The 1,067,797-nt window shown below is 55.5% G+C and overlaps 339 protein-coding genes and 8 non-coding genes across 347 annotated transcripts in view; 176 read left to right on the top strand and 171 right to left on the bottom strand.

The window, feature by feature from the left end:
- SPSK_01740 (vacuolar protein sorting-associated protein VTA1) overlaps positions 1–212 on the bottom strand; it is a gene marked incomplete at both ends in the record, with an annotated part of 1,353 nt that extends 1,141 nt beyond the window's left edge. The window contains one exon of the mRNA XM_016728646.1: positions 1–212. This exon is cut by the window's left edge and continues 1,141 nt beyond it. Within this exon, the coding sequence (XP_016589957.1) occupies positions 1–212 (212 nt within the window).
- Positions 213–862: 650 nt separating this feature from the next.
- SPSK_01666 (protein disulfide-isomerase A6) lies at positions 863–2,447 on the top strand (the record flags this gene model as incomplete). Its single annotated transcript, XM_016728573.1, has 2 exons — positions 863–1,027; positions 1,092–2,447. 2 exons carry the CDS (start codon positions 863–865, stop codon positions 2,445–2,447), a joined length of 1,521 nt encoding a protein of 506 aa, XP_016589956.1.
- Positions 2,448–2,722: 275 nt separating this feature from the next.
- SPSK_01875 (exosome complex component RRP41) lies at positions 2,723–3,653 on the bottom strand (the record flags this gene model as incomplete). Its single annotated transcript, XM_016728774.1, has 2 exons — positions 2,723–3,248; positions 3,337–3,653. 2 exons carry the CDS (start codon positions 3,651–3,653, stop codon positions 2,723–2,725), a joined length of 843 nt encoding a protein of 280 aa, XP_016589955.1.
- Positions 3,654–4,108: 455 nt separating this feature from the next.
- Positions 4,109–4,966, bottom strand: SPSK_01899 (oxidoreductase, short chain dehydrogenase/reductase family superfamily; the record flags this gene model as incomplete). The annotated part of the gene is made up of 2 exons (XM_016728798.1): positions 4,109–4,696; positions 4,736–4,966. 2 exons carry the CDS (start codon positions 4,964–4,966, stop codon positions 4,109–4,111), a joined length of 819 nt encoding a protein of 272 aa, XP_016589954.1.
- Positions 4,967–5,714: 748 nt separating this feature from the next.
- SPSK_01804 (uncharacterized protein) lies at positions 5,715–6,863 on the bottom strand (the record flags this gene model as incomplete). Its single annotated transcript, XM_016728706.1, has 2 exons — positions 5,715–6,614; positions 6,687–6,863. The coding sequence occupies 2 exons, from the start codon at positions 6,861–6,863 to the stop codon at positions 5,715–5,717; spliced, it is 1,077 nt and encodes a 358-aa protein (XP_016589953.1).
- A 527-nt stretch (positions 6,864–7,390) lies between these two features.
- SPSK_01572 (uncharacterized protein) lies at positions 7,391–9,298 on the bottom strand (the record flags this gene model as incomplete). Its single annotated transcript, XM_016728481.1, has 1 exon — positions 7,391–9,298. The coding sequence occupies one exon, from the start codon at positions 9,296–9,298 to the stop codon at positions 7,391–7,393; it is 1,908 nt and encodes a 635-aa protein (XP_016589952.1).
- Positions 9,299–10,415: 1,117 nt separating this feature from the next.
- SPSK_01790 (uncharacterized protein) lies at positions 10,416–11,621 on the bottom strand (the record flags this gene model as incomplete). The annotated part of the gene is made up of 1 exon (XM_016728692.1): positions 10,416–11,621. The coding sequence occupies one exon, from the start codon at positions 11,619–11,621 to the stop codon at positions 10,416–10,418; it is 1,206 nt and encodes a 401-aa protein (XP_016589951.1).
- Positions 11,622–13,038: 1,417 nt separating this feature from the next.
- On the bottom strand, positions 13,039–13,133 carry SPSK_11234. Its single transcript has one exon. It is a non-coding gene; the product is annotated as a tRNA-Phe (tRNA).
- A 333-nt stretch (positions 13,134–13,466) lies between these two features.
- SPSK_01406 (beta-galactosidase) lies at positions 13,467–16,847 on the top strand (the record flags this gene model as incomplete). Its single annotated transcript, XM_016728321.1, has 1 exon — positions 13,467–16,847. The coding sequence occupies one exon, from the start codon at positions 13,467–13,469 to the stop codon at positions 16,845–16,847; it is 3,381 nt and encodes a 1,126-aa protein (XP_016589950.1).
- A 748-nt stretch (positions 16,848–17,595) lies between these two features.
- Positions 17,596–17,907, bottom strand: SPSK_11024 (uncharacterized protein; the record flags this gene model as incomplete). Its single annotated transcript, XM_016737244.1, has 1 exon — positions 17,596–17,907. One exon carries the CDS (start codon positions 17,905–17,907, stop codon positions 17,596–17,598), a length of 312 nt encoding a protein of 103 aa, XP_016589949.1.
- A 705-nt stretch (positions 17,908–18,612) lies between these two features.
- On the bottom strand, positions 18,613–19,143 carry SPSK_02002 (uncharacterized protein; the record flags this gene model as incomplete). The annotated part of the gene is made up of 1 exon (XM_016728900.1): positions 18,613–19,143. One exon carries the CDS (start codon positions 19,141–19,143, stop codon positions 18,613–18,615), a length of 531 nt encoding a protein of 176 aa, XP_016589948.1.
- A 1,416-nt stretch (positions 19,144–20,559) lies between these two features.
- Positions 20,560–23,236, top strand: SPSK_01457 (uncharacterized protein; the record flags this gene model as incomplete). Its single annotated transcript, XM_016728370.1, has 2 exons — positions 20,560–20,769; positions 20,828–23,236. The coding sequence occupies 2 exons, from the start codon at positions 20,560–20,562 to the stop codon at positions 23,234–23,236; spliced, it is 2,619 nt and encodes an 872-aa protein (XP_016589947.1).
- Positions 23,237–23,341: 105 nt separating this feature from the next.
- SPSK_01573 (arylsulfatase) lies at positions 23,342–25,243 on the bottom strand (the record flags this gene model as incomplete). Its single annotated transcript, XM_016728482.1, has 1 exon — positions 23,342–25,243. The coding sequence occupies one exon, from the start codon at positions 25,241–25,243 to the stop codon at positions 23,342–23,344; it is 1,902 nt and encodes a 633-aa protein (XP_016589946.1).
- A 231-nt stretch (positions 25,244–25,474) lies between these two features.
- On the top strand, positions 25,475–25,972 carry SPSK_02013 (uncharacterized protein; the record flags this gene model as incomplete). Its single annotated transcript, XM_016728911.1, has 1 exon — positions 25,475–25,972. The coding sequence occupies one exon, from the start codon at positions 25,475–25,477 to the stop codon at positions 25,970–25,972; it is 498 nt and encodes a 165-aa protein (XP_016589945.1).
- Positions 25,973–26,159: 187 nt separating this feature from the next.
- SPSK_01632 (sugar transporter) lies at positions 26,160–27,891 on the top strand (the record flags this gene model as incomplete). Its single annotated transcript, XM_016728540.1, has 2 exons — positions 26,160–26,674; positions 26,757–27,891. 2 exons carry the CDS (start codon positions 26,160–26,162, stop codon positions 27,889–27,891), a joined length of 1,650 nt encoding a protein of 549 aa, XP_016589944.1.
- Positions 27,892–28,403: 512 nt separating this feature from the next.
- On the top strand, positions 28,404–29,183 carry SPSK_01927 (uncharacterized protein; the record flags this gene model as incomplete). Its single annotated transcript, XM_016728825.1, has 1 exon — positions 28,404–29,183. One exon carries the CDS (start codon positions 28,404–28,406, stop codon positions 29,181–29,183), a length of 780 nt encoding a protein of 259 aa, XP_016589943.1.
- A 4,134-nt stretch (positions 29,184–33,317) lies between these two features.
- Positions 33,318–35,412, top strand: SPSK_01538 (glutaminase; the record flags this gene model as incomplete). The annotated part of the gene is made up of 2 exons (XM_016728447.1): positions 33,318–33,401; positions 33,454–35,412. The coding sequence occupies 2 exons, from the start codon at positions 33,318–33,320 to the stop codon at positions 35,410–35,412; spliced, it is 2,043 nt and encodes a 680-aa protein (XP_016589942.1).
- A 720-nt stretch (positions 35,413–36,132) lies between these two features.
- Positions 36,133–37,896, top strand: SPSK_10391 (MFS transporter; the record flags this gene model as incomplete). Its single annotated transcript, XM_016736824.1, has 1 exon — positions 36,133–37,896. One exon carries the CDS (start codon positions 36,133–36,135, stop codon positions 37,894–37,896), a length of 1,764 nt encoding a protein of 587 aa, XP_016589941.1.
- A 144-nt stretch (positions 37,897–38,040) lies between these two features.
- Positions 38,041–38,883, bottom strand: SPSK_10392 (uncharacterized protein; the record flags this gene model as incomplete). Its single annotated transcript, XM_016736825.1, has 1 exon — positions 38,041–38,883. The coding sequence occupies one exon, from the start codon at positions 38,881–38,883 to the stop codon at positions 38,041–38,043; it is 843 nt and encodes a 280-aa protein (XP_016589940.1).
- A 619-nt stretch (positions 38,884–39,502) lies between these two features.
- Positions 39,503–39,817, bottom strand: SPSK_02063 (uncharacterized protein; the record flags this gene model as incomplete). Its single annotated transcript, XM_016728958.1, has 1 exon — positions 39,503–39,817. One exon carries the CDS (start codon positions 39,815–39,817, stop codon positions 39,503–39,505), a length of 315 nt encoding a protein of 104 aa, XP_016589939.1.
- Positions 39,818–39,963: 146 nt separating this feature from the next.
- SPSK_02055 (uncharacterized protein) lies at positions 39,964–40,305 on the bottom strand (the record flags this gene model as incomplete). Its single annotated transcript, XM_016728951.1, has 1 exon — positions 39,964–40,305. One exon carries the CDS (start codon positions 40,303–40,305, stop codon positions 39,964–39,966), a length of 342 nt encoding a protein of 113 aa, XP_016589938.1.
- Positions 40,306–40,480: 175 nt separating this feature from the next.
- On the bottom strand, positions 40,481–40,978 carry SPSK_02012 (uncharacterized protein; the record flags this gene model as incomplete). Its single annotated transcript, XM_016728910.1, has 3 exons — positions 40,481–40,781; positions 40,838–40,889; positions 40,948–40,978. The coding sequence occupies 3 exons, from the start codon at positions 40,976–40,978 to the stop codon at positions 40,481–40,483; spliced, it is 384 nt and encodes a 127-aa protein (XP_016589937.1).
- A 780-nt stretch (positions 40,979–41,758) lies between these two features.
- SPSK_01935 (oxidoreductase, short-chain dehydrogenase/reductase family) lies at positions 41,759–42,514 on the bottom strand (the record flags this gene model as incomplete). Its single annotated transcript, XM_016728833.1, has 1 exon — positions 41,759–42,514. The coding sequence occupies one exon, from the start codon at positions 42,512–42,514 to the stop codon at positions 41,759–41,761; it is 756 nt and encodes a 251-aa protein (XP_016589936.1).
- An 843-nt stretch (positions 42,515–43,357) lies between these two features.
- On the top strand, positions 43,358–44,494 carry SPSK_01808 (3-isopropylmalate dehydrogenase; the record flags this gene model as incomplete). Its single annotated transcript, XM_016728710.1, has 1 exon — positions 43,358–44,494. The coding sequence occupies one exon, from the start codon at positions 43,358–43,360 to the stop codon at positions 44,492–44,494; it is 1,137 nt and encodes a 378-aa protein (XP_016589935.1).
- Positions 44,495–45,672: 1,178 nt separating this feature from the next.
- On the top strand, positions 45,673–49,176 carry SPSK_01400 (uncharacterized protein; the record flags this gene model as incomplete). The annotated part of the gene is made up of 1 exon (XM_016728315.1): positions 45,673–49,176. The coding sequence occupies one exon, from the start codon at positions 45,673–45,675 to the stop codon at positions 49,174–49,176; it is 3,504 nt and encodes a 1,167-aa protein (XP_016589934.1).
- A 123-nt stretch (positions 49,177–49,299) lies between these two features.
- On the bottom strand, positions 49,300–50,631 carry SPSK_01746 (uncharacterized protein; the record flags this gene model as incomplete). Its single annotated transcript, XM_016728652.1, has 1 exon — positions 49,300–50,631. One exon carries the CDS (start codon positions 50,629–50,631, stop codon positions 49,300–49,302), a length of 1,332 nt encoding a protein of 443 aa, XP_016589933.1.
- A 978-nt stretch (positions 50,632–51,609) lies between these two features.
- On the bottom strand, positions 51,610–53,278 carry SPSK_01649 (major facilitator superfamily protein; the record flags this gene model as incomplete). The annotated part of the gene is made up of 2 exons (XM_016728557.1): positions 51,610–53,127; positions 53,195–53,278. The coding sequence occupies 2 exons, from the start codon at positions 53,276–53,278 to the stop codon at positions 51,610–51,612; spliced, it is 1,602 nt and encodes a 533-aa protein (XP_016589932.1).
- A 1,137-nt stretch (positions 53,279–54,415) lies between these two features.
- On the top strand, positions 54,416–55,915 carry SPSK_01698 (succinate-semialdehyde dehydrogenase; the record flags this gene model as incomplete). The annotated part of the gene is made up of 1 exon (XM_016728605.1): positions 54,416–55,915. The coding sequence occupies one exon, from the start codon at positions 54,416–54,418 to the stop codon at positions 55,913–55,915; it is 1,500 nt and encodes a 499-aa protein (XP_016589931.1).
- Positions 55,916–56,453: 538 nt separating this feature from the next.
- On the top strand, positions 56,454–57,954 carry SPSK_01697 (non-specific serine/threonineeeee protein kinase; the record flags this gene model as incomplete). The annotated part of the gene is made up of 2 exons (XM_016728604.1): positions 56,454–57,291; positions 57,383–57,954. 2 exons carry the CDS (start codon positions 56,454–56,456, stop codon positions 57,952–57,954), a joined length of 1,410 nt encoding a protein of 469 aa, XP_016589930.1.
- An 846-nt stretch (positions 57,955–58,800) lies between these two features.
- SPSK_01815 (protein TOXD) lies at positions 58,801–59,907 on the top strand (the record flags this gene model as incomplete). The annotated part of the gene is made up of 1 exon (XM_016728717.1): positions 58,801–59,907. The coding sequence occupies one exon, from the start codon at positions 58,801–58,803 to the stop codon at positions 59,905–59,907; it is 1,107 nt and encodes a 368-aa protein (XP_016589929.1).
- Positions 59,908–60,588: 681 nt separating this feature from the next.
- Positions 60,589–60,685, top strand: SPSK_11238. The gene has a single exon. It is a non-coding gene; the product is annotated as a tRNA-Ala (tRNA).
- Positions 60,686–70,967: 10,282 nt separating this feature from the next.
- SPSK_01950 (uncharacterized protein) lies at positions 70,968–71,672 on the top strand (the record flags this gene model as incomplete). The annotated part of the gene is made up of 1 exon (XM_016728848.1): positions 70,968–71,672. One exon carries the CDS (start codon positions 70,968–70,970, stop codon positions 71,670–71,672), a length of 705 nt encoding a protein of 234 aa, XP_016589928.1.
- A 662-nt stretch (positions 71,673–72,334) lies between these two features.
- SPSK_02044 (uncharacterized protein) lies at positions 72,335–72,716 on the bottom strand (the record flags this gene model as incomplete). Its single annotated transcript, XM_016728940.1, has 2 exons — positions 72,335–72,529; positions 72,612–72,716. The coding sequence occupies 2 exons, from the start codon at positions 72,714–72,716 to the stop codon at positions 72,335–72,337; spliced, it is 300 nt and encodes a 99-aa protein (XP_016589927.1).
- Positions 72,717–73,443: 727 nt separating this feature from the next.
- SPSK_01793 (uncharacterized protein) lies at positions 73,444–74,631 on the top strand (the record flags this gene model as incomplete). The annotated part of the gene is made up of 2 exons (XM_016728695.1): positions 73,444–73,481; positions 73,548–74,631. 2 exons carry the CDS (start codon positions 73,444–73,446, stop codon positions 74,629–74,631), a joined length of 1,122 nt encoding a protein of 373 aa, XP_016589926.1.
- Positions 74,632–75,365: 734 nt separating this feature from the next.
- On the bottom strand, positions 75,366–79,274 carry SPSK_01385 (uncharacterized protein; the record flags this gene model as incomplete). Its single annotated transcript, XM_016728300.1, has 4 exons — positions 75,366–77,965; positions 78,064–78,481; positions 78,572–79,082; positions 79,138–79,274. 4 exons carry the CDS (start codon positions 79,272–79,274, stop codon positions 75,366–75,368), a joined length of 3,666 nt encoding a protein of 1,221 aa, XP_016589925.1.
- A 561-nt stretch (positions 79,275–79,835) lies between these two features.
- SPSK_01931 (uncharacterized protein) lies at positions 79,836–80,600 on the top strand (the record flags this gene model as incomplete). Its single annotated transcript, XM_016728829.1, has 1 exon — positions 79,836–80,600. One exon carries the CDS (start codon positions 79,836–79,838, stop codon positions 80,598–80,600), a length of 765 nt encoding a protein of 254 aa, XP_016589924.1.
- Positions 80,601–80,673: 73 nt separating this feature from the next.
- Positions 80,674–81,753, bottom strand: SPSK_01823 (zinc-type alcohol dehydrogenase-like protein; the record flags this gene model as incomplete). Its single annotated transcript, XM_016728723.1, has 1 exon — positions 80,674–81,753. One exon carries the CDS (start codon positions 81,751–81,753, stop codon positions 80,674–80,676), a length of 1,080 nt encoding a protein of 359 aa, XP_016589923.1.
- Positions 81,754–82,115: 362 nt separating this feature from the next.
- Positions 82,116–83,222, bottom strand: SPSK_01814 (Ser/Thr protein phosphatase superfamily; the record flags this gene model as incomplete). The annotated part of the gene is made up of 1 exon (XM_016728716.1): positions 82,116–83,222. One exon carries the CDS (start codon positions 83,220–83,222, stop codon positions 82,116–82,118), a length of 1,107 nt encoding a protein of 368 aa, XP_016589922.1.
- Positions 83,223–83,488: 266 nt separating this feature from the next.
- SPSK_01405 (uncharacterized protein) lies at positions 83,489–86,870 on the bottom strand (the record flags this gene model as incomplete). The annotated part of the gene is made up of 3 exons (XM_016728320.1): positions 83,489–86,231; positions 86,428–86,499; positions 86,677–86,870. 3 exons carry the CDS (start codon positions 86,868–86,870, stop codon positions 83,489–83,491), a joined length of 3,009 nt encoding a protein of 1,002 aa, XP_016589921.1.
- Positions 86,871–87,312: 442 nt separating this feature from the next.
- SPSK_01488 (uncharacterized protein) lies at positions 87,313–89,754 on the bottom strand (the record flags this gene model as incomplete). Its single annotated transcript, XM_016728400.1, has 1 exon — positions 87,313–89,754. One exon carries the CDS (start codon positions 89,752–89,754, stop codon positions 87,313–87,315), a length of 2,442 nt encoding a protein of 813 aa, XP_016589920.1.
- Positions 89,755–90,454: 700 nt separating this feature from the next.
- SPSK_01838 (uncharacterized protein) lies at positions 90,455–91,507 on the top strand (the record flags this gene model as incomplete). The annotated part of the gene is made up of 1 exon (XM_016728738.1): positions 90,455–91,507. The coding sequence occupies one exon, from the start codon at positions 90,455–90,457 to the stop codon at positions 91,505–91,507; it is 1,053 nt and encodes a 350-aa protein (XP_016589919.1).
- A 554-nt stretch (positions 91,508–92,061) lies between these two features.
- SPSK_01959 (uncharacterized protein) lies at positions 92,062–92,739 on the top strand (the record flags this gene model as incomplete). Its single annotated transcript, XM_016728857.1, has 2 exons — positions 92,062–92,481; positions 92,503–92,739. The coding sequence occupies 2 exons, from the start codon at positions 92,062–92,064 to the stop codon at positions 92,737–92,739; spliced, it is 657 nt and encodes a 218-aa protein (XP_016589918.1).
- A 247-nt stretch (positions 92,740–92,986) lies between these two features.
- SPSK_02021 (uncharacterized protein) lies at positions 92,987–93,459 on the top strand (the record flags this gene model as incomplete). Its single annotated transcript, XM_016728919.1, has 3 exons — positions 92,987–93,014; positions 93,101–93,171; positions 93,256–93,459. 3 exons carry the CDS (start codon positions 92,987–92,989, stop codon positions 93,457–93,459), a joined length of 303 nt encoding a protein of 100 aa, XP_016589917.1.
- Positions 93,460–95,252: 1,793 nt separating this feature from the next.
- Positions 95,253–96,929, bottom strand: SPSK_01646 (concanavalin A-like lectin/glucanase; the record flags this gene model as incomplete). The annotated part of the gene is made up of 2 exons (XM_016728554.1): positions 95,253–95,599; positions 95,768–96,929. The coding sequence occupies 2 exons, from the start codon at positions 96,927–96,929 to the stop codon at positions 95,253–95,255; spliced, it is 1,509 nt and encodes a 502-aa protein (XP_016589916.1).
- A 695-nt stretch (positions 96,930–97,624) lies between these two features.
- On the top strand, positions 97,625–97,894 carry SPSK_02087 (uncharacterized protein; the record flags this gene model as incomplete). Its single annotated transcript, XM_016728981.1, has 1 exon — positions 97,625–97,894. One exon carries the CDS (start codon positions 97,625–97,627, stop codon positions 97,892–97,894), a length of 270 nt encoding a protein of 89 aa, XP_016589915.1.
- Positions 97,895–106,358: 8,464 nt separating this feature from the next.
- SPSK_01835 (pyridoxine 4-dehydrogenase) lies at positions 106,359–107,418 on the bottom strand (the record flags this gene model as incomplete). The annotated part of the gene is made up of 2 exons (XM_016728735.1): positions 106,359–107,311; positions 107,367–107,418. 2 exons carry the CDS (start codon positions 107,416–107,418, stop codon positions 106,359–106,361), a joined length of 1,005 nt encoding a protein of 334 aa, XP_016589914.1.
- Positions 107,419–109,159: 1,741 nt separating this feature from the next.
- On the top strand, positions 109,160–110,116 carry SPSK_01868 (NADPH2:quinone reductase; the record flags this gene model as incomplete). Its single annotated transcript, XM_016728767.1, has 1 exon — positions 109,160–110,116. The coding sequence occupies one exon, from the start codon at positions 109,160–109,162 to the stop codon at positions 110,114–110,116; it is 957 nt and encodes a 318-aa protein (XP_016589913.1).
- A 553-nt stretch (positions 110,117–110,669) lies between these two features.
- SPSK_01780 (Cip2) lies at positions 110,670–111,899 on the top strand (the record flags this gene model as incomplete). Its single annotated transcript, XM_016728683.1, has 1 exon — positions 110,670–111,899. One exon carries the CDS (start codon positions 110,670–110,672, stop codon positions 111,897–111,899), a length of 1,230 nt encoding a protein of 409 aa, XP_016589912.1.
- A 478-nt stretch (positions 111,900–112,377) lies between these two features.
- Positions 112,378–116,795, top strand: SPSK_01374 (uncharacterized protein; the record flags this gene model as incomplete). Its single annotated transcript, XM_016728289.1, has 2 exons — positions 112,378–113,778; positions 113,994–116,795. The coding sequence occupies 2 exons, from the start codon at positions 112,378–112,380 to the stop codon at positions 116,793–116,795; spliced, it is 4,203 nt and encodes a 1,400-aa protein (XP_016589911.1).
- Positions 116,796–117,465: 670 nt separating this feature from the next.
- Positions 117,466–118,884, bottom strand: SPSK_01725 (diaminopropionate ammonia-lyase; the record flags this gene model as incomplete). The annotated part of the gene is made up of 1 exon (XM_016728631.1): positions 117,466–118,884. One exon carries the CDS (start codon positions 118,882–118,884, stop codon positions 117,466–117,468), a length of 1,419 nt encoding a protein of 472 aa, XP_016589910.1.
- A 1,242-nt stretch (positions 118,885–120,126) lies between these two features.
- SPSK_01750 (uncharacterized protein) lies at positions 120,127–121,446 on the top strand (the record flags this gene model as incomplete). The annotated part of the gene is made up of 1 exon (XM_016728656.1): positions 120,127–121,446. The coding sequence occupies one exon, from the start codon at positions 120,127–120,129 to the stop codon at positions 121,444–121,446; it is 1,320 nt and encodes a 439-aa protein (XP_016589909.1).
- Positions 121,447–122,094: 648 nt separating this feature from the next.
- SPSK_01992 (U5 snRNP protein, DIM1 family) lies at positions 122,095–122,660 on the top strand (the record flags this gene model as incomplete). Its single annotated transcript, XM_016728890.1, has 2 exons — positions 122,095–122,332; positions 122,446–122,660. The coding sequence occupies 2 exons, from the start codon at positions 122,095–122,097 to the stop codon at positions 122,658–122,660; spliced, it is 453 nt and encodes a 150-aa protein (XP_016589908.1).
- Positions 122,661–123,405: 745 nt separating this feature from the next.
- SPSK_02024 (small nuclear ribonucleoprotein G) lies at positions 123,406–123,873 on the bottom strand (the record flags this gene model as incomplete). The annotated part of the gene is made up of 4 exons (XM_016728922.1): positions 123,406–123,489; positions 123,562–123,636; positions 123,696–123,773; positions 123,844–123,873. The coding sequence occupies 4 exons, from the start codon at positions 123,871–123,873 to the stop codon at positions 123,406–123,408; spliced, it is 267 nt and encodes an 88-aa protein (XP_016589907.1).
- Positions 123,874–124,164: 291 nt separating this feature from the next.
- On the top strand, positions 124,165–126,072 carry SPSK_01571 (uncharacterized protein; the record flags this gene model as incomplete). The annotated part of the gene is made up of 1 exon (XM_016728480.1): positions 124,165–126,072. The coding sequence occupies one exon, from the start codon at positions 124,165–124,167 to the stop codon at positions 126,070–126,072; it is 1,908 nt and encodes a 635-aa protein (XP_016589906.1).
- A 332-nt stretch (positions 126,073–126,404) lies between these two features.
- Positions 126,405–127,723, bottom strand: SPSK_01751 (uncharacterized protein; the record flags this gene model as incomplete). Its single annotated transcript, XM_016728657.1, has 2 exons — positions 126,405–127,091; positions 127,151–127,723. 2 exons carry the CDS (start codon positions 127,721–127,723, stop codon positions 126,405–126,407), a joined length of 1,260 nt encoding a protein of 419 aa, XP_016589905.1.
- Positions 127,724–128,524: 801 nt separating this feature from the next.
- SPSK_01756 (uncharacterized protein) lies at positions 128,525–129,835 on the top strand (the record flags this gene model as incomplete). The annotated part of the gene is made up of 1 exon (XM_016728662.1): positions 128,525–129,835. One exon carries the CDS (start codon positions 128,525–128,527, stop codon positions 129,833–129,835), a length of 1,311 nt encoding a protein of 436 aa, XP_016589904.1.
- A 563-nt stretch (positions 129,836–130,398) lies between these two features.
- Positions 130,399–130,662, top strand: SPSK_02091 (uncharacterized protein; the record flags this gene model as incomplete). The annotated part of the gene is made up of 1 exon (XM_016728984.1): positions 130,399–130,662. The coding sequence occupies one exon, from the start codon at positions 130,399–130,401 to the stop codon at positions 130,660–130,662; it is 264 nt and encodes an 87-aa protein (XP_016589903.1).
- A 230-nt stretch (positions 130,663–130,892) lies between these two features.
- Positions 130,893–133,574, top strand: SPSK_01456 (beta-mannosidase; the record flags this gene model as incomplete). The annotated part of the gene is made up of 1 exon (XM_016728369.1): positions 130,893–133,574. The coding sequence occupies one exon, from the start codon at positions 130,893–130,895 to the stop codon at positions 133,572–133,574; it is 2,682 nt and encodes an 893-aa protein (XP_016589902.1).
- A 1,239-nt stretch (positions 133,575–134,813) lies between these two features.
- Positions 134,814–135,994, top strand: SPSK_01795 (L-iditol 2-dehydrogenase; the record flags this gene model as incomplete). Its single annotated transcript, XM_016728697.1, has 2 exons — positions 134,814–134,840; positions 134,930–135,994. The coding sequence occupies 2 exons, from the start codon at positions 134,814–134,816 to the stop codon at positions 135,992–135,994; spliced, it is 1,092 nt and encodes a 363-aa protein (XP_016589901.1).
- A 724-nt stretch (positions 135,995–136,718) lies between these two features.
- On the top strand, positions 136,719–139,205 carry SPSK_01478 (uncharacterized protein; the record flags this gene model as incomplete). Its single annotated transcript, XM_016728390.1, has 1 exon — positions 136,719–139,205. The coding sequence occupies one exon, from the start codon at positions 136,719–136,721 to the stop codon at positions 139,203–139,205; it is 2,487 nt and encodes an 828-aa protein (XP_016589900.1).
- Positions 139,206–139,625: 420 nt separating this feature from the next.
- Positions 139,626–141,176, top strand: SPSK_01682 (dihydropyrimidinase; the record flags this gene model as incomplete). Its single annotated transcript, XM_016728589.1, has 1 exon — positions 139,626–141,176. The coding sequence occupies one exon, from the start codon at positions 139,626–139,628 to the stop codon at positions 141,174–141,176; it is 1,551 nt and encodes a 516-aa protein (XP_016589899.1).
- A 518-nt stretch (positions 141,177–141,694) lies between these two features.
- Positions 141,695–144,181, top strand: SPSK_01477 (uncharacterized protein; the record flags this gene model as incomplete). Its single annotated transcript, XM_016728389.1, has 1 exon — positions 141,695–144,181. One exon carries the CDS (start codon positions 141,695–141,697, stop codon positions 144,179–144,181), a length of 2,487 nt encoding a protein of 828 aa, XP_016589898.1.
- Positions 144,182–145,294: 1,113 nt separating this feature from the next.
- SPSK_01598 (stress-induced-phosphoprotein 1) lies at positions 145,295–147,121 on the top strand (the record flags this gene model as incomplete). The annotated part of the gene is made up of 1 exon (XM_016728507.1): positions 145,295–147,121. The coding sequence occupies one exon, from the start codon at positions 145,295–145,297 to the stop codon at positions 147,119–147,121; it is 1,827 nt and encodes a 608-aa protein (XP_016589897.1).
- Positions 147,122–147,648: 527 nt separating this feature from the next.
- SPSK_01389 (hydroxymethylglutaryl-CoA reductase (NADPH)) lies at positions 147,649–151,434 on the bottom strand (the record flags this gene model as incomplete). The annotated part of the gene is made up of 1 exon (XM_016728304.1): positions 147,649–151,434. The coding sequence occupies one exon, from the start codon at positions 151,432–151,434 to the stop codon at positions 147,649–147,651; it is 3,786 nt and encodes a 1,261-aa protein (XP_016589896.1).
- Positions 151,435–153,441: 2,007 nt separating this feature from the next.
- On the top strand, positions 153,442–154,916 carry SPSK_01706 (uncharacterized protein; the record flags this gene model as incomplete). Its single annotated transcript, XM_016728613.1, has 4 exons — positions 153,442–154,039; positions 154,177–154,271; positions 154,362–154,369; positions 154,418–154,916. The coding sequence occupies 4 exons, from the start codon at positions 153,442–153,444 to the stop codon at positions 154,914–154,916; spliced, it is 1,200 nt and encodes a 399-aa protein (XP_016589895.1).
- A 450-nt stretch (positions 154,917–155,366) lies between these two features.
- Positions 155,367–155,464, bottom strand: SPSK_11233. The gene has a single exon. It is a non-coding gene; the product is annotated as a tRNA-Gly (tRNA).
- A 1,077-nt stretch (positions 155,465–156,541) lies between these two features.
- SPSK_11232 lies at positions 156,542–156,638 on the bottom strand. The gene has a single exon. It is a non-coding gene; the product is annotated as a tRNA-Gly (tRNA).
- Positions 156,639–157,875: 1,237 nt separating this feature from the next.
- On the top strand, positions 157,876–158,640 carry SPSK_01930 (nicotinamidase; the record flags this gene model as incomplete). The annotated part of the gene is made up of 2 exons (XM_016728828.1): positions 157,876–157,941; positions 158,020–158,640. The coding sequence occupies 2 exons, from the start codon at positions 157,876–157,878 to the stop codon at positions 158,638–158,640; spliced, it is 687 nt and encodes a 228-aa protein (XP_016589894.1).
- A 1,390-nt stretch (positions 158,641–160,030) lies between these two features.
- SPSK_01584 (uncharacterized protein) lies at positions 160,031–161,890 on the top strand (the record flags this gene model as incomplete). Its single annotated transcript, XM_016728493.1, has 1 exon — positions 160,031–161,890. The coding sequence occupies one exon, from the start codon at positions 160,031–160,033 to the stop codon at positions 161,888–161,890; it is 1,860 nt and encodes a 619-aa protein (XP_016589893.1).
- Positions 161,891–162,302: 412 nt separating this feature from the next.
- On the bottom strand, positions 162,303–163,755 carry SPSK_01712 (dihydroorotase; the record flags this gene model as incomplete). The annotated part of the gene is made up of 5 exons (XM_016728619.1): positions 162,303–162,878; positions 162,942–163,223; positions 163,311–163,382; positions 163,441–163,570; positions 163,625–163,755. The coding sequence occupies 5 exons, from the start codon at positions 163,753–163,755 to the stop codon at positions 162,303–162,305; spliced, it is 1,191 nt and encodes a 396-aa protein (XP_016589892.1).
- A 761-nt stretch (positions 163,756–164,516) lies between these two features.
- On the top strand, positions 164,517–165,854 carry SPSK_01745 (DNA-directed RNA polymerase III subunit RPC6; the record flags this gene model as incomplete). Its single annotated transcript, XM_016728651.1, has 1 exon — positions 164,517–165,854. The coding sequence occupies one exon, from the start codon at positions 164,517–164,519 to the stop codon at positions 165,852–165,854; it is 1,338 nt and encodes a 445-aa protein (XP_016589891.1).
- Positions 165,855–166,305: 451 nt separating this feature from the next.
- On the bottom strand, positions 166,306–166,953 carry SPSK_01963 (peptidylprolyl isomerase; the record flags this gene model as incomplete). The annotated part of the gene is made up of 2 exons (XM_016728861.1): positions 166,306–166,492; positions 166,580–166,953. The coding sequence occupies 2 exons, from the start codon at positions 166,951–166,953 to the stop codon at positions 166,306–166,308; spliced, it is 561 nt and encodes a 186-aa protein (XP_016589890.1).
- A 2,500-nt stretch (positions 166,954–169,453) lies between these two features.
- SPSK_01595 (ENTH domain containing protein) lies at positions 169,454–171,288 on the top strand (the record flags this gene model as incomplete). The annotated part of the gene is made up of 2 exons (XM_016728504.1): positions 169,454–169,535; positions 169,568–171,288. The coding sequence occupies 2 exons, from the start codon at positions 169,454–169,456 to the stop codon at positions 171,286–171,288; spliced, it is 1,803 nt and encodes a 600-aa protein (XP_016589889.1).
- Positions 171,289–172,001: 713 nt separating this feature from the next.
- SPSK_01624 (sterigmatocystin biosynthesis P450 monooxygenase stcS) lies at positions 172,002–173,749 on the top strand (the record flags this gene model as incomplete). Its single annotated transcript, XM_016728532.1, has 2 exons — positions 172,002–172,133; positions 172,187–173,749. 2 exons carry the CDS (start codon positions 172,002–172,004, stop codon positions 173,747–173,749), a joined length of 1,695 nt encoding a protein of 564 aa, XP_016589888.1.
- Positions 173,750–178,820: 5,071 nt separating this feature from the next.
- On the top strand, positions 178,821–180,545 carry SPSK_01635 (major facilitator superfamily protein; the record flags this gene model as incomplete). Its single annotated transcript, XM_016728543.1, has 1 exon — positions 178,821–180,545. One exon carries the CDS (start codon positions 178,821–178,823, stop codon positions 180,543–180,545), a length of 1,725 nt encoding a protein of 574 aa, XP_016589887.1.
- A 415-nt stretch (positions 180,546–180,960) lies between these two features.
- On the bottom strand, positions 180,961–181,701 carry SPSK_01940 (type 11 methyltransferase; the record flags this gene model as incomplete). The annotated part of the gene is made up of 1 exon (XM_016728838.1): positions 180,961–181,701. The coding sequence occupies one exon, from the start codon at positions 181,699–181,701 to the stop codon at positions 180,961–180,963; it is 741 nt and encodes a 246-aa protein (XP_016589886.1).
- Positions 181,702–185,727: 4,026 nt separating this feature from the next.
- Positions 185,728–187,221, top strand: SPSK_01701 (monooxygenase; the record flags this gene model as incomplete). Its single annotated transcript, XM_016728608.1, has 1 exon — positions 185,728–187,221. The coding sequence occupies one exon, from the start codon at positions 185,728–185,730 to the stop codon at positions 187,219–187,221; it is 1,494 nt and encodes a 497-aa protein (XP_016589885.1).
- A 342-nt stretch (positions 187,222–187,563) lies between these two features.
- On the bottom strand, positions 187,564–188,961 carry SPSK_01730 (candidapepsin-4 precursor; the record flags this gene model as incomplete). The annotated part of the gene is made up of 1 exon (XM_016728636.1): positions 187,564–188,961. One exon carries the CDS (start codon positions 188,959–188,961, stop codon positions 187,564–187,566), a length of 1,398 nt encoding a protein of 465 aa, XP_016589884.1.
- A 3,095-nt stretch (positions 188,962–192,056) lies between these two features.
- Positions 192,057–193,338, bottom strand: SPSK_01766 (uncharacterized protein; the record flags this gene model as incomplete). The annotated part of the gene is made up of 2 exons (XM_016728671.1): positions 192,057–192,559; positions 192,699–193,338. 2 exons carry the CDS (start codon positions 193,336–193,338, stop codon positions 192,057–192,059), a joined length of 1,143 nt encoding a protein of 380 aa, XP_016589883.1.
- Positions 193,339–195,538: 2,200 nt separating this feature from the next.
- On the top strand, positions 195,539–197,910 carry SPSK_01491 (uncharacterized protein; the record flags this gene model as incomplete). Its single annotated transcript, XM_016728402.1, has 2 exons — positions 195,539–197,197; positions 197,242–197,910. The coding sequence occupies 2 exons, from the start codon at positions 195,539–195,541 to the stop codon at positions 197,908–197,910; spliced, it is 2,328 nt and encodes a 775-aa protein (XP_016589882.1).
- Positions 197,911–198,297: 387 nt separating this feature from the next.
- SPSK_01544 (uncharacterized protein) lies at positions 198,298–200,334 on the bottom strand (the record flags this gene model as incomplete). Its single annotated transcript, XM_016728453.1, has 2 exons — positions 198,298–199,353; positions 199,405–200,334. 2 exons carry the CDS (start codon positions 200,332–200,334, stop codon positions 198,298–198,300), a joined length of 1,986 nt encoding a protein of 661 aa, XP_016589881.1.
- A 3,083-nt stretch (positions 200,335–203,417) lies between these two features.
- Positions 203,418–204,978, bottom strand: SPSK_01677 (Ras family protein; the record flags this gene model as incomplete). The annotated part of the gene is made up of 2 exons (XM_016728584.1): positions 203,418–204,414; positions 204,482–204,978. The coding sequence occupies 2 exons, from the start codon at positions 204,976–204,978 to the stop codon at positions 203,418–203,420; spliced, it is 1,494 nt and encodes a 497-aa protein (XP_016589880.1).
- Positions 204,979–205,494: 516 nt separating this feature from the next.
- Positions 205,495–207,628, top strand: SPSK_01530 (uncharacterized protein; the record flags this gene model as incomplete). The annotated part of the gene is made up of 4 exons (XM_016728441.1): positions 205,495–205,532; positions 205,602–206,372; positions 206,531–207,134; positions 207,164–207,628. The coding sequence occupies 4 exons, from the start codon at positions 205,495–205,497 to the stop codon at positions 207,626–207,628; spliced, it is 1,878 nt and encodes a 625-aa protein (XP_016589879.1).
- A 9,900-nt stretch (positions 207,629–217,528) lies between these two features.
- SPSK_02108 (uncharacterized protein) lies at positions 217,529–217,741 on the top strand (the record flags this gene model as incomplete). Its single annotated transcript, XM_016729001.1, has 1 exon — positions 217,529–217,741. The coding sequence occupies one exon, from the start codon at positions 217,529–217,531 to the stop codon at positions 217,739–217,741; it is 213 nt and encodes a 70-aa protein (XP_016589878.1).
- Positions 217,742–223,913: 6,172 nt separating this feature from the next.
- On the bottom strand, positions 223,914–224,038 carry SPSK_11231. The gene has a single exon. It is a non-coding gene; the product is annotated as a tRNA-Leu (tRNA).
- A 207-nt stretch (positions 224,039–224,245) lies between these two features.
- On the top strand, positions 224,246–225,791 carry SPSK_01684 (uncharacterized protein; the record flags this gene model as incomplete). Its single annotated transcript, XM_016728591.1, has 2 exons — positions 224,246–224,390; positions 224,452–225,791. 2 exons carry the CDS (start codon positions 224,246–224,248, stop codon positions 225,789–225,791), a joined length of 1,485 nt encoding a protein of 494 aa, XP_016589877.1.
- A 439-nt stretch (positions 225,792–226,230) lies between these two features.
- On the bottom strand, positions 226,231–227,573 carry SPSK_01743 (phosphatidylinositol glycan, class U; the record flags this gene model as incomplete). Its single annotated transcript, XM_016728649.1, has 2 exons — positions 226,231–227,089; positions 227,152–227,573. The coding sequence occupies 2 exons, from the start codon at positions 227,571–227,573 to the stop codon at positions 226,231–226,233; spliced, it is 1,281 nt and encodes a 426-aa protein (XP_016589876.1).
- Positions 227,574–228,128: 555 nt separating this feature from the next.
- On the top strand, positions 228,129–230,282 carry SPSK_01525 (pescadillo; the record flags this gene model as incomplete). Its single annotated transcript, XM_016728436.1, has 1 exon — positions 228,129–230,282. One exon carries the CDS (start codon positions 228,129–228,131, stop codon positions 230,280–230,282), a length of 2,154 nt encoding a protein of 717 aa, XP_016589875.1.
- Positions 230,283–230,747: 465 nt separating this feature from the next.
- On the top strand, positions 230,748–233,222 carry SPSK_01480 (uncharacterized protein; the record flags this gene model as incomplete). Its single annotated transcript, XM_016728392.1, has 1 exon — positions 230,748–233,222. The coding sequence occupies one exon, from the start codon at positions 230,748–230,750 to the stop codon at positions 233,220–233,222; it is 2,475 nt and encodes an 824-aa protein (XP_016589874.1).
- Positions 233,223–233,614: 392 nt separating this feature from the next.
- On the bottom strand, positions 233,615–235,809 carry SPSK_01519 (mitochondrion protein; the record flags this gene model as incomplete). The annotated part of the gene is made up of 2 exons (XM_016728430.1): positions 233,615–235,627; positions 235,717–235,809. 2 exons carry the CDS (start codon positions 235,807–235,809, stop codon positions 233,615–233,617), a joined length of 2,106 nt encoding a protein of 701 aa, XP_016589873.1.
- A 721-nt stretch (positions 235,810–236,530) lies between these two features.
- Positions 236,531–236,627, top strand: SPSK_11239. The gene has a single exon. It is a non-coding gene; the product is annotated as a tRNA-Ser (tRNA).
- A 465-nt stretch (positions 236,628–237,092) lies between these two features.
- Positions 237,093–238,154, top strand: SPSK_01834 (protein NBP35; the record flags this gene model as incomplete). Its single annotated transcript, XM_016728734.1, has 1 exon — positions 237,093–238,154. The coding sequence occupies one exon, from the start codon at positions 237,093–237,095 to the stop codon at positions 238,152–238,154; it is 1,062 nt and encodes a 353-aa protein (XP_016589872.1).
- Positions 238,155–238,538: 384 nt separating this feature from the next.
- On the bottom strand, positions 238,539–239,061 carry SPSK_02004 (gmf family protein; the record flags this gene model as incomplete). Its single annotated transcript, XM_016728902.1, has 2 exons — positions 238,539–238,964; positions 239,059–239,061. The coding sequence occupies 2 exons, from the start codon at positions 239,059–239,061 to the stop codon at positions 238,539–238,541; spliced, it is 429 nt and encodes a 142-aa protein (XP_016589871.1).
- Positions 239,062–239,648: 587 nt separating this feature from the next.
- On the top strand, positions 239,649–240,936 carry SPSK_01765 (molybdopterin binding protein domain protein; the record flags this gene model as incomplete). Its single annotated transcript, XM_016728670.1, has 5 exons — positions 239,649–239,918; positions 239,986–239,994; positions 240,046–240,090; positions 240,146–240,240; positions 240,303–240,936. 5 exons carry the CDS (start codon positions 239,649–239,651, stop codon positions 240,934–240,936), a joined length of 1,053 nt encoding a protein of 350 aa, XP_016589870.1.
- Positions 240,937–245,101: 4,165 nt separating this feature from the next.
- SPSK_02025 (uncharacterized protein) lies at positions 245,102–245,563 on the top strand (the record flags this gene model as incomplete). The annotated part of the gene is made up of 1 exon (XM_016728923.1): positions 245,102–245,563. One exon carries the CDS (start codon positions 245,102–245,104, stop codon positions 245,561–245,563), a length of 462 nt encoding a protein of 153 aa, XP_016589869.1.
- Positions 245,564–246,859: 1,296 nt separating this feature from the next.
- Positions 246,860–248,067, top strand: SPSK_01789 (Ras family, other; the record flags this gene model as incomplete). The annotated part of the gene is made up of 4 exons (XM_016728691.1): positions 246,860–246,871; positions 247,263–247,377; positions 247,476–247,751; positions 247,829–248,067. The coding sequence occupies 4 exons, from the start codon at positions 246,860–246,862 to the stop codon at positions 248,065–248,067; spliced, it is 642 nt and encodes a 213-aa protein (XP_016589868.1).
- Positions 248,068–248,089: 22 nt separating this feature from the next.
- SPSK_02075 (uncharacterized protein) lies at positions 248,090–248,380 on the top strand (the record flags this gene model as incomplete). The annotated part of the gene is made up of 1 exon (XM_016728970.1): positions 248,090–248,380. The coding sequence occupies one exon, from the start codon at positions 248,090–248,092 to the stop codon at positions 248,378–248,380; it is 291 nt and encodes a 96-aa protein (XP_016589867.1).
- Positions 248,381–250,568: 2,188 nt separating this feature from the next.
- On the bottom strand, positions 250,569–253,701 carry SPSK_01419 (ankyrin repeat protein; the record flags this gene model as incomplete). The annotated part of the gene is made up of 2 exons (XM_016728333.1): positions 250,569–253,363; positions 253,428–253,701. The coding sequence occupies 2 exons, from the start codon at positions 253,699–253,701 to the stop codon at positions 250,569–250,571; spliced, it is 3,069 nt and encodes a 1,022-aa protein (XP_016589866.1).
- A 1,423-nt stretch (positions 253,702–255,124) lies between these two features.
- Positions 255,125–255,853, top strand: SPSK_01944 (uncharacterized protein; the record flags this gene model as incomplete). The annotated part of the gene is made up of 1 exon (XM_016728842.1): positions 255,125–255,853. The coding sequence occupies one exon, from the start codon at positions 255,125–255,127 to the stop codon at positions 255,851–255,853; it is 729 nt and encodes a 242-aa protein (XP_016589865.1).
- Positions 255,854–256,392: 539 nt separating this feature from the next.
- Positions 256,393–259,468, top strand: SPSK_01422 (uncharacterized protein; the record flags this gene model as incomplete). Its single annotated transcript, XM_016728336.1, has 3 exons — positions 256,393–256,407; positions 256,673–257,852; positions 257,946–259,468. The coding sequence occupies 3 exons, from the start codon at positions 256,393–256,395 to the stop codon at positions 259,466–259,468; spliced, it is 2,718 nt and encodes a 905-aa protein (XP_016589864.1).
- Positions 259,469–265,848: 6,380 nt separating this feature from the next.
- SPSK_01432 (c-type lectin family member) lies at positions 265,849–268,778 on the top strand (the record flags this gene model as incomplete). Its single annotated transcript, XM_016728346.1, has 2 exons — positions 265,849–266,241; positions 266,322–268,778. 2 exons carry the CDS (start codon positions 265,849–265,851, stop codon positions 268,776–268,778), a joined length of 2,850 nt encoding a protein of 949 aa, XP_016589863.1.
- A 1,184-nt stretch (positions 268,779–269,962) lies between these two features.
- Positions 269,963–271,897, bottom strand: SPSK_01561 (cardiolipin-specific phospholipase; the record flags this gene model as incomplete). Its single annotated transcript, XM_016728470.1, has 2 exons — positions 269,963–271,411; positions 271,466–271,897. The coding sequence occupies 2 exons, from the start codon at positions 271,895–271,897 to the stop codon at positions 269,963–269,965; spliced, it is 1,881 nt and encodes a 626-aa protein (XP_016589862.1).
- Positions 271,898–273,586: 1,689 nt separating this feature from the next.
- SPSK_01670 (spo7-like protein) lies at positions 273,587–275,167 on the top strand (the record flags this gene model as incomplete). Its single annotated transcript, XM_016728577.1, has 1 exon — positions 273,587–275,167. The coding sequence occupies one exon, from the start codon at positions 273,587–273,589 to the stop codon at positions 275,165–275,167; it is 1,581 nt and encodes a 526-aa protein (XP_016589861.1).
- Positions 275,168–275,422: 255 nt separating this feature from the next.
- On the bottom strand, positions 275,423–276,787 carry SPSK_01737 (uncharacterized protein; the record flags this gene model as incomplete). The annotated part of the gene is made up of 1 exon (XM_016728643.1): positions 275,423–276,787. The coding sequence occupies one exon, from the start codon at positions 276,785–276,787 to the stop codon at positions 275,423–275,425; it is 1,365 nt and encodes a 454-aa protein (XP_016589860.1).
- A 337-nt stretch (positions 276,788–277,124) lies between these two features.
- Positions 277,125–277,364, top strand: SPSK_02101 (uncharacterized protein; the record flags this gene model as incomplete). Its single annotated transcript, XM_016728994.1, has 1 exon — positions 277,125–277,364. One exon carries the CDS (start codon positions 277,125–277,127, stop codon positions 277,362–277,364), a length of 240 nt encoding a protein of 79 aa, XP_016589859.1.
- A 480-nt stretch (positions 277,365–277,844) lies between these two features.
- On the top strand, positions 277,845–279,101 carry SPSK_01774 (dual specificity protein phosphatase 3; the record flags this gene model as incomplete). Its single annotated transcript, XM_016728678.1, has 1 exon — positions 277,845–279,101. The coding sequence occupies one exon, from the start codon at positions 277,845–277,847 to the stop codon at positions 279,099–279,101; it is 1,257 nt and encodes a 418-aa protein (XP_016589858.1).
- Positions 279,102–279,809: 708 nt separating this feature from the next.
- Positions 279,810–281,748, top strand: SPSK_01560 (uncharacterized protein; the record flags this gene model as incomplete). The annotated part of the gene is made up of 2 exons (XM_016728469.1): positions 279,810–279,916; positions 279,945–281,748. The coding sequence occupies 2 exons, from the start codon at positions 279,810–279,812 to the stop codon at positions 281,746–281,748; spliced, it is 1,911 nt and encodes a 636-aa protein (XP_016589857.1).
- A 963-nt stretch (positions 281,749–282,711) lies between these two features.
- SPSK_01592 (uncharacterized protein) lies at positions 282,712–284,549 on the top strand (the record flags this gene model as incomplete). Its single annotated transcript, XM_016728501.1, has 2 exons — positions 282,712–282,763; positions 282,844–284,549. The coding sequence occupies 2 exons, from the start codon at positions 282,712–282,714 to the stop codon at positions 284,547–284,549; spliced, it is 1,758 nt and encodes a 585-aa protein (XP_016589856.1).
- A 1,438-nt stretch (positions 284,550–285,987) lies between these two features.
- On the top strand, positions 285,988–290,739 carry SPSK_01372 (uncharacterized protein; the record flags this gene model as incomplete). The annotated part of the gene is made up of 1 exon (XM_016728287.1): positions 285,988–290,739. One exon carries the CDS (start codon positions 285,988–285,990, stop codon positions 290,737–290,739), a length of 4,752 nt encoding a protein of 1,583 aa, XP_016589855.1.
- A 575-nt stretch (positions 290,740–291,314) lies between these two features.
- On the top strand, positions 291,315–293,657 carry SPSK_01499 (uncharacterized protein; the record flags this gene model as incomplete). Its single annotated transcript, XM_016728410.1, has 1 exon — positions 291,315–293,657. The coding sequence occupies one exon, from the start codon at positions 291,315–291,317 to the stop codon at positions 293,655–293,657; it is 2,343 nt and encodes a 780-aa protein (XP_016589854.1).
- Positions 293,658–294,856: 1,199 nt separating this feature from the next.
- On the top strand, positions 294,857–295,647 carry SPSK_01923 (Rab family, other; the record flags this gene model as incomplete). The annotated part of the gene is made up of 3 exons (XM_016728821.1): positions 294,857–294,949; positions 295,016–295,234; positions 295,297–295,647. 3 exons carry the CDS (start codon positions 294,857–294,859, stop codon positions 295,645–295,647), a joined length of 663 nt encoding a protein of 220 aa, XP_016589853.1.
- An 801-nt stretch (positions 295,648–296,448) lies between these two features.
- Positions 296,449–298,148, bottom strand: SPSK_11023 (uncharacterized protein; the record flags this gene model as incomplete). The annotated part of the gene is made up of 2 exons (XM_016737243.1): positions 296,449–296,805; positions 296,868–298,148. The coding sequence occupies 2 exons, from the start codon at positions 298,146–298,148 to the stop codon at positions 296,449–296,451; spliced, it is 1,638 nt and encodes a 545-aa protein (XP_016589852.1).
- Positions 298,149–300,902: 2,754 nt separating this feature from the next.
- SPSK_01654 (uncharacterized protein) lies at positions 300,903–302,546 on the top strand (the record flags this gene model as incomplete). Its single annotated transcript, XM_016728561.1, has 1 exon — positions 300,903–302,546. The coding sequence occupies one exon, from the start codon at positions 300,903–300,905 to the stop codon at positions 302,544–302,546; it is 1,644 nt and encodes a 547-aa protein (XP_016589851.1).
- Positions 302,547–303,217: 671 nt separating this feature from the next.
- SPSK_01867 (Uridine/cytidine kinase) lies at positions 303,218–304,174 on the bottom strand (the record flags this gene model as incomplete). The annotated part of the gene is made up of 1 exon (XM_016728766.1): positions 303,218–304,174. One exon carries the CDS (start codon positions 304,172–304,174, stop codon positions 303,218–303,220), a length of 957 nt encoding a protein of 318 aa, XP_016589850.1.
- Positions 304,175–305,834: 1,660 nt separating this feature from the next.
- Positions 305,835–309,005, top strand: SPSK_01415 (multifunctional beta-oxidation protein; the record flags this gene model as incomplete). Its single annotated transcript, XM_016728329.1, has 5 exons — positions 305,835–305,996; positions 306,082–307,317; positions 307,373–307,792; positions 308,006–308,166; positions 308,243–309,005. The coding sequence occupies 5 exons, from the start codon at positions 305,835–305,837 to the stop codon at positions 309,003–309,005; spliced, it is 2,742 nt and encodes a 913-aa protein (XP_016589849.1).
- Positions 309,006–309,540: 535 nt separating this feature from the next.
- Positions 309,541–312,129, bottom strand: SPSK_01465 (uncharacterized protein; the record flags this gene model as incomplete). The annotated part of the gene is made up of 1 exon (XM_016728377.1): positions 309,541–312,129. The coding sequence occupies one exon, from the start codon at positions 312,127–312,129 to the stop codon at positions 309,541–309,543; it is 2,589 nt and encodes an 862-aa protein (XP_016589848.1).
- Positions 312,130–314,234: 2,105 nt separating this feature from the next.
- SPSK_02060 (uncharacterized protein) lies at positions 314,235–314,561 on the top strand (the record flags this gene model as incomplete). Its single annotated transcript, XM_016728955.1, has 1 exon — positions 314,235–314,561. One exon carries the CDS (start codon positions 314,235–314,237, stop codon positions 314,559–314,561), a length of 327 nt encoding a protein of 108 aa, XP_016589847.1.
- An 845-nt stretch (positions 314,562–315,406) lies between these two features.
- On the top strand, positions 315,407–317,221 carry SPSK_01600 (uncharacterized protein; the record flags this gene model as incomplete). Its single annotated transcript, XM_016728509.1, has 1 exon — positions 315,407–317,221. One exon carries the CDS (start codon positions 315,407–315,409, stop codon positions 317,219–317,221), a length of 1,815 nt encoding a protein of 604 aa, XP_016589846.1.
- Positions 317,222–318,710: 1,489 nt separating this feature from the next.
- On the top strand, positions 318,711–321,302 carry SPSK_01464 (threonyl-tRNA synthetase; the record flags this gene model as incomplete). The annotated part of the gene is made up of 4 exons (XM_016728376.1): positions 318,711–319,830; positions 319,915–319,962; positions 320,036–321,025; positions 321,097–321,302. The coding sequence occupies 4 exons, from the start codon at positions 318,711–318,713 to the stop codon at positions 321,300–321,302; spliced, it is 2,364 nt and encodes a 787-aa protein (XP_016589845.1).
- A 354-nt stretch (positions 321,303–321,656) lies between these two features.
- On the top strand, positions 321,657–321,729 carry SPSK_11240. The gene has a single exon. It is a non-coding gene; the product is annotated as a tRNA-Lys (tRNA).
- A 540-nt stretch (positions 321,730–322,269) lies between these two features.
- Positions 322,270–322,838, bottom strand: SPSK_01990 (small nuclear ribonucleoprotein D2; the record flags this gene model as incomplete). The annotated part of the gene is made up of 4 exons (XM_016728888.1): positions 322,270–322,353; positions 322,423–322,597; positions 322,664–322,696; positions 322,819–322,838. The coding sequence occupies 4 exons, from the start codon at positions 322,836–322,838 to the stop codon at positions 322,270–322,272; spliced, it is 312 nt and encodes a 103-aa protein (XP_016589844.1).
- Positions 322,839–329,823: 6,985 nt separating this feature from the next.
- SPSK_01441 (uncharacterized protein) lies at positions 329,824–332,647 on the top strand (the record flags this gene model as incomplete). Its single annotated transcript, XM_016728355.1, has 2 exons — positions 329,824–330,247; positions 330,348–332,647. 2 exons carry the CDS (start codon positions 329,824–329,826, stop codon positions 332,645–332,647), a joined length of 2,724 nt encoding a protein of 907 aa, XP_016589843.1.
- A 1,096-nt stretch (positions 332,648–333,743) lies between these two features.
- SPSK_01364 (cohesin loading factor subunit SCC2) lies at positions 333,744–339,867 on the bottom strand (the record flags this gene model as incomplete). The annotated part of the gene is made up of 3 exons (XM_016728279.1): positions 333,744–339,213; positions 339,291–339,468; positions 339,534–339,867. The coding sequence occupies 3 exons, from the start codon at positions 339,865–339,867 to the stop codon at positions 333,744–333,746; spliced, it is 5,982 nt and encodes a 1,993-aa protein (XP_016589842.1).
- An 867-nt stretch (positions 339,868–340,734) lies between these two features.
- On the top strand, positions 340,735–341,187 carry SPSK_02027 (DNA-directed RNA polymerase I subunit RPA12; the record flags this gene model as incomplete). The annotated part of the gene is made up of 2 exons (XM_016728925.1): positions 340,735–340,849; positions 340,934–341,187. The coding sequence occupies 2 exons, from the start codon at positions 340,735–340,737 to the stop codon at positions 341,185–341,187; spliced, it is 369 nt and encodes a 122-aa protein (XP_016589841.1).
- Positions 341,188–341,506: 319 nt separating this feature from the next.
- On the bottom strand, positions 341,507–342,571 carry SPSK_01832 (deoxyhypusine monooxygenase; the record flags this gene model as incomplete). Its single annotated transcript, XM_016728732.1, has 1 exon — positions 341,507–342,571. One exon carries the CDS (start codon positions 342,569–342,571, stop codon positions 341,507–341,509), a length of 1,065 nt encoding a protein of 354 aa, XP_016589840.1.
- Positions 342,572–343,656: 1,085 nt separating this feature from the next.
- On the bottom strand, positions 343,657–344,845 carry SPSK_01792 (ras-like GTP-binding protein; the record flags this gene model as incomplete). Its single annotated transcript, XM_016728694.1, has 2 exons — positions 343,657–344,537; positions 344,653–344,845. The coding sequence occupies 2 exons, from the start codon at positions 344,843–344,845 to the stop codon at positions 343,657–343,659; spliced, it is 1,074 nt and encodes a 357-aa protein (XP_016589839.1).
- A 1,170-nt stretch (positions 344,846–346,015) lies between these two features.
- Positions 346,016–347,613, top strand: SPSK_01665 (nucleoporin SEH1; the record flags this gene model as incomplete). Its single annotated transcript, XM_016728572.1, has 2 exons — positions 346,016–346,243; positions 346,327–347,613. The coding sequence occupies 2 exons, from the start codon at positions 346,016–346,018 to the stop codon at positions 347,611–347,613; spliced, it is 1,515 nt and encodes a 504-aa protein (XP_016589838.1).
- A 241-nt stretch (positions 347,614–347,854) lies between these two features.
- On the bottom strand, positions 347,855–351,528 carry SPSK_01391 (ribosome biogenesis protein BMS1; the record flags this gene model as incomplete). The annotated part of the gene is made up of 3 exons (XM_016728306.1): positions 347,855–351,253; positions 351,339–351,409; positions 351,471–351,528. 3 exons carry the CDS (start codon positions 351,526–351,528, stop codon positions 347,855–347,857), a joined length of 3,528 nt encoding a protein of 1,175 aa, XP_016589837.1.
- A 564-nt stretch (positions 351,529–352,092) lies between these two features.
- SPSK_01581 (amyloid beta precursor protein binding protein 1) lies at positions 352,093–353,971 on the top strand (the record flags this gene model as incomplete). Its single annotated transcript, XM_016728490.1, has 5 exons — positions 352,093–352,285; positions 352,362–352,531; positions 352,603–353,175; positions 353,241–353,547; positions 353,622–353,971. The coding sequence occupies 5 exons, from the start codon at positions 352,093–352,095 to the stop codon at positions 353,969–353,971; spliced, it is 1,593 nt and encodes a 530-aa protein (XP_016589836.1).
- Positions 353,972–365,043: 11,072 nt separating this feature from the next.
- SPSK_01468 (C6 transcription factor) lies at positions 365,044–367,607 on the top strand (the record flags this gene model as incomplete). Its single annotated transcript, XM_016728380.1, has 2 exons — positions 365,044–365,216; positions 365,318–367,607. 2 exons carry the CDS (start codon positions 365,044–365,046, stop codon positions 367,605–367,607), a joined length of 2,463 nt encoding a protein of 820 aa, XP_016589835.1.
- Positions 367,608–371,797: 4,190 nt separating this feature from the next.
- Positions 371,798–373,681, top strand: SPSK_01579 (major facilitator superfamily transporter multidrug resistance; the record flags this gene model as incomplete). The annotated part of the gene is made up of 3 exons (XM_016728488.1): positions 371,798–372,036; positions 372,101–372,565; positions 372,637–373,681. The coding sequence occupies 3 exons, from the start codon at positions 371,798–371,800 to the stop codon at positions 373,679–373,681; spliced, it is 1,749 nt and encodes a 582-aa protein (XP_016589834.1).
- Positions 373,682–374,753: 1,072 nt separating this feature from the next.
- On the top strand, positions 374,754–376,020 carry SPSK_01771 (uncharacterized protein; the record flags this gene model as incomplete). The annotated part of the gene is made up of 4 exons (XM_016728675.1): positions 374,754–375,256; positions 375,372–375,740; positions 375,800–375,923; positions 375,988–376,020. 4 exons carry the CDS (start codon positions 374,754–374,756, stop codon positions 376,018–376,020), a joined length of 1,029 nt encoding a protein of 342 aa, XP_016589833.1.
- An 843-nt stretch (positions 376,021–376,863) lies between these two features.
- On the top strand, positions 376,864–380,007 carry SPSK_01417 (uncharacterized protein; the record flags this gene model as incomplete). Its single annotated transcript, XM_016728331.1, has 2 exons — positions 376,864–379,828; positions 379,901–380,007. 2 exons carry the CDS (start codon positions 376,864–376,866, stop codon positions 380,005–380,007), a joined length of 3,072 nt encoding a protein of 1,023 aa, XP_016589832.1.
- A 1,210-nt stretch (positions 380,008–381,217) lies between these two features.
- Positions 381,218–386,444, bottom strand: SPSK_01369 (AAA family ATPase; the record flags this gene model as incomplete). Its single annotated transcript, XM_016728284.1, has 2 exons — positions 381,218–383,275; positions 383,349–386,444. The coding sequence occupies 2 exons, from the start codon at positions 386,442–386,444 to the stop codon at positions 381,218–381,220; spliced, it is 5,154 nt and encodes a 1,717-aa protein (XP_016589831.1).
- A 189-nt stretch (positions 386,445–386,633) lies between these two features.
- On the top strand, positions 386,634–387,148 carry SPSK_02006 (uncharacterized protein; the record flags this gene model as incomplete). The annotated part of the gene is made up of 2 exons (XM_016728904.1): positions 386,634–386,807; positions 386,903–387,148. The coding sequence occupies 2 exons, from the start codon at positions 386,634–386,636 to the stop codon at positions 387,146–387,148; spliced, it is 420 nt and encodes a 139-aa protein (XP_016589830.1).
- A 1,380-nt stretch (positions 387,149–388,528) lies between these two features.
- On the bottom strand, positions 388,529–390,057 carry SPSK_01689 (DNA-directed RNA polymerase I subunit RPA49; the record flags this gene model as incomplete). Its single annotated transcript, XM_016728596.1, has 3 exons — positions 388,529–389,392; positions 389,479–389,801; positions 389,880–390,057. 3 exons carry the CDS (start codon positions 390,055–390,057, stop codon positions 388,529–388,531), a joined length of 1,365 nt encoding a protein of 454 aa, XP_016589829.1.
- A 2,037-nt stretch (positions 390,058–392,094) lies between these two features.
- SPSK_01536 (uncharacterized protein) lies at positions 392,095–394,202 on the top strand (the record flags this gene model as incomplete). Its single annotated transcript, XM_016728445.1, has 8 exons — positions 392,095–392,236; positions 392,309–392,369; positions 392,436–392,730; positions 392,841–393,038; positions 393,097–393,143; positions 393,201–393,488; positions 393,546–393,867; positions 394,014–394,202. The coding sequence occupies 8 exons, from the start codon at positions 392,095–392,097 to the stop codon at positions 394,200–394,202; spliced, it is 1,542 nt and encodes a 513-aa protein (XP_016589828.1).
- A 176-nt stretch (positions 394,203–394,378) lies between these two features.
- On the bottom strand, positions 394,379–396,466 carry SPSK_01539 (double-stranded DNA-dependent ATPase; the record flags this gene model as incomplete). The annotated part of the gene is made up of 1 exon (XM_016728448.1): positions 394,379–396,466. One exon carries the CDS (start codon positions 396,464–396,466, stop codon positions 394,379–394,381), a length of 2,088 nt encoding a protein of 695 aa, XP_016589827.1.
- A 564-nt stretch (positions 396,467–397,030) lies between these two features.
- Positions 397,031–399,211, top strand: SPSK_01520 (uncharacterized protein; the record flags this gene model as incomplete). The annotated part of the gene is made up of 1 exon (XM_016728431.1): positions 397,031–399,211. One exon carries the CDS (start codon positions 397,031–397,033, stop codon positions 399,209–399,211), a length of 2,181 nt encoding a protein of 726 aa, XP_016589826.1.
- A 191-nt stretch (positions 399,212–399,402) lies between these two features.
- Positions 399,403–403,707, bottom strand: SPSK_01375 (Endonuclease/Exonuclease/phosphatase family protein; the record flags this gene model as incomplete). Its single annotated transcript, XM_016728290.1, has 1 exon — positions 399,403–403,707. One exon carries the CDS (start codon positions 403,705–403,707, stop codon positions 399,403–399,405), a length of 4,305 nt encoding a protein of 1,434 aa, XP_016589825.1.
- A 968-nt stretch (positions 403,708–404,675) lies between these two features.
- Positions 404,676–405,845, bottom strand: SPSK_01798 (uncharacterized protein; the record flags this gene model as incomplete). The annotated part of the gene is made up of 1 exon (XM_016728700.1): positions 404,676–405,845. One exon carries the CDS (start codon positions 405,843–405,845, stop codon positions 404,676–404,678), a length of 1,170 nt encoding a protein of 389 aa, XP_016589824.1.
- Positions 405,846–408,048: 2,203 nt separating this feature from the next.
- SPSK_10427 (uncharacterized protein) lies at positions 408,049–408,462 on the bottom strand (the record flags this gene model as incomplete). The annotated part of the gene is made up of 1 exon (XM_016736845.1): positions 408,049–408,462. The coding sequence occupies one exon, from the start codon at positions 408,460–408,462 to the stop codon at positions 408,049–408,051; it is 414 nt and encodes a 137-aa protein (XP_016589823.1).
- Positions 408,463–408,816: 354 nt separating this feature from the next.
- SPSK_01503 (uncharacterized protein) lies at positions 408,817–411,121 on the top strand (the record flags this gene model as incomplete). The annotated part of the gene is made up of 2 exons (XM_016728414.1): positions 408,817–408,916; positions 408,987–411,121. The coding sequence occupies 2 exons, from the start codon at positions 408,817–408,819 to the stop codon at positions 411,119–411,121; spliced, it is 2,235 nt and encodes a 744-aa protein (XP_016589822.1).
- Positions 411,122–412,044: 923 nt separating this feature from the next.
- On the top strand, positions 412,045–414,806 carry SPSK_01447 (uncharacterized protein; the record flags this gene model as incomplete). Its single annotated transcript, XM_016728360.1, has 3 exons — positions 412,045–412,363; positions 412,454–414,707; positions 414,761–414,806. 3 exons carry the CDS (start codon positions 412,045–412,047, stop codon positions 414,804–414,806), a joined length of 2,619 nt encoding a protein of 872 aa, XP_016589821.1.
- Positions 414,807–415,713: 907 nt separating this feature from the next.
- On the bottom strand, positions 415,714–417,345 carry SPSK_01655 (uncharacterized protein; the record flags this gene model as incomplete). Its single annotated transcript, XM_016728562.1, has 1 exon — positions 415,714–417,345. One exon carries the CDS (start codon positions 417,343–417,345, stop codon positions 415,714–415,716), a length of 1,632 nt encoding a protein of 543 aa, XP_016589820.1.
- Positions 417,346–418,647: 1,302 nt separating this feature from the next.
- Positions 418,648–418,890, top strand: SPSK_02099 (uncharacterized protein; the record flags this gene model as incomplete). Its single annotated transcript, XM_016728992.1, has 1 exon — positions 418,648–418,890. The coding sequence occupies one exon, from the start codon at positions 418,648–418,650 to the stop codon at positions 418,888–418,890; it is 243 nt and encodes an 80-aa protein (XP_016589819.1).
- A 5,347-nt stretch (positions 418,891–424,237) lies between these two features.
- On the bottom strand, positions 424,238–425,681 carry SPSK_01716 (solute carrier family 39 (zinc transporter), member 7; the record flags this gene model as incomplete). The annotated part of the gene is made up of 3 exons (XM_016728623.1): positions 424,238–424,377; positions 424,436–424,752; positions 424,825–425,681. 3 exons carry the CDS (start codon positions 425,679–425,681, stop codon positions 424,238–424,240), a joined length of 1,314 nt encoding a protein of 437 aa, XP_016589818.1.
- Positions 425,682–426,871: 1,190 nt separating this feature from the next.
- Positions 426,872–428,818, top strand: SPSK_01558 (1-phosphatidylinositol phosphodiesterase; the record flags this gene model as incomplete). The annotated part of the gene is made up of 1 exon (XM_016728467.1): positions 426,872–428,818. One exon carries the CDS (start codon positions 426,872–426,874, stop codon positions 428,816–428,818), a length of 1,947 nt encoding a protein of 648 aa, XP_016589817.1.
- Positions 428,819–431,612: 2,794 nt separating this feature from the next.
- On the top strand, positions 431,613–433,129 carry SPSK_01694 (GPI-anchored cell wall beta-1,3-endoglucanase EglC; the record flags this gene model as incomplete). Its single annotated transcript, XM_016728601.1, has 2 exons — positions 431,613–431,813; positions 431,897–433,129. 2 exons carry the CDS (start codon positions 431,613–431,615, stop codon positions 433,127–433,129), a joined length of 1,434 nt encoding a protein of 477 aa, XP_016589816.1.
- A 551-nt stretch (positions 433,130–433,680) lies between these two features.
- Positions 433,681–436,575, bottom strand: SPSK_01433 (multisite-specific tRNA:(cytosine-C5)-methyltransferase; the record flags this gene model as incomplete). Its single annotated transcript, XM_016728347.1, has 2 exons — positions 433,681–436,446; positions 436,552–436,575. The coding sequence occupies 2 exons, from the start codon at positions 436,573–436,575 to the stop codon at positions 433,681–433,683; spliced, it is 2,790 nt and encodes a 929-aa protein (XP_016589815.1).
- Positions 436,576–436,933: 358 nt separating this feature from the next.
- On the bottom strand, positions 436,934–438,889 carry SPSK_01555 (GTP-binding protein; the record flags this gene model as incomplete). The annotated part of the gene is made up of 1 exon (XM_016728464.1): positions 436,934–438,889. The coding sequence occupies one exon, from the start codon at positions 438,887–438,889 to the stop codon at positions 436,934–436,936; it is 1,956 nt and encodes a 651-aa protein (XP_016589814.1).
- Positions 438,890–439,119: 230 nt separating this feature from the next.
- On the top strand, positions 439,120–439,612 carry SPSK_02016 (uncharacterized protein; the record flags this gene model as incomplete). Its single annotated transcript, XM_016728914.1, has 2 exons — positions 439,120–439,206; positions 439,412–439,612. 2 exons carry the CDS (start codon positions 439,120–439,122, stop codon positions 439,610–439,612), a joined length of 288 nt encoding a protein of 95 aa, XP_016589813.1.
- A 376-nt stretch (positions 439,613–439,988) lies between these two features.
- SPSK_02048 (uncharacterized protein) lies at positions 439,989–440,355 on the top strand (the record flags this gene model as incomplete). The annotated part of the gene is made up of 2 exons (XM_016728944.1): positions 439,989–440,165; positions 440,191–440,355. The coding sequence occupies 2 exons, from the start codon at positions 439,989–439,991 to the stop codon at positions 440,353–440,355; spliced, it is 342 nt and encodes a 113-aa protein (XP_016589812.1).
- Positions 440,356–442,815: 2,460 nt separating this feature from the next.
- On the top strand, positions 442,816–443,621 carry SPSK_01916 (uncharacterized protein; the record flags this gene model as incomplete). The annotated part of the gene is made up of 2 exons (XM_016728815.1): positions 442,816–442,994; positions 443,066–443,621. The coding sequence occupies 2 exons, from the start codon at positions 442,816–442,818 to the stop codon at positions 443,619–443,621; spliced, it is 735 nt and encodes a 244-aa protein (XP_016589811.1).
- A 1,132-nt stretch (positions 443,622–444,753) lies between these two features.
- On the bottom strand, positions 444,754–446,478 carry SPSK_01634 (nuclear segregation protein (Bfr1); the record flags this gene model as incomplete). The annotated part of the gene is made up of 3 exons (XM_016728542.1): positions 444,754–444,939; positions 445,013–446,182; positions 446,341–446,478. The coding sequence occupies 3 exons, from the start codon at positions 446,476–446,478 to the stop codon at positions 444,754–444,756; spliced, it is 1,494 nt and encodes a 497-aa protein (XP_016589810.1).
- Positions 446,479–447,529: 1,051 nt separating this feature from the next.
- On the top strand, positions 447,530–448,395 carry SPSK_01895 (DNA-directed RNA polymerases I, II, and III subunit RPABC1; the record flags this gene model as incomplete). Its single annotated transcript, XM_016728794.1, has 3 exons — positions 447,530–447,634; positions 447,724–447,806; positions 447,870–448,395. 3 exons carry the CDS (start codon positions 447,530–447,532, stop codon positions 448,393–448,395), a joined length of 714 nt encoding a protein of 237 aa, XP_016589809.1.
- A 1,214-nt stretch (positions 448,396–449,609) lies between these two features.
- On the bottom strand, positions 449,610–451,508 carry SPSK_01575 (pth11-like integral membrane protein; the record flags this gene model as incomplete). The annotated part of the gene is made up of 1 exon (XM_016728484.1): positions 449,610–451,508. One exon carries the CDS (start codon positions 451,506–451,508, stop codon positions 449,610–449,612), a length of 1,899 nt encoding a protein of 632 aa, XP_016589808.1.
- Positions 451,509–458,301: 6,793 nt separating this feature from the next.
- SPSK_01886 (uncharacterized protein) lies at positions 458,302–459,195 on the bottom strand (the record flags this gene model as incomplete). The annotated part of the gene is made up of 1 exon (XM_016728785.1): positions 458,302–459,195. The coding sequence occupies one exon, from the start codon at positions 459,193–459,195 to the stop codon at positions 458,302–458,304; it is 894 nt and encodes a 297-aa protein (XP_016589807.1).
- Positions 459,196–459,622: 427 nt separating this feature from the next.
- SPSK_01703 (uncharacterized protein) lies at positions 459,623–461,107 on the bottom strand (the record flags this gene model as incomplete). Its single annotated transcript, XM_016728610.1, has 1 exon — positions 459,623–461,107. One exon carries the CDS (start codon positions 461,105–461,107, stop codon positions 459,623–459,625), a length of 1,485 nt encoding a protein of 494 aa, XP_016589806.1.
- An 843-nt stretch (positions 461,108–461,950) lies between these two features.
- SPSK_01466 (zn 2cys6 transcription factor) lies at positions 461,951–464,527 on the bottom strand (the record flags this gene model as incomplete). Its single annotated transcript, XM_016728378.1, has 3 exons — positions 461,951–462,045; positions 462,150–463,585; positions 463,824–464,527. 3 exons carry the CDS (start codon positions 464,525–464,527, stop codon positions 461,951–461,953), a joined length of 2,235 nt encoding a protein of 744 aa, XP_016589805.1.
- A 6,604-nt stretch (positions 464,528–471,131) lies between these two features.
- Positions 471,132–473,816, bottom strand: SPSK_01455 (uncharacterized protein; the record flags this gene model as incomplete). Its single annotated transcript, XM_016728368.1, has 1 exon — positions 471,132–473,816. One exon carries the CDS (start codon positions 473,814–473,816, stop codon positions 471,132–471,134), a length of 2,685 nt encoding a protein of 894 aa, XP_016589804.1.
- Positions 473,817–476,631: 2,815 nt separating this feature from the next.
- SPSK_01742 (uncharacterized protein) lies at positions 476,632–477,975 on the bottom strand (the record flags this gene model as incomplete). Its single annotated transcript, XM_016728648.1, has 4 exons — positions 476,632–477,058; positions 477,187–477,336; positions 477,429–477,798; positions 477,858–477,975. The coding sequence occupies 4 exons, from the start codon at positions 477,973–477,975 to the stop codon at positions 476,632–476,634; spliced, it is 1,065 nt and encodes a 354-aa protein (XP_016589803.1).
- Positions 477,976–478,853: 878 nt separating this feature from the next.
- On the top strand, positions 478,854–479,601 carry SPSK_01938 (uncharacterized protein; the record flags this gene model as incomplete). Its single annotated transcript, XM_016728836.1, has 2 exons — positions 478,854–478,880; positions 478,996–479,601. The coding sequence occupies 2 exons, from the start codon at positions 478,854–478,856 to the stop codon at positions 479,599–479,601; spliced, it is 633 nt and encodes a 210-aa protein (XP_016589802.1).
- A 529-nt stretch (positions 479,602–480,130) lies between these two features.
- SPSK_01739 (uncharacterized protein) lies at positions 480,131–481,483 on the top strand (the record flags this gene model as incomplete). Its single annotated transcript, XM_016728645.1, has 1 exon — positions 480,131–481,483. The coding sequence occupies one exon, from the start codon at positions 480,131–480,133 to the stop codon at positions 481,481–481,483; it is 1,353 nt and encodes a 450-aa protein (XP_016589801.1).
- A 448-nt stretch (positions 481,484–481,931) lies between these two features.
- On the bottom strand, positions 481,932–484,478 carry SPSK_01471 (uncharacterized protein; the record flags this gene model as incomplete). Its single annotated transcript, XM_016728383.1, has 3 exons — positions 481,932–484,118; positions 484,218–484,288; positions 484,400–484,478. The coding sequence occupies 3 exons, from the start codon at positions 484,476–484,478 to the stop codon at positions 481,932–481,934; spliced, it is 2,337 nt and encodes a 778-aa protein (XP_016589800.1).
- Positions 484,479–484,571: 93 nt separating this feature from the next.
- On the top strand, positions 484,572–485,030 carry SPSK_02026 (uncharacterized protein; the record flags this gene model as incomplete). The annotated part of the gene is made up of 1 exon (XM_016728924.1): positions 484,572–485,030. The coding sequence occupies one exon, from the start codon at positions 484,572–484,574 to the stop codon at positions 485,028–485,030; it is 459 nt and encodes a 152-aa protein (XP_016589799.1).
- Positions 485,031–486,006: 976 nt separating this feature from the next.
- SPSK_01648 (uncharacterized protein) lies at positions 486,007–487,677 on the bottom strand (the record flags this gene model as incomplete). The annotated part of the gene is made up of 1 exon (XM_016728556.1): positions 486,007–487,677. One exon carries the CDS (start codon positions 487,675–487,677, stop codon positions 486,007–486,009), a length of 1,671 nt encoding a protein of 556 aa, XP_016589798.1.
- Positions 487,678–489,474: 1,797 nt separating this feature from the next.
- On the bottom strand, positions 489,475–490,923 carry SPSK_01714 (isocitrate dehydrogenase (NAD+); the record flags this gene model as incomplete). Its single annotated transcript, XM_016728621.1, has 3 exons — positions 489,475–490,476; positions 490,698–490,760; positions 490,837–490,923. The coding sequence occupies 3 exons, from the start codon at positions 490,921–490,923 to the stop codon at positions 489,475–489,477; spliced, it is 1,152 nt and encodes a 383-aa protein (XP_016589797.1).
- An 896-nt stretch (positions 490,924–491,819) lies between these two features.
- Positions 491,820–495,393, top strand: SPSK_01398 (Exocyst complex component Sec5; the record flags this gene model as incomplete). The annotated part of the gene is made up of 2 exons (XM_016728313.1): positions 491,820–494,510; positions 494,587–495,393. 2 exons carry the CDS (start codon positions 491,820–491,822, stop codon positions 495,391–495,393), a joined length of 3,498 nt encoding a protein of 1,165 aa, XP_016589796.1.
- A 272-nt stretch (positions 495,394–495,665) lies between these two features.
- On the bottom strand, positions 495,666–511,850 carry SPSK_01355 (midasin; the record flags this gene model as incomplete). The annotated part of the gene is made up of 1 exon (XM_016728270.1): positions 495,666–511,850. The coding sequence occupies one exon, from the start codon at positions 511,848–511,850 to the stop codon at positions 495,666–495,668; it is 16,185 nt and encodes a 5,394-aa protein (XP_016589795.1).
- A 476-nt stretch (positions 511,851–512,326) lies between these two features.
- On the top strand, positions 512,327–512,952 carry SPSK_01973 (50S ribosomal protein l12; the record flags this gene model as incomplete). The annotated part of the gene is made up of 2 exons (XM_016728871.1): positions 512,327–512,554; positions 512,626–512,952. 2 exons carry the CDS (start codon positions 512,327–512,329, stop codon positions 512,950–512,952), a joined length of 555 nt encoding a protein of 184 aa, XP_016589794.1.
- A 462-nt stretch (positions 512,953–513,414) lies between these two features.
- SPSK_01852 (CTD kinase subunit gamma) lies at positions 513,415–514,427 on the bottom strand (the record flags this gene model as incomplete). The annotated part of the gene is made up of 2 exons (XM_016728751.1): positions 513,415–514,197; positions 514,272–514,427. The coding sequence occupies 2 exons, from the start codon at positions 514,425–514,427 to the stop codon at positions 513,415–513,417; spliced, it is 939 nt and encodes a 312-aa protein (XP_016589793.1).
- A 420-nt stretch (positions 514,428–514,847) lies between these two features.
- Positions 514,848–516,392, bottom strand: SPSK_01685 (uncharacterized protein; the record flags this gene model as incomplete). The annotated part of the gene is made up of 3 exons (XM_016728592.1): positions 514,848–515,542; positions 515,651–515,714; positions 515,832–516,392. The coding sequence occupies 3 exons, from the start codon at positions 516,390–516,392 to the stop codon at positions 514,848–514,850; spliced, it is 1,320 nt and encodes a 439-aa protein (XP_016589792.1).
- A 1,199-nt stretch (positions 516,393–517,591) lies between these two features.
- Positions 517,592–518,060, top strand: SPSK_02023 (uncharacterized protein; the record flags this gene model as incomplete). The annotated part of the gene is made up of 2 exons (XM_016728921.1): positions 517,592–517,657; positions 517,722–518,060. 2 exons carry the CDS (start codon positions 517,592–517,594, stop codon positions 518,058–518,060), a joined length of 405 nt encoding a protein of 134 aa, XP_016589791.1.
- A 1,598-nt stretch (positions 518,061–519,658) lies between these two features.
- Positions 519,659–520,876, top strand: SPSK_01783 (pyrroline-5-carboxylate reductase; the record flags this gene model as incomplete). Its single annotated transcript, XM_016728686.1, has 1 exon — positions 519,659–520,876. One exon carries the CDS (start codon positions 519,659–519,661, stop codon positions 520,874–520,876), a length of 1,218 nt encoding a protein of 405 aa, XP_016589790.1.
- Positions 520,877–521,272: 396 nt separating this feature from the next.
- SPSK_01630 (histone acetyltransferase 1) lies at positions 521,273–523,010 on the bottom strand (the record flags this gene model as incomplete). Its single annotated transcript, XM_016728538.1, has 3 exons — positions 521,273–522,579; positions 522,646–522,918; positions 522,989–523,010. 3 exons carry the CDS (start codon positions 523,008–523,010, stop codon positions 521,273–521,275), a joined length of 1,602 nt encoding a protein of 533 aa, XP_016589789.1.
- Positions 523,011–523,738: 728 nt separating this feature from the next.
- SPSK_01683 (solute carrier family 39 (zinc transporter), member 9) lies at positions 523,739–525,286 on the top strand (the record flags this gene model as incomplete). The annotated part of the gene is made up of 4 exons (XM_016728590.1): positions 523,739–523,771; positions 523,849–523,865; positions 523,936–525,018; positions 525,097–525,286. The coding sequence occupies 4 exons, from the start codon at positions 523,739–523,741 to the stop codon at positions 525,284–525,286; spliced, it is 1,323 nt and encodes a 440-aa protein (XP_016589788.1).
- A 2,654-nt stretch (positions 525,287–527,940) lies between these two features.
- Positions 527,941–528,375, top strand: SPSK_02031 (uncharacterized protein; the record flags this gene model as incomplete). Its single annotated transcript, XM_016728929.1, has 1 exon — positions 527,941–528,375. One exon carries the CDS (start codon positions 527,941–527,943, stop codon positions 528,373–528,375), a length of 435 nt encoding a protein of 144 aa, XP_016589787.1.
- A 967-nt stretch (positions 528,376–529,342) lies between these two features.
- SPSK_01517 (F-box and WD-40 domain protein CDC4) lies at positions 529,343–531,554 on the top strand (the record flags this gene model as incomplete). Its single annotated transcript, XM_016728428.1, has 3 exons — positions 529,343–529,795; positions 529,858–530,501; positions 530,588–531,554. 3 exons carry the CDS (start codon positions 529,343–529,345, stop codon positions 531,552–531,554), a joined length of 2,064 nt encoding a protein of 687 aa, XP_016589786.1.
- Positions 531,555–533,137: 1,583 nt separating this feature from the next.
- On the top strand, positions 533,138–534,515 carry SPSK_01733 (pyruvate dehydrogenase E1 component subunit alpha; the record flags this gene model as incomplete). Its single annotated transcript, XM_016728639.1, has 2 exons — positions 533,138–533,930; positions 534,007–534,515. The coding sequence occupies 2 exons, from the start codon at positions 533,138–533,140 to the stop codon at positions 534,513–534,515; spliced, it is 1,302 nt and encodes a 433-aa protein (XP_016589785.1).
- A 729-nt stretch (positions 534,516–535,244) lies between these two features.
- Positions 535,245–535,520, bottom strand: SPSK_02083 (uncharacterized protein; the record flags this gene model as incomplete). The annotated part of the gene is made up of 1 exon (XM_016728977.1): positions 535,245–535,520. One exon carries the CDS (start codon positions 535,518–535,520, stop codon positions 535,245–535,247), a length of 276 nt encoding a protein of 91 aa, XP_016589784.1.
- Positions 535,521–535,590: 70 nt separating this feature from the next.
- Positions 535,591–538,393, top strand: SPSK_01443 (DNA ligase 1; the record flags this gene model as incomplete). Its single annotated transcript, XM_016728356.1, has 3 exons — positions 535,591–535,619; positions 535,727–535,854; positions 535,926–538,393. 3 exons carry the CDS (start codon positions 535,591–535,593, stop codon positions 538,391–538,393), a joined length of 2,625 nt encoding a protein of 874 aa, XP_016589783.1.
- A 210-nt stretch (positions 538,394–538,603) lies between these two features.
- SPSK_01427 (chloride channel, other eukaryote) lies at positions 538,604–541,640 on the bottom strand (the record flags this gene model as incomplete). Its single annotated transcript, XM_016728341.1, has 2 exons — positions 538,604–540,282; positions 540,365–541,640. 2 exons carry the CDS (start codon positions 541,638–541,640, stop codon positions 538,604–538,606), a joined length of 2,955 nt encoding a protein of 984 aa, XP_016589782.1.
- A 525-nt stretch (positions 541,641–542,165) lies between these two features.
- Positions 542,166–544,490, top strand: SPSK_01500 (uncharacterized protein; the record flags this gene model as incomplete). Its single annotated transcript, XM_016728411.1, has 1 exon — positions 542,166–544,490. The coding sequence occupies one exon, from the start codon at positions 542,166–542,168 to the stop codon at positions 544,488–544,490; it is 2,325 nt and encodes a 774-aa protein (XP_016589781.1).
- Positions 544,491–544,783: 293 nt separating this feature from the next.
- SPSK_01869 (calcineurin-binding protein) lies at positions 544,784–545,734 on the bottom strand (the record flags this gene model as incomplete). The annotated part of the gene is made up of 1 exon (XM_016728768.1): positions 544,784–545,734. The coding sequence occupies one exon, from the start codon at positions 545,732–545,734 to the stop codon at positions 544,784–544,786; it is 951 nt and encodes a 316-aa protein (XP_016589780.1).
- Positions 545,735–548,073: 2,339 nt separating this feature from the next.
- Positions 548,074–549,624, bottom strand: SPSK_01681 (phenylalanyl-tRNA synthetase alpha chain; the record flags this gene model as incomplete). Its single annotated transcript, XM_016728588.1, has 1 exon — positions 548,074–549,624. The coding sequence occupies one exon, from the start codon at positions 549,622–549,624 to the stop codon at positions 548,074–548,076; it is 1,551 nt and encodes a 516-aa protein (XP_016589779.1).
- A 1,350-nt stretch (positions 549,625–550,974) lies between these two features.
- Positions 550,975–552,055, top strand: SPSK_01822 (solute carrier family 25 (mitochondrial dicarboxylate transporter), member 10; the record flags this gene model as incomplete). The annotated part of the gene is made up of 2 exons (XM_016728722.1): positions 550,975–551,891; positions 551,974–552,055. 2 exons carry the CDS (start codon positions 550,975–550,977, stop codon positions 552,053–552,055), a joined length of 999 nt encoding a protein of 332 aa, XP_016589778.1.
- A 691-nt stretch (positions 552,056–552,746) lies between these two features.
- On the bottom strand, positions 552,747–553,928 carry SPSK_01794 (DNA-directed RNA polymerase II subunit RPB3; the record flags this gene model as incomplete). The annotated part of the gene is made up of 2 exons (XM_016728696.1): positions 552,747–553,185; positions 553,297–553,928. 2 exons carry the CDS (start codon positions 553,926–553,928, stop codon positions 552,747–552,749), a joined length of 1,071 nt encoding a protein of 356 aa, XP_016589777.1.
- Positions 553,929–554,830: 902 nt separating this feature from the next.
- SPSK_01874 (molecular chaperone GrpE) lies at positions 554,831–555,761 on the top strand (the record flags this gene model as incomplete). Its single annotated transcript, XM_016728773.1, has 2 exons — positions 554,831–555,211; positions 555,303–555,761. The coding sequence occupies 2 exons, from the start codon at positions 554,831–554,833 to the stop codon at positions 555,759–555,761; spliced, it is 840 nt and encodes a 279-aa protein (XP_016589776.1).
- A 537-nt stretch (positions 555,762–556,298) lies between these two features.
- On the bottom strand, positions 556,299–558,952 carry SPSK_01460 (uncharacterized protein; the record flags this gene model as incomplete). Its single annotated transcript, XM_016728372.1, has 5 exons — positions 556,299–556,955; positions 557,033–557,664; positions 557,752–558,076; positions 558,142–558,781; positions 558,885–558,952. 5 exons carry the CDS (start codon positions 558,950–558,952, stop codon positions 556,299–556,301), a joined length of 2,322 nt encoding a protein of 773 aa, XP_016589775.1.
- Positions 558,953–559,133: 181 nt separating this feature from the next.
- SPSK_01983 (uncharacterized protein) lies at positions 559,134–559,712 on the bottom strand (the record flags this gene model as incomplete). The annotated part of the gene is made up of 2 exons (XM_016728881.1): positions 559,134–559,354; positions 559,445–559,712. 2 exons carry the CDS (start codon positions 559,710–559,712, stop codon positions 559,134–559,136), a joined length of 489 nt encoding a protein of 162 aa, XP_016589774.1.
- An 885-nt stretch (positions 559,713–560,597) lies between these two features.
- On the bottom strand, positions 560,598–562,196 carry SPSK_01664 (large subunit ribosomal protein L3e; the record flags this gene model as incomplete). Its single annotated transcript, XM_016728571.1, has 5 exons — positions 560,598–560,853; positions 560,922–561,595; positions 561,672–561,828; positions 561,929–561,964; positions 562,021–562,196. 5 exons carry the CDS (start codon positions 562,194–562,196, stop codon positions 560,598–560,600), a joined length of 1,299 nt encoding a protein of 432 aa, XP_016589773.1.
- A 574-nt stretch (positions 562,197–562,770) lies between these two features.
- Positions 562,771–563,981, top strand: SPSK_01787 (replication factor C subunit 3/5; the record flags this gene model as incomplete). The annotated part of the gene is made up of 3 exons (XM_016728690.1): positions 562,771–562,857; positions 562,944–563,566; positions 563,633–563,981. 3 exons carry the CDS (start codon positions 562,771–562,773, stop codon positions 563,979–563,981), a joined length of 1,059 nt encoding a protein of 352 aa, XP_016589772.1.
- Positions 563,982–566,336: 2,355 nt separating this feature from the next.
- Positions 566,337–566,848, bottom strand: SPSK_02007 (uncharacterized protein; the record flags this gene model as incomplete). The annotated part of the gene is made up of 2 exons (XM_016728905.1): positions 566,337–566,626; positions 566,674–566,848. 2 exons carry the CDS (start codon positions 566,846–566,848, stop codon positions 566,337–566,339), a joined length of 465 nt encoding a protein of 154 aa, XP_016589771.1.
- Positions 566,849–569,577: 2,729 nt separating this feature from the next.
- SPSK_02036 (uncharacterized protein) lies at positions 569,578–569,991 on the bottom strand (the record flags this gene model as incomplete). Its single annotated transcript, XM_016728933.1, has 2 exons — positions 569,578–569,789; positions 569,904–569,991. 2 exons carry the CDS (start codon positions 569,989–569,991, stop codon positions 569,578–569,580), a joined length of 300 nt encoding a protein of 99 aa, XP_016589770.1.
- A 254-nt stretch (positions 569,992–570,245) lies between these two features.
- Positions 570,246–572,943, top strand: SPSK_01452 (acetyl-CoA synthetase; the record flags this gene model as incomplete). The annotated part of the gene is made up of 6 exons (XM_016728365.1): positions 570,246–570,306; positions 570,425–570,593; positions 570,710–570,825; positions 570,883–572,045; positions 572,116–572,781; positions 572,881–572,943. The coding sequence occupies 6 exons, from the start codon at positions 570,246–570,248 to the stop codon at positions 572,941–572,943; spliced, it is 2,238 nt and encodes a 745-aa protein (XP_016589769.1).
- A 2,159-nt stretch (positions 572,944–575,102) lies between these two features.
- SPSK_01429 (Disintegrin and metalloproteinase domain-containing protein B) lies at positions 575,103–578,120 on the top strand (the record flags this gene model as incomplete). Its single annotated transcript, XM_016728343.1, has 1 exon — positions 575,103–578,120. The coding sequence occupies one exon, from the start codon at positions 575,103–575,105 to the stop codon at positions 578,118–578,120; it is 3,018 nt and encodes a 1,005-aa protein (XP_016589768.1).
- Positions 578,121–578,710: 590 nt separating this feature from the next.
- On the bottom strand, positions 578,711–579,612 carry SPSK_01882 (uncharacterized protein; the record flags this gene model as incomplete). The annotated part of the gene is made up of 2 exons (XM_016728781.1): positions 578,711–579,257; positions 579,353–579,612. The coding sequence occupies 2 exons, from the start codon at positions 579,610–579,612 to the stop codon at positions 578,711–578,713; spliced, it is 807 nt and encodes a 268-aa protein (XP_016589767.1).
- Positions 579,613–582,105: 2,493 nt separating this feature from the next.
- On the bottom strand, positions 582,106–584,224 carry SPSK_01534 (WD repeat protein; the record flags this gene model as incomplete). Its single annotated transcript, XM_016728443.1, has 4 exons — positions 582,106–582,129; positions 582,198–583,910; positions 583,995–584,161; positions 584,200–584,224. 4 exons carry the CDS (start codon positions 584,222–584,224, stop codon positions 582,106–582,108), a joined length of 1,929 nt encoding a protein of 642 aa, XP_016589766.1.
- A 1,129-nt stretch (positions 584,225–585,353) lies between these two features.
- On the top strand, positions 585,354–585,629 carry SPSK_02082 (uncharacterized protein; the record flags this gene model as incomplete). Its single annotated transcript, XM_016728976.1, has 1 exon — positions 585,354–585,629. The coding sequence occupies one exon, from the start codon at positions 585,354–585,356 to the stop codon at positions 585,627–585,629; it is 276 nt and encodes a 91-aa protein (XP_016589765.1).
- A 310-nt stretch (positions 585,630–585,939) lies between these two features.
- Positions 585,940–586,380, top strand: SPSK_02029 (uncharacterized protein; the record flags this gene model as incomplete). The annotated part of the gene is made up of 2 exons (XM_016728927.1): positions 585,940–586,053; positions 586,093–586,380. 2 exons carry the CDS (start codon positions 585,940–585,942, stop codon positions 586,378–586,380), a joined length of 402 nt encoding a protein of 133 aa, XP_016589764.1.
- A 3,543-nt stretch (positions 586,381–589,923) lies between these two features.
- Positions 589,924–591,238, top strand: SPSK_01754 (rhomboid family protein; the record flags this gene model as incomplete). Its single annotated transcript, XM_016728660.1, has 2 exons — positions 589,924–590,300; positions 590,386–591,238. The coding sequence occupies 2 exons, from the start codon at positions 589,924–589,926 to the stop codon at positions 591,236–591,238; spliced, it is 1,230 nt and encodes a 409-aa protein (XP_016589763.1).
- A 6,956-nt stretch (positions 591,239–598,194) lies between these two features.
- On the top strand, positions 598,195–598,455 carry SPSK_02092 (uncharacterized protein; the record flags this gene model as incomplete). The annotated part of the gene is made up of 1 exon (XM_016728985.1): positions 598,195–598,455. One exon carries the CDS (start codon positions 598,195–598,197, stop codon positions 598,453–598,455), a length of 261 nt encoding a protein of 86 aa, XP_016589762.1.
- A 319-nt stretch (positions 598,456–598,774) lies between these two features.
- Positions 598,775–599,476, top strand: SPSK_01954 (uncharacterized protein; the record flags this gene model as incomplete). The annotated part of the gene is made up of 1 exon (XM_016728852.1): positions 598,775–599,476. One exon carries the CDS (start codon positions 598,775–598,777, stop codon positions 599,474–599,476), a length of 702 nt encoding a protein of 233 aa, XP_016589761.1.
- Positions 599,477–600,361: 885 nt separating this feature from the next.
- Positions 600,362–603,363, top strand: SPSK_01430 (regulator of conidia morphology; the record flags this gene model as incomplete). The annotated part of the gene is made up of 4 exons (XM_016728344.1): positions 600,362–600,512; positions 600,607–601,073; positions 601,165–601,257; positions 601,357–603,363. 4 exons carry the CDS (start codon positions 600,362–600,364, stop codon positions 603,361–603,363), a joined length of 2,718 nt encoding a protein of 905 aa, XP_016589760.1.
- A 1,065-nt stretch (positions 603,364–604,428) lies between these two features.
- SPSK_01661 (mitochondrial 54S ribosomal protein YmL47) lies at positions 604,429–606,032 on the bottom strand (the record flags this gene model as incomplete). Its single annotated transcript, XM_016728568.1, has 3 exons — positions 604,429–604,737; positions 604,823–605,703; positions 605,852–606,032. The coding sequence occupies 3 exons, from the start codon at positions 606,030–606,032 to the stop codon at positions 604,429–604,431; spliced, it is 1,371 nt and encodes a 456-aa protein (XP_016589759.1).
- A 1-nt stretch (position 606,033) lies between these two features.
- Positions 606,034–609,676, top strand: SPSK_01394 (replication factor C subunit 1; the record flags this gene model as incomplete). Its single annotated transcript, XM_016728309.1, has 5 exons — positions 606,034–606,139; positions 606,210–606,255; positions 606,322–606,363; positions 606,428–609,265; positions 609,343–609,676. 5 exons carry the CDS (start codon positions 606,034–606,036, stop codon positions 609,674–609,676), a joined length of 3,366 nt encoding a protein of 1,121 aa, XP_016589758.1.
- A 1,415-nt stretch (positions 609,677–611,091) lies between these two features.
- Positions 611,092–614,288, bottom strand: SPSK_01412 (RNA-binding protein; the record flags this gene model as incomplete). Its single annotated transcript, XM_016728327.1, has 3 exons — positions 611,092–612,551; positions 612,596–613,616; positions 614,001–614,288. 3 exons carry the CDS (start codon positions 614,286–614,288, stop codon positions 611,092–611,094), a joined length of 2,769 nt encoding a protein of 922 aa, XP_016589757.1.
- An 853-nt stretch (positions 614,289–615,141) lies between these two features.
- On the bottom strand, positions 615,142–616,206 carry SPSK_01831 (uncharacterized protein; the record flags this gene model as incomplete). Its single annotated transcript, XM_016728731.1, has 3 exons — positions 615,142–615,789; positions 615,865–615,885; positions 615,976–616,206. 3 exons carry the CDS (start codon positions 616,204–616,206, stop codon positions 615,142–615,144), a joined length of 900 nt encoding a protein of 299 aa, XP_016589756.1.
- Positions 616,207–616,676: 470 nt separating this feature from the next.
- SPSK_02062 (uncharacterized protein) lies at positions 616,677–617,000 on the bottom strand (the record flags this gene model as incomplete). The annotated part of the gene is made up of 1 exon (XM_016728957.1): positions 616,677–617,000. The coding sequence occupies one exon, from the start codon at positions 616,998–617,000 to the stop codon at positions 616,677–616,679; it is 324 nt and encodes a 107-aa protein (XP_016589755.1).
- Positions 617,001–623,379: 6,379 nt separating this feature from the next.
- SPSK_01392 (DNA-directed RNA polymerase III subunit RPC2) lies at positions 623,380–627,042 on the top strand (the record flags this gene model as incomplete). The annotated part of the gene is made up of 3 exons (XM_016728307.1): positions 623,380–623,506; positions 623,582–623,594; positions 623,670–627,042. The coding sequence occupies 3 exons, from the start codon at positions 623,380–623,382 to the stop codon at positions 627,040–627,042; spliced, it is 3,513 nt and encodes a 1,170-aa protein (XP_016589754.1).
- A 261-nt stretch (positions 627,043–627,303) lies between these two features.
- SPSK_01570 (DNA repair protein RAD57) lies at positions 627,304–629,211 on the bottom strand (the record flags this gene model as incomplete). Its single annotated transcript, XM_016728479.1, has 1 exon — positions 627,304–629,211. The coding sequence occupies one exon, from the start codon at positions 629,209–629,211 to the stop codon at positions 627,304–627,306; it is 1,908 nt and encodes a 635-aa protein (XP_016589753.1).
- A 953-nt stretch (positions 629,212–630,164) lies between these two features.
- SPSK_01708 (uncharacterized protein) lies at positions 630,165–631,630 on the top strand (the record flags this gene model as incomplete). Its single annotated transcript, XM_016728615.1, has 4 exons — positions 630,165–630,608; positions 630,669–630,839; positions 630,906–631,427; positions 631,505–631,630. 4 exons carry the CDS (start codon positions 630,165–630,167, stop codon positions 631,628–631,630), a joined length of 1,263 nt encoding a protein of 420 aa, XP_016589752.1.
- Positions 631,631–634,397: 2,767 nt separating this feature from the next.
- Positions 634,398–636,672, top strand: SPSK_01507 (uncharacterized protein; the record flags this gene model as incomplete). Its single annotated transcript, XM_016728418.1, has 3 exons — positions 634,398–634,826; positions 634,883–634,985; positions 635,057–636,672. The coding sequence occupies 3 exons, from the start codon at positions 634,398–634,400 to the stop codon at positions 636,670–636,672; spliced, it is 2,148 nt and encodes a 715-aa protein (XP_016589751.1).
- Positions 636,673–641,011: 4,339 nt separating this feature from the next.
- On the top strand, positions 641,012–643,320 carry SPSK_01502 (uncharacterized protein; the record flags this gene model as incomplete). Its single annotated transcript, XM_016728413.1, has 2 exons — positions 641,012–642,460; positions 642,568–643,320. 2 exons carry the CDS (start codon positions 641,012–641,014, stop codon positions 643,318–643,320), a joined length of 2,202 nt encoding a protein of 733 aa, XP_016589750.1.
- Positions 643,321–643,750: 430 nt separating this feature from the next.
- On the bottom strand, positions 643,751–645,377 carry SPSK_01656 (uncharacterized protein; the record flags this gene model as incomplete). The annotated part of the gene is made up of 2 exons (XM_016728563.1): positions 643,751–644,269; positions 644,346–645,377. The coding sequence occupies 2 exons, from the start codon at positions 645,375–645,377 to the stop codon at positions 643,751–643,753; spliced, it is 1,551 nt and encodes a 516-aa protein (XP_016589749.1).
- Positions 645,378–647,837: 2,460 nt separating this feature from the next.
- SPSK_01643 (pyruvate dehydrogenase kinase) lies at positions 647,838–649,520 on the top strand (the record flags this gene model as incomplete). Its single annotated transcript, XM_016728551.1, has 4 exons — positions 647,838–647,952; positions 648,073–648,221; positions 648,362–649,380; positions 649,457–649,520. The coding sequence occupies 4 exons, from the start codon at positions 647,838–647,840 to the stop codon at positions 649,518–649,520; spliced, it is 1,347 nt and encodes a 448-aa protein (XP_016589748.1).
- Positions 649,521–649,532: 12 nt separating this feature from the next.
- SPSK_02107 (uncharacterized protein) lies at positions 649,533–649,745 on the top strand (the record flags this gene model as incomplete). The annotated part of the gene is made up of 1 exon (XM_016729000.1): positions 649,533–649,745. One exon carries the CDS (start codon positions 649,533–649,535, stop codon positions 649,743–649,745), a length of 213 nt encoding a protein of 70 aa, XP_016589747.1.
- A 1,741-nt stretch (positions 649,746–651,486) lies between these two features.
- SPSK_01591 (sphinganine-1-phosphate aldolase) lies at positions 651,487–653,325 on the top strand (the record flags this gene model as incomplete). Its single annotated transcript, XM_016728500.1, has 2 exons — positions 651,487–651,584; positions 651,690–653,325. 2 exons carry the CDS (start codon positions 651,487–651,489, stop codon positions 653,323–653,325), a joined length of 1,734 nt encoding a protein of 577 aa, XP_016589746.1.
- A 629-nt stretch (positions 653,326–653,954) lies between these two features.
- On the bottom strand, positions 653,955–655,125 carry SPSK_01796 (mannan polymerase II complex MNN11 subunit; the record flags this gene model as incomplete). Its single annotated transcript, XM_016728698.1, has 2 exons — positions 653,955–654,185; positions 654,256–655,125. 2 exons carry the CDS (start codon positions 655,123–655,125, stop codon positions 653,955–653,957), a joined length of 1,101 nt encoding a protein of 366 aa, XP_016589745.1.
- A 1,713-nt stretch (positions 655,126–656,838) lies between these two features.
- On the bottom strand, positions 656,839–658,398 carry SPSK_01678 (RING finger domain protein; the record flags this gene model as incomplete). Its single annotated transcript, XM_016728585.1, has 2 exons — positions 656,839–657,024; positions 657,088–658,398. The coding sequence occupies 2 exons, from the start codon at positions 658,396–658,398 to the stop codon at positions 656,839–656,841; spliced, it is 1,497 nt and encodes a 498-aa protein (XP_016589744.1).
- Positions 658,399–658,959: 561 nt separating this feature from the next.
- SPSK_02089 (uncharacterized protein) lies at positions 658,960–659,226 on the bottom strand (the record flags this gene model as incomplete). Its single annotated transcript, XM_016728982.1, has 1 exon — positions 658,960–659,226. One exon carries the CDS (start codon positions 659,224–659,226, stop codon positions 658,960–658,962), a length of 267 nt encoding a protein of 88 aa, XP_016589743.1.
- A 115-nt stretch (positions 659,227–659,341) lies between these two features.
- Positions 659,342–660,604, top strand: SPSK_01773 (20S proteasome subunit alpha 2; the record flags this gene model as incomplete). The annotated part of the gene is made up of 4 exons (XM_016728677.1): positions 659,342–659,385; positions 659,452–659,681; positions 659,753–660,415; positions 660,486–660,604. The coding sequence occupies 4 exons, from the start codon at positions 659,342–659,344 to the stop codon at positions 660,602–660,604; spliced, it is 1,056 nt and encodes a 351-aa protein (XP_016589742.1).
- A 190-nt stretch (positions 660,605–660,794) lies between these two features.
- SPSK_01825 (uncharacterized protein) lies at positions 660,795–661,870 on the bottom strand (the record flags this gene model as incomplete). The annotated part of the gene is made up of 2 exons (XM_016728725.1): positions 660,795–661,525; positions 661,591–661,870. The coding sequence occupies 2 exons, from the start codon at positions 661,868–661,870 to the stop codon at positions 660,795–660,797; spliced, it is 1,011 nt and encodes a 336-aa protein (XP_016589741.1).
- Positions 661,871–662,542: 672 nt separating this feature from the next.
- SPSK_01926 (uncharacterized protein) lies at positions 662,543–663,323 on the top strand (the record flags this gene model as incomplete). The annotated part of the gene is made up of 5 exons (XM_016728824.1): positions 662,543–662,731; positions 662,794–662,822; positions 662,891–662,939; positions 663,012–663,148; positions 663,218–663,323. The coding sequence occupies 5 exons, from the start codon at positions 662,543–662,545 to the stop codon at positions 663,321–663,323; spliced, it is 510 nt and encodes a 169-aa protein (XP_016589740.1).
- A 176-nt stretch (positions 663,324–663,499) lies between these two features.
- On the top strand, positions 663,500–667,665 carry SPSK_01376 (uncharacterized protein; the record flags this gene model as incomplete). The annotated part of the gene is made up of 2 exons (XM_016728291.1): positions 663,500–666,086; positions 666,149–667,665. The coding sequence occupies 2 exons, from the start codon at positions 663,500–663,502 to the stop codon at positions 667,663–667,665; spliced, it is 4,104 nt and encodes a 1,367-aa protein (XP_016589739.1).
- Positions 667,666–668,747: 1,082 nt separating this feature from the next.
- SPSK_01404 (uncharacterized protein) lies at positions 668,748–672,160 on the top strand (the record flags this gene model as incomplete). The annotated part of the gene is made up of 2 exons (XM_016728319.1): positions 668,748–669,480; positions 669,546–672,160. 2 exons carry the CDS (start codon positions 668,748–668,750, stop codon positions 672,158–672,160), a joined length of 3,348 nt encoding a protein of 1,115 aa, XP_016589738.1.
- A 1,110-nt stretch (positions 672,161–673,270) lies between these two features.
- On the top strand, positions 673,271–675,832 carry SPSK_01469 (cysteinyl-tRNA synthetase; the record flags this gene model as incomplete). Its single annotated transcript, XM_016728381.1, has 2 exons — positions 673,271–674,689; positions 674,747–675,832. 2 exons carry the CDS (start codon positions 673,271–673,273, stop codon positions 675,830–675,832), a joined length of 2,505 nt encoding a protein of 834 aa, XP_016589737.1.
- A 1,005-nt stretch (positions 675,833–676,837) lies between these two features.
- SPSK_01613 (anthranilate synthase component I) lies at positions 676,838–678,617 on the top strand (the record flags this gene model as incomplete). The annotated part of the gene is made up of 4 exons (XM_016728522.1): positions 676,838–676,849; positions 676,915–677,346; positions 677,431–677,932; positions 677,959–678,617. 4 exons carry the CDS (start codon positions 676,838–676,840, stop codon positions 678,615–678,617), a joined length of 1,605 nt encoding a protein of 534 aa, XP_016589736.1.
- A 252-nt stretch (positions 678,618–678,869) lies between these two features.
- SPSK_01981 (uncharacterized protein) lies at positions 678,870–679,451 on the bottom strand (the record flags this gene model as incomplete). Its single annotated transcript, XM_016728879.1, has 1 exon — positions 678,870–679,451. One exon carries the CDS (start codon positions 679,449–679,451, stop codon positions 678,870–678,872), a length of 582 nt encoding a protein of 193 aa, XP_016589735.1.
- A 1,942-nt stretch (positions 679,452–681,393) lies between these two features.
- SPSK_01546 (MFS transporter, DHA1 family, multidrug resistance protein) lies at positions 681,394–683,404 on the bottom strand (the record flags this gene model as incomplete). Its single annotated transcript, XM_016728455.1, has 2 exons — positions 681,394–682,888; positions 682,959–683,404. 2 exons carry the CDS (start codon positions 683,402–683,404, stop codon positions 681,394–681,396), a joined length of 1,941 nt encoding a protein of 646 aa, XP_016589734.1.
- Positions 683,405–686,245: 2,841 nt separating this feature from the next.
- SPSK_01614 (MFS transporter, SP family, solute carrier family 2 (myo-inositol transporter), member 13) lies at positions 686,246–688,021 on the bottom strand (the record flags this gene model as incomplete). Its single annotated transcript, XM_016728523.1, has 1 exon — positions 686,246–688,021. The coding sequence occupies one exon, from the start codon at positions 688,019–688,021 to the stop codon at positions 686,246–686,248; it is 1,776 nt and encodes a 591-aa protein (XP_016589733.1).
- A 130-nt stretch (positions 688,022–688,151) lies between these two features.
- Positions 688,152–688,451, bottom strand: SPSK_02068 (uncharacterized protein; the record flags this gene model as incomplete). Its single annotated transcript, XM_016728963.1, has 1 exon — positions 688,152–688,451. One exon carries the CDS (start codon positions 688,449–688,451, stop codon positions 688,152–688,154), a length of 300 nt encoding a protein of 99 aa, XP_016589732.1.
- Positions 688,452–688,585: 134 nt separating this feature from the next.
- Positions 688,586–688,921, bottom strand: SPSK_02058 (uncharacterized protein; the record flags this gene model as incomplete). The annotated part of the gene is made up of 1 exon (XM_016728953.1): positions 688,586–688,921. The coding sequence occupies one exon, from the start codon at positions 688,919–688,921 to the stop codon at positions 688,586–688,588; it is 336 nt and encodes a 111-aa protein (XP_016589731.1).
- Positions 688,922–692,347: 3,426 nt separating this feature from the next.
- On the top strand, positions 692,348–694,100 carry SPSK_01621 (uncharacterized protein; the record flags this gene model as incomplete). Its single annotated transcript, XM_016728530.1, has 2 exons — positions 692,348–692,353; positions 692,418–694,100. 2 exons carry the CDS (start codon positions 692,348–692,350, stop codon positions 694,098–694,100), a joined length of 1,689 nt encoding a protein of 562 aa, XP_016589730.1.
- A 641-nt stretch (positions 694,101–694,741) lies between these two features.
- SPSK_01717 (uncharacterized protein) lies at positions 694,742–696,184 on the bottom strand (the record flags this gene model as incomplete). Its single annotated transcript, XM_016728624.1, has 2 exons — positions 694,742–695,767; positions 695,834–696,184. The coding sequence occupies 2 exons, from the start codon at positions 696,182–696,184 to the stop codon at positions 694,742–694,744; spliced, it is 1,377 nt and encodes a 458-aa protein (XP_016589729.1).
- Positions 696,185–698,845: 2,661 nt separating this feature from the next.
- SPSK_01459 (protein kinase domain containing protein) lies at positions 698,846–701,503 on the bottom strand (the record flags this gene model as incomplete). Its single annotated transcript, XM_016728371.1, has 1 exon — positions 698,846–701,503. One exon carries the CDS (start codon positions 701,501–701,503, stop codon positions 698,846–698,848), a length of 2,658 nt encoding a protein of 885 aa, XP_016589728.1.
- A 3,833-nt stretch (positions 701,504–705,336) lies between these two features.
- On the bottom strand, positions 705,337–708,912 carry SPSK_01397 (WD domain, G-beta repeat containing protein; the record flags this gene model as incomplete). Its single annotated transcript, XM_016728312.1, has 1 exon — positions 705,337–708,912. One exon carries the CDS (start codon positions 708,910–708,912, stop codon positions 705,337–705,339), a length of 3,576 nt encoding a protein of 1,191 aa, XP_016589727.1.
- Positions 708,913–711,610: 2,698 nt separating this feature from the next.
- SPSK_01663 (uncharacterized protein) lies at positions 711,611–713,209 on the bottom strand (the record flags this gene model as incomplete). The annotated part of the gene is made up of 1 exon (XM_016728570.1): positions 711,611–713,209. The coding sequence occupies one exon, from the start codon at positions 713,207–713,209 to the stop codon at positions 711,611–711,613; it is 1,599 nt and encodes a 532-aa protein (XP_016589726.1).
- Positions 713,210–713,630: 421 nt separating this feature from the next.
- SPSK_01797 (26S proteasome regulatory subunit N6) lies at positions 713,631–714,800 on the bottom strand (the record flags this gene model as incomplete). The annotated part of the gene is made up of 2 exons (XM_016728699.1): positions 713,631–714,637; positions 714,704–714,800. 2 exons carry the CDS (start codon positions 714,798–714,800, stop codon positions 713,631–713,633), a joined length of 1,104 nt encoding a protein of 367 aa, XP_016589725.1.
- A 1,213-nt stretch (positions 714,801–716,013) lies between these two features.
- On the top strand, positions 716,014–717,175 carry SPSK_01801 (short chain dehydrogenase reductase; the record flags this gene model as incomplete). The annotated part of the gene is made up of 2 exons (XM_016728703.1): positions 716,014–716,481; positions 716,540–717,175. The coding sequence occupies 2 exons, from the start codon at positions 716,014–716,016 to the stop codon at positions 717,173–717,175; spliced, it is 1,104 nt and encodes a 367-aa protein (XP_016589724.1).
- Positions 717,176–718,135: 960 nt separating this feature from the next.
- SPSK_01803 (large subunit ribosomal protein L15e) lies at positions 718,136–719,285 on the bottom strand (the record flags this gene model as incomplete). The annotated part of the gene is made up of 2 exons (XM_016728705.1): positions 718,136–718,660; positions 719,199–719,285. 2 exons carry the CDS (start codon positions 719,283–719,285, stop codon positions 718,136–718,138), a joined length of 612 nt encoding a protein of 203 aa, XP_016589723.1.
- Positions 719,286–721,039: 1,754 nt separating this feature from the next.
- On the bottom strand, positions 721,040–722,722 carry SPSK_01642 (arginine-tRNA-protein transferase; the record flags this gene model as incomplete). Its single annotated transcript, XM_016728550.1, has 2 exons — positions 721,040–722,512; positions 722,642–722,722. 2 exons carry the CDS (start codon positions 722,720–722,722, stop codon positions 721,040–721,042), a joined length of 1,554 nt encoding a protein of 517 aa, XP_016589722.1.
- A 4,751-nt stretch (positions 722,723–727,473) lies between these two features.
- On the top strand, positions 727,474–728,060 carry SPSK_01980 (nudix domain containing protein; the record flags this gene model as incomplete). Its single annotated transcript, XM_016728878.1, has 2 exons — positions 727,474–727,537; positions 727,624–728,060. The coding sequence occupies 2 exons, from the start codon at positions 727,474–727,476 to the stop codon at positions 728,058–728,060; spliced, it is 501 nt and encodes a 166-aa protein (XP_016589721.1).
- A 1,200-nt stretch (positions 728,061–729,260) lies between these two features.
- Positions 729,261–730,601, bottom strand: SPSK_01744 (uncharacterized protein; the record flags this gene model as incomplete). Its single annotated transcript, XM_016728650.1, has 1 exon — positions 729,261–730,601. The coding sequence occupies one exon, from the start codon at positions 730,599–730,601 to the stop codon at positions 729,261–729,263; it is 1,341 nt and encodes a 446-aa protein (XP_016589720.1).
- Positions 730,602–731,659: 1,058 nt separating this feature from the next.
- Positions 731,660–735,794, top strand: SPSK_01377 (uncharacterized protein; the record flags this gene model as incomplete). Its single annotated transcript, XM_016728292.1, has 2 exons — positions 731,660–731,831; positions 731,923–735,794. The coding sequence occupies 2 exons, from the start codon at positions 731,660–731,662 to the stop codon at positions 735,792–735,794; spliced, it is 4,044 nt and encodes a 1,347-aa protein (XP_016589719.1).
- Positions 735,795–736,450: 656 nt separating this feature from the next.
- On the bottom strand, positions 736,451–736,727 carry SPSK_02081 (uncharacterized protein; the record flags this gene model as incomplete). Its single annotated transcript, XM_016728975.1, has 2 exons — positions 736,451–736,667; positions 736,690–736,727. The coding sequence occupies 2 exons, from the start codon at positions 736,725–736,727 to the stop codon at positions 736,451–736,453; spliced, it is 255 nt and encodes an 84-aa protein (XP_016589718.1).
- A 7,469-nt stretch (positions 736,728–744,196) lies between these two features.
- SPSK_01989 (uncharacterized protein) lies at positions 744,197–744,766 on the bottom strand (the record flags this gene model as incomplete). The annotated part of the gene is made up of 2 exons (XM_016728887.1): positions 744,197–744,454; positions 744,608–744,766. The coding sequence occupies 2 exons, from the start codon at positions 744,764–744,766 to the stop codon at positions 744,197–744,199; spliced, it is 417 nt and encodes a 138-aa protein (XP_016589717.1).
- A 1,459-nt stretch (positions 744,767–746,225) lies between these two features.
- SPSK_10395 (uncharacterized protein) lies at positions 746,226–748,654 on the top strand (the record flags this gene model as incomplete). Its single annotated transcript, XM_016736826.1, has 3 exons — positions 746,226–746,652; positions 746,721–747,159; positions 747,226–748,654. The coding sequence occupies 3 exons, from the start codon at positions 746,226–746,228 to the stop codon at positions 748,652–748,654; spliced, it is 2,295 nt and encodes a 764-aa protein (XP_016589716.1).
- SPSK_01401 (uncharacterized protein) lies at positions 748,655–752,089 on the top strand (the record flags this gene model as incomplete). The annotated part of the gene is made up of 1 exon (XM_016728316.1): positions 748,655–752,089. One exon carries the CDS (start codon positions 748,655–748,657, stop codon positions 752,087–752,089), a length of 3,435 nt encoding a protein of 1,144 aa, XP_016589715.1.
- Positions 752,090–753,619: 1,530 nt separating this feature from the next.
- SPSK_01837 (phosphatidylinositol glycan, class H) lies at positions 753,620–754,672 on the top strand (the record flags this gene model as incomplete). Its single annotated transcript, XM_016728737.1, has 1 exon — positions 753,620–754,672. The coding sequence occupies one exon, from the start codon at positions 753,620–753,622 to the stop codon at positions 754,670–754,672; it is 1,053 nt and encodes a 350-aa protein (XP_016589714.1).
- Positions 754,673–754,787: 115 nt separating this feature from the next.
- SPSK_01557 (tRNA pseudouridine synthase 3) lies at positions 754,788–756,734 on the bottom strand (the record flags this gene model as incomplete). The annotated part of the gene is made up of 1 exon (XM_016728466.1): positions 754,788–756,734. The coding sequence occupies one exon, from the start codon at positions 756,732–756,734 to the stop codon at positions 754,788–754,790; it is 1,947 nt and encodes a 648-aa protein (XP_016589713.1).
- Positions 756,735–757,286: 552 nt separating this feature from the next.
- On the bottom strand, positions 757,287–758,482 carry SPSK_01791 (uncharacterized protein; the record flags this gene model as incomplete). The annotated part of the gene is made up of 3 exons (XM_016728693.1): positions 757,287–757,986; positions 758,036–758,277; positions 758,342–758,482. The coding sequence occupies 3 exons, from the start codon at positions 758,480–758,482 to the stop codon at positions 757,287–757,289; spliced, it is 1,083 nt and encodes a 360-aa protein (XP_016589712.1).
- A 1,517-nt stretch (positions 758,483–759,999) lies between these two features.
- SPSK_02008 (uncharacterized protein) lies at positions 760,000–760,509 on the bottom strand (the record flags this gene model as incomplete). The annotated part of the gene is made up of 2 exons (XM_016728906.1): positions 760,000–760,257; positions 760,390–760,509. The coding sequence occupies 2 exons, from the start codon at positions 760,507–760,509 to the stop codon at positions 760,000–760,002; spliced, it is 378 nt and encodes a 125-aa protein (XP_016589711.1).
- A 150-nt stretch (positions 760,510–760,659) lies between these two features.
- Positions 760,660–762,113, top strand: SPSK_01711 (ribose-phosphate pyrophosphokinase; the record flags this gene model as incomplete). Its single annotated transcript, XM_016728618.1, has 2 exons — positions 760,660–761,652; positions 761,733–762,113. The coding sequence occupies 2 exons, from the start codon at positions 760,660–760,662 to the stop codon at positions 762,111–762,113; spliced, it is 1,374 nt and encodes a 457-aa protein (XP_016589710.1).
- A 1,154-nt stretch (positions 762,114–763,267) lies between these two features.
- Positions 763,268–763,976, bottom strand: SPSK_01947 (uncharacterized protein; the record flags this gene model as incomplete). Its single annotated transcript, XM_016728845.1, has 2 exons — positions 763,268–763,513; positions 763,944–763,976. 2 exons carry the CDS (start codon positions 763,974–763,976, stop codon positions 763,268–763,270), a joined length of 279 nt encoding a protein of 92 aa, XP_016589709.1.
- A 268-nt stretch (positions 763,977–764,244) lies between these two features.
- On the bottom strand, positions 764,245–764,457 carry SPSK_02106 (uncharacterized protein; the record flags this gene model as incomplete). Its single annotated transcript, XM_016728999.1, has 1 exon — positions 764,245–764,457. The coding sequence occupies one exon, from the start codon at positions 764,455–764,457 to the stop codon at positions 764,245–764,247; it is 213 nt and encodes a 70-aa protein (XP_016589708.1).
- Positions 764,458–767,162: 2,705 nt separating this feature from the next.
- SPSK_01987 (uncharacterized protein) lies at positions 767,163–767,735 on the bottom strand (the record flags this gene model as incomplete). The annotated part of the gene is made up of 1 exon (XM_016728885.1): positions 767,163–767,735. The coding sequence occupies one exon, from the start codon at positions 767,733–767,735 to the stop codon at positions 767,163–767,165; it is 573 nt and encodes a 190-aa protein (XP_016589707.1).
- A 13,989-nt stretch (positions 767,736–781,724) lies between these two features.
- On the bottom strand, positions 781,725–783,254 carry SPSK_01688 (ESCRT-III subunit protein VPS24; the record flags this gene model as incomplete). Its single annotated transcript, XM_016728595.1, has 3 exons — positions 781,725–782,453; positions 782,551–782,975; positions 783,029–783,254. 3 exons carry the CDS (start codon positions 783,252–783,254, stop codon positions 781,725–781,727), a joined length of 1,380 nt encoding a protein of 459 aa, XP_016589706.1.
- A 1,231-nt stretch (positions 783,255–784,485) lies between these two features.
- SPSK_01863 (Hsp90 binding protein co-chaperone (Sba1)) lies at positions 784,486–785,458 on the top strand (the record flags this gene model as incomplete). The annotated part of the gene is made up of 3 exons (XM_016728762.1): positions 784,486–784,513; positions 784,765–785,208; positions 785,289–785,458. The coding sequence occupies 3 exons, from the start codon at positions 784,486–784,488 to the stop codon at positions 785,456–785,458; spliced, it is 642 nt and encodes a 213-aa protein (XP_016589705.1).
- An 847-nt stretch (positions 785,459–786,305) lies between these two features.
- SPSK_01722 (THO complex subunit 4) lies at positions 786,306–787,732 on the bottom strand (the record flags this gene model as incomplete). The annotated part of the gene is made up of 4 exons (XM_016728628.1): positions 786,306–786,680; positions 786,747–786,911; positions 787,248–787,475; positions 787,727–787,732. The coding sequence occupies 4 exons, from the start codon at positions 787,730–787,732 to the stop codon at positions 786,306–786,308; spliced, it is 774 nt and encodes a 257-aa protein (XP_016589704.1).
- A 420-nt stretch (positions 787,733–788,152) lies between these two features.
- SPSK_02050 (uncharacterized protein) lies at positions 788,153–788,512 on the bottom strand (the record flags this gene model as incomplete). The annotated part of the gene is made up of 2 exons (XM_016728946.1): positions 788,153–788,197; positions 788,288–788,512. The coding sequence occupies 2 exons, from the start codon at positions 788,510–788,512 to the stop codon at positions 788,153–788,155; spliced, it is 270 nt and encodes an 89-aa protein (XP_016589703.1).
- A 1,940-nt stretch (positions 788,513–790,452) lies between these two features.
- SPSK_01799 (translation machinery-associated protein 46) lies at positions 790,453–791,619 on the top strand (the record flags this gene model as incomplete). Its single annotated transcript, XM_016728701.1, has 2 exons — positions 790,453–791,087; positions 791,157–791,619. The coding sequence occupies 2 exons, from the start codon at positions 790,453–790,455 to the stop codon at positions 791,617–791,619; spliced, it is 1,098 nt and encodes a 365-aa protein (XP_016589702.1).
- Positions 791,620–792,378: 759 nt separating this feature from the next.
- Positions 792,379–793,256, bottom strand: SPSK_01889 (short chain dehydrogenase; the record flags this gene model as incomplete). The annotated part of the gene is made up of 3 exons (XM_016728788.1): positions 792,379–792,468; positions 792,535–792,841; positions 792,901–793,256. The coding sequence occupies 3 exons, from the start codon at positions 793,254–793,256 to the stop codon at positions 792,379–792,381; spliced, it is 753 nt and encodes a 250-aa protein (XP_016589701.1).
- A 951-nt stretch (positions 793,257–794,207) lies between these two features.
- SPSK_01593 (uncharacterized protein) lies at positions 794,208–796,043 on the top strand (the record flags this gene model as incomplete). The annotated part of the gene is made up of 1 exon (XM_016728502.1): positions 794,208–796,043. The coding sequence occupies one exon, from the start codon at positions 794,208–794,210 to the stop codon at positions 796,041–796,043; it is 1,836 nt and encodes a 611-aa protein (XP_016589700.1).
- A 3,493-nt stretch (positions 796,044–799,536) lies between these two features.
- Positions 799,537–801,890, top strand: SPSK_01497 (protein-serine/threonineeeee kinase; the record flags this gene model as incomplete). The annotated part of the gene is made up of 4 exons (XM_016728408.1): positions 799,537–800,641; positions 800,706–801,005; positions 801,076–801,457; positions 801,530–801,890. The coding sequence occupies 4 exons, from the start codon at positions 799,537–799,539 to the stop codon at positions 801,888–801,890; spliced, it is 2,148 nt and encodes a 715-aa protein (XP_016589699.1).
- Positions 801,891–803,441: 1,551 nt separating this feature from the next.
- On the top strand, positions 803,442–806,093 carry SPSK_01461 (uncharacterized protein; the record flags this gene model as incomplete). The annotated part of the gene is made up of 1 exon (XM_016728373.1): positions 803,442–806,093. The coding sequence occupies one exon, from the start codon at positions 803,442–803,444 to the stop codon at positions 806,091–806,093; it is 2,652 nt and encodes an 883-aa protein (XP_016589698.1).
- A 519-nt stretch (positions 806,094–806,612) lies between these two features.
- SPSK_02046 (DASH complex subunit DAD3) lies at positions 806,613–806,983 on the top strand (the record flags this gene model as incomplete). Its single annotated transcript, XM_016728942.1, has 2 exons — positions 806,613–806,753; positions 806,825–806,983. 2 exons carry the CDS (start codon positions 806,613–806,615, stop codon positions 806,981–806,983), a joined length of 300 nt encoding a protein of 99 aa, XP_016589697.1.
- Positions 806,984–807,239: 256 nt separating this feature from the next.
- SPSK_01674 (small subunit ribosomal protein S5) lies at positions 807,240–808,812 on the bottom strand (the record flags this gene model as incomplete). Its single annotated transcript, XM_016728581.1, has 2 exons — positions 807,240–807,460; positions 807,573–808,812. 2 exons carry the CDS (start codon positions 808,810–808,812, stop codon positions 807,240–807,242), a joined length of 1,461 nt encoding a protein of 486 aa, XP_016589696.1.
- A 1,318-nt stretch (positions 808,813–810,130) lies between these two features.
- On the top strand, positions 810,131–810,346 carry SPSK_02104 (uncharacterized protein; the record flags this gene model as incomplete). The annotated part of the gene is made up of 1 exon (XM_016728997.1): positions 810,131–810,346. One exon carries the CDS (start codon positions 810,131–810,133, stop codon positions 810,344–810,346), a length of 216 nt encoding a protein of 71 aa, XP_016589695.1.
- Positions 810,347–811,122: 776 nt separating this feature from the next.
- SPSK_01540 (uncharacterized protein) lies at positions 811,123–813,207 on the bottom strand (the record flags this gene model as incomplete). Its single annotated transcript, XM_016728449.1, has 2 exons — positions 811,123–812,091; positions 812,167–813,207. The coding sequence occupies 2 exons, from the start codon at positions 813,205–813,207 to the stop codon at positions 811,123–811,125; spliced, it is 2,010 nt and encodes a 669-aa protein (XP_016589694.1).
- Positions 813,208–813,942: 735 nt separating this feature from the next.
- On the bottom strand, positions 813,943–816,105 carry SPSK_01524 (Ras guanyl-nucleotide exchange factor RasGEF; the record flags this gene model as incomplete). The annotated part of the gene is made up of 1 exon (XM_016728435.1): positions 813,943–816,105. The coding sequence occupies one exon, from the start codon at positions 816,103–816,105 to the stop codon at positions 813,943–813,945; it is 2,163 nt and encodes a 720-aa protein (XP_016589693.1).
- An 820-nt stretch (positions 816,106–816,925) lies between these two features.
- SPSK_01527 (uncharacterized protein) lies at positions 816,926–819,074 on the bottom strand (the record flags this gene model as incomplete). Its single annotated transcript, XM_016728438.1, has 4 exons — positions 816,926–817,068; positions 817,102–817,326; positions 817,755–818,079; positions 818,151–819,074. The coding sequence occupies 4 exons, from the start codon at positions 819,072–819,074 to the stop codon at positions 816,926–816,928; spliced, it is 1,617 nt and encodes a 538-aa protein (XP_016589692.1).
- A 4,899-nt stretch (positions 819,075–823,973) lies between these two features.
- SPSK_01494 (uncharacterized protein) lies at positions 823,974–826,331 on the top strand (the record flags this gene model as incomplete). The annotated part of the gene is made up of 1 exon (XM_016728405.1): positions 823,974–826,331. One exon carries the CDS (start codon positions 823,974–823,976, stop codon positions 826,329–826,331), a length of 2,358 nt encoding a protein of 785 aa, XP_016589691.1.
- Positions 826,332–826,625: 294 nt separating this feature from the next.
- SPSK_01812 (hit finger domain protein) lies at positions 826,626–827,736 on the bottom strand (the record flags this gene model as incomplete). Its single annotated transcript, XM_016728714.1, has 2 exons — positions 826,626–827,280; positions 827,345–827,736. 2 exons carry the CDS (start codon positions 827,734–827,736, stop codon positions 826,626–826,628), a joined length of 1,047 nt encoding a protein of 348 aa, XP_016589690.1.
- Positions 827,737–828,430: 694 nt separating this feature from the next.
- SPSK_01699 (mitochondrial carrier protein) lies at positions 828,431–829,929 on the bottom strand (the record flags this gene model as incomplete). Its single annotated transcript, XM_016728606.1, has 5 exons — positions 828,431–828,651; positions 828,719–828,871; positions 828,949–829,137; positions 829,211–829,429; positions 829,539–829,929. The coding sequence occupies 5 exons, from the start codon at positions 829,927–829,929 to the stop codon at positions 828,431–828,433; spliced, it is 1,173 nt and encodes a 390-aa protein (XP_016589689.1).
- A 2,301-nt stretch (positions 829,930–832,230) lies between these two features.
- On the bottom strand, positions 832,231–832,593 carry SPSK_02049 (uncharacterized protein; the record flags this gene model as incomplete). Its single annotated transcript, XM_016728945.1, has 1 exon — positions 832,231–832,593. One exon carries the CDS (start codon positions 832,591–832,593, stop codon positions 832,231–832,233), a length of 363 nt encoding a protein of 120 aa, XP_016589688.1.
- A 643-nt stretch (positions 832,594–833,236) lies between these two features.
- On the bottom strand, positions 833,237–836,295 carry SPSK_01424 (uncharacterized protein; the record flags this gene model as incomplete). The annotated part of the gene is made up of 5 exons (XM_016728338.1): positions 833,237–833,646; positions 833,708–834,903; positions 834,978–835,055; positions 835,121–835,795; positions 836,264–836,295. The coding sequence occupies 5 exons, from the start codon at positions 836,293–836,295 to the stop codon at positions 833,237–833,239; spliced, it is 2,391 nt and encodes a 796-aa protein (XP_016589687.1).
- Positions 836,296–836,815: 520 nt separating this feature from the next.
- On the bottom strand, positions 836,816–837,382 carry SPSK_01991 (uncharacterized protein; the record flags this gene model as incomplete). The annotated part of the gene is made up of 2 exons (XM_016728889.1): positions 836,816–837,330; positions 837,370–837,382. The coding sequence occupies 2 exons, from the start codon at positions 837,380–837,382 to the stop codon at positions 836,816–836,818; spliced, it is 528 nt and encodes a 175-aa protein (XP_016589686.1).
- An 84-nt stretch (positions 837,383–837,466) lies between these two features.
- Positions 837,467–837,538, bottom strand: SPSK_11230. The gene has a single exon. It is a non-coding gene; the product is annotated as a tRNA-Asp (tRNA).
- Positions 837,539–839,639: 2,101 nt separating this feature from the next.
- SPSK_02080 (uncharacterized protein) lies at positions 839,640–839,918 on the bottom strand (the record flags this gene model as incomplete). Its single annotated transcript, XM_016728974.1, has 1 exon — positions 839,640–839,918. The coding sequence occupies one exon, from the start codon at positions 839,916–839,918 to the stop codon at positions 839,640–839,642; it is 279 nt and encodes a 92-aa protein (XP_016589685.1).
- Positions 839,919–841,618: 1,700 nt separating this feature from the next.
- On the top strand, positions 841,619–842,649 carry SPSK_01844 (export control CHS7-like protein; the record flags this gene model as incomplete). Its single annotated transcript, XM_016728743.1, has 3 exons — positions 841,619–841,648; positions 841,727–842,038; positions 842,098–842,649. The coding sequence occupies 3 exons, from the start codon at positions 841,619–841,621 to the stop codon at positions 842,647–842,649; spliced, it is 894 nt and encodes a 297-aa protein (XP_016589684.1).
- A 1,565-nt stretch (positions 842,650–844,214) lies between these two features.
- On the top strand, positions 844,215–846,140 carry SPSK_01566 (transcription initiation factor TFIIH subunit 2; the record flags this gene model as incomplete). Its single annotated transcript, XM_016728475.1, has 1 exon — positions 844,215–846,140. The coding sequence occupies one exon, from the start codon at positions 844,215–844,217 to the stop codon at positions 846,138–846,140; it is 1,926 nt and encodes a 641-aa protein (XP_016589683.1).
- Positions 846,141–860,859: 14,719 nt separating this feature from the next.
- Positions 860,860–861,537, bottom strand: SPSK_01958 (uncharacterized protein; the record flags this gene model as incomplete). Its single annotated transcript, XM_016728856.1, has 2 exons — positions 860,860–861,344; positions 861,459–861,537. The coding sequence occupies 2 exons, from the start codon at positions 861,535–861,537 to the stop codon at positions 860,860–860,862; spliced, it is 564 nt and encodes a 187-aa protein (XP_016589682.1).
- Positions 861,538–865,762: 4,225 nt separating this feature from the next.
- SPSK_01957 (uncharacterized protein) lies at positions 865,763–866,458 on the top strand (the record flags this gene model as incomplete). The annotated part of the gene is made up of 1 exon (XM_016728855.1): positions 865,763–866,458. The coding sequence occupies one exon, from the start codon at positions 865,763–865,765 to the stop codon at positions 866,456–866,458; it is 696 nt and encodes a 231-aa protein (XP_016589681.1).
- A 7,513-nt stretch (positions 866,459–873,971) lies between these two features.
- Positions 873,972–874,405, bottom strand: SPSK_02032 (uncharacterized protein; the record flags this gene model as incomplete). The annotated part of the gene is made up of 2 exons (XM_016728930.1): positions 873,972–874,151; positions 874,214–874,405. 2 exons carry the CDS (start codon positions 874,403–874,405, stop codon positions 873,972–873,974), a joined length of 372 nt encoding a protein of 123 aa, XP_016589680.1.
- A 1,343-nt stretch (positions 874,406–875,748) lies between these two features.
- SPSK_01964 (uncharacterized protein) lies at positions 875,749–876,395 on the bottom strand (the record flags this gene model as incomplete). The annotated part of the gene is made up of 2 exons (XM_016728862.1): positions 875,749–876,134; positions 876,215–876,395. 2 exons carry the CDS (start codon positions 876,393–876,395, stop codon positions 875,749–875,751), a joined length of 567 nt encoding a protein of 188 aa, XP_016589679.1.
- Positions 876,396–877,486: 1,091 nt separating this feature from the next.
- On the bottom strand, positions 877,487–878,480 carry SPSK_01857 (aldolase; the record flags this gene model as incomplete). The annotated part of the gene is made up of 2 exons (XM_016728756.1): positions 877,487–878,307; positions 878,369–878,480. The coding sequence occupies 2 exons, from the start codon at positions 878,478–878,480 to the stop codon at positions 877,487–877,489; spliced, it is 933 nt and encodes a 310-aa protein (XP_016589678.1).
- Positions 878,481–879,514: 1,034 nt separating this feature from the next.
- Positions 879,515–881,409, top strand: SPSK_01576 (T-complex protein 1 subunit gamma; the record flags this gene model as incomplete). The annotated part of the gene is made up of 3 exons (XM_016728485.1): positions 879,515–879,539; positions 879,718–881,225; positions 881,320–881,409. The coding sequence occupies 3 exons, from the start codon at positions 879,515–879,517 to the stop codon at positions 881,407–881,409; spliced, it is 1,623 nt and encodes a 540-aa protein (XP_016589677.1).
- A 605-nt stretch (positions 881,410–882,014) lies between these two features.
- On the bottom strand, positions 882,015–882,749 carry SPSK_01942 (uncharacterized protein; the record flags this gene model as incomplete). The annotated part of the gene is made up of 1 exon (XM_016728840.1): positions 882,015–882,749. One exon carries the CDS (start codon positions 882,747–882,749, stop codon positions 882,015–882,017), a length of 735 nt encoding a protein of 244 aa, XP_016589676.1.
- A 1,530-nt stretch (positions 882,750–884,279) lies between these two features.
- Positions 884,280–886,426, top strand: SPSK_01528 (phosphoglycerate mutase family domain protein; the record flags this gene model as incomplete). Its single annotated transcript, XM_016728439.1, has 3 exons — positions 884,280–884,334; positions 884,356–884,871; positions 884,940–886,426. 3 exons carry the CDS (start codon positions 884,280–884,282, stop codon positions 886,424–886,426), a joined length of 2,058 nt encoding a protein of 685 aa, XP_016589675.1.
- Positions 886,427–887,052: 626 nt separating this feature from the next.
- Positions 887,053–889,620, top strand: SPSK_01467 (ribosome biogenesis ATPase; the record flags this gene model as incomplete). Its single annotated transcript, XM_016728379.1, has 1 exon — positions 887,053–889,620. The coding sequence occupies one exon, from the start codon at positions 887,053–887,055 to the stop codon at positions 889,618–889,620; it is 2,568 nt and encodes an 855-aa protein (XP_016589674.1).
- Positions 889,621–890,382: 762 nt separating this feature from the next.
- Positions 890,383–891,392, bottom strand: SPSK_01853 (uncharacterized protein; the record flags this gene model as incomplete). Its single annotated transcript, XM_016728752.1, has 4 exons — positions 890,383–890,407; positions 890,479–890,573; positions 890,655–890,845; positions 891,077–891,392. 4 exons carry the CDS (start codon positions 891,390–891,392, stop codon positions 890,383–890,385), a joined length of 627 nt encoding a protein of 208 aa, XP_016589673.1.
- Positions 891,393–892,817: 1,425 nt separating this feature from the next.
- Positions 892,818–893,705, top strand: SPSK_01888 (uncharacterized protein; the record flags this gene model as incomplete). Its single annotated transcript, XM_016728787.1, has 1 exon — positions 892,818–893,705. The coding sequence occupies one exon, from the start codon at positions 892,818–892,820 to the stop codon at positions 893,703–893,705; it is 888 nt and encodes a 295-aa protein (XP_016589672.1).
- Positions 893,706–893,996: 291 nt separating this feature from the next.
- Positions 893,997–895,229, bottom strand: SPSK_01779 (exosome complex component RRP42; the record flags this gene model as incomplete). The annotated part of the gene is made up of 1 exon (XM_016728682.1): positions 893,997–895,229. The coding sequence occupies one exon, from the start codon at positions 895,227–895,229 to the stop codon at positions 893,997–893,999; it is 1,233 nt and encodes a 410-aa protein (XP_016589671.1).
- Positions 895,230–895,585: 356 nt separating this feature from the next.
- SPSK_01807 (uncharacterized protein) lies at positions 895,586–896,725 on the bottom strand (the record flags this gene model as incomplete). Its single annotated transcript, XM_016728709.1, has 4 exons — positions 895,586–896,210; positions 896,303–896,440; positions 896,505–896,610; positions 896,695–896,725. 4 exons carry the CDS (start codon positions 896,723–896,725, stop codon positions 895,586–895,588), a joined length of 900 nt encoding a protein of 299 aa, XP_016589670.1.
- Positions 896,726–898,246: 1,521 nt separating this feature from the next.
- On the bottom strand, positions 898,247–901,422 carry SPSK_01414 (psp1 domain containing protein; the record flags this gene model as incomplete). Its single annotated transcript, XM_016728328.1, has 2 exons — positions 898,247–898,925; positions 899,012–901,422. The coding sequence occupies 2 exons, from the start codon at positions 901,420–901,422 to the stop codon at positions 898,247–898,249; spliced, it is 3,090 nt and encodes a 1,029-aa protein (XP_016589669.1).
- A 2,041-nt stretch (positions 901,423–903,463) lies between these two features.
- SPSK_02102 (uncharacterized protein) lies at positions 903,464–903,700 on the top strand (the record flags this gene model as incomplete). The annotated part of the gene is made up of 1 exon (XM_016728995.1): positions 903,464–903,700. One exon carries the CDS (start codon positions 903,464–903,466, stop codon positions 903,698–903,700), a length of 237 nt encoding a protein of 78 aa, XP_016589668.1.
- Positions 903,701–909,631: 5,931 nt separating this feature from the next.
- SPSK_01859 (uncharacterized protein) lies at positions 909,632–910,624 on the bottom strand (the record flags this gene model as incomplete). Its single annotated transcript, XM_016728758.1, has 1 exon — positions 909,632–910,624. The coding sequence occupies one exon, from the start codon at positions 910,622–910,624 to the stop codon at positions 909,632–909,634; it is 993 nt and encodes a 330-aa protein (XP_016589667.1).
- Positions 910,625–911,524: 900 nt separating this feature from the next.
- Positions 911,525–918,484, bottom strand: SPSK_01361 (histidine kinase group protein; the record flags this gene model as incomplete). Its single annotated transcript, XM_016728276.1, has 1 exon — positions 911,525–918,484. One exon carries the CDS (start codon positions 918,482–918,484, stop codon positions 911,525–911,527), a length of 6,960 nt encoding a protein of 2,319 aa, XP_016589666.1.
- A 3,322-nt stretch (positions 918,485–921,806) lies between these two features.
- On the bottom strand, positions 921,807–922,648 carry SPSK_01903 (cytochrome b561; the record flags this gene model as incomplete). The annotated part of the gene is made up of 2 exons (XM_016728802.1): positions 921,807–922,426; positions 922,507–922,648. 2 exons carry the CDS (start codon positions 922,646–922,648, stop codon positions 921,807–921,809), a joined length of 762 nt encoding a protein of 253 aa, XP_016589665.1.
- Positions 922,649–923,984: 1,336 nt separating this feature from the next.
- Positions 923,985–925,196, top strand: SPSK_01784 (allantoicase; the record flags this gene model as incomplete). The annotated part of the gene is made up of 2 exons (XM_016728687.1): positions 923,985–924,078; positions 924,214–925,196. The coding sequence occupies 2 exons, from the start codon at positions 923,985–923,987 to the stop codon at positions 925,194–925,196; spliced, it is 1,077 nt and encodes a 358-aa protein (XP_016589664.1).
- Positions 925,197–926,199: 1,003 nt separating this feature from the next.
- SPSK_01437 (uncharacterized protein) lies at positions 926,200–929,069 on the top strand (the record flags this gene model as incomplete). The annotated part of the gene is made up of 2 exons (XM_016728351.1): positions 926,200–926,383; positions 926,479–929,069. 2 exons carry the CDS (start codon positions 926,200–926,202, stop codon positions 929,067–929,069), a joined length of 2,775 nt encoding a protein of 924 aa, XP_016589663.1.
- Positions 929,070–929,611: 542 nt separating this feature from the next.
- On the bottom strand, positions 929,612–931,045 carry SPSK_01720 (4-hydroxyphenylpyruvate dioxygenase; the record flags this gene model as incomplete). Its single annotated transcript, XM_016728626.1, has 1 exon — positions 929,612–931,045. One exon carries the CDS (start codon positions 931,043–931,045, stop codon positions 929,612–929,614), a length of 1,434 nt encoding a protein of 477 aa, XP_016589662.1.
- A 1,154-nt stretch (positions 931,046–932,199) lies between these two features.
- SPSK_01896 (uncharacterized protein) lies at positions 932,200–933,063 on the top strand (the record flags this gene model as incomplete). The annotated part of the gene is made up of 1 exon (XM_016728795.1): positions 932,200–933,063. The coding sequence occupies one exon, from the start codon at positions 932,200–932,202 to the stop codon at positions 933,061–933,063; it is 864 nt and encodes a 287-aa protein (XP_016589661.1).
- Positions 933,064–934,014: 951 nt separating this feature from the next.
- SPSK_01883 (large subunit ribosomal protein L27e) lies at positions 934,015–934,915 on the top strand (the record flags this gene model as incomplete). Its single annotated transcript, XM_016728782.1, has 2 exons — positions 934,015–934,077; positions 934,571–934,915. The coding sequence occupies 2 exons, from the start codon at positions 934,015–934,017 to the stop codon at positions 934,913–934,915; spliced, it is 408 nt and encodes a 135-aa protein (XP_016589660.1).
- Positions 934,916–936,204: 1,289 nt separating this feature from the next.
- On the bottom strand, positions 936,205–937,622 carry SPSK_01726 (uncharacterized protein; the record flags this gene model as incomplete). Its single annotated transcript, XM_016728632.1, has 4 exons — positions 936,205–936,540; positions 936,618–937,249; positions 937,312–937,379; positions 937,468–937,622. 4 exons carry the CDS (start codon positions 937,620–937,622, stop codon positions 936,205–936,207), a joined length of 1,191 nt encoding a protein of 396 aa, XP_016589659.1.
- A 4,312-nt stretch (positions 937,623–941,934) lies between these two features.
- SPSK_01583 (uncharacterized protein) lies at positions 941,935–943,809 on the top strand (the record flags this gene model as incomplete). The annotated part of the gene is made up of 5 exons (XM_016728492.1): positions 941,935–941,945; positions 942,026–942,095; positions 942,177–942,269; positions 942,356–943,132; positions 943,207–943,809. 5 exons carry the CDS (start codon positions 941,935–941,937, stop codon positions 943,807–943,809), a joined length of 1,554 nt encoding a protein of 517 aa, XP_016589658.1.
- Positions 943,810–946,367: 2,558 nt separating this feature from the next.
- SPSK_02019 (uncharacterized protein) lies at positions 946,368–946,846 on the top strand (the record flags this gene model as incomplete). The annotated part of the gene is made up of 2 exons (XM_016728917.1): positions 946,368–946,501; positions 946,621–946,846. The coding sequence occupies 2 exons, from the start codon at positions 946,368–946,370 to the stop codon at positions 946,844–946,846; spliced, it is 360 nt and encodes a 119-aa protein (XP_016589657.1).
- A 28-nt stretch (positions 946,847–946,874) lies between these two features.
- On the top strand, positions 946,875–954,347 carry SPSK_01358 (histidine kinase group protein; the record flags this gene model as incomplete). The annotated part of the gene is made up of 1 exon (XM_016728273.1): positions 946,875–954,347. The coding sequence occupies one exon, from the start codon at positions 946,875–946,877 to the stop codon at positions 954,345–954,347; it is 7,473 nt and encodes a 2,490-aa protein (XP_016589656.1).
- Positions 954,348–955,918: 1,571 nt separating this feature from the next.
- SPSK_01607 (uncharacterized protein) lies at positions 955,919–957,717 on the bottom strand (the record flags this gene model as incomplete). The annotated part of the gene is made up of 2 exons (XM_016728516.1): positions 955,919–956,472; positions 956,547–957,717. 2 exons carry the CDS (start codon positions 957,715–957,717, stop codon positions 955,919–955,921), a joined length of 1,725 nt encoding a protein of 574 aa, XP_016589655.1.
- Positions 957,718–961,521: 3,804 nt separating this feature from the next.
- Positions 961,522–961,776, top strand: SPSK_02095 (uncharacterized protein; the record flags this gene model as incomplete). Its single annotated transcript, XM_016728988.1, has 1 exon — positions 961,522–961,776. One exon carries the CDS (start codon positions 961,522–961,524, stop codon positions 961,774–961,776), a length of 255 nt encoding a protein of 84 aa, XP_016589654.1.
- Positions 961,777–964,484: 2,708 nt separating this feature from the next.
- On the top strand, positions 964,485–964,739 carry SPSK_10432 (uncharacterized protein; the record flags this gene model as incomplete). Its single annotated transcript, XM_016736849.1, has 1 exon — positions 964,485–964,739. One exon carries the CDS (start codon positions 964,485–964,487, stop codon positions 964,737–964,739), a length of 255 nt encoding a protein of 84 aa, XP_016589653.1.
- Positions 964,740–974,277: 9,538 nt separating this feature from the next.
- SPSK_01370 (uncharacterized protein) lies at positions 974,278–979,192 on the bottom strand (the record flags this gene model as incomplete). Its single annotated transcript, XM_016728285.1, has 3 exons — positions 974,278–974,469; positions 974,529–976,716; positions 976,752–979,192. 3 exons carry the CDS (start codon positions 979,190–979,192, stop codon positions 974,278–974,280), a joined length of 4,821 nt encoding a protein of 1,606 aa, XP_016589652.1.
- A 3,536-nt stretch (positions 979,193–982,728) lies between these two features.
- Positions 982,729–983,007, bottom strand: SPSK_10431 (uncharacterized protein; the record flags this gene model as incomplete). The annotated part of the gene is made up of 1 exon (XM_016736848.1): positions 982,729–983,007. One exon carries the CDS (start codon positions 983,005–983,007, stop codon positions 982,729–982,731), a length of 279 nt encoding a protein of 92 aa, XP_016589651.1.
- Positions 983,008–983,960: 953 nt separating this feature from the next.
- Positions 983,961–984,128, bottom strand: SPSK_11028 (uncharacterized protein; the record flags this gene model as incomplete). The annotated part of the gene is made up of 1 exon (XM_016737248.1): positions 983,961–984,128. The coding sequence occupies one exon, from the start codon at positions 984,126–984,128 to the stop codon at positions 983,961–983,963; it is 168 nt and encodes a 55-aa protein (XP_016589650.1).
- Positions 984,129–987,694, bottom strand: SPSK_01399 (exportin-1; the record flags this gene model as incomplete). The annotated part of the gene is made up of 5 exons (XM_016728314.1): positions 984,129–984,369; positions 984,444–985,242; positions 985,316–986,552; positions 986,635–987,531; positions 987,629–987,694. The coding sequence occupies 5 exons, from the start codon at positions 987,692–987,694 to the stop codon at positions 984,129–984,131; spliced, it is 3,240 nt and encodes a 1,079-aa protein (XP_016589649.1).
- Positions 987,695–988,471: 777 nt separating this feature from the next.
- Positions 988,472–988,909, top strand: SPSK_10426 (uncharacterized protein; the record flags this gene model as incomplete). The annotated part of the gene is made up of 2 exons (XM_016736844.1): positions 988,472–988,518; positions 988,546–988,909. The coding sequence occupies 2 exons, from the start codon at positions 988,472–988,474 to the stop codon at positions 988,907–988,909; spliced, it is 411 nt and encodes a 136-aa protein (XP_016589648.1).
- Positions 988,910–989,372: 463 nt separating this feature from the next.
- SPSK_01601 (alanine-glyoxylate transaminase) lies at positions 989,373–991,185 on the bottom strand (the record flags this gene model as incomplete). Its single annotated transcript, XM_016728510.1, has 3 exons — positions 989,373–989,456; positions 989,539–990,523; positions 990,671–991,185. The coding sequence occupies 3 exons, from the start codon at positions 991,183–991,185 to the stop codon at positions 989,373–989,375; spliced, it is 1,584 nt and encodes a 527-aa protein (XP_016589647.1).
- A 283-nt stretch (positions 991,186–991,468) lies between these two features.
- SPSK_01968 (uncharacterized protein) lies at positions 991,469–992,101 on the bottom strand (the record flags this gene model as incomplete). Its single annotated transcript, XM_016728866.1, has 2 exons — positions 991,469–991,688; positions 991,803–992,101. The coding sequence occupies 2 exons, from the start codon at positions 992,099–992,101 to the stop codon at positions 991,469–991,471; spliced, it is 519 nt and encodes a 172-aa protein (XP_016589646.1).
- Positions 992,102–992,145: 44 nt separating this feature from the next.
- SPSK_01949 (vacuolar protein sorting) lies at positions 992,146–992,850 on the top strand (the record flags this gene model as incomplete). Its single annotated transcript, XM_016728847.1, has 2 exons — positions 992,146–992,214; positions 992,302–992,850. 2 exons carry the CDS (start codon positions 992,146–992,148, stop codon positions 992,848–992,850), a joined length of 618 nt encoding a protein of 205 aa, XP_016589645.1.
- A 561-nt stretch (positions 992,851–993,411) lies between these two features.
- SPSK_01476 (shugoshin family protein) lies at positions 993,412–995,904 on the bottom strand (the record flags this gene model as incomplete). Its single annotated transcript, XM_016728388.1, has 3 exons — positions 993,412–995,251; positions 995,319–995,778; positions 995,856–995,904. The coding sequence occupies 3 exons, from the start codon at positions 995,902–995,904 to the stop codon at positions 993,412–993,414; spliced, it is 2,349 nt and encodes a 782-aa protein (XP_016589644.1).
- Positions 995,905–996,475: 571 nt separating this feature from the next.
- Positions 996,476–997,047, top strand: SPSK_01988 (DASH complex subunit DAD2; the record flags this gene model as incomplete). Its single annotated transcript, XM_016728886.1, has 2 exons — positions 996,476–996,821; positions 996,890–997,047. 2 exons carry the CDS (start codon positions 996,476–996,478, stop codon positions 997,045–997,047), a joined length of 504 nt encoding a protein of 167 aa, XP_016589643.1.
- A 1,273-nt stretch (positions 997,048–998,320) lies between these two features.
- On the top strand, positions 998,321–1,000,571 carry SPSK_01509 (uncharacterized protein; the record flags this gene model as incomplete). The annotated part of the gene is made up of 2 exons (XM_016728420.1): positions 998,321–998,828; positions 998,893–1,000,571. The coding sequence occupies 2 exons, from the start codon at positions 998,321–998,323 to the stop codon at positions 1,000,569–1,000,571; spliced, it is 2,187 nt and encodes a 728-aa protein (XP_016589642.1).
- Positions 1,000,572–1,001,570: 999 nt separating this feature from the next.
- Positions 1,001,571–1,003,871, top strand: SPSK_01504 (triacylglycerol lipase; the record flags this gene model as incomplete). Its single annotated transcript, XM_016728415.1, has 2 exons — positions 1,001,571–1,002,578; positions 1,002,657–1,003,871. The coding sequence occupies 2 exons, from the start codon at positions 1,001,571–1,001,573 to the stop codon at positions 1,003,869–1,003,871; spliced, it is 2,223 nt and encodes a 740-aa protein (XP_016589641.1).
- A 618-nt stretch (positions 1,003,872–1,004,489) lies between these two features.
- On the bottom strand, positions 1,004,490–1,005,761 carry SPSK_01769 (uncharacterized protein; the record flags this gene model as incomplete). The annotated part of the gene is made up of 1 exon (XM_016728673.1): positions 1,004,490–1,005,761. The coding sequence occupies one exon, from the start codon at positions 1,005,759–1,005,761 to the stop codon at positions 1,004,490–1,004,492; it is 1,272 nt and encodes a 423-aa protein (XP_016589640.1).
- A 2,523-nt stretch (positions 1,005,762–1,008,284) lies between these two features.
- On the bottom strand, positions 1,008,285–1,008,536 carry SPSK_02096 (uncharacterized protein; the record flags this gene model as incomplete). The annotated part of the gene is made up of 1 exon (XM_016728989.1): positions 1,008,285–1,008,536. One exon carries the CDS (start codon positions 1,008,534–1,008,536, stop codon positions 1,008,285–1,008,287), a length of 252 nt encoding a protein of 83 aa, XP_016589639.1.
- Positions 1,008,537–1,011,511: 2,975 nt separating this feature from the next.
- On the bottom strand, positions 1,011,512–1,014,217 carry SPSK_01451 (uncharacterized protein; the record flags this gene model as incomplete). Its single annotated transcript, XM_016728364.1, has 3 exons — positions 1,011,512–1,011,755; positions 1,011,830–1,013,905; positions 1,013,988–1,014,217. The coding sequence occupies 3 exons, from the start codon at positions 1,014,215–1,014,217 to the stop codon at positions 1,011,512–1,011,514; spliced, it is 2,550 nt and encodes an 849-aa protein (XP_016589638.1).
- Positions 1,014,218–1,018,104: 3,887 nt separating this feature from the next.
- On the bottom strand, positions 1,018,105–1,020,319 carry SPSK_01516 (ATP-dependent RNA helicase DDX35; the record flags this gene model as incomplete). Its single annotated transcript, XM_016728427.1, has 2 exons — positions 1,018,105–1,020,030; positions 1,020,098–1,020,319. The coding sequence occupies 2 exons, from the start codon at positions 1,020,317–1,020,319 to the stop codon at positions 1,018,105–1,018,107; spliced, it is 2,148 nt and encodes a 715-aa protein (XP_016589637.1).
- A 515-nt stretch (positions 1,020,320–1,020,834) lies between these two features.
- Positions 1,020,835–1,021,475, bottom strand: SPSK_01966 (uncharacterized protein; the record flags this gene model as incomplete). The annotated part of the gene is made up of 2 exons (XM_016728864.1): positions 1,020,835–1,021,135; positions 1,021,189–1,021,475. 2 exons carry the CDS (start codon positions 1,021,473–1,021,475, stop codon positions 1,020,835–1,020,837), a joined length of 588 nt encoding a protein of 195 aa, XP_016589636.1.
- A 103-nt stretch (positions 1,021,476–1,021,578) lies between these two features.
- SPSK_01428 (uncharacterized protein) lies at positions 1,021,579–1,024,602 on the top strand (the record flags this gene model as incomplete). The annotated part of the gene is made up of 5 exons (XM_016728342.1): positions 1,021,579–1,021,785; positions 1,021,892–1,022,011; positions 1,022,090–1,022,347; positions 1,022,414–1,024,377; positions 1,024,461–1,024,602. The coding sequence occupies 5 exons, from the start codon at positions 1,021,579–1,021,581 to the stop codon at positions 1,024,600–1,024,602; spliced, it is 2,691 nt and encodes an 896-aa protein (XP_016589635.1).
- A 966-nt stretch (positions 1,024,603–1,025,568) lies between these two features.
- On the bottom strand, positions 1,025,569–1,027,107 carry SPSK_01686 (CUE domain containing protein; the record flags this gene model as incomplete). Its single annotated transcript, XM_016728593.1, has 2 exons — positions 1,025,569–1,026,044; positions 1,026,129–1,027,107. The coding sequence occupies 2 exons, from the start codon at positions 1,027,105–1,027,107 to the stop codon at positions 1,025,569–1,025,571; spliced, it is 1,455 nt and encodes a 484-aa protein (XP_016589634.1).
- Positions 1,027,108–1,028,300: 1,193 nt separating this feature from the next.
- On the bottom strand, positions 1,028,301–1,028,570 carry SPSK_02086 (uncharacterized protein; the record flags this gene model as incomplete). Its single annotated transcript, XM_016728980.1, has 2 exons — positions 1,028,301–1,028,507; positions 1,028,538–1,028,570. 2 exons carry the CDS (start codon positions 1,028,568–1,028,570, stop codon positions 1,028,301–1,028,303), a joined length of 240 nt encoding a protein of 79 aa, XP_016589633.1.
- Positions 1,028,571–1,028,634: 64 nt separating this feature from the next.
- Positions 1,028,635–1,029,171, top strand: SPSK_02000 (charged multivesicular body protein 6; the record flags this gene model as incomplete). Its single annotated transcript, XM_016728898.1, has 2 exons — positions 1,028,635–1,028,672; positions 1,028,754–1,029,171. 2 exons carry the CDS (start codon positions 1,028,635–1,028,637, stop codon positions 1,029,169–1,029,171), a joined length of 456 nt encoding a protein of 151 aa, XP_016589632.1.
- A 32-nt stretch (positions 1,029,172–1,029,203) lies between these two features.
- Positions 1,029,204–1,029,419, top strand: SPSK_02103 (uncharacterized protein; the record flags this gene model as incomplete). Its single annotated transcript, XM_016728996.1, has 1 exon — positions 1,029,204–1,029,419. One exon carries the CDS (start codon positions 1,029,204–1,029,206, stop codon positions 1,029,417–1,029,419), a length of 216 nt encoding a protein of 71 aa, XP_016589631.1.
- Positions 1,029,420–1,031,910: 2,491 nt separating this feature from the next.
- SPSK_02054 (uncharacterized protein) lies at positions 1,031,911–1,032,253 on the bottom strand (the record flags this gene model as incomplete). Its single annotated transcript, XM_016728950.1, has 2 exons — positions 1,031,911–1,032,096; positions 1,032,161–1,032,253. 2 exons carry the CDS (start codon positions 1,032,251–1,032,253, stop codon positions 1,031,911–1,031,913), a joined length of 279 nt encoding a protein of 92 aa, XP_016589630.1.
- A 644-nt stretch (positions 1,032,254–1,032,897) lies between these two features.
- On the top strand, positions 1,032,898–1,036,543 carry SPSK_01393 (CDK inhibitor PHO81; the record flags this gene model as incomplete). Its single annotated transcript, XM_016728308.1, has 6 exons — positions 1,032,898–1,032,921; positions 1,032,957–1,033,037; positions 1,033,193–1,033,315; positions 1,033,390–1,034,284; positions 1,034,362–1,036,289; positions 1,036,358–1,036,543. The coding sequence occupies 6 exons, from the start codon at positions 1,032,898–1,032,900 to the stop codon at positions 1,036,541–1,036,543; spliced, it is 3,237 nt and encodes a 1,078-aa protein (XP_016589629.1).
- Positions 1,036,544–1,038,308: 1,765 nt separating this feature from the next.
- On the bottom strand, positions 1,038,309–1,038,786 carry SPSK_02020 (osomolarity two-component system, phosphorelay intermediate protein YPD1; the record flags this gene model as incomplete). The annotated part of the gene is made up of 2 exons (XM_016728918.1): positions 1,038,309–1,038,561; positions 1,038,632–1,038,786. 2 exons carry the CDS (start codon positions 1,038,784–1,038,786, stop codon positions 1,038,309–1,038,311), a joined length of 408 nt encoding a protein of 135 aa, XP_016589628.1.
- A 1,280-nt stretch (positions 1,038,787–1,040,066) lies between these two features.
- Positions 1,040,067–1,040,450, top strand: SPSK_02043 (uncharacterized protein; the record flags this gene model as incomplete). Its single annotated transcript, XM_016728939.1, has 2 exons — positions 1,040,067–1,040,097; positions 1,040,155–1,040,450. 2 exons carry the CDS (start codon positions 1,040,067–1,040,069, stop codon positions 1,040,448–1,040,450), a joined length of 327 nt encoding a protein of 108 aa, XP_016589627.1.
- A 2,372-nt stretch (positions 1,040,451–1,042,822) lies between these two features.
- On the bottom strand, positions 1,042,823–1,043,176 carry SPSK_02052 (uncharacterized protein; the record flags this gene model as incomplete). The annotated part of the gene is made up of 1 exon (XM_016728948.1): positions 1,042,823–1,043,176. The coding sequence occupies one exon, from the start codon at positions 1,043,174–1,043,176 to the stop codon at positions 1,042,823–1,042,825; it is 354 nt and encodes a 117-aa protein (XP_016589626.1).
- Positions 1,043,177–1,045,987: 2,811 nt separating this feature from the next.
- SPSK_01679 (uncharacterized protein) lies at positions 1,045,988–1,047,544 on the bottom strand (the record flags this gene model as incomplete). The annotated part of the gene is made up of 1 exon (XM_016728586.1): positions 1,045,988–1,047,544. The coding sequence occupies one exon, from the start codon at positions 1,047,542–1,047,544 to the stop codon at positions 1,045,988–1,045,990; it is 1,557 nt and encodes a 518-aa protein (XP_016589625.1).
- Positions 1,047,545–1,049,173: 1,629 nt separating this feature from the next.
- On the top strand, positions 1,049,174–1,053,273 carry SPSK_01379 (elongator complex protein 1; the record flags this gene model as incomplete). The annotated part of the gene is made up of 2 exons (XM_016728294.1): positions 1,049,174–1,049,334; positions 1,049,412–1,053,273. 2 exons carry the CDS (start codon positions 1,049,174–1,049,176, stop codon positions 1,053,271–1,053,273), a joined length of 4,023 nt encoding a protein of 1,340 aa, XP_016589624.1.
- Positions 1,053,274–1,054,043: 770 nt separating this feature from the next.
- Positions 1,054,044–1,055,705, bottom strand: SPSK_01652 (uncharacterized protein; the record flags this gene model as incomplete). Its single annotated transcript, XM_016728559.1, has 1 exon — positions 1,054,044–1,055,705. One exon carries the CDS (start codon positions 1,055,703–1,055,705, stop codon positions 1,054,044–1,054,046), a length of 1,662 nt encoding a protein of 553 aa, XP_016589623.1.
- Positions 1,055,706–1,056,898: 1,193 nt separating this feature from the next.
- Positions 1,056,899–1,057,661, bottom strand: SPSK_01933 (chd5 domain containing protein; the record flags this gene model as incomplete). The annotated part of the gene is made up of 2 exons (XM_016728831.1): positions 1,056,899–1,057,323; positions 1,057,388–1,057,661. 2 exons carry the CDS (start codon positions 1,057,659–1,057,661, stop codon positions 1,056,899–1,056,901), a joined length of 699 nt encoding a protein of 232 aa, XP_016589622.1.
- A 352-nt stretch (positions 1,057,662–1,058,013) lies between these two features.
- Positions 1,058,014–1,059,228, top strand: SPSK_10397 (uncharacterized protein; the record flags this gene model as incomplete). The annotated part of the gene is made up of 1 exon (XM_016736827.1): positions 1,058,014–1,059,228. The coding sequence occupies one exon, from the start codon at positions 1,058,014–1,058,016 to the stop codon at positions 1,059,226–1,059,228; it is 1,215 nt and encodes a 404-aa protein (XP_016589621.1).
- A 183-nt stretch (positions 1,059,229–1,059,411) lies between these two features.
- SPSK_10398 (thioesterase superfamily protein) lies at positions 1,059,412–1,060,161 on the bottom strand (the record flags this gene model as incomplete). The annotated part of the gene is made up of 1 exon (XM_016736828.1): positions 1,059,412–1,060,161. One exon carries the CDS (start codon positions 1,060,159–1,060,161, stop codon positions 1,059,412–1,059,414), a length of 750 nt encoding a protein of 249 aa, XP_016589620.1.
- Positions 1,060,162–1,062,222: 2,061 nt separating this feature from the next.
- Positions 1,062,223–1,062,526, top strand: SPSK_02067 (uncharacterized protein; the record flags this gene model as incomplete). The annotated part of the gene is made up of 2 exons (XM_016728962.1): positions 1,062,223–1,062,245; positions 1,062,319–1,062,526. The coding sequence occupies 2 exons, from the start codon at positions 1,062,223–1,062,225 to the stop codon at positions 1,062,524–1,062,526; spliced, it is 231 nt and encodes a 76-aa protein (XP_016589619.1).
- Between the last annotated feature and the right edge of the window lie 5,271 nt (positions 1,062,527–1,067,797).

Below are 1,067,797 nucleotides of genomic sequence, written 5' to 3'. Positions count from 1 at the left end.
TTGGTGGCCTCCATGCGGTTCATGAGGCGGGTGCTGTACTCTAAAACGTCGGGCGAGGAGGTGTGGAGGCCCTTGCTGAGGATCTGCTTGAGGACCCAGTAGTCGCACCAGTAGGCAACGATGGGCTCGGCGTTCTGCAGCTGCTCGCCGCGCATGGCCGTCTTGTAGAGATTGGGGTCGGCCTGCCGGAGGCTGGCCATAGCGTCGGCCATGGCGGCGGTTGTGTGGGCGCTTGGGAGTGACGTCCGATTCGAATTGCAATGCAACTAGTAATTTATCCACAGTGGCCGCAGAAAGAGTGATTCGGGGGTGCAGCGACTGCGCAACGTGGGATGACGGGGTGGTGATGGTCGTGATGTTGGTGATGTGAGAATGCTGAGGTTTTCAGAAAACAAGGCTGCCTGGAAAGTAGTGGCACGACTTGGCAGGTGCGCAGCACTACTTGCGTAGCTTCGGTTGCTCCTGCCTTGCACACGTCAGAGGATGCGAACCCCGCCAAATGTCGAAATGAGCTCCAGCCACGAGCCGCATTAGCGGGAACTGAAGGCGGTGTGGCGTTAGCTAGCATTAGCTGGTGCACTACTGTCGCATTGAAAGGCGGTGGCTAAATACTGCCGGTACAATGTCCCCTAGAGTGGCACCAAAGACTCCACGCTGGCCTTTTTTGCCGTTTCCCGCAAGTCATGAACAGGATAAAGCTGGCATACGACCGCCGATCTACCTCTGTAACGCCTGTTTGCATTTGATTTATATTTGCTATATTTTGAGCAGTACAAGATACCACTCTTCAATCTTTTGCACTTCGATGGTTTCACTCTGAAATCACAACATCCAAAGTCCAGGTCCAATCCAAACCCCGAGAATGCATTCCAAAACCCTTTTGGCCGTTGTGGCCACCCTTGCCGGCATGCACGAGGCACTGGCCCAGAGCAACTCCGAGTCGTTGTATAGCAAGAACTCGGCTGTCACGCAGATCAACAGCAGGGCCCAGCTGGACCGCCTCATCAACCAATCCAACCGGACATCGGTACGTTTCACTCCAGCGTGTTCTAGAAAGCACAGGGGAGGGCATATGCTAACAGACCCTGTAGATTATCGAGTTTTATGCGCCGTGGTGTGGCCACTGCAAGAATCTCAAGCCCGACTATGAAAAGGCCGCGCGCAGCCTCGACGGCCTGGCCAACGTGGTGGCCGTCAACTGCGAGGAGGCACGCGAAACATGCGCGAGCTTCGGTGTGGAGGGCTTCCCGACGCTCAAGATTGCACGGCCGCCCAAGGTCCGGGGCAAGGGCCGGCGCACCGTGGTGGACAACTACAACGGACAGCGGACGGCGGCGGCCATTGTGGAGAGCGTGACGTCGCAGATGAACAACCACGTGGTCAAGGTGACAGACGCGACCCTCGATGAGTTCCTGTCGTCCCAACCCGGCGCGAAGGCGCTGCTGTTTACGGAAAAGGGCACGACGGCACCGAGCACCAAGGCGCTGGCAACGGATTTCCTGGGAAGCATCGCCATCGGCCAGGTGCGCAACAAGGAGGCGGCGACGGTGGACAAGTACGGCGTGACGACGTTCCCGGCGCTGCTTCTGCTGACGGGCGACGACGACGCGGCGCCCATTGCCTACGAGGGCAAGTTCAAGCTCGCGGAGATGACGGCGTTTTTGTCGCAGGCCGCCGAACCCAACCCGCCGCTAAATCTGAATGGAAAGGCGAAGACGGGCAAGAGCGAGAAATCAAAGGAGAAGAAGGAGAAGGAGACGAAAGAGAAGAAGACTGCAGAGAAGAAGGCTGAGAAGGAAAAGGAGACGACCGCCGAGACGGCTGATGCTGAGACCGAGACGTCGACGACCGAGACCCCTACACAGCAGACAGCCCCCGTCATCGTGGAGAGCGCGCTGCCGGTTCCCACCATCCACACGGCCGCGAAACTGCAGAGCAGCTGCTTCAGCGGCAAGGCCCCGACGTGTGTGCTGGTATTTGTCGGCGACGCGTCATCCGACGAAGCCTCGGCCGACACACAGACCGCGCTGGACCACCTGGCCGAGGTGGCACACAAGTACGCACAGAACAAGCGTGCACTGTTCCCGTTCTTCGCGGTGCCGGCCAGCAACCCGGCGTCGGCGGCGTTGCTCGGGGCGATGGAGGTGCAGGCAACCAGCAGCTACAACCGCGTGCAGCTGGTGGCTGTCAATGGGCGACGCAGTTGGTGGCGCAAGTACGAAGGCGGCGGCGTGGACCTGTCGCAGGAGTCGATTGAGCAGTGGATCGACGACATTCGTATGGGCGAGGGCACGAAGCACGAGCTGCCAGAGGGTGTTATAACAACGGTGGAGAAGCTGGCCGAAACCAAGGAAGAAGCCAAGGACGAAGCCAAGGACGAAGCCAAGGTGGAAGTCAAGGAGGAGGCCAAAGAGGAGGCCAAGGAGGTCAAACATGAGGAGCTGTAAGATGCATGTCAAAAAAGTTGCAACGCACGCCGATTTGTATGTGACAAATAAATTTGAATTGATTACAGTTATGGTTGCGTGCCTAGCCTGTATGGAGTCAGTCAAAACCCCCAAAACGACAAGATGCAAAAGATAGAAACGTACCAATACGCCCAACGCCGACCGTAAAGCAAAATAACAATACGCCATTGATGCTCCCCCAATGTCCGGGTATTTCTCGGTAGTTTTCCCCCCCTCCAAAGCCATGCTCCAGACCGCCACAAATACGGAAACGGCTACACGTCAATCTCCATGGACGACACGTTCCCGGCGTCTGCACCGCTGTTTGCTTCTTTGGCCATCTTGAGGCCGGCCTCCCGCACGACGCGGTCCACAATCGCGCGCACCTGCTTGCACCCGTCGGCGGCCACGGCCAGCATGCCCTCGAGGCGCTGGACCGGGACGCGGCTCTCGCAGACGAGGGCGGCGACGCGGTCGGTGGCGCCGAGTGTCGCGACGGTCAGCGAGGGCAGCTCCTGTTCTTCTTGGAGGTTGAGATCCAGCAAGGGGTCGGCGCCGTCGGTGGTGTCAGCGGCGGCGTCGCTGGAGGTGCTGCCGGCCGAGCAGGCGACGACGTAGTCGGTCATGGGGATGCCGGCGTCGACGGCGGCCAGGGTGGCGGCATTCAGCAGGGCGGCGAGGAGCGAGCCGTCGTGGGACAGGACGTGGAGAGAAAACGTAATGGCTGAGCGCGGATAGAGGTGGGTGTGGAGGACGGCGGCGAGGGTCCGGGCGACGGTGGCGGAGAGTTCCTGGGTGCGTCTACAGGGAGGAGGCGGTGGCTGTTAGAGAGAATACGAGGGACGTGAAGAAACCAAAAAAGCGAACCGTGCAAAGACGGAAAACTCACTTGTCTGTACGTCCCCGGCGACGACGGTCGACCGACGAAAAGCCCGCGACGACAATGTTGACAACGACCTCGGCGGCCGTCTCGTTGCCCGCGCCCGTGGTGCCACCGCCGGCGGTGACGGTGCCGGCGCGCTTAGGACCGGGCTCGCTGGGTCCTGTCAAGACACACATGACTTTTGTATTGCCCATTTCCCAGAAGGACGAGCCGTCGGCGGCGGCCTGGGTGCGGACCTGCGCGTGGCAGCGCCGCAGCTCGTTCCAGCGCCGGCCGTCGACGCGCAGCAGCGCCAGTGAGTAGGTGGAGGTGTCGAGGGGCATGTCGAGGGAGACAGACGGAGAGGCAGGGGGGTGGTCGTCGGGATTGTCGGGATTGGATTTGGTGCAATTGGCAATATGAGGTTGAATTGAGTTGTTCTTGCCTTTTCGGTTTCGAACTTTTTTAAAGTGGGGCGTCATGAGAAGCTTTGATGTCCACTTTAGCGTTGCAAAGCTGCCTCCACTAAAGGCGCTGTAAGTCGCCAGGCTTGACGCTATAACTAACAGCGGACGGTGCAACACTCATTCACACAACGGACATGAAAAAGAATGTACAAATGATTGGTTTGTGTTTATTGTGCGGACTTTGTGTAAGTCGTTTTATTTCTAGACTTGAAAGACTAAACATAGACTCAGGCTGTAGGGGCTGAGTGGAAAAGGACCGTCTCTTTGGCAAGATCAATGTTTATTTAGCATTTAGCTGCCTACATAAAGCACGTTCCATGTGGCCCTCTCCACTACCACGGAAGCTGCAAAGGCGTCGGCAGGTTCTGGCCCAGGACGGGCTCTGCTGTGCCAATGTCTCTCGGTCCACGCGGCGCCCAATACTGCCCCGTCTTGGACAGGTCAAGGCCGTCGGTCCACGCAACAAGGCTGGCCGCCGCCTCGTCCGGCGTCACCGCGCCGCCGTCGTCCCAGTACTGGTCAAAGCCAACGCCCTTTGTCATCTCCGTCCGCATGAACCCCGGGTGGACAATCGAGACGATCACCCCCTGGTCTTTCAGGTCAAGGCTCAGCAGCTTGCCAGCCATGTTGAGGGCCGCCTTGGAGGCGTGGTGTGCGTAGTTGCCGCCGCCTTCCTTTTCGTGCCGCAGAGAAATGCTGCCGGCCTCGGACGACACCAGCACCACCTTGCTGCCCGCGCCGAGGAGGTGGGCCGTGTGGAGAGCGTGCACGATGAACACGGGCGCGATCGAGCTTGTCGTGTACATGCGCACCTCTTCGTCCCAGTTCGGGCCCTTCTTGTCCAGATCTTCGGTAGTGAAGTGTCCGGCAGAGATGATCTGTGATAGATCGGCCATGTGAGTGACGAGAAGTTTGCAAAACTAAAAACACAACATGGCGGACACTGGGATGGGTCATACCACTGCGTCCAAGGGCTTGGACTGGCCAAAAAAGTCAGAAATAGTTGCGCCCGCGCTCTTGTCCATCAAGTCGACTTTGGGAATCCACTGGACGCCCGCCGGGAAATCGCCGGTTTTGGGGCCCTCGGCCGACCGCGTCGTACCGTAGACTGTCCATCCCGCTGCGGCGTATTTCTTGACAAGAGACGCACCCAGGCCTCGAGTGGCCCCGACAATGAGAACAGACGACATTGTGTGTGTAGCGTTTATGAATGTAGTGCAATTAACTGATATGAGGTGAGATGAAGCTGTACAGAAGCTGTACAGAGCTGTACGGATAATTCCGTCTGTTTTGATGACTTGAGTCTCGTGGGAGACAATCATGGTCGACGTCATACTTTCGACTGAATGGTGTGATCCACCAACATTTACGCGATAAGACCCCGCCAAAAGGCCCAGCCTGATGACTAAACCGTGAGCCTCAGATAACAATAACACACCACGCAAATGAGTCTCTCAAGACATGTAATTACTACTATGTTACCGAAAAGACAAGAGATGGACTTGATGAAGACTTATGATGCAAGGACTAGGTCTAAATGGTATTTAATCTTTGTCGCTTGGAGAGAGCCGTATGATTTTACCAACTCTGTTTTTAACGATCTGGATGTAAACCCTCATGTTGTTTTATTAAACGTCAACAAAAAAATAAAAAAAAAATGAACATGGGAAAACGATCATAGAGTGAAGAGCTGATTTTGCGGGAACATATTCGTCTCTATGCTATCAATAACGTCTTCAGTACTGCTGTTGTTGTGTCAACATCACAGACAATCCATCCCAACTCTTGCCACCGATACTGTCCATCAATATGTAGTCTGGAGTCGTCTATTGCTGCAGTTGCACACACCGCGAAAGTGAACCGTCCAATACTTATTTATCCGCCCATGACCAATTCTCAGAGATCACCGCCCACGCGTCCATCCTCCACCCCCCACCCTCACATCGCCTCCTTGTCGGAAAACCCCGGCAGAGAGGCCAGCCAGCCGCCCTGGCGGCCGACATCCTCGCCGGTCTGCGACGCCTTGGTGCAGGCGATGGCGTCGGCGCCCGACTGGATTTTGAGCGCGGTGCTGCACACGTCGTTGGTGCAGCCGTTGGTCCCCAAAGCATCCATGCCCCGCTGGAGGGCGTCGCCCTTCCAGCCAAAGAGGTAGTCGCCGTGCTGGCCGTGGCCGGTGGCGTCGTCAAAGGAGTAGACAAAGGGCTGGCGGCCGCCGGCAAAGTAGGCGGGGTCGTTGAAGGGGCGGGTGTCCCACATGACCTCGTACATGACCTGGGGCACGCGGACGGGGTGCGACGGGGGGCAGTCGGCGTTGGCCAGGGCGTGGCCGCCGGGGGCGTAGGCCACGTGGCTCTGGTGGTCGGGGCTGTCGAGGGTCTTGCCGTCCCAGCAGGAGGGAAAAATAATGGTGGCGCGGATGCCGCCGGGGCAGGGCGTAGCCGGGAAGCTGGACGAGTCGCCGCTGTCGCAGGGGACGCCGCCGAGGCCGTTGAGCTCGGCCTGTCCGTTGCAGCGGTGGCAGATGCCCGGGACCGTGCCGGCCTTGGAGCGCAGCGCCGGGTTGCCGGCAATCATGCGGAAGCCGGGCTTGAAGGCGGTGGTCTTGCTGGCGCCGCCAAAGGGCTGCATGTAGTAGACGGTGAGGCCGCCCTGCTGCTGCAGCAGCTCGGGGCTGTTGCGGTTGCGATAGTTTGCCATTTGCGGCACCAGGCGGTAGGAGCCGTTCTCGGGGCTCTTAAAGTACATGCTGGCGGTCCAATAGTTGGAAAAGTCTTCGCTGTAGGTGCAGGACGTGCAGGTGGACAGGGCCGGCGGGTCGTGGTTTGCCGGGTCCATCTACGCTGTCAGTGACGGGATGAGACACAGTCGGACACAGTCGGAGACTGTCGGAGAATACAGTCGACCTACCGTAGTGTTGAACGAATTCCCGCCAACGACTTGGTGGGTGTGCGACGACGGATCCTCGCCCGGATTGACAATCGGGTCGATGCGTTCGATGACGAGCTGCGAGCAGCCGAAACGGAGCATGCCCTGGGCGAGGGCGCCGGGGAGGAGGGCGGCGGTGGCCGAGATGGACAGCTTCATGGTGGTGGTCGTGGCGTGGCAGTGGCTGATTGTGGTTGATGTATCGCCGTCTCCAGGAAACTATGCACCATTGCGACTTACAGTCGTTCCTTATATTCTTATATTATTACCAAACCAGCCAACAACGGCACGCGGCATCTCTACTGTCCGTAATCCAGGTTGCGGGTCGGACAACCACACTATGGATAATTCTGGGTCGGTGAGATGTCAGTGGAGGATGCCATAGATTGATGTGTCGATTCATTTACGCTATCTATATTGGCGCATCTGCCAACGGATGAATGCAAACCGTGTCAAACATTTGCCGAACATTTCGACTTGTAGGCTTCGTATCGACGAGTCACGATATGTCGATAAGGACGGCGTGAGGGGACACAAGGAGACCGAAGACATCAAATAAAGATAAATTCATAAGCAAGCGCTGTTGGATGACTAGAAAATACAAATAGGTATATGCTCGCTTTCTTCCCACCGACCATGGGAGGATTGGGCCAGCGTAGTCTCCATAGTCCCTTCCTTCCCCTCTATCAAAACAGTTGCACAGGGGTGCTGACAGGCGTGCTGGACACGACAACAGACGACACAGAGAAGGTGGCATTGGTGGTCCCGTTTGTCCCGTTTGTCCCGTTGTGTACCATTGTGATGTTCGCCACCAGTGCGTCCGCCCAATGCTGTGCCCAGTGGCCCGACACGGCAAAGCGGACGGCGTACCACACCAGCGACAGCACGAAGGTTTGCAGGGCCATCGCTAGGAGGCCGGCGCTGTCGTCGGTGGTGTAGGGCAGGAGGCCGGCGGCCCATCGGGGCGCGTCGTCGGCGGGCGCGTGGAAGACGGCCGTGGCGCGCGAGAGGCCGCGGTCGAATGGTGACGCGGACGCGGGCGCAGGCTCTTGGTCCGTCGCCGAGCGCGGTACGCCGTATTTCGTCTTGAAGGCGATGGCACACTGCCGGACGACGACGTAGAGCAAAAAGGAGGCAAACAAGTAGAGGACGAGCAGGACGATCTCGACGGAAAGCATCGAATAGATCCACATCATGTGCGGCGACAAGAGGAGGTTGCCGAGCGCGGGCGACCCCATGAAGAAGGACACCACCGTCGCCAGCCCACCAAGGCCGGCCATGCCGACGGTAATGGCGGCGGGCACGAGACCCCGTGCCCAGCCGGTGACGGAGGCCGGCAGCTGGTCGTTGATGGCCTTGGCGATGCTCAGCAGGGCGATGACGACGAGGGCGCCGCCGCCGAGGGTAACGGCCATGATGACGAGCATTGCCGCAAAGGTAAAGGGCAGGCCGAGGTAGTAGAGGGGCACCGCCCAGCCGCTGACGAGCTGCCAGCCCTCGCTGGTGGTGTTGTCGACCTGCAGGATGTGCGCATTGATGGGCGGCTGGATGAGGTCCAGAAAGATCCAGTACACGATGACGGCGTGCGCGAGGACGCCGAGCGCAATCGCATAGGACTCGCCTTTGGCAAAGGCGGTGTGGATGCCGGGCAGGCGTGGATGCGAGGACGGGTCGTTGTTGTATTCGTACGGATGCGGTTTGGCGGCCTCGACGTCGGCCGGCGTCGCAGAGGCCGCTGCAGGAGCAGCGACCGCCGCCGTATCGCTTCGGTCACCGCCGCGGATGAGGAGGTCTGCCGTCTCGGCATCGTCGACTGGATTGTCGTCGTCGTCGTCGTCGTCGTCGTTGTCGTTCCTCTCGTCATCGTCGCCCACGACCGTTCCTTCTTGCGATGCCCGCCGCGTCTCGTCGCTGTCTCTGCTTGGCACTCCGTCATACGGCACGCCATCCGTTCCGCTCCCCGCCGTCACTGCCGCCGCCTCTTGTGCCACGTCGTCAGCCTCCACCTCGTCCAGCTCAAAGTCTGCTGCCGTGTACTGCGGCTGCGCCTGCTCCCAGCGATACACGGCGGCCGCCGCCTCCAGAAAGACATAGGACCCGACGTACAGCCACCCCCACGCGGCCGTCCACCGCGCCTCGTGCCCGCCCGGCTCGAACCAGATCAGCTCGACCAGCGGGACCACCCCCAGCGCAAACCCGGCCAGTCGGATCGCCGTCGTCGTCGCCGCCTTGGCCACGGCAGCGATCCGCGACGTCGTGCCGCGCTCCGTCGCCGACGCGGCTGCTGCGACTGTCGTGCCCGCGTCATCAGCGAACCGGTCCGTCCCAATCAGGACGAGAGCCTGCCACGGTGTCGCGCGCAGCAGGACGCAGTAGACGAGGCAGCGCGCAACCACGGACAGCGCGTCCAGCGCGCACAGAATGGGCGACACGCGCAGCCAGACGCTGCTGATGGCGCCGACGCTGAGGAGACGGCCGGCCGGCTGGGCCATGGCAGCGGACGCCAGGATTAGGAGCGGCGGGTAGGCATGCAGCCAGCTGACAGTCGCGGCCGTAGCGGCGGCAGGTCCCGCGGAAGCTGTTGTATTTGGCATGTTCTGTAGTCTGTGTCCTTCTATGTGGTCAGTGTTGTTTGTTGCCAATGCCGTCGTTGTTCAGAATCGTGACCCTAAACTCACAATCGAATACAAAATCGTAAAGGCCATGAAGCGGCGACGCATTGAAAAGCGAAGTCGACAGGAACAACATACACTGACATAAAATATGTCGCAGAAAGCTGCCAAGACCTAGGCACCCCAAATCCACGTCCAGCTTGCCAATTTGCCGTCTGCCCACAGCGCCAAGCCAGCTCAGCTCAGCCTTCTTGGGGCCGCGTTATGCTGGGCCGTTGTGTACAAAAAACGCCCTACGACAATGATTGGGCAAACCCCGGTCGGGCACCAGGCGCGATAATGACGTGAAAGAATGCCTGATCGTGTGCCTCGTTGTTTAGTAATTCACGAATTGATGGCAGACTTTCACGAGCAGTGCGACATAACACAACTGAACGCAGCCATCGGGTATTCCCGAGGCTACTCTCCCTTCTTTTGGCATGCCCTGTCGCCTATTTCGACCTGTCACCTTTCACCTTTTTGATAGCGGGGGGTGGATGAAGGACAATGCATATGCCACAAAAAGTGCCAGGTTCCAATGGCCATACAAGCCATCCAGACCACGAGAGCTCATTCAGGACGAATGTCTGTTTATCATTGTCGTCAAAATCCTCGGAGCAGTCTTATAATCAACTCAACAAGTATGCGTCGGTTGCCTGACGCCAGTTCGACGATGTACGTTCAAAATGAGTTGTATGGCTATCTGCCTTTTCGACCTTGCCGAGTCTTTGTCTCGACTTATTTGTGTCATTTCTATTTGGCTCTTCATCTCTTCGTCTCTTCGTTTTGTGGAAGTTGATTCCTATGCTCCTGCTGGTCTCTCGTCCCATGAATAATAACCCTGGATGTCGCTCCTGTTTTTGGTATTTCCCACCTTTTCATGCTTTTAATCATTCAACTCCTGGCAAGACAAAAACGAAATAAAGAACCCTGCCACCCCGGCTTCCATGTTGAATACAGCAAATCCACTGACAAAACTATGACACAAGAAAGCACTTATAGCACGGCGACCCAGCTCTGTCCAGCCACAGTTCATATGGCGGCTGCGCACTCCGATAGTCTACGGCTCGCCCCAGATCTCGTCGGCAATCGTCCGCACCAGCGCCAGCTTCGCGCGCTGGTCCTCCGGGCGCAGCGGGTAGCCGCTCTCGTGCGTGCTGAAGCCGCATTGCGGGCTGATGGCGATGCTCTGCAGCGCCTCCTGCTCCGTCTGGCCGCGGCCCTTGGCCACAAACGCGGCCGCCTGGTGGATGCGCGCCTTGACCTCCTCCTTGTCCTCGAGCGCGCGCAGCTTGGTGCTGATGGCGCCGACGACCACGTTCTTGTGGGGCGGCAGGAACGCCAGCGGCTCGAACCCGCCGGCGCGCGCGGTGTCGTACTCGAGGTAGAACGTGTGGACGTTGAGCGTCTGGAACAGCTTCTGGGCGATGATGTCGTAGGCGCCCTCGGCAAAGTGGCGGCCGCCGATGAAGTTGCCGCGGCACAGGTGCACGCCCGTGTGCAGGTCGGCGGGCAGGCCGGCCAGGGCGTCGTTGTAGAGCTGGATGTAGGCGTCCAGCAGGTCGTCCACGGAGCCCACGTTGTCCGGGTCCGCGGCCCAGCCTTCGCGGAACGCGGCCGAGCAAAAGTACGCCAGCCCGGGGTCGTCAAACTGCACGTTGCGCAGCCCCGCGTCGTAGAGCTGCCGCAGCTCGGCCTGGTAGACGGCCGCCACGTCGGCAAAGTAGGCGGCGTCGCTGTCGTACGCCTCCGGCGCGTACGCCTTGCCCTGCTTGTAGCGCATGTGGAACCACGCCGGCGTGATCATGGTCAGCTTGATGTCGGCCCAGTGCTCCTTGGGCAGGCTGGCCTGGATCAGCTGCAGTTCGTGCAGGTTCGACACCGACTTGGCCGGGTTGTGCCGCAGCTTCCCGCCCGCAATCACGCTGTCGCCCGGCATCACCTGGCGGCCCGGCTCAATCAGCGACACCACGTCCGGGTGGTACAGCCGGAACAGGCTCGCGTCCGCGTCCTGCAGCCGCGTCGTGCCGTCAAACTCGTCCCATGTCAGCCCCCAGAACCGTGTCCGCACAAACTCGCCGTCGCCCACCGCCCGGAACCCCAGGTCGCGCTGCAGCTGCACCACCTCGGCCACCGCCTTGGCCTCCGTCGCCGGCAAGCCCGCCGCCTCAGCCGTTTGGCCCTGCCGCACGGCCTCGCGCGCGTCCAGCAGCGGCTGCGGGCGAAGCAGAGAGCCCATGTGCTCGGCGCGGAACGGAGGTGCCATGTTGGGGTGCTGTCGTTGTGGTTGTAATTTCGGTGCTGACGGTGGTGTTGGCGGTGGTGTTGACGGTGATCGTGATGTCGAGATATGGAAAAGGAGGAAATCAAAAAGGACGTCGTTTGTCGGGAACAAACAAGCTCCTCAGAGTGGGATGAGGGGTTGCCACGCGTCGAAAAGAGCGGCACACGTTGTATGGGAACCAGACTATATGTTGTCCGCCGTGGCGATGGTTGCATTAGATCCCCGCAGATTAGTTTACGTGATTCATATTACATCGTGCCGGGTACTCTATTTTCAGCTGTGTGTTGTGGACTAGCAGTCCCCGTCCGTGGATCTTTTTTTCCTCTTCAGTGGCCTCACATGACCAGCCACGGCAGGCAATGCTACGAAAGGACAAGAGGTGTTTTCACCCATTCACAAAGTTATGAATTGCTTTATTTAATCCGCTTCCCGCGTAGACGGAACAGTATAGCTGGGAATGCCAGGGAATGGGACATTTCTAGGTCTCCGCAAAATAATGGCTCCTCAGGACACCCGGACATAATGAGCCGATAAACCTAGTCGCTGTATGGCGAAGAAATATAAATAGAGAGAAAGGCGCCAGAACTTGGAAACGTGACAGAAAATCGAACAGTGTGACATACAGGACGATGGAAGAAAGGAGAGAAGCGTGACAGACAGACGTGCTGAAGAAATGCAGGTAAAGCAGGAAATCAAGAAACCTGAAAACGACTGAGAACCCGCCCTATGCCAAAACGATATTCTGTCGGTAGATATGTTTGCAGGGGAAACGAATCGCCGGGCCCCCTAACAGGCAAAGAGAACCCACTTCTGGCAGCCTGCATTTTCTGCCACCGGCATCGGGCGATTCTGCGGGGTCCCGCGGGCATTCTGCCAGAAAAGATCTCCAAAGCTCCGCACCTCTGCCGGCAAAATTCCTGCAGTAAGGCAGATGGCCAGTCTCCACGCTGTTGTTGACTGTGGTCAGAAAACGTCATTATGACAGATGAGGAAATACTCAACCACTTTTCCTACTTGTGCTGTTCAACGCCACTGCAGAATAATGGGCCTGTCCAGCGACACGATATTCGCAAGAGCTCTTGTCGAGATCAAAATAGAAAATGCCAGTATTACACCGTAGATTAACGTACGAAGTGGTCCATAATCTTTATTATTATTGTTACTACTTTTATAGAAAACGGCAGTGATACAGTCTAGCAGACCACCGCAGTTCCTTAGAGTGAAAAGGTCAATTAACCAAAACAATTTATCATACAATATCCAACAAAATTAAATATATAATCAGCAGAGATGAAAGTTATTGTAAAGAGAAGACGACGAAAATGTTACAATTGAATATGCCTACATATTAATTCAGTGCGTTGCTGAAAAAAATAAAAATAAATCCAACACAAAAAATTGGGGCAACTCGGGATCGAACCGAGGACCTTCAGATTAATCGTATGACAGAAGTGGAACTTCAGTCTGACGCTCTCCCAACTGAGCCATTGCCCCTGTATTTCGTTGGAGTGCGGCGCTTTACGTTGGTTTAAGAGGGAGGCAACAAATCTCATAGATGCCCATTGACCACTAACTCTCGCCCGACGCTCCCCGTGGCCCCTAAACGCTGTCAGTGACTTGACCAGGAAGGATACCCCGCTCAGGGCGTTCCTGCCATAGAGCTTCCGTATTGGGCAACTCCCAGGCTATGAGACGCTCCTGCCGGGATAAGTGTCGGACACGACCTTGACCGTTGGGAGACGCCGTGTCGTACCTTCCCGACGGTGTGTGTCGCTGCGTTTGCGTCATATGCTGACCTCTTCCGTGTCTTCCATACCTTCCCTAACAATGTCTTCTCTCGTCTCGTCCTCCTCGTCTTCGTCTCCTGTTTACACACCATCGCATTCTCGCACACCTTCACCACCAACACACGCAATGGGTCTCCCGCGACAGGAGGTGCCTGGGCGCCACGACTACGAGAACGAGGCCGTCGTCCGCCGCAACGCCCTGCCGCACCGCACTTACTACCTGCCGCCCGAGGCCACGCTTTGCCTAAATGGCAGCGACGGCGAGTGGCAGTTTCACTACGCCGACTCGCCGCTCAACGCGCCTGATGCTGCAGCGGCGAGCTCGTCGTCGCCGGACTCGGGGGATGGCTGGTCCCCGATTACGGTTCCCGGCCACTGGCAGCTCGAGGGCCGCCTGCGTGGCCACGGTGACGCTTGGGGCATCCCGCACTACACCAATGTGCAATACCCCATCCCGGTCGCGCCGCCCTATGTCCCTGCTACGAACCCCACGGGCACCTACCGGCGTGTCTTTTCGGTGCCATCGTCATGGGCGGAGCAGTTCCCGGGTGATGGCGGCCCGCGGCTGCGTCTCCGGTTCGACGGCGTGGACAGCGCGTACCATGTCTGGGGGAATGGCTCGCTGGTCGGTTACGCCCAAGGCTCGCGCAACGCCGCCGAGTTTGACATTACCGAGGCGGTGGCTGCCGCAGCCCACACACAGGAGGTGACGCTGGTCGTCCAGGTCTACCAGTGGTCCGACGGCTCGTACATTGAGGACCAGGACCAGTGGTGGCTGTCGGGCATATTCCGCGACGTGCATCTGCTTGGTTTCTCGGCGACGACGAGCATCGACGACTGGTTCGTGCACACCGACCTGGACGCCACGTACACGGATGCAGTGCTGCGCGGTGCTGTGACAGTGCGCACCGTCGAGCCTTCTACACTGAGCCTGCGTCTGCTGGACAAGGAAAACGCAAGCGCCCTCGTGGGCGAGACATCCGTGCATGTTCATGCTGGTGCAACGGCCCCCACGACGGTCGAGATTGCCTTGCCCGTGACCAGTCCACGCAAGTGGACGGCCGAGACGCCGTACCTGTACCGGGTCGAGCTCACGCTGCGGCCAGTTTCGGGCAACGACCGACCCCACACTGTCCATCAGACCGTGGGCTTCCGTCAAGTTGAGCTCCTCAACGGCTTACTGTGTGTCAATGGGGTGTCTCTCCGCTTGCGTGGCACCAATCACCACGAACACCACCCGCTGCACGGCCGCGCGGTCCCCGACGACTTTATGCGCCACGACCTCCTGCAGATTAAGCAGTACAACCTCAACGCTCTGCGCTGCTCGCATTACCCGCCTCACCCGCGTCTCTTGGATTTGGCCGATGAGCTGGGCCTTTGGGTCATAGACGAGGCCGACCTCGAGTGCCACGGATTCTACGACGTCGTGGCACGGCCCCTCGACATTCCCGAGGAGATGGACTACGAGGAGCGCAAGAAACTGACCTTTCCAAAGGCAGCCGCGTTCACGTCCGACAACCCTTCGTGGCGTGCTGCTTACCTCGACCGCATGGAAGCCATGGTGCAGCGCGACAAGAACCATGCGTCCATCATTGTCTGGTCTCTGGGCAACGAGGCCTTTTATGGCCGGAACCACAAAGACATGTACCACTATGCCAAAACGGTCGACCCCTCCCGGCCTGTCCACTACGAGGGCGATGCCCATGCCGAGACGGCCGACATGTACTCGTACATGTACCCTTCCGTGGAGCGCCTGGCGAAGCTGGCAGAGACCGAGGGCGTCGACCCCAAGACGGGCCGCTACGAGAAGCCCGTCATTCTGTGCGAATACGCTCACGCCATGGGCAACGGCCCCGGTGGCCTCGCGGACTACGAGGACCTCTTCCGCACACACCCGCGCGTCCAGGGCGGTTTCATCTGGGAGTGGGCCAACCACGGCCTGTGGAAGGACGACGGCGGTGGCAAAGCGTACTATGCCTACGGCGGCAACTTTGGCGACGAGCCCAACGACGGCACCTTTGTCATGGACGGCCTGTGCAACAGCCAACACCAGCCCACACCGGGCCTCGTGGAGCTCAAGACGGTGGTGCAGCCCGTGCGCGTGTCACTCGGTTCGGGCGCCGACAACAGGACGCTCACAATCCAAAACCTCTACGATTTCATCGACCTGAGCCACCTGGCGCTCTCCTACCGCATCGAGGATTTCTCGTCGGGCGACTCCCACAGCCATGTCCTCTTTGCTTCGCGTGAGCTTGCGCTGCCGCACATTGCACCGCACGGTGGAAAGGGCACGGTCGTTCTGGACGGCATTGATTACTCCGCATACAAGGACAACGCCGATGTTCTTCTTACCGTGCTGCTCTCCCGCAAGGGGGCAGAGTCCGGATGGAAGGACGTTGCCCATTTCCAACAGTACTTGATCGCCGCAGAGAAGAGCCACCTGGCGACTGTGCCTCTGTCAAACGTCTTGTCCGCTACGACGCAGACCGCTACCGTGCAGCAAGTTGGATCCACGATCACAGCCTCTGTGGGCCAGCACGCACTTGTGTTCAGTGCCGTCCGTGGCAGCCTCACGTCATGGACTGTACGCTCTGGTGGCAAGAGTGTGGTCGTTCTTGGGTCCACCAACGCTGCATCAACGCTACCAGCACTTGCTCCCGGTTTCTGGCGCGCCCCCACGGACAACGACCGTCCAGTCTCCGTTCCTTACTGGAAACGGTTCGGTGTCGACACGCTCGGTCTCCATCGTGTTGTCTCGGTCGACCACGCGATCTCGGGCGAGACCGCAACCGTCACCATCGAGACCGTCATGGCCGCCCCTGTCCTGGGCTGGGGCTGGACCTGCCGCACCGTCTACACGTTGTCAGCCGGCGGCCTGGCTGTGGCGGTCGCCCTGACGCCCTTTGGCAGCGCCCCGGACCACGTCCCCCGCATCGGCCTCGACGTCCGCGCGAACAAGTCGCTGCAAAACTTTGCATGGTACGGCCAGGGACCCGGCGAGTCGTACCCGGACAAGAACCGCAGCCTGCGCGTGGGGGTTTACGAAGCCAGCCTTGCCGGTCTGCAGGTGCCGTACGACGTGCCACAGGAGAACGGCAACCGTATGGGCACGCGCTGGATGACTGCGGCCGCTCGTGATGGCCCCCTTCGTCTCCGTGCCACGCTGAGCGATGCGCCGGAAAACGAGGGACGGGCCCCCAGCTTCTCCTGGGCCGCGGGACCGTACTCGGCACAGGTCTTGGACGCAGCGGCGCATCCGTGTGACCTGGTCGGCCAGGAAGACCCGGATGCAGTGCTGCTGCGTCTCGATGCGCGTGTCGCTGGTGTTGGCTCGGCCGCGTGCGGGCCCGGCGTACGGCCCGACCTCTTGGCGGCCGTGGAGCCTGTGTCGTTTGCCTTTTCTTTGGCGGCAACTGTGTAAGGAGGATGTTTACGTAGGGCTGTTTAGTCTTGTAAAATGTCAGCAGCATCTTGTCACGTATAATATCATGGAACGAGATTGTCAAAATGGAACTTGATGGATTTTGAATAACAGAAAAGAAAAAGAAGAGGGAGAAAGAAGAGGCCGGTTTAGTATCCATCTAAGAATCTCATAGCACATCAAAATAGTCTGGTGCTCGAGATGAAAGTCAAATAAAATCAATAGAGGAAATCAACGATCAGGGAAAAAAAAACATCGACAGAAGGAAGATAACATAAAGAATCTGCAAACTTACTTTTTTTTCTCGTTTTTGCGTTTTCGTGTTTTTTGGTGATTGTTTTGTCTGTTTTCATATTTTTTTAGCGACAGTTTTCGGGGTCTGTTGGCTTGTTTTATTAGTAGTCACTGGGGCGGATCGTACGCCTGGTGTTCTCGGAGCACTCATCGTTGGCGGTGCACGGAAGGTAAAAGAAATAAAAGAAACGATGCGGAACAATGCGAAACAGGGTGGAACAATAAAAGTGACGAGATGCAATGGAGAGGACGAGCGCGGGCGAGGGGTCCAACAGGAGAACTCTTCCGAAAGCCGTAGTCCCATGATGTTTGTCAGGGTCAGGATGGGATGCAGGTCTCATCGGCGTCTGTTCTCGCGTTCGGTGTCCCCAACGATCCTCGGGTACAATAACAACACGTCAACGATCTGGCTGGTTCGCGATTGGCTCAGCTTATGAGGCGTCGTAGAGAATGTTCAATGAACGGTGTCGTCCGACAGCCAATCATACAGGACCTCATAGCACGCCAAGACGTCGCTTCCCAGGGGCCCAACAGCCGCGAGCGTGACACGAAGAGTCGACGTGCCCTCCTCGGACCAAGAGAATTGTTGGTCGCACACTTCAATCATATATGCTTGCCACTCGCGGCGGCCGGCGACCAATGTGCCTTGGTTGCGAAGTTGCGTCTTACAACCCAGAGTGGTGAAGGCGCCACTCATCCCTCTACACTGCACGGTCACGGTGAAGTGCCAGTACTGACTGGCAATCACCGAGTGGATGGCGAGCATGCACTAGATGCTCGGATTGAAAAACCGACGTGCATGTAGATCCTCGGGGATCTGGATGTCGTACCCAAAGGTACGATGTATGAAAAATGGGGGATCCATCTTGCCAGGGTTAGGAGGCTATTAGTGTTTTGTTTTTATCTTTTGTTTGGAAAGTTGTGGTGGGTAGAGGAGAGTAGAGTACGAGGGAGGTGGAAACGGGAGCGGTGAGGAACTTTTCCTCCCATGGTGTCCTTACAAGAACGGAAAGATGTCGTCATCTTATACTTGGTCGGGAATATTCGACATGTTCGCAGTTCGCAATGTCTGGAATTTTGAACAGACACAGAGGAAGCCTAGATAATAAAATGAACTTCCATATTGTTCGCGAAAAGAAAATGAAATAAAAAGCCCATTTGTTCACGCTGGTGCATTCTGGCATCTACAGATGTAAATGTGTTCGTGCATCTGTGTGAACAATGGGAATGCTTTGTGGACCAATGAATGCAAACAAAACAAAACAAAACAAAACAGGGGAGACATACCGCAAAATAAATAATCTGGGCACTTGTTGATGGCTCACGCGAATGTGCGACGCAAACAAACAAATGATAACACAAGAAAAGACGTTAATCGAAAAAAATAAAAAGCACGGCGGTCCAACTCGCCACGTTGCCAACGAAATAGTGTAGCACGAACTGCCCTCGACCCTTGTCGACTCTCTCGGGTTCAGCCTTGCATTTCCTGCCTAAGGTGCACATCACAGCCGGGACAGGCCTTGACCCCGATGAACGCCGCGGCCAAGATAAGGCTTTCGACACGGTAGTCTATCGTTTTCAGGCGTTGTTCGTCTCTGTCGGAAGCGCACACGAAAACGGAGACTTTGATTTTGGCGAGACCCCAGACTTCCAATTTCCCTGCGCTGTCGCTGTCAACACGGAATGTGACTTCGTGCACATTGTCACCTTTCACGTAGACACCCTCTTTGGCCACGTCAACAACGTGGGTACCGAGGATGTACTCTCTCTGCTCGTTGGTGACAATAAACTGCGCGCCAACTTTGGCAGCGCCCGTTTTGTTCACGAGCTCATTGGCGAAACTCGGCTCGATAATGTACCGTGCCTTGACAAGCCCCGGCAGGGTGTGTTGGAATACGCATTCCTCCGCACGATCCACCTCCAGAAAGAGCGTCATACCTTCGCTTTCTGCGTATCCTTGACCGGGTTTCAGTCGACGCCGGGGTTGGGTGGCGGTGTCCATGGTGGCTCGAGCGGAAGGCGTTTCACGGTAACGTTTGCGTATGCCCGTCGGGATGCGTTGATTTTAAATATGGGTGAATATGCGATGTGCATTGATTGTAGGGATGGTGTTGTAGCACATATCGTCGTGGAGTGGTAGGATAAGTGGCCTTTATACAGCTGGCCGCGAGATCGTGCTTTAAGCGGTTGGAAGGCGGCGAGCAGAAACGATATCGCTTTTCTTTGTGATGTTTTCACAATCGGACGGCCCGCATTGTATCGTACAAAGAGCAGTCGGGATGCTACGGGAGATGTGTGAAGGCGGGCGAATGGGGCAGGATGGGGCAGAATGGAACAATGGGGTCTATTGTCGGCCCTCCAAAGAGCATTCTGTAGATGTAAACAAAGGAGATGCCGTGTCTGCACCATTGTCGAATGGCACCCTTGCCATCATGTACCACCATTAACGGTGCTTGAAGAATACTGCGACAATCAACAGCTTCACAAGAGAATTGATCTTCCAATGCCTATTGTCCACTGATCCGTGTTCTCATTGTCGAAGACAGACGCGTGCACTCTTCTCGTTGAATATCCCTGGGATATTTTGGGTGTCCCTCTGCTTGACACTGCTCTTGAGGCCATTCTTCAACAAATGGCACAAGGTTCTTTGGCTGTTCTGCTGCTGTACGCTTTCCTGTTAGGGTTTTCCTCCTCGCTGGCTGTACATTGGATCGTTCTTTCCCAATTTTGTTGTTCAGCAGCACGGCAGGCGGGCGGGCCAGGCCGTGCGAGGCTGCCGAGCCTGTCGCTAACAACAACCTTCTGGCCAATAGTGGTCTTCGCTGTACGAATGTACATGTGCTACACCATCGATGCCTGCTCCGCATGGGGCGCACGAGAAGGTGACCCAAAAGGGCATCGCTCTTCAGAATGCGGGGGTTAGCGTAGTGGCCACCGTTCATCTGACAAGTCGCTCCTCACTTTTGATAGGGACTAAAATAGGTTCTAGGGTCCCCTCTTTTGTCGTTTTAGCGGCTGTTACGTGCTATGACGCGATTGCCAAACTGGCTTGGGGTCCTGGCCTGGGGGCCAACGCTGCGCGCCCTTCTGGGTGAACTCTTTGTCTCCAGGCACAGTCTCTTTCTTGTCCTCCCGTGTCGTCCCTGGCTACCTCTGTTCATCCCTGGAATCTTTTGTTCTTTCTCCCTCTACTGTATTATTAGAAGCCCTCTCCTTTCCTTGTTCTGCCAAATTTCACCTGGAATTAGCTGCTCTTTACAGGTCTGCCCTGGGTGACGGCTCAAGCCTGCAGCTGATCCCTACGTCGACCTACACAGAGGCAGTGGTTGTCTCTCCTGCTTTCTCCCATGCAAGATACATTCACATTTCCCAACGACCGCATTTGCCACGACATCATAGACATACATACCCCTCTACCATGCGCCGCGCCGGACGCAGTGTCAGCCGGACGGGCTGTGCGACGTGTCGGCGACGCAAAGTCCGGTGCGACGAAGGCCGCGGTGTCTGCGGCAACTGCACGCGCCTGGGCATTGCCTGTGAATGGTACCCGGCCGGCGACATTGCCCACCGGTCGCGGGTGAACACGGCCTGTGAGAGGTGTCGAAGAATCAAGGTAAACCAGGCCCCTGTGAGCATTAGATATCTTCTCTTTCTTTCTTTTTGTTTCTTTTCTTGCTCACCGTCAGATCCGCTGCACCTCCTCAGCGTCGTCCACTGGACCTTGTGCGCCATGCCAGCGGGCCATGGTCGACTGCATCAACACCAACCAGGGCATTGGACGGGGGAGGCCGGCTTGGAGCGGCAAGGCACCCGTCGACGCTGCCGGCATGAACTCGCCAGCATCCATACGGTCTGCCGCACCGGCATCCCGCGCCAAACCCAGCGCGCGGCCACTGGCCCCGTCGCAAGCACACAGCGCATCCCACGCATCCCACACATCCCACGCACCCATGCCTGCACCGCCACGGCCACCGGGCACGTTTGGTCCCAACGGCAACGAGCTCCTGCCCGATGTCGCGGAGCAGCGCCGCCTGGTCAATGCCTACTTTGACGGCCCGCACTACTTTTGCTTTTACTCGTTCATCCACCCGCCGACGCTGATGCAGCTGTTTGACAATCGCCTGGTGCCCGACTTTTTGCTCCTCGTCATCCTGGCCACCGCGCTCCGCTTCCTCGACCCGCACGACCGACGGGCCGACGCCTGGGCCGACGAGTGCCGTCGCCTGGTGATGCTCGAACTCTTTTCGCCGCCGTCGACGACCACGCTGCAGGCCCTGCTGCTGCTCCAGCGGTTCGAGTGGCACCGGGCCAGCCACGTGGCGGCCTGGTTCCTGTCCGGGCTGGCGGTGCGGCTGGCGCATGGCCTGCAGCTGAACCTGGAGATTGCACAAACGGCGCCGAGCCAGGGCCAGAGCCAGAGCCAGAGCCGCTCGGGCATGCCCGAGCGGATCCCGGTGACGGTGCGCGAGGCGCGGCGGCGGCTGATCTGGAGCTGTTTTGTCATGGAGAGCCTGATTGAGAACGGGCGCCGGCCGCTGGCCAGCCTGGACGCCGGCGCCATCGAGGTGCGGCTGCCGTGCAACGAGCAGGCCTTTCAGCTGGGCCTGGAGACGGACATGCCGACGCTGCGCAGCAGCTTGGCCGCGCAGGAGAAGCCGTCGCCGTCGCCGGCGGCACCGACACCGACACCGGCACCGGCCGCGTCCGTGGTCGAGTCGCGCCTCGGCATCTCGACGTTTCTGGTGCAGCTGGCGGCGATGCGGCGGGCCATCCTGGACTACACGATGCCGTACCATCCGCGCAACAAGCAACACGTGGTCGAAGCCATGGCGGCCACCACGACAACGACATCACCGCCGCCGGTCGCCGCGTCGCCCACGTCGCCGTCGTCGTCGTCGGCCCCACCACACGGCGTGCCCTGGACGTCGGGCTCGCTCTTCTTTGCGTACAAAGACCAGCTGAACCGCTGGCAGGAGCGGCTGCCGCCGGAGATGCGGTTCACGGCAGAGATGCTGTACCGGCGACGGTCGTCGCAGCTCGTCAGTTTTGTGACGCTCCACTGCCTGTACCACGGCTGCTACTGCGACCTGTACCGGATCGGATCGTACGTGCGCTCGCTGCACCGGCTGTCGTCGTCCTCGTCCACGTCAGCGTCGACGTCCCCACCCGCCGACTTTTTGGCCGACTGCCGCCGGGGCCGCGTGCAGCATGCGCTCGCCATCTGCCGCGTCATTCAGGAGAGCATGCGGCACCAGCCGACGGGCCACGACCCGGTGGTGGGGATCAGCGCGTCGCTGGCACTGCGCGTGCTGGTGATTGAGCGGCAGCGCGACGAAGACGCGCTGCTCGGCGTGACGACCCCGCTGCTCGACCAGTATCTGGCGGCCGCCGTGGCGTGTGGGACGGAAATTGCACAGCGGTCGGTGCCGATTCGCGACTTGTTCTACTCGGTGTGCGCGCTGGCGAAGCAGCACGGCTACGACGTGGGCGTTGTTGACACGGGGGCGGCGGAGAAGGCGACGGCCGTCGACGACGCAGACGCCACAAGCGGACACAGACACGCCGACCGCGCCGCCTCGCCCAGTCTCCGCACGTATGGCACGTTTGGCCGCATCCAGAGTGCACTGGCCTGCCGCAGAGACGTGCTGGCACCGGCCGCGTCGACGGCCACCGACAAGGAGAGCGATCTCTTCCAGCACTACGGAGACGGTGCGCGGAACGGCGACGACCAGCCATCGTCTCCTGTGTCCCCTGTGTCCCCTGTGCTGCCCGCCCTCTCGACGATCCGCTCCCCTGTTCTGGCGGCACCGACGGCCGCTCTGCCGACAGAAAGCACAGACGAGTGGCGCCTGGACGGTCCATGGCAGACGGCACAACCAGCGGCACAGCCGACAGTACAGCCGCCAGTACAGCCGACAGTACAGCCTCCACCGCAACCTTACTATCCCTACGAAACATACAGCCCCAACGAGATGGGCGTGGCGTCTGCGTGGGGCGACGGAACGCTCAACTTTTCCATGACGCCGACGCAGTTTGACTGGATCAACCAGAGTCTGGGGTTTGACTTTAACGGGAGTGTTTTTGGGAATCTATAGCCACCAAGAGTCGAGATTGCATGACTGTACTTTATTTTATTTTATATTTTTATTTTCAAATTTATTTGGCTTGCACGTCTGCTCGCCGTCAACGTCGACCGTCACCTACGCCTTGACGTCCTCCGCACCGTGCATGGGAAACCGCTTCGGCGTGCGGAAAAACGCCTCCCGGTTCTCGAGCCCGCCCGGCTTCCAGTACTCGTACTCGATCCAGGCGTTCTCCTCCATCTGCTCTTCGGTGGCCTCGAGGTAGGCGCCCATTTCCGGGTGCAGGGGCACGACGCCGCACTCCGCGACGTAGGCGTCCCAGTGCGCGAGCAGGGCCGTCAGTCGGTCGGGCTCGTCGGCGGCCCGGTCGTGGATCTCACCCGGGTCGGTCTTGAGGTTGTACAGCTGCCAGGCATGGGGGCCCTTGGGCGCGGGGATGAAGACGGCCTTCCAGTCGGCCTGGCGGATGGCGGCGCGGCCGCACAGCTCCCAGCCCTGGACAAAGTCGGGGGGGTGCGTCGAGGGTGCGTCGCCGCGCAGCCAGCCGGCCATGCTCTTGCCGCGCATCCCGGCGACTTGGCGACCATTGTACAGCGGCGCGGGGTGGGCGACGCCGGCGAGGTCGAGCAGGGTCGGCATAATGTCCATGACGGTGGCAAACTCGTGCTTGATGGCGGCCGGCTGCGCGCCGAGGCCCTTGACGACGCAGGGGACGCGCACGCCGCCCTCGGTCGTGTACAGCTTGAAGAGGCGCGAGGGCGCGGTGGCGGCCTGGGCCCAGCGCGGGCCGTACCAGACGAAGCTGTCCTTGGCGCCAATGTTGTCGAGCGCGTTGTTGTAGTGCGTGCGGATGTGGTTCATCAGCGGGCCCTTGACCAGCGGATATGCCTCGTAGGCCGCGCCCTCGGCGCCGTTGTCCGACATAAACATGACGAGCGTGTTGTCGAGCTGGCCCGTCGCCTCGAGGTGCGCCACCACCTTGCCGACGTTGGCGTCGATGCACTCGACCATGCCGGCGTAGGCCTCCATGGCGCGGGCCGAGTGGGCGCGCTCGGCGGCCGGCAGGTCCTCCCAGGCCTGCGTCTTGCCGTCGTCCAGGACCACGGGGTGCGCCTCAGTGTCCGCGTCCATGAGGCCGAGGGCGGCCATGCGCGCCAGCCGTTCGCGGCGCAGCTCGGCCGGGCCCTTGTCGTAGACGCCGCGGTAGTGGTCGACGTGCTCCTTGGGCGCCTGCAGCGGCCAGTGCGGCGCCGAGAAGGGCAGGTAGGCAAAGAAAGGTTGCTTCTCGCCATCACCGCCTTTGGCGTTCGCCGCGTCCAGCTCCTCGAGGTACGCCACCAGCTTGTCGCCGTAGCCGTTGCTCGAGTACCAGTCGGGCGGCAGCGCGTCCAGCTCTTGGTAGACGCCGTCCTCGCTGTGCAGCGCAATGATGCTCGTGTCCAGAAACTGCGGCGTGCCGTGCTCGACCTCGCCCGGCGGCCGGTAGTTGAAGTGGTTCGAGCTGCCCGGCAGCAGCGCAAACGACCGCTGGAACCCGCGCGCGTGCGGCGACCGCTCCGGCTTGAGCCCCAGGTGCCACTTGCCCGCCATCATCGTGCGGTACCCGGCGTCGCGCAGCACCTCGGCCACCGTGACAACCCGCTCGTTGAGGTAGCCCTCGTAGCCGGGCATGCCGCGCTGCGGCTTCGCGTCAAACGGCTTGCCGCTGTCTGTCAGCGGCTCGCCGTCGAAGCGCGACCACCCCGTGTAGTTGGTAAACTCGACCAGGTTGCCCAGCCCGGCAATGTGGTGGTCCGTGCCCGTCATGATCATGGCCCGCGTCGGGCTGCAGGCCGCCGCCGCGTGGAAGCCCGTGCAGCGGACGCCGCTGGCCGCCAGCTTGTCAATGTTGGGCGTGTGGATCTCGCCGCCGAAGCAGCCCACGTCTGAGAAGCCCAGGTCGTCGGCGACAATGATGAGGAAGTTTGGGCGGCCCGGCGAGCCTGCAGAAGGCGCGGCGGCGCCGGCAGGAGTGGCCATGGCGTCGTTTGTAGATGTCGATGGAATGGAGATGGCAATGTAGGTAAAGTCGCTTTAAAGGAAGGCGAATTATGGTAAAGGGTAAGAAATAATTGCTTTATTTTGGGAGAGATATGAATTGCACGTTTGAAATAAAAAAAGTGAAAATAAAAAGAAAATAAAACATAAAATATTAAGGAAACACAAAAACGAAAAATATAAAAAATAAACACCAAAATTAAAATAAACCAAATGTCCAATACCAGCTTCCACGACAAGCCTGCTCTTTACTCTTTTCTCATAACTGTCTCGATCGACTCCGCGTCTGTTCATGGAGCGCTTCTCCAATACCCCAACTTATTGCTTGTGCCGTCTCCACTTACACATCCACTGACGACTCCAACGTCGCGGGTCGCTCGTCTCTGCCGGCCGTCAGCGAGCCAATCACGTATCTCTAACTCCACGACAGCCGCGACGGCCGCGACAACGGACCCAGGGTCAGCATGGCGTGCTGGCGCTAGTGACAACAGACAAAGCCGTAATCAACGACCCTGGGGCGACATCCACGAACCGCGAGTCTTCCACGCCCTCCTTTTGGGACAACGTTCGAACGGCAACCGCATGCAGAGGAACGTGTTGAGGATGCGGACAGCCCTGCAGACGACAAACGAGCCACCCTTGCACGAGGCACCCCTGTCCGGCACCGACGAGGTCTCGACGCACACGCCACATCTCGTGTCGATGTTGTGATCGGACGTGGTGTTGATGCGTGGAGACGGCGTGGTGGCTGCCTTCTTTTTCTTCGCTTTCTCCTGTCGCCTTACGATGCACGTTGACTTGTTATAAGAATGCTCGCCAAGCGATCTGCAGTCCTGCAACCGAGTCGATGTGAACTGCCACGTCCATTGCTTGTCAGTCATCAAACGCAACGTTCACCATGGAGAAAGAATCCGTTTCCGTCGCAGCACCGGCTGATGCCGCCGCTGGGGCATCGCCGCCGCCGCTGTCTGCCCGCCAGCGCGCCCGCAACAACATCTTGTCCGCCCGCTACGTCTTCCAGAAAATGACATGGCCGCTCTTCTCGGCCTGGATGATCTCGGCGCTCATCAACATCATCTTCGGCTACGAGACCACCAGCTTCTCGGGCGTGCAGAGCATCCCCGGGTTCACGCGCGAGTTTGGCGCCGAAACCAAGCCGGGCAGCGGCAAGTACGCCCTGTCGCCGGCGCGCGCGTCGTACACGTCCTCGACGGCCTTTGCGGGCAAGCTGGTCGGCGCGCTCGTGGCGCCGTTTCTCGTCGAGCGCTGGGGCCACAAGGTGGCCATCTGGACGCTGGTCGTCGTCGTCTGGGTCGGCATCATCATCGAGTCGACGTCCAAGTCGATTGCCCAGTTCATCGTCGGCCGCATCATCATCTACTTTAGTGTCGGCCTTGCCGAAGTGACGTCGACGTATGTCCCTGCCGTGTCCTGTTGTGTCCTGCTGTGCTGCATCTGCCGCAAGTCTCAAGGCTCAAGTCTGCTAACCTGACAGTGGCTACCAGTCGGAGATTGTGCCCGCCGCCATGCGCGGCACCGTCGTCGGGTCGATCCAGCTCTTCAACCTCTTTGGCCAGATCTTTGCCGCCGGCGTCAACCGCGGCTTCTCGACCAACGCCACGCGCGCCGGCTGGATCGTCCCCGTCGCCCTCCAGGCCGCCATCCCCGTCCTCATTTTTGTCGGCACCTTCTTCATCCCCAGCTCGCCGCGCTGGCTGCTCAGCAAGGGCCGCAAGGACGAGGCCGTCGCCGTCCTGGACCGCCTCCGCCCGCAGGACGACGTGCGCGCCGGCATGAGCCGCCTGGAGATGGACGCCATTGAAGAGGCCCTGGCGGCGCACAGCCAGCCCGACCGCAAAGCGCCCTGGACCGACATGGTGCGCGGCACCAACCTGCGGCGGTCGGCCATTGCCGTCGGCCTGCTCGGCATCCAGCAGTTTTTGGGCCAGGGCTTCGTCTCTGGCTACTCGCCGCGCTTCTACGCCACCGTCGGCCTCTCCGCCAACGCCTTCAACTACAACATTGGCTCCTCCACCATTGGCTGGGGCGGCTGCCTGCTGGGCATGCTGGCGAGCGACTTTGTCGGCCGCCGGCCCATTCTGATCTGGGGCGCCGTTGCCCAGACCGTGTTTTTGTTCCTTGTCGCCGGCGTCGGCCTCGCCAAGAACCCCGACGGCACCGACGGGCGCGCCCTCGTCGCCGGCGTCATGCTCTACTTTTTCTTTTACTCGGGCACCTGGGGCCCGCTCGTGTTTACCGTCGCCGCGGAAATGGGCGCCGCCGACCTGCGCGAAAAGACGCTCTCGCTCGGCATTGCCCTCAACGTCGTCACGGCGTTCATCGTCAGCTTCTGCGTCCCCTACATCCTCAACGACATCGGGGCCAACATCGGCTGGGTGTTTGGCGCCATTGCGCTCGGCTGCGCCGTCGCCACCTACCTCTGGGTCCCCGAGACCAAAGACCGCTCGCTCGAAGAACTCGACGAGCTGTTCCAGGCGCGCACGCCGGCGCGCCAGTTCAAGACCGCCGAGACCCACGGCGCCGGCAGCCGTGTCACCGCGCTGGAGACGACTGCCGGTGGGAAGCTGCAGCAGCTGGACGAGGAGAATCCGGTGGAGGAGGTTGTGTGAGCGGAGCAGTATTGAGCGGAGCCGTATTGTGAGCGGAGCAGTATTTTGAGCGAACAGTATTTGTGAGCGGAGTATTTTTGAAATAATGTACATGTTTATCATCTCAAACTACTCCATACCAAGCATGAATGAATTCGGGCGCGAACAAATGTAAATGCAAAGTGCATCGTGCCTTGGTTCGGTTTGACACGGATGTGATACGCCGGTTTCATTGGTCAAGCACCCTTGCTTCGGTCTGCATCCTGCATATTGCCTGCCTAATTTACGCGCGGGTATGGGCGCCTATTATCTTGTGTTGCATGATTTCTCGTCCCCTCTCTTGTTGTGTTGCGTTCTTGCCTTTCTCGTTGTCCTTATCTTCCCATATTCCCATAATCCCATCATCCCAACATCTCACTTTTCATTTTTTTCACATTTAATCATCTCATCTTCTCATCTCTCATCTTCTCACTTCTCGTCTCTTATAGACGTCATTTCACCTCTTCACCACGTCCCAAAACTCTCCCGAGACAATGGTTTCGCATCAGGATATGAACAAGCACCGCGAGCCCGAATGTACGGGCATCACGCAGGACAAGAAATACTTTGAAATCGGGTCGTCGTTCGTCAAGCGTACCTTGCGCCGGCACGAATGGATCGAAAATACGATTGGCTGGAAGCCTCCAGCCAACTTGCCGCAGCGATGGACGACCGACGGCGCGGTCCTGCAGTATCTGCAGGAACACGCCCCCTCGATTCCCGTTCCCCGCTTCCGGCACACCATGGAGGACGACGGGGCCTTTTACTTTTGTACCGAGTTCGTCCCGGGCATCAGCATGGTGCACTTCACGCCCGAGCAAAAGGACGTCGTCACAAAGGAGCTAATGGTGCACTTGGCCACGCTCAAGTCGCTCCGCTCCGACACACCGGGCGTGCCAGGCCAGACTCTCCTCTGTCCGCCGCTGCGCATGCACCGTGACTTTTGGAAAAGTCACACCTGCTGGCGGCCCAAGGCGGACCTCCCCAAGGGCGACTACGTCTTCTGCCACAACGATCTGAGCCAGTACAACGTCCTGGTCGACCCCGAGACACTCAAAATCAACGCCATCGTCGACTGGGAATATGCCGGGTTCTGGCCAGAGTGGTTTGAGCGTCCATACTGGACGCGTGAGGGACCTGGCGCGCCGCTGGAGGGTGAGTTGGATGACATCGATCAGGGTCGCGAGTGGCTGCGGGAGCACTGCGACGAGGTGGAAATGCCACACCTGCTCACGCTTCTGGAGAAGATGGACAGAGCCAAGGAGGAATCGTAGTTTCCACTAAAATGTAGCTAAGCTATCTAAGTAGAAGAAGGAACTATCACACATTGATCCCGTACATCCAACCGTTCACCCATCGTCTTGGCAGTGATTGACTTCTTCGACTTCGCGGGACAGTTGAGACACGTGTTATAGGGTTGCGTCGTCGAAATGTTCATTCCGCAGCCACCGGGACACTTGAGGACATCGCTCGGCATCTCGATCGGGTTGTATCGCGTGCCTGTGCTTCCAAGACGGGTCAGTCGAAGCTCGTTGCCAGCACGGCTTATTGATGGATGTCTTACCTGTGGTTTGTTTTGGTTCTTTTGCTGAGTAGATTGCTCTGAGAAGATTGCTATGGGAAGAGTGTTCTGAGTAGAATGCTCCGAAAAGATTGTTTTGAGACTTTGTAGTTGGATGCTGTTGATGGATGAAAAAGAGAAGACAAAAAACATCAACACAGGGCAGACGAAGCCGATTTAAATAGTTTTTCAAAATGTGCTATGGCGAGACCTCCCTCTGTCCATCTTGAATTCCTGACACAGATGGAACCTCGTCGCCTACGCCCGAGAATCATCACGAATGGCTGCTCGTGATGCTGTCCGGGGTGTGCGATTTTCGTTTGCTCTGTCCGAGGGGTCCGACCAAGCGTTGCCGCTAGGATCCGAAACTGGCACTTCTGTTCTGGCGGTGTGCCAGCCTGATATATGCATTCACAAACAGCCTTGCATTCTGCAGTTTGGACAGTTTTGGGAAGAAGATGCGCGACGAGCCGACCCCCACGCGTGCAAGCCCGGCATACCCAACACAATGAACATACTTCGAACGTCGTCAGGTCTGTGTTAACCATTTGTCTCGTATAAATACAATGTTCGGCAAAGGCAGTCTAGTCCTAATCGAGACCGCTTTTCAAAAGCGGCCTCGATTAAGACTAGACCAATACCACTCCTAAGGTTATTCTCCACCCCTATATTACACACCTGTATTTCAACCAGACCCTGTGTCAGAGGGTCCTAGGGATAGGGGTTCAATAGAGAGAGGATCACGAAGCAAGACAGCCAAAACGTAGGTAGTAGGATGTGCAAAATCTAATCCTTACCCCGCCTCATCGAGAGGAGAGGGCTCGGATGAGCTTATATTGTTATCTGTAGAAACACCGTAGATTCCCCGTTGAATCAACTCATGCCTAAGGCACCCACGCAGAAGGCGCCCTGGCCTTAGAGGCTGGCGGCCAGCTATAGAGGGGAGTGCATAGGCACTCTGCGATGCACCGTAGAATCTCTGGCGGATGACAAGTAAGTGGAAGGGGCCTGTAGGTGCCTGACAATTGGCCAAGGCCCTGGCGGCTGGCGGCGGCCATGCTGACGGGCCGCGCCCAGCAGGCACGCTAGTAAGGCCTGGCTGACATAAGCGGTGAAACCCCGTTGAATCCCCGTAGATTCAACGGTGTTTGGGCATGCCATGACATATGCGGCGTACGGTTAGAAATGGCGTTATACTTAATTTGGTGACGCGTTAAACTTAAAAGGGTAAACAGTATATTATTGAATATAAAAATATTACCGCCCCGAGTTATTATGGAACTTGGTTTAACTTAAATAACGTTAAGACGTGTAAGTCGTAAGTTTATCTTTTAAGTGGTTAAAATATTACTAAATTTAATACGGTGCGTGAAACTTACGTGTGTATACACTACGCGTCTTACTGGTCCTAGCGTTTGTTAATATCGAGAAGTCACTGAGTTGACTGGTAAATAACTGAAACGAGGGTGACTTCCAAGTTACTTTATAAGGTTATATATCTGGAAATATTAGTGGGTTAAAACCAGGTATTAGAGCCAATCATAACGTACGGCTGAAAAAAGTCATATTTTAACCACTAAAGAAATACGACCTTTTCCTTTATCCTCTTCCTCCCCTATCCTCTTCCCTTATCCTCTTCCTCCCTTATCCCCTTCCTGTCCCCTTCCTGTCCTTTTCCTGTCCTCTTCTTGTCCTCTTCCTGTCCTTTTCCTGTCCTCTTCCTGTTCTTTTCCTGTCTTTTTCCTGTCCTTTTCCTGTCCTTTTCTTGTCCTTTTCTTGTTTTTTTCTTGTCCTTTTCCTATCCTTTTCTTATTTTTTTTTATCCTTTTTTTTTATTTTATTTTTTTTTATTTTTTTTATTTTTTATTTTTTTTTTATTTTTATTTTTTTTTATTTTTTTTTATTTTTTTTTATTTTTTTTTATTTTTTTTTATTTTTTTTTATTTTTTTTATTTTTTTTATTTTTTTTATTTTTTTTATTTTTTTTTTTATTTTCTATTTTTTATTTTTTATTTTTTATTTTTTTTATTTTTTTTTATCCTTTTTTTCCTTTTTTATCCTTTTTTATTTCTTCCTATCCTTTTCTTATCCTCTTCCTATCTCTTTCCTATCCTTTTTTATCCTCTTCCTATCCTTTTCCTGTCCTCTTCCTGTCCTCTTCCTGTCCTCTTCCTGTTCTCTTCCTTTTCCTTTTCCTTTTCCTCTTCCTTTTCTTTTTCCTTTTTCTTTTCTTTTTCCTTTTTCTCTTCCTTTCCCTTTGTCCTCTTCCTCCCCTGTCCTTTTCCTCTGTCCTTTACCTCTGTCCTCTTCCTTTTCTTCTTCTTTTTCTTTTTCCTCTTCCTTTTCCTTTCCTTTATCCTCTTCCTCCCCTATCCTTTATCCATTTCTTTTATCCTTTTCCTCCCTTATCCTTTTCCTCCCCTGCCCTTTTCCTCCCTTGTCCTTTTCCTTCACTGTCCTTTTCCTTTATCCCTTTCCTCTGTCCACTTCCCCCTCTTCCTTCCCCCTCTTCCTCTATCCTCTGTCCTCTGTCTTCTCCCTTTCATTATATCGGTTTTCAAAACACGCCTTACCCTCTTACCCCTCTGTTAATTTACCTTCCTATAAACTTATTACTACCGATATTAAGACTCTAGGTGGTTTAACTTAAAACCCGGGACATACAAAGACGTATCAACAATCTTATGTGGTACGTGTGGATATATACTCCAACCAAATGGACAGGAACATCACGTACGGAAGAAACATTCGGGCATTTACGACAACGAAGGTTTTCGCAGCGTCGAAGAGCTTGTCGTCAAACATGGTTTTTTATTAACCAAAGAGATAAAACAATGTTACCCAAATTTCAAGAATAATTATCCACACCAAAGAAGCGCAAATAAAGAAAGACCCAATACCAACAACCAGAGTGTCTATAGCATACCAGACCGGCGGCTGCCACTTGTCAGCATCGGAGAGAAATGCAACTTAAATGGTTACGAGAAGTTGTCGACAACAGTGATAGAGGCATTTCTTCAAACTTTAGATTCGACGACCTGTGCTTCCTTTTTCTTTATAACACTATGTCACGGAACACTGATACAGTGGCACATTCCAGAAACAGACGACCTCAAGTACATCATTGTTTTGGCATGCCAAGTTGAGCACTGGCATACCGCGGTCGTATCTCGTGCTGCTAGGAAGGCCGTTGTCTGGGACCATAGGGAAGGCAGTTTTCCAGAAACTACCAACGTTCTTCATAAACATCTCTCTCCGCCGAAGATTGCTTTCTTCTGGTGGCAAAGCTGTCACTGTCCTTACGGGTAACAGTGGAGAGCTAAAGCTTAAAACGCAATTTACGGCCGACTGACGTCTTCACCAAGTGGGTGTCAATTTTTTGGGGGAATGGAAGATGGCCCCGAGTGGGACTCATTCACAACATAGACTTGCATTAACCAATCGCAGGTGCCCCGTAGACCTTCTTTTAGGTCCGCCGACACCCGACACCCGCGAGCCGACCCAAATGGACGGAGAGCAGCAACCTGCATGTCTTTTTCTCATGACGTTTGAGCTAAGATAGTTTACGCGCTATAGAAGACAGTGGCATTTGTCACATTTTCCAGTCTTGGCTGCTGTTGCTTCGTTTACGTACCATGTGTTGGCTGTTGCATCATTCATTGGCATTTTGACGGAGGTAGTTGTTGCAAGCGATACTCCAAACGGCCATTCTGTTGTCATTATAGTCAATCCTTGAAGGGTAAGCAGGACGTTGTTCCTCGTCGTGTATATATTGCATCAGTTTCAGTATTGCATCCACGTTTATCTTCTATACCCGTCACCAACGAACACCACCTCACCACCCAGTATGAAGTTCTCAACACTCTTCACCCTCGCCTCGACGGCCGTGGCAGTCCTGGCCAGCAGAGCCTCGCTGCCGTCGTATCCTATTGTACGTGGCTTTCTTGCCGTGTGAAACTTGGAACCAACCACTGACATCACAGGCCAACCGCAATCCGTATGTCTCGGCATGGGTCACGCACGACGCGTCCCACGACTTCCCCTCGGCCCGTCCGTACTTTTGGCAGGGCCAGGCGTTGACGTGGCAGGTGCTGGCCAAGATTGACAACACGGCCTACTGCCTGTTCAGCTGCACGAACACGACGGTCCCGCCGGCGACGCAGCTCGATCTCGAGTTTACGGCGACGACGACGACCGTCACCCTGCAGGCGGGCCCGGCCGTCGTGACGCTCACCTTCTTCTCGCCCGTGTCGCCGGACGACTACGTGCGCCAGTCGCTGCCGTTCAGCTACCTGACTGTCGAGGTTACGGGCCTGAAGAAGCCCAAGCACGGCGACTGGCCCGTGGTCGACATCATGAGCGAGATTGACGCGTCGTGGACGGGGCAGGGAAACAATGTGCAGGCCTTCTTTTCCGAGACAAAGGGCGGGTCGCGCCTGTTTGTCGTCAACGGCACGAGCCCTGTGACGTTTGGCGAGAAGAACCAGATGGCGGTCTGGGGCAACGTCGTCCTGGCCGCCCACACGCGTTTCGGAGCCGTCTCGTGGCAGGCCGACACGGGGCCCAACAACGCCGCCCAGCTATCGACCAACGGCACGCTGACCGGCAAGACGACGGGCTACGTCCCAAGCAACCACCTGGCCCTGTCGTACCGTCTGACAAAGAAGGGCAACAACAACAAACAGGCCGTCACCTTTGTCATCGGCATCGAGCAGGAACAGGCGTTCAATGCGTACGGTGAGCCGCAGGCATTCTACTATCGGTCCCGCGTGGCAGCCGGCGCCGAGGCGGCCGTCGACTATGTGTTTTCCGACTTGGACGCCGCCCGCGCCGAGGGACAGAAGGTGGACGCCACGGTGGTCCGCCAGGGCGCCGCGTTCGGGCCCAACTACACCGACATCCTGGAAGCCTCGGTCCGCCAGACGTTTGCCGCGCTGGAAATCGTCGTGCCGGGCGACACGCTGGACACGGCCAAGGCCAGCGCCTGGATGAAGGAGATCTCCACCGACGGCAACGTGCAGACGACGGCGGACCTGCTGCCCAAGGCCTGGCCCATCTTCTACGTCATGGCCCCCGACTACATGCGCCTGCTGCTCAACCCCCTGCTCGAGTACGCCCTGACGTGGCCGGCGGAGTTTGGCTTCCACGATCTGGGCAAGAAGTACCCCAACGCCACGGGCGAGACGGTCGCCGCCCAGGAAGCGCTGATTGTCGACCAGACAGCCGTCATGCACTGGATGGCCTACGCGTACCAAAAGGCCACGGGCAACACCGCGTACATCAAGCCGTACCTGGCGCCCCTACAAAAGTTTGCCGACTACCTGGTCAACAACGGCCTGTACACCGCCGCCCAGCAGTCGTCCGTCGACTCCATCGGCGCCACCGCCAACCAGACCGTGCTGGCCATGTATTCGGCCGTGGCCCTGACGTCCTTTGGCGCCCTCACGGGGCTCGACAACTACACCCAGATCGGCCGCCGCTTTGCCGACGTCGTCATGGCCGACGGCGTTGCCGGCGACCACGTCACCGCCCACTTTGGCGACCCGGCCGCGTCGTGGATCTCCACGTACCCCATGGGCTGGGACAAGATGGTCGGCCTCGGCACCTTCAACGCCTCGTCCTACGCCCTCCAGAGCGACTGGTACGCCGGCCAGCTCTCCACCTACGGCATGCCCTTTGACTCCAACGTCACCTACGCCGTCGGCGAGTTCTTGCCGTGGGTCGCCGTCACGTCCGCGCCCGACGTGCACGACGGCATCCTGGGCGGCATCCACGCCTTCTTGACCAACGGCGTCAACAACTCGCCCGGGCCCAACTGGTGGTATGTCACGCCCAGCGCCAACGGCAAGAATCCGCCGGGCACGTGGCCGGGCACCAGCAACATCAACAAGCCCGTCGTTGGTTCCTACTGGATTCTCTTGGCCCCAGGGCTGTATGAGTAGGGTCGTCTTGGTGAGAGGAATTGGATTCGGACCCAATCAATAATGTCGGGCTTCTAAACATTCAGTGAAAGGAACGAACCAAGTAGGACAGAGTGTGTTTCAAAAAGTGGTTCGAGACAGAAATATAGTGGTTGCCTCAACACCAATAATTTATTACGGATACCTTACGTGACAAGGAAATAGCGTTCCGCGCAGAGAACCCATGGTAGAGAGTCATTGCTTGGTTAGCGCAAGTCATTCCGCGTAGTTGCATTTCCGCCCTCCATCGTATCCAGACAACATTTCCCGGACTAGCTTTACCGGGGAATGGTGACTTTTGTAGGCCAATCAACAACCATCGTTGCCTTCCATCACGACTCGACTGATTCAATCGACTCCAGTGGAGGACGGAGGACGGCGGAAGGCCTTCTTCCTCTTGCCTGCTAGACATGCCGAGGAGCTGTGTTGGTTGCTAGTTGTCATCTATATTTGCTTGCACTGGTTCTCTTGTTCTGTCTTTTAATCACGACACATCCAATGGACTGTTCACTCTATTTACGCCCACCGTGTCTGTTTAGTGGCGTAATACGGTGTACAACATTTCGACATTTTGCGACTATTTTCTATTTGGATGTCTACCTCTAGTGTCATTTGGTACATAATCACGGGTTGTTTTAAATATTCCTGTCTTTGTCGAGCTCCCTTCATTGTCCATCGTTTACACGTCCCCATGGACGCATCATGGCCGACCAAGATTACATCAACGTCACCAAGCTGGATCTTCAACTCCCGGCCTCCTCACCTGCCTCAAACACACCACCAAAGCAGCCGACACAACCAACACCGTTTGGGGGACGACATTCAACACATACACAACACCCTCTTCCTCCCACATCCCGCGACAAAGATGACAACCTCGACATTGTCGAAACGCACATGGACGCGGCCATGCTCTCCACAGCAGTTGCCGATATACAGACGGGCGTGGTCGACGACGCGAGTGGCACGGAAAGAGATATCGAGAAGGGCGTGACGGCATCTGAAAAGGTCGAGGCGACGCAGATTATGCCACCACCAACTCCGGCAACACCGCACACACCTGATGGACCGCCTGACCCGTCGATCCCCGACGTCGACCTGACCCCCACCCAACGCGCCGAGCGCATGTACACCCGCTACTCGCCCGCCCAAAAACGGCTGTTCTGTGCCATTCTGTCGCTCTGCAGCTTGCTGTCGCCCATTGCCACGACGGGCTGTCTGACGGCGCTTGCCGAGATTGCCGAGACCTACCACACGTCCGGCAGCGTCATCAACATCAGCAACGGCCTGTACACGGGCGCCATGGGCGTGTCGGCGTTTGTCTGGGGCGTCACGGGCGTGCTCGGCGGTCGCCGTGCGGTCTTGCTGCCGAGCGTCGTGGCATTCACAGGCTTCTCGCTGGGGTCGGCGCTGTCGCCGAACCTGGCGTCCTTTTTCGTCTTCCGGATCCTCAGCGGGTTCAGCGGGACGGGTCTGCTGGTCTGCGGCCCGGCCGTCGTGGGCGACCTGTACCGCCCGACCGAACGCGGTACCGCCTTGGCGTGGATCCTGAGCGGCACGCTAGTCGGTCCGGCCGTGGGCCCTGCTATCGGCGGCATAATTGTCACGTACTCGAGCTGGCGTAACATTTACTGGTTCCAGACGGGGCTGGCTGGCCTGGCAACCGCGCTGACTGTCCTATTCCTGCCCGAAACCTCGCATACTCGCCGCTGGGACGCTATCCCCCGCGACCAGCGCGTCCGCGAATGCCTGGCCGCGTACAACCCCGTCCGTCTCGTCCGACTCTTCCGCCGCCCCGACCTCTTTCTCGTCGCCCTCGCCTCGTCGTCGCTCATCTGGAACATGTATGCGTTTTTCGCGCCCATCGTCTACGTCATCAACCCGCGGCTCCACTTCACCACACCCCTGCAGGCCGGTCTCTTTTACCTGGCCCCCGGGTTCGGGTACCTGGCGGCCACGTTCGTCGGCGGCCGCAACGCCGACCGCGTCGTCAAGGCATGGATCCGCAAGCGCAACGGCGTTCGCCGCCCACAGGACCGCCTGCGTGCGGCCATGCCGTGGATGGGCCTCGGCACGCCGGCGTGCATGCTCATCTATGGCTGGTGCCTGCAGTACGACAAGGGCGGCATCGCCCTGCTGGTCGTCGTCATGTTCGTCCAGGGCTTCACGCAGCTCATGATCTTCCCGGCCATCAACACGTACTGCATCGACGTTGTGCCCGGACGCTCCACGGAGGTATTGGGCGGCAACTTCTTTATTCGCTACATGTTTGGCGCGGCGGGCACAGCACTGGCCATTCCGGCAACGGACGCCATTGGCATTGGCTGGTTCTGCACGATATCGACGGCCTTTATTCTGGTGACTTTTGCCGGCGTCATGCTGGTGATCTACGACAAGGTACCGTTTGCTCCCAAACCAAACCCAGACGGGACGGCCAAGGAGAAGGTGGAAGAGAATAGGAAGTGACAGAGTCAAGAGAAGTCGCTGTGAAGCAATTCAGATTGCATTATTTCCTCGACAAGTAAAGTAATATAGATGCATGTATCACTATTTATCGTCGACATGTCATAACGTCTTACTTTCATACCCTCCTGGCCAACTACCACCCACCTACGACGTAGGGTGGTAGTTGGCCAGGACGAGGGCCTCCTTGGAGTTGCTGGCGTCCAGGAACCAGCCCTTGCTCTTCAGCAGCGCAATCAGCCCCGCCTGCCCGCTCACCGCCGTGTCGTAGTCGTCCGTCTTGAACGACGCCTCCACCAGATAGGCAATGCCCGTGCCCGCGCTGTTTTCAATCGGCCAGATCTCAATGTCCAGCTCCCGGCCGTCCCACGTGCCCGCGCTCGCCTTGGTCAGCACCGGCCCGTAGATGGCGCCGCCCGCCAGCTCGTCCGTGCCCCAGCCGTTCGTGACCCAGTTGTCAAACATCTTGGGCGCGTTGGCAATCAGCAGGCTGCGCGAGTCCGCCTCCGACGGGTCGGTCGTGCCGCTGTACCCGCTCGACGACGCCGTGTAGTCGCGCGACACCGACAGCTCCTGGCTGTCCAGGTACCAGTCCACCTGCGCCGCGTAGTTGCCCTGGCCCGAGTTCCAGCCGTCGGCAAACGCCGTGTTGAGCGCCCCGGTGATGTCGCTGTTTTGGATCGGCAGGCGCCACTTGTACGTCAGGTCGAAGCCGCTCTTGTTCTCCACATTGCGGATGCGGCAGCTCCAGCCCTGCGCGTCCAGCGCCTTGTCGAGCGTGTCAATGTACTGCACGTTCTTCTTGGTGACCGTCGTCGGCATCGCAAACTCGTCAATCACGGCCGACACCAGGCGGAAGTTGGAGTCCAGCACCACCGTCGGATCCAGCTGCAGGTGGATCTCGTAGTCGGGGACCATCGGGCCGTCCGCGGCCAGAATGGCGGCTGGAAGGGCCAGGACGGCCGTGAGAAGGGACTTGGTAGACAGCATATTGGAGAGGAAGTAAGCCGCAGTGATGAGCGAAGGAAAATAGTGAAGTGGCAGTGGTGTTCAGAGTAGATGGTCCAGTCGGTAAAGGTCAAGCAGCTTAAATATGCCACCTGGAGGTGACGTGATTATTGAAATCCACGCCGAAGACTTCGGAACACGGCATCCTCCTTGTCCTGGCCATAACTCCCAGAGTTGTCGAGGCCACGCAAGCTTGTGCACTATTCAACCCGTGAGGTTTTGAGCTTGACCAGAGGCACGTGTTCGTGTTATTGGTAAATCGTGCAAGGCTGTCGCCCAAAAATTTGAAACCGGGCAGGAAAACCTAAAATCTGCACAAGCAGGGATGAACCGCAGCCTGCCGTGACTGCTCTAGCGCATATCGGTCACCGAGTCGGTTGTCAATCGTGGGGCTGAAGAAACATATGCCTGGTTTGTTTTAAAGTCGTCTGTGTTTAGTCTACTTCGGTAACTGAAACGGGAACATGACGTGCGCTACAACACGTGCACAATCTGCTGTCAGCACCGAGTTCCCCACCCCACAACTATTCCACTCGGCCGTGGGGGCAGAGGCCGCCTTCTCGTCCACACTTGTCACAATGAGGCTGAAGGCATTTAGACTCTAGGTCTCCAACAGTGTTCCTGTCATGGTCGATTTGTCTGGTTTACCACCACTCGGTTTGTCAGCAATGGGAGCGTCGTCTTGAAACAGGTGCTCCACCGAGCACGCTGGCGCTTCATCTTGGACAAGATATGGCGTGCCGAGCGGATCAAAGATGGCAATCGATCCGGTACTAGCCGGCGGTCTTTGGGTTCGGAGGCTTATTTGCAGCCCATCCGCCCACTTGCGCTCAAAAAGGTCCATTTTTGGCTTGTCGGTGTTCCCGAGCACTTTGGTCGAGTCTGTGCCTTCGGACTGCTGTGGCTTGGGCGACATGGGAGCAGCTTCGTGTGTGTCTGGGAGTGGGGCGGTATACATAACTTTGATACCCGCGTCGCCTCGCGAGGGTTGGGGTCGGGCAAGGCATTGGTATTTGGGTTCTTGGCGTGATCCGATGCGGCCTGCTTCTAGTTGGTCAGCGTCTAAATCGGCCCCTCTCCTTCGTCCTCGTCTCGCTCGTACTCGTCGTCGTCTTCGTAAAGAAAGTTATCATCGCCTGCTGCACCGGACAAGCTCGCAATCTCAAATTGCAACAGCCGGCCCACCTTGTCGCTGCTGTTGTTGGTAGCGAATGGGAATATGTGGCACACTTCGAGGTTGGCCGTCCCAGTTACCAGACAGCGATCTCGGTCGCGCAGCAGGCACTGCAGGTACGTTAGACCGAGCAGTGTCCGAGAAGCAAAGGGTTGGGACTTGTTGGATCGACTTCTTACAATTTCTCTTTCGGCCTGTCGACGATTCAGGGGCGGGTCGCGCAGTGGCATATTCACGCCGGGTTTTTGTAAAACTAAGTTCTCGGGTTAATATACGTTCATTAGTTTGCTGCTCCCTTGGCGATGAAGTGGCAGTATGGCAAGTCTTGACACAGCAAAAATATTGAAGGTGGAAGGGCAGTCGGACGCACATATGCGCACGGCTTGCGTCGTGTTCCATGTAAAGCTATGAAAGCCCAAAAGGTTGTCGTCTTGGCTGAGCGTCCGCTCGACCCTGAGCAGTTGGTGCACAGGCAACACAGCGATGATGGCCAGTGCCATCGTGGACAAGTCTACATAAGCCGAGAGGCTCTTTCGCATGCTTGACAGGAAAGATCTCCGCGATCCGTAGGCGCTCGTCAAGCTCGTCGTCAGGGAGGACCAATGCTGTGGAGGCAGTGTCGGGAGTGGCAAGCGCATAACGCCGCAGTTGGTGATCGTCGTGTATGGTTCCATTTCGCACAAATGCCACGCAGGTCGGCCGGGATCTAAAAAGAGAGGGTCAGTATGTCGACGAGTCATCGGAGACGGGTCTGAGACTCACAGGATGGCACGATTTTCCTTCGCAGGAGCAACCCACACATATGTCCTTTCCTCTAGCGCGCACACAGGGGGAACGTCACCGCGATATCTTGGCCAGAACGGGCAACGCACCGGAGGCAAGGAGCCTTCCTCTTGTTAGCATGTTGTCGACTTAGAGAGCTCTCCATCACTTACCCCCTTGTCGGCGCGCCAAGGGCGCAGCTGCCACCCAGTCGCTTCGTCAAAGGAAGAGCTGCCGCACATTATCCGTCAAGGGATAGAGCTGCCTGGGTGGTAGACGCTGTCCGGGTAAAGACTGGCATTTTGTCTTCTCATGTTAGGCGTGAGGCATAGAAACATCGGTGTGTGTAGTCTATCCAGGGGTATTGATCGTTGCTGGTGGTGTTGTGGTATATGTTTCGTCTTCCGCGGTTGCTGACTGCGAACTGACGAAGCATTTTTATTATGGCCATTGCTGTCGCGTCTGGTGCCCCTGACGGGCAGTTGTCACTGAATAAGGAAGGAACGAAGATATCACCTGATACGACAAGTCGAGTCACGTTGGAGCCACCTTCTTGTGTTACACACATAGGAGCCATCTGGCAATAGACACGTGACTACACAAACTTCAGGAAACAAATCATTGCGCGGCATTTTCGACTCGTCACCCAGTACGCCATTGCTCTCGTATTGCATTCTCGCAGGGATGGAAGACAAGTATGTATTGCGATTGCTCTCTCACAAGCATCATTTTCCGTTGTCTTCCGGGTGAGCTATGTAGGCTGTGGCTCTTGCATAACCACGACTCCAAGTTACAAACGCCACAGCTTATGAACTTCTTTTTGTGGACTCGACTCGTATTGAGAATCTACAAACCAATTGACGTTGGAATGAACGTACTAGAAACACTGTGACTATCGCCTTTTGCCCCTCCCCGACATTCCTATACACACCGGCCCCCGTCGACCTCAATGTTCACCCCCGTGATGAAGCTCGCCTCGTCGCTCGCCAGGTAGCAGCATGCGTTGGCAATGTCGCCTGGCGTTGACGGCCGGCCCAGCGGGATCGTCGACACAAAGCCTGCGCGGTTCTCCTCCGTGTCCGGCTTGCCAATAAACAGGTGCGTCATGCCGGTGCTGCCGACCACGGGCGACACGGCATTAAAGCGAATGTTGTGGGGGCCGAACTCGACGGCCATGGTCTTGGTGGCGTTGATCACGGCCGCCTTGCTGGCGTTGTACCAGGTCAGGCGGGGCCGCGGGCGGATGCCGGCCGTGGACGCGACCTGGATGAAGTTGCCGGGCCGCTTGTTGTTGAGAAAGTACGGTAGCAACACGTTGGTCGACACGTAGACCGACTTGACGTTGACATTGAAGACGAGGTCAAAGTCCCTGTCCGTCACGTCCGTCGTGGGCTTGTTGGCGTACGTGGCGCCCGCGTTGTTGACGACAATGTCGAGGCCGCCAAATTTGTCCACGGCCAGCTTCAGGAGAGCCTCCCAGTCGGCAGACTTGGTGACGTCGCCGTGCTGGAAAACGGCCTTGTCGCCGAGCTCGGCGGCAGCGGCCTGGCCGGCCTCGGCAGAGAGGTCCACAATGATGACGCTGGCCCCCTCGGCCACGAACTTGGCAGCGATGCCCTTGCCGAAGCCAGAGGCAGCGCCGGTGACAATGGCAACCTTTCCCTGAAGACGAGACATTGCGTGTGCTATGTGGTGATGTGGAGGTGGTGGATGTTGTCGTTGCCAAAAAGACTGGAGAGACAGTGCGATGGTGACGAAACGTAAAACACGGTCGAATGAACGATACAAATGACAATTGCAATACCGAAATTCTATTCGTGGACGAAAGGTGCATGTAACCGAGACGAATGAGAATCGTGAAAGGCCGCGGCGATGTAAAGTTGTAAAGTACCGCAAGCTGCCAGTGCCAAGCCGAGTCGAGAGCTGGAGATAGCTTAAGATGAGACGTAAGACGCGAAGGCACGAGAAGCCAAGGTGCCGTTAGGACGCCATTGTGATGGTGTCTGTGGTTGGCGTGCTACTGCAGGAGTCTTCCCCGCACTGGACTTTCATCGTCACAGGGCAGAACGAAACTGCAGCAAAACTGCCAAATGTGTGTGAACGGAGCGTACCACTGGCAGAGCTCCTCACCAAAAAGGGAAAGCAATCAAAGTGCCACCTACCTCCACTTCCTCCACCTTCTCCACTCTACACTCCTTCCGACCGCGCCAGATCATGTCCGGGTCGCGCCAGCGCTGCAAGTCCTTGTGTAGTGGCGAAATCAGTGGCCCCCTACCCCGGTCGCGGCCTAAGCAGATAGCTACGGACAAGCTTAAGCCGAAGTCGGTGATGAGCTTCGTCACACGTCCTGTCGGTGTTCTGGGAAAGTAGATTGACGACGCCGAAATTGTTGAAGCCGAGACGGAATGCAATCAAATAAGACGCGTTCGTGATCTTTTGCTTTCCTGTTGTGCTCACGTCGATTGCCCTCTTACAGTGCCTCACTTCAATCGGCATCTCAACCGACTCCACCCGACCACAATGTCCCAGACGTACAAGCTGCTCGTCCTACCTGGCGACCATGTCGGCCCCGAAGTCGTCGCCGAGGCCCTCAAGGTCCTCGATGTCGTCGAGGCCAGCCGGCCCGGCCTGAAATTCGAGCGCGACTTTGACCTGGCCGGTGGCGCCAGCATCGACAAACATGGCGTGCCCATCACTGAGGCCGTGCTTGCCAAGGCCGAGGCCAGCGATGCCGTCCTGTTTGGTAGCATTGGTGGCCCTGAGTGGGCGGGCGCCGTGCCCACGCCCGAGTCGGGCTTGCTGGCCCTGCGCCGCCGCCTCGACGCCTTTGCCAACATCCGCCCCTGCGCCTTTTACGCGCCGTCCCTCGTCAAGCAGTCGCCCATCAAGGAGCATCTGGTCAAAGGTACGCACTTTGTCGTCGTGCGCGAGAACTGCGGCGGCGCGTATTTCGGCGACAAGCGCGAGGACGCCGACGTCGCGTCCGACTTGTGGGAGTACAAGACACCCGAGATTGAGCGCCTGGCGCACGTCAGCGCGGCCGTCGCCCGTCTCATGGGGCGCCCGGAGGACCGGTCCAAGGCCGCCAAGGTCTGGAGTGCCGACAAGTACAATGTCCTGGCCAACAGCCGGCTGTGGCGCACCGTGACGCAGCGGGTGCTCGACGGCCCCGCGTACGCCGACATTGACCTGCAGCACCAGCTGGCCGACAGCATGGCCATGCTGATGGTGGCGCAGCCGACGCGCTTCAACGGCGTCATCCACACCGACAACACCTTTGGCGACATTCTGTCCGACATTGCGGGCGGCATCACCGGCACCCTGGGTGTCTTGCCCAGTGCCAGCATCTCGGCCGTGCCCGGCGGCGAGGGCCGCTGCAACGGCATCTACGAGCCCGTGCACGGCAGTGCGCCCGACATCTCCGGCAAAGGCCTGGTCAATCCCGTCGCCCAGATTCTCAGCGTCGCCATGATGCTGCGGTACTCGTTCCTACTGGCGGCCGAAGCCGACGCCATCGAAACGGCAGTGTCGATCGTGTTGGAGGAAAAGGCTGCCGGCGGGCTGGAGATTCGGACGGCCGACCTGGGCGGTAAGGCGACAACGCGCGACGTCGGTGAGGCTGTATGCTCGGAGCTGAAGAAGCTGCTATCGAAGTAGTCGTCGATTCAGGGCGTGGGGCTGGGTGCTAAAGCGTGTCGAAGCAAGCAAGTTTGTTCAGATTGTACATAGAATAATGCAAAGTCAAGCCAAAATATCACGTCGCGGTCACTGGGCACACGTTTGCTGAATTTAGAAAGAGCGACACGCATTTTTGCTTGCGTAATCGGTGCCGTTTGGTCCTTCCGTTTGAGATCGTACCTTCCACAGATTACAACACCCGCCCCTATTTTAAGCGTTCCCCCTTTTCATTCTTCGCAGCGAGAGTTGACATATTCAACACTTTCATCTTCATTCAGATTCTTCGTTATTGACTGCAACAATGGACTTCTGCACAAACGACATTCTACCAGCGTAATTCCATCACCCCGCATCAAGAACCACAACGGAACGAAACCACCGAGCACAGGTTGTACTGACAGCTGCATCCTCTCGACGCCCATTAACCACCTACTTCAAACGTCACGACATTGCTAACTCGTTGGTGAGGATGCGAGACAGGAGAGGTCAGCGGTGAAAGGAGACACCAGAGGTGAAAGGATAAACCAACGGGGAAAGAGACAGGCAAGGTTGACACAAACCCGGGCTGCCGGTGCAAACAGTGGAAGCAGCCAACCGTCGTCCCCCGGTCTAATTCGTACACGATGTGCAGAATTGGTGGCTGTTCAGGCCCAGCGCAGTGGATTTGCCACCAGTCCATCTGCACGCTGTCTTTCTGGGTCTGGCTTTTTTCGCCCCGCTTCTCCGCGTTCTTTCAAAAGCGGAGGTCGAATGGGCGACGGTTGGGCGCTAGGTTTATTCACTGAGCGGCCATTTAGGGCGTAATCGGCGCCGCGGCCCCAGTGTTGGGTCATTCGGGGCCATTCTTTCGCATTGATCTCCTGTCTTTCAATGCTTCAAGCATTACATTTCTCCTCGATTTCACTCCTTCTCGATCGAAACGCTACGTGAACAGTCGTCTTTCCGTCAAGTCACGCCTATTATGACCTGTCACCGACTCTGATGCTCAAACGGGTATTTACTTACCGACACGACGTGACACTACACAATTCAATCAACCACAGTCACAATGTCACTTGTGCGTTGTCTTCTCAACTAGCACCCTCGGGGCCGTATGGCTCCTCGCTCCATGCCATCTCAGGTCTCTTCACTTCAGCTCACTGTTTGACTCTGCTAACATGTACGCCTCGCAGCTGAAACAGCCAAAGCAAAAGAAGCAGAGGACAGCAGCAGGCGACGCCGCGCCCGGCATCACCAAGGCATCAGGTCCACTACAGTGCGCCATCTGCCACCGCCAGTTCTCTCGCCCGAGCCACCACGATCGACACTACCGCACACATCTCCCACCCGAAGGCCGCCTTTCCTTGCCCTGCAACCACTGTGGCAAGGCCTTTGGACGCAACGATGTGCTGCTCCGACATCTGCGCACGGCGCACGGCGTCGACCCCGGTCCGCAGCCCAAGGCAGCGCAGAAGTCATGCCATCGCTGCGTCCACCTACGGCGCAAATGCGACCGACAGCAACCATGCCGTCTATGCGCGGCCGGTGGCGCCATTTGCCAGTACCCACAGGCAGACGCAAGAACTCAGCCGGCTACAACGACACAAACACAGCAAACGGAAATAATCATGACCGCATACACTATACCCGATCCGCACGGCATGGCTTCCCCAGATAACCAAGCACATGTGGCCATGTGTGCCGACGCACCGCCCCCTTTGTTCCAGGGTAGCAACAATGTCGACAACAGCTACAACGCCCACCAGGTAACCTTCGGTGCTGGCCTCGCAAGCCTGGATGCCATGGACATTGCGACCGGTGCTGCAGCGAATGACAGCAATGGTGGGCCATATCTCAACGGCAATGGCTACGACGGTTCAGCCGTGGCGACAAACGGCTGCAGTCCCTCATTCTCTGACGACCTTTACATTACTGCCGACACTATGCCGTTTGTGGCGTCCCTGTCGGCTGCAGGCCAGCTGGACTTTCGAACTGCAGGCCTCGATTGGCTCGACTTTGACGTTCCTGATATTTTCAGCACAGCTGACAGCACGGGCATGTCTGACATGGATCCAAGCGTGACGAGCCAACAACAACAGCAGGCACAGCAACCACAGCATCCAAACCAGAGCCAGGGACCACAATATCAGCCACAACAGCAACTATCCAACCCACCGCCTCCACCTCCTCCTCTCCAGCAACAGGAACAGGCTCAACCACCGCATCTGCACCATTCCCCTACTGTTACTCACTCTCGCCAACTCTCACAACTCCAAGTGCAACAACCACACAACATACAACGTCCAATGGAACACCCGCCGAGTGCTCACCAAACCAACTATCCTACCAACCACCCTCCCAGTAACAATGGCAATGCTCTTGGTCAACATACCCGCCCCACACCGACATCCGTCCTGCCGTGGCCATTTGATGACACACCAGACCACCTTGCACCACACCGGTATTCGTTGCCTCCTCTGCGCGAAATCTTGCAGAACACCCTTTCTCAGTCAACGAACCCAACGCCTCCGAATAAGTCAATTCTGGCCAGCCTGGTCGCACTCATGTCGGACACACGCATTCCGCCGGCCGTTGAAGTTGCGCCTATCGATGCTGAAGAGACCGCCTCTTCGGGCTATTGTCAACAGCCAAAACCGGCCGGTAACAATGCCAACAACGCCAGCGTCCCCACAGCACTCTCCATCGCAAATATGGACGCAGGCATGGCTCACGCAGCGAACCTGCTTAAGCAGCTGGTCGACACCTACGTCGCGAAGTTCCAACCCATCCTGCCACTGCTGCATGTTCCCACGTGGGACCTGGCTTCTTGCCCGCCAGTACTTATATCGGCCATGGCTTGCGTGGGCAGTCTGCTGAGCGATGATGAACAGGTCGCGGGCCTAACCTGGTCTATCAGCGATATTTGCATGCCAATGATTGCCTGGCTGGGGTCTTCCGACAGTGCGAACTACCGCGACATTGCCTACTTGAGCGCCCTGTGTGTACACCAGATCTACTCACTCGGCTCGGGCAACCGACAATTGTACCAAAACGCCGACCGCACGCGCGGCATTCTGGTCGGCGGTCTACGTGGTATGGGCTGCTTGACGACGCGACTGAGCCTGGAGGACAAGCTGGAGCAAGAGCAGAACAATACTACACGCGCCTCGGTGGGCAACAGCACAACGACAGCGACGCACCCATCGATGCCCACGCTCCCAGCAGACCCCGCAACACAGCACGAACAATGGATGGCATGGGTGCGGCGTGAGCGTGAAAAGCGCACAGCTTGGTCGTCGTTTGAGTACGACTGCAGCCTTTGTACACTGACAGGACGTCGTGGTGCCGTCGATCTGAGCGAGTTGCCGAGCCGGCTGCCGTGTGCCGAGACGCTGTGGGATGCACCGTCTGCTACTGCCTGGGCGGCGCTGCGCACACGGCTCCACCCGGATGCACAGGGAGCACCAGTGTCGCTGGTTCTCAAAGCTGCGCTCTCACAAAATGCAGACGATGCGGACGACGGTATGGGCGACGCCAATGACAGCCACGGCGAAGAAGACGACAGCGACGATAGCATCGGCGACAGCTGCACATATGTGGAGACTGACAGAGACACGCCACGCGTGTTGCTGCGAGCGTCGGCCAAAACCAAGACGGCGCCTGGATCCTACGGCACAACAAAAGCCTCGCCGCAAGTGTCCTTCTGGGGCAAACGGCTGTGTGCACAGGTGATTGGCCGGCTGCTGTGGGACTTGAAGCAGCTCGAGACGCTGTCGACGTCCGAGTACTTTGGTATGCCGTCGCTGTCCACCGCCCACGCCGCCAATAAAGTGCGCCTCCTGCGGTCGCTAGACAATTTGTTGGTGTCCATGGATCAACCAGCCACCGTGGCGGACCTCATCAGCTACAACATTGCCAGCCTCATCGGTCACTACTCGCACCTGTACACGGCGCAGGATGTTTTGGACATTATGCTGTACATTGTGCGCAACACGGTCGCCCACGGACCACGCAAACTGCAGCACCACAAAGGCATCCAAATGGCCAAGCGGCGACTCGTGGCGACTCTGTCCCGCGACCCACAAGAAGCACGGCGGCTGGTGTATCATGCGGCGCAGATTGTTGCTGTCGCCAACGATTACCTTGTGTCAGCACCGTGTGAAATTCTGCGGCTGTTCATGGGCTACACATTTTTGATTGTCTTTGCCGCCCACTGTCCCAGTAGCCACCGGTTCCAGATGCCGCCAACACAGCAAGCAACTGCCCAAACACGACCGGGACGCACACCATTCAATTCGCCCTTGTCCTCCCTGCCACTATCGTCGTCTATGCCTCTACCAATGCCGACCCCAGTGGCTTCTTCTCTGGGAGGTGTCACTCCCTCGACGGTCGCCGCCATTCAACTCGACATCCCCTCCCACCGGATTGCCAGTACTGCCGATGTCGACAACTGGATTGCACATGGCGGGCCTGCGGCGATTGGCTCTGTGCCCAACCTATTTGCCGACGGTGGCGCACTGGCCATCAGCCGTGACGCACAGGCGATGCTGCAGCGGCTCAAGTGCTGGGGACTGGCGGAAAAGTTTACCAAAATTTTGCAGAGTTTTGAAGCGACGATGCTAGCGGGTAACCATACTGGTGGGTCAAGTCACAGTCACCGTGACGCACAGACGCAGGGCTGAAACATATTGTTTGATATATATGATTGAAATTATTTTATGATCACAAGGCTGCAGATATACAGAATGCAAGATACTTTGTACAGTGTGCAAGAATGAATCAATATGCAAGGCATCAATCGCTGGTCAAAAGATGGCCAGGCAGTTTGGCGGACTACTAACGCCGCCGGGCATGTTCAGAGGCGAGCTCGTGACGAAGAAAGTCCAGCGCTGGTGCTGCGCACACATGCGGCTGAGCGCCTCGAGGTCAAACAGCTCGCCCACCGGCACGCCCCAGGCGGGCAGCAAGTACTCGTGCATGAAGAGGCCGGGCACGTCCGGCTGCCCGCCCTCGCGCGCGTACGACGTTTTCGGCGGGTACACCTCAAACGAGACGGCGTCGCCGGCGACCGCCGCAAAGCCCGTGTCCCAGATCCAGCGCAGCATCTCCTCGGTGCCCTCGACGCCGGCGTGCTGTGGGTGTGGGCTCTGCGCGTAGGCCAGCTTGTCGGCCGGGCTCATCTGCGTGTCCCACTCGCGCGTCAGGCCGATGCGCACAAACAGAATGTCCCCGCGCGCAAAGGTGACGTGCTGCGCGCGCGCCACGTCTTGGAGCACATGCAGGGGGATGGCGTGGTCGCTCAGGGCCTTGTACTGCAGGCCCGGCAGGTGCGTCGCGGCGTATGCGGCGTAGTCCAGCAGCACGCCGCGGCCCACAATGCCCTCCTGCGCCCAGTGCTGCATCCCAATGCGCGTGTTGGCGCGGTCGGCAATGTCGGACGCGGTCACGCCGCCGTAAAACAGGCGTTGGTCCGCGCCTGGGTACGGCGACGAAAAGTGACGCAGGCCGTCCCACTGCGACGACTGCTGCGGGTTGAAAATGTAGACGTCGTCGAAGCCGGCGCCGCCCAGCAGCGACGTGATGTGGTGCTGCGTGGGCGCGCGGTTGAAGTTGGCGACATCAAGCTTGGTGAGGTCCCAGTTGAGGGCGACACGCTGGCCAGTGCGGATGCTCGAGGCTGCCGCGGCGGCCACGACGTCTGGGGTCAAAAGGCAAAGACGGCCCAGGCCTTCCTCGCGCGAGCCAGGCGCGCCGGGCCAGACGCGGCGCTTGTCGGGGAGGTCGTCGTAGGCGAGGGAATGGAGGTCGATGGGGGTGGTGGAGGATGCAGAAGCAGGTGTTGGGTTGGAAGGATGTATGTTCTCAACGGCATCAACAGCCACGGTCTGCTGGGCGTCGGCCGCGTCAATCACAACGGTGTCTTGGATGCTTTGTTTCGAGGACTCGTCGCATTGTGTCTCCTTCTGTGACTGCTCTGGCTGCTCAGGTGTTGTTTGTGTTTCTGTGGCTGGCACCACAACCTCTGTTACCGAAACATTTTCTTTCGGCTGCACGTCAACCGGCTGCTCTTCAACTTTGTAAACCTCCTCCGGCTTGGGTTCAACAACCGTCTTTTGTGAAGAATGTATTGATCCCATTGTGTGTAGTGTGTTGGTGTATGAGTATAGATAGTGAAACCGTGTGCGTAAAATAATGTATTGTATGATGGGAAAACAAAATATAGTCCCGAAATTACTTTCTGTCTCCGGGTTTGAAATGGCAGTGCCTCGCTGGATTGTAATCGTCGTGCCTCGACAGAATGTCTTGCGTCCGAGAACATACGCAACTGCGGACCACCGAGATTGAGAAAATAACCCGAGATCGTAAACCATGCTCAGCACATCTTGGGCGGGGCATAAGTCGGTCTCCTCTCTGCTTTCTTGTTGTGTCCCTGGACTCTGTGCTGCCACTCACTCTACTTCCCCTCGTTCGTGGAACGTTGCCAACGCGATTGGAGCTTTTCAAGGAAAGCACGGCGAACAATAGACCAAGAAAAAGCTGCCGCAAGTCGACTAAAGCTTCTCCACAAAGAGGTCCAAATTTTTGTTCCAAAACGTCCCCAAGTTAGCTTCAGCCATTTCTCTCCACAGCATCTCCGCACCAAACAATACACGTCGTAATCTAATGAACCACTCTTTAGCGTCGTATTTTGTGGTACGCTCCTCGCGTAGGCTGGCCGAGAAGGTGTCATGCATTCGAGGGATGTTTAGTTGTTGTATCGACCTGTATTAAATTGTTGTTTATTTCCTTTTTGTCCGTCCTATTTTATTATTTTGTCATCTCAATGCAAAAGTTGCCGATCAATATTTGGATCATCAGGAAATCTGGAAATGGTTTACCGTAATCCAAAGGAAACCGACGCATTTAGAGCCATTAGCGAAAGCTGTCATTGTGCAGACCCGAGACAAGGCAGTCATCTGTAATGCTCCTCGCCTCACTACAGGTCATAGATCAAGCCGTCCGTTTAGAAACAGTTTCCGTACTGCGGGGATATCTCAATCGATTTGTTAACTATTACACAATTCCGACGGTACAACACTACCTATCCGCTGTCCTTGCCCTGCCATGATACAAACTTATGCCACCTCCCGTTGCTGTGCAGCCGGAGCGACCTTCTCAGAGCCGTCCAGGTGCACGACGTCCGTCTGCTGAAGGAAGTCGTCCAGCTCCTTGCGCTGTGATTCGGAAATATCACTGACGTGGACAGCCACGTCGTCGCCAAACTTCTCTCCAATCTCTTCAAGGGACAGACGCGCCGTCTCGGGGAAGAAAAAGTACACGATGGGAATGAAGACCACACACCAGATGATGATGACCAGGTAGTACTTCCAGCCCACGTTGACGAAACCAATGGGCGCCGTCTGAAGAAGGATCAGCGTCGCGGCGAACTGGCCAAACAACGAAAACCCCATGCCGATGGGTCGGATGTCAGTGCCGAAAATCTCACTGACCCACAAGTACATTGTGGTGTCGCAGAACGTCCCCTGGAAGGTGAGGTAGAAGAAGACAAAGAAGACGCCGGCCCCGTTGCCGGCCTTGTTGTCGGTGCCGGCGTACTTGGCGATGCAGGCCGCCAGGCCCACGGTGGTGATCAGGCAGCCAAACAGGCCAAACATGAACATGCCGCGGCGTGAGTTGACCTTGTCGTGCAGCCAGGCGCCGCCGGGGTTGTAGAGGACGCCGGCCGTCGTCAGCCACAGCGCCGATAGGAGCAGGGGCATGGACCCGGTCTGACCCAGGTTCGTGTAGAGCAGCACGGCGTAGTTGTTGATCACGAGCGGGCCGGCAAATTCAGCGCCCCACTGCGTCAAGAAGCCCATCAGCATGCGCTTGCGGTAGCTTTTTTTCTTGATGACGGCCATCCAGGGGCCGTAGCCGGTGGCCTTGAGCTTGGCGGCATCCAGGGCGATCTGCATCTTGGCCTGGTACAGCTCCTCCTTGGCCACGAGGTGGTCCGGGTCCGCGGGCGACGCGCGCAGCGTGCGCAGCACGTCCCAGGCCTCCTCGACGCGGCCCTTTTGCAGCAGCCAGCGCGGCGAGTAGGGGATCCAAAAGGACGTGACCAGAAGCACCAGGGGCGCAAAGCACTGCATCGACAGCGGGAACCGCCAGGCAAACGACGCGTTGACGTCCGTCGCGAAATAGCAGGCATAGCCCAGCCACGCGCTCAGCATGTAGCCAAACACCAGGAAGATGGCGTGGTGGCCGACGAGCCAGCCGCGCCGGTCGGGCGGCGCCAGCTCGCTCATGTACATGGGACACACCGTGACCAGAAGGCCGATGCCGATGCCGCAGAACACGCGGCCGACCTGGAACATGGCCAGGTTGGCGGCGCCGCCCTGCAGGGCACCGCCCAAGAGGGCCCAGGCCGCGCCCATCTGAATGCAGCGCTTGCGGCCGAGCGCCGTCGCGGCCCACATGACAAAGAGAGAGCCGATGGCGCCGCCCGCACTGTAGAGGCCATTGGCTGTCGCAATAGCGTGCGTTGTGGTGGTGGCATAGCCCTCTTCGCCCTCTGTGGGCAGGTGGAAGAACTCGTACCAGCCGGGCTGGCCAATGGTGGAGCCAATGATTGAGGATGAGTAGCCATACGTCTGTTTGGTCAGCTGTCTGCACAGAAGGGAGATGGCTTGGTGGTGTTTGTCTACATTCCAAACATACCAGAGAGCCGAAAGCGACGGCAACAGTGACGAGGCGGTTGTAGATGTTCGTCTTGCGGCGCGGAGCCGCGACGGCGGAGGCCATGCCGGCTGTTGTGAGTCGATGGCGACGGTGGTCGTTCGTCGTCGGTTGCTGCGTCGCAATAATGTAAGAAGCGGCGTGGTCAAGTCACAGGGAGTCACAGGAAGAATCACAGGGAGATAAGTTGAGGAGTGTGGCCGGCGGAGAGAGATAAGACAAGTCAATATATATCCCCGAGTACATGAGCTGAGAAGGGAAGAGATAATGTCGACCTAAACCCCAGACGCGTGGGTCAGCCCGCTTACCCCAGATTGGCGCAGGATTGAGACGTGGGAGGACGGGGACTGCAAAGTGGTGTGGCGGCCACCGACACAACTCGGTGACACGACATAGCAAAAACAATTCCGCATGGCCAAGTGGATGGAGACGGGGAAGGAGACAAAAGGAAAACATGTTTGCGGGGAAACACCGCCAACGAGCGCTAGACTCAACGTGCTTAGGGTCTGCTTAGCAGTCTCAGCGCATCTCAGCGCCCTGGAATAACTGCCTAGTTTCGGCAGTCGATTGAAACGAACGATCCTTTGACCAGTGACACTCGCCGTGCCACTTTACTGTGACCTCGTGCCGCATCCCCGGCAACCAAAAGGCGGATGGTACCACAAACCACTCCTCCGGTGCCACCAACGATCCCTCTGAGCTAGTCTACGACCAGCTTGGAGCAGTTTGCCTGCTAACATATGTTGTACTGTGCTTCTCCACTCTCCACTCTCCACTCTCCGCTTTCGCTTTCTGCTTTTCGCTTTCCGCTCGCTTCGCCTCCGCTCTCGAGTCGTGTCGCTCTCCGCACCCCCGGAAAGAAGCAAAGGTACCGACCAGAACGTGACGCATTGATCGCCTCAAACGTGTTATTTGTGCTCGAAAAAGTCTCACTCTCCTCAGCTTTCTGTCCCCTTGCTCTTTCCCACCCCAGACTTTTTCCGCGCGTTCTTTCCTCATCGGACTCTGACGAACGACGGCTAACTAGCCGTGCCTATCCGCCGCCGTTCCGTCTGCCACCTTTTCCGTTTCTGGCCTTTGTATTCCCATCACTCCTTCCTGTCCGGTCTTTGTCCATAGCTTGTACTCAAGTTTTCATCACGCCTCAGACTTACGACACACCTGCTGTCCTCATTTAACCACACATTCGTCACGACCGCCAACATGACGTCCACAGCGCTCCCCTTCACACTCAACGACCCCGACCTCCTCCACACCGACAACTTTGTCAACGGCCAGTGGACATCCGCCGCTTCTGGGAGGCGCTTCGATGTCATCGACCCCGGCTCCGGCAAGCCCTGGGCGTCGTGCCCGGACAGCGCGCCTGCCGACGTCGAAGACACCGTACAGACGGCGCACGCTGCGTTCCTCGAGTACTCCAAGTGGACGCCGCGGAAGCGTGCGCAGACGCTCGGTGCATGGCACCAGCTGATTGTTGCCGCGCGCGACGACTTGGCGCGCATTTTGGTCTTGGAGACCGGCAAGCCGCTGGCGGAGGCGTACGGCGAGATTGACTATGGCACGACGTTCACGTGGTGGTTTACGGGCGAGGCCGACCGGATCCAGGGCGCCACGCTCAACTCGGCGCTTCCCGGCCGCCGGGGTCTCGTCATTAAGCAGCCCATCGGTACCGCCGTGGCCCTGGTGCCGTGGAATTTCCCGCTGGCACTCGTTCTCCGAAAAGCCGGTGCGGCGCTGGCGGCCGGCTGCACCATGGTCGTCAAGACGTCGCCCGAGACGCCCGTCACGGCCTTTTGCTTGGCCCATCTCGCCCGTCGCGCGGGCTTCCCACCCGGAGCGCTCAACGTCCTTTCGACCACACTGGACAACACGCCCGCCGTGGCCGAGGCGCTCTGCCTGCACCCCCTCGTCAAAAAGGTCACGTTCACCGGCAGCACGCGTGTCGGCAAGATCATCTCGGGCCTGTGCGCGCGCAACCTCAAGAAGTGCACGCTCGAGCTCGGCGGCAACTGCCCGTTCATCGTCTTTGACGACGCCAGCCTCGACCAGGCCGTCGCCCAACTGCAGTCGCTCAAATGGCGCCACGCCGGCCAGGCCTGCGTCTCGGCCAACCGCGTGTATGTCCAGCGCGGCATCCACGACGCCTTTGTCGCGCGCATCGTCACCGACACACAAAAACTCAAGCTGGGCCACGGCCTAGCCGAGGGCACGACCCTCGGTCCCGTCACGACACCGCGTGGCCTCGACAAGGGCGAGGAGCTGTTCCAGGACGCCGTCCAAGGCGGCGCCAAGGTCGTGCTGGGCCGCGGCTGCCGCGAGACCGCGGGTGACGGCTACTTTATGGCCCCCACCGTTCTCACCGGCATCCACGACGGCATGGCCATGGCCCAAGACGAGGTGTTTGCGCCCATCCTGGGCATTTCCGTGTTTGACACCGAGGAGGAGGCCGTCCAGCGCGCCAACAACACCAGCATGGGCCTGGCCAGCTACGTCTTCTCCAAGAACGTCGACCGCCTGTGGCGCATGTTTGAGAACCTCGAGGCCGGCATGATTGGCCTCAATACGGGCAACGCGTCGGCTACCGAGGCGCCCTTTGGCGGCATCAAGGACAGCGGAGTCGGCAAGGAGAGCGGCAAGGACGTCGCGGTCAACGAGTTTCTCATCACCAAGACGGGTACTTTGTCGGTGGAGGACCACTATTAGGTGTACATTCGTACATAGATAATAAATAGCCACGTCTCAATGAAAAACTTCTCCATTAAATTTTGTCTGGTCGTCCTGTCGGTTTAATAGGCGACTGTAAATGCATCATCGGGATCATGTAGTTTTATCCAGTTGAAACAAACTGACAAATGAAAATCAGTATATATTTTTTTTTAAAAAAAAAAAGCTCGGCTTTAAACAGTTTAAAAAACGAGTTATATTATTTATTTAATTTTTATTTAAAAAAGAGGATTACCACCGGTATATGAGAATTTAAGAACGAAAGTTTATTTCACTTACTATAGTTTATTGTGTTTCATATAAAACAAAAAACATTAATAATCGCTTGATTGTCAAATGACCGACGTTCATTACCATGATTACGTTAAGGCCGAACCTAAAGTTGACGTCTACCTGCAAATAAAACCACCACCATAGTGACGTCAAAAAAATGACAACATAGCAAGGCTACGCTCGACGTTGTAACCAATACGCTCGTGGTAACACTTTACATTCAAATCGCCAACTCTCAAGGACAATGGGCACGTCTCGGCCTCCAACGCCCCCCTCCGGCTCCGCAACGCCGGACGGCAATCGCTTCGGCATGGCTGGACCGGCATGCGAGTGGGGTGGGGACTACCGCCCAGGCAGCTACCACCCGGTTGAAGTCGGCAATGTCTTGGGTGACGGGCAGTACAAAGTCCTCCGCAAGCTGGGATACGGGTCGTTCTCGACGGTGTGGCTTGCGCGTGATTTGACCAAGCCGGACGGCGCCGAGCACAGCATTGTCGCGATCAAGGTTGTCGTCGCGCATGCTGGGCCGGCAGAGGGCCTGCCCGAAGTGATGCTCTACAAGCATTTGGCGTCGGTGTCGAACGCTGCGGTCCTGGACCGACACGTCACGAAGCTGCTCGGCACATTTGTGGCGACGGGTCCCAACGGCACGCATGCTTGCCTCGTGTTTGAGCCCATGGGGCCGGGTGTGCACGACATGGTGGAGAACCTACCGCAGTTTGTGCCGCGGACCAGGCACATGAAAGTCCGGTATCCGTTCTGGATGGCCAGGCAGATTGTGCGCGGTGCGCTCGAGGCGCTCGCTTTTGTGCATGCCCACGGCATGGCCCACGGTGACGTACAGCCGGGCAACTTCTTGTTCACGTTGAAAGACAGGCTCGATCGCTGCACCGACGACGAGCTCCAGCGGCCTGCCCATGTGCATCCTCCAATGCGCCTTCCCAAGCTCTCCGCACCCCTCACGAGGTTGGATGGCAAGGTGGATCCTTGGGCGCCGAAGCAGCTGTTTGTTCCCCAGCCGATGGCGGATTGGGCCGACGCTGGTCCTGGCTTGTCTCTCAAGTTGTCAGACCTGGGTGGAGGTACGTCTTCCACACTCCCTCACTTTCTCACTCCTCCTCCGAGACTCTCTCATATTGAAATCGAGACACGGACTGCTGACCGTCGACCCAGCGTACCTTGCGGCGCACCCACCTGCCAAGATTGTCTCGCCGAAAGGGCTGCGTGCGCCCGAGCTGATCCTAAAGACACCGACCAATGGTCTCGACGGCCTTGCGCTCGATGTTTGGGCTGTGGGCTGCCTCGTGTTTGAGCTCGTCACGGGCCAGCAGCTGTTTTGCCTCCCGTGGATGCCGCGCCAGACGGAAGAGGAAAAAAACGACGAGCACCTCCTCCAGATGGTGTCGCTCCTGGGACCGCTGAGCGACGCCGCGTGGGCGCGCTGGACACGGTCCTCGCGGTACTTTTCTGTGAATGACAGCGGGCAACGGACTCTTTTCAACCTTTGCGTGGCCGAGGGGAAACCGATCCGGCGGCCCGAGGACGCGCACCCAGAGGAACTGCAAACAATGGAGCAGTTGTTTGACCGGCTGGCGCCAGATGTGTCGGACGAGGAAGCCCGCGCGACCAAACGGCTTGTACGCCGCATTTTGCAGTGCGACCCGGCGCAACGGCCCACGGCAGCGGAGATCTTACAGGCCCCATGGTTCCAGGAGGGTGGGGGGATGGGTGTGGCAGAAGAATAAATCAGTTCGGGAAAAGAAAGGCGCGACGACGGCTGTTAAACGAGGAGGGACGGTACGACCGCGGCTCGGGGCAGTCCTTTATTTCATTTGCTTCCTGTCCATTTTCCTCTCACGAGATCATACACGACGCCGCCTATTGGCAACAGTCCATCTCGTGCCTCACCGTCACTGGTCCTCACCGTCGGCAAACCTCACCGTCCCCGGCCTTGTAGCCGTGGCCATGCTTTAAAATGAATCATGGGAGCTCTGGCCAAGCCGTTAGGGGCTGAAAACTCCACGGGCAATCCAGAGCCCGACAAATTCTATTTGAGCGGAGTGTGAGGTGGGGCCCAGAGGATATCGATAGCACTTGATGAGGATGGATAAGACGAGGTGGATGAAGAAATATAAAAAGGGTTTAAATAAACTGTTCTCGATGAAATGGAAGCAAGAAAAACCAAAACTCTGCTTCTTCTCATTTACGTACGGGAGAGTTATAAATCGCATTTGCAATGCTTGTAGTCAGGTGAGATGAGTGGATTACAGCGATGACGTATCCTCGAACAGTCACAGGAGCAGCGAAAAAGATACTACTTACAAGAAACATTAATAATCGCGTGATTGTCAAATGGCCGGCGTTAATTACCGTGATTGCGTTAAGGCCGAATGTTTTTCGATTTATGCACTAGGATGTTGGACAACTGGGCATTGTTTGTAATGCTTTCCGGAAAAACGTTTTAAGAAATGTGCGATACGGTCGAAGCGACAAGACAACAAAAGGTGTACCCTTGAACAGTCGCAGGGGCAGCACAGACCTTAAAAACAACAACACAGCGGCAACATACGATACGACATCGAACATACACAATGGCAGCGAATCTACCGACCACAATGAAGGCGCTCGTCATTGACGGCTCGTCCAAAGGCGCCATTGTCGACAGCCACCGCAAAGTGCCCACACCGCAGAACGACCAGCTTCTGATCAAGACGGTCGCCGTGGCGCTGAACCCGACGGACTGGCGCGGCGTGACCGGCGGTCGTGGCAAACCGGGCTGCATCGTCGGCTGCGACTACGCCGGCGTGGTTGTGGCGGTGGGCGACGGGGCCGCCCCCGGCAAAAACTGGAAGGTTGGTGACCGGGTGTACGGCACGGGCCACGGGTCCAACTCTGTGAACCCGGACGGCGGGGTCTTTGCCGAGTACGCTGTGGTGTTGGCCGATTTTCAGATGCGGCTCCCTGACGCAGCGGGTGAGCTGGGATTCGAAGGCGCGTCGACGATTGCGTTAGGGGCCATAACCGTCGGCCAAGGCCTGTTCCAAAAGGCGCTGCACCTCGAGCTGCCCGACATCCAAACGGCCGCCAACCCGCCCGCCCGAGACACACCGGTCCTCATCTACGGTGGCAGCACGGCAACAGGGGCCCTGGGCATCCAGTTTGCCCGTCGCGCCGGCTATACTGTGATTACGACGTGCTCGCCGGCCAACTTTGACTACGTCAAGAGCCTCGGCGCCAGCCACGTGGTGGACTACCACGATGCTGACGCGGGCAAGACGGTCCGGGAGCTGACCAACAACAAACTGTACCATGCCTGGGACACCGTGAGTGTGGCGCAGTCGGCGCAGATTTGCGCCGACGCTTTGTCGACGGACACCACTCAACAGACGCCCAAGTATGGCAGCATCCTAACAGCGACCTGCCCCCGCGGCGACGTCCAGAGCACATTTACGCTCATGTACACTGGACTGGGCAAGGCATTCCGGTTTGGCTCCCAGACGCTGCCGGCAAACGCCGAGGACGCGGCCTTTGCCAAGATGTTCTGTGTACTGACGGAACAGCTGGTGGCAGCCGGTCTGGTCAAGCCGCATACATACCGCGTTGAAAAGGGCGGCCTAGAAGGAATTACCGACGGGCTGGCCAGGCTACAGCAGGGAAAAGTCAGGGCCGAGAAGCTGGTTTACCGGCTGGAGGATTAAGCTGCGTGGATTTTCATGCATTTGTAAGGACATTGATCTGTTGTAGGTGCGAAACGAATGAATTGATATACTAGCTGTGTTCATAACTATGGGGCAAAAGTAAGTGTAGAATGGATGCAGCAACGACGTGCTTGTGCAAAATTAAGGCATTGATGGCCAAGCATGGCGCGCCTGCAGTCGGGTGTGTCTGCAGTGGTAGGAGCGGACCGTCGTCTGTCGGTGCCAAGTTATCGACGACCGGTTGTTAACGGCCGGAATAATAAGTCAATTGCTGGAACACGGTTGTACGGAGGAAAAAGCCCACACGGGGCAGGTGTTGCGGCCCCATACTTTCCTTTGCCGTGTCGAACACGTCGACAACCAATATCACCACACCATGAGACAAAATTTTATCGTCTACCGTCTTGTACCCGGCAGTAATACATTATGCCACCAAACTTAATATGGTGTATGTGAGACATATTGGTCACTGTTACCTGCTCGTTAACATCGTGGAAGATTATTTGGCTGGCAAAGGGCTCAAGCCAGAGTGACTTCTTATACGCGCTGTAGATGGGTCAAAAGCTGGGCTAGACCCAGCTCATGTGGGGCTGACAAAGTCATATTTTGGCGCCTAATACTTCGTATTTAAAGAATTTTCGTTGGCCCCTCACAACAACGACTAATAGCCGGTCTAGTACCGGGCAATTGGCTTAGGTGGTATAGCGCCCGCTTAGCATCGCACCATGCGCATATGCCAACCTGCGGGAGGTCCAGGGTTCGAGTCCCTGATTGTCCATTTTTCTTTTTCTTTTTTTTTGGAACGTTGTAGATGGGTCGATTCGAACAGGTCAGTTGGCGTGGCTCTTGTGGCATACGCCGACATACAAAGTGCATCATCCCCTGTATGTGCGTTTGGTTTGAAGGGGTTTCATGGTGCCGCCGACCAACAGAATAAGAGTTTCTTTTTCAAATCAACTACCGCGTCACAGACAGATATTTATAAAGTTTTCGATTAGTAACATTCTGAAACTACCATAACAAAATCATATTTCACAAGGGCTCTAGAATTGGACCTACAAGGAAGTCGACGTCGTAAACGTAAAGGGCACAACAAACCTTCTCGCGCGCATCACAGTCGCCAAAGTCGAAAATGAGAAGCGGCTTGTCGACATCTTCCGCAGCACGCCCGTCGTCCAAGGCGACCCAAATTGGCGAAGTATTATCGACATTAAAAGAGGACGGTAGAGTTATGGGAACGTCGCAGCTCGATTGGACAGAAATAGAAGCATTGGCAAGGGGCTACGTAGGAAAGAAGACAGCGGCCGGGAGGTACTCGAAAGCAGAGGATATGGCTCGGGCTTGACGAGCACTCTTTTAGTAGGACTTTTGCTCACAGAGAGAGTAGGCTATTTTTGCGGCCACACAATATACACGAGCAACCCATCAAATTTAATGCCAATAGAGTGACTGCAACATGACGGAGAATTAATTGCACATGCTCAACCAAAACTGACAAAAGCACTTGAAAATGTGGTCTATTTTGACCTTACACTCGGAAGGCCGTAACTAATACAACGACTATATACGGTATGACAACGGGAGAAGAGATGAGTAAGCGTATGGCACTGCCGCTTGCCCCCTTAGTTTGTGGCAGAGGTGTGATGTTTCTCGTTCACGAAGCCAGTACCAGCCTATGATTCCTTGCCACCATTCTCATCGTACGATCGCAGCCACGAATGAAAATAGGTCTCATCGGCAGTGAGTCGTTCCTCAGGCAACCAAGTTAGACAGCACTCGAGGAAATCGACAAACAACGCTTTTTGATCTCCCTCTAGCGTGGTGACCAAGTCCGCGAGCTGTGTTTGGCGGCAGAGGTACTAGCCCCTGTAAGTTGCCCTACTCGTCCCAGTACTTGGCGGACGCCTCGCTCCGGTCTCGAAACTCCTTGGATGGCGGCCCCGGCGTTGCAGTTATGGCGGCCAAGTGATGTGTATCGTTGTGCTCGAGGGACGACTTTGTGTTATACCTATGAAAGAGGGTCTTCGGTTCGAGTAATGTCCAGGCCTACACTACACGTATTAACTGAGAGGAAAGTAGCTGAAACACGACTAGATATATTAAGGGACCGTACTTACTAGTATTCTTGCACTCCATATGTCGACGGGTGCCCCCTACGGTATATTGAGGATGACTTCGGGCGCGTGGTATTGGATGGGTATGGCCTTGCCAGTGAACACGACTTATACGGGCTTGGCCAAAGTCACTAATTATAAGTGCTCCTACACCACCCAAGACATATTACGAGATATAAATGGTTGTCTCGCCGATCTGTTTTCACGGTGATGGATTAGTGATCTCGCTCTCTTTAATAGTGGATAAAATAGACTCGTCCGTTAACGTAATTAAAAGGTTATCGGTGTAAAGATCTGTTTATTATATTATTATTATTATTATTCGCCTTTCTTAACCAGTCCTGGCTATTAACGTCTAACTAAGCAGAGCCCTTATAAAAAAAAAACTACCACAGTACTACGTGTAAACACTTTCCGTGTGTCGGGTATATACAACGGCCCTTTATAAGTACCGTTATATAGTAACATAATCAAATAAGATAAATAATTTAAAAGAGAGAGAGAGAGAGGAGGGAGGGGGGTGGGGTGGTTAGTCCGGTACCGATGTTTACTTTAACTCTCGGGTTAACCGGTACTCCGGTAGTCTATCGCTCCGGATAAACTACCGGAGAAGGGGTTTAACTATTAGTCCGGAGTGTAACCGTCGGTGTAGTTCGTTAGTGGTGTAGGGTTAATCGAGTAGTCGGGACGGGGTGTCGGTATAATTTAAAAAGACGTAGGTTACGGTCTTTTCTCCGACATCGTATTAGTACTCCGGTAAATCTACCGTCTTTTATTTTTAAAAAGGTAGACCCGAAGACCGATATAACCGGAACGAATTTATATTAATAGACTACTTTTAACTTTAGTAAGGTCGTAGTACCGACGCCGGATAATTAAGGTTGTTTAATACGACGTTTAATTAACGGTAGTACGGGTATAACTCGAGTTTATAGTTCGTTATTATAAAAAGTTGTAAAGAGAAAGAGATTCGGCAAGTAATCGCCTATCAGACTTACCCAAGTAACCGAGGAGGTTAAAAGCTCAATCAAAGTTCCGATCGTACATAAAGCGAAAAGGAAGATTCTAACACGTTCCATTGTCGCCGACGCGCCTTAAAACGACGAGCGACGGAACTAAGAAAACTCTGTAAAAACTCTGTAATCTTCTCCACTTAAAAGGAATATATAAGAATCCTTTCGTAGGCGGCCACGTATCGTAGAATGGTCGCCTAAGCGAAGTCTTGAGAACTTAAGTATACTTAAATTCTTATCTTTTATATTCTTTTCCTTTACTGAGTTATACTTACGGTCACCCTATTTTAGCCCTAGGTACTTATTCCTTTATAGTGTCGGTGTTCCGTGGTATAGTGTTACGAAGAAAAAAGAAGTATAGGTCGTCGAACTTAGAGTTTAAAGAAACGCCTTTATTATTATTATCGACAACTTCTCGTGACTATTTAAGTCGTATTTCTCTCCGATATTAACAGGTAACCGTCGGTCTAGTATGTTACAGACACTCTGGTTGTTAGTATTAGGTCTTTCTTTATTTACGTTTTTTTGGTGTGGATAGTTATTCTTAAAATTTAGGTAACGTTGTTTTATCTCTTTAGTTGGTAGAAAGTCGTGTTTATAAATAAACTTTTCGACGCTTCGAAAGTTTTAGTTATCGTAAATGTTAGAATGTTTCTTTCGTACGTGAATTTTTAGTTTATTTAGTTAAAGTATATATTTATACGTACTATATAAGATTATTAATACGTTTTCGTATATCCCGAGTATTAAATTAAAACCACTTAAAGTTTTAATATCGGTAATACTAAGTCTTTAAAAAGGTATATTAATAAATAAGTAGAAGGGTAGGGTGTATTTAATAAAAAGGATAAGAAAAGGATAGGAAAAGGATAAGAAAAGACTAGGAAAAGACTAGGAAGAGGACAGGAAAAGACTAGGAAAAGGAGAGGAAGAGGATAGGAAGAGGATAGGAAGAGGATAGAAAGAGGATAAAAAGAGGATAAGAAGAGGATAGGAAAAAGACAGGAAAAGGACAGGAAAAGGATAGGAAGAGGACAGGAAAAGACTAGGAAAAGGACAAGAAAAGACTAGGAAAAGGACAAGAAAAGACCGGGAAAAGACTAGGAAAAGACTAGGAAAAGGATAGAAAAAGGATAAGAAAAGGTTAGAAAAAGGACAGGAAAAGGTTAAAAAGAAGGTTAAGAAAAGACTAGGAAAAGGATAAGAAGAGGATAGGAAGAGGACGGGAAAAGGATAGGAAGAGGATAGAAAGAGGACAGGAAAAGGACAGGAAAAGGATAAAGGAAAAGGACATCTTTATAATAAATAAAAAAAAGTAAATAAAGTACCGAAGAAGAATATAGGTTAAATAAACTATTAAAAACTATTATAATTATCGTTAATTATCGTTTACTATTAAAAACTATTATAAACTATCGTTAACTATTATATACTATTATAACTATCACTAACTATCGTTAATAATTAAAAACTATCGTTAACTATTAAAAACTATCGTTAACTATTAAAAACTATTATAATTATCGAAAACTACCGTTAACTATCGTTAACTATCGAAAATTATAATAATTATTATTAACTATCGTTAACTATCGTTAACTATTAAAAACTATTAAAAACTATTATAACTATCGTTAATTATCGTTAATTATTAAAAACTATTATAACTATCGAAAACGATAGTTAACTATCGTTAACTATCGTTAACTATTATAAATTAATATAACTATTATTAACTATCGTTAATTATCGTTAACTATTAAAAACTATTAAAAACTATTATTAATTATTAAAAACTATTATAACTATCGAAAATAACCGTTAATTATTAAAAACTATTAAAAACTATTATTAACTATTAAAAACTATTATAACTTTCGAAAACTACCGTTAACTATTATTAACTATCGTTAATTATTATAAACTAATATAATTATTATTAATTATCGTTAATTATTAAAAACTATTAAAAACTATTATTAACTATTAAAAACTATTATAACTATCGAAAACTACCGTTAATTATCGTTAACTATCGTTAACTATTATAAACTAATATAACTATTATTAACTATCGTTAATTATCGTTAATTATTATTAACTATTAAAAACTATTAAAAACTATTAAAAATTATTATAATTATTATTAATTATCGTTAATTATTAAAAACTATTATTAACTATTAAAAACTATTATAACTATCGAAAACTACCGTTAATTATCGTTAATTATCGTTAATTATTAAAAATTATTATTAATTATTAAAAACTATTATAACTACCGTTAATTATTAAAAACTATTAAAAACTATCGTTAATTATTTAAAACTATTATAATTATCGAAAACTACCGTTAACTATCGTTAATTATCGTTAATTATTATAAATTAATATAATTATTATTAATTATCGTTAATTATTAAAAACTATCGTTAATTATTAAAAATTATTTTTAACTATTAAAAATTATTATAATTATTGAAAACTACCGTTAATTATCGTTAACTATCGTTAATTATTATAAATTAATATAATTATTATTAACTATCGTTAACTATTAAAAACTATTAAAAACTATTATTAACTATTAAAAACTATTATAACTATTGAAAACTACTGTTAATTATCGTTAATTATCGTTAATTATTAAAAACTATTATTAATTATTAAAAACTATTATAATTATTAAAAACTACCGTTAATTATCGTTAATTATCGTTAACTATTGAAAATTATCGTTAATTATTAAAAAGTATTATAACTATTAAAAACTACCGTTAATTATTAAAAACTATTATTAACTATCGTTAATTATTATAAACTAATATAATTATTATTAATTATCGTTAATTATTAAAAACTATTAAAAACTATTATTAACTATTAAAAACTATTATAACTATCGAAAACTACCGTTAATTATCGTTAACTATCGTTAATTATTATAAACTAATATAACTATTATTAACTATCGTTAACTATCGTTAATTATCGTTAACTATTAAAAACTATTAAATACTATTAAAAATTATTATAATTATCGTTAATTATTATTAATTATCGAAAATTATCCTTAACTATTAAAAATTATTATAACTATTAAAAACTACCGTTAACTATCGTTAACTATTAAAAACTATTAAAAACTATTACTAACTATTAAAAACTATTATACTTATTGAAAACTACCGTTAATTATCGTTAATTATCGTTAAGTATCGTTAATTATCGAAAATTATCGTTAATTATTAAAAACTATTATAATTATCGAAAACTACCGTTAACTATCGTTAACTATCGTTAATTATTATAAACTAATATAATTATTATTAACTATCGTTAACTATTGTTAATTATCGTTAATTATTAAAAACTATTAAATACTATTAAAAATTATTATAATTATCGTTAATTATTATTAATTATCGAAAATTATCTTTAATTATTAAAAACTATTATAATTATCGAAAACTACCGTTAACTATCGTTAACTATTAAAAACTATTAAAAACTATTACTAATTATTAAAAACTATAACTAACTATTAAAAACTATTATACTTATCGAAAACTACCGTTAATTATCGTTAATTATCGTTAAGTATCGTTAATTATCGAAAACTATCGTTAATTATTAAAAACTATTATAACTATCGAAAACTACCGTTAATTATTAAAAACTATTAAAAATTATTACTAATTATTAAAAACTATTAAAAATTATTATTAATTATTAAAAACTATTATAACTCTTGAAAACTACCGTTAATTATCGTTAACTATCGTTAATTATTATAAACTAATATAATTATTATTAATTATCGTTGATTATTAAAAACTATTAAAAACTATTATTAACTATTAAAAACTATTATAACTATCGAAAACTACCGTTAATTATCGTTAACTATCGTTAATTATCGTTAACTATTAAAAACTATTAAAAACTATTAAAAATTATTATAACTACCGTTAACTATTAAAAACTATTAAAAACTATCGTTAATTATTTAAAACTATTATAATTATCGAAAACTACTGTTAATTATCGTTAAGTATCGTTAATTATTATAAATTAATATAACTATTATTAACTATCGTTAATTATTAAAAATTATTATTAATTATTAAAAATTATTATAACTATCGAAAATTACCGTTAATTATCGTTAATTATCGTTAATTATTAAAAATTATCGTTAATTATTAAAAACTATTATAATTATCGAAAACTACCGTTAATTATTAAAAACTATTAAAAACTATTATTAATTATTAAAAACTATTAAAAACTATTATTAATTATTAAAAACTATTATAATTATCGAAAACTACCGTTAATTATCGTTAATTATTGTTAACTATTATAAATTAATATAACTATTTTTAATTATCGTTAATTATTAAAAACTATCGTTAATTATTATTAATTATTAAAAACTATTAAAAACTATTACTAATTATTAAAAACTATTATAATTATTAAAAACTACCGTTAATTATCGTTAACTATTATTAATTATTAAAGATTATCGTTAATTATTAAAAACTATTATAATTATTAAAAACTACCGTTAATTATTTAAAACTATTAAAAACTATTACTAACTATTAAAAACTATTAAAAACTATTAAAAACTATTACTAACTATTAAAAACTATCGTTAACTATTAAAAACTATTATAACTATTAAAAACTACCGTTAACTATTAAAAACTATTAAAAACTATTACTAACTATTAAAAACTATTATAACTATCGAAAACTACCGTTAACTATCGTTAATTATCGTTAATTATTATAAACTAATATAACTATTATTAACTATCGTTAATTATTAAAAACTATCGTTAATTATTATTAACTATTATAACTATTAAAAAGTACCGTTAATTATCGTTAATTATCGTTAATTATTATAAACTAATATAACTATTACTAATTATCGTTAATTATCGTTAACTATCGAAAACTATTATAATTATTATTAACTATCGTTAATTATTGTTAACTATTAAAAACTATTAAAAACTATTATAACTATCGTTAACTATCGTTAATTATTAAAAACTATTATAACTATTAAAAACTACCGTTAACTATCGTTAACTATCGTTAATTATTATAAATTAATATAACTATCTTATAAAAAAAAAGATTCGGTAAGTAATTACTTACTAAATTTACTTAAGTAACTAAAAAAGGTTAAAAGTTTAACTAAAGTTCCGATTATATATAAAACGAAAAGGGAGATTCTAGTAAGTTTCATTATCGTCGACGCGTTTTAAAACGACGAACGACGGAACTAAGAAAACTTTATAAAAACTTTATAAACTTCTTTACTTAAAAGGAATATATAAGAATCCTTTCGTAAACGGTTACGTATCGTAGAATAGTCGTTTAAGTGAAAGTTTTAAGAACTTAAGTATATTTAAATTCTTACCTTTTTAATTCTTTTCTTTTACTAAATTATACTTACGGTCACTTTATTTTAACCTTAAATACTTATTCCTTTATATATTATTACTATTATTATTTAATAATTATAAACTAAATTAATTATTATTAACGATAATTATAATAGTTTTTAATAGTTTTTAATAATTAACGATAGTTAACGATATATAAAAGAATAAATACTTAAGACTAAAATAAAGTAACCGTAAGTATAACTTAATAAAGGAAAAGAATAAAAAAGGTAAGAATTTAAGTATACTTAAGTTCTCAAGACTTTCACTTAAACGACCATTCTACGATACGTGACCGCCTACGAAAGGATTCTTATATATTCCTTATAAGTAAAGAAGTTTACAGAGTTTTTACAGAGTTTTCTTAGTTCCGTCGCTCGTCGTCTTAAGACGTGTCGGCGACAATAGAACTTACTAGAATCTCCCTTTTCGTCTTGTGTACGATCGGAACTCTGGTTGAGCTTTTGACCTTCCTCGGCTACTTGGGTAAATTTGGTAGGCGATTATTTGCCGAATCTCTTTCTCCTTACAGAATAAGACGAGGTGGGTAACAACACTTCTTTTCTTCTTTTTATTTAAAATATCTATTTCAAACGTATACCTTTTACAACGGTATAATAACAACGACGAAAAAAACAATTATGGCTCCTTTCGAGAGTAACTTTTTGAGTAAATCTTTACGAAGTTCGGTCAATAAGTCGCCTTACGGAGTCATAAAAACCATACGGGCACACCTTACATTCACACGCCCGTAACTATAAATCATACGACGATTCGGTTACAAAAGCGACAATTTTATGTCTATTACTCTTCAAAAAAGCGTAATATGTTGTTTTTCGAGCCTCAACTTGCCAGGGCACCTCTCCAGAAGGCTCGAATTAACACGGGTTACCAGGAGTGCGGCGTTGCGTTGTGCCAAAATTCAAAAAGAGACTGTTGGGCGCGGTGGCATCGGTGGGCTAATTCAGGGGCTGGAAATGGCGCTGAACCGGTGTGACTTATTTTTAGGTGGTGGGGTAATGTATTTGTTTGTATCTTTTGGTCATGTGGAGCCTAATTGACCAATTATAAGGTGCGGCTGAAAAAAGTCATATTTTCGGCCTCAAGGGGATATTGGCAACACCGCCAAGGTCCGAGGAATTCGCCGCAATTAATAACACCACGAAAAGCAAGTGTGAAGAAGCAGACGTAAACTCTGGTAGAACCCTCACAATTGACTTATCGGAGCACTTTTGTCGGAAGGAGCGATTGACACCGTCTAGCAGCCCGACACTCGGCATCTAGCGCGGGGCCGATCCGAAGTGATCACGAAGGTCGTCCTACTCCTTAGCTCCTGCCGTTTACACAAGTGTTTTGCACCCATCTTAATTTCACGTCCGTCTTTGTGTGAACTCTGTGCCTATGCCTATTGCCATACCATTACCAGTATCGATACAACATACTTCTTGCACATTGGGCCGGGCGTTAACAAAGATACCTCGCCTCCAGCACCACGCTTTTCGTGTTTCCTAATATCGTTAACCGCTAAACGTACCTGTGACAGAGGCGGGAAACCAAGACGTCTTATTGGTTGTGGATATTTGCGGGACCTTTGCAGCTCTTTGCGAATATGATTTGGGCTTTGCCCGTAAAGTGTCCTGCATACGCCGTTCAACAGGTCACAAATTTCAAGTCTGTCGTCGCATGCTTCCGGTGTACCATGTCTAATTTCCTTCTTTTTCCTCTGTACGCACCAGTGGTCGACATCCTCGCCGACTGATGGGAGCTGCCGGCTGGAGTGGCTCAGTGGTTGGCGGAGACCATTGTGCTCGCGATTGGTACGTTACAAGGGGCAACCCTTTGTACAGTCCTGCTTTCACTGGAGGCAGCGACATTGACTGGGCAAATTTCCACTCTCAGTTGAATCGTACATAAAATACAGAGAAACACAGTTTATAACCTCTCATGTCCAAAAAACATAATAACGCCGCTTAAAATTGGGCCTGCAGCCCATCGACGCCTCTTTGTTCACAGACAAGTTTGTTGGTTCCTGTCCCTAGGACAGCCAGTTTGGCGCCAGCAGCGCTGTAGCTAAGCTTGTTCATAAATTTCAATTGACACAATGCTGGCATTACCAATCGAGCTTTCCACGCCGTGAAGGAGCACAACAAGACACTGCCGTTCTGAATAACATCCCACTATGTACGGTGATCAACGGTGTCCATGCATTCCTGTTCAATGGCACGTCTCAAAGTTCAGATACCATGGTTGGAGATGTATAAATAAATCCAATCTCACGTCTTCAACTCCACTGTTTTCCTTCTGTTCTCCTTCCTTTCCCTCCTTTTCATCTTGTAAATACATATCTCACCACCAAAAAATACCCAAACAACATTGACCCACTCACAACAGACATCTTCGTCACCCTTTTTCACTCAAGTAAGTCATCTGCACCACCCAACTTTCTCAGCGCACATCATCTCAATATGTTCGGCATGTTCAAGAAGAAGCAATCCAGCGGCAGCAGCCGCCGGCGCTACCAGCAACCTGCATTCCCGGAAAACTTTGCCCCGGACTTTACCGTGCGCCCTGGCGACTCGTACATTGCGGCGGCCTCTGCTGCTGAGGATTATCTGGCCGAGACGGACTTTGTGATGCGCCACGACCATACCTCTTACGACGCTTCGCAGCCTTTCCAACCAGACTTTGCCAAGCGTCCGGGCCACACGTACAATGCTGCTCAGCCCGCCTCCAGTTTTTCTTCTTATGATACTGACTTTGCTCCTCGTGTTCAGGATAGCTACAACGCCGGCCAGCCTCTGACGGACTACAACACCACCGGTTCTGGTATATACGCCCAGCCCACTTCTCTCTCGTTTGCGCCCATCCCGTCCTCAGATCCAGCTCCTGGTCTCCACCGCTCCAATGTCACCCGCAAGGCTTCGACGTCGTCTCACCGAAGTGGCCACCACTCTTCTCAACGCCACTCCCATAGCAACTCTTCTCGTTCAGAGGGCCATGCTCACTGTGACTCGTCTTCCCGTCATAGCCCGTCTTCACACTCCTCGTCCTATCACAAATTTCACTCCAATCACCACCAGGCTTCCTCTTCTTCTCACCGCCGCCATCGGGAGCCTCACCATTCGTCGCAGCGCCACACGCAATACTACGACTGTGTTGAGTACCAGTAAATAGCGCCGCATGAAATAGTGATGGATCACACGTAGGTACACCCCGATGCCTTACAATGCATTCTTTGTTTCATATATTTTAGCTTTGATATCAATCTTGCACTGCACCTATCTACGCTCTTGAGAGACTACTCGTTCCTTTGTCATATTCACTATCTCCAAATGTGAAGCACTATACCGCATGTTTTGTTTTGTTTCGTTAAATAAAAAAAAATTAAAAAGGGAAACAGATATTTAAGTTTCCAATCAGCAAATTGACGGTACTTTAAAACTATGAAGTAATGCGAACGCAAATAGAAAACAATAATAACGTATCGTATTACTCCAGGTGACTCTCCTCTTTGATTGTTCATTACGATCCAGCATGTCATCCTTTACGATCCTTGATGGCAAAAAAAAAAATTGAATAACATGACTTAAATGAATAAAGGACTCGGATGTGAGAAAATATATTGAGAAACAAACCTCCGCAAAAACAAATGAACAACAGTATTCCTTTTCAGTGTGGAGGACAAGTGGAAAATGTTTGTAAGTACAGCAAGGACAAAAGGTTGATACTAATAAAAACCACTGATAGTCCGATTTATACCGGCTCGCCAGTCTCCAACAACATAGGTATTAAACTCAGCCCACAAACAGACGCTTATTTCCCTCCATAATCTTTACACCTTCGTTTTTTCAATCTCGGCGAGCGTCTTATTAACTTCATCTTGGAACTCAACCGTTTGCTTAGCCAGATCGTCTATGTGGTTCGCAAACGTGGCCGCCAATTCTTCCAGTTGTTTTGTGCCCGCCTCGAGGCCTCGAGTCGTATCGTCTGTGGTCGGGATCGGCGCCTCATTAGACGCTGTTGTTGCCTATGGAGTGGGAATTGGAGAATAGTTAGCACTTCATGCAGGAATAGATTAGCATTGAATGAAAGCATAGAGAACGACATACACCGGCATCTTGAATTTGTCCGTTTTCCAGTCTATGGCGGTCGTAGTCAATGTCTGGCGAGACAGCGTCTGACTTGGAGGAGGAAGTATTTTGAGTATTGGACATTTTCGAGGACTGTTTGTAAGTAAATGAGAAAGGATATTATCAAGGTCAGGTATTCAGTTGGGTAGGAGTGAAAACGTGTTGAAAAGGGGTACACCGATTTGTTTTGTGAAAAAGGGTGCACGTGGGATGGCAGCTTGGACAGAGGAAGGTATGACTATCAAGCAGAGATGAAGACGTGCCTGCTTACACGGCGCGAATAATGGAGGTGATTGACAAAATATTTGGCGGAAGGTTGAAACTGAACATTGAGAGCGAAAGGGAGAAAATCGAATTGAGAGAGTGTCAGGGAAATAAATAGTAGAGAGAAGAATTGGAAAACAAGGTGGAGGACTTGCACAAGTTGTTTTCATACGTATCTGCAGGTCCCTGGCGGCCGCGCGCCTTCTTTCCTAAATGCACGTAGTCCATACCATTTTGAGGTTTTGTCGAGCAGTAGCTGTTCGCTCAAAGAGACAATGCCACTATTCCTTTCCAAGGTGACTTTTGAAAGTCACCCGTTTCGAGGGAAGCCTTGCACCCCAAAGAGGAAAGGTCCAAAATAAAGCTGTTTTGTTTTGCATTCCGTGCGCTATTTTAGATCTCCCGCTGGCAGGCAGCCCTACTGACCCACAGCGGCTCACAGCCTTTGCCAAGGGTCGGCGTTCAGGACGAGTTTTCTCTGCAAGCACCTGCTAATGTGGTCATCTTCCAACATACTACTCGCACCCGACGGACAGAAATCGCCAAAATGGAAGAAGAGACGGATATGAACAGTTGGGAGGATGGGTGAGTATGCACATAGTGCGATTACCATGGTCTGCAACGTTAATTCTAACCTACTTCTTGTCGAAGGCAATCCAGTGGTGAACCGCCATTGTTGAGTCAGGCTAGAGAACAGCTCGAGAAGACGGAGGCCTACTATGCAGCAATCGAATCGGTACTACAATCGACAAGAATACCTTGTCCTGGACGCCGTGCCAGAAAGGCCGATGCGAGGCAAAAAGAATGCATAGACAAACTCCTGACAGTGGCTCTCGAATGGGGTCACGAGGTCATTGTTGTCAATAAGTGGTATCTCTCATCCCCTCGCGTCTGTCAAGACTTACGCGCACTTGCAAAGCGGTACTACCTAGATGAAATTCGTCCGCTGCTCAACGGCCTTCTCTACCAGGACCACAAGTCGACAGAACCGCACTGCAAAACTCGGCTGTGCACTGGTCTCGAGGCTCGCCATTTGGTCGCGATTCGACGGTACATGAATGGTACCATCGAGATTCCTATGATTGCAAGCATCGACGATCTGCCACTCTCAGACCAAATATATTACGAGATGAACAGCTCGGGGTTTCTACAAAAATCCAGTCACAAAAGACTTATAGAGTCAAAGGCTGCCAAACACCGGCTGAAATGTGCAAAGGATGCCCTGAACTCTGTCATCACTTCTCTCCGACTGGAATCTCAAAATAAAGTTTTGATTCATATGGCAGAGACATTCGAGGCCCGGAAAGAAGTTGACGAACTAAAGTGGCTAAAGCATCGTTGGGATCGAATGCCTTTATGCGAATATTCCGTCACACCGATCCGGTATGGCACGAAGGGTCCATGGCATATGGCCATAGTCAATGCCAGAGACAATATTATTATTCTACACATTTCAGAATCAACCGAGAGCGTTCCACAAATGTTCTTAGGGTTGCCCGGCTCCCAGGTCTATCACGTTCGTCCGGCCGTGTCAGCATCTAGCATCGGCGGTGTCATCCACTATATGACATTCTTCATATCCGCACCAGACCAGTTCATCGCGAATCTGAAAGAGAACCGAAGTCCTGAATTTGGCATTACGGTCCGGGGTGTGTTCAGTGAGGCTGATGGAGTGTCTTTGATAAGCGAATCGGACCTTGCTAAGTATCTGTTGGGTAAAACAGGGGACTGGTAGCGGGCGATGGTTGTATGGTGTTTGGATGCGATTGGGCCACAATAACCACGTTCAATTCGATTTGTGTTTTAGAAAACAGGTAGTAATTCAGTCTTTTGTCATTTCCCATCCCAGAAAGACACCACGGTTGCCAATTTCTTCATCGATACGCTGGCAGCTAGTAACGCCGTCGACTCCAATTGTCAACCCGATCTCATGTTTACTGGCTCCCGATAAAACAGGCTGGGCCTCTGGTACGATGAATATTTCCGACAGAGGGAGGAGTGAGTTCAGCAAGCTCTTTGGTAAGGTTGTTTCATCAAAGGATGCCGAACAAATACATGTTCGGTATGGTGCCGGACAGGGACGTGTAGCAATAGAATAAGGATGCCGGGGATAAGCCACAGATAGACCACAAAGAAGCCGGCAAGGTGTTGCTTTTTATTTCATGGTGTATCAACATAGGCGACAGTGATGCGTTTGGTGGAGGTAGGCGAGATCGTTATTTGCTTGTCGTTTTATACTCCGCGGGCGGGAAGGGATACACCGGGAATATTGAGCTGGCGGTGCTGAATACTTGCCGCCGTCCAAAGTTAGGATCTTGTCCTACTACGACAATGCGTATATCGTTGTCCTCTTCCTGTTGATATCATATGCTCCCACTCGTAGCTAACAGCCGCGTATCTGTTTGTTCCTGCCCGAGATCAGTCATAAATTTGTCCATTGGAATTGTCATATGCTAATGTCTTGGGAATTTATTCAATCGAAACAATCTGTCCATAGTCACTCTTTGTTGTTGCCGAGAAAAGAGTCGTCCTACCATCGCCGAGAAAAAGGGAGCACATATCCTCATCACCTAGTTGGGCTGCCATTTGAAAACACCGCTGCTTCTCATCTCTGGACAGCCCGTGTTCTGCACCAGCTTCTCGTAGCAGTATTTGTGCCGAATCATACGCATGCCGTGAAGCGCAAGAGTACGAGTTCATAATGATTCGTAACAATACCGAGCACTGCTGGTGGTCTGTCTGATGCACGCCTTCTTTGAAGTGGCGAACCAAAAGTCGGAACATGGCAGGATTGCAGTTGCCAGATGCCAGGTGGAAAACGTTCTCGCCGCGAGAGTTTCGGTATCGGAGGTGTGCCTCAATGCCCTTCTGCCCCAATAAATATGCCACGACATCAACATGGTTGCCTAAGACGGCTTCTCCAATCGACTGATGGGCCGCTTTACCAACAACGCCAAATTTATACTCGCGATGGCAGTCACGTAGCAGTTCGGTCCGGAGCGCTTCATTTTGCTGAGCGCCAGTCATCAGCCGCTCAAGTATCGGCATGCAGCCCCAGCCAGCCGCCGAGCAGAGAAGCTCGTTGCCCCAACGGTCCTGGACCATACTATCCAACACGCGGCTGACAAAGTCAAATATTGTGTCCCAGTCTTGGGCCAGTCGATCGGAGGCAGCCCATAGCTTCATGACAAGTCTGAAAAAGTCAAGAGTCTGCAGCTGTTGGCAAACTTGTCCACCTGTGAAAAGTATTCTGAGTCGAGACCGGTCACCCGACAGGATAATTTGCTCAGCAGCCCTCATAGCCGTGTCGGGGAAAAAGTTGCCGTCATCAAAGTCGGCCGTTTGGATCATATGCCGCAGCATGACTTTTGAGCCAAAGAGCGCGTTAATTCCAAGAGGGTCGTACCGGCTGCTATCGAATGGGAATCTTGGCTTGAGGGTGCACCCAGGGCGACAGTTTTGTGTGATCCAATTGTGCAGTCGCATCGAGCCGGCTTGACACAATGTCTCTATCTTCCCTGGCGTGGGAGCAAGTGTTGCGGTGCCATAATGGTCCAGCCAGTGGCACGAAGCGTAGGTAAAGAACTCGCCAAACCCACGGCCGATGGGATCGAAGCGGATCATGTTTTCTTCAAAGGACTCCCAGGTGCAACACGGATCATAGTCAGTCGGTTCATTGCTATCGCCGAACAGGTCGAAATCCTGTGGGAGCTCGTCAATGATCAATTGCTCGTCGGTGAACAGATTTTTGCTGCCAATGTCGTCCAATAGAAGATACCGAACGCAGATATCCATCAAAGCTGCCCCAAGGCTTGCGATCCGCTGTTGAATCAGCAATTCATTTGCCGTCGTGGGGATGGGAAGGCCTTCCAAGCCAGGCTGACTTGTAATCCATCCATATATGATAAATTCATATACCGACTTGTGTGCAAGTGTCACTTGGCGTTTGTTGACATCAGAGAAATCGACATGAGAAATAAATGGCTGTATCAGACCCAGAATCCGTTGATGGTCAACCTGCTGCGATAGGGCAGCCACAGTCGTGAGCCCTTCCTGTGAGACACCCATTGCGACGGCCCACGCGAGTTCGAGTACGCTCAGCGGTCGTCTGCTGACAGCAAGGACCTCCAAAGCGGTTGTGGCAAGTTTCTGGTTGTCTGGGTCATTCGCCGTGTACCGAGAAAATATGTTGACGTAAAGCTCGGAGAGCTGCCCGGGCGGGGGGATGTTCTCCAGGAACGCCCGCATCGGGGCAATTGCTCTGATCCTACGGACTTCGATGAGCTCAATCACCATCCTTGTCCATATTGCGCTGCCTCGTGCCAGGAGCGATAGTTTCTCGGAAACAAGGTCTTTCACGTCCTTAGCCAAAAAGTGCAATTGCCTCTCGACCAGCTTTCTCACAATTATGCGATCTCGCTCGGCATTAGACACCAGGTAGATCCTAGCCGTTTCATTGAGTCGCACGAGGATCTCCTCTTCGGGCCGCGTAGACAACAACACCTTGAGACTGGGGGTTTTCTGCGAGAGAGCATTCAGCGATTCGAGAACGGTGTTGCGAGAGGCTCTGTCGCACTCGTCGAGGCCGTCGATGACGATGAAGAGTGGACGGTCGAGCGATTGTACGGTCTGGTGCAGAAACTCTTCGAGTTTTTTGGTGTTTTTCGCCGGGTCGTAAATGCCGGACACCTCCGTCCGCTTGTACCACTCGAAGAATACCCGTTTCAAGCCGGACAGCTGTGCGAGGAGGGATAGAATAAGTGTAGCGAAAATATGGATAGCCTGGCCCGTCTCGTCATCCCTACAATAGTGGTAGCAGATCTTGGGACGCGGCAATTGTCGCTCGTTTCGTCGACTCAGCTCGTCTATGAGAAAAGCCATAGCAACCGTCTTTCCTTGTCCCATATCGCCGACGATGGCCAACTGCTCGGAACCGGAGGCGGCGTACCAGCGGATGAACTTGGTGTCTTTGAGTAAGAGCTCGCAAGCTTGGTCGGCACAAACATCCCGCAAAGACGCATGTTGCTGGCTTTGGCGACTGATCTTCCCGCTGTCGAGCCACCGAGAGACTAAGACTATAGTTAGATGCGACAGGTATAATTTTATGTTGGTAGTGACGATCGAACCAAAGAAAATAAATAAATAAATAATAAATAAAAATACATACTTTCCTGATCATATAACATGGCTCGAATGTCTTCCACAATCTCCCATGTCGCCTTCTGAACCAGACGTCGGAGATTGTCGGCCTGTTTCAAAAAGTCATTGACGACTTTCGGCAGACGGCCATGCTCCAAGACCATTTTCATCACCAGCTTCGCTCCTTTCTTGGTCAGGATCTCAAACGCGGCGCTGTAGAATTCCAAGAGTTTCCGATAGACGGACACGAGCGCCTGCAAAACGTCAGAAAGGCTGCATACCATTACGTGGAAATGAACACCGCCCTCGTAACCGACCTTGTATATATCCGTCTTGTTTGTCTTCTGCCCAAGCGTATCGCAATCGTCAATGTAGGAGATCTGCTCCAACATATCCCCGATTTGCATGGCAAACTGGGCGTCGGCAGTCGACATGCTAATAGCAATCTAGGCCGGCAGGCGTTAGTACTCTTAACACTCGAAATTCGAAATGGGGCGGAAAGAACGAGGCATGTAGCGCCCGTGAAACGGACCCACCGCCGTTACGCTCCGGACGACGCCAACGACGGTACCTGCAGTAGGCTCGATGCTCGCCAGAGGGGCCGCTAGATCTAGCGCGAGCTTGAAATTCTCTAGCGGCACTTGAAGGGAACGCAAGTATCTCACACCCCTCACGAATGCGGAGTCCTTTGAGGACTCCTTATCCATCTCCTCGAGCTGTCTGAACAGTTGCGAGACATTGTCGCCCTTGAGAATCGCAACGTTCACGTCTTCGCCAAGGCTGTTCACCGCTTCACGATATGCCGCGCTCCAAAGATCAGCGCCGTCGCCACCGCTGACGTCGGTGTCAGCGCCAAGTGGCTCACCACTGACAAGGGGATCCTGCTTGGCGCCGCTTGTGTAAAGGACCGCATGCAGTGTGTTTCGGTCGAGCTGCTTTTCACTTGTGGTATCACCGGTAGTGCTTCGGTCCTGGGCAGGATCCGCAGTGGACTCCAAAGACAGAGACACAATCGTCAAGGTGGCATTCTGTGAACTTGCGTCCGAACTACTTCACGGATCAGAAAGGCAGCATATCTGGCTGGGAGCTATATGTCACTCACCTGGCTGCAATCGCCCCGAGAGCCGAAGTAGATTCATAATCCTCGTTTTTGGACCGGTTTCGAGATCTGCTCCGAATCCGCAGGTGCTCGCGTATTCTGTGTCGAAGACCAGAATTGTTCCTAGTCGAAGAAGACATTGTGGCTATTTGGAGAGTATGGTTGTACGTGAGGTAATATTGGTCTCCAAACATAAGCACGTATGGCTGGGTGACCTTGTCTTGCAGTGAAAGGTACAAAGAAGGGGAGGGGATGGAAGCTATCTCCACGGTAGGAAATTGCGGCCCGTTCCGCTCCGTCCAGTACAGGGCACCGCTACCCCGCCCTTTCCTACCCCTCCCTCCATTCACACCTGAGGAAAGTTTCCGTCTTACTTTGCAATTTTTTCGACTTATTCCACATGTTTCTGCTGCAACCTGAACGGATCTTGCGAACTAATACTTCTTATTCACCGCCAAGGAAGACCCCAAAGTTCCTATTATTATTTCGCTATTGGTATTTACATTAAAAGAGCGGACTTATGCATCAGCTCTGCTCATACAAATGATCACTGTCGGCAGAGACCTTGACGCTTGACGCAGCGTTCTTCCACAAAGAACTCAACGTTTGATACCGCAATTCCGCCCTCTTCGGACAACAATTTAACTTGCCATGGTCTCCGGGCATCAGAAAAAGATGGGTCATGCTCCGCATAGCACACCATGGCATCCATCATAGACACCGCACTGACATGTCTCCAGCACACCTCGTCGTTTCTTAGCATACCCCGCGAAGTTCGCAACGGCATCTACCGGCGCGTGCTCGTTCTGCGCCATCCACTCCATTTGTTTCAAAACAACGGTTCAACGGTACCGGGGCCATTGGAGACATTTGCGCCGGAGAAACCTGCCCGATGGCTTGCACTACTCTACGTCAACCGACAGGTACACGCCGAGGCTAGCGAGGTGCTGTACGGACTGCATCATTTCCGTTTGGTGGGCACGGCGCAGAACCAAGCGCAACTCCTGTGCACCTTTGTGAACAGTATTGGGCCGGGCAACGCAGGCGCGGTCTCGCATTTGAGCATCAACTTTCCAGCAATAGAACGCGTCGTCGGTGTTGAAGGGCAGCTGGGTAGACTTAGACTCGCGCTCACAGGTGATGGCCAGAGCAGTCTGGCGATTTTGCGGGAGAAATGTCCCAATCTCACGATTCTGGAAACGCTTGTCTATACCCACGGGTCCCAAAGTCTGCTGTATGCAGGCCATGACAGCCACGACGATCTTGACGACCAGTCCATTCGAGAGGCATTGGCACACGTGGATGTGCAGCTCAAACTTATCTCGTCACTACGAAAAATCATTGTCCGATTCTATAGCGGACCCCTTGCGCCCTCTGTGGTTGCAGCGATGCAAGGCTTTGGCTGGGATGTCTACCGGGGCGACAGAGCGAAGCTGGACACGCAAGATGCGGGGAGAACATTATAATATTTACCATGGACGACAGCACAAGCCTGGGCCGTGTTGGCGAGATGATTTGTATAGTTATTGCTACCACTTCCTACCGAATTTGGATTACGACTTTGGAAAAGTGCTTTTGCTCCTCGACACGCTTGTACGCGGCAACTGTGTCCGCCAGAGGGAACGCAACGTCGTCCAGGGCCGGGTGGACATTGTGCCGTTCACAAAAAGCGACCATGTCCCGAAACATGGCCTTGGAGCCGAGGACGACACCACGAACCGTGCAGATGGTCCACAATGCGGCCAGCATGTCGACCTTGGTGTCGGCGCTGGTGTTTCCTGCGTCGAGGACGCCGACCAGCGAAATGATGCCGTCGGTTCGGATGGCCTGGAGCGACGGGCCGAGCGTGGCCACGGCGCCGCCAACGTCCACAACAAAGTCAAACCCGCGGCCGTCGGGCGTGAGTTTGCGTGCGGTGGGTCCCCAGTGCGGGTCGGTCTTATAGTCGAGGACGTGGGCCGCGCCGAGGGCCGTCAGGCGCGCCACCACGTCGGCTCCCTTGCCCGTCGTGGCCACCACGGTCGCGCCCGCGGCACGGGCCAACTGCAGGGCGGCGATGCTGACGCCGCCCGAGCCCTGCACCAACACCCAATCGCCGGCCTGGACCGCCCGGCCGCGCAGGCCAAAGAGGGCATTCCACGCCGTCAGCCCCGAGCAGCCGAGCGTCGCCGCCTCGGCAAAGGACATGTTGCTGGGCATGCGCACGAGGCTGTCCTGGGCAAAGACGGCCTCGTGGGCCAGCGTGCCGTCCCGCGCCTGGCCGAGACCAGCCGAGATGCTGTCGAGGCGCGGCAAGACGCCGTCGCCGGTGACGGAGTGCACCATGTGCGGGAGGACCTTGTCGCCGGGTCGAAATGCAGTGACGTTGGATCCCACGCTGTGGACGACACCGGCGCCGTCCGACCCGGGCACGGTGCCGGGCGTGGGCTGTGTGGCCGGGAGGCTGCCCTTGGCAATGGCAATGTCGCGATAGTTGAGCGAAGCGGCGTGCATGGAGACGCGGACATCATCCGGGCCGAGCTCTGTCGGTTGTGTCGCAGGGTCGGGTCCGTACACCAAATTGTCGACGCCGCCGCGGGGGCCACGCAACGTCCACCGCATGTTTCGGAGCGAGGCCATTTTGATGGTGCTGCAGGTGACGCTTGAAGGTGAATTTACGCTTGAAGGTGAAATTGTAATGTCTCCCTGTGATCCACGTCTCGTTCTTGGACAGACCGGACTTAATGTGGTCGGTCGGAGTTAGGTTGGTTCATACGAACAGGGTAAACTTTCCCAAACGCCTAGCTTGATGGCTTGAAGAAAGCTGAAGTGGGACGGACTGGAGCTTCAGGCACCGCTTTGTCCATCTTCCTGGTAGATTTATGAGAACAGCCTCCATGAGTGATGTCGGACATAAATAAACCGTTAAAATAAAAACAATGCTCGCTGACACAAATCATATCGTGTAGTGGTCGTCTTCGTCTCCTCCTTCATTGTTCGTCCTACTCGATGAGGAGGACCTTGGCCGGGTCGAATTTGGGCGCGCCGGCGCCCGCGTAGCCCCGCTGGTTGGCGAGCAGGCGTATGGGCGGCGCACCAATGGCGTCGCGGGCGACAAGAAAGTCGCAGTTGTAGTGCGTGTGGCCAAACGCCCAGGCGCAGACGCGCGGCGAGCGGAAGCACGGGTCGTCGAGCAGGTCGGTGGCAAAGGCGCTGGCGAGGGCGTCGTCGCGGGCGGCACCGTGCCGCGGATCGCGGGCGCGCGCATCCCCCGTCGGGCTCCAGTGCGACACGATGACGATGCGCAGGTCGGGGTCGCCGTGGCGCTCGATGGAGGTGACGGCCTCGTTGAGCCACTGGCGGTCGCGCTGGTGGGCGGCGTTGTGGGCGGCGACGTCCCAGCCGGCCGTTAGGCGGAAGTCGTTCATGCCGTCCTGCACGGGCCGCGCGCCGAGCGGCGGCACGTGCGAAAACAGGCTGCAGCCGAGGACGACGACCTTGTGGTGGCCGGGCCCGGGGCCGGGTGGCGGCAGGCGGTAGGCCTGGCGGTCCATGACGACCAGGTCGCCGAGGCCGCGATCGCCGGCGTCGCGGCGCGCCGTCACCTCGTCCTCGAACTGCTGCAGGATCTGGCGCGTGCGCGGCCACGACGAGTGGTACGCCTCGTGGTTGCCCGGCACAAAGAGAATGGCCTCGAACTGGCGCAGGTGCCGCGCGAGGAACGCGGCGAGGGCGTCGCGGTGGCGCGCGACGAGGCCGATGTCGCCCAGCAGCGCGAGGACGGGCGCATGCGGTGTGATGGTGTATGCGTCATAGTCGTCGTGGATCTCGAGGTGGAGGTCCGACACGATCTGGAGGGCCATGGCGCCGGGCGAGGCCATGTCGGCGTCGGTTGCGCAGCGAGCGTCTGGCGACGTTGGCGGTGCAGCAGGTATTGTGTGCGAGGACGAGTGAGACGAAAGACGCTGGGAGTCGTTGTGGGAGGGCCAATCAGCAAGCGAGTCCTGGCCCGGCTTGCTAGGCAGCCTTGGGTGCCTGCTGGGGGGGTCGTGGCGGAGGCCGACGGGGACATGCTGGCCTAGTTCCATAAACGAGTTTAATTGTCTCATTGTGTTGACTGTGTCGGCTGTTGGAGTATTCTGTAGTATTTGTTTGATTATTCAGAGCACACGGTATTGACGGGTATTGAAAAGCGCAACCAAAAGCCAAAAGACTAGCAAACAAAGAGACCAAAGGAAACAGAACGCCAAATCAACCCAAAAAGTCGCCTCGAGGCAAACGACGGCCATCCGTCATATATCTTTATTTCGTCATTGTGTCCCTGTCCATTCACGATTTCGCCAACACGAACCAGTTGCCCCCAAATCACCCCAAATCACCCCAATGTCGCGACCCAGTCCATGTTCTCGGCCCACATGGCCGGATCGGGCCCTGTGCCAAAGAGGTCCGCGCCCCACAACGGGTCGTGGTCCCAGCCCTCAAGGTTCCCCAGGCCATAGCTAATGTCGGCCACACTGCCAAGGCCATTGCCAATGCCCCCCATGCCAGGAGCACCGCCCGCCGCAGCACCAGCACCAGCGCCCATGGCGTAGCCCATGTCGGGGGGCAGGCCAGCGGCCGCGACTGCGGGCATTTGCGCGTCGGGCTGTGTCTGCGGTTGTGTGTGCATGGGCGTCGACGACCCAAAAGCCATTGATGCCGTGTGGAGGGGCAGTTGTGTCTGCGACGGCGGGGTCTGTTGTTGTTGGTGTTGTTGGTGTTGCTGTTGCTGATGCTGATGCTGCCCCGGTATATTCGTCATGTACATGTGCTGCGCGTACGGTGGATACGGACTGAATGTCGGTTTCGGTCGCTGGGGCGGCTGCGCGATGGCGCTGGTGGTCGGCGTGTGGGTGTGCTGGGTGGTGCGGGAATGGTGGTCCATGGTGCCGCCACCGGCCGCATTGCCCGCAATGCCCGCATTGCCCACATTGGCCGCGCCGACCGCACCGCCCGCACTGCTGGCCTCGCTGCCGGCGCCCCCAATCGCACCCGCCGTCGCGCCGTCTAGGTACCGCCCCACCTTGAAGCGCATAATGGCAATCTTGCGCGCCGTCAGGTCCCAGACGTTCATGCCGCGCGCGACCGAGTCGCCAAACTTGGCGGCGCCCGCGGCCCGCATCTCGCGGTTCGACTGTTCAAACCGGTCCCAGATGGTCGTCAGCGTCGCGGGGATGTCGAGCTGCAGGTCGGGCTGCAGGCGCATGTGGTCGCGCAGGCGGGCGACGGCCTGGAGCAGCGACGGGTCGCGCTGCAGCTCGCGGGGGTCCATGCCGGGGATGAAGGCAAAGGGCATGCTGGAGACGGGGCCGCGGCCACCCGGGCCGGCGATGCCGGCGATGCCAGAAATGCCAGAGACGCCAGGTTTGGTGGCAGCAGCGCCTTGGCCCGGCACGAGACGATGGCTCGGGTCGCGCAAGTCCAGCGTCGGCGTGGATGCGGATGCGGCGTGTGTCGTCGCCGAGGCCGGCTCGGCCGACGCTGGCGTTGTACTATTTGAAGACGCAGGCGTATCCACCGCCGCCTTGTTCAAGGCCGGCCCGCGCAGGTTGGCATGCGCCGGCCGCGTCGGCCCAATCAGCCGCGCCCAGCGGCTCAGCATGGTGATGCCGTAGATGAGGTGGACGTACAGCGGCAGGGGCAGCCACTGGTAGATGTGGATGGACACGGTGAAGAACTGGTCGAAAAAGGCCGTCAGGGCGGTCCGCGCGCGGTACAGCATGTCGAGCGCCGTGGCCCGCGTGGGCGACGACGCCGCCGTCAGCGCCGACGTCAGCGACGACGACAGCGTGCGCAGCAGCGGCAGGTCGAGCAGCGGCGGCTCGTAGAGGCGCAGCGTGAGGGCGCGCGCATGGCTCTCGACCACGGCGTGCGCGCGCACCGCGGGCGCCAGCGACGCCAGCAGCTGGTCGAGCTCGCTCTGAAAGGCAATCTTGTACGCGGCCTTGGGCGCGCGGGGGTACGCCGGATACGCCGGATACGCCGTGCCGTACAGGGCCTCGTCGGTGTCACCGCCACCGCCACCGCCGCAGCCCGCGTCGTCGCGGCTATTGCACGCGCCCACCTTCTCGGCCAGCTGCTGCATGCGCACCAGCGCCACGAGCGTCGCGTCCGACGACGCGTCCGCGGCCGCCTCGAGCTCGTGCAGGCACTGCCGCATGTACGGCGTGAAGCGCATCGGCTCCGACTTTTGGAAGCACAGCGCCACGCTCGACCGCAGGTACCACAGGCCCAGCAGCGCCCGGCGCTCCTCGTGCGTGCGCGGGCTCGGTGGGTTCGGGTGCAGCACCATCAGGTCCGTGCGCTCCGCAATGCGCGCCGGCTTGCCCAGGCCCAGGTCGCCCACCAGGCTCGACGCCAGGTGCAGCAGGTTGCTCAGCTGCGAGTGCATCATGCAGTGGTGGTGGTACCACGACAGGATCGTCAGCAGGCCCTGCAGCAGATCCAGCGACCGCTCCGCCCGCAGCAGCATGTAGTCCGACAGGTGGTTGATCAGCTGGAACATGAGGCCCTGCATCGACCGGTAGTTGTCGACCGACGCCACCGTCTTGATCGACAAAAACAGAAACGGCCGGTCGACGGCGAGCTGCGCGGCCGTCGCGGCCTCGGGCAGCACGACGATGGGCACCAGCGGCTGCATCTTGGTGCGGAACTTGTCCAGCAACACCGCGTCCGACTCGACCGCGTCCGTCACCGTGTCGCCGATTTCCGGCCGGCAGATGCACGCCGGCGGCGCAAACGAATTGTACGTTGCCGGGATGGTCGCCGGTGTCGTGTTGGGTTCCGTCTCGCGGCGCACATCGCGCGGTTGGCGGTCGCGGGCGTGCCGCTCGGGGTAGTCGTCGCGAATGTTACTGATGTCGGGCGACGGCACCGACATGGACGAGGGCGCCGACGGCACGGACGGAACAGAGGACCGGTTGTCGGGCGAGTCGGCGGACGCAGAGTCTGTGTGGCCGGCGGTGGACGGTGCGCCGGTCGACACGCCGGCCGCGGCGGCGACGCTGGTCGACAGCTCGCCCGTCGCGCGCAGGAGATCAACCAGGCCGTTGAGGCGTTCTTCGAGCTGGGCCGTTTTCCTGTCGAGTCTGTCAGTAAACGCGAACTGCACGAGCCATTGGAGACGGACTTTTCACGATGCAAAATGTCCGAATGGCGGGGAATAGCCATAAGCAACGGGGAGTCGACGATCCACGGCATGTTCACAAAACCCCAATATTGGTTTATATTGGCGACTAACAAGGGCAAAACAGCAAAACAAGCGAATTCACGTACGATGGTTTGCTAGCCCGCTTCTTGCGAGGGCGGTGGACCTGGTCGGTGCAGTCCTTGAAGAGGCGCTCACATCTGTCATGTTAGCAGGTAACACGAGTATGAATGCAGTGTGTTGTCCTATGCTGTACTGATCTCGTTTTGGACCTTTTTGAAGGCACACATACAACGACCCAACAAGATCCAATATCAGAGCAACGACGGGAAGAGTAAATAATTTTCACACTCAATAAAAGACAACGACACACATACCGGTCACACTTGGAGCCCGACTCTTCATTCGAGCGGATGCATTTGGCTTTGGCGGCCGCACACGACGCACAGGCGGCGCCCCATTTGGCCGTCGTCTTCGTCCGGTCGTCGCCAGACGAAGCGGCAACGCTGCCAGCACGTCCAACACCAACACCAGCCGCCGCCGACCGTGGAGATGTGCTGCCGAGCGGCATGGGAGGGAGCTGTGGATAGACAACGAGGAGGAAATGGAAAATAACAGTGGATTGAATCGCCGGACCGGGGTGTTCGCCACAGAGTGTCCGGCAAGCAAATGCAGCTGAAACAGTGACCACAGCCGCAAAATACAATCAATCTTCTTTTCTCAGAGTCGCATGTGTGTACAAGGGAAAGGTTGGGGACGGTTGGTGGACGATGGGCGATGCCAGTTGAAACGGACTTTCCGACGAGAGTCACGCCGGAGTACTACGGACATTATATCACGTGCCGGGATGACAAAACATACACAGCAGCAGGACACGGCGAGTCCGGCGATTTCTATAAAGTCCGACGCCCCACACCAGCAAGCTGTCAAACCAATAGCTCCATTAGCTCCACAAGCTCCACGAGCTCCACGAGCTCCACAAGTTCCAGATGGCCCGTCAACGTCCCTTCCTTCTATGCCTGCGCCCCCTCGTCATCCTCGTTGATGACACTGACGTCCTCGGAGAACCCCGTCACCATGCGAAACCCTAGCCGCGCCGCCGCACCAAACGCGTCCGCTTCGCTGTCGTGGCCCAGCGCCCGGTGCGCCTCGCCGCCCATGGCCAGGGCGCTGACGACGTGCACCGTGTGCAGCGGCATCCCCGGCTGGCTGTACATATGGCTGCCGTCGTCGTGTGCCGACGGCGACGGCACGCCGTACCCAAAGCATCGCAGCGTCTGGGCCGCGTACTGCAGCACCTTGGCGTGCCGTCGGCGGCATCGGTGCGCGCGCAGCAGCCACATGGTCGGATACACGAGCCCCAGGCGTGGCTGGCCTGGCTGGCCTGGCCGGCCCGGCCCAAATGTCACATCATCACCACCACCATCACCACCACCACTAGCCGTCGCAGCCGCCGTAGCCGCGGCTTCGTCCGCGTCGTAGCTCACCACCATTTGCTTGGCCAGCCGCTCCATGGCACGTACCGCCGCGTCCGGTGGGAAGCGCTGCGGTGGGTGCTTGTTGGCCAGCTTCTCGACGGCCTGGAGGAGGGACCGGCGATGCGCGTGGCCCGCCCGCGCGGCGTCCGTGGCGTCTGTCGCGGCGTCGACGCGGCACAGCGGGCACGCGCACACGAACCCCCAGCCGGCCTGCAGCTCGGCCTGCCGCGCGCGCACGTCGGCCTTGACAGGGACGTACTGGTGGAACAGCTCGTCGCCCGCGCGGATCGGCCGCGTGGCCCGGCTGATGAGGACGTCGCCGAGGAACGCGCGCATTGTGTTGGGCACGCAGCTGTGGTTGAGGTACGACGCGTGCTTCCACACGCCCTTGGCCAGCAGGCGGTGGCTGGGTCCGTGGCCGGGTCCGCGCCCGCGCCCCGGCTCAGGCCGCGTGTCGTCGAGCGTGGCGAGGGGCGCGCTGAAGCAGTTGCGCACGCGGATCGTCTCGGCCAAAAACACATCGACCACCGGCACGCCGTCGACCAGCGTGCCTTCCCGCCCGGACCGCACCAGGTCCCCGCCGTACAGCGGCTGCAGCACCTCGGCCGCCACCAACGGGTTGTCGCACATGTGCCGTACCATGGTCGCATACAGCGCCGCCGACGCGCGCGCCGGCTCCAGGTACTGGCTGGGCATAAAGGCCGCCTTTTCGACAAACACAATGTCGCCCGCCGCCATGTCCTCCGTCGCAAACAGCCCATTGCCGTGGAAGGCGGACCGCCGCACCGCCGTCTTGCGCAGAAAGCTGCCCCGGTCCAGGTGCACCTGCACCGGGTTCGTCTGCAGGCTCAGCGACGCGTACATGGCCGGGAAGTCGTACGCCTCGTCGGTGCCCTCCGTCTCTTCCCGCAGGCGCGCCAGGCAGCGGTCCGACTCGCGCTGCAGCGCCGCGTCTACGGTCGACGAGACACTCGCTTGTGCGTCCAGCGCCTTAGCAAAGTACGCCCGGCTCGTCTCGTAGTGGCACAGACCGTAGGCCGCCCGGGCAGCCGTGTAGTAGGCGCGCCAGTCCGTCGCCGCATGGCCCGTGCACGACGCCAGGGCATCGTCGCGGGCGCCGTCGTAGCGGCCCAGGAGCAGATTGACACCGGCGCGCTTTGCGTAGACACCGGCCGTAAACGTAGATGCCGTGCCGCCCGTGTCCTGCGCGTCCGTGTCCTTTGCCGCCGCCACGGCCTCCGTGTAGCAAAACGCCGCCGTCGGCAGGTCGCGCTGCAGAAACGCCATGTCGCCGGCAGCACGCCACTCGTGTGATGTCTTGTCGAGCGCCGCGCGGCTGTCGGCCGGCAGCTGCAGCGCAGCCGGCACCAGCGGGTCGTCGAAGCGCAGCAGCACCACGTCCGACGGGTGGTCCACGCAAATCATGAAATCCGCCGCCGACGGCCCCACCTCGTTGCGCTTGTAGTACGGCTCCTTGACCGCCACCACGCACCCCGCCGGCAGGTTCGACAGCAGCGACGTGTCGCTGTGGTTGTACACCGCCAGCTTGTCGGCGTCGCCCGCGGCGTCCACCACCACCGACACCGACCCGACGCCGCGGTAGGCCGCCGTCGCCGCCTGCACGACTACCATGCGGCCGCGGTGGTGCGTCTCGATGCGCAGCGCGGCCAGCGGCATCACGTCCAGCTCGCGGATCGACTTGTACGACGCCGGGTACGCTTCGGACAGAATGACCTGCTTGACCGGGCGGGCTTCGTTGTCGCCCGTTGCCGGATCCGGCATTGTCTTGAGGTGTGCATTGTGGCGCTTGACGAGCGTCTTGCGCGAGTGGCGTTTGGGTGGAAGCTGGCCGACGAGAGACGAAGCGCTGTCGCCTACATTGCCAACATCGCCAACATCGCCCGTTGTAAAATGGCTACCATTGTGCAGCTGCAGTTGCTGCATTGGCGGCAGAGGTGCAACTGCGTCGACTGCCATTGTGATTGTGCAATTCGTGATTTGCAGCATACTCAGATGGCACGCATTGGAAGCTGCTCAAGTCACCATGTTAAGTAAACTTTGGTCGTCCACTCGCATCGTCGCGGAAAGGTGTCATTTCGGACGTCGTCCTCCGTCGAAACCCCCATTCCGTCGTTTCTGGGTGACGGTTGTCTGTGATAAATTAATGCGACGAATGCGGTAGCGAACGGGACACTATGGGCCGCAGTGTCCAATATAGCCGTGCAGGGACGAGCTCAGATGAGGAGCGAGTGGGTTGCCAGCAGCATTTGCATTGGAAAAGCCACAGAGGAGAGAAGCAAAGAAAAAAAAATTAACAAAAAAGTAATGTATCTTCCCCTGGATACAATTCCCAAAATCCCAGAATTCAATAGAGTTGGCGCAAGTCTGGCGCATCGCCAATTGGCCATCTGGCTTCCCCAACTACCCCAATTCTGCGGATGTATTCGTCCAGACGCCTGGGTTGGCCTTGTACCCCAACTTGACGCTTTTTCAATTCTCGGAATCATGGCGCCGCACAACTGACTCCTGCGCGCGATCTGTGTGCTCGGATCTCCAGTACGCGGTCTATATAATTTGATAAAATCTTTCCAATACAGCGAATTCATAATGAGATTCCCATAATCCAATAATCCAATAGTCCAATTTTCCACCTTATCCCACTCGCCTTCCACCCACAATGCCGGTCAAGATCCCAACACGCAGGCTTGGCCGCGACGGCCCAGAAATCCCCGCCGTCGGTTTCGGTCTCATGGGCTTGAGCGTCGCCTACGGCACGCCGGGAACGGACGACGAGCGCCTTGCCCTCCTGGACCACGCCTGGGACATTGGCGCCACCAACTGGGACACGGCCGACTTTTACGGCGACAACGAGGACTTGCTGAGCAAGTGGTTCCGCCTGCACCCCGAGCGCCGCGCCGACATCTTCCTGGCCTCCAAGTTCGGCCTTGGCTTCGGCATCCGCCCCGACACCAAGGCACCGGGCATCACCATCTCGTCGACGCCCGCGCACTGCCACGCCAGCTGCGAAGCGTCGCTGAAGCGGATGGGCGTCGACCACATCGACCTCTACTACATCCACCGCGTCGACGGCGTCACGCCCATCGAGTCGACCATGGCCGAGCTCGCCAAGCTGCGCGACGAGGGCAAGATCCGCCACATTGGCATCTCCGCGCCGTCCTCGACCACCCTGCGTCGCGCCCACGCGGTGGCCCCCATCGCCGCCGTCCAGGTCGAGTACAGCGTCTTCTCGCTCGAGATCGAGGGCCCCGAGAGCACCGACCTGCTCAAGACGTGCCGCGCGCTCGGCGTCACGACTTTTGCGTACTCGCCCATTGGCCGCGGCTTTCTGACGGGGCAGATCCGCTCGGCCGACGACTTTGGCCCCCAGGACCTGCGCCGCGCCGTCCCGCGCTTCCAGGGCGACAATTTCGCCAAGAATCTGGTCCTCGTCGACACCATGGCCGACATGGCCGCCACGAGGAACCCCCCCTGCACGCCCGGCCAGCTGGCCCTAGCGTGGCTGCTGGCCCAGGGCGACGACATCATCCCCATCCCGGGCACCAAGAAGATCCCCTACCTCGAAGAGAACACCGCCGCCGGCACCATCCAGCTCACCACCAATGAGGTCGCTGCCATCCGCCGCATCGTCGACGACATTGGCGTCATAGGCGACAAGATGGGCCAGGGCATCCTCGCCGACTATGGCGACACGCCATCACTGGAGGCATAATACCATAATAGAATAATATCGCGGGGTTTTGGTATGTGTGTTCATATGTACATAGTCATTGCTGAATGATGAATCGCGTTGGCCGTCGAGTCCAACCAATGTCTTCACAGGCTGTTTTTCATTTCGGTGAGAGTCATTGCCGTCTTCATAAAATCACCAATCGTGTTGAGCAACGACGTGCTCGCGGGCTGCAACACCGATTCGGGGTCGTAGCTCAAGATGGCAATGGGCGTCAGCCCATTTCCGGCCGCCTGCATCGGCGGGAGCCCGTGCGCAACGAGCGTTGTCAGCAGCTTCATCGTCGTTGCGAGCTCACGGGCAAAGCGGGGCAGCGGCTTGTCAGGAACATTCGCGTTGGACCTGCTCTTTTCGTAGTCAACCATCTGCAAGTTCCACAGCCGGCAAATCTCGTGTAGCGCCGTCCAGTCTTTCATGCGCTCCGGGCTCTGCTGGTGCCAGTTGATGTGCGGATTTTTGCTGTGGTCGGCCAGATAACACTGGTATTCGACATCGTCGTCTCTTTTGCTCGCGACAAAGGTTCCTTCGACCTGAATATGCGAGTACGGGCCCGAAAACACTTGTTCGATGTTTTCCAGAACCTTGTCCATGAACAACATATCAGCGCGTCGGACCGCGTACACGATATAACGGTGGAGCTGCACGCTCTGGGACTTGTTCACGTCGTCGCACAGCAGCAGCATGGCCAGCGTCCGGCGGCCGACCGACTCGGCACCCGACGTCCAGGAAGGGAACTGGCTCTCGGGTGCAGGACCGTCGTACTTGGACATGAGTCGAGCCTCTTGGCCGCTGCCGCTCCCGAAGGCTTCTTTGAGTATCTCAACATAACTAGACGCGACGGGATAGGCCATGCCAGATATGGTAACGCGGTCAAGCAAAATCTCAATGGTTGTTGGGGACACAATGCGCTTCCAGTTGCGCCACATGTCCAGCGAAGGATCGGTGGCTGCGCCCGTGTATATCATTTCCACGTCTAGTGGTGGGCCCGGGCGGACCTGTGTGTTGCGCTGCTTCGCGTTCACTGTGCTGCTGTCCAGCTTAGCATCGATGTCAGACGTGTCAGGATCGCGCAGGCGGGGCGGTGCCCGGAGGCTGGCACAATCCGCAACTGCACCGCGCAAACCGAGTTCTGTCATGTTGACTTCGACGCTACGTACATAGCCATTGTCATCCTCGTCGAATGGCTCCACAGTTCGCTTGCGAAGATACGTTAACGGAAGGCAGTCCAGGTAGACGTCCATTGGTGTGGCCCAGAAGTAGACACAGCCACTGGGTGGATAGGCCGAGCCTTGCGCGTAGTAGCTCAGCGAGGACGATACTGGCTGGTAGGGCCTGTGCTTGCCGGACAATGTGCACAGGGCCATATGGTTGATATTCGCGCCTGCCCGGCAGCACCGCTCGATCCAGTCTTGGACTACTGCACCCCTTTTCCGCCGCGCAAAAACTTGGACGGCGGCAAAAATGGGAATGTGCGTGGCATGTGTCGTTGGTCCGTACTTTTTGAAATCCAGCGTGGGCCCGTCGATATCTGCCCCGTGCTCGAGTAGAAGGGAAAAAATGTTTTGCGCATCACAGAGTATGGCAGCCGACAGAGGCGAAAGTGGTGCCCCGTGTGGTCCGCATCGTTCTGGACGATCCACAATGGGGTATGTCAACGGGGCTTCGGTGCTAGCAGGCCCTCCGCTTTTTGCTTTTCGGTCTGCGACTGAGTTGTCAACATCAATCTCCAGCGATGGTTCGGTCATCTCGGTGTCGAGGTTTGTCTGCGTATCGTTCGGCTTCGCTTCATCCAGCAGAACTGCGTTGCCACTGTTACCATCACGTCCAGCCTCTCTCGCTGTAGTATCCTGACGCCGCAGGCGCAAGCGATCCTGGAGCAGGATGAACTGGACGATGGGCAGATCATTGTCGGACCGGATGAAGCGCGGCAGTGAATGGACAATGCTGGGCTCAACCCGAAATGAAAATCGGCCTGTGTCAAAGTAGTACTTTAGTACAGCGAGCTTGTCCTGCTGTTGTTTCTCGGTCTTGGTCGGCAGGGACACCATACGCCGCGCAAAGGTGAATTTTTGCTGGTGCCAGGCCGTGCGGAGATTTTCCAAGTCAAAGTTCGCCTCGCTAATGTCCTTTTCGGACCGTGGACACAGCCCAGGGTCCAGTACGGCGCCCAGCTCTGTGAACACACGCATGGTCGTCTCGATGTCGGGCGAGCGTTTCAAGACGGCAACCAGCGTGGACCGTGCTTTCAGGATGGTCGCCGCGTTCCTGCCTCGCCCACGAGAGCCGGCAGTCATGTTTCGCATGACAACGGTGCCACGAAAAAAAGACGGTGACGCGCCGTACACGTCGACGAGGCGGCGGACGATGTTGTGCTGGGCGTTGCAGATGGCCCAGTCCATGGCATCGTCCCGTGCGGCCTTGGAGCGGAAGAGTTCCAGTTCGACGTGGGAGTGCAGGCTCTTGCTGCTTCTCATTAGAGACACCACGTCGACCGTATTGAGCTCGTCGAGGACGCTGCGCATCAACTCGGGCGGCAGCAAGCCAAAGTAGCCGCTCATAGTCGGAGTGCCCATGGCGGGGCGGTGGGGTGGCGAGGCAAGCTCGCCAGTTGTTGCTTCGGTATGTGAGAGATGGCGCGTGTGTCTTGGGGTGGACGAAGGAAGACAACAATGAAAAATGTAGAGAGCGCGTGGCGTTTTGTGGGATGTGGAAAAGGGGTATCCAAACAAGGATTACAAAGGAAGGTGCTGTGAAAATTTATGACAAAATGGCAAGAGCGATTGTGTAAAAGAGCTGTCGTTGTTCAGATAGAATGCCCCACTTTATTCTTAGGAAAGCACGGTCCAGGTACATCGTGCGGCGGCAGAGTAGATCTTAGCGTGCTTTTGCTGAGACGCCAACGCCTGAATGTTCCTTGTGAAGACAACGACGCCACAATCATGGTTGAGAGCAGCGCAAATGTCGATGCTACAAGTATACATGGAACGTATGTCGTACCTCACCTAGTTCTACCGTTATATTTTGTTTCGTTCTCTCAACGGCGGGTCTCAAAAGTCGGTAAAAACGATATGGATTTATCTTGATCACGTGATCTATCAAGAACATATGCAAAGTAGTCCCAATATGTCTACAGCACAAGGCGACAAAATTCACTTTTGTTGAAGAGTATGGCCATTGTGGAGGGAGGAACAGTTACCCGTCAGTTCTACAGTGTCTGTCTTGGTCACGATAGGTTGAGAAAAGAATATAATAGCGGAGACATGTGAAGAAAATAGAAATTCATATTTCCTTAAAATAAAAGCTAATAAAACAAAAATAAATTAATGACCAAAATATTCCCTAAAATATTCAGTAAACCAAAATATTTACAACTATCGCAGTGCAAATGTATGACAAGCATGTGGTCTCTCAGAACTATTCCTTGCTTGGTTTGATAGTCTCCAAGTCACAATTTATCAACACCGACATTTAGCACCTCATGGTATCCACGACCCTCGTATCATCACCCTTGTATCATACCGGTGTACAGTGCGTACATTGTGTACATTGTGTTATTTTCGTATTTACAGTCTTCTTTCGGGTCCTGTCACATATAAATATCCTCCAGAAAACAAAAGTACAGAAGCCGTATGTGCTGCCAAAGGTGGTATATAAAACGCCGGATACGAATGTCGTGAGAGTGTTTTTGTCGTTTCTTTTCGGTTTTGTGGTGTCTTTCGTCGTTCCCTCACAGACACTGCGAATAGTAGTCGTTTTGGAACCTGCAGGTCGTTCCGGCCGCACAGCCGCCACAGCCGTTCCACGTCTTGCCCGCACACTGGCCGTACTTGGCCGACTGGCAGTTTTGGTAGTGGTTTCCGCTGTTGCCGTTGTTTCCGTTGTTGCCGTTGTTTCCATTGTTGCCATTGTTGCCTCCATTCCCCCTGTTTCCGCCATTTCCATTGTTCCCTCCGTTGCCTCTGTTTCCGCCATTGCCATTGTTCCCTCCATTCCCTCCATTCCCTCCATTCCCCCCATTCCCTCTATTTCCACCGTTTCCTCCCTGTCCACCGTTTCCGCCTTGTCCACGTTGGCCTGTAAAGTAAGTAGGTCGGATATTAGTGGATGTCCGTCTATCGTCTAGGCATGGGAAGTTATCCGACTAAGAAAAGAAGCAGAACAACGAAAGGCATGCCACAACAACCGACACCATCGAAGCACGGCACAGTGATCCTCCGCTCGCATCGTCGCCCAAAGACCTACCTCCACTGGACACCAGCACCGGCGTGCCCGTCACGGGCGTCTCGTCGATGCTGCACATGTTGCTGCAGCCGCCGGGCTTGGGCATGTAGGCGGCGTCGGTGTTGTTGAAGACCATCTCGATCCACTGGATCTGCAAAAAGGCGGCGCCGTCGGCGCTCATGTTGCCGCTCCAGGAGCCGCCGTCGCTCCAGCTGTTGAACATCACCTGGGAGGGGTCGCGGGGCGCCTGGAAGGTGATGGTGGAGGCCAGCTGGCCGTCGACGTACCAGGACGTGGCGCCGGGGGTCCAGTCCATGCGGTAGTGGGCCCAGTCGTTCCAGCGGTTGCCGCCGGGCATGGTGACGTTGCGCGTGGCCTGGGGGATGTCGCCGTCGGCGTTCCACGAGGGCTGGTTGGTGAACTGGACGCGCGTGGGCGGGTCGCGCGTGCGGATCTCGAGGTCGGACTCCTGCACGAGGTTGAGGTTGTTGTTGGCGCCGGCGCGGTACGTGAACATGGCCGTGATGGCGCCGGGCGACCCGACGGTGCGCGCGTACATGCGCACCGACAGGTACTTGTAGCCCTGCGACGACGACTCGATCTCGGCCGACGTCTGGAACGCGTTGAGCCGCGCCGTGCGCATCACCATGTACGTCGGTATGTCGCGGGCGTGCAGCGTCCGGTGGTGGGCGCCGGCCGCCCGGCTGGACAGGTTGCCGACGTGGTCCGAGTTGTGCTCAATGTAAATGTTGTTGGGCGAGTTGACCATGAACAGCGTCGCGTCGCTGCCGGTGACGTCCGAGTTGTTGGCCTTCATGAGCGCGCCGTTGTCCCAGTTCTGTGCCATCCACATGTTGGTCCAGCGGTCCGACGAAAAAAAGGCATTCGTCGCCGGCGCGTTGATGTTGGACGGTGCGTCCTTGAGGACGGGCGGTGTGTGCGCGTACTCGCTCAGGTTCCGGAAATCAAAGAAGCTGTGGTGCGAAAAATAGTTGGCCGTCGAGCTGTTGGTGTGGTAGCACGTGCAGTTGGCGTCTGTCGTGAGCGGATACGGTGATGTGGACGGCGTGTTGGCGGCCTCGACGCCGTGCCATGATAATGAGGCCCACGCGGCGACTGTGATCCACGCCAGCGCCTTGGACGACGACGAAGAGGGCGACGGTTCTCGCACGGATGGCAACATCCTGGCACGCGTCGATGATCTGTATCTCTGTCTGGTCTGTGTTAGTAAGGAAAGCCTACAAACGTCCAATGTCTTTCTTGTCAAAAGAAGTCGACTCAGCCTCATGAGGCTCTGGTGGAGTACGGGAGAAGGGATGAAGGTGGAGAGTTGCAATGAGGGCGAAAAGGAGAAAAAGTGAATAAAAACAAAGGTAAGGTAAGGAGGAAAGAAAGGAGCAAAAACCAGCACTCGTCCAGCCAACGTACAAAGAGTGCATCCACCGATCTGAGCGTCAAATCGAGGCCTTCCCCTCCTTTTCCTTTTCCCCCGGAGAGACACAGGGCAATAACGGCAGCCGGTGGTTAAGTAGTCGCGTCGGCAATCGAATTTGCCAAGAACGGCAAGGGCCAGCAAGCGAGAATTCTTGTTGGAAAATGGTGGAGAGTACAGCGTAAATGAACACGCGTGCTGGTCACAGTGTCAAAGTTGTTCTCTGTATTGTGTTGGTGACGCACGCCGTCTCAAAGATGCTCCGTGTTAAACAAGCCGAGCGTTGGCGGTTAGTGAAAATAAATGAAGAGCGTGTTTATGGTGATTATGGTGATTATGGTGTTATGGTGTCTATGGTCTTTGTGAAGGTGATGAATATATATGCCTTGGAAAGAGAATATGGAAAGGGCCCAAAAAATAAAGAAAGAAGGAGGGTGTGGTAGGCAATGTGGCAAACACTACAACAAACGAGGACAGGCGAGGTTAAAACATGGGGAAAGCAGGAGGATCGGAAGAAGAGGATGGGGTGGGAGACCTCCTGGGGTGGTGGAGAGGTGGACAACTGCCACACTTGGCCGACTCTTGGTACGTCTTGGGATGACTTGGGATGTCTTGAGAACAGTCTCAGTGTAAACGTTTGGCCGGTTGATGAAGAGGGTGACGAGTTCCTTTACAAGGGCATCGTCTCATCTATGCTGTATAAATCGACGCCTTGACATTAAAGAGTCTAGACCGCTTCTCACTTAAAATACGGAACTTAAAGAAAGGTAAAAGGTAAAAGAACAAAGGGGCCACCATTGTCATCCAGTACCAGGGCTTGTCGAAAAGGGACAAACAGCAAGGTAGAGGGAAATACTAAATAGGCAGCCCGGAAAATAGCAATGGTAAATTGAAAATTAAACAAACAGAGCAAGGAGAGCAGTAGAAGTGGAACTTCAAGGGAAGAATGGCAGAAAGACGTTTCATCCAAAAAATGCTTAGCAGGCCTCCATGTTCGGCAGTCAGCAGTCGCAAAGTCTGGTCCTCTTCGGCCCATTTGCAAAAAGTGGAGACGAAAGGAGACGAAAGAAGAAGAGGTGGAAGGACAGCGACAGGCCATGGACGACATAGTAGGTTTGCCATTCAGCCACCGGATCGAGTAGCCTGTATTTCCTTGTCGGGCTGGGAGATCGTTGGCTGGGAGGATGGGGGAAGATGTGCAGGATTTGGGGCGACTGGGGCATATTTACCCGAAAATTGACGTGGATGTCGTGATTGGGAAATTGAGGGGGGAATCTTAACGCAGCCACGGGGTGAGCAAGTAGAAATTACGGGGAGTATATTTACGAGTAAAGAGACAGCTAAAAGAGGCAGAGAAAATAAAAAAAAGAATGTCAGGGAATGATGTGCAGATGTGCGTAGAGTCCAAAAAGAGAGCTTGGGTCAGTTTCCACGATCCACGATCCACGACCCACGTAAAAAGAGGCACAGCAGGGGGAGGGAGATCACAGGGGAACAGGACCAGGAATCCGACAGCAGCGCATGAAATACACCGCAAGAAACAAAGCGACGAACACAACAGCAAACGACCATTATTGCCAGGTGGCATAAGTGGCACTGTGCCAATCTGGACCGAAATGCAGCTGGAGCCGGATGTTCACCAATCGGTTCAGATCTTGCTTGTCTGCAGAGTTTTTCAGACTACGGAGCATTGCATTGAATTCTAATTTTATTGACACGTGCCAGGTCTAGAGCGCAGAGACGATGGGCAGAAAAGTCAGTCGAAGAGTGTGCCTGGGCAAGATGGGCGGGATGGCAAAAGGGCGACGCAAGACAGAGGCATCCCAATAATGGCACATTTTATGGCTCACCCGCGTGCAAAACGAACCATTTCGGGCCCGAAACGCGGCTTACATCTGCGCCGCACGCGTGGAGTCGTACTGGAGAGGGCACATTCTGCGCCACACAACGACGGAAGATTCGCTTCTTTTTCATTTTCGTTTGACATGTTTGCTTCAGCATGCTAGAAGGTTCGGATTGACTAAGTTGAGAATATTCGGAGCGTATGCAAGAAAGTTGAAAAAGAAAGTTAGGCGTAACAGCAAAACAGTATGAATTCTTGGAAAGGAATACATAAAACTCAAATTCATCCTTCGCTCGTGAAACGGAGGATTCTGTGCCTGGCGTGGCGGAGCTGCACTTGCTGACAATGATACATCTGACCAATAAAAAAGGCAGGCGGAAGATGCCGAGAGACGCAACCTTCTGAATGGTTCAACAAAAACGACGTACAAAAAGCGGCTCCAATCAACAAGAAGAACAATCCTCATGACCAGGACAGCAACAACAACGAAACGATACAGCAAAACGAATCACGACGACCGACAAAAAAACGTACAGCAGCGGGTATTCGCTGGTCGTCACCGACCCAACTACTAATCCGCCGATTATTGGTTTGACTAGGGGAGAGCGGACGGGATCCCGTATTCTCCAATATCTGTGGCCGTACGTGGAAGATGCAGATGGAGACAGGGCTTTTAAGGGGATGCGTACGTCAATTTGCAAAATGACGGGAAATGGCGAGCAAGAAATGCAGGTCAGAGCAACGCACGTCCACAGAGCAACACACGATGTCCGCAGCACGGCAAAGACTACGCAGCACCACCACTTTTGGGCAGATACGGTCAGACGAGAATAACAATGTCCTACCTATCTGGTGTGTAATGTGGCGCAAGTGCACCTGCAATGCATTTGTCCTCTTGAGGCTCGTGTCGTGCCGGTGGAGATGCTGCAGAATGGGCTGTTTGGGTATTTCCTCATTTGGATTAGCAATGTTATTTCTAGCACAGTCATTGGCCAGTCATCTCGCATTCAGCAATGTGTGCCCCTTTTCGTCGTACTGCGTATTGACTTTACTCATGGTGCCGCCTGCAAAAGGTAGAGATTATGTGTCTTTTTGTAGGGAAACTCTCAGTTTAAACTCATGGAAATAATCACGTAGCGTTTTGTTTGTATGTGGTCCGCTATTTGGATGGTCCAACCTCGTTTTTGTGTACGATTTATCCTGCAAAGCATACGTTGCCTTGACTCTGGAAACCGAGAAGCCTTGGGAGACACATCGACAGTTCTCAACGCGGTCGTAACAAACATTGTCTCTCTGAATTTGCATAGCTTGGTTGTAGACCTCGATCCAAGGCCAGTTACTACACTGGAGGTAACTGCATTTGACAACTTAGACGCATCATTGCCAGAGACGGTGGACGGTTACAAGACGGTCATGTGTGTTTGCGCTGAGTAGTGCACCGTCACTGGGCTTTACTTTTTCGATCAAAAGCTCTTCAGCAGAGATTTCCCGCTGGTCAGGTTTTGCTAATGAGTGCAATTCTTGTCATCTTTTGCTCATTATTTTATTTCCAATCTGAGACCTCCTAAATCGGATAACAGTGCTGTCGTCCCAGGATGCGTCCTGAGTTTCAATTACAGAGGCCGTTTCCAGCTACTATTCTCTTCGTCTTCCGGCCTGTGGCGGCCTTTTTCTCCAGTTGTTTTCATTATCGATCAGATTACTACGTCTAGGATTTCTTTTCGGCCGTTCTTCTACCGCTTGTCTCGTCGTGTCGAATAAACATCCAGTCTTCACATTGTAATTCTACAGGTCATCCCCAAAGTTCTGTACCAATTCAACACACTCTCTCAATCTTCAACGAAGGTTTGCGCAACACCGTTCGATACCTGTCCTTGTCAGTGCACTGGTGACACAAGGACGTAATGCACCCCAGCTTTTCCACTTTTTCACCCAGACCGACCCCACTGTTGCGCCCCACTTTTGTCTACTTGACGACGTCTTTACTTTCTTCTCACTTTCTTGTCAACTTTTTCTCAGCTTTTCCTCAGCTTTTTCTCACCTTCTCGTATGTTTATATTTGGACCCTCTTTGATTTTATTCAAGTCGTCTCTTTAAATTTCAATCGTCGTGGATGTGTGGATAACAAGACGAAAGTTCAAACGATCAATTCAGACGCTGGCCAGAGTTTGGGCCGACTGGAGACTGCATACACCTTGGTCGTTGAATGGTTTGATTGACTGACGTCGGCAAGGTGTTCTGTCCATGTCTGGGAGCACCTGCTCTGTCCATGTGATGTGGTTGAGTCTATCCATCACCCATTTTATTTTAGTCCGTACACGGCAGGGCAGTGTGTAGAAGCAGGCCATCTTAGATTCCATGGGGCAATCATCTTTTGCTTGAGTATTTGCAAACAGGAATGCTCCCACGCTCTAGCGTTGCCCTTTGTCCTGCCCATAGGAAAGGTTCCCTTCCCTTTCTCTTTCATCGTCTCTGTAGGTTGTAGGGTGGCGAGAAAAGAGGAGTCATTCTATTTCCTCTTTAGCATGTCGCTCCCATTGAACAATTTATGTCTATTGATTTTATTTTAACGACATTTTACTGACCATCATTATTTTTGTGCCGGCATCCGACCAGATGACTATTTCTTCTTTCAGAAAGAGCGAGTCCACAAAACAGTAGCTTGCAGCGCGCAGAGCTGACAGCTGTTAGGCTCAAGGTCATACTCGCAGTGTTCGCTGAACAGGTCCCACACCCACCGGAAGCAGTTCCGGCCAGCCACCTAGCCGTGCTGCATTTTCACGCCTTCCAAGATGCTCTGGATCCATTCACTGACATTCGTTTTCTGAAACACTTTCCCACCCCATGACGTGTGGTTTTGACAATATTTTTGATATTTGGTCAACCGAGCCTGCGCCAAGTGGTACCTGCGTTGATCAAGGGAAGGAGTGAAGACGCAGAGCTTTGCACATTGTTCCACAACAAGGTAATCCCCGGTACCCGGGTGCTTCCAAATGATGGCATTGTGACTTGTATGCTTGGTATGGAGTGTTCAATGGAAGCCGTTGATTGTAGTATGTTCGCACCACAATCTGAAAGGACTTTGGCATCACCTTGATGCCTATGTCGTTCTTTCGTAGAAATAGAGTCCTTGTCGTCTTCACACAGTCTCATATACACTACAACTGAACTGCAAAAGGTGTGGCGATGGTTGTGGTGGTGCTGTCCTTGTAGGCCCAAAAGATACGCTTCCCCTGTCCTCTCAGATGGCTCTCACCTTCTTCTCACATTCTCACTTTCAAAAATATATTCTTTATCTGCTCTGCCCATACTTCCGAGTGTCCTCATTGCATTCCCATTGGTCACAAGGTCCATGAATTCGTTTGCTCCTTCTACAATGATGTGTCCGTTGCTCCTTTCTCGTCGTGCTGGATGCCCGCCGCCCACTACCCAGAACGCGCTCCACTCACAACAACAGGAACGAACCTGGCACGAGCATGTTCCCTGGACGCGAGAAAAAGGTGAGGCCTCGTTCTTTTCTTGGCACTTCTCCTTTTTGGGTCAAATCAGTGAATTCACGCATCCCGTTTGGGACGTGAGGCCTCGACATGCCGTCATCGCGGCCCACATCGTGCAGCTTGTGCACCCACGCCCATTGTTTGTTCTTGCTGATTCTGCCTCTCTCTGTCCGTATTCACTCAACAAAAATAAAGGCCATTGTGTTTTTTTTTCTATTCGTCCGTGCAAGCGGAGAATGGTACCATTTTTGACACCGCCTGCTGCAGACATTTTTGCACGCTCGCACGGATCAGCTGCTCCCCCTCCCCTCCAGCAGTATATGTATCTCCTCTCTCCCACTCAACTCTGCAAAGTCTCTTCTCCTTCTTTCTTCTTTTTTTCTTCAGATCTGCACATCATCTCCATCTTCCTCCATCTCCTACTTTGTCGTCTTTATCTTCTTCATCTACTTCTACTTCGTTAACTTCTACTTCATCTTGCATCCTTCCATCCCTTCCTCTCTACTATCTCGACGTTCACCTTCTTGTATTTCTACTTCTATGTCTTAATGCCCAGTGGTACTCTCTTCCATCTTCTCTTTCTTTCCTCCTAGTTCTTCTCTTTTATCTTCTTGTCCACAGCTTCTTTATTTTTCGTCTTCTTCATCGGACCTAGTGGTCTTTTCTTCCTTCGCTGCCCATCACGCTTCGACCCATATCATCTTCTTCCGTCTCGCTTCTGCTCCTTTCATCTTACCTAGCAACACACTTCAATCAATGTCACACTGTTTTGCAAGCGCCATTTTTCTCATGTCGGATCTCTCCTCGCTCCTTTTGACATGAAACTTGTCTGCTTCTCTCTCCAATCTTCTATTTGTCTTTGCAATTCAGCCACTTTTGTTTTTATATTTTTAACTTATATCAGCGCTTCCTCTTTCTTCTGCTGTTGACAAGTGGTCTTCAAGTGTCTTTCTTTGTTTCTTATTTCTTACCCCTTGACTTTTGTTGACTGTTTAGTTCTTTGTATTGTGTTGTGGCAAGTTGTCACGCGTTCCTTCCTTTTGTGTCAACATCCACCATCGCTCCTTCCATTTTTACTTCGACAAACAGTTTAGTATATTTTCCTTCTTCAGCGAGCGCAAAGTTTATATTCCATCCTCTTTTCTCCTCACTTCTTCTTCTTCGCCATCTTCCAATTCAATTAACATATTCAACCCACTTTCTCTCATGTCCCATCATGTCTACTTACGCTTTTAACTTTGTCTTTCCAAGTGGTACTTTCCTCATCTCTCCTTGTCGCCGTGTCTCGAGCTTTGTCTCTATGGTGCTTGTAATCCCGAGTTGGGCTCCTACTACCACATTTTCTCAGACTCTGGCTGTAATTTTCTCTTCTCCCTGCTACTAATTTGACTTGGCCGTTTAATTTCTTCTTTGGCAGGGCACTAACCGGCTCAGGGGCGGTTGGGTGGTGAGCCGTTCGACTTTTCGACCTTTTCGACTCGGTGAGTGTTTTAGTTCTCTGAATTTGCATGGCTTCTACTTGTTCATTTCTAACATTGTTCACTTCTTATAGACGATCCCGACGACTTCCCGACAACTTCCCGACGACAACTTCCCGACGACAACCTCGACGACAACCCGACTCGACGACAATCTGGTTCAGTGGGAGGTTGGGTGGTCGAATCAGTACGATGTCCTTAATTGATCTCAAAGTATGTATGTTTTCGTCTCTTTTTCTCCCCTTCGCTTTCTCCTTTCCTTGGCTCACTATGTCCCGATAGTTTCGAAAACGACAGGAAAACAACAAACCGACATTGACATTAACAACAACGGTCCAGGTGGGTGGGCGGGAGCGACCGTTCGACTTTCGACTTCGACTTTCGACTTTGGACCCTTCAACACATAACCCGGCGCACAATCCTCGAACACTAAAGAAAAGAAGGCAGTCGTCTCTGTTAGCCCGGTCCGCACTTGCCCACAGGGGCCTCTTTTCCTTGTGAGTATCTTCTCTCCTTCCCCCAACAGCACAGAAGAGGACAGATGATAAAGGCTTTTGCATTTCCCAGGTCCCCGGGGGCATCGCAAGCTTTGCTTGACGATGCACTGGAGCAGTGGGATGCAAATCTATAGGTTCGCACCCATTTGCCAGTTGAGCAGTCCGACTCCCGCCAAAGATCCATTTCGCCTTTTGCCCTTTGCGGAGTCTGGTTTCCTGAGGTAAGTAGGATCGGACGCAACTTCTCCTTCTCTTCATCTTGTCTGCCCTTGGCCTTTGTGTTACTTGCTAATGTCTCCTCTGCTTTGCCTGGGACGCCTTCCTTTACTGCAATAACTCCAGGCCCTCAGGGTCTGGAGTTCCCTTCAGTAAAGAGAAGACGACTCCTGCGAGTGCAGAGGAGTGTTTGGCCTGATAGCCACTGGCTTGGGCAACCTGCTGGGGAGTATGGAGAAGTCGTCTGAACTTGCTAACCCGGGCATTCCGCCTTTGCTTTGAGCAAAAGGCGGATGGGTCTTTACAGGGAGGGCGGTCTTCTCTCTGTCTTATGGACGAACCCAAGACACTACATCCCGCCAGCGATCGGGAGTGCAACGGCCTTTTTCAGCTGGGCCATCTTCTGTGCGACCGAGGGGACCGAGTGAAGAGACTCATGGGGGACAGCAGGGGCTACTTGTGGGCACTTGTGGAACGGGATTTCGGGGACTATTGACCATCTTTTTCTTTTAGTGGCGGGGATTTCTCTTTGGTTTCTCGACGACTGAGCCAACCTTCCGCCACTTTTGAACCTCGACGACTGGACTGGCTCTCGGGGGCTCTGGTTGGGCAGGGGATCTGGCTGGGCAGGGGATCTGGCTGGGCAGGGGATAGGCTCGGGGGCGGCTGGGCGGTGAGCCTTCGACTTCCGGCATTTTTTTGACACAGCATCAACACCACACACCACAGCTACACATTGACGAATCGACGAATCGACGGATCGGCACTTTGGTTCAGGGGCGGCTGGGTGGTGAACCAATTGTGGGCGGTGGTTTCTTTGGAGATGCAAGTCCTTCATCCTTCTTTTGATGATATCTATTCACATGTCTAACTCCATTTTCACCAGCATCTTCCACTGTTCGACAATCTCGAGAACGACACAACGATACAATAACGCAACAGCACAACAACACAACAACATCGACGCTTTGGTTCAGAGGGTGGTCGGGCGGCGAACCACGACGGGCTTGTTTTGTTTTTGATAAACGTAAGTCGTCTGTATCGCCATACAAATAATTGCAACAAATGCTGACTAGATTTTATTTGCCTTAATTTTGTTTACTTTTGCGCTTCTTCCATAGATTAAATCAGAGAACAAAAAGTTTTGCTTTGCAGAATCTTCTCTCAGTGCAATATATGATTGTGACTATAGAGATTGTGACTATAGATGTCAATTGTTGTTCATGTCGCGATATTCTCGACTTTGTAAATAATTATGCAAAGTTGTTCGACCCCTGTATTGTTGCCTCTCAAGTGTAGCAGCTAATCCCGCCAAGTCTCACTGGACAAGAGGTCCCTGTCGCTGCCAGCACTTGTTCCTGACGTCTGCAGCCAACCGATTCGCAATGCCTGATTCCCGAAAAGCTGTTGCATACCGTTTGACACTCACGTCTCACCGCATGTTTCTATCCAAGCTGTCAGCTGTCTCGCTGTGTAGCCGTGCGTGTGGAGTTATAAAATAGATTATTGACGTAAAGCAGCGATTCATAATCTGTCGTCGTTCTTTGTTCTTTTGCAAATTATGTTTGCTTCACTCGCTCTCTCTTCCCTCCCACCCTCTTCGCGTTCCATTCCTCTGTTCTCACTTCGGGCGCCCGGTCGCGTGTCGACTACGCCTTCCCTGGCATTCCGCCCGGGTAGCGGCCACCCTGGACCTCGTACTTTGCCCGGATGGCGTCCAGCGCGTCCAAGTCCTCAATGGTCAGGTCGACGACTTTGAGGTTCTCGCGCACGCGCTCCACGGTCGTGCCGCCGGGGATGGGGATGATGGTGGCGGGCATGCCGGCTCGCAGCGACTGGCAGCGCGCCCAGTTGATGGCCAGCTGGGGCAGGGTGCAGCCCTTGCGGGCGGCGTAGGCGGCGAGCGCGTCGACGAGCTGCAGGTTCTGGGGCAGGTTGTCGGCGGAGAAGCGGGGGAAGCGGGCCATGGCGCCGTACAGGTCGGCCTGCGAGCGGACCTGGCCGGTCAGCAGACCGCGGCCGACGGGCGAGTAAGCAATTATGGGGATGTTGTGCTGGGCACAGGCGGCGGCGACGCCGTCGGTCAGAATGTCGGCGGTCAGCAGGGACAGCTCCTCCTCGCAGGCGGCAATCGGGGGCGCGCCGACGTCGGCGGCGGCGGCCACGGCGGCGTGGACGGAGTCGGCGGTCACTTCAGACAGCGAGATGGCCCGGAAGGCGCCCTCCTGGATGAGCTCCTGGAAGGCGGCCACGGTGGTGGGCCAGGGCGTGACGCGGTCGTGGCGGCCGACCTCGAACAGGTCCATGACCTTGCGGCCCTGCAGTTGGGCGGCGCTGTCGAGGACCGAGCGGCGCACGTTGGCGCGGCCGCTGTCGGGTTTGAAGGTGTTGGGCTTGTCCATGCCGCCCTTGATGCTGAGGACGACGCGGTCGGCGTCGTCGGGGTACTTTGCAAAGTACTTTTCGAGCAGCACGAGCGAGTTGGCCGACTCCGGACCGTAAAACTCGCCGCCGTTCCAAAAGTTGGCGCCGGCATCGAGGGCGGCGCGCATGGCGGCAATCTTCTCGTCGTCGGACAGCGGACTGTCTGGCCGCGTTAAGCCTGAGAGGTTAGCAGAGGGAAGAGTAAGAGATGCCGCGATGGTTACGTGACTTACCCATCAGGCCGTAGCCAATCGGACCAACTTGTTTACCAGCGAGCTGCGGCATATTGTGAGATGTTGATGATCAAGAAGGATGGCTATGGCGATGAGGAGGTAAAATAAACTGTAGAAAACTGTGATGCTGAGAATTGTAGATGTTCAGTGGATTGACGATAAGAGACGGCCAAAAACTAATATCCAAGTCGACGACGATGTCGCCATTTATACCTTTCGTGGTCCATCGCAGTCCCCGTTGCCTTCGTGGTCGTTCATCGATATCAATGTCCTTTAGAGTGTTAGTGATAGGCAACGCAGCATATGTACAGCGTATTAGTTCGTAGTTCACAGATGCATACTTCTGTACCGTCACAGCGACAGCGTTAACTCCTGAGCCGACACCGGACAGGGCGAATGTGCTTATGTCCCGCCGTGTCTTGGCGAGCATAAGTCCGGGGCGAGCGAGCACTGGAGACGTGCTAAGCACGCTGGAAATGCGCTGGAGTCGCGTCAACGATCCACTAAAAGTGCCATAAACCCGTCCGCGCCAACGTCATTTTATTTGTCTGGAGTTAACAATCGTGAACTCGCGAGGCAGTTGTGCCGGCGGCATTTGCTCGGAAACGCACTCTTGGACAAATGTGAGAGTCAGTGAGAAACACAATGATCCACGAAGACGTGTCTGTAAGCGGCACAGTAAATGACATTCGACTGTGGAGTGAGAGGGCGAGAGAGCGGATTTTGGTGACGGACAGACGGCCAATTGAAGCAGTCCGATGAGAATCATGAATTGGGATACTTTGACAGACAAGGCTCACAGCAGCGAAGAGGCACACGACATTGGTACACTGTTCTACAATAGAAATTGAGGTTGCAGGGGATGTGACAAGTCGTTGCTTAAGCCACTGTCTCACACATCGTGGGGGGAGCGATTCCTGTCCCAGTAGGATATGCATTAGACTGACACCCAGTAACGTGCCATCGCGTTGCGGATATGGTCATACAAGGAAAAAAAGGGGGGGAGAAGACGGCCTTTTGCATCGTCCTCACAACAAAACAGTCACCCAAAGAGGACATGCAAGGCACGGAGAAGGCCAAAGGCGCAAAACCACGCCTCAGAAAGCTCCATGAGACAGATCACACAACAATGCAAGCGACGTCGTTCGGTCTCCGCCGCGTTGGTGATGTGGCAAGCATAAATATTCTAAGGGTTCCACTCACATTGGTGAAAATTGGTCATGTTGTAAGAATTACTCCATGAAGATGACAAAGATATGCTATGTCGCCTGTACTAATTACCAGTGCCCGTGGCCGCATGGCCTGCCCCTGTCTCTTGGCGTGAACCCCGCTATGCCACGCATAACGTCATTATTCAGCGCCTTCAGTATTCGGAGTACATTAGTGGCCCGTGCAGACACCGTATCAGCATTATGTGGTAATTGCATCTCCGGACAAAGTACTCGTAAGCCACTGACATCAGCCAGCGGCGACCGTACGGCGGCCGTACGGCCGTCGCAATGTTTCTGCTCCGTACAGAATACACGGCTGACAAAACTGTAGAATGTGATGCAGATGGACAGAAGGGGCCAACATCAATTGACAGCTCCCTTCACGAGCCAGCAGAGACTTGAGATATAAAGACGTCTCGCCGCCGCTGAATGGACAAAAGACGCACACAACATCAACACCACCAATAAACCAATTGTTAGTTGGCTGTTTTCTCTTCATACAGTCCACTGTATACCATCCACCTTCCGCACGTGGCGATCCACTCCTCCGATTCCTCATCTGCCTCTTCATCGTCAACTACCATGCACTACGCTCAGGTCCAGGCCTTTGGCCAACCGCCACAGTACCTCGAGGGACCTGACCTGCCTGAGCCCACAGGCAACCAGATCCGCCTCAAGGTCCTCGCCTCGGCCGTCCACCGCCTAGTGCAGATGCGCGCCAAGGGCCAGCACTTTTCCGCCACATCGGCGCCGCTGGACCCCTCGTCGGACGGCGTCGCGGTCGACGAGGCCACCGGGCAGGTGTACTACGTCGGCACCTTTGCCGCGCCCCTGTTTGCCGAGTATGCCAACGTCGACAAGGCGCGGCTGGTGCCCCTGCCCGCCGGGGCCGACCCCGTGACCGTCGCCGCGCTGGCCAACCCGGTGCAGTCGTCGTGGATGTCGCTGGCGGCCCGCGTCAACCGGGACGTGCTGCCCAAGGATTTCTCCGTGCTGATCCTGGGCGTCACGGGCACGAGCGGCCGCGCGGCCGTCGACGTGGCACGCCAGTTTGGCGCCGGCACCGTGGTGGGCGCCGGCCGCCGCGCGGCGCCGCTGCAGGCGCTGGTCGCCGACAAGGTGCTGGACGCATACCTGGTGCTCGACGACGCGACCCTGGCAGCAGCGACGCGCGCGCTGGGCCACGTCGACGTCGTCCTGGACTACGTCTGGGGCGCGCAGGCGGCCACCGTGCTCAACAACCTGCAGCCGGGCGCCGCGGTGACGCAGTACGTCAACATTGGCACGACGGCCCAGGAGGAGACCCTCGCGCTCAGTGCCCAGACGCTGCGGTCCAAGAACCTGACGCTCAGCGGCGCCGCGCCGGGGAGCTACACGCTGGCCGCGGCCGGCAAGGAGCTGCCGGCCATTGTGGCCATGGCGGCCAGCCTGCCCAAGCCCGCGGATGTGGTGCCGTACCCGCTGAGCGAGGTCGCGCGCGTCTGGGACACGGACGAGGCGCGGAAGAAGCGGCTGGTCTTGTTGCCGGAGACGTCGTAGGTGGGCAAATCTACGCTGATGGCTGGGCATTTTTATCGTGTCATGAAATTTAGTTGATACACGTCCAAGTCACCCGATTTCAAGTTGCATAGGACTATGTGCTAGCCTTTCCCGAGAAATAGGAATGTCCGGGTATTGTCCAAGGCTGTGAGCGTGGCCAAGGTCGGCAGAAGCAAGCCGACGTATCTGCTTTAACCGTAAAGAGAGGAGAGCATATGACACGGAATATTACCAAATGCTGCCTTCTGGCACAACGAAATTGTAACGTAAGGAACACAACGAGGGCACTTATGACGAGTATTTGCTTACACAGTGGCTTGTCCTAATTCGTGGGAAATCAACAGTCATGGGCGAACGGCGGAGGAGGAAAGAACATGGAGAAAAAGAATAAAAAGAATGGAAAAGAGATAAAAGAATACGAAGAATGCAGAAAAAACAAAAAAAAAGGGTACAAAACACACTTCACTTCTCATGTAACACCCTCATCGTCTCTACGTCTACGTGTCGTCTGCGCATATTGTCGTCGTTGTAGTTGTATCGCATGTCCGCCATCATGCCGTCTTGCCGCCTTGCCGTGCTTGCCCTGCTGTTGGCTGGTGTGGCACGCGCCGACGTCGTCTGTGCGCCCATCCCTTCACCGTTTCCCACCTACCAACAACTCCCGGACCAGCCTACGCTGCCCGACCCATTCTTGCCGCTGGCATACACCACCATCGACAGCGAGGGCTTCTCGTTGCCGGACGTCCTCGGCGGCAAGGGTCGGCACCGCGTCCAAACGCCCGAGGAGTGGTACAAGTGCCGCCAGCCCGAGATTTTGCAGCTGCTCCAGCACTACCAGTACGGCGTCTACCCGGACCACGCGCAGGAAACCGTGACGGCCACGCGGTCGGGCACGACGGTCCGTATTTCGGTGACGGCCGGTGGCAAGACGGGCCAGTTCAAGGCCACGCTCGCGCTTCCGACGGGCGCCGCCTCGTCCAAGCCGGCCCCGGTCATCATCAACATCGGCGGCATGCAGAGCGCGCCGTACCTGGCGGCCGGCATTGCCGTCGTCGGCTTCGACTACACGAGCGTCGCGGCCGACAGCAGCAGCCAGACGGGCGCCTTCTGGGACGTCTACAAGGGCCGCGACATTGGCGTCCTGACGGCCTGGGCGTGGGGGTTCCACCGCACGCTGGACGCGCTGAACCAGACGGTGCCGGAAATCGACCCGACGCGCGTCGGCGTCACGGGCTGCTCGCGTCTCGGCAAAGGCGCCCTGGCCGCGGGCCTCTTGGACACCCGCATCACGCTCACGATGCCCATGTCCTCGGGCGTCCAGGGCATGGGGCCCTACCGCTACCACGCCATGAGCGGCCAGGACGAGACGCTCGAGAACAGCAAGGCCGGCGCCGGCTGGTGGAGCGACGCGGCGCTGGGCACATTTGTCCACCACGCCGAAAACCTGCCCTACGACGCCCACACCATCGGCGCGGCCCTGGCGCCGCGCGCGCTCGTCATCGACCAGGGCACGGGCGACCAGTTCACCAACAGCAAGGCCACGGCAGTTGTCGTCTACCCGGCCGCCAAGGCGGTGTACGACTGGCTGGGCGTCGGCGACAGGATCGGCATGAGCGTGCGCAGCGGCGGGCACTGCGACATGAGCGGGTTCACGGCCGTGCTGCCGTTTGTCAAGACGATTTTCTTCAACGCGACGCCGACGCACGACTACAATAATCTGGGAATGTACGGGTCGCCGATGACGAGGACCTTTCCGTGGGCGACGGCCATTCCGAAAGTGTAGACGAGCAGGCGGGCCGGTGGCAAGGCTCTAAGAAAGCCGAAAGACAAAACAAAGCGGAGGCTGAGGGATGCGGTGTTGGGATGGTCAGCTATTTGAACAAGTCGTTTTGATCATGAGATGTATCGCGCGTGTCGATGCAAAGTAGGCGGTGTAAATAGTGGCACAACACCACAATCTTGCATATTCACACGCTCGTCCCTAGGGTTGACAAGGACCTAAGTCTAGCACACCTCCGCGCCTCCCGGCGCTAAGCGCCCTAAGAATACACGCCGTAGTGTTTTGCCCGCCCACTAAACGTCCTGCCGCGTCCCCAAACCTACTAAAGCTCCCTGATCGGGCCCGCTCCATTGCTCTTTCCCATTCGCGCTAGCCCCTATTTGTCCAGGCCGCGGCTGCCCACTGCCTTCTGTCCTCCTTACATCACTTTCCGACGACGGCATCGTCACTCCAACGTCACCCATCACCAACCACGTCCACCATGGACTTTTCCACCCTCTCGACACACGTTCTGCGTGCCGAGCTCGAGCGCCGCCATGGCGGCGGCAGCAGTGCCGACAGCGATGCACCGCGGCCCGAGTGCGGCTCGGGCAAGCGCGGTAACTACGAGACGGGTCTGCACGTCTTTGCCCTCTTTCTGATTCTCGCCATCAGCGTCCTCTCGTGCGGCTTCCCCCTGTTCAGCCGGCGCGCCAGCGGCATGCGCCCGTCCAACGTCGTCTTCCTGTCGCAGCACTTTGGCACCGGCGTCCTCATCGCCACCGCCTTTGTGCACCTCCTGCCGACCGCCTTCGTCTCCCTCACCGACCCCTGCCTGCCGCCCTTTTTCAGCCAGGGCTACACGCCCCTCGCGGGCCTCATCGCCATGGTCTTTGCCATTGGCGTCGTCGGGCTCGAGTCGTACCTGACCACGCGCGGCGCCGGCCACGCGCACTCGCACGCGCACATGTGGGAGGAAGTCGACACCGAGGACAACGACGAACACCAGCGGCCCTCGGGCCAACGCGCCCGCAGCTCGTCGACAACAACGGTCGGGACCGGCCTGGCTGCGCGCCGCGGCACGAGCTACCGGCCCGACAACATTGCCTTGAACGACGTCGCGGCGAGCGAGGGCGAGGGCCTGATGGCGGGCGCGTCGCCCCTGCCCGAGTCGTCGCCTGTGCCGCCTGTCAACGGCAACGGCAGTGGAAATGGACACGGACATGGACATGGAAACGGAATGGGAAACGGCTATCAGAAGACGAAGCGCTCAGACGACAGCCGGGATGGCGCCGGCAGCGACGACGGCGAAGACGGGTCGCTCGACCTCGCCCTGCACCTCGACGAGCTCGACCCGGCCACCACCACGGCCAGCCACGGCCCGAACCAAGGCGAAGGCATCGCGCCCCACCGCCCCGACGCCGAGGAACAGAAGCGGCTCATGCTGCAGTGCATGCTCTTGGAGGCCGGCATCCTGTTCCACAGCGTCTTCATCGGCATGGCCCTCAGCGTCGCCACGGGCCCCGCCTTTGTCGTTTTTTTGGTCGCCATCGCCTTCCACCAGTGCTTCGAGGGCCTGGCCCTCGGCAGCCGCATCGCCGCCATCCACTTCCCCCGCGCCTCCTACCGGCCCTGGCTCATGGTCCTGGCCTACGGCGGCACGACGCCCCTGGGCCAGGCCATTGGCCTCGTCGTGCACAACCTCTACGACCCCATGAGCCAGACGGGCCTGCTCATGGTCGGCATCATGAACGCCATCTCGAGCGGCCTGTTGCTGTTTGCCGGCCTCGTGCAGCTGCTGGCCGAGGACTTTTTGACGGAAAAGAGCTACACGACGCTGCACGGCCGCCGGCGGACGCAGGCGTTCGTGTCGGTCGTGGCCGGCGCCACGCTGATGGCTCTCGTAGGGGCGTTTGCATGAGGGTGGCAGTATGCTGTATGCTGTATGCTGTATGCTGTATGCTGTATTGTTGTTTGTTATAGTTGCCTTTCGTTCCATGCTCACATGGTCGCATCCACGACGGCGTTTGGTGCAAGTGCTGCGTGATTTCTTTTTTTATCTGTTCTTGTTCACGTTTTGTCTTGTTTTTATATTCAAATCCGGTTCAAAAGCAATAGACTGCTGTATACACTCGTTTTTGTATTCTTTTTTTGACCTCGTTTCTCCTTCTCGCGCTGTTCTCTTCGTTTGTCTTCCGCCCTCTCTGCCTGCTACGCACCCTCACCCTCGCATCCTCGCTCGCACTACTCTGCCGCAAATGTCATCGCGTTCCAGCCATACGCCCTCTGCAGCCGCTTCCCAATCCACCGCACGTCCGCCGGCGCCAATTTCGGGGGAGCGTCGCTGTCGGCCGACACAGGCGCCCTGAAGAGGCTGGGCCGCGGCGTCGTCGACTTGTTCTTGTCGGCGCCCCGGCGCCCGGCGCCTTTGGCCGTCGCCACAATGGCCGCCATCTTCGCCACCGGACCCGGCACAAACAGCCACGCGGACCCGTACAGCCGCTCGGCCGTGAACCCAGCCGTTTGGAGGGCGTGTACCACATCCGGCCACGTGAGCGTAGCAGGCGTCGCGGTGCTGCCCTTGCCATCGGAGGGCGGGAAGAGGGCGCGGAAGACGCGCGCCGCGCGCCGGTCGACCAGACGGCGGTCCACGCCGGACCCCGACCCCGACCCAGATCCAAACAAGGCCTTGTCGTACTTGTCGTCCTCGCGCGTCAGCATGTCGCGGAGCCGCGGCGTCAGGGCCTTGTTGGCGTCGAGCGTCTGGTAGACGGTGGCCCAGAAAATGGCGAGCTCGCCGGCATCCTTGTCGGTGGTGGTGGCGGCCGCGTCGCGGCCCACAAACGACGGCGCGGCGACGTCCAGCCCGTGCTCGAGCAGCGCCCGCAGGTGGCCCATGGACATGTGGAAGTCCATGACGAGAATGTCGCGCACCTCCGTGTCCTGCTGCACGGTCTGGTCGTACGCGGCCGCCCACGGCTGAAACGCGTCCAGCAGCAGCGTGCAGCGCGCATACAGCGCGACGGTGGCCACCTGGTCCGCCGTCCAGGCCGACAGCAGCCCCGTGGCGCGCGACGCGGCCTCGAGCTCGTCGAGCAGCGTCTGGCGGCCAAACAGCTGCCGCGTCGCGTCGTCCTGGAGACCCGTCAGCGACCAGAGGGCCGCGGCGACGGGCTGGCCGCTGTCGCGGCCGGCGGTGGCGGCATGGCCGTCGCTTTCGTCGCCGACCAGGGGCGGGGCGTCCGCGCCCTCGGCGGCCACCACGTGCGTCTTGCCGTCGTCCGTCTCCGCGTCCCGCTCCAGGCGGTAGTGCTGCCGCACCGCCGGCGCCGAAAAGGCGCCCGTCTGCAGCAGGCCGACGGGCTCGTTCTCGAAGCTGCGGATGTGGTAGTAGAGGGCGTAAAAGGACAACAAGACGTCGCGCGGCAGCCGGCCGGCATCGGGCCCCGCCTGCGCCGCGGCCACCGCCGCGGCGTGCTTCTCCATCTGCTGTGCCAGCAGATGCACCTTGCTGTACACCAGGTTCCACGTTTCGGCCTGCTCCAGCGCGCGGCGCAGACAGGCGTCGACGACCGTGAGCGACACCGTCTCCGTCTCCGACTCGGCGGGCGCCACGCCGTCGGTCGTCGTCAGGCGCTCTTTGCGGTGCAGCGCCCAGTCCCGCAGCGTCGCCCGCAGGTACGCCGGGTCGGTGCGCAGCGCCCACACGTGGTCCTCGGCCTCCCAGACCTTGGCATTCGTCATGTCCAGCAAGGCCTGCAAGTGCTGGGTGTCGAGCGACGTCGGCGGCACGCGGTAGGGCGTCTCGAGGGACCGCAGGGGCTGGTCGACGTACGCGGGCGTGTCGAGGACGGACGTTTCTGTGGACGGTTCGGTGTGTCCGTTCTTTCCATTCGACGCTGTGTCGTTGGCCTTGTCCTTGTCCTCCTCCTTCTTCTTTTCCGAGACCTCGCCGTTGCCGTCCGCCGCGGCGCCCAGGATGGCCCGCACCGCAAGCACCAGAAATCGGTAGAGCCGCGCCTGGACGGTCAAGATCCACAGGCCCTCGCCCGGGTGCGTCCCGCGCGTGGCAAACGAGTCGCTGCCGGGCGCCTCCGTCTGGTCGGCCGTCAGCGCCTCCAGCTCGGCCCACGTGTACAGCTGGCCATACGTCGCCGGCGACGTGCGCCCGGCGAACAGCATCGAGTACTGGTTGAGGTACCGCGGCAGCAGCGCCAGGCAGGCCTTGCCCAGCCGCGTGGTGGCCAGGTCGGCGGCGGCAAACGCCTCGGGCGGCGCGGCGGCGCGCGACGTGGCCAGCAGCCAGAGCGCACGGGTGCTCGACGGCCGCAGCGCCAGGTCCTGCAGCGACAGGTGCGGCCACAGAAAGGCGGCGCGGTCGTCGGCCGTCCAGTCGAGCAGCGTGACCAAGTTTTCGGGCGCCGCAAAGGAGCTGCTGCCGCCACCAGCACTACCACCAGTACTGCTGTCCTTGAGCTGCTGGCCCTTTTCGCGCTCGCGGCGGCGCCAGGCGACGAGATCGGGGCGGTGCGGGAGCGGGAGCGCGGTGGGTGTGCCGTTGCCGTCGTCATCGTCGTCGACGGACGACACGGCCGCCGCCGCCATCGTCCACGCCTCTTGTATCAGGTCCCGCCGCTTGCGCTTCTTCAGACTCTTCCAGCGGTCATGGAGGAGAGACTCGTGGGGCGTCACCAGCGCCTTGAGGGCGCCCCAGTCCTGGAAGATGGCGTCCGCCAAGGGCCGCGCCTGGGCGACCACCTCGCTGGGGCGAATAAACGAGGGCAAGGGAAGTCCGCCGGCTTTCCCAATGTTGAGACGGTCAAAGAGGGCCCGTTCCTCGTCGGTGAAGTCGCTTGGTTCTGTCATTGTGGGGGGGTCAGGGTGAATTCAAGTTGTATCGAGACAGAGATGGAGTGTTGATGTGGTCGTAGTGAATGAGGAAGTAGCCGAAGAAAGTAAAAAATAAGAAATATAAATAACGACACAGGAAAGAAACGCAATGAAAGGCCGTGCACGTGTCAGCAGTACGTGGCCGGAGCAGATGCAAAATGCAGAACGTGGAATACGAAATGCAACGCAGAACGCATCTACAGAAAAGGAACCAAAAAGCATCGTCACCCTTGACACAAAACTCAACGTCTGAACACTTGGTCAGTTATCACGTGGATCACGGCTCGTCTCGTCTTTCCTTTTTTATTTCCTTTTCCTCTTATTCCTCTTTTGTCTTCCTCGTTCTCCTTCCGCGTTGCCTTCTCCGTTTCCTGGGATAATGTCGTAGTAAAACACGGCTCATCTGCAGTCGCCCCCTTCTTCCAGCATTTGCAGGGGTAAACGGCTATTCTTGCATTTTCTCCGCATCACGTCGACAAGTCGACAGGGGACGGAAACACGGCGATCCAAGCTCCGTTGCGATTTGCTCGCAAGGCGATCCAAGCACCATGGCCTTGGTTCTTGGGCCATTGCGCTCAGGCCATATTTATTTTATTTTATTTTTAGTTTTTTTTCTACTTGTTGTCCTCGCTTCGCTCGCAATGGATGGATCACCATAACCACCCCCCCCCCCCCGGCAGGTCAGTATCGCCCGCTTCACTCACACAAATGGCACGGCATACTCCCTCGCGCCCTCGGTGCAAATCAAGACCACCACCGAATCCTGCTGCACCTTGACAACGTCCCTTGCTTCGGAGCAAATCTTGCGCAGACCAGCCAGCGTCGCCGCACCACACGGCCCTGCGGCCACGCCCTTTGCGCCCCCCGCCTCGCTCTCGCTCGTCTTTTGATCGGTGCCGCCCATTGGCTCGTCGCCGTCTGCGTCCGCGCCCGCATCCGCGCCCGCGCTCACGCTCGCGCCCACGACACTGCTGTCGGCGTTGAGCAGCTGCTGGACGGCCACGTGGGCCTGGCGGTCGGAGATGGCGACCGAGTAGTCGACGCCGGCATGGAGGATGGGCCAGGCGTTGCGCGACAGGGTGCCGCAGTTCAGGCCGCACATAATGGTGTCGGCGGTGGCGACGGTGACGCGGCGGCCGACGGCCTGCGAGGCGCGCAGGCAGGCGGCGGTGTCGGCCTCGACGGTGAGGACGGACGTGATGGGGGTGTCTTGGTCGGCGTGGTCGTCTGGGCTTTTGGCCGCGTCGTCCACGTCATTGGCCAGCGCCTCGGCCGACTCGATGCTCTCCTGCATGGCCTGGCCCGTGCCCACGGCGCCGCCGCGCCCGTGCGGCGCCTTGTAGTGCGCCGTCACCGCCTGGGCAATGGACCCCACGCCGACGGGCACGACGACGTGCGTCGCCGGCCGGCCGCCCGTGGCCTGCTGGACCTGCGCGTCCGCCTCGGCCAGCAGCGTGCTGTAGCCCTCGACGACCCACTGCGGCACGTCCTCGTAGTCCTCGAGGCCGACGTCCATCAGCAGCAGCATCGACGAGTCGCGGTCGGCCTCGGCGCGCACGAGCGTGACGCAGTCGTCGTAGGTGGCGCCCGGCACCACGCGCACGTCGGCGCCCTCGTGCGCCAGCAGCGCCTGCGTCGCCTGCGGCATGAACGCCGGCACGTACAGCCGGCACGACACGCCGCCGGTGTAGCGGGCCATGCGGGCCACGGCGCGCCCCCAGTTGCCCTCGGTGCACGACAGGATCTGCAGCGGCCGCAGCCCGTTCTCGCGGTTGTGGCGGTCGTTGTGAGCGCGCACGGCGGCGGCGAGCGCGTCGAGGGACACGGCGTCGGGGCCGGTGCTGGGCAGGCCGACCGCGCGGGCCAGCGCCTTGTAGACGGCCCACGACGCGCCCAGGATCTTGAACGACGGCAGGCCAAACCGGTTGGACTCGTCTTTCAGCAGAAGGTGCCCGACCCCCAGCTCCGCGGCCAGCGTCGGCAGGCTGTGCATGGGCGTGACGGCATAGTGCGGCAGCTGGCGGTGCAGGGCGGCGACGGCAGCGGTTTCGATGGGGGGGGTGTCGGGCATAGACACCACCTTGTCCTTGAAGTGGGCGGTGGTGGTGGGGTCGTTCATGGTCGCTGGTGTATGACGGCTGGGCCGGCGAGAGTCGTTGCAGCGGGGTCCAAACGTTGCGAGCCGGCCGCCCGGTCGTTTGTAGATAGAGGACAGGGGAGAGTCGAGACGAGCGGGTCTAGTCGAGCAAACAAGTCGTCGAGGGTCGTAGATTGTGTAGATTGCCGGCAGATTGTCGCCGTCGTCGTCTTGGTTCGTGCTTCGACGCTGGCCGCGGTGTAGGTTGTTTGGTCGCAGTCTGTCAGTCGATGTGTCAATACCAAGATTGAAAGTAGAAGCGGTATGGAATGACGTCGAATAATACAAACCAGGTCAGTGCATCAACACGAAGGGATCATGAAGCGAAAAGGCAGCGAAGCAGAGAAAAGAGAAAATGGCCTCGTCTGTCGTCCCAGTTTGGGGACGCCAATACAACACTATATAACTGAGAAGAGAGATGACGGCATTGGGCACATTGACGAGAACAACACTGGCGACGGCCTCGTGCATTGGATCGAGAACCAAAACCGAGATCGGGGGAACAACAAAAGCAGCGGGGAGACTTGCCAGAACAATTGCCAGAACGACAAGTCGCGGCGCTAAAGTGACGTCAAGCATCTCGGGAAAGGCCGCGCCCCGAATTGGGCAGGTGTGAGCCAGACACCCACTGTAAGTCGATTTGGCTGCCAGAAAACGCACCAGTGATGAAATGATAGGCATGCGGCTCCGTTCGAATACAAGTTTTGGCACCAAGGGAAATACGTCCAACGGGAACAAGGTCAAAATAGGGTCTCAGTTGGGCTGGGTGAAATGGGCAAAATACGGAAAATACAGAAAACATACAACAAATACAACGTGATAAGAAAAAATACAAAAACACGAGTTAGCTGAAAGGACTGAATGCTCCGAACGTCTCTCCTTTTCTCCATCCAATGGCCTAGACATGTCCATGGAAGAAGGCATTGTGCTCTTGTGCTCTTGTGTCATGGCGCCATGGTGGCGTCCTCGATGCTTGTTATTAATTCAACAATCAAATGCACATCAACAACATCGTTTTCCTTCTGCGTCTGACCTTCTTGTCCAAGTCTTCGCCCAGATGTAGGATCGCACCAATGGCTAGGCTGACTCGCTTACGGGGGAGCCTGGAGCTTAATCGCTTTGGGAAGTCGAGACGCGGCCACTGCATATGATTTGGGGGCAACATCGATTCCAGGCCTGCCACCAAATCGCGCCAAAGTTGCAACCGCAATATCCTCCGTCAAGATGGACGCAAAGGACGCAACAGACGCAAAGGGCGCAAAGGACGCAAAGGACGCAAAGGACAGCAAAGGGACTACTGCGGATCCGACGACGGGCCAGACAGATTACAAGGATGCCAAGGATGCCAAGAACACCACCTCCGCGGCCACCGCCGCGCGCATCGTAGCGGCAGCCGCTGAGCGCAACCGCCTTGTCCAACAAGTCGCCGCCACACAACACGCCAAAGCAACCCTCGGCCAGCTCGCGCCCCAGATTGCCGACCTCACGAACAAGGGCTACGATGCCTCGCAGCTCGTGGCGACGCTGATGGTCCAGCTGCGCGACCAGCGGGCCACGCTCGACAAGCACCAAAAGAGAGCGGGCAGCTCCGTGTCGAAGCTGTTCCATCGGAGCGATCCGAAGGCGCTCGCGGCCGAGGAAGATGCGTACTACGAGGCGGAGGCCTGGGCCGCCAAGGCCAAGGTCAAGCTGAGCCGCATCGACGCCGACTTGGACGCCCTGAAACAGCAGCGAGCCGACCTGCGCGCGCGGCACGACGAGCACACGGCCGCGCTCAATGCGCTGGACGAGCTGTACGCCGGCGTGTTCGACGGGCCGTCGCCGGACGTCGGGGAGGGCGACGAGGACGCGCTCGAGGGCGCCGTGCAGGCCGCGCAGGCCGTCTACGATGCCATCCAGGCCCGTATGACCTTTGCCCTGGCCGTCGCCGGCCACCTGAACGCGGCCCGCGGCAACGTCGTCGCCGCCTTGAACCACATCGCGGACGCCCTGAAGTACTCGCGGCAGGACATTACCGACTACCGCTACGTGCACTACGGCTCCGCCGCGTCGGCGGCCGCCGTCGTGAACGGCCCCTATTACGCGTCCCTCCAGGCCGACCGTCTCGAGCGCGACCGTCTCAAGCACGTGCCCGAATTTCTCGCCGAGGCGGAGCACCATCTCGCCCTCGCCAAGCAGATGGACCCGGCCCATCTGTCCCAGTTTCTGCTGCTGCCCCAGGTCAAGGTCGCCGGCCAGGGCCACAGCGTCGCCAACCTCCTCGACCAGGCCGTCAACTCGCCCCTGACCGACTACCTGTTCCACATGGAAATCAAGGACACCCAAGAGGATGTGCGTGCCTGCCTGGACGTCCTGGACCCAGAGGTCGAGCAGGCCGAGGCGCGCGTCGAGGCCATCCGCCAGGAGCGCGAGCCCGCCGAAGCCGCACTCCTCGACGGCCGGCGCCAGCTGCTCGACCTGCGGGTGGAGCTGTTTGAAAAGGTGCTGCGCGCGCGCGACGGCGAGAAAGAGGTGGAACCGCCAGCGTATGTGGGTAAAACATGATGATACGAGAGTTTTTTATCTGTTTTTTACATCTGTTTTTGGTATACTGTTATTTTTATTTTTTATTTTTAATTTCTATTTCTATTTTTTTTTAACAAAAAAAACTTATATATATAACAATAAATGTTGTTAATTTATGTTTTACGCAACGTCGTTTTTACGCCAAAGTCCACAAAAAACATGTAGAAATAGACATCCATTTGAACTAAACAGTAAAATTTACTTGCACATGCATTTTCTTCATGACTGCACCACTAAAGTCGCTTTAAGCATGTGTCAACGGAGATAAACGTCCGATGAGGGCCAGTCCAAGCTCAGTCGAGAACATAGCGCCTCACATCATGAGCGAACCAAATGGAGGACAAACGTACTTTCGCAATCAGGACCACATCATTCCTTACGTTCCGAATCAAAGGCGTCTTGTATAAAGAATACCGTCCAAAGTAAATGTGGCCCAAACAAGGTCACGTGCTCAGCCTTACTGATTACTCATCCGTCTGCCCCGCCAAAGTTCAGCCGCCTTGAAATTGACAGCCTTCTGCCTACGATCACGACGATCACTCATACACACCTTCACACGTTCACTCATTCACTCACACGCATCTGCACGGCGCGCTACCTTGTATACGTGCTGCGCTGCATCCCACTATGGCCGACTCCACCCCCAACGTCGCCGCGCTCCGGCCCATCGAACTCCAAAATGCCTGGCAGGTCGACCAGGCCATCGTCACCGAAACCGAGCGCGTCGTCATCATCCGCTTCGGCAAGCACACCGACCCAGACTGCATGGTCCAGGACAAGATCCTGTGCAGTATTACGCCCATCGTCATGAAGTTTGCCACCATCTACTGCTGCGACAACCAGCAGGTGCCCGACTTTAACAAAAGTATGTTTTTTTTTTTTTGTTCCTCGCTTCGCTCGCCTTCATGGTATTTCCTGTACTCGCTCTGCCTTTCCTGGCTTTGTCGTCACTCCTGAGGCCGCTCGCTAACCGTCTAGTGTACGAGCTCTACGACGCCTGCACCATGATGTTCTTCTGGCGCAACAAACACATGATGATTGATCTCGGCACCGGCAACAACAACAAAATCAACTTTGTCATTGAAGACAAGCAGGAACTCATCGACATCATCGAGGTCGTCTACCGCGGCGGCAAGAAGGGACGTGGTCTGGTCAATGCACCCAAAGACTACTCGACACGCCATCAGTACTAGGCCAGCGGCCGACACGCTGTCTTCTTGTCTCCCCAGTCTCTGGGACGACATGACTTTGATTTACGAGCGCGCGTTGCTTTTGCTTTTTACGTGACAAAGGACGGTCGGACGACTAGACATTCATGTCACACATGTTACAAAAGTATGACACTTCTCTTGAAATACACTTGGCCATCTGCTCTTTGACTCTGTTTGCTGAACATCTCCCAATGACTAGGCCGCTCGACTTGAGGATTGCCCGCAAGCGTTGAGCTGGGACCAGGTATGTAAAGACGTCTTGTAGAGCGTCCTATATGCGCGACGTGTCCTGTGATTGATAGCATTGTCGCTTCGTAGTCGTACTGTAGTCGTTCGTGTTGTCATTCACATGCCTGACGCGTGACCTGCCACGATTCCTCAATCTGCTTTTGACTATTGAATTTGGTCGCACCAACGCCGCCACAACGGTCTGCCGTTGTTATAATAAAAAAGCAAAAACGTGTACAAGATACCCATGATAGAAACATATGGCCGCAGGTAAAAAGTACCAAATACAAAAGAGCGAGACGGCGAAGCACAAGGAGAGGACAATCCGCCGTGCTTTTCTTTAGCCGTCTCTTTTTCAAACTGCAACCGCTCGAAGCACAATCGCGCAAGCGAGGACATCGTCGTTGGTTGCCCGTTGATGTTGCTGGCCTCGCAGAGGCTCGCCCGTCCGATCGCCGGTTTGTCGTTGTTTGCTGCCTCCTCCATCCGCGATCCTCGCTCACCGCTCCTGGTGCTGGCGTCTGTCGTCGCCGCCGATGCGCTCCAGCGCCTCCAGCATCACAATCGAGTTGCCACGGATGACCTAGGTAGTTAGCAAGAGGCCCTGCATTGCGCCAGGGGAGAGTGTGTCGGGCGAGTGTATCGTTGTACTCACCACCATGCCAATTTTGACCTTCTCACCACCGTCCTTTTCCTCCACGGCCTCGTCGAGGACAATGTTGAGAAAGACCTGTTTGGTTAGCGGGCGTTCTTGTCTTTTTCCCACTTCTGAAGCACGCAGGGACTCACATCGTAGCCGCGCAGCACGCCAATGACCTTGCGGCTGCCGTTGAGCTGGACAAACAACCGCTTGTCGAGGTACTGGTTCTGTTAGCAGCGAACACGACAACAGGCAACAAGCGGACGAGACACATCTGGATGCAGGGCAAAGGCCTACCTTCTTCAGTTCTGGCTGTGCGGGTGCCATCGTGGCGACTGTGTGGGTTGTTGTGGAACGGGGAGGTGGTCGTGTGAAAAGGAAGCAAGGTCGTGTCGTCAAAATGCGAAGCTCCAGAGCGCGACAGCAGTTTGTCGATAGCCTGCTGGCGCCAGGCTCTTCGGCTCGATTTTTTGGTGGGCAGCGGCACGCCACCACTGTGACGAATAGTCACGTGGCGATAAGATAACACCGCTGTCGCAAAGATGCCTGCGCAAAGAGGCAAAACACGACCTCTTTTCTCTTCCTCTTGTTGCTTTCCATCGACAACCACTTGGCACGATGAGTTTGTTCACGAAGCGCAAGGGACGGCGGATATCGACATTTGACGATGCGGACGAGCCGCAGGGGGGTGGTGCGCCAGCCGGCGATGGTGAGTGCAAGCTTCCACCTTCACTTTCTACAATGACGTCCTGCACGATCTTTGCGATTGCTGATGCGCGTTCAAGGCTGACCGACTCTCTTCTATTTGTGCCCATAGACCAATCCACCGAACCCGTCGTCCAGCCGATTCGTTTCGGCAAGCGACCTCTGAAACAGTCTGCCCTGCGCCGCAGCATCAACATTGCCGACTCCGAAGGCGGCCTTGGTGAACTCGGCGGCAGCGGCGACGACGAGACCAGCGGACCGACGACTGCTGACGAAGACGCGGCAAAGCCACCGACAAGTGGAACCGACGTTGGAAATACGAACGACGACGACGACGGCCCGGTGGTGGTCCGGCCTGCTCTTAGTCGGACTGGCTCACGTAAAAACCGGAAACGACTCTCGACAGCGTCCACCTCGTCTCGACTGTCCTTTGGCGGCATGGGAATGGGCGGTGGCGGCGACGACGACGATGGCGACGACAGCGGACCGGCCGTTGTCACGCCGAACAAGCGAGGCGCCGCCGGCACCGGCACGCCGTCACTGACCCAGCGGGTGCTCGAGACCAATGCCTTTCGCAAGTCGCTCTCGGGCCGCTTGCCGACACGGCACCGCGCCAACGACAGCGACGACGATGAGAAGTCGAACCGGCCTGATGCAGGCGACGACGACGACGGCCGCCCGCGCTACAGCCAGGCCTACCTCGATGAGCTGCAGAGCTCCACGCCCAACACCCCACAAAACCTGGCAGCGCAGCGGAATCGCCTTGGCGAGGGTGGGGACAACGACGAGGGCGACGTCATGGACCTTGATCCGTCTGAACTCGACGGCGCCATGGTCGTCGACGCGTCTGAGCTGGGACGACACGGCCTGTCTCCGGCGTCGTCGTCGGCCGTTGCCAGCATGGCGGCCCCGCCGCCCGTCGCGACCATGCTGACGGCCACGGAAATCCAGGAGCGCAAAGACCGCCGCGCGCGCCGCGCACTCGAGGGCGACGCCATGGCCGACGACGACGACGACGACGACGCGGAGGCCAGCGGCGACTACATTTCCTTGCTGACTGACGAGCAGAAGCGCAAGAAGCGAGAAAAGGAGAGGACGCGGCTTGTGCGCGAGGACGAGGATCTGGGCGAAGGCTTTGACGAGTTTGTCGAGGAGAAGGAAGCCCTCTCCATTGGCCGCAAGGCCCAGCGGGCGGCACGGCGCAAGCGCAAAGAAGACATGGCGGCGCTGATTAACGCGGCCGAGGCAGGTGGTGACGGCGACGGCGACGGCCAGGTAGCCAACGATGCGGCCGACGACTCGGACGTCGAGCGGCGGCTCGCCTACGACGCTGCGCAGACACGCGCCGGCATGGACGGCCTGCCGAAAACCAGGATGCGAACCGAGGACGACGGCCTCGAGCACGGCGTCCAGGGCACCGTGCCCATCCCGCGGATGCGGCCCCTGCCCGACCTGGCGACGTGCCTGGAGCAGATGCAGAGTGCCGTGGCGGCCCTCGAGGTGGACGCGGCCGAGAACCGGCGACGCCTGGCCGAGGTGGAGCAGGAAAAGGCCGAGATTGCAGCGCGCGAGGCAGAGGTTCAGGCGATCCTCGACGCGGCAGCGGCCAAGTACCAGACGGTGCTGGGCGGGAGCGCCGCGCCAGGGACGGCTGGTGTGGTGTCTTCGACTCCAGGCGCAGCAGGCACGGCTCTGGACATGACACAGTCGCCGCTGCGGGCCCTGCCACCCGGCCTTGCCGGTGATTTTCCCGTACAGCGCGGCCTGGAGAGCTTAGGAACGACACCCACACGGCGGCCGAATCCTGACGACGTGTTTTGAGAACGAGAAGGTTACGGACATTGTAATACTAGACAGCGAATACCATGTGCTTTTATTGTTTTCCTTCAGTCACAGAAGTGTAATTATATTTCATTTGTATACGAAATGACATGATGCCAACGCCTGAAATCAGTGCAAAAGACAAAAAAAAAATAACGATAGAAACCAATGAAAATGACGGTTGCCGAAATATGATGGGAGGTAATTGACATGGTGACAAATGAAAAACTCCCAGCAAAAGCAAGACTCTACAGCCTCTCGATGCAAACGAATCCCAACAAGGCTCGGGTACTATTACAGGGCTACAACTGACACACACCGGTTAACAGGCTCTACTTCGCCCGGCTGACGCCTGCGCCAATGACGCCCGGCAGCTTCTCCTCGCCCACGCTGAACAGCAGGCCAATCGCAAAGCTGACGGCGCCCACAATCGTCACCGTGAAACCGGTCAGCAGCCAGAACGGCACGCTGACGTCCTGCTTCTGGCACATGTTCCCGGCCCACTGCGTCGTGCTGAGGCCGCCGGGGCTGTCCGCAGGGCGGTTCAGCGTCTTGAAGCAGTGGCACACAAAGCAGCTGCCGACAGGGCTCTTGCTCGACGAGATCCCGCCGTCGTTGGCCGCGTATTTGTCGATGCACTTGCCGTGCTCGCTGCAGCTGTTGGTCTGCGCGACACAGGCGTTGAAAGACTGGAAGCAGCCGGGGATGGCCGCAAGGGGCGCCGCGGCGGCGACGAACTTGACGCCCTTGCCCTCCTCCTCCTTCACCTCCGTCTCCTCTTCCATGACAAACTCGGAGCCGGCGCTGCGGATGCGCAGCTCCGAGGCAGCCGGGCGGGCCTTGGGCGGCAGGAGGCGGGCGTTTGCGGGCTGCAGGCCCTTGCTGGAGGCCCACTGCTTCCACTGGGCGTAGCGGCTGGACTCGGGCAGCAGCAGGAGGGCGACGTCGGCGGCGCCGGACTCGACAAGCGTAACAATATCGGGGAGCGCGGCCACAAGGGCATCGACAATCGTTGCGTCCTACATGGTTAGAGAGGAACAAATTCGAAAAGTACTGGGGACGAGGAGAAAAGTCTCACCTTTTTCGCATCGTAGAGACCGACAAAGAGGCCGTGCCCCCAGACCGACGTTCCCGTGTGAGCCACAACGCCCACACTGGCCAGCTCGTCCACGAAGAAACGGGTGTTCGCCGCCTCGGACGGCGGGTCGGCGACCGTGAACGCCGGCTTGGCAAACGCGGTCGGCAGCGCGGCCTCGAGGGCGGCGACATGCTCGGGCTGGGCGCCCTGCACCACCAAAAGCATCTCGCCCGATACTGCTGCTGCTGCTGCGGATGACGCGTCCTCGGCAAACAGTGCAGGCCCTGCACGCGTCGCCTTGCTGCCAAACTGCTCAATCAGGCCGAGCGCGGCCTCGGGGTCAATGTCGCGCGGGAGGCTGTCGTAAAAGCTGCTGCCGTCGCTGGCCCCTAACCGCCGCAGCAGGATCTGGCGAACAATCTGGCGGGGCAGGTTGGGCGAGGTAGAGGAAGAGGAGGGCGAGGATGACGAAGATGGTGATGATCGAAGGAGGTAGACGGGCGCCGATGCAGCAGTGGCAGCGGCCGAGCTGGCCACGCAGGCCGCGACAGCCAAGCCGGCAAGCAACTTCATCGTGGCGGCGTCGACAGGAAGGGTGTGTGCGGTCGTGTGATGATGGTTGATTGCGCGGGATGATGGGCGACGGCAATGGGCAGTGAACGGAAAGGTGGACAGTCGTCAAGCAGGCCGTTATCGCGAAATGAAGCTGGAAGCTACGCCAGACAAAAGACGCAAGAGCGACCCAGCAAGGACGACAGGCTGCAGCTTAAAGGTGGATCATTATTCATCCGTCCGTTGCGATTGGAGCGGGAAGGTGCCCAGACGATACGAGGCCGTGCGAGGAGTCCTGTAGGTACGGTCTTATCCACTGTATTCGGCTCTGTGAACTGCCCTGGCCCGTCGGCGATAGTGGCTCAGTGGAATCTGGACCTTCCAACAGGGGTGGAGGCCTAGCCTGGCGAGCCCTGGGCTGGAGACTTTTGTTGTCGCTCTTGCCCTGAAAAGGCCATTTTTAGCTCATTCGGCGACAACGGGAAGGAGCAAAGGACGTCGTCTCGCGGCTCTCAGGCAGATTTCGTGACACTTCGTGACACTCTTTTTTTTCATCTTCCTTTCGTTTCTGCTCGACTACCCACGTCCTGACAACATACTTTATCGATACCCACCCTCATTTATCTGACTGCCGGCGGTGCCTGACAACTGCCGACAACCGTTTTCGTTCCAACTGTCTCTTGTCTCAGAAGGCATCGCATCATCACCGGAATCGCCTGGTGACGACACCCTCACAGCGTCGGGCCGCTGGCCACATCTCGGGATCGCCCTCTCCTCTACGTACATCGCACCGGACCACGGTACTCTCGCATATCTCACACCATGCTACGCTCATTATGGGCGTCCAGGGCGCCGCTCGCGTCCTGGCTGCCCCGACGACCACTGACTGCCGGCCTCTCGCGCGCTGCCGCCTCGCCAGCAGCAACGCCCTCCACATTTTACGTCCGGATCAAGTCCGGCCGTAGGTGGCGGAATGCGGCCATTGGCGCGGGCGTCATATACATGTGCTGGTCGGCCTACTTTACGCGTGTGGTCCTGCCGCCGTTTGCCGACATGATCGACGACGAGGACGCGCAGCCCATATTCTTTCCGCTGCCCTTTACGTTCCAGGTCGTGGAGTCGCGGCCGTACAAGGGCACGGACCCCGAGTGGCAGACATACATCCGCATCGCACGCGACCGCGAGCTGCTCTTGAAGATCCGCAACGACATGCTCGAGACGGTCCGCGCCGCGGCCGAAGCGAACCCGGTTCTGCGGCATCGCTGCGGCCATGGGATGACGGTGCGCAAGCACTGGCTCGACGTCGACTTTCCCTACCGCCCGCCACCCAAGATCACGCGCGACGGGCTGATGCTGACGGCCGACGGCCTGGACTACGTCACGGCCGAGGTGGACTCGGTCACCATGATGCGCATCTCGCGGGCGCTGTGGCCGGAGCCCGTGGCGCTGTCGGCGACGTCGTTTGTGACAACACTGGCCCGCCAGAACATGCAGAACGTGGCGCGCTTCTTTGGCTTTGGCGAGGAGCCAAAGACCAGCCCCAGCTCCAAATTTGCGATTCCCCCCCCCGAGGAGATGGCGCGGCTCACCGAGAAGCTGAAGCGGATATCCGACGACATCAACAGGGATGTGTCGCGGGCCAAGCGCGACGGGTTCGGGGAGGGCGACAAGGACCGCAAGGGCGATAAGGAGGACAAGGACCTCAAAGGAAATGGCCAGGCGGCGCCCGGCACGACACCTGGGCCCCTCACCAGCACGGGCTTTGACTCGCACTCGCCGCCTCTACGCCGGCCGCAGCCTGCCGGTCGGCCAGAGAAGCGGCCCGCCAACTGGGACGAGCTGTCCGACCTCCTCCGCGCCCGGGACATGATCCCCTTCCAGTCTGTGCGCGCCAGCATCGATGCCTCGTGGCGTGCGTTCCGCCAGAAACTGTCCGAGACGTGGCTGCCGCTGCGGCCACAGCCACCGGGCGGCAGCGTCGGCGTGTCCGGGCTCGTGGAGCTGCAGTCGCCGACGTCGCGCATTATGATTGCGGTGTCGGCGTACTGGGATCCCAAGACGCGCAAGTACGACACGCAGACGATGCACTTGAAACTGCGCAGCATCCGCCCGCTGCACCAGATGCCGCTGTAGTAGGCGGTGTCGAGCGTCCTACGACCGAGCATACCGTTCGGTGCCACGGCGAAGGATGTCATGAGTCGTTTTCTTTCATTTGTCTTTTTTGCCCCTTTTCTCGTCCACATTGCAGCCCTCATACTTTCCTATCCTCTCACTTCTTTTCGTGTGTACACTTATTCTCTGTGTGGAAGGCATCAGCGTTGGTTCGGCTTTACGTCTTTTTCTTTTGTTTTCATGGACATAGATTTCCCCTTCAGAAATACCACTATTTGTCAAAACTTGTCTAAACACTACCTGCTCGGCTTTGCCTCAGCACTTGTCGTATCGGCATTAATCATAACCATTGGATTGTGTAGAGTTGTGCACGGCTGCCTGGCCGCCCTCTTCTCTGAGACCCGTACTCTTCAGCCACCGACATTCAAGTAATTCCACAGCATCGCAACCCAGCTTGTCACAAGTTAACACAAAATCGTCGCATACCTTATCAAAGGTCTATCCATGCGTAGCCAAAAGGCGCGCCCACCAAATCGCGCCTTTGCACAGTCGCTAGTTTAGCCTAATGTGGGAAGCGGAGAGCGATGCTCCGCGCCTGCCTTCCGAAGTTTACACGACAGGAACACCAGCCAAAGCAAATACGGGGCCGCAACGACGAAGAACCAGGACGAGACCAAGCTCCTGCCCAGAACCCCACCATCCCCACACAGGGAAGAGCAACCGCCATCGCGCCCCATGCACCTTCCCACCGCTACCGGAACAACGACTGCCAATGCCGCCTCACGCCCGCCTTGTTGATCGCGCTTGCTGTTGTTGCGACTGGCGCGGCCGCGCCTTCCGTCGTTTGAGCTCTAACACAGTCGCTCGGTGGCGCCTCCCCCGAGGCGACGGTTTTGGTTAAGAATCAGCTGATTTGTATGGCCGCTTTTTGGGATCGTACATTGTACTGCTTTCGAGCTGCTTCGGAGGGGAAAGCTCTCACATCTACAAATATATGAAGTACACCACGTCCTTGCCGGCGGTGGCTGACCTGGCCTCGCAAACACCCATTGCGCACCATACACGACCTACCACCACGATGGCTTCCTCTCCCTCCCATCCCCGCGTTGTTGTCCCCGTCGACCAGGGCTGGTCGTTCAAGCAGGCGGACCAGGACGACACACATTGGCTGCCCGTGGGCCAGTTCCCGACCAATGTGCACCTCGACCTGCTAGCGCATGAGCGTATCCCGGACCCGTTTGTGGGCAAGAACGAGGAACTCGTGCAGTGGATTGGCGAGACGACATGGGTGTACAAGACGACGTTCGCCCTGGACAAGGCTGCGTCGTCGTCCGGAGGGAACAAGACAGTTCTCGCCTTTGACGGCCTCGACACATTTGCCACCGTGGTGCTGAACGGCAAGACCATCCTCGAGAGCGACAACATGTTTTTACCGTACCGCGTGGACGTGACCGACAGCGTGCGTGCCGATGGCCCCAACGACCTCGTAATCACCTTTGACAGCGCCTACCTCCGTGGGTGGGACCTGGTGGAGCAGCATCCGGACCACAAATGGGGCTGCTGGAACGGCGACAACTCGCGGCTGGCGGTCCGCAAGTCGCAGTACCACTGGGGCTGGGACTGGGGCCCGGTGCTGCTGACGTGCGGGCCGTGGCGGCCGATCCATGTGGAGGTGTACGACGCACGCCTGTCGGACCTGTCCTTTGACACGACGGTGGACGAGTCGCTGCGGTCGGCGACGGTCGCGGCCCGAGCGGAGGTCGAAGCCGGGTCGGTTGCCGGTACACGGGTGCGCTTCGACGTGTCGCTGGACGGCGTGGCTGTGGCGTCTGAGACGGTCGACGTGGCCGCCAAGGAGAAGAGCAGCGACGACGACAACGACAACACCGACGACACCCCCGACGGCATCGCTACGGCCACGTTCCTGATTAACAGCCCGGCATTGTGGTACCCAGCCCGCTACGGCAAGCAGCCGCTCTACACCGTTCGGGCCACGCTACTTGTCGGGGTCACCGAAGCAGACAAAGCTACCAAGAAGATTGGCCTGCGGCGCTCTCGCCTCGTGCAGCAGCCACTGGAGGGTCAGCCGGGCACCAGCTTCTTCTTCGAAGTCAACAACGTGCCCATCTTCTGCGGCGGCAGCGACTGGATCCCGGCGGACAACTTCGTGCCGCGCATCTCGGGGCAGCGCTACCACGACTGGGTCAAGCTGGCCGTGGACGGCCACCAGGCCATGATCCGCGTGTGGGGCGGCGGCATCTACGAGGAACAGGCCTTTTACGACGCTTGCGACGAGCTCGGCGTGCTCGTGTGGCAGGACTTTATGTTTGGCTGCGGCAACTACCCGGCGTGGCCGGCGCTGCGCGACTCGATCCGGCGCGAGGCGGCGGCCAACGTGCGCCTGCTGCGGCACCACCCCAGCATTGTCATTTGGGCGGGCAACAACGAGGACTACCAGTACCAGGAGAGCGAGGGCCTGACGTACGACTACGCCAACAAGGACGCCGAGAGCTGGCTCCAGACGGACTTCCCCGCGCGCTACATTTACGAAAAGATTCTGGCCGACGTGTGCCGCGCCCTGATCCCGGGCACGCCGTACCACTACGGCAGCCCGTGGGGCGGTGGCGTGGACACGCACGACCCGACGGTGGGCGACATCCACCAGTGGAACGTGTGGCACGGCACGCAGGAAAAGTACCAAAACTTTGACCGGCTCGTCGGCCGGTTCGTGTCCGAGTTTGGCATGGAGGCGTTTCCCAGCGTGCGCACCATTGACCAGTTCCTGCCCAACGGCCGCGACGACGCGGACCGCTACCCGCAGAGCGCGACCCTCGACTTCCACAACAAGGCCGACGGACACGAGCGGCGCATCGCGCTGTACCTTGTCGAAAACCTGCGGTACGCGCCGGACCCGCTCGAGCAGTTTGTGTACTGCACGCAGCTGATGCAGGCCGAGTGCCTGGCGTCGGCGTACCGGCTGTGGAAGCGGCAGTGGCAGGGGCCGGGGCGTGCGTACTGCGGCGGCGCGCTCGTGTGGCAGCTCAACGACTGCTGGCCCGTGACCAGCTGGAGCATCTGCGACTACTACCTGCGGCCCAAGCACGCCTACTTCACGGTGAAGCGGGAGATGGCGCCTGTCACCGTGGGCATGACGCGCAGGGAGCATGCGCACAGCAGGGCGGGCGGACACAGCCACTCGCGGATCGACATTGCGCGGCGCACACAAATCGAAATCTGGGGCTCCAACTTGACCCTCCACGACATTGACGGTGTCGACTGCGTGGTGCGCGCGTGGGATGTGGAGACGGGCAAGCTGACGTACGAGGGCACGGTGGCCGAGGGGATCGTGCTGAAGGCGAACCGGTCGACGGAGCTGGCGGCGCTGGACGTGCCGGGCGTCAAGGGCGACGAGGCGAAGACGGTCGTGGCGGCGTACTTGGAAGCATCGTCCAAGCAGATTGCTCGGTATGTCAACTGGCCGGAGCCGCTCAAGTACCTGCACCTGGCCAAGCCCGACTTGACGGTGGACGTGGTCACGTCGTCGGGCGACGCGGTTGTCGCCGTCGCCGTCCGCTCGGACGTGCCCGTCAAGGGCGTCGCTGTCGAGGTGCACGAGGACACGCCCAACGCCGAGGCGGACGCGGTGCGGTTCGACGACAACCTGGTGGACCTTGTGCCGGGCGAGACCGTGCAGCTGGGCGTGACGGGCGCGACGGCGTCTACACGGTTTACCACGAGATACTTGGGATTGAGCTCGTGAGGGGGAATATGTGGGTGGCCAAGGTTACGCAAACAACTTCATGGACGGTAGACGCTATGCAATACACTAGACTACGACAAACGGTACCAACAAGCTGCACACAACTGCATGCAACAAGCACCGGATTCTCATATATTCAATGGCCTGCAGTATACCGCAACAGCTGTCTGCAACACACCGTTACATATGCACACATGCACGTCGCTGTTTTTTTCCGAGTCCCGTGGACGACCGAGATTTGGATCGGTGCAGTAGTGCCGTCGTGAGTCGTGTTGTTTCGGTGAGTGACTGTGGCATGGGTGCGTGTAAGTGAAAAGGGTGAACAAAAAGGAGAAGAAAAGACCAAAAAGTGAAGAGAAAGAGGCCCAAGAACGGGGCCACGTTCATGATTGGTGCGGCTAAAACGGTTATTTACAGAAATGGGGAAGAGGGTCGACCGACGAAAGGCTGAGGGGAACGGACGACGAAGGCAAGCAGGTACAGAAAAAGGCAAGAAAAGCGACTGCAAAAAGCCAAAACGCTCGGCGAATTATTGATATGAGTGGTGGAACGGAGGGCGATGGAATGTGGGTTTCGGAGTAGTTGAAAACGGCAGTGGTCTAGGGGAGGGGGCAGGCAAAAGGAGCGACCTGTTGGAGCGACCGGATGGGATGTGGCAGGAGATGTGCCGAGCGTCAGACGCAAGAGTAAGCCAGACAGCATACGGCAAGGAATGACGAAGCGTGTGGTCAAACCACAGAAAACGAAGCTGTGTCAATGTGACCTTGATGCGCGATGCAAAAGAGCGGCAAAGAACAGAACAGCGGGGATGGGCGCCAGGAGGGGGGTGGGTTTACTTGTCTCCTGTGTTCCAGAAACGGTCGCCCCCGCGCTAACAGCATCCGACATGCGGCGGGCGTGTGCGCGCGTGCTTCTGGGTAATTGGGGTTTAGTGGGCTCAGTGGATGCAGTGGATGCAGTGGATCAGTGGGTTGTGATCGTTACAAGCTGTCATAGCTGCTGTTAGCTCGATTCGTGAGAGACAGAGCGAGATGAGCGAGAGAAAAAAGTCGAGGTCTGGGCTTTCGACTTTCTTGTCTTTCTTCCTCGATTTTATCATTTCCTGTCGTGACTGCTTCTCCTTTCTACTATCTCCTCCTACTCTTCCTTCTCAACGCCTTCTCACAGCTCTCCTCACTTCGACTCCTCACCAAAGTATCACCATCGACTCCCTCCTCGTCCGCAATACGTCCCATCACAATGGCTTCCGCAACAGACGGCAAATCGGTACGTCCTTTCGTCCTTTTTCGTTGGACATTTCATTCTCGTTCTCAATGCATTTCTATATGGCATGGCTCACGCCCTAACATTTGCAGAACTCCTCGTTCGTCCTCAACAAGCCGCATGACGTCACCTACCAGGACCGGCCGGTGCCGTCGGTGGCCGACCCGCACGAAGTGCTCGTGGCCGTCAACTACACGGGCATCTGCGGCTCGGACGTGCATTACTGGGAGCACGGTGCCATTGGCGACTTTGTGGTCAAGGACCCGATGGTGCTGGGCCACGAGTCGGCCGGCACGGTGGTGGCCACAGGCGACCAGGTCAGCGACCTCCAGGTTGGCGACCGCGTCGCCCTGGAGCCGGGCTACCCGTGCCGGCGGTGCGTGCGCTGCCTCGAGGGCCACTACAACCTGTGCCCGGACATGAAGTTTGCCGCGACGCCGCCGTACGACGGCACCCTCACCGGCTTCTGGAAGGCGCCCGCGGACTTTTGCTACAAGCTGCCCGAGCACGTGTCGCTGCAGGAGGGCGCCCTGATTGAGCCGCTGGCCGTCGCCGTGCACATTGTCGGGCGCCAGGCGCGCGTGCAGCCCGGCCAGTCGGTCGTCGTCATGGGCGCGGGCCCCGTGGGCCTGCTGTGCTGCGCCGTGGCCAAGGCGTTTGGCGCGACGACGGTCGTGAGCGTGGACATTGTCGAGTCGAAGCTGCAGTTTGCCAAGCAGTTTGCGGCGACGCACACGTACATGAGCCAGCGCGTGTCGCCGCAGGAGAACGCGGCCAACATTCTCAAGACGGCCGGGCTGGAGGCCAACCGCGGCGCCGACGTGGTGATTGACGCCTCGGGCGCCGAGCCCAGCATCCAGGCGAGCCTGCACGTGGTGCGCGTGGGCGGCACGTACGTGCAGGGCGGCATGGGCAAGCCCGACATAACGTTCCCGATTGTGGCGCTGTGCGTCAAGGAGGTGACGGTCCGGGGCAGTTTCCGGTACGGTGCGGGCGACTACCGGCTGGCCGTCGAGCTGGTGTCGTCGGGCAAGGTGGCGGTGAGCAAGCTGGTGTCGGAGACGGTGCCGTTTACGAGCGCGGAGGCCGCGTTCAAGAAGGTCAAGCAGGGCGAGGTGATTAAGATTTTGATTGCCGGCCCGAACGAGAAGGTGTAGGGAGTTGACGGTGCCGGGAGTCGTTCCAAGGAGTTGAGGTTGTGGTTGCAAATCGATGTTGATTGCTAGTCATACGTTATACGAGAATGAAATTAATTACTGTGTACTACTGGTGGGAATGAAGCCATGCATCATCACGACAGGACTTGCACTCGGAAGCATCGCCAATACAGAGCAGTTCAGTCGAGGAGTAGGCAATGTCGGTAAGGCACTAGAAGGCGTAGTCGAAGCGGCCCAGGATGCCAATGCCTCGGATCCACAAGGAAATTCAATTTGCCTCGACCGTGAAGTGAACCCAGGATGTTGATGGCAGCGACATTTCACCAGAAGTTAGCGCCATAGCGGCCGAACACTGGTGGCAGGCTGGAAGGCAGTGGCACGCTAGCTTTGCCTGCCACGGATGCCGCCTTCTGATTCGCTCAAACCGTAGTTGCCTAACGAGGCTGGCCCGTCCATCGTTCCTTCTGGATATCACATCACAATGCTCTTTCCGTCACTGTCCCCCCTTCCACCCTTCCCCCTTTCCTGCACTTCCGTTGTCCCTTTCCTGTCTCTTCCCTTTCTCCCTTCTCCCCGTCTCCTATTGTTTACAATCCGACCATGCGCTCCAAGCAATTAGGACGGCGTCACACACCCCTGCGTCAACGACAGCGCCACCGTCAAATCATCCATCCTATCGGGGCGTGATTGTTGACGAGACGGTGGGCCACTTACTTTAGACAATATGGACAACGACCTTATCAAGCAGCTGCAGGAGCAGCTGGCCCAGGCAAAGCAAGAGGCCGAAAGAGAGAGAGCGCGCGTTCAAGAGCTGGAACAAACTGCCAAGGCTGAACGCGACGCCCGCCTGGCTGAACGAGATGCCCGCCTAGCCGAACAGCGGCGTGCAGACGAAGAGACGGCAAAAAATCGCAACACGGTGTACTTCAACTACCTGCACAACATCCACCTGGAAATCCGCCCAACGCTCCGCGTCGAGACGGACCGCAATCAAGCAGCACTCGGGAAAGCCGCCAATGTCGCGGGCAAGGTGTACCCGCGGGCGCTGCGCCCATGGACCGATTTTCCCCGGCTGCACCAGCAGCACTTTGACGTGCTCACGGCCCTCTTTGGCGACGACCTGCTCTTTCCGTCCTACAACGACTCCCAGTCGGTGGCACGCAATCTCTCGCCCGGCAAGCGCCGCGACGAGCAGGACATCCGGCCCTTTATTCGGGCATACCTCGAGGTACCGTCGATGCAGATTGTACACGAATTTCTCCGGCGGACGCCCGACGCTCGGTACACGGGGCTCGGATTCCACTTTGGAAACAACGCCCACGGCACATTCGGGCGGAAAAAACGCGGTCCTGCCAGCACCAATGCACAAGACGAAGAATCGAGCAGCCCCAGCAACAGCCAGAGCAGTTCGTCTCGCCTCAAGCGGAAATTCAACAGCTCGTCGGCTCTGGTGCCGGACCGGTGGGGTCTGCGCGTGCGGCGACCCGCAGCAGATGCCGGCGTCGATCCTGGTGGCCAGGAACTGCCTGCGTGGTCCGAGAGCATTCTCCCCGGCGAGTACAAGGCTGCACACAAAGTGCGCGGCAGCGAGTTGCGCAACGTCCTGGGTGGCGTGCCGCCGGCCGCGTCGTTCATGGACGACTGTGCGCAGCGTCGTTCGAGTAGCAGCGGCAGCACCACCACCGACGCTACTGATGCCGCCGGCAGCAGCGGCAACGACACATCCATTGCTGAGATTCTGTGCCAGGCATACCACTACATGGTCGCCTGCGGGACCATCTACGGCTACGTGTCCTCTGGCGAGGCGACGGTGTTTCTCATGATGTCGCCCGACAATGCTGACACTCTGCTCTACCATTTTGTCGATCACACCGTACCGGCGACGCCCATTACACGGCCGGACGCGGAGCTAATGCATGTGCCCGCGGCCCAAATGGTCACGCTGGTCCTCGAGGCGCTCCTTGCAGAGATGCGAGCTCCAGCGGCCACTACTGCCTTGCTCGACAGCCTCCCGCGATGGCCTGCCGCGCCCGCAAAAGAGCCCAGCAGTGGTGGGGACTCAATAGATCGCAGCAACGTCCGTTCGCCAAGGGGTGGTGGTGGTGGCGGCGGCGGCGGCGGCGGCGCGGCCATGCCGCCAGAACAGCCCCCATCGCCTTCGCCGTCGTCGCGTGGTGGTGGCGGTGCTCCTGCGAGCGGCAATTCTGCACAACCTGGCAGTGGATCATCGCGGCCGTTACGTGTTGGTCGTATAGAGCCACCCCGGAGAAACTACTGCACGCAGGCGTGCCTGCTTGGTCTCTGCCGCGGCGGTCCGCTTGACCCGCGCTGCCCGAACACGCCGGAGCATGTGCGGGGACCGCAGGGCGAAAAAGGACGGTCGCTGTGGATCGGGGCCGATGGCCAGCAGCCGGACAGCCAGCTTTGCCACCCCATCACGTCCGCGGAACTCTGCAGTCTGCTCCTCGAGCAGCTGACGGACAGCCTCAGCGCCGGTGTTGAGTGCCTCATGAAGTACGGGCTGTTTGGTGCCATTGGCACGCTGTTCAAGGTCACGCTGTGCGCCTACGGGTACACCTTTGTGGCCAAGGGCGTCCAGGACGCCGACGAGGAGTATCTCAAGGACGAGGCCGCCATCTACATGCACCCCGTTGCGCAGCCGCTGCAGGGCGTGCTGATGCCCGTGTACCTCGGCTGGGTCGAGCTCGAAGAGTGGCCGTACATTCTACCGTCGGGCGCCTGCGTGTGGCACCTGGCGCTCCTGTCGTGGGTCGGCGTGTCGCTGGACCGGTACGTGCCGCCAGAGATGGCGCTGGACGTCCATGACAACGACGCCGTGCGTCAGTTGATGTATGACACGGAGAACGCGCTGTTCAAGCGCGGCATTGCCCACGATGACATCCGGTCGCCCAACTTGGCCTGGAACAAGGAGCTGCAGCGCGTCATGGTCCTGGATTTTGACCGCGCCTGGATTCCGGGCGACGAGGACAAAAAAGGCGGCAAAGGTGGAAACGATGGGAAGAACGGCATTGATGGCAAAGAGGGCAAAGAGGACAAAGATGGCAAAGATGGAAAGGATGGTAAAAGCGAGAAAGACCATGGTACATCCGAGGTCCCAGGCTGGAATCCTGATTCGCCAACGACAAAGAGAAAGGCAGCTGCTGAAAGCTACGAGGGTGCCGAAAATACCGACAAACGGCAACGACTATGAGTTGTCGTTGCATTCTCTTTCCAGTTTTGGTCAAAGTCGTCCTTGCTTTGACAATTCGGTCTTAGTTTTGTCTGCGGCGACTGCATACTTCAGTGCGCCCTCGGCGCTTTCTTATCGCAGCTTTATCCCCGGTCCTTCGCGGCGGTTAATACCTGCTATCATTCCCGTTATCCATGCAGGGTCCACGTCGCGGCCGGCTCCGCGATAAGGCGTGCAGGGACGTCTTGTATTCCTACTGTTGAGTTGCTTCTAGCGTGTGCTTCAAGTCTATTTACGATCACGACTTTATTTGACTCTTTTCATAGCCTGCCATTGTTAAGTTTTATCATTTTGATCATCTTTTCGTTCTCTCTATACCTCTTGTTCTTGCGGCTTTTTTTTTTTCTTATTTTCTTTGTTAACGACCATCACCTTCCCACCATGCTCGACTTGATCATACGCAACGGCCGCATCGTTACGGCCACCGAAGTCTTACCGGCCGGGCTCGAGATTGGAGTCAGGGATGGCAAGATTGCCGTCATTGGTCTTGGTCTCGACGCGGGTCCGGACACGGAAATCGTTGATGCCGAGGGGGCCTACATTACACCCGGTGGGGTGGATTCGCACGCCCACATTGAACAGGACAACTCGCCCACCGGCGACACGTGGACAACAGGCTCGCGGTCGGCCATTGCCGGTGGCAACACGACCGTACTGGCGTTTGCGTCGCAGCGGCGCGACGAGACGCGCTTGGGGCCATGTATCGAGCGGTACCATGCCAAGGCCACCGGCAACAGTTACTGCGACTATGGGTTCCACGTCATTGTCACCAACGCGACCGACGAGGTTCTGGACGAGGACCTCCCGCGTTTGGCGCGGGCTGATGGGGGCGGCATCACCAGCGTCAAACTGTACATGACGTACGCCCCACTGCACCTTGGCGACGGCGACTTGTTCCGCATCATGCTGGCCGCACGCTCCCTGGGCGTCACCACCATGATCCACGCCGAGAACCACGACATGGTCGAGCAGATTATGCAGCGGCTGGCCGCACGTGGCCATACCCAGACACAGTTCCATGCCGTAGCGCGCCCGCAGATTGCCGAGACCGAGGCAACGTACCGCGCCATCAGCCTGGCCGCCGTGACCGACGCACCCATCCTGCTGGTGCACATGTCTGCGCCGGCCGCTCTGGAGCACGTGCGGGCCGCCCAGGCGCGGCTGTTGCCCATCCATGCCGAGACGTGTCCGCACTACCTGTACTTGACCAGCGAGAAGCTGCACTCGCACGATCGTGACGGTGGTCATGACGGCATCGACGGCGCCCAGCACATATGCGCACCGCCGCTGCGACACGACAAGCGCGACCTCGAGCAGCTGTGGGCCGAGCTAGCCAACGGCACGTACACGGTCGTCTCGTCGGACCATGCGCCGGCGCTGTACGACCACCCGGAGGGGAAGAAGCGAGGGATCACGGCGGCGGGCCACGTCGACTTTCGCGTGGTGCCCAACGGCCTGCCCGGCATCGAGACACGCCTGCCGCTGCTCTTTGACCGGACATACGACCCGGAAGTCGGGCCGCCAGCGGCCGAGGATGCGCCCGTGCACATTTCGCTGCCGCGGTTTGTCGCGCTGACTTCAACCAACCCGGCACAGCTCTACGGGTTGGCGCACAAGAAGGGGAGTCTGCAGCCGGGGCTGGATGCGGACATTGTCGTCTGGTATCCGGCGACGTCGCCGCCCTTTACAATCACCAACGCGGCACTCCACCACCGCATCGACTACACCCCCTTTGAAGGGCGCGCCGTCTGCAACTGGCCGCGCTACGTCTTCCTCCGCGGCCGCCGTGTCTGGGACCGCGACCACGGCGGCGTGCTCGGCCAGCCGGGCGACGGACAGTACTTGCCGCGGACCAAGTCGCGCATTCTGACGGGCCAGCCAGGGCGGACAGCGGTGGGGATGGGGTATGGCGAGAGGAAGGCGTGGATGTAGCGAGGCGTTCGTGGCGGCTGTGGAGAGGGTGGAGGGGTGCGGAGATTATGGAGCTTTTGCGTCGGTGAGGGTTTTCTCCCCGAAAACAAAAACACTCTGGATAATAATGACGACACTGGACGGCAGCGGCTTTTCCAGCCGCTCGGAAGACGGCATTTGCGTGCCGATTATATCCCCGCTTACAATCAGCTGGCAATCATCTTGCAATCATCTTGCAATCAACCCGCAACTTAGCCGCTGTATGGCCCATAAGAACGGCAGCCAAATGCAATTACCGCTCATCAGGAACGCAATTAAACAGCTGGAGAACTGGTGCACGCACTGGCGTAATCAGTTGAATGCTGGAGACAATCACATATAAAATCAAGATGGGCGAACAAGAAAGGACGTTTCCTTGGCTTTTGCAAGACCAATGGTAGCGACAAACTTTGTTGACTTGTTGACTTGTTGACCGCTGACTGTTGACTGTTGACTGTTGACTTTTGACTGTTGACCCTGTTCACCTTGTCAAACTCACCATGCCCTCTCTCACAGCACTGCTGCTTGCGGGTGTGGCCTCACCAGCCGCGGCCCTGTACACCTTCCCCGACTGCACCAATGGGCCCCTCTCCAACAACACGGTGTGCAACCCCAAGGCCGCGCCTGCGGCCCGCGCCGCGGCCCTCGTGAAGGCCATGACGGTCGACGAGAAGCTTGACAACCTTCTCGACGCTAGTCCCGGCGCACCCCGAATTGGTCTGCCGGCGTACGAGTGGTGGAGCGAGGCGCTGCACGGCGTGGCCGGGTCGCCGGGCGTCAAGTTTAACATCGGGACAAACAGCAGCGACTTCAGCCATGCCACGTCGTTTGCGGGCCCCATCACCCTGTCGGCAGCGTTTGACGACGACCTCGTGGAGCGCGTCGCGACGGTGGTGAGCACGGAAGCACGCGCGTTCGGCAACGCCGGCCGGTCGGGGCTCGACTTTTGGACGCCCAACATCAACCCGTACAAGGACCCGCGCTGGGGCCGCGGCTCCGAGACGCCCGGCGAGGACCCGTTCCGCATCAAAGGGTACGTGCGTGCACTCCTGCGCGGGCTGGAGGGCCCGTACGTGGGCGGCGGCAACGGATCGGCGAACGCGCACCCGAGCGGGCCCGGCAATCACGGCCACGGCGGAAACAGCACACGCTCCAACATCCGCAAGATCATTGCCACCTGCAAGCACTACGCCGCGTACGACCTCGAGCGCTGGAACGGCACCGAGCGCTACGGCTTCGACGCCATCGTATCCCTGCAGGACCTGAGCGAGTACTACCTGCCGGCGTTCCAGCAGTGCGCGCGCGACTCGCGCGTCGGGTCCATCATGTGCTCGTACAACGCCGTCAACGGCACACCGGCGTGCGCCAACACGTACCTGATGACGGACATTCTGCGTGAGCACTGGGGCTGGACCGAGGACAACAACTACGTGACGAGCGACTGCAACGCGGTGCGCGACTTTGACCACCAGCACGCGTACGACAAGAACGGCGCCGAGGCAGCGGCCGCGGCGTATGGGGCCGGCACGGACACGGTGTGCGAGACGTGGTCGGCCACGGGGACAGACGCGCGCGGCGCGTACAACCAGTCGCTGCTGTCGGAGGCCGTGCTGGACCGCGCCCTCTCGCGGCTGTACGAGGGCCTGGTGCGCGTGGGCTACTTTGACCCGGCCGACGCATCACCGTACCGCGCGCTCGGCTGGAAGGACGTGGACACGCCGGCGGCACGGGCCCTGGCGCACCAGTCGGCCGCTGACGGGCTCGTCCTCAAGAAGAACGACGGGCTGCTGCCCCTGGCGGTCGACACCAACAAGACGGTGGCCCTGATCGGCCACTGGGCCGACCAGACGCACACAATGCTGGGCGGCTACAGCGGCATACCGCCGTTCTACCACAGCCCCGCGGACGCGGCTGCGGCGCGCAACTGGTCGACCGTCGTGTTTGGCCGCGCGAACGGGGCGCCCATCAGCGACCTGTGGCACGGCGCACCCGACTCGTGGACGCGGCCGGCGCTGGCGGCCGCGGCCAAGGCGGACATTGTCCTGTACTTTGGCGGCACCGACCAGAGCATTGCCGCGGAGGAGAAGGACCGCGTCGACATCACGCTGCCGGGCGTGCAGCTCAACCTGGTCAACGCACTGGCGGCGCTGGGCAAGCCGCTGGTGGTTGTGCAGCTGGGCGACCAGACGGACGACACGCCGCTCCTCACGAACAGCAACGTCAGTGCCGTGGTGTGGGCCGGCTACCCGGGCCAGGACGGCGGCAACGCGGTGCTGGATGTGCTGACCGGCGTGAAGGCGCCGGCGGGCCGGCTGCCGGTGACGCAGTACCCAGCCAACTACACCGACGCCGTGCCCATGACGGACATGCGGCTGCGGCCGGCGGCGGACGCCGGCACGCCGCACTCGTCGAATCCCGGCCGCACGTACCGCTGGTACGACAAGGCGGTGCTGGCGTTCGGCCACGGCTTGCACTACACCACCTTTGCGGCCAAGCTGACGACGCTGACGCCGTCGGCGGCGCGTGCGCGCAACGCGACCATCCCGCGGCCCATCGCCGGGAACGGCACCAGCACGTTCAGCATTGCCGACGTGGTCGCGCGGTGCGCGCAGCAGGGCGGCAAGGCGGCCGTGCGCCACAAGGATCTGTGCCACTTTGCCAACGTCGCCGCCAGCGTGACCAACACGGGCAACACGACGTCGGACTTTGTGGCCCTGGCGTTTTTGGCCGGCGAGTACGGGCCGGCGCCGTTCCCGCGCAAGACGCTCGCCGCCTACCGCCGCCTGCGCAACGTGGCGCCGGGCAAGACGACGACCACGGCGCTGTCGCTGTCGCTGGGCAACCTGGCGCGCACAGACGCCGCGGGCAACCTGGTGCTCTACCCGGGCAAGTACACGCTGCTGCTGGACGAGCCGACGCAGAGCACGCTGGCGTTTGAGCTGACGGGCGACGCCGTCACGCTGGACGAGTTTCCGCAGCCAAAGTAGGTTGGCAGATGGTCAAACAAAGTGAGGTGAGGTTGTACATACGATAGTCCAGGTTGACAATAGGAGGAGGAAAAAGATAAAAAAAAGGTAAATAGACGGTGCAGAATAAGACAATGATGGCTTGCAAAACAGATAAGTGAATGCCAGTCGTGTCATTGTAAGATGGGATGCCCTTTGGTGAAGTGCCAAATCATGCCACGTTGGTCATGTCGAAGAGGCGGACAGGTAGACTCACACGATGTGCAGCTGTAAGCAGGTAGCAGGGCAGTCTCCTGCCTATGGCAATCAACTTGTCCGAGGCTGAGAGCCGTAGCCGTCACTTGACGATGCCCTGTGTTCGCTGCTGTTTCTTTGGCTCTTCTTGTCTTGTAGTCCTTTCCCTCACGCTACCGGCGCCACGCACATGCGCCTCCTCCACAACGCCATCGTCCGCGGCTGCAACAGCATCGTCTGGAACGACAACCGCAACGAACGCTGGGCCCAGAGACAAGGAGGCGTTGTCGTCGTCCTTTCTTTTGTTTATTTTGATGTCCGCGCGACATTGTGTCCTCTTATCCGAGCTTTCTTAGCGTAGGCGGCGTCCCAGTCGTCCCAATCATATGAGCACCCATCTCTCGTCTACATCCCAATAGTTTCCGTCTGCAGTGCCTCAGTGCTTAGCTGGCCGTCGTATCGTCGGATTGCGCTCTCTGCTTTGAGTGTCGTACAGAATACCAGAACCTCCAGTTCTCCAATTTACAGTGGGTCCTGCCATCTACCTTCCCACTCTCTCCCACGCAGCTCCCCTCCAGCAGCCAATCAGCGTCCAGTGGGGCGAACGACGTCGAAAGGCCTAGAAAGCTTTCCTGCCCCACCCGCGCTGCCTCGTGCCTGCCCTCTGCAGATTTATTCTGTGCCTGCCTCCCGGCAACGACTTGTCACCCAGCCCGACCTTTCCCAGTCGTACCTTCCCAACGTTGCAGTCTCCGGTGTCAGTTATCGGGAACGATTTGTCACAACTAAATCCCAGCGTCTCGACAATCACCAAACTCTCTCACCCAGTCTCACCCAGTCTCCCTCCACAATCGCCAGTCTCCCGCCGCCATCACACGCACCCCATCCTCGCCTCCCGCCATGGCCACCTCCGACGAGCTCAAGGCGCTCGGCAACAAGGCCATTGCCGCCAAGAACTTTGACGAGGCCGTCGAGCACTTCACCGCCGCCATCGCCATCGACCCGGAGAACCACATTCTCTTCTCCAACCGCTCGGCCGCCTACGCCTCCAAGCGCGACTGGGACCATGCCTTTGCCGACGCCGAGAAGACCACGCAGCTCAAGCCCGACTGGCCCAAAGGCTGGGGCCGCCTGGGCAGTGCGCTCTACGGCAAGCGCGATCTTGTCCGCGCCTACGAGGCCTACCAGGAGGGCCTCAAGCTCGACCCCAACAACAAGGGCATGAAGACCGATCTCGACAACGTCGAGCGCGCCATGGACGCCGAGCTGCGCGACGGCGGCCGGGCCGGCGACGGCAGCAGCTTCTCCCCATCCAATGCCGCCGACGAGATGGGCGGCATGTTCAAGGACCCGGCGCTGCTCGGCAAGCTGGCCGCCAACCCCAAGACTGCCGCCTACCTGCGCGACCCGACCTTTATGCAGCGCCTGCAGGCCATCCAGGCGAACCCGAGCAACGTGCAAGACATCTTCAGCGACCCGCGCATGATTGAGGTCATGGGCGTCGCCATGGGCCTGGACTTGAGCATGGCCGGCATGCCGGGTGCCGCGGGCGGTCCGGAGGCGGCCGACGCCCCGACGGCCAGTGCTGGTGCTGCTGGTGGTGCTGCTGGTGGTGCTGCTGCTGCGGCTGCCTCGTCCACCGCTCCAAAGGCAGAGGAAAAGGTCGAGGAGGTCGTCGAGGAGCCCGAGGCGCCCGAGGAGGAGGACGAGGAGGCCAAGGCCAAGCGCGCGGCCAAGGAGGAGGCCGACAAGGAAAAGGCGCTGGGCACCGCCAGCTACAAGAAGCGCGAGTTTGACGACGCCATTGCCCACTACCAAAAGGCCTGGGACCTGCACAAGGACATTGTGTACCTCAATAACCTGGGCGCCGCCCAGTTCGAAAAGGGCGACTACGAGGCCGCCATTGCCGCCTGCACCCAGGCCGTCGAGGAGGGCCGCGCGCTGCTGGCCGACTGGAAGACCATGGCTAAGTCGTACGCGCGCATCGGCACCGCCCACGAGCGCCTGGGCCAGCTCGACCAGGCCATTGACAACTACAACAAGTCGCTGCGCGAGCAGCGCACGCCCGACGTCGTCGCCAAGCTGCGCGCGGCCGAGCGCCGCCGCATCGACGAGGCCAAGCAGGCGTACATTGACCCGGCCAAGGCCGAGGCCGCCCGCGAGGAGGGCAACCGCAAGTTCAAGGAGACGGACTGGCCGGGCGCCGTCCAGTGCTACACCGAGATGATCCGGCGCGCGCCCACCGACCCGCGCGGCTACAGCAACCGCGCCGCCGCCTACGCCAAGCTGCTCGAGCTGCCGTCCGCCCTCGACGACTGCGACGCCGCCATCAAGCACGACCCCACCTTTGTCCGCGCCTACATCCGCAAGGCCCAGACCTACTTTGGCATGCGCAAGTACTCGGACAGCGTCGACGCCTGCGCCGAGGCCGACCGCGTCGACAAGGAGTTCCACAACGGCGCCAACGCCCGCGAGATTGACCAGCAGCAGCAAAAGGCCCTGGCCGCCATGTACAGCGCCCGCGACAACGAGACCGAGGAGCAGACCCGCGAGCGCATCGCCAACGACCCGGACATTATGGGCATCATGCAGGACCCCGTCATGCAGGCCATTTTGCAGCAGGCCCAGGGCGACCCGGCCGCCCTCAACGAGCACATGCGCAACCCCAGCGTGCGCACCAAGATCCAGAAGCTGATTGCCGCCGGCGTCATCCGCGTGGGCCGGTAGACAAGGAGGACGAAAGGCAGCAAGATACCAAGAGGGTAGTGCCACACAAAATGAAAACAAAAAACAAAACAGAAAAAGAAAGAAAGCACAATAGCATTTGTTGGCGGCGTCCGACCAGCGGTTTCCATTCCGATTTGTCCGTTTCATGGAGTGTTTAGTTTGGTTTGCGTGTTTTATGTTTTCCGTCGTGTTGGTGCACGTGCATGTCACACATAACATAGTAATACAGCCCAGAATGTGTCCGACTTTTGTGTACTATTAAGTCTATCGACAGGGTTTTCCTATGCATATGCGAATGCGACAATGGCACGGCGGATGCCTGTAGCAGACGCCAGCCAATAAACCTGCGCTGCGTTCAACAAGCCCGCCGGTGCCGTTCTATCTATCTACTATTAATGCGGCCATTGCAATGATCCGCGATGAGGGGGGGCGTAACAAACATTGTGCGTCGTTTACCTTGGCAACGGCCAGCCGGCATGTACGTTCCCCAATGCTGGCCGAGTGACACAGTCGCCCGCCCAACCAGCCTATCGCCGCGACCGTTCCACCGCCGCCGGGCTCAGCGCCGCCGTGCTGGCCGACCGCTCCACGCCGGCAGCAGCGGCACCACCAGGCACCACGGGCGTCAGGCCTGTCACGGGCGTCAGGGCGCCGCTGGGCGTGGGCGGGGCGGGCGTCGTCGTGCGCGTCGGCGGGGCCGAGCGGTTGTGCGCCATGTGGGCCCTGACCAGGTGGCCCGCCGCCAGGGCCGAGCAGAGGGACAGCTCGCCGGCCAGCGTGGCGGCGGCGATGATGCGGGCGAGGCGGCGGGCGTTCTCACCCGGGCTGGTGGGGTGGGGCCCGCGGACGCCGAGCAGGTCGAGCATGGCGCCCTGGGGCTCGAGGATCGTGCCGCCGCCAATGGTGCCGACCTCGATGGACGGCATGGACACGGAGATTTGCAGGTTGCCCCGCAGGTTCTTCATAATGGTGATGCAGTTGGCGCTCTCGACGACCTGGGCCGGGTCCTGGCCCGTGGCAATGTAGATGGCGGCGACAATGTTGGCGGCGTGGGCGTTGAAGCCGCCAATGGCGCCGGCCATGGCGGAGCCAATCAGGTTCTTGGAGATGTTGAGGTCGACGAGCGTGTCGACCTCCGTCTTGAGCACGTTGCGGACCACGTCGCCGGGGATAATGGCCTCGGCCACGACGCTCTTGCCGCGGCCGTCGATCCAGTTGAGCGCCGCGGCCTTCTTGTCGATGCAGTAGTTGCCACTCAGCGACACAATGTTCATGTCCTCGAACCCGGCCTCGTTCATCATGACGTTGAGCGCGTGCTCGACGCCCTTGGAAATCATATTCATGCCCATGGCGTCGCCCGTCGTCGTCTTGAAGCGCACATACAGGTTGGTGCCCGCCAGCGCCGTCTTCATGTGCGACAGGCGTGCGAAGCGGCTCGTCGAGTTGAACGCCTTGCGCATCGTATTCTGGCCCGCCTCCGAGTCCAGCCAGATCTTGGCCGCGCCCGCACGCTCGACCGTCTCGAAGCTCAGGCACGGGCCGCGCGTCATGCCGTCGGCCGTCAGCACCGTCACCGCGCCGCCGCCGGCGTTGATGGCCTTGCAGCCCCGGCTCGTGCTCGCGACCAGCACGCCCTCCGTCGTGGCCATTGGGATGAAGTAGCTCTTGCCGTCAATGACAATAGGACCGGCCACGCCCACGGGGATGGGCATGTAGCCCACGACGTTCTCGCAGCACTGGCCAAACACCTGGTCCCAGTTGTAGTTCTCAAAGGGCAGCTCGGACTCGTCGAGCAGACCCGTGAGCTCCTCCGTGGCCTTGGTGCGGGCAATGGTGTGGCGCCGGATCTTGACGGCGCGGGTGTAATCTTTGAGCGTCTTCTCGAGCGCGTAGCCGGGAATCTTGCCGCGCAGCGACAGGTACACAAGCTCGCCGTCCGTCAGCTCTTGGGCGCGTTGGTCCTTGAGCATCTGCTCCATCTCGGCAGGGGTGCGCTGGATCAGGGCCGCCTTGGCCTTGGCGGCCTGCAGGTCGGCCTGGGACGGGCTGGGCTTGGGCGCGCCCTCGCGCTGCTTCAAGGGCCGCATGGCGAGCAGCTCGCCCTCGTCGTCCGTCAGGGCGGGTGTCATAGGCTTGTTGCCGATGGGGGTGGGCGGCATGTACTCGCCCATGGGCAGCGTGGCGGACGCGGTGTCGTTGAACTTTTGGGCCTGGGCCAGCTCACGGGGGTCGATGGGGTGGTCGGGCACGTTGGGGTCCTTGATGCCCCAGCGGGCGACATTGAACAGGTAACCGTTGAGGACCACACTCAGGGCCAGGGCGACAATAATCCACTTGGACAGAACGGGATCCTCGAGGCTCTTGAGGATGCTGTCGACCATGCGGCCGCCGACGCCGCCGTAGGTCAGGTCCGAGGCGGCATAGCCGGTGGCCGAGCTGGAGGCGCCGTGGCTGCCGGAGCGGCTGCCCGTGGGCAGGGCGTAGTGGACCGACGGGAACTCGAGCTCGTACTTGATGGGGGTCAGGATGGTGACGACGGTGTCGCGGTTCTGCGCCTTGGCCGAGGCCAGGATGGTGTCGAGACCGCTGGCGGCGACCTTGAAGGGATCGACGGGCGGGGAGGCAACGACGCCACCGAGGCCACCGGTCATGGACGAGATGGAGGCCAGCGAGTCGACGCTGCGGAAGGGCAGCGTGCAGAGGTTGAGGACATTGATAATGACAAACCCAGTGACCATGAGGACCTTGAACTTGGGGACGCTGGTGCTCTTAATCTGGCGGCCAAAGATGGAGGCGGTGGGCTCGCCGCGGCCGTCGGTGCGGAAGCCGTCGTTGCTCTGGGCGACGTTCTCGGCGACGCGGCGGCTGACGCCGTCGTCTTCGAGGGCGCGGCGCAGCTCGACGTGGCGCTTGATGCGGTTGATCTCGAGCTTGATGCAGAGGATAGCACTGTAAAACGTAAACAGCAGGACGCAGTCAAAAACAAGAATCCAGGCGGCGAGGAAGCAGAACTGCTGCAGGCCACCCTGGACGCCCGAGGCGGCGCCGATGACAAGAATCAGAATCTCAATGGCGTAGTCGCGCACAATGTCGTAGCCCTTCTCCTTGATGGCCATCTGGATGGCGTACTGGATGACGCTGGGCGAGCTGGTGGTGGTGACCTTCTTGGCCGACGCGGCGGCAGCGCGGGCCGACGATTTCTTGGATGAGCCCGAAGCAGCAGCGGCGGCGGCCGGACGCTCCAGGTTGCGGCGGCGCTCGAGGGCGTGGGACAGCACGGCTTTGGTCAGAGCAATATTCTTCTCAAAGCCAATGGTGACGACCAAGAACGGCAGGCCCTCGGACAGCAGGACCATGCTGACGGGGACGCCGAGCTTGGTGGTGACGATGAGGCCGAAGAGGAAGGCAAAGGTGGACGAGAAGAGGACGCTGGTGCCGAGCCAGAAGTTGGAGCCGAGGCGGCGCATGGACAGGAAGAGCGAGACAAACGTCAGGTGCATGGACAGGTAGCCGAGGACCATGATGATGATGTCGAGGGTGTCGGCGTTCTTGAGCAGGTCGACAAACTCGACCCAGCCGTTCTGCAGCCAGCGCAGGATGCTGGAGCCGGTCTGGGCCGCGCCGGCGGCCTTCATGATCCACATCTTCTTCTCGCGGCCGTGCTCCTCGGTGACGCGGGTGGCCGAGGCGTCGTCGGTATGCTGCTGCTGGTCGGCAATGCTGTCCGCCGCCTCGTGCAGCGGGATCTCGCGGGCGGCCGACGTGAACTGGGCGGCGTCGTCGTAGGCGGCGGCAAAGGCCAGCGAGGTGTCCTGCGAGTAGGCGCCGAGCGGGTTGGCGGTCGAGGGCAGGGCGGAGACGGAAATGTTGGCGGGGATGGGGACGCTGTCGACGAGCGGGGCCGTCTTGGGGGCGCTGTCCGACGAAGACTCGGGGAAGACAAAGGTCAGGAGGGCGAGGTGGTCGGCGGTCTTGGGGACGCGGGCCGCGTCCACGTCCCAGGGCTGCCACTTCCAGGCGGTGTCGGCGCTGACGCGCAGGCTGCGGCTGCCCTCGGACAGCGACGACCAGTCGGCGCGGCGGACGGAGCGGGAGGCGTCAAAGATGCTCTCCTCGAGCAGGCCCATGTAGGTGGAGCTGGCGAGGACGGCGACGATGACGACGGTGTGGATGGGGTGGGAGGAGGTGAGGCTGGACAAGAGCTGCAGCAGCGGGGTGAGCTTCTTGTTGAGCCACGACGGTGCGGCGGCCTGGGCGGCGGGCTGCTCGCCGCGGAAGCGGGAGGGCAGAAAGGCCGAGGCGGAGGAAATCATGGTCGATGTGGCGGTGGTGGACAGTGGTTCGCGTTGGGGCTATTGGGGATGCATTGGCTGGCAGGTCGAAGGACGTGTCAACTGTCAACTGTCGAGAGCTGGGGACGCGTGACGTTAGCATGGGGGCGGCACAAGTGAGGCTTTTCAAAAGCTGGCGATGTTCAGAAAAACGCTCGTGTGCAGGATGACAAAGCTAGGGAAAGTGCAATGGAGTGGCACGGAGTACGGCAGGCAGGCTGGCAGCTGTTTATTGGGAGGCATGTGGAATACACGTACATGCGAAGTGGGATTGGCGGATGGTCAACGAAACAGCCGGCAGGCAAATGGGCAACTGGCCGTTACCGAGAGGAGATTGCAGCCAGAACAGAGCTTGCGAGAGCCGGCGTTGAGGGAGAAAGGTGAGGCTGCAAACTGCAAAGTGCGGAGGAAAAGGGAATGGGAAAGGAAAGGGGAGGAAAAGAAGACAGAGACAAGGGACACGAGAAAAATCTCCAGAAAGGAGAGATAGGGGAAGAGGAGAACCACTGGACGGTGTGGCGACGGTGGAGTCGTGGCAGAAAAAGAAGGGCATAAGGGGGGTGATGAGAAGGAAAAGGAGGTTAAAATGAAAGAGGAAGCCCCCCAAAAAGCAGATGGTGAAAGACGGTGAACAATGGCAGAAACGGACCCACTTTGGTGGTTGATCTGGGCAGGAACAAGCGTGGAGCGTGGAGTATGGAGCGTGGGTGGCGTGGAAGGTGCAAGGGACGTATTTCGTAAACGGTGCAGAACTCAAAACAGAAGGAACGATGCAGTCCAGATACGTTGTCAGGTTGTGTAATTGCGAATAAATAAGACGGACGCGGGAGATCATTACAGGCCGAGGCCAAGGAAAAACAGGATTGCGAGGCAAACAACTTTCGAGCAACGAAAGCGCACGCCAAAGATTGCCCGTCCCGGGTAGGCTTGCTGCCGGGAGATGTTAAGGGACGATCAGAGAGCACAATGGAAGGCTTAAAAGGGCAGACCAAAACGATGCAAGGCAGTTAGTGGGCTCCTTCCATTGATTCGGTTGGACGGCGAGACAAAGCCCAGGCTGCGCCTTCCCGATTGCGACTTGAAAAAAAAAAATTGTGGGGTCCACAGTTCGTCCGTCGCAGCTTCCCGTCAAAGTCGTTGTCTCCTATTGGCACAACTTACATTGAAGACCGTCGGGATTGGACGGTGCCAAGTATAGCGGTTGCAGCCAATTGAAGACAGCGAGACAGCACAATTCTCCATACAAGAGGACGCCAACAGCATCGAAATGCCTTTGACACCCGAAACCCGGTAAGAACAGCCAGAAAGGCTAGAACCAAAGGACATCAGAAAGATTCCATCTTGCGTCGGCTCGGAATCAGAAAGCGACGTCCGTTACACGGCACGCGAATCCGTGGTAACATCGCGTGCCGCTGCCAAAGACACCGTTGTAAGCCTCCTTTGGCGCTAAATTCCAGTCCCTGGCACCTTGCGCTGCTTCGCTGCGCATCTCCGAGTACGAAGTAAGAGTATTTTGTTCTTTTTGGAAGCTCGAGGTATTCGGTCCCAAAAGCCACATACGATACGTGTTTTATTTCTCAGCCGCGAGGAACCCACCGGCCCTATCAATCCTCCTCTAAAATTCTCGAGTGCTCGATCCAAAATATCAGGGAGCAAAAGCGGAAGGAGTGGGCATCGTCACGATGGGCATGCTGCCGTCATTTCATGCTGGGTTCGTCGACGGGAGGGCATCTACTCTGCGCGAGATGGACACAGCAACTACTGCGCATGAGACGACTGCCGTACACGCGCAGCCAAATCTGGCCACTCTGGGTGACTAAGCTTGGGTGATATTATTCCATGAAGCGAAGGGGCGGTGCAGAACACCTTGCCCTATCATATACGAAATACAACACACAGAGTACTTTGTACGAGTTCGAACATCGTACCCGCACTCGTCATATATTTAACAACAAGGATGAAGACGTCAAATTGTCAACAGCTTCAACAATGCACATCACAAAACTTCCGTGCGAGATCATCAACGCAGTGCTGCAGCACGTTGACAGCCTACACAACTTGTCCTCTGCATTGCTCACTTGCCGTCATGTCTACACCAGCTTCCAAGAAAACCCACATGTCGCAGTCGACATTTTGCAGCGACAAATCGCCCCAGAGCTGCTCCCGTATGCCGTTGCAGTGACGGAAGCATCGCGCGTTGGTCCGCGAACCGGCCCAACAGTCCAGGCGCTGCTCGATAAGCTCAACAGGGAGCTGCACACGGAGTCGCCAGAGGCACAAGGGCTGCAGACACGGACGCTTGTAAGCCAGCTGGCGACAATGCCGTTCCCACTACTGTCGCAGATGAGCCACATGCACGACGTTATTCACAGCTTCGTAACGGCATTTTCGACCAGTGCATGGACACTTCTGTCATCCCGACTCGTATTTGCACCATGCGGAGAGAGCGTGTCTCTGTCACCAAAGGAATACACTCGCTTCTGTCGTGCCTTTTACCGGATGGAATTATACTTCCGCCTCTTTCCACACTCTGACTCGCCGGACGAAGAAACAAGTAGCGGTGCCCTGTTTTACGCATGTTTCCGGCGTGGGAAAACGAGGCGATTGGCTGTGTGCAAGACTTTCTCGAACTTCAATTTTCAAAAGGTGCCGTCATATCCTTCACCTTATTCTCTCTTTTCGTATTTTCTTCTTATTTTTCATGCTAATATATGACTCATAAAGCCTCCCGGGACGTTGTTGCCCATGATGTTTTATTTGGCGAGATGAGCGTCGACTATCTCACGCCGGGCCATATGAACCTTTCAAGACAAACTTGGGTAAGAAAATAACTACATTCTTACTCCACTAAACTACGTCTTTTTTTATGTATATATATACTAACGTATATAATATGCCTTTCTAGCTAGGCCAAGGTGTTTGTTTTACGCATCAACTTTTAATAAAACCTTCGTACAACGGCAAGGCGACAACTCCTAACGTCTACGTTTACGTTTACGTCCAACGGGTCGGATCTACACGAAACACTCCTCGAACTATACGCGGAAGACCGACGCGTCAATGACACGCCGCTGCAAGACTATTCCAAAGAGAAACGAGAGGCCCTGTTTCAACCATCGGAACCTCGACACGATGCTGACAGGGGTCCCTTTGAGGCATGGTGGGCCGCCAACAAAGAACTGCCCCTCCATAGCTCGCTCATGATGTACCACAATACGGGATTCCGCGATCGGGCATATGTTCTCTGGGACGAGGATCGTCTGAAGCTATACAGCTTACTCAATCTGTTCACTGAATATGCACCCGAGTCGGAGCTGGAGCTGGAGGATACGATAGAGGAGCATGATGCTATGGAAGCGTCATTTGATGCCCGGTCCGAGATCTACCAGAAGGGCGGCCGAGGATACTGGAGCAAGGATGACGAAAGTCGGATTGTATGGCCAGAGATATCCACTGGGCACTGAGGCGGAATATTATCTGAGGTTCTGTGTATTCATTTTTTAAAGAGAGAAGAAAAAAAAAGAATTACGGTAATGTACTTTTGACAAAATAAAATCCCATGGGGTAAAACAAACCCCCCCCCCCCCCCGGCGCAAAAAAACCGCACACATGATAGAATTGAACCCGATAAAAACACGGAATCAATAAAAAAGATGTGAGATAACTCCTCTGACAATACATAAATATGACTGCCCGGGTCAAACCAAAACCCCAAAACCCGATACCCAATCCGCAACACCATTACTGTTGATGAACACCCTCTCCTACTTCCACCATTAAAGTGCTCGGTACCTCAGAGAGGGGAATGGCACTTAAAGTACTTAATGTGGACTAACTCAAAATCGAAAACATTAAAAAAAAACGCAAAAAAAACGCAAAAAAAACGCCCCGAAAAGCAAAAAGGAAATCAACTCTGCGTCGGCCGGGAATCGAACCCGGGGCCTGTCGAGCTTGCGTTGGATCGTATAACCCAACCTGGCAACGACAGATTTTACCACTAAACCACCGACGCTTGTGATGTTCGTTGAAACGGCGACTACTAATACGGTATATGTCAGAGGTCCAAGGGACAGAGGTTGTGAATCAGAGAGGATTACAAAAAACCTAGGTATATGTGGTTACAAAATTCAATCCTTATCCCTTTTCTACCAGAAGGAGGGGCGCGGATGGGCTTATATTAGTATCTAAAACATCACCGTGGATTCACCGTTGAATCCCAAAGTGCCAAAGGCATTCATACCGTAAGGCGCATGGCTTCAGAGGTACTAAGGAGGGGCCTATCAGGTGACAACAACCGACGCCTGGTAACGGTCCAGCAGCGGGCCGCACCTTCTGATCAGGTAATGGCTTCACAGTGGACTCCGTTTGTCAGAGGGTCCTAGGGATAGGGGTTCAATAGAGAGAGGATCACGAAGCAAGACAGCCAAAACGTAGGTAGTAGGATGTGCAAAATCTAATCCTTACCCCGCCTCATCGAGAGGAGAGGGCTCGGATGAGCTTATATTGTTATCTGTAGAAACACCGTAGATTCCCCGTTGAATCAACGCATGCCTAAGGCACCCACACAGGAGGCGCCCTGGCCTTAGAGGCTGGCGGCCAGCTATAGAGGGGAGTGCATAGGCACTCTGCGATGCACCGTAGAATCTCCGGCGAATAACAAGTAAGTGGAAGGGGCCTGTAGGTGCCTGACAATTGGCCAGGGCCGTGGCGGCTGGCGGCGGCCATGCTGGCGGGCCGCGCCCAGCAGGCACGCTAGTAAGGCCTGGCTGACATAAGCGGTGAAACCCCGTTGAATCCCCGTAGATTCAACGGTGTTTGGGTATGCCATGACACCGTTGAATAACCGAAGACTCGCTGGGTAATCCAAGGGCTTCAATAGGTTATGATAATAATATTTACTTCGTATTAGCGAGAATACTTGTTCAATTAGGTAAATCCATTTTTTTTAAAAATATATATATATATATATATATATATAAAGAGAGAGAGAGAGAGAGAGAGAAACAAACTACAGAGGATGCTAACTTGGTAGTTAGTGTATGACTCTCGGAAGGAGTTCAAAAAAGTAATTTAAAAAGAAAACCAATTATGCGTCGGCCGGGAATCGAACCCGGGGCCTGTCGAAGTTGCGTCAGGCCATGTGACCGACTTGGCAACGACAGATTTTACCACTAAACCACCGACGCTTGGGCTTGTTGTTGTTATATCCGAGTGCTCCGTATCCAATATTATGAATATCGTTCTTCATTTGTTCATCCACGCAACATATATTTAACTCCCCTTTTGGACAGTTGCAACGACTCTTTGCTGTCTTTGTTTCTTTTGTCTTCCCTTCTCCCGGTCACTGTTTTCTCGACTGTGTCCGCCCTTTACGTCTTGCACTTGCATGCTTTATGTTTGTCTCCCTTGCAGGCAACAAAGAAACGCCCTGACAACGTGCCACGCCCTGAGAGCCCTGAACGGGCTGCTCCCGTTCCATCTGACAAAGAGAATGCGGCCGGGCTAATCAATCGGGCTAATCAATCGGGCCAACCGTCTTATTCGGTCATCGTTTGGCTCGTTTTGGCTCGTTTTGGCTTGCGATTGTACGCCCGACGCGTCGTGCCCTTCGCTTAGCATAGCTCGTCCCACACTGCTGCCCGCTGGCTGTCTCTCCCGGAATCGTCATCTTCCGAAGACAACGACGCAAGTAAAATAACAAAAAAAAAATAGAAGCAGACAGACACAAAGCTTCACGCCAACACGGTCTTGCTGTTCTGCCGCGTCTGGGAAAGTGTGGGGTGACTCCCCGACCTGTCCAGCCATGTGACTGTTTCTTTGGCTTTTCTCTGGCTTTTCTTCTTCCTGGCTTTCTCTTTCCTAGCTATTCTCTTTCCTAGCTTTTCTCTTTCTGGATTTTCTCTTAACACGTATTCGGACAATTGCCGCGACTACGACAGGGGATGTGTTCATTAGCATGGCCCAACGGCCAGTGGCCTTCTGAATTCGTGACATTTGCCGCCCTGCCGACGTGCAGTATCCTTCTTATACAACGTTGATGTGATGATATTGAGCAAAGAAGCTCTGCAATTTACAAACAAGAGCATTGTGTAGAGCTGCACTTGTCGTGCCGTGTTGCACGTGACGGGCCTTCGGACTTGCTATCACGCCGTTGTTATACCCGCAGCTCTTAGTGGTCTGACAGCTCGCCGTAGTGCTCCGTACTGACACTTGACATGCACATCTCTAGTAAGACAGCTCCTGTCATACGGCAGCACAGCTCCACCGCTCCCCTCCTCCCCCCCTTCTTATCAGCGCTGACGACATCGACGCACGACGACAGAGACCGGCCATGTTCTCCCATTTTCCGCAAGCACTACGACCTGCTCTTCTTCGTAGTCATTGCTAGCAACTGCATCGCATGCAATTGCTCGTCGTCGTGCCATGGTCGACAATACATTCAACCCGGCGTTGATCGTCGTTGATTTGCAAGAAGACTTTTGTCCACCTGTGAGTTTATTTTGTAAATGTATTTTTTTAAAGGTTGAACAATTGCACCCCCTACCGATACAGTCCTGACGTGAACAGAACGGCACCCTGGCCGTTGCCGAGGGCCGCGCCATCGTCGCCGTCGTCAACGAGCTGCTGGCCCGGCCGCGCTTTGTGCTGCGCGTCGCCACCAAAGACTGGCACCCGCCCGACCACATCTCGTTTGCCAGCAACCACCCGGGCAAGCGGCCGTTTGTCGACTTTGCGACCGTCACCAACCCGCTGAACCCACGCGAGCCGTCGTACCAGACGCGCCTGTGGCCGGTCCACTGCGTGCAAAACTCGCCGGGCGCGCAGCTGGTGCCCGACCTGGACGTGCGGCGCGTCGACGTGGTCGTCGAAAAGGGCACCCACAAGGACGTCGAGATGTACAGCGCCATCTACGACCCGTTTACGAACCCGCGCGTCAGCGACAGCGGCCTCGTCGCGCGCCTCCGCGCGCACCGCGTGACGCACGTCTACGTCGTCGGCCTGGCCGCCGACTACTGCGTGCGCAGCACGGCGCTGGATGCGCTGCACGAAGGGTTTGTGACGTACATTGTCGAGGAGGGCACGCGCGCCGTGCACCCGGACGCGTGGCCGGCCGAGCGCGCGGCGCTGGCGGCGGCCGGCGTGCAGATTGTGCACATGGACAGCCCCGCCGTGGCCCAGCTGGGGTGACGAGGACCGGGGGGGTGGCTTGAAACTACATCGTACGCATATTATGACAAAGAGCAGCCACGCATCGGTCTGGCGCCACACAGGATCGCGGCGGCAGCAATCGGGATTGTTGGCTGCACGATGCACGGAGATCTCCCTTGTTTGAATCTGGTCCTTTTTGGGCCGCCGCCGGGATGGACGCGCGTGCTGTATCTCCGTATTTTTAACACCCTCCGGACACGATGCCCCCATCAGGCAAAAATCCGAAAGGCCCCGTGGATCGTTGGAAAAAAGGAACCGGTGCGGCTGGCTCCGATCGCCCAAGGTCCAAGAGATTTCCATTGGCAAAGGATCAGGATGGGCCAGGAGGGGGGCGCCGGTGCCCAGACTTGAGCTAAGACTGGAGAAAGGGCTTTCTGTCTGTGGGGTGCCGGTGGGCAGGTGGCACGACGGACGAGGCAAAGAGGAAAAAGGGACATAGCCTTGGGCGCATGTAGGCGAGAGGGTTCATCAAATAGAGAAAACGTAAACCGTCTTCGATAGCAGTGAACGAGAAAACGCGACATAACATTCTGATACAATAGGACACAAGGGGACAACATACGGCGTAGTAAGCAATTCCTGCCGTTTACGGTGTACCGTGTTCTCACGTTATTTTCCGCATAACGTTCCGACCGCAATGGCAATTACTTGGCTGAAATGGCGACATTGCTGCACCGTTTCCCAGTGAGTCAACGCGGCCAGACGCACGTTGCAGCTTCGGACGGGCGTCGTATCGGCCGCTTTTCAATTTTTAGCTTTCAGCACATCTGCTTGGCCAGTGTTTGCGGAGACGGATCGCCCAGGCGGTGTAGGTGGGCGACGTGATGGATGGCTGGCGTCGGGTCGGACGGCACTTCTCGTTCACCTATTTTTTTTCTTTTTTTTTTTTCTATTGTTATTTATTTTCTTTTCTCTATTATTTTTTTTATAAAAAAAGTCAGTCCGTTTCTTTTTACGTTACAACCCCGAACCAACATCAAAAAGGGTAGCATCCTTGCCGACCGGCCGTAAACTTTAATGTTAGGAGACGAAGTGGGCAGGGGAGACGGAAACAGAGCTGCTTCGTCGAGTGGTAGCTTTGAAATTAGTAGAGTCGTCAGAAGCGGACTACACGACAGTTCATAATAAGGAGCACTAGCCTCTGCATCCACTGGCCGTAGACACAATCTCACACCGCAGGCACAACTTTGTTAAACAACGCCGGCACCGGACGTTGGCTTCGGGTCAGGTTAGTCCGTCAATTATCATGTCATTCCTTTGATTTATATATCGTGACGTCCATTTTCTATCAGCATCACCATACATCTAACTTTGCATCTACACTTCACCACACTTCACATCTACACAAGAAACGCACACAACTCACACCATGGCCGTCTCAGACGACGAGCCCCGACTGGGTGACAAGGAACTAGAACAGTCCACCCTCCATAACGGCAGCCTCAATGGCAGCCTCTCCGACGGACCTGCCGAGGGCCAGCCGTCTGCACCACCCGACGAAAAGGACGTTGTCGAGACCGGGACGGATGCACACGTAGCTGCCGCCCCAGCGCCCTCGGCCGCCGAACCACTCTACGAAGACGGCCGCTCGACGCTGCAGACCGTCCTCATTATGGTGTCGCTCTGCTCCGCGCTCTTTCTGGGCGCCCTCGACGTCACCATCGTCACCGTCGCCATCCCCACCATCTCGGCCGACTTCCACAGCACCATTGGCTACACCTGGATCGGCTCCTCCTACCTGCTGGCCAACGCCGCCACCGCGCCCTCCTGGGGCAAGATCTCGGACATCTGGGGCCGCAAGCCGGTGCTGCTCGGCGCCGTCGCCATATTCTGGGTCGGCTCGCTGCTCTGCGCCGTCAGCATAAACATGACCATGCTCATCGTCGCCCGCGCCGTCCAGGGCATCGGCAGCGGCGGCATCATCATCCTCGTCAACGTGTGCATCGGCGACCTCTTCTCCATGCGCCGCCGCGGCCAGTACTACGGCTTCACGGGGCTCGTCTGGGCCGTCGCCGGCGGCATCGGCCCCGTCGTCGGCGGCGCCCTGACCCAGCACGCCACCTGGCGCTGGTGCTTCTACCTCAACCTGCCCATCTCCGGCGCCGGCTTCGTTTTGTTGGTCCTGGTCCTGCGCCTGCACAACCCCAAGACCCCCCTGCGCGCCGGCCTCGCCGCCGTCGACTGGCTCGGCAGCGCCGCCGTGTGCGCCGGCACCCTGCTGGTGCTGCTCGGCCTGACCTTTGGCGGCGTCCTGTACCCCTGGGCGTCGCCCGCCGTCGTGGTCCTGATCGTGGTCGGCGCCCTCGTCCTCGTCGCCTTTGGCGTCATCGAGGCCCGCGTCGCCCGCTACCCCATCATCCCGCTGCGCCTCTTCCGCGCGCGCGTCGCCGTCGCCTCCTTTGTCTGCTGCTTCTTCCACGGCGTCGTCTTCGTCGCCGGCAGCTACTACCTCCCGCTCTACTTCCAGGCCGTCCTCGGCGCCCCGCCGCTGCTCTCCGGCGTCTACGTCCTGCCCTACTCCATCGGCCTCTCCGTCGCGAGCGCCGCCACCGGCATCGCCATCAAGAAGACGGGCGTCTACCGGCCCTTTATCATTGGCGGCTTCGTGCTGCTGGCGCTCGGCTTCGGCCTCTTGGCCGACCTCGGCGACCGCGCCCACTGGGCCAAGATCGTCCTGTACGAGCTCGTCGCCGCCCTCGGCGTCGGCCCCAACTTCCAGGCGCCCCTGCTGTCGCTGCACACCACCGTCGACCGCCGCGACATCGCCTCCGCCACCGCCACCTTTGGCTTCGTCCGCCAGATGGCCACCGCCATCTCCATCGTCCTCGGCGGCGTCGTCTTCCAGAACCGCATGCAGCAGCAGCACGCCGCCCTCGTCGCCACCCTCGGCCCGGACGCCGCCGCCCTCCTGTCCGGCCGCAACGCCGCCGCCAGCGTCGACGCCGTCGCCACCCTCCTCACCGACCCCGCCGCCCGCCAGACCGCCCGCACCGCCTACTGGGTCGCCCTCCGCACCATGTTCGCCCTCTACGCCGCGCTGGCCGGCGTCGGGCTCCTGGGCTCCCTGTTCATCACCCAGACGACCCTGAGCAACGAGCACGTCGACCACAAGACGGGCCTCGACGGCATGCGCAGCCGCGACGACGACGACGACACGAAGAGCAAGAAGACCAACAAGGCGCAGCCGACCCACGGCGACGGCGCGACGGGTGTCAAGGGGGAGGTATAAGCGGGGAGGACGGGGCATTCTTTTGCCTTTTATTGTTTCTTTTCCATTCATCATGGGTCAGCGTGGCATCATAAACATAGATAAAAGTACATTCAACCTCATTACTATTGAACTAAATTCATACATTGACGTGTGAGGTGTTTTCAAGAACTCTAGACAGAAAATTAAGAACTTTATGAATTAATTTTTCGTGTATCAGTTTTACTAGCGGGGAGTATACATGTAAATGAAACATTCCAACAATTGGCACAACATGGCACAGTGATTCAATCCGGTTTTTTCTTGCTCGTGGTTTCATTTCTCGCATCCTAAGTGCTCCCAGCATCCCATGCAATGCTTGTCCCACAACACAACGCCTGTCTATCCTATCGCTTTGGCTTCTGGTTTGGCCTCTCCTACAAACCCCCTCAATCTACCTCTCCTCCCACTTGAGCGTAAACACCTCGTCGCCCGCGCGCGAGTTGCCCACCTCCACGCGGCCGTCGGCGCTGCGCACGCTCGGCGGGACCGTGGCGCCCTCGCGCACCAGCACAATCTTCTGGGTCGACGTCTCTGCCACGGCAGGGAGCTTGTAAAACGCCCGGCCGTGGTGGCTCAAGAAGCCGGCCAGCGTCGCCTCGGAGATGGCGTCTTCGGCAAGCACGCCGCGCGCGATGCCGTCCTGCAGGCCCCGCACGACCAGCTGCGTGGCAAACGGCTGCGTAAAGACGCCGGCCGGGGCTTTGCCGGGCGCGGCGTCCGTCTTTGTGTGCCGCAGGTGCGGCGCGGAGTCGCTGCCAAAGAAGAACTTGGGGTCGCCCGCGGCGACGGTGCGCACGAGAACGTCGCGGTCGGTGGGCTTCTTGGGGATGGGCTTGCAGAACGCAAACGGGTCGCAGCAGGCGTCCGTCTCGGTGAGATACAGGTGGTGGGCGGTGATGGTGGCTGCCACCGTCGGGCCGCAGGCCTTGACGGCCTCGACCGCCGCGGCCGTGGAACAGTGCTCGAGCTGGAGGGAGGTTAGGCAAAAAAAAAAAAAACAGAAGAAACACCGCCGGATACAAGGACTCACGATAATGCGCAGCTTGGGGAAGCGCTCGTGCAGGGACTTGAGGGTGGGCAGGAACGCCTCCTCGAGCGTGGTGCCAGGAGGTGCGAGCGACTCGAGCACCTCGCCGTGGATGTTGAGGACCATGTCGTGCTTCTCCATGGCCGCAAACGTGTCGTAGAAAGCCTTCATGTCGGCCACGCCGGCATCCGAGTTGGTGGTCACGCCCTGCGGGTACAGCTTGACACCCGTGATGCCCGCCGCAGAGGCCTGGGCAATGACCTCGGGCGTGATGGTCGGGTGGAGCTGATGGTCAGCAACAGATACATGACTTCATGACGCGGCGAGTGCTGTGTGAGAGCTCTGGGTTTAGTCGAGTGCAGGCTGACTTACGAAAAGAGACATCAGAAAGTTGACGCCGGGGGCCGCCGCCTCGAGCTCGGACTTGTACTCAAGCACCTGGCGCTGTTAGTCGTCTGTGCAGTGCCGCATGGCGTAATGAAGTGACACAAGGGCCACTTACCCGCTCAACCGTCGTCAATGGCGGAACCTGTGCTGTTAGCATGCTGTCGCTGACCGCGCCGTGCTCGATCCGGCACACAAGTCCACCTGGGTACCGCGCCATCGGGACACACCAGATTCGGCATCCTACACTGTTAGTTGATGATACCGGACAACGTCGAGTGGGCCCCTAAAAAGCAACTCACACAAAAGCCGTGTCAACGCCACCCTGGCGGACGGTCGGCGCCACCAGCTTCATCAGGTCGCCGTGGCGCATGTGGACATGCATGTCCGCCGCAGGCGGCAGCTCAATGCGGTCCACCGTCCGGAGATGCATGTTGTGGGCGGGGATGTGGTGGAGAGGGAGGATGGAGTGAAGAGGAGAAGATAAGCGTAAAGGTGAGACAGAAAGGGATCGTGGAAGTGGAAGTGGAATTGCCGAATGCAGTCGGGCAGTCCTTAGCATGTCTGTCTTGGGCAGGTGCAACTGATGAATGTCATCGGTCTCTCCTGCCGCGCCGTTAACAACTTTTTTTCTCCCACCTGCAGCCTTCCCGGCGCACTTGCCTCTAACTTGCCAGGACTAAGGCTCTAAGTCGGTAACGCCGCCTGCTATTGGCCAAAACAAGTCAAAGCAGGCCAAAACCGGAAGGCGGTAAGTGCCCAATTACAGCGTCCGCGCCTACCAGCACGCCGTCGAGTCATTGCGGGGAGGTGCCTGTGGCAGAAACGGAGCGGCAGAGAATAAGTTCGAGTGGTGCAGCAGCAAAAAAAGTCGTGGCCAACCCAAGCGAAATCGTCTTCTTGATCTTCGCTGATCGTCTTCCCAAACGATTGTAGCCCACAACATTGACGACAGACGCTGAATAACGAGCTACTTGCTACGAGACGACCTTTACGTTGTCCAGCGGAGCGATATGAATTTATAGCCTGGGATCTTACTCGAGCCAAAGCCTTTCTGGTCGACTGAGGCCATCTCTCGATTCTCAATTCTCGATTCTCGATCTCAACCTGACTCTCGCGACGGTCTCGCTTCGACCTCGAACTGAACGTCTCTCGACGACTCTTGTCCCAGCCTCCTCTCCTCCCACCGAAACAATGTCGTCCCGCTCCCCCAGCGAAGACCCCTCGAAAATCGAGCTGCTCAAAGATGCCCTCTACCAGGCGGCCGTTGACAACGGCGGCGAGGGCCGCCTCTGGAGCCAGCAGGACCTCATTGACTTTGACGTCATCCCCGAGGGCAACCTGGACCTGCTCATGAAGGCCGTCCAGGGCCTCTGCAGCGATTTCCTGTTCAAGACCATGAACGACGGCCGCATCGGGCTCTGCTGGCGCTACCGCACGGTCGAGGACGCCGCCAAGTACCGCACCCTCAACCAGGACCAGATCATGGTGTACGAGCTGATTGACGACGCGGGCGCCGACGGCATCTGGGCCCGCAGCCTCAAGCACCGCCTCAACATGCACGAGTCCGTCCTCAAGCAGTGCATCAAGCACCTGGAGACGCGCGGCTACATTCGCGACATGAAGTCCGTCGAGAACATTGGCAAGAAGATGTACATCAAGGCGACGCTGCGTCCGTCGGACCGGGCGACGGGCGGGCCGTGGTACTCGGACGGCGTGCTGGACGGCGACTTTATCGAGTCGCTGCAGGAGCTGGTCTTTGACGCCATCCGCAACCGCAGCACGTACCTGAGCCGCGTGCGGACGGCGGCGCCCGCAGCATCAGCAGCATCAGCAGCATCAGCAGCAGCAACAAAACAGCCGAAAAAAGGGGTGGTCCGTGGCGGGACCAAGGACGCTTCTCCTGGGTCAACAGCAGCAGCCGTAGGGGTCACGCGGGGACGGAAACGGACAGCCGATGCGTTGTCGACCGGCGGCGACAACAACAAAAAAGAGACCAACGGCCACGCCAGCAAACACCGCTCCCACACCCACCACACCGCCCGCCGCCAGATCCTGCTGCCCATGCCCGCCGGCTACACCGAGTACCCGACCGTGCGGCGCATCGCCGAGCTCATCGAGCAGTCTGGCGTGGCGATGAACACGACGCTCGGCGAGGCCGACATCCAGCAGCTGGTGGACCTGCTGGTGTACGACGGTCTTTTGGAGCCCGTCCGCCTGCCGGGCTCGCACGACACGGGCTACCGCGCCCTCAACGCCGCGCGGCTGGACGAGGCCTCGGCGTCAAGCTCAAGTCACGCCCCCGACACGCCCGGCGAGCCGCGCACCACGCCCAAGGGCGCCCCGCCGCCGCTCAACAACGGCCTGACCGAGTCGCCGTGCGGGCTGTGCCCCGTGTTCGATCTGTGCGAGGACGGCGGGCCCGTCAGCCCGGCAAACTGCGTGTACTTTAACCGGTGGCTGGGCCTCGAAGAGGCGCTCGAGCCGGCCGCTGTGACCGTCTTGGCGGAAGACGACTTTGACGAGGACTGAGATGGGAACTCTACAAAAGAAAATGATACGTTTGGAACACGGCTACTTGCATAACGGGGCAATCTATTTTTGGCACGGGCGTTTCGGAGCATCGGTCTTGGGTCTGCATCTGTATTTTATGAGTACCAAACGACGTGTATGCGCATTGTTATTAGCATTGTCTACGCTCTAGCCCAGCTTGACCGACGAGACGAGGAGCGTATTCTGAGCATAGCTTACAATTACAGACTACACATGATTCCTGGACACGGTTACGCGCAGATTGTACGTGCAAAAAAGCTCGAAACCTTTGTCAATTGAAGTTCATGCAGATGTGCCCTATGCTGGCGTCTGTCACGAAAACGTAATGGATACAGACCCCGTTTTTGTCCTCCGTTATTTTATGCAGACAGACGGTGCAATCGACCGTCTCACACGTGTGCAAGCGAAACAACATGTGGCCGCTTCTGCTTTACAGGACACCAGCACCGGTAATGGTGGGCTTGGGCGACTTGACGTTGCCGCGCTCGTCACCACACGCCTCGAGGGCCTTGACGACCTTCCACGAGCCGTCTTCCTTGTTGATCTGGCCAAAGACGACGTGACGGTTGTCGAGCCAGTTCGTGACGACGGTGGTGATGAAGAACTGCGAGCCGTTGCTATCAATTGTTAGCGATGGAACAAGGCATTTGCACGCATTTGCACGCATTGGCATAGGCATTCACAGCACACAGGGTAACACGTACGTGTTGGGGCCGGCATTGGCCATGGACAGCAGACCCTCGCGGTCGTGCTTCAGCTTGAAGTTCTCATCGGGGAACTTCTCGCCGTAGATGGAGCGGCCGCCCGTGCCGTTTTGCCGGGTGAAGTCACCGCCCTGGATCATGAAGTTGGGGATGATGCGGTGGAAGGGCGAGCCGACGTAGCCCTGGCCCTGGGGGCGCGTGCACAGCTCGCGGAAGTTCTGCGCCGTCTTGGGGACGACCTTGTCGAACAGCTCAAACGTGATGCGGCCCTTCTGCTTCTCCGACTTGCCGACGGGGTCGAAGTTGTCGTTGAGCACCGGGCCCTCCCACTCGACGTCAAAGTACACCTTGCTGTTGCTCGGGTCGCCGGCCATGTTGTTTGCGGGGGAGGATGAGAATGTGCGGGACGTGGTGTTGGTGTTGCTGGTCAGAGGAGAGTTGGTGATGAAGGAAGAGAGAGTGCGGGAGAAAAGAGGAGATGAAGAAATGGAAAAGCTCGATCGAGGGGCAGCACCCAAACAAATAGTCCCCTGGCGGGGCAGGAGGGGTCGGAGAATGCTGGCTGCCAGTGGGCCCTTCATGGTTGTTTGTAGACGGAAGGAGGAAGGAGGGGGAGCTGAGCTTGTGGTGTGCTTTGTGCTTTGCTTGTCAGCATTCTTGCTTATTGTGTGTGTTCAAAACAGGTCGTTCTTTCCGTTTCGTTCGATTCTTTTCCTTTGCTACCCCACCAAAACGTTAGCGTCCCGTTGCGCCACTGCAGCTTTCCTGCACCTCCTGCACGCTGCACCACACCTCAGCGATCTCCCCACCAACCGCGTCCGGCCTGGCGCCCATTCCCCTCTCCTGGCCTCCCTGTCCACGGTCGTTCTTTCTCGTTGCCGTGAGCTTGCCTTGGCACTTGCTTAGATCTTGTCAGGACTTGCTCTTGCCCCTCTTTGCACAAACAGTAGAGAGAAAGCACAATATCCTTGGTAAGGATGAGCTGCTTCGCTGCCTCTCCGTTCAGCCCATTGATGCCATTGACGCCATTGTGCATTTGGGGATCACAATGAGTGATTTGACTGTCCTCGCACCTTGTTCAGCTGCTGGCTGCATGAACACAGCTAGAGCTGTGCCATGCCCCTCGCCCCATCCCATTTGTCCCGCAAAAGTGTGCCCCGCTCAAACCGTCGACGCCCTAGCAAGGCCTCACTCAGGGCAACACGAAACACAAAGATGGATACTTTGTGTTGTTCCCGAAGCGCTTGGCGCTGCCTTGTTTGGTCAAAACGTGCTGACAGGGCGCATGGGCGTGGCTCAGCGGCTTGGTGGCAGTGGCTCAACGGGATCGATTGTTACCACGCTGCCATGGAAGCTCACGGGGGATGGAGGACGGGCAAGGAACATGCACGTTCTAGGGGAAAGCAGGGAATGACGGGCCAAGGACGAAGACAGGCAAGAGCAGGCGAACCAAGAAAGGATGCAGAGCAACCGGTATGAAGCAGGCGTCATGGAAACGAAAACCTGTGTGTCTGTACCTGTGTGTCTGTACTCCGCAGAGCCTGGCTCGCCTGGCAACGGCATCAGACACACGTGCAACATGCCGCTCGGGACACGCAATTGACCATGCAGGACGCACAGCGAGACGGGAAGAAGGTTGGTAGAAGTGGGAGGACGAGCGGGAAGGTGGGCAGCCAGAGACAAAACGACAAAGCACCAGGACGATGCAGTGAACACCCGACTCGACTCGGCATCACGGCATCAGAGACACTCAGCACACAGTCAATGCCAGTTATCCAAGCTTGCATGGTCGGTTGATGACAGTGACGAGCTGGAATGAGAGCTGCAGCTGGGCAGTTACTTCGAGGAGAGCTCTGAGCCACTCACGGACGATGTGACTGTTGGCTTTTTGACTTTTGGAGAGAGCTCTGAAGCGGTGACGTCTTCGGTCGGCTGGCCAGACACTGGGAAGACACGGAAAGGACCGCAAGACATAAGGAAAAGCAGTACGCACCTTACAGATATCAGAAAGTGATAAGATGGCAAAAATTGGCGACGAGAGCTGGTGATTTCACAGACAAGAATGCGCAAGAGCTCCAAAAGCTTCAAAAACGGCATTTCAAGAGCTCGTCCAAAATGGCACGTAAAGCTTTTTCACCGCTCATCATTGCCGGGCCTGCCACGGCCTGGACTACCGCCCAGTTGGCGCTCGCGGGGCCACTTCCAGGCGTTCCAGCCCGCTGTACCTACCTGCCTCAGGCACTAAAAGGCACTAAATAGTGCATAAACGTCGAAGGTACGCTCTTCTCCGCCCAGCTCCGATGGAAGCGCCGGACAAGGACGATTTCCTGCCCACGCAATATTGCCAAGCTGCAGTCAACAGTTCAGATGAGAATGACCTATTGTAGGTACTGGACTTGACTAAGTTGCCTCTTGGTGAACGAATTTGGTTGTCAAAAAGTCAGATGCAAACATGTGACATAAGTCGACATATCACGTGATTAGTTTCAGGTCGTCGCCAGCCCTGCTCCTTCCTCGAAATCCTACTGCTGCCCACAGCGGCCTGCACCAATCAGGGACGCCCGTCCGTACCAGGCATAGCGCCTTGACCATCCCGGCCCAGCTGGCAGCATCTCCCTCCAACCATCGCCATCTTCAAACCACCCCTTTCGCGACGCACCCGTTTCCGCTTCCGTCCACGTATCTCCCAATCGGACATCCCCGAATCCTCCCCCGTTACGACCTTCTCCCAGTTTCGTCGCCGCTGCAAGCCCTCATCGATTCGAGCTTCACGACAGCCTGGACGGCTGGCCTTTTTTCCGAATTGGACCCTGAGTCTCACTTTTGCCTCACAACCTCCGTCTCCCTCCACAGCCCCCCTCCGACATCGACACAATGGATTTCAGCAACCTGAAGGAGTCCGTCGCCAACTTGACGTTGTACGACCTCAAGGCCGGCGTGCGGAAAGTGCAAAATGGTGAGACAGCCCGAGAACCTTACTTTTGGCAGCCCGTATTGGCTTTGCTGACCCCTTTGTTCTTTCTTCTCGTGTCTATGCAGCCGTCATGAACTACACAGAAATGGAGTCCAAGGTCCGCGAGGCCACCAACAACGAGCCCTGGGGGGCCTCGTCGACGCTCATGCAGGAAATTGCCAACGGCACCTTCAACTACCAGACCCTCAACGAGATCATGCCCATGATCTACCGCCGCTTCACCGAAAAGGCCGCCGAGGAGTGGCGCCAGATCTACAAGGCCCTGCAGCTGCTCGAGTTCCTCGTCAAGCACGGCTCCGAGCGCGTCATTGACGACGCCCGCTCGCACCTCACCCTCCTCAAGATGCTGCGCCAGTTCCACTTTATCGACGCCAACGGCAAGGACCAGGGCATCAACGTCCGCAACCGCGCCAAAGAGCTGGCCGAGCTGCTGGGCGACGTCGACCGCATCCGCGCCGAGCGGAAAAAAGCCCGCGCCAACAAGGGCAAGTACACAGGCGTCGGCAGCAGCATGGGCAACAGCCGCTTTGGCGGCTTTGGCTCGGACTCGGGCGGCTTTGGCAGCAGTTCGAGCGGCGGCGGCTATGGCGGCTACTCGGGCGGTGTGTACGGGGACGGCGGCGGATTCGGTGGCCAGAGCGACTACAACGAGTCGGGCGGCAGCACGGCCATGGGCGGCTCGCGGTCCGAGCGGTTCGAGGAGTACGACGAGTTCGACGAGGGCGAGACGCGGGCGCCCACCTCGTCGGCGGCGCGTGCCGGCGTGAAGCGCACGACGGGCGGCAGCAGCAGCGCAACGACGTCGTCGTCGCGGCGGACGGCATCGGCGGCCGCGACGGCCGAACCCGCGGCGCCGCCCAAGGCCAAGGCGCCCGAGGTCGACCTCTTTTCGTTTGACGATCCTGTGCCCAGCACGTCGTCTGCCCCGTTGGCGGCTGCGGCCAACAACGATGACGACGACTTTGACGACTTCCAATCGGCACCAACGGCTGCCGCCCCCTCTGCCGCCTCCAGCGATCCCCTGGCCGGCCTCGCCGCGCTCTCGAGCCCGCCTCTCACCACATCCAGCGCCGCCGGCGCCCAGTTCGCCGCACCGCAGCCCGTCTCGGCGCCCCAGCAGGCCAACCTGGCCGGTATGGTCGGCATATCGTCCATCTCGCCGCCGCCTGCGACGGGCAACGGTGGCGCCAACTACGCCGCCTTCCACGCGCCGCCTGCCGCACCACAGCAGCAGCAGCAGCAGCAACAGCAACAACGGGCGGCCCCGGTCAGCGGCTACCAGCCCACCCAGCCCAACTACTACCAGTCCGTCCAGGCCCAGCCGACCGGCACCTCGTCCGTCTTCCCGTCGTCCACGGCCGCGTCGTCCATCTTTGGCGCCGCCAGCACGTCGTCCTTCAACAAATCCGCCACCAGCGGCTCGGCGGCCGGCATGGCGGCCCTGCGGCCGGTGGTGTCCACCGCCAACAGCGCGTCGTCGGTGGCCAAGGCGCCCGCTGCCGCGTCGTCGTCGGGTGGGAGCGACGCATTTGGCTCGCTGTGGTCGACGGCCAGCACCGGCATCAAGAAGACGGGCCCCGGTGCCAAGGGCCCCTCGATGGGCCAGCTGGCACAGGAGAAGAGCCAGGCGGCCATCTGGGGCGCGCCGGCCTCGTCGTCGTCCACGCCGGCATCCTCCTCGGCCAAAACAAACCCGGCACCGACGGGCAACGGCCTGGACGACCTGCTGGGCTGAGAGCACTGTGCTGTGAAGCAGCACGATTTGTGATGCAGGTCAGAGTAGACGGACGATACGGGTGGGAGAGTTAAAATATAGATCATGAGTGTTACTGGTGTCTACTTGAAACCTTGCTTTACTATATTGCCTGTCTTGTATTTGACGTATTTTTTTTGTTCTCTTTTGCGATTATTTCTTGTCGTTTTATTTTTATCTTTATTTTTATCTTGTTTCCTTTTTCTCGGCGCTAGATACGTTCTCCACGAAAATGACTATTCTTTCTGACATGTGTGAAAACTATGAATGAACTGTACAATATGATTTTGACCTCTTTTGTGCTCGATCCAAAAAACGTTTCTTGGGCACATCCTGCAACCCCTGAAATCAACATCAAATCGCAGTCTGATGAGCTGACATTGCCAAGACCCGCCAAAGGAACGGCAGCTGGTCTGTGCGCCACAAGGCGGCAGTAAACTTACACTTTAGCCTCCGTACGGAGTACACCGTACGGAGGACTGGACGACACGCCTTTCCAATCCACAGGGCTGGGCTGGCGATCCTTCGATTGTTTTGGGTTTCCCCATTCCTCTTTTCTTTTTTCATCTTGTTTCTCTCCTTCTTCTCTCCTCCTTTTTTTTGGTCCCTTTTCTTCGTAATTCTCAACCACCAGTCATTTTAGCGATAAGTCTTCTGCTTTCCATCATTTCGCATCGCAACTCATTGTGTGCACCATGGCAATCGAGCTTACGATCAGCCATGCCGCCACTGCCGCTGGCTGGCTGCTGGCGGCCACGGTGCTCTGGTTTGGTTACCGCGCCTATGTCGTGCGCAGCCATTTCCAGCGTCTCCAGCGTCAGGGTGTTGTACGTCGAGATCCCGTCCCTCGTGTTCCCGCACATGGCTAACCGCGTGGCAGCCCATGCTCCCGCATCATCCCATCTTGGGCCACCTTGGCGTTGTTGGCAAGCTCATGAAAGATATGCCGGGCGATGTCCATGGCGACTATCTCATGCTGCTCATTCAAGACAACTGGCGCACCCTGTTTGACAAGAAGTACACAGCGTGCCCGCCCGCAGTCTATCTGGACATGTGGCCCGCTTCCATGCCGTTCATGCTCAGTTTGCATCCCGACATGTCCGCCCAGTTCACCCAGGACGTCAACATGGAAAAGGCCGAGGCCCAGGGCCACTTCTTGCGGCCCCTCACGAGCAACCTCGACGTAGCGTCCAGCCACGGCGCGGCCTGGAAGAAGCTGCGCCGCCGCATGAACCTGGGATTCAGTGCCCAGGCCATCCGCGCGCGGCTGCCGGCGCTGATGGAGGAGGTCGAGGTGTTCCGGGATATCTTGGTGAGCCGCGCCGGCAAGAATGGTGCTTGGGGCTCCGTCTTCACCCTTGAGGAGCTCGCGACGATGTTGACGCTCGACTTTATCGGTCGCTTCACATTCGACGTCCGCCTGCACGAGCAGACGAGTCCGCTGACGCCCATGACCGCGGCCATGCTCGACACGCTGCCCCGACTGCGCGTCTTCACCCACATTGGCAATGTATGGTCCCTCTTCAACCCGTGGGTCACGTACAAGCTCTGGAGCAACGTACGCTGCATGGATGCGTACCTCGCGCCCCGCCTGGAAGAGCGTCGTGCAGCCTTGACGGCCGGCAAGCCCCCGGCAGGCGGTACGACGCTGGTCGACACGCTGTTCACAACGATTGCTGCCGAGAGCCCAGCCGATGCCAACACCGCCGCCACGCTCGACTACGTGGTGGCCGAAACCAAGCACACGCTGTTCGCCGGCCACGAGACGACCGCCTTCACGTTGGCCTGGCTCTTCCGCACACTCGCAACGGAGCCCACGGTTGCCGCCAACATGATGGCCGAGCACGACGCCGTCCTGGGCCCGGACCCGGACGCCGCGGCCGACCGTCTGCGTGACGCGCCCCACCTCATCGGCCAGCTGCCGTACACGACGGCCGTCATCAAAGAGTCCATGCGAATCCACACCAACGTCGGCACCCTACGCGCCGCGCCGCCCGGCGCTGCCCTCTATGGCCCCGCCGGCTCGGGCTACGAGGGCGTCGCCTTCCCCACCGACATGTGCGTCCTCTGGGATGCCAACTTTGCCATCCACCGCAACCCAGCCTACTGGCCGCGCCCGCTGGAGTTTGTGCCCGAGCGCTGGCTCACCACCGACAAGGACGACCCGCTGCACCCGCGCCGCAACGCCTACCGGCCCTTTGAGCAAGGCCCCCGCAACTGCGTCGGCCAGCACATGGCCATGACGGAGATGACCATGGTGTTGGCGCTCGTGGTCCGCACGCTGGAGGTCGAGGAGGCCTGGGCGGAGTGGGACGCGAAGCGGGGGGCCACGCACAAGAAGAAGGCGACCGTCTGGGGCGACCGGCTGTACCAGGTCAGCAAGCACGGCCCGCCACACGTCAAGGACGGCATGCCGGTGCACGTGCGCCTGCGCCAAAGGTAATGACGAGTTCCTCCGCCTTGTAGACCAGTGCACGTGGACCGCGAAGGAGGACATAAAAAATGGAACGGGGATGGAGCAAAGGAGGCAGAGGGGACAGGAGGAGTATGCAAAGGAAGTGCACTTGCCATGTATAGCCGAATCCTGTATCTACATATGGAAAGGACGAGGTACGGTGACCAAACGCACCTGCTCATAAAACAGCTTGTATCTAAGCGTGACGTCGACATTCATATAGAACATGTCGCTCCTGCCGCATACACATGGGCTGCCCTTTCCTTTTGCAGGTACTGCTCTCTAGAGGAAGCGACCATTGGAGAGATGTGGACAGGTTAGGACAGTGTCAGGCACGGGCAAATTATTGTAACAGGAAGGAGCAACTGGGGAAGAAGCAGCTGGAGAAGGAGCAACTATGAAAGTAGTAACTAGGGAAGGAGTGACTGGGGAAGGAACTACGAGGACAAGGTGGAGCCGCTCGAGACGTCTGACCTCGAGGATAGCTTACTGGAAAGAAGATCAGATTTTCCTTTCTCGCCTCCCTATGAAGATACTTTCACTCCCAGTTCGCGTTTTTTCTGCTTCCTGGGCTAAAGAACCTTCTCGAGTTGCAATGTGCATATACCAGTCCACTCTTGACTGGACGGACTAATGGCAGCTGCGTCACAGACGGCAAGAGCGCAAGCAAGTGGGGCCAATCTCCATCGACGTGACGAAGCTCCTTCCGGAAGTGTTGCACAGAGGTCCTTGAAGGCAGACATAGCAGGAGCGACTTGCGAGTACTGCTCCTCCCCGTTCTGGACATATACCGTGCTAAGAGAAAGAGGGGCCGGGCGGGGAAATACAATGATCAGACCGATGAGAACGCTGGCCATAAAGAGCAGAACATGTCGAACCGCGATGCGTTTCAATGGAACAATATCCCACGACATATCAAATAGCCAATTTTTAGAAAGAATCGAGAGAACAGAACATGTAATTTCTCACCAGACGCTTATCGTGTTTTTCCTATCTGCCCCTCCAATGGAACCTCTATCTCTTGCACTTGCCTCCCGTCACCATTGCGCTCTTTCCTCGCTTTTCAAAGTTTCCTAAAATGGAATTCGCGATACTGGGAACTTGCAACGTACACGCATAGCCAGCATTTTTTTGAACATTCCCTCTCAAACGAAGTGGATCTCTCTTTGAACATCAGAGACACTCCTTCCTTCTTCATAAAAATTCGGCACCGAAAGTAATCCTGCTTGTGGAAGGAGCATTTTGAGTGTTCGAGAATTCAAGACGGGGAAGGAGGGTCTTTTCACATCATTTGCCCAGGATCCCCTTCGGTCCACCACCTTAAGTGAACAACCATGCCGTATATATATAGTAATAAACGAAAGCCTAAGATTGTGAATATTTATGGACATAAAATGAATAGCTCACGCAAGGAGACTTACCTTTTTTACAGGCACTTTCCGGTCACACTTTCCATTTTCAACCCCCGGATCGGTTGCGCCTGCCGTAGAAGCAAGTCTTTCCTTCACCGTACCGTTCATGGCCGGTCCTTCTTTCCTGATATGTATCTCTCTCTTTCCCATTTGAGGCTACACTTGACCGTCACCCCTGAGTGCCCCTGACGCCACTGAAATAAACAAACATTGCCTTTTCGCGGAAGGCACGATGGTGGGTTGGCCAGTTCGGGAAGTGGAAGCCCATCCATTTATATCTCGACTCGCCGATTTTCCTTTCTCTTCTTTCTCTTCTTTCTCTTCTCTTTTCTTCTTTTTTCTTTTCTTGTTAAAAAACCAGCCGCATGACAAGATCGTCTCTTCAATGAGCGATTCTCTTGAGGTTACCCAGCCGCACAGCAGGGCTCTCACGTTAATGAATAATCCAACACACTGCTCAGATCAAAGGTCAAATTCCAGCTGGCTACCACAGGCTCAACACTTCGGTGTTCCAGATTAGCTTCTACCCCTATAGCTCTTCTGGTTCCCTTGGTGGCGGCACATTTCAATTCCTCTTGGAGATTCATTTCTCAGCCGGCACGGCGGCACATCATGATCGGGACTGGGGGGCAGCAATACCTGACGGTTACCAAACTGACGGAACAAAGATGTATCAACTTGGTTAGTGTCTGGGGGCTCAATCTATCTGGATGGTAACTGGGGGACTGATGGTCTGGGGGATGGATGGTCTGGGGGATGGATGGTCTGGGGGATAGATGGTCTGGGGGATAGATGGTCTGGGGGATAGATGACCTGGGGGATGGGATGGTCTGGGGGATCATGACTTCTTGACAGCTCTTGAGGTCAACATAGGTTCAGGGGTGGTTGGGTGGTGAACCGCAAATTTTCGACTCAGCAAATAAACAACAGGCAACTTACAAGTCATCAATAAAATCGACACCATGGTTCAGGGGCGGTTGGGAGGCGAACCATCAGGCATAGGCGTTTCGTTTTCCCTCGGTAAGTGATCTCCCCTTCTGCATCACCAGTTAGTCTCGCTACCAGCGCTGCATGACTTGATACTGACTGCCCCTGTTCTCTACAAACAACCCCCGTATGTTTCGTGGGCCAGGACCGAAGAGTGCCTCACAGGAGGACTTCGAATACCTGGCATCTGGCAAAGATCGACTCAATACCGTGGCTTGTAAAGCTGTCTCTGACAATCCACGAAATAAGAGGTAAGATATATCCCTCGCGGCATCCCATTCATACCTGGCAGCATGCTAACGTCTTGCATGGTGCGATTCTCCCTGTGGTTGTCATGTGTCAAACCAATGTAGCCTGATTCATGTGGCCTTTTCAAGGTTCGTTGCACTATGCTCTTTTAATTCTTCCAGTACTCTCTTGCCTTTGCATTCTTTTCTTTCTCTTGGGTCCGCTGAATTGAAATGATTAAAGACAGATGTCGAGCTTCTTCTTAAGGAGCAAAGATAAAACATCAACGGCTGCTGGTATGATTTTTGCCGGGTCTGATCTCTCTTTTTTTTCTTGGCTGTCTTTTCATTTCCTTCTACCCGTGCCAGCAAATGATTAAAATCCTTTTGCTAACACCGTGGGTTTAACAATTTTGTCGACCTATGCACGCCTCGTCGTGTCCTCTAGAACTGCTTTCGACTGCCAGTCGAAGAAGCCCTACTTCAACCGCTTTCCCTCGACCACGCCCTCGGTGACAGATATGCCACAAAGATTCAGTCACGCGCAAGAAACAATCGTGCAGCGGTCATCTTCTGGCGGGGAAGCTAGGGTGGGTGCATTGCTCTGCTGGGACAGTGGCGCTGCCAGTTGCATCCCTGCTTCATTGAGATGGAGAAGCAAAGGCCGGTGTGCATGTTTGCAGAAATGCATATTCTCAAAAGTCTAAAAGCCCCCAGATTGCCGTCAAGCTTTTCCCCGAGAGTGTTTGAAACTTTATGAACAAGAATAGGACAAAGCGGGATAGGGAATATGGCACGGGTGGCCTCTGATGCCTTGAAAAGCAGAAAGATACCTGTCAAATATGAAAGCATCCCAATGTATCAGATAGTGCAATCAATTGATGAAGCTGAATAGCGACATCGTTTGCCAATGCGAAACCCATCTTGCTTGGCCTTGTGTACTTGAACCCTTTTCTTGACCTTTTGTTTTTGAGCCATTGTGAGCCATCGTTTGAACCATCGTCTGAACCATCGTTTGAGCCATCTTTGTGAGCCATCTTTGTAACCTGTTGCAGGACTCTCTTGCAAGCCCACAGTCCACAAGGACCATGTGTGTGACCTACTTGTCGCTCAGCTGATATAAAACCCCTGCCGAAGTTTTATGCTTCTGCTTGATGAGTTTGAAGTCTGGAGGTTGTGAGACAGGAGAGGGGAAGAGGAATATTTATACCCAAAAGCAGAACCTTATGTTGCCGCTGGGTAAGGAGCAGCAGTGGGAGTTGGCGTGCTGTTTCCCTCACGGGTGTGGTATCACTTACATGCAGCATATGTGGATGTGTCAGCGTGAGCACACGTACTTCTGTGCATCTGTAGATAGTATGGAATGGAATTTTGATGTGCGCCATTGTTATCACCATCAACCCTGACAGACTGTACAAAGTAGAGCCCATGAGTCACGTGGCAATGTCCGATGGCATCTGTCAGAAAATGACGGCATGCGTACGAGGCAGAAATGAAGGTATTGATGAAGCCAGTAAACTTGAATGAATTTTTTTTAAAAAAAAAATACTACTCGATATTTACGAATGTACATGCATCTGGACATCCTACGACGCACTGGCACATACTGAGTCCCTCTGGGATTCGTCAACTCCTCGCCAGTTTTGCCCACGAGCGTGTTTGTTATTTGATGGCGCCTGGTGTTCGCCTTTGCGTGGCGTTTTGGAATCAGCGCTGCTCACGTAAACGGTGCCCCGAACGAGCGTCTTACACGGAAGATGTACATTGCCCGCCCTTGGCGCTAACGGACAAGGCGACGCTAATGCTAATGCCCTGCAAGTGCAAAGTGTGGGAGTGCTCTGCACAAGTGTTGCTCCGAGCGCGGTCACACCATAACTACAGAATACGGACGCACAAAAGAACCACACGACCTGTGGACCAAGCACGACGCAATAGGCTCGAAAGGAGATCGGCAGTCGTCGCCATCGCACGCCATCGCACCCTGGCCTTGGCAGCATCGATGTTATTGGGCGCCTGCTGTCTGACTCCTTCGTATTGTCGTTGGTTTTTTGTTCTCTCGGCTACGTCGTTACATTTGTTACAATTTTCCTTCTTTTTTTCCCTTTTTTGTCTTTTTTCTTTTTTGTTCTCTTTCATTATTTCCTCAATCCTAGCTAACATGCATGCAGACAGTTCGGTCGCACCTTTGCCCCCACCCTTCCGTCTCCCGCACCGTCCTTTACAACTCCACATCAGTAGTCGCGTTGCACCCAAACTTTAATTAACTTACACGACAGCTGCGCAGACTCGCAGACTGTGGGATAAATAGACGGGGATAGGACACCCCGACACAGACAGGTCTTGCATTCAGCTTTTACATTGCACATTTCCCTCCATTTGCACCCTTCTGCATTTGTGCTTTTCGATCGACGTCTACTGTCCATCCTTTTCACCATGGCCGACATTGAGAACGCGGCCCAAGAGCCGCCCAAAGGGCCTCCCAGCGATACGGTTGCTGACATTGTCGATCCCACAAACGGCCATGACGCGACCGGCAAGACCGACAAGACCGACAAAGGCGACGATCTCCCGCCACCCGACGCATCGGTTGCGTCGGCCGAGCTCCTGCTGCCCATCGGCGAGATCGACCCCGTCTACGCGGCCAAGGCGCGCGTGCTCAACCAGGCCGTGCAGGCCATTGGCATGGGGCGGTACCAGTGGCAGCTGTTTGCCGTCGTGGGCTTCGGCTGGGCCAGCGACAACCTGTGGCCGATTGTGACGTCGCTCATCTTTACGCCCGTGACCAACGAGTTCCAGCCGGCGCGGCCGCCGCTGCTGACCCTGGCGCAGAACCTGGGGCTGCTGGCGGGCGCCGTCTTCTGGGGGTTTGGCTGCGACATCTTTGGGCGCCGCTTTGCCTTTAACGCGACGCTGGGCCTGGCCGCCGTCTGGGGCATGATTGCGGCCGGCTCGCCCAACTTTGCGGCCGTGGGCGTCTTTGACGCCTTCTGGTCCTTTGGCGTCGGCGGCAACCTGCCCGTCGACTCGGCCATTTTCCTCGAGTTCTTGCCCGCGTCGCACCAGTATCTGCTGACGATCCTGTCGGTCGACTGGGCGCTCGCGCAGGTGGTGGCCAACCTGATCGCCTGGCCGCTGCTGGGCAACCTGACGTGCCAGGAAGACGTGGCCGCCGCCGGCCAGTGCACGCGCGCCGCCAACATGGGCTGGCGCTACTTTGTCATCACCATGGGCGGCCTGACGCTCATCATGTTTGCCATCCGCTTCCTGTGCTTCACCATCTACGAGTCGCCCAAGTACCTGATGGGCCGCGGCCTCGACGCCGAGGCCGTGCAGATTGTGCACGAAGTCGCGCGCCGCAACGGCACGACGTCCGACCTGACGCTGGCCGATCTGCAGGCCTGCGAGCCCGCGGGCTACGTCCACCCGGCGGCCGGGGCCGGGGCCGGGGCCTCGTCCGACGCGTCCGCCGCAAACGCCGGACGCGGCAGCAGCGCCCGCGCCAATGCCGCCACGGCCATCCGCCGCAAGCTCGCCGAGGTCGACGCCGACCGCATCAAGACGCTGTTCGCCACGCGCCGCCTGGCCCTGTCGACGGGCCTCATCATGGCCGTCTGGGCGCTGATTGGGCTCGCCTACCCGCTGTACAATGCCTTTTTGCCCTACATCCAGGCCACCCGCGGCGCCCACTTTGGCGACGGCTCGACCTACCTGACCTACCGCAACTCGCTCATCGTCGCCGTCCTCGGCGTGCCCGGCGCCCTCATTGGCGGCTGGCTCGTCGAGCTGCCCCGCTTCGGCCGCAAGGGCACCCTGGCCCTCTCCACCGCCGTCACCGGCGTGTTTTTGTACGGCTCCACCACCGCCCTGACCTCCAACGCCCTGCTCGGCTGGAACGCCGCCTTCTCCTTTGCCAGCAGCGTCATGTACGCCGTCCTCTACAGCTTCACCCCCGAGCTGTTTCCCACCCCGCAGCGCGGCACCGGCAACGCCCTCGCCGCCACCTGCAACCGCATCTTTGGCATCATGGCCCCCATCATCGCCATGTTTGCCAACCTGCAGACGAGCGCCCCCGTCTACACGAGCGGCGCGCTGTTTTTGGCGGCCGGTGTGCTGGTGCTCCTTCTTCCGTTTGAGTCACGGGGGAAGCAGGCCTTGTAAGTGGGAGGTTGGGTGGGCGGAGGGGGGGAGCGAGGGGAGAGGGAACGGGACAAGATGTGTGATGGAATACCCCAGAGACAACGTGTTGCTGTTTGTTTTAGATAGCCCTGCAGATACCTCTTTACCAAATACAGCTGCAGCCTGTGAGCACGATACGGCAAGAACGAGACGCCGTTGTTTTTCCTTACCACATGTTTCTCAATTGCATGTCCTGCGGAACATTTGAGTGACATAATATACAATGAATTTGACGAGGAAGAAAAGTATGCCGACAACAAAACAATCGACAAGCGCAGTAGACTAAAAGAACAACAGTAGAGCACTCTCTCTCTCTGTGACCATGCTTTTCATATTGCCTATGCTCTCATGCTGCTCTTTGGTCTGTCCTGTGGATCCATTTCTCGAGTGACCTCGTCTACGCCGCCACCGGCTTCTGCGCATACACAAACAGGTGCGTCTCCTCCCACACCTCGTCCGGCGCGCAGATGCCCACCTCGGCGCCCTTGGGCGTGAACGTGGTCACGCCCTCGTAGCGCACCTCCAGGCCCGCCGCCTGGACCGCCGCTACACCCTCCTCGGGCGACAGGCTCGACACCACCACGGGGCGGCCCATCCACTTGATGGCCTCGTTGTTGACAGGGATCGGGACCGTCGAGAACACGAGGAAGCCGCCCGGCTTGAGCAGGCCCGCGAGGCCCGCGAGCACGGCGCGAATGTCGTCCTGGGTGACGCCGGCGATGAGCGAAAAGAAGACGGTGACAGCGTCGAGCGTGCCCTGGCGGCCCGCCGCGGCCTCCCGCTGCAGGTAGGCGCGCACGTCGATGAGCTCGAAGCGCGCGTTGGGCACGCGCGCGCGCGCCGCCGCCAGCATGGCCTCGGAAATGTCAATGCCCAGCACGTCGTGGCCGGCGTCCGCCAGCACGCTGCAGGCCGGGCGGCCGGTGCCGCAGCCGACGTCGACAATCTGTTTCTTGGTCTTGGCCGCCGTCTCGCCGTTGGACGACGGCGGCGGCGGCGCATCGCGCAGCTGCTGCACCAGCCACTCTAGCGCCGCCGCCTGCGTCGGCAGGCCCTTGAAGGCGTCCTCGTAGGCCGGGCCGACGCTGTCAAACGCCTCGGCGGCCGTCAGGCTCTTCTGGGTCGGCGCTCCGTCCATTGTGTCGGGGGTTTGTGCGGCGTCCGAGTGATGTAGGCGCGGGGGAGAAGGAGAAAGGATCGTCGGGCGATCTCTGGTGGTATGTAGGATGAAAAAGACGAAAGGAGACGAAAAAAGCACAAAAGAAAAGAGAGGCGTTGGCTGCAAAGGACGAGGAGGAAGAAGGAAGAAACGATGTACAAGGGAGATGGGAGCCCGTTTATGAATGGACGCAGGACAGCACGAAATCCAACAAAAAGAAAGAAAGAAAAAAAGAAAGGAACGACAAAAAGAAGCAAGACAGCGTGGCATGCGAGATGCGTGGCCGGCAAGCATGGAAGCAAGGGGCGTTTATGAGACAGAACGGCGTGTCGGGACAACCACCACGAGAAAGCGAGACACCACGACACACTACGGATAGACGAGGAAAACTAAGACGAAAGGAGAGGTCGTTCGTGGGGTAAAGGTGGCATCCCTCTTGCTCGTCATTTTCCTGGCCACACACGTCGCAAGGTGATTGGTACTTTGGCTCAGGACAATGTGCACCTCTGCGACTGCATCCATGATAGGTTGTTGATTGTGTCGACAAAAAAAAGCACGGCGTGCGGACTCCTCCATCCGCCGTGGACTTTCTGTCAAGCTCAGCACGTATCTCCCTTGCATGTAAATAGCTCCTGGAGCATGAGCAGGGTCGGTGGGCTCAGCTCGACCGTTGAAAGAGGAAACGGCACTGTCGATCCTGCAGCTGCTAGTTAGTGGACGACTCTTTTTGTCATTTTATATTCCCCTTCTTACTTTCTTTTCTTGCTGATTTCCGCCCTTCCTTTTCCTCTAACACGCTTGCTTTCTCCCATCTCTCGTTTCCAATATAACGAGATGTGATCAAAAAGGAGGAAATCAACATAACAGAAAACGTCAAAAAGAACCCCGAGAACCCATCACACGGAACACCTCCCGAATGCTGGTCACCTAACTTGCCTTGGCATAGCTCCCAGAGGAGATCCAGGGCCCAGTCAGAGTGTCGGTCTGGCCCCATTCAGCTGCGCGCGAACCCACTAAAAGACATGCAGTAAGCTGTGATAGCTAGCGCTAGATGGGGGCCGCTATCCAGCCTCCCGACGCAAGGGCCAGGGGCGTTGTAGGCCTGAAGGGTGCCTGTGTGGGCGCAAAGTCGGTCGAAGCTGAAATGGCAGTGATCAAGGCTCAAAAGACGAAGCTTTCCAATGTCTTGTTCGACCTCGACGGCCTCGTTGCGCTGACGGAGGAATATGGCATACGGAGTGCGGCCTTTCCCTTTTTCGACTGGTCTCTCGCATCTCTCCTTGGACGTGCAGCATCGCTCCGAATGGTCTTGGTTGCTGTCCATTGTCCAATATTACGGTTCTCCTACGTCGTACATATCTCACATGCATGACCTGACTTTCGTCACAATTGCCACGCAGACCACGTTGACCACGTTTCTCGTTTTCCCGTTTTGTTTCCAGCCCTGCTTATCATGTCCTTTTGCTGGCTGCTTGCATCCTGCATCCTGCGTCCTGAACCTACGTGCCAATGGACTGTCTTACTTGCAAGTGGGCTTTCCCTGCACCAAGTCAGATTTATGGCAATAGCTCGTCACCCTCAGTCATCAAGACGGTTCGATCTCGAGTCCATGCAAGCGACGCATTGACACTGATCACTGCCATTTTCAGTGCCATCGCCTCGTGATAAATCCGCGAAAACAGAAATCACAAAACAGAGCAAAGACAACCCGTGAGAACATCGCAGAGTACAAAATATAGCTTGTTGTAGTCGCACCAACGTCCTCCTCCATGCTCCAACTGTGTTCTGTCAGTTCTTAGTATGAGATGTTCCTTCGGCAAACGCTGTTGCATTGGCCATGGACGACAACACTCCCAATGCTACGGTAACGGACACATGCTACACATCGCTTCCAACGGAATCTGGGCCAACGCTCCATTCTCCCTCCTCGTTTGTCTTTGATTTCTTCTGGAATTGTTCTGTCTCTGCCGATCCTGGCGACCCAGACGGGTTTAACAAATTCCACGTGGATTGGCCAAGACAAGGCCATTGTCCATTGTCCCCATACAATCGACAATCTTCTGTGGCCGTGATCGTCCGCCATATCACAGCATGCCAGCCCAGGTCGAATCGACAGAGCGATTGTGTCCTTCCGGCTGGCGATGTGTACGGCGGAACGCCAAAACAGTCCGGTGACATGACTAGTTTTGCCATATCACTGTCGTTAGCCTGCGGAGTTTAGCAAACGTTGGCAGTCGAGAGATGCCGGTCGTCTGAGGCACATAGTCCACGTCGTACTTCTGTACTCTGGAGTCTCATATTCCATACACAATCTCACACATTTTTGCCTCAGCCACCCCACTGCTTGTCGCTAGGTTGAGTACAAAGTACTTTGTAATACGATCCGCTCGAAAATCCTCCGCGTCCCGTTCCTGTCAGCACTTAAAATAAATTGATTTTTGTCGGTATCTGAACATTACACGTTTTTTTATCGCAGCGTTGCAGTGTGCTGACCGCCAAGGAAGAACATCTCAGTATATTGGGTATGACGACATGTAACTATTCCTTCTCCGATAACAACGTCAAAACAGTCTACGTCAATGTACACTCTGTTGTTGTGTACCATCATATGCTCACATACATTGTGAACGAAGAGGCACAAGAGCTTGCGTATTTCAGGCATGCAAAGCGCGACAACTGTCGGATTTGCAGCCCCAGTCGGACGACATGTTTGGACTTTGGACGTTTGGACGCTTGCACGCTGGACATCTCTCGCCTCTGCATCTCGGCATCTCTGCATCCTCTCGCCTTGTTGGTCGTAGCCCGCAAACGATTGCGAATGCGACCAGAAAACCAGTCCTGCCGATCCCACTACTAACCCAATCGTCCCCGTGGGCAAGGAAAGATCGCAAAACAACTGCTGCCGGCCGACGGACATTGTAAGCGCCCATTTGCCCCCTTTTGTTACGCATCGGCGTGGAATGTGTGCCAAATTGGTACAGTTCGTACAAAGGCCGCTAAGCAACGGCACATGAAGGCAACCGAAGCCGAGGCATTCCTTTGTCTCCCCGGAAAGCAGACGCAGATCATGGAGAGAAAAATGAGGGGAAGACCGGAAGATCGGGAACATGGGGCTATCAGGGCAAGATCTGCGTCGTAGCAAAAGAACTGCGATTGTTTGTTTGGCCTCGTTGTGAGCGCATCTGTTCATCTTTTTCCGTTTGCCGTATCTTTTGTGTCTGTCATGGGCATGGCGTCCGCGGATTCGATAGCGGCTAGATAAGTGAACGGACAGCTCAACCTGCGCGATGTCACCGTGTAAGCAGCTGGTGTACGACGTATTGGGTACGGGGTTCGGACAAATAAAGCACAAAATATGCTGCCTGCAGAAAACATGCGCCATGCCGTTGCCGTTCGTCCCTTCCTCAACACAGTCCCTGTGCACTTCCCCATTGGGTCCAGTTTTGCCCGCCCGCCTTTCGCACGCCCAGCAGAGTCGCCCCTTCCCACGATAGCTAAGCTACCCTTACCTACCATCCCAAAATTTCAGAAAATCCTTCCGCAACGGCTTGTGACAGTAAACTGCAACGTTATCCGACACCACAGCTCCAAATCATTGGGAACTGACATCGGCCGGACTTGCCACCGCCAGGCGTATCTTCTGTATTGCGACAGTTCGTCCAGGGATCGACATTGGGGTTTGTTCGGGCGTTTCCTACATTTCTTCTTGATTTTCTTTTGCTCTTTCCATTTTGGACTCAGTCAACTCCGCCAATTTTAGTTCCTTCCCCCCCAGTTCCAAAACGGCATACGCCCTTGATAGCTCTTTCCACGCTTTCGGTTAACGCTTCTTTCCTCCCGTAGATTTTGTACTTCAAACCCATACCTCTTTCCCCTTTGGCTTTTTCTGCCCTTTCCAATTCCAACTTCAGCGCCTTTTCCTTCTCCCGTGGCCGCGTCGCCTCCTCTCTTTTTTCTCTCTTGTCTTCCTCCTCTCGCTCCTCAACAACACCGCTACCCTTCACCATGGGCTCCGCAAGCGTCGAGGAGCTCGACGTCATCATCGTGGGCGCCGGCCTGTCTGGCCTCAACTCGGCCTACCTGCTCAAGAAGCAAATCCCCGACGCCAAATTCGCCATCCTCGAAGGACGCAACATCATCGGCGGCACATGGGCCTTTTGGAAGTACCCCGGCGCCCGTTCCGACTCGTCGGCGACCGTGTTTCGCTTCGCATGGCACCCGTGGCCGCATGACTTGAACTTCCCAGACGCGCCCCTCGTGCAGGCCTACGCCGAGGACGCCGCCAAGGTGCACGGCCTCGACAAGCACATCCGCTTCAACAACAAGGTCGGCGACCGGCGTTGGTCGACGGCGGAGCAGATGTGGACCGTGGACGTGACGGACGCCGAGACGGGTGCGCAGCTGCCGCCGGTCCGGGCGCGGTGGCTGGTTAACTGCAGCGGGTACTACAGCTACGAAGAGGCCCAGAAAGTCGAGATCCCGGGCATCAAGCAGTTCCGGGGCGAGGTCGTGCACCCGCAGTTCTGGAGCAGCGACATCGACATGAAGGGCAAGAACGTCGTCATCATCGGGTCGGGCGCCACCGCCATCACTATGCTGCCCCACGTGAGCAAAGTGGCCAAGCACACGACCATGCTGCAGCGCAGTCCATCGTACGTGATGGCGCTGCCGCGCAAGGACAAGATGACGCAGCTGCTGCAGCGGCTCCTGCCGCGCCGCCTCGCCGACTGGATCGACTGGTATCGCCAGATGTTCCTGGAGTCGGTGTTTGTGTGGTGGCTGCAGACCTTCCCGGGCGCCGGCCGCCGGCTGCTGCGCGCGCTGACGAAGCGGAGCCTGCCCAAGGACCTGGACGTCGATGTGCACTTCAAGCCAGCCTACAACCCCTTTGAGCAGCGTCTGTGCCTCTGCCCCGACGCCGACTTCTTCAAGGCGCTGCAAAACGACCCCTGCACCATCGTCACAGACCACATTGACACGGTGACGCCGACAGGGATCCGCCTCAAGGGGTCGGGGGACGAGATCCCGGCCGACATGATCATCACGGCCACGGGCCTGTACGTGCAGCTGATGAACGGCCGCATCCCCCTCGTGGACGGCAAGCCCATCCGCGTCACCGATCTCTACGGCTGGCGCTCGTGCATGATCGAGGGCGCGCCCAACCTGTGCTTCATCATTGGCTACACGACGGGCACCTGGACGCCCGGCGCCGACGCCCACTTCCGGACGGTGCTGTCGGTCATGAAGGAAATGCGCAAGCGCGGCGCCACGTCGGCCACGCCGACCATCGACCCGGCCGTCCGCAAGACGATGCCGAAACTGCCGGCCGTCCCCGTCACCTCGGGCTACCTGGTGAACGCGCGCGACCGGCTGCCCATGTCGGCGGGCCGGTACCCGTGGTCGACGGGCCTGACGTACGCTGCCGATGCATGGCACAACCTGACAGGCAACGCGCACGACGGCATGGTGTACACGGTACCGAACAAGAAGCGGCTATGAGGGAGAATAGAGCGCTGGCGAGGCCCTTGAAGGGTCCGACGTTACTGTAGGGCGTCGGTTTTATAATGGATGATTTTGGTTCCTTTTTGGTTTGGGTCTCTACCGTCACGCAAGACACGCCGATTTCACATCCTTCTTGTCAACACATTTGTGTCAAGTTACATATTTTGGATTTGCCTTGGGCATTGGTATTGGTATATCAACATACAGAAACTAACGAAACGCAAAAAGAAAAAGAAAAAAGAAAAAGCAAACGCCATTTGTGTGTATCCAGGCCGTGTTCTATCCTGATAGAATGCAATAAACATTAAGTTGGGTAAGGCGAAGCGACCGACCACCCGCTTACAGCAGCGACAGGACGGCCTGGATGCCGACCAGACCAAACAGGGCGGCGGCCGACAGAGGCAACAGACCGCCGGCCGCAGCCGACTTCTGGGCGACGTTGCACTCGCCGGTCAGGTTGTAGTTGCCGCCCTTGGCCAGGACCTGCTCGTTGCTGCCGCAGTTGGCGGCCTGGGCCATGTAGATGTTCTTGTTGTCCTGGTCAAAGACAACATAGGCCGAGCGCAAAAAGGTGTCGCCGAGCAGCGCCGTGGTGTCCTCCGAGGGCAGCGCACCGACGGCGCACAGGTCGCTCGTGGCGGCCCAGATAAAGTCGGACAGCGGCACGGACACGACGAGCGAGCCGAACGTGAAGTCGACGTAGCCGCCCTTGTCGCCAAAGTTGCAGTCGACAATGAGCGAGCCGTCGGACTGGGGCTGGACGCCGAAGCTCTTGGCCAGCGCGTCCATGACCGGCTGGGGCAGGTAGCTCAGGGACGAGCCGCTGTCGAGGACAATGGGCAGGCTGCTGCCGCTGTACGTGTCGGACGTGGTCTTGCCCGGCTGCGTGAAGCCGACGGAGTCGAGCTGCACCCAGTAGCGCCACGGCCGGCCCGGGTCGCCGGCCTGCGGCGGCAGGTTGTCGAACTTGACCAGCGGGCCGGCAAACTTCTTGGTGTCGACGCCGCCAAAGATGACGATGCCGTTGCCAATGTTCTTGCCCGGGTCCTCGCGGCCCGTGTCCGACGTGGCGCTGCCGAGCGCCAGGCTGAGCGTGCGCGAGTTGGTCACGCCCTGGGCGAGCAGCTCGTCGACCAGGTTGTTGTAGTCCAGGTTGAACTTGTTGCCGAAGCCGACGCCCAGGATGGGCACGGCCGCGTCGTCGCTGGCCGTGGCCACGCCAAACTGCACCTTCTTGAGCGTCGAGTTGTCCGAGCCCGGCACAACAATGGTGTCGCTGACATAGGCAATGTCGGCGGTGCCGCGGCCGTACGCCAGCTGCGTGGTCTCCTCCAGGTCGACAAACGTGCGCGACTTGTTCGGGTCGTATGTGCCCAGCGACTCGCAGAACTGCTGGCTGGCCGACGTGGTCACGGTGCTGCAGTCCGGGTCGACCCAGAGCTCGTTGGAGCCCGTGTCCAGCTGGACGCGGACCGTCTGGACCGGCGTGCCGAGGCCGAGCTCAATCATGTAGGCGACGTTGGTGTGGTTGTACAGGACGGCCTCGTCGTCGCGGCGGGCCACGCCACGGCGGCGCACCGGCGGGCCCTGGTACGTGCGGCGCTCGACAATGGGGAAGCTGAGCAGCGAGCCGGTGTCGGTGGCGCGCGCGGCGACGCCGGCATCCACAGCAGGCGCGGCAGGGACCACAGACGCAGACACGGCCGACAGGGCCAGCGGGAGGAGGTAGCGAGACATGTTGGCGTTGAAGTGAGGAAGACTTTGTGAAAAAAACGGCGAGGATGAATGGCTCGACTCGACGACAATTAAGGCTATTCACACTTGTACTTCAATGTCATCACGGAAATGTAAGAATGGCAAAAAGGGGGGGCGGCGGTGCGCCTATTTAACTCCATGTTGAGCCTCACACATGACGACCAAAGGACCCTCTTGAGGGCTCTCGATGGATGCAGGACGAGGACAAAATACGGGGACGAGCGAGCAATAGGTCCATCGCAAGCCCCCAATGTGCATGTAGGGCCCCCCCATGCTCGTTGCCAAGACCAAATAAGATTGCCACCAAGCAAAAGAAAGGAAGCACGGAGGACGAAAAAGGCAACCAGGGTCCACCAAAAAGGCGCTGGCACCGCCCCCATGTGGGCGAACCGCGACGAAAAGGTGGGTACAGGCGCGTGAACAGGGTTACCTTGGGGAAGAAGTGACGAGGGAAAAGAGAGTCAGAAGGAAAGAGTCAGAAAGAAGGAACTCGGTCGCGAAGCCGCTCCATGCAGACGGTTGGCCTCGCAAGGAAAAGGAAAGCGGAAAGAGACAGATAAGACGCAAAATGCCGAAAGGGAAAAGACGCAACGACCACAGCAGACTGGAGGAAAAGGGAAAGAGAGGACAAGACGAGAGAGAGAGCGACTGTGGCCGTGACAATACCGTGACAGCGGCTGAACTGAAATACAGTTGATGCGGCTGGTGACAGGCCCACTGTCGAGGCTAACCCGAGCTTGTTTCTGCTCTTGTTCCGTTTTGTTTCTTTTGCTGGACCGCAGTCGACTTGGCGCAGTTCTTGGCGAAGGAAGATGAAAGGGGGGAGAGGAGAATAGCAAGAAACGGCACTGGTGCGGTCTTGGCAAGGCTTACAGGCAGCAATAGGGTGGCTTTGGCCCAATGTTGATTCGCTCAAATCGCTCTTTTGGTTATTTCGATGCCATTAAAGCAGAGCCCCAAAACCCGGAAATGGGAAAGAGGGAAGTGGAAACAGGAACGAAGAAGGAGAGACACCAGAAAGGGACCCAGAGGCACAAGCAATACAACGGTCATGTTTGAGGCAGAGGAGAACAAAAAATTACAACGAGGATACTTCGTAGTGACTGACAGCGACCAGAGCAGGAAGGACCGCCGATGGACAACACACGCATCGATCCTTCCCAAACGAGCCTGCTCTGCGGAGTGACACGACAGGCGCCAAGCGGGCCATGCGGGCCATTCGCGGGTCAGCCGCATTCATGCGAGGAAGGTGCAAATGGGACAGGCAGGGCGCCAGAAATAGGGGTGAAGTCTGGTGGTGACAGCAGTATAACTCGGACTCGAGTTGAGGCCAAACGAGGATGACATACGACGAACGACATTACTCGTGTCACGAATAATACGGTGCAGGCGCCAATCTGCAAGTCTGTCCTGCCTCAGCCGCCCATATGAAGGCCAACCGACCCAGATCTGTCGATCGAGTCATCTCACATTGACTCGTAGAATGTGATTATCCTCAATATCGCAAAGCCTTCAATAATAGACGTAGACAAACCAAAAAAACAGTCAACTGAGGAAATCAGCCTGCCCCGTATGGCAACGGTCAGAATTGTTCCTAGTGCCCAGAAAAATCTTGCCGCGTTCCCCAGACCAAGAGTTTCGCAGCCAAGACGCCCAAGGCGCACCCAGGCGCCAACGAGCCCAAGCCTTCCAAGCTTTTGTGGCCAAGATGCCGACGATGCTTGTGGTGCTTATGATTCTTGGGGCTTCACCAAGTCGTCTGGCAAGGACAACCGCGCGCATGTTCCGAATTTTCGGCAGGTACCTCCGCCATCCGTAGTCCCACGAATAATTCGTTTTAGTTTTGTCTTTCTCTTCGATGCTATTGGCAGCCATGCACACCGACCCCAGTATTATTTCACGTTTATTTTTATTTTTATTCACTAAATCCTCTTTCTTGCACTGCCTGCCACATCACGCCGCGAAAACAACCTTAAAATACAAAATAGGCCCGCTAGCGTGCTGCATTGTGGCGCCTTCTCGTCTTACCAGCGAACCAGTCTCTTAGTGTACATTGTACCAAGCATGACATTGTGCACGACTCTTGCCGGCCTTAACGTTTTTTTGTATTTGTTTTTTATGCATTTCCAATTCCAGCCCTGATTAGCACTGGGTTGGGGGTTTCGGTAGTCATTTCACTCGGCACGATTGTCAACGTTAGAGGCTCAAATCTAGAACGACAAGGACCACACGTCCTGGCTGGCGAGTAGGAAAAGGACTCTCGAAGGATCCTGCTAGGATACCGTATCACAATGCCCCTGATTTAGTTTTATTCTTTGCTTTGTTTTCCTTTTTGTCCAAGACGAACGATGCGATTAGACTGTGGTTAGCTCGTTTTGCCGATCTTCTGGGCAGGCATAACACAACCCCTGACCTGCCAGCGTAAATTACGTACACAACGAGGCCCTGGAGGAAGGATTGCAACCGAGAAGGATACAGCGACAAAAAAAAAGGACTATCGGAGCCACCATACCAAAGCCGTTCAGAGTCAAATAGTCAATAGGCGTTGCGAAGAAAATCACCAGAAATACGGAGTAATACGAGTCGAGGGACACCAACACGCAAAATAAGAAACCATCTGGCCATAATAAGCAAATACAGCTGAACAAAAGACTCCGTACACAAACAATGACAACACGAGCCGTCTCCGGCCAACTTTAGGGCTCTCGCAGCCACAAGAGCATTTTGTGCACAGCTCCTCTCTTTTGTCGAGTCTTGACTACCGCCGAGATCACTTACATGTCTTTGCTGGCTGCTCTGTGTATTTGACTCCACTAAACGTCCCAGGAACTTTTGCTTAAAAGTAAACAAATGACCACCCCAAGTCAAGATCGAATAAATTCCAAAAAACAACCAAAACTAAACTCCAAATCCAGGAAACAGTAAACAGTAAACAGAAAACGGTTTGATCCAACGATGCATACATAACGGCAACCAAATTATTTTTAAGTGCAGTCCCAATCCATAATTCATAGCCTTTCCTCGAATATAGTCCAGTCCAGTCCAGCCCAGCCAGTTCCAAATGGCATCAGATCTACTCACGACCGTATCGTCTGCAAGGGAATGCCCTTTTCCAACTCATGGGTTGCCGGTGCTCGCGACAGGCTAGCCTCTTCAACTGCTGTTGCCTGCTGCATCCGACCAGTCGAGCCGTTTGCCGCTTCGGTGGCAGTTGTATTTGCTCCGGCCCCAGGGTTCGCACCTGGCATAGGGGCGCTCTCTTCACTGCCGGCCCACGACGCCGGAGACGCCGGCTTCCGCACCGACTGGACGAGGACGCGCATCATGGGCACAGACGCGGCCATGATGGTCACGGCCGGCTCGGCGGTGCCCCACAAGGTGAGGGTGACGCCGTCAAAGGCAAAATCGGGCGACGTCAAGGAGGGGAGGGCGGACGCCTTGATAAAGGCGGCGATGGCGGCGAAGACGCCCATGCTCATGGCGAGGGTGACGCCGAGCTTCTCGGCCGGGCTAATCTGGAGGTGGCGGAGGAGGAACCAGGGGATGATGGCAAAGGCGAGGTCCATGAGGCCGGAGTAGCCTAGTCGTTGGTGTTAGCGAGTGTGAGCAAGCAAAAGGAGAAGCCTGCGTCTGGTGCGGATGTCAGGAGCCCTAGCGAGCGCAGCGAGGACACAGGGAGAGGACACAAAACGAGCGCAGCGAGGACACAAGAAGCTTACTGCTGGCGACAATGCCCAAGACGACGCCCACCTGCGGACGCCAGCAGGTGCCCGGCAACAGCGGCTGCCACGCCTTGGCCACGGGCGTGCACTGCAGCCAGTAGATCAGCGTGGGGCCGGCAAAGAAGAGGTTCATGGACACGAGCGCAAACCACACGAAGCCGCGCAGGCGGTGCCAGCCGCTGGCGACGCGCAGCAGCGTAATGGCCCACGAGGTCTTGCTCCACGCCTGGGCGCAGATGCCAAACGTGATGGTGAGCAGGCCCGTCAGCGTGATGCGGTTGAGGCGGTCGGTGATGTCGGCGGCGGTATCGTCGCCCGCCGTGGCGGCCACGAGGGCGGCGGTGTGCTGGCCGAACCCGTAGGCGATTTCGATGGTCGTGCAAACCTCGGCCGCCACCAGCATGGCCCACGCCGCCATCAGGAACCCGTCGTCCACGTGGAGGGTGCGGTGGCGACGCCATTTGCAGTAGAGCCGCGTGCCGAGAAAGGCGCCGGACACGGCGACGAGGACCCACACGGTGACACGCAGGGACGGGCCGAGGTTGACGCTGGGGCGGATTTGGTTGGCAGCATCCTGGGCCGTGGAGGTAGAGGTGGAGGCGGATAAGGAAGTGGAAGGCTCCAAGCTAGACGACATCCTGAGTCGTATTGGTGGAGGGCATGGCCGAGTGAGTGTTACAAAAAACGACTGATGTTTCGTCGAGGAGAGTATTGTATGGTCGAGTCGAGTCGGCAAAGAAGCTTTTTCACAGCGTCAGAAAGGTCAAAATGTTATGTGGAAAAGGGGAGGGAGGCAGGGATAGGAAAATATAAAGAAAAAGAGACGAAGAAAAGACATCAGGTTGAAGGAAAACGGCGTCATAAAGACAAAACAGCGAGGGCGTCACAGGACATATACTCTCCAGGATCATTGGAGAACAGAAGGGGGCAACACTTGGACGATCCGAGTCTGGACCGGGTTCGAGCCGGTTCGATAGACCAGGCAAAATTCAGGACAGTTGCATACTGCAGTCTGCCGATTCTCAACGAGACGCAAGGATAAAACACATCTCAGAGGTCTCTTTGGTTAGCCTCATTCTAGGCCCTTGGCTCACATCGGCCCAAAATTTGGGACGACGCGTAGATCATTCGTAGATGAGATCGGTGACCAGCGACCTCGTTGGAGGAAGTAAACGATCAACCGAGTTAAAGGCAATAAGCGAAAGACAAGCCGAAAAGAAGGGAAAACTGGAAAACTGGAAAACTGGAAAACTGGCTGACGATCAGGCCGGCACGAAGTCGATGCGGGGACAATCCCGGGGTAACTCATGTGCCTGAGGGCGCAAAGGCTGGTCTTGGTAGACATGAGACTCAAACGAAATGCTTGCAACGAGGGGACAAACATCGGCGATACCCAAAGCCAAGTGAGGTACAGTCAAACGACAAAATACTACAAAAAGGGTACTTTCCAGCATATAAAACGATAATGGAACAAAAGACACAAAAGAACCAGTGATGGTTTTTTTTTTGTCGCTTTCATTGCGTTTTGCCAGGTTTTTATATTTCTATATTCAAATTGAAGGTCACTATCTGAGACTTCTAGTATGCACAACGCAGCGAAAGTACATTTCCTCGTAATATGTACATAGTCCAAAGAACCGTTAACATATGGCTAGGACATGTTGTCCGATCAAACGAGTTCGATGTAATGGGAAGAGGCCATTGGAGTTTAAATGTACGTTGGCAATCAAACATTCACAATCAAAACGTATCAATGGGAAGAGGAAGAAAAGGCTTCTCTTCACCTCGCATTTCTGTGCTGCATTCCGCTTGTTTCAGAATCCAACGGTCTCCAAACCAGCACGTTGTCACAGCCATTTCTCCCCATACGACGTCGATCTTTGTGTCGAAAAAACCTGAAATCTGGTCCATGGTATTGGACATTATGCATTCCGTCTGTCGTCTTTCGTCTATATCTATCTATCGTCAACGGAGTTGTTGTTGTTGCTAATGTTACAAACTCTGCAGGACGGCTGGAGATGTGCAGACGTGAAATGACGACCAAATATATGAAAGTTCTTCCTCGTTACTTTTTTTGGCAAGTCATATTCATCTCGTTTTATTTTGTTTTTATTTTGCTTTTTTCTATTGTCAATTCAACTTGAGTCGCGTATCTACCTTGACATTGCGGATCTTCTCAAGTCTTAACGATAGATTATCAAAAAATATATGCATTTTTAAATTCCTTTCGTTTATTCTAAGCGTTTTCGATTGTCTCCCAAAATTCAACTCCATGAATCAACACAACCTATTTTGGTTATTCATCTTGTCCGTTCGGCAGTCAATTTACGTTGGAATCTTGGTATATTCTGGTTCCCAAACGGAATTTCCAACGGCGTAGGAAAAGATCTGAAATGTGAATGACCAGAGACTGTGGACGGCCATTGTGCGGCACAAGTGAGCGTGCAAAGTGTACAGGGTCAAAATATTGCGTTACATGCATGAATACATTGAACAAAGAGCAGAATACAGACTGTAGCAGACAAAGTCCCTGCCATTCAGCGATGGCTACGGAGAGGCTCTTACAGGTACATCATCCCACACCAAACACACACCAATTTACAAGTACCCAGGCACCGCGCCGCTTGGATGACAAATTCTGCCATAGACTAGCATCGGCATCGTTCCTCCTTCCTCACGAACACCGAGTTCACTGGTGATTGATCAACCTCAAGCGCCTCTTTCCTTCTTTCCTGTTTCTTTCTTCTCTTCTCCCCCTATTTCACCCCCTCCTTTCGTCTTTCGTATATCATTCCACTGTTCTCGCTCACACACACAACTACCACTACACAGCCGCCATGACGTCTCGCATCCCCCGCAGCTCGGCCGGCTGCTGGACGTGCCGGCTGCGGCGCAAAAAGTGCGACGAGGCGCGACCAGTGTGTGAGGGCTGCGCGGCGCTGGAGATTGAGTGTCTATACAGCGAATCGCGGCCCAACTGGATGGACAATGGGCCGCGGCAGCGGGCGATGGCGGACCGCCTGAAGCTGTCGGTCAAGGACCGGGCGGCGTGGCGGCGGGAGAAGCGGTTCTTGCGGGACATTGAGACGGGCGCGGCGGCGATCCGGCTGCGCGAGGCAGACGACGACGTGGCAGCCGGTGCCAGCGGACGAGGAGGGGACGCCACACACATGTTTTCGGTGGCCTCTTTCGCGACGCCCGTGGCCCGTCCTGCATCGCCGCCCGCGACAGCCTCGACGGCCTCGCCATCCGACAGCAGCGGCGCCGAACATGCGCCGACGGCAGCCACGGCAACGACGGCGACCACAGCCCCGTCGTCGTCCCAGATACCGCCAAATGGCACGTCTTCGGACGGCACGTCTGCGGACTGGACGACGCCCGCCTCGCTGGACCCGCCCAACCTCGACCGGGAGCACGAGCTCAATCTCATGATGCTGTACCTCGACTTTGTCTTTCCCTTTCTGTACCCCTTCTGCCGGCCCACCATGCTCGGCAGCGGCCGCGGCTGGCTTCTGGTGCTGCTGATGAAGAACAAGGCCGTCTTCCACTCGGCCCTGAGTCTGTCGTCGTACTTTATGGCTGTCGTGACCAACACGACGCATGCGCTCTCTATGCAGGCCACGCCCGAACCCATATCCATATCCACATCCACACTCCCGGCGTCGGGCGGCGGCATCGACCTCGTCGACCATGCCAGCAATGCACCCGGCGAACACGGCTCGTGTCTCATGGTCATGGCCTCGGAGCTGCACAAGCAGCAGGAACTGTCGCTGCGGGAGCTGCAGCGCACTATTGCTGCCGTCTCCGTCGCGCCGCCGACCGCAGGCATCGGCAGCGAGAGCCACTTGGCCGAGAGCGCGCGGGCACTTGAGAGCATCCTGCAGCTGCTGTCCTTTGAGGGCGTGCTGCAGCGCTTCGACCGGTGGCACGTCCACCTGGACGCGGCGGTGACGCTGTTTGAGCAGATTATGCAGCAGTACGGAGGAGGTCAAGAGGGCGCTGGCGCTGGCGCCAGCACCAGCGCCCCGTCCACTTCCACTTCTTCTCCCTCTCCCACTCCCACGGGCTGGCCTGGCATCATAGCCCGGCTGTCCCCCTTGCCAGCGAACGTGGCTGCGCAGACAATGTCCCTCCCGCTGCCCTACGGCTCCGACCAGGCCGCCCTCACATTCTATGCCTCTGTCCTCCTGTACATGGACATTGTCACGAGCACCGTCACCGAGACGGCGCCGCGGCTGCAGCAGTACCATGCCTCGCTGCTCGGCAGCTGCGAAGAGGGCACCGACGGTCGGTGTGGCGACTATACCGTATTTAAGCTGTTCGACTCCACCAAAAACTCTCAGCTGGCCGCCCACGAGGTCGTCGGCATCCGGAACTGGGTGCTGTTGGCGCTGGCGAAAGCGGCTGCGCTGGCCGCTTGGAAGAAGGAGGCGGCCGCGGCGCGCCGGCTGACCGTGGCCGAACTGCTGGCCCGGGCGGCGCCCATCGAGCGAAAGGTACGGGCCAGCCTGGCCTTGCTTGAAAAGAATTAAAAAAGCAGGGGGACCCCACGTCCACGTCCACGACCCCAACCGCCGGCCAGGCCGGCGAGCCCAGCTTGCCCGCGGGCTTCTACTCGCGCTACATTGCCGCCGCCGAGGCACAGCTCGTAGAGGCCCTGTCCGCGCGCGAGGAGGCGTGCCGCGACCGCGAAAACGACCCCCACCACCACTACAGCCACGGCCGCCAAGACGACCCGTCGCTGCCGCCCCATTCGGCCCATGCGCACTACCACGACAGCGCCGCCGTCCTGAGCGTCGACACCGCCACCTACATTTGGGGCCTGGCCGTCCTCACGTACCTGAAAGTCGTCGTCAACGGCTGGCAGCCCGCCGCCGACGACGTCCGCCAGTCGGCCGACGCCCTGCTGCGCGAGCTGGCCGCCCTGCCCTCCGCCTCGTGCCTCCGCCTCTTTGCCTGGCCCCTGTGCGTCGCGGGCTGTCTGGCGGCGTGCCCGCAGCAGCGCGCCCTCTACCCGGGCATGGTCAGCGAGATTTGCAGCGGCGAGCTGTACGGCACCGTCAACGAGGCGCTGCGCATCATGCGGGCCGTGTGGGCGGCACAGGACCTGCAGGCGCTGGGCGGCCGCAGCGGCGAGGCCCACGTGCATGTGGAGTGGGACTTTGCGCGGTGTTTCAACATCTTGGGGCGGAGGGCCTACTTGTTTTAATGGGTGAATGGGAGCAATGCAGCAGGCGTTTATTGACGTGATACCTGGTGCGACTGGTTTGGGGGGATGATACCTGGATTTTTGACTTTGAACAAATTAAAATATTGAATAATGGGTGCATTTTGAACATCTATAAACTAAAATGAAATGGGGATGGAACGAAAAGACCATCCAGCAGAGGCAAACGTCCCAGTCTGCCCTATTATTGCCGGGTTTTCTCACAACCCGGAGCCTGGTCGCCGCCAACGTACAGCTTTGTGTTTTGTATGTTGTGTTTCCTTTTTGCAAGGCCAGTCTAAATCCGTATACCTATTACGTATATGAAACAGAATGAAAAAAAAAAAGACAACAATTATAAATAAAAAGCCGTTTGCTGTTAACGCCCACCTATACAAACGTCTCCGGCGACGGCCCCGGCACGTCCATCTCGGCCGACCGGCCCGTCCGCGACGAAAACGGCGACAGCGACGAAAACGTGGACAATGCGGGCAGTGCCGTCGTTGTTGTCGTCGTCTGGAGTTTGGGCGGGGCGCGCCGGCTCTTGATCGTGCCGACGCCCCGCAGCAGGCCCAAGTCCCACCAGCCCTCGATCCGTTCCAACAAGGTCTTGCGATGCGCGTGGCTGCTGGCAGACGCAGACAGCGTCCCATGGTCTGTGGCGGCTGGCTGCCTCGGCTGTGGCGGCGGCAGAATGGGCGAGATGGGCGACAGCGAGGCCGGCGAGGCCGGCGAGACCAGGGCCGTCGCCTGCTGCCGCCGGACGGGCGACCGTTGAAACACCCGCGGCCACAGCGTCTCGCGGGCGAAGCGGCTGGGTGCCGCTGCCGCTGCAGCTGCCGCTGCCGCTGTTGATGGTGGTGTTGTCGTCGATGCCAGAGGCAGGGTGTATTTGGATGGATTGGCGGGGTTGTAGTGGGCAATGTGCGTGGGTGTGTATTTTTGGGTGAGCGACCGACTTGGGATCGGTCGACGGGCAGCTGCTTTGGTCGGAGCGGCAGCTGCTGCGCCCGGTATGGGCATCACGGCGGGCGGTCCAGGAGCGACGGCGGTATTTCGAGGCAGTGGAAAAGGAGACGGAGGCGAGGAACGAGGAGGCGACGGCGTGGACGACATGAGCGCGGGCGACGCCGTCGGTGACGCAAACAGAAACACGGGCGACAGCGGCGTTGGGGTCCGCGGCGCATAGCGGCTGCTGGCGGCTGAGCTGCGGCCCGAGCCGTTTCCGTGTCCGTGTCCGGACCCCGATGCGGATGGTCCCGTCTTGGTCTGGTGCGTCTGTGGTGGCGGTGACAAGGGTGTCGTCAAGCCGCTGTCGTACATGTCCTCCTTCTCCTTGTCCTTGTCCTCTCCGTCTGCTTCTCCTTCTCTCTCTTCAAAGAGCGGCCTCGCCGTCTTGATCCTGGGTGGCACGCGCTTCCGCTGAAGCCGTGACGCCCCGCGTCCCTATTGCGAACTGGTCTGCAGACTGGACTGCAAGCCCGAATGCAGACCGACCCTAGAGCTGTACGAAATGTCGGTGATGCTGCGGCCGATGCCGAGTGGCACGGCGGCCGACAAGCCTGGGTGCAGGCTGCGTCCGTAGGCCGAGGGAAACGCAGGTGCGGCCGCCGGAAAAGCAGCTGTCCCATTGTCTTGGCTGTAGAAGTTGCTATGGAGACTGTTGAGGGAGTGCAGGCTGCCGTGGACGCTGCTGTGGTCCTCAAAGTTGTCGTCGAACTCGTCGTCGTCGTGGTCGTCGTCGTCATCCAGGGCCCACGTCTTGGACTGTGACAGTTCGATTTGTTCCGCGGGGCGGAAGGCGACGGCGCTCGGCGGTAGGGCGATGCGGGCAGCAGGGGCCATGGCGGTGGCGGCGGGCCGTGTTGCGTTCTGTTGGGCCTGCCGCGCTCTCCGCTTGCCAGAGAATTGCAGGACGGTGACCAGGCTCGTCATGGCAAAGAGCACGCAGAGAGCCAGCACGAGACCCCAGGCGGCCTTGATTTCGTAGCATGTCGTCTGGTTGTCGCCGACAAACAGGATGTAGCTCGACGCCGGGGACGACGGCGTCAGCGAAATGGCCAGCAGGTCGTTGGCGTTGTCCGGGGATGGCATGGCCAGCACCGCACACGAAAAGCCTGCCAGGGGTCGGCCCAACACAACACCGACCACAACGAGCGGAATCAGAAACAGGACGTCGAGCGAGGTTGTCACCAGGTACGGCATGTGGGCGTCGTCGTAGGCGGTGGCCGACACAAGCGTCCACAAAAGGGCGAGGGATGCCGTCACGATGGTGCCCGTCACGGCGCCGGGGACGGCCAAGTGAGCATGCATGTCCTGCGCGACAAAGTGGCCGGCGAGACCGACCAGGGCGGCCAGGGCGGCGATCTGGCAGGGCCGGGCGCCGACAAAGGCGTAGCCGTAGTAGCCATGGTCGCGGAGGGTCATAATGGTTATGACAGCTGCGGTGGGAGTGTTCGAAAAGAAACGACGGCGAATTATCGATTGCTTCCTGCGCGGATGTGGTCGTCGAGTTGAATGGGAGTATACCGTAATCAAAAGGTTAATGTAGGCAACGATTTCGTTGGGATCTGCAAAAAGGCCGTCAGGCCGTATTTAAACGCGTTGAACAAAATGGCAGACTGTTGGAAGGCCCAATGGGAAACAGGGACGAAATATCGCCTCTGTGGTTGTTGAGGATGTAGTGAGTGGAAAGTAAGTAAACAGTGAAAAGATTGAAAGAATGTTACAATGATGCGAAGAGGCTGAAAGACCGAAGCCAAAGCAGCACGGATAGGAGAAAGTCAACAATAGAGTAAGACAAAGACAGCCGAAAGAAAGAGGCTGAGTCAAACCAAAGCACAAAACAATAGTCAAAGAATGGACAAAGGGTTGGTGAGATGAAAGAAGGAACGACTGTTGGCAAATGAGTGTAAGTGAGGAGAGAGAGGTGAACAAGAATGAGAAAGAGAGTGCAGAGAACAAAACGAGCAGAATTTTGGGGGAACCGAAAGATAAGAAAGAAAGTTAAAAAAAAAAAAATGAAACTGTGAACTGAATAAAATGAATAAGATAAAAAAGAACCAGGTGACAACAGAAAGAGTGAGTGGACGCGAGATGCCCCAGCACGCACGAGACGATGGAGACAATGGAGACAAGGTAACGAAGCACAAGACGACGGATGCAACGACGTGGCGGACGAGGTGGACGAACACAGACAAAAACACCGACGAACAGGCGCCCACGCCGAATCCGGAGGCGTCGGTCGTCGTGGGTGGTGTGTGCCAGCACGCTGTCCCGGTGTCGTGGTTCGCGAGGGGATCCTGGTCGAGACGAGCGGGAAACGTCCCCAAGGTCGTCAGAAACAGCAAATTGCCAGCAATCTGGTTTTGTATGGAGTCTCTCTGTAATTCCTGGCAGTCGTGTCTTGTCGTACGTACTTTGTGTGTCTTGTGTTCCCGTATGTCTCGTCTGTGTGACGAGAAACGAGAGTAGTAGACGAAGCAGGGCATGGATAAAGGCTAGTCAAGACTGGTCAAGGCTGATGAAGACCGATTTATGTATGTCCTCGGCTACAATGAGAGTGTTTTTTTTTTTTTTCTGTTGATTGTTTCTTCTCTCTTACGGCGCATCCTATTTTGGGAGCATCTCGAATGACCGTCTAGATCGATCGAACGGCAGATTGCAGACGCAGACCTAGACGCGGCCGTGCATGCGGCCATAGCCGCAGCAGCTGTATGGCCATCCGCGGTCAGTGGCCATAAATGTCTGTCGCTGACCACGACTCGTTCCAGTAGCCGCCCGGATGGGATGCCGTGCAAGGAGAGTCGGCCATGCAGGCCGCGACTGTACCTGCATAAAGGCACACTTGTGCCATGCACACCGCAGAGGGGTTTGTCCACAAGGCGTGGCAATTGCATTTTAGTTTTGTTTCTCGTTTCTCGTTTGTCATTTCTCGGTTCTCATTTCTCGGTGTCGTTGTTCTGCTTCAAAGGACCCAAGACCCGGGAAACGAGGTCCAAGGAGCAGGTACCAGAATCAGGGAACGTCTGTCTTCTCCTGGACGGCGCGTAGCACAGCAATATCGAATACGAAGTTTGGGGAAGATTAAGCGGAAGGGGGAGAAAATGAAGGCAGGGAGTGAGGGAGTGCAAAAGACTGAGAGACAGAAGGAGAGAGACATCGACACGAGTCGAGGCTGTACAAACAACAGGCAAGTTGCTAACGTGCTCGCTCACAAACAAAAGTACGCATCCTATGGCTGCCACTCTCGCTTGTTGTCAAGAGGGCCCTACAATGACCCGACGAGTGTCGAAGTGGAACCAGACCCTCTTCTGCTGGCACTGCCGTCCCAGGCTCTTTTTGTTTGCGTGCCGCGCGCTCGGGAACGACCCCTGTCGAGTCTCGACCAGACCTTTTTTTGGTTATGGAGTGTCTTCCCCTGCACCCACCAATTAGCACCCCTGTCGCATGGTCGTTCTCTGACGAGCTCCCCTGTCCTCAGCTCGCGAACTGGCGATCTGGAGGGAAGAGAGAAAAGAAACGAATAAATAAAGCAATACTCCGAGAAGAAAGCAGATAATAAAAAGCAACGCCGACGACTCGCAGGAATAGCCGCGGGAATGTTGGTTGGACGAGGTCGAGAGGAATGAGCGAGCGGCTGTGAATACTCGTTTGAACAAGCGCTGCCGAACGGGAGGCTGCAGGTTGAAGATTGCAGGGCTCCACGGGGACTCTCTGGACTCCTTGGACTTGCAAATGAATTGTTCAGACATATTGGACCACAATAACAGCAATGTAAAGAACAGTATGGAGAGAAGAATAAGGTCCCTCTATTCACGTACTTCTGCCTGCTTTCTGGCTTTTGATGAGCCTTTCTGAGCGACCCCACAGCGCGGCCAAGCGTGTATGGCCGAGACACGGCGAGAGGCCGCGCGATTGGCAAAGCGCTGTCGAGACGGTGAAACACGAAACGAAGGAGAAAAACGAGTCGGAATGGGGACGCGACGAAACAGAAATAGAACAATGGGAAGGGCCTTTTGAACTACGAACAAAAGAGCGGGTCGGCAGCGAACGGCCTCATGGCAAGTCACGTCCACCCGAGTAGGCATACGACGGGAGAGTGGACGGCGATCTTTGAGACAGAGACGGCCGTTGTCGCAGTGCATTCAGTCAGGTTTGAGTCAGATCAGAATCGGACGACGTACTTTGGTGACGCGGTGAATTGTGTGGTATTACGTGGTAGGTATTGCCTCGGATGTCGTCCATCCGGCTTGTCGTTCATTAGGGTCTCTATTCTGGGACAGATGGAAAGGAAAACAAGTAAATCGGGGGAGGAAGCCAGACATCAAATCGACAGAAATCAAACAGGCTTGTTGAACCAATGCAGTGCAAAGACAAATGACAAAAGAGAAATGACAAATGGCCAAAACAATGCAGACGCGGACAAAACGGAACAGAAGGAAAAGGCAAGGGAAATCAGGAAAAAGGAAGAAAAGGTATCGTAGGTCATCTTTGGACGTGCGTGGTCGTCAACACCCACACGCCCCTCCGCGTCGCCGGCTCGGCAGCGCAAACACCTCTTCCCACTCCCGCAGCGCCATGCCGCCGCCGCGCTTGGCCTTGCGCCCGCCGCCCAGCACGGTGCCGTTGCGGCGCCGTCTCGGTCCGCCGCCGCTGCCACTCGCATCCTCGACGCCGCCGCCCGCCATGCTGTAGCTTCGCGTGCTGCCGCCGTCGCTGGCGCCGGCGTTCCAGCTGGCGCCGGCGTCGCCGTACTGGATGCCGCTCATGGGGTCGTCCGGGTCGATCTCGCCGAGCTCAATCTTGGTCAGAATCATGCGCGCCATGCGGCCAAAGACCTCGTCGACGCCCTCGCCGCTCAGCGCGCTGACCTCGAGGGCGACGGGCACGTGCACGGACGTGGCCCAGCGGCCGGCTTCGGCGGTGCTGACCTCGCGGCCGTCGGGGGCGACGGTGGCCTTGAGCTGGGCGCCGAGCCCGGGGGCGGCGGGGGCGGCGGCGGCGGTGGACGGTGCGGCCGTCGCTGTGGACGCGGACGCAGACGACGCCGGTAGGCTGGCTGCCGTCGTGGCCACGCTTGTGCCCAGGATGGACGCGGACGGCGACGACGACAGATACGAGGCGGACGACGACGTCGGGGCGGCGGGGCGGGTGTCGGCGACGTCGATGAGGTCGGCGGCCAGGTCGAGCTTGTTGCCGACGAGCAGGGTGGTGAGGTGCGGCGAGGCGAGCGCGCGCGCGTCGTTGAGAAACGGCGGCAGGGCCGCAAACGAGCGGTGCGCCGTGACGTCGTAGACGAGAATGGCGCCGGCGGCGCCGCGGTAGTACGACCGCGAGACGGACCGGAAGCGCTCGGTGCCGGCCGTGTCCCACAGCTGCAGCTTGATGCGCTTGCGCCGCGCGCCGCTGCCGACCTTGATGATTTTGCTCGAGAACTCGACGCCGATGGTCTGCGACGAGAGGACCCGCCACTCGTTTTTGACGAACCGGTGCAGGAGACAGGATCTGGACGAACCCCGTTAGCAAGCAGCACGCGTCCCCCCTCTGACTCCGTCTGTCCTGCACGACTTACTTCCCCGACCCACTCGGCCCAAGCAATATAATCTTGGCCAGGTAGTCGTACATGCTGCCGAGCTCCTGGTCGTGCGCCGTGCCGGAGCTGTCCTCGCTGGCGGCCGAGGACCCGCGCGGCCTCGTCATGTCGGCGGTGTGTGGTAGAGGAGCGGATGGGTAGGAGGGTAGTCGGTAGGTCAGGGTCCCTGCCGAGTGCTGTCGGTCTCTGTCGTCGTCGTCGTTGTCGCTCGATTTGTCGGCAGCGGCGGAACAGTCCAAGGTCGAATCTCCGTGGAATAGCAAATGTCCGTCGAGGCAAAGACACAAAGCAAAACGCTGTTGAAGCGAAGGATGCGAAGCGCGAAAGTCGGAATGCGGCGAGAAACAAACCAGCGGCAGGACGTTGAGTGGTCGTGAGCCGTGTGATGCTGTCGCGTTGAACGAGCAAAATCGAGTCAACGCAGCAAAGCAAAACCGGATGACGCCCTCTCCTTGGCGAGGCCTTATCTTTGTCATGTGGGTCGCACCTCCCTCGCTGCCCAAACGATTAGCACTGAACGACGGAAGTGTGGGGCTCGTTGTCGTAGAACTGCAGGAGCGTCCCGTACGCTTTCGTTAGCGTGCCGCTGGCCTGGAAGGAGCCATGGAGTCGCCTAGGAATGGCCTTGAATGGCCTGAGACGCTCTGGGAACCTGTAAGCACGCTGTAAGCCTTGGACCGCTGCCCACCATCCACTGTCCTGCAGCTCGCCCCATACGGGAAGACGAGCGGCAATGCGGAGACCCGTAGCGGCGCTGTGGTTCACAGTTCACATGCCGAGGCTGTAGATTTCCAGACAGCCGCTGGGTCGTTCTTGCTGGCGGCCGTTCCTGCCTTTCTGTCTTTCTGCCGTTCCTTCCGTCTATCATACCAACAGCACGTCCGACTCCGACTTTCGCTTCTTCCTTCTTTTGCGGCCAACTTCTTCCTCCGTCTCAACATCGTCACCTTCTTTCGACGTCCTCCTCTTCCACGCCGCCACCACACTTCGCCATGAAGATTGACGGCCGCACCTTTGTCATCTCCGGCGGGTGAGTTTCCGTGAACCGGCTCCCTTTTTTTTTTGTCCCATCAACCCCATCAGCTCTAACAAACAACAGCGCCTCTGGCCTGGGCCGTGCCGTCGCCGAGGACCTCGTCCGCCACGGCGCCAACGTCGCGCTTCTCGACCGCAACGAAGACGACGGCCAGGCGGTGGCCGCGGCGCTCGGCGGCGACGCGGTCGCCAAGTTCTGGCCCGTCGACGTCACCGACACCGCGTCCATCGCGGCCGCCGTGGCGGGCGTCGTCGCCTGGATCCAGGGCACGACCAAGAAGCCGCTGGGCGGCGTGGTGCCGGCCGCGGGCGTCGGCTTCCCCGGCCTGCTCCTCGACCGCAAGCTGCGGCCGCTGCCGCTGGCCCACTGGGACGTGGTCCTCAACATCAACCTGCGGGGCACCCTTGACCTCGTGCGCCAGGTGCTGCCGTACATGGGCGGCGCCGACAATGTGGTGGGCGCGCCCGACGGCGCCGACCAGGAGCGCGGCGTCGTCATCATGGTGGCGAGCGCGGCGGCGTTTGAGGGCCAGATGGGCCAGGTGGCGTACGCGGCGAGCAAGGGCGCGGTGGCGGCCATGACGCTGCCGATGGCGCGCGACCTGTCGAAGCACGGCATCCGCGTCGTCACGATTGCGCCGAGCATGTTTGACACGAGCATGACGGCCGCCATGACGGACAAGGTGCGCCAGAGCCTGCTCAAGAGCATGGAGTTCCCGCCGCGCCCCGGCCGCGCCGACGAGTTTGCCGCGCTGGCCCGCCACGCCATTGAGAACACGATGCTCAACGGCGTCGTCATCCGCCTGGACGGTGCCAGCCGGATGCCGGCGCGGTTGTAGGATGTGTGTACGTGCGTAAAAGGAAAGGAAAAGCACAATGTATAGTGTATCGTGCCTTTGTAGTTCATGTACATAGAAGCATTCGATTGTATCTGTCTCATCGTTCCAACCCGTTCCGTTGCCCTGCTACGCATGCTACGCATGCTACGCCTAGTTACGCCAACCGGTTCGGCAGCGCCTCGCCCCGCGACCACTTCAACAGATTCTCCACCTGCGTCGCGTACCACGTCTCCATTGTCACCCGCTCGCCATACCCCGTGTGCGGCGTCAGCAGCACCTGGCTGCTGCCGTCCGGGCCGCCCCAGCTCGTGGTCCGCCACGGGCTGTCCTGGGGCAGCGGCTCCACGTCAAACACGTCGAGCGCCGCGCGGCGGATGGCGCCGCGCCGCAGCACGTCCAGCAGGTCGTCCTCGTTGACAATGGGGCCCCGCGACGTGTTGATGAAGATGGAGTCCTGCTTCATGCGCGCCAGGTCGGTGCGCGTCACCAGCCCGCGCGTGCGCTCCGACAGCACCGTGTGGATCGCCAGCACGTCCGCCTCGCGGAACAGCGCCTCGCGCGACACGGCCGCAAACGTGCCCGCCGGCAGGCCCTGCGCCGCGGCCTGCTCGTCGGCCTTTTGCTGCGTCAGGTTCGCGCTCCACGCAATCACTTTCATGCCAAAGGCCTGGTGCAGCAGCTTCGCCGTCGCCGCGCCCAGCCGGCCCAGCCCCACGGTCGCGTACGTCTTGCCCACCAGCCCAAACGGCGCGAGCCCCGTCTGCCAGCCGCCCGTCTTGACCGACAGGTCGTCCAGGGCCACGCTGCGCGCCACCGCCAGCAGCAGCGCCACAAAGTGCTGCGCCGTGCTGCTCGGGCCGGCCACGCCTTCACTCTCGCCCTCGCCGCGGTCGACCGACGCCACCACGGGGACGCCGTGCCTCTGAAAGGCGTCGAGGTCCAGCCCCCGGTTGCGGCTGCCCGTCGTCAGCAGCAGCGCGAGGTTCGGCAGGCGGTCGACCAGCGCACCCGGGAACGGCGTGCGCTCGCGCATGGTCGAGATCACCGCAAACGGCGCGAGGCGCGCCACGAGCGCGTCCTTGTCGGCCTGCGACGTGCTGGCATGGTTGTACGGCAGCAGCGTGTCGGGAAAGTAGACGACCTCGAACGCGGCCGGGTCGAGCGTGTCAAAGTACGCCTTGGCATGGCCCTTGTAGTCGTCGAGCACGGCGACCTTGACGGGCGCCATTGTGGGCAGAGGGGATTGGGGTGATCTTGCGCGTTTGGTAGAATTGAGTCGACGTGTTGGCTCGAAAACTACGTTTTTTGTCCTTGTACGATGCCAAAAGTCGCTGGATGTCACTGGATATCACCATCGCGGACTCGATTTCCCCGCCGGCACCGGCACCGAGTCGCTGTCACGTTGAGTGTGGTTCAATGGCGTATATTAGAGAAGGAAGCGGTGGGCCTTGCTGCACCCCGCAGAAGGAAAAGGCAGCGCTTTGGCTCCACTTTTGACACCAGGATAAACACAATTCCTCCGTATGAGAAGAGTCGCCGTGACGAACCAGCTTTTAACTTACGCGACTGGGCGGTCTCGGCAGTAGCATGCGGCAGGAATAAAAGCACCAAAAGGAGAAAGAAGACGATGTATTCAGTGACAAAATGTAGACGACGAGAGAGTGGCAGCTGGAATGCCTCTCCGCCCATTCTCGAATCACAATGGCATCACTGTCATGCACGTCCTGGCTCCTATACTGTCTGACTCTGTCGGAGGATTGAGACGTCTGCTTCAATGATAACCAAAAAACAAGCAAACAAAGAGCCAACGATCTATCATGCCCGAGTCGTACTTACCGCATTCAAGTATACTTCACGCCATGGGTCCCAGCCAGGTCCAGCCAGGTCAAGCCTGGAACGGGCATATGAAGGTCGCAATCGATCTATTTGAGGCCTTTCGAGGCTTCCTCTCTCCCCTCGTCAAGACTCACCAACGCAGTGCGTTGTCCATCGCAAGAGACGCATCCTGCCTTGTGGGCAGCCTCATCAAGACAGCCTGGCTGCCAGTTTGTCAAGATGGACCGTGACATCCCCCTGACTCTCTCCATGTAAGACGATGTACGTTGTATGACGACGCACCCATCCGTCGAACCACGTGGCGTTCTCTCTGCTGCCATGGATATGACGAGGTTGGCATCTCACACCGGACAGAGGAGGGACGCAACCGAGAGCAGACGAAGCGTGCGTCTCAAGTCCTATCCAATATCCTCAGTGTGTTCTCCGGAGCAGACATATCGTATTCTTACATTCATGGCCAATAAAACATCACATCAACAAATATGTGTCAATATGACATGTCAATACGGATTTGGACTTTGACATCCACACACCAAAGCATCGACCACATCAAGGGTCACACACCTCCCATGGCCATGCGTCAATGCCACATGGCTTCTGGCTTCTAGTGATTTCCTTTTTGAGCCCCTTTCCTCATTCCTTCTTGACCTCATCTCGCGACAACCGGCTCCCCTTTTCTCTTCAACGCACGGTGCACTTATTTGTGTCTTTCCAGAAAGACTGTCACGATGATGGAAATTAACAGAAAGGCGGTCTGCAGCAAAAACCGACACTAGCGCGTTTCCATGACCCCTGTTCCCCTTCTAGAAGAAAAAAGGAACAAAATTGGATCAAGAATTGGCAACGAAGAAAATTTCTTCGAGAAATTGGACGGATTCTGCGACAGGGGCGACCAGTGCTGACGAGGACAGGAGCAGAACAAGGAAGGAATGGTCTGTGAGCCGTTTTCCGAGACGCAAGGCAGCCCTGTTTTGTCCAGTGGTTTTGTCTAGTGTCTTCTCCCAATACTTGTTAAGCAAACAACAGGAGGTCCCTGCATCGTCATGCCACCAACCTTCGCCCCATCGTGTGGGAATTACGGAGGAGGGTCCTTTGTTATTTGCTTTTTTCTGGATACTCAGTGCTCCATACAAAAAGTAGGCCCTTATTACATCTTTCTCCTTTAGGCACCGTATTTTCCCACTTGCGCTTCCGCTTCTGGGGGCATCATGACAACCGATCGCCGCTACTCCTGACAGGCTGCATGCGGCGTCCCCAACATACTAAGTAATTACCTTGCATTTTGTGGGAAAATGTGGGAAAACCTGTGCTGCGCGTCTGCACGCTACTGCAGGAACGGAAATGCCCACGAAATGCTCCCAAAACTTGGGATTCAGGAGGTGGCGAAAACAAGACTTTCAGTCATTGCATCGAATGCCATCACCACACCAAAGGCTAGGCGGTTGTTTGATGTGAGCCGGTTCTGTGGAAGCACTAGGCAAACCGAAACGGGGCGACGGATCTGACCGGCGGCGCGTGATCAATTTTCGTGTTGTCTGAAGAGTGGACAACAGACTCGGCGACGATGCATTGGCATGGCAAAGGCGGTGTGACTGGTCAAGCCGTCACATCTGTCACACATGTCACTGTCACCACATGTCACATCTGTCACTATGTCACTCTGTCACACCTGTCACCTGTCGCGTACTTAGTCTCTTTCGCATCACATATTCACATCCCGATTCGGGAGTGCCTGCGCATGCACATGCCAGAAAAGTGTGTCGCTCGTTGTCCTTTCCACGTTTTGCCGTGTTGCACGCCCCTTTATTTGCCACCGTTCGCTGTCAACTGTTGGCAGACGGAGTCCTCTCCAGGAGGCAGATTGCAAGGAGAGAGATCGGAGACGACTTTGCCAACAATAAGAAAGACCAGCTCCATCAAAACCAGAACAGCCGCTGATCCAAGAGGCCGGGATGCCCAGGTGACTGGAGAGACTGTGATACTGGTTGGCTACCAATGGAGCAACCCCGATTGACTGGTTGTCTTGCTGCCCGGCTCCCCGGTTCGTCTTGTGTTTTCGTGTTGGTTTGTGCCTTCCTTTGGAGAAAATACGGTGAGCAGACTCGCAGGGTCCTTGGATTGCCTGGCATACGGGACACTCTGTAACGACTCCATATTTACCGCCTTGGAAGCGGGAAATGAAGATGCGAGCAAAAGCCGACGACGACGGGCAAGGATTCAAGCGCCGTCAGACTGGAGGACCCTCAGGACCCTAACCATACTCTGTAAACGTTGGTGGTCGGGCCTCATGATTAAGTGGTTGCGTCTCGACATTGTATTTTTTTTCTTCTTTTTTTTCTTTTCTGCCAAGGAAATAACCTCGGGAGGCAAAACGGCAGAAAGGCAGGCGCGGCAAGACAGAAAAGAAATAGAAAACCCCCTTCGAAGCGACCTCGTTTCGCATTCTTCATCCCATTCCGCAGAAGCCGTTTCGTTTCCTGGCAATTCCAAACCAGGCAAAACCCAATGACCAGGAAACGGGACCCGCCCCCTGGTCTGGAGTTCCACGTGGAAATGAATTAAACGAATGAAAGATTGGGAACGAAACAGTGAGAAAGTGGAGACGATCGTGTATTTGCCGTCTGTTTGCTACCATGGCGGAAAATACTCGTCGTTGCTCGTTTCGATTTGCCGCCTTCGGCCACCAAAGATAGTCTCTAGTTTGATTCCAGTTGAAGTTTTTTTCTCCCCTTGACTCCTTGATTTCCGACATAATAGTCCAACGAGACCCATACCAAACTTGGCCACAAGTGAATCAGTGCGTCTCGACCCATTAGTACTTGGTTTGCATCCGGGTCATTAAAAAATTGAAAAGGCGGAAAAGGTCATAGAGAAAGACAGAAAAACTTAAACATCCCTTGTCCAGGAACCGGCGACTTCGGCAACACGGAGTGCGACGGACACTCTTTTGTTTCTTGATTTATGGATTCCACGACTTCCGACATATGAAATACGATTGGCTGTGTGCACGTTTGTTGGTGACAACCTAGCTGTCAGATTCTTGCTTTTCTGGCACAAATTCACACCAGAGCCTTGCCAAAATCGGCGTAGACGACTGTGCTGGGGGGTTTATCCTTCCACCCTCCTGTGGCACTTTGACGGGTTTGCCAAAACGAGGAGAGAAAAGGTAAAGGGAAAAGGAAGGGGGAAAAAAAAGAAGAAAAAAAAGAAACTCGTATTTACGCACAGATGTCGATAATGTTGGTGACAGTCCAACTGTTCAACCGCCGAAGAGAGCGTCATGGGAAAAAAACATACCGGACATTGCCGACGTAAAACTGGCATGGCTCAGCCACGGAGCAGCCATTCCGTATATGGACGACTCACAACGAGGGTATGTCATAGCTTAACCGTTGGTGACGACAGCGTTGGTTGTGGCGTTTCGCGGTTGTTTCTCCTTTTGTCATGATCGACCGTTTCTCGTACTCCGTAAAACCACTTGGGGGAGTCAGCGTCGTCACATGGCCTTGTCACGTTGTTCTGTCCCGGCTGTTTGGTCCGCAAGGCGAACACGAGCATGTGTTTATGGGATGTGCGGACCTGGCGACGCTTGTAGGTAGAGGACTGAAGGAGGGCTGACGGAGGGCTGCAGGAGGGCAGTTGTTTCACTTTAGCGCACGTCGTATTGATTTCAATACTTGCAGTTTCCATGGCTGAGTCTCAACCAGGAAAGGAGTCTTGCCTTTTAGAGGGACAGAATCTTCTCTCAAAATTTGTCTTTCTCTTTTTGTGCTTCACGTTTCATCCCATATCATCTTGTCACGCAGGGCCGAGGCGATTGTCCGCGCAACTAAAATCGGTTCTTTTTTGACAGCCTAGACTTGTCACAAGGCCCGCAAGGGACGGCGTAGCTGTGTTAGTTTTTGTTCTGCTGTTGTAGTCAATTACCCACAACACTCTCATTACGTTCGCCTCCCCCTTGACTATTCGACTAGCCAGGCACATAGAGGCACATGGAGGCACACAGACACACGGAGCGCGCGAGACAAGAGAAACGGCGTCGCGGGAACAAGCCTTAATTCAGGTTTGAGACGATAAGGATCGTCGTTTTTTTCTTTGTCTCCGCAAACTGCGCAGCAGTGAGAAAACAAAACTGAGACACGCCAGGGACACTATTGTCGTGGCTTTCGCTTTGGGAGAGCCCAGCGCAGTTAGTTCAGCTGAACAGGCACACAATACACCGTAGGGTGGTGGTGAAAGGCACGGACGCAAGGGAGCCAACACGAGTTGCCTGGACGAGCCGGGCACATTTTTCACAACGTTACGCCCGCCGTGGGTGCGGTTTGTCGTGGCCGTCTTACAATGATCTGCCATGGATAGATTCTTGCCGCCGTTCCCTCACAACTCGGCTCAATATTTCGTCTCGGACAATGGCCCTCTCGTCACCAGCACACAACCTAGCAAAAGTTGGACTAGTGAGGTGGTGCGAGGCCCTGCTAAGCTTCGCTTGCCCGGTACGAGAGCGAGACGAATAAAAAGGCTGTTTCCGATAGTCTCGCCGGGACGTCCTGACAGCCCAAGTCCACCGTTTTCGTCTATTCCATTGCCGCTAGTCACCGTTTTCTGTCATCGACATTTATGATTCCATTCAGCTCTCTTGTTTCGGGCACACGGCTGTTGCATCTCACCATTATTAATGTTTTATTTTGTTTCTGGTGTGCTGCTTGCTTTCTTTTTCGTGGACTTGTGTACGACAGTATGTACCAATATGTACGACGCCTGCAATGGAACATTCACTGCCACGCCCAAAAATAAAAAGAGTGCGCAGCCCATAAGCATAACCCGTGCAATGTAATACATCGTACGGCTGAACGCAGGCCACCTCTTACCGCTGCAAGCCATCTCTCTTATTTTCTCCCACGGGACTTGATTCTGCACGGGCGACGCGGCTGACGGAAGTATACAACATAAAGTGGCCTGCCCGTCATGTGAGAGATGCAATTACGACAAATAACACTGCGCCCCGTTCCGATCCTTTGTCCACATCCTTTTGCTTCCCGTTCAACTCGACCGGCCCCGTTCACGGCTGTCTATCTGCCACCGGAAAAGTAATCAAAAAAAGACAGCACGTCAGATGTGTGCCCCCCTCACCTCGGCCGCCCAGTCAGCGGCCAACATGGTGTGCTGGCACGATACCAACAGGAAAATAACATATAAGAAAAACAAACCGATCAGAAAGGCCGAACCCCACCACTTCCGCAAGGCTCGGCCTTATCATGTCTGCAGCTCGTCTGCAGAGTACTTTGTCCTGCGCACGCAATTCTGCATGCAAGCGATGCATGAGATCACCCGCCGACGTGGCAGGCTTGGCCCTCTGCGTGAGCCCGGAATCCTGCGCAGTCCGCCGTTTCCTACGTCTCATTGCCCTCGTCTTTGGTAAAATACACCCCTCGCGCACCACGACAGCCTTGTCGCCTTGGCGTGTTGAGGATGTCAGCTATTGAGGCATGTCCATTTGCGCATCGCAACTTTATTTCCGCCATTACAATGTACGACGTCCTACAGAATATGCACAAGGGCATCGTTATCGCCTCGCAAGCCAAAATGATCCCAGCCGAGCCTAACTAGATGGATGGAGGAAGACAACCAAAACGGTGAATAATGAGTCATGACCACAAAAATCAACGAATGACCGGCGGTCCCAAGACAAGGGTAATGGGGGCGCTGCTTCGCTGCCTTGTGCGGGCCCGCAAAGGGTTACATCGGCTGCCCAGTTGTGAAGGAAGAAAAGAAGAAAGGAAGAAAAATGAGTCCGTGGGCTCCGTTTCTTTCATTTTGCATGCATGCATGCGCATTTGTACAGAATAAAATTGGGCATTTTCCGATTCCCCATCTGCAAGTGCTCCCGTGACCCGAGACTAGGCTGTCCGCGACTTGTGTAAAACATCGGCCATGCATGTAGTTTTACGGAGCAATGACGACGTACGGAAGTTCACCACCTGACCACACAGACGTCGACCGTTTTGACGTCCGGCGATCCGTTCTTGGCTGTTGACTCAACACGTCTTCGTAGATACGACGCACACCTGCGGCTCACCGTAAGTCGCCTCGTCTCTTTCATACGTCCACCTTTGTTGACTTCGGCATGGGAACCAAACAGGGGACAACGTGAACTGGATCTCACCGCTGAGGCGTGTACGAAGTACATCTTGGGGTGACCGTTTCACGTAAGGGGATTTGCCCACACATGACCGCATTGCACATTGGTAGCGCCGAGAGCGCGACAGAGACAGACCAGTGGTTACGAAGTCGGCAGCGGAAGGGCGGGCATGTCGTATTCGCGACAGCCGGCAGTTCAATCAGCCGGCGATGGACAAGCATCCGAGATTTGTTTTCTTACGTCAGACCAAGGGAACAACGGGGAATAAAGAAATAAAGGAGCCGTTCATTTTTTTTGTCAGTTCAGTATTCCTCATTAGGGGCTGCGAATCTCCAACGGTCCCTTGCCTAAGACAAATAACGGGATCAACAGGCACGAGGACATAGTGTCAGTGCGCAAACATGTGAGTACGATACACTTGCAACAAGCATTCAACCGTTGCGTTTGCATTCCGGGTTCGTCCGCTGAGTCGGTGCTGCCTAACTCTGTTGGGTCTGGTATGCATGGTGTTTTTTATTTGTTGGTTGCTTTCTCCATTGTTTCTTCACCGTATTTGCATCGTGGAACGACAGGATTACATCGTAGGTCTTTCTGCTTTTTTCCCCAGCACTGGCTCAATTTCCGCCGACCTCTGGTTTGGTCATTCCACCGTGTCCACAAAGGGAACCACAGTCCCGGTGTCGGTCCGCCACTGCTCCATACTGCCTACGTCGTTGATCACAAGCCAAAAAGTTGTGCACAGAAATGACGCGAACGACAGACTGAAGGAAACATGGGTCACTACCTTTTCGATGTCGTATTTTTTGCCGTCTTGAATGAAACTGCGTGAAATAACTCCGACGCAAGGACGCGGCGGCGGGCCAGCTGGGAAACGTGGCATGTTGGGCAAGCGTTGTTGGGCAGTTTGGACGGCACTGCCGGGCCTGTTGGCCTGGCCGTCCGTCTCTTGTCGGCTTTTGTGTCTGTGGGTGTCGGTCTCTTTCCTATTTTGCCGTTCTGACCTTTTTTTTTTTCTGCCAATATATGTACGACACAAAATGGGGCCTTTCCCAACTAGGATCGTGAGATTACATGTTGCCGAGGGTTGTGGATGAGGAAGAAGAAACGTTGAGACGTTGAGGGTCAAGTAAGATTTCAGGGTCCACTTGGGTTATGTTTTTTCTTTCTTTCTTTGTTAAACATTTTCCGCGCCTTCCTTTCGGCTTCCACGCTAGAAACCGTAGAGAAGGAAACTAACGTGCTACAATCCTAAATTAAGACCAAGAAATTAAAACCTGCCAAGTGACACGAGCGCGACAGGAGGTAGTCAGAGAGAGTCATGTCGTCGACGAAAGTAAGAGCAGACGAAGCCTCCGTCCCAGAACACGAAATATGTCGTCAACCAAAGGTCTTGGCGTGCGCCGTGGGGTCCGTATTCTATTATTCTGTATGTAATACGATGTCCTGCGCCCGGTGCATGAGGCCCGCCTATATTCTCGATGCCGTCGGTCACGTCACACGGCACACGGCAGGACGGCGTGTTGGAAATTCTTTGTCTGTTGTCTGTTGTTAGTTGTCATCTTCGCATCGTGTCTCGGCAGTACAAAGTCCTCAGTTTGTCGATGTTTTTGCTGCCATCTGTGGGCACTGCCTCGTGCCTGCCTGTTGTGTCGCCCGCCTCTTCGGCCGCTGCCTTCCCGTGCCTTCCTCCTTCCTCCTGTGTCTGTTTGCTACTGAATCTTTCTATTCATGGCCCTCCGTGCTCCTCGGCACCTGCCTTGTGATCCTTGCACTACTCTGCCGTGTCTCTTTCTCCGTGCCTGCCTTTTGCGGCACGGCTCAACGTTAACAAAATCCTACTGCGAACATCGTATGTTGTATGTACACTGTATTCTTCCGTCTTCCGTGTCCCCTTTAACTCGCTTTTGCGCCTCTGCCCCTTTGCCTTGTGGCCTTTGCCCCTTTTGATTCCAGTCGAGCGGCCCCCTTTCCTCCCTGCGCTCGAATGGCTTTACTTTAATTAATATCCCGCAGCTAGAACGCCCTAGAAAAACTGAAAGGGCGCAAAACGCCAGGTCCTTTTTTGTTGGGTTCTCGAGACCCTGTGCCTGGCTCATATCTGCAGTGTAATTTCCAGACCCAGGTTCTTTTGTTTTGTTGCTCAGGGTCCCGATTTTTATTTTAGTCCCATTACCCTGCGCCCCCAACGGTCAACGACAGCTGAATGGATTGTACAGAATACGATGTAAGATTCTGTTAGTACGTCATCTTCTGTAAAATGAGATGAGACTTCTGTAAAACAACCACTGTGTAAATCGTACAGGAGAAACAAAAGAGCCGCAAGAAGCGGGCTAGGTTGCCATGCCTCGGGAACCACCCCTGGAAGCAAGAGAAATTGGCGGAAATTGCGCCTGGGACCACTTTCCAGGCGGTGACCAAGCCAACCGTCACCCCTGTTCAGCATTTAAGGTATTTCGGCACTTTAACAATGTAATTTCAGACACATTTTGCAACGAAGCATAAACGGGTTCTTCCATTTCGCAGGGACCCCAATGCGCCTGAAATGAATGGAAATGATGAGGTCTTTGATGCATAATGCGCAGCAGGATCGTCTCGCAAAGTAAACAAAACTGCGAGGGCTGCAACACGATAAGATGACAGCCTATTACACATAGGTTTTGACAAGCACAAGTCGAGGAAGTGCGACTATTGGTGTCTGTCTTTGCATTTCTGTGATACGATGGTGAGAGTCTACAAGGCCCAATACCGACGGTTTCCCGGCAATAAATGTTGTATTATTCCCAAAATAGAGAATAAAGATTGAAAAAAGGAACTAGCGACCAACTGCACTGCTCTATTGGTTTTCTGAGTTTGTCTTCTTTTTTTGTCTTCTTTTTTGTTAGTCTTATTTTGTCTTTTGTCTTTTTTGGCATGATTCCACGCCGGCTATTGCCCAGCCGGCGACAGGAAGGAACTACGGAGAAACTGCAAGAGAGCAGCGGTGTAAAAGGGCCGAGTCGCAAGCCACCAAAATACCAACATGTTCGTGTTTGCGTCGGGCCCAACGGCGGCAGGGCAAGGCAGACGTAAAGAAGTACATGAAAGACGAAGAACGACGACGAACGACGACAACTCCCCGCCGCGGCCCACAACACGGCCGAGAGCACCTGCACGATGCGGCCAAAAAACGCGGCCACGATGCCAGCGCACAAGGAAGGCATGATACAAACGGCAGGCGCGGGATTCAAGGAAGGACTGGAAGGACTTTCTGTAGGGAAGGAACTCAGCCGCAGGCCGGACGACGACGTCTGGGTGCATCGCAAGGCTCTCCAAAATAAGGCCGAAACGGTCGCCAGAACGAAAACGGTCAAATGTCGCCAATGCGCCATGCGTCCTCCGTATGTGCGGTGAAGGCTGTCGAGCACATGAGCAGCGCGGCGGTTGCGCAGGGAAACTGTGTTGGGGCGGCCTGACCTCTCAAGCGCTAGCACCCCTGCCCCTGGTGCCTTCCCTCTTTTTGGCTCTTTGCCCTCGCTCTTTCCTCCCGGACGGCACTATGTCGTACTCATCGCCCGCAAGCGACGCCCCCCCACACACCCCTGATTCGGCGTGGCTGCCTGACCCCTGTTCCCTTGTTCGTCGTTTTGGCTTCTTTCGCATCACCATAGCACGATCGCCCCAAAGCCTGAAGGCCAGCCGAACCCGCCGCGCTCCGTTTTCTCTGCCCAGTCCACACCCCTGCCGCGCTATTGCTGTCCACACGACGCCTTTTCGGTTTTGTGGACGTGCCGCAGAAGGCAGAAGGCAAAGGCAAAACGGATCGGACGTTCTGCCTTCTGTCCTTTGTTCTGTCGCCGAGTGGCACCAGCTGCGCTTCACTGCACGCCCACTAATCGAGTCCCTTCCCATCATCTCGAAACGGCCGATCTTGGCTCGCACACCCCCCCCTCCCCTTCTCCTTTCCTTCACCCCCCTCTGGTGCTGGGCAAAAGGCTGCCTGGTCAGAAAGGAGCCACGCGAAATTGTCAACTACAAGGCCCTTGGCCCTGTTTTCACTCTGCCCGGTTTTTTTTTTTGTTTAATACTGTTTAATACGGAGTACAGAATACATTTCTTTTATTCTTTTTGTATTGTGTCGTTCCGTTTCCCAGAAGCTTTTGTCTTGTTCACTTTCTCACACCCCCTTCAAAATCCATATAAGTCAAGAGTCTCCCCCGAGCCCTTTCCTCTTCCCAACTCTGTCTCTCTTTCTCTTCGTCCTTATCATCACCAAGCCAAATCTCAAACTACACCAAACAACAAGCCAACACAACTCTCAACTACTCTCATCAACAACTAGAAGACACTTGGCTGCCTTGGTTTCATCCCAGTCATCTGCCTACAACCGCGTTCTTGCAAAACACCATCACGACCATCTCGAACACCTACCAACCACAACCACACAACATATCCGCAATGGCGTCTACACAGTTTGCCTCTATGGAGCAGCGTCCGTCGCAGCTGCCGCCCTGCCCCGGCCCGCCGCCAAGTCGTCCTCTGCCGCCGCTGCCGAACCGCGGGTAAACGGCACCACTCGGGTCTCTTGCGCTTTGCGCAGAACGAACTCTGAGTTACAGCTTTCAACAACTACAAACATGAACACAAACAAGCCCGCACCCGATCGTGGCAGCGTGGCGTTTGCACACCGGAAAGGAAAGAATGAGCACGGCATGAGCACAGCATGAACACAGCACCGAGAGACCAAGAAACACCAAGACAAGGCCGACCAAAAGCACAAAACCTTGACCCTTGACCGACCGGTCTGGTCGCACAGCATTTGTACACCACGCCACGACAGGACGCCTCTTCTCTGCTCGTCTCTCGCTCTGCACCATCCGCAAATCTCCGACTGGGGCACTCGGGCTCCCACCACAAACATCCTGTTCCCAGTTCTCACTCTGGCCTACGACCAACTTGACGAGCCGGCTCGGCCAAGTTCGCGCCCTTCATGGCAAACTCGCAACGCCAAGGCACAACCAAACCTTTCACAACCGACACTTCCGTCACGTCGTGATCGACTTTCGCCTTCCCCTTCACTGTACCACCACCGTTTTTATTACCCATTTTTTATGTTTCACCACCATACACTTTTGTTGTAATCACGACCCCCCTTTGCCTTATCTTTGTTCACCATTTACTACACGACGCGTACAACCTTATTTGTTACGAAGCATTATCGGTTATTTGTTTTTTTCGGGTGGTATTCCCCATAACACAGCTCTGGGTGGTTTTGTTTTTTTGTTACTTGCTTGCGATTAGAAAGGGATATCCTACTTGTGTGCCGACCACTCTGGCAATTTCCAATACGCTTGGTTAATTTTTTTGTATCACTAGAATGAGCATATGGGCTTCACCGGCGTCGTTCTCTTGGCTTTATTTGCTTAACCTGTTTTTCGTTACTATTCCCAAGAACCCGAAATGACAATATTATCGTTTCCCAGGCAAACCATTTCCATTCACTTGTCTTGTCCTTCATGTTTTTGTCACTCTGTCCTAGGAGAACTGGCTTCCTTGCAACTGTCGATTGCGTAAACGCCTAACATGTTTGGATTTGAATTGTCGAGAGCACCAAACGACAAGCACTTCTATTATTATCAGTCAGCCGCCACCACTTACCGTGATATAAACACAAGCATACGCCCTACGTCGTATGTCGTACTTGGGATGCAATATGTTGCATTGAATGACTGAGACATATGGCAACCACTTTACGCACACACACATTAATGGGCTCTCTCGACAAAAAAGTGTGAGACAAATCCCTCCGCATTCTGGCCGTTTTTGCCACCGCTTGTGCCTGGTTCCTGTTCTTTCTTTTTCGTGCTTTTACTTTTCCGTTTCCTTTTTTTCCGTTTTCGTCTTCCTGCTTTCCGCCTCCCACCATGTGTCTCTTGTGCCTGGATTGGACCGAGACCAGCGCCCGGCCCTGCCGCATGTTTCACACGGGGGAACAGGACCGAGAACAAGGTAGGAAGGGAGGCAAAGGAGGTTGAGAAAGCAAAAAAAGAGGGTGTCCGACAAGAAAATCCGACAGGACGAAAGTGGCCCTTCAGGCCAAGAACTTCCAAGACTTTTCACAAGACTTCCAAGAATCGAAAACCAGCCCAACTTTTCAGACCGTCCAGCAAGTGTCGTGAAGCGGCCACAGCTGGCATTGGTAGGCCGCGGCCAGTCTGTCGGACACTCTCCCGGTGATCAGCAGTCAGCATTTTGCTCGATCGAAGATCGTCTTTCGAGGCACTCCTCTCTCATCTATCTTCCACGTTGGAATCGATTCATCTACCTACGAAGTAGGGACTAGTTTATCGTGTATTTCTTATTTCTTTTTTGCTCATCACATCCCCTCTTTCCCCATCTCTCTCGTCTCCTCTTTTCTTGTCACTTTGAATGTCAGTTGACCACTCCGTTCACGTACTTTACTCGAAGCTCGACTACCTTGTCCGTTGTCTCCTCTTTGTACGACGGATCTATTCCCATCGATCCCCTCTTTCTGCCCTGAATGATCCCCACGCGCCGCCTCTCTCGACGTCCGACCCACTCCACACTCCACCGTTTATCCTCCGCTCGACCCATTCGACCCATTTCAGCGATGCTTTCCATCCCTTGCTTCACACTGGCCCGTCCATCAGCCTTCATGTGTGGCACACGTGCACCGCCCTGTAGGTCGAAAGCGAACGCTGCCCGCTCCTGATATGAGCCATGAGCTATCAAACGCCACAAAGACACCGGTGCCAGTCGACCATATTTTGTCAATATGATCGCCCTAGTTCCGTGCTTTTCCCTCGTTTGTAGTTGATTAATTGAGGGTGGATCCCGGCGCGTCTGGGAGTCGTCGTAGGAGACAGGTCGAAAGGAGATACTAGACCAAAATTAATGTCGTCATTCCAGCAATCTCTACCTCTAAAACTGACACAATGTTTCGTCGTACGGAGAGTACCGTCACACACTATCGGTATTTCCCACCACCTCCTGTCCTCTTGTTCTTTTGAAGTGCTGGCCTTGCTAGGACATTCGGTCCACGTTTCTTTCGTGTCGTTCTGCTGGTACAAGAGACGACATCGATGTTGTCGGTATTATCATTCTTTTCTTCGTTTTCCCTTTTTTTCTTTTTTTCTTTTTCTCTCATTCTCTTTCCTGTTTCCGTACACCTTACACGCCCCCTCCATTTCAACACCTCCATGATGCTCTGTATCCGCGGAGGTATCCCGTCTTGGATCGTCATCAGCCTACCCATCTCCTGGTCTGGTTTCCCTCCGTTTCCCCTCCTCCTATTCTCCCTTGCCTTGAGGTTCTTATATCTTGGCTTCGTTGACTTGTCCCCCTCTTCGTCCCCTCTTCGTCCCCTCTTCGTCCCCCTCTTCTGAGCTAGTTTTATCGTTTCACACCCATATCCCATTGCCTGTCTGCTTTTTTACATTTTTTGCGCCAAGATCCAATACAAGCACTCGAGCCGTCCAAGGCTGTATCCAGCCAGGCGCCTTACACATTGCTGTTCACCTCAAGCTCCGTCGTAGGTGATATGATGCAGGCCACATGACGAGCTACATCGTACAGAGGACAAACTCCACCCCCTCTAACCAGCCCCCAAAAATAAATGATTCCCTCCGGTTTGCCGCTTCCCATGTCCCGTTTCTCTTTTCGTTTCCACTCCGTTTCTCGTTCTGGTTTATTTTACTCTCCGTCCCGTGAGACCTGCGTCGGGTTTTCCCCTTCCGTTGCTTCCCTATCGACGATTCTCTCCCGTTTCCCCGGTTCATGTTTGTTCCCGCCAATACAGCATGGATGGGTGGGTAGACGAGTCGTTGAGCTACGTCGTAAGTCTTAGACAGCAGGAAGATAACACGCCCTATGGTCGGGCCGTTGACACAATCCGATCGGTGCATTGGAACGTGCGCATGTGCCAGATAAGAAGAGCAAAGATTGCATGAGAAGGGCCCTTCATATTCTCTTGCATACGGAGGACGGAGTCTGTTGGAGCGGGCTTTGTAACAAAAGCGGTGGAGTAGTAGCAGAGCACGTCACGCACGCATGTCCGTAACACGATATCCGACCCCCATGCGATGATCCCCTCACGACATACAACGTCCGACATACGAGGCCCTCCATAACATGTCCTATTTTTGAACTCAACAGCGTCCCACAGCAATAGCCCCTTTATGCCCTGGGATTTTAGAAATGACAATCCCTTTGATGTTTTGATGATGTGGGGATGCAAATCTAAACGAAAAAGGGTCCTAACAACGAGAATACGACAGCTTTATTCGTTATCTCTTTGCAGTCTCACGCACAGACCTGGGATCCCCAAATTGCGCATAGGGCATTGTGGTGTAATCTTCCCCCCAACAATCTCCGCTCTCCTCCCCAGCTATTTTTGGCAACGTTTTGTCTTTGGCGTCTCATTCCCGCCCCATCATTCCAAACTATATTGGGTCCTCGCTAGCAACTCTGATACGGGCAGCGCCTCGTGTCAGCAGCACGACATACAACATACTCCTGAGTTGTATTGCTTTTTATTCTCCTGTTTACGCTGCAACTTTGCAAGAACAACACCGTTTTGTTCCTGCCTTCTCCAAACAACGGACTGTCCCGTCCGTCTCAACCATCTTACATCGTATGACCGTGTCTCTCCTACCCTATCAGCAAAGGAATTGACGTCCTTTGTGTGGACCTGGACACTTCCACAGGTTTTACCAGCAAGTGTTCGACGTTGCATTTGCAACGACTACAGCGCCTGCATCCGCCATGTGTCGCAAGCGCGCGTTTCGTCTGCCATACAGATGGAGCCCAGGAGCGCCCTTGCTGGGTGGAAGTGTATTATCACGCTGTGGAAGTGCATTATCACGCTCGCACAACTGTCGAGAATGAAGAGGTGCAGCGGTTACAATGTGAGCGATGGAGATTTCCGTATGGAGAATTAATACTGTAGAAAACACTGGTGGGGTCTGTTTCTATACCACTTTTGTCAACATGCCTCCTGTGAGAGGTTTCTTGATACACATACGATACAATATCATGCCCGGGAAGACGAACGCTCCAAACGAGCGCAACACTGGCAAAGCTGGGCTGAAGCTGAGGCGTGCGGTAAGACTGTAGCTGACAATTAAGTAAAGAAGTGTGCACAGGCCGAAACGGAGATGCCAAGCCGTTTTCAAACATTGGCAGTCCTCGAGACACGCCTGCGTATGTCCGTACTGTTTTGATGTTAGTTTTTGTCATGAGCTTCAAAATACAATCCATAACATTCACATCGGCGGAAGCAAAAGGACGGCTTATAACGAAAATATAAAACAAATCTTTACGAGCTCCGTGGATAATAAAGTTGATTAAATACATTAAAGTAAAATGTTTTCCCCAGAAAAAAATAAAAATAAAAATGAAATAAAATAAAAAGGCTAAAATACGAATATCAAGCAGTTATTTCTAAAAGGAACAATTATAAGAAAACCATCATAGATTGGACATAATTTGCTTTAAAATCTCAGAAGCTACAAAAGAAGGTTAAAAGTCGTGTGGCAAAAAAAGCCAGAAAAAAACAAAAAATGATTGATAAGAGTGGGATTCGAACCCACGCCTCTTGCGAGACTAGCATGTTCACGTTGCTCGACTCGAATCCGGAAATCCTCGCCTGGAACCTGAAGCTAGCGCCTTAGACCGCTCGGCCATCTTACCAGTTGCCTGTTTCATGATTGAATGTGCCCAGTGTAAGCTTTAAAACGGAAGGTGCCCTTGTGTCACGTGGAGATAGCAGTTTGCTCCTTCTTTTTTTTCTCTACACCCCTCCGTCCGATAAAGTGCATGCAACGACGTCAACAGGGGAAGGAGGTTGCCCGCTGTCTTGTTAGGCACATCCACTGTCACCACCCTCACGTCAAAGCCATGCCTCTCGAACTGCACATCTGGGGCCCGGCCTTTGGCCTGCCGTCCATTGACGCCGAATGTCTCGCCGCTGTTGCCTACCTGAGCGTCACACTGCCGCGGGGCTCCTGGACACGCCTGGCAGCAAGCCCGTCGTCGATTCCTCGTGAGTTGCCGGAGGCGACAAATCCTTGGAACATTTGGGTGCATCATACACCTGCTAATAGGAACCTCGTGTCTAGACCCATTGCCTGCTCTGCGTGACAACGAGTCCGGCCGCTGGGTGGCCGCCGGCTTCGACTCGATCGTGGCCTTTGTGCGAGCGAAAGCCACGACGGACGCCTCGATCACCGACCTGGACGTCGGCCTCACCCCCGCCCAGGTTGCCGACGCCACTGCCTACTCAGCCTTTCTGCGTGCCGAGGCCGCACCCCTGCTGGCCCTCTCCTTCTATGTGTCCTCCGCGAACTGGATCGCCGCCACCCGCCCGGCCTACAGCCGCATCCTGCCCTTCCCGCTGACCTGGCTCGAGCCGCCGGCGATTCGCGCGTCGTATGCCGCCAGCGCGGCGCACCTGGGCGTCTCGAGCCTGGATACGGACAATGACGTGAGCGACGAGGACGGCAGCCACAAGGCGTCGTCCCTGGCGGCCGCGCTGCACGTTTTCCCCGACCGGATACGAAAGTCGGTGCAGCAGCAGCAGCAGCATGCGAAGCCAGCCCAGACGGCGGCGACGGAAGCGAAGCCTGCGGCGCACTCGCTATCCATGGCCGAGGCTGCGTCGCGTGTCCATGCCCAGTCGTCGTCTCAAACGCCCGAGGCCACGGTACCGGCCCGCCTCGACGAGGCCGTCCGCAGCTGCTTGTCTGTCCTGGCGGAGCAAAAGGGCGCCAAGCGTACATTCCTACGGGCGTCTTCCACAGGCACGGACAGCACAGACAGCACAGACAACACAGACAGCCAAGCAAGCGCACTCTCCCTCGTCGCGTCCCTGACCTCCCTCGACTGCCTTGCTTGGGGCTACCTGGCACTCATGACGGTGCCGGACGTGCCCCGCTCGTTTCTGCGCGACACCCTGTGGCGGCACCACCCTGCCCTCGCCGTCTTTGTCGCCGACGTGCGTGCCGTCTGCTTCCCGGGCGAGGACACGGCGTTGGCGTACACGGCGTTGGTGTGGACGATGACCGTCGCCCGACCCCGCGGCCGCTATGCCAACCCGCTGTGGCTGCGCACGCTGCACGGCCTCGTCCACAGCGTCCCTGGCCTCAGCGGCGAGTGGGTGGTCTGGCTGTGGCGGCGCCTCCGCGTAGAGAGCGATGACGGCGATGATAGCGCCGAAAGCAGCTCGGACCCTACCGTCGCCCGCTGGCAACGCGACATGACGGCCGCGCGGTGGCAGCGGCTGGTCACGGTGTCGGCGACCATGGCCGGCACAGCATTGTTTGTCGGTCTGATCCTGGGCTACCGCCGGCTGCCGGCCTTTGGCTCGCGTATCGTCGTGTACCGGCGGGCGCCCATCTCGTTTGCCGGACTGGGCGCGGCGGGTGCCTTGTTGAGCGTGCTGTAAAGGGTGGTTGGTGGACTTGCAATCTTTTTTTCTTTTGGCATTAGCATTTTCAGGCGTCATATGTGAACATGAACTCGTGTAATGATATCATGGAGGGTATGGGATAGGAAAAAGAAGGCAGTGGGAAATGACCTCTACACTCTTGAATTTGGTACATTGAAAGTCATGCGATGGAATTTATACTATATTTTCTTTAAGAAACAAGAAACAAGCAACTAAATCACAGTGTGTATCTGTCCCTTTTATAACCAGTCCCGACAAAGGAAATGCGTGCGTGTAAATGACACAAAATGCAAATGAATACAACACCATGGCTGCAAACCTTATACAGGCATACGCTTTGCATCATAAAAAGTTAAACGAGGCCGAGCCGTTACGTTGAGCCTGTTTCTTCACATCAAGAAGAGGTCTCGCACGGGAAGACGTCTCGCCACCGCCATTAAATCTGCCGGATCTCTTTGCCAACCATCTCCGGCCGCTCCACCTCCCACTCGTCCCGCAGCACCGCAAACGTCAGGTCCGACACCAGCAGGCTCTGTCCCAAGCTCCACACCAGGGTAATGGCGTAGAAGAAGTTGGCGTTGCCGCTGCCGGCGTAGATCCACAGGTGGTAGAACGCCGGGCCCAGGAACGTCGCGTACATGATGGTGGCCGCCACGACGAAGGTGTACCGCATCAGCGGGAACACGTGGCGGAACAGCGGCACGAGCGCCAGGAAGAGCGAGGTGTCGCCGATGCTGGGGTACGGCTTGAAAATGGCAAAGATGCCCGTGAGCAGCGTGAGCACGACGAGCGGCTGGCTGCGGATGCGGATGGCGAGCCCGCCGACGTAGCTCGAGAGGTGCAGCCAAAAGACGGCGACGAAAAACGCACGGAACGAGTCGAACATTTCGATAAAAAAGTACCACCAGAGCCCGACATTGGGCGTCAGGTCCGACAGGGTGAGCTGCACGCCGTAGGTCGACCGCAGAAACTCCCAGGAGCCGCCCGTCAGCACAAAGGACATGCCGAGCAGCACGACGAGGCACACCGCCACGAAGAGGACGTGGACGGCCGAGAAGGCGAGCAGCGGCCTCGCCCGTGTCCTTGTCTTGCGACGGTCGTAGGCCAGCAGGACGAGGGGCGGCAGCAGGAGCAGCGGATACATGGAGAGGTAGGCGGCGAAGGAGAGCGAGACCATGGCGCGGAGCGGCGCGCCGGCAATGGCCTTGCTGATGGCGTGGAGAATGGCACAGGTCGAGAAGACGCTGGTGGAGCGGCCGATGCACGTCGCCACCGTAAAGGGGTTGAAGAGGTAACTGCAGTGGAAGGGTTAGTTGGATCCAAGTTGTGTACCGTGCGAGACCACCGGGCAACTTACACAGCCGCCACGACAAACCCGCTCCAGCGCTTCTCGCGCCGCGGGGACGTGAACAGGGCCGAGGCGCCCGCCTCGCCCGAGTCGGCAATGCGCACCAGAGCATCGGCGCTCAGCAGATCGACGGCAATGTAGAGCAGGTAGGTGAAGACGGGCAGGCTGGCCGGCGGCAGCAGCGAGAAGAGCGGCAGCAGCAGCGGCGCCTGGTGGTAGACGCCACCGTCGTAGGGCGACACGTTGTGGTTGTACAGGAACAAGCCCTCCTGCAGGCGCTTGAAGCTGGTCACGGGCGTCGAGATCTCGACGCGTCCGGTCAACAGGTCGGGGAGGCCCGGGAAGACGGTGAAGAGCGCGAGGCGCACGGCGGCCGCCACCGCATACAGCGCCGCCGTCCTCCCAAAGGTCATGGTGCGTCCGCCATTCATCGCCCGGCTGGTTGCAGGGGGGGATGGTGTCTGTCGTTGAGGGTGAGTTGAGGTGTGAGAGAGGACGTTCGTGATGGTGGCCATTGACGCTTTTAGGGGAAGGTGCAGCCTGTAGTGCTGTCCTTAAGACGCGCCGCGCTCTAATTGGACAGAGCTTGGTGCCAACCGTGTCCCACTTACAGGTAGCTGCGAGGGAGCCAGCCAGGGGACAGAGGGGCCCCTGACGGTGGAAAGACCCCCTGTGGCGGATGTGGCTTGAAAGTGGACCCAACGAAGGGCGGTGAGTGCAGGTGGTGAAAAAGTCTCTGCGGTAGGAGGCTGGCTGCCATAAAAGGGTGGCAGAAAAAAAAACTAGTCCGCCCATTGGAAAAAAAGTTTACGCTACAGGAAAGTGCAACTGGCTTGCTGCTACCACCGCTTTTGGAGGCTTTCCCCCAGCAAAAACCTCTTCTATCACCACGACACGACCACCATCGTCTGTGATTTGTGATCAACAAGCATCGCCAACCGCACCAACAACCCTTATCCTTCCCTCCCCCGCATCCGACCTCGCACATGGCTCGTCCCAAGAGAAAGGGCGAGGCCGGTGCCGCCCGCAACTACGTCACCCGCAACCAGGCGGTGCGCAAGCTGCAGCTGAGCCTGCCCGACTTCCGCAAGCTGTGCATCTGGAAGGGCATCTATCCGCGTGAGCCGCGCAGCAAGAAGAAGGTGTCCAAGTCGTCGACGGCGTCGACGACGTTTTACTACGCCAAGGACATCCAGTACCTGCTGCACGAGCCGCTGGTCAACCGGTTCCGCGAGCAAAAGGCCCTCGAAAAGAAGATCTCGCGGGCGCTCGGCCGCGGCGACGTGACGGATGCCAAGCGCTTCGAGCGCAACGCCGCGCGGCCCGAGAAGACGGGGCGGCCCCGCTACACGCTGGACCACGTCATCCGCGAGCGGTACCCGACGTTTGTGGACTCGCTGCGCGACCTCGACGACTGCCTGTCGATGCTGTTCTTGTTTGCCAACCTGCCGTCGACGTCGTCGGTGCCGGCCAAGATGATTGCGCGGTGCGAGCGGCTGTGCCTCGAGTTCCAGCACTACCTGATTGTGTCGCACTCGCTGCGCAAGTCGTTTCTGAGCATCAAGGGCGTCTATTTCCAGGCCAGCATCCAGGGCGAGGACGTCACGTGGCTCGTGCCGTACAAGTTCAACCAACGCGTGGTGGGCGACATTGACTTCCGCATCATGGGCACCTTTGTCGAGTTCTACATGACGCTGCTGGGCTTTGTCAACTTCCGCCTGTACACGGCCGTGGGGCTCAAGTACCCGCCCAAGTTCGACCAGGCCAAGGACGACGGCGCCGGCGAGCTCGGTGCGTTTACGCTCGAGGACGCTGCGGCGGTCAACGGCCAGCCTGCGGCGGAGACCGCCGCGGCCACAAAGGCCGCCGGCCCGGACCCCAAGGTGCAGGCCGAGGTCAACAAGCTGGTTCGGGAGCTCAAGGACGAGGAGGCGGGCCGGGCGGACACCACAGACGCTTCTGAAACTGCTGAACCTGCCGACGCCGACGTCGTGTCCGACGCCATTGACAAGTTTGAGCCGGCGGCCCAGGGCGGCGACGTGCTGCCGCAGCCGTCGTACAGCGCCAGCAACCCGCGCCAGCTCTTCTCCAAGTGCACCATCTACCTGTCGCGCGAGACGCCGCGTGGCTCGCTCGAGTTCTTGCTGCGGGCGTTTGGCTGCAAGCGCATCGGCTGGGACGCGGTGCTCGGCGAGGGCGCCTACACGACCAACGAGATGGACCCCAACATTACGCACCAGATTGTGGACCGGCCGCCCGTCACTGTGACGGCGACGAGCGACGGCGAACAGGGCAAACAAGACAAGGAAGACAACCAGACGGCGCAGAAGCTGGCGGCCAACCGCCGCGTGGCCGGCCGCATCTACGTGCAGCCGCAGTGGGTGTGGGACAGCGTCAACGCCGAGGAGCTGCTGCCGGCGGACGTGTACGCACCGGGCGCACAGCTGCCGCCGCACCTGAGTCCGTTTGTGAAGAGCGTGCAGGGCCAGTACGACCCGTCGCTGCCGCTGGACCAGCAGCAGACCGAGATGGAGGCGCTCGAGTCGGATGCCGAGGCGGACGAGGATGAGGACGACGAGGACGAGGACAACGACGACGACGAGGCGGCGGCCGTGGAGGCGGACGTCGAAAAGGTCAAGAAGGCCAAGGCGGCCAAGAAGGCTGCGGCGACGCAAGAGTCTGACGACGACAGCGACCACGGCATGGACGTGGCCGGTACGGACGATGAGGAGGAGGAGGAGGAGGAGGAAGACGAGAAGGCGACGGCCGCGCCCAAAAAGGTGTCTCAGAGCGTGGGCGAGACGGAGGACGCCGACGAGGACGAGGAAGAGGCCGACAGCGCGCTGCAGCGCCAGCTGGAGCTCGAGGCCGAGCTGTCGGGCAAGCCCGTCCGCAGCGCCCACAACAAGGCGCCGCTGGACGCCCGCGCCAAAGCCAAGGCCAACGCGCGCAAGGCGCTGGCACGCGACGCCAAGCAGCGGCAGGACGAGCTGGAGCGGGCCAAGGGCATGCTGCCGAAGAAGAAGCGGCGGCTGTACGAGCAGATGGTGTACACCAACACCAAGCGCAGTGCCGAGGACGAGAAGCTGCGGGCCAAGCGCCGGAAGCTGGAGCGGAAGAACGCCAAGGCGCAGGCTTAGCGGGACGAGTGTGTTGTGTTGTGAGCTGTCGTGCCGTCTGTTTCTATAGAAAAGTTGTGTTGTTTTGCATTTATTTTCTTGTTTCATTTTTTCGTTACATTTAGGTCAAGAATGGCGTTCATAGCTTATTTATGATGTTGTATCTCATGTCAACCATGGCGTAGTGTTTGATTTTTTGACTGGAGTATATCCAGGTGCAAATGTGAATGTAAAAGTACGTGTTCATCAATGTACATTCGTAAATGTTAATGAGTTGCATTAAACACCAACTTTATGGCTTGTTAGTTATCGACTGGCCCCACTTTAATTTTCACATCGACAACAACGAACAATCGCTCAGGTCACAACGCAACGTCCACCACACTGCCACAAACCGAGCTTTGTCGCTCCGCACAACGTCATGCTGCACCCGGACCAGAAGCGGATAAAAGATCGCCTTGCAGCTCGGAATAGGGAAGCGCAAGAATGGCACCATACGGGGCCGCAGAGACGCATCAAAGGACAAGGCAGATTGATGGAAGGGAACGGGAGCGACAAGAAATGGCGGAAGAGTGGGAGACACCCGTGCCCGAACCTGAGCATCAGCCTGCAGCCCTGGCTGCCAACAATGACTGGTCCGACCCGGACACGGCCAGCATCGCCTCGCGCGACTCGGACGACCTGGCAGCGCGTCGACCGAATCGCTGGCAAGGCAATCCACGCGCATGGCAGCACATTACCGAGCTCGACCGCGCCGTGGTGGCTGCCATGAACCGCACGCGTGACCGCGACCTGGCTGCACACCTCTACAATGCCTTCTACATGAAGCAGACCGTCGACCCAGACGACCCAGACACCTGGGCGCCGAAGCCGTATTGGACGGCGTGGCCGTTGCGGCTGCGCGACAGCCTTGGCCTCGGCGTGTTTGACGAAGGCCAGCCGGATGCAAACGACAACGACAACAACGACGACGACGACGATGACAAGCACAAGCACCAAAACATGCCCATCTTCCAGAGCCATGAGCCGCGTTCCGAAACGCGGCCCAGCAAGCCTCTCGAAGACATGCTGACGGCCACGATGCAGCGCGTGGCTCGCGAGCAGTTTTACCAGCGGCGACGAGCCCGGCGGGCACAAGAGCAACAGGAGGGACGTTCCGCGCAGCTTGTCGTGGACAGCCGCATGGATACCACAGCGACCCAGGCGAGCACGGAAAAAAACACCAATGGGGCCGACGACGCCCCGGCCGTGGTCCTGGCCGACGACGAGCTGGCCGCTCATCTGCTGCACCCGAGCGTCCGCCATCTACTTGCCCAAGTCGACAAGGTGCTGTCGATCCTGCACAATGCACGTGTCGCCACGGCGGCCATTGGTGAGAGCAACGCGACGGGCTCGAGCGCAAGATCGAGCTCGCTTGCCGCACGGTTGCGGCGGCAGCCGTCACCATCCGTGGACGCCCTCGAGGGGACAGGGACAGGACCAGTTCTGCGAAAGATTGCAAAGAAACTACCGCAGCCCAGCAAGAAACGCGTCTGCCTGCGGCCGAAGGAGTGGTCGTCGGGGCCCGAGGTGATGGTGGCCACAGCGCCGGTGCCGGACGTTCGCTCAGCGGGCGGTTTGGCTGACCAGCAGACAGGCGGCGAACAGACGCTGCCGAAGCAGAAAAACCCTGCCAGCGCGAGCAAGAGCCAGCGGAAAGAGGTTGACGGACGCGGACGGCCGGTGAAGCGGCGGCAGCCATTGCCGGGCGAGACGGAGAAGCAGTTTCTCATCCGTATAGCGCGGCAGGCGCATCGACGCATCCCCGACTTTTCAGACGACGAAAAGGAGGACGGAGACGACGGGGAGGATATAGACGAAGAAGACGACAAGGACAAAACCCCGCGGCCCAAGGAGACGCCGGTATATCCCCCCTCGTTCGGTCCCCAGACCAAGACAGCTGCACCTCAGGAGCGGCAACGACGAGTCTCGTTTGCCGAGAATGTCGACAACGTGGCCACCAAGGCAAGGAGCGTAACGATGAAGGGGTTTATTGTCGACGTCGAGGACGACGACGAGGACGACGACGAAAATGGAGAGGCTTACGATAGCGACGGGCAGACGGGCGACGACGAAAAAGGAACCGGAGCAGAAATTGGCCGCCGAAAACGCACACACACCACGGCCACAAAAGGGCATCCATCGGACAAGACCATGGCCCGTTGGCCGCTGCGGGACTGGACCGACGTGCTGGGCGCGGCTGCCCTCAGTGGCGGCTTCAGCCCAGAGGTCCTGGCCCGCACCTCGCAGCGCTGCGCCGACCTGTTTGGCCAGCGCATGGCGGTGGACACGCTGGCCGGCGTTGGCGCAGAGCCGCGTTCGGTAGAGAGTTCGGTGGAGAATTCGGCGGTGCCTCCGTCTGTCACGCGCACCGTCTACACGCCACGAGGAACCGACGTGTCTACCGGACCGTCCGCCCTGTCCACAGCGACCGCCGAGGCCGACACAAAGGCACTGGATGCGCTGACACTCGAGGTAAAGCGTGCTCATGCCCGGCGCCAGGATCGACTGGCGCAACGCGAGACGCTGATGACGCAGATGCGAGACAGAATGCAGGCGGATGTGCCGGCGTTGGCTGCGGTCGGTGATGATGTCGAGGATCAGGATGACTATGATGAGAGCACCGGAGAAGACGACGACGGCGAGGATGTCAGCAGTGGCAACCCCGACGCGAGGACATCCACCGCGTCCCAGCCTCGGCCAATGTCCGTCGTCCCTCTGCCGGTGATTCCAGGCGCTCCGACGGCCCCTCCGAAACCCAAGCCAGGCCCGCCAAAGAAGCCAACACCCAGCGTCTGGTACTGTCCTCGGCCCAACTGCCCACGCGCCCTGGACGGCTTCACGCGGCGGCCGAATATGGTGCGCCATATGAAGCTGATGCACAACCTAGTTCTTGGTCCGGACGAGAAGGCGGCGGCGTAATGCAGCCCTACTTGTATTTACAAAGACATAATGACAATGACAATGCGAGAAACAGCTTTTGTACGAAACTTCAGACAGGTCACAGGGACATCCACATAAGAACGCTTAATTTACATGCTGATTTATTGTATTATACTGTACACATGCATCGGCTCTTCCTTCCTCCAGTCATCCTCCTTCTCGTACATACGCCCTCGTCTGTCTCTACATGGTCTATTTTTGCCTTTCTCCTTGCCCGTTCCATCAGATGAAAAAAAGTATACACATATAACAACAGAAGCAAGATTTGAACACATGACAAAGGAAAAAGAAGAACAGAAACAAAAAAAAGGACGGATTATGAAAAAAAAAAGACCTCATGCCATTCGTCTTTCTCAACGCGCTCTCTCATTTCACCGGCTCTTCTCCAGCTGCAGACTCCGTAACCGAGCCTCAGCCGTAATGACATCCAGCGCCTGCTGCACCTCCAGGACCTTGCGCACCTCGCCCAGCCAGTCCCGGCTCAGCGTCTTGGCCCAGCCCTTGAGGCCGTTCATCTCCCGTGCCGCGCCGTCCAGGTTGCCCTCCTCCAAAAACGCCTGCGTGCGCGTCAGGATCGTCTCGACATTGGCATTGGCTGCGTTGTTGGCGTCGTGGGCGTCGTTGGCGTCGTTGGCGGCGGCGCCTTGCTTGCGGAACAGCACCTTGCTCAGGACGTAGCTCGAGGCGTGGCTGGCGACGCCGGCGTCCTCGGGCAGCAGCGAGGCCTTGCGGACCTCGCCGGCGACGCGGCGGAAGCGGTCGATGAGCTCCGACGTGGTGGCGATGCCGCGCTGGTAGGCGGCGGGGGGGATGGAGGCAATGGCGGCGTCCACGACGGGGTCGGCGGTGGCAATCTCCTTGACGGCGACGAGCTCCTTGACAAACGGCCGCAGCACGGGCTGCGCGGCGCCGTGACTGGCGGTGGCGTCCTCGTCGTCGGCGAGGCGCGCGCGCACGGCGTCCATGGCAACGTGCAGCTGCTGGGCGCGCTGGCTGGCGTCGACGACCTCGGTCCAGCCGGCCGTCAAGCGCTCGAGCTCGGCCACGGACGCCGACAGCTCGGCCAGGCGGCCGAGGCGGCCGCTGCGCTCCGTCTCGACGCGGTCGCGCAGCTCGCCGGCAAACTGCTGCGTGAGCTGCACGGCCTGCTCCGCCAGCTTGTTCTGCAGCTTCGCCTCGCTGAGCTCGCGCTCGCGGGCCGTCGCCAGCTGCAGCCGCGCGTCGTAGCTGCTGCGCACGGCCGCCATCTGCTCGTCGAACTCGGCGCGCCACTGCGCCTCCTGCGTCGCCATGGCCGCCTCCACGCGCGCCACGAGGTCCTGCGCGGCCGCGTCGAAGCTGGCCGTGCGGGCCGCCACCTGCGCGGCCGCGTCCGTCTCGGCCGCCGCGCGGATGGCCTGGATCTTGCGGCCCACCTTGCTGACCTGCTCCTTGGCCTTGCCAATCGTCGCCGCGTACTTGCCGTTGGCCTTGTCGGCGTTGACCACGGTGATGATGTCGTTGAGCAGGCGCACGACGTCCTGCACCACCGGCTCGGCCGCGTCCGGGACGGACAGCGGGTCAATGGGCGACGCGGGCGGCCAGCGCGACGGCTCGTCCACCTCGGGCGCACGGAACGCCGGCGCGGCCGCGGCGGCCTCTGTCGTCGTCTTCGCGTCCTGGGTGTTGGCCACCACGGCGGCCTCGGCCGCGTTGGTCACAGGCGACTCGACAACGGCATCCTTGGCGCGCGCGGGATTCTCGGCCTTGGCCGGGACAGTTGGTGCAGAGGGAGCATCGCCGCCCTTCTTGGGAGCAGCAGTGGTGGCGGGGGCGGCAGCAGCAGCAGCAGCAGGGGCCGCCTCGGCACCGCTCTTCTTGGGAACCGCAGCCGACTGGCGGCTCGTCTCCACGTCGGCCACGCGCCACGAGGCACCGCTCTGGGCAGGAACACGGACATTGGCACCGGTGTCGCGCGCCTTGTGGCCGACGCGCTCGGCAATGTTGGGGAAGCGTTTGCGGAAGTCGAGCTCCTCGAGGTAGAGCACGGCCTGCTCGCCAAAGGGAATGTACTCGGTGAAGAAGTCGTGGAAGTTGTCGTTGATGCGCGAGTACCACACCCCGCCGCCAAACGCCAGCGCGCCCAGGAGGGACAGCGTCAGCACGTAGTTGCGCAGCTTGCGGAAGAAACCGCCCTTTCGCCGCGGCGCAGCGTTGCCAGCAGCAGCAGCAGCAGCAGCCGCCGCCGGTGGCGCTGGGGGTGGCGGCGGCGGCGTCAATGGCACGCTGTCGGACGGAATGCGGGCAGAGGTCGTCGTGGGCGGCGGCGGCACGGGGCTCGAGGCAGCTGTTCTCGTCTCAGACGCCGGCAAGACGGGCGGTTTCGGGGCATCGGCATAGAATCTCTGTTGGCGAGGAACGGGTCAATTAGCGTTTGAATGCAGCGCATGAGCTCGCCAAAGCTCGCCAGAGCTTGCCAACAGTCTCTGCTTACCTGGCTGGCACCGACAACGCGCCATGTGCGGGCAGACGCGGCCGACGGTCGGCTGCCCAGAGCTCGTGCTGAGCGCAAAGATGTGCGGAGCATTGTGGCGGAGAGAGGAAAGGGAGGAGCGAACGAAACGAAGAAACAAAACGAAAAAGTGTCAATTCGATGAATGAAGATGAAATGCAGATGGCGAAACGAGCGACGGGCGGAACGGGGTAGCGTGGCGATGGAGGCCGAATGCCAAAGCGTCGATGCGTCGATGCGTCGAAAAGGCAGTTTTTCGAGATGAGCAGCGTCGCGTGTAGTGCAAATGGCTTCAGTCATGCAGAAATGCTGGCAGGAGCGTTTGGGCGGCCGGCGGCACTTTCCCGTCCAAGCCAGGCTAGTTTTTCGCTCCTGCCAAAGCTGGCGCCTTCCTGCTGTTTCCTTGCTCGAAAAATTGACGGATGCGGGATAAAGTTAGCTCGGCAAGAAGGGAAGAATTTAATTTAATTCAAAAATAAATGCTAAAACAGCCCTAGCTGGCGACTGCGAGACTGTTGGGAGCGCTGCAGCATGCTTTGTGCTGTTAGCGTATGATCCTTTAGGACATGCAGCTCACATCATCCGAGCTGGGCAGCGAAGGATGAATTGTCTACAATTCGTTTGGAGTCTACTGCGTTTGTTAGAAAGGAATGGCGCAATTAAGGACAGCTGGGAGAGAAATTGCTGAGAAATTCTGAACGGAAAGAACAGGGAGGTTACTATTAGCAGGCGCGAGCGGCCACAAGATGGACTATATAATAAAAGGTGATTCGGACTTAGAATCAACGATGCACCAGGCAACATGCCAGAGTGGTTAATGGGTATGACTCGAATTTCCTAGTTCGATATATCATATGGCTTCGGCCGCGTAGGTTCGAGTCCTGCTGTTGTCGCATATTTTTGTTTTTGGAAAACATTTTTACTTTTTTTTTTATTCTACGTACCGTGTTTTGAGATTGTTTATTTCGTTCCTTTTCTTCTAAATCTTGTCCCATTAGTTTTCATACAAAAGAAAAGCATAACCAGAAATGCGTTACTGGCAAGAGCCCACAGCGAATGCCGTCATGCGGCCACTAGACGACCCTCCAATCACAACGGCGATGCGCATTTCCAATCCAGCGAAACCAGCGAAACCAGCGCCGGTCATCTTTTCGCCACTTACCAATCACAGCATTATGTTTTTCTAGTTGTACATGGTCCGTCCTCCGACGTCGCAACAAACACACAAGACTCTGTAGAAACGCATTTCTCGACGTCGCGGAAGCAAAGCACACAACCAGAACAGCAGAGACAGCTTCCGCTTCACATCACCCTCCATCTTTCATACAACCGTTTGACACATTTCCCACAACGCCGACATGGCGCCGGCACTGGACCTGCCCGAGGCGGTCGAGGATGTCCTGGCAAACCCACTCAAGGCCAAGCCCAAGCTGGTCGCACCCGAGCCCGAGCACTGCCCCGGCCCCGAATCGGAACAGGCCGGCCAGGCCGACTCGTGCGCCGGCTGTCCCAACCAAGAGATCTGCGCATCGGCGCCCAAGGGCCCGGACCCCGACATCCCGGTGATCACGGCGCGGCTGGAAAACGTCAAGCACAAGATCTTGGTGCTCAGCGGCAAGGGCGGCGTCGGCAAGAGCACGTTCACGACGCTGCTGGCGCACGCCTTCTCGGCGAACCCGGACAGCAACGTGGGCATCATGGACACGGACATTTGCGGGCCCAGCATCCCCAAGATGATGGGCGTCGAGGCGGAGACGATCCACGTCAGCAGCGCGGGCTGGTCGCCGGTGTGGGTGGCAGACAATCTGGGCGTCATGAGCATCCAGTTCATGCTGCCGAACCGCGACGACGCCATCATCTGGCGCGGGGCCAAGAAGAACGGGCTGATCAAGCAGTTCCTCAAGGACGTGGACTGGGGCGACCTGGATTTCTTGCTGGTGGACACGCCGCCCGGCACAAGCGACGAGCACCTCAGCGTCAATGCGTTCTTGGGCCAGAGCGGCATCGACGGCGCCGTGGTGGTGACGACGCCGCAGGAGGTGGCGCTGCTGGACGTGCGCAAGGAGATTGACTTTTGCCGCAAGGCCGGCATCCGCGTGCTGGGCCTTGTCGAGAACATGAGCGGCTTCGTGTGCCCCAAGTGCCGCCACGAGAGCGAAATCTTCCGGGCCACGACGGGCGGCGGCCGCGGCCTGGCGGCCGAGCTGGGGCTGCCGTTCCTGGGGGCCGTGCCGCTGGACCCGCGCATCGGCATGGCGTGCGACTACGGCGAGAGCTTCTTTGACAGCTACCCGGACAGCCCGGCGTGTGCGGCGTTGAAGACGGTGGTGCGGACGCTGGCAGGCGAGTTGGGACTGAACGCGTCCGAGGTGCTGCCCGACGGCGACAAGGAGACGTCCGGTAAGGCCAGCACGGTGTAGGTCGAGTCGTGGCATGGTGTCTTTTCGACTTGTATATAGAATGGTGCATTTACACAGCGTTTGCTTTTTCACAATCACATAACGACTCGGGACACCTGCAATGCAGTCAGATGCAAAACACAAACGTGCAATTACGAATGCCTTCCAAGTCAAGCTGCACAGGAAAAAGCAATTTCATGAATTCGAATAGCAGAGCGCCTGTCCCGTTATCCAAGCAAATCTGTCCATCTGTCCATCCGTCGATTCGTCGTCCAATCGTGCAATATGAAAGCAAAGGTCATTATAGCTTGTGACGTAAGAAACACTTCGTCTGTCGCCGTCCGCCATCGTCACCGCCGGCAAATGTTGGTCTTCATTCGCCCACTCTCCCTCCCACCTCCCCCCCTACGCCGACCCGAGACGCTCCGGCAGCTCCTCAAAGTCGTCCGTCGACTCCAGGTCCAGCACCTTGCCCACCTCGCTCGTGTTGCGCATCAGCTCCTTGGCGCCCGCATACAGCATCCGCAGCTCGCTGTTGCAGGTCGTGGGCAGGTAGTACAGCAGCACGTACGGACACGACAGGCGGCCCGACGGCAGCGTCATGGGGTAGCTGAGCAGCACAAAGCGCGGCGAGTTCTCGGGCAGGTCGTCGGCGATGGCCTCGAGGCTCGTGTAGACCGTCTTTTCGTCGTCCTGGCGGATCTCCTTGGTGGCGCGGTCGATGAGGTAGATGACGGCCTGGGGGTCGCGGGCGCGCGAGGTGCCGAGGCGGAACTTGCGGAGCTGGTCCTTGGTCTCGTCGGAGAAGGTGTAGAGTCTTGCTTCGGAGCTCTGTGCCGGGGTAAGAGGCGACGCGGGTTAGCGGTCGGGGGTCGAGATGGAGGCCAATGACGAATCGGCGCGACAATGACGCAACCAGACTCACCATATTGACGACTGTACGTATGCTTGGGCTGTTGGTGGGTACACAGGCAGAGTACACAGGCAGAGTACACAGGCAGACAACGAGGACGAGACAGGATCGTGGCCGTGTAACTGGAAACGGGCGAGAGTGTCGTGCACTTTGGCGATGGCAGAATGAAAGGCCGGTGTCAAGTTGCAGCGATCAAAAGCATCGCGGGGAAAAGAGCGTGACGAGGACAGCTGAGTCCACTATGGCAGCGTGCGTTCGTGCTGCAAGGGCGCTATTGATGGGGCCTAGAGGCCTGGACGGACCACTGACGAGCCCGTCTTTAGCGTATCGAGGCGCGCTAATTGAGGGACCTGCTCTCCGCTGTGGTCTGCCTTTTGCGTCCCGCTCCTGCCTCGTCTTATCCCCGCCATTGCGTTCTCCGCCTGTGACGCACTTGTTCCTGAGGAGGAAAGAGCCGACTTACGTGCTTTAACGACTCACGATCCATATATCATTTTGCTGGTTACCTTTGACTGGCCGGCCGCCTTTGACTGCTTTCACGACATACTTGCGTCTTTTCTGTGTCAATCTTCGCTTTCTCCCTTCGTCCTCTCTCCTCATCCATGTCGCAGCGCCTCACCCATATCCTGCGTCACGTGTCCGCGCCGACATCGCCGTTGCTCCGTGCTGCCGCTTCAGCTTCCGCTTCCGCTTCCGCTTCTCCTTTCTCGGCGTCTACTCGCCCCGGCTTCGCTTCAGCTCGCAACAGCTTGACGGCGGCGCGGCCGACGCTCTCCGCCATGGCCGAGCTCTCCACAGCGGCCCGCAATCACTCCAAGCCCATACACACTGCGGCCTGTCTCATCATCGGCGATGAGGTTCTGGGCGGCAAGGTGCGTCTTTGGCATACTCTCTCTATATACAGACATCAAGGTTGAAAGTCATTACTAACATTCATAGACAAAAGATGTGAGTGGCTTTGTTGAGAGACGGCGCAGTGGCCACGACTGACAGCGATAGACCAACTCTGCATATGTAGCAAAATGGTGCTTCTCGTTAGGAATTGTAAGTCTCGACGATGGTATCATTTGTTTTTTGTTCTCAAACTGACACACCGCAGTCATTGAAGCGTGTCGAGGTGATTGAAGACGATGAAAGCCAGATCATCGAGGCCGTCCGGCGCATGAGCAACACTTACGACTTTGTCGTGACGAGGTGAGTTTCTTCGCCCGGTTCGTGGGGATTCGATGAAGCCCAGTTCCATCTGACACGCCCAGTGGCGGCATTGGGCCGACACACGACGACATTACGTACCCGTCCATTGCCAAGGCGTTCGGCCTCGAGATCAAGCTCTACGACGAGGCCTACCGCCGCATGCGGGAGATTTCCATTGCCCGCCCGCGGCCCAACCAGCCCGTCGTCGACTGGGACGTCGACTCGCCCGCCCTGCGCGCGCGCCTGCGCATGGTCGAGCTGCCCACCAACCCGGCCATCCCCGCCGAGACGCAGTTTGTCTTCCCCCGCGAGGACTTGTGGGTCCCCGTCTGTGTCGTCAACGGCAACGTGCACATCCTGCCGGGTGTGCCCCGGCTCTTTGAGATGCTGCTCGACAACCTGACGCCGCGGCTGCTGCCAAGGCTCGAGGGCCGCCAGATTGCGCGCGTGCTCATCTCGACACCCCTGCCCGAGAGCGTCGTGGCGCCGTACCTCACCGCGCTGGCCGCGCGCGTCGAGCCGCAGGGCGTCAAGGTCGGTAGCTATCCGCGCTGGGAGCGGAAGCGCAACACGGTGACGCTGGTGGGCAAGGACGCGGCGCTGCTGGAGAGTCTCGTGGCGGAGGTGGTGGAGAATGTGCAGGGACGGCGGATCACGGTCGAGGGCGAGGACGACGAGCCGGGGGACGAGACTTAGTTGGGGGCAGACACGCGGCGGCCGAGCGGCGACGGAGAGACGGCCGTGGTGAGAGTAGTCCACCGGGACTGGCAAATGCCTGCCCTACGGACATCCACGGGAGCAAAAACGACCAGTGGAGCTCTGTGCTTGCGAGTGGTACTGCGACGTGCGTTGTACGGGCGCCTGCATAGAAACAATATGACCGGTGTGGCTCGGCCGTCCTGGACAACTGATTTGTACGGCACCAGAGATCAAAGAGCAAAGAACTGCGTACGTGTACATGATGTAACATGACAAACATGCAAAAGCAAAAGCAAAAGCAACGGTATATGTCCCAGGCCGACCAGAACACAGGAACCAAAGGATTATCGGCATGGGCTCTGCCGGAGCAGGGGGCTTGTTGACAAACGTCGCTTCTTACCACCTTGTGTCTGCACGTGGGGATGCATCCCAGTTGGCATATCCCTCCATGGAACCGATGCTGGACCAAATCAAGAGAGAAGAGAAAAGACAGGCAATGGTGATGGCCATGGAAGGCACCGAAACGGAATACTGGACAAAAACGGCGTCGGTCGACTGCGACCCCCACGCCCGCGTTCTTGCAACATTGAGCACGGGGGGTTGCCTACGGTCAAGCGAACAGCACAGTATCTTTTTTGGGTACGTAATGTCCAACACAGGAGATATGTCCATTATCATTCAACGTCTTGTCTCTACGACATTACCTCCGTGCCTGAGCCCGCCTCCGCAGGACTGCAGCGGACATCTACCAGCGGGGATGCCGGTATTGGACCGCATGTTGACGCACCCTTACCAGCACCTTTGGCTCTCCAGATCCGCTGCAATGACGAGGGACAGGGCACGCAACGAGGAGAATGCAGTTCCGTACGGACGATGCATCAAATCTATATCCCGGTCGTGCAAATAACTCCTGTAACAGCAGGGATCACAAAAAGTGCAAACCTTATTTCGATCGTTGCTTTCGTCCTCTTCAAACAGCCGGCCACGCCGTGGACCAATTTCCGGGCGTGGGCGGAGTGTCTCTACATTGTACGACATACTTCATACTCCATACTCCGTACTATGTCGTATCTTCTTTTGATTGTCGTCCCTGTTTCCCCCTTTTTTCAAATTCGTTCTAGAAACCTTCCTTTGATTAATCTCGTTGAAATGGGGGCGGTTCCCCGAGCTAAACCGAACACGGCGTGGCCATTGGAGGGTGCCTTTTGACTCTTTCTTTGTCGTGCCACACCCTCCATTTCCTAATTTAACCCAGAAGCACAAGCGAAAACTAAAAGTTGGCTGCCCATAGTCTGCTGACAATACGTCGTAGAGTGATCTGAAGTGCGTACTGAGTTGATATCCGCCCAGGCCAAGCAAAAGAATACTATCCGAAGCTAGGACAATGCCTGAGCGCAAAATAAGTATAAATGTTCTCATACATTGTCAATCATTCTCTATTCCCGAAGGTGTCAACTCTCGTGTTGTCCCACATTTCTCATGTGCTAGTGTGGTCTTGACCCGGGTTTGTCTTGCTTGTGATCTGCTGTTCATGTGTCAAGGTCGGTGGGCCGGTGTCTTGTTTGACTTGCTCGGTGAGGGCACTGTTCGTTGTATGATGGGGGCTTGTTGGTACGATGTGCAGAGTACTTTGTACACAATAACCTTTGGAAAGTCGTCTTGAATCCATTCTTGCTGTACTCCATTTCCGAGCCCCGAAAGGCAAATGCATTTCATGATTTGCACGTTCCCGCTTTATGACCGCGCTCGCCTCGGCCGTGAAGTCCCGACTTGGCAAGAGACATGCCGCTCACGCAGTCGACACGTTGGAGTGTCGCACTCCGGCATGCTCTGCTTCATGGATGGGTGCCGATCGCTGGCGGAGGATTGTGGGCGCTATGCGTTTCAGCTCGCCCAAGAGACGTTGACCAGGCCTGTTTCAACGGATTGGCTCGATTGGGCCATCCACGACGACGAATCAGCCATCAGACAAGTCGTACAATAGTGTGACCCAAGTCAGTGTAATCTTATCTTCCAACATCAACAAGACGACCGGCGTCGCCGTTCCCCCTTTGTAGAGTCGCCATGTCGATCTCAACAGGCAAATCAGCAACAAGAACCACGGCACTTGCAGTTGAAGATGTTGAATTTGTCTTTAGCGTTTGTTAGGAGCGTCGACATCTTTCTGCATCATTTTGGCATCGTTCTGTCTTCCGTGTGGCTCCACCGAATGCCGTTGCTCCCAAAAACGAGCTTTCCATGGACGGCAGTCTGTGGTCTGTGTGGGTTCTGCAATATGGGCATTGGGGCAAAGGCAAGATTGCGGCTGCCGTCTTGGAGCAAACCAAAGGCAACACCGTCGATTCTTCCATTCGCCCTCTTTGAAAGAAGAAAGGAACAAAGGGCGTGCAAGACGTATTTTGCTTTTGCTCTTCGCAAAGCGGGGAGGTGTTGAAATAGACCACCGCGAGCCTTCCATATTTATATTCCATATGTATATTTTGTCTGTCCGATGGATGGCTAAAATGGCAGGAAGGCATTTTGGCAAAACACGGGCAGGAACTACCCAAGAGAGCGGTTACACAATTCCTACAAATGGCAACTGCTTTGCCTCGTTTCTTTGCCTCCTTCCTTGATGGACAGTGTCCAGGGTCGCTTGCATCTAGAACTGCTCGACTGGAATATATACTCTGTACCGAGTATATTGCGCACAAGAGTACATCGTACCTGTCGCCTCGTTCACATTCGAAGCTGTGGTTGCCGGCGGCCATCGTCATCCACAGTCATCCACAGCCCTTACAACCGCACGCCGCACTGAGCCGGGCACGGCTCGACGCTCGTGCAGCAACGTGCACTGCATGCAGACGTGCAGATTGCCTGCAGAGAGGGCGGGAAAGCGACGAGCGCAACGGGCAGCCGTTGATTGGATGGCACTTTAACGTTATTTATTTGGCTCCGTGCTCCGTACGTCGGGCGCCGGATGTCTCGCGAAGATTCGTTTTGTCTTTTGGCAGTCCAGACAATGATCCCAGACAATGTTCAGCGGCTCCTTCCCTTTCGTCCCGGAACCGTCTTTGGCAATCCCTGTCTTTTGTTTCTACCACACGTACTGTGGACAAGGTATCTTAGCGGCACAGTGTTGTAACTTTGGCTTGGCTTGGAGGCCTATGAAAGGCAGTAAAAGCAAAGGAAAGAAGGTGAAGACCGGAATGGTCCACCGCAACAGGTGCGAATAGCCCCTAAGACACCCGGTATCTTACATTATCTTTCTCTTACTTGGGCTCTGGTAGCTCCTGGCTTGTTCCTGGAGATCCGGAGTGAACGAACGAGGCAGAGGTACGTCGGAGAGGCATTGGACTCGCCGGTTGTGTTCTCTTCCACTTCTTTTTTATTTCATTCTTTCTCATTCTTTCTAGCCTTTCTCTTTCTTGCCGCCGGCCCGTCTACCATGTTCTGCCGCCAACCGCCGGTCAGCGTCACACATTGTGCTGCCAGATGGCGATTGGCTGTCTTGGTCGTCCCTTGTTTTTCCCATTCGATTAATTGTGTGTGGTGACTTTTCCAGTCGCACTACGCCATGCAAGGCAAGGGTCCATCCATCACCCCCTCCCCGCATACGAATTGCAGGCTGGTGCTTGTGGTCTTCTCTCCTTAGCTTGCCGGGGAAATTTAGAATAAGATACGACGAAACGTTGTGCTGCGCTCCCGCCCAGCAAAAGGTCGAAAACACAGTTGAAAACCACCCCGGTTTCCCAAGCTGCACACAGGCAGTTAGCGTGGTTTGTTGGCTGCATTTATGGTGCCGTTGACTGCATTGGGCCCACGGTAGCTCCTCTAGCTACGCAGTAGCGGTAAGATATGGCATCGCAGCTCCGTGTTTGACCGGCGGACACGACACCGTCATCGCTTCCGGCGTATTGGCTCCATGCAACGGTTCTTCTGGGCCGAGTAGAAATGGTTCCTTTCGTAGCAAGAGTCATTGCGATATTTATCGGAGCCTAATACATGTGACTGGCCGCAGCCCATTCAATTAGTCCACTTCCCCCACGCCCATACCACAAAAACACCATACACAGTTGTCATTGCCCAGGCCGTGCGATTCATGAATAAGGAGGCGTGCTAATACTGAGTATACGAAGTCATTATTGAAAGCCTTTCGGACAGCAATGGCTCCATCGTACGAATGTACCTTGAGCACATGACTTGCCGGCTACAATCGCTCCTGGTGCACTTGCACGCTGGGGTCGACCCCGTCCGCCAGACGACAGAAAAGGGAAAGAACGACGGCAACATGCAGCGTGCAGCACAGAAGCTCCCTGCAAAAGCAAGCAAGAGCGGTGGGTCCGTGTTCTGTTGCTGGGAAGGCGGCAGGGAGGATGGCTACTTCGTAGAAGGGTGCATTTGCGGTCGTTGCGAGCGCTTGACATTCGGCGCGGCCACCGCCCAATCCAACCAAACGAGACCAAAGAAAAGCACCGACAGTCTGCAAAAGCCCGCCCATGCTACCACACCAACCCTGGACGCACACGCCCACACACACACCCTATTTGTGCTCTGGCGCCGGGCCCCCCCTTTTTGGCCTCTTCCCCCCCTGCACTTGCCCTTTTCGTCACGTCTCCTGTGTTCTGCCTTCCCTGTGGGTTGATTTGTGAGTCGGGACATCCAATCGTGGCTTCCCCAGTGTGGTAGTTGTCGTTGTTGAGTTCGCGACTTCCTCCTTGGGTTTTGGTTTCGTTTCTTGAGCAAAAGACTCCTGTTTTGTGTTTTTGTTTCTGTTTCTGTTTCTGTTCTGTTTGTTCTCATCACTTTTTGACATCATCTCTCCCCCCTTGTCTACCACTCCTCCTCGCCTCCACGAACCTCCATCGAGAGCATCCCCTTACAGACCTAGGCCAGGTTTACCGCCACCAATCGTCCCTTTGCCTCATCGCATTCACTTTCTTCCTCTTTCTCCTCCTCCCTATTTGGTCTTTCCCATTTCCTATTTCTCATTTCTTATTTCTTATTCTGCCTCACAGTTTAATTACTTTTTGCATCTTCTCGTCACCACAAACGCCTCCCCACTGTATCAATTCATCCTCGTCTCGATCGATCGTCCCTCCAGAGTCTCACCTGGCCCCCGACCGCCGACAGTAAGATACCACCAATACCAATATCACCAAATAACACCAAAAAAACTCACCAAGAAAAGGAGTTCGACCAGGGAGGGCCCCTGATAGCCCAAAAACACGAAGCCCCTCCCCTCCTGTTGCCATTGATCATCAACTAGTCCCAACTCTGTCTAGACTCAAGAGACCCTCAGTCCCAAGCACTACCCAAGACCAGTAACCCACCACACTGCACCCTGGCGACCTTTCCCCATAGACACCGTCTGGGCCGTATCTTTTGCTGTTTCTAGTGTCTCTTCGGGCCTGGCCTCCTGAAAAAAAACCCGCCCCGGGCCCAGAAAACCGAAATAAAAGGAAAAAGGATAATATAAGGAAACCTCGCAAAAAGCACAGTGATCGCCGGTTCCTCACCTCTGGCTGGTCTCTTTCTCTCCTTCATCCCCCTCCACTTTTTGCCCTTTTCCAAAAAGAGAACCACGAGAGAAACCACACTCCCCCAACCACCGTTGTTTTCTATCCACGCTTCTGCAATCGTGCATCCCATCCCGGCTTTCTCTTCTTCGACACCAGCAATTTTCGACTTTCGAAGAAGCCGCGAAGAAACACAATCCGATTTCTCGACGACGAAAGCGACTGTTCGCCCCTTTTCGACTGCTTTTATTTTCGCCTTTTTGACCTTTGCTCCGGCTTTCGCTTGACTTGTCGAAACCGCCCACATCGATTTCCTTGCTCGATTCGGTTCGACTCGCTTACCAGTTCAGTTTCTTGTCTTCTTTTCCTCTACTCCTCTCCCTTATCCCTCTGTTTGCGATCACGCAACAGACTCCATCACAATGGCATCGAAGGTACGACGACCTGGCGACCCAACGATTCTGCGCGCCGTTTGCTTGCTTGCACATTCCGGACACTACCCCCTTTTTTTCCGTCCTTTCTGAAGCTTCACTTGACAAGCTCCACAGCACCGACCGCCCGCAATCCGTTTTTCGGCACTCCTCTATGCTCCATACCACATCCCATCACAACCTTCCCTACCCTCTTGAGCAACCTGTGCCGCGGCTGCGTGCCGTCTCACGCCGCGATGCAGGCACGGCTGCGCGATTGTCCAATTCCATCATTTTGCTCCTATCGATTACCTAGAACCCCCGGCAGCTCCATGCTCCAGCCAATCCTATCCGACGCGACGTCTATCTTTCGCAAGCCTTGTTGACTAACATCCTATTTTCTCACCACGCATAGTTCCTCAGAGAATACAAGCTCGTCGTGGTTGGCGGTGGTGGCGTAGGCAAGTCTTGCCTGACGATTCAGCTGATCCAGAGCCACTTCGTCGACGAATACGACCCAACAATTGAAGGTGCGCGCATTGTTCATTTCGCCTTTCTCCCATGCGATGCACCTGTGGCGCGAACCACGAACAACGTCACTAACTTGACTTTCGTTTCCTTCCCCCAGATTCGTACCGCAAGCAGTGCGTCATTGACGATGAGGTCGCACTGCTCGACGTGCTCGATACAGCCGGCCAGGAGGAGTACTCGGCGATGCGGGAGCAGTACATGCGGACAGGCGAGGGCTTTTTGCTCGTCTACTCGATCACGTCGCGCCAGAGCTTTGAGGAGATCACGACCTTCCAGCAACAAATTCTGCGTGTGAAGGACAAGGACTACTTCCCCATGGTCGTGGTGGGCAACAAGTGTGATCTCGAGTCCGAACGCGAGGTGACCAGACAAGGTACGTGGATGGACCGTTGGATGTGGATTCTGGAAACGACCCGGGGGCGCATCGGCAACCAACTGACCACTGTACAGAGGGCGAAGCGCTCGCAAGATCGTTCGGCTGCAAGTTCATCGAGACGTCGGCAAAGTCCCGGATCAACGTCGACAAGGCATTCTACGACATTGTGCGCGAGATCAGACGGTACAACCGCGAGATGCAGGGCTACTCCACTGGCAGCGGCACGTCCAATGTTGGCGGCCCTTCTAACAAGATCGAGGTCAGCGACAACGACACCGAGGCAGGGTGCTGCTCCAAGTGCATCCTGATGTAAAGCGTAGACGGTGCGCTTTGTCATGGTGGGGGGTGGAAGTGATGCGTGTTCGGTGCGGACGACAGTGCAGACGTTTGGGTGCTGGCAGAAGAAGACGCCAACGACGACGGCAATCACCAAAAAATACAAGCAACACCCATCAGCGGCGAACGGCACAGCGAGACGGAGGCAGCAAAACGATGCAACACGTTTTCCTTATTCGAACGGCGACGACGAGAACATGCATTCGGGCATTGTGAACTCGATTTCGAGAACCACGGACGACTGTATTTGGACTGGAAAGTCTTGCAGTATGAGCTACCAGCCGCTCTGAAAAGCACGGCTGGGAGGCTGTTGGGTGTCATTACCGTCCTAGCCTCGTGTGCCGCACGCTCGCTACTCTCCCGTTTGCGGCTGTTCGTATGCGACGCTGCCAATGCGAAGGCGTCATCGTCACTGGCTCTTTTCTCACTTTTTAGTCCTCTTCTTTTTTTTCTTTTTTCTTTTGGTTTCGCTTGCGTGTCTATGATTTTTAGACGCTCTCCGTAGTTGCTCACCAGCCGAGTCTCATGTTTCTTCATTTTCATCTATTTCTTTATTTTTTCATATCCGTTTCTGCTTCTATTGCTGTTTCCTTTTTTGGTATTTCTGGCACAAAGTCTTTCCTATCCTAGTTCACTATTTCCCCCGTTGTTTACAGTTATGAACAAAAGTCCCTTCCTCTTTGCATAATATCTATTTTATATTTGAGTATGCTCCACACAGTTCCATTAAGTCTACTTAAGCACTGTATACATCAAATATGAAGTTGACCGACTTTCGGAGTAATTTTTTACCGGCAATCGCTATAGTGGGCCTGAGCCGTCAAGGTGTAATACATAGTATAGTTAAGTTCAATAAATAACGTAGGCGATTTATCACCGCGCGATCAGCTCCGTGATCACGCAGATACGCACCGGCAAGATCGGCCTCCGGGCCTACCTCCACCCCATTAACAAAGCCGACACCGACCAATGCCAGTGCGGCCACGGACGACAATCGGTGCGACACAACCTCCTAGAGTGCCGCGACTGGACCGACGAACGACACCGGATGTGGGCAGGCAAGCAACCATGTGTGGACATTAAGCGTATTCTCTGTAACTCGACCATGGCAGTACAAGCAGCAAAGATGATCATCAGGACGGGGCTCCTAGAGCAATTCAGAGCCGTCCCGTCCACAGTACTCGTATACTAATCGCAAGAAAAGGCGACATTTAGTAAACAGAGGAAGGAGGGCCGATAGGGCCTGACAAGACCATATACACAGAACAGATAGGAAGGCTATTAATACAGAAACCTAGATTTAGTGGAAGGATCAACTCATCATGGAAGAATGGCTTAGTTGGCAGACTAGCAATTCTTGCAGGAGGAAAGTCGCATCCAGAAAACGGGACCAGGGGAAACCTGTTATGGGTGTTGTTGGATAGGTAGTCACAATAGAGTCTCTTTCGAGATAAAGGGAAAGCGTTATCGGAGAACAGCAAAGGTAGGTATGATATTGTGACAAGACTAAATCTTACCCCTTTTCCAAGAAGAGGGGGAAGACTGGCCTACTTAAGCTACGGTGAGATCCTCTCTGGCTCCGCGCTAGAGAGTCGCTGAAGATTAGTCAACCACTCACGTGACACGGCTCCAGCCAGACGAGTCAGCCAATCGCTAGCCACGGCACCAGCCAGACAGGCTGGTCGCCCCGTGAACTTGGGTCATGACAAAACCTATATTAATAGTCGTACGCTGCATAGACGCCACAAGGGCGGCTGGGACAGTCTATGAATGAATAAATAAATACGTAAGCGAATTGAATCCTTTCAAAGCCTTCATTTTAACTTCTCAACGAGTATGTCACGAGCGCTTATCGATAAGCCAGATGCCAGCAGCTGCCAGCCACGGCCAGGGGCTGGCGCCACACTCTTAAGATGTAGATATCTTCTACGCTTACCTTTAGTCTTCTTTTTACCTCTCCTTCCCTGTCACGCATATTTCATGAGCCTTCTGGTCAGTCACGGGAAACCTCGTGACCTAGTCAATTGGAATAGCAAGCAAGATCAATCGGTAGGTGCGGGGTGCATAGCACATGGATCCTTACGGACCAACACAGACACGGATCCCTCCGGACCTGTCTGGACCCCCGCACCTCCGGGGGGAAGCCCGCGGGGTTCTCACCAATGTCAAAATCAGACAAAGAAGGAAGACGACGTCTGTCATCCTTAGACAGACGAAGACAAGTATCCAGCGGGGATCCCTGGGGAATCCCGCTGGGATCCTGTCCCATTGACAAAAGATAAATAGCTACATTGACTTCCAATTGAATATGACCAGATAAGGCTCAGACCCTTGCCAACACCCAACCTACCTTTGCATACATCCTTCTTTCATGTGTCTCTTGTTATCCTGTACAACCCCTCTCACTTATTACTTTCATCATAGTATATAAACAGAGATGAGATACAAGTGGTGGGCGGGGTGGAAGTTAAGGTGTTATTAAGATCGGGCATCATGTGATTTTAACAATTTAACGACGGCCTCGTGCCCACCCTGGGCGGCATGCGACAGCGGCGTCCGGCCATCGTTATCCTTTGCCTCGACGTCGGCGCCCTTCTCGAGCAGTAGCCGCGCGACGGCCTCGTACCCAAACAAGGCGGTAGACGACAGCGGCGTCAAGCTATAGTTATCCTTCGCCTCGACGTCGGCGCCCTTCTCGAGCAGCAGCCGCGCGACGGCCTCGTACCCAAACAAGACGGCAGACGACAGCGGCGTCAAGCCATCGTTATCCTTCGCCTCGACGCCGGCGCCCTTCTCGAGCAGCAGCCGCGCGACGGCCTCGTGCCCACCCTGGGCGGCATGCGACAGCGGCGTCCGGCCATCGTTATCCTTCGCCTCGACGTCGGCGCGCTTCTCGAGCAGCAGCTTGACGACAGAATTGTGTCCAAAATACGACGCCACTATAAGACCCGTAAAATACTTAGGATTTAACCAATGAATCTTACAATAGATTTTGGACCATAATAAATGGCTCTTCGAATCTGGATCACAAATTCCCGACGCGAGGGGTACTATGGCGGCATCATCGACGATACCGGCCTCGTGGAAATGAAAGCCCCAGTAGTTGGCCGAATAATTTAAGAAGGCGACGCGATCATTGTCGTGGCCGGATGCCCCATTAACAGTTGTTGTAAGACTAATGTCAGAGTTGAAGTTATTGAGATAGAACACGCAGAGCTCGGCAAGAACGGTGTGTGCATGGCGGGTGGTTATAGAGCGATGCCAACGTAGCTCTAACGAAACAGCTGTAGGAGATGGCGAATCCGTGAGGAACTCCCGAGCAGTTTGATGAAGAAAATAAACCCTGTTATGATGAATGGAGACGAACAATCCACACCAAGATCTGAGACGTGATTTGAAGGCCTCTTCTTCTTCTAGGTCGAGGTCGTGAATAGACTGTAGCTGGTCGTCTATGTTCGTAGCAACGTTCATTTCTGAGAGCGTTAATGGCCGGCTCGCTGCCAAGATAATACTCAAGACTTTCTGGACCATCGGGTCTTCCTTAGACTTGTTTAGGATCCGCTCGTATACTTGGTTGACATTCTCCGGCAGAGTTTTAATGGCTGCCTCGATCCCCTTTACTGTCTTTTTGAAGCCGGTCTTCAAATAGTCGAACACAAGGTATACCCAAAGGTATGTGCGGTGCTCAATTCCGAGCAATCTTTCTGCCAGGTGACGCTTAACTTGGTTTGACAGCCCTTCTTCTCTCGCCAGCTGTTCGACTCGGTATTGGATGACGAGGTTAACTTCTTGGCTGATTATTTCCGACTCTTCCTCTCCTGGTATACGAATATGCGGAAAAGCGTCTAACCGGCCCCGGAACTTAGATACGATCTGTTCATACGGGCGGCTTGTTAAAAGATACTTCAACTTTCCATAGCCCGATTGGTTGCTGCGGAATTGACTATCCACATTCAGTATCAGGTCCTTAAACTCTTCTTCAGCACATTCGTCTAGTGCATCGAGAACGATGACAACAGGTCCGGCACGTTGATCTTGCACGGCATTTCCGAGGATAGTCCAAAGTGACTCTGTTGAATCGATTAAACGTGGCCCCTTTTCCCGGAATAGACCCATAGCATGCTCGATTAAGGCCGGTTTTTTAGAGAAGAGTTGGTGGAGTAAAGCACAAAGTGCTTGCCGGATGGTGTTCTGGTCTTGGTCTTTGAAAAAGAAGTAGCAGGTAGTTGCTGACCGTGGTATCTCATAGTCGATTAAGTACTTGGCCAAGACCGACTTTCCACATCCGGGGTCCGCTGAGACAAGCAGTGGCCCTGACTCCTGTTTTAACCACTCCTGGAAGTGGCGGTGTTGGAGGAACCATAAGCATGTGTCTTCTACTCGGTCTTCCACACGATCCTTGTACCACTCGTATGTGGTTTTGTTGTTGGTGAGATAGAATAGTTGGAGACACGCTTCTTGCTTATCGGATAGCTTTTGTTGAACTGCGTCTTTTTGTATTTTAAGCTGTTCTTGTATAATATCCCGCTGCGCTTCTTGAACTCGTAGCTGCTGTTCAGAAACAGACAGGAGCTTTCGTATAGTTCCAAGAGATTCTGTGCTCGTCTTATCGAGAGACTCAAGCTCCTGCCTCGACACAAACTGGTTTATCTGATTTAGATTCCCGTTGACGGTCGCCTCGAGCTGTTCAATCTTGAGTCTCATTTGCTCCCAATCTCTTGGCCGAAACACATCTCCGGCGTAGCCTTCAAGGCGGTGCTGGTAGAATCGTAGCACACTTCGGATCTGGAACTCGAGAATCTGCTGATAGAGGTCCACAATATGGCTGTTGGCTTCCGCCATTAAACCATCGGCGACTTCGGAGTTCTGGCCGAGCCGCAGTAGCAGCGGCTCAAGCGCAGCATAATAGCGCATCCGGGTAGTGACATATGTGAATCCGTCACGGTTGGCGTCCTCTGTAGTCTTGGGGTTTGTGAGGAGCGGGAGAATAATACAGACACCGGCCCACGCGACGGAAGCCTCTGGTGAAGCCTTAACGGCCTCACCGATCCAGTCTTTTGCCCACAGCACGAACCCCGCGGCCTGCGCGATCTGATCCGTCAGGACAAATTCATGGCCGGCGATAGTGTATCTCGCTTTCTTCTCTTCCATTCGTCGTAGCCCTTGTTCGATTACTGTTTTCAGTTGGGCTTGGCGATATTGACTGTCGGGGTCAAGGGTTACGTCGTGCCGTGGTATGGGCTGTGCGGGAGACCCGTTACTTAAAGTAGAATCTGTAATGTAACTGAGTTAATATCAGCGACATACGATTTTAAAGTGTCAGTCAGTGATGCGTACTCGCCATCTGCTCTTCCTTCGAGAGCAGTTTCTCATAGTCCTTTACTAATTGTGTCTTTTCCTTTCTGAGGGCGTCGTATGCGCGGTCCCAAAGCGACTGGGTCGTAGACGACTCTTTACGATTAACAGGATCGACCAAGTTGTCTCCGGAGCGCTCTTGTCGGATGTCGTTGCTGCCCTTGGCGGAGGAGGCCACCGATGCGGCGTCTGGCTGTGCCCGCCCGCCGCCTTTTCTGTCCCGCCATTTTTGCAGTTTTTCGCGAAAGCCTGCCATGGCCTTTGATTCTGAGGATCCGGGTTTGCGAGCTCGGTCTTACTCGTCATTACGCTTGAAGAACCCCATGGTCGGATAGCAGATGTCGGTTGTTTCGGGAACATTTCGCGATCGCATCTCGCGGCTGAAGTGAAAAAACTGCCTTGGATGTATGCCCAACCAAGACGGCGGTTAATGCCCTACGGCGATTGGAGGGAGGAAATGCGGCAGTCATTACTTAGCACAGCCACAGCCGTGGCCCAAAGGAGAGGAAAGGAACCAATAAGAAATGTGTGGCGGGGGAGATAAGAGAAGGTTGTGCATCTGAGTGTTATCACAGTAGTGCATCTTCTTTTATTTTGGTGTTACAGTGTGTACATATGCTCTTTCTCCTTTATGTTTACAGTACCATGAAAGACAGCTAGTCAATAAAGCATTGAACTTTCATTCCTTGTAATAAATCTGAGGTCGACGTTTGTTTCCCGGTATTAGTGGTCTGGACGGCTAACGTCTTAGTACTTAAATTTAGCTGCCCGAGTACACGTATTCGTAAGGTAGCGACCGCGTTGAGGCACACTGTGGCAGAGGGGTAACGGTCTCTTTGTCCAGCCTATAAACTTGGAGGTGCTTATGAGTACCTGACATATACACTCACGATCGATCGTAATCTCAGTATATTTCTGTACCTAGAAGTCCCCATAAAGAGCTTGTAAGAGAACGCTTAATGCAAAGAGGAAGGGTGTTTTGAGCACAACTGTATCTCTATTTATTTTATTATCATCTTTTGTCTTTTTTCTTTTCTGTTTCACCTACTTCTCTCTCGCATGTCGACTCTCTCTCTCCCCCTACCTCTCTATCTCTCTCATCCCTTTTTTCCTTTGTTTGGCGAAAAGTACTCTATGAAATAAAAGGTTTCCAAATCTTAAAACAATCGCTCTTGTAACATTGGTGTTGGACGGTTGAAAGTGGCGTGGACAAGTGAAAAATCGAGAACAAAGAAAGTTGGCTGAGGCAGTGAACGAAGATTATGCCATACAGAATGTGCAGCGAACGAACAAAAGCACATATTGCCGGGTGTTCATGAACTCGGACGCCTGACGACACGGTCTTGAACAAGAATACCACGATATGTTCACGATGCGTCCACGATATGCCCAAAGAGGAACATATTGTTCATGTTCAAAGTGACCATGGCCATTATTACGTCGTTTGTATATAAGTCTCGCCATGATGTCGTCTTGGTGTGTGTATGTTTTCGTCCTCGTCCTCCCCATATCATCACACCAAGCACGCCATCAACACTGCCATCAACACCGCTGTCGATAACTAGCTGTCAACGGCTCAACTGCTCATTCTTCGCAATCGATATCTCGCCAGTCAGCGTCTTTCGATTTCGTGTTTACGTTTTCTCTACGTTTCTTCTATAGAGAGACTCATTGCCAAGATGAGCAGCATGCAGGCTAACGGCAACGACGGCGATGGCAATAACCAGAGCCACAACCGGACCAGAAACGAGCGTTTCCGGCTGCGTGACTTCGCGGCCGCTCGCGGCGGACCGGCACGGATGCAGGCGCCGGCGCCTGCTCCGGCCCCGGCCCCGGCACACGGTGATGGTGACATGAACAACGACGACAACAACGACAACGACATCGACATTAACAACATCATCGACGTCAACAACGACTTCGACATCAACGACATTATCAATGCCGTCAACATCAACAACGTCATCAATGCCATCGACAATGCCATCAACGACCAGGCCAGAAACGACCGTTTCCGGGTGCGGGACATGGCCGCCGCCCGTGGTGGTGGTGGTCCGGCTCGGATGCAGGCGGTCGACATTCTGAACCAGCGGCCGATCCAAAACGAGATTCGGGTGGCCACGGGCGGTGTGCCTCGCGGCAGCATCGGCGGCGAGGCGCCCCTGTCGCCGCGTCCCGCGTCCCAGCATGGCATGCTGACCCGTTCGCAGGGCCAGTCCGTGGTGGTCCAGGCCGGCGCCCGCCGCGGCGAGACGGTCATTGTGCCGCGGCACCGAATGACGCGGCGCAGCCAGACCAACCTCGCGGCGGCCACGGACGAACAGGACGAAAAGGACGACGTCGACATGACGGACATGTCTTTGTCGGAGGGGGACAAGGACGAATCGGACGCGGAGTACACCGCCTAACGGATTCGTCCACCCCCCGAGGGCCTTTGTCCACTCTCCTCGTAATCTCTCGTACGACGCGATTCTTTCGAGTACTTTGTGGTAAAATTGTAGATTCGTAGGAATTTGCCTCGTAGTTGGTCGTAGTCCATTTCGGTGATGAGCAACAGCACAAGCCAATCCTCTCTGGAGAGATATTGAGTCGGCGCAGGGTTGCCTTTTGATAGACAGGTAGGTGAGTCTCGTATAGTGGTGCGTTTTCTGAGGGTCATTTTATTTTGAAATTCTTCAAAACAAAATTTTAAAAATAAAAATAAAAATAAAAAATAAATTAAGTCTTTCTTGTTCCTTAAAAGATTCTGTTCCAATAAACCTGCAAAGTGATGTCAACGGAGGTCTTTGAAATTGTGCACAAATGCAACCTGCAAAAGTCTTGAACGAGCACGACTTTCATGTTTAAAAGTACATGGTCATATATTCTCATAAGCTACACTGCGTGTTTTGGAATTGCTTCGGACATATACGTGAAAAAAAGAACAAAATAGTAAACAGGAGAAGCAATGCAACATTACAAAGTATGCTAATTTTAGGGATGAACATGCTGAAGGGGGACAAATGGGCAACGCGGAAATCGTGAACAAGAAAAAGACAAGAAACAACGCAACCACCATATCCACGTTTTTGTTTTTATTTCTTCTACTCCCTCAAGTCGGCTTCGCTCTCGCGAAAGGCACTTCGCCGCGACTGGCCGGGACTGTCACCGCCGCTTCCCTGCAGACTCGTTTGGGACGGCGACTCCCGTGGCTGCGGTTGCGTTGGAGGTTGCTGGTCCGTCTGTAGCGGGGGTGGTGCGGACGGCCGGGCCGCCGCTTCCGCCGCCGCCTCGGCCCCGGCGTCGGCCTCGGGGATGGTGGCGCCACCGACAACACCCGTCACCGCCGGCGGGAACTGCGCACCCAGTGGCGAGACGGCGCCGCTCAGGTTCAAGCTGTTGCGCTGGTAGCCGCTGGTGGTGCCGACGGCCGAGGAGACGCCGGACGTCGTCGACTGGCCGCCCTCGCTGCCCTGGCGCAGGTGGCGGCGGTCTTGCTCGCTGAGATCCGAGACGCCCGACTCGCGGGCCACCGAGCGCGGGGCTGCTGGTGCGGGGGCTGGCCGTGGTGTCTGCTGCGCAGGTTCCTGGGCAGGTTGTTGGAGAGGTGCCTGTGGAGGCTGTTGGGGTGGAAACCGTGGTGCTTGGCCGAGCGAGGGCGAGTCGGCGCGGGCAAACACGGGCGGCTGTTGCTGCGGTGCGGGACCAAGCGACGAGGTGCTGCCGTGCTGGGCGGCCTGGCTGCCCGGGACCAAGGGGCTCTCGAGCTCGGCCGACGACGTGGGCACGCTGTGGTAGGTGGCGCCGCCCCGCAGCATGCGGCTGCTGCTGTTGGCGTCCGTCGTGACGGACCCAAAATCGGACGACCCGGGCAGCTCGGCGCGGTACTTGGTGTCGGCAATCAGTTCGGAAATGTACGTGTTGTCGGCCTCAACGGTGGGCGCGCCAGCGCCAGCACCAGCGGCAGCCGCGCCACCCACCGCGCCCGCCGCCAGAGTCGCGTAACCGGCGCCGCTGCCCGAATGCTGCGCGGCCAGATGGGCGGCCTGCAGCTGCTCCATCTCGGGCGACAGGGGCGTGCTGCTGCTGTACTGGCCGCCGTAGCTCTGGACGCGCCCGCGGTTGGCGGCGCTGCTGTGCGGGTCGTCGTACGAGGACGCGGCCGGGGTCGAGGCGGCGTGCTTGACGCTCGGCTGGGCGCGCAGCCACGAGAAGACAAAGTTGCGGCCCGTGTCGTAGGTGGCCTCGCTCTCGGTGCCGGGCTGGCCGCTGCCGCCCACGGGGCCGGTGCCGCGGCTGGAGCGACGGCCGGCGCTGCTGCCGTACATGAGGATGCGCCGGCGGCGGTACAGCAAAACGCCGACGACCGCGGCCGTCAGCACAATGAGGCCGCCAATGACGCCGACGAGCGGCGCCACAAACGCGGGCGTGTGGTGGCCGCCTGACGACGGGCCGGGCGCGTCCGGGTGGGTGTTGTTGGGCGCGGTGGTGGCGCTCGCGTTGAGCGGGTAGGGGTAGTAGGTCGTCAGCTTGGCGGTGGGGTAGGCGGTGGCAAAGACGGCCTTGAGCCCCGCGTCGGCCCAGCCGCCCGCCGCGGCCGGCGCCGTCGCGGTGGCCCCGCCCTTGCCGCTGCCGCCAATCACGCTGACGACGGCGTCCGGCACGCTGTACGCGGACCACTTGGTGGGCGTGTAGCTGGTCATCCAGGTCGCCGACGACAGGTTGAACAGCTGCACGATGCCGCCGCCCAGGCAGCCCGCGGCCGCGCCGGCCTGGGGCGTGTAGCCGCCGACGACCAGCATCTGGTCCGGGTAGGGCGCGAAGCACTTGTGGCCGGCGCGGGCGTGCGCGGCGGCGTCGCTGCTCGCGTAGACCTGGGTCCAGGTGAAGGAGGGCAGCGACAGCACCCAGACGTCGTCGTTGAAGTCGCTGCCGACGCTGAGGCCGTCGAAGCCGCCGTAGTAGTAGATGTTGAAGCTCGAGGCGTCGGCCGCGGCGGCGACGACGGCGCAGGCGCGCGTGCGCTGGCCGAGGCGGGCGCCGCCCGTCGTCGGCTGCTTGTACCATTTCTTGCCGGCGACGTCGTAGACGTCCAGGGTGGTCAGGAACGCGGGGCTGGCGGCGCGGCTGGCGGACGCGTTGTAGGATTGGCCGGTGACGGCGACCCACTGCGGGTCGACGACGCCGCCAATGGCCACGAGGACGCCCTGCGGGCCGACGGGCACCCACACGAGCTCCGGGTTGGCGCGGCCGCGCACGGTGGGCGGCAGCGTGCTGTTGGACCACGTCTCGGCGTTCTGCGTGGCCATGTCGACGGTGATGAGCGTGTCGGAGACGTTGATGGCGGTGAGGCCGTCGACGCCCGTCACGGTGTAGACGGGCCCCCACGACGGGCTGCGCAGGCCGGAAAAGTACCACGCCTTGTTCTCCGAGGGCGCGCTGGCGGCGCCGCCGTAGGCCACGTAGCGCGTCATGTTGGCCGGCAGGTCGACGTTCAAAAACCCGGGCCGAAACTCCCGTTCCGCGCCGTACCGGTCGGCCTGGTACAGCTGCGCGGCGTCGCTGGGCGGCTGGCTGTACTGCGTCGTGTACTTGAGCAGCCCGCCGTACAGGAACCACTCGTCGTCGTTGGCGAGCATGGCGCCGTCAATGTAGTTGGGCGCAATGTTGTTGGCGTTGGAGCCCGGCGACACCTTGTAGAGCACGCCCATGTCGGCCGTGAGGTTGTCCTTGACGGCAAACGGCACGCTAAAGTTGAGCGTGTACACGATGCCCAGCGGATTCTGGTCCGCCGTCACGGGGCCGTACGAGCTGTCGTTCATGCCCGGAATCCACACCACGCTGCCGCCGTCGAGATACAGCGTGTCGCGCACAACGGCCGCCCGCGGCTGTTCCCAGTAGCACATGGAGGCGTTGATCTGCCCGGGGATCCAGCCGGACGCCTGGGCCGCGGCCGACGCGACGAAACTGGTCGCGGCGAGGAGAGAGGAGGACTTCATGTTCGAGCAATGTGTGACACCGAAAAAGGGGGGACGTGGTTGTAGACGGACAGGGTCCGCCCTGCTTTACAGATGTTCGGGGCGATGCCGCATAGGAGGATGGCGGTCGGCACAAAATGAATGTGACAGGTGTGAAGGATTAAAGATAAAATTAAAGAATAGTAGAAGAAAAGAAGAAAAGAAGAAAAATGAAACAATAAAACCCGACACACTGGGAACAGGTTCTCACCAGGACATGGAGTGTCGATGGAGGGATCGCGATCTGCTGAGATGCGATGGAGGCGCAGAACCACAGAACTACAGCAGCACACAAACACAAAGCACAAGCTGATGTCGCGTATCGAGTTTGAAACGGTAGAAAATACTAACAGGCGGCAGGTAGGGCACAGAGACGGCAGAAAAGAAACTGGGAATGTAGTACTTCGTGGAAGGCCGAGGCGCAGGGGCGTTCAGGTTGACAGAAACAGGGTTGCAGACAGGGCCAACAGGCAGTGGAGAGGCCGACAGCCAGGGTAGGATTATCTCCCTGCAAGCGTGCAAGTGCAGCGAGCGAGGCCCATGCACGACGGACGCAGTGCATACTTGGTAGATCCTGGGGGTGGGTAGTTCATAGAAGACAAACACAAATGAAAGCCAAAATGGCTGCTACGAAGCTGGGAACAGACAAAGCAATAAGAGGCAAGGGGTAGAGAGGGTGGAGGCGAGACGAACAGGGAAAGGAAGAGGCAGACTCTGAAAGAGACGGAAAGGGAAGGGGATGAAGGCAGAGGAGAAAACATACTCGGTGGCGACGAGGATAGGAGCTGTAGACACACAAGAGCTCGTACAGGGCGGCATCGTAAGCCACAATGGACGAAGAAAACTACTTAATGGACGCTACACTTTACGCACGACACTTCTCTGGAAGGTATCCCACAAAGTAACATGTCCTTCGTCAGTGCATTGTCGGGCGACGACTTGGGGTTGGGAAGGGAGGCGAGACGGAACCAAGAGTGGAAGCGTGGTGGAGGAGACGCAGCAATGATGTGGATGCAAAGAAAGAGAGTGGGAGAGGGTGGGTGGCGGAGGAGGTCGAGTGGTGGCCCGTATGCAGCTTGCATGATGGAACCTCCGTTGCCAATGTGCAGAAACGAGGACAAAGGAAACAGGAATGGACAGCGAGAAAGACGAGGAAACGAAACAACACAAAAATGTGTGTCCGAGACTGATCAGAGCCTCCAGGCGACCATTATCCTGGTTCTATTTACGGCGTGCGGTGAAGAGTCTCATAGGCATAAGCTTACCAGTCATGGCCAGTCTTCACTTCGTACCGTTGCAGGGCTCGATAGTAGGACACCACTCTGGAGGGCCTCACGGGGCTGTCCAGGCCGACTCGTGCGGCTGACAGCGGTGACGGGTGAGAAAGTGGCGGAAACGGCAAGACAAAAGAGTGGTGGTTGGAGAGACAGAGACGGTCTCTGTTGGTGATGTTGGTGATGGAGCGACTTACAGGGTTGTTTCCCGCTTGGCCATTTGTTTTCTTTTGTTTTCGTTTCGTATTTGTATTTCGAGTGGAAGTCAGGTCTCCGTGTTATTTTAGTTCCGTTGACTCCAAACTCGTGCGCTTCTTCGCTTCTTTGTCGTCGAAACGTTCCTGGCCTAGTTTAGACTGGCCTGGCGGTGTTGGTCTGTTTTTGTGCTCATGTTTCTCTCCATTTCATCACCAACAGACATCCCTTTCCATCCATGCTGTTTGCGGGCCAGCTGGCCAAGGAACAATATGAACGGCCACTGTGTTTCGTTTCGCCGTCAAAGTATTCTTTCATTTTCTGCTTTCTACTGTGCATGTTTTTCTAGCCTTTTCACGATTGCCACACGAACTGCGTCAGCTTATGCTCCACGACCGACACGATCAGCCCGATCCTTCCTGTCTGACCACCTTCTCCGTCGTGTCGGTCGTGTCCCGCAAAGACCCAAAAGTAAATGAGCCGTGGGCCTCTTTCGCTGTCGTTGCCATGTATCTTGTTGTGCTTTGTAATTACTTTACGGGAGGTACTTCGTACGAAGTATCCGCGTCCTCGTCCCAGCGCACTGCCCTGCAAGGATTGCAGCTTCATTTCAGCTATGGGGCAGGCAAACCCTAGCCAGGGTATGGTTTACATCGTACGTTTCTCGGTTACTTTGCGTTATGCCAGCAGAGCCTCACGCTCGTGTTTGTTTTCCTCGTGCCTCTTCCTCCCTGCTCGTCATCGCGAGACGGCTCCATCGCTGCCTTCTACTGCCGATCTGCCCACCGAGGCGATTTCTGACTACGATGTAAAGCCCGTCCTGTGGCCCTTTGCTGTGAGGCTGTCTGTAGAGGAGGTCTGCCCGTCTTGGGTGGGATGGAAGGATTTGCGACAAACAGTGGCATCCACAGCGCTTGGTCAACCGTTCCGTTAAGGCCCAAATAAGGTTTTTCACGCGAGGTCCCTCAGTGCAAGCAACGATCAAATTATGTTTGCCCACGTGCGAGTCTAAGATGTGTATGTGTAGTTGGTTGTTTTTTGTTGTATGTTGTGTGTTGTACGTACTGAGTATTGCGTACTTTCCGTACTTTCTTTCCGTACTTTCCTTTTACGCCGTCCGATGGACATAACGCAAAAATAGCGGCAGGTGCGACTGCGAGCCACCGACTCAGCCCTGCGCCTTCCTCTTCAGGGTCGCCCCGCCGCGCCTGCCCACTTTGCAAGTGCCTGCCTTACTGTGGTGTAAAAAAAAAAGGAAAACCACAACGACAATCCTTGTTTTCAACCTCTCCTCCTTCAGTTGACAACACACCCATGCTTGAATGCAACCCACGCCGACCTCTCGGATGGACCATTCCGTAACTAGTTTAGTCAGCTCGAAAAACAGCCAACCACAGAACACCAATCGTCCAGGGACCCTGGCGGGCGCCAGCCCCCTCCGAACAAAAAGTGGAGAGAAACGCACTTTGTTCATTGTCATCATCCATGTTTTCTCTCTTTGCGCGGCTCCTCGGTCTCCTCTGCAGCAAACAGTGATCGGCAAGACGGGAAAGCAGAAGCTGACGGGGGAGAAGTGCGAAAAGAGAAAGGGCGCAGCCTCTGTGGCTTCATGTCCCCTTTGGCGGAGAGAGAGAGAGAGAGAGAGAGAGACAACGAGTCAAAAGAGTCAAACGAGGAGAAACGAAGAGAAGCAGCAATTGACGAGCATACGAAATACCTAGATGGCCCTATGATAGCCTTACAATACACGGCCACGAGAAACGAGACCCAACCCTCCCAGCCTTCCCCTAATAACGCCACAATCTGGGATCGGTGATTCTGCGAGTTGCGGAGCACAACTGAAGGCACGTTTGTTCGTTCCTTCGTGCGCGTGCGTGCGTGCGTGGGTTGAGTGGCGCCTATCTGCCCTGCGGCGCAATTACGACATGCACTAGCGGCAGGGCGTTGCAAGTCAATCTGTCTCCCAGTCTCTGTATCGACGTATCACGATCGTCCAACCCCAATGCCTCGGTCTGCCCGAGCACGTCAAAGGCAAGAAAACGACACGGTCAATTTACATTGTACGGAGGACTTCGTACGTCAACCACTAACGGAGTGACGGGCCATGGCGTTGAATGAGCGGGGAAACCCGAGCCGAGTCCTGTCTCTGGTCTGTGATGTGCAAGACTTGCGATGGACTTTGGTACACCGCTCTCCGCCAGGACGGCCAAGACACCCTCCCAAAAGTCAACCGCGGGGATGCAGGCTGCAAGTGAAGAGCTACTTTTTTGGGGGGCGATGTCCGTGTACATCGTACGACGAACAAGATGTTGGGCCGACGTTTGTGCGGCACGTTGGATCGCACATCGGCTTCGCCAAAGGACCCCGCGTTTGCTTTGCACGAGTGGCAGATACGAGTTACGATGAGGCACAATGAGCAGAAAGAGGCAATACAGACAATGCCGTTTGTCCACGAATGGCGAGCCGACCCAGCCACGTCAAAGACGTTGCGGCTGATTGCCAAAACAAGATGCCACGGCCGAAGCTCCATTCAGCTCAGCCACGTTCTGACAGACGACGACTCATCGGTCCTGTCGAAACCTTCTAGCTGCAGTTGTTCGTTGGTACGGCGTAGCTTCAGATGAGGCGCTTGAGGCGCATTGGTCTCTCGGTTGTTGATCGTCGGTCCTTGACCTGTCGGTCCTTCATCTGGGCCTCTTCCCCCCCCCCCCCTTTCCATCGCCGGGAACGTGTTATGTTGGGGGCGAACAAAGGTCCCTACCTGCCGCCTGTTGATTTGAATGACCTTGCCTGTTTCTCAGAACAGACGCACTCTTGGGCTGTGCGCTCTGTTCATTCTACGACTAACTATGGAGTACTGTAACCTGCAACGATCCCTGCAATCTCTCATCCTGCGTATTGTCACTGTTGGTGCCAGTGTCCGTCGTGCATGCTGTGGCTGCTGTTCCTGCTTTTCATTGTGTTCCTGAGGTCGTCACTCGAGGCTCATTTTTTTTGGGTCTTTTTCTTCACATCCTCCTTTCTCGCAACATCACGATTTATTCTACGGCACGGAAATGTCATACGCCGTGCCTCTTTACTTCCCTTACCCCCCTCCCAAGTGGATGTATGTCTCTTTGCCTGGTTGACTCAGTTCGCTGCCCAATTCGGCCACTTTCTGTTCATCACACGTCCCCGCCGACCGTTTGATTTGTATTTTCATCGTGAGCACTACCCTGTCTGTCTGTTGTCGACAACATGTCTGCTGCTTGAATTGGCCCGACCAGGACAAAAGACCACCCGAGTGGACAGCGTAACAGCGTCGACATCGACAGGGGTGCTCAACCGTCGCTTTTTGGACCACTTTGGCCGCCTTGCTGGTCACTGGAAACTGGGTCCGCGTCCAAATCTCACGCACTCACCTCCCCACATGGGTCCTCACAATTACAATCAACAATCTGCCATCGCCCATCTGTCATATCCTTCGCCCCAGTCTTCTGCGTTCGCGTTTGCCGTATCCCCTATTTTCAGCATATTTCGGGTCCCAGGCTCCCAGGCCTCTGTCATTTCGTCTGTTTTGTGCTGCGTCTGTTCCTCTTGTTCTCATCCGGCTCCTATGGCTCCTATTTTGATTTCCTGTGCCACGGGGTCCATTTCCCAAGGCACCCACTGGAGATGTCAAACAGCGTACGAAATCTTTCTTTGTTGTTTGCTTGTGGCGTCCCTGACTTGAAGCTAGCGGGCTTCTTTTTATTCTTTTCTTCTGCGCCACTGATAGAATCCGAATGCGGCGTCGTGAAGAAAGCTTCTGAACGTCTTGCACTACAGAGCTACAGAGCACTCCTGTCGGCGAGTTCCTTTACACGGTACGGACATATGCCGTAACAACACGGCGTGTTGCCTCCCTTGCTTGAATCCAATGCGTTTTTGGTGACGCATTCGCTGCCGAGTTGTTCTTGTCGAGTTGGTCTGTCCCAAGTAACAACGAGCTGGTCCCAAACTGGTCCCTCGTCTCCCTTTCCGCCTGCAAGCCGGATCCAACGTGATATTGCAGGACCATCAGTGTCACTTGCAATGCTGTACCGTCCTTCCCAGGCATCCTTCTCACTGTGGCTCACTTCACTTACACCCAGTCGTCTGCCGTTCCATCTGACATTCGGAGCTGTACAGAGTATTGCATCCCACCCACCCAGGAAAAGCCACAAGTGTACAAAGTCCCGACGTAAGAAGTCAGAAAACAAAAACAATTAAGTAAAAAGGAAAGAAACCGCAAAACCTCACTGCAGGCCTGGCAACAGCCTCAACCCGCCCCACCCTCTCCCACCCGTTGCCCATTTCTTTTTCTTTTCTCTTCTCTTTTCTCTTCTCTTCTTCGGCTGTGGGTGAGGCTCTTGCCTGTCCCCTGTATGTACTCTTTTACTCTCTGGCCTCCCCTGACCTCTGCCCTACCATCGCCTGCCATCCCCGTGGCTTGACCAAATATATCCAACTGCATGAGCCGCGCCAAGTCTGTCGGTCTTGTTGTTGGTCGTGGCTGTTGTCTGTTTGTCCCCTGCCCCCCCCCCTGTCTGTCAACCGAGCTAGTTTCTTTTCTTTACCTTGTGGTCCGTTATGCCGTCGTGCGGTTGCAGTCCGTAGAGGGTAGAGGTGCAGCCCGTAGTTGCAGTTGTAGTTGCTGTGCTGAAGTCGCCCGTCGTCCTGCTCGTCACTCTTCGTTGCCCTTTTTCTTCTCTCTCTTTCGTTTCTCACCTTTTGTCTCCTCACCTTCTTTTCTTTCATATGGTTGCCCTCTCTCCTCTCTCCCCACCTCCTGACCGCCCTCTTCTAGACAATCGTTTGACAACACATCCAAACACATTCGTTTGTGCTTCCAACGGAGCTTCCCAGCTTCGACCGTTCGTTACGAGGAGAGAGACGTCGACATAAAAAACAAGGAGGAAAAAAGACACAACGACAACAATGCACCGCGCATCCGTCTGGCGGCTGGCCAGCGTGCTGCCCAGCTTGCTGCTGGCCGCGTCGCCGCTCGTGACGGCCGACACGGCGAGCGCCGCCAACGCGACAAACCACAACGGCCCTGTCGACGCCAACAACCTAGGCGGCGGCTCCGGCCATGGCGGCGGCCCCGGCGGCAACCACGGGGGCCATTGCTATCCCGAAACCATCACCGAGTACTGCACCGTGACCGAATGGTCGACGTGCTACGAGACCGTCACCGAGACGGTGTCTGTGCCGGTTGTGTCGGTGTCGGTGACGGTCAGCACCGAGACCATCACGACAGTCGAGTCGAGCATCGCCATTGAGACGGACACCGTGACGTCCACCGAGACCGACTACAGCTCCTATGTCGTGGTAGGTTGCGGCCACGTTTCTCTGCGTCTGCTTTTGCCATTGGGCCAACGTGCCCGTGATGTTCGCCGCTAACGTTGCAGTCGTACCCCGTCACGGTTGTTGTGACAGAATGCGCCAGTGATGCGGCGCCCACGCCGTCGGGCTACTACCGCCGCGCTGTGCCGGACCCGTACGAGTGTGTCGTGTCGACGCAGGTGGTCTGGAGCACGACGACCGTCACCTCGACGCAGCCGGGCTCGACGGCCACGTCCACGGCCACGACGACGGCCACCGTCACGAGCGACGTCGAGCACGACGTCAGCGTGACCATTACGCTGTCGGCATCGACCCTCACGCTGCCCGGCACCACCATCACGCAGCCCGCGTCGACGCTGACGCTGCCCGGCTCGACCGTGACGGACATTGTGTCGGAAGTCGTGACCCTGTCGCTGCCCGCGTCGACCGTCACGCTGCCTGCGTCGACGCTGACGCTGTCCGGCACCACCGTGACCATCCCCGCGTCGACGCTGACGCTGCCGGGCTCCGTCACGACGCTCCCCGGCTCGGTCACCACGCTCCCCGGGTCCGTCATCGTCGTCACCTCCACGCTGCCCGAGTCCACAACGACCTTTACAGAGCGCGGCAGCGACACGACCGTCACCGTCACCTCGGTGATTCCCGCGTCGACCATTGACGTGACCATCACGGCCACGACCACGACCACGACCACGAGCACGCAGATCGAGCCCGAGCAGACCGAGACCATCACGACCACCATCTCGCTGGCCGTCAGCACCTGCGCGGCGCCGTCCCGCGCCGGCCAGGCGCTCGCCTCGCTCGTCCCCAGCTCCGACCTGACCTGGGGCTGTGCGCCCGGCACCGTCTGCAGCCCCAAGAAGCCCGCGGGCTGCACGCTGTATGCCGACTCGCCCGCCGACACGTTTGTGTGCCGGCCCGACGAGTGCATTCCGTCGCCGCCGTTCCCCATTGTGCAGTGGCCCGAGAACACCACCTCGTACTACCCGCCCACGGAGGGCTACTTCAACCTGGCGCCGCCCGCCTTTGGCCTGTCGTACGACATCTTTGAGGAGGAGCTGATTGTCGAGCGCATTGGCGGCCACGTCTTCACCGTGACCACCGGCAACTGGCTGACGCAGTCCACCATCACCCACTGGCCGCCGCCGTCGCCGGCGCCGTCGTCGCCGCCGTCGTACCCCTACAAGCGGGCACCGCGGGCGGACCTGGACCTGGACCGCCACCGCCTCGCCAAGCGCGACGACTCCATCATCCCCGCCGTCTGCTTCGACGTCTGCAACAACGCCTACCTCGAGGCCCAGTCCGTCGGCAAGACCCCTGGCCTCTGCGCCGCCGCCTCCGCCTTCTTCACCTACTACAACGGCTGCAAATCCTGCGTCACCGACAACAGCGCCCAGGGCAAGCTCGGCATCGGAGAGTACCTCGTCGAGAAGTTTGGCCAGTACCTTGACTACTGCGCCTCCGCCCCGGCCACCTCCGCCCCCCCCTCCGGCACCCCGCCCCAGTCCGAGCAGTCCGGCACCCCCACCTTTGTCTCGTCCGCCCAGAGCGCCCCGCCCAGCAGCTCCAGCCCGCCCGTCATCATCCCGCCGCCGAGCTCGTCCCCGCCGCCCGTGTCGTCCCCGCCGCAGCAGTCGCCCCCTCCGCTGTCGTCTCCGCCGCAGCAGTCGCCCCCGCCGCAGTCGTCTCCGCCGCAGCAGTCGCCGCCTCCTCTGTCGTCTCCGCCAGCGCAGTCGCCTCCCCCGCTGTCCAGTCCGGCGCAGTCTCCTCCGGCGCAGTCGCCACCGCCTCAGTCGTCTCCGCCTCAGCAGTCTCCTCCGGCTCAGTCTCCTCCGGCTCAGTCTCCCCCGGCTCAGTCTCCCCCGGCTCAGTCTCCCCCTGCTCAGTCTCCCCCTGCTCAGTCTCCGCCGGCTCAGTCTCCGCCGGCCCAGTCCCCTCCGGCCCAGTCCCCTCCGGCCCAGTCGCCACCCCCACAGAGCAACCCCGCCCAGTCGAGCTCGCCTGGCGGCAGTGGTGGCGGCGCTCCCCCCGCGAGCAGCAGTCCTGGCGCCGGCACGGGCGGCAACACGGGCTCGAGCCCCAGCGCTGGTAATGGCGGCGGCGCGTCGGCCTCGGCGTCTCCCTCGGGCTCGGCTCCAGCCTCACCCTCGGCCACCGCGTCGGGCTCTGCGTCCGGCAGTCCTGGTGGCGGTGCGGGTGGCGGCGCCGGTGGTGGTGGTTCGGGCTCGGGTGCCGCGTCGGGCGGCTCGGGTGCGACCCCCACGTCCAGTGGTGCCGGCTCGACGAGCTCTGGCTCGTCTGGCTCGGGTGGCTCGGGTAGTGGATCTGGCTCGGGTGGTTCGGGTGGTTCGGGTGGCTCGGGCTCTGGATCTGGCTCGGGCAACGGCACGACTCCCTCACACGTCACCACGGCTTCGTCGACCCCGTCCGTTGTCACCGTCAACGCCTCGTCGCGGATGGGTGTCGCTGCAGGCGTGACGTCGGCTCTGGCCGCGTTCTGTGCGGTAGTGTTCTTGTTGTAGGGGATATTATTTTGATTTTTACTTGGTCTTGATCGTTTATTCGCAGCGTATCCTCACGTCACTCCTTAATGTCTATTTTTGCATCTGAACAAGCGCCCCCTTTTTTACGAAAATGATGAACCAGCAAGCCAGTAGTTGTGTTATCTTGTCCACTGCTGAGCGAAGCAAGGACAAGACAAAAAATGACAAAAAACGACAAAAAATGACAAAAATTCACAAATTCACAAATTCATCGAGGATGCGAGGGTACATACGTTGGAGACAGGAGAGCGTTTTGATTCATACCTTTGTGTTTTTGTGAGGCGAAGGCGAGCGTCTTGTGATTCTGGTTGCGCAATTAATAGTGGTGGAGATGGTGAAGGTGGCACTGTTTTGCTTTGATTTGATTTTGGTTTGATTTGCTTTGCTCTCGTTGATGTATGGCCGTCTTGGGGAACGGGACATGTCCCCGTGGGTCACTGGTTTCTGGGTTTTATACTTTTGTGCACGCCGGTGGTACCGGTTGCCTTTCACTTGCATTTTGACACTCTGGTTCTCCCGCCTTTTATTAAAATTCTTCCATTCCTTTACAAAGCCTAGATACCCTTTCGACAGAGAAGAGCACCCAACCCGTACGCAATCGAGATTGTTTTGAAAACAGTGCGACATAAACAATGTGAGAACAGTCAATGACTCGATTGAGAGTGCATTCTACAAAGGTACAAACTTGTCTAGCCATGACAAGCATTGAACGCCTCTTATGTTGCTCCTATGTGATGCTGTTGAAACACTACTGAATGCCCTTGCTTAACCCTCGTGTTTCCGTCTTCCGTTTTCTGTCTTCGGCATTCCGTAGATGGCCTTATGCCTCGCGAATCTATACCCTATGCTCCATGCCCTATGCTGGCGCCACACAGCGCAATGCGTCATGCTTGTCCTGTCCTCCTCCGTGACGTTTTGTCGTTGCCTAATGGTCGCAAAGTCGACAATGAAATTTTGTGAATAAAATATATATAGCGTTTCCCAAGAAGATGAATGAAAATGAAAACAAATAAGCTCCTATGAGTGACAAAGCTCCTATGCGTGACAAAAAAAATCCAAAAGGTAAAACGCCGCTCCTTGGTTGTGTGTGTCTGTGTCTGTGTATTTTTGGTCATCGCAATGCATCGCTCCTCGTTTATGTGTATTTATGCCGCAGCTGCGCCCTACTCCAACTGCTGCCGTCGCCGCTTCTCCGACTTTTGCGTCTCCGCCAGCTCGTCGTCAATGAACCGGTTGAACTCGTCCGGGTTGTCCAGGTACAGGTGGTGGCCCGCGTTGCGCACAATCAGCACCTTGGCGCTGCCGTTCTCGCGTCGCTTCTCGTCGGGCGTCCCGTGCAGCAGCGCCTGCACGATCCGCTGCTTGATCTTTTCTTCGGCCGCGTACCCGCCCGCCACGTCCATCCAGTCGTGGTCGCCGTACATCATGACAATCGGGAAGCCCGTCTCCTTCACTTCCGGCGTCGCCGGCGTCGTCGCCGTCGCCGGGCGGGCGGGCGTCACCACCTGCCGGCCCACGTTCTGGATGCGGTTGATCACAGGGCTGCGCGCGTACGCGCCGGGCGCCAGCAGGTACGGCAACGCGTACTCGCCGCTGCCGCGCTGCCGGAACAGGTTGTACGTGTACGTGTGCAGCGCGTCCGCCTCGTCCTGCTCCAAATGGCTAAACCGCCGTGACGTCCAGCCAGACACCAGACGCGGGCCCAGCGGGCCCGACGCGCGCACCAGACTAAAGGGCGATACGTTGGCGTCCCAGAGCCACACAAGCCAGCCCGGCAGCGGCCGGCGTTCTGGCTTGGCCGACGTCGTCTTCTTGTTGTGGTGGTTGTGGTTGTAGGTGTAGTTGTGGTTGGAGGACGGGGTGGTCGTCGTGGTCGTTGTGGCCGCGTTGGCCGGGCTGCTGCCCTCGGCAACAGCACTCTGATCTTGTGTAAATTCGTTGACGAGCGTCGACTCATCGGGTTCGGGCATCGCCGCGTTGACCGCGTACGGATCCTCGGGCACGCCGACGGGAGACGCGAGGATCAGCTTGTTGAGGTGGCCGGGGTACTTGAGCGCGTAGGAGACGGCCAGGTAGCCGCCCATCGAGTGGCCCATGAGTGTGAAACGCTCAATCTTGCGGATCTTGCGCCACTCCTCGAGCGAGTCGATGAACCAGCTCTCTGCCTCGGTGATCTTGGCCTGCGGGTCCTTGGCGCGCACCTTGAATGGCGGGCGCGACGAGTTGCCCATCCCCAGCATATCGAGCGCGTACAGCTTCCAGCCCTGCCGCCGGCTCAAGGGCTCAAAGTTGCGGTAGAAGAACCCGAGGCCAGCGCCGTAGCCGTGCAGCATCACCAGAGTCTCCTCGTGCTTCTCGCCGACGCGCTCGATGGAGTACTCGTTGAGCGCACGGTTCTTTCCGGACAGCGGCACCATTTGTGACCGCCAGAGACGGGGGCCGTACGGGTCCTTGCTGTTGGCGCTATTGATGGCCGAGAGAGCGCCCCCGCCGGCCTGTTGCTGCTGGGCGGTCATGCTGAGGTCGGGTTGCGAGCCGAGCTTGGCCTCGCGGATAAATGGGACATAGGCCAGCACACCGCGTTCGGCGCCGGATGCCGAGACACTGTGCCACTGTTATTGTTAGCAGTGGAGTGGCGAGAAGTAAACCAAAAAAAAAAAACTCACCCATTGGTGCACAGCATCCCGGTAGCCGAGAGGAAAGTAGGAAGTGAACCGGGACGTTGTGCGCGTCTGCCGCGCGGCCTCGGCGTGGTCGCCATCGGCCTCCGATGCAGGCCGCTCCTCGGACCGCGCGCGCGGCTGTGTCTGGGGCTGGCTGGCCATGGCGGACCGGCGGTTGTTGCGTGCCGCAACGTTGGGTTCGGAGGTGAGGCGGAAGACACGGACAGTTGCAGCAGCAGCAGGAGTTGCTGGCGCGCTCGACGAAGTGGCGGACGCGTGCGACTGCGCGTGACTATGAGAGGAGCGCGAAGACGGCGGCGGCGGCGGTGGAGGTGGAGACTTTTCGGAGTTGTACGATGCAGCGGCAGTGGTCAATGTGCGTCGACTGGGTGCGACGGACAGCTGCAAGACGAGATGCTGAGGACTTCGGAGCATCACTGGCGTCGGAAGGGGGGCTAAGCTGAAGGAGGACGGCGGAAAGGGAGGGGAAGGGTTATTAAGGGCCCAAGGGCGGCGGCCAACCGGGCTTGCAGCAACAAAGCGGAGAGGCTGGAAAGTCTGCAAAAGCTTGAACGGGGAATTTGGGGACGCTATAGCCCGTAAATCCTAATTCCGTGTCACGATTCGCCGACGCAGCTCAGGCAGCAGAGGGTATGCATAGCACGGCGTTTGTTCGTCGGGGTTGCCGGCTAGGCAGGCGTTGCCAGGAGTGGTGTGGATGTCTGTGAGTGCGTTGGTGTTGGAGAAAAACGGCCAATTGATTGTGAAGATGAGGATGTTTCAGGAGACTTTTGTCGAGGGCGATGTTTCGTGATATTTTCAGGGGATTCTGGTCCTTCGTTCTTTCTCCTTTTGTTCGCGAAGTTGCTTTAAGAATCGGTAGTGTGGGGGAAGGAAGGAGCGGGCTGTCAGGAAGGAAAGAGATGGCAGGATGTGAGGATTTATTCGGGCGTGCCTGTGAACTGAACCGTTCGCTCCTGCCCGTCGTGTTTATTTAATTATTTTTTACGTCGTCTTCCCCTGCCGTCGCTCCTGCTTCTGTCGGTTTATGGGGGCCTCTTTCCCGTGCTTTCCCTTGCCCCTTCTATTTGCGCGCGACATCCTTCCCAACAAAAAAAATAGTACGTCGTGGAGTAGAAAAAAAGGGAAAGCGCCCGTAAGAATCCAGCAACGTGCCTGGTCTTGTGGCGGAAGGCTCGAATGACCACTTGGCTCTTTGGCTATTGTCGGGAATTCTCGACCACGGAAACAGGGCACTCCACTTTTCCGCCGCGCTTGCTGGGTCGAGAAGTAAGCCAGAGCCGAGGCTTTAGGGGTATCCTTAACAAAAAGACGCTAGAGGACGGCCCTGAGAGACGCTTTCTACAGCTGGCAGCCCACAGGCAAGCGCTGTATTTTGGCGAAAAAGCGTTATAAGGCTCGCTAAATGTATTGCTGTCCCACCCTGTACTAAGGCTCCGCTTAACTATGTCATAATACACATGCGAACCGCCAAACAACCACTCGACGCTTCAAAATCTCAATATATTCCATTGAGCGCAAGGTGATTCCTGGGCCGTGCCCCTCCATTCCTGAGCCAATGTATCGTCCGTGGACATTCCAATCATGCTGTTAAGCCGATCCTGTTGTTCTCGTGCCGCCATCGCGCCTGCCGCGCAATGTGCCCGTCCTTTTGTCCTTGTGACCCACTAGCTCCGCTTAGTCATCTGACACGAGCATTTGGATGACGATGATCGCCAGCAGGAACAACGGCCACTGAAAATCAGCTACTGACGACGCACGACAGTACACACGGACCCTGGCCCAAAGTGCAGACCATCCCGTCGGCGTGCTTTCGACGCCGGTTCCTCCACATCATTGGGAGCTCTATTTCGGCATTTGGCATAGACAGCGGCAATCGACGCCTCGCGGATAGTGCGCACACCGACTGCCACAGGGCCACTGTCGCCAAGTCGCCCTTTGGCACCACCCGCCCTTTATTGACTACAGCACCTGTTGGTGTGCTCCCACTACATTCTCGACGACGACGCTACAAGTGTTTCTGGGTTGCCTGACGATCAGACGCGACCGTGGGTGCTCCGATCTCGCCCATTCTCCTTCCCTTCCCACGTGTGCATCGCAACAATGGCCGACGACCTTGACTCCCTCGTCAAGGGAGCACCTTTGCCTGGACGCGACATACCCGCCACCCGACCGACCAGCGGCGTGTTTGGCAGCGATGCCGGCGGCAATGGCTCCGACGGAGGCTCGGACACGGGCTCCATCGCCGCCAGCACCGCCGCCAAGGCCAGCGACCCGCTGTCGCACACGCCCAGCTCGCCGTCCATGATCTACCTCAACCTGCTCATCCTCGAGGCGTCGCTTCGCGCACAATACCTGGCCCTGCGGGCCCGCCGCCGCCACCACACGTTTTTCCTGCTGATTCTGGGCACCTGGAACCTGGGCTTCGGCTATGCGCTGTTCCTGGCTCCGCGCGAGGACGGCAGCGGCGTCGGCGGCTCTGTCTACTGGGTCGTCGACGTGCTCGAAAAGGTGTGCTTTATGGGCGGCATCATCACGGCCGCCCTCGTCTGGGCCACCGGCATCTGGGACCGCGGCGTGCGCTGGCCGCGCCGCTGGTTCAGCGTGTCGAACCGCGGCCTGCGCCACATCAACTGCAAGCTGGTGCTGCTCAAGCGGCCGTGGTGGGCCGAATGGCTGGCGACGCTCGGCTGGTTCCTGACGTACGGCCTGCTGTCCAACTCGGGCGGCGCCTCGTCGTACCGCTACGTGGAGCCGGCGCTGCTGCGCGAGGTCGACCGCGAGCTCAACCTGAACACGGGCGCGGCCGGCGGGCACAACCACCCGTCGGTGCCGTCGTCGGTCGGGCTCGATCGCGACGAAGAAAAGGGCGGCAGCGGCCTCCGCCGGCAGGGCACCGCATTTGGTCACACCGGCAGCAGCAACAACAACAACGGACACGAAGAGGATCTGGCGCCCGGTGGCGACTATGTCAAACTGCTGCTCCTTGCCAAGCCCTTTTCGCCCACCTTCCGCGAGAACTGGGAGCTGTACCGCCAAGAGTACTGGGACCGCGAAAACGAGCGCCGCGCCCTCGTGCGCCAGAAGCTCAAGGAGCAGGACCGTGCCCTGCGGCGTGCGACCGGCGGCTGGTTCTGGTGGCTGCCCGGCCGCGGCGTGCCGCACGGCCACGGCCACCTCCACCACCATCACCAGCACAACCACCCGCACCGGCCGCACACGCCCCGCGGTGGCAGCGAAACCGGCGCCGCTAGCTCCAGCGAGAAGCACGGCCATCACCCGCAGCACCCGCGGCACGCGGCCGTGGAGCGCGAGCACCGCCGGACGCGCAGCAACAGCTCGCGTCGGAGCAGCATGTCCATGACAGCACTGCCTGTCGGTGGTGGCGGCGGCGGCGGCGGCGGCGGCGGCGGCGGCAGCGGCGGGACACAGACAACAAGCTCGCGCAGCGCGACGCCCACACTGGATGTCGACGACCCGGGCGAGTCGGTGGTCACGCGCAAGACGAGCACGGGATCGAGCGCGTCCGAGCGGCGACGAAAGAAGTCGTCTGTCTCGGGGCCGCGTCGGCCGGCTGTGACGTCCGACTCGCGCTCTGTTACGCCCGACATTCCGTCGCCGCTGGCCAACGAGAGCAGCGTCTCGTTGGCTGCGTCCGAGGGCCGGCGGGGCAACCGGGCATGAGGCGGTCCAGGGACATGTCTAGACGACACGGCAGTGTGTGTGTCTGAGTTGTACTGTACGAAATGTCAGGCGAAAAGGGACTTTGGTGTGAAAATTTACAGCGTTAATCCAGCCGTTAAAAAGTGCATCTATTTTGTTTGCTACATATTTATGGTCTTGTGCTTCCATTGTTTCCAAAAGTTTTGCTATCCTGCACGCAACTCCCCGGCCGTCATATCTGTCCCATATCCCTTGCATCTTGCGTCTGTGCTTCGTCTAGGCTTCGCTTTGCGTTTTCCACATTTCGATGGCGTCGGGGCAGGCGGCAAAGTGTTTGAAAAAAGCTGCCTCGGTCGCAAACACGGTGTTCATGTAGACGAGATTCACCTTGAGATGGCCATACAGCTTCTGGATGGCAGCATCGCACCCGCGGCATGTGTAGCCCCCGTCGGCCGCGTTGGTGTGGCGGTCGAGAAAGGGCATCATGACAGTGTACTTCTCTCGCTCTTTCAACTCGCTCCACCAGCTAAATTCGTCTTGGTACCCAGATATGTAAATCAACTCTTCGGCACGGCTGGCCGAGAACCCGGCTTCGAAGAGGATCTGCAACGCCGCTTCCCGGGTCACCATGCCGACCTTCATCTTGTAACCGTCGGACCCGGGACAGGGGCTTGCGCGTCTGGCCTTGGATTCTGGCGCTGGCGGCGTGAGCATCTTGTTTTTCGAGAGCCACGGTGTGATCACATAAGGCAGAAAGTAGCGCCGCGGCAGGTCAAAGGCTGTCCGCAGTTTGACGACCGGCACAACACGGACCCGGGGCGACTCTTCGAGGCACGGCTTGCAGCACCGCGTCAGTGTCGGCAGGAACAGGTACAGCCCGGCGGCCATTTCATGGACCTTGATGTGGTTGGCGTGCTGGTCGTTCGTCTGGGCCATGTGCATCGCCGTCAGCGCGGTCGGTTTCTTGTGCACGGGCGGCGCTGCGTCGACCGGCCCCGTCTTGTCCGGGTTTGCATTCTTCGTGTCTATTGCGCTTGGAGGACGGTTCATGACAGCCTGGTCGAGTGCGGCTTGACCAACCTCCATGCTCTTGATGCCAGGTGCCAGCAGGGGCCGCTGCATGGGCGCGCGCGAGTCGTAAAACCGGTAGCTGTCCCAGCCGTCGGGCACGCTGCAGATCATGCACTCATGGGTGCAGAGCAGCCGATGCAGGTCGGGAAAGGTCACACGCGTGCCCATGCCCGACCAGAGCACGGCCTGCACGATGCCAAGGGCATGCGTGATCACGGCGACGTATTCGGTGCTTCCCGTCACAATTTCACGCGCCCGGCGGTTGACCTGGCGAAGGGCAAGGCACGACTTGACGTCCAGCTCGCGGCAGATGGCAAAGACGAGCTCGAGAGGCAGACCGCTGAGGCCGCCGAGGTCCGCCGCGGGCTTCCCGCGGAAGGGCTTGGTGAGCGTCAAGACGAGAGGCTCGTCAATAGGGCATTGGGCCTTGTTTTTGAGGTCCACGTCCGTGTTGGCGGCTGCCGTGAGATTGAGAATGCCCGCTTTGTCGTTTTCAGCGTAGACGGGGACTGCATCTCCGTCGTCGTTGTCGAGGGCATTGGAACCAGTCTGTACCTTGCTGGAAGACATGGCTACAATGGCTGGAGACAAAGAAATGCTGAGTGTGTAGTCGTATGAGGCTCGCCGTGGAACAATAGGCTTGCCGGGAGGACGGTGGCAGCTCTACGCGAGAAGAAGAAGACACAAAAACGCAGAGAGAGAAAAGAAAAAGCAGGAGACAGTTATGGGAGCATCGTCACATATTTACGCGGACGCAGCTGCCACCTGCGGCTTCCTTTTTGTGGTGACTGCATGCTGCTCGGAGTGAATGAGGCAAGAGTGACGGTCGTGAACATGTTATGAGAAGGAGTTTCAAACACGAGGAAAGTGCAAACGACGAAGTGAATGGCCGATGTCGCCAATGGGAATGCACCCGGTGTCGAGGGAAGGAACAACCGGGATCCTGGGTGTCGCGCAGCTCGCCAATCGCACCTGCCGCACGTTCGGTTGTGTGAGTGAGGCGAGTTTGCAGGATCGACGCGCCGATGTCCGCTCGCAAGGCTGTGTTGGCGGAAGGCGCTACCGGCAGCTAGTCGCTGCGCCAAATCTAGAAACACCGCAAGGCTCAGTGGTGCCAGTCGTTCTCACCCAACTCCGACTTTTCTGAGCCGCACAACGTCACAACACAAAAATGCACAAATCACAAAATCTCAACATCACAAAATCAAACAACGCAGTCCTTTTGCGGCCACACACAGTACTCGCTACGACAGACAGAGAGCACCAGCCGCCGAGCACCGCAGGACGTACGGCCACCCGGCGACGCTCTAGATTAATTTTCAATATCGCCATCCCGCTGTTGGGTGTCGCAGTGTCTCGGAGCGCATCGGCGTCGATTTCTCTTATTCTCTGATCGCTGACAGGCCCTCACCTCGCTTCACCTGGCCACGCCTCGTACGTGTTGTCTCAGCACGAATTTATTGTCCAGGGGCGGCAGTTTGTCCGCAGGCGTTTCTACATCGAACTGTCCTGACTCTCTGATCGAGTCTCTTTTTCGCGCATCATTCTCATAAGCAAAGCGCCGCATTCACGCATCTGCGCACCATCTACCTCGTGGCCGACGCCTTTGCACGGCCCCGTTGCGATCATGGATGGCGGCTTTGATATGCTTGAGGGCCTGCTCCAACCCGGGCCAAGTCTTTCCTTGCAGCTGCCGGAGGGCGTGGTCGCCAATGCCGAGTACCAGGGCGCTGCGCCATCGTTTCCGCACATTCCCGTTCCATTACCAATCACCAACACCGGCACCTACGCGGAACGCAAGAAGGGGCATTTCGAGGCGGTCCAGGAGAAGAGGCGGCTGCTCGGTCTGAAGGAGACAGAGTCAGCATCACCAACGTCGTCCAGGGCGACGGCGGTGATGATGCCGACGATGCGCAACGCACCGGTGTTGACGCTCACGCGGCCACAGCTGCATCAGATTATGGGCGAGTTCGTGTATGAGCAGCGCGACTGGCCGCGCCCCGTATCCTACAACACATGGAAATACGAGATGCGCCGCGAAGCACAAATGGTCCTCCCCTTTTTGTATCTGGGCCCGGCCAATGCGGCGCGCGACCGTGCGTTCCTCCAGGATGCGGGCATCACCAAGGTGATTGCAGTGCGGGACAGCCGGCTAGCCGACGCACGGCTACTCGTGGTGGAGCACGTCACCGGGGCGATAGGCATCCGGTCCGAGTGCGTCGACGTCACCGGCATCGACGGCCTGCTGCGAGCGCTGCCAGCCGCCGTCCAGAGCATCAACCACCATATGCTGCACGACGTGCCGGCGGATGGACAAGGCGTCTCGACGGGCAAGGTGCTCGTGTTTTGCGAGACGGGCAACGTGCGCGCGCCGCCGGTGGTGACGGCGTACCTGATGTCCATGTTCGGAATCGGCCTCGTCGACGCGCTGCACTACCTGTCGCAGATTCGGTGCTGCATCAGCCTGGACGAAGAGGCCAAGCACATGCTGCTGTCCTTTGGCGACCTGCTGACTGCGCGGCGGGACGTGGCCCTGGCCGAGCAGGAGATGGCCGGTGATGATGGAATGCACGGCGACGCTCGTATGGAGGACATGGCCGACGATAACGACCGCCCGTCACGAACAACGCGGGTCGAAGCCAGTACCTTTCTCGGAGTGCCGTCTTCGCACGCATCCCCTGCGCGCGACGCACAAAGTCGAAGCCGGCCTGCCAAGCGGGGCGTGGACGAGACCATGGACGAGGACGACGACCGCGTCGAGGCGGCAAGCGAGCTTGCCTTTTCGCGCGAACCGTCGGCAGAGCCCGGCCGACCGAACCTGGACAGCGCGCGGTACCAGAACCGCGCCCACTTTACGCCATTTACCGACACGACCGTGCAGTAGACGGGGTGCCTCTGTAGGACATTGTGCGGCATGGAATGCGTGATGATTTTTGAATACAAGAGGTCACGAGCTTGGGTGCCCATATTGGATGGCATGAACAATGGAGTATTGTTTGTTTTCGGGTTTGCTTTATTGTATTTCATGTTTTCGAGGTATTTTTAGCAGGCGTTCTGAGCCAGCGGTGACTGCAAAGTAGCACAATAGATTCATATAGATTCATTGCATGTTTTTCACCTTTTAGTCCATGGATGGCGGACGGGCACCATTGCGCATTCTCTATTACGGGCCTGTGTGGTCCCGGGCCCGTCCCATTCACTCGTTTCTCGTCCTGGAGTGGTGTAGGTTTGTCAAAAGTGACCCACCGTTGCCGACCAGCTGGAGACATTGTCCTGTGCATGATTGACCTCTACGTCGGCCAAAATACTGTGGCATGGGACATTGATGGGAGAACGTGAATAGATGGTTGTTGGAACGGAGGTGGTCGTCTTCTTGGGCGTGTTATAAAATATATTCCGTCTGGATCCTGAACATCATTTCAATCTTTCCTTTTGTTCACTTTCTTGACGCATTGCTGACGTTTTGCCTTGTGATTTTGATTTTGTCACTTCCATGTCACCTCGCGAGAGCGTCCTTAGCTTGTCCTCACCTTCTCACTCTTCTCTCACCTTTTCACTTTCTGCTTCCACGACCACACCTCGCTTCACTACCATGCATTCTCTTCGTGCTTCGACCATGCGTAGCCAGCCAGGCAGGTACCCTGCATCAGTGATAGATGAAGTGCAAGAGTCGACGGACAGGCGGCTGGTCCACCCAACGTCCGTCTTTGCACCAAACAATCACCAGCACACGGCACACCAAGAGCCTTTGCCTCCTAGTCGTCAAGCTCCTGCGTCTCAAACATCCAAGGCTGCAACGACGCCGGCGTCTGCTCCCTCCACATCCTCTCAACTTTGAGCACCTTTTGCATTCATTCTTCACCACCACCGCCGCCACCACCACCGCCGCCACCACTACCACCAACAACGCCCTCCCGCCCGAACGTACACCGCGTGCTGCCCTGGTCCAACTGCAAAAAACAGCCGGCCACATTCTCAAGTTGGAAAAGACACACGCCCACCAAGCGTCTCAATCCCAATCGGATCCGTCAAAGCCCGTGGAGGCCGTTCTTCCCACCGAAAAGGACATTACAGAGTTTCTGACGCACTTCCTGGAAGCCAGCAACTCGATCCTCCAAAGCAGCTACATCAACTGGCGTAAATGTGGCCGAAAGACCGAGGACACTGGCAGGGCCAAGGAGGACGAGAGTGACAAGGCGACCAAGAAGAGAAAGCGCGAGGACGGCGCGGGTGACGTGCCCTCCACGAACGCAAAGAGGCCAAAAGCCCACGCAGAGACGCAAGTCGACAGCAAAAAGAACGAAACCAAACCCCAGCACGGCAAGGCCACGCCCAACGTGATTGTCATTGTCGACTCAGACAGCTCCGACGACGAAACAGCCATCGCCACACGTCCAGAGACAGAGACCGTTCCCATCCAGCCACAGCCACAGCCCCAGCCCGCGATGCCTTCCAGACGTCCCGTGGCCTTTCCCTCGCCGCCGCCACAGAATCCGCGCTGGGACCACCTGCCCGACGCCATGAAGCTGATTCTGGTCAAGGAGTTGACGTCCTGGTACCGCTACCGCGACGCCGTGCTGCTGCTGCGTCTCACCGTGGTCCAAGAGCAAGCCTTCCGCGCACTGTATGGCGGCGAGATCAAGAAACAGCAGCAGTTTGACCGGGCCGTCCGCGCGCGGCTCGACGCCCGCGACCGCGAACTCTTTGCCAACCGGCCGTACACATCGTGGGACCAGCCGACACCGTCGAACGCGCGCATCCTGGCGGAGGAGGCCGTGGACGCCGGGGTGGACGCCGGGGTGGACGCGAGCCTGCCCCGTCTCGAGCTGCTGACCAACTACATTACCGTCCAAAACATCAAAATGGGCGAGGCGTACCTGGTGGCGGCGGGCTTCGACCGCGACTGGGTCGACCTGGGCCACTGGACGGGCCACACTGGCACGGCACGCTTTGAGATTGAGATGAAGGGCGCCGCCGCCGACGACGACGACGACGGCAACACCAAGGGCCATCACCAGCGGGCGTGCGGCGCCGGCAGCCAGGGCACGAGCCGTCTGCAGCGACAGGCACCCGAGTGGCCCGGGCGGACGCGCATGGCCGAGGTGCAGCAAGCGCGAGATCGAGCGCAGGCCCACGCGCAGGCCAGCATACCCTTGCCCTCTCAGCCATCGACGTACCGTCGACGCAATCGAGCTGGCGCCCACTGCGGCAGCAGCACAAGCACAAGCACGACGCGTGGCGCGCCCATCGAAGAGTCCGTCGAGCCGAGCGAACGGCCGACACAGAAACGAGGCCGCGGACGGCCAAGAGTGCGCAACAGCGTCGGCCGTCAAGCACGGAAGCAGGCCAAGGAAGACAACGGAACTGCCGCAGATGACGGCGTCACGGAAGACAGAAACGTCGCGGCCGGCATGGAAGGTTACCAAGCAGCGGCTTTCGTGCCGTTGGAAACGCTACAGGGGGCAAGCACGGAGACGAGTGTGGCTGGTTGCCACAACGGCGAAGAAGATGGAGTGCATGTGATGGAATAGTCTGTTTTAAGGGATGAAGGGCGATGACGTTACTTGCGATTGAAATTGGGAGCCAGATAGAATACAGGTAGAAGACATGCAGAAGCAGGCAGAGGCAGGCAGACGACAGCAATTGATTACCGTTTCAAGTCACAGTTAGAACCCCAAGAAGGGATGTCACCGATGGCTGCAACATGAAAACAGGAGACATTGTACAACATATCCGGGCAACTTGTTTACATCCATCGGGGGTAAACTGCCGTTGGTGGTGATATTGGAGTTGAGGTCGTATCGCTCACGCTGTGCAGACAGGGCACTCCCCCCTGCCGGCTTTGGTCGTAGTTTTGCTTCCAGCTTTGGATCATGTTACTGTTCTATGTTGTTGGAATGCAGAGTTGATTCGAGTGAGGTGTGAAATGAGGTGTGAAGATAGTGTGAATTGTTCCAAATCTGTTGGCTGTTCAGATGGCTTTGGTATAATTCGTATTGGCCTCTCTTCCACCGTCGACTGCCGCCTGCCGCTTGCCGCCTGCCGTTAACTGGCGTCAGTTGGCGCGGCCTGGCCTGGCCCCACTGGGCTTAGCGCCGAAGGGACCTGCCATATGACGTCTCACCTAGAGCTGCCCCGCCACAGCAGGCACGCTGTCCCGCGTCCATGGCGGGCAGGAGCGACCAACGGCGTCACAAGGCATCGCGGTTAGTGACTCGCACCTGACAACTTTGGAAGACAGAACGTCTATTTCTTTTCCCTCCAAATCTCTCTCCTTCATTTCCTCCTTTCGTCTCTCCATCGTAAGCTCACTAAAAGCTTTCGGCGTGACAAGCGACGAGATTGCGAAATTGAGCGCTCGCGGAACCTCGAGGGGTTGGCCTTTGCTTTGGAGACGACTCACCGGCCATCGTCTCTCCAGGTTCGATCGATATATCCTCGCATACTTTTCTTTTCGACAGCCTCCCCATAAAGCCCCCCTTCTCCTCCCAGCCATGTCTCTCTTCACAGCACAGCTCCACCCGGGACGGGCGCTGGGCTTTCTAGGTGAGTTGCAAAGAACAATGCGGGTGGTACAGAAACCAGCGTGTCATGGCTCTACTAACCACTGCACCTGTATGTCACAGTCCTCGGCGCGTCCCTCCATGACATTCTGACGCGGCTCAAGGCGGAGCCTCACCGTTTCCCAAAACTCGACCTCACCTACTCCCCAACCGACCCCGTCCGTGACCCCGTCGTCCTCGCCCTGCCAGCCAACGGCCTCCGCCTGCGCTTCGACGGCCCCGAACAGCGACTGCGGTTGATCGAGGTGCTCGACTTCACCAAAAACCACATCTTCTTCAGGGAGCAGAATAAGGACCGCGACCTGGTCAAGCCCAGCAGCGCCGACGCGCCGGCGCCGACTGGCGGTCCGACCTTTCGGCACATCTACTCGCGCTTCCTCGGCCCGACCTACGACGGCGAATTTGTCCCGGGCGAAGGAAATGGAAGTAGCAGCAACAGCACTGGGACGTATGTTCTGTCGTATCCCGGCGTCGCCTTTACCTTTCCGATGGCACGGTCTGCCTACTCGCCCGACAAGGATGTCGTGTCGCTGCTGTCGACGCCCAGCAACCTGGCTGCCGTCTCCATGGCCGTCTTCAGCGGCGACTCATGGGCCCAGGCGCGCGACCACTTGTGGACCGAGGTGCTGCCGGCCATCAAGTCGTTTACACCCCTTGCCAAGGGCAAAGACGTCGCGCCCGACGAGGTGTCGCTGGTCAACATCCACGGCGGCGGCAAGCTGCAACTGTTTCGTCGATGGGCACAACCAGCACAGCCTACGTCCACCGACGACGCGGCTGCTTCGGCCGACGCGTCGTCTTTCTTTTGGATCACACTGGGCGAAACAACGCCGCAGGAGCTCGTCGCCGAGCTGGGCCCGCCCGACGCCATCTACCGCAAGAGCGACCAGCGCATGTACATCCACAAGATCCGCACCGCCAGCACCAGCCGCTCGCGACGGCCCACCAATAATGCTGCGGGCAGTCTCGGCACCAGCGACCCGCACAGCTACAACGCCGCTCACGGCCGGCGTCCCGACGAAACGCTGACGGATACGGACCAGTCCTCGATCCCGACGGCGTCCTCGGACGATGACGACGGCGACGACGCAGCAGAGGACGAATTTATGACGGGCAACGTGTCGAGCGAGTGCTTTTTCAACTACTTTTACCTCGGCTTTGACGTCCTCGTCTCGACGCCCACCACGCCCTCGCGGCTGCCACCATCGCTGGAGGCCGCTGCTGGTGGTGGTGGTGGTGGTGGCAGCGGTGCGCCCCCGCCCGAACGGCCCCTCAAGAGCGCGGCCCCCGACCGCCTCGTGGCCACCAAACTTGTCCTGCACGGCAACGTCCCCGGCTCCTACCCGTTCAACCGCCACCGCCGCTGTCGCTGGTCCATTGCCTACGCGCCGCCCGGCGCCACCGTCGATTCTGAGTCGCCCTTTGCCCAGATCGAGGAGCAACTCCACCGCGCCTGGCGGCCCATCTATGCCTCCGACGAGGAGGCCCGCCAGCGCCAGCGCGGCATGGTGCTCAACCGCGGCTGGGGCGACAGCCCCGGCAGCAGCATCGAGCTGCTCGGCGGCTGGGAGGAGAGCCAGCGGGTCGCCTCGAGCGGCGCCGGCCGGGGCGGTCGAGGCGGTGGAGGAGGAAACGCTGGAACCAGCGGCAGCAGCACGTTGCGCGGAGTCAAGGGCACCGAAGACTCGACGACGACACTGTACGGGTTCCCGGGCCTGGTCTTTGAGGTGCTGCGCAACGGCTACGTGAGTGCGTTGACGGTGTTTTAGAGAGGACAGGGACGCTCGTTTTGCATGTGACTGGACATCTGCGGCGTTTTGGGTTGCACTGTTTCATCTGCCGTTTTCTGCGTCTGCCCTTTCATTATCATGCCCGTAGTTTAGCAACCGGCCATTGCAATCATATTCCCATCATCATGTTATGCATATTATGAAGTCGTTCTTTACATAGTTATTTCTTATAAAAATATCCATAAAGGTGAACTCGACATGCGAGAATGTCTTTGCGATGCCTGGGGTCCTATGAAAGCCGCGTATTTAAGCCCTGTCCTGTCTCGCCTGTTTCTATCTTAAGGTTCTGACGGCCGCTAGCCAACTTGGCCATGGCCTGGCCAGGCGCCCGCAATTGCCGCCCCTGCCCTCGCCATCGGCCAATTGTCGTAGCTGGAGGCAGCCGAATCAGGATTAATGGGCCTATTGTGGGTCTGTCCGTGTGCTAAATACGTCGCAAGAATGGACCCCAAAGGGCCTGGAACTACTAAAAAGAACCAGACCGGACAAAACGGCAATTGTCCGCTACAGGGGCCAAACAGTGCGTGGGCGATCGCTGCTCTAGGGGTCATTTAGGGGCTGTATTTAGGGGACTCATCACCAAAACTAGCAGTTAACAGCTTTCTGGGGTCCAAACATGCCTCCACACCGTCACTTTACTCGCTAATTAGTAATTGTGTTACTGATCACCAGCTGCCTCCTTCCCTGATTTTTGGTGCTTCGGCAGAAGCGCTAGCACGGCCAACAGACGCCCTTTCCACTGCAGCCTGTTGCCAGCACATTGGACCGCATATGCTACGATGTGCAGCTGCCAAACAGGTCGTTGGACGAAAGCGTGACTGCATCTTTTGGCTTTTTCCTGTTTCGCTCTTGCCATTCTCGTCATTCCATTTGTCACGACGAGGCAAGAGCCGTCTCTCTCTTCACACGTGAAGGAAGGTGCAACGCAACCGTTTTGGAAGCCACTCCCCCCTCAGCCCCTGTCCTACCATCTCCACGATCCCTCATTCGTTTCTGCCCTTTCGTCTTCCGTCACACACCCAGCGGCTTTCTCCTCCTGACATGCCGACACTCGTATGACCAGCGTCCATTCGATTTTCCTCTTGCGTCCTTGCGTCGACAGTATTCGCCGTTCACCCGGCCACGTCATCGCGCTCGGTTGTCCTACCTCGGCCTTTGACGGCAGCACGATTCTTCGGCTTCCTCCTTTTTGACCAGCTTCACTAAACCGACAGCTGCATCGTTTGACTGCAACGAGGAGTATCATTTCCTTACCCGTGGTGTCGTTATGGACATGTGACCGGATATTCCACAGACACTTGGCGGCTTCATATCCACGTCAATCCCGTCCATCGACCAGACGGTCCCTCCTGACGAGGCATTACGACACGACACCATCTCGCATACAAAGCTAGATACCGCGTCCTCGCCGATCTACATGGCCGACAGCCTCCACGAGGCCGCCAGCTCGGCCTCGCGGGACCCCAGCTTTGGCGGCTCGACTGCCGGCTCTCTGTCTCCGTCGCCGTCTGCTCCAAGACACTCCAGCGAGACACCATCTCCATCTACAACAGGACCAACAGCAACATCAGCAGCACGCCTTCAGCCCAATGCTCGGGCCTCGTCCGATGGCGCCTCCCCTCGCCAGCTACAGGGCCACCACGACCACGGCCCCGACAGTGGCCACCTCACGCCTGTATCCTCCTCCTCATCTCGGCACAACTACGAACCGTCCCCTTCACCCTCGAGCTCGAAATCGTACACAAACTCGATACAGCCGACCAACCTGCCCGCAAACTCACCCGTAAATACAAGCGCGGCCCGCACAGCAAGCCACCGTACCTCCCACCGACATAACCGATCCAGCGGCGCTTTCTTGCTGGCCGATCCCCTCTCGAGCAAAGGCCACGCATCCATCAGCCACGGCAAGCCGACATTGACTCATACGCGGTCCTCGCAGCGTGAATCAACGGTTGGCTCTCATACGGACCGGACCAGCGTCGGTCGTGCTGCTGGTGCCGGCTTGCGCGCTGCTGTCGCAGCCGAAACGCCAGAAAAGAATACAAAGAATACACCCACCTTGACTTCAAATACCGACATCAACACGCCGGACAGCGTCCACAGCAATGGCTCGTCGAGACAGAGCCACGATACGTCGACATCCGGCACGGCGCGAGCGCAGACGCCAGAGAGTGCGGCTGCAGCCGCCCCGCCTGCCGCACCTGCTGTACCTGCTGTACAGGCCCAGCACAGCACCCAACTCGGCACGCAGCCTCTCGACCTCGACTCGGCCCAGATCGTCAACATGGCCCTCAACCTCAGCGAGTCGCGCCGTCGTGCTGCTCGTCGTACCGTCTCGCAGCAGCTGCCGCCGCGCCTCTCACCGCTCCCGGATAACGCCGTCGGTGGCAGCCTGTTGCGCCAGCTGCAGCAGCAGCGCAGAATCTCCCGCACCATGTCGCCCAAGCCCGATCGAGCTGGCGGCGGCCGCGTGTCCTCGTCTGGCCAGTTTCCCAGCGGACAGCATCCACACGGAAGCACCAGCACCGGCAGCCCTTTGCAGCCCCCGTTTGAACTGCTGCCTGACGGCACGCCCGGTGGCCAGGGGCCGTACCGCTATCACTTTTCGCAGTCAACATTAGCCCGCGCTCAAAAGGCAAAGGACCATCTCGAGCTCTTGGCCCAGCACAGGCGGTTGCTTGAACTCATTCCACCCCTTACTCCGGACGCCACGTCCCGCAGCCGCGCCACGAGCCTCGGCTCGCCCCCGACCACGTCCGCAATCCCCGGCCAACCCCAGCCGCTCTTCATGACGGGAACCAACAGCAACGGTGACCTTGTTCTGAGCTCTACCCGCCTTGGCCGGCCCTACAACCCCCTACAGTACATCCGAAACCGCAAAGTGCGTGTCCGTGAGCGTAGGACCATCGACGGCCAGGCCCAAGGGTTTGGTGACGTGATTAGGACTACCGACTGGATCGACGACGTGGCCAAATGGACCGCTACTGGCCAAGGCCGCATGCTCGGCGGCTACACACTGCCCGCCTTTCATACTGCCGACGCCGGTGCCGCGCTTCAAAGTTCGCCGCCGTCGATCTCACGTACCGCCGGCCAGACTGCGCCGGCCAAGCCCAAGCGGCCCCGTATCGATTGGATTATCGACCCGGCCGATATGATTGCCGACGTCTACTGGCTGGAGCAGGGCGACAACATGAAGCTCGTCGAAGACCACCACTGGCGGCGCGTGTTCCCGCAGGACTCGGCGCTGTACCGCCCCATTTCTCAGAGAGGAGATGATGGCATGGTTGGTGCCGTGGCGGGAGCTGATCAATCCGACTCTACCGGCCCCGCAACCTTTTCGATGCCGACCGCCGATGTTGGTATTGCTGGCGCGAGCTCGAGGCCGTTGTATGCTCTCCCTGTGGGGGGCCAGCTCAAAGCGGCCGGGCACTTGCCCGAGCCCGAGCAATTGTCGGCTAGCTCCGCCCGGAAGCGTGCGCGGCAGAAACTCAGCGAGCTGCGGTCATTTCACCACCGCCACAACAGCTCCGCCCACAGCCACGATGCCCAGCGTCTTCGTCGGGGTTCGTTCTCCGACACATCCGATTCTGACAATGACAGGAGGCGGTTCCGTCGTGCCCGGCCAGATTCCAGCACGGCCAATGATGTCGAGGTGCTCAACAGGACCATGATGGACAAAATGGCCAAGGAGAATGGTGAGACGGAGGAGAATGCGGCTACCGCCACCTCTGCTGCCGCCTCCAAGGAACAGAAACTTGCAAACGGACCTCCCACCGTATCTACAAGCAACACACCGTCAAGTGCTAAACGAGCACAGCCCGACTCGGCATCGCCAGCTCAACGTCCGACAAGTACAACGGCGGCGGCGTCTGTTGATTCTCCTTCGAAACAGGGCCGCGCTAGCCTTGAGATTCCGTCGGTGGGTCGTCGTCTGTCTCTGGACTACGACTCATCACGGCCCACGTCGCCAGAACTGCGGCCCTTTTCCAAAGATGGCCTCGGATTTGTGCCTCCCCTTGGCGGTGATCTCTCACCGCCATCCAGCCGAGCTGCATCGCCACCGCGCCACCGTACTTTAGGCAAGGTCAAAAGCATGTTCCATGACCACAGCCGGGATCGAGAACGGGAACGGGACCGTGCACACAACATTATGCTTGACCGCGGGGATGATTCCTGGGAGCCTAGTGCACGGTCAAGCGCGCCAGCACAGCATCTACAGCAACAACAAACGCAACAGACGCAACAGCAAGTGCAGGAGGCGCAGCCAAAATACCAAGAATACGTCGAGTCTACCTCTGCGCCCCTCACTGCTGTGAGCACGCTGGCAGACGACCTCCGTGCTGCGTCCAGCAACGAGGCCAAGGCCACGCACAGTCCCCTCCGCAAACTGAGAACACGTACAAATGCGGGCACGTTTGATACCCACAGATCACACAGCAGCATCGCCGGCCTTGCCAACCACGGCAATCATGATCATCACCGCAGCGAGGAGGGAGAGTCGTCGGCTGGCACGCTGCGTGGTTTCTTCAAGGGCGGCCCACGCATTGACACTGTGCTGCGGAGCGGTGTGTCCAAGGTCAGCGACATCTTGTGGCGTCGTGAAGGAAGTGAGCCCCTCTATGGTGACGCTGCGGCGCCTGCTTCTGCTAGCACTGTAGGCGCTGCTGCCCACGTGTCCCAGTCCTCGTCCGATGATGACTCCGAGCCCGAGGCAGCACCGAGGGGCCGCTTTAGGAACTCGCCGATCCACTCCCGGTCGCCCTCTGCCAATGCCGAGTCAGAGCCACAGGGTGCAAACAAGTCTCACTCAACCACCAAGACCAACGAAAAACACTACCTCAATATCATGCCATCGTTTGGCCGCGGTGGCGGACATTCCTTACACCGCCCTCCAAGCCGCCAATCGGCGCGCTTCGAGCGCCTCAAACCGCCCCGGATCGATGTGAGCGATGCCTCACCCAGTGCCGACGATGTAGCCAACAATGCGAAGCAGCTCGGCGAGGAACCAGCCGCAGCTCGCCGGCGCAACTCGTCCCTGCAGCCTCTGGGCCGGCAGCTACAGCAGCCATACCGCGGCTCCCAAGACTCGGATTACTCGGAGAGCGACACCAGATCACGCCGTAGCAGCCGTGTTAGTGGCGCGGCATCTTCCATCTCGGGCAGCCTTGGCCTTGGCCTGCAGCCGCTGCCGCGCAAGTTTAGCACCGCATCGGCTACGGGCGGGATCAAAGGCAGTCGCCCTCGCTGGTCGCTGTCGCAGCCCGCCTACCACAGCAAGAAAAACCACGGCCCCTTGTCGCGCCGTGAGCTCGCGCGCCTGCGTGCCTCCATGTACAGTTCGGCCGTGTTGGCCAAAGAGCTGTCTCGGCGTGCCAACGAGCCCATGGTGCTTGTACGATCTTGGACTGGCAATGGGACTGGCAATGGGAAAGCCAACGGGAAAGCCAACGGAAATAGCAAGGCAAACGGGGGCACTCGAAGACGGTCCTCTACAGCCCTGGACGCAGCAGTGGTCGACACCAGTGCGGATGCCGACGACGAGACCAATAAGGATGTCAACCGTGAGCACGACGACGACAACGACGACGATGCCGGCTCAATGATCCCCAAGGGCGATACCAGCGGCCCCATTATCGTGCGCGGCAGCAACGGCGAACAATCGCTGACGTGGGCCGACATTGCCGCCTACGGACCCACTCCGGCCGAACTGGCCCGCCGCCCCATCAAGCAGGTCGAACTCTACCCGCTCGCCGCGCAGGTGCTCGGCAGCGCCGTGCAGCGCTCCGGCCAGTCGTGGCAGGTGTCGGCCGAGACGTTTGCCAACACCACCGTACCGCAGCTGCGCCAACGCATCGAGCGCGTCCGCTCGCGCGTGGCGGTCGACCTCTCCGGGCTTGCCAGCCAGGCGGCCGACGAGGCCGACGAGGTCACGCGCGACCTTATGGCGGTGCAGCGGCTGCAGGTCAAGCGTGTCGAGGACAGCATCGACAAGATGATGCGGCGCCGGCGCCGGCGGTTCCGATGGGTGCGGCGGGCCGGCTGGCTGACGGTGGAGTGGCTGTTGGTGGGCTTCATGTGGTACGTGTGGTTTGTGGTGATGCTGGCGCGGATCGTGCTGGGCTTTGGCCGCGGCATCTACACTGGTGTGCGCTGGCTGCTGTGTCTGTGATGACGGTCACCATATGCAGGTTGCCATTGTTGTCCTTTCAATTTTTCTTTTGTCCCTTTTCGTCTTTTCTTTCCCTATGCCATTTCCTCTTGCTCTTTTCCAGAAAAATTCGCTTAGCATGACATGACCGCGCAGCATGGCGTTCATTCCTATTTTTTTGTTTCCTGTCTTCATCGTTTCTACGCTCTGCTCACTTCTCCGCAATGTACTTTTCTTCTGGACGATACCCAAAGACGACATTTCCAATTATCTACCATAGTGTATGGCATTTGCACCTTTTTCATATAACTTTTAATCCAACGCTTTCATGATGCTTTGCTTCACTTGGACACAACGTGATCGTAACAGGCGCCGACGATAGAATCTAAATTACATGTATTTCTAAAACGCTGCAGCATCAAGACGCATTGCTTGCAAAACGATTAAAAAGTAAACGACCCAGGAGAAGCCCAGAAGGGAACAATACAAAATAAATAGATTCACAACAACATCGCCGGTGTCAACAAAGGAAAGTCTACAGAGGCTACAGCCAAAGCGAAAAAGAAAGAGGGACAGACAAAAGAAAATACGGAAGAATGTCTTGCCGGGACACCAATTTTTTACTCAATCCTCTTCTTGCCCTCCTCGGCACTCATATACCGGGCGGTGCTGAGGCCGCGCTCGTGGCGGGCCACAAAGGCGCCCAGCAGTTTGTCTTTGCGCGCCTTGGTCATGGCCGCGTGGTAGTCCTCGACCGACGCCGGGCGCGGGATCAGCTTGGGCCAGTTGACGTACAGCTCGCCGCTGCGGAGGACAAAGCGGGCGCTGTAGGCGGCCACAGCGGCCCAGAACAGCAGGAAAAGGCGCATGGGCAGCACGGCCGCGTCAGGCAGCCGTCTCGTAAACAGGCCGACCAGCAAAAAGAAGACGGCAAAGGCCAGCACGTAAGGCACGGCCTGGATCAGCACGGGGCGGCGGTCGGCAAAGACGAAGTGGGCGGTGGCCTCGCTGGGCGCGTAGGCGCCCAAGAACAAGTCAAAGGCGTCCTGGCGGGGGCCGTCCAAGAAGTTGTTGCGGCAGTACCGCGTGATGGCGACCTGGCCGTCGCGCAGGGCGCCGACCTTGGTGCGTCGGCCGAGGCGCGTCATGTCCGTCTTCATGGCGCCGGTGCCCGCATAGCTCTCGGCGACGCGGTCGGCGTTGTCGGCCCACAGGTTGCGGAAGAGCACCTCAAAGGCCGGGTCCTGGTCCACCAGCGTGCCGCCGCGGGCCATGATGCCGAGATCGGCAAACATGCGCTCGAGGGTCCAGCGGGCCAGCATGCTCTGGACGACGTTGGTGCGGTCGAGGCAGTCCATGCAGTTGGTGCGCACGACAGACGTCTGCACGGTGCGGGGCTCCAGGCGGGCGGCCACGCCACCGTGGCCGGGCAGGTCCGCGGCGCGGAAGTACTGCTGAGCGATGAGGGCATCGTGCATCTGGTCGAGCAGCAGCTTGGCGCGGTCGAGGCGCTGGCCCTTGGTCTCGCTGTGGAAATCAAAGTAGATGTAGTGCACGCGGTCCAGCTGGCTCTGCGTGTACTTTTGGCTCTCGGCGAAACCGCCCACGCTGCCACCGCGGCGGGACGCGGCGGCTGCGGCGGCCGCAGGGGTGGTCCCGTCGAGGGCGTGCAGCTTCTCGCTGAGCTCCTTGCTGCTGCTGCTGCTGCCGCCGCGTCCGGCGGCGCCGCCCTGGAAGAACTTGATCATGCTCTCGTAGGCCTCCTTGACGCGGCGCTCGCGGCCCTTTTGGTTGACGAGGTTGACGAGGTAGTTGTCGCCGTAGATGCGCACCTGTTCGGCGAAGTGGGCGCTGGCGGCAGGAAAGGCGGCCTCGATGCCGCCAGCATCGCCGCGCACCTCCAGACGCGGCGTGTACTTGAGGTTGTTGATCTCGCTCCAGAAGACGGGCACGCTGCCCCGGGTCTGCACGTACGACAGGATCTGGGTCTCGGTGCCGGCGGTTTTGTTGCCCGCATCGCCCACCAGCTGGCGACCCGTCTGCATGTCGCCGGTCCCCGAGTAGCCGGCCAGGTTGCTCTGGCCGCTGTCGTTGAGGACGACAATCTGCTCGGTCTCGTTGTAGTTGGCCACATGGCCATCCTCGTCGATGCCGCGGGAGAAAAAACGCGTGCCGGCGCGGAAGCGCGAGCGGCGGGTGATGAGCGCAATGGTCAGCGGCCGGCCGCGGAAGGTGGTCGGGTGGATCTCGAGCATGCCGAACATGACGGGCAGGATGTAGGGGTCGATGCCGGCCTGGACGCCGAGCTGGCCGCGGGCGCCGCGGTGGCGGTACTCGACAAAGTCCGACTGCACAAAGCGGTTCCAGAAGAAGCGGTCGTCGGCGCGCATCCAGAGCGGGGCCTCGGCCTGGCCGGCCGCGCTCGCGGCGTCCTGCTGCGCGACCTGGCGCTGGAAGCTGTTGGTGAGGTCGAGGGTGTAGGAGAAGTACATGGAGCCGGACTTCAAAAAGCCACGCAGCAGACTCAGGAAGCGGTCCTCGTCCGGGTCGCTCAGCTGGCGCTCGTGGACGGGCAAGACATCGACCTGCACAATGCGGTGGACCATGTGGCCCTTGAGGCGGCCGACGTGCTCGTCCTTGGTGATGACGATGACGTACTTGTCCAGGCGCAGCTGGATCATGCCGAGGATGCCCTTGATGCTGAAGACGCGCGTCACACGCTTGCCAGACAAAAGCGCCGCATCGTTGAGACGGACCTCACCGGTCGGGCGGTCGATGGTCAGGGCCGGGGCGTTGGGCGTGGACGGCGACTTGAAGACATAGGAGTCGGGGCTGACCTGGACGTTGATGTCGCGGAACGGAAACGCCATGGCGGGCGGTGCGGGGGAGGGTTGGTGGGGGGTGGGAGGACGACTGTCGATGTCGATGTTCTTTGTTGACGCCGAGGTGTTGACAGCTGATTCGAGCGATTTCGAGCTATTTTGGCACGGTTGTCGGGCCGTGTATGAAAACAGGCCGCAGACAGCGTCGAATATCGCTCAGGGAAGCTTTTCGGCCGGCCGGAGGATGGCGGGCGTCGTGTTGGCGACAGACGTGCGGAAACTGAAATGGCGTGGACATGGAGAGCGTGACGCATCGACACTTGATTTGGCATCGCAGTGTCCCCTTTTGGCCTGTAGCAAACACGTACGCCAGAATAGCGTGGACTCCAAGCGCCCCCAAATTGCACCCTGCCAGGGCCTGGCCGATCGGTGTTTCCTGGTGTCGTCACCCTGCCGAACGCTACATTATTATTGGCTGGTAGTTGTCCCAAACCGGTGGAAGTGCCCCACTCTATCGCTGCAGACCACAGACTCTCTCCCATGTGCAGTCACGTGCGACTCACTTTAGTCCGTTTTGGGAGGTGCGGCAGCTGACTGAGAAAACAGAAACTGGAAATTCAAGGCAAGAGCGGGCAGCCACGGCGCTGTGGAGAATGGAACTAGGCTGGCGGCAGCGCCAACCCCTCTATCGTTTGTCGCTGGACAGCCGAGCCACGGCAGGAGCCCAGCCACTACCAGTTCCGGGCGCCGCTGTCCAAGGCATCCATGAAAGCACCAATTTCCTTCTGGGTCGCCCCTTCCCAACAATCTAACAGTCGTGCCAGTCCACACGAGCCAACCAGCAATTACACAACCACACTCGGGCGCTCTTTCCCTTTCTTTGGTTCCTGGACATTACTTCATCCTCAACGCCTCACGCCCCTCGTACCTGCCTTGTCACGTTCTGCACATCGACGGCCTCTGCATCACCGCATAATCACTCGCACCGTTTGACAGCTTCATCTTTCCGTTCTCTCCCACCACCCGGTGCACTGCAGTCCGCACACGCCCACTGCCGCCCATCGCTCGCACCCTGTCATTTCATCATCGACTTCATCTTGCATTCGCCGATCACTGCCGCCGTCTTCGTCCACCGAACACATCGGTCTTGCACAACGTCCGAGCGTTTCTTTTCCTTTGCTACAGCAAACTAGACTAGACGAAACTCCTGTCTATCGCTGCGCGCCACTGCATCGTCGCCTACCATCGCGACGACACGACGACACCGTTCCCTTCTCTCTTCGACCACCGCTTTCACAACCACACACATCGCCACCATGGCTGCTCGTGGTCCCCCCGGTGCCCGCGGCCTGAGCAACCGCTTTGCGCAGTTCAAGCTCGTGCTGCTCGGCGAGTCCGCTGTCGGCAAGGTACGTTGTCGTCACCGGCGTCGGCGAGCCTGTGTGTTGCACCGTGTACCAGACTAACCATACCAGAGCTCGATCGTCCTCCGCTTCGTCAAGGACCAGTTCGACTCCTATCGGGAATCCACCATCGGCGCCGCCTTCTTAACGCAGACCATCTCGCTCGACGAAGCCACCACCGTCAAGTTTGAGATTTGGGACACCGCCGGCCAGGAGCGCTACAAGTCCCTTGCCCCCATGTACTACCGCAACGCCAACTGCGCCGTTGTCGTCTACGACATAACCCAGACCGTAAGTTTTATCTGTCTTCGCTTCGCTCGCTCGTGTCTTCTCTTCGTCGCTAACACGCTCAGTCCTCCCTCGACAAGGCCAAGGCGTGGGTCAAGGAACTGCAGCGCCAGGCCAACGAAAACATCATCATCGCCCTCGCCGGCAACAAACTCGATCTCGTCACCGAGCAGCCCGACAAACGCGCCATTCCCACGGCCGAAGCCGAGGCGTATGCCAAGGAGGCCGGCCTGCTCTTCTTTGAGACATCTGCCAAGACCGCCGAGAACGTCACCGAGCTGTTCACTGCGATAGCAAAGAAGCTGCCGACCGACCAGGTCGGTCCCGGCGGCCGCGCGCGGCCCGGCCAGCGGCCAGGTGTCAGCCTCGCGCCCGAGGGCTCCAACACGCAAGCTGCAGGGCAGTGCGCTTGTTAAGAGGGCGCGGGTTGAGACGTTGAGACGGGACGTATCGGGACGGAACTGTTCGTACCACGCTGAAGAGCAAGGTGGCAGCAGACGGGCTGCATTAATACGCACGATGTGCGATTCGTGGAAGCGGTGGAGAGCCATGGGGAGACGCAATATAGACTGGCCACCCAGAGAAGGAGTCTTCTGTCATTATAATTGCCTTATCGTTTTAGTCTTTTTCTTTTATTCTTACATTTTTGGTGCCTTTCCTTTACTCATTTTCCCTCTTGTTCCTCTTGTTGCCAATTGTCACTGTTCAGTTTCATTGCGCTTTCATGCTCATTTTTAACCATGGTTTCGTACTTTTTCCGGTTTCCAGAACCAATCCTGATTTCCTGTTTACATTGAGTCTCGCCTCTCTTATTTTGCTGTGAACCATAGCTGCCAGTCCACTTCGTCCTTGCCCGGGTAGACCATCAACGTTGTGCCTGCAACAGTCCATGGTAGATGCACCTGTGGTGTTGGCGTGGAGCACTGCTCCTGACCGCAGTATTTGGCGGTGGTACGTCGGATTCCTCTTGTTCTCTGGGTTCTTCCTACTGTAATTGAGCATGGTGTTTTGGAATAGGCGTTGGCCATGTCTCGTATATTGTGGGAGTCAGGCTTGGGTGGCCTTGGAGATGTATCGTGTCGGTGCTGTTGCGTTGAGGAGAAAGGAGGCGGTGGTACGTCGACAGCCTCTCGTGCAGAGTGCAGCTGTCGCTATTTTGAAAGTTCTTGCTGTCCGGCTATGCATTGTTATCACATTGGCTGCAGTGTCTCTTCATTTTACTCCTTTACCTCGTCATCCACCTCATCCTCCACTTCGCCCTGGTAGAGCGGCATCATTTTGCCTGGCTTGCAGAGTGCCTCTTGTCGCAGCGACGTAGGCACGCATACGGCCAAGTCCACGTAGCTGGTGGTCGGCTGAAAACCTTGGTAGATGCCACCCGATCCGTGCCCGGCAAACAGCATCAGCGACGGATCGAGCTGGGTGTAGAGCCAGGCATCCGTCGGATCCGTGTCGCGGACACGGACCGCTCCCAAGGCCTCGACGTGGTCTGCGGGTCTGTCTTCGTGGAGAGAGAGTCCGAGTGCGTCTGCGCGTTGCTCGAGATCCTGCGCATAGTGCGGATTCCGGTGCATCTGACGTTTGGCTTCTGTCCAGAGTACGTACGAGGGCTCCGGCTGCAGGTCGTCATAGGTACCTGGTAGTCGGCCACGATGCAGGCGTGAGCTGCTTGTGGACGCATGTCGGGCCGGCGGCGGACGAGCTCGCGCAGGGTGGCCCAGTCCGGCCGGCGTGGGTGCCAGATCACGTAGGGAATTTCACCGCTGGGTGTCTCGGCTGTGATGCGTGACACGCCGTTGCTCATAATGTAGCGGGCGTTGACGGCCTTGCGCAGAAAGGCGGCGTTGTTTGTTTGCAAGGCCTCCAATACGTGGCTTGGAGCCCTTGCTTCGTCTCGCGTGTCGTCCAACTGCATTGCCCACCACTTGGCAAACATGGTGCTGTGGTAGATAGCACGAACCACGCAGAAGAGCTCGTTTTCCACCAAAGACGGCCGCCGCAGCCGCGCGTACCGGTCGACATTGCCCTCGGCGGCCGCCATCAGGATCAGCATGTCCTTGTTGATAGCTGGCAGGTCGGGCGGCAGTGGTGCGTAGAGCAGTGCCAGCGTACCTTCATCGGCGATCAGAGGTGAACAATGCGGACTGCGCGTCTCTTCGGCCAGCCCGTGGTCCTCGGCAATGTCAAAGTACGCGTGCCGTCGTCCGTTGCGACGGTAGTCTGCAAGACCAATGGAATCGCTGTCGAGCCGCGAACGCACGGCCGTGTCGTCATAGAACAATGCACCTGCTCGTGGTTGCTCCAGATGCACGGATCGCGTGTAGTCGTCCATGACAGCAAACCGCATCGTCTGCGCCATAATGTCGCGGAAAATGGCACGGCTGCCGGGCACGCGCTCCATGTTGTCGCGTGCCTCGTCGGCGATGGACACGTCCGGCAGCAGGCCCAGTTCATGGTACAGAGCGGCATAGCCAGCGACTGCACAGGCGCGACCGACGGCGTAGCGCATCTGGGGATATTGCCGCACAAGCGCGCGGTAGGTCTCCTCGCGTGCGACGTCCGGGTACCAGATGCAGTAGGGCAGCGTCTCCCTGTCCGCCTCGTTGTCGTCGCCCATATCTTGGGGAATGACGTCGCTCATAATCAGTCGGGCATGTCTGGCTCGTACAATGGCTGGATACTGCCTTGAAGCACAGATTTCCAAGATCTCAGGCGAGCTGGCATACTCGGCGTGGTGCCGCACTCCGTGTATCACGCACCGCTGCAGCGTCTCATCCTTGAGACTTGGCAGCGCCGGTACCACCTCTCCACGCAGCGCCTGCAGCTGCACCGTCTCCTTGTCGGCACCACCATAGCCATCGTCGTTAGTCTCGGACTCGGACTCCGTATCTGCAATAAATCGCCAAGGGGAGGGCATTTTGAACACGTAACGAGAGGACGAGCCAAACAGAACAACTTGGAGCAACAAAACAAACTTCAAAAACGTAGCTGGTTCGTTTGCTCCGTCGAAGAGGCCTCTGACTTTGTGGTGTTGAGGTAAATACCTCTGTGTATGTCAACAAACCGGACGAGTTCGATATATAATCACGTGTTTACATAAAAGGTTGGAAGGCTGTGACACATCCCACAATATAACCGAAGCCCTTCAGGCTTAGTGCCTTCGGACGGAATAGATTTATATCACATATAATTTAACTAACATGCACTACGGTTATGAGGCGTCTAACGGATGGCACAGAGTACTATGGTGATCTGTAGAGAAAGTGCGAATTGTAACTGGAAAACTGGAAAGTGCCGTGTTATGCCTCGGCCTGACTTGAATGTTTGTGCCGAGAAGCGCCTCCAAATGCTTAAGTTGAGCTCCGATGTGCACCATATAATCGGGTCTGTGTTTAGGAGACCACCTCTGTTGATACTGATAGTAGGAGATATCATTTTAACCTTTAACGGGGTGATTCTTATGTTGATCTTCGTAAGACCGTCTAGTTGATTTTATATGCGCACCGCATCTCGTTCTCGAGAGCTGCCGCAAAACCAGTGACGGCACAGACCACACGGCTATCAACAGCAGGCGGCCTGGCCTGGCCCATGGAGAAGAGGTACGCCGAGCACAGGTGCAACTTGATGATTAGTGGTTTAACGAAGAAGTGCAGCCGTCAGATCCAGGTGAGGAGAGAAAATCATGAGCATTTTGACTTGTTAGACTTTGTTCGCTAACAGGCCTGGGTCGTGATCATTTAACCGTGCAAAAGAGTTTACAGATGCCGGCTATGGCGTCTGAGAAGTCCAAGTGCAGAAATGCCACCCCAAATTTAGTGGGTGTTGGTAATTTTACAATGTTTCTCGTCTTTCACGGCTTCTTTAGTCTGCCCACGTTTTGCTTCTGGACGACATTGCGCACATTCGAAATTTCGAAATGAAGCCTTGGTTAATCAAGGACGTTGAGGCGTCATTTGGCCTTGACCTGCAGGCAACAATCAGGCATTGTCACGATCTGCCGTCTGGTTTGCTGGGCCCTGGATCCGCCAGCATGCATTTGTTACCAGAAATGGGCAGGAGAGATCAAAGCATATCGTATGAGAGAGTGGTCGCAGGGAATCTATCTCGTCATAGGATAGCATGGGCGGATGCTCTTTGTATGGCGGCCCAATGACCAACTGTTCATCTTAAGTCTTACACTGCTCTGTCCGATTTGTTTAGTCCTCAACGAAGGTTTACTCTACAGTTTAGCAGATGGTATAAAGGACCCTTATATCTTGTCAGGCTCCCGGGAGTGCAGCAATGTGCAGGAGATTGGGCACCAGGTTGCATTCACTTCGACAACGCTAGGATGCGGCGACTTCCATGAGATGAAGGCTCGAGGTGGAGGTATATATAAAGTCAGGGCGAAACGTAAACACGAATGTTTTCTATTTTTGTTTGAAAAAACTAACAAACGTAGATTATGAGCGAGACTACATATATTAGAGCTAACGCTCCTGCATAAGACTCGAAAGGAAACAAAAACAAATTTCGTGAAAGAACGGACAAGAAGTCAGATTTCAAAGATGGCACAGACACGCAGACACTTACTGACCAATTGCGCGACGTTGCCAGCGCATCGCATCTCAAGCCAAGCAGAAGGAGGTGTGCGTGTTGTTGCATCTCGACCGACGATGCATGCAGCGTGCAGGAAGAGAAGTGTAGGGTGGCATGTTCAATGTCGATGCAGCTCGAGATATTTGAGGCGGGCCTGTCATAGCAGGGAACCGTTGGATGGCAATTGGCAGTCGCGAGTGGATCCCCGCTAACGAACGCGGCACGCTAGCGCCACGCGCCAGCGACAACCAGAGAAAGAGCGACCCCCAAAAGCCCCCAAAACGTGCACTAGAAATTCAATGCAATGCAGCCACTTGGGGAATGCGAGGCCATGCAGTTCACCTGACTTCGTGTGCCTTCCTTTCGACTCCATTGGAACCACGACCGTTGAGAAAGAACGACACGACTTCCTTCCGCCCCCCGCCAGTTACCCCATACTCAACGCATCCGTCTTTTGATATTCTACTCGACCTCCACATTCTCCCCCTTTTCTCCTTCGTCTTGCAAATTGACCCAACTCAGTTTCTCAAACTCATCTGCGGCCCAACGTTACCTGTGTCCAACGCACCACCCCACGCACCCAACAGAACGCGCCGTGACAGTTATAAGCCTTCCGATTGCACCGACTCCCCGACTCTCCGACCTTTCGTCGACCTTCTTCCTAAAAGGAACAAGGCAGCAAGCAGGTCCTTGCTTTCTCAACCACACAGACTCGCAGCCGACTCGTCCCCAGCAAGACTAGGGAACAGGCGAACGCCTCTGACACACACTGTGCTGGCACACGAGCAACTCTACACGAGAACCACTGGTGGACGCGGCGGCCTAAGAACAATACATACTGTGATACGCTATCGCCCTCATATTCTCGACACTATAGGGCAGCAGTTGTTTACATCTCCATACACTTTGGTATATCATTCTTCGCCCCCAACACTATAGCACACTGCCCTGTGCTCGTACCGCACCGCAGTCCAGTGGTGGCCTGGCTCTCACACAGCTGGCCGCCTCTTCGCCGGCAGCTGCTGCCGCCGCGACTGCCCATAGTTGTCTGTCCTGCCTGCGCAGGGCGATGATGCCAGCAACACAACTCAAGATGCTGCGATACATGCGAAGCTCCGAGCCCAAGGGCAACGGCAATGGCAACAGCAACGTCAACGGCAACACCACCGCAAGTGCCAGCAACGCCGCAGGCATCAACACCAACGGGGCGCCCGGCGGCAGTCCCAAGCAGCCCTCTTCTCAATCCGGTACACAGCATACCCCCCACACGATCCATGCGCCGCTGCCGCTCTCTGCGCGGCAACTGCTCGCCGAGGCCGCAAAGATCCCCGTCCCTCCTCCCCTTCGTGGCGCAACCCCGAACCATCAGACTAATGGCGCACTCCCGGCAGCTTCTCCGTCTCCAAAGCAGGCACAGAAACACGCAAGTACACACGACCAGCCTCAGAGACAGCCGTCGTTTCAGCGGACACGGTCAAATTCGGACAACAACCGGCCGCCACCCTTTTCCGAGCTGTCCCAACAGCAGCAACAGCAGCAACAAATATGGGAAGAGTCCAGCATCAACTCTATGTTTGCAGAAAGCACAACGACGACAACACGACCACCACCCCGCTCGGCCAACTTGGGCCGCTATGACAGCTCCTTCCCACAGCAACGGGAGCAGGCGGCTTCTCTTGTGATGGGTGATCGGGGTGGACTCCGGATACTGCCAACAAACGGAAACGGCGACACGGCAGCTCACACGGACGACCCTTACGTAGACCGCTCTCCCTACGGCTCCCCATCGAGGCATATACCTGTCCTGAAGCACTCCAAGTACGCTTTGCGAGATGCCCGTGGTGCGACCCGGCGGTCTTCATTTTCGGAGCGACAGCCACATGGAAGCGTGGACGAAGCCAACGGAAGCTCCCCTGAACGGCGCATGCATCAACGAAGCGAGAGCATCCCCAAGTTGAACGGAGCAGTCATGGCAGGCGGTGGTGTAGGGCTGGACCACGACTTGGGCGCCCAACGGTCTGCATTTTTCCGTGACATTGATGCGCCGCTGCTGGGACGGACACCTGCTCGGCCCGAGACCGACGATGGAAGCGACTTGCCGTCACAGGGCGATGAGGCAACCAATCAACGTACTCCGCGTCAGAACCGCTCGTCGCCGCCGGGACCACCACCGCAACAACCACCACCCGCGATCCCAGCACAGCAACAGCAACTGCAAAAGCGGGTCCTGCAGGAGAGCTCCTTGCCCCGTGTGGGCGGGGGCGGCAGCCGGCGCGACAAGAAACCGAGTCGGAAGCGGCGCCACAGTCCAGACTACGACGACAGCGTGCTGCACGCGATGAACTACTCAGAGCTCCGCGACGAGCCGTTCGACCATGACCCGGCCCGCATGGCCGTCCGCCCGCCGCCCGCCGCCCCGGCCAAGCTGGCTACCATGGAAGACCGGCTGCTGCATTTCAAGACCAAGGACGCCAACAGCCAGCACCATTTCTTCACAGACATGTCGGTCAACGAGTGGGATGAGTGCGGAGACTGGTTCCTGACGCAGTTTGCCGAGCTGTCGAACAAGATTCGCGCGAAACGGCAGGCCAAGCGGCGGCGGATGGCCGACTTTGAAGCAGAAGTGGCCGAGCGTGAAAAGGCTGTGCGCCTTAAAGCGGAGAGCATAGAGCGCACGCTGGGCGACCTCCGACACGAAGGCGAAGGAATGATGCGCGGCAAGGTTGTGGAACTTTGAAGCGCCCGTGGGGACGACGGAGAAGTAAGTGTGGAAGGTGCACAAACTCAGGGCAGTGCAGTGGACGGATTTGAAGAAACAGAGAGGCGGCATTGCCCACAAACGGCACCGATGAAGCTCCACTGGCTTGTGGAGGCTGGGAGCTGGAGCTTGGAGCTTGGAGCTGTCAATAATACGCTGTACCAGGGGCTTAGCATGCCCAGCAAATTTTTTACCACTCTCGGAACAATCCGCCCGAAAACAGGAGAAAACACCACAACAAGGCTCAACAACGACTTGAACTCCAACGAACGAGAAGAGTCGCCGATTCCGGATAGGGGTTTTCTATTTATTGTTCATAATACATGGGTGGGCATGGCATCACGGGTGGCAAGGTGGCAATGATCATTTGGCAATGGATGGGAATAGAGCAAGGTCGCGTTTTCGCTGTATATCATTCATGACCCAACTTTCTTTTTGCTTCATATTATATGTTCTGTGCATGTTTCTACATCTTCATTTCTTCGCTTTGTTTTCTGATTGTTGATTTGATGCTATACCGCTTCTATCACCCGCATGGATATTTATGTATGTATTTGTGTATGGCATTATGAAACTCGGCCGCTCGTTAGACACGATAACACGATAATCCCCGCTCTGAATCTTGGTTGGCGTTTCTTCTGTCGACCGCCTTATAACTCAATGGTCTCCTTGACGCGCCGGTCCTTACCGACTACGAGCCGCAACTGCCGGCCAGGCTTGCCCTCTACGTGGGGAAAAATGCCCTTCCGCACACCGTCCGCGAACAGCTCGTACGCCGGGTAATATGCGTCCACAAACTGCTCCACCTGCTCGTCCGTCATGCCCGTGCCCCGCGCCCGGCGCAGCGCCGCCTCCTGCTCGCGCCGCCAGTCGTACACATACGGCGTATGCTCCGCGTCGAGATGGATAAGCGCGTCAATGTGGTTGGTCAGCGCCGCATCGTAGGCCGTGAGCCGCTCGTTGACGAGCAGCAGGTGCTCCAGCTTGTGCGTGTGCAGCTTGGAGGACAGCTTGGTGTCGGGCGACGCGCCGGACTGCTGCCACTTGGCCGCGACTGCGGCCGGCGCCACCGCGCGGAACGCCACGCACCAGCCCTCGACGATCACCACCTGCAGCGGCCGCTGTCCTGGCCCGTTGACGAGCCGGCCGGGGTTTGTCGGCGTCGGCGCTGCGCGGTCGCCCTTCCCTGCAAACGCGGCCTTGTCGTACTCGGGCACGTGGGCGGGCTGTCCGGCCAGGACGGCGTCAAAGAAGTAGGCCAGCAGGGGCGTGTCGTGCGTGCCGGGCTCGCCGCGGACCTGCACGAGCGCATTGTCCGGGTGCGCCGCGGCGAGCGCGGTCTGGTTGGCGTGGGTCAGGTAGAAGTCGTCGATGCTGACGACGAGGGTCTCGAGGCCTTCGCGGTCCTGCAGCGTCTCGTAGAGCGTCTGGACGAGCGTGGTCTTTCCCACGCCCTGCACGCCGTTGATGCCGACGACAAACGGCCGCTGGGTGTCGGGGTTCTGTTTCCGATATTGCGTGAGGCGCTCGAGGATGAAGGGGACGCAGATGGGTGACTTGTCGTCGATGATGCGCGACCCTAGCGGGGCGTCTGGTGTGGAAGTCATTGCTGCGGTGGGTAGGCTGAAGGGAAGTCAATCAAGAAGTTATGGCTGACATCATTCTGTTCACGACCGTTCCTATTTCAGTCGATTTGTGCTTCATAGCCAGAATCGGACATGATGCTGGCGACGACGTTTTAGCATTGCAGGGGCTAAAGTAGAGTACTCCGTATCGGAGCGCACCTCACTGAAGAAGCTCTGGCATTAGGCCTGTTTGGTATTACCCCGATGGTTGGCGCAAGGAGGCTTCAATTGATGACCCCAAAGCCAACAAAGAATCGCACAAATCCAAGGATCATGAACTTGGCGATCAAAAAGGCAAGATTCACATTTGAGACACGCATCGCTCTTTCCTACAGGTCGCGTCTTGCTGTGGCAGGTTCACCTTCCGCGTCCCTCGTGACTTGTGGTACCTCTGACCTCATACCGAGTAGGAGCGACCACACGACTGTCCGAATTAGGAAAGGCATGATTAGTGTGGCAACATACGACATTTTGTATAGCACTGTCCGCTTTTGACATGTGAAGATCACACTGGCCCATTCGTCAGCGAGCAAGGAGCTTTCAACTTGTTCTCCAGACTTTGCGAGAACGAGGACGACAGCCGACTTTGTGGGGAAATTAAATCATCGTTAGTTGCATGTTTGGTGGCTCTTCGTCGCACCTTCCTCGCAAAGACCAGTCGAAGCGTGCCTTCCTACCATTCAAGTTTTATCGTACCTAGTCGGCTCGCTCCTACCGTCTGAAGTATTCTATGGCACGCGCTGACGCTGTTCTAAGACCAATTTCTACAGAGTGGGAAGGTACGGCTGACAGGTGTTCAACTGGTTCCAGCAACGAACAATGGCTGCTGGGAGTCCTCAACTCGGCCCCAAACACCCCTAATTCTTCTCGTTGTGGGTCAGTTAGTTGCACATGCAGTCGCTGGGCTGCGGCGATTGACTTGGACAGAAGAAATACGGAGAAATTACAGTGGGCACAAAGTACGACTTACACAGGAGACAGCCCCTAATTATGCTCTATGAAAGATATGTATGCTGACAGGGAAGGCGCGGTCGCAACAACGCCCCGCTCGGCAATCACGAGTCAGGACGTTGCTGGGGAAGGTGCCCACATTTTCCACCTTCCCATCCGGGGTATCCGCCAATACCAGGCCAGCGCTCTCGCAGTGCAAGCACCTGAAGGTGCCTCGGCTTGAGACATGCGAGGAATTTGGAGATGCCGAGAGCGTTTTCGTCAGTGTCTCCAAATGGCTCCCCAAACAGGGAGCTGCGAACAATCACCGCCGCCCGCGCCTTCCCCCCCCTCCACGCTTTCCCATCGCCGGAGTAATCCAAAGCCATAAGCTTGTGAGCTCATAACGGGCCGCTTCTTTTCTTTCTTTTTCTCGCCCGTAATCCGCCTTTTTTTCTTTTCTGCCACCTGTGTACTTTATAAACACGCATCCCCCAGAACGCCCTGAACGCGACCGGCTAATTGACTGGCTCTTTGTATCTCTCTTTTTTGCATGTGGAGGTGAACCTGGCATTTTATCTAGACCTCTTCTAAACTCATTTCCTGCATCTTCTCTTTTCCATTTTCTTTCTCTTCTTCCTTTCTCGTCCTTGCTCAACTCCCGCATCTCCTCATCTATCCCCATCCTCTCCCTCCCTCACACACATTCACAATGGCTGAGCAGCTGCGCTTCGACGACCAGGTCGTCGTCGTCACCGGTGCTGGTGGCGGCCTCGGCAAGGACTACGCTCTCTTCTTCGCCTCGCGCGGTGCCAAGGTTGTCGTCAACGACACTGGCGTTCAGCTGTCTGGCAGCGGCAGCACCTCCACACGGGTAAGCGACACAATGACAATGCTGGCCAGGCGTCGATGAGGTCGAGATGAGACACACTGGATTGCTGTTTGCATCACTAACACAGCCGCAGCCTGCCGACGATGTCGTCAACCAGATCAAGAAGGCTGGCGGCGAGGCCGTGGCCAACTACGACTCGGTCGAGGTCGGCGAGAAGATTATCGAGACGGCCATCAGCAAGTACGGCCGCATCGATGTGCTGGTTAACAACGCCGGCATTCTGCGCGAGCTCCCCTTCTCCAAGACCACCGACCAGGACTGGGACGACCACATCCGCGTCCACGTCACCGGCAGCTTCAAGTGCGCCCGCGCTGCCTGGGCCCACTTCCGTAAGCAGAAGTACGGCCGTGTCATCAACACCACGTCCGCTGCCGGTCTCTACGGCTCGGGCAACCTGGCTGCCTACTCGGCCGCCAAGACCGCCATCATCGGCTTCACGGAGACCCTTGCCAAGGAGGGCATCAAGTACAACATCCTGAGCAACGCTGTCGCGCCGCTCGCGGCCAGCCGCATGAGCGAGTCTCAGGGCAGCAGCAAGGAGCTCCTGTCGCTGGTGTCGCCCGCCTGGGTCACGCCCCTGGTCGCGTTCTTGGCCCACAAGTCCAACGAGACCGAGACCGGCTACGTCTACGAGGTTGGCGGTGCCCACATCTCCAAGATGCGCTGGCAGCGCGCCGATGGTCTGCTGCTCAAGTGCGACGAGACCTACACCCCGGGTGCCCTGCTGAAGAACTGGAAGAAGATTGGCGACTTCTCCAAGGACGCCCAGTACCCCAACGGCCCCAACGACTTCATGACCCTGCTCGAGGACTCCATCCAGATGGGCCCCTCCAAGGGCGGCGAGGAGGTCAGCTTCAAGGGCCGCGTCGCCCTCGTCACGGGTGGCGGTGCCGGTATCGGCCGTGCCTACTGCCTGGCGTTTGCCAAGTACGGTGCCGCCATCGTTGTCAACGACCTGGCGAACCCCGACGACGTTGTCAACGAGATCAAGGCGATGGGCGGCAAGGCCGTCGGTGTCAAGGCCTCGGCCGAGGACGGTGACACCGTCGTCAAGGCTGCCATTGACGCCTTTGGCCGCATCGACATTGTCATCAACAACGCCGGCATCCTGCGCGACAAGGCCTTTGCCAACATGGACGACAAGATGTGGAATGCTGTCATGAACGTGCACGCCCGCGGCACCTTCAAGGTCACCAAGGCTGCCTGGCCCTACTTTGTCAAGCAGAACTACGGCCGCGTCGTCAACACCACGTCGACGTCCGGCATCTACGGCAACTTTGGCCAGGCCAACTACTCCGCGGCGGTGAGTTTACTTTGTGCAATTTTCATTCATTGAAGCGCTCATACTAACTTGTTAGAAATGCGCCATCCTCGGTCTGTCCATGGCGGCTGCCGTCGAGGGCCAGAAGCACAACATCTACGTCAACACCATCGCCCCCAACGCTGGCACGGCCATGACCCGCACCATTCTGCCCGAGGAGATGGTCCAGGCCTTCAAGCCTGACTACATTGCGCCCCTCGTCCTCGCCCTGTGCAGCGACAAGGTGCCCGAGAACCCGACCGGTCTCCTGTACGAGGTCGGCAGTGGCTGGGCTGGCCGCACCCGCTTCGAGCGCTCGTCGGGTGTTGCCTACCCGCGCAGCAAGGCCCTCACCCCCGAGGACGTCGCCAAGACGTGGGACCAGATTGTCGACTTCGACAACGGCAAGGCCGACCACCCGACCAAAGCGGAGGACTGCACATCGTGGCTCAAGGCTGAGCAGCAGACTAAGGCCAAGGTATGAGCTATTTCTGCTTTCTCTTTTGTTCCTGTGCCTTGTTCCGTTTTTTTTTCTTTTTTTTTTGTTGTCGCATGGTTGGGAATTTGGGAAAGGGCGGCAACAGTATGCCCATTTCTGCTACTTTGTTCTTTTTGCACATTGTTACCCATATCTATAGCTAGAGAAAATGTTACTGGATATTAAACGTTTTTTTTTTCTTCCACTTTGCAGTCCGATGCCGCTCCTTCCGGCGAGTCCAACGAGTTCCTCCGCGCCATCGAGGCCGCCAAGGCGGCCAAGCCTAGCCCGTCCGAATTCAAGTTCCAAGAGCGCGACGTGATGCTCTACAACCTTGGTGTTGGCGCCAAGCGCTCCGACCTCAAATACGTCTTGTAAGAGGCTTCCCCCACCCCCCCTTTGTCACCGACACGGCCGTTGCCAACCTACTGGGTCACTAACACGCCGTAGTGAGGGTGCCGACGACTTCCAGGTTCTGCCGACGTTCGGTGTGATCCCGCCCTTTGATGCGGAGCTGCCATACAGCTTCGACGACATTGTGCCCAACTTCAGCCCCATGATGCTGCTGCACGGCGAGCAGTACCTCGAGGTCCGCAAGTACCCGGTCCCCACGTCGGGCCGCCTGCAGTCGTACGGCAAGCTGCTCGAGGTCGTGGACAAGGGCAAGTCGGCCATTGTCCGCAATGGCATCACCACCGTCAACGCCGAGACCGGCGAGGAGCTGTTTTACAACGAGACCACTGTGTTCCTGCGCGGCTGCGGCGGCTTCGGCGGCAACCCCAAGGTCCAGGACCGCGGCGCTGCCACGGCGGCCAACACGCCGCCCGCCGACCGCGCCCCGGATGTCGTCGTCGAGGAGAAGACAACCGAGGAGCAGGCCGCCCTGTACCGCCTCAGCGGCGACTACAACCCGCTGCACGTGGACCCGGCGTTCGCCAAGATGGGCGGCTTCAAGGTGCCCATCCTGCACGGCCTGTGCTTCTTCGGCTTCGCCGGCAAGGCCGTCTACGAGACGTTTGGCCCCTTCAAGAACATCAAGGTGCGCTTTGCGGGCTCGGTGCTGCCCGGCCAGACGCTGGTGACGGAGATGTGGAAGGACAAGGCCAACCCGGGCAAGATCATCTTCCAGACCAAGGTCAAGGAGACGGGCAAGCTGGCCATTGGCGGTGCGGCCGCGGAGCTGGTGTCGTCGTCGGAGAAGAGCAAGATCTAAGTTCAGGTCCACGGCGTGCCTCGGCTGACCTGGGCGAGCGAGTGGAGGAAAAGAATGTACTATACTATACTATCGGTTTCCGTGCTTCTTGCGTGTTCTGTATGATTTACATTGGGTTTTTAAAAATATATTTCCGTCTTGGACAACGTCTCGAGGACAAGATGATCAAGTGTTTTGTTCATTTGTAGTTGTGTTTTTGCTTGGAGAGACCTTTGGATATCATTGAAATTAAAATACAATAGAGAATAAAGACGACCTGTGCTGTTTTGTCTTGTATTTTGGGCCGTATTTTGTAAACAAATCATTACGAGGGAGGAGGTATAATGTGAAAACAAGCTCCGTAGGGAATGTCATAAAAAAGAAATGAGCGAAAAACGTTAAGCAAACGCCCTGTAGACATGATTAATAAAGAAAGTAGGATAAAAAGAAGAAAAGGGTACCCAAAAGAATATTAGAAGAGGGGGGAATAAGGGGAGTATCCAAAAACAAAAACAAAACAAAACGGAAACGCAAGCTGAGCTATGTTCATTCTCGCTCATACAAGGATGCTCTCGAGTAGCCAGTCAAGGGTCTCGGCCAAAGTTGGGAACCGGGCCTGGTTGGCAGCATCAAAAGCCTCGGCCGCCGTGCGTCGACCACCACCCTCTTCTTTGCCGGACAACGGTGACCACGACAGCAGCGACGTCGCCCATGCCACCACGCCCGTCATCGCACGCCGTGCAAGGATGGCACCGGTGGGTGTGGCACCGAAACCGACGCCGGGGCCGCCAGCACCACTGCTGCCCCCGCTGACGCGGACGCTGCCACCGGCCGCCGTGCCGCCGCCAATCGCAATGCCCGTCTCTAGGTACGCGCGCTCGGAGAGGCTCAGGTCACGCTGCTCCGTTTCCCGCCACTTGCGCTCGGCCTCCTCGCGAGCGGCCTGGAGCACGGCCTCGGTGTCCTCCGTCTCCCACAAGTTGCAGCGGCGGCACTGGGTGCAGGGACGGCCGTCGCCGTGGGGCCGGAAGTGCTCGCAAAAGTGGCGGTAGCCGGCGTCGGGCCCTTCGTTGCCGCTAATGTCTTTGCGGCAAACATAGCACATTTTGTATCCGCAGGGACAGGTCAACTTGTTGCAGCCGACGGCCTTGACAAACGAGGTGTGGCAGCGGGGGCAGACGCGCTTGATGGCCATGCTCATGGCCTGCTCGACCTGGGTGCGCAGTGCAACGAGGCTGGACTCGTGACAGACGTGGATGTCCGTCCAGGCCTTGGAGCAGCCGATGCACGAGACGCGAGCGCAGGCCGGGTTTTGGCAGCGGAACTGCTGGCCGCGGCGGCGGCGGCGGAAGCGGGTAACGGCTGCGGAGACCTGTTCGCAAAAGTAGTTTGGCTTACTGGAGGCTGCTGTCTTTCTCCTTCGCAATGTGCCATTGTTATTGTTGTTGCTGCTGCTGCTGCTGCTACTGCTGTCAACGCCGCCAAAGTTGCATTTGAGGGCACTCCATGCAGACACAACCCATGAAGCGAGGCCGACGGGGGCCATAAACCCGGGCAGGATGGTGACGAGGACCAACAACACAAGAAGCGGAAGGATTAGGACGTGGGTCACGCCGGACACAAGCAGGATAAAAGCGAGGCTGTAGAGGCCATCAACGCGGATTCGTAGTGGAGCCTCGTGGAAAGGCACGTAGATATCGTCAATCTCCGCGTAGGCACAAAAGGGACAGCGCACGAGAGGTAGACCGCTCCCCACAAGGCTGTGGTCGGCCAGGCGGCGTTCAAGATGCTGCAGGGTGTCGGCACCACGCTTCTCGTCGAGCAGGGCGCGCTGCATGTGGTCAACGGGGATGATGCCTCTACACTCGGTATGGGAGACGGCCGGGCACCATAAGGTGCCGCGGCTGGTGTCGATGGTGCGGGCCCAGCCCTGGCCGAAAACAGCCTCGCGGACCGAGTGTTGCACGCAGCGGAAGCAAATGATATGCGCACCGTCGCCGTCATCGCCCCCGTCGCTGTTGCTGCACGTCGTCACCTCCTCGAATGTAGTGGACGTGAAGCAGCAAGCGCACTCAAAGGTGGCGCCAGCGGCCTCGGCCTCGGCGGTGTTGAGAGCGGACGCCATGGTGCGGTCAGCATCTTCCTGTTCGGAGCGTTTTTGTGCTCTCAGCGGCGCGACGAGAGCAGTATACAACTCGCGGTCGAGCTCGGCGCTGCCGGTGGCTTTGATGGTCGGGATGATAGACCCCTGGCCCGTGGACTTCCAGATGACGAGGGGGTGGTTCTCGGCCTCGGTGGAGGCAACGGGTTTGCGGCGCAAAAAGAGCGACGAGATGGTGAAGCGCCAGGACTTGGAGGACATCTCGACGAGGGTGCGGCGGGCGTCGAGGTAGGCATAATTCTGCTCGGCCAGTACGGCGTTGATTGTGGAGCGAGAGAGACCCATGAACTCGTGGCTAGCGAGGGTCTTGACGGCTTTTTTGTACTCGGGGGTACGGAACCGCTCGGCGGCAGAGATGGCAGAAGCGGTCGGAGTGACAGAAGAAGAGGCGGAGGACGAGGCGGAGGGCAGGGGCGGGGATTTGTCCTTGTTGGCGATGCGCCAGCGTCCCTTGACCCAGGTGGCCCTGCTCTTGAGGAGAGCGTCGGCAACGAGAGCCAGCCGGGACTCGCCGTCGAAGCTGGTCAGCATCTCGCGGAACACATCCACCTGGACATCGGGAAAAACGACAGCAAGAGCAGCCAAGCTGTTGTTGAGCTCGCGTAAGTCGGGCGCTTCACGAAAGACGGGCGCGAGGTGCGTTTCGTCGGCGATGAAGTCCGGAGGGTGTAAGGGTGGTGATGATGCCGAGATTGCTGCTGTATTGCGTCCACTTCGAGCGCCCCCTCCGCTGCGGGCGCTACGGGCACTATTCATCGTCCGGGTCGAGGCGGCGTCGTTTGCGTCATTGGCACTGTCTTCACCAGTGGTATCTTCGTCTTCGTCGTCGATCGCGTCCTCGGCATCCTTGCCCTTTTCCTTTTCGTCTACTGTGCGCGCGCTCGATGACGATCCCGGACGCAGGAAGCCGCTACGGCCGCTGGCGGCAGAACTTTGCCGTCGACGCGGCTGTTTGGCGGTGCCCAGGAGGCCAGCAAAGACCATGGTAACGTTGGCCAGTCGCGGTCACGATGTAGCTGGTCTTATGTCGATAGCCGTTGACCGGCTGTTATTTGTGTCATTTCTGGAGCAGCGCGAGATAAGCGTGCATGCCGCGATGAGGCTGTAGAAGACGTTGTCGACTTGTGCGATATTTGATGTTGGCGATGTCTCGATGGACTCGATGCTGTCAATATTGTCGATACGAGCAGCGCAGCGCGATCGTCTGTTAAAAGTCGATACCGGATATCAGATGCTGCAAATTCGTATTTGTCTTCTGTAGCGAGCAGGAGGACGGCTGCGGATAATCCTACGTTCGTCGCTGTCGAGGTGGGATAGTCGCGATATTGTCGGAGAACGGAACAAACTGGCTGGAGACTGCGGTTTAATGAGGTGGACGAGTACGCGGCGTGTTTTGGCGTCTTGGTGTTGCCGTGGCGCTGCCGCGTAAAGATGGTTGCGGGTAGGGCTGGTGCCGCCTGTGCCTGTGCAAGACAGGCGCTGGAGAGTGCTGGGACAGGCGCTAAAGATGCAACTTTTCAGGGTTTCTAGGCACCCTTGGCTCATTTGCCCACCCGCCCTTGTTACGAGCCCAACTAGTTTCTGTGGGCTCACACATAATGTCGGACTTTGACTTTATTGTCCGCTCGACTCTTCGTATCCGGTTTCACAGTTTCTGACAACGCCCGACACCTCATTAGTGGCGGATATGCTATCACGGACGGTGTGCAACACACGTACACCTGCAGCGAGGAAGAAGACTGTCGATATTTGCTCAACTGAATTCGGTTTCAGTGTTCTCAGGTCGTTGTGGGCGTGCAAAACGGCAGCCTTGGACGGGGTGGGGCGGTGGTGGCGAGAGAGAGACATGTAATAGCAAATCAAAGTTGTAGAAAGTGCTCTCTGGATGAATGGGGGATACGGACAGCTGCAGACCCAGGCTCGCCAGGCAGCGAGCAGCAAAGAATGCAAGCCGAAGAAACAAAATAAGCAAAGGTCGGCCAGAGTGTTGATATCGATAAGGGATGCTGATAGAGCCGCTGTGTGAGACTGACCGTGGCCAAATGATCAGGAGCAAGGCGACGATCCTCTCTGATCGCCTCTTCCACCGTTGTTCCCTTCTTCATTGATCAACAACGGCGTGCCGTTCCTGGCGACCTGCACGAGTCGGAGTTGCCCCAGGACGTATTACCGCGTACGGAATCTGTTGTACGACATACTGGGTAGCCAAATTGGAGTAGTGCACAGCTGTCGAGCCCCATCTTTTGGCGGTGAAGCTCAGATGCACAGGCCAGCAATCTGTGCCCAACGTCGACGGGTGACGGAGTGCCGCGCAATCGGAGCCGTCTTGCTTCTCTTGTCTCTTGCTTCTGCATGTACTTCGTATGCCAGTCTACCAGTCCACTGGTCAGTTTCTCTTCTGGTCCCTGGCCTGCCCAGGCGCGTCTCAGGTGCAGGCGGTTTGCTTTGTGGGTGGTCGAGTGGTCACATACCAATCCGCCTTTTGGCATCCCCTGTTCGTGCAGCTGCAGCTCCTCTGCAGCGTGAGGACTGCAAAAAGAAAGTCGGCCTGCAGCTGCAAAGGTCAGAAACCGCCAACAAACCCATGCGGGCCTCGGTGTGCAGACCAACCAGCGGTCGTTCCGCCTCTTTGCCTCAGATAGGCACCCTCTCACCTCCTCTTCCTGCTGTTGCCTCTTTTTGCTGCTTTGGCTTTCCGTCGACTTTCTTGATGCAGGGCGACCCAGGCGGCCCACTTGGCTGCCGTCTTGCCTCTCGTCTTTGCCCGCCTGTAATACGCTGGGCCCAACCGATGGGGGCAAAGGCGGCCAGGCTGCGTTGTGAGTGGCGGACGCAAAAGCAACCGCTTTGTATGGCTCTTCTCTTCTTCTTTCGGTCTTCTCTGTGTCGTTCTGGCGTTCTTCTCGGGGCCAACCAACGACAGGGGCTGCCACACCATCACCGCTTGTTGGGATGTAAAGAGATGGGGCGACATGCAGGAGGGCACAGGATGTGCAAGCACCCAAAGAATGACTAAAAAATGTGAAGAAAATTCACGAAATAAGCAAAGAAATAAGTCAACGAGGTGAAGTAAAGTGTAGTTTCTAAAAATGTCCAAAGGCATTCCAAAGGGGAAAAGGGGACGAGACGGCCAAAGATCGTCGTTTCCGTTTGAAGACAATCGTTGCATGCTCACATCGACTGACACCAGGAAAGAGCGGCCGGCCAAAGCAGGGTGGATGCCACAGAAGACACATGGAAGGAACGTCAGAAGCCGACACGCTCAATCCCCTCTGCACCTTCCTCACACCCTCTTGTGTCTGTTCCTGCTTCGCGCCTTCCTCCTCCTCCGCCTTTTCTTCTCGGACGGCACTGGGCTGCAGCGGCCCGGCAGTCACACGGGCTTCAAAATGGAGCCAGCTTCGGATTCTTGCTAGCCAAATGGAGAACAGAATAATCCCGAAAAATGCACCTGTTGTTCCTTTTCACATATCGCTCTGCATGCTCAGCGGAAAGCACTGCAGGACCATTCACAGAAAACTCCAGATTCGTGTGTTTTAGTCCGCTGGCCCCCATACAGGGGTCCTTTGCTGCCTTGTGTTGAGCTCACCGACTCTCGCCGGCTGTGGGTTGCATCTCCATTTTTGTATAAATCCTTTTTTTTTTGGCAGTAAATTTAATTCCCATGCTTTCTTTCCCCATTCTGTCGCATGCTGCATCGCAGTTTCCTCGCCATGGCCAGGTCGGCTCTTACCTTACTTTAAATCGTCGTTTCCCTCTTGTCTTTCTCTCTGATTATTTCATTTTGATTTCCTTCTTTTCTCCTTTCTTTTCTCCTGCTTTGTTTCCTCCGCATCGAGGCGCCAAGCCTCACGCCGCCAACTCCCACCGCCCTTCCCCAGACGCTGATCGGCCTCCAGCTTTACAGGCTACTTTTTATGCCCGATTTAGCTGCCCGTTGCCTCTTGTTTTATCTTTAGTTCCCTGCCGACTGTCTCGCCGCCCGACTTTTGGCAACGCCCGGTCCGTGTGCTTCGTATCAACAACATATATGAAGCCTTGCCGAGCGCTCTCCTTCGATTTATTGCCTTCGCTATATCCGGTTCTCTTCTGTCTCACGCACGCGCACCGTTTGTGCTTTGCCCCCCTTGCCGTCACATCCAACGGCATACGACCGTGATCTCGTGACCCGCGCCTCACCTCATTGAACCTCACCATCTCTGGGCCGCTCTGGCCTCGTCCCTCACTTCGTATCCCTCTTCGCCTGTCTTGCCTCTGCAGCATGGACAGCCTCCCGGTCGAGCTGCTCCAGCTTGTCCTTGGCTATTGCGACTCGGAATCCATCCGCAACCTTCGTCTTCTCACCCCGACGCTGGCCGATATTGGCTACGACTATCTCCTGCCGCCAGACTTTTTTGCTTTGCCATGGCGAGATGACGTGGCACGTTTGCGTGCCATTGCCACCCACGAGCGCCTGCGCTTCAGTATCAAGTCCGTCACCTTCAATTTCACCGAGGTGGACATCGAAAACGCCCGCCAGGCCACGTACTACGAGACTATGCACTACCGCCCGGACCACCAGACAAATGTATTGACGAAAGCATGGCGCCAGTGCGCCGAGTTTGAGCAGCGCCGCCTTGCCATCACGCCTCTACACGCTCTGGACCCGGCCGACTTGGCCGCCACGTTCCGCTCCCTCGCCAATCTGCACACGCTCGCTGTTACGTTCCGCCATACGCCTTACGACATTGACGAGCTACGCATGGCCATGCTCAATCCTGCCAGTGCCAAGATGAACTACGGCGCCGCCATCAAGCGCCTCAATGTCCTCATGGCAGCCCTGCAGCAGGCATGTGCATCCCGGCCGTCGTCGGGGTCGTCCTTTGGGCACAGCGCCCGCAGCAGCCGCAGCTCGCGCGGCGACCTGTTCTCGTTCCCCTCGTCGGCATCTGCCTATGCCTCGGCACCCACCTCCGCCGTGGCGTCGGCCGCCGCCTCGATCGCATCCACTCGCACGTCGTCCCCTGTCTCGTCCGCTGTTTCGTCGCCGGCCCCGTCGTCACCCGCATCCCCACCCGCAGCAGCGGACGAGCCCGCAAGCCGTTGCCGCCTCGACTCCTTTTCCATTGACCGTCTGCCCTTTGAACTGTTTCGCCACCAGGCCGACCGCCGCCTATGGTTCCAGTGCCGTGATGTATTTGCCGGACTGACACGGCTCGAGCTGGCGCTCGATACGTCCAACGTCGGATTCCCCCTGGCCAAAGTCAAAGCAGTCAATGGTTTGGGCTACGTCCTGCGCATGGCGCCGAATCTAACCCACTTGTCACTTGCGTTTCACAATCACTCCATTGTCCGCGAGCTTTTCATGCTGTCGCTGCGAGAGCTGCTGGGCGAGACGGGCAGCCTAGAAGGGCCGCCTCTGGTCAGCAACAGTCATGGTTTCGCCGCCCCTAGCAGTAGTTCCAGCGCAAGTGACACCGGGTTCCGCTTCCGCGCTCTGACGGATCTCAAGCTGGAGGGTGTCGTGTGCGACGAGAGTGACTTGCGGGGCTTTCTGCTGCGTCACGCTGCCACCCTCGAACGCCTCCGTCTCGGCGGGCGCGGCATGGCCGGCGGCGGCTTTGACTTGCCCATGGGCGGTGTCCGCCTGAGCAACGGCACGTTTTGGTCGCTGTTCCGCAGTCTGCGCGGCGGCCGGTTGCCGCATCTGCAGCGCATGCACCTTGAGGGCGCCTTTTTCTGCGAGACCGGGACGCTCGTGGACGGCCCAGGTGTTGCAAGTCATAATCATGTCGATGCCGGTGATGCTGGAAATGCCACCGGTGACGCCGTTGGCAATGCAGGCTCTGACGCTGGCGACACTGCCGCAGATGCTGTACCTCCACCCCTTCCCCCTCCTCCGGCTCACCCAACCCACCCAAACCTTGCACGCACACGCTACGAGCACTACCTCTTCCGCGCCATCACCGACGACGCGTGGGAACCGGCCACCCCGGAACGTGCAGGCCCCGTCACTGCCCGTTCCATGACCTCGGAGTCCTTTGAAGCATATGTGCTGGGCCGGCAAAACGAATATCCAGGCCGCTTCCAAGGCTGAAATGCTGGTCTCGCTTCGTCTTTCCCTTTTCTTTATTCTTTTTCTTGAGAGAGTTGAGTGTATGATGGCGAATGCATTTTACGTCATTTGTTTACGGCATGCTTCACTTCCTCTTTTCTTTTCCTTCTTGATCAAATAGATTGATACACATTCTGGATCGCATCCAAACGACACGAATCACGAACAACGAACGAACAAACAACAAAAAATATACGACTGCGCGCGGCAAGCAAAATAAAACCTGCTGGCCTCGAACGCATTGATGACCTTACCTTTACTTATACTGCTCTGGTTCTACGGATATGCTTTTTTGTATTTTGTCTTTGGTATCTTTTGCATCTCTTACTGATACTCTTCCATTATATTCTTCTCGTCTTCACAGATACCTCTAATTGTTTTCTCTCCCTTCTTCTTATACATTCTGTATCTTTGGGGCAACTCAAAAAATGACCAAAAATGTACACTGGCGGCCACGATATGGATTCCTGGTGTATTGGATATATGCAGTTCTTCGATGCTATGTTTGCACAAAACCATTCTTCTCGTTGCTTCTCTTTCTTCTCTTTCCCTGTCATGGGCTTTTCTGCTGTTTGGATTGATTTTGTTCTGTGGAGTCGGTATCGCTGGTTTTCTCCGTCTGGCATTGCTTACATTTGCATGCACGTCAATTCTAGACGACCTCGTCACCAACGAGATGGACCTTCTAATCATAGGGACGGTCGAGATCTGTCTTTCAGAGACGTTGTTCACAGAACAAACCAAACTAGAATGCAGAAGTGTATGATGTCCGAAAAGACTACAGAAATAAACGAGTCATACAACTTCCATATCCCTCCAAGTCTAGTTTGACTCATACCGGTTCATACGGCGTCGAATTCTCATTTGGTGTCTTATATCATTGAGCCCTATCGGCCAATCCGTCCCAAACAAAGGGAATGCAAATGAAACTCGAGTCGCGGTAATTATATCCCCATAAGAGCGGTGTGCCCAGTATTGAAGCTGCCGCCGTTTTAGGAAGGATGCGGTGTTGTTGTGATTCCCGCCCCTCTCGTATTGCTGCCCCTGTGCGCATACGCTAAGAGATAACTCTCTGCCCCGCCCGCCCGTTCCTGTCTACCAGACGACTAGCCTTCGCCCATTGAAATTGCCCCGCACCAAAAAATTACGGCCGCCAGCCCTTTGGAAAAAGGGTGTGTTGGCTGTTCTTTCTGCGAAGCGAGTCATAGGTGGTTCCTTCCGCTTTTTTTTGAGCCTATCCGTTCCTACCGTGCACCTGCCTTCTCCTTCCTTTCCTTTACCCCTTCAGCGGCCACGCCTTCCCTGCCATTGCTTTGCTCTTGCCTTGTCTGGCCGTGACTCACACATCTCACGATCCCTGTCTATTGCTTCGTCGACCTTTATATACTCATCCAAGGCCCTGCGTTGTCCCTTCACTCCCACGCCTATTCAACACTCCCCCCGCCCAACCGTCCCCCCCCTGTCTGCTGCGATGCCTCCCAAGGCCCCGAAAGTAAAGGCGCCCAAGGTCGTCCCGGTCGTGGCCGACGCCGGCCCGCCGCCGAACCTCGACTTCATCCCGCACCGTATCGCTGTCTACGACCGCCTCAAGGCCGCTGCCGACGCCGAGCTCGCCAGCAAGCCCCGCGAGCCCATCACCGTCACCCTGCCCGACGGCCGCCAAATCGCCGGCACGTCCTACGAGACCACGCCCTACGACATTGCCCGCGGCATCAGCAAGTCCCTGGCCGACCGCACGGTCATTTCGCGCGTCAATGGCACCTTGTGGGATCTGATGCGCCCTTTTGAGGGCAGCGCCAACGTCGAGCTGCTCGACTTTGAGGACGAGGAGGCCAAGCGTGTCTACTGGCACTCGAGCGCCCACATCCTGGGCGAGGCGGCCGAGAAGACATTCGGCTGCCACCTCTGCTTCGGCCCGCCCACCGACGAGGGGTTCTTTTACGATTTCGGCATGCCCGCCGAGGACGGCGAGGGCAAGCCCAACGCGCACAGCGCCGTCACCGACGACGACGAGAAGCGAATTGCCTCGCTCATGGAGGGCATTGTCCGCGAGCGCCAGCCCTTTGAGCGCCTCGTCATGACCAAGGCCAACCTGCTGGAGATGTTCAAGTTCAACAAGTACAAGCAGGTGCTCATCAACTCCAAGATCCCCGACGGCACGTCCACCACGGTCTACCGCTGCGGCCCGCTCATTGATCTGTGCCTGGGCCCCCACGTCGTCGACACCGGCCGCATCAAGGCGTTTGCCGTGCTCAAGCACAGCGCGTCGTATTTCCTCGGCGACGCCAAGAACGATTCGCTGCAGCGCGTGTACGGCATCTCGTTCCCCGACAAGAAGCTGCTCTCCGACTACATAAAGTTTTTGGAGGAGGCCGCCAAGAAAGACCACCGGCGCATTGGCCAGGACCAGGAGCTCTTCTTTTTCCACAAGATGTCGCCCGGCTCGCCGTTTTTCCTGCCCCACGGCATGCGCATCTTCAACGCACTCAAGTCGTTTATCGTCAGCGAGTACCACAACCGCGACTACGTCGAGGTCATGTCGCCCAACATGTACAACGCCGACCTGTGGCGCACGTCCGGTCACTGGCAGCGTACGTACAGGACGGCTCCATTGGCGCTTTTGCTTTGAATTATTCATAACATTTCAAAATCAAAACACTAACACGCGCTTGCAGACTACCAGGAGGACATGTTCACGCTCGAGATTGAGAAGCAGCAGTGGGGTACGTCCAAAGAAAGAAGCCCCTCCCAAAACACAAACGTATACGTTCTGTCCAGCCACTAACTAACTCCCAGGATTAAAACCCATGAACTGCCCCGGCCACTGTCTCATCTTCGGCTCCAGAGAACGCTCGTACCGCGAACTGCCGCTCCGCATGGCTGAGTTTGGTGTGCTCCACCGAAACGAGGCATCGGGCGCCCTCTCCGGACTCACGCGCGTGCGCCGCTTCATCCAGGACGATACCCACATTTTCTGCCAGGAGGACCAGATCGGCGAGGAGATCCGCGACCAGTTCGACTTCCTCCAGACCGTCTACGGCAAGCTCGGCATGAAGTTCCGCCTCAAGCTGTCGACGCGCCCCGAGCAGTACCTCGGCCACATCGACACGTGGAACCGCGCCGAGGCCACGTTGCAAAAGGCCCTCGACGAGTTCTCCGAGAAGACGGGCGACGAGTGGGAGCTCAACCCCGGCGATGGCGCCTTCTACGGACCCAAGGTCGACATCCAGATCAGGGACGCCCTGCACCGGTGGCACCAGTGTGCCACTGTGCAGCTGGACTTCCAGCTGCCGCAGCAGTTCAACCTGAGCTACATGTCGGCGGCCAGCAGCAACCCTGCCGACGCCGCCAAGACTGACGAGACACCGGTGGAGAAGCCGGCCGAGGCTCCCGCTGCAGCTGAGGCCGCTCCTGCCGACGCCGCTCCTGCCGACGCCGCTCCTGCTGAGGCTGCTCCTGCCGACGGTGCCATCCCGGCGAGCGGTCCTGTTGTGCTGCCCCTGGCGCCGGGCTACTCGCGCCCCGTCATGATCCACCGTGCCGTGCTGGGCAGTTTCGAGCGCTTCATTGCCACGTTGAGCGAGCACTTTGGTGGCAAGTGGCCGTTCTGGCTGAGCCCGCGGCAGATCCTGCTGGTGCCCGTCATGGCGGACGCCGAGGACTACGTGCGCGAGGTGCACAAGGTACTCAAGGCCAAGGGCTTCTACGTCGACTCGGACCTTGGCGCCAACACCATGAACAAGAAGATCCGCAACGGCCAGGTGCTGCAGTACAACTACATCTTTGGTAGGTCACATGTTCTTACCTTTCTTCCATCCCCCCAGGTATGATCGATTCATCCTACTAACACCTTGTAGTTCTCGGCTCCAAGGAAATGCAGGACCGGAGCGTCAGCATCCGCATCCGCGACTCCAAGGGCGACCTCACGACGCTGTCACTGGACCAGGTGGTGGAACGGCTGGTGAAGCTGCGGGAGGACAAGGGCCTGGACATGGACCTGTCGGACCAGGTCGGGTCCAAGGCAGAGGAGAAGACGGAGAAGACGGAGAAGGCAGAGGAGTAAAGGTTGGGGAGTACAAAATTATATACAGGCACAGGTGGCATGTAGCGTGGTAGTTTTTATTTAGTGTTTTTTTTTGAGGGTATTGGAGGTTTTGAGGGCATTGGGAAAATAACAAGTGCATGGACCGTTTTGATACAAGATCTGACTATGGGACCATGGAAAGGCACAACGGCCCAAAGACACAGGCGCAAAGTCGTCCTTCGGTCCTTCAGCGGCGTGCCCATCGATATCAACCCACACAAAAAATTCGGGCACTATTTTAAAAATCGTTTTCTCTTTCCCCGCCCGGCCCTCCGAAGAGCGCCTTCTCATACCTCGACAAGGCCAGCCCGTCCTTCAATAACGAGATCGAACGCCCGGTTAGCTCAATCGGTAGAGCGTGAGACTCTTAATCTCAAGGTTGCGGGTTCGACCCCCGCATCGGGCTCAAATCCTGATGCGCTTCCTTTACGGAAGCACCATTTCGAATTCTCAATCATTTTTTGCCTTTTTTTTCATGCCAGGTTTAAGGAAACAAGGTTAGCTATTTTTTCGAAATTAATTACAACTCAGTCTCACATCTTACCATCCTACATTATAGTCTCGTTTTATCGGTGCTCTTTGGACGTACTATCATGACATTTTCCCACAATCAAGCTTCCCCTCACTCTTCGCACACCTCACATTCTTTGCAGAAACAAAGCGGATGAATATGAATTATGACATCAAATGCAGAACAGCAGAACGTACTGCAGAACATATGGGATTTCCCCCGGCCTTTCCCAAATAAAGTGTTTAAAACCAAAAAAGTAAAAGAATTCAAAAGCGCACGTAAAAGAACAGTCCCGCTCCATCCCATTGGCCATCCCACTCAGCTCAGCAGAACAATAATCACGCTGTCTCCCCGCAAGAACCTAGATCAGGAGGTTAGTATCGCGGCTGCCTCGAGGTGTGCACCTGGTCCTTTCCCGCGGTCGTCGAAGTTGGCTTACATCTTGCTAATGAACCGGTCCTTGTTGACGGGCCGGCCCTTCTTTCCGTTGGTTATCGGCGTCTCTGTCCACATCTCTTTCTAGGTCGGGTTAGCAGCTGCGCGTTTTGGGGTAGGGACGCACGAGTGGCCAAGGACACCATGACATACCACATTCTCCAGAATCATGTTGCAGTGCCGGTCAAAGGCCTTGACGCGGGCCAGCAGCTTGCGGTTCGAGCGGATGCTGATGAGGACCTGGGAGTGGGTGCGGACGGCGGTCTGCAGGATGGACAATGGGCCATTGCTAAACTCCCACTGCTCGAGCTGTGCAATCTCGTATTCCCTGGCCAGGTGTTAGCATGGCGTCCGTTCGTCGTGGCGTGTTGGAAGCATTGGCAGATGTACGTACGTGCACTCGTTGCGAGGCTTCTGGAGGAGTTCTCTATTGGAAAAGAAAAGAAAAAAAAAAGAAGAAAGATGGTCAGCGGCTGTTTGTCCTTCTCGACACACATCGGTGAGGCGTTCCAAAATCTTCAATACGGTCGGGGGTTCGGAGGGACATACTGGATGTTGACGTCGGCCATGTTGGGTCGCGTATAGGAGATATCGGGTGAGGGAGAAGGCGGTGGTGAAGGGACTGGTTGAAGCGTTTTGCAACGCGTCCAATCGCGATTCGAGTTCGACGAGGGCAGACGAGTGTCGGCCGCGTCTTCAATTCGGGGAGATGATGGCAGTCGCGCGAGCTTAAGAGCAAAGAAAATGGTCGCAGGGTCGCTGGGCCGTCGTGGTCGTTGCTCTAGTCGTCAGGATGCTTGGTCGGGTGAGCTTCGTCGTTGGTCGCTGGTCGTCTGCCTTCGCTCATACTTTTTTACAGAGGAGGTTGACAAAGCCTTGCGCTGACCTACTCCCATTGGGCCCCACCCGCAGCCACAAGCATTGGCGGCGTGTCCAACCTCAATTTTCAGGTGTAGACAATGCTTTGTCCTACACCGCCCGGCAGAAAAAGCGCTGACCGCCTTCCTGAAGCGATCTCAGCCCGAGTACAACATATATGTCCCACGATTTATTTTTGGGCTTTTACAAGGAACCAGGTCTGGTATCATCTTCTTCTATGCGCAACGCGAGATTTACTGGTGGATGAAAAGTTGGCTTATTTTGTATGAAGGCGATCAATACACTTTGTGGTGTGGATGTTATTCAATGGCTGGGGTTTTCACCATTGAGTGCGGGATAATTTGCGTAAATCACAAAAAAAAAAAAATGATGAATTTATACAGGAATCCTTCAAAATTTAAGCTGTACGAATTATAGTTGTATTCGTTCGGTTTTTTTGTATATTTCTAAAATATTTCGCGTATATTATTATTTTCAGTTCATTAGACAGCTCCGAAATTGCGTGGGCCAGGGCAACTCCCTCCGAAACAAGGTCAAGGTTGTCTCGTCAGGAACACGATATTTCACGATGGTGCGGCAGCAGGGGCACATCCCTATTCCATGGGAGGCAGTTGCTTTTTCTCCGATATTCAGCTCCATGCCTATACGTTGACGGGGACATGGTCATGGCCGACGACACTACCATCTTTGACGTCCGGGTTTCAGAGGAACGACACGAGACAACGTGGGCGATGGAAAATACAGGAGACAGCGCGGAGAGACTGTCAGGACCGCCACACGAAGTAAAGAGAAACAGACTCAAAACAGGAGCTGGAGCGAAATTAGCAGAACAGCACAAAGCATGGCACCTGTAAACACGTCCCCTCGTCGTCTCTCGTGCCTTCTCTCTGTCCAGACGGTTGTTTCCGTCTCTTTTCTATTTAGCTGTCGATCGCCAGAGTTGTGCACAGTGAGAATGCAAATGGTAGAAGAAACGGTGGAGGACAGTTCGCGACAAAGACAAAAAACACGCGCAAAATTAAAGGCCAAGATCGTAGAAAACAAAACAAGTAGAAAAAGCAAACGAGCGCTGTGGTTGCTCATTTGTGTTTTGCTTCTTCTGCCTCGTAATTTCCTTTCACCGTTTGGACTATACGTGACTGAGACATTTTCGTGGCAGACTTTCTTGATTTCCGCCGGATCTATTTCGTCTGAACATTTCCGCTGCAAGGGGCAAACGGGAGGTTGCAACATGCACCAAAAAACGAAATTATCTTGATACAAGTCCCTCTCGTACGAGTCCTAAATTAAGCATTGGCGCAAGGGAGTCAAAAGGGCGCCGCGCTGCAGACGGGATGTGGAGGTAGGGAGAGAGACAGGCGGCAACGGACATCGTGGCCAAGGCTCCTTTGTCTTTGGTGTTTGTCGATGTGCAAGGAACGTCGTTGTATCGTTCCGTTCCCCGTTTGTGCCCACGGACAAAGCCCCATATATCTCACCGTCGGCTTAACCAGCGCGGTCGCACAGACTGCTACGTCCTCGTTTCTCGTTGTACGACGTATAACCTGTCATGTTCAAGTTTGCCCGACCGACGGCCAGCACGGTGCAAGGGGGCAGAAGACGAACGGCCAACGAGGCGCGGCCTCCAAGTCAGGGGTCTCGCCCCCAACTGTATATATTCCTTACTTTTGTCACACGCTCGTCGGGAATCGAAAAGATGCATCCAGCCCATTCCATGGCCTCTGTTCCTGACTAGTCCACTGACCTGGGGACCTTGGACGAAACTGTCACTTTGCCCATTCGTGCGCCTCCTTCTCCGCAAGTTTTGTACTTGAGTTACGTGTCAGTTGTTTGAAAATGCGAAAGCTAGCCAGTGAAAAAGAAAAGCCTTTTTCGATCTCTACCGACGCCGAGAATATTGTTCGTTGCATGCACCGGTTGTCGATCTCAACCAGGGCTTCTTTTGTTGCAGTGCTTTTTTATGGTGGCATGGCTACAATCAACGCCGTAATTGGCATCGTTCCCAGCAGCGGTTCCCAGCGCCTTGGTGCAATTGTCGCCTTTCAGCTCGCCAGGGGTGCCCCCCGTTCGAGTAGGGAAGTAAACGACGCGATGCCTCGACCAATTTTCAATATTTGCCGATCTCTCACCTATTTTCCTGTCGTATCCTGGCAGCACATCTGCTCATCAGTTCGACCCCGAATTCGCTAGCCGGCTGGGGACTTGTAGCTACTCCCCTGCATGCACTTTAATTTGTCCCTGCTTGCCTGTTGTGATCATCCAAAGTCGTATTTTTCGCCGGCTCTGCTAGACATATGGATTTGTATTTGTTCTTAATTTGACGAATGGGCCTATTTACTTCGACTGGAGCTGTTTTTAACAGCACCGCGCACATGGATTTCTTTCATCGCTCCTCCTTTTTACTAGCTGGATGAACCACTGAAAACCTGCCTAGTAAAAGGTGGCCTTGGCTTTTGCACACCCCCTGCTTGCGATCGGAAGGAAGATCACAGAAAAACAGGGTCGATCGATGTGCCAGATGAATTCTTTCTCTTAGATCTGTTAATTTCTTGACTTTGTCGTCCCGTTAGTTACCTTTGGAGGCCATCGTCTGTCCTTGCAGTTTGCTTTGCGTTACTAACAAGATTAGGGAGAAAACATCCTTTGTTCTTTGAAATATGGGAGTCTTTTTTAAAAAAAATTGTGGCTGTGATGGTGTACTCCTGCAAATTGCTCGGGACTCGTGTACCACACGTTTTCTAGTTCCTGTCTGCCGCTGGCCGCTTGACGCACGCCGGTAATCTTACTTATCTCGTTTAAAACAACCCGATGCGATAAGTAGCCCGCCATTAAGTGGACGAGCATGTCGTATATCGAATACGTCGAGAGCCATTCCAAAGATGGTATAAAAACTCGATTTTCAACCGGACCAAGACCGAACTTGGATGTAGCTGAGCTCGCATCGTGAAATTGCAAAATTCTCTTTTGATTGTGAGGCCACAGCTTGCCCTCTTTCCATGCTTTAGGCCACTTCAGCTTCGGACGGCAGATCTACGGAGTTGGCACGCTCCGCGATGGTTCAGGAACCTGCGGAGTAAAGCATGCTTGGCAATCATACCCACACCCCTTTCCACTCCTTCTTCTGCGAGCAAAAAGAATAAACATGCTCACCCTTCAGCCACAGTGGTGGAAGTACACCTGTTTTGGCCTGGAGCGACATCCATTGTCTCCGCCGTCCCAATAGAGTGGGGAAATAAGCAAGCATCAAACCTCCCGTTGTATACCTCATGCATTGAGCGGCTTTCGCAGCATCTACCAGCACGGAGAGAAATGTGCACGATATCCCGCCAACACGTTTGCACAGCACGTAAAAAATCGGGGCAGACAAGTAGCATACTTGGAATTCTCCATTCCATTCAGTGACGTGTTACTTTCTGTTGTTCCTGGCATTCCAAACCTGTTTGATGGCCACGCCTTGCTGTCCGGAGCGTGTCGAGCCTGTCCACATGGTTAAATAACCTTTTGGAGCCCAATTTTGTTCGCTTTAGGATAGGATCGTCTACTGTTTTACGTTGTCTCTGTATCAATCGTTTCTTGTCTCGCTTTGACTCAGCACTCAACACCTTTGGGAGGATAGGCAGGTAAACCGAAAGTGATCAATGAAAACAAACTGAAACGGGAACCTCCAGAAAGACAACCTACGCATCATTTTAACATTGCAAGTGCAAGTTAGTAAGATATCTGAACCTGTGCACCACCCATGTATTCACACGTTTGCCCGTGCCAGGGTCAGCCCTGTTTGTTCCCCCTCCCGCACCATACACACTGTCTGCGCATCCGGCAGCCTCCCGCAGCGATCGACACTTTTGACAAAAGTGCCTACATAAATGTTAATATCGACCCACAGGAGGTTGCAGGCGTGCAAGAGGCCCGCATGCACAGGAATACACAGTAGATTGCGTCTCCTTGTTTGAAATCTATCCGCGCGCCAGTCATTTCGGCATCAAAGCAAGAAAAGCAAAGCGGGCAATTAACTTTATCCTGTCGGTCCTATCAAAGGCGACAAAGGACGGCAGCATATTCAGGAACAGGTCCCCTTTTTCGACTGTTGCCGGGATTGGGATGCACACCTTCTCAGTGCTTGCGTTTGGAGCATGCACGGTGACGGAGTATGGGTATGCGCCTTTGACGGAATAAATTGGAATGCCGTAGCAAGAGCAGTAGAAAAAAACGAAACGGAACCAATCAAAGCAGGCAGGACAAGATCCTGCCTTCTGGCTGTTGATGCACTACTTGCATGCTTCGTATGATTTCCTTTCCTAGCCCATGTTGTTCACTCTCTTCGCGCTTTCTTTTCTACCGGTCCCTCATTCTACCAACATCTCCTCTACAACCGAACTGAGACAACCAGCGTATCTTCAGCTTGTGTGTCTTGGACACTTACTGTCTACATAGCCTCTCTTCCGCGATTGGTTCGGCTTGCATGCGGAAGGCGATGTATCAAGCGGTGCTCAGCGACGGACATTGCAGCGGGGAAAGGATGCCGGTGTACAGTACATTGACGGGGCTATTCAGTTTGTGTATTTCGTATATATCTTACTTGCCTTTGAAAATGAAGAAGCACTCTCAGGTGTTGCATCTCAGATCGAAGTTGCGATGTCTGTTGCTCTCCTTTTTAGCGTTCCTTCACTTTGGGTTGCAAGTACCTTCCGTACTGTAGCCCGCGATCGGTCCTGCCTGCGCAGCGCCTTATTCAGGTCACATAACTTGCTCTATGACATTGCTGGAATACGAGTCTGCGCGGCGCACACTACGTACGGCACAGGGAGACACCAAACGCACAGGCCCAATGCTGCCCGCATTGCGCACCCCGCCCTTTCGATAACAACACGCGGCGGCAAGGAGTCGTTGTGTGCTGCCGCTTTCCGTGTATATGCGCTGTTGCTTGTTTGGTTCTTTCGCCTTCGTTGGAAGTTGCAACTGCAGTGTTGCAATTGCAACAGTTGCTCTTTCCTTGTTTCTCTTGTGTAAACCCCAAAGAGTATCTCCCTGGGCAGTTGCGCAAAAGGACAAGATGGGGGCAAGTGCACGCCCGTTTCTGCCCCATGCGCCTGCCCCCGTTTGCTACCAGCTGCCCTCGTTCGCTGCTTCCATTATCCCACGCGTCACCAATCGTCGTCCATTCCTTCCTTCCCTTTGTCGTTGCTGCATTCGTCATTCCCTCCGGTCCGCTCTTTCTGCTTGTGTCGTGTTCCCTTTGCCTCCTCTTTACTTTTATTGCATCCTCCCCCAGTCTCCTTTTCTCTCCTGTTCCCCACATCTTTCCAGCCTCTTTTTCCGCCCCTGTTGGGTGTGCCCTTTTACGCACCCCTTCAAACAAGTATACATCCGTCTCTATTTTAGTTTCATTCCGCCGTTGGCCCTTTGCTCTCAATTCAACTGCACCAGAGCACCCAAACCACCAAAAGCGTCTCGACGGCGCCGTCTGCAGGTTCCTCTCTTTTCGCACACCTACAGGACCAACCAGCTGCCATTCCAACCATCCATCACGCGCACCAAGTGGGCCCCATTCTAGACATACGACGCAACAACTACGAAGTAGGAAGCAAACGATAAAAACAGTCGAAGAAGTCTCAGCGAAAGCGGACTGGGCTGTAGGGGAGTCCAAGGTCAGAAACGGACAGAAAAAGCAACAATACGGGGCCCCCAAATTCCCAAAGACCAAAGAAAAAGAACCTTTTTGCTAGCCCACGAGATTAGCAAGCATGCATATGTTCCGCACTGTGTTTTGCCTCTAGTGTTCTACTCTTTTGGTCGCCGGGTTTCTTCGCGCTCGACCCCCTCTTTGCCTCCTCTCTCACATCGTCGCTTGCTTCTCACCAGCTCTAATGCGCCATTGAACCCACGAAACACAACCTTTCGGCAACTGTCGAAAGAGACGAATGTCGATGAAGATCAGGAGAAGAGAAAGAAGGAGAGAAAAGAAAAGCAGCGGCAATCTAACAAGATACGGTGCTGTGTACTGAGTACGTCAACCGTCGTACGGCAAGATCGACTTGCAGATGGGGAGCAACCTTGTGGTGGCCTGCTGCACCAAGACCGCCCACCCTCTCGCATTCCCTCTAGTCCATCCGCCGCCGCCTCCGCCGCCGCCGCTTCGAGGGCCTCGACGCACTTATTACTGGACGATCCCTGCAACCTACCAAACTAAAGTTTCTCAAACCTAGACAACCTAGCGCTCCACCTGTCACTTCTCACTCACCTTTCATTCCGTCATCTGGGCGTGGGCTTTGCTTTTTGGCTCTACCCTGTCTCCTCGTTTTTTATTCTTTCTATCCTGCGGTGCCTGTGTCTCTCTGGTTGTATCGTCGGGTTTCCTTCTTTTCTTTCCTCTTCATTTCTTATCCGCCTCATCTTCCTCCCGCCTCCTTCTTATTCCTCGTTCTTATTCCTCCTTCCACCCGGTCGCTTTCCACTCGTCTCGTTCGTCTCTTCTACCGTCTCTTGTCCCCAGCCGAGCGTTCTCCATCTTCGTCGCCTGTTTTGTTCCCTACTTGAGCAGCGTTTGCAAACCTCCCACCGGCGCACCCGCGGCTGCAGCCAAACCGGGCTCATTTCGTCAGGTCTAACCAAGATCCGAGAGTACAACGACCGGACAAAGCAAAGAGGGCGCAGCCCGCTGCATTGCTGCCCGCCATGCAGCGCGTTTCCTCTTTGCTCCCGAGCTGGGACAGGGCCAAGGCGGCTGATGGCGCATCCAATCCCGGCAACACAAGCAATACCGGTGGGAACACTACAGCGGCAGCATCAAACGCAGCCGCCAACAGCACCGGCTTCAGCCTTAACAACAACCGCAGCAGCACCAGCAGCAGCATTAGCAACGCCAACAACAACCGGAACAGCAGCAACAGCACACAGCTGCGCAATGGCCGCGCCTTTGCCAAAGTGTTCAGCTGGGCCGACCGCATCGGCGGCCACAAGACGCTGACCGTCTCGCCCAGTATCGCCAATGCTGCCACCACGCCTTCGCTCTCCGGCCAGATGGGCCGCGAAGCGTACTGGCCGTCGGCGCTCGATCGCGAGTGCGAAAAGGCGGCGCGCATCCTCAAGTCGTTCTGCAGTATGTTGTTGAGGCGCCCTTTTTTATTTTACAACCTTGCTCAATCTTTCTTTCCTTGCTCTTCTCTTCTTGCGCCGGTCCCAGTGCTAACAATTCCCAGCCGACGGTTTTCTCGACGAGGCCGACGCCGCACCAACTAGCCCGACAAATCGTGCAAGCATGAACAGCCTCGCATCCCCGCGCTTACCGCCCAGGCGTTCGGGCGACGTGCCGCCCATGTCGCCCACGAGTGGCCTGACGCCCGCCAAGAGGAAGATTCCACCTCGCATCATCCAAGAGGCCGTGGGTCTCGCCATTTTTTCCTGCATGCGCTCGGGTCTCTGGATGTCCGGCTCGGGCGGCTCTGGCATTCTCATCGCCCGCAAGGCCGACGGCACCTGGTCGCCGCCTTCGGGCATTCTCTTGCACACTTCGACGGTCGCCTTCATGATGGGCGTCGATATCTACGACTGTGTCTTGGTCATCAACAGCGTCGCCGCGCTAGAGCTGTTTACGCGGCCACGCCTCACCCTGGGCACCGACATCCCACTGACTGTTGGGCCGCTCGTCACGATGGGCTTGTTGGAAAACGATGTGCGGTTGAACCATGAGCTCGGAAATACTGTGTTAACGTACCTCAAGGCACGCGGACGCCACAGCCCGGCGCAGCTCGCCGGCTCCCTCGTCACTGAGCGATCCAACGAGAACGAGCGCTTCTACTCCGAAGACGGCGCCGGCAATGGCTCGCAGCCTATTGACATCCTTGACATTCTCGCGGGCAATGTCCGCAAATCCATCCCCGAAATCCTCCCGCTCTTCGAGGCCATCAAGGCCGCCGAGGGTCGAATTGACTTTGACACGGCCACTATGGACCGTCTGTCGCAGCAGCCGGCTCCGGGCGACGCCGATATTGCCGACACCCCGGGTATCCTGACCCCGTCCTCCCCGAACTCCGCCACGTTTGGCATACCCGACGCCGCCGACCCAGACCCCTTTGGCATCATTGCCCTGGAGATGGCTGGCTTGGAGATTCGTGAAGCCGGTTCCAAACACCGGCCTTCAAGCCACCAGTTTGATTACAACAACAACGCAAGTCCCACCAGTCCTATGTTTGCTTCTCGTTTCAGCCGCCAGAGCGCCGATGTCGCCGCCCTGGAGCACGGCAACAACCGGACAAGCTACATGTCCACCCGTACACAAGCTACATCAATGACTGATGCTTGTACACAGACGAACGACGTCACCGGAACCCCAGACACCTCTCTCAGTCCCACCCACTCCGACGACGGCAAAGATGCCCAAGCGAACCACGACAACATCCGCAACAGCTTGGCAAGGAATGTCCCCTCCCCCGTCCCAGAACTGTCTGTGCATGCCACACCCGTCGAGCAACCCGTCGAGCAACCCGTCGAACAACCCGTCGAGCGGCTCGCCGCGCCTGAGGAGGACTCGGCCGGACTGGCCATGTCCAATGCCCCGCCGCTTCTGCCGCCAAGGCACCGTCCAGTTCCTGTTCCTGATGCTGTAATGACCGACTCCGCCGCAGACACAACGAATTCAAAGTACCTCACGGTCGACCGCGGTATCGAAACTGACGAGCAGCTGTCTGATGGTGCCGCGACCCTGGCGACCAGTCACTTTGTGGAGGATGAGCGGAACGAGGATGCTGACGACGAGGACGAGGAGACTGACGGTTTTGGCGACGACGGCGGCAACGAGACGCTGGACGATGCCGCTGATTTCGACGATGGCGACGACGACTTGGACGACGACGACATGGAGGAAGAGCCAGTTATTTTCGAGGTCGCGTCGACTACTGTGCGGCCGGTTCGTGTTGCACCCGCACAGATGGCCACGCAAGTTGCCCAGGTCATCCAAGCCAAGGGCGCGCTTGTGAACATTCCCAAGCGCGTTGCCCCGCCCCTGCCGCTGCGGAGCCCCGCCCGGACGTCCAGAGCTAGCAAGAGCGAGTATGGCGACCTCTCTGCCATCGGCAGCCCCCTGCGCAACTCGTTTCAGAGCAGCGTGACGTCTGATGTCCGCGCTGAGTCACCCGACGTCGCGAATACGAAGCCAGTGGCTGGGTTGGCGGAGTCGGCTATGAAGCGCACGCCTGTTGCTCTTGCCGTTCCTGTCAGCGCCGTGGAGAACGAGTCCTCTGTGACCACGTCTGCTTATGAGTCTGCCGCTGATACGACTGTCGCGGACAAGACGAACACGGTCGACGATGCTGAGGCCATACCCTCCATTCCCAATGCTTCTGAGCCCACGACGTCTTCGATTGACGACTCCGACCGTGAGCCGCAGACCCCGCGCCCTGATGCTGCCTTTGACGAAGCTCCGGCGGGCGCACAGAAGCAGAACGACGAGGACCTGGGTCTTACCACCGACCACCTTCACACATCAACACTGGCGGTTTAAGAGAACGACGACGTGCCTCCCACACGTGTTTTTTTTTCTTTCTCGGCCCGATCAACGGTACATGTGGGCTACCGAATGATAGTACGACGACAGGAATAGGGGTCGACTGCACAAGCGTCGACTGCGTCCTGATTTAATGATTTGGAGACAATGTTTTCAGATACAATGCATATGACAGGCGAAAGAGGACGTGTACAGATAGACCTGCCCATTTGGGTAGGCGGGCCAGGACGGCATTCATACCCGGCGTTATTGTTTTTGGCTTTCTTTGCATATGTTTTCTGTATTTCTCGTCCTCGGAACGGACAAACGGAGAAAATAAATCAGAGCAAAGCACGTCGCATCTTTGGTTTTGGGGCATTTTCTGTATACCCCATTTGCAACGTCTCTCTTTTTGTTCCGATTTATTATTTGGTATTGTGAGGTTATTGGCAGTCGGTTATTGGTTATCGGTTATTGTTCACCTTTTATCAGGTATCCTTTGTTTCTTGGAAGAAACACAGCAGTGGCATTTACTTTTCCTGCTTTTAATATTATCACGCCGTTACGCCACCTAACAAACGTTTCTCCCTACCATGATATTTGAAACACTGCATGTCGTACTCTGTAATTGCTTGAGATACTTTGACTACAATGTCCCGGTTGAAGAGCATTCGTGTTCTGTCATTGTTTTGTTTTGTATCAAATCAAACCAGTCCCTTGGTTGTTTTTGGTACAAAAGTTGGTAGGCTCGAAGCACTACCGTCCCGAATATGGTGTAACGAACATACAAGGAAATGACCAGAATCTCGAAGGTGGAAAGAAAAAGATCAAAGAAAAAAAGACACACGCAAAAAAAGCCAGTCGTCCTTGACCGAGTCCTCGTCCTTGAGGCTGCGTCGTGTATGCACGCGTGAATAAACGATAAAAAAACAGAAAGTAAAATAAAACAAATAATAAAACATAGAACAATCAGAAACAGCAAATGCCAGTCCCAGATACGCATCCCATATGCACACACCCTTCTAACATGGAATCTTTTTTTGATCCTCCACTTTGTCTAGCCCGGGCATCCGACTCTATTCGATAAAACACATCGTTTTTGGCTTCTCCTCGTTTAGAAATCAAATTCGCCGTCGCCATCCTCGTCGAGACCGGCGCTCTTCCTTGGCCGGCCTCTCTTGCGGGGCTGCTGTGAGCTCGACCGTTGCCGCTTCTTGCGTCCGCCCGGTGTGCTGCCGCCCTTGCGCTTCCGGCCACGCTCGCGGCCAGCGTCGTCTTCACCGCCACTGGGCGTTGCCGGGTCGTCGTCGTCCATGCCGTTGCCATCGTCTTCTTCGAGCTTAAAGTCGGAGTCGACCGTCAGCAGCTCCACAAAGGCCTTGCAGCGGGCGGCCATGAGCGCCTCGGAGTCGAGTCCCTTCATAATCGAGCTCATCTCCTCCCAGAACTTGTCGGCCGTTATGCCTTGGACCTTGGTCGGAGCACGCGTCAAGTCGCGCCCGGCGCCCTTGGCCTTGTTGCCTTCGCGCTTGAGGCCGTACTGCCGGCACAGGAACGTACGAGCCTCCCACAGGCAGAGCAGCACCATACACCCGGTGGCAATCTGCTTCAGGCGGCGGGGAGCGAGGCCAGGACGGAGGGCTGGCCCGGTTGGTGCTGGTGCTGACGTCTCGCCCCCCTCGGTGCCGTCAGGGACAACGGGCGTCTCCTGTTGACCACCAGTCGAATCGAAAATGTCTGTCTCAATAGTTTGTGAGATGGTCACACCCGTTGTGTGGACGATCCTTTCCATGGTTGAGACGAGCGACTGGAGTTCGGCCACGGTGACAAATTCGAAAAACGCCATATTTTCAATAACGAAGCGAGAAAACTCAAGGTGATGCGGTGTCTCCTCAGACACGTCCAGCTTGTTCGGTTCAAAGTCGACTTGGCCACACATCTTCTCCAGCATCCGGCCGCGGTTCTTGGACTTGCTGTCTTTGACGACGTCCATCAGATGGTGCAGCTTGGATGTGAACGGTTCCGTCGTGGCGCCGCGGGTGTCGTTGATGACATCTCGTTGGTACTGGAACACAGTCTGCACGGCTTTGACGTATTCACGCTCCAACACTGTCTCGTACTTGTTGTGCAGTGCACGGTGCTCCCGATACGCTAGTTCGGCCATCTTCGGCATGGTCGATGTCTCCAAGGTGATCATTGTCACACCTGTCTCCTTGGGATGCACGAGACCTTGCCGGCTAATGCTGGCAAGTATCTCGGCAGCCAAATATGCTTCTTCGCTGACCGAGCCAAGCGCAATGCGTGTAATGTCACCCATAAACCGCTGTGTCGTCGCGCTTGCAACATCATCGTGATTTGTGCCGCCCATGACGGTGAGCTGTCTCTTCTTACCAGCACCCTCGCCAACACGGGCCGACTTCCCAACATCGTTGCGTGCAGCCGCCTTCTGCGCCTTGGGATCAGATCCCGTCTCGGACCGCAGTTCCTCCTTTGTGAGGAACTCCTTTAATGATTGCATGATTTTGACCTCCAGGCTGGGGTCTTGCTGCTTGAATGCAATGTGGAACGATGTATAGACGTTCTTCTCCACAAAGTTGCGCGGCCATGACTGGCAAATCAGACCCATTGCGTCCAGGGCGATGCGCCGGATAGCGAGGGGCCATGGCGGGATCGAAATCGGGCAGAGCGTATCAACCATGAGCTTCGACACGGAGGAGAAGTTGTACGACGGGAACTGCGCCCGGAAGGTCTCGATCTCGCTGTCGAAATCGCAATGCTTACCCGCCATGCCAACAATCAGCGCGTAGCGCAAGAATCTCTTCGCCTTCTTGTCAAAGTCCGAATCGTTGTCCGTCATCTTCTCTTGATTGACTACGCCGCGGATGGCTGAAATGACAACACGCACGAGCGGTTTTGGGTCTTTCAGGAGGACACTGACCACCCATATACACCCCATCACGTCGTCCAGGAGTGTTCTGCTGACCGCGACAACGCTCGGTAGCAGGTTACTTCTAATCTCCTCCAAGAACGGCTTCATCACGCTTGACAGTTGTGGAAGGACACGGCTGTAAATGACAACGACAGCGCGGGCTGTCGCCATGTCTTGAGCAGTCTTGACGTTCTTCACGTTGACAATGTGCGACTTCAAGAGGCGGATCTGCTCAAAGGTAAAGAGGCGCGGGTCTGCTTTGGCAAAGATCATCATCAGTTGGAGTGCCTCGTTTCCAGATGGTATAGATGGATCGTCACTGTCGGGGTTGTCGGCAAGGTCGCACATGATTGCGACAAAACGTTTGCAGACATCAAAGTTCGCCGTCGCCGCCTTGGCCGTGGGCGACAGGATGGTTTGAAAGACTCTGTCGAGGATGGGGGTGATCGACCCGTTTTTCACCGTTTGCAGAATCAGAATGACATGCTCAGTCAACGATGACTTTTCGGCAGTGGTCTCCGTACCGGCCGCGCTGGCAGCGACCGTCTCTGCAAAAGGCGTCACCCAGACTTCTTCGATTGTCTGCCGTGCCAAGTCCCGGACGCCCTCGTCAGGATCCTGAATGCGGTGAAGCAAGCCGTTCGCAATATCACTGCGGATTTCCTTGGAATGGTTCCGCAAATAGACGTCTCGCGCAATCTTGATGGCACGCTTGCGGACACCGACACCTGAGTCCAGGAAACGATCGATGACGGTCTTGATCATAGTAGACTCCAGGTTTGGCCGCAGGATGATAGCGCGGCTGACCAAACCCAGTGCAGAGTCTCGTACTTGTACCGACGAGTCGGCGCAGCATTCGCGGATGAGACGACCGACAATCGACGCTGGGTTGTCAAAAATTGACGGGTCCGTCTCAAGAACTTCTGTGATACTCTTCAGACTCTTGCTGCGGACGGTGGCCTGGTCGCTGCCCATACCCATTGCTAGGATGTTGATGATATCGTTGAAGGAGCCGCCTAGTGGCGATCTCAGAGCAACAATGGCATAGGAGAGCTTTGCCTGTGCCGCGGTAACACCCTTGAAGGCCCGGTTACCGGCCACTCCACGGTTGTCCTCGATCATGACACGGAGTCGGTAGGCGATTCTGCCAAGATCTCTATTTTGCCGCTCCAGCACGCGGTTGTCCCGCGCCTTGACGCTGTCATTGCCCTCGCCCTCGTCACCAGCGGCCGCCGCCTCAGCCGCTGCGGCAGCGGCAGCTGCGGCTGCAGCCTCGGCACGTGTGGAGTACAGACGGCAGACCCGAGCAGCCCAGTCTGCTACAGTGTAAGAAATGGCGCCCCGCAAGTGAGGGTCCTGTGAACTCCGGTCTTCGAGGTATTCCAAGGCGGGAGAGAAGGGTCCCTTCCAAGCTAAGAACTCTTCAGCTGGGGGGTTGTCGCCTAGTGCTGCCCCAGCCAGGTCCGACAACAGGCGGTCCAGCTCGTCAGGACCCGTATTCTCCGGCGAGTTTGCAGACTGGTGGATGGTTGACCGCAACTTTGCAAGAGCCGCTCCGATGACACCAAGCTCTTCCAGAGCCATGTTTTTCACAGGGGCCGGGACCTTGTCGTTTTCTGTGAGCTTGAACATGGCCATCATCAGAAGACGAAGAAGAAGCTCTGCAGACGGCCAGTCAGGGGTCTCGAGACATGCTGTGAAGTCCTCGACAAACAGGTCTAAGAGGTTGCGGTATGGGGTGTCGGCTGACTTGGACGACATCTGCGCCCGTTCAACGATGAATTTGATAACGTACTTGGCGTGTACGTACGCCGTGCTGTTCAGGGGCGATGCGGCGTCCGTCAGCTCGGCAATCGAAAGTTCGTGCTCATAAGCACCTTGCTCTTCCGATGTGATGGTAGCCACGGGCGCACTGGGTGCTTGGTTGGACTCCTCGGCTTCAATCTCGGCTTTTTCGCCGTCTTCCATAACTTCGTCGACGATTCCAGACGACGACTTTTCCTTCTCAGCCACGCGCCCAGCACTGGCTTGCACAAGGCGCATGATGAGGGCCGATACTGGTTGGATGCTCTTGCCGTCTGCAAGCTTAAACTGTCTGGCACTCAGCTTTCCAACAGGTAGCTTCTCGAGGGAAGTGAGGATATCGTCAAAGATACCACGGCGTTGCACGGGCTTCTTGACAAATATCTGCGACAGCATATCCATGGCTGCTAGGCGCAGGCCGTCAAAGGCTTGAACACCCAGGACGGAGTCGCGCTCGGTATGCGCGTTTTCGACAAAGATAAGGTGCGAAGCGCAGAACTCGAGCGAGTTGATGACCAGCTCAGACAAGTCGATCGCCTGAACAAGTGTCGTCATGCCAGAGAACAGACGCTGTGCAGCCATGAAGAGAGGCGAGATGGCCTTCTTGTACGACGACAGCTGCTTGAACCGCCGCTCCAGGGGACCAGAGCTGCGCAGCTCTGCAATCGGCACCACGGCATTGTCCATGACAACCTTGAACAGGTCGACGGCCGACTGGATGACATTCTCAGAGTACAACTGTTTGTCTTCGCGGCCACCAGACATAATCTTGAGTGACAGGCGAGCGGCTCGGAGGCCCGTATCGGCAAAACGCAGCAGGGTGACCCACTCGTCGACTTCAGACTCGGTCGCTTCCGTGCTGAGCTTGAGATCGAGGCTGAGAGCATGACGTAAGGCGCCGTCACAGAGGCGCTGCAAGTGTAGAAGATCATCGATGGGTACGTCTGCAAAGCAGCCCAAAGTGATGGCCTTTTGCATCGTGCTCTGCGCTTTTCTCAAGGCATGGTCGGTAAGCGTTGGCTCATCGTCTGCAGTCAAGGAAATGAGAGGGGCGTTCCCAGGCTGCTTGTTCACATTCATCTCAGCCTCGAAAATGTCCTGGAAAAGACGTAGAAGCTCCTGGAAGGCGGCTTCTGCTCTCTGACGCTGGTCCAAGTCGCTAAAGAAGTCCTGTGCGTTGTCGTCGGGGAGGTCCGCTACAACCTGATAGTCTTGCGGGTTGAAATTGGGCCCAGCTGCAAGCTCAATCGATATTGCGCCCTTGGTATCTTGTCCTGTGGTGGGGGGCTTTATTGGGGTCTCGTTTTTCGGAACCGGGATGGGCACGGGAGTCTCTTTTGGTACCGAATGTGGAGCGGCCGTGATATTTTCGGTCTTCACTGGGGCATCCAGCCCATTTGTCGGCGGTGTAGCGGTGATGGGGCTGTCGTCAACAACAATGGCGTCCGCGGCATAAGATGGTGGAAGTGAAGGAATGCTAATCTCAATCTTGGCCATACTATTTTGCGAGTGCGCCTGTGCGTTGAGTGAAGTGGTGTCGGCCGCCACGCCGTTGCTGGTGGCGGTGTTGCCGTTACCGACAGCACTCTCCTTTGCTTTTGACGACGTGCCCGACCTTTTGGTCGGAGTAGACTTGGTGGTGGGAGTCGCGGATGCCTGTGGGGTGCTGCCGTTGGTGGGCGGCGGCTTGCTCGGAGACTCTGGGCTCGGGTAGCGGAAGGGGACGTTGGCTTTCTCAAACACGGCCTTCGTAATGGGCTTCAAGTTCGATGCAGGGTTCGGTGTCGATGGGTCCGCCGGCGCCGCACCGTTTGAATCGCTTCCACTTGCTTGAGGTAATGGCTTGAAGTTGCTGCAATGTGTTAGAAGGGGGATGATCTCAAGCAGTGAAGGGACACCGAAGAGAAAGAGGGAGCAGCCGAGACATACAACTGAGGTACCCTGCTGTTGGCTAGGAGCTGGTGCAGGTCGTCCACGCTGCGTCCTGTTAAAGAAGCAGCCTGACCAAACGCATTGTTGTTCAACGTATTGAACTCTTGCTGCGAGACAAGCTGTGACAGTTCGTTGGAAGCCGCCTTCGCTGCCAGAGTGGGGATCGGAATGATGCCTGCACAAACTAGTCAATGAACCGCCCATAAAGACAGTGTAAACAGCGGGACTGGGGAGACGCACGCGTTTCCAAAGGTGAGATGGAGGTGAAAGGCGAATATGGGAGCGCTTCCCCAAAGGCAAAGGGGCGCATGAACTTCTGCGGGCCGGAGGACGACGGCGGCGGCGGGAGTGCGGGTACTGGTGTGTGGTAAAGGGCCGACGGCGAGATCGTGTTGGCCGACGATGACGAGGCGGCGGAGATGGAGATGGCGAGCGGTTCGGCCTTGGGTAGCTGGGGAAGTGGAGGATTGGGATTGAGAAGCAACATGCTGGGGTCGATGCCCCCGCTGCCGTTTTGAAATCCATTCTGTTGAGGCTCATGGTGCTCGCCGAGCAGGATCCTGGGGTCGGCCATGGCAGGAGCGACTGCGCAACCCGCCGCGCATGGCAGGTGCGACTATATGTGGTGTGGTAGGATGGAAGGCGTCGGCGGCCGAGGAGGGAAAGGGCGACGGGGGCGCGGCGTTCGCTTGACGCAGCGTCTTCAATGGCCGCGTTACGGACAAACGTTGATGGAAGGAGGCTGCCGGCCTTTAAGGAAGGAGCAAAGGTCGTCGTGTTTGCCGGCGCAACAATTTGGTGAAACAGGAAAGAGCAAACCGTCGCGGCCTGTCGGAGGAGGGTAAAGGAGCGTAAGTCTACCAAAGGAATGACGTGCAAAGTCAAGTAACGTCTTTCCCGGTCAATGAGTTGCGATTTCGATGCTCCGATGGCAGAGGCAGGATTGCTGGCTGGTGGATTGTCAAAGGGAGGAAACCGAGAAACAACGTCCGGGAGTTGTTGTGAACTGTAGTGTACAGACGGGGCCGAGCATGGGCCAAAGTTGGGGGTGGAAGGGGCTGTTCCAGCGAATGAGCGCGCTAGACTCTCACTGCGCGGCATGGGGTTGGAAAGGCAGGAGCCAGCCAATAGTGGGCCTCGTGTGGGTCACCACTGTGCAGCTGCGGCAGAGTGGTCCGTGCATAATCGATGCTACCCAAATTTGTGGAGACCAAACTTTTGGTGAAAGGCGGAAAGAGCATGTCGTACTATGTATAAAATTTAGATACGGCAGAAAAAAAGTCCTTTCGAGATCAAGCATCTCTCACTGGACATTTCCTTTTCCGAGCTTCTGCTTCACGGACGCAACAGCGATTTCGACGATAACCACGAACTGGATCTCCTCTACTCTAAGCACTAGTAGACCGAGTTTTAACACGTTTTCATAGCCCCATCAATCACAATGGCTTCCATAGGATCGCTGGTGTTCTGCACCGACTGTGGTAACATCCTGCCTTTGTCCACGGGGTCCAACCGCAACCTGCTCGTGTGCCGCTGCTGTGGTGCCGAAAACAGAGGTATGATGGTCTCGAGGCGAAAATAGGACATTCGTGCGATGCCAATCATGTGTGAGGGACTCTGTCACTGACTCGCTTTACTAGACACCTCTTCCGCCAAGACGATCTTGACCGAGTCCAAACCAAAGGACTTCCCCTCGCCGCTGCGCCAGAAATTGTCTTCGGTTCAGGTCGTGGAGAAACACAAGGTCAATGGCGAGGCCACGACGAACGAGACGTGCCCCAAGTGCGGTCGCACCGAAGTGCGCTTTACGACTGCGCAGATCCGTGGTGCCGACGAAGGTTCGACAGTGTTCTTCCGTTGTGACTGTGGCTTCAGATGGTCGCAGAACAACTGAGTGGGGGATCTGGACGAGAAGACACGGACGCGACATACGCGCGGATTCGTTGCGTCATGTCGTCCCTCTCCGCGCTTCCGTTTGCGGAGCACCCTGTTGGAAAGCCTTTATTTAATGATACCCATTTTACCCACGATTGTATAATAGATAGAACGAAAGATGGTAACGATGACAATAGAAACTCCATTAGAAAATCAGATATACACGCTACAGATTATGATATCTCGAAAACTTTTATTCCTCCAATTTGCTGTGAAATTCAGAAGAATACACAAAAGACAAACACATGACCATAGAAAATTGACTGCAAACTCTTCTGTTACGCAGCTGTCGCCGCGGCCGGCGCGGCCTCAGGGATCAGAGCGTACTCAGCCTCGCCGCCCTGCTCAAACTCGGCCATATCTAGGGCCACAATGACGCTCTCGCGCACCACCTTCTCCTTGTCGTGCAAGAACAGCTTCAGAGTATCTTCGACGCCCTCCTCGTCGCCCAGACTGCCGAGTGCCTCGGCCGCCTCGTGGCGCACCATGCTGGCCTCGTTGACATTGCTCAGCGCGGCGGTCAGGGCAGGGATCGACGCCGGGTGCGACAGCTGGCCGAACACAAATGCAATTTCGTGGCGGAAGAGCGCCGACGTGTCGGCGAAGCCCTTGGCCAGGGCCTGGACAGCCGGCACGGCCGTCGGCAGGTCGGGCGGCGAAGCCAGGTCGCGCAGGGTGAACATGGAGCGGTAGCGGCGGAACAGCGGCAGCGTGATGTCCATCAGGTCCTTCTCCAGGACCTCGACGGTCTGTGCGGCGGCCTCTTGGTCGGCGGCGTTCTGCGCCATCGGCGGCGCCGGGTCGACAGACGCAAAGTCACTCGGGCGCAGGTGCTCCTGGGCGCGCTGGGTCGAGTTGGCCCATTCGATGCGGTCGATGGCAATCTCGCAGGTCTCGCGCACGACAACCTCTTCGCCCTCACGATCGCGGTACTGCCGGAGCAGCTCAAGGTCGGCGGCGTTGCCAAGGGCACCAAGGGCCTCGGCGGCCTCATGGCGGCACATGGCGTCTTCGTTCACGTCGGCAAGGACATCGCGCAAGGGTGGTGCGGCGGCGGCAGCATTGCCCGTTTGGCCAAGACAGTAGGCGAGCTCGTGTTTGAGAAGTGCCGAGGGAGACGTGAATCCAGCGGCAATGGCGTCGATGGCAGCCTTGGCAGCAGGCAGGTCGATACCGCGGTCACCAGTACCTTCCGTAGCCTGCTTGGCCAGATGCTTAAGGGAGAAGAGGGCTCGGAAGCGTATGGGGAGGGGGGTCGTCTCGTCGCAAAGAGACTTGCGTAGGGAAAGGACAGTCGCATCGGCCGCGACCAGGGCCTCGGACTGATCAGCTGCGGCCGTCATTATGGATATTGAAGAGGTCGATTGTTCGTCGGTGGTCGTGATCAAAAATCCGAGATATGAAAATACTTGCTGTGTCGTTCTTTCTCGCGATAAGTTTTTTTTATTGTCCAGCAGGTCTAACACGACTCGAATAGGCAATGGATGGGCGCTATAAAATCTGGCAACGCCGGAATATGACAGTAAAATTCGCTGGTCGGAGGGGCAAAACATTGTTTTTAGGTGGGGTGCGTGGCGATTAGATAAGATAAGCCTTTATCGACTACGCGTTTTAGCATCACCAGCGCGAAGACCTAGTTAGAGAATCAACAAGACGGAACGGATACAATCTTTCCTCAAAGTGGTTTTCTGTTATTCCGACCATTGCATGGTGCGCTCTGGTGTTTTAAATATCTGCATTGTATGACAATCCGCAGCTAGAAGCGAGCCGAAAAAAGCAAAAAGTCTGTATCGATTTGTAACAAGGCGCCACTTGGCTGTACTGTCGAATTCTGTAGTTTTCAAAGTCGGAAAAATACTTCGGCTGTCGGATACAACGTGGCGGCTTTCAGGTTCAGATGCAATCTTGTGTGGCCGTGTGAGGGTTGCGCGTGATGTTGTGCCACGCGTGCCGCATAAGGATCGGCATGCATCCCTTGAGATTGGCAGATGGAATAAGACATGCGGAAAACAAATGGATAGCAAAACGTCCTTGGGAAAAGAAAATAAATTGATAAAAATGGGAGAGAAAACAAACCAAATATCGCCCATTAACTGTACACTCGTAGGAGACCCAATACAGCTCCGTATGCAAACCATTATCCATACACCCATGATGTTCGTGATCCAAAAATATGACAAGAGGAAAATGCGAGAAATGCAGAATTATGAAACACGCAACGCAGACAACCGAGGGAAATGCAATGAACAATAAATCAAGCCCGAAAGGAGATAACATACCATACAAAGGCCGCGAGACTTCCCAGGACGATGAAGATGCAAACAGGTCACGCAGCTGGTAGCCAAAATATTACACACAAGGAGCCACTGGGCCCGGACTGTAACGAGGAAGGTGAACAAAAAAATATCCAGACGACACATCGGGAGAATCAACAGCATTTGCGCCGTTGCAGTGCGCTGTCGTTTCGTGGCGGCTCACCGGGGGCGTTGGTGCCATTCGGGTCGATGGACACCTCTGGCGAGAAGCCCGGGGCAAACAACCAGCTGCGGCGGTCGCGTCCCACTCGGAAGCTTCCGCGCGGGTTGTTGCCATCAAAGTAGCCCCCACCATAGCCATAGCCGTGACTGCTCTCGCCGCCGCTGGCAGATCCGTAGCTGCCGTCACCAGCCATGGACGGAGGGCCACCGGGGGTTGACGCTGCGGCTAACAAGGCTTGCTGCATCTTGCGGTTCTGCTCGACGAGCTTGCGCGTGACGACGCGAAACACCTCCTCGACGCCCTCACCACTCTCCGCGGATATTTCGTGGCACGCGTCCCAGCCAGCTTCCTGGCCCCAGAAGCCCGAGCTGCGTTTCGAGCTCGGACTGCGAGGTTCGGGCGGGGAAAAGGGGGTTGGATTTGGTGTTGGACCGCTCGACGAGGCACCGGCACCAGATGCAGCACCAGCAAACCCACCCGCTCCAGGTGCCGGCCCGGAGAAGCCGCCTGTATTGCCTGTCAGCATGCTGCTGACAAGCCCGCCGGCGGTGGGTGGTGGTGTGCTGCTCATCCCGGGGGCAAGGTTCTCGGCAACATAGGCGATGCAGCGTTCAAAAGGCACCTCACGTTTGGACGGATCGCTGGCGACAATGTCGGCCTTTGTGCCGACAACGTGGAGAACAATGTCGGAGGGAAGGTTACGGCGTAACTCCGTCAGCCAGATGCCCATTTCGGCAAAGGAGTTGGCGTCGGTGATGCTATAGCAGAGGATGCAGGCGTTGGCGCCGCGGTAGTAGAGACGGGAGATGGAGCGAAAGCGTTCCTGGCCGGCTAGGAAGAGCATGTAAGTTTTCATATTTCATATGTCAGAACAAAAACGGGAAAAACGCGTCAAACATAATGTAAACATAAAAAATAAAAAAAAATCCCAACATGCAGCACCGACCTGTGTCCCATATTTGCAGACGGACAACCGTATCCGAGTCCGAGTCGACGACGCGCTTTGTGAGAAAACTGGCGCCGACAGTCGACGTGACCTGTGATGGGTCGAACTGTCCTTTGCAAAAACGCGTCACAAGCGACGTCTTGCCGACGCCTTGGGAGCCCACGACGACGATCTTGGCCTCGAGCGAGGACATTGTCGACGACCGGGGGGGATGCGTGGAAGCTGTCGTGGACGCGAGACAAAGAACGAGGCCGTAGGATATAGAGGGAACGGGAAGAGACGATGGAAAGGAGGGGCGTCGACAATCGACGAAAAGGGGAATGAAAAGAAACAATCAATATGGAACAGTGTCCAGGGAAAGGAGTAAGTGGAGGTGGAAGGACCCCTGGCAAGTGGTGGAGAAGGCGCGGGTAAGGTGAGAGGACATGCAATGGAGGGGAAGTTGCGTCTTGAGGCAAACGACGCCCAAATGCAAGTTCAAAGAAGGAAGCGACGGGCACGGGATAGCCAGGACTTCACAGCCTAAGGAGAGAAGGAGCGTGACACAAGGGAAAGGGGGTGGGAAAGAGCAGTTCGGCGTGAGGCGCGACTTCTTCTTTCGGACGAGGCTGTACGTTTGGGCTGTCGCGATTTTGTCTAAGCGGGCCTTGTTTTGGTGGTGTTTTGGCCACAGTTTGCGAGGTTAGCCTGACCTCGATCTCCCATCTGGTGGCCCAACCTTTCAGTAGTAGACCGACATTCGCGACATTGCGTGATACTGACGATGCAAATTGGACAACATGCGGCACATTCAACGGAAGATGCAACGGCGTCAGTGCTTTGTGACAAAAGAAGGAGATACGGACAAAAGGGGCAACTGCCAACGAGAATCAAGAGTTGCCACAAACAGAAGGCCCATGCTGCGATAGCCATTCTCCCATTGAAAAGGGAAGGAGCGGCCTTCAGATTGCCGGAAGGAGCAAATGCAGCAAGGCTAAATAGACCTATGAGAGGAAAGAGCAGGCGTTGGAGAAATGCGGCGCATGGCTGCACTGTTTTGCAGGCGCTACCACACTGCTGTCGCACGCCCACACCAGTCACAGCTGCAGCAGCATAGCGGCGCGACATAAGCGCAGTGCCCCACTAACGCCTGCCGAAGCTGCAACCGCTAATGCCCCGTGATGCACAGCAGGAAGTAGCTTGCAGCTTGGTTGATCGGATGACCGCATCTCACGCATTCACACCAAATCGCATCACCGCCAGACGACGTCACCTCCCTCACCCAGCACAGCCGCGACCGCGCCTACGTACGTTGTCCCTCTATTCTTTTCGCTGTTTTTGCTTTTGTATTGGCTGCTCTGTCTGCCGCCCGGAAACCGACATCATGCCCGCGCCGCAGGGCGAGCCGCCGGTGCTCGACGACCAGGCGCGGTTCGAGATTATCATGAAACACGGCCACCAGGACCTCGTCCAGGCGGTCGCATTCAATGCCTATGGCGACCGCTGCGCGACGGGCTCCGTTGACGGCAAGATCCGCGTGTTCAACCGCCACCGCGACGGCATGTGGCGGCTGTGCGACAACTGGGGCGCCCACGGCGGCGAGATTCTGGACGTAAGTTTCGTGATCGGAAACGGGGTTTTTGCATCGGGTTCCAGAAGCATAGTCTAACAACATTTTTTTTAAAAAAAAATCAGCTCCAATGGCTGCCGCCAACCATCTATCCCAACCTGCTGGCGTCTATGGGCATCGAGGGCCGCTTCAAGCTGTGGACCGAGGACCCAGCAGCGGCGCCCGGCCGGCGCTTCAGCCAGCGTGCCAAAGGTAATGCAAAGGCCGCTTTTGAGACACGGTCGCCTCGGTCGCCGTACCGGTCGTTTTCCATGAAGCACAACGACGAGACGCGGCACACGTACTTGGCTCTGCTCGCGGCCGATGGCACGCTGACCGTCCTGGAGAACGAGGTGCCCGAGAACCTCTCCAACTACGCCAACGTCGACGAGCTGCGCGTCTGTCCGAAGCCAGCCCGCGGCGAGGAGGCGAGCTTCCGGGTGCAGTTCGACCCGAATCCGGAGCCGTGCTTTACGGCGCTGCGGGCGGGCGTGCGCGCCGACTCGCTGAGCCTTGTGGTGGCGGCCATGGACGCGGTCAAGATCTACCGAACACGGCCCATCACGACGACGTCCTACGGCTTGCAGGGTATGGGCCGCGCATTTTACCTTGCCGCCGAGGTCAAGGGCCACCGCGGGCTGGTGCGCGACATTGCGTGGGCCCCAGGCAACTTCCGGGGATACGACATTATTGCGACGGCGTGCCAAGACGGCTATGTGCGTGTTGTGCGCCTCGACACGCCCTTCTCAGCCAACGAGGACGGCAAGACGTGGGCGGCGCACGATATCGTAGTGAAGACCGGCGACGGGGCCGGCGGTGGCTCCAACATTGTCAACGCACGGCGGAAGCGCGACGGCAAGCCCGGGTCGTCGTCGGGCGGCCTGATCACGGCAGCGGCGGCGGCGTCCGGCTCCACAACACCCGCCGGGCCCAGCTCGTTGTCGACGCCCGCCTCTGTGGCTTCGTCGCTGTCCTCCACGACACGCGACCTGGTCCCCGACGCAGGCGCCTCGGACGAGACGGGTGGCACGCTGCTCGACCCGCACGGGAACAGCAGCGCAATCAGTTCAACGGCGACGTCGTTCTCGGGACTGCCGCCCATCCCAGACGCCTCGACACACGGCGGCGGCATAGCAGCTGGCGACCGCCACTGGACGGGCGAGGCTGGACAGGTGCGGCACACGGTGCGCGAACTATCCAAGCTGGAAAACCACCGGACACCCGTGTGGCGTGTGTCCTTTGACGACGATGGCCAGATCCTGGGCAGCGTGGGCGACGACGGCAAGCTTCTGTGCTATCGACAGACACCAGACGGCTCGTGGGCACGGAGTTCAGAGTTGACAGTCATGAAGATGCGCATGGCGGCTCCATGACAGGAGTTGGGGCGGTTTTTCTCTTACATGGCCAAGTTGTACGATATAATGTGGTGAATATGCCTTCTATTTTTTGATAATATGAGTAAACTCCCGCAAGGGCCGAAATGACTATGAACAAATGTAAATGTAAAGGCAAGAAAACAAAATGTGAATAAATACTATACAGGAATTTCACGCTGCCGACTATTTCAACTGGGAATATGCTGTTGACATGGCTGAGCCACATCCTCTTTACCCGTTAACCACGCCGACGCTTGCCGCCACCGCCGCCCTCCGTCTGCATGTGCCGCTTCTTGCCCTCGCGGCTCCAGAACTCTTTCGTTTCGCGCTTCTCACGCTCCGCGCGCTTCGCCTCTGCATCCGCCACCTTCTGGCGATGCTCGGCGCGCTTCTCCTCTTTCTTGGCCGCCCGCTTCTGCGTGACATCGCGCCGGATCGTCGTGAGGTTCTGCAGCAGGTTGCGCACCTTGCGTTCCTCGCCGCCGACCACCACCGCGCGCTTTTGCATGTACGTCGTCTTCTTCTGCTTCTTGGTCTGCACAATCTGCGACTTGAAGGGCAGCGACGCCGCCAGCTGGCGCGGCACCTTGAGCGTGTTGAAGTGCCGCTCCTGGCGCACGACCTCGCGGTACTGGCTGTTGCGCTGCTGCGGCGTGGCAATGTCCGCGTCGCGCCGGATCTCGCCCGTCAGGCGCATCGGTTGCCACCCGATAAAGTTGTTGGCCGGGTTGTAGAAGCGGTGCGGCTTGATTGGGAACCACGCGCGCAAGAAGACAATGTCGCTGAGCAGAATCTTGTCTTCAAACGTCGCGCGGAACGCGCCCTCCTGCTTGAGCGCGTGCTTGATCTGGCCGCGGATGCCCGACACCGTCTTGATGGCCGCGCCCTCAAACTTGGCAATCTCGAGCGCCGAGTTGAACATGTCCTTGATGAAGGCCGTGTTCTTGAAGATCTTGTACGGCACGCCCGTCAGCTTGAGCTTCTTGACAATCTCCGTCGACTCGTCCACGCTCAGCACGCTGCCCGTCGCGGCGATGCGCAGCCCCTGCTGGTTGATGGGCGCCGCCGCCGAGAAGTTCTTGAAGCACACAAAGCCCGTGTTGGGCGCCACAAACGGGCCGTAGAACTGCGCGAAGCAGTGCATGTGCTCGGGTGTGTACTTGAGCATGCGGTTGCGCGTGCGCGAGTCCGAGATGCTGTAGATGGGCATCGTCTGGAACCGCCGCCAGCCCAGCGAGAAGATGAGCGGGTCGTTGGTCTTGAGGATGCGCTTGTGCCAGCGGTGGCGCTTGATGCGCACCTGCAGGAAGCCGAAGCGGTCTTCTGTCGCGGTCAGGCCGCCCATGATCAGTGGCATGCGCGCCTGGAACATGCGCACAAACTCGGCCGGCACGCCCTCGAGCACCATGCGGCCGTACTGGCCCGCACGGAAGCCTTCGACGGCCACGCGCTGCCGCTCGTCCAGCTCGTCGTACTCGGCCTTGTTGATGTCGAGCTGCTTCTGGATAAGCGACTTTTGCGCATCGTACCAGTCGTCTTCGCCAAACTCGTCTGCCGTTGTGCCGGCCTCTTTCCGTGCCTGCGCCTTGGCATTGTTCAATCCTTCACGGTCTTCCTCCTCGAACCGCAGCCGCAGTTCTTGCTTGCGCCGTGCGTTCTTGTCGCGCTCCTCCTCAAAGTCCTCCGGTGCCTCTGCCGTGCCGTCCTTGTCTTTCCGGGGGCCGTGTTTCTCGCCCGTCTCGAGATCCTCAAAGTCGCCGTCGCCCTCGCTGTCCGAGCCGCCCTCAGCGTCGCTGCCGAATGCGCTCTCATCCTCGTCCTCATCCTCGTCGCCCTCTTCGTCGTCAAACCCACTCTCGTCATCGTCGCCCCCACCGCTCTTCTTGGACTTGACGGACGTGAATCGCGACCGCAGTGCGTCAATGGCATCCGGCGTCCAACGGGACTTGAGCTCGTCATTGTCGGCCGCGGGGAGTGAGCGGTCTTCGGCTTCGTCTTCGGCCTTGTTGGCATCCTCCGTCTTCTTGAAGAAATCGTCCTCCTCCTCAATATTGTCCTCGGCTTCCTCCTCGTCCTCCTCTTCGCCCCGCCAGCGCTTGGCGACCGTACTGAGCGAGATGGAGGTGTCGTACAGCATCCGTGCCAGGTCCTTTACCTGGAACGGCCGTTTCCGCTTGTGCAGATTCCGTGCTCGCTCCAGCATATTGTCCTTCCACCGTATTGCTGCGTCTTCGTCGTCGTCAAAGCCGTTGCCCTCGTCGCCGTCCAGTGAGCCCAGGTCCGAGTCACTGTCCGCAAACTCGAGCGTCTCGCCGTTTTCGTCGTTGTCGCCATTGCGGTCGCCTTTGTTACGGAACATCTTGCCGAGCTTCGTCTCGTCGAACTCGCTCTCATCGAATTCGTCGTCGTCTTCGTCTTCGTCCTCCTCGCCGTATTTGCCGTTGGCAAAAGCACCCTCCCCGTCAGACGAGCCGTCATCGCCGTACTCTTCGTCTTCGCCCTCGCCCTCGACCGCGCCAGGCACACGCGCATTTCGCTGCTGTTTCCGGCCCGAGTTGAGTTCCTCGGCGACAATCCGACGACCCTTGGAGAACAGCTGCACACCCTCCTCCGTCTCACCCAGCAGCTTGCGCTCGCCCTGCAGACCGATAATCATCTCCTCGCCCTCGTTCCGCTCCACGCCGACAGCGTCCTTGTCGAACGTGAACCCGTTCTCGCGGTAGATGTACACAGCATCGCCATCAATCTTGAGGCCGCTGCGGTCCGACATGGGCGCGTACAGCTTACGGTCCTTCTCGTCGAGACGCCGCCGGCCCGTCTTGCCGGTCGCTTTGGCCGCGGCCTGCTCCATGGCCGGCGTTGGGCACGGGTCGGGCAGGGCCTCCATCTTGGCCACGGTAAAGTCCCCCAGACCGGGAATGTGTACCCGCTGGCCCTGGGCGGCAAAGTTGGTGCCGCGCAAATAGCCGGTAAGGGCGATGGAGCGGTCGCACAGCTCGTCCTCCTCGATCTTGGTGGGGTGGGTGACGTCGCGGAAGCTGTCGATGACGGCGTAGGGGTGGGAATTGCGCCAGATGAGCGGCCGCGGGTTCTTCATGACAGACAGGAAGCGCGACAGGTTGTGGACTTCGCGGTCCGGGTAGCGGCCGTTGATGACACCCGACAGGTAAAAGAGATGCGCGCCCTGGTACAGCTCGTTCCACAAGCGGTGTTTCAAGCGCTTCTTGGCGTCCTTGAGAGCCTGCGGCTTGCGGAACAGGTCGAGATGGGTGAGAACGCCAAAGACGTTGCCGGGCATACCGGTGGCGGCCAGCACATTGAGGAACTCCAGTGTCTCCATCTCGAAGCCGTAGTTGCCGTCGATCATCAGCAGGACAATGTCGGCGACCTTGGCCACGTCGACCATGGCCTCAAGCTCGTTGGGGCACTCAAGGAAGGTCAGGCGCTGCTTCTTGGATGTGACGACGGTCACGGGGCCTTGCGGGTCGGTGATGGTTTCTTTCGCATAGCGGCGGATCAAGGAGCGCATGAGAGTCGTCTTGCCCACGCCGGACGGGCCGACAATGGTGACGAGGCGCGGTGGTGGTTCATCGGGAAGACGGTCGACGAGGGGGACGTGGAGGCGCTTTTCTTTGATCTGAAGAGGAGGAAAGCGTTAGCACGCAGCACACCCAGAAAAACCAAACATGCCAATGTACTCTGAACATCTCGGCGGCACTCACATCGTGGGACCGGGCGGCACTTCTTTGAAGCTTGCCTGGATTCGAAAAAGCAAAGGCCTTGGGATTGGGACCTGGAGAAGAATCAGTATGTCTGTCGCGCCTGCTCGTGAAGTGAACGGAAGAACTACCCACCGGAGTGCTTCTTCTTTTCCTTCGACTTGCGATGGGGCTTATGGGCTTGGTCTTCCATCTTGCCGCATCACTTGACGAGGATCGTGGGTCGTGATGCCGGTTTCGGTGTAGGAAGAGGCGTCAGATGGCAGCAGAAAAATCGAGAGTAAGAGCGCCCTGGCAGAAAATTTGTGCCTACCGCATCGGGCGGCTTCAGTCCACTGGGCGATCTCAAAAAATTCTAGACTATCTTATCGCAGACGGCAGGAAGGCGCTTATCGATAAGGAGCATGGCGACCGCCTTTGGCCGCTGTATGGAGTCATTGGTGCTTTCCTGCCTGGATCCACCTTGACCAATCAGCGGCGCAGTGGAACCTCCGAAAGGCGCAGAGCTCCTACCTGTCGCACCCACCAATGGTATACCCCTCCAGGCTGTGATGCTCCTGCCGTATTACGAATCTAGCCATTCAGACAACTGAAGCAACTGACAGACGGCAAGAGCGAGCACGCGACGATCTAATTCAACTGCATCTGCTCACACAATCCACGGCCATCGATACACAATCTCGCCAACCACCAGATCCGTCACCCCATCTACGGCGCGTGCCTCAGGAACCTGCGGTTGTTCCCCGCCGGCACCGAAATGACCGAAATCGTGGCAAGCCAGACGCCTCCCATCCTACACGGTCCGTCCGAAAAAGAGCGGAAATATGACCGGCAGCTTCGGTTGTGGGCAGCCAGTGGCCAGGCGGCACTGGAGTCGGCCAACATTCTCGTGCTGAACGCGGGCGGGGGCACCGTGGTCGTCGAGGCGTTGAAGAACCTCATTCTGCCCGGTAGGTCGCGTGTGCGCGGAGTGGAGTACGCACGACATTGCGACATGGTCGGCGGATGTGGAAACTGACAAGACAGGAATCGGCCGGTTTACAATCTACGACGAGTCGGTGGTTGAGGAGGCCGATCTGGGCGTCAACTTCTTCCTTGACGAGGCCAGCCTAGGCAAGTCGCGGGCCCAGAGCTGCACGGAACTGCTGCAGGAGCTCAACCCGGAAGTCCAGGGTGAATGGCACCCAAAACCACAGGTATGTCGGAGGAGGTTCGGGACATGTGTAGGAATTGTACCGGCTGTTTGGATGCAGACTGACTGTCTCAGGCAAGCCTCGACCTGTCAGAACTGCTCGAGACGTCCCCGACTTTCACCATGATCCTCTACGCCCACCCTGCCCAGCAAGACACCCTTGACCTCCTCGATACGTATGGCGAGAAACACAAGACACCCCTCGTGTCAGTCCACTCGGCGGGCTTTTACTCATACTTCCGTATCCGGTTGCCCGGCGCCTTTCCTATTGTCGACACACACCCGGACGAGACAGCAGCCACAGATCTCCGGCTCCTGGCGCCGTGGCCGGAGCTGACCGAGTTTGCTCGTGAGCTGACGGGTCACATCGACGACCTGGGAGCTCATGAGCATGGCCATCTTCCGTACATTGCCATTCTGTTATATTATCTTGAGCGCTGGCGCGAGGCCCATGATGGCGCGAACCCATCGACATACAAAGAGAAGACGGCTTTCCGGCAGACCGTCGCAGATGCGGCGCGGAAAGACAACCCGGAAGGTGGCGAGGAAAACTTTGACGAGGCTGTGGCCGCCGTGCTGCGGAACATTGACCGGCCATCGGTACCGTCCGGTCTCCGGGAAGTGTTTGACTACGAGCCAAAAGGATTTGTATGCGCCCTGTCCGTCTTGATTAGAAGCTTGTCCGGTATTGGCTGAGTACTGACACACAGTAGGAGCTGAAGTCCGGGTTCTGGATTATCGCCAACGCCGTCAAGCAGTTTTATGAGAAGCACCAGGCGCTGCCGCTGTCCGGCAAGGTCCCCGATATGAAGGCGGCGTCCCAAGTGTATGTGAAGCTGCAGACAATTTACAAGACCAAGGCCCGCAAAGACGCAGCCGAAGTGCTGGCGACGGTACAGGCCGCTCCCGGCGGCAAGGACATTGATCCGGGTGAGGTTGATCTCTTCTGCAAGAACGCTGCGTTTGTCAAGCTGATCAATGCGACCCCTCCCGGCGAGAACCGTCTGGTCAAACTGTTTGGTACGGAGTATACAGGCCCTATTGCACTGATTCACGCGTTGTCATTCTCTTGCCATACGGCTAACACGGTGCAGAAGACGAAATGGCCAACGACGAAAACGTCGAGATCACAATGGCGCCGCTGTCGTTGGTACCGATCTACTTGGCCCTGCAGGCGACGGCGCACGCGCCCTCGTCCTCCGCGGAGACCATCCTCAAGGGTATTGACGGACTTGTCCCGGGGGCCAGCCAGAACGAACGAGTGGCCAAGATTGCCGAGGAGCTGGCCCGGACGGGCGGCAGTGAGCTGCACAACGTCTCGGCTCTGACGGGAGGCATGGTGGCGCAGGAGATGATTAAGATTATTACGAAGCAGTACGTGCCAATCGACAACACGTGCGTCTTTGACGGGATTACGAGCCGATGCCAGATTCTGCACTTATAAGAAGGGAGCCCACGAATAAAAAGGCACAGCGCCATGTGGCTCCTCTCTGCACGATATATAACGAGGAGGCATGACAATGATCAAAGATTTATAAGAAGAACAAAATGAAAAGAAAAATAAGAAAATAATAATACTTGTCACATTAGAGAAATGCGACAAGTGACAGGATTAACTGTATGGTTGCATCAAAGAAAGGAGACTCGTGGCAAAGCAAGCGAACCACGACCTGGAGACATGGGCATCCCTCTCCCTGCTCACGAGTTATGTATAGAGAGGGAAGCATGGCACAGCGGGGAGACGCGCAGAGGGCAAATTAAAAGCGAGTTCGAGATGGTGGGTGGCTGCGTACGTTGGAAAGACGCCGTGGCGGAGGAGAAAATAAAACAAAAGAGCGCAATTGGCCGGGGGGGAGGAGATCCTGGCCGCACGTTATATACTGTCTGCATGTCTTGTGCGTACTTCAAGACGGAGCAGTCCGCCTTTCCTACATATTTCGCTCAGCAGTCTCCCTAGTCGCTTCTCGCTTCACTCTTCTCGTCGCCAGTGTCTTCCAAAAGCAGAACAGACACGGGGCAGAACACGGCAGAGCCACGGCACCATCACGGGCGGGAAAACGTGGCAGATGCTGCACCCCAATCCGGGTGAGTGGACGGCCCAAAGGGAGGGGGAGGAGGGGAGATGAATACGACAAAAGAAGATGAAAAACGACAGCACTGGAAACAATTGGACGAGAGACGAGCGGTAGATGGGACGAGAGCCGGTGCTCGGGCTCGGCATTGCGGTTGTCCCCCCCGCCTTCTGGCTTTTTTTATCCATTGTTTGCCGTGCGGTCCATGCATTTCGTGGTCAGGGTCGCCTTGTATGTCATATCCGGCCGGCTCCAGGTTTTCTAGAAGGCAAATACAGGGGCTGGTGGTTGGAAGGGACGGTTGGAAATGTTGCCCGTTTTTATGGTAAACTTGGAGGCCAACGCAGAAAACTCTGTGGCTGTTTTCCGGTGTATTGTGGACTGTGTCATTTCGATTTGCTTTCGATCAAGACCATCTTGTGAATCAATCGTACTAACTGTAAACTATGGAAAGAAAGCATTCGTCGACTTGGTGGGTCGCGAGATGTTCAACCACAGAATATCCCCGGAAAGCGTGGCTCAAGTTTTTCTGACATGCGCGTCATTAATCGTATTCTCACTTTCAAAGGGGAGAAGGAGGGAGGGAAAGAATTGAAGGGAAAAAAATGAAAGAAATATGCGAATACTGTTTTAAGAAAATGCCAAGGACCTTTTGCGGCTTCTTATTAACGGGCGGGCTGCCCCTGGCGGCTTTCGATATTGATTGAGATGGGTCCACGGGCACACAATGTGGAGAAAATAAAGAGGTAGAGAGGTTCACTGTGTGGGCAATCGCAGGTAACGTCGGGATAGAGTGAAATGAGCCTTCTGGAAAAGACAATTTTTGTAAGTGAGATAAATGAAGACGGCCAGACATTGACGTGTTGAGAAGAAAATACAACAGCAGAAGGGATCAACAACCGGCTCGGAGCATTTGTCGGACCGCGCGTCCTTTCCGTTGGGCAGAACATGAGACGATGGTTGCGGCGACGATTTTGTACGATTACGAATCTCGAAATCAAAGACGTTGCGTGTCTCGCTGCGTTATGTTTGCCACGAACATTGACGTATCAAGGCCGCTGCACTTCTGTGACAGCATGGTCCTTGATGGAGTAAAGGTCGCGAGCGGGGTTTTGGAACAAAACAAGGCCACAGAAGTAAAAAATACAACTGTGACATTGGACCCTCATGTCCTGGGATCGGCAGCCGTCATCCATGGGTCAAAGATCTCGGCACCGGTCCGTATGCCGTGCGAGATGATACGATGTTACCACCTCGGGATACTTCAGCACCACACTCAAACAGCAGCAGGTTTGACCATACGACGTCGTCGTCTGCCTTTCCATGCTATCAAAGGCGAATTTATAACGAGACGGTGGCTTTGCGACATTGACTCAACTAGAAAACAGGGTCAATAAAGGAGACAGGAGACCCGAGATGAGCAAGGAGGCCAAGCTTTTTTGCCATTCGACTTTCGTGCTCTTGCATGTGCTCTCCTTGTCTTAGTTTTATTACTATTTTGTCGGCCACATTTTCGGGTTATTTATTTGACTAAGAACACAAAGACTATCCGTTCATGCGTAATTGCGATATCGCGTGGCTTCTATGGCCAGGCACGACCGGAGGCGTGTCCCGATATGCCTCTATGAGAGTGAGGAGGCGAAGTGGTCTTACCTGACAAGGCGAAATCACAACGACTGTATGGGACCTTTCTCGGCTCTCACCGCAGTCCCTTCCTTCACCCCTGGTCTAGTCTGTCATGGAAATCGTCAGATTCGACTTCATTCACATTGATAGGTTACAGCCGGTTTTTTGTGTGTGGTGCTTATTTATATCGCAAAGTCAAAGACATTGAGTGGATTAAATGGGTTAAAATACAAATAGGATCACTTCTTTTGAAATCTTTGGCTGGAATGTCCAAACAAGAGGTCTATTGTTGGCAATTGACAAGTCGAATTCTCGAGTTATTCAGATAACGTATGTCATTCTATTTTTGATCTATTTCTGAACCTTTCTTACCTTTTGTGTTTTTAAATCAGACGTGACGTTACAGAGCATAGCATATCTTGTCTAATTAAGGTTGTGAACATACGCCGCGCGTTGTGTAAGTTGATACAGTGTGGGTATATCGGGCGACACGCGGTGGCTCAAGTGACTTTGTGTAGTCAAGCAATCAATGAGAGGGTCCATGCTATAAGGCTTTCAGAACTGGCATGTCTGTTGTGTACAGGTACAACGGCATTAGCGCCCCATAAACACCACATGTACGAGAGTAGTCTTATGCAAGTAGCTGTTCAACTCTAGGTATGCCGTAAAGCTACCTCTCGCTATATTCTTCATCCAGAATGAGTTAGTTGATCCGGCCGGCTGATTGCAAGTGAGAACCGTAAAATCATTTCCCAGGGTCACCTTGGGCGACTGGCCGTCTGGCCGCTGCTCTCGGTGTGGCGAGTCGATCGATGGTTTGTCTAGTCACATTGCTCGAGCGTGTTCTTTGGCTGCCGCCGCATTATGATAGGTTGTCAAAGTTGGTCAATATCATAATGGCTGTTGCGAAATGTCATGGCAGGCTATATTAATAAGACCACACAAAAGCAGACCTGCCAGGGGCGCATTTCCACATTTCCAGCCTCCTCTTCTCGTAGTCTCCTCTCTTCATGTAACAAAACCTCGACGCGGTCGAGCAGCTGTCTGAGTGGACGGCGCGGCGACTTGTCGGGACTTTGTTAAATTAACTCGGGCATCGTGGGCAGACGGGCCTCGCACGCGCCCGAAGTAAAAGGACGGAGAAAGAGAAGAAACAAGAACGACGATGTCATTACAGATCGACGGATTGGTAAATCAGCACAACTTGAAGCTTTTCTTTTCTTTCTTGTTTTCGTCTCTTTTTTTCTTTTTTTAGCCTTGTCATCACATCCATTCAATCTCATATGCCGGATCCAATCATGTGAGCAGACAAAATGCGGCATCTTTGGAGAGCCTCTTTTGGGCGATGAACACGGTACTGGGCGCTGGTTGTTGCGGCGAGGCGTGAGTGTCGTTTTGGCTGTTCCCACGACGTCGAATCCAAAAGGGGCGAAGAAAACAAATCCGGTATGGCCAGGCTCAACTTGTGAGGGTAGCACTTGCCTTGCAGCCAAATGGAAGCCCCTGCCTAGTTCTCCGGACATCCAGCCGTTGGCTCCTTCTACTACTAGTGGGGGAATTGTTTCCTTTTTAGGACTGTGGCGGTTGGTGCTGCTGTCCCATTTTGTCATCCTGAACCTGTTGGTCGCACCTGCTGCAAGCGGCAGTGTGCGCGACGATAGTTATGACGTCGATAAATAGCAAAACACCGCTTGTCGACGTTGTGTCCCATCTTGATTTTGATTTTGTTGATGGCGGAGATTAAGGACCACGCGCACGTCGGGCAAGCGCTTAAAGGTACAGAAACCGCAGAAGCAGACAAATGGGCCTCTTCCGGAACACGGGACGTCGAGCCTTTGGTCGCATGCCGATCAGCTTTTCCCCCTCGCTTGTCCCCAATCTACTCCAAAAACGCGACGCTGCGACGTGTCATGGGAGGCACAAAATATTCTGGGGTAAGGGTGGCTCGGGTGGCTGCCGCAACTAAAGATGGGGATGACCAGCCCCCAAGCCACTCGTGACAGAGCATGAATATGATCGTCCTCAGGTTGATGGGTCTGCCCAGTTTCCAGTGGACGGCAACAGGGGCAGACAAAGCTATAGCAAGAGAACAAGAAAAATGACAGGAGGAGGGAAATGCTGAAGCCGATTTCAGAAATAGACAGCCAAGCAATATTAGCAGGCCGTGTTAATGGTTATAGGTGGGCCTGTCGAGTCCAATCAGAGTGCTGGGAATATATGACCTTCACATGGCAGCGCCTCAGACATGAACAGGTGGACATAAGGGGATGATCATAGTGAGAGATACTCCGTACAGTCGTGGAGAGAAGAGAGAGGTTATACTGGTGAGAAAGACATGCGAAAATTGGGGCGGCTGGGTTTTAATATGTGCGTCTCTGCAATGCTGAGACGGGTCAGTATTGTGTCCTTTTTTTGGCCTGCACGCTGTGACTCGTCTCCCTTTCAGTCCTTTGGCTTTTTTTTTATCTTTCTTCGTTCTCTTTCTGCCGTCTCTGTCACGTAGACGTCCTTTGCCTCCCACGCGCCGAGTACTTTGATTACTGCCTCCTTCGTCCTGTGTCGGCTCACGCGGCCTCGACTAAAGCTCGCATAGCCACGGCTCAAAATACGAGATGCCGTCCAGAGGGGACGCATCCTGTCTCACAAGACGGTTCCTTTTTATATCGTGCAGCTCCAAGATATTAAACAGCGTAAGAAATTCAAATCATCTACCACAGGGCCACGGCGCGAGAAGCCAAGATTGAGGCACGTGTTGGCAAACCTCCGCAAATCGTCTACTCATCAAGGTCGACAGCAGCACGGAGACGCCGTTTGTGCCACAGCGCCTAAGGATCCCAGAGATTCCAGAGATTCCAGACGCTGAGGGACATATCTACTTCATCCTTTTCCGGGCATCCCATGTCTGACAGGAAGTGCAATATTCTTGCGACGTCTCGTCCTGAATCCTTGAATATGTTGTGGGCTGTTATGATGCTTGAAGGACTATTACAATGCTCCCATCACACTCTTCTTCCTTTATTTTATCTTCCATCACATCCTATTTCTCGAGTTACTTCGATTTCAATCTAGCAATAAATGAATATAGCTGCCACTAAGCAGCGTCGCATGCCATAGACGAGGCAGGATTAAAGTCACCACTTGCTACAGTCACGATATGTGGATAGCTTGAAGGTACGCGTGAAGGTGTGCACACCTAACGGGAGCGATACTGTATTATTGCCCGCGGTGGACGGTTGAGAACCAAGATGCGGCCATACAAGTGACTCGAAAATCTCTCACAACGTGCTTGCGGATCCAGATGCCGAAAGCAAAGGGACGAATGCCCAGACCGCAGATGTCAATTTAGACGTAGACGTATCTGCACATTACTGGGCAATGGCACAACAAGCTTCCTCATTCGTCGATTCCCGCAAACCAACAATAGAGTGGGATTTGGAGCTTCCTATTTCAATGGCGAAGGGCGGCTCGCTTCTCAAAAGGCCAAGTGTATAAAAGCGCCTCTTATACCCTCAATGTGTGTGAGGATTGTATGCCTTTGGGACACACTGCTAATGGCAGGATGGAAGAGGAGAAAAAAGAGAACGTACAGCGCCGATCGAATCATCTAAAACCTGGTGAAAAGAATCAAACCACATATTGTGCATGTACGTCGTACGTGTTGGTGAACTGGCCTGAAAGTCTGTTATTGCAAAGTCTGGCTGTTGTGGCACAGCTGCCGGCAAGGTGCAGGGATACGGCTTTCTGGCAAAGTTTTTTTTTACAATAGTAGACATGGAGGATGCAACGAACGTCGGACTAGAACAGCCATGTTCGCCACTGTCGTGGGCGCATATTCAATATCTTTGGTGCATCCTTGTTGTCTATCCCCCGCAATGACGCATGCAAACAGAGGAAGCCGAGGTAAGTAGAAAAAATGGCGCAGTGAACCCGTCTATCCAGAACGCTTGCAGCATGCAGACGTAAATAAAACACAGAACGACAAAAGACATTTGGCCAAAAACGTGACTATATCCCACGCCGGATGCACAGAGATCCGGCGGCCTGGTGAGTGCGTCTTTTTCTGATGTTGCACGAGATGTTGGGGGTAGACAGAGTGCCAATATCAGATCCGGGACGGGTAACCGAACTTATTTTAAATAAAAAAAATAACAAAAAAAATTGTCTGACTGTCCGTTATGTGATACATTTCACGGCTCACCCGAAACTTCACTCTAGCCCAGCCAGAGGATGCACGAGTTGCGGACTGGATGACTAGAAAATTTAAACATCGTCTGACATGGACGTATTGTGTGAGACTACCTTATTTTCTATTATACTTGTATGGTTGCGACTGTAGTGTAGTCAACATAATACCTTTGAATTATGACAACAGTGCCGTGAGACGAATTCAAACTTTAGCGCCGGGCACCCTTTCGAGTCCTCCGGTCGATGTTCCTACTCCATTCTTGCCACGCACTTTACAATCTCCTCATTTACGGTGTCGTCGCCCGGATCTACTGCCTGCAGATGGGGCTGGTACAAGAGGATATTCATGGTGCTAGAATGAAATAGGATATGATAGATCCAATCAGACATGAGTACCGCAGAATGTATAAATTAGCAAAAAGCTTGGGCCTTGGCACACTACGCGGACAGGAGGAGGCGTCTTCTCATACTCAAAAAATCTCCGAAAGGAGTCCCCTTTCTTGAAAGTAGAATACTCAGTCTACAGCCCATGAAATTCTGCGAGTTCAGGACGAAGCTTGCCTACGTACATCAAATATTCCATGGCTTGTGCCGGAGGAACGGGAAGAGGTGTCTGCAAATTGAGGACAAAAGTTTGGCGAGAGTGGAGTCTTACATATTGAAATAACAATATATCAAGTGAGGGCCTCGGTGACGATAGAAGCGTTCACGAGGACAGTACGGTGGCAAAAAGTCATGTCTAGACTTCTCAGAGATATAATACAATTGTATTGGAAAGGGGAGCAGGAAAGGTCAGCAAAAAGAAAGGGACAAGACGGCACAAAAGGTACAGTCAGGTACTGAAAACAGCGGACACGCTTACCCGTGACGACGCTCCATCCCTTCATATGTCGAGCAAGTCATCGCGTCTTGTGCCATGTCCCTTTGTACATATTCTTGGCTTCTCCACGCTCTGTCCCTTTTCACACATTGTTGGCGGGGCCTCATTGCCATCGCCGTCCGTTGTGCGGCAGGCAAGGCCCTGGTATATGAGTACAAAGGCATATCTAGAACGTGACAGTACCCGGAGCATGAGTTCCAGCCCCAGTGCAAGACCCCAGACGGCCCCGGACGACCAGAAATGAAGAAAAAAAATAATACAACACGGTACAAGTATCCGTCAGCTATCAAAGAAGGGAAGGAAAGGGACTCCCAGAATTCGGACGCGAGATTGCGAAAATGAAGACCGATATGAGGTTGAGCACTGGCCGCAGAAACGGCCGCCCGTTGGCCCCCATCTGGTGCACATGACACGATGGGTAGTTTAAAAGCCGTTCGTACATTTGCTGTCGTAATTGCTGTCGTCGTCGTCGTCGTTGATATTTCACAGGCTCATTTCATCCAAAGCAGCGAATGGCATTCTTCTCTTGTCCGTTTATTTTCGTATCCTCCTTGATTTATTCCAAAGCAACCTGCCGCCTCTCTTTACTGGCGACAGTTCAGCGAATAAAACGCAATGCAAAAGAGACAGGACACCTCAAATGAATCATGTACCACCCAGGAAGCGGGCCAAGGAAATCCTCCCGCGCTCTTCAACACCAAGCTCGTCTCCTTGGATGTAGATTTGAAGCGTGTCGATGTTGTCTCTAACAAACAAGAACGACAAAGAATGACAACCCACCAGTACCCAGTGACAGGCAGCAAGCTCAGGTCGATAATATACCCCTCGTTTCATTCGCCTCGCCTTCATTTGTAGCCCGTTTCTTTCAATCGGAGGCTGATCGTCTAGGAACCGTAGATCAACGGCCACAACCGAGTTGGCAGGTCCTTGCTGTCGAAGGCGATGATGAGAAGGCGAATGATAACAGGCAACCTCGCAAGTCCATCGTCCTTTTTTTTACACGGCAGAGCGATACAGACAAACAGGTGGAGGACTCCGAACGGAGTTGGCGCAGAACGGGCAGCATATTGACAACATTACGTCGCAGATTGAAAATGCGTGTTATGCGACTGGAGGGAAAAGCACACAGGGCCTGGCCTGTTGGTGGCGGCGTCGACTGCCGTTTTGGGCCATCCTTCCTTTGTGGTGGGCGCTGCACTACGCTGGGTCGAGCCCGCACTTGCCAGGCATGCCTTCTTTCAATGCAACCTTCTTTACAACTCCGTGTAAGATCAGGTTCCCCTCTTTCCAAACTTGGTAGGAACCTGGATCAACATCAGAGATACTGCCGGAGAGGCCAGGCCATGCCCCATCACTAGAAGAACTTTAAAACATTCTTTTCGCAGAGGAAGGGGCGATCCGTAGTTGTCAACTTTGAGGTAGGTGCGACCTTAGCGGCCTCTAAAGCCTTCCTTCCGTGTGAATAGGCGATCTTCTCTTTTTTTTTTCATTACATCTGCTTTCCGTTTTGAGTATGTGGGCTTGTACGCCCTGTGAAGCTTTCGAGTATTTCGTAACGGAAAAAAAATACACTCTCAGCTGCCTCGTTCATGGCCGGTTAAATAATGCCCTACCACTGGTGGCAAGGGATCTGCATGTGGACTGCTCAATGACCTTTTTCTCGAGAGCCGGGCACAACGTCCATATCGTGGACGACATACGACGTACGGTGTACAATGATCGCTCTTATGTGATCTGGACGTGCGTCGCTTTGATCGTTCCTTCTTTTCGTGGTGTATGTTTCCTTGGTTGTTGTTTCCCGCGTCCTCATGGCCTTCTTTCCTTTTACAGAACCTGGACCTTGTTGGCCCCGAAACTTGAAACAACCACACAATGTTGGTCTTCTGTTGGGAGGCACGCGTCGTTCTTTCCTGTCTCGCCTACCAGAGCAAGGCTTGCCCCTCCCCGTGCCCCATCACGTACCTGCCCTGTTTTCCGGCATTACGAGTGCGCTTTCCTGGCATATCGTCGTTCCTGCTCAACATGTCCGTCGTTGCTGCGTTAGACGCCGCCTATGCTTCCTTCCGGATCGGTATTAATTTGCACAATCAAGGGAAGGAGCTGGTTTGTTGCTTGATGCCCGTTTGCTAAATATATCGTGAAATGCAAACGCCCAAAAATGCGTCTCTTTTGACATGTTCCCGTTTTCTTGTCCGCATCTCCGGTCCAAGTGGTGCGACACGCGCCGCAATGCAGCCCATCTCCACATCCAGCCGCCCCTCCTCAGGAATACCGTATGTACCTGAACAATGCTGGCCAATGCCACTCCGTGCCTGTGGCTGGTCGAGTCTGCGACTCTGCCCCTGTGAGTAATAATGGTCCCCCAATATCGAGTTCCTCCTGCACTCTGCGCTCTGCGCTCTGCTCTCTGCTGACATCTTGTGTCTGCCCGTGCGCGCAGAAGCAGCATTCCCTCCTTCTCAGACTCGCCCTCCCACTCGCCCTCAGCCGCTCTAGCAATACGTCCCGCGTCTTATACCCCCATACCGCACTATACGTACGCCGCAAAGGCCCATTGCTTGAGCTCGACGCATTTGGTCTCTGCGCTCTGTCCGAGGGCTGCTCTGTGTCGTCGTGCTCCTCGCCCGGTCGGCCTCGCTATCTGTCATGTGCAGTCCATGTACTCCGTACGCAGTCTGGCACACGCGCACCAGCCGTCAGTACGCTATATGCGCCCATATATGCCTTGTCAGAAACGCTATTCAAATGCAGGCGCAATGAAGCTCAGACGCCTCTAAATGCACAACGCACGGCATTGCGCGGCAATGCTTTTCTTTGCTATCTGCGGTTTTCCCACAGTGATTATCGAGGGCCTCTCGTTTTACTTTACCTCTCACTCATATGTGATGATTCTATCCATCATATTGTTCCTTCGCGCTCCCTCGCGCTCCCACAGCTCCTTTGCTGATTCTTATTTACACCTCGCTTTTTTTCTCGGCACCCCTACCATGCTCCGACCTTAGAACGCCCGTTATGCGCACTATACTTTGAATAGTGCGTTGGCACTTTCTCTGGCCCCCTCATCCATCCCCTGACGTTCCCCAGAATACCCTCGTACTAGCGGGATTTATTCCACCGCCTCCTGCACGAGTCAACGTCTTCATACATGCGCCTTCTCGTCTGCTCTGCTCGACTTGCCCGTCTCCACGAACGGGATGTGGAGTAGGGCATCTCAGGGCATGTCTGCCTCCCGTCGCCAAGTCACTTCCACATCATATCTCAATCAGGTCCTCGTCGTTCTTGTACTGTCTTATTTTAATTTCTCTTGTTATATTTTTCTCAGTCTTATATGTTTTGCTTTATTCGTCCATTGTCTTATTGCTCTGCGTATTCTTTTTATTCTACGTCCCTCCATCACCTACCTTGTTGCACCCCACTCCATTTCCCCAGCTTCGCTAGATCTCCATCTGCACACTAGTCACTGAAGATAAATAATTCCCCATTCCCCCCTTCCCCATCATTGAGCTTCGTTCACGCCATCCTGGTCTTCATCAATCAACCATCACTTCATTCTCTCTAACAACTCACTTTTCACTCCTCTCAGCAAGTACTCAATCTTCCTGTCACTCTGCCTTTCACTCACTCTGCCTCAATCTGTCTCAATCAGTCTCACTCTTGCCGGCATCACATATATCCAGATCCCTGGCGCAGTTGCAAAATCAAAATTGCCTTTGCTAGAGAGTCACACCTGCCGCTCTGTACACATTGCCCACCATGGCGCCGACCATCCCAGTGGCGACCCAGGCTGGCATGTTCCACACCTTCCAGGGCGTCACACCGCGGAAACAGTCAACAGACTCACAGGACAGCACCAAAACCGCCACGACCAACACCTCCAAGAGAGTCACAACGCCCCATGCATGCGCCGAATGCAAACGTCGCAAAATGTAAGTCAAATGGAATGATATATCCCAAGTTCTATTCCGGCAATAGAATCTTAGGCGCCCACCCCTTTAGAACGCACACTGACACATCACTCCCCCCTCAGTCGGTGCGATGGCAAGCAACCTTGCGGCCAGTGCCTGTCTAGCCGTGCACCCAAACGGTGTTTTTATGACAAGCATCGGCAAAGGGTCATTCCTTCACGCAAGACTCTTGAAGCGTTGTCCAAGTCGCTGGAGGAGTGTCGGTCGATTTTAAAGCGGCTCTATCCCAGCCACGACGCGCAGTCCCTCTTACCGTTGTCGCGGCCAGAGCTTCTTGCTCTACTGGACCGGTCCGCGGGCGGTGAACCTGGTTTAACTACGCTGCCATCGCCGCCTCTCAGGTCTGCATCGATGAGCGACGAACTCCAGTCGCCCGTCTGCTTCAAATCGGAGCAAACGCTGTCCAGCCTCGAACAAATCCCGACCCGCGGTGCCGAATGGGACGAAGAGCGCCGGGACCATGATCCTATTCCCGCAGAGGCCGACGACGTGAATGCCCTGTCGCTGGCAGTCGACCGCCAGACATCCTATCTCGGTGCATCTTCGATCAAGGCTGCTTTGATGGTCATGCTCAAAGTCCAGCCCGGCCTCCGCAAGTCTCTCGCATCTGCATCCATTCATAACGCCGTTGAGATGTCGCACACGATTCCCGCTACCAAACCGCAACAGAGCCTACAGCCCCAGAAACATGAAGTTGCCACCAGTGCGGCGGGCATATCGGCAACCCGGAAGGAGCTACAAAACGTGTCTTGGTCGTGGAAGGGCCAGACACTGATAGACGCCTACTTTAAACGCATCCATGCATTCATCCCCATGCTTGACGAGACTGCGTTCCGTGCCGACTATCTCGAGGGCCAGCGGTCGGATGCGCCGTGGCTGGCATTACTAAACGTGGTGTTTGCCATGGGCAGTGTGGCCGGCACCAAGTCGGAGGACACCAGCCACTTCACCTACTACAATCAAGCCATGGAGTACCTACCGATGGACGCCTTTGGAAGCAGCCACATTGAGACGGTGCAAGCCTTAGCCATTATCGGTGGCTACTACCTCCACTACATCAACCGTCCCAATATGGCCAATGCCGTTCTGGGTGCTGCCATTCGCATGGCTAGCGCCCTGGGTCTGCACCGCGAGAGCTTAGCCCATGGGGGCACGACCGACGTCGCTGCCGCCGAGACGCGCCGCCGGACCTGGTGGAGTCTGTTCTGCCTCGATACTTGGGCCACGACCACCATGGGAAGACCCTCGTTTGGACGCTGGGGCCCTGCCATCAACATCCAGTCCCCCGAGTTCGGTATCGCAGGCGCCCGTGACGCCGCACAGCACGCCGGCAGCCTCCCGCTGATTGAGAACATCAAGTTCTGCAAGATCGCCACGCAGATCCAGGACATGCTCGCCATCTCGCCACTTCTCCGACTTGACGACCGCTGCGACCTTGACGCTCAGCTGGTGAACTGGTATCAGGGTTTGCCATGGCTCCTGCGCACGACAGACCCTTGTGCCGAGCCTCTGTACATTGCTCGCTGCATCATGAAATGGCGCTACCAGAACCTCCGGATGCTGCTGCACCGGCCGGTACTTTTGGGATTGGCATCCAGTGGTCAGACACATGCCCCCGAGTCCGAAATTGCAGCCGTCGAGACTTGCCGCGAGCTGGCTAAGCAGACTATCGACGACATCTCGCACGAATGGTCTCGCAACCAAATGTCTGGCTGGAACGCAGTCTGGTTCGTCTACCAGGCTGCTATGGTGCCCCTCGTGTCCATATTTTGGCAGTGGTCCAGCCCACGTGTCCCCGAGTGGCACAAGCAGATTGAGTCCGTGCTGGCTATGCTCGAGGCCATGGAGGAGTGGTCCCTGGCGGCACGTCGTAGCCGAGAGGTTGTCTTACGCATGTACGAGGCGTCACGCCAGCCCGGCCTGCTACAACCACATCCAGCCAGTCACATCCACACCAACGCTGCCCAGAATTTGCATCCACAGCAGCAGCAGCCACACGAGCACCAGCATCTCGTCAATGAGCAGTCGCATAGCCTGATGCTTAGCAACGCCATCCACGCGGCGTCGGCCGCAGGCGCGGCGGAGTCTGAGTTCCACATGTCGCCCATTGGCTTCGAACCGGACATTGGTATGCTCAGCATGCTGGATCAACAAGGACTCTGGGACCTTGACGGCATGAACTGGACCCAGGACGAAGACATGGACTTTGGGGCGACCGTGTCGGCATCCACCGCTGGAGCCCAGGCCTCCACAGCAGTCCCCTTCAACCACAACGTTCACGACGGTATGATACCCATGGACCAAAGGATGATGGACCACTACTCAGGTGGCAACTTTCCCTTTGTCCATTAAACAATTTTTTGAAGACCACCAGCACACTCGCTTTTACTACGTTACGAACTTCTACACTCGTTATGATACACGCTCTTTACTTTTACGACCCTCGCTCACGGTTGCTTCGACGACACTCTTTTGCAAATATACACGGAGCTTTTCACGACTTTTTGAAAATGATTTTGGTTTTTTTGGTTTTCTTGACTTTTTAATTCGATTGACTCTTGATTGAGACGTTTTGATTCTTTATACTTCGTTTGTGTCTTGCCTGTTATTGATTGATTTGGAGTTTAGAAATACCTTTCTGTGGAAATATCACCGCTACAAAAATAGGGACAGGTCTTCTTATCTTTCGTTTTCGACTTTTATGTTTATTTTGGTCTTCAGGCCCCATAATGACTGGTTCGTTTTTCACGTTGCCGTTTGTTCTGATGTGATTTTTATTCTATATTTCCCGCTTGATTTGAATGCTGGATTTTCATTAAGAGACACTTTCTTTCCCTCACTATCTCCTTAGTGTGTCAAATGATTTCTGGCTTTGATATTTGTGTCACCGCCTGTGATGAAAGACTACTTCTGTTGCTACTACTCAAAACGCCCCTTCCGGTTCCGCATTTGCGCACCGACACGGAGATGCATACAATCGTGCATATGTCTCTTTGAAACGAAACAAACCAGAACCAAGGATGAGCTGTTGCCAGCCCAGCCACATGGCATGAGGACGGCGTCGATGAATGTAACTTGCGTAAAAAACAATGATCTATACTTGCACAAAACTAAAATAAACTAAAACATAAAAAATATTACAGTGTTTGAGCACACATTTATTGTGAATGTCTAGCGTCGCATCCGTCAATCATTCTTTTCGTTCCCCGACCTCACTCGTTCATTTGGGAAGACGGCCCGACTGGTTTCCCATGTCGAGGTCATATAACTTACCCTTTTATTCTTCTCTTGGCCCCCTGCCACACTGTATGCACCCCGCACTTTTTTTTTTCAAAAAAAAAAAAGTATGAGCACCCCTCGCTCAGCCCCTCACATTATTCTCTGGATGCGGGGAAGATTCAGTCTGTCTCAGACCCCGTTCCCTTCCTTCTCTTTCATACGACGATGGAAGGGTACATTATTGTCTCATTTCGATCTCATCCGGCACTTGTTTCGTTCGATTGCCCTGGCCGTCATGTTGTTGTGGAGAGTGCGAGGTGCGAGGTATGGGACTGGAACATGGGGATCTTATGAATGTCGGGCGTTTCTTTTGAAACGAGGTGTTAAAAGTCGGGGTAGGCGAATAGACTGCATTATTTTTTATTATTATGGACTACTCTTCATATCATATATGATTTTATCTCTCATGCTCCGATATGCCTCTTCTTATTTACCTGAATAATATTTCTGTGAATGAAACGACCCAGAGACCAAAAAAAAAAAAAAAACACAAAGAAGGCCTGAAATCATACTGTCGTTGAACGCCAAGTCTAAGCGCAACTATGTCGTGTTTCATGCTTCTAAGAAAATACCTGAAGCAGAGAACAACAGACATCGGAGGATTGCTTCTAGCCTTGGTCAATGTTTGTAGGTAGCTTCAACATGAGGTGCAATGCACAGATGCCCAAGCGTAGATGCCGCCTTTGTTGCTCTGCACGGGCTCTTATGAGATGGAGGGGTAAGATGCAGCTACACCAAAATGCCAAAAGAGATAAGGCTCTAACAGCCTTCATGGAGTTCAGGTTGAAACAAAACAAAAAAGGACCGTGTTGCACCCAGAAATAAGGTTTCCTGGTATGCAATGTGCACGGAGCTCGCAGGGGTCTCAAATAACCCGCTTATACAACATACGTATTCAAACAGAGACAGCCCGTGTAAGGCAAAGCGTCCAGTCACTTTTGTCGAACCACAGATGACACTGAGATGGCTGTTTGTGTTGCCAATGTTTATGGTGGAGAAAACGCGAAAACTCCAGTTCACTAACTACCAGACAAGCTAGTTATTTGGCTCAAATATACATACAAGTGGCCGGTGAGTTCTTGTTTCATGTTTCGAGAAGCCGTTGCATGAACTTTGGCAGGCTTGACTATCAGCTTTGCAGTGTGAATTGGAGGTCACTTGTGCGTGCTAACCTTTTCTTTTTTCATCACTCTGTCTACTATCTTTCTAGGTGTGTTGCTGATGGTTGCATATGGAACGGAGAGATTTTAAAACAGAGACTAAGCGCCGGTTCCAGTATTTGGCACATACGGTTAGAAGGCCATACATGCTGCAGGGTTGTCTCTCCCGCGCTTCTCGAACATCACGTTCCTTTTCTGTACATGGTATTTGGCTAAACCAACCAACAGACTAGCCAATGTTTCCGTGCGTTGGCTCGGATAAGGCTTGCTCTACGTCGCGCACGTGGTAGACGGGATGCATTTATTGAAGCTCATACGTCTTGTTTACGGACTTGGATTTGTTTTTATTCACTTACATTGACTTTTCTTCACTCTTATGCAGTCCGTATGTCACACTGACTCTTGCAGATCAATACCAGAACTGCATAAACAACAGTCTGTTTGTATGGAATAAAGAGCTTGTGCTCTCCGTTCGCAACATTTCCTTCCTGTAAATGGCCGTCTCGAATATTTTCATTCGCTTCTCGTCGTCATTCGTCGCGCTTTCACCGGTCATCCTGTGTTTTCCAAACCTTTCGGATGAAATAGGATCACCATCACAATGTGTTCTGTGTAAGATGTCCTCCTTCCTGCACTCACTTTGCCCCAGTTGCTCGTTATCCTTCTCGTTTCTTTTTTATGTCGCTTTCATTTCCCTTTTTGGCACAGCCTTCCTTGTTAGTCCTACGGCCAACAGTTCCAGTCGGCCTATAAAAATCGGCCTAGGGCACACCCAGCCCACTAACTCTCCACAGAGTGCCCAAAATGGGTCTCGCATTCGCCTAAAACTTAAAAAGAGTGCAAGTGCAAACGGAACAGGAAATGACGAAGGACATGGAGCAAACGATCAACCGTGAAATAAAGGCACCACTTACACGCTACTTGGACGCGATTGAGGAAGGCACGACCGAGCCGTGGAATATTCGCACGTATGCGACTCACAAATCTGGCAGGAGTGGTCTTTCCTGCCCAAATAGCTATTTTCTTCGCCGAACACAGCATGGTGCAGCCCACGATTACTATCATTCTGGCAACCTCTGGGCTCAAGAGAAGTGTATCTTCGTGCCGCGTACTTATTTGTGCGCAACACGTGCATCGATCGTAACATAATCTCGAGACTGAAATAGAGTGCATGACAACATGATACACGTACGTCGTAGGTAACATTGTCAACCTCGCCTACAAGCTACAATCGCGCCTTCCTCATCCAAATTTTCCAGAAACGAGTAAATGCTGAGCTCATCCCACGCTTGCCAGAAGCACGAAATACCCATCGAGGAAGGAACAGCCAACATGTGGCCACGAACCAATACGCCGTGATCACCTAAACTGCCCGAACCCAACGGAGAAGGAGCGCCTCATACGTAACGCGTCCCTGTAGGGACCTTGTCTGTTCTTCAGATGCAAAATCGGCCACCAAAGGACGCCGCGGCTATCTTTTTCTTAGTCGTCGCTTCCTTTCCTCTTGCCTAGTCCGCCTGGTGGAAACCTCGACTTGCCAGGCTCCACTCCAATCGGTACGTCTTCGCATCTCGACTCTCTTCCATTTATTCCTCATTTTTTGGTCTTTCTCACAGTCCCTTTGCACATCTCCTCCCACTATGGAGCAGGGCCGCATGCATTGGATCCCGACGCTCGTCAATCATTTGCCCTACATACGGATAGATAATTGCCCGGCAGTGCCCAGGAGCCACCTTACTCTCCTGTGCCGACGTCTCGTCGTCTCGTCGTCTCGTCGTCTCTTCTTTCTGTATTGACCTGATGTTTTCTGCATCTTAGAGCAACGACATCGTCAACGAATAGATTATCCATCTCACGTCTTCCATCTTTTCTTTATCCTTGCACTCGGTGCCACACAATACAGTGTCTCACCTCGGACACGAGCAAAGCAGTTCACGTCTGAACGTCCCACGCCGTCACCGCCGAAGAAAAGGGCGTTACTGCCTTAAGACGGCAGTACGAAAGGACGAAAGTGGGACACGATCCTAGAGCAACAAAAGTCGAGGATCTCACCTATTCCGCAGTGCTGGGCAATTGAATTTTCCCACTCGCCATTCTGCAGCCATGCCGGCTGCGGAAACCACCTCGGTCAAGTCGGTGGCTTCGACGGTGCCGACACCGAGGCTGGAGACGGAAAATGTATCGTGTCAACAGAAGCAAGACCGGCCTGCCAAAGACAGCCATCGTTCCCCAGCAATAGCTGCCGGCGATATCGAGGCAGCCACCGCTACGCCGCAAGGCGACGATAATGGGTTCCCCATATCCAATCTCGCGCCCTGGCGGTTTTGGACTCTCAGTTTAGGGTAAATTACTATTTTTTTTCTTTCCGTTTATTTCACATTGCCTTGCTCCTTGCTCATAAGACAGTGTCGGACTCGGCCTCTTTTTAGCCATGCTGGACTCTTCCATTGTCGCAACCAGTCTGCTCACCATTGGCCGCGAGCTCGGCTCCATCGAGCTCATCAATTGGGTCGCCCTCGCCTACACGTTGGCCTACCTCAGCTGCGCCGTCATATTCGCCCGCATCGCGGATATTGTCGGCCGCCGCAACGCTTTTCTCGCTGCCTTTCTCATCTTTTTCGGCTTCTCTATCGGCTGCGGCTTTGCCAAGACGCTGCATCAGTTGATTGCCTTGCGTGCTCTGCAGGGTGTCGGCGGCTCCGGCTTGTATTCGCTGTCCATGATCATCTGGCCCGAGCTGTCACCCATACACCTGAAGCGCCACGTTGCCAGTCTGGCTGGCGTGGTTGTTGGTATGGCAGGCGTGCTGGGTCCGATTTTGGGCGGCTTGTTGACCAACTATGCATCCTGGCGCTGGATTTTCTGGATCAAGTATGTCATTTTATCGTTTCCGTATTGTTCGCTCACTCCCTCACTCCCTCCCCCAATTGCTAACAATGTAGTGGACCAATCGGCTTCTTTTCCATGGCGGTGTTTGCTCTTACTTGGCCCGACGAAAAGTACCTGCCTGCCATAGCGCGGCATCCATGGTCGTCACTTGATATCATCGGATCCATTTTGCTGATTACAGCTGCCGCCCTCGTCACCTTTGCCTTTCAGAATGCCGGTGTCAACCCAGACCAGTGGAGCAAGGCCATTTTCCTGGCACCCCTTATCACGGGCATCTTCTGCTGGGCCGCACTGTTCATCTGGCAAGCCATTGTCGAGACGCGCTGGACGAACATCATGCCTGCCTTCCCGCTCAAACTCCTCCGTAACCATGTCTACGCGGCAGCTGCCCTCATCACGCTGCTCCTCGGCTTCCCCCTTTTTTCTGTCATTTTTACCTTTCCCCTGCGCCTGCAGATTGTCAACGGCAAGAGCGGCCTCATGGCGGGTGTCATGATGCTTCCCCTGCTAGTCGGTGTCTCCTTTGGCAGTGCCCTGACGGGGTTTGTGAATGCCAAGAAAAACCGCCTCACCGAGACGCTCCTCGTCGGAGGGGTCCTCATGGTCATTGGCTGCGCGCTCGAGACGACACTGTCCGACTCGGCCACGCTTCCAGCCAAGGCGCTCGGCTTTCTCCCCTTCATCGGCCTTGGCCTCGGGCTCTGTATAACCACCACCACCGTCCTGGCTGCCACTGAGGCACCACCGGGCGACCATGCAGCGTCCCAGGGCATCATCGCCCAAGCCCGTGTGCTGGGAGGCAGCATAGGCATTGCGGCTTCGTCGGCGATCCTGGCGCGACAGGAACTGGCCAAGCTCGGCACCGTGGTCACGACAGACGTCCCCGCCGACCTGACAGGCGACTCACCCACGGCCGTGTTGGTGCGCCAAGTCTTTAATGCGGCCTTTACGGAAAACATGCGCATCTGCGCCGTCATTTCGGCCGTCGGCATTGTCGTTGCCTGCGGCACCTACACCCGCAACCGCCAACCCCTCTTGGCAGTACTGGAGGAGCGGGCGAAGCAAGAGGCAGCCAAGCAGGAGGCTGCCGCGGTCTAGAGTGCCCAAGTCGCAGCGACAACCAACTGTTAAGCTGGCGCCGCCACATTGCGTTGCGAGTCGGAGCAACCTGACGGCGCGTCAAAGAAGCGATTTGAGTTTGAGTTGAAGTGGTTGCCTTTGTTTAGTTTTCGTCATTTATTTTTGTTTTTATTTTGTTCTAGAACGGCTTATACAGAACAATACCCTGGGGCAGCTGTCCGCGACAGATCGTAGGACGGCGTTTGAAATTAGAGGACACGGCGAACGGGGTACTTTAAGGGCGCATTTTCATATCGGGATTTTGATAAAGGATTTCGGCGTTGAGATAACGGAGCAAAGAATACGTATTAACAACTTTTTAAGACAGAAAAGGCGATAACGAAACGGCGACTTACACGGAGTAAAACAACGACCAACTGCGTGTAAAAAGTACCGGGTCTAGTGAGAGCGTCGAGTCCGGAAAACAAGACGAAGCTGCTTGCATGATCATTTATTTGTCTGTTTTCCCAAGTCGCCTCTTCTGCAGTCCACACGGAATTTATCACTGGCAGACGCCGTTCGTCGCGAGGATTTCGTTTGCATGCGGTGCTGCATTGAAGCTCGGCCAAGTCGTAGATCATTGGCCCGACGTTCAGCTAGACGCTCTCTTCTCGCAGCTACTGGCTTGTTCCGTAAAGTCCTTCATGCTTGGTCATTCCGAATCGACGCTTGGAGTCAATATCGCCCTTTCTGGGCATACCTAACGTTGTCTCTGACGAGTCCTTTTGTACCTTCCTGGAACTGGCCTTTAGTGTGTGGGCCGTTACGGAAAGAGCAGCCCGGGCGAGTTTGGGGCAGACCACTGGGGCGCGATTGCATCACGGCCGCGGGGTTTTCGTGTGCGGGCCTCTCCTGCAGTTCCTTGCCTTGCACCTCGGAGGGAATAAGACGCCATTTCCGCAGCAGCGATCTCGGGTCCCGCCTTCCCTCAAATCAATACAACGCGATTGCCCCATTCGTCCTATCGGAAGTGCTGCCCATATGTGAGCTCTTGTTTCGCATTTTCCCTTTTTTTCTTTTCTTATAAACGTCCCCTTCCCCCTTCTTCCCTATGTTGCCTTCTGCTGCGCGCACAATTTCTCGTCTCTGCCGTCCATCTGCCGCATTCGCGAAACGGTCTTTCACGGTCTCTGTCCCTCGGCCGATTGCTCCCGGTTCTCCTTCTTGCTCCGTTGCTGCGACCACCCGTGCAAGGACCACCGTTTCCTGTCGCCTTGTCCCTCGCACACACAACTTCAGCACAATGTCCGCCGTCGCCAAGCGCCTCGCCGGCAAGACCGTCGTCGTCACCGGCGCTTCCTCCGGCATCGGCCGCAGCTGCGCCTTTGAGTTTGCCCGCACTGCTGCGCCTGCCGGTGGCTTGCGTCTGGTTCTGACGGCGCGCCGCATCGATACCCTCCGCCAGATTGCCGACGACCTCGTCAAGGAGCTCGGCGCGGACAAGGTCCAGGTCCTGCCCGTGCAGCTCGACGTCAGCGACCGCAAAGCCGTGCGCGGTTTCGTCGAAAGCCTTCCCGAGGAGTGGCGCGATATTGATGTCCTGGTCAACAATGCGTACGTTTTTTGGTCCTCGCTCCGCTCGTTTTTGTTTGGCACATTATTTTCTCGATTAGCACGCGCTGCTCGCTGAGCTTGCTTGGTCGTCCATCACATCCACTAACCATAAAAGTGGCCTCGTCAAAGGCGTCGCCCGTGCGCCCGACATCGCCGAGGAGGACATTGACGTGATGCTCGCCACCAACGTCACCGGTCTCGTCCACATGACCCAGGCTGTCCTGCCCACCTTCCTCAAGCGCGGCTCCGACGGCGGCGCCGGCGACATTATCAACATTGGCAGCATTGCCGGCCTAGACCCCTACCCCGGCGGAAGCATCTACTGCGCCACCAAGGCCGCCGTCCGCAGCTTCTCCGAGAGCCTGCGCAAGGAGCTCATCTCCACGCGCATCCGTGTCATTGAGATCGACCCGGGCCAGGTCGAGACTGAGTTCTCGGTCGTGCGCTTCTACGGCGACAAGTCCAAGGCTGATGCCGTCTATGCGTACGTCGCGTTAACCCATAACCCATGCTCGTATATTGTCATGTCCCGTTCCCAGGCAGCGCTAACACCGACAGCGGCGTCAACCCTCTGACGCCCGAAGACATTGCCGAGGTTGTCGTCTTTGCCGCGTCCCGGCCGGAGAACGTCGTCATTGCCAACTCGCTGATCTTCCCCCAGCACCAGGTATGTCACATCTTGACGTCCATTCTATCCATACAGCATCTTTCGTCTCATCTAATGCGTCCAGGGCGCCGCTGGTCTCCTCTACAAGAAGCAGTAAAATCTGCCGTTTCGATGTACAACAGATCTAGTCTGCAGACGCCGGCATCCGGGGTGCAAAACTATAGATGTATTCTTGATAAAAGAAGCGTGTCCAGTGCATTGCAGACGGAGTGCTTATGCGTGTTTCATGGTGCTTTTTCTCGATGTCTCGTCGTATTGCCTTGCCATCTGTTCGATCCTTCCCCTTCAGCCGTCCCCCGCCAATTCGGCACTAGCACCCCTCGTCGCCAAGACGAAATAGGACCGGCAGAAAAACACGCGGGGTTTGGCCAATTGCGCCTTCCTCTATGGCTCCCGTGCCAAGCCCCGTACACCGACTGCAACCGTCACCACGTGACCTACCTTATCACCACGAAACGTCTTTATCGCGTCTTATCGCTTCTTATCGCGCGTGGCGGCAGGCGGCAGAATTTTTTGGCCCTTTCCCGTTTTGGGCGATTTTGTTTTTCGGTGTGCATTCTGCTGGTCTTTGGGTGTCCACAGCGCCTGCCCGTGTTATTGTTTTCGCTCCTGCCCTTGCTCCCCGCCGTGTGCAAAAAAAAAAAAGTAAAAAAAATTACACCTGCCGCCCATCACCGCCCATCGCCAAAGGCGAAAAAAAGAGAATCCACGAAAACGAATCCACAATCGAAAACGAACGAGAGCCACTTTGTCTCTCACCGCCAGGCGACAAGACGCACAGCGCAACCCCCCCTACACCGCAGCCCCTCGATCCTCGACGATCCTCGACGCAACGACAAGACACGTCGACGCATAGCAACAACAAAACAGGGACCACGCGTCGTGGAACCCAATTGACGATTGGACGATTTGGACAGTCCGCCGCGTTGACACGACCAAAATGGGCCGCAAGCCGAATCCCATTATCCTGCAGTTCTTCGAGCGCGGCCCACGGCTGGCCGACAACAGCAACCGCTATCCTCACCGGTGCAAAGCATGCGGCGAGTCGTTCCCCAAGGGCCGTGCCGAGTCGCTGATGACACACATCTCCAAAAAGTGCCCTGCTATCAGCGAAGCCGACCGGATTAATGCGTGTCTCTCGCTGAACGGCCTGAGCCACCACATTGCGGCGGCGGCGGCGGCATCGGCGAGTGCGGGTGGCGGCGCGGGAGGCGGCGGCCAAGGGGGTGTGCGTGGATCGGCAAACAGCCGCATGCAGCACCTGCAGGGCCTGCAGCAGCAAGCCCATCGCCTGGCCGCGGCCAACGGCGGACCGAGCCAGACACACGCCCACCACCACCACCTGCTGGCCGCAAGCAACAACGGCAACGGCGCGAACAATGCGGCGGCAGCAGCGGCAGCGGCGGCGGCCGTTGCAGCGGCTGCGGCGGCCGTGTCGTCCTCGCCGTCCACGTCGGCTGTGGACGCCGCCGCCATCCAGCGCGACTGGACGGCCCTCGAGACGCTGGCCGAGGTGTCGCGCCAGATCGACCTGAGCGAAAAGCACGACGACCGCGCGCCCGGCGGCGAGGGTGACGCGACAAACGGGGCGAATGCGAACGCGACAGCGGGCAAGCAGAACGGCGACGCGGCCGGTGCCTCGTCCTCGTCGGTGAACCACTTCGACCCCTCTGACCTTCTTCGATCGGACCCGAACACCATGGAGGAGGACACGGACGCAGATCAGAAGTTGACTCCGGAGCAGTTGCAACAGCAGCAACAACAGCAACAGCAGGCCGAGGTGGAGAAGATGCTCAGTGCGGCCGCCGACCAAGACGGCATCACATTTGACCAGATCAAACGTCTCGAAGAGGCCAACCTGTCTATGGCGGCCGCCGCCGCCTCTGCGCAGCTGAACCCCTCCCTGCTCGACCCTCAACTGCGGGCAGAAGAGCCCGTCGCCGCGACCGCGGCAGCTGCCGTGGCAGCTGCTGCGGCCGCCGCGGCCACGGCCTCGAACAACGCCGGCACGCCGCAGTCGGACATGGCAGCCGCCAGTGCGGGCGTTGAAAAGCTTGGCGTTGACAGCGCCGTGGCCACTGGTGCGACGACGCCGGTGGATGCCACCCCCAACAACATGGCCGAGACGGCCGTGATGACACCCGACGTCCACGTCAATGTCGACGGCGATGAGCCCATGCCCGACGCGCTTCTCACAGCCACGACGGGTGGTGGCGGCGCCGCCAGCGTGGCCGCAAGCCAGCCCTGGGGCGAGATCACGTACCTGGCCGAGAACGTCGTGCTGCCCGTCTTTCCTTCGTCAGCGGCGGACGCCCACCACCACCACCACCTGCTGCCCGCCAGCCCCGGCGACCCCAATCGCATCAGCTTCAACATGAACAACCCAAACGAGGTTGGCCGACCCAGGCAGGGCCGGGCCCGCTTTAACACGACGCGCCGCAAGGAGGTCCAGGAGGTTCGCCGCATCGGCGCCTGCATACGCTGCCGCATCCTGCGCAAGACCTGCTCCAAGGGCAGCCCCTGCGACCAGTGCCGCAAGGTCCTCTCGCCGCGCGTCTGGCGCTCCGGCTGTGTGCGCACCAAGTTCACCGAGCAGCTCGACATATTTTGTGCGGGCGTGCAGGTTGTTCTGGCGCAGCACCGCGCCAACCAGCTGCGCGAGACGGTCGACGTCGTCAACAAAGGCCTCATGATTGAGGCCACGCACTTCCCCGACAACCCAGCCGTCTCCGTCACCCTCGAGGTGTTTCAGAGCAACGGTCCCAAGGACCCGAGCGCGGTCGACAACGCTGCGGCTGCTGCCGCATCGTCTACGGCTAGCGCTGCTGATGTCGCTGCGGCTGCTGCGGCGGCTGCGGCGGCCGTGTCTGCTGCTGCCGCCGTGTCTGCTGCCGCCGCCGCCGCGGGCGATGTCACCCCTGCAGATGGTGGCGACGCCACCGCACCCGAGCCTGGCAACAATGAGGGGGCCGCTGCTTCAGCCACGGATGCGACGACGGCTGACGATTCGGCTGCACCCGCCACCGATGGCGACACAGAGGCTGCCAAGGCGCCTGCAGTCGAGGCGGTGCCGGCGCCGGCGCCGGCGCCAGCACCGCCCACCGTTGCGCCGCTGCACCTCTGGGAGAAAGACGAGATTGTCATGGTCGACACCGCCAAGGACGACGTCCCGCTGAAGATGGAGTACTACATGCGCAACATGCTGCCCGAGTTCATCCAGCGCGAGCCCTCGCTCTTTGTCCGCACCTTGCTGGAGACTGCCACCGCCCTGGCCCAGGAGACGAACAGCGTGCTCTTGAAAAAGGCCATTGAGCTGTGGGGCCTCGTCGAGATCTTGGACCGTGAGCGCCAGTGGCAGATCCGCGTCAAGCCGATGCCCGGAAACAACGGCAAAGCCAAGGAAACGGGCGAATCAAGCGACCCGGCCGACGGCAAGGACGGTAGCAGCGACACCGGAAAAGACGACGAGCCGCGCCAGATCCGCGCCGACACCGACCAGGAGACGTATACGACGCTCTGCCTGCAGCTGACTGCTGGGGCCGAGCGCAAGGCGGCCGCTATTAGCAACAGCCTGCTGACCACGATGCAGCGTCTGCTGCAGGACAGCAAGACCAAGATTGACTTTACCATGTACTTCACGACGCTGATCCTGCTCAACTGCGTCGAAAAGTCCACCTGGGGCTTCAAGGCCTGGGACCAGGAGACGCTGCGCGAGATGTGGCCGCTCGAGCGCACGCCGCACGACTTTGCCCAGCAGGGCTACGTCATTGCCGACCTGCTGCGCATGCTCCTGGGCATCCGCAAGGCCCTGCCGCGCACCTTTTGTCGGGCCAACGACGGCATGCTGGTCACGGAGGAGACCGACCCGGTCGTCCGTACCTTTTTCGACACCATCAAGTTAAACTGTAAGCCCTTGCCCGCCCTGTCACTCACCTCTCTGGGTATCGTCCACCAGCTAACAAAATAACAAAAAATAGACAACGAGGTTGTGGCCAAGCACGATCATCCCGTTTTCTCGCCGACTGACTCGCGGTCGTTTGAGCTGCTCTTCTGCTCGTCCCTGCTGGTCACCCTGCGGGACTAATCTCCTCTGGCTCCTCTCTCCTCTTTTTCGTTTTGCTTTTTGCGTATTTGATATTTTGCTTTTTTTTTTTTTTTTTGCGTTTTAAAGAGCTCTTCTATAACGTATTTGTGATGACTGGAAAAGGCGGCGTCCTAGAATTGTTTTCTCTTCTTGTTTAATGGTATTTTGGGCGTTATAGGGCTATAGGGCATCTCCGACTCACCATCGCGAGATCAAGGAAAAAACATACGAGGCACACAAACAAATGACGGGAACACGACAAAATTAGGGAGCTCCTAAGATGGGCATGACGGACTTGGAGGAATGGGGGATACAAACGAAATAAAAAGAAAAGCCTATCTGTACGGGGAGAGGAACAACCACTTGGCTCCGTCTCTCCCCTTTTTAAGATTTTATGTCTATTTCTCGCCAGAGAACACTGCAGGCTTTCATTATACCCTGCAAGTTTCTTGTTTTTGGTTTTCTGCGCACGGTTTATACTTCTTTTACTTTTTCCACATCTTTTCATTCATTGAGCAGGGCGCCTAAAAGCAGCTTATGTCGACGGGATGAAACAGGAGGGAAAGGTGCAAATTTGTCTCTTGATTTCGTTTTCTTTCGTTCAAAAGACGAGGATGTGATACGAACACTCATTGATGATACACGCAGTCTTTACCTTCATACTACCTACAAACACGGCTTTACAAAGTACGAAATACGAAATACGGTTCCTATTTCAATAGTGACCGGCGCAACGCAGTCTTATATCTTATATGTGAATTGCATGTGTATTTTGCACTGATCGTATGTTATAAAAAGTAATGTATATTGTACATGCCCGTGTGAATGTAGCACTGACAAGAGGCAAGCAGACAAAGAAACCAGAAAGCACGGAAAACCAAGAAACGATGAGATAAAACAATATGAGAATGGGAGTCAGAGGGCACAACAACAAAGGCGATGCAGGGCCAGAAGAGGCCAAGCAATAAGCCTGTCTATACCACCCGCTCCATGCAACAGAGCCGGCTCAATCCCCTCGCGCAAACAATACAACCCATTCCGAATTTCCAAACCGCGCTCCCAACCTTTTGTCTGAAACCAAATGAAACAAACAAATAACAACAGTAGCACAAAGCCGCAACCAACGCGGAGTAAATCAGACGCAATTTTTCATGGTGAGCATGGAAGACCGACTGGCGCGGGAACGACAACAAGACAGCTCGTATTTCCTTTACTGGTCCTGGCTGAACGACGACGCCAGACCTCCCTGCACCTGTTCCATGTCCGCCATCGTGCTGTTGAACACCTTGCTAAGGTTGTTGATAACGCGCGACCTGTTCCGCTCGTGGCGCGACGTCCAAATGTAGTCCATGATCTCGCGGCTGATCTGCTCGAGCTGGTCCACCGTGCAGCCCGACGTGCGGTCGAGAATCGTGTCGAGGAGCGGGTCCAGGTTGGCGTCCGGCACGCTAATCGGGAAGCCTTGTGACGAGAGACGGCTGGCGCTTTGCTGCAGCTGCTGCTGGGACGGAGGTGGCGGCGGGCCGAGGGGCTGCACAGGCGACTGCTGCGACGTGGGTGCCTGCGCCTGCGACGGCGACGAGAAGGCACCGCCGCCGCTACCGCCGTGTCCGTCGGATGCACCGCCGCCGCCGCCGGCGCCCTGGCCCGACTTGCTGCCGTCAAACTCGCCCTTGACCAAGGCGTGCATCTGCGAGTGCACCCACTCGTTGCTCGATGTGGCCTGGCTCGGCAGCGACCCAAAAACAGACTGCGTGTCGGGGATCTGGGAGCCATCGCCGGCGTCGACACCGCCTGAAGCGCCGCTGACGGTGTTGCCGTGCAGGGCGGTGCCAGTATGCACGCCGTTCGTGGCCTGGGTGCTCTGCGGGCCGGTCGAAGGGTCGGAGGTCTTGGTTGTCGAGGCCTCGTTGACAATGGCAGAGGGCGACATGCCGGCAGGAATGCCTGTCAGTGCCGACACCTGCGACACTTGCGTGTTTCCACCTGCGGCAACTGCAGACGACCACGGCCACTGTGGCGGTACAGGCACGTCAGAGCCGGTCATCAAAACATCCTCGACATTGGACGTGGACGTAGACGGGATCGAGTTGCCATTGCTCAGGTGCGGGTGGATGCCATTCGAAGACGGTGGCGTCGACGTGCCGATGGGCTTCAGCTCGAAGCGTGCTTGTGCCTGCTGCTGCTGCTGCTGCTGCTCTCCAGCCGGCTCGGCGGCGCCTCCGCTATGGGGGAAAATGTCGGAACCAATGATGGGCAGCGGCTCGTCCTCGAGGCTGCTCGCAGCGGCACCGAAGATGGCCAGGCCAGCCTTCTTCTTCGAAGCTTTTTCTTCGGCTTCCTTGGCCCGCTTCAACTGCCGTTGGTAGAGGCCGTCCCAGTCCACTTGAGACAGACGTGCCTCCGCTTCGGCAACATCCACCTCCACATTGGTCGACAGCTCGTTGGCCTTGAGAAGACGCTCCTTGTCGCCAATGTTGCGCGCATCCTTGGCCAGCGAGACGACGTCGCGGTAAAAGTCCTTGGGCCGGGCGTAGAACCCGTTGGAAAGACGCTCCTCAATGGTCGACAGATCCAGATTGTAGTAGAACTTGTTGGTGGCCTTCTCAAGTAGACCGCGGACGCCGTCTCTGTCGAGCGAGATGACAAAGGGCCGCGGCTCGTCGGTCGGGATGTCCGGCTGCACGTAGTTGGGGTCGGCGTCTTGCCAGAGGTACTGGATCTGCGTATCGGCGATGACCGGCTGGCGGAACTTCTTGTATTTTTTGATCTGGTCCATGATGGGCTGCAGCTGGACCTTGAGCAAGTTCAGCAGGAGGTGATCCTTGCGCAGTTCTTCCTTGAGTTCCTCCTTCGTCTTGACCTTGGGTGGCGGTGGTGGCGCGACAGGCAGCTCCTCCAGAACGCGCTTCTTGCGGTTCGCCGGGTCGGGGAAATCATTGGGATTCTTGGTCGCGTGCTTTAAGAAGTTGAAGAAGTACGTGCGGCGGTTTACCCGGCTTGGTTTCTCGAGGGCGAAGCGGTTCTTGGACGAGTAGCTGAAGAAGTCACGCAGAACGGACTCGGGGATCTCATCACGCTCGCACTCGCACGTACCCAGCACCAGGATGGGGTCGTTGGGAGGAATGGTCTTGAGCATCGTCGCAAAAGTCATGTAGGCCGAGGCCGGCAGGCTGTGGTACCAGGAATCGACATTGGGGATGTAGAGCACGGCTGGTTTGTGGCGCTTGACCTCCACAAACAGGCCGACAATAACTTGCTCAAGGGGCTAAACATATGTTAGAACGCAAGAAAACACAAAATTCAAGATGGAAAGTAGAGCAAAAAAAAAGTCAACGTACCCGTCCATCACCAAGAAGAATCGGCAGATCGAAGCTTTGGATGTGCACGCCCTCGAAATGGTGCAGGACGGCAGCGGCGAGGTAGCCCTGGCCCATGCCACCCGTGCCTGTGAGCAGCAGCCGAGGTCGGAAGGTCCGTGACCGCTCAAACTCTTGGATCATATTCTCGCGGCCAAAGCCGTGGTCGGCATCCTGGAACGGCTCGTACATGGCCTCTTCCAGCGCGGTCGTCTTCTTGCGGCGCGGCATGACGTCGTCGAGCAGTTTCTTGATCTTGTCGAGCTGGTCCGACAGGAGCGGTGCAACCGCCTTGGGGAGCGGGGCCCAAGCAGGGGCCGCCGACCGCTCCGATGACGGAATCATGCGGTTCATGGAGAGCATGAAGTCGGTCGCGTGGATGTTGATCTTCGCTGGGTCGACAATCAGCTTGTCCGGTGCCGAGTAAATCTGGGGGTAAGTACGCTGGATGGCGTTGAGCGCAGCCTCGGTGCACAGAGCGCGCAGATCGGCACCGCCGTAGCCCTTGGTGTTCTCCGCCAGCATCCGCTTGAAGTTGTCCTGCAGGCCCCAATCCTTGGTGTGGATGTCGATGATGGAGCGACGGCCGTCGAGGTCGGGCAGCGGGAAATAGAATTCGCGGTCGAAACGGCCAGGACGACGCAGAGCCGGGTCGATGTTGTCGGGTCGGTTGGTCGCGCCGATGACAATGACCTGGCCACGGCCGTCCATGCCGTCCATCAGGGCAAGCAGGGTCGATACGATCGAAGCGTGGATCTGCTCCTGCTTGCTTGAGCGAACAGGCGCGAGACCGTCGATTTCATCAAAGAAGATGATGCTAGGCTGTGTCCGGCGCGCTTCCTCGAACAAGAGACGCAGCTGTTTCTCGGCTTCACCCACCCACTTGCTCAGTGCATCGGCACCCTTGCGCATGTAGAACGTGATCTTGCGACCGCCAACACCGACGGAGTTGGCCAGAGCGCGGGCAAGAAGTGTTTTACCAGTGCCAGGAGGACCGTGGAACAGAACACCACGCGGCGGCGTCACTTTGAAGCGCAGGAACAGCTCCGGGTAGAGAAGGGGCAGCGTGACCATCTCCTTGAGCTGATTGATGTGGTTCTGCAGACCACCGACTTTGCTGAAGTCGACATTGAGGTCCACGCCAAGAGGGTCAGCATCGGCAAGCGCTTTTTGGTTCTTAACCTTGCCAACTCCGGCATTTGCCGCAACGCCCGTGATTGCCTCAAGGTTGAGCGGAGCAGCGAAGCCAGCGGGTGCTGTTCCAGTTGTGGGCGTCATACCAACAGCACCGCCAACAGCGCCACCAGGGTTGGCCGTGCGGAAGTTCATCTCGTCGTCGCTGCTGTCCGAATCAACACCACCAGCAGCACCCGTGCCCCAGGGTCCGCCAATGAGAGCGCCTTCACCACCGCCGCCACCAAAGGGACCAAAGGTAGACATGAGATTCCGTTGCCACAACGATGCATTGGCGCCACCTCGAGCATTGCGACGCCGCGCCGGGGTCTGGACGGCCTCCTCCTCCTCTTCCTGCTCGACGAGAAACTGGTCCAGCGGCTTGATACTATAGTCGACAACTTTAGTCGTGCGCCGGCGAGATGTCTCCTCATAAACGATGGATGGCGAGCGGCGTCTACGGCGGGTCCGGGCACGTGAGCTGTTGCGGAGCTCTTCGGCCTCCATGGCGACCTCGTCGCGATCCACGGCGTCCTCGTCGTCGGATTCGTGACGGCTCCGTTTGCCGCTTGACTTCAGGCGGGTCGACCTGCGCCGTCCTCTTGAGTTTTGGCTGGAGTCGTCGTCACCGGTCGTAGCGCGCGTGTTGTTCTTCTCTGACGCATCGCTGTCCGACATACCGCCGTCACCGGATCCGTCATCGTCGATGGGTTCAAAGTCGCTGCTCTGCTCCTTGACAGACTTTGCCTTGCGCAGTCGGGATCCCCGAGTCAGGCGCCGACCAACAACCTCGTTCTGGTCACCTTCGTTGCCTGCATCGGCAGCCACATCTTCTGTCAATTCGCCGTCATCAGCCGCAGCCGCCAAGGAGTTGCGAGAAAGTCGTGTGACGCGTCGTCCGCGCGGCTTCACGTCGTCTTCGTCCTCATCCGCTTCCTCGTCATTAGCGTCATCGTTCATTTCAATGTCAGCGTCTGCGTCCTCAGGCGCAGCATAGTCGTCGTCGCCAACGGCATCCTCATCTTGCAAGGCGCCATCAAGGGCCAGCTCGTCTTCCTCTGCAGCTTCAACGTCGCCGACAATCTTATCCGGTGGCTGGCTGTGCACGCGGTTCTTGTCGGCACCGCCCTTGCCACCAAGACCCGCCAGCGGCTCATCGTCGTCTTCGTCATCATCGTCATCGTTCATGCCGAACACGACGCTGTCCTCCTGCGTTGCCTCCTCGATAGGCGGTGCAGGCGGCTTCTTCAGACCCTTGGATGCACGACGCGTCTGCCGCCCGGCCGCATAGGCCTCTGGGCTCTTGCTTCGTGATGCACGCGACGGCTGGGCGTGGCGCCCCGAGTTGGTCAGCTCCACAAAGTCGTCCGCCTCCTCGGTGGTGGCTCGCGTGCGGCGCGTCATGGGTGCAGTGGTGGCAGCACTTAGCCGCTCGCGGAGTTTCTTAGGGCTGGTCTTGAGCACGACAATGCGCGAGGGTCGGGCAGGGGCCTTTTTGGCCGGAGAGACGTGTTTTTTCTTGTCGTCACGATCCGAGTCGGAGATGTCGTCGTCGTCTTCACTGCTCTCCTTGTAGCTGATGTGGTTGACGGCAGCTTTGCGCGCGCGGCGGCCTGTGGCCGTGGTTACCGGCTCGTCGTCGTCGTCCGAGCCCGAGTCCGAGTCGGACGCGTAGGATTCGCCAAGGCTATCGTCAGAAACCTCCTCGTCGTCTTCGTCGATATCGGAGCCTCGGTAGCGGTTCTGTCGACGTCGGTTGGGGGTGCGTTGCCCCTTCTGTGCCTTCTGTTTCTTCTTGGTGCGGCGCGGACGCTCGCCGTCGTCGCCTGGAACAAAGTTCTCGTCCTCGGAGTCCGACTTGTTCGGATCAAAATCGAGGATATCTCGCTTCCGCTTACTCGGCATTTTCGGATGGTCGAGTCAAGATGAACGATCAAACGCAGCCCCAGCCAGCGATGCCCAGATAAGCAAGCGGCCCGGGGTAGGTAAGGCGGATGTGTAGGACCTTTGCAGCTCGTCGATGCGATTTACCGCAACAAGGCCATTTGAGACGAGGTTGAAAGGTGAGGCGAGAGTAGTGATGAGTGTCAGGAGATGGGGCTAGTGGTTGATAATCACGGCCGTGAAACTGGCGTCGGTGGGCGCGTCGAGATGGAAGTGTCGGGTGTCGAGAAAAAGAAGACGTCCAACTACGTCCTCGTCGTAAAAGAAACGCGGACACAATTGCGTGAATGCGAAAAAGCCAGTATGGACGATGTTGAATGGGCGGTGAATGACGCCGATGCAGTCGAATGAAGTGAGTGAGTGAACACAGGCGTGTCGACAAACACGAATTGACGGGGCGATGAGGCGATGTTCACAAGAGAGTGCGGAAGAAGCGTGACTACAATGGGGAAATCCAGATAGTTAAAAGGAGACAGTGGAGGAAAAGACGTGATAGCCGGAAAAAGAAGCAAGCCGATCGTCGCGTTCGCTCCTTCCTCACGAGTCTGTTCGATGTCGCGCAACGCCACAAAGACTTCTTTTTCTCTGGCGAACGAGGGAAGGAGAGGAAATGGGCAGACGAGGAAGCGTGGGAAGTCGCGAGCGAAAAAGTGTGGGTCCCTTGAACCGTGAATAGCCAATGAAAAACGAATGAGGCCTACTGTCCCCTTGCTTCTATTTAGCACTTGGTCCGTGCGCAGGCAAGAGGCCTTGCGACTCGCCATTGTCTGCATCCATTCTGCTCATTTGCGGCTTACTTCGCGCCCCCTCTTTTGGGCTTCGTGACGCGCAAATTGAGGCACACAAGGGGCGATGACCGACTCGTCCCCCCTCCCGCAGCCATTGATGTCGCGTGTCTGGATGAAATGCGTCAATCGAAAAAGAACGAGACTGCTCGTACGAATTGATTGATGCTGGGCGCTGGCCGGTGCAAAGGCAGTGTTGTGCTGGGGCGGTGGCATCAAATTGCAAAGGTTGTGTGGTGATGAAGGAAGATTTTTGACGGATGCAGAAAACAAAGAATTGTCGTCATGGCTCATGATAGCCAGGGGGTGGGCAAGGCTACTACCGGAGCGGGCAGAATAAAATAGAGTTGGACACGCATTTGCTCGGCAACCTATGTGGGGCTGCGCCGATGCGGCTCGAGGGCCAGGCCGTCGGCAGAAAAGGGCTGGGGCCAGCCTTGGCCGCTTATGTCTGTGGAGGGCGTTGGGCTTGGGAGGCTTTGGCAGCGTGGTGGCTGCGTCGTGTAAGTCGAGGTGGGCGATGAGTCGAATTTGGGCCGCCGCGAGGTCGTGGTGATGCCGCGGCGAGATGCAACTCAAAGTGGAAGATAAGTGCCCAAAAGCACCTCAAAGCACGATCTAGGAAGGTTTTGACGTGATTTGGGTGCCTTGAAGCCCCAGAGTGGTCGTCGTGAGGTGACCGTTGCGGGTACAAAATTGGGCATTTACGCGCCGCTTACTCTGCGATTTTGAAGCCTTTCGCCGCTTAGTTTTGGTCATTTGGACGTATTGGCAGCAACGTTGTCCTTCACCACTCAGGACATAAATTGGCGAAAATAACACGCAAACTATCTAAATTCCGTGCTAATACTTCAGAATCGTCTTCAGATTGCAAATTTCACAAGGTGGTGGCCATGTAATGCGGACATCTCAACGTTATCAGAAGTGAGGTCTTGCTTATGTCAACTGACCAATCAGAGGCCGCTAAATCGGCTACACCAAAATCCATCTATATTCACAGCACTAGCCAGCTATGAACAGTCAACAGAGGTTGGCTACGGAGTTCCAAAGTGCCAATGGAAATTAATTCTATCATAAATCTTTATCCATTTGCTTGTCCCCAAGCTGGGCTGGAAATGCATGCTATACGTAAATGTCAACCCACCTATATGTGTTGTAGATGCCAAAACTCCCTATAAACAAAAATGATAACGCAATGCAGCGGCCCCTCCGCGCCCTATCATCACTATGCTGCTACGCGTAGGCCGGTCGTCGAATTTCCTACTTTCTCGCCCGCTGCCGCCCGCTTCTCGGGAACTGCAGCGGAAGCTTCAGCTTCGCAATGATCTTGGTCTTGTCGCCCTCCTTGGCAGGCTTGATGCGGGCACCAATTTCAGAAAAGTACTGCGACATCTGCTTCTGCTCGACCTTAAGATCCTCGCGCAGATCCAGTGTGTCAACCTCATAGTTGTCAAGGATGCATGCAAACACGCAGCAGTGCGTCATCAACAGGTCGTTGTGGAACTTGCGGATCGTGCCATTGTCGGAGAACCGCTGTCGGATGTGCTGGATGATGGTGTCTGGCGCACCGTCCATCATCTCTTTGAGCTTGTCACGGGGCAGCTGGCGCTTGGTACCGCGCTCCTTGCCAGGGCGTGCCGCCTGGATGTACAGGATGATCCAGTACATGTACCGCAGTAAGCGAAGGTGGTCGAGGGCGTCGTCGCGAGCGGCAACGGTTGCGACACGTTGTGCGACAAACCGCGAGAAGACGTCGATTGCTTCGCCGTTCTTGGCCAACTGCTGCCAGTCGCGGACAGGAATGGACGCCAGCACGTCGGCACCCACAATCTGGCTCGGCACGTACACGTCCTGGATCTCCTCGGCCTCGTAGTTGCCCCGGGGCACCGGCTTCGCCTTGTCAACAACAGCCTGCAGCTCGTCGCGTGTGGCCATTGTCGACGTGAAATTGGCCATGTCCTGCATCAACACGCGGTCGCCCGCGCTCAGCTCTTCTGTGATCCACGATCCGTCGGCGTTGCGTCTCCGGCTGCCAATGGCGTTCTCAGCCACCGACTGGATTGCCTTCTTTGCCTTTTTGGTACCGAACGTCTGGCCGAGGTCGTTCTTCAAGTCCAAGTTGGTCTGTAGAGAAAAGGGGCATGTGTTAATATTTGCCCTGACTGAAGCAATTTCAAGCAGTCGCAGCAGCGACCAAAACAAATGCATACCTTGCGAACGGGCACACCCTTCATCTGGTCGTCCGTAGCGTCCCGGGCCCGCACGTTACCCCGTATCTCCATCTTCTTTGCGTTCACCACCTCGAGCTGTCCGGTGGTCGGGTCGTAGATGCCAATGTAATGCTGCAGAGACGAGTCGGCACTAACAACACTGTCCTCCTTGGCCGTAAAGTCGACGGAACGGTGGCTAGACGTGTGCAGCAACATCTCGGCGGACGGGCCCGTTGTTCGTTGCCGCTTCGACGATTTTGACGATTTTTTTGTGAAGCTGTCGAACTGGAGCTCGTCGGGGACGCAAAGTCCGGGTGTTGTCGCTGAAATAAAAGTCTCCCGTTAGCATGTCTGTCCTGCAATTTTCCAGGCACATGGCCGAAGAGTTGTGTGAACCATACCAATCACTGGTGCTGCGAATTGAGGCTGCACAACACTGGCGATGCGGATTTCCGATGCTCCCAATTGTTGTGACGGCTCTTGTATCGAGACCTTCTTCTTTGTTTTGGCCTCGCCATCTCTCTTCCGCTTCTTGAGTCCTTCGACTGACATTGCGTTGGTCTGCACGAGTGAAGACATTGACTTGCGCTACGTGCTTTGACGTCGAGTTGTCTCCCAACAGTGAATGTCGCCGGCGTAACAAGTCCCTAAGAAAACATCCCAAAGATTTTATTAGCTCGAAAATTTCGTTGCTCTCCACGCAAAATTCGAGTTGCGAGCGAAAAGACGGCAGAATGCTGAACAAAAAAAGGCGGTGAATGTGGATCTCAAACCAAAATTTTAAAGCACATGACCGATCACGGGAACTGAGCTGTGTACAGTGCAGTGCTTGCACCTTGCTCGTTTCTATACACTGTATGGTAGCATGACACACCCAGCAACGCTTGATGTCATAGGGGTGCGGGGATCCGGCGGATTAACTCTCGGTGCGGCTTTAGGGCACACACCTTAGTTTCTGTCACCCAGAACCTGAATAACGATAGTTACTTTATGTCCCCTCCTCGATCTTCTCGAAACCTTCTCTCCTCCCTTCCTCAACCAAACCACAACACCAACAATTTTCTCATCCAAGAACCAGTGAGTACCACGCCCTCAATTGCGCTTCCAGGTGGCTTCGAAATGCACTTGAGCTGCTCGGCATGCTCTCCACCAGGCATTCGACCTCGCTTTCACCTGCCACGAGCAGCCCGTTCAGGCAAAAATATTTCTGGAGAGCTTCAAAGCTGACCGCCACCTTTACAGATAGTTCAAGATGAGAGCCAAGTGGAGGAAGAAGCGCGTTCGTCGTCTCAAGCGTAAGCGGAGAAAGATGCGGGCCAGATCGTAAGTTATACGTCCCTCTGTCGATTCGAATGCCAACTTTTTCGATGTCGCTGTATTTCTGAAGAGCTAGTGCTAACACACGCGACAGCAAATAAACAACTTCCCTCGACACGACTTCTTGTCAGCTCCGCAGCTTCACTCCAATGAAGAGGGCGACTGCATTTTCTGCTAAGCACTCTTCGACAATTTGGCGCCAGAGAAGCCTGCGCTTCTTTATTTCCGTCCTCTTCCGGCACACAACAAGCAAACTTCGAACCGCTGCTACCGCAAGCGAACACGCCGCACTTCATTACGAACTCGGAAATTCGACCTTGCATTTTACGGAGCAACTAATCGGAGGAACACCGCTGGTGCTGTGCATACAAACGGACAATGGATGGGGGCAGAGGAACGGGATTTTCTGAGGTGGATTTCCTGCCGGATCTGATCGAAACTTTTTGGGACAATTTTGGAAGAAAGTCGTGATTCCCAGAGCTCTCGCAAGGGAACGAAGGAAGTGTTTAAACACCGGGTCGCTACCGTATCGAAGCTTTATTCTTTCTCGCCGACACACTGTCCATTTCCTCTCCCTGCCACTTCGTGGGGACATGAAAACCTAGCCGACAAGACAAGATAGCACAATTGAAAGAGTTTTGCTTCGAAAATAAGCTGCTAGGCGAAACAGTCGTGACAGATTTTTGTGAAGTGTGGATTCACGATATGTATTATTCTAAGGCATATTTCAGTGCGACCCATTTAAGACGTACAGCAAGTTTAGTGTGCGCAGCTCAAGACTGCCGAAAAGCTTGCCCACGTAAGCTCTACTGAAGCTCAATTGAAGTCCAAGACTCCAATCGAAGCTCAGAAGCAGCTCTGTCAGGACTCAGCTGGACTGAGCTGGCCATTTTGCTACGGAATTTGACGGCTCTATCGCAACCTTGTGCAGTCACACCAGTCTTTCTCCCGTGACAAGAAAGCCAGACGAGCCGCAGCATTCCAACTTCAAGAACAGGCTGTAGGTAAATGTATCGTCTTCTGATCTGTAATCTCAATATGAATATTACATATTACATGCCGTTGTCCCCTTGATGTTGCGGAGGGCAGCATCGGGCATCGTCGCATCATGATCGCTCCTGCCTGCTCCGTAGACCCTGGGCCAGTTTGGGAAAGAACAGCCACGTTCCTTCCCTCTAAGATCAGCCAGATGCTCTTAGCTAACGCATAAGACGTCGTGACTACCCCTGAACCCGTTCCTGTTATTTGTGTTGTTTGCATAAAAATAAAATCCAGCTGCTTCTCACACATCTCCATACCATGGCCGAGCCATACGCCGTCGAATACACGCCCTCAGTGGCATCCGATGCCGAGGGACAACCATCAGGCACAGATGTAGAGCCATCCATCCCGCTGGCATGGCTCGAAATCGAAAGTGCCACTCTCGGCGAGTTCAAGCAAAGTCGGTAATATGCTTACCTCTCGTCGTGTGGGAAAGGCAATAACTAACAGAGAACATGTACTCGAAAAACAGTTGTCAGGGTACCTTTCTTCAAGAATCAGGTCATTACAATTGGAAGAGATACAAAAGCATGGTAAGCCAATAGTCATTGGGTTTCCTGTGGGAATCGTTTCGCGCACTTCAACCTCTGACAACTCAGTAATCTCCGGTTCAAATGCAAAGCCGTCTCATCAATCCACTGCGAGATCTACTCTATCCTGTTTGATAAATCGGAGCAGTACCGGCCCTTAATCTATGTTCGCGACTGTCAGTCCACTTTCGGAACGTTTGTCAACGGCCAGCTTATCGGCCAGAAACCATTCGTGACTGCCGGTTGGATTCTAGAAGACGGCGACGTCGTCACAGCTGGACCTTGCTCACTTCGACTCTGTGCCTGTCCTGTTTCAAAAGATGAAGAGACCGCGCTGAGCCCACTTCAACAGCAAGAGGCTTTGGTAAGTTCACATATCTTCTTTAGAATTTTTTTTCTTAAAAAAAATGAAAGAGAGAAAGAAACAGGGAACAGGGAAGCCAACGACAGCAAGTACTAACTGCCTTGATACAGCAATTTGCAGATCAATATCTCATCAAGGACACCATTCTTGGCAACGGCTCTTTTTCTACTGTTCATATGGCTATGAACGTCAAGACAAACCAGCAGGTGGTGTGTAAAATACACGATTTTCCGTACCTCAAAAGAATCTGGGGAGATGTCTCCGAGCGCATCCAGAAAGAAATGTCCATCTGGAGCCAACTTGACCACGTATGTCAAGTAACCGTCTTAAACGCATCCTGGCATTTGTAACTAACCTTCGCGATAGCCAAACATCGTTGCGTTTCAACGTGCCTTTTACACGAACAATACTATGTAAGGACTCAAGTATCCTTAACATTGTAAGTTAGCTACTGGTTGCTGACATAACAGGTTCACATTCGGTGATCTGGCCACTGGTGGTGATCTATACTCGCTCTTGGAGCGTGAGAGGTCAATCCCTGCTCTGGAAATCAAGTGGATCGTCCTTCAACTTCTTCGTGCAGTCGGATACCTCCATTCCAAAGGAGTCGCGCATCGCGATATCAAGGTAGAGAACATTTTGTGTTCGTCGAGCGTACACCTGGAACACCGTATCGCGCTCGCTGATTTTGGGTGTGCCGGTGTCACAAGCCTTGGTAGAATGATGTCCGATGTAGGAAGTGAAATCTATCGAGCACCGTACGTTGTTTCCACAGCCGTATGCCAAGAGCAAAAATCTTGTGCTGACCTCTTTAGAGAAGCTCAAATAGATGGGGGCCCGCACGGTGTTGCCGTTGATATCTGGGCAGTCGGCGTGCTCACTTTACAGTTGCTGGTAGGCTACGATAGCGTCGCCATCACACCATTCGAAAACTCGTGCGCCAAAGAAATCGAGAATATGGTGGTGAATGTCAATGCTGGACGTTCTGGCAAAGAAAATGGGCCCATCTCACAACACGGAGTTGATTTCATCATTTCGTGCTTGAGTCTCAAGCCCCGAGACAGGCCAACTGCTGTTGATGCAGCAAAGCATCTGTGGTTTCGAGAATCTGAGTTGGAGACGGCTCTGTTTAGAGACGTGAGAAGAATTTAACCTGGAAACCGAGGGGACTCATCATACCTGCTGTTGTGAGGCTCAAAGACGTTGACCAAGCTATTTTTTTTGACGGGGTCCAGCCAGTTGACCTGGGAAAGTGTCCAAAACACGAAAAGGATACACAACAGGTCAGCGAGAAGGAAGTACTCAGCCAGTTTCTCTCGTCATGTCCGATACCAGATTCAGTAGGAGACTCCCAGTCGTCCAGATACGTCGACCAGCAAAGATTCGACTGTATCAAGGCGCGCAAGGATACGATAGTAAACATTGGGAAGCCCCAGTCAATTATCGGCTGCCGAAGGGCTTCCGTCCTATAGGTGCAACTCGACTGAGGAAATTCAAGCCACTTGTACACCCACGTCACGTCACATCCAGCATCTGCAAGTTTAAATGGTGACAGGCGTTCCGTGCAAGATTTTCCCCCTTTATTTTGGGTCGTGGGAGGGAGGTGTGGAATGCATTTATAGCTAATTCAAGTGAGTGGTATCAATACTTATGCTGCCAATGGGCCGACTGTGACTTGCTCACGCTGCTTCTGGATCCTTTCGCGTTCTTGTGCGGATTCTTTCTTCTCCTTGCGCCGACGGCCAGCATCGATGTCCGCAAATCGACCCCGCGCCCCATGCTTGATTTTTGTAATCATGTCCGAGGCCGTTCCTTTGTCAATGTCCTCGGCAGTCAGCTTCTCCTCGCCTTTCCCCCGAATCTTGTTGACAAAGTCCAACTGCCCTTGCGTTGGAGGACCCTTGCGCCAGTTTTGGTATCGATGGATAAACGCTCGAGGGAATATCTTGGAGGCATAGTTGTCTGCGCCATGCACAGCATCAGAAAATGTCACACCGCGACATACTTCTCGTGGTGCAGCAAACGGTGACTTGGACAATCCTGCAGGCAGGGCACGCACTTCGACAACGCGAAACTGGCACTCTTCCTTGCCGCCCTTCTTGCCACTGTTCATCGCCATGTCATATTCAATATCGTCAGGATCAGCAAGGCCATCCGGTGTATCGTCTGCCTCGCCGCCCAGTCTCTCAATGCGCAGATACGTGCCTGTTGGCCCGCAGAGCACATGGCGGTCCTTGCCCACCTGCACCCAGGAATGCTCACTAATTGCTCGGATGTGCCTCTCGCCTGATGTGTCCGAAATAAGATCCAGCACGGAAGTGTACTCGGTGAAACTGACACTCTTGATTGGGACGTTGGTCGCCGACGAGCTGCGACCAAACCCTCCTCGTTCCGCGACGGCATCTCGCGCAGCATCTTCCTCTCTCTTGTCCTTTATGGCGGCCATGTCTTCCACCGAGGCACCGGACAGCAGCTCGCCAGGGTCAAGGCCGAACAGTGTCGGCGTCGTGACAATACCGGTCTCCAGACTCGACACCATGTCAATGACATGGCAGTTTGTTTTGCCTTTGTGGAGCCGCATACCGCGACCGATCATCTGGACCAGCAGGTTTCGAGACTTGGTCGGCCGTGCCAAAATGACGCAGTCCACGCCTGGCATGTCGGTGCCCTCGGTAAAGACGCCACAATTCACCAGCACAGGAAAGTCGCCCCGCTTGAACGCCTCGAGTCGGCTGCCACGCTCTCTCTTATCGGTGTCGCCCGTCACAAACTGAGCATCGATGCCGTGTTTGCGAAATGTGTTTGTCAGGTCCGCGACGTGGTTGAGGTCCACACAAAATACGAGCGTCGATTTCCGCGCCGGTGCCGTCTCTGTCGCTGCCGACTTGGCAAGCCACGTGCGGACTGTGATCTCGTTGACCTGTTCCGTATTGACAGCCCGCGACAAGTCTCCAGCCTGAAAGTCTTTGCCAAGACCGCTGCGCACGCGAGACAGATCGGCCGTCGACTCGACCGTCGTGAAGATGACATTAGACAGCCAGCCATCACCAATCATATCGAGATAGTCCTTGTGGTAGACGATCTCGTCTATGGCGGCGCCAAGAGCCAGACCGTCGAAACGCGAAAAGGTGGCCGAGACACCGACAAGCGCTGGTATGCCGGGCTGCTGGCACGTTTCCTTGTCGGCAAGCCCAAAGTGGCCGAGGGCACGCATATACCCCGGCGCCACAATGTGGTGAGCCTCGTCGACAAGCACGAGCTTGAAGCGCGACGGGTCGAATTTGGCAATGCGGTGTCCCGACGTGATGGACTGTACACTTGCGACGGTAATGTCAGCCACACCGCTCGCATGCAGGGATCCCATCTCGATCTCGACCGTCTTGTCTGGATAGGCGCGCGTGCAGTGGCGTGCAGCCTGCTCGACGAGCTCGCGTCGGTGCGCCAGGATCAGCGTCTGGTTCGCATCGGCCGAGGCGGGCTGGATGCGGTCAAGGAGCTGAGTGAAGATGACCGTCTTGCCAGCGCCCGTTGCGAGAGACACTCCGAGCCGCTTCTGGCCCTTGTCGAGCGAGGCTAGGACAGACTGGATGCACTCTTCCTGGTAATCACGAAGCAGGAACTTCGACAGCTGCTCCTTGGCTGCTGTGGTTGTTGCGGTTGTGCCCTGCCATCGTCTTGGCTGTGACATGGATGACAGGGTGCGCCATGCGACCCGCCAGCGTCCTTTTCCGAGCATTGCATCATACGCGCTCCTTTGAATTTCGTTTGCCGACAAATTCAATTATCACAACGCGTCGTGAGGGTGTCGAAATGCGAAGCTGGTCTCACATACATTTTGATGTACGCGATATCACGTGCACAAAGCGGACGGACCTTCTTTTTCTCATTCACATCACTGTGACCTTGCAGCTCTCAGGGACCAACAAGCACTAAGTCATCTACTCCACTAAAAGCAATAGCTCAGAGTTCTTCAAGTCCACATCAAACGACTACGAACAACTTGCGACGAGATTATTCGGGCGGCGATAGCCGACAGTGTATGAGCTTTTTCTTTTTCAAGGGATACCGGCCGATCATGCCGTATAATAAGCAGCTCATAAGGCTTAAAGGGAGGAGATCAACGACATAGCCCGGCGCAAGGCACTGTGGCTATAGCATTATAGCATCTCAAACTTCGTCACCCTCTCAATCTCGGAGTGCACGGCAAACGATGACACCAAACGCAGACGGACAGTCGCGGCAACCATATGCCCAACCCTTGTCATCATATACCTTGCGGCCAAGGGCCGGGAGCGTGGCCATGTCTGACAGGAGCCGGCCAGAAGATGACGAAGACGACGACGGGCTTTTACAACACCAATTGGCAGAGACCGTCGAGTTTGTCGACACGCAGCAATGGCCCTTGAGAGAAGACGACTTAGTGGGGAGCCGCCGAGAACTAGAGTCAGAAAGCAGTGACTACCGGCCCTCCGACTCGGAACCTTCTCCCGAACCCGCTGTGTCCGGGGTCAAGGAGGAAGAGGACGGCAGCGTCAGATTGGGCGATGTTGAAGCCCATGACGGCAGCAGCGAAAGCGAGAGTGAAAGTGAAGACGAAGACGACGACGAAGACGAAAACGAAAACGAAGACGAAGGATCGGCATCCGCGTTCAGAGCCGGCCAGAAGCGGACTCGTGAGCGCACGTTTTCAACACCACTGGTCGACGACAGTGAACCGCAAAACAAGAAGCTAAATCGAGCCAAGAGCTCCGTCAATCTGCTTTACACTGAGATTCTCGAGGACGACATGGACGACGCCCGCCGAAAGTACGTTGCGGAGGACCGGACGAAGCTGTCGACTACGCAGATTGGATTGACCGTCTGGACCGCCGAAGAAAAGGAAATATTCTTTGAGTCCCTAGCCCGGCTTGGCAGTGATGATATTCCGGGCATCGCTGCCCGTCTCCTGGGGTCGAAGAGCGAGATCGAGGTGCGCCACTACAAGCATGTACTGGACGAAAATGTACAAGCCCGCAAACGCGATCCCCGGGCGCCGTTTCATCGTCCGCTGCTCTCCGACATCCCAGTGGCAACCGAAATCGGTAAGGCCTGCTGCGACGCCCTTCAAAAGACGGCTGACGCAGTTGCACGGCGCGAATTCCAACAGGACGCCAAAGCCGAGCAGCGCAAATGGGGTCCACAGTGGCTCCTCACGGGCGACAACTGCCGCGCCCTGTCCAAGGCCGCCTTGGAAATGGCCGGTATGCCCGGTGACGACGAGGCCAGCAACCAGTCACCCATGCCAATCGGCGGTCCCCAAGGCGAGCGGCTGGCTGAGTTGGGTGCACAGATGCATCCCAACTCGGTCCCTATGCTCACTCTTTTCGACGTGCGGACCATGCTGCTGCTGTCCGAGCGCGTCTTCATGAACGGCACCGAAGAGGACGCCAACTACATGGGCCTAGGAGACGCACTGCCGGCGATGCACATGTCCGCTCTCCACGACCTCTACGCACTCGTGTACGCGCTGACACAACGGCTAGCGGCCACGGCCATGCACTTCTGCCGATCACGCGACCAGGCGAAGCGGCATCTCCCACGTAGCGTCAAGAAGCTCGTACGACCCCGAGATGTTCGTGCAGCCGTTGCGTCACTAGGCCTCAAGAAAGACAGCCAGGTCTTCTGGGCCCGCTGTCCACGGCGACTGGGCTTGAATGTGAGGAGAACGGCCATACCGTTTGCTGATATGCAAAGCTCCGGCATTCGGACCGCCGCCGCTGCCGGCTCAGCACCAGATGTTTCCGAAAACAATGCAGAAGGAAGCTCTGACGACAAGGAGGGCTCACAAGACAGCAGTAGTGATGACGACAGCGACATAATATCAACATACGGCGAAGTCGAAAAAGAACTTTTACCGGACGGTGCCGACCAGAAACCGTCATCACTCGGCATTGATGAAGATGAAGGTAGCCTTGGCGAAGAAGACGGCTTGAGCGACATTGATGACTACAGCGATACCGACGAGAGCAACGAATACAGCAGTAATGACACCGACGAAAGTCAAGAGAGGGACACAAACGCCGCCACAACGGAACAGCGCGTAACGACAGAGGCCAACGAAATCATCCACCACACTGCCAACGGCTACCCGACCGCCGCGTGGGCCGAGACCAGCCTCAGGAACCGCATCCGGGACGAGCTCAAGGAGGAGGAATACGCGAGTGCTGTCGATGAGCACGCAAGCCGTCGCGACGAATTGTACTTGTGGGCGGTTCTTGGGCAGCGGCCGCCGCCGGAGACGGGACTGGACCAGTTCAACGAAAATGTACCGCCGCACGTCGAAGGTTTCTCGGCCGATGCGCGGCGCTACCCCGTCGACGAGATTATCGCGACGGGCAGTGACTGGCGCGATAAGCTGCAGTACGAGGCCGAGTGGGAGGGCGCAGCTGTTCAGGCACAGAAGATTGCCAAGGAAGAAGTGAGGCAAGCGAATGAACTGTGAAGAAAATTTGTTGTTGAAAGGGTTCTTGTATTGTATTTTGTTGCAGAACACGGCATACTTGGCGATGTGCGATAGCCATGAGCATTTGCAGATACCCCAGAATGGATTCGAGTCCATTCATGCATTTACGTTTGTTTTCGAGAACAAAATACCATTGTACACAACACATTCGCTATTTACTATGCCATGCATTAGGCAGCTCCTGACACACCACTCCCGAACACGTCGTCTTTCCGTGTCCGCCTGTCCCACACCACAACGCCGTCGCTGCGTCGCTTAAAGTACAGGATCCGGTGCTGCGGGATGAACTCCTCGTGCGTCTGCTCCGACTTCCACGACTCCAGCGGCCGCTCACGCGCGCCCAGGAACCGGTCCTCGTAGCCCACGATAAAGTCGCTGCGGTCAAGGTGCGGGTCCCAGCGCAGGCGCTTGATGACATCCTGTGCGGTGCGGAACTTGCCGCCACCAGGACGGTGCGCTAGGGCCAAGGGCAGCTTCTTCGCGTTCTTCTTGCCGCCTTTGCCCTTCTTGGTTGTGCCCTCCTCGCCGGACTCGACTTTCTCGCCATCTTCATTGTGCGTCGCCCGCTCGTCGTCCTTGCCGCCGCTCTCCTCGCTATCCCCCGCCCCTTCCTCCGCCTCCTCCTCATCGTCGTCATCGTCGCTCTCCTCGTCGCCGGGAGTGTACTGGCCCCAGGCACGGTCGTCGAGGCGCAGCCGGTCTACATTGCCCAGATCCGCACGGTTGGCCACGCTCACATCGATCCACTGCCACTGCGGGTCAAAGTGGTCGACGTTCGTGTGACCATCGCCGCCCCGCCGGATCTGCTTCTCAAAGTGCGCTAGGATCGTTTGCAGCGTCCCCAGGGCAATGCGACGCTCGTCACGCGTCATGGTCGCCGGAAGGTCGAGACCGACCAGGTAGCAGCCCTGGTACTGGCGGGTCTCGTCGACGTCGTCCGTGTTCTTTGCCTTCGCTCCAGACTCCTCTTCCGCCTGAACAAAACGGCCAGGCCAGATGCGTGCATTCAGAGTCGGCAGGCGCCGGGCCAGGTCGACCAAGAGCAGCACGCACCGCGATTCGAGCCAGCCCACAAACGCCGATCCGCGCGCCAGCGACAGCCCCCAGTACTGCAGGTCCAGCTTGATGTAGGAGCGGTAGGCACGGACAAACTCGGCTGGACCAGCAGGCAGGGCCGGCGGGATCGTGGAACGTCCACCATCAAAGAAGGCCGACCACGTCAAGCCGTCCTTGCCCTCGCGCAACAGACTGGCGGCCCGCTTGAATTCCTCCGAAAGAACGCGGACCGAAGGCACAGAGGCGGCCATGCTGGTGTTGAGCTGCGGGCGGTGGTAGCCGAGAATGGCCAGGGGTTCGCGGCTGGACGGGGCGTACGGCGCCTTTTGGTTGTGGAAAAAGGGATCGAACGCCATCTTGGTCGTCCAGTCAAAGTCGGCGTAGTGCTGGAAGAAGGTGACTAGGATATCGGCAACAGTGTACTCCTCTGCAGTGTCGGACGCGGCATCACAAACGTCCTCCGTAGCCTTGTCGACTGCACGCTGCATCAGCTTCATAACGCGCGCCAGGAGGAGCGCGATCTGGATGCCGCCGAGGTAGCCAAAACGTGCGGCATACAGGCCCCGGGCGCGTGCCCAGGTCTTGATGGCACGGTGGGCGGTGCGGAAGTTGCTGGCTGAGCAAATGTTGGTAGTGTCGGCGGCCATGTCCGGGAACGATTTGCGAAAATAGTAGAGGTCGCGAGCTGCCTTGAGCTTGGACAGAGTCTGAGGCGAAAGTGCAAAAATGGGGTGCGTTTGCGGCAGCACGAGTACGGCAGGCCAGGTCTCAGCGATGATGGCGGCACCGCAGTACTGGAGGTCCATACGGATGCCGTTGATCTCGAGCTCCAGCATCGTGCCGGTGTGAGCACGAACACGGCGGATAATCTTGACGGCGTCCGCTGCATCGCCGCCTGCACCAGCGGCAGCAATACCAGCCGCTCGCAGCCTCTGTGTAGCCAAAGCAAAGAAAGTCTGTGAGCCAAACGTGCCGATGCAGAGACAGTCCATGTCGGAGGACGGGGTCCAGACACCGAGGCCGTAGGACCCAACGGCAACAACAACCAGCTGACGGGGCCTGACGTTGGCTTTTGCAGGCTCTATGCCAGCCTCCTCGTCCAGGATTATAGCCTTGAGGCGGTCGAAGGCGGCCTTACGGCGGGAAATGTCGTCGTCCGACGGGATGACATCGAGCTTCGTGAGTGCAGAAGTGACAGCGGCAGTACCGCCATCGACGAGAGGTCCAGCAGGAGTACGGAGGGGCAGAACAGGTACAATCAGCTTCTCTATATCAGCGGAAATATCTGGCTGATCGGCTTCGGCCGCGACAGCCTCCTTGGCGATGGCCAGTGTCGTGGCTGCGGTATCATCGTCGCCCTCCTCGTCGTCATCGCCAGCAGGCTCAAAGGAGCAGCGGATGCCCCAGTGGTCGCTTGCGTAAGCACTCGCAGAGCTGTGGTCCATGCTGGCAGAAGGGAATCCAAACGAGTTGTAGCCAGCAATACGATACCGGCTTTGGCCATATTCGTCCTCCTGGCCGTCGCCGTCATGCTCGTTCATGTAGTCTTTGGCACCGCCGCGAACCAAAATACGGTCGAAGCGTTCCGGCCGCGTATTGAGTCCACTGCCAACAATTCGAGCCGCGAGCGCGTTTGTGAACGGGTTGTATGTCGCACCCTCTTCGCCGTCGTACAAGGGAATGTCGCCGTTGTCGTGCCGCAGATCGTGCTTCGCTTCGTCCGACGCGGGCCTTTCGTCGTCATGGCCATGGATGTTGCTGAGCGTCTGTGTCGCGCAATATGTGTCGGTGAAGCCGTATTGGGCAAACAGCTCGTCGAATCCAGTTTCAACGTACCGCGCGGTCTGTGCTGAGATGCCCTTGCGGCGAATGGCCGCGTCTATGGCAAAGGACGAGGAGTGGATATTGAGGTCACCCGCAACCACAACCGCATCGGCGCGATGAGACGGGTAGTACCGCTCCAAATGGCCAAATAACCGCTGCAGCTCCGCACGTTTGCTGGCGACCGAGCCGTTGGTGAGGCCGTGGGTGAGATGGACCGTGGCCAAAACGAGACCGTACTTCTCGCCGTCTTCGTCCCCGTCTTCGTCGTCGTTATCATCTTCTACGTCGCCGTCCTCTCGATCGAATCGTGCAATTAATGCGCCTTTGTGAGCTCGGTGGAAGCCCAGCCACGACCAGGAAAACGGCCGCCGGCTCAGCACGACCATGTTCAGCAAACTCGGCAGCGGTTCCATGTCTTCCTGGTCTGGAGGACCGTGGGAGGCAAAGGGATACGCAGACCGTATGCCGTCGTCACCCAGCAGAGCGGTGAGAAAGTGGTCAGTCACTTCTTGCAAGACCAGCACGTCCGCCGCAGCAGTGGTGGCCAGCAAGTTCTTAATCAAAAGGGGGAAACGATCTTCCACAGGTGGCCACTCGAATTCGCCCAGGACATTGTATGTGGCGACCGAGAGCGCGCCGGGGGTGGGTGAAACGGAGGGAAGCGAGGTGTAGAGGTCGTGCTCATCCAAGCAGCGGATCCACTCGCTGTCTTCTGGAGCAAAAGTGACACACTGGAAGGCAGGCAGCTCGCTGTCACGCTCCTGATCTGCGTCCATGTTGCCCGTGTCATCCGTCTCAACGTCCCCGGATATTCTGTCTGCGTCGAACGGCAACTCGTCGTAAAACGTCTGTGTCGGGCTGAGCTTCTCGATCCGCCCGTCATCCAAGTAGATGACACCCCATAAGCGCATCCGGCTTGATGTGGCGACGACCTCCGCATCTCTACGATTGCCTCGTGTCTTTGTGAGCCGCTCGCGCACCACAATGTGCAGCCGGTCGGCCGTCCATGTGACGGGCGGCACTCGCTCGACCTTGTGCAGCAAGAAGCGGTGCGCATGGCCATGTGTGTCGTCCGGTGTGGCGGCTGCGCCGGCAGCAACGTCTGTCTCGGCCGCAGCCGTGTAGTTCGCTGATGCGCTGTTGTTGCTCTGTGCCACCGTCATGTGCATCCGGTAGCTGTTAGAGTCGTAGTCTTCCTTGGCCGCATCACCTCCTGCCAGGGCCTTTACGATCCGGAAGCGCAGATGGCGCAGAGTCTCAATGCAACTGCCTTCGTCGCCATCTTTCAGGTGGAGGGTCTTCTCATAGCGCTGGGCAAACACGCCGGCTGTGTTAAGATGAAAGTGGATGGGGTCTTCTGGTTCATCTTTCAAAAAGGACTGAATGCGTTGCGAGGCAGCATCAAGACTTTCGGGCTGCACAAAAGGGTAGACAAGGTTGACATGGGGAGGCCACTTGCGGGCAGCCTTGTCGTAAAGAGTGCGAAGACGATCAACCGGTGGCCACTCGCTCTCTGGTGGAATAAAACACAACGCCGTTGCGTGTAAATTCAGGGCAAATGACATGCCCCGTGCGTCGGGTTCTAGATTCGCCATGATTGGCCAGTAAAACTTGTTGAAGCGAAATTGGGCTGCAGTATATGGGGAAGAGGTCAAGAGAAGAAACTGAAAGTGAAAGTGAACAATGCAAGTGAAAAACCAAGTGAAACCGCTTGTGAATTTGTTCGTGAGAAATCGTCTTCCTTTTCTTCTTGTTGATCGTAGCTATCATGTCTCAGCCCGGGCCAAATGCAGGACAACCTACTTATACGAGACGGAAGACAGAGCCGCTTGGCATCACGAAACTGAGATCTTCGGGCAGACGGTCCCCTAACGCTGCATCGTGCAGCTTCTCCACAGATGCACTAGCTCCCGAAAATGTGCCTTTTGAGGACAAGGCTGCAATCGGCGTTGGATTCAGAGTTGTGGCATTTTCATTCGTCTTGCTTGTTAAACATTGTAGTGGCTGGCGCTGGGGCCGGACAGTGACTCAAGGAGACAAAATACCTCGCGCAGTGTGCTGGATAGAGCGTTGAACGAACGAGTTAGCACACATTCAAATACTGCAAACGAGACGGGGCAGAATGTGTGAGTCAAAGGAATGGAGTTGAACGATTAGAGCGTGGCTAAGCACGAATCGTGCAGGGATGTGCGAGTCGAGTGGTCGACAGAGGAGTTCGTCCAGGATGTTGCGGAGAATGGGTCGAGGCGCAGCCGTGTAGTTAGTTACCAACACAGCGTTTCTGTTCTCAGCAACGGTTGTACTTTGACAAAAAAGCAGAGGCAAATCGAATGAAAACAAAAAGGTCCACATCGTAATAAAACATGAAATGCAAATATTACCCAATATATTATGAACCAACTCCGTCGCTAAGAATGGTGATGTGCCGCGATATCCAATTCTTTACCAATCGCACAGATGACAAGCGAAAATACCAAAAAAAACCAATAATTAAGTTGCAAGTCCACATGCCTGACAGACTTGGCAGGTGAGACAAACAGCAGAGGTCGAAGCCGCCGGGACTTCAGCTGTACTCGCTACCCCATTCAACCGTCGTGATGTTGCGGCCGACGCCCTCCATAAGCGCCTCCAGCTTGTCCTCGTTCGTCACCCAGCCTGTGCGCTTCGTGCTGATCGCGTAGCGGATCGGGTCGCGCCACTCCTTCCACCACATCTCCTCGCTCTGGACAGCAAACTTGCGTGCTGGGTCGCCGGGCTTGTGCGTTGCAAACGGCCACACGGCCTTGACAACTTCGTAGGTGCTCTTGCCGGTGAAGAGCGTGGCGACGGACGTAAAGAACTTGTTGACTTTGTCGGGGTTCTGCACAATCACCCGCGCGTGCGTCACGGGGAAGGTCACAGTGACGACGCCCTTGTAGCCCGTCGTGGCCACGAGGCTGCGAATCTGGCCCTCGAGCCAGCCAATGTCCATGTTGGCGACCTGTCGCTCAAAGACAAAGGACTTGACGGACGACTGGTCCTCCACAAAGCGCCGGCACCAGGCGTCTATGGCGCTGCCGGCATCGCTGCTCTCGATGTCGGGTTGGGCCGACGGCTTGTTGGCGTTGCCGCCGCGCAAGGCCAGCTCGCCGCGGCCGACGCAGCGCACGTAGTTCATCCGCCGCCGCGGGTCCTCGGACAGGAGCAGGTGCATGAGATTGGCCTTGACGGAAAAGTCCACTTTGCTGCCGCGGGTGCCCTGGATGTGAATCAGCGGCTTCGGCGGAACAGTGGCCTGTGTGCGGATGAGGTTGGCGAGGGCCGATGCGGTAGCCGACAGGTAGGGCGCGGACGACTTGAGGACAGTCTTGTCGAGAGACAGATCGAAGAGTGGCGGCGAGTAGACGCGGTAGTCGACGTACGGCAGGCCCGGGTATCGAGGAAAGGGGCGTTTCTTGGCCGCCACGACGGCTGCGGCGGCAGCACTGCCATCTTGCCGTTCGAGGGCAGCCTCGTGCGCGGGTGATGCGGGCCCTGAGTAAATTGGTAGCGCGTGGTCGGCCGGCCCTGAAGACGAAGAGGGCCCTCCTCGAGTCGTTGTCTCGTCATCTGTGTCGCTCTCCACGCCGACAAGGGACTCGCTGCGGACAGGGCTGCCAATGACGTCGTCATCTTGGTGGTTCACAGCAGCCAGGCCGTTGTAGTGCTCTGCAAGCCGGCCCTTTTCGGTGCTGGCAGACCGCAATGAAGGCATTGTTCTTTGGTTGGTTTTCCAAGTGTCTTGCTGATGAAGGAAACGTAAGGAGAGGCAGCTCAGAGAACTAGGCCGCTCAGGTGAGGGGCACTCGGTGGTTTTTGTGCAACGATGTGCTCCGTCGCGGCTTCCGCGTCTGTTCGTAGTTCTTTCCTCGAAGCTCTTTCAATCAGGTTCGATCCTTCCTCTGCAATTGCTATTTCGCTATGGGAAAGAAGGAGGTATCGTGTGACAAAACCAATAATGGAAAGAAGCAACAAAAACGGAGCTGGCGTTTGTTATGTACCAACACACCTGCGAATTGGATAGAGCGACCCAAGATAACAGCTGATTCGACCCAGATAAAGCAGAGGCGCAGCCCGCGGACACCCTTTTTGCTCCCTCCCTGTGGTCTCTGAGGACTCCAGCAACGACCGCTATCAAAGCCGGCTTAGCCCATATGCAGAGCTGCAGCGTCCGTGTGGGCCAGCCTGGCGGCCGCCACGCAAGCTAAAACTCAAAAGCGACCCCTTCCAGGCTAGGCACCCATATTTCTCAGAAGGGGTCTTTCTCCGAAAACAAGCAGGGAAGAATCAAACAGCGCTTTCACTCGCAGCATTCAGCCCAAAGCGGAATGGTTCAGCGCCGTTTTAGCCCACGTCCATCCTTGCACCAACTTCGAAGAAGACCGCCAGGCAGCTGCATTTCTGAGAACCTGAACGGAGGAATTGCGAGGCTGAACCAGAGCGAAGCGGCTCTTTGACGACGGCTGCACCGAGGCCGATCACTATCTATGATGCGCGTCACATCAAGGAGAAGCGTTCGCGTCCGCGTCCGGACACTCAGTTTTATATATGTTTATTTCAGGTTCGATCGTGGATTTATTTATATAGACGGGGCTGACATGGAGACTCGCAGCCCGGATTCCAGACAATTCGTCTACATCACTGGCTCTCAGAAACCGGCCATGTGAGCAGCCAAATCATACATGAGAGAACCCTGATCCATTCATAGGCCAACCGAGCAGCGACAGCAGCCTTCTTCTTCTTCAAGTGTAATTGAGTGCCGTATGCTAAAAGTGTCCTATGCAAGTTTGGTGTTTACATCTCCACCATCGCTATATACAAGAAGCGAATGAAGAAAGAAAGGGCGCTAAATCAACTGGCCAGACAGGAGCAATCGTGGACACATGTTGCCATGTCATCATATCCTAGATGGGAAATCTGGTAGATTGGCAGTGTTAAGAGTTATCCCTCTCTCTTGAATTGCTTGTCCGGTTTGTTTATTCTCTTTTCTCCGGAAAGATACTCCGTCAACGTCTAAATTAAAGAAATATTTTGCTACATGAAGCATCCGGGTCCCGATGCGAACTTGCTTCTAGTACAGTCTATAGAAAAGGTGTTACTAACACAGACCCTAAACAGATTTAAGATTTTTTCAACAGTTCTCACTTACTAATTGATGTGATGAAAGCATTTACCGCATCGACGACTATATTGTAAGTACTCGTCTTGGACATGTCTGGAGTGTAAATGCACATGTCGGTGGGACCTAGCTGCCAGTTGGTTGGCCGTTGGCGCCATGCTGCTTTACTTTCTAGATACCACAAGTCCAAGCTAGCAATGCAGATCGAGGCATCACCAGCTTACAGCGAAGCTCCTCAGTCCAATTCGTTCAGCCTTGCCATATCTGCCCTCATTGGTTATTAGTTCAATTGCTCCAATTCCCAGTCACGGTAGCAGTTCGCGGTACCGGTTCCGGCCCCGTCTCATGCTTCTCGATCGCAAAAGGCTGTCAACTCCGGCATTGCACCAGCTCCAACAGCCCAAGGGAACGTACTGGACCCTTTTCCGACACAGACACGGACCAGCCCGTGTCATGTTGCCTTTTCCCGGGCATTCGATCCTCCTCCCACTATCCTGATTGCCAGGTGCCGGAAACCCGGCCGCTTCGGGAGAGACTTGCGTTGTCGGCTAAATGGACGGCCTTATCGTGCGTTTCTAGCATCCTCTCTATTATGTTACTTTTTGTCAGCTTGTACTCCTTCAACAGATGTCGTGATCCTAAAAGCTAGGCTTCTGATTTCAACTTGTGGTCGGTTTGTGGTCGTGCAACAGCCGTTGTGCATATTTTCAAAAGAAGCACCACTTAACGCGTCATAACCGCCTCTAAGCTTGCCGCGTTTTCGCGTTCTGGGGCAAGACCAGGTCGAAACAGGGGCAGATCAGCGTATCAATCGTGGTAAGTTAGTGCTCTTCAGGGCCCAGGCAGGGTCGAAACGGGCCAAAGATACCTGGACCTCGCACAGCTTCAACGGGCAAGCGTGGCCACCAACACCTTCCCCACGGCTGATTCCTCTCGGCCAGCCATCCCTGTGCTCTTGCCGTCTGGCCCGCATAGGAGGGAAACTGACGTGCATTCCGTCGACCTGCATCCCTTCCCCCTTCCCATACTCCTTCCCTTTGATCTCCAGTTTTCCCATCGGCACCTTCCCTTTGTACGGAGTAAGCTGCCCAAACTGGCTTGTTTGTTCTTTCCCTTGGTGCTCTGTACCGATTCCGCTCGCTCGTTCATTTTGGATTGACGTCCCTTTCACCTTTACTTCTGCCTTTCGTTTCGTTTTCCTGTTCTTCCTCATGCAGATCTAGCTCCATTCCACGATAACACCTTCGAGCCGTGGCCCATTCGACACTCCCTCCGCCTCGTCCTCGATTACAATTACATCTCGCGTCGGTGCAGTTAGAAAAACGCCGTTCCCGCATCTGCCACTCCTCGGTATCGAAGTTGTCTTCATCTTTTCTTCCATCCTCTCGACCATACCGGCTCTACGATTGCCGCGTTATCCACTCGTCAAGCCTATCTCGAATTCCTTCAAACCTCTTCTCAACTCTGTCCGCGGCCAGCAACCCGCGCATCTAGCTGCCTGGCCCTTGCTTCCTTACCTTGATCAACTCGTCCTTGTTGGCGAGTTGCTCGCCGCCACACCGCCATCATGCTCACCGAACTCCGTCACATGCGCGCTCTGCGAGTGGTTGCGTTGCTACCGCTCCTGCTTGTCTTCAGTGGTCTCGCTGAAGCATTCTACATTCCTGGTAGGCTGTCGCTTTGGCGCCGTCTTGTCATTTGTCCCGCGGCGTTCACTTGCTAACGCTACTTTCGCAGGCTGGTCTATAAAGAGCTATGGCGACAAGGAGCAGATTCCCCTGCTTGTGAACAAGGTGTACTCTGACAACACGCAGCTGCAGTATGCCTATTTCGACCTTCCGTTCGTCTGCCCACCGACGGGTCAGCGCCGCTACGGCGGGCTCCTCAGCGGCCAGAGCATCCCTCTCAACATCGGCGAGGTACTGCGCGGTGACCGCATTTCGACCTCCGACATCGACATTAGCGTGGGCCAGAACAAGGAGTGCAGCTACCTCTGCACGCGCCAAATCTCTCGCAGGGAGCTTAACCGCGCCAAGGAAATGGTTCGCGACGGCTACGTCGTCGAGTGGATCGTCGACAACCTCCCCGGCGCCACCAGCTTCGTCACCGTCGACAAGACCCGCAAGTACTACGCCGCCGGCTTCAAGCTAGGCTTCACCGACTCGTCCTCCGGCCGGTCGCGGTACTTCCTGAACAACCACCACACCATCGTCCTCCGCTACCGCAAGGCTCCCGGCCGGGCGGGCGACCGTGGCAACAAGGTGATTGTCGGCTTCGAGGTGTACAGCAAGAGCATTGGCCCCAGCAACCGCCGGCTCGAGAGCGGCTGCCCCGCCAGCCTGCGCAACATTGACCAGAACTTTGAGCTCTACCTCGCCCCCAACCGCACTTCCACCGAAGACCCCAATCGCTACGCCAAGTCGTCGTACCGCCCCAATCCGGCTGACGAGATCATCGACGAGGACGACGGTGCCCTCTTGTCGATCCCCTACACCTACTCAGTCTACTTCCAGGAAGACAACTCGGTCGAGTGGAGCCGCCGCTGGGACCTGTACTTTGTGAACCAGGAGGAGGGCTCCAAGATCCACTGGCTGGCCATTATCAACTCGCTCATCATCTGCGGCCTGCTGACCGGCATTGTGCTCATGATTTTTGCCAAGACGATACGCAGCGACATCAAGGGCTACAAGGACGCTGCGGTCGAGGAGGGCAAGGGCCGCAGACGCCGCGGCCGGCGCACGGCCGGCACGGCTGGTTCCGGAGCGGGTTCTACAACACCGACCGGCGGGGAGAAGATGCCCGTGTCCAGCGTGGGTGTCGGCTCGGGCGGTCTGTTCGACCAAGACGGTGGCGGCAGTGTCGACATGAGCGCCCTCGACGCCGACGTCCTGTCCTCGGACGACGAGGCGCTCGAGGACGTCACCGGCTGGAAGCTGCTGCACGGCGATGTTTTCCGGAAGCCGGCCTATGGCTCCCTGTTGGCTCCCTTGATTGGCTCTGGCATGCAGCTTCTCTTTATGGCATTTGGGTTGGTCTTCCTGAGCGCTGTCGGTGTGCTCAACCCCAGCTTCCGCGGCGGCTTCATCAGCTTCGGTGTCGGTCTCTTTGTGTTTGCCGGTGTCTTCTCGGGCTACTTTTCTGCACGCGTGTACCGGACCTTTGACGGCCAGAACTGGCGCCGCAATACGTTTGTGACGGCCATTCTGTTCCCGGGTCTGATCTTCAGTGCCGTCTTTGTGCTCAACCTGTTCGTTTGGGCCCAAGCCTCGAGCACTGCCATTCCCTTTGGTACACTCGTCGGCATCCTGGTGCTGTGGCTCTGCATCCAGATGCCCCTCGTCTATGCCGGCGCCTGGTACGGCTACGTGCGCGTCGGCCCCTGGGAGCACCCGACCAAGACGAGCGCCGTGCCGCGCCAGATCCCCCGCCAGGCGTGGTACATTCGCGACATCCGCTCCGTGCTGCTCGCCGGTCTTATTCCGTTTGCCGTCATCTTCATCGAGCTTCTCTTTGTCTTCCAGTCGCTGTGGCAGGACAAGAGCGGTTACTACTACGTATTCGGGTTCCTGGCCGTCGTGTCGACCATTCTGATCCTGACCATTGCCGAGGTGACTGTCATCACGATCTACATCCAGCTGTGCTCAGAGAACTACCACTGGTGGTGGCAGTCCTTTATGGTGGGTGGCGGCAGCGCGATATGGGTCTTCTTGTACTGCATCTGGTACTACTTTGCGAAGCTGCACATCACCGGCTTTGTGAGCAGCCTGCTCTTCTTCAGCCACAGTTTCATTGCATGCTGTGTCTATGCGCTGCTGACGGGCACCGTCGGCTTCCTGAGCACCTACGCATTTATGCGGAGAATATACGGGTAACGTCCTACGATACCCCCTGTCCAATTTGAGGCAATCTACTAACACGTGCGATAGTGCCATCAAGGCGGACTAGTTGATTTGAATGCGAAATGGGAGTGGCGCAGGTGAATGGTAAAAAGCAGCTTGTTTCGACTTGCATCCAAGCCCTTTCGGCGTCACATTCGGCGTCACACATGGATAGAACTTATTTGGAAACGCGGCGTTTGGTTTGCTTTTGTCTCTTATTTGGAACTGATGTCGCGTCCTATTTTCTGGCCTCGGCCACACCCTCGTTCTTGGGTACATTAATGAATTATAATTGCAGTGAATGCAGGCGAATGGAGTGCAGCAGAGGCTGTCGGAGGACCATCAGGGCCGTTTATACCGACAGACTACGAAATGATTAACAAAACGTCTAGCTTGGATAGATCATCTGTCAGACACGCGCAAGAAAATAAATTCAAGAATTACATAACAACTCCAGCATCGAATGTCTAAATATTGGTTCGCATGGACGTCAAATGTCGGTCGTTGTTTTCCTACCAGAATCGCCACACGTGCTGAGTCACGTGTTAATTACATAATCCACGCGGTCGCGCCTCACGCTTCGCGCACCACTTGTCGCAAAATTCCCAGCCAACAAAATCACCAGAAAGTGCAACACAGCGAACCCTCCAAGCAGCCCACAAGGGAGCTCGACCGCAAGCTAGCCACGACGACGACCGCACAGCCCGCCACGAGCACCGCTCCCACCGAGCCAATTGTCTGCGCCTGTGCTATTCTCGGTTGCACGCGTCAATTCACCAGCCCCGATTGATCGTCCCCTCCCATTTCCCCCTGCTTTCTGCCTCCTCGCTGTAGAGATTTAGCAGCCATACCACCTCGATTCGACTCGCTCACCCCTCCATACCCATCTCCGCTGCACGCCACGGCATCCAGGCACGATGTCGGGCCAGCTGAACAAATGGAAGGAGGAGCAGATCCTCATCATCTGCCCCGGCAGCCACACGACGATGGCCCAGCTTGGGTGCAATGAGCTAACGCCGCCAGCCTTCCGCGTGCCGACGCGCATGTTCCGCGACGAGGAGACGGGCGAGTGGCGGCCGTACCGCACGTTTAAGCGCAAGAAGCAGCAGCCGAAGCAGAAGCAGAAGCAGCTCGCGTTGACGGCAAACGGCGACAGCGGCGCGGACGACAAGGAGGACGAGTGGGAGTATGTGGAGGACCCCGAGTCGGACGAGGGTGCCGTGTACCCCATGCAAGGTGAGAACCCCCGTCTTTTTGGCTCTCTCCTTCTGTTCACGTTCCCATTTGCCGTGCATTGCCATACGAATGACCTCTAACGCCATACAGGCGGTTATATTATCAACATGGACGCCTTTCTGGCCTTCCTCGAGCATGTCCACGGCCTGCTGACGACCACCTACCACAACACGCCCATTGTGCTCATGACCTCGTCGCAGTGGACCCGGCCCGACTGCGAGGCCATTGCCCTCTACATCTTTGAGAAGACGCGCACGCCCGCGCTCTGCATGATCAACAGCGCGCTCGCCACGCAGTACGGCCTCAAGTGGCCCCACATGACCGTCATCGACATTGGCTACGAAAAGGTTGACGTCACTTGCATCTACGACAGCCGCATCGTCAACCACCTGGGCGTCGGCCCCACGGGCGAGCCGGGCGAGTCGGGCGACGATCGTGCCATCTCAGGCGGCGAGGTCTTTACGCAGCGCCTCCGCGCGCTGCTGCGTGACAAGAACTTTACACAGGAGATGGCCGAGCAGCTCAAGAAGAGCAGCATCTGCGAGGTGCTGCCGTACGCGCCCGAGTTTCCCAAGCTCATGGAGTTGCCCGAGGACGACACGTCGGCCGCGACCGCCGCCGCTGCCCCCAGCGGCCCTGCGGCTGTCCTGTCTGCGGCAGCCGGAACCGACGACCCGCAGGCTGCCAGCGCTCCTACGACCGGCGCTGCCGCCGGACCCGTGGCCGATGGTGCCGACGATGCGGATGACGGCGCACTGCCGGTGGCAGACGACGGCGTGCTTGATGTGGCCTCGATTGTGACGAGCGGCCAGACCAAGGAATTCCTCGCCAAGAAGGACAAGGAGCGGTCGGAGCGAGGCCGCTTCGGTCGGCGCGGCAAGGACAAGGAGGCCGAGGCGGCGGCGGCACGGCCGGTTCGCCTACCCAACGCCAAGCGGGCGCGCGTTACCTTCCACTATGAGGAGCTTGTCGAGGAAGAGGAGGAGGACGACGAAGAGGCGCCTCTGCCGACCAGCAACGGCGTGCGCAACGATGCGACGGGCGCCAACGGCAAAGGTCGCCACGAAGACGGGGAGGGCAGTGAGGAAGGCTCCGAAGGCGAGGGCTCGGAGATGGACGAGGATGAGGACGAGGAGGGCGAAGGCGACGACGACGCCGACGGTGCACCAAAGACAGACAAGACAGCGCAGGCAGACGCAGCGGTCGGCGACAAGGACAAGGAGGCCGACAAGCCCAAGGACGACAGCGCAGCACGCAGCACAGAAGTGAAGGGCGAGGACACGCCTTCCGTCGCAGCACCAGCACCAGAGGCCGACAAGGCCGCGTCCGCGGACAAGCCGTCGGAGGAGAAGCCAAAGGAGGAGGCCGCTGCTTCCACAACCGACGTGGCCGAGAAGCCAAAGGCAACCGAGGCGCCTGTCGCGACAACAGATGACAAGCCCGCCACGCCAAAGGCTGCGACCGAGGACGCCGTGATGGAAGACGCACCAACCGCAAAGGAGGAGACGACGGAGGCGGATGCTGCTGCTACCAAGCCTGCCGAGACCGAGACGCCAGCAACGACGTCGACGGAGCTGGTCCCCGCCACCCCGGCGGCGCCTGTGGTCGTGGAGGCCCCCGTGGCCGTGGTCGAGGAGCTCAAGGGTCCGCGCTACAAGCGGCAGCGGCGCGACTTTGAGATTGGTCTCGAGCGATTTACGTTCGCGGACCGGTACGAGATTGACCGCATCGTGTCCACCATCTACCGAGCCGTGCAGGGCATTGAGGAGATGTACATGCGCCCGCCGTGCTGGGAGAACCTCGTGTTTGTTGGCAACGGCTGCCGCCTGCGCGGCCTGCGCGAGAACATCCTGCAGACGCTGAACGCGCGGCACCTGATCTCGCCGTCCACGGCGACCATATTCACGTCGGAGCTTCCTAGCAACATGGGCACCCCGTCGGGTACGGGGTCGCAGACGCCCACGGGCAGCTTCAACACCCCGCCGCACCAGCTGCCGACCTCGTCGTCGGTCAACCCGCTGCTGCAGGCCGCCACGACGGCGTCCCTGGCGGGCGCGCTGCCGCCGGGCTCCGTCACGGGCGGCGGCCCTGGCTCGGCAGCGGGCGGCGATGCCGGCGGCGCGCACTCGCACCATTTCCACTCGCAGACGCCGACGGCGATCAAGCTCGCGACGCTGCCGACGTACCTCGGCGAGTGGACCAAGAACGGGTTCGAAGAGGCCATGTTCCTGGGCGCACAGGTCGCGGCGCGCCTGGCGTTCTGCGTGCACAACCTGGACGTGGCGGGTCTGGAGAGCCAGCGGCAGATGAGTCTGACGCGCGTGGATTACAAGTATGTTGACCCGTTCCGTATCCTTTTTATTTCGTGCAGGATGTTGTCTGTACTAACAAACCCAGTGAACTCGGCCCCAAGGGCATTCGCACGCATGCCATGCTGGGTTAGTTTCCCTGGTGTAAGGTACGCGCGGAGGAGTCGACCTGGCGGACGCACCGGCGCCGGCGGACCTCACACGCTCATAAACTGGGGGAAGCATCTGGGCCGGTTGTTGAAAATTGGGGGAATTCGAAGGGGTGGAGGTAGAACGGTACCGAGGGAGGAGGACAACGGGTTTGTTTTAAAGGTCAGGGGTTCTACGGGATGCCTTTCTGTTTGGTTTTGGCTTTTTGGCTTTTTTGCCTGTCTCTTTTTTTGTCGCTTCTCGTTCTGATTTATTCCTTGTAAAATGTGACTGGCACAGGCTCAACCCGTCCTACTCGACGGTTGTTTTTAGTTTTTAGTTTCCATCGCAGTTTTATTGTTGGTATTGGTCCGTCAGGATTTTTATGCGTGATTAAAACAAGTTGCGATGATAATAGTGAAAAGATTAAATATTTAAATAGTAAAACAATAGTGGATGCACAAGTACGAATATAATATTAGTTAAATAAAACAAAAGACTAACTTCAGTGCGACCTCAATTGGAACTTGACAACTTTGATCGTGATAATTATTATTATGTTTTTGTGCTGCTATGCGTGCACTCTGTTAAACGTGTCATGAGATTATGTCCCCCAAACCATGCTACCCAACAGTTCCCAAGAAAACGAAAACCAACCCAACCTGCGCAATGAATCCTGTCGTAATATAGGGTGAAACAAAACAAGCAAGAATAGCATCCAAAGCAAACAACAAATAACAAATAGCATATAACAAAATTAAAACAACAAGATCCATGCTGCTCTGTTTGGATATCTCTGCTCATACCACCATTAAAAAAAGGCATGAAATGCAACGCTTTTATGATGTAGACAAAAAACACAAAAAAAAAGGAAAGAAAAGAACAGAAAACCCAGATACGGGCACAGTGGAATCACTGCCGGCCGCTGTAGCCAGGTAGGACGCTCGTCTCCTGATACTGTGCGTCTGGCACGGCCATGACCCGCGGCATCAGGTGCGCATCGGCCTCCGCCTCCTCTAGGGCGTCGTCGAAGCTCGGCAGACCCGCAGCGTCTTCGTTGTAGTAGTACTGGCTGGCGGAGACGTTGGGCATGCCGGATATGGACGCATCGTTGGCGTCGCCCACGACGATTTGCACAGGCACAGAGAGAGACACGGTGGTGGTGGAGCCGGACGAAGAGGAGGAGCTGGAGGAGGACGTGGACGAGGCGGGCACCATGGAAATATTGAGCTGCAGCGAGTAGGTGCGCGAGGCGATGCACGAGTGGAAGGTCGGCAGGAACGTTCGTTTGTGCATGGGCAGCTCGAGGGGCACAATGAGCGGCGCGGCGTAGACGAGGCCCATCTCTTTGCTGTTGGAAGGAGACGCCGCCGAGGACCGCCGGCGGGCATTGCCCGTCACCATCTCCTCGGGACCGCCGCTGTCGCTGCTGCAGTAGCCCGAGTCGCGGCGCCTATTGTCCACCTGGGCCTCCCACTGGAAGCTCTTGAGGCTGTTGTTGAGCAGCGTCACCGAGGTCGAATACGAGCCGCGGCGCTCCATGAGCACGTTGTCGCTGTGGGCCCAGTCGCCGAGGTTGGGGAAGGTGGTAATGGCGCCAGTGCTGTAGTAGGTGTGGGCATTGAGCTTGGCAGAGACGCTGGTGACGCGCGGGGGTGCAACGTCGGGGCGGGCTGGGTCAAAGTAGAGCTGGACGTAGGCGTTGGTTGGTGAGGCTGCGATGCCGTCGGGGCGCAGCACGATGGGCGTTGGCTCAGGGGCGCCGATCGAGTCGTCGCCGGTGATGGCGGTCACGCGGCCGAGTTTGCTGCGGGCAAACAACCCCTTGCGAATTGATTTGGACGACTGCAGCTTGTAGGCGCGGTCCTTTTCCGAAACGGACAGAGGCGGGTCGATTTTCGAGGCGGGCAGAACGCGGATGGGCTGGGTGGCCTCGACAATCTTGACACGGGTGGACCGGCCTGAGCCGTCCTCCTTGAGCGTTTCGCGGTAGACGCGCGCCTTGACGACGTACTCGACACGGGCCATCTCAGGCGCCATGTCGTCGCGCTCCCAGGCGGCGGCCGCGCCGCTACCGTTGCCGCGACCCAAAGTGGGTGGCAGGCGCGTGTGGTGGTCATGGACGTGCGGAGACACAACCTTGTGGTTGCATGCACTCAGAGTCAGGTGGTGCGGCACGACAAAGTGAATGGGAAGCGTGTAGGTCTGGTGCGCCTCGAGGACGCGGGGAACGGGGTAGGCATCTTCGGCAATGGGCATGAAGAGCTTTAAAAAGACGTGCGAAGACTCGATGGGCGCGCTGACGTGCTCGACGCGGGTATGGGTGGTGCCGAGTAAGACGATCTCGAACTCGTCAAAGGGGATGTTGCGCTGGGGCACAATGGTGACGGTGCCGGTGATGGAGTCGCCGGAGGTGTACACCTTGGCCTTGAAGTAGTTGTCCAGCTGGATCTCCATTTTTGACTTGGGGAAGGCGATGCTGCGATGGGGGCCGGAGCCGGAGAAGTTGCTGCTGCTGCTGCCGCTGTCGCTGATGCCAGTCATGCTGTCTCTGTGCAAGTCGAGGAGCTGTCGAGTCCTGGGCATGAGACAGGCGCCAAAAATGACAGGATGGCAAACTGATATGGCCCAGTATTTAGAAAAGCTATGCTCCTCGTTTGTTGTCTTGCGCCGCTCTGTAACGATGTTGCTGAATGGTGATGTTTACACGACAATGGTGTAAGTGAGTGTGCAAGTGAGGATGCAAACAAGTGTGGAAGTAGGGACAAATATCCAATGTCCAATATTCTGGATATATAAATGTTGACGCAATGTTGATTTGAACGAAAGACCAAAAAAAGAAAACAAACATGAGAAGAACCGGGGCATCCCCAGTTATATACAAAGAATATCCGTTCTGGGTAGTCCTCGACCAACAGCGGAGCGTCACATAATCAATATTCCATAAGCAGTCTTACCAACGAGCATCCAGGGTCTGGCTGAAGAAGAACGGTAACCTGGCGACAGCTTCGAGTTCCTCTACCTTGTCTTCCTCCCCGGAGAAAGGCCAATGCCTCGCAGTTGAGGATGCCAGGGCACCTTGGCCATCAAAGCAAGGCCACCCGTCTAACGGCCAATAAGCCTGGCAAGATCATGTTAGTCGGCTGCTAGTTCCACATGGCCATGGTTGGGTGGGGTCCGTTGACACCAACAAGAGTGTAAGAGACCAGCCCCGATCGAGACATTGACACGAGCTGTTGGCCCCGGCACACACGCCAAAAGCTGAGTCACATTTGGGGCACAGGGAGCAGCTCAATAGTCCACCGTTGGTCTTGGTGTGGACGTCGTACTTTGTTCACAGACAGGCAGACTACTTGCCGGTGCATTGGACCCGCTCAGGGACGACTGCGTTGGGATATTGGATTAAAAATGGAGACCGGAGCGTGAAGGAGGTACAACAATGAACACAGCGACGCAAGACGAAAGAAAGACGAAAGACGAAAAAAGACAATGAAAGGGCCACCTAAACTGTCCCGATGACTGCAAGGTCGGCAGGAAACTGGCACCGTGAATACCCGCTAATGCAGTAGGAAGAGAATCGGGTAGAATCTGGGCTGTACATTTCGATGGAGCTGGGAGGCTTCCCCCTGCGTTGGATTGGCGGCGTGGAGGATGTCAAAAAATAAGTTTCGACAAGCGGCTGGTGAAGGGCGTAGGGCGCGATGTCGTTTTCCATGTCTAAGGGTGGGACAAAGGGGGTGTGGGGAAAGGAAAGAAGGCTGGACAGGAGACAGCAGGGCGGAAGGCGCGAGTCGCAAAGGCGCTACTCGCGTGGCAGTCATCACTACGAATGTACAAACATACAATATGGCGCTTCTCTATGTTGAAACTGCTGTTGCACGTCTTACTTTTCTGGACGGCACCACACAAGCGCCTGTGGCCCACTTGCCGTTTTGCCTTGTGGCCCTTTTTGTCGTTTTCGATGTCCGTCAGATGCCGGTAATTACACGACAACGTCCGGTTCTCGTTCATTACGACATGCCTCTAAAGGCTGGTGCTGGTTCCATGGTGCTCTTTCCTCATTCTCGCGATGACGAATCTACGAAATGAGGACGATGAGGACATCGTTTTTCTTAATCAGGAAAGGAAGTGATCCAACGACCATCCCAAGGCAGCTACGATGAAAACTGCCACCAAGATGTCGTGCTCACACGTGTGCTCTTCTCGGTGGCTCTTTCTTACTTTGCTTATTTTGGTTTCTTTTTCGTGTTGATGAACTCGGGAAAGAGCAGCCAGGCGGCCTACGACGCCATTTGCGCTTTCCCCAGTACCGGAGGGGCAGACCGACAACCGGGGACGACAGCCGGACACGCAGTCGGTAACTCTTTCCCTGCGCGCAACTGAAAATAAGGCCTGAAATTCCGTGGTGGGAAAGAGTCAATGAACCATGTGATGTACCAGCGTTGTACACCATTCGCATAGACGACTAGTCGAGTGACTCGGCTCTACATCCAATAGTCTACTTGTCAGAAGACAAAGAAAATTTTGCAAACGGGGCTCTGTCATTCAATGGGCGTTGACTATTCCCTTTTGGGCGTGTTAGTCACAAGAACCCCCAAACCAGAAGAAAGGACACCCCAGACCCGCGTTTCTACCCGCTCTGCCAAGCGGCGTGGCACAGACCACACTACAGAGGATGTGTCCTGGGACTGATTAGTCGACTCTCCTTGACTTCATCTCGCGTCTTTGGTCGCTTTTACCCAGCGTTTCTCGTTGCGCCCGCATCCCATTTTCGGTACCCACGCGCGACGGCTGTGAACGGAAGCGTTCGCTTTCAGCCACGTGTGTCAGTACGCCCTAGCGAGGTGTCCGTATTCGGGTCTATCAAGAAGCTAAAAGAAAGGCTGAAAAAGAAACACGAGTCGCGGCCTCTCATTGTCTGCGACCCTCTGTCTGCTGTTTCTTTGCATGCCTACCGCCTTCTGTCGATATCTGCCAGATTCCCTGCAACGGCATTGTCGATCATTCCATCTTGTTAACGGCTTGCTCGAAAGTCAAAGGCTTAATTACTGTTGGTACCGTTGTGAAGACAATGTGAGGACAATGTGCAGACTCGGAGGTGTTCGTCTTGCAAAGTTACTGTTTGTTATCATCGTTTTTCACAGCCCTCGCTGCTGACTCTTCACTGCTCCCTGCTCACCGTATTCTCCTGTCTCGTCTCTTGTGTGGCCTAAGAATCGGGCCAATTGTCCCCTCGATGCCTAATTTCTTACTTTTGTTCCGGCTTTCGCTCGTGAGACTTGCTGCTTTTTACATTTCTGTGTCAATACTACACGCCCTTGCTGTCCTACTGTCGTTGCCGCTGTGAAAATCGCGGCTGGCTGGTCGCTATTGAACTGGTGGGCGTCTGTGGTGACGTTTCAGATTGTCGCCAAGCACTGTGGCTTTCAACTCACCGCAGGTAATTACTGCCTGTTTTGAGCCACTGCCGCTTCCAATTAGCCCAACTGCGCTTAAAGGACTGGTTGTGCTTACCTGATAGTGTCTGACAAACACAAGCTGACAAACGTCGTCCAGAGCCACTGCTTAGCATTTTACGTTTACGTGAAAACCAACTTCGACTTGGTTTGACTGATTCGTTCTTATTTGCGTCTCTTTGTTTTCGTTGTGTGTATTTTTAATCATCGTGACTTGTTTCGCGTTATGCTCCTTGTCTACGCGTTGTTGCGATGGAAAACCCATGTCGTCAGTGCCGTTCGTCAAAACACGCTCAACTGACGACAACTGTCGATATAATGACCAGAAGCAAAGTCTGCAAGCAAAGCTTTGATCGTGTCTGCCCAGAATACGACAGCTTCTGGTGTCCATTGAGGTTCTCATCGCGAGCACAACACCACTGCCGCGTTCTTGCCAACCACCGCTGCTCTCTGTGTTGTGAGATTTGATATCAACCACAGGCAACTTTTTTCACGCTCGGCTTGCGTTTGGTGTCACCGCTTCCACATTAAACTTGCTTTTGAACTTTCAAATCATGTCAACCATGCAACCTTTCACTTTTTTCAAGCTGAAATACTCTGGTACTTTGTACTTGCGCATCTCGTTTAAAGAATACGGAGGTGGATCTAGTGGAGTGTGGGGAGAGGAGAACGATGGGGCCCGATATCGCCCATACTTTTTAGCCAAGCCAGTCACAATTTTCCCGAGACAACTACTGTGTGGCATCGTGACGAAAACGCTTCAAGTAGAAACATACCAAAGAACAGGAGGAGAATTTCATGGGGGGAAAAAATTAGTGAAAGGGATTTCTGGAAATATGGTGTCATTTGACGTAGTTGAACATAAAACATAAAGAATGTAAAATGCCAGAACATAAATAACATCATACCGCCACGGAAAAGGCTTAGCTACGGCTTCGGGATAAATCTCCAAGATGGAGAGAAGTCTTGCCGTGTTAGTGTGGCAGAGTTACATCGTAATTGCTCTGACGATTTAAGCTGTGGTCAAGGTGCTCTAAGGAGTAAGCAGGACAATATCGATATTCTTCGAAATACAACTCGGCGTCCGCCAATTCCCTTACATGGATTTTGAAAAGAAAGAGAAGGTAAAACTGGAAGGGCCTCATGTGTATACGTTCTAAAACTGATAATATCAGGCAACACCAGATACATCAGACGTAAACCTTGCACGATAAGCCGGTGCAAGCCAGGCCACTGGGAACATGTAATACACGGCTTGAGCTGACACGGACAGTGACAGGAAAATTTCCATGAGAAACAAACCGTTAGTCAATGTTATGTCAAAACAAAAGACGGGACAAAATATAATAAATATAAACAAAAAAATCGTTACTATACAAAATCAAAAATAAAAGCGGAGGACTGTAAAACGCTCCACCGAAGAGCAGGTCCGATGGCCCGGAACGGGTCGCAACATGAGTATTTGCAGACGAAGCAGAATTTTGCAATTGAGGGCTTTACCAGCGGCGCGACGAGCCGAGCAAAGTCTGGAGCAAAGTGGAACTCTCCATGCGAAGGGTTGCACCAATCATGTGTTGTTTTGTTTCTTTTTCGACGTCGTCGACTTCCCGTAACCGCAAAGCCGTTTCTAACCTGCGTTTCCGTTTTGGAGTTATATTTTCAAATTTCAATGCCTGATTTGCTTGTTTCCCTTGTTGCTCCTCCGTCGTCGCCCTTCCGTAGAAAGTTTAATGAGAACAGAAATAAGAAAAATTGATCCTCCATACCGTCCTGACATACACTTCCGTCGACGCGCCTTGGCAGATCGTGATTTTTGCCTGACGAGGGAGGCGAAGCTTGAACAAAACTAAAACACGTCCGTCAAAAAGCCGCGTAAGTGCAGTCCACTCACACATGAAAACGATATAGCGACGATGTGACTCTTAAAAAAATAACGGACATGAACAGGCTCCGCTTACGGATGCTGGGAGTGGCAGTGAAGAAAGAAAGAATAGAAATGAGCTATTTCTGCTACATGCCGTAGCGCTGAACTACCCCATTTGACCAGAATAAAGGACCTAAGAAATGAAGAGTCACGTCTTGGAATTTTTTATGAAAACCATGCGAACGAAAACGAGAATGAAGGAATAACAAATTGACATTATATTTTGACGAGTCACAGTACCAAGAAATAACTCTGCAACGAAACCCGAAAGCACATCTTGCGATTTCGGAATGCTGTTTGGTCACACTGCCATTACGTCGCATTCGTCGTTGACAGCGCCAAACATATTAGCAGCAATAACATGGTAGTAAATCGTATAACATGGCAGCATAACGACTGCTCGACAGTCTTGGCTGGCCACTTCAAGGGCGAATTGAGTCAAACAGATGCTGCCAAATTGTGCAACACAAATTGGAGTCCCCTACGCAAGACCTCTCGAAGCTGTCGGCCGAGACCCAATCCTCCTTTTGTTGATCTCGCTGGAACTTCGGCGTTGGAGGACGCAACGCCTGCCCTACGAGGGAAGCTGACGCCGAAGGATCTCCGTAGGAGAGCTTCTGCGGTTAGGCGTTGTCAATGGTTCGTCAAACAATGTTCCCGGTGACCACGTGTGTTGTCTGTCGGTCTCTCTTTTAACGGAAGCAAATGGCGGCGGCTGGGCAGACCCTGCATCTTAGATCGCTGCGTTTTTTGCGCGACAAAGCACTGGCCATCCTTTGCTGGTCCCCATTAACCGGCACCGATTCCTTTAACACCGACGGAGCAGTTTACAAAACAGACGTCTCGCAAGCTCTGGATTAGGCAGTCTTTCCAGATACGGGTTTGGTGAACTGTGTTCGATCCTTCGTCTTCCATAGCTTCCGAAGGAGCGTAATTAAGTGCTCAGGAAACGGCCCGCGTAGCATCTCCTTTTCGTACATGGAAAGCTGCATCGTTGCCTCTTCTAGAGACACTTGCCACTATACGGAATCAATTTTACGACTGGCTGCGAATCCTTTGGGTTGTATGATCTTCCGCCGGGCCAAGATCTACTGCCTTCTTTATTCCAGATCCGAGTTTCATTCTCTTGAAAACTCCCTACACGACGTCTTACAGAAGATCGACAATAATGTAACAGTGCCTTATTTTAATTCTTCTCTGTAATTGTGCGTCAGACAAAGTCTCGGAGCCAATGGGTCTGTCGACTCTGATCGTCAACCGTTTTGCCGCTGTCTGAGAAGTATACTTCCAATACGGATACCACACTCACCGCTGTCGCCATCCTGGTCGGAGTATACATTCCCTGCTTGTTTTGCACAAGTTTCTGGCCATGCAAAGCATGTTCGAGACCTAGCACTTGCTTCCTGCTTCATCCGGTTTTGCTACGAACACGAGACTGCTTGTGACTCTTGGATGGTGTACTCTGCACTATTTTCGCTCCTCTCCGTCAGCTTACGGCGTAGGGCGCGGTGAGAACTATCACAGGGCTACGGCGAAGGCATGACGAGAGCTATGTTGAGCGGGAGCAAATAGGCACGTGTCAGAGTAAACAGTAAGCTCGACATTCAAAACTTCACTTGGGGTCCACTCTGGTGACATCACAGTGTCGGAGGTAGCCCTTTTCTATGTGCGACGTTTGCCGTACTACCCGCGACGGAGATGCGGCGACCATCCGGTGTGCAGAAACAGCAACAATTGCGCGAGCCCGACTGTCCTTTACGTAAGGAGCATTGCATCCCGAACGAGACTAAAGCATACAAAACAGTCGTTTATATGCCTCATTCGGACGTCAGAGCTATCCTGGTTCGAATGCAACCTTCCCGGTGTAGTAAACAAACGCCATTCTACCAAAAGAAAGTCGTATTTCATCCAGACAGTCGTCTTTTATGTTCTAAAACCCTGTTCGTCCCGTCTATGATTGGGACTGATGCCAGCCCCTTCATTGTTGCCAAGTATGCTGTGTTGTGTGATATCCAAAGTTCGACCCATGCCGAGCCGTAGGGCCTCCTCTCCTCATTTAATGCCAGGAGATGTACAGCATGATGCCCGCGCCTGTCGCAATCGCGGCAAACTGGATCAGCGTCTTGCGCAACTCTGCCAGCTTCGTGCTGCCCTCGAGGTTTGTCTCCAGCAGCTCCGGGATCACCGCCACTGTGCCTACATACAGGAACGTGCCCGCCGTGAACGGCAGAAGCATGTCGCCCCACCGTCAGACTCGTGCCAAACAGGCCGGCCTCGACCACGCCGTCCGCCGCCGCCGCCGCCGCCGCCGCCGAGCTGCTGTTGCCGCCAAACTCCTGGACCAGGATTCCGATGACGGTGCCCAGCAGGGCGCCGAGCGCCGTCACGAACTGCGCGCCCATGGCCGCGCGCTTGGAGAAGCCGGACTGGATCAGCAGCGCAAAGTCGCCCACCTCGTGCGGGATCTCGTGGAAGAAGACGGCCACCGTCGTTGTGGCGCCGATTGTCGGGGACGCGTAAAAGGAGGCGGACATGGCGAGGCCGTCGGTAATGTTGTGTGTGAAGTCGGCACTGCAGGAGAGAAGGGGAACAAACATGTTAGAAAACGTAGTCTTTGTTCTTCTGGACACCGAAAGTGCTTACATCAGGTTGAGGTAGCCAGACAGCTTGACGCTGGCGCTCGCCTCGGGCACCGCGACGGCCTTGCTTGCCTCCCCATCCTTCTTCTCGCTGCTGTTGCTACTGTTGCTGTCGTTGTTCTTGTTGCCGCCCTTCTTGCCGCGCGACTTGGCCGAGCCAGACGCCACGTCCGTGGACGTGGTCACGGCCGTCGCATTGGCCTCAGGAGTATTGTGGCCATGGTTATGGCTGCCGTGGTCGTGGCCGTCGCCGCCGGTCGCTATCCGCAGGCCCTTGTCCATTGCCACAAACGTCAGGAAACCGACAAGAATCGCCACGCCCAGCAGCAGGTTGCGGTTCGGCTCCACGAGCACCAGCCGGGCCCGATCTGCCCGCTCGTCGTCCTCGCCCACAAAAATCTCGGGCAGCAGGTGGAACAGCGTGTCGCCCAGCAGGCCGCCCACCGCAAAGGCCACCATCACGGACAGCGAGGCGGGGTCGATGTTGGGCGGGCAGAGCGCCAGCAGAAAGTTGGGGGGACCGGAAATGTAGAGCGTCGCGAGCAGCGCATTGACCGCAGGGCTGCCGGGGAACAGCACCGCAAAGATCTTGGCCGTTGTCGAGGACGTCGCGCCGCCGTGGCCGAGCTCGCCGCCGTACCGCCTCAGCTTCTGCTGCCCGAGCGCCTGGACCACCTCGCATTCCTGCAGCCGGTCGTTGAGCGCCTCAGAGCTAATGGGGTACGGGAATGCGGTCGAGGCTGCCTTGGTGTCGGCAGAGGCCGTCATCGAAAACGCGAGCACGGCAAGTGCTGCCAGCGCAAACACGAAGCCGAAGCGGCGGCGGCCATGGCCACTGGGCCGCGAGAAACGGAAGACCATCTCGTCCGGTGTCGGTGCCGGTAGAGGATGACGAGCTGAGAGCGACGCGTGAATGAATGTCGAAAGGGCGAAAGGGAAGAGAGTGACAGGAAAGACGAGAATAAAGAGAGACTGACGAAGCCGAAGTTGCCGCAACTGCAAACCGTGGCGTCGTTGGACGCGTTTTTCCCTAGCTAAAGAGGTGGGACAAGAGAGAAGGCCGGAGATTGGGGCGGTACACGAGAATGTCCACGCTGCTCAGCTCGAGAAAAGGGGACTGCTTGACAGCTAAGCTACGCTGATGTCGCGTGACCTGCAATGACTTCCTTTTGGTCCTTGTTGGCGTCCCTTTCCCTTTTTAGAGAGGGTGGGTGGGGGCTGTCAGGGGAAAGAGCTCCTCGGTGCGTGCTTTTTGGGTTGTCTTGCTTCCCCATTCGCGACATACGTCACTGGTGACTTCCCTTGTTGTATTTGACAAGCGGTCGTTCTTTCCCAATAGTGTTCGCTCGACCGAATCGTAAATAAACAGAACTCCACCGCTGATTTTGCTCCTTTTTGAGCTTCATCCCCCCTTTTCATAGTTGATGCATACTAGAGCTTTCAGCCGCCTTTTTGGGCCTGGGCAACGTTTGGTGCTGTCGAGACGTTTGCACCACTGGCAGGGCCTCGATAAGCCCGGTGTTTACTTGTTACGAGCCCCGCAGCCTCCCCTCACGATCCCCTTACACAAAACCGTACCACCAACCCGGTTTTGCAAATGGTTCTTTTTCCGGTCGGAATTTGGCATCGAGGCCGAAACAGTGCTGCCCTCCATCTTTCGTCTCCACTCTCCAGGCCGTTGCGTCAATGGCCTAGCAGCAGCTGAAAAAGCTGGCTAGATTATGCGGCTAAAACTTGGACAAGAGAAGAAAGGGGGTTCATGTGAGGGGCATTTCGTCGCATTGCCATTCGTTTCATGTTAGAGAGACTTGCTACAGGTGCGTGTTTCTGGTGACTTTTCACCTTTTCTCCATCGTGGGAGTGCTTTTATTCTTATCGCTGCAGCGAGCCTTGCAGATACAGAGTCTTGGCAGGAGAAACCGCGCACGTTGTACCACAATCTCGGCTTGTGCTGCTTATTGACAAGGCTGGCCTTAAGAAGCTCGCTTTGCCAACGACCCTGAGAAAGCTACCCACCGCCAAACGTTCGCATTCGGCCCCGCCATTCTACCATGTCTTGGCTCCCCCACGGCAGGTCAAAGACAGGCCTGCTCTTCGACGACGGTCATGGCCAGTCGGCTACCGTGCCCGCCGTCGCTGCATACCGCGGCCGTCTCTGGTGTATATGGACCGACCTCGACGGCCAGCTCTGGTACTCGCAAACCGGTGGCAGCGGCAACGAAGAGCAGTTTGGCCGTCCAGTGCTGTTCGCCGAGACGGGCTTGCCGGTGATGGCCAACCTGAATGGTGTGCTGCACATGGTGATTGTGCAGCCCGGGTCTGGCCTAATGACGCACTTCATCCATGACGATGACGATGCAAGTGTCGCCTGGGCGAACCTCGGCCCGCTAGACGCCGACGCGGGACTCGTGGCGCACTCGACACCCGCTATTATTGCGTTCCACAACAAGATCTTCCTCGTTTTTCTGCGTGACGGCCAGTTGTACTACACGATCTGGTCGGCTCTTGGCCCTGACGCGCGGCAGTGGACGGTGCCACAGCTGGCGGCTGGTCCCGAAGAGCGGTTTCGAGGCATCCCGGCCCTGTTTGTCTTTGAGGGCGTCTTGCATGTCCTTTGCGGTGCCGACACGGAGGAACGCCACATCATCGGCTACCGTTACGACTACATTGGCCAGACATGGACACAGACGGACGATGTGTCCGAGGGCCGTGCAGCGACGGGTGTCAGCGCCGTGTCCTTTGGCAGCAGTGCCTACCTGGGCATCATCGAGTCAGGGCCGAGTGATGAGACGCATGCTGTGTATGTGGCCGCGTTCAACAACGGCGTCTGGGCGCCGCACGAGCCTGTCGCCGACACGACAGCGGCCGACCCGCCGCAGATCACCATTCTCAACGGTCGCGTGCACTGCATATTCAATGACAACACCAAGACGCGCGACCTGCGGTGGTACTCGCGCCCCGTGCTACAGTACTCGCTGACGTCGTGGATGGCTGGCCTTCCTGACGATCAGCCCGTGTCCAATTTCACGATACCGGGCACGCACGATAGCTGTGCACGCAGCAACATCCCTTTTGTCCGCACGCAGTACCTTTCCATCAGCCAGCAGTTGGCTCTAGGTATCCGCTTCTTCGACTTGCGACTGCGTCGCCATAAGGATGGCCAGCTTTACTGTTACCACGGAGGCATCCCCATCGACTACCCAAAATACCTGTCGTTTGAGTCGGTGATGGATGCCATATGGTCCTTCATGTCGCCTGGAGCCAATCCTGAGGATGCTTCGGATGTGCCTCCGCTGACTGAGACGGTGCTCATTTCCATCAACAACGACGACCACTCGAAGGAGCAAACCGACAATCCGGCTGTTTTTTACAGCTCTGTGTCGGATGCGATTGCCTCGACACCACCGTGGCCCAACGGACAGCATCGCTGGTACACGGAGCCGTTGACCCCAAAACTCGGTGATGTTCGGGGCAAGGCTGTGCTTCTGCGGCGGTACGCAGGTGACCCGACCATCCAACCAACTGCGCGGCAGGGCATTGATCTCTCGGCCTGGCTGGACGATAACCCAGACTTTACCATTGTGACGCCAACGCAAATTCGCATACGTCTGCAAGACAAGTGGAAATTTGCGCACCGGATTGCCCTCCACGACCTGATTGCATCCAAGGGCGAATTTGTGCAGAAGATGATGGAGAATGCGAGCAGCGGCAGCGCAGACACCAACGAGCCGCACGACTGGTACATCAACTTTTGCTCGGCAGTTGGCGACCCGGCTGAGCACGGCGAGATCGCAGAGGCCAAATGGATCGCGGTCGGCGCTCACAGCCAGTTCATCGGCAAATGGGTGCCCGGAATGAACGTGCTGTCCAATGAGTACTTGCAGAAGAACTACGGCGCGACCAAAGGTCGGGCGCGCTTGGGCATCGTCAACCTCGACTATCCAGAGCTGCCCGAGTCGAACAATGTTGTGGCCCGGCTGATCGAGTCGAATTTCTGATCATGCTTGTGTTTATTATTTTGTGTTCTTTTGCGGGTTATTGGATCTTCTTGGCTTTTGTTTCGCTGTTTTCGATGTGCAGCTGTCTCTTTAGACAGTATTTGGGTACACACTCACATGGGGTACATATTTACGAGCGTGGCCAATTTCATTTCATCCGACACGTTGCGTTCCTCGCATTGATGATCGTGTGGTTGCTAGTAGTAGGCCCATCACCGGTATCTACTTTACTCCCTACTAATCTTCCAACACGGGCCACCCGTCATCAACTTTCATGAGTTTGCCACGCAAGTTCACGAACATTACACTACCACTCAAGAAGCCGCTGCCCATATCCAGCAGAGCGTTACTCAGTGCTGCAGCAGATTTTGAAATGGCAGCTTTGTGGACCGATTCGCAAAGGAAGCTGTGCTACGCATTCATTCTATCAAAATAAACACAAGTGAAGTGGTGGAATAAAAAGCACAACGAGGTTGCTGGAATGTGCTGTCACATGTTGTGTGATTTCCGGATCTTCTCCTACCACACGCCCAAGCCTTGTCAGCCATTTGGGCCGCAAACCTGGTTCACTACCCTGTCGAGCCATCCGCCCATCGACAGGATACTTGCCGTCATCCGGGACTGGCCAAGAACACCCCTGTCTAGTGCAATTGGGGCCGAACAACAAATCCCCGCCAGCACATCGTTCAGAGCATTCAAACATAGACGAGCACCCACTTTTTGTTTTCTTTATTTGTTTTTTGTTGCTATATTTAAGCAAAACAGGTATTTAGGCCATCTGTGGGAGCATCGAGCAAAAACTGCCAAAGACTGACAAAAATCTACATTGAGAGCAACAGGACAAAAGGACTCCAAAAATAAAACTCTGAAGGCCTATATAAACCGAAAGAAGGCGATGGCGGCAGAACGGCGAACAATAAGGGCATCAAGTATTCTCTGCCTGGGTTGAACGCAAAGCCGGTCATTGGCCTGGCTCTCAGTCAGCCAACAACGCCTGAGAAAACTCTGCACAGTCCCAGTTCAGTGGACCCCACTGTTTGTTTGCTTTGGGCATTATTGTAACAACGTTGATGACTTTGAGAGAATGGCCCCGGCGTTGGGATGCATCGACACTGTGTTCCACTCTTTGCCTTTTGCTACCTTGGCATATCGGCGACAGTTCTGATCTCATATTGTGGGTGACTCGGCCAAGTCTCGACAAGCACCCAACAGCGTGTTCTCTGCTAGCTGGCGCAGAAGTACTTTCTTTTGAGCCCAAGCATCTACTCCCTCTGGGTCCTTTTTCGAGCGTCTGTCAGCCATCGAACCTGTCATGACGGCCTGCCTTCCGGGATGCGGAAAGGGATCCAGTCAGTGGAGATCGCTGGGTCTCCACTGACTGGGTCCAGAACCTCGTTCCGTGACACAACCATGCCGGACCCAGACGCATACGTATGCACAATAGTCGAATAAACAACATCAACTGTTCTGACGCACCAGGGAGAGATTAGAAACAGACGGATTGAAAAGCGACTCTAAAACGGACACAAAGGAAACATCAAACATCCCAAGCAAAGAACAGACGAATGGCCGTTGGCGAACGATTGTCGTGACTGCAGGTACGCGGCCACCAGGGGCAGAGAGAGGGGCAGGAGGGACTTCCATAGCGAGCTGCGATTGGATGCTTGCCGGCGCCTCCATTTTGGGCATCCCTTTCTCCTGCGCGATGCGTCCTTTTCTGTCTTTGAGCGGCCCTTTTGAGCATCGTCCCCTCCCTTCCATCGCCACTAGTGTAAGGTACGGGGTCTAGGCTTGGGACGGACACGCAACGGCCCACTTCTTTGTTTGACTGGCTCGCATGGTCTCCGGCGCCGTTCTTGTCCAGAACTGCCTGGACAGCCTACCTTGCTCTCGTCGAGCCTGTGTTGCTGTTGTCCCTACCAGGTTCCTTCTGTTTGCCCCAAGGTGTGGGTCGCAGAGCCGTGGTACCCGCGATACCCCCTGTTTACCCACACTGTCGAGATCGACAGAAACAGGGAAAATGTGCTAGGTACGAGTACCTGCCGGCCGGCCGTCCACGATGTACTACTTCGAGTATGAATACATCGATCATAGAATCTGGACTACGACAACGCCCGGGGCCAGTTGGGCCGATTCGAGGAGATGGGCAAAAAAAACAAAAACACGCAAGAGAGATCTCGTACTACAATTTTGCTTTTCACGCCGCGTATGTACACTTTGTGTTAGTGAGGCACCGGGTCTTTTGCAACTGATCGGACTTGAACGGTAGAAACTTCGAGACGCCGGACGGGAAACCAAAGGCAACAAACCAAAATTGCGAGCAATAGCCCACAGAAACGATCTGGAGAGCAATATCGCCATGGTGGTTCGGGTGGTTCGCACTGTCCGGCCTGACACATGCGTCGTAGAGCTGCACAGTACGAAGACACGCGCCGACAGAGAACGGCGATAGGTCCTCAAGTCTTGTTTTTCGAATTTTAGCTCAGCGGGCGCAGATACGACCTCGTATCCGCCTCCCTCCTGACTTGTGGTTCTGTTCGTGTTCCTGCTTCCTTGCCTCTATTTTCCTTCTTTCCCCTTCTTGGATTTCGTCATTCTTTTTTTCTTCATCTACAACATCCACTTCTTCTTCTTTTTCCTCTTTCTTTATTTCTCTTTTTCTTCTCTCTTTCACCTCGTATTTCCTTCGTCGTCCAATCTTCTTCCATACACTCGTTTGGAAGTATTATTTTGTTATTCTTTTTGAACATACGCTTATTGTTTTTCGGAAAGCTTTTTTTTTTACCTCGCCAAAATGCACTCCGTCCTCTCTCTCGCGGCCCTTGCCGCCGTCCTGCCCCAGGCCCTCGCAGCCTACCAGGGCTTCAACTACGGCTCGACCTTCACAGATGGCTCGGCCAAGGCCCAGTCTGACTTTGAGAAGGAGTTCAAGACCGCCGCTGGTCTTGACGGCACCAACGGTGCCTTTACCAGCGCTCGTCTCTACACTATGATTGTACGTTGCTGGAATGTCTTTATGCGTACAAAACACACCGTCTCGCCCTCGGTCAGTTGCTAACTCGTCAACTCCTGCTACAGCAAGGTGGCACTGCCAACGACGTCATCTCTGCCATTCCGGCTGCCATCAGCACCAAGACCAGTCTGCTGCTCGGTCTCTGGGCGTCTGGTGGTGATGCTGGCTTCGCCAACGAGCTTGCTGCGCTCAAGGCTGCCATCAGCAACTATGGCGAGTCTCTCGGCCCCCTGGTCGCCGGTATCTCGGTCGGCTCCGAGGACCTGTACCGCATCACCCCCACCGGTATTGAAAACCAGTCCGGTGTCGGTGCCGGCCCTGATGTCCTGACCGGCTACATCAAGCAGGTCCGTGACGCCATTGCCAACACCCCGCTGTCCGGCGCCTCGATTGGCCACGTCGACACCTGGACGGCCTGGGTGAACGGCTCCAACACTGCCGTCATCGACGCCATTGACTGGCTCGGCGTGGACGCCTACCCGTACTTCCAGAACACCATGGCCAACGGCATTGCCCAAGGTCCGGGCCTGCTCAACGACGCTATTAGCGAGACCACTGGTGTTGCCCAGGGCAAGCCCGTCTGGATTACGGAGACCGGCTGGCCCGTCAGCGGTAAAACGGAGAACGAGGCCGTTGCTTCGACTGAGAACGCCAAGACGTTCTGGGACGAGGCCGGCTGCCCGCGCTTTGGCAGCGTCAACGTCTGGTGGTACACTCTGCAGGATGCCGCGCCCTCCACCCCCAACCCCAGCTTCGGTGTCATCGGCTCGACCCTGACCACCACCCCTCTGTACGACCTGTCTTGCAGCGGCGCCACCAGCAACAGCACCTCGACTTCGTCCACGGCCGCGGCCGCCGCGAGCTCCAGCGCTGCCAAGTCTTCGACTCCCGTCAAGAACTCGTCCTCGGCCGCCGCCTCCCACGCTGCCTCGTCGCCCGGTGTTGTCATCGGCGGCGACAGTGCCGGTGGCTCTAGCGTCCATGTCCAGACCACGCTGCCCTCCACCACCGCCGCGAACACCACCGCTGTGAACACGGCTACGTCGACCCCCTCGGCGGCCCGCACCTCTGCCACTGGCTCTGGCTCTGGATCTGGCTCGGGCTCGGGCTCGGGCTCGGGCTCCGGTTCTGGTAATGGTACCTCCCCCTCCACTGGCCGTGTCGGTCCCACCACGACTTCCTCGGGCGGCGCCACCACTACCAGCGGTCCTGTTGTCGTGACCAACGGCGCTGTGGCCATTTCGGGCTCCATCGGCGCCGGCTTCGCTGCCCTCATGGCTGCCATCCTTGCTCTGTAAATGCAGTCGGGTTTGGATATGACATTTGCTTTTGCTTGAATGGGACACTCAGGGTACGCAATACGGTTGGCGTTGGACATGATATTATATTTTAACTTGCTGGATCTTTTTCATCCTTTTTCTTGATCCTTGAGTTGTTGGTGGTATTTTTTCTTCACATTGCTTTTGGTTATGGCGTCCACAGACACGGAGCGGCAATTGCTACACGGACACGCAACCCATAACACTATGAACATAGAATGCACATTTTTGAGTGTCCTTGGACGATTCCGGGGCAAGTTATAGACTTTCAACTTCTTGTATATTCTTTTTGGAATAAAAGTCCATCTTTCAGCTTGAATTCACTCATTTGGAAACTTGTCACTTTTGCTCCATCTTTTACTCCATCGGCAATTCTGGTGTTACCCTTACATTGTGTTAAATGAAATGACTAAAATACAAAGCACACCAGAAACGGATCCCTTATGATGCCAACCGAAACCGTCTATTGCAAATATCAAAACAGACGTAATCAACGACTACGTCACAAAGGCCTTTCTGCCCAGCGACGACTACGAAGATGGGGCGTCTTCGGCATCGTATGCGTTGATCTCAGCGTCCTCGCCGTTGGCCGCCTCGGCCGGCGCAGCGGCAGCAGCATCGGTCATTGTGGCATCCTCGCCAGAAGGACCAGGACCAGGAGGAGGAGCAGGAGCTGAAGCGGGAGCCGCCGCCTCGGCCGTCTTCGCGTTGTTGTTCTTCTCCTTGAGTGAGTTGTTGACGAGCGGCGTCGTGTCGTTGAAGATGCGCAGCAGCATGGCGGCCCGGTCCTCCTTGGGCAGCATCAGGTTCAGCGAGTGGAAGCTCTTCCATAGCGGTAGCGCCATGGGCTCTAGCGGCACGTCGCCCACCAGCGCCTCCGCCTCGGCATCCTCCGGCCGCGGCTCCACCTTGAGCACAAAGCAGCCCATGCCCAGGTCCGGCAGCCGCTCGCCCACCTCGCCCAGCTTGGTCCACTCGCCGTCGACAAACTTGGGGAACATCTCGACCAGCAGCGCCTTGAGCGTCGCCTTCTTGTGCAGCTTCACCACGCGCGCCTCGCCCACGTAGCCCGACAGCAGCGGCAGGCCCTCGGCCTGGATGCGCCACCGACACACCTCGGCCGACGGCGACTCCTGCTTGACAAACATGCGCACACCGCCGTGCACAAACTTGACATTGGTGCCGCCGCCGCCGCCGCCGTCGCCGCCGGCCGTGTTGGCCACCAGAATGTCGCGCACGAGGCCGCTCGTGTAGTAAATGGCCTTGGCCGGCTCGCCAAAGGCGTTGCGGACCATGAAGCGGTCCGAGGGGAAGCGCGGCGACAGGTGGTAGAAGGCCTGGATGTCCTTGACCACGGGGTGGTCGGCCGCCAGGTACTTGAACGGCTCCTCGTAATGCGGGCCGTTTTTGGGGCGCGGCGCTTCGCGCAGGGGATCGCTCCCGGCCACCACAGGGGCGGCAGCAGACTCGTCAACGGCCTCGACAGCCTCAGCCGCTGGTTGGGCGTTGCCGTTGGTAGCCTCTGCCGCCTCCTCCTTGGCCTCGGGTTTCGTCTCCGTCTCCGTCCCAGTCTCCGCGTCCTCGCCGTCCTGCTTCTGCTTCTTCACAGGCTGGCTGTCCACGCTGGCCACATCGTCCTCGGCAACACGCTTGACGCCAGCGCCATTGCTGTCGCCGTTCTCGGTCTCGGCGGCCGGCGTGGCGTCGTCAAAAGCGGGAGGCGGTGCCTTGGCCTTGTGGTTTTGCTGTTGCTGCTGCTGCTGCTTCTTAGGCACGGCCGGGCCGTTCGGCACCGGTTTGGCCTTGAACTCGGCCTTCTTCTGTAGCACCACGATAAAGAAACCGCCCGTGTCCTGCAGGTGCGGGTACACGCGCAGGCAGCGCTCAAGCGGCAGCTTGTCGGACGCCTCGTTGGCGAACATGGTCGGCACCAGGCGGCTCGGCGGGATACCACCGCTCTCCTCGGTCGCCATAAACGCCTCAACCTCCTCCCAGTTGCGCCACTGGCGGCCCGACTTGTCCATAACGTCCCACGCCTTGAGGCCCGGCCGCCGCTGCAGGAGCGGCAGCCGGTCGCTGCTGTCGAGGATCTCGACCTTGTCGGACCCGCCGCACAGCGCAATGGCCGACGCGACGACCGACTCGTTCTCGACGGGGTTCAGACTGCACGTCGAGTAGACGACGCGGCCGCCCGCCTTGAGCATCTGCAGCGCGCGCACGAGGATGCGCACCTGCACGAGGTGCAGGCCCAGCGCATTGCCCGGGTTCCACTCCTTCCACATGTTGACGTTCTTGCGCAGGGTGCCATCGCCCGAGCAGGGCACGTCCGCCAGGATGCGGTCGAACTTGAGGTAGCGCTGCTGGGGCGGCTGCTTGGCGCCGGCCTCGCTGGGCAGCGGCGGCAGGCGTAGCGACGGGTAGATGGTGGCGTCGTGGTTCGTCACGATAATGTTGGGCGACGACAGGCGCTTGAGCTGGTGGACCAGCAGGTGGCTGCGTTTGTAGTCGGCGTCGTTGGCCACGAGAACGCCCGTCGCGCGGCCGTCGTCGCCGGGGTCGGCCGACAGCTTCGTCGTCGGGTCCTGGTTCGGGTCCTGGTTCGGATCCTGGTCCTGGTCCTCGTCGTCGTTGCCCTCTGCATCCTCCTCAACCTCCGCAATGGTCTCGGCCACGACGCCGTTGTCGCCCGCCAGCGTCTTTTCAATGGACCGCATCACCTTGCGCACGCGCGCCTCCTCGCCCTGGTGTACCATCTCGAGAAGCTGCGCAGCCTTGCTGCCCGGCGCGGCGCACAGGTCCAGCACGGCCATGCCCGGGCGCACGTCCATCAGCAGCGGCGGAATCATGCTGACCACCTCCTGGCGGCTAATGTTGCCGACCGTCGTCTCCGACACCAGAAACTTTTGGAACGCCGCAAACGGCGGGAACTTGCGAATCACCGTCTTGGACGTCGTCATCCACCAGGCCAGGTTGTCCGGGTACCAGGGCACGGCCTGGGGCGGGCTCACGGGCTGGCCGTCGTACTCGCCGATCTGGGCGATCTCGGGAATGTAGCGCGTCTGCAGCAGCTTCTGCACGGACTGGGCGTGGCCCTTGGAGCCGCAGAACCGGAAGCTGTGGGGCAGCTCCCGGCGGAACGCCCCCCAAAAGGCCTCGCGCTCCGTCTCGTCGTCGTCGAGGCGCAGCAGGCTGTTGTAGTATGTTTGCAGCTTCTCGTTGTCCTTGACCAGGTCCGGGTACGATTTGTTGTAGCGCTCGTTGGACCGGCCGCCGCCGCGTCCGCCTCCGCGGTTTTTCTATGGTCGGTGGAAGCACGGTCAGTCTTCCTCGTAAACAAGAAAAAGTAAAAAGTAAAACAAATAAAATAAATAGAACTCGTCCTCGGATCGTCTCCAACTCACCTTGTTAAAACCGCCGCGACCCATGATGCCGTCGAGTACCTGTATCTCAGAGAGTGGGCGCCGCGCGTATAAGACACAGAGAGTCCGGGTGTATGCGCTCATGCAATGGCGACCACGCAGCCTCGTCGTGTGGTGTTGGTCGCAATTGGTGGGCAACAAAAGCTCTGTTTGCACTGCGATGCATCCGAGTCGTCGATCGCGCTGGGGAAAATTTACAATGTAATCGAGGCAACGCCCCACTTTCCGTTCTATCGATTGCTTATCGCAGGGACGATAACGATGTACCAGATACTAAAATAGCCTTTAAATTTGGTGTGAAGTGAGGTATATAGTACAAATGGCGTTCTCATACATATTCATACAACGGTTTGGTACATAAATGCTACAGGTCCAGCAGGCCGACGGTCCAGTGGACAATGCGATCGACGCCGTGGCCGTTGATGGCGCTGACGGGGATCGCGGCCAGGTTCTTGGTCCAGCCGCCCGCGACGCCGCTGGGGTGCTCCTCCTCGCCCCGGCCCATGCGGTCAATGTAGTCCTTGAGCTTGCCAAAGTTGGCCTCGGCGCTGGGCAGGTCGCCTTTTGTGGCGACCACAAACCACGGCTTGCCGGCAATGGCGAGCTCGGGGGACACGGTGGGCGCGCTCGTGCTCGTGCGCAGCCCGTCGGCCACGGTGTGGGATATGGTTTGCGCGGGCGGCTGCTGGGCGTCCCATTCAATGCGCGCTTCTCGCTCGCGCTGCTCTTCCTCTTCCGCGCGCAGACGGGCGTAGAGTCCGACCTCTTTCCAGAGGGCCTTGAGTGCGGTCACAGCATCGCCTGCGCCGAGGTCGACCACAAAGGCAAGCACACCGGCGCGCTCGACGTGCCGCAGGAACTCGATCCCCAGGCCCTTGTCCAGATGGGCCCCCTCAATCAGGCCGGGGATGTCAGCAATGGTAAACCGTGTGCGCGGCGGAACGGCGACCGTCGCATCCGCCTCGTCGCCTGCCACCGTGTGTATTTCGCCGTCGGCCGTCGAGGTTACGGCCTTTTTCTTTGTTGGGCGCATCGACACGACGGGACGGCCGCGGTTGTTGTCGAGCACGACCGTGCCGATGTTGGGCTGCAGTGTCGTAAAAGCCCAGGAGCCAACGCGCGCCCGGCTGTTACTGACGGCCCGCAGAAGGGTGCTCTTTCCGGCGTTGGGCAGGCCAACAAGACCGACGTCGGCCAGCAGCTTCAGCTCGAGGTGGATGGTCAGCGACACGGCGTTCTCGCCCCGTGTCGCCACCATAGGCCGTGGGAGGCGCCGCGACACAAAGTGCGGGTTGCCCAGGCCGCCAATGCCGCCAGCCGCGAGCAGGATCGGCTGCGTGGTCGGCCGTGAGAGGTCGAGGTAGATGGGGGCGGGTGGTTGCACAAAAAATCGGTCCCGGCGAGGCAATCGCGGGTATTCGATGTTCCGCACCTCCGACGACGACAAGCCCGGGTAGACAAGCCATTTCCGGCGCACCCATTCCATCTCCGCGTCGTCGCCTTCGTCCGCGTCCTGTTGCTGCTGCCGTTCGAGCTGGAGCTGCTCTTCGGACTTGGGCGGCTCCTCACCCGCCTCGAGCGCCAAGCCGGAGGCGGCTGCTGCTTTGGCAGCAGCAATGGCTGCCTGGTTCGCCGCATGGGCCAACTGTCGCTTGCGCTTGCGCGCATAGTGTCGCTCTCGGGCCAACACGGCCTCTTCGGCCACAGGGTCGATGCGGCTGGCTTCTGTCACAACTGTTCCGACGGGGACCGTGACAATCAGGTCGTCGCCACGCGGGCCGTTGCGGGCACTGCCCTGGCCATGCTTGCCGCGACCCGCTCGCATGACCCGACGCCTTGCAATCTTGTGCAGCGACGTCTCTCCAGGCACGGCCTGGATGTACACATTTCCGCCGTGGCCCCCGTCGCCACCGTTCGCGGGGCCGTCTGGAAGAAACATGTCGCGCAGAAACGAGATGCAGCCGGCGCCGCCCGACCCAGCATGGACCGTCAGCGTGGCCTTGTCGGCGAAGCTCGTGGCCGCATAGTCGTCCGGCGCTGGATTGAGACGGGACACTGGGTATGCTACTGGTGTTTCTTGTGGTATTTTCTCCTCTCGCAACTCGGCCTCGGCCGTCCCATCCGCTGGCGGTGGCGTAGTCTCAGAGCCGTAGTGTCGCCGTGGTGGACTTTGGCGGCATGTGACTGGCCGTGTTGCTGGAAAAGGGACTGCAGCTGCGGCAGCCCGTCGCCCGCTGTGGCCAGCACAGCGGGCTACATGTACCGACGGAAACAGAAAGGACAGAAACAGCGGCGTGCTGCCTGAACATCGCAACGCCATGGCTGGTCTTTTTGTGCACGTTGCGCCATGCGGTTGTTTACTTGCGGTTTTGATATTTTTTTTTCTGGGTCGACCTCACGGGTAACCGCTGATGCATATAGCGGGGCGGCAAATTGCTCGCGCTATGATGTTAGCGGTGCATTGGAAATCCTCCACAGACGTCCGAAACCATTTGCTTCTCAACACCCGCCGCAGTTCCGGGAGTTCATAACCCTGCCAGTGGTCCATCAATGCGGCTGATATGGGATGCCATCGTCGGCTGTTTGACTGGACAAGGATGGTTCGGCGATTGGTTGCTGCCCGAGTTTGGGTTCGCTGTACGCAACGTTCGACTTTGGTTAACGATGCCACTGGGTCCACAAGCATGCAGCAGAACAGAAGATTGGAGACTTCTGTATGTCGTAGACGAGCCGGGATAGGCGGCCGTTGAACACGAGACCGCATGGTGGCCGGCTGTAGCTGGGAAATTGTGAGTTGGAGCCGCCGCTTTTTTTTGCCATTTGCTTCTCTTTTTATTACCAGCCGCGGCCTAAACATGCGGTGTGGGAGGGTTGCATGGGCAGCAGGTCGACGAACAGCGGCCTGCAGGCGAGCCAGAGCCAAAAGGGCAACCGGGCGCGCAGCACAGCACAGTCCGTTGCGCGTGATGTGCGGGTGGACATCGTCTTCTTCGTCGTCTTCGTCTTCTATTTATGCTCCGTAATTTTGCATATTCACGTTTGAGGTCACAACATTGGGAGCTGCTGCCCAATTGGGAACTGAACGAAGCCGCCGTCCAGGTGCTCTGAGTCGTCCCTTCCTAACTCCTCTGCCATGTTGAGAGTGCTACTGGTCCCACGCTCTTGCCTCCTGTCCGCCACGATCCGAATCGCCCTTGCCGTTTTTGTTGTAATTCGATGTGCGATGCGCCTGCTCTATTTGTCGTCCCACGAAGCAGTCCCCGGGTCGCACTTGCATTTTATTGTTAATTAAACCGCTCGGTGCCCCCTAGTTGTCAACTGCCACACCTCAAGTCAGCTGCTGCAATCGAGACGAAGACAAAAACAAAACGACAATCACCCAATCTGTATGTTGTAATACTCCAGACACAACCCGCTCCATGCCCAACGCAAACCGTCTCGCACCTTGCATGCAGCAGTCCCCCCTTCGAAACCACGGCTGCAGCGAATCACCTCTAGCCCCTTGGTCTGGCCCTAACCCACTTTCTGTGGCCGCACAGCTGCATTCGCCTCGCTGTCGTCCGCTCTGCTCGTCGTTTTGTCTTGTGGCTCCGTCAGTCTGTTGCTTTCTCACCCTTCCAGCCTGAGCGTATCTGCGTGTCGACTGCCACGACTATGACCGCCGCCGCCGCCGTCGCCGCCGTCGCCGCCGTCAATTTTGTCGAGACCAGTGCACCGGTTCCTGTGCCTCCCACCTCCCACCGCACTCTCTCCGCCAGCCCCCCCAAGCTCCTCTATGAAATTTGAACCTGTGTGATTTGACCTCAAGTCGAGCGTGAGTCCATTCTTTTATGCTGTTCTCTCGCTACTGTACACACCTCCCTTTGGTCTTTGTCGCCTTTCTGTTGTTCTTGCCCCCCCTACGAAATTGTGTTGTTGCCGGTGTTTCCACAGCTTTCTACGTACAAAGTGCTGGCAGGCCCTCGGCTCGCTTTCTGGACGCCTTAATAGAGTTCTCATCCCAGCCTCTCCGCTGTGCAACTCAATTGCTCTCCCCTTGGTTCGTTGCTTCTTTCTTCTACGCCCTCTCTCGATCGTCTTGCTGCCGCATCGCCTCCAACCTCGCCGAACACTACTGTCCGAGCCTCGTCCACAGAACCTATCGCCCTCTTTGTTTCTCAAACGACTGGCCCAGGACGTGCAGCTGCTTTCACACGCGTCACACGCTGACACGCGAGCTACAAGGCGTTTGTTTACCTGTCTCCCTGTCTCCCTGCCTCCCATCCCGCCCGTGGCTCACGCGGTGTCGTTGTGCATTCGTGTTTGTGTTCATGTGGTGGTGCGTGTGGTGCATCCACCCGCGGATGATCATTGCGTGAGTGCGAGTGCGAAGGCGATGTGTGTGTGCTCTTCATGCAAGTGTCTCGTCTCCTCATCTGCACTCTCCCCCTACATCTCAAAGCAGCACCAGCAGCATCAGCAGCCTTCTGATGGCCCCCGAGCAAAGCACGAGCAGACTCTATCGACACTAGTTCGCCGCCCTTTCCCCCTTTCCGACTCACACCACGGACGCCACGTACACTACATATCAGCAAACGCCATAAACAGACCCTGACACCCCCTTCTCCCTTTGCTACCCTGCCGCACGGCGAACTTGCCCCATCCATTGGAAGCTGCCGGGCCAGTGTTCTGCCATTGGGGCCAGCAGGTCACGCTCCGCTCTCGTCTGTGGCCATTGGGCGCGACCTGCGGTTCTGCTGTTCGTTGCTACGTATCGGTCTTGACTGGTATCGGCACTGGCACAGATACTTGCGTGCTGTAGTATCCTGCTGAAGGAATGCGTTTGTACTCGAGCCACGACACAACGCATGCCGCAGGCGACCGGTTATCTAGGCACAACATACAGAATACAGACACACACTCTGAATTAGCCATCACTCTGGACACTTCCCCATATGCCAGTTCTACGCTCTTCTTTGCCTCCTTCCTCCAATCCGTTTAATTTGTTCTTGTGTGATGGGCACCCTTACAAGCTGCTCGTAATACGAACCTCGACAACTAATCTTGCCTCAGAAAACACAATTCAATTATTCAGCAGCGCCCATACTCGCCACCTGAGCTTCATCACTGCCGTCTCTCAAAGCTCCACCTCCACGAGCTACAAGTGCCGAATAAAGCCGCCGGACCGCCGGGCTGCTGATTCACTTGTCCTTTCCCCGGAGATCTCTGTCCACGCCGACGACCAGCTCTCCTGTAAGTCCCGGCTCAAGAGTCGCACATCTTCTCTGCTCGTCAACAAATCTTGGCTTGCTATCCTCCTGGAGCTACTCTGTACGCTTCTTGTTCTGGAGCTCGCATCCTTCACGCAATGTGCGCGTTGTTGCTACCAGTACCACCAGAGAATGAAAGAACCAAGGAGGTTCCGTGTGCTTTGTCCCGCTTGCGCACACTATCTCCTCACGTCAAATCACCAGTCAAAGTTGTGTCCGGCCCACCACCAGGCTCAGACAGAAGTGGTCGCTTTAGCGGCTTTGGTAGCAGCGGCAGGAGATGGCGAGATGGACTGAACCAAACAGATCAAGCAAACTGACGGATGTAGGTAAACACACAGAATTTCCGCCTGACGCCGCCTCACTTTTTCAAACAAATCCGCTTGTACTTTCGTGGGGTGGTGATTCTAGCCCTTTCTCTCCCAACCCCCAGGTTAGTGACGCTCTTCTGCCATCTTCTCTCATGACTCCGCATTCCCTCGATGAACCAAATATCAACACACCATACCCGCACGTCTGGTTTCCTTTCCTTTCCTATTTCAGGCCTTTCTCCTGTCGTTTTCCTCTCTTTCTCATCTATTTCTCATTTTCTCTCCTCTGTCCTACTTTCCATGGCTTCTCCGATCTATTTCCTCTTCCCGTTCTTCGCTTCCACCTCTCTTTGCTTGTGACACCCATTTCTGTCACAACAACCCTGTTATGACCCCATCTCCTGGTTTACCTGGCTGGCCCAGTTGTAGACCTAGAGAACGACGAAAGACATGATCGTTTCCTTTATGCCGGCGGCTTCTTGTTGTGCGCTGTCGCACTCTCTCTGCTAAATCGGTTTTGTGCTCACGACCACCCTCCAACCCCCCATCGACAAGCGCCTCTACCCCATTTCCTCCACATGCCACCCCCGGATCTTTTACCGGCACCACTCCACAACCCCATGCTCCACCCGGGGCATTCTCTCCTCCTTCGTCTACCACCTCTTCCCTGGACCGTCTACTAAATCATGTATGCCCAAGAGTACCACGACCCAAAGCCTCACAGGGTCTTCATCAGAATGGACCCCGACTGCGCAATATGCGGTGCGCCGGCCAACTTCGCCTGCCAATGCGAGGCCCAACGTCTCGAGCTGGCCATATCACAGGCCGAAAAGCAGATGATGCAGTCCATATATGATGATATCAAGTACGCACTGGCTTTGTCTTTCCTCAGTCACTGCAATCTCCTTCTCTCAACGGCGGCACTAACGTCTATAGAACATGGGTTCGCGAACACGCACGCGACTACATTCTCGACTACTTTGCGCTTCTCAAAGAAAGACGACTCAAGGCCCACGACCAAAACATGGACCGCATCAAGCGGATTGCATACCACTACCACACACAACCGCACCCCGGCGAAATCCAGCAGGCCCAGATGGCCTTCAAGCGCGGTATTGACGAGGATTGGCAGTCGTCCGTCCAGCGCTACCCAGAGGTGCTCGGGTACTACTACAGCTTGGTCAACCTTACCCTGCCATCCGACGACGATCCCATGGTGCGCGACCCGCCGCTCAGCGCTCTGTCCGGAACCCGAAAATCCGGCCGCCGAACTGCCGCGCCTGCCACAGTCGCCAGCGGCGTGGAGAGCATCGGTGCTCCCCCGCCCGTACCCCCTCCGCAACGTATCAGCATGTACGGACACCCAAGAGAGATCCGCGGACGGACCCCGCCACCACCGCCGGCTTCGGAGCGCATGGCGCCCAGGACGCCCGTGCCCGTGCCACGCTCCGCCTTCCGACAGCCACCGCCCTCTTACATGCCCCATTACTAAGAAGAACGTATGCGCCATTCCCCCTCTCCCTTTTACTTATCTTACATTTACTCCACATAACGCTCTTTACGAAATAATGATCCTACTTATTGTAACTGTCTCTGCTTGTACCTCTCTCTTTTTTTTGATTATCTTCTTGTCTGCCACCTTTGGTCTAGAATCATGGCAAGCGAAGGCGCTGTTGTTTTTCTTTCTTGCTTATTTCCAGGGCACGCTTCTTTGTCCATTTATTTTATTATTCCTTGGAGTCGTCCTAGGTATCCAGTGGAGCATTTGAGCGTACAACTTATTGGTCAAAAGAACGAGACCATCCAAAATTTATCTTATGGCACCTTTTCTACCCTACGTCTTGGCAATTATTTGTCTCTTATTTATTCCGTCTCCGTTATATTCATCCTTTTTTATAGAGTTTAGCGGACTTTCTCCGAGAGGCCACTCCAAACTAGTACTTTGACTTATCCTGTTGGCAGTCTCCATTATTGGTTGTGAAAATCTTGGTGACATAAACATGCAAAAAGTAATATTAGGATAATATCCACACATTTATGTGACCATCTACGGTTATTTTTGTAGTACCTGAAGGTATCAGAAAGAGGCATAGAGGCTTGCAACATAATTTCGTAGGTCCATGGCCAAAAACTTTTATATGATCCCATCTCGCTGAAACGCGCCCATGCAGATATATAAAGCCCCCCCGTAAAAGTAGTTTAGAAACAAACTGGAGAGGATGAGACAAGAAAAACGACGAGTCTCAAAAGGGAAGACAGGGAAGACAGGAAGACACAATAAGAAAAGTTCGTTATCAAATATTTTGGGGAAAAAAAATTGTGGCTGACAAAACAGGATGCATTGAAACACAGAAAGGCCAACAAGCAAACAAACAAAAGCTATGCTTGTGGCAGAGTAGATATGGTTTTGGTGGGGCAAAAGAGGAGAGAGCAAAAGGGGGTGTAAACAAAAAAAGGGGGGTGGTCGATTACACCTTTTTAAAGACAACGTAGGAAAGGATAGGGGGGGAAGAGGCTTGCAAGCAGAGTGAATGAAGGGTGTGTAGAACAGATGGGCCAGGAGATACTGGGTCGGGAGCCTAATAAAAATGGCCCCGTCGGTTCTATTGCTTGTCTTCCTCTCCCTATGCGGTGGCCTCCTCCTTGGCCTCCTCCTTGGCCTCCTCACCCTTCTTCTCATCGAGCGAGCTGTCCTTGAGGTCAGCGGTGACCTCGGCAACGGCTTTGTCGTCGGCCTTCTTGTCGCCAGAAGTAGCCGCCTCCTCCTCCTTCTCGAGCTTCTCAATTTCCTTGCTGGCCTTTTCGATGTTCTACAGAAAGTTAGTAATGGTTTCACAGATAGAGGGCCACAGAGTAACAAAGGCCACAGAGAAATAAACGTACCCGCTTTGTCTGGGCGGCCTGGTCCTCCTCCCAGTGGGCCAACTTGGCCTTGACCTTCTCAATGACCTCGGGAACGTCGGCGGCGCTGGCCGGGGGGTTCAGGCCCATGGCAGCACAGTCCTCAATGACAGATGGGGGCACGTTGTAGCCCTTGCCGCTGGCAGCGGCACCCTCCTTTTTGCCGCCCTTCTTGCCGGACTTCTTGGCCGCAGGCAGGTAGAAGTCGTCCTCGCGGTCCTCCTTGCGCACCAGGCGCGTGCCCTTGAGGCCGGCGTCGTCGACCTTGCGGGTGGCCTGGGCGCCGAGAGAGCCCGAGCCGTTGGTGGCGGCAGCAGCAGCGGGTGCGGGCGTCGACGAGGGGTCGAAGAAGTGCAGCAGGCTGCGGGCACGGCGGATCTCGTCGAGGTAGGCCGGGTCGCTGGCCTCTGCCAGCATGCGCTGGGCACGCTCCTTCTTGCGCTCGCGGTCGAAGCGCTCGCGCTCGGCCTGCTTGCGCTCCCAGGCCTTGTTGCGGGCCTCGCGCTCAAAGGCAGCGAACGCCTTCTTGGCGCCATAGTACTCGTCCTTGATCTTGCGGATGGCGTCAAACTTCTCGCGCTGCTCGCTGTGCAGCTTGCTGCGCTCGTCGCGCAGGCTCGAGAGGTTCTTGTAGACGCCGTCCTGCTCGGCCTTGATCGCGTCGAGCTCGGCCTGCAGACCGTTGTACTTCTCGCTCAGGGCCTTGGCCTCCGGGTCGTCCATGCTGTCCTTGATCTGCTTGATGCTGGCGCGCAGCTCGCTGATCTGCTTCTCCTGGACATCGAACGCGGCAAAGTTCTTGCGCACCTTCTTAAGGTTGGTCACCTCGGCCAGGGCCTTCTTCTCGTCGACCAGCTTCATCATGCCGCCGTTCACCTGTTCCTCGAGCCGGCTGATCTGGTTGTCGAGATCCTCGACCGACTTGAAGGGGACCTTGCCGCGGGCAGCCTTCTGCTCGGCAATGCGGCTGCGCAGCTGCTCGTCGAGGCGCTTGATCTGGTCAAGCTTCGATGTGCGCGCAGTCTTGCCACCGGCCTGCTTCTGGCGGATCTCGTTGAGCTGGGCGATGAGCTCCTGGCGGCGCTTCTGGGCGGGCGACGGCGGGCCGTCCTTCTTGGGCTGAACATTCTCGATCTTGGCCTTGACGGCGTTCTAGGCGGTGGGCAAGAGGGTTAGCATCATACGACAGAGCACATTCGTTGCGACGGACACGTGTCACATGCATCGGTCCGAGGACGGAAAGAATCACGCCGCATCACCCAATTCCAGAAGAGGAAACAAAAAAAAAGGAATAAAAAAAAGAGACATACGAAGCGAGTCATCACATCCTTGTGCTCCTTCTCGGCCTTCTCCAGAGCCGTCTGGTAGGCCGCCTCATCGGGCTTCTGGGGCCGGGCAGCAGCAGTCTGCGCAGAATCTGCTGCCGGTGCAGTCACAGCTTCGGCCATTTTTCTTTTGGGCAAGGGTTCGTCGAGGCGGCGAAGGGAAAAGAGACGGCAAGCGGTCGTGAGGACGATGACGAAAATACTTCGTGTGACGAAGGTGCCGATCTCGAAGCTACCCGCGTGGTCGTAAGAGACAGTGTCGCAGGAATGTTTACCGATCGGAATGGATGAGGAATGGGGGGGGGGCAAAGAAGAAAGGGGAGAAGGGAACTAGAAAAGGCTCGAAACCGAAAATAGTCGCAAATGCACAGAAACGCAACGAAATAAACACCTCCGCTACAAATGGGCTGAATAGGCCAAGGTCGGTCGCTCCTGCTGTTCTACGTTCTACTGAGTGACTGAGCAACTTGTACTGTGTGGAGAGGGGGAAGGAGGCAGAGAAGTGTGAAAGACAGCAAGTCACCCGTTGCCAAAAGGTGTCCCTTTTTCAACAGACGTTCTTAATTTTTGGGTTTTTTTTTGGTTCTTTCCCAACTGAGGAATTGGCTCAAGTTTTGGACCCCGTGTCAAAAATTCCAAAAGGAAGGAACCACCGAAGTCGATTGGCCTGGTCTGCGCACCCAATCCGTATTAGTGGGGCCCAACTTGGGCAAAAATAGACTGAAAAAAGAGCAATTGAAAAGGAAGGGCCCTGTCAGGGTGGTGGATTCGATAAGAAGCCGATAAGCTCACAGTCACGTGTCGGAGGCGGCGTCAAAAGTGGGTCTATTTCCGCCTGCAGTTTTGCAGGCGAAACTTTTTTCTGCCAAACGAAGGTGGGAAGGAGCCAACCGAACAATTGGAAAGCGACAAAGGCTTTTACGCTTCCATCTCCAACTTCTCAACCGCCGCGTCGCCATCCTTTGTCTGCGACACTCTTCCTCTGCCACGGTTGCGTTTTCTCACAGCGTTCCTTTCCGACGAGCAACGCGAAACTCCGTTTTTTTGCGCCGGTGATACGCGCCCCGACGAAAGCTCTCCGCGACGACGAGCAGAACGGCGATATCACGATCCATACACAGGAGGACTCCAGTAACTCGCGACCACACAGCACGCATCACGCACCGCAGGCACAATGTCCTTCTCACCAAGCGGCGGCGAGGAAGACCCGGCCAAGCAGCGTGAGCTGCGCAAGCTGTGGCGGGCCTGGCGGACGGTTCACGAGATGTGCCAGGACCGAGTGCGTGGTTCCCCACAGTTGCCGGGCGGCTGGAAGCAGCATTCCGCCGGTCAGAGAAACGTCGGGCTAACAGGAGGGCCGCTGAACAGGGTTACGAGCTGGCCGAGGACGAGGTCAAGATCAGCTTCGACGAGTTTGTCAACAAGTTCACCATGCCAGACGGCACGGCCGAGTACGTGTCTCATCCCGCTGGCGTCCCACGTTCCTGAGTCGTCCGCACGCTAACGAGCCACAGCCGCGGCAAGATGCAGTTTTCCGCACGGCCATCCGACGCCATGATCAAAAAGTACACGCCGCCACCGACGGCCGCCCGCCCCGACCCGGTACAAGAGTGCGGCACGGTCTGGGTCGAGTTCATGACCGAGCCCCAGATCGGCGTCAAGGAGATCAAGCGCTTTGTGCAGCACTGCGACGAGCACAGCTTCCGCGCCGGCATCATGGTCACGCAGGGCGCACTGAGTGCACAGGCACGCAAAGTTATCAACGCGACGATGAATTACACACAGATTGAGTGCTTTATGCAGGACGACCTGCTGGTCAACATTACCCACCACGAGCTGGTGCCGACGCACGTCGTGCTCAGCAAGGAGGAGAAGACGGCGCTGCTGGCGCGGTACCGCCTCAAGGAGACGCAGCTGCCGCGTATCCAGCAAAAGGATCCCGTGGCGCGGTACCTTGGCCTGAAGCGCGGCCAGGTCGTCAAGATCATCCGGACGAGCGAGACGGCTGGTCGCTATGCCAGCTACCGGTTGTGCGTGTAAAAAAACGGGCAACAGCAAAAGGGAGACTGTATGCGTCCGGGGAGGAGGGGGCGATGTATGTGGGCGCCGCTGTTTGTGGGCATGCATGGTTTGGATTATTTGGAACTTTGTTTCTCGAATGTTTGTTTATCATAGGGCGTTATTACCTTGTCATTTTTTGTTGGTTCTTGCTACATGGCATTCTTTATCATTTCTTCTTCCATCGGAGTAGCAGACGGGGTGTTAATACAAGGAGGTTTACTTTTCTTCTCCTCGTGTTTACGGTCGAAACAGATCACTCTTCTTTTGAAGTCTTCTTTTTGGCATTTATATTTGTCCCTCATATTACTCAACTGGCGGCTATGGAAACTGGCCGGATATATTGTCATATGATTATAGCAGCAGACAAAGCAACCAAACACAGTATACAGATGGGAGACAAGCACGGCAGGTGAAGTTAATAAGGAAATGGACGGGTAGGCACCCTTGTCTGAGCGGCGTTCGGAATGGGCCTCCGATATGGCTTTGGGTGTGGGAGGCCAGTGCTAAGAACAATGCAATATGGATGCTGCACTTGCTCATAAAAGAAAAGGTCCAGGAAGGACAACGGCACGCGCACTCTAACCAGAATCACGATCCTGACAACATCTGTATCGACATCGAAGTGAATGGCAATACTGCGGACAGCACGATAGCATCTACGATCCTCTTTACTCGCCGTTCGACGTGCATAATCCTTCACATGAGAGGGCATTTTCAGTGTCAAGATAAATTCCAATGCATTTGGATCGCAGGGCATCAATGGCCGGGGTATAATAATAAGTCGCCAAAACAGACACGCACAATCATCGACAAAATCAGTGCCAGCCAAGGCACCAATGAAAACAGTGTCTAGCAACGCTCTCTTCTCACAAATCAAAATCATAAAAAGATCTCAAAGATCCCCCAGTTGCGCCTGCGGTCCACCAAAATAGGGTCCTGCTGCCGTACTCCATACAAGCAACACACAATTAAGAGAGTAAGATCTCATCAGAAAAACAAACACCGCCTCTGCTCCGTGGTTCCGTCATGAAGTTCGTATCGAGAGAAAAGGTCGTGTGTCACATAAACAAAGTCAAAGAAAAAAAATGGGGTTCGCGCGAGCGAGTCGTAGGCGGATGTCCACGGTGGTGTCGTGAAAAGAAAACTCCGGATAGGAAAAGAAAAAAGAAGAAAAGAAGTGAAAAAGTCATGCGTTACACCCTGCGGTGCGTTCCCGGGCTGAGCAAGCCGCCTGGGTCCATCAACGTCAGGTTGTCCAAGTTGGATGGCGTTGCATGACCCGACTGAGTAGGCGACTGCGACGAGGACAGAGGCGACGGCGGCATTTGCATCGGCGTACCCTGGGGTAGCGTCTGGAGCGTCGGAGAGTGGACATCGGATCGCTGCCGGTTCCGTGAGGTCGGGGGCCCGAGCAGGCCACCCAGATCTTGCAGCAGAGCTGTCGAGCCGCGCCGGAAGCCACGCCCACTCGCCGTATGGGCGGGCGACGGCGGCATGCTGTCCGTGGACGAGCGCATAACGCCCCCACCAATGCTGGTCGGCGAGCGGACGCCGCCGGCCGTACTGGTCCGGGGCGTATCGGGCTCAGATTCGTTGTCACCGCTGCCACCATCGCCGCCCAGGAGGTTGCCTGCATCAAAGAAGGCCACCTTGCGCGGCGTGAATGTCGAGTTGTTGCGCGAAGCGGGACTCAGAGGGTCCCGGGCCAGAAGCGTATCGTCGTCGCTCTGGCCGCTGAGGCCGCTCAAACCGCTCTGGGCACTTTGAGCGCTGCTCGTTGCGGCACTACGGCGCCTGTTTTCGGGGAACTGCCACGAACCAAAGTCGCCCGCAGCGCCATGGCCGTTGCCATGACCGACACCGCTGTCGCCGCCACTGTGGCTGCTGCCTTCGCCGCTATTGTCGTGGGCTTGATGCAGCGGGTCGACGGCCGAGCCGTCCACTTTAAGGATGGGCGCAGGCCGGACGGCACGTCCGCCCGGTGAGCCAAACATGATGTCATCGCCAATAAACGAGTCGGGGGCGTCGCGCAGCTCGGGCTGGACTCCAAGGCCCAGATCGCGCACGAGGTCTTCGTCGCTGCCCCAATGGCGATTAGCCGTTGGGCGGCGGGAGCGAACGACGCTGGAGCGCTCCATGGAGTCGACGACGGACCCTGCACGGAACTTGTTCTTTTTGACACCGCGGTCACGGACAAAAGAGCCCAGAACAAGTGAGTTGGCGGCCGCGGTGGCAAAGAGAAGCTCGACAGAAGCGAGCAGGGAGCGCAGCTGCTGGTTGCCGTGCGCCTGGATGACACGGGTGGCGCGATAAATCGTGATGCCGACGACGCCCAGGCTGAGTGAGAAAAGGAGGATGAGCTGGACCTTGCGCTTGACGGACTGGTGGCTGAAGAAGATGAACGGGACGGGGAAAAGGACCAGCAGGAGGTCTGTGAAGACGTTGCAGACAGACATGGTCAGCAGCTGGGCAAAGCCCTGGCGACATTGGCCGCCCGGGTCTGGGGCGACCTGCCAATAGTGCACAAAAGGATGGCACTCGGACAGGTCGCTGACAACGACAGCAATAAAGGTAACGACGAGGAAGCAGCGAATAGCGATGAGAGCGACTTGTGAGAAGCGTTCTGACAATGCATCACTGATACGCTTGAAGAACTCGAGAATGGCGATCTTGAAGATCCATAAACTAGGTGTGTTAGCATAGGCATGAAGCCTGGCGGCGTAGCTTGCAGCTTGCATGGGAGGCACATAAACGTACGTTGCGGCGTGGAAGACGCGACTGGCAAGGACGAGGCCGCTACCCACAGCACGGCGGTGGAGGTTCACCTCTGAAAGCTCGAAACTATCGAGTGCAACATTGTTGGTGCCGTAGATGAGAATGACGTGAACGCAGCCCATGCGAATGAAGAGCGGGATGATGGCCAAGGACACGACACGGTCCTCTATAAACAGCCGCTCAGAGCGGATGAAGCGACCGGCGATGCGGAGGAGGATGATGGTGAGGCAGAAGACGGTGCTCCACCAGCAGACGAGCAAGGTGGGCTTGACCTCTGCAAAGGCCATCATGGGCGGGGGATCTGAATAAAGGCCCATGGTTGCGGATGCTCGTCACGAGAGTTCGTAGCAAGGTCCGCTGTGCGGTCGGTACGAGTTCGTTGCGAGGTCGTCGACTCGCGTCTATTACTTCTGTCCGTCCCGTCCACCTCCCTCTGGAGGGGCGAGCGGGTAGGGTGTCGCAGTAGCTGGCGGGGCAGCAATGGTAAATCTGAGGCTGAACAGAATATTGCTGTTGCCACCTTTTATTCGTCGTCCCCTACGTGGTGATATCGAGGAATCCGTGGTGACTGATTTTGTGGCTGGAGAGGGGGAAGAAGAAAACCGAAAGCGCGGACAATGTCCCAGCAAAGATTTTGGTGCAACTGGACTCGATTACTTTGCGGCTCGTAACAGTCCGAATCCCGGGTAAAAAGCAAGGTGTTCGTTTTGTGAACGTCGGTTCGCGTTGCGGTTTTCCTTTTTTGCGTCCTTGAAGGTCGTCTGTTGAGTGGTTTTTCACTTGTTGCCTCGGTTTTCTGGTGCAGTGTATGTAGGTTGCTGTAGATTGTGGGGAGTGCGGTGCTGCAGAAAAGGCAGTGGAGTTGAGAGTGAGCAGCGCGGCAGCAGCACAGCCGATAAAGTAGGTGTATGTCGCAATAAGGCTGGAAATTAGTTGAGGTGTAAAAGTTCAATGCGAGGATCGCGTTGGGCAAACGTTGTTTCTGGCGATGTAGGTTGCTGTGTTCCCCGTACGCTTGTTGAAAAGGATGTACAGGATGGAAAGAGATACGTCGAAGTAATTGAGGCGAGGAGACAGGGTTAAAAGAGTGGAAAGCAAAACCGAGGAAAAGGAGAAAAAAGAAAATTGACAAAAAAGGCAAGGTAAAAATGAGATACTCCGTAGATATCACAAGCGCAAGCGTGAAATAGCGAGACTATGATACGCAGAGGCAGACAACAGGAAATAGAAAAAGCAGCGAGCCAACACCCCCAGAGCAGACGAGAGATAACAGGGTCAATTGCCAAGGGCCAATGCCAGGGTCAAGAATGTAACTGCTGACTCTCCGTTACCAGATCGGAGAGGCGGCAAACCCAGCAAAGAGTTGAGGATCAACGTTGAAAGGTGGAGAATGGGAGAGTGAGGGGCGTGCGGTTGAACGTGCTGGTACATTCGTATGTGCGCATGTACAACATATGGGCGTGTCGACAAGGGTGTGTTGGGCGGCCCTGGCCTTGTTTCTTCTGTGCGCCGGCGTCGATGGCGGTTAAAACGGATTTGCACAAGGCGACAGGGTTGCACGATCGATGGATTGAGAAGAGAGCGACCAGACAAAGATGAAGAGCAGGGAGAAATGAAGCCGGCAAATTGCAAGAGGAAAAGGGGCCATAAAAAGATGGACAAAGAGGGAAGGAGGTGATGAGATAGAGACTGCGTGGAGTGACTGCACGTTTCGTCTTTGGCAGGACCGAGTGAAGGAAGGAGCGACTGAGTGCGTGATTTGGGACACGAGCAGGAGCATTGGGCAGGTACAACGAGGCACTGCGACGTAAAAGACAAACAATGGCTTTGACAGGAAGGTTCGAGGGTGGTAAAGGCAGGCGCGACCAGGGGTGTCCTGCTGTAAACTGGGAGGCCCAGGAAAGGCTGGCGCAGGAAGAAAAATTGGAGGAACCAGGAGCAAGTGGCAAGGAGATAACAGAGGGGTGGCTGTAGTGCCACGGAGTGGCGAGGCAGGATTCTGCGCTACTGCCTATATCCGTAGGAAGCTATCTTCTGGGTATGAATACGGGACAAGTTACGACATACAGTGTTTATTTAAATACTTACAGTACTTAAAATACAGGCTGCACCAAAGAGGCGGTATGACGGCTCCGTACGAAGTACGTCTTGTTGTGCGTGGTTTGCACGATTGTTTTCGCAGAACCAGGACTACGCAGGAGAGCGTGGGCGCGTTGCAACAAAGTGCGGTGTATGTCGTACTTTTCAGAAAGAAAAGATAAGCATACCGAGTCTCAGGAGGCAAGGGCACAGTCCAAGTCCGAGGTCCAGAGCTTTGGATTGGCTGGCTATTTCCCCATCACAGGGCTGGTCACTCGTTTTCCTGGTCTCGAGCGGCTGCGCTCTGTTCCCCTGTTTGTCTTCTCTGGGGATTCACGGATACAAGTATACCATTATTTACAATGCAATATGTCGTATTGACTCAGCAGACGGCATCGATAACTTGCATAGTACTCCCGTATTAGTTTAAAGGTACTCCGTAAAAGGCGATATATTGGTTCTGGGCGGGCTGGAGCTGGTAAAGCTATTTAAATCGCTTGGATCCAGGACGAAAGGATGCATGGGGCTGACTTGACTTGCTGGGCCGCAGGACGGGACCGAGCGGATATGGAGAAGTACTCCGTACAAATCCCTCGGCAGGCAATGTGGCCAGTGATTCCAATCATCAGAGTGCTCCAATCTCTGTGAACAGACAATGTCTCCACCTACTCCTTAGTGGGTGAATTTGCTATCTTACCAAATGCCTAGCTCCAGGGCAGGCCAATAGTGACAGCCGTAGTGGACAACAATAGCCAAGATGGTCCCAGTATTTGAAGGAGAAACTACCGTAGGAACGCCGTTGTAGCAGGTGCGGAACCAAGCAAGCGTGCACGCACAAATGCTGATAGCGAAATACAACACTACCTGGAAGAGACCCAAAAGGAGTAAAGGCAAACATACCCAGCAGACGGTTGCTTTAAACGGGGAAAGAGAGTGGTAATTAATATGTTGTACGCGTCCACGGCCGTCTTGCGTATGTTTTGTCCTACGGCGTCACGACGTATTGCAGAGCACGGCAATGCCACACTACTCTGTACCGAGGGAATGGAATGAGCAAGAAGCAAAATGTGGCTATTGACGGACCGCTCCACGGCGACTTGGGGTGTTCGGCGAAGGAAAGGGAGGAGGAAAAGGCGATGCTAATTTGCCGCAATTTCCTTGCGAGTCGTGTTGGCTCGCAGATAGCATTCCGATTGACACGTGTCTGCCAATTCTCTGCCAGCCCCCCCTTTCTCTTTCTGCGCTACAGGTTTAGGGCGGCGCGGCGCGGCGTCCTCTTGGAGACTGACAGGCGCCAGGCCTGGCCTGGCCATTGTGCTGAATTGGCGTGCTAACTGCGCCGAGCCAGTGTGCTAAAAACGTCCCTTGCGCAACGCTTTGAGCTTGATAGGTAGCGAATCATATGGGTGCGAGGTCGTAGCAATAATGCTCTGGTCTGCGCAGAGACAAGTGACTCTCCACGGTTTGCCAAAGGGTGGGTGTCTTGCAACGGGAGCACAAAATACGGCCGCGGGCCTTAGTTGTCTTGCGCGGCATTTTTGAGCACGGGTATGCCTTGACAGTGCTGGTGAACGTGCTCTATCGGAAAGCTGTAGGAAATGGGGACATGGACACTGTGGCGCACCTGCCACTGCCCAACAGGGAATAACAAGCAACTAAAAAGGCAGGTGTCAATCGCCTAAGAGCCCCTGGCCTTCCCAAGATAACGCACATGAAAGTCGAGGTACTCTGTTCCTTCAGCCCAATTGTCTCACGAATCAGCCAAGATACAATATGGTGCATCTTATCTCGTGATTTCTGGGTACCTTTTTATCTGCCCAACGCCAAGGCCACATCGGCAGTATCACATGGCGCAGGCGCTGAGCCAGGCCATAGCACTCGATTAAAAGTAGCGGTCGGTGGGACGACAGCGGTCAGTGACAGTGTTTGCATATGCAAGTCATTGCTACAATGTAAATCGTATATTTTGCTGCAAAGCGTCTCCCTTCTCTCTGTCGCTCCCGCAGTCCACTCTTCAGTGTCTCGGAGCAAGGGTCCCAATTTATGTGGTTGGGGTGGTCATCAAGCATGTGGGAAGCTACGGAGCATCATTACGTCGCAATGCCGCAGGAACACTTTGTCCATTCCGCAATGACGGCAGCTTCAGACACTTGTAGTCGATCGTCATGAAAAAGGGGCTTCATGGATAGTCATAGAGCGCGGTCGACAATGGTTTGTTGGACGCAGACATGAAGTCAGAGATGGACACATGAAGGCTCTCCCTCTCGGGACTTACACAAGGCCGTCAAGGGAGTTGAACACACGGCTGTGGGGAAATTCAGAAGAGGAACCTCAGACAAGAAAAGGGGAGAAGACATGACGGTGTGTAGGACAATGTCTCGGAGCCTGAACTTTGTGTTCATGTCCGTCGTCAGGCACCGCCGCCTATCGATACCAATAGCGATATTTGACATATGGTGTCTCCAAACACTCACAAATACGACGTGTACGACTTGGCAGACTCGGTGCTCGAGGTCGACAGCACAGATGGTCGAGCAGTGAGAATCAACGGCTTCAGCGAGTATGAGAGATGCTGGCCGAGGGATTGCTGTCCCAATGAAGGAATGAGGCACGCGACAGGACCAGCAGCAAAATGGTCAGTCAGTGTAAACACTGAGCAGAAGCACTGTTCTTGCACCGTGGCCCAGGGGAGACGAGCATTGAATTCGCGCGCGTTGTTCCGCTAAAGGAACGCATTCATTACTCGGCATGGCGTAGTGTGCTGCAGCCTAGCAGAGCACGACAGTGGGCTCTTTGGCCCTTTCTAGCCCTCAAGCTCTCTGACCGCTGTTTCGCGCCTCGAATGTGGCGCTTCTTTTCACTGGTCGCTCCTGTCGGTGGCACATGCACGAAATGGCTGGGGGACACAGGGCCTTCTCTCCTCACTCGCCTTCCAGTGGTTATTTCTAGCCAGGCCACATGCCGCCCACACATTGCCCATGTTGATCACAGTGATGCCGCTGAGGTCGATACGGCCAGAATGCTCAATCCTCAGCAAAATGACGAGGAAAGGAAACGATCATCGATCCGTGGGCACACACAGACGGACGGATGGGACACGGCCACCTGGCGAATCTGGGACAGGGTGTGGAGTGGACGGCCTGCTCATTTCGTTTCCATTTTCAGTAGTTTTGATGACGAGCTTTCGTCCTAGTTCTCCCCACAGACGCCGGGGAGGGTTGCGTTGCATTTTGCAGGAGGCTGGGCAGGCTGGGCAGACTGGGCTGCCGGAAAGAGGAGGGAGCGGGCACGGGAAACAAAGGAAGGACACCCCATGCGTCTCGGGACATGTTGTGCTGTCTCTTACAAAGTAGACGAAAAGACAGAACGAAGCGGAGAGAGTGTTGAACTTGGCCATTCAACAGACAAGCAAATCGTCATGTGGGCTAGCTTGCCATATCTTGCCATACGAGCTAGCTCGGTGAGCCAGATCAGAAACATCTTCTGTCTCCTGCAAAGACCAGCTTGGTTACGCTGCGCGCTTTTTCTCCCCTGTTTTGCCCGTGACGAATTAGTTGGGCAATTAGTTGGGCTTCCTGTTCTAGTAAGGAACCTATGTACGAAAGGATTGCATAGCCAACAGCCAACACCACCACCAACCTCATTTCTCTTTGATCTCCAAAAATGTTTCCTTGGCTGTTGCGGCGTCCTTCTTTTGCTTCGATCGTGCTTCGAAGGATCCGAAAGAAGGGGGGTTCGCTCGAAATGATGGTGTGGACGCTTGCAAAGTATGTGTGGTGGCGCGCAACACGAAAGACAGATTGCAGATTCCGAAAAACAGAGCCAAAACTCGTCTCAAGGTGTGCCCGATCGTAGCGCAGCGCCATCTCTGTGGAGTGTACAACATACATCGTACTTTCGTGGTACAGGCATGAGCAGCATACGCATTCGGACATGAGCGTAGTTTATGCATGACAACGTGTCTATCAACACCGTATTTCGCTCGTACAAAATACGGCCAGGCTGCATCAAGAATGAACTCTCTTGGGCTTCGGCGAACAGAGTGGTGAGACGTCACGATGCCACGGGTGGAAGAGTACATCGTATAGCAAAACCCTCAAAGCAAGGGAGGACCACATGGCAGAGTCTGGAGAACCGGTAAGGACGCTGAAGAAGAAAAGAAAGAACGATCAAAGTTTATTTGTCAACGGTTGGTCCAACAGTCGACCTACGAATTAGTCGTTCGCCAAAACCACTGTACCTTGTTTATTGTTGTCATAGCGCGATACCATCGACCTATCCATTAGGTAAAACGCTTCCTTTCATACACTATTTCACTCACCTTGTTTCCCCAGTTTATGCCACTCAACGGTTTCGGGTAGGCGCCTTTTCTCCAGGTTTTACATTTCCCAACGGTCGACAGGAGTTGCTACATTTTCGTTTTTATTTCGTAATTCATAACCGTGTTTTTGATTCTCTTGCAATCTGATTTGCCCGCTTCACGATGACTTGCATGTTGTCGATATTCAACCTCACAAGTCCATGTCTGTGCATGTCCCGCGCATCGATGCACAATCCCCAGAAAGAATACACAAGGCCACGTAAGGGAGACACATAAGGCATCGAAACGAACCCATCCACATGAAACGGGTCATTAGACCTTGCCCGTCTGCGGACAATGTCGAACAGTGATCCTTTGCAAGTTCGCTCATGGACACAAGCAGGAACCAATAGAAACCAGGGGTAGTGGCGAGGCTGTTTTGAGGGTACGTTGGGCGGAGTGGCACCGCAGTTGTGCCGCATCCACCGGGTACTCAGGAATACTCAACAATACAGGAGCATGCGCCGATTGCGTTCAACTCGCACTCAGGTTTCCATTGTGCGAACGGCAAACTCCGCACGGTTGCACCTGCTCTGTGAGTACGGCTCTGAGCGCTGCACTCCGTACTCTGTGCGCTCCGACGCCCATCATCGTACCACGGGTATGTTGACAAGGATCACAACAAGCCGATCCCGTTCTGCCCCGAGCCCAGAGGACAGCGCCGCTCTTTGCTAAGGCCACAGCTCCTGCTTGGCCCAGCCGTTGATGACGTCTGCCCCGTCCGGCGCGTCGCCGTCTTCGCCCACGTAGGTGTACTGCCACCGCCGCGGGTCGTCCCCCCTGGACAGGTCCACCTGGTCGACTTCGTCGGGCACAATCACGCACACACGGAAGTTGGCCCGCGCCGCCGGGTCGTCGAGGTGGTCATCGCCCACCGGGTCACCCAGACCCTCGCCAGGGTGTGTGTTGCCGGCCTCGCCGCGCGGCGGCCGGGGCTGGCCGGGCGGTGGGTTGCGGAAGCTGCCGCGCATCCCAGGGCTCAGGTTGCCAAAGTGTGCCGTGATCTCGCGGGACCAGCTCCAAGAGGAGGCGGAGGTGCCAGTGGCCGCGGTGGCCGCGGTCGCTGCAGGCGCACTTCGGCCACGGTCCGAAATGCTACGCCGCATGTGCTTTTGGATGGCCGCCCGTGTGGCCGCCCCCGTCGGCGTCTCCACCTCCGGTCCCAGCACCCACGCCGTCCCGCGCACCCGCCATTGCGTGCCGGCCTCGGGCGCCCACCACACCGCTTCGACAGCCCCACCGCCATCCAGCCCAATCTCACCGGCCTTGGCCATGCGTGCGTCTGTCGTAAACACGGGCAGGTCGCTCTCGTAGATGGCTGGGTTGCGCGGCGCCGGGTTCTTTGCGTTGGCCGGCAGCGACGCCCAGAGGCCACGGCAGACGCAGTTGCGCACGCGAGGGGTCACCGCATCGCCCGTCCTGTGCAGCGTGCTGACCGCACACAGCGGCATGGGCATCTGTCCCAGGTGCTGGACAAAGAGGGCGCGCCACGGCGCAGCGGCTGTCGTGGCGGGTGCGGCGAGCGCCGTTGGCGACGCCGCGGCCTGAGGCGTGCGAATCAGCATTGCGCGGACGAGGGATGCGCAAAGACGGCTTCGACTCTGTGTGCCAATTGTAGTACTTGACGTGGGTTGCGGATTGTCGGCGGTTGAAGTCGCTTACGATTTGAGCAATTGCGTATGTTTGTTGTCAGCGTTGGCAGATGTTTGATTAGCGATGTCGGTGCAGGCGGGACACGCCGCCAGCTGCAAACTGATTGGTCTCTTCAGAAGAGCGTTGCTAACAGCTAGATTCCAGCCCAGTTACTTTTGCGACGCCATTGCTTTACATCGGCTTCGCAAACTCCCACAATCTTCGAAACAAAACCGTGGCATGATACAACACAACTCTCCACTCTCCCAACGTCCATCGCCGCCGTTCGTCTTCTCTCCAATATACGACAACAAATCACAGCCCGCGAACTCCGGTCTGGTGTTCGTCCTTTATACGGAGTTATGCACTACCTCCGCCCATACTTCGAAACTTCTCCTTTACATATTTTTTATAATCCAGTGGCTCCTTTCCATAATCTGGGTCAAACGAGTGGAGAATTCTACCGGGAATCCGGGTCTCAGGCAAGGTTATCGACTCGGGAGGAATGTACTCGGTGGCGTCGTCGAGGCCGCTATAATAACGCTCTCTTGGCGAAGGCGTGTAATAGCGGTCGACCTGGCTGGCCCAGCGGTGCTTGAGCCAGCCGTTGAACACCGGTAGGCGCATGTGGTAGACGTGTGGTATCCACGCCGCAAACTGCTCTTGCGACCGGCGCCAGAATCGGTGCATGGGGCAGCGCACCTCGTTCTGCCGATCTCGTCGCCACCTATCCGCCAGCCAGCGCGAGTTGACAACGTACGAGTGGTTAAAGTCGATGATGACAATGTTTCGCACGTCGTTGTCGTTGTCTTCGTCTGTGATTGTGTTTGGCGGTGCCGGAGGTGTCGAGGGCCCGTTCGTCTTGGGGGCAGCATCAAGAAGGACGCCATTGCGGGGCTCAAAGTCCTTGTGCTCGATCCCTAGAAACTCGACCTGGCAGAGACTCTCCATCGTCTTCGCCATCACCTCCAGGCGTCGCGGAATGGGCATTGCGTCAACAACGCCCTTGACCAGCATGGCATACATGCTGCTGCCAGCGAGGTACTCGATGATGATAAGGCGCACAGAACGCGTCGCTGGGCGGGGGCGGTCAGAGTCTGAGCCTGAGTCCAGGACCATGCCCCGGACGTAGCCTGGGAAAAAGCCTGGAAGCGGCATTGGGCCGGAGTCCAAACCCGAGCTCACGTCTTCTTCCTTCGGCGGCACCGGCAAGTCAAATGTCCACGAGCCATAATACCGCGGCGTGTACCGACCATTGGCGCCTACCGTGCACAGATGCTCGTACGCATGTACTTCGGACGCATAGTCCCCGTCCGCGTCGAACGATAAGTCACCAAACCAGTCGGAGTCGTCTCGGTAGTAGGCTGCATCGTAGATTTTGGCGACAAAATGGGATTCGGGTGCGGGCTTGTCGGAGCTATGGACGCTTTCCACGCGGCAGCGAAGAATCTGGGCGCCATGGCCGTCGCGAGCGACAATCTCCTCGACAATCTCCAGTGTGTATACCCCGTCCCGGTCAAACACCGCGTCTGCATCTTGACCTCCGTCTTGACCTTCATCTTGACCTGCATTATTGCCATCCTCGTCTCCGCCCTCCTCTGCTTCGCCTTCTTCGTCTAGAGGCCACTCTTGCGGTGGGTGTCGCAGGCATCGTTCGAGTTTCGTGAGTCCCAGAGGTCCCCGGCTGTAATCATGATGTTGCCGCATTCCATTGGCGAATGCATACTTATTTTTAAATGGCGGTGGCGCCCAATGGCGCCGGATAGTAAAGGTACGGCCAACATAGTAAGGAAAGTGGCCTGGTCGTGGCCGGTCCTGCCGCTTGTGATATTCATACAAGCTCATCTTGTCGGTTGCCGATGTGTGTGAGGGATTGCGAGGAAGAAAAGCAAAAAGGTTTCTTAGACGGTCCAATCGTTTTCGGGGGCTGAATTGGATGAGGCTCTCGGGAGTGAGTGCTCACGTGGCTTAATCGAACGACATGTTTTCTGTGGTTGGCACCGACATCATAGGAAAACAGTCAACAAACGATCCTTGGAATATATTTGGACGTTAAGTAAGAAAGCTGAATCTATGGTAAGATTTAGGCCGTCGAAAACTAAGGAGGCGAGGCGTGTGTACGGGTACACTTATTAAATCGGACTAAAGAAAATAGCACGGCCTTGTTCCGACTCAATTACACTGCAATAGAAGTTTCTAAGACGAACATACATATATTCAGAAACATATCAAAGGTTCTTATCACAAGCAACTATGTGGAAGGAAGTAAAATGCTACGTTTTATGGGGGTTTACGCTGTCAATCAAAATGAAAGTCGACTCTGGTGAATTCGGCAACATTTATATATATATATATAAAACTAAAAAAATAATGCCCTTCATGGGAATAAATTCAAAAAATAGCCTTGAAAATATTTTACAGCACATTCATATACCATTCAAACCAGAGCCATTGCAGAGACCAGATGTACAATAAAGCAAGTATTATTCCAAGGTATCGGGCCAAGATGCTGAAACGAAAACAGCGGACAAAAGACAAGCATGAAATCAAACGACCACCCATAGATGCTGGATCCAAGACAAAGCCACATAAAACATAAAACGCAGACAATAAAGGGACGAGAGTGAGGCAGGCCAACAAAGTCCAGAGTACGGTGGATCATCCACATGTCCGTACTAGAGTTTTGCGTTACAAAAACTCGCTGAGAACCTTGACGCGTGTCCTGGCGACTTCGGAGCCCTGCTCACCTTCGCCCATGATGCGCATAATCTCCACCATTTTTTCTGTCATTGTTAGCATGCTGTAAAATAATAAATAAAAGGATTTATAGACGAATGGAAGCTCTGTCACCTCGGGTCTCCGCCGTTTCTAATATCTGTAAACTTACCAATATCGGCACGAGCGCGCGCGTACAGCGGGTCCTTGGCCGTGGCCACCGGATCGCCGCTGTTCTTAAAGACGGTCTCTTTGAGCACGCCGCCGATGCACAGCGCCTCCAAGAACGCCCGGTGGTTGAACACCCACCAGACGCCAGCTTCGTTCTCAAACAACTTGAAGAGAACAAAAAAGGACGTAATGGCGTCATGTGCCGCCTCCAGGGTGCCCCGCACGTTCACCGGCACGTCGGCCGACTCCGAGGCGTGCACCAGCATCAGGTTATGAAAGTAGTTGCTGCTCAGAAACAATGTTTGTCGGACCACCCGCTTGTTCGTCTTGGCCAGCTGCGTCACCGACTCTGGGTCCCAGCTGCGGAAGATGTCTGGGAAGCTGCGGTAGATGGCTCGGAAGTCCGACACCATCTTAGACTTGTGGCGTGACGTCGTGCAGATGGGTACGTCCAACGAGCGCGGGCTGCTGATCACCTCCTGCACGAGATTGGCGAGCGTCCATGATCCGCGAATATACGCCGTGTCAGTCACGCTGTTCTGGTTGTTCGATCCAATGTCGTCTTCCTCCTCGAGGTCCTCGACGTTGACATCCGTGTGTGTCGCCGTCGGTGGGAGCGACATAAGCACCGTCATGAACGTGTCCTGGAGCAGGACCGCCTGCCACACTTTCCGTCGCCGCTGCTTTTCGTATGGGCTTGCATTCGGAACCACAATGTTTGGGTCCCGGTGCAGGCCCATGGCGTACGCCTGGCGCATGAGGATGCCCGCAAACGCCCATCCGTCGGACGCGTGGTTGTCGTTGATCAAAAAGTACGTGATTAGGACCATGGCCTGGATCGAGCGGACTGATGCAGCGCTGAGGTACGAGCTCAGGCGCAGAGCCTGGTTACTGGCCGACGCATAGAACTCGGCCGTCTGCTTCCGCTCTTTGGGTGTTGTGGACGAGACGAATTGCGTGCCCAGAGCCAGCATGGCAAAGAGGAGACCAATGAACGCCGGGTCAACCATATTCTTGTCCTCGGGCGCCAAGGCCCAGAAGTTTTCAAATTCCGTGTAAAAGTAGTGCCGGTCAATCATCGGGTAGACCGGGTCGAAGCACTCAAAGTACCGGACGAGTAGGATATCCGACTGAATCTTGTCCGGCAGCACAGAAATCACTTCGGGCAGACCGCCTTCACACGTCCAGTAGTTGGCGAATGGGTGTTCGGATCCAATGCCAAAGACGTTTGAGGCTGAGGGTACCGAGTAGGGTACATTGGACAAAAGCCCAGTAGAGAGAGCCACCGAACCCAGGGACTCGACGTGGGCGTTGAGGATGCCTCGATCGGCAATGTTCGGGATGGAAAGCGAGCTGAACGAGCCCGGCACTTTCTTGGACAAAAGTGGCCGCGTTACTCGGCGACCACCAGCTGCCGCCGCTGTTCTGCTTGTTTCCCTAATGGTGGTTAGTTTTCTTGTGTGAATGGAAGAGCCAGTCATTCCAAAGGATTCCAAAGGGCTGTACACACTCTAACAGGTTTGCAACATGGGCATATTTGCATTCAGTCTGGCGCTTTATACAAGACAAGCAATGGGGCCGACCGCGGTCGCACTTGCCGTTGTTAGCTGTGACCCTGTGAGAGAGAATAAGTTTTGGACATTACATAAATACCTTTGTTTTACGCTCCACACACTCAGAGCATGACAATGTGGGCTTGTTGCGCTTTTGCTTCTTTCTTGACAAATCCGTCGGTGAGCTCGCCGTGTTGCTGTTCGGATTGGAGTTGATGCTACCGGCACCCTTTTGGTCATCAGGCGGGCTCTCCACACTGCCGGCCGCACCGCCAATGGAGTAGCCTTCGTACGTGGCCGCGTCTCCGCTTGGCGTGGGTGGTGCATACTCATTGCTGGTCACGCTGCTGCCTGCACTCTGGTCGAGGGGCACGTTTATGTTGGAGTGGTTGTTGATGACCATCCGCACGTCCTTGCCGCTGCGGTTCTGTGGGCGGACGGTGGCCAGGTCCGACATATCTCCGTATTCGCCGGCACTCAAGCCACCGTCGTTGCGGCTCCGGCTGGCTCCGTATGTGTTCATGTCGTACTCGTAGTCGCCATCGGCTTCTTCGGCCGCCGGCGTGCCAAGACGCATGTCCTGCTCCCGGTAGATGGTATGATCAGCTTTTCGCTTAGTGGGGCTGCCTATGTCGTTGTTGCCAAGACCATATGGCTGCGGATGCTGCTGTTGGTGGTGTGGCTGGTGTGGGTGTTGTGGTAGCTGTTGTTCAGCTTCGTAACCACCATAGCCTGTAGGGCCAGCGGCATAGACTGTATCGCCGATGGGGCCGCTGGTCGGGTTCAGCCCTGCATACCCGTCGTAATAGTTTGGTGTGCGCTTCATCTCCAGAGACTCCGTAGGGCTGAAGCCGGCAATGGCGACATTGGGCGGTCGTAGAGCCAAGAAGAAGAAGGAAGGGTTGGTGGACGGATTGCTTTGCACCCTCTAGAAGTGCAGCACAGCAATGGCAGTATCACCGTACCCCAGTGACCCACTCCGCAGCTGCTTTCGTCTTCGCAGGTGCGCACCAGTGTGGCCCTGATGTCGAGTCAACCGTAATAACTCGACGAGCGAAGGCAGTGTAAGGTTTCGATGTGGACCCGCGCGGGACCGATAACCAGAAACGGCTGGTGAAAGGTGGGTGGGCCAATGCGCCCGTTGGACGGGACGGGAATATCAACCGGAACGTCTTCGGAGAGAGCCCGGGGATGTTCTGGTGAGGGGTATTGTTTCCCAAACGAAAGTGTGTACCGCGATAGAAGAGATAAGGTGCGTTGTCAAGAAAAATAAAGCCCTGGGGAAGGGTGGCCACCAGGCCTGTCTCCAGCGAAAGCTTGTTTCCGGTGATAATAGGTGTGATGCTCAGGGAATAAAGGGCTGCAATTAAACGGACGAAAGCCAAAACAAACAAATCGGGTCGGCAGTAAGGCGGTAATTCCCGTAAAAGCTATAGCAGATATGGCAATTGGTGCGTAGCAAAGGCCGGGACAATAAGGGGTATAGATGTTGCCCAGGGGGTGCCCAATGTGATGTGTTATGTGTTGTGATGAAGGCTGATGTTGAGATACTCAAAAAGAGAGTTCGTGGCTGCCAAGGCACTGGAAACAATGCTATGAATTGCGGCCCCTGCGTAACGTAGGAGTTGTAAAACAATGTTGGATCTAAGTATCGAAAAAGCAGCGTGTAAGGACGAGAGAGAAAATGACGTCTGGTAGAACGCTCTCCGCAGGTACAAGATATGCTTAAACCGAATGGTCGCAAATGTAGAAGACGTGGGTTGATTAGTCTTGTGTCACACGACAAGGTCCTGATGCTCGTGATCGCATTGGGCGACGTTTGCTCAATATACGTGGTGTGCAATTGAAGCCGCAATGCATGCTGCACAAGCAATGACAGTTACAAAACGGGGCGAATCTCGTTGCGACTGGGTTGTTCCGCGGCGTCCTGCCAGGTTTGCCCGGGGTATTGACGAGGCTGCGGGCGTGGAGAGCAGGGTGGTGTCCTGCTGTCTACACACGTTTGAGACCTGGGATAATAATTTTGAACGGGGAACAACAGGTGCCAGATCCGAGAACGACGGTGTATTGTACCGTTGGGTTGTAAAGTAGAATGGGAGGCGAATCGGCCGGTGCTGGTAGCCTGTTGCGTCTGGGAATCGATATCCAGATGGATGGCGCTGGGCTTCGGTGGCCGTACGTTTTGAGAGCTTGCTTCTGGAACAATTGGAGACGATTGGGGTAACTCTGCTTTCGGCCGATGGGAATAAACGGGGAGAGCTAGGACAAAGCCAGCGTCAGGGCGGACTATACATCAAGATGCGGCCAGCGGATTGCATGGGTTGAGGCGTGGGCTCGAGAGTCGTGTGGGCGTGTAATCCGTAGATAATCTGGGAATTGCAGCGTTGGTGTCGTTCCTCTGTGGCGGACACGCGTGAGAAATTGGAGAAGGCGCGGCTGTGGCCTGGGAATAAACAGCTACGGAGAAGAAGTGAGGGGAAAAATGAGACGGAGAAAGAAGAGAGAAGGGGAATTGGACTGGAAATATGACAAATGCTGGTACGACGTAAATAGGAGAGGAGCGAGATTTGAGAGGCAAAAAGACAAGACTGGGGATAAGGTAGGGGAGAGAAAGAGCTAGATGCAACAAACAAAGTCAAAAACCAAGAAAGAAAGAAAGAACTTTACGGGAACAGGAAAGAGGGGGGCAAAGGGATGAAAAGAGCACAAGGGCATCTGGGATAATGTGCTTGTCAGTCGTTTTTGGGAGTGGGAGGTGGAAGGTGCGATGCGCGGAGAATCCAACTTCGTCGTTCACAGTGAGTTGGAGATGGGGTTGGGAAGGCACGACAGACACCGACGAATGTCTTGTTCCGCATACAGAAACGCGGTTACAAATCAGCAGCTACGACCTGAATGGGGAAGGGGCCAAGAAGGTTAGAAAGGGAAAGAGCCAAGACCCTTTTCGAGTGGACAAAGCAGGGACTGAGGGGGGAAAATCTACAAGACATGTCATATGGATTGAACGAGGGAACAAAAGACGACACCGTTAGTGTGTTTAGGTTGGCCAACGATTGTGTCAATACTCCGTAAGAGTAAAAGAGCGACGTCAATGGCAGCTGGGCCATGAGAACAAAGGCGTCTGCTGCAGCGACTGCCGACTCGACGACTTCCGTAATTAACGGGGCCCTTCCGACATGAGTGGAAACTGCGTGGAACAAGCGTAGGGCAAATCGCAAAAGAAGTGGAGCATGTCACGGCCAGCAGGGACCGAAAGAGGAAAGAAGGCGTTACTCGACGAGAGGCAGGTGCGACGACGAGACGAAATATATGTGCGCAGGCTCGGCAGGGTGCTCGACACACACCGCAGGGACGTCCTTCCTCAGATGGAAGAGCAACAAAGAAGTGATATTCCAGAGGCGGGAAGTACGCGAGACCAAGTCGTAAGATCCATGCCAATGCGACAGAATGCCAAATGCGTTTGTAATGGCTGAGAAGAAGGCGGTTGAACTTTAAGAGCACCAGCTAGCAGGGGAAGGAGCCCGCCGAGCACATTTGTTAGCGCACCAAAAAGTGGACCGGCGGACAGAGAAAAGGCAAGAGCTCGTCTCTGGTCGGGAAGCGCCACAAAGGTCAACCGGGCAGAGGTGTCCACCCCCGAGTTAGTGTGGCCTGGGCGAAGACAACACAGAGAAGGAGCTATTGAGCCGACTGGTGTCATGCTTTCCTGTTGTAAGGCGGACGATCTTGGCTTTTTGAAGTACGTTACGAAAGACGGGCCTATTATTAAGTGCAAAAGTAGTATTTCCAATGCGATAGAATCAATCACGGTGCATTTCAGCACCACCGTTTTAATCTTGGGCGGTTTTTTTTTTTTGGTGGTGTGGGTGACTTGTTTCTGGGCCTTTGCTGACACCCAGGGCTCGACGGCAAATTGTGGAGGGAGAGACAACTGACGGAATGGGCAATAGATCAGAGCTGCGATAGGGCGATCCGAGCAGTGAAAGACAATCGAAAACTGCAGGAGCGCCCAGCTTCCCGCAGCTGCAAGAGGAACCCAAGGAAAAAAAAAAAAAAAGGACCTTGCACGTTGATAGTAACGCCACACGGTATCTTGCTTTGCGCAAGAGCGTAGGAATACCTTGTGTCATTCCAGACAACCAAATTTGGATACTCCGTCGTCGCTTCCACCCACGATGAGAGTTGACAGAGGACCCAGTTGGACGACTCGCGTCTTCGGTCTTTCAGAGGCAAGTGTGACCAACAGGTGCATTGCTGGCACCTTCCCACACTAAAATAATAAAACCGGATCCCGACCGCCCCTTGTGCAGTCAACATATGTGTATTTTTCTATTCGTGCCTGCCGTCAACGGACCCTATTTTTGCTTAGCAAACCCCGAGCCGTTCACGACAACGGAACCCAGAGCCGAGCATCCATGACGGCCTGTGTCCATTGGAAGGCAGCTCGGTTCTGCACGAGAAGCTAACAGGAAGCTAACTAGCCAGCTAACAGGAGGGCACTGCAGCCACTTTTGCAGGTTGGTGATGGTGGTTCCAGTATGGGGGCCAAGGACCAAGGGTCTTCAGCAGGGACAAGTTTGAAGGACCGTTGTCAAACGACACGACGTCCCTGGAACGGACGAGGTCCGGTCGCCGGACGCTACTCGGGCGGATCTCGACCGTGACCGAGGCTGGCAAGGCCCACGATATCGTCATTTGACTTTCGACAGTTGGCTGATCCACCAGAGCCTTACGGGCATGGGAAACAATTGTGTGCTGCGAGTGTAAATATTACGATGGATCCCAAGACAATGGCACGATGCTTGTGGTTGTATCCTGTCTCTTTGGAAATCCCAGTTCACAGCTGGCTGGACTTGAGATTGTTTTCGGTCGACGCCGTGCTTCGGCATATCCCGTGGCTGTGGCTTGTTTTGTCAAAACTACTTTGATGATACATGAATTCAGCAGATCCAGCAATCACCTCAAGAGCGGCTTACGACGATAGCGAGGCTTATTAAGATGATCTTTGGCCAAATGCTCAGGACTTGAACCTTGAACAGCAGCATCAGGGAAGGGAGACATGAGGACAGAAATCAAAATGGCCGCCGAAAAGAACAGAAAACGTGGTTCTACTCCGGTATCAAGGTTCGTGAAGGGGTGCGACATAACTGGGGCGACGTAGTCTGCCCCCATGCATCCCAGAAACGGGTTAGACCCTGACAACCCTCTGAGAAAGGCAGCACCTCGAACAGCCGCGTAGGCTATGCCGGGAGCTATATCTTCCGGCACTGACAAACGCAACGTAAGCTGTCCCGCAGGGAGGTTGCAGGCGAAAGAGTGTTCTGACAATGCGACATCAACCGTGGGCGGTCGATTGATAACAGCAAAAAGAAAGGTACGGAGTATTAATGCCCCGTACAACATCAGAGCATGCATTCGAATGCAACGACTTGTCCATTTCTGAGAACTTTGCGGAACCGCAAGGTAAAATGGTCCAAAGTTCATAGGAAACGATGGAACTCGACCGCAAAAAAAACACAGTGAGTTTCCATTTAGACTAATTGGGGCCAAAAAGAAAAAGAAAAGGGCAGGAAAGAAAAAAGCAAATCGACAGGAGTCTAAGCCGGTACAGAGCACGGTCCACTGGTTTGCAGACACCTCGGAGACAAGGCCGAGCGTGCTGATGACTCTTTTCCGTGCACATCAGAGCTCAAGCAAAAAGGAGTAGCAAAGGCCATCCCAGTGACTCCGCTTGTTTGAGCTTCTTCGGAGCTCTTACGATATAAACCTTTCGGATAACCAACCAGGGCAAGCCGCCTTTGTGAGGGCTAGTCCAGGCCCAGCATTAGTGCTCTCCTGTCGGACCAAACACCGGGTCCCACTCACATGGATATGGAGAGTTGGATATGCTGGACTGGAGAGAACGACAAAAACGTGTTTGGAGACCTGGAGAGGTATTGAAGAAAAGTACAGCACAGCTGCTACTTGTCATTTCTGCGGTAGGCAATGAGCAGTGGACTGTTTGTCGAAAACAAGCTACGAGAATCAAAGGCAACATCACCGTGGCACACAAATGTAGCGATTTGGGCGGAATGGCGAGAGTGGAAAACGGTTCAACTACAACGTAGAGAAAGACAAATCCAGCGGAGAAATGTCCAAAATCCAAATTGTTGGAAAGAACAAGAGTCCCTCTGATTGTGAAAGCAGGGTCCGCTGAAAGACAATGGAGAACAAAACACAAAAAGTCTATATATTGTCCAAACAGCGGAGACGCTGCAGCGACCTCTGCCCACCCGTCACGCCCTAGCCGAGCCAAGCGCGCCAAAGTGACGTGCTGAGATATCGCTGCTTGCAAGGAAGCATCTTTCCATAGTGCTCACCGTATATCTGGCTACTCAGTACGTCGTCAATGCGACGTACGCGTTGGCGTATTGCCAAGTACGACATACGAATCGGCCCACGGCTCGCATAGCGGGCCCTTCCCGACGGTTACTCCTCATCACGGCGACTGGCTCCTACGTCGTTTGTGGCGGACTCGGCTGACTCTACTGACAAGGCAAAAGAGGCTGCGGACAGCGATCGGGGAAAGAGCAAGTTCGCTTTTGGTCTTCTAGGAGAAACTGGGATTTCATCGGCCGAGAGCCCGGTGCGGTCTTTTAAATATTCTAGCACATTTTCCGTCGCACGGTCTTTTTTATACCCGCCCAGCGTTTTGAGACTTGTATCCTGGAAACTGGCGATGCATGCGTTTGTCCGCCCAGAGAGGGGACAACGGTTCGCAATGAATCATCATTGCATGCAAATATGCCCTGGGGGGCGGCAGACAGGCAAGGGTGGCTGTGATTTGCGTTGAATGTCGTATTCGCTCAGAACTGACGCGAACGAGCGTAAGCAAATCCTTCACACCGAAGTTTAACCGTGCATACTTGTGCATATGCAAGCTGGCATGATTGCATACGCAAGCAAACAGGATCTCGTTCTTCGCGAGAAGGGGTCACGGAGTACTGTTGTATACGGAATAAAGTACGAAATAGAGTATTGTTCTAGTAAAGGCTACTCCCTTTAATCATAAAAACGACGGCTATGTAAAAGGTGAAAGAAATTCAAAATAGGTCATTAAAAAGGGCCGTGAAGCAAAAAAAGCAGTGAAGGACATAAAATAAAAAAACGCGACACAGTTGCAAATCATCGTTTGAATGCTGTCATGAAGGCCGTACAGAATAATAATAAAAAAAGCCAAAATAGTGCACCGGAGGAAGGAAGTGGGCGACATCGTGACAAGAAGGAAAGGACTCCCAAGCCAAAGAGCCAAAGAAAAGTAAAGAAAAACAAGCCCCTGAATAACACAATTTCCCTGTATATTTGCCTGGACTTCCCAGTCTATTCACTTTGTATCCTCTCATGTTTGCTTTTGCCTACTTTGTTCTCCCTTCGTTCCCACAACCGGCGCCTCACCGACGTCTCGTGTTAGATGAGTTGCCGCTTCCGAAACCCCGGAAGAGGGTGCTGAAAAACCCGCCGCCGCCGCCGCCGTTGTTGGCATCGTTGTTGTTGGCATTGTGGACATCGCTCTCATTGCCGCCCGAGCTGGGGTCCATGCTGTATCCGCTGTTGCCCTGGCCAGGGGCGGCTCTGTGGCCGCCACCACTCGCATTCGGCATTCCGGTGTGCGTCGGGCCCATGCTGCTGTACCAGAAATAATGCGTCGCACCGTTGCTGCCGCTGCCGCTGCCGCTTTGCGTCGGAGTCTGACCTGGGGTCTGGCTCGAGGTCTGACTGGGCCGTTGGTGGCCGTGCGTGGAAAATGCCGACGCAGCTGACGGGAACTCGTCGTAGTCCATCCAAGCGCCCATGCGCGCCTGTTGGTCGCGCTGTTGCTCCTGTTGTTCCCGCTGCTGCTGCTGCTGCTCCCTTTGCTCCCGGAGGCGGTCGGTCTGCGACGCCAGGTTAAAGCGGCGGTTGGACGCGTTGGGGCCAGCACCGGGCGAGTGCGAGTCGCGGCGACGGCGTTCGCGCTCGGCCGCGGCCTCGCGTTCTGGCACGCGCGAGCTCCGATAGTGGCTGGCATTGTGCGAGGACGAGGGCGGGGGCGTCGTGGATGACGGCGTCGGAGACGGCGAGGGCTGCTGGAAAGGTGACCCGTTGAACGGCGACCCTGTAAACGGAGACCCGGCGGGCGATCCAAAGGCGCCGCCGCCAAAGGCCCCGAAAGGATTCGGGTTTAGGTTCACGTTCAGGTTCAGGTTCGGTCCAGCTCCACGCACCGGCACCGGCCCCGACTCGGGCGGGCGATTCGCAGTTGCACGGATCGCGTTCAGGCGGGCGCGGTTGACCTGCTGCTGGTGAAACTGCAGATGGTCGGCCAAATGCGTCGAGGCGTTGATGCGGTGGTTTCGCATAAAGTCGCCGATGGGTCGCTGTTGCGGCTGTTGCGGCTGTTGTTGTTGTTGCTGCTGCTGCTGCTGCTGCTGCTGCTGTGCTCCTTGACCGGCTGGAGGAGCCGCACCTGGGGTTGTATTTGAATTGTTGGGCACCGTGTTGGGTGCGGCATTCGTATTGCCCGCAATGGCATGCCGGCACACAGGACACGTGTTGTGCTGGCGCAGCCAGGTCACGACACACTCCTCGTGGAACCAGTGCTTGCACGGCAAGTACAAGATTTCTTCGTTGAGCTGCACTTCAGTGATGCAGATGGTGCACTCGGCATGACCGTCGGGTTCGAGCATCTTGGCGTCGACCTTCTTGCGCTCGAGCGCATCCAACGCCGATTGAGAGGCTGGCGGGGCACCAGTCGGGCCGCGGTTGTTCTCCATCAGCATCGTGATGATGCGGTCCAAAGCCTCGTCCGAGTGGACAGCATCGCCATTGAAGGTAGCAGTTGCGGCGCCCTGGCCGACGATCATAGCGAGCAGGTTTTGCAGGGCATCCGAGAAGGGTGGGAGGGTGCCGTTGCCGCCGTTCGCACCACCCGGCCCCCGCTGGTTCTGGTTTGGGTTCTGGCGGTCGACGTTGGGCGGGCCCACGTTGCCCATGATGTTGGCGAAGACGGTGCTGAAGTTACCAGCAGCATCTCGCTGCAAGGGCCCCGTGGCAATGGTGAAACTGGTAGTACCAAAGTTGGTGTTGATGGTCGTAGTCCGGTGCTGCGGTATGGCTCCCGGCATGTTCTGGCGACCGGGGTGTCCGGGCTCGTTGGCTCCGCCCTGGTTGTTGTTCGTACCACCCGAAAACAGCGTTTCGGGGCCGGAACGGCCAGCTCGGTTGCCATCACCCAGACCGTGCATGAACTGCATAAACGTGTCGATCATAGCTCGGGGGTCGGCGGGGTCTGCCGCCGGCACCCGTCGCGGCGGTTCCTGCGGTTCTCGTTGGGGAGCTAGGGGTGGCTCCTGTGGCGGCGCTTCTCGTGCCTGCTGGCCCGGCACTGGGGACCGCAGGTGAGGAGGCGGACCCGCCGCTTGTGGATTGTAGGTATGAATCCCGATGCCTAGAAGCGCCGGGTCGTCGTGCGGGTCGTCGGGGTCGCCCGGTCCAAACCGCTGGGTGGAGCGGTACATGTAGACATTGTTCGGCCCGTGGTACTCTTCCACGTCAATGTCGGCCTCGTCCGGGTCCGAGTACATATCGTCGTCCAGTGGGTCGTTCGCAGCGTCCATCGCGTCGTGACGGTGACCGTTGTCGTGGCCAGGACCAGGGCCGCCAGGATTCGAAAACGGGTCGTAGGGGGCGTTTCGATCTCGGCCGTCGTGGCTGTCGTGTCCAGCGTCGCTCGTCTGGCCGTCCGAACGGTTGCCGTTTCGCGCCAAGGACCCGAGACCCGAAAGGCCCATGAGGACCTCGGCAAACATAGGTAGCCCACCAGGCTGCTGGTAGCCTCGTGGATCGTTGTCGCTGTCCTCAACCTGTAGAACGTGGTTAGAATGGATGGAGGCGAGGCGGATCTCCGCAGGGGCTCCTGGGGCAAACGAGCGACGTACAATCTCGACCACTTCAGCTCCACAGCGTGGACACGGCGGAGGCGGCGACGCAGCACCGACATTCAGGTACCACTCATGGAAGCAGTTGTGGCAAAATGCAACATCGTAGCCTTCTCTGGTGGCCAGGCGCTGCCGGGACGGGGAAAACGCCGACGCCATGTCGGCGGCTGTGCTGGCAACGGGCAAGGCAGTCTCTGCTGTCTAGTCGAACTGCCGCCGCGGACTGTCGCCGCGGACTGCCCCTTGGCTGCTGCTCCCGTTGCAGGAGAGCCGCGGCGATGCGAACGGCAAAAGCCGAGAGATGGCGACGGAGCAGGCGCCGTATGCTATGCGTTTGCCGGGGAGAAAATAGGGTTCGGGTAAGGTTCAAGGTATCGGCCGGGTCGTGGAAGACGTCCGAGCGTCTTGTCTGTAGGATGGTCGCTGTTGATGGCGGTGTCTTGTCTGTAGGAGGTTTCGGATAATTGCTTTTGGGAAGTTTGTCAGGCTAGACGCCCAAGGTGTTGGGTTGACGTGCCGGGAAGGAGACAGACGGAAGGAAGGCGGAACCAAGGGGACTACGGGACCCACTTGCCTAAGTCTACAGGAAGCAGACGGTCGGTAATCGAAGGGTGTAGAAAGCCGCAGGACAAGTTCGCGGTGCGTTGTGTTGATCACGCGAAGAGAAGAGTGATGAAAAGGGGAAAGAAATGTGAGAGACAGATAACAGTACCAAAAATAAGAAAGCGAATTAAAAATGTCCAAAAAGGAGCGGAGCAAAAGGGGCACCAACGGGTGGCACACTGGAGAGCCTCGTTGGGCGCTGCTGTTTGGCGGGCGAGTGATCAAACGGTCAACTGGAGATGAGGGACAGCAACCCTCCTGTTCTGCTCTCTTTGTGTCTTCACGTTCCCACGCTCTTGTGCGGTGTTGCGTCCAGGTCTGTGAAGAAGGGCTGATTTCGCTGTTTGGTGGATGGCGACATTTAATCAGCGCTGCTTTGTGATGGGCAAAAGTGTGCTGTGGAAAACGGCAGGCGCGGTCGGCACAGTGTGGGGGCACTTCAGCTTGGTTGCTGCTGCACTGTTTGCTGCGCAAGGAAGTGACGACCGATGACTGCAGGGCAGTCGCAGGGCAATGTATGGGGCACAATGAGACTGAAAAGGATACGGATTCAAAGGACGGGCAAAGGAGTGCGAGAAAATAGAAAAAGAGGCCAAGAAGAAACTGGAATCGAGGGAAAGAACAAGGCCCACGGGCACGGCAATTTTAGTCACCCAAATCGAAAACGCAGCCTGATGACAAGTTGTGGAGATTGGTTGCTTTCTGGAAGCCGCTTGGGAGCCGCAGAAAGTCAAAGACAGCAAAAGAAGGAGCATAAAGTTCTTAGTGCAGGTCTTGGGCCTATTGGGCAAAACAACTGCAAGTGGATGACAGTTGTCGACGAATGACGTACCACCGGACTGTCAGGATGCTGTGACGGTGTGACGTGCTGTTTGTGCAGAGTGAGCCTGCTGCCGATAATGACTGCGCGGCTTTTATCTTCTTTTGCTCATTGGAAGACAACACCAGTGAATGTCTTCAGGTTGCTATGGAGAGGACTGCCGTCTATTGACACTGTGAGGCGTTCCTGCCTTTCAGGCCCTCTGTGACATAACAGTCGCTATTTTCTATGGGGCAAGTGCAAACGGCCACGATATGGCCGCTTTTTAAACAATCCGTTAGACAACTGCCCAAACCTTCAGGCCGAAGACTTTACAACGGTGAGTTTTGATGGCCAGGGCTTGTTATCCGTCTCCCGCGAGTTACGTTTTGGGTGGCAATATTGTTGAGAGGCCCGGGAGGCAGCAATGGTAGCATAGAATACCGCAAGACTACCTGACCAGTAGCCTCGCCACTTCAACTTAGCCACATGCTTCACACGCCGTTTCTCACGGGACAGCTTGGCAGATGATATGAGAATATTTACTACAAAATATTATGAGGAAAGTAACAAAATCCAGGCACTGAATTCATTAAATAAAACCACAGTTGACAGGACTTTTCTTGATAAGATGCAGAAACACTGTACATGGTGCAAGTATGACAAACCACATATTTTTGTACAGTCAGACAAAGGTGCATGGCGATGGACGGCAAACCTGAACGCATGCAAATCCACCCTCAGCTCATGACGTTTTAACTCCATGCCATTTTCAGCCCATCTGGCTAGGCCATCCTCCCCTGTCACGCTCATGCATAACACGCGTCTTATTTTGGCTGCCGCTTTACATCACCTGCAGGGCAACGTGCATATGTCTAAACAAACCACACTAACATGGGTTTGCCGGTGTCTTCAAGACAAACGACTACGCTTCTTATGTTGCGTGTCTGGCTCGCAATGTACAAACTGAACTTAAAATTCATTTCGATTCATGTGCATTTAGCTATATACTGAGAGTGGCGTTGGTTTGGGACGGTTGTACCCTCTCTGTTCCTCCTGCCGCGGAGACAAAGGAGAGGGCACCCAGCAGTGTACGTTTCTTTGGATTCCTGTCCGTTCCCTGGTTTTGATTTTCTTTGGTAGGCTTTGTATTGACGTTGAATTTTTGAATGTTTTTGTCGTTATTTTTAGTTGTAAGGGGTGGTGTCGGCGCAAGATGCAGTCGGGCGTGGCTGGTTGTTATATAATCATTATTCGGTACTAAAACACAAATTCGAAGAAGGAAGGACGTCAGGACGTCAGGACGATGCAACCGGCATGGTAAATGGCGGCAGAAAAAGACATGAGACAAAGACGAGAAGCATGTCGAGAAACTAAAAAGGCAAATATGCAAAATAAACTCCCCTTGCCCTTTCCTTTCCCAGCCCGGATATAGAAAAAAGGTCCAGCTTTGTTTCGTGGTTGTTGGATGATGTGTTGTATGGGTTTGATTCGTGTGGGAAGGTTCCTGGTGACCGTCGGTCGGCGCTTGGAGAGACACCGTCGGCAGGCCGGGAAGGTGATTCATCAGAGCTACCGCCGGCGGCCAATGTTGCGCAGCAGGACACCACCGACGACGCCCGCCACGACGGCAATGCCGCTGACAATGGCGACGCCAACGAGGCCCTCCTTCTGTACCTTGTCGTCGATCAGTGTGTTGAGGTTCGACGCCTGTTGGTTCGTTGGCTCCTTCTCGAGCAACAGGTCGTTGTAGCGGCGTGCCTCGGCGTAGTTGCCGAGCTTGTAGTTGCCGAGGGCCAGGTAGTACAAGCACTCGCGGCGGCGTTCGGGGGACGTGCGGAAGATCTCGGTCAAGAGCATGACGCCCTGTTGCTGATCGGCACGTGCGCTGGATTTGACGAGGCCCCATGCAAAGTTGAACTTGGTCTGCACGCCGACCATGTCGCCTTCCTTCTCAAACTGGGCGCGCAGCACCTGGAGCTCCGCCGGGTTGAGCGAACTGTACAAAGAAAAACCAAAAAGTCAGCGTATGAGAGGTCTCGCGGTAGTTGAGAGACAATCGGCATGTTCTTCGGCTCGGCTGCACAGTCTTAGAGCCGAGCACGGCACGGTATTTGCAGCGGCCACAATGGCACGTGAGCAGTCTTTCGAGATTGCGCGCCGCGGAGCATATCAATGCCAAGCCACATGGCCGACACCGAGCCGGAGAGTTGGCGGATCGCGGCAAAAATGGCAAGGGGGAAGCCAGGGAGGCCAGGGAGGCCAAGGAAGAAGAAGCTATCTAGACACGTACGTCTCCGCATCTACAGCGTCTGGTCGGCCGAAGAAAGACAGCGTCAGCAATTACTATCGCAGAAAGGGGGGCAAACCGGACAGAAGAGCCCGTGTATGTGGAAAAGGGTCGGATAAGCTTCACAAGTGGTGATCGCGCGACGTACATGGTAGAGCCGTCATTTTGGGGGTGTCGTGTGTCGGTGGCGCGAAGCGGATGTGGACGTTGTCGGTTCGTGCCGTCGGGTTGTGTCGTTACGTATGAAGGGAAACGTCGTTTGTAGATATCGTCAATGTGGTGGTGGGATAGTAGAGTGAGAAACAAAGAGGAAAGGGAGGAAATCAAGCTCAAGTTGGCTAACGCGGATAGAGGAGGTTGTGAGTGGAAGTTGCTCGTGGAGTGAACGAGAGTTTGGGCTTGGGGAAGGAACGGGCAAAAAAACCTGCTAGTGAACAGGGAAGGAACAACTGGAGCAGACAGCAGCAGGCACCCACGAAACTCCACCCTTTCCGCCACCACCGCGCACGCGCTCGCTTTTTGCCCCTATGCGGTACGTCGTCATAGCGCTCTCCCGCTGTAAGTTTAATACGACGTAGTCTGCGGTGTAAGATATTCCTCCGACGGTCCAGACACACGCCGCGCATGGCGCTGTGATTTGGGTCTTGGGGAGATCGAGAGGGGCCACACAGGGTTTAGTGGGTGAAGCTGCATGGCGCTAAGACGCTAATTTGCAGCGCTGTGTGTTACCGACCCCAGCGACCTTGCATTTCGCAAAAGCAAAGAGAAGAGGGGAAGTTGTGGAAGTAGCTCCTCGGCCTGCTGCAGGCCACCATGTTCCTGCCCGTGTGCACGACGTAATAGCGGCATGTGACTTCATGAAAGCGGGCAGGTGCGATCAGCAGCCGCCCAAGACACGAACTTTGGTTGGCGAGGAAGGCAGGACCGGCCGTCTGAACAAGATGGGTAGGTAGTTGGTAGCATTGAGATATGATGCAGAATACATGAATCGTACTTTCCTGTTTTACCTATCGCTGGGAGACACTTTATGTCGTGCTTTCGCGAAATGGTAAACAAAAGGCCATTTTTATGACGCCACCACAAGTAATTGTCAACCGTATTGAAAGGCACTGCAGTCGTCAATTCATCAAATATCTTCATTTGCTCACAAAACTTTTTTTATAACAAAATAAGAATGCAGATCGATGACGGCGTTGGCAGGTTTTTTGGTTGTTTCTCTCCATCAATAATTGGCGGGTCGTCGGGGAAGGAGCGATGGTCACCGATAAGATAATCACCCCAGCGACGCGCTCCCATTCATTAATGGCAGCAAAACGCGCATAGTCATTTCGCGACGAAAGTGAGCGGCAAAACCATTTAAACAATGTCAACACAGCACAACCACCGCGACGACACCTTATGAAACGGTTTCGCGAATAGATTGAACAGCCAACGCATCGCAACGGACGTCCTCACAAAGTACGACCAGAAAAATCGCATCTCCATACCTCAAAATCAGCCCATCATGTTGTTCGAAGAAGACCCGTCCGTGGTACGTTTTGAGCCGAGAAAAGAGACCATGGGGGCACCATGACGAGGGAGGACGATGCCAGGGACAGCATTTTGTCTACCTAATCCACCTGCTAACCTTCCTTGTCTCCCTCCAGCTCATCCAGCACACCGTCGACAACTTCAACACGGCACCCGACAAGGCCGCCGTCGCCCGCATCAAGGAATCGCTGTCCACCCTCCAGGAAGCGCGCCAGCTGCAGGTTGAACAGGCCGAGGCGTCTATGAAGCGCCTCGCGCGCCAGCTCAACACACTCGGCGCCCAGCACGACGAGCTCGCGTCGAAGCACGCGGCGGCCGCGCACGCGCCGACGATTGCGCACCTCGACACCCAGAAATTTCGCGTGGCCAAGGCCGCGTCCGACCTCGAGATGGAGACGGAGCGGCTGTCGGCCCAGGCAGCGGATCTTTCGGCGCGTCTGCAAGAGTTGGAGCTGCAAGGAGACGATGGCCCGCTGGTCGGCAGCGGCGGCAGCGGCAGTGGCAGCGGCGCGGCGGCCGCGGCGACCGAGGACGAGGTGCTGCTGCGCCTGCGCGTCTACCGCAGCTTGGGAATTGAACTCGAGCGCGATGGCGCGGGCCACGACGGCGAATGGTCGCGGGCGGTGATCCGCAACGACCGGAAGGGCGACGTGCATGTGGTCAACATGGACAAGAAGTTCTCACGATTCTTCTACGCCAACTACTTCTGGCAGACGCTATAACTGCAGCCAGAGGAGAAACGCACAAATGAAGGGCTACGAGGGAAAGATGGCCAAATTGTACATATAGACTGGGCTGGTGTACGGCGTTTTTGTTGTCATTTTTGCGCCTTGGGTATAGGCATTGCGCTGCCGTGGACCGGCCGTGCAGCGATGGTATGATACTATGAGTACTATGAATTTTAAAGCAATCACAAAGTGTGAGCCCCTCGACTCCCCTCTATACCAAACGTGGTGACTGTGATGGGATTGTTCATGTATTTCGTCGTCCAGTCTGCAGTCTTCTGGAGCCCTTCCATGTTGGGCAAGTTTTAGTGGGTTGCTCCCGCTGTAAAACCCCACCGGCTGATCCCGCCTGATGACTCTTCCGCTAGCTCTAGTACGTGTAACAGGGCATGGTGCCAACGACATCTCTTTTTAATCATTTAGCACATCAACTATATATAGCTGTTAAAATCAACACTTTCATCCAAAACAATATTTTTCAAGTGTGCCTCAATCAACCGATTCAACTGTCCTCACACTCCGCATAATGTGCGGTGACAGCGACGTCCATGTGCCGCAGGCGGCGGTGCGTCTGGACGATCCCAATGCAGACGAGATCTTTCCCTGGCAGACAGGTCGCATCTACGATGCCCATTGCCACCCGACCGACACGATGGCGTCGCTGCACGCAATATCGGGCATGGGAACGGCGGCACTGACGGTCATGTCGACACGAGCGCAGGACCAGGACCTGGTGGCACAGCTTGGCGCCGGCGACCCCAAGGTCGTTCCGGCCTTTGGCTGGCACCCCTGGTTTTCGTATCAGCTGTACGATGATACGGCGGCAGGTGCTTTGCCAAAAGGACAAGGCAGCGGCAGTGTAGACCTCGTATCTATGGAGGACAAGAGACGGCACCTGGCGTCGGTCCTGACACCTTCCCCACCGTTGGGTACGGAGAGGGACGACGCCAAAGACGACAATCAAGACAACCAAGACAACCACGACAAGACGGCGGCCCTGTTGTCTGCGCTCGATGCGCTGGCCAACAGTCTTCCTGCGGTCCGGCCGTTGTCTGCCTTTCTGGCCGAGACGCGTCAACGGCTCATCGACCATCCAACGGCCCTGGTCGGTGAGATTGGCGTTGACAAAGCGTTCCGCGTCCCCGAACCGGCGGTCGAGAGCGGTAGTGCAGCGGCCGAAGGACTGACGCCGGGTGGCCGCGAGGGCCGGCGATTGTCGCCGTTCCGTGTGCAGCCGGCACACCAGGTGGCCATTCTCGCGGGCCAGCTGCGGCTGGCGGCCGAACTGAAGCGGCCCGTCAGCGTCCACGGCGTGCAGGCGCATGGCTTGCTGTTTTCGACGTTGGCTGCGACTTGGCGTGGCCATGCGCGGACCGTCCTCTCCCGGCGCGAGCGGCACCAAATCAAGGGCATCGCCGGCATCGAGGGCATCGAAAACGACGGCAGTGACAGCGAGGAGGGCGCCGAGGACGACGGCAGTCACTCTAACGATGGCAAGGTTGTGGCCACGCCCAAACCGTTCCCACCGGCCATCTGCTTGCACTCGTTCAGCGGTCCCGTCGACATGCTGCGACAGTACCTGGACCCCCACATCCCCTCGGCCATCTACTTTTCCTTCTCCACTGCTGTCAACTGCAGCACCGAGAGCGGGTGCCAACGAACAGCCCAAGTCATTGCGGCGTGCCCGGAAGACCGGATTCTGGTTGAAAGCGATCTGCATACCGCCGGTCCGGCAATGGATGCTGCACTTGAAGACATTTGTCGGCGTGTGTGTGCCATCAAGAAGTGGACACTGGCCGAGGGCATGGAGCGCGTAGCGCAAAATTATGATGCGTTTATCCTGCGGGCATCATCAAAACCAAAGAATGGGCAGGCATGAAGGAAGCAATTATCAGTAGTCCAAAATATATCAAATATCCATGTTTGTGTGATCCAAAAAAGAAAAACTATCTGCCTTAATTAAGGGCGCGAACCTTGCGTTGCCTGTAAATAGATGGTCCGACGATGACATAGGAAATATACAGTATAAAACATAAGATAAGAACAAACAACAATGTACCTGTGGCCCAAGCTTGCTGGCAACTTATAACACCGGAAAATACCAATAAGGAAGAAAACAAAGAAACCCAATGGAAATCGTGCTGCTGCGTAAATCGAGAAGAGTGAAAAATAGAAAAAGTGTGACAACATAGAATATGGAGCATCACGATATGCCGCGCAATAGAAAAGACAACAAATCCCAGAAATGTTTGTATATGGCTCGCTTCAAAGCACACTAGCTTGTTTAGGCGGTCATTTGTATGTTGACTCGATGGTGGTTCTTGAACTTAATGGTTGGCGCCCGGGTGGTACTGGAAACCGTCCGCAACCAAAGACGCCTCAACGAAGTTGACATATGCGTCGTCGTCAGGGGAGTACGCAGGCGGCAGTGACTCGGTATCATCAAAGTCCGAATCAATGCCGGCCGCGTCGCGCCGGCCGTAACCGGCAACAACGTTGGATGTGTTCACCACGGATGGCGGCGGCGGCGGTGGTGGTGGGGGCTGGCGGTAGGGTGCTATTGGTGCCGGTGGTGGTGCGGCACGAGCAGCAGCAGGAGCAGAAGCAGAAACAGGGGCCGGACGTATGGCATTCCGGGACGCCGGTGGTGACACTGAGTGCATCGCCCGCTCCAGGTCGTCGTCCTGCTGCTGCCGTCTTGACTCGGCCGTCTGCGCAATGGCAGCGCGACCCTCTTCGGCGGCAATCATCTGGCCAACAACATCAGCTGCGGCACGGAACTCGGCAATCTCGTCTTCCAGAGAGGGGGCGGGCGAGTGCTGGCGAGACGGGGGCGTGCTGGTCACAATGTGACCGTCAGCCGGTGTGCGGAGGTTCGTGCGATCCGAAGGTCTGGTGTTGGGCTCGCCCAACTTCTCATCGCCATTGTGACCTCCGAACACAAAACGCCGTATATTACGGAAGAAACTGCGAACAGACGCCTTGTGTTCGCGGCGACGCTCACGACGACGCTCACGACGGGCTTGCCGACGCTCGTGACGATCTTGTTGGCGCTCGTGACGTTCTTGGGACCCCTCAGTACTCCGTTGGAAGCGAGTTGTAAACCTACGAAAGCCTCTTGGGCGATTGGCTCGGCGAAGCAGGCGTTCCTTCACACGCCGATTGCGGCAGCGACGACCGAAGACGAACAAAAGGATAAGAACCAGACTGAAGAAAGCGACCATCTTCGCGACTGGGGCATGCCTAAACAGGTGACTGCCGTAGCCATGGTGGCCATGCTTCCACGCAACCCGTGGCTGGGGGCCATCCGGGCCATAGCCATGCATTTTACGGCCGCGGAATTCGCCCCCTTTGTTGACAGGGCGCTTATCAAAGCGACCACCACCAGCCATACCCACCCAGGAAGGACCTTCAGGACCAGGACCGCCATGATGGTGACCCTCGTCGTTGGAAGGCTGAGAGACTGGAGGAGGAGGGCCATGAGGATGCTTCGGCCGGAAACCTTTGGACGGCGGCGGCGGTGGCGACGGGGTCGTCAGTTCGTCATCAGGTGCAGTTAGAGGCGCGAAAACGGACGAGCAGTGGAAGAGGAATGAAGGTGGTGGCGGCGGCGGAGGCGGCGGACCAGCACGGCCATGCTCAGGAACACAGTAGGGGCGGAACATAAAAGGCTGGCCCTTCGGGTGACCATGGCGAGGACCTTGAGGAGCGCCGTGGTGATGGCCATGTGGCGGGGCCCAGCCAGGTTGGCCACGTGGCGTGTCTTCGCCAAACGTGTTGGCAATCAGCTCGCCGTAGAGCGACTTGGCAGTGCCAGCGACCTTGTGCAGGACCGAGCCGATCACCGAAGTAACGCCGGAGCAAGGGCCACCTCTCTTGCCAGCGCCGTACTTATGGGCATCGATAAGAGGAGACGCAGATGGGCCGAAGCGATCGACGATGTACCGTTCGCGGGCGTCGATGCTGTGGTGCAGCAGGGCGACACTGCGGTGCATCATGATGAGGCTGTTCTCCCAGGCGATGAGGTCGGCCGCATCAGCGTCGTTGTCGGAGGTGTTGTCACTGTCGTCGGTGTCGACAGCCGTGTCAGCCGAGGCTGTCAAAGTCGTCGGAGGCTTGAAGTGCTCGTCGTTGAAATGGAAGGCACTGGCGGCGTTCTGAATAAGGACGATGCGGGCGGGTGCGATTTGGCGGAAACGGACGGTTGTGGGAGCCTTGGCGGCGTCGTCGTTGACGGCCACACCGTTGACAGAAACGATACGGAGGTTCATCACCTGTTCACGGTCCCGGCCACCCCAAGAAACACAGTCGCTCCCCCAGCTGATGACGGCAGATGGCGTGTCCTTGTTGCTCGTCTCGTCGGCGTTCGTGTCCGCTTCGGCGGTGTCCAAAGCCTGAAAATCGGGGACCAGCGGCAGTGAGAGCTTGCCGTCCTCCGGAAGGGCCTCGCCATTGATGGTGACGTTGGCGGTGCCACAGGGGGTGAGTGACTCAAAGACATCGAGGCGGAAGGTCTGCCAGTTTCAAAAAGTTAGTGGCTCTGTGCCAAAGGGGCTCGACTGCTCGGCGACAGAATTGTACGGGACATAAATCCAAACGGGCTAATATCGTACCAAAAACGGCGTGCTGTTCTCAAGGCCGGCATCTGGAACATCAAGGGTGACAAAGGCCGACGGCTTGTCGTCTAGAAGAGAGTCAGTCCCCGACATTCAGGAGATAGGAATAAGGCACGAGCGTCACGTCATGATCCCGGGACGTCTTGTGCCTCCGCAACTTCGGTTCCTCCATGTCTTACGTTGTGGCGATGCTGTGGCACCGACGCCTCTGGCCAGCGCCGGCGCCAGCAAGAGGCCGGCCTGGAGGAGGCCGTGCATGATCGTTTGTCTACTTTGCTAATTCTCGTCGTCGTTTGATAGTAGCAGGCTGCCGGATTTCAGTCGTCCTCGCTAATGAGCCGGGAGGCAACAATGAATATGATGCTGGCACGAGTACGGGGACGAGAAACTCGAATTGGGGGCAGCCTAGCGAGCCGCCAAGTAGGAACACGACGAGAAGACCGAAAAAGATATAAGAAGCAAGACAAGCGGCCAACAAGGGCCACCACAAAAAAAGATCGTGAGTTTACCCTCGTGCCTTTTGTTGGGAAAACCAAGAACAAAACGGGCAAGAGCAAACAATCACAACAGCCTCGTGAGAAGAAGCAAAAACGGAAGGAGAGGGGGATGGATTCGGCGACTGGAAAGGGAAAAGGGGCCCCAGCAGCGACGAACAGGGAAGTCACGGCACATTCGGCGACGAAAGTGGGCAGGAACGCCTCTACAACGAACTTGCAAAGGACACTGGAGCCACTGAGCACTGAACACTGGACACCACACAGGACGAAAGGACAGTTCCTACAACAGAAGAGGCGGGGACCGAAAGAATAAGCCTACTGTAAGAATCGGGCGAATCTTGGTCCACACTGCAGAGACCGAGCCAGGAAGCAGGAGGGCATGAGTGTCAGAATGCAACAGGCCAAACCAAAAACTACAGTGGTGCGTCGGCATAAGGCAGGAGCGAAGGATGAAGGCCACTGACAACGCGAAGACGTGACCGCTAAAAGAGAAGGAGCCCATCTGAAAAAGGTGGGGCTATCCACGACAGGGGGCTGCATCATTATCATTCGCAGGAAGGCGCAACAGGGCTGCTGGGCCGGTGGTCCAATGAGCGTCAACTGGCTGACGAGTCCTTCTCAACCCTTTTCTGCCCAGTGCAGCACACTGAACAATTGCCCGTTTGGTATTAAGTTCTGGGGGAGGGGGGCGGGGAGGATCTTTTACGGATTAGCAGATTGTCTAGCGAGTGTCGTGATTTTCAATGCAACTCGAAGTCTCTGGTAAAAGAGGTATGATGTATGGTGCTTGAGAATGTCCAGATTTAGTTACATGCCTTTGGAATACGCGGAGACTATAGGTCATGAATGAGAAAATAAGAAAATATTTAACCTCTATGCCTTTCCCCTCCGAAGAAGACAGTTCCAAGAACGGAGAGATCCCCTCATCGCCTATTGTGTGGAACTGGTTGGATTGCATATCTATGAGTAGGTTCTGCTGTGAAGCTCATAGGGACGTGGTGTATCCTGCTCAATGCACGTCTGAGGCAAAGCTACCCGACACGCAACGCTCCATTGGATTCCCTCGCTTTTCAGGGATATCCCAGTCGGGCGATCAATGTGCAGAGGATAAACAGTAGGCACAATTATGGAGGAGCAAAGAAGAAAAGAAGGGAAAAAAAAAAGAAACAAGCCGGTAAATAAACTCCTCCCTGGTCCAGCCGATGTATAAAACGCCATCCATATGAAGAGCAAGAAACGACCAAATCAAAAGACCAAAGCAAACGATCAAACAACTGCCACACAATAGTTTATGCCTGCACGGCGTGCACACCTGCATCGCTCTCGCTCACGACGCTGCCCACCTCGGACCAGCTCGTCGGCGTCAGGACACCCTCGCTCTCGCTCTCGTTCTCGCCGTTCTCGCCGTTGTCGCCGTTGTCGTCGGCTTCGCTGAGCACGCCATAGTCGGAGGCGCCGGCATCGGCGACGGACACGGCGGCAGACGAGGACGGTGTGGTCGAGGGCACGGACGGTGCCGTCGCGATCTGTGCTGCTGCCACCGGGACAAGCTCTGGGACACTGTCCGTCTGCGCATCGGCATGGTCAACGACCGAGTGGTCGTCGCCCCACACAGACACGGACCCGGTGGGCGTCATCTCGCCGCCGCTGATAATGGACGGCTCGGACATGCCGACCGAGGGTGTGACGGGCAGCGGCGAGTAGAAGCCGGGCAGGCTGCTGGAGTTTTGGGCCCAGGCCTGGATGGAGTTATAGGCCTCGGTGTTGACCTGGTTGGCGTCCTGGTTGGCGTCTTGGGTGGCGTCCTGGGAATCTTGGCCGGGCAGAACAACCGTGTCGTCGATGGCATTGTCCTCGGGCGTGCGGAACAGCCGCAGAGACAGTTGGGAGTCGACTTGGGCAGCGGCGAGCGTGGCGGGTGAGGCCGCGGCCTTGACCTCGTCGGCGTAGTTGTCGACGTCAAAGAAGACCTCGGCGCGGGTGGTCTGCCGGGCCTCGGGAATCGCCGGCAGAGGATCGAACACGGCGTCCATGTGGTTCGTGCTGGTGTCGGGTTCCGTCGCGCTGTAGATGTCGGACATGGTCTCGTCCCGGTCGGGTGCAATCAGGTAGGCAGTGCCCGCGTTGTACGCCTCGGCGGCCGTCGGGTCGGCCGTGTGGCGGCGCCCGTTGCTGACGCCATGGTCGTCGTCGTGCTCGTCCATCTCAATGCCGTACTCGTCGCCGAACGGGTTGGCGTACAGCGCAGCAGTGTGAAGACCACGCACGCCCTCGGGCCGCCGGCGACGGAGCATACCGCTGCTGAGGGGGTCCTCGGCCGACGACAGCTGCGAGTCACTCATCCTCATCAGATCGGCGCCCGTGTTGACGACAAAGGTACCGCGGTCGGCGTTGTGATCCGGGCGCATAAACTGGTCAAACGACGTCTTGCTGCGAGGCTGGGCCGGGGTTCCACCCAGCGATGGCAAGTAAATACCGGCCGCTGCGGCTGCGTCCCGGGTGGCTCTCTGCAGGCTTTCCAGCGCCGAGGAGGGCGATTCGCCCGTCCGTGCTTGTGTACGGGCCGCCTCTCTGGCCTTGCGTTCCTCCTCCTTCTTGCGTTCCATCTGCATGCGGTTCCAGTACAGGAGCTCCTCGCGCTGGCGGCGGCGGGACTCCTCGTCGGCCACGACGCCCGGGTCTCCGGCCGAGCGGCGGCCTTGCGAGAGCATGAAGCCCTCGGCGTCCTCGGGGCGGTTGAAGACAGGTTCGCCTTCGTGCTGTCTGTTTCTGTTCCGTTCGTCGGTGCCCTCGCCGTTCACGGAGTCGTTGAGGGACTGCATGGCAACAGCAATACGGCGACGGAGGTCGTCAGCCATGCGGCGGACTTCGGGGGATTCATAGACGGCGATGGCGGCGACGACGGCCACGGAAATGGCGATGAAGCCGGCTGAGACGATCACTGGGTTAACAGGAGGCATGGCGAAGAGTGGGCTACGCGATGAGGACGTGAGGAAGCGGAGAGTAAGGAGACAAAATGAATCAACGAAAAGAGAGAGCTGGTGGGATATGGTGTAATTGGGGCGCTCCGCCTTTTTCGCTTGTTGACGCAAAAGACGAGATGCAGCTGTTGGCCGCTGTATGGATGATGCGGGCAGCAAAAGTAAGCAAAAGCAAGTGAATAAATGGACAGAAAAAAACCAATCGAAATTTCGATTGGAAACGGTTGGGAAAACAAGACAGAAAAGGCTGAGAAAGAGGAAGACGGCCACCAGAAACGAGTGCGTAACGCAGCGTCTAGGCAGCCCAATTCCTGGCGATGAGGCAAACTTTTGGGTGAGGCAGCCCTCTTGCCACCAGGAATCAACCTCACTGCCGCCGCCGTCCAGGGCTACTTCTTGTAAGACATAGTGCACGTGCCGTCATGGGAAAGTGCCCTGCAGGAGCGCCTGGCGGCGGGAAGGTGCAGGAAAGTGGGCAGCCGATCAATGGCGCTTGTGACAAGTTGCTGTGTTAGGGGCGAGTTTTAGGGGTGTAAGATACTGTGGTAGTTGGAAATAGAAGGGCAGCAGGGCAGGTGGGGGAGAAGAGGGGCGGTAACAGGGGATATTAGCGGGTTCTGGGGGTACATTTTGGTGTGCGCTTGGGGCTTTCGGGGGAAGACCGCAAAGGGCTATGACGGTAGGCGGGGTCGATCGTGGGTGGTTCCGTTCTCACCTTTGGCAACGAGAGGCAGAGGCATTTTGCCGGCAGAATCGGCTTGGCTTTTTGGCCAACGTAAAGAGACACAGATGAGACAGACTGATGGTGCTCAGTTGGAGGCGATCGAAGAGAGCAGGCGACGAATAGAATAGGGAAAGAAAGCAAAAGAGGCAAAAGAAAGACACAGGCGCAGAGGACGGGCAAACGAGACGGAGACGCAAATCGAAACGGAGAACGAGAAGCTGCCACGATGCGATGAGTCTTCGATGTCGGCGTGGGAGGAAGAGGAATGAGAAAAGGAGGACAAAATTATAAAAGGAAAAGGTAGAAAAGAATCCGACAAAAGAGAAGAAACAAAAGGACAGCTCCGGGCGAGAAATGGCGGAGAGGAAGAGAGACTAGAGAAGGATAAAGAGCGGCCGTGACTTGCGAAAGAGAGGAGTTACAGTGGGCGACGAGGTACCGCAAGTACGCCGGAGCAAAGCGAGCCAGGGTAGCGCGGCTGCTCATGTCATCCGTCCCATTCACTTGCAAAGTGGCCCAGCCTGTTGGGTGGCCTTCAAATGGTCGCGTAGACGGCCTCTAGGGGAGCTTAATCATTGGCGGCCGGCCAGTCGTATCGTTAGCTGGAGAGAAGGTCTGTTTGACGCATTTCATGCAATGTACGACGGCACGATGCGGCTGGCAGCAGGTTGCGTCTGGGAGATGCTTGCGGTCACTCGGCAAGGGCAATGAGGCTGAACTGAACGGACCACCGTTGGAGGTCCTGCATGCAATGGCTCATCGGTGTGAATCAAATCTAAATGTACGGGCGATGCAAATGTACAAAATGAAACGACGAGACTCGAAAAGGAACGAAACAGGACAACAAAAAAAACATTTGTATAAAACAGGAAACCAAAATAATGAAAAAAGTGACATCCTTGACGGTCGTTAATGACATGCAGAAAAGCACGGTGGACGATGGAATCGTGCGTCGACCATCCATCCCACCTACCGCACTCGTCTCGAGAGAGGGTGCCGGGCGCCACCTACCATCTCATAGTCTCCCCATACCCCCATTGTGAATGAACGCCTTACAGCTTCTCGATGATGGCGGCCGCAAACTCGTGCGTCTTGGCCTTGCCGCCCAGGTCGCCGGTCAGAGCCTTGCCCTCGGCCAGCGTGTCGAACGCGGCCTTCTCGATGCGGGTGGCGTACTCGCTGAGGCCCATGTGCCGCAGCATCATCATCGACGACAGCAGCAGCGCCGTCGGGTTGGCCAGCGCCTTGCCGGCAATGTCGGGCGCCGAGCCGTGCACGGCCTCGAAGATGGAGCACTCGTCGCCAATGTTGCCCGAGGGCGTCAGGCCCAGGCCGCCAATCAGGCCCGCGCACATGTCGGACAGAATGTCGCCGTACAGGTTGGGCATCACGAGCACCTTGTCGTTGTAGGGCAGCGGGTCCGTGACCATCTTGAGGCAGGTGTTGTCGAGCAGCTCGTCGTCAAACTCGATGCCGGGGAACTCCTTGGCGACGTCGCGGGCGACGCGCAGGAACAGGCCGTCGCTCATCTTCATGATGGTGGCCTTGTGCACGACGCGCACCTTGTTGCGGCCAATCTCCTGCGCCTGCTGGAAGGCAAAGCGCAGCACGCGCTCGCTGGCCTCGCGCGTGATCAGCTTGATGCTCTGCACGACACCGTCGACCACCACGTGCTCGATGCCCGAGTACTCGCCCTCGGTGTTCTCGCGGATCAGGACGGTGTCGACACCGTCGTAGGGCGTCTTGAAGCCGGCGACGGAGCGGCACGGCCGCAGGTTGGCAAACAGGTTGAAGGTTCTCCGCAGCGTCAGGTTGAGCGAGACGTGGCCCTTGCCGATGGGTGTGGCCAGGGGGCCCTTGAGCGCGACCTTGTTCTTGCGGATGCTATCAATGGCGGCGTCGGGGATGGCCGTCTTGCCGTCCTTGAGGATGGGCGTGACGTCGATGGGCTCCCACGAGATGGGCGCCTTTGCCGCCTTGAAGATGGACTTGACGGCGTCCGAGATCTCGGGGCCGATGCCGTCACCCTCGATCAGGCTGACGGGGTAGAGGCCCTGGATGCGTTAGCGGGGGATGGTTCGTCAAGCAATTGGACGTTGCGCTCGCGTCGTAGCTCGTGCGCAAGGCCAACACGGCTCTGTGTTCCCTGTGACGTGCAGTCTGCGATCCACCTGCCGAGACGTCCGTGGCCCGGTCAGGTTCCGGACGTGGCGCTGTCCTGCTGCACGGCACACGGAAACACAAAGCAAAGGGCATAGAGGGACTGGAAGCTTACATCGGAGCCCTTGACACCGGTGAACTGGGCAACAGGCTTCTTCTTGTCCGAGTAGAATCTGGCCTACGTCGTGTTAACGAATGGGCTTCCGGAAATCCGGTCGACAATCTGTGTTTCTTCTCCCTCGAGCTCAACGAACCTGCATAGAGATCGAGACCGCCGCGCGGGGAGCAGCGCGGATGCACTGGCGTCTGGCCGGGCCAGCAGCAGCACGAAGGGCCAGCATGGTGTCTGTGTGTGGGAGGAGGTTGCGAGGCGCAAGAGAGGGAATACGGTGGGAGCGCTGGTCGAGGGATATTTCGCCGCGATGCGAGACAAAGCCGGCTCTTCGGGCTGGAGGGGTAGTCGGCGAAGGAGAGACGAAAGGACGGGAGAGGCGCAAAGAAACGATTGTCGAGAAGAGTGAGGAGGAAAAGAAGAGCGAAAAGGAACAAATCGAAGCACAGAATGCACCGAGGACGATTTTTGGAGCTGGTGGCCAAAACAAAGAAAACCAGAAAAAAATAGCCAAAAAAAAGCTTTGCGCGGTAAAATGGAAGGGATTGGTTTGGCTGGAGATAGTGAGCGCCTTTCCTTCCCAGTAGAGCGGAATACCTGCGCAAAGTCGCTGTAGCTGCCAATTGAGTGATAAATTGACATGTGGTTCTAGCGGCCAAATACGGGCCAAAGGGCAGCGAGGTGGACCCACAAGTGGCGGGCTGATTGGCCCAAGTGGGGGACAGAGGCATTAAAACAGCAGGAGCAGAGGCGTAGTCGTAACTCCGTCGCACGAGTCGCGACAGCCTTCGGAAGCCGGATAAAGAATGACGCACTATCGATAGCGATAAGAGCCGTGCTTAGTCATTCATGGGGCACCTTCTGAAACGGGCGCTGGCGAAGCCTCAGGAGCAGCACTAGGCTATGGCGGGCACTAGAGACCAGCCACGTCCCCTAACCGTGTCGAAGAGACGACGACAGTTAACCACATCGCATTGCATCACGACGACGACGATATTGACGGCGAGAAGCACAAGCGAAGCACAACCGCAGCGCAGCATTCGAATGCCACGACTGTGCACGACCGATTGCACCCGTCTGCACCGCATCTGAGCAGTCCCCACACCCGCCGATGCCGCCGCCGAGATGACGGACCTCGAGCGATCCATCCTCGACTTCTACCAGATCTCGACAGCGTACCCGGACGTGTGGCCCGCGGACAAGAACAACGACAGCGATGGATCCGACGGCGAGACGATGGCTGCTGCGGCCGTCTCGGCCAAGGACCGGGAACGCAAGGCCAAGCTGAACCGCCGCAAGTCGCGCTACCAGGCGCTGGAGCGCGCAGCGACACAGCGCCAGAGCACGCTGCCCGGTGCCGACAAGGGCGTGCAGCGCGACGAGCCGGACCCGCTGGGCACGACGGACAGCGTGATTCTGGCGCTCAAGCGCAACGGCATGGCCAACGTGCAGGACGACCCGAAACTGCGCAACCGCTTCCTGCTGTCGTCGACGACCTTTTCGCCGGCCTTTTTTCTGTCGCAGGTGCACAGAGACGCGAGCACGGAGTCCCTTGTGGCCGGCATCGACGTGCTGTCTCGGTCGATTGACCAAAAGTCGGCGTCGCTCAAGGTGCTGGTTGAGTCCAACTTTGAGCGGTTCGTGCGCGCCAAGGCCACCATCGACAACGTCTACAAGGAGATGAAGTACCACGGCGGCGAGCCGGCGCCGCCACCGCCGCCGCGCGCCCGTCCCCACTCGCGCCACTCGAGCCGCAGCGGCGGGTTCCGCGGCAGCATCAGCGGCGGCGTGGCGGGTGCCGGCGGGCTGGGCAGCCCAGGCGCCACGCCGCCCTCGGACACGCGCAAGCGCAACGCGCTGGTCAAGGAGAGCGAGTACGGCGTGCTGGGCATCAAGGTGCCGCTGCTCGAGGTGTCGGCCAAGGCCGAGGACGTGTGGGGCCCCGCGCTGGGCGGGCGCGAAAAGGAGGAGACGCTGCGCGTGCTGTCGGGCGAGCTGAGCCGGTTCCAGGAGTACGTCGAGGCCAGCGCCGCCATCACAGAGAGCATCAAGCGGAACGACCACGAGAGCCTGGTCGAGGAATACCACCGCGCACGCCGCTTTGCGGACGAGGCGCGCGCCCTGGCCCAGGAGCTCCAGAAAAAGGGTGCGGCGGCCGCGGCGCAGGCGGCGCAGGCGGCCAAAACAAAAGGCAGCAGGGACAAGAACGGCGGCCCCGGCGGCAAGGACGACGACAACGACGACAACGATGCTGTCCTGGACGAGTCGCGGCCGACCGATGCGCAAATGTACCAGATCCTGCTGGCTGCGCGCATGTGGCACGACGTCGAGGACCAGATCCAGGTGTACAAGCGCGACGTGTGGCGCCGCCTGACGTCGATGCACAACAACGTGGTGCGCGGCCGGTCGGGCGCGGATGCCGCGGGCGGCCGGGGCGACCAGCACATGGAGCTGATCGGGCTGCTGCTCGAGCTCGGCGTCGAAGACAACCCCATCTGGGTGTGGCTGCTGAGCCGCTACGACTACCTCAAGGGCAAGATCCAGGCCGTGTGCGACCGGACCAAGGTCGAGATCGAGGTCCTGCGGCGCCGCCTCGCCGCGGCCGACAAACCAGCGCCGCATGTGATTGCGGCGCACCTGCGGTCCATTGGCCGCCAGACAATCGAGAGCAAGATCGGCTCGCTCGACTCGCCCGACGTCATTGAGCTGTGGGACAAGATCCACTACTTTTTGGTCTCTCTGCTCTCGGCCCAGGGCGTCCTGGGCGAGGTGCTCGAGTTCTGGCACACCGTCGAGGGCTTTGTCGACGGCAAGACGCAAAAATCGCTGCCCTCAGGCTACCGCGGCGAGGCCCAGACGCACCACCGCCTGTCGCAACAGGGCGCCGTCGACCTGCAAAAGGGCGCCGTCGAGCTCGTCGATCTGATCCGCGAGCACGTCTTCTCGTTCTTTGCCGGTCCGCCGCCCGAGGACGTGTCGCTGCTCTTCTCGCCCATCCCGTTGTCGCCGCGCACACCCATGTCGAACACCCCGCTGAACGGCGGCGGCGGCGGCGGCTTTGGCGGCGCAAGCGGCCCGCTGTCGCCCAGCGCCTTGCGCGACCCGCGCTTCAACCTCGACCCCAAGAACCCGCCACCGCCATCGCCCCGCCGCGGCGAGGCCTGGGAGAAGTTTGCCTTTTGGCCGCCCTGGTCCAACTCCGTCAGCGGCGTGCACTACCTCTCCAAGTACCTGGCGCTTGTCGGCGCGGGCGCGTCCGAGATGGCGGGCATCGGGTCGGTGGCGGGCCGTGGCGCGGACGCCACGGAGGTCGAGCGGCTCAGGACGCTGGTCGGCGCTGTGCGGGAGCGCTGTGTGGCGGCGCTGTGCGCAGCATGGAACAAGGACGCGGAGAACGTCAAGTACGTCGAGGACTGGCACCGCGCCGCCGACCGCCGCGATGTGACCAAGATGCCGGCGGCCTTTGCTGCGTTTGAGGGCGCCATCCTGTCGGGCATGCAGAAGATCCTGTACGTGTCCGAGGCCATGAGCAAGCCGGGCGCGGGCGACATTGTGCTGCCGCCGCCGACGAAACTGCTGCAGATGGTGCGGGCGCAGTACGTCACGACGCTGTACAAGGCCCTGAGCGGCATGGTCGAGAACGCCGAGCGGCCCATAAAGAGGGCCGACGACGACTGGACGACCACCGATGCGGATGGTGTGGGCTACGTGGCGCCGCCGTCGGCCACGGCCATGTCGTCGGCCGTCATGAGCCTGCTGCACGACAGCCGCGCCTCGTCCATCATGGACAACGGCGCCTTTAACGCGGGCGATCGGGTAGGTCCCTTGTGTGGTTTTTTTTCCCTCGTGGATTGATTTTGTCTTTTGTGTCACTAACCCGTCCGCTGTGAAGAACGTCCGGATGCTGCTCACGCTGAGCAATCTGCAGAGCCTGCGCGTGGAGGTCGTGCCGCGCCTGAACACGCAGTTTGAAAACGCCTTCTCCGTTAAGCTGACCGACGAGACCAAGACGATCCGCGACGTGCTCGGCCAGATCGACACGCGCCTGTTTCTGTCGTACACGCGGCCCTCGGTCGAGTCGCTGCGCCGCATCGTGCGCGCCGGCATCGTCGACGCGCCGCCGGTCGTGGCCGCCACCAGCGCCCGCGCCAGCGCCAGCGCCAAGCCCCGCGAGGTCCGCCCGTATGTCTACGAGGCCCTGCTGCTGCTCGTCCTCGTGCACTCCCAGGTGTCGACCACGGCCGCCTCGCTCACCCAGCAGGTCCTGTCACACCTGCTCGAGCAGCTGTCCCGCGAGCTGCTCGAGGCCTTCAAGCAGCAGCCGCGTGCGGCCGCATCGCCCTCGGGCGCGCAGTACGACCTGGCCGGGCTGATGCAGGCCACGCTCGACGTCGAGTTTATTGCGCAGGCGCTCAGCCAGTACACGACGGAGCGCGCCAGCGAGCTGCAGGGCCAGATCTACCAGGAGCTGGACGCACGCACCGACGACGACGCCCGCGCCCGGCTGCAGGGCGAGCTGCCGGAGATGCGCAGCGTGCTGAAGCGGCTGCGGGAGGCGAGCAAGAACGAATTCGCCTGTTTCCGCAAGCCGAAGCGGAGCGGCGGCGATCGAGGAGATCGAGGAGAACGGGGGGGCAGTCGAGACGGCGCATCGTCGCCAGCGCCACAAGCCGGGCCTGGCCAGGGAGTGCCTATATGAGAGAGTTTGACATTAGTTTGAAGCAAAGATAATACATGAACCCACTTGTGTTCCGAAGCCATACTATGGTCCATCGTATCCAAAATAATGTCAACTATGCAAACGCTGTATTAAGTAAACTATATCAAAAAATGCTGCGCAGCCGTCTATCTATTTTTGAATATCCAATACCAAAACGCCATAAAATGAAGTCCTATCAACACCAATAATTTTGAATATGCTTTCCTTTGTTCTTTTCGTATTTTTTCGTCTCCTTTCTGCTCGTTGCTCTCTCACTCGTTCACCTCCGCAAACCAGGTCCGCAGCAGGCCCGACAGTGCCGACGGCAAGTCGTCCAGGTGGTGCACAATCAGATAGTACGGGAACGGGAACGTGTCGAGGTAGCGCTCAATGACGATGCGGCTCGCGCCCGTCGCCGGGTCCTTGACGAACTTGGCCTCCTTGAGGTCCAGCACGCTGTCTGAGCCGTTGGCGGCCGTTCCGTTGTGGCCATTCGTTCCGTTCTTGCTGTTCTTGCTGCTCTTATTGTTCTTGTCATTCTTGCCGCTGCTGCCGTCGAGAATCACAAACACCACCATGATCCGCGCCTCGGCCGCCTCCCGCAGCAACAGCCGGATGCGCTCGTGGGCCGCCGAGGGCGTCAGGCCATCCGACAGAATAATGGCGAGCTGCCACAAGTCGGCGCTGCTGCTCGAGGCCACGTTCATCTCGCGCGCGTGCTTGAAACGGTCAATCGTGCTGCGGAGCAGCAGCGCCACGTCCGTGCGGTCTTGCTGGAACGTGAACCGCCGCAGCGTCTGCGCGGCCGCACCGCCTGCGCCCGCGCCCGACGCGCCGGCAAACGACTGGTCGGCGTCCAGGGCGTGCGCCGTAAACACGCGCACGCCAAAGCCCAGAACGCCCACCTGGCCGACCTCGAGCATGGACAGCGCGCGGCCGACCATGACGAGCGAGCTGAGCGCGAGCTGGCCGGGCGAGGCCGCCGATCCAGAGACACCCGCCTCGGACGACGTCGACAGGCCTGCTAGGCCCTCGCCCATGCTCTTGCTGTCGTCGACGCAGAGCAGGATCTGGTACGCACGCTTCGTCGGCACGCTGCGCCGCATCCAGATCTTGTCGCGCTTGTAGCCCGACGCAATGTACGGGATGATTTTGCGGATGCTCAGCCGCTTGCCCGTGCGGAAGCCGCCCGAGAGTCGCGTGGCCTGCGACGGCGTGAGGATCAGGCGCAGCTGTGCCGCCAGGGCCAGCGACAGCGGGTGCGTGGCGGTCTGGAAGCCCGACCACTGCCGGATGGCGTCGTCCATGGAAATGAGCGAGGCGTCGTTGTCGTCAAAGACGTCGTCGTCGAGGTGCGTCGACAAAAGCTGATTCGTGACGAGCTCGTCCTCGTCTTCGTCCTCGTCGTCCTGCTCGTCTTCTTGTTTGATCTTGTCTTCGTCTTCGTCCGCATTGCGGTCGTAGGCGCCCTTTTGCATCGACGCACCCGCCCGCCCGTCGTCGCGCTCGTTCTTCTTGGCGCTGTTCTCCTCGGTGTCGTCGTCGTCCTTCATCTGGTCATCTTCGTTCACGTCTGGCTCGTCCTCGTCCTCGTTGGTCTCGTCGTTGCCCGCGTGCTTGCCCTCGCCCGCCGCGTCTTGGTCCTCCTCCTCGTTCTTGATCTGCTGTGGCTGCTGCGGCTCGTCCTCTTCAATCGCCATCGCGTCGTCAAACGGCTTGGCCTCGTCGTCTTCCGCTGCACCCATCGCTTGCGTCGTGGGCGCCGCGTCCTCGTCGTGCAGGTGCTGGAACTCTTTTTCGGTGCTCTGGTTCTCGGCGTTCTCGTTCTTGGTCTCCTGCTCGACGGTCTCTTCGGCCTGCTTGATCTCCTGCCGCGTCTTGTGCCACTGTTCGAGAACGTCGCCCAGCTTCTTGAACGGCTGCCGCTCGTCCTGGTCGGCGTTGGCCGCGGACGGGTCCTCCTGCTGCGTGGGGTCCTCATCGTTTTGATCGCGCTCGCGGTTCGAGACCGTGCCGTCACCGCCCGACGCCATTTCCTGGTCATCTGCGTCCTGTTGGCCCTTGTCGCCTTGCTCGCGCTTGGCGCTGTTGTTCTTGTTCGGCGCCGACGCGTCGTCTTGGTCGTCCTGCTCTTCAGCGCAGGTCGTGTTGTCCTGCTCCTGGCCGACACCGCTCTGCACGTCGGTCTGTGCCGCCTTTTCCTTCTCTTCGGGCTTGGCGTTCTTCAGCGGCTCAGGCGCGCCCTCTTCCTCGTCATCCTCCTCGTCTACCTCCATCTCGTCTTGGCCTTCTTCCTTGGCGGCCTCGCCGTCCACCTTCTCGGCCTCATCCTCGTCCTCATTCACCTCATCCTTGTTGTCTTCCAGCTCCTCAGGACCCTCCATCGTCTCTTCCACTTCCTCCTCATTCACGTCCTCCTTGGGACCGGCGTCCGCCTCGTCCTCCTTGCCACGCGGCTCCTCTGTTTCCTCTTCGGCACCCTCTTCGACCTTCTCGTCAAGGTCGTCCAGGTTGTCAAAGTCATCGTCACCATCGTCGTTTTTGCCGTCCTCGTCCTCGAGCTGCATGTCATCCGGCAGATCCAAGACATCGTTTTGGTCCACATTCTGGTCTTGCCGGTTGAGTTCTTGCTGTGGCCCGGCCTCTTCATCGTCTTCACCAATGGCGTCGTCATCGTCGTCATCGTCCTCGTCGCCATCGCCATCGCCGTCCTCCTTCTTGTCGTCGCCGTCTTCGCCGTCCGCTTCCTTCTCATCCTCGGGCTTGGCCTCGTCGGCCGCCGTCGCTTGCTCCTCAGCAGGTTTGCTCTTGGCGTTTTCGTCCGTGGCCGCGGCCAGGTCGTCTTCCTCGTTCTTCTGGCCGGCCGCCTCATTGCCCTGCTGCTCTTTGTCTGTGTCCTTGGCGTCGTCCTCGCCGTCCCACATCTTCTCGTCGACGGCCGTCGGGTCCAGGTCGTCCACATCCCCGGCTTCTTCGTCCATGTCGTCTTCCTCCTCGTCGGCGTCCTTGCCGTCGCCATCCTTGTCGTCCTCGTCTTCGTCGTCACCAGCCACGCTGCCGAGCTCGCCCTCTATTTCGTCGTCCCCCATGTCAACCGCGTCCTTTTCGTCGTCGATGCCCTCGTCCTTGTCCTTGTCGTTCTTCTCCTTGTTGGCCGTCTGCGCCAGCTCCGACAGGTCCTCGTCCGGCTCAATGTCCTTGCTGATGTCCTCGGCACCCTCACCATCACCAAGACCCGTGCCGTCCTCGAGCTTGCCGCTCGTGTCGTTGGCCTTTTCGTCGGACGTCTTCTCGGGGGGTGTGCAAAAGCCCTGGGAGGCAATCTCGACAAAGGCACGGCTGAGGCGGTGACCCAGCTGGCACGTGGAGCGGTGCACGGTGGCCAGCTGGAGCAGCGTGTGGCGGTAGGTGGAGGCGTATTGTTGCAGAAGCGGCAGCAGGACGCGGAGGAGCGCGGCCGGTGCTTGCGAAATCGATGAGCTACAGACCGAGCGGAGAAGCTCGATGCACCGCTCCACGCTGCTCGACACAGTGTCAACATGCAGAGACTTGACGGCCAACGACAGCTTGGCGCTGTAGTTGACAAGCCACGCCGTCTCCTCTGTGGACGTGGGTAGGTCCGAGACGGACTTGTTGAACTTTTGCACAGCATCAAGCACTATCTTGGATAGGTTGAGCGCTTCGTCGGTGAAGGCAGCCAGAGCCGTCTCTGGCTGGTCGCCCAGAGGGACGGCCTGAGAGTCATCCTGACCACGCGTGCTGAGCCAGAGCTTGATTTGGCGGAGGATGTAGGCGAGCTCGGGACGTTGGTCGATTTGCTGGTCCAGCTCGGCGGCAAAACGAGTGACGTCGGCCGCGACCTCGCTGCGGATGGCGAGAGTCTTGGGCGAGACGAAGCCCGAGGGGAGCGCAGGCGCCGCATCCAGGAGAGCGAGCTGCTTGGACAGCTTCGTCGTCCATCCCTCCAACGTGGACTGCACGGACTTGACGTCGACCGAAGCCAGACGAGCGTGGATGCTCATGAGATGGACAGCCACTTGCAGAATGGAGACCAACCACCGGAGAACACGTGTGTGGTCGCCGGACACGCTATCGAGGCTTACGGCGACCTCGGCGTCGAAGCAGCTGCTGAGACCCTGAACGTAGGCGATCTGGTCGTCGAAAGCCACCAGTCCCTGGGCTGACTTGGCAAGCAGCTCGCGCTGCTGCAGCGAGACAAAGAGTATGCCCTCCAGGTAGCCCACACTGCGGCGGGCGACAACCCGCTGGAGGTCGCTGTTGTGGTCGTAGAGCGCATTGCGGAACTGGGGCGCGAGGCCCACGAACTTGTGGAAGCCGTACTCGAGGCCGGGGAGGTCGAATTCGTCGGGGAGTCGCGTGGCATTGTGGCCTGAGAAGATCATCTCGAGCGACGCCTGGGCCGCCAGGCGGCTCGTGCCGAGGTTGCTGCTGAAGCCCATCTGGCGGACGGCCTTGACCGTCTCGTCAAACAGGCGGGTCTTGCGGGTCTTGAGCTGCTTGACGGCCGCCTTGTTCTCGTCCGTCAGCAAACCCGGCGTCTCTTTGCGCAGTTCGGATGCCGATGACACAAGGTCGGTCAAAAACGCCGCGACAATGTCAGACGCGTCCAGGGCAGCTTCGGGCAGCGTGCTCGCCTTGGCCATAATGCCGACGATGCGGTCGATGCTGGACAGGCGGCGCGTGTGCGGGTCCTGGCCCCAGCTCGGGATAAGCTGTGCACACATCTTGGCCGCCGCCAGCGGCTGTTCCATCGCAATGGCGCGCTCGTACGAGTAGAGCGCCAAAACACCACTGCCCTGCACGACAGCTTCCGACTCGATGTCCGGGAGACCCTGCAGGATCACAGGCCCCATTGGCTGACCCAGGACGGCACGGAACTTGCGCACGAGACGGAAGAGCTTCTGGTGCGACTTGCGGGCACTCTCGCGGAGCGCCTCGATGTTGGTATCGCGCCAGCTGGCCAGAAGAAGCACATCGTTCATCTTCTTCTGCAGGCCCTCGCGTCCCTTCTTGACGGCCTCGATGGCCTGGCTCTCGAAGCGTGCATAGTAGCCAATGAGGCTCTCCACTGCGTTGGAAACGACAGTGAGGGCAGGGTAGTCGAGCAGGAGGAGGCGTAGATGGGCGGCAATCTGGCGCAGCAGGTCGAGGCGGGCCCCGTATTGGCCAGCAATGGACCCGGCGAGGTACGACGACAGCTCCTTGAGAAGCTGCTCGGCGTGGTAGGCGAGAACGGTGCTGTTGGGGTCGCGGACGTCCTTGCCCGACTCGAGGAGGATGGCCATGGGCCCAGCGACAGCCGCTTCGTAGGCAATAAACCACCAGGTGCCGGCATCCTGCCGGCACGTATCGACCTCGGTGTCAAAGAGGCGGCTCCACGTCGACAGCTCCAGCTTGCGCCAGCTCACGAGCGTGGCGGTCGTGCGGTCGTAGAGCGTCGGCGTGAGGTAGACGCGGGGTGCGTATCCACGGAACTGCCACTCGTACAAGAACTCGTGCAGCTTCTCGACGCGGGGAATCACCTTGGCCAGCGGCTCGTTAAAGCCAAGCTCCAGGACCTTGTCACACCCGTCGAGCACGTCTGCAATGGGCTGCAGGTGGCCGATCTCGTCGTTGCGCTGCAGGGTGCGGAACTTGATCTGGATGTCGTGCACCAGTGAAACCAGCTTACGCGCCTCGGGCAGGTTCGTGTCGGCGTAAAAGTTGTACTGCGACGGGTTCTTGGCATTCTTGGGGTTCTTGGATTTCTGGGGCACCGTGACCGTGACACTTGCGTTTTGCAGCTCGCGCAGCTTGTCGTCCAGCACCAGCATTGTCGCCGGGAGGATCTGGCCATCCATCAACGGCGAGATGGCCACGAGCTGCTCCTCGTCGACGTTCTCCTTCGCCATGGCGCGGGCGGTCGACTTGCAGAAATCAAGAATCACGTCGGTGGCGGGACGCGACGGCTGCAGAATCTCGTTGTGGATCTGGGCGATGTCGGCTGACAAGTCCCACGTTGACTTGGATGTGGCGGCGGCGGCGTTGTTGGCCGCAGGGGTGCCCTGCTGGTCGCGGTCCTTGTTGTCCTCGTCGTAGTATGTCGGGAACAGCTCGGTAAACTCGGCCGCGTCTTGCTCTTCCTCGTCTTCCAGGCTGCCGCGGAACCGGTACAGGTTGTTCTTGTCCTGCTCCGCCTTCTGGTCCGCCGCCAGCTTCTTCTTCCACTCATCAAAGAAGTGGTGGAACGTCTCGAAAATGCGGCGGCGTCCCTCGGTCGAGAACGCTGAGGCATTGATCTCTTTGGCGTTGGATCCGTCTACAGATCCGTCGACAGCAGCACAGACACTGCCAAACTGCAAAAACTCCCAGCTCTTGGAGATGGCGTGCGGGATGTCCTCGACGTGAGCCAGGCGGCCGTTCAGGAACGGCGCCACGGTGAGCCACTGGGCTGCGGGTGTGCGCGTGTCTTTGCCATCAGAGCGGACATCCAAGGGGGGAGGCGCACTCTCACTGAGAGAGAGACCAAGCTGCAGACAGCGCAAGAGGTTGGCTAGGGGCACGGCCAGGTCCTGGTATGCGGTGAAGCTGACCAGAAGACGCTCGATCAGGCGCGTAACGTTGCCCTGAACAAGCTGGAGCTCTTGGCGCGCCTCTGTGGATGCGGTCGAGGTTTTCACGGCGAGAAGCGACGACACAAGGCGGTAGTGCGCGGCACCGAGGTTGTCCTTGACGGTGATGTCCAGAACAGGGTTAAAGACGTCCTTTTGCAGGCGAGACAGCTCGCTGGCGTGGCCCGTGCTGGGCGGGCGGTAGATGTTGGTCGTGGGTTGCTGGTGATTGCGCTTCCTGTTCGCTGCCTCGATCGTGGCGTCGAGCACAACAATGTCCTCTTCCACCAGCTTCAGGCGCAAGTTCGTCGCGGCGGTGGCCTCCTGGTTCATAAAAGAGCGGTCAAACTGGCGCAGTGACACGGCCTTGTGGTCCAGCGACGCACGCAGGGACGCATCAAACTCCTGCTCGGCCTGCCACTTGAGGTACGGATCAAAGACTTTGTCAGGCGCGTACAGCTTGATGCAGCCCAGAGCATACTGCACCCAGGCAATGGCCGCGAAAGGTTGGTGCAGGGGGCCCGTTGCGTGCTCTTTGGACGCGGCGAGGGCCACGATTGCGGGCATAAAGTGCTGGCTGAGGACCGTCGCGAGATGGCGGCCCAAGTGCTCAGGCCACGACGCCTCAAAGCTCTTGTCGAGACCGGGCCAGATCACACTCTGAGCCAGGAGCGCGCGGCTGGTTCCATCGTCCTGGGCGACGGTGACGACGAGGCCGTTCTGAGAAATGGCCACGTCGGCAATCCGGGGGTGGTTGACGGCCGTTTCAAAGAGTGACTCGATGTTGGCTTGCAGCGTCGCGTCGTGCGGTGCAATAACAGCAACGAGCAGGTCCCAGAGCCCCAGGGTCAGCTTCGCCACCGGATCCGCAACGATGGACGCGGACGACTGTGCGACCATCTTGCTGACAAACGGCAGCTCGGTCTCCAGCGAGCGGAGGGAAGCAAGGGTCGACGACGACGTGATGACGTCGCATTTGCGTAGCAGCTGGCTCGACAGCGTGCCGCTCCACGGGCGGATGGACGAGTCCTGGCTGAGCAGGTGGTCGACGGTTTGCAGCACGTTGGCGGCGCCGACGGAGCTCCGCAGACGCAGCTGGGAGGCGGTCGACAGGCCGGACAGGACGAGGGTGCTGAGCTGGTCGTCCTGGCTCGTTCCGGCGGCTCCGTACAGCACATGCAGCTGGCGCACGGCTTCAAAGATGTCAGTAAACAGCGGCAGCGCGCCAGGCTGCTGGCGGTCGTCGCCCACCATAGCCTCAAGCCGGCCAATCTCATCCGCGAGAGCCTGGACGAGAATGGCAGAGTCAGCGCCGTCCACGCGCAGAAGACGGTACGCGTCGGCCAACGAGGTGATGACCTTGCCGAGGTCGGCAGCCGTGGCGGACGACACGCGCCACTTGAGGTTGTCAAAGCGGGCGGCCAGGCGCTCCATGCTGGTGATTTGCTTGTAGGAGGCAATGTTGGGGATGGGCAGCGGCCGGAGCACGGGCCAGAGCACGTCCATACTCAGACCGGTGGTGAGCTTGAAGCCGGCCGCAAAGTCGTCCTCAAGGCGCTGGATGACAGCAGACACAAACGCAGGGAGAAGGGGCGTGGACGAAGAGGCTGCCACGTCCAGCAGCGACTTCTTGCCGTCGTCCAGGAGGCGGCGACCGTAGCCCAGATGAGCCTGGAACTGGGCCTCGTCGAAGCTCGACTGCGATGCCAGCGCATGCGTGCGCCACCAAAAGTGCCACACGATGTTGAGCAGATAGCGGTCGGCCAAGCCGGCCCCCTTGTCAGTTCCTGCCGACGGGCCAGCCAAGGCCAGGCAGAACTGGAGGACCTGCCGGGCCACTCCGTCCAGGAACTTGTAGGCGTGGGCCGTCGAGTCGCGCTTGATGAGGGCCACCTGCTCTACGAGCGACGAGCGCTGCAGGCGCGTCAGGAGAGAGATCTTGGACAGGTACATGGACGCACGCTGGGACTGCATCTGCAGGTCCTCGTGGGCGTAGTAGACGTCGGCGTAGCGCTCGTAGCTGACAGCCTGCCACCAGGCACCAGCAGCCGACTCGGGCGAAGCATGACGGAGAGCGCGGGCGAGAGGCGCATTATGGAAGGGATGCAGGGGCTGTTCGTGGACCAGCAGACGGCCGAGCTGTGCTGCCTGCGTCGAGCTAGCATCCTCCTCTCCAAAGCGGGATTCGGCAAACCGGTTGTACTGGCTCAGGATGGCTTCGCGGATGGGCTGGGCATCGGCAGACTTGACAAAGGCCAGCAGGGCGCGCAGACGGGACAACACAGCCTGCGTCTGCGTCTCATCACCACCGGCGAACTTGACGAGCGTGCCGGCTTCGGCGGCGCGGAGGAAGCGCTCGAGAAGCATCGAGTCGCCCAATGATAGGTTGTCGAGCCACAGCGGGAGCGCAGCCTCGGCGTTGGTGTTGGCGGACACAAGATGGCCAGTCACCTGGAGATAGCGGTGCATGCGCGCCTCCACGGGCGTAATGTGGTGCTTGTACGGATCCACGCGGAGCGCCGAGACCTGCTCGTTGTCGGTGTCGTAGTCCATGAAAATCTCAATGGACCGGTTGCGCATGGCGCGCGAGAGCTCGCCGTACCGCGGATCCACGGTCAGGAAGACGCGGAAATCCGGGTGCAGCTCGACGATTCGCGGTGCGCCGTCTGGGCCGCTGTGTTCGTTGATGCTCAGGAATCCCTGCGGCCGCTCAAGCAGCGAGTTGAGACGGTCCAGGACGGACGCGTTGCAGAGGTTGGCGTTGTCGAGCACGAGCCAGTGGCCGGCCTGGGCCGCCTGGACGATGATGCTGTCGAGCCACTCGAAGCGAGGGTTCTCGAGCGTGAGTGGCTGCTGGAGGAGGTCGTGCGTCTTGGACAGGACGGCGGCGAGCGGTGACTGGGCATCGATCAGGGGCGCAAGGCGAGCAATGCACTGCGCAATGCCAGCGAAATACTCGGCCTCACCGGTAGCAGCGCCAGTAGCTCCACTGGCTCCACCACCACCCTGGTTGTTGCGAGGCCGACGACGGATGGTACGCACCAGCTCAGCGGCAGCCGTCGACGCCGGTGCCGTCCTGTTGTCGGTCGGCGTGTCCGAGGCGTGCTCCAACAAGAAGAGCTCGAGGCTGTCTTTCAGCTCAGACACGCTTGCGAGAACCTCGCGGACAGGGTCAGCCTGCTCAAAGCCGCCCACAAGGTCCATGGCATCCACGTCGGCGCTCAGGGGGAACACGACCAGGGGCTTGCCCGCCAGAGCCGCCACGTGTTGCAGCAGCGCCGACTTGCCCGTGCCGGATGGGCCCACAAGGATACACGGGAGATTGTTCTGCACGCACACCAACAACGACTCGAGCTCGGGCAGGCGCGGCGCAGCGTTGAGGCCGGGAAAGTCGGGCGTTGGCAGCGAGACGGGGTTGCGGCCGAGGAGCGCAAAGCCCACCTGTGCCGTACTGGCCCCCACGGCGTGGTACAGGCTGTGCGGCTCGTGGGGGCGACCAAAGGCAGCCGCAAAGAGGCGCGCGACCTCTTGGCGGTCGCGCGCGGTCCGGAAGCGCTGGCGCACCGTAATGTCAAAGTAGTCCTGGACGGCCGATGCATGGGGCGCGGCCGCCAGCGCCAGCCAGCGCAGCGTGTCGCGCAAGTTGAACTCCCACGGCGCGCCCTGCAGGCCAAACGAGCGGTTCGCAACGACCTCACGCTCCAGCGCGGCCACAAAGTTGGTGATGCTGCGGACCGTGTCGGCGGGGATGGTCGGGTATCGCTTGTAGGCGATGCGCAGCTGGTCGGCCTCGGTGAAGACGTCAGCGTAGACGACGATGAACCGGTTGACAAACGAGCTGGGCAGGCCCTTGCGGCCGCCGCCCTGGTGGTGCGGGTTCTGCGCGGCAAACAGGTGGAAGTCCTTGTGGCGCTTGAACGTCTGGTCGAGCTCGGCAATGTACACCTCGCCGCGGTGGTCGAGGCAGGCGTTGAGGCCCTCGAGGACCGTCTGCGACGCCAGGTTCATCTCGTCGAGCAACACCCACTCGCCCTTTTGCATGGCCTGCAAAAACGGAGCGTCGCGCCAGGCAAAGTTGCCCGCCTCGGCGCCCTCGACCGGCACATCCGTACCAAAGAGGTCCATCAGGTCCGTCTGGTCCGACAGGTTGATGCGCGTCAGTGGCTGGCCGCAGGCACGCGCCAGGGCGCTGATGAGGGTCGTCTTGCCGACGCCGGGGTTGCCTTCGAGCAGGACCGGTTTGTGGTTCATCTGCAGCGCGCGGACGACACGCATGACGTTCATCTTGGTCGTGGGTGCCTCGAACTCGAAGCTGGCATCCAGCGCACCGGCGGCCGACCGCTCGATGCTAAAGTCGCCGGCCCACAGCGTGTCCTCGGTGGCACGCAGCACGGGCTCTGACTGGTAGATGGACGCCACGGCGTTGCCCTTGAGCTGCAGCAGCTGGCCCAGCTTGTGCAGACAAAGCTCGCGCTGCTCGCCGGCCACAGCAGGGTCGGCCGACACCATGGCGGACGGGTTAGCGCCGAGCGTGTCGATAAAGACGGTTGCCGCACCGTGGATCAGGGCAGATTCGGGCGTCGACGTCTGGCTGCACTTGTTGACAAACTGCGCCCAGACGAGAATGTCTCGGATCGAAAAGGGCGTGGCAGACGAGGCGCGGAATGTGCGGCCGAACCAGTACGAGAAGGCCACAATGGGCTTGGCAAGGCGGCGCACGTTCTCGTCCAGCGTGGCGGAGACGATGGCCTCGACGTCCTCGCTGTCGGTCAGCGGCGGGACCCAGATCTCGGTGAACCGGTTGCGCAGAGCCGGGGACAGTTCCTTCTTGCCAAAGTCACCGCCGGGGTTCATGGTCGCGAGAAACTGGAAAGTCTCCTGGGCCTGCACTGTCGGGTCGTCGTCGCCCTCGCCCACGCCCTTTTCCGCCAGCAACAAGGTGCGCTGCGGCTCCAGGACCGAGTTCAGACGCTCAAGCACCGAGTCGTCGGCCAGCGAGATTTCGTCGAGGAGGAAGAAGCTGCCCGTCTTCATCGCGTGGACAAGGCTGCCGTCCGACCACTCAAACAGCGCCTTGCTCCGCGCATCGTCGCGGGCGATGCGCTCAATCAGCTCCCGGGGCAGTAGGCTTTCTCTCTCTTCCGGGCTGTGCAGTCTGTACTTGTCCAGCAGTGTGTGTGCCGTGTCGTCGCTGGCGACGGCCTGGCTCTCGTCGCTTGCAGGCAAAAGGGCCAGCGCCTCGACCAGGTCGCGACGCAGGGACTCGGTGATGGCGCCGCGGTTGCGCACGGGGCGCTGCGAGCCAATCAGGTCACCCGTTTCCGTGTTCTGGTGGGCGTTGACAATGTGCAGCTCACGGCCCGCGGCCTCGGCCACCATCTGGCAGACTGTCGTCTTGCCGCAGCCCGTCTCGCCGACCAGCAGGATCGGCTCGCGGTTCTTCAGGGCCTGTGTGACCAGCACGAAGAGGCGCCGCATGGCCTTGGTCCAGACGACCTGCTGCGATGCATTTTGTTCGGCCTCGAACCGGCGCAGATCGGCGCTGGCGCCGGGGCCGTAGATGGCGTCGAGGTCGATCTTGGTCTTGAAAATGGTCTCGATGACGCTCTTCACCGACATGCGCTCCTCCTCGTCACGCACACGCTCTGCCAGCAACATAAACCCGTGGCAGGCGATCTGGTCGCGGTTGTCGGCCTCGCGCAGAGCCCAGCGGAACAGGTCGCGCAACGTGGCGAAGCTGTTCTTCTGCTCAAAGACACGGCTCGTCTGGCGCAGGCGCGACAGCTCTTTGTAGACGGAGACGATGCGCTCGCAGTCGGACGGCGCCGTGTTGCGGCAGCGCATTTGCAAGATGTAGCCCAGCTCGTTCTCGGGGATGTCGTCAAAGTGGAGCTCGAGGAAACGGTTGCGGAAAGCCCGCGAGAGGACTTTGCGACCGCCGTAGAGGCCCGGTGGGTTCTGCGTCGCAAAGAGCATGAAGCTCTCGTGGGGACGCACAATCTCCTGCGTCTCGGGGATCAGCAGCTCGCGGTTGTCGTCCAAGAGACGGTTGAGCGCTTCGAGCACGTCGGTTGGCGCCAGGTTCAGCTCGTCAAGAACAATCCAATGGCCCTGACGCATCGCCTGGACCAGAACACCCTCCTGGAAGCGCAGCTTGCCGTCGGCGCCAGACACATATGTGCCGAGGTACTCTTGCAGGTCGGTGTGCTCGTGGTTGTTGATACGGACAAATTTGTTGCCGCTGAATTGCGCCAGGTACTCGATCATGCTGGTCTTGCCCGCGGACGTAGGGCCCTGGATGAGGATGGGAAAGCGGCGCGTCGACGTGGCGCGGACGAGATTCAGCAGGTTGCGCTCGACGTAGGCAGTGCGGATGTAGTCGTCGCGCTCAACGACAGGCTCCGCGCCCTGCATAAGCCAGTACTGGCGGTCCTTGTCCTTGTTCAGGAAACGCACGTAGGGCCGACCATCGCTGGGTGTCCGCGGAGCCTGGGCCAGTATGGCCTGGCGGCGCTGCTTGCTGGTAGCGTCGCCAAACAGGTGGTCCAAGATCAGCGGCATGACCATGTTTTCCGATGTTTGGCTCAGTAATGTGAGGAAGCCCATGCAGAACCCCTCGAAAAGAGCACGCTCGAGACCGTAAAAAGGTGCCACATCGTCGACATAGCGGAGAACGCGGGTGAGCGTGCGCAAACTGTAGTGCGGTACTTCGTTGGCACCATCCACGAGCTTCTTTTCCTCGGCCAGGCCCTTGATGGAAAGGTAGAGGCGGGCAACGCGCTCGACAATGCGGTCGCTGACCTTGGCGTTACCCTTGAGGTAGGTCTTGATAATCGGCACCAGGTCTTGGATCTCCCGGTCTGGGCTGGCCACGTAGAGCTCGGTGAAGCGTGACCGCAGACCAATGGGCAGGTCCCTCTTGCCGACATCGGTGGCTGGGTTCATGGCGCCGAAGACGCGGAACTCGGGGTGGGCCTCGATCTTGTCAATCTCGCCGGTCTCCGACAGCAGAATAGAGGGAGTATGTCCGGGACCAGACGAGAGCAGATCGGCAATGCTCTCGAGCGTGTCGGGCGAGGCCAGGTTGATTTCGTCCAGGAGCAGCCAGTCGCCGTTCCGCACAGCCTGGACGATCTTACCCTCGACAAAGGCAAACGCAAAAGCGCCTTGGCCGCTGGCGACCTGGATGTCAAACTGCTCTAGCTTTTCAGAAAACAGAGCCCATCGCGGCTTTAAATCTTGCAGGGCCTTGAGCTTGGACGACTCCGTCTTTCTGCGCTTGGTTGGCTGGGCGTCGGCAGCGCCCTCTGACGCTGCACCAGCTGTGGCTGCTGTGGCTGCTGCTGCTGCAGCGGCCTCGGCACGAGCTGCGTTCTGACGCTCCGTCAGCTGTTCCAGGATCTTGTCAAACATCTTGGGTGCTTGCTGCCAAAGCCGACAGACATCGGCCCAGCGCCCACGGGCGATGCTGGAGCTGATGCGCTTCAGGTATTTCTCGTTCTTCTCCGTGGAGATGCCCGTGGCCGCAAAGAGGTCCTCAAACTCCTCCTTGAGGGGCATCGCCAAGCTGCGGGCATTGACGGGTTTGAAACCACCGAGCAGGTCGCCGACCTCGCTCTGTTGCGACAGGTTGACGACGACCAGCTTGTGGCCCATGGACTCGGCCAGCTGCTGGACCACAGTGGTCTTGCCGATGCCCGTCTCGCCGACAAGCAGAAGCGGCTCCTTGAGGTCGACGGCGACGGCAATCTGCTCGAGCAGGCGGCGTGCATGTGCTGTTGTGGCAAATGGCCGTCCCTTGGGCTTGAGAGGGCCGTTGGCACCGCCGACCCGTCTTGGCTTCTTGAGCGTGACACGGCCCACAGAGAGCTGCTTCTCGCCGTCTTTGAACGGGGGTTCGTGGGACACAAGCGCGTGCTCGGCCACGTCGGGCGGAATGCGCAGCGCCTGCGCAATGGTCTGGCCAAGGTACTTGCGCACGCGGCCGTCCTTGACACTTCCAGCAAAACAGTCCACAGCATCAAGGAAGATGCCAATCATGTCCGTCTCCGTCACTGTCCTTGAGGCAGCCGACTGTCCCGAGCCGGAACGGAAAAGAACATGGTGTAGTCGCCGGCACCACTTCATGAGGTCACGCAGGGTCATGGGCCGCTCAATGGCGGCCGGCGAGAGTGAGCTGTTCTTCTTGGATGACAGGGCCGTCAGCTGGTCAAAGACGGCAAGGATGTCGGCTGCAAGGGCTTGCAGATATGGGAAGCTGTCGTAGACAACTTGCCGCAGCTCCGTTGGCGGCAGCGGCTGCACCGCGAGCTGCCGCCAAAGCCGCTCACCAAGCAAGGAGCGCGTCGTCTCCTGGCCGTTGAGGCCTAGGGTGGTACGGACCGTAGCAAAAATGCGGAAGTTGCGAGCGGCCTTGATCGTCTCGCGGCGGCTGGGGATGAGCAGCTCGCGACGCTCGATCAGCGGGAGGATGGTGCTCATGACCTCGTTGGGTGCGCGGTCAAGGTCCTCAATCAGCACCCAGCGGCCCTCCTGCACCGCAACGGTCAAGATTCCCGGACGCCACTGGAACGAGCCCGGCTTTGTGCCGGCCGAGTAGAGACCAATGAGTGTCTTGGCATCGGTCTGCTCGTTGAGGTGCAGGGTGACGAGGCCGGCCTCCATGCCGAGCTCGCGTGCAGCCTCGCGGACCACAGACGTCTTTCCAGAGCCCGGTAGGCCACGCAGCAAGATTGGCTGGGGATGTTGCAAGCACTGTGCTAGAGATTCGAGGTTGCGGAGCGTGTTCGACGTCTTGACAAGTGGCGAGTGCTGGGTCGAGGCGGTCGTGCCGTCCAGCGCCGTGTCTGCAGCAGGACGTGGGATGACGCTGCGACCCCATGCACTGACGAGGGGTGTGAGAGATAGGACTAGAGGCAAACCCTCTGCCTCGTTGTCCACAGCATCCTCCTCTTTTGTCTGACTGGGGGGAGACTGAATGGCAAGGACCCGGTCATGCAGTTCTTTGCACCGGGTATGTTCATAAAGCGTGAGGAAGGTATAGTCGGCCTGGACGCCGTCGAAATCAGCCACCAAGGAGTCCCCCTCAAGTATGCATTGTCGGAGGACACTCTCCAGTTTAAAGTCGGCCGCGGCGTGCACGAGGCAGAAGATGCGAATGGAGAGAAAGCGGACGGGCGGAGAGGTATGGTGGAAGAGCGACTGGAGGCCCGCGGGCACGAGCTGGGCGTAGGCCGAAGCGTCGAGGTTCACCAGACGCCACAGGAGGAGGAGAATGCGGACAAGGTCGGAGTCTGGCGGCGGGGCGGTGGCCGAGGTAGAGTGTGACGTAGACTGTGAGGCGGAAGGGGACGGGGAAAAAGAGGTGCTTTTTTCGTTCGGAGCGGCGTCGTAGAGAGTGGACAGGGTATGCAGGAGAGGTACGGTCGTCGAGGAACTTGGCTTCGCAGCCACGGCTGTTTCGTCTAGGTACTTGTCCAGAAGGACCGACAGGTAGGGTGCCAGTGGGAGGATTCTGGCAAAAGCAGCGAGGACAGCGTCGTCCTGAACGCCTCGGCGGGAGTGAAGCAGCCACCGTGCGCAGATGTCGGCAAAGAGGGGTTCGAAATGGGCAAAGAGGGGCCCGGTCAGACGCGGCAGCAGTGCCGCTTGGGCTACAGCGTCCAGAAAGCTGGCCGCGGCTTGTGGTTGCGGCGTTGGCGTGGACGATGTCGAAGTGGTCGCCGTTGAGGATGCAGACGGCGGTTGGCTCTGGAGGGCACGCAACAGCGCAGGAGGCAGCAGGGCCAGTGTGGTCGCGTCGGCCAGCAGAGAGTGCCTCTGTGGCGATACGTCGTACACACCCATGGCTAGCCAAAACGAATCGGTTTCAGAGTGTGTGTGGTGGTGTTATGTCATGTTTTGTCCCGTTGCATGCAACTTTTTTGGCGGCCGTTTTGGTGATGCAAAGTAGGCCGAATTTGGGGCAGGCACGCATTGGACGCAGGGTCGCTACTGCTGCTTTTTTTTTTTCTGCCGGGCAGTTGGCCTTATCGATAAGAGCGGTCGCGCTTTCCATCACCAAAAGAGCTGGCAAGCTGCCAGGTGCCCCACTGGACTCCAGCGAGCCAATCACGGCAGGCCAATGCGAACAGCGGAAAAATCCCTTAATTTTTTTCAACGTCGGCCGATTCAGTCGACATTCAGACGCCACGCGACCACACCCGCGACCACAACCTCCGCCCTCGCGCACCATCGCATCTCTTTTTCTCCGTCTTTGTTTTTCGATATCGACTCTCAGTTCTTCTGTTTCCCGCGTCGTCTCTCCCCACCCACCCCTCACAATGTCGATGACCTGCCGCTACGCAGCCCAGCGCTGCGCACAACAGCTCCGGACGGCAAGCCTCGTCCGCCCGAGCGGCGCCATGGCGTCCTTCGGCGTCGCTCCCCGGCGCATCGCACGGCGGAACAACTCGACGGAAGCTGCCGTCGACCCCAAGATTGCCACCATTGTCGACCAGATCAGCCAATTGACGCTCCTCGAGACGGCCAGCCTGGTGTCGAGCTTAAAGGTGGGAGAGTTTTGGCGGAGGACGAGGGTTATACATACTGCCGGACGACTCCGTACTAATTGAACTGTTAGACCCGGCTGAACATCCCCGACCTGCCGATTGGTGGCTTCGCGGCGGGCCCCGCAGCACCTGCAGCGGCCGCCGAGGCCGCAGAGGAGGACGAGGCACCGGCAGCGGCCGAGAAGTCGCTGTTCACGCTGAAGCTGGAGAGCTTTGATGCGGGCTCGAAGCCCAAGGTCATCAAGGAGATCAAGAGCCTGCTGGGCCTGAGTCTGGTGGACTCCAAGAAGTTCGTGGAGAGCGCGCCCAAGATGATGAAGGAGTCGGTGCCGAAGGAGGAGGCCGAGAAGATCATTGCGACGCTCAAGGAGCTGGGCGCCGTGGTAACCATGGACTAAGGGAGGGACAGCAGTGGCGACTGACTCCTTGGCGATGATGAGGATGGGGACGGAAACGGGAGCGGCACAAAGGGCCGCATAAACGCATTGTATACCAGAAACAGCATATATGACGCGGCAAGCCATGTAACATTAAGCAACTGTACTCCAAATTGGAATACCATCTTCTATCTATCACGGGGCCTTGTGACAGTGACATCCACCTACGACGAGAACAGAGGAGCTCCAAAAACAGTTTGGTATCGAGGACAACTAACAAATACGCAAACAATGACCAGCACGAGAGCCGTGTCGCGCAACGAACGGCTCAGAAAAGAAGCAGGCGAATCTCAAAACACGTTTCCAAGCCCAGGTGTATCCCGCAGACCATGCACCGACCCAAACCAAGCCAACAAAGAGCACCAGAACGCCGTCATAAGAAAGACAGTGCAAACAGACAAGCAATCACATCACCCAGCCCGACTATGCAGCCTTCCCGTTTGCGGCGGACGGTGCGGCCTCGGCACGATGCAGGCAGCTCGCCTGCACCGCCCGCTCGCGCTCGGCCTCCTCCTCCTCGCCCATCAGGTGGTCATCCTCGCCCAGGTCGCTCGTCTCCTCCCACAGCCGCCACATTTCCGCATCCTGGCCTTTGGGGACGGCCCAGATGCTTTCGCGCAGGCGCTTATGCCGCTCGCGGTCCTCTTCGATGCGCTCCTCAATCTGCCGCTTGTCGAGCCGGCGCGGGGGCTCGACGGCCGATTCACCGCCCCCCGCACCGCTCCCGTCGCCGCCACCGCCGTGGTCCGTGCCGCCGCTGCCGCCGCCACGTCCGTTGTGTCGCCGCGAGGGGACCGTCTGTGACGGCGGTTGGCCGTCGACGTCCATGACATCGCCGCTGCCCCGTTCGCCGCTTGGTGCGCCCGACGCGCCGCGGGCCTCGCCGTTCGCCAGTCCGCCTGCACCTTCCGTCCCCGCATGGACGGGCGACAGCAGGTCGGTCTCGCGCTCTTTGAGGACCTCCTCGATCTCGGTCACGGCCTGGGCTTCGAGAAAGCCCTTTTGCTGCAGGCCTTGCAGCACGCGGCGCACGACCTTGACGTTGGCGGCGCCCTGGCCGCTCTCCGGGGCCACGGCATCGACGACGCGGATAATGTCGCGCTGGATCATGCCGACGTAGTCATTGTGGCCCTCGCGCTGGGCGAGCTCGAGAAAGTGCTGAATAAAGTACATAATGTTGGCGCGTTTGTTAAGGGCCGTTTGGGGCTGCAGACACAGGTCAGTTAGCCGGTGATCAGGCCGGAGGTCGGACACAGATGGCCTGCACGGTGTCACCCCACCTTCTCGAGCTGCTCGATGATGCATGAGTGCAGGTCCTCGTCCATGTCCTTGTACTTGAGCGCATAGGCCGCGGCCTTTTGGGCGGAGTTGACCGAGGCGTTGAGGTTCTGCAGCTGCGCGCTGAAGCGCACGCGCACCTCGAACGGGTCCGCCATCGTTCGCAGTGGTGAATACTCGTGCGCGAGTGTGTACGGCGTGCGTGCTGACGGTCGTTTTCACGTCGCCGCGAGGTCGTGATGCGATGCGATGTTGGAGCAAGAAGCTGGCAATTATGGTTGGTCGAATATTCTTTTACTGCGTCACTAGCCTAAGATACGCCTGGCCGGCATAGTCGCCCGAAATCTCCACTGAGTCTCCCCACTATACTTGCTCCAGGCGGCTATTAAGCCTAAAATTTGGAGAGTCGTTCCAACTAAACAGCCAGTTGCAGGCTACCTCAGCGGACTCTCAGTTTGCCAACAGCGGGTTTCAGGCACACGCGCTATATGCTTGCAATAGCCAACATCTACGCCCACCCTGATATAAATTACCTCCTACCAATTATCCTCGTTCCATCTTATTATTCCCGTCCTTCGTCACTCATTGGCACCCTTGGCCTTTTCGGCCTTTTCGGCCTTCTCGGCCTTCTCAGCCTTCCCAGAAAGCTCGGCGTCGACCTGCGCCTGGTACCCAACCATGCGCTCGGCAGTCAGACGTGCCACTGTGCGCAGATCATCGTCGAGGCCCAGCCGTGTGCCGCTGTTCGGGTCGCTTGCATCGCTGGACCCCAGCGTCTCGAAGCGCTTCTGCCAAAACAGCCAGCGTGGGCCGTGTTTCCCAGTTTCCGTGCCGCCGCTCGTCACGTACAGCTCGTACATGTTCTTACGCATCATTCGGAGGGACATCTCGTCACAGAAGCGAGCCGTTCCGTTGTCCAGGTTGTCGTCAATGTCGCGGATGGTCCAGCGGTAGAGTTTTCCTCCTGTGAGCAGCATCCAGTGGCACGCAACACGCACAGCGCACGCAAAAGCCCGTTGGTGTGTCGCGCCGATGACGTCGTCGGGGCCGTCCGGCTGCGGAGGAGGAGGCTTCTCGACAGCCTGGGCGGTGTCTATGAAGCCATACAACAGCCAGCCGAAGCCGGCCTCGGGGTCCGTTGCGATCCGGCGCGCCTGGAACGTGGAAAAGCTGATCCATTGCTGCTCATACAATGCAAAGCGCCTTCGTTCGTCGTCGAGCCTGTCCCGATGGCCTTGTTCCATGCAACGCACCACGTCGTGGGCTTTCAAATCTGCGGCTGTGTGAAGTGGTCGCCAGGGACAAAAAAAAGAGGCTTGCGTATCAGTACTCAAAATTGAAGATGAAAAAGGCACAGGTAGTATAGGACGATGTTGCTCACGTATCCATTCTTCCCGCTCCACGGCACCAAGCAGCGGAAAGTCAGTCCAGAGATTGAATTCTTTCTTCATGAAGGGACGACAGGACGATTGTGAGAGTTTCGGGTCAGTTTCTCCTTCTTATTTACGCCTCCCAGCACTGCTTCCATTCAGGTAAGTGAGAAAAGGGAAAAGAAAACTCACCTCCCACACACGCACAGTTCCTCTGGACTTTGAGCCAAGGCTCCTGAGGAAGCCCATGAGCTCGTACTGGAGAGGGTTGTCGTATGGGACTATCTTGACGGCATGCAAGAAGACGGTCCACAGTTCAAACAGATAGAGTTCCATGCCGCCATCGTCCCTGGGGACATTGTCTTCTGTAAGCTCCGTGCCATCCCGGGGAGAAGGGCACTTTTTGTCAATGAGCGCCGCCGCCGCCGCCGCAGCTGGCGAGATGTACACGTCTGGCTGGACCTTCGCAGTGACACTGAGCGTCCGCTGGTCCGCCTGAGGCGCCGCAGCAATGATCATATCGGCAAAGATATGCTTGAACTCCGCTACAATATAGCGGTTGTGGTCGTGGGCATCGGCGATGTATTTGAACACAGTGCCGTCGACTCTGCCAGACGCGAGGAACTTGTCCAGGCCATCCTCGCCGACCAACTTTGTGACGAGCGCCTTGGTGTCGGCGTCCATATGCTGTCTTGCATACTCAACAGATCCGGCCGTGGCAGGCTCGATGGACTTTTCAGAAACAGCGGACATGATGAAGGGAAGAAAAGGAGCAGCAGTTGTAAAAAGGAAGTGTGGGAAAACTATGAAGGGAAGCTCTAGGTGGTGAGAAATGAGTTTGATGGTGGGGTTGGAGGGATTTGGCAAAAAACTTGGCTAAAATGTTGTCAAGGGTTCGGAGTAGATCAGCAGCTCGATGACGGGCATTGTTGGTCATTTACACAGTTGTCAACGTCGATGATATGATGTAGTTGAAAGAGATAAACAGAAGAAGAACAGGGACGGCAGGAAGAAGGAGGGGGAACGAGGATCTACACCTGCCGTATTTGGATTTAAACGCGGAATTTTCATTTAGTATTCGGTAATGCCTGACGTCGTATTTCCTCTGTACTCTTGTTCATTTTGAGCCAGATGCACTACTCTGTTCAGTTGATTCGGCCACGTTTTCGCCATTGAGAGTCGCCGTGTAAGCTGATTGGCTGTACTCTTTTCGCCGCGTCTCATCCACATCCAAACATGTGATAGAACAAAACAGACGAAGAGCGAAACGAGGATGAAATGAGAAATCATATATCAGGGGTTGAAAACGATATGGAAATGCAGCGTGGCCATTTTGTTTCCTTATCCTATCCCATCAATGATGTGCGTATATAAAAAAATTTTATACAAAAATGAAAGAGAAGGCATGCAAAAGACATCGAAAATGATATGACATATCGTGCGCCAGAACTCATGCGGCAATGGTCCCAAATCATGCAAAGTACGACGCACAATGCGCAGGACCAAATGCGCAGGGCCAAACAAGGATGGCTTGTTCGTTTTTCCGTATCTGCTAAGAGTTTGTGATGGCTTGCGCCCTTCGCCTTTCAAAGTCCATCAATCTCATCTCGTTCTATCATATTCCGGGGCTGTAGAAACGCTCCTCACCGCTCTATTTTTGTATCTCACTTGACGCGTTTACTATGTAGGTGCATCACAAAATCGTCCATATAAAACAAAGATTTGGCTGAGTAGAAACATTGTAGAGAATTGACCACCAGGGTGGCGGTGTTTGAGACGAAAGATGAACAAGGCGGACAATGTCATGATACAGATGAAGAACAACACGGAGGCCGGCCAGCAACACTTAAGTGGCGATGCCTCCCAATGAAGTCGTGTTGTTGTCTGTATTTTTCACATCCATTCAACTGAAAGAAACACAATCACAGCACCTACATACAGACATTTCTATTATGTCAAAGAAGTTCGACCAAATCAGCATTGCAATGCCAAAAACATCGCCACATGTCTACGACTACGTTCGTGTCCCCCCCCTCTCATGCTACTTTTTATTAAGAATACACATAACTAACTCTTTCACAGTACTTCGTCTGCAAGAATCTCCCTGCAGACAACGAGAACCGATGCCTACGGTGGCGTGACGTGTATAATCAGTTACAATACGTGAGGAACACCCCATATGCCAGTTCATTTTCCTACCCAAAGACTCACAAAAACAGGGAAGAAAATGCTCTCGAGCTAGAAGGAGCACTCCATGAGTATACTGTCATAAAGGGTGGGCGGCCTTTCATCAGAGGCGCCCCAGGAGCGGTCCGAGCCGTCTACCACTGGAAGAAGGAGGAATGGCAGAAAGTGGACTCGCTTAGGAACAAGGTCCGTGTCGTCTATCATGACCCGACAAGAAAATGGAAATCAAAATAGGGCAACAAACCCAAAAGCCATCCATTTTCCATGGCCGAGCTAATGTATCAAGAAGCAACCGATTTCATGCCCCGCGACAGAAGGACCAGAGTCGACCACAACCAGTCCGTTACCAAAAGGAGCCCATGCCAGGGATGGTAGCAAGTCAGATTTGCCGGTATATGTGCCCCGGAGGAAGCCACTTGTTGTGGCCAGGAATGGGGACTGGATGGTCTCATATGTGTTGTCTTTCTTGAGATTTTGCTTTTCTGACTCGTTTTTGCTTCTCTACGTTTGCGAATTTGCGAACTACTTAAATAGAAAATGCTAGTACAAGATACGACATACTTTGAAGCTACAACATACTTTGGCTTTTCCTAGTGATACTCTGCACCCTGGCTGGATATGGAACGACTTTCGTCGACGTGCATTCTACAACTCCGCACTCTTGTACTAAACCAATTTGAAACGCCCTCCTTCATCAAAGCCAGGAACATTCGCCAGATTATACAGAAAAACGCACATTTCTCCGGTTTCTCCCGCAATTACAGACACTGTATTTCATGACGATCAGAATTCGAGTGTGTGGGAATAGGACGGAAACCACGGTGTCACGGTGTGAAGTCCTTCAAAGTGGCTTTTCAGAGTCTGTGGATTCTGTTTCAATCTGGCACAGCCGTGTGCTGTGAATTACGCCGCAATGCGCCCTCCTTTCCCTCTCCCCAGCACCAATCCGGTCCTTTCCTGCCCAATCCCAACCCTTGTCGCATGGGTGACTGCCTATTTAGGGAGCTCGGTTGTCATCCCACGGCGCGGTCCAGCCGCTGGGCCCACTGTAAAATACCATACGGGTGATTCCACTGGTGATTCCCGGGGTGACAAGACGCAAAAAGCGGGCTACTCGGTGAAACCGACCACACAATATAAGGCCGCATGGGGCGTCGCGTGCGCAGTGTGGCCCAAACAGGCGTGGAAGGCGATGGGAAGAACGAATAGAAAACGAAAAGAAGAAAAAACAGAAGCCATGGAAGAACTGGAAGAATGGACGAAATTAAAAGACTGTGGAATTACGGGAGGGAAGAAAATAAGACGGAACGTCACCGAGACTGGCCTGCTTTTATCTCGCAACGGCCCCTGTTTTGGGCCCCCTTTTCTTTTCTTCATCATCCTTATTCGTTTTTCGCATGTCTTTTATCACTTCGTCTCTCGGCCATAACTGGCCTGTGCTTTTGTCTTGTTTTGGCTTGTTTACCTCCTGTTTTGAGACCACAAGCTTGTCAGCTCGTGCGGCACTTTTCACCTGGTCCTGTGGCCTGTGATAATGCCGTGCTCCGTCGTAGGGTAGCAACTTTCCGTATTGTGATCGTATATAAAGACGAGTACGCAGCTCAGTCCTGATCGCACCTTCCCTTCATTGTCCACTTCTCTTTTACCCTCTTTCCTTATTGTCTCCCCTGTGCTCCTTCCCGGTATCAACAACACAACCATCGTTCATTCCTTCCTCAGATGTCCCACAGCTCTCCACCCAGCCCATCACATCGTCACTTCCTCATGCTCGAACCTCCAGACGACTTATCTCTCCTCTTTTTCTCCTCAAGCGAACCCTTCTCCAACTCATAATGCCCGCCACCACCTTTAACCTGCCCATCGTGGGCGCTTCCAACGCCTCTGCTGCTGTCATGTCGTCGGCAAGCTCCGTCTCGTCGTCGTCGACGCCTGACCACCTCACATTGGCCGTCCTCGGCTGTGGAACCATGGGCATTGCAATTCTCTCGGGCATCCTAACCGAGCTCGCCGACTTGGACGCCCCGCGGCCCCTGCAGGTCGTCACCTCGTCTGCTTCGGTGTCGTCGCTGTCCGCGCTCTACACGGCGTCGCAACCGGCCAACGGTACCTCGTCATCAGCATCCGCCTCAGCTGCTGCTGCGGCCACCGAAGAAATGCCGGAGCGTCTGCCCACGCACTTTTTGGCCTGCGTGCGCCGCCCCGAGGCGGCCAAGCGCCTGCGGGCTGCCCTTTGGGCGCACTCCTCCGTCGTCAAGGTGGTGGTCGACGACAACGTCGCCGCTGTCCAGCAGGCCGGTGTCGTGCTCCTGGCCTGCCAGGCATCCGAGGCGCCTGGCCTGCTCGCTAGCCCGGGCATGGCCCGCGCCCTCCAGGGCAAGCTCCTGATTAGCATCTGCCAGGGCGTGACCGTCGCGCAGATCGAGGATTATCTGTATCTGCATGACGATGCCTCTGAAACTGCGGACGCATCGTCCGCTCTCACGGCCACCTCGCCGAAGGCGGAGGCGCGCTGCTGCATCGTGCGAGCCATGCCCAACGCAGCCAGCCTGATTGGCGAGAGCATGACCGTCGTGGACACGTCGTCGGCCACAGGCCCTCTGCCGGCCGAGACGGCTGCTCTCGTCACGTGGATCTTCCGCCGCATCGGCAGCGTCGTGCACCACCCGTCCCGCCGCGCCGTGGCCGGACCCGGCACCCGTGCCCTGGCGACCGTCGACCGTGTGGCTGCATCGTCGGCTGCGGCATGCACCGCCCTCGGCACTGCTGGTCCCGCGTTCTTTGCTCTCGTGCTCGAGGCCGCCATTGACGGCGCCGTCGCCATGGGTCTGCCGCGCGCGGAGGCGCAGCTGCTGGCGGCGCAGTCGATGCGTGGCGCGGCCGGCCTGGTGTTGCAAAATGGCGAGCACCCGGCACTGCTGCGGGACCGTGTCAGCACGCCCGGCGGTTGCGCGATCCAGGGTCTCTTGACGCTGGAAGAGGGTGGCGTGCGTAGCACGATTGCGCGTGCCGTGCGCGAGGCGACGGCCGTGGCCGTCCAGGAGGGCAAGTAGGCAAGTTGTGCCGTGCCCTCTTATTTTTCGCCGTTTCCCTGTATGATACTTGTAACAGTATAATTTTGGAGTCCGCTTTCTTTTGTTCCAAGTTTAGATCCCTATAGACACATTAGATTTTTGAATATCAATACAACAGATTGACGTACTTCCTCTATGCGCATGCATGTTGAGATGGTTTGTATGGTTTGGTATTGTTTCTGCAGATGCTAAGGATAAAATCAAATGCGAAAGCAGATATGAAAGTGGCACGGCCAGACCTAATCCCCACCAATGGAGCAAAACAGAACAAAAAAATGAGCATGCATATCAAAATCATAACGCCAGCCAAACGAATCCCCCCATTTTCCCTTTTGTCAAGCTCGCCGTCGTCCTTCACCACACTTCGCTCTCCTTTCATGCATCTTCCACGCGCGCCCGCTTGCTGCCGTTTTGCACCGCAGCCGCCTCCTTCTCGTCCTCTGCCGACAGCTTCCGCTTGACGGACACCTGCTGATCGGCTGCCAACTTGGACCGGCTTTCAAACATGCTGAGAATGCGCGCGTACTCCAGTTCGACGCTGACCAGCGTCTCCTCCAGCTTGTCGATGCGCTGCGACCGCTCCAGCTGGCCCAAGATCTCCTTGTTGTGCCGGTACAGCCGCTGCTTCACAAACAGGCGCCACAGCTTGTACTCGTGCTCCTGTTCTGCGGTGGCGGGCGGCAGAGCGGCCGCGGCACTCTTGCCCTTGCTGCTGGCCACAGCCACAGCCGCCGCGATCGACTTGCCCTTGCCACCAGCGTCCTCGTCGCCGCCGTCGTCTTCCTCGTTCTCTTCATCTTCTTCTTCCAGGGTCGGCCGCACTGCCGGCGCCAGCTTCTGCATCAAGTACATCTCCACCACGCGGTTGAACTGCCGTGGTGCAATCTTTGTCGTGTGCCGCAGCGTCTCGAGCGCTGCGGTGTCGACAATGTTGCGTGGCGAGGGCCCTGTCCGCGGGATCTTGACTGCCTTGTTGACATGCACAGCGTCGGTAAAAGCCGGCAGCTTGGACACGTACGCCAGGTCGGCAATGTCGCGCAGATCGTCAAACGCCTCGTTGGGGTCCTCGACTGTGATCTCGGTCGTCTGTGGCTCGTTGAGGTACTCGTCAAAGATGGCGCTGTACAGCCGGCCGGCGTTGCCCTTGCCCTGGAAGGGCGGCAAAATAATAAACTGCGAGATGCGCGAGCGGCACGGCAGCTTGGCGAGGGCAAACGAAGTCGTCTGGTGGCCCTCGTCGTCGCTGGGGGGCAGAGCAAATGCATCTGTGTCGCCTGTGGTGGCTGCTGCCTTTTTCCGTGGCGGCGTGGCCGGCCCAACGGGCAGCAGGAAGCGGTACACAGTCGAGTAGCCGGCAAACTCGTGCTCATACAAGTCAGCTGAGCCGGGCAGCTGGCGTGTGCGGTACAGGAAGAAAATGGACCAGCGATCAGCCGAGTCGACCGTATGGGACGTGGCGTCTTCCTTGGCAATAAAAGTGCCGCCCTCGATGAAAAATGGCACAAAGATCTCGACGCGCTTGACAAGCTGCAGTACAGCGGGGTCTGACAGCGTGCCCTTCCAGATTTCGTACCGGCCGTCGTTGCCGACAAATGTGCGGATGCGCTCGCCGGGGGGTGTGTAGTTGGCACCCGGTGTCTGCTTGATAGCCTGCTCGAACTCGGAAAGCTTCTGGAAGGCAACTGAGGAGGTCATGCGTCAGCACTGTGTTGCCATGCCGCCATACGCAGTGCACGCGAGGTACTTACCATCGACGAGGTATCCCTTCAGAACGGTCCGGATATCGGTCGGCTCGATCTCGCCCGTCTTGAGTTTCTTCGTCGACGTCACCTGAAGGTTCGGCCGCATGTCGGACGCATTGAAGCGCAGGCTGATCTTGAGGCCCTGGTATCCGATGACGGTCTCCTCGTCGCCAAAGATGGAGTATGTGAACTTGGGGTTGAAGGATGCAATCGAGCGCAGGCCGGTCGGGGCAGGCTGGACAAGGCTGATCTCAAGCGCCTCGTTGGCGTTGGAAACCCCTGCAGGCCAGTGTCAGTGACATGTCATTGTGAACAAAGATCAGTCCGACATTACAATGTCGTCACCTACATTCGTCGTAAGAATGCTCCATATTGGCGATTGGGAGCCCACAGCGAGCCCGCAGTCTGCTTTTCGGTGCGAGGCAGTGTTCGATAACTCCAATTTCGATGTTCCTTTAACCTTGCGCAGGTCGCAAACTCGAAATGTTCCAGATTCCTCAAGTGTGTCGTGAGACGGTCAGGCGTCGATGCAAATCGCAGTCTCTAAAAAATGTCGAAACGCGAGTCGCGATGGACTAGGAAACCGCGTTGAGTGTTAATTGACCAGAAGACACGGAAGGAGCTGATGTTCGGCACTAGTCCCTTTTTGGCTAGCTGCACGGGTGCGCTTTCTGTTTAGACACGGTTTTTATGCCCACATAATCCGAGTTTCCAGGGGCTACGTAGCACTGATACCATATTCGAACCATTTGACTGCCCTCACCTTTCTGCGCATCGTCAACGGAGCCATCGTTCGCACCGCAACCGACACGGCTGACGGCCATTCCATGCTGTCTTTTGTTCATGCGATCGGCAAGCATCGGATACATATATCAGTGCAGATTATCTCCAGCCAGACGCTTCCCTTCCAGCTGCGCTCCACAGTGCTCGAAGGGGTTTGAAGCTTCACGAAGCTCTCGATCCCACCGCCGCGTGCCAAATCTCCTCGCACACGGCTGTGTTTCCGGGCATATATCACGGCCTCGCGCTCTGGCACTAACTAGATTGGCACACGCCTGCTCACACTGTCGTCTGTCCGCCGCCAAGGCGAGCCTGCACCATGGGCGGGCTGTTTCTTCTTCTGGCGCTCTGCGTACGTCGGCCATTTATTCCATCACTCAATGTATCTTGTCCGTCCTGCTGCTAACCAGTCTCTTTCTCCTGCCACAGGCCGTCATGACATTTGCGTATGTCCCTCGAGAAGAAGTGTGGCAGTCGACGTCCTTTGCTACCTCCGGTACTAACCTCATCACACAGATCATTTCTCGCCGGCGCTCTTCCTTTGTCCATGACCCTCTCGCAGTCGCAGCTACGGCTCATATCCAGTATAGGCGTCGGCATTCTCGTCGGCACCTCGCTTATTGTCATCATCCCCGAAGGCGTCGAGGCCATTGCGAACCCGATGCTTAACCCGCCCGGCTCGGTCGCCGCAAGCCCCAAACACAATGCACGACTCATGTCCTTGCTCAGCAGCCGGTCCGTTCCTGAAGCGACAATTGTCGCTGCTCGCTCAGTCAATGGCGACAATGCGCTCGGCGACATCCTCGGTCTCCGCAGTGCCGACAACCGTGCGATCCACGCGGCAGTGGTACGGTCCTCCGCCAAGGCGTCGAGCCGAGACGACGAAGAAATGCCTGGTGGCACGGCACCCGGAACGGGCGGCGGCGACGGCGAGACCTCCACAGATCCGAAAAAGCACCATCAAGGCGTTGGCAAGTCCAAGCAGAAGCAGGAGGGTGCTGCCGCGCCGGCTGCGACGGACGAACCGCGGTCCCTGCCGACGTTTTTTATTGGCTTCGCCCTCGTCACGGGCTTCGTGCTCATGTTCCTCATTGATCGCCTGCCGCGCCACGCTGTCGACAAGCTGCAGTCGGGCCCCGCCACGCGCCACATCAGCCTCGACAACCTGGCCTCGTCAAGCGTGGCTGGCGACAACGACGAGGGCTTCGAGGAGGAAGGGTTCCTGGGATCGCTGACACCGACGCCGCGGCAGTCGCGCGGCCTGGCAACAACAGTCGGTCTCGTGATCCACGCGGCCGCCGACGGCATTGCCATGGGTGCATCGGCGACGACCGAGGACATGAAGCTGGGGCTGGTGATCTTTGTGGCCATCATGGTGCACAAGGCGCCCGCGGCGTTTGGTCTGACGTCGGTGCTGCTGAAGCACGGGCTGTCGAAACGGGCCGCCCGGGGCCACCTCGTGGTGTTCAGTCTGGCGGCGCCGTTTGGTGCGCTGGGGACATACATCCTGATCACGCTGCTGGGCGGCGGCAATATGGAGGGCGAGCGCGGGCAGTGGTGGACGGGCATGCTCCTGCTTTTCTCGGCAGGCACTTTCCTGTGAGTTTGGGTGGCGGTCCTGTGTCCCCCTAGTTGAGTTTTGTACTTGTTCCCCTGTCCGTCATGCTAACAAACCAGATACGTGGCTATGCAGGCAATGCAGGAGGAGACCGGTGCGCACGACCACCACTCGCTCGGCAATGGCTACGCTGACGCCGCGACCCTGGCGGCACAGCGCAAACAGAGCCGGCCGCAGATGCGTGACACGCTGGCTACCATCGCCGGCATGCTGCTGCCGTTGCTGACGCAGTTTGGTCACCACCACTAGGGGTGGGTTTTCTGGCTGATGTTGGCTGTGTACGCTTGTGTCTTTGCAACCCTAATCTACTGCCCGAGCGTGTTGGTCTTTGGCGTGCGGTATGGTCGAAGGCGGTCCGTTGTATAGGATTAGGGCCGTGATCGTGCCGTGATGCCGCTCTCGCCGTTACCGTCGGGCAGCTCCAATAAGGAAACTTGAAAACTGAGTGCGCCGCAGAGTGGCGGCACGATTCACGATACGCCACATTTTTATATTATTTTCACATGGCGTTTCTTTTACTTCCTTCCTCGTCATTGTTCTGCTTTGTCTTGGCACCCCATTTATGGTTGGCTTTGTTATCGGCGCATGGGGTGTTCTGTTCTGTTGATTCCTCTGGTTTCTTCTTTGTTTGCTTTTTTTGCAGTATGTGTATGACAAGTGACGTGTGTCGGTATCGTTTTCATTAGACAAAGTTATACATATTTAACTACCAAGCGAGCTGGTGACAGTTTCGGCTGTGCTACGTTGGGTAGTTGTGTAAATCAAAAGTATTGCTCGTCAAGCTCATGGTTGCATCTTTGTGTGCGCAGTAGGATTTATTGTAGCAGAAGATATCGTCTGGTATTTTCCGTTCCTCATTCACGCCCTGTTTTTATGTTTTAACGAGATTTGATGATTGACTATACACTTGTTTACTATTATTGCTGGGTTTTTTATTTCCTATTTTTTATCCTTTGATTTGTAAATTAAGTATTGCCCATAGAACCAACAATGTCACCCACGTACGGAGTAAATTCATTCACACGAGAAATTTCATACTGATTTTCATCAACACGGACACATGATGCAGCGACAAGAGACATTGGCCAGATGGTTAATTTCATGTAAATAAAACACGGCGACGGAGGCAGGTAAAGAATTTATTTACACACGACTTACGTTGTTTCAACTTGGCCGTGGCAAAACGAGAAAAGAGGCACAGCTACCGCCAAAAAGATACCTGCCTCTATGGAGTAATAATGTGGAAAACGTACACATAAGATACTGTCCTCTTCGAGTCCTTTAGCAGCGACTTGGAGTGTCGCATTCTGCGGCTGCTAATTATACTCCCTCCAGCTCCTCCGTATCCCAGAGCCAGAGCATAGTGCGTTTCAGCCCTCCCCCTTCCCCCCTTCATTCTCCGATTGACGCCCATCGCACCTGCCAGCCCATAGCCTAACAATGTCTCCTGCGAGTTGCTACTTTTGCCCTCTTTCGCTCCTGCTCAGATCTGATCCCTTCTTGCCCTGCCCCTTCCTCATTCGAAACTGGCCAATCCCATCAGACTTCTGATATTTCGTGGCTCCTCCTTCTTGCACCTCCTCATTCAAATGCCCTCGCGGCTCACGCCCTAGCACACCTCAGACTGGGGGCAATACATGTCAATTGCCACCCTGCAGCGAACATGTCTTGCTTCTGCTCCGCGGCCTCCCTCTTTGCGATTCCTAGCCGCCGAGTCGGACAGAGGTGTGGAGCCGCAAGCTGCACGTCTTCTTGGAGGTTCAAGTCTCGGTGCATGGGTGGCCTTCAAGAGGATGTCTCAAGAGGTTTTCTCCATGTACGAATGTATTCTCCCTTCATCGACATGAGAAGGGAGGGTGGAGTCGACAGGGCGAGCTTTAACGAGGCTAGACAAATCTCAGTCTTCCCGGTCACTGCGACGGACACAGACGTCTTCCTACGTGACTTCTTGTCGTCGCTTCTGACATTGCCCTTTCGTGCTTGACGTCGCATAAGTTACGAGCCCAAGCTTTTCGTCTTTATTTTTATCTCTACCTCACCGGCGTCGCTGCTTCCACCTGACCCTTTGGTCGAGGTCTCCTGGTTCCTGATCGACTGCAAATGAGAAAGGGATGCACAGGGGGAGCACATCTCGTCTGTATTTTGCAGGTATGTGTGCGCACATGGAAACACGCCTGGACACATCCGCCAGATGCACGTCGAGCTCGGTCCCTATGCTGGTGATCGCCGTGCCCCAACCTCTGTCCTGGGTTTCTCGTATTACCTTTGTCTCCAAGACAATGCATCCACCTACGGAGGGACAATCTACCTGCGGAAATGTCATGGGAGCTCCCTTCATGCCTAGTACAAGTCCCACGATGTTTTCCCAAGGCGTCCCTTTCTTGCTTCTCTGCCCGTTTGTGCCGTGTCCGTTGGCGCTCCGGCCCTGGCTCAGCCATCCTAGAGCCTGGAGTCATGGACACACTCTGGCCAGGCCCTCTCGTCATGGTCGCCCATGTTGTACACTGTAGCGCAGGACGCCATGAAAACTCATCGCAGCAGACAGGCAAGGGATCGTGGTATTGATTCCCCCGGACGGACGATGCGATCCCGTCTTAGCCGCCCAGACTGTACATGCACCGGAATGCCTTGATATCCACTGTATATCGTAGAGACCCATGTGGTTTATGGGCTGAACGGCCACGCACACCTGCCAGCCGTGTCTCTAGCATAAGTTCTTCGTAAACGCAAACTACGACGTGAGATAAATCAGATCATGAGCGATGGCGTCTTACACTTGCTGCGTATTGCTTCCTTCTGCGGCTTTGCTTCGTGCGTGTCTTGCTTTGCTCTCCTTCCCCCCACAGAGATGTCAGTGGAGTAGCCAACGACGACCCACGCCTGACAATGGGTTATGCACCAGAATGCACCATCCCCCGAGCGTCAGCGGCCAGTCGCACGCCCTGATTCGCTCATGTAGCTGGCTCCACCCAGCCTTTCATCTTTCGTTGCTCTTTGTCCCCTTTCGCCAGGCCGTCCCCCTCTACCGCATGGGCCCCAAATGGCTCCTTCCCCTTAGCCTACCGAAAAAGAGTCGCCATGGAGTTATATGGCTGTCGGTCGAGGCCTGGAAGCAGGTCTTCGCGCCCACTGCTCTGGCCTACCATGCCCGTCCTCTTGCCCTTTCCCACCGACGCTTAGTGCGCGCCCCTTTGTGTCTCCCCTCTCACACTCCACTGCCTCTCATCACTTTGCTTCCTCCCTCGTTTGCTCTACCGCCGCTGCCAATTCGACGTTTTCGACGCTCTGCCGTTCCTTTCTTTTCCCTTGCATCGTCGAATCCCTTTCCCGACGTTTGACACCAGGAGTTATCTTTTTTCCTCTTCCTCTTTCCTCCTTCCTCTTTTCCCCATTTCTCGAGTACTGCACCTCGTTACGTTACCGACAATTCACGTTATTGACGGCACTCACGGGCATCGCCTCTTTTTTGCATTCTGGACCAGACGCGGCCAAAACCGCCATACCGCCTCGATCTCCCCTCTTGTTTCTCCGCGACGACATTCCAAACCAAGAGGCCTCCTTTTTCTGTCTTCCATCTCCGCCATTCCAATGTCTTTCTGAACGTACACCGCCAACGCCTTTGTCTTGCTTCCACGCCAGATACGCCTAGCATTTCGTACGCTTCCAGACCGGACCTTCACTGCACTCGGATGACCACCAATACTCCGTACCCTTTTGCCGAATCGACCACCTGACGATTTCCCCGTTGCTGTTTCGAGCCAGCTCGCCATACGACCCGCGTTCACGGTCCCGCCTGGCTGACGTTTGTCAAGACCGACCGCTTTGTTCCTCGTCGCTCCTGCCCAGCCTAAGACGATTTGTCATATCCGCCGCTGCCCACTCCTGCCCTTTGACGCCCAACAACACTTGACTTTGGGACGCCTTTGCACCTGCCTCACGATCACTGCCATTGTGTTCTTGCCCAACTTTTGGCCTGAAATCGGCCGTTTGTTCCCTGGTTGTCCTTGTTGACATCTCCTGTCGCTACTTCCGTAGCAAGAGTAGGAGCATCCGGGTACGGAGCTCTTGCCTGGGTGACCCAAGGTCTGTATGGCTCCTTTCCTCCAGCGCCGTGCTTTCCTTTTTTGGCCTCATCACTTTGCATGTTTGTTGTGTAGTTTACTTTCTCCGTTCTGCTTTTGTGTAGCCTCCACAGCCTTGAGTCATTCGTATTCAACGTCCTTCACATGCTAACAAGTTTGTGTTTCGTCTCTCACAGCCACGCACGTCTCCTCTTCCCACGCTACGGAGGACTAGAAACACACAATGTCCGGCTACCAGAGACCGCCTAGCTTTTCTGATCGGAGGGGCGGTGCTTTTGCCCGGGACGAGCTGGCTCTCAGCACCTCGGCCAACCCTGTCGTCAAGGCCGCCCAGGTTCGGCCACCACGCGGACCGCCGACCCCAAGCATGACCACCCCTGCCGCCGAGTACGACCAGACCATGACCGGGTCGCCGCCGCCGCCTCCCACGCCGGCTGCCTCGCCGGGTCCGTCCCATGTGCAGCCGGACTGGAGCGACGCCAATGCGGACGAGGATTTCTTCCACTCCAAGATCCGCCAGCACTTTAAGAGCTGCACGGCCTCCCAGAGGACGCGTCTCTTGGCCGATCTGTTGAACCTTTGCACCAGCCAGCAGCTGAGCTTTGTTCATCAGTTTGTCAGCCCGCTCCTGAAGAAGGACCCGTTCACAAGCTTGCCTGACGAGCTCTGCTTACGAGTACGTGTGCCCCCGCCTTCTTTTTGCCCCTTGTCGTGGCCTGTCACACTAACACACATTAGATCCTCTCCTTTATTGATGACCCCAAGGTTTTGGCCCGTGCTTCCCAAGTGTCGCGACGCTGGCGTGATCTGCTCAGCGACGACGTGACGTGGAAGAATCTGTGCGTGAAGCACGACTACGACCGCCGCCTCTCCGAGGTCCAGCCGGCAGCGCCGCCCACCCCCGTCCGGGAAGAGACGCCGACGACCTTCCCTCTCAGTGTTTCCGACAGCGACTTCCCGACGCACAACCTGCCGTCCCTGGCCCCGCCCGAGAATGACGTGCCCATGGCCACCTCGCGCAGCCTGGATGGTGCGACACATGGCGGCACATCCAGCAGCAGCAAGAACCGCCCGCGGCTGCGGTCGTACAAGTCCCATTTCAAGCAACGATACCTGGTTGATGCTGCGTGGCGCACCGGGGGCCAGACCATCACCAAGAATATCACTCAGGATGGTGGTCTGGTGACCAGTCTGCATCTCACTCCCAAGTACATTATTGTGGCCCTGGACAATGCGCGCATCCATGTGTTCAACACCGAGGGCGAGGACCAGAAGACGCTGCAGGGCCATGTCATGGGCGTCTGGGCCATGGTGCCTTGGGAGGACACCCTCGTCAGTGGTGGCTGCGACCGCGATGTCCGTGTCTGGAATCTTCTCACAGGGTAAGCCCAGCCACCGTTCTCTCGTCAGACCTGACGCGTGTTCTTTCACTCCCCCTCCCAACTGTTTCTCTGGCTAACACGACTAGACAATGTGTGCACACGCTCCGCGGCCACACCTCGACGGTTCGCTGCCTGAAGATGTCTGACGAAAACACGGCCATCTCGGGCTCCCGTGACACCATGCTACGCGTATGGGACATCCGCACTGGCCTCTGCAAGAACGTCCTCGTTGGCCACCAAGCTAGCGTGCGCTGCCTCGAAGTAAAGGGGGACATTGTTGTCTCCGGCAGCTACGACACCACTGCCAAGATTTGGAGCATCTCTGAGGGCCGGTGTCTCCACACACTGCAGGGTCACTATAGTCAAATCTACGCCATCGCTTTTGACGGTGTCAAGGTTGCCACGGGCAGCCTGGACACCAGCGTGCGCATCTGGAATGCAGCCACGGGCGAGTGCCAGGCGGTGCTCCAAGGCCACACGTCTCTGGTTGGCCAGCTGCAGATGCGTGGTGACACGCTTGTGACTGGTGGTTCTGACGGCTCCGTCCGTGTTTGGTCGCTGTCTCGCTTCTGCCCCATCCATCGCCTGGCCGCACACGATAACAGCGTCACCAGTTTGCAGTTTGACGACACACGCGTTGTGAGCGGCGGCAGCGATGGCCGCGTCAAGGTGTGGGATCTGAAGACTGGCCAAATGGTCCGCGAGCTGATTTCCTATGGTGATGCAGTCTGGCGTGTTGCATTTGAAGACGAGAAGTGTGTGGCTATGGCCCTTCGTGGCGGCCGCACTGTCATGGAGGTCTGGTCGTTCTCTCCACCTGACGACGTCCTCAGCGATCGACCACTCTCCCTGCCGCAGCGGTCCTTGGACCCACCGTCGGACGCTTCGCCGCCGCGGCCTATGAGCGCCTTGGCGATCGACTTCCGGCGGCCCCAGGCGCTGTCGGGCCTCCCGCGGCGAGATCCTGCTGGCGACGACGTTGATATGCGAGACGCCGGACCGGCGACAGCGCCGTTACAGCAGGGCAACTCGACGTTCTTCCACGATGCCTAGCGGAGCGATTTTAGGCTGCATCGGGTCCCGTTCTATTGCTGGCATTTGCCATATTCTCCTCGTCCCATTCGAGGACAATGGCTCTATCCTAGGCCGAGGCCGGCCTTTTGACCTTTTTGCTATTATTGCACCATTGCAGCAGCACGATGTCATTTTACGGTGTTTAGCACAGCGCTGGTATGTCGTACCGTGACAACACGGAACTTTGCACTCAACGTGTGATACGCGCTGCGCGTCCCGTATACTTCTTGTTTTCCTGGGTGGCCTACGGACTGCGTCTATTACCCAACTTATATCCCCTCTTCATTTTCATCTTTTACACAGCAAACCATGGATCTGGGCGTTTTTGGGGTGGAGCATTGTTGTCTATCTTATTTTTTGAAATTTTTTTTTTAACTATTCGAGGAACGGTGTGTGTCGGAGGCTGCGACGAATGTATTGCCCCCGAGAAGTCATCCACCTATGGAGGAAGAGGGAGTCTCCATTCTAGGGGCTCTTGTGCATCGTACCCTCTGATCGTCTTCCATAGCCGAGATCCGAAACTCTCTGCTTGCTGCTTTCCACATGACTATTTGCTTGCTCTCTGATTTTGCTTCTTTTTACTATCGTTACTTTTGGGAGCTGGAAGGGACACAATAAGGGCTTACGATGGGCATAGGGAAATGATTTTAAGAGAAGGATTAGAAATTAGGAACGGACAACCATTCTGACATCAATAAATCAAGGCAAGCTTTTACACGTCCAGCGGAATAGTTTGGCGAGGATGTGGTCCCTGTTGGCTAGCATGTGTCTTGTGCATGTTAAACCGCGCTGTTTTTATGTGTCTCTGCTGTCCAGCGGGATGATGGGCAAGTTTATTTGTCGTCCGCCTGCGGTTCTTTCCCTTGTCATTTGCGCTCCTGTTTTTCACGATGTGGAAAGCTAAGGCGAAAACCGGGTCGCGCTTGCCGTCGGAGTGATATTGTAGCGAGCAAAGACAGCGAGAGGTGGCTGCGAGATCGCTGCTGCACAATGGGCTTTTGCAGGGCCGTCGCGGCTTCCCTGCGCTGTTAAACCGTTGGGGTTGGCAGTTGCTTCCAGGAGGCCTTTCCTAAAGAGGCTAGTACCTCAACTCCTGACTACAGCCAGGGCGACAGTTCAGGTCCACCCGCGCGCCGCTGATTGGCCTCCGACAGCTGTTTCTGGGCCTTGTATTGTTGCAATTATTTTTGGTTTAAATTTTATTGCTCGCTTTTCTTCGGACGTGTCCTAGTGGGAAGTCCGGTGTAATCTGACCCAGCAAAGCTGTCCTACTCCATACGTTTTTTTTGATTATTTTTTTTTTGCTCTGTCCGGATCGTTCCTGCCCCCTTCCTGCGTGTTTTATCTCGCTCACACTTTCCTTCTCACCATATCCCGTCCGCCTAGCGCTTGTTTTCTTCTTCCTCCTATCATCAGCCACTCCGAATTGTTTTGTATATCGACAATCTCCTTCGATTCCTCTCGATTGTCTGCGTTTTTGGCAATTGAGCAGCCGTCCCAATTGATTTGTCGAACCCTCCAACTTCTTCTCCGCCCTCTCCCCCACACCCCTTTTTCACGCCATGTTCTCGCGTGCGGCGTTCCGCGCTGGCCGGGTGGCTGCAGCCAGCGGCGGCCTGCGGACGGCTGCCACGGCGTCGGCGATGCCCCTGCGTGCTGCTTCGGCGATGCCCTCTGCTTTCGCCAAGACGACGTCTGTTGCCGCCCGGAGGACAGTCACGACCGATGCGGCGTCTGCTCACGTCGACAAGAGCGCCGTCCCCCAGTCCGACGACGAGGTGTTTTCCGTCAACCTGAGCGACGAGAGCTTCGAGACCTACGAGCTCGACCCCCCGCCGTACACGCTGGACGTCACGAAGAAGGAGCTGAAGAAGATGTACTACGACATGGTTGTCATCCGCCAGATGGAGATGGCCGCCGACCGCCTGTACAAGGAGAAGAAGATTCGCGGTTTCTGCCATCTGTCCACGGGCCAGGAGGCGGTCGCTGTCGGTATTGAGAACGCCATTACCCGCGAGGACGATGTCATCACGTCGTACCGCTGCCACGGCTTTGCGTACATGCGCGGCAGCAAGGTTCGCCAGGTGATTGGCGAGCTGCTGGGCCGCCAGGGCGGCATCTCGTACGGCCGCGGCGGTTCGATGCACATGTTCGAGAAGGGCTTCTACGGTGGCAACGGTATCGTCGGCGCGCAGGTGCCTGTCGGTGCCGGCCTGGCGTTTGCGCACAAGTACCAGGACAAGAAGAATGTCTCCGTGGTCCTGTACGGTGACGGTGCCAGCAACCAGGGCCAGGTCTTTGAGGCGTTCAACATGGCCAAGCTGTGGAAGCTGCCTGCCCTGTTCGGCTGCGAGAGTGCGTCTCCCCCCCCCCTTTCCCCAGTATGATGATGGTGGCCGTTAGAGTCGTTCGTTGCTAACAAACGTTGCAGACAACAAGTACGGCATGGGTACCTCCGCCTCGCGCTCGTCGGCGCTGACCGACTACTACAAGCGTGGCCAGTACATCCCTGGCCTCAAGGTCAACGGCATGGACATCCTCGCCGTCAAGGCCGCCGTCCAGTACGGCAAGGAGTGGGCCCAGAACGACAACGGCCCGCTGGTCCTGGAGTACGTCACCTACCGCTACGGTGGTCACTCCATGTCGGACCCCGGTACCACCTACCGCACGCGCGAGGAGATTCAGCGCATGCGCTCGACCAACGACCCCATTGCCGGCCTGAAGCAGAAGATTCTCGACTGGGGCGTCGTCAACGAGGAGGAGCTCAAGGCCATTGACAAGGAGGCCCGTGGCTACGTTAACGAGGAGGTCGCCGCCGCCGAGCAGATGGAGCTGCCCGTTGCCAACCTCGACGTGCTGTTCAACGACATCTATGTCAAGGGCAGCGAGCCCAGCTTCATCCGTGGCCGCACCGCCGACGAGATCCGCTACTTTGATTAAGCCGCCCCAGGGGACGAGGGAATAGACGGGGGACGGTTTTTGGGTCTGTAGTTAATATGAAGGAGCGAGGGACGGGACCTGGGCCAGATATATAATCCTGTACACAAGCCACTTGTGCTATTTTCTTGTCACCTCTCCTTGTGGATGTTCTTGTTTTCCTTTTTTAACCACCATCTTTGTTACTGATTTAGTTGCGCCTGTTGTTCCGATTCATGTAAGATTAAACCGCAAAGTCACGCATACATGGGCTGTCTTTCGAAAACAATCCAGGAGGCGATTCCAACCAGGTCATAAAGTGTCGCGACTATCGATATTTCCTCGCCGGAACACATTGTGTTTTTATCGTTGTTGGGTGCTCGTAGGTTAGTCGTATGTCGTGTTCGGGGCGATAGGCACCGAGACGACGGTTTAGACGCAAAGGAGCCCTGAAGAGAGCTACGACTTCGCTGGGCTGTCACGTGGTGTCGCTCAGCCTAGGCGCTGGAGCCTAGCGGGTTTGGCAGGGCAGATTGGCGGATTGGCGTCGTCTGAGCCTATTAAACTAGCAAGACGCGATATGGGGAAGTGACGACCCGCGTTTTCCCACAAAACGCGCGTGGCACTCTATTTTCTGTGCCTCATCTGCCGCACTGCCTCTTGCCCTCTGGTCCCCAAGCTAGTCCAACTCGCATGTCTGCCTGGAATTGATCCAAAACACGACGACGAGTTTCAACCGACGACCCTGTGTATTTAAGAGCCCCTCAGTTCGTCTTCCGTCGTCATTCTGTTGCACGGCCCAAGAGCCTGCACCCTCGCTTCCAGAGCAATCGTGGCTTCGCGACATTTGGTGCAGCTCGCGCCCGGTGCAATTTCCTCGACTTTCATAAAACCAACGACAACAACGAGAACAACAACAGCAACGACAACATTGACGGTGACGCTCAGACATAGTAGCAGTATTTGCAGCAGGCGGACACGCTTTACGGCCTTGACCTCGGCCGTACCCAGGACTTCCTTCTGGCCCATTGCTGCTGCTGCCCCGCTACTGCGAGCCCGAACATCTCCCCTCTCCCTCCCTTATTCGCTGCCTCGTACCATGGCTCCCAACAAGCAGGCCACTCTCGGGTATGTCAAGCCGACGCAGACTACGCTGGGGCACGTCCTTTTCCTTCTCTCAACGGTGCCTGACGGCATATTTGACAAGATTGTTCCAGGCTAACCATACGATATAGCAAGTTCTTTGGAGCGCCGGGCAACGCACCGCAACAGCAGACCAAGCTGTCTTTTGCGACGAAGGCGACGACGACCAGCAATGGCGACGGAAGCAGCTCGTCAAAGGAGAACGTGACGCCTGAGAAGGGTGCGTATATATGTGTCTATTTGGATGTGGAGGGTGGAGACAAGTCTTGACGTATGCGCTGACTGTTTCAGACAAGAAGAAGCGCCTGTCAGACGACGAAGCTGGGCCCAAGGACGAGTCAGACGCCGAAAGCATCGGACAGCCGGCCGCCAAGCGGGCGCGTAAGAACCGCCGCGTCGTGGAAGAAGACGAAGACGACGAAGAGGACGACGTCGCGCCGATAATTAAAAAGGAAAAGGTTGTGACACCGAACAAGGTCAAGGATGTCGCCATGGACGATGTCGCTCCGAACGCTGCAAAGTCAAAATCACCACCACCGGCTGCCAAGCTCAACGTTACGGCCGCTGCAGTCAAGAAGGAGGCCATGGACGACGATGACGAAGAGAAGGCAGCATCTTCGGTGTCTGACGAGTCCAGCTCCGATGTTGACGAGGAGGACGAGGAGGACGTAAAACCCGAGGTCGCCGCCAAGGTGCGCAAGACGATCCAGACTGTGCTGTCTACACCCAAAACAGATGCTTTTCCCGACTGGAAGGCCGGCGAGCCCGTGCCCTACGAGGCGCTGTGTCGCACCTTTTCGCTCATTGAGCTCACGACCAAGCGCCTCATCATCATGGAGTACTGCTCGCTGTTCTTGCGCCAGGTGCTGCGCCTCACGCCCGGTGACATGCTGCCCACTGTGCTGCTCATGATCAACAAGCTGGCGCCCGACTACTCGGGCATCGAGCTCGGCATCGGCGAGTCGCTCATTATGAAGGCCATTGGCGAGTCCACCGGTCGTAGCTTGGCCGTCATCAAGCAGGACCAAAAGGAGATTGGCGACCTGGGCCTGGTCGCGGTCAAGTCGCGGTCGACGCAGCCGACCATGTTCAAGCCCAAACCGCTGACCATCCAGGGCGTGCACAAGGGCCTGATGGGCATTGCCACGGTTTCCGGCAACGGTGCCCAGCAGCGCAAGGTGGACGGCATCAAGAAGCTGCTCTCGGCCGCCGACGCACGGAGCCAGGGCCGCGTCGACATCACCAAGGACAAGGGCGGGCCGAGCGAGGCCAAGTACCTGGTGCGCTTCCTCGAGGGCAAGCTGCGCCTGGGCCTGGCGGAGCGCACGGTGCTGGTGTCCCTAGCCCAGGCCGTCATCCACCACGAGGCGCAGGTCGCGGGCAAGACGGCGTCGCCGTCGGACGTCGAAAAGGCGGAGGCCATGCTGAAGTCGGTGTACAGCGAGCTGCCGAGCTACGACATTATTGTGCCGGCGATGCTGGAGCACGGAATCATGCACCTCAAGGAGAACTGCAAGCTGCGGCCCGGCATCCCGCTCAAGCCCATGCTGGCAAAGCCGACCAAGGCCATTACGGAGGTGCTCGACCGCTTCGAGGACCAGACATTTACGTGCGAGTACAAGTACGACGGCGAGCGCGCGCAGATCCACTACGTGGCCAAGGAGGGCTCTTCGTCGTCCGTGGCGGCGTTGCCCACGACGGCCACGACGACGGCCAACGCGGCGCAAGGCCTGACGGCCATCTTCTCGCGCAATTCGGAGGACCTGTCGAAAAAGTACCCGGACATTCTGGCCAAGCTGCACACGTGGGTCAAGCCCGAGACCAAGAGCTTTGTGCTGGACTGCGAGACGGTCGCGTGGGACGTGGAGGAGCGCAAGGTGCTGCCGTTCCAGCAGCTGATGACGCGCAAGCGCAAGGACGTCAAGATCGAGGACGTCAAGGTCAAGGTGTGCGTGTTTGCGTTTGACCTGCTGTACCTCAACGGGGCCGCCATTGTGGAGCAGCCGCTGCGGGCGCGCCGGGCGCAGCTGGTGGAGGCGTTTTTCCCCGTCGAGGGCGAATTTGCGTTTGCGACGCACATGGACGGCCAGGAGCTGGATGCGATCCAGACGTTCCTGGACGAGAGCATGAAGGCGTCGTGCGAGGGCCTGATGGTCAAGATGCTGGACGGCGCCGAGAGCGGGTACGAGCCCAGCAAGCGGTCGCGCAACTGGCTCAAGATCAAAAAGGACTACCTGTCGGGCGTCGGCGATTCCCTGGACCTCGTGGTGCTGGGCGCGTACTACGGCAAAGGCAAGCGCACGTCGGTGTACGGCGCCTTTTTGCTGGCATGCCACAACCCCAACAATGACACGTACGAGACGGTGTGCAACATTGGCACGGGCTTCAGCGAGGCGGTGCTCGAGGAGCTGCACACGCAGCTGAGCGCGATTGTGATTGACCGGCCGAAGCCGTTCTACGCGCACAGCACGGGCGGGCAGCACCAGCCGGACGTGTGGTTCGAGCCGCGGTACGTGTGGGAGGTGAAGACGGCGGACCTGACGCTGAGCCCGCGGTACAAGGCGGGCAGCCACGAGGGCGTGGACAGCTCGGGCGAGCGGCGCGGCATCAGCTTGCGGTTCCCACGCTTCATCCGGATCCGCGACGACAAGAAGCCGTCGGAGGCGACGTCGTCGCGGCAAGTCGCGGAAATGTACCGCAAGCAAGAGAGCGTGGCCAAGAGCAAGGGCCCGGCCGTCGACGACGACTTTGAATACTAGGGACGGTGTGTACAACTATTGGGATTTGTTTGCGGGTTGTATGCGCTTTTGGTCTGTTGTCTGATGTATTTGGCATTGTGCCCCTTTACGTACGTTTTATGCATGGCGCCTTGTTTGGCTGTTTTCACGCATTGTGTGTTTTTGTATTTATTCTACTGTGTACGACAGACGGCTGTTTTCTATCCAATCGAGGCCAACCTCTCCGCTGCTCTATAAGATCGACTCTTGTTCCGGTCCAGGACTCAGCGGGTCGTCGAGCATATCACCATCCTCGCGCAGGTGGCCCGACCCGCCAGCGACAGCACCAGCGTTTGCCATGCCGCCCGCTCCAGCGCCGGCGCCACCACCACCAGCGCCGCTGTTCCCTCTACTCTCCCGGCCATTCCGCCCCAGCGATGCACTCCCGCGCAGGTCGTCGTCTTCGCCGCTCCGGCGCGACTCCTCGGCGCCGTTGAGCACATACCACACGTCCTTCTTGGTCAGCAGCCCCTGGAGGACGCCGCGGTCGCTGAACAGCACGTAGCGCAGACCCAGTTTCTGGAAATAGTTGACCACCAAATGCAAGCGCGAGCGCGAGGGCAGTGTCAGGGGCGTCTGGTCCATCCAGGGCCGCAGGTCGAGCGTGGTGCGCGGGTCGGCGAGCGGCTGGTGGGCGAAAAAGGCCTCGGTCTCGTCGGGCGGGAGAGAGCGCGGCGGCTGGACGGCGGCTTGCAGGGTGTAGTCGAGCTCGGCGCGCGAGATGTAGCCCAGCAAGATGGCGTCGCGCGGGTCGGAGACGATGGGGAAGCCGCGGTACGGATGGGTGTCGAGGATGCGGCGCAGACTGGCGACGGTGTGGCCGGTGGCGGTGAGCACGACCAGATCCTCGATGCGGGTCATGACCTGCGCAGCGGGCACGTCGGGGAGCTGGAACTGCATGTCCTCGCTGTTGTCGAGGAACGGGTACTCGTTGAAATGGATCCAGGCCTCGTAGATGCCGCGGCGCGAAAAGGCGTCGCCAACCCACTTGGAGAGCATGACGGCGACCATGATGGGCAGCACATAGCTGAGCGCGCCCGTCAGCTCAAAGACGATGACGACAATGGACACGGTGACACGCGTGACGCCCGTCAGCGCAGCGGCCGCGCCGACAATGGCGTAGGTGCCCGGCGTGACGCACGACAGGTCCTGCTCGCACGACTGGAAGATGAACAGGTCGGGGTGGCTCGTCTGCCAGATCTCCATGACGATGCCGACAGCACGGCCCGTGAGGGCGCCAATAGCCATAGAGGGCAGGATGATGCCGGCCGGCAGCTGCAGGCCGAACGTAATGGCGGCCAGAAAGAAGCCGAGCACGGCGGCAAAGAGCAGCAGCACAATGGTGGCGGCGGTGGCGGCGCCGGTCTTGCAGAGGCCGAAGACGTCGTCGAGCTGCGGCGAGCACTCGGCAAAGATGTTGGACACGAGCTCGGACAGCTGGGCGCGCATATAGAGGTTGGGATAGTTGACCACGGCGGTCAGCAGGGCGACAAGGGCCACCTGGACGACAGGGCCGGGCAGCCAGCCGGCGTGGGCCTTTTTCCAGCGGGCAATCCACATGTTGGCCTTGATGAAGAGGCCGCCGTAGACGCCGCCGAGGATGCCGAGCAAGGCAAAGGGCACGATTTCAAAGGCATGCCAGCCGGTGGAGTACTTGACCTGGTACAGCACGAGCTTTCCCGACCGGAAGGGGTCGAGGGCCTGCAGCACAAAGGCGGCCGTCATGGCACACACGAAGCTCTGCCACATGGTCTTGTCGGGGAAGTAATAGGAGAGGGTCTCGAGGCTGAAGAGCACGCCGCCAATGGGGGAGCCAAAGGCGACGGAGATGCCCGAGGCCGAGGCGGCCGAGAGGACTTCTCTACGGCGGGCTAAACGAGTTAGTAAACGACACAGCAAGACAGTCAAATAAAGCAACGGCAAGACGACAAGACGGCATGACGGGTTACCCACCCTCGTTGTTGTTGATGCTGGGAAACAGCTTGATAAAGAGATTGGCGCAGCAACAGGCGACATGCACGAGCGGACCCTCCTTGCCGAGCCACATGCCGGACGCCACGGCGAGACACAGGCCCAGCGACTTGGTCACAAGCGTCCAGCCGCCGAGAAAGCGGCGGATGACAAAGCCACCCAGCATCGTCTTGATTTCGGGGATGCCACTGTGCTTGGCATAGATGGCGTACTCTTTGACGAGAAACGCGGCGCAGACGGCGCAGGTCACCGACAGCACGACAAAGAACAGGTACTCGAGGAACCACTTGCCGACGGCCGACGACGCCGACAGACCCACGGCGGCCGCCCAGGGCCGCCAGCCGTCGCACTTGGCGCCCTCATCGTAGCCCATGCAGCAGAAGCCGTGGTTCAGGTAGAAGGCGCCGCCGTCGGTGCCGCCCGACGCGCAGTAGCCCGTCTTGATGTCGCCCAGCCAGTCGGACGCCACGTCGATGCCGGCCGCCAGCGTGCCGGCCGCCAGGCCCGTCAGCACGAGCACGACCCAGATCTGGCCGTCGTCCAGCAGACGGCGCACGAGGCCCAACAGACCGCTCGTGCCCGAGACCATCGCCCGCTGGCGCTGGCGTTCCTTGTTGTGCTCAAAGATCCAGTCAATGGCCGTCAGGTCTTCGTAGCCGACGCGGCGGCCGAGCCCCTCCGAGTACCAGTCGACGACGTGCGGCAGGCCGGCGCTGTTCTTGCCGTTGCTGTTGCTGTCATAATTGATGTTGACATTGCTGGGCCCGCCGTCGGCACCGCCGAACGTGCCCTGTGTCTCAAACGCCTCGTCGTTGCCCGCGCTGCCGAGGCCAATGGGCCCGTCTCGTTGGTGTACATAGAGCGAGTGGGCCGCATGTGTGTGTGGCGAGGAGGCCGTGCCCATGCCGAACGTCGAGAGAAGCGACCGCGCCGACTGGGGCAGAAAGTTTGTCTGCTTCTGCCGCCGCTTGAACGACACGGGCCCGCCGAGCTCGGCCGCAGAAATTGTGTGCTCGTCGATCCCGTCGACGCTGTAGTCGTCATCGTTGCCAACGTCGTTGTGGGCGTTGTGGGCGTTGCCATGGGAGTCGTCGTCGTCACCGCCGCTGTACGGCCCGCTGGGCTGGCTGATGCTGTCACCGCCGAGCAGGTCGACGCCGCCGCCGTTTTGGCGTGGCGCGGCTCGCGCGTGTGAATCACTGTCCGCACTGCCACCGCCGCTGCCACTCCTCCCTGCTGCTGGTATTAATGGGTCCATGGCGAGCAGCAGGAAGCGCCGTCATCGCACAGCTCCAACGGCTGTGCGAGAGGCCGAGACGCGAGAAAAGGCACAGAAATGAGCGGGTACAACGACGTTGACGTATCGAGATGGTAGACGGTCGGCTGGAAACAAGTGCGGTCGCAAAATAAGTCGCCAAGAGGCCGTGTCGTGGTGCTGTGGACTGTGTCGCGAACGAGTGTCGTCGCAAGCTTCAAGCTGAGCTGTATGGAGGCTACGGTCAGGAGGCTGTGGCCTTGCCCATATTACGTCGCAGGTGTTAAAGTGGGTCCAAACGTGCCCACCCCGATTTGGACACGTATTAGTCAGCCTACGTGTTATGCAAATAGGCACACATCAACGACGGACTAACAGCCTTGCATCATGGCACAAAAAAACGCTTGACTTTGTCTCGAATCCAACAGCAAGGACGTATCTCAAGCAGTTTCATTTCAGCGTCGCCGTAGAAAGAGCGGCGCCATGGCCGTTGCTGCACCCAACGCGACCCCATTGACGTGACAGACGATGGCTTCTTCCCGCGACGACGCTGCTGCATCCGATGCGGCGATGCCACTTGTTGAGCCTCAAGACAGCGCTCAGCAGACAGGCCAGGCCGACCAGGCAGGACAAGCCCAGAAAACACAGACACCGCCGCCCGACCCACAGGAAGCAGCCATCGCCAAGGTCGAGCAGCTTCTGGGGGTCAAGGACGACACCTCGCGCTTTGTCGCCCTGGCGCTGCTCAAAGCTCTCCTCGACGACCAAGTGAGAGAAGCCGGGAAAGATGGACAAGCGGGCGAAATTTGCTCGCCACGGCTCTTGAAGCTGTGGGACGCCATCCCTGTCAAGTTTCTCGACAAGCTGCTGCGCGCGGACCTCGATGCCCACTCGACGCCAGCAGTACCTCGGCCCGGCAAAGGCGGTGCCGACGCTGCGCATATGCGTGATCTGGCCGTGGCCGTGCTGCACACGTTTGCCGTTCGAATTCTGCCCGACGACCGGCGTGGCGACCGACGGCTTGTCGGCCGTATCCCGCTGCTTGTGGCGTCGCTGCTCAACACGCCATCGTCAAGCGCGCCTCCGTCTGGCGCAAATGCCGGCGCAGAGTCCGCCGCCACGCTCATCCTGCAGTCCCTTGCGACACTTGTCAGCCGCCCTGAGGGTGCGGCCGTCTTCAACACGAGCGTCACCGATCTCAGCCCGCTGACCGAGCTGGCGCCCGAGCAGCCCTTGGTGCTGGAAATTCTGCTTCGCGCCTGGCTGCATGGCTTGCTGGCCGCGACCGACTCGGACGCCACGGCTGACGTTGACGCAATCACAAACACCATCAACACAACGCTGCCCGCTCTTGCCGCCGCGTTCAAAGGCACCGACGGGGTGACGCTGCTGGACTTTTTGGCCCGCTTGCTGCGCAATGCTGAAGCGTTTGCCGAGCAGCAGCAGCAGCAAAGACTTCTTCCAGCAGCAAACCCAGCCTGGGTTGCACCCGCCATCGGATTCATTCGCCGCCTGGCTGCCAGCCGACCCACGGCCGCGTCTCGAGCGGCGTACACGCATGCATCCGCTGCCCTGTTACGCGCCTACCCTACTGTGGCCTCCACCCTCCTGTTTGGCGAGGGTGCCAACGCGGAGACGGCCGGCGGCAAAGCCTCGTTGCGCGAAGACAAACCGTTTGCCTACCTTCTCGTCAGCATGCTCCTCGTCGACCTGCGCGCCACCCTCCCGGGCCTCCTCGCCCAGCTCAACAATCAAGACCACTACCCTGCCAATGCGTCCCGCCTGGCGTCCGCCTTTGACATTCTCTCCGCCTTCATCGGTTACCTCGTGCGCAGTCTGGACGGCGACGGCGAGGAGCAGGACGAACTGCTCACCATGTCCCTGACGCCGGACAATCTGCTGCGTCTGCGCAAGTCCATGTCTGAAACGCTGTCGGTCACTGCCGAGCACCTGCGCGACCGCTGGGACGCCGCCGTCGCCGGTGCCCAAGGGCTGCACCCGGACGCGCGCACGGGGACCGACGACACGCGCACGCATTCGCTGGACACGGCGGGCCTGCCGCTGGCCTGGGACGCCGCCGCGTCCGAGACGACTGTCCACCGTGACCCGCTGGTGCTGGCGGCCGTACGCGCGCTGGCGCTCTGGCTGCGCGAGGACGACAATGACGTGCTGCGGCGCGAGGCGGCGGGCCTGACGGACATGTTTCTTGACCTGTACAGCAGCAGCGGGTCAGCGGACGGCGGCAGCCTCGATTTCCGCCGACCGGTGCTTGTCGCCTTTGAGGGTATCTCGGCCTCGACTCCCGATGGCGGCCGGGGCGGAGACGCCGCGCGTGACGACGATGCATACGAGAGGGATGCGACGGCGCTCCTTCTCGAGCATGGCGCCTGGAAAATTCTCACGGCAGATTTGGTGACCATTCTGCAGGGTCCTGCGTCTGCCGCCGACGCAGCGCGCGGCATCGAGATTGTCCGTGTCCTGCTGCCCATTGTCGAAGACGAGCGCCCGGGCACCCAAGAGGCGTGGATGGACGTTGTCACTCTTGTCGCTGCGTGGGCCGGGCCGAGCGACGATGACAATGACGACGTCAACAACGACGGCCAGCCTTCCCATGCGGATACCGCGGTTACTGCCACCGTGGCCGAGTGCCGCGTGGCCGTTCTCCAGCTGGTCACCGCCCTCGTCGCCAACGCACATCCGTCGGTGCGCCGCCGCTACACGCACTCCATCCGTGCCGTCATTGGGCTGGCCAACCAGCTGCGACCGACTCTGGCACCGTCGCGAATCGGGTCCTCGCTGAGCACAAGTTTAGTCGAGGCGCTTGACGATGTGCATGCCACACTTGAGCAGTGATGATCGAACGGACGAGAATATGCTTTAACCATCATGTATGAAATTCATGTAAAATATAGTACCATAGAGGACTCATGCTATGCACAAAAAAAATATATGGCCGTACGGCAACTATGATGACCGGTAGCAGAGGACGCCAAACAAAATCTGAACAGGAAAACGGATGCCCGAGGATATAAAAAAACAAGGAGAAAATGGGAAATCAGAAACGAAAAGGCCAATCCAAAATGTACAAAATCACAGAACGATCCAAGAAAACAAATGCAAAATAACTTTTCCAAGATGGCCGCCATTTATGCATCCTGCATCAGCTCGACCGGCGGCCGGGCGGTATGGGCCATGAGAGGCTTCTGGACGGCCAGGGGTGCGGCCGACGACTGCCACGTGGCGCTGTTGAGCTCCTCGTCCGTGTTGGCGTCGGTCATGTCCTCGACGGCAATCGCGGGCAGGTCCGAGTGCGTGCTGTGCTCGGCCGGCTGGTAGATGACGAGCGTGGAGCTGCGGCTGCGGCTGCGGCCAGTGCGTTTTGCCGCATGGGTCGGGCTGACGCCGGATTCGCTTGCTGGGGACTGCATGCCCAGGTCCTCGTGCATCTTGGCGTCGCCCTCGTCGGGCTGCTCGTCGGCGGCCTGGTGGTGCAGCTTGGCCAGCGCGTCCGCCAGGTCCTCGGCGTGCACCTGCTTGTTGGGTGCCCCCTCGAGGCGCATCTCCCAGTCGTGCGGCGGGCTCGGGGGCGGGCTGATAAAGAAGAGCTTGCCGGCGTCGGGCAAGGCCAGGTGGCCGGCCGCAGTGGCATCGCCCAGCGGCGTGGCCCGGCCGTAGTACACCTGGCACGCGGCGCCCATAATCCGCTCGCCTTCCCAGACGGCGCGTACGCGGGCGGCGTCCTCGGCCGAGTAGAACGAGGCCACAATGCGGCGGAACGACTTGAGAGGCGCCCAGGAGTGAATCGCGGCCGACTGGCTCACGAGATCACGGATGGTCGCGAGGTTGTCGGGGCGGAAGATGTCGGCATGCACGAGGTTGGTGAACAAAAGAGTGTTTGTGGGGAGCGGTGCGGGCGCGGCGGTGGTGGAGGTCTGTGGGGGTGCGATGCCAGAGAGGTCGAGCGTCAGGTTGGAGGAGCGTCTCGAGCGCAGAGACGAAGACGAGGCCCCGGACGGCGCAGAGGAAGAGAGTGAAGACGAGGAAGACGAGCGCGAGAGGTTGTGGCCAGCGGCCAGCGATGGTGCTTGAGCGTCCATTTTGTGTGAAGTTGGAGCTGTGGTGGTGATAGTTGAGAGGGTGTGGTCGACAACGAAGAGGGCTTGCTGCAGGAGAGTAGATAATGCAGGGAAGGATGCAGAGATGTCGATCCGGGGTGACAGGAGGTTAAATACCGGAAACGTGAGGGGGGGTGAGGAGGAGTGCGTGAGGCGTAGGAGGTAAGTACGTATTCGCACTCAGTAGGCAATGTAGTACGGAGCCTCGGTGGAGCGCTAAAGGTTGAGAGTCAAGATGGAGCAAGTGGCAGGGCGGGCGGCAGTGGATCGATCAGGAAGGACAGACCGACACAAAGGCCCAGTGGGGGCGAATTGGGAAGGAGGCGAGCAGTGTTTTTCCCCTGGCCAGACCGCAAGAGGCAAGTGCCTAGGGCCTATCAACGCTGCGGCGCCAGAAGGCGCTAACGAGGTTCATTGCGATAGCTGCCCACCGTATTACGCCAGTGGCTGTTTCCGTTTTGCCTATACGACCGTCATAGTCCGTGGAAACTGCTCGTAGCTGATCCAGCCAATGAGTGGGTCCGTGACGCCCAGCCAAAGGAGGCTGAGCCTCGCTGGCATTTTGCCCGCCAGAAGGGAAAAGAAGGCAAGGAAGGCTGCCGCAGTTTCCGCTGGAGCGGGCTCCGCAGGCGCTGAAACAATAGCTCACCAAGCCGCTGTCAACGGGCCAGAGAGCCCAGTAGGCCAAGGACCTTCAGACCAAGTCGCGCCGAGAGGGAGAGGCAGCCACCGAATGATCTGCCATGTGGTTTCGGAGCATTGCGACGTTTTATTTTGTCTCTTTGTGTCATATTGGCATTTTTCAGTCGTGTTCCACGCGGCATGAACATTCACTGCATCTCATTGTTATTGGACGGCTTTGACTGATCGTCTCGGATGTTTTCTGTTCCTGTTGACTTCGTTCTTTGTCGGTTTGCTCTTTTCTCTGTTTCAGGATTTTGGTCATTTTCCCCAGCTGCGCCTACGTTTTGGTCATTCCCCACGTCACAGGTCAACGTTCGACTCATCACGTTGGACTGTCGTTGTATTACACATGGCCGTGATGCTCGTGCCCAAGGCTGTCTCGGCCCTGTGTTGCACTTGACTAACTTAGGCAGTAATTAAGGGACATCCCAAGTTTTCCCCCGTGCAGGCAGTTTGCGGCGCAAGAACAACTGTAAGACTTGCGGCAGGCGCGATGGGCGTTTGGATTCACACACGGCAGAACGAGTCTTGGTCGCCATAGCGCCGCTACAGCGCCCTACCCAGCCTGAACGCAAGCAATCTTACCGTATTAGCGCGCTTGGGCGCTATTCGGTCCCAACGACACAGCCTGCCACGGACAGCGCAGGCACTGCTGAATCCAGCAAGGCGGCCTCTCGGCTGCCCAGTCAAGCAGCCACTCAGCCTCCCACTCCGCCTGTTTCGCTGGGTGGTCTATGAAATTACGTCGTTGAGGCGTCGCCAGTATGTTATGACCACAACATACCACAGACCATGCTTTCAGGACTGATTTCTAGGATATGGCAATGATATGCTTGTCTACGAAGCACGATGAACGAATTAAGGATGACGGAGTACGGCCACCTTGCTACCACCAAAGAACGAGGCTTGGCTAAGATTGCAAATTACACGATTGCCATGCTGCCTCGCTGTCTGCAGGCCTCTGCTCTATCAGCTGTGTTGTCGAGGTTGCCGTGGCATTGTAGCTGAATGGCCTGTGCATTTGACTGACAGGATCGATCTCCTTGTCGTTCGGTGGCTGGGTCGACTTGAGATGACAACGCCTCATAATACGAGATGCGATATCAAATGCAAACGAAAGTCCTCTGCGGTCGTGGAAGGCTGACTTTTCCGGGTCACGGCGCCTTTGTCACCCTTACGATGGACATCAAGAAAGGCGATAACCAGCCGCCCGGAACATGTGTCACCGTTGTAAAGACCGTTTGTCTACATCAGAGCCGTTCATGTCGACAGTTGCTCAAGACAAAGATGCACTGCCTCATCCGATCATAGCTGTCGGGCAAAACGCAACACCACGCTACGCCTCGCATAATACCACACATATGTGGAGAAAGGTCCAACTGCCGGCCGAAGAAAAGCTGCGTGTATTTTTGACAAGACAGTCCTGACTTACACTGGTTCTGTCCACTTTGTCTCAGTTGTCCCCGTATTGGCTGAATGGTGATGTAAATTGCTGCAGTAAATGGAGACGCTTTTTCCCGTTTTGCTTTCCCTGTTTTGCTTTCCTTACTCATTCCCTTTTCCCATTCGTTCCACATGTTTTATCTTATCGTATCTTACAATGGCTATCGAATACAGCCATGAGCCAGGCAAGGAAGCTACCGGATCTCCACGCCCAGCCGCTGCACCAGCGCGTCCGTCACTTCGTCGTGCAGTCGGTTCGTCTCCGCGTTCGTCAGCGTCCGCTCCAGGCTGCGGTAGTTGATCCGGTAGCACAGGCTCTGCTTCTTCGTCTTGGGGTGCGTAAAGTCGTCAATGAGCTTCACGTCCTCGACCACGTCGCCCGCCACGCTGCGGATCACCTCCATGACGTCGTTGCTGTGCAGGCCGGGGCTGCCCGCATTCGCGTCGGCGGCATCTGCCTCTGCCACCCAAAAGGACACGTCCTTGTAGCATTCCGGGTACTTGGAAAACGGCACAAACTGCCGCAGCCGGTCGAGGTCCGCCGACACCCCGCGGAACTGGCTCAGGAACCGCTCGTCTTGGGACCAAAAGAGCCGAATGTCGGTGATCTGGAACAGCAGCATGGCAATGCGGTCGAGGCCGATGCCAAACGCCCACGCCATTTGCGAGGGCACACCCGCCGCGTCCAGGATCGAGTGCTTCGATATGCCGCACCCCAGCACCTCGAGCCAATCGCCCTCGTAGTACACCTCCAGCTCCCACGACGGGCTGGTAAAGGGGAAATACGCCTCGACCCAGCGCATCCGCAGCGGCTCGTCCGAACTTGCGGGTGTCGCGCTCTCCGATGCCGATGCCGATGCCGCCTGCGACGTCTCGCTCCGCGCCGCCACCGCTGCCTTCTTGGCCCGCGTAAACACCTCCACCACCATCAGCTCCAGCGACCGCTTCAAATGCCGTCCCAGCGCCTCCACCTCGCTGGGTGAATGCTGCGCCTGGCGCGGGTTCCGCTCGTCGTGGAACGGCGGGTCCGGGTCCTCCACGGCAATCCCGTGCCGTGGCAGCGTTTCCAGGTCCGCTAGAATGGCTGCCGTCAGATCGCCGTTTTTGTCCGCGTCTGTGCGCCGGTCCCACACCCGCGCGCCCTCCATCTGGTGGAACACAGGGTAGTGCGTGCGGTCGACCTCGTCACGCCGGTACACGTCGGCACTGAGCAAGAACCCAGGGCTCGCATTGGCCCGGAACGTCTCGAGCTCGTGCGCGCTTGTATGTGTGCGCAGCAGCGTGTCCTCGTTGATGTAATACGTGTCGGAGCGGGCACGGCCGGGGTGGTCGGCCGGGAACCCGAGTGAGTCGAAGTTTTGAAACGTCGACACAACGGGGTGCAGCGAGTTGACGTAGCGGAAGGTCGGTGCTGGGAAACGAGACTCGATAATCTGCCGCGTAATGGCAACCGGGTGGTCTTCTTGCATGTGCAGCCGGCGGGAGGCGGCCGCGACGACGTTGGCCGGCGTGTTGAACCACTTGTCAGTGTTGTATTTGTGGCCATCGATCTCGACCGAGGGTGGGGGTGCCGGCGAGGAAGAAGAAGAGGTGGATGAGGAGGAGAAACGGAGTACTGTGGTGCTGAAGAGGTGCGCCGATGGTGAACGGAGAAAGCACTGGCGAGTCAAGACCGGGGCTGTCGACAGGCTCCGTGCCGCGGCCAAGGCCATAGGCCGCGGCATTCGTATTGCTGCGGCTGCCATTGTGTAGGGCAAAAAGGGTGCAGAAATGGTCAAACAGACACCGCCGCTCTACGTCGGCCGTTCCTGCACGCTGTTCGAGACCTGTCGTGCAAATCCGAAAGTGCGGGACCAACCGTCGTTCTTTCCCCAAGCTCACTGGCCAATGGCAGGGTCGAGTTGACGAATTCGAGGAGTGCGAACTAGTGCTCCAGACAGTGTAATGCACTGTGCTCGCTTCCTGTCGTCCCGTAAGAGCTTGCTGTCTCTCCGTTGGCGGAGCTTTCGGGGAGAGATGTGCCAGACCGGCAGCGACAAAGAAGCACTATCGGGAGGTCCCCCGAATGGACCTTTTCTTCAGGGGGCGTATTACTGTAACCGCCGACTTGCATACTGTGCTTTGGAAGTAGCCGACCTAACAGAAAACTATCGGAAGTAGCGAATCGCAAAGACCAAAAAAAAAAAGGCGATTGAACCCCCAAAATGCACTATGACGCTGTCATCGTTGCTTTTTTCCCCTCGCCTTTCTCCAAAAGTGCCTCTTCTCGTCGCATATCCTCGGCTTCATCGATAACAAACAAGGACATATATCGTTAAGGAACAAAGCAAACTGAGCCAATCTACTACGGAGGAAAGCTTCTTGACCAATTTTGACGTACTTTCCCTGTTTCCCTTTCATTTCACTATTTCAATTCCCGGGGAAAGGCTCCTTCCTCCTGTCGAAGTTGCTCATCCTGCTCACCCCATTCCTTCCTTCTCATTCTCCCTGGACCTCGCACCTTACCTTACCGTACCTTCCGCCGCACCGGAGCAATCGAAGCGAGTTTAACTCCTTCAGCCTTCCCTCTCTATTTTCCATTATTTGGGTCTCGCCTTTCATTCCTCCCATCCACTGCACATCGTCTCGGCCGGCGTCCACATCTTCGCATACAGGCTTCGGCATCACCTCCGCATTGTTTCTTTCTTGGTCTCTTGGTGTCTCCTGGTATCTGTTGGGCTCTGCCTCTGTTCTTCTTCAACCGATCAGGGCCTGCTTAAACTTGACGATCCGCTGCCAATCACCTCATTGCCTTTTCTCTAATCTTCCTTTTTTTCTTTTTTTTCTTTTTTTTTCGTATTCTGCTTCTTCATCTGACACCCCTCGATCGCCGTCCCATCCTCCTGTTTTTTGTGCCTCAACGTGTCTGTGGCTCACCCGTTCCTCTTGCAGCTGGACTTGAAAGCGCGGCTGGCGAGTGTCGATCTGTGAGCAAATGATTAGCTTGTGAAAGCTACACCGCCGCGGTCGATATATGTCATCAACAGTCACTAGTAATTAGATGGCATAACGAAACACACCACACGTACCGCCCACTGCATATAACCCCGTCCACCATGGCGTCACACAAAACCAGCGCACCGGCTACTCCGGCCGTCAAGTCCGCTCCCTCCGTCGTACCGGCGACGGCCACCTCAAAAAAGCCGGCACCCAAGTCGATACACTACCCCTTCTGGTTCGGCGGCAGCGCCAGCAGTCTGGCCGCCTGCGTCACGCATCCCATGGACCTCGTCAAGGTCCGCCTGCAGATGCGCCACGGCGACATGCCGCGCACCATGAGCGGCACCTTTGCCCACATTGTCCGCACGGAGGGCATCCGCGGCCTGTACAGTGGCCTGTCCGCTTCGCTGCTGCGGCAGCTGACCTACTCGACCACTCGTTTCGGTCTGTACGAGGCCATCAAGGGCCGCCTGGAAGAGTACGCCGCCGGCAAGCCAGACGCCGGCCGCAAGAAAAAGAAGGCCCAGGTCTCGTTTGGCGCGCTCGTCGTCGCTGCGTCTGTGGCCGGCATGGCCGGTGGCTTTGCCGGCAACGCCGCCGACGTGCTCAACGTACGCATGCAGCACGACGCGGCCCTGCCTGTCGAGAAGCGCCGCGGCTACCGCAACGCGGTGCACGGCCTGGTGCGCCTGGCGCGTGAGGAGGGCCTGGTCAAGGGCTGGTTTCGTGGCGTGTGGCCGAACAGCATCCGCGCAGCGGCCATGACGGCGTCGCAGCTGGCCTCGTATGACAGCGCCAAGCGCGTGCTGCTGGCGACGACGCCGCTCACCGACTCACTGGCAGCGCACCTGATTGCGTCCTTCTTGGCCGGCGTGGCCGCGGCGACGGTGACAAGCCCGATCGACGTGATCAAGACGAGAGTCATGTCGTCGCACGGCGCCAAGCTGACGACGGTGCTGGGCGAGTTGTACGCGACCGAGGGCCTGCGGTGGATGTTCAAGGGCTGGGTGCCGAGCTTCATCCGTTTAGGACCGTGAGTATTATCCTGCCTCTTTGGCAATGTTCCATGTCTGAGTGTTCCATTTTCAATTCCTGTCTCCTTGCTAACAAGCCAGACACACCATCTTTACATTTGTCTTTTTGGAAGCCCACCGCAAGCTGTACCGAAAGATGAAGAGCTTGCCGGACCCGCAATAGAAACGGCCTTGCTCGTTTTCTCGCACATTTTCTATTTACATATTGTCTTTTTCTTGGTTATATTACGCATTCATGACTGGGCGTTTGGTTTTCTTTTTTTTTTTTTCTTTTTTACATCTAAAACACTAGAAAGACGGACATTTTGGTTTTCTGTTCGTGCTTTTTTTTTCTTCTGCTTATTTCTGCACTTCTTTCATCCTCTTCTTGTCTTATTTCCTTGTGCGTTCTGGATAGACAAGACATAGAGGGGTGTTGTTACCCCGATAGAACGGCTTTTCCGCCTGCATGTGGACTTGGCGTTTGTTTTCACTATTGGTTGTTGCACTGTTCGTGCAGCCATCAACCTTGCGTATTTTGGGGTAAGGAATTAATTATGTGTTATATTGGAGATATGATCTCCTTTTCTTTGGTTCAATTCTGTATTGTTGTAGGTACACCAACTATGCAAATCAAAGAAAGCTCTCCCCTCGAATTTTCGTTGTATAGGCGCAGGAAAGGCAAAAAGCAACGCAAAAGCTGAGCATTATAAATACCAAAGATCCCCGTGAACGCCGCCGCCGTCTGCCCAACCAGCCGAATATGATGGTGTGGTAAAATACAAAAGAGTATCTGAAAAAAACACTCAAAAAAGCTCAGGGTCCTAGCCCCGCTTCTCATCTTTTTGTGCCCTCGCTTTTCTTTTGCTTTTGACTTAGTTCCAGCCCGACTGGCCGGCGTTGCCGTACGGCGTCTGGCCGTATGGCGTCGTGCCGCCTGCACCCCAGCCACCCTGACCGCCGCTGCCACCGCCACCGCCGCCCGCGGCATAAGGCGTGGTATAGCCCTGGTCTTGCCACGAGTCAGCACCTGCACCGCCGTTCATGCCGTTGTACTCTGGTGACTGAGGGTTGTAGTCGTCGTTGCCGCCGAGATCGTCGTCAACGCCGCCGCCGCCTTCTGTCGCATTCAGCTCGTGGATGAGCGCGGCCAGTTTCTGCTGTAGGGCCTTGATGCCGTTCTGGACGATGGCGTCGGGCTCCATCTGGCCAGTGGACTCGATGTCGTAGTAGAAGCGGCCGGGAACTGCGTCGTAATCAAACACCTCGCCTTCCTGGGGGGGCTCCTCGAGGCGAGCGTTCTCAGTTGGGGGCCTGGACAGCAAAGAAAACGATGTTAGGAAATGATTCAACAGTTATGTACAGTAGGGAGACACGAGGAAGCACGACGAAGACAGTGCCCCCTTTCACACTGGGCATACGTACCACTCTTTTGCTGGATCTTGCTCGTACCACATATCCAGGTGATGCAGCTTGTTGTGAGGGTCGTACTCGAAGCCAACGGCGGCCGTCGGGCACCACTTGGCATGCTCCTTGGCGATGCCCTTCTTCGCAATGCACGTCATCTGCAGCTCCTGGCCCTTGCGCAGCTTCGCAATCATGACACCTAGGCCGTCTGGGTCGCGGATCACGGGCGTGCCCACCCACTGGTTGGGCCGCGACGGGTCGACGACCAGGTCGCGCGCGTACACCTTCATGATCTCGTCGCTGGTGCACTTGGCGTGCAGGGTCAGCTTGATGGAGCACAACTCGCAGTACTGCTCGCAGTCGCAGTCGCGCGAGTAGACGACGTCGTCGGCATTTTTGGAATTGAGCGGCACGAGGCCCAGGCGGTGGGCAATAAACTCGTCGGCAAGCACACTCGTGTTCTCCTCGACCTCGACAATGTCGATGGCGATGGTGGGCACCTCGGCGAGCACGATGCGGCGCACCGAGTTGGCAAAGGACAGGTCGACGTTGGTCAGCTCAAACTTGACGCGCTCGAGGTCGGCCTGGGAGATCTTGACGGCGGGGCCAAACGACTCGCCGTCGTCCATGAGCATCGCGTCGTAGTCCATGGCGGGCGACGGGCTGTGAGGAAAGGGCGAGGAGCAGGTGAGGAGGAGGTGAAGGGCGATATAAGTAAGGAAAAGGCACAGGGAAAGAAGTTATCGCCGAAAGACAGGTCTGCCGGTGACTCCTCTCGATACACGGCAAGCAAGAAACGGACGTCGGTGTCGTCGTGGGGGGGCGCAGGGCTGTCGGCGTCGTCCTTGGATTATCGTGAGGCAGAAAATGCAACGAGAGCTTTGCGCGAGGTCGATTTCAAAGAAGGTCCTAGCGGAGCAGGATATAGCTAAGGCTAGGGTATCATTGGTGGCGGTGGCGCTTGTGCCGCGGCGCCCTCATTACTGCTTTCAGAAGTCTCTGTATTATTGTTGTCAGCATAATAGGCCCTGAAGCTGGGCACGTGAGGATCCCTACAGCAGGCCAGCCGAGCAATTGTCCAATGTGCTTGCTGTCGAACCAGCCAATTAGAGGCACTCAGCAGCCGGAAACGGAGTATTAAGTGGGGACACTCTTTGTATCCCCCTGGGCATGCAAGATTTTCAGTGTGCTCGCTCTGTGGAAGGAACCACCAGGCTGCATGGAAAATGGCAGGCGCAAGTGGAAGGAGAACCCGAACGTCGCATGTAGAAGGTAGTTAAAAAAAATAAAGAAGAAAAAGTAGGAAAAAGAGCTCGTCCCCTCCACCTGATTGAGAAAATTATTCGACGACGAGCTTAACCCGAGGGCGTAAAAACCAAGTTGCTACACGATCACACCAGTCCGCCTCGGCTTTACGTCTCAAGATAACCCGTTGCCATCTTTGTGCCGCCGGCGTCGACCTTTGCTCGCCACCATTCTCTCCCCTACCATCACCACTTTCGACTCTCCCGAAACCACAGCGTCGAATCCCCTCCTCGACCTCACCTTCAAAATGCTTCGCCAGTTTGTTTCCGCCCCTTCCAAGGCCGCGCGCATGGCCGCCCGTGTCCCGCGCACTGCCGCCGCCACCTCTCCCTTCCTCCAGACCGCCACACCTTTCCGCAGCGCAACCGCCACGGCCGCCGTCCGGCCAAGACAGCCGCTGTCCGTTGCTGCCGGCCGGTGGTACAGCAGCGAGTCCGATGCCTCCAAGGCGGATGCCTCCAAGGCGGATGCCTCCAAGGCAGATGCCTCCAAGGCAGATGCCTCCACGGCTGACGCCAGCGAAGCCGCAAAGGACGGCGAGGCTGTGGGCGAGCCTTTGAGCGCCGCCGATGCCACGGCTCTGCGCAAGGACCTCGAGTCCAAGACCAAGGAGGCTCTCGAGTGGAAGGTACGCTCACTCTCTCTCGCTCTCTCCCTCACTCTGTGATGCATACTATACTCTCACCTCCTTCCTATCTATGTACTGACCATCCCACTAGGACAAATTTCTCCGCTCCGTCGCCGACTTCCGCAACCTGCAGGAGCGCACACAGCGCGAGATCCGAGCGGCACGCGACTTTGCCATTACCGGCTTCGCCAAGGACCTCGTCGACAGCGTCGACAACCTGGACCGCGCGCTCTCGATGGTCGCCGAGTCGGCAGTGAAGACCGAGGCCGGCGCCGAGGCCGGCGCCGAGGCTGCGAACCAGGACTTTGTCAACCTGGTCGACGGCCTCAAGATGACGGAGACGGTGCTGCTGCAGACGCTCAAGAAGCACGGCCTGGAGCGCTTCAATCCCAACGGCGACAAGTTCAACCCCAACGAGCACGAAGCCACGTTCATGACGCCCATGCCCGACAAGGAGCACAACACCGTCTTCCACACGCAGCAAAAGGGCTTCCGTCTCCACGGCCGTGTTCTGCGGGCCGCCAAGGTCGGCGTTGTCAACAACAAATAAAATACGAACACACGGCCCCATATACGGACATGTCGATTACTCTCGCTTTTCATCCCATCCACCATCCCTCTTCTCTCCCGCGTGACGTCCTCACGCTCACGCTTTAACGTCGTCTCCTCATATCCTCATGTATACATGCAAATATTCTCGGGCATGCATCTCCCCGCCCTACCTCTACATCATCTCTCATTCATTGCTTGTTGGGTTTGCCTTAAAAATTTCCTGTCATCTGGCATAAATGGCGTTTTTGGGGGCAACTAAAATAAAAAATATTGTCGGGGCGGCGAAGGTGGGGGTCCCTTGGTCTGTAGCATACGATACTCTGCTCATGATATATATTCACACTATTTTTTTTAATATTTTTTTGTTCTGGAACGTCCTGCAAACTCCTCTTTCTTTGACTCTTAAATCTCGTCGGCAGTTGGCTGACACATGAGATTGAGAACATTACAAGACTTGCAAACTTTTGGCTACCTGACCGATGGCATGGGCACAATGCTTTATCACCCGTCAAAAGAAGAGTCCCGCTTCCTTCCATCACACGATGTCTGCGACGCCCATCCGAGCGAGCTGCGCTGCGAGGACCTTGGAGAGCTCGCTCGCGTCGGCCACGTCATAGTCCCTGCACAGGCGCTCCAGCCGGGCCTCGCCATCACGCAGGCGCCGAGTGAGAACTGTCTGCAACTCCCGCCCCTGTGCCAGCTGGGCCTCTGTCTCGCACACTGTTGTTCGCACGCTCTGGAGGTGCTCATTGATGCCACGTACCACGTGGTCACGGCGACGGCGCAACTTCCGCGCCGTGCGTTCGGACTGGCACTGCTGGCGGTAGTGTTCCTTTGCTTCGTCAAGTTGGCGTGCCAGTTCGGCTGCCCGACAGACCGCAAGCTGGTGCTCAATGTTGGCGAGGCACCGGGCCTGTTCCGTGATGGCCGCCTGCGCCTTTTCGTTGGCAGCAACGAGGCTGGCATTGGCCGCTTGCCCGTCTTGGATGGTGCGCCAGCTGTCGCGGAAGGTCTGCAGGAGAGCTCGCTCGGTTTCGAGTCCGGTGGCCATTCTATTCGGTCCCCAGCTGCAGAAAGACCCAGCTGGAGCAGTCGGTGGCCTTCTTCTATGGCAGTGGTCGACATCCAGAGATGTCAAAGTTCCGGTAGCAGGATCAAAGCGGCAGCTATGCACGGCCTCATTGACTTCGGACTACATTCAAAGTGGAGCATGTCAGAGCGTGTCAGCAGTGTACCAACAAAAGTCCAGCAAACAATAAAAGTACGAACCCAAGTAAATGTCTTGGTTCTGCCCGTTCCCTTCCCAGTACCGTTTGAGCTACATGGTCTCGGGCCTTGTGTTGTTGACAATTCGGAGCTTGACGAGGTAAATGATGCTGATGACGGTGACGCGGATGGTACTGAGCCACCAGTTCTGTTATTTTGCTCCCCGCCGTACAAACGAGATCGTAGTTCTTGACAGTCCCACGGTGCCATCCGCTGGAACAGCCAAGGCATGCCGGTTCCTCGAGACAGTTGTTGCTGCTCGCCTTGCCCCTCTTGGAGCAGGAGCAAGTAGAGACCGGCTCGCTCCGGCGTCACTCCTGGTGGTGACCATAAAATGGAGCTGGCGGGTCCGGCCTCAATGCGGTATACAGGACTCAGCTCTTCTCCCGTGTGGATGTCGAACTGCCGCCGGTGGCAATACGGCACAACATTGTTGCACTGCTTTGCATCCATGGACACGTCTAGGATCTTGTCCTGCGGAGTGAGTGGCCGAAGAGACGCTTCGGCTGACGCAGATTGGCGGAGGGTGTCGACATCGTCGAGCGTGCAGCCAGCAGCAAGAGCCCGGAAGATGGCTGGTGATATGCGAACTTCGGCGGGATCCCCATCGTCATCAGAAACGTACGCATCTTCTTCTGTAGTTCGATTTGAGTTGTTAGTCGTGTCTTTCGAGACTTGGCGTCCGCCCATATTTGATGGTCATGGTATGGCAAATCCCATACCGTCAGATTCAAAAGGTCCAATTGCCTTGGTCCATCCTTCGTCCAGCTTGGTGTGATCCAGCAGGTGGTCAGTGATGTCATCCCCGTTGTTATCGCCATCGAATTGCCCTACGATACAGTCTTCGGAGAGTCTTTCAGTCCCCTGTGACAGCAACGGTGAGACAATTGGCTGATCGAAGTAGAAGACCGTCTGGCGTCCGAAATCGTCGTCGTCATTGATGTCGAACGAAAATGGCCGGGACTTGTACGCTGCCTTGTCGTCGATGCAATCGCGAATGATCGCATCATTGACTTCGTTTAGGAGCCTGCCACTATTGTAAGTTTCCTGCTGCACATCAGACGCTCAGAAAGAGAAAATCCAGTCTTCCAAAAATGTGGACTAAACTTGACTTCATCGCGTCCAGCCAGCCTGAACGGGTCATCTACCGTCTCTTGTTCAGAGCCACCTTCGCTGCACTTCTGGGATTTGATAAAACAGCCGAATAACGGGCTTGGCTCCACGTCACGCGGCCCACGCATGGCTTTGTATGCTCTCATGAATGGCATCGTAATCTTCATTTTTGGGAGGACTGCCTCCGGTGCAGCAAGTGATGGTGACACTGCCGACGGGGCAGGAGGCGGGGGGCCAGGCTGGTGCCAGCCAATGCTGTTGTTGTCACCGTTTTCGCCCACGTCGTCCGTGTCTTCCGGGCCGAATTCTTCTTCGGTACGAGCGGGCTCGTCGTCGTTTCTGTCGTCTTCGCCACCTCTTACAAAGCTGAAAGGCAGCGTTGGGCTGTCGTTGAAGGCAACACTCACATCCGAGATGCTGCTGTTGCTGCGGGCATCCTGCCCGCTGCTTTGTCCGTCTTGCTCGTTCATTGTATCGTGTTGTTGCTTTCGCTGGGGTATAATGGTGCTCGTAAAGATATTGCGGTAATAATATATATTTGTGCACGAGGCGGTCAAGAAAAGGTTCACGCCCTTCTCGTCGCGCGTATGAGACGCGCGGATATTTTTGTTGGGGGTTTCATCCGATGTCGTAAGGCTACTTGGAGTATCTGAGCATGTTAGTCAAAGTATTCCGTCTTTAGTCACGAGGCGTGGCTCCATATTCGAACTCTCCTGGAACGAAAACTAGCAGAACAATCTACAGGCCGTCAATGGAGAGGCAGCTGTGTGTAACCTCCGCAACACAAGGGGCCTCCTCCATAGCACGCATTTCTTGTCGATACGTTGACAATAGGACACGAGGACGCTGGGAAAACAATTCGATGTGAATGATACTGTCGACTTATTCGTTAACTGCAGCTAAGCATGTCTCTTTGGCACTTTTCACCCGTCAATAATTGAGTCGATCTTCTGCCCCTTCTTCGTGACGACATTTGGCTCGAGTATGCCTTCTAGCTCTCAACCGCCTTGGCCTTGTAGCCCAGCAAATTGCCGTCAAGATGCGACACCAGCCAGTACTCAACCCGCACCGAATCGATCTGCACGCGGTACACGCGAACGTCGTTGCCCTTGGACTCAACCCGAAGTTCGTCAATCAGAGGCTTGTATTGGCCCTGGGAATCCCAGTCCACAGGGTCGAGGATCGTGATACTGTCGGCGGGCTTGTTAAGCCCTGTGATGCCGACAAACTCATCTTAACTCACATGTCAGCAAAGTGGCTTTCAAAGCAGGCGAGAGCGGACGATCGGATTCGTGTGCTTACCCTCTGTAGGGAGGCTGCTCGCCTCGCCAATGCCGTAACTCACCGGTACCCAAGGCTCGTCCGAATCACTAACGTAGAAACGATCCCTGGCGGCCGTGACGAGTCTCTGCGGGACCTCCGTCTGGCTTACGCCAGGGTGATTTCCATTCAGGCCGTTCGCGCCGTTCGCGCCACTTGCATGGGCTCCGTTTGTGCGGTCGGCGCGACCGCCACTCGGATCTTCATTGGCTTTATCAAGGAAAGCCGCATAGGCGTCGTCCGAGGACATGATGCTGGTTGTGGAAAACCGGAAAGCTTGGAGTTTTGTTCGTTGTTGTGTCGATGTACGTCCGGGAGCCGATTTGTAGCTGTGCCTCTGTTCCTTTGGTATGCAGCGATGTGGCGTCTGCAAAATGACAAAAGGGGCGCGTCTGCCGCTGTGTGTGTAGTTTGTCGTGGCACGGGCGACGAAGGCGACAAGTCGAGGGGCCGCCAGCTTTAAGTATTGTTTTGGGTCATGGGGGTTGCGTTGTGATTACGATTGGCTTAGATGAAGAATAGAGGAAAGAGGCAATTGGACAGGGCAGGTAAGTGCGATCAAAGTGTGCGGGCAGCTTGCTCTGTCGTCCTTGCCCTGAAGCTTGGATTGGAGGGGCAATTTTCGCGATTTGGGGACGGAAGTCATGACGCAACAAAACCTTCCTTCCCGCTCGGGTCCACACTACACTATCGGCGCTACAAAGAAGGCACGACACAGCATGTCTCACATGTATTTAACATTAATCTATACGGTATGGGCGTCATTCAAGGCACACAGTGGCACAGACGAAGGAGTATTTTGGAATATCTTTCAATTTTTTTGCTCATATTGATAAGTTTTAACGCCCCCGATTCACGCGGTGTCGGCCGTCAGACGTATCCTAAAAGGATGGGAGGTGTACGGCGGCATGGCCAGTCCGCCCCCGCGCGACCTTTTTGGTTCTTGGGACGAACGGCTCCCAAAGCGTTCGCCCAACAAGCAAAAACAACAGTTACATGAAGAAACATGAAATAAATAGCGCAAAGCCCATCCCGATTTTCCTGTCCGCCGCTTTTAAATCGTCCGTCCATTGTACACAAGCCCGAACCAGCACCCAAACTCTTCCGCAACTTACACCATTTCTGATGAAACTGCTTATGAGCTGGCGACAAGGTCCTTCTTGAGGGTGCCCTGGACCTGCTGCTTCTCCGCCGGCGTCTGGAAGGCACCGTGACCGAACTCGGACGAGGTGTCGATCCACTTGAGGCTGACCTTCTCGAGGGCTTTTCTGGAGGTGTGCGTGAACAGCGACTTGCGGAGGGTAACGACACGCTTCTTGATACCGGGGATAGAACCCTTGACCATGACGAAGTCGTTGTTGATCTCGCCGTAGCGGACGAAACCACCGAGGCTGCAACCGAGTTAGTAACATTGTACGAAGAAAGCGAATTAGACATAATCTGGGGAGTCCAAACATACGGAGTGATGGTCTTCTTGGTGACATCGACCTCGGTGGAGGCGTTGTCGTCGGCACCGCCCTTGCCAACACGGTAGATCTTGTGGTTGACCGAGGTACGGTGGTGGTAGCCGTCCTGACCAGCACGGGCAACGGTCCACTGGACGTGGGCCGGGTGCCAGGCACCGATACAGGCAACCTTGCGCAGACCCTTGTGAGTCTTGCGCGGCAGCTTCTTGGTGCCCCAGCGGGCGGTGACACCGGTGAAACCGTGGCCCTTGGTGACGGCAATGACGTCGATGACCTCGTCCTGCTCGAAGATGGTGTCGACAGAAACGGGCTTCTCGAACAGACCCTGGCCGAACTCGACCTTGTCGGCGACGGAGCCGCCGTTGATCTGGATCTCCATCAGGTGGGCCTTCTTCTGCTTCAGGGGCGTCTTGCGGATCTGGGTGTGGGCCAGGACACGGACGACCGTGCAGTACTTGCGGATGCGCTCCAGCTCGCGGGCGACCGAGGCACCCTTGTTCTCGGAGTGCTTCTTGGCGTACTTGGTGAAAGCCTTCTTCTTGCTCTTGTACCAGTTCTTGTAGAACCGGCGCTTCAGCTCGTCACCCAGATGCTCAGCCCACACAGTGGTAAGCGACCGCAGGCCGCGGGGGGTCTCGATGTACCCAACAAGGCCCACGACGATCATCTGCATAATAAGATGTTAGCCATTGGCGCATTTCCAAAGCAAGTTGCAAATGCCAAGCGGGCTGCGTCGTACGCACAGGCGGGGTATCAATAATTGTCACAGCTTCCACCACCTCCTTCTTGTGCGCCTTGGCACCCGGACGGTCGAGGTCGCGAACGATCGTGGTCATACCGGCCTTGTAGCCGAGCGAGGCGGTCAGGTGGACCGGCTTCTTCGGGTCATCCTTGGGGAAGCTGGAGAAAAACCGTTAGCATTTTGTCTCGGGCGTAAAAACCATCTGTAGCCGTTCCGCTTCACGGGGCCATCTCGGGGATCCTCCAGGTAGCCACTTACGACTTGACGCGACCACGGTGGCTGGCACTCCGCTTCCTGAAAAATTGTTAGTCCAAGCCCTCCATTTTCAGTCCATCGTTCGGGTCAACGACAGGGAATCGCGCTTTATCGAGAAAGCCGGTTTCGAAGAGAGGGAGATCGTACCGGGGAAGGTAAGCGAGCGAACCGTGGCGAGGAGCCTCGTACTTGCGGTGAGACCTGGAGACCTTCTGTCAGCGAATGTCGTGTGTTGCGGAAGGCGAGCCGGCGGCGACGTTGAGGCCGGCATTGTCGCAATTCCAGAAGTAAATGGCACAGTAATTCATCAGGAAATAATTGCCGTTGTTCAAAGAGTCGTAACTCACATTTTGTCGACAAAGGGTGGGCGGTGATGTTGTTGAGGTTGTCGAAAGTGGTGTCGATGTCGAGAGGGGAGAGGAAGATTTCAGAGGGAAGGGAAAAGTTCGATTATCAAAAAAAAAACTAGTTCACTAAACAGGACAAGCGGGACAATTTTCTGTGCTGAGCAGCCCTAACTCATCACGTGCGCGGTTGGACGTGACTTTTTCAAATTAGGGTGAAAAAAATGCTTCGGAGTTAGGTCCTACACGTGATCAATTTTCGCAGGTGCCACGTGATAGGTATCGTGCCGTGCACGGACCACGAGCGCGTTAAGTGGAAATGCTTACCTGACCGCGACGCGTCGTTCTTTTCATGATATGCCACTATCACTCCGTCTTCCATCGCACATAACCATTTTCGCGGCTCATTTTTGTATTTCTTCGTATTTTGTCACCGACTGCGACCATTGCGGAGTAGTAAACTGATACTCCACACCAAGAAAACATCTCACCACACTCACAATGGCTCTCATTGTCGACAAGCATCGGCCTCGCTCACTCGATGCCCTCACCTACCACCCTGAACTCACAGACCGGTTACGGTCCCTAGTATGCATCCGACCGAGAAGGAGCGAGGATTGGAGTGTCTCTCTGTATATGTATGACTGACTGTGCTGTTCTTTCTTATGCAACAGGCACAAAGCGGCGACTTCCCCCATTTACTAGTTTACGGCCCATCCGGAGCCGGCAAGAAGACACGCATTGTGTCTACCCTGAAGGAGTTGTACGGGCCCGGCGTGGAAAAAATCAAGATCGATGCCCGTGTATTCCAGACAACCAGCAACCGCAAGCTCGAGTTCAACATTGTCGCCTCTGTGTACCATCTTGAAATCACGCCGTCGGATGTGGGCAACTATGACCGAGTCGTCGTGCAGGACCTACTGAAGGAGGTGGCACAGACGCAGCAGGTCGACCAGTCAGCAAAGCAGCGCTTCAAGGTCGTTGTGATTAACGAGGCCGACCACCTAACACGCGATGCCCAGGCCGCTCTTCGCCGGACGATGGAGAAGTACTCGCCCAACCTGCGCCTCATCCTCCTGGCGACATCGACCGCCAACATCATCGCGCCCATCCGGTCCCGTACACTGCTGGTCCGTGTGGCCGCACCAACACACGAGGAGATTTGCAACGTGTTGGCGGCATCGGGCAAGCGCGAGAACTGGCCTGTGCTGAACGGCTTGCACCAGCGGATTGCCGAGTCCAGTGGGCGCAATCTGCGGCGAGCGCTGCTCATGTATGAGGCGGTTCACGCACAAAAGTAAGCTCTATCTGCTGCATGAAGCCGTGTACCGTGTTCGGCCTCTGGCTAACAACGTTTTTGCAGTGAGAAAATTACAGACAACACACCAATCCCGCCGCCCGACTGGGAGGCTCTCATTGGCCACATTGCCAAGGAGATTATGGACGAGCACACCCCGCAGCGCATCCTGCAAGTTCGGGCGAAGCTCTACGATCTGCTGACACACTGTATCCCGCCAACGACCATCCTGCGGACGTTGACATTCAAACTGGTGGCGCTGATCGACGACGACCTGAAGCCCGAGGTGATCAGGTGGTCGGCGTTCTATGAGCACCGCGTCAAGACGGGCACCAAGGTGATCTTCCACCTCGAGGCGTTTGTTGCCAAGTTCATGCGGATATTCGAGATGTATCTCATGAGCATGGACATGTGATGGATGCGGCGATGCTAGACGACAAAAAGGAGCAGGAGTTGAAAACCTGTGTGAATAAGAGAAACAAGGTGGCATCGGTCAGGAGACACGAGACTACGGGTCCAGCTTGTTCCAGTCCTGCGCATGCCCTGCATCGCCTGCTTCCCCTTCGGCGCCTGCTGAGCTTGGTCTTTGAAACGGACAAGCAGGAGTGCCAGCTCATGTAAGCGACAGGTCGCACAGTCGCTGTTACAGAACGAAGCGGCGCATCGCCCTTGTCTCCGCTGCTATAGGAACAGTTAGGAGATTCTGCAACAATTCAATCCGGACAGCGTACGGCAGGGTCTACAGGTAAAGAGAGGCAAATGCATGGAGGCAACGATTACCACACCTTGATGATACCAGGGAGCATTGTTTTTATATTTTTTTTTGGCACAGCACATATGTTCTTGATTTTTTGGCATTGCGTCCGCGTCATTCTGAATGGAGTACTAGAGGAACCGACTGCACTCAACGTCCCACCACTGTGCAATGAATGGACCACTACATGTACCAAGCACCCATTGTATAGATACATGAGATCGTCTCCGACCCGCCAGCACCCATACTCGGAGGATTTATTTGGGGAACTGCCTACATGCTGGGCTTAACGTCGCACACCCAGCGCCTGGCGCCAACACCCCAGCACCATTATCCTGGCGTTCCGTAAGGCTCTCTGCCTAGCTGTGGTGACCGCTTAAATTTTTAGGGCGTCTTATAGGCTACCGGAGCCTGGAGTTGTGAATGTTCCTTGTAGTAGTGTCCTTTGCTGAGCACCAGCTTGAACTGTGCGCCTGTGTGTGGTGATTGCAAGGGTATACATTCGTGCAATTGCTAGGTAAGTCGCCCAACTCCCTTTGATAAATCGCTGTTCTAGTCGCATATTTAGGACAGCAGCCAGTCTGTAATCGTACTCGTTGCTACGCTTTGGTATATTACAAGTGAAGGAATGATCGCCCAGCCTCCATCGTTATCAGCAGCGTTGTACGATGCTTGATCCAGGAGTAAATCTGCTGCAGTGATCTTCGTTGCCTACCCGTCTCCCATAAAGGCCATTTAAAGTCTGTTTGCCGGCTGAAACAGGCCTCGTATCGAGCTGCCTCGTGTTGCTTGTTGAATACTATATTTCGTGCCGAGACTGCATCAAAACCTCGTGGATACTTTATATGTATATGGCATTTCGCAGAAGGTGCCGGGCCGTTTGGAAACTTTTAAAGAGCGCGGGCTTGGTATTAATATGCGGGTTCATGTGTAAATAGGGAATGCTATGCTCTCTGATGCGAACAGGAAAACCACGTCCACACATTCTCATAGTCCCTGAGTGCTGCAGGCGTTCTTAGATAAGATCCACTGTCGAGGACAGCCGCACAGCGTCTTCGCACCCGATACTTGTTTATCATAATTTGCCTTTCATATATTATATGCGGCCGGACGAGAAATGAAAATAAAATAGGATAGTGCCATGCACGAGCAGACCGCATGCCCGATGGGGCTTCATTCACATCCCGTTTCTTTCCATTCTCATCCGGTCCTTGCCACATATTTCCCATTGCCGGAGCCCACTGAAGAACAATGAAAGTCCTGCTAGTTTCCGAGCCTCAATGTTGGGACTGGCGCGTGTTTTGTTGCGTAGTTGGGTTGTCTTGTTCGGCTCTCGGTTGTCATGCGGTAAACCCAAGGTCAGGACAAGGGTAAATGGCGAGTTATGATGAAGGCGCCACAGAAAAGAGACACATTGCCGCGTTCGCGCGGACATACGGCTGAGGTGGACTCTTCCAAGGTTCGCCCTTCTAGAACATTACTCTGTTTTACCATTCCTCCATCGTCTCATTTGCGGGTTGGTGGCCGCTATCGCACGCACGTAATGTTGTGGAAGTGGACCCCTTTTCTTATTTGGCTAGCCCTCGACTCCAAACGAATCTTGCAAGTTAGTCCTAACAGACCTCCGTCCGTCCAGACAATAATACTCTGTAGAATAGCTTTGGTTTCTGAAAGGCTTGAATGACCACAGAAGCCCAAGCCTGTTGATAGATTTCTATTCGGATGAGGAAGTTATTTACATGTTTATTTCGCTGAACCTCCGGAAGCCTCGTTGGTTACAGGTTTTGCAGGTATCCGAGGACTTACCCGAATTTTCGAACGGACGTTGAATCTGGTGTTGCATAGTCTATTGTCTTGACAGCCACTCCAACAAGTGGAGAAGAGGATTAGGCAGTGAGGAGACGTGACATGGAAGCGTGAGATCTCGGATCTCCAGAGTTGCGCAAATCTATTCGCTGGGAAAGGATGGGATTGTGCAAGTCGTATGTCCAGGGTAAATTCGACCAACAGACGTCTTCAATTCTCGTTTGCTTCTGCGGCCAGGTACAGCATGCAAACGTCGTACAGATGTGGCACAGCGAGGGCCGGGGACGCAACGACGGCCTGGCCTAACTCTAAACCGTGAGCGCCTGTGATGCGCACCTGGTCGGTGAGCAGAGCACGGTCACTGGTTCTTTGGGCTGCCGTATTGTTCGGCGCGTATGTGCAGCGACGCCGGGCCCTAGAGTCATGAATCCGCCAGTCGACTTTCGTTGACAGAGGCTGTCGCTGTTGATATAAGAAGCAATGGCAGTGCAGTGGCACGTCTGCTGTGAATTTCCATGTTAACAGCCGACTGCCGACGGAGACGCACCTTTGCGACTTCTTTGAGTGTGCTGCAAGGTGGCGTATATGCCTCCACGGACGTCTGCCGCTGGCCCAGCAGGCGATCCCTGGTGGTTGTTTTCCTCCCTCTTTCTTCTCGGAACTCTTTCGTCGTTTTCTGGTTGCAAACTTCCCTTCACCCATAGCCCCAGTTGCGACACCATACTGAATCAGGCCAAACGCCAGGAGCAAAAGCGGGTTGGGTTGGATTGCATGGAGGGGAAGCTAAACCCTTCGGGGGTACACCCCAACTCTTGTAAGTACTGTCGAGTCGCACCGGATGTACAGCAAGGGGCTTTGTGGTGGCCCAGTCGTCTGACACTTCCTGGCTCCTAGCTTTTCTTTTGGCGGGAGAGTCGAGCTGGCGAAGTGGTTAGGGGGATGATCCCTTGTAATCGATACACCTCCATCTTGTATGATGTACTTCGTACAAACAAATACGACGGGAGTGGGGAAGATGGCGTGTGCAAATTGTGTGCGGTTGGTTTTTTCGAGATGCGAATGGAGTTGTTGTACGAAATATGTTGTATTTTGTTGAAAAAGCGCCGCCGATCAGGCCAAGCTGCTAACTCAGATGGGATGAATGGGGAGGCATGCACATTTTCAGCATGAGGAAAGAGACAGGTCACTAGACTTTATTTTCCCTGTCGGGGAGAAGGAAGGCAGAGGAAAACAGCAGCCGACAAAGGAGGAGCGAATGAGCCAGTCGCTGGGCCTTCCCAGCGATTGGACTAGGGCGACTTGTTTGTCAACGAAAAGTGGAGAATGCGCTTCTTGCAGCCAACAAAAGCACAACGGGCTAGTGCGACGGAGAACGAACTGCGAGCGACTAACCAGTGCAGACGAGATGGAACACGAACGAATCCTCAAACGTTAATTTTGAAGGACACGACCGCTAAGGGGACAATGTACCGATACAAAATGAGCAAAATGTGGCGCAATGAACATGTGTAGAGAGATGTGACCCAGGTACATAAGACACAAATAGAGCTGCGGCTGCAAGAGCAAACCCAGGACCAACACAGTTGCTTCAGCGGGTATGAGGGAGATCTGCCGTTGGATAGGGTGCTTGTGCTCGAGAGCTCTTTCCGTTCCTACACTGGGACACACAGAGCGAGTGCGGGGTTCGCTCCTTCGTGGCTTCTCCTTTTCCCAGCCTCTTGCCTTGCCATCTCCACTTGAAAATAACATCCTCCATCCATAAATCACCGAATAAAAGAAGCACATTGTAACCTGCAAAAAGCCCACAATCGTTTGTGCGACAGGAACGCTAGACCCTTTGTTTGTCCGGGTGCCTCGCATCGTTCTCGCCATTCGTGACAAAGACCCTGTCAGGTACACGATGTGGTAGTCTGTGAAGGTTAGAAAGAGGGGGATGCAAGAACGTAAGCAAGCGAAATCACAGTATTTTCCCGTGCTGGCGGGAAAAAGCGCCGAAGGAAAAATGCGACCCCTGTCAACAAAAGAAGAGAGGACCGTCGTGAGCAACCCCATACATGTGTGTTGTAATGGATGTGAGGTATTAATGGGGTAGAATTTGTGAGGCATACGGCCCCTATGGCGAAAGTTGCATGTTCATGCGCGGCCTTCCTTTTGCCGTTCATTGATATATAGTCAAGTCTTTCGGTCGTGGCGGTCTTTGGTCGGCGAGGTTACGCTTGTTGAGCAAAGGGCGATGAATGGTGCTGGTGCGCATCTGCTTGGTTTGTGACCAGGAAAGAAGGCGCAACTGCACGAGATAACTGCACGAGTTGAAAGTCTCACGGTCTCGACTCAGTTGCAGGGAAGGTGCGACCGCCAACCCTTCGCCATCATGCAGTGTAAAATCATGGAATTACTTGTTCTGTGCAGCTTCCCTGCCGAGCAACGCACCTACCCAAGACGGTACTCATAAGACGTAAACATCCTTGCTAACAACCATCGCCATCTTTGTCTCTCACCCCTCACTCCATAACAAACACAACGTGTGATGGCCACAAGCAACGTCAGGGCTCGCGTCTGCCCCTCTTCTCTCACTAGCACACGGCCGCAGTTCCCGCAGTCACCGGGTGCCCAGCAACATTGTTCGGTACAAGCACCCATAGTCAATGAGGGTAAGCCCCAGCGGCAGCGCCAATCCAGACGGGAGGGTGGGACGAGGACGCCGAATCGACGTCGGGCAGACGGAATCGCCAATCCATCCCAAAGCGGTTGTGTCGTGACCTACGAACGCGCCAAGCGCTTGTCACGGTACATGTTGTTGCATCCAGTGCCCGCCCTAGCGTCTGGTACGGCTTGTAGCACACGACGAGCCAACAGCGGGCATGAGTGCGACGTGACAGCATCCAAGCAATGCATGTGAAGCAAGACGAAAACAATCAGGAGTAACAGAACAACGAGGGACAGAAATAGGACAAGATTGCGAATTGACGACTTACTTACCCCAGTTCTCCAACCACAGATTATGGAGGTTCGAACGCAGGTCGGTCTAAACACATCTCCAGAAACGCAGCATTATTTCCGTGGCTTGGCCTGGCTCACCTGTCGTGTAAGTCGAAAGTACTCATACATCTTCCTCCCAATCTCGTCTCCCTTCCGTCCATCCAGCTTCTGTGGTCTTCCGCACTTGTGCCTGTGTGAGCTTAGGGCTGCAACTCCCGACATCCCTCTCTCCCCCCGTTTTGCCCCCTCCCCCCTTTTCTTTCCCCTACTCCGCCTTCCAGGTGGCTGTTTGTGCTTTCTTCCTGGTCCCCGCGCCATCTGCATCCTCCACTTCCGTGGTCCTCTGATAGTGCAGGCTATATGGCTGGCGCAAACATGGTTACTTGGAGATGAATTTTGCACTAAGAACAAACACTGTTCCACACATACGCTACAAGTGGGTGCCGTAATGCTAGCGATAGCTCCCCGGTCCTCACTGATCGTCTGGTCGCAGTCCAGTCCATTCGCATGTCCGTTTCTCCCGCTGACCAGCCAGCAGCTCGTGGCCTCGACTTAATAACGGCTTCCTGCCCCGTCTCCGCCATGCTGGTAGCTTTCCCTTCTTCTTCTTCTTCCCTCCCTCTTCTTTCTTGAACCTCTTCTTTTCCCACATCTCTTTTCTCCAGCCCTCCCCCGGTCCCTGGTCTTGACAAGGCTGAACGTCTAATTACCCCACCATACACGTCTCTCTCTCTCACTTCTCCCACTCTTGCTGTGCTGCCCTCGTGCTTCACCAGCAACAACACGGTACGTTCTTACCCTCCGTCACACCCGTTGAAATACGCAGCTCGTCGAACTCCCGAACAGCCGCCTTTGACCTCTGAGGCCGGACCCTAGTTGCGCCCATTTGATCTTTGGAGTTTGTGCTGACTAGTATTTGTTTGTCTTTACTTCACCTGCAGCTCTTAACAGCTTGCTTCGATTTCGGCACGCCTCGAGTCACCTATTCTTGGAATCAGCTCGTCCCGGCCTTCCCTGGGTGGCACTAGTTCAAAGCGTGACTCCGGCAAAGCCTCTCCAACGTGTTGCAACATTACAGAAGACGAGCAAACTTGCGTCCCCAGACCTCTTTCGTTTATATCTCCCCTTCTGTCACTCACGATGACTTCGTCGCCGCCCAAGGCCCCTGTTGTGGCTGAGGCCCATGAGGTCGACACATTTCGTAAGTTTTGTTTGCCTCGGTTACGTCTGGGAAGAAGTGCGGTAGCACAGAACTTGTTGAGCCAGTTAGGCCAACCTGAAAGCGCCGTAGACACTAACTCAACTTTTTAAAATCACAGACCCACCGGAGAAGATGCTGGCCAGTATGTTGCACCCTGAAATTCCAATTGAGTCCATCCTCGGAACCAGGCTGCGCGGTTGTGTTGCTCTGCCTCTGCAGCTCCGACCCGGGCAGCTCTGTGCCGAATTTGAGCACGATCGAGAGCCCCAGGTTGCGCTCAGAGGCAGGTGCGCAAAGCGATTCACCGTTTCGATTGACCTAGGCTTTGCGAATGGCGAAAGTTGCAAAACAATGAAGAAAGAAATTTATTTAGAAATGCAAGCTAACTGGTGGAACCGCAGAGCATCCGTCAAAGCCACATCTCGCCAGTGAGTCTTCCCATCCGTTTGCCCTCCCCCTGGTGCGCCCCTCGCTCCGAGACGGCTCTCCCTTATCTGCGCTTATGGGACATGCAATTACGTTCAGCGCCACCATACCCTCCAAACCGCTTTTGTTGGCGCTAACTGACCGGCAAAGACATCCAGGAGTACGAGAAACTCTACGAGGAGTCCATCAAGGAGCCGGAAAAGTTCTGGGGCCGCCAAGCACGCGAGCTGCTCACTTGGCAGCGTGATTTCCAGACGGTCAAGAGCGGTTCTTTGGACAACGGCGACTGCGCCTGGTTCCTTGAGGGCCAGCTTAACGCCTCTTACAACTGCGTGGATCGCCATGCTTTCAAGGACCCCAACCGGGTCGCCATCATCTACGAGGCCGATGAGCCCAACGACGGCCGTAGCTTGACCTACGGCGAGCTGCTGCGCGAGGTGTGCAAGACCGCCTACGTGCTGAAGAAGATGGGCGTCAAGAAGGGCGATTCGGTTGCCATCTACTTGCCCATGATTCCGGAGGCTCTGATTGCATTCCTAGCCATCACCCGTATTGGTGCGATCCATTCTGTTGTCTTCGCCGGTTTCTCATCCGACTCCCTGCGCGACCGTGTTATCGATGCCGAGAGCAAGGTTGTCATCACCTCCGATGAGGGCAAGCGCGGTGGCAAGCTCATTGGCACCAAGAAGATCGTCGACGATGCGCTGAAGCAGTGCCCCGACGTCCGCCATGTTCTCGTCTACAAGCGCACCGGCGCTGACGTGCCCTTCACCAAGGGCCGCGACCTGTGGTGGCACGAGGAGGTTGAGAAGTGGCCCTCGTACATTGCTCCCGAGCCCATGAACTCGGAGGACCCTCTGTTCCTTCTGTACACGTCCGGCTCGACCGGCAAGCCCAAGGGCGTCATGCACACCACGGGTGGCTACCTTGTTGGTGCTGCTGCCACCGGCAAGTACGTCTTCGACATCCACGAGGGCGACCGCTACTTCTGTGGTGGTGACGTGGGCTGGATTACCGGTCACACGTATGTCGTCTATGCGCCTCTTCTGCTAGGCGTTTCTACTGTCGTATTCGAGGGCACACCCGCCTACCCCAACTTCTCGCGCTACTGGGACATCATCGAGAAACACCAAGTCACTCAGTTCTACGTCGCACCCACAGCGCTGCGTCTGCTGAAGCGCGCTGGTGACCAGTACGTCAAGCATGATATGAAGCACCTGCGTGTGCTCGGCTCCGTGGGTGAGCCCATTGCCGCTGAGGTCTGGAAGTGGTACTTTGAGATCGTCGGCAAGGAGGAGGCCCAGGTTGTTGACGTATGTTATTTTATTCACTTGTATCCTGTCACTCAGTTGCCGCTCATCCACATAATACTAACCGCCGCAGACCTACTGGCAAACCGAGACCGGCTCCAACGTTATCACCCCCCTTGCTGGTGTGACCCCCACCAAGCCCGGTTCAGCGTCGCTGCCCTTCTTCGGCATCGAGCCTGCCATTATCGACCCCGTCAGCGGCGCCGAGATTACGGGCAACGATGTTGAAGGTGTTCTTGCTTTCAAGCAGCCATGGCCGAGCATGGCCCGCACCGTGTGGGGCTCGCACAAGCGCTATCTCGACACCTATCTGAACGTCTACAAGGGCTACTACTTCACGGGCGACGGTGCAGGCCGTGACCACGACGGCTTCTACTGGATCCGGGGCCGCGTTGACGATGTCGTCAACGTTAGCGGTCACCGTCTATCGACGGCTGAGATTGAGGCTGCCCTCATTGAGCACCCGGCTGTGGCCGAGTCGGCTGTCGTCGGCGTGCACGATGAGCTGACGGGCCAGGCCGTCAACGCCTTTGTGGCTATCAAAGACGGCAATGAGATCAACGACGCCCTGCGAAAGGAGCTCATCCTGCAGGTGCGCAAGAGCATCGGTCCCTTCGCGGCACCCAAGGCCGTCTTCATCGTTCCCGATCTGCCAAAGACCCGCTCGGGCAAGATCATGCGGCGTATTCTGCGCAAGATTCTGGCCGGTGAGGAGGACCAGCTCGGTGACATTACTACGGTACGTTTTCCCCGTCTCCTCCGTCTTCTCCGTCTCCCTCTCGTATTTTGTGTCCGTATTTTGTGTCATGTTTGTCAAGCCTTAACTGACTCTCGTTAGCTGTCCGACCCGACCGTTGTCGAGAAGATTATCGCTGTTGTGCACGACGCCAAGAAGAAATAAGCGTCGAAAACGACAAATCCAAAAGAAAAGAAAAAGAAAATACGTACGAGATCAACGTGATGAGAGGGTTGATTTAGTTTAGTCTCTTTCATGCCATGATGTTTCCTAACAACGTTCCGCTTGACATTGCTGCTTTTCTTCTTGTTCGGGATGCCCTGTTTCTTACTTTCTTTTTGAGGCCGGCGAGGTGGATGGTATACCACACAACAACGATTTGTTTGAGAACGTATATAGGACCATGAAAATGAAAATATATACAGTTTGATGCCATCTCGCGGGTACGCGATGAACGAGAGTGTGTCGTACATCGGTCAACGCTGAGATTCCTAAAACAGCCTGTTGAACATTTCGGTAGTGTTTTTGGCCGTGCTTGGCCCGCCTCTCTGGTTCGGCATTTTATCCGTGCAACGCAGAGGGAGTGCTCTGTTTTACTCTGTATTTCTACGGAAAAAAGGTGTGGAGGCCAAACGAAGAAAAGCAACCCTGTTGAAACGTCGCACATGCAGGTGTGGCTCAGGCCCCGGCCCAGAAAAGTCGACCTGGTAATTGGTGATTGTAACTGTGTCAGATGACGGTGACAGAAATCCTCTTGACAAAGAAGGACGCGCAATGCTGCGCTGGGCTGACCTGCCCCTTCATCTTGGCAGGCGATGCGATTGTACGGACGGAGGGAGTAATACCCCGTACCTTTTCTCAAACGCCTGCACTCTTCAACATACAGCCACAGATGGGTACTAGCTCGTATTGACCACTATTTCGAGTAGCAAGTTGCTCCACCCCGCTACTGGAAGGTCCACACGCCAATACGGTACCAACCCGTATTACACATCATACCACGGCTTGTTCACTTCTCCCTTGGACACGAATCTCGAAAACGAAAGAGGCAAAAGTATGTCGTACTCGTAGTCAAGCATAAAAACATGGTTAAAAAGCAAGACATGAACGCTCCAGGAAAGTCGGAACGGCGTTTGGAGAGAAATGTCCCGCCACAAGAGGTACAAGTGTCACGAAACAGGGATTTTGCAAAAAAGGTGAGATGAAGGAGGCCGCACCGAGAAAAGCGAAAAGCAGGATTCGGTCGCATCGTCCGGCCAATCTCTTTTTTGCGTGCAGCATCCCACGCAAATCCTTTGGGCCTCTCGCTTCGCTGCTGGTCAGAGCAGCAGGAGAGGCCGAAGGAGACACTGACGAATCCTCTGCATGTCTCTGCAGAAACGTGTGGCTCAACAAAAAAAAGTCGTCCCGTGTTCCGGACGCTCCTGCTTGGTTGTAGTTGGTGTAGGTGGTGTAGTTGGTCCTCCCTCTACCGCACCTTCCATGCCTCGTTTGTCTCCCGCCGCCTTGGTTCTTTCCTGCCCCGTCCCCGTTTCTTTGTCTCGGCCGCAACTTCTCTGTTGGTTGCGATCGTGAAAAGGAGAAGGCAAAAATAGGAAAGGACTTGGAGAGGACGTAAAGAAGCGTCGGGCGTTCCTTCTCAACTTCGCAGTTGCCCCATGACGCCGTCCCATTCACACGCATTCCATCCCTAGTCGAAAGGACGGCCACGCCCAGCCCGCCAAGCACCCCTAGCGCTTCATTTTGTGGTCTGCATCACCTCCCAGCCTCACAGCCCATCCCCTCTCACGTTTCGGCCTCAGTTTCTCGTCCACGACGCCCGGCGCCTGGCCCTTTTTCTATTCCCACGCAGCCTCTTTTTTCCTTTTCCGCTGCGTCTATCGTCTTTCGTTCTTTCTCGTTCGCCGTCCCCCGATGCCAAGGCCCGTTCCACGTCACCTCCACCTCTCGACATCGCCTCCCTCCTCTCCGAGGCTTCTTTCTTTCTCCAACTGCCGTATCGTCAGCTCGCTGTGATTCCTGTTGCTTAGTTGCCCTTTTCGGTCTGCATCTTATACTATCTTATACTACGCGTCTTTGTGGCCATCTCGCTCAGCCACACTCTTCCCACAGACTATACGCCGTGCGACGAAAGACACCAGTATCTTTGTTTATATATCCCTTCATCGCGTCCCAGATTCGCGCCACGTTGTCTCGACGTCCTTGTTGTTCTCGCTTTCTACTGCAAATCTGCTTACCGTCGACTCGATTAACACATGGTCAACACACCACCTTGGTAACTGGAACCGACGGCGCAGCGCTGCTCCCTTACTTCGCTCCCAACTATGCGGAACTCATGGCGGCCACGTCCAGGTGGCTCCCGAGGCGCCTCTTCCGGCCCCCAACGACACTTCGTCTCACTCAAATCTACGTGCGCCGTCTCGCTCTCCCGGCCGTTCGCCTTTCTTCTTACGACCCTCCTCGCCCTCAGCTGCCTCATCTCTGGCGTTCATGCTGAGTCTCGACCACGAAATCCTTTGCGCACAATCGCCCGCATCGAAGACGCCGTCCTGCATGCACCATCACACCGAGTGCACGCGCTCTCGCATTTCCAAATCTCCCTGACGCTGCACCAGGAAGACTCTGGCCGCCGCCTGCCGGTCCGCCTCCGTCTTGAGCCAAACCACAACATCCTCGCCGACGATGCCGCCATCCATCACATGAATGCCGACGGCACCATTGTCGTTGAGAAGATCAACCGCCTCGACCACCGCGTCTTCATGGGCCACGCCTTTGTGCAGACCGGCCACGGCCTTGTTGACGGCAACATCAATGACAACCACTGGATCAATGCCGGCTACGCCAGTGTCTACATCCATGCCGACGGCGATCGGCCCATCTTCGAGGGCGCCTTCCATCTAGCCGGCGACCACCACCACATCCAAACCAACCGCAACTTCCTCCACACACGCGTTGCTGGCGATCCAGTCATTGGGTATGAGACCGACGAGTTCATGGTGGTGTGGCGCGACTCGGATATTCTGCCGGATGCAGCCATGCTCGACGTGGAGCTGCGGCGCCGGTTGATGCAGCGGGGCCTGGACTCGACGCCCGTCGGGAACGACACGATTGACGGCAGAAGCCTCCTCGCTCCAGGGTGTGTCTCGGACGGCCTGGCATTCAACCAGGATGCCTTGCACCCGATCTACTCTGGCATGGACATTGACCGCTACACGGATATTGTCAAACGCGCGTCCGGCTCGGTGGCGTCCGCGTCCAGTGGCAGGTGGCTGTTTGGCCGCCAAATTGATGGCACGGGTGGCACAGGCGGCAACGCCGGAGGCATCAACCTCGCATCGACCATTGGCAATCCGTCGGGCTGCCCGACAGCCCGGAAAGTGGCCCTCATGGGCATTGCCGCCGACTGCAACTACTGGAACCTCTTGCGGGACAACACGACGGACAACATTGTTGCCCAGGTGAACGCGGCGTCACGCGTGTACGAGAACACCTTTAACATTTCACTGGGCATCCAGCATCTTCTCATCCAAAACAACAGCTGTCCGAGCGATGCGTCGACCACCGCCACGCCGTGGAACGCGGCCTGCGGCCTTTCCATTACAGACCGCCTGAACCTCTTTTCCAAGTGGCGCGGCGAGTCCGCCAACGACAACAACGCCTTTTGGATGCTCCTGAGCACGTGTGCCACCGATTCGGCCGTCGGCCTCGCCTGGCTGGGACAGCTGTGCGTGCCGGGGTCGCAGTCGAGCGGGTCCCAGACCATCGCTGCCACCAACGTCGTCATTCGAACCTCGACGGAGTGGCAGGTCATGGCACATGAAATCGGCCACACATTTGGCGCCGTGCATGACTGCACCAGCCAAACGTGCAGTGACGGCACCTCGACGAAGCAGCAGTGCTGCCCGCTCAGTGCCTCCAACTGCAATGCCAACGGTGCCTTCATTATGAACCCGAGCACGGGCATCGGCATCACACAGTTCTCGTCGTGCACACTGGGCAACATCTGCTCTGCCATGAGACGCAACAGTGTCAAGTCGTCGTGTCTGAGCAACAACAAAGACGTCGTCACCGTCACAGGAAGCGAATGTGGAAACGGCATTGTCGAAGCCGGCGAGGACTGCGACTGCGGCGGCGTCGAAGGCTGCGGCAGCAACAGCTGCTGCAACCCAACGACGTGCAAGTTCACGGCCAATGCGCTGTGCGATCCGTCCAACGATGAGTGCTGCACGCCAACGTGCCAGCTCGCAGGCAGCGGCACGGTCTGCCGCCCCAGCACGGGGTCATGTGATCCGGCCGAGACATGCTCGGGCACCAGCGCCGCATGTCCTTCGGATGTCACGTCGCCCGACGGCATGACGTGTGGCGCTTCGGGCTCCGGACTCACGTGCGCCTCGGGCCAATGCACATCGCGCAACTTACAGTGCAAGACACTCATGGGATCGCTGACGACGAGCAACGACACCTACGCGTGCAGTTCGCAGGGCTGCCAGCTGAGCTGCGCGTCGCCCGAGTTTGGCCCCAACACGTGCCTCTCTATGAACCAGAACTTCCTCGACGGTACACCGTGCCAGGGCGGTGGCCATTGCAACAACGGCAACTGCGAGGGCGTGTCTCTTTCCAAGGAAATTGCGGAGCTGTACCGCAACAATCTCGCGATTTCCATCCCCGTTACGGTGGTCGTCGGTATTTTGGTGCTCCTGCTCTTCTCCACCTGTCTGTGCTCCATTGCAAAAGGGCGCCGTCGCCGCCGGCACCTGCGCCAGCTCGCCCGCATGGGCATGCCGCCGCCGCCTGTGCAGCCGCGCTCTCCTGGGTGGTTGTTCGGCCTGGGAGGCAAGCGGCTGTCGAAGAACACCAATGCCGGTCCAGTAGGCCCAGCGGGTCCAGCGGGTCCAGCGGGTCCTCCGGGTCCTGGCGCGACCGGTGCCGGCGTCTACGGTACATACCGTGGCTACGCTGTCGGTGGCGCACCCGGTGCCACCAACGTGGCTCAGAACGTGCCGGCCGCCGATGGTGCGCCCCGCTCACGCTGGGCGTTCTGGCGCTCCAGCAACACGGGCGACAACACGAACAAAAACACAAGCGCAGAATCCGTCAACGTCGCCCAAGTCCCGCCAGCACAGCCGCGAAGCTTGCACGACGATGGAAGCAACTCGGCAACACCAAGTGGCAATCTACCGCCGTCGGTGGGTCCGTGGAGAATGAGCGGCTACGGCGGGGGCCCAGGCGGCCCGGGTGCACAAGGACCACCACTGCCACCGGCCTACGACGTGCGGCCACAACCGCAACAGGCCCCGCCACAATGGATGACACAGTCGTTCCAGGCTCCTCGGTATGCTTGACCCGAGATGATCAAGAGCGTTTTCCAGCTCATTTTGTACTTTTGTAGCGTTATTGCGGCTGGTACTATTTTGTTTTTGAATGAGTTATGCTGGTTTCATGGGCGTATTTGCATGGGTTTCGGGTTTCGGCTTTGCATCTTTTCCATCCTCACTAGCTCTACCTCTCCGGCGCATATACAAAGAATGGTGGGACACAAACCCCGTATATATAATAGATTAGCTAGGAGGAGTACGTTTACATATCTGGTCATATCCTGGTTCTGGTACATACATAGCAACGAAATTAATCTGGCATTAATCATGACATGAAAACAAAATGAGATAATGGTTTCCTCATAGACAAAGGCAACTTTGTAAGGAGTACTGCTACCCCGATCATAAAAGCTAAGTGGCGGCACTAGATCGATCTATCGATGGCCCAACGGCCCAAGTCATGTCCTCCTCTTCCTTCGGGTATCAAACTGAAAACTGAAAGCTGAAAGCTGAAAACTAAAAACTGAAAACTGAAAACGGACGCGAGTAATAAAGCGGTGAATGTACGAAAGAAACAGGCTGTGGGCCACCCCGGCATTTACTGCCTGGACGTCCTGCTACGACCGGATCGACTGCTGCCGCCGTCCTTGCCATAGCCAGCCCTCTGCTGCTTGGCCGTGCCGGTTGGGTCGTGTTGGCCGTGGGACGACGAGCCGGCCGCTACCGACGACGGCGACAGCATCGTGTCGGTGTCGTAGCCGCACATGATGCGCATAAAAGTCATGCGCACCGCGGGGATGGACTGACGGCGAGAGGCGGTCGTTTGTAAGCCAGTGTTCAACCCAAGGAAGAGGGGGGGAGGGGGAAGGAGAGGACAGGGGTGTTGGCGGACGGATGGAACTCACATCGTTCAAGCTCTGGGCGTACATCATGAGCAGCTCTGGGCTGTCCAGCACCGTCGTGGCATGCCGGCGGCGCTCGAGCTTGGCAAAATTGTCGAGCGGCGCCTCTTCCGGCCGCAGCTGGGGCCCGGGCGACGGCGGGCGCACAAAGTTGGGCGACATGTGGTGGACAGGGCCGGCGCCGGGGGGCCTGCGCTCGGCGGCACGCACGCTCGCCAGGCGGTCTTCGTAGTAGGGCTCGTTGCGACGCGTCAACTCGTACCTAGGGATGTTAGTGGTGTGTGCGCAAACGCAACACTACTGTACGGAAGCACAGTACGGGGAGAAGGGGGAGGGGGGGAGGCCATTGTTGCATACGGATCCTTGCCCCGGGCCTGGAGGTCTTGCATGTCGTCCGTGAACGGCTGTTCTGTCGGCGGCATGCGCATAGTCGCGTACGACGCCGGCTGCCAATTGCGGTGACCCGGTGGCCGGGCATAGTGGCGTGGTGTAGACGAGCCAAAGGCATAGTAACTTGGCGTTGAAGGCACTCCAGGGCCGTTGCCGGTGCCGGGGGTTTGTCCCTGGCCACTGGGGCCGGCAGGATTCGGGAGCTGCAGCTGGTCTGGCGACGGCATGTGGCGTGTGGAGGTGACAAACGGAGATGCGCAAGCGGATGGACTCGACGGTGTGTTTGTTGACGGGATGGTGTGCGACAAGAAGTGGGAGGTATTATGGTATTATATGAATTACGTGCAAGGGGGAGAAAGACAAAAGCAGCTCAGAAGTACGGCTTCGAGCTTATCCCGGTTTCGGACGGGAGGAAATTCAGCTCCTTCAAGAGGACAGCTCTTGCATCGACGACCTAGACCTTTTCCTTTTCCGCTTGCTGTGTCCGTGCTTGTGTCCGTGTATTCTGTTCGGTGGCCTCAACAAATCTGTGACGAGGCACCGCCTTCTCTAAAATTAGAAAGGAAATAGCAGCCCCCTGCGTGGCTGTTTCCACGTCACACAAAGGGGGAACTGGAATATAAAAACTGTTGTGACCAAACAGCAAAGGAACGACGGAAGACGCGTTCAAAAGCCGAGGCCCTCGATTGTGACTGCCGCCGGTTGAGGGTCCCTTCGTTTGAGGCGTGACACGTGTTTAGTTCTCGATGACGACAAAAGGTTGCGTTTTCCAAAGCAACCATGGATCCTAATATGTATTGTCACCTGGCGGCGTTGAACGGTCCCGGAGAGCACATTGGCTGTCCTTTGATCGTTGCGAGAAGAGAATCTCCCGAGGTTGTGCAAATGCTCGTGGCTTGAGCGACAGTCGAGAAAGAAAGAGTGCGTTCGTGTGTAGTCGGTATGGCGAGAGGTCAAGAGGGTTTGGCGTTGTATTTGGACAGAAGCAGGCGATGACAGAGGAGGTCGCTAAGAAAGCCAAAACGGGAGACAACAGAACATGACAAACGGGGATAAGACGACGTGCATTAAAGAGCGGAGAACAGCATCATAGTACAATGGGCGCCGCCTGCACTCCATTCGCTCTTGCCGTGGAGAGCAACAGGCCCCACCAGTAGCCTTCTCAAAAAGAGAGGTGCAACTGTGGCGGGCCGCGCTAGCGCCGGCCCATGTGGCTTCCTGGTCAAAGGGAAGGAACGAAGCAAAGCGTACTCACTACGAGCCAGTACGACAGAAGGTTACTAATTAGCAAAGGTCCGTTTGCCTGTTTGGAGGCGAGTTTATGCTTGCAGCTTGGTTTGCGGTGATTTCCATCTTCCCCAGAGCTGGGGCGCAACGGTGCACCCAAAAGAGGAGATCCTGCATATCCGCAGCTCCCTGTCGATATGGGACTAATAAACAATAAAGAGCAGGAAAGGAGTGCGTCCATGAGACAAGGTCATATAACAGGGTTTTAATAAAAGTGAATGACCTATGGCTGTATCCGGGGATGTCGTACCCATTGATATATCACATAAAAATCACCACATAATGACAATGAGATAGTAAACAAGTAGAATCGAGTTTTGTATCCAGCACTGTTTTGCTCCAATCAACACCAGACAAAGTCGACAAGAAAATAAGAGCAATAGAAAGCCCACCTCCGTAATCTCCTCGCCATGCACCAAACATGCCTTAATGGGTTCTTTGCTGACCCAAAATACCTCATCATCTGCGTCGTATTTAGAATACGAAAGCAACAGAGTCAACCCGGCTGCAAGACAAAGGAAAGAGACAAGAATGAATGCAAGTACAAGAACCAAAGACACCGAGAGACCGAGAAACCGAGAAACCGAGAAACAGAACGCTGCCCGACAAAATGAGAAAGACACAAGATTAAACCAAGGATAGTTGAACTGAAGAGAGGCACTACCTAGTTATCTCCCTCGTCCAAGAAACCTGCCACCTTTTGTTGTATGCGGCGTGCTGTCGACAGGTTGAAAGAAGGAAACATTGAAAAAACAAAAGAGTGTGTGCGGGAGGAACGCCTATGCGAAATGAACAGGTTTTTTGTGTATAAAATAAGCGAAAAGACATATAAAAAAATGTTGAGAAAGAGTATACCAAAATGTGCAATGCCTGCAATGTGATCCACGAAAAAAGAGGACACAAGAAAGCGGGCCGAAAGTCCCCGACAAAAAGACAGAGCAAACAACACAAAGAAAAAAAAGAAAGAAACGATTATCCCACCAGATGCTCCTCGGGTCGTCATGTCTTCGTCATGCTCCCGCATGTAAATAGTGTGAAGAATGTTGGGTTGTTGTTATGCTTTGCAAAAGGTACATCAAATGTATTGTTATTGTATCAGGATAGTGTACACGCCCCCCAAGTCGAAGGGCTTGTTATTGTATGCGCTCGGTACCGTCTTTTGTTATTAATTCGCACGCAGATGTTGGCCAACCGGCTCTGACAGGCGCCCGGTATGTGCGATTCAAACTAAAGTGATACTCGACAACGCAGCGACTAGGCGTGCCCGTCGCGCATGCGGATTCGTCGCGCACACTGGTAGCGGCAGAGGGATAAATAGGGAGACGTCGTCAACCAGCGGGGTATAATGTTAGTCGCGGAAGAACGACCCGTTGTATTATGGAGGTCGTGATTTAGCTGGTAGGTAGGTGCTCCCGGATTGAGATTTATCAGCTTCACCTAAAGTTGATTACCGCCAACTGGATATGGTTAGCACGTCGTAAGCCAAGCAACAAAATAAATCAAAGACACTCGATATAAAACGTACCCGATTGTTGACGCCATACGCCAGTTTCTGTCCAGTCGCATCCCAGCACAGACAGTGTGTGTCCTCGTCATCGCCGTCGTTGTTCAGCCTCGGGCTGTGCCAGCCGGGGTGCGGTTCGCGTCGCCAGCTGGCCCGCGGAATTGCGTGGTCGCCGACCTTCCAGATCAGAATCCGATCCGGCGTCGCACCCGCAATGAACGCACCGTCGGGCGTGAACGCGACTGCCATGACCGGCAGATCCATAGTCATGGAGCATTTTGGCTTGCTGTCGGGCAGGCGTGCGTTCCAGATGGTGATCGCACCGTCCTCGCCTCCCGAGGCGAGTAACCGTTCGTCATCAGGAGCGGTAGTGGACTGCAGGGGCTGCCATGCCAGTGATGTGATGAGGCCGATGTGCGCCGATATCGTGCGTCGTTCACCGTTCTCGTCCCAGAGGTCAATCACGCCTCGTTCACTGGCTGTCGCGGCAATTCGAGATAGCGGGTCGTACTGGACAGTCGTGAAGCGTTCGTCCTTGCCCGTGTTGAAGGTCCGAGCTGGGACAATGCCATTCTCCGTCACGGAGAACGCAGCGAGAAGATCACCACCACAAACCAAAAAGCTGGTCTCGCTTGTCCAGGCCACGTCAAGAGGATCGCCACTCAAGTCGTGGTCCTTGAGCAGGTACGACGACACGCCCGCGGCCAAAGCTGAGAACACAGTCACCAGGGTACCGCTGCCCTCGGGAGCGACGCCGAGGATGGACGTGCCGTTGGGATGCCACCGCAGCTTTATGACAGGCGGTTCGCGGACGTTGTACTGGTGCAGCAGCGTGCCATCGGGAGACCAAATGCCAACGCGGGATTTGCTGCCTGCCTCCGTGGCTAGTGCAATGGAGGTTCCGCTAGGGTTCCAGGCCAAGGCTGTGACCGTGGAATGTTGTGCACCATCCTCGTCCACAAGGTCCTTGTACGACTTGTCCAGCCCGTTCACGTGATCGGTCACGGGTTCACCAGCACGCGAGATGGTCCAAATGCGGGCTAGCGCATCTGTTCCGGCAGCCGCCAAAACGGCTGGATTGGTTGGGTTCCACTCGCAATGCAGGACAATGGGGTTTTCGTGACCGGGCTGCTGCGACTCCAGTATGCTGTTGGTGTCCGCGACAAAATCGGGTGCCAGCCGCAAAAATGTCGTATCGGGTGCCAGCTCCTCGACTTTGTCGACTTGGGTGCCTTGCTCTGGACCATCCGTACGCGGTACGGGTGTTGATGCGGGTTCACGTTCCATTGGTGATGGGTATGCATGCTGGTTTTCGTTCCCGTCAATGTCCATAGGTGTAGATTGCGCAGTATGCGCAGCGTCTGCGCTGGACACCGTTGCATCGTGGCCATTACTCAAGCGCTGCTTTTTAGCGGGTGATCCATTTTGCTGCGGCTGCTGCTTGATGTCGATTTGGCGCTTTTTCGTGCCATCCGCATCGTCGGCCGGTGGCGGTAATGCTGGGGCCGCCGGTAATGTGCTGTTGGGAGTGGAGTTGGCGGCGGAAGGTGTGATGATGTCGGTGGCAGTAGCGGATGTATGCGGCGCGGGTGCACCGGCGACGGGAGCCGACGCGGTAGCAGAGGCAGGTCTGCCCTCGACCGCCGCGTCCCGGGGTTCCTCTTTGTGGAACGGTGGCGGTTGTGTGATGAGAGGCCCGAAGATCCCCTTAGGTTGGGCGGACGTTTCTGTTGCCTATATATTGTGTGAGAAGGAACATATAGATTAAATGTGCAGACAAGCGTCGAAGCGCTATGAGTTGGATAACAAGGCACATACCGAGACCAGCTGTTCTGAGTAGGATCTTTCAAGAGCCAAGAGATTCAGACCCTTGTTGACGACATTCACGAGCGCGCGGGTTCTGACATATGGCGCAAAGTCAAGCTCACGGTGCGGCGCCTGCACGTGCCATTCTTTTTGGAACTTGGCAGCAGTGTCGCGGAAGTCTGTCGTGGTTAGTTGTTGTGCGCAAAGGGGAACGAACGCAGCCACAGTCTAGCATGAAGCATGGCGGTGAGAGGTCCTTGATCACGGTCACGAAACAAGGTTAAGAGGCGCAGGTGGAGCGCGAGAGGGTTGCAGCATTCTTGTGCAAACGAGACGGTAGACGGGCAGACACAGGAGCAGGGCAGTGGGACGAGACGGATTGACTGCAGGCAATGAGGTAAAGAAAAGTTACATACTTCCTTCAAGAAGGTACCTGTTCGGATTCGACCCGCGTTAGCATTTAGACCTCTGTTGGGGGGTCACAATCGTGAATTGAGATGTAGAAACAAGGACGCGAAGCGTGAGGGCAAGTGGCAAAAGCAAGTTGGGGTAAGGTCCAGGGGGGCTGCAGCGAGAGAGCGGAACGCGCAACGATCAACTCGCGCACGCGCAGCATGACAATCACAAAAAGGAGGTGCAAAGTCGAACAAGTACAAGCTAGAACAACGCGAAAGGTGGATTAGGGTGGTGGACGAACCTCCAGACGAGGAAATTGAGTCGATCACTGTCCAGATACTCCTTCATGGTGGGCGACAGGGCTGGCGGACAGCCAGAAAAAGGAGATTGGAAAGTAACGATGGAGAGTGGCGAGCGGTGACAAAAAGCAGACGAGTGCCGAGACTAGAGAGTGTGAACGCGAGCCTCAAGAAGCGGGAGCCCAGCCGGCAGGTGGGCGGAGATAGCGGGCAAAGACACGCGGTGGTGGCGTAGGCGGAAGTTGTATGTTGTGGTGTTCGGTGGTGGGTGCGACGGGTGAGGCTGTAGCAGTAGAATCCAAAAGGGGCTGAATGCAAGATCTGTCGCGGTCGGTTCGCGATCGCAAAGGTCCGGCCGGGGGGGCGTGGTGACGTGGAGCGGATGTCAAGGAGACGGGTGACGCTGCAGAGACGAACTTGGAGATGTGTTGGAGGGAGAGAAAAGACGGCGCAAAATGGTCCTGGCGTTCCAAAATAGGACGAATGAAAGAAATCAGATCTTGAAAGGGGGGTGGCGCCGCAGGGGGGCAGAGAACAAAAAAATGACGGGCGTGAAACGGCCACAACTGCGGGCAGATGCCAGCTGACGAAGTCGGACAGTTACAACACAACGTTAAGAAATGATATTGGGGGGGACGGGGGTGTATGAAGACGAAAGAAGCTTGGATATGTTACGATGAGAGGGAGTGCAGGAGAAGTTGAAGCTGGGCAGAGTGCGCGTGTCGTTGACGTGCACACAAAACAGTGGATAAGGGAAGGAAGGAAAGGGTGTCTTGGAACAGGAAAGAGCAGATACGATGGTATGGGGAAGAAGAGGAAGGAGAGATCAAAAATGGAAAGAGCGAAGAAGAAACGCAAAGGTGGAGGAGAATGGAAAGGCAGGAGCAATGGAGAGGCGAGCGCGCGAAAAAAAACTAGCTGGGAAGCAAAGCCGCCTGCGGGACGAGACTAGGAATAGAAAGCTACGGCGTGGGTGCTAGTCACTGCTGCAGATGGGCGGTATCCAGTAGCGGCGGCAGAGAGAATCAACATTCGATGCGTGGGACGGGACTGGGCTGGGTGACAAGAGGCTGTTTTAGGCGGCCAAGACAATGGGGTGTGGGCGCGCAAGGACACGGCGGTGCCTTCTCGGGCCTTGCGCGTGAGATGACAGGCTACTGGCCACGAAGGCAAGAGCGAACGGATCGAAAAGAAACACGCAGTGAGAGAGACGGGATGGGGACAGGAGGAATGTGGCAGGAACGGCCAGCCAGGTGGTAATAATGAGGAAGGCACAAGAAAAACAGGGGATCTTCCACCTGGTAGGGACAGACAATGAAAGGAACATGGATCTTTGGGGGAAAGAAGGGGGGCGTGTGGACGTGTGGGTGGTGTGGGTGTGGTGAGTTGGAACATTCTCCGGAGCCCGTCCACAGTTTGTGTTGGGTGGGGAGGGGGGAACCACGCAAGGGCCAGGGAATGCAGAAAAGGAAAGACCAGAAACAGCATGCGAAAGGGAAGGAGCAATCCAAACACACGCAACAGGGGCGCCAGGTCGCGGTGGTGTGCAGCATCGACTTTCAATGTCGGTGGGGAATAATAATGTTCAGTCCAGCCCAGTACCTGAGGTGCAGGCCACCCAGTCCGGCTCGTTCGCCGCAGGCCAGCAGTCGAGACCAGCCAGACGAGGCCAGGCTTTGGAGACTAGTGCCGGTGTTTTCTAATTGGCGCGTAGGAGTACCCTGAGTGCCGCCAGCATAAGCTAGATCTACAAGTACTGCTACATTGAAATATGTGACGAAAACAAAGATAGTGGCAGGCGACCAATTCCACAAGATTAGCAATGGCTTTATGATTCACGCTAAAACTCCAGACAAAAAGGCCCGCAGCGCTCCTACTCCGTTAGAAACGCGGCAGAAGGGCAGAATTGGCAACGATTGGTGAGAGGCTCCATTGGTCCTTGCTATTGGTATAGTGCAGTACGGAATAGCGCACCGCGGTGTGTTACAAAAGATCACGCGCTGATACCCCATAATCTCATGATACACCATTTCGAGGCCCATGTACTAATTTGGTGTACGCCCACACAGAGAGTACTTCGTCATAACTTGCTTCAACGAGAGGCGTAGGTGCGAAACAAAGGAAGGGGAAATGAAAAGACAGGGCGGTTTGGTCAAAATGTTACACGCGGTGACCAGGTCGGGCCACCGTCTCTTTCATTCATCTTCGAGGTTTCGGACAGGATAAACACCTGTTGTCGCTATTTTCTCAGCGCTGTTTCTTCTCCTCTCGGTGGCAAAAGCCACAGAAAGTATTCTTCCAGGTCCGTTTCTTTGTCGACAGGTAACATCACCTAAGACGGTTTCGTTTTCTCTGGTACGTCCTCAACAGCGTTTGGCGTAGTATGTTTCTATGGTCTGTGTCTCTACGTACCAAAGAAAGTCCCTCAACATGCCAGATGCGCTTTTTTTTAGCACGACAGGCGGTATTGATCGCGGGAAGGGGCTGTTGCTGTATGACATTTCTCCCCACCTCGTTGTCCTCGCCTTCTCCTTCTTTCCTTGTTTCATGGTTTTGGGAAGCAGTTGGGTCCGGCAGCCGGCAGCAAACGCTGATTGGTCCCCGCCTCCTGTTCGGCATGCCTCACAATTAATGGAATAATATTGGCCGTACAAATAAAGCAAAACCGAAATAAGGAATTACTGATTCAGATACGGTAGAGGGTACGAAATCAACCCGTGGTGGAAACGAGGCATCGAACAGCGAGAAAATGGCCCGGGTGGTAGCCCATGTCCCATGTTTCAGGGATGATTGGACCTGGCCAGGCCACACCTGCAAACACATTCAGCGGACAGGGTGCGTCAAGGCGTGCAAGTACCATCTGCACATTATTTTGCGTCAGTGGTACTTGCATCTCTCAACACGATGCCCCGGATATAACCAACCCCATGTATGCCACTTTTTGGCGCACGCGCATTGTGCCCGATTGTGATCTGACATGCGGTACGGACAAAGATACGAAATACTTACGGGTTCGTACCTCGCACAAGTACGAGTATTTGCGCATGTCTTCATCCGCACTAGCAGCTTGCAGAAATCCATAAGGAGGGGCTGTAGACGTGTTCAGATAGCCTCACCGACAATCTAAAATAAGGTCAAGCCAGTGCCAGGCGTCAACGTGAAGCAACATAAAGATCCGAGAGACAAAGAAACCCCCGACCTCCACAAAACAGGCTACCATCCAAATGTCATCATTACCAGCCCGATTCTGGACGTAAACGATAGGTCAACAGCTGCCCAGTCTTTTCCTTCTTTCCCTCCATTTATTTTGAGCACTCGTCTTCCAATGCTCTGGCGCCAAAAGAAACCCCATAAAGTGCAACCAAAGCCATATCAATTGAAAAATAAGGGGGTCAGAGAGCCACCATCCATACGGTATGCTCATGAAAATAAGCGGGTCCAGTCGGGCCCATATTTCTGTCGATGACTCTGTGAGCTGGGCTATATTCGCTGTCCGTCGCATTTGCGCAGGCTCTCCATGTTCAGTACAAGGAAACGCCATTCTGGACGTTCTCTCCATTTCCAACAGCAGGCCCTCTTCGAGCCAAGTCCATTTCTCCTCCCGTACGTCGACATCAGCTAGAATTACCCTTGGGCTCCGCAAGAAGAGTCACCAAAGGTATGCTTCTGGCTTTTGGGTGGAGGGAGGAGCCATGGAACCTTGAAGAGGAGGCTTCCGGGAAGAGAAGACACCACCCAAAGAAACTTATTTGGCTGACCCGCACCACGCGAGCACCAAAAGGCTAGGCCTTGTAGGAAAACAGGGAGACTTCCTGCGACAACCGCCGGATACAGCCTGCCATTAGTAATTACATACTACCACAAGCTGCAGCACGAATCGACTGTGTTGGTGTGTGGTGGGTGAAGTTGGTGTGGCCGAGGGTGAATTTCGACGTGGATCTCCAAGTCCCCACATAGGACGACGTTTTAAGCCTCTGTCGTTCCATGTCTGCCCGTTTCGCCTACGGACCGGTTGAATGGCTGACTCTTGGACAAAGACAAGGCCTCTAATGCCGTTTCACACCCACGATTTGGCCCTGTATGTGACCTGGGCAAAAAGCCCTCGTCTCGCTCTTTCTGTAGACTCCAAACACGACCCTATTTGCTCTTGGCAAAGGGTACGATGCTTTGAGCAAGAGAGGCCAGTGGCCGGAGAGAGTCGAGAGAAACACCTTGAAAAGTCGCCACACACGAGACCAGTTGCATTCGACGGAGAATTGTTGGATCTGTCTTCGCAGTGCGGCACGCACAGATTCCATGGTTTGCCGGCCATTTTACTTCCCTCTGGCCGTTGTTCTTTGGTAGGTCCACCCGCTGGTTCGTTAGGCTGCGTTTTTCTGTGCCACTTTCTGCTTGGCAGCGCCAGCTGGCTACATGCTTAAAACAGGAGGACGGTGCAGTGGCCAAGCCGGATACTGGTCCGTGCGTCTTCACGAAAACCCGCTGTTCGCGTTGGATTGAGACAGCGTATGCAATGGAACGGTTAGGGGCTGGTTGGGCCACACAGGGTCGATGCTACGGGGAGCAGCCGAGAGATGTCAAGCTATGGAGTATGTAGTACTTCAAAACGTACCACTAACTCGTTGAAGATGCAAGTCACCCCCCTCTTCCTCACCCATTAACGCCGGGCCAGCCTCACATTTCCAGAGCCTTAGTCATCACTCTCTTCCCGGTTATCTTCAGTGCAGCCCCTGCCCCTTTTTGTCCAGCCTTGGCGTGCGCACATGGAGCAGGCGCTGTCTGCCATCTTGATGCCTAAGGCTGCCATGAATCCCCTACCTGCCCTCGTTGGCTCAGGTTTGGTGGCCGACCGGCCCGCTTTTTGCATCGCTCAAACCAAGCTTCGAGAAGCCACTTCATACGCGCATACGTGCGTGGTTCATTTTTAACCTCACCCCGTGTCCCTCTGTTTGGCAATCCTTTTTTTTATGTTTTTCCACGCTCTTGTGCCGACCACCACCACGTGATCGATAAGCTTACATTTTACGGCGATTTTTCGAAAACCGTCCCGGGGCAAGAACGACAACCGCGACCAACTAGGCAGCTACGATCAACACTCCTTCCCCTAATCGTGACCATTCTATTTCCCTCTTGGCGCCTTCCATCCTCCCCGCGGCCGGTCCAACGTCTTTCGCCTTCTTCTCGCGGCGCCTCCCCGTGCTCTGCTCTTCTTTTCCGCATCCACCTCTACCCTCGCAGCCGCCGCCATGCCGCCGCGGCTCAACCTCCCGCCGGTGACGCGCATCGCCCTCGGCGTGCTCGTCGTCCAGTCCGTCCTCAGCGCCGCCATCCGCTACCGCCAGTGGACCGCCCAGTCGCACATTGTCATTCCCTACCTCAATCTTATTCCCCAGCTGTCCATCATCTACCCATGGACATTCTTAACGACAACGCTGGTTGAGAGCAATATCTTCACACTCGGCATTGCCTGCGTCACACTGCACCAGGGCGGCCGCTACCTAGAGCGCGCCTGGTCCTCGCGCGAGTTCGCCAAGTTCCTGCTCGTCGCCAGTCTGATCCCCAACCTTTTGACGTTTGGTGCCCTCGTTCTCTTGTTCTCCATCACCCAGGACGAGAACTGGACGTATGTTTCTCCTTTGCTTTCCTCCTCCATTTTTCACTGGGCGCCGTAATACTAACGTTGCCCTCTCTCTCTCACACACACACAGCCTGACATCGGTCGCCGGCACCATCCCGCTGCAAATTGCTTTCCTCGTCGCCTTTAGCCAGCTCGTGCCCGCGCACACCGTCACACTCTTCCGCGGCATTCTGTCTCTGCGCGTGCCCCTTTTCCCCCTGCTCTACCTCGTCGCCGTCATCGCCCTCTCCCTCACCCCGATCCTGACCGCCGCTTCCACCTTCCTCGCCGTCTTCAGCTTCCTCACCAGCTGGACCTACCTGCGCTTCTACAAGTCCGCCTTCCCTGACCTCGACGTCTCGCAGGGCCCGTCGCTGCGCGGCGACGCCAGCGAGACGTTTGCCTTTGCCGAGTTTTTCCCGGCCCCCGTCAAGCCCGTCGTGGCCGCCGTTGCCGACGCCGTCTTTGGCATCTTGGTGGCCGTGCGCATCTGCACGCCGTTCTCTGCCGCCGACATCTCGGCGCGTGCTGCTGCCGCTGCTGCTGCTGGCGGCGACGGCTACAACATGCACCATGGCGGCCACCACGGCCAGCGAGGCGGCCCTGGCGGTACCCGCGCCGAGGCCGAGCGACGACGCGCCCTGGCGCTCCGGGCTCTGGACCAGCGGCTGCACGTTGCCGCGGCCAATGCCGCAACACGCCATGGTGGCGCAGCCGGCGCTGGTGCCGGTGGTGCTACGGCCACGGCCGGCCCGTCATCGGCATCTGTGGCACCCGCTGCGGCCGAAAGCTCGACGCCCGCGCCTGCGACGACTGGCCCGACGGTCCAGACACAGCCGCTGTCCAGGACACAGGCGACCATGACGACGGCGGCCTCGTCAGGCAGTGCTGGCATGCTGGGCGAGACGAACTACGTCCCTGATCACGACAGCGACAAGTCGTGAGGCATGGGCGTCGATACGATTTCTTTTTTATTTTTCTTCAAAATTCTTCTCAAATTTTATTTTTGCAAAGCCAAAGTGGCTACGTACGTCAATGAGATCTACTAATTATATAGAAGCGGAGGGAAGGATCGTATCGATATGGGCAAGATTTGCTATCCAAGTGTGTCCTTTGTTTCGCGCGAGGAGGCGCTTTTTGTCTCTCCTCGCAGCATGTCTTCTGATTTCATCGTTCTATGGCAAGCAGTCGGTCTGGTATATGCGTTCTGTCCCGGTGTACATGTTCTGTTTATCTTGGGTCTACCATAGTTTTGCACATTTCGTTAGTCAACTTCATCTTCTCTGGTCCTTTTTTCCCCTGCGGTAGTATTGGGAATTATGGGAATTGAAAAGCCTGTTTTTGATTCCTTCCTATCTTCTCTTTCTCGTCGTGTGCCCCGTGCCTGCCATTTCTCTCCATACGCGTTTGTAATATTCTTAACCGCCGTATCAAGTCTCTTTGCTCTGTTGGAGGAGGCATTACATATGTGGATGATAAGTCCCACCTCGGAAGTGAAGCCTTCATTAACACTTTTATCGATATTTGCATCTGTATGCCGTACGTTGGACTGGTAAGAGGGTATACAAATTTATCCTTTTGATGTGTTTGTTGCATCGGCATCGTAACATCGCCATGTCTGTTTACGCATTAATAGGTGCGAGGAAAACACAAATATATAAACATCGCGTGGTAGATGTTATAAGTAATCTACTAAAATGGCCATTTTCGCCAATGCACAAAATGGCGGTACTCACAGTCGCTGCTACGTCAGGAATGATTGTCTTTGTTGACTACAGCCTCGTCGGCGTTGCAAAGTCCGATTCTCGAGCTGTTTAGTCGATGTTTTATGTATGCATACACGGTATCCATTCCCCACAGTGAACCCCCTTTTCTTGAACTGTTTGACCTGCGTGTCCGGGCGATTCGATCTACGGCGCCCGCGCACATCCCCTCAGCTTTTTCACGAGTATGCATCTGCATGCCGCCCGCAGTTGATGTGCATTGTGGCCCAAGGAATGGACCACCATGTTTTCTAGTCGAGAATTACCTTGTTTTCTACCTCCACGGTTCATCGCATGCGGCAGAGCGGATGAGAAACGAGCCGCAGATAAAGACCGAGCGTGACAAGAAAAGAGGCAATAGAGACGGACGATCAAGGAAAAGATGTGCGCAGATCATAAAATGTCGTGACAGTGCGGACATGGGAAGAGCGGACTATCTACAAGGGGCAGATAAAGTATTCGAACGCCGATCGGGAAGGTCGCGTAATATTTTATTCTAATTTTTTTTTTTAAAAAAAATAGAAAAGAAAGAAAGAACCCATAAACGAGCGACGAAACGGCAATGTGTGTCGTGCAAAGTGCTGGCTTCTCCCATCTCTCGTCTCATCGTGATCCACGTTCGTCTCTGTCTCCAACACGTTGTCTTCCATTCCTGTGCCATGTCCATCCTATATTCTCCTTGCCCTCGTATAAAGTGATCTCCGCCGCCCTGTCGCAGGTTGTCGGAGTTTGCTATCGTACTCAGGAATTTTTGCTTCTTGTGTTTCCGGTCATGGCGTTTCACCCCTTTATTCGTTCTTTTCCCACTCCCTCCCCTACACGTTATACATCATGTACACTTTGCACTACAGCTTGTGCCACTCGATGGCCTGTTCTCACAGTCCTCGAACGGCCGCCCCCAAGGGCCGACTATGCTCTGTGTGAGAAGCCATGGTCCGGTCCCCTCTTACGTTGAACTCTTATTAGGAGGCACACATAGTTGTGGTACGCAAAACCTACCACTCTATGTTCCGGTTTGCCATAAAATTCTTGGACTGTTCATATCCCCAAACCAGCATGGATACAGCTAGGTCGTACGGTTAATGAAATGTGTGCGTCGTATATCTGTTTACTGAATATCAAGGCACAGCCAATCCACGACATTGAGCTGCTAATTGCATTGGGAAGTGACAGAGGCACATTGCGTGTTAACATCTGCACGTCTTGAAATGATGAACAGCGAAGGAGCCGTACAGCGCCTTTTCCTTAACCCGCTCACATACAAAAAATAGGACAGGCACGACGTTTGTTGGATGGCCTTGTCTGCCACTTTCCCTCGTGGAAGGTGCTCTTTGTTTCTTATTTCTCCCTCTCTTCGGTTTCGTGCAGCGGATTGTGCAGTATCGTAGCACCATTTATACATAGCAAAAAGCAAAAGGAAATTGTGCAAATACTGTCCAGAGTACACTGAAAATCGTACGGCGCGCTGATAATAGACACCCAGACACAAGAGTTGCATCCTACTAATACGGAGATCACAGGCACCGGAGTTTCGTGAACTTGGGGCGCAGTGCCACGACATGCGGAGTATTATTACTTGGATCCCCAGCCCCTTGCCTAGCCTGGACATGGCTGCCACGCCGGCTGGCACCAAGGCGGCCCAGCCCTAAACCCGTTCCTGTTCGAGTAGCCAGACTTTCATTCAGCTTCTCACGCACATGAGGCAACCTTGTCTTAGTTTTTGCTTCCTCCTGTCCTGGGATGCTCTCCTTTGTGGTTCTGTCAAATCTCTTCATAAACAAACCTTGCATCTTTGACCACTTTTCAAGCCAAAATTTACATACTTGGTTTGTATCCTACTCACCTGTCGGTTGCCATCAACAAACGCAAAAGAATACACCTGCTCTCTGGTCTGGCCTTGCTTCGTTTTCACTGCACTCCGTACATGCTATCACCCCATGGAAGATCAGGACATTCCGTGCGTGCCGTCCCATGCTGCTTATGTGTTGTTTTGTATTTCCCTATACCATAATAGGCGGAGGAGAGAGTATGTGGAGGTATGGGAGGAGGAATGCAAGGAAGGAGAGAAGAAAGAAAAATGTAAGAAAGGTTGGGAAACCGCGGCGCAACAGATAGGGAGACTGTATGCCGTCGTAAATAGATTGTGCCACCTCCATCCCCCATCATCCGTGAACTGTTCTCTAACTGATCGGCAATATTGATACTTTATTATAATACGCCGATACTGTGCCGTCGTTGCATATGGCATTTGGCACCGGTGCGGTATCCAGTAGCGAACAGCGATACTATGGGCCACATTGGGGTTGCAATTTCTGGAAAGAGAGAAGAGTGCACCTTTTTAGATTATTACCCTACCCATCGGACCCGGGCATATAATGTTGACATTAGCCTGCAAAGAGACACGGGAGCAATTTCATTCCTTGCCCCAACATGTATTGCTACTATGAGGTTCGAGAGAGCCTGCTTTTAATAGACTTGTGGGCGTCTCCAGCGGTGAGTTTTTATGAAAATTACCCACATTTGATACCAGTACCCCAAGTTGCTGTTTAGTCACATGTCGACTTTCGTGTGTCGGGTCGGAAGTGAGGAAAAAGGTGGCAGAGAGGGGAACACTTGGTTTCGTCGTGTGCAACCGCAGGCTGTTTTCCAATCGTATCTAGTCTGTGGCTCTTCTCGGCGAGATGCAAGCACTTTACCGTATATGTGCATCGCCAAGGATATGAGCTTGCGGCGCTCTTGGGTGCTGATCCTTTACACACTATCTATGGCCGCAATTGTTTGCTCGTATTTATCTTGTCACTTATTTTGAATTATCGCTTCGGAGGGGGCTGGAATATGTACAACGCAGCCCTTTCCCCGTGTGTGTCCCGTGCATCTTGTGTCGCACAGCACCATGTACATCGGTGCATGTTTCGTGTGTGTCCTGTGCATTCGTATGGAATGCATGCACGCTGCCGCACAGCCTGGCTACACAGGTTATGCAGTGCATGATCGTATGGAGAAGAGAGGGAGATACAACATATGGCAAACAGATATGTGTACACAACGCATCTGTAGACGCATATGCTGTGACCCAGAGTGTGTAAGAAATCTACTTGACATGTCGTGCATTGGATGTATAAGTGCCGAGAGAAAGAAAGAGTCTTGAGTGTGTGCGTTTCGTTTGGGTGTTTGTGTTTGCACCCCCGTGCTTCTGTCTTTTGTTTTTGTGCGCGCCTCTCTCCTCGTTCTGTTCGCGAACCGTGCTCCGTACTCTGTACTCGGTGTTGTCCACGTCTTTGCAAGTGTGCATCCTCGACGCCAAGACAACGGTGCTGATTCGTCTTTTTGCAGCATTTCCAGCCCATGCGTGTACGACCGGCTGAGTCTCTGATGCCCGTGATAAGTGTGACGGCTGCAGCTGTTTGTCCTTTCCATCATCCCAGCCGGTGTGGGTGGTACGCGGTGAGGTAGACAGACACAGATATGCAGAAACACGAGACAGATCCACGCAATAACGCAAGGTGCATATAAACAGAGTTGAATAATTCCGTGTAAAGGATCAGGGCCTAGACTCGAGCCTTCACTTACCGAGACGAAATTGGCCGTCGTTCCTGACTGCGGCTTACTGCTTAGGGGTACGCCATTGGTGTATGGCAATAAGATATAGACAATTCACAGGGGAGTGTCGTTGGCTCATTTACCTATCTATTTCGAAGCAATCTGGGACACATATTGGAGACGGCTTTAGGATGCGCTTCCATATTAGCCACGTTGGGAGGGAAGCTCTTCTCATGTCCGTATCGTTTACAGAGCATTATGCACATACGATGGCACTCTACCGTACCTTTGTCCAACCGCACCGGAATGCTGCCTCGACACGTCATCTGACCTTTGTTGTCGATCATGAACGCGTTTACCGTGCAAGCTGAGATTGTACAAGCTTCGAAAATAGCAGTAAAAAGCTTCTTCTGTGCATAGTCGCCTTCTTAAATTTGAGGTGTTAGCTGCGGAATTGTGCTTTATGGCACGCAAAAGTCTGGGCCTTGGCTTATTTACTACGACGGACTGTATTTTGTGGAGGGAGACTGGGTGCAGAAAAAAGCCACGCCCAGACCCGTGAGGACCGCCACTTATCCGCGTGGTTTTTTCCGCATATGTCAACCAACGGGATCGCGTGCAGCGCTACTGGCCTGGCAAGGGAGGCAAATGGATGGAGGGACCGGCAGTCACAGTCGGAAATACACATCGAAAGACAATGACAATGATAATGTGTCACGGGCGGCAAATCTGTTCCAAAAGGGTGCGGGACGTGTATTCATATATGTCGTATGCTCTTGATTCGACTTTGAGATCTGGCGAGGCCACCGCTTGGGGTCTTGTCCCGGGAAGCGATGACAAGTTCGACATGGGCGCGTGCCACGGTTGTTGAGGCGTGTTTTAGCAGTTTGTTGGCTTGTGTCTTTTGTTTGACAGCCTCTGCTTACGATAAGCCTGGTTGAGCCACCCTATTCCCCCCCGTTTTTGTCGGAGATGGTGAGCCTCACGGACTGGACCAAGGAAGGGAAAGAAAGCAAGGGCCCGCGTCGAAGCCATGACAGGGCGGTCCAAAATGCCGTTGAGAACCCTTGGACATAATGCATGCTAGGCCGTAGGCGCCCCGTGTTCATTAGACGACGAGACCTGTTATTTGTTTTATTTTGCCCACCGAGTTTGAGTAAACAATGTTTGTGCCGGCACAAACGATCCTTCGGGGAATGGCATAAGGTTAAAGTGTCAGGCAAACGAGGACCTGCCCAAAATGAATACTGAAACAAACGTGGCTGAACAGGAGAACGACGAGGCCAAACGGTTGTCAACTAGGGCCGTGATGCGGGATGTACGATGCGAGGGGGGGACGGGGGACGCGGAGAGGATACTTTAGCATAAGTTGGCGTTGTGTGAGACAGGGAAAAGGACGACACGATGCACTTTTGAGCGTATGCACACCAACGCCGAGGATTGGAGACTTCGGGAAGGAGGCGAGCTGACGAGGTTCTTTCCGCTTTCCTTCCATCAGTCGCTGACCGATGGAAACACGGGGGCGTGAGTGCAGAAAGAACGAGCAGCGGACCAGTGACCAGTGGAAAAGCACGTCAGAGCGAGGGAATGGAAGGAGCGTACAGAATACGGAGGGGCGTGGAACGAAACGGGAGCAAGGTTAGGGGGTGTGAGTTGGCTGTCCTTTAGCCCTTGCTTGCCTGTAATGTGCTGTGCGTCCTGTGCTCAGGTGTGCTGCTGTGCTGTGTTCTACTTCCCCGGGCAGATGGGCGAGGCATGTGGGCTCCCGGCTAGGCCTGCAACTGGCGGGTTCAAGGAAATAAGACCAGAGCGCGAAAAGGGTTGTCTCGGGTACGACAAAGACGGCCCTAGATTACTGGGAGGTCGAGCCAAGTTTCAGCACTACTGCCCCTGTCAAAACAGAGTACTTTGTGTACTTTGGTGTCTGTGATATTAAAGCAGCGTGTTGTGTATCTTTGCTGCCTGTTGAAGTACCTTTCCACAATTTTCTTCCCGACGGGCACACGCACCAGGATCCTCCTCCAGATCCAATCGACTTGCCTAGTTGTCCTAAGCCCTGGAAGCCTTGAACGGGGTCGCCAGAGTTCAGAGCGAAAAGCCATGGGCCGCGATAAACGAGGGCAATTCTGCGATCTCTTAGATTTCCCCATGACGGGAGTATGGCGTGCTTTTTTTTTGACATACATTGGCTGCCAATTGCCTTGTGCCTCTCGATCCCTCCTCATATCTTCTCCTGAAAGCGCACATGACATGAGGGCGGCACCTAAGAAGGACCTGTTCAGATAGCTCGCAATGTTGCTTGACGCAATCTCCTCAAACTTCAGTCAGCAGCCACAGCAAGGCTAGCCACTCTGAGTGGTCAATGCCCGGGAGGCTTGTGGAGGCTAAATCACTGGTGTCCGAGAATAGAACTTTGACAGCAGTGCGCAGCGGCGGAGACGTGGTCAGGTGGTGATCTGAGGTAAATCACCATGGGATGAAACGAACCCCTTATCCTGGACAAGAAACTGCCACCGCAAGGAAAAGAAACCAAAGAAAACAGACCATCACGAGCCAGATCACGACCCCGTAACCGTACGTGGAATCGAGTGTCGACAATGACACCAAGAGGATGTATTGAGTTGCGTACGAATGACTCCGCGCTCCCGTCTGGGAACCGCATCACCATTCGTGGTAAGATACAAAACTTCCCGTACGTTTTCGACCATTTCGACATTTGGGCGTCACGCCACAAGCGCTTATCCCAAGTCAAAGTCGCCTCTTTCCCCTCTCGCTCGCAGATGCAGCCAGACAACATCACAAGCGTAGGCACTGGCACAGCGCCGTTGGCAGAAGCGACCAGTGGCGGGGATGATTAGGCGCAGATGCACCACAACGCAGTGCTGCGGGTGGTGCTTGCATCCCTTGTCTTTGGGCAGGGAACGAATGGGTGACCTTCGGTAGGAGAATTAACCAAATAAACCTGCAGTCATAACGCAGCCAATAAAACCAGATGGCCTGGACCCAGCGGCAGCCCGCGCCCACCGTTAACCATGTCCGTCTGGCCTTATTTTGTTTGCCCGTCGCACCTTCCCTCACCCCGTAGACAGTACACAGTACAGAGTATCGGCCCTCGTACTCCCTGCGTTCGCCATAGCCGAACGCCACAAACCGAAACAGAACGTTGCGCCAATCACAATGGCCCCAGTCAGAGCTGCAGCAGCACACTGGACACGACACTGGTTTCTGCACGTCTGCCAAAAGCTTCCATCGTCATGCACGGGCCACACCCAGCCGCCAGTGGTTTACGAAGTACGGGCGACCCTCGGTGGATACGGCCTAGCGTGGATTTGCTGTGGATTTTCTGGTTGTGTGAGGGAAGGAGACAAGGGGCGGGGACGAGGAAGGAAGGGAACAGAAGGGCAAAGGAAAGACAGGAGGAGACGGGGAGACACACGCCAAATAAGGCATCGGCCGGCAAGCACACGCAGCACACACGCACAGTCCCATACCCACACTACGATACGTACCCAGACCGTGCGAGACCTCACCCCCCTGCCCTCGCTGGGAAAGAGCAAAGAACAACAGAAACAGCAAGAGCCATGCCAAGACACCCACGCCGCTACCAGACCCACTATTAAAGTACAAGGTACATTGCGCGTGCCGCAGCCCTCCCCATCTCCCACACAGTCAGCAGCCCATCTGTGGTTCCCGCAACCCTGGAGCAACCGGGGCGGAGAGTACGAAATACATGTACCTGTTTTGAGTCCCAAGGTTTTCGATCCACAAACCTTCCAACCCCACCCACACCAGCGCGACGCCAACACCACCTCAGCACTCAACCAGACGCTAAACCCACCCGGCGAAGGAGACGACAGGCGGGCGAGCCAAGACCAATGAGCTGCGCAGAATTAAATAAAATCCAAAATAAAGCCGAAAATGGGTCTCCACCCCCTGCAACAGGCGTCAACGGACAAAAGAATTAAAATAAATCACCTTCGGATTGCGCTAAAATAAAATGGAAAGGGAAACGGGGGCGCGGCTCGATCAATTCCACAAAATTCGATAAATTCAGACATAAAATAATAAAAACCGGAGAGGAGAAAAAAAGAGCTCGTGGGTAAGGTAAGTTATCGCGCCGCAGCCAAAGCAACCCCCAAGGAGCAAAGCCCAGACAGCCTGGGAAAGTGCAAACCTTCCTATTTTCCCTTTCTCCCTCTTTCCCTCCTTCCCCTTTCTGCTTCCTGCTTCCTGCCTCTGTTGCCTCGTTTTTACTTCCTGCCTCTTCCCTTTTCTTTCTCCTGTCCGCTACTATTCCGACGACACGATTTGTGCGCGCGACTTGCCTTCCATTCCCCTTCACACACCCCATCACGAACCGACCAGCAGCTGGGCTTGGGACATCGTCGAGCCAGCGCGACAAGCTTTCGTCACCGAACGATATCTCTGACTTCCCCCCAGCCATCTCCATTGGCATCAACCCCCCGGCATCGCCATCGAACGCAATTCTCAACCACCACCACTTTCAGCGCGTTTTTTTTTTCTTTTCTTTTCTTGTTTTGCCTCGACGATACGTTTCTCCGTTTCCTCCCCTTCATCACCTACTCTCTGTCATCTTTGCTATTGTCTTTGCGGACTGTGGTTGTTGCTTGGCGCCGGCTGCTGCGTCCTTTGACCTCGCGTTCGAATTGCGCATCGCCCACGACCTGAACTGGCAACCCAAGACAATCAGCCCATTTCCTTGTTTCCTTCTGCTGGCCGTCAGACGATACAGCAAGGACCGCCATGGCCCAGCATCACCCTTCGCCGCCTATGCAAATGCAGATGCAACATGGCCCTCCCGGGCCCGCGCCCCCTCCGGCCCCCCCTCCGCCAGGCACCTATGCGCCGTCGCGCCAGATCTCGGCCATGAACGAGACTGTTTGGATGCAAATTGGTATGCCCCCTCTGCCTGTTGTCACGTTCAGTTGCCGGCGATGTCCGCATCGATATCAATAGCAATCACCTTGCTAACTATATTTTGTTGCTAGGCTCCTTCTCTGAGCTCCTGGGCAGCACGGAGGATGCCATGATCGCATACGACCGCGCTCTGCAGTCGAACCCCCAGTCCATCCCTGCGATGAACGCCATCAGCCTCATTCTCCGCTCGCGCGAGGAATTCCCCAAGGCCATTGAGTATCTGCAGACGATCCTGAAGCTGGACCAGAACAACGGCGAAGTCTGGGGCAGCCTTGGCCACTGCTACCTGATGATGGACGATCTGCAGCAGGCCTATGCTGCGTACCAGTCCGCCCTCGTCAACCTTCGCAACCCGAAGGAGCCTAAGCTTTGGTACGGCATTGGCATCCTGTACGACCGCTACGGCTCTCTCGATCATGCCGAGGAGGCTTTCTCGCAGGTCATGTCCATGCAGCCCGACTTTGAAAAGGCCAACGAGATTTACTTCCGCCTTGGTATCATATACAAGCAGCAACAAAAGTACAACCAGAGTCTGGATGTAAGTGGATTGCCCTGTCTGGTTGGAGCTTGTACTGGGCTGGGCTGCAAACTGCATCGAGCATTACTAACATTGTGCTTCTCCCACACAGTGCTTCAAGTATATCGTCACGTCGCCACCGCCGCCTCTGACAGAGGAGGACATTTGGTTCCAAATCGGCCATGTGTACGAGCAGCAGAAAGACGTAAGTCGCCTTGGGAAATAAAAGAAGCTCGGGGTATTCCCAAAGCGAGACGCCGGGAAAATCATAATAGCTGTGTGATGCTAACACTTGTGCCGGCAGTTTGACAACGCCAAGGGCGCGTACCAGCGTGTCCTCGAGCGCGACCCGAACCATGCCAAGGTTCTCCAGCAGCTCGGCTGGCTGTACCACAACCAGAGCAGCAACTTTGCGAGCCAAGACCGCGCGATCGAGTACCTCGAGAAGTCCGTTGCAGCCGATAACAACGATGCGCAGAGCTGGTACCTCCTCGGTCGGTGCTACATGTCGCAGCAAAAGTACCCCAAGGCCTATGAAGCCTACCAGCAGGCGGTCTACCGGGAGGGCCGCAACCCTACCTTCTGGTGCTCCATCGGTGTGCTCTACTACCAGATCAACCAGTACCGCGATGCACTGGATGCCTACTCCCGTGCCATTCGTCTCAATCCCTTCATCTCGGAGGTGTGGTATGACCTAGGCACACTCTACGAGTCTTGCAACAATCAGATCAGCGATGCACTGGATGCCTACCAACGGGCGGCCGAGCTCGACCCCAACAACCCGCACATCAAGGCTCGCCTGCAGCTGCTGCGCAGCGGCTCCACGAACGGTGTAGGCAGCGCGCCCATGCCCACGGACGTCCACCCGCATGCTTACCAGACAAATGCTGTTGGCCCTCCGGGCCCTCAGTGGGCTGGTTCTGCGCCCCAGCAGCCCGCACCAACGAACGGCCCGCCCCCGCCACCGGGGCCTGGCTCGAACGGATGGGGCCGTCTGTCGGAGATGAATCCTCCCCCGCAGCCGCCCAACCCCTTCGACCAGCGAGAGCCGTACCGGGGCCCTGCTCCTCCCGCGCCAGCTCGCGGAAGCCCACGCCAGGAGCAGCAACTCCGCCCGTACCCTGAGCAAGGACGTCCTGGCCCTGGTCCTGGGCCCAGCGGCCCTGCTGGCCCGAGCCCCATGGGCGGTCCCAACTCTCTACCGCCCGGTGGTCCTCTCAGACGCTCTCCTCCCCCGCCCAACCATTACGGCCCGCCGCCGCCGGGACAGCAGCAGCAGCAGCCACCACCGCCACCACCTTCCCAGCAGCCCCAGACGCGTGTCCAGAATCCGAACTACGTCGGCCCTGCACCCATGCCGTCGAGCAACGGAATTAACGGCCCTCCCCCGCCGCATGGGTCTGGTAACCCTAGTCCGATGATGTACCGCGCGTCGAGCCCGCCGCGAAATGATGGCCCCCGTCCCGTGCACGACAACCGCATGCCGTCGCCGAAGTCGGCCTACCCGCAGCACCAGTCACCGTACCCACCACATCCTGAATCCAATGGCCAGGGGCCGATCGAGAACGGCCCGCCACCACCGCCTCCCCCGCCGCAGTCCTCGATTCCTCCCGAGCCGGGTATGCACCGCGACGACCGGCCACCGTCGGTTGGTCCGAAGCGCATGCGGGAGTGGGACGATCCCGAGTCGTCGGCCAAGAAGCCAGCGTCGGAAGAGGCACGTGCCCGGATGGATGATATCCGCCACCGTCGGCCTTCTACGCCACCCCACGAACCCTACCGCCGCAATTCGTCCGAGGCCCGCCGCCAGGACGACCCGCGCCGTGGAGACGATATCCGCCGGCCGGACGATCAGCAGCAGCCGCCGCCGCCGCGGGACAGCTACCACCCATCTGAGGCGGCCCACCACCAGCCCGCGCACAATAATGTGTCCAGCCACCTCCCACCGATGCAGTCGGCCAGCGGCCCCGCCGGTCACCTGCAGCAGCACGACGGCCCTCTGTCTGGTCCTGACCCCAAGGACTACCCCCAAGAAGACCGTAAGCGCCTGGACCATGCACCCCCGCCGCCGCCGCCCGCGCCGCCTGCCAATGAGCCTGAGCGTGCCGCGCGCAAGGTGGACGTGGACGAGGACTACGACGACAGCGGTGAGGATGACAAGAAGGCCGCCCCTAACCCTCCTGCTGCTTCTGCTACTTCTGCTGCTGGCTCGGCCGGCCCTCCCTCAACCTCGGCCGGCGATCTTAAGGCGACTACGACCCCCACGGGTTCCAGCATTAACGGGATCATTGCCAAAACCGAGTCGTCCTAGAACGAGTAAGCGAAACTTGTGAACATGCTACAGGACCGCATGGCGCATGGATGTATCTAAGCTCGTTTTCTACCTTTCTTTTGTATTTCTTTTTGTCCTCTTGCGTTCTTTCAAAGGCAAGTGAGGGGTTGTTTTGGTGGGCTTCTGCTGTGACTTTGTCTTTCCTATGCATGCGTTTTTCGTTTTGTCTTTTTGCTTTCATCACAACCTTGCCTTCCGAGATTTTATCTATCCCCGGTTTACTTTTTACTTCTTCTTGCTCGGAGCAACTTTGCAAAACTTTTTAACTTCTATTGCCACGCCCAATGCTTTTTTTTATCCTTTCGTCCTTACTATCTCGTTGTGATTGTGAGGACATTTGTTTTTTACAAAAAGTGGTTTGACTTTTGGCCCGACTGCCCACGCAGCTCTTTTATGTCTCCTTTTCGCTTTTTGATACTTTATAGGTCCCCATTGTTTGACCACAACTGTGTTTTTATTTACTTTTATTTTTACACCATTATGACAATGAGTTTTCCTTTCTCTTCCAAACCCGTTGATCTAGAAAGATGTTTGGTTCATGATGTGAATTGTGATTTTCTTATTTTTGTGTGTTGCTATTCTTAAGGAAACACGCGTCACTCCCTGTTTGCCGCTTTTCGCGTCTTATTTCTATTTTCTCCTTTCTCGTCAGATTTTCACAGGGGGGAAGTTTTTCATAGTATATTCTTGTGCACCGGTCCTTATTAAGCGAAGTTTTCCTTTCGTCAAAATGAAAACGTTTTATATGCAAGGAACGTAGCAGCCATTACTATTTTGACCGTGTAATTCTGCTTATACAAAGATGTGACTTTGTCTCTTCCTTTGGGACAGATATAATCCAAACAAAAGCATCGTAAAAGTATTCTGTAGATTAAAATCGAACCTGTGACACGGGTCATAAACTTGTAATTTTGTTCTGAGGTTATGTCTTAATAATAGTACAATTCCGGCATAAATACGTTGTATATCCCACGGCCTTTCCGTGGACCTTTTTAAAATATTTTCTACTCCGGACCGACATCCTCCCTCATCAGTTTCTTTCTTTTATGCTGGCGGCGCACTCGCGGCCGGACCGCTGCTGGCCTCCTCCACGGCCGGCACATCCGCCGCGGCTTTCCATGGCCGCTTCAGGTCCTCCAGCGTCAGGCCGTTTTCCATCTTCGTAATTCCCACCACCGGTGCATCACCCTTCTTCACAAACTCGTACTGGCCCGGCAGCTTGTTGCCCGCCAGACGGAACGCATCGCGCGCGACCTGTTCGTGGATGGCGCCGCGCAGCTCAAAGACAACACGATTAACCGCCACGCGTGCCGCCCAGTGGTCAAATGAACCCTTACCCTTACCCATTCTCATCTATAATCAAGTTAGGGGAGGCTCCAATAAGAAAAAGAAAAGATATAGAAAAACCCTGGACAACCGATAGGCGGTCGGAGCTTACCTCGTTGCCACTGACGAACACGCCAACATTGCAGTTCACCCGCTTGTACAGGCGGTATTTCTGGCCACGCAAACGCTGCTTGATCGTGTCCTCTGCGACCTTGAGCTGCTTTGCGCTGATGCGCCGGTGGTGGTCGTACATGCGCAGGCCGTAGTCACCCCACACGACCGTCGTGCCCTTGGCAGAGCCGCCCGTGGCTACACGTGGGCGGCCCTTCATCATGCGCTTCCGGCGATCGAGCTGGGGCTCAAGCCAGGTGCCCTGCACGGCGGCGGTGGCCGAGAAGGGGCGGCGCATGTGGTGCTGGAGAAAGGAGGAGGGTGTGCGGGCCGCGATGGCTGGCCGTATTGATGAGGATGCCATGGCAGGTCTGGCCGAGAATGTGCGAGTCAGCCGCCGAGGGGCAACGGCCGAGGAGGAGGTATTGTAGGAGGTAGAGGAGGCGGTGGACGGAGAGGCGGTGATGCTGAACCGTTGGAAGGCCTGGCGCAGCATGGCTGCTCCTGGCATGCTGGTGGGCATGTTGGGCCGAATGTGTATGCCAATACCCGAGACGATCGATCGGTGTGAAGGTCGACCAGACGATTGGCTGGTGATCTTGTTTCCAATGGCGCAAAACACACGTCGTCGTTCGCTGTTCGATCCGAAGCCTTCCTCAGACCAATTGCGAAAAAAATCTACGGCCATACCAGTAGGTAGCTCAGGCGACGCTAGTGGGCCAATTGGCTGGTGCTGGTGGTTGTGTGAGCTATTGGTGCCTGAAAATACAGGCATGGGGACCTCTGTCCCGTTTGAGCCCCACTCGCCTTCGGAACAGGCAAGAACAGGCGCTATGACGGCGCACTTTAGCACACGCTTCAAGGTCACGTTTTTCGCGTCAACTTCGCGTACCTTCTAATGTGAGAAACGCAGGGGGAAACAACAGGCCTAGAGTGCAGCTCACGCCTTTTGGCAGGTGCCTCCCCACCATAATTTATTCGGTAGGAAGGACCGCTCCTGCCCGCCCATTGCTTTCGAATTGTTACCTACGATTTGGTCTCTTCTTGCACATCCAGCCCTGCTTTCCAATCTTTTCACCATCAAGAAACAAATCCATTCTAGAAAGTGTGTCGTTGACGAGCTCTCGGCCGTGTCTAACACCAAAATTGGACGGACACTTTTCTGGTCCCTTCAAGGTCCCAAGATCGGGGACGGCGCTCTTCGGCCTCATCATGCCTGACATCCGGTCATTCTTTGGGCCAAAAGGCGGTGCTGCACAGGCCAAGCCGGCGGTTTCAAAGAAAGAAGAGGATACGGCAGCTAAGAAGGGCCGTGGAAGTGAGTTTTTTGTTTTCTTTGGTTTGGACTCGCAAGGGCGTTCTATTGGCGGATTGCTGACAAGTCTCAGGAGCCCGCAAGGTCGTGGAGGAAAGCGACGATGACAATGTGGTCGAGTGAGTCTGGGCGAATGCATACGCACGAATATGAGATGGAAGGCAGTCCACTTACCACAGAAACAGGGTAAAGAACTCAGCAAAGACCACACCGAAGAAGACGAAAGGGTAAGCTCTCTTGCCTCGAGTTTAAATGGCCGTATGAGGACCAAACCAACTAACAGACGAATAGTGCATCACAGCCTGTCGAAGGGGTTGAGATCTCTGCCAGCGACTACTTTGCCTCGACCAAGTCGAACCAGAAGCCCAAGACACAAACGACACCTGCCAAGGCTGCCCCGAAGAGCCTCCCGAAAACCGAAGTTGAAATCCGCGTAAGCCCAAGGAAGAAGGAGAACGTAGCTTCTGCATCGGAGCCTGTTAAGAACGGTCGCTCTGCTACGGCAACAGAACCACCCGCAAAGAAGAAGCGGTCCACGGCCGCGTATAAATCATACGACCTCGACGACGATGAAGACGCGTACAATGACGACGAGGACGGCGGTGACGACATTTTTGCGGCCGACGGCAAGAGGGGAAAGAGAAAGAACGACGACTATGTGGAGGAAGACGACAGCGAGGAAGACGACTTTGCGCCTAAGCCTAAGAGAGTCGCCTCGCGCAGTGCTAAGGCTGCCATCACGATCGATTCCGATGAAGACGATTTCGAGCCCGCACCGAAGAAGGGCAAGACCGCATCGGCAAAGAGTAGCAACGCGGCCGGTAGTCGGACGCCATCCGCGGTAAGCAAGAAGCGCAAGACGCCAGAGTCAGAGTCGGATGTCGATCTCTCGCCTGTCACAAAGCCGAGGAAGAAGGCCGCCACGACAGCCACTACAACGGCTGCCTCTAAACCAAAAACGCCCGCTGCCTCGACTCCGAAAAAAGCTGCTGCCACCAAGGCTGCCGCCAGCGGCGCGACCAGCAACTCCTCCGTTCAGGCCATCTTGGATTCCATCCCGCTGATCCAACCCCCCTCACCACCGCCCAAGGACGGCAACGCGCCCAAGTTTAACTGGCGAAAGGCAGCTGCTGGCGGCGGTAACTCTGGAGCTCCGCCAAATGCTGGCGCTGTGGAGATACCGGAGGGTGAGCCAAATTGTCTGGCTGGCCAGACTTTTGTTTTCACTGGTCTCTTGAAGACGATTAGTAGAGACGAGGGCCAGGCTCTGGTCAAGCGGTACGGTGGCAAGGTCATGAGTGCGCCGAGCAAGAACACTGGCTGGATTGTGCTGGGCGACGATGCTGGTCCCAGTAAACTCGCCAAGATCCAACAGTTTGGTATTCGTACCATTGACGAGACCGGCTTGTTTGAGATGATCAAGCGCCTGCCAGCCGGCGGCGGCGACAGCAAAGAGGCCGAGAAGGCTCGCGAGAAGCAGGACAAGGAACTGGAAAAGATCCGGCTGGCAGCCGAAGAGATGAACCGGGAGGAGGAATCCAAGAGACTTGCAGCCGAAAGGGCCGAGAAGGCTGCTGCCAAAGCTGCTGCAAAGGCGCCCGCCGCAAATGGGAAGACCGGCTCTGCTCAAGCTGCTGCTCGCCCCCCACCCGCTGCTAAGCCTGCCCATCCGGCAAGCTCCCAGCAGCTCTGGACGACCAAGTATGCGCCGACGCAGTTGACCCATATCTGCGGCAACAAGGCGCAGGTTGAGCGGATTGCGGCATGGCTGAAGAACTGGCCAAAGGCCAAAAAGTACGACTTCAAGATCAAAGGTGCTGACGGCTTGGGCAACTCCCGCGCCATCATTATTTCTGGCCCCCCTGGCATCGGCAAGACGACGGCGGCTCACCTCGCGGCCAAGCTGGCCGACCACGACATTATCGAGAACAACGCCAGTGACACGCGCAGCAAGAAGATGGTGGAAAACGGCATTGGCGACGCCATGGACAACACGTCGCTCATGGGTTTCTTTGCTGCCGACGGCAAGAAGGTGTCTACGGAAAAGAAGAACATTGTCTTAATCATGGACGAGGTAGATGGTATGTCTGCTGGTGACCGTGGCGGCATCGCGGCGCTCGCCAAATTCTGCCGGAAGACTGAGGTACCGCTTATCCTCATCTGCAACGAGCGGCGTCTGCCCAAGATGCGGCCGTTTGACAACGTTGCTTTTGATATTCGCTTCAACCGGCCGACCGTCGACCAGATTCGCTCGCGTATCATGACCATTTGTCTCCGTGAAGGCCTCAAGATGCCGACACAAGTGGTCGATGCTCTGATCGAGGGCACTGGCAAGGACATTCGGCAGATCATCAACATGTTGTCTACTGCCAAGCTTGACCAGACCACTATGTCGTACGACGATGGCAAGGCCATGACCAAGGCGTGGGAAAAGCACGTGGTGCTGAAGCCGTGGGATATTTGCCAGAAGCTGCTTGGCGGCGGACTGTTTGCCCCTGCGAGCAAGGCCACTCTCAATGACAAGATTGAGCTGTACTTCAACGACCACGAGTTCAGTTTCCTGATGATCCAGGAGAACTACCTCAGCACGCGACCCCAGGCACTTACCAACAGCACGCCGCGCAGCAAGCGGGAGGCCAACCTCAAGTACCTGGAGCTTGTGGACAATGCGGCCGAGAGCATCAGCGACGGCGACCTCGTGGACCGCATGATTCACGGTCCCCAGCAGCAGTGGAGTCTGATGCCGACGCACGCTGTATTCAGTTCGGTTCGCCCAGCCAGCTTTATCGCCGGCCAGCTGACGCACTCGGGCTTCACCTCGTGGCTTGGCAACAACAGCAAGACGGGCAAATTTGGCCGACTTCTGCGCGAGATCCACTCGCACATGCGGCTCAAGGCGTCGGGCGACCACAACGAGATCCGCCAGCAGTACCTGCCCGTTCTCTGGTACCAGCTTATTAAGCAACTGGAAAATGAGGGCAAGGATGCTATTGACGGTGTCATTGAGTTGATGGACAATTATTACTTGACACGAGACGATGTCGATGCCATCCGGGAGCTTGGTCTGGGGTACATGTCCGAGGACACTGTGAATATTGATTCCCAGACCAAGGCCGCCTTTACCAGAACGTAAGTGATCCCCCCTTCTACACCCTTGATAACATTTTTGTTCTTGTTCTTGAAAGCTCGCGTACTAACCCGAACAGATACAACGGCATGGCCCACCCGGTTCCGTTCATGAAGGCGACCACGGCGACGGTGGCGAAAAAGACGGCGCGCGATGCTCCCGACTTGGAGGAAGCCATTGAAGAGGACGACGACGGCGACGTCGTCGCCGAGCCCGTTGATGAGGAGGACGAGGAGCTAGACCTGAAGAAGGACAAGTACATCAAGCAGCCCAAGGCTAAGGCTAAGCGTGCGGCGCCCAAGAAGAAGGCCGCCAAGGACGACGGCTTGGATGAGGAAGAGGAGGAGGCGCCCAAAGCGCGCGGCAAGGGCAAGGCGACGGCGCCCAAAAAGACGGGAAGAGGCAAGAAGTGATTGATCGACTCGGTGGCTGCGGCTGGGAGAAGCCCGTGGTTGGGGAAATGGTGTTGGGGAATGGTCTGGGCGGCGGTTTGTTTCTTTGATCTTGCTGTTGTTTCTCCCCTTTGCCGAGTCTAGTTGTTGCTTCTTGGATCGTGTCATTTTTTTTTTGGATTTTGTGACCTGGTAGCATGCCACTCTTTTTATCATGGCGACTTTCAATAACAAAAGCACTTTGAATGTTTGGACTTTTGTATAATGTTGCATTTTGCATTGTACGGTTTAGTGAAACTAATATCTGTTGCGTTCTTCTTGCTTTCCATGGATTCCTCCCTCTGCTGTCTCCTTCTGTCTCCCCATGTAAAATGACGCCAGGATGCGTGTCTAAAGTTTCCCCTTTCCCTCCTATTTTCATCGACGAGACCCATGAAAAAGCAAAAGCAGGAAACGAAACATAGTACACGTTGCGCCCACTTCGTCGTCTCGTCTTTGCTCTTGGTGTTGAGAGTGGTGAATGTAGTACAGGAAGAAACTGAGACATGGAAAAAAAATAACAGATATAATATAGATGGAAGGAAATAGGGTAAAGAGAATAAAATCAGGAATGAAAAATAAAATCCGATTGGCATCAAATCGTATTTGGTTGGCTGGGCCTCTCTCACATACCAGCCGAGTTTGTTATTGAGGGCAAAGAAAAAAAGGGGCGGGAGATATAAGAATAAAAAGCAGAATCGTCATTCATCGTCATCAATTCGTCGCGCTCGAAGGAGAAGCGGAATTCGGATACTGGACGGACGGTCGTATATATTGCAAATTGCAAGATATAATGCAGTGACACCGGTAGAAGAAGAGAATGAAAGTTGTGAATAAAACACAAGGAGAATAAAAACTGAAGATGTCAAACAGGGAAACGGGTAATAAAATCACAAACAAGAACAAGGTAGGATAAACAGCGTTGTAGTAGCAATATAAAAGAAAAAGAAATTACGACTCGCAAAAGCTGTGAGTGCTAAAACGCGAAAGAAAAACACTTTGCTCATAAAAGACAGGTACAAGGAACGTAAGTGAAAAAAAAAAAAAATTCCCCGGGAATGATTCTGTTTTGAGATTGGCCGCTGGCGGTGAAATGGGAGAAGAAAAGGTCATACCTCATCACACACCAGAGTACATGCTAAAGGGAAATCCACAATACTGTTTGAAATAAAGCAAGAACTGCAGCGAACAAATATAAACGAGGCGGTAGTGGAGAGACTTGAAACAGTAATGAACAGTGGCACAAGAGAAGCAAACACTTGTTGTCTGTGCAGATCAAATGCTTCCGCGTTGGATGACTGTAAAGCGAGAATCAAAAGTGAAATCGTCAGATTTGTCAATCACTCCTGAAGCATCACAAAGCCATAGTGCATCGGAGAACTGTACCACGCACCACTCTAGAGCCACGCAGCCTCGCCGTTCTCCGTTGCAACACCCATGCCGGGCATGCCAGGACCCATGCCGCTGGGCGGCATACTGATCGGGATCATGGTCGGCATCATGGCACCGGTCGAAGGCACGCCGTTGGAAGGAGGCATGGGCCCGCGCGCGAAAGTCGGCGGCGGGCCGTACGTCGCAACAGGGCGACCACTCATCGAGTGTCCACTGGCGCCACCACCATTGACGTTGTTGCCGACATTGTTGTTGCCGACATTATTGTTGCCGCTGCCGTTGCCGTTGACGGGGCCGTTGTTGGAGCTGATGCTACCGCGGTGGCTAATGCCATTGGCGCCACCGTTGGTCGAAAAGGCCGAGGTCGGAACGAGAATGTTGGAGCTGCCACCGCGGTTGTGGTTGCCACCATTGTGCAGGGGGATCTGGCCTTGGGACGTCTCGGCGGGGGTGACCTGTCCACTAGAGTGGCCACTGCGCGAGTCGTAGGTTTGGATCTTGGCCTGGATGCGGCGACCATAGGGCGTCGAGCGAATCTGCGGGAGGTGCGGACGGATGTTATCCACCAGGCGCACCTTCATGTAGGGCGTCGCATAGTCGAGGGCCGTCTGGATGACGTAGTTGGCAAAAGAGTCGCGGAGCAGGCGGTCGATCTCGCCAGGCTGGAGCAGCTCCTCGACAATCATGTCCTTGGACGGATCCAGCGAGCACCGCAGGCACTTCTCGACGACATTGGAGCTAAACTTGTGACGAGAGAGCTGGCAGATGCGACCGCGCAGCTGAGCAACAAGAGGCTCGGTGAAGTTGTGGTCGTTGAGGTCGATGATGTACTGCACCACATAGTTACCGAAAGGGTCCTGGATAAGGGTGACGGCCTCCTGAGTGATGCGAGAAATGAGCCAGGCCTTTTGGTCGCCTGACGCGTGGTCGATGCAGCGCTGCAGGACGCAGCAGCCGTGACGGTGGGTGCCGACTTCGACGCAGGCGCCTCCAACGGCATCGAAGATGAACTGCGCATTGGCGGGCGTGAGCTTGTTGAGACATTTCTGGATGACGTGGTTACCGTTGAGGTCTTGAATAAGGTCGACGACGCGATGGCGCAGGGCTTCGATGATGATTTGGACCTGCTTCTCGGTGGAGATAAACTCAATCATCTTCTGCAGGGCACGGGTGCCATGCTGGTTGAGGGCAATGCGCACCATGTCTTGGGCGGCATTCTGGATGAGGACCGTGCGCTCTTCGTCGTTGCAGTACTCAAGAAGCTTCTGGCAGAGGTAGTTGCCAAAGGGGTCGGTCATGAGCTCGACGACGTGCTGGTTGGTCTCCAACCAGATCATATGAACCTGCTCAGGGATGCGATTCTCCAGCTGCTTCTGCAGGTATCTGCAACCATGCTGGTCTTTGCACAGCTCGTAGATGGTGCCGCCGACGGCCTCGAGGGGTGTGTTGTTATAACGGTTCATGGCTGCACGATGTTAGTGCTCGAAACACAAGAAAAACCAGACATACACACAAAAGAGATTAAGTTAGAACACTTGCGCTTACCCTCGTTCTCCATTTGGCGACGGCTCTGCATGATGCGAGTCTGGTTGTCGCGCGGTGCTTGGTTGACATTGGGAGAAGGCGCACCATACAGCGGTGCATAACCGTTGAAGCCCTGGGGTAGCTGGTACATGGGGCTATGGCCGTTCAGAGCCATGCCCTGCATCGCCTGGGTCAGCACGGGCATGTTGTTGATGCCATAGGCAGCCGGGTTGCCCACAGTGACAGGAGGAGCAGTCGACAGACTGTAGTTGTTGCCCCCGTAGTAGCCGTTCATGAACTGGTTGTTGCCGGAGGTGGTCGGGGGCAAGGTGGTCACAGTGCCAGTCGAGGAGGCAGCAGCAGCCGCAGCAGCGAGGGCGTTGGCGGTCAGGGGAGCCTGCGTGTGCGCAACAGATGCGTTGCTGGGCACGGGGCCAGCGCCAGGACCGGTGCCAGGGCCAGAACCGTTGCCGTAGGGGGCAGCGTTGGCCTGTAGAGCAGTGCCAATGGAAGTGTACTCGCGGACGGCATTGTTCATCTCGTTGGTGGACAGCTCGCGACTATGGCGGTTATGCATCACACCGGCAGGAATACGGCCAAGGCTCGCATTATGGTTGTGCAGGTACTGCTGCGCGTGGTTGTTGGTGCTGGACGAGATGGTCGAGCCGGGCGTCGACTTGACAGTGGCAATGTCGTTGGCGGAGTACGACTGCTGCAGCTTGGGAGGCGTGGCAATGCTAGACGGGGACGCCGCTAGCATGGCAGCGACAGTGGCCTCGGCGGTGCCATCGCCATAGTACTTGAGATCGAAGGAATGACGGCCAGGAAGACTGTTAAGTTTGCTGCCGTCTGACGAGTTCGACTGGGCAGACGAGCCATTGGGAAGACCATTCAGGCTGGGCTGACCGCGGTGGCGACGAACACTGCCCCAACCGTTCGTGTTGGTGGTCTCAGAGCCATGGTTTTGTGAGAGGGCAAGGTCCAGAGCGGTAGACGATGCCGAAAACTAATAGTACATAACAATATCAGCAATTGGACGACTAGAGACTGCTTTGGAAGATATGGGCGAATAAAAATGCGAAAAAAAAATCAAACAAGACTTTGTGTAGTAGGAATGGCAAACAATATGAAAGGGGAGGGGAACAATAAAAAGCGGTGCAAAAGTGGGTAATAGGATGGACGTCAAAGTGGGATAGCGATGATTGGAAGTGGAGATGGGTGTTAAAAGGTGACAAAATATCTTGAGTGAGATCTGAGATGAAGCTGAGAGCACCCCGGGCCAAATCTAAAAATTCTCAAATTTTGCCAACAATGTCGATATAGCAATAACACGCAAATCGAAGATAAAAAGTCAATCGTAGTCAGATAAATTGAAAGAGTAAAAACTCACCGTGTTCGTCTGACCCTCGCTGCGGGTCAGGGTCGGAAAGCTCTCGTCAAGGCCAGTGACATTGGTATTGGCAGTCTGCTGGAACATTTTGTTGGTCTCGCCATTCGTGGCATGCTCTTCCTCTTCGCCAAAGAGGAAGCGGGTGGTGTTCGTCTGGTCGAGTGACGAAAAATCGTAAAAACCAGTCCGTGATCTCGTCACGGGCATGCTATACCGGTTGAGACTGGTCGGCGAAATGTCAGCAAAGACGTCGTCATCTTCGGCGACAGCAAAAGCTGGCGACATCATGATGGGTAGTTTTGGGGAAGGAAAATGAATAAAACGAAGCACAAAGATCATCCGGGACGTATAAAAGCGAGGAGAGACGCTGTAAGTGAGGCTTGAGGCTTGTCGAATCTCGGAAGAGGCAGATTTGAGAGCTTCCAGAGAGACCCAAGACCGAGACCGCAAGTTGCTCAAAGTTGAAAATCAACGTATCGAGCAAGCATGTGGCTGAAAAAGAAAGGAAAGAGAAAGAAAGAAGGAAAGACGGTTGAAAGATGAAATGATACACGATATATATGTTTTTGAGGGTGGAGATGTCAATAGGAAGAGGCAAGGTGAAATAAAGGGAAGGTAATGGAGAAATAAGAAACCAAAAAGCATGAATACAGATGCCTTAAATAGGATGCAGTGGCATTGAAAGCAGATCGACAATGGAGCTTCTACCAAATCTGTCTTTAATAAAGAAAGACCAAGAAGATCAAGCTCCACCAACAAGCTTTCCAAAGATGCAAGAACCTGCAACAATGACAGAGGAAATGACAATAGCTCTGCATCACTGACAAGATACTGACGAGAAAGTGACGAGCAAACATGATTGTGGTCGGCTGGTGGGCCAATGCAAAGCCATTGAATGGGTGAGCAAGCGAATACGCCCTTGTCCCAGAGCCAGTTGTGAGCTAGTCGTGAGAGTCGCACTAGCACTGACCTCTCCCGCTTTGCAACATCTCAACACATTCTCACTCTCACTTTACCTCAACAATGCAGGATGAAGCACAGCCCTACTTGGATGCCCTACTTTTTTCTGTTGTACATTGCACATTAAGACCACACTAAAAGGCCATTGTGACGAGGGGAGACGGATGTGGGAGGGGAATTTTCAAGCTGCCCTCAAGCTGCCCTCAAGGCCTCTCCTTAAGGTGGTCTGGACATGGGGATGTGGGGATATTCGCAGCAAATGACGGGACAACTCAACAGGGTTTGTCTGTACGTACGCATTTGTAGAGCGGTGGCTCGTGGGGTCTTGGCGGACAGCCTCCTCCTTCTCGTCCTCGTCGCTGTTGCGGCGCGTGGTCGGCACTGACCGTGAGGGCAACTGGTCGTCGAAACCAAAGCCGTGCTGTTGCTGCTGCTGCTGTTGCTGAGCGTTGGACGCTGTCGAGGAAGAGGCAGAGGCCGGCGGTTGCATGTTGATACCTGCCTGCGGCGAGGCAATCTGTGAGCCAGACCGGCCGGGGCGATTGAAGATGCCCGGTGGCGAAGTCAGGCTGGACGTGGAGTAGCGGTTGGGGCGGGAGAACATGGAGGGGAAACCGGTTGCGGTGGTTTCGCGGTACTCGGGGGGTGTTGTGGGCTCGGACTGGTGACCGGTGGCGATAGCAACGGCTCCGAGGCGGCCGAGGTCCTCCTGCATAGCGGCGAGCTCCTGCTCGTCGCGGCGCTGCTGCTGGTCCAGCTTGTGCATCTCGGCCTCAAAGCGGCGCTTCTGTTCGCGGAGCTTTTCGTACTCTAACCGCTTCTTCTCGAGCTGTGAAAGCGTTAGTCTGTGGTTGGTCGTCAATGCAGGTGTCTCGGCTCACTCCATTGGCATCTTGTCACTCACCAATTGGACCTTATGCAGCGCCTATATATGAAAAAATCGTTAGCTTTTTTGCCACAGATGGATGCATGTCGGGACTTAGGCACGCCTTCCACAAATCTCAGGTGTACGAACCGTCGAGGCAGCAAGCTCCTGAGACTCGGGCGCACGTTGGGGAGCGATGCTGGCTAATGTTGGTACGCGCCCCGAGTCGGTGGTGAAGCGCCGGGGTAGAACAGATCGTGGGTCGTGGGAAGCAGTGGGCTGCGGCAGGCGGCTACCACCGTTCCGGGCCGGCGAAACGAACGAGCCCATAGTGGCGTCGCCGAGTGGAGGCTGCTGGGCGCGGTACCGCAGCTCGTCCATAGTGATTTATGGAGGTTGGATGTAAGATATAAGCTGTAAGCTACTTGAGTGACTGGTCGATATCCAATGTGATTTAAGTAATTCAAGTTCGTAATCCGTCGTTTGTTGTCGCAATTGGATCCGGTCCCGACTTGTCGTGCGTCCTGCGTGGTTGTGCCGGCGTCTAGCGTCTGGATGCTTCGCTTCGCTTGTAGACTATGTCGTTTGATAGAGTCCTTCGTTTCCGTTTTCGTATCGTATCGTGACTTTTCAGTTTTGTTACAGCACCGTATCGTATCGTATCGCTTCGTACACAGCCAGAATCATACTTGACTTGGCAGGGAATATTATACTGTGGAAGAAGCGCCGGAGTGTTAGCCGTGTGCGACCTCGCTTCGTCCCATGGCGACATTGCTCAAGGTATCGTGTGGTTTATGCTATTCCAGGAAAGATGAAAAAGCAAAGTAGATATGGTCCACCGCTGTCGGCGCCTATGCCGCCATTCTTCTGTCGCTATTCCTTTTCGACACCCAGGCCGCCTGCCAACCATCGTCGCCTTTGCGAGAGACGGTCTTCATGCAGGTGTTTTGGCTTGTGAGCTTGCAGATACGGTCGCATGCTCTCAGCATTTGAGCGAGTCCACTACAGCTGCAGATGGTGGGAGTCGTTCGGAAAGTTGTGCTGCATTGGTTGAGCACACCGCCTCGGCGTAGGCTGGCGGGCAAAGGGGCGCAGGCGTTTCGCTGTTGGAGAGAGGGGCGGTCGATGCAGCGAAGTGTGTCGAGCGAGAGGCCGACGGGTTTCGAGAAAGACATATCTGCTTTGCCAGTATAGAACGTACCTTTATAGAACAAAATATATATGATACAGGTTGCCGTCCAGTGAAAGAGTCAGAGAGACGAGAGAGGGGGTGGAGGAGGCGGTAGAAGGCGAGGATTGGGAATACAAATCAAGGTACAAGAAGAAGCAAAAGTAGAATATACAACACAGACCAAAAAGAGAGGGAAGAGATATGGAACAAATGAAGGAATCCAAGTAGGACCAGAAAAGAGCGTGACGAGGAGACAACCAAAAAAGAGAGAGGTAGGCGGAAAGGAGGAGGACGAGAGGAGGAGAGTAGGTGAGGGTAGGGCTTGGATGGGTTGAAAGTGGGCGGAGAGACGCCAGGAGGAGTGTTTGGAGGTGGGTAATATTGGCGACGGTGCATACCACGTATCGCACAGCCAGACAACAAGGAAAGAGCTACCAGCAGACAAAAGTCAGGGGTTTTGCCGCTGTTTATTGTCAAGCGCACCCCCCCTCGCTACATTTTGCTGGCGCCGCACCGTAGTTTGGGGGGCCTAAGGCAGGAGCCGCCCCCGCTCTTCCCCTCGACTCGAGCCAAACGCCAGGAGACACGGCAGAAAGGCGACGACGAGCCACCCAACTAAATCACGGAGTCAGGGTAGTCAGGGATTTTCATGCAAAAGGGGAAAGTGCGACTGGTAGAGCGGAGCGCTGAAAAATCCGAGGAATAGGAAGGGTCGACAGGTCAGACAAGAGGGTATTCCTCCTTATTTGATCCGTAATAATACGTCGTACATAGACATACAGTGCTGCAAACACCCTGAAAGTGCCACCGATGCAATTGCTCCACTGAGTAGTCCCAACAGTGCACTCCAGATTGAGAAGAGGACAAGAGAAGAAAGAGCCATAGACTCAAAGTAAACAAAAGCCACAACACTTCTCTTGAATTTTGGGCAGGAGCGGTCGCCCAATGACAGGCTTGGGGCAAAGAGTGAGAAAAGGGGTGGACGAGGCGGTCAACAACAAGCGGCCGAAGCGGCCAGGCTCGGACCAGCGCCAGCACGACACCAGCGCCAATGCTTAGAAACTCGAAAAATCGGGGTTCTTAAAGCAGCCGCCCGTCACAGAGCGAGGTGATTGGCGCCGTGATCATAGCGCGATATACTACCATACAGTGTGAAAAGGCATCTCAACACTGGCAGACTGACAGCTCGTGGCAACTCGATGACAACCAACAGTTTCTACGACGAACCGAGTCTGTCGTACTTGATTGACAATTATTGAGCGTCAGCACAAGATGAGTGTGAGGGAAGTTAGGGCTTGTGTGGACGGGGCCTGGCCACGGCTCTACCTTCATTGCTACCCAAGGGCGATTGTTGACGTGTGGTCTTCTTTTGTTTCCTTTTTTCTTTGCTGTGTTTCATTCGCTTGTCATAACAATACGGCATCTTACTTTAGCTCTGCAGAAGCCGGCAATGGGTCACCATATTGTCCGCGATCGAAAAACCAAAACAACAGGACAGTCGAAGAGAGGGGGGAGGGGTTCGGAGACAAGAGGCAGCACAGGCCCTGGTTAAGGCTGTGTGGGCCAGTCCGAAAGAAGAGATCTTCTCCCCAAAAAAGGGCCAGACCCGGCGGGTTGTTGTCAGTTGCTTGTCCAAAACAGGAGCAAGTCTGCAAGGTGATGGCCAGAGCCATGTCCAACGCCTCGACAACAGCGAATGACAATCCCCAGCTCTCCAGCCCCATACCTATTTCTGGGTGGGAGGTGTGGGAGGGTTTGCGGCGGCATGCGGGAGAAGACGAGTGGTATAAGAAAATGGGATGGGTATGATGAGAAACTGCAAATTGGGTGTCCAAGTCCAAGTGCACTTGAGCATTCAATTGGCTGGTGATGATCTGGCCTGGCTGGCCCGGTCTGACAGGCGTACTTTCATGACACAAACGAAGTACGGGGTATCTCGCTGTCTCCCTCTCCCTTGCCATGCTCTCAAGTCTTTCCAGACCCAAGTCGGCTTTCCCGACCAAGCACGAAATTCACACAAGGGACAGGTACCAGCGGCGGCGTGGGACGCGAAACACGAAACACACGCACGAACGGCCCCGGTGCATTTCTGCGTCTGTTCCTGCGCCATAACTAGCACAGCAGGACTGAAGGTATGGAGTCGTACCTTTAGTCTCGCGGATTGTCTGTCTCTTTCCTGTTCTTTTGTCGTTCCTTTCCTAAGCTGTGCGTTTTACAGGATATCTGTAATTCTTTCACTTTTACCACTCACAGATCAGCTATTTTATCCGACCTCAATCTCGTCGCTCCAAATTCTTACCTTTGCTTTCCGTCTGCCCCTGCTTGCCGCAGCTTGGACCCCCATGTAACCGCTTGCCCACCAGGAGGGGTGAAACATTTCTGTCATGTCGCGCATAGTTGCGACGGAGTCTAATCTGCCCTCTCCATTGCCATCTCAACGACAACTCCGAGCAAAGTCATGGTCACAATCAGATCCTTCGCGCACTGGTATTAGAATTCTCAAATGTCAGGTGCTCCGTACGTCAGTTGAGTTTACGAGATGAGATGGAGCTACCGGCCCCAAGGCTTGTCATAGGGAAGAGGCTGTGTTTGATTTTCACATGGGAGGTTCGACTATTTTACGCACTCTAAAATGCATATCACCTTGAACGCATACAACGGGACAACGCACAAGATAGGGACAATGGTGGTGATCAGCTACTGACTAAACATGGTTTTGGTGGTCTTTACTTGTCTGCTGAAAACCAGCCAAAAGCCAACTGCCATCTCTGTCTCCACACGTCACGGCGCATTTACCCGGATCAGGGACATCGATCAGTTGAGTCGAGGTCGAAGCTGGCGGCAGACAAGGAAACACCAAAAGCCAGAAAGGGAAGAAGGCAGCTGAGACTATCTAACAGACAGCCACGCCCAGCTCTCTGCATGACGCAGTCCTGTTTATCTTTCGTCTCGTCTGCCGCACCCCGTTTTAAGGTTTCTGCGGTTTTGTTCCCTGTCAACGTCAACTTGTAATTCGCTACTGCAGATCAGGCACAGCAAATAAAAATCTTCCGGATCATGTACGGTAATACGTTTTAAGGGCAGCGAAGAGTGAAACTCAGGAAGCTTTCTAGAAAACGCGGCTCATCTACCATGATGATCCGAAATCGTTCGATTGTTCTACGAAGTGATAGCACCTTTTTTTTTATATATATAAAAAAAGAACATAGGTATATTTCCATTTCCTGTTCTTCAATATTAGACAACCTCCTTTTACGGAGCATGTGGGTTTCTGATAAAAGGATCCATACGGCGCACGTCGCACGGAGTCATGGTGACTTTTTGTTCGACTGAAACTAGAGCATTTTCATTTTGAGCAAGACCAAAACGAGCTACAATATGCCCGCGACGGAAAGCTCCACTAGCGGGACTAGACTAATAAAGTCAACAAAATCAAAAAAGGGGGCGTGGAGGGGCAAAATGTGGTTATGGGAGAACGCACGTCGTGGAGGAAAGGAGACAGCAGAAAAAGGGCCTCGGGGGAAAGGCGAACATATGTTTGGGAGAGCACAAAGTCAAAATATAACAAAATTATCGAAGAGATTAGAAGAACAGCACAAAGCATGTGCACATAGATCAAAACAGTGTAATGACGAACATCATAAATTTATGGAGGGGAAGGGGTAGATGTGTTTTCACGTGATAATCTTAAAAATACGAACGCCAAAGCTTGAATGGAGCTTCGCAAGATTATGTCTCTTTTTGTAGAATTTTTTACTCTCCGTCTTTGCCGCCAAACTATTTTTCATCAGGGTATCCATTCACCCCTCTCTCTTTCTTGTTTATTTTGTCTTTATCAATAGAGGGGCATACTCACCAGACGAGAAGGTATTATTAGTCCCTTGCTTCAATATGTCGAAACAGGGTGGCTGGTCATGACAGTGTCTCACACGAACAGTCAACACTTAAGAACATACCATGCTGGATAAAGACAAAAGCAACACCCGGTTCTTATTATTTCATATCAAGCCAGTCCATATTGTATGCGACGTCGTCCATCAGAGGTTGGTGTAACATTGCCTCTTTATCATCGCTGAGCACGAGATGCTTCTGAAGTTGCTGTCATTGCCAGAATTCAACGCGAGAGACGCTCTATGTGCTAGCCTCGCAACGAAAACTGTGTACCCTGGCGAAACGGGCGCTGGGACCTTTTCGTTTTCTTGTTTGTGTTTTGCCCCTCGCCTGTGATATTCTTACCCCAATTTTTCTCACCGCTTCTTTCTCCGCCCCGCAAATCGATCTTGGTTTCGACGACAACAACGCAAGGGGAGAGGAGTCAAAGCTTTCGCCAGAGGTCATCCTCCCAGCCTCCTTCGTCGTGCACGCCAAGATGGACAATAAGGTTGCGTGTTAGTGTCACTAATTACTATGACTTTTTCTTGCACCTGACGAGGCAGACCAAGTTTATGGCGTCGTCCAGATCACTTGACTGTCGGGAGTGCTGAGCAAGGTACAGTATATCGCCACATTCTCATGCAGGTTTGTCAGCTCACTGCTTGATGCTAGAACCCCAGAATACCCGCCTCCGAGGCTATTATTGACGGACGGGATGGCGACCATTTGGGCCATTTTGCATTGTGGCCCTGGTTCAATCGTACAACGTTGAACACAACACGGCATGCCCAGGTCGTGTCCTCTTGCTGGGAGGCAAAACTGTGCTTGCAACTGCTCCCTGATCATTGGCTTGCATGATGAGCAAGGCCATCCACCCGAACGACTATGCCTTGTGCCTTGTTTCCCCATATGTGCCCGCCGTTGCGTGTCGTCCCCCCTCCCCCTTCCCCTCCACAAAAGACCAACACAACATGCAGAGTAGGCGCAGGCAATGCTCATCAGGTCCCGTCTCGTACTTTCAGAGGGTCCCCGCCCTTCGAGCAGGCGCACGTTGCTCGACACCAAGTACAATGCCGGTCGGAACACAAAACGGCCAACGCACCAATGTAGGGCCAGTACATGCCCACTGTATTAAGAACATTTTCAAATATTCAAATACCATCGGATACAGGTCCAACGTCGAGTTCCATGAAATTGTCTATCTCAAGCGAGAGAACGTGACAGGGTGGGTACTGCAAAAGCTGCCAAAATGCTGCCCCTGCGGGCCCGTCTTGTCCATCGGTTCGTTAGTTTCGTGGTCAACGATCGTAGTGTCTCATTAGCTGCATTTGTCCGATCACAACAACACACACCCTGCCAGCCAGCACATCCGTGCAGCAGCGACGGACGCAGACGACAGACCGCATGCCACCTGCAGGAAGACCAATCCGTCTAGTCCATGAGACGGTAAAGTAGCAAGGGGTAGACCAAGCAGCTGAAGGAAACTCCCTGCAGGCATATGCTCTGATTTGTTTATGGCTGTATTTGTCCCGCTGTAAGCGCAAAAAAGGATGGAAAGATGTGATACCGGAGCACGAGTTTCGGCTTTTGCTATCGACGCTGTCGACGGTGCACGTTTGTGGACTCAATGGACATTGTAACATGCCAGCAAAAGCCGTACAAGCTGAGCAATGGACTTGTTCTTCTCCGACTCATGGAGGTGTACACATGGCGTGACAGGCAGTGTGCAAACCCACAATTTCAAGAAGGCAAGAGAAAAGACACTCTTTCTTGACGGTTGCGATCAGCAATTAAAACGGAAGGTGGGGTTTTGTTCGAGCAAGAGAACAGACGGAAGGAACTGAGGAGATGCAAAAAAGGGCTGAGGTTTGGGCTCACGAGGGTCATACGTCGTACGAGGCACTCGACTGCATTGAGACTATGAAGACTCTAGAAACAACTATTCTTGCATTGGGAAACTCCAAATTTTCGTATGCACTGAAGCGAAACCGTACTCCGTGACTGGAAGTCCACCTGCTTCGAAATGAGGCGATCTGATTGGTCAACTAGTTGTCTTATACTTCCCAGAGAAGATGTACCTTATTAAACGGTCGACATCACTATATTCACGTCTCAGCCGACCTTAAAGGAAGATTCTATTCTGTTATAGAAATACAAGGTCGGTATACGTGACTCTGTCCGCTGTCCTTTGCCGTCACTTGTTTATATTCGGCCCTGCACAACGTTTCGGTGCCGGCCTTTAAAAGGTGTTGCACGTGACCTCCAAACGCCGGGACTGGTTGGTCAGCCGTGCTCCGGAAGCTCCAAATCGCAGCTTAGGCGCATCGCAAAGAGAAGGCTGGCTCCACTAAAAAAATGTTCAGGCTCGTCACCCACCGGTGACTGATCTTTTTGCGACCCCGAGCTTCACGTCACAATCTTTGTGTCCTGCGGATGTCATCCTCGTGCACTCCGACTATCCGCCAGCTCTTTTCACAATCTACCATGGGCCTCCAGTCCTCTCACTTACCATGACGGTCATTGACGACGGCTTCGAGGCGCTCCTCGAGCCCTTCTACAATGGCAAGCGGCTAACGGACCCCATCTCGACCAAGGAGGACAAGTACCAGCTGCTGCCGGCGTTTCTCAAGGTCAAGGGTGCGTAACGGACCCGGATTGTCTTGCCATTCTCTGCTGTACCGTCTGACGAGCCTCTGCTAACTCACACCCCAGGTCTTGTCAAGCAGTATGATCCTCTGTCTCAGCGTCGATTTTGTTTCTGCATCTCGTGATATCAAGACGCCCCCGCTAACCCCAACAGACACATTGACTCATACAACTTCTTCGTCGAGCAGGAGATCAAGGAGATCGTCAAGGCCAACCGCACCATCCGCAGCGATGTCCAGAGCGGCTTCTACCTCGAGTTCACCGACATCCGCGTCGGCCGTCCCACACGCTCCGACTACAGCGATGTCAAGGCCCAGAACGAGGTCACACCCATGGAGTGCCGCCTGCGCGACATGACCTACGCGGCACCCATCATTGTCGACATCGCCTACACGCGCGACAAGAAGCGCGTCATCCGACGCAACATCGCCCTCGGCCGCATGCCCGTCATGCTCAAAAGCTCAAAGTGCTGCCTCAGCGGTGCCACCAACTCGCAGATGGAGGTCATGAACGAGTGCCCGCTCGACCCCGGCGGCTACTTTATTATCAACGGCACCGAAAAGGTCATTCTCATCCAGGAGCAGCTCAGCAAGAACCGTGTCATTGTCGAGGCCGAAGAGAAGAACAACGTCATCTCGGCCTCCGTCACGTCGTCGACCCACGAGCGCAAGAGCAAGACGTACGTCACGCTTAAAAAGGAGCGCATGACCCTCCAGCACAATGTCCTCGTCGAAAACATTCCCATTGTCATCGTTCTCAAGGCCTTTGGCGGCCTTTCCGACTACGAGATCATGCAGCTGGTGGCCGGCGCCGACGGCCGCTACCAAGACGACTTTTCCGTCAACTTTGACGATGCTGCCAAGGCCGGCGTCTTTACCCAGCAGCAGGCGCTCGAGTACATCGGCGCGCGTGTCAAGATGGGCGCCCGCAGCGGTGGGGGCGGCGGCGGCGGCGGTCCCGGTGGCCCGCCGCGCATGATGGGTCCGCCGCAGCGGCGCAACAACGTCGAGGAGGGCCTCGACGCTCTCGCCAATATTATCATTGCCCATGTGCCCATCGAGGGGCTCGACTTCTTCCCCAAGGCCGTGTACGTGGCCATGATGGCGCGCCGCGTGCTCATGGCCGCACACGACCCGCGGCTGGTCGACGACCGCGATTTTGTCGGCAACAAGCGTCTCGAGCTGGCCGGGCAGATGCTCTCCCTTCTGTTTGAAGACTTGTTCAAGAACTTCTTGGGCAACTTGCGTGCCAACATTGACAAGTTCTTCAAGAAGCCGCACCAGGGCGTGGCCTTTGACCCGCTGACGTCCATCAGCGCGACCGGCAGTGTCATTTCCATGGGCATGAACCGCGCCATCCAGACGGGCAACTGGAGCGTGAAGCGCTTCGGAATGAACCGGGGCGGTGTCACCCACGTTCTCAGTCGCCTCAGTTACATCAGCGCCCTTGGCATGATGACTCGCATCAACAGTCAGTTTGAGAAGACCCGCAAGGTCAGTGGCCCGCGGGCCTTGCAACCGTCGCAGTGGGGTATGCTGTGCCCGTCGGACACGCCAGAAGGGGAGGCCTGCGGCCTCGTCAAGAACCTGGCGCTCATGACGCACATTACAACACACGTGGAGGAAGGCCCCGTGCGCGAGTGGGTGTTCTCGCTGGACGACAGCGTCGAGCCCTTGCGCAACTTCACAGGTGCCGAAATCCACCGGCCTGGCGCCTATGTGATCCACGTCAACGGTACACCTTTTGCGCTGACGCCCAACCCGCGGCGGTTTGCGGCCAAGTTCCGCACCATGCGCCGTCGCGGCTGGATCTCGCCCTTTGTCAGCATCAACCTCAACGCGCACTTCTCGGCCGTGCACATTGCCACGGACGAGGGGCGCATCTGCCGGCCGTACATCATCGTCAAGAACGGCGAGCCACGGCTGCAGCCGGAGCACCTTCGCCTCCTCCAAATGGGCAAGGTATCCTTTGACGATTTCTTGCGGCGCGGTGTTATCGAGTACCTCGACGTCAACGAGGAGCAGGACGCACTGGTGGCGCTGTATGAAAAGGACTGCGGCGCGGCCACGACGCATCTGGAGATCGAGCCCTTTACGATCCTCGGCGCTGTCGCAGGCCTCATTCCCTTCCCCCACCACAACCAGTCGCCACGCAACACCTACCAGTGTGCCATGGGTAAACAAGCTATCGGCGCCATCGCATACAACCAGTTCCACCGCATCGACACTCTGCTTTACACGCTCGTCTACCCGCAACGGCCCATGGTCATGACCAAGACCATCGAGCTCGTGCATTATGACAAGCTGCCGGCCGGGCAGAATGCGACTGTCGTCGTCATGTCGTACTCGGGCTACGATATTGAGGATGCCCTCGTGTTGAACAAAGCATCCATTGACCGTGGCTTTGGCCGCTGCCAGGTCTTCCGCAAGTACGTCGCCGAGCTGCAGCGGTATCCCAACGGCCGTGCTGAACGCGTGGGCGCTCCCGAGCGCGACGAGCGCGGCGAGCGCCTGGCCAAGCACTCGGCCATTGACAACGACGGCCTAGCAGCCGTCGGCTGGCGCGTGCGGCACGGCGACGTCATGATTAAGAAGGAAAGCCCTGTGGATCTGGCGACAACAGGCATCGGCTTGGACAGCGGCTCCAACGAGTACCGCGACTCCTCCCTCACCTACCGCATCAACGACCCCGCCTACGTCGACAAGGTCATGATCTCGCAGACGGAAAAGGACACGCTCATCTTCAAGGTGCAGACGCGCCAAACGCGGCGCCCCGAAATTGGCGACAAGTTCTCGTCGCGCCACGGCCAAAAGGGCGTCGTGGGCATCATCGTCGACCAAGAAGACATGCCGTTTGCCGACTCGGGTCTCGTGCCCGACATCATCATGAACCCCCACGGTTTCCCGTCCCGAATGACGGTCGGCAAGCTGTTTGAGTGCTTGACTGGCAAAGCCTCCGTCGTGGCCGGCCGCCGCGACTACGGCTACGGCGATGCCTTCCGTTCGCACCCCGTGGAGGCCATGGGCGAGGAGCTCGTGCGCAACGGCTTCTCCTGGGAGGGCAAGGACACGTTCACGTCCGGTGTCACCGGCGAGCTGCTCGAAGCCCACATCTACAACGGCCCCATCTACTACCAGCGTCTCAAGCACATGGTGCAGGACAAGATGCACTCGCGTGCACGCGGGCCCCGCGCCATCCTGACGCGGCAGCCCACCGAAGGTCGGTCGCGCGACGGTGGTTTGCGTCTGGGTGAGATGGAGCGTGATTGTCTCATCGCCTACGGCGCCTCTCAGCTGTTGCTGGAGCGTCTGATGACGAGCTCTGACGCGACGTCGCTCGACATTTGCCAGCGGTGCGGTCTGTTTGGCTACAAGGGCTTTTGCCAGACGTGCCGCAGCACACGCGATGTGACGCAGATGACGATGCCGTATGCGGCCAAGCTCCTGGTGCAGGAGCTGATTAGCATGAACGTGGGTGTGCGGCTGCAGCTCGAAGACGAGTTCCCGCACGGCACACAAAAGACGTAAGAATGAGAACAATAAAAATAAGAAAACGACAAGCGGCGTCATGCAAGGTGCTATTTTATTTTATTTTTTGTATTATTTTAGACTGGGCAGGCATCGTTTTCACATAGCATTGGCAGAGGGGGTTCACAGCTGGCAAAATGGAATTAGCTTTCCCTCATAAGAATCCCACGCTGAACCTCCCATTAGATACATGGATTTCGTCTATCATGAACAGTTAAATCATTCGTCTGTATTCGCTCGTCTGGGTAACTTTGCAGTCTTTCACCTCTGCCTCGCATCCGCAGCCGGAAACACGGCACGGAGTCCCCCCATGGTAATGTTAAACTCGACAGCACCCTGCATACGAGCAGCCAACGCCGACTTGTATCGTTCTAGTGTGGGCGACGATGAGGACGACGTCGCCCCTGTAGCCGCCACGTGCGGAGCAAACACCACCTTCATCCAGCGCCGCCACGAGTGTCGCAGCCGCGGTGCGCCCGTATTGTGCCTGTCAATGCTGCTGCTCTCGTCGTACTCGTCGTCGTCAACGCCGTAGCCGCTGCCGTCGGTCGGTCGGTAGCCGCTGCCGCCGTGGCCACCCGTGCGTGACGCCTTGATAAGGGCCACGCGCATGCCGAGTTGCGTCGCCCAGACAAGGCCCAGCGACGGTGTCTTGTTGCGCGCATCCGAGCCGCCACCACCTCCATACGCATTGGGGTCGTCTCCCCATCCGGTGAACCACCGTTGCTGGTGGTCGAGCTGGAGCACAGGGGGTGCCGGGGACAATGGCGGAAACTGCGATGGCGGGATATATTGTGAAGAGGGTGGTAGGAAGTCGTTGGCAGATAGTGGGGTATCTTCCGGAGAAACAATCGACGGTTTTTCGTCCGTGCTCGACGGGGGCAGCTTTATCAGATCCTCGGCTTTTGTGTCAACTTCAGGTTGAGATGACATTCCCAGAGCAGCTACCGCAGCAGCTACCGCAGCTGTCGGTTGCCGCCGGCTCCTAGCGGCCAGTGGACTCTCTTGAGTAAGTGGTGTGTTATTGGATGGTGGTGGTTGGTGTTGCCGCACCGACGGTGGTGGAAGCATTGGCCCTTGTCGAGGACGTTTAGCGGATGACATGATCGTAGATGAGATATGCCTCGCTATACTCCCGCTAATTTCGCCGCCCGCATTCCACTGCTGTGACAGAGTTACTATCCCGCCATCTGCCATGCCCCCGCCGTCTCCATCAAATCGGTCGGCTACTTGATTGGCTACTACGACGGCCAAATTGTGCTTCTGTGCGAGTGTCCGGAGCAGCATCCCCAGTCGCGTGAGCTCCAGGCTGCGGGCAGCCAGCGAGCTGCCCCGGCCCGTCAGGACCCCCGGACCCCTGGTGCCACCGCCTCCTCGGTCGCCCACACTTCCGCCAAAGAACGGCCGAAAGTTGGCCGCCACCGAGTCCAGCACAACTAGCCCAAACGAGCCCGCAACGCCGCCAAACTGTTCTGCCTTGCTCAGCTGCACGGGCAGCTGGTGCATCAGAATGTGCTCCTGCGCCTCGAGGTCCGGCGTGTTGATCGTCGCAATTGCCTGCAGTGAGCAATGCTTCTGCAACGCCTCGTGGTCCGGGTGGCTGCGGATGATTTGCGTCAGGCGGCTTGTCGTCAATGGTGCTTCCGAGGAAATGTACAGAGCCTTGCGGCCGAGGCCGCGCGGTGGCGGCAGCTGCACAGCCACTAGCAAACTAAGCAGGAGCTGTGTCTTGCCGACACCGCTCTCGCCAACGACCTCGGAAAGCACCCCGGTAGGGAACCCGCCGCCGAGGGCCACGTCGAGAGTTGGGTCGAGGGTGCTGATGCGCCCGCCCGTGTCGCAGGTTGATGGGTCATCTGTATGCTTCTGCTCCTTGTCATGGCCATGTCCGTCTTTGCCAACGCCCTCCCTCTCCTCCGTCTCCAACGGCGCCCTGGAGGGCCTTGTCCTCTTCACAGGCCGCGCCGGCACCTGTGCCAACTGCGCCCGCACCTCCTCACAGAGCCGCTGCAGATCGAGCAGCGGCAGCCGCGTCCGCTTGCCGACCTCGGCGGCGTCGAGCGTCAGCAGCTCGCTCAGGCCGATGCGGTGCGTCTCAAGACCGGCAAGGAGAGAGGCATACTTGTCGACAGAAGGGAAGTCGGCCAGCAGCGCGTGTAGGTCGCTCATGGGGTGAGGCGAGCGGCGGCGGCAGAGGCGGGTGTGCAGCAAATACAGCAAACCATAGGGAGATTGGCCAGTTTCCTGTGGTGGGAAAGTTGGTAGCAGTCGTGTCGTCTCTTCGATCTCGTGACTCCTGCGTAAGTAGTCGTCGTCGTCGTGGGTCGCTGTTTCTAGCTATGGAGAGGCGGGGCCGTTCTTGGAGAAGGCGCGACAGGCGGAACGCGTGCTCACGTTATCACTTTATGGCGAGTGGGGCGGCACTTTTGTGAGCGACAAACCAGCAACAGCTGACGGACAACCAGTGAATGTCCTCTCACCTTTACTGAATTGTCTAATGACGTTTTCTTATCATTTTTATACATGGTGTGACTCTAGGTCTTTTTTTTTTTTTTTTTTTTTTACATCTGATTTTGCCATTGAAGTAAAAAAAAATTAATTTGAAAAGAAAATACAAATAAAAAAGGAAAAGGTAATGATCCCAGTCACAAATCTAGCAAGTGACAGTAATATCTAAGTCAAAAAAATCAATATTCACCGGTTTTGAAATATCTCAAATCCATCCAAGAACCATACATAAAATTGAAACGCCCCCTATTTAAAACTGACAGAAAAGTGAGCAAAACAAGATTTGCCGACCTTCCTCATGTTGTCAAATTGCAAGAGTGGAAGGAGCGACCCTCGCTCTCTCCTAATAAGTAGTACCGTCGCCCAATACAATGACTACAAGTCAGAGGGCCAAAGGCAGGAGCAAACAAAAGCTTGTCTCTATTTATTGTCTCTGTTTTCCCCCTTTCTTTGACCTCTCCCCCTCTTCGTCCACATCTAATCACCAAACCGATTGCTGGAGCTTTGTTCAAGGCATCGTCGCTCGACAAGACAAGACAGTCTTCTCATCTAATACTTCTGTATCTTCGATTTAGATATCTATAGGTCTAAGCTAATCAGTACCCTTCTTAACCATGGACATACCGCGCGATGCTGGCCCCGACGGAGTGGTATCGCTGTATCTTCGGTCAGTCTGCTCAGAGATCGAAAGCCCCCATGTTTCTCATTCTAATGTGGTCCAGCAGGCCAAAGAACAGCACGGCGACCCAGAGCACGGCCGGGAAGTGAGTAGACGACGCATCGATGCCCCTGTATGTGTTGATGGAATAGAGTCCACGAATCAACTCACCACTTACAGAATCCGTTGCTTTGCTGGCGGCGAATGGAAGCCGCGCTCGGAGTTCTCGAATCGGCAGCTGGAGAAGTTTGCCCGTGCCCGTGTCCCCCCCGACCAGTCCGAAATTTCCTGCAGAGCCCATTCCACTCAGATTCGCCGCGAGCTCAAATGCGAGGGCCCCTGTGCCAAGTGGCAGCCCATTGAGAATTTCAGCCGCAGCACGCGCAACCATAGCAAGACGGTAAGCGCGAGAGGCATCCCCACAGAGACATAATCGTAGCGGTCTAACAGAAGAATGTAGTGGTGCACCGACTGCACGGATTGGCAGCTCAGTGTTGAGCCCGGCTTCGCTCCGTACGTCCCTCCCACGGCCCTCAACGAAGACGATGAGGACGACCAAGGTGACGAAGACGAAGACGACCACGACGGGATCATTCCCATCGACGAGGTTCCTGGCGAGCGGATTGAAGACGTACGTTTACTACCTTGAGTCTCTGGTCCTCTTATACTAAGAAGCAAATGCTCACCGAGTGACTAGTGGATCCAAGGCAACCCGAGCGAGCTTGGACAGTTTGACAGAATCGAAGTTGGCACACAGCCCTCGATCGTGGGCAGCAGCTCGGACATTTCGCGCCCCAGTCTGCTCGATACGCGCAACCGCGAGCTCGGTGGCCTTCCCGAGGCTTTGAGCGCCGTCAACCTCGGCAGAAGTACGGACTCTGGCCCTTCGCCATCGTCTGGGGCCTCGATTGCTTCCGCATCCACCGTCAAAGGGCCAGTGGCAACTGCTCTGGGCGGTGATCTCACACCTGTCGGAGGCTCGCTGCTGATGGGCGACTCTGACACTGTGTCGCAGAGCAACCGAACGTATTCGAACACGCTGTTCTCTGCTGCCAATTCGAGACGGGCCTCCAGCCAGAGCGGCTCGGTCGTCTCGGGCTCCGGCGGCGGTGGGGACACTGTCTGGATGGAAACCCGATTTGCGGCGCTGCCGCTCACTCTTTCGCAGCCAATGGCGCCGTCCCAGCGAGCGGAAACCTGCAATGGATGGGCCAGACCTGTACGTATGAACCCTCAGCTGAAAACAGCGGTGAAGTATCAGCGAAATGGTGAGCTAACGCTGCCCTCCTCTCTTAGGTTCAACGGAAGACGACCCTGATTGCTCCTCGCTACGTGTCCAACACTGGCGGCATAGAGATCCAGCCGCAGAAGAAGACTGTCTATGCAGATGCTGACGAAGACGATAGCGAAGACGAATGCTGAGGTATTTCCTGCAGTTGAGGAGGCCACCTGGTGCTATGAGAGCGTTTAGCTCTTCTCGTCCTCGCTATGTCTATGACATGGAGGTGCGCATCCGATGCCATGGTCGCGCATGACCATGTACAATGCATGCCGTCGGTTTGCCCTTCAAGCAAGGCTCAGTGCTCAAGTGACGTGGGAAGACAGGGTTTTTGATTTGAGAACACCCGGTAATATGACGGACGAAAATATTTCTACAATACAAATTGCTCTTATTAGAACCCGTGAGGTCTCTACCTAAGTAGCCATGACTGGATCCAAACATGATGCTACTAATGAAATCTACACAGCGTCGGATGATCCAAACAAAGGTGCTACAATGTCTCAAAGAGGGAATTAGTATGGAGACTGTGCGATGACGGAAAGGCATCCGCCTTGTTCGTTTCTCTATGCACAATTCTCTGTAAGGACGCGTCGCAAAAAGTTGCCGATCCTGCAGTCCTGCACCCCGACAGAAGCTGTCTTGATCCAGCAAGTTTGTGCTCCCTCTTTCGCCTTTTGTCTTCGGTCGAGGTTGTGGACGGGTGACATACTTGCTCTTCCCCCACGCCGGCCTTTCCTTTTCTTTCTTTTCCTTTTTTTCCAGAATTGTGTGAATCGATGCTGACCGGTGTCCAACAGGATGTTGCCTTTTTCATTCTCCTTCTACCTTCACCCCAGGTGTGGCCAAGAGTAAAGAACAGCCCAAACTGGGCGAGGACAATAACCTGTATGACTGGTATTTTCTTTGCCCGGCATTGCGTCTCCGTTTTCCCTCCTGGACAAGCTTCGGTCATATGCGTATTGCTTTTTTGCTGAATCTGTGAGTTCGTTGTCCTCCGGACAGTTTATCTCATACACATCTGTGTCACATTGCGTGATCTCAATACTTTGATCTAATGAACGACGCCGAGAATGTTCGAAAGGACACAGTGTCTGCGATCCCAGGAACGATACCCGATGCACCACACCCTACAAGCTCTGACTTCATAATGCGGTGAGGTATGTAATTGTGCATTGAAGTTGATGTACAATGATGGGGATAAATATGGCCGGCTGTCTTTATGGAGTGCATTCGATATACAACACGAGCATGGGACGAAGGCCATAAACAATGATCAAATCAACCTCAGTCCTAAGATGATAAGAATGCACCTTTTCGATCTCGTCACCGGGAGAACCGATGGAACTTATTGGACGGTTTTGCCTTCGCCGAGACGTATTTCTTTTATTTTGCTCCCGGATCCGTCTTTGACACCTTCGACATTCTGGATATCCTTGATTTTATCGTCAGCTGGCAATCGACACTCTATCCGAAGCTCGGAATACCGGATGACTTCCGCACATGAACCATTTCGGCCATTTCTAGGGCATCCACTCTGGATTCCGATTTGTCAACATGCATTGTTACGACATTCAGAAGGGAATGGGTGTGGCATGTACAGCAATTGCCTCCCATACTTTTCTCCTACCACAAGGTTATCCTCATGCGTCGCTGCACGCCAAATGGACGGCAAACCTGCGATGCTCTGTCGAGGCCGTTCTCATCTCGCTGCAGTTTAAGGTATGCAAGTGTGAATGACTGATACGTTTGTCAGTTCTGCCTTTATTTTGACTTCTCACCCTCCACGTTTGCCTCGGTTTGTCTCATTTCGTTGATGGACACGGCGTCTGCATGTCTTGCTTTCTCGAGCAAAGAATAGAGCAAAACAGGAAGTTGAGGTACACCACGCCCGGGAACATCTCAAACGAAAACTGGAGTCTTGTTCATCTGCACCAGCTGGAAAACTCTCTCGCCGATTGTCCCGCCTTTTGCAACTGCCATGAACGTTACGAGGCTGCCTTGACCTGTTTGTCTTCTTTTTTACTGGACATCTTTGTATTCCTTGCACCCCCTCTACTACTTGCGACTGTGTTCCATGAGCTTCGCTTGTGTGCCAGACATCTGGGCTGACTTCTGTTCTTTGATTGCACGAAGTACGTTGTTTCAACGACTACCAAATCCCTCGGTGGCCCAACCTGGACCGGCCATTGTATCCAAGAACAGAAAATCTGACGACTACGGAAATGTCGGTCTGGCAACAGTCACGGACTCGGAACACAGGACATTCCACATGGCCACCAACATCGAGCACGGCTTGAGTGCCGCCACCCGCCACCAAACCACATCTGACATTTGCTTCCCACCAGCTTCTCCTCCATCCCGCCCTCGCACAGTCCCTGTGGCCTCGCCTTGCTGAAATAAGCGATAGCACAGCGCTGAGGACCCTGGCCACATCTCTTTGTGGGTAACACAAACGACGATCCGTTGGTAAAGAGGGCTCAACTTTGCTCAACGGGGGCCCAAACATACAAAAAAGTCAAGCTCAACACCCCGTGTTGGTGACACAGCAGCCTGCTGAAGTGAGGCAAGGCAATACATAAAAAATTTAAACGTCCAGACCCTGTTTGAGGCTCAATGGAATGGTGTGATGTCTTAGCAAGGCCCCTATCAGAGTCTTATGCCGAGAAGGCGAGAAGATTAAAGGGAACCCTTCTTCCCATCGCCAAAGCATTCTCTATATCATAAGCCACATTGGCCGAACATCTTTTCATACTCTTGAGGAGACAAATTCATTTTCTTTATCGGTTTCTAAAATTTTTTTATCGTCAAATAATTTAGTTGTCTGGATTAACCATGGCATCTTCAGTTTTGCATCACGACATACATACGAGAAACCACTACCAAACAGCAGCAACAGACTTATACACCATGACTCCAGCACAACCCGTGTCCTTCCGGTCGGTATCGTATAGCCCGCAAACCGGCGATACGCGTCTTGGGCCATCCTCGTCCTCTAGGCAGCCAAAAATTCCATTGGAGCGGCGATCTGCTGTCCATTTTGACGACGAGTGTGCTCCGGACGATCTGCGCAAAGCAGCGGTTCCTGTCGACACCAAGGTCCCAGCTGGCGTGAAGATTTGTAACAACGGCAGCAATAGATCAGCTAGCAGATCTTCGTCTTCAAAAAATGAATCGGAAACACCTAAAGCAACTACTCGACTGGCACACGCCTCGCTGGACGTCGGCGACACCGGAGAGTTAACTTGCGTGGACAAGAAATGGGGTGACCTGTTCGAGATTGACAACCAGCCGACAGAGCGCTTCCGAGAAGTCATGCATAGTCTCTCGCGCTATATTGTAAGTAGGGAAAAGAAGCAAGATCATCAAGATTTTATTCTAACCAAACCATTCAGATATGCGCATTTCCCTCCTCTGAGAATATTGTTCTCGTGCCTTCCAAGCTTGCCTCTTTTTACAATTTCCACGGTGTCGACAGTGATCCATTTTGTTACAGACGTAGGTAACTCAAACAATGACCGCATATGGGTTGAAATCGACATCAAAGAGCAAAGACTGACCTGCAACAGTTATTTTTCAGTCTGGGGATCGAGACTCTAACCGCCGGGTTGCCGATTTATACCAGGACCTGGGCTGCACATATCATCTGGTCCAAGAAAGCCCCGGCCTGCAGCCACGGGTCCCGGGTTTGACGCCAGACGGGTTTACTCGGTGGATGGTACTGCACCTCCAAGCATTCCCAGACGGCGTCTCGCAGCGCCTCAATCGGATCATGTCGGACTTCCCGCTCGATGTGGTGAGTCCCCTGGACGGGCGAATCGAGAGACTCCCAAAGCAGCTGTCGCGATATTTGCTTCCCCGAGTGCCAGATGGCCGTATCCGTTCGCTTTTGCAGCAAGCTGTCAAACGGCACTTTGGTGAATCTGCTCTGCTCGCCCCCCTCTTCCCAGAGGAGAAGGCCAGCCGGTCAACGGCCTACAAGAGCCAGACACATTTCACTTCACCACCGCCTCGTAATATGTCGTCACCATCGGCTTCGACTCCGGCCATCGTCCAGGCATGCCATCGCGATGGTCGAGCGAGGGGCCAGTCACCAGCGCCAGTAGCAGGATATGGCCACCGAGTGTCGGACCCAGGGGCGGTGTCGATTAGTACTGATGAAAAGGTTTTCCTTTCGACCCACCGCCGCCACGCCTCATACCCTGGCTCTCAATCAAGGTCGGGCAGAGGCAATGAGCTGGTGCAAGACCACCGTGACCTCCATGGCGGCGAGCATCAGCGGGAGGACCGGCGGCAGAGAAGTTCTAGCCAATCTCGATCGTCACGACCATATTCACGACTAGGTTCACGTCAAAGTTCGCGTCACAATTCCCCAGTGTCCTCGGAAAAAGAAGAGGACACTCGTCGTCCGCATCGCTGGCAGCACCCGCTGAGAGATGTGGACCATCACCGGAGCGCAAGCCAAGACAACTATCGTCGCAGCTCGAGCCGGTCTAGACATATGGGCGTCGCGAGCCACAGTAGTTCTTGCTTGGCCAGTGGGACCAAAAGCAGCGGACATGATGGCCAGCGAAGCAAGTATCCGCCCTCGTCGCTCGTGACGGTAACCAACGCGTCGACTCGGCGGGCGCCGAGTCCCAAGAACCGTAGTTTCCGCACCTCGTTGCCGGAGATCCACTCCACCGACCAGCGGCGGCCTTCAACAGCGCGTGATGGCTATTTGGCCAGGGACGCCATGGAGCACAGCGCGGAAATCAACCGGCGCGCATCCTGTTATGGCCCGCCGTCAGCGGCGGTCCAAAATGAAGCGCACCGCACCACGTCCCGAGAGTACGGAACTCGGATGGAGTGCCCTGCGAGCAGCGGCGAGGAGCAAAACTACCAGCTGTATGGATCCCCGGTTTCGTCGATGCCGATTCTTCACCGAAATTCTATAGCCAGCACTCGCGAGACGATACCAAAAGTCCACCGTCCGTCTCAGGCAAAGACCGAAGTTGCAGCAGCACCACATGCACCGGCATCGTCGCCCCGAGTGCATCCTACTCGAGCACCCGTGTCCTTGGTGGCGACAGTAACGTCATTGGAAGAAGAGAGAGCAAGCCTCGTCGAAGACGACGGTACGGAAAGTGACCAGACCTGGGAAGACTATCTACGAACCAGTCCACGTGTTGCGCCGGTGGCATGACACTGATATCGCATGCGCATCTCAGCGCAAGCTGGCGGGTGATTTACATTTTGATCTAGATTGCATCTGTCATGTACAAAATCTGTGGGCGGGAAGGTGATAACCGTTAGACTGTGTACCTGGTCATGCCGGAGATCCTTAATTATTTTGCGTCAAATACACATTTCCTTTTACTCAATCATCATGGCCGAAGTTGTCTTAAGTTTGGATTATGTCGCACTATTTGCGCGTGGCTGCCGACCAAATGTACTACGTCCCTTTTTTCTTGTTTTCTTGTTTTATTGATTCTACAGTTGACTGTACGTTTTAGTACTCCGTATTTGTATATAGCATCTAGTCATACTGTATCCCATCTGCCCATGTAGATACTTTATATGCGGGTATAGCTAGTATGGTTTGTTACCAAGATATTCATAAGGTACAAGGGTGACAGTTTGATAGGTGATCAATCATTGGTGAGGAGACAGGGAGATACGCTTTGCAAATGCAGGACTTTCATAGTGGCATTTATTTCACCATCCTCCTGCCCATTTTGCCATTCTGGACACGGAAAACTCTATATGTTGGTGTTCCTCTTTAGACAGTGCTCCGTATATTATACGCCCCAAACCCACGTAAACGCCGAACCACATCCAGCGGACGGTTTTACCAGGTCTGGAAGTCCGGGGACACATGGTTTGCGGAGAGAGTGAGAGAATGCGGAGGGCGGAGAGATGGAGAAGAGTAAAAGATAGGAAACTTCGGGCAACGCGAAGGATTAAAAGAAGGTTGGTGGGAATAAATGCCATGAAAAGCAGAAGACTGACGGATGGCGGAGACGGCGGCGGAGCAATAAACCGGGGCGCACTGTCCGATGACCTTTTGGGTGCCGATCCCACCCACTCTTTTTCTCATTCCTGCGGATGCGGCCTCTTGGCAGTATGAGCTTGTGCTTTGTACTTGTCTCTTCTCCTCTCTTTCTCTCCGTTTTGCGCCCCTTTTCCTCTCTTCATTCTCTTCTTATTCTCCATCTCTTTCGGCTTGGCTCTTGAACGCCCACTTCTACAGTATCTTCACAGTCCGCGCTTATGTCGACATCCAAGGAAGAATGTGTAGAACCGGCAAGACCGGCGAGAGAAGACGTTACCTTAACAAATGCTTATGGTGGTACGTTGAAAGGCATTGTGTTGAGTGCACAGTACGTCGAACCGGTCGAAATCTTAAAATTCGGGCGAACCATCGACAATGACAAACAAGCACGCTCCGTATTTCGTATTTGTACTCGCTGCGTGCGTGTTGCGTTGTTTGTGTGTATCGATCTACATTGTACCACATAATACCTCGTGGACATTGCGGGCGTCTCGGCGTGTAAGACAATTTATGTTTTGAGACGTTTCTTTCGGTCTGCGCGCTTTCCTCTCAACCGCAGAGAGACACGTATGCACTCGACACGACTGGATGCACACTCCCCGCCAGTAGCTATCAAATATCAAAACCCCAATTGAGCGACGGAATAAGCTTGTATGTGCAAGGTGTGACCATAGCTATACGCACATAATACATGGACCCGGGTAAGGGTTCTGAGGGCCTTGGCGCAGGCACTCTTGATGGGCATTCTACCCTTGTTTATAATTATTTCAATCTCTTTAAGTCGAACCTTATCTTTTCTTTTTTCTTCTTCTCTCTCCCTTTTGTTTTCTTCTTCTTTTTGCTCATTATCTCGCCTGCAACCTTCCATTGTCGCAGATACTACTGCTCGTAGCACTGATCCGAGCAACAAGGAATCCAACTGCAAATCCGCGTCTACTTATTGCCTAATTCTTTTCCAATTCTCATCCCTCCCAAGATGTCACGCTTCTCATTGGCAAACAGCGGACACATTAGGGGTCCTTTTCTTCGCCATGCAGCCACCTCTGAACCCTGACCAAGAAAGTCCCTAAGGTAGTTTAACCATTCTTGTGATTTTAAAGTATTTTTTTAGCCCCGTGAAACGGGTTCAGGGTTTGGTGAAGGAACAGTGCTTTTCAAGAATCGGACGACGTTGTACCTCATACGACCGGCAACCGAATAAAACGGCCCATGCCCTTTGCCTAAACAGGAAACCCGGTCTCGCTCAGCTTCGTTCTGGCGCTGCTTCAATGTACTTACTTCTAGTTACTCCAGTTTTCGGTCCTTTTAGGTCGTTGGTCGTTGAAAGAAAGTGAAACGAACAACCTCGCTCCGTTGTACAATAGAGAGCCGGTGTCAGTTCCTTCCTTCGTCGACTCTGTCCGAGATACATTCCACTTTTCCCAACCTCCGCTCCTTCCAATTCACAACAAGAACAGTTGCAAGGAAAGGAGCAGAGTCATGACGGGCTCGGCGCGCTGTTGCTGGCAAGTGGCGGCACTTGGCCACCTCTAGCGCCCCTTCCTTGGGGCTCCGCTTCAACAACCCACTCTCCCAAAAGTATCTACGTCATATTTGTGGTCCCTGTCCCCACTATTTTCCTCTCTTATTCCTCTCATCCTCTCTCGTTTCTTACACCATTCGGACATTGGCGCCCACGCGTGGCCTAGTTGGGCAATTTTGTTGTAAGTCGGTGACTTCCAACATATGGAAACATTGTCGACTTCCAATTTCGTACAGGGTCTGTTTCCCAGTCGGCAGCGAAACTTTCTTTTTGAAGAAGACTATATATAAATGCTTTTTTTTTTATCGGATTTTATCAGAGGCTGAGATTTTTTTTTTTGCATTCGTCGGCTGACTTCTCAATTGACATCTTTTGTGGACGCATAATGGACCTGATCCGAGAATGACGTCAACGAGGCTGGCGACTGGTAAGCCGAGGGCGAAAAGGGGCAAGCGCCTGCACGGCAACCATATGCAAGACTGCGGACGCGTGCGGTACAAACACGATTTACGACATATCTTAGGATGGAAGAGGTGAGATGCGAGATGCGAGATGCAGGGCAACTTTTGACTGTTTGCCAAAGCTATCTCGAAGTGAACTAGATTGTGCCGGAATCGCACCTCCAACTGGCATGTAATTTCTTATTACGTAGACAAAACAACCACGACAATGGAATTTGCTCCGGTGGAATTTGCACACATACGGGAAACAAACAAACCAAAAAATAATACAGTCCAAAGTACATATTGTCAGCACGACCCAGATGGGCTTTTATGGTCGCGTGGACAGCGCCATGTGTAATGACAAGCGACTTGCCTTTGCGCTTTAATTTGTGGCGAATTGTCGGTGCTGTAGGCACATTCTGCTCCAAAAAACTTGGTCGTTCGGCCGGGATAACAGCGGCTTGGATGCGCAATGGTTACAAAGTCTGAGGACCAAAAAAAATTGGACACAAAATATGGATACAGTCTGCTCTGTAATACGGAGTATCATTACGCAATAGGTTGGAGACACATTGAAAGAGCCAAAAAAGTGAGATCGGCGGACCCACAACAACAACAATGGCATCCACACACCAAGGAATCGCGATGTAAGATGTCGTACTGGGGAACTGTGTGGCTTTGGTCAACATAGTCCGAGCTCAAAAACCAAAATAAAATAATAAAACGATGTACGATGTATTACGTCGTGGATGGTCGACGTCAAGGAGTGAAGAAAAAGCATGATGAAAATAACAGGGATTGTAATCCAACAAGAACTAAATATGCAGACTGGGACGAGACGGCCTCAGGACTTGTAACGAAAAAAAGAGGACATAGACAACCAAAAACCCTCAAAAACGGGCGGGCCGGACTTGAGAGTATGTCACAATAGTTTCTCTAGACTGACCAACGATATCTCGCTCTTGGCCGCGATCTGCACTCTTGTGTCGTTTCGTTCGTCCCGCATGTTCTCCATACCGTATACTGTACACACTGTGCCATGGTGCTTGTCGACTTGCCAATACCTGCTTGGTCTGATGCGAGGTACAATATACACACAAAACTAAAGCTATTACCGCCGTATTTTGATACATGTTTTTCGCTTGTTGTACTCCACATATCCACCTTCGCGCAGTTTGTTTTTTTGACATCCTCGACCTCCCTGTCAGATGTACCTCGTGGTTGTTAAACGAAAACCTGATATTCCCCAAGAACTAAAAAGGACCAGAAATATAAAGACTAGTCGATCGCCTCCTTTCACATGGTCATTTTTGTTTTGGTTTTCTTTCCCCTTCTCCATTCCCCAGACTCGATCGTCGCTTATTCTTTCTCCCCAATTATTCTCCAGTGACTCTTCGAATATATTTCGTATATCCCGTTGGCTCTCCCGCATGGCCTTTCCACTAAATATCCATACTTTAAATTGAAGTAACTGAATATTATTATTTTCTGTCGTCACCACAATAGCTCTGGGCCCGTCGTCAACATGTCCGACCCAGCCCAACCACACAACAACGGCAACGGCGCCAACGAAAAGGAACTCGCCGGCCTCGCCAATTCTCAAACAAACAAGGTCTCGGCACAGCACCAAGAAGATGCCTCCAGCGGCCCCATTGCTACTGGCGTCGCCGATGCCAGTGACACCCCGTCGTCCGGCGACTCCGCGGCTGAGATGCGTGAGCGTCAGGCCTGGAGCCAGAAGCTGCAGAACCCGCTGGCCGGCATCGCACCCGAAGAGCTCGCCGACATGGGCGAGGCCTACTGCCGCAAGCACAACGTTGCCGTGAAGGGCGAGGGTGGGTCCGTCAGCGACGAGGATGTTCGCGCCTTCCGTCTCGGTGCTGTCATTGCGGGCAACCCACAGATGTACACGGCAGGGGCCGTTGCCGAGTCGTCCACCGAAGGTGTGGCTCAGCCGCAATCGGAAGGTGCGGCCGGAACCTCCTCACAGCAGGAGCAGCCGAAGCAGGAGGTCTACGGCGGCGGTCCGTTCTATGACCAGCTGACCAACAGCGAACGTGAGGCTCTCGCGCGCGAGGAGACGCACAAATGGTCCAACCCGAAGCAGCTGTACTCGGTCATTATTATTTGCTCGCTGAGCGCCGCCGTGCAGGGCATGGACGAGACCGTCGTCAACGGCGCACAGATTTTCTACAAGTCTGCCTTCGGCATTGACGACCCCAATAGCAGCCGCGACTCGTGGCTGGTCGGCCTGTGCAACTCTGCCCCCTACCTGTGCTGTGCCTTTATCGGCTGCTGGCTGACCGAGCCGCTCAACAAGCGTTTCGGCCGCAAGGGCACCGTTCTCATCTCCTGCATCATCTCCGCCGCCGCCTGCTTCTGGCAAGCCTTCACAAACACCTGGTACCACATGTTTATCGCGCGCTTCTTCCTGGGCCTTGGCATCGGCCCCAAGTCTGCCACGACGCCCATGTTTGCTGCCGAGTGCGCGCCGCCCAAGCTGCGCGGTGCTCTTGTGATGCAGTGGCAGATGTGGACCGCGTTCGGCATCATGGTCGGCTACATTGCCGATTTGGCTTTCTACTTTGTGCCCGACCACGGCGTCCAGCTCGGCCTCAACTGGCGCCTCATGATGGGCTCGGCCATGCTCCCCGCCGTGCTTGTTGTCTGTCTGATCCACACCTGCGTCGAGTCCCCCCGCTGGTATCTCACCAAGGACCGCCATGCCGACGCCTACAACTCCATCTGCCGGCTGCGCTACGAGAAGGTGCAGGCTGCGCGCGACCTGTTTTACATGCACACGCTTCTCGAAGCAGAGCGCGAGATCTTGCACGGCAAGAACAAGGCCGCCAAAGCCGCCGGCGAGTCACGTGGCCACAGCCTCATCAAGGAACTGTTTGGAATTCGCCGCAACCGCAACGCCGTGATTGCTTCGGAGATCGTCATGTTCATGCAGCAATTCTGCGGTGTTAATGTATGGACTTATCCCCCCCCTTCGGCGCTGCGATCCAACGATCGGAGTCCCCATTGGTTGTTTAATTTTCTTTTTTATTTTCGTTTCCGTTACTAACATCTCCATAGGTCATTGCGTATTACTCTTCGCAGATATTCCTGGACGCCAACTTCAGCCAGGTCAGCGCGCTCGGCGCTTCTCTCGGCTGGGGCGTCGTCAACTGGCTGTTTGCCATCCCCGCAATCTACACCATCGACACTTTCGGACGCCGCAACCTGCTGCTCACCACCTTCCCTCTCATGGCTCTCTTCTTGTTCTTCACCGGTTTCTCTTTCTGGATTCCCGACGAGGGCGGCTCCAAAGCCCGCATCGCGTGTGTTGCGCTCGGTCTGTACCTCTTTGGCATCGTCTACTCGCCCGGTGAAGGCCCCGTCCCCTTTACGTACTCGGCCGAGGCCTACCCGCTCTACCTGCGCCCCATTGGCATGTCGCTCGCCACTGCCACCACATGGTTCTTCAACTTTGTCCTCTCCGTGACTTGGCCCTCGCTGCTGCTCGCCTTCAAGCCCCAAGGCGCCTTTGGTTGGTACGCCGCCTGGAACATTGTCGGCTTCTTCGCCGTGCTGCTGTTTATGCCCGAGACCAAGGCCAAGACCCTCGAGGAGCTTGACGCCGTCTTCTCCGTGTCGTTCCGCACCCGCATGGCCTATGGTTGGGCGCAGTTTGGCTACTTCATCCGCCGTTACATTTTCTTCGGCGGCAGTTCCGTCACGGCGCCCAGTGAGCCCATCGCGGAGGAGTTCAAGCACATCCAACCGCACGAGCTCGACGAGAAGCAATACCAGCAGGAGACCCAGCGCGACCCCACGGCTCGCGTTTAGATTGCTCCTGGCGCGGACTTTAGGACACAGATACCCGATCTTATTTTCTTTACCTTTTCTTTAGGAAAGCAGAACTTGTGCGCTGAGGGAATTTGGTTGAGAAGCTGGTACATAAATAACTGCATCACCTGCAGGTATTTGACATAATTGGTGGATATTGTCGATAACGTTTATGTCCTGCGTTGCTCGTGAAGAAAGAGACGCTATGTATACTCAAGTATTTTTCGTCTTTTTATATCATTTTACACTTTTTTGATACCTACAACGTCTAAGACAATTTACATGAATTCAATCTACAACCGAATGGCATATAGAATAGCCCATTGCTAACTCATTACTATCTTTGTGGTCGTGTTTCATAAATTCGTGAAATAAAGGATCGTTTGGGTATTAGGTGGCCCACGCTGCGTGCGCCCTTCCACGATCCTTCTTAGAATGTGCTGTTCAGATCGTCCATGCTGTTGTATGAGTAGCTGCCACTTTTGTCTAGCAGACCCATGGTCGTGTTCATGCTTGTCGTCGTAGATCGCCGCTCTTCGTCTACCTTGGCCCGAAGTGCTGACCAGTCCGCCTTCCAATTTTCGATGCTCTCTGTGAGCTCCGGGTCGGCGTCGGCCGGCACATACGACCGGCACCGTACTTCGATCCCGCGCAACTGTAGCCGGAGAAATGACAGTTCCGAGCCAAGGTCATCGATGTCCGCTAGGCGGTCGACCAGGGACGGATGAACAATGTTGTCATTGTTCGTGTTGTCATCGTCTGCACCTTTTTCAGTTGCCGTCTCTGTTGCCGTCTCTTCATCGTCACCGGCTTTATCATCGTCGTCGCAGATGTCATCCGCATCACTGTTCTGGAGTTTGGCTGCCGTCAATGCTCGGATCTGAGCTTCCAGCTCGGCCGTGCGGCTATTGGCCGCGGCGAGTTTTTGGAGAAGTGCTTCCTGGATCGTCTATATAACGATTAGCGGTGACAGATTAGGGGGGAGGGACGAAAGGGAAAGTCGGGGAGACGCGTCGTAGACGTACCTCTGATTCTTGTCGTCTTTTCAAAAGATTGGACAACACGGCAGAGAGATCACCGGCGAGAGCCTCACTGCTCACAGCAACAGCACCTGTAACAGGTGGATCGACCTGCCCTGCCTTGCCGGACACCACTGACGCCTCAGCCATCTCAGCCACCACATCCGACCTTGACAGAGGCGTCCCTCTAAATGACGACGAAGGGCCACGAAACAGTATCGGGGCCGCAGCGAGAGTCGTTCTCCTTGATTTCGTTTGCTCCAGCAAACCCGGGCTCTTATCACTCACTGCGCTGGGCGTTGACGTACGCGATCTACGCTCGGGTCGCTGCCATGGGTAGTGACGATGGTGGTGGGGATGGTGACGGTGTCTCCGAGGCGAAGCTGCTGTCGCAGCTGCCTCGGCTGCCTGTGCCGCGGCCAGCACGGCCTCCATCTCATCCACGTGGGCATGCAGCGCACTGAGTATCGTTCCGTCGTCGGTAGGACGCGGCTCGGCCGACGTGCTCTTGGCCGGCGAGTTCCACGTCGAGGCGCTCCGGTTGGAGAGAGAGGGTGACGACGGCGCATAGGAGGTAACATGACGTACCACGTCGTTGAGCCGGTCGATCAACACGTCTTTGCGTTCCTCGAGTGCAATTGGATCGTCCAGGCCATACCTGTGGCTGTCTCGGCCATCGTCGCTCGTTTGCCAGCCCCTCTGGCCAAGCTCATTGTTGAGGCTGCTGCCATCGTTGCTGGAGCTGTCCAACGGATGATCAATGCCGCCGCCTTCTGCGCCATCGTTGCCGTTGTCACTAGTGCCACCGCTGTCGGCATCGCTATCGCCTCCATAAAACGAGATGCGGCGGTCTAGTGGGCCCAGCGGTGAGGTGTTGAAGCCAAGGGCGTGCAAGTTGAAGGTCCGCGCTGGCGATAACCGTGCTGCGAAAGATCCCGTGAACGAGCCAGTGAAAGGGCTGTTTGGTGTAGTCGGCGTCACAGGCGGCCGTGACGCGTCGGCATCTGCAACGGCTTCAGGCGGCGCGTGGTCCGGCATCAGGACAGGCACATGTTTTCCGTGATGGATACGACAGCGCGCCCAACGCGCCTACGCGCCGATAACGTAACCACAGTGTCAGGTGGCCGCGCACCTGGCAAGACAAGGCGGTCTTGTGCGCGCGTGTGTGTCTGTGAATGTGTGTGTATATGTAATCCTCGTTAAGTGAGCGGTGAAGATCTCGGTTTCCGTCCTCCGGTGCCGTGTTGGGTAGGCCGTGGGGGGAGAAGCCGGTCCGGCTTGGAACTTGGAGCTTGGACTTTTGGACGCGTCTAGTCCCTAATCGGACGCGTCCTTGGTAGCCAGAGCCAGGGTACAGACAGTATCTGGCAGCACGCTTACGTCTGCAATAATGCCCCGGAAAAAGGCTTGTTTGGCTAGAAGAGGAAGTCCGTAGGCTACGGCCAAGAGGATACTAGCGTTCGGCTATCCGAGCTCCAAGTCGACACTTTTTGAACTGTCCCAGAACCGAAATCAAGCTGTGTGAGAACTATTGATACTTTGAGGTGAGTGGGAACCGGAACAGCGTTGCGAAGGGTGTTGGGCCAGATTTCGCTTCAAGTTTGCTGAGGGTCGGGGCGTCTCGGAAAAGGGGCAGTTAAGGCGGAACGGAAAATGAGAAGACGGTATTCTGGTACAATTTATTGCACCTTCCCTTTCTTGCGGCGTTCTGTCGCCGTGTTTGCGCCCTGGATATTCCGATGGCCCGAACTACAGTCACGAGTTACCGGCCGCCTGAGCATTTGGCAGCTGCACAGTGCCATATTGCCGCATTCTTTGTCTATATACTGTCCTTACCCCATAAAAATCGCTAAAGACAGAAAAGCGACTGAGTCACATGCAAGTTTTCAGTAAAGGACGTAGCAAAATGTGTCCCCGCATTTAAATAGAACGGCTCAGCACTCAATAGTAATGAAGAGGCGAAAAGTACATTCCCATAGATTATTTAGGAGATGTACGAGTGTCAAGTATAAAGGCCTATGGGAAAGCGAAAAGGACCAGGAGGTGATAAGGCTGTATCTGTGAATGATATGCAGATACGAAGCCATCATACATATCTCGAAGCGCACAGAGGGAAGATACAAGCGAAGAAACAAACAGAACAAACAGTGCGTAGTGTTTACGTTTGCGTCCACGCACGGAGTACAAACGTAAGCTACCACACGTACTTGCCATTGGCACATCGACGCGACTGGACCTCGGTGGGAAAAGTGAAGGAACGACTGTGGGGTTGACCAATGGATGGGGGCCTCCCGTTCATTGGCGGGGCAGGAACGCTCACGTACCAGCTGCCGGCAAAGAGCTCTTTCCATCCCACACTTTTGGTCCTTGGTTCTTTCGAGAGACAAATTGACGATTAGAGAAGGAAGTTAGTCACCACCCAATCCCATGCTTTTGTAGAAACAACGCCCACATCCACCAGAGCTGGTAGGTAACAAATACTGAAATGCTCAGTACACGTCGTAGCCGGAGCCGTCACTCGCGTATTATACTACCCATGGTTCCGCTATATGCAGCATTGCGCATGGCCCAACGACGACTCTCTGTCATGCTTCTCGGCTCCCATCGAGTCAAGCGCGAGCCTTTTTCGACCGTCACCTCATTCGGGTTTTCTTTACCCACCTGCGGCTGGTGCAAGGTCCCAAGGTTTTCCCCCCGTTCACTCATGTCTGTTCCCTGACCAAGATCTTTCTCCTAGCCAAGTTTAGCTTCCTAGCTGCTCCGTTCTTCCATTGCATGTACGAATTATGCATCCTAGTTAGCAGTGATAGTCTCTGCTCGTGTGCCCGGTTCGTTCCTGCCCTTCATTTTTAATTCGAGCAGGTCTCGTGCTTTTACTAGTGTGCGTTAGTGAGCTTTTATTGCCGTTTTGGTCTTTTTGTACTGTTGTCACTGTGTCGCTCGCTGCTCTGTGCAATTGCCCATTGGGGTACCTCTCCCCATATTTTTCCTTCCGTGCACATTCGTTCTTTCCTTGGCCCGAACGCTTTTGTCTGTCATCCGCCCCGGCTCTGTCACCTGCTTTCTCCCTTTCTCTTCGTTTCTTTTGCTTCTCTTGTATTTTGTTTTCCTATTGCTTCTCGTGACGTTTGCATCGCCCCAGCCACCCGCAGTCCTCTCTCTCATCCTGTCGCTCGCCCATCTGCGCGCTTCACCAGACATTCGTTTGGTCTCGGTCTTATTTATCCGCCTAACACTGGCAACTTAATCGTCAGCGCTCTCCGCTTTCCGTTGCCAGCTTTCCTCCCTCAGCCTTCCGCCCGTCTCCTTCCTACCTCGCTCCCTCAACGTCTGCCGGCCTGTATGCGAGTCCAGAAACATCGCTAAACGGATCATCGTAAACGGACTTCTTTGTGGCGCTTCCTCCTTGCACTCACCACCACCGGCTATCGCCCCTCCAGTCACACCACCTCACAGCGAACCCCCCCCCCCGGGGCATCGCAATTGAAGCTGCCCAATATGTCGTGGAGGAAGACAGACCGTCTGATGGACACCATCAAGCACTATGCAAACTTTCCCGCTACCGGCGTGAGTTTGCGACAGATGGTGCAGTTCGGCGAGAAGCCGTCCGTCGGTACGTCATGCTACCGGGCGGAAGGCTGGCCACGGCTCACTTTGGCCGACGGCTGATTGTCTTCCCTTTGGGCCTCACATTTGCGCTTTCACAACTCGCTTCTGACTTGTTCTCCATTAGGAACCCTCTTCCGGGCCTCTCAATTCCTTGCCGAGGAGCTTCCTATCCGGCTGGCACATCGCGTCCAGGAACTGGAGAACCTACCCGACGGCCTCAGCGACATGCCGTCGGTAAGGAAGGTGCAGGATTGGTATGCACAGTCGTTTGAGGTGAGCATTCCCTGATAACCGCGCACTGCTTTTTGGTTCGTTTCCATTTTGGGGGCGATCGCGACGTGCAATTGATTTCTGGTCTCCTATTGTCTCTGCCAGTATGACTCACACATGCGTGCGCGACGCGGTCCGTCTAGGAAATCACAACCCTGGCAAGACCAGATCTGAATAGAGACACGCGCGACCGGTTACTGAGACCGACCCGTACCGGTGCACGGGGCGGCCCGTCACAGCTGCTTCTGTCCGAGTCAACGCCGAACCCCAGCCTCGAGGAGACCAACTACGCGTCGCAGTCACCCTTAATAAACGGCGGCGAGCTCGCACACAATGGCAACGGCTTGTCAAAGAAGCATGCGGCAGCGCGCCGCTATTTCGCCTGGGTTGACGACACGGGTGAATGGCCCTCGGACTTGCAGCTCTACAACCAACGTTTCGCCCAGACCCTGCACAAGATCAAGCGGCGCCACGACGGTGTCGTTACGACCATGGCACAAGGCATCTTAGAATACAAGCGCATGCGACAGCGCATGCAGATTGACCACAACATCCAGTCCTTCCTCGACCGCTTTTACATGTCGCGTATCGGCATCCGGATGCTGATCGGCCAGCACATTGCCCTGACGGACCAGAGCCACCACCGCGACCCCACGTACGTGGGCATCATCTGCACCAAGACGAACGTGCACGACCTGGCTCAAGAGGCCATTGAGAACGCGCGCTTCGTGTGTGAAGACCACTACGGCCTGTTCGAATCGCCCAAGATCCAGCTCGTGTGCAACCCGAACCTCAACTTTATGTATGTGCCAGGCCATTTGTCTCACATGCTGTTTGAGACGCTCAAAAACTCGCTGCGCGCTGTCGTTGAGACCCACGGCCAGGACAAGCAAGAGTTCCCTGTGACCAAAGTGATTGTTGCCGAGGGCCGCGAGGACATCACCATCAAGATCACCGACGAGGGCGGTGGCATACCACGCAGTGCCATCCCCTTGGTTTGGACGTACATGTACACGACCGTCGACCGCACCCCGAACCTGGACCCCGATTTCGATAAGAGCGACTTCAAGGCGCCTATGGCTGGCTTTGGTTACGGTTTACCTATATCGCGACTGTACGCACGATATTTTGGCGGCGATCTAAAGCTGATCAGCATGGAAGGGTACGCTTCATCCCTAATTCGACATCTCTAGCCCCCCCCTATCGTCGTCAAATGATTGCTAACATTGCTTCTCTAGCTACGGCACCGACGTCTACCTTCACCTGAATCGACTGTCGAGTTCATCGGAGCCACTCCAATAGCAATTAGCTGTCATGAGGGAACCACCAAAGTCCCGAGGATTGACACAGGCACGGACATCACCGTCTGTCACAGAGAGCACAACACCTTTACGCATACAAGCCCAGGCCCGCCTTAAGGACAAGACGCGGCGTGAAATCTCGGAGCGCCGCCAGGTAGGCGACGCCGAGACGCTGGTTCACCAGCAGGGGTCATCGTCGCGCGGCGGCGACGACAATGAGCTATGACTACATGGCCAGATTTTCAAAGAGTGGCGGTTTCGGCGACCAAAAAATAGAATGGCAAACGGGCAAACAGGACAACAGGCCACCACAAACAGCAAAACCACAAACACAAAATACCTTGTGCTTCCGACTCTTTTCATTTTAACGGTTCCCTTTTCGTGGGATTACATGGGATACAACAGCATTATGATATAGGGGCGGCTTGGGTTCGTTTTTCTCCTTCTTCTCACGTATCTCTGGATATGTACGGCATCGTTTCTTCTCATACACCGACCATATACCTCCCGTTCTCATACCATTGCATTTTTTCAACTTCTTGATCTGTCGTTTTCTTATTTCGTTTTCTATGTACCATGCCATTCAATTTGTTCATCGTTGTTCCTTGGTTACTGCTACCTTTCACGACTTCCTTGCGGGACGCGCTTGGGAAGCAACCCGTGTACAAGTCGGATATTGGCCAAGTAGAGTCGGGGGAGAGCCAGGCCAAATTCGTTTTATTCCTGGGAGGATGGCGTTTTTTGTTTCACGATACATGTTGGCCACCTTCAAAGCATTTGTATTCGCTTGTGGTTGAAGACGAGAAGACGGTAAAGGCTACAGGAAATAAAAGCATTGTTCATACACGAGTCGTGCGTCAACGTCGGGCCATTTCAATGAATGCATTTTGACGTAACAAAGCCTCCAGAAATCTGGCTAAGATGAGACAGCCCCGTCTTGTGCGACTGGATTGTGTCATAAAGCCCGTACTGCCATGTGGGTTTTCTTTGGCATGTGATCGCAAGAACGGGAAAGTGCCGCGGGCATTTCCAAGGCCCTGTTTGGCTGGCCACTTTTGGCAGTCACCAGGCCTGCAGAGCCCTAGCCTGGAAAAGACCTCTTGGATTTTGGTGGCGAAAGGGCTCGGCTTGCCACGGAAAGAGTCAGGAACAAGACAGAATGCGTTGGTCTTGGGACAGGGAACGGTAGCTCTGTCCCATTCACACTTTAATTACATTCTACTCTTCCCTTCGAAAGCACGCATTGAGCTTGGGCCATTCCTGCAGCCTCGGCCAGAGGTCTTCCTACTGGGAAACGCTTCGCTGTTCAGTGTTCCGGTCGCGCTTTCCGATTTGGGAGAAGGCGAGGAGAACCTGGGAGAGGGGGAGCTTCTAAGCTAAAAGCTAGGCGATTTTGTAGACACTAAACCTCGCGCAACGTCCCCTTACGTTGCACAACCTCCGTCCCTCGCAGCTTCCTTTGCCTCTCATACTTTCGTTATTTCCTTTCTTGCGTTCTCCGCATCGCCCTTCGTTCTTTCGTATTATTTCCTCCCTGCCTTCCGTATCCTCATCTTCCCACGCCTCTGTCCTACTCGCCACCTCCTTCCTTCTTCAAGGTCATCCTCTATTTCATCCAACCATTTCGTATCTTCGTCCCTTTTGTGGCTTCTCTTTTCCTTGTATTCGCACGAACCCAATCGACAACCAGCCCTACAGCCTCGCGCCCTTCGCTGGTATCCGCTGCAGATTCGCACCTTCTACTGGTGCTCAACAAACCCACGTCTCGACCTATCACGCTCGCCGAACCGAGAGCTACCCGTCCCGCAGCGCGCTTCTCACCTTTGTGGGATCTCGCAACCCTTGCGCTTTTCTTCTATTCCAGACGCCCTCGTCCGCCTCATTGGCCGGAATACAGTGCCGCGCATTTGCACTGCTCATCCAACCTCATCACCTTTGATCCTTCCACCGACCGCGGTACCGCCATCATGCCGGGGTCTTCGAGCATGCTGATTAGCCTCCGGGACAACATCAGCAACGTCCGCCGTAGACCAGCGAGCCCGTTGCTGTTGCTCAACTTGGACCTGTGCGTTTGCTGCAATTCGCAACGGTTACTGACTGCAGTACTCTTCTGTGCAGTACCCTTCTGAGACCTGCTTGGACTGACATTTCACCTGTTTTCTCTCGCTAGTCTCCGCAACCTCGTTTTCTTCTTTTTTGTCCTTCGCCTGACTCGCCGAACGGTTTGGAAACTCCGCGGCCGCGGCTTTGTGGGGTCCATCACGGAGCTCTACAATGATATCCGCCGCATCGTCTTTGGCTGGTTCCTGCGCCTCCCTGGTGTGCGCACCAAGGTCCGCCAGCAGGTCGATGAGGCCCTTGGCAAGATGGAGGGCAAGCTCGTCCCAGTCGGCGTCATCCGCCATACCTCGCTCCCCGCACAGGGCTTGGCCCACGACGAAGTCCGCCGCCAACTCGAGTCCCTGGCTGAGCTCGACCATACGCGCTGGGAGGATGGCCGGGTCAGCGGCGCTGTCTACCACGGTGAGGACGACTTGCTAAAGCTGCAGACCGAGGCCTTCGGCAAGTTCACTGTGGCGAACCCGATCCACCCGGACGTCTTTCCGGGTGTGCGCAAGATGGAGGCCGAGGTCGTGGCCATGGTTTTGGCCCTGTTCAATGGCCCTGCGGGTGCCGCCGGTGTCGCCACCAGCGGTGGTACCGAGAGTATCCTGATGGCCTGCTTGAGCGCCCGCCAGAAGGCATATGTCGAGCGCGGCGTCACGGAGCCGGAAATGATCATCCCCGAGACCGCCCATACCGCGTTCCACAAGGCCAGCCAATACTACAAAATCAAGCTGCACCTCGTCGCCTGCCCCGCACCGGGCTACCAGGTGGACGTGCGCCGTGTCGCGCGCCTCATCAACCCCAACACAGTCCTGCTTGTTGGCAGCGCACCCAACTTCCCCCACGGCATTATCGACGACATTGCCGCCCTCGGCCGCCTTGCCGTCCGGAAGCGCCTGCCGCTGCACGTTGACTGCTGCCTGGGCTCGTTCATGGTGCCCTTCCTCGAGAAAGCCGGCTTTGAGACGGCACCCTTTGACTTCCGCGTCCGTGGCGTCACCAGCATCTCCGTCGATACTCACAAGTATGGCTTCGCTCCCAAGGGCAACTCCGTCGTCCTGTACCGCACAGCCGCCCTGCGCGCGTACCAGTACTTTGTCTCGGCTGATTGGGCCGGTGGCGTCTACGCCTCGCCTGGTGCGGCCGGTTCGCGCCCCGGTGCTCTCATTGCTGGTTGCTGGGCGAGCATGATGGCCGTCGGCGAGTCGGGCTACCTGGATGCCTGTGGCCGCATCGTCGGCCACGCACGCAAGTTTGCCGAACACATAACGACATCGCCTGTGTTGTCGCCCGAAATCGAGGTCATGGGTCGCCCGCTGGTGTCGGTGGTTGCCTTCCGCGCGCGCCGTTCGGCCCCGTCCACCTCGTCCTCGCCGTTTACGCCCATCAACATCTACGCGCTGTCGGACGCTATGTCAGCCCGTGGCTGGCACCTGAACGCCCTGCAGAACCCTCCCGCGATCCACGTTGCGTTCACGATGCCCATAGTCAAGTCATTTGACACGCTTGTCTCAGACCTGGAGGCGTGTGTGGAGGCCGAGCGCGAGAAGGTGCGCGTGCGCGCTGTGGAGGGCGGCGCAAAGGCCACCGATGAAAGTGGCGATGCGGCTGCGCTCTACGGTGTGGCAGGTAGCCTACCCAACAAGAGCGTGGTTGTGGACCTGGCGACGGGTTTCCTGGATCTGTTGTACAAGGCATAAATGGAGAGTTGAGAAACCCAAAACGACTGTTTTTTGTTTTGCTTCTTATGTATATTGTTTTTGATTTCTTTTTTGTTTGCATTGCCATGGCCGTGTCTTGATTCGAGTTTCTCATTAATGTGTATATTTTTTCTCGAAATATTACCTCAGTATCATTTTCAAACTGAACATGGAATGAAGTGATTGACTAGGCAAAGTTATGAATATTACCGACGTGACTTTTGCTGATTATAATTTAATAAAGTTGTCTATATGTGAAGATATGGTCGTACATTATCGATTGGTCAAAATTCCAGAACCCATAAAGTAAGAACTACTAGAAGACGTGAAATGTTGGGTAAAAGAGAAAGGAGATAAGGGGACGAAAAAGGAGGAGAAGAATATAAATCGAAGTGAAGAAAAGAAACCGTGGACCCCTTCCGTTCGTCAAGATTCCGGAAATAGATAAAACGCCATCTTAAAAATAAAGGACACAATAGAGATATCAGTGAACATGGGACGGGTTAATGAGGAGTCCAAATACCGTCCTCATATCAAAGGGCACTAGGAAGAAGAAAAAGTCATGCATGCAATTCCACTCATACACAGCCTGTCACCCAAAACCATCGTATAGCCGTTCGCGATGATTATTATGATGCCGCCTGTTGCTGTTTGTCGCCGCCACGCCAGAGCTGGATAAACGGAGCGGCCTCGTTCTCACAAACGGCCGAGCTCGTGCGGATGCAGCTAACGACACGGACCGACAGGTCGCCCGTCTCGTACTTGGCGCCGTGGTCGACCTTGCTGTAGGCGTTGATGGTCCGCTGCGGCACGAGGGCCATCTTGGACAGGAGCGTCGGGTGCCACTGGACAATGTGTTCCTGGACGTGTTAGTTCCTTGCATGTAATTTGTGCTACCTGATTCCCTCTTTCCGTATTGTGTCTTCTTACCAATGCGTGCGTCTCCGCCTTTTGGAAGTTGTAGGACCGATACAGCGGGTCGAACCAAGTCTCAAAGAAGAAGCGCGCCCACTCGCCGTTGCGGACGATGAAGCTCGACGTCGACAGGCCGTCGTAGTCCTGCGTCAGCAAAAAGTCCACGTCCTGGCCCTTGAGGTGGCCAAACGTCTTGATAATACTGTCGGGCGGCACGACGGGGAAGTCCTTGAGCATGGCCTCGTCGATCTTGGCCGGCGCCATAATGTCGCCCTCGATGCTCTTGTCCATGTTCATGACAAACGCGTTCTGGTCCAGGAACCAAAAGTACGTGCTCTCGGGGAAGAGCGTGAGTGCATGACGCATAGCCACGACCTTGGTCCACGACAGCGGTGAGCCATTGAGGTCGTAGTAGCCGACCTTGGGCGAGAAGGTGCCGTAGCCGTGTTTCTTAGCATACTGCCGGCGGTTCTCGCGAATGGTGTCGAGGTATGCGCGGTGGAAGTTGGTTTCGTCGTACACGGTGACGAGCACGACAGTTGGCGCCTTGCCAAAGGAGGCAAGGTTTTCGGTTGCCGCCGAGAAGTCGGCGCCGAACGGGTTACCGTCAGCTGCCGTAGGTGCCTTGTGGTCGCCGACGCCCGGCATGGTGCTGCCAGTACCCTCCTCCTTGGCAGCCTTGAGATGTGCCGCCATCCAGGGGTTGGCGCCGCTATGCCGGCTACTGGGCCGTGTCAAGAAGTAGATGATGCCGAAGAAGAAGAGCGCACCGAAGGCAAGCACCCGCTTGCGGCCGCGACGTATGAAGGGCAACCGGGACGATGACGCCCGCGGTTTGAACGCGGCCGCATTGGAGTCTTTGCGTGGGGGGTAAGCGAAATGCATTGTATGCGTGTGTATATGGTTGCGACGCTGGTAAGGAGAAGGTCGATGCGTGACCGGGGGGTGTCTTGGTTATCTGTCCCTTGCTCGACGGGGCTCTGGTGGTGAGAGACTACGGTTCGTGGATGGATGTCGTGATATCAAACGTATAACAAATAAAAGAAAAGGAGAGGACAGGTCGAGATCGAGGAGGAACGGTCGTATCGTATCGCGTCAAGACGCGGGCGTCATTAGAATTGAAGATCGTAGCAGCAAGTAAAGACCGAGCTTCGTTTGCGCGGAACAGGAGATGCGACAAGAGAGAGACAAGGGGGCTTTCTCTACTGTCGTGCCAGGTCGGTTTGGGCAGTCCCCAATGGACGAGATTCAACCTTGGACAGCAGTTGGAGTGAATGCCCAGAGAAGCGGGACACGGGCGGACGTGGACGGTGAGCGGACGGGAAAGGAGGCGCCGGGAGAAAAGCCGTCGGTAGTCAATAGAGGAAGTCCAAAAGGAGAGAAAATCGGGGAAGAGGAACAGCACGCGGCCGGTCACGCTTGAGATTGAGACAGGTACAGCGGGTAGAAAAGACAAGGGGGGCATAAAAAAAGTACGGCGCGCCACTCGCTCGCTCTCCTATTTTGAGATTCGTTTTCGCCCTTCGTGGCGGTTGGGAGATGTATGCGTCTTGCAGCGCGATTGCAGGGAGGGAGTCAAAGAGGACAAAGTTCGATTACGATAGTTTCCAGGCAATATCAACGAAAAATTATGAAATGGGGACAGGGCCCCCTACACGACAATATAGCGCGCCTTCCTGGGTCCCCAGTCCACTATTACCCCTGACGTGGCAGGTCTTTCTTCCCACGAACTGTCCAGTAGAAGAAAGAGAGACCCGTGCTGCTAGAGTAAATTGAGGGTGGGGCGCCCGTCTCGGCGCGAAATAGGGAAGGGAAATGGCATGGCCTGGTGCAAGGTCCTAGTAGTGCTAGAAACGGTGCAATTAACGACAAACATGAGTGCGGAGCTACCTACGCGGCAGTTAAGAGTCAACGCAGATCGCAAAAATAGGGGTTTGCGAGGCTGAAGCTAGTGACACGGCCATGTAAAGGCAACCTAAAACGTCACAGCGAGGCCGACGACGGTCAATTTGGTAAAATATATGGCTGCCAGCAGGCTATAGACACCATATCGATCTACAAACGTCGTTTACAATTACGAATGGATGTATCAACCAATTGCCGGTGCTTACCTCTCGTGTGGGAGAGCCTCTGGGGACGTATCCGGCGAAGACATGAAAAGACCTGCGCGGAATTCTGCCCAGAGAAAGGCCCTTACGAACCAGAGGAGCTAAGCGGAAATGATGTCGATAGAGGAGCGAGCTTTGCAAGACGCTAAGCGTTTGCTCTCTGCCAGACAATCAGACGGCGAAAAGGATGGCGGCGTCCGCGAAGTCTCTGCTCATGCGGAAGCGGCCGGACAAAACGCCAGGCCACCCCGAGCAGAGGAACAAGTATCGGGACTGGTTAATCTCTGCACACAGACTAGTTGGCTCGACACGGAGGCGAAGAACTCGAGACAACTTAAGAGTGTGCAGGTTGCTTCGGGAGTAGAGGTAGTAAGACTCATGGGAGAAGAGAGTGGAGGGGGGATAAGAGTCTTGAGATCTCTGAAAGAGCTTCCATTTTGTGGCTAAGATACTCTTGTGACTTTAAAATCAGCCAAAAATCGTGTCTTGCTCATGCATCATGGCCATCGTCATTCACCGCTTCTTGGATGCCGACATTGCTACCGTCTGCTTCAGCGTGCCCAGCATCGGTGTCTTCTTCGTCATCGTCGGGACCTTCAGCGCCAATATCGATAATTTGCTCACTGGCACGCTCTAAGAGACGACCGCTCAAGTAGTTGATACCATTCCAGGCAACCTAAAAACATGTATTAGCAACAAAATACTTTAACAATGTCCCGCATGTGGCCATATCACCTACCCCTAAAAATGTAAACGCGCCGACAAGGATGAAAATCCAGCTCATGCTCTCGTAGCGTCCTCGGCCACCACCGGCAGCACGCCGCCGTCCACGGCCAAGGCCAACACCGCGCAGATTGAACCAAGTGAACGGTGACACGACGAAGAACGTCTTGACAACGCCAACGATGCCCAATGAGAAGAGACCCTTGATGAAGTGCTCCCACCAGCCAGACACGCCAACGAAATCAGCAACACCACCAACACCACTACCTCCGCCGCCGCCCAGCACGTCGTGGAAACTCCCGAGGAGGTCGTCGTCCGTGTCAAACTCGTGCACATCCAGGAACGTGTCCATAATCACGCCGCTTGGGTCCACCCACAAATCCATCAGCGGATCGGCCACAAAACCCAGGACAAAAAGCGTCAGCCCAAAGACCAGGAGCGTCATAAGAGCCCGCGTGATCTTGTTGGATATGAGACGGCCCCAGCGCAGCCGCTGAATACGGTACTCGAACCCGCACGTCGGGCATTTCCAAAAGTTGCGCTCGGCCATGGGCTGTGCCTTTCGCCACGCCTGGAGGCAGCCGTCGTGCACATATTTCTGGGACCCCTTGCAGCGGCAAGGGCTGATCAGCCGTCCGTCTTCGGGGTTTTCAGAGATGTAGCGGACACGAGGCATGCGCGACGATCGCACAAACGTAGGAAGCGCGGACGTCACCGCACCAGCCACACGGTCGCGCAGACCAGCCGTCGCCTCACCGACTGCCTGGACAGCAGCGCCCAGGCCAACTGGTTCGGCAGTCGCGTCGTCCTCGCCCATCATGTCGCGTAAACCGTCGTCCGGGTCCGCTGCGCTATCCTCAAATGTCGGCAACACCGTCTCGAAGCAGATTCGGCATGTACGTGGTTTGAAACGCCGACGGTACCGTTCCTGAGCCCGTTCCTCTTCAGTTGGCTCCTTCTGCTGCCCCGGCCCATGGCGTTCGTTGTCAAAGCCGTACTCGTTCGCATCGCCGCGGTAGTGGAAGTGGTTGTGCTCCAAAGGTGTCCTCTCCTCATTCTCGGTGATCCAGGAGGCGTTGTCGGATACACCGGGAAAGGATCCGACAGAAGCAGTGCCGTCATTGTCGCTCTCGGACGTAACCGTCGCTTGATGCGGTCGTGTTTGTCTCTTGGACCCTGAGTCGAAACCACTCGTCGTCGCCCAGCCATCGTCTCTCATCGCCGAAGACGTGTCATTGCCACTGGCGTTTCCTGTTGCAGCTGTGTCGGCAGGCCAGGACCAGCTGGACCTTACCCCATCGGCACCAGTTCGAGCACGAAAATCCATGGCTAAAGTCGCGTGACAGGGCGATAGGTAGTTGTTGATACGGGGCGGTCAAATTGACTTTTAAAGTAGGAGGCGAAAAGCAGAAAGACAAAACACTAACTAGGGGTGCGAAGGATCGTGTGTATCAAATTCCCGAGCTTCCGGGTCAAGATCCCAAAACAAAAGTGATATGCTTTCGTACAGTCATAAGTTGGACGAGGGTGTGGTTGAGGAAGAAATATATAATGGATAGTTTGGATTCCAGCCCAGATTGAGGGAAGAAATATATCGTTTTAGAGTTCCATAGCCACTTGGCTCGCCTTGGGCAGGAAAGCAACAAGTCACATCTTCGTTGGGAAAAGGGAAACGTCGACCGAGATGCACTGAATTGGGGAAGGAGAAAACGTGGCGGAGTGGAAGTTGGGCCAAGAGGAGTAGTAAGAGCGACCTGCAACAGGACACGAAATTGAGTGGAAGGTGGAAAAGCCAACCGACTTTTCCGCCAGCTTCGATAAACCAAGTTCCATTTCGGCGGAGATGTTGAGCAGAGTGGAGTACTAACCATGCCCGCTTAGAGTGATACTAGCTGTGGTCCTCCCCGGTTGGTGCATCACAGCTGCAGCCAATCAGAAGAGCTCGACGCGCAACTGTGCGGTGTGCCTGGCGACGCTTTGGAGGGTGGCCGCCGCCATTGTGAGGTACAGCGCAGAGCCAAAGCGGAGCTTGGAAACCAGCGTCCAGACTCTCACCCGTACCAAAAACGTACAGCAGCATCTGCCTACTGGCCATAGCTGCAAACCGAGTCTGTGTTGAGATCCTCAGCCATCCGTCTCCATCGTCGTCCACCATTGTCGTCATTCGATCCTCTCGACTCCTCTTTCTTTGATACGAATCCCATTTCCGACTGCTCTGCCGACCTCACATCACCGCACATTCACCCACAGAAGACACCTCGACCACAACTATGGCCGACCGGTATTCGTTCTCGCTGACAACGTTCTCGCCCAGGTACGCGGCATTGGGATTGGGGAACATGGAAAGGCTTTGCTGTTACTGTTGTGCTTGTATTGACAGAGTTGCTAACCTCGATTGTTTCACTCCACAGCGGAAAGCTGGTGCAGATTGGTTCGTTCAACCACCTCCGACCTTCAACATGTGCGACGAGGTGTCGCGCGCGCCGAGAATCCGCGCGAGATGCGGCAACGATGTCGAGACGTTTACAGTGCAAGTGGCTAACGGATGGGTTGTCATAGAATATGCTTTAAACGCCGTCAACCAGGGTGTCACTGCTCTTGGCATCAAAGGTACGCTGTGCTGCCAACATTCGGTCTCCTGTCGATGGCATCCCCCCACTCTAACATGTCTTTCCCTGCAGCCACAAACGGCATTGTCCTGGCCACCGAAAAGAAGTCATCGTCTCCGCTCGCCGACCCGTCATCCCTCTCCAAGATCTCCCTTATCACGCCCGACATCGGTATGGTCTACGCCGGCATGGGCCCCGACTACCGCGTCCTCGTTGACCGCGCCCGCAAGGTCTCGCACTCGGGCTACAAGCGCATCTATAACGAGTACCCGCCGACGCGGATATTGGTGCAGGATGTCGCTCGCGTTATGCAGGAGGCTACCCAGTCCGGCGGTGTCCGGCCGTACGGTGTCAGTTTGCTGATTGCCGGCTGGGACGAGGGCATCCTGCCCGAGGAGGAGCTCGAGCGCGAGGCGGCCAAGGCGGCGGCAGCTGCAGCTGGTAACAAAGAGGAAGAGGAGGAAGCCGATGGCCTGGCCTCGGGTGAGCAGAAGAAGCCCACGGGCAAAACGGGCGGTATTCTCAAGGGCGGTCCCATGCTGTACCAGGTGGACCCATCGGGAAGCTACTTCCCGTGGAAGGCAACGGCTATTGGCAAGAGCGCGGCGTCGGCCAAGACGTTCCTGGAGAAGCGGTACACGGAGGGCTTGGAGCTCGAAGATGCGGTGCACATTGCCCTGCTGACACTCAAGGAGACGATTGAGGGCGAGATGAACGGCGACACCATCGAGATCGGTAAGCCTGACATGAGTCAGAAGACATATTGCCCCAACTACGGGATGAAACATAGGCTAACAATGTCAAGGCATCATCGGCCCACCGGCAGACCACCTCCTCGGTGTCGAGGGTGTTGAGGGCGCGAGAGGGCCGCGCTTCCGCAAGCTAACGCCACAGGAGATCGAAGACTACCTGACCAACCTATGAGAGGCGGGTGTGCGCATGGAAGAAAACGAGAGAGAGCTTGCAACCTGCGTGGTGGCACGCGGACGATAGGCTGATAGCGTAAGAGTGCAGCTGGCGCTGTTAAGAGTCCAAAGGGGCGCATGTACTTGTAATCGATAGGCTTAAATCAATGGGCATCAACACTAGAGCATTGGCAAAAACAGGCTTCGGTCTATTCAGTGACCACGATGAAGGAGCTTTTCGGACCTGCATATACACCAGTCACCTGGCCAGGCGGAAGACTGCGAACCTTGACCCAGGTCGACACTATTTTCTTTTCCAGTACAGGTGGCCTTCTGGCATCGTTGCTGTCGTGTCCTATTCCGAGCTGGCCATTGGCGTTGCTGCCAAGAACAAATACGGAGCCGTCAGTTGCAAGCACGATCATATGCCCATCGCCCATGCCGACATCGACGACATCTGCGTCTTCGGTGAAGCCGTCGGCCGACGTGGCGGAAACCACAATGGGTGTCGGCTCGCCCGTGACGCCTTCTAGCAGCACGGGCCGCCGTCCGGGGTAGCCACCCCAGCAGTAAAGATCCCGCCCCTGCGTCACGGCCGCAAGCACATGGCCACCAGCCGCCAATTTCACAATCGGTCCAGTTGGCAGGTCGTCGAGGGCAGTGACACGGCCCGGGCGTTCGGCAGGCGATTCAGTCACGTCCCGGCCAAGGCACTCTGGGAATCGCGGGTCGCCCCATGTCCAGACTTGACCGTCGGTAGTGAGAATGGCGAAGCCAACATCGTACGCAACGACCTGTCGTACGCTGGGATGTCCAGCGAAGCGGGAGCAAGGAACATCGGTCAAAATAGCAGCGTCATCACCTGTGCGACGGTGTTTGGCCGCCGAATAGTCGTCTGCTGACGCATACTGAAGAAGTGCACCTTCAGTCTTGTCGTAAACTGTGCATGCAGTTGTCAGTACCAACAGACAAAAGGCGGGAGACATGGTTCTGTAGCTGACCAACCCAAAACACAGCCGTTCAAAGCTTCAGCAAAGTGCAAATTGTTTTCGTCACTTATGCGGGAGATATCCGCCGGGGCCACTGGGCCCATTCCAGCTGTGGCAATTCCTTCAGATGTTGTCACTTCCGTATAAGAAAGGGACGGTCGGACATGCACGATCTTGGGGTCCTGTAGCACACGTGTGAAAGTCCAAATGTCGTCAGGTTCGTCCTCTGGCCCAGCTGTCGTGTTGAATTGTAGCTGGCCCCAGGCATTAAAACCCGCGGCATAAAGCACCTGCATCACACATGAGTTTGGTAGTGCTCTTGCCTTAATGAGTCGGGTCGTTCCTTCCTGTTCGTTTCGTGCTTCTTCTTGCCTCGTTGCGAGTAACTAACAAAGGTGCTCCTTCCGATACTGCTTCGTTGATAGTGCGACGTAAGGAGTGTTGATTACCACCCCACCAAAGACGCACCTCACTTCCACCCAGCAAAGTAGTTACAGTTAGGCTATGTCACCTTTCATTTTCGTTTCAAAGTATGATGTTCACTTTTTTTTTTCTTTTTTTTGAGTCGCCGTATTTGCTTTCTCCATGGCGTGAGTACAGTTGTGAAATTGCAATGTCCAGTTAGTATGAATTCGTTAGGCACCAACATCACCAATCTTTACCCCTCTCGAAAACAACCACATCGCTCCTTCCCAAAACTGCACTTTCAACCCTCCTCCCATGGGACGGACACGTAGGCATTGGAATCATTTGCAGGCAGTACCAATGAAGGCTGCACAAACACTGCTCCCGTCTCCCATTAATGACGCATGAGTCAAAATGAAGCGCTTATCATCGTCTAGCTTTTATAAGCCTGCATGGACGACACCAAGTCCCACTTGACCATTGTGCAGGCTACAGCTTTTATGCTTACCCACATCAGACGATCACACTTAGCGACAGGACAGACGCGTGGCATATGCCACTTAATGCCGGCCGAATTCTGGCCGAATACCATGGCCGACGACGGTCTAGATGTAGCTATGGCTACTCCGGATGCCAAGAAAACAAACGATGACCAGGCGGGGAAGGGCGCCGAGGACGATTTGCTTGCGCAGTCGCGGCTCTACCAGGTGGAGATGTTCGAAGAGAGTCTGAAGCGCAACATCATTGTGGTGGTAAAGACAGCCGCCAACGACATTCGTATACAGAACAAGACACTAACAAGTTGCTTTTTCAGATGGACACTGGCACGGGAAAGACGAGAATGTAAAGAGCACATCGCCTCCGTTTTTATTTTTATGATTCAAAGGTGTTCTTGACTGACAGCCCATCAGCGCCATTCTGCGGATACGAGCCGAGCTTGAACGGTCGCCTGCCCCCAAGGTAAAACCCTTCATGGTCGTCTGGCTGCTGGCCTTTCAAGCAAAACACTGACATTCCTCTCCACACTTGTAGATTGTCTGGTTCTTGGCCCCAACGGTTCCTCTCTGCTATCAACAGTACTATGCCATCTCGTCACAGATCCAGGGCGTTCAAGGCCGCATCATAGCAGGCGAGACCGATATCAAGGCCTGGTCTACGCAAGCTATATGGTATGCTTTGGGACCTTCCGAATACAACATCCTGGTAAAGGTACCTAATATTAACATTTTGTGTTTTAGGGATGCGGCACTACGGAACATCAGATTTGTCGTTGTGACGCCCCAAGTGTTGCTTGTACGATATTCATTCGCGCCGCATATTTCGTATCCAATGCTTGTCGTCTAATATTTGGCATAGGAAGCTTTAATGCATGGCTTTGTTAACATTGAATCTATACCGCTTTTGGTTTTTGACGAAGGTATGCTCTCACCAGACAAGAGAAATGGGTCATGATCGCTTTTATTGACCCTGAGCGGCTCAAAGTACATGGTTGCGTAAAAAACAGCCCCGGGCGACGCATCATGACAGATTTCTTTCACCCAGCTGTGAAAAAGGGCCTTCCTCATCCGGCCATTCTTGGTCTCACCGCAAGTCCAGTTCAGGGTAAGAAGCTCGAAGGCATCGAGCTGCTAGAGGGTACAATGCATGCAACTTGTGTGACGCCGACACTGCATCGCGACAATCTCATTTTGCACACAAAACGCCCGTCAACGTTTCGGCACATATGTGACCCTGGCCTGGACAACACCCAGTCGTCACAACACGGCCGCAATCTTTTAGCTCTCGCGAGGTTGCTCAGCAGTTTGTCTGGCGGGTCACAGATTCCAGAGCTCAGCCATGTCAATAACCACTTTTCTGGCATGATAAGCGAGGGAGACATTAAGTGGACGCACAAATTTATCTCGTCCTTTCACCGAAAAGCCTGCACTATCTGTGCATACCTCGGATCGTGGGCTGCGGAGTACTACGTTCACCAAATTGTTCGACGATGCATCAGCAATCTGAGTAGCCGCCTGCCTGGTGAGAACGAACCATATCTACTGGCCATTCTCCAGTTTGTGGTGACCAAGCGTCCGCGGCGACTGACTGCGGACAACAGTCACAAAGATCATGTCGATTTTCACAGTGGTTTGTCAGTTCGGGTGCAGAAGCTTGTAGAGATTCTTTGCAACCACGAAGCAGAATTCCCTACGGGTATCGTATTCGTCAGGGAGCGGCCAATGGCCGCCGTTTTGTCTCACATTATCTCGATTCACCCTAGTCTTTCGTCGAGATTCAAAGCCGGCTACGTGGTCGGCATGTCCAAATTTCAACTTGACCGTGGACCGGACGGACTCCTGGCCATGGCTCCAAAGGATGGCCGTGTCCCACTTCTAAAGTTTCGAAATCGACAGTTGAATCTGCTTGTTGCAACAAGCGTCATCGAGGAGGGTATCGACATGGCTGCCTGCAATATTGTTGTCTGCATCGACGATTTAACGAGCCTAAAGGCATTCATTCAGCGCCGGGGCAGAGCGCGTGACGAAAACTCGAAATTCCACCTACTCATGGGGCCGTTGATCAATGGGCACGATGCCAGTGTTCTAAATGCAGCAAATATTGGTCCCCTGAGATCAGAATGGGAGGCCCTCGAAGCTGAGATGAAGAGAATATACGAAGATGAGTTGCGTAAGGACGTTGATTTGCAAGAAAGGCCCCAAAAGTCGGCCCTGGGCGATGGGCGACTACAGCCAATCTATGGCGAGGCCAAGGGTTCCATGCTGCTTCCACAGGATGCCAAACAGCACTTGAGCCACTTTTGCTCCACGATGTCGTCTAGGGCGTTTGCTGACTGCCGACCAATGTTTACTCTACACAAGGTGGCGATGCATCCAGATGAGTTTCGCGCATTTGTGAGGCTTCCGATAACCCTTCCAGCGCATCTACGTCGAGCCGAGAGCAAGTATTCTTGGCAGTCTCAGTCAGATGCCACAGCCGATGCAGCTTTACAGGCTTACAAGGCCATACACAAGGCCGGCCTTCTCAACGAGCATTTGTTGCCGCCGAGGGTAGCCGAAGAATATCTGTCACGATCCATCGAAGGCCGACCAGGCAAGATCGCTGTGCATGAACAGTATCGACCATGGCCGGACATTCGTGAGCTTTGGAAAACAATTCAGACATCTCCCTCTGGAATCCGATCTTTTGTTTATCGGCATACCCTTCGAATTTTCGACGACCAAGGAATCGAGATTTTTGACGCAGATCTTATTACACCTTGTTCTCTTCATACAATTCCACCGTTTGAAATATATTGGACAGCTCACTCACGTCGGCCATGGATTGTGCATATATCTGAAGGTCAGCGTCAAGATTACGGTCGCGGAAAGGATCAGTATCACGACGACAGCGACCATACCGGCACTCTCTTATATGCTGCGTTTGGCCACCGGTGGGCCTTGGGTGATATGCACCGCCTCGTGCGGATTGTGTGCGAGGAGGAACGTTTCAGCAAAGAACTTATATCTTCACGCCCCTTTGACCCGCAAATATTTTCAGACCTGGAACGCCCTTTCTCTCCGAACTCGACGTGCCTTGTTCGGGATGTAGACAACGTTCCATACTACTACCAGGACTATCTTCCAGTGAAACCCCCATTAAACCTCGTGAGAAAGGCGTACAAGGACTATGAGGACGCCCCAGAGGACGCTGCACATGTTGTTGTCCGCCCATGGCCCAAGATTGTCGGAATGCTACATAGGACTTTTAATGTGGTCCGTGACGATGATGAAGACAGTCCTGGCGTGTCACCTTCGCCTGCTGCTCCCGCAGCCAAACGGTATCCGCGAGTTCTTCCGGCCGCCGAATGTCGAGTTGACCGCCTTCCAATAGCATACGTCCAACTGGGCGCCTTGCTGCCGCCTCTAACAGCTGTTCTTGAGGTACAGATGGTGGCTACCCAATTGCTGGACTCGACACGCCTCCGTCAACTGGACATCAAGGACGTTTCTCTTATCGCAACAGCTATAAGCGCTCCAGCGGCCCGCTTGCCCACTAACTACGAGTATTTCGAGTTCATTGGTGACTCCATTCTAAAGGTTACCGCTGTATCTAATTGCAGCGCACGCGGTAAGATTCGACTTGTTTTTCGAGAGTATCTGGGAAATCTCGCTAACCTTTCGCTCAAATAGATCTTGACGCGCCAGAAGGTCATTTGTCGTTGCGCAAAGATCGGCTTGTTGCCAACTCTCGCCTCTGTCGAGCAGCCCTTGAATTCGGGTTGGATCATTTTATTGTGTCTAAACAGTGGTCTTTGAGAGCCTGGAAGAGGTACTGCGATTCGCTTGAATCAGAACCTCAACCCAAAGACACAGACATCACAGATGCCCCGAAAAACAGTTCCAGCACGCCCCAAAAGCAAGATCCACCGCTAGAAATGTCAACAAAAATGCTGGCTGATGTTGTTGAGGCTCTTATTGGTGCGAGCCATGCTGAAAGCGGGATGGAAAAGGCTCTACAATGCATTGGTCTGTTCTTGGAGGAAATGGATTGGCTTTCCCTGGCAGATTGCCGGGACATCTTATACGAAGCGGCCCCGGTGGAGCCACCTTGTCCCCCGCCGCCCGGTCTCGAAGAACTTCTCGGCTACACCTTCACCAAGAAGTCTCTTCTGGTCCAGGCTATTACGCACGCCTCTATGCCTGGATACATGGAAGAAATCTGCATGGAACGTCTTGAATTCGTCGGTGATGCTATCCTCGATCACGTCATCGTGCAAACACTCGCAAGTGTCCGCCCTCCGCTGCCGTATCAGAGAATGCATTTACTTCGTACCACGCTGGCGAACGCTGCTTTTTTGGGCTTTAGCGCTATGATGTTCACCATTGCCGAGCCCCCCGCAGCTTCGTCGGTTGATCCGTTGTCGACCGCCCAGACGGACGCGGCCACTCCTTTCTTGAAACCTCTCTCGGCATATATGCGGCACGGCGCGTCTCGTGAAATGGGAATTGCACAGGAACTTTGTGCAGAACGCTTTGCCAGCAAGAAAGACGCCATTCTAGAGCAGCTGTGGGCGGGCCATACGTATCCTTGGGAGGATCTTATGGGGCTTGATGCAGACAAGTTTCATTCGGATTTGCTAGAGGCGGTTATTGGCGCGGTCTGGATTGATTCGGGCTCCTTGGGAGCCGTGGAAATGCTGCTCGACAAGATCGGCATTCTACCATACCTGCGGCGCGCTGTAAGCGAAAACATCCACCTACTGCATCCCAAGGAAGAGCTAGAAACTGTGACAGGCAACGTCAAGCTCCTCTACGAGGTGACACGAATGGCAAGGTCCGAAGAAACTTCTGCACAGGGCCACACAGAGTCCAGTGGCGACGATCCTGTGGCCCTCAAGAGAAAACAGACCTCCTCGGAGATCATGGACGAAGGCGACGATAGTCTCAGTGGCAATGATAGCAGCGAAGGGCTCAGCGAGACATCTGAGGACGAAATGGACGAGGCAGAAATCCGCCACAACGCTATTGTGGGCAGCCGCGAGGACAGAGTCGTCTTCCAATGCCGGCTCAGCTTCAATGGCAAATGCGACTTTGAAGTGAACTCCTGCAACTCTAGAGAAGAGGCCGAGACAAGGGCGGCTGGTCTGGCCTTGAAAGCCTGGAAGCAGGGATCTCTCGGTAAGGAGACTGTGGGGCAGAAATCTTGATATTTATTGAGTTTTTTTTTGGGGGGGGGGGGGATTTTGTTGAAGTTAGGTAAAATATTGAGTGAGTATGAAAGAGTTGAGGACTCGACAGAAACACTGTTGTTAGTGTGGCGCATGAGAAGGCCAATTGCCTAATTGGGCTGGCTCAAATGCGACTTACACATCTTGCTGGGCCAATTTCTGGTTGCTGGACTGTGGCAGAGTCTGCGCCCGAAATCAGTAAACTATCTCACCTTAACGGTTTCGTACATTTGAAACTGAAGATGTCTCCGGATCCTTCAGTAGCGATGAATAGCTTTATTTGAACGTGGGCCAGAGGGAGCAGGCGGACGAGTGTCCCGGAGAACGTCTAGAGAACAGCCTTAGCAAGTCGATTTGAGGAACAGTTTTTGGATATAAAAGTTACTACGCAGTACATAACAAATTATGTTTCAGGCGGATATTGATCATATCGTAGGTCATCTGGGCCGTTGCGTGTTGTGGCTGCTTTCGGTGAAGAGCATTTCCTGAAAGCATAAGTTGTTGCACGTGATATGATTTACCCAATTCGGATTAGCGTATCACTGCCTCCAATGCTGACCACTTTGTAACGCTTCTCACTTCCCCTGCCCGCAAGCTTACCCGCCATTCGATCCTTCCTCCCCTGCTGGCGGACCTTCCCTGCTCCCCAACCTCACACTTTCCTCCTTTCCTGCGACAGACTGCAACGGCCGATCCCCAACAGCTGACAACAGCAAAATCGGCGATATCGACAGCGACGACGGCTACGAAGCAATTAGCAATACCATTTGTAGAAGCATCTCTACATTATTCACAGCGAGTTTCGATTATCCTCTCGGTGCAGGACCTTCTTTCCCCCTCCCCCTTTTCCTCGAATTTCCGTTCCCGGGTCCACGCGCAATGTGGCCTTCATGTCCATAACCGTGCGGCTCTCCGTCAGTGTCTCTTTACGGTCTGCACCTCTGTTTCCGAGATCAACAAACAACGCAAGCTCCGAGAGACACCGGTAACGACGCGGCATTAAGAGGCGTCCACAAGCGAAGGGCCCGAAGCAGCTCTGAACGCCAGGCGGTTAGCCCGCCATGGCGCGGGACATGAGCTTCGGCCTGGGCAACGGCGGTGGCCCTGGCAGCTCGAGCAACATCCGCGTCTCCGTGCGCTGGTACGAAAACACCATATTTGGCGGTGACGACGTGCGGTGCCGCATCACCTTTGCAAATGTGGCGTCGCAGCCTCAGCAGCCGCTGCCGCATCCACAGCAGCTTCAACCGGCTTCGTCCTCGTCCTCTCGCCCCCCGTCAAACAGCTACCACCCTGAGCGTGCACGACTTCCATCCTCATCTTCACAAACACTGGCTCCGCCAGCTCCCATGGGCCGCGGCCACCACCGCGCAAGCCATTCTCTTAGCGGGCCGGCCACCGGCGTCGTCATTCCATCTGCATCGTCGACATCCGCATCCGCTGCCGCAGCCGCGTCGCGCCGACGAGCTGACTCGATTCCTTGGACACCCAACGGCAGTGCTGCGAGCAATGGCGGCAGCAGCAATGCCAGCGTCAACGGAAACAATGGGGCAGGAAACGGCGGTAGTTCCAGTAGCCAAGGCCAAGGCCATGGCAACCACCGCCGCTCACTTTCGATTGTCTCTTTATCCTCCGCCGGCGCCTCAGACGGCCCATCTCGGTCGCCCACTGGACCACCACAGCATCCATCGGGGCCAGCTGGCTCGCAGCACCGTCCTGTGCGTGGACATTCGCGCGCCTCCAGCTTGCAGATTGGGCCGAGAGGCTCGTACTATGGCGGCGGACCCCGGTCAGGTGCGTCTCCCAATGTCAGCAGCTCGCTATTCTACACGTCTGCTATGTACTAACCTACGTGACAGCCACCAACCCCCCTCGTCCTTACTCAAACAATCCATCGCCACTATTCAACTCCTCCTTCCCACCCTCCGACCGAAGCGGCAACATCACAGCTATCCGCGGCCGCCTGACGGGCTCGGCAACTATGCCTAACACGCCGAGCGTCGGCGGTATGCCGCGTTCATTGTCACGGTCACCATCCGATGGATTCTCCGACTTCAAGTTCCCAATGGCGCCCCCACCAACAAACCCATCAAACCCACAAGGTCCCATTGACGGTCCGTTGCTGACCTCTCCCACGCCGACGTCGCCCAACGATAAGCCCTTGCCAGCGCTTCCAATACGGTCGAGAGACGGATCCAACAACCACGCCAGTCACAACGCCGTAGGTGCCCCGCCAACGCAGGTGCCGACCATTTACGAGGGGCCTGCCACGCCGTCCGAGGCCCGCGTCCTTTCCACGACTAGCATCGCGGGCACGCCGCGTAGTAGTGGCGAATTCTACTCGCTGAGCAACCATTCTACCGAGACGCTAGCTTCCGAGTACCTGTCCCAGCAACCCACACATTCAGGAGCGCTTCGGTCACAACCGGGCCGCCCACCGCACACACGGCAAAAGTCCTCCTCCAACCTACTCTCGCCGCAGACGCACGGCCAGCAGCAGCAGCAGCTATTGCAGCACCAAGGTCACCACCTGTCCCGCAGTCTATCAAAACGCGCGAGGACATCTGCTGCCTCGGCAGCCGCCGCGGTTGCACCGGAAACGCTGATGATGGGATACGCACAAATCGAGGGCTCGTTCACACTTGATGGGTCCCTTGTCGATCTGAGTCCCTTTGAGCAGGTGAAGCGCAAAGGCGTCGTTGGCGGCCAGGGCGGTGGTGTGGTCGGTCTCAAGAATAATAAACGGGACAGCGGCCTGCTTAGGGGATTTGGCTGGGGCAGCTTGGCGACGTCCATTGGCGATCTCCTCGGCGCGGGTGAGCTTAGCACCATCAAAGAGATGCGCGACAAGGCAAGCTCCAAGTCTGTTCCGCTGCTTGCTACCCAACAATCGGTGCTGTTCGCCGACCTGCAGCTGGCACCGGGTGAGAGCAAAACGTACGAATACGTGTTCCAGTTGCCCAAGGGTCTACCGCCGTCGCATCGCGGTAAGGTCATGAAGATCTCCTACTCGCTTGTGATTGGCACACAGCGGCCTGGAACTGCCAAAGAACAACGTGTCACCTCAATCGATTTCCCGTTCCGTGTCCTCGGCAGCGTCAACGGCTACGGCGAAATTCTGGGCCACAACTTAATGAGTCCTTACTCACCCGAGACCAGCTCGAACTCTGCTACCGTCCGGACAGTCTCGGAGAAGGAGCTCAGCAGACCGTGGACACTGACACCGCCTGGGGCCCAGAAGCAGCAGCAGCTGCCGCCCCAGCAGCTGGCAACGCGGCGACGAAGGAGCTCGACCGCGGCCACAATTACAGGACCCACCATGAACGGATTTATGATGTACGTCGATGAGCTTCTGAAACAGCGAGAGGCCGAGGTGTTGGCAGCAAGCACGGACGGCAGTGCCAACGGATTCTTTGGCGCGGTCGGCGCTGGCGGGGGTGAGCCGCGGAGCGGTCTCTTGTCGCCCACGGCCGTCCTACCTGGGTCGCGTCGTATGTCGACAGCATCGTCGATATTTTTGCCAGACGACAACGGTCGGCCGCTCCTGTCTCTATCTTGTCGCGAAGCCATTGAGCTCGCCATTATGCGCAGCAACCTCACCGACAGCAACCACTACGGCGGCGGCGGTCGCAATGTGAGCGCCAACCGCTTTGACATTTCCCGAAACAAGCTCAAAGTCGCCACGGTCATGCTTGCCCGCCCGGCCTACCGCCTCGGCGAGACCATCACAATGGTGGTGGACTTTTCCAATGCCAAGATTCGCTGCCACGCCGTGCATGCGGCGCTCGAGACAATCGAGAAGATTGTGGACCCCAAACTGGCGCTGCGGTCCGAGGCCAGCGTGCAGCGCGCGTCGCGCCGAGTGTACGCCTCGCTATCAGAAGCCACGCTGTACTCGCGACGCTTTGTCTTTACGGCGACCATTCCCAGCAATGCGACGCCCGAGTTTGAGACGACGGGTGTGGTGCTGGAATGGAAGATTCGCGTCGAGTTTGTTGTACCTGCCGACGACGAGACCGACCTCAACAGTCTTGCCAATGGCAATAACAGCGAGGACTCTTATGACTGGGACGAAGCGGAGTACGCGCACAACAGCGGTGGCGACATGGACGAGGACGATGACGGTGATGACACCGACGACGGCGACAATGCCGATGGCGATGAAGAGAGGCCCATCAACGACGAATCGCAAACCAACCGCCCTGGGCAGCGCCGCCCGCGCCTGCGGCCATCGCACAGCAGCACGCAGTCCCGGCAGCCTCGACCGCCTCGGCAGCCTCGCGCGGCACCCCCTCCGCCACCTATGCTTGAGGAGATCTCACAAGACGACCGTGGCGGGCTAGTGCTCGCAGCCGTCGAGACGCTGCGGTGCGAGAGCTTTGAAGCGGCCGTGCCCATTCGCGTCTACGGCTGGAGCGGTGACTTTGGCGGCAACGGCGGCGGCGAGAACGATACCCGCGAGAAGGTTGTCTAGGGCAGAGTCGTGCACGGCTGAAAGCAGAGGGAGAGAAGAAGTGAGGAACGAACGAAGACTCACGAATCCGGGAAATGTTGTTTGAAAATCATAGGAAAGGTTTGCAGTCACATTTTTGGTTAATTGTCATTGGCATGCAGCGAAATTCATTCATAGTCGTATCCAGGGGTGTTTGCTTTTGGATGTGAAGTAAAGGACGTCATTTCGTTTATCAGTCACACTTGGCTGTCTGCGACTCAAACGTACCATGAATGCAGGCGATACTGTGCAAACCGTGCCTGCTAATACTGTGTCATTCTGGCCGTTGGTCGTTCCTACCCAAAGTTGCCGTATCTGGCTCACCGACAAAAGACGCACAGTCTTTGTTGAACAAGAGAGCAAGAGCAGGCTCATGCGCCTTGCTCTTTCTCTCGTCAGGGAGTCATAGTGTAAGACGCATGTGTCACTTCCCAATTAGGAAGTCGGCGTTCCTCACTGTCTCTTTTCGGTCTGGGATCATCAAATCGCCGTGGCGGCAGGCGTTATTGGCCCTGCACGGAAGGTACAGCAGCATCTGCTAGCGAGGGGGGCAGGCGCAAGGAAATAGTGGGCAGCTATTGTGCCATTTGCGGGGTTCCTGGACAAGACAGCCTCAGCCAACCGCGCCGCCAAATTTAGACGACGTTAATCTGGCATTTTCGCAAGACCACCTTCTGGCTGTTCCTGTTGTGATTCACCCAATTGCTGCGCCCACTTTACGACATTCAACACGACTCACACACTCATTCCCACCCACACACCCGCTCACGCGTCGCGGCCGCAATTTCTGACACGGATTGGAGACCGTGGCTCGCGAGCGTGAGTCACCTCCACGAACATCGCAGACCCTGCTGAATGCACCCTCCGGGGCTGACTGCTGTCCTCGTTCGCCGGTCGCCGTCACATCGTCGTCTTCAGCTACAAATACGACCCATTGCCTCGTTCTGGGCGACGACCTGTCTTCCATTGTGCAACGTAGCAAAGCACGACCGACGAGCACAGCTATCTCCAATTCACCGCGCACCGTACTGCCTCTCGAGCTTCCCTGCCAACACGACCACCTCCCTGCCCTTCGCCTCATTCAACTCCGCAATGTCCACAGCCGCCTCCTCTGTGTCGCCCTCGGCGGGCGGCATTTCCGTCTACAATTCGCTCAAGCCCGGTGCCGCTGTGCCCTTTGTTACCAAGGAGGACGGCTCTGTGTCTTGGTACTCGTGCGGCCCCACCGTCTACGACCTGAGCCACATGGGCCATGCGCGCAACTATGTGTCCACCGACGTCATCCGCCGCATCCTGATGCACTACTTTGACCTCAAGGTCAACTTCGTCATGAACATCACGGACGTCGACGACAAGATCATCATCAAGGCCCGCCGCAAGCGCCTCTACGACCTCGAGCGCCAGAAGCCTTACGGCCCTGCCGAACGCCACGCCCTGGCCACTGCTGCGTTCTCGTCCTATGCCACCGCCAACCTGCCGCTGCTCCTAAGTGACAGCATCTCGACTTTGGACGAGACAAATTACGCGGCGCGCCGCTATTTGGCCTACGGCGACGTCCTGGCGGGTGGCACGCTGGCCACGACCCTGGGCGACAAGCCGGGCGACGCCGAGGCCAAGATCAAGATGCACATTGCCAACATGGACGCGGCTGCGCGCGGCCTGCTGAGGGGCACCGTTTTTGACGATGCCGAGGAGATTTTGCTGCCGTACCTCGACTCGCTCTACAAGGAGACCATTGACACCAGCGACCAGACCATGTTTACCGACCTAACGAAGCAGATGGAGCAGCTGTTTACGGACGACATGGATGCACTCAACGTGCTGCGACCCGACGCCATCACGCGCGTCACCGAGTACGTGCCGCAAATTGTGACGTTTATCGAGGGCATCCTTGCCAAGGGCTTTGCCTACGAGGCCAATGCGTCCGTGTACTTTGACATTGACGCCTTTGAAAAGGCCGGCAACACCTATGCGCGCCTGCGGCCCGAGAGCAAAAACGACAAGGCCCTGCAGGAAGAGGGCGAGGGCTCGCTCTCCAAGAGCTTGGCGGGCAAGCGCCGGCCGGGCGACTTTGCGCTGTGGAAGAAGTCGAAACCCGGCGAGCCGTACTGGCCGAGTCCCTGGGGCAACGGTCGCCCCGGCTGGCATATTGAGTGCTCGGTCATGGCGTCGGACAAGCTGGGCGAGCAGATGGACATCCATTCGGGCGGCATTGACCTGGCCTTCCCGCACCACGACAACGAGCTGGCGCAGAGCGAGGCCTTCTTCCACCGTCCAGGCGCCGGCGAGCACAGCTGGGTGCGGTACTTTTTCCACATGGGCCACCTGTCGATTGCGGGCTCCAAAATGTCCAAGTCGCTCAAGAACTTCCAGACGATCCAGGATGCGCTCGCCACGGGCTACACGGCACGCAGCATGCGCATCGTCTTCATGCTGAGCCGCTGGAACGACGGTCTGGAGATTTCCCCCGACATGCGCAAGCAGGCCAGCAGTTTTGAAAACACGCTCGACGTAAGTTTCATTCTCCCCGTCCCCCTCCCCAGACCGGACCCCATGCTCACGTAATAGAACTTCTTCACAAACGTCAAGGCGCGGTTGGCCGAGGCTGGTGTTGTCAGCGGCATCCAGAAGGTGTCGCTGGGCGAGGCCGAGGGTACGGCAGCCGCGAGCAGCAACGGTGGCCTGGCTACCGAGTTCGCGCAGGCCAAGGCCGACCTCGATGCGGCACTCCGCAACTCGTTTGACACGCCCGGCGCATTGCAAGTGATCCTGCGCCTCGTCCGCAACGCCAATGTCTCCATGAGCGAGCCCAGCGCGGACTTTGCGACCATTGAGGCCGTTGCCCGTTGGGTGACCAAGATTGTCGGCGTCTTTGGCCTCGACCCCAACGCGCAGCCGCCCTACGAATCCAGTCTTGGCTGGGGCCCCGCCAACCCGACGCCCAAGTCGGCCGGTGGCGGTGTTGTTGACCCCAAGGTGGCCGTGCAGCCGTACAGCGGCGTGTTCGCCAAAGTCAAGGGCGACGTTGCAGCGCTGGGCCTGACCACGGAGGCAGCGCTCAACACGCTGCTGTCGGAGCTGCGGCCGGATGCGGAGTTTGCTGTTCTCGAGAAGCAGTCGGCTGCCTCCGGTCAGTTTGACATTGAGCGCCTGGCGCTGCCGTTCCTACGTGCCGTGTCCGGCCTGCGCGACGAGCTGCGCCGCACGGCCGCCAACCCGGACAACAAGGACAAGAAGGGCTCGATTCTGGCGCTCAGCGACCGCATCCGCGACTACGACCTCGTCGAGCTCGGCGTGCAGCTGGACGACCAGCCGGATCGTCCGAGCCTGATCAAGTTTGTGCCCGTGGCCAAGCTGGTGGCGGCGCGAGAGGAGAAGGCCGCTGCTGCTGCCGAGAAGGCGCGGCTCAAAGAGGAGGCCGCCCGGGCGCGCGAAAAAGCCGAAGAGGAGAAGTGGGCCAAGGCCAAAGTGCCGCCGCAGGAGCTGTTTCGCGACAACACGGCAGAGTTTGGCGCCTGGGATGCCGACGGTCTGCCGACAAAGCTGGCCGACGGCGGCGACGTTCCCAAGACGCAACAGAAGCGGTTGAAGAAGGAGTGGGACCGCCAGAAGAAGCTGCACGACTCGTACCTGGAGAAGTTTGGCTCGGTGTAGAGGAGTGTAGGTGAGAAGGACAATTTTATATAGCGGAAAAGGGGGACAGAAAAAAAAAAAGTAAAAAAGGATGGCGTTTGTAGCAAGTGAGTGCGTCCTTGTTGATTTTCTCTTTGTTTTTTCCTCGTTTACGGTCAACCGTTGCTTTAGCCTTAGACATATGTAGAGACCAAAGATACTCCCATACAAAATTTGCAAAACTGACAGACAAGAGCAGAAGTATCAATGGCAAAGAAGAATAGAAAAAGAAGGAAAAAGAAAAGCAAACTTGAGATTCATCAAACGGCGTACGCTGAGACGGAGCCAGTTCTCCGTATCCTTGTAAGCAATCGGTGCACAGATAGCACTAGTCCCGTTTTGGCCAACGTCTTTGGAGAGTCGCCGGATGTGGGGCTCAACTGCGCCCGTTATATGCTGTCTGGTGGCCCGTTTCAGAGCCAGCTCAGAGGCGATTAGAACATAAAATGGGCGGTTTGGAATCTTTACGTCGTGTTTTTGCTGGCGTGGAAAAAAATGCAGGTCCGGTCCCGCAAATGACTCTGGGGGAAGGAGCTTTCAAGAACTTCGGCGAACACCACAGCAAGAGCCAACGAATTTTTGCAAAACGTCAATTGGGAAAGCGCAACTGCGGTAGCAATTGCACCGTATTGCTTCGTATAGATAAATGAAACACATAGCAAAATAATAAAGGAAAGGGTGGCGCAAAAGAAACAGGCAAGGTAAGGACGGCCGACAAGGCGGACGAGAGATATTCTTATACGCGGGCGGCGCAACGCAATTCTCTCCAGCACTTTGACTCACGCAACTAACCGCACATCGCAGCCGCCAAACGTCGCATATGATTCCGCCACGCTCACCCTCCTCGCCGTTTTCCCTCCCATACTTGTAGACAACGCAGCTCATAAACTAGCCGTCGAACCGAACAAAAGACACATTGCACCGCTGCATCTGCTCTCCTCCACATCTCATAGCGGCTGTTGATTTGTGCCCCGTGCCATGTCAGCCATGGACGGTCCTGTATGTCCTCATCTCGACCTCCGCCCCCCGTTCACTCGTTCCTGCTCGCATACTGACCCTCATAGGACGTTATCGTGCCGTCCCTCGAGACGGTGAAGTCAGTGGTGGCCGGCATCCTTGAGACAGCTAAGGCTGCGGCCGCCAAGGGCAGCGCCTCGTCGTACCGCCGGCCCAACCTGGTGCCAGTGTACGGCCAAATCTCGTCGGACTTGATCACGCCGTCGGCCGCGTATCTCAAAGTGTCGGAGCACTACAAGTCCGAGTATTCGTGCCTGTTTGAGAGCGCCGCCACCGAGCGGGTCGGCCGCTACAGTTTTGTGGCCGCAGGGCCGCGCAAGGTGATTGAGACGGGCCCCGGCTTCGGCGAGGCCGCCGACCCGCTGCCGGCGCTCGAGGCCGAGCTGGCACGCTTCTCTGTGGCGCATGTGCCCGGCGTGCAGCTGCCGCCGCTGGCTGGCGGTGCCGTTGGCTACGTGTCCTACGACTGTGTGCGATATGTATGTGGGAGACCCCTCCCTTCTCTGTGGCGTGTGTGGAATCATTTGATACTACGTACCGCATGCTAACAATCTGCCCCACAGTTCGAGCCCAAGACAGCACGTGAGATGAAGGATGTGCTGCAGATCCCCGAGTCTCAGTTCTGCTTCTATGATACGATTGTGGCGTTTGACCGCTTCTTCGGCATCATCAAGGTCATCACCTACCTCAACATCGAGCCCGCGGGCGAGGGCGAGGGCGAAACGTACGACGATGCCGCCATTGAGACCGAGTACCGCCGCGCGACGGACGTGATCGACACGCTCATCGGTGTGCTCAACGGGCCCGAGACGCCGCTGCCCGAGCAGAAGTTTGTCGAGCTCGGCCGCGAGTACAAGTCCAATGTTGGCAAGGAGGGCTACATGAACCACGTGACGGAGCTCAAGAAGCACATTGTCAAGGGCGACATCATCCAAGCGGTGCCGTCGCAGCGTTTTGCGCGCCCGACGGACCTGCACCCGTTCAACATTTACCGCCACCTACGCACCGTCAACCCGTCGCCCTACTTGTTTTACGTCAACTGCGGCGGCCGCTTCCAGATTGTCGGTGCGTCGCCCGAGCTGCTCGTCAAGTCCGAGGGGGCCGCATCATCACGCACCCCATTGCCGGCACCGTCAAGCGCGGCAAGACGGCCGAGGAGGACGAGGCGCTGGCCGAGGAGCTGCGGTCGTCGCTCAAGGACCGCGCCGAGCACGTCATGCTGTGCGACCTGGCGCGCAACGATGTCACACGGGTATGCGACCCGCGCGAGACGCGCGTCGACCGGCTCATGGTGGTCGAGAAGTTCTCGCACGTGCAGCACCTAGTGTCGCAGGTGTCGGGCGTGCTGCGGCCAGAGTGCACGCGGTTCGACGCGTTCCGATCCATCTTCCCGGCGGGCACGGTGTCGGGCGCGCCCAAGGTGCGGGCAATGGAGCTGATTGCGGAGCTGGAGGGCGAGAAGCGCGGCGTGTACGCGGGCGCGGTGGGCTATTTCGGATACAATGGCGTGGCGGCAGACGGGGTGACCACGGTGGACGGCGCCATGGACACGTGCATTGCGCTGCGGACGATGGTGGTGGTGGACGGCGTTGCCTATCTGCAGGCGGGCGGCGGCATTGTGTTTGACAGCGACGAGTACGACGAGTGGGTGGAGACGATGAACAAGCTGGGCGCCAACATGCACTGCATCACGTCGGCCGAGCAGCTGTATGCGCGGCGGCAACAAAAGAACAACAGAGCGGCGCCATAAAGGGTGCATAAAACGAATGGAAGAAAGAGACACAGACTGATAGAGGAGGCGCATAAAAGCAGACATCCCCATAGAGGAGGCATAATCGTCATTTCCATACCGTATTTCTTTGCCATAAATATATTTCTCTTTAAGAGTCATGAAGTACTGAACCAACCGATAAATTACTTCACATCTACCAACGCCTTCTCCGATTTTCCAGAACCTACCTATCTGCTCCCTTTGCGTCTTCTTCCCTTCCAACCTTGCCCTCTACTCTTCTGTGTCCGACTCCACATACCACTGTCCGGACAGGTCGCCCGCCGGAGCCACGCCGTTCGTGCCGTCCACCTTGAGCACGTTGAGCGCGTCAAGGTCCACGTTGTACAGCGACCGCACATTGATGCCGTACCCATGCCAGTCCGGCCCGAACCGCTCCAAAAAGTCAATCATGACGCTTGAGCCGCAGTTCTTGCAGAACAGGTGGTCCTGCAACTTGCGGTTGAATTGGTACGTCTTGCACCGCGCCTGACCACCGCCCCTGTTGTTGAACACCACGTCGCCTTTGGACGGATACACCAGCAGGTAGCCGAACCGGCGGCACACGGAGCAGCTGCAGCTGACGACGGTGTGGCCCGGCTCGCTGGATCCAGGAATCGGTTCGAGGGGCGGCGACAGCGTGACGTCGAAGCTGATGGCGCCGCAGTGGCAGCCGCCGCGGTAGGTGGCGCTGGGCGGTGTGGGCTCCGTAGAGGTGGTGTCTTTGGCGGCTTTGGCCCGCTTGTGCATTTTGGCAATGGGATGCCAGTCCGGGAGGAGCTCGATCAGGCGAGGCTTCTCGGTCGTGTCGGCCATGGTTCTTGCTGTATCTAATTATGTCTCGTGGTGTTTGTGGCGAATGGTTTGTGGATTTGTGGATGTAAACGAGAAGACGCAACGAGATCGTCGAAACAAGATGTAATGAACCAGATTTGTGTTGGAATCTGGGTTTTATGGGACAGCAAATCGGTGACTCAAATGTTTCGCAAAAATAAAAATAGAGACAGTAGAAAGCAGACGGCCACTAATATCCGAATGTCGATCCTGGTCTCGGTTCCATAAGTTGGAATAATAGAGTGTGCGAACGAAATACCCGGCAGGTGAAAATAAGGAGAGATGGCTGCACTCTTAATATAATGCTGGTTTCCGTGACCTTGTCTGTGTATAAGTGAAGAGCAAAGTCTTGTAGATGCGAGGTGTCAACAACTAACAAAGGGAGGGGAAACGCATGTTAAAAGACAAAAATCACGGGTTTTGGTATCCGCAGACCTGCCACACCGAGTCTTCCTCCTGTTTTTATCCTAAAAAGCAGGGCGAAATCCCTGGCTGCGCCTCTGGAAGTTCCACGGGCCAAATATTAAAATACAAAACAGACAACTACAAGAGAGAGACCGAGAGAAGCCCCAGCCAACAGGTCTCAATTTCAAACCATCACTTGTCAACCGCAGCGCAGAACACAGTGCGGCACGATGCACAAGGAGGCGCCACAAGACGCTGTGCAAAACGACACGAAACCTGTGGATAGCCGAGCAAGGCCAGAAGCAAATTGTTTCCACATGTTTGCAGAGTCTAGCTACTGGATGACAAATATAGCGTCTTTCATGTCTTGGGGTGACTCCAGCGTTTCGCCGGCGATATTCCCGGTTTCTGAATAAGTTGAACTTGCGGAGATTCTCCGTGGACCCGTCTTATTGTATTGTGAGGTGTGCGGATGTATTCGCCCTTCGAACACCAACAAGATAACACGGGGCACAGGCGGTTGTCAAAATGGCTGGTTGGGTTATTTGTTGGGAGTGACCGAAACACCGGGACAAATCGCCAAATACCAATTGGCACCGAGGCCTGCCATAATTACGCGCATGAAGGCACATCTTGGTCGAGCACTTTTCAATCCTGACTTGGGGAGAGGTCTCCCCCGCGATTGTTGTTGACAACGAAACGACAAAAAAAAAAAACGGTTGAAGGTTGGGAACGAGTCATGCATGGTTGGATTCGGCTTCCAAGTGCGGCTATAGGACCCTCTTTTTTGCTCAATAATGACTGCACTGTACGAAATATGTTGTACTTATGATGGACGGGAATCCTCTGCTAGGAACCATCCGTAAATGCAACATCAGACTAGACCCGTTTCGGCCAAAGTCGACGCAGCGAGGCGGTAGAGCGTCGTTGATTCGAAGTTGAGAATGGCGAAACGATGAGGACACCGTGCTTGGGCGGATGTTGAGTGTGGACCGTGTCGCGTCCAGGTCAGAGCATCGACGTTGGGCCTCGCTTTTCGCTTTGAGATCCATTCGGCCAATTGACTTGTTGAGGGTTGTGTTGGTACTCGACCCCGCTCTGTTCGGCTCGCCTCCAGATACCAACTCTGTAGAGTCGGACGGAAGGCAAAGAGCAGCAAGTGCTATTACCACGACGCATGGTATCATGTGTATCACGATCGTGCACGTCTTTTGCGTGGTCTTGGGTGGTTTCGATAGAATATTATAGTATATTATTCAAAGCCAAAGGAATGTCCAAAAGAGACCAATAAAGGCACAAGGTATCATCCAATCCCATTCTATGCAAACCAAAAACCAAAAAGCACCGTACCCAGAAATCCAGAAACGACAAGAAACAAAAGAACCAGAGTTAAAAAAGAAAGCTGTGCAGTGCACACGGTGACGCACAGGTGGCGGTGTCCACAAATACAAATTAAGTATTAAGCCAAAGAAATAGCAACATCTTTGATGTAGCCGCCATCCAACACAAAGGTGCTGCCCTACAGAGCCTTGTTCTTGGTGTTGGCGGCGGCGGCCTCGACGTCGTTGCGCGGTGCGTCGCCAATGGGCACACCATCCTTCTCGACGTTGCCAGCCGCGCTGGCACTGCCCTCGCCGTCGGCCTCGTCTTCGGCGGCGGCCGCAGGAGCGGCTGCGTGGGGCGGAGGGGTAGGCGCGAAGCGGCTGTGCTTGCGAATCCGGTGGCCATAAATCAGGAATATAACGGGAATTGGAATGAGCACGGCGCCGACGCTACCGAGCAGCGTGCTAGCCCACTGGATACCGAGGCCATTAAACATGTAGGTAGCGAAGAGCGGGAAACCAGCGCCAAACAGCGAGCGCATAAACGTGTTGCCGGCAATGGCGGAGGCGGCGAACATGAGGTACGCATCGATCAGGTAGTTGAGGGACTGCAAGAAGATAGACATCAGACCGAAACCAGTAAGGATGCCGGACAAGCTGGGGACGATCCAGTGAATGTCCTTGCGGTAGCCGGACCAGCCAAACCAGAAGATGCCAGCGGTAAAAGCAACGCCGCCGGCAACGACAGAAGGCAGACGCCACTCGGGGATGGGAACGTTGTTGTTGGCCTTGAGTTTGCGGTTGTACCACGGCTGCTGCAGAATCATGGTGATGCCAGCAATCACCTGGCCGACGATCATGCCAAAGAACGGCAGACCGCCAACACCCGGCGAGAAGTGATGCACGCCTTGGAAGACAAAGGGATAGGCCGTCAGGAACAGGTACAGGATTCCGTACACAAAGGACATGTAGATGGACAGCAGCAGGACAATGGGCTCGCCAAACAGCAGCCGCATGGGGCGCGAAAAGTTCTTGTTGATCAGCTCGCGGAAGTCAATCTCAATCTCCTCCTGGCGGGCGTGGATGCCCCAGTTCTTGGTGCGACGGCGCAGGTCAGCGGCCTTCTGGACCAGAATCGCGGGCGGGTAGGTCTCCTCGAGAAAGAAGATGTTCAGGCAGAAGCAGGTAGCGCCCATGATGCCGGCAAGATACATGGTCCAGCGCCAGCCCAGGTACGACTGCGTAATAAAGCCACCAATGAAGGGGCCCAGCAGAGGACCAGCAAAGACAGCAATCGAGAAGATGGTGATGGCAATACCTCGCGTCCGGTTGTTGAACATGTCGGAGAAAATAGCGGCGACGACGGCCAACGGGCAAGCACCGAAGAAACCAGCAAAGAAGCGGCAGATAAGCACAGTTTGAAGATCCTTTGCGGTGGCGACGGCGAACGAGAAGACCATAAAACCGAACATGGAGATGTTGATGGGCAGACGACGGCCCTTGAGCTCAGAAAGAGGCGCCCAGAGGGTGGGACCAAAGGCGAAACCCAGGACGTAAAAGGACACCCCCAAAATACCGACTTCCATCGACACGCCAAACTCCCTCGCAACAGCGCTTGTGGCAGCGGAGAAAATGGACGAGGCAAAGGCGGACGTCATTGTCGTAAAGCCCAAAAAGGCACCAGTGAAAACCCTAGGAGGACAAAGTGTCAGTCAACAATGGCCAAAAACTGCCAAAAGCGGGTATGCCGTGGAGCACTTACTTCTTCTTGATCGGCCAGTTCTGCGCATGCAGCGGGTCATCCGGCCCATCAAACTCGACGACGTACTGCTCCTGGTCGGGCATCGGCGGCGGATAGGGCTTGCCCTCGCCGAAAGCCGGAAGGGGCTTCTGGGAGCGGCGGCTTGTGAGGCTGCGGCCCACGGTGCCGCTGTGCTGACTCCTCGCAGTCTGGATGCGTTGCAAGTGGGTTTGTTGGCGCTCAATCTCGAGCTCGCTGCGGGTGCGGTCGAGGCCCGAAGGGCCAGCAGCCGAACGCTGGCGGGCAGCGACATTGTCGCTGACAGACGACGACGAAGAGGAGGTGGCGGTCGGGATACGCTCAAGGTCGTCGCGATGGCGCGTGACGCTGGAGCGCCGCCTTTCGGGGAACATTCTGGGGGAGGCTTCCTCCTCGGCGGCGATAAAATCGTCGTCGATGTTGGCCATGGCTGTGGATGGCAGTCGACGGCCGCTGTGCAATACTACCAATGGGCTGTTGTGATTCGGAGTCGGCGATGACGTAGATGCGGGAGTAGCTGTGAGATTTTGGGGGGCGGACTATGGTATGACGGCGCCACGGGTGTCAGACAATGCCGTTGTCTTTTTGAGATCGAAATCGACAACAAATGGAACAGAAATCGAGAGAAGAGGGAAACAAAGAGCTCGAAAAGGACAAGCCAAAACAATGGCACAATTGCTTTCCAAAAGGAGACGGATAGCAAGAAAATAAGGGGAATTGGGTGGGCTTGGCCAGCGGGCACTTAATTTCCTCTGGAATTCGGGTCTCGGCGTTTTAAAGTATGTAAACAAGAGCAACCTACGTGTGGCAGGACTGTCGAGAGGACAAAGCGACAGCAAGTGGTGGAATTGGATCGATGAACAGAAGAGGGGAGATGTAAATGGATATGAAAATGGAAAACGGGAAAGCGGACATTAAGTACGAAAGCCTCAAGAGGAAGGGAAGAAAACAAAGGAGGGGCCAGCGCCAAAACAGAAAGGGTGTGCAGAACACGGCCTGGCCACCTTGAGAAAGAACTACCGACAGTGGTGGCCCGATGCTTTTTCAGCAGGGCCTAGTACGATGGATTTTGCTTCTTCCTACTTCTTCTGGCACTTGTTCCTTCCGTTACGTGATAGAGGCTCGAACGCACCTGCCGGACATTTGCATGCCCATTAGTTCGGTGGCGACCCATCCGTGACTGTGTGGTGTTGATGCCCTCTCCCCCGATCTATGTCTATGGGCCCTAATCATTTACTGTGGCGGGCCTGTCTCAGTTCTTTTCATATCTTTCCATCTTCAACTCGTTTTTTCACCGTCTTCACTGTGCTGGCCATCTTGCTGCTGTCTTCCATGCGACAATTGCATCGATTGGCGTTTCCTGTGATCGTGCTGGGCATCATCGGTCGCGCCTTCTTAGTGCTCGAGTAATGCTCCGTCGCACCGAACTTCCATTCAGCGGCGACAATTGCCCCACTCAAGCTGTCCGTATGTGATTTTTTTTTTAGAGTGTCGTTTTGTAGGCGTAGATGACAAAACAAGCTCGCGCTTTCGTGCTTTCGGGCTTGTCCTGCGCCAGGATGACTCCACTGACGCCCCCCCTGTCCCCTGTCCGGGAGCTAGACTGCAGCGGGCAGCCGCGTCCGTGGAAGGCCGCTGACACAGCCACCAAATCCTCTTGCTGCCGTCGTCGTATATCAAAGAAGCTCAAAGTGTAAAATATGTAAACCACCATGAGCCCACCTGTTTCCTGTTTCCATTCACGTCCCGTGTATTCCGGTGAATGCTAAATCCGGCTGCTGTTCATGATCTTCGGGCGTCCGCTCAAAGGTCCATTTGAGCTCGGGCATGGATCATATTTAGAGACCGCCCGAGGCGCCTGAGCGTGATTATCAATACGACGGATGCCAGGCATCGCCTTCTCGCCGTCGACGTTAAATTTAAAGCAACTTCTGTCTATCGTTTCCGACGATGACGCAGGTAAGGAGTGTGTTCGAGTCACATCACTCAATGGCACACTGTATGTCATACATTCTCTTGTTGGACATACGACGGACGGGTGTGTACGATATACTTTTCGCATTCGCTCTTTGGCAGACACTGGAGCTGCCCTCTGAAGATTGTTTTGTGGTTTTGCTGCTTCGGCGGTTCCCCATCCTGTGACTTCTCTGCGATGGTCGTTCGTGCCCACTATCCATGGGAGCCGATATCTGTAAACACTCCACCTCCTGAATTTTAAAAGGCCGACCCCGATCCACCTTCGACCGCATTAAACCCACAATACTTATTTACTTTCTCGGTTTTGTTCCATATCGGCGCTCTCAACACCCAGGTGCCGTGGCCACTCTCGCCGCTTGTCTCGCCTGATGGGCGACGGCGCTAGGCTGCCGCGTGTTTTATTGCACAGCATCTTCCTTCGAAACATCTTCCCGGTCTGTATTTGCAATCCCGAACACCTTGCCGTCCGCGTCTGGTCAACGAATTGTTTAAAGCGAAACTCGTCTTCAGACGTCTGCGATTGAACCAGTAAGTACGACAGTAATTGTAAACATCGAAGATCGTGTTTAACCAGCTCGTGTCAGTTGACTCAGGAACACGAGCCTGCCAAGGGAACTCAACTGTGATGGAACCACAAAGCTGAAAAGGCCCATTTCCCATATTTCCGTCGTTATCGCTTTCATTTTTTTTTTTTTTTACTCCGTGCTTTAAGCTCTAGCTAACTGCTTTTGGGGAAGCCTCGCCTCCTCCAACAACTTCCGTGGGCCGAGGTGGCCAAGCTCAAAAGCGCTTGGGCGTTTCGGTGTTTTGGGGCCAGGCCGCCGAAACTGTGCGTCCTTTGGCGAGTGACATCACACTGCAGACGCAGGCAGATAGGCTGAGCGAATTGGTCTAGGCAGTTGTAATGTCCGAATCCCTTGCTGAAAAATTCAACACTCCACTGAGCCCACTCCGCGGATAACCCGTCGGCCCACGTGTCTTTCAAAACGTTAGCGGGCTATGATCCTTTTATTTACTATTTTTATGCTTTCTCATCTCGGTTTCTAGGAACCGAGGAACACTGTTATGAAAATTGAGACGGGGTGAACATAGGTGTGTTCTAGGTGGGATAATACCAGAAGTTGTAGGGGAGAAAATCACTGCTATTTTAGCCCTACCTGACTGATGCGTAAGAGTGACGTTAATACCGCCTTGTTCTGGGACAACGGTATTCAAAAAGACGAAATAGCCAATCGATGTGGTTTACATATATACATGGAATAATACTCCGTAGACACCAAATCTAGTATAACTCACGCCCGTGAGCGTCGCCGCCGACCGACGCCCCAATCATCCGCATCCAGCAAGCTCGCCGCTGCCTCGAGGCTAAGGCCGCTCGTCTCCGGGTAGCAGACGCGGACCAACCAAAAGCCGGCGAGGCAGATGGCCGCGTACAGGACAAACGTCCATGAGGGCGTGAGCGCGTCCATGAGTGGCAAAAAGGTCAAGCCAATAACAAAGTTCGCCAGCCAGTTCGTGGCCGTAGCCAGTCCGCTGCCGAGCGATCGCACGTCGAGCGCAAACAGCTCGCTCTGCATCCAGGGGACGTTTCCCAGCCCAATCGCGTAGGCAGCGACGTACAGCACAATGCTGACCAGGACGACCGAGGCAGCCGACGAAGACGGGGGCGGTGTGCTGCCCTTGTTGGTGTCGCCCACGGACAAATCGAGACGAGAGAAACCGTAGGCGGCCAGCAACAGACCCAGGGCCATAAGCGGGATCGAGTACAGCAGCACACGTCGGCGGCCGATGCGGTCGACCAGCAACAACGCCGCCACTGTAAAAACAAAGTTGGTGGCGGCCACCGTGAGCGCTGTGAGCGTTGGCTGGTCGAAGCCGACAAGCGTAAAGATGGTGGCAGAGAAGTACATGAGCGAGTTGAAACCGCAGAGCTGCTGCAGGCCCAGCAGCAGACACGCAATGGCCAGCGCCCGCCGATTGCGGCGCACGCCAAGCAGAGCGGCCCATGTGTCGCCGTCGGCGCGCAGCCAGCGGGGCACAAAGCGCCATGGTTCGCGTTCGCCGGCCGTCGTCGGCACGCGTCGTGCTTGCTTGCGCACTCGCTGGGCTTCGGCCTCGGCGCGCACTTCCGTCTCAATTGTTTTGACAATGGACGATGCGGCAGCTGTGGCAGCCGCACGTCCGTGGCCACCGTGGACACGACCGATCACAGCCCGTGCCTCAGCCGTGCGCCCGGCCTTGACCAGCCACCGCGGCGACTCGGGCACCAAAAGCACCAGAACTGCCTGGAGCAGCGCGGGCACCGCCCCCAGTCCCACCATCCAGCGCCATGCCGTACGCGGGTCTGCGTACGCCGCCAACAGCCAGCCCAGCACATAGGCAATCACTTGGCCCAGCGTGATAAACAGCACATTGACCGTGATGAGACGGCCGCGATGGGCCGCCGGCGCCGCCTCGGCTATATACAGAGGCACGACAAAACTAGCCGCACCAACGGCAGCACCCACCACCGAACGCCCGACGACCATGACGGGAACGGAGCTGCTTGCGGCCTGCACCACCGCGCCGATAACAAACAGCGCATCCGCCGCAAAGATGACGTGTCGGCGGCCGCGCGTGTCGGCCAGCACCGATGCAAGGGGCGAGGTCCCAAGAGCGAAGAGCGCAGTGGACGACGTGATGATGGACTTGTCAAACGACGTCAGGTCGCGGCCCGAAAGCGCGGTGCCGATCGACACGAGCGTGGCCGAGATGACACCTGTGTCGTACCCAAAGAGGAGCCCGCTGAGCCCAGCCGAGAGCGTCAGCAGCCAGATGAAGAGGCCCGCTGTGGCCGCACCGCCTTCTTCGCCATCAGCGGGGTCTTTGGGCAGCCCATCAATGTCGTCGCGGGCGACGGTGTTGCCCCCGAGCAAGCCACCGTCCTCGCCGTCGCCATGGAGCAGCGGCTGCTCGTCGGCGCGCAGTGCCATATTGTCTTCGGAGCTGCGGTCCCCTCTGATGTTGAATTCGATGCCCTCGTGGTTGTCGCTCCCGTTGTCCTCCTCAAGCCGACGAGCCCTCGCCATGCAGGCGCGAAAGGCAATCCGAGAGAGGGCAAGCAAAAAGAGAGCCCGGGCGACTCAGAGCCCAATACACCTGGCCGTGTCTATATCGTATTGTTTCAGTCGCTCGATTGTTTCGAGTCCAGCCTTCCTGTCAAGTGCCGCCTCGTGCTGTACCGAGCTCGTCCATGAGGATGTGTTTCGATTGCCGTTGGTCGTTGCTTTGCTTAGCAGCCAGATCGTGCCTAGTAAATTGACGGGGCGGTTTACCAGGGCTGAGATCAACGCTGGCAAAAGCCCCACAATTTCCACGAGACCCATAATTCAAGGTACATGGAGAGTCGGCCAGCTCGGTATGAGGAAAGTGCTCCCACCAATCCGCCACAGCTGGAACCTGTATGGGGATAACGACACCTGTGTTTCGTGTGGCAGGCACGCGACAGCAGCTGGCCATCACGGGGTGTTGACTTGAGGTCTTTCCTGAGTCGGGGGGACTCTTTTTTTTGGTGCCACGCTCTTTTACTTAGTTTCAGTACATTTTGCCGCACCGCGACAAGAACACGAATGGCTGCCGTCCTCGCCACAACTCTAAAGCGCGTCGCGGGTCGTCCAAGACTCCTGGCACGTAGCCATATTTCGGGCGACGGCAGCATGGCCCGTGAGGTGACTTTCCGTGTCTGCAAGGAAGTTGGGAGCCAGCCTTTCCGGAGGCTTTTCTTTTCCTCGATTCAAGTCTACTTTGACGTGGCGATCTCCTGACATCCCACGGCGCATGAAGCCGCCTGAAACAAGGGCCCAGAAAACAGGACTGCAGGGGACGTCTCCAAGAGACCAGCCCACATACAAAAGTATCGAGTACAACATATGTCGCTTGGCTTTTGAATCGTGAGTCGATGACGTTTCCTGGTCGGTCTCAGCCGCCATTTCCTAGACCAGGAAAATGCTGTGCTCTATCCCATTTCGGGGTTTTGCTGCTGAAGACGTAGGGAGACGGAACTACGGCAGCAAATGGCAAAAGCATAGTCGTAATACAAGTCTGAGAAGTTGGGGACACCACCCACCTGTTTGCAGTTTCACTATGGCGTCTCACGAGTCATTTGACGTGGAGTCGACTGGTTCCTGTTGGAAAGCCTCACTTTTGGGTGATTCGCTCTTTTGTCGTATACTTCAGCCCCTTTGATCTCAGCTCTTCGATTGCCAGGACCCATTCTTAAGATCCCTTGAGACTTTACCTTTCCTTGTCCGGATCTAACCAACCGAGAAGGATACGAAGAAATACGGATGCTTCACAATGAAGTGCGAAAGCCCAGGATGGGTGACAACTTGTCGATCTCTGTGACCCGACTGGTCAGGCGCTCGCCTTGTGGCGCCCAAACCCAAAAAATAGTGACAACAATCTTGGCCGAGCTTGGTAAGTAGTAGGCCCGCCTCTCTCGTTTCTCTAGGCGCTCACAAACATATTAAGCAGTGTCAAACGTGAGAGCGGCGCAGCACGACGGAAGTCTAGGACGAAGGGATGATCTACGTCTCAAAGGGCGGCTTCCCACGCACCAGGGCAAAGAAGGTGGTGAAAATAGAAGAGCATGGCAAATAATGATATATATGGGCCGATCGCCAACCCTTGCTGATGGACTTGTCGGTTCTGACAGCGATAATCGTACTGGCTAAATAGGTCATATCTCATACGGCTTGGCGAAATTATGTGGAAGAGTCAATACTTGTCGAGCAAACCACACCGGGGAAAGAAAGAACTGACACCAGCCATTTCCCGGTAGTGGAGGACGAGTGGATGCTTATAGACAAGTATTCTGGCAAAGTACTATCATATCGATATCATTATTACTTCCGGAGAGCCAAGTGTCTCATCGGGGTTGTTGTAGTTCGCCTCTGTAATATCAAACAGGTTTCCCGATTAGGCAGTTCGCAAGGCTGGCAAAGGGGAAGACAAATACAAAGCAATGAGGAAAATGGCTGACCAGAGTCGATGACGAAAATGGAGAACGAGAGTGCTCCATGTCTTGCTCCATGTTTTGCTCTCTCACCATAGGACCTGCGAGTTTCTCCTTCGCCACTTAATGCGCTAGACGTACACCTGAAACGCAAGAGCAGAAAGAGATTAACCGTTGTGGCTTGCAATAAATTTCCTCTGCACCCACTCTTAGGGCAGGGAAAGTCTTCTTGTGATCCTCGCCTGGGGTGTGGTGCTTTTGTCATGCCGAAATAAACGTGACGGAGACGTACCTTGCCCTTCCCGCACTGTGGATACGTGACAGTGCATCGCGGCCAACGCGGGAGAGACCACAACCCCGGTAGTAAGTCATGGGGGGTAGATGTCAGAGAGAGGGTTCTTGGGTATGGGAAAGCAGAGAGAAGAGAGGAGAAACTCGCAGGTCCTATGGTGAGAGAAGAAAACATAGGAGCTAAGAAATCTGACACTGCGGCGGCACGATAAAAACAAAACTTCCAAAACGCATCCTAGCACGCGTGTACCAGGCTTCTTCACCGGCTGGTAAGTCCCGTTTGGAGTGCAATCAGCCTTAACTCGTGTCGTGACAGCGATTGGGTAGAGAGAAAAGGTATTAATGAAAGGCATGACAGCGAGGGAGAAAGGAAATAAATGCCTTGCAGACAACAGACTCAATATGCAGTACCTTTCCTGGTTACTCGGCTCTTGCTGTTTTTGAGACCTGTCGAGGGACCAGTGAGGCAACTGCGTAGTCGCTCTTTCCCAAGAGTATCTTGAATCACGCAAGGAAGCAACGTTGCGAATTCCTTCCCTCTCCAGAACTCTGCCATACACCCTGGTGGCAAACATCTGTGCGCAAAATCGCAAAACGGCAAGAGCGCTCCATGTCACCAGTCACCACGCAAGGTATTTGATGTCGTATCCGTACCTGACGCAAGTCCTGCATGAAGGTCCCATCGATCCCCCTCCCTCCTTCCCGGTCGGCCTGCAGACAGAGCCTCACGCCAGCCTGCACTTTCCCACCCATTTGTGTTTGCGCACCAGCCCAAGATCCACGTACTTGGACAACTTCAAGTACAATTCGCATTAGATTGTACCCCTATCCTCTTATTTTTATCTATCACACGTCCACCACCGCTTCTCGATAACCACATGCAATCCCCATGCCCTCCGACAACATCTTCTGAGGCCCACCGCTCAGCCCATGACTTCCCCCATACCTTTCCCTCTCAATCGTCACAAAGTTATCACCCCCTGTTCGTTGAAGTCCTTTTATTTCTTGGCTCTTCGTGTCTCGGACCTTACAAGTCTCGCGTGGCTTCCCTCCTCTTTCGTCATCCTTGCCGATACGATGCCTCTCCTTTCTCTTCCCGGGCAGTTTTTATCTGCTTCAACTACTGAGCTCCATCCCCTCTGCACCCCGGTCGTGGACGGGTACGAAGCACGGCCGCTGCCAGGGGGTTGGGCGAGAAACGCAAGAACCAAAGCACGACGTTGGTCTCAGGTTGACAAATCGATCGACGGCACATACTTTTGCTTCTCATATTCTCTCTGCCCTATCTCCCCTCCATACCCCACGCAGCATTCGGAAGGCAAACCGACAGTGCGTACAGTGATTCGCCGGTTTTGTTCTATGTTGACAAAACGCGATCTTTTCCTGTTTCGATCATACCTGTTAAATCCATGGTCCACCCCTTCTCACAGCCCTCGCATCACGACCCTGCATCAACAGCAACTGCCACAAGTGAAACACAAGACGTGGCCACGCGCTTCTCGGGCATGACAACAAAAAAACCGCGTTCCCTTGTTCTAGTATCTAAGCAAAGCAAAGTTTCGCTCATCCTTTTAGCCTGACCAAACTCGATGCGTTTGTGGCTTCGACTGTGTACTTGCTCCATCACCTTTTCCAAAGTTTGGTTCTGTCACAGTTTCTTCGGCCTCGCTGCAGTTTTGCAAATCTGGGAACTGCCAATCAGTCTGCCTGTCCCGAAGGGCAAAATTTTCTCCCCCCCCTACACACAGGCAGTCTTTTGTCCCCGTTTCTGTAGTATATACGAGAGGTGTATATACTCATCAGCCAGCACCCTCTCTTGATCATCCTGGGTTCCTTCTTACTTCCTTTCTCTGTTCTCTTCCGCTTCTCTTCTTACTGTCTAATCTCTTCTTTTTTCCATATTAAGTATTCTAAGAGGTCTTCTGATCAAACCTACAACTTGCCTCACGTCACACTGTTTCCCTTTATAGGCCTAATCTTCTCAAAAAACCAACACCGTTACCACTCTATTTCCATGGCTTCCCCAAGCCACAACCGGCGGAGGTCGAAAAATCACAGCCGAGAAGCCAGCCTTGATATATCATTGGCAAGTACAGTTCAGAACAAGTCCATGCAGGTATGAATCGAATCATCACTCTACTCACATCGTTTGGCATGAGAACTTTGCTAACAACACCTAGCCATGCGATCTCAACGGCTTCATGGACTATCTCTACTATGTGGAGCGCCGTGCTGAGAACTTACAGTTCTTTCTATGGTATTGTGATTATATCGAGCGTTGGAGTCGGCTTCCGCCGCAACAACGGCAGCTGGCTCCCGTATGGGGTCCGGTAGAGGCTGCAGAAGCCGCCCAGGAAGAAGCAGAAGCAGCAACAGCCACTGCCAATGCATCCGTTGTCGATACGGTACCAATACCTAATTCATCGATACATCTACCACCACCAACGGTCTCTGCCAACAGCAAACAACACGTCCTACACAGCCGAGGACCTAGCTCGAGCAGTAATCGGAGCCATGGTAGGCATAATCTCAGCATCGACACCGGCCTTGCGGACTATCCCTACGGAGCAATTGGCCAGTATAAACCACGGACCAACTCGGTGACCAGCACAGCGACGGCAACGTCTATTTCCTCCATGGCGAGCGTCTCCTCGCACCTCTCCACATCTTCACGCGTGGCAGCTTCGATCCACCAACGGTCCGATAATGCCAAGTTAACAAATATCCTCACAATTCTCGAAAACCTTCCCGAGGCAACAGAACCCATATCAGCTGTCGAGGCACCAATGCCAAAGCATGGACCATCCAGGTCTGGTGAGATCAGCCCATCCATGGTGTTACCTCGTGGTGTTTCTTCACCACCTATGGACTGGCAGGAGGTGCAGCCTGACTCACTGCAGCCGTTCCGTGACGAGCTTGGCCGTGTTGTTCGGCATTATATTGCCGCCACGGGCGACCGTCCACTCCCTGACCTATTTCCACCTGAGCGTGATGCCTGCTTTCGAGCCGCAAAGCGCACCACCCACCCATCCGCACTTCTCCCAGCCTTCTTAGCAGCCGATTCGGCCCTCCGGGAACAATCGTTCCCCATGTTTGTCCGCAACTGGTGTGTCGGCAATATCGACAAGGGCTCACCGCGTCTGATATTTGTGCAAATCATGGCATTGGTTTTGTTCCTTGTTGGTGTGGCTTTGGACATCATCTTGATCCTGCTCGGGGGCAGTGGCAAGAGTAGCTCCTCGCCTTCCGGGATGATGGTAGACTTGACCAAGAGCCTTCCCCGGCTAACATGCCTGGCCATTTGGTGGCCGGCACTGACAGTACTGCTGGCGGCATGGCGAAAGATTGACTTGCTTCTTCACTTTCGTGGTCAGCGGCTGCTACGTCCATGGGAAATCGAGGACGACGACGATGTCGACGGAGATGACAACGAGGAGTCCCCTTCGCCCATGTCTACCTACTCGATTGATCTGGAAAAGGATATGTCGGGACGGAGCGGCAGCGACAGCAGCAACAGCCCGAAGCGGTACCATCGTGGCCACCGTCACCAAGCATCCACCAGTTCCACGTCCAGCCGTATCGATCCTCTCCGCAAAGCTAGCCTTCAGGCCCTAGGCCCACGCAACGACCCTGACAGCGAACCATGGGCCCGTCGGCAGAGACGGATGTCATTTTACCGCCGCCTGATTTCTGAGCTCCGGCCGACAAGCAGTACCGGGCTAGGCAGCCGTACAGTGGCCGTGCAACATGCAGGCGTGCGGGCGTTGCAGAACCGAGCTGTGTGGAGTGCTGTACTCTGGGCCGGTCTAGCGTCAATGTCATTGACCATTGTTTCGCTGTTTATTCCGGGGCCGGGGATGTAGACTTTACGTTTATTTTATTTCGGTATTTGAGACGGGATTCATTTGATGATACCTAGATGGACTTTGTGTTGTGCATTTTCTTTGGCCATGCGATTTATACCCTTGAGGCTGGTCCTGATTTTTGCATGCCGAATGATAAAGCCACTTTTCGTTTTCTAAATTTGTATTTTATAATAAAATTTATTACATGTTATTTTTTTTTTACCCAATTATTCCTTTTATATTTTTCAAAGAAACAAAATTTTGCGGCTCCCTTCGAAAAAAAAAGGAAATATAAAAGGACCATATACATCAGCATTGATAGGAATGGGAACACAAGCATAAGAGGGTACCAGACGCTACAATTATTTGGATATGTTTGTTTCTATTGTTCTATGCTTCCTCTTGGTCGGGCGGCCAACTGCTCCTTTCCAACGTATCGTGTATGCTAAGAAAGAGAAGAAAATAGACGGGGTATTGTATATGTACACATGTATGGTGAGTACAAGAAAATGAGAAACAAAAAAGATATGTACAGAAATATTAAGAGACGTAGTCAAAAAGTACAAAACGAAAACAATGCAAAATGAAGACGAGTGGCAAAGAATAAAGAGACATGGTCAAAACTATGACACAGAGCGAAACCACTCATGCAAACGGGCTTACAGCCACAATGTAAAGACCATCATGACACCGACCAGGGCGGCACCAGCAACCGTGAACTCGCGGTTGAAAACGCTCAGGCTCTTAGGCGAGAGCGACGCAGCCGAGCTCTTGGCGGAGCTAGTGGCGCCAGACGAGGTGCTGGAGCTGGGACCGGTGGACGTCTTGTCTGCAGCGCCACCGGTGGCAGTAGCCGTGGCGAGGGTGTAGCTGGCGCCGCCGCCGCTGGCCTTGCTGCCAGCAGCAATGATGGAGCTGTCGAGGGTGGGGATTGGCACATTGCCATCAATCTCCCAGCCACCAGCAGTCGAGGCCGGGCAGTCACGCGTAGACACCGAGCTGGGGTTGTAATCGGCACTCTTGACGCCAGTGGGGTGGAGGGTGGCCCACTGGCTCTTGAGGTTGGCAAAATCAGGGGTTATGGGCTTGGGGGTGCCGCTGCGCGGCGCGTCGTCAGAGGCAGAGCCGTCGCCGTAGGAAATGAGACCGTAGTTGTTGGCCTCCTGGATCCACTCGTAGACAATGGCGCCGCACCAGTTGCTGTCCATGTCCGGGCCGAGAATGGACGCCTGGTCCTCAAAGAGGCGGGGGCCAGGGACGTTGCACCCGGTCTCGGAAAAGAATAGGGGCACCGGGAAGTTGAGGGCTTGCTGCTCGAGGCTGGCGTAGCCCGACGTGGTGAAGGACGAAGGGTCGCACCACTCGTAAGAGTTGAGGGAGAAGAAGTCAATGTTGTCCGCCTCGTTGCCGCCGCAGGTGAGGTAGTCCTGGAGCATGGGCCGCAGCTCAGCAATGTCGGCAGCAGAGTAGCCAATGGGAATTTTGCGATAGCCCTTGGAATCCCGGTAGGCCTTCATATCGTGAGCGGCGGCCTTGACGTACGGCGCGGCAATGGACTGGTTCGTGAGGGCGATGACTTCGTTGCCGACAAAGAAGCCGAGAACGTTCGTGTAGGAGGAAAAGGTATCCATGACGGCGGCAAAGTGGCCGAACTGTGTCCCGTTCCAGGACGGGGCCGCCATGGTCTGCAATGTTAGAATATGGGAAACAAAGTGGTATATGTGCAGAACAGCAGCCCGGGGGCAACATACCGGATCCATTATGTAGGTGTTGAAGGTATCGAGGTCGATCAAGGTGTAGATGCCAGCTGACGCAAAGGCGCTCATGCAGCTGTCATGGTTGGCGGTCGGGTCGACGTGGTAGACTCGGATGGTGTTGGTGCCAAGCGTCTTCATCAGCTGCACGTCGCGGGCGCATTGGTCGCCATCGATGAGAGGGTCGTCCTGCGAGAGCTGGTAGGCGATGCCTTTCATAAAGAACTGGGAGCCGTCCTCGTTGAAGAACTTGTTGCCGACGACGGAGACGGTCGCCAGCGTGGAAGAGGCGGCATTGGCCGAGGCAGCGGCGGCCAGAAGCACGCCGGACGCCGTTGTAAATCTCATGTTGACGGAAGAAGGCAGAAAACAAACGAGTGGAAGCTGGGCAGGGTGAAAAGTGAAACGAATGTGACGAAAGGCGAACGACTGTGAGGTTGGGTAGGCAGCACAAAATCGGAGCGAGAGAATTGAAGATGTGACGAGTAGCGAGCGTATCGAGAAGATGTCCTTGAGTCTGGGGCCTAGAGCTCAAATAGCGAAAGACGTCGAAAGTTGATTGTGGGTGAAGACAACGAGTGGCACAGAATCTGATTGAAGCACGCCGCAGACAAACAAATTTAAAACCCCCGTGTACCGAACAAGACGGACAATCTGCAACTTGGTGATGTGTGCAACAAACAACGGGACAACGGACGACGAGGGAAGGAACAGAAAATGGAAAGAGGGAGGCAAAAAGGCCAAAAACAAGAGACGGAGGGCCAAGAATAGAAGGAGCAAACAAACCACAATCGCAGACAATTCGCCATACAATATAACAACACAAACCGGAATGCACTGCTGCAGGCAAAGAAAGATCCACCTCTGCATTCGTACAGCAAAGAGGGCAAGCGCGAGGCACGCTTGTTTTGTGAGACTTTTCCTCCGTATTGGTGTGCTCGAGGTTTTTGGGTAGCATCTTAGTCGTGTTAGCGTGGACCACAAAAGGAAACGACCAAGGGGCAAGACACCGGAACGGGGCTCCTTCCCACTTGAGGATGCACTAACGTCACAGAAAGTGCGACGCGGGGGCAAAAGGACCAAGGCTTTGTGCTTGTCTTCAGTGGCTGTTGCCGTTCTGATTTGTTCTTCTGTTTCTTCTGTTTCCTGACACCGACAGAGGCAGGAGCTACTGCCCCTGCAGCCGTCGCATTTGATTGGTGTCGCTATTGGCAGGAAGCACGAAGCGTGGACCACTGCGTCCAGTCTTTTACAGTGGCCAGGCCAGGGCCTCATTCGCCCATCGAAAAGGGGCCGAACATCGCACTCGTAATGGTACACCAGAACGCCTGCCTGCACACAAACTTGAGGCGTGGTAACCCGTCATTGTATTTCGTAACACGATAGGAGATATACGTCACCTTAAAATCCAGCAGCCGTCGGGGCGTTCCTTCCTGCCAGGCGCAAACAGCCACGTCTCAGTCCCTTGAGCGGCAGTAGCCTAGATCGTACGCTGATCAGATGCAGCTACAGAGACAAGAGGGTCTGGCGAATAAGGTATCTTACAAAGAATACAAGCGGACGTGAGAGGCATTTACGAATACTAAGCCTTTGTTCTGAAAATATTTTGTTTCAACCGGGTTCTACCAGAGCAATGTTTGTCAATGTGCACAAAAACTGGGTCGCTCTTGCCGAATGTCAATGACTACATTGTGCATGAACGAGCCACTGGAATGTAAAGTATCCGAATGCGGGCAGAAACATACAAAAGCTACTTTGCAAACCTAGTGTTATTCTTGAGACTCCACTTTTACGCCGCTCGTAGCGGCTTCAGAAGCTGCTCTCGCTGCAAACTTTTTTCAGACCCATCCAGCCCTTGTACCTTGCTTTAGCGCTGTCTGACAATGGTGGAGCCCCGCTGATAACGAAACTCGGTGTTTTTTTTTTTTGTGAAAATAATCCAAACCTCGCTTTGTCGGCGGTGTTTGCTCCAAAACGCCTGGTGAAATCGTGGGACGATTGTGTACCTTGATACCATCGGCTTATACCGCAGCTGAGAATCTCATTTTATGCCGTGCCTCGTGCCTCGGCCAGCAGTTGCAGGTTAAAATACGTTTGGAATGTCGATACGGCCGAGTTACGAGCAATTCTGATGAGCGAGTGTGAAGACATAGCTGCACAGATGTCGCAGGCCGGTTGTGCAAGATGCTGTCCCACGTGGGTGCGCACATCGACCTGCCCTTTCATCTTGCTCTGCAGAAATCTGGTTGTCGTCCTATTCACTTTGTCGTTTGTGCGATATACTTGCTGAGCTCGGGATACGTCGTCTAATGGTGTATTTCGTACAATGTAATATTTTGTATGACCTTCTCAACTTTCTTCAATGGACCGTCTGCTCCGTAATATGGGGTTGCAGAGCAGGGGTGTGGGTGGGGATCCGTCAAAGAGCGCTGATCATGGTTACGTTTTGCTGATTTTGGTGCATTTTGTCCTGGGGACACCCGAAATGCCACTCGAAGAACAACGGTCCTGGCATTTCGTGTTTGTTTTTTCTAATTTCACGACGACACGGGAGCCCGGAAAGGGGGGACTGCATTGATACCACCTGCACGGTGCTCATGGCCGAGCTGCTCTTCCAATTCCATTCTCGTATTTTGACTTGGCTTTCTCCGCATTTCCCATGGCCAGTTCAGTTAGGGGTTTATTCAATGGTGCATAAAAAAGCTTGGAGCCTCTAGTTTAAGATTTGCTTCCTTGGCAAGGCCAACTTCCTATTTTGTCCACGCGAGTATGCTGTATTTACCGATTTTCTTGGCACTTGAAGACGGGGTTGGAAAGGCTTCATTCTGAGATTGATAGAACAAAATGGTCATAGGAAAGTGCATAAGATCGTAAGTCCAAATTTAGTCAAAACACCACCAACTCCATGCCGTCCTATTCGCGTCAAGATATCATAAATAAATCCAAAGAAAGTATTCCTGCCAGAGAGTTGCCGATTGTACTTCGCACACTACCTCATTATTGCCATTCTCATGCCGCATACACGGGCGAATTCCATGGCTGCCGTACCTTGTCACGGATCTGCAGATTACGGATCGCCTGCAAGCCGTTGGACAGGTCGAAGCCGCCGCCCTTTCCACCGTCTTTGACGTCTTTGACGTCTTTGATGCCATCTTTGATGCCGTCTTTGCTGCTGGCCACACTGCCGGTCTCGCTCTCCTCGAGGATCACGCTGGCACCGCCGCCACCGCCGCCACCGCCCACGCCAGCCACACTACTCCGAGCACTTCCACCCGAGCTGCTGTCGTTGCGGGCATGGTGCACAGCGGCACGTCGGCCGCTCATGCTCCGCTGGTTGGCAGTGTGATGGTTGCTGCTGAAGCTGCCGTACCCGTAGTTGAAGCTGCCGGTACGCGACGGACCGGCCGCCGGGCTGACGGCGCCGCTGTTGCTGCTCCAGCTATAGCCACCGCCGCCACCTACAATCGATGTGGACGTGGGCGACATGGCTATCATGGCCGTCGGTGACACTGCCCGGCTGCTGTCGGACGTTGTGTTGGTGCCGTTGGTCGACATGATGAGGCGTGGTGAGTGTGAGTAGCTGCTGCCGTAGTCTCCTGCGCCGCCAGCTCCATAGCTTCCTGCGGCTGTACCACCGTATGAGTAGTAGCTGCCACTGACATCGCCTGCGCTGTTGGCCATCATCGTGTCCATGTCCACACCGGCATAGCTTGTGTAGTCCAACCAGCCCGTATTAAAGCCGCCGTACTCATGCACGCAGTGCGGTTCCGAGATCCCACAGTGGTCGCGCAGAATCTGGTACATGCGCGTTTGAACATCATAGGCCGACGGACGTTCGCTAGCATGCAGCGCCATCATGCGCTCGACGACGTGCAGCATGGGTGCGACACCGGCGAGTGTTCCGTCGCTGTCCTCGGAGCCTGCCTTCATGGACCGCTTCTTGCCAAGAGAGGAAGCGGCATCGCGCGCAAGGCCGGTCATCCAGCTCTCTACCTGGCCGAGATTTTTGTGGAAGGACGAGTCAAGCACGGCGCCACCGCGGCCCGGAGTCTTGTGTTTGGCGGCACGGTGTGTGGCAAACGACCGTGTCTGGCGCTTGAGCATGAAACTGAGCAGCTCGAGAATGATACAGCCGAGGGAGAAGACATCGGCCGCCTGCGGGTTCAACTGAGGGATGGGTACATTTAAGCCACTGTTCCCGTTGGATGACGAATAGTAGCCGTCACCGCCACCGGCGCCGCCGCCCATTGTGTTGCTGCGGCTGATGGAGAAGTTGGCCGAAGCGCCCACCTGGAACGCAAATCCCGAGGCAGTTGTCATGTGTTGATCCGGCGACATGGAGAGTCCCAGGCCTACGTTCTCGCCACTGTTTTGCCGGTGCCGACTGCTCGTCATGCCACTACCGATGGCACTGTCACGGCTGCTGCTGCTGCCGTAGACGCTGCCGGCATACATGCTCATGCCGGCACCGCGACCACCAGAACCACCCTCGCCCGTCAGGGTGCTCTTGCGACTACTGCTGCCACTGCTTGCACCAACACCGACACCACCGCTGCCTCCACTGCTGCTCCCGGATGGCCGATACCACTGCTCGGGCGCCGCGTAGTCGTACGACTCCTTGTCAAAGGATGCTTTGTCGTGGCTGGACCCGCTGCTGTCCATGCCAAAGTGCGTAAAGTCGGAAAAGAAGATGTGGTTGTCGTTGTTGTGGTGGCTGAAGAGGACCGTCGACGGCTTGATGTTGCCGTGTGACAGGCCCCGGTTGTGCACAAAGCACAGTGTGTCCACGAGGCAGTGGATCCAGTTGAAGATGAGGCGGCGGCGATCACGTTTGGCAAGGGCTTTGACAGGTGCCGGAGTCGTTGCCAAAAGGGACTTGAGACTTCCCTCGCCGGCGGGCGTAAAGAGAACGTACCCGTAGCCTTGGTGGACGTACGAGGTAAAGTATGATACGAGATGGTCGTTTTGCACGGACTTGATGCTGGTGACCTCGTATTGGAACTCGTCGAGCGTGACGTAGCCGTACCCATACGCCGAGCCGGCCATGGGCGCCAGCGGGATTCGCCGGCGAGCAAAGACCATGCCCGGATAGTTGGGCAGCGCGACGCGGTCGCCACCACCTGGCAAACCGCTGCTGCCACTACCAAGCCCACTCCCAGAACTGCTGCTGCCTGTGAGTCCGCTCCCACTGCCGCCGCCCGGTGAACCGCTACCGTCGCTTCCTATGCTGCCGCTGCCACCAGGGCTGCGGTCCACCAGGTCCAGCGGCACGACCTCCATGTCGTCGTAAATCACCACCTCGTCGCTGCGCTCCAGAGGCTTGAGCAGGTAGTAGTACTGTCGCTGGTGGAACTTGCGATCGAAACGGGCGTCACGGTTGGGTGTCAGCGCCAGTCGTTCAACGTGCTCGCGGGCAATGGGCAGGTCTTCGTCGTCCCAGGAGTCGTCTATCACACCAAAAATTTGGTCAGGCACGTGCAGGTCGACGAGGATCAGAAAGATCTTCTTGGCCTTCTCGTCGATCCACTCCCAATATGTGCCGTCGGTGAGGCCATCACCAAATGCCACCGGCCGGTCCAAGCGTTCGATTTCATCGGGAAGGAGGTGCGAGCATACGAATTTGCGTGTAACTGTACGCTCGATGCGGTTTGCGTCGTACCACACCATTGTGGTTGCTGTGTATATGTGTGTGGGGGAGCGTGCGTCAGTCTGAAAGCAAGGCGCGTCGACAAGATCGAGGTTAATATATGCTGGAGAAAAACTGTCCGCGCGAATGAGTGCTGTGATTCTTCTTGCACGGGCAATTGGGTGTACTACATCCCCTGTTGATGCATGGCTGAGGAGAGGACTGAAGAGTATGGGTGAGAGACGATGTTGTGTATATGGGAAAATTGGCTTGATACTGGGAGAAAGATGCCACGAATCGGGACGGGAAGAGGGAGAGCAGAAAGAGGGGAGAGGGATGTCCAGTCTTTTGACCCCCTCCGACCGTCGACGTTTATCTACGACGAGCAACCGGGGACAATAGGACCCAGATGGAAGGAGGCCAAAGAAGTGGCAAGAGCCAGGCGACAAGGGTGGCAAGCCCAGAGAACAAGAACCATGCGCTTCTCTGGAATGAGGGGAGGGTGGAGGAGGAAGGAGCGAGTGGTGGAGGGAAGGAACCAAGGACCATAAACGGGCTGTGAAGATGAAGAGAGATAAAAAAGGAAGGAATAGCCCCATTAAGAAAATGGAAGGAAAGTACGAAAGGGAAGGGAAGAAGCGAGAATGTACGACCCAAAAACTAACCAACCGTCGCAAAACCGTTTATCAGGCTGGGAACGCCCAGCTTACCCCGTTTTCTGATACATTGCCTGCAGGTCCACCACATCTACCACATCCACCACATCCACCACACATGGCAAAAAAAGCCACGCACGTTCTTTTATGAGTTTGTCCTTCTCGAGCCTGTCTACGGCACACTGATGCCGGCATACACATAGAAAAAACACAATTCGAGCCCGGCATTGCTGCTTTTCCTTTTGCCCCGTTCTTCCCTTTCCGTCGTCCCCACCGAACCCTCTCTCTGGGAACACATGATGGGCATGATCTTGTCCTGGGATGCCTCGCTCCTTGCCGTGCCGGATAAGACTCAAGGACGGGCCACAAGGTGGTCAATGAGATAGGGAAGTCAAGAATGAAGGAGTGATATGAGTGGCGCGAAGGAGGAATAAACATATGAAATACAGATATGCTCTACGACTCAGTTGGGCCCCGATGGCAGAGTGCGATGACTTGGCCCCGATATGAAAGAGGACATGGACGCACCGAAGAAGGTAGCTGGTGTTGAATAGAGGAGATAAAATGGGAAATATCTATAGGTCGTCTCCATACATTCGTGGTAATGTTGTAGCATCATCGATGCGACGAGGCAGAGCTTTTCTGTCTTCTGTCTTTCGAACGCAAATCTGGTTGTGTGTGAGGAATAGTGGTCCAAGTCGACATGCACAGCTGGTTTCAATATCTCCGGTAGTGGCGTTGCTTTTCAGTACGGAAAACTTGAACAATTTGGCTTGAGCAAGGCCAAAGACTGTCCCTCAGCCCCGGCATAATACTTTGTTCTCTCCGCCTAATTTCTTCCCCCCCGGTTGTACCCTTGATTGCCTGTCGATGCTTTTCGAGATAAAGAGCAAGGGTTGGAAACAAAACGACTAACAAACAGACGGACGTCACCTAAGAAAGGAGGGCTGCTTCAGTCTGTGATTGGCCCATGCAAGTTGAAGATAAACGACTCGAGACTTCCTAGAAGACACAATGGTCGCACAACCCACTTTGCATGGCCTGCCCCCCAAATCCACTGGTCCTCGTTCTCCCCGGCTCCCAGCCCTCCAGAGATAAGGAAATCGACGGCCATTTGACGACCAATTTTTTGTTTTTTTTTGTTTTCACCCTCTCTCTTCTTCAGCCGTTCACCGTCCCCATGTCTGGCAAAGTACCAATGTACATGAGGCTCCTCCTTGGCATGGTAGACGACGCGCCGCTAGTTGTTTGGCCCAATGAAAGGAGAAATGCCTCTCGAAAGTCTCCTGGCTTTTCTTCTTGCTTCGCTGCCTTCCGACTCTCTTCGCTCCTGAAAAGTGCGCGGGATGAGTGGGGAACAAGAGCAACGAGAAAAGCGACAGAGCGACACGCGACCCGGGCCGTTGAGCGAAGCAGGGACAAGCCCTGCAGTTGTCTACGCCCATGTGGCTTAGGGGTCGAAGAGTAGAAGGAGCCCTGACAAGAGCTCCAGTCCTGACGCATGTATGCTTTAAGATGTTTTGTTCCCGCGCGCAGGAGAAAACAAACGTATCGTCATCGACAACCAACACGCCGTTGACTTGACGTTGTCGTTGATTCAAGCCTCTTTGTCGTCCTGCTTTAAAGCACGGCTGCAGCCGCGAAACCGCCCTATCATGGTAGTTGGGACGGGGCGGGCATAGTATCCATTACGTACACAGATGCTCTGCGAATGGACAGACTGGCGACGCGACTGGGGCAGGTAGGATAGCAGATCTGGGCCCGACAACGTCGCAAAGCATGTCGTACATTTTGTATTACCTACCAACAGACCGCGCGATTTCGAGCACGCATAATCGACGGCCATATTGCAACGGCAAAGTGAACTAGAAGAAACACAACGAGATTATATTGTGTTCCATGTGCTGCCTCGGTGAGATACAACCATCCACAACCTGCGTTTCTTCCCCCGTCCTGTTTCCGGTCGTCCAAAGGGCAGCTGGTGCCCCCCACTCATCGACCGTCGCTGCAGTATCTCGTCGACAGCGGCCTCTCTTTCTTGACCTTTTCCCATGACGATTACATTTCGGCTGTCGGGCCCACGCCGTTAATAGGACTTTGTTTCTTGTACAATTCTTTGGCGAAAGAATGACCAGCACCGGCAAGAAAAGTAAGAACGAAACAAATAGGATGTGAGGCTACAGAAGATGGCTGCTGAAATAGGCCGCGAGGCGATAGGTGTTTGTTCGAATCCGAAAGGCAGCTGCTAGAGTGGGGGGAGACCGAGGGCCACACGCAACACCACAAAACTGAATACCAGCCAAGGGGAGACTGGCCGATGTCACGGAGATAGGAGACCAAAAGCGGAGACCAAGAGAGACAGGCAAGAAAGTGATAGACAGGTACGATGTTCTCCGTGCTTCAAATATGACAGATGTGGCTTTTTTTTTGGGGGGGGGGGGGTGATAACGGCAGAGTCGATTAGGGACATGCATAACGAGGCAATAGTTTTATACGTAGGCGACAGAAAGAGGGCCAAGCTACCAGGGCGTCAAATGTATGTCCCTCCACCCATCCACGACTATGGACTACTTGAGCATTCTATTTTCGATAAAAGGTACGACAGTTGCGCAGAAGACGAGCGAGTGCAGGCAATACGGGGCCCGATGACGGGCCAAAGTATGCACCACCGTCGACGATCATCTGGCGCAGTCTTTGCAGGATGCATCGGAAAATGAAAAGATGAACAAAAAAATGAGATTAAACGCCAGCAGCCACGCCGGGACTGCGCTGTGAGAAGATGGTTTGTTGCCAGAACCAAAAGCTATAAAAGAAAAAGCCAGCCTGATGGGGCCAGGACTTGGGCCGCTCAGCATGGCCAGTCTTCCCTCCCCATAAACAGTTCCTAATAGTACAGACCTACAAATAAAATGAAAATAGGAGAAATGAGAGTGGCAGAGGGTTTGAAAGGAAAGGAACACAAAATGTAACGCCGGGAGGAAGAAACACCAACAAAGAAAAAAAAGCCCTTAATCAAAGCTCCTCCACCCTTCGTCTCCAGAAGGGAACCCTTTCCAAGTATAAAGAGAATGACAAACAAACGGCAAATGTGGTATAATAGAGGTAGTCATACAGGGCAGAGAATGAAAGAAAGAGAATGCAAGGAAAAGAAAAGAAGAAAAGGCCAGCACAAAGAAACACACTGATCAACGGTGTGCTGCCGTTCGGTGCTTGCTCCACTAGATACGCATCGAGCCAGCCATCGACGTCGGTCGCGAGTTTTCGTCGGGCGACGTGTTGTCCATGTCGGCACTATTGTTGCTGCTGCGGTCATCCCTGCCAGCCCGGTCCGTGTCTTGGTCCCGGCCCTGGTCGTCTGCGCTGCTGTTGCTGGTGGCACTTTCTCCGCTGTTGCCGCGGTCATGCTGCCGGTGTCGGTGCAGAACAGGCCGGTCTAGATCGCGTTCACGCTCTCTGTCGCGCTTTGGTTGGCGCAAGTTCCACTTCTTGTCAAGCAGCGACACCAGCCGCTCAAGCTTCTCATCCAGAAGGCCGTCAAGCTCCTCGCTCATCGCCTTACTGCGCGTGGCCCGGTCGCCAAGCGCAGCAAACGTCAGCCGGAGTTCCTGGTCCAGCTCCACCAAGACGTCCTGTGCAATGGGGTCTGTCGAGGCAAGGCGCTTGCGGTACGCACGCAACTGCCGGCAGGTCTGCTCCGTCGCCATGTTGAGGCTGCCAAATCCGTACGAACTGCGGATGTTGTTGGCGCTACTCTTCTTGCGTATGGTGGCGCCGCTACCCGAGCTGATGTTGGTGGGTGTCGTATTTGTGCTGCTCATGGCAGGGAGGGACGGCCGCCGCCGGACCTTCGTCTTGGGACTGGTCGGCACAGGTGGGCTGCCCGACGCACTACCTGCCGATGCCCTCCTAGATGGCGTGTCTTCGACAATGGCATTGGCCGGATTATTCAACAGCACAGAGATCGGCGTGCGTGCTGCTGGCCCTGCACCAGTAGACAAGTTGTACCGAGACGACCGTCGTGAGAGGGACCGTGACGGAGACCGTTTGCCGCTGGCGCTGGCGCTTCCGCCGTTGACGCTGCTCGACGTGGATGGTCTCTGGAATTCGGCCAGCTCGGCTTTTGACAGAACCTTCCTGAGGGGTGGCCGCGAAGCCGTGGCAGATATGGTGTCTTTATGTGGTGATGGATCGCGGCTGATGGACGAGCCAGGCGCAAGCTGTTCGCGTAGGTCCAGCGACCAAAACATGATGGTACCGTCTGAGCCGACGCTCACTACCTTCCGGCAACCGCTCGAAAATGAGCTCGGCGCAGTCGATTTTGTTGGACTGTCCATCTCCTTCTCCTCATCCTCTTCAATAAGAGCAACACCATTGATGGCTTCAGTATGCCCCCATTCACGGTCGAGGAACGCACCCGTGTTGGCGTCATAGATGCGCACCGACTTGTCGGTGTTCGATAGACCGAGCAGGAAAGGTGTATCAGTAGAGATTATGTTTAAAGGCGAAGGAGGCGGTGCGAGTGGCATCCCAGTGGCTTGTGTGCCGTAGATGAGTGCGTCCAGCAGAGCAGATTCGGAGCCGCCCTCGTCGATACACTTGAAGGAGCTCACAAGCCGGCTCGTGGTGAGATCATACTGGCAGATTGTGCGATCCAGGAGAGATACAAAGACCGTCCGAGCATCGGGCGACAGGGCCATCGACGATGGTGATGCTTTCAGTGTGATGACTCGCGCAGGTATGGCGGCAATCACGTCTGGCTCATCCTCCTTGGACACAAGGTCATACAATTGGAGGGTCCGGTCAAAGGAACAGGTGATGACCTTGTCATCGGGCGAAATGAGCACCTGCACCGCCTTTGCAGCAAACTCGAGTGTCTGGAAATGCTCCACGGTCCCGTCTTGTAGCCGGTGGAAGAGCTGGGCTGTCCGGTCGCGGCCGCAAGTGGCCAGGAGCAGCTTCGAGCCCTTTTCAAAAATAGAAATCGATTGACAAACGGAGGCATGCGCCTTGGTCTCAAGTACCGTCTCTTTGGTCGCGAAGTCGACAATTCGTAAAACGCCGCACCGGTCGGCTGTGACAAAGAGCTTTCCGCCTCGTGTGGCCCGCACGGCGGATAGCTGATTTGCTGGTTCGAGTTCGTCTCCTGTTGCGTTCTGGTCGATCGGTACCTGCAGGGACGACTGTATTTCGCCGTCAACGTTCCATAGCAAGATGTTTCCGGAACTGGACCAAGTGAAAAATGCGGCATCGGCTTCGTTCGGTAGTGTGAGGGCCTGGATGCCCAAGATGGGCTCTCCATGGCCCGGAATCGGAATCCGTTTCACGTGTGGTGCTGGATCCTCGCCGGGGATATGATCGGTGCCAGAGAAAATGTCAATCGATTGCTTTGTGTCGACGGTGACAACGTGGCCAGTAAGAAAACCCATTGCAACCAAGCCGGTTCTCATCGACGGTACAGTAAACGACATGCGGCTTTGGAGACTTGGAGAGCTCGAGGAAAGCGACGGTGTAGATGGGGCCGAGGGGAGCTGCGCGGCGCGTCGACCCTCCTGCAACATGTCCTCCAGGTCCATGGTCAAGGAGTGGCCCGTTTTACTACCAAAGTACACGCGGTCATTTCGAACAGATACACAGTTCAACGCAAATCGCGTATCGCGAACACGAGTCAGCTTCATCTGCTTGTTGACTGATTCGAGAAGGCATATGTCACCGGACTCCGAGCAGATTACGGCACCGCCACCGGGGAGTGGCGCCGCAGAAGTGAAGGTGGCCTCGAGCATCGATCCTAACAAGATGTTTCGTCCCGGTAGCGTTTTCTGCTGCAGCGGTTGTTCCTTCTGGGACTGATAGACCGGCGGTGGTGTAGAGGCGTAGCCGTCAATCCCGCCGTACCGGGCCTTTGTCGGTGACGTGCTCGTCGATACGCTTTCATCGATGCGCCAGACCTTGACGTGGCGGACGCCAAAAGTGACCAGGCTGTTGCTTTCCAGCCAGATCATGCCACGCACATACGACGTGCAGCGGTTCTGTTGGAAGAGTTTGGCTGCGCCGGTACGTGGGTCGATCTTCCAAATATACAGAAACCCATCGTTGGCGGCGCCCAGCGAGGCCATGTACCGCGAGTCCGCAGACCAGGCGACAGCTGCCACGCCAAAGCTGTGCTCGTTGATCGAGACGAGAGGGATGTCGGAAGATGTGTCGTCGAGGTTGAAGATGAGCACCCGCGGTGCGTAGCCCGTCTCGCCAACAGCCAGAAAACGGCCATCGCGGCTCAGGGATAGACATGTCGCCGACTTTATGCGCTCGCGCTGGGTCCAGGTCTTGCCGGAAGTGGGCGATTCGGCCCAGTCTGGTAGGCCAAAAGCGGAGTCGCGGTGGCTCGAACCAAGCGTAAGCCTGCTTCGGCTGTCGTTTGCTTTCGGTGTAGAATTCGGTGTCGAGGGTCCATTGTTAATGGGAGAAACTGAGAAGACAGGAACGGCTGTCGGCCGTGCACGGTAGAAACGCTGCCTATAGTAATCACCGTAGACGTCGACGACGACCACGGCCCCGCCAGCAATGTATGCAAAGCACGAGTTAACGGTATCGAAACCGGTAGGAGAGGAGCAGGTAGAGCCGACCACTCGTTTCAGAGATAGGCGGGAGGGAGCGGATGTGTTTGAGGAGGCAGAGGCGGAGGTGGCGGCGGCGAGATCATTAAATGTTCTTGAGCGGATGGGAGACCGGGACATGCGGTTTATGAAGGGCGAGTTGGAAGGCGTCAGTTTGAGACGGTTGGATGGAGTAGATGCCATTTTGCTGCCATTTGGGGGTGAAAGAAGGCGTATGCTGAGTGACCTAGTTGATTGGGTATATGGATGGCAACTGTCGTCGACGGTAACGAGTATATGTCAAAATAATGTACCTGGGGAAAAAGGATACTCCCAAATGCTGTGTACACGCATTAGCCACAATGTGGTGGACGAGTTCGGGTGGGAAGCGGCACAGGATACAAAAGTAAACAAGCCCGCTTTAGGGCGAAATCTGGTGATGCGATGCAAACAACCGCAGTCGAAACCAGAAAACGGTGTAACAGGGCGACAAACTTACAGTGAGTGAATAAATAATACAGAGCGAGTGGAGACGAAGACAAATGACAAGAGAGTGTGTTGTAACGAGCGACAGTCGATTGACGACAAAAGATGGACGGTGAAGACGCAGTCGACGGAGAGACGGTGAAGACGCGACGGCTGGTTCACGACGTCCCCAGGGAACGTAGGACCATCACGAAGCCGCGGCTGGGGCAAAAGGTGGGATGGAGGGAGACGTTTGTCCGAGAGTAAGTCGTCGAAGTAGTTTTTTTTCGCCCGGAGAATTCTGTTGATTCCTGATCATAGAAATGTAAGTTGTTGAGCTGTCTGTGCTGTATCTCGCGATCACTGGCGATCATTCGTTCACAGGCGCCTCAGCTCTTTTGCCGGTGCAACTGCAAAGTGCTTGGAGCGACCTAAAAAAGAGAGACTGAGCACAAAGAGACGACTATCCGGTGGAAAGAATTGAGTGGCACGAAAAAAGGTGGTGAAATTGATCTCGCACGAGATGATGAGATTTGGGGTGTGGGATTCGTGTAGTGGATCGTATCGAGGCAAGAGCGAAGGGGTGGCTGCCCCGGTTGGTCTTTGGTGTGCAGTTTCCTTTCGTCAACGGCTCCTTGGCAAGTGAGAAGGAGAGGCAAAGGGATCGCGAGGCACCCCGTGCGTATCTAGAGGACAGAAGCAGAAGCAGACACGAGAAAGAATACGACGCAGACAAGGCCTTGTTTCGCTTGTTCTGCGAAAAGCTAAAATACGGTCGTTGCCCAGGATGCAAGCTGAAGTGCCAGGCGAAAGGCCAAATGAGACCACTCGTACCTGCCGCCTGGGGCGCTATCAGTAATTACCCCTAGAATACAGCAGAGTTATTCACTGCTTCCTCGCTTTCACATTCGTGGGCAGGGGTGAAGGCTGTGTGGGGAACACTAGCCGGTACTTTCCACTTCCTATCGCAGTCGTTAAATTTTTTGTTTTCTTTTTTGGGTTGGGAGGGCGACCTGAGTCGACATTTGCGCGGGGTGGCAGCACCAAATCGTCTTCCCAAGCCGGCAAGCGCATTGCCTCTTTAGGCTTGGCTCCAGGGGAGGCCAGGCCTAATACGACGCTGGGATGATGAACCGTCCAAACGCTCGCAGGCTCTCCAACGTCAAGTCGAGGAAAACCCGGAAAGAGGACCGCAGAGCGGCTGGTGCGTTTTTCCCCATCGCCAGTCGCTCCTTCCCTTGCACCAGAGGTTCCGTTCTTGCGGGTCAATGCGGCGATCGCTTTTTAATCAACTCACGGCAGTCGCGTCAAAAGGGGGCCAGCAAGGAAGCAGTGGCCACAAACGACGGAAAGTGCCTATTGAGGAAAGCACCTCTGGCGCACAGTACAGCAAGGGCTCTTCAACGGCTCATCCAATCTAGCTATCCCCGTATTGTGCCTTTGACCACGAGAGTTCGAATTACGCAGCCGAAAGTGCAGAACGCGAATTGCCCCCCAGCAGAGCTCAGAACCTACAAAACTCTCCGGCGGACCATTTCAGGGCTGAGCTAGGAAAAGCCCGCTGTAAGCTCATCTCCACGAAGAAGTGAAAGCGCAGCGAAATTGGTGCCAAACGGGTCTCGAGAAATACAATACGGACGCCGCCAAAGGCAAGGCAAGACGTTTGTAACTTCCAGAGTGCCGATTCTCGAGGGATACGTATCTTTGCGCAGTACGGAGTGCTCAGTACAGAACGGTTGTGCGGAACTGGCAGGGGATCCGAAATGAAATTGCGACCCTCCTTTGGGACGAACTTATGGGCTCGCCTGACCGGGGCATCGCTTCAGCACTCATTTCCAAGAAGACTGTGGTCCAGATCATGCTTGGTCCAGGAACGGCCAAGGTGTGACTGGCTCGAGCGAGCCCTAGCTGTGAGAGGTGCGTATTGTGCGACGTTGTTTGCAAGGTGTGATATGAAAGCGACATGAGCGCGTTTGTTTCATGGCTCCTCTGATTGCAGGATTATTTGTACTTTTGACAACAAAACCCGAATGATTCAAGACGAGTACGAGTGCACCAGCTTTATGCGAGGCGAAGCGAGATGGCTGCACTAGGTACGAGACACACTACGAGATACACTACGAGGTGTACGAAGTAATGGTTGACCGCGTGCCGGCTGTGCTGGTCGTAACCGAGAAATCCGTGCACCTCAGAGTGCACCCAAGGTATGCATCTCTACGCCGTACCCTTTTAACCTTTGGAGAGGCATTGTTTTTTCACGTTGGCTCACATGGAACGGGTGCGCAAGAAAGATGAGATGGATTTGCTTCGTACTTTGTAATTAATGCCGTCAAAATTGCACATATGCAAAATATAAATCAGTGGGTATAAATCTAGTAAGAGTGTGGGGGTTGGATATAGGCTTGCTCTGGTGTTGCCCTCAAACCCTTCGAAAGGGTCACTCATCCGTCAAGTCCTTGTCGTCCTTGCTGCTCCGCCGCAGCCTTGCCTGGCGACCAGGGCTCTGGCTCCGCGTGACTTTGCGGAGGGTCGTCCCGTGCTCGGGAGTGAGCAGCACAGAACGCGACGGCGCATCCACATCTTCGCTGCTATCAATGGCTCGCTGCATGACGTCGGCGGATGGGACACTCTCTGTCCCATAGATGCCCTCTTCAGACAGGCTGGCCTGGAAATTCTGCCGGTTCTGACGTGTCTGGCGCAGGATTTGCCGTCGTGACAGGATCGGATTCCGGTTCAGCATCCGCCGCCGGCCGCCCGACCACGATGACGGCTCCCGCAGAATGCCCTCGGCTTGCCAGCGCTTCGGCGGCTTGCGGCCCAGCTCGGCCCAGCGCGACCATACCTGCTTGCCGCGCTCGAACCAGCGCATCTGGCGATCCTCTTCCTCCTCGGGCGTCGCCTGCCACTTGCTCTTGAGGATGCGGCGTATGGCCTCCGGTGAGACCTTGAAGTGGCCGGCGAGGGCGGCCGTGGTGTAGACCTGTGGGAACTTGCGGTGCAGAGCGCGAATGCCCTCAAGCGCGTCAGGGGACAACTTCTTGCGCGGGTTCCAGCCACCAGGAAACTTTTCACGCAGCGCTTGCTTCTGGATCTGCCACGGCTCCGGGCGCTTGGGGAGCGGCCGCGGTTTCGTCTTCGACTCTGCTGTATCCGGGGACGGCTTGGCGGGCATGCCATCGTTGGAGCCTGTCGGCGCAGCCGACTTGACCTTTGTCTTTGGCTTGGGCGGCGTAGCCTGCGCAGCCTGTGTCGCAGCACCGCTCGCAGCACCGCTCGCAGCACCGCTGGCTGCCGCCTTTTCGAGCGCCCGCCGCTTTCGCCGAATGTCTTTCTTTGCTTGTCTTTTTGCCTCCTTTTCCTCCATCATCTTCTCCAACTTGCTTTTCTTTCCCCTCTTTTCCTTCTTTTCCTTCTTCGGCTTGAGCTTCTGCACCAATTTCGCTGCTTCGGTTGGGTCCACCGACCCTGCTGCCGCGCCTGCTACTGCCGCTGCAGCTTCCGCGGCCAGTCTCGCAGCCTCTTGTTGTCTGCGTATTCTTTTCCTCATATTCTTTCCCGGCTTTATATCGGACGCTTGTTGGTTGGTTCGCATGGGGGATGTCGTCGCACTCACGTGCTCCGTCTCCGCGCCGTCGGTCACCGCCTGCAGCGACTGGACATTGTTATCCCTTGGGGATGCAGAGGTCGCAGTGTGCGCTTCGGTCTCGCTTGTATGCCTCTCCACTGCTGTATTTATGTGCTCTTCGCTGGCGCTGCCAATGTCGCTGGAAGTAGCCTCGACCTTCTCGGCCCACTGTGCATTGCTGAGCAGGTTTCGCGACATATGGAATGTCCGAGTCGCTGTCGTCGACTGGAACGGCGACACGGATGGTCGGCGTGCCGTTGTTGTAAGCAACCGCCAGTGCCGTACAGCTGCCGTCGGCACTCTGGTTGTCGTCGCTCGTGTAGCAACTGTTGCTGGCACCGATCCGACGAGGCTGCGCACAAACATGCGTAGCGCTGCTGTGCGGCAGGCACAGTGAGAAAAAGTGTTCATTGTTATGAATTCATTGGCGCAATGAATAGAAGACAAAAAAAAAGAAAAACGAAAATGCGCCTAAAAGGGGAACAGAACAAGAATACGGTCAGGTCGTGTGCTGTAGACAAACTGGCTGATGTCTTCAGATTAGACCAGAAGCGAAAAAATAATGTTGCTAAGAAATCGCGTCTGTAATAACGGCGTGGCACCTTATCGATTAGCTGGAAGTGGGGCTTCTTCCAGTGGGTAGAAAAGTAGCGCTGCAAGACTTCTTTTGAAATATGTTCAATTCATATTGATGGCAAGTTCCCAGGCAAAGACGCGAAAAGACTAGTTCTCTATTCTATTGATACAGACCATCTCGCGCTCCACCCCATCACACTCTCGTCTCTTCACACCCCGCCCTGAGTCCCCTTAATATCGCTTCCTTTTCTCCCATCTACTCCAGCATTGACGCCTGGTTGGTGTACAGCACGTCCACCACGTTGCTCAGCTTGTCAATGGTCGCCAGTGCCGCATCGTAGCTCTCGTCGCGCTCCGTCTCGTCGTAGATAATCAGACATCCCGCGCCCTGGTCCAGCACGCCGATAATGACCTTGTCTAGGATCATCTGGGACAGCTTGCGTTCGACCTGCTGGGTGTCCAAGCCGACCATGGTGGCAATGTGGTCGATCTCGACGCGCGAAAAAGGCTCAATGACCTTGATCAGGTTCTGCTCCAGCATCGAGTCGTACAGGCGGCGCAGGTGGTTGCGCACAAAAGCGTCGCCGCCCAGCTCATAGCGGTATGTGACCAGTGCGCGCTCGTACTCCTCGAGCGAGCGGTTGGCGTGCGCGCGCGCAATGGCCTTCATGGCCTCGAGGCTTTGGCCCGCGTACTTGACGGCCTGCTTCGAAACCATCAGCTGGTTCACGTCATCTGACAGGTTCAGCATAATCTTGCACAGTAGCATGTACTGCAGGGCCGCCGTGGCCTTGGCGGGCTCGTCCTGCGTGTGGTAGCCATCGAGCGCCTCGATAAAGTAACTGAATGCCGTGTTAAAGTCCTTGTCCTCGGCGTGCAGCATGCCCGACTGCATGTCCAGGTTGGCCTGCAGCAGCGGCGGGGTGTAGACGGAGGCGGCACTCGTGCGGGCACTGGTGAGTGCCGCACGCGCCTTGGACACGTTTCCGAGTGCGTGGTACACGCGCGACTCGAGAAGCTGCACCTCGACCAGCACCAGCTTGTCGTCCAGGCGCTTGAGCTCGCGCAGCAGGCCATTGATGAGCGTCAGTGCGTCGTAGTACGCCTGTTTGGCCATATAGAGAGTGACCAGCCGTGTCTCGAGGTTCTGGCGCAGGAAGCCGCGGCGCTCCGACGTTGCCCATTCTATGCACGACTTGGTCACGGCAATCTGGGTATCGGTGGTGTTGGGGATGTCACGGAAGAGGTCGAGGAGTTGCCGTACTGGACGTTGTCAGTACCGCCATATGGCCGCGATGAATCTGAAGCAGAGGGGAAGCAAGAACCTACCGAGTTTCGCCGTCTTTGCCTTCGCAAAGGACGACAGCACCGTCCGGCTCCGTGTTACCAGGTCGACGAGCTCATTGGTGTTCCTACACGAGGGCATTTTGTCAGTCTTAGGAGAACGTTTGGTATGCATCGTCGCCTGCGCCATAGCAACTCACTTCTGGTCCCGGTACAGCTCCCCCAGGCCAATCAATGCCACCTCGTACTCCCGGACAGCAGCATCCGACGTAACCGATGGTGGCTTCGCGATGACCTCTTTATAGATGGATTCGGCCTTAGCCGGGTTGGACTTTGCCAGCTTCTTGGCTTCCTGCACCCGCTCCGAATCGGCGGCGGCCATGGCGGACGAAAGTGAGTGAGGTAGTGGGTGGTTGTGTCTCGCGTGGGAGTCGTCGAGGGAGAGGAAAAGGTCGTCGGTCGAGACAGATGTCGGCAATGTGGAATGAGGAGTGGGAAGGAGTCGCCTTGTTGAGATAGTTTGGATTTATCTATAAAAAAAAAGAATATGTAAGGTCGTGTGCGCTGCAGAGTGCGACTGTCGTGGGGGGATGCGAGGCAATGCGCGAAAGAGGAGCTACTGGGGCTGGACAAACAGAACTTGAGGCTGGACTGAGAGCTCTCGCCGTCACTGGCCCTTGCCCACCTCTAGGTTGCCAACGGACGCGAAGGCTGCACGTTGGAGCAACATTGGTGTGACAAAGCATATCACGTGAAAATAGTCCCGTGCTAGGTCACGCGTGGCTCTAGCGCCGCTCCACAAACAGGCACATGGGGCGCTTGGAAAACACAGCAGCAGCTCGTGATTGGTTGTCACAGATAAACCCCTGGCGCTGGAGTCGGCCGCTCCAGGGAGCTCTTTGGCCTAAGCACAGCTGGCTAGTCCCCACTAACAGGCCCCTCGTCGAAACCTCGAAACGTTTCTCAGTCCGAGTGCTCCCCTGGGTGACGTTTCGAAGGCAAGAAGGACGAGCAGAAAAAGAAAAAGAGCGCTCGGTGTCTTTGTGGTGCGTGGCAATTGCTCTGTGTCCGCTCCTCGATTGTTGACGTTTCCATCCTCGTCGTCTCGTCTGCACATCCTCGTTTAACATCTGCCAACATCTCTTCCTCGTCACGCTGGGCGTAACTTTGAAAACCTCTCCCACTTTTGGTCTCATCCTCTTCCTTGTTTTCGTATTTATTTGTCTGCCTCTTCTCGCCGTTCTTGTTTCTCTTGTCTCTTTCGTCTGTTCTGTTTCACTGACGAGACGACACATCTTCTACCTCTCTCTCAACTTCTGCTTCTCAAACTACTTCTCCGCCCCCTTTCGCACACAATGGACGCCTTCCAGCGGCCGCCAACCCGCGACTCGTGGTTCGCGCCCTTCTCCGTTGACCTTGTCCTCAAGGTCCTCTATGTCACCTTCCTGCACCCATTTGTGGCCTGGATCGTCGTTCTGTGCTTCCGCGCCGAGCACATGGAGTGGACTGCCATGCCGATCCGCGCCGCCTCGATTTATGCCTCTGTCGTAACGGCAGGCTGGGTTCTGAGCGCAATCAACCGGCGCATTGCCTTTGGCCAGCCGCGGACGGTCGACTTGAGCGAGGAGGTCATTGTCATTACTGGTGGCGCAAGCGGTCTTGGACTGCTGATCGCCGAGGTCTACGGTATGCGCGGCGCGACTGTCGCCGTGCTGGATGTCAAGGAAATGGAGAATGGCGAGGCCCGCGGTGTCACTTACTACAAGTGCGATATTACAGACAAGGACCAAGTCATCAAGGCGGCCGCCGACATTGAGAGAGATGTACGTCCTTGTATCATGGTTTCGCACCGCGACGTCTGCCCCCTGCTAACGAAAACAGCTTGGCCCGCCCACCGTGCTGATCAACAACGCTGCCGTTGTCAATGGAAAGCGTCTGCTTGACCTCGATTACGCCGAGATCGATCGCACCCTGTTCACCAACCTCGCGTCGAACTTCTACACTCTCAAGGCCTTTATCCCCGGCATTGCACGCAGCGGCCTTGGAGGCACGATCGTCACCATTACCAGTGTTCTCGGCGAACTCGGTGCTGTCCAACTGTCTGACTATGCTGCCTCCAAGGCTGGCCTGTCTGCCCTGCATCGCTCCCTAACCGCCGAGCTCAAGACAAGCCACCCGGACATCCGCACGGTGCTCGTCACCCTCGGCCAGCTCAGCACGCCGCTCTTCTACGGTGTGCAAACACCCAGCTCCTTCTTCGCGCCCGTCGTGGAGCCTGTCGACGTTGCCAAGGACATTATCAGCGCAATTGACAGCGGCCGCGCCGAGTCCATTGGTATGCCACTCTACGCGCGCTGGGTGTCCTGGTACCACGTGCTGCCGTTGAGCCTTCAGCAACTTGCACGGTGGGCATCTGGTATTGACACAGCCATGGCGACCTTTGTTGGCCGGAACGCGGCCGCGGCGAGCAAGGCGCAGCAGTCGGAGAAGCAGGCTGTTCTGATCGAGACTTCATAGTCTTGCCAAAACCCTCTTCGATGCGTCGTAATCACGTTGGCTGCTGCTGGCCAGTCGCCAACGCCTGCACAAGACGAGAAATAACAAAAGTGTAAATTTAGAGAAATGGGGGAGGAAGCTCTGCGGTTTCTCGTGTACGATCTTAGTAACTTGTCATAGTTGAGACCACTTAGACACAGACACTCCAGCGATTTGGGAATATTTGTTAAAATGCAATCTACCGGTCTTTCGCCAAGTTTTGCTCTAGAACAATAAGCACACCCTCGAGAAATTGCAATACCCATGCTGACCTACGTTGGTGCATTCCCGGCTCAGTTAATTCTTGGTCCAAGACTTGTGGTTACCAGCCTGTCTCTTCTGGAGCAAGTCAAAAACAAGACCAGAGAAGTTCGGACGACTTTGGCCCACCTCCAACCATCGACATCAGAGACTAATAAACGAGTTTGCTTATGATCACAAGCCACGAATCACAGTCACATAAATCTGTCATCGTTTGGTGAATGAAATACTTCCCACTTTGATGTCTGGGAGCGCATTTATTGCTTAAAACACAGTTTTCCCTAACATGAAATTTTTTTGTCCGTCATAGAAGAAGCTTTCCCTTCCCAGCTCTCCTTAATATTGTTTCATTTGCCTTGTCCGTCAGTCGGCCTCTCCTTTGATGTCTGTCGCCGTAAGAGCGCCAGAAACTCCGTATGCAAAATTGAAAGTCCCAGAAAACAGAGACAGGCACAACAAAGCAAAGAAAAGTGGTAACAAAAACGTTCGATGCTCTGGCGTAGTAGATTATCGGCGTCCTGTGCCCACAGGCCGGCTTTCCGTCCAAGGTTGCCGCCACGATAAACCACGACGTTCTCATCAACGCCGTCGCCATCGTCGGCGGCGTCAACGACTCCGCCACCCTTCCCGCAAGCAGCAACAGCACCATACACAGCGCGCACAGAAGGAGCCACGCTACGTTTACCGGTACCGCCACAGGGACAGGGTGTTGTGGCGCTTCCAGGTCTTGCGGCGGCCAGCACGGGTCTTGTTGAATTTGTGGCCCTTGTTGAGGCCGCGGGACTTCTTGCCGGTGGCGGTAAGACCGCGCGATTCGCGGTGCTTGTGGACCGGGTTGACGATCCAGTTGATGCGAGGGTCGCGGCGGATGGCGGCGTGCTGGGGGTCGACGAGGATGACCTCAAAGTACTTGTAGGTGGAGTCCTGGTTGATCCAGTACGAGTTCAGCACGCGCAGGTTGGCGCAGCGGCGGCCGACACGCTCCTCGGCGGTCGACTTGAGCGAGCGCTGGTACTTGAGCTGGTTCACACCCTGGTTGGTCGGCTTGCCGTACGTGGCACCCTTGCGAACGGGCTTCTTGCGGCCACCGCGGCGCACACGCACGCGGTAGATCACGTAGCCCTGCTTGGCCTTGTAACCGAGACGGCGGGCCTTGTCCGGGCGGGACGGGCGCGAAGCACGGTGGATGACGTTCAGCTGGCGGTACTACAATGCAGAAAAACACTCTCAGTCAGCATTGATTGAAACCAACAGACAATTTCAATGACAAAGCGACAATGATCAACAAGTGTCTTTTATGCCCGGGATCCTAGGACGGAAGTTGAGAACGGAAAAGAGTCGGAAAGGATGGTCGTCGAGACAAGAGGTAATGAAGAAAGATCGCGAACGAGGTGAGACTGGTAAGAACATGTAGGCCGACGAGGCTGAAAAATTTGACAAGAGGACAATCGATTCGTACAGGAGAAGAAATTGTCTAAAATCTCTCGTCTCCCGAACCGTGATTTCGTCTCGAAAGCTTGTTCATGCCTCTCAGCCATCACACTGTCCCGTTCTCCCTCTTTCAATCTCTCTTCATCGCCCTCGTACCTCTCGCGCCCTGTCGTCTCTTTTCCTCCCGACAACTCGGCCTGGCGTTGTATGGTTCTGGCTTCCGTGGGAAAGACCGGCAACGAAGGGTAATGGAGATGCTTATTTCTCGAAGGTCGATGTCTGAATTCAGGAGAGTGGTGTTGTTTCAACGTACTTCCCAGCAGCGGACGCGCAGGAGGAAGCGCAGCACATCCGACTGCTTGCGCTTCTGGAGCTCTTCGACGTACTTGAGGGCACCCATTGTGACTATTGAGTTAGAAAACGAAAACCGAAGTGAAATGGCGACGGGATGAGGTGAACAAACCAGAGTTCTCTCGAAGATGGCGATGGTTGTCGTTGGTGGTGGTTGGGTGTTGGAGAGGGAAAAGGTCAAAACGAGTACGAGGGGAAAGATCCTTTCACACACTTTTTTTCTCTTCGCTACTTTTCGACGCTGGCTCTCTACCAAACTAGGGCCACTCGTTTTCCGGCGGTCTGAATGGGATTTTTCACACGGAAAAAGTGGGCCTCGCACTTTTTTGCGCCTGTTGGAGCAAAAAGTTAATTTTATTGTGGCCAGCCCTAACTTTTGTCGCCGAGCGCACTAGTCCCAGACTAGGGTAGCCTTGATGAGTAATATGTCACATGCTTTGGCATGTGTACGGCACTCTGCACTCTCCCAGACCCTCCGAACCCATTTTGTATGTCCGTGACCAGAGTGCCCAATCAGAAGCCGTCTTTGGACAACGTCGTCATCGTTTGGCCATCAAGCATTGTCGCGATACCAACTCTGCAGGTGACATAAGAAAGGAATACTACAGATCTTTCTTGTTATGATTCTGGTTGACTGTTCGCTTTGCACAAAATTGGAAATACTCAACCATATCAATATTTGTCGCTAATATTGGCCCTCATATGCGAAACAGAACAACATCATTGGGCTTTCCAATGGGGAATGATCAGAAGACCATTTTAAATAATGCAACACAGGCTTTATTTCTTCCAGGAGTGTCTATTAGAAGCAGCCTTTATGTGCCAAAGGAAGAGAGAGAAAGTGAGCAAGAGGGAGAAAGATGCTGTACAAAGACTGGCCACCACTTGATCTCCTCATCGTCTTTGAATGGTGGGGTGCAATACTTCGTTGGGAAATATCAAAAGTACCTAATACACAGAAGAGTACATTCAGGTACTTCCTGGACTTGACAAGCTGCTCCCGGAGTGCTTATTCTCTACCAATTTCCCCCACGCAAAATCAAAAGACAGACACGGGTGAGGCTGTAACCTGCGGCCATCTCTCCAATTTGCTAGGATGAAACACGTCTTATGATTCCTTTATCCCACTCAGCATCCCACTCCCCACACTGTATGATTTGCCTGAGCAAGAAAACTGTTACGTACATACGTTCATGTTCTGGTTGGCCAGTTCAGCGCCCTTTCATAGGCTAACGTCACTGGACCCTCGTGATCACCTTCCCTCCACGAGAGATGATAAGGCTCGCCCCTTTTGTATTCTATTTCGGTCTCGGCCACACTGCTTCAAGGGTATCTGCCTAAAGCAGCGCCGATGGCTGAGGACTAAGACGGCGTCGTGGTGGCCCCGAAAGAGGATCCATCCTGCCCTGACCGACAGCCAAAAACGGGCATGTGATCTCCTGCCAGATACAGCTCACCGACAGAGGTTAGTGGGAGGGAAGAAAACTCTGTTGGCACACTTTTTTTTCGCCTTGAACGAAGTACTATGGGATGTGGCAGTTTGTACCTTACCTGGACAGGGAATGTGTCGTGTGTGGTAACGTGCAATAAATGGGTTAGTCCTCAGACGCTTCTAGAACGCCTCGGAGGCGTTTGCGTAGAGCTGGTTTCGTTCTGGAAAATGATAAATAACAAAAAATAAGTCAACAGGTAATGGGTCTAAATGACAATTTCATGCGAGTAAAATGATAACCAAAAGCGCTAGCTTACAACGGAAAACCCCGATGTTACAACAGCCCAAGCAGCATTTACACCACGAGACAACTATGATGGGTGTCTCCGGAAGTCCAGGCAGAGTTGAGGGATGAGGTCGGAGCCCATCATCGCCACCAGTTCCGCCACCTTGTTCTTGAAACTCGTGCCATCCGTGACTGTGCCCTCGTCCCATACAGCCAGGTAATGAACAGGAAACATGGTTGGCTGCAGCGATGTCAGAATCGGGATGTCATCGAGGTGGTACCGAGCGACGGTTGCCATGGACGGTAGGCCTGGCATATTGCTCGTGAAGAGCGGTACATTCGGCGAGTCACTATTCTCAGCGTCCGAATCCGAGTCATCGTCGTCGCCATTGTTGGCTTCACCGTCAAGGGCGGCAATTGGTTCCCCCGATTCTTCCCTCGTGCCTGCCACGGCGTCACCTCCATCAGGTGTGTGCTCCTCTACTGCCGGCCCATGGAATGTCAACGGTTTTCCCAGACCGAAAAGGCCAAAGCCATAATTGTCGCTGTCGCCGTTAGGGTGTTGCTTCAGCAGCTTCGTTTTATACTCCTCCACCCGCTCATGCGAGAAGCTCACGTAGGGCTGTTTATCGAACTTGGCCAGTGCCTCTTTGTCCAAGAGATCCCAGCTGGAGGGTAACTCGGGATCGAGCACATACTGCGGCGCAAAATCAATCTTGTACCGCATCTTGGGACAGTTGTGGATATAGTAGCCTGAGTACCACCAACGATAGCCACCCTCGAGAGCCAGCGCGATCTCTCTAAGCGCGCCGAGTTTGCCAGGGCTGAGATTATGAATTGACTCGTGGTACAAAAAGTAGACGGCACTAACGCAGTCTGGTAGCAGGTCAAGAACGCCAATGGCGACGAGGCGGCCGTCAAGACGGTAGCACTGGTGAAACGAGCCGAGTTTTTTCTGCCGGCCACTCCTTTCTGTAAAGGTTTCTCGTCGCAAAGGAGAGTTGCACAGAAAGTTGGTAAAGCCTCGTTTGGAGATCTTGGACGGTGGTTCTTTGTGCACCATGCGCTGGTAGTTTTCAAAAACTTCGTACTTTTCGTCGCTGTATGTATCTGGCTCCAAGGTCACTACAAACCGGTGGGCGGGTTCAATGGTCTTTGTCAGTTCTGGTTCCACTGGCAATGGGACTGATGCTGCTTGGCCATCGTTGTCGCCGACGGCCCTCTGTGTTTTGTAAGCCTTGTGGCCGCGACTTGAAGGGAGTGGTGGTAGGTTGTCGCTTTCAGCCTCATGAACGCGCTCAACTAGATCGAACGTCGTATCACGTCGCTTTGTTTCTGCACGGGAACGAGGATTCACGCGGGCAGCCACTCTGGCATATTCATCCCCGATAATAAACCTGCTGAACCTGTTGACAGCCTGACGCTGGTCTCGTGAAGCGTGGAATGCATTTGCATCCAAGCGTATGGAGTAGTGAGGACAACAAGCCTTTCTTTGGTTCGGACGGTAAAGCAGCGTGCCGGACCGCCTCCAGCACCGGTCCAGTAAAATCTGGTACAGCTGGGGAGTCAAAGAGTGGCTGGAAGTATAATATGAAAACCCTAGATCTTGTTAGGAACAACCGAGGACGAATATGAACGGTACGACCACACGTCACATTAATGCAGTTCAGTAAAATCAAAACCAAACAATAGTGCCTAGCTTCGCAGCATTACTCGGTCGGCAACCGAGAACAGCGTCGGTCGACGGAGTGTAATGACGACATGTCATGGTCGGTGTTCTTGGTGGGGGTCAATGATGTGGAGGCATGTCACATGTGGTGTTGGCTGACCCTGTCATTTCCAATAAAGGCAATTTCTGACAACAGGCACAATACACTTGCAGGTAACTCCAGGTCAACGACAACACGGCATTGGCCGGTGCGCGGCCCGAAAAAGTTGACGTCGGGTAAACCCAGGTGCATCGGACAGGACAAAATAAAAAGAAAAAAGAAAAGAAAGAAAAAGAAAGAAAGAAAGAAAATCATCTTACTTTTATTCGGCTTCCCACTGGTGGCATCGTTATGACAGTAACCACAGGTTGGTGAGTTACAGTAACCTAAAGAAGGACAAAACTTTGTGAGTACGGAACAGGTTTGAGCAGGAACGAGGTCTGAGGAGGCATCGCAAATGACCAGTTGCACGACCAGGATACAAAACATGAAAACACAAATGTCAAGAAGGAATACAAAAATGAGTCACATGGGTATCTGGACCAGAATTGAAACGTAATACGTGGGCAACGGAGAGTGAAGGAACGTCCCACGCTGCCGGGCAAGGAACACAGGGGAGATGGGGAATACACAATGATCTGGTTCTGCAACCTACATTAGGTCCACATGCAGACGACTCAACTGAAAGAAAAACGTTGAAGTTCGGGTGTTATATGAGAGAACGAGCACAAATGGAGTGGGGTGGTAGACATAAGAAAAAGACTTAATAGTGAAGGTAGGTTGGTGAAGGTGGATCGGATCTCACGAGCCCTGACAGGACAAATGAATTGTGAAAAAGCTTAACAATCTTGGTGTGTTTGGTGCATGTTCTACGGCCAGGACGCCTATGAACAAAGTGGTGTGGGGGGATTGCGGATTGGACAGATGTCGCTGTAGGGAGAGATGAGCCAACGGTCGGGGCCAAAAGATGCACGAGGGTGAATGGTTGGGCGAGAGGGTACAATGAAGTGCTGGGTGGGTTTTGTGGCGAGACGTAGGTAGTTTGTCAGGTGAGGCAGGCAAGTCACTTTCATAGAACCGGCACACAATTGTTCGTAGCACAGCACAGCTCGTGCATATGCTTATGAGAAAACGTGTTACCAGTTACACGCCATAAACACAACACAACCCACAGGGCGAAAATAGGCACAAAGTCGTAAAATCAACTGGAGGAAAGAGCTTGCAACTCACCAATTGGCATGATATATGATAAGCGGTCTCTCGGAAAGCCCATCTCAGGGTGTTCCATGGTGGCGGGTTCGCAGGGCGCGGTCTCGGTGTATTGTGATGAAAGCGGCGAGCGAGAAATATGGCGAGATAAAAGGGCGTAGGGCGGGAAGTGAAGGACAGACAGCGTAAAAGCACCGGCGTTGTCAAGATCGTCCGTCGAAGAAGTGTCAGTGAAAAATCTCGACAAATTTGGATGATAGTAACAATTGGACACGGAGACCAGGTGGGGATAGGCCAAGGATCAGAGGAGACCAAAGATGTCTGAAGAGAGGCCTAAAAGCGCATCGACGGGAAACAGCAAAGGTCAAAACAATGTAGAGCAGTAAACAGTATGCGCCTTGTGTGTCAGTAGTGCTGCACCAGGCCCGCCGAAGCTCGGTAGTGCCTAAATGAGGCTATTTTAAACTGGAGCAGCCTAGTTGTGGTTGGCGGTTTAAAACTCCAGCAGCTGTGACAAACTGTTCAGTGGGTGCCAACCCGAGCGGCATAAAGGGAGGGTGCCGGTCGAGCCGGAGTCGTGAAGAGTACTATCGGCTGTTTCTCCGCTATGCCAGCAGCGGAAAACCCGTCCTCGGAGACCGCGGCGCAATCCAGATGTTGCGAAGACTAAGAGGAGACGACGTAGACGCAATGCAGTGCATCTGTTATCTTGTGTTGTAGGAGGTCGTGGGTTGTGAACGGCGAACGACTGGTTTCGATGTATCTTATAGTGTGGGATGCACAGCAGTAATCAACTGTGCCAGCCAGTCAAGACAGCTTCCGACGTGGTAACTTGCTTATGAAGCTAAACGAGAGAGAATTCAGGGGCAACTCAACATCCAAACACAGCCAAAGCAGGACAAGCCGATCGTGTCGCCGACGCGGCCCAAGGGTCGAAAATGCGGAAGCGGCAAGGAATCGGGCAAAGAAGGGGGAGCGGTTAGGCCAGTGGTCTGGTACTGGGGCGGTGATGTAATGTGGTATTGCCTCAATATGAACAAACAGTGGAAACACGAAGAGGCCCTGGACAAAAGGCTAGATAGGGTGGGCAAAAAGGCTGGGCCATTGGAAGAGTAGAGAAAGAACAATGGGGAGGAGGTGAGAGGAAGCGAAAATGATGGGTTGAAAGGGGGTGGTTAGTTTGGTGGGGTCTGGACACACGACAGTGGTCGCTCCTTCTGTTTTGGCCGCCAAAATAGGTTTTGAGCGAACCCAGATCGGGCAATCAGGAAAGAGCGAGAGGCCCGGTTCGCCCGCCCCAACCAAACGAAGGCAATGAGGGTACAAATATGTAGTGAACAGCATATGCCAACCACAACGTGCACCTCAACGCAGGATGTTCACATGGCCAATCCCGGACAGGCTTGTCGCCTTGAGGTGCAAAGAGTCGTTCTCTTCCAGACCTGCAAGGCACGTCTGTCGTCTCTGCCATGCTTAAAGGCCATCGAGTAAACCGTATATTCTTTGTCCATTTTCGTGTTTTATGGAGGCAGGAGCCACCCCGCGCAAGGTAGTTTGTCCGGTACCTTCGCACGTGCTCCGCAAAGTACTATGTACCTAAATCTCTACTTGGGGTAACTTGTCGCAAGTCACTTTACTAGATGCCTGGCAGTTCGCCTCTTTCGCATCATGCATCGCTGCTTCCTCTAAGCTCGGTATTCCTGTGCATTACTTATTACACCCCACGCAACTGCGGCAGGTGCGTCTCAATGTGGGTAGCCGCAGCGTCGTATGCGCATTCCACATTGTGACTAGCAATGAGAATCCAGAAGGAAAGAAGACAACAAATTTGCTTCACCGAAGTAGGGAATAATTAAAATTAACAAACGCAGATGCGGCAAACAACAGAGTCTCAGCGACCAAGAAAAATGATTTAACGAACGACTTTCCAAACAGCAAAGGATTTAGGGGAAAAAACTGCACTCCGTTGACCAAAAAAAAAAAAAAACGGAAAAGCTTTAGAAATTGTTAGCTGTCATTGCAACCCACGCACCACCAAAAACGAAGCTTTGCCCAAACTACTCGTAGCTTCCTTTTTTTCTTAGTTCGTTGCCCTACTTCCTCCCTCGTTCTTACCCTGGCTCCAACTTTTTCTGGCCTGGCCCTTTCGGTTCCTCAAACCGTCTTTTTTTCTGTATATATCAGTCTAGTTGTCACCATCAGGTGTTGCCCCTCGCACCTCCCTCTGCTATGGCACGAGACTTCCGTCTGTCTTCAACTGGACTCTCCAGCCAGGAGATATATTCTTCTTATTTACATTAACTCGTCCTCCAAACCGCTGCCAACACGACCACGAACTTTGCCATCACCACACCTTCATCTCCGCGCCCTCCGTTCCGTGGCAAAATCTACCTGCTGTTGCTCTTGTGACTACTGGCACGGTCACGCTTACGTCGTACCTCCGACTTGCGGTTCCATTTGCGTCGCTTCCCCAGCTCTTCTTGCACAAGCCAGAGTACATTTCTCTCCCTTAACATCACCTTCTTAGCATTTCCCTCTGACGCACGGCACTTAACTCTGCTTGGTCTTGTTCGCATCACCCTCGTTGGACGATTCTTACCGTCACCCAAAGCGAACATCTGCTGAACAGTGAATCGCGGTTCTACAGAGCGTGGTGCTTTGCATCTCGCCGCGGCCGGCAATTTTCCTCGCGACGACCGACCTCAATCACGAAAGGCACTCTCGTCACGTCTGTGAACGGAGGGTTGACGTTTCAGCGTTTGGCCGAGAGATCTCTATTACGCAGAACCGAAGCTAGATCACCCCAATTACGCAGCTCTCTAGCGCATTTGACGCCCATTACTTACTCCTCCCTTGTCTTGCCTTCGCTCTCTAACAGTCCGGTTCTCCGTCGCTTATTACGCCCTAATTCCGAGTTGTCGAGGGATTCCCTTTAGATGCGAACGCCAGGCTCTCCGTCAGGGTTGCTACACAGATCTACAGGTCCCCTCATCGCGCTGCATCCCGATAGTGTGGGCCGACCTCGCAACTTCACACAGCTTCAAGTCTTTTTGTGCCTTAGCACTTAGCAATTGCCTCGATTCAGACACCCCAGATCTATCGGTTACACAACAGCTACCTTTTGTGTTCCACGGGAAACTGATTCTCGACAACCGCTTTGCAGCTGGTTACTGTTTTGGTGGTGAAAAACCAGAACAAAGGAGAAAAGAAGAGGGCAAACGGTTTTGTACCGAGCGCACGCGACCAATCATCCCTCACGACAGGCACGATTCTGCGAAAGCCTTGCCTGCTACCGACGAACGAAACCGCGTCCTTTTGACTATACACCGCACCTACATGTCTATCGATACGACTATGCCGCTCGTTCAATAAAGAAGGCTCGCCTTTCTGCAACTACCCCCTTCGGCCTTTCTATATCAAAGACAACGCATTCAGCAAATTTCCCTGCTGCTGCTTTTGCAACGGAAATCCGCTCATTGAAAACCATATCAACTACTTCCACATCTACAAACAATACCTCGTTTTCGATTTCTTGAGTACGCCGCGAGCTTCGTCCCTCTCTACCTCCCTACATTCCATTCCCACATCAAAACCCCACAAAATGGCTTCAAGTACAACAACAAGTAGCCGGTCAATGGAGTCGAGAACCGGGCGTTCAAAGCAGAGTAAGCTTCGCAATTTTAGAGAACTTCATCATACTAATCTTCTGCCCTGCCGTGTAGTTATGCTAACAGTTGGCCTCTCCTATTAGGATATAACTCAAAAGGCGAACGGCTAGTTGCTGGTGTTGTTCCCCTGACTGAAGACAAACGATTTGTTCTACTCATCCAATCAGACCGGAGAAAAGGCTGGGTTCTGCCAAAAGGCGGCTGGGAAACCGACGAAGATTGCCAGTCGGCCGCCCAGAGGGAGGCTTGGGAAGAGGCTGGCATTATTGTCCAGATCGAGTACGATCTGGGCGATATTGTCGAAAGCCGCCCACCAAAAGCGCCATCAAAAACAAAGAAGCGCGAAAAGGCGCTCTATCGGTTTTATGAAGGCACCGTCGTCAGCGAGGAGAACGAGTGGCCCGAAAAGAGCAAACGGGATCGCTGCTGGATGACCTACGTCGATGCAGCTGAGGCCTTAAAAGAGCGTCCAGAACTTCTAGAGGCGCTTGAACGATCAACAATAAAACGCCTCGTTTGAACTGACTGGATTCAAAGTCACTGCAGACTCTCGACAAATTTAAACATTCACGGCTTTAGGCACTGATTCGCCATCCATTCCACTCCTCTTTCCTCCTTTATGCTATTTGTTCGTCTATACTGCGGTCTACTTCTGACTGCTTTCTCTGGGTCCATTTAACCTACTTACATCATGTTTTCTTCCCTGTTATATCATTTCCTGCGAAGACTGCTCTATGGTCTTTGTTCCACTTTTGCGCCACTTCATGTTTTGGGAGAAAACACGGGTTCATGAAAGCAACCGCCGGGGTCTGCGTTTCGGGGTATAGCATGTCTTAGAGCCTTGCATATTTGTTTTTTTACACTTAGGATTCATTCGGGTTGTTCCGGTCCATCACGGTTTGGCCTTCTACCTTTCAACTTCTACGTTAAGCCTCCCTCTGCATTTCATTCCTTCACGGACGCCGTATATATGAGACTTCCATTTACACGGAGGAATCTAATGGGTTGTTTTGGGGGCCTGTAATGGCAAAGGAAAGTAAAAAAAAACGGATGGATCATTATGGCGATGTAGGAGTTTTTTTGATTTGTTTTGCCTTTTTGCCTTCGTCTTATTTTTGATACGGCGGAGCCCTTGTTGTCGCTGTCTGACGTGTTCTTTTTCTCATTTTTTTTCATCGTTTTATATCTCGCTCCAGAGAAACAACTCATAAAGAGTCACAAAACTTTTTTGCATACATGTAAACGGAGTTTCAAGTGGTTAGACTATCATTATTCTACCATTCCCGTGTGTCTTCCGCGGAAATGCACGGGTTATCTGTTGGGAAAGTATCTTAAAAAGTTGAAAAGACGACGACTAGAGTTTAATTCCGGGCATATTCATAGAAGCCATCTTACACGAAATTAATGCCCACATAGAGTACTTTCTACTTGTATATAGAGAACTGGCGGCTTCGTTTCGAGTTTTATTTTTGATAGACACATTTGGATGGCTGGCTATTCCGTAGCCGGGCGTGGCATGACGAACTTTCGCATCCTCCCACAATAGAGTCTTGGACCCGGCATGACTTTTGAAAACATATGTGAGACATTAATAATTAATTATGTAGGGACGACCATGCCCTTAGGTTAGTACTATTCACACGGTCTCATTCGAGCAATTTAATGGTGCTTGGTTTCTTTGAACGGCATACCAGCTGAACTACTGTACGTGACTATGTTGCTATAAACCGCTCCGAATCTTTTGCAGCTGGCTAATGAAACCATAGCCGGCCGCCGCGTAGCCCCGGCTCGCCCCAGTGCCGGTAGCCGACCCGTCGAGCTGGGCTCCTTGGCCCGCAGAAGAAGCAACGCCGCCACTGGCACCAGTGCCGTTGCCTTGGCTACTCTCCCGCTCCAGCTTCTCCCGCTGCTGGCGCTCTATGCGCTCCCGCTCGCGGTCCAGTTCCCTTTGCTTGTCCTCCACCATCCGCTGTAAACTTTCAATAAACTTCAAACGAGCTTTTTCTTCAGCTGTGCCGGCCCAGACGCGACACAGCGTACGAAGTGCTTCGACTCGTGCAGCAGCGGCCTCGGCTCCGTCGGTTACATTGGCACCGTCGAGCAGGTGGGCGATCTCGTCGCGCAGACCGCGCAGAATGCTCTGGCCCTTGTCTTCCATGCTCGTCATTGTCGCAGCATCCTGAGATCCACCTGCACGCGCAGAACCGGTACCACCGCTCTCCTGGTCAGGCCCAGACACAGACAGGAACCCGGAGGTGACAGAAATCGTCGACGGTGGCATGATAAACTCCATGGCTTCGCCAAAAGTGCGGATAACGGCGTCGAGGCGGGACCGCACTTGTGCCAGCATACGGAGCTGAGCAAGCGACGGCGGTTCAGTAGACGATTCGGACGAACCACCTGCTGCTGCTGCCGCCGCTACCGCGGCCGCGGCCGCTCCACGTTCTGTGCCTTCGCCACCGTCCGTCTTTGCCGACTCGGCTTCTGCTTTGTCGCCCGACGCGGCAATACCACTCTCGCTCTCCTCGAGAAGTGCTAGGTGCTTCTCCACAACCTCACCCAGTCCCAGCGTCTCGCCCCGCAGCAGTTGCACTTCATATGCCAGCCGCCGACCGCTCCGCAGAATGTCGTCAGTTAACTGTGTGAGCACGGTGGTGAGTCGTGATGTATGGGCGCCTAGTTGTGAGAGTGTTGCTTGTGCCTGGGCGGCACGGTCGGCGGTGGCGGTGGCAGAACTAGCCGCAGCGGCGAGGCGCCCTGCCGCGCCGGAGGTGGATGCGGAGGTGGGTGCCGGCGAACGTGTCCGAGACACACCGGATGCGGCGCCGGCTCCGGTGCCGCCATTGCCTCCGAGTGTTGCGTTCCAGTAGGCAGCTGGGTCGAAGCCGGGCTGGAGAAAGTCTTGTAGGAAAGGATCTGCCACATGCGCGGACTTTGGATGGACAGGAACTGCTGTGCCGACCTTTTGCTGCATGGTCAGCGTTGCCAATGCCGACGTCCGGTTGGCGGAGCTGTTCGTTCGGCGCCGGGACGCAAGCGCTGCGTTGGAGTCCCACGCCATCGTTCGTGGTGTCGCGTCGCAAAGAACGTGGCTGGGGTATGGAAAGGTCGGCGTCGATGGTCTAGGGCGGGGAAGGACTCGCCGTTTGAGTCAATTGCGTACAGACGCAAATTGGGTAGTCACATCAACTGTTCGGAAACTTGGTGGGGTTGATGATTTTGGTGGTGTTTGTGACGAGACGCCGTTTGGATGTGGTGAGTTAGGCATTTAGCGAGGCTGTGGGGAGCTACGCGAAATTAGCGGCGAATGTGGTGTGCCTTGCAAGAGTGGAAGCTCCGCGCGCGTCGGCCCTGTTTAATGTGGCGCGTGCACCATCAATTTCACTGGTTTGAGCCGCACTTTCCTACGTTGGAGGCAACAGTTGCACTTTCCCTTCGAACAGGGATTGGTAAAGACCACAGCTGGTTGAGGCAGCAGATGCAGAAGGAAGTAGGCAAGAACGATCTAGGTTCCCCTACGAATTCCATACCCTCCTCCTCTTTCCGTATCAAGTCGGGTTTTCATTTATCAACGTTATGGCCTTGCCCCTATTCAACCATCAACATCTCCTGCCGTAGTGAAACAGATACGATTCAACAATAAACAGCTGAGCCACGACTGGGCAAGACAATATGTTCGCACGCCGGCCCCGCCAGCAGAGTCTTCCGGTCACGGCCCTCAAACAAACACAGGCACACTGCAGACAAGATCCGGCCTGAGTGAAGAAGTGCTGCAAGTCACGTTCAGACGCCTACTTCGCTAATCGCCACTCGATTACTTCACTTCGGTCTCGCTTAGGCCTGCCCAGCCGGTTGGGTTCTGTTGCTGGAATTTGGAACTTCGTTGAATAGTCGCATTGCTTACTGTGTTTCTTTACATCCTGCCCCGCGGTTCGTCCTTTAAATACTACATCTTCATCATTCTTCGAACACAAGAACCCTTGTTGCCATTTGTGCACTATCAATTTCATCTTCCTCCTTCGTGGACCTTTTCTCAGATCATTCATTTCCAACACACCCCGGAATAAACATTTCACGACATTTGCTAAGCCTCAATATACCCGATCTGGGTTCCGAGACATGCCAAGGAGGGCGCTTGTGGCCGATGTGGAGGTGATCTCGGCCCAGGCCTCATCTGGAGCTCTGCCTTATATCAAACACATCACATTCGACAGTACTGATGATATTGTTACTGTTGATCTGCGCTACCAACAGCTGACTCTACCAGTAGTGGTGACCATCATATGCGGAGGTAAGACCTGCGATTTTTTATGCGGCGCCAGACGATAAGTCTTGCCTGTCTTCTTTTTCTCTCATATTTACTCATATTTGCTGCTCCTTAGACATTGATAGCTACCCTTCTTCAAAGTCCTACTTTCTCTCCTTGGATCACGCGCCAGATGGGTATAACCAGGCTCTGACCAAGGTTCAGAGCGCAAACGAAATCCGAACGCTTTCCGAAGTCATCCAACAAGTACATAAAGCATTTGTCCGTTTGCAGGATAAAGCCAGATCTGGCAAGCTACCTACCGCAGAGGACGTTATTATTATACACGATAGCGATAGCGAAAATGACAGTGGCAGCATTGGCGTACAAGTGCCTAAAACAACCAGCAGCTCTGCATACCTCAACCGACGAAGAAGAAAAAAGTCCCCAGCTACAGATTCTCCGCGATTAGGTGGTGAGCAAGTCAGTTTGGACTGTGACAGCGATGATGAAACCATCCGGTCAGGCCAACTTACAATATCGCCATCAAAGGCTCTGGGACACAGGTGGGCCAATTCAAGCGCTGGCCTCCCACACCAGACATCCTCTGTCAATATTACGACGGCCAAAAAATCTGCTAGTAGTGGACAAAACGGTATAGATGACGTCTTGGGCGAAGCTGGCTACGCTTCTGACGATTCTGGTTTGTACGACTCTTGCGACGTCGGAGACGCGGACGACGCCGAAGATAACAGCTTCATATACTACAGCTCTGTGGGCCAACCGCATCCCAGAACAGAGCGCATCAGTGTCGATCTTACAGCTGTCCGTCAAAATGGGTATTATTTTGGCGTCCTGTCCGGCATGGACGAAGCATCGACAGAGAACCTCCTTGCTATCTCCGTCCGGACTTCGGATCTAGGGCTCTCGCCACAGATGCTACTGGCTTGGGATCTTGACCCTGACATGTTCATTGTGATGCTCATCCGGCTCACCTCTCGCTATATGGGGTACGAGTCCCTCATTAATTCGTCTCAGTCGGACGTCGGCCTCTCTTTTCGCATTGGAAAGTGTGCGGCCTACAAACCGTTTCTGAGTGATGCCAATGAAGCCTTTGGGATTAGCAACAACAGCCAGGATAATCTTCTGCCAGACAAGACAGGCGCCACCTTCTCCAAGATTCTGATATCCAAGAGCTTAGCCTCTTTCATGAATGGTCACTTTTTAAACCTAGCACGGTACCACGAGGATACCGCTTGCTCGTGGGCCGATGCTGTGGATGCTGTGGTGAACGGCAGGAGCCCAAATCGAAATAAGGGAGACGCCTGCCTCCCTGCCTCCGGAAACGACAATGCCTCGGATAATCGACAGAAAAGCTTCCCGTTGCTTGCTATGCAGTTTGCGATGGACCAACTCACAAATTGCACAGCATACTGCCAGGTATGCCACAACCTCGTTGAAGACAAGCTGCGTTCGCTGAAGCCGACGGTCTGTTCGCGAGACCTTTGTCTCTTTCAGTACATGAGTCTTGGCATGGGACGCTCGGCAGAATACGAGATATTATGCCAGCCAAACGTTGTCGACTTGCTCATCAATTTTTGCTATGCAGCGCTACGGTCGTCTCTGACTGCTGCGATCGATCCTGTCCGCGCGTATCCTACATGCTTGCCTCTAAAAATCGTCGACTGGCACGACCCGCACAGTGGTGTATACAGCAGACACATTGGCAACAGGACATCCTTCATTCTGTCGAAATCTGCAGATAGCAAGTCGTCGATCCAAAAATTCAAACCCGGTCAGTGGGTGGCCGTTGTCTTGGGTAGGCTGGCGGCCAATTTAAGCTACAACATACTTCTCGGCTCGACTCATGAAGCGAATGGGTCAGGCTCGAAGGAAGAGCTTCAACCCTCCCTTCCACATAGTGATTTACGACACGCGATTGTCACAGGCGTGGATGAGGAAAACTCGACGGTCTACGTTCACCACTTCGACGACGAATCCACCACCATACGCAACCGAGGAGCCGAGATATATCGATACACAAAAGACTTTGACGATATTCCCGCGAAAGACAAAGCTGCCCAGCTACTGATTTTGCTTGACACTCTACCGCCGGTTACGTACTTGAAGTCGGAGTTGGAAAAGCCGTCGGTGAACGACTTGAAGTCCGTCGCTGGCGTATCGCCCGCAGCAGCCGTATTGCTCCGGTGGATCATTGCAACGAATCGATCGTGCGTCCTGCAAATCCACGAGCCGAAACTCATGGTCAAGGAAAAGAGAGACGACGGCACGCTCGCTCCACCAGAAAATCTCTTACAGTTTTGTTTCTTGCAGGGGCTGCCCGAAGCCGACCACGAGTTTCAGCAACAGGTGGCCCAAGCCGACAACCCGAACCATCCTACGTTGCTAGCATGGCACGGAAGTCGTATTAGCAACTGGCACAGTATCCTTCGAACTGGACTGGACTTCTCTATCACCATGAATGGTCGTGCATATGGTAATGGCGTTTACTTCAGTCCTGATTTCACAGTCAGTCTCCAATATGCGGGAAAATTGAAAAAAGAGCCTCAGTGGCCCAATGCATTTCTCGACCTGTGCTCTGTTGTCAGCCTCAACGAGATCATCAATGCACCCTCAAAATTCATAAGCAACACACCACACTATGTAGTTCAATACGCCAACTGGAGTCGATGTCGCTTTCTGTTTGCGAAACCCGAATCGACAGCGGCTCCGCTCTCGCAGCCAGCCCCAGTTGCGGGCCCAGCACCGCAGGCAGTCTCGACGCTGTCCAGCACGTTCAGCGCCGCGCCATACCGCCGTCCTCGATACAAAACGATGGCCGTACCCTCGGCTGCTCAAACGCCGTTGCCGGCCGACACACCCAGACTACCAGCAGGACAAACATTAGCGCCTACGCAGCCCCAAAGCTCTATACATCGTTGGCAATCCTCACAGACCTCACCGAATGCTCAAAATGAGTTTTTTCAGGACGATCCCGAGAGATTGCTGTATGGTCCCCTGCGTGGCGTTATCGTTGTACCCAACGCGTCGATGCCAGCTCCATCGAATACTTGGGAAGTTACCAACCGCCATACGAAGCGACCGAGGACCAAATCGCCTGAGGAAATAACCATGGACGCCAGCGATTTAGCATTTCTCGCTAACGACAGGGGAGTGAGAAGGTCGCAGAATAAGAAGCAAGTGGCCGCTTTCACGGTCAGGACTGAATCTTCTCCGACCAGCAAGATACCAAATGGGGCTGTTGTCATCGATTTACTTTCGGACTCGGAGGCGGACGAATCTGTGCTGAGGCCCAGCTTAAAATTAGCACCTGTTGTAACTACAACCGTTTCTACCGCGAAGGCCATGCCACCAATGCCCCTCCATGTGACGTCGTTCAAACCCGGCTCGCTGGACTACACATCGCTTCCGCAACTGCCACTTCCGCCGTGGTGCACTCCGCAAGCGCAACGGGCACTAGGACGTGAAATGGACAGGATGCAAAAGGTACAGAGAGACACGCCGTTGAGCGAGCTGGGCTGGTACATTGATTTCACTCGAATGGACAACATGTGCCAGTGGATTGTGGAACTGCACAGCTTCGATCGGACGCTGCCTCTAGCTGCCGACATGGAACGCCTGGGCGTGCAATCGATTGTATGCGAGCTGCGGTTTGGCGCAGACTACCCCATGTCGCCGCCTTTGGTGCGAGTCATCCGGCCGCGATTCGTCCCGTTCTTACAAGGCGGTGGTGGCAATGTGACGAGCGGCGGTGCCATGTGCCTGGAACTGCTCACGAGCACCGGATGGTTGCCGGCTTACCAGACTGACGCTGTGCTCTTGCAGGTGCGGCTGGCCATAAGTGCAACGGACCGACCAGCGCGGCTGGATGCCCGGAACGTTCACAAAGATTACGGCGTGGCCGAGGCGTTTGACGCGTACAAACGAGCTGCCGTAATGCATGGTTGGAAGGTGCCAGAGGATATGCAGAAACGAATGACGTTTTGATGTGAGTATGATGGATTGAGCTGTTTGTATCTCGAGGTTGGTCGTTAGATTCCTGTTTAGTCTTTGTTTTCCTACCACCAGTATTTACTATTCTATAGGAATGAATGACTGGGTGCGGCTGTTCGAATGCATAAGTATACAACGATGTATATTTCGAATACCCGATATCAAAAACGTGTTCAAAATTTATCAACCATCGACTCTTTAGTGCTGCGAGATCTTGCCTTTTGCTGCTAAATATATTAGTAAAACGTGCACATATTTTTGGTAAATAAAGAGCCCCAAGCGGTCAAAATCCTGGAACACTATCAATTCAACTATGTAATTGTTCCGCCGACTGTTTCAATGCTGTTGCTTTCCGAACCAACAATCAGAGGATACTCCATTGATACGACATGCAAATCGGATGCTGCACTCGGTCTTTCCAGCTGCTGAAAACGTCGTTCCGACAATGACAGCGTACATCTAGACGGGATAGGTGGAGCAAAAGGAGCAAATATTCAAGATCTTGCTCGGGTGCAGCATTGTATTCTCTGTGAGGCACACACATCTGTCTACAAAGCAGACTCTCAGCCCTCTAGGATTTCTCTCTCTCTTTTATAGGCTTTGAAGGTGCTATGAAACCTGGTACAGAGGAAAGGAGAGTACGGCGATGGTCAAAGAAGCCCCGTATAACGGAAGATAAACGAAAACGAGACATCGGTAGCACATGGGTACCGACAAAACTGTCTCTGGTCAACGGCGAAGCTCTCCTTCACCTCTCCAAAGCCAACACGGTGAGGTTGGACGAAAACAACAGCAGCACGGTCGTTTGTGGTCCTTGCGCTAGAGCTGTCATCATGCCGAGCCTGGCACAGGTGTTCGAAGCAGATTCTGTGTCAATAAAAAGTCTTACAAAACATCTTCACCACCTATCGAGCCAATGCGATACATGCTGGACACGCTGGAGAGACATAAAAGACGGCCGAGACAGGCCCAGTATGCAGTGCAAGACGGCTGGCATTTTGTGGCCCTGTACTCTGTTCTTTTTGTTCAAAGATGTGAGTGCAAAGAACACGAACGCAGGCCATTAAGGACGCAGGCCATTAAGGAGAAGCAATCAGGGACATCTGAAGGCGTTAAAGTGCCGTTTGTGCTCCGTATTCTGTATTACTCCAGACGCCAATAAAGCATTCATCTGCCTGTCCGTGCTATCTTCTTCTTTTTCTTTTTTTTCTTCCTATTACATTATTTTGCACCGTGCCTCGTGGGAGAAGAAGCAGAATTACGGCGAATTTACAAGCCAGAGCACGTGTGATGTGCTTAGTTTTTTTTTTTTTTTTTTTTTTTTTTTTTTTTTACTAGCTGACATGCTTCCCTTCGGTTCATTTTCTGGGCCGAAAGAGCGCTGCTCAACATGATATCACACTGCGTGAGGACGACCTTGAACGACATCGGAACAGGTTAGTCAGATGCTTTTTGTTTCTATTAATACGACATGTAGAAGCACAAGCTGTCAGTAGCACACCACTCTGCATCCCGCCTCATGCCGAAAATCCTATTGCTCACGATACTGTTTGCTTTGGGAGTGAACCCCCTCATGTGCATATCTCGTGGCCAAGCGATGTGAGGAGTCTTTCCCTCTTTTAGTGCGATGTATTGTCCTTTTGATTTTGTTACTCGTCCTCTTCACCAATCCTGTAAGAAATACGGAGTACGGGGTACGTCTTAAGGTGTGGCCACTGTGAACGGATGTTTTCACGTTGGAGCTGAGAATTGAGCTGAATGGGAGATGAAGACGATTTTTTTCCTAAAAAGTTGTGCACTTCTAAACAAGATGGCTGGGAATCAAAATCAGCCTTTTCTTCTTTTGGCATTCACCTCTGCTTTCTAGCTTCTGTGCATCTCCAAAGTGTGACAAGGCTTGTTGATCTCGTCCTCGTTTTGGCCCAGACACCCACGCCCGATGAGTGATGATGCCTCGTCCTCGCTCCGGGGTATTGCCTTTTCTAGGCAAGTGAGAAGCTAGCCGATGGCTTCGGTCGAAAACGAGGTCAGTTCGCCAGACCGGGGCATGTACGGGACATGAACTGTATTTTCGACGTAGGATTTAGTCTCTTTCCCTTCAAGGGTCAGAAGGTCGGGGTTGCGAGGGTTGGTTCACGATGCTACATAAGGTGAGCACCCCGACGGCCCTGATCGCCACACATAGTTGTGGCGAAAGAGGAGTCTTTGTTATTCAGTTTTCCTTGCAAGAGAACGGGGAGTTTTGAGACGCTTTCCTAGGACATCCTGGAGACTTCACAAACCAGGAGGACATGCGGGCAACCAAGCTGGTCATAGCTCCACTGCGCAAACCGATGCTTTCCTCCCTTTCTTTCCTTGTCTACGGAGTACTTCTTTGCTTTTATTACTTTCTTATACTCGTTTCTTTTTTTTTTTTTCACCTTTCTCACCTTTATTTGGTTAGCCCTGTTTGTTTCTCCACTCCCTCTCGTCGATTTATGCTCGCTTTGCATGCATTGAGCACAGGCCAAAGTGATTGTGATTCCAGGGTGGGATTTGTACAATGTGATGGCATGGTTGATGTTTAAGCGGGGCCAAGGACAGCCCCCAGCCTGTCGTTTTCAATCACTTAAACCGCACCGGCCAGATTTGAAAAAGCTGGCCGCACTATTGATGGCCCACTCTCAACCTGCTTCCCTTCATTTGTCTGGGATGAGAAGAGTGTATTTCGTATAGAAGTAGGTTTTGGGCCACCAAGTCCACTTTGTCTCGCAGGATTGTGACGAAAAAAAAAATCAGTTTGAGAGAGAAAGAGGAGATATAGACTGACCGCATGAATGGCAATGCCATCAAGGAGAGGGGGGAAATTGGATTTGACGGTAGCAAATCACATCAAGCGGGGCGAACGTCAAAGTTGACAGGTGACAAGAAACGACACGGGGTTTGCAATATGTCAAGTACGCGGAGACTTTCAAATGTCGGTATCACAATCGCAGAGTAAAAGAAAAGCTGGTGGTGTCGCCATCTACGAAATACATTTACTCCAATCTGTCCCTGCCTTTTGGCCTTTTTCATCCAATTGGCAGCTATCCGTCCCTGTCTATAGTCAAGCATGGTCAAGATAGGTTCATCGTATCCGTGCAAATCGGGTTCATGCCCAGACCTTTTCTTTGTCGAGCTTATGAGGAAAGAGGGTGGGTTAATATTTACGGTTACATCTGCAAGAGAGAAGAGTAGGCATAAAATAAAATAAAAAGAAGAAGAAAAGGGAGGGAGGGGACGGATGTTCTCCGCGGGGTGCAGCTCTATCAATCTGTCACAGGTAAAGCTAGCTGAAGCGTGCAGTTGTCCTTCTTTTTTCTTTTTACTCTAGGGATTGACAATATTGGCTGGTCCTTTTCTCTGCCATGGATACATAGTTGACAAGGGTTGCGGGTTGAGAGGGCGGACGGCACACCGCACTGACCAGGTTTTCCGTGCAGGGATCTCTTGATGCGCGGGCCGTGTGGATCAAGTTTACGGAGTAGCTCTTTTTGCTCTTGTGCCCTGCCAGTGAGTGGTAATTTCTCAGCTCACGGATGGAAATGTAGGAAACGAGAAGATAGCGCAGCGAAAAGAAAAGTAGGCAGGATGTCGTGTCCAAGAAGATTTGCATGATTCTGCCGTATGTCTGTGAAAAGTTTCTTTTGTCAAACCAAGGCAATGTGATAGTATCGTTGAAAGCTCCGGGGCAGGGAATATGCAAAAGGTTGTCTAATAAAACGCGGCGTGGCAGCCTTGCCTTGATTACTGCTCTCGTATGCAGATTACGACATACTTTTATTTGCTATAGCTCACATTTAAGATTGCGCGACAAAAAGCGCGAGACCGTGAAAAAAGAAAGCCGGCACAGGTGAAAGCGGTTAAGTCTTAGTCGTAGAGGGCGCGGTACATGTTTTGAAGAACCAACAATGCAGTAACAACAGGGGAGGAAATTAGGAAAGGCTGCTTCTCTGCAAGGCTGTTTTGGCTACGAAAGGCTCGTAGTTGCTGGCAAGGCATATGGAAATGCAAGGCTACCGAGCCTGCCGCAGCCTGCCGGTAAATTGCAGATACTGTTTTGTCAATGTGACGCAAAGACGGGGTAATAGCATTAGCATTGCAAGTTGATATCACCAACAGCGAGGGGAACAAAGAGTAGATGACAGGATGCGTCGAATACTACAATAGACGGTTCGGTGAGGTGACTAGAGAAAAGAGTATTGCCATCGCTTGACGGTACAACAGGTCACTGTACCGAATGTACTTTTACGCGTATGTTTATTGTGCTCCCTGTTCTGTTTCCCAGTGTCCTTAGTCTCGACGACCGAAAATCTAGCCCTTTTATTTAGCAGATGCGGGTATCCCGTCTCGGATAATTACACTGTCTGCATGTTTGCGGAGAGAGGAGAAGATTACGAGCGACATAACGGGATGCGAGAGCAAACCTTGCCGGCCCCGACATGCAATTGCTTCCCGTGACCCATCCATAATAGAGCTGCGTCGACAGTCATATTCTTCTTGTTTATATCTCACTTGACCGATAAACAAGGCCCACGCGGAAGAGGGCAAATATCGGAAGGACATACGATAAATGTAATGATAAGTGCCTGTGTGTCAACAATTTTGGATATCGTAGAATTGCAAGGGAAAAAAGTGAAGTCATTTCGACTGGGCCTTAAGACATCTCGAGTCGATTTTGTATCTACGACAAAGACTCCATGTTGGACGCATCCGTACCACCGTGCACTATTCGGGACTCTCAAACGCCGATGACCTTGACGAGATTTTTTCTTTCACTTCAATTTTTTCAACATCGAATGCTGAACTTACACTTAACAATCTATGGAAACAAGATAAAAGTCACACAGCGGGATCGGATGAGGGACAGACAAAGTATGGCGTACATATATGCATGTGCAATAAATGAAATCCAGCACACGACGTGGTCGAATGTGCTCCCACTGAATTAGAGACGATGTTTTGCAAGACAACTGCAAGTTAGAAAAATTGCAGAGTCATAGCAAACACGAAGCGAACTTTGATAAGGCCAGCTATATTCTGTTGAGCAACAGGGGCCACGCAGAACGGTGGGAGAAAAGTAAAAAGAAAGGAAAGACAATATGACGTACGCTTAACATGGACACGATGCAAAATACTCGCTGTGCCGCAATTAGATATACATACGATAAACCCAGGAAAAATACACAGGGAAAGACAAGACATCAAATAGGACTGAAGATGAGATCAAAGACAGACGTTGAAGTAGAAGTCGCATACGAGTTGAACCGGAACAAGAAAACAGGAGAACGAGTGTTAGATTGATTATACCCCATCCTTACGTCGTATTTCAGCTCAGACGATTTTCATAAATTGATTTCCCATTACGACTTTACACATATTTATCACTGGTATCCCATTTATTTCTCATGGAATACAATTCGGTCGTAAAGTGGCTACAGTCTCGGCCTGTGGTATGGCCTTTGTTGGCTCGGATCAGGCCAATTCCCATGCCAGGTACGGCATGCAAGGCCTACAACTGTTCTCTTTCGCTGTCTGTTCATTCCAAACTTGAATGTGCAGTCTTTGGTCAGCTGCTCTACTTACACACGCCCCTCCATGTATCGCACATTGATAGGGAGTGTGTACGACATGCAGACGCAGTAGGCGCGGAAGCACTGCATGGCGCCAGAGGGACGACATAGGGGATAACATATACTGACCACATGTACAAGACGTGGCGCACAAGGCACGAGGCACGACGCACGACGCACGAGGCCACGTCAAAGTAGCGAAAATTAAAAAAAAAAAAAAACGGAAAAAACTGACGTGGGTTTACTCCTGGGCGATGAGGGCCACAGCAAACCGTATTCCGCTAGTAACCGTCCGTACGTCACCTGTACTCGCCGTTTTCGTCCTTTCCTCTCGCACGGCATGCGTAGTGGGCTTCACGGTGCATAATGGCTCGCATTGGCAAGAAACTATTGTGAGACTTGGCTGTCTTCACCAGCGACGCCTTCTTTGGTTGTCAACAACGCCTCCCTCAGAACCGCTCATTCTGCAATGCAGTATCAGACCGCTGTTCCTTAATCGATATCCGCCTGCGAAATGTTCAACAGAGCGGACCGTTACGATAAAAATGTCCGTGGCCTGATGAGGGCTGTTTGGTGGCGGTTGGGGGTTTAAAGAAGACCCGCTTTTGTTGTTCAAGGGCCGTTTTTATCTGATTTAATTTGCTATTTGTTTTTAATCACTTGCCTTTGTTGGACGGCAGCGTCCGGACGGGGCGATCGCCCACAAGCTCCACCCCTGACGAGAGCTTCGACAGGTTTCGCCAGGTTGGACAAGGAAAGTGCGTGCCACCCCCATCCTGCAGCATCTTGCCCTCACATCGAATGCCGGCAAGAGTCGCTCTTTCTCTTTCCTTTGCGAGTCACCAACGACACTAGTTCTTTTCGCCAAATGAGAGGCAACACCGGCCCAAGTCACATGTTCAATCACACGACGATCTGATTCGACCACGCGCTTTCCGCAATTCCCTCGCTGCTCAGACTAAAATACATCACATTTCATGCTTGTCCTCACAACTCGTTTTGACTCGTCTAGTCACGACACCCGTTTAACGGACGCGCTCCCCACACGGCAGAGAGACAGGTCCCCGCCACTCAACGACCCTGGCCGTCTTCAAGGTGGCCCCCCCCTTGTTGGATGATGGCGGCTAGAGGCGCCATGTGATTCGCTCGTGGCCGGCGCCGATTTCCAGACACCCTTGCTGGCGGCAGCCAATCTCTAGCTCCAGAGACCCTGTCGCGCCAGCACAACGCAGATCCAGTCGGCGCTAACACTCGTCGAGACTGTTGGGTTGTGCTTGCATGAAAAGAGATGGAGTACTCACAAACAACAACGTACTCTTAAGAGCCTAATCGAATAGCAAAACGGAACACCATTTCTACTCTCTGAGACTTGCCCACGACTACAGCACCTTGGAACAGAATTCCCATTATAATGCTAGTTTTAAGGGAATCTTGTTGGATACGGCGGGAGGAAGAGAGGGCACGAATGGAGCGATGGGGTGCAAATAATGCAGCGGATGGGGGGCCGTGCATGCAGCACTCACACTCTTGTTCGAACGCGACATCCGAGACTGTATTGCAGAGCTCGGAGTACTACAGAATACGCTGCACTTGCAGTCCATCAGCGCACATTTCTTCCGACGCGTACGTGCAGTTTCGACCAGTAACGAAGAACGAGCAGCAGTCGTTTGCTCCCTTCCCTGTCCCTTTCTCCTCTGTTCCTCTCAGCACTTCCAATCACCGCAGACAAGGTTATCAAGCCAGGGCCAGAACCAATGAAGTCGGTATCATGTGCCTCCCCCAACTTCATGGCCCAATAGGACGAAACCGAAATGAGAGAGCGAAACGAGATCCGAGAATTCCACCATATCTGCTTTCAATACTTTGCCATCTTTGGACGACAAGCCACCTCTTCTCTTTTTTGATTATTTTTGAATCATATTATTTTTCCCTCATTCGTCCTAAAGGCTCCCCCCCTGCACCTTCTCTCTGTTCGTCACCCGCCAGTCATATCTCCGCTTTTTGGTGTCTTTCGGTTTATGCCCTGTAAGATACATCGCTTCTCTCCTCTGCCCGTTTTGCCCTTGCTTCCCTGCCTATCTCTCACCGTGCGCTGTATTTCATGTATTTCACATCAAGCGCTCGGTCTGTAGCGGGTGTTGTATGAAGAAGAAACCACGAATAAAAATAGTAAAATAAAGAAACGCAGAGTTGCAGACTTGCAGACTTGCAGACTTGCTGCTGTGCGCCTTCCTTGCTTATTTTCTCATTCTACGGCCGGTTGTCCCTTTCCCTATTTGCAATATTGTCGTTGCCAAATCGTCTATGGTACCTTCGGGACATGGTAATTACACAGCACTCTATCAGCCTTTTGGCACTTATTCTTTCCCTATTTCTGTGGCTTTTAGCACCTCCTCCCCCAGGCAGTGTCGTCAATGCTTGGTGATCCTCGCCCAGGAATTACAGGGTCTGGAACTGCTTCTTTGCACCGTATGCTTTCTTTTTTGGCCGTTCACCACTGTCTCCAATGCCCTCTCCAATAAGAAGGCATCTTCCTCGTTGTCTTCAGCAAGGTGTCATCGACCCTGGCTTGCTGTTCGATCCCCGCCGCCGCACCGTTGCCTGCAGGCGGTTGTTTTTGGCTCATGCATTTCGTCTTAGCCGCTCTCTTTCTAAATTTGACTCGCTCTGGCCCCGATATGCAAACCGACGCACATGCACTCACACGCCTTACTCCCGCCTCGAGAAAAAAGGAAAGCACGACTTTCCGTGCCTTCCTCACCTTGCCCTCGTAACTCTTTTGCTCTTTCCCTCTCGACCTACCTCCTAAGTTCTCCCCTGATCTCCTCCCCTCTCTCCATTCTGTCTTCTCTCCGTCTTCTCTCCTCTCTTTTCCGACTCCTCATCACCTCCTCTCACATTTGCATCGCCCTCCTCTACCGGCACTGCATATTCGATCCGGCTGCAGACAAGCGCCGAGCACACCCACTTGGTCGCCGTTCGCATCAAGAGCGGCCATCCAGATTCGCAGTACACAGCCTTCCGTTGCCGCTTTGTATCTTGAGGCGGGTAGTTTGGTTTTGGCTTTGTATCTATTCCTGTCACTGAGGAACTGGATCGCCCGTTTGCCGCTGTCGCCCTCCCTCGTCTATCCTCGTCACCCCCGTCCGCTCGTTGTTCGCTCACACAACGTCATATTAGACGAGTCCTGCAAATATACCCACACGCACAACACACCACGCCCGCGTCTGAACCTGCATCCTTGTACCGTTTTGCTTTGTCCATGCCCAACGGTCGTTGCTGGTCTTCTGTTGTACCTTTACCTGTGGCCATCTTTCGCCCTTCCGTCTCTGCACAGACTCTCTCCTCTCTCTCTCTCTCCGTGTTCGCACACATCTCCTCTGCTTTCCTCCCCTCTATTTCTTCGTCTCCTCACGCGTGTTCTCCCGACTTCCACCCCGTTTGTCCTTATTTCCCCCTTTCTTCTATTTCGAGACCCCTTTTTCTTTTCGTCTAAACCTCCTCATCTTTGGCGTTGCGCGCGCCAATTCGAGTTCGGCGCATCTTCTCTCCTTGTCTCCTAAACAAAACACATCGTTTGTCGCTTCCCTTAACGCAACACGTCCTCGCCGCACCTCATTGTCACCTCGTCTCTTTGATTTTGGGGATTTTTGTTCTCTTTCATACTTCTTTCTTGGTCGACATCTCTCCTTTTGATAACGGATCAGCACTTCTTCTCAGAACCTCGACGACAATAAGACAATAAGACTTTACAAAACGCTTGAAACAATCGGCCACGAACACTGCCTTGTTTTAAACCTCGGCCTATTGTCCATCGCATACGACGACCTGGCCGCAGAAAAGGCTTTCCTCGAGAGACCGGGCAGACTGGGCCTCGAAACAAAGGTGCACGAATAAGGAAACACAGGAAACGTTTTGCTACGGGGACGACGCAGTTGTGTATACGGCCTCCCGACCGAGACACCGTCTTCCACTCTGGTGGCTGCGAGCGCCACCTAAAGAAAGCCAGCGTTTTCAATACCCGCAAGGAAAACGACGAGAGACATCGCAACACTCGGACTGCAGCGAGACCTAAATCCACACCGGGTTCGTTCTTTTGTTTCCGTCCTGGCATCCCATCTGTATCTGCCGCGCATACAGGCGTCTTTTCCTCCTTGTAACGAGACCGCGTCCACCACCAGCCAACCCGTTCCATGTGACGACTAGGGCAACCGGGCCCGACATCGTGTAGCCTCGCCGCTCGTCCTCTTCTGGACGGTTGCGCGTGGATTCCTTGTCATTTTCCTTTCAGTCGTGTATTCTTTCCTCCTCTTCCCGCGTGCCTACACCTACGCACAAGCGCTATATTCTCCGCTTAGGTACGTTCATATTGCACGTTTTTGCTTTGTGCGTCGCCAGTTTTATTTCTCCTCAATGTTGTGGTGCACTGTGCGACCTTGCCGTCCCTTGTTATTTTTTATCTCTCACGCTTCCACTTCCGCTTCCACTTTCGCTGCACGTACAACCCGGGCTCGTCGCACATTGTATCCCCTCCGATCGCGCTTCTTGTGCTCCGGTAGAGTTTCGGGTCAACCACGCAAACCCTGCCCGCCTGTTTTATTGTGTCCCCGGTCGCCCTTCTCCAGTCGACCTCTCTTTACCGTTTCAACCTCCTCATCTCCGCCACTTGGCGTATTTGTGCTGAGATTCTTTTTCGCCCTTGCATTTCGTTTTGCTTCGCTCTTTACTCCTTGCCGTCTCGCCACCCGTACTCGAGACACGGCTAACCATGATGTGCAACAGCGGACCTTTAGTTCCCATCTACATATAACGGCTCATACGTGTTCCATTTGCCATGTCGATGCCGTCACAAAAGCCGAGGCAGCGGTCTGTCACCGAGACCTCCTTAACGTCTCGGGAGCGAATTACCGCGGCCCAAGACTACACCATGCCTCCCACAACCATCAGCGCAATGATGCGACACTTTGACCCGTGCGTCGCCACGGCCGATATGTTCCTTTATGCCCAGGGCAACTCTATTGTTTGCTGCCACCACGATACCCTCACAATCGAGCGCCGGTTTTCACGACACCCCGACGAGGTTCTGTTATTGGCGGTCGACAACCAGAGCGAGCGGGGCGCCGGCCGGCTTGTGGTCAGCTACGATGCCAGCCAGAATGCCATTGTTTGGGATATTATGTCTGGCAACGAGGTTGCTCGGTTTGCGTCGTTTAGCAACCTGACAGCCGTGGCATGGATGCGGAACGGCGCCGTTGCCTTTGGTAAGACGTTTGCGCCATTGTTTACTTGAAACAAGGAGCTGCGCTAAGCTAACACTTTACAACTACAGGAAACGACTCGGGCACCATCATTCTCTTCGAACCCGAGACCTCTGAGCACGTATCCTTCCGCACAATAGACCAAATTGCCGTTACGGCACTGGCGCCGGCCACTGATTGTCGTACATTCGCCATTGGCTACCAAAACGGCTCCATTTTGATTTGCAACCTCCAGCCAAGGTTCACCATCCTCCACAACCTGACCACGTCGCGAGGTCCATCGCCAATTGTTGGCCTGTCCTGGCATGCATCTTCAACAAGACAGCGGTCGGACATGCTGGCCGTGCAGACCTACGATGGCGACTTACGAGTGTGGAGTGTCTCAAAGTCACACAACGGTGTTGAGCCCGCTAAAGTTGTACGCATCCTGAAGCGAACTGACAACTACATGCCAGGACCGAACTGGATGAACTGGTCTAAGAACGGTCGCATCATCCAATTCTCCGAGGGGTCCGTATACATATCCTCCCATATCTGTGAAGCGTAATTGAACAAGTTATGTACTGACCTATTCAGCGAGACACTCTCTTGGGACGTGCGCACAAAGCATGTCACATACGACAGCATCCCGACGTTGGAGAATGTTCGTGGCCTTGCCGTTTACGGACCAGGTGCAAGTCTCTTTACCCTGGGTGCCAATAACACTGTACAGCAGTTCGACTTGAATGCGCCGTCTGTGCTGGTGGCCGACGTTCAGCACCCGGCCAACTTGCTGCCGCCCTCTCCGCCAGTATCTGTGGAGGAGCAGGAGAAGGAGGCTGCCGCGGCGGCAGCCGCTGCCGCCGCCGCCGCTTCCAGTGCGATCGAAACGGATAGCTCTGCGGCTGCGACATCCGAATCGGAAATCTCCATTCACTTGGACGGTGGCGTGTCCGAGAGTGACGATGATTACCAGTCACCGCTTGCACGCTTGGTTAACGCAGGACATATCGTTGACGACACGGAGTCGGACATCGCTCGCACTGCTACCGCCAGCTCGGCTGCCAGCCACATCTCGGAAGACAAGTCAGAAACGAGCAGCAAAACGCCTGGCCGCTACGCAGGCTCGATTCGGTCCAAAGGCATGACGGAGTACACATACATGTCCATTGGCTCGTCTCTCAAGTCATCAATTCACCCCAACAACATGTACCAGCAGCCACACCAGCAGCAGCCACAGCAAAAGTCCCACCACAGAGCGCACAATCCCCATCGTCAGTCGGTATCAACGTACAGTACCGCCACAAGCACCACCTTCTCAACGACCAGCAGCCGCACGGGAATGTCGCGCCCATCCCGGCTGCGAAATGAGGTGCCGCAGAGCCCAGACGGCGCCAAGGTGATAGACCTGTTCAAGTTCACCCGCAGTCGCCTGAGTGACGTGCCGTACCGGATGCCACCTGCACCGGCCAGCGGCGTACGCCTGACTAATGACGACCTGCGCCGCCAAATGCTCTACACCATCTTTGGCTGGACAGAGGACATTGGCGATCTCGTGCGCGACGAGATGGATCGTTATCCCACTGGTTCAGCCAACCGCATCCTGCTTGCCAAGTGGCTCGGCGACATTGACCCGGACATCATGAAAACCAGCTCAGAGACTATGACCTCGTCGGACTGGATGCTGCTCGCTCTGAGCGGTATCGGCAGCCAGGCAAGCCAACACAAGCTGGGCCGTGCCTACACGCAACGGTTGCTAGAGAGCGGCGATGTGCATGCGGCTGCCACCATTATGATTGGTATGGGCGACTGCAACGACGCCATTGAGATTTATGCCTCGCACCACAAGTACATGGAGGCGCTGATCGTGGCTGCCCTTTTCTTCCCATCCGTGTGGGAGAGACAGTCGCATCTGATCAAGAAATGGGGCGAGTGGGCCATTAAGAATGGCCGCCGTGAGCTTGCCATTCGATGGTATGTAATATGTTCCTCCTCCCAGTGTGAATTTCGATCTCATACTTACTAAATGTTTAGCGCCGCTTGTACTGGAAAGGAGTCGTCGGAACCGTGGACGTCGCCATCTGCAGCGCAGATCAACTTCCCGTCCATCAACGCGGCGTTGCCGGAGCTGAATAGCCCGCCACTGTCACCACCGAGCCTAATGCAGCGCGGTCCTCAGCGCAGCATTGCCAAGTCATCTGCTCTGCGGCTAATCACCAACTTTGGCGATGCCAGCAACCAGACGCGCGCACAGATCTTTTCCAACGAAGGTGACGGTGCTACCCCGATTGCTGCGGGCGTGACACCCATTGCTGTCTCGGCCATCTCGCCGGGTCTTAACGATACCACAACCGCCTTCTTACGACCCTCACAACGTAGTGTCTTCAACACACCCAGTTCAGCCCGGCCTACTACAGGTGGATTCGGCCGGCAGCGACTGCCGTCCATCGGTGAAGGTCCTCAGGGAGCTCAAGATGCCAACCACCCTCGCAATGTCCTTAAGGGTGTCTCAGACGCTCTGGGTCTGGCAGCACAGCCTTCAGAGAGCATTGACGCTGCTGCGCACCCGGCTGTCCCTCAAATGATGCAGGTTGACAATGGCAACAACCTGGCAATCGGCATGGCTCTTCCGAGAGCGTCAACATCCAGTCCTCTATACCGCCGCAAGGAACAGCCCCCTCCGTCGCCGTCGCCCGCATCGCTAGCTGCGCTGATGGACGGCCGTCACAGCCGCAACGGACCGCGCGACCGCATCCCTGCCGGAATTGATCTGCAGTTGGCACCGGTGGCGCCAGAGGCCATTTTGGACATGACATCACCCGAGCAGACGGGAGCCTCATCCAACCGGTACCGTTGGCCCTCTCGTCGCCGTGGTCCGGCGTCGGTGAGCAGCTCAGTCACGTCCAACTCGAGCATTGCCCACGGTGCGCGCAGTCATCGTTACCGCACAGGCGATGTGCCCAACACGAGCAAGACACTAGACGAGTACATTAGCAGTCTCGAGGTGATCAATGCTAAGGCGGCGCGCGCGAGCAGCAAGGACCGTCATCACAGATCACGCGACGTTGGCCGCCAGCGCCTCCCATCTGTTGCGACGCCCTCTGCTTCGTCCGTCTCCACCGTGACGAGCCACTCGCGCGAGCCGTCTACAAATACAGATGTGCGCGAGTGGGTTCAGACGCGCAGCCGTGCTGGTTCCAAGACCGGCGGCAACCGCTCCCCGCGTTCTCCTGTGCCCATGTCGCCTGAAGATCTCATCAGCCTGACCAGCACACCACGGATGTTTGCCCGCGACGATCCTGCTCTCGATAAAGACACGGGCTCGTTGGCGGCGCAGAAGACGGGTTCGAAGTCGTCGGCTGTGCCACCACCGGTGTCCACGCAGCTGTCTTTGCGCCCATCCTCTAAGTCGCGCCCGTCCAGCCGTACATCCAGCCGTGGCCGTTCCACGCGCAACCGCAGTCCCGACCGGCAGCCACTGACGCTAGACATTCCTCGTGGTCGGAACTCGAGCCGCACGGCGTCTGCAATCCGCTCCCCATCATCTCCACTTCCGTTCTCGAACAACGCGGCCCAGTACCAGGATGAAGACGACGAAGAAGACTACCGAAGAGCCGTCGATGACCAAGAAAAGTTCCGTAACCGTGACCGCACGTCTCACCGCGGCCGCAGCTCCAGCCAAGGCCGCCGGGATGCCTCGCCTAGTTCGGTTCGCGCCCGTGAGCGGTCCCGTAGCCGGCGGCGCCCGACACCCGAAGTGGCCGCAGCCGCTGCACCGTCCGTCTCGTCACGCAAGGACCGTACCCTCACAGGTCCGCCTCCGGCAAAGTCAGCCATGGCTGTGGCTGCTGGCGGCTTCGACCGCTACCCGGCCTCGCAGCAGTCTCTGGGCGAGGAGCTTGGCAGACGTCGGACGCAGTCGGCCACGGCGAACCGTGGTGATCTACGCCAGCTGAGCAAGGATGAGCGTGCGCAACGCAAGGCTGCCGCCGCACGCGAATTGGAAGAACGTCGCAAGTCGCTTGTCCGGCATCCGAACGCTCCCTCGATCTTGCACCCAGACTACCTTTCACCGGGCCTGAATCAGAACTTTGGGCAGATCTCGGAGGTGCCGGAGCTGGACTCAGATGTTTACTCGCGCCCCAAAGACCTCCCTATGCGCAGCCAGTCCACCGAGCCCAACGCTAAGCACTCCTCCTCGTCCACCCGGGTCCGCAGCATGTTTGCGCCCCGTGGTCACCAGTCCATTGGTCTGCCCGCGACGCCCAAAGCCATGCGCCTGGTCCTCGAGCCGGGTGCCGGCGCTGGATCGTCCACGCCGCCGAGCGTGCCACCCATCCCGGCAGTCTACGGCCACCAACGCTCGTCAGGTTCGGTTGGCCACTCATCTCCAGAGACCAAGTCGTCGACGAAGAAGCAGGCTGAGGCTACGCCTGCACCGCTCACACTCAGCGCAACCACCTACAACCTCCGATCGGAAGTTCCACTTGCCCCCAAAACGTCAGTTCCGACCAAATCCTCCGAGGACACGCTTACCCTCTTGCCGTCGACTGTGTATCAGCCGCCGTCGCTCAGCCGCGCAGCCATTCCTCGCTCCATGTCCGCACCACCTCAGGAACTGGTCTTCCAAAAAGGCTCTGCGTCGCAGGATTTTACCGCCTCGCGCAAGGCCAGCCGCGAGAAGAATCCTACGATTCCCGAGTCGAGCAGCGACGATGCTGATTTAGCTGGCACCCTGTCACCCAGTGTCTATCGCCGCCCTTCTCTGGACAACTTGCTTCCTCCCCCTCCCCCACCCCTTCCAGCGCCGCCCATGCTGAAAGAACTTGCCCATCTGGCCGTCCCGCCGCCACCTCCTCCTGCACCTCTCCCGTTTGGCTCGAGCTTGAACCAAGCCCCCGTTGTATACGGAGGCCACACCACGGGCACCATTGAAGTGGTGACGGATGACGGCGATGTGCAGCCGGTTGTCAATGTCTCGCCGAAAATTGGTGGCAGCGCCCCGTCGCATACCAACCACCCGTCGTTGCCGCCTCCGCCGCCTATGCCGCCCGCACCTCCAGCTGCTCCGGAAACCCTGTCGCCTTCGCGCAACGGACACCAGCGCGGCCGCAGCAGCACTGACAACAGCATTGCGGGTCGGATCTCGCGTGCCACCGAACGTATACGGTCTGCAAGCCGTGGAACCAACAATGCGGCCTCTCGTACCAAGTCGCCCGAGATAACCATGGTGCCGTACGAGAGCATTCATATCCCACAGTCGCAGAATACGGGCTATTCTCCGTACGAGAGCGTGCCGCTGCCGAGCAGCTTTGCCGTACGCAATAGCCCACCGCAACAGTACCCGCAAGAGATGCAGCAGCTGACGCAGCAACAGCTTGCCCAGCAACAGCTACAGCTGCAGCAGATTGAGGCCCAAAACCAGATGCGTACCGGTCTCCACCAGAGCGAGATGATTTAGGTGCCCTCATATCTATCTTGTCTATTGCTCTCGTTATTCACAACTATTTAACTTTCAATTCTCTCGTGCATGGCTATATGGCGTTTTTTGTTCTTTTCTTTCTTTCTTCCTTCACTTCTTCTATGGCAAGCAATTACAACCGTGGTCAGCGATGATCACTGGCGGAGCGTCCCTTTTATACACAGTTTTGTTTATTTTTTTATGAAGTCCCCCTTTTCTATCTATCAGTGCCATTTGCGGTTCCAGCATATCGTTTATATAAATTGGTTTTGTCATTTGATTTGACTTCCCGCCTGCTTTGCTGCGCACTGTGGATGCGTCTGCGGTTTTCATAATCGCTGGATGCTATGGAAAGAAAAGGATGCAATCAAAGTGAGCCTGCAGGATGAACACGACTAGGCAAGAGGAAGAAAAAAAAAGAATGGATCCAATCTTTGGTGGTGATATTTTACTTTTGTTTTGATCTCTCTTTCTTCTCTTTTACATGGGGCTGCCTCGCGGCACTTTCAAGTCTTCTTTTATCTGAATCACTCGGGGTTTATTAGGTCAGGTGCTGTTTGTACATTTTTTGACATTTTGATGAAATTTATGTTTTTGGATTTACAGTTGATGTTTAAAAAAAGTGAATAATGTGGGGGAAAAAAAAATCAATTAAAATACGAGCTCGACTCGAATCATCGACGTTACGTTTTTGGCAATTAGAACGCACAGTGTCAGCACAGTGCCGTCTAGAGACAAAATGCAAAAATAGAAGTTGGCTTCTTCATCTCAAATGCTGCCCCAACCCAATACGATCGTAATCCAGTCCGCCACGCGACGGTGAAGATGCCTCTGCAGAGTGAGTCCTCCCTGAAGTATCATCTCCAATTGCTTAGGGCCACAAGGGGGTTCCAGCATCGTAGGTTTCCCATACGAGTGGGTGGCCACCGCGACGTTCGCACTGGGCGACGCACTGGGTCGAGGCGGATAAATCCACCTCGGACATGGAACAGCAGGAAATAAGAATAGCAAGGGCCGCCTTCCACTTCGACCATAACAGCCAGTTAAAATTTAAGTCCGTACAGCAGCTTATATAGCCTAGGGCAACCGCCCATCCCCTCCTTTCTCCAAAAGCGGTCAGAATCGGCAGAAACTCGAAATACACCGTAACTGAGCAGCCAGTATGTTTTTGGTTGGTCGCACCAGTCCGACAGCTTGACAGCGTGACAACCGTGGCGAGCCTCTTGCATCATTGCAAGCACAGATCGTCTTGCAATCGACTCCCGGCCGAGGGACACGAGATCCCATATTTCTAGCCGATCCTTTCGAGGAGAAAATGACGCGGTGACACGGGACGGCATTTCCTTTCTTTTGCGTCTTTTGTGTTCCGCCTCGTGTTTCTCCGTCTCTCCTATTTGTTTTTCCTTTGCGGCCACTTCATCACGACTCCAACTTCGGTCACAGTCACGATCACAAGCCCCCTACGACACATCCCTTCCTTTTCCTTGTCCTCTCTTTCGTATCCTTCATAGGCGCCATCTTCTCACTGGCATGTTTGGCCCACCACACCTCGAGGTCCGCCGACCATCACCGACCACAATCGAGTTCGTTGTCACCACACAGCCACGCCGCACAGGATGGACAGGCTGGGCGCTGGCCGCCGCCGTGGTCGGCATGCGCGTGCTGCTGGCGGCGTCAGCGGGCGTTGCGGTGTGGGCATGGACAAACCAGGACGTGGTGGCCAGCTTGCGGCGCGGCCGCGTTGGCTTGGGGTTGGGCGCAGACATGACCTGGCAAAACCTCGTGTGGCACCTCTTCGTGTCGGCCCACGGCCTCGACGCGCTGCGGGCCATCGCCGCCGCGCCGCCTTGGATGGTGCTGCCGCTGTGTGTGGCTGCGCTCTGGGCCAGCATCGCGCGCGTGCACACGTCTGAATCGCTGCTGGTGCTGCGCGGGCTCGGCATCCAGACGCGGTCCACGGGCGCGACGTACCTGGGCGAGCTGGCGTCGGGGCTTTCGGTGGTGTGGTGGACGCTGACGACACCGTGGACGCTCGTGGCACGCTTCTTCAGCATCTCGACCAACGACCGGGGCGGCGCGGGGGCCACGGTCGCCGACGGCTACTACGGCGAGCCCACGCCGGCAGCAACGCGGTTTATCCCGACTGAAAAGCTGCAGGATCTGCTAGTCAACGAGGCGTTCCGCGGGTTTGAGGTGCGATACTATCTTGTAGCAGTGGTGGCGGGACGGGGCGCAGGCCCGCTTGGCGGTGAGCGGCTAGGCGTGCGTGTCAAGAATGTGCGACTGCTAGAAGAGAGCGAGGAGGAGGAGGACAACGACTACGACGAGAAAAGGGACAATCTGAGGGATGGTAACAGCCACGGAAACAGCCGGTATCACAGCAGACAGACCCGCGATGACGAGGACTACGACTCGGACGATTCGGACAACGACAGTGACGGCCCCGGCGGCGGAAGCAGCAGCGAGGAGGACGAGGATCACATCGTCGTAGTGTTCCCGCGACTGCTACCGGGCCTGGATATTGTGCGGACGGTCTGGCGCGAGGCTCGGGCGTGCCTGTACGAGCCTGACGCGAGAGGGTGACAGTGGTTTTGGAGAGCGATTAGACAGGCAGAGCTTGTAATTTCATATTCAATGATACCACTTTGTTCTTTTGTTTTCTTTCTCAGTTTTCATTTTCGCTGAATCACATAAACTGTCATGATTGCTCGCTCTGGGCAGACACACGCTCCTCTGCTTCGGCTGCCGATGCCGGGGATGTCCCACTTGTTGCCTCGGCCTCCTTCATCTCCCGGATGGCTGTCCGCCAGTTGCCCACGTCGCGCATGGCCGCCGAGCTAGCAAAGCCCTTTGTTCGAGCAAACTTGTCGTTTTGCTCCTCGGGCGAGGCGAGGCGTGACCGCTTCATGAGAGGAACGTACACACCGCCTAGCCGCGGGCCACTGCCACCCTCATAGACGTGGCTCTTTTTGGCCGGCGGCGTGGGCAGCTGCGCCTGGCCGGGCACCGGAGTCTTTGTCACCTGATTCAGCAGCTGGTTCGCCAGGATCTCGTCCATCTTGGCATCGTGCCAGCCGCGCCACAGCCCGTCCAGCATCATGCGGCTGTCAGGCGCCTCCTCGGCCACCGTGAACCAGTCCAGACTGTCGGTCCATTTGCCGGCATCTGGGTGGTCAATGGCGGCCTCGGGAGCGTCTGCAGGGACAGCCGGAGGAAAGATGCAGTCCCACAACACCAAGGGACCCTCTTCGGCCATGGCATAGGCTGGGCGACCGGGGTTGGCGGACGCATCGAGGAGTTGTGGGATGACATCGGCAGACTCGCGGCCCTGGCCGACCAAGAACAGGATGGCGACCATGTGGCGGATCTGGTGCCACAAAAAGGCTGAGCCGCGGACGTCAAAGGAGTACACCTTGATGCTGGATGACCCTCCGTAGTAGTCGAGCGATGCGTGCAGGCCGGGCACTTCGACGATGTCGGCGTCAAAAATGCGGCGTGCAAAGTTGGTGATCTGCTTGTTGGGATCAATCTTGCAGAAGTTGCGGAAGTCGTGCAGGCCGACAAAATGCTTGGCGGCCGTGCGCATGGCGTCGATATCTAGCCAGCCATCAGAGGGGCCGCCCTCGGCGGACGACAAAGGCTGCGAGGAGCCAAAGTAGGCCGGCTGTGTGAAGAAGTAGCGGTACCGCCGCTCACGGCACGAGAAGCGCGCCGAAAAGTCGGGCGGCGGGTTCGGGCACCAGGCCAGTACGCGGATGTCGGGCGGCAATAGCCGGTTGAGCACCTTGCCATACTGAATCTCTTCATGCGGGAGTGGCAGGTTGCTCTCCTCGCCGTCGACGGTAATGGCCTCCGTCTCCGTTGACGTCCCCGCCTCCCCTGATCCTCCTGGTCCTCGTCCTCGCCCCCCTTCTTCATCGTCCACCTGTTCCCCATCTTCGTCGCCCCTGTCCACCACCTTGGCCGTCCGCTTCCGGTTGCTGCGAACGCGCAGGGCCACGACCTGACCGAACGCGCTGACGCCCCGGTCTGTGCGGCCGCATTTGCTGTACTCGCAAATGTTAAAGTCCACCTCATGCGCCGCCGCGCCGGGCTCGGGGAAGATCAGGCACGCCTTGACCAGCGCCTTCCACAGCTCCTCCTCGACACTCGGCAGTGCACCTGACGGCTGGTACTCGAAGCCGCCATACCGTTTACCCAGGTAGGCGATTCGCAGCGCAATATACCGCGTGCCATACCGGCTGGGGTCGATGGCCTTCTTTGGTTTTGGGGTGGTCGAGGGTGCCAGCTGTGATATTGTTGGGCCTCCAGACAGTCCATTCTGCTTGGTCAGCACCGCCTGCTCTTCGAGCTCCTGGATCCGCTGGACCAACGCCTCTTTGGTCCACCGCGTATAGTCGGTCATCCCTTGTGCCTGTTTTCTCTGCTTCCTGAGGAGGGCTTTGCTGGCAAAGGGCCTGGCCCAAGGTTGGCCACGAGCCGCGGTCGGCTGTGAGAGAAGGGGGCTTCCCACGCCTACACCGATCGGCGCCGTTGCCAGGTACAGGGAGAGGCGACGTGGACACAGTCCCTGGTTAGGCTGCCGTGCTGTTGCGGCGAGAATAGAGTTGGTGATACCAAAACGAGGTACACCAGATGTCTTCATGCGATGGAGTAGTCCGCCAGGAGGGGAGAAAACAGGTGCCGGGTATGCGAATCCGATTCGACAGTTCTGTACACATGAAGAGACTAGAGTTTTGAGTAGCGTTTGCGGTGCGTCAAGTTCTGCGGACGTTCTACTCGTAAGTCGATATCATCGGTAAAAAGTCGTCCCAAGTGAAAATTTAAAAGTAGCTTCTGGCAGCTGTACGGTCGCGGCGCTACATCCCGCGCCGCTTCAGCAAAACATACGCTAGCGCCTTACCACCCTCGTGCGCAACCCCCACTAAATCACCCAAGCAGTTATTAATACGTTAGCGGCAGGGTGCTGTGCGACAAAACTAAAACTACGCCCATGTCTTGCCCACATGTCTCAACTTCACCTGTATCGACATGTTGCGTCATTATAGCCGTTACATAATGGCATTAACACACCACATCTTCGAATGATATGGCACAAATGACACGAAATTAAAAAGGACATGGTTTTCACAGTCAAACAAACACGACCCGTTCTCGCAAAACATACTTTCATTGCGCTGACCGTCATGGACGACCTTCAGCCGGTCTCGATTTTGCTGCTCGGCGACGACAACGTCGGCAAATCGACCTTTTTATCGTGAGTGTCTAGCCAGTCGGGGGTGTGGGTGCGAGTGCGGGTGCGTTGTTGTGCTGCGCTAACAGTGCCGACAGGCGTCTCGCGTTGCTTCGGAACAAAGCTGGCCTGGCTACGTCCGCCCAGACAGCCGCACCGCCGCTCCTGCGCGATTCCGACCAGCCGTTTGTCCTCGAGCTCCGCTCGCGCATCGCCGCCTTCCGCCTCGAGTTCTCCGACACCGAAAGCCCCGAGAACTGGCGCTGTCTGCAGCCCGACCTCGTCGTCCTCTGCTTCGACATCAGCCACCGGCCCAGCCTGACCAGCCTGCAGACGCACTGGATCGGCGAGGTCCGCACCGTCTTCCCCCACCGCGACCGTCTGCCCATCCTCGTGCTCGGCCTCAAGCGCGATCTGCGCCGCGAGGACGACCCCAGTGGTACCCTGTACCCGCACGAGGCGTACAATCTGAGCCAGCAGCTGCGCGCCGACATGTATCTCGAGTGTTCGGCCGTTTCGGGCGAGCTGATGCCACAGGTCGTCGACGACATTTGCCGACGGGCTGTCAAGACCGCGTCGCCAGAAGGAGGCCAAAGCGAGGGGGCGTGCACGGTTATGTAGGCAAAGGGTATGTGGCCCTTTCCGTCGGCCCCCCACCGTCTCACTGAGCATCCTCCATCTCTTCGTCCGGCTCGCCCTCGGCCACCGGGAACTGCCCCAGCACCTCAGCCACGATGTCGAGAATCTCCGACTGCTGTTCTTCCGTCAACCGGCCCTCGACCTCCTCGATGCACGCATGAAGCTGTGCCGGCGTCTGCGGCCGCATGTTGAGGACCATCAACAGCTCGCCCTTGGCCAGATCGTACCTGTGCAGTCGCTCCACGACCGTCGTCACGGCCTCGGGGCTGTATGTCACTGGCTGCTGGCTCAGCGGACCCGGCGGCGATCGGAAGTACTGCAACAGCTTGTATGGATTAGCAGGGAATGCGCGTAGGGACAGAGCAGAGGCATGCACCCACCTCATGAATCAATGTCTCGAGATTGCCGGGCCCGCGGCGCCGGTTCTGCTTCTGCTTGCCCAGACGCTCTTGGCGCTCGGCGAGGAACTGGTACACCTCGTAGTTGCTGAGGAGGGCGTTTTGTGCTTCGAGGATCTTCATCGTGCTCGTGGCCTTTTCGAGGTTGTCCGGGTTGGAGGGCTGAGTATATTCTTGTCCGTTCTCTGTCGTTTCTCTGTCGGGTTTCTGTCGTGTCTCTGTTTTCCTCTTTCGCCGCCTGTAACTTGGGTGGGCGCCGAGCCAGCACGAGCGAGCTTTTTTAGTAGCGTTTCGAATGGCACCATTATTCCCACAGGCGCCTTCCGACCCCCATTGAAAATTTCACATGGCAAGAGCCCGTAATTCGTAGTCAAAGACCGGCGACGGCAGCCACTCCTGACCAATCACCGTCAGATAAAGGCCCCGCATTGCCCCGCAGCTTTTTTTTTTTTCTTTTTTTCTGTTATGACGGAAGGCAGGTACAAAACGGCCGAGTAATGTACAGCCGCCAATCGCGGCTCTCACAGAGAGGCTCATGGGGAAGGGACGACAAAGGTATGGCCGTTTGCGTCTATATACTCATTCGCAAGAAACAGTTGTCTGCCGCGTGTCAGAGCGCTTTAGGTTTCCATTTATTGGAGTAACTTCAAGGCATAACGAAAGACTTCCAACGGTCGAAAGAAAGAGCGATGGTACAGATGCTGGCATTCCGTATCGCGGCATGTCTTGTCACCGACTTTGCTCCTCCCTATTTTGGGATGTAGCTCTCCTGCAGGAAGGTTGTTGCCTCTTTTGCGTTGCGTTGCATCGCAGCACATACCTTCTTGGTTTGACGACTCACCCCGTTCTCTTGGCCTCTGCTCACCTCGTTCCCATTGCTCTTTCCCTCAACAATTTCGGCACCCATTCTGCGCCGGTTATATTTTTCTTCTCCCTTTGGAGATTCTCGAAACTCTCTCCTCCTTTTCTTTTCTTACTTGCCATTCCCCAGCTACCTCCTCACCCCCAAGCTTTATCGCAAATCACTGACCGCCACCGTGCTGCTTTTCCGTCTTTTCTTTGCACACGGTAATCACTAGTACTACATCCGCTTGCCTTGACACGAAGCCCTTGGCCTAGAACCTCCCAGTCCTAAGCTGCTGCCAACGAGCAATTTGTACATCCAAATGACCTGCTTCCGAACCATCGCGTCGTCCACGATGTCTCGTCTCTAACACAGCCTAGTTCCTCTTGTACGGTGAGTGGCTAGTCCCGTGGGGCTTCTGCATTTATTTGGTATTTATGGGCCGCATTTTCACCCTCTCGGCTTGTGACGATCTCCAGTTTTGCTGGTGAACCCTTTCCTGGAATATGCCAGTCGAACATCTTCCAAGTTAGCACTGCCAAGGGAAGAACTCGTCAATGATATGCCTTTCCCTATCGCCCTGTTCTTCACTCAAACACCCCAACTTGTCTTCTAGCATTTCCGTGGTCCGACATCCTCGCTAACAAACGCTGTATTTTAGCCTCTTTTCGGTACTGGGCTTACACACTGCTTGCCAGAGTGGGGCTTCCTTACCGTTTTTTATCATTTTTTTCTGGTCCGCTTCTCGTCGCCTCCCACCAGCGCGCCCGCTGAACGAACTGATTTCTTCCACTCCTCATTCGTCATCCGGCTTCTTCCTTAGTCCTCTTTCACGGGTATCCTCGACCACAGTCACCCATCTCTTCTGTCCCGTGTTCCTCTTTCTGCTTCCTTCTCGCTGCCGTATTTGCTCTTCGACTTCATCTCTGCGACACATTGGAGAAACGACAACTTCTCTTTTCACCTCCAGCAGGTATCGCCTTTGTTTTTCAGTGCTCCGCTTCACCCAGAGCAAAGTTCGCATATTCTCGGCTTTGACCGCCTTCTTTACCGGCTACGATTTTTTTTCTGCCCTGTTTGACGATATCGGAGGGTCCCAACTGTCTACGGAGAACAGCCAACCAGAGTATCTGCCTTCCGAATTGATTTTCCAACAGCACGTTTCTTGTCTAAGCTTCGTACACACCTTGCGCTTACGCTCTCTCCTACCCGCGGCGACTTTGATCGTGCGCAGCGCCCAAAGCCGATCCCTTTTCGATTTCCTGCTCTTTTGCTCTGTCGTTGCCCACCCAGGGTCTGTGCACATCACTTTCGTCACTGCCTTCCGACATCCATTCATCAGACGGTTGATTCGCCCATTCTGCGACCCGTCTAATCGGTAGACTTGCAGTCTAGATCCCTCGTCCCGGCTTCATACTCGAAAATCTCCTCCCTAAGCCTCCTATTTCTTGCAAAAATGGTCAAGAACATCGTCATTCTCGGTGGCAACTCCCACCCCCAGCTGGTTGATAATGTGTGCAACATTCTGGGTATCCCAGCCTGCAACCGCATCCTCTCCAAGTTCGAGGTCGGCGAGAGCCGCTGCGAGATCAAGGACTCCGTTCGCGGCAAGGATGTGTACATCATCCAGACCGGCAGCGGCTCGGTCAACGACAACTTTGTCGACCTGTGCATCATGATTTCGGCCTGCAAGACGGGGTCTGCCAGACGGGTCACGGCCGTCATGCCACTCTTCCCCTACTCGCGCCAACCTGACCTTCCATACAACAAGAACGGCGCCCCACTCTCCAAGGCCCCGACCTCAATATCGGGCACGCCGAGCAAAAAGGACGAATATACTTTTGAGAGCGTGCCTGCGACTCCAGCCCTGGACCGCCCTAGGTCCGCCGCTTTCACGACCTCGGCTGATCTATCCAAAGCCCTCAGCAAAACTGCCATTTCCAATGGATCGGCCGCGCGGGCTAACGGGTCCACGAACGGCAACTCGGATTACTTCCGGCCGGGCACCTCTCACGGCGCAGCCGCCGCCGCCGGTCCCACATCAGCTGGCGGGCGCTCCACACCCACCCACGGCAAGAACGAGTCTGTCTCGTCACAAGCACCACCTTTTACGACACACGACTATGCCAACCACAACCTCATCAACAGCTTCCAGGCCAAGCCAGGATACAAGCAGTGGGTGGCACAGGCTGGCATTCTCATTGCCGACCTACTTACGTGTGCTGGCGCCGACCATGTCATCACCATGGATCTCCACGACCCGCAGTACCAGGGCTTCTTCGACGTTCCTGTCGACAACCTGTACGGCAAGCCGTTGCTGCAGCGGTATATACAGCAGGGCATACCGGACTACAAGGATGCTGTCATTGTCAGTCCCGATGCGGGTGGCGCGAAGCGCGCGACGGCCATTGCAGACAGCCTTGGCATGGACTTTGCTCTTATTCACAAGGTAAGCGAAAGCGACAGAGGAAGCAATCGGGCTGTAGGACACGACACGTCTACTCGAAGTAGAAACTAACAATTTCCCAGGAACGTCGGCCTACGAAGATTACCGATCGCCAGAATGCCACAATGATGCTAGTAGGCAACGTCACAGGCCGTGTGTGCATCCTCGTTGACGATCTTGCAGACACGGCAAACACGATCACGCGTGCTGCAAAGCTACTTAAGAAGGAAGGTGCGACGTTCTGTTACGCGCTTCTGACGCACGGCGTCCTCAGTGGCGACGCGATTCCGCGAATTAATGCGTCCGCCCTCGACAAGATCATTGTTACCAACTCGGTGCCCCAGGACGAACACCGGGCCCTGTGCAACAAACTCGAAGTGCTCGACATCTCGCCAGTGTTTGCCGAAGCCATCCGCCGCGTCCACCACGGCGAATCCATCTCCGTCCTCTTCCAGTACGACTGAAGTGGGAGGATGTGAGCTGTGGGTGGGTATAGTCAGTGCAGGCGTCGAGGGTGTTGTTTTTTCTTGTACTTTGACAATGTCTGTTGCATCACGCATCCGTTATGTCTTTCTTTTTCAGTGATTGGACTGCAATTTGCATCTGCGTCTGTCCTTTTGCGCTGTTCACGCTTTTCTTTTTTTAAAGAAAAAACATTGGGTCAAAAAAATATGTCATCCATTGCGCTCCGCAATAAGATCGAGTATATCAAGGGTGGCTTTTTATGTGATTTTGGTCGATTTATTGTTGCTTTTTTCGTTTGATCTACATCTCTTTTTTGTCTTTTCGCGACACTGTTATTCTCAGAAACCCAAACTTGTGGGTGAATTAGCTCTAAAGACATGACGACCGGCGTTTGAATTATTTTTTAACACAAGGGCCGTCGAGCAGATGTGACCCGCAAGACGAGAAATGCCAAAACATGACGGTAGTGGCAGGGCGACATGCTATTACTGACGGCAGACAGCAGACTGCTGGCGACGTGACGATGATAGTGAGACCAAGGGGAAGATGGAAGACGGAAGATGGAAGACGGAAGACGGAAGACAGGCGGTATCGGACAAAGGTATGGCTTATGGCTTGTCGTCGGTCCATACGGGACGATACAAATCGTCATGTTATACGCATATAGTAGAAGAATGCACACGTTATGTGCAGCTCCTTCGTGCTTGAATAGCGATGGACAATCCTTGGAGCTGTGATACAAGTCATTGTTGGTCGTGGAATACATTCATGCGATCCTCACAGATCGTGGGGCTCTCAGATATATGACGCATGGGCAAAGGACAATACATGCCAGTGTCACATGCCAAAAAGGGTTTCCAACGGTGGTACATCTAGTTCAGCCCTACAGAATACAGCCGCCTCCATCTGACTTCGGTGAGACAAACGGTCGTAGTCTGAAATTACGTCTTTTAACAGGCTATGCGGGGCGGGGCTTGCAGGTGCGCTGCAGGTACAACAAGCGCTGCTTGCATTTGTACGTAATATGGGGGACATCCCGCGCGTTTTGCAAATGCACGAAACATCACAAGCACGATCCGATCTGGCGATCTGAGACAATCACGCCTCTTGCCCACCTGTCGTCTCTTGCACACAACATGGTAGGCTTGCACGCTCACCTACCGCTGATTGCGGCGCCGACAACATCGTATAGCCTGCTCGTCGACGTCCACCACATTCCGGCTGCGAAGCTGTTGCAGCCGTCGGTATAGATTGACGCAAGATACCCACTACACGGCATCGATGCAACGGGGACGCAGATGTACGGGTCCAGCGATAAGGACGTGGACCTGGCATACCACATCCCATACACGATGGAGAGCTGCACGTATATTGCTATGGAGACAGTGGTGATCTCGACCTGTGGAAGAGCGTAGCAATAACATGGAAGAAAAGAAGATACCAAAACGTGATCTCTGTCATTTCACCGAAGTATATGGACACTTTGTTAAGAAGGCACGGGCGGCTGGGAGTATGTGCGTGACTTATCATACCAAGAACTCGGCGACCTGTGGAACAGCCGAGTTGTACTTGTGCCGACAAAGGGCTACATGTACGGCAAGCCAACCTTTTCACGACTTGGAGAAGGAGACGCTGACGTTGCGGTACCATATCGAGGTTAAGGATAGCGACGTTAGTACTGTGCTGGTGCACAACGTGACCGGCGCGGGACAACCCGCTCCACATCTGGTTTCGCGAGATGCTGTCGCTCCACCATGTGGCGCTCGAAGCCCAAATTTGACGACGGGAGACCGACTATCCAATCCAGAATTACCCACGGCCAGACCTACCGTGCCAATGACAATGGAACCCCGGCCGCCCATCAGTGGGAGTGACCTAAATTGTGCGGGAATCCGATACTAAGCGGGACATGTCCGACCATATACGACCGCCATGTATAACGGATATGGATGGGACACTCGGTTACGGGATGACGGCGTGTTTCTATAAGACCACGGGTTAATTCAAGGCGAGGAGTTAAAGAGCAACTGGAAAGTCATCGAAATAGTAAGTTGGGATATAATGGTCATGCCCTTAAACGGGTGCACTCTTCCCTTTATCCTTACTTTTTTTATAGCTTCTTTTAAACTTTTACATTTTGAAATTCTCGTTTTCGGGGCCCCGGGCAAACCGGGCCCGGGGAGCACGCTGGGCCACCCAGATGGCCGAAACGGCCGGCCCCCGGGGCGCGAGGAATAAAACACGAAGAATCCCGACAACCAAAAATGCCCAAGTCCAGAAAATGGGGGCAGGGCGGTTACGTTTTCCACCCACACTTGGCCGTCTCCGCGGATTTCGGCCCATTTTGGTGCGGCGTACCCTCGAGCGCGCAGAGCGGCCTACCCTCGACCTGAGCGGCCTACCCTCGAGCGCCCGCCCGCAGACAGAGGCGTGCCCTCGGCCCAGCCGTCCCCCTGCCCTCCCCCCTCCCTCCCTTCCCCCCCATAACCCACGGCCCAAGTCCCGCCGCGCGCGCCCCCCGGCAAAAACAGGCTCCCTCGACCCCATCCCGTCCCTCTGCGCACTCGTCGCACGATGAGCTGTGCTAGAGGCCACCAAGCGGCGCCGGTCTCGCGAGTTCCGCAAAAACAGGCGGGACTCACGGTGCTGCGCCTTGCGTGGGACTCTACTTTTTTTTGTAGGATGTTGTAAGTATCCTGTTAGAAACTCGATGGTTGTATATAATAGTTCCGGTCGGAAGTTCCTGTTAACATACTTTTCTTTTCTTTTTTGTGTGTATGTGTTTGGATATTCTTTTATATCTCTCGTTTTCCCCCTTTTCGTGTTTTATCTTTCTACGTACGGGACTTTTGATCAGATACTTACCTAGTCACATAGCAAGATAACTTATATAATCCTGTGGAGCTGGAGCCAAGATCTCCCGGCCCGACTCAGTATAAGATTATTACTGTTAAACGGTCCTCCCTCTACTTACTGAGTAAGACTGGGAAAACCTGGCCTTTATGTAAACTAGATTGGTGATTTAAATAAGAGGCCCAGTCAGGTGAGACTTCTGCTCAGAAGTCCGTGTGTTTTAAGAAAATGGGAAGATGGCAGCACCGGAGAAAAGACAAAAGAAATAAGCAAGCACCTTCACACACAGAAAAGAACAGGTAGGTTGACAGGAGTTCTGACCACAAGTCCCGTCAACAGCCATCGAGTCCTTCAACTAGTGAGTGAAACTTGCAGAAAATGGTAGGAAACTCTCACCGTAGTCCTTACTACGCTTCGCTGCTTTAGTGGTGGGGGTAGGGCATCCCATCCCATTTCACTACCGGCAATGTCCTAGAGAAAATGCAAAAAAAAGATTGTAGGACGCCAGATAACGAATACAGGAGAGCCCCAACTGCTACTTTCCTGACGTCAAACTGTCAAAGAACAAAGGAACAAAACTGCTTACAAAACGGGATAGCGCAAAGCGCATAGCCGAAGGAAACGAGAAGGAAAACAAAATAGTCCCCTTTTCTTACACCTTGGCCCAATACCCTCTGTCGTCGGTTCCAGTCCCAGCTCGAGAAAGAAACAGTATTGAAATTCCCTGTTACTACGAAGATGTCCTCCTTGAGTTTTGGCTGGTGTGTGGTGTGTTTCAATGTGGTAAGGTTCCATACGTCATCCCCCCCCATAGACATAGTTCGTTCACATGCCAAACTGCCATACCACGAGGGCGATCTCCCCGTGCCTGCATCGCCGCCATTGTACCTGAACAGGACTGAGAAAGTGCCGCGAGCTGCCACACGTTGCAAGCGGGCACCGAAAAGACTTACAGTTGGCCGAAAATTGGTCTTCCACCTCGGAATGTTGACCCGCCCATCACAAAAGCCGGCATGGTCGAACGAACCTATATTTTCCGGCCTCGACGCAACTTTCAATTACATCGCCGGGGCGTTTGTCTTGTTTGCCGTCATAGGCGTTTTCGTCATTGTTGCCGCAGGTTTTGGCATCGGTCCCAGTGGGGGTGTTTACGTGTTCACATGCCTGAGCTATGTGGCTGCCAGCCTCAACTGGCCAGAGTGAGACCCCGCGAGCATAGGACAGACCGTGCACGAGAGACAAACACGTGCTGCACATGCTTTCGGGCAGGACATTTTCTCACAAAGAAACAGGAGACAGAAGGGAGGAAACACTCTCGGCCAGCACGGCTTTCCCTGTCGAGGGTTTGAGCCAACTCTAGGGAGTAATCCCATGAGCAAGGCCAGTCATTTGGCAGTGTGCCTTGGGAAAAGGCTCAGCTACTCGCCTGTTAAACTACTGCCAAGTTTTGGGACATACCACGGTACTCAAGTGGCTTTATTATGTGTGATGGATTAAGATGGCTAGAATTTGTATTTGAGTTTCTGTTGGAAACTCGGCTTGGGGGTATCATGCTATGGAATCGCTAAGCTAATATGGAGAGGGAAAAAAAGAAACGAAAAATAAATAGGTAATGCCGATGAATGAGAACACACAAAAAAGCAGAAAAAAAAGATCCCGAGGCCCAGCAGAGGCCATGCAAATGCCCCGAATACGATGTTGCTATGCTCCCGAACAAATAGAAATACAAACTAGACAATAAACATGCGTGGTAGGGTATAAGGTGATTACGGTGTAAACAGATGGGAATGATGTAAGAGGGTAATATGATGTAGTGATGAATGGAAGGATGACACGAGGGCGCAGCCCAAGTCAACCTCGGGTAGATGGTGGTTGTAGTCGCGCGCGCTTCGGCTAAGAGGGTCTGTCTCGCTGTGTGGCGGCTCGAAAACGGGTCGGGTGTGGGGTTGAAGGGGAGAAGACTCATCCTTCTTTTTGTGGGTGAGTCTTGTCCGCTATCTGCTTATCCACAGTCGCCCCAGTTTTTTTGGTGTGCATGCGATGCTGATTGGTCGGAAATACCCTATTCTTTTTCGAAGCGGCGGTAAAGCGGCCGCATCGCTGAACAGCGCCTGGACGTGGCCAGCGGCCAGCGGCCAGCGGCACGTTTGTTGGCTGGGAAGTCTGTGTTGCAGACTATGGGAATGCCTGCCTGCTTAGGCATCCTCGGCAATGGCAGTCAGCTTGGCCGACTTCTTGCGCGAAGAGGCAGATGGTGAAGCACCGATAGTAGCAGCAGCAGTAGCAGCTGCTGCTGCGCGGCGCTGGCGGCGCGCAGCCGACGCCGCCGTTTTGCGGCGCTCCTTCTCGAGCAGGACTGCGCGGACCAGCTCGCGCTGGTAGGCAGAGCGCTCGCGCTGGATTTCGGCCAGCTCGTCCTCGGACGGGTCGGCAGGCGCAAAGTTGTTGTTCACCTCAGCCATGACGGCAAAAGGCTGCTGGGCATTGCGCCAGCCCTGGGGTGGTGAGATGCTGGAGGCGTTGCTGTTGCTGCGGCTGGAGGCGCCGCTGCTGGTGTAGCCGGGGTCCTCCATGTCGTCGAGAAAGAGGTCTTCGTCACTCAGGTACGAGGAACACGAGGACGCGGACGAGCCAGACCCCAAGCAAGCCCGGTTGGGCCATGAGGGGAAAGCGCATGCTGTGGAAGAGCGGCCGCTGCCGATGTTGATGGGCCAGGAGGTCTCTGCGGCACTGCTCATGGAGCTGTATGAGCCGTACGAGCCGTACATGTTGGCGGTTGTGGGTGTCCGCTGCGTGGCGATGGGCAGATACAGTCTCGTTGTATCCAAGTCGTATTTGTGATTCTGTATCAAGTCGTTGGTGTTGAGAAGAGTGCGCGATAGCTCGGTAGAGACATGTGTTGTTGCTTTGTGAAGACTGGATGGGAAGTGCGAAGACGAAAGGCCACTAATTCTTCTTATGGTGTGTCAATATGAACAAAGTCGGAAGAAACTGGGGAAGAGGGAAAAGAGAAAAGAGACGGAAGAAAAAAGAGGAGACGCGATGCGTGTGAATATATATTTTCGTGGGAGGGAAAGACGAGAGACGAGAACCAGGAGGAAGGGGACACCCACCGACTCATACGAAAGGGGAAGGAATGGGAAGAGGTGGGCGTGTGCGATTTTCACGAGGCAGCAGCGCGGGTCGAGAACCGCAAGGGAGGGGCGTGTCTGTCCGGGGGGAGGGGCGTGTTGTTGCGGACCGCTCGATTCCCGAGGGAGCACTTTGTCGACTGAAGGGGCGTGGGCGTGGGGGAACGGGCTGGAACTGTCAAGGAAAGAGCCGGGGAAGCACCGTTTGCTTGTGCCAGTGTTGGCCCGTAGCTACACGCCCTCCCGACCGTTTTCAGCTTTTGATTAGGACGCAACAAAACGGTGGCTCCCACGCTACCAGCAGGGTGGCCCAGACCGCCCTTCTTTCCGTTTGCTCGTGCTTGCTCGTGCCCACAAGCGGGACAGGGCATGAGCGTATTCTGTATTACGAAATAATACGCCTTGACTGTGCTGCTACTTTCTTCCGTCTTCCTGTGGCGTTGACCGCCATTCCGCTGCCGATGATTCCTGGCTTTTTTGCGCTTCGTTCCTGCACCGAAGGCATCATCACTGTCGCCGAAAACAGGAGGTGCATCGAACAAGGGTACACTTTACTTTGTTGGACGGAGGCCTGGATGCGTCCTCCATGAACACTTGTCTCGATTTCTAGTCAATACAGACCTAGCCAGGTATGGTTGCATTTTTGAACAGAGCGTAGTAATGATTGCCTGTTTTGTTTGCAGAGGTGGACAGGGACATTACTGTATTCAGTATTCTGGCGGTGCGATTCGACATCGCCAACCGATACGATATGGTGCGATGTGATGCGATGCGATACGAGAAAAAGGGATGACGAGTGGCCGACTGTTTTGTGCAGCCGAGTCCGATAAACGGGTGACCTTCACCGCCCTTCACAAAAGCGCTCGACGTGTGTGTCTGGATGGCATGCCTGCGCGTCTGCATGCAACTGCAGGTCAAGAGCAAGCGCCCGCAGGCGTGGGATGTGTTGCAGTGCAACGAGGAGGGAGGGGTGAGAAGACGAGGCGACATGAAGGTGAAGACAGTAGCGTTTGGTATCGGCGCCGGACATGAGCGACAATTACCACGTCGCAGAGAGGCCAGAATTGGGGCAGCGCGCCCGACGAGACAATTCAGTCAGATGTAGCCGGAGGAAACAAAATGACGAGACTGGCGAAGCAACCCTGAGAAGCATCCGGAGAAACAGCCAGCGCACACTGTTATCCGTCAGACGGGTGAGAGCCACGCTGGGTACGAAAACAGACATACAGTTGGCGCTTGTTTGTTCTTGTTCTGTTGTCTGTTGGTCGTGGGGATTTGGCGAAATTGGCTCAATGAAGTAACACTCCGCCTCCTTGTCGTCGACGCAAGGATACGACAATAAGGGCCGCACGGAGATGCAGAAACACTGTGTCTGTCACCGACGGCATATGCCTCTTTCCGGTCGTTGTGTAGTTTTCAGTTTCAGTTCTGGTGCTTGACATGACGATGTCCTAGGATTTTAATTCCGCCTTTCCCGTGTGGACATTGTTGGTATTCAGGCCTTTGGTCGGCTTTAAATCCTTGATCCGCCATACTCACGGAGTCTTCCTGAATACGCTGTTGCCCCGCCCTCAGTCTTTCGTGATAGCATTCATAGTATGGGCAAAAGTGCATTCGTCACCTCTGCCGTCCCCAGCTTTTCGCCACGGACACAAATTCCGGGGCGACTACGACGTGTTATGCAGCGTATTAGACAGCTCACTCTGCACATTTAACAGAGTCCCGCCCTGGGTTTCGAAGCCTCAGCACATTCCGCCTCGCATTCGCATGATCGGGATGAGGCAGACGGATTTTTTTTTAGTTTTTATTTTATTTTTAATTTTGTCATGTATATATATATATTGGAACGGTATCTGGCTGCTTTGGGCTGGATTCATGCCATATTACTCTGGGTGTGTGGTGACGTTGCCTTGGGCCATGAGTCACTAAAAACACCCTGTTATTCACATGTATCCATGTGAGGAACGTTTGTTTGCGTGTCACCAATCCGCCCGCCCACGGAGTCATTACGTGGCTCGCAAACAAACACAGCCCCTTATTACTGTATCTGTATATCATCTCGTTGTCCCACCTGCTCATATCATGTTCGTCTGGTCTGTCTTCTTCTGTCAGCCTGAGAACGCTATAATTACTGCCATCGTCGGGCTTCCCCAAGAACGATACACAGCTGCCAGTCCTTCGCGTAATCAATCCCATATGGATTCGTGCGACTCACCACGTCGTTCGATGTCCGCAATCCTGATTTCTCCTTCGCTTTCGCTCTTTTGGTCCTTGTTCCCAGTCCGCCTGCTTTTGTGTCCACAGTCCCTCTGGCTCACCGGTGCCTCCTATTACCCAAGGACCAAGGGCCGCAGAAAGGGACGACCCAGAATATACAACGTCCGAGCGCTCATTTGCCCCATTTCTCCCGTCCCTCTGGCCCTTTCCCCCTCCACCGTATCCTTCGTGGCACATTCCTTGGTCCTACCCTTTCAGGAACGTCCTACATTTCCAAACCTGGGGTTGACAGCCATTGAATGCTGAAGACATTCGAAGGGGGGCCACGACGTTTCTTTGTGCCTTGTTCACTGCCGGTGTTCGTGTTCGGTCATCGTTTTGTCTTGTTGTTCACGTCTTTGTCAGGATGCCGTGACAGTAGTTACGTCGCAGTTGGTACTGACTTGCACCGCCTCGACTCTACGACGTGCAAACGCTTTCATTCCATGGTGTTTGTTTTCTTTTGCCTCCCGTATTGCAGGCCGCATTTTTTTTGTTTTCATATTTATGTCGCCGTTGCAACCACGCCCAGCCAAACTGGACAACGTACAGAGTAAACTCTGGCCACCTCAGCCAGGACCGTCTCCTTTGCTCCCTGGCGACCCTTCTGACTTTTGACGGGGCTGCAGCGTGCCCACAAAGGACGCTAAAGGCCCCACTGAACGCATCGTCCCGTGTCCCTCTCCGTTTGGCTCAAATCAGAGACATAAATTTTACAAGGCGACGATCGGATGAAAATTTCCTTGCCTCTCTGTCCCTCTTTCTCCTGATTTTCGGGTTTCTTCCTTCTTTCATCTGTTTTTGTTTCTCTCGTTTTCATGTTGCCCAACGGTCTGGCGGCGCCTTCAACGGGACGGCACCCCCATTGCGGTTTTTTTTTCGGACAGTCACATTTGCCAGAATCAGTCAGCTTTGGTTGTTCTTTCGCTCGCTGGCATCCTTGCACACCGGTACTTTGATTATGTCTACTGTCAGGACGCGGTTTGAATTTGTTTGGTTGCTGTTGCTCGGACTTGCCCACGGCAAGACAGCAGCATCCGGTTGTAGCTGTTGACCGCCATTCATCTCTGTCTCTCTTGCGTCTGCAAATGTTTGGTTCAGCGTACGTCTCCTAATTTGTGGCCCGCGCTGCCGTCCCCTCTTCACCGTAACCTTTTGCCCTCATCCCTGTCCGTGGAAAGCCGGAAGACGAAGCCTAGATGCCCACACTTATGCATACCCCCCACCCCCTGTGTCCAGACGGTCTGGTCTTTTCTTAGGGAAGATTGCAAATCGCTCCGAACGTGCTGAGAATGAGACATACTGCGAGGGGACCGTTGCTGCACCGGACGCGATAGCCGAATGTCGCATTCCATTCCCGGCAAAGCAGGGCTGTTCCCCGGCAAGGTAGAGTGAGAGAGGACTTTACGGCGAAATTGGTCATGATGATCGTTTTTGATAGACAGTCTAGTGAGGATGACGGGAGCAGAGACGCGACAAGTGCTGAAGGACAAGCAGCCAGAGCTGAATGCACAGCAATACGTGTACACAAATGCACAGGTAAAGACACGCCTGCACAAGACAGCTCAATCCCTTCGTACCATGACAACATTCAACCAAAATAAAAGAAACACTGTGCCTCAACCCATCTTGTGTCAATCCGGCCAGTTGTCGGCTCGAGGCTTCCAGACTTCTGGCCAAGAAAACACTGGCGGTTGAACGGCATCAGCGGTCCGTCTAGTTTTTGGATGGACTTCTCATTGGTCAGCCGCACCGTTCTTCTTGTTCTTCAGTGCAGTCTGTCAACAACCACCATTTCGCTCTAGACCACATACTCTCGCTGCTCGGCCATCTAGACTCGCCCATCACACCGTTCCAGACGGCATGTCGATATTGAGCGCCGTTGATCGTCTCTCTCGTACAGAGTATGGATTCAGTTTTTTATTTTGCCTCTCGTTTTCTGTAACCAATTCCGAGGGGCTCTTGAATAGTTATTGCCGTTTTGTCTCCTTTTTGCTTCCTTTTTGTCTCTTTTTGCCCTTTGTTTCCAAGGGATTGTGGCTCCGGGCGAGATCTAGACGAAATGCCGAGAATACGTAGAACCGTTTTACCCGAATTCATGGGGTTTAATGGGTCGCGATTGGCTAGCAAGTGGCTCCCGACGCCCAGACAGTTGCAAGTCCCAGCAAAGTGCAAGACGGCGAAAAACGGGCGAAAGACGCCCCAAAACAGGAAAGAGCTGGGGTCGCCATTCGCCACCGTTTACCCCAGTCTCTGCCGCCTCGGGTCGTCCTCCACCTGTTTCCATCCAACGAGCCGACAAGGAGAGCATGAGCGTCCCGTGTAAATCGCATTTCGTACGGCAATAACGAGCAAAAAGGACAAATATAGTGTGATGCGGCGTACATCATCATGCTGTATTTCGCCCAAGGCGTGGCCGAAGAACAGCCCCGGAATGCGTCGTCCCGATTCGTGACGTTTTGGGAAGCAAAGTCATCTGCACATCCTCGGCTCGTCGAGATCATCGCCCATGGTCATCCGAACTCGCTTCGAGCAAAGCCACGGTCGGACACTGCGAGCGCGTCGCGAACGGTGCGCCTGGATGCCGTACCTAGTTTTCCGCGCTCTTCGTGTCGACCGTTGCGTGTCGCATCCTGTCCGATCGATCGTGGCCCAGACGCGTCGTTGCTTTTTTGTCTGCCACTCTGCTTCTTTCAGCTTTCTGTCTTCACCGATTTGGTGCAGATGAAACGCTCTAGCCGCTCTGGCCATTCTCTTTTCGTCGTCTGCCAGCGCAGTTTCTACCTAGTTTTGGCCCTTCGCTTCCGTGTGCTCGGATGCGCTCAGACTTTTGGGGAGGACGCGGCACCACCTATGTTACACTCCGGGCCGTTGGGAAGGGGTGGGAAACATGGACAAAAGGGCAGGGGAGCGGTTCGTTCCAGAAACGACTTTCCATGGAAGGCGAGGTCCGAGGGGACGGGTGGAATGTGCTGGACACGTCCAGGGGGAGGGGGGTTGGGCTTTCGGCCCGTACTGTATCTTATTACCGTATTACCGTTTTGTCGTTTTGTCGTTTTGTAGTCTCGCATTGTGGTTTTTCGTCTTTGTTGCATTGTGTATATCCGCATGGTTGTCGAGACACGGCCGGCAACAGACAAGCGGCAGGCAAAGAGTGTAGAGTATGCGATGGGAGATGTCTCTCACCCTCCATCGGGCTCCACAATTCATCTGACCGGACCAAGCGTCCAGGCACAGAATGGTCAGATACGTTCTATACATCGATATGACTCTTATGGAACACATCCCCGAGTTTCGAAAAAGACAGGACAAGAACCACAGGAACGGCAACAGCAAAACAAGACATGCATGGAAAGAAGACGCGGAAGAGCAGATGCAACTGCACAGACTGCTTTGCGGAGGGCTCGAGGTGCCTCGTTCAGACCGTTGAGAAACAGAGCACGCCCGTGCTTTTTGTTTTGCCTTCGGCATGTGGTCACCGAGGCGTTGGTAGGGAAAACGGTGAGAGGCGAAAAGCACGTGGTAACAGACGGGGTAAAACGGAGGCAGAAAACGGAAGCAGAATAGTGGCAAAATTGGTCGCGGTCTTGGGGCAGCATGATTCACGGCCAAGTGGCACCTCCTCTGCACCTTGTCTTTCACACTATCTTGCAATTGCAGTGGACCGCCGCGTGGAAAAGTAGTGGTTTCGCTACTTGGCGGGCAAACTACACAGAGGCTACCATGAGCTGTCAGAAGCTATCACAAGCTATGCTGGACTACTCGGTGATTTCCCGCCGAATTAGCGCATTCAGCGTCCCCAAACCCCCATTTTCTCTCCTGGGGCTTGGGGATTCGCCACATCCGTTTGCCTCGTCCTGGGCATTCCCATGAAGACAAAGGGACGTCGACAAGAACCCCGATTTGACAACGTACCATCGTATTTCATCGCACATTCCCACGTCCTTGTGGGGGCGTGTGCGAAAGGCATAGCTTAGGATGGGAAGAGGGGAATGCGAGACGGATGCAAACGAGTCCCGAGATGCGAGGATAGGGAACGAAGGATGACGAGGAGGCTTCCTTTCTGAGAGGAGCCAGAGAGCCGCCCGCAAGAGACTACACCGACTTGGGCGTGCGACACCATTGGGTCGCCTCACGCAACGATACAATTGTTGTGCTGCGGAACGATGGTCCAATTAGGAAAGTCAACTAGAAGGGTTTTCCAGTCAACTGGAAGGATTTTCACTCTGACAGGTTGCTCACAGCCGGCAGCGGTAACGTTGGCTTGGTATGATTTTTATCTCTCATTTTGAGTTATTTCAGTATGTTTCTCACCCACCATTACGGAGTACTCCGGCAACCAAGATGCCATCTCCGCCAATGTCTTTCCCTATGGGAGGGTTGCGTGAAATAGTCTGGGACGTGTTGGTATGAAAACAAGCAACAAACAATCCCTCTCTCGCGGAGAATACCCTCAGTTTACCGAGCCTAACTTTGCTATGTTCGGGTCCTGGCCCATTCTCCCGATAAGAATCGGGAAAGGTGGCAGAAAGGGACAAAGAGGACATGCATATGCCAGCGGAGAGTACCGCCTCGCCAGTGGCGATGGGCGACAATGTCCGACGGACAAAGAACACCATCAAGCCACAGCGGCAGAACATTCCCATCCAACCGACACCGGCTTCCACCAGCCACACGCTGACAGGACCTGTGACGGTGCCAGAAAGCGGTAATTGCTTCGTCTCTTTCTTTTTTAAGCCTACGCCCCTCTCCCGTTATGAGGACCTGAAACGGAGCGCGGAAGAGCCAAAAAGAAATCCTTCGTGCTCTGGCTTGCCAATTCCCGATCCTCTTACGATATTTCTGAACAGACTATTGCTCATTACACCGAGAAGGGTGAGACAGGAGAAAGGATGTACATTTAAAATTACGGAGCATTGAACGGCCAGCAGAAAAAGAAAGTGGTCTCGGAGGCCCCACTTTCAACCAGAACCGTCTCCCCGGTCGCAGCAGGCAGGCCAGCGGGGAAGTCGTCCCGCGAGCCTGCGCTTTGGGCCCTTGAAAACGGCCCTTTCCATTTGACCCACTTTTATTTTCTTCCTTTTTCCTTCTAGCGTACATGAACGAAGACGAGTCCGCTCAGAAGCATCACAATTAAGCAGCCAGACACCCTGGGCAGGGGTTTGTATGCAGTGGAGAACCACAAACCACCACTGGCACCACCACAACACCACTCAGCGGTGGAACCGAAAAGGCCCGACGAAGGGGTTTCCCAAGATGGGCATCTGGGGAGACGGAGAAGGGGGCAGAGTGGAGGCTTGTCCAATGCGACGGGTCGTCCCAACAGCCAGACTACAGGGATCCCAAAAGAAGAAGGCGAATGCGCCGCGGCTGGCAGGGAGCAAAATGGCGGTGGTCGGCGTGGTCGTCAGATGGATCTTCCTCGGAGCTGGCTGGGCTCTGCCAACGGCCGGTCCGATGTGGTGACGGATGCTGCAAAAGACGCGGTGCACATGCTTCATACGTTTCCTGCCCACGAACATAAAAGAGGGGGATACAGTACGGTTGGCGCGTCTCATGGTCCCGGCGCGCGTTCCTGGGTTTGTAGGAGTAACAAGCGTGTCCGCCCTCCGAAGCATCGCCAATCCAAGACACATGCAGATGTCAGGGGGAAGGAAAAGGCAAAACAGTGGACCAGTGGGAAAGTGGGAACAGCGCGGAGGCCATCCGGGCCGCAGCGAGAGTGCGTTACTGCGCTAAACTGTGCTGATCCATCCAAGGTTAGTTATTCCATTGGAGAGTATTTGAGTCTGTTGTCACGGTTTTTTTTTTCTAGCACGATGTGGTCTCTTTGCACCCCGGGAAAAGAGGAAAATGAGAGACAACCGACTGCATGTTGGGAGCACGGGGTTGCATTACGACGTATCTCTCTCCTATTTCGGCTTCACGCTGTCTGCTAATCTACCTAGATACTACGCTGGCAAAGGCACGAATCAAAGCCTGCCACTACCCAGAGATCGCCGCAGCCCATCGACAGCAATCATCCTGTCCAGTCGGTTGACCATGCTGCGGAACAGAAAACAAAACGAAAGCAAAGTACGACTTACGACAGTGGGCCACCACGTCTCATGCCCCTTTTCTCTGCGTCCAATGGCGACGAAAACGCCATCCTCCAGCTTCAATGAACCCCCGCAGGGAAAATGTAGACTTGAGAGACGACGAAACCGACGAGAAAAAAAGAAGATAGGACGGAAACATGAGAGAAAAGCCAAAGAATTGACCCCCGCCGACCCCTTTCCTCGGTCTTGGGACTGAGCTGAAGGAGAATGAGGACTTACCACCAGCCATATACTATCCTGGAGATGCCCTTGCCCTGACACACAGTTGCTTGTGTAGCGGGTCCAGGTCCATGTCCCAATGACACCAATACTGCGCCCCTCTTGACTTTCGGTCAGGGGCTCGCCAACGTCTTTACTTCAGGGGCCGACGGAGAGAGCTTCCGACCGTGAGTGACTGTGACTGCAGCTCGATTCTTGGAATACAACCGTATGCATGCAGCTTGAGATTTGGGTCCTGCAAGCACCCAAGAGGACGGTCACAGTGGGCCAGACGAGAAGCGAGAGGACGGGGAGGGGAGATGGTGGGACCAGGCTGGGAGATTATCACCTTTCCCCCACGGCGTGGGGGGACGTGGGATGTACACTCAAGACCAGGGCTGGCAAAGTCCACACAATTGCCTCGCCTGGCCTGACCTCCCACCGAGCACCAAACGTCCCACCGTTTTCGTGGCGTGCTTCCTTCAATTTCTACTGCATCCCACGTTGTCCGTGGTGTATGTCTCTATCCCGCGCGCCAGACCGACGCAATGTCCCCCCGCGTCCATGGCGGAGACCGATTTAAACATTCGTCGCTATCCCAAGCTCCTGCTCACCTCCACCCCTCCGTCCTTCCCCACGTAGCAAAACAAGCACCTCCCACGATCCCACGTTCCCGCGCTCATACGTCGTCTCGTTCCCCAGCAGCATTCCCTTGTCGGTGAAGGACGTGGGGAGACCTGGTAACAAGACGGATGTTCGTGACATGTTTCTTGTTAAATTGGGAGTGGACAGCGCGACACAGAACGACAGCCATGGAAGAGGCCGTGGGGATGTGCCCGTGGGATGTGATCGTGCGATGTGACCGTGGGCGTCAGGAGCAAATGGATGCATGTCGAGAGATCTTGAAAGACACACCCCTCCCACGCTTCGGTTCGAGCGCTGTTTTTCGTTCGTCTCTCCGTTGCCGTGCTGTGCGATACAAACAGAACAAGCGACGGACCAAGACCCGCGGCGACGGATGATGGCTCCGGAGCGGATATATGCAGCGGCCGCAGTTCCGTTTCATCCTTTGCTCCCGGTGTTTTTTTTTCTTTCCTGTGGCAATCTATGCTGTATGGCAGAAACACGCGCTGCACTCCAGATTGCAAGCTTCTTGACTGCCAGCGAAGAAAACAAAAGATAACAAGATAGCAGAAAGAAGCGGGCTTCCAAAGGTTCCGTTTGTGTAACGGAATGAGACAGCCAAGCAGCCATCTGCCAACGGGATGTGCCCGGATAACAAGCTGCGGCCACGGCAATATGTCGGGCAGAAAATAGAGTGCGAGAATGATCCCGCGGACACAAGACACTCACTGAAGAAGCACGAGAAGCACACGTATTACGGAGGGATCCTGTTAGGATGATCAAAGAAGTATGCCAGGCGTAAGATGTCGTGTCACTCGCCACTCTCCCCTTATCTCCCGGCAAGGAGTTTCCCTACTGCGGCCAGTTGCCTGCCCATCTCATATCTCCATATTGTCTCTGTAACGTTTCAAACGGCCTCGCTCATCGCTGTTACCATTGCCATCGGCAGGGGACGGAAGGGAAAAGGTTGATTACGGAGCACAAAATTACCCAGGATAGACTAGAGGGCTGTGCTGGGTGGTGACCGATGAGTTGTGTCTTGTGGTCAACGACTCACCAACAAACCCAGTAACCCGGGAATTTACGGCACAGTTTTGCCCATTTCTTCGCATCGCCTTTCTCGGATCATTCCAACACACACGCCCTGTGTCAGCTCGACACTGCGTTCGAGTTGTGCCTCCAAGTCACAAATGTCAGCATACAGTGTACATCTCAGTTTTTGGGCTGGGCCCAGAGGGGCGTGTGATTGACAGAAGCTGAAATGGCGGTGTCGAGTCGTTTACACGCGTGTCTGATTCGCTTTCTCTTCCTGACTTGCTCACCGTTTTTTGGGTGATTGGGCTGGCGATTGGAGGAGACGGCACAACACGATGAGGGAGGGGGATAGGGGGTTATGGGAGAAGACGGAAGAGATTGGGCGACAACAGTCTGGAGGAGACGGAGGGGTGAAAACAAGAAATGCGTGGGGGACAACGAAGAGGGGTATCGCGCAGGACTGGAAAACGGCGTACACCGACATATGAAGCGCAGTGTTGGGAACGTGGCCGAAAAGAAGACAAAGAAAGGAATGAAAATGAACATGAAATATAAAGAGAGAGAAAAAAAAAAGTGAGGTTCAGGAGAAAAGAAGAAACCAAACAAGCGCTGAGGTTGAGAGCCAAACGCTGACGCGGGACACGGTTGGGCAAACGGATTTGTCAACTGTTTTCATCTGACGACCGCGCAGCGTTTGGTTTCTTTTGTTTGCGATATCGGGTGGGTTGAAAGGGGTGAACAATTGTCGCGATGGTATTCCCACATCAGCAGGAGCAGCATGTCTTGAGAAAACACACCACATAGCACTTTCATCACAACCTTGGTCACAGTTTCACCTTCCACTGGTCACATCACAGACCATACAAAGCACACATCACACATTCACAAGCACCGGTGTGAAAAACCCGGTCGAATGCAACGACAAAACGGTCTGCAGCCTTTCTGGTGATGACTCTTCTTCGCGTGCATCAAAGCGGCACAACGGCCTTCGCACAGCCTGAACGCCACGCCCCTCCACTCCAACGATTGTATTCACTCTGTATTGACTCTGTTGGTAGTTGTTGTAAGGGCAGGGAATGGTGTTGGTTTAATTTCAAAAATAAAAGATTTGGGGTCTTGGTCTTACCAACTGCCATAATAGGGAGGAAGTAAGAAGAAGACCAATGACGAACGAAAGACGACAAGCAAAGGGTCGCTTTCTTCGCATTGAAAAACGACTCATCGTGGCCAAGCATAGTCATCACGGAAGCTTGGCCACGCTGACCAAAGAACGCCCACCTCGGCCAATCGTATTTCACATGGCAGACACTCTCGAGAAAGGCGTCGGCTGTACCAATTGGATGCTGAGAAAATATGACTGTCTCGTCAAACTGCTCACGGGGAGAAAAGAAAATAGGGTGCATGGCAGTGGCCTGCAATTGGATGAAATCGAACGGCCTGGTGACCAATAACCTGGCAAGACGTCCTGTCTCGCGTCTCCTTCGTCCCCCTCTGTCTGTCACGATGTGATCCGCTCATGATCCCCTCGAGCACCCCCTATCACCCCCTTTTCTCACACTCTATTTTATCACAATCACACACACCGAGAGATTGAGGGTGCCCTCCAGGAGTGGCAACGAGGCGCGTGTTTGGTTCGCGTCCCCGTTGGGGCAGGTCGGTGATGCGCTCAGTGCGCCCGTGCACCCCTGCACTCCCCGCGGTTGGTTTTCCTTTCTTGCAACGGATTTGGACGTCTGCTCCTTTATTGTGTGATGGAATCGCTCAAGACGCGACGGCCAAGTGATTGTCGAGGACTTTCGGTCTGTTTCTGAGCCATGGTCGGTAAACAGACTGGACAAGTAAGCGAGACGGGAAAGGATACAGCCTTAGACCCCTACAGGATGTCCTCCAGAGCAAAGTGCTTGAAAACGACCAAAAAAAAAAAGTTCAACTAAAGTTGAAAGGATGATCAACAAATAGACCAGGTGACGGGCCGCTGGGGGCCACCGCGGGGGCTAGGGAAGCGGGAGGGCGCGAGAGGCAGAAAGGGCTCATCACGCGCCCTGCGCAAAAGCGGTTCCCACCGCCTCCCCTCACTTATCCGTCTTCCCACCGCTCACAAGCCACCCCGTGCGGTAAAAATAGACACTCTGGGACAGCCAAAGAAGCAGTGCAGCCGGAAACAGACACTCGAACGGTAATGAATCGACAAATGGCCGAAAACGACTTAATGAGCCTTCCTTACTTGGAGCCTGTTGTTCGTACTATCGCGTGCAGGAACACAATATATTTGTGGACATCGTACTGCTGTCATGGTCCATTCGTATTTTGCGTCCTGTAGCTCGTATGTCTAAAAATAACCAAAGTCGCCAAGCAAGGAGATTCAATATCTTGGTACGACGTGTCTGTCGCGTTCGTCTTCCTCCGAAGGTGAGAGGTCCATTTCAGGGAGTCTAGAGGCAAAGAGGGTTATCTAGTATTAAGAGTGTTGTGCACGACTGTAGTCCCTTGATAACACAACTGTTTCAAACTCCGCTCCCTTTCCTCTCTACATAAGGCCAACCACGAGAGGGATCGGGCCTTCTTCAACGGTGCACGTTGGTGATAGAGGAGGATGCATCGCCATGAAGTGAGAACGACAAAGGGGATATTCCTTGTGTTCTGGCAATCTTTGCAGCTGAGGCCAGTAGTTTTCTTTGTAGAAACAGTCCAACAAAATGAAGGCATATTAAGATGGTAAAGCCGAAGACTCAGAGACGACACAGACCCCGTTTGATAGTATTTACTGGGAGGCTCGAGGGAAACGCCCGACCTAGGCATAAAGTCATCGTCGTAGGGAGGGCATAAGCACCGTGACGTTGACCGTCCAAGATGGGTGTTCTATAGCGATTTAAAATTATGTGCCGGTCACGATGGACTTCTATCATCAACAGAGCACCTAGTGAATTTGCTGCTTGATGCTTTTGGTTCGAGTCTGTGCTGCCATTTCCTTTCAGCTATGATGGACCGTTTTCCCGCTGAACGGATCGAGACCGTTACCACTTTATAATGGCAAGACAGGAAATGAGACGGTTACATAGCGAAAGCCGTGCTGCCAGCATTATGATATGAGAGTACACTATCGTTGCTCTGAGAGTCCACAGAGACATGGGATTATATTGTCTATATGCTCCAATCCGGTAGAGCGAGAGTATAAGGTGGCGACCCAAGCGCAGGCATATGCAGATGAGAAGGACAAGCAAAAAAACCAAAGAGCCAGGAGTAAATAAAACTGAACGAGACCGAAGTGAACGCCGCGCGTAATGAACAACAGCCCAAAATCAAAAAGGAAAGAAAGAAGCAACGACAGAAAGACAGAACGACACATAACACATGACGACGACAACATCCAACAGGTATAGAAATGAACAACACATAGCCCCCCACTCCACGCCGCTCAGCTCCGCAGAGACTCCAGCCTGTTGCGCATCTGCGCCATCATGGCCTCCGTGTCCTCCTCGTCCTCTTCGTCCTCGTCCCCGTTGGGGCCGCCCTCGGCAATGGCGACCTTGTTGCGCGCCACCGGCACAGCGGGTTCGGCGGCCGCCGCCGGTACGGGTGTTGTGCCGACGGGCGTCGACGGCAGCACCGGGCCTGTCGCGGCCATGCGGTCTTTCAGAATCTCGCTGAGCACCCGGTCGACCTCGCTGTCGGCCTCGGCCACGTCCTCGTCCTCGAACAGGGCGGCGTCGTCTTCGGGCAGCGTCTCGTTGACCATTTCCTCGACGATCCCGGCCTTCATGAGCTCCACGCTCAGCTCCTGCATCGTGCCCGCGAGCTCGGGCAGGCGGATCAGCTGGTTGACGTCGCGCATGACGCCGACGCTGGCGCGGATGGAACCCTCGATCTTGCGCATCGCAAAGGCCTCGCTGACCTGCATCTGGACGCTGTTGAGCTGAGCACGGCCGGTCACGAGGCGCGCCGACGTGCGGCGGGCACGCACGAGTTCGCGCGCAAAGTCACGGACCTCGCGTTGCGCCTGTTTGGCGCGGGAGGGATCACGCTGGGCGCGGCGGTCGGCCTGGATGATGAGATTTTTTGTCGTGATTTCGGCGCGCTTGGCATTGGCAATGTCGCGGTCGATTTTGCGCATGTTGGAGCGCAGGAGTGTGTTGCATTTCCGAAGCTACAAGACACAAGACACGCGCGTTTCGTTAGCAGATTGTTGCCGAGCAAAAAGACACCGCCGCAAAAGGATCGCAGCACTAATCAAAACTGCATACCTGTGCCTGCGGGTCAGGCTTCTGGAACAGGGCCCGGATGTTGTCCATTGTCGCCAATTGTACTTGTAGTGTGCGCCACCAGCAACATGCACCTTGATAGTGTTCTGGTAGTTCCTGTCCTCGTCGTCGTTGCCGCTCTCTGTTTACTTCTTCGTGATTGCTTGTCCCAGCCTCCTCCTCTGACGTGCTCCGTATGACCACGAGCGCAAACTGCGTGAGAAACCGCGAGTCGTACAATGGATAGAGTGTACCCTTGGTCCTTGAGACCTTTCTTGCGATGGGCGGAAAAGATGTCGTCGGGAATTCCTTTGGCGTAGAGTTTGGGGATTGACAAGGATCCCACTTGTTTGGCGTAGCCCTGGAAGAGGCACTGGAGCTGCGCAGTAGGGAGATGTAGCAGCGTTCGTTCGTATCCGGAGAGAGGGCTTGATCGGAATGCCCCTATGACGAAGTCCGGAGGAAGGCAATGCCTTGTTACCAAAGTCTGTGATTGCGGTCGTGATTGCGGTTGTGATTGTGGCGGTGGTCGGTTCAGAGGACGTTGGAATCACTGGAATGGGCGCTTGGCCTTGTTTGGTGACGTTCTTTCCGCGGGGCACTATTTGCGCCGCCTCTGGAAGGGCCGCTTCTGCCTTGCTCGGTGCGCACGTGCTGATAGCGATATGGCTGAACCGGCCCACAGAGTACCAATTAGCGCACAACATACAAGGCAGCCCAGAATATGCAAATGGGCGGGCACAAGGATGCGGCCGCATCGTTCTTTCTTGTGAGAACAAGTTTGCTGTTCGCGGAAGGCACGAGGGTTTGGGTAGTCCCCTTTTCCTTTGGACAAATACAATAGTTCACTTATATAATCCCGCATCTTGTTATTGTCTCGTGCTTAAGACAAGACTCTCTGAAATGATCCGGTTCGTTAATCTATTCAGAAACACCTGGCTCAGAGGCCTTTCGATACAATCCAGTCCCCGGCCACAGGTTTACAGTTGGATAGGATACCACAGATATATGGCTTTTGCCGTCCAACTTAATGCAAAAATAGCACTGATGTCGGATGCTCTCAGGCTCTTTTCACATATCAAGGTTCGCTTCTGTTCCTGGCTACTGTACTACATGGTACTCCACTGCCTATCACGTCGCACGGATGAGTGGTCGGAGTACAGCCCTTTCTATGGAGCCATCGCCTTTCGTGGGCTTGGTTGCGGGGCAGCCTACGTTGCTGGTTGGTTTTGCGCACTGTGAGGAATGTTGTCGAGGCCCTTAATCGCTCCTACTTTTCGCTCCCTGTTTTCTAGCTGGTCGTGCCCGCTCTGTGGGCGCCACTTGCCCTATAGGTACCAGGCGCAGCAAGCTGGCGGGTAAAATACTTGAGATGGCCCACCTGCGGGGCAGAGCTACGCGTACGCAGATGGCAGCTGCACAGTTCCAATATAAACGACATAGCATTATGGCACTGTATTGGGGACAGTGCGCCCGTTCCTCCTGCTTCTCTGGGTCCTCCTGCTCCAGTCTAGGTGAATCTTTGTGCTTCCTTGCACTTCCACCAACCTTCTGCCCCCCGCCCTCCTTCTCTCGCCCGCCCACAACGCACGCATTCGACCGCTCTCCTCAGCCAACAACGACCACCTGCGGCTCCACCATAGCAAACACTGCAAAAATCGTAAGCCACGGGCCATCATCGACAACCTCTGTTTGCCTCTTTTTTGCAACAAAAAGCGAACCTCATTGTATTCCTCTTCTTCTACTTACCAATTCTCAAAGTGTCGCCAGAAAACATCCCACCAGCTCGACCTGTTTCGTCCGCTACTTCTCGCATAGCTTTGCATCTTTCGCATTTCAGCTTTCGCTGCCACCCTATTTTCGCTTCACCATCGCCTCTCTCCGGTCGACGGCTTCCTTTTTCACCAAGCTCTGAGCTTATTAACTCACTTCTTCACCATGTCTGCCGAAACATACACCCCCGAGGGTAAGCTGTCCCATTCATGTCCCTGACCCCCCAGACTCCTTGAACCGGCCGATCACCCAAACGGCCATTGACGCGGAGAGCGGAAAGCGGAAAGGGGGCAGCAGAGAGTTGGCGACGTCACCGACGCTCCCCTCCTCCTTTTTTCCCGGCCGAAATGCAAAACTCCTTCGCGATGGCGCATTGGATTTGAGGATGCTCCTTTCTTGTTAAAAGCGCAACCGACACTGACATCCACGTCCCTCCAAAAACAGTCCTCTGGGCCCAGCGCTCCTCCAAGGATGACGCCGAGAAGAACTTCATCTACCTGACCATTGTCGTCCCTGATGCCGACCCCTCCCAAGCCGAGATCTCCCTCAAGCCCAGCAGTGTCTCTTTCAAGGGCTTCTCCAAGACCCTGAAGCGCACGTACCAGGTCACCCTCGACCTCTATGCCGAGATCGACGAGGCCGCCAGCAAGGTCAACCACACCTCCCGCTCCGTCGAGCTGAAGCTGGTCAAGAAGGAGCTCAAGGAGGAGTACTGGCCGCGCCTGCTCAAGGACGCCAAGAAGGTCCACTTCCTCAAGACCGACTTTGACAAGTGGGTCGACGAGGACGAGCAGGACGAGGCCCCCGCAGACGACTTCTCCCAGTTTGGCGGCATGGGTGGCATGGGCGGCATGGGCGGTGGCATGGGCGGCATGCCCGGTATGGGTGGTAAGTACAGTTGATCCCATGCGATTCCTGTATCCTGTGATGGTGATTGAGAAACACGGGCTAACCCCTAAACCACGCAGGCGACTTTGGCGGCATCGACTTCTCCAAGCTCGGCGGTGCCGGTGGCTTCGGTGGCGAGGAGGACGAGGGCGAGGAGGGCGCCGAGGGTGACGACGAGGGCGACGACGACGACGAAATGCCCGCCCTGGAGGGTGAGGAGGCTGCTGCTGAACCAGCAAAGTCGGCATAAATGGGTTACATGGTGATTTTGACCAAGGGCCTTTTATTGTTTCAGCACAGTGAAAAATTTAGGAAACGCGACGACCTATATTGTCAAAGAAAAACGGAAAGCCGGTAATCAAATTTTTTATGTTTATTTCGCCTGTTTTGTTTCTTAAGTGTCCGGTGTTAGGATATGTGGAAAAGAAGGCGTACAGAAAGGTGGGGGGACAATAGTTTTAAGACAGAGTGAGCAATGAGTAGAAATGGGAATGAGAGAAGCTCACAAATTTTACATCAATGTCATTCTGGGTGTCTGCTGTGGCCTAGTCATCTTCTCTGTCGTCACTTGCATGGGGCATATTGCTTTGTACTCGCGGTTTCCCCCAAAGTGAGGACCAAAATATCGCATACCGAATTCTCCGAATACGTATGCGTATTCAACTACGTTGGCATCACAACGTGTGTAAAGGGACGAGGACACTCCGCAGAAGCTGGTGTATATAACTTACCATCACGGCCACGGGCATAGCATTTACCCTCGAAAGCAAACTCTCCGCTCGTTTGGGAATATTCTTCACGTCTGTAGGAACAACAAATGGTGCTCATCCTCGGTAGCATTCTATGTAAGGAGCTGAATAAATAACACCGAAAAAGCAGAAACGCATAGCCCGAAAAGCAACAAGGGACGGAACAAAATTAAAAAAAAAAACCTGTCCTTCCCGTCCGAAATAAAAAATGTTTAGAAAAGACCAAATTAAAGAGATTTGTGATGTGTTGTCCTCCATTCTCTCAGCCCCAGTCCGGCTCCCATTCCAAACACTGTCGATATCCGGCTCATGGTCGGAACTGCTTCCGAATATGTCGCAAATACTTCTTTACATAATATCGTCGTCCATCGGGGCATCAGCGGTCGCTGCCGCAGGGGCAGCAGCAGCGGCGGCGGGAGCGGCGGCCGGGGCAGTAGCGCCGTTCGTGGCCGTGCCATTGCTAACAAAGTAGTCGGCCATCTCCGAGTCAAGCTCCTCGGCGGTCTTCTTAGCCGGGCGGGCGCTACGCGCACGACGACCCTGGCCGGGCTTCTTGTTGGCGTTGTTCTGGTTGTTGGCCTTCTGGTTGCTAGCTCCCTTGGCAGCGTTACCAGCACGCTTGTCAGTGGCGGCGGACTTGGGCTGTGCCTTGGGCTGCGTGATGCGCTGGCCCAGAGTCTTCGGCTGAGGGATAAGCTCGGCCTTGGCAACGACAACCTCGACCTACAATATCACAGTTAGTAAAGGTTTTGTAATGCTCGGTAGGGCTGTACCAAATTATTTTCTCACCTTCACAGCACGGTTGTCGATAAGCAGACCGTTCAGCTCAGAGAAAGCCTTGCTGGCGCCGTCGGCGTGGTGGAACACGACTGTGGCGATACCACGGCTGACGCCACCAGGGCCATACGACAGCTCGACTCTCTTGACCTGACCAACAGCCTGACCAAAGTAATCCTGTTCGCAGTGGTTAATTGATTAGTTCGAGGACATAAAATAGCAAGCTAGTCGAAATCTTGCATCATATCCATTGTCGTTCCAAATGATCGTCGCCAACAGGGTCCGGGTCTTGGTGTGCTGGATCCAGCCATAGCAATCATAATAGTCGAAAAGAGTGGCCTTCCGATATCTGATACCGATGGGGTCCGAAAGAGGAAAACATAAAACTTCGTCACCCGGAACAAAGGGTAAAGCAGAGCATAGCAGTGAGCGTAAAACAGCGAGATGGGCGGACATCCCTTCCGGGAATCAAAAGAAAACAGGTCCCGTGTAATTCGCCCTCAGAAATCTGACATAATCTCTCGAATTCGATGGGGCGAGGCGCATTCCAGCCATGTACCAACCAGCGGAACCTTTTGTCGTCGCAACCGTGCGGCCAGTTCGCGCAAACCTTCCTTGTTGAGCCATATCCCAGGCGACAGCGAAGTTCTGCGAAATGAAAGGGCCGCCATGTGGTGTGTCGGGTTTCCGAGCCGCTGTTAAGCCAGCTTTCTGAAAACCGTCATCCGAGATAAACGCGTACTGCCGCCATTGACTGTGCGTGCTTCCCTGCCACGCTGCCACAATCGCTGTTTATCTCTCAAACAACCTGTTGCTCTAAAAGGATCCGAGAGGTGCGATGATCGAAGGGATACACTTCGGATGTATCGGCAAAACCGAAAAAAAAAATGATAGGGAGCCCCCGTTGTCGCGCACTGCGTTTGCTTGCCAGGGAAAAGGAATGAGATCGGTTTTTTGGTGACCAGCCAAAACAAGACCATCCTTGCTCACACTGCCATGGAGGAGGTAGCACCGCAGACTATGTTGACAACATGTCAACAGCCAAAGATCTCCGTGTATTGCCAGCGCCGAAACAACTGTACATAGGGGAGCTTGCCAGGCTGCCTCAAGACGTGTTCGATACTTGCGCGGCAGGGATGATCTGATTGCTCGAAACTTCCAATACAAGCGACGGCCGCACAAATGGCGAAACAATCGATGGAAGGAGACTGACATGGCAGCGCGACGATTCGACTCTAGGACTTATGTGGAAATGCGAGATGAGCGCAACGGGCGCTTTGCAACATCTCTTAGGGCCGTTCGGACTTGGGAGTCGGAACAATAAACCCACTATCGGACAGGGAACAGACGCGACGACGACGTCGGTTGACGGAGCGATGGAAGATGTTGTCGAAAATTCCAAACGCGGAAAAACGGCCTCAGCGGAAACATACCTTGATCTGGGCCTCAGACACATCCTTGGGCTATCAAATATTAGTTGATTTGTGAAGGTGAGGACAAACGAAAGAAGGACAAAAGCCAAAACAGGCCACTGGGACAAAAGAGTCACGTACCAGGTTGCTGACCACAATCTTGCTCTCCCCGACAGCGCCCTGCGGCTTGGAAGGGGTAGACTTGTTGTTGCCACGAGTAGGCTTGGTGGTCTTCTGAACACCACCAGCAGGCGCCGGCTTGGCCGGGCCAGTCGAACGGCGAACAGAGCGACGGCGGTTGTTGCCAGCAGTCTTGCGCTGGTTCGACAGAATGTCGTCGAGCGACTGGTCGAGCTTGCTGGACATCTTGGGTGATGTGTTGGTGGGTGGCGGAAGAGAAGTTGGGAGAGAATTGGCAGAAGAAATGGCTCTTCGCAAACAACGAAGGGAGGGCTTGCGAAGCGCAGAGATCTCCTTCGGGATAAGAGCGAAATGAGCAGTCGACGGGAAAAGCGCGACGTGAAGCGATGGATAAAGTAAGACTGTTTACGAGCGGAAAAAATTGCGCTCGCGGCAGGGAAAGGTCTGGTTTGGCAGGGAAGAGAAAGGGAAAATGGAATGAAGGATAAAACAGTAGAAAGATAAAGGGGACTGTCGAAGTTGGCTGCAGTCGTGGGGTAAAGAAAGAAAAAAGGTCGTTTGCAGGTTGTGTTGATGGATGGAAGAGAGAGAAGTGAGAAAAGTGAGAGGAGCGACGAGACGAGAGAAAACGGAGGGCAGGAGCAAGGGAGGAGACCAGTCACGGGGTTTGTCGGCCTTAGGTGTTTTGGTAGGCAAAACTCAGGCCGCCCGAAAAGGGGCGAGTTCCTTCCTTACAGGAGGCAACAGGTAGGCATGGGTCTTTACGTTTTGAGGCTAACTGTATTTGGAATGACTCAGCAGACGTTCCTCGCTTCAGCCAGGGCGCCGGCAGCCAATAGCAATTGCTAGCGCAGCACCCTGGCTCCATGTGTGAGGCCTCGTCAGCGAAGAGCATCCAGTCGACAAGGTGATTCAGAGTATTGTACGACATGTATGCACATTGTCCACCATTGCGCACACGTATATATGGCACGGATCGGACATATCGTATAGATCCGAGCTGTTCAGAAAGTTCGCTCTTGATTATTGCGCGCCAAAAGAGAAAACAGAAAACAAATGTAGACGCCGTGCAGATATAATTACAACAACAAGTGTGCAAAATCCTTTTCATGGTCCCAAACTATCCTTTTCGTCCCCTACCCAAGCAAATGGTCGAATGCCTGTAAGCTGCGATGTGCCAGGGCAAGTAACACTCTTAGCGGAGCTTCGAGGTCCATCACTGCGCCTCCGTCCCTGCGGCGGCAACTGCCATGTTCCTCGTATGGATTGGCCGCTCTTCTCCGGCCGCTGGAGGTAGCACCTGCTGGCCGGCCATCAGTTCAATTTCGCCATCGTTTATCTTGACGCCTTGTTCGCTGCTTGTGTTTGTGCGCCGGTCTTGCCGCTCGGCGTCGAAGTCGGCTCCACCGCGTTGACTTCGAGGAAATGGTAGACGACGATAAGGACCATAGCTGCGATGCCGAGGAAGACGGCGAGATTGTACAGCTGGTCGTCGGTAATCATTGTGACGGTATTGAAGAGCGAACCGGTAGGAGTGGAGGTCGGATGAAGATTGCACAGGCTGGGGCAGCTTCAGCGACGTGTGGAACGGGAATCTGGTGGTGAGGAATTAATTAGCTTTCCAGTTGCCACTCAGAGGGGATTGAATTGGGGCTAAAATAGACCATACCGTACGATCGTTTGGGATGTGAGTAGAATGGGACTTGACGAAGTGGTGATGCAAGACGTAGCTTCATGGCATTGACGGCTTCCAGGGAAGGACAGCTTTCACGGCGCGATGAACTGGCTGTCCAGTGTTTGGGGGAAGTCCCACACGTGATCATAATTAGTCATCATAAACTATGGCAAATTTTGGTGCGGTTTGCCGTTCGTCATTTTTGCCTTTGCCCGCCAAGAGTCACTAAAAAATACCCCACGCTTGCAGTGTAGTTTTCTAGGCGAAAGACACTCCAGAATAAAAATTTAATGCCCCAAGACACTGCCAACATATAGGACGACGACGTACATTGACGACGACGGCCACAACGACGACCATCCCACTTATTCTTGGAATTCGACGATTACTTCAACCCTCTGGCTGGTGAAACGCGTCTTAGCACCGAGTTCTTTTTCTTTTGATTTTTTTTGCTCGTTTCTTTTGCGTCTATCATCATACATTCTTCACGATGCCGCCCAAGCGCAATGAGAAGGGCGGCGGCAAGGTCAAGCCGACGACGGCCAAGCTGGTGGACGACAAGACCTTTGGCATGAAGAACAAGAAGGGCGGTGCGGCGCAGAAACAGATTGCGCAGCTGACGTCTCAGATGAAGAGCAGCGGCAACCCGGAGCAGAAGCGCAAAGAGGCCGAGAAGATGGCACGCGAGCGCGAGAAGAAGGCGGCCGAGGAGGCACGTCGCGAGACGGAGATGCTGACGAAGACGGTGCAGGTCCAAAAGGTGCCCTTCGGCGTGGATCCCAAGACGGTGGTGTGTATCTTCTTCAAGAAGGGCAACTGCGACAAGGGAAAGAAGTGCAAGTTCTCGCACGACCTGGAGGTGGAGCGCAAGACGGAGAAGCGCAGTCTTTACACGGATACACGGGAAGAAGACGAAGCAGAAGCGAAGAAGAAGGAGACATCGGCCGACTGGGACGAGGAGAAGCTGCGGTCGGTGGTCATGTCGAAAAAGGGCAACCAGCGGACGACGACGGACAAGGTCTGCAAATACTTTATCGAGGCCATCGAAGACGGCAAATACGGCTGGTTTTGGATCTGCCCCAACGGCGGCGACAAGTGCATGTACAAGCACGCTCTGCCACCAGGGTACGTCATCTTTCCTTCTCTGCCATCGACAATGATTTCGGTTGCGTTCTCCCTGTGCTAACTAAACAGATTCGTCCTCAAGACCAAGGAACAGCGCGCCGCCGAGAAGGCCCTGCTCGACAAGTCCCCCCTCAAGACCCTCACCCTCGAAGAATTCTTGGAATCCGAGCGCCATAAGCTTGTGGGCCCGTCGACGCCTGTCACGCCCGAGACATTTGCCAAGTGGAAGAAGGACCGTCTGGACAAGAAGGCGGCTGAGGAACAGGCCCGCAAGGCCAAGGAGGCGACCGGTCGTGCCCTGTTTGAGAGTGGCAACTGGCGGATGGACAGCGACGACGAGGCATCGTCCTCCGACGACGAGGGCGACAACGACACCAACGGCGACGCCTGGAACTTGGAGAAGATGCGGCAAGAGACCGAGGCTCTGCGGCAAAAGAAGGAGGACGAGCGCTTGGCAAGCCTGGCTGGCGTGCCTGTCGCCCCCGATGCTGGTGCTTCTGCAGAGGCAGCTGCTGCCGAGGCAGACACATGAACGACCCTTACCGTGGGGTGGTCTTTATGGAGACGCCGTGGTTCTTTCCTTACCGGAGAGATAGCGGGACCAAAGCTACGAGACAGAGCTGCGGCAGGGTTGGTATCCACCATCTGATGTCTGTCCTTCTTGGAGGGCTACCGTCGCTCGCCTGTCTTGTGTTCCGCCGACTGTTGATCGACAGGGCCACACAGAAACATTAATTGCCGATTCGAATGTACGACACGATGACGGACTGCAGCGTTCTTGATGAAAAAGCATTTGTGGCAGCAGTGATGGGAATCATAACGCAGGACTGTGCAACCACTTGCGGGTATGGGAAAAATATTATATCATGGCATATCATGTGGACGGGCAACAAAGGAATCCCAATTCACGGTGCCGGGCGTTTTATCGAGTCTTTTATATTTTTCGTCTGTTCTATATACTACGCTTTCCTTCACCTCGTTATGTCGAGGCGCGAGATTACGGTTGTCTAGAATGGCACATTGGCCGACATCTAGACGCAATAAGCGAACATGTAGAATCTTGGTAGCATTGAGACGTCGTCGTTTGTTTTCCTTGGCTGCGAGAATTAAATACAGCAACCGATCTTAGTAACCCATATGAGCAACCCATCTGAACTAGTGTTCCTCAAAAGGTGATCCTAAACCGTTATTGTAATACCATTTTGCATATTTATCCAGGAGCAAGTAGCTTCACTATCAGCCTCACTATCCATGCTCTTCGGTTCAGCACAGCCATGTACGCCTGCCTCTCTTAGAACTTCTCCACATACGGGCGGAGATCGATCTCCTGTGTGAAGCCTGACCGATGCTGCGTGTGCAAGTGCCAATACTCGTCGGCAATCTGTCTTGTTAGCTGTGCTCTCATCATTCGACATGCGTCAATGGCCTTCTCTTTGAGATGACTTACCGCATCTGGGCTCAGCTTGCCGTCCGGCGCGCCGCCATTGACGTTGTAGCCCTTGGTCCGCGGGATGTCGATGACAGCGTCAATGATGGCGTGTGCCACATGCACACCCTGCGGGTGAAATTCGCGAGCCAGCGACTGGGCCAGCCCGCGCTTGGCAAACTTGCCGGCCGCAAAGCCCGAGAAGAAGGCGCTGCCGCGCGTCGACGCCGTAGCGCCCGTCACGAGCAGTGTCGGCGGGTTCGGCGAGTCGGGCACAGACTTGAGGAGCAGAGGCAGGGCGCTCTTCGCAAAGAGGTAGAGACCGCGACTACGAGTGTCAATGCCAATAACTACATGTGCAACAGGGGGCCTGTGAGGCGGACTCACGGATTTGATGCGAGGGACGCGTCGAGATCTTCAAGGGCCGTCTCCAGGAACGGCTTGCGCCCGCCGAAACCGCCGCTGACGTTGTAGATGGCAGCCGCGAGTCCGGCGCCGGCAAAGCCGTCAGTCTTCTGGATCTCGGTAAACGCATTCTCCACCGACGCCTGCTCCGTCACGTCCGTCGTGATACCGACAGCCTTGCCGCCAGCGTCGTTGATCTCCTTGACAATATCCTGATAGCTCTCAGGCTTGCGGGCCAGGAGGGCCACGGGGTAGGTCTTGGCGAATTTGAGGGCGACTGAGCGGCCAGTACCCGCGCCGACGCCAGCAATGACTGCGTAGAAGCTCTTGGTGGCCATTGTTGTAGCTTGGCTGTACTTGTGTTTGTGGTTGTGTTTGTAGTTGTGGATTTGGATTGGAAGGCAAGGGTAGTGATTGAGATTCGGGATGTGCGTGGATGGACGGCGGTCTTATATTCTAAACACCAAACGGGGAAGTGATCATTAATCAATATGCAAGGCAGAGACGGGGTTGACGATGCGATCAAATCGAAGCTCTAGGTCTTTTCCGGTCGGGTCGCTCTTTCCTTTATATGCTGCTGTCTGGATCACGAATTACTAATGGATAATGCCATTTTCGGTCGAATGTTCACAATTGGGTACATATGTATCACGTCTACTGGCTGTGTGCACAGCTCTTTGAGCATGTACCACAGGCCCAGTAGTCCACGGCTGTACGATGCTGATTCGGCGAAGACACCATCGCCCTGCAAAATGTCGAACTTTGGGGAAGCTTGTTAGAACGGCGGAGGCGACAAAATGGTGGCAGAATCTCCCGAACTGACAAATGCGATGGCGGGGCATTTACAAGGTGCTGATGCGACAGAAGGAGCGATTGGTAGTCTTGGAGCTAGTCCTAATCCAGCAGTTAACTGGCCCGTGCGCTAGTGCACCCTTTCCTGCGGTTTGCGCCTTGTGTGTGGGAAACACGCGACTTCACAGCCATCGCATCTTCTGCAAACTGTAACGCCTAAAAGCCACCGCGTTGCATGAACATTGGCGAATATCCATCACCCACCCCCGATCACATGAAAGGTAGTAATGCACACCGCGTGTGCCTGATCATGCAAGTGAGCCTAGCCTCGCTGACTCATGAAAGCAGACCTACAGCAATTAAGTGGTAGCCATCTTAAGTGATGACAGATCACAGAGCTTGAGATGCATTCTGCGCTGATATCACAGGCATAGCAGCCGCTCTTTATCCATATCTTCTGGATATAGTGACTGCAGTGCTCTTCACGACGAGTGGATATGCCCCTTGAACCGGCAGGCCCGCCACGCAGAGCGGGCCCCCGGCAAACAGACCTCAATACATGGATGGGTCTGCGTGCACAGAGGCCGGCCAACACTCCTGTCCCGATACCGGCTCCGGGGCCAGTACCATTTATGACTGGACGATACAACCCGCCTGCTGCGGCCTCCCCAGATTTCGATGCTGCCCCGCCGAGGAAGTACTATGGCGCCGGCAACAACGGCCGCGGTGACGACGGCCAGGCCGAATTTTCCCAACAACTGCTTAACCACCAGCACCGCTCTATATCGCCGCCCACATCACAAGCAGGCCTTCGAGACAATGACGGAAGCGCCCGGGACAGACGGAGAGGGCCACCTTCGCACAGTGCGCTGCGCCAGCCGCCAAGTATGCCACAACCTACATTGCCGAACCGCCCGCCCCGAATAGGACAACCCGGCACGGCGGGCTCGTCGGCCATGGATATTGACGAGCTTGCCAACACGGACGAGGACGTCGAAGAGTTAGATGTACTCCCGCTCGTCATGTCGGACCTGGACCCTCGGTACGCAGAAAAGGTCACCACGCCCAAAACATCACCGCCGCAGCCCTCTCAACCTACAACACCTCCTAAGGCCAACGGCCACAGCAAGGCTTCCACAACAACGCCTTTAAGACAGCCGGTGGTCAGTATTCCTTTGCCCGCCTCTGCGCCCTCTGTACATGGACCCCAACAACATACGCCAGTCCAGAAGACACCTATGACGGTGCTCGCATCCTTACCATCACTTTACACGCCTAAAGCTGGCGGCAGCGTGCCGGCACCACCGCCAGCAACAAAATTAGCAACAGAATCAGCCACAGAATCAGCAACGGGAACAGAATCCAAGAACCTGTCGCCCGTCGTCGCCGTGGGGCGGCGCTCCAATGCCATGCTCGCCGTGCGCGTCAAGGGCCGACCCAAGGGCTGGAAGCCCGGGATGACCTACCGAGAGGTGGCCCTACGGAATGCGGGCGTCGATCCCAACGACCCGTCCGTGCCGCCAGAAATTCTTTTGCCGCCACGCCCCCGGAAAACAGGGCGATCACCAGGCCGGCCGCGACTGCCAGGAGGTCCGCGACCGAAGCCCAGCCAGGGCGCATTTGGCTTCAAGCGCGTTGGTCGCCCGCCGATCCAGCCCATTGAGGTGGCTCAGCGTTCCATCTTCTGCAATGGTCAGGCGTGCTTTGCGCCGTTCGTCTGTGAGTGGACCGGATGCCGGGCCGAGCTGCACAACATGGCTACGCTGCGCAAGCATGTCACGGTCGTACACGGGCGACCAACCGGGGCGGCCAATACATGCCAGTGGCGACGCTGCGCCGACCGCCAGACCGTACCCACGCGGTACAAGGACGACACCGACACCGACGCAGATGGACAGACATTACTCGAGCACGTTGAATACCAACACCTGGCGCCGTTGGAGTGGCACCGGGGCGATGGGTTTGTCAACAATGGCCACATAGGGCCGCCCCCGCCGCCAGCGGCAGCCATGCTGCTGTCCAAGGCGAGGACAATGGACAATTTGCAAGCGAAGACGGAAAACGACGACAACAAACCTCTTGCAGCAGACACGCGTCTTCTGAACAAGGCGCCGGAAGTTGTCCTATACGGCGTTCCACCGGACGACCTGCCGCCGTATCTTTTGGACGACAAGGGCAAGCAGGTGACGCCACTGCTCCGCGACGGTCTCTTGGAAGCATCAACCTTCTTTTGGACACATGAACAGCGCGGGCGGCGGCTTAAAGAGCTGTATCGGCAACACCAGCAAAATATAAACAAACGGCCGGACCGGGAGCTCAGCCGTTTGGTTTAGTGACTATGGAGACGAGAAGAACTCTTTTGACTATGTATCATCCAATGTATTACCTACGGCACACACAGTGGAAGGAAAACAAACGGAAATAGGGCGGCAACGTTCTTTTGTATTAGAGAAACATAAAGCAAACGTGATACACTTTGGAAGTGCGGCAGTTTACAATCGGATATGCCGCTAAACATTGTGATAGAGAAGGATACCCACACGGACCGCTGTACTTCTGCAGGGCTGGACATAGAATGGCGGTGAATTGGGGTTTGGTATTATGATGCTCCTTGAGATAGAAGACAGAGAAGCAAACAGTGTTTTGACGCCAGAGTGTTGATTGCTCCACGGCGTATTATTTTCTTGGCAGCATTTTTTTTTTAAAATTAAAATAAAAAATAAAATAAAACCTATTATGTTATTATGCCCGTTAGAAATGGACAGGCAATTTCTAGAGCGTTCTTCCGTCTACACGGATCGACGCAGGGGGCATTTGTCGGTTTGCATGAGCACTGACAGGATCACCCATGGGGCAAAAACGAGCATCTATAAATCCTACGACCATTATGGCAAACAGAAAGGCCAGCGACTCTTACGAGTTTGCGGTCAGACTCGTTTCCCCCGATCTCTCCGGCAAAATGCTAGAGCTTGTCGTTTGTGTCTAAGCTTGTCGTTCTTATCTGGCTGAACGGCGGCCTCTGAAGTTGTCAGGAAAAAAGTGCGGTGGTAGTTGAAAACAGGACACAACAGCTTTTCTTTTGAGTTGCACGGTAAACTGACGTCATGTGGAGATGGGTGGACAGGAGCCAGATACAATTTGGGAGAACAAACATGACAAGATCGAACAAATAAGAATCGCATGCAAAATAAAAATAGAAACGGCGGGACACTGTGGGAAACTGTGGGTTCCCGGTGCTTCCAGCGTTTTATTTCACCTCCCCTGGTTCGCCTGCAGTGGAAGCTGCCAGGCTCGTCACCTCGAACTGTCGGCGTCGGATGTCACGGTCGTCTCTTCATTCGCTTTGGGGCCACCGACTACCAACCAGGGATTGCCCAGCGCGCATCATCACCGCCGGTCGAGAAAGGAGCAGAGGAGAGAAAGATGGACTCCTTTACGGCTGCCTGGGCTTACGAAGCCGGCTGCATTGATGATGCTTGCCTGTGTCAGAGTCCCAAGCATGGACGACGGCGATGACAGGCCGAGTGTATCAACCCACCGTTGGGATATCAACGAGATGAGTTGTGATTTTGACGGAATCAGGGGTAAAGGGGCCTTTTCGATCGTTGAAGTGTGCATTTGTAAGCTAGGGCCTGGGCCAGCCGGGAAAGACCCGGTGTTTTTTGCGTCTGGAGACGTTGTCCCATGCACTCACGCATTCACACCATCTATGTGAGGAGTGGAACCCAGAAAGAAAAGAGGCCCGCAAGTCCGTTTCGAGAGAAAGAAGGCCAGGCCACGCCAATGGCCTGGACCCAGAATGGGCGTGTGGGGGGAAAAGGAGGCACAGCACGTTGCTAGCGGCTTGGGTGGGCTCCTCGCGGATATGGTTCTCGCCCAGAAGGGGTATATCGGATGCCCGCGTTAAAGGGCCTGCAGCATGCGCAGGTTGCGACGAGGGGGACTGGAGGTAAAGAAAATACGTTGAACGCGACGAGGGACGTAGGAACAAAGCACTATAGTAAACTTGAAGGAGTTGAGCCAATCAAGGGCGCAAAGAGATGGCCGAAACACAGAATAGGATTGTTGTCCGTGTTTGGAAGGTGCGCTGTGTCGCGCGGGGAAGCTGTCGAAAAGGTGGAGGGCAAAACAGCCGATGACAGGGGCGCTGTTTCCTTGGAAGCGTCTTGTAAGAGAGTCGCCGGAAGCTACGATGGACTGACCGACCGACTAGGCTCTCCGCTCTTCTCCGCGATAACCCTTCTTTTGCAATTAGGGAAAGTCCATGTGCAAGTTGTCTGGCCGCGCCGACGTCCCACCATTGGACGGTCAATGAAAGAGGGCAAACATATCATGCCAATGCAGGTAGTAGCATTGCACGCAGACAGGAGCCAGCCCGGAATGGCAGCCAAGGATGGAGGAATCCTGTCGCCTCGGAGGAGAACATTCCTGCCGTCGCTGACGAACTCTGGCTAAAACAGCGGCGCGAGACCACGGCTACCTGTCTGCCGGTCTGCCGGTCTGCTTCCGTCGTGCTTGGGAATGTCGCTGGGTCAAAAGCAGACAGCAACGGCATTGGGATGGGGGAGCCTGATCGCAACAAGGAGTGCGGCGAGCATCCAATGCGAGAGATTACCAATTCGTTCCTTCCGTCGGCCGGGCGCTTGTTCGCCCCTTCTCAGCCCTCAGCCTCTCAGGCAGTGGCCGTCAGCCCGTCACATTTGCTTCCTTCCGTTTGTAGTCTTGCATCCCCTCGCATTCCCACTCTCTTTCCGTCCCTGGTCTCGCATGCTTTGGACGTCTTTCCTCACCAGCACGAGGCATCCTATCGCCCTTTGCACTCGCAAGACTGCGACATAGAGTTAAGGATCCTAAACTGTCGCTCTAGCATGGTCTCTCTGGGCATCACCAGTCCCATCTCGTCCCTGGGAAAACACGCTAGCGACTCCTTTTCGAGTCTGGCCCCAGGCAATAGCGACCCGTCTCGCCCGTCGGTAATAGTGATCATGCTAACGTGCTTTTGGTGGCAGCCAAACCGAAAATAACTGAAAATAACGCTCCACAGTGCGTCGCAATACACTGTGACCAAAAGGCGTGCTCTCATCCAATTGCCTGGAACGAACCATCGCCATCGTCGCTACACTGTCTCTGGCCCCATAATACTGATACGGGTTCCACTGCGATCTATGTTCGTTCGCCGCACAAAGTGGGCCTTTGATGCCTGCAAAAGTTCCTTCAAACGCCCCTGCCACCACTAAATCCACCACTAAATCCACCACTAAATCCACACTGAACAGCACCAAAGCCAGCAGTTGTGCCAGAGCCAACCACCAACTCCAGCACCAGCCGCAGTCACCTTTCCCAGCGCAATTACCAACCGTCAGCACTGCCTTCCCGTCCTGTTCTATCCCTCACCCTCACATCAACATCTGGCTCACCTCTTCCTCCTCATTATTCTCCTCCCAACCCCCAACGACAACGACCAACGTCGCACCGATTGTCTTGCATATCAACCCTGCGTTATTGACCGACTCGTTTTTGCTGCCTTCTTTTCGTCACAAGGCTGCGTTTCCGAGTTGTCGATTCATTCTCTCTGTCGGCAATCGCTTGGACGTCAACGCTCGCATCCTTGACCAGTTGTCTGTCTTGGCTTCGTCTCTCCAGGCTCGCATCCTGCAACGCCGTCGTCCCTTGCCCACATTGGACGATCGACGCACCCGACCGCTCGCTTCCCGATCGCCCTGCCGCCTTTGTCTTGACGCCGTCACCACCCGGTCCCCCTCTCCGACAGCAAAACTGGCGCGCACGACATGGCCCAGGCGCTATGAGAACGGCGCCGCTCCTACAATGCCGTCCCTCAACGCCAAGTCCGTCATTGGCGGCATCACCAACAACAGCAACAACAACAGCAATACCAACAACAATAGCAGCGGAAACGGCAACAGCCACTTCCCCCAAAAACTGAAGAACTTCTTCCGCATCAACAACTCCGCCGACGGCAACAGCAGCAGTGGTAGCCATACCAGCGAAAAAGCTGGTATTCTCTCGCTCCGCACCGACAATACCGTTAGTGGCGGCAACAGCAACGGAATTGGCAAGACCGGGTTCCGCCAGTCCAAGTTCTTTTCTGTCGGCCGCCTCCGGTCCCAGACCGTCGCCAGCGAAGGCAACATCCTCGAAGAGTCTCTGAGCCCGACGGCCCTCGCGAACCCCTACTTTGCCCACCAGGGCCAGCCCGGTATTCGCCATCACAATGAAGGCTCGCAGCCGCCGAGCCCACCAGACACCCCGAGCCTAAAGGTGCTAGCCGCCGACGGCGCTGGCAGCCCCGGTGCGGGCTCCGCTGCGGTTGCGGCCACGGCCGCAGCCAACGGCGAGCGCACCACGACCGCCTCCAAAGAAGAGCTGGCTCGCAAGCTGCGCCGCGTTGCCAGTGCCCCCAATGCTCAAGGCCTGTTTGCCAAGGGCGCGGCGGCCGCCAACGCTGTGGCCAACGGCGGCCCCATCCCCTCCTCGGGCCTCGGGAACAACGGCTTCATCGTGGGCGGCAGGGACAGCGACGAGCGCCCACACACGGCCGAGCTTGGCAAGGATCCCGTCCTCATGACAAAAAACGCGAGCGGCCTGAGCCTGGTCGATGCCAAGAAGCTGGCGGCCGCGTCGGGTGTCGTCGGCGTCAGTGCGCTGGCCAGCAGCCCGGCGCTGGTCGAGGACCTTGCCAATGGCACTGCGGGCGGCGTTCTTGTCGACAAGGACGAGCTGGGCGCGCTGCCGCCACCGGGCCGCTCGCCGCTCGCTTTTCGAAGAACATACAGCTCCAACTCGATCAAGGTCCGCGACGTCGAGGTCGGCCCGCAGAGTTTCGACAAGATCAAGCTCATTGGCAAAGGCGACGTCGGCAAGGTCTACCTTGTCCGCGAGAAGAAGAGCAGTCGCCTCTATGCAATGAAGGGTGCGTTGTCTCCCCCGTTACGGTGTCTGTCTTCACGTTCGGTCCCATACTGACTTTGGTGTAGTTCTGAGCAAAAAGGAAATGATCAAGCGCAACAAGATCAAGCGCGCCCTCGCCGAGCAAGAGATTCTGGCCACCAGCAACCACCCCTTCATTGTCACCCTCTACCACTCGTTCCAATCCGAAGACTACCTCTACTTGTGCATGGAATACTGCAGCGGCGGCGAGTTCTTCCGCGCACTGCAGACCCGCCCGGGCAAGTGCATTCCCGAGGACGATGCACGCTTCTACGCGGCCGAGGTCACAGCGGCCCTCGAGTACCTCCACCTGATGGGGTTCATCTACCGCGATCTGAAGCCAGAGAGTATGTCCCGCGTTGACCCTCGCTTTCTCTCCATCACTGCTTACCTGCACATGCTGACCATGAGCTCTAGACATTCTACTGCACCAGTCTGGCCACATTATGCTGTCTGATTTCGACCTCTCAAAACAGTCCGACATCGGCGGCAAGCCCACCATGATTATCGGCAAGAACGGCGCCAGCACGTCGTCTCTCCCGACAATCGATACCAAATCGTGCATCGCTAACTTCCGCACCAACTCGTTCGTCGGCACCGAGGAATACATTGCCCCCGAAGTGATCAAGGGCAGTGGCCATACCAGCGCGGTCGACTGGTGGACCCTGGGCATTCTGATCTACGAAATGCTCTACGGCACAACGCCCTTCAAGGGTAAGAACCGGAACGCGACGTTCGCCAACATCCTGCGGGAAGAAATCCCCTTCCCCGACCACGCAGGCGCTCCGCAGATTTCCAAGTAGGTTCAAACACGTCGTCGTCCCTGCGTCATAGTATTCACATGTTGAAGTCATACTAATCACATCCCTAGTCTCTGCAAGTCTTTGATTCGGAAGCTTCTGATCAAGGACGAGAACCGGCGCCTGGGCGCCCGTGCCGGTGCATCCGACATCAAGGTGCACCCCTTCTTCCGCACCACGCAGTGGGCCCTGATCCGTCACATGAAGCCCCCGATCGTCCCCAACCAAGGCAAGGCCATCGATACCCTCAACTTCCGTAACGTCAAGGAGAGCGAGAGCGTCGACATCAGCGGCTCGCGACCCATGAAACTCAAGGGCGTGCCCCTCGACAGTGGCCTTTCGACGCCGGGTAACGAGGTCGTTGATCCCTTTGAGGAATTCAACAGTGTCACACTACATCACGACGGTGACGACAACAGCTACGGAAGGTGACAGAAGTAAGAGAAGGAAGAGGAGGTTAGAGATGCAACGAGGAGGGCACGAGCAGAGTCGGAGACGTGTCCGTCCTGTTTCGTGAGGTTGAGTTCGTCGTTCCATTTGTCTTGGCATATACGGCATCACTCTCCGATTTGATGTGCTTGTGCTTGTTTTTCCGGCCCTGTACAGATTTTGTTGTTTTCCTGTCTTTTGTCATGCCCTTGCCTGCGCCATAAATCTGTGTTTTGTGTTCTGTTTTCTTCGCGCATGTTTACCGGACGCGCTGCATTTGACTGTTTTTGGGACGGCTGATGCGTTTGTATTTCTTTTCTTTCTTACAACTTTGCATTTTTCATTCTGCATCATTTCTCAAATGCCATTCCCCTCCTTCCGCAGGGGGTGTATTTTCAGCGTCTTCTCCTTCATATTTTTTTCATTGTTGCTTTAGGTGCGTGGATGCTGTGAAGGAGCTGTCTACTAGGAGCAGCCGAAATATGAGGAGAAAAGAAAAACTCTTTTGACTGCACATGGTTTTCGTCTTCAAGCTGTCCGCGTTGCGCCCATTTTTTCGCTTACAAGAATAGCCGTAGGAGGTAGCAGGGGAGGTGATACATGTCTCTATTTTGATACAGTAGTGTTTCCTCAAAAATTACATCAATTTTCAATGTTTTTGAGACCAGCTGTGTTGGATCTCGATTTTGAAGACGGGTAACAAGTGAGGTCCAATTTCTTTACAACGTGGTGCGTACAGAGCTGGTCATAACGGTCGCCCATCAAGGACAACGCCTTCCGTATGGAGTTCCCTTAGACTGCCTTCATGTACCGATCGTGGCTGCCAGTATATTCTAACGATGAAAGGAGCATTTTCGGGAAAGAACAGATGAATTTTGGGCAGTAACAAGGCATCAGCTCAATTGCACTTTCTGGTTGCGTAGCAGACATTACTTTCTACAACATCTGTGTGGGAAAGAGCGACCTGGCACTTGCTCTTCTAAATTGGTGGGAAAGTATTGTAAACCAAGCAGCCGTCTTATGGACGCACCGGTACGGCGGAAAAGAGTTGCTAATATTGACTGTCTAAAATGACGGTCTTATTTGATATACGCCTTGTATGCATTTTATGGATTTGTGCTCCTTGATCGACTCAACGTGCAGGGGTCATGGCTGTACCAATCACGGCAGCACAGCCAGCCTTCTGGGGCAGGGCGCGCCGTAGCTGCATGTGAGATTTCGCAGCTCTTTCCAAGTATTTTGAGAGATTCGGTCGCGCCTTCTCTATTTGATTCCGCGCGGCGGTCGTTCTTTCTTATATACTTTGTTGATAGCTTCAGGCGCCCCCTTTTTTCCCCTAGCCCTCGCCCGCCATCTCCTTGTCTCCTTTTTCTCTAGATACGAGGAGGAAGTTTTAGCTTCTCAACCTGAACGCCACATTCTGTTTACTTTGCCAGCTACTCTACTTGACGCATGCTGTTTCGTAGGTCCGAGGCAAGCTTTCTTCCTCTCGTGTTGACCTGTCTCTACAATCTAACATCATAATTGATAGTCTAGTTCAGCCTCGCCCTCACCATGTCGACCAAGGAGGCGGAAAGCCGCGTGGCAACACAGGCAGCTACTCCTGCGTCGATGCGCAATGGGTCGTCTGCGTCCACAGCCGTTCCTCCATCAAGTGACACCGGTCCAGCAGGACGGGAGCGCAGCCAGCAGCAGACCAGCAGCTCCTCCTACTCAGAGCCTCTACGCTATGGTGCAAATATGCCAGCATCATACGAGCCACTGTTTGACGGTGCGTACGACAGCGATCATGAAATGGACAGGGCTAAGGATGCTATCCCACCCGACACATGTCCCGCGGCATACATTCTCGAGTGGGGTCCGCAGCAGTCTTGCGTTCGCTCCCCTCTCGATATCGACGACGCTCTGCTCAGCAGCGTCTCTTCTTCGTCCGGCGGTGTAGCGGGCGAAAGCTCCTCGCGCGTGAACTTCCTCCGCCATGTGTGGCAGTGCGATCACACATTGCCGTTGTCACCATCCGTGGCAGGGCGCATGTTTGTCGGGCTACCGGCATCAGCTACGTGCAGGCTCTACGTCCTTCGTGACACTGGCGATGAGGAGACCAATCGTCTTCTCTGCGCTACCTTTGATGTGGATCCGGCATTCATGTCCGCTCACATTTCTGGACAACGGTTCCGCCCGAGAGATCGTCCGTGGCGTGGTGGGAAGGGACATAGTGCCACGTTTTCGGCATGCTCCTACGTGTACCCGCAGACGCTCACTCTCACCGTGAACAAGCCGCTTCCAACGGGTTCGCCTCGTGGCAGTGGGAGTAACAGTCAACTGGATGGACCAGGTGAAAAGCCTCAGACTCCTGCATCCCAGGCTCCTCTCGACAACGGCCTGCAGCGCCAGGAAAAGAACGAGGCGACTGCCCCTGTGGCGGAGTCGAAGGCTCCCAGTCAAGAGCCCAGGCACTCCTCACCTACCTACGATCCAAAGACAGAGATGATCAGCAACCCAGTCGTCATGTTCTGTCGCGCAAGCCTTTGGGCGAGTCCACGTGCCAATGTTCTCTTTCTCGACCGCAATCCTTCATCCACCTCTCTCGAAGATGCTCTGTTAGAGGCTCTGGATGACACGATGGGGCCTGATTCTGCCGCAGACCAGAGTGACAATGGAACACAGCTGGCAACAGCAGCCAGGACGCTTGAAATTTCGCTCTCTGGGCTTGTCTACGACCAATGGCTGGATTTTGTTGATACACTCAGTGTCAGCAACCGCGAAATCAACCCAGGAAGAATCAACAGAAAGCTTCTTTGGGGAATGTCGCAGTACCTGGAGCTGAATCTGACCATAGCTCGCACACACGAAAAGAAGGTACACATGGCAAAGCAGCATCACCTTCAGTCAGCACAAGAGACGGACAAGGCTTCGTTGGAAAATGCAGGTCCCTTCTACTATGATGGGCAGCAATTTGCAGGCTCGGACGACTGGAAGGAGCTTCTCTCCCGCCTAGAGCGAATTGTGGCATTGCTTCCGTTGCAGAGTCGGAACCCATCGGTTGCTGCCACAGGTGGTAACATGGCCCGATTCACCGCGTCAGACACGTCATATACCGTCAATCGCATCCCCCCTCACGACACCCAAGAAGTGGCCATTGATAGTGCCCCGGAGCTTGGTCTAGGCAGTAGCACATCCACTCCAAAAGGCCCTCTCCCTGGTGGCATCAATGACCCATCTCGACAGCCATTCAGTCGCACGCCGGAGGGACAAGAAGCTCTCAGCAGAATATCTTACATGGGTGGAATCTTGCTGCCGTTCTCTATCATCGCCGGCGTACTCTCCATGTCAGATCCGTTTGGTCCGGGCGACCGCCTATTCTGGGTCTTCTGGGTCATCACGCTTCCCATAACATGCTTTACGCTAACCATTATTTACGCCGATGACATTCGAAAGGCTTACATCTGGAAGCCCATGAGCCACAAGAGCCTCCAAGACGCCATCAACAAAGGCGAGGCCGTCACTGCCGACGCGGCGGCTCGTCTGGCGCACGCAGCTGAGAGAGTCATTGACAAGTTCTCTTCCGATGGAGACCCCGAGATTGAGACAGATCCCGTGGCATCGGCGGTTCGCCTCGTCGACGCTCGTGGCAGCAACGGACGCCGGGCTAGGGTCCGGGTCACGACCAAATCAGGTCCCGGTGGACCGACGTTCTACCGACTTGCCGATGTGTCCCAGCCCGAGAGCCCACCAGTGTCCCCAGTTTCGGCTCAAGGACCTCCACTCCCCGAACCTGCGACCGTGAGGATAGAGACGGCTAACGTCGAGCTCTCAGGCGCTATTCAACACGCTCGAGTACGGCGCCGCCTCGGCATTTTTGGCCCGTTGCAACAACTTTGGCCCCGAAAGAGCCAACCGAATGTGCCAGCATCAACTTCGTTACATAATGCTGGCTCAGCTCGGCTCGCAGACGATGTTGAGCCAGGTCTCCCGTCGGGCGACACGGTGGTTATCGACGTCGTCAGACCTAACGTGGACAGCGGCACTGCAGAGATGTTCAGCCGGCCTGTTTCTGGCCTCAATGTCGCCGCCCCTGGCTGTCCGACGATTCTCCTGGAGCAGCGCAACGACGAGTTACAGCCCAAGGCATGGCGTCTACAGCAGCTTGGCTGGGTGGGAGCTTTCAAGACCATAGTCGGCTACCAGCGACCGCGTGACGCCTAGAAGGAGTCCGTCGAGTTGGTACGGCTGCAAAGTCGGAAGACAATCTGATGGAATGATGGAACGATGGAGATGTTTCATTTATAGTCCACGTGGAACAAGAGCCCATATATCCTGGTGAGAGTTTATGTGTTGTCGGAGTGGAAACGGCGTACGGGATTATGGAGCAAGTGGGTGCGGCCTGAGGAAATCATGATTTACAGTGAGACCAGTCTGCTTGGGAAAGCGAGGCAGAGGTGGATGTGGAAATTAGAACGGGGACCGATGGCCGATGCGTAAAGTACTTTTAGTATGATTATAGCAGCTGCAGGTACAACATAGTTATGACCGTGTAGTGGCCGCCACACTAAAATCCTCTCTACGCGTAAACGCGTCCAGGCTCTATAGAAATCATTATCCCCGCATGAGCTCCATACATCAACCTCGTCCCTTCCAACTTACGCCCAGTGACGTCGCAACAGTTTCTTTGACGCCCTCGCTCTCACTACCTCCCTTTTCTTTTCATCGAATTCGAACCCAGCTATGGACGGCGACACGACCGAGATCCTCTCCGCGCCGCCAGCGCCAGCAGGCGCGCCGGGTCCCCCTTCCCACGAGGACCTGACGCCCAAAGAGCAGGCTGTGCTCGAAGAATACGAACGTCTAGCTGAGAACATGAAGAAGGTACCGTTGTCCACTCGGCTCTTTTGCCTCACGGTGTCGACTGGTTGGCCTATGTGCCGCTAACTGTACAGCTCGCTGCTCTCCTCGACGACCTGGCCGGCCGGCCGGCAACAGAAACGCTCGACGGGCTACGGGAACTGGAGCGCAAGACAAGTCTTGTGTTTACGCTGCTCAAGGCGAGTGTGTACAGCATCGTGCTGCAGCACCAGATTGACGGCGGTGAGCAGTAAGCATGGATAGAGGGAGGATGAGGTGGACAGCATGGTGGACAAAATGCAACGACGATACCCTCTCGCGCGTCGTTGGGGCGCAACACACGATGGAAGGAATGTCTCGAAAGGGCTTTCATGATTTGATTTTGCCTTTTATTTTTATGCTTTGGTAATATACAAGATATAATGGGGGTGTTTTGAACAAAAAATTACAAAACTACGCTGTTTTTTCCCCTCCCCTCCTCTCTCTGTCTCTCCCAATACTCTGTCCCCCCTAGTATACAGCACCACCAAAGTAGACCTTGCGCACGTCGACCAGCTTCTTGCCGCGGCCAATGGCAATCTGCTCGGGGTCGCGTTGCTTCATGAGGGCGGCGTAGGTAGCCTTGACGACGTTCATCGGGTTGCGCGACCGGGGGATCTTGGCGGCAAGGTCCTGGATACCGGCGGCACGGGCCATTTCAAAGATGTGATGGGGCACACGCAGACCGAAGCCTAGATGACGTTAGTTGGAAAGGACACAGACAAAGCAACAAGGCGATTGCTGGGGTTGGGATAAGGAGAGAGAGAGAGAGTAGTGCGATGCAGAGGGAATCAAAGAACGTACCTGGAGGACGAGTAAAGAGCCTGACCACGGTGCCAGAGACCTTTTCCTCGACATTGCCGTAAATGGTGCGCTTCTCGTAGCGCGGAATGGGCCGCATGTTGCGGATGGCGGCCTCCTTGGCCTTGGACCGCGCCGTCGTGAATTCGGTCGACTTGAAGGTGCCCAGGCCCAGACGGCCGTCGCCGTTGCCGGCAATGGCCAGGACGGAGAATTTGCGGACCTTGCCCAAACGCGTCTGCTGGCTCACCATGCGCACGGCCAGCTCCTTGGTCGCGAGCGAGAAAATCTCGCCGACCTGGAGGCCCGTGCGGTGGACCAGGTCGGTGTAGTTGCCCGCCTCGTCCAAGCCGTCGTCGTCCGGGTCCACGAGGGTGGCGTCGCGCGACTCCTCGGAGCTGATGCCGGGCACGTTGTACGGCAGGCCCAGCGCCATGCTCGAGTTGCCCGTCTCCTCGGGCCGGATGCGCGTCTTGCCGTCCCTGTGCACAAGCGTGGGGCGCTCGTGCAGGTACTTGAAGACATCCAAGTCCGAGGGTCCGTGCTTCTCGGCATACGCGATGCGCTCCTCGAGGGACATGCCCTCCCAGTTGATTTTCTTGTCGGCGACAAACGACATGGCCCACTCCTCCATATCGTCGATAAACGTATCGTCGTCCATGATCGTAAAGTCCGTGGCGACGTTCTGGGCGGCCGCCGGGTCGCGCGGGCGGCGGTCGACGACGGGCTGGACCTTGCTAAAGTCGTCGTAGTAGTTGATGCCGGCAACACGAGCGGCAGCCGTGCTGCGCACACGGCCCTGCAGCGCCAGATCGCGTGGGTCGACAGCAGCCTCAGCAGCCTCGAGCGCGGCCAGCTGGGCGGGTGTGTACTTTTCCTGGTAGACCGCCTTGTCCTCTGCAGAGACGTCTGGGAAGTGCTTCTTTGTGAATTCGCTGATCGATGCGTCGTCGACCAGGCCCAGCTCAGCGGCTGGTACGCTGTTGAAGCGGGGGCGGCGGCGGGCCGGCCGCGGCGCAGACGTGTGGAAGTGGCTCGCCTGGACGAAGTAGGGCACGGAGCGGGGGGAGGACGACGACGAGGCGGATAAGCAAGGCTCGGGGGCTGCTTGTTGTGATGGTGACGGCGTGTGTATTGACGGTGTTGTCGTCGCAGCCGAAAACGATCCTGTGCATCGCCGCGTCTCTGGGCCGCTCGCCAGACGGCGCAGCATGCCGCCGGCCGTTGTGCGTGCAAAGCTCATGACTCGTTAGGAGTGTGCGTGGATGGCAATTGGCGTCGTGGCAGGCGGGACTGTGCAGTCGTAATCATCGCCTGCGCGCGTGAGCCTTTTCGAAGCTGTCGCCGTCCTTTTTCGGAACCACAGCTAATTTTTTCGGGGCAGTCGCTGTCGCTCAATTTGGCAGACACGGAAAATCTGCTGTCCTCATTCTTATCTTATCTAATGCACGTGATAGATCATGTGCCCTGTATTGTTAGTGACACCCGTTGGGAGTACAAGAGTTTGTGTATTTTTAGCGTCCGTACCCACTGAGAACACTCATACTAAACACTGGCTGCGAAGCAACGGCAGTCGTACGAGTGATGCGACCTCGCAGACATGTTACAACAGAGAATCCAATTGAAATCGTCCAAATGAAAGAAACGGGTGCAAATACTTGCAATCCAGCACCAGGACTGGTCATAGTGATTGTGCATATTGGCTTACATAAATTTAGGTGCCCTCCATGGGCCAAGTCGCTCCTTCCCCTGGCGGAAGCTCTCCCCAAAACGGCCAAAATCAGTCGACTCTGCCGCACACCTGAAACACAGCCTTGTTCCAGGAGCATGAGCACCGCGTAAATCCGTGGCAGGAGCGAACGGTACTTGTATTCTGTGCCTCATTGTGCTTCTTCGTTTGTATATTTTCTTGTATGTTTTATGTCTTCGCATCTGCTTGTAGCAGGGCTGGCTTGAGGACCAGCAGCCATGGCTTTGCAAAGTCAACAATACTAGAAACTGCCAGCTCAACTCCAGGGACCTCGCACAAAGAGCCCGTCGCTTCGTCTCAGCTCCCTGGTCGCTCCCAAACTCGACGATAATGCCCTCCGTCCCTAGTGGAGCTTACGACAAGAGGCGTGGCCATCTAGGTCGACGTAACATCTTGGGTTTCGGACAAGGACAGCACGGTGGACCACTCTGGCGGGTTGTCTGTGTTGTCTGTGTGGTTCCCTCGGTCTCTTTCTAATTCTCAGTTTGTCCGTGTTGTCTTCTGTCTTCCCTTTTCTCTTTTTCTGTTCCCATTTTCTGACTGTGCCATTTCCTTCACCTCCCATTCCTCGCCTCTGCTGTTTTGTTTCTTTGTCATTTTGCATCGTGCGTGTCGACATTGTCGTCTTCTCGTCTTCGTCTACTCGGCTTGTTGTCTCTTTGGCACGACTAATCGACTGGTTCCTCTGCAGCGCAGACGTTTTGTTTCCTTTTTTTTTTCTCTTTTGTTCTTTGCTTCCCTTTTCTTCTCTTTCCCTTTCATTTCACCGTTCTCGAAGACCGCTTCCACGACCATTGTCGAATCCGTCAACATGGGCCAGTTTGACTGGTTTTCCAAAATCGGCGCCACCAAGGAGGCCGTCGCCACCCTCAACGACCAGCCCGTCCTCTTCTTCATCCTGCTCGCCGTCCTCGCTACCCTCGGTATAGAAATCACCCTGATGTGGTTCATCCACCACGCTACTCTCAAGCCCGATCAGAAAAAGAAGAAGGAGAAGGGCGGCAAGAAGCCACCTGCAAAGAAGTAGAGTTCTTTGCGGGCGGTGGGCGGTGGGCAGTGGGTGTCCCGACAGGTGGATGAGTGAGGGCTCGACCGGACCCATTGTGTGGAAATCAAGACACATGAAGCCCAAGAATGTCGCACAATCGGACAATCGAGCAAGCGAACGAGACACAGACGCAAATGTGGTGGACGCAACGTCTGGGCGATGCCGACAAATGCCGACTCAAAGAACCCTATGCTCGAACCATCCAGGGGCAATCATACTTCCTCAGCATCTCGACTACTAGCTTATTAAACGCATCAGCAACAAATAAAGACGTCTTCTTGCTCGACGACCTGTTGCCCTTGCCTGGTTGCGCTTATCTTTTGCCTGCCATCTCACGTCTACCCATTTGTCCGGGCGCCTTTTTATGTTTTGTTTTCGGTTTAGTTCCCTTTATCAAGAGCGAGCAAGCGACGAGCGGGCCTTCGGAAGCATCGATGACAGACAGCATATGGCACAATACATGCCTTGCTTCGAACGTCCACTTTCTTCTTTTTTTCTCATATACTGTACATACATCTGGACGAGGGAAGCTGAGATTTCTAGACGCAAGAGCGAGAGATGAAATTCGTTGTATTTCTTTTTTTTGGTCCCATTTTCTCACCCGATGGCTGGCAGGCTGCATCGAGCGGACAAAGATCCTTTATATTATCTTCCTTTTATTTACATATAAACATAAATACTTTTCACCTACTCTATTGTCTCTTCGTTCTGCGTCTTGTATCGCGCAGTGGCGTTTCAAATTGCTCCAAATTGGCTCAAAGGCAACCTTTAATGACGCCACTGTCATCTCGCCAGAGTCCCACACCTTCATCGAGATCCTCTTCAGCAATGTCCATAAACTCAATTTCGTCGTCGTCCATATAGCCCATATCGTGATGCATAGGCCAACTCTCGTTCTCAAAGTCCCCCAACCTGTCAAGCTGCCATGCCTGCATGTCCTGCCATAACGCGTGGCCGCTTTCCACCTCGTCGGAAAGAGTACCATTAAGGCCGTCTTCATATTCTTGATCTTCATCCAGTACCTCATTCTCCTCGTAGACTTGGCCGTCTGGCGACCAACCCTCGCTGATCTCGTCAAAAAGACTGTCTTCGTCGTCCATGTATTCGTTGGCCTGGTACATGTTTGGCTCGGACCAGGCTTCGATGTCTTGCCAGTCTAGCGCTTGTGCTTCGATTTCGACGTCGTCATCATTAGCTTCTGCATACACCTCCAACTCCAGTGGTTGCTCTTGAGAGCTACCGTCGGCAGCCGATGATTGGGTAAAGATGGCCTCCAAGTTGTCGTGACTCAAATCAACCACTTGATCCTCGTCCGGCTCAAAGTCTAGACGCTCAATAGTCGGAGAAGACTGCAATTTTGCTGGCGATAAATGACTTGGTCCAGGTGCTATTGGTAGGTACGAAGGGTGACCGGGTCTTTTTAATGCCCTGGATGCCCACGTCGTCGACACGTGCCGCGACAGATTGGTTTGTTCGTGTAAGTCTGGCCTTCGGTTCGGTGACTTCTTTGGTCGAAGTCGCAATTGCATCACAATCTTGAGCAAGATCTCTTCTAGCTTCCTCATGAGCGGTCCCTCTTCTGTGTTGGCTTGGACGAACTCGTCAACGTCGTCACTCTCGGCCAGCGCTTCGGCCTTTCTCCGCAAACTGGCAGACTGCGCATTGGTGAAGCTGGCCAAGCATCTGTGAATCAAAGGCACGTAGACTGCGCGTGACGACACGGCCTATTATTGTTATGTCAGGGATGAGGACGTTGAAATACGGCCTGGTGGTATTTCAGGTAGTCTTGTGAAACTCACCGTAAAGTAGTGGTTGCTCCATACAGCCGGTGCCACATCCAGCAGTGACGGAGCACCGTGTGGTGCGGAAATGGCATCCACGGGCCGGATACCTGGCACCGGTGGTGCCTTTCCTGCCGTGCCCACGAGCACATGAAGCGCCGTTGTAATGAGAGAGACAGACTGACGCCACGCGGCACTGCCAACCACCAGCACGTCCCGCGGATCAATGACCTGCTGCTGCCTTTGCCGCCGTGCGGCTTCACGCGGACGGGGTCGTGGGTTTTTGCGGGCGGGTGGTGGCTTCTCCTCGGATCTGAACGGCCGGTTTGCCCTTTTCGACTTTGGCTTTGGCTTGGATCTTCTTGCCGCTTGCGCCTTACTTGTAGCCCGCTTCGTCGCCACCGTCGCTCGCGGGAGCTTAAATCCTTCTGCAGAATATCGGAGACCCAGCTGGCACGTCACACGCAGTAGTCGGGCCAGTGGGATACCGCTACCGGCTTGGCTTGGTGCAAACAGTCCTCCGGGCGACGATGGATGGGTAACAGTCAAATAAAGGAGAGTTGGACCTTCACGAGACCCCGTCTCGGCGCTCCTGCTTCGAACACGCAGTCCCAGCCGGTCCTTCCACACGGGCCACTCCATAATGGTCTCGCGGAACAGCTCGCAAAGGCAGTCGTTGTCATCGTCTTCGCCGTCGCCCTGAGTGCCTCCATTGCTCATACGCTTCCCCTCCAGCATGGGGCGTACAGTCAGGTCGACACTGCGCCCGTCACTGCCAATCCACAGCCGACCAGCTCGAACAAGCTCGGCAACGCGAGCCGCAGTAACTACTTTGCTGCGGAAAACACCAGGGTTGTAAGACCCTGGAATGCCTCCCAATGTATCCCAAGCGAGCTCGGCCGTGGCGGTCAGAGTCAGTTTCCATTCAGCATCAAAGGTGACCCATTGGCGACGGGGGAAATGGACTGTCGTTGTTGTCGATGCTGGCGGCAGTGGTGGTGGTACTGGGGGTGCGGATATCGATGCCATCGCTGCCCCATCGGTAATGTCATTGAGCATGGCAGGTCTTGAGGGGAAAGGGGAAAAAGAAAAGAGAAAAACGAAAGAAAAAGGGGGTTGTGTGTTGGCAGACTTTTGCCTTCCTGAACTGAAAGGGAAGGAGCGGCGCATCGTCACACCTGCCGATATTGTTTGTGTACGGATTTCTAGCTTGAAAGACAAGATGCTTTATTGGGAAACAACTAGACATATGTCGTTCGCAGCTTCCAGATTGACAAAGTACCGTCAGGCTGACAGTGGACTAAGGCATTCATTATAGACCAAAAACTGAAGCATGTAATCTGGCCTTAAAATGTCGTTCAAGTTTATATTTTCCAGTAATATTGTATTTTCATTGATGTAAAGAAAGAATATGCGCCTTGCAATGGTATGAGTCGGTGAAAATAATAACAAATAACAAAACCACAAGCGGATCGACCTGCTGTTTCCTTGTAAGCGCGTCATATTCTAAATCAACAAAACTGAAAATGTCATCCATGAAAACGGATATGGCCCTGTAGCGTGACCTCCCATTCTCCTGTATCGTAAAAACCCCCAGCAGTGAGCATTCTCCTGAGCGTAACCGGGTATAGAATGAAGGCGGCAGGCGAGAAATATTCCAAAAGATGAAAACAAATTTATGTGCAATAGTCATCAGCATGATATAGACAATAGAATGAGAGACGTTAGATGCAATACGATTGTGTAGACAAGGTGATTGCGACGAGACTATCGTCAGCCCTGTGAAGGAGGGCTTCATTTCGGCAGCCAGGGGAACTTCTTCTTGAGGTCCGCAGCACCGCCAGTGGGCTCGACCTGCACACTGCGTTGGTAGATGTCCTCTTCGTCCATGGGCATGCGACAGTCGAGAATCATCTCGCGTGACGGTTGGTGCTTCTTGAGGTTCGGGTAGGGTGTGCCTTGGCTCTTCATGAGAGGCAGCAGGACCTCGCCTAGCACCTCAAACTTCTTCCAGTTAACGCGATCACCCTGCGGGCCAACAAACGTACGGCTTCCTTCTTCGGCACTGACAAGGTCGCGACGATGCAGTGGCATAAAGGGGATGCGTGGCAGTGGCGAGTTCTCCCATGCCAATCGATAGGCAAAGTGGCTCTTTTGTGTGCTCATGAGCAGGACGAGGCGTGCAAAGCTCTTTTGGATATCTGGGTCGACAAGGGCGCGCGTCTGGGCGAGCCGATGGATAGCCGTGCTGTTAATTCCGGCCAGCATGGCGGCAAGGCCGTTGTAGTTGCGCAGCTGGCGCAGACGGAGGGCGATGGCCATAAATTTTTGCAGGCACGGTGCGCGATGTTTTGCCTTGTCGCGGATAAGGATCATGTTAGCTACCCACTTGGCGATATGGTTAAAGTGCGAAATCATGCGGTCCATGTTCCGGAGAGAGCGACACCGTTCCTTCTCCTGTGCGGATAGAGAGACGTGGCGCACGAGGTCACGAATACGGATACTGCTAAACATAATCCAGTCGATGCGAGTAATCTCGTCGGCCACCTCGTTGGCGTCCATATCCATGAAGATGTGGTAGCGGAATTTGTTGAGAGGCAGTGTTGCCATGGGCACCATGGTAGCGGCCTCGCGTTCGTAGTCCTCATACGAGTGGTATTGGAAGTGTGCCAGCCCCCGTCCAGAGCCGAGGGTGGCAGCTAACGTGCCACTACTTCCGCTGGCACTGGCGCCAGCGCCGCCACTACCAGCTTCGCTGGACGGCTGGTCGGAGGACTGCGAGTTTTGGAGCGTGAGAGATCGTAGGCTGTCGGCAGGAGGCTGCTCCTCGCTTGGAGTCGCACCGGCAGCTGTGGGCTCGTCCTGAGGCGCGTCGTCGCACTTGGCCCACCATGTATCGTCGTCTTCGGCCACATCGTTGTCGAGGTGCTTCTTGATTTGCTGCGCAGACAGAGTGAAAATGGGCTCCTCGGCAAGGCGGTAGATGAGAACCTCGAGTTGCTTGCGCGACGCCGGACGCGCAAAGTCGCCCGGGTAGAGCGACACCCAGCGGTTGAGGACCTCGATGTAACGAAACTGGGTGGCGGTGCGCTCGAGAAAATGGGAAGCCTTGTCCTCCCACGTTTTAGTCAGGGCCGAGATAATAGCTGAAAGTAGTTCGTGTGGTGCGGCGAATTTGCGGTAGAGGCAGAGGAAGACGTCAGAAAAATTAGCGTCGGCGCGGTTCATGGGAGCCGCAAGAAGGCGCTCGACCAGGTCGTTGAAGGGAATGCCAGCTGCCTTGGCGGGTATGTCGAACATGTTGTCGTCATTGCGCTGGAGGATGGGCACGTCCTCGGAGAAGCGGCGCAGGGATTCGGCATCGGACTCTTCAATGTCAAGGAACGAGTCCTGCCCGGCATCGAGCCGGACGCCGGTCGACCGTAGCATGCCTTGTACCGACTGGGTTGATCTCTCATCGGTCATTTCCGCTCCGAAACTGGAGGTATTGATTTGCTGCTGTGCGTTGGGGGAATCGACGCGTGGGGATCGAGAGTTTTGTGAGCGGTAGTAGCCGTCCCGGTCTCCAGAGGTGCTCGTCGTCACGCCTCGAAGCAGGGACAGATCAGAGCTCGCTCGACTGTGTTTGCCACTGCCTTGTTCGCTACTTTGGGGCCGACCGTTGATGCGGTCGGGTGGGGCGTCCAAGTGGGCAGCGGACGAGGCGGCACGTCGCCGCGTGGTGGTGGTTGACGCCGTCGTGCCAGTCGAATTTGTATTCGCGGTTGTTGTGCCGGGAGCACTCGTATTTGTCGTGGTGGTAGATGATGACGAGTATGTATTGTGGTGTTGGTGGCGATTGTGGTTGTGGTGGCTGTTTGACTTGTCTCCTATCGAACGGAAAGCGATTGTGTTAGAAGGGCACGACCCTGTCGCATTGAATGAACCGAGTAAGACGCTAAGAATAAAGAAAAGCATAAGAAAAAGAAGGGAGACAAAGGGAATACCAGAAAATGAGGGGACAGAAGATCCCAGTGAGAAACAAACGCCAGGTGGATGGGGGGATATAAGGCTGATGCAATATAGGGACTGTCTGCAGTTCGTAAGAATGAGGTGGTAGTGGGTAGTATGCTTTGCACACCTCGCTCTGTCCGACTATGTCACTCTCTCTTTCGTCACACCAGCCCAGTCAGTGTTTCAAACCTGGAAATCTTGGAGAAACATGGTGGGAAAAGGGAGCGGGGCTGGCGAGTGTCATTAAAAAGACATCGGTACAGGGCGTTCAAGCGTTGCTACGTTGAAAGGCAGCACCCAATTGGCTCCAAAAAAGAGATTGGCAGGGGCATGAAAACCAAAGGCAAGCTCCAAGAATATCGAAGTCATACCGTGAAAAAGACAGAAAAGTGGTTGCGCCCAGTGGAGGCTTCAAACAAAGGCCACTCGGCAGGAAAGGGAAGAAAAGGAAAGGGTTAGACATAAGATGTCTAGTAGAATGAAGGATTTTCTGCACGCGCGGTACGAGAGTAAGGTAGGGGTGTGTTTGTGTTTGTGAGCCCGCGTCTGGACAGCAGTGGCTTGAGACCGCGAGGCAAAACGGACACTGCTGCGTGTAAGAGTGACGGGAGCGGGGCCGGGAGAGACGTCGAAAACGAAATGAAAAGAGGAATGCGAAGAAAAACGATGGAACGAAACTTGCAGGATAGTTCGGAATCGAACAGATAAGCAAATCACGGGAAATGAGTTAGCCTGCCAAAAGCGAAACAAGGCGCCTTGAGGGTAGCATGGGAGCTGGGAATCTCTAAAAATGGGAGAGGGCGACGGATGTGGCCAGACAAGCCGAGACATTCAATGTCGAACGGAGTAAGACAGGCGAGGAAGCGAGGGGGCGATGCAGCGAGACGGTCAAAAGAATAAGACAAAAGAAAAGGAAAACAAAAAAATCTACTCGGAGAAATGAAAACAAAAGGGACAAACCTTGACGGTTGTACACGGCGGCTAGGACAATCGCCTGCAGACAGTCGCGGGTGTTGCCCGAAACATTGGCGGACGTTTTAAAGTCTGCGACGAGGGACGGGAACAAGTTGGCTAGGCCATCGGCGTTGATTTGGCGGGCGGATTCCGGGTTGTCGCATTTGGTGGCCACAAGAATGGTAGGGAGGTTGGAATTGTGCAGAGCCGCTGTTGTATCCCCCCAATCGTCTGGTTAGAAACAAAGTTCGCAGTAATTACAACATGCAAACGGTGATGAACATTGTCACACGTCGCAATAATGCCGGGCGCAACACCACAACAGCAAACCATGGTAGAAAAGAGTGAAGGAAATAAAAAGAGGGACCAGCTCCACCTGCGCTGTTGCATGGTTTTGTGGCGAGAAATGGTGCATATAAATGATGCACAAGGTGGCCCGACCCCCGTGGCATTGCACATAGGGTACACAAGTGGTGGGCGAGAGGTGTTGACAAAGGCACGGATGGTGCTCTCATGGAATATGCACATAGGAAAGGCAGGAGGATAGTAACGGGGAGAAATAAATGGAAAGAGAAAAAAATAGAGAAAAAAAATAGAAAAAAAGAAAAATAGAATAAAATAGAAAAAAAAAGAAAAACGACAAAACAAAGTGGACTTACACAGGGTGGGGGGGAGCTCTCGGATGCTGTCCCTGTTCATTACATCATAGAGCATCAATGCGCCGTCAATGCGAGGCACGATATGGCCACTAATTCGCTTGGGCCAGTGGATTTTCTGTTTGGGATCGACGTCGAAATGTTCGAGATCCAGCTCGATCAGGACAACGATAAACGGATTGTTGTCGACGTCGATACGCATAGCGGTAATGCCACCGGTTGGCGGCTTGGCCAGGCGCATCGCTCGTTGGATAAAGGACGACTTGCCGACGCCATCGGCGCCGATGACGGCAATGTTCACGGTGGCCATTTTCCTTGGAGGTGGAGGCTGGCATATACGTCAGCGACGACCAAAAAATAAATAAATAAAGAGGTGCGTAGAACACGGCTCTTTCCTACCCTAAGACCTTGGTCGTTTACAGTCACGGGTTCCCTTCGAGACGGAGGCCCGGCGGACCTGTCATTGCCGGGGTTGTGTTGTGTATTGGGGTTGGTGGGGTCGGGGCTAGCGGTACCAGCATCGACGCGAGACGAAGTATACGAAATGACGGGAGGGTCGGGAGGTAGGGACGGCGTCGAAGGGCCGGGGAGGGTACTGTCGTCGTCACCAAACCAGTCGGTTCCGGCCGTGTGGTATCGCTGGAAAAAAGGATCGTCTAAAATAGAGATGAAGGAATCGCGGATATTGGTTGACGACGGAGGCGGGGGCGACAGACTCGTGGGGTGCTCCCTTTGTGGCGGAAGCTGGTGTTGAGTAGCTTTTGAGAGCGGTGATTGCGGCGAGGCGCGAGGCGGTTTTGATGATTGCGACAGGGGCTGGCTTCTTGCGGTGAGCTGCCGAGGTTGCCTCAGCTCGGGGAGGGATGCAGAAATGGTATCGATGTCAGAGTCGGACGTCGGCTCCGGGGCGTCGAAGAAGTCTTCTTCACTGTCAGCGTCACCATCCGGGTCGGCGTCGAGGAAAGTGCCGCTCCAAGGGCCGATCGGCGTGACAGCCGGGACTTGTATGGGGGATATTGTCGGATCTGTGTCGGGGTTGACAGCGGTTTGAAGAGAAGGTAGGGAGGGATGAGGATGCTGCGGTGGGAGCGATGAAGTAGACGAGGCGGTGACTGAAGCACTGGGCGAAGATGAGGCAGGTGGCGCGGCGGTACTCGGTGGTGCGTCGCCAGGGCTTGCGGATGACGGGGTTCGGCGGCGGCTCTGGGCAACGGCTGCGGGCAAGGAGCTAGAACTCTTGCGACGTGGTACTCTGCCCAACATGAACAGGGCGCGGTCATCTGGGAGCGTGTGAGTTCGAGCTCGAGGGTTGTTGGACGACATGGCGGGCGATGGTGAGGGTGGTGGGAAGGAATGAGTGAGGGCAGTGGGCGGGTGTGGGGGAGGCAGAAGATCAGATATGGATTGGGGCGGATGACGAAAGTCCGATTGAAAAGGAGTGGGCTGAGAAACGAATACGGCGAAGAATTAGGAAATAAGAGAGACTAGACTGGGAAAGAAGGAGAACCAGAAGAAAAGGACAAAACAAAGCAAACCGCGACGCAACAAAACGAGACTGATGTGACGGAGAGAATGCTCGACCAAAGACAAAAAAATAGCACGAAAGACGGAGGCGAGAGAACACAAGCAAGGGCACAGCTCCAAAGACAAGAGCGGGTCGGGTAGGAGGGCAGGGGAGGTTCCCAACACCAGGACCGAAGGACAGGGCAATTTTAGGGTGTGGGAATCATCGCGAAAAGGGTGGGGCAAGCGAAAGCAGATTAGCTAGGTCGTCGCCCCCCGACACCAAGGTGCGGGATGAACGGGGCTCAGTTTGTCTTGGACATGGACGAGGACCCAACATGAGCGTCGTTGACGGCCACAACAACTGATGACAGGATGAGACTCGCAGGGGAATACCCATCAAGAAAGAAAAGGAGGAAAGAGGCGCGAGGAGGGGGACACGGCGTGCAGTGGTGCAGTGGAGCATCGTCAACTCGAGCTGGTGGAACAGAGTTGACCACGCACGACGAGGCGGTGGGATCACCAGCAAGGGAATAGGGAAAAAGTACGGAAGGGCGATGAAACGGTCCTACTAGGGCTAGTGAGCAGCTTGGGAACGTACATGTACTAGGACCATGCCACTCCGAGCTGTGCCTTGTGGATGGGGCCATTGAAAGGCGGGCAGTGGGGTCGAAGTAGGCAAAGGCGGCAAGAAAAGGCGGTCGAGAGGAGAGCAGCAATGGTGCTGTTGGCAATGCTGGTGCAAGTGCTGTTGCAAGGCTCAGGGTGGGGATGATGGGGATATTGAGGTGTAGATATTTGCAAGGGACGAAGCGCAAAGTGACATGTGAAGCTGTGAAGCTGTGAAGCTGGCCAAAGCCCAACAAAAAGACGCACCTAGACACCGCCAGGTGTTTGGAAATGAAAAACTGTGTGTGCCAGACCAGCCGCCCAACAGACGGTTGCTTAAAGGGCGTTGTTTAAGAATTGATGCTTTACGATGTGCACCAACGCCAATAGCAATTTCCAGAGCAGACCCGGTCTCTAGTCTCTGGATGTTTCGCTCGATTGTTTGCTCCCGTCTGCCCCTGGTTCCAGCATGCGTTCCTGTCGAACCGACGAAACCTGCAGTATGCAGGCTGGAGGTGCAGATATGTCGTCGTAGTCCGGCTGCTGCTCTGCAGGTTGCTCGCAATCAGAGTGTTGAGCTGTCTCGCCGTCTGTTCGGTTGGGTGTCTTTTCCAGTTTTATCTCTTTTTATCTTTTTTCCCCGTTGCGATGCAGCTCGGTCATTCGAATAATGAGGAGAGAGGACGGTTTTGGGGCTGGAGCCACGCGTCGTGGACGCTGGCAGACGTAATAGTTCGTGTGTACGGAGTTGGTTGTGATCGATGTGGTTACCAACCGGAGTTTTGACTTGGACTGCTTGAGATTGTAAACAACAGCGCGCGGCAGTGGAGGTTACACAAAGATGAGAACGAGAAGGAGACAGCGAGGTTGGCAACGCCTGAGGAGCAGGTGAAGAGCGGTGCGTGATATCGGCCACGTGCAGTGAGAAGGACAGCAGACGCGAGCGGGAAAGAGCGACGGAGAACCTCTTGCAGGAGACTGACGAGGGCAATGAGGGTGGGGGGACAGCGAATGCAACCTTGGGTGGAATAGGAAGCAGCAAATGGTAGATTGCCCACGAGGGAACTGAATCGGTCCTGGTAAGAGGAAAGAAGGAGGGGAACGATGCTGAGAGAATGCAGGTGCGATGCAGGCCAAAGGAAGGGGGACCGGTAGGCAAAACACCGAAACGGGCAGAAACGTGGCAACCACAAGCCAGTTGGCAGACGACACGGACGGAAAGACCAAACGAGTGGAGAGCTCTTTCTGTCTGTGAGCTGTGAGCTGTGAGCTGTGAGGCTGTGTACAGTGTGATTGATTCATGAGACCAAGGACGGAAAGAGCGAAAGAGCGAAAGAGCGACCTGAACTACAAGTCAATATTGACCATGTCGGCCACACGACGAGAACCAGGGAACCAGGGAACCAGGATCGCGCCAATGCACGATGGATGCTGCGTCAGGGGCCAGTGTTGAAAACGGCCGTTGGTGTGCTTCCCACCAATCTTTCTCTCGGGTACATGATACTCGGTACGACTCAACAGTGCTACAAGGTCAAAAAGGTCTTTTTGAAGGACTCTTGTGGTTGTGAGAAGGCACGATCAAGCAAAAGCAGAGTTCTCCTTCGCTCTTACCCTCTTTGAAATTGGATCTGTGGTGGTCCAAGTCGGCTTAATTGGATGCTAGGGGACTATTTTCTTACCCTCACTTTCACCTTCATCATCCGCCCCTCACAAGCTCTTTCCCCTAACCAATCTTCAGCAAATGGCCAGGTGAGCGACCACGCGTCTTTCACACCGGCAATGCGAGTTACCGGCATCCTCGAGGCTGCGCCCTCTGCATCGTGTGCTTGTCTGTCCAGCGCCTCGCGACCAAGCGTCTCTCCCAATGCCCTGGCCACGTGGGGATTCGCAAATTGTGTGGAGATGGAGGAGAAAACGGTTGATCACCGTTTTTGATTTGCGGCTCACCGCAAAAGGCCGGCAGTTCCAGGCCCACAGCGACGCACTGTCCAGGATTCCCAGGCGGCATGGTTGACGAAAACTGGGGAGTGCGACCCCCTCGCGTACGTCTCACAGCTGCATCATGCAAAGACCCTGCGCAGATAGAAGAAGTGTGCACCATTGACGAATCGACGAATTGCTTGAGAGTGTGCATCTCTCCATGAATGTGCTCAGCACAACTGACCTGCGCTCCACGCGACGTTCTCGGGGCAAGACGATCTTTTGTTTTTGCCGATCCCTCCTGAAAGAACGGAACCAGGAACAGGTGAGGGGAGAGCAACCCGACTGTATGGCTATGTCGATATATAAATCCAGCCCTGTCTCGAGAGTATCTTTTGGTCCTGGAACCAGACAGGCCCGGATGCGGTGGCGCTCGTGCCAGCAAAGCTGTGGGTGGGACGTTCACAGGGCGTGAGTACGGAGTATTCTTCGAGGCGGTTTGAAATCGTCAACATGGATCCGATCAATGGTCATGAAGGACCACCAAATGCTTGTCTTACACTACAACAGTTTCGAAGCTGCGTTGTAGCTACAGGCCGTCTTTCACCTTATTTTATGGAAAACAACCTTTTCTTTGAAGCAAATTCGGTATGATATCGGCTAAGATCTGCGCAAGTCGCCTGAGAACATTGATTCGGTCATTCTGCAATCTGGATTGCCCTTCGACTCTTTACACACAGCGTATCTTCCCGACAAAACCTGGCTGCAGGCCAGATCAGCATCGACAGAGCCAGTCCATGCCGTTCTATGACGATATGCTGAATAGCGTCCAGTCGAATTCTTTATTTATAACGTCGGGCCTCTACAACCTTCCCCACAAATGTGAGATCGCCTGCAGCATTCAGACTCGAAGCGACCAGATCTGGATCGATGTCGTTCTCATGCATTCCCGTTTTGTAACGAATTCCTCCCCCATTACCTTTGCTTTGTTATATTTTTCTATTTGCATTCGTCATCACATCTTCACGGCAGCGCTTTTCGCATCCCGTCCGATGCTTCCCTGATCAGCTCACGCCCTCATATATTTCTTTTGTCACTTGTTCCAAGCTCGTCGTTGCAACGTTCTCCCACTCTCTGCACCGGAATTCCTTTCGATGCCTGTTTGTCCACTTCCATGTCTCACTTATTTCCCTATCCGCTTCGTCTTTTACTGATTGCACACGTTTGCCCCCTCTTATCTCTCCGTGCCTGGTGTTTCGACCAGCATCGACTGGCATGTATGTCGTCGATGTCTCTCCTCCCCTTCATTCCTCACTCAGGCACCCACACATATTCTTTCGGCCTTTATGCTTTGCCCGTTTACGGTCATTGTCTGTGCTTCCAAACAACCGGATCGTCAACCCTAATCCCAATGCAGGAAGGTCTTGTGAGACAGGGCAGCCAGGCAAGTTGGCGATGAAGAGAGACATCGAGTGGCATGCAAGACATTTACAGCGCGCCCAGAACTTCGAGAAACAAAAATGTCTCCCATTTCTGCTGCAAACGTCCACACTTGCGGAGAGTCTGCTGTGTTTGTCCTTCACTCGCCGATAGTTTCCCATGGAAAAGGGGACGGAAGATCGCGATCTGTTACATAAGGCCCAAAACGGCCTACAAAATCGCATCTAGAAGCATTTACTTGGCGTTTGGCATGCGGAACTTTCTTTTTCGCATGCTGCGTCCACCTGAATATCAAGCATCGCTCTTCTCAGCATAGATACGTCACTTTTGCACCACAATTACGTCCGCATTTGATCGTTTCTTTCATTCATCAGCAGCCTATATCTTGATCCTGTCGTCCTTGTCCTCTGTGTTTCCGTCTCTTCTCTTCCCTTCCCTTTCCCATCCTTTCTCCAAAGGCAAGTCGCAATCACATCGCTGCATTACCGCTTCTGCTATATCCCTGTCGACCTATATTCAACCCATCTTCATTTTCTCATATCTTTCCTCTTTCCGCCTCACTGCCATTGCCTTTTCCGCCTGTGTAACGGCCTCTACGCTCCGAATCGCCCTATCTGGAAACATCCGTGCATCGCGCCTCGCTTCTTTTTTTCTTCACTGAAAACGAGAACATTTCCGTCACATTTACTTTTCAATATTTATCCTCCTCCGCCTCTCTTCCCCCTCCCTGCAATGCGTTACGAGTCAACAATGATGATGGCCGGTCCCACCACAGTTGCAGCGCCCCGGATGGACCAGCCTACCGGTGTCCCTCTCTACCACGCGGTGCCGACTCGCCGTCCTTCTCTCCCGCATCAGCCTTCTTCTGGCTCCTATGGCTCGTTTGGCTCCTTTGGCTCTTTAGCTTCATCGTCCTCGCAGCAACTGCACCGCCGCAGCAGTTCTGCAACCACAGCCAGCGTCAGTCGCCATCGCCGCAGCTCCCACTATCAACACTACCAGCTGCAACCGCAACCCCAGCCAATACAAGCGGTACAGCCGCAGTTCTTGTTCTATCCACAGATCGTTCCCTACCAGCAGATGCCATATCCTCAGCAGCTGCCCTATCAACACCAGCGTGTGCACAACCTCCTGCACAGCAGTGCCGCCAGCAGCTACCAGACACTTCCCTACCACTACTCGTACCAGCCGGTGAACCAGCCTGTAAACCAGCTCGGTCCCGTCCACGGCTACGGCCAACCGTCGCCAAAGCACCACCTCCGCCGCCAGCAGCATCTGCTCCCGGACGCACCGCCGTCATCGTTGCAGCACTCGTCCTGCCCGTCCCTCTCCTCCAAACAGACGCTCGCGGCTCTGCAGACGAAGCAGGCCACGTCCCAAGCAGAGGCCCAGGTCGCGAGCACACAAACGGCTCTTTTCTCAGGCTTCTCGCTGCGTGGCAGCCAGCAGAACAAGGCAGCAGACGGTGCTACACAGAAGAAGCAGGACCAGGACAAGGCACAGGCCAAGGATACGACAAAGTCCAAGACCGTCCTCCACGCCAGCGCCCCCACCGTCAAGCCGCCGTCCCGCAAGAAGGACTCCGTCGGGCGCAACCGCGGGCCCGTCGACGCCAAAGACCTGACCAACCGTCTGTACACCATCCTGGCAGAGTGCGGAATGCAGGCGGCCGCCAACACAACTAGTGCGCCGCCGCTGTCGCCGCTGTCACCACGGTCACCGCTGGAGGCGGCGCCGCCCCAACTTCTCCCGCAAGGCGTCGTCGGCGCCGACCGCAGCGGCCAGCGCATCCGGTCGCGCGGGTCGGGCAACCTGCGCGCCTTGTACGCGTCCAATACGCCTATCGTGCCCACCACAGGCGGCGGCGGAGGCAGCATCCGCCGGCAACCCTTTTCCGCGCCCAACGACCTCAACACACTGAGCGAGCTGCCCCCGCCGCCCAGTATGGTCGATCTGCAGCGGCGCAAGCACCGGACACGGTCGCTGTCCCCGAATGAGGTATATATGCGTGGTAGCGGGCCAGCCGGCACGACGGGCGCGAAGCTGCCGTCACCCATGGCACCGGGCACGTTCGGCCAGAGACGCTCTGTGTCGAGCATGATCCAGCCGCCGCCCAGCGCGCAACACGGCTTGCCGTACATTCCCAGCCAGGCGGCGCAGCAGTTTGCGCGCACCACCGCCGCCGCGGGCAGCCCGCGCAAGTCGACACGCGTGCCAAAATCAAGGGGCCAGTCACCCAAGGCGCCGTACTCGCACAATCAGTCGGTGTCCGTTTCGCCACCATTGTCTCCCAAGAGCAAGCCGTCACCGCCGCTGTCGCCAAAGACGAAACCGTCGCCGGCGCGCTCACCAAGAGTGCAGCACGCCTTCAAGGACACGCTGGCCGAGCCGGGTAGCCGGCGCCAGAGTCAGAAGGAGGGCGCAGAGGCTGCCGCGGCTGTGGAGGATGCACCCGGTGACGCAGACGAAAAAGCCGAGGAGGCGGCCGTTGACGGTGCTGCTGTGGAAGGCGCTGCCGCCGATGAGGCTACAGAGAACGCCGATGACGAGGCCGAGGCCGAGGCAGAGGGAGGTACCGATGCCAATGCCAAGATGGCCAAGGCAGCAGCCACGAAAGCAATGGCAGCGGCCGACGTCCGCCGTATTGTGCAGGAGCACAGCGTCGACTGGACGCAGAGCGATGAGGCCACGGTACTGCGGAAGCAGGCGAAGAAGGAGAAGAAAGAGCGCGAGAAGCGTGAGAAGAAGGCCAAGCAGCAGCAGCAGCAGCAGCAGCAGCAGCAGCAGGCAGGCGATGAGGCCCGCCCACTGTGGCGGCTCAAGGCTCGGCTGAGCAGCTTCTCCAAGGACAAGCTCATGCCGTCGCCGCCCGCCACGGCGGTGGCGGTGGCCGAGGACAAGGAGGACAAGGCTGCACCGACTTTGGCAGCGACCGTCGTGGAGGAGGCATCCAAAGTCCAAGAACAGGTTCTAACTGCCGGAGGTACCAAGGAGGTGCCAGGGGTGGTTGAGTCTGCGGCGGGCGAGCCGACATCGAAGTCGTCGTCTGTGCTTTCGCTGACGGCGTTGACCAAATCGTCGTCGTTCCTGTCTCGATTCAAGTTTTAGTTTTTTATTTTTTTTTATAAGTTTGTTTGCATTTGTCTTTCCGTTCTTTTGCAGCGTTTCTAGCATAGCCTCGCGTCCTTTCCATTAACACGCGCGTGATTCTTCTTCGGCGGTAATTGGAGGACGGAAAGTGGAGGGCAGGAAAGAAATGCACCATTTGATTCCAACCAAGAAAAACAGTGCCAAATGAAACTGAACTTCAATACATACCGCTGCCAAAGATTTTGTGGTGTCTGCTCATCCACACGGGTATCCAATACTATGTTTCCGTAAACGGCACTTGGTGGCCGGTTCTCAGTGCCGGCCCTCGGCATCCAGAAGCGTCTTGATCGCCTGATTGGCCTCGACGGCAAGTTCGTCTCGCACGACAGCGGACACGTCGTGGACGCTGGCATTGCTGTCGCTGCTCCAGGTGCCCGTGCCCGTGCCCACACGGTCGTCGGCATCGCGTGCCAGCAGGTACGTCACAGTTTCGCAGTAGGCGCGCACCGCGTCGCCGTCCTCGCTCGGGTCAACGCGGGCCCGCCGCAGCGCCTTTTGGCCCTCGCGGAGACCCATCTCCTTGGTCCACGGCCTGCTGGACATGCCACCACCACCACCACCGCGACCGCCGCGGCCGCCTCCGAAGCCGCCTCGGCTGTTTTTGTGCTGCAGGCGCATGGGCAGGCCAGGGATCGGGGCTTTGTTTCCACCACCGCCAGATTTGGGCGGTTGCGTGGCTTCGTAGATGGATTTTAAGCGCTCAGGGAGCGTTGGGTATTTCTCAAAGAGGTGGCGAAGCTCGGGGGCGTCGTCAAGGACGTGGAACGGGTGTGCAGGCGGTGCGGGTTTCGGGGGCAGCGAAGGCACTGCCGAGGCCCCTGGACGAGTCGACTTTGTCTTATCGTCGTTGGTTGGGGCATCGGGTGGGTGGTTGTCGCGGTGGATGCGTGAGCACGTTACGGAGCAGCTGCTGTCGTTAGTCGAGCTCATCATACCTCTTTCCCTCGTCTCAAAGAACCAAGACAACATACTATGCCAACGGACACCGTGAACATTTATACTTGGACGGCTCCTTGTTGCACACGCCGCATACGGTACGGCGCTTGGCGGGTGGTGTTATCGTCTCGTTGGCCTCGTCTGTGGGTGCTTCTTCGGCTGTCTTTCGAGGCGTTTCTATGTGTGTGCTCGCTGCGCCACCGTCCACAGCAACAGTACTGGCCTCGGTCGTATCCCCCGCTGCCCGATCGGAGCTCATCGGTGCTGACCGTTTGCCGCTCGCTGGAACTTCTGATGATGCTGTCGAAGGTGCAGCTGCCGCTGTCTCGCTGCTAACATGAGACATGGGGGATTGTCCGCCTTCTCTACTCTCATCCGCCGGCGCTGGGGTGCTATTTTCCTCAACAGGCGGTGGTGAGGACGGCATTATGTGTTGTCGCGTACTTTTGGCTCTGGTTGTTAACTCGTTGCTATCGTTGCGTTGTGTTATCGCCTCATGAATGGGAATAAGTCGGGGCTCATAGCTTTGAGCTTTTCGTTGATCGTTTGGTAGGAAAACAGTGATGACTAATCGCAATTTTTGTCTTATCTTGTCTTATCGGTTGGTGAGCTCGTACCAAGAGCTTCTCTCGAATGACACAAATGGACTGACAAAAGAAAAGTTTGTGAATGCCAGTGCCTTCTGTTATAATTATTCTTTTTCGCAGGGTTGAAGCGAATATTTCAAATTTGTTCTTGATCCATGCTATTCTCTGAAAATGCCAAAATGTTTAAAACGCCGGCAAATAAAACGGAAAACCATGAATGGTAAAAGAACCATGAACAGATCTTTGAACCATCTTTCACTCCCATGCCCTCCAAGCTGTACTGTCCCAGCCATCTGCCAGAAGCCATGACAGAATATGATGCCGATCCCCCTCCGCCATAACCCTGATAGCCTTGTTTTGTGTATTTTCGCATCGTGGTAGCACGTGGTATGTAACTGACAGAAAAAAAAAAACGTACATAGATGATCGGATATTAAACAACGGGAATGAAACAAGACAATGCTACGCAAAATGACACGGAGCGAGAAAGCGAAAAAAGAAAAAAACTGCAAAAATGTGTATGCGGCGGAAGCATTACCACCCCGGCTTGTCCTCGAGCTTGTCGATGCGCTTCTTCCAAAACTCAAAGGACGAAAAGAAGATGGCGTTCAGGACGCAGGACCGCGTCATGGACACGCCGAGGCCTCGGTACATCTGGCGCTGGAAGAAGTGGATCTTGACCGGCTTCACCTTTTGGCCTTTCGAATACAGCAGGGCATTTCGTTGATATATGCTCTTGGCCGAGTCGATTGGGTCTGTGGGGTCAGCACAACGTTCATTTGTTTTACCAGGGCTCGGATGCGAGTGCCTCGCCAAACATACAGATAAGAGACCACGATACGATGCCGCACAGGCCACCGGCAATAAAAACGGGCAGAGTGCTTGGCTGGGTCGCGGAACCGGCGAACGTTGTGAGGAGCTGTTTGCTACTTTCGTATGTGATGAAATACAGGCTTGTGCCGAGTGTATCTCGTACTGTAAGGTGTTAGGAACCATAATCGTCGCGCTGGTTGCGAATTCAGAAAAGGGAACGAGGGGCGAGGAAAACGTACATAAGTGCAACCGGTAACCCGTATAAAGGCCTGTGAGTCCTCGATGGCGAATAATATTTGCCATGGTTTTTAAAGTGCCCTTATTTTGGTAGCTAGAAGCCACGGCGCGGCTGCGTGAGTCGGGACATTGCGTCTTTTCAGATAGCAAGACTGACACTTGGGCGCTCAGTTTGGTCAATTCGAACGGACCTGCGAGTGGCGGTAGTTAGCAAGTCTGTCTATACCCCCCCCCCCCCCCCCTCCAATAGGAAAGAATACGCACAGGCGATGACCGTGATGCAGGATCCTGCCGTGGCACCGGCCGCACCAAAACAGGCAACCGACCAGAGGTTTGGGTAGGTGCCGTGCGTATTGACATGCTTGAGGACGTCAAACCCAAAGTTTTTGCTCAACCAGTCCGAGTATATGTATTTGGCGCGCTGGTAGATGGAAAACGATATCGTCCGTACAATCGTGACGCTTGCCAGAGGTGCCGTTACACCTAGAAATGGACAAAAAAAGAAAATCGCAGTTAGTCGCTTCGCTCTGAGTGACAATCGAGGTGCGCGCCACCGTATTACAGCAGGGCCATGAAGAAAAAAAAAACCAACCTCGGAAGAATCCCCGCAAGCCTTCATTGGCGTATGTGTGCTTCAAACAGTCGGCAAAGCCGTCGTATTTGTAAGTCTGCATGCGCGTCTTAACGCTGTCGAGTGGAAAGGCACAGGCCGTGCTGATGGCGCTGGACAAGCTGGCGCTGACTTCGGTCCGGTACCGCTTCACCCATCGTTGGGGCGGTACTTTGGACTTTGAAGAGAATGGAGGGAGGGAGGGAGCAGGAGAACCGGCGGGAGCCTGGCTCGCGGCTATGGCTGAGGAAGCGGGTGTAGATGTGTTGCCGCCGCCGCTGCTGCGGTTGTTGCTGCCACCTTGCGGGGACATGATGGGAGGGCGGGTTGGGGCCGTGGGATCATCTTGGGCTCGACGAGGGCTGTCGGTCATGCTCCGCGCCGAGAGGGGGCCCCGAAGGAGGCGACAGGGGACGTCGAGTGCGCCGCAATCGCAGAGGGGACGGTTCGAGGTCGTAATCGTCCGGAGAGGGGTTAAAAGGAGGTTCGGTCAGGGGATGTAGACGGCGCCCAAGCGATGTCGTGATCGAAAAAGACCTCACTCTAGCTTGGCAAGCGTCGGAGTGAAAGAGTGGCTGAATCTAGAGATACGTCGATGCGAGCGCGTATGTTGGTCTCGGCAGCTCCGTCTCGGTCCAGAGGGAGCGCTCGCTGTACCCTGCGAAAGGCGCACTGAGCACTGCAAACACGCAGCAGTCGTCAGAGGGCGGTGGTCTTGTTGGACGGGTATGGTTCCCTTGAAGTCGCCTTTACCGGTAGTCCTAGTATGCCCTGCCGTTTCGTGCTGCACCAAGGCGACAATGCCACAGCAAGACACAGCTTCTAAAAGAACCTCGATATAGAGAGCCACGTCGTGTCAAAACCGAATGCGAGCACAGACAGACTCTGCTATGCGGCGCCAGCGCACTATCAGGACCAGACGGCTCGGACGATAGATTGGCGGAGTCGGTCAAGTCTGGCCAAGGGCGAGAGAGAAATGGCCGAGACAAAAGGGCGATGAGAAGAGGAGCACACGAGCTGAGAGGATCAATATCGTTGTAATGACGAAGAGGGAGAGAAGGGAGGCAAGAATGAATTAAACAAGCAGCAAAGAGGACAAGCAGAAAGAGCGTCTCAGTCGAGCTGCCGCTTGTTTGGCGGAATTGGATTGCTGCAAACTGTACCGTTTGATTGGCCAGCCGGCCGACGAAGCTGCCGTAAATGGGTTGGCGGAAAGAGGGGGCCTGCAGCAATTACCACTGGAAGGCACGATTGTGCCAGTGACGGGACAACAGGGAAAGAGCGATGTGCAGCGGGGCAGCATCTGCAAGTTTGAAGCAGGTGCGATAGACGAACGCGAGATAAGACAGAGAAAAAGGCACATTCTAAAGGACAAAGAAAAACAAAGAAGACAAAGACAACAGCAGGCAGAACGACACGCAGACTGTATTTCTAGCGGTTTCAATATTCGCTCGACGTCTCGTTTTTGTCGCTCGTCTCCCCTCGTTGTCGGTACGGTGGCCAAACCGCCTACCCAATGTCGAAAAATGAGCAATGTAGAATAAAAAGGCCCTGGGCTTGGGCTGGGCCGGCCTAGGCTCGCTGGGTGGGTACTACTTGCCCCGAGCGAAGCCCCGAACACAAAGCACGAAAATACGAAGTTCTGGGGAAGGAACATCTGATAGCAGCCGAGCTACAGCCGAACCCTCCGCTACAAGACGGAGCCCGGGGCTCCTTCCGGGGGCAGTAACTCGGCGAAAGAAGGATGCCACGTGCCAATGCTATGATTTTATCGTTCCTCTCGAGTCTCCTTTCTGCTTCTCAACTTAATCATTATGTGCAGCATAATCCTTTTACTTTTACAAACCCCAACTTCAGCATCGCACTCTCAAGTTGCTTCCTGCATAAACTGTCTGGCTCAACCGACGTCATCTGTCCTAGCTGGCATTCCCCCTCATGCAGCCCGCCAATCACAATCGCCCTTTACCAGACAGCCGTCAATGGCAGCAAAACACACGACTCTCGAACCTGGCATGAGGCTGCATAAGCCATTGTTCCACTGTATGTGACGCGTGTACACTTGAATTCGATAGTTCTCCAAGCTAGCAATAATTTATTGCTTTATTTGTAGCGCCGTTACATCCATATAATGCATGTATCCGTGGATGGCAGATCGGCCAGTTGCGCCACCAGAATGCGTGCTTGGCAGCTGGCGGCTGCACAACTGCAAGCTGCACTTTTAGAGCACAGTTGAGCGATCGTGATATAGGTCCGCCATTGTGTAGGTGACGACGCTTCTGCTTTGACTTGACGGTTGTGTGGCTCGACCAGCGGCGCATAGCGTCGTGAAGAGTATCGTTGGGAGAGAGGAGAGTTCCGTCGAGGAGCAAGAGCAGAGACCGTGTTTGCGACCAGTGTCTGCAATGAGAGGAGCGGAGATGGTATCGTTCGGCCTCCCTTCTCTTCTGTCTTTCAAGGTGGATTTGGAGGAATAGAGACATGTCCTAATATCGTTTCAAGGGTGGCTACACTCGAAATTTCGCCTCAAAAGACCTTCACCGTAGGCACAGTCTCATTTGCTTGTTGAGCATTGCAACAGTTTCGTCGTAGTGATCGTATGCCGTCCGTATGAAAGGGTCACTAAACGGTTAGCCCTAAGTAAACTTTTTTTTAAAAAAAAAAGAATGGTACAGTTTCATTGAACGCACTCTGGCTTCGGCTTCTTCTGCTGGTGCACGACCTTCCACGGCGTCTGCCGCGCGGCCGCCTCCTTGCGCCGCCAGTACGCCGTCTTCAGCAGGTTCCGGAGGATCTTGTGCTCGATGCCGCGGTACTCGGCCGCCGAGTTGAGGAACCAGACGGTCCGGCGCACGGCCTCAGGGTCGAACGGCTGCGCGCCCTCGTTGTTGGCCGCGCTCGTCAACGTGGTGCGCTCACCGCGAAAGGCGGCGCGCAGTTGGTCGCGGACGACATAGCGACCAGGTTTCGAGAACTGGACGGCGCGCAGGGCGCTGCGGTAGAGGCGGCGGTAGGCCTGTACGAGCTCGGCGCTGGACATTGTCTGTGCCCGGGGTCGGCGTTGCGTGAGATCCGATTGTTTGTTTTGGCGTGGAGGCAAGGTGAAAATCGTCGCAAACGTCCAATGTTGAGCCTCGTGCTCAAAGCTTCTCGGAATTTCACAAGGTAGCGGGAATTGTGGGGCAAAAGCTTTCATCGTAACTTCACTAGCCAATTAGAGAGCTCGGGCCGTTGAAACCAGCTTCGGTCTTCATTACAACATGAGACGAAAGAAGAAATTGACAACATCTCTTCAGAGTTGTGTCCGTTCATTGCGGGGAAATAAAAACTCCATAAGGAAGCCATCCTTGGCCTCTTATCATGGTACATGATGTCCAATAACCGCAAATCCCTCTCCAAATTGGGGATTGCCAGCCTCTTCCCATCCCGCAAAAGAAAATACATTGCGCTGCCACATCAACTCTTGTGTGACGTGCGTCTATATGCAAAAATGAATCCAAACAGAGAACAGAGAATAGAGAAAAACGAAGAAAAACAGGGGAACCAACGAAAAATGAGACGCGACTGTTTAGAAAAACGGCAAGATTTGGAAAGACACCCGGCAAACGTAACGCCAACGCTTGGCTCGTTTGGTTGTTCACTTGTTCGCTCGCTTGACTCGCACTCACTACGAAGCACTACTTTTACTCCTCACCCTGGCCAAGGGGCGCATACTTGCCGCCGCTCTCGCCCCGGTTCGGTGACGAGCCGCCGCGGAAAACACCCACGCGTGAGAGCCAACCCGAGACACCACGGCTCGAGCCACCCTCGCCGCCACCGCCGCCACGGCGACTTGACGGCGTCTCATGGAGAGACGACGGTGGGTCAATGTTGAGGCCAGGGATGGCGCTGGAGGGGCCGAACTGGCCGCGCGACGCCCGCAGGTCGAGCGACGGCACGGGCGAACCAGGCGCCAAGAGCGCACCGGACTCGGTGTCGCCGGGGACAGGCGTGCCAATGGAGCGCGGCGTGCCCAATGTGGTGCTGGCGTCGCCGAACAGCGAGTCCATCTCTTCAAGACGGACACCACACGTTTCAGGATAGAAGAAGTAGACTACATAGGTCAGCACGTGCTCGCAGCGTGAGGGACAAAGCGCAGTGACAGAAATACATACCGACAACGAGACTGAGAGCACAGAAAAAGGCGTGCACAAGGTAGAGCCGCCATGCGATCCACTCTTGCAGGATCGGCGTCATCTCACCCACGAGCCAGTTGAAGGCCCAGTTGGTGGCTGTGGACAGACTGGCGCCCTTGGAGCGGATGCTCAGCGGCAGAATCTCCGGCGGGTACAACCACGGGATCGGGCCCCAAGAGTAGCCGAATGCAGCGTTGTAGATCATGACAAAGGCCACGACGTAGATGCGAGTGGTCGGTAGATCCAAAAAGATAAAGTACGAGATCAACGAGAGTGATATGCACATGGCCAAGGCACCCGTCAGCAGAATCACGCGGCGGCCCCAGCGGTCCACAATGTACCAGGGCGGGATGGTCGACAAAAAGTAGGTGATACCGTTGATGCCAGTCATCAGCACAGCATTGTGGCCCGCCCAACCGGCAGACTCAAATACGTAGGGTGCGTAATACGAAATGACGTTGATGCCGTTCAACTGGGCCAGAGCCTGCGCGGACATGGCGATCAAGACACGCTTCTTGTACCGGCGGAACATTTCCGAGTACGTACGCTCGCCCTCCTGACGCTGGATCAGCACGTCCATCTTGATCTCGCGGAACTCGTCGCGGGCCTTGGGGTTGTGGATGTCGCCGCCGCCGTAGAGGTTGGCAATAACGACAATGCCCTCCTCGTCGAGGTCGTTGTCGAGCAGCCAGCGGGGGGACTCGACAATAATGAGACTGCCGAGACCGAGCAGCGCACCCATAATGCACTGCATCAGCAGCGGGATGCGCCACGACATGTTGCTGTCGATGAAGCCGCAAAAGTAATCGACCCAGACAGACGTGGTGTAGCCGATAATGTTGCCAGAAAACTCAATGCAGGCCAGCTTGCCGCGGTTGTGGGGCGGCGAAATCTCCGACTGGTACACGGGGACGATGGTAGACAGCATGCCGACACCGAGACCAGCGATGATGCGACCAAGCATCATCATAGCCATAGACGTGGCCAGCGTCTGCAGAGCGCCACCCGTAAAAAATATGATGGACCCGTACAGGATGGTTTTCCGGCGGCCAATGATGTCACCGACACGGCCGACCACGAGAGACGAGATAAAGGCGCCAATCTCGAGGATAGCCACCATGGTACCTACCTCCGCTTTGGAGGGGTTGTTAAAGTAGTCTCTAAAGAAACCGCCTCTGGTAAGAGTGTTAGGAAGGACCATGTCAAGTAGAGGGAGAGTCAATGAGACGGGGGCGGGGGGAGAACCTACGTGATGATGCCAGACATAACACCCTGATCATATCCGAACAAGAACACGCCGAGAGACACGAAAATGCTCGTAAAGTAGCTGGAGTTGGGCGGTTAGCATATTTTCGAGGGCACTGGGCGTCGGGACTGTACAAAAGGACATACATCAGGGGTTTGCCGGTGAGGCCATGGATGGAAGAGGAGCCGCCAGTCATGATGGAAGCGAGGATGCGTTCAACCGCGGAGACGCGACGGACAGCAGTATCGGGGATGCGGATGGCTTCCTTGTCCACGGCGCCAGCGTGGTGACGCCGGTGGGGCGAACTGTCGGAGTCGCTCGCGTCGTCGTAATGGACGCGTTTTGTGCTGCGGCGGGCCTTGTTACCGGCGGCCGAGGAGTGGTTCTGTTTCAAGACACCAGCAAGGGTGTCCTGGTCGATGTTACCGTGAAGGCGGGCACGGACGGCTGGGGCGTTGTCGCCGTCTTCGGCAAGCTGCTCGGCGATATCGGCAGTGTCGAGCCAGGACTCGTCGTCTTCGGAGGAGGAGGAGTAGTCGTTTTCGGAGTAGTCGCCGGTAGAGGAAACGGATTCGCGTTTAAGGTGGCTTCGTCGGGAAGACGAGGCGGCGGGACCGGACCGGGTTGCGGCGGACGACGCGAGGAGGGAGGTCCCCGACTGCCGGTCAGCGTAAGCGCGGGAGGCCGACGAGGCGGAGGAAGCCGAGCCTGAAGAGGAGAGGGCACGGAGAGGAATATTGGACGGCAGTCGGCCCGGGCTGGAGAAGGAAGGAATCTTGACGAAGATGGGGGCTGTGAAGCGGCAGCGCCCGTCCGCGAGTCTTTAAAAGGATATAAAGGGAGAGGGGGGGAGGGGGGGAGGGTAAGGGAAGAAAGAATAAAAAGGGTTGACGGATAGCAGGACGAAGAAGAACGGGTAGACTTTGGCACGGGATGCCCAAGTGTGGGTATAGGCTGCTGCTCGAGGGTGGGGAAAGCGAGGAACGAAGGGGTGGAAACGAATGAATCAAGGCATCAACAGCAGATGACCGACCGGTGCGTGACCTATCTCAGCCGGCTCGCCGATGTGGGTTGTGCAGTGGCAGCGCGTGCGGCGGTGCGGAATGCAGTCATGGAGCGACAGAAACGAAATAAGGATAACAAAATAATTTGAATCGGAAAAAGAGGCTGATGAGAGCTGCGCAGAAAAAGTGTGCTGTTTGTCGGCTTGGCCGTCCTCGGCTTTGCTGACTATTTGGCGATTTAACGGGCCTCAAACGCGATTGGTTCGACGGTTGCGGGTGTCGTACAGTCCACGGGTGGTCTTCCAACAATCGGGCATCGAATGTGTCGGAGTCTTCGAGATGCGAAGGAAAAGGTCACGATGACAAAGTGGCCTCGCAGGAACGAGAGTATACGGAACAAAAACACAACAGCCATAAAAGGAGAAAAAAAAAGGCAACAACTGTCCTGGCAGATAACCAGGAAGGCACGAAGGGGCGGTAATGTTCATCAATATTAGAACAGTGCGGACAGACTGTGCAGTTCGGCCACCTGGGGTTTACACATACTAAAAGCTGGGCGCCGCATACAGTGCTCTTTTGCGTCAGCAAGCCTCGCCACTGTGCTGAAAAAAATAGGGGGCTCCTTCTTAGCGCTCTCCACGCTTGGCCGAAATCCAGACAGGCGCAACGCGGCGCGAGGCAAACTGCCCAGGGTCTGATCAACTTTTTTTGTGTTTTTCTTTTGCTACCCGAGGGTCCCTGAGAATCAATGGAACAGGTGCGATTGAGGGCGCATATTTTGTCGCGGCTGCAGACACGACAAAACGTTTACCTCAGCCCGAAGACACGGGGCACGTGTTATCGTGTGCGTTTTGGACGACGGACGTTCGTGCCTTCCGTCTCTTTGGTCCCAAGTTGCCGGATGACGTAGTTCCTTCCCGGTCTTTGTCGTTTTTCCAGACCAGTGGGGGTGGGTTCGCCGCTATCCAAAAAGGCACGATCAAAACGGGGTGGTGTGCCGACCTGCCAGGGCAGGCGCGCAGAATCGCGCATGAGGCCCCCGCACCGGGCCTTTCCCTTTTCACGATTCACGAGAGCCGACCGGCTGTTCTGAGCCTTTTGTGGCCCTTCATCACAGGCTTTCCAGTCCGCCACTGGGGCCACAGGACGCAGGACTGCTTTCCGGTTATTCTCAAGAGCCGAGGACCAGGGACACAGCTTCCCTACAGGTGCTGCATCTGAGCCTCTTCGCGCCCGCGGGCCGGTTCGTTGTTCGGACAATGCTAGGCGGCAAGGATTCCTTTCCTGGAATTTGCCTTTGAAGAGAGAGTATATTTCCAGATCGATGCTGCTGTCCGTGGTTCCTTGGGCAACTTGGCGAGTTTAAAAAGAGGGCCGAACAGGACACGGACCAGCCGGTCCCATCCCACAGACAACAATATTCACACCATGAACAGAATCCTTTCGAATTTCCAAAAGGCACCAGGGCAAAAGGAACAGTCAAAAATTCTCTCTCGCCGGGAATTGAACCCGGGTCCCGGGCGTGACAAGCCCGTATACTGACCACTATACTACAAGAGATGCCTGTAATCGCCTGATACGATGCCTCGCCGCGTGCCCAAATCGCTTTTCTCTTGGTGTGTGGCTTGGTCTCGGAGGTGCATATTGTAACAGCCAACCGCGGCTGACCAGGTTAGGAAAACTACAGAGGAAAGTTCCCCGGTAGGTTGTCTTCGCAATGAGGCTCATGCTGCACGGCTGCTGTTGCATTCTATAAAAAGAATCAGACGAAGTACAGCGGTCAAGAAGGCGACATTGCGAATAAGGGAAACACCGCTCACTGTGCAGCGAGTCACACCATCAGCCTTATGCGGCCATGGCTTCGTCATCCAGCAGCATCCTTTGCACAGCCACACGTGAGACGGGCTTGACTTTGTGTCCCAAATTCAGTGCATGATAAGCGACGGAGCATGGAACACGAACATGGTGCCGAGACAGGTATTTGCTTCTCAACCCTCCAGGGGCCATTGTGGAATTACGCCTTTCTTGGTGTGTTTCAGGGCGCCTTTTGTGACGGGGGATGATGATGGTACTTTGATGGCAGCACGACGTTTTAAAGTCGAGGACGAGGCAGGCCATCGAGGCCGTATCAAAACGGAGGGTCTGCTGTTCTGATCTAATTCAATTTCAGTCCCATACACAGGAATCGATCAAGCACGACATCCATACCCTGGTACCTTTCGTCTAGATTCGATCTTTGTTTTGTAGGGTCCAAAGTCCAGAAATTGCAAAGCCGAAGATGGCATGGGTAATTCGTTTCAAAACAAATTATTAACACTGCCAAAAAAATACCCATTGCCCCTCTCGAAAAGGAAATTGGATGTGTGAGGCGAGCGAGGAGAAAGGTGCCGGGCACAGGGAGGGTCAACGATGCCACGCGAAATGAAAGCAGGAAGAGAACGATGCTCGTTTGGGCCAATCGTATGCCGAGCTTGTAGTATTTCTAGTGCGTTTGTAACTGCCTCCTTTGGTTCTTCTCCAGATCCTCTCCCTAGCCACCACCCGCGCAAATTAACATCATCTCGTTTCGGGTGCTTTTTGAGGCGGCTCCCTGCCTCGATTTTCGCAAACTCCTTGTCTCGTCTTGTACCGCTGTTGCACTACACGAATTAGTGAATTATCAACGACCGTGGTCCTCTTTTCAAAGGATTCGTTCGTTCATCACAAGATACTTTTCAAATTTGCTAGCCCTACGTCGTACGTGCTGACTCTTCTCCGCGTTGCGATGCGTCTGTGGCTACAACATACTCGACAGTGGCTCCCTGTTTGTCATTTGATTATTGCCTGCCATGGCAGTCCCTTGCTTGACGAAAAGAGGTTGGGAGACGCCTCTTATTGATCTTTGAAGAATGCCAGCGTAACGTGAGAGACATGAGAGAGCTGCTTGTGAGGTTTACCTTTTCTGTGCGGTAGTGCGGTCTGCCCGATAAAGTCAATAACATATACCACATAACCATCGACACTCAGGCAGCGGGGAGACAGATTCGATTGCAATCGCAGAAACAAAAGTAAGTTAGATTGTGATATTAAGAAGGGAGACGTGGTGCACGATACAGAATGAACTCCTGATTTTCTCCTTGGTCACGATGAAATGCGCCGCATTGTATCGGACCATGGAAGCACGGATCGCGGGACGAGGAACAAGGTTCGTGGTTCAGTGCCCGTTCCGTCTTGCGATCCAAAAGACGACTCAATTTGCTGTCATAGATGGAAACGGACCAGACCAGATAAAGGAGCCAGACGTCCAGCTCATCGTTCGTCGTGCAGAACACAAGCGGCCAGCATCGTAGCCAGGTATCCATAGTCAGGTTCACTGGTGCAACCCCCAGACCCAGCCGGCCCGGACTGCCTGGCAGCCCAAGGGATGTGTGATCGATTGGCACAGCTCCCGTTTCGGCGCAAGATGCGACCTTTACCAGTTGGCCTGGCCTTGCATCCCACCACGAGGAGAGACGTCGACACCCAAAGCGCGTTCGACGTGGCGTGCTGCAAAGTGAGCTCCCGTGCTCGCAAAACCACAACACATGGACGATGGCGTTTTTCTCAACTGCTTCTCATTCCCAGGGACTTGATGCTTTTGTCTGAGCCTACAACATCGCGCGGCAGCATCCGTTTTCAGCGCTCACGGAGCAGGGCCGACTGTCTCGGACGCTGCGAGGCTGCCACATTCCAGTCCTGTCGGGCGACAATCGTATCCATACTGGGCCCAAAGCAGTAGGTGTTCATTGTCCCTCAAAGACGGCGCCCAGCGAGTGCGAAATAATCGCACCACTGCCACGGCCGTCTGCTTGGCAAGGAACATGGTCGCCTCCAGCGTATTTTGCTTTCCTCGTATCCATTTTAGCGTGGTCTCCGTTTCGACCCTCTGTGCAGCCACTCTCTGACGAAGCCATTCAGCCATTCTCTGCTAAATGGCAGGAGCAACGGTCACCCGCCCAGCCGCCACAATTGAGGACTCCAGTAGCGCCGTTTTTAGGGAGGGACAAGCCAGCAATGGTGGCTGCGTCAGGAAGGGATTGGCAGCCATCCTGTACCCACCCAAACCAGCAAATGGCTCCAGGGGCAGCCTGCCGCAGGGCCAATCATGGACCTGAAATAGCATGTGGGGCCGATGTAAAAGCGGGTCTACTGTAAAAACTAAGTGGCAGGGCCAGGCACAGCGGAGAGGGAACGAGCATCAAACAAGGTCTGGCGAGCGAACTACACGGTCTTGAACACTAACTTGGACGGATTAATTACACTCATTACACTCTGCACAGCAAAAACCTGCCAGTGAAGTGTGGCAATGCTCTGTTCGTCGAGTGTTTAATCCTCGGCCGTTCATCTCTGAAGCCTTAAAATGAGATTTCCTGATTCCCGCGGGCATGTACTTACGACGTCCTGGGCCACTACTCCGTAGGTCAAGCAGATGGCTGGCGATCGCAAGATGGCGACGATGCTCGCAATTGGGGCCGCTTCCGTCCAGTCTTCTCCTTCCGTCTACATTTTCGATCGAGGCCAGCACTTTTTCCACGTTGTCCATGTGAACAGCTTCCGTTCCATAATAGTCTTTACTCTGCGGCCCGCCTCTCTCCCTCTCTTGCCCTGTAATAACTGTAATAACTGTGTTGCTCCTGCCTTTCTGGGCCAACACGCAGCCCAGAACCCCCAGATCCCACACTCCTTCCCTCACTTAGCCCACTTCCTTCCCCCAAATGTGAGCATTGACACTTAAATTAGCAGATCGGGCAGAGGGCTCCACAGTGCCTATATCTTAGTTTTGCTCGTTGCTGGGGCTTTCCTCTTTTCCTAGGTGCTGCCGAGCTGCCCTTTGTCGTCGCTTCCTTGTTCTCTCGATTTTCCTTCACACACCCACACCCTCCTTCCCATTCTTCCCCTTCCCTCCGTTCTTTCCCTCCCGTCATTCCTCCCACAAAGCATAATTATCTCATTCCCACACGCTTCTCACGAGCGAACGCATACCTCGTCTACTTTCTGGATTCTGGACATTCCCGCCCCACGGCGTGATTTTTCTTGATATTCCCTCGACACCTATAACAGCGCCCCAGCGACAAATTAAAGGACAAAGGCAGCTTCCGTCACTTGGGCGACCGAACACGAGCAGACACACAACCACCGTTACGCCTACGAACAGGGCCGGCACGACACACAAAAGACGACGACATCGACGACATCGACGACAATTGTTGGACTCGACAGTCTCTCGACTCGATCTCTCCAGTCTTACACGCACGGCTTCTCTCACCACGCGTCACAGATCAAACAATTAGCCGCCTCCGCCTTGTATTTTCCGAATCGTTTCGCAACGCAGCAGGACCGAGACAAGCTTCTAGCAACGAGGCTCAGACGCGAATTGTTCCAGGTAGTTTGCTTCCTCGACGTCTACCATCTGGCCTCGTCGGACTCGCACTCTGCTTTTGAATTAAACAGCTCGGCTTTTCACATCAGCGCGCGTTCGCCGACGATCTCGCGAGCCGACCAGCAGAACCGCGTCTTGTGCTGCGCAAGAGCGTGAACGTTCCCTCTCGACACACAACTCTCTCGCCGTCTGTCGGTCATACACACAGTGTCGCACTGCGCGACCTCACGAATTTCGTCGCAATGGGTTCTACACAATTCGGCAACTTTGACGTAAGCTCCTTCTCGTTTCCCTCTCTCACCCTCTCATCGTGCGCGCAGCGAACCAGCTTCTAACCTGTCCTTTCACAGAGGTTCTGTCGCGATTCCACGTTACCAGTGTGCAATGTGCTCTCGCCGTTTCACAACCAGACTGGCCCATGGGGTGGCTGTGAGCTGACGGGAATTCCCCTCAGCGGTGGCCGGAAACTGGGCAATCTGGGTTCCATTATCCTGGCCGGTATCGCCATTCTCGTCTCTGTCTTGTTACTACTGCGGTCCGACCGCAAAAAGGCGGCTGTTGGGCGGAGAGAGATGCAGCTGTTCCTGCTCGGTTACATTATCATTGAGATTTGCGAAATCTTCACTGTGGGCGAGTTCCCGCTCAGCGGCACCGTTCGCGTTGTAAGTCCTGCTCCGTGCCACCCTGTTTCGATCCCATTTCGGTGCTAACAACAAAACAGGCATTCACCGGCATTCATCTCGGCTTCATCATCGCAACGACATGGATCCTCGTGTACAACGCCATCATCGGCTACCAGATCATTGACGATGGCACGCCGCTCTCGCTTGGCGTGGCTGCGATTTCGGCCCTCATCCTCCTCATCGGCACTGGCTACATAACCCTCGATACCGGTTTCCAGTGGACCGGCCACTTCGACTCGTCCCTCAACGGCCCGCCCGACGGCACCAACCGCAACATTGCCCTCTACGTGCTCTACCAGCTTGTGCCATTGGTCTTCCTCGTGGCCTTCTTCGTCCTCGAGGCCTACCTGGTCCTCAGCGTGCTCGGCGAGACCCGGCCGCTTCTGTACCTCACGGCTGCCGCACTCCTGTTTGCCCTGGGCCAGATCTTCAACTATGTCGTCAGCCCACACATCTGCACGGGCACGAATGGCAAAATTGACGGCGCGCTTTTTGAGACGCTCTTCACCCTACTGTCTGTGGTCATGGTCTGGATCTTCTGGTCCAGCATCACCGAGGACGACTGGCCGATGCCCCCTTCGTACACATAATTGTCCCGGACCAAAACAGTAACGCAGCAAACGATCTTTTGGGCAAACCGGTGTCGGGAGTTTTGGCTTCCTAATTCTTTCTTGCGCGCTCCTTTTGCGGATGTTGATCGATCTTGGGTTTGATCTCGATCTCGATCTTGCTATTAATTTTACCACTTCTTACATTCGTTTGGCATTTTAACGGAACATATCAACGGGGCCGAGTACAAACATGGTGTGCCCCGGGGCGCGAAATCGGGTTCATTCTTTTTTGGCTTTTGGACGACGAGGGGACGGGTGTCGGGTCATGACTCGCAGGGTTGTCGGATATCTAATTCATCCTAATCCTCACACATACGACAACGACTGAGCAACAGGCCACCGCGGAGGAGAGGAGAATAAGAAATTATATGTCACCGGACAGGAGGAGGACGAGATGAAGACTGCGCCGAGCTCCTCACACAACCGCAAAGACAAAGACTCGACGTGGGAGAGCATCTCGTCACAGCGGCATCGGAGAACAGACCACTGCGACAGCTGAGCGAGTGTTCAACGCTCGACCGAGCAAGTGCTTCGGTAGGAGACAAAACGAGATGGGCTTTTGGATACCGGGCCTTCACAGCGGCGGAATGCCCGCGTTCTTGAGTCTATTTTGGCTATCTGAGTTTTATGGTTTTGTATTTGCTTTCCGCACTTTGATTTTTAGTATACCCTTTTTTTGGACTAGGTTGGTCTCGCTTTGCGAGTCGAGTCCAACACCCTCATAGAAAAATATATACCGACAGCTTTTCAGCAATACTGGTTTCGCCGTGGTAACTCGGTTCGTATATGTAGTTGTGAGAAGGTCGTGCGTGATGTCACAGTATTTACGTGGCTTGATGAACGCAGCATTGAAGGCAACTTTGTCCAAAGCGACGCCTGTGATTGGCTGAAAGTTGCCACCGCAAGGCTATGTGTATTGCAGTGCTCTGGTGGACATTTAGCACAACGGGGGGAGGCGCCAGATGAGCTAAGAGTGCTGGGGAAAGGGCAGAAAGGCGAACCTCCATATTTTCTTTCCAAACCACCACCAAACGGATCTTATCCAGCAGCCTCGTTTGCATGACGAAGACAGCCAACCGAACTAAACGCTCGTTTGCCACCTCCTGTTCGACTTTTAACCTTCCTATCTACCATCGACCACCGAACCCAACGCTGTGTTACTTGACGGCCCTTGTCGAGCTCGATGTAGCTTCAATCGAAACCAAGCGAAAGAAGCTCTTCGCTGCCGATCATCTCAAGCATACGTTGTAGAAGCGTCACACTTCTTTCAACTACATTCCTTGCTCACTGCCGTCTGTCACTTATACATCCAGCAATTGCCACACTGTCAGGCCTCGACTATCTCCCTCTTCCCACTTCCCGTTCTTCCCTCTCCCTTCCTTCACCCTCCCCCCTCCGTCTGAGGGGAGGGGGAACTTACTGTTCGACAGGGTTGACAGGGAGCTGGATATAGTACGCTGGTGGGACGACCGAGGACGACCGAGGACGACCGAGCCCCGACATTTGTACCCTTTCGAAATCATAGCCCAATCGAGTTACGGAAGATGGCAGACTCGGACGGCGAATACGTGGAAAACCAGTCCGACGATGGCGGCGGCGGTGACGACCACTATATGACACTGGAGCGAGGCGAGGACCGTCAGCCAGCCGGCCAGCGGCATGGACGGCACCTGCAAGTACCAGGCGCGCACGCTCCAAGGCGACCGGGCGGTCCTACTAGCAACGGCCGGCCGCATCAAAGTCAAGGCCCGGGCCAAGGACAAGGGCTAGGACAAGGACAGCGGCAGACGCGGCGAAAACAGACCCGCCAGAAGCAGCAGGCGTCATGGGAGACGGTCAAACGGTCCTGGGACACGGTCGTCGAGGCTGCCGACGGCCAGATCGTGGGCATCGAGCTGCTCGAGGCGGCCGAGAAGCGCCGCCGCGTGCTGCGCGACACCACGCCGTTGCAGCGCGGCATCATCCGCCACATGGTTCTCGTGCTCGACATGAGCATCGCCATGGCGGCCCGCGACTACCTGCCCTCCTGCCACCGCGTCGCCCTCAACTGCGCGGCCACGTTTGTGCGCGCCTACTTTGAGCAGAACCCCATCTCGCAGCTCGCCATCATCGCCATGCGGGACGGCGTGGCGTTGCGCGTCAGCGACATGGGCGGCAACCCGGCGGAGCACCTCGAAAAACTGCACGAGTGGGACAATGTCGAGCCCCAGGGCCACCCCAGCCTGCAGAACGCGCTCGAAATGTGCCGCGGCGCTCTGTTCCACACGCCCTCGCACGGCACACGCGAGGTGCTCGTCATCTTTGGCGCGCTGCTCTCGTCGGACCCGGGCGACATCCACGACACCATTGGCGCTCTCCTGACCGACCGCATTCGCGTGTCCATTGTCGGCCTGGCCGCCCAGGTGGCCATCTGCTCGGAGATCTGCACGCGCACCAATGGCGGCGACGACCGCTCCTACAATGTCGCGCTGCACGACGTGCACTTTCGCGAACTCTTTCTCGCCGCAACTACACCACCAGCCACCCAGGCGGCCGCGGACCAGAGCAACCCGGCCAGCCTGCTCATGATGGGCTTCCCGAGCCGCGCCATCGCCGACTCCCACGTTGCCGGCGGCGGCGGTCTCAGCGTGTGCGCCTGCCATAACAAACCCGTGCGCGAGGGCTATGCGTGCACGCGCTGCCGCACCAAAGTCTGCCGGCTGCCCGCCGAATGCCCTGCCTGCGGCCTGACGCTGATCCTCTCCACGCATCTGGCCCGCTCCTACCACCATCTCTTCCCGCTGCGCAACTGGTCCGTCGTGTCCTGGGTGGCTGCCGCGGCCGCCGTGCGCCAGCGCGGCGCCACGGCCTGCCACGCCTGTCTCGTGCCCTTTCCCGACCTGCCGCCGCCCGAACGGCTGCGCGAACTGCAAGCGGCCGCCGATGCCGATGCCGATGCCGATGCCGGCGACAAGGAGAGGTCCGGGGATGCGGGCGCAGACACCGCCGGTGGCCGTCCAACACAGAAGCAACAGGGGACGGCCGGCGCCGCGCAGATTGATGCCTCCACGGACCCGGCCGCCGCGGCCCTCAACAACCAGCTCAAGGGCGTCAGCGAGAGCAGCCGCTACGCGTGTGAGGTGTGTGGCCACCACTTTTGCATCGACTGCGACGTGTTTGCCCACGAGGTCGTGCACAACTGCCCCGGCTGCCAGAGCGACACGCGCCCGCCTGCCGAGAAGGAGGCCGATGCACGCGCCCGTGCGGCCGAGGTGGCGGCGTTTGCGGCCGCCGCCGCCGCCACTGCCGCCGCTGCTGCCGCCTCGGCCAACTCGGCCGCAGTTGCTGCGTCCGAGGCCGGCGCCATGGCCAACTCGGCGTCGTCATCGTCCTCGGCGGCTGCCATACGGCCAAAAACGAAGATTTTACTCAAGGCGCGAGGGTCGGCAGCGGCAGCGCCCGCCCCGGCAGAGGGCATGGTGATTGACTAGACACTGCACGCTGCGGGGGGGTTGGGGATTTGGTTGCTCTCCGTACCCTACGTTATACCTCGATGCCGACATATAAAACAGAACTGAACTGTCTTTGGCTCGTTGATTTTTTCATTTACACAAAGACGACATTGAACAAATAACTGTCAATAGAGACCGAGGCCATGAACAATCAGTTGCCAACTGAACTTTGTACCAAGCACCTGTCTGGCAGAATTTCCCACACGTCCATGGTGCCTCGTCTTGTCCTCTTGATGTCACTCTCGACCTGGCAAGCACAGGAGGTTGCTAATCTACTTGTCTCGTTGACGGTGATGCTGAATCAAAACGCAATCCGCGGCCCCGTGGTCCATTCTTACAAAAGGCAAGGACGCGGTATGCCTCGTCACCAGTTGCTTTTGATGTGTTGCGCACGTCGCGCGTCGGGACAGGACTCGTGAACCGTTTGTTTCTCGTGACCAGGGCAGTGCGCGACCATTTTGCTACTACGCTGTGGCCAATAAGCTGCTCGAGGACGTATGTTGGGGATTCCAAATGTCTCAGATTTCCATTCAAAGCAAGACGGAGCGCTGTAGGTGCACCACCTTTGAGGGATACGAGATTGGGTGTCGACGTCCCCAGCCTGCTCGGCACCAACGGACATGCAGAGGCAAATAGGGGCTGCAAGTTTGGATGGTCAGGAGTCTGTGTCTTTCTTTTTTTTCTTCCCTTTTATACCATTTTTGATGATTTTTTTTTTATTTCTTCCAGTTCCACATAGCCAAAGGAGGAACACGCAGGCACAGGCTCGCATCTCGTCTCTGCTCACCGAGAATTAGGTTGTCACACACCCGGTTGTTCCTCATGTACCAAGGTCAGGTGAGAGGTTTCTTGCCCATTGCCGAGATCACCGTGCGATGTGCGTACTATCACCTCCCATCACACCTCATCATCGTCTCATCACACCCATATCACACGCCACAACCACACTGAGAGAAAGCCTGTTTTCCCAAGTCCTTTGACGCCCCTGTGTGCCTTCACTCCAGACCCTAGTTGGACAGCGTGCCGTGGGATGGAAGCGATCTGGTACCCTGGACTTGGGATGTGCGTCTATTTCGCTTGACTCTGAGCCGGTGTGGCCAACGGACGTGACGTGAACAGACATGAAGTGGCAATGTACAATGCACAACGGCGAAAGAACAAGAGAGAAACGATGATGTCCATTTGCAATGACTCCATCGAATCGCGATGATTGCACCGGGAATAATGCAAAGGCAGCCGCAGACAACATGGCGCTGTTTCCTCGCACATTCGCTCCAGAGTTGAACGGGATAGAGTCGTTTCCTTGCTTCAACCTGCAGACGTGAACGCGCACGCCCTCCATCCGTAACAGAAGCAGTTCCCAGAGCACATGGCGGGGGCATCGTGACACAGCGGGTCGACGTGGAATATTTCCTACTCCGAAAGACATGTCCGCTCTCATGCCGGGGTGGGCATCGTTCACGGCACTCTGGCTGCACCGGCGGCCGTACCGCAGTATTTCGCAGGCGGTCTGTCGGCGTAAACGGTGGCGATGGCGAGATGCCCCAATCGAGCGACGTGCGTCCTGCCTTTGTCCACATTGACGTTCCCATGACCAGCCACAAACTCACCTTTAATCACACGCACATCCAGCTGAGACGGACAGACATTAAGAAGCAAACAGTCAACAGTAAACACTGCAATGCAAACAAAGACAGAACAAGTAACAATCACCGATGCAACATGAGCGAGGTATGTGAGATGGACAGCGCAAAATTCTCGACAAACCCTCATCTCCTACTAGACTCCGTGATCTCCGTCCATGCTTCATGTCGTATTTGACCCCGTCTGCCCGTCTCGCCAGTGTCAGTTTCTCCTCCACCCCGTCGTGATGAGCGTCGCATGGTCCCTGTTTGTCAAGTCTCCATACGGGACAATACCCAAACTGGTATGGCGCTCCTTCTAGTCTCTTCTCGCACCTTTGCCACACGCCTCCCATGCGGATTTTCATCATAATCCAACGCTGCTCCATTCGCGATGCTGCCTGGAGGAAATAGTACGGAGTATTGCGGAGTACATTGTACGTCGCAGAGATGAGAGGCACTGACAAATATGGAGCTTGGCCATTCTCCCGCGGATCGACAAGGGGGCTCACAGGGAAGACAGCCAAACAAAGCAAGGCTCACGGTCTTTTTTTGAGAGCACACCTGTTGAACATTTTGTGCCTTGTGTACAGTGAGGTATGTTGATGGGACAGCATTTGCATCTATGTCCGCCTTTTGCGTCGTCCGTTTTGCGTATCATCAATGCGCAATTTTGCAATATTGCCTCGCGACAGACAAGGCTCCACGGATGCTTGCAATGTGCAGCAGGAAGTGTCAGTGCTCGTTCAAGAAACCGCAAACTCTTTGCATTGACCAATGGGCAATTGTCTGGCGGATCAAGGGGACAGAATGGAGACCAATACTACGTGCACAATATTGGCATGTCGTTGCATTACACAAATCCGACGAGCAGGGAAGTGCGAGGTATATACGAAATATCATAAGGTAGGAAAGCTGGAAAGTCCAAGTCGACAGTGACAAAGCCAAGGGCTGTCGGGAGCAATTGGCCTCGACAAAGTTCGTGCGAATACATCTGAGGTTTGCATTCAACTTGTCAGTGGCAAATGTGTTTTACACGTCTTGACGTTACTTTTCACCACTTGTCGAAACAAGGAAGACACACAGACCACAGAACAGGCTTTGAAAGGAGGAGGGGTGCAATGTTCTTTTGTCGGTGCACCGGAGACGCATTGTTGCGCAGCCCGCGACAATGGGCGAGACGCCCAGGCCAAGAGGGCAAATGACACGGACCATTCATTTCCAATTTCATTTCCAATTCCACTACGCAGCAACCCAAGGCGAGTGACGTTTCTGCGTCGTCAATTCGGGAGAAAGGCACATACTTCGTAGACGGCGTTAACAACCGGTACAATGAAGAGGAGAAACACAGACACATGCAGGCGGCAAAGAGGTAAGGATAAGGAAGGCCGTTGAAGATAAATAAACACTGGAGAAAAGAAGCGAAATTGCTCAAAAAAAAAGGAAGAATACATGCACAGTGCACGGTTCGCGATGCAGTCTGTCGTTTCTTGCCTATTCTTCACGTTTCGTTCTTCTGCAGCTTTTTGCTTCATTTCGGAAGAAAGACTGATCTACAACCTTAAAAAGAACGGCAGCACACAAAAGCACAGATGCACAATGCACGTACAATAAACACAGCCCACCTCTCCCTCTCCCACGGACACGGCGGACACGGGCGGAGGACAAACGAAAGTAATAGTCGTCGCAGATAACACATGCAAGGGGAGCGAAAAGCGCCAGGCCGCCAAGGGACGCTCGGGCGACACAGACAAGCAAAAAAGCTGGTTCGGGACCTTGATGGTTGTTGCACTATTCCGACGCAGCAAAAAAAAAAAAAAAAAAAAAAAAAAAAAAGAAGACAGAAACGGGATAAAGCACGACATCGTGCGGGACGGCTGAAGGCACATTGTGTGCCGTGTTGGTACGTTTATGGTGAAGAGATGGCCCCAAGGCAAATCAGCATAGATGAAGGACGCTCTCATCAATACGGCTGAGATTGGGGGCCGAAAGCGATGGAAAGAGAGAGAGACAAAAGGCAAAAGACGAGCGCAAAACGATAAGACACGAAACCTGGGTCCTGCAGGGAAGATCAAACTGCGTGCCCTTGAGAGTGCATGGCCAGAGGAATCGATTGGACAATGCGAGCACCTTGACCTAACGAGAGGTGTGTTGTGTGTTGTGTGTTCCTGTGTTGAGTGGTCATGTTCTTATCTTGCCTTTGGTCCTTGGTTTCTCAGCATAGCCGCGTTTCGCTCGACAACTTGCACGAGAAGGCCGTAAAGCGACAGGACGGAGCAAGACGTCGTCGATGCTGTTCCTCGTCGGCTTCTTTTTGCCGAGTCATTGCACACTGTATGGACCTTATCGCCAAGGCATCATCGCCAAGGCATCATCGCCAACATCTCCAAGCGAGTTCGCCGTCCATCGGCTGAGCACGATGCAAGATGGACGCCTCGTTGGCCGAAAAAGGCAGTGGACGTACTCTGCATATTTCTTTTCGGTGGCATCTCGACACCATTACCCTTTCAGCTTGCTCGTCGAGTCCATGCATTGCCTGTTTTGGCCGCATGCCTGCTGGATTAGGAAAGGTTTTCTTCTTCTTTTTTTATTTTTTTTATCTTCTCTTCTTTTTCTCCGTTTCTTCCCAACTTCAGCTGCAATCTCCCAGCGCTTTTCTTTCAGCTCCAGCGTCGAGCGCGACGCAAATCATACTTTGTACAGAAGGACCAGGCCGCAGACGCCAAACCTCGAAAAGCGACGTTGTGTACTTCGTACGACTGTCGATTTTCGGTTTTCAGCACTTTCGTCATCGACTCAGCTTTTCCTCTTTGGGGTTTTCAGGCGGCTGACGGCGTCTCTTCAGTCTTGGGGATCCCGCCAATCGTTGCTGCTGAGACTGTTGCATATGACCTTGATGCAAATAGCGTCGGAGCCGATCTTTGCTGTTTTCTTTTCTCTTGTTTTGTCCGGCGACAAGACGCTGTAAATGGCTCACGATACGAAGCAAAGTCACCGAACGCAGAAGGGGAAAAGGGTGAGATGCACACTGCACGCTGGGGCCATGCTCATTTCTGAGAGCATTCCGTCTCGAACGCTCACATCTTACCTTGTAGAATCACGCAAGGCAAATGTGAAAAAGCGAGTGAGATAACAAAATAACGCCATGGCTCTTCACGACAGTCGCATGTGAAGATGATAACAAACCGACGCATCGTCTCACCGAAAGATGCAAAGCAAAAAGGGTGGTTCGTGCCTGGTGCGGCAGGGCTGTCAAACGTGAGAAAGAGTCAGAAAAACGAGCAGACGCAGAGGCCGATCCAAAGTGCGACCGCCCCTTGTTCCTTGCAGTGACAGATGTTTGAATGGCGTTTCTGACAGGACCGACGTGGTACGAGGCTCCAAAACGAGGCAGCTTAAAGCCGACCGACCTGAGAGGACCCATGCAACGACAACGAGATTGTTTGGTAGGTTGTTTCGTCGATAAGGTGTTGGAAGGATTCGAAGCGAAGGATTCTCATGGCAAAGGTGTAATAATGTGCCACAGGGGCGTAAACAAAGCGGCAGGCAATGACAAGGCGGCGAGTAGAACTTCACAAGTTGGCAACACCAATATAAAAAAAGGTGTGCCGTGAATACGGGCAAAACAAAACACAACGCGGGGAGAAAGGAGGCGCAGGACGTCAAACAACTGCGCTGGCCACAGAATCGACTCTCTTCTTGTCCTGTTATGGCATGTTTGATCATGGGTTCTCAAAACGACACAGAGATGGGAAGAGGACAAGTGTACTCCTAATTAGTCTGTGGCTTTGTTTGTTTGCTTTTGCAGCCGTTTCGTTCCAGAAGATGTATGTCTTGCGAGGGAATAGGCACTGCATGGTCCAGCCAACAGCCATCAGAAACAACAGCAGACAGCCAAGCAACCAGTTCAGAATATGCTACGCCGCATGATGCTGACTCGATGTACCTCATGTTTTTAGGTTGCACTCGACTGCCATTGCCTGGTCGAACTCTTATGACCACCCCGAAATGTGAAATTGCCTTGCCACAGCTCAGTGCAGCCGAAGGACAGGGCGTCTCCGAGGTTGTCTGCGCCCCATTGGCCCTATTACGTTGCAAAGACTTGAGGATCCCTGCTAGTCTCGAAACTTGGACCACCTCCTCATTCGCTCAGCAATTCAATGATCGTATTCTGCAACACCTGACCGGTTCACCTTGCTCACGCCCACTTTATTATGTCTCCTCTCCTTCTCTCAATTTCTTCTTTCTCTTCTTCCCCGTCACTTTTCCCCTTTCGATGTTGCCCATTCCGGTTGCCCCAGTTGGCAGCCACACCGAGAACTTGGCCTTGAAGGATCACCAGGTGTGGAAGATACAAGTCTGTAAGAAACGGGGCGCAGGCCTAATTTTTTTGGTGTGATTTTAACCACCTCGTGCCCCAAAGGAGCACGAAAATAGAACCACCCATTAGAAAATGTTGCCACCAGTGATCTAAATTCTGTAAAAGGCCTCTAAAGGGGCAAGGCAAGGCAGCCAGTATACATCAGGACAATGGTATGTCGTAGGGCAGAGGCAATGACGAATGCCCAGCATTTTCTGTCGACTTGGTTCGTCGTGAAATCGTCATTTGCATCGATCATCCTCCCGGGCGCCACGCATAACCGGTTGCCTTTGCATCTTGTGCCGCATCCTCTGCCCACCACTCTTCCCAGCCCTGCCCGGTTGTCTTGTTCTCGAGATCCCGTCCTTCTCCATATATTGTGTTTTTCATCGATGCAAGGTACCAAGCAAGCTGCAGGTTCAGAGAGGGCAGGACGAAAACGACGGCGAATGATGCCAACCGGCGTTTCCGCGCCGAACGTGCTTTGTAAATGTTCTCTTTTCTTCTTCCTCTTATTTGATTAGTTATTCGGCAAAGGCAGGATCCGATCACACAATGATCGGCCTTTTTCTTTCTTTTTTTCTCTTTTTTTTTTTCTTACCATGTAATACTCGTCTTCTCGCTCACGTCAGCTACGGCCTTTTGACAATGTTGCAGTGTTGAGTGCAACGTCCCTGGAAAAGGGGGAAATGTATTATCTCACGAGGGACGAACGAAGGATCAAGGTACGTCGTAGAAACACTAAAACATTTACGATGTACTTGAGAAGTCCACTAATCCCCACTACAAGCACAAAATAAGGGAACGGGTTTCGAGGCCCTGCGCCATGGCATGGCACGATCCGTCGCTTCCGATCCGACTTGGCCGGTTGAAAATGGCCCTGGTCAAGCATGTAATTACATGTACGTCCTACGTTGCTCCTTTGATCTATTCCGTCGGACGAGACGAGACACCAACCGTGACGGCGGACGAACCATGACGGATGTGTCGGAGTCGGACTTGGGATTTGGCATCAGTTGGCTCAAAGTGTCCATGTTTGTAATACAGCACGGTATCTGGTATCTTGTGCAAAGTCCGGCCCCGGCGCCCCCTGTGTATTTTGCATCCAGGTCAGACTGTCGGGGACCACCCAGGAGGACAGTAGGGTTTCGGAGTCAATACACAAAGAGTGCGAGCAGGGAACGAGGGCATCTCAGCTTGAACGTGTATTACGACATGTGGATGCCTCCACGGAAAATCAAGCCTGGTTTTGTCATGACGTATCGCATCCAAGTTTCCGAGAGACATCGGTTGTCGACCGTGTGATATGTGGAAGAAAAGCCAAGAAAGTGGCAAGACGAAAGCCGATCCAGGGTTGCGTAAGATGTGGTCGTTGTCTCCTTTCGAGCTGTCCTTACGTCCCTCCGCCCTCCACTGACGACGACACACACGGCCAGTCCGCCGTGGTGGTATTACACCTCGGCTTCTGTCTCGAGTGGGGGGACCAAAGTACGACGCATCGTGACCCCTATTCTCTTCGCTTCCGGCATAGAGACGACCTTTTCGTCAAGTGCATGTTCATATCGTTCGCGCTCGGCGCGGCATCCCCAAAACGGCAATGCCCACGGCCGCTGACCAGTGCCATTGGTTGTCTCACGCGAGAGACGATGGACGTTGGGGGCCGGCACATTTCACATCCAATCGCCTTTACCCGTCGCATGATGCTGGGTCCCGTGCCAGGTCATTTCCCATCCATTCCAGTCTGAGCAGACAGCGGAGATGAAGGCCCAAGAAGGGGCGTCGTGAAAATGAGAAAAGTCCATGGAACATCGACGCCTGCTTGATTTCTCGTGGGGGCCATGTTTCAATCTCGCCGGCCACAGGTACTGCTATCGCAACATGTCCCGCTCTCAATGTCCGCCGACGTTGAGCAACCTGGTTTCTGTCCCGTCTCAAGAGAGGGGGCCAGGGCCGTCATGATGAATGATGCAGGCCACTCAACATTGGCGATGGGCCTTGCATCGGACATCGATTTGATTCCCGATGCTGCCGTCATTTTGTGGGGATCTTGTGCCCTGTTTCGTCTATGAGGCGGCTCGTTCAGTGGGGGTGCGTACATGTAGATTGGAAATGAAAGAGAAAAGAGAAAAGAGGAAAGGAGACGGGTTGTGGTTGGCGTACTATCGACATCGTGTCCATTCTGTGACAGAACGTGCTCTGCGCTTGCAACGAACGGAACGCAGAACAAAGGGCAAAGGTCCAAAGGAGCAGTGATTGGCGTGGCTGTCTCTCCAGTGGCCCTCGGGTTTTTCTACATGCAGTCTTGTCTCGTTGTATTCCCATGCTCCGACATGCACTCATTTGTCGACCAGAAAAGGCCATGTTTTGTGACAAGTCATTGTCAACGGCATTCTGTGTTCGCATGGCCCGTTGCACTATTCCGCATTCCGTTCGATGCACTCATTCCATTCCTGCTTCCTTTTTGCCCAGCCCTTCCTTTGCGTGGCAAATACCCGGTGGTGGCTGTTCTGTTTTTCGAGTTGACTCCCAAAACATTATCTCGATCCTTTTGACAACGATTTTGCCGTCGCAGTTGCACTTGGCTTGGTTCTGGCCTGTCCACTGCCTGTCCAGTAACCATTGGCGACAATGTGCCTGTCCTTGCGCTGCGTCTCCTTGTAAGTCCCTGAGCCCCGTCACGATCAGCCATGCAGACCAGGCATGCTGCCTTTCCTTTATTTGTGTATGTTCATTTACGGAGTATGTTTTTTCGTTGCAGTTTCACTTTTGTTGGTCCATTTTGGGCTTCGTGCATATTGTGTGCCCTTTCATGGATACAATCGACGACGTCCGACCTCCGTTATCTGTCACTTTTCATTTTCCACCTCTACAGGTACTTCCATGCTTTCTTTTGCTCCTCGCTTGTTTCCTCTTGGCCTTTTGCTCAAAGGTCATGCATTGCTTTTTCAAGTTAGCCGCGTTAACCCAGACCAAGGTCGACAACACACCCCATGCTCCTCCTTGTCCAACCATTGCCCACAATGGCCCACCCCTGTCCACCTGTCCCCTGTCAAACTTGGCTTGGCCTGTTGGAGACTGTCTTTGCCAATATGTCCTTCTGTTGGTGTTCTTGTTTTCCGACTGTCCTCCTGATGAAATGGCACACACCTCTTCCCCTCTTTTCTTCATTATTATTATTTTTTTTTAATTGTCTTTTTCATTGGGGGAAGGGGACCACTCTCCTGCCATTGGTCGATTTGGAAAATACAGGGCGATCATCCTTTTCCTGTGCCTTGTCTTCCCTGTCCGACACTGGCGCGCTGTATTTTTTTTGGCCTTGGCTTTTCTCTGTCCTCCGTCCGCGTTGGTTCCACCTCACAGGTTCTAAAATCTGGGGAAAGTAGCATTGAATTCTTTGGTGCTTGCTGTGTCATTGTTAGCGTGCAGTTCCATTCAACTCGTTGGTGATGGCAGAGTTGATATGCCATCCCGCGACTCCCAACACAACGGAGGTGCTTCTGTAAAAGAGACCAAAGGAACCCTTTTCTCCTAGCCTGTTTGAGAACGTGCCCGTCGTGTGGCGCCTTGTAACGGGAGACGTTGCTGTCTGAAATGGTGATCTTGGCTCCTTGGTTAGCTGACGATTGTCGTTCTCGGATGCAGAAAAGCAAGACAAGCCACGGAACGAGAGACGAAAATAAAAAGAGACGAAAAGGGTGGCAGGGTGGTACATCTGCCAAGATGCCAGAAACACAAACCCGACGATCGAAACCACGCGTCTTGCCCTCCCTCTGTTTATGTTCATCCTGGCACCCTTTCATATCATTTGGCTTTGTTTCGGACGATCCGTTCCGACCATTTTTCTTCTTGTTGTTCTGCCATCTGGCATGTAAAACACGCAACGCTCGAATCCTTCGTATTTCGGGAGAACCGCGAGACAGTGAGGAGAAATTACGAGAGTACGAATGGTCAGGAGCCTCACGATGTGTTCACTCCTCGTCACTCCTTGTTACTCCTCTCGGTCAGGTTATGCACCTGCGTGCCAATATTGAAATGCCACTGTCTCAATCTCTCACTCTTGGAGGTGTTCGTCTTTTCCAATTTCCAGTCGTGGGCCAGGCCGGGCGTTTGGAGTTTAGCCTCTCCTTTGGTTCGTCGAGTCTGTTCCGTCGGCGTGTGTTTGCCGCCAAAAGCTCTGGACAAACAGGGGCTAGTCAACACGTCAAGTCGGCGACCACAGATAGTGCCATGGCCGCTCCCTTGCACTAAAGCGCCCCAAGTGACCCAAAGACCAGCAACTACTACAGTGTAAGCGCCCTAGAAAACAAAAAAGACCGGCCAGTGGTAGCGCTGGCTGTGTCCGTACGGGCCGCGAAAAGTGGAGATACCCTTGGTCTGGCTTGTTCTTTGTTGGTGCCTCTTTTGTTGGGCTGCGAGGTGTGGAAGGAGATTTGTCCGCTGCGTCGACTGACGTCGTATCGAGACAGGCAATGGAAACACATGGACGTTCACCAAGGAAACCGTCACCTTGTACGAATTAGACCCCTGCTCGTTGATCGAGGAGCACGGAGCACGGAGTATGAAGAATGGAGATGGAAAATGAAGATGGAGAATGTCGTCCACGACATTGGCACTCGAGACTTGCATGAACACAAGAGAAAGTGTCGTCGAAACAGGACTCGTACGCTTAGAGTAAGAGCGTGGCCAGACAATGTGGACACAATGTGGTAAAAGGTGTGGGAGGTGGGTGGATGGAATGCCTGTGACGACGGCTGCCTCGTTTTCAGGGCCAAGATTGCGAATGGTGGGCGAAAGGCAAGACAAGGGACCTACGCAGTATGCGAAAAAGGCATGGTTGGCTTGCTAGACTGTAAGATATGTCCAGGGCTGTGGTTGGAGCGAGGATCAGAGTAGGTCAGGATGGAGGGTACAGCTGCAGAGAGAGTGTGTGTGTGTGTGAGTGAGGGTGTGCAGTTCGCCCTTCGTATCTTCTGAATGCTCCCTGCATCTGGCTGCAGTTCTCCCAGGAACAGCAAGCCTTCTCAGCTTCTCCTGCTGCCACGCAACACAACACAGACATGACGCTAGTGAAAGAGGAGGAATGCAAAAAGGTTGCAGACAAAAGGTCCTCCGTGTCTTTCTTCTCATCACTTCCACGTTAAACCCAAACGAGCGCATGCGTCCCTCGAAAAGCCACTCCACCCTTTAGCTCCCAGACGCAATGCAACCTCGCAACGACAAAAGCGACACACTCGCAAATGTAATGCAGCTACGACGGCCAGAAAATGTGAAAAATGACTGGATTTCAACAAATCAAAGGAGCACTCGCAAACAAGGAGGAGACTGGAAAAAGAAAGCATCCCCACGCTGTGGTTTCGTCGACCTGGTTTGTTCTGCCTCTCTCCCCCTCCTTGTGGTTGTCCTCCGCCCAACCCTCGTCGTCCTCCTCTCTTTTATGAATTTGTACTGAGTACAACTTACTTGACCATGTTCCCCACCGCGGATATTGCGCCTAACTGCATACGACGCATCGTGCACGTAGGAAGGAGGGCTGCGTGAAATAAGACAAAAAAGGAGAGTGTTGCAGTGCCTGTTTTCCTCTTCTTTCGTCGTGGTGTGCAGTCTTGAGAGATTCTGCATGCTTGTCCGCGCGCACGCAGTCCCTGCTTTTGCTTGGAATTGTTTCCAGACTTGTCTTGGAGCAGGGGCAAAAGTCTGGGGAGCGGCGAGAGACAGGGGTTTGAAAACCGACGAGACAGACGGGCAGAGTAAAAAGACAGGTCAGGGGCATGCTTGTTGAGCGACGGCTGCGAAAATCTGTTCTCTTTCCTTCTTTTTTCGTTTTTTTTTTTTTTCAACACATACATGATGCATCGTGACTCTGGTCATCCCGCGCCCCTTGCTTTTCTTTCCTTTTACTGTGTATGCTCCCTTTTTTACCTCAATTTCGTTGGTCTCTTGACCACTTGCCCATCTGCGTCGTATGCACAGCAGAGGGATTTTTGTTCGGGGGGTCGCAGCAACGACGTGGAGAGACGTTCAAAATCTCGCTTACCAAACAAGACGAGACCCCCGTGGTCACTTTGAGGTGCGTTGTTTGGCTGTGCGGGTGTCCATCGGCGGTCCGACGCCCAAGTGCAAAACAATTGTGCCAAAAGGAAGCAAAGATACGGAGTACATGCTATGCGAGGAAGCTCAAGAACTCAGAACTCCGCATGCGGTTATAAATGGCGCGGCTGAGTTGTAATGACGGTATGTGCTCGAGCTCGAGGTCGAGCTCGAGGTCGAGTCTACTCGTTAATTTTAGGTCAGTTGTGTCCCAATGTTGTGTGTCTGGTTTCTCCTGGTTCGTCTCCTTTTTTATTCGCCTCCCTTGTTATCTGCTTTATTGCGGAGTGTCTCTGGTGTTCGTACTCGTAAAAAAGTAAAAATTGACGTGTCTCAATGACAGCGTTCTCGTCTCGTTGCCCCATTTTCCAGTCTTCCTCTGTCTGTTCTAGCTCTGTCTCACAACCACACCCGCGCATGCCGTTCATTTTCAAAAAACGACACTGCAGAGGAACACAGCGCGTGGTTAGCGTTGAAAGGCAGGGGGAAAAGGTGCTTGAAGAAAAGGGATAGAAGAAAACAAAACAGACAAAACCGTTACCCGCTTATGACACTACGAGAGACAACCACCCCCTGGACACATAAAATGCGATGGACCTTCGAACCTTGCTATCAGACGAATCAGACCCCTACATCTCTCTCACCACGAATTTGACTCTTCTTTGCTATTTTAGTAGCCGCCCCAGAGTACCGTTCGACATACAGCTACACCCATATACGTCGTATTTTGACAGACTCGACAAGCTGGCTCTTTCCTACGTCCTTGTTGCAACGAATGCCGCCCAGCTCTGTCCAGCTCTGCCTAGTCATGGCAGCAAGGAGGAGGTGCATGTTTGTTGCACCAACCGTTAACCCAGCTGCGGGCCCTGAATTGTCCCGCCAGCCTTGTCGTTTGCACGCAGACAAAAGAACAAGAGCAAAAGCTGAGACGGGATTAAAAGCAAGGGACACATCTGCCTGATGGGAAAGCATGTAGTCAGTCACGAGCTTTGTCTCGAGATGTCTCTCCTAAGCTTGCCTTGCTTCTCCGTCGCGCGTCTCCATCTGCCTGTCTCTGCTCTTTTCGTTCCCTCTTGTGACATTCCCATTTCATTGGGCAATTCGGGTTTCCACCGAAGCCTTTCCGTGCACCAGCATCCCCACCGGGTACCTACCTCATCGGCCAGGGCAGTCTGTCGACGTTCATGCACCGGACGGCACGCTGCAGCAGTCGTCAAGTAAAAGAGGAACATGCTAGGCAACTAGCCCCTTCTATTTCTTTCCGACTTGGTAGAAAGAGATGTGGGAGGCTTTCGAGTCAGTATAGCGTAAAACAAGCAGAGCCAGAAAGAAGACTGCCTGACCAAAATGATGAGTGCTAAGGACCCATGACAAGGGCGGTGGTGGGTTGCAGCCAGGCTGGCCAAGCAGAGGCCTCAAAGACAGCTCAAAATGCTGCCTGCAGCACGCACCAACAGCTGCAGGATATATTCAGAATATATTGTGCTGCATAACAACCGCAGCAAGGAGCTCAAAAGGGACGACACTCCCTAACAGACGCCGTAATACAAAAAGAAAGAAAGAAAGAAAAAAGAAAGAAAGAAAGACAAAGGAGAAAGACAAGAACAAGGCTTGGCAGAGAAATACGATATAAATGAGCCGCCCCTTGTTTTTTCCTCACTCATTATTGTTGCCCGGTTTACCCCTCTTGTCCATGCAGATGGCCTGTTTCTGTTTAAAAGTGTTCTTGCCTTTGTTTGAAAAAGAGTGCAGCGTGCATTGCATGTCCAGAAGAGGGTACATGATGTAAATTGACAGCCAAGCTTTAAAGCTCAAAGGACTCCATAACCAAAAAGGCGTCCCGTCTTTTGTTCAAACGGCCAATGTCCAGGACAGGGCCAATCAGACACTGCACACAGCTGGGAGCCCTCTTCGTTTCTCTTTTTCAAGGCTCTTGCGACGTCGTCAGGTGGTGAAGAATGTGGGTGGAGACGGGCAACCAGGGCGCAGAGGAAAATAGAAACAACATGGGTGGCGCAACACCCGAGAGACCAACCCCCACCGGCCAATGGCGATACGCTGCTCAAACACACGACTTTTGTGTGTGGACAGTTCCTTTCGCATCCTCGGGTGACTGGAGCAGCGATGAAATAGCAGACCGAATGTCGTAATATTACAAACAGTCGCCAGGCGGAAAGGAGGGAAGGATTGCGCGCTCCTGGTTGGTCCGACGCTCTGAAACGAAATCAGAGCATACTATGTACGATTTACGATGTAGTGGAATTGGCAATGGCACCTCACTTTTTTCTGACGTCCTGGGCAATCATACACAAGGGTCTTTCACGGGCGGTCGCCAAAACGAGAAAATCGCCTTGATGACAAAAAGAGGCCACTTTTATCTCACCACTCCATCGCGCCTTACTGCCTTACAATGATCACCGCCGAGCACGAAAGGAAAAGGAGGGAAAGGGCGGCCTAAAAACAAATGGGGAAATAGGCACCAAAAAAGGCACCAAAATGGCACCAAAAAATGGTACAAAAAAAAAAAAAAAGAGGGAGCAAAGCGGGCCTGGTGGGTCGGAATCCACAAAGTAATTCGTAGGGACAGATACTCTTTCAGGGAAGGAGCCGCTGTTGAGGATGGCAAAGGTCAAGCGAATGTTGCCCAGTTTGGAAGGAGCGTGAGGCGCGGACGAACAGGTTCTCTGAGGGCGACACTGCGACATATCTTACGAATTACTATTCCATCGTCTAGAGAGCGTTGTTCGCTGATCAAGATTGACGACAACCAGGGGACAAGAGCACTGGAATCGAGAAAAGGAACTGCCCCCACCGAGTGCGCGACATCCCGTTGTTTCCGCTTTCCGGCGCCCTTCCTCCCCTTCGTGTCCGAAATGGCCGAACCATTCGATGCGTTCAAAAGGCTCAGAAGGCTCAGAAGGCTATGAAGAAAAGGCTGGACCCTGTTTCGCCGAGTGGGCTGACCTGCTGTTCGCAATTGCTTGTTGTCCCCGTCGTACGTCGTCCTCGCTCCACTGGTTTCGGCAGACACTGCCTCCGTAGCTGTCGGCTGGTCATTTGGAACACTTTGGTCTCTCCTGACCTCGTCATCCACCAACAGTGTGTACGTTGTAGCTGGGCTGCAAACAAAACATACAGAATTTTCAATTGTGAGACATTGGACTCGGTTGGAAAAAAAAAAGAGAGCTTCCTCATTTCTCCTTTTTATTGCCTCATCTTTGCGCTTACATTTTTCTTCGGGCCTCCTTGCATGGTCGTTGACAATTCGGTTCCGTGAAGGGAATCTTGAATCCACATTGACAATCATTGTCAACGGACGATGAGGAAAGATGTGCACGCAAGCGAACAGCTCACATAAGACATGGCGCAAGAGCGAGAAAAGGGGAACAACGAAATAACAAAGTCCACTACGAGGGCACAAGTACGACAAGTATCTTAGCATAGTAAGGTACAATGGCCAGACGGCAGATTGCTTTTTTGAGGGGGACATTCTATATCGCGTGCTGTTGTTCGTCGTTGTTTTACTTTCTGTGTCCTTCACGATAACGGAAACACGGAGGGACAACGAGATTGAAAACTAGCTCACAAACACCCAAACTTGGCCTGCTGGCTAGACTATCCTGTCTCTCCTCTCCTTTCTGTCGAGACCTTGGTGGCTTTGTTTGACCCCCACGCGCTTTTCGGCCTGGAGCCTGCTTCATTCGCTTCATTCGCGGTTCGTCTCCATTCCTGAGACTGTATGGCGTATGTTCCACCGACGGACGATAAGAATCACGCTGTCAAGCTGTCCGTTTAACCAGCCATTCTGTGTCTCTGGTTCACACCCTCTCGCTGGTCAATTCTCGCCCTCATGCTTTCCTACAGCAACCCAAAAAAAAAAAAAAAAACCTTCCGTAACCCACAATATCAGAGACAAGCATGCGTTCCCAAAACGTCAACGCCTCACACCCCCTCGCCTTCATGCCGTATCATCACGACCCAGCTGTCTGTCATGCGTGCAGAATGTCTTGGAAGAGCGAGGTAGTAAAGCAGAGTAGGGCTGTGTTGTTGGTGGGTGCCAGGGCCAGCTTGCGGCGTCGCTGATGTCGTATGTTCATTTTTTGTCTTTCCCTTTCCCGCAAGAGAAAGAGGTCACAAGCTCCACGAGTCTGGTGACGTTGCAAATGAGAGGCCTCTGAGATAACGTGACATGCTGAAAAAACTTTGTTGTATTCTTCAATGTTTTGGGATTTATTTTTCAATATTTTTGATTTTGTATATTTACAATATCGTGGCATGCGCAACAAAGTCATCGAAAATCGAACCGATAAAAGAGATGGTGCCATTGCGAGTTGAAGGCTGACAGAGCCAACGGAAACTAGACGACTGCATAATACAGCCAAGAAAGCCGACAGCCTTGTTCTTCGATGCGAGGAATGGCGTCGGACAACAAAAGAGCAAAGAGCGAAACATGAGCACAAAGCATCGAATGCAATTGACGAGTCACGACTCACATACCTTGTCCTTTGTCCCCATACCCGCCCGCCGGACTCGCCGTAGGCGAACCATATTGGATATTGTAAGACTTTAACTCCTGCAGGTCCAGTGTTGTCGAGCCTACGAATGTGCAAGGCCCGGCCCCCAACCCGAAAATTTTCTCTTCCGTTCTCTCTTTGCTTCCTCCCCTGGCTCACTGTTGCATTGTATGCCTAGGGCTTGCGACAAGCCACCAACGGGCGAAAAACGGAAGCGACTCTGCTATGGTTCAGTGTTGTTGCCCTTTGGCTGAAAGTAGTTTGGCTCCCAAAAGACATTATTGAACGCCAATCTCGGGAAAGAAAACCTTTCCAGTAGAGTCCTCCACTATTTTTTTTTTGCTTGAGCTTCGCTCTTTTTTTTTTGCCTCCCTCGCTTGTAAATCGTATGGCGCCATTGCTCTCGACCGTGACTGGTTTGTTGATTTGTTTGATTTTTCGATCATCGTGTCTTTCACAACATTCTCGTTTTGACTCCAACTTGCACCCAGTGCAAAATTTTCAAAAGCAAAAGGCTCACCGTAATTCAAAATGCATGTCTCTCCCAATTTGATCATCACTCAAATACCCTGGCAACGGGCCTAGAAAGGGAGAAAGCGAGATGACATTGTACGATACGAAGGAGGCAATAAGGAGTCCAATGTCAAAAAAGACGCAAAAGGAAAAACAAAAGCAAAACAGCTATACAGCGAAAGAGCAAAAGAGAAGGCACAAAGGATAAAAAGAATACAATAAAAGAAATTGAGCAAAGCTGCACAAGAGGAAAGCAGCGGGCACAATTGCCACACGCAATTCTCAATATCATCGCCGGGGTTGCCTCATCGTCCTCAGCTTCCACGCCCCTTTGGCCACCAAGCACGGCATCGATCGGTTCATGACCGGCGATCCATCATGGGTCAGTCATTTCGTCTCTTACGGAGAAATCCTCTGGTGTATTTTCGGTCTTCTTTGACTCAATTGCAAAAAAAAAAAGGAAATGCCTCTTGCTAAAAAGGAAAAACGTAAACATAGAGAGACCAAATCCCATCGATGGAATGTGGTCACAGATTGGCCATACATGGCCACACGTAGTGTGTCACTGTGTGTCTACACGGCTCGGGGGAAACTGCATGGTCCCGCAAATGCCCGTAGACGCCCGTTACGATTGCCAACGTTCTCACCCGTCTTTCCTCATATTCGTCGCCTTGTGCTGTCGTTTTCTCTCTTACGACGCCGTATTGTGCCGATGGCGTGGGCAGATGACGGTAGCAACCAGATGTATGGTGTGGTTCTGTGGTGCCATGGTCCTATTTTGCAAACAGCAGACCAAAAACGACCATCAGGTGAGACGTGAGAAGCGAACAAAGGGAGACGTGGGCGTGTGCATTTGTTGGTAGTCTTATGCTCTGGCAGTGAAGGCGCAAATTACGAAATCACGGATGGGACACACGAAATACAGCGCCTTGCGGCTCCTGGAAGGCGACAGAACAGCGACGAAATCCACGGAGATGTGCAGAACGGCCCCTGTGCGTCCAGCGCCTTGTAGGCGCCAGTGGTCCACCGAACGAGAAAGAAAATTTTGCTTTGTCTGCCTGCAATCTGACTCACTTAGATCCACGCCCTGTGCTCTCTTTCCCCCACAGCTGTGTGTGGGACAGCACAGAAGGGAGTCGCAGAGCGCTAGCGCCAGAGTGGGTCACTTTTTCACTTTTTTTTTGTGTACCTAGATCGCACGTCACCAACACCACAGACGTACCGCATGGCGCTACCAACAACCAGTGTCCCTCCTGCCCTTGTGAGGAAATCCGCTTCAGCGCTTCAGGTGCTGCTTTTAGCGCAAGAGCGCTAAAATGAGGGGAAGCACACCCATCAAACAGAGCCCAGGCGCACAGCCCCCAACAACCAGTCGATCCGAATGACCAGCAAAAACACACCAACGTATGTTAAAAAGCAGGCTTCTCGTTACGAAACAAGAACTCATAGGCGCTGTTCGACGAAGAACGTGCCTTGCTACAGTGGAGAAGGACTTGTTTTGTGTGGTCACCAGGGCCCTCTCGTTCTTGGCTGTTTTGGTCGAGCAGACCAGCAGTCCGTGGAACGTGGTCTGCTCCTTCTTTCCTTGTCTTCTGTCTCATTCGTTCCTCCTCTCCCACTCTCCCGCTATCCCACGCCTCCTTTCCTCACAAGAATGGACATAGAGGGAGAACAACAGTACCTGCCCATCCACGACATACATGAGTGGATCCTGTAGTTAAGAGGACATTTGAGAGTCAGTGAAAAGGGACAGGACAGAAAAGGGAAAGAGCAAAGAGACCAGGGGGAGGGGTACGGATGCACAGAAAAGACAGGAAAGGAGGGGGGCGTGAACAACAGAAAAAGCGGGGCTTCCAGGACTGGCTACTGCCTTTTTTATCTTTTTATTTATTTAGTGTTGAGAGAGCAGGAGGTCGTAAAAAGTAAAAACTGGGGGTATGGGGGTACGACATTAGGTCATACTATTTGCAAGGGCCGCTAAGCAGAGGTCAGTTTGTGTATGGAGCACGCCAGGGTACGTACTCTGACCTCTGTCTATGGGCGTGTGAATCCCAGTATCCTTTGTATGACGGTCCGAACATACAAAATAGATGCTTCTCCCACCTCATCCTTCTTTCCTCTCCTGCTCCAAATACAACATCTCTCAATAACCTCCCTTCTTTTGCAACCAAGCAAGTTTTCGACCAAGCAACGTTTCGACCTCACTTCGTTACTTTCTCTCCTTCATCTCTGCCTTACACTACGTCAACTTGTTTTCTGTTCTCGACCTCGCTCCTTGTTACTCCTACTCTACTGTCCTCCGTATATCGTCGTCTCTCTCACTCTCTGTCCAAACGACTCGTCTCCTCTTCCATGACCTCGACATTGTAACAACTTCGTCTTTCGGCACTCTACCGTCTTCCTCGACCGCACAGACTCGACGTCTCTGACCTGGAACGGTATTGGCAGCACCACAGCTTCATCACTCGTTTCTCACAACCACCACCCAACTTAACGACCTTCACAATGGCCAACGACCTGATGTGGGATCACCACTTCTGCCTCACCTGCGACAAGCAGACTGACGGCCCGGCCTACTGCTCAGAATCGTGCCGCCTGGCCGACTACGAGGGTGCCACCTCCTTCGCACCGCCCTCGGGCCCGGGCTCACCATCCTGGGTGCCGTCGGGCTCCTCCACCTACAAATGGGCAATGGGTGCGCCCACGCCTCGCAGCCGGCAACTGTTTAGCTTGTCGCCCGCCTACGACTTTGGCAACGCCCAGCCGTACTACGGTGCGGCCTCCTCCTCGACGTACAGCTACAACTACACCCGCCAGCCCGCACCCCCGACCACGGCCGTCTCCTCCCCGCGGCACGTCTCGTCCCTGCCACCCACCACCACGGCCGCCACCGCGACGACCGCCACGACGTACCACCACGTGCTCTCGCCCTCGAGCTCGCACAGCAGCCTCAGCTCCATGCGCAGCGGCATGAGCTCGGCCGGCGGCCCCAACGCTCTGGTTCTGGGCGCCGGGGGCGCGTTTGCCAACAACGGCACGGGCACGATGAGCAGCACCAGCAGCCAGACCAGCTACGGCTCGTCCACCGCCAGCAACAGCAGCGACCTGTCGGAGAGGGTCCGGAGCGAGCTCCGAAAGTACGCCAGCTCCTTGGAGCAGGGGAAACTACAGCGCCAGCTGCAGCGCCGGCGGTCTTGCTAGACGACGCTTTGCTCACCATACCCCCTTTCTCTCGACACAGTACTCTGGACACAGTACGCCCAACACAATACTCCTACCACGTCACGACAGCGACTGCGTCTTCTTCATGAGCATGAAATTTGCTTTCCACTCTGATTTTTCCTTTGTTACCTTGTCTCAAAAACAACGACCGCGCGGCCAACTTTGATTTGTTTTCACCTGGGAGTTCTTCAATCAGCATCATAAAAAGTTTCTTTGTTTTTTTACTTTGGCGAATTAGGACATTCGGAACACAATCACAACAAACAACACATCACACACACTGCATTTTCATGGGAATACAGGGACTATATTTCGGGAAACACCAACTGCAAGCCTCTTTTTTCATCTCTTGTTTATTTCCTCTTGTCTTCTACCAACATGTTATACCACTCCACCAGCCTTGCCTGTTTCTATCTTACCTGTCTCTATCACGTTGTTGTACTACTTGGAAAGGGCCAAAAGAAGAGCCCCGGGAAATTGTTATTGGAATTACGAGATCAGCATAGGGACACACATATCTTCTCAAACGATTGAGAAAGGCGCAAAATTCAAACGGGCAAAGGACATTTACCCTTTGACCTGAAATTCATATGTATTCACTTGATCGCACATCTTGTTTACTAGAGGGACACCACTTAGTCTTTGCTATAAAGTCGCTCTACTATAGGGTACCTTCTATAGGTACAAGCAATCCAAGCGTGGGCGAAAGAGTAAGAGCGGAGCTTCGCTTCCTCTTTTTCCTTCTCTTTATTTACCGAACCAACATCCTGTCCCTTCTTGGCTATATCTTTGACCGCGTACTTCCAATGGTTTCACCTTCGTATCTCCACTTCCCCTTCTCTCGAAACATATTGAGAGAAATGTGCTCAAAACACCCATTGCTTGATGAGTAACAATTCATATTAGGACATGCGGTTCTCCACAGGGGGCGTAAGACCTTTCAAAGGTCCATTGGCATGAAAGGCTTTTTTTTTTGTAGTGAAGACGTTGCCCCTGGATTGTGTCGAATGGAAGAAAAAATACAACAGCCAACAGACAAAATTGAAAATTCTGCCCTGCGGCGCCAGCAGGATCTACCAGCCGTGAACGCTACGGGGACGTGTCTCGTTTGGTACCGCCCTCTTGTCAACACGTCACAGCCACGGCCTCAGTCCACGATGTGGCGTGCATGCACGCAGAGTCGTTGCACGGAACATGGAACGACGTGGTCGGGGGAGAACCAAAAAGAGGCAGACAGACCCATAAGAGGTCTCCGCTTTTGCCTCCTAGCAAGCGAGCACTGAGTCAAGCATGAATGTGTGCGTACTTCGTACGCTTTGTTTTGTCCTCAAGCTCCATAGTGTCTCTTGGCCGCTGTATTTTCCCATTCTCCTCTGTACGGCTTGTCTAGGAAGAACAACAGTTCTTAGTCACTCTGTGGCGGAAACAGTGGGTATCTCTGGTGCATTGGCGGACGCGCAGCCTCTGTTGTCGGTTTCTTGTTACACGTGTTTGTCGAGCGACTGCGAAACGGCCCTCAAAAAACCAGGATCGGCATCCACAGTTAGAGTTTTCTCTTGGGTCTGTACGATTTATTTTGCATCGTTTTGCGCATTTTGCCTCACCAGTGTGCATAACCTGTTGTCCGAATTGTTTGTTTGAAACAGACGGTGCGGTATAACGTAAGAGGAAGTGCCTGTCAAGAAAGCATTTGTGTGCTGTCTGACAAAATAAACAAGTTTTTATTGTTTTTTATGTTGTTTTTTTTAAAAACAAAAAACAAAAAAAAAAACGAAATAGCACAGTGGCAAGACGCAAACGGGAACAAAAGTCACCATACTAACAAAAACGTATGAAAGTGACAAGTCCATGTTAGTGCACTTGTGGAAAGCGCAGTTGCGAAAAAAGAATATGCTTTTACAACGAAACTGCCACAAAAGCCAGACCAAGCAGTTTTGGCTGTTTGCAGCTACATGGATGCGACTTTTAGTACTTGAAAAGTATATAGCGTAGATGAACAAATGCCAGGTACACCAAGGTCACCTCCAATCAAGCGCCCCGAAACAGAGCCTCTCATGAAGTGTGAAAGACTTTTGACTCTTGCTTCCTTGCCCTGAATAACGTCAACGCAAAGTGCTGAGAATAGGAGCTGAGACGAGGAGCTGCGGACGGAGCTGCAAAAGGGCTAACCTTTCTTGCGTGAAAGGCCTCTTATTTCGTGGTATGGTCCTTTTTTTTTTTTTTTTTTTTTTTTTTTTGTTTCACTCCGCATCTGACAAAGGGAGACAAATTACTGTCTGCAACAGGGCTCCACGATACTCCCCATCTGCCCCGTCCTGTCCCCATTTTGACTCCATAACAGTCTCCATAGCGCAGTCTCCCTCTTTTCATCACGATCCTTACATTTTGTGCTCGACACGAAAGGGGGTTTGGTCAAATAAGTCAACAACAGGTAAAAGACCGGTGGTTAAGCCCAACACGCGGGATCCTTTCTAGCTGCTCGCTTTGTATTGCTTCCTTTCAGAGAAGACATTCCCAGTCGTTGGGAGTGAGTACCTGGTCCTATGGTGGGCTTGTCTCTCCCAAGAAAAAACAAAGAGGTGCCCCGATAGAGGGGACAAGCTATGACGAAGAGTGCATAATGACTGATGTGGGAGTAGGTTGCGACTAGTTGGAGTCCACTGACGGAGAGTTACGAACGGACTCGGACTCTCGGGGTTGGTTGACAACTCGAAAGAGACACAGGGAGACAAGGGACGACGCTAACCAACGGTGAGGTACTTGGGACAAATAACCGTTCCCATGGCGCAGGGGACACCAGCATCATAACCACCATTCTGTCGCAGAAGTCGAATGGTTCCTTCTAGCCCCATGCAGGTTTCCAAGGACAAGGACACTGGTCGCAACGAGGAGGCGTCACGTTGTTGGCTAATGCTGGCGCTAGATGTTGATCGTGAGGAGTTGTTCAGGAGGGCAAAGGAGGAGAAGAAAGAAAGAAACCCTATCTGCCCTATTCTGTAATCTATCGATAAAAAGAAAAAGAATTAAAAAGGATAAAGAAAAATCAGACCAAAAAAATCTGGGGCAACGATGGACAGGGCCATCCGGCGCCTTGCCTCTTTTCGACGTTCATTGTGGATAGCGTCCAGCATCAGTCGACTCCACAATGGCTCCATACTATATGTACAGAATTACTTTTTTCAGTCTCCTCTTTTCCTCTCCCTACCTTTCTTTTTTCCATTTTGGCTCGGGCTATTCCCCAGATTTTCAAAGGGCAGAGGGTGCGGTCGCGTCAACCGCGCCGCCATCGTTTTGGCACCAACGAAATAGCGTGCCATTTTAGAGCCTTTGAACTTGTCTAAAACGATTTCACCCCCTTCTTTTCAAGGATAATGGGGGGAGAGGGGGCATTGAGGAGAGGCACAGTATTCCTCGGCTTGGTGATGGTGTCTTTTCTGCTCCGTCCGCTCTGTGCACTGTAACCCTCCGGACTCGAGTCTATTGAAAAGAGAACGGAGCAATGCCGCCCTGGAGAAATCAAAATACCCAAGGAGCCAAGTATCCCAAGCATCGCCAAGGAAGCCCATTTTGTTAGGTAATAGGGTCACTTGGAGGAGAGGGGAAGGACGACATGCTACTGTGTACGATGTACTCCGTCGACAAGAAGAGAGACGATGGCCAGGGTGGCCGTGTGTGACGAAACTGGAGACCGAGACTGGAGAGACCCATCTTCTCCTCTTCTTCTCCCTCCTTTTTTTGGTGATCTACGTAGGTCGTTTTCCCGTTTTGTCCAAGTGCAGAAAGTTGAAATAGGAGGCGAGAGAGGAAAAGGGAAACAGGCCGTCACTGCTCTGGAGCAGATGGGGCAGTCATCATACAGAATATGGAGCAGAAAATTAAAATGGAGTAGTACTATGGAGGCCCAGACCAGTCCAGCCAGAGCTTTCTCCCCGCAGAGTTTACAACGTACAAAGGTACGAAATAAAAGTCTGAAAAAGGGAGTGTTTAGTTTTGCTGCTAAGAGTTTGTATGTGGAGCTCATCAGCTCGAAACGGGCCAAGTAATGAAAGGTTTTATAGACAGCCTCACAACAGATTTTTCATCTTTTGCCTCCTTTCCTGCATACATGCCTCTATCGCATTGCCTCTCTGTTACGTTATGAGAGACACACCGGATGGGGCCAGATCTAGAGCCGGCAAAGGAGTGCCTGTACTTCTGTATTTCGTACAACATACTCCGTGCGTCGCTGGTTGCACCTGTACTGAGCATGGCATACGGAGTTCTCCGCAATCGAACCTGTGGAGGACGACAACGCAGGTCTGTCCGAAACCGGCCATGGAGCAAAATGGATCACAGTAATTTCCACCATACCGAACGACATTTCTTTGTTGCTGGCGAACATGTTGGTTGCTGTTGGAACAGGTACCGCGTTAGATGGGCCGTTTCAATTCGAAGCACCAGGTGGCAGAGGCGACGGCCAGAAACGGCAGACCGTTGCATGTTTTTGTGGTGGCGGCTTTGATGGGTGTGAGAAGAGGAGGCTACGAAGCCCAACGAAGGCCCAACAGAAGTGGCAAGGTCGCTTTCCAAAGCCCTGCCATTCGTGAAGAGGAGAAATACACCATATTTCCAGGCTTATGCGGGTGGACACACCGTGGCTGCCCTATTGGAGGAGTCAAAGGAACAGCCAATATGGTGGTGAGGAGACCGTGACAAGATGGTCGTGGTGTGCTTTACTAATTTTCGCCACGGTGGAGCAGAATCGTGGATGCAAAGGAGAACAGGTGTGGGTGTAGAGTTTTCCATGGAAACGACTGAGGAATCACGGCTTTCATTGGGTTGTGTAATGAAAACAAACCGGCATGTCAAGTTTTCCTCCAGGGGATCGCACAACATACGACGTACAATGTACAGTATACCTCCTCTCAACGAGGGTATCGTCTTGTCAATCGACCTCTCCTGGAGTCGTGTCTCGTCTACGTACTGGGGCGACATTGTCGGCGTACACATGACGCCACGTATGTTTTGATTTCCTTGTTGATATTGCAGGACCCTGATGCACGACGAATGCGCAGGACGAATGTCCATGCTGGCATTCGGCAAAAGTATGAAAAAAGGCTGGATCCATGCAACAAACAAAATATTCATATGCCGGCCCTGAATTAGAAGCAATGACGCGAGAAGATAAATTCATCAAAATCACCGCCAGGTCTCTCATCATATATGCGTGACAGCGGTCATAGACGGCAAGGGATCTTGTTTGCCCACTATGTAGCTTGATGCGTTTTCTCTGATGTGTTTCTGTGAGCAACCACCACCCGTCTCTTGGGTTCGGGATATTCCTGTAGAGCGTTCCTTTCTTTTTTGTCATGAATAGCTGCATATTCTCAATACCGACGACTGCATCTATCTGACGCAATTGCAGGACCCGTCTCCTCTTCCTTTTCTTATTGTCTGATCTATTGTGACCCATTCTGATCTACAGCACTATATGCAATAGCACGCATTTTGCAGAGCGATATCAGCCGGGGAAGATGCGATGAGAAGCCGCTGCGATCCCGCACACAGCCTGGACACGGCTTGCATAGCTGCTACTTTGTGCGTCGCCCGTCCTGTTTATGCGGTCTGTGGATGTGTAGGAATGGCCCTGCACAAAAGGCAGAGCGGACGGAAATAAAAAAAGTAGATATCAAGCCGTTCCCGGAAATCAAGAAAAGGCAGGGAACGGACGGGCTCCCAGCTGCTTTGTGACCGCGTGCACTTATATATGTTAATCCTTCTCAGAAGACTGTCGACGGATGGGCCTGTGGTAAAAGTCTCTAGAAAGTGGGATAGAATATGTCTGACGCTCAAGAGGCGTTGCGATACTCCCGTCGCCTGGTACGCCGACGTTAAGTATCCTGTCCCGTGTTTTGCGTTGTCTTGTTATATTGTGGCTTTGTCGGACATTTTCTTTTCTGGTTTCGGCTTTTTACATCAACCCCCTCCCTTTGCAATTTAACGAGAGCGTTTGAAAGTACGCCGGGGGAGTACGTCGTATGTAGATGTTATGCGTACTGTGAGAATGGCTAGACAGCGAGAAGGCGCCTTTAATCTCACACCCATTGCAAGATTTCATTGCACTTTTCCATCTCGCCTTTTGTCTGTTGCTTCAGGCGACGTAATGATACCCAGAAAAATCACGAATGTGTCTGAACAGGCTCGCGCCTCTTTCACGCCCTGTTGTCCATTTCTCCCCGTTACACCTTCATTTTCATCTCCTTCGGACTCCACGGTTGTTTTGCTCCACTTGAAAAATTTTCAGTCGTGGCCATTGCACGTTGATGAATGCATAGCAGACAAGGCAAATGGCAAGAATGAAGCTGTTTTGTCACCGCCAAGCGTGCAGCTCATTCACCCCCCTGGGTCTGAGTTTTCAGTGTGAATCGTTTTCTCTTGCTTCATCAGCTCCATAAGATCCAGGCCCCATAAGATCCACTCCGGAGCGAGCGAGAACCAGCGGACACCCTCGTTCTTTTGTTGCCGTCTGGGTGTCGGTGAAACAACGTGTAAGAATATGAAAAAGACGGTGAAAAAGGGTCAAAACTGCAGATACCAAAATAAATAAAATAGGACGCTGAAAAATGAGAGACGAGGGATGAGAGATGAACGGCCCACTGTTTCCTGTTGCAACCAAAAGGAGGCGCAACCAACGAAACTGTCTGGGAGCCGGATGACTGGTCAAAGGTCTGCGGTCTCGATTCAGCTAAGCTCTACCGTGCTTCAGATACCGAAACGGGACAGACCCGAACAATGGGAGGAGAGACAGGACGGTCGATCGTGCCAGCGATAGGCTGACAGGGCTGGCCTCAATCACATCTCCTTTATTTACTCAGTCAGTTCCTTTTGTTTCATTCACATCCTTTTGCAGTTGTGAAAAATCTTCACTTTTTTCACATTTCTTCTTCTTCCCAAAGGGGAGATCCCATGCCGTGAAAACGCTACTGCACACGCAGCCTTGTCAAGAAACACGCCGAATCGGCACAAGCTGTAAAACTCTGCGCACACAGATGCCCGCTACGGTGTGTTAGGCTACAACGTGCAGCATGCATGCAGCTTGAGAGAGTAGGGGCACCTGGGCACCTGTGCACCTGTGCACCTGGGTAGCCTTTTCTGCACGTCCTTTACTTTCCCGATGTCGCCTTTCCTGGAGGCGTGTTTTCTAATTTTCTCTGTTTTCAAAGGTACGGACCAGATGGCGCACTGGCTCGATCAAAATGAGAATGGAGACAACTAGACAACTACAGCAGCCTTTTTCGCCCTTGTTTTCATCTCCCCGGTCGTCTTGTTAGGGACTGGGACGGCTGAGAAGGCAGAGACAAAACACAAGTCAAAGAGGGAAACTGCAGGAATACCGAGACGTTGTTGCAAAACGGCCGTACGTGTAAAACAGAGTCTCATTTCCATGAAGGAACTGTGCGAGGGCACATCACATTCTCAGCACAAGGCAGAAGCACCTCGCACTGTCGATCTGTTAAGGTCCTTTGCTCAACGTGTCCTTCGTCTCCGTGAAATATGCACTGTTTTCATTGTTTTCGCCAACGAATAAACTGATCTCCTTTGCTTCGTTCCCTGTTCGTCGTGAAATCCATGTTCCCCCATTCTTGCCAAAGATCCCTGCTGTGGTCTGTTTCACAATCAAGATGAAGTAAGCCTGAAAGAAGAGTCAAATTGCTCGCGTTGTTTGGTCCAACCAAGTTATGAAAGACGCCGAACAGACGAAGAGACTTGCCGCTTCCGCGGCGGCTCGTTGCACGCCTGATTGCCATCGGGCGGTTGGCCGTACGTGCCCCTGCTCTTCTGGAAGGAATAAGAAGGCCTTCCAACGCCCGCAGAAGCGGCAAGGATGGCCCATGCTGTTTCGGCTGCACCTGGTGGGGGGACCAAATGCCTCGTCCTTTTGGTCATTTTGGTCATTTTCTCTCGTCGTAGGATGCCAACCTTTTGCCCAAAACAACGGCAGATGCACATGCAGTGCATATTTGCAAAGTCTGATGGGCCGTTTGTTTCGGGATGCTTGTATGCTTGGTACTATTTTTTTTTTTTTTTGCTTGGGGGTTTGCTCCACGTTGGGTTTCATTCCGTCCCTCATCGACGCCATTCGTCGAACTGTTCAGTCGTCTTTTTCGTCACCGTGCCTGGTCAAGGATTGGCTCAGACGCGGCCAAGGCAGCAACAGGAAGAGAGGATGACAAAGACAGAAGCAGAGCAGATGCACTCCATCCATACCCTGATGCATCAATTGCCTGGTTGTGATCGCCCGCGTCTCCACTTTTCTCTCTTACAACGACTTCAACGACACGGCCTGACGACGACGTTACGTTTTTCCCATGTCACTGACATCCTCAGCCGTGTTTTGCTCCTCGGAAGGCCCGCAGGCGGCACAGGCACCAACCGGACCAGTCTCAAGGTGCTGAGCGGGACAGAAAGAAGGCTGTCGCCCCTGTCGACGCCTATATTTTGTGTAATTGTATACACGTCGTAGGAAGCTGCTTTTTGTCAACTCCTTGGCTTTCGAATTTTGTGGGACCGTGTCGTCCAAGGAGCAGTGATACGTCGTGTATCAAGAGGAGGGGAGATGGCTTGACAATGGCTGAAAATGGGCGACAATGTCTGCACAAAAGCTCTGTGCTGCCACTTTTCTTTCTTTTGTGTTCAACGTGTTGAATTGTTGTTCCATTTGTGACTCCATGTTCTCTCTCTCCATTGCTGGTTCCTGTCAGACTCGTGCAAGGCATGTATGGTGTGCTTTGGTGATCAAAAGGCCGACTGCCTGACTGCATATTGCAGTGACCTCCCGTTTTCCGAATAGGAAGAAACCGAGAGCAGCACGCCTTCAATGCCCTTCTTGCATGGCGCTGGATGCGCACCTTCTTTGAACCAACCACTCAGAAACCGGTAAGCTGTGGAGTGAGCTGACGTGGTCGCCTCCGAGCCGATAACTCGACGTGCCAGGATGCATCCTTGTGTGCGAGGCCTTTTCGGCGGTGCTGCTGTCGGAGGACTTGCTGCTTGGTGTTGTCTTTGTGCCGCACATGTTATGCAGAGAACCAGTTAGGAATCCATCGGCGTGAAAACGAAAAGCGAATGGACAGCAGCAAGGATATGCATGTGCACAGTGCGGTGGTTTGTTTCGTGAATGGAATACAACGAATTTTCATGCCCAAAGAGCATCCACTGCGGCGCATGCCACCACTGTCGTGCGTCGTAAAACGTAACACCACGCGAATGATGCCATGTCCTTCCGGAGATCACCCATCGCGGCCCCCTGCATCGTTCATGTGGAGCTCGTTGTGCCTTGTGCGCCTCTGTCTACGCCTCTTGTATTGTGTGCTGCTGTGCCTGTGCCCATGTGTCTGCCGTACAATGGATCCAAGGCATTCGCCTTCACGCTCTCGCTTTTGCTTTGTCGTCCCGTGGTTTTGCTCCAACTCCTCTGTCCTGCGTTTTCGGCACCGCGGGCTGACCATTTCGCGCACCTTTGTCCCCCAACACGCCTTCGTTTCTGATAGGAGCGGGATGTATTTTTCTGTTTCTCTTTCAATGTGTGACGTTCTCGAGTGCCAGTCGCGTGTGCTCGTGCGCCGTGCAATCGATACACTGTATGGGGCACTGAGGTGTATCAGAGTATGCGTCTCTGGACAAAAGTGTAATATTATGTGCGTGGCTGATTCCGCGGCACAGTCAAGCCATTGGCTGATGCCATGGTTGGCTTACCTTGGGCAACAGGCGAAGTAAAAGAAGGAGGTAGAAGACAGTTGCGGAACGCGTCCGACTCGCTGGAGTCGAACAAGGCCTGTTCCATGCTCTTACTCCATGAGCTGTCTTTTGCCGGGGACAAAAAAACCGCATAGAGACAGCTTTCAGAAAATGCTGCTTCCTTGAATCCTTGAGACATCTTATGCCCAGCTAAGCACTGCTTAAGTTTGACACTTATTCTGACTCAACGCCTTCTGGATCCGTGTGTTGTTATTCATTCTCTGATGTTGCTTACCCGTCGTTCGACAAGACAGACTCGTAGCAGAACACACACACACAAATAAGACAACGCCATATGCAAAGCATCGACGGCAAGTAGCAGACACGCCCGTCGGCCTGTGTCGCCGGATATGCCTTGTTCCCAAATGTCGATGCATTATGAGTGTTATGGGTACACTCTCGTTTGTAACCTGCAAGTGTAGTGTGCGACACTGCTGGTGCAGCCTCCCGGTCACGACGAGCGACGCACATGTACGCGCATGTGCTTCGTCTGGAGCTGGTTTCCGTAGTAGATTATGAAATGGGTGGTGTATCTGTATCGGCGATGCTGCCTCGAGGTCGAACTTGAACTTCGGTGCGCACAATGCTCCAAACGAACTGGCACTGGATTCCAGTCAACGAACACTGTCAAAGTGATAAGTACCTCACAGCAAGTAAAGGTGCTGACAATTGACAAAGTTTACAAACGCCAGCAAGACCTTGCCCCTTCCGGTGTCTTGCGACGGCCGGGGATGGAAAGAAGGCATATGTCATGGTCGTCTTGCGGCATCGTGGGGAATAATGTCGATAAGAGACATTCGTCTTATGGAGAAAGGTGCTCGCAAAGCAAGCAAGGACAGACAGAGAGAGAGAGAGAAAGGGAGACATATGGCAAAGTTGTCAGCTGCCCGCTGCACGGCAAAATTGCCCCTAAGGCGTCTGTGTAGCCTGAAATTCTGAGGTCTGGAGTTTGTGGTATCGCAGGATGCAGCAGCAAGCGAGGGGTTAGGCATGACTTGGAGGGCCTACATTGGCACTGTTCTTGCTTTGCTTTGTTGTGTATCGATGTAGCTATTGCTGTGTTGAACAAGATTCGAGACAGAGAGCTCCAGAGCATCGTTCCTCAAACATCAAAGCACACGACCATCCTGTCCAAGTCCGACGACGTCCACTCAAGACGTTTGAATTCGCTGGACATCAATTTGTTAGATATGTGCTCATGCACATCTTTCATGCAGAGACTGTTGCCGTCTACTCGACCTTTAGCACCAGCTGGTCAAAGCCCCTGGCGACGGCGTCCTCGCCGCCTGCCGCCGCAATCTCAAACTCGAGATCCGGCTGCGCCTCACGGTACAATATATGGGCATCGGCGCCCATCCGCTCGTTGTATACCGCTTCCTCGTCGCTGACCAGGTGCTTTTTGAGGCCGTTGGCCGCTGCGGCCTCCACCTGCAGCTGGATCTTGCAGGACCGGTCCAGCAGCCCGAACAAGAACCCAGCCTCGTCCACCGTCTGGCCGACCGAGATCAGTCCGTGGTTGAGCAGGATGGCGCCCCGGTGCGCCGGCTGCAGCGCCGCTGCAATCCGCTCGCCCTCTTCGTCGGCAAACACAATGCCGCCGTACTGTGCGTACACGGCATGTTTGCCGTAGAACGTGCACACGTCCTGCGTCAGCATGTCCAGCGGCCGCCCAAACGCCGCCCACGCCCGGCCGGCAATCGTGTGCGCGTGGCACACGGCATGGGCATCGTGTGGCCGCGCACGGTGCACGGAACGGTGGATGAAGAAGCCCGCCGCGTTCGCCGTACGGCCCGCGGCCGCGGGGTTGCCGGAGCCGGCCATGAAGCGTCCCGTCTCAATGTCGAGCAGCACCATGTCGCCAGCGTTCATCATGCCAAAGTGGCGGCCGAGCGGGTTCATCCAGATACAACCCGGGAACTCGGGGTCGCGCACGGAGATGTGGCCGCTCTGGCCCTCGACGAAGCCCTGCCGCGCGAAGTAGCGGAACGTCGCCGCCATGTGGACGAGCGTGTGCCGGCGAGCCTCGACAAACGTTGGGAACGTGGGGATGCCTGCTCGAAGTCAGCAATCGTGTACTTTGCAAGTCGTGTCGTCGTGGTGGGACGGGCCTACCTTCCTGCTCGTCTCCGTGGGAGATGGCCCGGCTAGGAGACACAATTGCCTCCTCGGTCTTCCTGCCCGCGGCGGCTGCAGAGCCGTCTTCGATCGTAGCCGAAGGTGCCATGATGGAGCTCGGGAAGTTATGGCTTGAAAATGAATCAGTGAGAATAGTAGAAGTGAGCCTTTTTGATACGGAGACTTGTGCGAAGTTGCTGTTATCTCTCTCTTATTATGTCTTTCCCCTTCGTCTTCGTCTTCTCCCGTTGACCAGTGTGACAGGATATGCCGTCGACTGACGTTAGACTTTCAGCAGCGGAAATATCGTTTTGACCATTCGTCCGTGTTTGGTGGGATTTTTTGGTCACAGCACTGGTCTACTTGATAGAGAAGACAACTCGTGTTCGAGCTAGAAATGATGCGACGTACAGTCATGGGCACGTGGAGACAGTCAAGTGTCCATTGCGATGGTCGGCAAGGTGGTTGTTCGGCCTGCATCTGGCCAAGCCGATCCAACCCATCGAGACACTATGTAAATAGCGAGCCCTGATAGCGAGCGCACTGAGATGCGGGGTGTGGATTGCCCAAATCGCGAACGAGGAAGGTCCAACCGGCGTAAAGCGACTTCGGAAAGCAAACATCATTAAACGTGCTTTGTCACGTGTAATTTATTATCAAAGATCCTTATCGGAACTGCTTATCTTATCTCAGCGAGACTGCAACGGCCGCCGGACGTACCTTTAATCCGCCACCACCCCTCGCTGTTGGAGCAATTGCCTTCAGGGGGGGAGCACAGCGGTAGCTCTGGCTGGCGGCGAATCACTTTTTTTCTAGCGTTTGTGTCTGGAGGCTTCGGCGGGGCCATCTCCTATTATTTTCAACGACCCGCGATCGAAACTAGGCAAACGCATATCGAGACGCACGTCAAGACAGCACTTGCTCTACTCTGCCTCGTTCTTTTTTTCTTGTCTGTTTTTCCATACCCGATATTGCTCGTCTTGCCTGAACATATTGTACACGACTGCATAGTGTCCGTGTCGTCTTTTCGACTTGTTTTCCCCCCAGGCGACTTCGACTTCGTCAGCGGCCTGAAGCTATTTCAAAGCTTCTTTCTTCCGACTCCACGACCACCCAACAGAGCCCCTTTACCAAACAGCAAGGATGCAGGCCCCCGTGCTGGTGATGAGTATGTATTGCAACATTGGAGGAGTGCATGAGGCTTCTCGGAGCTTGTGAGGAGCTTTCTGGAGCTTGCTCGTCTGGAAGGGTCTCTAGCTACCCCGTGACCGCCGCTCTGCATCTCCTCTCCTGCGACAGACGACAGAGGACAGACAACTAACTGCTGCTCTTTTTCTTTTGCACAGACACCGGAGGCGGTGAGAGACAGACTGGCCGCAAGGCGCAGCTGTCCAACATCGCAGCGGCCAAGACGGTCGCCGACATCATTCGGTCGTGCCTGGGCCCCAAGGCCATGCTCAAAATGCTGCTCGACCCAATGGGCGGCATTGTCCTGACCAACGACGGCCACGCGATTCTGCGCGAGATTGAGGTGTCGCACCCGGCCGCCAAGAGCATGATCGAGCTGAGCCGGACACAAGACGAGGAGGTCGGCGACGGCACAACGACGGTCATCATCCTGGCCGGCGAGATCCTGGCCCAGGCGCTGCCACAACTCGAGCGCAACATCCACCCCGTCGTCATCATTTCTGCCTTTAAGCGCGCCCTCAAGGACGCGCTCGAAATTATAGAAGAGATCTCGCTCCCCATTGACATTGACGACGACAAGGCCATGTACGGCCTCATCAACTCCTCGATCGGCACCAAGTTTGTGTCCCGCTGGTCGAAGCTCATGTGCGACCTGGCCCTCAAGGCCGTCCGCACCGTCGTCTGGGACATTGGCAACGGCGGTCGCCCCGAGGTCGACATCAAGCGCTACGCACGTGTCGAGAAGGTGCCCGGCGGCGAGATCGAGGACAGCCGCGTGCTCGACGGCGTGATGCTCAACAAGGACATTACGCACCCCAAGATGCGCCGGACGATTGAGAACCCGCGCATCGTGCTGCTGGACTGCCCGCTCGAGTACAAAAAGGGCGAGTCGCAGACCAACATTGAGATCTCCAAGGAGGAGGACTGGAACCGCATCTTGCAGATTGAGGAGGAGCAGGTCAAGGCCATGTGCGACGCGGTGCTCGCCGTCCATCCGGACATTGTCATCACAGAAAAGGGCGTCTCCGACCTGGCACAGCACTACCTGCTCAAGGCCAACGTGACGGCCCTGCGCCGCGTGCGCAAGACGGACAACAACCGAATCGCCCGCGCCACCGGCGCCACGATTGTCAACCGCGTCGAGGACCTGCAGGAGTCGGATGTCGGCACCAAGTGCGGTCTCTTTGCGATTGAGAAGATTGGCGACGAGTACTTTACCTTTTTGACCAAGTGCACGACCCCCAAGGCCTGCACGATCCTGCTGCGCGGCCCGTCCAAGGACATCCTCAACGAGATTGAGCGCAACCTGCAAGACGCCATGGGCGTCGCCCGCAACGTCATGTTCAATCCCCGGCTGTCGCCCGGCGGCGGTGCCACCGAAATGGCCGTGTCCGTGCGGCTGGGCCAGCTGGCCAAGAACATTGAGGGCGTGCAGCAGTGGCCGTACAAGGCCGTGGCCGATGCGCTCGAGGTGATCCCGCGGACGCTGATCCAGAATGCCGGCCAGAGCCCCGTTCGCGTGATCACGGACCTGCGCGCCAAGCACGCCGAGGGCAAGAGCACCTGGGGCATCAACGGCGATGTGGGCACGTTGGTGGACATGAAGGAGTACGGTGTGTGGGAGCCGGAGGCGATCAAGGTGCAGAGCATCAAGACGGCGATTGAGGTATGTTTGCCATCCCTGCCATCCTTTTTTTTTAAAAAAAAAAATGGATTTGGACACGATGACCGCTAACATTTTGTGTTTTTCTCCCCTTTAGGCCGCCTGCCTGTTGCTGAGAGTCGACGACATCTGCAGTGCCAAGAAGGCACAACCAGGTGTGGGCACGGGTGCTGGTGGTGACGAATAGAGAGTCACTCGTAAGAGGGGGATGTTGCGCCTTGTCTCTGACAATCAACCACACAACCTTGCCGAGGTCAGCTAAAACGTGCGAGCTTGACGCAAACACGTGGGATTTACAATCTTTGAGGAAATCATGTGTGGAAGGCGGAGGAAAAGAGAAGGATGAAATAAAAAAAATAAACAACCGGTAAGACAAAACATATGGACTTTTTATTTTGAAATCGGCTGCCCAAGGCAGAACATAAATAGTTGCATTCATGTATAGTAGGGATGGCTTAGGCGTCTCGAGATGGTCACAAAGAAAATAATATCCTGTATCATTTTTGTGTCGCCTGACAAACGGCGTGCCTGGGTAATCTTTTGGAACTTCTTGTCGCCATGGACATGTGTCCTGCGCTCTCTCATTCGGTATTTCGATGTCCTTGTATGACACGGATCACAAATGGACCGCCCTCTAGGAAGACATTCGCGAACACATCTGTGCCGGTCGAGGTTGCCGCTTAATCTGCTTGACGTGCTCGACATGCTGATTCGTGGCATTCAACAGCGAGGATATCACGCTGACGCTGAGTGCGTAGTTGTCGGTTGTATGCTGTCTACGCTGCGCGGCTCTCAATCGTCATCGTCTTGGATAAGCAGGCCGGGTCCTTCAGCAGCCTGTAGCGGCTCTTGTGCAACTGGTGCTTGGCTTGTCCATCCGCTGGCACCGTTTGCTTTGCCAGATGCCCCGTTTGTTGCGCGGTTCTCGTCGTCCTTGTCGCCGTTTGCCGCCGCGGCGTTGGTACTCCTTTCGCTGTCCTCCTCGTCGTCACCGTCGCGCCCGACGCTTGGGCCGACGGGTTTTGAGGACGCCGCTGTTGATTGCACTTCTGCTGCACCACCACCGTTGCCGCCCGAGTTCTTGCCGCTCTTGGCTTTGCGCGCCTTTGCCTTTTCCCGCTTCTCGCGGTTGCGCTTCGTCTTCTCGTCGTCGCGTGCTTCGCGCTCGCGCTTCTCCTTTTCGAAATCAATGGCGTCCCGATCGCGTGCTGCGTCCTCCTCCAGCTCGCGCAACCGTGCATATTCCCGCCGCCGGCTCGCCTTGTATACGTGGAACTCGCCACTGCCAGCACCGGAGCTCGAGCCCTGCACGTTGGAGATGATCTCAGGGGGTGCACCCCCGCCCGAGCCTCGCAAGCGGGCGACATCCGCGGACACTGGGATTTTTATTGTCTGATCGGGCTTGGCAAACAGCGCATCCAGCCCTGCCGCCTGCGCAGATACAGGTGTCAGGGCGCGCTTCTTGACCGGCCGCTTTGAGCGCCGGTCGGCCGAGGTGGGGATCGATTCAGGGCCTTCGCCGGACATGGTGGGTACGCAGTAGAGGACGGTTACAATGGTTCGTGGGGGTAGAATCGACGGTCAAAAGTGAGGCTGCAATGACGAGAAGTCAGGGTGTTGAAAAAGACGATTGATGTTGACGTCGTGACTGTAGAAGGCAGAAGGTGAAAATACGCTTAGCCTAGCCGAGTGGAGCTGCACGTGATCGAACTCGAGATGGAGATAGCGCAGAGCGCACCAAAACTCGTGTAAGTCGTCAGTACGGCATCTCAAGATATCTTACCTCGTTTTGGCGCCCAGACTTTTTGAAAATAAGACCTGCGATACGCAGGACTTTCAATAGTAAGAGTTTTTTATCATTTCTCATGAGAATGTCAGTCTCTTGACCGTTCATGTACAACAGCCGCATCGAATTGTCCAGAAGCGAGTTCATGCACATTCCAACTGCTTCAAGTGAATTCGAACTCAGGACCAACACGTGAAGCGAAGAATCTGTCGTCTGTTATCAAACCTTCCCGTTTCGGTGGCTACCGTCTGTTTTCCAGTCGCATGATCGCAACAAAAGCCAGCACCGACAACGGCCTGCCCGCGACTTGCCGTTAACGCTGCAAGACCCCTGTAATTACATCGTATTGACGCCAAAACCAGCTGCCGCCTAGCACACACACCTCAAAGCAAACACGCCATTCGCTGTGCCTGCCCTTTGCCGCCGAACAAATCGCGCCAGTCCTCCAGCCCGACAACTCCCGCCGATCTAGGCCCCTTCCCCTGCACCTTCCTTGTGAACGACTGCCGCTGCTGGGGCAGGCCTGGCCGCACCTTCCTTCAGATGTTCATATTCGTTGGTTCCGGTTGGTTGTGGCAACAGCTCTTTCCCCAACCGTCTCATTGTCGCACTTTCCTTGGCAGAAAAAAAAAGAAAAGAAAATATAAGGCAACCCAATTTGTTTGCACTTTAATACCACGGCACATTGACTCACATCGTCAACACCACCACACCATCTACAAAAGGCCAACACCCAAGCTGCATCCTTGCGCCTACATCGACGCACCTTCAGCACTCTCCCTGCGGTTAATCCGGCGCAGCAGCGGGCCCTCTTCTGTGGCGTGTACGCCGCCTGTTGGCAGTTTTTCCTGTTCATTTCTTTATTTCCTTTCTTCGCCCTGACTGCTCTGTCTCGATCCAGTGCTCGTCTCACAGGTCGACGCTGGCATTCAGTTTGGCCAGGCTACGTAAGACCCGTCTCCTACCTTAACCGCCGCGCCCTCGGCCTAGCTTCAAACACTAGTCCCCCCAGGACGATAAAGTCGCCACAAGTACGAACGTCCAGACAAGCAACCGTCTTTTTCGTCAGACTACTTGCTGAGGTCCACATCGTCACCTCATACACACTTATTCGTCTCATACACCTCGCCTGTGAACCAAGCAACTCTGTTGATTCTCTCCCTTCCGGCATCGCTTCAAACCTGCTCCGACACTTTTCTTTCGTGCTGGAGTTTCCGTCGCGCTCAACCCGCGCTCTTCCTTGTTCTTCCCTGGTGTGACCTCTACCGACCATGGGAAAGCCGAGACTCCTCATTATTGTCAGACACGGCCAGTCTGAAGGCAACAGTACGTAACCACCGCGGGCAGTCTACTTGCTCCCGCTTCTCAAGTTTGCATGGTATGCTGACAACCTGCTTCCCACCGTAGAAAACCGTGACATCCACCAGACCATCCCGGACCACCGAGTTCGCCTGACCCACGAAGGATGGCAGCAGGCGTACGATGCCGGTCGCCGTCTGCGTGCCCTTCTGCGCGCCGACGATACCATTCAGGTCTTCACATCGCCGTATCGCCGCACGCGTGAGACCACGGAAGGCATTTTGCAGACGCTGACGTCAGACGACCCGGAACCCTCCCCGTTCAAGCGCAACAACATCAAAGTCTACGAGGAGCCCCGTCTCCGCGAACAGGATTTCGGCAACTTTCAGCCCTGCAGCGCGGAAATGGAGCGTATGTGGCAGGAACGTGCCGACTACGGCCACTTCTTCTACCGCATCCCCAACGGTGAAAGCGCCGCCGACGCCTACGACCGTGTCTCGGGCTTCAACGAAAGCCTGTGGCGCCAATTTGGCGAGGATGACTTTCCCAGTGTTTGTGTTCTCGGTACGTCTATTCTCCCCCCCCCCCCCCCCCCCCACGGCTTCCATACAGCAAGAGCTGACACCGTTAAGTCACACATGGTCTCATGTCACGCGTCTTCCTCATGAAGTGGTACCACTTTAGCGTCGAGTACTTTGAGGACTTGCGCAACGTCAACCACTGCGAGTTCCTCATTATGCGCAAGCAGGGGGACAGCGGCAAGTACAAACTCGAGAGCAAGCTCCGCACCTGGTCCGAGCTGCGGCGCGAGCGGGCCGCGCTCCTTAAACAGAAAGAGGAACTCGCTTCCAAGGAGAAGAGCGAAAAGGGAGACAAAGACAGCGCCAAATTGGAAAGGGCTGAATCTGGTTTGTCCTCCCCGTCCTCCACAGCATTGGTGCCGCAAAGACGATGGGGCGGCTGTCCTAATGGTTGCAATCACGATAAGAACTTCAAGATCCGTCCTGGACTCGCCGATTTAATTCTACGCGACGGGACCAACGTCTATGACAATGCCAATGGCAGCCCGCGCGCGTCGAAATCCACGTCGGCGATCAACAACCACGGCCACGGAAAAACCAGCGGCACTCCACCTTCGCTTTCTCGGCGGACCACCGCCGTGCGCCGCTTCCAGGTGGCTGGTTACAGCGACGACGACGATGGCGGTGATGGTGGCGATGAAGTGGACGACGACAACCGGCCCTCATCGCAGGCCTCGAACGACACGAGCAACGATGCGTCCAGCAAGAGCGCAATGCATGCCGCAAATGCAACTGGCAGCGGCAGTGGCGCAGCGGGTGGTTTGGCGCCTCCCCATATTGACATTACGCGTGCCCGCGAGGAGATTGTCTCGTCGCCCGACGCCACGCCCTCGTTTATCACGCCCGAGGACCGCCAGCGGGTTGTTTCGCCCGGCAGCTCGCCGCCACCCATGCCCAAGTCATTATTGCATATTGGGCGCGATTTCGGCGGGACGTACAGTGGACACACAAGCGACGCCGACTCGTCTGAGGACGACCGCGTGCGGCACCGCATGGCACACTTGAAGCTGCACGCTGGCAGCTCCACGGAGTCGGGTGCGCAGTACACGCGCAGCCACAGTCACGGCCACGGCCACAACTATTATGGCAGTCACAGCAGCGACAGGTTCGTGTACGGCACGCTTGATGCCGTTGCTGCGTCTGCCACGATGCCGCGCAGTGGTACAAGCAAGACGGAGGCTGCGGCGGCAGTGTCTACGCTGCAAGGCGGACCCATGTCGGCCGGTAGTGTGGGTGGTGGCTCGTCCAACCTGAGCAACATTCGCAAGAAACGCACCAAGAACATGGCCAACCGCTTGGGCGACGCGCCGTACTGCAGCGACTGCGACCACGACCACGATCACGATCACGATCACGACCACGACCACGACCACGGCGACACCACGGACGTGGGTGCTGACGAGTTGCACGCGACCGATGAGCTTCTCAATGCGGATGTCGTCCTCATCGACTCGAACGGAGACGATGCGACCGACGTCGACCCTGACATGGCCCAAGCGGAGCGCGATGACAAGAGCATCCAGGGCAGCGTCTACTGAACTCGCCGTTGGCTTGTCATCCTCGATCTGTTTTCTTACTCTATCTGATTGGACTTCTCTAGACTGCTCCCAGCCTGACCCCTTGCTTTGTTTCCTGTTTTCCCCTCCAATTTTGCGTAAATTTCTCTCACGACAACGATACCTGGATCATGTTAGCGCCAACAGCCTCGTTTTTATCTAGATTGCAAACTTCATAGCGTAGTGTTTTTTTGGCCCGCTGAATCGATTTATTTTGAATTTACAACTGCCTCTAGCATCGATGGAATTCACAACGATAATTTACCGCACAATACTAAAAAAAGGACAAGTTCCATATCCGCGTGGAACAATGCAAGAGCATCTGCAAATTGGCGGCAAGGCTGTGAGGCTGGCCAGGCTATTTTAAAGTGGCGAAGAGAATCACGTGGAGATAACAGAGATAAGAGATAAGTGAGTAGAAACAAAAAAAAGTTCGGATCAGCCTTGCGGTTTTCATGGTGAATTTTCTCTGTTTGCGAAATCGAGCAGCTGTCCCAAGCGGCTGTGTCTCACAGTTTCCAGCCTGTTTGTGACGACTTCTTTGCCTTTGACCTCCTCCCTTCCGTCATTTCAATTTGAGGATCGTTGCATCAACGCCCACCAGGCAGATGGCGCCTCCGGCTGGCAGAAACGGCTTCGTCTTCCGCCGCGAGGAGGAGCGGAAAGCGGAGGAGGTGGCCGAGGCACTGTACGCAGAGTACGACGCGGGCAAGCCAGGCGCAAGCCGTCCCACCGTGTCGATGCTGGTTGGGCAATTGCAACAGATCCGGAACCACGCCATTGCCCGGCAAAAGAAAAAGTACCTGGAGGCGCTGGCGTCCAAAGTGCTCGACGACCGTCTGGGCGCAGCCATGGCGGCACAGGCGATGCAGGCGGCGGAGAAGGCGAACGAGTCTGCGGCGGCGGCCAAACGAGGCACAACAGACACAACAGCGACATCACAACCAACGTCGTCCACCGACGCGCAGGCAACGGCTGCGGCACATGACGGTACAACGGCGATGGATACAGCAGCCGATGGTGTGGCTGCGCCCGAGGGCGAGGCAGCAGCAGAGGGGGACGCCACAGCAACATCCGCACCGACGGGAAAACGGATACGGCGGGCGGGCGTCGAAGGCGGTGCAGCCAACGGTCGCATTGTGCGAAAGCGGAAGCGGCGGCGGCACGACGACAGCAGTGATGGGGATGTCGGAAGCGACAGCGACAACCGAGAGCACAAACAAAAGGGCGCCGTCGTACCCACAAAACTGCCGTCCGACGGACCGACGTTTGCAGACGTTGCCGGCATGGACGACATCCTCCGCGACCTGATCCGGCTGGTGTGGATGCCACTGCGGCGCGGGTTCGATTTCAAGGACAGCGGCTCGCGGCCCAACGAGGCCGTGTTGCTGTACGGGCCGTCCGGCTGCGGCAAGACACTGCTGGCCAACGCCGTGGCCGCCGAGGCGCGCGTCCCGTTTTTCTCCGTGTCGGGCCCCTCGCTGGTCGGCGGCATCAGCGGCGAGTCCGAGACCAACATCCGCGCCATCTTTGACGAGGCCGTGCGGCAGGCGCCGAGCCTGATTTTCCTCGACGCCATTGAGGCGCTGGCCAGCAAGCAGGAGGCGTCCGGCAAGGGCCCCATGGAGATGCGCATGGCGCTGACGCTGACGAGCTGCATCGACCGCCTGAATGCGGAGGCCAACACGGGCAAGTACGTGATTGTGCTGGCCGCGACCAACAAGGCCGACAGCCTGGATCCGCTGGTGCGGCGGCGGTTCGGCGTGGAGATTGCGGTGCGGATGCCGAGCCAGGATGCGCGTGCGCGCATCTTGCAGACGATGACACGCGGCATGCAGTTTGCCGAGGACGTGGACCTCAAGGCCATTGCGCGCATGACGCCCGGCTTTGTCGGCGGCGACCTGCAGAACGTGGTCAAGACGGCGCAGCGCAACTACATGGATGCCAAGCTGGACGCCGTGCTTCGCCGCCTACGGGCGACGGCGGCGGGGCCGGAGCAGATTGGACAGGGTGGCGGGTCCGCATGGCCGGAGGGCGAGGCACAGGAGGATACACGGATGACTGTGTCAGCACTGTCGACACCAAACGACGCCGAGACGGTGCCCGATGTGCAGCGGGACATTCGTCTGCTGAATGCGCACGAGGACGAGCGGTCGCTGGCGGCCGCTGCCATGGGCGTTTCAACGGCCGCTTCGACGACGGCCGCCTCCGGCGACGATGCGGCGACACGCGCGGCAAACGGGATACTGGAAACAGCGGCACCGCGCGCAGAGGGCATCACATCGCAGAACTTCCGCGACGCCGCGTTGTCGGTGCTGCCGGCCGCCAAGCGCGAGGGCTTCAGCACCATCCCCAACACGACCTGGAAGCAGGTCGGCGCCATGGAGGTCCTGCGCAAGAAGCTGGAAATGTCGATCATCGGCCCCATCCGGTACCCGGACAAGTACGCCGCCGTCGGCCAGAAGCCCATGGGCGGTATTCTGCTGTGGGGACCCCCCGGCTGCGGCAAGACGCTGGTGGCCAAGGCCGTGGCCAACGAGTCCAAGGCCAACTTCATCTCGATCCGCGGCCCCGAGCTGCTCAACAAGTGGGTCGGCGAGTCGGAGCGCGCGCTGCGCGAGCTGTTTGAGCGGGCGCGGGCCATGGCGCCGTGCATCATCTTCTTTGACGAGATGGACGCCCTGGCCGCGAAGCGCGACGACGCGCGCTCCGACGGCAGCGCGCGCATTGTCAACACGCTACTAACGGAGTTGGACGGCGTGGTCGACCGCACGGGGCTGTTTGTGATTGGCGCGACGAACCGGCCGGACATTATCGACCCGGCCCTGAAGCGGCCCGGCCGCCTGGGCGAGAGCATCTTTGTTGGGCCGCCGACGGCCGAAGACCGCGTGGCGATCCTGCAGACGCTGTACCGCAACGCGATCCCGGGCGATCCAGACATGGCTGCGACGATGGACGTCATTCACGGCGTGGCCATGGATGCACGGTGCACTGGGTTCTCGGGCGCCGACCTGGACCACCTGCTGCGGACTGCGGGTAAGAACAGTCTCGACCGGACCGGCCTGCACAGCGCAGAGATGCCGAAGATCACGGCCGACGACTGGGAGGAGGCGCTTGCAGAGACGCAGCCGAGCACGAGCCTCGCAGAGCTGCGGCGGTACGAGAAGCTGCACTAAGACGAGGGGATGGTGTGTAGCGGTACATATACTACAATATACCTGTATTTATATAATATCATTGCGAACTACATATGCACATCTCACAAACATCAGTATGCAGATTATGTAAAGAGGGGAGAATGTGCTTGTTTGTTTGATTAGAAGGCGTCAACCACGAAAAAATGAACAGTCTTTCATGGTAAGCCAGCCTTGGAAAATAAAGTCAGAGCGTAACGAGGTCTCTAAATCTCAACGAATTAACGCAACAGAGAAAAGAACGAGAAACAAAGTCCAACACCTCGACTCGGTCTCCAAACAGTCCCTTGTGTAAATCATCATTTATATATCCGGTCGTTCGCCTTCCAAGGTCATAAGAAAGCTCGTCCTGGAATGCTGTGTTGCCTCATTGTCCCATTTCTTATATCTCGTGCATCTGTTTCTATTCGGCCCTGTCTAATATGGTGGGTTCTGTGTATGCCGATCCGAGAAAGGAGGTGGTCCGGGAGGCCCGTTTGCTGGTGCTCACCGCCTGTGCCTCTTCGTCTCGGTCCGGCTCTATCGAGTGGATGGGTGAAATTTTGTTGAAATATTTTTCGTATATAAATTGGTGCGGAATGGTTTCTTTTTATGCCGTCTTCCGTCGTCCGTCTCTTCCATCGCTACTGTTCGTACAACGCGCCGGGGTTCTTTTCATTTCTTTCAAATCGTCATCTCGGCCGAAAATGCAAAGCAAAAACGCATCAACGCCAAACAACCGTCGCCCGTCCTCCGTTGGGCCGCTTATGCGGTGGACTCCTTCAGGTAGCTGCAAGTTGTTAGTATACGGTAGTGATATGTGGTATCGGTAAACACAAGTGCGGAGGCCAGTAAACCTACGTGATCAGGTCGTTCCGGTCTTTGTCCTTCTTCAGGCCACCAAAGGCCATCTTTGTGCCGGGAATGTACTTCTTGGGGTTCTCGAGGTAGGTGAACTAGAAACGATGTTAGATAGGGCATGCCAAGACAATTGGCTCGCGACGACGTTTGGGGGTGAGAAGTTGGGGCCAACGTACCAGAGTGTCCTCGGCCCAAGTGATGCCCTTCTGCTTGTTGGCATCAGTGTAGGCGTAGCCGTCGACGGAGCCGGTCTTGCGGCCGAACAGGCCGTGCAGAGCGGGGCCGACCTTGTTGCCGCCGTCCTTCTCGACGGTGTGGCACTGAGCGCAGCGCGTCTTGAACAGGCTGGCGCCCTTCTTCGAGTCACCTGTGGTCCTGTGTTAGCAGTTTTTCGTTTTCATTTTCATAGTAGGAAAAGCCAAGGCAGCCAACAAGTCGAAAGCTGGCCCAAAGACCACCCCTGGTGCCGTCGCTCAAAGTCGCCCGTCCGGTCTGGTGTTGGAAGACAGTTTCCCCCGCTGCAATACTCTCAACGAGCGTGCAGAGTGATTCCCAGCTCTCATGCGCCGACCGCCCTCTCCAAGACATAAGCGTCAACAGCAGAGGCCCGGGACAGCTCCATAAGAGTTTGTTCCGCGGCCCTCGAGTTCCAGCTTCGTCAGGCTTGCGAGGACTGTGTGCACGGCGGAGTGGAGGCTTTTGGGCTTGCGGCGAACGGCGGTGAGACGCTTGGAGGGTGAGGGCGCAAACAGCGGGGGCGAGTAATGAGGGCGCATTGTGGCATGATGCTCTGGGCGGCAGCTTTCGACAATCGAGACCCAGACTTGCACGACGTTTTTTGGCGGCAAAACGAAGCTCCCCAGAGAAGGAAGCCAGAGTCGAGAAGAAAACAACTTACCCTTTCCGGCAGGCATTTTGTGTGATGCTGTGAGAGGTTGTAAAGAAAAAAGAAGTAGAGGAGAGTATGTGGGATTGGAATTGAAGCTGGTGGTGCGTAATTGAGTGCGTGGGAAGAAAAAGCGAAAGAGGAAGAAGAAGAGGGTAGAAAACGGAAGACGAGAAAAAGAAAAACAAATCGGGGAAAAAACAGGAGATCGAGGGAAGAAAAGAGGTTAGGCAGGACCAAACGAATAGACGCACAGGGTGACGGAATGGATTGGCCTCCCGGAGAAGGAGCAGCCAGCGCCCATGGCATGGCTCATGGGCCCGCCCCTTCCCTGCTTTGGCGGTGGTCCCTCACTGTACAGCGGCAGAGAGGCCTGCAAAACTAGCCCAAAAACGGCGCACAATCCCCGTCAGTGGCGGACTTGCCTCGGGGCGCGTGCTAGCGCATGCGCAGCCAATCAGCGGCGGCGCATTTGAACGTAGCTGACAGAAAAGGCAGGCGAGTCAGGTACCCACACCATCGGGAGAGGCCGGTAATAAAATTCTCTAAAAGAGCTCACTGAAGGACAGTTGGCTAAAAAAAAAAAAAAAAAATAGACGCTGCACCTGGTGTTGAGGCAACGAAAACGAGATTTTCTTCAGCACACAGAACCAAAAGCAAACACCGCGTTTTCGTAGATCCAGTTTTCAGTCCAGACTTTTCTAGCGGACTCCGAATTGGCGAATCGAAGCCTTTCTTTTTCACAGCAGCCTGGCAAAGGCACGACAGGCAAGAGGCTCGTCGGCTCAACAGCCTGCCATAGCGAGTACGTCGTAAGATCTTACCTTTGTGCCATTTTTAAGCCGTTGGCCATTTACCCCAGCAGTTTCCTGGTGCTGTTGGTGGTTTCTGTCTGAGGCATCCAAGCATATCTCGTATTTCGGACTGCTATCAGCACCGAGTTTCTTACATCGTACGATGGTATGGGTGTTTTGAGCACGGGAGGACTCACGGGGTCTGTCACTGGTGGATTCACAGACCACGTCGTATTAGAGGAAAAACAAAGGTTGCTTTCTTTCGTCACCACTAATATGCAACTATCCGATATGAGAACTGCTTGATCCAAAGCTCTCCGAACAAAGGCCGTCGTTGCGTGCAGGTCTGCACCCGCTTGGATTGGCCGTCGCAAAATTGACAAGGGCGGCCAATTGATCAAGTAGAGAGGACCTTTGGAGTTTTCTGCTTGCTTGACCCACGCTCGTCAATGCCGAGCATGGATCGTGATGTGGACGACTCGAGTCGATGGTCTACCACCTTGTGTGGCGCACGTGACACTACTTAGAGGTCAAGAGGTTTGGTGGGGCGGTCAATCGTTCCTCAATTTGCATTTTGTGCCCCTCTGCCAGCTGCAACGACCTCTAGTCCTCATCCTTCCTACCACCAAACCACAAGCAACGACCAGCATCCGGCGGCCATGGCTACGATTCCTCGATTCCTTTTACCCCGGCGCGGGCCCATGTGGCAGCAGCAGCGCACATTTGCGTCGCGGCTGTCGGCGACCGCCAGTCGGCCCGCGGCAAGATCGACGGCGTCCTCGACCAGCGGCTGCACGGGCGTCTTCCAGGGCGTCCGGCACGCCTCGACACGCCCGCCCAAGGCCGGCGGCGCTTCTACATCTACAGCCTCGCCATCGCCATCGCCGGCGGGTGGCAGCCCGGGACACATCCTCGAGAAGCCGGCCAAGTTCAACCCGCCGTCGCATGGCGCCCGCTTGCCACGGCGCAACGCCAATGCGCCCGCCGCCCAGCACTACGGCGGCGACCTGTCCGCGGCAGAACGCGCCGCGCAACGCACCCGCCAGTACCCGGGTATGATGGCGCCGCCGGGCACGTGGGCGCACTGGTTCTGGACGAGCCGCGGCTTCCACCTGGGCATCACCATGTCGACACTGGCCGCGCTGGCCGTCTTCACGCTCGTCGAGAACTTCCGGCGGACGTCGCCGTTTGTCGACATGCTGCCGACATGGCGCGAGGCGGTGCAGCACCCCATCCTGGCGGCCCGCACGACGCTGGAGGTGGTGCGGCTGACGGAGCACCACCGCGTGACTGTGATTGCCGAGCGGCGGCAGATGCGCGTGGACGACGTGGCAAAGCGCACCATGTACCGCAAGGCACACGGCCTGGACGAGACCGTGGGCTTTGGCAGCAACGGCGGCTGGTTTGGCGGTGACGGCAAAAAGAACCAGGGCCCTGTGCCACCGCCCCGCAACGAGGTGGACGATGCATCACCGATCCGCGGCGAGGCCCCCGTAGACGAACCTGCAGAGGCCGGGCCGCGGAAGAAGTTCCTCGGGATCTTTTAGGTGCCCCGTTGTCGGGGCCATATTGTATTTCTTCCTTCTCCATCCTCATGTGGCAATGCAATTGAGCGAGAGCACAACTACAGTGTACGAATATTGTTTTCTTAAAAAGACAATGTCAAATTTGGGCATTCAAAGCAACTGCAAATGTGTGCCACTGCAGTGTATCTGACAAACGTGAAAGTAAATGCACATGAAGACAATAGCTCTTGACGCCCAGTCTGCGGTTAATCCCAACCGTTTGCCGTTTCTCCAAAGATGCAGCAGCATAAAACAAATCGTCCAATCCCTCCCCTATACAATCTCGACGCCGTCCAGGCCTGCAAAGACCTCGTCAGCCACGCCTCCTTTTTGCAGGACCTTGTGCGTCATGGCCGCCAGCAGGGCCACTTTGGCACCGCCACGGGGTGCCCGCCATACGCCATAGACGTCTTCCGTCTCCGAGGCCAGGCGAGCCGTGGCAGCGGGCGGTTTGCCGTCTTGTTGTGCCGTTGGTGTTGGTGTTGCCTTGGGCTTGTTCGCGTCGGGGTCGTATGGTGATCCGGGAGCCGTGAGCCGAGAAGGCGGGTCAATGGTGCGAATGGCAAGCAGACGGAGGGAAGAGGAGGAGGAGGAGGAAGAGGAAGAAGAAGACGAAGAAGCCACTCGGCCGACCGAGACGGCCAGCACAGCATTGGCCACAGCCAGCTCCTCCGCCGTGGGGTCAAAAAGAATGTTGTCGCCGACGGTCATGACGAGCAGCGTAATGGGTGGCCGAGACTGTGTTGACTGTGTTGATGTTGATGCCGCCGCGCTATCTGACTGGGAGGTTTGCTCCTGTGCGTATAGGAATGTCGATGCATCCCAGTCGTCGTCAAAGAACGGGTCCTCGTCGCCCTCCGACACCAGCCGGGGCAGCCGCGTCGCCAGGAGCGCCAGATGCGTCGTCAGCGACAGCAGGGGCAGCGGGTAGGACAGCGGCGGCGAGATCAGCAGCACGTCCAGAAACAGCTTCCAGTGGAACCGCCGGTTGATGCGCAGTGCTTTTGTGAGCCCACCGTCCGCCAGCAGCGCCTCGGCCAGAAGAGCGCCCAGAAAGACCGTGCTCGCGTCGTCGTCGCGCACGCCTGGAATCTCGACCGTCACCTCGACCCACGACGGCGACGCATTGCCGCCCGAGCCACCACCGCTACCTCCGTTCTTAGCGCCCCCTTTTGTGCCTTCGCCGTCGCCGCCGTCGTCGTCGTCGGCGTCGGCCCACAAGCCGTCTTCCTCCTCCTCCTCTTCGTCATCGCCATCGCCCACGCCGCCCTCGCCTCGTCTTGTGCGTTCGACCTGTGCCTTGACGCCGACAATGGCTTCTGTCCCATCGGAAAAGCATATGCGAGCACTGCCATTCGCGCCAGGGAGCATGCCCGTCTCGGCGCGCAGGGGACGGAACTGTGCGGGTGTGCGCCCATCGGGGCGGATTGGTGGTTGTTGCGCCAGCGATGTATGGAGGAATGCCAGCTCGGCGGGCGACAGCAGCACGTGCTGCGTCGTGGCCATGGTTGCGATGCTTCGTTAAAAACTTGTAGCTGTGCGTTTTTCTGGTCGAACGCGCAATTGGGCCCCGGGTATCTCAATTCAATCGCATCTTCGTCTAATGGTCTTGATTCTGCTCTGCGGTAAAAAATGGCCTCGATAAAAGATAGTATGAACTTTTTTTGGTAGCTGCCGCCCCGCTACTCTGTTCTTGATTGGCTCTAGCCCTGAGAACATGGAGCTCTGGTCCGCTGTTTCTAGAGTGCAAGACAAGGCTGTAAGAGCCTCTTGGGACTCACTAGTGCCATCGTTGACATTCCGGGGCACAAACAAACATCAACGAATCCATGTCGTGCACATGCTGCTTCCAACGCTCACATCTAACAATCAAACGTCACCGATTTTCTCACACTTGTACCGCCGTGCGCCTGCCCACCAACACCCGGCAGCGTCTTCAGCAGACCCTTGAGCGCCTGCACCTGCGACTTGGCCGCCTCGCCCCACGTCTGGCCACGCGCCACCGTCGCGCGGCTGCGGGGGAACATCTGCAGCGCTGAGCGGCCCGTCTGGTTCAGTCCGCCCGCGGGCGCCGCCATGCCGGACACCAGGTCCTTTGCCTTGCCGCCGCCAGCTGCACCCCCATCCGCCGGTGTCTTGGGCACAATGATCTCATGCACCAGACTGTCGCCGTACACGCGGCCGTAGCGGAGGAGCTTGTGGGCCTCGGCGCGGTCCTGCTGCCAGGAGACCTGCACGGCGTCGACGCTCTTTGTCGTAGTACCGGCACCGCCGTTGTCGTTGCCGTCGCCGTCGCCAGCACCCATGAGGGTTTGCTGGAGGGCTTTGCCGGTCTCTTCGTAGCGGGCAAGAGTATCATGGAAAAGCACAAGGACGTCGCGCCCAGCGATGTAGAGGGGATGGTCGGCGACACCGAGGGACGCACCAATTGAGGATGTCTCGTAGGCGTCACGGATTCGCTCCAACGTTCTCTTGTTTTCCTTGGCTCTGTGCCCGCCATACGTATTAGAATCACCACAGTGCCACGTCCATGCGAACAAAAAAAAAAAAAAAAAAAAGCGTTCCACCCACACACGTACTTTGCCTCTTCGCCCCGGCTGAGCGTACCCATGGCCTTGTCGCGCCCGGCAGCCACAATGCCCTTTTCAAACGCAGTCACGTATTGCTTGACTCGGTCTGCTTCCTGGTCGCGGGCGCCAGCCTGCACAGAGGACCATCTGCCGTCTTGTTAGAGAGTACAAGGTCAACAGGAAGAGCAAAACACGTATTTGGAGAACCTACTCGGTGCCGTGACGTTTCTTGGCCGGAGCAGGACGGAACGAGTCGGCATCATCTTGCCTGAAGCCGTCAAGATCCGAGTCTTCCACAGACATATTGGAATTGGAATCTGGTCGGGTAAGTGAGAGTCCGTTAGCAGGGTCGAACAGGCGACAGCTGGAGACGTGGTCGAAAAGGAAGCAGTGTGACTTACAAGCTCGCTTTCTTCCCTTTGTCGGCGCCATCGTTAGTCGACTTATTCAGCCAAATTGGGTAGATGGGAGGTCTCGAAATGAGCCAAAGGCTTGATACAGAACGCAATGATGAAAAAAGACGAGGGAGGGGACATGAAAAGGGGGAAGCGTGGTCCGTTTTCTTAATTCTCTCGTAGAAGGTGCAGCCGAGGAAGGAGCGATGGGCTGCATCCCGAACTGTTGTGATGCCAGAATGTCGAGCTTTGAGTAAGAACGACTCACACCATTGACACCGCTCCTTCCTTCTTTTCCCATCTTGGTACCTGCGCGGTCGCTCTGCGATAAGACACTCTTGTATTATTTATCAAGAAATATATTTTTATTAATCTTGTGTGCCGTTTTCATACGTGAATATTTTTTCGTAAAAAAAAAAGTAAAAAAGGATGAGCGTCACACGAACGTATATGACACGTACTCACATAGGAACCTAGGTTGGAATTCTATAGTATTATTTGGCAAGAGAAAGAAACACTGTGAGAGACAAACCTATAATGCCTACCAAGCCAGAACAAACGAGACCATGTTTATGAAAATTTAAATTACATCTTGGGGTTGTCTGAAAAACAAACAGCAGACAACTAGAACAGATAAGGAAGCAGAAAGCCGTACATCAGAACAACAAATCTCTTGTATCTATCGAGGAAATTTCCGTCATAAGAGATTTAGACAATCTTGTCTTTCTCCCCGTTGCGTCATAATGTCGAAAGCAGCAAAACAACATGAAAACATGTGACTATCAAGGCGAAGGTGAAAGGGAACAAACGAAATATAGCTTGCGAAGAAAATTGTAAACGACAGAAAGACAAAGGAGTGTGACACAGTACAAGAAACAAAGTAAAAAAAACAAGTGCCAACAGGAGAACAAACCATAACGAAACAAGGTATAAAAACGGATGTGTAGACAGACAAGTACATATCATAAGGGGAGCAACCCTTTTTATAAAAAGCAGAAGATAACCTCTAAAATGCAAAAGGGATAGGCAGATCATTGCAGAACCAGACAGGGAGGAAACTGTTCTTGTTCCTCGTAACGCCCTGCGCCGAATCCGTTCTTTCTGTGGTATCCTTGTCCTCCTTTTTTTGTATATTTGAAATTGTTGTCGGCAATTCGAAAGTGAAAGCGAAGGCGAAGTGAAAATGTGAAAATGTGAAAAATTCGTCGTATGTAAACACATGGCTTTGTCTCTTTTCGTCGTGTCCTCGTTGGAAGAGAAAGGAAATGCACTCTAAGCATTCTGCTGTCTAACCCGGTGGCAGAACGGAACAAGTATAAATCAAAGTGAAACACAACAGAATGCACAAAAGAAATTAGCACAAACGACAAGCAGGGCGTCGGATAGTGGCCGGTTTAAAGACGCCCGTTTTTTTGGTTCTCCCTGACAGAACTCTTCAGCTGTTTTGCATCCATGGTAGACACAATAGCCTTGCCACGGGGAATTATTTTCTTTCTTTTCTTTTTTTCGTCATTGTCCATCAAAAGCCGTCTCTCCAATGCGCTTCGCGATTAAGATACTATCTCGAGTTAAGAGACAAGCCTTGGAAGGAACTGACCCAATCCCCAGAAGGCGCAAGCGGGGACATACCCTGGCCATTCTGGTTGCTATCGGGCTGGCCAGCTGGGAACCGGCCACGCAAGTTGTAGTCTGCAGGGGCAGCGTAACCCATGGCGTAACTTTCGGCAGCCGCAGGGCCTCCCATGTTTTGCCCACCATATCCCATACCAGATGCGCGAGGGATGTTCCCAAACGCGGCATATGGGCTATACGGGAACGAGCCTGGGTAGGGGCCACTACCGGGACCACCGATGCTAGGCGGTTGCGGGCTGACGGCGCCGGGGCCGCTGGGATAACCACGGTTAGACGGCACTGGTGAGTAGGCAGGCTGGTGCTGCTGTTGCTGCTGCTGCTGCTGCAGCTGCTGTTGCTGAGGACCAGCCTGCGGCGGCGGGGAGACCTGACCACCCTGCTGCGTCTGGCGACGTTCCGACGTCGGGGCTCCACGGCCAACACCAACAGCACCGGGTCCAATGCCGCTCGGTGCCTGGAGACCAAGGGGTTGGCTGGCAAAGGAGGCCGGGTTAATGGCGGACATCCAGATGCGGGTCTTGTAGATTTTGAATAGGTCCGTGACCAGGGAGTTGAAGTTGATGTAAGCGTCGGCAAAATAGTAAAAGGTAAGCTTTTTCCAGTCCCTGTGGCGTGTGTTAGTATGCTATTACCGCTGGATCCAATACTTTTTTCTTTTCGTGGTGCACGTCGCAAAAAGACTGGGACTTACATTTGGAACTCAGCGTCAAGGATCTCCATGTTAAGGCCGTGCTCCTTCACCTTCTGCATGCAAACGCGCTTCGCCTTCGCTTCGTTTCCTTCCTTGTCTCTCAAGGCGTGAATCTCGTGGTTCTGGGCAAGACGCTTGATGAGCTTGGGTTTGAGCTCGCTGGTGCTCGGCTCCTGGACGTGATGCTGGCCGGGTGGGCCCATGCCGCCAATGGCGCTCCCTTGAAGGCCAGTGGACGATGCCAAAAGGCCAGCACCCACGCCATCCTGCGCCGCAGCAGCATTCTGAGAGTACATCATAAGCCACTTGTACTGCTCCTCGGCATAGTGCTCTTTGAGTCTTCTGGCTTCGACCCAGTCGACGTTGTCCACAGCCACGGTTCCCAGATCGGTGCCACGGTCAGCCTCGACAATAACGAGGTCGCCCGGCTTGACTGTCAGGCCGGTGCCCTCCTGAATGTAGAACACATCGGCACGAGCGCACTTGAAGAGGACGATGTGAAGCGGAGTCGAGCGATTTGGCTGCGACAAGCCGTACATGCCACGCTGAGGCGATGTCGGCCGCGCGGCATACGTCGGCGGGTGTAGAACATAGGGCGAGGGGTAAGCAGCACTGCCTCCACCAGCGTAAGCGGCGCTTGCTGAAAGTTGTTGCTGCTGCTGCTGAGCTTGCTGATGTTGTTGCTGCTGGAGAAGTTGTTGGGGCGTGATCTGAGACGCGCCCGGCGAGACACCCGGACCATTGCTGTACATGGACTGCGCGGCAGCGGCGCCCGCGGCGGACTTGGCAGCAAAGCTGTGCGGGTTATCAAAAGGCGACGTGAACTCGATCCCGCCCGGCTGCTGCTGATCCTGTGCATTTGCATCGTGCGCAAGGACAACCTCACTGATGGAACTGATTGACGCTTGGCGGGTGGGAACGTCGGCAAACGAGTGACGGCGGCTCGGGGAGACATCGGCGAAGCCGGCAGGGGTGGTTTGCCAGAACGCCTTCTTCACACTCTCAAGCTTGCGGTTCTCGACGGAAAACGGTGACCGGAAGGAGCCAGGAGCGGCAAACTCGCTCATTCTGCGGACGTTGGCTCGCTTGGCCGCGGTGGCAAAGTCACCGTCGTTGATCTCGTCCAACTCGTCAATAGCAAAATCAGAAGCCTCCTCAGGGACAGACTCCTGGAGGCCATAGCCGTTGTCCAGGCGGTAGGCCGCTCCCGTCGACGCACGCGGGCGAATGCGGGCGTTATGGTACTGCTGGCTGGCGTGCTGGCGAAGCATGGCGTTCTCACGGGTCAACATTTCAATGGTCTTGGCCTCGGCTGACAGCTGCTGGCTGCCTTGGAGTGAATCGTTGATGCTCCCGTCGTCATCATCATCGACCTCCTTTACTTTGCCAAGCATGCCGCCGTCGTTGGACATTTCGCTAAGCATGCTAGGCCGCGAGGGACGGTGCTGCAGGCCGGCAATCGGGCGGGACGAGCGGGGGCCGGCCAGCAGCGACGCGCCGCCGAGGGACGACGTCAGGGCCGGCGACGTGGCAGACCCCGTGAGAGCAGCAACATCAGGCTCGAGCTGGCCGACGGAGTAGGACTGCGACCGGTACGTCTTGGGAGTCGGGTGCAGAGGGATGGCAAAGGGGATTTGCGACGTTGTGCTGAGACCATCCCGTGCCGCCGGAGAGGTTTGCGAAGGGTAGCTATCGGCATTTCCGCTTCCGAAGAACGAGCCACCAGCAGAGCCAGGCGGGATTGCAGATGTTGGAGACGGCAGCACCTCAGACAGTCTGGATGGCGGGTCTTTGCGCTCGGAATTCCACATGGCTGTGCCCCAGGGGAAAGAGGTGGACGCGTTGGAGTGAGTGCGGTTCAAGACGCCCGAAGACGACGTGGGGTGTGCACCCCAGGTCGCGGCGGTGCCAGAGGTTGTACCAGTTCCACCAGCACTGGCATCAATTGCCGGCGTGCTCGGGTGCGACGTGGTGGGCGACATTGATGCGCTATTGAACGACTCGTTCCTCGGCCGGACGAGGCCCTGGCTGGTGTCGTTGAGCCACGAAGCGCGGCGGACGGGCTTTGGCGGCTGCGACTGAGACTGAGACTGGGACTGAGACTGGGACTGAGACTGCGGCTGCTGCGCCTGTGAAAGAGACTGCTGGCCCTGGCTCAAGTGTGTGGTAGGAGAGGACGCCGTAGCGGCGTTGGCGGCGGCAGCAGTCGTTGCTGCTGTGTGAGGGTTTTGGTGGTTTGGATGGCTATGCAGGTCGGTCTCCTCATCTGAGCTGGCCAGGGCCTCTGAATCGGGGGTGGACCGGCGATTGAACTTGTCAAGCAAAATAGCCTGGCTACCTGGAGCTACAGAGGAGAGTGTATTGCTTTGACCCAGCTTGGGCGGTGGGCCAGACTTAAATCCGGCGCTCATTGTCCGTAGGTCCTTTGTCGGTCAGGGTCTTTGGACGGGGGAACAATTATACCCGCTTGCGCCGCATTCAAAAGCCGTTCCGGTCAGGAGAAGCACCGTGTTATGTTGACGGTGCAGGGCGGATGTGATGACGACACCGGTCCTTTTGAGGGGTCTAGGATCACCTCGAGACGAGACCGTCTTGGGGTTCTTGTTGTTTTCCCTCTAGGAGTGTGCCGGGGGCGGTGGTGCGCGATGGTGTACAGTGGCGTGACACTGTAAAATCGTCCTCCGTTTCTGAAACGGCTCGATTGTGGGCTCGATTGTGGGGTGCCCAATGTAGAGTCTTGTGCTATGTCTCTCGGCTTGCCGTTGCTTTGGGGCACAACACAAAGCCGTGATGTTTGTGGCGAAAAACGAGGATTGGTGAATGCGGCACGTGAGTGCGTTATGTATTCCGTTGGTGGTAAGATAGTTTGGTGTCGTACTTTGTAGGCCAGGCCACAGCGGGTGTCGTTGGTCACAAGGTTGCGATGAACGGTTCAGCAAAATGGTCGATCCGTGCGATGCAAATTCGATGCCAGCAATGCAAGGTTAAAAGTCGTCGAGAGAATGACGCGAAAAGGACGCCCGACGCAAAAGCAAATGAGAAAAGAAGAGGAAGAAAGACAAGATCGAAAGCTGTCAAGAGCCGCGAAAACGAGGGAAAAGGGAAATTAATGGGATAAAGTGGCGACTGGACGCGACCTGCAGACGATTGGTTAGCCTCGTGACGCAGTGAGGAGAAGGGAGAAGCGTGCTATGGCGGTCTTTGTAGTCGAGAGTCGCTCTACGCTGTAATTACTTAGTGCACTTTCTGCTCCTCTTCCCCACGTATCGTCTCCACGAGTTGACAATGAGGGACGTGTCTCGAAACAGGATGGCGGCGTGGAAAAGCAGAGTGAGCAAGCGGGCAAGTACAGTAGGCACGGTCGGTCAGGTGAGCCATCCATTTGGCCTTTGGTTATGTAGCGTTTTGGCTTTTGGGGCCTCTTGTACAGAGCATTTGTGTAGCCAACCAGCCCAACAGATTTGGCGGTGAAGTCGAAAAGGGAAAATGAGGAGTAAAAAGATTTTTCTAGCCAACAAGGGAAGAGGGGAAGGGCCAGACCCAGGAAACGAGATCTCGTCAGATGATGGGGATGGGATGCGAGTGAGGGCCAAGCAGAAGGGAATTGAGAAACGTTGCAGAATCTTTGAGTAATTACTCCATACTTTGTAGCTTCTGCCTTCTTTGTTCGGAGCAAATGAGCACAACAGACAAAAGTGGAAATCAGGTCCGTTACCAGTGCAAACAGAATGGTCGACTGCAGCTTGCAAAGCTGCCGTCCCCGGAAAAGAAGAAAAGGGAACTCCTTGTCCTAAAAGAACCAGGGGAAGGAAAGGAAATGAAGACAGACGACAGACAGGCAGCGCGACGGTGGGAAGGGCAAGCGGACTAACGTTGAAAGAGGAGACTAAATTGTGGAGTTGTCACAGTAGCTTACCTAGGGAAGAAAGTTGGAAGCCACCGCCGATAGTTTAACGTCGTAGTCAACTCGTACTCCGTACGACCTGCAGTGGATGGCAATATCAAGTGGCTTCGTCAAGCCTGGAACGTCTGGCTGCAAATGTGCATGCAGAAAATAAATCTCGGGAGCGATATTTGCACGTCGAAGCGGGGTCGAAGGCAGAATTGGAATGACAGAGAACGTCTCGAAACGCTGGTCGTGGTGATGACAGCTGGGGTTCAAAATTTTTGTTGCACTCGCGGTGACGGGAGGAGAGGCGAAGACAGCAAGGAGGAGGAACGGTTTGCGGCTGTTGTTTTGGCCGGAGACACGAGGAAAAGGGGTCCAAGATGGTCGATGGGGAGGAACAGCCCTGTGGAGTATGGAGTATGCGAAAGGGCCAAAAAGAGGGGAAACGCAAAGAAAGCGAGGCCGGGAATTGGAAGAGGAGAGGAGGAAGATGTGGCCGTCAATTGCAAAAGAAAAATTGAACGTCTGGCGAAGGGTGCAAATCGAAGATGCAGAATTCGACAATGGCAAGTGAACGAATCGAGTCGGCGGCGTTTAGCAAGGCGACACGGAGCGAAACAGTCTCCAAGACACGCGCGGTTGTCGACGTTGACGGCCGTTGGCTGGAGACGCGCACGACGGAGGGTTGGAGGGCCCAGGGTCTCGAGCGAAAAGAAAAGTCGAGAAAAGGCGACGCAGGGAGAGCGAGACAGTGCAGACGGAGCAAGGGTGACGAAGAAGACACAATCGACGATAAATGAAAGGCGTCGAGAAATCGGCGGCAACGAGAGCAACAACAGGAAAAGAAACAAAAAACAGAGGGCAGTAAGAAGTAGGAATGAAGTTACAAATGGAGAAGCAGCCGGACAAGACAAACGGCCACAGAAACAAGGGAAAAAAGAAACACTAAACACTGGCAACAGAGAAAACGGTGACCAGTACGAAATATGCAAAGCTGAAACGGATTGGACAATAGCAAAAGGACAAAGTCTGCACAGAATGTATTCTTCTTGACTTTCTGTTTCTTCTCCACCAACAAAGGGGTCTCGCAACAAAGGGAGAGGCGCAGAGACACCGACGAACAAGACGACGGCGTTTGAGACCGATGTCCGCAAACGCAGAGTGTGCAGTGGAAGGCTGTGTGCAGGTTACAAGGAGCTTGTCAGGATGGTAAATCGAAACGAGAAAAGGTGCGACAAGGGGACAGGCTGTGCGTGGTCTGGCCTTATGCGCGGCCCATCGCCAACCGAGCAAGCGAAAGCTTATGTGTGTGCTGATGTGATGTGCAGTTTGGGGGGTTGAAGGATTATCAAAGTGCGTTTGGCGGTTTGCGAAGGTGGGTGTTGATGGGAGAAATGTGAACAGAAATGCGAACAGAAATGTCTTGACGGAGATTGACTAGGAATGTGAAGATAGGAGGAAGAGTTTAGCTGTAGACAGGTGAAAACAAGGAGAAACACAAACCGGCTCAAGAGGGGAGGAGCAATGGAGAGCGAGAGCGATCTGGAAGGAGAGAGGACGATGCGACAGCAAAGCAAAGAAAGAGCTTCAGTGAGAAGGCAAGGAAAGAGGAGTTGTGCCAGCAATTGGTAGAGTGCTCTCTACAAGGAAAGTGAAACCCGATGGCAGGTGCAGGTGAGAAAGAAGAGATGAAGTCCGCTAGCCCTTGTGCACTTTAGTGGCGGCAATGGACAATATGACAGGGTGTGTGGAAAGTGCTATTGACATGCATCTGGAAGGGGCACGAGATCGAGGAAGGAAGCATCTCCGTCTACGTTGTAGGCCAACGACGCATTGAGTTGCCAGCTGCCAGGGCAGGAGCGAACGGAGAAAGCGGGGAGAAGGGGCGATCCTGTACGAAATATTGTCGTACAACAAGGGAAAGGGCTTGCACACACACGATCCAAAGGGTGGCTGGTTGTTTCTGCCTCCATCCACAAAGTGTTTCCCCGGACTTTGATCTGTTGGCCCATGGATCCCTCCCTCATCGGACTTATTGTGCCAGCGACATTTACATGTACTCTGGCCCCCTTGGCGATCAACAGAAATGATCTCGCCTTCTTCGAGCTGGGGTCAACAATCTATTGGAACCATGTCCAAATTGGCGGCTGCTGTTGGCACTTTTCTCGAATATGTATGTTGAACGTGTAGTAAGATACAAAAGCAATGAAACCGCTCTTCTTCGGTTCCTTCCTTCTGGGCTTCTCCTCCCTTTGAGATGTCCTCGTTCACAGTGGCTGTCATGCTGCTCCTTCCCCAGACAGATAAAGGGGGGCCGCTAGTGCGGCTTTGGCGCACCTTCCATGCGGAGACAATAGCGTCATATTTGGGTCCAGTCCCAATGGTGGACATACATCGTTATTGGTATTTTGGCACCAAAGCTAAGGAAAAGGTCTTCGCGACCAACAACTGTGGTAGCATGAGGGGGCCGAGGAGCCAGGACAAAGGGCAGCCGTTAAAAACATCGGACGTCAGGGCTCGACTCGGAGGCACTAATTTAGGGCAAGCATGGTGCCGCGCTGGAGAGCTGGGGAAATGCGCAAACAATGGTGGGGCAGAGCCAACAAAAGGGAAGGAGAGGACGGGGCCAGAGAGGGTACGGAAAGGACGAGCGAGGTGAAGGAACGGACGGGATGAATAGTGTTGGGCCTGTACAACGGAGCCCATGCCGTGCTGTGTTTTGAATAGCAGGCGCGACTGGCCTCGGGACCACGTACGACGACGTTCAGACGAGTTGCCGACGGAATGAAGACCCTGCACAGGAGGGAGAAAATCGCCGTCTGGAACGGGCCCAAGACATGGTGGGAGGGACACAAGGTCGAGGCGAGGGCCGCTTGTAGCCCAGGTCTGTGGTTGAGGGAAGGGAGAGCCAGGCCACACGGATGAGACTGTTCATTCATCGTCTCAGCGAGGGGTGGACAGTGCCGGCACACAACATAAAATAGAGAGCACATCAGCAACCCCTGGGCGCTACGTCGTCCGTTCGTCTTTCCTTTGAACGATTGCATTTGCGTTGTCTTTTACATAATGTATTACTGAATATGTCGTACTTGGGGGGCAGGAAGGTACTGTGTAGTTAAGAGTACAGAATATCAACGGAGAGGATAGATTACCATGGTCCATGCCACCCCTGTCTGCAGAATGTAAGAAAAAGAAAGGGCACACAAAGGAAAAAAAGAAAAACAATAATTGAAAACGTCCCGTTTGGCTCTGCACAAGGGTGGTCACGAACCGAGTTTAGATTTCAAGACTGAGTACGACATGGGCCTGCAGATGCACAACAAAAGGAGGGAGGGAAATATGGCTAGGTCGGCAACCAGTTAAAATGCCAGGACACTCTCGTCTTCTTTTCGACGCCTTGTCCTGAGCTCGACACCCTCTTTCTACGTGTTGCCAACCTGTCACAGGAGCAGAGGAGGCCACCGGGATTGCAGGCTGTGATTCGTCCGCAAGGCGAGGCTTGGAGATTTGAGCGACAAAAAAATAAGGCAACAGAAAGACAAAGATACCATCACGGACGAAACGGAGGGCCTGCCAGGCCGCACCGCGCACAGAGAACGCCTTGCTGGCCCGTGTCAACAGCGACCAGGTGGTTGTGGTCTGGAGGGAGGGTGGCCATTGCAGCGAAACAGGTTGCGCCTCAGTTTTCGTACATGGACAGCTTTAATTATGTATTTTTGCTGCATCTCCTTTTCCATGCAGATGCCTTTTGATTAAAAAAGCACCCACTCCACCTGTAATTGCCGTCTGATACAACTGCGAAAAGGCGCGTCCTCTCTTTTTTGGCCTTTTCTGGATGATTTCAGCTATTCGAATGCTCGGTTGTCTTTTGTTCTGACCGAGTATAGTCAACCGACCTTGTGGCTTTCCTATCGTTTTCCATTTCTATTCCTCACTTTTTTTTCGGATCCAGAGCCTCCCGCTTTCGATGTGATCGACAGTCGATGGCCAAGCCTGGCCCGGCCTGTGGAAGGGGTAGTGAGCAAGAAGTGAGCATCCAGCAGCAACTCATCCAGCAGCAACTCTTTCCAGCAAGAAACCCCGAGTTAGGGCCATAAGAAAACTTAATACAACGCACACTTATCTGCCTCTTGGTTGATTCGGCTCTGTGATTTGCAGAGTCTCAGCCTTAGCAGTCAGCCCTTTTTCTTGTAACCTCATCCTACCGCCGCCTTGCGCACCAATGAGATTACACGAACAACAAAAATGCAATAACCGTCGACCCCCTTGACTTGATTTCCTGTATAATTTTACGAATGATTCTGTCTTTTTTATTTCAACGGTATGCCATGGCGACAACCATCATGAACAGCTGTTAATAAAACCACGTCAGAGATAGGGCACAGGAAGACAACGCTGACAAGCAAATGGACCAACAAATGGTCCCGGCAAATGCAATGGCGATCTTACGCAATGCCAGTTCCAGGGAAGATGGCGGAAAACGGGACCGCCGTTTGAGCAGTCCAGGTCCTTTGTTGCCAGAGTGCACAGACGTACAGTTTTTTGTTGCAAGTTAAGGCAGGGGAAGCCCCTCTAACAATAAGAGAGGTAGTAAGCTGAGCCGTGGATGCGGAGTGCTCGGTTCTGTCCCGTGAAATGCCCTTTTACTCAACCTTGTATCCGACGAAGAGGCTTGATGCCTCCTCACTTCTCACTTGTCACATTTCACTTGGCATGAACCTTTTTTCTTCGAGATGCCGTGTGGGCACCCACGGATAACAGGCCGCGGGTTTAACAGCGGCAGGCGATGTTCCTCAACACAGAAACAAAGGAGGGGCAGCACCCCGGCACAGGTCCGTGGGATGTACTATAAGTCTTCCCCGGATTTTATGTATGATGTTGTGTCCTCGCACGATGCAGGACCCCTGGATGAGCTGTGGCCAGACCAAGCTCCATGCTCAAGTTCAAGTTGAAACAGAACGACTGCGACAAAACGTCCAAAGTACAGTCCCTTGACACGCCAGCGATGCATACAGTGGGCGGCCGTGGACGAGACGCAGACGGAGTACGACAAAAATGTCATAGTCCAAGTGAAAAGGGACGCGGCGGGACGGAAAAAGGAGGTTGCTTTCTGTCTGCAGCAACTGGTAGCTGGACGGTGCGCGGGCCCAAGCGCTCATCACAACGGGAAAAGAGGGGGCAAGAACGGAGATGGAAGGGAGCCGTGATCACTCCTAAAAGGAGGGCTGAATGAACGACACGACGTCCAATGCTGCGTGTGTAGTTCATCTAGCATGGCTGCTCTGTAGAGATGTCCTGTGTTGATGAGACGGCCGTCCAAAGGTCATATGACTTGCGAGCATTCCGTGGTCCTTCCTGTTGTGCTCCCACATCGTTCGTTCCTTCCTTGCACAGCATGTGGCTGGGTTCTCGACAGCTCCTTCTCCTCGATCCAGTCTTTTGGCTGGCCAAACCCGGTTAAGAAGAGTTGACGAACAGAGTAGGAAAAGCAGAGCATGGAAACAAAGTCGTAAACGTAAATATACTGCGTCAAAGACTGTACGGAGTACCTGGTATAGTTTGTTAAATATACTCCCGGCCAATGCGGTGTCACGATACCCGGGTTTTCTAGATGGGAAAGAGGACACGACCCTAAGTGAAGGAAAGACGGGCCAACCCGGCGGGAAGGTGGAGATGAGGAGACTGGAGGAGGAGACAGGGACAAGGTCCTTCCCTTCGCACCCTCTTTCGCGTTTGTTTACAGCACTTTTGGCATTTGCACAATACCTCACGCTGACCTCTGGCGACGTACAGAGGCAATTGATTGCTCCCATGATGCTGCCATGACTCCCCTCTCGCCTCCTATCCGGGAGAATGGCCGCAGCACATACTGACCTGCCTACAATTTGTCTAATAAACATTGAACGTCTGGAGATCTAGGACAACCGGTTCAAGCGGTTTATTTCTTTGATCCGGGTTGCCACACATTGCGCAGACCGCTCCCCCCAAACGCGCGTGCCGTGACCAACGGCCCTCCTGTGTCTGCTCTCCGACTTTATCCAAACCTTGATGCCTGTCCTGGTGCCCGCCCTGGTTAGATTAGATTTTCATAATGCTTGTCTTGGCCTTTCTACAACGCAGCTCATATTTAGTTGTGTGATCCTTTTCCGTCCCCTGGGATGTCCTAGCAAGGACGGCAGCTCTATGTGAGACGCAAGCGAGGGCATATTCTGCGGTTCTCTGCTCGTCGTCCTGGTCATGAGGTCTCCAAGAAAGGAACGGCAATATGCGGATAGTTCAATACGCCGTTATGGATTTCCCCCTCACCGGGAAATAAGACAACAATGGGGGCATGACTCTGATAAAAGTATATTGTCGAGTAATAAATGCAATCTTGGTCGACTACCGTTTGCCAGCCGTAAAAGCTGACCGTTTAACGCACACCAAACATCAAAGCGGGTTCACAAGAAAATAGGTTTGTAGGGAAAGATTGTTGTATCTTGAGTAGGGTATTTCTTTGTTGTGTCATATCATTCAGTTTTGTATATAAAGCATGAAATGGAGAACCCGGTTCTCGAAATAAGCGTATATCCCATACGATGGTTATCCCCCAAAATGCGTTGTCGTTCGAGTAACTTAAACGAAAAGTGTAGTGAAATACAGACAGAAAGCGATATGAGCAACAAGAACAAGAACCCATGTCTACCACCTTATGCTGCAGCGATGCTCGTCGACCCCTTGTCGTCGGTCGCCTAGGTCGCCGCCACAGCCGGTCCCCTCTGCCCCTTGAGCTTTTCCTCAAACTTGGCAAACTCGGAGAGTGCAATCTCTTCCTCCTGGTCCAGCACCTGCTCCACTGCCTCCACCTCCTCAATGTAATGCATCAGCATGCTCTCGATGCCGTTCTTCAGCGTCACCGTGCTCGAGTCGCACGTCCGGCACGCGCCGCGCAGCTTCAGCTTCACCGTGCCGTTCTCGAAGCCGCGAAACTCAATGTCGCCGCCGTCCTCCTGGATCGCCGGTCGGATCCGTGTCTCCAGAAGCTCCTTGATCATGCCCACCACCTCGCTGTCGTTCTCGTCGTACTGCAGCGAGTCCGCCTCGACGGGCGCAGCATTACCGGCGTCGCTGCTGCTGCCGGACGCCGCGGCGGCGCCCGCCGTCGCCTCGGCTGCCGGCCGCACAATCTGCTGCCCCGACGTGATGGCTTCTGTGATGAGGGCAAACACCTCCGGCCGGATGTGCGCCCAGTTGGCGTCCTGCGCCTTGGTCACCGTGATAAAGTCGCTGCCGTAAAACACGGCCGTGACGCCGTCGACGTTCATCAGCTGCGCGGCGAGCGGCGACGGGTAGGGCGGCGCAATGGTGGCGCGGGGGCTGAGGTACTCGACAAAGGGAGCCGCGATGCCCTCGGGCAGGACTCGGTGGTTGGGCAAGAACTTGAGCGCATCGGCATTGGGCGTGCTCTCGGTCTGGATGAAGATGGAGCGACGACCGGGGCCGGCGAGCGACCAGCTGGGCTGTGCGGATGCGGATGCGGGGCCCTGTATCCGGGGGCGCCTTGACGACGACGAGATGTGGTAGGCGCGGCGCGGAGAGGGGGCGGAAGATGGGGACGTAGAGAAGGGAGTCGAGGTCGCGGGGAGCGAGGCAAAGGCAACTCGCGGAGCACGGCGGCAGAACGCAGGGCGCATAGCCGTCGCGGCGGCTGTGGCCGTGACGCGCGAGAGGCTCGACTTGGTCATGGCTGTGTTTGGACGTACTATCATGTCGCTGTCTTGGGATGCAGATGGTACGTTGTGCGGTGGTGCGACGTCGTCGTTGCGTGGAAGGTAGTTGCAATCCGAAAGAAACAAAATAGACGGTACGCGGGAAAGGATTAGAAATTATAAATACTAGCGGGCAAACCCCCCAAAAAAGCCCGAGCATTCCATCACCCCAGTGTAGCTTTAGCGCTAGTGGCGCCAGCGGCACATCAGCAAGTTTGTCACTCGCCGCCTGCCCCCAAAGGCCCAGCAAACGACATCATAGGCCATTTAGCGGCGCGATGATTGGACGGCTGGCAAATCCGGGCCTCGGCGTCGTTGACAGGGGCGAAAAAGTGGCAGTTGCGAACGACATCGTATGCTCTCGGATTAGTTCATATTGCTCAAGATTTTTTTTCTATTTTTTTTTTAAAAAAAAATAAACATTCAAAAAGTAAACCAGCTCTCATCCCTTTCATTTGGATGGCATACTCTTCGTGAACTCCTCGTTTTCTCATCCTTTGTCATTCGCGAAATGTTCCGGGTTTGAAATGCACCCGCCAAGGCGAGGAATCTGCATCTCCGGATTACAACGCCACACTTTGTAGGGAAGCGAGCACTCCGTATATACGAGCGGCTTACCGACAGGAACAGAATGTCAATCCAATGGCGGCCTTTGTCAAAAAAAATGTTGGAAGGATCTGGTATGATGTGCCGTCGTGTACTTTGTACGCCCTACATATGTGCCCACGACCTCGCCTGTTTCCCAGTGTTTTTTCATGACTCGAACAGAAAACGCCCAAAATCCCATCCCATCACAGCGCGTCTGCTGTGAGGTCATTGTAAAATCATTACCCCCGAATCTACGTAACAAAATTCAGTATCATCCCCCAGTTCTTCTCAAAAGAACTCGGCCAGCGCCCGGCTCAGGACGACAAAGTCGACCGGCTTCGTAATGTACTTGCTGAACCCGGCCTCGATGCACTTGTCGTAAACGTCCGACATGACGTTGGCCGACAGTGCAATGATGGGGATCGGCTTCTTGTAGTTGCCCTTGGCCTCCCACCCGCGAATCTCGCGACACGCTTGATATCCATCCTTGCGCGGCATATGCAAATCACACTGGCCGGTTAGCAACAATACAAAATGGACGGCGATGGGGCGTTGGGAAACAAAACTCACCAGAATCAGCGAATAGTAGTCGTGAGGCCGCGCAAAAACAGTGTCCGTGCATTCCTCACCGTCCGCCGCCATGTCCACGTCCACGCCGACTTTCCGCAGGTACTTTGTGAGCACCTTCTGGTTCACCATGTTGTCCTCCACCAGCAGCACCTTGTACCCCTTGTTGCCCATACGTTGCGACAAGTCCAGGTAGCTCTTCTTCTGCGTCTCCACCAGCCGCTGCGCGTTGGATCGGTTGCGGTCGATGCTAATGTCGCTCTCGTGCTTGGGGTCGAAGATCACGGCGAACCGCGACGGCTTGACCGGCTTGTAGATGTACATCACGCGCGCCTCCGAGAGCCGCTGCTCGTACCGTGTACCGGCGGCCAGCTTGTTGACTTCCTGGCGCTGCACCGAGTCGGACAGGACGAGAACGTGCGCTGTCTCCAGCATGGTCGAACGGTCGAGCTGGTCCACAAGGTCCAGGACCTCCTGTGCCGATGGAAGATTGACCACCACATGCGTAAACGGCTTGGCCTCGGTTTTGATCAATTCTTGTGCCTCGGACATTGTCGCCACAGCGGTGATACTGTGCGGGCGGTCCTTGGGCAGCGTGGTCTCGATATGCTGTGCGGTCGCTTCGCGGCTGTGTGTCTGGGGGCAAATGATCAAGATGGAAAACGAAGATGGCTGACTCAGGGTGCGCCTGGGCACCGCCGGCTTCGTCTCTGCTGCCCCGGTGCGTGATGCGAAAGCGCCTGTCGCTTCTGTCACCGTGGTGGTCGTATCACTGCTCTTAGGCACCGGCAGTGTAGGCAATCGAGGCGATGGGACGTCGCTGCCGCTTGGTGGTACCCTGAACTTCATGTGGGATACGTCCTGTCCGCTGGCACGAGCGGCTTCACTGAAGCGTGTGAGCCCGCCCGTATTCGTATTCACGGAGGATATCGAGGACGAACGCTCTGACAACGGGTGCGACTTGTTCGACGCAATGGAAGGAACTGAGCTTCCGCTCGAGCCGCCTGCTGGTGATGCCGTCGCGTTCGGCTCCACATCCACCGGCACGCTGGACACCCCGGTGGAGCCAGCGCCTGCTGCCGACGCGGCGGCGGCGGCAATTATGGCGGCCGGATCCATGAACGATGGCGTGGCAAGCCCCATCGCCGTCAAGGTCAGGTTGGGTGCTTTCGGATTCGCCTCGGCAGACGGCGTCAAGTGGCCATCCGGGTGGTCCTGCTCCGTCGGTAGATTGAAGATGGCGGTAAAGGTGAATGTGGAGCCCTTGCCAGGGACGGCCGAGCCATTCATTGTGCCACCATGGAGCTCGACAAGCTGCCGCGAGATGACGAGGCCTAAGCCACTGCCACCGTGCTGCCGTGTGCTGCTGCCGTCAATCTGGCTGAAGGGTTTGAAGATGAGGTCGGCCTCTTCCTTCGTGAAGCCGCGCCCTGTGTCCGTGACGGAAAACTCGAGCTCGATCTGGTTTGCCCCTGCATTGCTCTTGTTCTTGACAATCCGGCACCGGCTGAACACCTCGCCCTTGGTGGTAAACTTGATGGCGTTGCCAATGACATTGAGAAGGACTTGCCGGATGCGCACACGGTCGCCCTTGACCCAGGAGGGCACGTCGTCGTCGACAATATAATTCAGCTCAAGGCGCTTAGCAATGGCCATGGTCGACACGAGTTCGTTCACATCTTCAATGAGAGACTGCGTATGGAACCACTCGAAGCTCAGCTTCATCATGCCGGCATCGACCTTGGAGAGGTCCAAAATGTCGTTGATAATCATTAGCAGGCTGTTGGCACTGGTTTGGATGGTGTTGGTGTAGTCGCGCTGCTCTTCGTTCAGGACCGTGTCTTGCAAAAAGCTGACCATGCCGGAAATGCCAATCAGGGGTGTGCGAATCTCGTGCGACATGTTGCTCAGGAAACGTGTCTTGGAGTCCATGGCCTCTTTCAACTTGGTCTCCAGAAGCTTGTGGTCGTTGATGTCGGTGGCCGAGCCAAAATACGAATTGTAGCCCTTGCCAAAGTCCACCGTGCCCGTCTCCACGCAGCGTACCAAGTGCCAGCGGTATTCACCCGTCTTGGACCGCAGGCGTACTTCGGTTGTGTATGACGGTCGCCCGTTATCGTCCGTCGTTACTAGGATGATGCCACGGCGAGCGAGCTCGGCCAGTTCACTCAGCTCTTCGTCATTGCCCGATTCTGTCTTCCGGTCCCGGTCGCCCACATTGTTGGCGCCTCGAGCGGAGAGGGGCGACGACACAGATTGCAACAGCCGCTTCCGGCGCTCCTGCAAATGCGCGGGCACCGGTAGGAAGCTGCACTTGGCCAGGTCGTCGGGATGCACGTTGTCCAAGAAGCCAAGGCCCAGCAGGTCCTGGAAGCTCTGGCCGGTGTACGAAAGCCACTGCTCGTTGGCAAAGGTGACGCCCTCTTCCTCGTTGGCGGTGAAGATGATTTGTGGGATGAGATTGGCCAGAATACGATGCTTTGTCTCAGATGCTTCAATCTCTTCTTGGCGGGCTGCTTTCAGTTCTGCAATGTGCTGGTCATGGATGTCCATGTACGAGCCCAGGAATTGCATGATGCTGTTGCGCCGGTCGCGTGAAGCAACCGCCCGCGCCTGGAACCAGCGGTAGGATCCGTCAAAGCGGCGGATCCGCACCGTGCGAGAGAACTGGTCGCCAGTACGGACGGAGTGGCTCCAAGCCTTGAGATATTCGTCGCAGTCGTCAGGGTGAAGACTGCCCCATGGGTCTTCCGCCAATCCCTCTACCGTCTGGCCACGGTATGCCAGATAGCGACTGTTGACCCAAACGATGGCTCCTGTTTGAGGCATGGCGACGAATACATGGGCCGGTAGAGAGTCTAGGATCAGGCCCTTGAGTCGATCCGAGGGCGGCGGCATGTCCACAGGACTCGAAGACGCAGCCGACGGGGCATGAGATGGAGTCGAGGTCTGAGGATGCATAGTGGCACTTGCGCCCTTGACGGCAACGGTCCCACTGGGGGGGAGCGATGGAAATGTGGACGCAAAATCGGCACCATAGGAGTGCAGTTGGCTGTGTCCGCCATGGCTATGGCTGTGCTGGTGCTGGAAGCGAGGATGCCGCTGGTGGGGTGTGCCACCGGGCGTATGGACCGCCGGGCTCACCAGCGGTGGTCGATCCGAAAACGCCAACTTCAGCTCCTCCGAGACGATTGCGTCTCTCTCAACGGGACGCTTCTTCGAGTCGCTCGGTGGTAGAGGGGGCACAGGGTCGCCACTTAAGGCAGGAGCCGGGTGCGCTGTTCGACTATTTGCGGAGCTGGAAAGTGCCTCTGTTGAACTTCCCACACCAGTCTCAGCCGACGTTGTACCGGAGCCTCTAGAGATTTGCTGGGAAGAGGCAGGCGAGTCCTCGTTGCGGCTGATTGAAGGGGACGAGAGGGCTGCTGGCAGGTTGGCTGTTGTCGATAGGTCGGGCAAAGGACTGCCCACACGCTCTTCCTGAGCCGAGAGAGTGACTTCAGGCAGGCGAAGAGCAGACAAGCGCTTCTCGCTATGTGAGACGGAGTTCTTTCTACCTCTTTCCCTGGCTGGAGGGCCGCCGCCGCCACCGCCGCCATTACTGCTAGTACCTCCGGGTGTTGTAGCTGGCCGGCCAAAGGCGCTCATGTTGCTTGTTCGCATACCAAAGTAGCCGTCACCGGTGAGCGAAGCGATGCTGGGGCTGATACCATTGCCGGTGTTCGCACGACGCTCCAAGAACACGTTCAAGGCCGCCGAATCCCAGCCAGGTGTGCCGCCAGGAGAGCCCGCGATGCTCCGTGATCTTGCCGAGTAGTCGCTGAAACTCGTCATGCTTCCGGTTTGTGAGCGGTGCGAAATGTGGTCCTCCGATGGCAAGTACGGCGTGTTCATAAACGCAGATGCCGTAGGTAAGGGATGACCCTCGGTGTCGACGGCACCAAAGCCGCTCATCTCATGGCGGCGACGGTTTAAGCCGTTGATCTCCGCCTCGAGGTTCGAGTAATGGACGCAGAGAGAAAATGATGTAGCCATATGAGGCGCCAGATGCTCTAGAGAGTAGCGCAGTTTGGATGGATAGGGAATGATGGGCGTCAAAATGGACAGTATCGCAATGGGCATTTCCTTTCGTCGGCTTGGAGACGTTTCCACGGAATTGTCCGAGCTCTTGTCGTTGTCGCGTCTCGGTGATGACCGGCGTTCCATTTTCGATTTGTCTAGGCGGAAAGGCTGGGATGTCTTGGAGAGCAAGGGGTGGTACAGAGGAATGTGAAGGACAGTGCAGGCATTGTCGAAACCAATGGCCTCCAGAGGCCGTGCTTCCTTGTAGTCCTCCGGTGACAAGGCAGGGTTGAAGCTGTCCTCGTCGACGACGGCATCGCTAAAGAACGGGTTCTCATTGGGGTCGTGCCGTACCGCCGGAGACGGTGCCGGTGACTGCGACCATGGTGAAGGCGGCATTTGCTCGTACTCTTCGTACAGCGGCGACTTTGACCGCTGAGGTTTCGCCTCTTCGAGCTTTGACGCAATGCTAGCGCCCGTGAGTCGTCTCATGTAACTCGCGCTCGGCCTGGCATTGGAGTTTTTGGTAGGTGGCAGCCCACTTGTCCCGAGGAGTGTCGAGAGTTTCAGAGGGGACCCTTGCTGAAGACGCTGGTTGGAACCGCCGGCAAGTTCGTTGGCCAGTTTCGACAAGTTTGTGTTCGCCATCGTTTCTTCATCCCCGCCATCTGGAGTTGGCGGTTGTTGATTTTGCGTGGTGACAGGCGCGGGCGCTGGTGTCTCTGGCTGCTTGGGCGTAATATACGGATATGAACGGGTCAGTGCGACGACATGGCCGCGGTCCAGTACACGTTGCACGCCATTGTGGTCGATCAACGGGTCCGCTTCGTAGTCGAGGGCCTGGAGGACTGGCAATACTCTACCCCTGGTCTCGGACTGTTGCTGGAGCGACGATCCGGTGACGTACGTTGTCATACCGTGAGGATCTTCCGTAGCATCGTGCTCTTCAAGGACGGAATGTTTCAAAGCGGTGTAGGGCTTGGGCGGCAGCATTTCGGCCGGCCAGTCAGCCTTGGGGATATCGGTACGCTGCGTGGCGACCGGCTGAGACGTCTGGCATCTTGAAAGCGAAGGACGAATCGGTGCTGCGGATGTTTGGTCAGCACCGGCTCCAGGCTTCGGATCGTCAAGCTGGTTGTTCTCCTTGCGTTCCTCGTACGTCGTATATGAATATCGGGCAGTGAGGTTGGGGCGGCGCAGCTGTTCGGCCGGCGCCGGAGAAGGGGCCGGTGGGGGAGGAGATAGGATGCCCGAGGTGGAGAGGAGTGGTGTGGCATTGGAACCTAGGTCCGTTGTCGCCGCAACGAGACTGTCGTGCCCCATGTAGCCCAAACTGAGTTCATCATCTTTCTCGCGAATCTTAAAAGTTGCTTTCTGACCCCACGGCATGTTCTCGACGTCGGTCGAATCAGACGGGATTACGAGAGCGACACGCTCGGCTTTGTACCACTGGGTGGCAATCTGCACGATGGCGTCCCACCACGCATCCAACCCGGGCTCTGTGGATAAGGCGAGTGCAAGTTCATATAAATTGGGGGTTTCAAAATCGTGATGATCGAGGTAGCGACTCCCGTTGAGGGTCGCATATTTGCCGGTCTCGTCATGAGGGTCACGGCCGAGAGCACTGCTGGGCAGAAACGTGACAGCAGAGGCAGGTGTCGAGGGGCTCGACAGCACCTGGTCAGACCGAAAGCTGTAGGCCGACTCCTGGCGCTGTGGTTCCGATCGTGATTGCGTCGACTTTTGCTCAGATTCGAAACCTGCACCAGAGGAACCTCTGTCGCGATCCGACTGCAACCGAGCCTGCGATGACCGTGCATGTGCAGACCAAGCGACTGTTGAAGCAAACGAAGGGTCTCTACTAGCGCTGGGCATCGCCATGCGAGGAAACGGGTATGACGGCGTCCGTGCCGTGACTCCCTTGCCAGGATCAGCCGCGCGCACGGTTCGGGCTGAGTCGGTAGAAGTTGTACCGGACGACGAGGAGGAGAGCAATGCGGATGCTGGCGTAGAAGTACGAGCCGAAGGCAGAGCGGTGGGTTTCGTTGGTGACGCAGATGGTGCCGAAGGCGCCGATGGTGAGCCTGATGCGGAGACCTTCTCCTCTTCGATGGGTGAAGGGCGTTTTGCAAACGGGCTCGTCACAGGCGACGTTTGGTTGTTGACTCGTGCCGACATCTCGCGAGCCAGTCTCTGGCGGTAGTCGCTCAGCTGGTGTTGTGGGCTCGTGGCATCATGGTGCCGTGACTCTTGGTGCTCTATCGTCTGTTGCTCTTGGACGTGGTTGACAGAGTGACGGTCCTCGTCTCCATTAGAAGTGCGTCCAAACGGACCGGGCTGGGCTGTTCGGCGGTCGCTTGTGCGCTTTTCGCTATTGGGTGAGGTGCTGCCACCGGATCGAGCACCATTGGATCCTGGTTTAGACGTCTTGCGTTCTTTGCTGGTGATGGACGTCGGTTGTTGCTGATCGTCGGCGTGTTTGCCACTGTTGTCACCGACGCTGTTGCTGCTGCCGCTGTTCATGGTCTCTGAGGGCGATGACACTCCGGCACTTGGAGATGGTGGACTTTGTTGAGGTGAAAGCGCGCCTCCTCGTCCGCTCTTCGCCCAGCTTGCCATTGCTGGCAGTTCATCTCAAGGCCGTGCCGGGCGTATGAAACATCCGTGGCATCAACCAGCCCTTGTGCTGCTTATCACTGTCGATGTTGATACACTGTTGTGTACAAATCTTGGTCCAGTGGATAGATGATTGCTCCAATGTCGCTTTGATGACGGGAATCGACTATCGCGTATCGTTGTCTACTCTAGTCGGAAAGCCTGGTCCACGAGATCGCCCCGAGTCGGTGAAGCCTCCAGAAGTGGTAGGTATGGTCGTCGCGTCCAAGAAAGGGCGTGAGCTTGAGTGGTCGTCGGGGTGGAGGGTAGCCGTTTGATGCTGAGCTCTGTTTTCGCTCTGTTTTCGCTCTGCGTGTCTGTCCTTCGCCTTGGTCTCAGCCTATACTGGCATGTTGCTGAACAGCGCTGCAAACAACCGGACCGAAACAATGAAGTTGGCAAGGTGGGAGGTGTGGGAAGCCTGCAACTGGGATAATATTGGAGGAAAGGAGAAAAGGAAGCAAAAACAGGCCTCGCTGGAGACTAGTAGAGCTTGAAGTCACGCTCGGGGTATAATTGTGGGCGGGGGGATTCAAGCGGCGAGATGAACCGCAAACAGGAAATGTTCGGTAAGCAAGAGGGCAAAGGCTGGCAAGCGTTGAGACGTCGAGATTGTACGAATAGAAGAAGAAACAGGACCAGAAGAACCGGAAGAAGTGGAGGGCAGCGAAAAACGGTGAAGACGAGAGGCAATGGAATGGTGGAAGAATGACGGTAGTGTGAGCGCATTCGGAAAGTACGTAACGAGGCAAAACCAAGGCAGGTTTTGTGGCCAGCGGCAGTGACGACCTGTTACACTAGGGCAAAGAGGAGGAAGGAGCCTTGGAGAGCGTTCGATGGAGCTGAAGCAGGCTAACAGAACGGCGGCCAGACCATGGTCCCAGGTGTTGTTTTGGCGTGTCGGGCTACTGCAGGCTTGGCGAAAAACCCACCAACACAGAAAGAACAACCAACACTATAATTCAGGACATGTTTACAGTCATACACAGCACAGAGACGAAGTAGACAAGGGGGAGACACAGGCGTCAAAAGTGGAAGCTGCGGCAGAGAGGAGGAAGGGGAGACGAGGAACCGGAGAGGGAAGGCGCGAGTGAACTCAGTGAGAAGACGCACAGTCGTACGATGTACAGTAGACACGAAGCGGAGGGCAAAACACAGATTGGGGCCTTGGGCCCGTCTTTGGCCAGGATTTCGCATTCCTGGACAGGTTCTCAGGGCAGGCCAGGCCAGGGGCACGCGCGACAACGCACCGCAAATTGAGAAACGGTCCACGGGGGGACAAAACCGCAAAAAACTTGGCGATCGACGCCCTATGACGTCACCGCAAGCTAAGATTTTACGGAGTAGCAGCTGTAATTTTTTCCAGGCGGTGGCGCGACGCGGGTAAAATAGCGGAGCACATTTCTGAGTGGGCCACCGAAAGGGGCCTGGATGCTTCTGGCGCGCAGTCATCTTATATGGATCTTGTGCGCCTTTCTTCCCTCTGGGATTGAGCGCTTCGCCTGTTTGCGATTGACGACACTGTCTGCGCAAAACCGCCGCGTGCTTCTCAAATCGCGAGCGCGACTGAAAATGGGCGTATACGGGGATTCGAACCCGACAGCAGAGCCCAAAAGAAACGTCCGGCGGGCCTAACTGGACTGTAAGATGGGGACTGTATCATAGGACTGTATCATGGGTCTCACGGACTCGTATTCTTATCGGGCCAGCAGGCTAGGCTGTGGCCCGTGGATTGTTCCCTTTCTCCAGTGTCGTGCAAACAAGCCAGTGTCCGTATTTGTATGCACTTTGACGGGTCGTATTGTACGCTGTGCGCCATCTCCCGTATCTTACAGCCGAGTTCTTGCCCGGTTACGATGTCGTGCAAAGCCTCACCACAGTGGACAAAATCGAACACGGCCTTGCAACACATCGACTTGTCCGTTACCGTTCGTGTACCCGACTGTAAGAGGCAGTCAATGCACGTCTCGTTCCTTGTGTCCTCTTCGTCGGCCGGAACAGTGCGTCATACTGAGTCTGGTAGCTGGCCGATTTGCCGTCTGTGTTTGAATATAAAAAGAATAAATAAGGTAATTACATTGTTCGGTTTTATTGTCACGGTTCTCAGCCGGTTCTTCCTTTGCCTTGCCTTCTTTTGCTCTACCTGGCCCGTCGCAAACCCGCATGTTGCTTACTGCGTCGTTGCAACTATTTGTGTTTACTTACTCGTCTCTCTGGCGTTGAACAAAGGAAGGCCTGCTCGTCCGCGAGACATCTGCACATCCCATCTTTGCGCATTTCAATCATCCTAGACATGGCTGGCCGGCTGGTTCGGTCGTGACAAAAATGCAAAAATACAAAAATTCGAGGAAATTGTTCTACCCATGTAATTTCTCCAGAAAACCGTCCGTGGGATTCTACACGTGTCCTCGATTTTCCCCAACCCACGCTCCACGAGAGCCCAGCATGTGTCGTCGTTCCCCATTTTTGTCCCAATCGCATGACACGAATCGGAAAACAGGAAAAGTGGGCAACACGGCCTCGTCCAAGGTGACGGGAAAAGCAAGTTTGGGTTATGACGTAGGGACGGGAGCCAATGCGGAAGTGGTGTGTGTGGCTGGCCAATTAGCGGCGCGTGTTCCTTGCTTGCCGCTTTGGGCCATCGCACCCAACGAGATCGTCTTTAGCCAACAGCACACCGCCATACACAGATGCCACAGCTCTGACGACCTGGCTGGAAATCAATTTTATGTTTGGACTGGGGCCCGTCAATGCTTTGACAAAGGCCTTGGTCGAGATGTTTGTCGAGAGAAAACATCCGTTAGTTTCAAGATGGGCAATTTCGCAACTTGAACAGACGCCGGCGTTTCGTAGCTCTCAAGGGTCAATTGCATCGTGACAGAGCCGCCGCCGTCACGACTCTTGGAAGTTAGAAAGAGCGGTATATACATCGTATACTGAAGCATGTATAGTCAGGAGCGAATTCTCCGTTGAAGATACGAAAACTTGAAAATGTCGGAAATTCAGTTCGCTACTTGATTCTGCTTTGGGCATACTTGTCCAATGTGCAAAACTATTCGATCCTGCCCTGGACTTTAGCAAAAAATAAAAAGAGATAAAGAAAAAACGAAGAAAGAAATCGTATCCTAAATTATCCAATACCGTAAAAGTTGTCTTTGAACGTGCGAGCTCCGGGTCTTAAAGACTTCTCTCTCGACTGGTCCCGTTTCGTATCATACTGCCTTGCCGTCCCGAAGGAGCTCCCTCCGGCCACTCAACGACTCGTCCGAACCCGCTATACTCAACGCTACCCGTTCAGCTTGCGGATGTGAATGCGCGGGTAGACACCCACCACAACCAGCCCGACGGCCACAAGAACCGCCCAGAGCCGAATGTCCAGAACGTTGACGTTGTAGTCGGTCGCCGTCGCCGTCGCAACCGTCACCAGCAGCAGCGGCAGCACCACCGCGTAGCCAGACCGCCGGTGGTGCTTCCACAGGGCCTTGGCACGGTCGACGCGGTCCGGGCCGCTGCCAAAGAGGAAGGCGGGCGCCAGCCACACCACGAACCCAAACACGTACTGGCTCACCAGAACGACAGCCGTCAGCACGCCCAGGTAGCCGTGCGCCGAGTGAAAGTGCACGCCATGCGAGCGGACCTTGTTCGTCTCAATGACGACGACGCCGCCGATGAAGATGAGAGACGACAGCAGCTGCAGCGCGGCGTGTGCATGCGCGCCGCGGGTCTTGTCGCCGGGCGTGGCCGTCGGCTGCAGAACCAGAATGGCCTGGACGACGACAAAGACGCCGACGGACTGGAGGAGGGGGTGGGGCGAGAAGAGCGGGAGCAGTGGCGGATGCCGGAACACACCCGTCCAGACGAGGAGAACGAGCAAGAGGGCGCCGGCCTGGGCGAGCCACGCAGTGCCTGGGAGAAAAACGTTAGGTGCCGTGCTCACAAAACAGAGATGGGGTATTCATTCAGTTATGGGGTGTAAACGGCCGCACCTGTGTACAGGTTGGACACGATGCTCTGTCCCGGTCTCTGCAAGACGTCGCCCGGCTGGCCCAGCAGCGGTGCCGACTCATCGACGCGGTCACCGTTGGCCTGGAGTGGCTCCTGGGCCGGTTGGTCTGAGTTGGACGCCATTGGCTGTTCGGTGATAGGATCACGGGGTTGTTGTCCCAGCGTCTTCTCTGCCGACGACGGAGTAACGAGTCCCCACAAATGAGCAACTGTCCCGATTTGCTGCTAGCTCGAGCGGAATCCCAAACCTCGTCAACTTGTCACTGTGATCGTAGGCGGCTGTTTCCGACCAGGTCGCCGTTGATGGTTTGACGGATGGTAGGGGAAGAAAAGGATGAATATCGGCAGGACGATATGGTGGACAAAAAGGATGCAAGAGGGTGAAGGAGGGGGCCGGAATACCATAGATTGCGCCACGAAGAGGGACAATTGCGATGATGATTGAAGGGGGAGCAGCTTGAGAGTAAGCTGCATGGTGATTCAGTGTGACGTGCTTGCTAATGAGCAGGGGTTGATTAGCCTAGAGAAGGCCCTGGCGCAGTCTCCCCGCATGGCGCTGTGCCTTCGGCACCGTAACGCAGTGCGTTTACTATGTAGGCTACAGCCTTCTGTCTACTCAGTTGTTCCAGCCCTCGTTCCAATGCTGTGTATGCAATAAGTTTGGAGCACATATCTTACGTGAGTACAACAGTATCATTGTGTCCAATAGGGGGCTGTTTACGGCAGCTCCATGCCACCTTCACGCTGCTTTCCGCTATTACGTATTTTCGACGAGGGCCCATTACCTCTACTGACTCTGATTGGTGCGTAGCGGCAGAACTCCCGCTGTACCAAGCATTTCTATTACCTGAAAATCCTTCCCGCGACCCCGTCAGGCCCACTAAAATCGACCATTTATCGCTGTATCGATGTTTTCTGTTAGGCGGTATCGGCTTCGTCCGACGATAAGCCCCTTGCAGGCCGACCGCGGCCGGCCGGACCCTCGATGTCTGAACGTCTCGCGTGCCTCGGGACTCCATTGAGCGTTGAAGGTCCGTTGTTCGTCGTAGTAGAGGCGTAGTAGTAACTCGACAACTTCAGATGTTGCAACTGCGAACCGATATTTCATGATATCAGGTCGTCTTGATCATGGACGGCCTCCGGTCGAGATACAACGTTCAAGTCGTGTGGCAAACTGGGCTGCTTTTACCTAACAAGTTCTCAATTGCCCAAAACGGCGTTTTGCGATTTACCTAACGGCTCTCCATAGGACCTAAAAGGGTTTGTGGAGCACGATCACAAGCAACCCTTGTCTCCTCTTTTTCTCATGACACTTTTTTGGTTATAACTCCCACTCATTCCACTTTTGTTTTCGACGACCCTGAGACGTTCGGATTGGACATATTTTTGGATCGTATCAGAAATCACACAAAAAGAAAGGAACCCCATCAAGTTATATACCCGAAAGTACAAAGGAAACATGTCAGAGGCAGCCGAGTACACCTTGGAAACCGTCAAGGCGACGCAGATTCCCGCCAACGACATCGATACAACGTTCCGCTCCAACAGCATCGGTACGTGAGGCGTACACTGTGCAAGGCCTGTGCACGATCGAGCCCCCACGCCGTCCGTCGCTTATCTGTCTGGATCCGCCTTGCTTCACCTGCGCTTGCATCCACTATCAAATCGCTCATCGCTGACCGCCACAGATCTCATCTCCGCTGGCCTCGAGGGCAAGATTCTTGCCTTCTCTGACCAATGGTTTGCCGAGGCCGCCAACCTGCTGAACCCCAAGGCGCCCATTCACGAAGATGGCAAGATGGTCTTCAGCGGTGCCTGGTTTGATGGCTGGGAGACGCGCCGCCACAACCCGGAGCCCTTTGATTGGGTCATTATCCGCCTGGGCGTCGCCTCGGGCACCGTGACCGGCGTCGAGATCGACACAGCCTTTTTCAGCGGCAACGAGGCCCCCGCCATCTCCGTGGAGGGCTGCTTCAGCGCCGACGACGCCGACGTCGTGTCGTGGGGTGGCGGCCGCGGCGGCTGGGAGACCATCCTCGGCGTGCAGCCCTGCGGCCCAAGCCAGCGACACGGCTGGAAGCTGGACGCCGAGACCACCAAGGCCTACACCCACGTACGCCTCAACATGTACCCCGACGGCGGCATTGCGCGCTTCCGTCTCTTTGGCCACGCCGTGCCCGTCTTCCCGGCCGACGCCAGCGCCGTCTTTGACCTTGCGGCCGCCCAGAACGGCGGTGTCGCCGTCGCCTGCAGCGACCAGCACTTTGGCACCAAGGACAACCTGATCTTGCCCGGCCGCGGCAAGGACATGGGCGACGGCTGGGAGACGGCGCGGTCGCGCACCAAGGGCCACGTTGACTGGGCCATTATCCGCCTGGGCGCTGCCTGCCACATCCAACGCTTCATTGTCGACACGGCCTACTTCCGCGGCAACTTCCCGCAAAAGGTCAAGGTGGAGGCGCTGCGCTGGACGGGCCCCACTGGCTCGGAGCCCTCCCACGACGATGCGGCCTGGGTCGACGCCGTCCCCCCGTCAAAGTGCGGCCCCGACCAGGAGCACGAGTTCCCGTCGCAGCTGCCGGCTGGCGAGGTGGCGACGCACGTGAAGCTGGTCATGATTCCCGACGGCGGTGTCAAGCGCATCCGCGTCTTCGCTACCAGAGCGATCTAGTGTGGGCTGAACAGCCCATTGCAGAACCATCTAGCTAGCATTTGGATAATATACATTGCAAGTCATGCCTCCGTTTTCCATGCCAAAATTGATGTGCGGCAAATACTCAGTGTAGCTACGCTGAAAAGATGACGCCCAAACGCCGGCCATAGTTATACGTACTAGTTTGATATATTATCATAAGCGCCCCCAGTTATTCAGTACTTTCACACATACTATATCGCTCGTGAAAACTGTGTAGAAGATGCACTGAAGATGAAATCAACATTTTCAACAGTCAAGTAAATGCACGTGATGTGTCACACTTGGCTTATATAATCCGCGTCATACAGCAAGCTTCCAGGTAAGGCAGCACGCCCAAGCAACTAGCACAGTCTAATCTCCCACCACGGAGCATTGTCCCGAGTCGGGCACCTCTCGGTAGATTGTTGAAATGACAAAATAGACTCGGTGGTTCGGCGAGAAGGCTGTATCCATCTCATCCTTTTATTACTCCCTATCTTGCCCCTTTTCGTCGGCAGGGCTACGTTCAGAATAGCGGTTGCCGCAACAAGACCTGCCCACTTTCCCCTGTTGTGGGCACTGCCCATTTAGTCGATCTGCCCCGCGCCACCAGGGCAGGAGCACCACTGCCAACACCGTCGTTGCATGCAGCAAGAGCGACCCTCGCCTACCGAAGGGCGAGCAAGTACGCCCGCCTATTCCGCAAGCTTTGACGTCGGTCACCCCTTTGACCCTTCAACGCAACCAGCCAGACGCAGCCGATGCGGCGAGGCACAGGCACGACAACCATTTGCGAATCGAAAAAAACGGGCATCACACGACCAGTGCGCCCCTCTGGCAACTCCAAACACGTCGGACGCACGACTCGACCTGGGGTGGTGTGTGGGACTGTAGCCTCCTACCATATCGCGTCCTCCGATCACCACTGGACTCCTGGAGGAGCTGTTTCATTGATACCGGCTTAACGGTAGCTCTCTGGGCCTGACAGGCTTCAGCAGCAATGGATGCAGACGATGTAGAGAACGACGCCTTCGGCGGCGGCGGCTTCGCGTCGTCGGGCGAGGAGGATGCCGGCGACGCCAAAAAGCCACGCGCGCTACCATTGGACCTGCCCAAGTCGCTGGATGACCGACGGCGCCCAACAGACCTCGTGCCCGAGACAGAACTTTACGATGGGTGGCAAGGTAAGCTTGACACGTTCCCCGGACGGGTTCTCAGGGGTTCTCTGTGTGGTGTTGTCACTGCCATCGATGCTAACTTACCTATCCCCTCCTCCCAGGACAGTCCCAGTTCTTGACCTCTCCCATGCTTGCGAAACCGCTCGGCTTCGGCGACCTCACCCTCAACGACCCCAACTACAGCGAGGACCTGACAAAGGGCCATGTCCCAGACAGCGACACGCGGCTCATGGAAATGCTAGCCGCGCAGGCCGCCCTCTCCAACAACGCCACCGCCATTGACGAGGACGAGGACGCCGTGGCGTCCAACGAGGAGCTCTCCGACGACGACAAGCGCGCGACCCTGCAGCGTATCTTTAATATGGCGGCCAGCAATGGCAATGTCGTGCAGGTCCGCAAGATTCTGGACGGCCCGGCGCGGCCATTCATCGATCTCAACGCACCCGACGAGGACGGCACGCCGCCGCTCATCTACGCGAGCTGCTTCGGCCACGAGGGCGTTGTGCAGGCGCTGATTGCCGCGGGAGCCGACGTCGACCGACAAGACCGCAACCACTGGAGCGCGCTGATGTGGGCCATGACGAACCGGCACAAGAACATTGCCAAGCTCCTGCTCGACAGCGGTGCGGCCACCGACACCAAGACGTCCAGCGGCCGCACGGCCTTTGATTTTGTGCCTCCGGACAGTGAAATGTCCTTTTATCTCCACGACAGCGGCTACAACATTGGCAACGCCGGCGTGACGGACGACTTTTACAACCCAGGCTTCTCGCAGGACCGGTTCGAAGAGGAGATGGCCGAGAACGAGATGCGGCGACGGATGATGATGGAGAGCGCCCGCGACCTGGAGGTCGACCTGGGCAACGTCGGCATCGACGACCAGCCAGAAGTAAGTATTTGGATTTTGGTTTGCACTACTGTATTTCAACTTTTGCGCAAGGGCTGTGTACTGACAGGCCAGCAGCCAGTGGACGAATTCGAAGAGGAACAGCAGGAGTTTGACTGGTCACGCTGCTTGCACGACCAGATGTTTGTGTTCCAGGAGGTCGACCTGGACCGCATCCTCGACATTGTCATCACCAACATGCAGCCCCAGCGCTCACCGTCACAAAAACCGGTCCCCGCCAACGTCATCTTCCTGAGCGCCCGCTACGCCCACTACCACGCCAGCCAAGACCTGTTGGCGAAGTTGCTGATCACCGCCATGGACAAGATCAACGACGTTGTCGAACAGCACCAGTGGGACATGACGATCTTGGCGTTTTGGATCTCCAACGCGACGCTGCTCCTACACTACCTGAAGAAGGACTCCGGGCTCGTCGAAGCGACAACTGAGTTTCAAGCGCAGCTCGCCGAGCTCATCAACGAGATCTTTATTCTCATTGTGCGCGACGCCGAGCGGCGGCTGGACAAGGTTCTCGACGCCGGCATGCTGGATCACGAAATCATCCCCGGTTTTGAGGACATTACCTTCCAGAACGAGTGGAAGATCTTCAAGCGCAAGAAGGAGGTCAAGGAGGAGCCGCTCGAGCGGCGCATGCGGCCGCCGTCGCCCAAGCAGCGGGCCAAGCCCGCACCGCGCAACGTGACGTCGCTGCTGTCGTCGACGCTGTTCGTGCTGGACCTCTACGACGTGCACTCGGTCATCACGGCGCAAATCATCTCGCAGCTGATGTACTGGCTGAGCGCGGAGCTGTTCAACCGCATCATGTCCAACCGCAAATACCTGGCGCGTACCAAGGCCATGCAGATCCGCATGAACGTGTCCATCCTCGAGGACTGGGCGCGCACCAACAACCGCATGCCCGAGCACTTTGAGCATGGCGAGATGCGCTCGTCGGGCGAGCCCACGATGGAGGCCGCGCGGCGACACCTGGAGCCCGTCATCCAGCTGCTGCAGTGGCTGCAGTGTTTCTCGTCGCTGGGCGCCGATGATCTCGAGGCGCTGGTCGGCACGCTGCAGCAGCTGAAGGCACTGAGCCCGCAGCAGTTGATCCACGCGGCCGAGCACTACCGGCCCGAGGTGGGCGAAAAGGGCCTGCCCAAGAGTGCGATGAAGTACCTCGTGGCCATCCAGCGCGAAGCGACGCTGCGGCGTGAGGAGCTCCGCAACCGGCGCAAGACCATGTCGCCGACGCCGCCAACAAAGAGCAGCAGCAGCAGCAAAAAGCTGTCGAATCCCGCCGCCGCACCTGCGCCCGCGGCCCCGGCCTTTGTCGTCAAGGCCGTCGCATCCGCCGCCGCGAGCGCCTATGGCGCACCACCCGCCCTGGCCGATTTCGCCGGGTCAGCGGCCGTCAAGGTGAGCGAGGCGCAGGCGGCCGAAGCGGCCGCACAAGCCGCCCACGACGCACCCTCGACACCCGCCAAGAAGAACGGCGGCGGCGGCAGCCTGACGCCGACGGCCACGCCGGCCAAGACGCGCGACGACGGCGACGCAGACGAGGAGGACGACGCGCCCAAGCACCTGCTTCTTGACCCGGCGCTGATGCTGCCGTTCACGCTGCCATCGGCAACGGACATGCTGGTGTCGTACGGCGCCGGCTTCGGCGGCGTGAACCGCGAGCGCGAGCACAAGTACATTCCGACGCTGCCGCCAGAGTTCTTGGCCAAGTTGGAGAGCGCCAACAACAACAATGGCAACCGGCGGCCGATGTTTGCGGAGAAGGACTGGGAAAACGAGGACGTGTAAAGGGACGGAGGAGCGCGGGCCATGTCGAAAACAAGTGAATGACGAGAGCATACATGGAGAGGGCAGAGAGAGGAGTGATGTTTCACCCGTATTTAGTTGGCTTAGCATTGTAGAAAACGGCATAATATTTTGGGTCCTTTATCTAGTTTTAACGGAAGCATCACATACAATACGACGACACGTAATTATCTTGTAACCCAGTCATGCTTGCGGGTAGTAATGCCTGCTTATATATGTTTTATGTCTTGGTTGTCAATCCACCCACTCGCTGGCTACTTGAATCTCATCTATTGGATTTTTTGATTTTTGATTTTTGATTTTTGATTTTTTTTTTAATTTCAGAACACAACATATTTTTTTTTTAAAAAAAAAATTGGGTACAAAAATCATTGAGTATTCTCAGACAGTAAATTGATCCTTATAAAATCAACGCAAGAGTAGCAGAAGCAACAAGTAAAATACACGTCATGGTCGTCGTAGCTAGCAATCGAGGTGCCCCCCTTTGCCCCCTTATCACTGCTGAGCCACACTCAGCCCCTCCCCTACAGGTTGCCGCGCTCAGCCTGTTCGCGCTCAATGGCTTCAAACAGGCTCTTGAAGTTGCCCGCACCAAAGCCCTCAAAGTTGTTGCGCTCAATGATCTCGATGAAGACGGTCGGGCGGTCCATGAGCGGCTTGGTGAAGAGCTGCAGCAGGTAGCCGCCCTCGTCGTAGTCGATCAAAATGTTGAGCTGCTCGATGATGGCCAGCTGCTCCTCGCTAATGTGCCACGCCAGCTTCGCGCCCGTGCCCGCCGCGCTGGCGGCCAGCCGCTTGCGCAGCGCGTCGTAGTAGGTCGACGGCACGTCGATAAACTGCACACCACGCGCACGCAGGCTGGACACGGCCTGGACAATGTTCGGGGTGCGCAGGGCAATGTGCTGGACACCGGCGCCGCTGTTGAAGACAATGTACTCCTCAATCTGCGAGCGCTTCTTGCCGGGGGCCGGCTCGTTGATGGGCATCTTGACCGTGTTGGCGCTGCCGCCGCTGGACATGACGATGCTCTTGAGGGCGCTGAACTCGGTGCAGATCTGCTTGTCGTCGACCGACCAGAAGCGGTGGAAGCCGAGACGCTGCTCGTAGAAGGCGCAGACCGCCTCCATCTCGTTCCAGTCCTGGTTGCCCACGCAGTGGTCGATCCGCTGCAGGCCGACCGCCGGCGCAGGGGCCAGGACGACGGGCTTGAACGAGGCTGTGCCGCGGGGGGCGGCCTTGGGCGGTGCCACGGCGCGGAAGCCGGGCAAAAAGGGGCCCTTGTAGTCGCCGCGGTTGAGCAGCGTGTGGGTCGTGTCGCCGTACGTACGGATCACGGCCGTGGTGACGCTGCCGCCGTACAGCTTGTCGTGCTGCTGGGTGGGCGGCTGCACGCCAACGACCTTGGCGTCCTTGTCCTTGCCCGGGACACCGTCCTCGGCGGTCGCCAGCTGGTAGACGCCCTCGACCGAGTCGACGGTAAAGCAAACGTCCTTGACGGCGTCGCCGTGGCGCTCGAGATGGTCATGCATCTCGCGCAGCAGCGCACGGTCCGCGTCCGAAATGGGCTCGCCTTCGGGCAGGTGGCGGTACGAGCGGATGGGCGACGTGAACACGAAGCACACGTTGTCCTGGTCGTCCTCGATGGCGCTGTCGGCAGTGCCGCCGCCGCGGTGGTGGCCGACGGCGTACGAGGCGAAATAGCGGCTGCCGGTCTCTAGGCCCCGGTAGGCAAAGGTGGGCAGCCCGAAAAGGGTGCTGTAGTAGTTGGCGGCCTGCTTGGCGTTGCCAACCCACCAGGTGACGTGGTCATAGCCGTGGAAGGTCGGCGCGCCCGCAGCAGCGGTTACGGCGGCATCGATGGTGGCTCCATTCTTGGTTCCTCCGAAGATGTTCCTGTGCGCGTTATGCGGATCAGAAACCGAGTTTCTGGGCGAGTCGGAGATGGCAGACGGGGACATGGACACAAAATGTGATTCGGGGACGGGCCAACAAGTGGTGGGAGTTGTGTGCGGGTGTGCTTTGGCTGTGTTGATGGAAAATATCTCGGTGATTGTAAGAGTTAGAACGTGGAAGATGGTCAAAGGGCAACGAGAAAGGCAACGAAGGGGCCAAATATAGTCAGACGTAGATACGATGTCGATGCAGGATGTTCACTACAATTATATAACTGAACGTAGCAGTCCTTTGTACTGTGCCCGACAGTGCGATTCCACATCCGCGACAGCAGATGGAACCAGAAGCGCAGGTCAACTCGGCTCAGAGTGACGTCCAGTGGTGCGGTCTTAGTATCTGTCAGCGTGCCCGACGTGCCCGACGTGCCCGTATACGAAAGCGTGCCAGACAGTGGCAGACAGTGCGGTGGCGATCCTTGTCGCCGTGCACATACTTTGCCTACTCCGTAGGTCTGCTGTCCTTTCTCAGCAGGCCGATCTGATGGCGATGTTGGCTAGGATTCAGGTGACGCTCGGCTTTGTTGGTGGTCGCGGAACGCTTGCCGCCTGCCGCCCATATCCTTATCGCGCACAGACAGAGTGCAGGGCTGCGGGGGAAGCCGCGCCATGCCGACACTGGCCGCCCGCCTGCAGCCAACCGGTCCAACAGACACTAAGACACTTTCCGCACCCAGCCAATGCCCGTTGCCCCACACCTCCCTCTGCGTTCCTGCTTACCGTAGTGCAGGTCGCACAGGTCGCTTATGGAAGGTGATGTGCATTCCAGCCAGAGGGTATGACTACTGTGTAGATAGTGAAGGAGCGATCTGTTTGCGCATACTTCGCAGAAGGCGCGCCCTGGCGCTTTTTAATTGACAGCCCGATGGGCTGAGACTCGTGACAGCTTCGACTGGTCGACCGTGCCTCCGGAATTGTAAGCTTTTTGCCCCTCGATGGACCTCGAATAACAAAGTTGTTTTGACGAGTGCTGTCATTGTCGACTATTCCGGGTTTTAAATCAGCTCGTTTGTCGAAGCAGCTCAGGAGAGCAGGAAAGCGTTTTGATACTCGATTTCATTGTCGATAGTATTTGAACGTACCCAACCTATCAACTCACACAGAGCTATCCTCCTCACACCGCCCTCACTCCTCCTCACACCGCCTCACACCTCACGTCAACCATGGCTGGCAACATTTCCCTCAGCAGACGGGACATTGATGTCCTCGGCAAGATCCGCGACCCCGAATCCAACCCAGAGAGTGGGCTTCGCCTCGATCCCTCGCTGCCCAAGGACCCGCACATCACCGATGCCGTTGAGTACGACGCCGTCAGCCAGAGGGAGCGGGAGCTCATTCTGTCGATGCAAGAGGCAGAGATGGAGCTTGCCGGCCTCAAGGAGAAGACGCTGCCCGACCCCGTCGAGGCCTACCGGGCATGTGTTGCTCGCCTGGGCAGGCTTGTCGAAGAGCACCCTCGGTATGCCAGTGCGCGCAACAACCGCGCCCAGGCGCTGCGTCGCCTCTACGGCGACGACATGCTTCTGGAGCCCATCATTGATGGACCGGTGCTTGGCTCCCCGCGCCCGCAACGAGGCGTCGAGGCGATTTTGAGCGGCCCTGCGGCCGACGCGACGGAGCGTACAGAGGCGGCCGCCACCGTGCTCTCCGACCTCGACCGGGCCATTGCCTTGTTAATGCCCGCGCCCGCCAGTCTAGCATCCGCCGCGCTCTCGCCGACCGCCGCCAAGACGCTCTCCCTCGCCTTCACCCAGCGCGCCGCCATCTACTATGCCTCATCCAAGCAGCTTGCTTCCAACAGCAGGCGCTGCAATGCCGCGGTCGACCGGCCTGAGGCGCGCTGGTCCGAGATGGACTTTGAGGAGGCGGCATCGCGCGACTTTGCCATGGGCGGCCGCTTCGGTAACGAGATTGCCCGTGGCCTGGCCGTGGGTACGAACCCAACTGCCAAGTTGTGCGGCCAGATGGTACAGCAGATGATGAAGGGCGAGTACGGCGCCGAAAACGGAAGTGGCTCGAAAGTCTGAGACGGACAGGGAGGAAGGTTTGTCGTATTCGAAGCAATCTATGTGCTCATGCTGCCGGCGTCTTCGTGGTGCCCGTTAGGCGTCTGTTGAGAGCAGAGTAAGTAAAAAGAGCACCCCTTTGTATGCTAGTAGCACACTGAATTTTTGTAAATAATAGCATCAATAATGAACTCTTCACAAACATACCTCTTAATGACATCCATTGTCTCTTGTGTTGTCTTGCCCTTCTCTTTTTGCTCCCGGTTGATCCGCATTGCCGCTGCCGACACGCCGATGAAGACGGCAAAGATTGGGTCAGCAACCCGCGAGATGATGTACGTAGGGCCAGGCATGGCGAATATAGTGTATCGTGTATCTGTGTATCGAATCGCTCTTTCGTTGACTGTGTGCTTCGTCTGTTGCTTGCTTTGTGAACTTACGAATACCTCGTAGCAGCCAACATGCTCAGCTTTGGCCCATCATTTTCGGAGACCTGAGAGATATGTCAAGGAGCCAATCAGCGCACGTTGACCCGCTTTTCCTTGTCATCTAAAGTGGAGACAACCTTTGCTCGCGTCTTCGTGAGTGTCACGTGAACCTTTTAAACCTATGTAGACCAAAACCGCCCTGTGCTCAAACGGACCCACCTTTTATGGCTTAGTCATCAATAACAGCCAATGAAGGGGGCGGACTCAGCGGCCATGCGAATATTTTTTGCCCACACAATAATTTTTTTGTAATTTTGCTGTCGGGTGAGGGTGCGCTAGGGAAAAAACCTAACCACCTTGTCGTGCGTGGTCTCTGTTGGCCCTTTCCGAACCTGTGCACCACAATCGACCAACCGACTTTTTTCGCATCGACGCCCAATTTTCACGAAACGTCCTGTCGAGCCTCTCTTCTTTTCCCCCAACACCCAGCCTACCACCCACCATTCCGAGTTAAGGGAATATTCAGTTCTTTCTTTAATTCACCATGAAGTTCCTCAAGGTTGGCCGTGTTGCCATCATCACCCGCGGCCGTTACGCCGGCAAGAAGGTAAGAACCGAATGCACTGAAGAACGAATGAGGAACGAAAAAGTCTTTGTCTCAAAGGTCACGATGCGAAGGACGGTGCGATGGACGATGTGTTTCTTGGAGCTGGACACTGGACGGACCCCGAAAACACGAAATGCTGCAGGACGACGACCGACGACAAAGTTTTCGAGCGACCCCGAATCATAGAATATCCGGTAACAAGACCACGACATGGCATCTGGGATCCGATGGAAGGGTTTGGTTCTTCCGACCTACCGAGAGAGACAGTTAACGAAACGGAGTGCGATGATACCGACTGTTTTGCTGCTGCTGGGGATACACGACACAGTTTTTTTTCTTCGAGATTCGACACGGGGAGATGGACGAAGACATGGGCCATCGAAGCCGATCACATCGCGTCTTACGACCTATTGAGACAATGCTCGTTATCAAAGGGATGGAGCAAGGAGAGTGAGGAGAGCATCGAGACTAATGGTCGTTTGCTCAACTACAGGTCGTTATCATCCAGCCGGTTGATGCTGGCAACAAGCTGCACCCCTACGGCCACGCCCTGGTCGCCGGTATCGAGCGCTACCCGTCCAAGATCACCCGCCGCATGTCCAAGACCCGGCAAGAGAAGCGCAGCAAGGTCAAGCCGTTCATCAAGGTTGTCAACTACAACCACCTGATGCCCACTCGCTACACCCTGGAGCTGGAGGGCCTCAAGGGCGTCATCTCCAACGACACCTTCAAGGAGGTCAGCCAACGGGAGGAGGCCAAGAAGACCGTCAAGAAGGTCCTCGAGGAGCGGTACACGAGCGGCAAGAACCGGTGGTTCTTCACCCCTCTGAGTAAGTGACGAGTGTTCCGGTTGATACGAGGCTTTCGTATGGCTTTCGTATGTTTTTTGTTCCCTACTAACATTTGGTGTCCAGAATTCTAAGTGTCACGGGGGGTTCGCGCTGTGTTTTCGTTTTCCTCTTTTTTGTCATCTTGCGGGAGGGTCATGATGTTGCATCCAACATCTGTTACAAAACCGGTCATACAAAACCAAAAAGAAAAATATTAAAACTATACTCGCTTGATGATTCTTTCTCTCTTTCATATCGTCATTCTTTCACTGTCTTGTGCCCGCTCTTCTCCACCTGAACAACGTTGCGCCATTCTCCCCACCGAATCTCCACGGCCATCCTCTCAACATTCGGTCTAGACACACGAATCGACCCACCAAACGAGGCGGAAATCTTATGGACAGGAAAAAGGGACTACGAGCATCATAGGCTTGGGTGACCTGTTGACAACGACGGACGATTGAAAACGGAGAGGGCATCTGACAGAGTGCTATTTGAAATCCATGGAAGGGGGATGTACGAAAGTCGACGCGAGGAAATGGCGTCGGTTTGGACAAAAAGGATTGGTTGGTTTCCAGGAACACATAAAACCATGGACGGGGAGTTTTGTCATCAGTTTTCGATGGCTACCCGTGAACGATCAAGAAACAAAAGATACGAAAAAAAACTTGAACAACTACCAATGACTCGGACCATTCGCTTTTGCTTACTGTGAAATGCTACGTCTCGATCTCAGCACACGTAATTTATCAGGTCCGTCTGAGAAAATATGTTCTCCAGCTAGCAAGGACAAAGTCTAATTACATTTGCGAATGTCGTCTATTGAACATAAAACCACATACTGTCGACAAACAAAGCGAATACATGCGATTAGCAGGAAAATGAAATAAAAAACGGAAACCCTCTATTAAGTCGACCTAACATATTACACCGCATAAAAAATGACAGATGCGTACAGTGATAAAAGAAACAGAAGCGAAGAAAGAAAAGACAGATGTGTAGAAATGGGGATAACAAAAAGCAGCAGTTTAAAATATATATACTCCGAATGCTCAGCAAGGCCGTTCCGTCCCATAGTTTGGACGAAAAGTCTCATTTTTTTTTTGGTTCGTAGTCGTACGTGTACTCCCAGCAAGTGTCAAGAATGGGGAAGAGGGTTAAAATTTTAAAAAGAAAAAAAAGAGGTTCGGACACTTGCGTAATTAGGAGAATACAGTGAAAAAGGTGCAGTCCATGTGTCTTGAACTGCCTTTGTAAAAGGGAGCTGTCGTTGAAAGGTCGTGCGGGTGTGCTTTGATCATAAACGGACGGGCAGGGTGACCGGGATGCTGCTCGGGCTGGCCCACGTGAAGACCAAGAAGACAGCGGCCAGGACGGTGCCGCCAATGATGATCTTGCGCAGGGCCGGGCGCGTGGCGCCAAACTCAGCCCACTTGCGGCCGCCCTCAGCGGCGTAGTTCTTGAGGGTGTCGTAGCCGAGCTTGAAGTACACCATGCCGCACAAGGCAATGCCGTAGCCGAAGAACTGCAGGCCCGTGACGGGCGTGCCCCAGATCAGCATGGAGGCGGCGACCAGCAGGATGTCCTTGAGGACACCACACAGGGTGAGGACCAGGACGGAGGTCTTGCCAATCTATTGACAGGTTAATAAGCGCACCGTTGCGGATGGAGATGCAAGTGGTATCAGGAAGACCCGCGATGAAAACGTACCAGGAAGACAACCGAGACATTCAGCAGGAACGCGCACAGGCCGTTGAGGAAGAACAAGCCGTAGCCGACGTTGTTGAAGTCCGCCATGGTGACCTTGGGGACTTCCCACATCAGGGCCACGACGAGGTTCATGAAGGCGCAGACGGGCGCGAAGTAGTACAGCGAGACGAGCGGGTCCATCTTGAAATCGGCGGAGCTCAGCAGACGCTGGACCATGGTCAGGCGCATCGCCTCGAAGACAATACCTCCGAGCTGGTAGAGGAAGCCGGTCATGACAAAGCGGATCTCGCCGATGGACGCCAGGACGACGCCAAAGACGATGACCATGACGTTGAGGAACACCTTGAGGTTGGGCTGCGAGACACCCATGGCCCAGCTGGCCAGAAGCACGGCGACGGGGGTGGTCGCCTTGAGCATCTGGATGAACGCGACGCTGAGGTAGAGGTACGTCAGGTTGCCGCAGATCAAGCTCAGGCTGAAGAAGACGCCAATGGGGACAATCGCGCGTAGGTAGACGCGGCCGGTCATCTTGACCGACTTGCGGCCATCAATCAGGTTGGTGTAGCGGGCGAGAAGCTGTGTCATGACCGTCGCAAAGAGCAGGTGGTAGGTGGTGAGGATGACCGGGAAGCCTGCAAAGGCACATTGTTAGCACAGGTCGATGGTCTTGGCGCTGCGTCAGAGGTTGACGTACGGAAGTTGAGAGTGCTGAGAATCCATTTGTTGAAGATGATGACAGACGAGCTCAAGCTGATCCAGGCACTGTGCATCGAAAAGCGGACACGTTAGCAAATGGACGAAGAGCGCGTCGATGCAAACCAGCATTCGGACGTCGGACTGGAAAACGTACATTACGTAGGCGGCGGCAGGGATCGTGGGTTTGGGAGCCTGCGACTTCTCGGCTTCGGGGTTGACTGTCGGCAGGACGGGGGCAGACGAGCTGGAGCCGGAGCCGGCCTCGCGAACGCCCTCGCCGGACGTCCGCATCTTCTCGTCGGCACTCATGATGGACGCTTTGAAGATGTGTGCGTGATGGAGAGAGGAGAAGGAGGACGCGTGTGAGAGAGGTCGAATCGAGGAAGAGAAAAGGATTTGTGGCGTGTTTCGAGAAGAATGGAAGGTCAAATTCCAATAGCACTGGAGGAGAGCAAGAAAAAAGAAGAGAGTGATTGCCCAAGCGTAGATTGGTTGCGGTTGAGATTGGGGGTGTGGAGGAGAGCAAGGTGGAAGAAGAGAGTCAGAATGCTAGACTTTTTTTTTTGCTGGCGTGTGCCTGTGCAGCAGGGAAATAGGGGAGTCTTCAGTGCGTTGGACATCAGTCCAGGCTAAGAGCGTGGCGGCCGTCCTTCTAATCTGGCTTTTGGGGCGGTTTGTTAGGGACGCAGCCGGTACGTTAGTGCGCGTCTTTTCTGATGTGACGTGTGGTATCAGTGAGTCTACGACCAGAAAAGACGAACAAAAAGCTTGGTTTGCAGAAGATTAGTCGAGACCTAGAGAACAGGAGACAAACACGAGGGAAACTAATTAAGGAGCAGAAGCGGGAGGCAGTGGGGGAATTGGATGGAAATAGGGGAGGCCCAGTGGTGGGAGGCGTGCGTTATGGGGCACAAAGACGCTATTGCCGCATTGCCTCTCTCTGTTCTGTCTCGTTCCCACTACGACTAAGAAAACTGGAGCTTCGGAACCGGCACTAGAACAAGATTCAGGAGAAAAGGAAAGGCGAGACGATTGACAAGAGGCAACCAAAACGAAACCGGACTTGACAGCATGACGGCATTTTTAAAAGGTGCTGTAAATATGAGCAAGGGGCTACAGTGGAGAGAACAGATTCGCAGTCGCACTGCTCCTACAGAAGACGGGTTCAAGACAACACAGATTTGATGTGAGCGTGGCCCCTGCGAGCGATCGCGAATGGCCAACGGAAGCGGCCAATTTCGTGATCTTTGCACAGCCATGATTTAATCAAAAGGGGGAGAAAAAGAAAAAGAAAAAAGAAACAGGTAATATGGCGTGGGGAGTGGAAGGATGCAGGCCAAAAGGGAATGAGGTACCAATTTGCAGCTTTTAGCGCGAAAGGATACATTACGCCATTTTTCTACAAGCAGCTCGCGTTTATTTTCAGACCAAGAAGCAGTTTACCGTATCTTGTGAGACACCTCCCGCTTGCGGTTTTCCTGTCCCATACCACGGCCTGTTCGTAATTACTCCGTACGCCCCCTGTCTTACAGTGCCCATGCCTTGCGCTGGCTGCTGGTCTTGGATCTTATTTGTATGCTCGGAACACAATATCTACGTTGTGCCGCCTTGCTTTCATACGTTCCGCCGGCTATTCACTTTTGAATATCGTTTCAAGGCGCATGTGGGATGCGTGCCTTGTTTCTCGGCCGTGGGTGACAGTGCCGCTCCGCTGGAAAGTATTCATAGTTACGAAGTAAAGCCAATTTGTAGCTGTCGACAAATTCCCTGAATTTATTCGTCAAGCGAGTCAATTTGGACAGGGGCCCATGCTAAATTAGGCAAAGTAATAAGATCTTGGAAAAAGAGCAGAAGTGGCTTTAGTAGTGGACACATGTCAGAAGTATCTTGGGTTGGGCAAGGCCATGAAAACCAAAGGGTCCTGATCACTCTATATCTTCTGAGCAAATCAGAGACACTGAGCGGACCACGCAGACCACAGCCTTGGGACTCCCTGTACGGCGACGTGTAAGATAGGGAGGGATGGGCAAAAGTAGGAAATCGAGATGCGAACTAGAAGGAGAAAACATTGCTCTTAAAGTGGAAAAGCGGTCGCGTGGAGTGCCTGATATATCTCTGCTCCTTATCTTGAAGTCTCGATGCCATCGTCAGACAGGCGACAGAGGGCGACGTGCTGCAGAGTTGGGCCTGTCCTGGCCTTGTCTGTTTTAACAGGCGCAGATCGACATATCTTATGTCCTGAGCCCCAATTTACGCTGCCCTCTCCTTGGAAAAGACTGTTGGTTGATGGGCTTGCAGGACTCCTGTTCCTCATCTGAGCCCACAGTATTTCTTGTTTTCCGTGTGCCTCTTCGCCGTCTCAAACTGGGATTCTCAAGTAGGAATTTTGACCGGCAAAATTGTTCCCTGCCTCGGCGAATCTTCAAGACTGATTGTGCACCCACTTCTTTATGCAACCGTCCGTCAGAGAGCGAGGTGTCGTCTCTTTGGGAATCGATGTAAGATGGAACGCTCGGGGGACCTATCACGCAGAGTCATGGCCTGTTTGAGGAATAACTATTTTCGTATGGAGACAATCCTTCCATCTGATTGTGCCCCAGATTGAAGCTCCTGCGCCAAGAGCTTTGGGAGTGTCTTGGCGATGCCGCTGCAAGTTGACAAGATGCCAATTGCGGCCTTTTCCCTGCTACCAGAAGCTTATCCGGCAATGCAATGCACCTCTGACTGAATACAAGTCCTCTGGCATTACGTGGTATACTCCATATTTTGTATGTCGTAACATACGGTCTTCGTCCGTGTTAGCTTGCACCTACCGCGAGGAGGCGTTCGCGGGCCAGGCCGTCTCACGCATTGGCAGCGCGTGGCTCGGGTCCAGGCCAGGCCTTCACTTCACGGCTGTGTGTGGTAGAAGCGACGGAAACCAAAGCACGGAAAGGTTGGACAGGCGCATAGGAAATTCTGGTGCGACGTCTTGCTGGTATTTCGGACCATCTCGCCTGTCATACAAATAGGGAAGGATGAATACTGCCAGGAGGGCCTCCTCCGCCATTTGCCGCTGGGCCGAGTCGCACATTGCGAGTTTGAACACAGAGATCCCACGACGAGTCGAAGCCGTTGAAGGGAGGACAGCGAACCGGGCCGTTTCTTACTAGAAACATGACGCGGAAGCCACAAGCACTTAAAATGACACCTGTTTGTCTCATCGTGTGCTTTTTGCTTGGCGAGAAATACAGCCAGGATCAGGCTCCGTCTTTTGCACGTCGATGACGACTTCAGCCTCGCCTGGTCTCGTCCCCTAGACGTACCTAACCCATCGGCCACGAAACAAGGTGTTTCGATAGAACCCGGGGCCAGTTGGTAGAAACGCCCCGAGGGTCCACCCACGATGATAGATGATATGCAGGTACGCAACCTTTTGAGAATCACTGCATTTCTACGAACATCGGATTATATCACGTTGAAGCGCACTTCCATAGGCTAAAGGCTCTACCTATCCTATCTCGTTGCGTTCGCGCGTCATTCTTTTGCTTGTCTGCAGAACTGCGTCATGGGCTGCGGGAAAGGCTCATGAGCAATCTCTGGTACCTTATATACAGTGCTTCGTAAATTACTCTGTACGAACAGACGTACAACGTACAGACCACGCGTATCTTTGCCGAAATGACTGACGGACACTGTCAGACGCTGTCCCGTTATTCTCTCATATCAAGTCCGAGATGAGCCCAGATCGTCGACAATGACCAGGGAGCCAGGGAGCCAGGGAACCAGGGAACCAGGGAAACCAGATTTTACGACCATGTTCTCCGTTGCGATCATTATTGAGGATCAAACCACGCTGGCGTATCTTTTTCAGACTGTCGCTTTTTTCTTCTCTCTCTCTCTCTCTTCTTTTTGCCTCCTAACCAAAAATACCAAAAGAAAAAAAAACTTTGAATAGTGTCCTTCCCAGTTGCCAGCACCCAAAAAACTTTTTAGTCTTTGGCGGTGATCTTTGTTTTGGTTACCCGTTGTCTGTCATTTTTATCGCCCCACAAAGCCTTCTTCTCTAACGCTAGCGCTCTGGCAGAAACAGAAAAAAGAAGAGGTGGACAGGGGTCAGGGGCGAGGTGCTAGAAGATGGGCGTGGCAATGGCTAAAAAATCCAATAATAATTTTACTGGCCTATCGGCGCCCCGCCAATCGCCAATGGAGCAGGAGCACGCATTGGGGGGGGGGGGTGTTGTGGGCTTTACCTCTTTGTGCCTGGCCAACAGGGGAAGGTGGAGGGGGCCAATGGCGTCCTTTATTTGGTCGCAACACGAGAAGGTGGTAGGAACGATTGAGAGAAAGGGCGAACGGCAGGAGAACGTTATTTCTGTATTTCTCTTATTTGCTCCTTTATCATTGAAGCCGGAAAGAAAACAAACAAGGAACAGCTTCCGGGCAACCAGCACAACCAACTGTACAACATAGACGATCTGTCATCGCCTGTTTGCTGTCCGCGCGTCGTCGGACTTATCTTTCTTTTCATCTAGAGCTTCGCCAGCCTTGCCCTTACCGCTCTTTCTGCATCCTCGTTGTCCAATTCCGCCCCTCTCCCCAACCTTTCTTTTTACCTCGACAAACGCATCCATCCGCAGCAATGGCTGATATGTATGTTGCCCACACTCGTCGTGCTTCTCAATTGACCCTGAGACCGCAAGGCTGACCCTAGCTTACTTGTTTGTCTACAGCAACGTCGACGTTCTTGTGATCGGTGCTGGCCCGACCGGTCTCGGCGCCGCCAAGCGCCTCAACCACATCGTAGGCATCCATGTTACACTTTTGCACGGCGCATTGCCTGGCCCTGCAGCTCGTTACCAAATCTGCTCTGTATTCTGACAGCCTTTCCTCCAGAACGGCCCTTCATGGCTGATTGTTGACGCCAACGAGAAGGCCGGCGGCCTGGCTTCGACCGACGTCACCCCTGAGGGCTTCGTATGTGATGCGCCCTTTCTCCTGCCCTCTTGAGGCGCCAGAAACTACGCAGGACCTCGCGCTCTAACAACCGTTCATGTTGACAGCTGTACGACGTCGGTGGTCATGTCATCTTCTCCCACTACAAGTACTTTGACGACTGCCTCGATGAGGCCCTCCCCAAGAAGGACGACTGGTACACCCACCAGCGCATCTCCTATGTGCGCTACCGCGACCTCTGGGTCCCCTACCCCTTCCAGAACAACATCTCCGTGCTGCCCAAGGAGGACCAGGTCAAGTGCGTCGACGGCCTCATTGAGTCCGCTCTCGAGTGCCGCGTGGCCAACACCAAACCCGCCAACTTCGACGAGTGGATCGTGCGCATGACAGGCACGGGCGTCGCCGACATCTTTATGCGTCCCTACAACTACAAGGTGTGGGCTGTCCCCACCACCAAGATGCAGTGCCAGTGGCTCGGCGAGCGCGTCGCCGCTCCTGACGTCAAGAACACCATCCGCAACGTCATCCTGAACAAGGTCGCCGGTAACTGGGGCCCCAACGCCACCTTCCGCTTCCCCGCTCGTGACGGCACTGGTGGCATCTGGATCGCCGTGGCCGACACCCTGCCCAAGGAGAAGAAGGTCTTTGGCAAGAAGGGCGAGGTCGCCAAGGTGAACGCTGACAAGAAGATTGTCACCATGGCCGACGGCACCACCATTGGCTACGGCAAGCTGGTCAACACCATGGCTGTGGACAAGCTTGTTGAGAAGATGGAGGACAAGGCGTTGATTGACCTCTCCAAGGGCCTCTTCTACTCGTCGACCCACGTCATCGGTGTCGGTCTGCGTGGTGAGCGCCCCGAGCGCATTGGTGACAAGTGCTGGGTATGTCCGCGTGTTGGTCGCCGGTGCTTTCTGTTTGTTGTTGATATGCATACTAAAAGCCTGTTGTGCTCTAGCTCTACTTCCCCGAGGACAACTGCCCCTTTTACCGAGCCACCATCTTCTCCAACTACTCGCCCAACAACCAGCCGCAAGCTGATGTCAAGCTGCCGACGCTCTACCACGCCGACGGCAGCAAGCCCGCGTCGAGCGAGCCCGAGGCCGGCCCATATTGGTCCATCATGCTGGAGGTGTCGCAGTCGTCGCTCAAGCCCGTCGATGAGGAGAACCTGCTCAAGGACTGCATTCAGGGCCTCATCAACACCGACATGATCAAGTCCACTGACGCGATCGTGTCGACCTACCACCGCAAGTTCGTCCAGGGCTACCCGACGCCCACCCTGGAGCGCGAGGGCGTTCTCAAGGAGCTGCTGCCCAAGCTGCAGGACAAGGACATCCTGTCTCGTGGCCGCTTTGGCAGCTGGCGGTACGAGGTCGGCAACCAGGACCACTCGTTCATGCTCGGTGTGGAGGCGGTTGACCACATTGTCAATGGCGCTGTCGAGCTGACGCTCAACTACCCCGACTTTGTCAACTCGCGCCAGAACACCGAGCGTCGCCTGGACCAGACATTCGCCTTTGGTACCCAGGCCCCGAATGCGTCCCTCCCCTCGCGTTAACGTTGAGGGGCTCTGTTCTGCGTGCCTGCCACTGCAGTGGGGGCGACAGAGGATGGTAGCGAGCGACATGCTGACAAAACATGCCTTTCTTTGGGACGAGCAAAATATACAGTTAATGATGGCGAATTGTCTGCAAGAAAAAGGGGGGCAAAATTCGAGGTTACGCATTCATTGCTCAGACAGAGCGAAATTATTACTTTGATTTAGTTAGATATGGAGATGAATAGAACGCGCTGATTTACTTTCAATTTACTTTCCGTGGTTCTCTCTTATTTCTCTGCATGTCTGGCGCTGATACATAAACCTAGTTTTACTGCTCACGCAGGTCCATGCGCCAATTATACATCCTATCTTTGTGTGCGAATAGGTGCATGCCACTGTCGATGTGACAAGTCGTTGGCCATCGTTATAAGAATCGCGAAATGTGCCCGTCTAACTATTTACAACAGCCCGGGTGTAAGCCGTTTTTGCTTACCTTTGTTCTGCGTGATGACTGTATTTTAACTAGGATTATAAAGATGGCTCTCATCCCGGTGCCTGGCCTTGCCATTCTCGCATCGTCCGTCTTTGTTCGCCGTACAGTCACCCTTGTGTGCCTTGTTGTTCCTGGCGCACAATCCAATCTCACGATCCGCCACTGGCATTCCGCTCACGTCGTAGCACGACTGTTGAACATGGCTTACGAATGCAAGCCACACAATCCCGTCCTGTAGAAACAACATATTGTTTGCTATCCTTTCAGAGCCAATACCAGACCTGCAGACGTATGGAGTACAGACATCTTCGACGGGGGGCGACGAGGTCCATTGAACACTGCCAGACTGCGTCATAAATGGTGCACAAAAAACGATCGCACAAAAACAGCACGAGTCTCGAGAGCCACAAAGCGATCGGATTACCCAAGTGTGACGGACTTTCGTGTCGGTATCGCCGCTGTGATTGGCTGTTTGTCGAGACTGACATCATGTTGTGCTGGAGACGGGAGAGGAGGATGCATGCCATGCATCCCACGTAATGGGAGCAAAAGTAGTATTATGTACCTTATGGCGTGCTATACTGTGGGAAACGACGCTATAAGTACATGTCCATGACCTTTGTTTGGCGGACGCAACAGTAGTGCCCGCCAATGACATTCCCCGCAACGATTTTTGGACAAGGCACATACGGCTGCAATTTTAGTGGGCAGAAGTAAATACGGCATATAACATGGGCAGCAAAACAGTGAGAAGCAGCTATGCGGATAAGCGCGTAGAGGGTAGTATTTGTAGTGTAATTACATTCGTACTGTAATACAGCAATGGCGACCAATGCACAGCGCTGTCTAGGGGCTTCGTGCACTTGGTTGTGCTCTTTCCATATATGTGCGGCACCTTCCTTGCCCACATTTGGGTCGGTTTAGGAAAATCCGAACGAGAGTTGCTGTGATCGTTCTGCTCTTCTGCAAAGCGGCATTTCCGTTGAACATCTTCCACACATTCCCTCACCTTTCCCTCCTCTCTACCGTATTGCCCCATACCCCATTCCCGTGCCAACCTTGATTGCATCCTGTGTTCGCATTTCATTTCCATTCTTTCGTATCTACATTGTCTTTGTTCACGATCGTGAGTTGACCATACGTGCAAACCTGGCCATGTGCATCTTCATGACGCTTCACCGACATCAGTAGCTTCGGCCCCAGTTTTCGCACCCACTCATTTCCCCTGGAATACACACCGTTCACGTTTGGCGCCTGATTTCTCACAGGCGGCCAAACTAGCAGACCTAAGTCGACATTTAGCGGCACCCGCTTCTTACTGAGTCGGCGTTTTGGAGAGAAAAAGCAGCTTCACAGCACAGTGACAAACAAACGCCTTAGCGAACAGGGAGGAGAGGTGAGACACGAAACGACACTAGCCAGTAGTGAGGCTATAACTTGGCGTACCTTTGTGCTGGAACCGCTCGCCGTCCTGTCATTTCGTGCTGCCTGTTGACATTTTCCGCCCAGATCGATCGCCCGATACATCGATAAACGAAGTGGTAAAAAGCGAGGGAAGCGCGCCGCCAAGTTCACCGACCGCAACAACAGCAAAAGGGGCCGTGCGCACGCTGCCCGTCGCAAGGAAGCACAACGAAAAGAACGGCGGTGTTGTTTCCTGACGGAGCAGGTCCTCGACAAGCCACACATCCTCGGATGATTAGATTACTTTCCGATAGCAGCCTCACCGTCTCGCTCTCCAAACCCCGACCCCTCCTCAGACGACAGGCACGCCCGGGCCGTGATAGACACGCGCCGCCCGATTCGCAATTTCTCTCCTTTTCACCCTGTTTGCATCGTTCCGTTGTCGTCCGGCACCGCCGAAGTCGCTTGCCAATCGACCTGTTGACGCCCGACGATGCAGCCAAAACGGTTATTGACGCAGCCTGGCAGAGACTAATCACTTCGAGGGAACCTCGTCCTGAAGAGCCTCTCAACCCAGTCGCCCAAAGCAAGCCGCTTCCTTGACATCGACAACGGCGCACGCGAACGACAACATACACGGCACAGACCTGCCCGTGACGGCCTGCAACGCGTGACCGCCATGGACATCAACGCGGGACCGCTGGTGGACGACTCGCTCGATCCACCGGCGCGCATGTTCGATCGTCTCCGCCAGATCGCCGGATACACCTGGGACGAGACGCAGCGGCCGCTACACACGAGCTACGACAACTGGTAAGTTGGGTGCCCCTGGTTGTTGTTGTCATGGCCTTGTGATCTAACGCGGACGATTCCCAGGCATGTCTTTGGCACGCGATTTGTCTCCCATTTCGTGGCGTCCTCACAGTCTACAGTCCACCCCAGCCATGTCTCGAGCCCGTCACCCGTCGGCCGCTTGGTCTCAAACCGGACACCCCCGGCAGACGGCTCTGTCTTCTCCCCAACGGCGACCGACGTGGCGAGCGACGGCCATGTGGACAGTACGTCGTCGGCATTGAGCTCGGCCTCGTTCGCCTCGGTCAGCGAAGCCCTGGTCGAGGAGGCTGTTGTGGCACGGATATCATACCATGTGCTGCGTGAAGAGCGGTCCTTTCACATTGTCAAGAAAATGAATCAGAGCGTCGACCCGCACGGCGAGCACCTTGCGAAACCCGTCGATCTCATGCGCTTGGCGCCTCACTCCAGCGACCGTGGTCCGCTCGTGGTCGCCATCTACCAGAGCCCCGGCAGAACGGACATGTCCAAGTTCACCGACCTTGGCCCGGCTTTTTACTTTGCCCGCCGCGTCGGCGACGCATGGGAAGCGTATATCAAACCTGACATCAACCTTGGACCACCCATCAGCCTCGAGCTTTTTTTAGAGTTTGCCATTGGTGCAACGCAGTGCCTGGAACTGATCCACCACAGCCAGAATATCGTTCATGGTGAAATCCGCGGCGACGCCTTCCATTTCAACCCAGACACCCTCCAGGTCAAGCTGGTGTCCTTCGGCTCTGGCCTGCGGTCCTTTGAGCATGGCCTGATGAGCACGGGCTGGGCTACATTGTCCAAGGAGCTGGGTGCCAAGAATAAACTAATGTATATCAGCCCCGAACAGACAGGGCGCATGCCCGCCGAGCCGGACTCACGGACCGATATTTACTCGTTGGGTGTTCTCTTCTGGACGATGTTGACACAGCAACCCGTTTTCGAGGGCGAGCTACCCCTGGACATTGTCCAGTGTGTCTTGGGGCGGCGCATTTTGAACGTGTCTACGGTCCGCCTCGACGTGCCCGACGCCATTGGCCGCATTATCCAGAAGTGCACCGCCAAGAACATTCATGATCGGTACCACTCGGCGAGTGGCCTGCGCCACGACCTGGTCGACGTGCGCAACTTCCTTGCCAACGGCGACCTGGCCTCCTTGAAGGACTGGCAAGTTGCTTCGCGGGACGTCTCCTCGACTTTCATGCTCCCCACAGACATGATTGGCCGTGAGGAACCGCGAGAGCAGCTTCTCACGGTCATTGAGCGTGTGGCAAAAAGTCATGCCACCAGCCACAAGGGCGGCGGGAGCCGGATGTCGGACGGCTCTAGCCTCTCGACGGCCGATTACCCTGACATGGCCGATGGGTCAAGCGAAGGCGGTGGTAGCTCCCTGGAAGGTACGAATGCACAGAGCGGTTCGTTTACCCACACGGTGGCGTCCGATCCGAGGGCCTATCGAGGTAGTTTCCACCCCTCCGTCCAGTCGGCCCAGTCGGCAGACTCGCACACCGTGTCGGCCGACACCGTGAATTCCAATCACTCGAACCCGCCTGCTGCTCGTCTGCCACAACGATCCTGGGACCGCAACCAGTCCGTGTCTTTTGACGCCAAAAGCCCCTTGGACAGCATCCTTGCTGAACGGGACGGCTCCGCACGCCATACGGGTGGCTCCCTGACGGCTGACTCGGGCAGCCTATCGCGCCAGCTGGGTTCTGCCAAGTTCCGCCGCCGCGGACACTGTGAGATTGTCACAATCGAAGGTGCAGCGGGACTCGGCAAGAGCTGCCTGGTTCAGTCTGTACTTAACGACACAAGACGACGTGGCTATTGCGCGACGGCCAAATTTGACAAGGCCGGGAAGACGGCGTTCGGACCACTGCTTGGCCTGTTGTCGTCGCTTTTCCGCCAGGTGTGGGGCGAGCGGAACACGGATACGCCTTTCCACCAGTCACTGAAGCAATACGTGCGGCCGCTCTGGCCCATGTTGCACCAGCTGCTTGGTCTCCCCGAGTTTTTGTTCAATACACCCGATGGGAGTCAACAGCCCCCATCACGGATGTCCAGTCCTCATTTGTCGACCAGCATCCAAGGAAAGCATCCGCGTGCGGCTGTCCCCGGCCGCCGTGGCTCGTCGCCTGGGTCTTCGGTGTCGTCAAACTTCAGCCCAGTGAAGAACAGCTCGGCGCCGAGTAGTATACGGTCGTCGAATCCAGCAAACCAAGATTTTCTCCGCGCGGGTGCGGCAACCAAGTCCATCCGCCTTATGAACACGGTCCTTGATGTTCTGCGCATGTTTACCAGCCACAAGTTTGTCTGCTTTTGCCTTGACGATCTGCACTTTGCAGACGACGAATCTCTCGACTTGATCACCCAGATCATTGGTGCTCGCTTGCGGATGGTCCTTATCATTACCTACCGCCCCGAAGAGATCTCTCCCGAGAAAGTGCTGCGCATTCTCAAGGCACCGGACTCGGATGACGTCCAAAAGAAAGGCGGTCCAACCATTACCAGAATCCAGCTCCGCCCTCTGAACGAAGAGGACATCATTCGATACGTGTCCTTGACACTGAGCCGGCCAGAAGCCGAAGTCATCGCCCTGGCGGTTGTGCTGCAGGCCAAAACGGCCGGCAATCCGTTTTTCATGAGAGAAATGCTGAGCGCCTGCTACCGGAAAAAGTGCATCAGTTACGACTATCGCGACAGCGTCTGGCGATTTGATATGAACCGCGTATTTGAGCAGTTCCAAGGTGACAGTGATTATGACCTGCTGAACACCGATTTCGTCACCAGCCGTCTGATGGAGCTGCCGCCGGCGTCGCGCGCTATCCTGGGCTGGGCGGCTCTTATTGGGAGCTCTTTCTCGTTTGACTTAATCTGCCACCTCCTCAGCGGAGAATTCCTGTTTACCGACCATACCTGTCCGGGCCCTCTTGGCCAACATGCCCACGCGTCCTTCTCACAGGACGACGCGGTTCAGGGCTTGCAGACGGCCATCCAATCCTACATCCTCACCTCGAGCGAAACTGACGACGGTTTTCGCTTTGCCCACGACCGCTATGTCGTGGCCTCGGCCGAGCTCGCCGTCTGCACTCCTCGCAAAATGCACTATGTCATTGCACGAACACTTGTTACATACTACAGCGACGACCTGCGGATGTGGGACACGACGGCTGCCCACATTTGCGACTCGGTCGAGCTCATCAAGGAGCGTGTCACGAAACGGGAGCCGTATCGCAAGTTGCTCTTTGATTGTGGTCGCATCGCCACGGAGAACGGAGCACGCCCGGCCGCCGCCAAGTATTACAGCAACGCCATTGCCCTTCTCCAAGACGAACCGTGGGAGGATGATGGTATGGATGCCACATACAATGAGACGCTTCAGCTGTACCTCCGTGCCGCAGAATGCTACCTGTACGTCGGCCATCAATCATTGGCAAACGGCATCCTAGACACCATATACAGATGTGCAAAGGAGGCCATTGACAAGGCGCCGGCCTGGATTATCCAATCCCGCATTGATGCACAGGCGGGGAAGCAAACCGAAGCACTCGAACGTCTCAAGGGCTGCCTCAAAGAACTTGGCGTCTCCGTCAGGGACAATCCCACCCACGAGCAGTGCGATGGCGATTTCCATAAGCTCACGGCGCGCATCAAGGACACAGACGGCCTCGACCTGCAAAGCGCGCCAAACTCGGACGACCCGGTTTTGGCTTCCATCGGAGCCGTTCTGGCCGAGGCAGCGAGCATCAGCTGGTGGAGCGACGATGTCTATTTCTACCATCTGTCGATCGTCATGGTGAATTTGCATCTCGACTGTGGCGCATACCCGCAGTCAGGCATCGGTTTCGTCCACTTGGCCGTCGTCGCCATCGCTCGATTCAATCAGATGCAGCTCGGCGCTGACCTTGGCTCCACGGGCCTCGAGCTTCTGGATCGGTTCCGCGATCCCTTCACCATGGCACGCGGCTACATGATCTATGCGACCTTTGTGGGCCACATTCAGTATCCCTTGTCTGTGGCCGTCATCCAGCTGGAAGGATCCATGGAGTATGGTGCATCGGCCGGCGACCGTGTCACTGCCATCCTCGGATTTGGTCTGACCGCCTTGATGCGGTTCTATTCCAGCGAGGGGTGCTCCGATCTCGAGGCGTTTTGTCGGTACTGCTCCGAGGAGGTCCCTAACTGGCAAGAGGATCCTCAGGGCGGCACGCTCTTGATCGCCGTTGGCCAAGTCAGCCGTGCCCTTCAGGGCAAGACACATGTCTCGAACCCGCTCGAGATTATGAACGATGACCGGCACAGTGCAGAAGAGTATAAAGAGTGGCTGCATGCATGCTCAACCAATGTGGATCGGTCGCTGCTGCTGTACGAGACGCTGGAAATTGTTCCCCTGTATCTGTACGGCCACTACGATCGTGTCATTCAGTTGGGTGAGCGCTGCATGGATCGGCGGCATTTGATTCTGTCGTCGAGAAACACGCGCCTTCTCATGCTGTTTTACGGCTTGGCTCTGGCGGGCTTGGAGTTTCGCCAACGAGACTACCCGCAACCCGATGACGTGGAAAGCGGCAACGCGCGAGCCAGGGTCCTCGAAACGACGGTCTCCAAAATCAAGGAGCTTAGCCAGTCTGTTCGCGACTGGTCCGCCGTCTCGGACGTCAACTACTTCACATGGTACACGCTCCTCGATGCGCAGGTCTCTGAGCTGACCAACGACTGTGGGTATGCCCTCCTTCAATACGAGGAGGCCTTGGACCATGCCGCCGAGCACGACTTCATCTTTGAGGAGGCGTTGGGCAACTACCTGATGGCGGGTATTTTTATTCGAAAACGCGCCCGGCGTTCGGCCCGCTCCGCCCTGCGTGATGCAGTTGGCCTGTACCGGCAGCTTGCCGCGGTCGGTGTCGCCGATCGCATTGAAGAAGAGCACAGCCTTCTCCTGCGTGGGCCAACGCGCAACCTGCGCACGCAAGATGCGGGCATTCAGACCGACTTTGCGGCCGATACGACCACGGTCCAATACCATGCTATCGAACACGACGAAGGCCAGGCCGCCGGCGACAGCATAGCCGGCGGCGGCGAAACGAGCATGGCCGACCTGAGGGGCGAACGCATTGGCGTCTGGCGCGGTGTGATGCAGGCCGAAGCGGAGGCGGGGGCCGCGGGGGCCGCTGGTCTCCCGGCCCTGGACATGATTGACTTGCACGCCATCCTGCAGTCGTCTCAGGTCATCTCGTCGGAGCTCCGCGTCGACGAGCTGCTCAAGACCATGTGTGACGTGATTTTGCAGACGTGCGGTGGCTCGGCGACGCAAGCCGCCATTGTCGTGCAGGACGAAGACGGCTCGTCCTCGGACTGGTGTGTTGCCGCAAGCGGTGATCCAGAAAAGGGAGCCGTCTCGCATCGGCCTGGCGTGCCTCTCAAGGGCACGTGCATCGTTGCCGAAAACGTGGTTCTCTACAGCATGCGGTTCCGTGAATCTGTGTTCGTGCCCGACTTGATTAGTGACGAGCGGTTCGGCAACGTGAGCGACAGCTGGATGCAAAAGAACCCGCACAGCAAGTCGGTCATTTCCATCCCGATCTGCCACGCCTCGAATCCCCTCCTTGGCGTGCTGTACTTGGAGGGTCTGCCTGGCGCGGTCACCGACAGGAATGTGATTGTCCTGCAGCTGTTGGTCAACCAGATTGGCATCAGCTACTCCAATGCCTTGGCCATCAAGGCGATCGAGAAGGTTTCCGCCGAAAACCGGTCCATGGTCACGATGCAAAAGACGGCGTTGCGTAAAGCCATTGAGGCCGAGAACAAGGCCAAGGCCGCCGAGAAGGAAGCCAAGCGCAATCTCTTGCTTGCCGAGGCCGCCGAAGCCGAAGCGAACCGCAACGTCAAGCTCGCCGAGGAAGCAACCAAGGCCAAATCCATCTTCCTCGCCAACGTGTCGCACGAGCTGCGCACGCCGCTCAATGGTGTCATTGGCAACTCGGAGCTGCTGCGAGACAGCAAATTGACACCCGAGCAGCAAGAAATGGCCGAAGCCATCCGTCTGTCTGCCGACCTGCTCCTTATTGTGATCAACGACATCCTCGACTTCTCACGGATGGAGGCCGACAAAATGAAGCTGTACATCACCGCCTTCAACCCCAAAGACCTCATACCGGAAGTCGTCCGCGCGGCCTCGTACCGCAACCAGGGCAAGACAAAGGCAGGCGTGGTCGAAATCATCAAACAAATCAATCTTCCGCCGAATCTCTTTTGTTTTGGCGATCCGGTGCGGCTGCACCAGGTGCTCGGCAACCTCATTGGCAACAGCATCAAATTCACGGAGCGCGGCACAATTACCGTTGGCGCGCGGGTCGAGTCCGAAACCGAGGGCACGGTTACGTTGACCTTCTGGGTCGAAGACACCGGCATCGGTATTCCGCCCGAGCAACTCGCCAAGCTCTTCCAGCCTTTCAGCCAGGCCGATGCAAGCACAGCGCGCAAGTACGGCGGCAGCGGCCTGGGTCTCAGCATCTGCAAGTCGCTCATCGAGACGATCATGAAAGGCAAGATCTACCTCGAGAGTGTCGAAAATGTCGGCACACGGGCGTGGTTCACGGTGACCTTTGACAAGGCTACCGGAAATGCCACTGCTGGCGACATCCCGGCCACGGTGCCAGCCTCGTCTCCTCTCGGCGACGACAGCTCCTCTAGCCCCATTGCGTCTTCGTTCAACCTGGAGTCGGCCCTGTCGAACCCGGGATTTCAGAGATCGTCCCAACACTCGCATCCGCTCTCGCTCCGGACGTCGATCCCGACGGCATCCCCGGACGAAGACGTGGTGTCGACCAATCCGTACATGGACCTCAGCCAAATCGACCAAGACAAGCTGCGTGTGTGCATCGCCGAAGACAATCCCATCAACCGCAAGATCGCGATCCAATACGTGCAGCGGCTTGGTTACAAGACGGCCGATGCATACGACAACGGCCAGAAGGCGGTGGACGCCCTGCGGGAAAAGGCCAAGGAGGGTGTGCCGTACCACATCGTACTGATGGATGTTCAAATGCCTGTCCTGGACGGCTACGAGGCCACCAAGTTGCTGCGTCGGGACCCGATCAAGGACGTGCGTGAAGTCCTGGTCATAGCCATGACCGCGTCCGCCATCCAGGGTGACCGTGAAAAGTGCTTGGCCGCCGGCATGAACGACTACCTGGCGAAGCCTGTCAAGTCCGAGGTCCTGAAGAGCAAGCTGGATGCGTACATCGCAACGCCTCCCGGCAGCAACCCGCACCCGACCAACGACACATCGACACCAGCTCCACACAACGTTCGCTACGGTGGCACCGTCCCCAGCCGCTCCGCCAGCGCTGCCTCCGGTTCTACCGTGGAGCAGCCACCGGCGACCCCTCACGCGATGCAGGTCGAAGCCAATGCCCAGCCGGGGCCAAGCGTCCCCTCGAACGTACCGGACACGTCCAGCACGAGACGGCAGCCGAAGAAGCTGACCAAGGCGCGGGCCAACAGCGACGCCAATGTCGCCAATGCCGCCAATGCCGCCAATGCCGCCAATGCCGCCACGCTCAACACGGAACCACCACCGCCTCCTCCACGCTCTGATTCTCCCAACCTCCCAACCAACCAAGATCGGCCCAAGATCGCCCCCGCCGTCTTGAAAAAGAAGACTCTTTCCAAACGTCATGGCGGTCGGCACAGCCCAGAGACCTTGGAGGGAGGGGGCAGCGCAGAGGGGAACAATGGCGACAACGGCTACCATGAAGGCAGCCGCTATACTTCGGCCGCTGCGAGCAATGGAACCAGCAGCGGAACTGCCCCGCCTCCGCCGGCGCCGTAAAACGGCCCAGTGGGGTGAATGGCTGCCCTTTCCTTTCTCAACGTGTCTCACTTTTTCAACCATCCTCCTTGTTTTGCATCGCATTGCTCTCTCGTTGGAGTTCAAATTGGTGTCTACTTCTGGTCAGCGGTATACACGAGCGTTTGTATTTTTGTTCGATTTTTTTTCCTGGGGGGTTGAGACGTATTCTGTTGCCTTTCTACGTTTTGTTTGATTTTGCTTTCTCGTCCGCTAAAGGTGTGTGCGGGCTACATAACGCCGGGATAGATATACCCCTGATGAGATACAGGACAATAGGGCATATGGACTTGCACATATGGGAAATATATGATGCAGACTTGTTGAGGGGACGATGGCAATTTGCTATTTGTGTGTGTTCTTTTTGGTGCAGCGTTCCAGCTCGAAACAGCCCACGTATCGCATGTTGTTTCTGTTGATTTTATACAGAGACGGGTTTGTGGACGGAGGAAACCAATGAATAGAAAATGATGCTATTGTAAACACCACAACTCTTTTTTGTGTCTGCATCGACGTAACGAACTCTGTATTTGCGACGATTGCAAAAAGAATATGAGATAACCGATACCTGGAAATCAAATGAGTCGACGCCAATCAAAACCTCACAAAAATAAGAAAGAGATGTGCAGAATATAAATAGCCCCGATATGATTTCCAGAATTCCGCGGCCGAGCCTATTTGCTTTTTGTTTTCATATATCCCACCCAAGTGATCTTCCTCTCCATGCCCAAGACCACCAATGCGATATCCAGTAATAAAGGAAAGTAGAAAATAAAGTGTAACAAACAAACAAGAAAGAAAGAAACAAGTGAGCATCGTTTCCGTCAGGATGCACGTCAATCGAGACAACAAAGCACGGCACAGGCTCCCCTCGTTGATGATATACAAATACATATACTCCGTACAAGACAAAATTTCCAATCATGTAAATAGTACAGACAAAGTAGGAAAGCTGGGAAAGAAAATAAGCACCGTTGCGAGGTTCCAAACTAGGAAAAATATAAAGCCGTCGCCCATTTCGGACCTGAGAGAGAAATTGGCTGTCGATTTTTGGGCGAGGCTGTTCGTAAGATTGAAAGTGAGTGAAAGCGGCATAGCCGTTCTTGGGCAATCCTACACCGTGGTTCGTGAATGGCGGGCCCCCCTTTTTTTGTCGATCGCGATATAGGCCGACCGCTGGTCGCGTGTTTGGTCATTAAAGCGTACCACAGTAATGGAGGAGGTAGAGGAATAAAATGGCGTGGCGTCCCATGGTGGGAAAGTAAAAGAATAAAAAGATGCTAAAAACGACTTGCTTAGGCCATTGAGAGACAAGCATGAGAGTTTCAGAAGCCGACGTTTATTTCTCGTCCATGTCGCATAAAACGCGGTGTATTTGACGGCATGGGGCGTGGTGCTACCAAGTGGCTCTCGAAGACACACCGACTGTACCGTGAAGCAGGTCGTCCATCCGCTGTTGTGTCTTGAATCCAGAGAACAATAAAAGACCGAGTCTAGCCCTCTAAAGCAATGCGCTTTGGGACAAGATGGCCAACCGTGGCTGTCGTTCTTGGTCAATCACCGCTTTCTCCGTGGCCACCCGTCGCACTGCCTCGCCGTTTGTCGTCGCTTTGGCGGTGGGGTGAACGGTGGCGCTCGCTGCCTCCGCGCGCGCTTCGATCTGGCGCATCGCGATGGTCTTGGCTGTACGGTCCGCTCGATGACGGCACGTCTTCTGACAACAAGGACGACACGGTATGTCCTCCGCTTCGAGGCTGCGACGGTTGCTGCTGTTGCTGTGATCGATTCGGTCCGCCTCCTTCCTCCCCGTCTCGCAAGGAACCGGTCGCAGAGGGCGGCGCTGAAGAATATGGCGATGGCGACATGCCTCGAGGATGACCGCCACCTCCGCCGCCTCCGCCGCTTCCGTACCCGCCACGGCCTGCTCCTCGGTAGGACGACATGTCACTGCGTTGTCGTGCGTGTCCTCGTCGTCGACCGGGTGGCGGGTTTGCTAACGAGCCGGAACTTTGCGAGAATGGTGGTGACCGAAAACGCTGATGTGAGCTTGGCGGCGGCGGAGCCGGCTGTGGCCCAGTAGCTTTTCGCTTCTTGGGCGACTCGGTGACTTCAAAAAAATTAATACAAACAATATCTTGAGCCAACTTTGAAACGTCGGCAAAGTCCATGGGAGGAACATACCTGATGCCGCAGGTTGGCTTGTGCCGCCTCCGCTTCCTCCTCCGCCACCCCCGGATCCTCCGCCACTTCCTCCTCCACCGCCACTGCCACCTCCTCCGCCAACGCCGGGAGGTCGCCAGTGGTAGAAAAGAATCGGCGGCGAGGCTTGCAGATCAATCTGTTGCTGTCCAAAGGTCCCGTGTGACACATTCGTGTTCAACGTGGGCAGGTTTGAAGATATACCGCTGGCTGCGGCTGCTGGTACCGCTCGTTCGGGCCGTCCACTGGATGTTGGTAGGGTAAACCCGCGTTGGCGAGTTGGTGATGGTGGATTTGGCGGTAACAAAGCCCCTCCTGGAGATGAGCCAGGCCCTTGGACTCCTCCGCTACTACCAGGCCCACCTCCATCCCTGGCCCCAGGCCCATACGGTCCCTGTCCAAACGGCGGTGGGTGATGCGGTGGCTGCTGCTGTTGTGGCGGCGGTGGAGGCGGTGGCGGTTGTGACTGTTGCGAGGGAAGCTGTTGCTGTTGCGACAGAGACTCTGGACGCTGGGGATCCAGCGGATGCTGACCTCCTGCACCCGGACCGGTCAATAGGAGCTGTGGATGCGGCGGTTGTTGTTGCTGCTCTTGCTGCTGCTGCTGCTGCTGTGAATGTTGTTGCTGTTGCTGTTGCTGTTGCATATGATGCGGCGGTGGCGGCGGGGGTGGTGGTGGCAAAGGAGGCGGACCATGCGGAAACATGATCTGGTGAGCCCATTCAAGAGCAGCCTGCGGCAAGTTGCCTCCGGCCATGCCCGCAAAGACAACCGGCACCATCGGTGGTGGAATGCCACCGGAAAGCGAAGTCCGGAGAATGTCATGTTCCGTTCGTCGTTGTTCGAGACGGAGTGTCTCCTGATGCGTTCGTTCTTCTTCGGCGCGGCGTTTTTCTTCCTCTGCTTTGGCCAGTAGCCATACACGCATCGTGTCGTCTCCACCGTGTTGTTGCCATGGCGGTGGTGGCGGGAGCTGCGGCGTGGCGACTGACGGATGAAGTGGTGGTGGTTGTTGCTGCTGCTGTTGCTGCTGCTGTTGTGGGTGTGGTCGATGATGTGGTTGTGGAGATGCTTGTGGCGGACCCGGTGGTGGTGCCTGTTGAGCCAGCGTCATGGCTGCCGTTGGAGGCAAGCCACGCTGAGGCGCTGACATTGGCTGGCTGGACGTTGTCGGACTCCGATGACGCGATGAGATGGCAAAGGTGCTATTTTGTTTGTCCCCGTCCCAGGAAAAAAGGGGCGGTGAGGGCTGGGAGGTGTTTGGCGGAGTTGGAAGATCATTGACAGGCTGGTAGCCGTTGTGCGAAGGCTGTTTTATTGTAAGCATCCTTGTGTTGAAGACGGCAACGAGGCAGAGGGATGCGGAGAGGATACAATCATGAAGGGGGGCAAGAGTGAGACTGAGTGTTTGACGCCGACAGAATTACGAAAAAGCACCCAAGTGGGCGAACAGCAGGTGAGTGGAGGGGGAGAAGAAACAATCAACAGACATCGATGTGGTGGACAGGCAACGACAACACAAGGGAGGGGAGTCAGGGAAGACAGGACGACAAGGAAACATGAGCTAACGGCGTGGTGGAGGCGGTCTGGAAAGAGTGCAGATGCGATCGACGAATCAAGACGACAAGACGCTGGAATAAGTACTCCAAGCGCAAAATGGTTGGCTTAACGGCGATAAAGGTGTTCTCTGGAAAAAAAGAGGCGAGTGCAAGGGGCCGCACAACAGCCAGTGGCAGGTCCAGAAGAAGAAGACGACAAAAGGTGGGAAGAGTGAGTTGTAGCCCAAGCGGGCAAGAAAAGGTTCAGAAAAACGAAGAGTACAACGCAAGACAGGGAGCAGCACTACAAGAGGAAGAGAGTCAGAGGAACAACAAGAAGCACGAGATAGGCTGGGTCCCCAATGGGGCATATGAAAGGGAAAAGTAAAGAGAAACGGCAAGAAAGAGAGAAAATACAAGGCAAGTGCTCCAGCGGGAAGGGGGATCTTATTACCTTGCAATAAACAAGCTGGAGGTGGAGGTGGCGGCCAACTCAGGACGGAACGACTCGATACTGTCGGGAGATGTTGGACGAAATACGGAGGAGAGAAGACGTTATTTCCAGGCGGAAAGCTCATGTGGACACCGAAAGAGCCAGCATAAAGGGTGAACTGTCCTAGACGCGATCCAAGGCGACGGTTTGTCGTTCTGTGTCTTGTTGTGGGTGGTCGTGATGGTGATGATGGTGGTGGTGGTGACGGTGGTTAACAAGACCAAAATGGACGGGGATAGTGAGACCAAGACCCAAAAGCATGAAGGAGAGACGAGAAAAGACGAAGAAAGCGAGCGTGGGTGAGTGAGAACGGCAAGGTGTTGTTGCCAATGGTGAAACGACTGAAATTGTCGGGCGGGCGTTACTGAATTTGGCAGTCAGACGAGTGGGCGAGTGGAGGAAGGCAAACGAACGAGTCAACACAGAGACAAGAATGAGGAAAAGGCAATGGTGGAGAGAGAGCAACGTGGGTGTGGGGGAAAAACGAAGACGCAGAAAGTCGAAGAAATGGACGAAAAGAGGAAAAGAGAAGAAAGAAAGCGAGAGGGAGAGATCGTGGGTTTTTTTTTTCGTTCTGGCCCTCCTTCCCTTTTTTTTTGTTGCGAGGCTTCCAGGCTTATACCTCCTCTTGATTGTTCTTTCCTTTTTCTCCTTTTCGCTGTTTCCTTTTTTATTCTTTTTTCCTTTTTTTGGTTTTCTGTTGTCTCAGGCAGCTTCTTTCCCCTTAGATCTTGGTGCGTCAACGTTTTTTGCCCTCTTGCTACTACCCTGTCCTTGTGGCCACCGGCCAAAGTAAGAAGGAACGACGGAGTATTGAGTGGTGGTGCAGGTTGTGTATGGGAGGTGTGAGTGGGAGAGAGGCAAGTGCGTGTGCGGGAAGCATGCAAGTCAGGAAAACGAGGAAGGAGCGTGGCCTGCTTTACCTTTCCTTGCCTAGTTGGGCGATTGGTGCGTCAAGGATAATTGGAGTGGCGGCTACTCCTTCCAATCTGAAGCTTGTTTGCAACTCGTCGTGGGAAAAAATTAACGTTTCTTGTGCTGAGAAGGCACAACACGTGCCAGCAAACCACAACAATTCTTGTCGACGAGAAGAGGGGGTGTGCCGAAGTCAACCAAAAGAAGGGCCTCAAGAACGGAGAGTGACGAACAAAGAAGGAGAGACAGAGGGCAAAAGAGAGAAGAAAACAGAGGCCAATAGATCCAGGCCAATAGATCCAGGCCAAAACAGCCGCTGGTGATGGCCAGGTACCGCCTCTCCTGCAAGCAACCAGTGGTGACAAGAATCTAGCCCATGAACGGCAGGGAACCAGGGTCAGTGTGCTGCGTGGCGATCCGATCCAGCTGGGTTGACTTATCCGGCTCGGCCGATGCTTGCCTTTCGACCTAGTCCATGACCTGGCGGCCGGGACCAAGAAACGTGCAGGTTCGACCGTTGTTGCCAGAGAGGCACGGAGCAGAGTTGGCGATCTACTGTATCTACTGTTGACCTGTCGTTTGAGCAGGGCTGTTGGGGGGGTGATTCGGGTGGAGGGGCGTGTGAATCGACGAGGGACTATGGAGAGGCGAGAACGAGAAAAAGAAATTAAAGAGTGAAGAGAAAGCAACAACAGAAAGGAACACACGATAACAAAAGAGGGAGGGGGCACGGACAAAAGACGCCAGAAAGCCGACCGAGAATGGACCAGGACTGCACAGCAATACAAGGCTGCCGGCGGTAGGTTGGGTTGTGGTGATTTTTTGGTGGAAGAGAGTAGAAAGAGAGAAAGAGAAAGAGAGAGAATGAGACTCGAGTCAACTGTTCCCGACAGGACGAGGCAAGAGGTTGCAGCTGCAAGGAAGACTACATGCACGGACCAGGGTTGAAGAATGGAGAGGGATCTCGTGTTCGTGTACGACATACGGAGCAGGCCACTACCTTCTTTCGGCCATTTTTGTATGGCGTCGTCCTCGATTTTGTCTTTGGTTTTCTATTTAGTTCTGGTTGTTTGCAGTTGGTCTTGTGTTTTATTTATTTTCCCTTTTTTCTTGCCATCTATTAAAATCCCTGGCCCGTCACCTGCCCCCTCTTGTTTTCTTGTTAATCCCGTTTTGGGTTTCGTTGCATGGTTCTTTTGTCTGTTTCTTTTCTGTGGCCCGCTCCCTATTTTGAACGATCGCCGCAGCTGGCAGCCACGCCAAAGTTTCCCACGCGATCGGGAGACACAAGGCTGGTTTCGAGCTGGCGTTGTGGGGACGAGGAGGGACAGGGGAATGGAAAACAAGGGGTGTGGCGGGCCTGGCCAGTTTATTATCTGTTTTATGTTTTGGGGTCCATGGGGAGAAAAAAAATGTGTGCTCGGCAGCCCTAGTTCCAGGCGGCTTAGCGGAGGCACTTGAGCTGGACGTGTCGGTTGCGTCGAGTTTGGAGACTTGAGGTCGGAAGGACAGCGGCTGACATGGATGCGAGAGCAGGTCCCTCAGCTTAAACAACGTACCTGGCAAGGGAGAGGAAATGATGGACGGGGTCCGAGGCGGGAGGGGGTGAGCAGGACAGGAGGGGGGCGTGTAAGTACGCGGATGCGGAAAGGGAAGCAGAAACAACAGGACAGACGACAACAGGGGAAAAGACACGGCCAGTGCCTGAGAAGAAGATGACAACAAAAACGGACACAAAAAAGGCAAAAGAATAAAAAGAGATGACGCAAGTGTTCTGCTATGTGGATGAGCACCACAGCAAAATGGGCCACGACGCCTATCCTGTCGACCAGGACCAGCATTGGATCGTGCACAACGACTTCACATTCGGCAGACTGCTTCTCACGCTCTGCAGAGAAACTGCACGTCCCGGCGTTCTTGTCATGGCGTTGTGCGTCGCTTGGGGGGTGGGGGATTTGGCATCTGTACGTGTACTGGGCGGGCGCCGCAAGGCCCCGTGCTGCTGCCCGCCATGTCTCGTCTCGTGCTCGTGCTGGGTAACTTGCAGCACATTTGGCAGCCGAGTTCTGCTTTGCCTTCCGCGCTCGTAAGATCCACAGACAGCATGGGATCCAATATGCACCGTGATTTTCGCCGGGGATCCCAGGCTCGGGCTTGGCTCAGGCGGGGTGATGGTCGTGACGGCGAGTACAAGCTACAAAGACGTAATGCGATGCCAGGAAAACACCTCTCAAGATGCCTCGGTATGGTGTCCGGCATGGCGTGAGAGGCGTGCGAGGCCCCAGGATGTGTACGTTCTTGACAGGTTGGGCAAAGCTAAAGACGGTTTTACAGAGTCGTCTACGCAAGCATCACGAAGCACGAAATGGAAAAATGGCAGGGCACTGCACGGGTCGTGGTTACTTCCCGAGAAAGGAAACCGAGGAAGTCCTGGGCATGAGTGCAGGAAGGAGCAAGCCAGGGTAGTATGTTTGTGTGGAGATGTCGTTTTATCTGGTTAGTGCTCGTGCTGGTTTTGTGATCTGCTCTTGCCTGTTCGAGAGAGTGCCATTTTGTCACGCGTCTGGAAAGAGCAGGCGTGGCGTGGGTGTGGCGAGGCGGCGGTTGCGGAAAGCCACAGACGGCGGATTGGGAATCTGCATTGGTCTCCGTCAGCACGCCAAACAGCATCCCGAGTGTTGAATTGCGTCCAAGCCACTGCAGAAAGAGCTACCGTGGCGAACGGAAAGGGCATTGGGCATATCATACGGAAAGAGCCCATCGGGGCTGCAGTTCGTTGCTCTATGTCTACTTAGCAATCAATATATTGGGCCAAGACAAAGAAGCAAAGGCAGGCGCGATCAAAGCCGAGAGCCTACTAGGACGTAGTACAAACGAGTTGACGATGAGAGACGACGGAAAGAACCCCCCTACACTAGCCAATGCCCGTTTAGGAAAGACGAAACCACAGAGCGCGTGTTTTGGGACGACAGCCCGGCGAGGAAGAGAGATGAAGGGGCAGGTGCGGGACCCTTGCACTTGCCACGGCTCCGCGGCTCCACTGCTGGCTGAGGCTGCAGGTCCAACTGCGCTAGCTGCGAGAGGTGGACCACCGTTTTCTCCATGCACATACGCCGTACTTCAGTCGTAATTAAGGACTACGAAAAACGACTTGAGAATGCCGGCGTGCCTTTGCAGGAGGATGTCCACCGCCTCTACCTGTACTTAACGGAGTAATTGCACAGTTATTACGTCGTACAGAAGCGGTATATTTCGGATACACAGATGTATTACATATACACAGCTTTTTAGAGTAAATACAAGGCAAACGACGGCACATCTACGACGTACACACGCACCCTCTCTTTCACGACTTGTTTGTCTCACCCGATAACTGCATTCCGGGATGAGACAAGAGAACAAGAGTGTAATACGAATCCTCGAAATCAGGACAGACGGAGAAAGGACTGGACATGAAAGCAAAAAGGACGATGATCACCGTACGGGAGAATGGACAAATCAAACGTAGGAGAGAAAAAAACCAAAACGAAACAACAAAACCAAGTCCCTCCACCGATACCACGTCTTTATTTTTATTCTTACTTCATTTCTCGCCTGCCAAAGTCCTTGCAATTTCAGTGCGCAGCCATGGGAATTAGCCTTTTTCGGTGTGGAAGTCGTCAGACGGAATCCAGCACGGCTAGTGACCTTGCCAAGTACCTCCCTGTAAGAGAAAGAGACAAAGACAACCATGTCATTCCGCTATTTGGTTATTGACTTTAGGTTTTGACGACCACTGTTGCCGTCGCCTTTGTCATCGGACGGTTCCCCGGACTATCGTTGCGCGGAGGGTGTGCGAACCACGAAGTGAAAAGTTGCGGAAACGGCGGGAGGCCACAAAAGAAGTGCTTTTGGGTGCGCTATCTCGCCATGTCGTATCTTTATTTTCCTGTGCTTGAGCCCTCTGGTTGGTTATTTTCGGTTTGTTTTTATTCGTGGTTATGCCGCTTATTGAGAGAGAAGAGAAGAAGAAAAACACATGGGAGGCCAAAATGGTGACCTGGAGGCCCAAATCGAGGCCCAAAAGAGGGGACAAAGCGGTTGAGCAGGGAAAGATCGGATCGGGACATTCTCAAGGATATTTGCAGTGTTTCCGCGCGGAGCATACGCCGTATTAACATGGGCGTAAGGACTACTCTGTGCTATCCGTGATGGAACAATACGGGTCGCATAGAAATAAAGCAGTCATCACGGAACAGAGGTACAGACGTACATTCCACAAGACGGCACAAGCCAGGGCCAGGTCCTGGTTCTGCCACTGACTTTTGCCCGATGCGTCCCCAGGGTTGCAGCAGTCCGATCAGGACAGGATGGGTGAAACCAGCATCAGCCGACCATGGCTCTGGAGGGGTGTGCGTGGAAGAAGTGGCCAGCCAGGTGTGATAAACGACGCATGTCGTTTTTCAAAGAATGAATAAATAACAAAGGATCTCGCGGTGCGACTGAACGAGTGTGTGGAAATCGGCTCAAAAGGCCTGCCAATATCCAAATATCCACATCTGTTTCTCAAACGCTCTGTGTCCAGGACCCCATGTCGTTCTCCATTCAAAATTCCCCTGATCGACCCTGAACCCTGTCGGATTCCCAATGAGAACTTCCAAAACACCAAAACAGGCCAAAAGTGGCCATCGTTGGCACGAGCACACCTGGACGAGCACATGGGCATGGCAAGCAGCGCTTTTAGCTCCGCATTGAATTCAGTTGGATGGGGACGACGAGCAAGTACTCCATATTTTAATAATAATAAAAAAAAAATGAGAACGGAAGAGCGATGAGGACTAGCAGGGGTTGGAAAGGTTAACGGCCTGTGGATCAACGGAAATGGAGGCGTTCCGCCTGGAACGCGCTATTGGTTTTCATTCCCCATCCACCACGTATCAGCCATCCAAGGTAAGAAGGACCTGAGAGATCGGTTGGTCCGATAGCCTGCCAGGAATGGCTGAAAGGAGAAAAGACCAATGGGCCGTGGAACCGACTGTCGCCCAAAAGGACACGAAGAACACCAGCGCTCGTTTGGAGTCGCCGAAAGAGGCAACGAGCTACAAGGACAAGCTTCTCCCAGATGGAGAAAGGAGTCGAGGAAATGATCAAGGACGGGCAGGAGGCATGAGATGGGCGAAGAGACAAAAAGAAGCAGGGAAGCAAGAGTTCAGAATGGGAGAGCTTCAGGCGTGTTGGAATTCGGAATAGGAGAGACTGGGCAAAAAAAAAAAACTCAGATACAACTACGGCGACAACAAATAACAAAACATATGCATGACAGCCCACCGAATATGCACTGCAACTGCACAACTGCACGACGACTGGACATGCACGCACAGAGAAAAACGGCCCAGCTGCATGCCCTGGCCATCTGGACAACCAAAAAAGTAGACGACGCAAAGGCAGGCAGTTCTGTATTTAGTCACTTCTCCTCTACATATATCCGAGACGCGTATCGCCCTTTTCTGCCCCTATTTTAGCTGCATATGTACATGAGCAACGCACGTTACACGCATCACGCCGGAGACGCAAGATGGCATGTCGATTGCCTCCCAAACAACCCGTGCAGAAAATAGGACGCAGTATGTCTTGCTTTAACGCCATTTTTAATCCCGGCCGGCATGGCCAGAACGGCGGTGTGCATTCAGCAGGCGGAGACAGAGATTAAAGGGTGAGAAAAAGAATGTAAAAAGGAAGAAGAAAGAAAACAGGCTCCACAATCTATCTTGGCCGTTGGGCGATCGATCGCAACGAAACACAATGACGAGTCAATCACCAAGTGAGGGCCGCATATAACTGGCCAGGTTTTGGTGAGGCGAGGTGATGAAACGGTGAGAATTGGGTGCGTGGAGGAAGGGGACGGGGGAGAAGAGAAACGGAAAGGGGTGGAACCGTGAGACATCCCGGCGCATGGTTTTCAGTACAGTTTGTGTTTATTTTATTGTGTACGAAATACTGTGCACTACATATTTTGTATATGCAAGGCCGCGTGTTGCGTTTACGTGCTGCACATCTCCATAAACACACAAGGCGATGCAAACCAAAAGGGAATAGTTGACGACGCATGTTGCTTACTTTAGAGGGGCGTTTTTTAAAGGGAAAATGGTGAAATAAAGTAGTAAAATAAAATAAGAACACAACACGGCAAAGTGCAAATTGTTTTTGTTTTATTTATAGCTTTGATTTTTTTTCTTCTATTTCCAAGTAGACGCAACATTTTTTTTTGGTTTCCAAAGAAAGAAGCCAGTGAGCAAAAACAAGTACTCCGCAGATCTAAAACGATAAAAACACAAACAACTCTATAATATGCTGCTATCCTAACACGGCCTTTACAACGCCACTTCTACACGTCCTTAGACGCCGGTCGGTAGCATCCGTTTATTTTGTACCGCAGTTCCCGTGTTTTCTCAACCCTACCCATAATTGCTCTTTTTTTATTGCCGCCGTGGCGGGCTGCAAGCGCCGGCGCGTCAGCGATTAGCTGAATCCAGAGTCACATTCACATTCACGGTGTGGGAAAAACACGGCAGCGCAAGGTTAAAAATAAATCAGCAAGGCCGAAAGCGGAACATGAACGAGAGAGGGCTGGCAAGGCTTCGCCGACCGGCTGTTGACCGGCTGTCTCGTTTGTCAACCTTTTGAGTCAACCAAAAAAAAGGAGGGTAAGTCCGAGGGGTCGGCAAGAAAAGACGGTTCATACCACCCTCCACTCACAAGAGAAAGTTCATAAGACGACACAGTAAGTGGAAGGGTCCGCTCGGCGAACCGTGGTACTGACTGTCTGCCGTGCACAAACGGGTGGCAAGACCGACAAGAGCGATGGACGGATTTAGACACAAAAATGGGCGTTCAAAGCTGGCTTATGCGGGGGTTGACGAAAAAAATAAATAAAAACAAAAAACAAATGGCTAGAGGTTTGACAGTGGTACGACAACCGTGGGTGGTTTGAGACATCAGAGGACATGGACGAGGTGGTCCGTGTGTCTTTCAATGTTCAAGATGGGGAAGCTGGAAATGCGCATGTCAGGCGCCGCAGACGACGCACATGATGGCCGCACAAACTATTATGCACATTTTGAGCACAGGTTTTATGCCGCTGATTTCTTGTTACTTTTATTTTTATTTTTATTCCGACTGGCCTCCAAGCCAAAAAGGCCCTGCATGATGCACGAGGGCAACGTCGACCGTGCGGTCGTTGTTATTTTGGGATGTCTGCGGTTCGCGGCGACCATTCCTTGTCAGAGTGTTACAGTCGCATTAATAGCCTAGTAAGTAGTGAGAATTATGAACAAAAATAAAATAAAAAACAAAAATAACACACATAAAAGATGGCCCGTGCGCCGACTGGGGCAAAACACCGAATTCTGCATCGGTACCGCACTGGACATGGGACAGGACAAATGCGGGAGACAAGGCGAGAACAAAGTTCTCTGGAGGTTTGAAGGTTTTGTGTCTAAAACGGGAAACAGAAAAAGAAAACAGGAGGTCGCAAAGTCCAAACTGCACGCCTCCAACTTGTGATCGGCAATCTACGATACGAAACGGACAACGTGCAGCGTATGAGACTGACTGTTCCTGTGGTTATTTTACGGATGTACATAAAAGAAGAAGCTAGACACGAAAACGTGCAAACATTGTAAGTTATTTTAAAATACTGTAAAACTCTCTTCGATTCCCTGTTGTTTTCGTTCACTCTTTCCACTGTGGGGTTTTCGTCAGTCACCTCAGACCTCGAGAACCACAAGATGTCTCTGCAGGACGCATTGTATCACAACAACCCGTTTTCTGGGAAGACGAAAAACTTGAATCATAAACAGGTAGGTCGTGCTTCCACCCTCCAATGCTCGCCCTACCTTTCAGCCCGTCGGCACCACACCGACAGGCATCCTAAAAGTAGTTTCTCCCGGTGTCTCTGTAGCACGCGAGCTGAAGCAAGCAAAACATCAAAAAATCAAAAAAAAAAAAAAACGAAAAAAGAAAAAGAAAGACGCACGATCCTGTGCACACGGAGCTTTCTATTCCCCGCCCGGCACCGAAATTCAAAGTGAGTGAGCAGCAGCAGCACGATTCGTAACGCAAGAAGCTCGCGGCTGCATTGAGAAGCCGCTCGAATTATGGTTTCGACTTTTCTTTTTCTTTTCCTTCCCACCTCGTAGAGAATGCGGGACGTCTTACCTTCTCCAAACCTACCAGTTTCACCTGTGAGGCTCTCACCGACTCTGCGGCCGTCGCGCAATTTCTGCGTAGACAATCAAACAAGCAGCTGCACGTTGGCGATCCAATAAAAATACAAAAACAAGCTATCTTATAACGCACAGCGTGTAGAGCCGCATATGCTGCTGAGAACGACGAGCTCGAAAAAAAAGGATAGTTACGTTGGATGCAGTTTTTCCTTGTCATGCTTTGTCTACTACTGATCACATCGTACGGAGCCAAGCTCCACGCACATCGGGACACATCTCAGTTGCAGAGAGTGAACGAGTACGTCGTAAGATTGGGGTGATGTCGTGCGCCAAGGCGAACCGTTGTTGTCAAAGGTTTGGTTGAGGCGACCTGGTTGCCAAAAGAGAGTGTGGTGTGGACGGACGGCCCAGGCATTGCTTGAAGCAAACACTCTGCCTTTCTATGCAATAAGCCGCATAAGCTCGCTCTCGCCTCGTTCGTGCCCCGAGTAGTTTGCGGCAAAGTGCATGACAACTGCAGAAGCTGACACAGGGCAAAAACACATGGCCCCTTCATTCTCCTCTGTGTTGTTTCTGTCCGTAGCATAATGGTTTGTTTTTTTCTTTGGATTTTCTTGAGTAGATACCAGCTATTTTCATACAAGACCACTTGCCTCGTGCGCCTTCGGTCCCGTTCGCAGTTCATGATGCGATCGGTCGCCGAGCTTAATATCTCACATATTATTTTGGATTCTGAAAGACGTCAAACGTCCAGACCTGCGAGCTAACTTGTGTCTACATGTGTCGCACTCGAGGGTGCGCATACACCTTTTCCCCTTTTGTGCATCTGAACTCCATTGCCATCCTTCCCTGCAACCCTACGACGCGCCATCACCTTGGCCTGCCACCAAGAGAAGAAAAGCAGGACCCGGTGCTGTCTCTGTCTAGTTTTTGTTGTTTTCCTTCTTCTTCTTCTTTTTTTTTTAAAAAATATATATATATATATATATTTAGATTTTTCGCCTTTTGCCTTGTGTCGCTCAGTTCTCTCATGGAATAGAAACAGACTTGATACAAGCATGATGGTCACCCATCCAAAGTGTTTATTCAGGTGACATCCTTGCCCTCATTTAAGGAGGCCGAGGGGGTGCTCGGAGGGTAGGATTGCCAGGAACGGAATATTTACCGTTCAACCCTTCCCAGTAGCCAAAAGTAAACACGTATTATTGCATATGGCGTATGAATACGACACAAGTAGACAGATTGAGAGAGAGACTTTCAAGTGTTTCAGGATGTGCCTGTATTGGGCCAAACGTAACATCGGCATAACCACAACCCTTGTCCGGAGAGCAGAGCTGAAAGGTGACAACAAAACAAAACGACCAGAATACTACCCTGCTGACGATATTGTGGTCCATACGAAGTACATTGTAATTGACTTCGACGTCGTCTCTGGCCTGTATTCATGAAGAGTTGGGGTTTTGAAAGAAGGTCTTCTTTCTTGTCTTTTACGCGAGAATCAAAAAAACTCGCCGTAACTGGAAGTTCCCGACGCTCGTCCTTTTCTGGCAAAAAGTATCAGCAGCGGTTCTTTGAAAATAGACACGAAACAAGTTCCTGAATGTCGGGGGATATGTAACCAATCTGAGCTCTTGGCAGGGACAGCATCGCTTTCAGGAAGTCTACGGTGCACGTACTCGTTCAATGGCCATATCCGAAAAGAATGACCAAGTACGATCCACAAAGCCATGCTAGTGCGTAAGGCAGTGATAAAACAAGACCCCAACAAGGACAACCCACCGGCGGGCACGCGGTGTCGCGTTGCCTGTCGATCAGCCTCGAGCCACGGACGTTTTCTTGTCCCAGAGAGTTGCAGTGACCCTCTCTCGATGGGCTTGTCGGGGGCTTGTCATGGCCGGTGGAGTCTGAGGGTCCGGCAGCATCCCCAAACCGGACAAGTACAAAGGAGTGTGCGGTGTGATGAAATAAAAATTGATCGAACAGATCGAACTTAGGAACGTTCTACCACAGCCACGGAGGGTTTGCCTTGTTGGCGCCGAGTTTCACTTCCAAGACTTTACACCGTTTTTGTTTACCGCTTCTTTCGTCCCCTGTGTTTTCTTTCCTTTTTTTACTCTCTCTGTTCTCCACAGAGTCGTTGATTGGACGACGCAAGGCATCGGTAACGTACTAGCGGGCTACACACACGCATAATATCGGCGGCCTTTACTAATTTCTTTATCGTCTTTCGGTTGGCGGACCCGACCAGGTGAAAGGGCCTTTACATGTGACTCCATACGGCATATGTTTAGTTGCTGTGGCTTGGAGAATCGAACGGAAGAATCGGATGGAACGAGATGGAACTTGACATGCATCTAGGGAATGAAATTTGCTCCTTTCCCGTTTGCTTGGTTGTGACTTTGCTTTCTTTTTCTTCTTTTTCTTCGTTTTCGCCCAGCACCCAGCTGTTGTGGCGCTTGTTTTCAAACGGAGTAGTCTCATGCAATGGTACGCTGCAAGCGAATACGGAGGCTCGCGCCGTTCACAACATTAACACAAGAACAAGCCAGGTTAAATGCTCTAGACGATTTCTATGCAAAGGCTGAAAATTCAAAGGATGGAGATGTCCAAAGACATGGGGATATGACAAGTATGGGGCAGGTCCAGGGATGTTACTGTGTTACAACGGAAAAGTTCAGCTGATGCTCCGTCAAGGTACATTCAGTTCGACCGCGCATCATGCAGCTGTTTGTGGAAGGAAAGTGTCTACGAAAACGAAAGGAAAGAAAGCACGGAGACTTATTAAAGCCAAGACAAGGATGCAATGGAAATGAACTTGCACCGGCCTCGTTGGGAGGTTGCATACATGATGGTGACATGCATGGCGAAAGCACTAGACGCTGGGAATGATGCAAGTGATACATCGTACACCTCAAGATCCAACTTTTCTGACATCCGAAAGCCACGACCTCAAACTACGAAGTACGGTTAGTCGCTTTCCGTGTCCCCGGGCCCGCGAAAACTCAGCAAGAGCTGAAAGCAAAGTTCAATACGATTAGAATGGTCAGGAGACGATATGTCTCTCCCGTGGACGGGTAACTGCTTGAGCTGCTCAAGCAGTTTTCCTATTGAAGGTAGCATCTACCCAGATATGTCTGACATATATTACCATAACCAGAAGTAAGGCATGTAGAAAGTGACCTATCTGAGCAGATTTCTTCCGTGTATAACAGATCCTCTGGAGTGACATTCAGTACTAAAATTTCGGTAGAAGCGCCCAGTGTACCTTCCTGATATAGAAATTGCTCAGAAAACAAACCTCACCGACTAAATAAATTGATGAACAGCAATACTCACCGATCGTCTATGCCGTTGGACTGCTTAATACTAATATCGGTCGGGCTCTGTTCTGCGTCGATACATGCTCTACAGGACAGGAACATTCAGTGAATCCTTTAAAGTACGTTACAGTCATGGTATTGCTCTTGCTTGTTTTGGCGTTCTGCTTGCCCGAACTAGTGGCCCGGGCCGGCCGCCAGACCCGGCCGAAAGAAGAAAGTCCGGACTCCTCATCGTCTGGTCCGGCAATTAAGATGCGTCTACACTTTATGTATAACGGTGAAGTAAGAACGCCGCCATCTTACCATAGATACTGGTGGTAAGTGGAGTGTGCCTCGAGGCTGTATTAATGCAAAGTAAACAGAGGCACGCTTTGCGTAGGGTATTGTCACCAGCTTGTTGCGTTTTACATCCTACAAACTGTCACTCGTCAGTGTCCGCACCCCAAGGCGCACTTCCCCCGTGCCGGTAATTTCATTGACGCCATTGTGTCTCTAAAGGCCAGACGTGTCTTGCCCGGCAGACCGATACCATTGGTCCTATAGTGAGATTGCGATTTCCACAAACGACTCTGCCCATCCTGCCAGCCGTTTTGTTTTGCGAATATTTTGCGAATACTTTCGTTTCTTTTGCTTGTTCACGGGATCGAAGACGTTTCGTCGGTCCACCCTACCGTGTCTTCGGTTCCGGCATGTCTCGGACCTTGTTATGCAAAAAGCTGTGCAAGTCGGTCGAGCATAGGACGACCGAGGGAACCGAGAAATCCAAGGGGCCGAGACCAAGGTAAAAGTAAAACTGTAGAAGAGTGGGAGAGTGACAAGCAAGAGTCATGGACATGAAGTCCCAAGATCCATACCAATTTCTTGTTGGAGGCAAAACACAGAAATGTCAATTTTTCTCGAGATTTTACGAGGCAGACACCGGGAACGACAGTGCCATAACCGACCGAGGTAGACAGACAAGTGACCGAAAAGCGAATTCGTGCCACCCATAGAGGCCGCGGCTCGAGGGCAAATAATCTTTCGAGGGAAACGGGCAGACTACCGATGGTACGTGGCCTGGCGGCAGGTGGTCGTGGCATGCCAATCTCCATGGAGGGCTTCCCTTCTCTGGCAATCGCTTCGTTGTGGTAGACTTGACCAATGCGACATATTTCCTTGCACACTACTTGTATATAAATATGGTGGATGCTGTGCTGGGCTGTCTTACAGGGGCACAGTATAGACTGAGTAAATAAGACAAGCTGTGCTCATCCGCCACGATCGGATATTTTAAATGACTCTACGTCAAAAGACTGCAAAGGGTGGCTTCGGTAGACCTTTTCTTTGGCCCTCTTTCGATCGTTTTGGTCATGCTGATGGCGTGCATTCATATTGCGCGGAGAGTCCGTATTGGTATACGCCGTCCACGAAATATCGTCAAACTGTTGGTTCATGTCTTGCGAGACGCTCTTTTTGATTGACTGTGCACCTCATGAAAGAGGAGAAGGGTGGCTCGGAAGTAGCCAGAAAATAGTATAATGCAAATTGGAGGGGGTAAACATAAGAGGCGGGCGCGCGGGAGGAATGAACCAAACGCTGCCTCAGCCGAGCAACTGACTCAAGTAAAATGTAGAGACAGGGACGTCTGGACATGCGCAAAGGAACGGAAACTGTAGCATGCGGGAGAGGCTCGACGCGGATGGGAAGACCATGAGAATAAGGAGGAGGTGCGGAGGGAGATCGAAGAGGATGAAATGCACAAAAGAAACGGAAATCAGGCGGCACAGCACTGAAAAAAGGGAGACTGGTTGCCTCGCCTCCCGCTTTTGGATTGCCTTCTTCCATCTGCACGCAATGTTCTGCATGCAATTTGGGCCTCTCTTTTGGGTCGCCTTGGCGACTCTATGTTTTTGTTTCTGTTGGGGCTGCATGGTTTCTCGATCAAGAAGGGTTGCATGCCGGGAGACCATGTTGGGGGGAGACGCGTACGGAGAGGGTGTTGAGGCAGTACAAGCCTACGACGTCGTCCTTGCAACGACATGCGGCACAGCAGATGCGCATGAACGCCTTTTTCTTCTGTTGATTCCTGTTTCGGCATTCAGTCCATAGCCACGCAAAGCATCGCGACGGCGACGGCCGAGCACGGCTGACACCACCGTGTTAACTTTTTATTACCAAAACGAGCAAAGGGCATGGACCTTGCGCGCTGGCGATCCATGCACAATGATTTGCAGGAAGCCGGGCAGAGTCGAAAAAGCCGACAAGCGGACAGAAGGCGGCACGAGGCAGACCGGAGCGCAACTGCAACGGCACAGGCCGTCCTTTGTATGAGCATGAGGGCGTCGTCAGTGTGCACACGCTTGGTTGCAGCGCGCACAAGCGCACGAATGCACGAATGTACGAATGCACACGCGAACGCGAACGCGAACGCACAAACACGCACAGATGCCGCGTTGTCTTGACAATGAGAAACTCAACACACAGCCTACGGCCATGGAGACGTGCAGCATACAGCATGCGGCACAGCAGGTCAGATGTAGAAAGTGCGAAAAACCAAAACATACACAGAGACGTACGGAGTGGCAACCCTTTCAAGAATGAGGGGAGAGTCTGTTTTGGGCATCGGATTTTTAATTTGAAAGTCTCTCGTGCATATACGAGACGCAGATGCACATGAGGACATTGTCAAACAAACGGAACGAGCGTGACTGGGGGTGGGGTGCTCTTCTCGGAAGAGGCAAGAGGCTGCAGTGATTCACGGCTTGAGAGAGGGCACGGTACGATGAAAACGTTTTGTACAGAAAATATGTCTTGACATTCTATGAGCCATGGCGATATGATAAAAATGGTAATAAAATAATAGTATAGAGAAGAAAACAAGACTGGGAAAAAATATTGTGCTGCTAAGTATATGAAGTATGAAGAGATAAACAATGTAATCCGGGGTATCTTGGTGATATTTTTGAAAAAAAGGGAGAATAGAATAAAAAAGGTGAGAAGAAGAAGAAAGAATTAGTCAAGTGAACAAAAGAAAAGTAAACAAAAGAGAAATGTAAAAATAAAGAAAATGAAAAGGACAAATGAAATGGCGTCACAGTCATCCTGTTTACCGACGCAGCCAAAGGCTAGAAGTAGAAGGTAAAACAAATGAAAATCAAATGATCGTTGGTCCCACCAATTTGCACCAGTCTACATTGTACGCAGTTTTGGTCCTCTCTTTCTCACCTCTCTCTCTCTCTCTCTCTCTTTTCTCTCTCCGCAAGGCTACCGCCTTGCTTTCCTCTTCTGGTAACGCTTCCACTCCGCGTGGACGACCTTCATCAAGAGGTCCACGTCCTTGATGGGCACCCACGAGGTCACCGCCTTCATGGCATTCTCAAAGTCGGCGTCCGAGAGCACGTCTTGGAGGCCGTCAATGAGTGCCGTGCTCGTGGCATGCAGGATCGCCAGGTTGGCCTTGCTGGCGGTGGGGCGGGTGCGTTGGCGGTGATCATGGCCGTGGCCGTCAGATGGACGGGGCGTGCGGCTGCGTCGGCCGTGGCCGTGCCCGGCCTTGTTGTGGCAGTGGCCGTGCCGGGCCGTGTCGTGGCGGCTGTGCCGGGTCGCGTACTGGCGCGCGAGCCGGGGCGGGACAGCGACATGCGTCCACTGCCACCATCCAGCGATTCATTGTCGGCGTCGCCGAGCAGCATGAAGATGTCCCAGATGCGCAGCTGGGCGGGGAACGGCACGGACAGATTGAATAGCGTTAGGTACCACCGGGTGGCGTATGTGGTGGCGTCAATATTGAGCGAGGACAGCTTTTGCGCGACGCGGCGGTTGCTGCGGGCGAGCCACTGCTGCTCGTATTCGCCCAAGGCCTCCATGAGCCCACCGAACCCAGGCTCGTACAGGCGCTCCAGCCCACGCAGGTGGAAGAGGCGCACGAGCATGACAAAGCAGCGCTCCTCGTCGTAGTAGCACAGGAGCGTGGCGGCGAGCGAGGCCATGCCCTGGACGTAGCCCGTGGCGTGGAAGTAGAGGGACAGGGCGTGCAGGACGCGGAACAACAAGCGCTGGCCGCCACGGTAGCGCTTGCGGAACATGACATGGCCGTTGACGGTGCGCGGCACGTCGAGGTCGATCTGGACATCGTCGGGCGAGGCCGTGTCCTGCAGGCGGTGGAAGGCGGCGATGATCTGGGTGTCGGTCTCGCCGCCATCGGGGACCGCGGATGAGGCCATAATGGGAGGAGGAGCTGTCGCTCCTTCTCCTTCTTCCGAAGCATCGCCCGCAGGGGTTGCAGACGGAAGCGGAGGCACCCGCTGGGCGCGCCGGCGCTCGGCACTGGATGCGAGGAACGAGTACCACGCGGTGGCCCGCCACCGGTCGGGGATGCCTTTCCAGGTCCGCTCGACGAGTTTAGGGTGGTGCAGGTCAAACACGAACTCCATGCCAGCGCCGGTGCCCACGGCGCCGGCGCCAGCGCCACCACGACCGCCATCGTTGCGGACGACGGCTCTGGCCATGCGGCGCCACTTCTCGGCGCGCTCCCACTCTTTCCTCTTGAGCACGTCGGCGAGGCGCTCGGCGTCCTCGTCTTCGGCGATGTCGGCAAGGCCAGGCTCCAGCGTGAGCATGCCACCGGCTTCGTCGATCCAGCGGCGGTCTTTGTTGTGGGGCAGCTGGTTGGCGGCAGCGCGGATGGAGGAGCGGGCGGCGGCAGCGGCGGTGGCTGTCGTGGAGGTGGAACGGCTTGTGTGGACGGAACGGGCGCCAAAGCCGTTTCCATTGTCGAGTGTGCGGTGGTTGCTGCGGCGCGCCGCGGTGGATCTGTGGCGGAGGCTAAAGTGGCGACCAATGCCGCTGGCAAGGCTGTCACCTCTTTGTACGTTTTCGTTTTCTTTGTTTCCATGGACTGTCTCCTCGTCAGCATCACCGTCGCCATTAGCAGTGGCTGCCGTGCCTTGCGGCGGCGGGCGCACGTGGATAAAGCCGAACCGGTCGACATCGGCGACGTCCACGTCCTCCCAGTCCTCAAGCCCCCCCGCCAGCTCGTACGCGTTCCGGACAGGGGAGGCGGGCGAGGTAGGTGAGGTAATCGACGTGCCGTTGGTAGAACCATTGGCGTCGTATGGCGACGAGGGTTCGGACGGGTGGGGCGTTGCTGTGGGCACAAGCGAGAGTGGCGATTCGGTTCCCTCTGTCAATGCAATGCCTGTCGAGGCGGTGGTGGCCGACGTGGCCGAGACAATGGATGTGCGGGTGTCATTGTTGGATGCGGATGCGCGTGCGGCGGCATCGGGACGCAGGTGGTCTGTTGGCGCTGGTGCAGGCGCCGGTGGAGGTGTAGGCACCGGCGAGGGCTCGGGCGCAACGGACGGGGACGACACGTCGGGCGGTGGTGTCGTGTCTTGGAGAGTAGGCAGCGGGGGCTGTGGAGGTGGTCCAAGTCGTGGAACGTCTTGCGGTGGCTCTTGGGTATCCTGTGGCTGGTCGCCTGGCCGCCCTTGCGGTTCTCGAGGTTCTGGAGACGGTCGCTCTTCTGGCCCTTGGGAAGGCTTGTCCGGTGCTGCTGTCTCTTCAGGTTCGCGTTCTTGCTCGCTTGGTACATGGGAACTGCAGAGTGAATCTCTCACGGCATGTCCGGTGGGAGCACCGGCGCGGTGGAATACGGCAGTCAGCAGACGCCCGTATCGACGAGTGGGAGTGGCATTGTGGTGGCTGGTATCAGCGACAAGGGAGTGGTAGGTCCATACACAGCAGCAGTAGCAGCAGCAGCAGTCTTGCCACGATCACCCTCGAGCTCTGGAGCCTTGGCAGCATCGGCAGCATCGGCAGCAGCCGCGCCCACGTCCGCGCCCGGGCCCGACGCGTAGAGCGAGCGCACTTGCAGAGACTCGCGCTCGACAGCGGGGGCCAGCGGCGGCAAGTTCATGGGCGGCAGCGCGAGGGGCGACGGCGCGGATGGAGGAGGAGCCGACGAGGCAGACGAGGCAAATGAGGCAGACGAGGCAGACGATGCAAAAGCGCGTTTGCCGCCAAACATGAGGCTTCCGCGTTTCGAAAAGGTCAGCGTCTGCAGAACGTCATCCTCCAGCAGGTGCTCGTCGGGGATGGCGGTGTTGATGAGGGGCATAGACGAGACGGTTGGACGCGGCGGTTGGTCGTGGGGACCAGTGGCAGTGGCCCTGCTCTCTCTCTTTGTGCCTTTTGGGGCCGTTTTGTCCTTTGCGTCCTTGTCTCTTTTGGGGATGGCGCGGTTGGCGTCGCCGTCCTGGTCACGGTCCTGGTCACGGTCCTGGTCCTGCTGGTCCTGCTGGTGCTGACGCTTTTGGCGCGAATCAGACATGGACAAGACGCGGAGGAGGAAACGCGGCGGGGCGGTGGCTGTTGGCAGAGGCGGCGGCGGTGACAATGGCGTTGTGCTGTTGATGTTGTTTTGGTTGGATGCAAACGGATTCTCAATGGCACTAATGTACGGAAGGGACGGCGTGGGAAACGAGGCAAACGACGAAATGGACGGAAGCGGCAAGGACGATGGGGCGGTCGTGTCGAGGGGAAAGGAGGCAGGCGCGATGCGCTGCTGGGGCTGCACAGGCCGCGAGGCCGGATTGGGCTTAGTGAGCCTGGCATGCTGATGGGGGTGCTGGAGCGCTGGAAACGCGGTAGAAGGCACAGCTGAACACTGGGCGGGCCCCACCAGAGGCAAGGGGGATTGGGCGGTGAAAGCGGGCAAAATAGGATTCGAGCTTGCAGGCGCGTCCGCTGTGCCACGCGCATCCTCACACTGCCTCTCGGCCAGAGTCTCGTGGGCTGTCGTGTCTGGGTCCACAACGGGGATGAGGCCATCCTCGTACTGGACGGCGGGCGTGGCGTCTTCGCTGGCGCTGTGCTTGGTCTTCTTCCTGCCGCTGCGCTGAAACGGGCCGCCACGGAAGCTGAACGGGCTCCTGGACAATCGCCAGCTCTTGTCGCGCGTGACAGACGCTGTTGTCGACTGGCGTTCAGCTGGCGCTGCAGCTGCAGCTGTGCCTGGGTGCACATCCACAGACGGTCGGGCCGAGTGTGCGGTCGTGGTTGGCTCGATACCGACCACACGAGACGCTGCAGCACCAGCAGTATCACCGGTCGCCATGTCGTCGTGTGTTGGGGCGTGCGTCGCGTCCGTGGGTGGCAGGGGCGCCTCGCGGACAGGCGCAGGACACGCGGCCGACACGACGGACGCGACCTTGCTACGGCGGCTGGCGCTGCGGCAGAGGCAGCTCGCGTAGCTGTTGTCGTCTTCGTCTTCGTCCTCGGCGTGCTGGGCGTGGCCTTTGTGAGCGTCGCGAGCCTCGTCTCTGGCGCCATTGGCATCATTTGCGTCATTTGTGTCATTGGTGGCACTGTTGGCACTGTTGGCGTCCACGCTCTCGTTTGCCTCGTCCTCCATGTCCTGCGCATCTTCAGGCCACGTCGAGACCGTCGAAGCCGCTGATGATGCCAGGATGGAGTCCCGCTTGCACAGGTCGGGGCCCTTGTCGGGGCCGGCCGTTCGCGACCGCAGCGTGCTGTTGACGGTGTAGGGGGTAGGCGTGGCCGCGTTTGTCTCGGCCATCTCCTCGCTGGCGTCGCCGCCCTCTTCGACAATGGGATGGAACGGCGGCGTGCGGAGGGCCGGGTGCTGCTCCGAGGGCGGCACGATCAGGCCCGGCGGGCGCAGAATGACCAATGGGTACCGTGGCGCGGTGGATTTGGACGGAGACGGCGACGGCGACGGCGACGGCGTCGAGGCAGACGAGGCAGACGAGGACAAGAGTGACGGCGTCTGGAGCGGCACGGACGGCGACGACGCAGCCGCGGCGGTGGCGGTGGCTGTGGCCGTCGTGGCCAGGGACCGTGTAGACAGCGTGGACCGCGAGCGCACCAGATACAGCGCGCTGCTGGTTGCACTGCCGCTGCCGCTGTTGCTGCCGCCGCCGCCTCTGCTCTGGGTGACCATGATAGGCGGCTTGGCCTGCACGGTCTCTTCGTACCGCAGGGCCACGAGGTGTGACGACCGCAATGGCGACACGGTTGACGCGGGTGTCGACCCTGGTGCAGACATGACCGACGTCGAGGACGGGGAGGTCAAGGAGGACGCCGACTTTCTGGGCGATAGTCTGGGCTTTTGGGCGTGGCTGCCACCGCCGACGCTATTGAACCGGTGCAGCGCCATTTGTGTGACCCCGGGTGTTGTGCGAGTAAGCGTAGTTGTCTTCCTGGATCTTTTGCTTTGTGCTAGAAGATTCCCGTCAATGTTCGGCAATGTTTTTGTAGCTTATAACTTGGTGTAAGCTGTTCTGTACGTGTATTGCGTACGACGTAGTATGTCTTGTGCTCTTGTGACAATGTATGTCCAGATTGTAGAATGTAATCATTCGTGTAGGATGTAAGATACCGTCTGGCCTGCGTACAGGAAAAGCGTAGGACAAGCAAAGGGTAATATGTTGGTGAGGAACGGAAGGATAAGTGTATGGGAGAACAATGGTTCAAGTAAAGGGAGAGTAAGGGAAAACATGAAGACAAGGGAGAGGCAAAAGTAGGAAGGGGTTCAACATTGGGGGAGCAAAAGCAAAAGCGGAAAAGAAAAAGGAAAGAAACGGGAGAAATAAGAAATAAAGAAGACAGCCACGACAAACAGACAGCATTCACACCAAATCGCATCGCGCAAAACAACGACACGCAAAACCGCCGCGGCAAGACGGTCAAAACGTGACGGTCGCAGCAGTTGGCAAATGCGTCTTTTGCACAGATCGACCACGACACCCACACACACCAACACACACACTCGCACTCACAAGAAACGTCGTCTCCTCGTGGGGTCGCCATCGTGGGACCCGGAAAGGCAAAATCGGACGGCATGACGGCAGCGCTCAACCAAAAGCGGTACTAATACGGAGTACAACGAACACACAACCACGCTAGCACGCGAACAACAGGGGTCTGGGAGTGTGAGTGGGTGGGTGGGTGTGAACCCGAACGGACGAAAGCAAGGGACAACAGACGAGGAGTTGACAAAGGCCACATCCGATAGAGAGTGACTTGTGAGCGTGTGATGAGCTGTGCAGTCTGGAAGTACCTCTGTACCATGTGCTCTTGAAAACATTTCTTTTCTCTGGTCTATCTCTTCCTTCTAGATCATCTTCTTGTTCGCACTAGTTGCGCCATCCGTCGCGGTAAATTAATAAGTAGAGGATCTCCCAAAGGGATAGAAACAGAGAGACACAGCTCCAAAAGGAAAAAGAAAGAAATGTCGACGGGGCGACGAGAGACAGGGCGGGCCGGAGAGACATTGGAAAACTAAAGATGGGATGAGACTCGCCATTTGGCCGTGCTGCTGTTCCTGTCAGATTTGTTTTGCTTGCCTCGTCTTTTCTTCCCATCATCCTGTCCTCCGAACCCAACCAACCAGAGCTTGCCACCTCAAGGACAGGGGCTTGATGCCAACGGAGCTTTTTTGCGCTCATCTCGTTTCCACTCTCTACGATCGAAAAGCGAAAAAAGTCAAAGTCGCCCCCGAAAGGAGACCGGCGACTGGTTCGTGTGGTCACAAGGCCGTTTGCAGGTCGTATTTGTTCCTTTGCATAGCTTAAAGTTGCGAAACTGTGAAGCTGCGAGGCTGCGAGGCTCCAACGCTCACAAAGTAAGACGTTAAAATGTAAGGGCAAGAGAACCAACGCGGGGAAGAAAGAAGCTACATAAAAAAGAAAAAGAACAAAAAAAAGAAAGAAAACAGTCTGGGTCTAAAACAATACGACAAGAGTGAATGTAAACGAAACAAAATGGAGACCAAAAAGAGCCGAAAGGAGCACAAAAAAGGCAATACGACAAGAAGGCGTCCCTCCCCCCTCTTTCAAGAAAAAGTCGTGGCCCCCCATGTTGTACGTTTTCTTTGGTTGCTGACTTTTTTTTCCTCTTTCCTGGTTTTTCTTTCTCGTGACTCTTCAGACCTGGATGTTGTCCGTTAGGTATCTTTCTTGCTCCCGCCCCGCCCCTGTACCCCTGGCAAGTTCAAGGTCTAGCCCAAGCTGTTAGGCCGCACACAGCAGCCCGAGGACCAGTTGGGTCCCATCTGCCAGTCAAGACCAGTCCAGTTCAGTAAAGCCCAGGTCCCATGCATTAGTCTCTTCTGCTGGCGTCTGCCGATACGACCCCATCACGCCCATTCCCGTCTCCCGAGGCGCCACCCTCCAGTATCCGTATCCACTGTAAATACCCACTCTCCGCCACCCGCTGGCTTTCTCGGCCACCAAACGGCGGCCACGGCACCACTGCACCGCTGCACCACTGCACCACTGCAGTATTGAACAGCACACCAAACAGCGACCCATAATCATATCTTACCCAATCATCCAGGTCCGCGTGCAGACGCACTAGGAAAGGGGAGAGAAAAAAAGAAAAGAAAAAATCCTGCAAACACATGTCCATGCATCCACACCGCAAACCACCCGTTTCGTGCCGTCGGGCTGAGAGCAACCCATGGGATCCGGATCAACATTTTTTTTCTGTGCCTGACAGGGCTTGACCTGCATGGAAAGCGACGGGAGGACGACGGAAAAGGAGAAGGAAAATACCCCTTGCATATTTTGACAAGGTTAGCCAAAAAGGGATGAAATTTTGAAAAGTGAAAAAAAGAAAAGAAGACGAAAATAAGTGTGACAAGGAGAGAGCGAGAAGCTTGGCCGAGGGGAACACAGTGGATGCAAGAACAAAAAAGAAAAGAAGAACAAGAAAAAAAAAGAACGTACGGAAGGAAAGGGGAAAGATCCAAGCGAATCCATATGCAAACTGAGACACACAGACTAGCTCCAAGCTGTCAAGTTGGGAGCAACTAAACTTAATTCTCTAGACGCTCGCACATGCATCCAATGGCCTCCTAAAGGTAAGACATCAATGACAGGAGAGATGAGAAACATCAGCTCGACCAGGGATGTTCCCAACTGTCTATGTTTAACGGCGGCCGATCCATCTCGGCGAGACGCGCGACAAATAGATTCCCGAGGCCATTCATGGTGTACGAGTACGATGCAATTTAGAAACTGTGCGGCGTAAATTGGAAAATGACATGCATGGCTCTTGTTCAGCTTGTAGAACCCTCGATGGTAAATGTGCAATCTCTCGATGATTCATGTTTAATACGCCCAAGAGGGCCGGACGGGTGCAATACGTTTCGTTCTGCCGAATGTCTGAGGCTCGCTGTGCGTAAGTCGTAGTTTTTTTATTTCAATTTTCATTGACAATATGCCGGTGTCGAAGAACGAACTGTCGGCTCGGTGCAAGGGGAGCGGCAAGACATCGACGGTCTGAGAGACAGACAAGCTGGCTGGGAGCGTCCAGGTAAAGGGGGCAGCGTGGGCAAGATGGCCGAACATCCTCACACGCACCTCATGAAAAGCGGCCATCGTCTTGCCAGAGCTATATTGAACGCGGGCGTATGAGACACAACGCGACCAAGGAGCCCTTGAGGACGCGCCCGTATGCAAGTCATAGTCAAGACAAAAACACGGGTCCAACAAGACGCAGACAAATCGCCAATCAACCTGGGACCTGCGTCGACGATCTCTCTCTGTCTTTTTCTTTGGCGGCCTTTTTCTTCTTCCCCCGGAATCAGTTTAATCAGACGCACGCCGCAAAAAAAGGGGGCGAAGGTGGAGGGCGAAGACGATTGTTGGAAGGTCGTTTCTGTTTCTGTATGGTGTGTTGGCTGCCTTCTTACGTGGCACGCCCGTCTTCGGCCGCTTCGTTGCTTGCATTTGTGTAGACAGGGAGAGCGAGGCGTTTCTGCATCCGCCAGCTGTTTGGCATCGAGACCCTTGTGATCCTCGGCTTTGGGCGTTTGTCGGCGGCTACGTCTTTCGTTTGAAGTGTTTCTTTGTGCTTCCACGTCCAACGGGCACACATGAAACCAAAAGCAGTCACGTCGAGTATGGCGACATTTTCAGCCACACCAAGAGGGTTTGTTGGAAGAAGCAAAAAGAGACGAAAGCGCATTTCGGGGACGGGCCAGTATCACCGCGCTTTGTTGTCAATGGCAAGCGACGGCGGCCGAGAAGTGACGAAATATCTGTTCAAGGTCGCAGGCGCAACGCCGGATGCAGTTGCAAGTTCTATCATTCTTTGTGTCTTCTCCCCCTTTATTTTCGGACCAGAGATAACAGACAAAGCGAAAAGGTGTGTACGAGAGAAAATGTGTGCATGTCTGCGTGGTCTCATGATCGCTCCGCCCACTCAATTGCAGCTTGTCCGGCTGCGACCAACATGGAATGACACAGGTGTTGTGAGCATTCACAGACTGTTTCCGCCATCTGGTCTGAGCTCCGGAGAAGTCCACTCATACACGGTCTAAAAGGTTGAAAAAAGTCGAATAATTAGTTGACGTATGATCGTTCCATTTATTTAATGGTAAGTATTTGGTATATTTCATGTCTGCATACAAGCGAGTGGCTAAGACTGAAAGCGAGGGGTGAAACGATGTTTACTTTCTAAACGTAAGCTTCGTTGTTGTCTTTTGTCCATCTTCTTCATATTAGCCCTTCTAGACTCCGTCACTCTCCCAATCATTTTCCCCTCTTCGTCCTCTAAATGGTATCGCCCCTAGTTGTCGATCCCTTTTCCTTTGTCCTTCCAGTTTTTTTTCTCGAAATTTGATGTGCAGACGCAAGTCAATAAATAAAATCAAAGAGACACAAACAGGAATGAAAGAAGGAAGATACCAACGGTTGCAAAAACGTGAGCAAAATTAGAGAAAAACAAAGTAAAAAGGCATAGCAAATGTAACAAAATATGAGTAAGAAAGGAAAAAGACGACGGGACGAACGGACAACAGAAAGGGCGCGACGCATGGCAGCTACTGCAAAAAGAAACGATAATTTTCGCCGGAGCGGTACATGGGCTGAAAGGCGACAAGAATGCGCACCCAACCGGCAGACACGCCACTGCCAAACTTAGACGCCGTACAACTCCCAAGCGTCAAAGTCGTCGTCTTGAACGCCCTTCTTGTGGGCACTGGCACTGCTTGCAGAGTTCCCGAGAGTCTTCGTGCCTAGCGCTGTCGTCGATGCCCTGTCCGCATAATATACAGGTGCAAACTCGGTCCTGAGCTCTTCGCCCAGTCACAGTTCGTCGTCCTGGTCAAGCTCAGAGGGCTTGAGCAGACCAGACACCTTGGACCGCCGCTCAATGTCGGCCTGCTTGGCATCGCTCTCGGCCTGCTCCTTCTCGGCCAGATACAGCTCGGCGTTGTCGCCTGAGAATTCCCGCAGCGAGATGAGGAAGTCGCGCAAGCTTAAGCGGAACTTGTCGTACTGCGTGTTTAGCGTGAAGAGGCTCTCCACAAAGGCTTGAATTTGGCCACTGCATTGCGTTAGTAAGAATCAAAGGTCAGGTGCGATATGAGTCAATAAAACAATACACGTAGGACAACGTACGGTTGTAGGTTGCTGAAGGCGTTGCGCAGAAGGTTGGCGACGTAGTTGGTCAGGAACTCGCGGTTGGGCGTGTTGGCCTGCGCCTGGTCTGGCTGGTAGATAGGGCCCTGGATCTTGGGAGCCGAGCCATCGGCGGGATCGACGAGGTAGAACATTCGCACCAGGAGCGATGACTGGGTCTTGAAGCCGGCCTTGTGGTCTGTGTCGGTGAGAACGTAGAATACGTCCTGCAGGATGAGAATGAAGAACTGGTTGAAAAACGCGTTGGCAGTCGATGTGTCCGTCTTCTCGGCGACGTTGTTGATCAGCTCCAGGCACATACCCAGACCGGCGGCCTCGACGTCGCGGTTGTCGTGCTTGCTAGCCCACAGGCAAGCATCGATGACAAACTTGAACTGGCGGTTGTCGAGCTTCAGGAGCGCTGGGAAGCAGTGCAGGTTGATAGCCCGCAGCAGATTGAAAAACTCCACACGGTGCTCGGGGAACTCGGAGAAATCCTTGTTGATCATCTCCAGCGTGCACTCGAACACGTTCTCCATGATGATGGGCACCTGGTCTTCCATCAGGCTGCCCAGCTTTGAGATGATGGCTGCCATTGCCTTCAGCACCTCTGCATCGCGGGCGTTGGGGACGTTCCGGTTGTAATCGACCAAAACCGAGTCGAGCAGCTGCGGGACCATCTGCGTGCGCACTGCCTGGAGCTCCTCGGCCTTATCGACAAACACCTCGATGAGCTTCAAAATCTCCTTCTTGATTGTCCGCAGACCGCGGACCTTGGGCGTCTTGGGTGCAATTTCTCCTGCAAAATGTTAGTATACCCCACGTTGGGTTGTCTTCTTTTACCAAAAAAAAGAATACCGTCGTATGCTTACCGTCACGAGCTACAGCCTCCGAGATAAGTTGGCTGGTGGCGCGGTACATCTGGAGGAGGTCAAGGTAGATGCGGCCGATCTGGGGGTAAAAGTAAGGACCGATCGATGTGCACGCGGCAACGTTGGTCTTCATGATGTTGCCAATAATCTTGATCGTGTCGGAGTCTTGGAGGATGGAAGGGTCTGCTGTGGCTGACTTAATGATCTGGTCCCATGCGCTGTTGGGTAGCGCCATGAGGTCGGAAAGCAGACGCTCCTGCTGGCTACGGTTGCCCTGTGCAGAAACCATATAACCACAGGCCTCGTAGAATGTGTGCACCTGCTGCGGCGTCAGATCGCAGGTGATTTTCTGGAGGTTCCGAACAATCTCATCGATGAACGGCTCCTGCTCGCTAGGCTGAAGGGCGACAAAGTGGCGGCGGCACTGTTTGGCAATCTTGATGAATGTGTCACAGGCCATGTCCTGCACGCCCTCATGCGATTCGTGCATGAATTCGAACAGCTTGTTGACGACCGTCTTCAGGAACTTCCAGTGGGCTTTCAGGAAGCGAGGATACTGGCCGACAATGTACATAATGTTGCTCGCGACGACAGCCTTGTTGTCCTTGCCGCGCTTCATTTCCGTAAGGCCCAGGAGGTCCTTGATGACGGTAACCAGGAACCGCTTCTCCGTCTCTTCGTTCATGGCCAGCGAGATGGAACCAATGGCCCAGCAGAGTACATTGCAGTTATGCCATGACCACTCCGAGCCGTCGACCTGGCGCGCGAGTTTCTCCGTCATGATTTGCTCTGTGTCGACAACGTCGAGATGTGTGAGGTAGACAAGACACTCGCGGATGGTCTTGTACAGCTGCACGGTGTCGCTTTCCTTGACAAACTCACGAACAATCTCGCCCTCGTCGTTCTCGACAATCAGCACCTCCTCAGGACGCACCATCTTCTCGATCATAACGATGCGGAGGTTTGACAGGATCTCCTTGTACTTGTGCTTCCGCAGAGGGTAGTTGTTCAGGAGGGCCGGGTTGGGTGCGCCGTTCGAGGTAAGGGTGCCCATGGCGAGAAGAGGGTTCGCCTCGGACATGGGAAGAGACTGCATCTCCTCGTACAGCTCCTGGACAAGCTTCAGCCAGTAGTCGAGGGTGATCTTGAAGATCTCACGGTCGTCAATCTGGGAAATGCGAATGAGGTAGAAATGGGCGTGGGTGAGGAAGTCGCGGTTTGGTAGATTCTCGATGAGCTGCGTGGTACAAGCCATTGGTCAGTACATGCTCTACAACGTGCACTGGGCATCAGGAGTATCAGGACGGCGAAATACATACGTTGAGATGCATGGTGAAGAAATTGCACAAAAAGAGTGCCAGGTTCTGCACGAATTCCTGATCCCGAGAATTGCTTTGCGGGTAGGTCGTCTTCAGGTCCATGGACAAGGGAATGATGGTGGCAATGGTCGTGAGGACCTCAGTGAACATCTTGATGAGCTGTTCGTCGTAGTTGCCTACTTGGCCCGGACCCGACGTCTGCAGACCGCCGATCTCGGTCAGGCACTGCAGCGTGATGTTGCGGAACTCGGGCACCTCAAGGAAACGTGTGCGGAGGGTGTCGATGAGGGGCGTCTCGAAAATGTAACCGAGAGGGATCCAGTTGCAGAAGCGCAGCAGGGTCTCGAGGGTCGCCTTCACCAGACTGGTCTGGGTGGCCGTGTTGAGAATCTCGGTGCAGAGCTGGAAGATCTGCGAGAACTCGGCACACATGGTGGTCTTGAGGTTGCGGGTCTTTGTAGACGTCATCTGCTCGGCGGAATAGTCAAAGACCTCCTCGGAGAGGAGGCGCAAGATGATCATGTTGTTCTCGCAAATCGACAAGCTCGAGCGGCAGGCGGTAATGATCTCGTTGATAAACGTGGGCCAGTTGTGCGGCCACTCCTGCTTCAGGATCGAGATCAGGACAAGGTTGAGCTTGTTCAACAGCGTCTTGTGTTCGCGCAGGGCCTCTTCCGAGTCGGAGCTCTGGATAATGAACTGCACGACAAAGTTGCGGATGCCTTGACACTGTTCCCGCGGCAGGACCTTCCATCTCGTCATGATGACATGGTCGAGCACCTGCAGCGCCAGAAACTTTGTTTGTGGGTACGTGGCCTCAGAAAGGATTTTGTCGACGATGAGCCAGGCGTCAGGATCCTCTTTGAATTGGTTCAGGGCGCTCTCGGCAGCTTTTTGCTAAAGCAGAGAAAGGCGAGGCATACGTCAGCTACGACACAAGGCACGACAAGCGGCACGGGTAGGAAAACAAATCACAAGGCCGAGAAAGACATACCTGCTCGCCGCGGCCTTCATAGAAGGCGCGCACGACCGAATCGAGCTCTGCCACGGTGGGGGCCATCGCGGGAGAGGTTCCCAAGGGAGATTATATCAAATGCGAAAAGAGTGCGTCGAGGATGGGCACGGGTGTTTGCCAGGAAAGGCCCAGCAAACCAGCTGCAGTTGGAGATCTAGGCCCAGTAAGCGATTGCGCGACGGTGCAGGCTGCAATGGGCGCTCATGTAGGTCGGATCGAAGAGACGGTGAGAGGGGTTAGACGACTGCTTCGTGAGGTAAGTAGAAGGACTAGGTACGGCAAGCTCGAGAGTGGCGAGATTTTGTTGTCCAGAGAAGGCTGTCGGAGTGGGGGGGACAGGATTTGCCGGGTGGATGCGCTGGGCGGAGCTTTTGTATGCACAAATGGCCTTGGATGTTTCGAGAAAGTGAGTACGTGCCAAAGCTGAACGTCTCAACCAAAACAAAGGCTTAGATTGAAAGAAAGGGAGTAAATGGAGGAGTCGTCGGCCACAATAAGTCGAGTTGTAAGAAGCGATACAAGAAAAAGCGCCCGCGAGACAAGCAACGCGCTCGCTGTCTTACGCGTTTCGATTTCGTTGGCTGCTAGACTGCGTGTGGTGAAGGGTGTGGTGGTGGAGGAGTCAAAGCAGAATGTTGTGGGCGTTTCGGTGAGGTTGTAGGCGAAGAAATGCTGTCGGAAGAGAGAGGAGCCTTCGTGATGATGTCGTCGGCAGGTGCAGGTCGGCAGAAAGAGTGCGCAGGGGGGGAGGGAGAGTGAAAAAGGAAGGATCGAGATGGGAGGGACGAAAGGGTAGGAACAAGTGTCGTGCGTAGGCGGAGAATGGGAGGAGGAAAAGTGAGGTGGCGGGGTCTCTGGGAGGGCAGGCGGTAAGATACGGCTAGCAACAGCAGCAGGCAAGAGCGACAGGCAAAGCGAATCGACTTTGGCGCAGCAAGAAACTGCACTACAACAGCAAGAGGACAACAAGAGGACAGCAGCGGAAAGGGAAGGCGAGAGGGGCGGAGGCCCGGTATGGAGACAACGCAGGGCTACGGAGGGCAGATGAAGCCAGGCCGTGAACCAGGCTTAACCGACAGCTTTGGACAGCCCCGCGATTTTTCACATTTGATTAGCAACCAGGCGCTACTGGAGCTGCGTCTTGGGGAGAGTTGGGAGCTGATGGCGGGAAGCTCTGTGGCTTTTACTGCGACGAGGGGATTGGGCGCCGGGTTTCGTTGGGCCATTTTGACCGTTCGCCCCTCACCCTCCACCGGCTGAGAGAGCGTGAACGCATTGTATTTCGTACCCCGTCTGCACTTTTGAAGGCATTGCTACTTGCGACCTTTTCACTTCCTGTTATTAGTAATTTGGTAGGGCGAAGTTGGAACGACTTGACCACTCTATGCTGGGCAGTGCAAAAGACTGGCTGTCGGCGACTTTTCACACGAAACGCACCTGGAAACCAGGGGGTTCTGGACTTGTAAATTCACATGGCGTGTGTCTGTGTTCAATTTAAAATTTAATTGTGATCGAGGTGAACTTTGGTGCCGAGCAGCTGGTAGCCGCCTACAAACCTCGTACATAAATGATTTGTTAACACAGACTCAAAGACAAATTACGACCCCTGCGACCTGCCATAAGCCGTTTACACACCAGACAAAATAGAGCATAACCTTTGGTATTCGAATCAATTGAAGGAGACCTTGACAGGGATAGTATTTACTTTCTACAGAGGCTCGATCTATGCTTTTTGGTAACCAAACTCGGCCAAACTCTCCTCGAGCGCCTTGAGCGCACGCTCGACGTGGCCTCTCTCGGGCTCCAGCTGCGGCGGTCGTTAGTCTGTGCAGTGGTTGATGGGAAGACCCGACTTGGCAGGACACATGGACCGCGCGGAATCGACTTACAATGCTGACACCCATGTGGCCAAAACGAATGTACTTGGTGGCAATTTCCTTGTGGATGCCGCCGGCAAAGACAACGTTCTTCTTGCCCAGGCTGGGCAGGATCTGCGCGATCTGGATCGACTCCGGCAGGTAGATGGCGGTCATGGCGTGCGCCTGGTCCTCGGGCTTCGAGGCGACCTGCTTCAGGCCCAGGCTGGTGATGGCGGCCTTGATCTTGTCCGAGGCCGCCTTGTGCTTGGCGAAGCGCTCCGCCAGGGGCACAGAGAGGATTTGGCCCAGGGAGGTGTGGAGGGCGTGAACGAGCTGGGGGGACGGCGTCGCAAAGTAGGACGGCTTCTTGGCCTCGTAGTTTCGCATAATCGGCAGCCAGTTTTGGATCGACGCATAGTACGCGGCGGGCGGCGTCTTGCGGTTTTCCACAGCCCGGAGGGCGCGGCCGCTGAAGAAGGAGATGGACAGCCCAGCGGGGACGCCAATGGCCTTCTGGCTGGCCGTGACGACACCGTCCAGCTTCCAGTCGTCAAAGGCAATTTCCTCGCAGGCGACCGAGCACACGCCGTCCACAATGACGAGCGTGTCCGGCGAGACGCGGTGGACGAGCTCGGACAAGCTGCGGAGCTCGCTCAGGACGCCGGTGGAGGTGTCGACGTGCGTGACGGTCAGCAGCTTATACTGCTTCGCCTTGAGGGCGGCCTCGATGTCGGGCAGCTGGGGGCGGCTGCCGACGGGCGCCTTGAGCTCCGTGACATCAGCGCCGTAGGTGCGGAGGGCGTTGGCGAAGCCGTCGCTGAAGTAGCCGGTGCCGAGGACGAGTGCGGCCTCACCCTTCTCGATCAGGTTGGCACCGACAATGTCCCAGCCAAGGGTGCCGGAGCCGGAGATAACAAACGGCTGAGCGGCCGGGTCGGTGGACTGGAAGAGTTTGCGGAGGCCCGAGAGGACTTCGCCGAAGACGGAAACAAATGCCGGGCCGACATGGCTCTCGCTGTGACAGTTAGATGAGGATGTTCTCGTACGTCAAGTAAGGCCGCGCGACGATGGAAAAAAGACGTCACGACAGAAAACAATTGCAAAACGAAGAGCATATCCGTCCTCTCCCCCCACCCAAAAATCACATGCAGAAGCCGCTTACCTGTAGTGGCTCATGGAGTTGAGGACGGCATCATCGAACTCAATGGGGCCCGGAATGAGCAGTGTGGGGTGATCCGACTGTGACGACATTTTGGGCGATGAAGCGGTAGTTGTGGTATGCAGACGACGGTTGACTGTTGATGTTGACGGGGTGGGCGAGGAATAAGTAGTAGACGGTCGATAAGCCGAGGAGGCGGACAAGTGCCCAGCAATCCCTGCTAACCGATGTACAGAGGGGCTGTCATCGGTGACACGGCGATGGGGGGGGACCATAATTCTGGCAGCAGTAGCGCCGCTGTGGAAGGCGCGTTGGGTTCCGCCTTCGCCTGTGATTGCCGTCGCAGAACTTGCTTTTGTTGCTGTTGGCGTGCCTGCTGCTCCTGCCTGACTTAGTAATATTGCCTTCCAAGTGGCTGAAGACGACCACGACCACGCACTAAGGAAGGTACTTTGTTGGCGACTCGGCAGGAAGGAACAAGGCCAGCGCGCACGACGGACGATGGTGAGAGGCTGCATTGTGAACGGGAGAGAGGAGACAAAACGAGAGGAGGTAGACGACCCGGAGGCATTAAAAAAGGAAAATAAATCCGGAGAATTGCGTCAATTGGGCGGCACGGCGCTGGTTTCCACGGATAAACAGGTGCGGCGGGCTTGGGCAGTGTTCAGTTGTTCCTTCCTCCGCTGGATGGCGCTTTCCCGTCTCAAAGTCCTGCGGGTGGTGCCTGCCCGCCTGTCTTTTGGAGGTTGCGCTTTTATGATGCCTCCGGGATTAGAGAACCCCTTTACGAGAGTGTAGGCCCTAAATCTCCGAACGAACGCCGTCCGCCAAAGGCACTTTCAGGTACTCTCTGGTATCGTACGGAGAGGAGCGAATTTGCCGGCTCCCACGCGCTGCTCCATTAAAGACGACAGCCCCGCCCGAGAGGGGTCGTCCACTGATGCTTGGTTCTCTATTGTTGCCCCCGGTTCCGATTTTCGGGGTCGTTTCCAGGTCCTGTGGCTTGGTGTCCAGCGATGTCCTAGTGGCTGATGAAAATTTGGGGGAAAAGGGAAGGTGGAGTGCTGGAGCTTGCCTTCTTGGGAAAGCTTTCCAGAAGAGGCAGCAACGCGGCCCAGCCACTCCTGTCGCTTACGTGCCACTAGCAGGCGACAATTCTAGGCAAGACCGATTGGGCCACGGCATGCGACGGGATACTCCCTCTCTCAACCGCATTCGTCGACAGCCCTTCTCTGGCAACACAGCAACTGGCGACAGCAAAGCAAAAGCAACCCTCGTGCGCACCCTCTTCTCATCTAGACCCGCTGCAGACCGCCTGCGTCGACCGCGATCGGCTGCGAAGCAACGGAACTGGGCGGCTCGTCTTGCCCCCTTCCCCGTGTTGGCGCCCTCGGAGTGCACCGACACTCGCTCCATACACTGCGGATTCGCCATTGAACAGAAGGACACACCAGTCTAGCGGGCGTCCTTCAGTCACCATGGCGTTCCTCATTCTTGTCATCGGCGACCTGCACATCCCAGACCGGGCACTGGACATTCCCGCAAAGGTAGGCTTGCCAGCGTTTCCTGAATCTAGCGGATTGCCTCTTTTTTTTCTGCGTTCTGTGCTCTAACACGGCGTCCTCGTTTGGCAGTTCAAGAAGCTTCTTGCACCAGGAAAGATTGGCCAGACCCTTTGTCTCGGCAACCTCACCGACAAGCACACCTACGAGTACCTACGGTCCGTGGCGCCGGATCTCAAGATTGTTAAGGGCCGCTTCGATGTCGAGGCCACCGCCCTGCCCCTGACCCAGGTCGTCACCCACGGCGCCATCCGCGTGGGTTTCCTCGAAGGCTTCACGCTCGTTAGCAACGAGCCCGATCTGCTGCTGGCCGAAGCCAATCGCCTGGACGTGGACGTGCTCTGCTGGGGCGGCACCCACAAGTTTGAATGTTTCGAGTACATGGACAAGTTCTTCATCAATCCTGGCAGCGCAACGGGCGCCTACTTTTCTGGCTGGGGCGGTGATGGGGACAAGCCCGAGGACGAGGTCGTGCCGAGCTTCTGCCTCATGGACGTCCAGGGCATCTCGCTTACGTTGTATGTCTACCAACTGCGCAAAGACGCCAATGGCACGGAAAGCGTTGCAGTGGAGAAGGTGACATATTCAAAGCCTGTACAGCCGACAGGATCGGCCTCATAAGCGCAGGGACGAGAAAAGGGGGGGTATAACCTTTGATGTCTGTGCTTTCTGGCTTTCAGTTCGTTTGTTGTTGGCGTTTCGTTTTTATCTTGTAGCAGACGTGAGTAACTTGCTATTTTGTGTTTACCTTTCCGGAGACGACACCTGTATATACCACTTTTACTAGGCAAATGTCTGTTTGAATCACCGACGGGTTTCGCTCTGGCCAGAAGAAAGCTTTTGATACATGCCACGTAGTACAAGGATGGAATTTTGAGAGTTTCATCAAAGCTTGCCAAAGTAAGGCATTCCATTAAAAACAGAGAAAATGAGTGGCAAATAGGATATCCTAAAAAATAAAACGGTCGGCCGCAGTCGCAAAGTTTCCAAATACAACGGAAGCAACAAATGCAAGTAAACCAAGAAGAGCCAAAAAGAAAACATAAAAGCAGGAATCTGAAGGCAAGGAATGACAACGCAAACAAGGAGGGTTGTTCGTATAAAATAAAAAAGGACAACGCCGAAACACCATGCTCGCGTCTGGCCACTTGAGTGTGGTGTTCTACTCCATCGTCTCAATCATTATAGCATCATGCTCCGTCGCCGTGATATCCTGTCCCGTGTTGATAGTGCCCGGGCCTCTATGGCTTGACCGTCATCTCTTTCCACAGGTGGCTCGTAGGAGGAGTCGGCAGCATCTTCTTCATCGTCTTCGAGCATGGATCCTCTTTTCATCCCAACCATTGACGCCCGCTTGCGTGCTGCTGATGGCCGGGTATGCCGATCCGCCGACGAAGTGCCATCTTCCCGTGCATTTGTCGTCGAAGACCGCCGCGTGGTTTTGAGAGAAGCCCGAGAAGAAGCCGACTTTCTTGATCCATCTCTCGCCTTGCCCATGCTAGCTTCGCACTCCTCGTCCTCCGCCTCTTGGGATGGAGATGAAGCGACCGTAAACTCATACGGGTCCTGGTCAGCCGCTGAACTGTTTGTCAACTCAGCTTCGGAGTCGGGCTTGTTGACTGCCTTTTGCTCTCCGACTGAAGACGCTCGTGGCTGGTGCTTGTCCGAATCCGTGACATGCTGAGCCTGTGCAGCCTTGTCCTCCTTGGATTGTTGCTCGTGGGGCCGCAGAACGAGCAAATCGGATTTCGCAACCGTGGGCATCGCTGCTATATCTTGCCCATCTTGGTGGGGCTGGTGACTCTGGCGCTGAACGTATTTCCCTTCGCCTGCGACAGCGTCGAAGAGCTCCTTTGTCGGACGACGCATTTTGTCCCGCAGGTTGGGCTCTGCATAACTGACCGAGGCGCGTGATCGTCTATTAGGCCGAGACGTCTCGCCATGGGAGGAAATGTCAGCCGGCGGCGGGGTGTCGCGGCCTTCAACGTGTGTAGGTACGAGGCGCTGAGAGGTGAGAATTTTTGCCGTTGCAGGGGATGGTGTGCAAGGACACGGGGCTTCTGGTTCAAGTTCGGGCAATGGCTCGCTGTCGACATCGACGTGTCCTGGTGCTTGGTCATTAGAGGACAGAGGTGTAGTAGGCTTGCGGGTGTTGTCGCTCTTGTCATCATCGACCTTGACGTCAACAGCAGCCGGTGGTGTTGTTTCCGAAATATCCACGACCAAGGGCGACTTCATGCGGTTCCGCATACGGCCTCCAAGTTGTACCGCTTTGTGGGTGTTTCCGTTACCTCCCTTGTGCTTTCCGGATGCGTCGTTCAGAGCCTGCTTCCGAGGCGACGAGATATCTTCATTGGCGTTCTTGGCAGCAAGGGGCTTGCGTCCTCCCACAGCAGTCTTGACTTCGCCGGTGGTTTCATTCGACTCCTTACGACTGTTGACGAGGCTTCTTATGCTCTTCGGATTTTTCAGCTCCCGTGTTGGCACACTGCGATCAATTGGTGCCGACGCCTTGCTATTCGCCTCGCCGGCCTTCATCCCACGAGCAACAGCGTTCTCATCATTGACAGCGAACTTTCTCTTTCCAGCGGGTTTTGAAGACGGGGTAGAAGCCACTGCAGCTGGTGCGGCGGGGGCGGCAGAGATCGGGGCAGCAGCAGTTTCGGGCGCCGATGTTGGTTGTACCGTTTTTGCGGTTGTGCTTACGGTGTGAATGGTAATGGCCGTTGTCTCAGGCTCGGATTTCGACTTTGCGATACTGGGAGGTGGTGCTGGTTGCGAGACCTTGGCTACATGTACTTCCTCCACCTTGGTGCCATTGGAGGGCTCTTTCACTGTAGCAGTTGTCTTGAGCTTCGGTGCGGGCTCAGCTTTTTGGACGGTATTGGCCGTTGTTTTCTTCGTCGGGTCCACTGAAATCGTCGAGTCAACGTGGAGGAGGCGAGAGACTGGTGGAGGGCCAAGCACGGGGGAATCAGCCGTTTCACTATCGTCGGACTGGATGGCAAGGATTTCGTCTCGGCTAGGGGTATTCGTCAGCACTACGAGCAAGTGAGGACAATTCATAAGACACAAAACCCAGGACGTACCTGAGAGTCTTCCGCGGGAAGCTCTTAGTTTCGTAGATTGGCGGCAGGCGGCCTTCTTGGATCGCAAGACTCTCTGCCTCGCTCGGCGAAAGAGCAGGCGGTTTTCTCTGCAGCGGCGACACGGCCTCCCTCGACAGGCTCAGTCTTGCGGGCTTATCGGCGCGTCGTAGAGGCACGGGCGACTGTCTCTTGGTCGGTGGTTCGAGGCCAAAGGTGGCAAGGAGAGAGCCCAATTCGAAGAGCTGGGCCTCCATCTTTTGTTTTATCTGCAGGGCATGGTCGGCCACGCGCTGGGACTTGTTGTCGTCGATCTCCTTTTCAAGGCGCAAGACCTGACCACGCAGCTCGAGGTTTTCGGACAGGAGTCGTGCGCATTCGTTTTCGAGGCCGCGGATGCGAAGCGACTGGTTCGAGTTGACACGAGCGATGTCTCTGTTCTGGCGCAGGAACTTGCGCCGCACTGTTTACGTTAACAAAGGAGACAAGTCCAAGGAGGCAACGATGTCTTCCGAAAAGAAAAACAATGGCTTCACGCACAGTTGTCGTAGCTATCGACCAGCGCAGGGGATTCGTTCAGTCGCGCCATCTCTCATAACGGTGAGGAGACCGACGTAGAGACAAAGAGGACGACAGCAATATCGTGGAGTGTGTCGGGCAATGGCGAAGCGGTGCCGGAGGGGAAGAGTGCGAGAGGAAGTGGTGTCGTCGTTGTCCAAGGGCGGAATTTGGTCGCGCGACAAAAGCTCGCGATTCGAAGCTGCTTTGTTAGTATTTCCGATGCATGCAAACAACAGGCCTTTTTTTGTCCCGGGCCGTTTTGTCTACCGCCGGTTGTATGGTGCCTGGTGCCATTGGCACCTTCTCGATTAATTTTACGGGGTGTTGTTTACGCCAATCTTATTTGGGCAGGAGGGTTGGCCGGGCAGCCCCAACCTGTCTGGGCCGGTAGTGTGGCTCACCACGCACAAGCCACATTCCAATCAACAATGCCCCGCCATACGAATTACAGTTGCGACATCCCCAGTCGCATAATAGTGGCTATTCGATATCCAAGTTTGGACCTGCTTGCTTGCTCCCGTTTGCTGTCAACAGCTTTTGGCAACATCCGACGCGCCACAACGTACAGCTAGTATAAAGTGCATACAGATGCGGCGACAATGGCCTTCTCTTCACGATCGATACCGTCTGGGCACCTGCGGCAGACATCTGTGCCTGGCGCATCGACAGGCATGTCGCTCCAGGCGCGCGTCAACGAAAAGCGCGAGGAGCTCGAGAACCTGAAGCAGCTGCGCGACCTCAGTGCTGCGGTGGCCTCGCAAATGGAGGCGCTCGAAGAGAAGCTATCGACACTGTCTGACGGAACCGAAGGTATGCAAATTGAGCCACGACAGCACCGGATGCTCTTGACCGGTTCGAGACTGATTGCTAACAGTAGCATCGCAGCGATTGCAACCGTGATGGCCAACTGGCATAATGTGCTGCGGGCAATCAATATGGCATCAAGTAGGTTATCTGCATGCGGGCATAGCTACACGTATTTGTTGGCATTCTGAATCTCTAACACAATGAAGCAAAACTGCCCCGGGCGCCGACAGAGAACGAGGACAGCTCCGTTTCCCTTCCGCAGATGCTCGTGCGCATTCCCACGGAACACGCTCCGAGCCTGCAAGCACAAGCAGACGAGGCCGCTGCCGCTGCCGCTTTGGAAGAAGAGGGCGAGGCATCATGAGGCTCATGGCAGCCCCCTACTTTTGAAAAGAGCTGCCCAGCACAAGAGATGCTACGCCAGTTATTTGTTGCTCCAGACCGTCAGCTACGGACGCTACCAACCACTTCAGAAGGCCCATGGTCGCTGTCCGTCGCGCCTCTGTTATCAACCGCCAAAATGGTCGCCGTTGCCAAACTGGCTCCGAAAGTTGGTGGTGCGTGCCCCACTTTCGTCAACGGCTAACAGCACGCGTTGTCAAAGCGGCAAGTCGCGTCAAAAACGCGTTTATTAGTCATATTGGCTGTTTACAGGTTGCAACAAAACCCTTCCAACAGGTGTTTCTGATAGATTCGCGGAAAAGGTTAAGGGAACGTTATATGACAAGACGATAATTGTATGAGTAATGAACCTATTGAAGAACAAAGCAGTCCGCGTCGTATCACTCTGTACAACATATGTGTCCCCTCAGACTGCACTCGCCGTCTCAGCTGCGAGGGCAATAAATAATAGCCGACTTATTATTGAGTGTCAAGAGCACTCGCACTACGTACGATCATTATAAGGAAGGAGTGTGACGGACTTGCAGAAGCGTATGCTCCGTCATCCTCTCCGTTACACTTACCGTCCCACCTGCACCTTCCCGCACTCGCGACGCGACTATTTGCTGTCAACACGGAAAGTGCGCGAAAAAGCTGCAGGAGGGCAAGAAAACGGAAGGAGCGAACAGCTTCCAGTTGCACAAATATAAACAAAATCTACGATCGGGGAGCAACACAAAAACGCAACATCTCCACCTCAACAAACTGTTTTCCCTCTGCTTCAAAACTCTTCTACAAACCTATCTCTACAGCCTCCAATCGCGGTGACACATTTGCATTTTAGCCTCATGTTTCTGGCAATCAATCACACCAAACCCGAAGGCATAAGAGCGCCGAATATCAGCAGCGAGCCGTTTCACGACTCGCGACCACCCACCCCTGGCCCCGAGTTGGCGCTTTTCCCAATTCCCTCTCCCACGAAATTGCTGCCCCCTTGTGCCCTTCCACAACCCCCTTGCTAATAATTCGTACCGAAAACCCGTTTCGTTTCTTTTGGCCGAAGGGGCCCAGCTCCCAGGACCAACCCGTTAGCGTTGGTTTCATTGGAATTTGATCTCGTCTTCCACGCGGTCGACGCTGATTGAGGCACACTGTTTCAAAGATTCCACCCCCTCGCTGGTCTGACCCCTCTGAAGAATAAATCCGGGACCCCTTTTCTTCATTGAATCGCAGAAAAGGGCGGCGTCCCTGCCTCGATGGCCCTCGACCACATGGCCCCCCAACTACAACCCACAAATCATGCTGGTTTCGTGACGGGTTCTGAGAACGTCAGTCCTTCCAGACTTGTTGGAGCACCTTCGACGCCTACGATCTCGGATGACAAGGACCCCAATACACCCGTTCGTTCATCTTATCTGGAGGAACTGAGCATTGGAGCGTTGCAGAATGTACAGAACCTAGCACAGGTTCCTACTTCACGCAACCGGCATCCCAAGGCCAAGGCCGACGTCCACGTTCCAGCAAGCATCGCCACCCCAGACTCGCTGGCCGACGTTCTGAGTAACTTTCACATTTACAGCCCTCCCGAGAAGGAAGCGGTCACTTCGGAACTCAGTAAGGTCACCGTACGGCAGACGCAAGAGACCGTTTCTGCGTCGCCACATAGCCCCAAGCTTCAGAAATCGGCCCGCAACGCAAAGCACGCCCACTTCGCTCTGCCGGAACAGCCTTGCGACAGTGTTGAAGGAGGTCCAAGTCTGACAGGTACGTTTAACCATCCTGTAGTATTTAGCAACCCGATGTCATGATTGACATGCGATGCGTCCAGGTTCAGTCAGACGCGAGTCATTTTCTGCGCTTTTATCGGAGTCTGATATACAGTCCACCATTCAACAACACGACGCAAAGAACTTTAACTGGATTCTCTCTCTTCCTCGCGACGCTGGCAATTTCGTTGGAGATAAGCACTTGCGCCGCATTTGCTCGGCTACCGATCTGGCAGACAGCGCCAGTCAAGACCGAAAAGTGTACTTTGGCTGCAACATCTTGCGGCAGAGATCGCTATCCCGAAGCTCTGTCACAGGCAGAGACCGAGCAGTCAATACATATACTCTCATTGCTACACCCTTGAGCAACCGTGCAGAGGTAAACGACATTCACGCTCCAGCAGAAACCATGATCGATACGCTCCTACCTCCAAATTCCACAGGCGTGGTACCGGCGGACTTCAGCGGCCTCTCGCCCAAACCAGTTGGGGCACCACTTGATCAAGGCTCCTATGAGCGGGCACAGTCCGTACCGCGTTCACCTGGTAGCTCTGTTGCGCGTATCGAGGATACCCTGGAGGAGCTGGACAGACTAGAGGACCAGTTCGAAGCGGTACATCGTATGGTTCGTGTCAAGCGCGTGGCGTCACCAGACAAAGAGGCCTTTGACCGCCGAAGCCCGGGCCACGGCGCCGCTGACACCCAAAATTCGACTACCAAAACGGGCACTGTTCGCTCAAGACCCTCTGGCGTAGCCCGAACGTCATCAGTGCGTAAGTCAGCCGGCGCCCCTGACCCGGCGACGAAGTCAACGGAGGAGACACCGGCTGCCACGACTAGCGCTGCTACGAAGAGGTTGAGTGTTGCTCGCCCGCTGAGTCTACTTCCGCCGAAACCGCCAGTAAAGTCGAGCAAGCCGCCTACAACATCGACATTTGAGCTTCCAGGTGAGGCTGTGGCACGCAGACTAAAGGAACAACGCGAGGCTCGCATGTCAGCAGCCGCTGCGGCGGCGGCTGTTGGGGCCAAACCAACCACGACAAAGACAGGGCAGTTTCGCAAGGCTCGGTCGGTAAAGCCACCGACGATCCCAACCTTTGAGCTTCCCGGAGAAGCAATTTCTAGACGCAAGAGAGAAGAGCACGAAGCCAAGCTCAGGCGGCAAGAGGAAGAAGAAAAGAAGCGGCGCGAATTCAAGGCGAGGCCCGTTCGACTGAGCGTCACGCCGAGCACAGTCCCGCGTGAGACCATCTCCAGTCGTGCCCGAACGAAGCGGACCTCCATCATTGGCGAAGCCAGCATGGCAAGTGGTGGTCTAAGCGTGCCGGGATCTGCGGTGCCGGGGTCTGCGTCACCGGCAAACAGACGTTTGTCAGTCATCTCGTCAGACTCGGCGGGCCGTACCAACAGCTCGGGCCAGGTGACTCGTGGGCGCGGACCAGCGCTGGGATCGTCGCCCACAGCAGCCGGACAGATGAGCAGGGCTACGTCGACATCCACTGGTAGCATCAGCGGAAAGCGGAGCACAATCTCGGTGGAAGATGTGCAGTACCAAAAGCTACGAGGCAGAGAGATTCTCCAGCGAGACAGCATCCTGTCTTCGGATCGCGACCGTGAGAAGCGGGAACGTGAAGCGATCGCCAGGCAGGCCCGTCAGGAGGCAGCTGAGAGATCTAGGGCGCTCAGCCGAGAGTGGGCCGAAAGACAGAAGCTGAAGGCCAAGAAGGCCACGACGGCATGAAAACAGCTACTGGTGGTAGAGACCACGAAGGGCCACTATGATTAACGACAAACATTCGTTCATTTTCTTTTTCCTACTCTCTCTGTTTCTCCACGCTCCTTTGTTTCTGATTTCAAGCACCGGTGTTTGTGCGAGTCATTGAGGCTTTCTTTTCTTGTATCTCCGTCGTTTCCACCGGCATATCCATTTGGGATCGATGTCATCCATTACTGCTAGCCACGCAAACGCGAGCGTGCACGTTTCCTTTGTTGTGTCTGTCTTTTGTGAGGGCGTTTTGGACAGGCTGTAGGGCACAGTGGATCGAGGTCAAAGTGAACGGTCGAAGATCTAACTGTGGGACGAAACCAAGCGCTTTTATTCTTGGTAGTGTTTTGAGTCTTGTTTACTTTTGAGTATGTTTGGTCTCATTGGAACAGTATTATGCAATCAACGAATTACTCTTACCGTATCAAAGGCGACTTGAGACTTGGCAGAAAATGAGTGACCCTATAGAAAAGTCGTTTTCTATCGCTCAGAGAGCGCGTTCAACGTCATCTTCGGTATAATCACGTCGTTTCTTATAAAAATACATTGTAAAAAAATTGATGTCAAATTACCCATTATCACGGGCCTACAGCATTTAAAGTTGCTGCTTTTTCGTGTTTTGATGATGTTTCTCGCAGTCAGGTGGGCGAGAAAGGGACGGTGTTAGTGACCAATATTCCGAACAATGTTGCATCCTGGAGAACGGAGCACAACGACCTCGTATTGGGTTACAGTCCAACAAAGCACTTACCCTGAGCGGTCCGGCTTATTAGTGCCGATATTTCACCATTGGAGCGGGCTAAACATGCGCCCACACAAATGGGCCTGCATTTTGGCGTCAATACAACCTAAGCTTTGCTTTTTTGGCACAACGGAGATGCGGAGAAGCCACCACAGCAAGCTGAGCACCATCCCGCAACCGGCGCGGCTGCATAGTGCCAGACCATAAGCAATAAGCAAGCAACAACCGACACGATGGGCTCGCCTTCCATCCACCTCGAGCACGCTTCCTGGCTCTCTTGGGCTTTCCTCTCGGTGGCTTTCACAGGTGCAATCGCGGCCCGATGCCTCCAGCACCATCGGCAAACACGGATTCGACAAAGCAGCGGCGCCATGGCACCTCACACCACCCGCGGCAAACCAGCAGCGGCTGACCCGGCCGGTCGCGCACCGCCCTGCGTGCGCCTGCCCCAGGGCACCTACGAAGGGCGCGTGGTGGCCGCTGGCCAGAACGTTGTTGAGGCGGCCGGCCTCGGCTTGGGCGTCAGCGCGGGCGGGTCCAGCTCGCCGACGCCAGCCGCCTCAGCCTCGTCCTCGTCCTCTGGGGAGCCTCTCCCGATCCCGCAGCAGGCGGCCCTGCCAAAAGCACTCGACGTCTTCCTCGGCATCCCGTATGCAAAGTCGACGGCGGGCGGCAACCGCTTCCGGGCGCCCGAGCCCGTGGTCGTGGACGCGCGGGGCACGGGCGACCGGCACAGCCGCGTGATTCCGGCCACGCAATTGGGCCAGCGGTGCCCCGGCGTGGCGCCCAACCCGTTTGTCCCCGAGGGCGAGGACTGCCTCAACGCGAATGTGTACCGGCCATCGTGGTCGGGACAGACGGCGGGACAGACGGCGGGCCAGGAGACGCGCCTTCCTGCAGGGCCCTTGCCCGTCGTCGTCTACGTGCACGGCGGTGCCTTTAACAATGGCATGGGCGTCGAGCGCGACATGGCGAGCTTCGTGGCGTATGCAGAGCGCGACGTCGTGGGCGTCAGCTTCAACTACCGCGTCGGTGCCCTGGGCTTCCTTGGCTGGCAGACGGCTGCCGAGGACGGCGAGGACGGCAAGGACGGCAACAGCGCCGACGATAGTAGTGCACCATTGAACCTGGGCCTCCAGGATCAGCAGCTGCTCTTTTCGTGGGTGCAGAAGAACATCCGCTGCTTTGGCGGCGACCCCAACAACGTCACCATCATGGGGCTGAGCGCCGGTGCGCATTCGGTGAGTCATTCGACGTCCCTTGCACTTGAATGTTCCATGTTTGCTGACCCGACCACGTCGTCTCCGTTTCTTTTATAGATTGGGCATCACATCCTTCACTACCCCCCTGGCAAGGCGCCTTTGCACAAGGCCATCCTCGAGTCTGGTGCGCCCACGGCCCGCTCCCTGTGGAGGCCGGATCACCCGCGGCCTCGGTCGCAGCTGCGTGCGTTCCTCGTGGCCGCCGGCGCGTTTGCGCAAGACCAGCGCAGCCTGCGGACGGCCGGCGGCGCACAGGAGCATCGCGACATCCTCGCGTACCTGCGCGGCCTGCCGCTGTCGGCCATCGTCGCCGCCAGCCGCACGGTCTGGAACGACTACGCCGCCAGCGTCTGCTGGCCGTTCCAGCCCGTCGTGGACGGCCATGTGATTCGCCAGACGCCTCTGCGCGCCTGGCAAGCCGGCGCTGCACCCCGCATCCCCATCCTGACCGGCTTCAACACCAACGAGGGGACCCTGTTTGTGCCGGGTGACGTCGGCCGCGCCGACACCGATGCCGACTTCCGCACGTTCTTTGCCGACCTCGTCCCCGGCCTGACGAGCGACGACCTCGACGAGCTGGCGCGCGTGTACCCGGACCCCGTCACACACCCCGAGACCTCGCCGTACGTCATGCCGACACCCTACCCACCGGGTGTCACCGGCCGCCAGTGGGCCCGCCTCGAAGCTGCGTACGCCCACTATGCCTACATCTGCCCCGTCATGCAGACGGCGCACTACCTGTCGACGAACCCCGCCAACAGCAACAGCAGCAACGTGTACCTGTACGAGTATGCGGCGCGTGCCTTGCACTGGAACACGGCCAACCACGGCGACAACCAGTCGTGCGTGGCGCACAGCATGGCCGTGCTGCGGGGCCACCCGGGCCTGCTGGCCGTGGCCGATGCCATGCACGGCGCGTGGGTGCGGTTTGCGGCCAGCCCCGTCGGCAACCCCAATGGGGACGGCGAAAAGGGCGAAGAGGGCGCCGCGGCTGTGCCCTGGGCACCCTTCGTGTCCCCTTTGTCACGGGCAAGCGGTGACGGTAAAGGTTTGCTCATGGTGTTTGGGCAGGGCAACGACGAGCGGGTGCCGCCGGAACAACGCACGGGTGGGCCCGAGGCGAAGCCGGGCACGGCAGCGGCCCTCCGGAGCCTCTCCGACTATGAACTGGCACAGTGCCGCTTCTGGTGGGACCGGACGGCGCTGAGCGAAGGCGACGGCCAGCGGGACCTTTTGGATACCAAACGCGGCGCGGTTCAAAGCCGCCTGTAGACGGTCTATTACTTTCGACACATATCCAAAGTACATAATGATAGCACGTATTCACAGACGTTTTTGAAAGTATGCTGTATACCAATTAGAAAAGTGTGATGATATGCTCTCACACGTAACCAAAAAGGAAAACAAAACGAAGAGCATGTTGTCTTCCTCAGCTATCCCTCAAGTGAACAAAAGCAGTCAAACGACGCTGTATATACCAAAAACTAAATTAAATAAATAGGTGAACTGTAGGAAAAGACATATGTGCAAAGAAACAAACAAAAAAGAGCAAAGCCCCCGGAATGTGTTGTGCTGCACACATCCAAAGTTCAATGCGACGCTTTTGCCATTTCGTGGGGAAGAGAATATATATGGATATTGAAGGAAAAGAAAAAAGAGACAAGTGATGAAAGGGAAAGAAACGATATTAGCGATGAAGAGATAGATATGCGGTCGGATGGTATGTGTACTATAAAGTAGACAGGGTGAAAGGGGAAAAAAAAAGAGTGACAGACGACGGTAAAAGGGGCAGAGACACAAAAGACCGTTAAAACGCTAAAGAGAGGAAGAAATACAATGCAAACAGAGGACGTCGTTGAGGAAGTAATGAAATCAGCTCAAATAAAACCACTAAAAGTTCTGTGAGACGTTGGCACTCTGCTGAGGGTAGTGCGCTGGGCTCTCGATGCGCGTGTTGCGCCGCGCCGGGTTGTCGCGAATAACAGGCGCGCCGGCCAGCTCAGTGGGCCGAGGCGGGCTGCCGTAGGGGTTCTCGGCGTACGGGTTGTTGCCGCCGTACTGGTTGTAGTAGGTCGCGTCCGCAGCATTGGCATAGCCGCCCACGCCACCATCGCCCGAACCGTCCGAGTGCGCAGCGGCACTGTAGGAAGACGAGGCGTTCGAAGGGCCTCGGCGGACATCCGCGGCGCGGTTGTTGCCGGCGGACGGGCCCATAGCACCCAGAATCTCGCCCTCGGGGGACTGCGTGCCGTCCGTATACGCAACATCACCCGAACGGCCGTCCGACGGCCCGCCGCGCGTAGGCGAGGTAGCATCCGAGAAGGCGGGACCGCCGGCAGCGCCACCCGACATAGTCGTCGAAGCTTTCCGGCCCGTCGAGCCGGCAAGAGTCGTCGTACCCCAGCCGCGGTAGCCGGAGGAGTTGGCATCTTCCTTCATCATCTCATAGCCGTTGGCGCCGGAAGCGCCACCCGCGGCAAGGGCAGCCAGGTCGCGGTCGCCATTGGGGTTGAACGTGTAGTCCTCGACCTCCTTGCGACGCTCCTCTTCAGCATCCTTGCGCTGCTTGCGTTTCCGCCAGAAGTAGATGCCGGCAAGGAGCAACAGAGCGACAGCAGCAATGGGGACAACAACGGCGATGGCAATCTTGCCGCCGCTGGAAAGACCACTGCCCGAGCTGCCTGTCGGGCCAACAGCCGCACCGCCAGACGTTGTGCTGGCAGAGCTTGTCGTGTGCGACGGGGTGGTATGCGTCGGCGCTTGCGTGACCTGTGTGACTGTGAAAGTGCTGGTACTGGTACCCTGGTCCGAAGGCGTCACAAATGTCGTGCTGTCCGGTGGTGTCGAGGAGGTTGTCGGCGGCGGGGGAGGAGTTGAGGAGGTAGTAGGCGGTTCTGACGATGTGGTAGGTGGTGCACGTGTTGAAGAAGACGACGACGTTGGCGGGGTCGAAGTCGGCGTTGGGGTGGTGGGAGTGGTCGGCGTCGTGGGGTTTGAAGGCTCAGATGTTGTAGAATGCGTGGTAGGTTCGCTGGCCGTCGTCGGCGTAGAAGCTGAAGGAGTGTTAGAAGGTGTAGTTGCATCACCGCCACCATGAGAGCTCAACGGCGCCGAGGGCGTGGTAACCGCCCCCGGATCACTCGTACTGTTGTTGGTAGACATGGTGATGCTACTCAATCTCAACGTTAACCGAGCCCTATACGCGAGTGACTTGTTAGCAGGTATGATTCCCAACGACGTGATAGCAGCAGAGCGTTGAGATAAATGGTACGGAGGAAGCGATGGAGGGTTGCAATGCGAAAGGGTAGGTCAACATCAGTGTACGAGGAACCAATAAAGAACCGAGCATACAGGGCCGCTTTGTGGTCGTATGTGACAGAACAAGTCAGTGCAGAGATGGGAAGATGAACGGAAACGCGCGACGTTGCGAGCACGGTGGATGATGGCACAGCAGCCTGTGGTGGTACGCGCTGCCCGTTTGGTCACTGGCCGCCATGTTCCGTGCATCTTCGCGACCACAGCAGTGCGCAGCGCCGGGACGACGACCAGAACGGTCAAGGTAGAAAGGAAAGCCGAGGCTGAGAGATGATAAACTTACTCTGCAAACTAGATTGTTTGTGTAGAAACGACGGTCGATAACAATCAAGTAATGGCAAGAGGACCACGCGCAATCGAGGAGCTCTTGTCGAAATGGCAACGAAATCCCGAGAAAAGGGTTCGCTGTTTCGGTACGAGTCCGATCGAGCTTTGGACGAGAGGGAGCAAGGAGAGACGAAAACAAGCAGGCCTGCCCTCGGCTGCTGTTTGGCGTTTGACAGCGTCGGAGACAAAGCGACGCGGAGCTCGAGGGAGTGGCGGCGTGCGACTCGTTTTCTCTTGCGAACACAAAACAGGGGTTGGCAGCGATTTGTGTGGCGGACGACCCAAACGTGTGGCCAGGAGAGCCAGCTGCAACGGGACTCGCAGGGGCCAAAAGATAAAAATAGGGCAATTGGCCGAATGAAGGAAATATTCAACTCGAAAAAGTCGAGCAAGTCCAAAAAAAGGTCCCGAAATGTATATCCAAAGACAAGAAACCAAAAACACAACTCACTCTCCAAATCGTCTCTGGAGAGGGGGACGGAGAGAGCAAAAGTCAGGCCGCTTGTGGAGTAAACGGGCGGGCGCGACCAAAGTTAAATGAGACAAGAAAACCCGTCGACCGTCGTCGGGTTATTGATTGTCTCTTCCAACTGCAACGTCGTCTGCGGTTGCGAGTGGTGCGTGTGAAGTTGTGGCGCGCTTCCAGAGCCGGGGTTTAGGAGCACCAGATGGACAATAGGCTCAAGTCAAAAGAGGCTGGAGAGTCGGGGATCGTGTCCAGTTTGTTGGTCGAGCTGCTATATTGCGGATGAATTGCCCAACAATGGCAGGATGAGGTGGAACGAGGCAAAAAAGAGACGCCCGGTAAGAGGTGTTCGTGACGCAATAGAACGAGGCGAGACCAAGAAAGCCAAGAAAGCAATAATAGTTGGGCCAAGTTGGCTGACCAAAATTCTGGTTTGAAGACGACGTAAACTTGACCGATTCAACAGGTCGCGCAGCACAGCAGAAAAGACGAGATCGTTCTGCAAGATGGGCAGCTCTTTTTTGAGCTCAAAGACGGTGCACGACCTCCTCGTGTTTCCGTTTGTGATCCGCGCTTTGTGTCGCAGCAAGGACGTGGCGAAGAAGGAAAATACACTCGTTCGAAGAGCGAATTGGGTGCTGTCGTCGTTTTGTTGAACCGCCTGTCGCAGCAACAGAGAAACGACTATACGTGTCGTTCCGTTTGTTGTGGGTTGCAACGGGTGTCGGAATGGGCGTCGGCCCTGGCTGCGTCAGCAGCGTCGTAGAGGAACAAGAACAACAAATTGGAGACCGGTTGTCGATCTCGGTTTCCAGCTGTTGGGCACGGGAGAGGGAGAGCGACCGAAAGGTGGATGGGCGTCTCGTCTGGAGGGTGTGTTTCCGCAGGAATGGGACGAGAGTGGGAGGAATCGGTTGTGGAAGGGAGATCCTGGGTCAGGCGGAAAGGGAAATAATAAAAAACAATAGGCGTTGTCGCACGGGAGTATTCCCACAACCAAGGAACTCGGCGTAACCTGAGGGAGTGGAACAAATAAAGTGATAACAATGGCCGAAGTAGTATCGTCAACAAAAATGAGTGTGAAGAGGATGAAGCCAAAATGGAAGCCTCAATTTCGCGCGGTGAGAGGTGAGACTGTCAACGTCGGCAAGAAGGGGAATCAGGGCCGGGCACACGAGGGTGGGTGAAAGATCTTTTCGTGGGAAGGAGCGAACATCGCACTCGCTGCAAACCTCGACGGGCAGGCGCGTGCTAGCAAATTACTCCGTACAAATGTCCAATAGCTCCTTTTTTCGCTGGCTCCAGTGCGCAATACGAGAAAAGGAAACGTGAGGAGGGAGCGGCCCCAGGCAAAGATCGGGCTGAGAGCTAAGCCGCGCGAATAGGAGCGAATGGCGCGACGCGGTGGCGGGCCCCAGCACAAGATACAGTCCGCCCGGTTTTTGGCGCTGGATGTGGCATTTTTCTCGTTTGATGTGGGTTCCCACAATTGGGTTGGGGCATTGTTTGGCACTACTGCGCAATAGACGATGTACCCTTGCAGATAAATGCAGCGCATCAATACATGCAATTTTATCTTACGTCGTCTTTACTTCGGGACTACTTTGCTCGTTTTCATCCGTTCCTTCCCTTCCAATTGTAACATACTTTGCTCGTGAGCGTTCTTTCCGTGCGAGGGTGTATCTTCTAGCCTGTCCTTTGGCTGTTACGGAGCCCCGGCGCACCTTCCTCATTTCGCACATACGACAGCGATGGACGCCTGTGCCTCCTTCCTGGAACGAAACCGTTGCGATGCCCTCGGGCCCTTCTTCTACCTTCCTCAAGCGCATCTTCTACGTCTCAGTGACAGTCGTGCTCGATGATTGACCTCCGTAATAACCAATGCTGTATTTGTGCGCCAAGATTGCCTTACGGAGTACGACGTACAGATGCCACCTGCAGCACGTCGCGACTCAACTGGGTGGACCGCTGTGTCGTACTTGTTTCCAGACCCGTCCGAAGAAGCCAGGGTCTGTCAGCCCCAAAATAGAAGTCCCATCTTTGATCTGGTCGCGATTTTCCCTTTTCTTTCTCTCTTTGTCCATCTTTGTTGATCTCGGGTCGCAGCGAAGGATTTTCGCAGGGACGCGTTTGTACTAAGTTGCCATCTCCAGATCTGGGAAGGAGAAACAGGGGCAGTCGGACATGCAGAGCAGAGCCCAGGACGTCAGTGCAGAACCCAGCGGGACAGCAGAAAGGAGAAGGGGATGCAAAGGAAAACAAACAAAAAGGTGCATTGCAGTGGAGCATGGCCTACAAGTGAGTGAATAGGTGAAGCGATATGTGAGACATGTTTAATGGGAGACAGAGAAAGAAGGGGAAGTGATTGGCAAAATTTGGAAGACCATAAAAAATGAAATGAAAATAAACAATCAGATCAACAATCAAACATAGGACTATGCCGATTCCGTTACAACAGCGGGCACGGGGCCTTGACAGGGCAAAACGAAATCGAATCTCGTGATGCACGGGCAATCGAGTTACGATGAACACATAATCATCAAGACCATTAGGAATCGGAATACGAGACCGACGACAAGAAGGCTCACCATCGTGTCAGATTGAAGTAGTCAAAGTAGAACAGCACCAAATACAGACGCCATATGTGGTGGTGAGATACTTGTCAGTACCGAACCAAAAAAAAAAAACAAGGATCCAAGTTAGCTGGTCGAGTTTGGTCAACCTTGGGGGGCGATATCCAGTCCAATCGGGGCTTCAGGGCTGGGTTAGGGCTCCGCGCCTCCTTTAGCGCAGCCCAGTTTGCTTCAACACGACCTTCTGGCTGTCTATGTATTTCCCTAGTTTCCTTCGCCCAGGAGGCCGTCGAGAGGGCCATGTTGGCATATGCGTGTCTTTGTACGTTGCGTGGATTGTAGAAAATTCACGGAATGCAACATGGTTTGCAGATGCTATTTCTACGGAAACGGCTACGGCAGGAGCCACAGGTCGAACCTCACAGAACGGAACGGCCAAGCCGCTTATTCCACTCCAGTTAATGGTAGACAGTAGTTGTGGCACGTCAGATCATAAGGACATCCCCGAGGAGGCAACAGTCACTTAGTTGTCCCTTCTTTTTTTCTCAGAATCGAAAAACCCTCACCTACCACGATCAGATGGCGGGCAACTGGTTGGTAATGGTAGTCAAGAGCAAGCTTCGGTAAATCAAGATCAAGAGAACCAAAAAGCCCCAAACGCAGCGTCGAACCGGCTCACAGGGCACACAGGGAACGGGCGTCCTCCGGACACCCCGGACGCTCCGACGGGTCCCGCTTTACGTGGGTAAGATGCAAAGAACGATGCATGCTTACTTGCAAGCTCTCACGATTCAAGTCCCGGTGGCGATCTCGAGATGACGAAGCGTTTCGATTCGCATGGGATATGGAGAGAAACTAGATTGCAAAGAGAAGGCCCTCGCAAGGGCAACGGTCAGTAACCTCACATTCAGTGGACTGCGGCAGAATGCTGACAGATTGCACAAGCGGTTGCCGCAGTCAACTTGGCGCGTCTTGTTCATAGGTGGGTTGGTAGACAGGGGGCCATGCTTTTGGACAAATGAAATCCATGCAGTGACAACAATTTCAGAGCCAGCTGGAGACGAAAAGACATCACATCCGGTGCGTCCAAACAAGATCTACAGCGGCTGTGTCTTGTTTGCAAGGTTTGGCACGGCTACATGTCCGTACGCTTCTACTCCATCCAGTTTACTGTTTTTGTCTCTGAGTTCTCAACGTCGTCAGTGGCTATGCAGTTATCAAAAGGACTCATCGTCCGTATGCAGAGGCAGTTTTCGTCCCACCAAGAAGCCGTCCTGAACTAAGAATGCTGGTCGGGAGATTCCATCACGGTGGAGAACAGCATTTACGAGGCAGGCCGTGGGATTTATGGCACCATTACGGCACTGCTGCGTAGGCGTCTGTCTCTCTTGCCATTGGGGAGACATCCGGCAAGTTGAATGATGAGCCTGCGTCTCTTGGAACGCACAGTTTACTAGACTTTACACCGAGAGAGGGCATTATGTACACACGATATAAACTTTGTGGGATAAACAATTGGCACAACATGGTTTGTTCATTGAGGCTAGATTATAGATTAAAAGACACCAGTTAAAATAAGGAACAAAACTAATAAAAGATCCTAGCTTTCCCGTCTATATGCAACATCCGTCATGCATGGGTAGGAAAGGAAGGGGAGCTCCGTCTGGCTGGTTAAACTATAAAACCAAGTACTGTGGACGGGCTACTGTAGTTCAACCAGTAGACATGAGCTCAACCCGCCTTCCACTACCGTTATATTGAAGAAGAAAGAATGCAAAAGGTTGTCATCTTTGTATTTTCAGATGTATAAACAAAGATGGGCACGCTATGCAACGCAGGAAAAGTGTTGCAAAATGGAGAAAAGAAATGTGGTAGAGAAACAAAGGTCTGAGACAAACCATAGATTTCGCCTTCCCTTCATCCTCGTGAGAGAAAGAAAAAAATAAATAAATAAAACAAACAAGATGCAAGTGCTGTATCAAGTTCATGCCTTCTTTTCAATGAGAAGGATTAAAATTAGAGAGTCCTCCCAACGCCAGAACGGATGCAAAGAAAATGACAAGATAGTAGCCAGTTGACATTACTGTCGCGCAATATGGCATTGCGAGACATCCTGGCGGAGGCCGTAAATCGAAACCATCCAAAGATGCTCTTGTTCAGATGTCAGCGTCGGTCGAGGGTAGCCAGGTCGAGATGTGTAGTGTGTGGGCTTCGAGCGGGCAGAGTGTGCTCTATGGACGGAAACCCCAAGTGGGCTTAAGCTGGTCGGCCAGTGCAGCCTGTGTAAACACGTTGTCACCTGGCAGGCGGCTCACGCGGCCGGCACCACTGCGGATAGCAGCCTGGTTCATGGCGGAGATACCACTTCGGTTACTGCGGATACTACCCGCATCACTCATCGTATCGTTGTCCTTGAACTTGCGGGGCGGCGCAAAGTCGAGGCCCGTAAATGTGCTAGATTTACGGAGCAAGTGACTGAAAAGCACAAGATGTTAGTTATTACGTAGAGCTTGACAAGAGCATATAGATAACAATGGAACTGTACTTACGGGCTGGGCAGGGCCGCCATCTCGTCGAACGAAGACACCAATGGTGAAGCAGAGGGCACGTTCATCTGGTAAGGTTTGCGCTCGCCGAGAGGACTCTGGGACCGCCCACTGGTATGGTCCTTGAAGGTAGGCGGGGGCGCAAAGTCAATAGCACCCATAAGCGCGAAGGAGTCATCCTTGAGCTTGCTCGGGGTGGGCAGCGTGATGAGGTCTTCTGGGGGTGGCATCGGCTTGCGCGGGCCACCGCCGAAGCGGCCGGACAGGTTGGACGCAGAGCGACCACCGGGCATCTGGCGGCTCGAAAGAGACGAGCCAGGGCGGGGACCCCATTGGCTGGACATGGACGATCCAGGGCGCGACATACCCATACCCATACCAGGACCGCCAGGGCCCATGCCACCACCCATGGAGCCATGGAACGGGCGAGGACCGCCACGGGGCCGGCCACCAGGGAAGCGCGATCCTGACGGAGGCGGCGTCATAGCCCGTCTCGAAACAGGCTGCGCGTACGGCATAACAAAGGAGTTTGACTGCGGATCGAAATACGCGCCGTCGCCCATAGTGTTGTACGACTGGTCGTAGTCCTCGTAGTACTGGGCACCGCCAGCAGGGTTGTCGTAGTGTGAACCACCACCGGCAGCATCACGCCATTCGGCCGGGACACCTTGTGGCGGGTAGTGCTGGTTGTACTCGGCCATGTCGGGCTTCGACTCGTCAAAGTACTCCTTGTAAAAGGAACGAATACGGTTGGCCCGTGTCTCAGGGTCTTCGGACTCAATCAGCTCATCGGGAGGCAGGGGACGGAAGCCAACTGACAAGCGTCGGGTGTCCATCTGCGGCAGACCAAGAGCCGATTGGCGGACGGTGCCGTCTTGCGGGTACTCGGACGACTGCCGTTTGTGCAATGAGCGGCCGCGACCATCATCCTCTTGCCCAGGCTCTTCGGGGAAGAGCTCGCCATATTGGTGTGGTTCAATAATAGGCGGTTGCGAATGCTCAGCATCGGGGGTCACAATATGCGGCAGTGTGGGTTCGCTACCAGTTGTCGTGGCCTGTCCGGGCAGGAAGGTCTCGTCGTCAAATGGCCCACCAAGTGCCAGCTTCGGCAAAGATGAAGAGAGCGGCTGGCCGTGCGAGTCTCTGTCGCTGTGCGCGTCCAGTTTCAGGTCAAAGTCGGCATACGTTGATGAGTCGTGGCGAAGACCGCGGTTCGGAGAATCATAGATGAAAGGCTCGTCCACAGTGCCCGTCGTAGAGCGGTGGTTGGCTGGTGGTGCTGCAGGATCCTGCGGCCGTGGAGACACCGGCAGGCCCTTACGGGAGATCTTGGTCACCGCCGGCTCAGGGGCCTGAAGCTCAGCAACAGGCGGCACGTTGCTGCCATCGGCCTCGACAGGACCTGTCTCGGCAGCCATCTCGGCAGCAGGAAACGCAGGCTCAAACACAAAGCCGGCCGCACCGCCGACAGGCGGCGGCGGGGACGGCATCTGCGATGACACCGACGAGAAGTCGCTGTTCTCGCCAAAAGGAGCAGGTTTGGGTGATCCGCCACCAGGGGATTGGGGCCCAGCAGACATGCGGTGGGGTCGTGGGGGAGCCATCCGGGAACCAGAGGCACTTCCGGACCGGGAATTGCCGTTTCTGTCATCCAAAGCACTTGTCGCACCGGTGCGAATGGAAGCACCATCACGGGTGTCCTTCTGGAATGAACGCAAAGAGGCAACGTCGCTGCCGGCGTAGTGGGTAACTGGACGGTAAGGGTCTTCATTCTGGTGCAGCGTACGGGCAAGCGAGTGCAGCGACTCACGCGATTGCTGCAACTCGGGGGGCAGAAGGTAAGGGCTTGACAGGTTCATGTCCATGGAAAGCTGACGCGACTTGGGGTGGAACATGTCCTTTTCGCCGCCAAAGAAAGAGCTCTTCCGCTTCGACTTGGCTGTTGTTTGCTTTGTCGCGTCCATGGCCAAACCAAAATCCAGTGACTTATGGGGGTCCAGGTTGTCCTCCTTGCGCAAACGCTTCACATTTCTCCGATGAAGATAAAACAAAACGCAGGCAATGACCACGAGGGGAATCCTGTGTCTCGCGTGTTAGAAGAAACTGCCATCTTGCTGCAGAACAACGCATTGGAGCGTCCTGGACTTCGGAGAGCACTTACACAACACCAAGAACAATGGGAAGCGTCATGGAGTTGCCTCCTTCGGGTTTTTCGCAAAGGTTACCGCCATCCTTCACACATGTTGTCGACGCGCTGGCACGAGCGATGATTTTGCTGGGGATGCCAAGTCCGATGACTCGTGTTGCACGCTCTGCGACGCTTTTCAGACCCATGGGGACCCGGGGCCCGAGGCGGTAGCCTTGCACGAGAGCGCCCTGAGCGGCCGCCATCTCTCGAATGCTTGGAGACGTCGGAGGGTGTATCGGGGCTGCGTATGTTTGGTGGATATGTCAGGAATGGCGCGATGCTGTTTGGGACGTTTCGATGTCGTTCAAGGTGATATCGTCAGGGTCGATATAAGAAAGGACAATGCAGGGCCCAGACGCCGAGTCACTTGCTGCAGGCACGAGACAGAAGCCGTCGTCGCGAAATGTGGAAAGGGAGTCGTTGTGTCGTGAACCAGATTGGGAAAAGGCGAGAATCAAGGCAAGGGATGGCGCGTTGAAATGGCGTGTAAGAAAGAGTCCAGCCTCTTCCAGTCGATTCAGGATGTAGTACAACAGAAACCAGGCGTGTCGTAGAATTAAACGGGGGGGACGCTTTTGCAAACCTCGAGGCTTCGATTTCTTGTTCGTGTCCGGGCGACTTGGAAAACAAAATGAAAATGAATGGAACAAGCCTGCTGGCAGGCTTTTGGGTAGAGAGCGTGGGAGAGAAAATGAATGAAAAATCAAAGAAAAAAAAGAATGGACAACCACCGTTTGTAGAAGAACAAACGAGTATGCTGGTCTATGGTAAGGAGCGTGAGGCAAGTCGAGAACAAAGAACACAAAACGAACGGGGAGGTGACGAAAGGAGAGGCTGAGGACGGGAAAAGAGTGAATCAGTCATGCCTGCATCGTGAAAAGAGATCAGAAGAAGAAAGGGGAGGAAAAAGGGAACACGAGCGAAAAGGAAGAGAGCTCAGAGCGGAGACCAGGCGCAGCCAGAACATAGAAAGAGCGACCAAAGGGGCAGAGAAGATACCAGGCAAGCGCGAGCGAGCGCCATAGCACACTCTCCGTTCAGCATCAGTAGCCAGGCACAGGCCCTCCGTAGCAGGCTCTCCTTGGGCTGGCCATTCCTTCGTCCAGACCCTCTCGCTCTTTCCCAAATCGGATTAGAACCAGTTCGCCAGGAACGACCAGAGGGACGTGAAGTGGGTCCAGTTGTTTTGCAAACACAGGGGCACTTCATATGTGGTGCCATCGAAGGAGAGAAGCCCAGAGAACAGGGCGGCCTACAGAATACAATGCACAAGCAAATTAGGATGTGGACCGCACGCGTGGACGCGATCCCACAACGAGGTCGTGAGAAAGTGAGTCCAGAGGGCGCGCTGTAGCCACCCATGCAGTTCTGCTTGCGAAGAGCCACGGAGAGCCTCAAAGGACCTTGGGCAAACGCATTTGAGCATCATTGTCTTCCCTTGTGTCATGCGTTCTTCGGCAGCGTATCTTTTTCCCCGCTACGAACGTACATGCCAGCAGAATGCATGCCAGCAAACCGTCAAAACCGAGGCAAAAGTACGGGGGATGCTGTACTGTGTTTACGACACGGAAATAGGCGAAGACAGCCGAGCCGGTCCTGTCAGATAGGGAAACTGCGAACGCGACACCGCCTGCCCTCAGGCTCCCCCACGAGAGCACATACAAGAAGGAAACTCGAAGAAAAACTTGGCTGTTGCCAAGCATTGTCCGGATAAGGCTTACCAGCAATAAGGAAAGAGCTAAGTGCAAACATGTTTTGAGACCTGGTGCAAGAATAGCAACATTGCAGCTCAGAGCGGGAAGGTGTGCGGGCGGGCAATCGCTGTTTCCCAAAAGCAGAAGCGACGGGCGCTGATTGGCTGTGTACCTGACTACCACCACAGGGATCCACATGATTTTCCCCAAGACGGATTGGCCGCCACAGCCAAAGGCCCCCGCTTCCCTTGGGCGGCGCTAATCTCCTGGCGGGACCCAGCCAAATCAACCGAAATGAGCAGAACGGGGCCAGGAGACACGCCCAAAAGGCCCAGTAAATCAGGAACGGGTGAAAAAGGCTCGTTGGCCCACTGTCAACCCATGCAGCCACGATTTGGGCTTCCCCATACCCTGTCTCGTTGGAACACCCCTTTTTGGTTTTTTCACTCGTCGGTCACGTCTGTCACGTCGTCGCCTTGGAACGGTCCAATAAGAAGGGCCTGTTCTCGTCGCGCGATCAAAGCATATCTACATGCGTGAGTCCAGTCCCTTTTCGTCGCCGGCTTACCACCGTCTGTGAAACGGACTTGTATCCCAAGAACCTTTGCCAACAAGCAAGATACAATGGAGTGCCAAAGAATCGACCTCTGCGTTCGATAGGTTATTTACAAAGTAATTCCTGTAGGGCAAGCAGACGCTGAACCAGATGAGGGCGAGAGCCATCGCAGAGTGGCCGATGCAGGTCTAGGCCCAGATCCCGGCGTTACTGGTAAGCGGTTCTTTCCCCTCTTTCTCCCTACATTGAAGGAGTGTGTCTTGAACGCGTGCAGCCTGAAAGTGCTGTTTATCTAAAATGGCCCTCGTGGCTCGAGACGGGCACACAGAAACGGGGAATACGGCGTACGTCGCTCTCACAGTTCTCCGTTGTGAAGACTGTCAGAAACTTCCTTTGGATTTAGCTCTCCCACTTTTCAAACAGCGGACATGCCCCCTGGTATTCTGGAGCACATATGGCTAATTTGCTTCAGCAGGTTTGACTTCTGTGTGGTCTGTTCCGGTGGGCCTAGCCAGCTGCGCCTCGTTCTCACCAGGGGTTGTGGCAGCTTCGAGAGTGTACAAAGTCATTGTCGTTTTCGTGCAGTCATGACGATTTATTAACTACTCCTTTATAATACACGGACCACGGAGGTCGAGTGTCGCGCAATGTGCCTGTCCTGTGTGAGGTATTTACAGGGCTCAAAAGGCACTCGGTGCTTCTTCCGGCCGATGGCAATTCACTTGGTAAGACGATGCCCTCCCCTGCTTTGCTTTAAAATTTCTCGTGGGCCAGAGTTTCCCAAGCACGTTTGTTCTCCTTTCATATCTGATACTCACAATAATGCGTCGTACAAGTACACTGAACATGCCAATTTACAACAGAAAGGCAGGCAAAAGAAATATGGTATGGAGTGCCCGAAGCCAAACTTGTGCGAGGCTCTGGTCGAATCCAGTTGCATAGAGCAAAGGGTTATGAGCACGAAACAATATGTCTTCCAAGCCAATAGCCCGCCCCTCTATTGCTTTGGGTTGAGTTGCACATATTCGTGGGCTAGTTTGGTTTTTCTGAGCCTGGTTTCTTTTCCGTACTTGTTACCGTGACCTTGGCAGAGGTTTGATTGAATTTGAAGGAAAAAAAATGAAAAAGAAAAGGAAAAAGAACCAGGAGGAAGGCAAGACAAAGGCAAAAGGTACGCATATCTGTACACCATTTGGGCTCATGAGCATTGCCTTTTAGCAAAAGAATAACACAAATGGCTTTCCCTCCCTTTTCTCCGTCCGATGTTCTGAAATCAAGCAAGATCGGAGGCGGGAGATAAGCCAAGGGACGGGAAGAAATAGCCATATCGTAGACGAAAGAGTGGACGGTTTGATTTGCAAAACAAGATGAGCATACAACAAAGTTTAAAGGGCGGAAACGGCCGATGAACCATGCAGTGACAAATGCACATCCTTTGGTTGAGACGGACCGAACACGCGTCCGGAGAAGAAAGAAGAAACAAAAAAGAGGCGAAGCCCTGTCGAGCAACAGGGACAAGGGACAAGTCACTAAACAATCTAAAAACGCCTTGATTCCGTGTAATTTACGGAAGCTCAACTCGGGCACCGAATTTTGACCGTTGAGATACCTCGTTCATGTTTTAATGGATACATTAAACATGGTTTGTGTACGACGTTACGCCTTTTCTTCATCTTGCATTACAACGTAATATTGTCGTACTCTGTACATCGCCGTGTACCCCGTGTTTCGTGCCCTGTCTCCCCTCTCTACTTTCTTATCGACCAGCTCGTTGTCAGCGACTTTTCAACAAAACACCGCATCTTACGCCATGTTTTGCCCTATGTTCGTCCAGCGTCCTTCATCTCTGGTCTGTTGTCTGGTAAAGGTCGGGGGCGTATTCGAGCAGCCAATTCTTTTCAATCTTGGTGATGTCTCTGATGTATGTCTTGTCCCCAGTCTCCATCACCTCGTGAAAGAGGACCCAGTCCGCTTTGCGATTGAAGAGAAGTGAACTCGGGTGTGCGTGCAGCACTGTGCCGCCGGCTACATTTCGGAATGTGCCGTCAGCCTGCATCCTGGCTGCATGTGCAAAGTAGCCCGTCGTAAGGCATCGCCGAATCTGCTCCGCCTTGTTGGCTGCACTTGGATGCGGCTGTTGCGACTGTGGTTGCCGGACGTCCGGGATCTCGAATCCAAATCGCTCCATAAACCGTCTCAGCTGTGCTCGCACACTGACGGCTCTCTTCAGCATCTGGAAATTCAGCCGGTTCTCCTTGCAAAACTTCGCCTCGCCGTTGCCCTTGGTCACAAACGCCTGGAATACATTGAGAAGCGTCACGTGGTCACCCTCATCGGCCGCAAACCGGCGCCGGACCAGCTCGACCAGCTGCCTCTCTTCCTTGCTCCGGCCGCCGTCCTGGCTGTCGATCCACACGCTGCTGTTGCCTTCGCGGCTTGTCATCGCAGCAATCGTCAGCATCTCGCCAAGACAACCAAACTGCGGCGCGGCCAGCAACGTTTTGGCCATCATCGGCTCCACGGCCAGCTCCGCCATGCGCAGGCCGAGAGGCTTGGTCAGCTTGGCATAGTCGTCCAGCGCGCCCAATGAGTACAACAACTCCAGTGCCTTGGTCATCAACTCGGTCGGCGGCGGCGTAAAGTAGGGAAACCGCAGGACATTGTCGATGCCCAGCGCCTTGAGCTGCAGCACAACCGGGGCCAAATTCGACCGCTGGATTTCAGGCACGTTGGCGTCCGGCAGGGCCAGATACGAGTCTTCTGTGTACAGGCGGAAGCATTTGCCGGGTTTTGTGCGGCCGCCACGTCCCGCACGTTGTGCCGCTGCGGCCTTTGAGACGGGTGTCGTCGTGAGCGTTTCGATGCCAGTGATGGGGTCGTAGGCGCGCTGCTTGACAAACCCGCTGTCCACCACATAGACAACACCGCTGATTGTCACCGACGCTTCGGCAATGTTTGTGGCAAAGATGACCTTGCGCGTGTCCTCGGGTGCTTCGTCAAACACGTACATTTGCTCATCCGCTGTCAGCCCCGCATACATGGGCAATGGTAGTAATGCACGTTTCGCCGACAGTGCGTCTTGTGTCAAGACTGCCTCTGCGACAGCTTGCACGGCCCGCTCAATCTCCTCACGGCCGGTCAGAAAGACGAGGATGTCGCCGTCAGGCTCTTCCTCGTGTATTTGTAGCACAACGCCAATAGCCTTCTCCACGTAGTCCTCGACTGGCTCAGCGACATACAGAATGTCGATGGGGTACGTGCGACCTTCGAGGCTAATAATGGCACCAGTTGTTTCATGGCGCTTGTTGTCGTCTTCGTTTTCGTCTTCCTCGTCCTCTTCACCTGCTCGGGTAGGCGCATCTATGGTGGTTACATTGCCGCTCTTTGGTTTGGCAGGCTTGTCGCTGCCGTCGGTCTCCTCGCCGGCGGAGAAATACGCGAGGAAATTCTCTGCTTGCAGTGTAGCGCTGCTGACGATGATGCGTAGCTCTGGGCGCCGCCGGCGAATCTTTCTTAGCAGCCCCAGCAAGATGTCCGTACTGATGGAGCGCTCGTGGGCCTCATCCACCATGATCACAGAGTATCTAGAGAGCAGAGGGTCCACAAGGGCTTCGCGAATCAACAGTCCATCGGTCATGAACTTGATGCGTGTCATGGAAGACGTGACATCCTCGAAGCGGATGGAGTAGCCCACCTCTTTGCCTATATCACAGCCATATTCCTCTGCAACCCGCACAGCAACGGTGGTTGCTGCTATCCGACGTGGCTATCCAGGGTCAGTATGAGCAATCTCAGCGAATCAAACCTGAGGCAGAAGAAGACTGTTAACCTACCTGGGTTATAGCGATAACTTTGCCATCTGCACACCACCCAGCCTGTTCCAAGAACTGCGGTATTTGCGTCGTCTTTCCAGAGCCTGTCTGGCCAACAACAATGACCACCGGATACGTCTCAACGAGATACAAAAGGCTTTCTCTGTGCTTCGCGATGGGGAGCAACGCAGCCGGTTTGTGGAGGGACGGGATAAAGGCCGCCGCCAAATTAAACTCGGCCATGGTTTCCTTTAAGTCCAGTGTGAGCTTTGATAGCCCGACCCCGCGATTTGACGTTTCGTCTCGGGGGCGCCCATGCAATTCTGAGTTGAGGTGGCAGCCTCTTCAAGGCATATTTGCTCCGAGCAAAAAGCGTTGCTGTAACAAGGGTTGAAAGGTGAACAAATAGGCTCGAGTTAACACAGGATCTCCCAGTTACTGTGTTCACACCACTGTACCGTCGGCCGCAGCGTGACGCATAATAAATGTCATTGGCGGCTGTACTCGTCGTTCTTGTTGATGTTGATACCCCGTGTTGTATTACTCACGTGAAAGCCACTGCAAACAATTAGCTGTGACAACTGCACGTCGTCACAAAAATGAGGCACGTGATCTAACCTCAATTTCTTAGCGCCCAAACCTCTGCCTAATTTAGCAGCCTATTGGCCACTTTCACTCCCACACATCACAATGTGAATATGTCACTAACCATTCGGGCAACTTTCTCTCGTCCTCATCGTCGGTTGCCCAACAGCTAATCACCGGTGGTCAGGGTCGAACTGAACGAACCAAATCTCTCGCACTCTTGATAGTTGCTGTTTTTTCGCATTTGTTTGCAAGTACGGTTTCGTCTCTGTTGTCGTTCGCTCTTGCCATTCTCGGCATTTTTGGCCGTCTTCATTTTGGTGAACGACTGCCGTTGGGCGTTCCTTCCCATATTCAGTTTCGACCGCTTCAGGGATCAAAAGCGTGATTCTTCCTGCCCGATCTGCCATCTTGCACCCCGGCTCTTCCACTCGGCCACGTCTCGCTCCTGCCTTTCGTTCCGTATGCCGTCTTCTATCTCTTTTCAATAGGGAAGGAACGACGCCCTAGCCTGTGCCCAGACAGACCGACCGTGGAGAAGGTGCATATCACGGGCATCCTTGCTGCCCCCTTGATGGCCAGTGCCACCGCCGCTTTTGGGCAGCCTCATTTTCCTGCACATATCTTGTGCAGAATCTTGTTTCGCTTTGCTTCTTCGACCGTCTTGTTCTCGCCATTCCACTACCTTACCCTTCAACCACACTGTGGTTGACGACTGGCGGTAGGCCGAATTTTTGTCACCCGCGTCGTCCGTGTCCTGTGTGCATACTTCCCCTGGAACTACCACCACCTTGTTTTGCGCGTTGCATCCCATTATCCTTACTCTACACCCCGTTTTAAAAAGAGCTTTTGGTCTACAAAGTCCACCATGGTAAGAATATAGTTGCAAAGGTGGTGCACAGAGATTCGACAAAAGCATGGGCCGCGAAAAAAAACACAGTGGCCCTGGCGCGGCACCAGGCGCCCATGCCAAAGAGCGGCATAAGAAGAGGCTTCGAGCTCAAACCATAAGCAATCCGGTGGTTTTGAATGCGAGGCCAGAAGTTCACAACTTGAAATCTAAACACCACTCGTACTACGAGATCGTCGAGAACAAAGACAAGAAGAAGAAGCTGGAGTTCAAGGTGCGCCATCCTCTCCCTGAACCACTTTGTGTCTTTCGACAGCCCCTCTGAGCATGCTTAGATGGCCATCGCCGCCGTCGAATGCTAACTACGGTTGGATATACAGATTACCAGCAGGAGAACGCCGCCGCCAGGGTTCGAATTCGTTCCCATCGGCAACCCCGAGTTGACAAAAGCTTGCAAGGAACTCTCACGCGAGCATGACGCCATGATTTTCATTGTATCCGTGCGTCTGTCTTGTCTCCCATTGCCAGGTTTGCTCCCAAACACAGAAAGTCGCTGACCTATCTACTTTACTGCATAGAATGGCACGGGCGGCGGCCTGTCCCAGCAAATGAACCGTGTCGGCCACCACATACGACAGGGCATCGTTGAGGAAGCGCGCAGAGAAGTTAGCGACAACGGCAACTCCTCAGACGATCATGCACAGTCTGGTCTACCAGAACCGATCCCCGAATCTCAAGAAGAGATCAACGCGCAGGCGGATCTAGCGATAAGAGATTTATTTCCCCGAATTCCAAACACTGACCGACAAACAATCATCGAGCACTCTTTTAAAAAGGTATATCGGAGACGAAACGCAAAGTTGCGTTTGTATTTTGCTTGGCTAATGCAAGGTTTGCTATAGGGAGCGACAAAAAAGGGTGAACCTCTTGTCGGCTTGGCCCGAGACATTCCTCTCTCCCGCCGCGTGCAGCTGGCCGTTTTAGCCCACATCAGGCACACACACACTCGCTATGACAGCCTCTTACGGGAGACATCCTATTTAAATGCCAGAAAGGCCGTTGAAGGGCTCTGTCTGGATGTGCTCGTCAAGTGGCGAGGCGATGAGGAGACTGGCCGTGACCAGCTAGACGAAATTCTCCGGGAAGTGATTGTTATATCTGACTCTGAAGGTGAAGAGGATGGTGACGAGGACGAGGACGACGAGGCCGATAGTAGCGGCGTTGAGTCTGGAGATCTTGCCGCGGAGCCCAGCTATCTCCCATATCCCGCGGTGCCACAGCCCCGAACGCGCAAGGACCCTGAGACAGCCTTGGAGCTGCGTCACACGCGGCGTCCGTTGGTCTACGGCGAGCGTGCGACGTGGCGGGATGAGCCCGATTACAGTTATGCCCGGCCAACCCGCCCGTATATGCAGGATCTCACTGCTGCCCATCGTGCCAGGCGGGGTTTCAAGCGGTACGAGGCTGCGCTATCTGCGCGATGGGGTGAAGCTGTTCATCGGGCTCGTCACCAACAAGACCACCCAAAGGAAGCGCCTCCTCGCATAGTCGAGTATCGGAGCCATTCCCAGCAAGGCATACTGCGCCCAGAACAAGCTCCAGCGTCGAATCATGTTTACTATACCAGCACAATACGGGACTCTCCGCAACTTAGGGGCGGCGACGGCAGCACCTTGCAGCCATTAGAATATCCAACAAGGGGCCCGATCCAGACCCTGGTGGCGTCGGATACCGCACTCCAGAGAAGCCCTTCGGGCGGTTTATCAAGGGGCGCCAGCCCACTTACTGATCCACGACAGACACAGCAACCGCAGAGGGTTGTAGTACGATCAAGTGAGGCTCGTGACTTTTTGGTGCCGTCAGTCGAACCTCTGTCTCCGTCCATGGAACAGTTACCAACCGCCCCAGTTTTTGTTCGAACTGTATCCCCTCGGCAGGTATCACGTCCTCCGAAAGGCCGTGTAGATGATAGGCGGACCCAGTACGACTCACGCAACTCACCGGGCTGGGGCGGAGAACCAGGGACCTTGAAGCGCAGGCGCGTGGTGGACGATGAGTCGTATTCTCCCCATGGAGCGCCTCTTCATGCAGCCGTCCCTATGCGCCGGCTGGCAAGTGATGGATGGAAGCGGGCACCCGCCTATTATGCTGTATCGCGACCCCATGAAGCACCGCCCCACATACCCACCGACCAAGACTCGCACACGCACGTCGCTCTGCGACAGACGCACCGCGTTACTAGGATCCCTGTGTCTGCACCTGAAGGACGGCCCTATTATGAAAGTCCCGGGCTGGAGCTGCCTTTGGGATCCGAACGTGCGCCGATTGTTTTAGATGACTCGGATATGGACCGTCCTCTGGCCGCGGCGACATACCCAGTTCGGGACTATCGTGGTAACATTATCTCAGAGCACCGGGAGCAGCCTTATCAAGATGTTGAGGTTCAGCACGCACCGTTCGTTGAATATCGTCGGCCTCCACTGACAGACTACTCTGGCCGTCCAAATCCTGAAGGTCCTCCCATATATATTGAGAGCATGCCACGGCCGCAGGATCCACTTCCTATCCATTTGGGACCAAGCGCCATCGATCGGCCAGTTGTTTACGAGCGGCAGCCACCGCCGCACAACGCACCGGAGCCGCGTCCTGTAGTATACAATCCTCCTCTCCCTCCCATATACGACTCTGCCCCTTCTCACCTACATCACCAGGACGTTCACGAGCCTGCCCCAATGTTTATTAGACCTGTGGTGCGGCATAGCCCACGTCCATTGGCAGAGGTCCAAGGGCAGCCCCAATGGCACCACAACTCTGGTGCAACCCATGACTATCAGGCACATCCTCCAGCCGCAGGTGCTTGGGCGCAGTACGTCAGGTTGGCTGTGTTCTGCTTTTCTCCCATTCTCCCACTGTCCATTGCCCTTCAAAAGCTAACGTCACGTCTTTTAGACCGCCTCAAGCCAGTGCGTACGATGCGCCGGCAGCATACCAACTCTACCCTCCACATCCAGCACAGCACCCATTGAGCAGCTATGACTATGGAAGCCATGCAGAGCACCACAACCAGCATTACAACCAGCCAGGTCAATAGGAGAGTCCTGGGCATGAATCTCGTCGATCTTCTGCGGCGAGTTGCTGGTTTTGATATGGGTAGTGGGATCCTGCTTTCGAGCAGCGACTTGTCGGTGTTGTTGTTGTTGTTGTTTTGGCATTTGGTGGACTTTCATGGCCTGTGACTTCTGAACAGCGGGTGGAGGAAACGTTTGAATCATGCGTTTTGTTCTTCTTGTCGGAGCATGCACGACTGCTTGGGTTTAGGCCGGCGGTTTGTACTTTCATGATACCCATTCATAGCGTTTATCTTCTCAGGGAAGACGTAGGGCGGGGGTAGCATTGACATAGGGCTAGAAATGTGACATAAGCGGTACAAATGCTTTTACTTGAACTGTTTGCCCGGACAAAAAACCTGTGGGTAGTCATACGTTGAATTTATTTGCATGCATAGTTTCGTAGTTTATACGAACTATCATCCAATGTCCTTCGCTTGTTGTTCTACCCTATTTTCACCTTGTTTTTATTTTATTACTATTTTTTTTTTTTTTAAAAAAAAGAAAAGGAATTCAAATTTTATTCTACTTGTATACAAGCGCTCTCCTCCATGCCGAAATTTTTTTTTTTTTTTTTTAAAAAAAAACAGCAACATAAAATAAAATAAAACAGAAACAACTAAGCGACATAATATACATACGGACATTGCCAAACACAGCGCATATTTAAAATAAACCGACATCGCACAACGCAAAGCAACTTCAACGGAAATGCAAAGGTATCAAGTTGGAGTTGGGTGCCGTCAAAATGTCACGGTACGCATCAAGAGTTAAATAAAAGAACAACAAAAAAAAACATAAAAAAAAGAGGAATCCAGATTCAGGGACAAGTTGGGAAAGACAAGATAAAGAGTGCCGCCCAGGAACCTAAGTAGACGTAAATGGCAAAAAGCAAAAATCCCTACAAATGCACATACTTCCACACCGGCTGCCCCCAATGTCTTCATTGCCTACTTCGTCTTATCTTCCACCAGGCTGTCTGCCATTGCCTCGGCGGCAGCCTTGCGCAGTCGCTCAGCGTCCTCGGGCGATGTAGAGGATGTCGACGATTTGGCGCCGCCAGCACTCTCGGTCGCGGCATCTCCCTTGCTGGCCGTGGCGCTCTTGGCGGCAGCCGACGACGTGTTGTTGTCCTTTTCATCCTCGCTGTCACCCAGGCTGAACGGATCGTTGTCGGCCATGGGCGTGGGGTCGACGGAGGACATGGGTTGCCACTTGCTGGCCTTGGCGCCACCAGCACCAGCACCAGCTGCCGGTGACGCCGCGCGGTTGCCAGGTCCGTCCTTGGGCGGCAGCTTGGGCGATGCGCTGTACATGTCAATGGTCTCATCCTGGTCACGGAAGGCGACCTTGCGCTCAGAGCCGGGGCGGGGCGAGGTCGACGACGGAGGTGGACGGAAAACGTTGGGGTTGTGTCTCACGGGGGCTAAATTTTTGTTAGGCCACAACGATATTATCCGATAGTATGCTCGATGTAACAATAGCAAAGGTTATTTGGGGAGGGACGTACTGCCATCGCCGTGCAGCTGGATACCAGCAAAGTCGTCGCTCAGCACTTCCGGATCGGCATCGTAATCGCCGCTGCGGCGCTGGGGCTGACGTGAACCGTAGCGGGCATAGCTTGTCGCGCTCTGGCCTCGGGAGGGGCTGCCGGCGCCGCCCTGGTGGTATTCGCCGTCGTCGTTCTCGCCGCTGTTCCATTCTTCGTTGATCTTCTTCTTGATTCCCGTGAACCAGGAGTTGAACTTTGTCTGTGTCTCCGCAAAGCCCTTGCGCAGGTTCTCTTGGATCACAGGAAGGTCGTCGTCGATGAAGCTGTGCTCCTTGTCGCCCCACAGTTCATTGGGTTTGAGGTTCTGGCCCCTCTGGTAGCCGCCGCGCGACCGGCCATAGCCAGACCCATGGCTCGTGCGTGCCTCGTACTCGCCGTCCTCGGCCTCGTAGTGCTGCGCAAGCTGCCGCGCGTACTCCTCGTCTGCCACCATCTGGCTATAAGGAGACAGGCGACCGCCACCAGGACCAGGATGGACGGGGGTTTGCTGGACGGGACGGGGGGGCTGTGGTGGTGGTGCGGGCTCGTGCTGGGCGGCGTCGGGATCGGTCATCTCCAGGAGGGCATGGAAGGCGGCCTCAATGTTGCCCCGGCTGGCGGTGAGGACGGCCTTGATGACGGCCGCATCCACGGCCGGAAAAGCTTCCTTCAGGGTCTGCTCATTCTTCTGCTGCTCAGTCAATGGCCGCGGCGGCTTCGGGGGCGCAGCCTCATCAGCGGCCGGAGCAGACGCCGGCTCGGAGCCTGCCTCGGTCTTGGAAGCATCTGCGGAAGTTGCAGCAGCAGCAGCAGCAGCAGCATCCGCAGTAGCAGAACTGGCGCCAGTGGCCGCGGCACCGTCGCCGGAGGTGGTCGAGTTGGCAGTCGAGGTTGCTGTCTTGGAGACGGGGGTCTCCTCCGGGTTGATGCTGGCCTCCTGAATGTCGTCGTCATCCATCTCGAGAGGTCGGGCCGTTGTCGGCGATTCTGGGGTCGGAGACTTCTGGGGCGGCGGCGGTTAGTACGGACTCGGCACGAAGCTTGCCAGAAGACAGAAGACAGATGAATGCAGGGAAAGGAATATGCAGAGGGTGAGTGAGAGCGATCGAGAGCTTTTCTAGCTCGTGCCGCGTAAACGATCAAGGCAGCTCATGAAAACAAGGGGCGAAGCCGCAAAAAGTGGGTACGGAAAACATACAGGATCAGCCGCCATTCTGTGTTGGTTCTGCTTGCTTGCGGGAGCTCGCACAAGTGGGAGAGTGGGTGGAGGATGTGGTCGATGAAGGGGTTCTTATGCCGTGTCAATCGGGGGTGTCGAGGCAGTTCGAGCGGAGGGCGGTGAAGTGCTTGCGTGGAAGAGAGAAGGTGACCTTTTATGAAGGTCGGAAAAGGAAGCCTAGTTTTAAGGCATAGGCCCGTAGAAACGTAGGTGATACGTCGTCGCCCTTACTACGGGCGTGCTAAGATTAGAGCTGGAGCTGACTAGAGGCAGTACGTTTTAGGGGAGTTACAGGCGTGGTGGGTGAGACTGTGCCGGCATGTTCTGCTGGCAGCGCCACGGTGGTGCTAAACCGGGAAATGGTGGGGTCGGGACTCGTGGCACATCGTCTTCCTCCTGAGCTGCGTCCAGCAGGATTCCAGATTCTAGTTGATGACGAAGGTGCTTTGCCCCTCCGCCAGGCAAGGAATAGGCTGCCCAGTAAAGGTGTTTAAGCCACACGTCACATGCGCGGAGGCGCCCTTTAAGACTACCAAATATGTGTACGACGTAATTACAATGTATGTACGAATTACACTGCCCTTGATCATTATTCGCCCTCGCCACATGTACAGTGGCCCACCTTTCTGGTTGTAAACAATGGAAGACGCGCCAAAAGGTACCTGGCAAGGAGGGCGTTTAATACACAACCTACTTTGTACAGCGCTGTGCTTCAGCCACGCCACTGTGCAAGTACGCTGTGGGCCTGTCACCGTACCAAAATTAGCCCCGCCTTTTAGGTACTCCACGTCTATTTCGTCACTCCGGAGAGCGGAAGGCTGTCTCGAGTCGCAACCGACATTTTCCAGCACTGCAGCCAAAGCACGAGCATTCGCATGACAGAAAACGATTGGACGGCCTCGTCCGGCTAGCTGCGATCACGTTTGACGACATCAACCACGGACGACGATTGACAACAGCTGGCGACCACGGTACGGCCAGCAGCTCGCTCTGCTTTTGACCGCTCTCTTTGTTCTCTTGCGCACGACAACGCCTCTTTGTGGCACTGCCACACTGATCGATCTGACAGCGACAGCCTTGCTGCTGCCGGCCAAGCTCTGCGATTGGACGATCTCGACGACGTCAGAGACCATTTCCCGCTACAGGGGATTGTGCAGACAACGACTCACACGACTGCTGCCGTATGGCGCCTGCGCACGCATTTTGAAGACGAGCAGACGACAGGGATCGGATACTGTAGCCAAAACGCGGCACACCCTCCCCGCGATGGGAAACAATGGAAGCCGGGTGACGGCCCAAGATAAGTGCGTTGTGCGTTGTCGTGGCACGACACAATGGCAATGGGGGTTTGTTCCGACGCAAGGCTAACCGAGACTCGCCTGCAGGGCCATCCTGGACCTCAAGATCCAGCGCGACAAGCTGCACCAATACCAACGGCGCATCACCGTGCTGACGAACCGCGAGACGGATGCCGCCCGCGCGATGCTGGCACGGGGTGACAAGAAGCGCGCGCTGCTGGCCCTGCGGCGAAAGAAGTACCAGGAGTCGCTGCTAGCCAAGACGGACGCGCAGCTCGAACAGCTCGAGAAGCTGACGTCCAATGTCGAGTTTGCGCTCATCCAAAAGGACGTGGTCTTTGGCCTGCAACAAGGCACCAAGGTGCTGCAAGAGATCCACAAGGAGATGGGCGGTCTTGCGCACGTGGAGAAGCTCATGGGCGACACGGCCGACGCGATTGCCTACCAGAATGCAAGTGGAGGGTTGCCTATGTTTCGCATTGCCATCATCGAACCTTTATGCTAACGAACGCCCCCCCTCTACAGGAAGTCAGCGAGATGCTGGGCGGCAGCATGTCCAATGCCGACGAAGACGAGGTGGAAGACGAGCTGGCGGCGCTGGAGGCCGAGATGGCGCCCACACGGCCAGCCCAGGTCGTGCTTCCCAACGCACCAGACACACAGCCGGTGGTGGCACAAGACCCGATCGTGGCTAACGAGAACGCCGGCACAGAAGAGCCGCAGACAGAGCGGCGACAGCTGGTGCCAGCGTGAGTGCGGAGGGCAAGGGGAGGCGTTTGTGATTTTGTACATAGGCCAGAAATGACTCGGTTGGATTTTTGCTACACGAGCGTGCATGTCGTCTGCGGTTTGTCTTTTATTGTTTATCGTTTCTCTAGCCTCGGGGTTTGTCGTGTGCCTTTTTTTCTCTGATTTCAAATTCAATCGATTTCAGTCTCAACGGTCCGGCTCAGATTGTTTTCTACCACTCGACACGCTACTCTGCCACACCGTAAGACGTCTCTGGTATCCCGGGCTGTACCGGTGGTTCTTTTCAACCACAGGGCCTGCAGGATCGGACTCGGCTCGAGCATATGCAAGTGATAGTCAGGCACCACCAACGTCCATGAACTCACTGCCGGCAGCCGAACCACCTTTGTGGTTTGGGCCGTCTTTGTGTTCATGTTCACATTGTTTTCGCGTAAGGACAGCTGCCTGCGGTTAGCTCGTCTGCGAACCGCATCGGATAGCGTCATTTTGCGTACCAGTTTTGGGCAAATTTTTTTCTTCTCTTTTTCTTTTTACCTTGATATGTTAATCTCGTGGCATTTTACGGCGCCATTGCGGGTTGTCACGGCCCCTCAGCCTCGTGGCCGGAAGCAATTGGCGTGATTTGCGGCCTAGCCAATGGACCATTTCGGGCCAGACGACACATGTGTCGTATCTGTCCGCTGATTGGACCGGTTGGAGCATCCTTTGCTCACAGAGCCAACGCGCCGAGCAGACCAAGGACCTACTTACACAGTATTTCGTACTTGCACTTGCACATCTCAGAAGGGTGAATCGCACGACGGACAGCCCCGTGCCTGCCCCTCCAGGCCTGTAAACGGCCTACAAGCCGCATTGCATGTCGCTCGATGGGGAAAGAGCGACGGGCGAGGGAAGAAACAGACGGCGCCATGAGTTTAGTTGGGGAGTAGAATGGCAAAGGGGACGAGTACACCGAGCACGCTGTGGATACGGGGGAAGTACTACGAACGTACGTGGGACGTACTTCGGACAGAGGTTAAAGACAAAGAGGAAAAAGGAAATTCATTTGCGAGAGAGGCGGCCTCTGCCCAACCAAAAGCGGTTCCGTCGCTGAGCCAGCTGCCATTGGGCATGCGGCGCCTGGTCTGTGACAGCCACCGCTGCCGTCGAGCCTTCCGGCCGCGTGCAGTTGCATCTCATGAACCAGAGCGCCAAAAGGGTGACAGGGTCCCAAAGGCGACGATGCTCTGGACAGTGCAAAGACAGTAAATCGACAGAAAATCGACAGACAATCGCCAGAAATGTGGAGCTGTACAGAGAGTCACAAGTGTCAGTCGCGGCTTCCTACCTAGGATGTGGCTTCTGCGAAACTCGAACCCCACCAACCTATTTTCGGGGCAAGAGCTTGTTGCCCACGCGCGAGGTCGCTTACCACCCCTCTAGTCCCCGTCTCTTTCTCTCTCTTTCCTCAATTCTTTGATTTTTCTCCTTGTCGACACTTTTGTCTCACTTCAGTCGTTTTGAAGCTTCTTTCTTCCTTTCATGCGACAATGGCTGTCTGTGCCGTTGTGTGAATCGCTGATCGCCATCGCCGTTCTGTGAAAACCGCCGTTCTGATACGAGACCTGTCCAGGCTCCCAGCGTATCGAGCCGGCCACACTGTGCCGCAAACTGTACACCACCAAAACACTGCGCGCCGGAGACACTCGACGAGGCAGCTTCAACCCCCAAGGTATGACGGCACACCTTCCTTTCTCTTTCCCATCAGCAACCACCGAGCGCGTGCTTTCCACATTCGTTTGCTCCCGATATGCCCTCCCTTCGTCCCTTCCTGACCATGGCCTTTTCATAGGGCTATTTGCGGACACACCTTTCTGTTGCGCGCCTGCCCTCCATTTCCCTAAGCACTCGACGCAAACGCGAAGAGGAGAACTGACTGCTTCGACAGCGACGACTACGATTGCTGGCTTTCACCCATCACGGCAGAGAGCGAACGACGTTGGCAGCTCTGTGACTGGTCTGCACCTGCACCTGCACCTGCATTGAGCTTGCATCCTCCTCCATACTCGGTAAGCAAGAACGTCACCCTCCGCAAAACCCCCGCGGGCGCTTGCCACCTTGGATCACCGAGTCCAATGGCGGCCCCCTGTTGCTTCTTGACCATTCAGTGTGTCCGGTCCTGAGACCTCTGTCTGTCTCTGCGTGTCTGTCCCTCTTTATCTCCCTGCCCATGGTCTGTCTCGTCCGGAGTCCTCTGAACCGCCACCTCCACGGCTGTCACCACTGTGTCGATCGCATCCTGTCTAGCAAGGGCCCTCGTGACCTTCTGTCGACCTCGCCCTTGCGTTCTCTCTCCTCTGGGTGCCGCTGATCGAGACGTCATCGCCCTCTGGCCATCGCTCGTCGTGAACGTACAGGCAAGTCTGCGCGTCTGCGAGTGCTGCTTTCGGATTCAGCAAAACAAGAAAACAAACGGTTGAAAGGGGGGCTAGACCGTGTACCAGACTGGCCGATATCAAAGGTGGCCGCAGGAAGCTTCCGCTTCTTTGCTGTCGAATGCCTCGACCCCCTCACGGTCGGCGAGCCCAATGGGGAGATCGAACCCGGTGAACACGGTTGTCGATTGTCGACCCCACCTCTCAGCTCCAGCGTCCTTTTGTCCCTCATCGTCTGCCCTCTTTGGTTTGGTGGCAGTTTGCTTCTGGGCAGAGATTTTACCAATTTTGGTTGTGGATTCATACGATTCGCTCCGCATACCTGCATACCCGAACGAGGGTGGACGGCCTGATCATGCGAGGACCTAGAGCAGATCCTGTTGCTGAAGAGACGGGCACATGCGCACCTGCATACACCCACATACTGTGCACACGCGCAAACATACCATTGGACGATACAGAGCGAGCGTGTTGCCAGATGGCTGGAAACAACAGCCCTCAAACCCAGAGTCTAGCACCAACTAGTGGCTACCTGACACTTCTGTTGGGCGAGGAAACGCCTGCCTCTACTGGTCACATCCCGCTCAGCACAAAGACACTTGCCGGCCACCCTTTATATGCCCTCCTGCGCCCACAACCTCCAGCGTCAGCGTTGTCTCGCCCTTGCCCTACCACACACCCACGTGGCGAACACGGCCGTCTTATTGTTCGATCAACCGCCAAGGCAAGGCTTGCAGCTGGGACCTTGCTTTCGTTTTCCCCAGCGCACACGACCGGCGCGCTTTTCACATTAACATACAGCAGACTGCAGCACAGGAGAGACAAGACAAGGAGGGGACAGAAACAGGATTAACCAATGGCACGAGAAGCTCGTACATGCGCGGAAACACTTTAACCAGGGTCGATTCTGACAGTATCATTAGGAATACTACTCCGCAGAAAGGGACTCACCGTATTGACGTATCCCAAACGGACGGCTTTCACTTTTGTCTTTTCCCCGGGGCGAGTCCCCACGGCCTTTGGCTCGACAGATCTAGCTCATCAACATGTAAGCCCAACCCCACCCCATGGGCTATTTTGGCTGTCGGATTGTAGGCAACTGACAGCTCTGTCTCTTCATAGGAAGTTCGGCAAGCAGATCCAGAAGCGGCAGCTTGAAGTGCCAGAGTACGCAGCGAGCTTTGTTAACTACAAAGCATTGAAAAAGGTAAGGTGATATCAGGGAAGTGGATATGACGGTGGGAGACGACGGCGGATCGGACCGGTCCTTGATTTAGACCACGGATCTGCCGGTATGGTCTCTTCTCCCGCCTGGGTTTGGCACGTTTGCTAACGAGTGGCTCTGTCCATCTTCGTAATTAGCTCATCAAACGCCTCTCGGCGACTCCTGTCCTCGGTGCGCAGGATGACCTTCACCGCCCGAACACCCCATTAGATTCCCAAGCTGCGCTGCAGGCCAACAAAGCCACTTTCTTTTTTCAACTGGTACGTCAGACACCTCCACTCCAACCTTTGCCCTCCGTCTTTTTCTGAGTATGCGGCTAATCACAGCGGAACAGGAACGTGAGCTTGAGAAGGTAAACGCCTTCTACTTACAAAAGGAGGCCGAGCTCAAGGTTCGCTTAAAAACACTTCTCGATAAGAAGAAGGTGCTCCGCGCACGGGGCAATGCCATCTCCCGGCGCTCCGCCAAGTTCACCACCCTCCAAGAAGGCTTCCAGCAGTTTGCCAACGACCTCAACAAGCTGCAACAGTTTGTCGAAATCAACGGCACGGCCTTTTCCAAAATTCTGAAGAAGTGGGACAAGACATCGAAATCCAAGACCAAGGAGTTGTACCTCTCGCGCGCCGTCGAGGTACAGCCGTTCTTCAACGCCACCGTCATCAGTGAGCTATCCGACCAAGCCACTACAAGCCTGCAAGAGCTTGGCGCCTGGGCCGAGGGCGACCACGAGATCCGTTTCGATGGCCGAGCGCAGCCGCCGGACCACATCGTCAGCAGCCAGCATCTCCTAGGCACCGACGAGGGCGATGCGGACACCCTTCTGTTGGACACGGTCCTCGCGGGCCACCTCGACTCTCTGCGCGATCTCTTGGGCCGCATGCGGGCTGCCGTCACAGACTCCAGCGGCCACGACGATGGGAGCAGCAGCAGCAGTCGAGACATTGCTCTGAAGGAGCGTGTCACGCGCACGTTCTTGGCATCCATCAACGAGGGTTCCCGGGACGCCTTGCAGGTGCTTATTGACACTGGTCTTGTCGACGTTCAGAGTGAGAACGACATCAACGAACGGAATTGCTTGCACCAGGCCACCATCTACGGCAACAATTTTGTGCTCGATTTTGGTCTCTCCAAGAATGTCTCTGTTATTCGGACAGACGTCTACGGTCGTGTCCCGCTGCATTACGCCAGCATGCATGGCCGCCTTGACATGCTTGATGCTCTTCTAGAAGGTATGTAACGACGAGCTTGTTTTACACTCTCTTTGTGTATGGATGCTGCAGCTTCTAACAATGTTGTGTACATGAAGTTGGCCCGGACACAATCGACCTGATCGACCATGACAACTTCACCCCCTTGATCCATGCCATCATACACGGCCACCTTGACTGCGTTAGTCGTCTGCTCGAGAAGTCGGCCCGTGTCGACCCCATCTCCGATGCGGACCATGTGCCTCTGAACTTGGCCTGCGAACACGGCACCGACGCCATTGTCGAGCTTCTCCTCAAGCACGGTGCAAACATCCTCCCTGATGCCGAAGGCCTGTACCCGCAGCATCTCGTGGCCCGTGCGGGCCGTGCCCCCACCCTGCTCCTTCTCCTTCAACAGTATGGGGCCGACTTGAACCAGATCGACAAGCTGTACGGCTGGACGCCGATTGTCCACGCCGCCAGCGAGGGCAACGTCCCCTGTTTGAAAGCGCTTCTCGAAGCCGGTGTCGACCCAAATATTCTCGACGAGAAGGACCTCCCGGCCATGTACTACGCCGCCTGGGAGGGCCACCTGGAATGCATGAAACTCTTGACGCCTTACAGTCGTAAGAAGAGCAGCAGAGTCAAGCGTGAGAGCCCGTTCGGTCTCAAGCCCACGCCGGACATTGGAACACTCGACGGTTTTGGATCGCATGGCGCCGGAAGCAGCTCGGCACCCGGTCCTATGGCTCTGGATCCCGACGCCATTCCCATCCTCGAGCTCCCGCCGCCGATCATCCCGCTTCGCCGCTACGGCCACAACTTCCTGGACACCAAGACCGTGGTGCAGATCAACTTTGAAGACCAAAACGGCGAGCCACCACTGGTCTTCTTCCACGACGGCAAGTATCCTGCTGCTCGGCTGACTGTCTCGTCCAAGGTCGCCGATCTGATTCCCAAGAACATCATGCTGCCTTTCCAGGAGGACACCCGGCTGGTCTTCTTCCAGGTGGATAACCTGGACGCGTTCGTGCTGGACTTTGACGTGTTCCCGACGTACGGCGCCAAGATCATTGCCAAAACAGTCGCCCTGCCGAGCACGTTCCGCAACCTGTTGGGCAGTTCGGGGAGCAGCTGCTGTCTTCCCCTGTTTGACCCCCGTCTTCGCGCCATCGGCCAGATCAGCTTCCACATCCAGGTCATTAAGCCGTTCCCGGGCAAGCCGCTGGAGATTGCCGATTTCGAGACGTACTGGAAGGCGACCAGCCAGCTGGAGGGCCACCCCAGCAGCTTTGTTGCCGGCTCCAGCTTGTCCGGCGACTATGTGCGCCTCTACGTGCAGCACACCAGCGACGGCGTCCCCGTTCTGTGGCCTACGTGGACCGTGCGCTGCGGCGGCGGCGGTCGTACGGCGGTGGTCGAAGGCACCGATGCCATGGACGACGCCGCGGGCGACAGCAGCGTCATTGACGTCCCTGTGGCCCGTATGAACTACGCCCAATTCCGTGCGGCCACCTCCACGGCGCCGGGCCGGCAGCACCTCGAGACGCTGCCGTCGTCGCCGCTCGACGCCGTGTCCCACGTCCATCGCGTTCTGGCCACGTCCGGCGTGACCTTGCGCGACGCGCTCGCTCTGGTGCCGACAGGCATGCATGTCAACCTGCAGATCCTCTACCCCAGTGCCGACGAGGAGCGTGCGCTGGGCCTTGGTGGCGTGGGCAACGTGGACATTAACACGGCCGTGGATGCCATTCTGGGGGTCGTTTTTGACCATGCACGGGCGCAGCGCGCGCACACGCCGGATGTGGTACGATCGGTCGTCTTCAGCTCCTACAACCCCAGCTTGTGCACGGCCATCAACTGGAAGCAGCCCAATTTCCCCGTGTTCTTGTGCAACGACCTGGGCCGGGAAGACGATGCCACAGTGGCGGCGGCGGTACCGGATGGTGTTTGGAGCACGGGCCGGAGAACGGCCTCCGTCAAGGAGGTGGTGCGCACCGCGCAGAGCAACAACTTTATCGGCCTGATCTGCAGCTCGCGTCTTCTTGTGAGTTTCCATTGACCCCCCTCTCATTTTCTGTCTCTAGCGTAACGTGATCTAACCCTCATGTATAGGATATGGTTCCGGCTCTGATCGAAGCAATCAAGTCGCAGGGCCTGGCACTGGTTATTGATCGATCCGCGGAGACGACTCCGGCCCCAACCCCCCTGGCTGATCCCTTCCCTCGGCTGCCCGAGGGCATTGACGGCGTGCTGAAGAGCAATGGCGTTTTGCGGTTCAACGAGTCGATAGACATGTGATTTTGATTTTCTTTTTTTGTCTATGAGAGAAGGACGTGGACCGGGACGACGGAATGGCGACATGTGCTGCGGCCATAGCGGAGGGTATACCAAATGGAACAACAATGAGAAGAAAAAAAGGGAAAAAGTTGGGATGAAAATTCAAAGTTGGAGGGTTGCAAAGGGCCACGAAGATGAGGATTTCATGATAGGAGGACGTTTTGTATTCTTTTCCTGCGTTATTGAATGGAGCTGTAGATCAACGGCGTTGCAATCGTACATATAGGCCAAAAAATACAAGCATATATCCGGGACAAACAAAACTTTGTTTACTTTTCTGCGCCCATCTTCCATGTAAAATCTCCACAACAGCTGTGCGACTCTATGAAATCCTTCAAGTTGTCTTGGTAAGGGGCTTGAAATTACGCCACTAAGATGTGAGAGTAGCTGAATTGATTTCACAGTGGACGATTCCAAGGTAAAACGAGTTGGGACATAGCCCGGTTATGATAAAATTGTGAACTTGGAGTGAAACGCGAAACTCTAACAAAAATGACACACCCACGAGCAACTCTGCTCGAGAGTCGTGATGAACGGTGGGTCAAAGGCGGACTCGAGCAAGCGAAGAACTCTAGACCGTGAAGTTCATCTGGCAGCTGGCCTGCTCTAAGTCAACGCCTTGGCTTGTCTATTTGGCGTCAATGTCGCTGTTCTTGTCGGGTGCTTGGGGTCGAGCTCGTGGTCTTGTTGGTTTTGCTGGAGTCGAGGTTCCTTGTTGACGGTCAACTCTTCCTCTAGAACGTTTTGTTGTCATCTTCTTTGTTGCTCCACTCAAGTCTTGGCCTTTGAAGAAAGGCCATCGTTGAGGCACTGCCCCGGCAACGTCGACACCAAAGATCACGCACCTTGCCCACAAAACAGGCAAGGAACAGAGACAACACAAGATGTATGGGCAAATAAAAGAGGGGGAACTAGATCCCCTAATATATCACCGCGAAGCTGTCCGTCCCATGAAAACGTAAAACAAAAAATGCCATGGAAGGTCGCTTGGACACGTCTCTGCCGTCCTTCTGGCGTCCGCTCATTTTCTTTCGTCTCCATGGCGGTAGATCGGCATCATATGGACCTTGTATCTTCCGAGTAAAAATTCGCTTCCTCGTTCACCAACCATCGATTCTAAACCGAGAAAACAAACAACACAAAATGGCATAGAGCTATGGCATCGATCCAGGATTTTAAACCCAGAAGCTGACACACAACGAGGAACACAACGAGGAGCAACCACAATCCACAACATCCAAACGCCCACTTTTTTCAGAACCACAAAGCCGGTGTGAAAATTTAGAAACAAAACGCGGGGGATAATCAAGAAGAGACGTCACAAGATGTTATCCATAAAGTAGAAACCCGGAAACGAAGCGAGCTGTACAAAGTAAAAGAAACGTAAAGAAAAAAGGAGTCATGAGAAAAGAAAAAAAGAAACCAAAAGCTAGGTTAAGTAGCAAATGACAAGAAAAACACCCAAATCTCTTGGAGCGAAAAGATTGGGAGTTTCGTTTGTCGCGCCTGAATATGCGTGTTCGTCACACAGGTTGTCGAGGAAAGTAAAGCCGTCGTTTCTAATGCTCTACCAAACGGTACTAGTTGACGCCATGCTCAGAGACGAGGAGGAGTGGTTGAAAGTGGAATGATACGACATGATGAATGCCGGAAACGAATAAGTAAGAAAACGGACGCCGCAGCTTGGCAGCGGTCTAAAAAGTCGCTCTTTGCAAACAAACGCCAATCACACCACGCCGAAGAATTCGTTCATCTTGTCTTCGACAATCGTCATGTTGGCCTTTGCTGCCGTAATCGCCTCTGTTATCCGGGCCAGGCATACGCTCTTGTCCGGCTCGGGGGTGCCGTCAAGCGTCATCTTCTTTCCGTACTGCTGGATGACCTGGCAGTGGTCCTTCACCTTGTCGAAACCGAGTGCTGCTGATGAGCCCTTCAGGAAGTGGCCCAAATCCGACAGTTTTGCGAGGTCTTCGCTGGCCCTTGTGAGTCTTAGTATGAGCACCGTACGGAACGCCAAGTACGTTGTATCAAGCTGCAACGCTGACTTACACGGCTGCGTCCATCCCTTGGAACGTCTCCTTGGCTTGGTCGAAGTAGTCGTAAACAAGCGTTTTGCTAAAATCGCGATTTGACGGGCTGTCGTCCATCTCAAGAATTTGCTCGAACGCCGCCTCGCTAACACTGTCACCAAAGTTAAAAGACATGTTGGGCACTGTCTCTGGTCTGTTGACGAAACGAAACGGTGTTGATCGGGTGTGATGTGCTGCTCAACGTACGGCGCCTCGCTCAATCTAAACCTGTTAGTGAAACGCGCTTCAGGTGCAGATCGCAAACAGAATATGGCACAGCATATCGTGGCAGTGGCAGTGGCAGCACAACGGGCACAAACTTTCCAAATTCAGGCGGAAGGAGAAGTAACAAGGTGAAGGAGTAACGTGCGTGGCGGTGTGTGGTAGGTGGAAAGGTATCAAAGACGCTGTCTGCCCCGTGATGTTTGAAGCGATGCACGAAAAAGCTAGTTTGTTGGAAACGCAGCGTGGTAGCGAAGAACAATGAGAAGGTAAAAGGTAATGTTGAGGGAAAAAAAAAAGAAATACGGAGAAACAATATAAACAACGGCAGGCTGTGAAGAGGAAAGCCCTGGGCCCGCCGGGAGAGTCCGAACATATACGTATGCGCTTGCCATCAACCCTGGCTAGTGGACCCATGCCAGACGGGTGGGAGGGTAGGGGTAGACAGACGGACGGAAGAGAGGGGTGGAAGGGAAAGGGTAAGAAGGCCAAAAAACCCCGCGTTATTTAGGCCACTGGACGCAGATATTGCGGCAAGAAAACAGCCAAAGGTCCCCAGTAAGATGGGGGCGTGGTCCGGTGCGTATCATAGGACGAAAAGCACAGGCCAAGGCACGCAGGATGACAGATGGCGAGGGCTGTTTCTGTGCCTGCACCTCGTGCGTACTGTGCATACCAAGGCTCCTTTCCTTTCCCTTTGGAAAAGCGAGAGAGAGAGAGAAGGAAGGGGGGGGGGAATGAATCCCAGATAAAAAGTGAGCTACAGCAACTATAAGCAGTTGGATGCCCGAATCGGTAATCAGTGGAAGCCACTTGGCAGGAATCGAGGCGGTGGGATGGGTATAAACAGCACAAAAATACCACCGACCCGAACTGACGTTGGGTTCAGTTTGCAATCGAGGGGCGCAAGTTTTGTGCCGGAAAGCAACCGCAAGAAGGTGTGCCGAACACGTGCCCAGCTGGCGTCATAATACTCACATTGGTCAAAGCAAGCTGTTTGTTGTCGCCGTGGAGGGAAGCCGTCCTCGATGTGGTTGACGAAGAGACAGAGTTACAATCCCCGTCTGAGAACGATTCCGGGATTGTTGATGGGGATATGATGCAAGAAGCGCCTGTTGTGCGTACAAAGATGGGGACGCTGAGAGATATGATTGCCTGCCGTCGTATCCAAGTCGTGTGATGGTCGTGCCTTGATGTATAAGCGCGGTTTCTTCGGCACGAGTGGTGAGTAACTGTTCCTGGGAACTTCGGTGTGGCCACCGGGCTGGCGCCTCTGTACAGGTCAGGTAAACGAGCCGGGGCCTAGTCTTTGTGACACAATAGCACCTGGCCGGACGCTTGAAGCTGCAAGGGAGGAGGAGGATGGCGAGAATGGAGGAGGAGACGAGACGCGGCCAGGCGGAGGGATGGCCGGTGGCAGACTTGTAGGGTATTTGGTTTGGAAGCTGAAGAAGGTAGAAGAATGGAAAGAAAGGAAGAATAGGAGAATAGGACGAGGAAGAAACGAGGAAGAAACGAGAAAGAGTGGAACGGCACGCGGGCAGCTAATGGGGAAAGGAAACGGTAACTGGAATTAAGACTGAAGACTTTGGGGTGCACACAACCATAGACGCTCCTGGCGGTTAAGGCCGAATAGGGTTTGGCCGCGCGGTGATGTGTGGATGTCGTCGACAAGCGGACGGCGAGCGAGCGTCTCGTTGTTCTCACGGACAACTGCTGGTATGATTTTGTGGTCTTGTGGTTGTTGACGAGGACAGGCGAAGAGAGCAACGTTTCTTTGATGGAAGGATGTTTTGGTGTAATTGGACACTTCTTTGGATTGGGGTGGTGTGCATACTTTTGAGGAAGGCTCCCCTTTTTCCCCCCACCCGCATGAAATGCGCGCTTCCTTTGGGCCAACGTCAAAACTACTGCTAGTGAGGGCACTACGGGCTAAAATGGTATGAGGAAGGCACGGTCGGCCATAAAAAAGGGGACCGCTCCACCAGCGCCAATGCACTGTTGACCACAATTTACCACACAGTGTGACGACAATTCTTATCGAAAGTGAGATATATTGGGTCTTTTTCTTTTCTATTTGTCTTTTCCTTTTCTCTTTTGTTTTCTTCTTGGCGAGCAACATGTTAACCATCGGCCGCTCTTTTAAGGCTTTGTAGTACTTTCATATGGCTGTCTATGAGTTTGTGTTACCGGTCGTTGTTTCCAAGTAGTTCTGCAAACGTATTGGGTAAAGACTAGGGCAGGCTGGTTGTCCTTGCTTCTTCGGGGTTCTTTCGTCTTGGAACGGCAGGTGCCAGCTGGGAGCCTCACGCACTGGTTTCTGTCTGGGATTAAGTCGCTGAACTAGGAAGGAGTGATGCTCTCTTCTGTAAAGCCGCATGCGTGCCACTACAACCACCCTCTCGTTTCTTTCGTTTTTATCAACTGGACTCCTACAGAGTAGGGATGCGCACGTTGACGAGAGCCAGCAGGGCTGAAAGCCACAGTGTGTCACTGGTGACGGATACCCTGCTACGTAGGCCGGCGTCTCGAGATGAATGTCTTTTATCTTGTAAATGAGAGCTTCGACCCTCAGTGGTGCTTCCTTCCCTCGTTGGCCATCTGGCCGTTTTACGCCCAGCCTACTGTCGTTCGCACCTGCTGCAGCAACGATCATTTCCCAGAATGGGGCGACAAACGAGCGGCAGGCAGGGGCCAAGACTAGCACCGCAATAGTGGCGGCCTGTAATTGCTTCATATGCAAACCAGTTCGCTGCTAAGCATTCGTCAGAGCCTCCTCTGCTGGTGTTATTATGGTCCTCTCTGACTCTGCATGCCGAGCTACCACCGGTCACAGCCCAAGTTACATGACGGCCGCTCACGGCTGATTTCAAGCGATTTTATATCTTAGTTTTTATTTTCTCTCTCTCTCCCCCTCCCTTCCGGTTCTTTTGCCTTCCTATTTCCATAGTGGTGTTGAAAGTCCATTGCTCCTGCCTGATTTTTTATTGTTTTTTGTCTACTTCCTTCCGTCTGATGTGAATGTCGGTGCCCAAAAAAAATGACTTGGACGGAACAGGAGAGGTCAAGTCGATTAAGCCCCCCAAGCCTAAAAGGACTATGACGCAATGGTGTTCCACAACTTCAATGCCACGCAGAAGGAAGTTCCTACAGTGGGGTTGTAATAATACTACCAATGCTACGCCATTGGCGCCTTCCCTTTCGGTGGGACGAGCAGCGCTCAAAATTTGAACCCCTCCTGCCCTTTCTAACACGGCTAGCCCATGTAGACTCGTTGCACTTTTAGCAATGCGCCTTCTTATCATCGCATGGCAGGCAGTCTGTCGAAGAAGGAGCGATACGCACCGAGTAGGGGGCTTCCAACAAACTTTAGAAAAGGAGAGAAGCTCATATTTTATGAGTTTGAGAACAACGTTTTTCAATCCCCTCGCCCATCTTCCTTTGCGCCACACCCCACAGAACAAGCGCTGTCCATATTTTGTCATACTCCCCGTACCCATTTCATCGGCTGGGTCTGGACTTGCCCACCGGACCCCTCGCCTGTACGTTAAATCCCTTCCCCGTGTCTTTGGCAGTTTGGTACATGCTGTTTGCACGTTGTGCCGTTCTCTCTCGTTATTTAGCCCGAGATTATTCTCGTTTCGTTCTCAACCGCCGGTATAAACCGGTCTCCTTCTTGGACACATTTGGTTCTGTGGATGTTCACCATTGTCGGCGAACGTCCTTTCTTCGACTCCTCTACTCAGCACTGCTCCATCTCTACGTCAATGCAGACAAGATGGCCATGAAAACGCCTTTGCCCCTCACTAGGGGAGAGTCAGATAGGCTTGTGTGCGACGATGAAGAGCGGTGAGTACTCCCCAGTTCACCTTCTTTATCAATTCTGACAAGAGATAAATAATAGCACCGAGCTTCCTGTCTCCAGGGTGGGGGCGATGCGGTCCTTTTCCTACCCTCTTGGCCTGGCAAGGCAACTGTCGAGGAAGCACTCAGCCGGATTTGAGAGATTCGAGATGCAGGGTCCAGCTCGGATGCCATCGGTAGCGCAATCCTCGAACAATCGGGGACAAATGGGGCCATCTCGTGACTTACGGCCGACGCTCCCCTTGAGATCATTGTGGACGTGCTCCCACCTAACAATATCTTCGGGTGAAGCAGAAAGACCAACCGACTCCTTGTGGCTCGGCGGGCTCTTCTCTCCACATACTCTCTTCCTGGGCCGAGGACGGGTTAGAGGAGCAACGCCCGCTTTTATGGCTTCAGCGCTGCCTGTCGTTCCGGCTCGTCTGTTTTGCGTTTTCATAGTCCCTTTCCTCTTATCCTTTCTTTTCGACGGTGCCTTGTCGTGTCCTCGGGGATTCCTCCTTCGTGCCCTTTGTCTAAACACATTCACGAACCGACATTATTGTTTTATAGTGTTTTTTTGCTTGTGCGATACAAGCTATCAGCTGCCGACGCAGTGGAAAAGAAAAAAAGAAAAAAAGTCTACCATTTTAGCGGCACAGCCCGCAATAAAATACTCTTGTGATGGTTGTTGTCTTCCTTGTTTTCGCCCCATATTAATTACGTCGTGAGCTGCAGGAGGAACTACGACGTAAAAGGGCGCCCCTCTTTACGCACAGAGCATCCGACCGACGTCATAATAGCCTAGTGCTCGGCCGCCCAAGCGTGACCAGCCGTTCCACTACAGGTGCAGGGTCAGGGGATCACTTCCCCACCACACCTGCTGCTACGCCAATTAGAGACAGTCGGGATCTGTCACTTTTCTTCCAACGCCATTGCGGATTTGGTTTTGTCCCTCAGTGCCATTTCCAGCCATCTCACGAGGCACAATTACCACACCGAGTTGGTTTGGGTATGGTACGGCGGCCTGTTGTCCGTTCTCTTCTCCATATGAAGCCAAAGACATAGACTAGGCCGGAGCGACTGGCTGCTCCGGGGGAAAATAAAAGAGATTTTCTTTTCCCCCGAAAGAAGAAAGGCGCCCAGTGCCCAGATGATTTAAAGCCCCAACGACACTGATCCAACGCGAAAAGGGGCTTCAAAGTAGTCGATGTCCTCCATAGACTACGACGCTAAATAACGGCGCCTTGTCGCAATTGGGAATACGACTGTTAAGGTCAATGAGCTGAATTTTCCACATGTAAGTTCCCATCCGACTTTTTTTTTTCGTCTTGTGAGCCTAGTTTAGGGTTTTACTTTAATACCCGGAATGTGAGTCTTGTCCCCTCTACGAGGTCTACTGACCGTTGAATTTCCAATTGTTCCACGACACCCAAAGTTTATCTGGATTCCTTTTTTCGGAGTTGGAGAAAGGCGTGCAAAATCATTACTTCGTACTTCCAATACAGTGCTAGTCGCACATTGGTCTCGGAAATCGGCACCGCTGGCTTCCCAGAACAGCTTCGCCAAGACCCTACATATTTGCCTCTTGGAGCTTTTCTTCCACGGTGTGTCGAAAGGTCATTCATCTGGGTGTCCCTGTCTAAGAGGAGATATCTTCCAGATAATAACGGAACGGAACCAAACAAGTTTTTGGAGGGCCTTGAGCCTGTGAGACTTTTGACAAGATCGTGAGGTTTGGTCAAAGTATGCATTGTGGTCTTTATGTTTGTACTTCGTACATAATTATGAAGGGCCTGCCGAAGCGGAGCCGGACCCTTGTGCCGTTTACTGAATAAGTTGGAGCTCCTCAAAAAAATGGAGCGCTGCATCCACAGAGCCTAGTAAATACAGACGAAATATTTTCTGAGTTTTGCATGGCTGCATGGCTACTTATGCCCATTCCTCATCTGTTAACCATTGTTTGTTAACCATTATTGCCGTTCGATATGTAAACGTCGCTGACGAAAAGAGTTGTGGTAGCTGGATTCCTTTCCCAAAATCTGAAAATTTATGGAGCACGCACATTTGAATTCATCTCACTGCGGTTTGTCATCAGATATACGGCTATCAGAGACACAGAACCATCATATCATCACGCTTCTGATCCTGGAAGTGTGTATTTTTCACGTCATGTGGTAGGACGCGCACTTTATTTGCTGCTCTGTCCTCGCCAAATGTAGACAGCGGAAACAGCTTTTTTGCCAGATCTGACGAGTACTCCGGAACACATATGTGTATATAAACCGGAGCATATTGACGAGGAGAGAACCTCCACAGCGGCACCTCAGCCTCCAGCCTCACCTGCTATGTTTAGTTTATTTCCGCATAAGGATGAGCCAGGAGACAAGCACATATTGTCGAGGGACGTGCTTGTTAGTCGCCATCGGCATTTTTACTTCTTCTCCTCCTCCTTCTTCGTCTTCAAGGTTTTGTGGTTCAATACGAAAGCACACGACCGCATGGCGTTAGACTCTGCTGGACTATGTAAGAACACCCTCTTTCTGTCACCTTATCTTCCTGGTAGGGTAAGCAGGGTAAGGTAGGGAAACCTTGCCCCAAAAACCTGTTTTTCGTACATATGGTCGTGCATCCACGTCGGACTGGAACCATCTTGCCCTCTCACATTTGGTCTCTCCAAGACCCATAGGCCTGGCCAGACCCTTCGGGGTCGTCTCGCGGCCGCCAAAGGAAGGGTGAGAAACAGAAGGGATTTGGAAAAATAAAATAAAAAAATAGAACAATGTGGTGGACCTGAAGGTTGGGGGTCCTCTTGGCATCATACTTAGCCCTGAACGTTCGCTTGTCAAGGGACAAGGCAACGGCTTGCTGGGGAGATTTTGAACGAAAGGAGGTGCAACATAGCGAGCCAATCGCATCCGGCCCTCTCTCCCGGTCCTCGATTCGTGCACTCGATGTCACTGCTCAAAACATATCAAGCAATTTTGGGCGTCAACGATAATGCAAAGTATGATGTAGTTTCGTAGACGTCTTCGGATCGAGGAGCAACACTACGGAGGAGATGTCTCACAGTGAATGTTTGGCAGCGTGATAGTTTTTAAGAGAAACGAATGACGAGGCATCAATATGACATGTCACAGGAGGGAAAGGGTTGCCGTAAGATGAGGTAGTATTATTAAGTCGTCTAACAAAAATGAACGCAGGCATTATCTAAGGGCCGGTCGTGTTTCTACGGTGTAGTTCTTGCTCCTGCTCCATGCTCCTCCCCCGTCTACAGAATTACCTTGGATGCCACACTGAGCAGCCAGGCAGCGTCCTGCCATGTGCCTTCGTTGGAACCGGGCGGTGGCGGCACAGGATCCTCGGTGGCGTGGCTTTCATCGCCCTCGAACCGGCGTCGGTTGGCAGCTACGGTCGGTCCCTGCCGGTTCCAGCCACGACGCTTCCGAGACCGCCGCCGCCGGCCGTTAGCTGCTGCTTTGCCATCCTGCCCGACAGAGCCTTCCTCAAATATGTCGTCGCTGCGTCTCTCGGTGACATCAGCCTCCGTATCGTCATCCTCCTCCACTTCGTCCTCGTCTCCATCCTCCTCATCTTCGTCGTCGTCGTAGTCGTCGTCATCGTCCACCTCGCCCTCTATCTCTTGGACAGAGAAAAGCGACCAGCCAAACACGTTGCCCAGCCACGAGCCCATGACGCCGCCAGCCTTCTCGCGCTTGACGAGTCGCCGGATGTGGTCCTCGTCCTCGAGACTCATGTCCCGCTGGTGGAGCTCAATGGCTTCCAGCGCGTCGTCGAGGTTGACAAAGTCCGGCCCTGCGGGCGTCGCTAGATGATTGTGATGCACGCCGTCGTCTTCGGCAACCTCTGCATAGTCAAAGTACCCGGCCTCGCCCGTGGCCGGCATGCCGTTGTAGTCTGGCGAATGACGCCGGGTGTCCAAGGGCGTGAGCAGCTGCACGCGGCTCCCAGCGCGGCTGTGCGTGCGGCTCGTCGGGCGACTGCCCAGGTGGCTACCCGCACGGCTTCCGAACCGGCTGCCCGACCGGCTCGCGGGACCGTGACCATGAGCCGAGGCAATCGGGGACGTGACGTCGTGGTCAAGGCTGCCGCGACGGCTTCCACGGCGGCTACTGCCCGCAATGCGGTCGAGATACTCGCGCTCGCGCGCCAGCTCGCGCTCAAACGCGGCAACGTCTTCGGCCTCTTCGGCGCTGCGCAAGCCCGACAGGCTCGTGGAGCTAGCACGTGCTGTCAGCCAGCTCTGGCCCTTAGACTCGCGGGCCTCGCTCGCGACGAGAACGGCGGCGCGGAACAGCCAGTCGTCGCCGCCGCCCTCGTGGTGGCCGTGGTCCGTCTTGCGGCGGCGGTGCTGCCGTGCGCCACCGGTGCCATTCGAGCGGAGATGCTGGTGATTCCCGTCAATGTGCAGCTGCGTTGTCGACAGGCTCTTTGCTAGCGCACCGGTATGGGCCTTGCTGCTGTGTCCCGTGCCGCCCGGGGTGCGGGAGCCACCGCCCGCCACGTGAGCGCGACGGCGGCCCTCGTGGGAGTGAGAGCGAGACGCGGTCGGCGACTTGGAGAGCAGCCGCGGCGTAGCCGGGGCCGAGCGACCCTGGATGTAAGAAGGTATCCGCGCAAGGGCAGCGCTGTTGCTGCTGGTGTGGGCATGTGAGAAGTAGGAATGGCTGTCGATGATGTCGGTGCCGTCGTAGTCGTCACGCAGTGGAAGACGCGACGTGAGCGGTGCGAGCGAGAGGTGTTGCAGGTTCGCGGCCGACCGGTTCTTGCGGCGTGCTTGCTGCTGCTGGGAGTACGCGAGATCCATCTCGTTTCGTGGACGGTGTCTCGCGATCGTTGAGTGCCTGCAGCTCTATTCCCGGATAGCTGTTTCTCGTGACTCGTCCCTTGTCGGGTTTCTTTTGTCGGGTTTCTTTTCTCGGGTCTATCCGAGAGGATTCGCCAATCGGCGCGGTAGGCTGGCTAAAGTCGACAGAAAAACTCCAACGCGTGTAGTAGCGAGCTTGGGAAGATGGCAAAGAGATGAGAGGAGATGGATGCAACAGTCACAATGGTGCGGTGAAAAGGTTGTGTTCGTTTCTGTTGGGGAAGGTCCAGAACCAACAGCGAGAAATGAACGTCTCTCAGAGTTTGTCTTGGGAAAGAGCTAGGGGAGCTGAGAAAAGGGAGGGCTAGCAGGTCACAAGTGCGGAGGTGGTGGATATGGGGGATTGAAAGGAGCCGAGAAAAAGGAATGCTGGGGCTGTTGATTGGGCGAGTGGAGCAGCAGAAGAAAGACGAGCAAAGCAAGGAAGGTGCGAACAAACCACAGCCACCACCCGCTACAAGAAGTACGCACCAATTGCACGCGAAGAAAAAAGACAGAAAAGGAAAGAGGCAAAGGTGCATGCAAGGAAGGCGAGACGGCCGAAATACGAGAGACAACAGTTGAGAATCAACATCACCTAAAAGGTATGATTGGCGGCGCATTTCTGGATCTTATAGTGTGGTGCTGTCAGCGGTTCTTTTGAAAACTTGCCTTTCAGATGCTTCCTCGGCCAGGGACAGGGAGACAATACTAGGCAACGCCACGCGCAGACGAACAAAAGTCGGAAAGGTTGGGCGACATCGAGACAGAACGACCGGGCATTTACCTATCACCGGCTCTATTACTGTGGTTATCCGAGTTGTTTCCTTGTTATTAGAAAATTCTTCATTCTTTCTACCACCCTCTCTACCGGAGACACGTATCTCACCTCATCATTCTGACACTGTCTCAGTTGACCAGTACGACGTATTCGTGGCTCTGTCTCCGTCCATCGTAGTTTCCCTCACGCCGCCTACGAACCTGCCATGTCTCACAACATAGCGGCCCAAGCCAAATGACTACGAAGTAAGCAGGAGCTTGAAATCCGTCGTCTTTGGCTTGGGCAGAGCTGTCAGCTACGAGATCAGCCTCAGAAGTAGCCGGTCACTTGGGTCAATCGAGCTAAGAAGAGAGGCTAAGAAGTGCCCACTTTGCGTTGCATCGTTTCACAACTTTCTCTGTTGTCTGAACTTGGAGACATATCAGCTCGCCTGAAGCTTTTGATGCTGTCCGTAAATCTGGCGTGCTCGCACTGTCTTTGTCTCTACTTTTGGCCTGAGCAGAGGCTCATTGGCGCAGCCCCGCACAGTGCCAGAATTCAAAAGGCACCTCACCAATAGGCAAACTTTTTTTTCACTTCGATCGTGCCTTCCCTCTGAAGGATCGGACGAAGCGAGCGACTGCAGCCCCATCCTTGGCAAGGCCACTGCCAGTCCTCAACTGTCGTCGTGTCTCACCCCGTTCATCCTTAACCAAACGTATCTGGTCTCTCCACGGCCCTTTGCAAACCCCTCCATAGGACAGCCACACTCGTCCTCACGCACGCAGCGCCCGGACCGATTTTTTATCGATCCGTAGCGGCTGCCCGCCATGCGGAACCTCCGCAACATCCGCTATGATGTGTGCCACGATGCTACCGGTGCCACAGCAGCCTGCTGGGATGCCGGGCAAGACGAGGTGATTGCGGCCTTTGGCCCGTCAGAGGACGAGCCGAAGGTGCGGCTGACCCGCGTCGTCGACCACTCTGAGCTGTACGTGCTGCGTCTTATATACTTGTCCGAATGTGTTCTGAGTGTCAATCACTTGGTATTCTAACGTGTCCTCTCAGATCTTGTCATGACATTGCTTCATGGGATGCTCTCAGTCCTAACCCAGACCTTGTCGTGGACCGGATTGTGAGCCTGCACTATTTTGGCGACCTGGCCACGGTCTGTGTCATCATGGCCGGTGGCGACATTGTCATGGCCCGTGAGGAGACGTCTGGGTCACATGAACCTGTGCACATTGAAATTGTCGGCTCTGTCGACCCAGGCATTGCAGCCGCCCGTTGGTCGCCCGACGAGGAGGTGCTTGCGCTTGTCACCACTGGCGGCAACTTGATATTGATGAGCCGGGCCTTCGAGACCATCGGGGAGACGCCCCTGACCCCTGCCGACCTGGCCGCCTCAAAGCACGTCTCTGTCGGCTGGGGAAAGAAGGAAACCCAGTTCAAGGGCCGTGGTGCTGCCAAGGCCATGCGCGACCCTACAATACCAGAGATTGTCGACGACGGCACGCTGAGTCCGGCAGACGATTCGTCTGCCGTGACCATCAGCTGGCGTGGGGATGGCGAGTATGTGGCTGTGAATGCAGTGGAAACAATCGTCGAAGGCGGGGACGAAGCAGCAAATTCGCCAGAGACGAAGACGAAGCGCCGGCGGGTCGTTCGTGTCTACAACCGCGAGGGTGTACTTGACAGTGCCAGCGAGCCTGTTGACGGCTTAGAGAGCTATCTAAGCTGGCGGCCGTCCGGAAATCTGTTGGCGACCGTTCAACGCAAACCTGGGGGGAGCCACCCTGACCAATTCAACATCATCTTCTTCGAACGCAATGGCCTCCGGCACGGCCAGTTTGAGCTCCGTTTGCCATCAACGGGAGCTGGTACAGGACCCGTGGGTCTCGACTGGAACACCGATTCGACGGTGCTTGCCATCACATACGGAAGCGAAGTCCAGTTCTGGACTATGAGCAACTACCACTGGTATCTCAAGCAGGAGATTGTCACGAGGTCACAGCGACCACTGACAGTGTGGCACCCTGAAAAGCCACTACGCCTCGTTACCTCCAATTTCGACGGCCTCGCCAGTGCCGAATATGTCTTTTCTACGGCCCGGGGAACCCTCACGCCACCGAATGACCACGGCTCTGTCGCCGTCATAGACGGCAAGTCTATAAAGCTGACGCCACTGCGTGCCACAAACATGCCCCCGCCAATGAGCCTCTTCGAGCTTCCTATCAGCCTACCGGCAATTGACGTTGCCTTTTCCCCCAAAGACGATGCCCTCGCCGTGTTGACCACGAGTGGGCTTGAGGTGTTCTCGTGGACATGGCCTGCCACTGCCAAACGGCCGCCCCAGCCAACTCTCGCGGCTTCGCTCTCATTTGCAGATGATGCCAACTTTGTTGGGTTTGTCCCGCTGGAAGTGTGCTTCATCCAAGGCTCGAAGTACGCCGTGTACGTTCTTGGTTGGGATGCGTTGTCTCGGACGCAGATACGTTCTTTTGTACTTGACCGCGAAGGTGGCCAGTTGACGCCAACGGACCCAGTGTCAGTTGCACGCGGCTCGATCCTGGCAACTGCCCACCAAAGCCGCGATCTCTATACTCAAGATCCTTCAGGCGCTTTGACTCAACTGAACGCAGAAGCCCCCTCTGCTTTCCCATTCCGTGCGAAGCTACCTAGTCTCCTTCCTTGGGTCGAGGTCGTCGAGTCTGACGAATCTGGACCTCAGTTTGCCATTGGCTTGTCGAGAAACGGACACCTCTACGCCAATGAGCGTCAATTGACCAAGAACTGCACTTCCTTCATTGTGACGGATGACCACCTTGTCTTCACAACAAGCAATCACCTCCTCAAATTCGTTCACCTGACAGACGTTCACGATCTCGAAATCCCACTCGACAATCCTGAAGTCGATGAGAGATGCAGAAGTATCGAGCAGGGTGCGCGTCTTGTCACGTCGATCCCATCCAACCTGTGCGTCGTCCTTCAAATGCCTCGAGGAAACCTAGAGACCATCTTTCCTCGAGCTATGGTTGTGGCTGGCATCCGGAAGCTGATCGACGCGCTCGACTATGGTAAAGCCTTTGCCTTTTGCCGATCCCAGCGTGTCGACATGAACATTCTCTACGACCATACACCGCAGCAGTTCCTCGCCAATGTCGACCTGTTCCTTGACCAGCTCAACGACGTCGCGTCCATTGACCTGTTTCTGTCCTCCCTAAAGGAAGAGGATGTGTCTCAAACCATGTACAAGGACACAAAGAAAACAAGTACAGCCACACCATTTAGACTACCTCAGCTGGTGCCACCGACCCCGGCGCCCGCATCAGCGTCATCCACCAAGGTCAACACGGTGTGCGATGCTGTTTTAGCCCGTCTGGCAACGCGGAAGAAAACCAACCTCCAGAACATCATCACAGCGCACGTGTCCAAACTGCCGCCGGCAATTGATGACGGTTTGACTGTTGTTGCCCAGCTCCTTCACGCCAACGATACGGCTGCAGCCAGAACCGTGTCGGCAAAGGCCGTGGAGCACATTTGCTTTCTTGTCGACGTCAACCAGCTCTACGACCACGCCCTAGGCCTGTACGATCTGGATTTGACAATGGCCATTGCACAACAGTCCCAACGAGACCCCAAGGAGTATGTCCCATTTATTCGGACACTGCACGAAATGTCACCAACCTGGCGCAAATTTTCCATCGACGACCATCTCGAGCGACATGGGAAGGCGCTTAGCCATCTCGCCGACTTTGACGACTTCAACGAGTTCCTACAGTACACCAACAAGCACCGTCTGTACAAGAAAGCTCTTGGGATCTACCGCTACAATACCGAGCGCCACTCCGCCATCACCAATGCATATGCCGAGTACCTTGTCACCCAGTCCAAGTTCCGCGAGGCTGGCCTGGCGTACGAGTCGCTGCAGAACTTTTCGAAAGCGACGAGCTGCTACCAGTCTGCAGGCGTATCCTGTTGGCGAGAATGCCTCTTCGCCGCGCAGAGTCAGACGCCACCTTTATCCAGCGATGTTCTCAGCGAGCTTGCCTCCAATCTTGTCGATGCCCTCCTCGAGGCGCGCGATTACACTGCTGCAGCCAAGATTCAGTTGGAGTACCTCGAGTCTGTCGAGAGTGTGCGCACCCTGTGCAAGGCATACGAGTTTGCCGAGGCGATGCGCGTGACGGCGCGCCTGCGCCGTGCGGATCTACTACAGACACACGTCGACCCGGGCTTGGGCGATGCCCTGTCTTCGTCGACGGAGCTCTTGGCCGACTGTCGGTCTCAGTTGAAGGCACAGGTGCCTCGCATACTCGAGCTCCGGCAGAAGGCCATTGAGGATCCACTCGGCTTCTACGAGGGCGAACGGCTGGGCGGCGAAGACGTCCCCGACGACGTGTCCATCGCGGCCAGTTCACGCATCAGCACGAGTGCCAGCCTGTTCACGCGCTACAGCACAGGCACCGCCGCCACGGGCAAGACGGGCGAGACCGGCGGCACCGGGACCACGCAGCAGCACCGGAACCGCAAGAAACGCGAAGAGAAGAAGCGCGCCCGCGGCCGGAAGGGCACCGTGTACGAGCAAGAGTACCTGATCAACAGCGTGCGGCGTCTCGTTGAGCGTGTGGAGCGGGCGCGGCCGGAGGTCGAGCGCCTTGTCGTCGGCCTGACGCGGCGTGATATGGCCGAGCGGGCGCGTGCCATTGAGGCTCTGATGGCCGAGCTGATTGAGGCATGCCAAGCGGCCATCCGCGAAGTGTGGCAGCAACCAGCCTTTGACGGTGACCAGGCAGCGCCTGCGATGGCCAATCTCGGCGTGGAGAACGACACCAACGGCCAGAGCCAAGACAACGGCGATGCGGCACCGGCCAACAACAACACAACGCCAGGGATTGCTGGCTTTGAGCGTCTGTCGCTCCTCGGCTAACCGGGGCATCTGGCACGCAGTGCAAACCGTATTCCATCGTTTGATGCTGCCCCACTAGACCGGCCGCACTTTGTCGCCGTGCCAGACTGCCGCGGGAAGTACCAAAACGGCAAGAACGACCCAGCCCGGCTCCACTCTCGCACCTGCCCTCCGGAGAACATCCGGCCACGCCCTCGCAACCCAAAAACAAAGAAAAAAAAGCCCAATGAGGGCAGGTCTATGGTTTATATCTTTGCAGAGTGGTCTGCCCCTCAATTCAACTGGACCATTCGATCAACTTGGCCCTAATCGTTTGGCCCAGTTGGATTAACGAGGGCCTCCACCGGGAGGTTCCTGGTTCGACCAGCCGGCGAAGTGTTCCACCGGGGATATTTCGTGCAAAAATCGCCCAGCGCGGTTTTCGTAACCCTCAATTCCATCTACAGAGACTACTATGGACGCATAGTTAGCACATGTAGGTGTGTGTTGAGGGTGAGCTTTTTGTCTGTCTTGGCTTTTTTTATTCTCGTTTTTCTGTTGCATGTGCCTCTGTGGCCAAATCAAGTACGTAGACAGCGATATAAGACGCAAAATGCCGTCAAGATAGATTTTTTCACTGTCACAAAGTGCATGTAACTTGGTAGAACAAACACTCTATTTGCAAACGCGCCCAAGCGGCTGATATCATGTACTATAAAAAAATCAAAATAGAAACAAAGAGCATCTCAAATGGCATGCAATGCTGGCTGCAGTATGACCCGGTTCTTCCTCATATACGAAAACAGCAATATTCACTTCCGCTTCGTGGGCTTGTTGCCAGCTGCCACGGGCGTCGTCGACCGTGACACGACGACCTGTGGCTGCGGTTGCACCGGTGTCGTTTGGCTGCTGCCGTGGCTGCTACTTCGACCCGCCGACGACGGCGGTGCCAATGACGGTATCACATTTTGCGCATACTGCTCCGCATCCCGCGCGATGCGTTGAATGTCGATGCGGTTCTGCAGGGCGTCGTTGACGCCCTCAATCACGTCGCGCTCCTCCATGGCCTCCGCCACCAGCATCACCTCCCGCGCCCAGTACGCCTGCGTGCGCGCCCGCAGGTCTGTGTCGCGCAGCGCCGTGTTCTTGACAATCGCGCCGGCGCTCAGTTTGCTCTTGACGCCCGCCAAGCCGCGCGTGACCGCCGTGACGCGGTGGGCCGGCGAGGGCGGCGGCAGCGCGCCGAACAGCACGACCCCGAGCAGGCCCAAGCGCGGCGAGCTGTGCCGGCCCGAGGCGGCCAGGTACAGAACGGCGGCCAGGGCAGCGAGGAGGCCGCCGCAGGCGACGGCGCGGTACGTGCGCATGGACCAGTAAAAGAAGTCGAGCTCGGCCAGGCGCGTGGCGCGCGCGTTGCGCTGCCCGTTGTACGAGGCCACGAGGTACAGGTCGAGCGCGGCAAAGCACAGGGCGACGAGGGACGCCGGGGTGCGCCAGCGCCGAATGTGCGCGGCGGCGACGTCATAGGCGTGGTCGGCGGCGGACTCGCCGTGGGCGTCAAAGTCGGCATAGACGGATGCGGCCCCGGCCCCGGCGCTGGCGGACGCGCTGCTGCCGGACGACTTGCCACGACGGCCCAGGAGGAGAAGCGGCGACGTGACGAGAGCAATCAGGACGAGGTTGGCAAGGTGGGCGGCAACGAGGTCCGCCATGGCATAGTACAGGTAGTGCATGGCACTGAACCGGCTGGCGGCATCGACGCCGGTGCCGCCACAAAAGGGGCAGTTGGCCAGCACATCTGGGCCGTATTGGAGGTACAGCAGGCGCGACTCGAGACTGACGAGCCGTAGACGCAGAGCCTCGTCCGCGGCCGTTAGCGTGTGGTTGGGGCGGCTAGACGCAAGGCGAGTGAAGAGGACGTCGGTGGGTGCCTGCAGGCGGGACTCGGTCGCGACAAAGACATTCTCCGGCATGCGCAGCGCCGACGGCAGACGCAGGGCGTGGCTGGCCGAGGCGGGCAGGACGAGGCCACCCGACAGCAGCCAGGCCAGGGCGGCCGTGGCCAGGAGACTGAGAACAAGGACCGAGCGGAACGCCAGCGGCCGGACGATGGCTGCTGCCGGGCCGCCCTGCTGGCTCTGCTGTGCACGCACGCCTGCCTCGGCCTTGAGCTTGCGGTACATGCTAGTGGCGCGCGGCAGCAGCATCGGCCCAAAGAAGATGAGCAGGGACTTGAGTCTGCATCGAGGAGTGCAAGGTGAGCGAGCATTCAGGAGGAGTCCTCGGACGAAAACGCAAAAGACATGTCGACTTACGTTCCCCATGGAATCGCCATGGCTGCGGATGGCAGAGCACAGCGGCTCGCAATCGTCGTTTGTGGTGCGAATGTTGCCTTTCTTGTGTCGAAAACGATCGCTCTGGCCAGGGCGGAGAGGCTGTACAAAGGGCAAGAAACCAGCAGACACAAACGACATGTGTCGAAGCACGACGTCGTGGCGGCGTGTCTTTGAGACGTGAATAGGCTGCTATATTAGGACAAAGCTGTCCTTCTACGTCTGGCGACTAAAGCTACATAAGGGACAAGGGACCGGTGGTGAGAAGTGGGTCGCGCCTCCCTGTTCCTGAATGACGAAGTAGCAGCCAATGAGGCCGTGCCTTGTCCAGGCATGTGCCTTTGTCCCAGCCAACCATGATTATGACTGTGTTAAACAAGCACTCGTCCTCTTTACAATAGTTCGTCTTTTTTGTCGTATATTGAAACTGTTTCTCATCTGGATTTCGACTTTCTGTTATATGGCTTTGTACCTGCCCTTGAGTTCTCATGCAGTGCTGTATTCGAGATGCCAGCTGGCAACACGTGACCGCCGAGAAACTGTGGGTCTGTTGAATGGGCCCATAAATTGGCAGCGCAAGAAATAGCTTCGAGAAAATCTCAATCTCTCCGTCTTCCTTCATAAGACAGCCACGATCTCCAAACACTGTGTACGTACAGACTTCGCGACAAGCCACGGGCGTCAGTGCGACGCATTTCTTAAACGACAGCGACATTGTCCATGCAGCACAATATGGGATATAGGCCACGGCGGGGACACGTTGATGCCTCTCCATCCGTGGCGCCTGTATTTAAGGTTTGTTCGTGTGTGATCTGTCTACACTGTGATCGCCTTCCGTGATCTCGTCGTGATGTCTCCGTGACGTCTCAGTGATTCTCCGTGATTCTCCGTAACAACGGGCACTTTCGAAGCTTTGGTGGCCCTTACTCTTCCATGGCCGCCACAGTCAATCTGTTGCCCAGAGCGAACCCAAGTTTACTCTGCCAAGAGTCATCTCATATCGTGTTGCAGGCCCTCCCTTTTTTGCCTCTATGGAGATCAACTGCGTCAAATTAATGAGAGACATGTGTATTGGAAGCTGCTGTTGTCGTTTGCTTTGGTGTTTCGGCTCGGTTCGTAGAGACGCGCATATTCGCTGTATTTGGTATATTATCGTAAAACAAAGTAAGCCGGCCGTAGACATGCTTGCAACCGAAACGCCGACCGTGATGATTTATCCCGTCACATATGTTTTCATGTTGCCTCCCGTCGTTCTTGCTGCCACAATGTACTCCTGACATCCGTTTCGTGGTGCTTATGGGGCCTACCCACGCAAGCCAGAATCGTGCTGAATCCTACAGTTCGTCTTTTCCTGCCCGCGCAGCCTTCGTCTCGCTGGACGTGTCTTTGCTCGACGCACCCTCCGCAGCCACCGCTGCCTCCTTTTGCTTTGTGGACGTCGTCTCCTTTTCCTGCGACGGCGGCGTCGTGTCCCTGGCCTCCTGCACCAGCGCCACGAGCGCCACAAGGGTGTCCTTGACCAAGACCAGCACGCCCGTGCAGGCCAGCTGCCACGAGGTGATGCTCACGCTGCCGCGGGGCGCGCGCGGGAAAGCGACGAGCCACTCGGCGTAGCCAGGGAACCAGCCATGGGGCAGCCAGAACATGGGCTCGCGGGCGTACCAAAAGGGCAGCAAAAACTGCAGGCCGCGCGTGAGGGCCAAGCGGAGGACGGTGACGGCCGTGTCAAACGAGCGCCGGCCCGTGTCGAGGGATTTTTCTAGACATGTCAGCGATCCAAACTCCAAGCTCTAACTCCAAAAAAGGGCGTACAGGTGACGTACTCCTCGCCTCCAACTCTTCCAGTTTCTTGTCGTGCTGGCGGCGCAAACGGGCCCATTTGGCAAACTCGTCCTGGCTGCTGGTGGCATGGAGCTCCCGGCGGAGGGCGAGGTACTCGGTCTGGGCCTTGCGCTGCGCGGCGACGGCGGCCGATTGCTTGGACGGCACAATGTTGTAGATGCGCCAGAGGAAGTCGGCTATCGTGGCAGCGCCGAGCGAGTTGACGACCTGGACGGCCAGCTCGACGAGGAAGACGACGAGCAGGAGGGACGGCATCGTGGGTGGGCGGCGTGTATGGTGTCTCGAGATCGCTCGCGTGTTCGGTGCGATGAAGGGGGAAAGGAGGGTTTTGTCGTAGCGGTTAACTGTGCATCTCGGACACAATGCTTTGTACTCCTTGACATTAATTCGTAATTACAGTGCATCTCACTGGGGGGGATGCACCGCCACAGGTGTGGTAAATCCGCCACAGCAAGGTCAGCAGCACTGAAACCCAGCGACGGAGCCCACTAATAGAGGAAAGAGGGGCTAGGCTCAAGCCGAGTATGGAGGTCCCACCGAGGACAGCACTTCTACGTAGACATATGCACACAACCTCGCTGGATTCATCTGTTTATCGAACCGGGCCATGTCGCGGGCTCTCGACAAGGCCACGGCGGCGGCCCTGCAGTCTGGTGACCCGGAGGCGGCATTCTGTGCCATCGCAGATGTCTTGACCGAGACAGCGGAACAGCAGGAACGTCTTGAGATCGAGTTTCTCGGTCGCGAGCATCCTCCGTTGCCCGATGGCAGCTACGTCCTGCGGGATGGCAATGCCGTGGCTGTACCCAAGCTGGCTCTCGTGCAAGCCTTTATCGTCGCCCGGGAGACGCTGCAAAAGCACAGAGCGGCGGCGTTTCTGCTGCCCGCAACCGACGCCGTGCGCACACGCATCCTACGCGCCACGGCGGTCCTGCTGTTGATGGACCCGGAGCACCTGACGGCCGCCAACACGCGCAAGCGGCTGATACAGGAGGACCTTCTGTCGGCCAGTGCCGACGCCGCGGCCGACGTCCCTGTTGCTTCGCGCGCGTCGCAACTCCTCGCAGACGAGCTCCACCTCATCGACAGCCTTCTCACCAGCCACCTGCACCGGCACACCAAGTCGCCGACGCTCTGGAGCCACCGGCGCTGGTTGCTTTTGCGCTTGGCGAATCCGGCGACCGACCGGACGCGTCTGCTTCGCGATGTGACGCACGTCGTCACTGTGGCTGCTGTGCGGCATCCACGCAACTACTACGCATGGGAGCATGCGCGGTGGCTTGTGCAGTGGCAGAGCCAGGGATCCAGACATGGCACACCAAAGACGGACGAACACGACGACGAGATGCTGCAGCTCGTCGTGGTCGTGCGCGACTGGTGCTATCGGCACCACACGGACACGTCCGGCTGGTCGTTTCTCTTCTTCCTTCTTGCGTCGCTGCCGTCTTCACCGCCTTCACCGTCTTCACCGTCTTTGCCGCGCCGCACAGACGCTGCCCCGGCACAGCCATCGCCTCTGTACGAAGAGACGGTTGTGCAGGTCGAGGAGATGGCCACGTCGCTGCGCTGGACCGGTGAGGCTGTGTGGGTGTTTCTGCGCACGGCCGTGGCCTACCTCGAGCACTTCCGGCGCGAAACTGGCACCACCACCAGCGAGGCTAGTGAGGCTACGGAGGAGCACAGTCGATTTCAAGCAGCTGCTTCGACGCTGCTCGCCACCGTTGACCCAACGTCCCACGAGCACCAAATTCTGACGAGGGCACAGGCGTGGTGCGCAACAAGTACAGCCGGACAAACCAGCACCCAGAGCAACGCCACGTAAGAGGACCTCGTTGGTATGACGTATACAAACCCCGGTGATATTAAACGATTGTTGCTACCAAGGTGTCCTATCTATCCCAATGTATATACCCAGATATGACCAATAAAACAAAGAAAAACAAAACAAGACAAGACACAACGAGACGAGCAGAACGGCAAAAGAACCAGCTTGTTTACAGCTTGTTTACAGCTTGCTCGACGTGCTCTCCTCGGCCACTGCTTCCCGCAGAGGCGTCATGCTGATCCAGAGGCCCTCGCACGTCGTACACACGGCGCCCGTGCCGTCGAGGATCTCCACGTCAATGTATATTTTGCGGCCGTCGATACGGTTGAGTGTAGCCGTGGAAATGACCACGCCGGGCGTGGGCACGGGTTTGCGGAACTTGACGTCCATGCCTGCCGTCATGGCCAGCCCGCACGTGCTCATGTCCACCACCTTGGGCGCGGGCTGCTGCCACGCCGTGCCCGCCTCCTCGGCCTCGTCCTCCTTGATCGCCTGCACCTCGTAGTTGGTGTAGATGAGCGCGCCCATGACCTCGTCGATGATGGTGCCCAAGAACCCGCCGTGCGTGTATCCATTGAACCCCCGCACGTTGTCGCGCAAATCCAGCAGCAGCGACACCGACGGGAGGAGGAACCGCAGACCCTGGCCGGTGCCGAGGCTCGCATCACCGGGCGGCGCCGGCGGTGGAGGCACACCCGGGGCGCCGTATTCCTGGTAGACGACGAGCATATGGGGCACGCCGTCGTCGTTGTTGAGCGCGCGGTGGAACAGGTTGTCCTGCGAGAGGAGGCGGCCGGTGGTGTCGTTTTCGCGGGCATAGCGGGAGCTGGGCATGCTGCAGCGGATGCCGGGGCGGGCAAACAGCTCGGCGCACCATGGCTGCTGGCTAAAGTGCCGGACCGTGTCCTGGATTGACTGACTTTGTGGCATGGTGGGCGATGGGGAGGCTGGACAAAAGGAATGGGACGGTGGCCGAATCAATGGAGAGAGAGCTCGTCCGTAGAACGCTGGCGAAATCGTATAATTGCACGTGAAAACGACGATGTCGATGATAAACAAGAACCAATCGAGACAAATCGAGTTACGCGCCCGTCATGATAAAAGTGCACAACAAATGAAAGAGCAAGAAGGCAAGGTGCCAAGGACGTCCAAAAGAATAGCAAGGGAGGAAGACGGCCTCGTCATATGGAAACACACTCGAAAGAGAATGAGAACGAGAAGAAGCTATATGGATGCCACGTCCGAGATGCGCCGAGTGTCACAAGCCTGCGGCAGGCCAGGTTCCAAGACTACGTAGATTAACCCCAACTCACGTCGCCGGTCCGCCTGTTCTCCAAGCGTTCTGGAAAATGTGGTGCACAAGGTGCGCAAAGGCCTGTGGTTCACACAAAGACAAGAACTTGCTCGTGGAGGGGAAAAGTGGGACACTGCCTCGGCTGAGCCGTTCCAGGGAATGTGAACGCTCTTTGATCCATCCCCAAGGCTGCTGCCGTCCCTGGGGCTGGCTCCAGGTGCCCCAGGCGGCCGGCGGGGCTGCGGGATCACGTCAAAAGACCGGTCGGGGTGTTGATATACAAAGTGGAATATAGGCTTTTGGATTACGATTCGGGAAGACATGGCGATGTGTTTGCCGGTTACAAAATGCGATGCCGAGAAGACGGGATTGTTGTCCAGTTCCCATTGCGGAAACTGCGATGTCAACCACTTGTCGGGAAGGAACGAAGCACCGTGACAAAAGGGGGCAAAGGATACAATACAATACCTTTGACCATTTGCATCGTCTTTTTCGGTCGTCGGTTTAACCGTGCATCTTGCTTACGTACCCACCATTGCCAGCGGTCAGCTTCAGCCTTGTGTCGACAGTGAGCACTATCACTCTACCAGACGGGTATCAGACACCAATGCAATAGCCCGTAATTACGACGTTACGAAATGGTGCCTCTTCAATGATACTACATCTTCTCGATTCAAACAGGGCGACGAAGAATCAGTGGCAATGCCGTATGCAAGAGAGAATACTGATGCCGCATCTGTCGACGGACTCGGCGCAATGCTACGAGATTTCAGATTCTAAGTTCCCAGATCCTGGCTGCACAGCCTCATGGCAATGTCCCAAGATGCTGGAGGTAACTGTTCGCTACAAATCTCTACGACGTAGCCTTTAACAGCTGTCAGAGGTCGTCGCGTACTCTTTCCTATGCGGTGGTGTGGTTTTGACCTGGAATTGCCGATGCTGCCAGTCTGGTTGGTCCCCTTCCATTGTGGGAGACACCGCGGAAATCCCCGACAGACCCCCAAGGACATAGCGTCTGGAGGAGCACGAAAACTCAAATACGCAGTATTTTATTTCCAAAGTCACACCACAGTGGCTGGGACCAGCCGAGACCACAGCCTCGCCAAAGGGCGCCCTGTCGACACAAAGTCAGCGCGGGCCGCTCCACTTTGCATCTGCCCTAACACGCGACTGCCACTAAAAACCGTGTGACATATCGAACTACTCCTCCTTCTGACCACTGCGCCTTCGCGGCCTGCACTCTCCTACCTGGGAGGGCACGGCAAAACATGCGATTTACGGTTGCAACTCACGATTTTAACGACGGCCTCGTGCCGTTGGATGCCGGCAGTCGACCCGAACAAGGCGTTGTCTAGCTATGCTGTGCATGTTCTAGGGCGGACTGGCGAGTGACCACGAAAATGGTCGGAACCGACATGGGACGGTCCTGGTGGTGAGGGCGATGGACAATATAAAAGGGAGACAGTCATGATGCTTTATTTCTTGATGCTCCTATCACGGCATCTACACACTTCCATGCATTCATCAACCCGACATCATATTTCCACAGTACTTTACCATACCTTATAGTCAATACAAAACATCCCCACGCTCTGGACAACCCTTCTTGCACGACTCGACATACGGCACGCTGCATCCAAGCAAGCCACCACACACATTTTATTTACAATATCATCATATACATCATCCTGTTCATCATGTCTACCTCTGTGGCCTCCAAGTCAGTCAAACAACCAGCATCTAATTTACCAACAACCGTCTGTTTTCCCCTTTCCCCCGCTAACCACCTGTAGAGCCCTCGGCTCCATCGTCTCTCTCGGCCTCGCCTCTGCCGTCGCCACATACGTCTACAGCCAGCTGCACACCGAGTCCAAGACATTGGACCGTGTCTTTTCCGCCTACAACACCCCTGAGAGCGAGGCGTCCCGTCAGCGCGTCTTTGACGGCGCCATCGAGGACCCGCGGAACAACCTGCTCAACTTTTTGAGCTGGAAGAAATAGGCAACATGAGCACACGCAGCAACAGAGTTGGTGCGGAGTGTAAAGAAGATAAAAGAGATTTTCGGGGAGGGAGGGGGAGGGGTTGAGGTGCTTTGGTTGCTTTGATTGTCTTGGGCCTTTGTGTTGCTATTTATTTTAGTCGTTTCTTTCTGTTTTTGTGTCTTCACTTTGTTTTCGTTTGCCCGTTCGGACTTGTATTGATATCAGCACCATGCCTGCGAGTGTTTTGTCTTATCGACATGCCCAAGAAACAGCATCTAGCCAATTTTATATGCATTGACGTCTACCGGCTCCTTTTGGTAGAATATAGAGAAAGTAAACAAAGCCATCTGATTTGCCCTATGCATATCACCTCGAGAATAGCCTTCTCCAGAGGATTGTGATATTGGCTTGACACTGCTCATTCCAGGCCGGAGTCATGTTGAATGCTTTCTTTTTGATGTTTTCCTCCCCTCAACTTTTATTTTTCCCTTTTCAACTTTTCCGTTTCACTGGCGATATTGTATTGGTAAAAAAAAACATCTTGCCCACGACTGGGACTACATTGTACGAAAATGTTCCAGGCAGGATTATCTGTGCGTCCAAAACAAACAAGGGGAATGCCTGGCTAGGTAAAGGTCCAGGGAGGCATACAAACGAAAAAACCTACAAATTCTCCGTACAGAGGCTCGGGAACCCGTGTCGCACCGTGCAACTTACAGTTGATCCTGCGTCCCGTCCATACGCATCCTATATCCCACTTTGTAACCTTTCCGTGTCCATGCGGATGGGAACACAAAAAGTCAAAACTCAAAATAATGTCATCCAGCCCGTCGTTGCACCGAACAGGGGGTCAAGGGAGTGCTGTCTTGGGACAGGGACCACAGAAACAACCGTACCAGACTTTGCCGCTTCGTATGTCGTAATTACCTCACTTTTGTCCTGCGACGATGCCCGTCATGGTGCAGTTACGAAGAGGCGCTGGAGCAAGGAGAGGCGGGACAGTGCAATTGATACACAAAGAAGAAACAGAACAAATCAGACGGACACTTGTCGGGACAACGAGAGCAACTGAGCCCAAGGCGAAAGAAGACGAGACGAAACGAGACAAAACAGAGGCAGACAATGTATCACGACGCAGACATCCGCTGGATTCGCCTGGCGAGAGGCGATGTCAGTTTCAGCTGCTCGTCTTGGCCGTGATTTTTTTCTTTATTCTTGCAACCGCCTCTTGTCCACTATCCCCCTCTTTCTCTTCTTTCTCGTTTCGCTCTATTTGACGCATGCACGCACTCTGGAATGCATGCACTATGCAGGAGATGGGCACAGGAAGCACCGGAGAGGATTGGGATTGGTCCCAGGTCTCTTTTGCGAGGCTCTAGACGACCACCATAGCCAACGAAACAAAACCAGGCCCAACAGAGCCTGGCCAGTTTGGCCCGTGCCTCACTTGATACGACGGTCCCGATCGACGCACTGCAGTGGTTGCGTCAGTGCAATTGGATTGGCGGTGGACCGAAACAAAACAAAACAAAAAGTACGGTGCAGATTGTAGCGATGTTCGAGACAGATTTGGACAAACGAAACGCACTGGGCAAACATGAGTCAAATGTAAGCTTGTGCAAGCTTTCGAATAGAGATGAAACGAAAACAAACAGAGATGAAGCTGGCCAGCGACCCAGAGTTGGTTAATCGGAATGATGATGGACAGAGACACTTTATGTACAGAATAAAGAAAGGCGATGATCTCCAGTATGCATGCACTAGGTTCGCGCTGAATGAGCGAGACCCCTGGCTGAAGATACAATGGACCAGGGTGAGACAAACTGATGCAATGGGGGTCAATTGAAGGGACAAGAAGATTGTGAGCAGCCGTTTTTGTGCCAACTCCTCCGCAACGTGCAAGACACGGAGGCGTTGTGAGGTATGTGCATGTCCATTTGAAAAGTGGACGGCCAACAAGAGAGTGAGAAAATGAAGATTGGAGATGGTGCCCTGACGATCCTCACGATTGGCGCCAGGGGGCGTCTCGTTTGTCTATCTCTTGGCAAGCGCGGCGAGCGCCTTCCACTTCACGCAGCCTGTCATGGCCTCTTTCCTTCCTCTTATCGATTCTTTGTACGGAGGTAGTTGCCTTCCGTATCGCTCTCTCTTCCTCCTAGCAAAACAGCACAGGTCAGAAGGACCGCTTTTGGCCAATCCCCCCTCTTTTAGCCCCTGACGTTGTGGCCAACACAGAAGTGAGGAAATGGGAAGAGCGCTCTTTCCTGTCTGTCCATTTTGTGGGCGTCCTCTACTCCGGTGTCGTACGACTGCACAAACATAGACCATTGTGCCATTGTGCCATTGTGCCATTGTGCCATTGCCGTCCTCCAACCGGCGATAGGGGCAAATGGCTGGATTCTGAGCAGCAAAGATTGACACGAGGCTATCTTTCCCTCATTCTCCGAGTCAGTCGCCGTGTGCAGGGGGTGGAGGAGGAATCAGTGGAGAAGGTTGCAAGAGGAGAGGAGCTCCTGCCATTTTGTGAGCTTACTGTGGTATGGCAGCGAGCTGGGGCCAGCATGTGCTGCTGGCGATTGACGCCAAGGCCCAGGGGGCAGAGCTGCTTCATTAAAGCAGCTGCCCTTTTGGGACTTGTCGGTCTTTTTTCCCTGGCCTCCTGGTCGCTCTTTCCTCGTGACGGCGGCAAACATGGGGGCAGCAGGAAGGCACGACTCTCCGAAACCTGGTCGTGCTTACCCCAGTTGGCCCCCGTGCTCACAGATACTCAGTAGACTGGCGAGAAAGAAGGCTCAACAAAGGTGATCTTCAGTCCGACACGGAAGGAGCTAGGCCTTCGTTTTGCAGGGGGATATTGTCTGCACCATCCTGTCCCGCACAGAGCTTTTGTTAGTGGATGGCACTATCTTGAATGACGACAGTGGCCGCACGAATGCCGCTGCTCTTTCCTCCAATCTGCAATGGCCGTCATCAATTAAGATTGAGAGCGGCAAAAAGCACTTTAACCTCCCCCACGATATTTCCTCTTTATCAGTGAACTCCTCGACATGCCCGTTTTGCCATGCAATTTTGTCTTGAGCTTCTACCCTCTAAGCCACTTTCGCTCTTGTTTGCTGTCAACTGGCTCTCTTTTTCCTGTTTGAGCAACTCTCCATCTCGGACAATTGCACATCGTGGTCTCCTTTCTTTTGCTTCTCCAATTTATTTTCCATCCCCTGCCAGCATTTGTTGAGCGTCATCTATGACTTCATCTGCGCCTGGCCTCCCTTTTCTGCTGCACTCTGACGAGGCGGGATCATTTAATTCGTACATTGCGGCTGCTCGAATTTCAGTATCTTTACAATACAGACCGCCACCTCCAGACCGACCGGTCTAGCCTCCTCGCTTCGTGAAAGAGTATGAGGGTCCTGCGTCGAGCACTATCCAGCTATCCCGTCGGCTACTCAGGAGTTGCATATCGAATAAGGCCTATGGCACATGGGGTGTCATTGGCCCGCCCCTATTTTTGACTGCTTGATTCAGACGTTTCGGAGGTTTGCTGTGATCCAAGTTCCGTGGTCCGGCAGCCTCCGCCATTATCTCGTATTCCTCCAAGCCTGTTGTCTCTACTTTTTATGTCTCGTCAATCTCTCGCCTCTTTATACAACATGACAAGATCCTGCATGCCTGCTGATCCCTCTTTGTCAGTGTCCACAGCGGCCATACTGTCAAAAAGACAGGGAAAGCAAAGCGACAGAAACTTGGACAGCTGGTGGGAAGTCGCCGTAGCGGTGAAACGAAGCTATTGCAAATGGACAAACAGAAGAGACGGGGCTGCCAACAAAATACCCAGAAACAGAACAGAGAAACAGAAAAACAGAGAGACAGACAGACGACCACCAACCGCCAGCCGACTCAGTCTCTTGGCAGAAGGCTAGGTCCACAAGTAAATATGGGAACGACAAGGGTCCGAAGAGCACAAACCAGGCTCGAGACGAAAGAAAACAAAAAGCCACAGGACGAGTGAAGCACAACCAACCACTCAGCCGCCCAGCTCTCCCCGGACGATCCGCCATTGCTTGTTTTCCAGTGATACGACCTCGATCTGGCGACTCCTTCTCCCTCTGTGTTCTTTTACATCGTACGGCCAACTGTATTTTTTTTTTTTCAGCAAGCTTTTGAAATATCGGTAACCTGTACAATTTATGAGTCCCTCCTTTCCAACTCACTTCTTTGTTCTTGGTCCCCGCCCCCTCCCTTCCGTATCCATATTTCTCACTGCATCGTAAGATACGTCGTATGCTGTGTGCCCTTGGCCCCATCGCCCAGGACCCCTTTGCTCGCGCCCTCCGCATTCCAGCCGGAGCGCCAGCGTCCATTCATTCGCTGCCACGGGCTGCTTTGCTGCTCCTCTTGTTTCTTTTTGTCTGTCTCGCCCTTTGCTGCAGGCTGCAGTTATTAACATAAGACCTCTGATTACCCACTCGACGCCTTGCAGTGCAGTGTCCCGCAGCTTTCATTGGGTTTGCGCTCGTTTCTGTTCGGTATCGTTTCTTTTGGTCTTTTTGTCATTCTTGGCCCCCCTTGTCTTTGAAACCGCCGCTTTCTGTTTTTGTTGATGGTCATCTCCACCAGTTCGTGTTCGTCATGTTGTAAGCTCCTGTGTCCGTTGACATCTAGCCTCGGAGGCCAGACAACACGCCAAGTTTTTTGTTTTCTTCTTTTTTTATTTGTGTGTGTTCGCTCGTTTCGTTTCGACGTTTCTTTTTTTTCAGTCTAGAACCCACAACACAAAACCAAGTTGGCCATGGCGGCGTTTTCAGAACAGTAGCTCCAGTAGTCTAATTCCAGTCCGATACCTTGACTGGACGACTCGTGCTTTCTTGGGGCCTAGCTCCTGCACAAGAAGAAAAGGGGGGGCACACCTTTGTTTGTGTGGCGTTCGGCTGGCTCGCGCTCTCTGTCTCTCTTATCGTTGTGTTCGACTTGAAGGCTCGTCGTCCTCCCTTCGCCGCCCACCATATTCTACTTCTTCCTCCCTGCTGGTACTATTCTCAACTCTCTCTAGCTCCTAGATGCCAGGTTCGTCGTGCAGATCGTCGTTTCTTTTCTCTGCACTTGGTCTGTTTCGGGTGTCTTTTTAGTAGCTGTTTTATTTTTAATCCACAGACAGCAACCGCAAAGCAACACAGCTGCAACAGGGCGGTACGTAGAATGTGAGATGCAGGAGAGTCGTCTCCTGCCGCAACGCCAGCGCTGCGGAGTGCAAGGCTCTAAGAGACGACCCATGCAACGAGACGAGACCACACA

Source organism: Sporothrix schenckii, assembly GCF_000961545.1.
Source record: "Sporothrix schenckii 1099-18 chromosome Unknown Cont42, whole genome shotgun sequence".
In the NCBI taxonomy this organism is placed as follows: Eukaryota; Fungi; Ascomycota; class Sordariomycetes; order Ophiostomatales; family Ophiostomataceae; genus Sporothrix; species Sporothrix schenckii.
The sequence above is the reverse complement of the archived record's forward strand: the minus strand, read 5'-3'. Positions and strand labels throughout refer to the sequence as shown.